This window comes from Pipistrellus hanaki (assembly GCF_964339955.1).
Source record: "Pipistrellus hanaki genome assembly, chromosome: 3".
In the NCBI taxonomy this organism is placed as follows: Eukaryota; Metazoa; Chordata; class Mammalia; order Chiroptera; family Vespertilionidae; genus Pipistrellus; species Pipistrellus hanaki.
In genome coordinates, this window is record NC_140505.1 from 121344993 (window position 1) to 122498425 (window position 1153433).

A 1153433-nucleotide genomic window follows, 5' to 3' on the forward strand; every position below is an offset into this window, starting at 1 on the left:
CTTCCTCCCTCCCTCCCTCCCTCCCTCCCTCCCTCCCTCCCTCCCTCCCTCCCTCCTTCCTTCCTTCCTTCTTTCCTTCCCTTTTGTTTTAGCCAGAGAGAGAGGAAGGATGATTAGAGAAGCATCAATTTTTGTTATTTCACTTACTTATGCATTCATTGGTTGATTCTTCTATGTGTCCTGATTGGAAATCTAACCCAAAACCTTGGCGACATTCTAACAAACTGAGTTACCCAGCCAGGACCTCAGAGTTTGTCTTTCAAGATAAAAAAAGTTCTGTGGATAGATGGTAGTGATGGTTACACAGCAGTGTGAATGTAGTGAATGCCACAAACTGTACACTTTAAATCAAGCATGTCAAACTCAAAGGCTAACATGGCCAAATAAATGAGACATGCCACCTGTGGGCCGAAAGTTTGACATGCTTGCTTTAACCGGTTATAATGGTAAATTTTATGTTATGTATAGTTTAATGTAGTTTAAAAGTATTTTTTAACTTAAATTGCCCAGGCTGACATGGCTCAATGGTTGAGCATTGACCTATGAACCAGGAGGTCACAGTTAGATTCCCACATGCCCAGGTTGCAGGCTTGATCCCCAGTATGGGACATGCAGGGGCAGCCTATCAATGATTCTCTCTCATCATTGATGTTTCTATCTCTCTCTCCCTCTCTCTTCCTCTCTTTGAAATAATAAAAATATACATAAAAAAATAAAATAAAATGTAGCCTATTTTAAGGAGAAGGGGTCCTACCTGGAGGGAGATGCTCCTGCTGGCATGGACACTGTGTTGTCAGGAGGCCTCATGGCGAGGACCTGAGAGCAGCCTCCAGCTGACAGCCAGCAAGAAAACGGGGACCTCAGTTCTACTGCAGAGAATCGAATGCTGCCAATAGTCAGTGATTTTGGAAAAGAACCCCAAGACTCAGTTGAGGATGAGGCTGGCAGCATCTTGATTTCAGCTTCAAACCCTAAGCAGAAGAGAGAGCCAGACTCTTGACCCACAGAAACCCTGATTTAAAAATTTGCGGTGTTTAAGCTACAAAATTTGTTGCATACAATAGAAAACTATTACAAATAGGCAGTCTTAGTCTGTTATTTGCAATCTAACATCCTGACTGACTCATGAATCTATGCTTGGCTAGGGAACCTCGATAGAAAATTCCAAGACTGTGAAATAAATCCTACTCCTCACTCTTCCAGGAAAACCTATTCATTACTGTTAATAGAAGGGGGAAAGCATACCACCAGGTGATTAAAAAACAGATGTATATACAGTATGTGTATAGGTGTATATTTTACTTACAAGTTAACTTATCTATGTATTAGTTTATATCTAATTTTCTTCCAGTTTTTAGTATTAATTTCTAACCACATATGTCCATTGTCTTATGGTGGTGTTCCAAGTCTTCATTTATTTGTATCTTTAAGTTATGAGGCTGGGGTAGAAATACATTTTCTCTGTAAGTTTCAAGGAACTGTGAGATCTTGTAGTTGCGCCAGACCATTTGACTGCAGTACAAATGAGGACAACCCAGTAGGACACCCCTAATGCTCCTACATGCAATCAGAATGGACAAATAAGCAGAGGAAGGAAGTAGCTGGACACACAGTCCTCATATCATCCCATTAGTTGCCTCTACAACTCCAGCTGCCATTCAAACTAGTCTCCCAAATAGAAAGGAAAAGCATTTCCTGTCTGGTCTAAATATATGAGGGTTTTGGTGACTTGTCATTGAACTGATGACTTTTCAGTCTTTGAGAATTTTCTTTTAAAATTAAATAGTTCATATTTTAAGCCTCATTAGATAGGATTTAAATTCTTAGTTTATATCAATGATTAATTAAACCTGCTAATAGCAAGAATGAGTCACAGGATAAATACTTGGGAAGGAGAGAAAAGTTTCAAAGATTAATTAAGCTTTCTTCACATTTTACCTACAGCTCTCTGAGTTACTCTGAACAATTCTGTGTGATCCTTTACAAATTCTTCAATCAGCCCATCATTTTTATGATAAATATGTCCCTTTGTATACACGATTTTCCATGTTAAGGCTACTCTCTATTTCTCCAGCTTTGTACCACTATGATTTTCTTGATGTTTTGTGCTCTGATAGTATTTGACTGTCCCTCTTTCTGCCTTTAGACATATAAAATTCCCACTCCTCCTACACACACACATCATTATTTACACCTAGCCAATTCCTACTCTTCCTTAAGGATGAGTTCATGTATCATTACCTTCTCAAAGATTTCCAAAACAGGCTACAGCTGTCTGCCCTTCCCTTCAGTCCCCCCACTAAAGTATACTCTTCTGTGCTACAACAGTTTACATGGCTTTACCTGTATCCCTTCATAGATAAAAATTTTGTATAAATAGTAACTCTTATCATTGTATTAAAATTATGTATTTCAGTATCACCTGCCTTTACTAAAGGATAAATTCATTAACCTAAAACACAATGCCTTATTCGTTTTTATTAAACTTAGTTCTTAGATTATAGTAGGTGGTCACAGAATGTTCATTGAGATGTAGCATGGTAAGGAACTATTATTAATTAAGCCTGTTTAAGGCAGGATTCTGAAACAGTCCCTTAGAGACTTCCCTGCTTTAACCCCTGGAACCTATTAAATATTATATAGTAACTATTATTAGGTTCTCTTATATGGTCAATTGACCTTAAAATAGGGAGATTATCTAATCTCAGCAACTCTTAAAAACAGACACTTCTCTCAAATCGGTGATAGAAGGAAAAGTCAGAGTGGAAGCAAAGCATGAGAAGCGGCTTTGAAGGTAGAGGAGGCATGTATACAAAACAGTGGCCCGTAGGTATTGGGAGGGACTCACAGTTTACCACCAACAAGGAAACGGGGATCTTACTCCTGCAATTGCAACTTGAATTAGCTCCAATGAGCCTCCAGATAAGAGCCCAGCTCTGCTTTGTGATACTGAGCACAGAACCTAGCTAAGCCCACCTGGACTTCTGATCTACAGAACTGGATATTGTTATACAGTGTTCTGTGTGTAGTAATATCTTATAGCACCAATAGAAAATGGCCTACATATCAACTACACACTCAAAGCTCTTTACATAACCTACTTGGAATGAGTTTCACTTAAAGACTCCTCTTCTTTCTGAATTTCCTATGAAGAACTTTATTTCAACCTTCACACCTGGCTAGTAGAGAACTCTATCAGTCATTCTTGGAGGTCTTTCACCACCACCAGGGATGTGACAAGTTTCTGAGATACACTGCATAGTGCTATGGTCATCAGTCATGTTTGCACACTAGTTAATGCCGGAACATTTATCCTAGTCTGGATGACCTCTTCAGGTGTATTCCTGACATTCAAGTCCCAGCTAAGGACAGATTTACTGTACAACTTCAGGGACTCTCATTCGAACAAATCCCTTCCCAGGCCCTATACTCATTTGCAATTTTATATCTTTTTTTTTTTTTTTCTTAAAGAGGAATTCCAAAACTATGTGAAAGTCAGGTACCACAAAACCTGGATACCCCTCAGCTTAGAACTTTACTGATTAACTAATTACAGTAATTCATCTTCCCTACCTTCACATCCCTTTAATTGACAACTTTAGACATTGTCTTTTACTCTCTCTTGTCCTACTAATTTTTTCACTACACATACAATATCTGAATTTACTTATTCATTTCAAATGTGTTCATTTCCTGTCCCTTCCTACTTGAATGTAAGCTTGTGGAAGTTAGGCACATCATTTGTTTTAGTCATTCCTATAACCCCAGAACCTAGAATAATAATTGACAAATAACAGGTGTCAATCAATATGTACTGACTTATTGATTTCATGTTTACCAAACTGTTACATTTTGGCTGTTTTAGTCCATTCAGACTGCTATAACAAAATACCATAAATTGGGCAGTTTATAAACAACAAATATTTATTTCTCACAGTTCTGGAGGCTGCTGGCTCTTAAGATCAAGTCACTGGCAGACTCTGTGTCTGGTGAGTGCTCACTTCCTGGTTCATAGATGGTGATCTTTTCACTGTGCCCTCAGCTGGTGGAAGGAGTCAGGGAGCTCTCTGGGGCCTCTTTGTAAGGGCACTAATATGACCTAACCACCTCTCAAAGGCCCTAACTAATAATAGGATTTCAACATATGAGTTTTTTGGGGGGAATAAATATCAAGATGATGGCATTGGACAAGTTTGTGGCACAGCTACTATGTTTGACTAGTAGGAGTCCCTAGTGGGAGATTCAGTCTGAAATTCTGTCACATTCTAGAAACAACTCCAGGGCTCAGGAGGTAAATACTCACTGTTCTAGAGACCCACCAAGTTCTTTCTCATCCTTTTAGTCTAGGCGTCATTTTTTATTCTCAGTAAAATCCTTCTTTTCCACAGCAGTACACAAGGACGGCTTGGGGGAACCCTTTTCTCTACCTTAAATAAAATTACATTATGAATTAACACTTTTTTAAAGTGGAATGAAAGCAAATTTAGAAAATGTTCCTATTTGTGTGTGTGTGTGTGTGTGTGTGTGTGTGTGTGTGTATATATATATATATATATATATATATATATATATATATATATATATGCAAAGTGTCCCCTGAGAGTTTTACTGGGAGAACGGGAGTTTGATTGCTTGCTATGATGTGCCCTGACCACGAGGGGAGGCACGGGACATGGCAGGTGACCAGCAGTGGCAGTGGATTGCTGAGGGAGCAGGGAAAGAGGAGGCAGGGAGGTGGGGGGAATTGTGTGGTGGTGGCCCATGGTTGGGAGGGGGAGAAAGAGGCCTGGAAATGGGGAGGCAGGGAACCTGATTGACCCTTATTGCTGACCAGGCCTAGGGACCCTACCTGTGCACAAATTTCATGCACCAGGCCTCTAATTGATTTATAATTCTATACAAATATAGTTTCAATAAATTCCTAGCCACCTGGTACACTACTTCCAACCAGACTACTAGCCTTAAACTCATGAAGTAGAAATTTGGGGGTGGCCATTTCAAGCTAGGAGGAAATGTGTTTTGAAACAACTTCTGCTTTCTTCTCTGCCACAAACATCCCCTGAGACAGGGAAGAAGAGTTGCTATCAGCTTAAAGGAGGGAAGGAAAAGAGGCAAATACAAGAAAACAAATAAGATCTCAATTTTTTTTCTTCCTCATATACAGTATTCATCTAATCTTAAAACAACCACATGAAGCTAATATTAAAACAACCACATCTGCCAAAACTGAACATAACCATTACCCTTGATGCTCTGTCTGTTATCACTGCACATGTTTATCCTTGCTAATATTTCCCACTCTGTCCCATTTTGTCCTCTGGTCTCTGGAGGAATTTTGAAGCTTTTTCTAGGTTTGAGCTGAAGGACATTTGAATGAATCCCTCTACTGGGTGGTAGTATTTCTGATGTAGTTCATGCACCTATACTCTCCCTCCAGATGTTGGAACAGACTTTAATGTCCCATCATTTCAGTGCTATGGAGGGTGACTTTGAATTGTTCAGTTCCCTTTGTCTTTTCTCCAGAGCTCATAGATACTTTCATGTAAACTGACCTTCCAATAGTCTCCCTTGATATCTCCAGGTGGGTGTGCCATAAAGGCCTTTCCTGTGACCTTCACCACATTAATTATAATAATTATTACACATAGTAATTAAAGCCAGCCAGTGTTTCTTACAGTGTGGGACATGTAGACTGGTGGTACATAAGGTCATTTTATTTTTTTTTATTTTTTAAAGTGTTGATCTGTTTTATTATCTGACTAGAAAACTAGACACTCCACCAGTTCAGGAGGGATGGGTGGCTTAATCCTTCTCCTCCTCATTTTGGCTCCTGTTTCCCTGGCCTACAGGAGATAATTTTAGATCGATGGGACATTAAAATACCAGTGAAGCCTCTCAGGAAAAAAAAAAAAATACAAACAAACAAAAAGAAGAAACCTATTCTTCTTTCAATATCCTTTAATCTTACTGATTATAAATATTAAGTAGAAAAATGTTAGGTTGAGGCTAATGTGTCCAATTCCTACCAATCTTTTCTTTTCTTTCTTTCTTTTTTTTTTTTTTTTAACAAATTGAGCCTAGCCTGTGGGGCTCAGCAGTTGACGGTCTACCTATGAACCAGGAGATCATGGTTTGATTCCTGGTCAGGGCACATGCCTGGGTAGTGGGCTCAATCCCCAGTGGGGGTGTGCAGGAAGCAACCAATCAGTGATTCTCTCGCATCCTTGATGTTTCTATCTCTTTCACCCTCTCCCTTCCTCTCTGAAATCAATTAAAAAAATTTTTTTTTAGTTGAGAGCCAGTCTTGGGCTCAGATATTTGATAGACTACCTAACTAGACTAACATTTTGTTTTCATTCCATTTCTGTTTAAGGTCTTCTTTTCTTTATGTCAATTGGAAATGTTTTTTACTTATAAAGGATATAGTATTTCCTTTTTTAATGAGTAGTGGTAAATTTTTAAAAATATATTTTTATTGATTTTAGAGAGGGAGAGAGAAACTTCAATAATGAGAGAGAATCATTGATTGCTGTCTCTTGCACATCCCCCACTGGGGATCAAACCCACAACTCAGGCATGTGTCCTTGACTGGAATTGAATCCTGGACCATTCAGTCCAAAGGCTGGCACTCTATCCACTAAACCAAACCAGCGAGGGCCCTTTTAAAATAAATATATCTAAAAGAAATATACTGAAGTTTTTTAAAAGGTCAATTAATATTTGTTAATAATAGTATTTGTTAAATAATAATACTGCACTTAGCAAAAATCAAGACAAAGTTTGGGAAACATTAAATGAAGCCATTCCTATGAATGGCGATGTGATGCTCTGACAGTGACAGTGATACAGGTTGCAGGTCATGTACGTTAGAAGCAAGTTATCATCTCTTTAGCACTTTGGCTGTACTTTGGATTGTTGTCAGACACTCATATGATTCCTTATTTGTAGGGACCAGAGGAGATTCACTAGAGTTAAGTTTTTGGAAAAAAGCCAAATGGGAAAGAGAATATACCCTGAATAGTTAAAAGCAAGTTGGGGAGTGAGGGTGACTTTGTAATCCAGAGGTAAGGCAAGGGGTTAGGTGCTATGACCCAGAAATCAAGATTGGTCTAAAAGTGGAGTTTGAAGCAATTTAGCGTGGTTCATTTTGATTCCAGTTAACAAAGTGGGTGGGGCTAATTTAAAATTCTAGCAAAGTATGGCCCTGACTTGCTAGCTCAGCTGGTTAGAGCATAGTTCCAATAAATCAAGGTTGCAAATTTGATCCCAGTCAGGCTAAACAAAAACATCAACAAATGAACGCATAAATAAGTGGAACAACAAATTGATGTTTCTCTCTCTCCTCTAAAAAATCAATAAAAAATAAAATGCTAGCAAATTATAAACTTTTCTTTAGGTTTCTAAAAACAACATTGGAAAGAAATTATTACACAATAGAAGAGAGCCTATGTGTAGAGTACAGGAAGTAAGAACAAACTGCCTTGTTAGCTATTCTATTCTCAAATGTATAAATGTAAATTAGAATCTCAGGTTTGGACTGAGGCTGAGGAGAATTTACATATATGACTTAGAAGTACTTATCAATATATTATGTACATTTTGTATCAAAATACATTTCCAATTATATAATAAAAGATTCACTAAACAGAAAAGTTGGTTTATAGAAACTTTTCATATATTACATTGTATAAATTATATATACCTTCATTATTATTTCATAAAGAATATAATGATCACCCCTAACCTGTTTGGCTCAGTGGATAGAGTGTCAGCTTGTGGTCTGAAAGGTCCCAGGTTTGATTCCAGTCAAGGGCATGTACCTTGGATGTGGGTATATCCCCAGTAGGAGGTGTGCAAGAGGCAGCTGATTGGTGTTTCTTTCTCATCAATGTTTCTAACTCTATCCTCTCCCTTCCTCTCTGTAAAAAAAAAAAATCAATATTTTTTTTTAAAAAGAATGTAATGATCAGTAAAGCAGTGAGCTATCAATTCAACAAGCAAATAAACAACTTTGATCTGAAGGATTCATAGTATTTTCTTTATAACAGAAACTAACTTATTTTTGCATATGAAAAAGTTTTTACCAAATGGCAAATAACTAATCTTTTATGGAACTAATTCCGAAATTCTTATTTTTTTCCCTTGGGTTGACTTTAAAAATTTCATTTTGTCTGTGTTCACATATTGCAACATAATCAAATAATACATTTTCAAGTTTAGGTTCAGTAATAAATGAATAAATAAAATTCCACATTGGTTAATACTAAACTAAGGCCATATATACAAAAGCTTTTGTACTACATTCTCTAGATATTAATAAGAGTATCATATTATGCTGGATTCTTTAGGTGATGGTACATCAGAGAGAAAGAGAGAAAGAGAAAGAACAGAAAAAAATTCACACAAAGCTTGAATTTTTTAATAAGTAAATTGATGGTTATTAGAGGATATCTGTAATGTAATTAAGCTTTGAAAAAGGTATCAACTGAATACTCAAAATGAACAAATGATTTGCTGCAACAAAGAAAAACAATTAGCAAATTAATATCGTTTAATTTTCACTTCTATTTTAAGGCTTAGGTTGTTTTAGAGGTGCTAAAAAGTATCATCACACCCCAATCTACTTAGAGGCCATTAGGAAATGAAAATATTTGCATTTCTCAATTTCTTCTTGTGCTTAGTTTTTTTTGTTTGTTTTGTTTTTGTTTGTTTTTTTGTGTGTGTGTTTTGTTTTGTTTTTATGTGTTTACTGATTTCAGAGAGGAAGGGAGAGGGAGAAAGAGAGAAAAACATCAGTGATGAGAAAGAATCACTGATCAGCTGCCTCCTGCATGCCCCCTACTGGGAATGTAGCCCAAAACCTGGGCATGTACCCTGGCCCATAATTGATCCCAGGACTCTTCAGTCTGCAGGCCAACAGTTTAGCCACACCAGCCTGGGCTGCTTAAAATTTTAAGTTCACTCAGCTATTAAGTAAGGTGACCAGATGTCCCGCTTTTGGGGGAACAATCCTGATTAGGGACTTTTTTTAAACGCCGTGGGACAAATTGTTAAAAATTGGGACTGTTCCGCCAAAAGCGGGATGTCTGGTCACCTTACTATTAAAGTAACATGAACTACTGGCTTTTTTGTTTGATTTCATAGAGGAAGGGAGAGGAAGAGAGAGCTCGACACATCAATGATGAGAGATGTTTCATCATTGGGGATTGAGCCCTAAACAAAACCCAGGCATGTGCCCTAACCAGGAATCAAACATTGACCTCCTGGTTCATAGGTTGACATGGAACCACTGAGCCACACCTGATGAGGAACTTAAGTGTTCTTTTTTTAAAATGTTTTGGCTGTTCTGGGGGAAAAAATGTAGGCCTTCAGTATTGTTAGTTCAATAACAACATTTAAAAAATTCTCCTTAAAAATCCAAGCAGATGGCAATTTAAGAGTACCTCCAAAGGGGGGAGAAAAAAAGGCACTTCCAATTAGATGGACCTAGAATTAGGAAGTAGATCTGGGGAAGAAAAGCTAAACTCGGTGAAATTTGCATACATTAATAGCCCAGGTGGGTTTTTGACAGGTAGCCTTAGGACTGATATCTAACTACTTATGTTTTATTAATAAACTATTATTTTGTCTATTAATTTTATATCTTGGAGTGATTGCATAGAGATAGCATAATTCCCACCAAACTCTAGCTCAAATGAAAACTTGAGATACCAATCTATAACCCAGAGCACTTTTAAGAGCTACCAAATAGAACATAACATTCTTGGAAAAGAGTAAGACTAAGCTGTTTTTCTAGGTAGAAAAAGTAGTTGACAAGGCAACCCACAAATTCCTATCTTTTGTTCTAAGAGAAGTAGTCTGGAGGCTTTTAAGTGAATAGGAATTTTTTGATTTTAGTACTAACAGAATTCTTCATCACCTAACACCATCATGTTCAAAAGTCTGACATTACCTTTGATGCATTTTATGCATATTACGCACATTTTCTATTTCTATAATATTTCAGGGGAAATATTTTTATCCTAACAGGTTCTATTGCTGATCTACTAATTGTAGTTCAGAAAATTCAGTCTAACAGGCAGGTGGTTTCCTAGTCACATTTTACTCAATTATTTTGTTTCTCAACAAGATAGGCTTTCGATATAGTTTACTGGAGAATAAGAAAAGCTTAATTGTTCACCTCTGTATCTGCCACATCTAGAATAATGCTTGACACAGTCCAGGAGCATAAAATTTGTTGAAGAAATCCTGATCCTGTTGCTGAGTAAGAAACTCTTTGGGGACTCAGAATTGAAGGCCCCTAAAGTTTCAGTCAATGGTAAAGTGGTAAAGTGTTTCTTGTTTTGCCTCTATGCTCTGAAAAATAGATGAAAATAGTGGAGTGTTTAAAATATCAACTGGTGGAGATTGTAAATAGCTCAAAAGACAGTAGTATTTGGGGGTGGCAGGGAGAGGAGGAAAGTTAAGGTGAAGGGATTAAGAAGTACAAATTGGTAGTCTTGCAGATAATCCTGCGGATATCAAACACAGCACAGGTAGGTAATACAGTCAATAATATTGTAATAACTATGTATGGTGCCAGATGAGTACTAGACTTATAGTAGGGGATCACTTCATATATAAAGGTCTAACCGCTGTGCTATACACCTGAAACTAATATAATATTGAATGTCAACTGTAATAGAAAAAAAATAAAAATATTGAAGACATCTCCCTCTCCCTTCTTCTCTGTAAAAAAATCAATAAAATATATATATTTTAAAATATTGAAGACATTAGTATTCGTTACAAATCGTGTGTAGTGTGTCATAAAGTTAGTTACGAAGTCTTTTGTGTGTTGATAAATTATATCTTTTTTTTAAACACGTGACCTCAAAAGATGGTTTAAAATGTCACTATCGTGATTGTATCAATAGTGTCTAGGACCGATATTCATAATAGGTATTTAATAAATACCGGTTGAATTAACTATGTACTATTAACATTCCTTGTTAACTCCAGAAGCAGTTGAGTCCTTACCCATCCTTAGAAAGCGACGGAGCAGAGACAGAAATCCCTTAAAAGGTCAGGACTAGTAACAGAGCTGAGCTAAGCTCCTGGGCAACACCGGACGACAGGCTTAAAGCCTTGAAGGAAACGGAAGAAAGAGGACTCAAAATACGTGTAAGAGAAAAACAAAACAAATAAAGTAAAAAAAAACAAAACAGACTTAAGAGGAAAGACGTTTCCCTGGCGGCGGCTGGCAGGAAGCCAGCGCGATTGCCGCAGGTCGACCCCCGTCACCAGGCGGCACCTCGCTGAGGTCGGGACCACCCACGCCCCTGGCTCTGCGGACCCCTCTTTTAGGAAGTTCTGATCAATACCGACATGTCCAAGTTCACCCGAGTCCCTTTGGGAAATCACAAGCACTAAATCCACAACCGATCCTCCACTCCATTCAAATAACGCAGCCAATAGGAATACCCCGCCCAGCGCCAACGACTCAGAGGAGCTGTGACAGCGCAGGAAGCAAAACTGCCCCGAGAGAGCCGCCCCGACAGCCCGGCGGTTGTGGCCTCCGGAACCTCAGGAGCCCTCAGCCGGGCCGGCCAACCTTCCTGCCCCGTCCCCGCCCTGTCAGGTCCGTCCCAGCCCCCGCGGCCCGGGCGGCCGGGCCACACCCGCTTCCCTCCGGTGGCCGCCGCCCCCGCCCGTTCGCAGCAGCTCTTTCTCCTCTCTCTTCCTGGGGCGGGCGCGGGCCGAGTGCGCATGCGCGGCGGCCGCGGGCGCCTCCCTGCCCGGATCTCGCGAAGTTACGCTCCTCTGGCCGCCGGTGACGGGCGGCCGGCCGGGGGCGGGAGGGCTCCGCGGCTAGAAAGGGAGGTCCGCCGGGCCGGGCGCGCCGCCCCAGTGCTCTGTGGGATACTGGAAGTCTCGAGCGTCGCCTCCCGGCTCGCAGCCCGCCTCTGGCCCGCACTCGCAGGGGCAGTCAGACACACACACACACACACACACCCCTCTGCCTCCCCTCGCTCCCCTCGCCGCCTCCCCCTTCCTCCTCCCGATAAGAAGACCCGGCGGCGGCGGCAGGAGAGGGGATGAAGATGGCGGACGCGAAGCAGAAGCGGAACGAGCAGCTGAAGCGCTGGATCGGCTCCGAGACGGACCTCGAGCCTCCCGTGGTGAAGCGCCAGAAGACCAAGGTGAAGTTCGACGATGGCGCCGTCTTCCTGGCCGCTTGTTCCAGCGGCGACACGGACGAGGTGCTCAAGCTGCTGCACCGCGGCGCCGACATCAATTACGCCAATGTGGACGGACTCACCGCCCTGCACCAGGTCTGTGCGCCCCGCCGCCCCTGCGCCGGCCCCGCGGGCCCTCGCTCTCCCGCCCGCCCGCCCGCCCGGGGCCGGGCCTCCCCTCCGCTCCGGGCCTCCCGAGGCCGGGGCCGGCTGTGGACGGACGGACGGACGGAGGGAGGGAGGGAGAGAGAGGGCTTGGCGGCGGGAGGGCGCCGGGCTGGAGGCCCCTTCGGACCGGTTGGTGGCGGTGGAGTTGGAAGCGGCGGATTTCCGGGGCCGAGGAGAGAGGGGACCGTGGTCGGCTGGGGCGCCCCCCCCCCCCCCAGGGCCACCTGTGGGCGTGTTTCAGGGATTGGGGATCCGGACCGGGAGGGGTGGGTGTAGAGTGGCTGTGCCCGGGCCCCGCTGTGTCAGGAATAGGCTGGGGACGATGGGAGATGCTGCGGGAAAAGGACCAACAGGGCGCGTTGGGGACCCTGGGCAGTTGGGGACGTCTTTGGCATTTTAGGGGCATCGGATTTGTTGTAGTTTTTTGTAGGACTTGATTACAAATGATGATGACGACGACAACGATGCTGATGATAATGATGATGATGATGATGATGATGATAGTGATAGTAATAGTAATCAACAGCCCTAAGCCTAGAGCCCCCGAGCGGACGATTTCCTGTTTTGTGCTTTATTGCTCTGGGTCACTGGGGAGGGGGAAACGGGGTGTAATGAGCTGATCTGCACCGGTGAACGGGAGGGGACGGGGACGGGGGCGTTCACAGGGGCATGCCCACCGCCGCCGGACCCCAAAGTATTGAATGAAGATTTTGCCGCAGCGTCAGGGATCCTCCAGCGCCAGGTCCCCGGGCTGTGCGCCGCGTTTAGAAAGAGAAGAATAAACGCCGGGCACTCTTTTCACAGCCAGTTTACCAGGCCCTGATTTTTTATTTTTTATTTTTTTATTTTTATTGTGTGTGTGTGTGTGTGTGTGTGTGTGTGTGGAGGTGGGAAACTGGTCACAAACTTTTCTCAAAATGGATGCTTTGTGCATGTTAAAGTTTTATAGTAGTCTGATTGGGATCTCTCAATGTTAGCCAAATAAGGAGAAACTATTGGCAATCCGGAGATAATGTTCCTTTGCCTTTAACAGGCCAAAAGCAACACAACCTCTTAGGGTTCTGCATAAAAAGAACAATTTTTAGTCGTGGTAATAGGTGACAGGACCAGACTCTTTCCATTTTCTCAGTGGGCAACTCCGGAGTTACTAGAGAACGACTTTACAGTAAAGCTTCCCCTTAACCTTGAAAAGACTTGCACAGTGTCTCCAAGTTGCCTTGATTGTATGGATTGTAGCTTTGTTTAGATTGATATTGTAACAGAAACTTGTTTGGGAGGTTGAAAGTTAAGACTTTATATTTAATGTATGTTACCTTGCTGCCTTTTTCAGAGAGGTGTGTGGTGGCGTTTTTCCTTTTACTTCCTGTTCAATGGATGACCATTGCTTTAAGTTTAATTGAATTCTAATATCAAACTTGGCTTATAGCCTTTGTTTACAAAGTTTACTGGATGAACCGAAATGACTGACAAATTACAGGACAAATCTGGAATTCAGAATGTGGCACCCTGTAAAAATATACCAAGATTTTAAAATCTTTCTCTGTTTCATTAATTCAGGGTCTGTAATACATATTTGGCTGAAGTTTATTTTAAGGCATAACACAATTCTAAATTCTAAAAACATGGTGTTGAGAGTGAAAATAGGTTTGATAATATAATTATATGCAATGAATCTTTTCACATTTCTTTCAAGTGTGATTTATACATTTTAATTTGGAATTGATTCTGAAAGACAGTTATTGTATGCCTGAGGTCAGGATACAGTTGATAATGGTTTACATCAATATGCTTCATTAAAATTGTCAAATAGAAATGTAAAGTTATTACTGTGGTGGAGGAATCCAATTTGTGAAGAAAATTTTCTAATATTGGCTTAGATAGGCAGAGAAAAACATGTAACAGACTTCTTAAAGTTTTTATTTTATTTCCTCTCAATTTGGACATGGTGCAAGAATTATCAGACTTATCAGTGTCTTTCCTAATAACTGACTTCAGTGGTTAGTTTGGCATTATGGAGGTTTAGTCTTGGGTATTTTGTTTTAGCTGACAAGCGGTTAAGCAGAAGTTTCCAAGTTTATACATAATCATTTGCATACACTTTTTTTTGTTAATTTATTTGCATATTCCTTAAATCAGAGAAGCCAAGATCTTTAAAATATCAAGCATTAAAATATTTACTACCTTTTCTTCAGTCTCATTACTCCTTTATTAACTCTTCTACCCTTTCCCCCATTGTGATTGTGAGCGCAAGGAGTTTGCCTGTGGAATTTAGGATAACAGATTGCAGATAGTGAAAGGTGATAAATAAGACTCATTTAAATAAAAGAATTACAAGAAAATGTTAAGCTTTTAAGGGATCTCTTGATTACTGCTTGTTTTAAATACTTAAATTATAAAACCTAAAGTTGACCCACTGATTCATTTAATAGTCCTTAAATAGTGTTGTTGTTTTTTTTATTTAGCTTCTAGAAAGATCATAAAATACTTTAAATGTTTTTACTAGATTAATTATTGGTTAATGTTTTGAAATATTCATTTACTTTTCTGGTTCTGATCAAGTGTCCTAAATTTCACTATTATGAGAAAAGTTTTAGGGATATCACAACACACAAATATACTTCTTAATATAATATTTGCCTCCATATTTTAATATAAGCAGATTATATTTAAAAGTTTCTTAATTAGTTATATGTTTCTTAATTAATTGGTTAAAAGTTACAAAAGATAATCAGTTTTTGGCTCTTCTTTTTGTATAGAAATATGCCATGCAGCCCAGGCCAGTGTGGCTTAGTTGGTTGGAGCTTGCTCCCCTGCTGCGTAAGGTCATGGGTTCAATCCCTGTTAGGCACATACCTGGGTTCCCAGGTCCATCCCTAGAAATACGGGAGGCAACTGATTCATGTATCTCTCTAACATAGTTGTTTCTCTCTCTCTCTGTCTCTCTCTCTCTGCCTCTCCCCCCTTCATCCTCCTCTAAAATCAATTTTAAAAAGAAATATATCTTGCCTGTAGGGGGGGAAAAGCAGTGTTTCTTGTCAAATTTGCTATCTTGGTCTCTAGAATAGCCCACTCCTCCACAGCTAGAAAACTTATGGAACTAATGATATAAACATATGATTTTCTAGAACTGAGGTCTAGAATATATTTTCATTTCTACAGTCAGCGATAATCAGCTCTAATTTTATAGCTACCTGGTAGTTTTACACTTACGTGATTTATACTTCAATTTACTTTATAAAGATTTTAGGAGAGAAATATTAGAGTTTTCTATAGAATATTTTATTGTCAATTCTTACTAATATTGGTGTGCATAAAAGGCAGGCCTGAGATTTCTTCCAATAAATTTTATCAATAGTATAGCCTTTTGTATTTTAACCTTAAAATTTTATCTACTTGCTCTGTGCCATGGGCTTCTAAGTCAGTTTCCATTTCTCATATTTCTTTAGTCCTCCAATCCCTCATTTCCATTTTTCTACTGATGATGAAGTATTGATTTATTATTCAATTTAGTGTGATTTTATATTTAAAAATATATCTTTAGGTTGTAATATAGTAAATAGAAGTTCATCCTTTTGCCATAGAATAATGAGTACTGTACTTTATTTACCTTAGTGATTTCTTCAAAGAATCCTATCAATTCAACCTGAAATTAAAACTTTCTATCAATTCAACCTGAAATTAAACTTTTCTTTCTTCACCAAGTTTGCTCTTCTCATTGATGCCACTTTTTGTTAATAATGTCATTAAATCACTTTGTGATTAAAAGAATGTGCCATTTAAATTATTTTCTCTACATAACATTCTTGATAGGAAGCTTTGACATCTAGATCAATTTTTAAACATTTTAATTATTGTTTCTTCCTTTCCTTGTCTTCATATATCCAATCGGTCTTCTTCACACTTGCCTTTGCATCATTTCTTTTCCTTGCCATTCTCACTATCAACCTACTTTATGTCTTTATTATTTTTATCCCTAGAGTATAGTAATAGCTAATTGCTTTCCCCATATCTTCTCTCCCTGGTCCAATCCAGCATTCATATTGCTATCTGACTAATCTTTTAACGATACTACTTTTTGTCATTCTTTAAATTCAGATTTAAATTCTTTTAACTTATACCTGACATATTTCCATTGTGTTATGATTTTTACTCTTTTTTTATTTCCATGCCTGTGGTCATATTTTTCTGCCACTAGAATATCCTCCCTATCCTCTTTTGCCAGTCAAAATCCTGTTCATTCTTGAAGGTTCATCTCACTTGCCAGCCAGAAGGGATCTTACTGAATAGTGTTTGTAAGTTTGTCTTTTCTAGATGACTATAAGGACCCAGTCTCCACATTTTGTATTTCCAGAGGCTGGCACATAGTAGATGCTCACTAAAAATTTATTGAATTGTATTTTTTGCCTCAAGTAGTAAATACGAAGTTTATTTGTATGTCATGAGGTAAATCTTTAAAACCTTCACATCCAGAGTAGAGTATTGTTCTTGCACTTAGAAGTTGTATTTTTATAAATAAATGAATAACTTTGTGTAGATCTTTCATACATATTTTTATTATCTTGTGATTTTTTTGCATTTCTTAATATTAACCTTCTTCCTATTAAAAAATTCGAAACCTGTTTAAATCTTGTTTAAGTGATAGAAAAATTTCAGTTGAGTTATTAATTTGCTACCTTCTTTATAAGGATCTGAACTAGATCCTTTAGAAGAATACAAAGTAGAAATAGAATCATGTTCTATGTGATTATAATTTTAAAATTCTAATGTTATACTTTTCAATACAGACATGCAATATGTTTAGTATTAAATACTTTTGCCCTTTAACTTCTAAAGAAGCCATTTGAAGCTTTTTTGAACAAATATGTGACTCCAGTCTTGTCAGTAAAAGGAATACTTTTGTTGCAGTCTTTTCTTAAGGGTTTAATCTTCTCAGCCAATCCGTTTTCACTGGACTGTAATCTGAAATGTAACTCTCTTTTTAAAAGTATTCTAATAGGGCTACTTAAAGTGTTTCCAACCAAAAGGAAAAGAGACTGGAAGCAGCAGATATTGAGTCTCTTGTTAGGCAATTGTGTAATTGGTATATATGAGACATCTATTTAAAACTGAATATAGAGTTTATAGTTGTTTCTCCCCTACCCCTTTTTTCTTTTTAGTGGGAGATAGTAAGATCTTAGAATAATCTGTTGGATCCCTCATAAATAATGTTGAAATGTGTGATTAAAAGAATGTGCAGTTTAAATTATTTTCTCTACATAATATTCTCGTTAGGAAGCTATAACACTTTAAACTGGTGACTCTTAAAATTTTTATTGAAATCACCCTAAATCCATTAAAAAACAAAAAACAAAAAAACTAAACAAACAAAACTCCTAACTCCATACAGGCTCCTGACTTCCTGCAAATAAATGAACAACCCTAGCCATATATGGGTTGTGTTGGTAGGGCATCAGTGCCCACACTGTTGCTGTTATAGTGCCTTCTCTGCAGTTACTGCCTTTGTGCTTCCTGGCAGCAGTTTTGTGGTCTGATTTTGAAGTGTCACAACCAAGACCATCTTTCACGTGCTGCAGCTACAGTGTGATTGCAAGCTGTGACTGAGCATTCTAGTGTAGCCAGGTAGAAGCACTAGAAGGAATAGAGAAACTTTTTCATTATCCATTTATTACCATATTTTACACAAGAAATGTACCTGTACTTAAAAAAACAACAATTACAAAAAACTAGCTAGATGATTTTTAATATATAATTTTTTGGGGAGGGGATATACAACATTGTTTTGTTACTGCTATAACATGTTACTTATTGGCACTTCCCAAAGTTGCTATTTTCATTGCATCTCTGCCTGCAAAAAATTTGCCATTTTATCCCACTTTTATTTTTTTAATATATTTATTTTATTGATTTCAGAGAGGAAGGGAGAGGGAGAGAGAAAGAGAGAGAGACATCAGTGATGAGAGAGAATCATTGATTGGCTGCCTCCTGCAAGACCCCCACTGGGGATTGAGCCAGCAACCCGGTCATGTGCCCTTGGCTGGAATCGAACCTGGGACCCTTCAGTCTGCAGGCTGATGCTCTATCCACTGAACCAAACCGACTAAGGCTATATCCCACTTTTCTTTTGAAAGTTCAGCAGTTATGTTGAAAAGATGGAGTATTGGGATTTTTGATAAACATCTTTGAAAGATGGAAAATCTCCAACAGTCATTTTATGTTTATTCTAAGATGGGGTTAAATATGTAATAGTCATGAGAAGTGGAATTGGCTGGTAAATATTTGCTGAAGATTTGTTATATGTGAAACACTATGGTAGGTACATTTGCAACCAATATTTCATTCAATTCTCAGTACATCCCTTTTTTCTTGATCAAAGTTACTAAGATAATAAATGGCAGAGCTGGGTTCTAAAAGCCCAAACTTAACACTATGTTAGATGTCTTCTTTTAAGTCTGAAAAAGAAAGTACATATTGTTAAATCTTCCAGTCATTATGGTTGATGATTAGTAGCTGGAGGTTTCCCCCATTAATCAGCAGAGAATGAAATGAAATACATAAGTATATATAATTTTTTCTTCATATACTTTTGTTTTAGCTAGCCAGCACTTACAAGAACCATCTATGGTAATTGAAATGCATAGTAAGTACTATCAGAATCTGTCTAAAATTTTAAGGACTGCCAATATTGTGTTTAGACGTTATATGCAGAATATTTGATCAAGTGCTTTGGGAAGTTTCAGAGGAAGTTACAATAGCAACAAAGTTTAATCTTTAAACATCTTTATTTTTCTTTATGGTAATAATAGTTTATATTATTGCTTTAAACATTTTATACATTCATGTACAGTAAATGCTTTATATATACATTCTTAAGTCTTAATGAAAAGAGATAAATTTTAGGTAAACCCATATACACTACCTGCTTTCATTAGTATATCTTATCTCCTGACAAAATAGTTAATTCCTTCAAGTAGGAGCTTTGATTCATTTTTTAAAAATTCCTTTGGTAATTGCATTTTTTAGCAGGTGCAAAGTAAGTGTTGATTTTAAAAATTTGAACACAAAGTAGACTAATCTCATGAAGAACTGTGTTCATAGAAAACAAAATGATGGCATTTTGTGTGGTGATAATAAACATTGAAAATATTCTAATAAAAAATTGTATACCAAAAACTTAATTTTGTAATACTTACATAAATTTGGCAGGATTTTAGATTTATTTTTGAAATGGAATATATTCCTTATTATCAGTACAAGAAGAATTCTGCTCAGTTTATGTAACACTTTAAAAATTAATTTCTTTAAACAAATCATTGGGTGTTTGTTTAGAAAAGGAATCCCTAGTATACTGGCATAATTTATGTTTTCTAATAATTTAATCACACTCTCTCCCTCCCCCCCCCCCCCCCCCCAAATAACATTTTCACTATGGATCCCTGTATACCAGTATTTTCTTGACCTTATTAGTATTTTGATTGTTTATCTTTTCAGTGTTGTGCTGGGTAACCATAAAAAGACAAATTTGAGCTCTGTGCTACTGTCTGTTCTAAGTGTGCTTGCTTGTCTTGAATGTTCTTTCATGGGTGGAGACATTCCACATTGTCATGTGTCATATAGGCATTTCTGAAATGACATTCGGTAGAAACCATGGAAAGAAATTAAGGCATTCCTCAGCTGTCATCTTTTTAGTAATCTATTTAAATGCATTATGTACAGTGAGTGAGAAATTCTGCAGGGAGAGCTTCACTGAATAAAAAGCATTACTTTAACTTGATTATTAACTCATATTTGAGGTGAAATTACTTTTTTTGTTTGTTTAACATGTTCTTTAACAAAAAAATCATACGGCTGTAGGAAGTTGTGTCATTTTCTTGAATACCTGAAAAGGGCAAAGGAGAAATTTTATGAGATGTGAAATGATATGTCCTCTTAGAAATTAAGTCTGTAGGAAAGTGTATTTTCCTGGATTAACTGTTAACACACACACACACACACACACACACCAATTATCTTAACTTTCGTGTGTATATATATACTGAAATATATATATTTTATTTGCCTTCAAAATTACTTTAGATGGCTATAAACCTATTTTAATATTTATACTTTTGCTTGGAACGTTTCTGGAAGCCTTCTATTAGAGCTTTAGCTCCAGAACATTCTTCTGAATATTTTCAGTGTTGAGGGTGTGTGTGTGTGTGTGTGTGTGTGTGTGTGTTAATTTTGAAAATGGTAAGTCATTTGGAGACAAGTATGATGAATAAGTAGATAGATCATGGGTAATCATGGTTTAATAAAGGCTATCAGTGATTAGGTGTTATTGTCTAAAACACTTATTCTTAATTGGAGCATTATCATAAAAAAGCCATTTTGAATTTTAGTCATCTTTTTATGTTGTTTGGGCTTGAATTTGCTTCAGAGTTTCTTCATGTTAACCAAGTGTTTTCTAGATTTTACATGAAACAACTCAAGATTATAGCTTGTGATTTTAATATGATCTTTTTTTATGGATGTTGTATTTCCCACAAAAGAATGTAATGCTTCTTTTGCCAGATCATAAGACTGTATTTTATTAAGAGCTATTGTTTTCACTAATTTGTACAGTTTTTCTTAAAAAGATTAAACATGACTTTTTCAGCAATTTCTATATCCTTCCCAAAGTACATGGAATAATCTGCATAAATACTTTGCCTCATATTCAAGGGTTTTTTTTGTTTTGTTTTGTTTTTCAGAATAGCTATTGCTATTTAACTCTTTCAACCATAATTTTTTTATAGTAAAATGTCTTTAAATTTCTGATCTCAGTGTTTTTTATTTTTTATTTATCTTACTAAAGATCCAGTGCACAAAAATGCATGCACTGCAGGGGGTGGTGGTGTTCCCTAAGCCCGGCCTGCGCCCTCTCACTGTCTGGGACCATTCAGCCTGGGCTCCACCATTGATCCCCGCTCACAGGTGGCCCTGCCCCACCTGCTGGGGCTGTGGGATCAATAGCAGAGCAGAGGGAGGCCCTGCCCCCTCTGCGGAAGCTCTGTGATGGAGGCCCTGCCCACTCTGCGAAAGCTCTGTGATGGAGGCCCTGCCCACTCTACTGAAGCTCTGTGATGGAGGCCTTGCCCACCCAGCCTGGCCTCCGCCATTGATTGCCGCCCCCAGAGAGGCCCTGCCCACCCTGCCAGGGCTCTGTGATCAATGCTGTGCAGAGGGAGACCCTGCCCACCCAGCTGGGGTTCTGCGATGGGCCCTCCCAGCCATGGCTTTGTCTGGAAGGACGTCCAGAAGATGCCCAGTCTATCCTGTCTAATTAGCATATTACCCTTTTATTAGTATAGATAATACAGATGTTGTATATGAAAATGTCTTAAGTACTTCTTAAGCCTTTTAATGCCTTCTACCATTTTTGTCTTCCATCTTCATTTAATTTTCAAACATGACTTATTTTCAAATTTGTTTATTGTTCTACATATATTTTAGCTAAAAAAAAATTAAGAAAAATATTTAAAGCATCAAAGAGAAATATAAAAAAAGAAATTAAATGCTATCCAAATTTTCAGGCCCTGGAGGTAGCCCCATTTAAAGCTTTGGTATTATAAATTCATTTTATCCTTCTCTATCTAACATAATTTTCTATAATTGTACTTAATTTTCTAGTTTATAACCTGCTTTTTATATTATGAAATTTGTGCCCAGGGTGGAGGGGTTCCTCAGCCTGGCCTGCACCCTCTCCAATCCGGGACCCCTCGGGGGATGTCCGACTGGGATGTCCACAGGGATGGGGCCTAAACCAGCAGTTGGACATCCCTCTCACCATCTGGGACCGCTGGCTCCTAACCACTTGCTTGCCTACAGGCTTGATTGCCGCCTAACCGCTCACCTGCCAGCTTGATAGCCACCAACTGCCCTCCCCTGCCAGCCTCATGGCCCTAACTGCCCTCCCCTGCCAGCCTCATGGCCCCCAACTGCCCTCCCCTGCCAGCCTCATGGCCCCTAATTGCCCTCCCCTGCCAGCCTGATTGATCCTAACTGCCTCTACCTTGGCCCCCACCACTGTGGCTTTGTCCACAAAAAGTTGGACGGGTAGGAAGATGTCCCGTCTCCCGGTCTAATTAGCAATATTACCCTTTTATTAGTATAGATTTTTTGAAATATCTCTCTGTTAATGAATATTGATTCCACTCTGTGTTTATGTGTGTGAGTATACATTTACTTCTCAAAGTTGTCTGATGATGAATATTTAGTATATTTCCCGTTTATTGTTAGTGGTGGATATTATACTATACGTACATCAGCAATTTTCAGCTGTTGTGCCACAAGAATTTTAAAAACATCCGTTACCTGATAGTTTAGTCATGAACAAATAAAAAAGAAAATGACAACAGCCAACACAACAGTAACCATCCAGTGTGAAGAAATCAAAATTACACCTATGTTTTTTGTCAGACTGGTAAAAAATACATTTCCCGGTGTGCCATAGAATTTCAGTAGTTTAAATGTGCCATAAGATGAAAAAAGTTGAAAATCACTGATGTACATCTTTGCTCACTCATGACACTGTATTGCTAGGATTACTTTTTAGAAATTTTACCTGTTTTGCTTAAAATAACATCTTGCTTTAATGTTTGCTTTGCAAAAAACATTTTCAGTAAAGTATCTAATATATCTATCTAGTGTAGAAGACTAACCTTGAAAATAGTCCTGCTGACACATATCTGTTACATTCATAATGTTATATTATCTTCCTTCTCTAAGTCGCCATCAATATTCATAATGTGATGATGTCAACTTTCTTCTCTAAGTCACCCATAGAAAAATCTGTTTTACTTTATTAGTGCATATATATTAATAAAATTTGTTTTATAAGTTTTGAATATATTAAACAGTATATTTGCATATTGCAGATATATGATGCTGTTATTTATTTAAATTAGTTGTTAACTCATTCATGCTACAAATAGATTAATCATTATTTACAGAATTCCTGGCACTATAATAATCTCTAAAAGCACCAGTCCCTGGCTGCATGTGGTATACAACCTAGTGGAAATTGCAGTGAAAACAAATAATTACAATTTTAGTAAATGTTAGAATATGGTGAGATGAAATTTTTTATGAGGAGGATTTAACCTAGAATGTCAGGAAAGTCATTCCTGAGAAAGTTATGTTTAAGTTAAGTTATAAGTAATTTAACAAATCAAGCCTGCTTCCGCCTTGTTTGTCCTCTGTCTTTTTATTTTTAATCTATTTCTTCCTTCAAGAAGAATGTTTCAAGGTTGTTACATGTATATTTTTCCTTTTCCATATTATTCATTCTTATAGTTTCAACTGTTTTCTTTTTATGTCATCTATTCTTCTTCTTATATAATCTACCTCCAATTTTTTACTTCAAACTTTTTAACTCAAAATTAACATGGTATCTTTTTCTCTTTACCTCCCTGACATTTCTAGTTAATCTTGGGGTGGAGGTGGGGATAAGTGTATGCTTGTTTTATGTGTTAAATGAATTGATAGTATATAAATTGTTCTTCTTCAAAAACCACTTAACTTTCAAAAAGTTAGTTGCAGGACAAAGATGTATGGAGGCAAAAATTGTTTATATAAGGGGGGAAAATCTGGGGAAATTACCCAAACTTTTAAGTGTTTCTCTCCTGGAGGAAAATATAGCAAATTTTGAATTATGCCATCTTTGAATCTCTTACAACAGCAGAGAAAAAGAATATGAATCTGAAATGGAGACTAATGCCTAACTGGCTACTTCCATTAATGTATTAAATGTAGATATGGTAACATAATTAATGTTATGTTTAATTAATGAGAGCAGTAGTACTGGCCACTCAAAGAAGCTAGTATTGATGATTAATTATTTCTGTATTATGACTGCCTTTTCTCTCAACCTTTTATATCATAAGGAAAGACTGATTGGCAATGTGTGGAGAAACTAGAATTCTCATACACTGCTAGTGTAAGAAGCATTTGAAATTTGAAATCTATTCAAATATATTAAAATTTGCTACTGAGTTGGACATACATAATACCGAAGGAAACATGTACTCTGAATTAATGTACATTTTAAAGCCAAAATTTCACAAGAATCTGCTGAGACTACTTGTTAAACTGACTATATAAAAGTTAGAATTTATATTTATAGATGGTAGATACTCTTTTATACTGATTAGTTGGTGATTGAACTGTCACTGTTCATGAATTTAACAAATGATTGTTGAGTGCTTTGTGTGTGCCCGGCTACTTGCTAGGAGCTATGGAATATAGAGATTAGCAAAAGAAAATATGACTGCTCTCATTGCCGAAACCGGTTTGGCTCAATGGATGGAGCGTCGGTCTGCAGACTGGAAGGTCCCGGGTTTGATTCCGGTCAAGGGCATGTACATTGGTTGCGGGCACATCCCCGATGGGGGGTGTGCAGGAGCAGAGCTGGTCGATAATTCTCTCTCATCAATGTTTCTAGCTATCTATTCCTCTCCCTTCCTCTCTGTGAAAAATCAATAAAATATATATTTTTTTTAAATAAGACAATTAATTAAACAATGTGAGTTGTGTTAAGTATTTTGAAGGAAAACTGTAAAATACTCCACAGCATGGACCAAAAATAGGTTTACAGTTGTGAGTATGCAAAACACAGTTTATTCTTATACTACAGGCCCAGTACACAAAATTTGTGCACTGGTTGAGTGGGGGAGAGGGGAGTCCCTCAGCCCGGCTTGCACCCTCTTATAGTCTGGGAGCCCTCACTCCTTACTACTCACTGCTCTTTAGTGCTGCCATGGATGTTGGAGAGATTCCCGTCACTGCCACTATGCTCACTAGCCATGAGCCCGGCTTCTGGCTGAGCAGCACTCCCCCTGTGGGATCGCACTGACCACCAGGGGGCAGTTCCTGCATTGATCATCTGCCCCTAGTCAGTGCGCTTCATAGGGACCGGTCATTCGGTTGTTCCGTCATTACGGTTGCTTAGACCTTTATTATCTAGACTAGAGGCCCAGAGCATGAAATTTGTGCATTGGGGGTCCCCTCAGCCCAGTCTGTGCCCTCGGGGGAAATCTGACTGCTGAGGATCGGGCCTAAACTGGTAGTCAGACATCCCTCTAGCAATCTGGGATGCTGCATGCATCCGTGACCAAGAAAGGCATCTTGCTGTTGTATGGGCAGCTACATTTTCTTGCCCTGATTATAAAAAGTAGTGTACAACATGATTCTTCTGAGGCAGTAGTACCGTTTTTCCCATCTTATGGGTTGAAAAACAAAGCAGAAAGAAGTTAAGGAATTGGCTTTGTCACACAGTGTGCATCATAGCGGCCCATCATTCTGCAGTTCAGTCAATTTGCATATTAGGGTTTTATTATATAGGGTTACTTATTAATTATTGTGTCATTTTGTATACAAACAACTGTAAATCTACTTTTCTCCTACCCTGTGTATGTCAAGTGTATTTCAATAAACAAATAATATGATATTATGAGGGAGCAAAATGTTTTGAGACTTTGGATAGGATATCTATGGAAATGATGCTTGAACTGAGAAATGAAAGATGTAACTTGGTAGAGAGTGGAGAGGTAGATTCTTGGTGGTAGAAAGTGGAGAAATAGTTGTGGTTAAGGGAAATAATATATAAAAACCCTTCATAGGAAGAAGGGAGAGGAGACAAGGTGACATGGAAAAACTAGAAGTGTGACTGGAGCACAGTGGGTGAGGGGAGGGAATAATGGTGTGTCAAGAGATTTGGAGAAGTTAGGTAGGTGGCAGATCTAGTAGGACCTAGGAAGCCCTTTAAATCTATTTCATACAAAAAGAGCTCTAGAAAAGCATCTGAGACTTGTAATTGCCTTAATGTAATCAGATTTTTATTTTTAAGAGACAGCTGCTGCCTATGGAAAAGATTAGGGTGGGGGTGATGATTAATACCCGTAGACCAGGTCCTGAGGCTATTGCAGTGTAGTTTAGACTAGAGATCTGTTCTCTGGTGGCTCTTTAGTTGAACACTGGTATTTTACAAAATGTTAAAAGGCATACTAAAGGGGGTAGGGGTAGGGGAGAATTATTTAGTCAATATGTTTAAGAGATGTTTCATAACATAAGCTTAAGTTGATTTTGCTAGAATTATTCACACATTTTAAAATGTGCTGAAAGGTGAATGAGAAATGAGATGAACTTAAGTGATAAAAAAAGGAATGGCTCATTTTAGCCTGAAGGAGATTTGGTTTTAAGAAATGGAGGAATAGACTGTGAAGAAAGGTTGGGAGGGTGGATTCTGGCAAGTCTGGAAATATAGACTTGATTTATAAATTGGTAAAGAATTTGTAACAGTAGAATGAATAACTAAGGCCTACTGTAAGAGGATTAATTTGATAGGTATGGAAAATAGATTAGGACACAGCAGCTGGGAAGCCATTTCAGTAGTTCATCTTAGATGAAAATATTTCTTAGTCTCCCTTTAACTTTATTTGATACTGTAAATTTCCTGTTTACCAAAAAAAGAATTGTTTTGTTTGTTTTTTATCAGTATTTTATCATTTTAATCCCTAGAATTTTGTACTTAAGTTACAAGGTGATTTATATTAGAAGCTATTAGTAATTGATTGATAAATTCTTTCCTGGTTTCCCTCAAGTCAGTAATATTAACTTTCTTAACCATTAACTATGTTCTGTTTTAATAGAATTGCATATACTTAACACTAAATTGACAAGTTTTTAAATAATTTGAACTCTTTAATATTCATCTTTGTACTATGACTAATCCTTAAAATTAGAGGGTTTTAAAAATATGTTCTAATAGTATATTATAATTTTTTCAGAGTGAAATGAATAGTAAACCAAAATTTAAGGCATTTTAATTTTATGTGACTTACAATATCATAAAAAAAGTTTAAGAACAAAGTAATTCATGGATATTATATCTTGACATTTCATTTTAATTAGATGTTATAGTTATCCCAATCTATTTTGTTTTAGTTGTGTCTTTTAGACTAACTCACATTGTCCTTCTTTTCACTTGATAAACCCCTTTCTTCTTTACTACCACCCTTTTGGTAAATATAATTTGTTCCTGCTCTTTCATTTGTGAAAAGGATATGCCTTAAAGAGGGGCTATGGTCAGGGCATAGAACTTTTACTTTTAACAAGTTCTTATAGTATCTTCAGAGGGACCTATTTTATTGGAGTAATGTAAACACTTTTATAATAGTGTTCATATAGTATATACTGTTTTAGGCAGTTATTGTCTCACAACAATATGAAATAAATATTTGTTGTTGTTTTTAGTATGTTTTTATTGGTTTAGAGAGAGAAGAATGGAAAGGGGGAGATAGAGAGAAACATTGGTTGCCTCCCACACACAATCTATCCAAGGAGAACCCAAAACCTAGGCGTGTGCCCTGACTGGGAATTAAACCTTTTGGTGCACAGGATGACTTTCAACCAACTGAGCCATACCAGTCAGGGCTTTTTATTCTTATTACTTCATTATACAAATGAAGGAATTGAGGTACAGTTTTAACTGCAAGGTCACAACAAAGCTTCTAAATTATGGAGTTGGGAGTTGAAACTGTTCTCTTAAACACTATGTTTATCCCCTGTGGACTACTTGAATCACCAGATTGTATCTCTATAGAATCCTCAGGAAACCCCGGGGCTAAATTATGGGACTATAAGATAGGCCAGAGCAGAACTCATAGGTCAGTTATCTTCTAAAGCTGTACCCATGGTGTTCCAAGGAACTTCCTAGATATAGCCAGGATACACAAAGGTTTAGCTTTTGCCACCTAACATGCTCTGCTCTCCTAGGGCTCAATGTTTATGATTGTAGGTCCTTTGGACAAGAAATTTAGGACCCTATTATGTATGGTTATATTTTCAGTCCTTGCTTTTAAATACCTTTACCTAAGAAATGTTAACTGAACATATGAAAATGTAACAGAACTAGCAGGTCACAGGTCTTATGTATTTTATGTCTTCCATTTAAATACTTGAAAATGTTTCTTTTGTCAGAAGACATTATGTAAAAAGCCTTATTAATTGCTTCTGTTTAGTTTTTAAATTTATATATATATGGGATCTCATATCTGCTTTTCTGTTAGTTTCTGCTCCTGTATTAAGTAATTTTTTCCATTACTAAAAGCTTGTTTGTTTTTGTTGGATAATCTGATTCCAAGTTTAGAACGTCTACGTTTTATAGGGCTGTGGATGACAGGGAGATAAACTAAAAGACTACAAGAAAAGCAGTTCCTAGTTTAAGCAGAAAATTTAAAGACATCTGTTGTTGTGTTGTTTTTTTTTTTCTTTTTTCCTATTATTAACTGCTCTCTTCCTATTTTGGAATAAAAGTAAAACTAGAGCCTAGTTTAGGTATGGTAGCTATCATAGATACAGTACTATAAGCAGTATGCTCTTTGAAGATCTGAAATAAAATGGTTTGGCTCATCACCCTGTTTTAAATAGAAATTCAAGAAAGATTCTACTCTTCAATTACTCTGCAATACACTGTAAAATTTCACATTGTTTAAAGAAAGCCTTATATAGGAAAAATCAATTAGGAGTTAGTATCCTAGCTAAACATTTTCATTCTCAGAGACCCATTTATTTGAAAAATCATCTGTTCTTTCAGAAATTTACTGTAGTAAGCAATCTGGTTGCCGCTTAGGTTAATAATGGAGATTACTCCATTTATTTATAATAATAAAAGCATAATGCGCTAATTAGATCAGATGTCTTTCTGGGCAACCTTCCTGACAACCTTCCAGACGAAACCAGGACTGCGAGGGCCAAGGCAGCCGCCATGGTTGCCTGCCGATCGGCCAAAGGGAAGCCTGGGTCCCAGGTGCCAGAGAGAAGCCAGTGCCAGCAGCCTACTCTTGCACAAATATGCAGCGGGCCTCTAGTAATATTATAAACCTTTACTGACTTATATGCCAAACAGTATAGCTGTCTTCCGATTTATAATATATTTTTATTTATTTCAGAGAGGAAGGGAGAGGAGAGAGAGAGGAAAACATCAATGATGAGAAAGAAGCATTGAGCAACTGCCTCCTGCACGCCCCCTACTTGGGACCAAGCCGTAACCCAGGCATGTGCCCTTGACCGGAATTGAGCCCAGGACCCTTCAGTCCACAGGCCAATGCTCTATCCACTGAGCCAAACCCGCTAGGGCTGTCTTCCAATTTTTAAAGAAAATATTTATTTTTATTTAGAGCAGTGCTTTTCAACCATTTAAATCTCCTGGTATACATAAACTAATTACTAAAATTCTGCAGCACAAAGAAATATATTTTTTCCAATTTGACCAAAAAATAGGTATAATTTTTATTTCATTCATATCAGACAGCTATTGTTGTATTGGCTGTCATTTTTTAATTTGATAATCTAAGGGAAAAGAGGTCAGTGCCTCTGACTAACTAGTCAGGTATTGCATGCTTTAAAAATTCTGTGACACAACAATTTAAAGTCGAAGAGTTAGAGTACCGTATTTTCCGGCGTATAAGACGACTTTTGAAACGAAAAAAAGTCAACCGGAAAAAAATATATATATAATGGGTGGGGTCGTCTTATACACCGAGCATATCCAGAAAAACGTCTCAATATGCTGCTAAACGAATTTTCCAACTCGATCCCGCACCAATGGGGGGGGGGGGGGGGGGGGGGGGGGGTCGTCTTATACACCGAGTATATCCAGAAAAACGTCTCAATATGCCGCTAAACGAATTTTCCAACTTGATCCTGCACCAATCACTGCAAGGCTGCTCGGACCAACTCTCTAACTCAGCCAATCCAAGCAGGCTTTTTATGCATGCAAATTATACATGTTCTGTACCCAAAGCTACACTGTGTTCTAGTAAAAAGCCTGTTCAGATTGGCCAGAGTCAGAGAGACGGTCTATTAAAAAAAAGAACTGGTGTTGCCTCGGAAGTGGGGGGTAGTCTTATACAGCGAATATAGGTCTAAACCTATGTTTTAACTGTAAAAGTAGGGGGTCGTCTTATACGCGGGAAAATACGGTAATTAGGTTAAGCCCACCATTATCGAAAGTAGACAGTAGTAAAATGAACTTTATCTTCCTTTGAAGGTTCTTGCTCTGTTTACCAATTTCTCCTTTTCATTCCCTGCCAAGGAAATAGTCTACACTAAAATATTTAACTTTTTTTTTTACTTGATGGTCTTTTTGTTAGAATAGGCTAAATATCTTTGGACACTCAATATTTTTGCCCTAATTTTGAGGGCAATGTTTAGAGTTCAATTTTATGTTTTTAGGTGTCTTTGAAAGTCAGGATATGTTTATTGTAAATTAAAATTCATGAGAAAATGAGTGCCAATAGAACTAAGAAAAGGATTAGGACTTAATAATTTCTTATGGGCCAGCCGGGTGTTGCTCAACGGTTAAGCATTGACCCAAGAACTAAGAGTTCACTGGTTCAATTACCAAGTTGTGTGCAGGAGGCAGCCAATTAATGATTCTCTTTCATCATTGATGTTTCTATCTCTCCCTCTCCTTTCCTCTCTGAAATCAGTAAAAAATATATATATATTTAAAAAATAAAAAATAATAATTTCTTAGGATTATTTGGAAATTTATCAAAAGACATTTTAATTTTCTTTAGAATCTTTTTCAGAAGGACTTTCTTCTAGATGGCAGCTACACTCCTCCCACTTGCATCTCTTTCATAGAAATATATCTAAGAGACTGTTGAGTAAGAGAAGCCAAATAATTGCTATAATCCAATCTTACATTTTAATGAAGTACATTTCAAAATTTAATTATGCATGGATAAAGAGAATCTTAGGTAATTTATGAAGTATAATTAATTTCATATAAAATAAGCAATGAAAGCAAGATGGATTTTTCCTACTGATATTTGTTAAATGTTTAAGTTCATTAGATATTTTATCTTTTTAATTTTAATGCTTATATACTTACCCTATAGAAAACTTGGAAAGTGTTTTAAAGAAAAAGTTGCATTAATGTATTGGGTATTTTTTCTTACAGAACTCTACTTTGCATGAGTATGTGTTTGTGTGTATTTTTTATATAGTTGTGGTTGTACTATAGATACATTTTTTATATAACTTTCCATGAGGCTATTTTTCTTAATTTTTACCATTGAATAGTATTTGTTTGGATGTTATTTGTTTTCTTAATCATTCCAATTCTATTTCTAGGTTTTCATTATTCATAGCTTACTCATTCATTAATTTACTAGAGGCCCCGTGCATGGATTTGTGCACTGGTGGGGGGTATGGCCCTGTGGGGATCAGCCCGCTTTGGGAGCACTGCTCATCCAGATCAGCCAAGCTGCGCTCCCAAGTGTGGGAGCCCACTGACCACCAGGGGTCGGCTTCTGCGTTGAGCATTTGCCCCCTGGTGGTCAGTGCATGTCATAGTGACTGGTTGACTGGTGGTTTGGTCGTTTCGCCATTTGGTCACTGGGCTTTTATATATATAGAATAGAGGTCCAGTGCATGAAATTTGTCCCTTAGCCTGGCCTGCACCCTCTCCAATCTGGGACTCCTTGGGGGATGTCTGATTGCCCACTGGATTGGGCCTAAATCAGCAGTTGGACATCCCTCTCACAATCCGGGACTGCTGGCTCCTAACCATTCGCCTGCCTGCCTGATTGCCCCTAACCACTTCTGCTTGCCCCTAACCACTTCTGCTTGCCAGCCTGATCATCTCCGAACCGCTCCCCTGCCAGCCTGATTGATGCCTAACTGCTCCTCTGCTGGCCCAATCACCCCCAACTGCTCTCCCCTGCTGGCCCGATGGCCCCCAACTGCCTTTCCCTGCAGGCCTGGTTGCCACACTACCCTCCCCTACCAGCCATCTTGTGACAACGTCACACTAGGGTGTGATGTTGCCTAGGTATTTGTTATATAGGATTCTTTCAGCCAGCAAATATTTATTGTGTGCTTGCTCTTGCACTCATAATTTGATGTACATTTTAACAAGAATTTTTTCAGTGTAAGTAGGGTAATTCTTTAGCATAGACTGTCAGAACTGAATTTTCTGGTTCAAAATGAAGGAATATTTTAAACCACTTATTATAAGCACTATTAAATGGCTGCCAAAGGATTGCACCAATCTAATTTACCTTTTGAAATGGGAGTCTGTTTTATTCTGGCCTCACTTGCAACTGTATACATCTCAACCACTTTCAGATGAATGTAGAGATATGGTTAAATTTTAGCATCTAAATATATTATAGGTAGATTACATAATTTAAAAAATGTGTGTAAATGAAATCCGTTTCATAATTTCTATGGTTTCTTCCACAAAAATGCTTGAATCAAAATTATAATTAAAAATATATACACAAGAGTTAAGAATAAAGCAAAAACATAAATGTACAACAGAAATGTGTTTAATTGGAAAGAAAGTTATAATAACAAATAATGAGTCAAATTTAACAATGTATGTAGATGGAAGGTAGCTGGAAAGAATGCTGGTTCTGCCTCAGGTTTAAATATTTCCTGTTCCTTTTATTAGCTTTCTTCCCCTTTTTGTAAAATGTGGATGATGAAAGCCTGGGAATTGATAGCCAGGAGAAGTAGGGATAGAAAGGGGAGGCATACTATATGCATACTATATGCCTCCCCTTTAGGAAAAAAGATTCTAGAATAAAATATTTGAACAACTTTTCTTTATGTAGCTCCAGCTCTCAATTATTGTTACTGTTTTAGCTCTAATGGTGTTATCTTTAGTGAGATTTTCAATTTATTTTGCTAGAATGCTTACACAAAATTTCACAGAATAGCTTGTAAAAAATTATTTGAAGGCTTTTGAGTATATCAAGTAGTAAAATAATAGCTATAGTAAAACATGAATAAAATTAGTGGAGAAACATTATTTTAGTAACATGGCAGCTGGAAGAAAGATGCCAAGCCATCTGTGAATTGAATTACACTATAATGTGTTAAAGTGGATTTTAAACATAAATTTTGCTATTTTAGGTTTTGAAAACTTGGTCTTGGTATTCAGTTTGAGCAAAGTGAAGATGCTTCATTGTGTCTTGAAGAATTACAATAATTATTTACTTACCTTGCTTTCTGCTTTACCCTCTATATCACTCTTTTAAAAAAACAAACAAAAAAAAACCCTCACCTGAGGATATGTTTTTTATTGATTTTAGGGAGGGAGGTGGGGGAGGGGGAACACTGATGTTAGAGAGAAACATCTATTGGTTGCCTCCTGTACTGACCCTACCTGAATCGAACCACAACCTTTTGGTGTGTGGGACACTGCACCAACCTTGCCAGACAGCCAGGGACACACACATTTTTGTTTGGCCCTTATAAGCACCTACTGCTGTTGCCTTTAAAAAGTTGAATATGAAACAAGTGAAATCTTGTATTTTCAAGTTTATTAAACAGTTACTTGCTTAATAAAATGTTATATTGCAGGATGGTGTAGGTGTTTAAAAAATACAGAGCTAGTGAAATGTGGAGGGAAGAACTTCTACCACTGCAATGAGCTACTTCATCTCTCTGAATCCTTTCTTTCCCCTTCAGAGTCTATGAAGTAAGTATAATAATGTTCCATAGTAGGGTTCTCAGAGGATGAAATGAGAAAGGTGTATGTGAAAATACGTAGCACAGCCTTTCCCACCAAAGGGAAAAGGAATTAATATTTAAGTACTCTATTTCAGATCTTTATTAGGTGCTGTGGCACAAATAGAAACTAGTCTATGAATGTATTTGAAATGACTTTGGAACCTTTTCTCTGTTTAAACACCATATATGATACCATTTGAAGCCATATAAATGGTATCATTTTATTCTAGTCTAGCAAAATTGGGTAGAAAAGGAAGAGCTTTTTGATAAAAGTAATTATTTTCCTGTTTGTAGACAATATACACAAACAGATTTTCAGGGGGTGAAATTCAAATGTGGTGTTGAGGGAGAGGCAGAGTTATTGAGTAGAAGGGCAAATGGGTTAGCTAGACATTAATAGCTTGTAGTGTGGTTTTACATTCTTTTTTTCCAGAAATGATGTTAATTCATCATCTCATATATATTTACCTTCACTTTCCCAAAAAATTAATTATAATAAGGAAAATAGATAAAAGAAAGTGTATATGCATGAAGCTAAAAGAAAAATTCAGGTTGTGATATTTAGAATACTAAAAAAATTTTGTGTGTCTTGGTATTTGAGAATCCACCCATGAACAAAAAGATGTTACTGATTCAATTCCCAGTCAGGGCATTTGCCTGGGTTGCAGGCTCCAACACCGGGGGGGGGTTGGGGGGGTCATGCAGGAGGCAGAAATTGATGGTGTTTCTCTTATTGATGTTTCTATTCTTCTTTCTTCCCCTCTCTCTAAAAATCAATAAAAACATTTTTTTAAAAAATTAGGTTCTGCTTGATTGATATCTTATGCAGAATTGGTTTAAAGTAAATAAGAGGTAAAGACTTGGCAAAAAAAATAAGTAAGTTACTTTCCAAGTCCAACATTTATTGTTTATTTCTTTTAAGTGTATCTGATAAATAAATGTTTGTTGAAATGCATTTTATAATTTTAAAATAAAAATATCTTTTCTGGGCAGCATGGCTCAGTGGTTGAGCATTGACCTATGAACCTGGAGGTCTCAGATTCGATTCCTGGTCAGGGCATTTGCCCGGGATGCGGGCCCAATCCCCAGTGTGGGGCTTGCTTAACGCAGCTATCAATGATTCTCTCTCATCATTGATGTTTCTATCTCTCCCTTTTCCTTCCTGTCTGAAAATAAATAATAAATAAAATCAGAATCTTGTGCTATTTTTAAAATTTGGGAATCAACTATTTCAGAAATTAAAATTTGCTAGAAAAAAATGGACAATTGGATTAAGTACTAAATTTATAAAAATGACAATACTAATGAAAGAAGAAATGCCAAATTTTCACCTTAAACATTGGTACTGATATGGTCTGTAATATTTGAAACTTACAAGAAATGATGTTCTTTGTTGAACAAAGTTGTTAGGGAATAAGATCTCAAATCCTTAAGAACTGTCAGGACCTTGCTGACTTTTGTGGTCTTTTCCCCTAGTTCATATATGTTCTAGCTATAGTTCCTTCAGACCCTTAAATGTACCGAGCTCTTTCATATTCCAGGCACTGTATGTTTTCCCGTTGTTTAGAACAACCTCTCCATCTCTTAGATAACTCCTGTTCATTAAGCTTTGTGACTTCCTGAAGGGAACCTTTACTGACTCCTTGTCTTATTCTCTGCAAATCGCCTTTCCCTGTTAGAACCCTGTTCTTTCATACCTCTTCTCTTATGGTGTAGTCATACATTTATTTGTTTACTTGTCTACAAGTCAAAGTCAGGCATTTATCCTAGTGCCTAGCTCATTGAGAATACTCACTAAATAATTGTTGGATGATTAAGTTTAGAAATTCAGTAGCTTCAGTGCTATTACAAAATGAGCAGAGAATCTGAACACTTTTCCCAAGAAGACATGCAAATGGCCAACAGATGTATGAAAAGTTGCTCAACTTCACTAGCTACCAGTATAAAGGAAATACAGATCAAAACCACAATGAGATACCGCCTGATACCTGTTAGAATGGCTGTTATCATTAAGATAAGAAATAAGTGTGGGAGATGATGTTGGGGGAAAAAGGAACCTTCATACACTACTGGTGGGAATGTAAATTGGTATAGTCATTATGGAAAATAGCATGGATCTTCCTCAAAAAATTTCAGAGTAGGACATATGCCCCAGCAATCCCTCTTCTGGGTATCTGTAATACTTGAAAAAATCGAAAACATATATTCATAAAGATACATGTACCCATGTGTTCATTGCAACATTATTAATTTTTTTAATCCTCACCCAAGGAAATGTTGATTGGTTTTAGAACGAGAGAAAAGGGAGAGATAGAACATTGATTGATTGCCTCCTGTACCTAGTATGTCCCTGACCGAGAATCAGACCTGCAGCCTTTTGGTTTACTGTACACTGCTCCAACCAACTTAGCCACCTAGCTGAGGCATGCAGAAATTATTCACAATAGTCAAGACTTGTGAACAATCTAAGTTTCCTTCATTGGATGATTGCATAAAGAAGCTATGCATAAATACTTAGCTTCTTCATCTACTTAGCTCCTTTTTGCATTGATACTACTCAGCCATGAGAAAGGATGAAATATTGTCATTTGTGGCCATATGTATGGATCTTAACAGTATCTATCATTGAAGCCAAATAAGTCAGATGGAACCATATGATTTCACTCATATGTGGGATATAAAACAGAAAGCAACAGTTGAACAAACAGAATAAGCAAACTGAATGACACAGAAAGACAATAGTGTTAGGTTACCAGAGGAAAGAGGTGGGGGAAGGGTACAGGAGGTCAAATATAAGGTGAAGGAGGGAGAGTAGACCTGGATGGTGAGCATACAATACAGATGATGTATAATACAGTTGTACACCTAATACTTATATTAATGTTATTAGCTAATGTCGCCACAAATTTTTAAAAATGAAAAAATCAGTAGCTTCTCTTTGGTTCTGAATCCAGTTTTACCTTGCTTTTTTTCTTACTTTTTTTATTGGCAGATTCACTTAGTAAATAATTGCTATTATTACTGCATGGAAATATTCACCTTTAAGCAAGCTATGCAGTTGTCCTTGATAGGTTTTTATGGCTGTTCCGTCTGGTAATGACTGCAAAAAGTGAGCAGTAAGTTAAAGAAAGCTTATTTTTTTGCCTCTTCAAGAGAAATGAAAACATAGGCACACACACACAGCTGTGCAGATTTTTATTTATAATCACCAAGAACTGAAAACAAATCAAATGCTTTTTTGTTGTCATGCCAAGAACCCAAATATCCTTCATTTACTCCCTGTAAAAATAGGAACCTTTCTGAAGAGAATCAGTTGCTCTAGAGAAAGTTGGCTCTTGAGCATGATTACTATTGAGTTTTTCCTTCAGGAATGACCCTATTTTTCTGGCTTATGTGATTAGGTGTCTCATGTAGTCACTTTTGCTAAGAAACTTATCCTAACTTGTTTTTAATCTAGAGCCCTCTTGTATGTTATCCTTGAACTCTTGCTTATTGCTGTACCTGTTCTGTAATTGTCAGTTTACTTGCCTGTCTCTTTCAATAAAGCATAAGTTCCTTCATTTTGTCTTTGTAGCCTTAGCACTTAGCACATTACCTAGAATACTGATTGCTAGACATCAGGAAATAGTTAATGATATTAAGAATTTTCTTCACAATCAGCCATTTCAAAGACTTCTTTCTATCTTAGGGCTTTGAATAAAAGTGGACATTTGGAAATTGTTCTCCATATTTTATGCATAGATACACAAGTAAATAGTTAAATTAAGATTTTTAATAGGTGGGTAGTATTTTTATATTGTGGTACAGGACATCTCATTAACTGCTGACTTGATTTGGTACATCTGTGGTAGCTATTCAGGAGCCTTCTCATTTCTTTAAAATTCAGAGTATGCTTCCTGAAGTTGTATTCCGTACTTAAGTTAAAGAGAATTATGATTCTAGATTGTGTGAATATACACTTTGGAAAACATTTTAAATCGTAGAAAGGATCCTAAATCTGTATCTGGAAGGAATAAATTGGAGGGTAGTTACCACCCCTTGATTGTCTGTAATCTCATTTCACAGATGTGCCTTTTGAATTTGTGTGTGTGTGTGTGTGTGTGTGTGTGTGTGTGCGCGCGCGCGCGCCTGTGGCTTAACCAGAATAGGAAGGACAAGTAAATTTTAATAAGCAATTTAATTAAATCATATTTATTGTTCCAGCACTCTGCTATAAACATTATAGGAGGAAAAAGAGGGCAAACAATTTATAACTTCAAGTATGTAGTCTAATAGAGATAAGTCAAGTACACACAGAAGTGATACCATACAGAACAAAAAGGTACAACCCAATGCCAGTTATATTCACAAAGGGGAATGTTACACAATCAGTGGCTAAATAAAACAAAACTCAAATCATCAGATTCTGGCAAGGATGTGTTAGTACTTGAACTGTTATTATTGTTGGAGATGTAAATTTTCCCACAATTACTTTGGGAAAGGTTTATCCTACATAATAAAAGCCTAATATGCTAAGTGTCCAACTGTTAGTTTAAAAATTCTACCCATCAATGTGACACTCACTGACCACCAGGAGGCAGATGCTGTGACCGATAGGTTAGCTTGCTGCTGCTTTCGGCTGATCAGGACTGGGCGAGACCAGGCACACCCTGGAGCCCTCGCGCAGTCCCTCTCCGGCCCTGATTGTGCACTGGTCGGGTCCCTTGGCCTGGCCTGCATTCTCTCCCAATCCGGGCCTCTGGTTTAAAAGTAAACGGACAAACTACTGATATCCATAGCTACATGAATGAATCTCTTAAATATTTTGCTTAAAGGAGTCTTTCCCAAAATAAGAATCCACAAAAATGAATTTTAGAATGGCCACATTTTTTTTTAATTTTTTTTTTTTTTTTAAGAATAGTTTATTGATTTTTTTAGAGAGAGAGGAAGGGAAAAGAGAGTGTAGCATTGATCTGCTGCCTCCTGCACACCCTCTTGGAGCCTGCAACCCAGGTATGTGTCCTGACTGAAATCAAATCAGCATTCCTTTGGTGCCTGGAATGACACCCAACCAACTGACCCCTGGCTAGGGCACATCTTACTCTTATGGTGGAAAAAACCAGAAGAGTGGTTGTTTCGGGGTTTGAGTGGGAGGAAGGAGGGTTCATTATATAAAACGAAAACTAAACGTTAAATTCCACTTAAAGATAAACACACTGAAGTATTTAGGGAGATAATTTACTAATTACACTAATTTCTACAGTTTTATACCTTTGGTACATTTCAAAGTAGCTAGATTACTAGATGGATAAAGGAATGACAAGATAGGTAAGTATGTGCCAAAGCCAATAATAACATGTTAATAGTAGAATCTGAATGGTGGATACATAGATATTTACAGTAAAATTCTTAGCTTTGCTGTGTGTTTGAACATTTTTATAGTAACATGGAAGAAAATAGGGGAATATTACATGTGGAAGGTAGTATTGGAAGTATTTCTTATGTTTTATGTGGTTTTTAGGATTTAAAAGGATGTAAAGGATTTTTTTTTTTTTTTAGAGGAGGTGGGGTTTATATAGGCAGAGGTATAGGAAAGCATTATAGGAAGAAGGAGCAGCATTTAAAGAAAATGCCAGGATAAGAATTATACTAGTGAGCATCCAATTTGGCTTAAATATAGGGTAAAATATTAAAACATAAACATAGAAAAGTAGGAGACATTTGTGTGAGAAACCATAAGAACTTTGGGGGGAGGGGCATTTCTTCCTCTAAATGAAAGGAAAGGAAGAAAAGAGGTGTGAATATATAAGAACTTTAATGTGATTCTTAAAAAATTACCATTGATCACTTTTTTGCTAGTTTAAGAGTATATAGCTATTTGGTGTTTATCATAAGTGGCATTGTAGAGCAGTAGGATTTTATATCAATTGGGATCTTAGGGAGACTAAAGGAGATTAGGTATAGTAAATACAATGTTATAGGAATTTGTTGGGCAAAACACATTTAAAAATAACCTGTTAGCAGAATATTATAATGAGGTTAGGATGAAATTATAGTGGACCAAAGCAACATGGTTTCATGATTTTTCTAGCATAGCTTGACAGCATAAGAGCACAGAGAGCAAATGGATGGTATTTATTTGCTCTAGAGCAAGTATGTCAAACTCAAAGGCAAACATAGACCAAATAAACAAGATTTAAGTTTATGTGGCCCGCAAAAAAACAAAAGCTTCTATTTTTATAGAAATGTAGGTTTATTTCCATAGAGATGAAGAAGTGGAAAATTGGGTCTCTGAATGGTTTGCCTCATAACAAGAAAAGTTCTGTTGGTACGGTTTCCACAAATTACCTGAAAGATGGGGAAATGTGTAGCTAGCGATGGACATTACTTTGAGTAAAGCACTTTTGATGTTTCTCTTGAAATTATCGTGTTTTCTTTGATTATAAAATTCGCTATTATTAGCCGGTACACCTAGTATTCACTGCTAATATTAGTGGAGAGAAACGGTGCGCCTGCAGGTAAGGCACATAAGGGAAATGAACGCAACACAATTATAGTAATTAGTCATGAGCGAACGTTGTAGTTTGTTATTAATAATTATGTATAACAGGATATTGTAAAAATTAAGTTATAAAATATTTATTCAAATGTTTCTTACACATACTGTTATATTGGCTGGACCGCAAAGATATTCCTTTGGGCCACATGCAGTCCTCGGGCTGTGATTTTGACATGCTTGCTCTAGAGAATGGCAAGAGATGTAAGGAATTCTGGGGTGAATGGGTAGTTGACAGAGACAGTATGCAATAAAGCCTCTGAGTGGTGGACTGGGAAGAATTGAAAGGGGTAAACTGAACGAAGTATTCAAAATAAGGCTACACAAAAAAAGGTTTAGTCAAAAGAGGGAGAAGGAGATGGAGAATGGGATACCATGTTCTCCTCTGAATTTCAGAGTTCTGAGATCTTAGGGGTGATACATTTGGAAATGGTGGCATTGTCCTCCAAATAGTCACATAAGCGAGAAATTTAGGAGTCTTTGTCTTAAACCTCTTTGTCTCGTTATTTCCATTTCAGCAAGAATGTTTAACTCTTTAGTTTTCATTGTAAAGATAATCTAAAATATATAAGCATGAGTAGCTATAAAAATGGGTAGATGTACCAATGACTATTTTACAGCTGATACCTCTTCTAATTTCAGTTGCTTACATTTGCATTTATGAATATAACAGACTTAATGGTCACAGACAAATGAGGAAAGACCAAGAGGAATTTGATGAAAATGTCATGGCTTCAATGGATGAAGGCCAATTCCCAGACAAATGAGAATCACAAACTCCTTTACAAACTAAAGAAAAAAATATTAAGACATTTTATAACTTTGTTTTAATTGATAAACATACTAAAGTATGTGTAAAAGGCTTATGTTTATGTTGGTAGCTATTTAATTGGCATGATAAATAAAATTTCACTCAATTTTAGGGAAATCTGGGGGAATTTTTTTGAGGCATTCCCTAATTTTCTCATATTTGACAAGTACTGTTGTACAAAATAGTCTCCTTAGCCTGTTTTATAAGGCCAGCCACAATCTCCCTCCTTATCTGTCCTTAATTCTCTCTAATCACCTACCACTTTTTCTAGCACTTTTATGATCCTTCATTAATACTGATGCTTTCTATCCAATATAATGTTACTCACCACCACCACCACCACCACCACCCCACACTTTTAGTAAACTTGTTTTAGTATTCAGTTTTTTTATCCTTAAAGATACAGATTAGGTTTCTCCAAAGGCTCTGACTCCTTCCCAGGATATTCCTATCCTCTGAACTCCTACAAAATATAGCACTTGCTATACTATCTAATAAAATAGTAATATGCAAATTGACCATACCTCCATTATACATCCCACGTCCACCAGGAGTGAGTATGCAGATTAACCCAACCAAGATGGCCATGGCCATGGAGTGAACAGGAGGCTTGGATTTCCCTGGCAATGGAGGAAGCCAAGCTTCCTGCACACCCTGGCTGGCCCAAGCTTCCTCTCAAGGCTACAAAGTTTCAGTTATAGAAGATAAATAAATCCCAGATACCAGGCCTCCACTTGGGTAGCTGGGGGGGCGTGGCTGGCCTGAAAACTACCACAGGCCCCTCACCCAGGCCACCCCATGCCCCAAAGGAACCTCCACCCTGATCCAGGACATTCTTCAGGGCAAACAAGCTGGCCCCCTTCCTGCAGCAGACTTCTATCCTATCTAATAAAAGAGTAATATGCAAATTGACCATCACTCGAACACACAAGATGGCTGCCCCCATGTGGTCAAATATGGCTGCCTCCATGTGGACATAAGATGGTCACCACAAGATGGCCAGCAGGGAGGGCAGTTGGGAGGGTCCAGGTCTGCAAGGGATGGCAGTTGGAAAGGACCCAGGCCTGCAGGGGAGGGCAGTTAGGGGTGACCAGGCTTACAGAGGAAGGCAGTTAGGGGCAATCAGGCTGGCAGGGGAGCAGTTAGACATCAATCAGGTTGGCAGGAGAGTGGTTAGGGGGTGATCAAGCTGGCAGGCAGAAGCGGTTAGGGGCAATCAGGAAGGCAGGCAGGCAGGCAAACAGTTGGGAGCCAGCAGTCCTAGATTGTGAGAGGGATGTCTGACTGCCCATTTATTAGGCCTGATCCCACATCAAAGGGTCCCAAATTGAAACGGGGGCAAGCTGGGCTGAGGGACCACCCCCCCCCTTCCTGTTCATGAATTTCGTGCACCGAGCCTCTAAATAAAGGTCATCTTATTTCCTATTTGGTTCCCAATTAATATCATAGATTTCACAAGGATCTCTATCAATCATGATTCATCTTTATATGCCCAGCATATTATACTTAATAAATGATAGATGTTCAGTAGTTGTTGAAAAGATATGAACTGTATAACAATGCTGGTGAGGAGCATTAAAATCCAGAAACAATTTTTAACCTTTTGAAGTTTATTATTGTCGTAAAACAGAGCTTTGAGGTTTACCTCCATGTCTTATTTATCTATTCTGTTCTCATATTAACATGAAACAGCTGTAACAGAATAGTTTTCAATATGTATCAGACATGACTATTCCATTAAGCTTTACACATTGCTAAATTCTATAAAATGAACTTCTGTTTTCCCTTTTATTGTCATTTAATTTTTGAAAATTAAATTACAAGGTAGGTTAGTACCTTTTTTATTCTAAAATATGAGCATGCAAAGTTGTAAATAAAATATAAGTAATAGGAAAGTGAACTGTTATCTCAGTGTCTTCGCTCATTTTTCTATTCATCACTATTTTTCCCAAGAGCTCTGAAATGATCAGCACTAGTTGTGTCACATGATTGTTCTTAATCACTCCCATGCAAAGAAAACATTGCCAATTTTTATATATAATGTAGGAATATGCAGATTTGTCTAGGATGTCGTCACGTCACCACCGTTCACAGGGTGGGCATGGCTGCAGGGCCTCGGGGCCACACTCCGGGTCTAAGGGCAATTTTTTCCCCACCCAGACATACTCCCCTGCGGCCCGCAGCCAAATCCCAACGCTGACTGGGGTTTACTAAACTTTACTGGAGCAGCTCCCCTCACCCCCACCTCCTGCCCCAGGACTGTGCTGCCCAGCAGTGTCCCAACAGTCCAGCGGGCCTGGGAGAGCCGAGTGGGGCAGGGGCTGCAGGGAGCCACAGAGGGGTGGAGCTGCCAGAGCCAAGCTCCCAGGGGTCTGAGGAGGACTCCTGAGGGAAAAGGAAGCTTCAGCGAAGTGGCCAGCCAGGAGCCGTGGCCAGTGGGTTTGCAGATGTGCGGCCAGGCTTCCACCTGAGGGGCGGCTCACCTGTGAGCATTGTAGCTTCTGTGAAGTGGCTGACCAGGAGGCAGGCAGCCCAATGGGCACAGAGCAGCTCCAAGGCAGGGTGCACCGGAGGGGGCTTGGGCTGGGGTAGGGGCTGGCAGGCAACGATCTGCCTTGCCCATGGAGTGCAAGGTTCTGCAGTGGCCCCAAGATGCTGGTTGGCCAGGTGGGAAACAAGAGGTGATGACTGCCAGCATGGAAGGACACACAGTCGGAGGGGTATGGACCCGCAGCCCTGAGGCAGGGGTTGAGGGACAGTGCAGTGCCAGGTAACTCCACTGTGGTGGTTTGGCGAAGCTCCCGGTGCTAACCAGGCCTCGCCGCGGCCTGCACACTTGAGAGACCTCGACTGCTGCTCCTGCCTTGGCCCTAAAGCAAGTCCGCTCCTGTCCCTCCCCCATTTCCACCCTGCTGCACAGCGGTGCACACCTGCACAGTGAGTGAGAAACCCACCACCTGCTCCCCAGAACAGGGGGGCAGTAAAGAATGGGGATGAAAGAATGTGGAGCATCAGCGATGAAGAGGTGTTTGAGAATGAGGCTCAGAAGGTTTGTTCTATTTGCCCTGCGGCTGTCCCCTAGGAAAGGCGGAGAGCGCAGTTGTGAGGGCTGCCTGTGCCACAGCCAACTGGAATTGACCTGTTTCCTGGTCTGTAAAATGGATTAAGTGTGTCCCAGTGCCTTCACTGAGCTTTGATGGCCAATTGAAATAATATATAAAGAAAATGAGGGAAGAAGTGAGAAAGAAAGGGTGAGCAACACAAAAGAAAATGGAAGGAAGCTGTAAATCTTTTGTTACTTAGGGAATATAGTCAACAGTGTTGTAATGATGCTGTGATGCCAAGTGGATACTGGAAATATCGGGGAACACTGTAAAGTATATGATTGTCTAACCACTATTCTGTAACTAATATAAAACCTGAAACCAATACAAAATAATATTGAATGTAAAGAAATGAAAATAGGAGTGAAACTTTTATAAATTTCAGTTTAAATAAAGGCTGTAAAGGAAGGAAGGGGGAGAATAAAAAGAGTGTTTTTTATTTTATCACTTTATTGTCTTTTTAGTACATAAAAAAGACAGTTGTTATATGGTGCTTTTATACTTTTCTAAGTCATTATCCCATTTGAATTTCAGGGCAACTTAAAGACAAGATAATTATTCCCTCCACTGTTCAAAGAAAGGAAATCTTAGTGTCTGGCCCCAACAATTCAATTGTCAAGCCCTTATTGTAAAGCAGGGTTAGTGAAATTTTCTGTGAAGAGTCATATCTATATTAATAAAAGCCTTGGAGGTGATCAGGCCAACAGGGAAGGGCAGTTGGGGACGATCAGGCCGGCAGGGGAGAGGTTAGGGGGTGATCAGGCTGATAGGCAGAAGTGGTTAGGGGCAATCAGGCAGGCAGGCAGGCAAGCAGTTAGGAGCCAGCGGTCCCGGATTCTGAGAGGGATGTCTGACTGCCAGTTTAGGCTCAATTCCACAGCAGGTTCTGGATTGCGAAAGGGTACAGGCCGAGCTGAGGGACAAGCCCCCACACACATGCATGAATTTCGTGCACCAGGCCACTAGTCATAATAATAAAGAACTAATATGCTAACAGGGCAGAAGCAGGGAGGTGCCTGGAGGAGACAGGGCCATCCTGTGCCAGGGAGGGTGGGGGTGAGAGCACTTAGGGCCCCCCTTACCAGTCCTTTGCCACCCAGCACTCTCACTCAGAGCGCCCCCCCGCCCACCTGCCAGGGGAAGGAGCACAGTTCAGCAGGCGGGAGACTTCCACGCTCTCCTCTGGTGCCATGATAGGGCAGAGCTGCCTCATTGCTCCGGAGACAGAGCGGAGGTGGGAAGGCGCCTAGAGAAGGTGGGACCAGCCTGAGGGACTGAGGGCATGGCTTAAAGTGGCCACAAAAGGTCAGAGGTTGGGAACTGGGCCAGGCATGCTGAAGCTCTACATGGAGAGGTTTGGTTTGGGGATCAAGGCAGGGCAGTAGGTGGGTGGGCAGGACTGCACAGTTTCACACACTGGGCTCCTAGTAATATGCTTCTTTTTTTTCCCATCAGTTTTTAGTTTTTTTGTTTTTGTTTTTATTTATTGATTGATTCTTAGACAGAGATGGAGACAGACAGACTTAGATTTATTGTTCTACTTACCTATTCTCTCACCGGTTGCATCTTGTCTGTGTCCTGACCAGAGTTCAAACCCAAACCTTGGTATATGAGGACAATGCTCCAACAGGGTTACCCAGCCAGGGCAGCAGTTGTCAGTTTTGATGTTTCTTGGTTTATAGGTCATCCCTCTACATTTTACAGGACATAATTTTTCTAATAATTTTTTCGCATATTGGATACATTATGGCCTAAAAGTAAAAACACTGGAAAGTAAACATTACTCATAGTACTGAAACCGATGTTGCAGAATCCCCAAATACTTTTCATTTATTTGGGAGAAGCCTTCACATCGTTTTTATGTGCTTTTTTTTAATGCTCTTTTTTTTTTTTTTTTTTTTTAATGTTTGGTAAATTAAGAGCTACAAATTAAAATAAAGATATTGCTTTTCATTAAAGAGGAAGCTATCATAAGCAAAATAAGCCAGTCAGAGAAAGACAGGTATCACGTGATCTCACTTATACTAGTATGTGGAATCTAATGAAAATGAAATGACAACCAAAATAGGTCCAGAGGCCTGGAAGCATGGCACAAACTGATAGATCTCAGAGGGAAGGGGGAGAGAGGAATGTAGAGACTAACCAAAGAATATATATGCATGCTAGAGGCCTGGTGCATGAAATTCCTGCAAGAGTGTGATCCCTAGGCCTGGCAGACATTCAAAGTGAGAGTGTCTGGAGTGGAAGGGCAGGTCCCAACTGACCTCTGGGCCCTGGGCCTCTGGGCCTTAGCACGACCTCCTGTGCCTGAGTCCCCACGAGGAGATGCAGTTAGCATGGCCAGACACTGCAAGCATGGGCCTCTCGGCTGCCCAGCGGTGCTGCCTAGAAGCCAGGTGAGCAGCGTACTTTCTCCTGGCCGGCCTCACAGACTGGCTCCTGCAGGAACTTACAGGGAGCCCTACCGGCCCCTGTGGGCCTGGGGGCTGTGGCCTGGCTCACCCAGAAGCCCATTGATGCCGGTAGCACCTCCACTGCTGCCCGCTGCCAGAGCCTCATTGCTGACGCCCACAATGTTCCACGCCGCTCCCTGGTGGTCAGCGCATATAATAGCAATTGGTTGAACTCCTGGTTGAACTCTCAGTCAAGGGGACAATTTGCATAGTAGGCTTTTATTATATAGGATATGGACACAGACAGTAGTATAGTGAATGAAGGTCTAGTGTGGGGAAGGAACCAAGTGGAGGGGGTAATGAGGAAGAAAAGGGAGACATCTGTAATACTCTCAACAATAAGAATTGAAGAATAGAGAAGCTATCATATAGTGTAAAGGGATGACAGATGAAAGCAAGACAGAAGGCAGAAAACCTATTAAAAGCAATCCCCAAAAGCATTTTAGGTATTATTTTAAATACATAAACTATTGGCAACAAGGACATTTGTTGTAAAACATCAAAGTTTAATAGTTGATTCCATAATAAGTTAATAGAGAAAAGTTAAGTTACATTTTTTTGAAATGACAAAGGAATGTATAACAGACTTGAGAAAGATTTCCATCAAAAGTTGTTTGTTAAGAAAGTTTCAGTAATTAATATTTACTCTTCTTTATGTATTTAAACTTCGTGGATTCGATCATAATATATTTCAGGGACACTTTTGAAGTTATTGCTAAAAATATATTTAAGTGAAACTAGAATAAAAAATAAAAATCCTCTCACAGTTTAGTACCTGTGTTTCATGTATTTTAAGGTTATTAGATTTGACTGCTGTCTAGGCCTTTCCATCCATGGGAATCCCAAAGCCTTATATGGTCAAGACTTAGCTTTTAGACTTTCCGTGAAATGCAAGGCACCACTCCAAAAAAGAAAGAAAGCCAGAGTAGTTGGCTTTCACTTTGTCTTCTGTGTTCTCTTCTTGGCTGACTTTATTACCACAGTAGCTAAATTACTGAGAACTTTATGTGCATTGGAAGTCTGTCTTACTAGTGGAAGGAATTCCTTTTGTGGCAGTAGTGCTATGCTAGATGCTAATGCCATTGCTTATGTAATTTGATATTTTTTTTGTTTTAAAGGAAACTTAGAGGCAGTTCTGGTTTATTTTATTTAGGATATGAGGGGATCATATCTGTATGTAGTGTGGTGGAAATTGTAGGTTTCACTAATGTCAGGTATTAGAGAAAGTGAAAGTGAAATTATTTGTTTGGAGTCTTTCCTATATTGGAACTCTTGCTACCTGGATAAGGGGACGCAGGTTTGTAAAACGTGAACATGCAAGAATAGCAGTGATATCCAAAAAAGGACTATGAAAACAATAACTTATTTCTACCCTGGTACGGTCTTTTCAGCCCTAGTCATTTTTTGCTCTGAATAATGTGAGTTTTTTGAGTGGTCATGAGTATTACTCATTTGTACATCTACCTCCAAGATAGTTTAATATTTTGTAGATATTAAAATTCTTTGTATAAATCACACATTTTTCATGTGGGAAAAGAGAAAATATTATTTCCTCTAACATAATAAGATTGTAAAATGTTCTGTAACTTACTCATTCTCCTGTAGTAAGTCACATATGATATGGAAAAGTTAATTTCTCTAATACTGTCCTCTACAGGTAACAAAGAATCAGCAACCTATTTCTGAGTCTTATCAGTAAAGCTAAAATCATACTTTAGATTCCTCCATTCAACAGTTGATTACTGTCATTTGTATTCTAGATACTATATGGAAACATACTGCGGTCCTTGCATTTAAGAGTTCACAGAATAGTGGAGCAAAAGGAAAAGGAAATGAAGGCAGAGATAGTACATATTGGTAGAAAATTATAGTTGGTAACAATGTTTTAAGTGTGTTAGGATAGATATGTTTGCAATATTACAGGAAATGGAAGGAGAGGATGACTTAACTCTGGTTACATTAACATAGGTTGGGGAAGGCCTTAGAAATAAAAGGTTAAAAGATGGTTAAAAGAAGACTAAATTGAGGAGCAATCTGTAGAGTCCAGCAGTGCCTTAAGCCATTATTCAGGGGTACTTTTTTACTTTTTTTAGAGAAGTTATAAAGTCCCAAACTACCTTAGTTAATTCTTATGATCAAAAAGAATTGAAATTTTATCATTAAGTTACTTTTTTCTTGGCAACTAGACTCAACCTTCTCCTGCCAACCTGCTTTTTTTTGTGATAGAGCTAAGAATGTGCTTTTGGTAGGTTTTTAAACTGGGTTTTGTTTTATCTGAAGTCCTTTTATTTGTCATGTCTGCCTCAGCAGTTTTGTAGCCTCTGTCTTTCAAGCAGAAATATTTATGTGTGTCAAAGTCTATTAGATAGCTAAAGAAAATTACCAAAAGAAGTTTATTAGATACTTTTATGAATACATAATAGTGTCCTTGCCTTTGAGAGCATAAAATCTACAAAGTTTTCCTCCCTAAAGGTGAAAAATAGTATAAAATTTTGAAATTATTAATTTGTTATCAATTATCTATATTTGAGAGAGACTTAAAATTCACAGTGCAGTGATACACACATGTATTATATTATAGACTAGTAGACCAATGCACAAATGAAGACTCGTGCAAGAATGGGCCTTTGTTATTCGAGCTATTGGCACTGCCTTGGCTGTTTGGAGCAGCCTTTCCGCCATGGCCCAGAGCCGCCTTTCTGCCTTCCCACGCTGCCCAGAGGCTCAGAGACCTGGAGCGATTGGGGTGGTGGGTACGCCTGCGTCATCACCACAAGTGTCCCACCCCATGCTGTGTATGCAAATTAACTTGGCATATTTGTTGGGTTAATTTGCATATTCCTGGTTGGCTGGTGGGTGTCACAAAGGTACAGTCAATTAGCATGTTACTTTGTTATAGGTAGATAAACTAGAGGCCCAGTGCATGAAATTGGTGCACTGGGGAGGCGGGGTCCCTCAGCCCAGCCTGCGCCCTTTCACAGTCCAGAACCCCTCGCTCCTCACTGCTCTCTGCTCCTTACCACTGTCACAGAGGCAAGAGAGGCTCCTGCCACCACCACTGTGCTTGGCAGCTGAGAGCCCTGCTTCAAGCTGAGCTGTGCTCCCCCTGTGGGAGTACACTGACCACCTGGGGGACAGCTCCTGTGTTGAGTATCTGACCCCTGGTGGTGGTCAGTGCACATCATAATGACCATTCATTCTGGTCATTCCACTGTAATGGTCGCTTAGGCTTTTATTATATAGACCAGAGTCTCAGCACACAAAATTTGTGCGCGGGTACAGTCCCTAGCCATGGCCTGTGATCAGGACCATCTACCTTGGCTGCCCACAGCCAAGCCCTCCGCCCCCCTTCACTGTTCACCATTGTGTGATCAGAGCCTGACAGCTGGGGGAAGGGACTGAGAGGTTGGCCATTCCCGCCTGCTCGCCAGCCCCGCCCCTGCCTTGGGTTGCCCTCTGTGTGTGGGGCAACCAGCAGGGCAGAGTCCTTGGCCTGGTGCCACCCGCATCCCCCACTACCCACCCCAGGTTCCCCATTCGGCATTGGGCAATTTGAGTCTGCTGGCTGGGGGGAGGGGCCAAGAGGCCCACCATTCAGCCCACTATCTGGCCCGCCCCCTGCCACCACCCACCCTGGTTCCCCACTTGCCAGCCCTGCCCCCACCATGGGTTACCCTCTGTGTGTGAGGCAACTGGCGAGACATAATGGGGTCCTTGCATTTAAGGCCAACCTTGTCCCCCGCCCCCACTCCCAATTTCTGTTTGCCATCAGGCGATTAGAGCCTGCCGGCCAGGGAAAGGAACCTAGAGGTGGTCAGTGCACCTCATAGTGACTGGTTGAACGGTCCTTCTGGTCGTTTGGTCAATTTGCATATTACCCTTTTATTATATAGGATTATATATATGGTACAATGGTTACCAGACTGTGTTCCTCAACTTGGACATAAAAATAGATGTTAGTGGGAAAAGGTATTTGTAAACCAAGTTCTGCAGTAAAGCTGTTTTATTACAGTATTTTTTTAAAATTTAATTGGTTTTAAGATCCTTCATGTCGAAAACCATTAACTTTTCTAGTTTAGTAGTTTCATGGAAACAGTTGGAAATACTGTACTAAATTTTTGTGATAAATTATCTGTAAATAAGGGTGTCCCAAAAATGCGTATATATTTTCACAGCTGATAGTTCAATTTTGAAAATAAAATGTATTTTAATAAACACTACCTTTATAATTACTCAAAGTGTGTGTATACAATTTTGGGAGTGTGTGTGTGTGTGTGTGTGTGTGTGTGTGTACACACACACGTGCGTGCCCACACTGGGATCTTTTTATAACAGTTTGGGGAAAGTGAATGAATTAATACTTGATATTGCTAATATATAGGAAATCGAATGGTAATGGTGATTTCTTTTTTTTTCTTTCCCCAAAGTATGTTTTTGTTGATTTTTAGAAAGAAAGGAAAAGAGATAGAAAAATCAATGATAAGAGAGAATCATTGATTGGCTGCTTCCTGCATGCCCGTTACTAGGGATCTACCCTGCAACCCAGGCATGTGTCCTAACTGGGAATCATAGGTTGATGATGCTCAACCACTGAACCACTGCTGGATGGAATAGTAATTTTTATTATTTATTAGAGAGTTATTTTTTTATACCTTTTTATTTACTCATCAAGCACAAGTGCTGGCACATTAGCAGATGGTTATTGCTTAGTTTTTTTGAAGTGATAATTTCAGATTGTTTTGGAATTTCAAGAAGTAGAAATGGCTCAATGTTAGACTTTTAGTTTGTGATAGATTTAAATTTAGATAATTCTTTAGCTTAAAGGACTAACTGATGACATTTAAGAAATACAGGAGAAAAAGCAGATTAGAGATTAAATAGTGAAGGGATCGTGATGCTTGGATACATATAAGCTAAAGTAATCAAAACTGGTATATAAATAAATACCTTCTATGTTAAAAAAAAAAAAAAAAAATCTAGCAATAGCCCTAGCTGGTTTGTCTCAGTGGATAGAACTTCAGCCAGTGGACTAAAGGGTCCCAGGTTTGATTCTGGTCAAGGGCATGTAAGATCCCTGTGCCAATCAGGTGTGATCAGGAGGCAACCAATCCATTTGTCTCTCTTACACTGATGTTCTCTCTCTCCCCTCCCCCTCCCTTCCACTCTCTAAAAATCAATAGATAAATATCCTTGGGTGAAGGTTAACAAAATAAAAATCTAGCAGTGTTACCATTATTTATTGCGGCATAACAAATCACCCCTAAACTTAACACACTAAACATTTATTATCTCACATTTTCTTTATTTAAAAATATATATATATATTTTATTTCAGAGAGGAAGGGATGGGGGGGGGGGGGAGAGATAGAAACATCAATGATGAGAGAGAATCATTGATCGGCTGCCTCCTGCACGTCCCACACTGAGGATTGAGCTGGCAACCTAGTATGTGACCTGACTGGGAATCAAACCATGACTTCCTGGTTCATAGGTCAATGCTCAACCACTTACAATACTGCCTGGGCAGTTTGGCTCTTTGCAAACTTGGAGCTAAGCACTGTGCTATATGCTCAAATTGTAAAAATAATTTACTTAATGGATGTTGATTACCCATAACTAACCATCATTCATTTAGGGAACACCATTTCAGATGCAAATCCTTTGGCATACTTTTATTTAAAAGGACACATGTTACATAACTATTTTAATTAGAATGCATTAAACTTAATTTGCCAAAAGGAAAAAAATGGAAGAATAATGGTTAAATTTTAGGGGTCTTTTTTGTTGTTGTTGTTTTTTGTTTGTTTTTTTGTTTTGTTTTGTTTTTTTACAACTAGAGAGTATTTCCTTAAGCATTTTTTAATATTAAGAAAATAGGCTATGAATATGTTGCAAGAGGATTTTTTTAACCACGTTCCAATTCTAGAAAGATTTAAATGAAATCTAGAAATCAGTACAGATATTTTTGCTTTTTCCCCCATCGTCTCATGTTTTTAGCTATATTAATATTTCTACCTTGCTAGAATTTATAATGTTCACATTCTTTTTGATTCACTTATTAGGAGTCTTTAGATTATTTTGTCTTGATTTCTGAATTTTTTTATGTCCCTAAGAATTTTAAACACTAAAGGAAGTGCTCTTCCCTTATAAAAGTGTTGGCTTCTAAATATCTAGTTTTAACTTAGTACTGTATTTACAGATATTTATCCATAAAGAAAATAACAATGCTGTGTAATAAGATTAGATAAAGGTAGACTTTAATCTTTGAATATGGTTTTCAGTTTTTTATGTCCTCATTCAAGTACTTAGTACTTATTGGGTGAAGAATGAAAGTAGTGCTTAGATTACTTTTTACCCTAAAAACTTTCATTCTTTTTTATAATCTAAAAATGTTTTCTTTTATTGTGTTTTTTTTTTATATTTTCTTATCTGTTTGGATGTCTACTTCATTTAATATATAGTGTCTTCTATATTTTCTCTAAGATGCTGCCTATACATAAGAGTTTGAACTTTTTAAATCCAAATTAAGAATTTCCTATGGCCTAGCCATTGTGTACAATGTATTTTGAATTTATTGTTCCATAATTCTATCATTTGAATATATTATTTATTGTGAGGGCAGGTATTTATTTTTACATCTATATTTCCTACTTGCTTGTATGATAAGAGTAGAAAGCCCAAAAAAAGTAATTAAACCTAAATGCACTGCTGACCTTGTTAGCTGTTTTTATAACTAAGTGTAACAGATGAACTCCTAAGATTATCCATGCTCTTTTATTTGCCAGTCTTAATGCAAGATCAAAGTGTTTATTTTTTATTTTTAGTATGGTAGTACTGCTTGGAGTTTTTCTTTGTTTTGTATAAGCCACACCCACAGCTCCTTGTTTGATATATCCAATTCAGTTTTCTTTAAAATGGAACAAAAACTTGCTTTTATATCTTCACTTCAGTTTTTCTTTAAGCATACTCACTGACATCTGTCAGTCAGAATGCTTAAGGCATGGGCAGTTTTCTAGTATATCTACAAATTTCTGCTCCCATCAGTTGAACAGAACTGAGTTTTCCTTACTAAGGAGTCAAAGAGTTGTTTCAAGGAAGTATAAATTGATTTAGAGAACTTTGTATTCAAATTAATTTGTTTGTTATCAGTAATGGTTACTAATGGTTAGACACAAATTGTAAGCATTTCAACTAATTCACTAAAATCACATTTTCACCTAAGTTGTTATAATTGCATTTATACAACTAAATCTTTTATTCTGCATTGTATATAATTTGTATGAGTAAGCTTATATAAAACTTGTATGTATAAAAGTGTTTGAAGGGGTTTGGAAGATTTTCTTTATTTTTTTAAGCCAATCTTTTTTATTTTTTTTATTTTTTTATTTTTTACAGAGAGGAAGAGAGTGGGGTAGAGAGTTAGAAACATCTATGAGAGAGAAACATTGATCAGCTGCCTCTTGCACACCCCCTACTGGGGATGTGCCCGCAACCAAGGTACGTGCCCTTGACCGGAATCGAACCTGGGACCTTTCAGTCCACAGGCTGACGCTCTGTCCACTGAGCCAAACCGGTTTCAGCGGTTTAGAAGATTTTCTAAAGTTAAAAGTTAATTATCCTCTTAGAAATCATTAGTAGATGGGACTTTTACCAAAAGTATTGGTACTAAAAGGAATATTTGATAAGTATCCACCATCTAATTTTGTTTTGTAATTTATAGAAGGATGAAAAAGTAAGTTTTGGATAAGAATAGAAAAAAAAAAAGAAAATTTAAATGTATGATACAGCACATGGCATATGTATTGATACAAATATAATAGTAGCAATTACTGTTTGACAGGTACTATTCTTTCTGTGCTGTATGTATTCATATATTTCTCATTGTAAACTTTTGGGGTGGGTACCGTTATTCTCCTTTTTTAGAGCAAACTGTGGTACACAGAATTTTAAATAATTTATCCAATGACACTAGTAACTGTCAGAACTGGATTAATCCCAGATAGTCTAGCTCTAGAGTGTACTTTTAACAAAACTGCTTTCATGAAAAGGAATATAACACTATCAGAATATATTTCAGATCTTGCTAAATTTGTAATCGTGGTTTTACATAATTGAATTCCATAGTTGCTAAACACATTTGTTTTTATTTTTTCTAGGAATGAAATTTAATGATTTTTTTTAAAGATACACATGCCCTACCCAAAATCTGTCTGTAAGCCATGGACTCCATCTACTTTGAGCCAACGTTGTACAGCTTCATTATTCAGCTTTTTCCTTAAAATGTGTGGGGAACAGAGTTTGTCCTTCAGCTAATTTCTTGAGAAAAATTATAGGCCCCCTTTAAAATAAAAACAGGTGACTTATATACATAAACTAGTTTATTGAATTAGTTTACAGTTCAAGTTGACAAAGCTGCCCCTGCCTGGATTTAAAAAGACAGAAGTATCTTCACACAGCCATTTATTAATGGTAATTGCTCTGGATATGTATTCAGAAAAAATTCAAGATAAACCATGTCAGATAATATTTTGCACATATATTTGAGTTGTTCTGTTTCTTTCCATATTTAGTCAAATATTTAAAGTCAGCAAATCATGTGTCTCTTAATGTGCTGCATGTGCTAGCTTTTGATTCTCTTAGCAACAATATTGTTATGAGAAAGCTTTGCCAGTTTTTTGACTGTGCTTTATAAATGCTCAAGAGAATATTTGGAACAGTTTACACCACAAACTTGGGATTCATATATAATGTATATTTTGTGACAGTGTTTTTAGCATTTAATTTATATTTAAACATTTCAAAAACTTGTAACAAAATAATCATATTTAACAATAACTACATTAGGTATTTTTGTTGGTTTTTCTTACATTATACTGGGAAAACATAAAAGTTTTTCAACTAGCCTAGTCATTCACCTTCCTAAAATGGAGAAACTTTAAAAATTAATCATTCCTCCTGAAAATGTTTTATCTCAATCTCAAGTATTACTCATACAATAAAAGAAATAAGACTATTCTAGATCCTGCCTACCTTTATCGGCCCATGTATCTTGACTTTGCCTCTTCATACACCAGGAAATGTTTCACTTATTCATATGTTAAGCTCAGGTGTAGAGCCTCCCCTAGGAAATATTTCCTAACTACCACCATTCTTCCTTAGTTCTTTTTTTCTAAGCTTCCACAATAACCAGTGCGCGGCTCTGTGATTGTATTTATCACATTCCTTTTGATATACTCATCTACTTATGTATGTGTCTTCCTTACCAGATGGTAACGTTGAAAACTTTCTCTTTAACTAAATGAATAAAATATCACAAATGTCTTTGTCTTCCAAGTAGAATTACTGGTCATAATTTAATCCTTTTCTTAATGTTTTCATAGTCACTTCTCTGCATTCTCTCCCTGAGTGATTTCAGGTCCTATTATTTTAATTATTATCTTAATGAAGATAATTCCCACGTTTTCATCCCACATTTATTTTCAAAGATCTGCGTATCCAAGGTGATTGGATAGAGATACAGATACCTATAAATTCAGCATATCCCAAAGCTAAAAAACATTTTACTTTCCTCAAACTGCTCCTCAAATCTGTGGTATTTATTTCCATGGATGGCTTCTCTCTGTCCTTCACTCTTCATACTTAATCTTTAATTAATCTTGCACATTTTCTCCTAAGCTTTTTTTTTTTTTTTTTTTTTTTTTTTTTTTTTTAATATAGACCCAGTCTGGGTACTCTTCCCTTTTCATATTGCTTTCAGTATTCTTTCTAAAATACTGATCTGATTATGTCACCCCCTCTGCTTAAAAACTCTGAATAGCTTTTCAAACATCATCTTGAAATTCTAAAATGTCTTCTACTACTTCACCCTACTGCTAGGGTGAAGCCACTGTTAATTCAGTGGCTCAATGCAGGTTCCTTAATGTGTAGGAGTAGAAATCAGATTTAATACAACCTTTGTATCCAATCCAGTCACCTTTTTGTATTATATTCAGACCTTTTTTGACCTAGCCTTATCCTGTTTTGTAATTTATAGATATTTTATACCACTGGATGACTTGCTATTTGTTTATTCTATGCTTTAAAAAAAAAAAAATGTAGTACATTTGCTTATTAAAGTTCCTTCCAGTTAACTTTCTAAGTGAACAATTCCTATGTAATTTTCAAAACTTTTTTTTTGTGTGTGTTTTTAGGCTTGCATTGATGACAATGTTGATATGGTGAAGTTTCTGGTAGAAAATGGAGCAAATATTAATCAACCTGATAATGAAGGCTGGATACCACTACACGCAGCTGCTTCCTGTGGATATCTTGATATTGCAGAGTAAGCCAGTTCTCTGTTTACTTTTATTCAAATACAATTATAGAGTCCTTAGATTTTACAGAAAATTTTCTTAAAGGTAGATGAGCAACATTTTACTTTACTGTAATACATGAAAATTATTCTTCCCAGAAAAGAGAATAAGTGGTTCTTGGGAATCCTAATATTGAGTCCATTGATAACGGTATGAGATCCTCACCTTGTCTCCCCACCTCTGGCTTTTGGTACTTTGTATAATGTGAGTAATTGATTGTACACATGCTTCACCCTCTCATCTTCTTTTCTTTTGAGCACATGTACAGGATTGTCAAATAATTCAAGTCTATCCCTATGTAATTATTAATTGTTAGACATTAACAATACTTTTCAATTTGGTTACCTTGCTATAGGGAGTTCTCCATTTAGTCAATTTATGCTTGTTTAATTTTTATTAGTATTACTTCCAAATTCAGTGAGAGTCATTGTATTAACCACCTTTAATGAGTGGGTACTTTCCAAGAAAATTCAATTATTTAAGCTTTTAACAGGAAGTCTGAATATCTTGACAAAATAATTTTTTCATTAAATTTTTTTTCTTCTTACTATGTGTCAACACTATAAATACTTTATTGTCTATCTGCACACATCAAAGCTTTTCAACTTTGTGAATCTCTCTTAGTAAACTTTTAGTTTTATTTCTTTGTATATTTCACACACACACACACACACACACACACCATGTATATTAAAGATCTGATACTTCAATTTAAAGGAGAGGCAGTGTTTGGTGAAATGAAAGTGCTCTGACCTTGGAATCAAAAGATCAGCATTGTGTTTTATTACTGACTTAACACTAACTGCACTATGTCTTTTAGTAATATGTGTCTTCCTTCTGGACCTTGACTTCTTTATATGATTTCTCTGGTCGGTGTGGCTTAGTGGTTTAGCATTGACACAGGAACCAAAAACTCGCCAGTTAAATTCGTAGTCATCGCATATGCCCAGGTTGCACTCAATCTCCAGTAGAGGCAGTGCAGGAGTCAGCTGATCAGTGATTCTCTCTCATCACTGATGTTTCTCTCTCTCCAAAAACAAATAAAACCATATTTAAAAAATCCTATCTAATAGAAGGGTAATATGCAAATTAGTTATTGCTTCATCACAAAGATGGCAGCGCCCAGTCCTCTCAGCCCTGCTGGAGTACCCCAATCCCAAGGGGGTGGCCACTGAGAGGGTGCAGTGTGAGCAGCCTGGAGGAATGCTTGCTTCATTGCCACGGCGACGAGGCAAGCGTTCCATCCTGGCTGCTGAGGGCCTCTGGGCAGAGGGCACAGAGCTACCAGGTTGAGGAGAGGGACACTTGCGTCATCGCCTGGTGACAAGGCAAGTGTTCACACCCGGCTGCAGAGGGCCTCTAGCCAGGGAGGGCAGTTGGGGGCCATGAGGCCAGCTGGGGAGGGCAGTTAGGGGCAAGCAGGCTGGCAGGCAGAGTGGTTAGGGGCAATTGGACAAGCAGGCAGGTGAGCGATTAGAAGCCAGCAGTCCCGGATTTCGAGAGGAATGTCTGACTTCTGATTTAGGCCGGATCTCACAGGGATATCCCCTGGCAGTCAGACATCCCCCAAAAGGTCCCAGATTGAAGAGGCTGCAGGCTGGGTTGAAGGACACCTCCTCAACCTCTTTTCTCCCCCACCTCCTCCACCACCACCACAACCACCACCACCACCACCACAACCACCACCACCACCACCACCACCACCACCACCCCCGCACAAATTTCGTGCACCGGGCCACTAGTAAATAAATAAAAGGAGGTCTTTTTGCCATTGCAAAACAATAGTGGTTGTTCATAATTATAACCATGGTTCTCAAGTTCCATAATTATAATCATGGTTCTCAAACTCCTTCTGTTCTTTTCATGCATATGATTTGGATCTCTTCATCATAGAAAAAATAGCTAATGTGTATTTATCTTTAGCTGTCCTTAAATATTTAGTTCTTAGACACTGGGGTCAACTGAGGTGGGTTATGAAAGCTTCCTCAACCACTCAAGTGGTATGACCTTGCTTAACTTTTATAAGCTTCAGTTTTCTCCTCTATTTCTCTATAGAATAGGAATGATATTGCCAAGGTTTACTGTGGGGGTTAACTGATATAACTCATCAAGCATATTTGGCCCACAGAAAGTACTCAGTATATGTTAACTTTTGACCATTATTTCATTTATCTCTTCTGGGAAAATGAAAACCCAATTTTTTTCTTTAGGTGTTTAATCTTTGTGTTTTATTTTTTTATTTATGTTTCTGAGTTTGAAAAGATAATTGTCCTGAATAATTTCCTATGGAATAATTTTTGTAGACTTTTTGATAACCCATTGTGGCACTTGGGATGATTTTAGCTACAAGTAAGTATTTCAGGTTTAAAATGCCCTAAAAAATAAGAGCTCTTGTTATAGAGGATAATATATACTTTAGAGCCATGTTCGGCAAACTGCGGCTTGCGAGCCACATGCGGCTCTTTGGCCCCTTGAGTGTGGCTCTTCCACAAAATACTACGGCTTGGGTGAATCTATTTTGAAGAGTGGCATTAGAAGAAGTTTAAGTTTAAAAAATTTGGCTATCAAAAGAAATTTCAATCATTGTACTGTTGATATTTGGCTCTATTAACTAATGAGTTTGCCGACCACTGCTTTAGAGGAAGGGCATTCAGGTTTATTAAACTGCTTGATGATCATCTAGTTCTGGGGTCTTACATGCTTTTTCTTCTTCTGACTTTCCTAAATACAGACCTTATGCCTACCCTGGCCCCCTCTTAGTGGCAAGATGATCACTACAGCTCCTGACTTGTGATTTTCCATATGCTCATCCCAAAAACAAAATAAAAATTGGTTGAGGAGTGGAAATTATCTTCTTGATATTCTGTGTATGTCAAGGGAGGGCAACCCTCTAACTGCAGCTTATTGGCCTGGCTTAATATTTGCCTCTGTCTACTCTGGAAAAGCAAGAAGCAAGAATCTGGCTTATCCAATTTTTTACATGCCAGTAAACAAGTGTGAAGGGGATGAATAGTCTGCTCAGATATTATTTTCAATAAAGTAACTATAACTTTTTATTTTGGGGGAGCTAGGATATGGAATATATGCTTCTTAGGTCCTGTGCAAACAAATTAGAAAATAATGACTTTTTTTTTGTCATATGTACTTTTTAAAATTATGACAATGTTTATAGAAATTACCTAGTATATAATGGGTTATTTGTTAAGGTGATAGCCCCAAACTTTTCCAAATGCATGATTATTTTATCAGCATTATGTCTTTCAGCAATTAATTCCACTGATGAGTGTGAGAAGTTAATGAAACCCTAGTTTTCTTGGGCCTAGAAAGATATAGCATGGTGGATAGCTTAAGAGTTAGGGTGAAGATATCTCCAGATCAGAGCACTTGTTAGGGTAAAAGGCCCCATTAATACTAATGTAGAAACAACTGTTAGAAACTAGGAATAACCTTGGAAAATTGGGTCACTTTGCTAAATGAAATATTTGGGTTTAAATTTGTTGCAAATCCTGGTTTTGCATTCACTAGCTTTGTGCCCTTGGCCAAGCTACTTAGCCTCTATGATTAATATTATTTAAGAAATAATGTGGTTATTTGGGAATGATCAGGCATCTTCCTAGCTCTTACTTCTCATATTTCTTTCCATGTTTTTCACCATGTCAGTACTGGGCTACTTTTAGTTTCCTGACAGTCCTTGCTGGTTCATATCAAAGTGTCTTTGCACACAGTGGTTCATTTGCCTCATTTCTTTACTTGATCGGTTTCTACCAAACTCAGACCTTTCTGGTATTCCTGGCTGATTCATCATCATCTCTAATTGTTTACATGCTGCTTTACAGAAAAGTGCAAATTCATTCATATTGAAATGAGCTGAAGCAAACAGTGAAGGAGATGTTTTACTCTGAGAATTTGAGGCTGATTAGGCTACAGTGAGTTCTAAATTTTTGACTTTTGTTGGAGATAGTAGAACAGGTTACAGTTTAGTTTATTGACATTTCATGTCTGGTCTGTAACCTAGCAGAAACCAGTTGAATAGATGAATGATACTTCTTCATATTCTGGCTCAATTGTCTGACCTTTCACCAAGATAATTACCCTCAACCTCTCCCTGCTTTGACTATGGTAGAAGTCTTAGGGAAAACTAACAATAGAGATTAATAATGCCCTTTCTCCAGAGTGGATTAGAGGAAGTATAAAAAGCACTGATTGATCTTTTGAGGTCTAAGTAGTTTTAGGAGTTCCTGCATTTAAACATATCTTACTAGAGGCCCAGTGCACGAAATTAGTGCACTGGTAAGGGTCCCTAGCAGCTGCCGGCTGCCAACTGCCAGCCGGGTACTCCCTCCCTTCCCCTGGCCGCCTGCCAGCCCCACCTGCCAGGGTCTCCTTCCCTTCCCCCGGCCGGCTCACCCTTGGTCGAATTCCCAGAAGACCTCCGGTCGAGGGGACAATTTGCATACTACACTTTTTATTATATAGGATGTGTTTCAGTCCACTGCAGTTATATATAATATCCTTATTGATTAGCACCATTATACCATCTTTGGTCATTAAGAGTCTGTTTATATTGGCTTCTGAGTCCTTGGGACATTACCAGATAAAGTGAATTTGCACGTTAGTATTACAAGGTGTTCCAGACATGTTTTACATTTCCTGCCCTAGGTCTAGACTTGCCATTTCTCCAAGAAGCCCCTTCCTTGTAATGGGTGCTAGAAGTGCTTATTGTTACTATTGGTCATTGTTTCCAATTCAAATTCAGCAGCAGGCTGTTTTAATTGAATCTCTTCTATCATATATCAGTATTTCCTTTCTCTTCCATTTCATTGCCGGGAATTATAAGATTAATATAACACATAATTACTATTTATTTCATCATATGTTACACATATATTACACTGTAATATAACAGCAATACCACCACCACCAATAACAACAGTATGATTACTAAAAGCAGTTTGAAGTTTGGTTGATTTGTTGGTTGGGTTTTTTGGGGAGGAGGAAGGTGGTTCATTTCTTTTTGTCCTTAATTATCGGATTTGAAATATATCATCAAATTACTCTCTGCAGAAGTCAGTTGAAATAGTTCTAGTCTGTATGGTTATACCACCAAATAGGTGTGCTGTTAGGTTCACTGTTGTTGTTGTTTTAGAGTTTGTTTTTTAAATATTTAATTTTGTTTTATAATTTATATAAAAATAGCAGGTTCTAATGGCAATCCCTGTTCTACCACTCTATTTCTTCCCACATTCTATATTCTTTAATTTTCTATTTTATCCCAGTGTGTTTTTTAAAATTTAAAGTAAGTATTACTCCTCCTTTGTAGATAAATGATAGAACATTGTATACATATCCCTTGACTTTGCTTTTTTCACTTAACAGTCTATTACGGAAAATGCTATATACCCTGTTTCTCCGAAAATAAGACAGTGTCTTATATTAATTTTTTCTTCCAAAGTTGCGCTAGGTCTTATTTTCAGGGGATGTCTTATCTTTCCATGCACTAGGTCTTATTTTCGGGGAAACACAGTAGTAGAAAATAGAAATATTTCTCATTTTTTTGAGTACTCCATTGTACAGTATGTCATTTTGGTTTGATCAGCCTATTCCTGTTGATTGACCAATGAACGTTATTTATTTGAATAACTAGTTTTAGCCTGGGAATTGTTTTGGAGTTGTTGTATTTTTGTTTTTTGTTTTTATATTCTTGTAAATCATAAAAAAAAATTTTTTTTCATTGATTTTTTACAGAGAGGAAGAGAGAGGGATAGGGATAGAGAGAGAATCATCAATTAGCTGCCTCTTGCACACCCCCTACTGGGGATGTGCCCGCAACCAAGGCACATGCCCTTGACCAGAATCGAACCCGGGACCTTTCAGTCTGCAGGCCGACGCTCTATCCACTGAGCCAAACCGGCCTTGGCAAATCATAGAAATTTTTGTGTTTCTGAAAAATACTTTGTATTTGAGTAATAAAATTTAAATGACTTATTAACATTTTGGTTATTAATGTGATTATTCTGATATGATCATTTTATGTTTTAATTTCATCACCATATTTGTTCAGGTCTTCACTACGGATGTTTAAGGAATTTTTTTTTTAATTTAATAAATATTTATTGTTCAGATTATTACAACTGTCCCTCTTTTCCCCCCCCATAGCTCCCCTCCAGCCGGTTCCCACCCCACCCTCTGCCCTTACCCCTACACACACACTGTCCTCATCCATAGGTGTACGATTTTTGTCTCGTCTCTTCACACACCCCACACACCCTTTTCCCCCCTAGAATTGTCAGTCCACTTCCTTTCTATGCCCCTGATTCTATTATATTCTCCAGTTTATTCTGTTCATCAGATTTTTTTATTTACTAGATTTTTAGATTCACTTGTTAATAGATATGTATTTGTTCATAATTTTTATCTTTACCTTTTTCTTCTTCTTCCTCTTCTTAAAGAATACCTTTCAGCATTTTAAATATTTAATTTTGGTTTGGTGGTGATGAACTCCTTTAGCTTTTTCTTATCTGTGAAGCTATCCTTCAATTTATCTCTCCTTCATTTCTGAATGATAGCTTTGCTGGGTAGCTTAATCTTGGTTGTAGGTTCTTGCTATTCAACACTTTGAATATTTCTTGCCACTAACATCTGAACTGCATAATTTCTGTTCAGAAATCCGTTGACAGTCGTATTAATGCTCCCTTGTAGGTAATTAACTGTTTTTCTCTTGCTTTTAATATTCTCTCTTTGTCTTTTGCTCTTGGAATTTAATTATGATATGTCTTGGTATGGTCCTGTTTGGATTCCTTTTGTTTGGGGTTTTATTTATAATACTTCCTGGACTTGTAAGTCTCTTTATTTCACCAGGTGGGGGAAATTTTTGGTCATTATTTCTTCAAATAGGTTATTAGTATCTTGTTCTCTCTCTTCTTCAGGCACCCCATAATTCTGATGTTGGAACTTGAAGTTGTCCCAGAGGCTCCTTACACTATCTTCATATTTTTGGATTCTTTTTTCTTTTTGCTTTTCTGGTTGAGTGGTTTTTGCTTCTTTGTATTTTAAATATTTGACTTGATTCTTGTGATCCTCTGGTCTGCTGTTAGATCTCTGTATAATATTTTTTATTTCAGTCAGTGTATACTTAATTTCTAGTTGGTCCTTTTTCATATCCTCAAGGGTCTCGCTAAATTTATTGGGCTTTTCTAGAAAATTCTTGAAAAACCTTATAACTGTGGTTTTGAAGTCTATATCCAGTCGTTTGCTTTCCTCCATTTCTTTCATTTGTGGTCTGTTTTTTTGTCCCCGCATTTTGGCTGCTTCCTTGAATTGGCTTTATGTGCTAGGTGTCCTATAGGACCCAGTGGCTCAGCCTCCCCAGTTACCTGAGGTGGACACTCTTGGTGCACCCCTTTGTGGGCTGTGTGCAGTCTTATTGTACTTAAGCTTTGATTGTTGTTGGTATCACTGGGAGGAATTGACCTCCAGGCCAATTGGCTGTGAGAATCAGCTGTGTCTATGTTGGGAGAACTTCTTTGCTGGAGAAACCTTTATAGGAGAAGACTTGCAAAAGCCTCTATGCTCAGCTTGAATGGGGCAGAGTCTTAGGGCAGAGCAGACAGCATTGGTTTCCCGTCAGCACAGCCCTAATAGGCCCCTGTGTCTCGGTGTCCCATGGTGATTGCTGCAAGCACCTCTGAGAGAAAGCTGTCCTCGAATTCCACCCGCTGCCAGACAGTCCAGTTTCTCCCCAAATGAGTCTGGGTCCCCAGAGTCTCACCCAGAACTGGAGTTCAGCGCAGTTGGGACCTTTGTCTCCCTCCAGTTTGAGAAAGCCAGCTGTACACTCAGTTGCCAATCCTCTCTGCACATGCATCTCAGTACCTCTACCTCTTGCAGCTCCTCTGAGTTTCCGTGTACTTTTCGCTTTCCTTCTATTTATAGAATTTCCACTCAGCCAGCCTTCCTGTGGTTCTGGATGATGTCTGTTTTGTCTTTTAGTTGTAAAATTGTTTTGAAAGGCAACAGTTTAAGTGTTTAGCTATGCCTCCATCTTGGTTTCTCCTGTTTTTTATTTTTATATTGATTTCAGAGGGGAAAGGAGAGGGAGCGAGAGATAGAAACATCAAAGATGAGAGAGAACCGTTGATCGGCTGCCTCTTGCATGCCCTACACAGAGGATTGAGCCTGCATCCTGGTCAAGCTGTGACTTCTGGTTCATAGGTCAATGCTCAACCTCTGAGCCATGTCAGCTAGGCAGGAATGCTTTAGTATTTGCCATAAAATTTTCCAACACTAAAGAAAATTAGCTCTGTATTAGGCTAATGTTATTTACCTTCATGGTATATAGAATGAAATATTGATTAATTAGTATATTTGATATATTTTTCTACTTGTTTGAAGTCATTTTAAAAACACTATTGTTGTAGATCTTATATTATTGTAAAATGCTAATAGTATTACATCAGTGACATTTTCATGGTTTCATTTACGGTTTAGAAAAAGTTTCATTACCTTTGTCACTTTATCATTAAAGTACCAGCTATTTAAGGATATGAAAACTTTTAAATATTTGTGGTGACATATATATAACTTGGCTTTTCTTCATTTTAACCTTTATTCCATGAACATCCATCAATACCCTCACAATTTTTCTTCGCCTGTCCTTCAAAATATATTCAGTATTAAACTATTTTTCATTGCCTCTTTCTCCTTGATCCTGGACACAACCATAACCGTCCTCTTCTCCCCATGTATTTCTCATATAGCATCCAGAATGATCCTTTCAAAATATTGTAAGTGGGATAATATCACATTTTTTACTCAAAACTCTCCTATAGGTTCTTAATGCATTCAGGGTAAAAGCCACGAGTTCTGGTGACCTATGAGGCCATTGTTTGGCCACTTCTCACCTTTCAACTTAATTTTTTTTACTTTTCTCCAAGCTCTCTCAGTTAGTCATACTGGTCTGGTCCTCTTGCTTAGCCTTTAAATGTATTTTTTGCAAAAATATTAATGTGTTTGGTTAGAGAATAATGCCTTAGACTCAGTGGCGTTGTTAAATAATTTATAATACTATATTTCTAAAATAGAATAATTTTTATATTTTTGTGTGAGTGATGGTAGACCTATATTAAAATTCTTATTGTATAGATGAGGAAACTGAGTCATAGAAATTACACAGTAAATGGCAGAGTTAGGATTTGAACCAATATAGTCTAATTTTTCATGTCTACTCATTTAGCCACTACACTATTCTGCCTTTCTTTTTAGCCTTTGTAATTGGGGAAATGGTGCCATTAAACTTATTAAGGTTCTAAAGAGCAAGATAGTATGAAACAGAGGAGAGAGTAAATTGGAATGTGGATTTAGATGGTAAAGGTGCAATAGGAACCCAGGAATATTTTGGATATGTTTATAATGCATATACTGAATTTTATCAAATTTAAGATGCCAGTATTTTATGTACTAATTGAAAAGGTTAAAAAAAAATCAAACTATGATTTGGGTGGTTGTTTTTTTTTTACTTTTTAATCTCCTAGGTTTTTGGTTTTTTGTGTGTTTTTTTTTTAATACAGTATTTTTCTCTGGGCAATTTAGTGTCATTGATGTCATGTGACATTGCTTAGGAATGTTCTGATATAAACTTTGGGATTTTTCATCTAAGTCACTGATATGCGTTCAGCAAGTTTTGATGTTGGTGCTTTCTTGCTCTTACCAGAAAGTATCAACAGAAAGTTTCGGAAAACATTTTAAGCAACATTAAGCTCAACAAATAATGTAATATCAATGCACATAAGTCGATTAAAGTAAGGACAGATATTGACAAAGACATCTTGTCTACCACCTGGCCAATATTCATTTTAAGACTTTATTGATTGTAAGATCTATTGATTGTAGAGAATTTCAGTGATATTTCAACATAAGGGAAATGTACATCTTAGAATTGTTACATGATAAGTAGGGTTTTTGTCTCTGGGAATTGTGAGCTGCAATAATAAAATAATTGATTTTAACAAATGTGTGTTTTCAGGAGTTAGTGCATGATCAAAGAAGTAGAATTACTGTTTTAGTGAATAATTGAAAGAGATAAAAAATGCTGATGACAGAACCTTCAGAATTTCCTAAATTTAAAGCTGGCTCTACAAAGAGAAGAGAGGAATTAAAATTTCCCCACATTTTGAATTTGTTTACAAATGACAACCCAGCTGCTGAGACAACTGGAAATAAAGCCCAGTTTCACAAATACACTAATTTCTCTCACAAATATTAACCTGGTCTTTTCTATTGGCATAATTAATTATATCTGTAGCATACTTACGGAATCATGATGTTAGAAATTAAAATTAACTGATTTATGTACAAAAATAATATCGAAATAGCCTTTTGGTTTTGGCAAATTGAAATTTTTTAAAAAGGTTAGAAATTGTAATATTATAAATTTTGCAATTTATTGACAATTAAAAATGGGAAGGTGAATTTCTGCCTCTTAGCAGATGAATAGATAGGCTTTATTCTGTTCTTTCTGCTAAAAGCCTAAACATTACATATAAATATAAGAAACCTCTAAAAGTAGAGAGAAGGCAGAGCAGCTAGGCATTTCAAGGTCTAAAGAATGACACGGGTTTTTTTTTCTTTTCTTTTTGCCTCATATATCCCATATATGGAGATGAAGAAGCTGGTAATACTTTTCACCACCACACCAAAGCACCAATGAATGCAGACCAAAAAAAGCCCCAATAAAAGCCTAATCTCTTTAGCCAAATACAAGGAGAGGGACAACCTTGGCAAGGCAGAAAACTGAAAAATAATAATAACAAAAACAACTGCTCTACTCCAGCCATACACCGTGGGGGAAATAAATCTTAGTCCCACCCATACACTCAACAGAGCAAAGAGGGAGTATAGACTTCCACCCTTACCAGGCTGTAATTGGGCACCCCAACACCCACACTGTGGATGTCAGATTAGGCTAAGTACACAGCCAGATAAGACTTTAATCCCCATCAGATGGTTATCTAGCCCTCCATCGCTTCTAGTAGTGACCATGTGGGAAGCCTGGCCTTCCACACTACCTGGCAGTAAGGATGAGCTCTTACTCCTGCCTGCTGGGGTGGTGTCTAAAGAGGCTTAATGGACAGTGAGTACTTTTAACCACCACCACCAAGCATTAAAGAGTTCTCCTTCCCTCCCGTCATGGTGTCAGTGGAAACTTCATGAGGAATAGTGAGACTCTGATATCCTTCTCCGCCAGGGAAGTATCCATGTAGGTTGGACAGGAAGTAAGAAGTAACAGGGAGCTTGCCCCATCTCTGGTATCACTGAAGGTTGAGTGGGGAACCTGGGCTTAGATCCCCACTTTCCTCTGCTAGAGCAGGGCCAGACAAAGCCAGCTACATAAGAGATTTAAGCAAGGCCCTAACCGTTTTGGCTCAGTGGAGAGAGTGTCAGCCTGTGGACTGAAAGGTTCCAGGTTTGATTCCAGTCAAGGGCACGTACCTTGGTTGTGGGCACCTCCCCAGTAGGAGGTGTGCAGGAGGCAGCTGATCGATGTTTCTAACTCTGTATTCCTCTTTCTTCCTCTCTGTAAAAAATCAATACAATATGAAGAAGAAGAAAAATTGATTTAAACAAGGTCTAGAGTCATAACATGGTACCCAAAGTGTTCGGATTTTAATTGAAAATCAATTGTCATACCAATGAAAATCTCAAATTAAATGGAAGAAGATAATCAATAGAGACCAACCAACATTGCTTAATAGCAATATTACTATCTGACAAATATAAAATAGATAGCATAAAAATGGTTCAAAAAATAACTACAAGCATGTTTAAATGAAAAAATAGAAAGTCCACAAAGAAATAGAAGGGAGATATCAGAAAGAACCAAATGGAAATTTTAGAAATTAAAAAAAATCAGTAGCCAAAATAAATAAAAATTCAGTGGATAGACTCAACAGCAGAATGGAGATGATAAGAAAGAATTAGTGACCTGAAAAATTGAACAACAGAAATTACCAAATCTGGGCAACAGAGAAAATATAAACTACTAGTAAAATAAAATGAACAGAGCCTCAGGGGCCTATGGGACTGTAACAAAGAGCTAATATTTGTGCTATTAGAGTGCCAAAAGAAGAGAAAAAAAAAAGAAATGTCTGAAAAAGTATTTAAAGGAATGACGAAGGGTCCATCTGGCATGGCTCAGTGATTGATTGTTAACCTGTGAACCAGGAGATCAATTCCTCTTCAGGGCACATGCTCAAGTTACAGGCTCTACCCCCAGTGTGGGGCATGCTGGAGGCAGCCAATCAGTGATTCTCTCTCATCTTTGATGTTTGGAGCTCTCTCTTCCTCTCCCATCCTCTCTAAAATCAGTGAAAAAAAATTTTTTTTTAAAAGGGATGAAAAAGGATGGCCAAAAACATACCAAATTGGGCAAAAGATAGAGAGAAACCTGCAGGTGCAAGAAGCTTAGAAAATTCTAAACAGGTTAAATCACAGCATTCCACACCAAGGCATGCTGTATACAAACCTCTGAAAAACTAAAGGCAAATTAAAAATCTTGAAAGCAGTGAGAAAGAAACTATAGAGGGCAAAAATTAAATGACATATTCCTCGTCAGGCCAGAAGGTAGTGACGCACATTTGTCAAGCTGAAATAAAAGAGCATATTTCTAAAAATACTTTAAAAGTCAAATTTTGGATTCTTACTGTTACAGCTATTTTTCATTGTGGTATAGAATTTAAAAAATGAAATAGCAAAATTCATTCTCCCTAAAGATGCATAGATATTTATATTTAATTTATAATTGTTGTTTCTCAGAGACTTCCAAAAGAAAATAGCATTTATTTCTGAAGTTAATAGTGTGATGTTCTGTTAACCCACTTTGAAAAGTTCAGGGAGCTTAGTTTTTATAATTTCTGTCTCATTGTATGACTTTGAATAATTCATTTGGATTATTAAAAAAAACAACTGTTTTAATGGTATTCTGCTGACTTTCTGATATTATAAAAATATTTTATCATTATTAAAAACACATAATACTAACTTTATCATCGTAGCTATTTTTTAAAATACTGATCTAGATCAATCCATTACAACCTTTTTAGAAAATTTTTATTTATTGGTATTTTTAGAGAGAGGGATAGAAACATCAATTTTCCCCATTTTTTAAATTAAAGTATTATTTGTGTACATATCTTCGCATTGCCCCCCTCCCCACCCCACTGCCATACATGCCGTCACCCCCCAGTGTCTTGAGTCCATTGGTTATGCTTATATGCATCCATACAAGTCCTTCGGTTAATCTCTTATCTCCCCCACCTTTCCCTAACTTTCCTGCTGTAATTTGACAGTCTGATTGATGCTTTACTGCCTCTGTATCTATCTTTTTGTTCATCAGTTTATAATGTTCTTTATTATCCACAAATGAGTGAGATCATGTGGTATTTTTCTTTCATTGACTGGCTTACTTCAGTTAGCATAATGCTCTCCAGTTCCATCCAGGTTGCTGCAAATGGTAAGAATTCCTTTTTTATGGCAGCATAGTATTCCATTGTGTAGATGTACCATAGTTTTCTGATCCAATCACCTGCTAACAGGCACCTAGGCTGTTTCCAAATCTTCGCTATTGTAAATTGTGCTGCTATGAACATAGGGGTGCATATATTCTTTCTGATTGGTGTTTCTAGTTTCTTGGGATATATTCCTAGGAGTGGGATAACCGGGTTAAATGGGAGTTCCATTTTTAGTTTTTTGAGAAAACTCCATACTGTTCTCCACAGTGGCTGCACCAGTCTGCATTCCCATCAGCAGTGTACGAGGGTTCCTTTTTCTCTGCATCTTCACCAACACTTGTCGTTGTTGATTTGTTGATGATAGCCATTATGATAGCCACATCGGACAGGTGTGAGATGGTACCCCATTGTTACTTAGATTTGCATCTCTCGGATAATTAGTGACTTTGAGCATGTTTTCATGTGCCTCTTGGCCTTCCTTTGTCTTCTTTTGAAAAGATTCTATTTAGGTCTTTTGCCCATGTTTTTTATTGGATCATTTATTTTCCTTTTATTAAGTTGTATAAATTCCTTGTAGATGTTGGAGATTAAACCTTTATCAGAACTAGCCATTGCGAATAGGCAAGAAGAAATAAAAGGCATCCAAATTGGCAAGAAGAAGTAAAACTGTCCTTATTCTCATATGAGATGTTACTGTACGTAGAAAACCCTAAAGACTCCATCAAAAAATTATCAGACTTAATAAATGAATTCGGCAATGTAGCAGGATACAAAGTTAATGCCAAAAAATCTGTGGCATTTTTATACACCAACAGTGAATTTACAGAAAGAGAGACTAAAAAAGCAATCCCATTTACCATTGCACCAAAAAAATTAAGATATTTAGGAATAAACTTAACTAAGTAGTAAAAGACCTATATTGTGAAAAACTACAGGACATTGAACAAAGAGATAGAGGAAGACATAAATAGATGGAAGGGCATACTGTGTTCATGGGTTGGTAGAATCAACATAATTAAAATGTCCACCCTACCCAAAGCAATCTATAGATTCAATGCACTCCCTATTAAAATACCAAGGGCATGTTTCACAGACCTAGAAAGAACTCTCCAAAATTTCATCTGGGGGGGAAAAAAAGAGCCTGAATAGCCACGGCAATCCTGAGAAATAAGAACAAAATAGGAATCTCAATACCAGATTTCAAGCTGTATTACAAAGCCACTGTTCTCTAAACCAGTGTTTCCCAACCTTCTCTCATGATGAGAATCACCTGGTGGAGTTGTTAAAACACAGATTCCTGAATCCCAACTAAGAATTGCTAAACTAGAATTTTTGGGAACATATAGGTAAAATTGTATACTTAACTAGTGCTCTAAGACAGATGTTATATACAGAGCACTAAGTTAGGTATGCAATTTTACCTATATGTTCTCAAAAATTCTAGTTTAGCACTTCTTAGTTGGGATTCAGGAATCTGTGTTTTAACAACTCCACCAGGTGATTCTCATCATGAGAGAAGTTTGGGAAACACTGCACAGCCTGGTACTGGCATAAGAACAGGCATGTAGATCAATGGAATAGAAGAGAGAGCCCAGAAATCGACCCAAACTGCTATGCTCAATTACCATATTTTTCGGACCATAAGATGCACTTTTTTTCCCCCAGAAGTGGGGGGGGAAAGTCCCTGCGTCTTATGGTCCAAATATAGCCTACACATATACTTTTAAAAAAAAGTTTTTTTACTTGCCCGGCTCTGTGTGGTCTCTGTGTGCTTGCCCGGCTCTGTGTGCTTGCTGCAGCCACTGTCCATTCCTCCGTGCCCAGAGTGTCTGTAAACCCCGAGTGGTAGAGGAGTTCCCATGTATGGTAGTCAGCCTCCATGCCCTCGCTGCAGCCATATCTCCATGTCAGCCCAGGTGTGGTGTACGGTAACTGCGTAATCCAAACCGTAATCATCGCCTGTACCCCTTGCTGGCCCGTACTCCGTGCCGGAAGAATGCCGCGTCTATTCCCCCAATCATTCCTCTCTGCCCTCTGTTGCCGTGCTTGACTACTGGGTAGGCGTACTATAGATCTCAGCAGAACCTTTACCATAAATCTTCAACTTTATTCTAATTTATTACTGAAGTCTCTCGTTATTGTGTTTTACAGTACATTTTGTCTTTTGCTGACTGTATTTGTTAATAATGGTTCTAAATGGTTCTAAATGCTGCTGTTTACTTTACAGGGTTGATTACATGTGTTTATGACTGTGATGTTGGGTTTTAATGCACATAAAATATTTTAGGACACTATTTGTTTCAGAATCTTTTTTTCTTCATTTCCCTTCTCTAAAAACTGGTGCGTCTTATGGTCCGGTGCGTCTTATGGTCCGAAAAATACGTAATATTTGACAAAGGAGGCATGAACATACAGTGGAGTCCAGGCAGTCTCTTCAATAAATGGTGTTTGGAAAATTGGACAGATACATGCAAAAAATAAAAATAAGAAAGAAACTAGACCACCAACTTACACCATACACAAAAATAAACTCAAAATGGATATAGGACTTAAACATAAGACGGGAAACCATAAAAATGAAGAATCCACAGGCAGAGAAATCTCAGACATATGCTGAAACAATTTCTTCACTGATACCATTCCAAGGGCACTGGAAACTAAAGAGAAAATAAACAAATGGGACTACATAAAAATAAAAAGCTTTTTCACAGCAAAAGAAACCATTAACAAAACAAAAGAAAACCCACTATATGGGAGAGCATATTTGCAAATGTTATCACCGAGAAACATCAATTTTTGTTCTTATTTATGCATTCATTAGTTACTTCTTGTAAGTGCCCTGATTTTGGCGTATTGGTACAATGTTCTAACCAACTGAGCTACCTGGCTAAGGCCATCTAAACCATTTTTAAGTATATAATTTAGTAAGTGTTGTTTATGCATTGTACTACAGATCTCTAGAATTTTTCATCTTGCAATACTGAAATTACCCATTAAACATTTATTTGTCCTCTCTCTCCTCATTGTCTTTGATTACCACTTTTCTATTTTCTGTTTTTATTATTTTGACTTTAGATATTCATATAATTGGAATCATAAAACATTTGTCCTCTTGTGACTGGCTTATTTTGCTTAGCATAATGGTCTTGAGGTTCATCTTTGTAACAGAGTTCCCTTTTTTATTTTTTTAAATATATTTTATTGATTTTTTTTTTTTTTTTTTTTTTTTTTTTTACAGAGTGGAAGGGAGGGAGATAGTTAGAAACATCGATGAGAGAGAGTCACTTATCAGCTGCCTCCTTCACGCCCCCTACTGGGGATGTGCCCACAACCAAGGTACATGCTTTTGACTGGAATCGAACCCGGGACCCCCCCAGTCCACAGGCTGATGTTCTATCTACCGAGCCAAACCAGTTTTGGCAGAGTTCCCTTTTTTAAAACTGCACACACTGACTTTCTCAGATTTAAAAATTCATATATTGCATACATGAAGCATTCATATATTAGCTAAAAGGATTTCTTGGTACTAGTTTTCCTACAGTATATAAGAAATTTAATATTTGTCCATTAAATTTAGACACTAAATATATTCAGTTCTTGCTGGTGAAGTTACTTTATCCTTGTTTCTTTGATTACTGTGTTCTCAGCTTCTGACTTAAAGACAATTTTAATTTAAAAAATCAAAATTTTAAAATGAACTATTTCTTTGACTCAAAAAAATTTATCTGTTACTTTGATATTTGACAAAATTCAGAATCCAAGATAATTAATAGGGACTGTCAAAAATAGTTTTGCAAATTCAGTTAACACTGAATAATTCTTTAAAAAATTAAAAATTACAATTGGCATTCAATATTATATTAGTTTCAGGTATATAGTATAGTGGTTCTAGAGCTTAACATTTATATAGCTTATAAAGTGATCCCTCTTATAAGTCTCACCTGGCATTATACATATTTATTGCAATATTATTGATTATATTCCTTATGCTATACTTTACATCCCTGTGACTATTCTGCAACTGCCAATTTGTATATCTTAATTCACCTTTTCCACACAGCCTCATAACCCCCCTCTCATTTCTAAGTAATTCTAACACAGGTAGAATCCTACCTGCTTACTTAATACTAAAGGCCTGTTGCACAATATTCGTGCGATAGGCCCCTGGCTTCACTCCCAGCTGCCCGGGAGCCAGCAAGTCTCCACTCCCCACCCCAGCCCCAGGGAGCCAGCACGTCCCTGTTCCCTGGGCCACCCGGGAGTCCCCCAGCCGCCCAGGAGCCAGCACATCACGTCCCATTCCCGGAGCCGCAAGTCCTTGCTTCTATCTGGGGCACCACTCCAGTAGCTCCCTCCACCCTCATAGCAGGCTTCACACTGCTCTGCTTGTGTGTATGCAAATTAACCTCCATCTTTGTTGGGTTAATTTGCATAATCTGATTGGCTGTGGGCATAGTGGAGTGATGGTTAATTTGTATGTTTCTCTTTTATTAGGTAAGATACTATATCCAGTGACTTGGTTACTTTATAACTTTTGTTAGATTTCTTAATAATTCTGTAAAATTCCATTTGGGTCACCTTTTCATTTTGAGGTAAATTTATTTATCCAAAATTATTTATTGACTCAAAGCTATTAGATTATTACAAATCTCAACAAACCTAGTAGTTTACCTTTTTCACGTCTGCACTTCATAAAAAATGTCATTATTTACTAAGTGGAATTTCCTATTTTGGACTTGCGTTATTTGAATAAATCATTAATTGTTTACATTTTGAAGCATCAAAAAAGTTGCTCATCTGAGAAACAGCCCAGTCTTCTCACTTTCATTTTGGGACTCCTATGAGAAATCTTTGTTTTTCTTCTAAGAAATATTAAAATAAATATAGTGTATTTCTTCTAATTAGCATCGCATAAGCTGCTTAAAATACCCCAGCGTGTTTGTTCTGAAGGACATGTAGCCATCTGTTTTCAGTATCTCCAGGGTCCCTCAAAGTGAATTTCTGTTATTCCAGATAACACGTATTTTCTTTCACATTATCTTAAACATTACTTTCTAAATGTCATAATTTTGTATGACGTGATAACAGAATTTTGATTTTTAGACATTACCTGAGCTAACTCATTTAAAGTTCACACAACCTTGTAAGTAGCCTATAAATGGGACTTCAAATATTTTAAGTTAATGAATGTCACACAGCTGTCCAGGCAGAGGTGGAAGTCTAATCCAAAGTCTACAGGACTTAAACTTAGACATTTATGCTTTTTTTTTTTCATCCAACCAATATTTGAATGGCTTTTGAGATTATTCATGGGAGATAAGAATTAATACAATGGGATTTTATGTATATTGATATATCTTTTATTTTTTTGTTTACATTTGCAGACTAGTTCTGGAGTGCAGAAGAGATTTGTGAACTATACCAAGTGTGTGTGTGTGTGTGTGTGTGTGTGTGTGTGTGTGTATATATATATATAAATTTTTGGCTCAAGGATTGCGCCAGGCCCCACTTCCTTGCCACTAGTTTTGGAGCTTTACTCTTGTAAATAACATCCTTCCTGTTTATATAAATTTTGGATTGTCTGTATTTGGCTTTGACCTAGTATGTCCTTGAGACTCTGCTTCCCATATAGCTTCCTCTTCTGCAAGCATTGCAGCTACATTGAGGTATTCCTTTTATACTCAGTCTTTATATCTGGTGAATGATTTCTAATACTATAAGCAAAATAGAAGTGGTTTTATGTGTAAATATTCCTAATTATTTGATCAAGGTTTTGCTTAGTAGAATAGTTTCATACTCTCTTGAAGCATAGCACATCTTTTTTTTTCCTCTCCAGATTCATCTATTTATTTGTAGTATATAAATGTTTTTTAGTTTTATATTACATTTTCAAAACTGAGAGAAAGAAAAAGTTACCTCAATTCAAGAATGACTTATTTAAAAAAAAAAAAAAAAGCGCGCACACACACACACACACAAATAATGAAAATAATAAAAAATGAAATACTTCATTGTACAGGGAGAAAAAAATGTTTACAACATGTTATTAAGTTTAAAAACAAGCTACAAACTTTAGACAATGAAAAAATAAAAATAAAAAAACAAGCTACAAAATGATAAGGCAGCTATTTTGTGATCTGATATACAAAATGCACTTGCTGCAGAAAACTTGGATTACAAAAAATTTCTTCTTACTATAAAAACAGAATTAACACAGATCCCTTCTAATCCTACCTCTTATGGATGACCTGTAAACTTTATAGTGTATATTCTTAATACTCTTTAATTCCTCATTGACTCTCTCCCTCTCCACCCCACAATCCAGCTCCCTGACTCCTGCTGCCCAGGCCTTCACTGCACTATTGTCTGTGTATAGTGTATATTCTTTCATTTTTCTTTGTCTTTCTGTGTGTGTATGTGTTTGTGTGCATGTCTGTAAAAGTTACATCTCCACATAGATTCATCTAGCTAGATGGGTAAATGTCTTCTTAAAGCAAAAGATTGACAAACCTTACTTCATAAAACCTTTAAAATTTAGTAAAATACAAAATTCTTTAAGAAAAGTTTTTAATGCAGTGACAATATGGAAAAAAATATTTGCAACACATCTATTATTCAGATGCAGGGAATAATTTAGGTTTTTGTATATTATTAATTAGTACCACCATCCCATTTATCACATTATATAAGTCAAGAACTTTAATGTAGCTTAAATACCTTTTTTACCTTCAATTCTTATATCCAGCTGATCTTCCAGTATCTCCTAGCTTTATCTCTGGAATTTATCCATTTCCTCTATCAAATCCAAGCTCCCAACATAATTGTTTTATACTACAACTATAGCTATTTAACTGCTCTGCCTACTCTCATTCTTTCCCCATTCTAATTTATTTTTCATACTGCACAAAGTGATCTTTTTTTAATACATACATGATAATGTAAGCAAAAATAAACATCACTGACTTTGGTGTGTCTGTGTGTGTATCAGAGACAGAAACATATAAAGAGTGATCATTTATTTCAGTTACTCAGTCAAAAGAACCTGCCACTTGTCTACCATACACACTTCCTGTTGCAGAGTTTTGATGCCTTTTATTTTCTATTCCTGGAACACACTCTTTCAGTTATCTTTATATTTGCCTACATATTCTTCAGAGAATTCTTTTTGGATCTCACCAAATCAAATTATGTTTATTCACTGCTAGATACTACAAAATTCTCTGTCATAAGACTTATTACAATTTTACATTTATTGAGGTGACTATAGGCTCTTTGAGAGGAGGGTCCATTTTTGTTTATGCTTACAGTTGAATTGCTGGCATGTAACAGCAATCTAGTGCTAGATACATTCTAGACACCTGTTTCGGTTGTCTTTGGCTGCTATAACAAAATACCATAGACTAGTTAGCTTAAACAGCAGGTATTTGGGTCTCCCAGTTTGGGAGACTATGGAGTCCCAGATGCTGGCCCTTGTGAGGGCTCTTTTCCTGCCTTGCAGATGGCTGTCATCTTGCTGTGTCCTCTGGCAGAGAGGTTGTGAACTCTAGTGTCTTCCTCTTCTATAAAGAAACTAATCCCATCATGAGTGCTCCACCTTCATGACCTCATCTAAACCAAATTACCTAATACCATCACATTGACTTTTGGCAGGGACACAAACATTGAGTCCATAACAACAACCCATACGTATTTGTTGAATTAACACATAAGAAATACAAGCAAAAGATGTACATAAGAAGTTTGCAAAATGAGAAAATACAAATGTCAGTAAATGTTAAAATACTTTCAAACTCGTGTGTTATCAGAAAATATGTCAAAACAAAGATAAAATGTTTCATGCCTATCATGTTGAGGGTATTTTAAAAGATGATTAATGTCAAGTGTTCGTTTTAAAACATGTCCATTAGCTGGACGCTATCAAATAAAAGTATCATCCAGTCATACAATAGAATATTTTCAGCTATTAGAAGGGAAGCATTGTATTCCAGTGCATTTAAAATAATCTCATTAATTTTTGTTTTACAAAAAGAGCCTCAAAGTAACTATGCATATTTGTTTATATACACACACCTATAAATTCAGAGCAAAGGTACTGGAAAGATATTTGCCAGGCTATTAGTAGTGTTTTTCTCTGGGAAGAGATCATGGTAGTAGAAGAAGAGGTTTAAGGAAGATCTTTCCTTTTTCTTTTTAAGTTTGTGGACTTTTTATGTAGTCATTCAGAAAAAACACAAGTTGAGTTGTTTGGGGACATAGGGAAAAACTACCCATTCTTTACATATAGAAAAGGAACTCTGGGATGCCAAAAGAGCATGGTTTAACCTGGAACTACAAGCAGTTCCATATTGTTGGAGTTAAAGTGTGATACAGGAAAGAAGAGGAATGAGGCTGAAAATAATATAAACTGGATTATGAGGGTCATGTGTGTTTCTCCTAATGATGGAACAACCATTCAAAAATGTTTTAGTTGGGAATTGACACTGGTTATCTTCTATAATAATAAAAGGGTAATATGCTAATTAGACCGGATATCTTCTGGACATCATTCCAGATGTCCTTCTAACTAAGCTGGGGCCAGAGGGAAGCCAGCCCGGGTCCCAGGTGCCTGTGGGCGGCCTGGTGCCAACAGCCAGGGGAAGGAAGGCCTACTCTTGCACGAATTTTCATGCATTGGGCCTCTAGTGTTACATAGATGATTCCTGGAGATGTGCAGTTAACACATGAAAGCGATTGAGAACCTTTGTATCTGGATCCCTTTGGCAGGTTTGATGAAGCCTGTGGATACTTTCTCAGGATTGTGCTTTGGGTGCGTAAAATACAAACTACAGTGAAAACCAATAAAATTATATTGGATTTCATTTATCAAAGTATTAAAAACACTTGTGATATAGTTATATATGTGCTTCTTTAGTAACATATTAAATAAAAAGGTCTAATGGTTGGTCTAATAAAAACTTTAATTTCAAAATAGTGGTGAGCATAAATAATATTTCAAGATATCTGTGTCAGTGAAATGGTCTTTTGAATTCTGTCCATGGACTCCAAGTTAAGAACTATTGCTTATGGCGAGAGACTGGGAGTATGGAGATCAGTTAGGAAACCAGTCAGTATGGAGACAATAAAAAACCTTAGTGGAGACAGTTTGAAATGATCCTGTGTAAGACTTTCTAATTATTATTAAAAATCAGCATTTTTTGACCTGGGTCAGTGGCTCAGTTGGTTGAAGCATCAGACCATATACCAAAAGGGTGGCCGGTCAGTGATCAGGGCACATGCCTAGTTTGCAGGTTTACTCTCCGGTCTGGGTGCATATGGGAGGCAATCAATCAGTGTCTCTCCTTTTCTCTTTTCTTTCTTCTCTAAAACCAATAAAAATATCCTCGGGTAATGATTTTTTTTTTTTATCATCGTTTCTTATACAATGTACGTACATTATAGAAAAATTAGGAAATATAAAAAAAAGCATATGCTTTACTGTAGTTTTTTAGAATTTAATACAGACCCTGTTTTTTGGCTTTTTGGTGTGTTAAGATATGTTATTGATTTTTAGAAATGATAGATAGATAGATAGATAAACATCTTTCAGTTTCCTCTAGCATGCCCCTTACCAGAGATTGAGCCTGCAATCCAGACATGAGCCCTGACCAGGACTCCAGCCAGCAGCCTTTCTGTGCACAGAACGATGCCCAGCCAACAGAGCCACACTGGCTAGGGCCCTATTCTTGATTTTTATGGCTGCTGTAGTTTTCTTCATTGTTATGCATTTAGTCTTATTTCAATATCATCATTGCTTAACCATCTTACCTTTGATTTTACAGGTTTTTGATTGGTCATGGAGCACACGTAGGAGCTGTCAACAGTGAAGGCGACACACCGTTAGATATTGCTGAGGAAGAGGCAATGGAAGAGCTACTTCAAAATGAAGTTAATCGGCAAGGTAATGTAAAAGCAGTCTAAATGGGGGGGAAATGTTTTAGAAAGAGCATGATACTTTTTAAGTAAAATAATGGTTGGCATTGAAAGATAATTATAATGGGGGGGGGGGGGAAGGAGAGTCAGCTTACCTAACGTGCAGTATGATTCTATTTGAAAAGTATATGTTTCTCAGCTCTGTATTTTAATATTTTTAAAGTTGAAAAAAGTACCATAAGTGGTGGAATCCAGCATAAAATTATATGCTATTAAGAGCTTTGGAGAGAAAACAGGCAAAAAGGGTAAGATGTGCATAGGATAAATATGACACATTATAAATTAAAATAAAGCAGTCAAGAAGTTCTCACTGATAAGATGATATTTAAACTAAAATCTAAATGAGGTGAGGACTGAATTGTGGGGAAAGAACATTCCAGACAGAGGGAACAACCAATGCAAAGATTGGAGGGTACCTGGTGTATTCAGAGAAGCAGCAAGTAGACCTGTGTGACTGGAAGATGCTGGAAGGAGATGAGGACACAGAAGTGAACCACATTACATAAGGCCTTTTGGGCCTTTGGAAGAACTTTGCCTTTTAATCTGAGTGAGGTAGGGAGCCAAGGGTTTGAAGTAGAGAAATGACATGATGTGACTTGCTTCAGGAAGGATCTCTGTGGCTGTTGTGTTGAGGAATAGATTGTAGATAGTATGAGCAGAAGTAAGAGAATGACAATGGCAGAAGTAGGGTGGTGGTAAATGAAGTGATGAGAAGAGGTTAAATTTTAGATATATTTTGAAGGCCAAGAGGATTGATTGATTAAATGTAGAGCATATAAGAAAAAAAAAGCAAAAAGGAAAAAAAAGCAGGGGAGATTCTAAGATTTTTGGTTTGAGCAACTAGATATTTCAATTTGAGAGTTGAGTAATCTGGGAAAAGTAGATTTTGTAGGGAAAGTTCAGGGGTTCATTTTCAAGACATGCTGACTTTTTTTTTTTTTACCTATTAGATATCCAAGTAGAGAGAGATACAGGCTAGAGATATAAATTTGGGAGGTATAGATGAGGGATGATTGCTTATGGGTAGAGTTTTTTTTAGGAGTGATGGTTGTTCTAAAACTGTAATAATTGTAGCACAACTCTGCTGCAAATTTACTAAAAACCATTAAATTGTATACACTTCTGGGTATATACCCAGAGAATTAAAAGGAAAGTTTCAGAGATATTTATGCACGCATATTTATAACGCTATTCACAATAACCAAAATATTAAAGGTAAACCTAATGTCCATCAACAGATGAATGGATAAGTAAAATATGCTACATACATATAATAGGATACTATTCATTGTTAAGGAAATTCTGACATGCTACAGCATGGATGAACCTTAAGGGCATCATATTATGTGAAATAAGCCACTCACTTACTGTATGATTTCACCCATGTGAGGTGTACCGCAAGTAGTCAAATTCATAGATAAAGTGGAATGATTACTTTCAGGAACTGGGAGGAGGTGGAAATGAGTACTTGTTTGATGAGTAAAGTATTTCAGTTTTGCAAGATGAAAAGAGTTTTGGGAATTGGTTTACACAACAATATAAATGTACTTAACACTATATACTTTAAAATGGTTATTGAAGACAGCAAATTTTATGTTCCATGTATTTTACTACAATTAAAATTTTAAATATATATAAATCATTATATATAGTGATTTCCAATATACTTCATTGTGGCAATGATTAAATGGTTATTATCAGAAGAGAAATGTGTTTTACTAAGATTAAAGGGTAAAAGAAAAGTATGAATATTGGTTTAAAGGGTTGACTGCTGCTGAAGTGTGATTCATCATGTAATAGGGTTTAAGGAATAGAATCTAAAGCAGTTCCTTGAAAAGAGATTTTTATTTCTTGGGATTAGGAGAATTCCTAATGACTTCTCAGTTCCTAGAAAAGAGATTTTTTTTATTCCTTGGGATTAAGGAAATGCATAATGACTACTCAGTTGTTTAAAAAGAAGTCTTAGGCACTAAAACTGAGAAAATATTTAAACGCCTAAATAGAATTGAGGAATTATAACAAGTGGTTGAAAATAATAGGAGAAACAGACACACACATTAGAAAAGTTGTCTTAAATTGAAGTTTGAATAAATATACAGAAAAACTTTTAACAACTATGCTATAGGCAGGCATTTTGGGGTAATAGGATCTTTAAGACTTGAGGAACTGGAAGAATGCATATAACACATCACAAGCTAAAAAGAAGGGTACCTTATCTTTCATCCAGCCCTAATGAGTGCCCAGATAGCTAACAATTTCCTGTAAAACTGGTTAAATAAATCTTTTTATACTGTTTAATGTTAGCAATTATGAACTAAGGAAGGTATGGAGATATACTGAAAACTTCTTGCCTTTGGTTCCCTTTCATATAAAGGAAACTGTTAACAATGCTGATTTTAATTGTAATGATTCATTCAGTATTGATTAACTAGAGGCCCTGTGCATGCAATTTGTGCGGGGGGGGGAGGGGGGGGGTGGTGTCCCTCAGCCCAACTTGCACCCTCTCCAATCTGGGACACCTTGAGGGATGTCCAACTGCCTGTTCAGGCCTAATCCCTCTCACAATCCTGGACTGCTGGCTCCTTACTGCTCGTCTGCCTGCCTGTCTGTCTGATTGCCCCTAACCACTTCTGCCTGTCAACCTCATTGCCCCCTAACTATTCCCCTGCCAGCCTTATTGATGCCTAACTGCTCCCCTGCTGGCCCAATTGCCCCTAACTGCCCTTCCTTGCTAGGCTGGTCAACCCTAACTGTCCTCCCCTGCAGGCCTGGTCATCCCCAATTGCCCTCCCCTGCTGGCCTGATTGCCCCTAACTGCCCTCCCTTGCTGGCCTGGTCTCCCCCAACTGCACTGCCTTGCAAGTCTGGCCCCTCTCAATTGCCCTCTCCTGCAGGCCTGATCACCCCCAACTGCCCTCCCCTGCAGGCGGATCCCTCCCAACTGCCCTCCCCTGCTGGCTTGATTGCCCCCAAATGCCCTCATCTGCCAGCCAGGTCACCCCTAACTGTCCTCCCCTGCCAGTCATCTTGTGTCCACATGGGGGTGGCCATCTTGTGTGTTGGAGTGATGGTCAATTTGCATATTAGCTCTTTATTCTATAGGACTAGAGGCCCAGCGTATGAATTCATGCACAGGTGGAGTCTGGCCTGTCCAGCTCCAATGGGTGGATTGGGACTAGGCCTGTCAGGAGAAGGAGATGTCAGGAGGTTGGGCAGCCAGCCCACTCCCATCTCGGCTTGATCAGAACCAGGCCAGCTGGGGGGGGGGGGGGGGGGACGACTGTGGGTAGTGAGCCAGCAGCCCCTGCCCCCAAATCGGGGGCTGATAGGGGCCCAGCCACCTGGGGGAGGGGCCATGGGTAGTTGGGCAATTGGCTCTGCTTCTGATCAGAGTGGGAGGAGCTGATCAGGGGCGGAGCTAGCTGCAGAGAGGGGTCACAGGCGGTTGCTCAGCCAGCCCTGCCCCTGATTGGTGTGGTGGGGGCCCCTCTGGGGTGGGGCCAGCAGGGGGGAGGGAATGTAGGAGGTTGGCTGGCCGCCCTGCCCCCTATTGGGGGGAGGGGGCGCGAACAGGGCTGTGGACAGGCTGTGGGTAGATCAGGGTGGTGGGGCCCCATTGGGAATGGGGCCAGCCAGGGGGAGAGGCTGGGGGCTGATCTGGTGGGGCTGCCCCGGGGGAAAGGACCGCAGGGCAGTTGGCCAGCCACCCTGACCTCAATTAGTGTGGGAGAGGCCAATCAGGGGCAAGGCAGCTTGGGGGAGTGGCCCCAGGAGGTTGTCCAGCCGGCGCCATCCCAGTTGGGTAGGTTTGCTGGCTCAGTGGGCGTCATTGTGACTGGTCATTCTGGTTGTTTCGGTGTTCTCTGGCTTTTTAAATCATTTGCCTAGTCTTGAACTCTTTTCTGTTCACCATATTCAAATATCCTCTTGACTACTTGATATCTCCAATTAAATGTCTATTGGGACATCTCAAACTTTAAATTGTTCATATTAAAATCTTAGTTTTTCATATTGCTCAAGCTAAAAACCTTAGCTTCATCCTTGACTTCTCTTTTTCTCCTACATCGAAACTATCAGCAAATTCTCTCTGTTATTGAAGAACCCAAAATCTAACCTCTTTACTAACTTCACTGCTACCACCCTGGTTTTAGTAACTATAATCTTTTCTCTGGATATTTCAGTAGTCTTCTAATTAACACATCAGTTTCTGCTCTTCATAACTTTCTAGTTTAAGTGGTCCTCTTAAATTAAATCATATTGTATCACCCTACTCATTGTAGATACCCTGATTTTTCTAATCAAAAGATCATTCTTAGTAAATTTCTGTCTTGAGCCTATTACTTCCCTCTGCTTGGAATGGTCTCTCGTATTGTAGCATAGCTGTCACTCACTTTTTTTTCTTGCTCCAAATATCACCTTATCAAAGAGACTGTTCTTTACCATCTCATATGAGATAACACCTCTTTCTCATTACCCCCTGTCCTTCTATTCTGCTTTATTTTTCTTCACAAATGTATTATCTTCTGCCACATAAGTTCATTTCTGTACCCATAGAAACTTGTAAAGTAGCTAACATATAGTAGACACTCTACATATTGAATGGATAGATGGATGGATGGATGGATAAAAAATCCTGAATAGATAGTTGGGTACATACATATGACTTATAGGAGATATCTTAACTGAGGAGATGTATGTGTGTGTTGTGTGTGATTTTATACTCATTTATTTACTCTGTTCATTTAGTAAACATTTACTTATTGATCCCTTTTACTTTATGTGAAGTACTCATCCACCTCATCCAAACAGTGGGGATACAAGATTAAAAAAGCACTATCTTTACCTTTAATATTCTGCTCTAGTAAGATTGTTAATGCATTGTTAAATAGCCTGCAGAGGAAGCAGTAAGTCCAGAGATCGTTCATGAATTTCAGGATTATCTTTTCTATTTCACTTTTTTTCTCAGGTTACTGATCTCTTTGAAGGTAAAAACTAGAGTATCCTGTTCCTTTTGAGTATATTGGAAAAGGAGTGTTTGCTAACCAGATAATCTGTTTTAAGGTCTGGTCAATTTTAGATGAAGACAGCACCTCCAAGTTGAAGTGTTTAGTAAGCATTTGTACCCAATAGGTTAGAGTTCAGAGAATTGGCTAAAGCAGTAGATAGGAATATGAGGCATAATTAGATATGATAGATTTTTTTTTAAAAAAACTTTTTTTTTTTTATCAAGAGATGATATACTTAGGTAAATATTCACATTTTAAAAACAAAAGGAATAATCGGAAAAGTTAAAAGGATAGCCAAAATAATATTGTGGGACAGAGACTAAATAATCAGGAGAGAAGGCTAATGAAATTTCCACAATATTCCCACATTTTTTCATTTAACCAGTTTGTTATAAGCAGCCCATTTTTAAAAATATAATTTCACTTTTAATCTTTGTTTAAACTTAAAATGTTTTAGAAAATTTTATTTTTCAACATAGAAAAACATTTTCTGTAAAGAATAATAAAAACAATTTTAATTTTATCAGGTGTTGATATAGAAGCAGCTCGAAAGGAAGAAGAACGGATAATGCTAAGAGATGCAAGACAATGGCTAAATAGTGGTCATATAAATGATGTCCGGCATGCAAAATCTGGAGGTACAGCACTTCATGTTGCAGCAGCTAAAGGCTATACAGAAGTTTTAAAGTAAGTATTATTTTTCACAGTTGTTTTCTTACTTTGAGTTGTTTTGTTTAATTTGGTGTTCCTTTTTTTAAGACACCCTGCAAACATTTCAACACAGCCTATAAAAGCTAGCATTCATTTACAGAAGAAAAACTACCTTGAATATTATTGCTATGTTTCAGTCTCAAGTTTTTATTATTTTACAGTTGTTTCTTTAGTTGCAATTTTCCAATAAGTAAATAAGTATCAGACAACCATTATCTGTTACCTTTTGGGCTAATAAACTATTACAGTCATTTTGGGGTTCCCAGAAACTTTGGTTTCTGAGACTAAGAACTATATCATATGTTAACATATTTCTGTTTATATATTCTGAGAGCTTAATTCTCAAAATTCTAAGAGTTTAGTTTCCATTGAACATTTATTAACATTTAATTTATCTAAATAGTTTCTTTTTACTATATGTATACTGGTCTCAAGTGCTATTAGCATAATATTAAATATCAAGCTGTAAGCAATTTAGGGATATATTTTGATAAGTTTTTTTTTTGGTGCAGAGTTTTTTTATATCACAAATTTTTGTGGGTTTATTTGTTTTTTACTTATGTAATACAAAGGTGTTGGCAACTATGTGAAAAAAATAATTTAGTGCATAGCATTTGTTATGTGTATGTGAAAGGAAATTAGACTGGCCCTAGAAAAATCTACTGTGTCCTTTATATTGTTTTTATTCCTGTTGGGTTTCTAATGTCATGTTCTTATTCCCTCTCCTCGGTAAAAATAGTGAAGCAGTGTGTGTCAACTATTCCCAGATTGCCTCCTTTTTTCAGTCCCTACATTTTAATAATTTAAGCCTTCTCTTGGAGTAGTACAGTTAACTTCATATTACTTTCCTTGTCCCCTGTCTGGCTCTCTCTAATCCATAATTTTTTAAACTTTCAGACTCCATTAGCGGGTCATGAAATGAACTTAGTGAGTCGCCATTACGGTTTGTTGTTGTTGTTGTTGTTGTTGTTGTTTTAAGAATTGGAAATATCAAAGGGTATTGCATATGGTAAAGGTAAATGTGACTTGTTAAAACTCTTTTTTCTGTAAACATATACTAATTATATATATCTGTTATATAATAAAGAGATCATATGCAAATTGACCATCACTCCAACACAAGATGGCCGCCCCACCTGGTCACAATATGGCCACCACAAGATGGCCGGCAGGGGAGGGTAGTTGGGAGGGACCAGGCCTGCAGGGGAGAGCAGTTGGGGGTGATCAAGTTGGCAGGGGAGGGCAGTTAGGGGTGACTAGGCCTGCAGGGGAGGGCATTTGGGAGGGACAAGGCCTGCAGGGAAGAGCCATTGGGGGCGACCAAGCCTGCAGGGAGGACAGTTTGGGGCAACCAGGCCAACAAGGGAGGGCAGTTAGGGGTGACCAGGCCAGCAGGGGAGGGCAGTTAGGGGCAATCGGGCTAGGAGGGGAGCAATTAGGCGTCATTCAGGCTGGCAGGGGAGTGGTTAGGTGATGATCAGGCTGGCAGGCAGAAACAGTTAGGAGCAATCAGGCATGCAGGCAGGCGAGTGGTTGGAAGCCAGCAGTCCTGGATTGTGAGAGCAATGTCCTACTGTCCTTTTAGGTCCAATCTCAGATTGGACCTAAAAGGGCAGTTGAACATCCCTGGAGGTTTCCCAGATTAGAGAGGGTGCAGGCTGGGGGATATATATACTAGATTACACTGTAAAACAGATTCTAGACTGTTTTCAAGTGGTCTTTATAGTTAGATTATCCAGGCTCTTAAAATCCTTCATTAAGATTCTCAGTAGAAATTAGAATATATGTTAAACTCCTGAACTAAGCAAATAAGACCATTTATTATCTGGCCACTGGCTCCTTTTTAAATTAAGCTGCTATCATTGCTCTTTAGGCATACATTATTTCATCTAAGTACTTAAAATTCTATCATGATGTCTTAATATCCTACTTTTGTTGCTGTCTAAATAATCTTTATTCACCATTGCTTCAACTTAAAGGCACATTTCTTCCAATCTTTTAACTCAGTTCAAGCCTCTTAAGCCTATGAAAAATTAAAATTAAATGTTCAACCTCATTCATAATAACTGCAGATAAACTATAATGAATTATCAATTTATCTATCATATAACAAAAATCAAAATGTTTGGCAGTATAAATGACAATTGATTGAGCAAATTCTGTTAAAGTAACAGTTATTCTTTAGCTTACCAGTTCTACCTCTGGGAATTTTTTTTTTTTTTTAACAGTTATTCTCACTCACATAGGAAGTAAGGTATGTGGGAACAGTGCTGTTTATAATAGGGGTAGGAGAATGGTTGAATGAATATAATACATTCTTTCACTTGGATACTCTGTAGCAATTAAAACAGTACATATAGCCCTGGCCCTGTGGCTTGGTGCTTAGAGCATCAGCCTGCACACTGGAGGATCACAGTTTAATTCCAGTCAGGGGCAGGTACCTGCGTTGCAGGTTTGAACCCCACCCCTAGTTGGGGCTTATACATGAAGCAACTAATCAATGTATCTATCTCATATCCGTATTTCTCCCCCACTCTTTCCCCTCCCTTCTACTCTCTCTAAAAATCAATCTAAAAAATATCCTCACTCCTTAGGTGAAGATTAAAAAACACTACATATAAATATTGAAAGAGTGCTAGGGCATATTTTTAAATGTCAAAAACCAAGGAGAAAAGTGTGTATAATCTGTATTTACTTAACATTTTTTAGTTGTACTTAATATGCATAAAATTTCTCTAAGCATTCAATAAAAACATCTACACTAATAAAAGAGTAATATGCAAATTGACTGTACATTTGCAATGCCCAGAAGCCAATCAGGAGTGGTTATGCAAATTAACTCAACAAATATGGCAGGTTAATTGGCAGGTGCCGAGGACCAGGTAGGGGCAGGATGCTTGTGTAATCACCTTGACGACAATACAGGCATTGTGCATTGCCCCAGCTGCTCTGGGCTTCTGGGCAGTGTGGGAAGGCAGAAAGGGCTCTGGCCAGAGTGAAGGCAGTGACGGCAACCAGGGGAAGGAAGGCCAATTGTTGCACAAACCTTCGTGCATCAGGCCTCTAGTATAGTATGGTTATCTATAGGGAGGTGAAACTGGTTAAAGGTTAGCAGTAAGAGACTGACTTTGCTATATAGCCACTTATTCTTCATCAGTTTTGAAGCTTGTGAATATATTATTTATGAAAATACATAAATAAAAATACATGTGAAATAAAATATAGAGTATCTTTTTCAAATGTATTCTTTTTAAAAAAATTTATCTTTATTGTTGAAAGAATTAAAGATGTCTCCTTCCCCCTCCCCCCCATTGATCCCTTCTAGCCCACACCTGTCGCCACCCCTTCCAGGCTTTCACCACACTATTGTCTGTATCCATGGGTTATGTATATATGCATATAAGTTCTTCAGTTAATTTCTTCTCACCCACCCTGTCTTCCCTTTGAGGTTTGACAGTCTGTTTCATACTTCTATAACTCTGGTTCTGTTTTGTTCATCAGTAAATTTTGTTCTTTAGATTCCACATATGAGTGAGATCATGTGATACATGGCTTTCTCTGACTGGCTTATTCCTCCCACGTACCCTTTTCCCAAAAACGCACACAATTCTTTCAGTTGATTTTGATGATTTTCAGTTATGTATTGCCATTGCATCCCCATTACAGAATCTATCTGTGGGGGTTGATTGTTGTTTTACTTACTAGATTTTTGTCCTTCATTAGAAGCTCTTTGAATGTAAGTACTGTCTTACATTTTTTAGTATTTTTTTGTGGCCTGGCATATACAGAGAACCATCTATTTGGGGGTGGAGAGGGGAGGGAATGTATTTACCTTCCTGACTCTTCTCTCCAAACAGGCTCCCACGTACTTAAAATTTTATATTGTTTAAGATATTTAATATCATTATAATTCATATTTTCTAATGGGAGATATATTTTATTTTCTTATATCCCAGTATTATTTTTGTCTCTTAAATAAATTTCCTGATAATTCATGTATTAATGGACATATTTTCATTTAAACCTCTGGATATATATGTGTTAGCCTGTTTTTGGTGGCTCTTAAAGGTTGGTCTGCAGATAGGTGACAATCATGGTATGAGAATCATATGGGGACTTACTAAAAATATAGATTTACAGGAACTTACCCAATATGCTGCTTAATCTAAGAGGTCTACAGTGGAGCTAGGGAATCTTTTTTGTTGTTTTTTAACAAACTCTTCAAGTGGTTCTGTTCTGGAGCCAGAATTGGACACCACTGCTTTAGATATTGTTAGGAAATACGGAACTAGTACTTAAAACATAAATAAAGGAAGGGTTATGTATTAGCTATCACTACCACCTTCTGTAGGTAAAAAGAAGCCCTTCTCAAGTTCAACATCTTGGAAAGTAAGGTAAAGGTCACCAGACTTCATGAGTTGTAAAGTATTTAATGTTTTGCCTGTGTGTGTGGAGCTGTGCTATGTGCAATTTATGGGCCCATTCTTTGCTCTCTGTGAGCTTTAATTTCTAAGTAAAATAAAGGTTGATGTCATTGTACAGTTAGAAGGGTATACTAACATAAGTTGTGTAACCCTTTGCATTGTATTAAAATGTATTCCTGTTTTCTAGCTTTGTTGATGATTAGATATCTGCTTTCTACTGCTGCAGAAAAGTAGACTGGGCCCTTGGAATATTTGTTTTGCTTTGTTTTGTTTGTTCCTAACAGTCATATTGTCATTTTCCTCTGAAAATTTTCCACGGTAGATCATAAAGATTTCTGAAAACTTTCACAAACTAATTCCTATACTGTAAGAAAACAAAAATACTATGAAGTAAGCTTGCTTGATCCAGGTGTATTTTTTAGAATACATTTAGCCTGAGATGATTTTTCATATGGACACCTGAAGATTTCCCTGCAATGAATGATCTCACATTGAAAAATTATAGGCTTTTCTCTAAAAATTTTAATTATAGGTCATATTAACAAGAATTAATCAGTGTCACACCATAAGACTTATAATCACTAGGAATTAATTAAAGCTGAATGCATTATGGCAGTAACTCAAGATGCTCTTTGCCAGTGTTTTCTGAGAATTTCTTTTGCCCTGTTTCATTTCATTAATGTAAGGGAGGGTTGAACTATGAAAAGAGAAGTATATTGTAAATTTTGTTAACTCGCATGGTATAAAGCTATTGGTTACATTTGTTCATTTCTAGATTTTAATGATTATCTAACTTACTATAATTTCTTTAGACTTTTAATACAGGCAGGCTATGATGTTAATATTAAAGATTTTGATGGCTGGACACCTCTCCATGCTGCAGCTCACTGGGGTAAAGAAGAAGCATGTCGAATATTAGTGGACAATCTGTGTGATATGGAGATGGTCAACAAAGTGGTAGGCCTTTTTACTGTATATTAAACATTTTAACTTTTAGTCTTAGAATATTAAAAGAATATTATTAATTAAATCTTTTTCAGCTACTGGTGATGTGGTTTTGGCCTTATTCTGCAAAGAAAGAATTATTACTCTTTCCGTAATCATATTATCATACATATAGCATAGGTTTGGGTACTTCAGTTGAAATTATATTCTTTAGAATTCATAACTTTAGAACATTTTGCATCTCTATATGTTTTCTTCCGTCATTATATTTATGAATTGGAACACATGCAGAAGTCAGTTTCTAATTTTTTGTTCCTGATAGTCTTATTAGCTTTCTTATAGAAGCTTTTTAACTGACATGGATAGTAGGTGTTGGAGAGTGGTAATTTTTGCCCATTCCGGAGAGGCCATGGACTATACCCCAGATAGAGGTGTCAGTGCTGACACCAGGCCAGGCCTTGAGATATGATCTCATGGCCCCTTCCCAGCACATAGGCCTTCTTTCATAGAAAACTGTCAGCTCTCTGAAGAACAAGATGACCCTGTGAATAACATGGCCGTCAATGGCATGACCCTGACGTAGCTTGGGAAAATTGTTTTGTCTTGGGTTGCTTGTTCTGCAAAAACAGATGTGGTTAATGGGCTTAAAAGGGGTCCTACACAAAGGGTTACTGCTGCTCTCCGGATTCCCTGCATTGAGAACGGCAGAGCAGTCGCCCAGCTAGTCACTCAGCCGGCTAGCTAATAAAGGCTCCCTAAATTTTAATTTGGTCTGGGCTACAATGGTCATTCACTCACCTTTGCTCTACAACATAGGATCTTATTAGTATATCAGAAAAGAATGGTAAAAACCATAAAGTTTTATGCCAAATAAGATAATTGAAATGCTACATCTAGTCTCCTAGTTTTGCAAATGGGAAAAGTTTAGTGAGGTAAATTATTTACTTTAATATCACCCAATTAGATAGAGGGAGCAAATGTCATTAATATATTCAAGTTATCAGATTCCTTATTAGATTATATTTTTCTCCTCTGCTCCCTTTCAAGTGCCATCAGTAAGTTACCAGTGTCACCAATATTCTTACTAGTTCCCTCCCACTCCCTGGCAGTAGGTAATAAGGATCATTTACCAACAGTTGGTTTGGTAGAGCTCAAAACCTGTTTCTTTTAGTGAGCTTAATTATCCTTAACTTCCTTAGAATATCACTCATATATTGCATTTCATAGGCTAATTTAGTAATGTATACTAAATTACTTAGTATAGGTTCCTAAAATGATCTCACCCTTTGTCCAGATGGGTACATCTAATTCTATTGTGTTCATTAAATATGGGTGCTTGTACTGTTATTCTAGTAACTGCATGTTCTAACTGGGAATCTGCAAAAGGGAGACATATACATATCCAAGATTTTCCCACGAGTGTTTGTAGGTTGAGGTAGTAGTGCAGATTCATGTCCTGGTTGCTGACATAAAAAGATAAAGAAGCCCTCTGAATAAAAATGTTTGAAAATGATACATCCGTATAGGTTTGCCCTTATAAATAAGTGTCTTCAATCTAAATTTTTATCAAAACTTGATAAGTTTCTTTGTCTATTCTTAAAATAACTGTTTTCTGTTTTGTAATCATCATTAGAAGATGAATACATGTTGATACTATTTAATTTTAAGTTAAAGGCCAGCTAATTTTAGCTTGACAATTCATATTCCTCTCCTGTATAAAAATCTCCCTCAGCAGTTGGTATTTTTCTGGAGAAATTAGCAAATGAATATTTGTTAACTTCTGATCTCTGTTCTGCATACCAAATTGTGCCCCTAAAAGCCACTTGTCCACTGACAAAGTGAGTGCTGATACTGGTTTATTCAGTGATAATGGCCTCCATTTAAGGACCAAAAGAGAAAAGCTTATTGCTTGAAATGGTTTTCCAAAAGGGTTATAACACTTTACTTAAAACATGTTGTTTTGCTCTAAAACATGCACATGATATAGTATGTATGAGAAAAAAGTCATTTTATCTTGCATCTGTTCTATCGTTGTCTAATTCCTGTGCCGTTTAATTTATAATTATGCTCTAGGAAAAATAACTACATGTAAAATAATTTTGGCCCTGGCCAGTGTGGCTTCAGTTGGTTGAAGCATCATCCTGTGCACTGAAGGGTGGCGAGTTGGATTCTTGTCAGGACACATACCCAGGTTTCGGGTTTGCTCCATAATCAAGGCTTGTATAGGAGGCAACCCATCTATGTTTTTCTTTTATATCAGTGTTTCTCTCTCTCCCTCTCATTCCTCTCTCCCTCAAATAATTTAAATAATCATTTCACTTTACCTTGTTTCTATATTACTATGCTAGCAGTTCCTTGGGTCACCTTTTTTAATGTATTAAGGTATGTTTTAATACCTTATCTCCTCATTTTATCGCTTTAGTAGATCTTTATCTGATCTTAAGAGAATTGTGCTCATAATTCCTTAGAATTTTTTGGCTTTCAACATATTTAAGACAATGCTAGCCTTTTAACAATTATATGAAGTTGTTATCTGAGTTTTGCAAATTCAGGACGAACATAATCAGAGAAATGGAATAATTTTCATAATGCCCTAATAATTGTTTCCTTTTAGTCTGCTAAGTTTTTCTGCAACTTTTCTTAGTTTTTGAGTTCTCATATGTTTTATGAGATACCGACTCATAAGTTGTAAAAATATGATTTTTAAATTTTTATTCAAATATTTTTCTCTTAAAATATTAAGATTTAATAGGAAGGGGCTGCATAATATATTATACATAAGATTTTGAAGGCTTTTGTGGCATAAATATAACCAAATACAAGCTTTTTATTTATTTACAATTTTGCCTATGTGACTTAGGCTGTTTCTCTTTTCATTTTAAAATAACATCTCATACTTCATATTCAATCAAAACAAATTAGTCTTAATTGTATAAGCCTGCCTATATGAATTTATCTTGTCATTTGATAGTTACTTGTAGATCGAATTTTTTTACTAATTTTTTTAAATGATATTTAAAAATGTAAAGGTACTTTCAGAGAGTTTAGATAAATTCTTTAATAGAAAACATAATTTGGGGACATATATAATATGGAAAATGTAGAGAAAGATATAAAAGTTTTTCTATGTGAAAATGGGGGAAATGTGCTCAAATTATATTTAGAAATTTAGTCTTGTTTCTTTAATTTATTTGCAAATTCTAAGCACATTTGCTGTCATTTTAACTTACTAGAAGTTCTGACACAGGTTTTAAATAGAAAAGTTTTTATTTTGCTTCATTAACTAATTAAAAGAATTATTTTACGAGAATGTACCCAAATATTAACTATGGTACCTTTATAATTGGAATTTTCTCTGAATGTGGTATTACAATCATTAGTAGACAACTGTTTACCTTAATAGCTTTCATTATAAAGATTTAGATGAATAACAAAACTGCTGCTGTCATTAATGGACACAAGGATTGTTTTTCCTGATTCTATCTGAGCTTATTCTTATTTTCTGAAAAGATAATATAGCAGTGGAGACAGATTCTGTTCCCACTTTCTCTTCATTAACTGCATGACTTTGGACAAATACCATAACCTCAGAGCCTGAGTTTCCTCATTTGTATAATGGGAATCATAATAATGCTTGTCCTGACTACTTCACTGTTGTAAAGATAAAGAAAGATCATACCTGCAAAGGCAATTCAGTTAGAGTCAGTGAGGAAGGAAGAATAAAGAGACTGTACAGTTAAACAGTGGCTCTAGTAATTTACAGATGTAGTGAACTGATTTGTTTAAGCATTGTGCCCTCCTCAATAGTTTCCTGGTTGCTTTGAGTGACTGCTTATATGCCCTACTTTTTAGTACCCTATTAATGAAGCATTGTAGCCTTATAGTAGTTACAGTTAGTTAGGCTTCAAAACTGTTTTAGTTATTGTTTAAAGATAATGATTAAGAGTTAAGTTAATGGGTGTGCTCTTTAAAATTAGAAACTTCTCAGTGTTTATGGCCTACATTTTACTCTAGTTTTTATTCTCTATCAGCTGCTGTTTGTGAAGTAGACTCGATTATTAAGGGAGAAAGTAAAAAGAAAGGTTAGTAAGGTGATCCTGTTTCTTATTCTTATAAAAGGAAATTCCTTGGTTCTAAAATAACCGCATTGTGCTTAATTACTGCTAAAATTTTATTATAATTTTTAAAAGTGCGGTATTTCTTTATGAGAAAGGTTGATAAATGCTTAAAATAATACTTAAAAAGAAACCAGTGAGATATTTCCACATAATAACTTATATTTCATAAATATGTTATAAATAATGAACCATTTGGCATGTTGCAAACTTTGCTTAGCAAGTACAGCATATGTCATATTATAGATCTAATCATACAGAAAGAGTATGGTATAGTAAAACAAGGATTAGCATCTATGGCTAATCTAAAAGTCACTTTGTAATTTTGAGCCAGTTGTTTTGTCTCAAAGCCCTTTATTCTTTAGGAATTCAATTCTCAGCATTTAATACTCAAGGTGGAAATGGGGGGAAAATATTTATTAAAGCTAAAACGTTTGACTGAGGTGGGGAAGTCTTTCCTCCTGGGAAGACTTCCTAATAAGAAAAGGCAGATATAAAAGTGTTCTTCAATCTTATAAATTTTAAATGTCATACATTCCCCTATTGTGATTAAGAAGCATTTTATTCATTTTTAAGATACATGTTGTAAACCATATCTTTTATAAACAGACGATGGAAAAACTAGCTCAAATATCGAGTAGCTTATATTTCATTTCATAGTGTTGGGAAATGTCATTCCTGTCTAAATATATGTCAACACCCTGCTAATAGAATAGAATGAGGATTGTAATTTTGATTCCTTTAAATGGAAGAATTTATGTCATTATTATCTATCCGTCTGGCTTTGGTATGGCTGAGGACACCTGTTATAAAAGAAATTTAAGTTTCCTTTCAGAGTGGTTTCTAGTTGAAAAAAGTTAAATGTTTTCTAAGAAAGAATCATGCATTGGCTAACATATAGGGAAGAATAAATTATAAATAATGAACCTTTTGGCATGTTGGAAACTTGTACCAGTAGGGTTATTATAAGGACTAATGAAGGCAGCAGGAAAAATCCTGTATTTGGTTAGCCTGCAAGGGAGGGCAGTTGAAAGGGACCAAGTCTGCAAGGGAGAGCAGTTAGGGGTGACCAGGCCGGCAGAGAAAGGAAGTTGGGGGCAAACAGGCTGGCAGGGGAGCAGTTAGACATCAATCAGGCTGGCATGGGAGTGGTTAGGGGGTGATCAGGCTGGAAGGCAGAAGCGGTTAGGGCCAATCAGGCAGGCAGGCGAGCAGTTGGGAGCTAGCAGTCCTGGATTGTGAGAGGAATGTCCGACTGCCTGTTTAGACCCTATCTCGGTTTAACATCCCTCGAGGTGTCCCAGATTGGAAAGGATGCAGGCTAGGCTGAAGGACACCCCCCCATCCTGTGCTTGAATTTTGTGCACCAGGCCTCTAGTACTAAAAATAACAACCATTGAATTGTATACTTCAAATGGGTGATTTATATGGTATGTGAATATATAAAGTTGTTATAAAAAAGTAAGGATAGTTGTATCATCTACTTCTCACATGGATTTCTCATACATCTCCTTTGAGTTATGTATACTATGTTTTATAACTACCATAAAGTAGTTATCTAATGTTTTTCTGTATAATCATACAGAATCACCAAATGCATTTTATAATTTATTGACTTTATGCCATTACCACCCTCCCCCCTTGTTTCCAACCTAGGGCCAGACAGCCTTTGATGTAGCAGATGAAGACATTTTAGGATATTTAGAAGAATTGCAAAAGAAACAAAATCTGGTAGGTTTGATGACTGTCTAAAAATTGTCTACATTTGTGACTTTTCTTAATAGCTTTGAATTTCAGATAGATTAAAAAAAAATCATTGTGATATTTTATGCTTTCTGGTCTGGCCATCACATTAAAATGGCAGTGAAAGAGAACAAAGTAGTGTTGTGTTTGCTTGGGTTGCTTAGTCCTATATTTCTAAATTCCCCTTCACAAAATGAATCCTTCTATAATGTATTTGTCCTAAATAATATGTTTTAATTCAATTAGAAAGTAGAGGCTATGAAATCTCAGATTTCTCAAATAGTAGGCCCTGGATAAGCAAGGGGTGATATTACTAGAAAACAGATTTTTATGTAAAATATTATCAGACATCCTATGTGGTGATTGGGCCCTGACTTTTTAGTGAAACAAAGTTGAGAGGGATCTAAGAGAATCCAAATTCATAGAGTTTTTTAATTATCTTGTCTTTTTTATTCTTGACCTAAGCCCTTTTAAGGTACAACTTAAATATTTTATTTGTTTTATTTTGGTTGTCTTTAGTGTTTGGAAAACTATCTTGTTGTTATTTTAAATTTTGTATGTTACTAATTAATGTTATTTTAATAGTATTCTTATTTTCCTTTGTATAACTTTCATAAAGCTCCATAGTGAAAAACGAGAGAAGAAATCTCCACTAATTGAATCAACAGCTAATATGGACAATAATCAATCACAGAAGACCTTTAAAAAGTAAGCAAAATATTAAAAGTAGGTTTTGTTATTGTTATGAATGAGTTGGCATGCTGGCCACTGGCATGATTGTTAAATTTTGTAGGTCTGGGGGAAAATTAAGTATTTTGACCTTCTGTGCTTATAATTATTTGAAAGCTGTTTTTCTTTCACAGCAAAGAGACATTGATTATTGAGCCAGAGAAAAATGCATCCCGTATTGAATCTCTGGAACAAGAAAAGGTTGATGATGAAGAAGAAGGAAAAAAAGATGAATCTAGCTGCTCTAGTGAAGAAGATGAGGAAGATGATTCAGAATCAGAAGCTGAAACAGGTAAAATTTGAAGGATAAAAGGATTTTCAAGGATTTTTTAGTCAAGTATTAAGTAAACTGAGATCAAGTGTTAAGTAATTTTGAAACTTTTCAGACTTATTTGTTACTTGTTTGGATACTTATCAAGCCAGTAAATTACCTTTCAGGGAGTATAGTTGTGATTTTTTTTTTTTTTTTTTTTTTTTTTTTTTCCTAATTAACTGGAAGCTCCTGTCTCCTGTCCATCTCTGTCTCTTTCTTACCTTTTTAGGTTTGACAGTAAAGAGACAGATTCTAACTCTCCCTTAGGATGTTGTAGATAAGGTCTAAGTGGACTTACAGTAATTCAACAATGGTCTTATTATTTTCTGAGGCTCTAAAGTCCAGAGGCAGGTCCCAGCAGCATCCCAAATATTACCCAAGATATAGTAAAATTTTAGAAAGTTGGAGATGGATCAAGATTTCCTTACACTCCCACTTTCTTGTCGGAATGTAGGGAAATTTACTTTGAGAAATTTTAAAGATGGTAAAAGTATAATAAACATTCATATTTTAACTACTAAGACTTAATTAACTGTTGATATTTAGCTATATTTGCTTTAAATTTTTCTTTTAATAAAATCAAAACATTAAAGTTGTCTTCTTTATATATCCTAGTTTATATCCCTTTCCTTTCTTTCCTAAGGCAATTACTATCATGACTTCTTTCTGTAATATTCTAGTCTATTTTTATACTCTTTCTTACATGTACATTCAAAAATAATACAAAATAATTATAAGGTTGTTCTTTGTTTTTATCTTTACCCTCTAGGAATTGTTATGCAACTTGCTTTGTTTTACTCAAAAGTTGTATTTTTTAGATTTGTTCATATCTATATCTTTATCTACATAACTTATCTCCTTAGTTGCTATATAATATTCATTAAATACATCAATTTCCCTTCGGATAAATACATTCCTTATTCCCATTTTTTTGTTGTTGTTGCAAATAATGCTGCAGTAATTATTTGTGTAATTGCCTCTTTATGTATAAGTGCAAGAGATTCTCTAGTAGATATGCTTTGAAATTGAAATATTAGTCACATTCTCTTATTTTGTTAGTTTATTTTTAAAATAAATTTATTGGGGTGACATGGTTAATAGGGTTATATAGGTTTTAAGTGTACATTTCTATGATACAGGATCTATATATTGCATTTTGTGCACACCACCCAAGGTCAAATCATCTGTCACCAGATATTAGTCATGTTTTTAATTTTCGTAGATGCTACCAAATTGCTTTACCAATGCTGCCATAACAATTTACATTCTTTTCCTTTATATAGTTAAGGAAATTGTTTCTGTATTTTTTCTCTCACCCACATTTTTGTAGATTTTATCAAATTGCTTTTATTAATTAACATTTATTATCTTGTTCTATATCAGTTAATCACTCAAAACTTCTGAACAGCATGAGATTCCATTTGACAATCTTGGAATTGTATAACCTAGTGTTTTAATATAACTTTCTCAGAAAAAAAATATATACCATTTCCAGTAAGATTTTTAGTCACTGAAAAATCTGTCGTCATCAAAACCAGTTTGGTCATTGGTAAACACAAAATGAAACCCTAGAATTTCTTGTACTCTTGAAACCCTAGAATTTCTTGTATCTCTTCTAGAAACAATAACAGTTTTGAATCAATTGATTTTTACTCAACAAAATATTTCATATAAGAAAATGGGCCCTAACCGGTTTGGCTCAGTGGATAGAGCGTTGGCCTTGGAACTGAAGGTCCTGGATTCAATTCCAATCAGGGGCATGTATCTTTGTTGTGGGCACATCCCCAGTAGGGGGTGTGTAGGAGGCACCTGATCAATGTTTCTCTCTCATCGATGTTTCTAACTCTCTATCCCTCTCCCTTCCTCTCTGTAAAAAAATCAATAATATATATTTTTTTTTTTTTTAAAGAAAAGAAAATGGAAGACGCTAACGTTTAACACATGTCGAGGAACATGTTTCCCATTAAAAATGATGTTGCTAAAACAGATACAGACTAGCTTTGTTGACAGGTGATTTCCTTTGAATCACCTCTCCTTTTTTTTTTCTTTAGAAAGACAAGTAAATTATTTTTCAGTAATACACAGATTTCATATATATGTATATATGTATGTATGTATGTATATGTGTGTGTGTGTGTACATTCTTATCACTTAGGGCTTAATTTTATTTTTATTTTTTGCTATCACATTGCTGGTTAGGTAAATATAACTTTTGCCTTGGTGAGACAGTAATGTGGGTAAATTTGGAAGCTAAAGCAAACAGGTAATCATTGAATATTATAATTTATTTCTATAACATGCTAATTAAAATGTTTCTAATTATAAAAGCAAATTATGAGAATCAGCATGCACAGTATTTAAAAACATGCATGTAATTGTAGGTGTGGTTGACTTATTTAATTTCAGATTCCTCTAAAATCCTGGTTATAATACCTGCTTTATTTATCTGGGTACTATATAGCAGTCAATTGCTTTATGTGTTAGTTTTCATATAGTGTGTAAAATTTTACATTATTGATTTAAATATGATCAATATACATACCAACCTAATATCACTGCATTTAAATTTGTGCTATTTCTCATGTTCAAGATGAAACATTATCATTTAAATTTAAATTGTCCCAGATACTTTTGTAAGTAAATAATGTTATTTTTTATGTAGTTAATTTCCTTGTGCAACATGCCTATAATTAGGAATTAGATTATATACACATGTGAACAAAAAAAAGCCAGGACTAGCACCCAGATCTCCTAATTTGTCCAGACTTTTACTACTCATGGTAGAATTTAAGAACTGAAAATCCAGGCATCTCAAAGAGATTTTTTGATATATATTTTTTTAAATCGGTCCTTTCTATATACTTCACTGTTCAATGGTAGACATTGAGGAGCTATTTAAAACAAACAAAAGACAGATTTAGGCTGTCTTGCTACTGAATAGCTATTTTCCTGACCTCTTTTGGTTGAAATTTCCTTGCTTGTAAAATGAAAAGAATTTGACTTGATGATCTGGACAGTTCTTTAAACTCTACTATTCTATAAATATAAATAGAATTAATTATCATCAAATTGTATTCTATCAGTTCCTTGTTTGGGGCTTAAGCATACCAATCACTCTCTGCTTAGTTTCTCACTGAGCTAAGTTTAAATGTTCCTCAGAAGCATTGTACTATGATAATTTTGTTCTTCCTGTTGCTAATAGTGAGTGGTGCCAGGAAAATTTGACTCTATCTCGAGGATTAATCCATGTAAATGCTGTGTGGCTCCTTCTCTCTCTTTTAATATCAACAAGACTTTATCATACTTTTATTTGGCAAGCTTAAGAAAGTAACCATTTCCCTGTAGAGCTACAGCTTGATTTGACAATTTCTAAACTGTTTCTTTTTTCTACTTTTTGTATGGTTATGTTCTTGGGAAATTCTTTGATGTAAAATAACTATTTTGCTGAATTTTCTTTCACAAATTATGTATTAAACTAGTTTTTAAATTTGTATTTTTATAAATCTGATGAAAATAGGAACTTAACCAAAAGTATAATTTCCTTTCAAATAATTTACTATAAATTTGAGATGTAATGGAGGAAATGAGAAAAGGGAGTTATGTTTTTGCTTTTAGGTTTTTTTCCATTAGGACTTGGAAAATTTTCATTCTTCATTGAAATCAAATGGATAGAAATATTTCAGCAATATTAATAATGTTTACTTAAGCTAGATAGTAGACACCTGGAGTTTGTTTCATTATTCTTAAACCACAAGTGTTTACATAGATGCATATACATTCTTTGATTTGTATATTTCAAAAAGCAAATAGGGAGAAAAGAAAAAAGAAAATCTGTTTAATTTTATCTTTTATTATTTATATCTTCGACTAGACTGTAAACTCTGGGCAATTAAGATAGTTTGTCTTTTCATTGACTGATACCTTCCCAGGACCTAGACAGTATTTGCAGTTTGGAGACCACAAATATTTGTTGAATTACTTGCTCCACTTAAATGGATTATTTTCTAGGAAGATGGGCTAATTAGATTATTTATGATTTGTATTTAACTGTGCTGATAAACTTAGCTTCTGTTGAAGGAAAAGAGGTATTAACAATGAAAATAAATTTTTCTGGATTGAGTCTAGCTGATTGAGTTTATTTGAAAACCTAAAGTTTAGTAGTTTTTAAATGTGACCATTTGGCCATGTCCTTGGGTATAATTTGAGATATGTTTTTCAACTTACTAACATCTTATGGATGTTTTTGTAGTTATAAATAGAAGTGAATGAATCATTGCAAATTCAGATTGTTGGTGGGATGTCTATACTTGCCCCAAAGTCTACTTGTAAAGTATAACATCATACAATAATGATCTAAGGAAGGGAATAAGGTAGTACAGGTAGTCCTCAGGTTCCATCGGACTCAACGTATGTCGACGTGTGTACATATGTGCTTTATGTTTTTTATCATTTTTTACCACAAGTAAAGGTCAGGAATTGTTGTCTTTCTTTACTGTTTCACTTCATTACTGCTGTGTGTGTGCTCCATGGGAGTGACGTAGGTGTTTATGTAGGTGGGTTCTGACTTACAGCGAAAATCGCATTATGTCACGCCATAGGAACAGATGGATCTCTGATGTAACCCGAGGACCTACTGTATAAGGAAAATATAGTGCTCTAAAGCACTATACTTTTTTCTCAAAGTCCTATCCCGTTTTGAAACCAGAGAAATAATTTAAAACTAGATAAAATGACATTTGACCATTTGGAAAGTAACTTTTCTAGTTCATTTATAAATTAAAGTTAAAAATTTAAATTATATGTGACCATTTTGGTAAAAGCCAGATTGATTTATATGTTCAAATACAATCTGGATTTTTTCTATCATCAGATTAATTTTTCTAATATTTTCAAAAATTTTTCGCTAAGCGATTCATTACTAGTTAGAAATTGTCTTGATACATTGTGAAAAGAGATTTTACCTGATTTTATGCCCATTTAACTATTGACTTTTTAGGGATGAAAAGGCATTTTTTTTATGACATTGAAGCATACTTTTTGTCAGGAATCTAAGCTGATTATTGACAAAAACCACTTATAGATTTCTGGAATAAAGAATATCAGCATTAGATATAAAAGTTTTTAAACATTAAAATATTGATTGCACAGCTCTTGTAATTTTTTTTAGTTACATTGAACTTATTCATTCAAGTTTTAAATATTAATTTAAAAGATGTTTTAAATTTTCATATGTTAAAAGTACAAAAGTAAAATTCTATTTATGCTTTTTTATTTTTTGAAGCTTTGTTGTATTTTTTCATATTATTTTATTTACTTTAACATATATACTGAGACATTTCTAGAAACTCAGTTAAAAATTTACTTGTTAAAAGGGATAATAATAGTAGGACAAGACTTTGAATTAACAAAGCCTTAAATAAAAATGGAATGTAAAATGTATTTTCCCAACCATTGAAACCAAGTTCATATAGCATCTGGGTTCTTAATGTTTTTCTTCTCCTTCTTCTTTTTTATTGAAATAGATAAGACAAAACCCATGGCTTCTGTAACTAATGCCAATACTTCTAGTACACAAGCAGCTCCTGTAGCTGTTACAACACCTACTGTGCCATCTGGTCAGGCAACACCTACATCACCTATAAAAAAGGTAAGCCAGAGTTATGTTTGCTAAAAATGCATATCTTCTTTTTAAATACCATTTAGGTTAATACATTAAGACAGTTCTAAATTTTTATAATTTCTCCCCAAAATATTTAAGGTTTGGAGTAAGAATATATTTTTCTTTCTTTAATTTGGCTAGATTTCCTCTGAATCATTGCATTTTAATGCTTTTTGCAGTTGATATTATAATTAATAGTTATCAGAAATAAATGGTGGTAAGATTAAACTTTTCATATGAAAATTAATCATGGTAGTTTTTATTTCAGTTGAAACAGAAACAGATTTTTTTTATCATTTATTTTTTTTGGCAAAGGTGCATTTTTGTAGTTTTACATGGACATTAAATTTAGCACAAAAAGTACTACCACAAGTCAATGAGAATGCTAGAATCTAGATTTTCCAACTCAATACAAAGCACGACGCATGCAAGTATGGCATACCAGAAAAAGCATGATCTTTGATGACAAATCAGATTAGCTCCTGACCCCACCTGTTTTAAAGTTTATGCCTTGAGTGAGTTACTATCTCCCTTACCTGTCAAAAAAGAAAAACAAACTATAATTATGAAAGCATAATATGCTAATTAGACCGGACGTTTTTTTCGGATGAAGCCAGGGCTGCAAGGGAAGTCGGGGTCCCAGGTGCCTGCTGGCGGGTGGTGGGAAAGAAGCCCAGTTGCCAGAGGGAATCCGGTGCCAGCAGCCGGAGCGGGGGAGGTCTACTCGTGCATCGGGCCTCTATTGTATATATAAACAATAATTACAGTAAGTAAGAAGTTAAGGTTGTAATCTTTGGTTGAGAGTCTGGCTAGTAACTAAAGCTCCCAAAATGTTAATCATTTCTTCCTCTTCTCCCTTATTCTGTTCTCCATTTGTTCTTCGTCCTTCTTGTTTTCTTTTCTCACCAAGCAGTGCTTTTTAACTAATGTGTTATCTTTTTTTTTTAATGATTTTGTATTGCTCTTTGATCTCCTTTTTTTAAAAAAATATATATTTTATTGATTTTTCTACAGAGAGGAAGGAAGAGAGATAGAGAACTAGAAACGTCGATGAGAGAGAGACATCGACCAGCTGCCTCTTGCACACCTCCTACCAGGGATGTGCCCGCAACCGATGTAGTACATGCCCTTGACCGGAATCGAACCCAGGACCTTTCAGTCCGCAGACCGATGCTCTATCCACTGAGCCAAACCGGTTTCGGCTAGTGTGTTATCTTTTTAAAGAGTTTACTTTCCTTCTACTTCAGAACCTGTACCTCTTTAAACCCAAATTTAAGATTAAGAGTTCTGTGTTGTTGTCTTTTACCTACTTATCAGTTTTCTTCTTTTCCACCAGCCCTTACTTATCTTTAAGGAGTATACTCATGTACCTCTTTGTATATAAACACAAACACACACATACCTTTTTTGTGGAATCATTTAAGAATTGGGTACAGTCAATATAATACTTGGCTGTAAATACTTGAGTATCTCATAGGCTCAAAGTCATTATCTTTCACTCGCACACTAAAATTATCATACTTAGGAAATTTAACTTTGATATAATACATTATCATACTTAGGAAATTTAACTTTGATATATTGCCTAATGTGCAGACCATACTCAAGATTTCCCCAGTTTCCCTCCTGGTTACAGTTATGTTTTCCTAACTGTTTGTTATTTTCAAATCAAGGATGCACTAAGGGATTGTAGATGTCATTCTCTGCCTTTGGATTTTTTATTTTGTTGCTTGTCTGACAATATGTGGTTTGCATGGGTTTGAGGACAGATGTTAAAATCCCTATAGTGTTTCTATCATATTGTCAGTCTTGCTAATCTTTTGTCTTGGCTCCAAGTGATCAAAATGTGAATCTTTTAAAATCATGAAGTAGAGAATTTTTTTTAATCTATACTGTTAATAATAATTCTCTTCTACAACTTTCCCTAAGGAAATCAATAATGTGAATTGTTAGTGGTAGAAGTATATGGATTTCACTTGTACTGTTTGAGTATCAGGAAACTATATAAATGAGTAGTTTTCTTAACCTTCTGCAGTCTAGAACTAAGGGTTTCTTGAATTCAGCTAGATCCCATGTTCATATGATTAAAATTATATATGCTTTCAAATGGAATTCTCCAGCTGCTTCTGGAGAATTTGGTTTTCATGGCATATATAACTGGTGTCACCACAAGCTGCTTTTACTAAAGTTTTATTTAATTCTATAACCTCTATATACTTCTTCAATGAATACTAAACTTGAGCTCTTTTGATTTATTATTTGTTAGAATGTAGATTATCAAAAGTCCCCCAAAAGCTCCATCCCCTTGGAATAGTTGGCCATTAAACTGGCTGTCATTCTTTTGAGTACTTGGCTAAGCCATGTCTTTCTTACCAGAGTCAAATAATTACAATAGACTTCTTGTGATTAATTGTATTTTTCTCAAGCATAGCCCCAGATTTATGGCAATTTACTTCTTGTTTTACGCCACCTACCCTAATTAAAAACAAATAATAACTCTGTTAGATTAGTGACCTAATAACCTATTTGCTTATAAAATTCTTATTCAGAATTCTGATTTTGTAATTAATCTGATAAATATTTGCTTCTATACTTGATATTTAGAAATTCAAATTCTCAATTTTAAGCATCATAACCTAATTTAAAGATTATATTGTTTCATTCTGTTTTTTAAGGTTTAATAGACATTTTATTCAAAGCAGTAAATTCATAGTGTACAAAAAATTTGAAGTGTTATTTTTTAATGGTTGGTGCAATCTTTTTATCATTAGTGTATGATTTTTAAAGCCTCTTATTATGTTCAGTATTACTCTATGTATTTCAACTTAGTATTATAGTTTTTCTTAAGTTTGTTTCAACCTGAAGGTTGATACCACACCTTCATTTTGTATAGTCCTCAGTAAGATTATCTACAGAATTAGCAACCATTCAATGAACAAATCATATTGATTGAAAGCTCATTCAAGTAATATAGAGTCCCCAACTAAATGGTAAGATATATAAACTATAAGAAGTTGTGTTGTGTATTTTTTCTAAAGGTAAATAGAAATTCAGGGATAATCAAGAATGGGAATTTAAAAGTCAGATTGAGTAGAGAGTAACAAATTGAAGAGTAAGCTGAATGCAATTAATATTTAGCTTGAAGAAGTAGACAACACCCTATGTCCAACCACCAGGAGAAGAAACTTGGAAAGAGAACATGGAAGATCTGATAATAAACTCTTGGAGTACTTATGTTGCAGTGTTATGACAAGGAAATTTGATAATTACAAGAATGACAAAAAGATCAAAGGAGGGGACTGATCCGAAGAGTAGGACAGTCAAAATAGTGCCCTATCATTAAAGTTAAAATAAGAGTTAAGTGAGTGGGTATAGGTATTTAGAGGAATTCCTTTATATTTCAAATAAAATTGAAAGGTGCTTTTGAATATATACACCAGAACTTAAAAGCAAATTCATGTTGGGCAGAATGAAAGTATGTCCATCATTATAGTGCAACAAATACTTATTTCAGAATTTATAATACTGCTTCATTTTTTTTTCAACTCTACGATAGTAATAGTATTTCATTTAATGGTTGTGAGAATTAAATGAGATAACCCATGTGAAGCACTTAGCTTAGGGCCTGACACCAATAAACATTTGTTAAATGTTTGTTTTTGTTAAAACATTCAATAAATGTTATCTGCTATCTGACCATTTTATTATAGAGAAGTAACATTTGTTCCCAGTTTTGGGGAGGTTCAGGACAGGGATTGGTATCCAGGGTCTTTGAACCAAAGCTGGACCACACTACCTGCTTTTGTATAGCCTACAAGTAGGAATGGCTTCCACATTTTTTAAATGGTTGTGAGGGAGGAAATAAAAAGAATATTTTGTGACATAAATTCCAATTTCAGTGTTTCTTCATAACGTTTTATTGGAACACAACCACATTTTTCACTTACGTGTTTCCTTTTGGCTACTTTTGTGCTACACAACATGGTTGAGTAGCTATAACTGTGGTCTCAAAGCCTAAAATTTACAATTTGGCCCTTTACAGAAAAGCGTTTGCCAACGCCTGTTCTAGAGGACTAAGACTTTAATCTCAGAAATCAATTACCAGTCACCTCAGTGCTTGCCATGTGGTTCCTGGGTTTTTTCAATCCATGGAGCCCCTAGTGTCTTACTAATTTATTTTTTCACTGTGTCACTTAGCGGAAAGAAATACTTATTTGTTTCATTTATTAAGTAGTTAAGTGCAAATAAGTTAATAATGACATTTTGTACAGTGTCCAACAGGCGTTACTGTGCTTCTTTCAAAACTTTAAAATACCCATAGTGCTCCTGTGGTTTTTTTGTTTTTGTTTTTGTTTTTTGTTTTGTTTTTTTTTTTAGATTTTTAAAAAATATATTTTATTGATTTTTTTACAGAGAGGAAGAGAGAGGAATAAAGAGTTAGAAACATCAATGAGAGAGATACATCGATCAGCTGCCTCCTGCACACTCCCCCACTGGGGATGTGCCAGCAACCAAGATACACGCCCCTGACCGGAATTGAACCTGGGACCATTCAGTCCACAAGCCGACGCTCCATCTTCTGAGCCAAACAGGTTTTGGCTGTAAATAGATTTTTTTTTAATTATTATTTTTGTACATATACCAACCTCCCCCCCCCCTCCCGTACATACCCTCTCTTCCCAGAGTTTTGTGTCCATTGGTTGTACTTATATGCATGTATACAAGTCCTTCGGTTGATCGTTTATCTCCCCCAGATCTCCCCAACCTCCCCACTGTAATTTTACAATCTGCTTGTTGCTTTACTGTCTCTATATTTATCTTTTGGTTCTTCAGTTTATAATGTTCTTTATCATCCATATATAAGTGAGGTCATGTGGTGTCTCTCTTTCATTGACTGGCTTGTTTCACTCAGCATGATGTTCTCCAATTCCATCCAGGTTGCTGCAAACGATGAGAATTTTTTCTTTTTTATGGCTGCATAATATTCCATTGTGTAAATGTACCATAGTTTTTGGATCCAATCATCTGCTGATGGGCACCTAGGCTGTTTCCAAATCCTACTATTGCAAATTGTGCTGCAATGAACATAGGGGTGCTCCTGTGGTTTTGTTCTGCCCCCTGGAATGCCTCAGTACACACTTTGGGGAATGTTGTGTATCATATGTCTGTTTTTATCCCTATTGATAGGAATTAACTACTGGAAGTACCAGAGGCATCTTATAACAGTTTTGTCTGGTGAAGTGGCCCTTTGACATCATGGGTACTTCAGCAAGCTCTATTAAATTGCTAATTATAGCAAACTTGGGCAGTAAATATGAAAGAAAGGATTTTTTTTTAAATAGCCATATCCTATGCTTGTAGCAACTATTTAGTTGCATATTCACCATCTGTATTTATTTCACTGTGATTGAATATTGAAATTCTGTAAGTGAAGTTGATGATGTGAACTAGTTAAAGATAACTGATATTTCATTTTTAGGGTTGTTGGAAGAAAAGCCCTGGAAATAAAATTAATACTTGTACCAAAAAAGTTTTTAGTTAAAATGTTTAATGTTTAGTGGAAAAATCAAAGAGTAAACATAGGTTATGATATTAAAATATTACTGAAAAAACTGTAACTAGAAGATGTCACTTATTGCTTTTTTATTGATTATGCTACATTTAAATTTTTAACCCAAATATATAAATTAATTTAAAATTTTTTGAAGTGCAGTAGTTTGTTCATTTATATTCTATAATATTATCTGCTCTATATGCCTTTGATTGTGTTAGAAGTTTGTTATATTCTTTACATTTTTTATGCTGAAAGTGCAACTTGTTTTCAGTAACTTTTAAAGATTGGATTATTACCCAGTAACTGGGTTTTAATTTATTGTAAAATTATTTTATAAAAGAAAAAAGTGTTGTTTTTTTCATAACTTCCTTTTCTGTTTTCATACTTTCAATCTATCTCTTTACCTGTCTTATTTTAATTGGCTTTAGTATGAGTTCATTGCTCCTATCATGCCTGTGGTGGAATCAGTAGATCCCGCATCATGGAGGCAGGGCTTGCGCAAAACTGGCATTGTTCTTGTGCCCAGTAAGGGTGAAAAATCTCTGGTGAGGCATTTCAATGTGCAAGGGTTTATGTTCAGTTACAACATAACAAGTTTAATGTGAATATTGGTTCCAAAGATGCATGGTTTTAAGTCCTTATTGGTGTGCTCATTTCTTTTCTTTGTATTTGCAGCATAAGTTTTCTGTGTGATATAAAGTGTGGAGTGTGTTTTCTAAATCTAACTTCTGGAAAAGTAGTTCATTCCTTTTCAGTTTTAGATCTTTACACTTTTGACTAAGACATTAACCTGCTTAGTAAAACGGGTTATTACTCTTGAAACTATTAACTAATTTTAAACTTTTTTTCCTGTAAACTTATTATTTCCAGGTTAAGGAATGATGTCTTGATAATTCTTTTTTGTTTCTCCTTAATAAAAACAGTTTCCAACCTCAGCTACAAAAATTTCTTCCAAAGAAGAAGAGAGAAAAGATGAGTCTCCTGCATCGTGGAGGTTAGGACTTAGAAAGACTGGTAGTTATGGTGCACTTGCAGAGATCACGGCATCTAAAGAGGCTCAGAAAGAAAAAGACACTGCAGGTGTTATGCGCTCAGCATCAAGCCCCAGGCTTTCCTCCTCTTTGGATAATAAAGAAAAGGTAATGTATTTCACAATCTGATTTCTATGAAAACTCTAATGATTTGTTTTCTAAGAACATCCTATCTCTTAGATTTTCTGCTATGTATCATTAGATCTATGTATCAACTTAATTCACCTGACTTAATGATTTTTTTAGGGGAAGGGTTTACAGAGTAGAAGAGGGAGGGATAGAGAGTTAGAAACATCAGTGAGAGAGAAACATTGATCAGCTGCCTCCTGCACATCTCCCACTGAGGATGTGCCCACAACCAAGGTACATGCCCTTGACCGGAATCAAACCTGGGATCCTTCAGTCTGCAGGCCAGCACTCTATCTCCTGAGCCAAACCGGTTAGGGCCTGACTTAATGATTTAATTTCAATACAATTGAACCTACCTTAAATATCTATATGGAATCATTACATATGATTAGACAACACTCAATAAAGGAACCCTTTATCTTATTTGAGAATTTACAAAAAAAGATATCAAGGACTAAGTTTATTTTATTAGGTAAGTTTTCCAAAGTTTAGGAACACTTTTATTCTAGAACGTGATTATAATCCTAAGTTGCATTTATCAAGTATCTGCAATTTTTTTATTTGTTTTTCCATCTGATACATCACAGGCAATTTTTTCTTTTTTTTTCTTTTTCCTTTTCTTTTTTTAATATGTTTTATTGATTTTTTACAGAGTGGAAGAGAGAAGGATAGAGTTAGAAACATCATTGAGAGAGAAACATCAATGAGAGAGAATCATCGATCAGCTGCCTCTTGCACACCCCCTACTGGGTATGTGCCCACAAGCAAGGTACATACCCTTGACCAGAATCGAACCTGAGACCTTTCAGTCCATAGGCCAACGCTGTATCCACTGAGCCAAACCGGTTTCGGCCACAGTCAATTTTGTCTTAATGAGTAGTTTTAACTATATTTTGAAAGGCAGTATTATATTGCATCACATGGAATGCACCACAGTTCCTTCAGCATTATTTTATATAGTTAAATTATTTATTTTCTACTGCATTTTTAGTGCTTGGATTTTTTTCCATAGAGTTTTTTCTCTCTGTTTAGGAGTGTTTTATAGTATCAGAAATTCAGAAATGGGATTTTGCATCAAATAATTTTAATATTTTTATTTTTTATGAATTTATTGCCTTATTGTTTTCAACATATATAATGGGTATCATTGTTTAAATACTCTCAGCCAAAGTTGGATATATATAATTTAAATAATTTTGTTTTGAATATTGTATTGTTACATTTTAAAGGGTAGAATATCAAGATAGTATCTTATTCTATTTAATGAAAGAGTAATATGCAAATTGACCATCACTTTAACACAAGATGGCTGCCCTCATGTGGTCAAAGATCCTGCCCTCATGTGGACACAAGATGGCCACCACTTTAACACAAGATGGCCATCAGGGAAGGGCAGTTGGGAGGGACCAGTCCTGCAAGGGAGGGCAGTTTGGGGCAATCAAGCCTGAAGGGGAGGGCAGTTAGGGGTGACCAGGCAAGCAGAGAAGGGAAGTTGTGGGGGACCAGGCCTTTAGGGGAGGACAGTGAAGAGTGACAGGCCTGCAGGGGAGGGAATTTAGGGCTGACCAGGCCTGCAGGAGAGGGCAGTTAGGAGAAATCAGGCTGGCAGGGGAGCAGTTAGGCATCGATCAGGCTGGCAGGCAGAAGTGGTTAGGGTCAATCAGAAAGGCAGGCAGGCTAGTAGTTGGGAGCCCACAGTCCTGAATTGTGAGAGGGATGTCCGACTGCCCAATAGGATCGGGCCTAAATGGGCAGTCGGACATCCCTTGAGGGGTTCCAGATTGAAGAGGGTGCAGACTGGGCTGAGGGACTCACTTTCCCGCCCCCTCCCTCTGCCCCCCCCACCCCCGCACGAATTTCATGCACCGGGCCTCTTGTATAATGTAAGTGTTAAGTCATTGGGACTTAATTAATGAACCATAAGGATAGTTTACCTTCTGATACATTAAGTAATCTGTTACAGTAGTTTTAGAGTCATTAAAATGTGGAAGAATTTTTCTTATGTTAGAATGCTATCTAATTTTAGATCAAAGGAGAAAGAAAAGAAAATTAGTTTGAACAGGCTGTCCTTAAGCGCTTACAGTACTTGACTATTAATAGGTATCAATTTTAGATTTTAGCTGTGGAAATACTATTAAATAAACTGTGATGGCTGTTAAATAAATAAATACTCGTGGCAGCATCTATAATGTTTACACATTTATTTTCAGTCGTGGCTTTTTTTTTCTGTTTTATAGGAAAAAGATAGTAAAGGAACTAGGCTTGCATATGTTGCACCTACAATACCAAGACGACTAGCCAGTACATCTGACATTGAAGAGAAAGAAAACAGGTAGATTCATTATGATTTGCTTTGTCTTTCCTGTAAAGTCTTTATTATCTAGCATGAGAGTTAAAGCATGAGCATTGTTGTGATAATGTGGAATATGTATTGTGGGAAGGGAGGGAGGGTATTCTTAATAGAATACCAAGGACTTTTGAGGAAGTTCTGGCTTGGTATGTTCATGAATAGTGAAAAAAGGTATGTGGTGGAGCACAGCAAGGGGACAGTGGTGGCAAATGAGGTCACAAGGTAGTACATACTCTCTAAATATGTAGAACATTCAGAAAAGGAGAAAGAAAGGTGGGAAAATGCCCTATTTAATTTAGTTTATTTTTTCCTATTTTTCAGCACATAGAGTGTTAGCTTTTTAATATAGTTGTAATCATGTTAAAACCTCTAATTTTGTATCTTGACTTTTTTTATCTAACATCTTATATGTTAATATATACTTTCAATAAGCATTGTTTTTCATCAGTACATAATATTCCATAGCATAGATCTGTTGAATTAAAACAACCACTTCCCCTCCTAAAACTATAGACATTTAAATTTCTAATATTTTGTGATCATAATTTAAACTTCTGTAAACATTTTAATTTCCCCCCTATATATAGCATTATACATTAGGGATAGAATTTTAAAACTGAAATTACTTCCACTTCTTAATAAATATTCCTAAGTATTTTCCCAAGGGATTTTTTTTTAACTTTCTCTTTCTACTAATGTTTATTAATGTACAGCTTCTTAACCCTACTTATAAATTATCAGAATCTGAAGTATATTGTTTTCACAGAGACTCTTCAAGTTTGCGCACAAGTAGTTCCTATACAAGAAGAAAATGGGAAGATGATCTCAAAAGGAATAGCTCAATTAATGAAGGATCAACTTATCATAAAAGGTAGTAATATATTCTTAAGTAACTTTCATGTATTTTATAAAAATATGAGGCAATTGGTTTGGATTCCTCAATTTAATATACGTATAAAAAATGATTTTAAATATATATATCATTTGATGTTTAAATAAAACATTTAAAAATACAGAATAGGTATTTTTAAATGAGTGAAACTGCACCTACTGATGCCTTCCTATTATATTACATTTAGTCCTCACTTAAGGTCAGTAGATTCTGCTACTTTAAGCAAGATGTCATGTGATGAAACCAGTTTTACTTTAGGCTGATTAATATAAATAAAAGTTAAGTTTCTATGGCTTCTCACCAACATTATAATGAAATGACATTGAGCGAAACAATATTATTTGAGGTCCTGCTGTGTGGGTGTGTGTGTATAAATAATTTGATATATTATGAAGTATCTTTTGGATTGTAGCATATGAAAAAGAAGCTCCTTATATAATTGACTGGAGCAGTTGAAATAGATCAGTGTCTTAATTGACGTGGTCATTATTTGGTGACCTAGAAAATTTTCACTTGTCTTAGGACTAAGAGCTATGTCCTGAATCAGAATGTTGGTAATATTATATTTGTGGGGAGGGAGAATGGTAAATAATTATTTCATGGTTAAAAGCAACCAAAAAATACAGTAAAAGACAAACAAATATAATAAGGCATGGATCACTCCTAAGGATGTGACCCATTGCTAAAACAATTTTCTTTAAAATGTCAAAGTTTTAACTGTCCTCGAGTAAATCCAAACCATAGTGTTTTTTCTCAGACCCAACCAGACATGACCTTAAGGTCTGGAACAGTTCCAAATAATGTAAAATATCAGATCAGATCATCTTTGCATTTTGTTGAAAGATGGGGGAAGAAAATGATACACTACCAAATTAGTGAAAGCATCTAAACTCTAGCAAGTTGTAGGTGCAACTCTTGGTGCTGGAGCTGGTGGTGTAATTAGGAACACAGTTTTTTAGATCTCCCCTAGCCTTATCAATATTATAATGTATAGACATTAACTATAGAATACACATACAAACACATCCTATAGAGATATGACTCTTTCCTTTAGTTGCTCCTTTGGTAGAAGACAAGATGATTTGATTAGTTCTAGTGTTCCAAGCACCACATCAACACCAACAGTTACCTCTGCAGCTGGGCTTCAGAAAAGCCTGCTTTCCAGCACAAGCACTACTACAAAGATTACAACGGGTTCTTCCTCAGCAGGCACACAAAGCAGGTGAGTCACAGATACACTTTGTGTTCAGGCTTATTGTGTGCTTACGTATGTGCATGCGTTTTTGTTTAGAAGATTGTGGGGCTCTGGATTTTTTCATTTACCTTGTTAAAATCATTTACAAACAAAAATTGGTTCCAAAAAGTTGCTATGATGCATGTCTGGGGAAAAAAAAATAGATTCCTGAATTACAAACTTTCCTTGAATTAGGCTGCTTAAAATATAAATTTCTCTCTTTGACAGCTCTGGTTGAGCTTTTTGGTTCATAGTTTAAAAATGTCTTGCCTTGTATTTTAAAAAAATCCATCCCTGTAGTCATGTTTTTCAGCTGCTAGAAAGTGCTTTCATTGTTTAGCTGTTTTCCTTTTCTCTTTTTGTGTTGCTGCTTGTGATGCTATAGTACCTCAAATCGTTTGTGGGCTGAGGATAGTACTGAAAAAGAAAAGGACAGTGTTCCTACGGCAGTGACCATTCCTGTTGCTCCAACTGTTGTAAATGCTGCAGCCTCTACCACAACCCTGACTACAACTACTGCTGGCACTGTCTCCTCCACATCAGAGGTCAGGGAGAGACGCAGGTGTGTAAAGGTCCTAATAGAACTGCTGCTATATCTTGCCCAGTGTTGAAAGTTGTTTGTTTTGTATTTGTAATCTTGTGAAGTTGACTACCATCTCTCCATTAGGATAATAAAGGAAGTAATCTATATCAGCTCAGAACTATGAAAATTGATATAATTAGCCATTAATTAGCATTCAGGCTTGCTTACCCACCTAGAACAGAATTGGTGGTTTTGTTTAAAGGCTTTTTACAGTTATCTTTTTACTTAGCCATCTTACTGTTTTTAATGGTTGGTTTCATTCAAAATATTTTTGTAATGAAAATCTAAACACACATAATCACTCTCATGGAAAACCAGATGTGCCCTAACTGGTTTGGCTCAGTGGATAGAATGTTGGCCTGCAGACTAAAGGGTCCCAGGTTCGATTGTAGTCAGGGGCACATACCCGGGTTGCAGGCTTGATCCCCTGTAGGGATCATGCAAGAGGCAGCCAGTCAGTGATTCTCTCTCATCATTGATGTTTCTATCTCTTTCTCACCTCCCTTCCTCCTTGAAATCAATAAAAATATATTTTTTTTAAAAACACAGATGCAACATGACAAAAACAGGTGTTTGTTTTTTTTTATCTTATTGTTTCCCCTCATTATTAAGAAATCTGATGGATGTTAAATGATTTTTGCTGTTACCTTTGAGAATTTCACTTTAAGATTCTCTTGGTGAAAAATGGTTTCTTGTTCATATCTATACGCCAAATACTTTTAACTATTTAATTCATTCACTTAGTTTTAATTCTGATATATAGAAGGCACTAGTTAATTAAATATTTTTAGAAGCTATGAATTTATTTTGTATTCTGTTGTCAGTGGTATGGAATCATAGATGTGGAAAGGATATCTTCTCAATTTAAAGATCCAGAAATAAATGACTTTTCCACTTTTATTTAGTGTGAGAGCTAAATCTACACCCAAGATTACAGAAGAATCAGTACAGTCTTCTTTCTGCTATGTCATTCATAGTCCCTAACTTTGAATTTTATATATATAATCCTACATAATAAAAGAGTAATATGAAAATTAACCATCACTCTGCTACACCCATAAGCCACACTCACAAAGCCACGCCCACCAGCCAATCAGGAACAAATATATAAATAAACCCAACCAAGATGGCTACAGCCACAGAGAGCAGGAAGGAGGCTTGGGTTTCCCAGGCAATGGAAGAAGCCAAGCTTTCCACTTGCCCTTCCCGGCCTAGGCCTCCACACAAGGCTACAAAGTTTCAATGATAGAAGGTAAACAAATCCACACAGAAATGTGGCAGCCACAGAGCTGGAAAGAGCTTTCTGCAGCCTTGGCTGGCTTAGGCCTTCACTTAAGGCTACAAAGTTTCAATTATAAAAAATACATAAAACCAAACAGAAATGGCTGATGCCACAGAGCAAGCAGAAGGCATGGCTCTGCTACTGGCTACAAAGTTTCAATTGTAGAAGATAAACCCCAGATACCAGTTGGGAGCCAGCAGTCCTAGATTGTGTCCCAGATTAGAGAGTGTGCAGGCTGGTCTGAGGGACACAAACCCCCATGCATGAATTTCGTACACCGGCCTCGTGTATGTGTACACACACACACACATACACTCAAAGCCTGGTGCATGAAAATTTATGCACTGGAGTGGGAATCCCTAAGTCTGGCCTGCCCCTTCTCACAGTCCGACAGTCCGGTAGCCCTCAGGGACAGGAGACGACCCAGCGATCAGGGGAAAGCAAAGCCCCATTAGACCTCTGCTGTTACCACTGCCAGCAGCGCAAGCCTCAGCTGGCCCTGGTTACCTGAGTCTCGGGCAGCCCTGGGTAGCTGGGCAGCCACCATCCAATGCTAGCCTGCACCGTGGGCCAGCCCTGGGGGGCTGGGAGGCTGAGAGGACTGGGGGACTCAGGAGATAGGCGCACGGAGCAGCTGGGCCCACCTAGAGGCGGGCCCAGCCTTGCTGTGTGCCTGCGACCCTGCTGGGACTGAGGGGACTGGGCACCGCCATTTTGTGGCTATGGGCGCCGCCATCTTTGAGGGCATGGCAGTCAATTAGCATATATCTTCCTTATTGGCTGTTGGTGCTACCATCTTTGTAATTAGCATATTCCCTCTTTATTTGATAGGAGATATATATATCAATGATGAGAGAATCATTGATTGGCTGCTTCCTGCATGCTTCCCACTGGGGATCAAGCCAACAACTCGGATTTAGGTCCTCCTTATTCATAGATCCATGCTCAACCACTGAACTACACTAGACAGGTTCAGCTTTGAATTTTGTTTTTCCTCATAGAAGAAAAGTGGGAAGCTAAGTGTAATCTTTTTTATATTTCACACTTGCAAAATTTAATTGCTACATAACTGATATTTTCTTCTAAATTTTTCTTCTAAAATACCAACCAGGTTAACTTTGTTTTGTTTCTGACACATAGTGTTCATAAATGGACAGTTTTATACAGCCTTTGTCTTTGGTGCCTCAAAGTGCATCCTTACAGTAGGATTCTTTTTATATATATATATATTTTATTGATTTATTACAGAGAGGAAGGGAGAGGGATAGAGAGCTAGAAACATCGATGAGAAAGAAACATCAACCAGCTGCCTCCTGCACACCCCCTACTGGTGATGTGCCCACAACCAGGGTACATGCCCTTGATCGGAATCGAACCTGGGATCTTTCAGTCTGCAGGCCGACGCTCTATCCACTGATCCAAACTGGTTCGGTCTTACAGTAGGTTTCTTACAGTAATATTTGTGGTGAACATATAAAAAGTAACAAAATCATTTTTAATGTTTTCATATATTTTTGTGGTGAAATTTAATAATACTTCTATAATGCCATTACAAGTGGTTTGAACTTTGTGATTGGAGTACCTGTCTAGGTCATATCGTATTTGAATTATTCCTTATTTTTCTATAAATTTAAGTCAGTTTGGGTTATTTGAAGTGTTCTTAATAAGACTATCAGCCAACAGAAATTAGAGAGGCAGAAGCATCCATCATTCTCTTTTAGTAAAAATAAATTTGGTGTTTTGCTTTTATGGGGTAGGATCACCAAGGAGAGAAAGGGTCAGGAATCTTTGGGGTTTTTTATTCCTTGCTCTGCCTTATTCCTAAATTTAGAATTTTCTATAGGTCAGAATTTCTTCTGTAAATTGAGGTATTTGATTTACATATTTTTTAACTTTCAGAATCCTTTTTAACCCTAGAATTCCATGCTTTTTAAAATTCTTCAGTGACAACATCTAATATATACCCAGAATCATATGTTGTTTCAGAACAAATTTTAATTCTTAATCTCAGATTTTTTATGTTGTTATAGGAAGTTGAATTTCAACTTTTTAGAATTAATCCTAGAAGACATTAAAGATTGAGAATTAAATATTTAGAGATATAATAAGGACAGAGCAGATTCTAATAGCATTTAGAAACAAAATGTGTCTGTTGACATTTTTCCTGGTCTCTTACAAAAAATTTGTCTTACCTTGTTTCAATAATGTTTGCAGTAATATTGATGTTTGTGTTTGTTTCATGTCAAGTATTTGTTTGCAATTTTGAATACATTGTGGGCCTCTTCTGTTCGTCTTTTAATTAAATTTCATTGAATTTTTTTTTTTTTTTTGAAATGTAGATGGTTGAAAATTTGTCCCCAAAATGTACATATGATTTAAGAATATATGGTAGCAGAAAAAAATAAATCAACTTATTTATGCTATTTGGGTACTATTACATATGTACTTTTGGATATTAAGGAAAGTTACTATTTACACTATTAAATTTCACCGCATTTTAGAATTCCCCTGTTTTTAACTGAGTGAGGAGTTCTGTTTTTATTAGTTAAGATTTCCAAAGGGTTAATTTTGGGAAGGTGGAGTAGAGAATAGAAGCTAGCTTTAGATAGATGGAGCTTGATAGCAAATTCTTTTACTGTTTAAGTATTTCTAATTTTCTATAGTCTTTTCTAACTGTCAGATAGTACCTTACTGCCCTGACCACTGTGGCTCAGGGGGTTGTTCTGTACAACAAACTGTTACAAATTTGATTCCTAGTTAGGGCACTTGCTCAGTTTGCAGGCTCGATCCCCAGAGTGCATACATGAGGCAACTGATGGTTCTCACACTCTCTGTTTCTCTTTCTGTCTCTCTCTCTCTGCCTCTCCTTTCTTCTCTCTAAAATTCCGTAGAAACATACACTCAGGTGAGGATTTAAAAAAAAAGAAAAGGCACTATCTTACTAATAACTTTGTATTTGCAGCATGGATTCACATGGAACTTTTGCTTCAATATTACTACTCTCTTCCACCATTTTTCTTTTGCTCAGGCAGCTCACTTTGCACATTTAACTTCCCTCTGTAAGGAAAAAAGCTAAGTGTGAAGCAACGGTTGGTATTCAGATTTTTAAAGATGTAATTTGTTTGACTAACCAAAATGTAAACATTATAAATATTTCAGCCAATAAATGCTAGTGTATTAAAATATATATATATATATAATTGCATTTATTGGGGGGAAAAGTCTTTCTTTAAAAATAACAACCTTTCCATTGCTCAGAAAATCGTAAGCAGTGTAAGACTAAGTAATAAGCTTATATATCCCATGTTGTTATATAAAAGAGTCACTCTGCCTTGGCCAGGTGGTTCAGTTGATTGGAGCATTGTCCCATGAACCAAAAGGCTGTGGGTTCAGTTCCTGGTCAGGGCATTTATTATACCTAGACTGCAAGTTCAATCTCCAGTTGGAGCTCATAGTAGAGGCAACTGATTGATGTTTCTCTTGAACATCAATGTTTTTCTCTCTCTCCTTCCATTCCTCTCTCTCTAAAATCAATTTAAAAAGAACACATCCTCTGTAGGATTAAAAATAGAGAGAGATGCAGTCTGACAGTATGGTATCACTAGAGGCCTGGTGCACAACATTAGTGCACTGGGGGTTGGGGAGGTCCCTCATTCCTCATCCTGGCCCGCACCCTCTCACAGTCCAGGACCCCTTGGGGGATGTCTGACTGCCAAGATGGTCCTGCTCCCACCACTGCCACTGTGCTCACCAGCCGTGAGCCCAAGCCCAGCTTCTGGCTGAGTGAGGCTCCCCCTGTGGGAGCACACTGACCACCAGGGGGGCAGCTCCTGTGTTGAGAGCATCTCCCCCTGGTGTTCATTGTGCATGATAGTGACCATTCATTCCACTATTCAGTCAATTTGCATATTAGCCTTTTATTATATAAGATAATAATTAAGGTGTCGATGGAGTTTGCTGTATTCTGCTATCTTTTTTATCATCAGCTCTTTGGAATAAAAAATATATATATATAATATATGAACTTCTTTTCTACGTCTTATTCTTAGAGTAGAGGAACTCCAAGGATGGAGAAAGGAACTGAATATCATATGGAGACTATCAAATACAGAAAATATATGTATTAGAAATTGATAGGCTAGATTTTTATGCTATTTTTGGGAAATGTTGTATGAGGAATTTAAATGAACAGATTTTACAAGTCTATTAACTTTCATCCCTCTAATCTGAATATAATAAACCAGATATGATAAATAGATTTATTAACTTTCATGGGTCACTTGAAATTGTTTAAAAAGAATCTTGACTCCTTGGAAGAGAGTGTGATAGTTTGTTAATGATTTGCCATGGTTAAAAGGGCAAAGTGGCAATGCATATTACCCTGTTCAAAATTAAATATGAAAACTTTGACCATGTAAATAGTAGTAGTTAGAATTCAGTGCTTTGTGTTCATGTTTACTTTTATAGGAGCTCATGAAATGCTAAAGTGGTATGCAGCCATATGGGTTGCTATAAATTTTGCTTAACCAGATTTCCCATCACATTTATGTTTCACCTCCTTTTGTGTTTTTTTTTTCTCCTCAATTGGTAGAAGTACAAAAAGCAATAAATTGCATCGGGTTAGTTGGTGCATAAAGAAGTGTTAAATAAATGGAGGAAGAGATAGTCATTGGACTGTATTTCCAAGCTGTTGCCTTATGGAGCACTTTTTCACATTCAATAGTTGTACCACCAAGGCGGGGGGGGGGGGGGGGGGGCAGTATTCCCTATTTAAATGCAGAGTTAAACACAATTAAACCAGTTTCTTCTCTTAATACTTCTAAGACCATTTAATATGGTGTGATCTTCCTGGAGACACATTAGAATGTATAGCATTTTCCAAATTAAAACACCAACGTCAACAAACAACCTCCTCCTCATCTACATACATACCTATTTTCCGGCGTATAAGACGACCCCCTACTTTTACAGTTAAAACATAGGTTTAGGCCTATATTCGCTGTATAAGACTATCCCCCACTTCCGAGGCAACACCAGTTCTTTTTTTAATAGACCGCCTCTCTGACTCTGGCCAATCTGAGCAGGCATTTTACTAGAACACAGTGTCGTCTTAATCGCCGGAAAATACGGTATATAAAAGGCTAATATGCAAAGTGTCCCCTCAGGAGTTCGACCAGGAGTTCCATCGCTTGCTCTGATGCACACTGACCACCCAGGGGATGGTGCGGAACGAAGGAAGGCCCCAGCCAGCATTCGGAAGGCCCTGATCAGCCCTGATCGCCAGCCAGGCCTAGGGACCCTACCCATGCACTAATTTTGTGTTCTGGGCCTCTAGCATTGTTATAAAAATAGGAAGCATCTTTTATATCTAAACACCTTAAAACTCTAGACCTGGCCTGTGTGGCTAAGTTAGAGTGTTGTCCCATATACTGAAGGGTTGCAGGTTCAGTGTTCTCTCTCACAGTTTCCCTCTCTTTCTTATCTCTGTCTCCTTCCCTCAATCTTCCTCCCTCTTCCTCTCATTCTCCACCCACTTCTCTTTCCCTTCCTCTCTCTCTAAGATCCATAAGAATATCCTTGGGTGAAGATTAATTAATTAATTAATTTTTAAAAACTTAGAACTCTAGGGAGTTGATATATAAACAGAATGAAAATTATGAGACAGATCCCTGCAATACAAAAAGAAAACTAAAGTAATACTGATTATTGGAGGGAAGTTTTTTTATTTTTGTTTAGCAGGGCTCTGTCTTATATTTGTTTGTTTAACTCTTTAATTATTTAATGACATAGATTGCATGCTTTTGAAATTATGCATGTCCTAAGACAGAAGGGAATATAGGCTTAGATTTATGAGATTTAGTGAAAATAAATGCTAAGTTCTCTATATCAGAAAATCAATTACCCAAGACAAATGCTGATTTTAAAGCAATTCATGTTTAAAACCACTTGAATTTTTAGAGTACTTATATTGTGAACAAAAGAATGGGTCTGCCAAAAACATTATTAATAAATGTGCAAGGACATGAAAACAGGGAGTGCTGCTTACTACTAGTCATCCTCTATCCTGAGTGTTGCATTCAGTCCTACCCATTGTACATAAAGGCATAGACAGTCTAGAGATTAGCCAGATAACTTGAGATATGACCTTAAAAAGTGCTGTAGGGAATCAAAAAGGAGCTAAGGAGGAATTACATTAGATAGTTGTTTTTTAAAAATCTGTAGTTAGGAAAAATTTGAAAAATGTGATAGGTTGATATGATTAATTCTATGTAATCTAAAAGATTATCAGATTGCATTGTTGAATTTCAGAGTGGATATAACCATTTTCTGGGGGCTAATTTTCTTAAAATCTATTAAAATGCTAAACTTGTATGTTTTACTCACATTCATATATAAAGGCATTCACAGTTATTGTATCTCCAACTAATGATTATTATATATTACTGTAGATCATACCTCACTCCTGTTAGAGATGAAGAATCTGAATCCCAAAGAAAAGCAAGATCTAGACAAGCAAGACAGTCTAGAAGATCAACACAGGTATATTTAATGTTTGTAATATATGAAACTTTAAAATAAATTACCTTTGCCTTTTTTACTGTGCTATAAATATATTGATGTCATTGTATAATGTGAGTAAATCTTTAAAGATAAAAGTTGCTTTAGCCTGAGCTAGTGTGCTTGTTGTTGGGGCATCATCCCTCCCACCAAAAGGTTGCCGGTTTGTTTCCGGTCAGGGCACACGCCTAGGTCTTAGGCTCTGTCCCTAGAGGTGTGCAAGAGGCAGCCAGTTGATGGTTCCCTCTCACTCCGATGTTTCTATTTATATTCATAATGGTATTTTTGCCATCTCCTATGCTATTTTGTTAATTACTTGAATATACAGGCAATTTCTTACCCATATTTTATTTTTTACCTCCTTTTTTTGCTTGTTCCTGATGATTGTTCATAGAATGGATGTGAATTGCTAAGTAGAAATTGTTTCATTTTGCAAACCAATTTCAAACATGCATATTTGACTTTCAATACATTCACATTTCCTTTACTTATAGTATTCCTTCAAACTGAGCTTTAATGCCTCATAATTTATCATTTTTATGTGCAGGGGGTGACATTGACTGATCTTCAGGAAGCTGAGAAAACGATAGGAAGAAGTCGTTCTATTCGAACCAGAGAACAAGAAAATGAAGAAAAAGAAAAAGAGGAAAAAGAAAAACAGGATAAAGAGAAGCAAGAAGAAAAAAAGGAGTCAGAAACCTCTCGAGAAGATGAATATAAGCAAAAGTCCAGAACATATGATGAGGTAAATAGTATACCAATGACACAGCTAGGTAAAATGGTAGGAAAACTTCCTATGATTTTCAAAATCCAGGGAGATTTGTATACCAACAAACAATATACAAAATACTCAAAAGGGTTTTAATAGAAATCCGAATTATTTTGACATGAGTAGGACATTACTTTTTCATTGAAATAAACTTAAGAGTTCTATGTTTTTAAGTATGTTTAATATTTTAAATGCATTTTACATCTAATATTTTACAGACTTATCAGCGTTACAGATCAGTATCAAGTTCAACCACTCCATCCTCTTCACTTTCTACCATGAGCAGTTCACTCTATGCTTCAAGTCAACTAAACAGGCCAAATAGCCTTGTAGGTATAACTTCTGCTTACTCACGAGGATTAACAAAAGAAAATGAAAGAGGTAAGAAGACCAAATTTTGAAAAAACTGTTTCCTTCAAATAATCATTTGGATTGGTTTTTCTAATTAATATTTCAACAGAAAAGAAACAACATTCTAAACTGGGAGCCATTCTACCTAAATGTTAAGATGGTTGAGAGTGAGAAAAGTATAAAATCAAAAGGAAATTATGTGAACTGGCATTGATACACATCTTTATAACCTAAGATGCCACAAAAATCTTTATGTCTACCAGTGTAGAAAAATCAGTATCGAAGAACTGGTGGAACAGCTTATTAATGCTTTTATTTATTTATTGCTTGTTATGTGTATCATATCTCTTACATGATTTTTTTTAAAATTGATTTAAACTAAAATCACTTAACTCATATAATGTCCTTGCTAGAACTAAATTGTTTTTATGCTTATTTCTCAAGAAATAGATTTTTTCATCTATATTGGCATCCTGATGCTCAATATTAACATTTCCTATTATTGCGTATAAACTTTCTATTTAAATTCTAATTAATTATATTTTAAATCAGAGATGGGTACTAAATAAAATTATTCCTAATTATAGGCATTTCATGTTTTAAAAGCAAAATGTCATAGTTTTAGTCATGAGATTATAGCAGTAATTATGTAAGGTATAGACTTCAGAAAATTTAAGTTTTTCCTAATTTCCAGCTGCTTTTCTTTTGTTGGTCATTGAGATATTTTAGTTTTTTGAACCACTAAGTTGAGAGGTGCACATAATGTTTATAAAAATTTTGAGCTAACATTTAAAATTACGTATATTTGCATAATAGTCCATCTTTCCATTGTCTGTTGAATATTTGAAAGATTTGGTATCACTGGGTCTGAATTTTCACATGTCATCAACTGGCTAAAGCCAAATAATAGCAGCCCTCCATCCTCCTGGAAAAGTGCCCTTCTGGCCCCCTTTATACATTTTCATTTCCCAGATTGCTACTACAGGCATTGGAATTTAAGATCTTTGCTCTAAACTGATTCCAAAAATAATTTTTAAAACCCCTCTTAATACTATAATTTTGCTGTAACTCTTTGCTAATGATACAAGGAGCCTTTTAAAAATCATTTTTTAAAAGCATATACAAAGGCCCTTGTATTCACTTCGTATGTATGTCCCAGGAAGGAAACAAATTTTAAGACTATTTTTTACATTGATTTTATTTTTAAAGAAAGATAAATATTTTTTTCCAGAAAAATGGATTTCCTCTTAGATGCTGTCTAATAGAAATGAAATGAATTTATTCTGCTGAATGGGGACTGGGAATAGTAGAAGCAGAAACTGATAGTTTTATGATGCCTACTAGCTAGCTATTCCATCATTAAGAACTGTTTGTTTGTTTGTTTGTTTGTTTGTTTTCTTGAAATAATAACTATTTTCCTAACAGAAGAGCCCCAATTGAATCTTCTTAGGATTTAATTATTTTTTGATCAGCAAATATTACTAAGTATATCTTTTGAGCAAAACTTGGGTAGGCACTAGGAAAATTAAGTAATTAAAATTAGTTCTTGTCTTGATCTTGAAGAATGTATCTAATGAGAAATATGTTTAAACCAAGTTATAGGAAGGGGGAAGATTTTATAATGATTAGAGAATTTTAGTAGGCTTCACAAAGGAGGTTGACTTGGAATTGTTTTTACATTTGTCTTGCAAAATACTGTCAAGATACATTGCTACCATGTGGTGCATTGTAATCCTTAACAGAGGGAGAAAAGAGAGAAGAGGAGAAAGAAGGAGAAGATAAATCACAGCCTAAATCAATCAGGGAGCGACGGCGACCAAGAGAGAAAAGAAGATCTACTGGAGTTTCATTTTGGACACAAGATGTGAGAACCTATTAAAATATAATTTCTTGATAATATGCTTCTATTACTCTTCTTCTTCCTCCTCCTCCTTTTCCTCCTCTTCCTCCTCCTCCTCCTTTTCCTCCTCCTCCTCCTCCTCCTCCTCAAGAAATCCTATTTAAATTATTTTAGAGAAGAGGAAGGGAGAGAGAGAAACTTTGATTTGTTGTTCCACTTATTTATGTATTCACTGGTTGATTCTTGTATGTGTCCTAATCAGAGATGAACCCACAACCTTGGCATATCAAGACAACACTCTAACCAATTGAGCTACCTGGCCAGGACTAGTATGCTTCTTTTCCAAAGTGCATACTAATAATATCTTAATGCCTCAGTTTATATACTCTTTAGATCATCACTATGTGTTAATGAGCCAAGTTATGAAATAGGAAAAGTTAACTGTTCATAAAAGTTTGGCCATTCCACCAATCAAAGCGTAATATACTAATGATATGCTAAGGCCGCTCAACTGCTGACTATGACTTGCACTGACGGGGTGGGGGGAGGGGGAGACAGTCGACCATTCTCTACACTCTTTAAGATCATCACTGTTTATGGATAAGCCAAGTTATGAAATAGGAAAATTTATTTTATAAAGGATAGTTAATAACTACTAAGATTTTTTTGTGTTAAAAGCAGGAGCTCTTTTGGAATAAAAATAATAACTGCAGCTCAGCATACATATGTTGATTATTGTATAATGACTAAACTGCTTTCATCTTAGAGGGTCTTGAAAGATGCTTTACATTTAATCCCATTTTCTTGAACATGATTATAATATATATACATAACTGTTATTTCCATCCAATGTTGCTGTATAGAAACAGTGCTTTTCTTACCAAATTATAACAATCCTATAGAATTTCATTTTTTTCCTGATTCCTAATTGTATGCCTGGCATTGCTGTTCATTTGTAGGAGAAAAAAGAACTATGGGTTAGCTCAGTTAATGAGAAATTTATACCATTTCAATACAATGTACAACCGTAGAAGAACAAATATAATTTGTTTTGTCTTCTTTTTAGTTTGACCTTTTACCTTGATTTTTCCCCTTTTTTCTTTCAATTTTTAAAAAATACATGTTTTTGTTGATTTTAGAGTAGGGGAGAGTGAGAGAAAGGGATAGAAACATCAGTGATGAGAGAGAATCATTGATCAGCTGTCTCTTGCATGCCCCTTGCTGGGGATAGAGCCTGAAACCTGGCGATGTGCCCTGACAGGGAATCAAACTTGTGATCTCCTGATTCATGATTCAATACTCAACCACTGAGCCACACTGGCCAGACTCATTTAACTTTTAATATAGAAAACTTCAACCATACAACAGTAATGGAAAAGTATAATGATCCCACCCCAGCTATCCATTATTTAAGCTAATTCCTCACCACTTCTCCAACTCCCATATAATTTTGAGAAAATCTTAGACATATCATTTTATCTGCAAAATTTATAGTATATTTTTAAGGGATAAAAATTATTAAAAATAGTAACCATGGTATTATTACATAATGACCACAATACCAGATTAGACTTATTGTTAAATAAACACTAAACCCTTAATATTGAATGTTTAATCAGTTTTAATGTACATTTAATTCATATATGCCATAAATGGTTGGTTGTTATAGTTTTATATTTTGCTGGTTTGATTAGGACTCAAATAGTACCAAACATGATGATTAATTATCTCTCTAATGTTTTTTTTAATCAGTAAGTTTCTCCCTCCATCCCTTTTTTTCCCCACCTTACAACTGCTTTCTAATGAACTGGATTCTCATATTCTTGAAGTGTAGTTTTTCCTATTTCCCATCAACTGGTAGAGAATCGATCAGATTCTGATTCAATATTCCTTTGGCAAGGTTTTTTTGTTTGCTTGTTTATCCCCACCTGAGAATATTATTTTTTCATTGTTTTTTTTAGAGAGAGTAGAAGGGAGGGAGAGAAAAACATTGACATCCATTAGTTACTTTCTGCATGCACACCGATGGAGTATGGTGATCAAACCTGCAACCCAGGTACATGCCCTTGACCACGAATTGAACCTGAAACCCCTTTGGTGCACAGGCATTCAATGCTCTAAATATCTAGACACACCAGTCAGGGCTGGCAACCTATTTTTAGCCTCCATCAGGAAGTATATAATGTATGGTTGATTTTAATTGACTGCCTGGTAACATTTTATTTTAAATATTTTATTGATTTTTTTACAGAGTGGAAAGGAGAGGGAGAGAGAGTTAGAAACATCATTGAGAGAGAAACATTGATCAGCTGCCTCCTGCACACCCTGTACTGGGGATGTGCCTGCAACCAAAGTACATGACCTTGGCCAGAATCGAACCTGGGACCCTTGAGTCCACAGGCCAGCACTCTATTCACTGAGACAAACTAGTAATATTTTAATAACAGTAAAATAAAACCCCACAGTCTTAACACCCTGAAATAGTAACTTATTACTTAAAATTCTTTTATCTTCTGAATAACTAATACATGTTAGTAGTTTCATAGGCAAAACTGTATTTATTACAGTATAGTGTTTATTTCCCCACTGTTATTCAGACCAGCCCTTCCTTCAACTACAGTTCCTTGCATTATAAGGATCCTTCCTGAAATCCATATTGGCAACATTTGTCTTTTTAATTTGAGCCTGCATTGAATTGTGTTCTAATCAACCAGCAAAGCAGAGCCCTCCTTTCCCATTCATATCCACACCTCTATCATACAACATATAAAAAGAAAGGGTAGTGTGCACTTGGGCAGCTTTTTGCTCTATTGTATTAGAAGATTCCTTTTTTTTAGTTACTACTTTTCAGGACGTCTGAGCTTTCCCCCTTTTTAAATTTTCAGTTCCTATGTTTTCCCATGAAGCTACAATGTATAGAAACAATTAGTCCATGATATAGAACTAAGATATTTATATTAATAAGTAATAGTAGCAGCAACAGCATTGATTTCACCTGTTCCCAGCCTTGTGTTCACATATAATTTATTACTAGTTACCAAAATGATAGCTTGTACAGATTCTCACTACTCCTCAGAGCAGTTCTGTAAAGTTTTTATCTTTAGTTTTATGTGTAATGTAACTGTGGCTCAGGAAAATTTAAAATAAGTTTGCCCTAAGTCACATAGCTAAAAATAGCTGTAACCAATGGGACTCGAGTGACCTAATTGTAAAGCCTGTGATGTTTTTATGGTGAGCCTAAGACAGATATGTTTGAATCCAAATTTTCCTTTTCTTTCAACACTTTTAAGGTTTGTTGAGATGTTCATGACCTTCTATTAGGATATTCCCATAGTCTGGGATTTTTAATCTGCTGAAACTGATTTTCTATTTGGTGTATTATAAACTCCCAACGAATTTCCAAATAGATAAACAATCTAAACATAATAGGACTGTTGAATAAATCTTGCTAGGCTTATAGAACACAGCTTTTCTTGCTTAAGATCATGACTTTCCTATTTTTGTTGCCTCATAATAGTTGAACTAGAGGCCGGGTACACAAAATTCGTGCAGGGAGGGGGGGGCACATCCCTCAGCCCAGCCTGCACCCTCCAGTCTGGGACCCTCAGGGGAAATCTGACAGCTGGACATCCCTCTCACAATCTGGGACTGCTGGCTCCTAAATGCTCATCTCCCTGCCAGCCTGATCACCCCTAACTGCTCCCCTGCTGGCCTGGTTGATACCTAACTGCTCCCCTGCTGGCTTGATCACCCCCAACTGTCCTTCCCTGCTAACCTGGTCGCCCTCAACTGCCCTCCTCTACCAGCCCTTTTATCCCCAACTGCCCAGCCCTGCTGGTCTGATCTCTCCCCCAACTGCCATCCCCCCCCCCCCCCCTGCTGGCCTGGTTACCCTTACCTGCCCTCTTCTGTCAGCCTGATCTCTCCCCCAACTGCCCTCCCCTGCCAGCCATCTTGTAGTGGCCATTTTGTTCAATGCGATGGCGGCCATTTGTGATGACATCGTGCGTGAGAGCCACCTAGGCTTTTATTATATAGGATAGCTAAATAGTACTTATATTGATGATTAAAGTACATGAAGTACTATCCTATATAATAAAGAGGGAATATGCAAATTGACTGTTACAAAGTATGGCGGCACGCATAGCCACAAGATGGAGGCACCCAGTTCCCTCAACCCCGCCAGAGTCCCCCAGTCCTTTCAGTACAGCCTGGGGGGTGGCAGGCAAGTGGTACAGTCAGACCCGCCCTCAGCCGCCCAGACTGGCCCTAGGCTCAGGCAAGCCTCATATGGCGGCTGCCCAACCACCCAAGGCTGACCAAAGCTCAGGTAATCAGGGATAGCCAAGGCTTGCACTGCTGGCAGTGGCAGCAGCAGAGATGTGATGGGGGCATTACCTTCCTCGGATTGCTGGGTCGCCTCACACCCCTGAGGGCTCCCAGACTTTGAGAGGGGGTAGGCCAGGCTGAGGGACCTCCACTTCAGTGCATGAATTTTCATGCACTGGGCCTCTAGTCCTATCTAATAAAGAGGGAATATGCTAATTGACCCTCACGCCATAATAAAGATGGTGGCTCCCACAGCCAATAAGGAGGAATATACTAATTGACTACCCCACCCTCAAAGATGGCAGTGCCAACAGCTAATAAAGATGAAATATGCTAATTGACTGCCCCACCCTCGAAGGTGGCAGCACCCACAGCCACAAGATGGCGGTGCTTAGTCCCCTCAGCTGTACACTTGCCTCCGGAGTCCGCTAATACCCTCAGCCTCCCAGCCGCCCAGGGCCAGCCCAAGACATAGGCAAGTCTTGGATATTTGCTGTCCAGTCACCCAGAGCAGGCCCAAGGCGCAGGCAAACCTCAGGTGGCAGCTGCCCAGCCATCCAGAGCCTGCCTGAGGCACAGGTAAGCCTCAGATAGCAGCTGCCCAGCCACCCAGGGCTGCCCGAGGCTCAGGTAACCAGGGACGGCTGAGACTTGCACTGCTGGCAGTGGCAGCAACAGAGGTGTGATGAGGCGTCACCTTCCCCTGATCGCTGGGTCGCCTCCTGTCCCTGAGGGCTCCCAGACTGTGAGAAGGGGTAAGCCAGGCTGAGGGACCCCCCCCTCCAGTACATGAATTTTCATGTACTGGGCCTCTAATCTATATATATATATATATATAAGCCTAAAGGACCATTACAACCTGTTGATGGCTTGACTGGTTGCTATGATATGCACTGACCACCAGGAGGCAGATGCTCAACACAGGAACTACCCCCTGGTGGTCAGTGCGCTCCCAACAGCGGGAGCGCTGCTTAGCCAGAAGCCAGGCTCACAGCTGATACACATAGCTGTGGCGTGGTGCCAGGCCCCAGCTCGGGCTCCTCCCTGGCCGCCTGCTACTTGGGCATTGCTATATCTCTCGGGGGATGTCAGACTGCCAGATCAGGCCAAAACCGGCAGTCTGGCATCCCCCAAGGATTCCCGGATTGCAAAAGGGTGCAGGCCAGGCTGAGGAACCCCACCAGTGCACGAATCCATGTAACGGGCCTTTAGTTACAATATAAAATGGAATATCTTCTTTCTTATGCTAGGCTTCTGGCTTCCTCATCTCCAATATGAGGTTGTTAGGTAGATTGCCTTTCTTCACCATGTATGCTAAACTATATACTTGGATTGTGCCATGCAGACAAATAGGCCTGAAAAATAGGGTAGAAAAAATGTCCACTTAAAAATCTGTATTCTTTTTTATACAATTCGCTGTTCGATTTTTCTCAAGGGCCATTTTATATCAGAAAAGCCCTAAAGAGCCGAAACCAGTTTGGCTCAGTGGATAGAGCGTCGGCCTGCGGACTGAAAGGTCCCGGGTTCGATTCCGGTCAAGGGCATGTACCTTGGTTGTGGGCACATCCCCTATAGGGGGTGTGCAAGAGGCAGCTGGTCGATGATTCTCTCACATCGATGTTTCTAACTCTCTATCCCTCTCTCTTCCTCTCTGTAAAATATCAATAAAATATATATTTAAAAAAGAAAAAGAAAAGAAAAGCCCTAAAGTATGTAAATATCAACTGTTTGAAATTGACTATCTATTCTAGAGCGATGAAAATGAACAAGAACAACAGTCAGATACAGAAGAGGGATCCAATAAGAAAGAAACTCAGGTAAAAAACCTTTATTTTTTGTATTTTGAAGTATGTATTATTTTCTAAGTATTACTTTTTTACTTGTGTTTATGTTTATCAATGAAAGACAGTTACAGCACACTGTATCTTCATGCTAGGGATAGACTTATCAGTGGTTTGCTGGTATCTGGGGTGGAAGGACTGAAAAGGTGCACAAAGAATATTTTAGAGGCAGTGAAAATGTTCTGAATCTTGATTGTAGTGGATTTATGGATATACACAACTGCCAAAACTCATCAAACTGCATACACTAAGGTGGATGTAGTTTCTTGCATGTAAATGAGTCTTTAACATTGAAAAGAAAAACAAAAATAAAATAGTACCCTTCAGCAAAGTATCTAAAGAATATTCATAAATTACCAGACCCAGATTTTAGATTTTTAAAATGCAGTTTTGTTCTGGAAAAGGCCATAGGCCTTTTTAATTTTCTTCACAATTGTTTAGAAATTTAGTATCTCTAAAGGACTGATCTTTTCAACAATCTTGAAAATTCTGAACTGCATGTGAAGCTCAAGCTGTCTGCCTTCAGGATATATCTTTAAAGAAAATTAATAAATTTTATCACAGAGAATTTGAGTTATTTTATCATAATACTATTATTGTTTTAAAAATGGGGCTTTTGTCACATGGGTTATTATGATTTTCTCTCATTATGATGCTATATGGTAATACTTTTACCATATAAATGATACTAGTAATTAAGAATTTAAATGTGACACTAAGCAAAAAACCATAAAGAAAAGATTAAGAGATTTAATTTTTTTCAGATTTGATTATTTAAACATGTAAAACTATAATATATTCGAAAAGAAGTTCTTATTAAGACATGTTTAAAGCATTGAGACATGTTTTTTGCTCAGGTAGAAGTAAAGAATATTAGCCTTTTCTTCTAGTTTTTGAAAGATTAGTATTTGTACTTTATAAAAGACAATGAAAAAATAAATGGGGATGTAATACATAAAATTTATCAATTTACAAAAGAAGAGATACAAGTGGCCAGCAGCTTGAAAATGTACTTAATTTCACTAGTAATCAAAGACATAATATAAAATAAAATTGCAGAGGTTAATAATGACCATATTCGGCATAGTTTTGAAATAGGCATTTTCATAGAAGATCTTAATAAATATATCCTTTTTGGGGATCAGTTTGGCAATGCAGAAGTCTTGCAGGAAAGTTTATGCCTTTAAATTTAGCATTTCAGTTCTAGAAATCTAGAAGTGACTAGATTATCCTATAATAATAAAATGCTAAAATGCAAAGTATTTGGTCATCTGGTCAGCCATTCAACCAATCAAAGAGTGATATACTAATGATTTGCTAAGGCCACTCAACCACTCGCTATGATGTGCACTGACCACCAGGGGGGAGACAGTCGACCAGTTGTATGACGTGCACTGACCACCAAGGGGCAGATGCTCCAACTAGTAGGTTAGTTTGCTGATGGGGTCCAGCCGATCAGGACTGAGCGAGATGGGCCAGACATGCCCTGGAGCCCTCCCGTGGTTCTTCCCCTGCTAGCCAATCTTCCATGGCCCTCCCCAGCCCCAATCATGCACCAGTGGGGTCCCTCGGCCTGGCCTGTGCCCTCTTGCAATCCAGTACCCCTCGGGGGATGTCGAAGAGCTGGTTTCGGCTCAGTCCCGCAGGCCAGGCCGAGAGACCCCACTGGTGCACAAATTGGTGCACCGGGCCTCTAGTGCACATGTGTCAAACACAAGGCCCGCGGGCCAAATCCAGCCCGCCAGGCCTTGCAATGTGGCCCGCACCGCGCTGTCATCACTGCACTCCGCTGTCAGTTTATGACATTGTCAGTTTATGACTGTTCAGTAAACCATTCGGCCCGCGATTTAGGCTGGATTTTAGATTTTGGCCCCTTCTCTGATTGAGTTCGACACCCCTACTAAAGATAAATCTACTATGGCATTCATAGCAACGTGGCTCTTAAAGCAGAATATTGAAAACATCCCTAAATGTGTGTTGGTAGGGAATAGATTAAATTAAATGTATTTGCATTGATAGATATTTTCTGTGTTTAGATGGGTATGTGTAGAATAAAGGTTAACTAAAGGATTTGAGGGATGGGGAATCAATAGAGAAACTTATTTTTTTTTTTTTTAGAATTTAAAGTGAAAGTTTATTAGTAAAGAAGTGAGACAGAGAATAAGCTATTCCACAGGCGGAACAGCTAGAGAAACTTTATACAGTGGTGATTTTATATGAGCTTATGGCACTGTAATCAGAAAAATTAATAAGGTAGCCAAACTCAGTTTGACTCAGTGGATAGAGCATTGGTCTGCGGACTGTAAGGTCCCAGGTTCGATTCTGGTCAAGGGCATGTACATTGGTTGTGGGCACATCCCTGGTGCGGGGGGGTGTACGAGGCAGTTAGTCGATGTTTCTCTCCCATCGATGTTTCTAGCTCTCCCTCTCCCTTCCTCTCTGTAAAAAAAATAAATAAAAAATAAATCATTTATATATATATATATATATATATATATATATATATATATATATATATATATTTTTTTTTTTATTATTTTTTTTAATTTTTTTTTTTTAATTAAAAGGGTATTCTTACTTGGGAAAGAATTTTGGAGCACAAAGAACAAAGACATCTTACTAAGTGAAAAAAGCTGGTCACAAAAAAAGACATACTGTTTGATTTTCCTTATATGAGGTATCTAAAGTAGTCAAACTCATAGAAACATAAGTGGAATTATGGTGGCCAGGTTAGGGTTAGGAAGATATATTTAGTCATTCAGTGGTTATAAAGCTTCAGTTTTGCTAGATAGAAAAGTTCTAGAGATCTGTTGCACAACATTGTGAATATAGTTACCACTGAATTATACTTTTAAAACTAATTTAGATGGTAAAAGTTATGTTTTTTTACCACAATTTAAAAATATATATATATATATATATTTTAAACAATGATAACACAATGATCTTTTAAAGAAAAGAAATAGAATCTGAGTGATTTCAATAACTGCATAGAGTTTTTATTCTTAAAGTTTAAATCAGTGAATCAGAGTACAAACTGTGAGGTGAGATGTGATGTTTTTGTTTGATATGTACACATTTTATTTTATTTGTAAATATTCTGAATTTGAATATCTTTTTATTTCTGCACCTTTTTTTAATTGAGATATAATTGGTATATAACATATTAGTTGCAGGTGTACAGAATAATAAGTCAATGTTTGTATATATTGAGAAATCACCTCAATAAGTCTAGTTAACATCCATCACCACACAAAGGTACAAAAATAATTTTTGTGATGGGAACTTTCGTACTATACTTATACAGTTGCTTATAAATTTTAATATTTTGAAAATTAAATTTTTATTGTTATATAACTAAAGAATAAATTAATAAAATAAAGCTTTACATCAGAAAATGGGAAACAAGTGCCCAATTGGTTTGACTCAGTGGATAGAGCAGACTGAAGGATCCCAGGTTCGATTCCGGCCAAGGACACATGCCCAGGTTGCAGGCTCGATCCCCAGTACGGGGCGTGCAGGAGGCAGCCTATCAATGATTCTTTCATCATTGATGTTTCTATTTCTCTTTCTGAAATCAATAAAAAAAAATATTTTAAAAAAAGAAAATAGGAAACAAATGAAAAATTGATTTTGCAAAAAAATTTAAATACAACTTAGTAAGACATTTTTAGTCTGTGAATTAGACTTTAAACAGTCCCAAAGGAACCAATAATGTTACGGTGCATTCAAAGATAAATGTAACAGGAAAATACAAATATTTTTGTTGATTTTTGAGAAGAAGGGAGATAGAAACATCAATGATAAGAATCATTGATTGGCTGCCACCTGCATGGCCCCTACTGAGGATCCAGACCACAACCCAGGCAAGTACCCTGACAAGGAATCGAACCATGACCTCCTGGTTCTTAGAGTGTTAACTACTAAGCCACACTGGCCGAGCTCAGTAAGATTACTTTCATCCTATTAATTATTACACTAATTAGATAAGAAGAGTAATTGGAACTTCAATATAGCATGCCACTTGTTTGGAAGTTTTTTAAATAATTATAATTTTCTAATCCTAATTTCTAAACTTTAAAGGATGTATAGCTCGGTTTTCAAGAAAGTAAATTTTAAATGAAATATGTGTATACTTAATGCCAGACATTGGGTGCCATTTAGTGCATGGGGTCTTGATTTAGAGGGGTTCTAGAATCTGGAGAAGGGGCTGTATGTAAATTAAGAGTCCAGAGACGAAACATAATTTTGAACGGCATTTGAAGGGTAGAGGAGCTTTAGCTAAAGGAGCTAAGTTCTCCTCGTGTCAGGACCCCTAGCCTTTTATTAACACAAATTGTCCTAAGGCAAGGTAAAGATACACATCAAAGGGTAGGGTTTCATACAGAAGAATTGTCAAATTGGGGAATTAAATCTAGTTGTTCAGGTGTTTAGCCAACTGGAGGCAATAACATGCAGAGTAAGATGCACCGAGCTGTCTGGCAGCAAGCAGTCATCCTTTTCAGGTTTGGGAAATGCCTTTAGCCGTTCCCAGTAACTCACCCTTGTTGAGTCCCCAAGTTCCATCAACCTTTCAATGAAACTCTTGCAATTATGACATGTTTGAACTGGCTTCTGGCATATACTGTTATATATAAAATACTTAGGTATTCATTTTTTTGTTTCTTATGTCATTGTCTCAAAAATAGAAAAATGAGAAAAGTAGTTGCTTTAAATTGCACATAGTAAACTTGACATTTTTTAATGAAAGTATGTTATTTTTTCCTGCTGACTGGGTATAGTAATAGATATGTGTCTTGGTCTATTTTTTTTCTATTAAAAAAAAATAATATATGGTGGGATTTGTAGGAATTCACAAAAATTGAGCATAAATTGCCCAATGAAATTATATAATATTGTGCATGTAAAAATATACAGTGACTGTGTTGTTGAACTTCTTTCTAAGGACAGCCATGTTCAAGTTAAAACAGTTACAGTAATTAGATGTTAGTTTATAGTGTGAAAACAGTATTCATGTTATGTTAAATTTACTTGATTAATCAATAAGTTACTTTAATGAAGCATAAAAATTTAGTATGTTTTTCTCTTTTTTTTTTTTTTCTAGACTGATTCCATTTCTAGGTATGTTTACCTCTTGTTTTACTACGTTCTCCTTTTCATTCTTTCTAAAAATAAGTGGCTAGATATTTATGGATTTTGTAAGTTGATAAAATATTTTGAGTAGTAAAAGTCTATCCATAATTTAGATGACCTAGTAACTCTTCTTTGTCAAAGTCCTTACTTTTAATTCTGTAGTCCCAGTAACTCATGATTTTTCTTGATCTTTACAACAATGATAACTTTTAAATTTTCCTAAGCTTCCTAAGTTACTTCAATAATGACTATGTCATTATTAACAACAGAGGCTGATGAAACCCACCAGAAATTTATTTCATTAGGCATTCAGAATCTTCTCTTATTTGCTTTTAACTAAAAGAAAGCCATGCAAACACTAAAAAGTGTCATCTAGCTCAAAATTATTGGTCTTTTTAGAATACTTCCTTGAATATAATTATCTCTATTCAATTTTTCTTATCATAATTGTTATCCAAACCTTGTAAAACCAGGAATAAGTTTTTATGTACTGATGATTGTATTGAGTTGAAATATAGAGGCATTATTAGAAAATGTACCCTGAATTCAGAACCGAACCAGATAAGAAGAGAATTCGTATTTACAGATCTATTATCCATCACTTTGGATAGACTGGCATTAATATTTCAAATAAAAAATGTTATAATTTTAAAGCATAGTATATACCACTTCAAAAATAAGAGAAGAGCTACCAATTAAATTGTAATATATCATCAGTTGTAAGTCATATTCTGATTTCAAAGATGATAAAGTGTGGGGGAAAATGTACAATTTAAAAATTTTGAATTTATCATGATGTGAAACCAATTTTGACTTTTAGTTATAGAAATATTGAATCTTTTCCCAAAAAAATAGAAATTAGTAGTATTAAAAATAACTTCCCATTTATTATCTAAGTGACCATTATGACTGGTCGACCAAACAACTGGTCACTATGACACACACTGACCTCCAGAAGGCTGACACTCAGCACAGGAGTTGCCCCTGGCAGTCAGTGCATTCACACAGCCAACTTCCCGCTGCCAGCCAACCCCCCCACAGTCCGTCCCCCAGCCGGCCACGGATCCTACCCATGCACAAATTTGTGCACAGGGCCTCTGGTATATTATAAAAGTTGATTAGATAACAGATGAGGGGAATGTTATCTACTATTTGGACTACCAAGTTAATATATACTAGGATGTATGTTTATATAAGTTGTGAAAGCCTATAATAAAGTTTTTGACTTAAACTCATCTTTTGAAGATATGAAACCAGTTCCACATCAGCTAGTGATCGGTATGATTCCTTGCTGGGCCGTTCTGGATCATACAGTTACTTAGAAGAAAGAAAACCTTACAGTAGCAGGCTAGAAAAGGATGATTCAACTGACTTTAAAAAGGTACTTGGGTTATTTAGTTAAATTTAATTTAAAATAATTTGTTTGCTAAGATATGTATGTTGAGATATTTCTAGAAACTCATAATGAAATCAATATCTTACTCTAATTTTTAGTTTGGAGCAATTAATGGTAAGTAGAATATAAATAGCTGTTCATTGTTTTTTTGTTTTTTAAAAGGAAAGGGGAAAGTGCCCAAGACTTTAATTTTACATTTAAGTGTCTTAGACCAGTAACTGTGATACTGAGACTTAGCTGAAAAAAGACATTGGGGCAGGGTGTGTGTGTGTGTGTAAAAGCATGTACACACACTTCTTTATTTGTTACTAGGAAGCAGCCAAGGAATACAACTTTTGCTAGGAGAATATAGTTTTTCCTAGGTAAGTGAAAAACTATGGTAGCTCAACTGCTGTTAATAATTAAGGAGGAAGTAATCCTAGCTAATAAAAGAGTTAACATGCAAATTGACCATCACTCTAACACACAAGATGGCTGCTCCCATGTGGTCAAATATGCCGGCCCCCATGGGGACACAAGATGGCCACCACAAGATGGTCAGCAGGGAAGGGCAGTTGTGGGCAATCAGGCCAGCAGGGGAGGGCAGTTGGGGGTGATCAAGCCTGTAGGGGAGGACAGTTAGGGGTGACCACGCCAGGAGAGAAGGGAAGTTGGGGGCAACTGGGCCTGCCGGGAAGGCCAGTTGGGGGGACCCAGGCCTGCAGCGGAGGGCAGTTGGGGGCAAACAGACTGGTAGGGAAGCAGTTAGGCATCAATCAGGCTGCCGGGGGAATGGTTATGGGGTGATCAGGCTGGTAGGCAGAAGCGATTAGGGGCAATCAGGAAGGCAGGCGGGCAAGCAGTTGGGAGCCAGCAGTCCTGGATTGTGAGAGGGATGTCAAACTGCTCATTTAGGCCCCATCCCAGTGGGATAGGGTAGTCGGACGTCCCTCGAGGGTTTCCAGATTGGAGAGGGTGCAGGCTGGGTTGAGGGATACACACACCCATGTACGAATTTCATGTACTAGGCCTCTAATTAAGAGATAAATGGAAAGTCAACAATCAAGGATTCTGCCTGTCACAACTCTTCATATTATGAGCTTGAAATAAGTATGTTGGGGGGAAAAAGAAGGCTTGTGGAATTTGTATATGTTCCCAGGTATTTGGCAGCTATTTGAATTACCCACTTTATTAATGTCAAACCAGCAAGGGAAGAAAGGTTAGTTTTCATTATGAATAAGATTCGGTCTTTTTTTTTTTTTTTTTTTTTTTTTTTTTCAGTAAAGAAGTGAACACTGTACTGTGTTACAGGAGTGAACTTCCACTCATGGGCAATGTAGATGGAGATATTGTCCCTGCTTGTATGGGTATCTTCCATGTATTGGGAGAGAGAGACATTATAATCATACTAATGTATGTGTACCTTAAAATAACTATTCTGAAACAATTTTATAAAGTGTGTAACAGAGTTATATAAAGTTTTATACTGTAAGGAAACAGTTTTATAAGTGAATGTATAAAGGAAAGTATCAGTACCTGAGGATGGATTTCCTAAGGAAGTGAACCTGGAGCCAAAGGACAGAAAGATGATTAGTAGTTAACTGGCAAAAATGGGAGAGAGAAAATTGTTCCAGAGAGAGTGAACTTCAGGCACATAGACCTGATGATGGAAGGGTACCTGATGCATTGAAGCAGTTAAATTTTCATTAGGGATATCCTTATACTGAGAACATTGGGATGCCATTAGGGGTTTTTTAATGTATGAAATGGAGGTGTTAATAGAATGGTTGCTTTATGAAAATTGAGATTGTCATTTTGAAAAGCTAACTTGCTGCTACATACAAAAGAAATTATATGGAGGTCAGGAGAGTAAGTCTTTCATTAGAATAGTTTAGCTAAGAATATTATTGCCATTTATCGTGGTAGTAATAGAGATGAGAGAAAAAAGTAGTAGTAAATTCAGGCATTATAAAGGTGTTCAAGAAATATTTCACTTGCCTTTTAACTTTAGTAAAAATAATACAAATATAATGATAAATGCAACTGATAGTTCTCACTGTCAGGAATTGAAGAGAGCATGATAGCAGAAAAGTTCATAGACCACAAATAAAAATCACAGTGTCTCCAGAGCTCCAGCTATTGTTACTATGCAGTTACTGTCCCTTTTTATCAGAAAACTGAATTTTTGTTTAATGGAAACTCAAAAGTCAGATTTTTTTAGTGACGTCTTTTATTTTAAATACTTACGCTAGTTTCTAAGAGTTTATGTAGGACAATATACCTGTGTAATCAAAACTCTGCATTGCAATCACAAAGCATTAAAATATATTTTAATGTATCCTTTAATACCTCATGTTACCTTAATCTTTCTATATAAGTTTTAATATTGTGAAGTAATCAATAGGAAATCTTACTAAACTATTGGGGCACAAAAGTAATTTGTTCTTCTTCCCTTATTTTTATAGCTTTATGAACAAATTCTAGCTGAAAATGAAAAGCTGAAAGCACAGCTACATGATACAAACATGGAACTGACAGATCTGAAATTGCAGTTGGAAAAGGCTACCCAGGTTTGAACCTTTTTCCTTTTGTTACTCTAAAGGCAATGGGTGTGATTTATTCTATCTAAAAGATTGCATCGCAATGTTCTCTAGTGTTCTAAACATAAGTTTGGTTACTGATAACTTATTTATTAGAAAGAATCAATATAATACAGATTAATGATCATTTCACCTACTTTTTTTTAAGTGAATTAAAAATATAGATGTATAGCCTCATAATGGAAAGTCTAAATATTTTTAAGCCTTCTAATACTTAGGTTGTGGTATATGAAGGATTTAAGTGCTTATTTCCAGAATGCCAAATGTGGCAAGTCATTGAAAGCATCTGTATAGAATCTCCTAAAAGTTATAACATTTCTTTATAATAATTTTTATTTGATATAAATATTTCCTATTCAAAAAATGGTGATTTGATATAGTAATACTGGAAGAAGATAATTGTAGTTATAACTCATTTTGCCTTCTTTGCAGTAGCCTAGAGGATGGTATTTTAGACAAGAAAATTGGGATAGCCAAGGAGAATTAAAAACCCTGTTCATTTGTTCTAAGATGTGTAGGGCTTAGGAACTGTTTCCCAAGCTCTTTCTTGGAACACTAGTCCTGGGGGACTGTAATAGGCACGTTCCCTTCTCCTCCTCCTCCTGCCCCCACTTCAAAAAAAAAGCTTGTGACCCCGGAAACTTGGGAAATACTATATATTCTACATCTCAGAGCTTTTACTATTTATATGTCAAAGGCTCTAAGGGATCCTGTCATTGTTAAGAAAATAAACTTGCTTAAATTTCACATGGGATTTTTTTTAGCATAAGTACATTTCTGCAATACAACTCTTAGAATCCAGTTTGAAAGCACTAATTAAAATATCTCCAGTTCGATAAATGATACTGCATACTTTCTTTGGCCACTTTTTTCACTCATCTTTTTTCATAATTTTTAAAGTTTATTTTCTGTGTTGAACTTATACTTGTTACCACTTTTTATTATTGTTGCTAGCCATTTTTATGTTGTAAAGCAATTGTCCATGCAAAATGCAAGCTGTACTAAAATTCTAGGACCCAAGCTAACCTTTTAAGGTTATGAAGGCTCTTCAGGTTTCATTAATTAATGAGATTTTACTATAAAGATACACAGAGCAAACAAAGCGAACAAACAGACTTTAGACACAATCAGTATGGTGCTTACCAGAAGTGAATGGGGTCAAAAATGGTGACGGGAGGAGACAAGATTTCAGGTGATGAGCTCACAGTGCAATATGCAGGTGATGTATTATAGAATTGTAGGCTTGAAATTAATATAATGTTATTAACCAATATCAGCCCAATAAATTTAATTTTTAAAAATGAGAGGGAGCCCAGCCAGTGTGGCTCAGTGGTTGAAAGTTGACTTATGAGCCAGAAGGTCATAGTTCAATTCCCTCTCAGGGCACAAGTCCGAGCTTAATCCCTACTGTGGGGTATGCAGGTGGCAGCTGATCATTAATTCTCTTTCATCATTGATGTTTCTCTCTCTGAAATCAATAAAAATATATATGTATATTTTTAATTAAAAAGTGGGGGCGGGGAGGGGAAGATACACAAAAAGTAAACAAACGCATTTCATAGTGACGTGTTAAAAACTTAGAATGTTATACAAGTTAAAACTTGCTGGCTTATCCTAGATTCATAGTAAACTGGAATGCCATCATTCTTCAGGTTGCATTAGTAGCTTAGTGAGCCTCTGTATGTGAAAATATCATAACTAGTTTTCTGAAAATAGCTTTAGGTCTAGAGATTTGGTAACTATTATTCTGTTAAGAATCTTGAAATTTAGGTGTATTTGATAGTATGTAGCCAATGGACTCTAAAGTCTTTGAATTCTGCCTTAGCCACTTTCTTCCATATAGTCTCCAAGGGAGGGAAATAGGCTAACTTATCAGATACTGGTTTGATAAATTTTATCAAATGTCAATTCACCACATTTACTAATTCTGATTTTAATAAAACACCTGGAATTTTTATCAAAAATATTAACAAAAGTTGATTTTTAACCTAAGAAATTGGTTAATGAATCATAAAATTTCTAAAATGTTATATGGGGGGAAATCCCCAATAAAATACTAATTTTCTATCTAAAACTTACATAATGTCTACTTGATGGCATTGTTCCATCTAGTTCTGATTTATTCCAGGTGCTTTTGAATGTAATTTAATTCTTCAATCTTTTAAGCATTTTTAGGATTCATTTCATGTTATTTACTGCTATATTAGCCTTTGTTTTAAATTTCTAGCAATTAAAATATGAATTTAAATTTCAGAAAGAAATAAGGATTAGCTGAAACAGTTTCATCATGATAGAAATTCTGAATTTGATTTATAACAATAAACAACTGAAATGACACACACACCCTCTTTATTTTTCATTACATTTATATGCCTTATATATTTCTTACTCTTCTTGCAGAGACAAGAAAGATATACTGATAGGTCACTATTGGAAATGGAAAAAAGGGTAAGTGTCCATTTTATTGAATAATAGAGGCCCGAGGCATGAAATCCATGCAAGAATGGGCCTTCCTTTCGCCCGCTGCTGGCACCAGCTTCCCTCTGGCACCAGGGACACAGGCTTCCCTCACAGCCCTGGTTTCATCTAGAAGGTTGTCTGGAAGGACATCTGGTCTAATTAGCATATTACGTTTTTATTATAGATCGTTTTCCTACTTTATTGTTTTGTGTAAGCAACAGTCTTTTTTTCTTTAGTTTTTGTGGATGGTAGTTTTAATAAGTTTAAATTAATACTCATTAATTTAATTAGAATGTTTTCTAGCTTACCTTCTTTGGGTGTCTGTGGGGTATCTGTAGGTGTGAAATTGTCTTATTAAATAAGACTTAATTTGTCATATCATTATTTTAACTGATTAAAAATGTCTTGCCTTAATTCTGAAATGTAAATACACATTATGATAGTGAATCTGATATTTTTGAGATGCCATTTATCTCTTTGATTTTTTATAGTAATATACTAAAAACATTGTAAACATGTATATTTAATTGAATTCTTTGCAAAATTAAAATACTTTCATTCTTGAAATAAATTTTTTAAAGCTTCAGTATCAGATTTTCAAATTCTTTTAAAAGTTAATATAATAATACTTAATTTCATTTTCAATTTAAATATTAACTGAAGTAAAATATTTTTAATAAAAAAATGATTATAAGGAAATTCTTTTGCCATTTTATGTCTTTCTATAATTTTTTATCTGTCTATGATATTTTCATTTCTCTCTGCTTTTTATTTTTATTGTTCCGAGTCATAGGAATAACTCTACAGTTTAGTCTGAACAGTTGATAATGTATAAATGATCAAAAGTTAAGGGACAAGTGCTCTAAGAGTGTCTATAATACAAGTGAGTTGTGACTTATAAGGTTTCAAGCAGAGAAGAAATTACATCCTTGTATCTGTGATCTCTAGATCAAAGAATAAATAATTAGAAGCAGTTGATATAAAAACATTTTCTCTCATTCCATTTTAAAAATAGCCAATTTACCATTCTGACTAAAAAAAAGAGAGAAATTATACTAAAATACAGAGTACATAAATAAACAAAGTCTGTTAATGTCTCTGCCATTTACTAAATTGTATCTTGAAATAACTATTTGTTTTATTATGCTTGCAGCAGTTTTAAAAATTATGGTCTAGGCCATTGTGTTGTTGTTGTTAATTCTCACCCAAGAATATTTTTCCATTGATTTTAGAGAGAGTGGAAGGGAGTGAGAGAAACAGAGAGAAAGAAACATCAATGTGAGGGAGACACATTGATTGGTTGCCTCCCGCACACAACCCGACCAGGGCAGGAGATGACCAGAGTAGGGGATTGAGCCTGCAACTGAGGGGTATACCCTTGACCAGAAGAGAAATCAGGACCCTTCAGTCTGAAGGCTGATGATCTACCTACAGAGCCAAACCAACTAGGGTTGTTCAATCTAGACCATTTAAAAAATTTTGGTGCCCTGGCCAAGTGATTTATTTGGTTAGAGCATCATCCCGTTACACTAAGGTTGCAGGTTTGATCCCTGGTCAGGTCACATCCAAGAATCAACCAGTGATTACACAAATATGTGGAACAATAAAGCAATGTTTCTCTCTCTCTCTCTCAAATTAGTCAATAAAAAAGTGTGTGTGTGTGTGTGTGTGTGTGTGTGTGTGTAAACTATTGTATAACTAATTGCTAAAATTTGAATCAGTTATTTTATTAAATTTAATATTAGTTATATTCTTTCACAATAGAATTATTATTGAATTTTATATCTAACGTAGAAATAAAAACCACTCACTTTTCTGTTATCCATATTATGGTTGAGATGAAAAGGCAAATAATTTAATCAAAAATATATATTTATCTGCTGGTACCTATTTGGCTCAGTGGATAGAGCATCGGCCTGCGGACTGAAAGGTCCCAGGTTCGATTCCCATCAAGGGCATGTACCTTGGTTGCGGGCACATCCCTGGTAGAGGTGTGCAGGAGGCAGCTGATTGATGTTTCTCTCTCATCAATGTTTCTAGCTCTCTGTCCCTCTCCCTTCCTAAAAAATTAATGAAATATATTTTTAAATATAATATATATTTAACACAAAAAATTAGCAAAAGAAAAAATAAAATCATCCATCAACCTATCATGAGAGAGAACTGATATTTTTATGTTTATCCTTTGTTTTTCCTAAGCTTAGGCACACGATAACATATTTTTGTTTTCTGACATTTTCACCTGACCTCTTCTGACTGTCAAATGCAAATAAGTTACAAAGTAGCTAATTCACTCTCAATTTAACAGACATTAACAGTCATAGTATTAATAATAACTACTAATATTCCTTCAGCACTTTCTTAAGTGCAGATTCTGGGGTAAGCACTTTACATGCATTTTCTCATAACATATATTTTAATGTTAGTAAGTTTATTTGTCAGACATCAGGAATTTCCTGTAACTATATGGTTGTCAGTTTGGCAACAAGGCAATTTAGTATGTTCTTGTCTTTATCATCAAGTAGTTAAAATCTTGAAGTCACCTAATAAAATTGAGGTGGTGGGGAAATTACTAATCAGTAGGAGAAAATATACTTTTATGCTATTTCTGATATTTCAAAAATTTATGAGAATTAAATATGACATATGTCCTAGTATTTTGAGAAGTGCATTGTTTTTTATAAATTTGTCATGACTGTATTATTAAGTAGAGAAATGTCTGTTTCTAGAAAATAACATGCTGATAATAGAATAACATGGTACTTATTAAACTAGTAAGATTCCATCTATTTTTTTAATTACTTACCCTTAAAAATATTAACATTTACAGTAAGTGTATGGCTTCACTAAATATGAACATTGATTATTAATCTGGGAAAGAATGTCTTGGAAGTAGTTTTGGTATGATTAAACTAAATTTAAATGGTTTGTATCTGAAAGGTGACCGGCAAGAGTCAGTATCTTCTGGGCGGTATGACCTAACCAAAGTTTTACAGCACATTTTAATTATTGCTGCTTGCTTTTTTGCATAACACCTTAGAATGCTTATTATTTGAGGGAGAATAAAACAGTACACTGCAAAAATGTATGTTGCCTTTGCCTGTCACTTTTTGAAATAAGGTAATTTAACCTAAATGCTGCAGTTGCTTCTTCATTAGATTCACTGCATTAATGCTATACATTATCAACTGAATAAGCTATGAAGTCAGTTGGGTAAATAATGGATAGTAAATAATTTGATGGAAGAGATGAACCTCTCATAGATCCCATTGAAATTTTAAAGTACAGATATTTTAAGCACGTTTGCTTCTGGCTTTTCTGCTTCTATCACTGTAGAATAATTGCATCTTTGTGTGAGTTTTTTGTTTTTGTTTTTCCTATACAATCCTAAGTCTTACGTATTAGTTTACTCTATCCTGCATTTTACATGAGCTAAAATGTTATGTAGCATCTTACCAGAAAGTCAAAGCTTAAAAAAAAAAAAAAAAAAAAGAGCTTATAGAAAGTAATGCAAATAATGACTTTCATATTTCTTTCTCTCAAATTTTAGAAAGCTCTTTTTACACATCACTGGCATCACATCTTTTTCTACACTGCTCCTGATTTGATTTTTGATTCTCAAGTGGCACTATTTCACAATTTAGAAGAGAATGTAAGAATATAATTATTATATACTTAATATTGTTACTTTAAATTGATCTAGGAACGAAGAGCTCTAGAAAGAAGAATATCTGAAATGGAAGAAGAGCTCAAAGTAAGTATAAACCATGCTATTTATGAGACATAGTGCTATTTAGAAACTAAATTTTACAGTACTGTTATAAGTGTTATGTTCACAGTAATTATTCTCAAGGCTGTTTATGCAATTTGTGATTTATCTATATCCAAGCTTCTCTTTCTTCCTAAAATAGGTCTTAGGTGGGCTAGAAAGTACTTGACACACATACGTTTTTGTGAATCAATTTTTGTGGAACTTTTGATGTTAAGAGCTGTATTTTGCATCAAATTCTGCATTTCCTGTGGAAATAACTATTTGTTTTGAATGTAGGAAGGAACACTCTTTGCAGAAAAAGAAAAAACAGCATTAATTAACTCTTATCACATTGTCTTGCATAAAATATCTCTTTCACGCTATGAATTAAAACTAATGAATAGGAAATTGGGCCCATAGAACTAGAATTTCAAGATGTTTTAGTAAATTATTTGGTTACTTCTTGGAACATTGTTATTGAGTGCCTGTGTAGACAAATTTTTTGGATTTTATTTGCTTATGTATTTTGTTTGATATGGACTTTTAGAACTATACTGTATATCTTTGTAGATCTCATGGAATATTTTTTAAGAATTAAATTTTTCTTATATTCATTGTCTGTGATTCTTTATGTTTTTATTGTACTCTTTTCCATTTTCTTATTTTTTATTTTTATTTCTTTATGTTCTGATTCCTGCAGAACCTGCATCAAATAAAGCAAATTCAAACTCTGAGAGAGTTAAATGAACGACTGCTGACTGAGAATAGGGCCTTGACAAGAGTGGTAGCCAAGCGCTCAGGGTTGTGTAGGAAACTGCAGTCTGTGAACCTATAATTTATAGTTTCATCATTTCTTCTTGGTAGAGCCAGGCAGGTGTTTTTGTATTAGTAAGCGTGTCTTGAGTTCACTTTTACAAATTAATGCCATTTTGTCTGGAGCTTATCATATAACCTTAATTATGCATGGCTTCTCAGAATGTTAGAAAGTGTCACTAATTCTATATTTAAACTACAGTAAACTTAGGGAATGATTTTGGAATTTAAGTAAAAGACTTGTCTGCACTGTCACAAAGCTTGTACACATTTTGGCTCTACAAATATTTTAGGGCTTAAAAATATGGCTGTTATATTTCAAATTCTTAACTAGAAAGAAAATGGAACATAATGTAATGAATGTGTTGTACACAATATATGTTGAAGCTGAAGATTAAGCATGCATTATCTGTTTTTCAAAATGTCACTGTCAGTCAGGGCCATCTTAATATTCCCTTAGTTCTCTTAATACATAAACTTCATACATAAACTTCAGATTACTGTATTTTAGTATATCCATACATTTCAAACACAGGTAAGAATTGGTTGGGTCCACATAAAATTAACTTTTCACATAAATTTTGCTTATATTTTGCTAAATATCTTGAAAAGTATGCTTTAATGTCCAAAATATAAGCTGTTCCATTTCCTAGCAAATCTAGCAGAGCACATGTAATTTAAATCATTCTACTTGGTGGAAAATCCATGTCACTTATAATATTTTCACCCCCTCGTTCAGTTTGTAAAACAGAAAATGGATTTGCTTTATTTTGAGAATGTGAGGGTGTGTTTCTCTGTTTGCTCCAAATAACTGGTTATTTTTTCTATTCTTGAACATTTTTATAAATACAGGCTTACTACTTTTGCTGATAAGTTATTTTATTCTATCTCATAATAGTAATAATTGCTTTGTTGTCATTTAATGAGCACCTAGTTTCGGACATTGTACTAGTCACTTAAACTTAGTACCATGAATCCTTTAAAGAATTTTAATAATTTAGAACAAGTCTAACTCCCTCAAAACTTTCCCAAATATGATGATTTTGGGGGGAAATATGTAAGTGTGATGGTTTGAGGTCTGAAGTAAATTGAGCAAAAAGCCCTGATTTAGTACGGACAGGAACTCTTAAAGGAGCTCCCTTTCAGCTCCATTTTAGCCTAACAAAAACAGGCTTCCTTTTCTTGGCTGTTCTAATATGTGTGCTTGTGGGTCATAATATCAAGTGATTTAGTACATTTCAACTGATAACTTTGGGAGAATAAACTGTTCATTCCATCATTTATTAAACTAATGAGCATCACAAGTTGGGGGTTAGTTTTTTTTCTTCCTGCTATATGTTTTAGCCACTAGAAAAATATATAACTGACAAAGCTTGTTCATGTGTCTTGTGGTGAAAATATAACATTTATTAAGAATAATATTTTATATTTTTGCTGAAGCAAAACTTTTTCTTCATTTTTCCCCTTGTAGATGTTACCAGACCTAAAAGCAGACAACCAGAGGCTAAAGGACGAAAATGGGGCCTTGATCAGAGTTATAAGCAAACTTTCCAAATAAAATAAAAAGCAGCAAATAATGGAATTGCACATATTAGTAACCCAGTGGACCATAATTGACAGTCACTGGAAACCTGGAAAGAGTCCTTGCAGACTGTCATTTCCGGATATCCTGCCAAATGCCCTCTTATCTTGGAGTTTTGTTTAAATTTTCTGTTGTTTTGTTTTTGTTTTTGTTTTTTTTCTCCTTGTATCAAGACCATTGTTTCATGTTAATGCAGCTGCTGAGAAGATTTTTTTTTAAAGACTGAGAAAACTTGTTTACAGCTCCAGCATATAAAGAAAGTGTTCAAGGCCAGATATGCCTCAGATATTTAACCAGTAAGCCTTAGTTGTACATAAATACTTTTGTGTCAACAAAAACTTGCAGCTCTCACAGAAGACAGTTATTCAACATTTTTGATGTGCCACCGTTTCCAGTTTTTCGATATTTAATTTTTTTTTGCTTACATCTAAGTTTGGGTTTGTATGTTTTTCCTTATAACACTTCATGTGGCAGACTTTTCTGTGTTTTCACAGCTTTTTCATTTACAGAAAAGAACACTTGCTCTTCTGAGGTCATTGTCATGTATTAGACTCATGTATTAGGCGGATGCTGTGTTGTGTCCCACCTGGAACTGAATTGCTTGGTGGAACATTTGCTTTCACTATTTGTGCAATATTGCATTTATTTCTTATATGAATGCTTTAAAGTCAGATGAGGTTAGGTTCTTTTAAGTCCTGTTTTCTGCCTTCATTGGTCACTTTTTTGTTTTTGTTTGTTTTTTATTATTGTAGAACAAGATGTTAGATTCTATAATCTTCACATTCATTTTAGCAGGTACTAAGTGATGCTGTATATATAAATAAGTGTATTGTTTTGATTTTTAGAACACCATATGGCATGCTTGACTATTTTCTTATTTCAAATGTCTGTTAATGAGAAGTAGGCTACTCCATCATAGTGTTAAAAACTGAATTTGCTAACAATGTGATATAAAAACTTTAAAAGTAACACATTATGTGGAGTCCTATCTTTATAAAAGTTTTCTACTGTAAAGTGCTTTTACTTATTTTCAGTTCTTATTTGATAGTATTCAACCATAATTAAAGTTGTGTAGGTAATGCTTCACATTTCACATACCGATATTTATCTGAGTGCTGTCTAAAACTGTTGTGCTAGCCAAAGTAATGTTATGAAATCATTTGCAGACTTAACCGTGAGTTAATGTTAAATGCACTGTTATTGCCATGTGAAGAGGCATTGATTTCTATACCACCATGATGTTCAGACCATTTTATACATTTCAGTGGCCTTTAAAAAAAAAAAAAAAAAAGTAAAACCAAGTACATAATGGAGATGGCTTTTATTTGGACAAAAATAGCTTTTATATTTTCATTAAACCATGCAAAAATATTACATCTTTTGGGCACATAACTGTCTCCTTAACCACTGAACAGTTCAGCCATTAGGATAAATTGTACATTGTAAAGCTTATAGTAGCTAATTGTAATATTGATTGTATTGTATACTATATCAAATGTGAATTTGTACCCCTTAATTTTAAAAGGTCATTGTGTTCTACTGCCTATTTTAGATTACTTTGGGGTTGGGAAAAGGTGTTTTGGTAAGCTGGATTTCAAGTCCTCTCTCTCGATTGGTTTTATGAAGATAGAAGGTTATGCTCTTACTACCATGCTCAGGATTCTTGATTTTTAAAGGTACAAGGATAGATGTGGGAATTTTATTTTTGGTTATATTTGAACTGTATGAATGGTGGGTCTGAATATAGAGAATTTCCATGGTCTTATATGGACATAAAATATCCAGATAATTGATCAGTTTGAGTGACTGCAACATGTTCTGGTTGCACAACAGTTAGGCATGCTAAGGACTATATTTGTGAAGTTTGGATGCCTGTGAAGAATGATTAAATACATGTTTCTAATATTTTAGTGTTTTGTATTTAGGTTATTTATTCTTTGTATCTAAAACTGAACAGCTACTGTGCTATATTGATTTTATTGGTAGTATTGAGCAGACCTTGTTTCTGCATGAAACTAGTTGCAAAACCCACTATTTTGGAAATAAAAATGTATTTTGACATATACAAATAAAATGAATAAAACTATTTTAAATGTGTGAACTTTTACTGAGACATTTTAAATTTTGTTCTGAGACATTTAAATTCTGCATGGGTATTTTTTCACTAATTATTTTACTTTGATTCCAATTTGAATAATTTTTGAAATTGTAATGTGACAATTTGCATAACATTGTACATGCACATCTGTAAATGCAGTCTTAATTGCCATATTTATGCAATCTGTGTACCAATTTGGACAAATGTTTATATATTTTACATAAAGCTGTCTGTATGCAGAATCTGAGAACTAGTTTTTTATGATAAGTGGGTAAAAAAATACTGCTAACAATGTTTCAAGGTAGTAGCTTTGTAGCATAAGATCATTTGCATAAACATTTGGTGGCTTCTAAATTAAACCTGTGCTTTTTCTTAGCTGTAAACATCGGCTTGAGATACAGATAAAAATAATATTTCATTGAGATGTAAAATATTAGATCATTTTTCCAACCTAGATTTGGTCAACCCGTCTACTAACACATGTAAGTAGGTAAGAGGCACTTTCAGTTGGGTAGAGGATTTGTAGTAAGCCTGTGTTTAAATCAGTATGAGAATTGGACTTGCTGCTTTTTACTTCCCAGTATTTTCCCTGTGCAATGCTCACAGAATGATAGATTTTTACAGTTGTTGTTTGTCCTCCATAAAAAAATAATTCCACATGCCAATACTTCAAAGCCAAATGAAGAGCAGCTATAGAACTTTCTAGGAGAGTATTCATATAAAAAAAAAAAAAGCAAAGTAGTATTCATTAATCCATTAGGCTGTATTATCTTGCTTAAAGATATAATCCTGGCTGATTTGAAATAGTCATGATTCCCAGTGTCAACACTCACTGAGTCTTATAGGAAGAAAATATCCAAAGAACCAAATTTTCTTCAAGCTAAGACCATGTATTTCCCATAGAATATAATAGCCTTGTGGGTTGTCCTTCACTTTTTCATATAAACAGAATACAGAGCAAGTCTAATTAACAGTAACTATCCATTAGTCATATCTTGCTCGTTAAAATCTTTGGTTGCAGAGATGAAAGCTGGCTGATAAGCAGTCTTTTCTGTGATGTTCCAAGTTGTATGTGTGTGGTCTCTCTGTATCTTGAATGTGCATATTCAACAGAGATCATGTGCATACGAGAGCTGCTGTCCCAAAGGATTGGGTATAGAATGAAATATTTATTTTCCTACTTTATTCTGTGTATAACTAAATTTCTTGACTTTCATTTTGGAAAGGATTTTTGAGTGCTATTTAAACAGAGTGATCTTTTTCTTAGGCAAATGGTATGGAGTGTCTCATTGCTGCCCCATGCTTACAAAGTGACCAGATTACAAAGTAATAAATTCAAAATAAAAACATAGGTGTCAGAAGTTTAAGATTCTATAATCAGGTCATATAAATCTATCTTATTAAATTTTATTACAAGTTTTCTAAAGTTTGCCGAGGCCGGTTTGGCTCAATGGATAGAGCGTCGGCTTGGGGACTGAAGGGTCCCGGGTTCGATTCCGGTCAAGGGCATGTACCTTGGTTGCAGGCACATCTCCAGTAGGGGGTGTGCAAGAGGCAGCTGATCGATGACTCTCTTTCATCGATGTTTCTAACTCTCTCTCTCTCTCTCCCCCTTCCTCTCTGTACAAAATCAATAAAATATATTTTTAATAAATAAATAAATAAATAAAGTTTATTAGGTCTAAGCTTTTTTGAGCTAAGTTATCCAAGCTTTTTACTGCTTACATTTCAGTAAACATCTAGGTCACAAAAATTTACTACATTATCATTTTTAAAGGCTGAAGAGAAAGAAGGGGGAATATTTTGAAGAAATGAACAATATAAGTAGATTCTGCTCTAATACCCAGCTAGTAGGGTCTGTACTTTGTCCTTGTAGGTCTGAGAGAATGGGAATAGAAAAGAAAGATTTACTTTCCCTTCCTCACACTCAATTTTTCTTGAAGGTTTGTTTGGATACAAGTCCATTTCGATAGTCTACCTTATTTGATCCTTACAACAGATTGGATAAAGTCTATCTTCATTTTATATGTGAGAAAGCTAAGATTTGTAGATTATTAACTGTTCAACATTCCAAGCCTCATACAGAATAGAGCTCTTAACCCAATTTAGTGTTGATTATTGTTTATTGCCAATTCTTAATTGAGGACTTTTCCCATGGTATCCATGTGATGGTTTATTTGCATGAAATTGCATAAGTCACCTATGAATCTATATTTTAGGCTTAAAATACTTGGTTATCCTTGGGAAATGTGTTTCTTTTTTTCTTTTTTTTTAATTTATTGATTTTTCACAGAGAGGAAGAGAGAGGGATAGAGAGTTAGAAACATCAATGAGAGAGAGTCATCGATCAGCTGCCTCTTGCACACCCCCTACTGGGGATGTGCCCGCAACCAAGGTACATGCCCTCGACCGGAATCGAACCTGGGACCCTTCAGTCCCCAAGCCGACGCTCTATCCACTGAGCCAAACCGGTTTCGGCGGGAAATGTGTTTCTTGATTTTTTTTTTTTTTTTTTTTTCTCTAATGCCACAACCTCACCCCCATATCTAGTTAGGACTTACTGTTGCTAAATCACTTGCTCTTGAATGGGACTTATTGCCCAAGCAGCCAGTTGACTCCCTATAATAAATTCTAACTATACCTGATAAGTATGTAAAAGATTTTCACATACTGATATGCAAAAGAACTTCTTTTGCCTTCTTCAAAAACAGATTTTTTAAAAATTGATCAGGGCTTAATTCCCAAGAATCTTTTATTCCCAGGTAACATTAATAGTGCTGTGGTATTAGCGGCAAATTTTTCTCCATTGAAAAAAATGTGAGGTACCAATGCATAAAATAGATAAATGTGTATTTTATATTACTCATAGAGTTGACCCCACCCCAAAAGAAAGTACTCAAAATAGGCCTCTGTACGACAGCATGACCCCTCATTGGTTATTGCATGCGTTTTAGAGTACTGCTGAGCAGATGCACCTTGTCTGCACTGCTTTTATAATGTGCTAAGCCAGTGCTTTGGTACTATACTATTTTATGTGAGTGAATATGTTCTGTCCTAAAGAATATCGAACACAAGTACAGGGCAGGAAAAGCTCCACACAAAAATGAGGTCACTTGGCAGTGTAAGTCGACCACTAGTACTCTCCAGTGTTTTGCAGTTGTGCATGTGTCTAAGTGAATTGTTTTTATAACGATTATGCATTTTAGCACACAATTTGAATCAAACTTTCATGGGGTCCATAGAGCTAAGATTTAGGGTACTGATTTTTAAACACTTGACATGGTGGAAAGAGCTTTGGATTCAGTCACGTGTATGTGTAAATCTCAGCTTTACTAGCTGATAACTAGTAATTCCAAACAATCTTGTGGTATTTAAAAAATGTAATAGTGTTGCCTAGTGCTTGCAGTGTTGTCTGTGCCTGGGTGGGTCGCAGATTCGATTCCTGGTAAGGGCATGTACCCACGTTCTGGGTTTGGTCCCCAGGGCATGTGTGGGAGGCAATTTATTGATGTTTCTCATGTCAGCATTTCTCTTCCTCCCTCTTGCTCTAGAATCAATGAAAAACATATCTTTGGGTAAGGAATTAAAAGAAAATTTTAGTATTGTTTCATCTTTGAACAAGCATGTCAAACTCAAAGGCTAACACAGGCCAAATAAGGTTTAAGTTTATGTGGGCGTCAAAAAAACAAAAGCTTCAATTTTCATAGAAACAGGTCTATTTGGATAGAGATATACTGAATACAAAGGGCTGAAATAAATGAGTAATCACTAACATAATAGAACATTTTAATAAAAATTAATATTCTTTCTTGAACATTAACTTGCCAGGCACTCAATACCTGCACAAATTAAGTGTAATGCAAATAAACCTATTTTTCTTGTTCTCTGAATATTTCCTCTTGAGCATACCAAACAAGTCAGTACAAGATTAATGATGTGGCAATTGGCTGCTAAAGTATTTGCTGCTAGTATTAGTGGAGAGAAATGGTGTGCCTGCGTGTAAGGTGCATAAGGGAAATGAATGCAACATGATTATAGTGATCAGTCATTAGCGAATGTTGTAGTGCGTTATTAATATGTATAACAGGATATTGTAAAAATTAAGTTATGAAATTTTTATTAAAACGTTTTTTACATGCTGTTGTATTGGCTGGGCTGCAAAAATATTCGTTGTAGGCCACATGCAGCCCATGGGCTGCGAGTTTGACATGCTTGTCTTAGAATATGTTAAAGCAAAATTTTGGAATAATTTATATTGTTACCATAAATACCTAATTTTTTAATTCAGACCAGTAAAGAAAAAAGATTGAAGTCGATTTTGGAGAACTTCCTTCAATCATTGGAAAGTAGGAAAAAGTACACCTCTGTAACCATGTCATGTCTAATGGGTACCAGGGACACTGACTACTTATGTGAATCTAATTTATTTATAGCTCCAATTGTTGTTAGCAGAGGGAGAAATAGGGGAAAGTGGCAGGGAGTTTATAGGTGTGACATACAAATACATTTGTCATAGAAAATTCTTATTGTTAATTGCTGCTCAATATTCCTTTTTTCCATTAAAATTTATAGTTGTTGGAATGTCAGGATTATCACTAATTTGGATGTTTTTAAAATTTACATAATACTCATAAAATATTGTGAGGTCATTGGACCAGGTATCAGCCTCCACATTACACTGATCTTGTTACATAATGATCTGCAAGAGTTTTATAATCTCATCTATTCCTTTGTTTACAATTAGAGTCCTGCCATCTCATTCTTTCTTAATGCTAGACCGCAACTCTGGTGTCAGTTCTTGCCTTGCTGTGTAAGGAAAAGCAGGGAGAAAGGGAGCTGAATTTTAGTATTGTCTGTGTATCAGACCCTATGCATAGCTTTGTTTTCTGGTTTTAATATTTTTAAGCTATTTCTTTTATTTCACTCTACAATAAGCTCCTCCCTCTGGCATATCAGAGGCAGGACCGGCCAGCCAAACGCCTGTGGCCCTTCTCGCCCGCAGGCCTGGCCCGATTGGCCCCCATCGGAGCAGGCAGCCCGATCCCACCCTTGCAGGAATTTGTGCAGTGGGCCTTTAGTTAAATATAAACATTCTGATATCTGCAGACTTACTTGTCTCTGTGATTCAGTAAGTTCTTGTTAGCATGTGCTTGCCTGACACATGCCTATGTGGTGAGGATAAACCCTGAAACAAAACAGGCAAAAATAAAGTCCCCACTTTGTGAAGGTTACATTCAACAAGGGGAGAGATTGAAAATAAGCAACTACCCTAATTTAGAATATATGGAAAGAACAGAGTAGGATAAGCGACTTCAGGACTGAGGAGAGAGCTAGTCAGAGAAAACCTCACTGAGAAAGTAACATTTGAGCCAAAACTGAAAGAAGGGGAGAACAAAAACTGCAGACACCTGGGAGAAGAGAATTTCCAACCAGAGGGAGCAACAAAAGCAAAAGCCCTGAGGTGCACCTGTTCCCAAGTGTTTGACCGGCAGGAAGGCTGATGTGAGCAAGAAGAGTGGTGGGAGAGCAACAGGGAGCTGGATGAGGGACTTGGCTTAGACATTTATTGACCACAGCTCTGCACTACACTTTCGTGGGAGTGATAGATTTGATCCTTCAAGAACTTGACTATTTTACCTATGAATTGTAAAATTATTTTTATAAACGTTTTAATTGATTTTTAAAAGGAGAAGAAGGGAGAGGGAGAAACATCCACGTGAGAGCAAAATACTGATCTGCTGCCTCCTGCACACCCCCAACCAGGGATTGAGCTCGCATCCTGGGCATGTGCCCTGACCAGGAATCAAAGCGTGTCCTCCTGGTTCATGGGTCTACGCTGGCCCGGCCAGAGGATTTTTTTTATATAAGACAAGCAATTTCACAACAGCCCCATACACTTCAGGGTGGTGTGTGTGTGTGTGTGTGGGGGGGGGGGGGGGGTAGCCAGTCCCCTTAACATCACTTTTTCTCTGCTTGCTAGAGAGACAAAAAGCCTAAAACTGCAGGTATGGGAAGGCAAGTGTCTTAAAAATCGAGGTGTCTTGCAAGCTTAAAATTTTAAAAATCAACATAACTCTTCTCACCTTTGAGGCTTATGACTTTTTTTTCTTTTAAGTCTTTGAAAAAAATTGTAATGGCTTCAAAATTCTTGCCTGCTAATTCTAACATATGGGTCATGTCAGGGTCTGTTATTTCTCTTGATCTTGAGTCACATCTGTTTCTCCAATGCTTAATATATTTTATCCTGGACATTGTAGATAATAATTGTCCATGAACATGAATTCATTTTCCTCTGAAGAGTTCTGATTTCCATTCTAGCAGGCAGCTAAGTTACTGGCTGATGACTCTGAACTTCTGTAAGCTTACTTTATATACTTTTGTGATGGATCTACTTCCAATTTAGTCTTAACCTTTGAGCAAAACTTTGGTCCTGGAAAATAGTTCTTACTCTAAAGGTATGGCCCCTCTATTTTTGATTGAAAACTTGAAGTTTGCCCAGCCAGGGTGGCGCAGTGGTTACCTATAAACCAGAGAGTCCTGTCTGGGCACATGCCTGGGTTTCGGGCTCCACCCCCAGTAGATAGGGGTCCTGCAGAAGACAGCTGATCAATGTTCCTCTCTCATCATTGTTTCTATATCTCTCTCCCTCTCCCTCTCTCTGAAATCAATAAAAACATTTAAGAGAGGGGGGAAAAACAAAACAAAAAAAACACCTTTTTTAAAGTGTTTACCAAGCCCCTCTTGACTTAGTAGGTACTGTGGTCTGCATGTTTGTGTCTCCCTAAAATTCACATGATTTATTTCTAACACCCAATGTTTTAGTATTAGGAACGGGCCTTAGGAGGTGATTAGATCATGGGGTGGAGCTTTCACGAAGGGGATTAGTGCTTTTATAAAACAGATCCTACAGAGCTCCCTAGATCCACATGTGAGGACACAGTGAGAAGTCTGTGGCCTGGAAGAAGGCCCTCCCTGGCTCTGCTTGGACTTCCAGCCTCCAGAACTGTGAGAAATAAATGATTAATATTTATAAGCTGGCCTGCGATACCTATATATAGTGACCTTCTGACCAGCCGGTAGATATGACACGCCCTGACCACCAGGGGGCAGATCCTCAACACAGGAGCTGCCAAGCTGCAGTCACTTGGCAGTGGCAGTTCTTGGGTGACGCACCCCAGAACCAGAGAGGAGGGAGCCCAATTCCTCATGGAGCCTAGCAATTCCACCAGGCCAAGGAGCCCCCACCTGCTGGAGGGACCCCCACTCACTCCTCGCAGCCCCGGGGGCTGGGAAGGGACCTCAGAAGGTTGTCCCCAGGGTGCGTCCTGCTATCTCGCCCAGTGCAGCCCCACTGGCCACTTTCTAATTAATTTCAATGTGCACAAATCCGTGCACCCGGTCACTAGTTTGTTTTAACAGCCAAGTGGACTAAGAATATAGGTAGGTTTCAAAACCCATATTCTATCTCTTCCCTGGTAGGCAACAACCAAAATTTCTCCTCGGCATATTCTAGTTGCTGCTTTCCTGAGCTTTCAGAATCAATGCATGCGCAATTATGAGGCCAAGAATTTGAAGCAAGTTTATACACAGATTTTGGGACTCTCATATCTACGGCTCTTATCTCCAAAATCTTCCCTCAGTTTTCAGTTGTTCTAGCAGCCCCAAACCCTGTCCTCTGGCACCTCAGGCTGCAAGATCCAGTAAATGCTAGCTGCCCTCCACTGCACTCAGGGGAACGCACTCAGGAGTAAGTCTGTTTAAACATGGATCTCACCAAGTATAGTTCCCTTTTACCCAGGTCAGAGTTCTCCAATTTATGCCTGCTTTTGGTCATTCTCTAATTATTTCTTATAGTTTGTCCAGAGTCCATAATTGTTTGTTTGATAAAAGGAAGTTTATTTAGAAACCCTCAGAGGTAGAAGTGATTGGTAGAAGAAATGAGCTCAGGAAACAAGTTACAGAGGCAAAAGAAGGACCCGCAGAGCTTAGGAGAAAGAGAGACAAGAAAAACCGGCCTGTTGCGTGGAAGGAGCCAGGGAAGGGGGGAGAGGCAGAAGGCGTGGCTGTGCTCCCAGGAGGGAGAATGCCCAGAATCCATAACTATTATTTGTGGGAGACTTAGTGCAAGCTGTTCTGCCATTCCTGGAAAGAAAAGCTCTGTATTACTTCCACGGTTTTAAAAACTAGCTTTAAAAAGGCTAGGCCAAATGGACCAAAATATATCATTTGGTACAAGGAAGTAGTTTTAGATATTTCTTCTATATTTTTCAAGTTTTCTATAAAGTGATATTTTTAAAATTAAACTGTTCTTAATGGATAGAATTTGCATGGAGTGAGAGACATCCCAGTGGGGAGGTATATAAGATTTACTGTAATTTGGCATTTATTTTTTAAATTAAACAGTTTTTTATGGAAAGAGTTTGGAGAAAGAGGCATTTCAGATGTAGGAAGTGTATAAATTAAAGGTGTGTTTGTGTGAAGAACATGAGTCACCTTTGGGTCAGCTGTTTTGTGGGAGCAGGATGGTTTGCAAGAGTGGAGAAGTGGAAAGAAACAAGGGAACTCCACCATTATACAAAGGTCCTTATTGTCAACTCATTGCCAAAAGCCTGGATTTTAAGCTGTTGAATTACCTTATGTAGTATAATATAAGAATAACTAAATTTGCCAGAAAGAACCATGAATATTTTATTTTAAAATTTCAACTTAATATTACACAAATTAAGGAATAAAAATACATTTGCAACTAAAATACATGCCTTTGGATGCAAATCAGAAACGGATATGGAAAAAGGAAGAAAAAAACTTATTTGTAGAGTGATGAAATTTGGAGAGATTTTTAAAACATTTCAATTTCCAGATGCCATATCAGGAGATGGGTTATATATCATGGTGACTAAGGGAGTTAGGGTCTCGTCTCTACTGATTGGCTGGGGCCAGGACAGGGGTAGGTGATCACTGCATCTGGTCCTGATGTCACCTAGGCATTGTTCTGTCTAGCTTCGCAAGGATGTGGACAGTGCGGTCATTCTGCTTTTCTGGGCCTGGAGCCGAAACACAGCCAAGGCCTCGATGTTATCTTTAGTTTGACCAAACCTCTGTTTCTGCGGTACACGAGCCGCAGGCTTTGTTCCTAAGACTTGTTTGATGCTGACAGAACCAAGCATCTCATTGTCCTGAGGGCTTAATGATTAAGGCCCCAGCTAAGCTCCATGCACAGGAATATAGTTGCACTCTCAGAAGAAGCTCTAGAATTCCCATGTTTTTGCCCATGAGCAACCTTGTTTCCTACACAGCTGTCAAGACTCGGCTAAAATAGGCCCCACTTTGTGAAGCCTGGTTTTCTCCCCCTCTCCATAATAGGCCATGAGTTTCGTCAGTCCTCCTACAGACCATGTCAGCAGCACGTCTTATTTTTGTCAAAGTCCCTGAAATGAGTCATTTCTGCCCTTTATACTTGATACAAATTGAATCCATTTTAGAGGCTATTTTAAGCATGCAAACTATGTGTGATATGCTAGGAGGTAAAACTAGTGCAGTGACAGAAAAAAAAAAAAATGATATGCATTGAACCTAACAAAGATATTATACAGTGATATCTATGCTTAAAGAAGCATGTTGCCATTTATCAGCAGGGAGCGTAGGGAGATCTGGGGTAGATAATAGATCAACCGAAGGACTTGTATACATGCATATAAGTACAGCCAATGGACACAAAACTCTGGGGAGGAAGGGTATGTATGGGAGGGGGGGGGCAATGTTAAAATATGTACACAGATAATAATTTAATTAAAAAATGTAAAAAAATAAAATAAAATAAAATCTAAAAAAAAAAAGATTAATAACTAAAACAATTTAGTGAACATCATAGAATTGCCGAGTTGGAATTGATCCTGTAGCCTCTCCTTGTCAGGCCTGAGAATTCTCGGGCAAGAAGCTAGGATGTCACAGAGGCATGAGTGAAGAAAGCAGAGCAAGAGTGGAGGAGGAGGAGTGCTGGTAATGCAGTCACAGATGTGAAAAGGCCCTCTCCATCCCCACACCTCAGACCCTCTTGCTCACGCCAGTTGTAACTGTGGAGGTCACCCCTCACCTGTCCTCTTTCCTTTACATCTGGAGGGGGTGGGGGTGAGGGTGGGGGAGCAACATTTGGTAACTCACTTCCACCCTTCTCCCCCTGAGATTGTAACCCTAAAAGCAAGTAACAGTGGCTGCTGAGAACAGTTAAAGAAATGCACTTCTATGTGTTTCTCCTGCTGCCTTGGCTAGAATTATGCATAAGGCACACAGGCAACTCCAAAACCCTATAGTGTGAGACACACCTAAACTGAGTGCATGAAAAAGTGATTCAATAATTCAGTAAAATAATATTAGATGTCAATAAAGAGAATAATATAAATTCAAAAAAGCAAAGAACAATATTGAGGGGTTTTAATTCTTAAAATGATCTAGTTGGAAAAATAGACAAAATACATGTAGAAGCTTAATAAGGGAAATGTTAAACAAGATTTTAAATGGAAAATTATATAAATAGGCATACGTAAGGACGACTTCTTACATATAATTATTGGTCAACGTTTTAAAAGTTTAGTTAAAATTTCCATTATAATTTTACTTTAAATATTGCCAGATTTTTTTTTTAAAGGGGCTGAATTTGCCCTTTATTAATATGCCAACCTTTTTTTTTTTCTTTTGCTCAGTTCATCAGGAAACCACTGAGTTAAGAATGGGCATGTCTCTGTTCACGGCTGCTGAGTGGGATGCAGATAACCACTGCCCAAACCGGGCAGTCTGCGCCCTGTCTCTCCCCCTTTGCTCACCAGCAAGACTGCGGTGCCACCCAGCCCCATAGCGAGCAGACCCACTGCGGAGAGGGTGGGGTGCTGGCCCTTTCTGCAACAAGTGCACCCAGCAGACCAAGCCCCTCCCCTTGGGGCCCACCATCACCCTCTTACCAATCATACTTGTTACTGCTCCAGCTGGAAACAACTTTCTTCAAACTTCCTGGTGGCGAACTGAACCCAAGAGAAGATGAAGTTGAAGGACTAAGACGTTCATGACAAAAACAGTCATCGGGATGGATTCCTGCAAGACTGGGTCATTGGTGACTGATTGGTAACTGGTGGAGACCAAATTTCGATCCTCCTCAGTATCCATGTAGTCCTGCCCATATTTCAAAACCGAGGGAACATAAGAAGTTGTTTTTGGTTCAACTTCAAGAGAAAGCCTTGTTTTCAGTCCCTGAAAGTGACAAGCTTTTTTTCTTTTAAAAAATAATGGATACATCTGTAAGCACAACTTATTAATATAGAGCGTAGATGAGTGTTAAACAGTTGTTGAGGATCCCTAATGTATATGTGCTGCCGAAGCGAGCACGTTGAGGATCCCTAATGTAAACATCACATCTCGATAGTGGCTTTTAATCAGTTGTAGCATATTTATGTCTGGGGTTTTAGACAGTAGTAACATGGGAAGGGGGAATGATTCAAATAAAATCCTTAAAAATCATCATCTGTATTCATTTATACATTTTTGAAAATGTTAATAGAAGCAAGACTATTTTCTCAAATCTTGGTACAAAAATCTCATTAGGCACCACCAACATTTCCCATTTGGTGGATACTGGTTCTAAAAACAGAAGTGTTCTTTTCGTAGCCTACATACTTATTGTTCCCTTATTCTTTAAAAAAAATTCCATGTTGGCTCTAAACTAAGAAATTAGCGACCTCAAGTTAATATATAATAGAACAAGTGAGTTTCTGTAATTATTAGATTTTAAAATATAGATCCCTAGACCCCAAAATCTGCTTTTTATAATTATGTGTAATAATAGATTCTTAGGGCGTAAGAATTTTATGTGAAACTTATTAAAAAACAGTGCATGATTTCTTTGCCGGTACAGATCTGTGCTGCCAGTGTAGCCAAAAGACCCTGGGAAAGAACGCTGAATGCTTTGCTGACTGCTTTACTAATATTGTCTGGTGTGTTTAGTCTCCAAGAAAAAAAAGAAATGAACATTTCTTGATCACCTACCGAGTGCCACAATATATTTATATGATTGAATCCTCGCAATGACCATAAGAGGCAGAATAATTCCCGGTTTACAGAGGGAGACACTGAAGTGACGAGCGCAGGGCATACGTAAGCAGTGAAGCCAGGATCTAAACAATCTGGCTCCACACCCGTCCCACTTCATGTGACTTCAAGTGGTCACCCACGGCAGGCTGCGTGCACGCCTCCTTCAAAGCCTACTTCGTTCCCACCGGTCTGCAACATCGACCTTCAGTCTACACCGTCTAACTGGAAAAACCTGAGGGTATTCCCAGAATTTCCGATTTTTTTTTTTAAGCAGGAAATAACTTCAATTAGTCAGTTGGTAACTTACGTCAAGAACTTAATATTGCCTGACATACTAATGCGTGCTACTCATAAACTTCATCTCTGATCCTAGCATTTGGAAATGGGCTACAGTGGCTTCCTATTTTCTTAACAATTTAAAAAAATTGCTAGTGTGAAAATAATTGCTTGTCAATGCTTTAGAAATATTCAGTTATCACCCTAGCTGGTTTGGCTCAGTGGATAAAGCGTCGGCCTGCAGACCAAAGGGTCCCAGATTCAAATCCGGTCAAGGGCACACACGTAGGTTGCAGGCTCCTTCGTGGCCCTGGTTGGGGCTTGTGCAGGAGGCAACCAAACAAGGTGTCTCTCCGACATCAGTATTTCTCTCTGTCTTTCCCTCCCTTCCCTCTCTCTAAAAATCAATGGAAAGATATCTTCAGGTGAGGAGTTAAATAAATAAAGTATTCAATTATTAAAATAAATCGTATACAATGGAAAATATAATTTGTACAGGTTGAACCTTAAAATGGGCGCTTACATTTCTTTACCAAATTTCTCCTGTTAAACTTTTTTCAGCCCTCTCACCCTCTCAAGCATTGTCTCAGACTTTTTTCTTTTTCTTTTTCTTTTTTTTTTTTTTCCATATGGAACCTCACCTTTGTTCCTAATATCTTTTTCTCTTCCTGCTTCCTGTCCCTGGTTCCATTCCTCTCAATGGCTGCTTTTGTAACCTGTGTTCTTGGATTTATTCATATTCCCTCCATAGACTTGTTAACAACTTCCCTTATCCTTGTCTACCAGATATTTCTTGTGTACTTAAGTATTTAGTCACCATTGTCATAATTGTTCTGAAAATAGCCTTGATAAATGGGCCATCCCAGAAGATCAGCAATTTCTAAAGGTAATAACACCTTGAGCAAATAAATGATTTTATGATTCACTCCTTTCATGACCCTCATAAAAGAAAGAAAATTGTTATATGATAAGACTATAGAAGTAATTAAGCGTTGTAAGGATTCAATAGTTGTTGAGATGGGTTTGGTCTGCTCAAATAATTGCTTTGATGTTAGGAGGATTGTATCCGTTAAGTATAGGTTTTCAATGAAAGAAATGTGTGTTCATTAGGAAACTTCAAAGAGTTAAAACCCTTTTAGTGGTTAAGTTGAACACTTAATTCTAATTGCAGCCCTGTGACTTGAGTTTTTAACATGATCATGAGATTTTTTTTTCACTCAGAGTAATACCTGATTTAATAAAAAGTTTGTATTGCAGATTTTATTTTTTAAGAATGAGTTAAGACCTTTTAGTCCCTAGGGCCTAGAGTAACCTGCCTATTAGTTATTTACATGAATCCTAAGGATCTGGATTAAGTAAGGATTCACTATTTTGATTTAAAATTAATTACAGCTATTAAATAATTTGAGCTTGAAAATAACTCATATAAGTAATTTTCTCTATCAGAGAAGAAAGTTTTTTATTAGGATAGTAATTGAAATAGCCTTAACAAAGTGTCTTCTGAACTAGTGCTTTATCTATCACTTGAACCACTAGGTGGCACTAACAAGCTTTTACCAAATATGTACTCTGAATGATGTATAAGACACTCCTTGAATGCTTTCCACCTATAAACAACATCCAATACCACCACTATCAACAGGAATACAAATTCGAGCCATCTGTTTAAGAAAAATGGTATAAAGTTATGGCTCTAGACAACAATAAATGTTATTAACATTAGCAAATTACTAGCTGTTTCAGAAGCTATTTGCATTGCTGACAAAAATACTGAGAATTCAATCAAAATAGAAGGCACCATGATGTAGTGAAAAAAAAAAACACTGGACTTAGAGTCAATAGTGCTGGTTCTGTTTATAGCTCCACCACCAACGATCTTGGCATTTTGAGTAAGTCACTAAACCTGTCTGGTTGCCAGTCTCCTAGTCAGTGAAATAGGGAAGGAAAAAAAACCAACAGCTTTTTTTTTCTACAAAATTCCTGAGAGTTCTAGTATGGAAAACAAATGAAAGCAAGGCTGACTGGACAGGGTGGAATGTTAGGAGGAGAAGGATGTATGGACATACTTTCTGCTCTACTTCCCATCACTGTCTTTAACGTCCCATCCATGGTCTGTCTCCATGGCCCAGAAAATAATAATCTGAGAGCAATGAAAGAGAAAATTCGTATGGTCCCTTCTGTTCCAGAAGTCTGGTTCCACATATGTAGCTCTGTGCAAATTCTTAAACATTTTCTCTTTATTTGCCCAATTCCAGGATATAGTACTCACGCTTTATTTACTCTTTTACAAACGAGTAAACGGAGGCTGAGTAATTACTGTCTTTTTAAAATTCATCTGGATATAGGATCAGAATCCAGAACTTCTGACTATATATATATATATATATATATATATATATAGAGAGAGAGAGAGAGAGAGAGAGAGATGATACAGATATATAGATATAGATATAGATATAGATATAGATATAGATATAGATATAGTAATTAAACTTTCTTTTAAGAAAAGTATAGATTCACATGCAGTTGTAAAAAATAACAGAGAAATCCCATGTACCATTTACTCAGCTTCCCCCAAAGGTAACATTTGCAGAATTATGGCACTATATCACAACCAGGCATTGGCATTAAGACAATCCAGAGCAATCCCACCACCCCAAAAATCCCAGTGTTGTGCTTTCAAAGCTACACCCGCCTTCCTCCTGCCCCCACTCCCTCCTTAGTATTCCCACCCCAGGAACCACTAATTTGTTCTCCAGTTCTTTAATGTTGTCATTTCAAGAATGTGATATAAACGGAATCATATAGTATGTAGCCTTTACAGTATTAACATTCTCACTCGTCATTATTCTCTGTAGGTTTATCCAGATTGTCCCATCTATCAAGCATTCATTCTGTTTTATTGAAGAGCACTCCATGATATGATGTACCACAGATATTTAATTATTCATCCAGGAAGATTATCTGAGTTGTTTTTGGTTTTGGCTTTTATGAGGATCGCTGCTATAGCATTTGTGTACAGGTTTTCATGTAAACATAAGTTTTCATTTCTCCAGGATAAGTGCTCAGGAGTGATATTGCTGAGTCATTATGTAAGTGCATGTTTATTTTTTTTATTAAACTATTATCTGTGTACATATCTTAGAGACAGGAAAGCAACAAGCAGACTGTCAAATTACAGCGGGGAGGGTAGGGAGATCTGGGGGAGATAATAGATCAACCGAAGGACTTGTATACATGCATATAAGTACAACCAATGGACACAAAACTCTGGGGAGGGAGGGTACGTATGGAAGGGGGGATGGTAAGTGCATACTTAGTTAGTTTTCTAAATATATTTTCATTGATGTCAGAGAGAAAGGGAGAGGGAGAGAGAGAAACATCAATGATGAGACACATGCCTCCTGCATGTCCCTTACTGGGGATTGAGCCTGCAACCTGGACATGTGCCCTTGGCTGGAATGGAACCTGGGACCCTTCAGTCCGAAAGCCTGATGCATTGAGCCAAACCGTCTAGGGCCATGTTTAATTTTTTAAGGAACTGCTAAATATTTTTCAGAACAGGTATACCACTTTACATTTCCACCAACAATGTAGTGTTTTCACTACTTTTTTGAATTTTAGCCATTCTGATAAGTGTGTAATGGTAGGTCACTGTGGTTTTAATTTGTATTTTCCTAATGCTATTGATGTTAAACATCTTTGCATGTGCTTATTTGCTCTTCGTATATTCTTTTTGGTGAAATATCTTTTGTTCATTTTCGAATTGGCTTTTTTGTTTTGTACTATCGAGTTTTGAGAGTTCTTTATGTATTTAAACACTAGTCTGTCTTTTCATCCTCTTAACAGGATCTTTCATAAAACATACATTTTTCATTTTAATCAAATTTTTTTATGGATCATGTTTTTGGGTCAAATCTAAGAACTCTTTGTCTATCTCTAGATTTCAAAGATTTTTTTTCTGTGTGTTTTTCTGAAATGTTTATGATTTTGTAATTTACATTTATGTAGTGGATCTATTTTGAGATAATTTTTGGATAAGATCTGAGGTTTAGGTTGAAATTCTGTTGTTGTTGTTTTTTTAAATATATTTTATTGAATTCAGAGAAGAACAGAGAAGGAGAGAGAGAGAAAGAAGCATCAATGATGGGAGAGAATCATTGATGGGCTGCCTCTTGCATGCCTCACCTGGGAGACTGACTGACATGCGCCCTAAACTGGATTGAACCATGACCTCCTGGTTCATAGATCAACAGTCAACCACTGAGCCATGCCTACCGGGTGAAATTCTGTTTTGTTTGTTTGTTTTTTAATGAATTTGCTCCAATTGCACCAGTACCATTTTTTTTTTTCTTTTTAGTAACACCATTATTTTTAAAGGCAATTTTCTTTCACTGAATTGCATTTGTAACTTTGTCAAAAATCAGATAGGCATATTTATGTGGATCTATTTACTGGCTCTCTGTTATATTCCCCTGTTTAATGTGTCTATCTCTCCACTGATAACACACTGTTTTGATTAATGAAGCATATAAAAATCATAAAATTGGGTAGATTGATTCCTCCCACTTCATTCTTCTTTTTCAAGATTGTTTTAACTCTTCTCCTTCTTTACTTTTCTATATACATTTTAGAATGATCTTGTTTATAGCTACAAAAATCATGCAGAGATTTTGATAGAAATTGCATTAAATTTATATATCAAATCAGGGAAAATGGACATCTTTACTATATTGAATCTTCCAATCAATGAACATAGTATGTTTCTCCATTTATTTAGACCTCCTTTTTTTTTTTTTTTTTTTTTTTTAACAGAGGTCAGCTTTTATTGACTGTGTTGCAAAAGAGCCAGTTTAGTCAAAAAGACCAAAGCCCATGTCATCATCAGACTCCTCAGATTCTTCTTTCTTTGCTTCCACTTTCTTCTCCTCAGCTGGGGCCGCAGCGGTGGAGGCCGCAGGACCTCCTGCTGGTGCAGCACTAGCTGCCGGGGCAGGTCCACCAGCCCCTGCATTGCAGATGGGACTCCCAATGTTGACACTGGCCAGAGCCTTTGCAAACAAGCCTGGCCAGAAAGGCTCACCATGTACACCAGCTGCTTTACTGAGGGCACTGATCTTATCCTCCGTCACCTCACTTCATCGTCGTGCAGGATGAGGGCCGAGTAGATGGAGGCGAGCTCCGACACGGAGGCCATGGCGAGGGTGGGTGTTGGGCGAGCGCTGCCGGGAGCGGTGCTAGTCGCCGGATGAAGTGAGGCCTCACCCCAACGGGGCCTTAGCTTCCTCGGAAGAACCGGCAGCTGGGAAAAGGGGCTAGACCTCCTTTTATTTATTTTACTAGTGTTTCATAATTTTCAGTACAGACATCCTTTTTTTTTTTTTTTTTTTTTACATTATACCTAAGTATTTTTAATGTTTTAAGTGATTATAAATGGTATTATGTTTTTAATGTTGGTGTCGACATATTGTTAGTATATAGAAACATAATTGGTTTTAATATGCTCATTTTGTATCCTGGGGCCTTAATTAATTGTAGGAGGTTTTTTGTAGATCTCTTGAGATTTTCTATGCAGACTGTAAATAAGGACAGTTTGTATTTCTTCCTCCTTGATTTACATACCTTTCTATGCCCTTTATTGCACTGGCTAGAACTTCAGCACTGCAGTGAATAAGAGTAATAAGAGGAGACATTTTTTCTTTCTTGATCTTAAATGAAAAGCATAATTATTCACTATTAAGTATAATTTTTAAATTAATTTCTTTACTGATTAAGGTATCACATATTTGTCCTCAATCCCCCATTCCAAATCCCCCCTCCCCCCCCACCCCCCCATATTAAGTATAATGTTAGCTGTATGCTTTTTATGGAAGCTCTTGATCAAATTGGGGAAGTTCTCTATTCCTATTTTTGTAAATACTTTTAAAAGTATTATTTCCGGGTGAAGTGGAAGTCCAAGACTGAGCCTTTATTGGCGGCTCGGGTGGGGGCTCCTTATTACTGCTAGGTGTGGGTGTGGGCTCTGGCTTCCCCCTAGGCCTCCACAGATCCCTGGCTGGGAGAGGTAGGAGTGCTCAGCACTGCTCTCCTTAGGACTTGTGTTCACAGCAAGGTGGGGTGGGAAGAATGGCCTTGTAACCATCAGCACCGGGCAGTGGTGAAAGTCCTGTCTTCCCACAAGGCCTCCCGTGGCACACACAATGGGAAGTAGGAGGGAATGTGCCTGAGTGCCAGGAAGGGGGTCCCCAGGTGGTTTACACTGTCATTGTGGAGCAGGGGGTGAGAGCTCGGCACTGCCTAACGGGGTGAAAGTTCCCGTTTCCCACCTTAGTCTTCTCTGACACCCCATCGTGGGGGCAGTGGTATGCTCCCCTTCAGCCTGGAGAGGACGGAAGTCCAGGCTCCCCATTTGGCCTTCCCTGATGTGGGTGGGGGTGAGGAGAGGTTTTGGCTGTAGTGTTTGACTGGAGGAGAATGGTTATTGTCTCAAAGTTTTCCATCTTGCTAGGCTGCCCTTTCTTGGCCCTCTGGTTAGATGAATCAGGGTTGTTTGTTTGCTTGCTTGTTTTGTATGTGCCTGTTAGTATTTCTAGGTTAGAGGCTTCTCCAGCACCATGCCCGGATATATAAGGCAGAAAGAAAACCCAGGGAATTCACTATCATAATGTCCCCAGGTGGTCTGGCTTTTTCTCTCCATATTTCAAAGTATATTTATGTTTGTTTTATGGATAATGGGCACATTTTACATTATATTTAATGGAGAAGTAGGCAAAAATATAATTACTCCCTCTTCCCAGAAGTCTCATTTATGATCATCTCGTCTCACGCTTTGAGGCAATAAGCTCCACCGTACCACAGAAAATGATAATAAAGATACCTCAAAGTGTACAATTAGTGTCAAATGCAGAAGAGATTGTTATAGCTTAATGACACTTCATGAAGCAAGAAGGACTTGACTTGAATTCCCATCGTAATAAGTAAATGATATCATATAAGTCCTATAATTCTTCAAACATTATCTAATAAAAAGCTAAAAAATAATTGCAGTACCTTAGCTTTTACCTTGTGCCAGACACTGTGTTAGTTGGTTGATATGTGGTTAAGGCTCTTAACAACCAAATGCAGTGAGCATTATTACAACTCTTTATTCTACAATTGAGGAAAGTGAGACTTGGAGACTTGAAGTAAATAAGACAGGTCTTGTGTTTGAACTGCATCTTTGTGAAACCGAATACTAAACTTGAACTACTTTGCCATACTGACTCATTCCTTTCAAAGTCAAAGCTCACGCGTGTAAAAAGGACCTCCAGGCACCATCTGCCTCGTTCAAACCAAAACTAAACTGTTGCCGGCTGATAAATATTGAAAAATATATGAGCACATAGTAATATTGGAAGCAGACACTTTAAAGTGAGGTTTGGGGATTCCGACCAAGAAATGAACATAACTATTTACTGTAGAGGTGAAGATTTTACTTCTGACAATGCTACTTGCCTTTGTGCCCCTCATTGCCCTGTGGGAAGATGATGCAGAGAAGCAAGCACTGTTCTTTAATTGAAGATGATGTAAGATGTGCCAGCATTATGAATCACGAGACAATGAAACATTTCATGTGGCTTTAAAGCTCTTGCGCCTCAAGGGAGAACACATTCCTGGCCAATGACGTCTTTTGAGGTTGTGTATTTATCCTACCTTTTTAAGTTATATAGAAGCACTTTTCCTATAACCATTAATGCTGTCCTTTTCATCAATCACATGCATGGCAATGCTATTACCTTCGAATTCATTCTTTTTCTCTTTGAATATATGAATCGCTAGGAGTGTCTTTATTAACAAAGACCTCTCATAAATACATGAAGACTCAATCTGAGCTGATCTTTTATTGTTCATACTAGAGGCTCGCTGCACAAAATTTGTGTCAGGAGGTGGGGGGAGAGGGGGCTCAGCCTGGCCTGCACCCTCTTGCAATCTGGGACACCTTGGGGGATGTCAAACTGCCAGTTTAGGCCCAATCTCGCAATCCAGGACCACTGGCTCCTAACCACTCATCTGCCTACCTGCCTGATCACCCCTAACCACTATGCCGGCCTCATTGCCCTTAATTTCCCTCCCCTGCCAGACTGATGGTCCCCATCTGCCTGCCTCATTGCTCCTAACCACTCACCTGACTGCCTGATCACCCCTAACCATCTCTGCATCAGCCCCCACCATGGCAGAATATGCTAATTAGACTGGATGTCCTTGTGGACTGCAGCCCACACTAGTGGCCTTCACCCCGGGAGCTGAGGCGAGGAAGACAGGCCAAGGTTTACCGTTGGCTGTGACTCCCTCTTCAACGTTGGAGTGATGGATATTTCATCACATGTAGATCTTGTATTATTTATTAAGGATTGTTCTTTTTCAGCTTCACCTTATTTACTTACTCATTTGGCAAACATTTGCTAAGGGCCTTTTTTGTGCCAGGACCAATGCTACATGGTGAGGACAGGAAAATGGATAGAATATGGCTGTTGATCTTGAAGTGCTCACAATCCAGAAATGCAAACAATTATAAAATATGATGAAGGATAAAGAAGGGACCTGGGAGTCACCCTCTACGGAGAAGCGCCTAGCTCCTTTGCAAGTGGGCACAGATTGCATCGAAGGGAGTTTACTGATGAGGTGACATTTGAGCTGATTCATAAAAAATACCGTTTCCCCGAAAATAAGACAGTATCTTATGTTAATTTTTGCTCCCAAAGATGCACTAGGTCTTATTTTCAGGGGATGTCTTATTTTTCCATGAAGAAGAATATGGTACACATTTGTTGTTAAATGAAAAATAAAGGAAATTTATTACCTGTATATGGTACGGTAGTACGGTAGTTGTCAACACAAACCAAACAAACTGTGAATCCTACAGTATCAAGAATTTACTCATTTATTCAATGACAATCATGTCATCATCTTCTGGAACATCATCATAACAATCCAATTCCTGAATTTCCTGGTAAATTTCTTGTGACTCCATTTCTTTCAGAATCAGTGGACCAAATCTCTCATGTTTAGCCTAGGGGGGCCTTATTTCCGGGGGGGATGCCTTATATTTCACTGAGAAGGAAACCTGTAAGTAGGTCTTATTTTCGGAGGATGTCTTATTTTGGGAAAACACGGTAAGTAGGTGTTTTCAAGGTGGAAAAAGGAGCACAAGAGGCCACTACAGGAGGAGAGAATAAATTTTTTATATGTGGTTGGTTTCTATGTACTTGAAATTACTTGAAAAGGGTTAGAGACAAAATTCCAAAGTATGTTTAGGTGACGCTAAGGAGATTAGACTTTACCATCAGATTGTATTTTGGAATATCATTCTGCTTTTATTTTGAAGAATCACTTAGCGGCTAAAGGAAGTTATCCCGGCTAGAACAGATGAGAGTTTTCTGAGACTGGAGATAGAGCAGGAATTGAAGAGGTTTTGGAAGTAGAAACTCCAGGACCTGGTTACTGCAGGAGGTGATAGAGGGTAACTAACCTATGTGACCTCCAGGCTTCTGACTAAGTGGATGGTGATAACAATGCATGTTTCATTAATTCTCACAAGTACATTCTTTTCACATTTAAGCATTGCTTAAGGTGAGATCCATCTTATATTTGATGGTATTTCTAATACCTTTTTTAAGCAGTGTTTTTTTTTTGTTTTGTTTTGTTTTTATATCTCAGGGATACAATAAATAATGGTGCATCGCCACAGATGATGTCTTAGATTTCTTATAATACAGGAAGTAAGATCAGGAATACAAGAGGAAGATCAAATTTGGGCAGGAGGGCTACCAGAGAGAAAGCCATCACCATTGAGAGAGGAGGAGAATGTGCATTAAACCATCACATTACTTTCTAATTAAAAACAATATCCACATTCTTGTCTCCCTGCCCTGCTGCACAGGGATGCTTGTTTATTCCAAGAGATGAAATGTTTAACTGTGGACTCTGGGCATTGGGGGGTGGAGGTCACGAGGATGCTGGACTGCTCACCTGGAAAGCCAGGTTTATGGACAGATGGGCAATCTATTACATGCTGTCACTGACTTAATCTTTGGTTAAATTGGGCATCCTGCCTTATTAGGTGTCAATCATCAACAAAAGTTCTTCATGTAAATGAATATCTCCATATTTTCAATCCTATAGTACTTCAGCAGTACAAAATATTTTCTTTTATCCCCTGTCCTAAAAAAATAAACAGGCACAATCCTATCAATGGACACAACGGTCCATAGGGTGGACTGCTGCCATGCCCTGACCAGCCTCCACATTTCTATTCCTGTCCTTCTCTGGTGTATTCACCACATAACCATTAGGGTGGTGGTTTAAAACATCTCAAGAATCCAAGATGGCAGCATAGGTAATACCTAACTGCAGCCTCACACAACAATTTCAATAAAATACAACTAAAATACAAAATGGACATTACCCAGAACTACAGGAAAGTCGACTGACTGGAAATTCTACAACAAGAAGAAAAGAGAAAACCAGAAGGAAAAGCAGGGGAGCTGTAAAAGCCTAAGGTACGGAGACACGGTACACGAGCAGAGAAAACAGAGCCAGAGAGAAGGGGGAGGCTGAGTGCCTGGCTGGCATTCCTAGCGGGAAGGAGATAAAAGCTCTGGACTGTGCTGAACCCCAGATCCGATAGCACTGAACCCCAGTTCTAGGCCAGACCCTGGGGACCCAGGCTCATTCAGAGGGAGCCTGGGCTGTAAGGCGGAACCTCAGGGGAGCGACAAAAGGCAGTCCCGGAGGCGCACACACTGCGCGCAGAGAATGGAGAGTTGACTGTGCTGCTGGATTGCCCTGGCGGAAAGGAGACAAAAGCTCCAGACTGCTCTCAACCCCACTTCCAACCCCACTTCCAACTGAACTGAACCCCAGTTCCGGGCTCATTGGGGGAGAGCCTAGACTGTTTGGTAGTGGGTGAAACTCGAGGGCACCTTTCTCTAAGAGGTGCCTCCACCCTGAAACTCCACCCCATCCAAGCTAAACACAGAGAATTTTAAGGCTTCCAACTCAGGGAAGCTACGAAAATGCCAAGACAAGGAAACAGATCACAAATGAAAGAAATGGAGGACGAAAAGCCACTGGATATAGAGTTCAAAACCACACTTATAAGGTTTTTCAAGAATTTCCTAGAAAAAGCCGATAAAATAAATGAGACCTATAAGGATATGAAAAGGGATCAACTAGAAATAATAAGGGATCAACAAGAAATAATAAGGGATCAACAAGAAATAAAGAATATATTGTCTGAAATAAAAAATAGTATAGAGTCCTAAAAACAGAATGGAAGATTGCAAGATTCAAGTCAAAGATTTGAAACATAAAGAGCCAGAAGACACTCCTCTGCAGAAGCAAGAAGGCCAGAGAATCCAGAAAGTGAAGATAATGTAAGAAACCTCTGGGACAACTTCAAGCAAACCAACGTCAGAATTATGGGGATCCCAGAAGAAGAGAGAGAGCAAGATACCGAAAACATACTGAAAGAAATAGTGACAGAAAACTTCCCCCACCTGGTGAAAGAAATAGACTTACAAGTCCAGGAAGCGCACAGAACCCCAAACAAAAGGAATCCAAAGAGGACCACACCAAGACACATCATAATTAAAATTCCAAGAACAAAGGACAAAGAGAATATTAAAAGCAGCAAGAGCAAAGCAGGTAGTTACCTATAAAGGAGCACCCATACGATTGTCAGTTGATTTCTCAACAGAAACCATGCAGGCCAGACGAGAATGGCAAGAAATATTCAAGGTGATGAATAGCAAGAACCTACAGCCAAAAATAATCTACCCAGCAAATCTATCACTCAGAATCGAAGGCCAGATAAAGAGCTTCACTAATAAAAAAAAAAAAAAGCTAAAGGAGTTCATCACCACCAAACCAGAATTATATGAATTGCTGAAGGGGGTTCTTTCGGAAGAGAAAGAAAATAAAGATAAAAATTATGAACAACAAATACGTAACTATCAACAAGTGAATCTAAAAACCAAGGGAATTAAAAAAAATCTGATGAACAATATTAACTGGTGAATATAATAGAATCAGAAATATGGAAGGAGAGTGAACTGATGATTCTCGGGGAAAAGGGGAGTGAGGGGTGAGGGAAGAGACTGAACATAAACTGTGCACCTATGGATGAGGACAATGGGGGGTTGGGAAAGGGCAGAGGGTGGGGTGGGAACCTGGTGGAGGGGAGCAATGGAGGGGGGGGGAAATGAGGAACATTTGTAATAATGTGAACAATAAAGATTTCTTAAAAAAATAAATAAATAAATAAAAAATAAAATAAAATAAAATAAAACAGATCTCATGTCGCTTCCCTGCTCAAACTCTCCAGTGCTTCTCATCACCCTGAGATAACATCTAAACTCACCTCAGCCTGCAAATTCCTATATGACCAGATCTGACCTGATCTTTTACTCTCTCCATTACACCCCTCTCGTCAGACCTGTCTTCCTGCTGAATCCTTCAACTCCACCGATTTTTTTTCCCCATCTCAGGACCTGTGTCATTCCTCTCTCTGCCTGAACTGTCCCTCCTCCAGATTTTCCCTTAGTTTTCTCCCTTCCTTTGTATCTTGTCAAATCTCACTGACCCAGGTATGCGTGGCCTGCACACCTAACCTAAATCATGCAATGCCAACACCACCAGTATTTTTCCTTTAGCTTGCTTCTTTTCTCTGCATTGTGCTTACCACAAACTCAAGTATAGATTGAATTGTTCACCCCAATAATATGCAAAATACAAAAAGAAGGACTTTATCTTATTCTGGAATTGGGCCTGCACACACTAAGTGTAAAGGAAATAAATAGTTATTAACTGGATGCTGTAATCTTCAAGATCTGAACCAAGTGGATCTGTCCTAGAAAAGAAGCTGTGCTGCTCTCAGTGCTTTATGTTAAGATTCTAATATACCTCAGCTGAGTAAACCCGAGAGTGGGCCGCATGAACCAAAGACAAATATCTTCAAGCTGACTTCTCCAAGGTGTGGTCCACAGACCAGCAGCCCTTGTCAGAAATGCAGGGTCTCAGACCTGCTGACTCAGACTCTGCATTTAACAAGATCCCTAGGGGATCTGCATGAGCATCAAAATTTTAGAAGCACTGATCTAGAGCAGACCTACAAAATCAATCTAGCAAGCCACAACCAGCAATTTTTTAATGAATAGAGCAGAACACTATAGGTTGGGATAGAACAGTGGTTGGTAAACTCATTAGTCAACAGAGCCAAATATCAACAGTACAACAATTGAAATTTCTTTTGAGAGCCAAATTTTTTAAAACTTAAACTTCTTCTTGTTACGCCCAGACTTCGTGATCCCCAAGGACCACCAGGGAGCTGAGTCCGATACAATAAACAAAAGAGCCTTTTCCATGCTAGCATGGGCTCTGTCCCACTCACGCTGGCAGCATGGTGGAAGAGAGAGCAAATTTCGTCCAATCCAGGGGTTTTACTCAGGTCGGTGGTGATGTCACTGCCTCGGCTAAACCTGATTGGTTGGGTGAGGGCTAGGGTCCAGCCACAGAATGGAGGATAACTCCGCCCTGCCCCACAGTGGAGCCAGGAGCTCATCCTCACCCCGCCCTGCCCTCTCACTTCTAATGTCACATCTTCAAAATAGACTCGCCCAGGCCATGGTATTTTGTGGAAGAGCCACACTCAAAGGGCCAAAGAGCCACATGTGGCTCGCAAGCCGCAGTTTGCCACCACTGGTAGAATAAGAACAAAATATCAAAGTGTAAAACATGTAGATCGCGCAAGTTTTATTTTAAGAAACTATGCACATATGCACGTATGCATAAGACCACAAATGTAAAAATAAATGTATTACTGTGGGTTGTGGTCAAAATGCTTGAAGCTGCTCAACCACTGGATAGCCAGGAACTTGAAGTGAGAATTAACCCATGGAGAAAAGTGACACTATCTGGTAACAACTGAATCAATCAGATCTTCTAAATAGACTTTGGAGAATTAAACCAAAGGGGTGTTTTGATAAGCCCTTTCTAGGCTATTACAATATTCCTAGTTTTGTCTTTATCACATGTAGAGTAGTACATAAATTATTCAACTTTATACTTCCACATTCCATCTTGAAAAAAAAGAAAATCAGAGACAATGCCTTTCAAAGTCAGCAATTTGGGACTTTGGAAATGTCCTTATCTCAGCATACAAGCTGTTAATTAGTAACAGATTTTGAGGGTTACAAGTGCCTTTGGGCATTTTAAAAGTAAAATAGCAGAAGATAGAGTAACTTTTAACAGTAATGACTGATAAGATCTCAATTCAAAACCAATTATTAGTAACCCGGAGTAATTTTATAGTAATATGACATTTGAAAACTATCTACATCCATCATCCGTTTAAAGGCAGGTGCATATGTCAGACAACAAGAGCCTTTCCTTTGCTCAGCAGACAAGCAGACACTGCCACCCTTCCCTGTTCAAACCACACAGGGCGCACTGATCACCTAACTCATTCAACATTTTTTTTTTCAAACCTGTTACAGTTAAGGTATTGTGGAGGATAAAGGTGTAAGCCTTTGCACAATCTCAGAGCAATTTTTCTAAACATGAAAAGTTGAGTATTGATAGATTTAAAAAGCAGAGGCCAAATTTTTGTATGTTTGAGAGAGAAAAAAAGAGAGAAAGAAATAATGTTTAAATTAAGGCCAAGTTTTGTCTAATTAAAGACATATTATTATGTTATTTGGATCTCATACTCCCTTTTGTACATTTTTTTTTTTTTTTTTGCAGTTGTACTCCATTAAAGAATGAGCAACTTCAGAGCAAAACAATGCAATCAAGTTTCCTTTTGGGGTATTTTATCTCTGTATCATAACTCTTGACAAAATTAATTTTAGACAACCGAGGGCAAAAGTAGATTTACAGTTGTGAATACGTGAAGCAGAGTTTGTTCTTGTATTATTATTTATTAATTATTGAATTATTTTCCATATACACAATTGTAAACCTACTATTGCCCCACCCAGTATATTAAAACCTCTGCACAGTGGTAGGAAAGAAAAAAGAAATGAGACAAAGAATAATTAGCAACCACACTGCCATCCTTGTCTCCCTCACTTTTTCAAATAGCCGTATGATACATCCTCATCATTACAAAGAACCTATGCATAAACCCCTTCACTTTAAAAAATTTGATCTCTGGTGAGCACCCCAGATTTTTATAATGGAAAGTTTACAAATGGAGACTTCAGCTTCTGTGATGGAGAAACTTGTATTAAAGTGGCATTTCCACTAATATCAGGAATAGGGGTCTTCTTTATCATCACTATTATTAGCCAAAATAATTAAATAAGAGAAACAAGTAAAAATTGAAAAACATAAAGCAAAATAATCATTATTTGCTGAGGGTATAATTTTTAGCCAGAAAAAAATTTAAGAGAATAAAATGAAAAACTATTAGAAATGATAAGAAAATTCAAATATGGGAACTATAGGCTTTCCTATAGCCAGTACAATATAGAATGTGTGAAAGATTTCTATGAATTAAACTAAAACACTGCTGAGAGATACAATAAAAAGACATACCAAATGACACCATACTCTTGTACAGAAAATTTCAGCATGACAAAATATTGATTCTCCCTACAGTAATCTATAAATTTAGTATAATCCCAATAAAAACACCAACATGATTTATTTGGGAACCAGACAAACAGACTCTAAAGTTCAAATAGAAAAGGAGCAAGTCAAAAGAGTCAGAGAAAGACTTAAAAATTAACAAAAAAATTAAATGCATTTTTCTTTCAGATAGTAAAATATTTTATAAGCTAAAACATTAAAAATGTGGTACTGATGCAGATGTAGGACAGTGCTTGGCACATAAAATGCAATCTTGTAGAACAAATCAATGGATTTGATAGAAAATTTAAATTTCTTACACATGTCTATTTCATTTGGCATGTAAAAAAGTGGTATTTAAAAGAGGTATTTAAAAGAAAAAAGTTTGGTTCAGTGGATAGAGCATTGGCCTGCAGACTGAAGGATCCTGGGTTTTGATTCTGGTCCAGGGCATATGCCCAGTTGCAGGCGCAATCCCCAGGTGAAGGGATGCAGAAGGCAGATGATCAATGATTCTCTCTCATCATTGATGTTTCTCTCTCCCTTCCTTTCTGAAATCAATAAAAATATATTTTAAAAATAATAAATAAAATAAAATAAAATAGAAATCTATATATAAAAGGCTAATATGCTAAGTGTCTGACCAGTCTCTGTGACATGCACTGACCATTAGGGTGCAGGAGCTGCTGAACTGCAGTGGCGGTTCTTGAGTGATGCACCCTGAAATCAGAGAGAACGGAGCCTGATTTCTCAAGGGGCTACACAATTCCACCTTTGGCCGTGGTTTATGTTGTTCCCGGGGTACTGTTGGCTGCAAATCTGGTTTACTGCACACTTGGGTTTGCGTTCCACACCCTGCAACTTTGCAGAGGGCCCTCTGGCACTCCCGGACCCCTCGGGGGATGTTGGAGAGCCGGTTTGGGCCCTATCCCCGCAGGCCAGGCTGAGGGACCCCACCAGCTGGAGAGACCCTGCTCATTCTTCAGACGCCCTTCAAGCCACGGCACCATCCCAGGTGTGGCAGGCCAGGGAGGGACCGTGAGAGGCTGGCTTCAGGGCATGTCCAGCCTGACTCACCCAGTCCTGCCCCAGCAGCCACCTTCTAATTAACTTCCTTTCAATGTGCACAGAGATATGCACTGGGTCACTAGGTATTCAATAAATGGTGTTGGGATAAATAGGTAACCAGCTGGGAAAAAATAGAGGGATGCCTCACATATTACACAGATAGAATTCCAAATAACTAAAATATTTAAATTAAAAATATTTGTTGATGTTTTAAAAATACATATTAGAAGAAAACACAGGGCATTTAAAAATTAATTTCTGAACCCATAAAAAGATGGTTTAATTGGACTACATAAAAATAAAAATATTCTATATCACAAAGCCTTTCTTTATAAACACAGCCAAAAGAGAACTGACAAACTGGGTAAAACATTTGCTACCAACATCCCAAAGAGGTATAAATTCTTTGCTAAATAAATCCTTTGTTAAAAAGAATTTCTACAAATCAGAAATAAAACAAAATAAACCCCCCTCCCCCCAAACACACACAGATATAAGAGAGAATTTGGCAAAGAAATAGAAAACATAGTCTTTAAACATGTGAGGAGACACTCAACTTCAAGCATACAACGTGATATGCACATGAGATTTATAATAAGTTTTTTAAAAATATATTTTATTGATTTTTTATAGAGAGGAAGAGAGTTAGAAACATCGATGAGAATAATCAATCAGCTGCCTCTTGCACACCCCCTATTGGGGATGTGCCTACAACCAAGGTACATGCCCTTGACAGGAATTGAACCTGGGACCTTTCAGTCCACAGGCCTACGCTCACTGAGCCAAGCCAGTTTCGGCTGTAATAAGTTTTTACTCATCAGATAGACAAATGTCACAAATTTTGACAACATGGTGCACCAATGATATGGCTCTCTCATTTATTGCTTAAAGACTGTAAATAGCTACTCTTCAAAGAATAATTTGTCAATTTCTGTTAAAATTAAAAACCATACAGATGCTTTGAAATGGCAATTTGACTTCTAGCAATTTAACCTACAAATATACTCTTAGGTGTGTCAAATGAGATGTGCCATAATTGCATCGCTATAACAGTGACATATTAGAAGCAACATAAATGTCTATCCATAGGGACTGATTAAACAATTATGGGAAATGTATTTGACAGAATGTTATTGGACTAGTAAGGAAATAAGTCTCTCTCTCTCTCTCTCTCTCTCTCTCTCTCTCTCTCTCTCTCTCTCTCTCTCTCTCTCTCTCCCTTTCTTTTAGGTCCCTACAGCCACTCTACATCTTATAGCTACCAGCATTCCACTTTATTGTTCTCCATAGCGCTTGTGACCATCTGACAAAATATATATTCCATTGCTTATTTCACTTTTGTCTATCTTTCTTGTCCCCTTCGACTAGAATGTAAGTTCTATAAAGGCAGAGATTTTGCCTACTTTGTCCACAGCTATGCTTTCACCACTTCAGTGTGCCTGGCACATGGTAGACACTAAATAAGTACTTGTCAAATGAATGAGTAGATATGAGAAGATATCCAAAATCTTTTTCTTAAGTGCAGAAAGCAAAATGCAATAATATTTTATTCTTTGTGTAAAAAATTATATTCTTATATATCCACAGACATGGACACATGTATTCACACACACACACCACACACACATACATGAACATGAGCATGTACATGTGCCTATTTGGAGACTTTCAGGAAGGATATGCAGGGAGCCGGTACGAGTGGTTGTCCCTGAGAACATGAGAGCAGGATTGTGCAGCTGGACACCACAGATGGGCGGGAAATCTGACTTTTCACACTTTGGCCTTACAGGTTTTAAATGTGGTTCTAAAAACATGCATCCTGTACTCAAAATCCATTTTTCTTAAATCGCTGATTTAAAGAATGGCCCCAGAAAAGCCGGAGTTCCTAAAATAGACAGAGCAACAATAGCCAGAGGCTCCAGAGGCCAACGTGGAGGCAGATGTCCCAGAGGCGAGAGGGAAGGGGCTGCAGGGAGTGGAAAGGTCTCCTGTGCCTTGAAGAGCTCGCAGCCTCATCCCTATGTCTGTGGCCCCACCCACACACCTTGGTCTCCACTCCCAGCGCGAGGGGCTCCACCTTCCTCATTCCTCTTGCATTTCTGTGCCTTTGCCTAATCCCATCACCTGGAATGCACTCTTCTCTCTTGTCCACTTAAAACTTTTCTTGCTCTTTCTTGGTGAATATTACTTCCACAGAAATTTTTTCTTAAGTCTATTTAGAACTAAATATCGTTCTGTTTACAAGTCTCTTTATACAGATATTCTCTGATGGTACCGATGTGTTGTGTTAGTACATCTGCAAGCTCCTTGAGGGTTTGAGATGTCATTTATCTTTGTGCTCCATTGCTTACGCAGTAACTTGCATGGACGAAGCCGGGCACACCGCAGCTGCATGCCCAAACGTTCCCTGAGTGAATACTGCAGTCCTTTTCTTCACGTAGTTTATATATTGACTTTAAAATTAGGGCCAATTTCTACCGGAAGATCAAGGGAGTAGACCTCTGTGAAGTGGCCTTAGAAAACATTAGTTATTAAAACACTGAAGTTAGCTAAAACCAGATTGGCTCAGTGGATAGAGTGTTGGCCTTCGGACTGAAAGGTCCCAGGTTCGATTCTGGTCAAGGGCACTAATATTACTGCCTTTTCAGAGATCAGGAAATTGAAGCAGAGAGAGATGAAGTAACTTGCCCAATGTTGCACAGATAGTACATGATAAAGCCAGTAGTTAAGTCAAAGGAATGTTCAATATAATAAAATAAATGGAATGAATACAGCTCAGTTTCCGTGCATTTCTGTGAAAGATTTGTTCTGACTTCATCTAAATGTTAGGGCTTCATAAGCAATGATTCTTAGGGCTAAGAACAACTGAACAAGACAAGCCACATAACGTGGGCTTCCTGAGGAACACCGTTACTCTGTCTTTGCATCATAGTGTCTGGCATACAGCAGGCGCTCCGTGTACAAATACTCATCAGATGGCACTGAGGTAGGCTGGGTGTCCTGGCATTGCCCAGGAGGTAAAGCTGTCTCCCAGGGCTTTCCTTGGGAGGTGGGGCAGCTCAGGACGGGAAGTGTTCCTTGGAGTTTATACCATAGGCAGCCTTTGATCCTCCGCTTTGATCCAGAGCTCTGATTTTTATCAGCAATTGAAGAGCATATTAATGGCTAAGGGACACGGTCACATTAATGTAGCCCTCTTGCCTGATGTCTAAGAGCCAAAAAACTCTTTGATTTATAATGAAAACTATGAAGGTCAGAAACTCAGGAATGTGGAAGTCATGAACAACGCGTATCCTCCAAGAAGGAAGACTTATGTGGGAGAGAAAGCCCAACTGGAAATTCACTTGGTAGATGTAGAAAGTGAGCAAGAGGGGTGAATTCGAGGAATCCAGTGTTTACTGGCCTCTGCTATGAGAAACGGAGACAGTCGTCTCCACAAATGGCTCTCCACGGGACCTTGGAATCTGACTTTTGTTTGCTGATGAGGCTGCTAAACTCTGCTACTGATGGGCACACTCTTTCTTTGTAGATGCCAATGAATTTTAAAAATATATATTTTATTGATGTTTTTACAGAGAGAGAAACATCGATCAGCTGCCTCCTGCACACTCCCTACTGGGTAAGTGACATGCCCTTGACTGGAATCAAACTTAGGACCCTTGAGTTCGCAGGCTGATACTCTATCCACTGAACCAAACCGGTCAGGACTATGCCAATGATTTAATCTGGGCAAGTTGTATTGGGAAGGCCTCTTTCTAGTAAATTTGCATATCTCTGCAAAATTCATTCATTGGACTTTTTAAAGTTGCCCTAATTCTTGAGAGCTATTTTATTGGTGGCATTCTACTATAACTTCAGTGTTTTGTTTTGTTTTGCTTTTTTAAATATATTTTATTGATTTTTTTTACAGAGGAGAAGGGAGAGGGATAGAGAGTTAGAAACATTGATGAGAAACATCGACCAGCTGCCTCCTGCACAGACGAGACAAAGCTGAAGGAGTTCCTCACCACCAAACCAGTATTACAAGAAATGTTAAAGGGACTTCTTTAAGAAGAGCCCTGGCTGGGGAGCTCAGTTGGTCAGAGCATCATCCCGATATGCCAAGGTTGCAGGTTGGCTCTCTGGTCAGGGCACATACAAGAAGCAACCACAGATAGGTGGAAACAACAAATCTCTCTCTTTCTCCAAGTCAATTAAAAAAGAAGAAATAAAAAATATGAATAAGAGAATACTACAAAAAAAAATTCTCACTCCCAAAGGCAAACATAATAGTGGCTCAACTAACACTGAACCTAAAAAAAAAAAAAAGACTAAAAGGCAAAATTAGAAAGATAATGTATAATTATAGAAGTAAATTAAGAGACACACATATACACACATACATGAAAGTAGTAAAAAAAATAATGACAAAAACATAAACATGAGGGTTGAGTAAAAATGGTAGTAATTTTAGCCGAAACTGGTTTGGCTCAGTGGATAGATCATTGGCCTGCAGACTGAAAGGTCCCAGGTTCGATTCCAGTCAAGGGCATGTAACTTGGTTGCGGGCACATCCCAGTAGGGGGTGTGCAGGAGGCAGCTGATTGATGTTTCTCTTTTATCGATGTTTTAACTTTCTATCTCTCTCCCTTCCTCTCTGTAAAAAATCAATGAAATATATATTTTTTTAAATGGTAGTAATTTTAGAACCTGTTCAAACTTAAGCAAGTATCAAATTGAAATAGACAGCTGTAAACATAACTTGGCATATATGAAGCACATGGAAACCGCAAACTAAAAATCTACAAGGAATGGAAGAAAAAAAGAGAAAGGAATCTAAACACAACACTACAGAAAGTCATCAACATACAAGAGGGTAAGAGAAGAAGACAAGAGCAGAGAAAAACTACTAAACACTCAGAAAACAATAAAATGGCATTAACTACATACCTATCAATAATTATTTTAAATGCAAATAGACTGTTACAATCACAAGGCAAATAGATAAAGAAGTACACACACACACACACACACACACACATACACACAATGGAATGTTACTCAGTGGTCGAGCATCAACCCATGAACCAGGAGGTCAGAGTTTGATTCCCAGTCAGGGCACATGTCCAGATTGCAGGCTTGATCTCCTTGATGGGGTGTACAGGAGGTAGACAATCAATGATTCTCCCTCATCACTGATATTTCTATCTCCTTCTCCCTTCCTCTCTGAAATAAATTAAAATACTTTTTAAAATAAAGACATAAAAAAAGTATAGATTGGTAGTTACAAAATAGTCAGGGGGATGTAAAGTATAGCTTAGGGAATATAGTCAATAATATAGTAACAACTAGAGGCCCTGTGCATGAAATTTGTGCATGGGAGGGGTGTCCCTCAACCCAGTCTACACCCTCTCCAATCTGGGATATCCGACTTGCAATCCAGGACCATTGGCTCCTAACTTCTCGCCTGCCTGCCAGCCTGATAGCCCCCTTACTGCTCCCCTACCAGCCTGATTGACGCCTAACTGCTCCCCTTTCAGACTGATTGCACACAACTGCCCTCCCCTGCCACTACCTGCCTCCTCCACTGGTACCCACCTCCCCAACAGAAGGCAGTGGAGACACCGAGACCAGCCTCCTCTGTGCCACACAGAGCTGTGGGACTCCCAGGCCTCACTGCATGAAGTGGCCACCAGGCCCTGCCTCCACTGTGTGTGAAGCTATCTTGTGGCGGCCATCTTGTAGTGGCCATCTTGTAGTGGCCATTTTGTGGCAACCTCGCACAAAGCCTTCGCACAAGGGCATTGTGTGAGGGCGTGATGCCACCTAGGCTTTTATTATATAGGACTAGGGGCCCGGTGCATGAAATTTGTGCACTGGGGGTGAGAGGTCCCTCAGCCCAACCTGCCCCCTCTCACATACTGGGAGCCCTCAGGGGATGTTAGGCCCAGGAGCGGGCCTAAGCGGTCAGTAGTCTGGCCTCCCTTTGTGGGAGGCAACCGGGCTGATCAGGAGAAGGCACCAGTCCCGTCACCCCGCTGCTTAGCCCCTGCCAATCACCACAGCCACCAAGGTGTTTTCATCAACACGGACTCCAGTTCCTTCACCAGGAAAAAATGAAAACTTTCTTTAGGCATTTTCAAGATGTGTCTTTCATAGGATATGACATTTCTTTCTTTTTTTTTAATTCTCACCTGAGGATATGTTTCCATTGATTTTTAGAGAATGTGGAAGAGAAAGGGAAAGACAGAGAGAAACATCAAAGTGAGAGGAACACTTTGATCGGTTGCCTCCTGCATGAGCCTTGATCTGAGCCCCGGCCAGAGAAGAGCCGGCAACCTAGGTACATGCCCTTGATCAGGATCGAACCCAGACCCTGCAGGCTGAGGCATTATCCACTGAGTCAAACCGGCTAGGGCAGGATATGACATTTCTTAGCCCTCCAGCAGCAGACCTTCATTTTTTTCCTCCAGGAGTGTGGTGGAAAAACCCTAGATCACCTTTTTGGATTCTTATTACCCAAGTTACTAAGAATTTTACCAATGGCGTACAGGGAGCTTAGCCAATGTGCAGTCAGAAAAGGTGTTTCCTCTGTAGTTCACACCAATCGCGGGCTGGGCCTTGCCCAGGCCTAAAGCCTCTGGCCGAAGCTTTAGGCCTGGGCAGGGGCCCTCCAGCTCCCTCTAATCGCCGGCTCCGGCCCTGCCCAGGCCTGTCCAGGCCGAAAGCCTCTGGCCAAGGCCTTTGGCCTTGGGCAGGAGACCCCAGGCTCCCTGTGATTGCAAGCTCCCCTCCTGCCCCCTTATTCTGATCGCAGGCTTGGCCCTTCCCAGGCTGCTCTGGGCCCATGGGGCCTTACTTCTCAGTGACCTGGGAGCTAGGATGTTCATGGGACACAGGCTCTGGGCACCTATGTATGCAAATCTTTTGCAACATTTAACTTGAATCTCTTTCCTTTTAAAGAAATTAAACAACAGCAACATTACAGCTCCAATTTGTTCTCCCTCTATCTGTGCTCAGATGTAACTAATAAGATGAATTTGGTTTGTGTTTATATCAGAAAAGTATGTACCTGTGACAAAAATATACTATTTTACATTTTAGAAATTTATATGAAGTCTCATATTTTACATATCTATTTGAAACTTTAAGATGTTTCTGAGATGCTATAAATATTCCTTTGTACTAACATATTTTGTATATGTCCACTTTACTGCTAACTACATGTAATTTTTCCATTATTTCACTTTTAATATCAGTGCTGCATGAATGGACCTAGAGGGTACTGTGCTGTGTGAAATACAAATATAATACTATATAATTTCACTTATATATATTATAGAACCAAAAAAAAAACAAACAAACCAAAAACAAAACAAAACACAAACTAAATGAACAAGCAGAACAGAAGGAGACTCATAGATACAGAGAACATTTTATTTTATTTTATTATTTTTTTTGTATTTATTTATTTATTTATTTATTACATATTTTATTGATTTTTTCCCCCTCCCTCCCTCCCACACATCCCCTCCCTCCCCAGAGTTCCATGTCCATTGGTTGTACTTATATGCATGTATACAAGTCCTTCAGTTGATCTATTATCTCCCCCAGATCCTCCTCCCCTCCCCGCTGAAATTTGACAATCTGCTTGTTGCATTACTGTCGATACAGAGAACATTTTAATGGTTGCTAGATGGGAGGGCAGTTGAGGAGATGGGAGAAAAGGATGAATGGATTAAAAAGTACAAATTGGTTGTTACTGAAGAGTCATAGGGATGTAAAATACAGCATAGGGAATATAGTCAATAATATTGTAATAACTATGTAAGGTGTCAGAGAGGTACTGGATTTATCAGGGTGATCACTTTTGTAAGTTACATAAATGTCTGACCACTTGGTTGTACACTTGAAAGTAATATAACATTGTACGTCAACTGGAATTGAAAAATTAAAAATTATTAAAAATAGAGCAGTGCTGCAATAAACATTTACTTCCATGTGTGCCTGTGTACACGTCAGAGCTACTAAGAGCGCAGTTGCTGGCTTATCAGGAAACCACATCTTCAACTTAACCAGGGAAAAGGGAAACACTGTGCTTCCTCTCCTCCCTGCACTGTGACACTAAATGTTGAGGAGTGGGGGGGCCCACAGCAACCAATTTTCCTCCTCTCCGGACACCACCTGGATGTCCTACAATTCACTTACGATACTAACTACTGGGATAAGCCCCGGAGATTCAAGGTTTAGTGCCACGAGGTTGTAACAATGACTAAAGATAACTTTTCCAAGAATTTTGAGTGTGAACATGAAAAGAGAAATAAGACATTGACCAGATTGGATTCCAGAGTCAAGGGAAGTATTTTTGTGTGTGTGTGTTTGCTTTTTTCTAAGAGGGTGTGATAGTCAGAATAATGGTCTCCAAAGAGTTCCAGGCCCTAATCCCTGAAAATTGTGAATTATTAAATTGCAAGGCAAAGGACAATTAAGGTTGAAGATGGAATTAAAGTTGCTAATCAGTTGACTTTAAAATAGATTATCTTAGATTATCCAGGTGGCCCACAGGTGATGTTAAAAAAAGCCCATGTTTGTACTAAAAGCCTGTGCTTGATACTAAACTTGGATTCAACACTTACCTTAATTGAAGGTTTGACCTTTTCTAGAAATGTATTCTTAACCAGTCTGGAATTTTCTGGTCAGCTCTGGTGACGTTATCTGTCACGAGAGCCATCTGCATTCCCCCGAAGAACAGGCAAAGTGCAAGATAAAATCCTTCCTGCTCTCCTGGACCAAAGATAAGCAGTAATAAAAATAATCCTTTCTTTCCTTTTGCTAATAGCTTCCTTGCCCCACCCTTCTTTTCTATAAAAACCTTACATTTTATACACTCCCTCTGAGTACCTTCTAGTTGTTAGATGGGATGCTGCCTGGTTTATGAATCACTTAATAAAGACAATTAGATCTTCAAACGCACTCATTTGATTTTTTTTTTTTTTTTTTTTTTTTTTTACAACAGTAATCACCCGGATCCTTAAAAATGGAACAGTGCGACAGAAGAAAAAATCACAGGGATTTGTGACTATCAAAGAAAGGTGCAGGGAGGGTGGAGGGTAGAGGGTGGAGGGTGGAGAGAAAAAGAAAAAAAAAGAAAGGTGCAGAGAGGACAGAGAGCTGTGACATTGCTTGCTTTGAAGATGGAGGCAGGGGAACATGAGCTGAGAAATGTGGGTGGCTTCCTGAGGCTGGAAAAGGCAAGGAAATAGATTCTTTCTGCGAGTTTCCGGGAAGGAATGCAACTCTGCTAGCTCCTGGATTTTAGCCTGGTGTGACCCATAGGACTTCTATCTACAGAACTGTTACATAACAAAGTGACATTGTTTAAGATGCTAAGTCTATGAAAATTTGTTACAGTAATCCTCTATAATAAAAGGCTAATATGCAAATTGTCCCCAGGGGCTGGAGTTCGACAGACCGGGAGTTAGATGTGCGCTGACCACCAGGGGGTGCTAGCGGCTGGCAGCCACTAGGACCCTACTCATGCACAAATTTTATTCATTGGGTCTCTAGTAAATAGATAACTAATATAGAGGTTATTACCAGAGTTCATTTGTATGTTGAAGGGAATGATTTTATAGAGAAGAAATTGATTATGGATCAGAGAACATAATTGTAGGAGCAAACCCCTTTAAAAAGGAAATTCACAAATGGCAGATTGCCATTGACAGGGATAGATAACTTTACCTAGGGTAAGACGGCAGAGAGAAGGTTGGGAAACAGGAAAGTGGGAAGAGCTGACTTGGGAAGATAAGTTCCAGTCTGATGGGTCCTGGTTAGTCAGTGAAGTATGAAGGCAAGTTCATCAACTAATAGTGAGGTCAGGATGAGGAGACATTGGAGAGTTAAAGGACTGCTGTGAACTAGTTATAAAATATAGGAAAGCAAGCTTATTAAGATTGCACGATTGCCAAACAGTGTGAACTGCCTAGTTGAAACTGTGATTGTGCATTTAAGGTAGGGTTAGGAAGCAAGCTACACTGTTTGTTTGCTTTTTCGATGGCAAGGCTTAAAGTATTTTTAAATTTTATTTTTAAATTACAGTTTACATTCAATATTATTTGTATTAGTTTTAGGTGTACAGCATAGTGGTTAGACAATTATAGACAATTACAAAGTGTTCCCCAACATTTTCAGTACCCACCTGGCACCATACATAGTTATTACAATACTATGCATGGGTGGAGCAAAAGCAGGTTTACAATTGTGACTTTGTGAAACAGAGTTTATTCCTGTATTATTATTTATCAATTATTGTATTATTTCCCATACAGACAACTGTAAACCTGCTTTTGCCCCATCTGGTTTATTGACTATATTACCTATACTGTACTTTATATCCTAGACGGTTTTATAACTACCAATTTGTTTTTTTAATATATATTTTGTTGATTTTTTACAGAGAGGAAGGAAGATAGATAGAGAGCTAGAAACATCAATCAGCTGCTTCCTGCACACTCCCCACTGGGGAGGTGCCCGCAAGCAAGGTACATGCCCTTGACCGGAATCAAACTCAAGACCTCTCAGTTCGCAGGCCGTTCTCAATCCACTGAGCCAAACCGGTTTCAGCATATCAATTTGTACTTCTTAATCCCTTCACCTTTATCATCTAGTACTCAACCCCTCCCTTCTGGCAACCATCAGTCTGTTCTCTGTGTCTATGAGACTGTTTCAGTTTTGTTTGTTCATTTATTTTATTCTTTAGATTTCACTTGTAAGTGCAAAAATATATTTTCCTTTTTCCGGCTGACTTACTTCACTTAGCATAATATTCTCTAGGTCCACCCATGTTGTATCAAATGGCAAAATTTCACTCTTTTGATAGTCAAGTAATATTCCATTGGATATTGTACCACAGCTTTTTTTATCCACTCCCCTACTGGTGAACACTTGGTTTGCTTCCACACCTTGACTATTGTTATATCGTAATGAACATAGGGGTGCATATATTCTTTTTTTTTTTTTTTTTTTAATGTTTTTATTTATTTTTTAGAGAGAGGGTGAGAGGGATAGATAGAAACATTGATGAGAGACGAACATCATCAATTGGATGCCTCCTGCACTGGGGTTTGAGTCTGCAACCAAGTATAATACATGCCCTTGACTGGAATTGAACCTGGGACTCTTCAGTCTGCAGGCCGATGCTCTATCCACTGAGCCAAACTGGCTAGGGCAGGTGCATATATTCTTTGGAACTAGTGTTTTCGATATCTTCAGTAATATACCCAGAGTGGAATTGTTAAGTGACAAGACAGCTCCAGTTTTTATTTTTGAGGCCCCTCCATACTGTTCTCCACAGTGGCTGCACCAACCTGCAACCCCACCAGCAGTGCACCAGGTTCTCTTCTCTCTACATCCTTGTCAGCCCTTGTTGCTTGTTGATTTATTGATCATAGCCATTCTGACAGGTGTGAGATAATATCCCATCGTGGTTTTAATTTGCATTTCACCGATTAGTGACTTTGAGCATCTCTTCATATGTCTATGGGCCATCTCATGCCATTCTGTTTTTAACTAACCTTGTTTAGATGAGCGGGTGCAGGCACAGAGGAGGATCAACTTTAGAACTGAAACTGACTAAGGAAGTTTGGACATGAAAAAGGGTGACAGAGCCCTAGCTGGTTTGGCTCAATGGATATTACGTCAGCTTTTGGACTGCAGGGTCCCAGGATCAATTCTGGTCAAGGGCATATGACCAGGTTGCGGGCTCGATCCCCAGTAGGGAGCGTGCAGGAGGCAGCCAATCAATGATTCTCTCTCATCACTGAAGTTTCTATCTCTCTCTCTCCCTTCCTCTCTGAAATCAATATTTTTTAAAAAGAGTGATAGATAATAAAAAATTGGCATAATCAATAGATCAAAAATTGGTTGGAGTAGGGATACCAGAGTCAGTGCACTGGAGGGGTAAGAGGTGGTGGTTGGAAAATGAGATGTTAAACGGAGATTTTGGATGTGTACTGACTGACTAGTGATGACAAAATCAGGAGACTAACCACAAGAATGCCTAACCGAAGAGAATAAAGAGGAAATGGTTATTGGAAGTGAGAAGGTCAAGTGTCTGAGATGGGAGGAGACTGGATAGATTACCTTTGCATGTTGTCAGTAAGAAAGGATATAAATAGAAGGCAGTAGGACAAAGCTAAGGTCCTCAGTAAGACAAAGTGACTAGGAAGTTGGTTGATGACAGCAACAAGGAGGTTGCTCCTTGTAGGGGGTGGCAAGTCTGAGGGCATTAAAAGCTAGTCTCTAAGAAATCCTTTCAACATCAGATGCGTAAAATAAGCAGAGGATTCTGTTTTTATTGACACCTAGTCAAAACAGAAGTTCTTTCCAATTGAGAATATATTTAATCATTCAAGGTATGAAATTAGAAATGGCCAGTACATTTTCTTTTTTGATGGAAATAGTGCCAAATAGAATTTATCGGAGTTTCTGTGTTTGTGGTGCACAAATCTATACATTTGTTCTACAAATGGAGGATAAAGCTGAATGGGAAGTCACATATTTTGTGAATAACAAATAATAAACTCAATAATAATAATGTAGGTAAGAGAGTACTATAGAAATATGTCAGAGAGTAAATTATGAATAAGTTGGTTGTTTTTCCAAATTTTTATAATACTTATAATAATTTTCACTTGTTGAAATCTATAATTTAAAAATGTTTTTTAAATTTTTATTTTCTTACCATTCTTTTTCTTAAAGAAGATTGTATAAGTGTTAGGCACCACAAAACCTAGAACTTTCCTTGATAGGCCATAAATCTGGCCAAAGATTACTAGCAGTCAAATGAAAAAGGGAAAACTCACTCATAGTTTTACTGTGGTTAAAAAAAAAAAAAAAAAAAAAAAAAAAAAAAAAAAAAGTGTCAGAAGAGAAATATAACTATTTTTACTATTAATGTCAGACATTTTCCCCTAAGTTTTTAATAATAGGAGTATTCTGTAATATTATGGGCCTCATTTTCAAAATAGCCTACAGAAAATACAACATATTTCAGAGAGCGCTTTCTAAGAGTGTCAATCCATAGGAACTTATGATTTCACTCAATGACGAGGAAAATAAGAAATAGTGGTCTCTACTGATCTAACTTCATTATGGATTAAAGTTAGAAGTATTTAGAAACATGCCAAATCAATGGATTGGATTTCCTGTTAAACATTAACAGACTAAACACACATTTTATCTCTACTCCCTCAAAAATAACATCACTAAAACAAAAGTAAAGTGATAAACCAATAATAACAAAGAGGATGGGCAATGAGAAGAAAATTCTGGAAGATGAAAGATAGAAAACAGATAAACTTTAGCAGAGCAAAGTGAATCCTAACCACCTGCAGCAGACAAAGAAAATTAGAAGTAATATTTTTTACCCTGAAGAACCCAAAAAATAAAGCCGCAGCAGACACCTCTGAAAGAGAGCAAAGGTTGGGTGGAGGTGAAAGCAGAAGGATTCCATAAATCAACATAAGCCAAAGTTAGGTTCAAGAAATAATAGCAGATAAGGACATTTAAAAAATAAAGGATTTTTTTTTTTTTTTTTTTTAGCAGAAACAGTTAAAAGAGTTCAAAGTTCTAGGGTTTTGGGAGTGGAAAGGTTGCTGTCTTTTGCTATAATCCTTACAGAACTAAAATATTTAACCTTTTAAATTGTGTGCATGCACTATTTTTATTTTAGAGGGTGAATTACATAGACTCCAGAAACATTTGCATTGAAAGCAACATGGCTATTTCACAATACCCTATTAATTATTTCAACACATACAAAGAGGCTATTTCATATCATAGCTAATCCACTGCTTGGAAAACATTACAAAAGATTTAACATTTAGAATACATTTCATCATGACATATCAAGACGGATTTATTCCTGGCTGGTATGGCTCAGTTGTTTGAGTATATACAGAAAGGTCGCTGGTTTGATTCCAGACAGGGCACATACCCAGGTTGCATGTTTGATCCCCAATTGAGTATGTAAGAGGGGCAACAGATCAATGTTTTTTTTCTTTTTTTCTTCTCTCTCTCTTCCTTCCCCTCCCTCTTTCTTAAAACAAAACAAATAACATTAAAATAGATTGAATCTCTTTGTTTTGTTATCATTATCAATTTTCCTTTATTATTGAGGGCAAGTGAGTCATCAAAATTAGCTATTTTAGACTAGCTCAGAGCTTCTTAACTGGGGAAGATTTTGCCTATCTCTTCTTCCCCCGAAAAATTGGCAAAGTCACAACTGGGGGGGGGGGGGGCGCGGGGGTGGCGGCGGGCGCAATACTGGCATCTGAAAGGTAGAAGCCTAGGATGTTGCTAAACATCCTATAATGGATAGGACAATTCCCCAAACAAAGAATTATCTAGTCCCAAATGTCAACAGTGATGTGGTTGAGAAACCAAGCTCAGAGTCTCTAAGATGATTTCATCTGAATGCTATACATAAAGATTGATGATATGCAAACATTTCGCAATTTAGGACTGACTCAGCTAAATATTTTGGTGCAATGTTGGAAGCAGTTTGGCTGTGAAATATATGTTTGGAAATATTGAGAATGGTAAGGTAAAGACAAAGGTATAATACAATCGTAATACATAGTGCTTTGTACTTCAATAATCTCTTTCATCCTTGGTTCTTAGGGCACTTTATAGACTAGTAATAACTACTTTGGTACTCACAGATTACCTTTTATCTAAGGATCTCAGGCACTTTCACAAGACTCGCACAATGTAGGAAGTATTATTATCCCCATTTTATAGGTAAGTAAACAGAGGCACAAAAGTTAAGCAACTTACTCAAAGCCACACAAGTCAGTAATAGCCAACCTTCCTGACGCAGAGCCTATTAATATGAGAACTGGTCTAAGCGATGCAGTGACAAATTTATGTGGCATAAGTATTATCTGAGTTTATTCAGCCTGTTGTTTTCAGGTTCATATTTTGTATTTAGTATCTTATCTTTTTTTTTTTCCTTTTTCTTTTTGCCTAACTCCCCTCAATCCCCAACATCTTAGAGACCCAGCACCCTGCTTGATATCTTATTAATAAAAGGGACTATATTTACTGAGTGCCTTCCTTGAACCAAAAATACTTAAAACACTGTGTCAATTCTTATAACAGTTTAAAAAACGTGGACTGCTATTGCTGATTTTTATCGTAAAGAAAGATGAGTTTCAGATAATTTAAATAACATGCCTGAGACCTCTCAGCTATTTATGTGTGCATCCAGGTTGCCTCTATCCTCTCTCCACTGCATCCTGCAGCCCCTCTAAGCATATGAGTGTGAATCTGTTTAATGTCCAATCCCTCCTCTCCCCTCCTAAAACTCAGAAAACAAACTAATTAAGCCTGTTGTGAGGAATTTCAGGGGTGTATCCAGCTTGGTACCAGCTAAGCTCAGCCTTTTAAACCCATTCCCAAGGAAGGCCTTTAATTTTTTAGGATTTTTTTTTTTCTTCCAGAGCAGGGGTCTTCAAACTACGGCCCGTGGGCCACATGGGGCCCGCAGAGGAGTCTGATCCGGCCCGCCAGGTTTTTTGGGCAGTGAGCGCAGCCGAGGTGTTACAGTAGGAATTAGTAGTTCATATAGTCCGGCCCTCCAGCTCTCTGAGGGATGGTGATCTGGCCCCCACTTTAAAAAGTTTGAGGACTCCTGTTCCAGAGCTCCCTCTTGGTTACCCATGTGTTCACCCCAACAGCCAAACCAGAGACCAGAACTGTGTGAGCTTCTCTCTGAGGAATAAATAGCAAGTGAATCACTTTCTTCTGTTCTCGTTCCTGTCACAGGGCGCACACTAACTGCCCACCCACCATGTGTCTGTCACCTGGGCAGAATAGGAATACTAAGTAGGAAGAAAGATTGATGTTAGGTAAGAGTGTGACTCAAGGCTCACCTACTTCTCACAAAACCGTGGCCTGGCATTTGCACCCTCCCCTACGCCCGGCGATGTGCCCTGGCATTGTTACTTGGATAAAGTGAGCGCCGTCTCCTCAGGTGCTTGTCAGCAGCAGCCCGCCCAGCCCGGTGCAGAAAGCTTAGAGGACATGCACCCGAGGATAAGATTTACTTTAAGGATAGAAAAATAGTGCGCATTAAGAATAGAAAAAATAGAGGCAATCACCGCTCATATCAAATTAGCATCAGTGCAGCTTCAGTGCTTTTGCACTAAGTTCACTATTTGCAAAGAGGAGGTGTCCAGGCAGGGTGAAGAAGAAAACTCGAAATAGGATTGAGACAGCCAGTGCAACACACAGTCGAAATGTTTCTCATGGAAGCCTAAGATCACAGTAAACTCTTGATACCTCACTGTCCACTTAAGTCCCTGCTTTTGGGTAACCTTTTAGGGGACACTTTTCTTACAAGGGGCGGTGCTGGGCTTGCTTCACTTCTTTCTGTGCTGCCCCTGCCACCCTAGGACCTCTGAAAAGGGGCGGCGAGGAGGAGCGGGACACGAGCGCGTCTTCCCCTCCAGGCAACTCAGGCCCTGAATCATCCATCCCAAGCGGACGGACTTTCCCCCCAGCCTTTCCCTCCAAGAATCCGTCTTGTACTTAAAAGGAAAAATGGTAGGAGGCGGAGAGGCGGGGAAGCGGAGCAAGGCGCGGGGCGCGGACGGCCCTTCCCGCCCCTGGACCCCGGCGCCGCGAGGCCGGCCGCCCAGGGCCGGAGCCAGGAATGTGCGGTCCGGGCGCCGGCGGGCGCCGCGCACCTGAGCGCCGGGGCGGGGCGGACCCACCCCCGCGGCCGCGCCCTCCGCCCCTAGGCCCTTTCCGCCGGCTCCTTCGGCGGCGCCCGGCTCCCTGCCCGCCCCTCGCTCCCTCCCTCGTTCCCTTACTCCCTCCCCGCGTCCCTCCCTCCCAGCCCGGCAGAGCCCGGGGCTCCGGACGGCCGCTCGGTACGTTTGGCGCGGCCGCCCGGCTCACCTGGGAGCCCGGCCCCCGCCCCGCGCCGCACCCCCAAACCGGTCCCAGGTACGGGCTGCCCGCGCCCCGGCCGGTCCTGACCCGCTGGACGGACACCGGCGTCCGGCGTCCCCGCTCCGCGCCGGGCCCGGGATGGGGGCGCCGGTGGCGGGGACCCGGCCGGCCGCAGCCGCGGGGAGCGCGGGAGACGCGCCGGGCCGACAGGTGGCGGGGTCTGCGCGGGGCCCGGCCGCCGCGGCGCGGCCGGCGTGGACGGGGCGGACGGGGCGGGCGTGCGGGGCGGGGCCGGGCCTGTCCCCGCCCCTCGGGGCGGGGTCGCGGCCGCCGTGTAGGTGTGTCGGGGAGCCGCGCAGGTTGGGGACTCGGCGGCCGCTCACCGGCGGGACTGGTGGGCGCTCCGGCGGGGGCTGCGGTGGGCGCTGCGCGGGGCGCTCCCTCCGGCGGCGCGGGCACCTCACGCTCCCTCCCGCCTGTGTTTCCCCGCAGACCCGGCGGCTGCGGACCGGGCAGCCCGCGCCCGGCGGTGTCCGCTCGTCTCTGCGGGGCCGCGCGGAGGAGGCGGCGGCGGCGGCGGCGGCCGGGGCCAGGGGGCGGCCGGAGGTGAGCGCCCGGCCGGCCCGCGGCGAACATGGCGACCGGTGGCTACCGGGCGGGCGGCGGCGGCGGCGGCAGCACCACCGACTTCCTGGAGGAGTGGAAGGCGAAGCGCGAGAAGCTGCGCGCCAAGCAGAACCCCCCGGGCCCCGCCGCCTCGGGCGGGGGCGGGGGCGGCAGCGACGCGGCGGGGAAGCCCCCGGCGGCGGCGGCGGCGGCGGGCCCCGAGCTCAACAACAACCTCGCGGGCGGCGCGGCCGCACCTGCCGCCGCGGGGGGCGTGAACTGCGCGGCCGGCCCCGGCCCGCGGCGGCCGGAGGAGGAGCCCCCCGCCGCCGCCGCCGCCGCCGCCGCCGCCGCGGGGGCCCCGCCGGCCCGGGGCGAAGAGGAGGAGCGGGACGGCGCCCCCGAGAAGGGCAAGAGCTCGGGCCCCAGTGCCCGCAAAGGCAAAGGGCAGATCGAGAAGAGGAAGCTGCGGGAGAAGCGGCGCTCCACCGGCGTGGTCAACATCCCCGCGGCCGAGGTGAGCGGGCGGGGCGGGGCGGGGGGCGCGGCCGGGCCCGGCCGGGCCGGGCAAGGGCTGCCGCCTCCCCCAGCGGCCTCCGGGGCTCTGGGTCCCGCGCCCGGAGCTTCCCGCCGTCGCTCCCGCCGCTCGTCCTCCCGGGCAGGCAGGCAGGGAGGCGGGCAGAGGTGATGGAGTTTTATCCCAACCAGCGCTTCCTGGGAAGTTCCCCGAACCCCGCCGCGCACGTGCTCCGCCGGCGGAGCTCTGCGGCCCGGGCTCCGCTCTGACGGCGCTGGCAGCACAGCTCCTGGCGCCGGCGCTCGCTCGCTCAGACTTGTGTTTTTTTTTTTTTTTTTTCATGCTTGGTCAGTTAGAAAAAATTGATTAATGGTGATGACGACAGATTCTATTGAGTTTCTCACGTGTCGTCCGGCTCAAATGATCAGATTGTTTATCTCCTCTCTTAGCAGTGTATAGTAGCACCTGCAAAGGGAAAGAAGCCTTAGCCTGAGTGTATCCCAGACAGCTTTGTCTTCCACTCACCCAAGATGAGTGTAACCAAGTGAATATATGCGCTTTCCAACACACACGCGCGCACACACGCACACTTTTTTTGTCCTGAGTAATATTTAGGACAATAGGAACGCTGTAGCAACTCAATTTTTTTTTTCTTTTTTTTTTCCCCCTGAGACGCTCTCTCCTCGACTTAAGTATTTGGCTCTGTGTGTTCTGGAAAACATTTGTGGTAAGGTTTTTTTTTTTTTTTTTTTTTTTTTTTTTAAGCAATCTCAAAACATTTCTGCAGGCTGTAGCATCTTTCCATTAGAGTGACTGGGGAAACATTTTTACTTAGTGAATAGCTGCATCGCTTTACCCACAACAAAACAAAACAAAACAAAGCAATTCTATACAAATGTTGATTACTTCTATAGTAGCTCACAGGTTTTGGGAAGTGATTCAGCCACCTTGCTTCATCCAAAGTAGTCAGTTGCATCTTTTTTCTCATTGGCTCTTTAGGTTTTACTTTTTTTTTTTTAAACTCCTGGTCTTCAGTTCATTCAACTTTGACACCAAGAAGATAGTAAGGGTTACTTAACTTTAATTGTGGTTCAAATAAAAGCATTGGCATTAAGTTAGAGCTTATTTCAAACATACCCATATTTTTAAGTCTTAATATGATTTCCGCCCCTGGAAAACCAGTTTGTGTTTGAAGGGTATATTTTTGTGAGTGTTTCAGGGAGATTTTTATCAGGCAGCAAAACTGTTCACTGTGGTTTGCTACTTGCACAAAAGATCTGTTATTCATTAAATTGTTTAAGAAGGAATTCTAAAAGTGGTAATCAAATTTCTAGTGTTTTTTTTTTTTTTTTTTTTTTTTTTTGGTTTGTTTAGTTAAAAATATGAAGATTAAGGGGAAACTGAAGACAAGGCTTTGGAAAAACTACATTCCTCAACTTATTTTTAAAAGTAGCTGAAGGTCCAAATAAAAGAACTTGTCATTTTCAGTCTTTTCCTCATTATTCATCTGACAGGGTTCTTATTTGGGAAATACATTGTCAGATGTTAGATTTCGTTATTTATCTGGCTGCTTGTGCTAAAAAGATACATTTTTGTTTTATTTTAACAAGGGTAATGTTTACCGAGGGAAACAAGTATGGTGTATCTTGTGAGATTCTCAGAAACATCCTTTGTTAGTACTCCTGCTTCGGGTAAGGAGCATAGTGCCGAGAATGTAGATGACTCCCCATTACAATTGAGTCTAATACTCTGGAATGTTTTTCATTTGGGTGTTGGCAACTCCTAAATTTAATCTTCCTTAAAAACAAACAACCCAGGGTACCATTTTTTTTTTTCTTCTGTGGAATTTGAACCTTTTTTATTGAATGGGGAATTGAGGACTGCTTTCTTTTTGTGGTTACTATGGCTCTGTTTCATGCTGTAGGACTCAACAAAACACGGTCATGTTTTACCATAGTATCTAATTAGCAGGCATGCTTCTTAATACCTCCTCCCCATGTTTTCAGTTTAAAAAAACAACAATTGAAGTCTTTGAGATTATTTTAGTAGTGGTAAAAGATATGGCTCAAAACTTTGAAGGTGAACCATTTTCATATCTTTTGCTTATTGACTTTTAGAATTTGTGACACTCATTTCTATTAGTTATTTCAACATTGAGAAAACCAGATACGGAGCTTTGTGGGCAATACTACTTAGCACTCCTGGTTTAAAAAGTTAATATAATATTTTGCAATTTTTTTAGGTATCAAAGCAGAAAACCACCAATCTGTCAGTATTCAAAAATAGACTTCTATTATATATAGTGTTGAGTAAGATTTATTTTCAAACCCTATTCCCAACCAAGTTTATATTAGATTAGCATGTAATTTGTATGCAAATAGCTTATTTTAGTGATTGATGAACAGCAAGTTCCTTTAAGAAGTGTTTATTAAACATGTGTGACACATTTGTTATGACTTTAATTAATTCATTTTACTAACTACTAACTATTATAAGTTGTTACAAAGGTACCTGACAGCAGCTAAATATACCAAAAGCAACTAGAAAGTACATTAGGAAGGAAGCAGGTCAAAACTGAAAGCAGTGGCTGAAGATAAAATACTGGGTGGATACTGGGTCTGATGACTGTAATAAAAAGTGCAAGTTTACAGATGCTTATTAGTGAGATAAACTTTAAATCTCATTTACAAAGATTTTTTTAAAAAGCTTTTTTTCTAGGTTTTTTTTTTTTTTTTTTTGAAAGGGGGTTTAGAATAGCCCATATTGGATATTGGATATGACATACTTTCTGCCAATGATTATTGTATGTTTATTAGATCAGTCAAATACTACATATATGTATCCAGGTAATATCATTAGCATTGTGATGAAAAGAAGAAGTAGAAAGACTGTAATCTAGGAAGAAAGCTAAGGCATCCTATGTATTAAAGAGCTAATATGCTAATTAGACTGAACAGCAGAACGACCTTCCAGACGAAGCTGGGACTTCGAGGGCCGAGCAACCAGAATTACAGAGCCCCTTGCATGAATTTCATGCATCGGGCCTCTAGTAATTACATGAAAAACTTAGGAATTGAGTTAGTTTAAAAGTCATATTAATAGTTTCAATTAATTGCTTACAAGAAATACTGTGTGTTTAAGGGGAAGAGTTGATTGGCTGAGAGAGGCTATTGAAGATGAGGGTCTTGAGCTAAGTCTTATGTTTCTATACCCATATATTCATACATACATGTATACATACCTGTTGTGTAGTATTTTAAAAGAGTGCAGTGGTACTTACTGTGGCAGCACATTATTATCATGTGAGGATCTTAACAAAATATGTTCTTGTGCTGATTACTTTTGCCCTCTTCCTCCCTGACCCCCTCATGATTTAGTGGGTTTGGGATGGATCCCAGGCAATAATATTTTGATAAGCTTCCCATGTGATTCTAATGTGAGTCAAGGTTAAGAACTATTGGGCTGCAGTCCGGGATACAGAAATGAATAGGACACAGGTCTTGTCCACAAGGGACTCCCAAGTAATAAAGGCAGTAATGGTAAGTACAGTGTTAAAGTACAGCCTGTTTCCTGAGCAGGGAACATAACTCAATGAGGAAGGATAAGTTTGAGGAAGATTTCCTAGATAGTTATATACCCCTGCTTTCAGAGTGCTTGTTATTGCTGTTGAGTAGGTTGCATGAATGGGTTAACAGATGATTGCCATAGAAAATAAACTCTAATAGGTAGAACTCAACTGACGCTAAGGTTTTGATTTAAATAGAAAAGGTAACATATATTGGAACGTGGATTTCATAGGAGTTGGCTAAAGTACTTTATGTGTTGTCTTAATGCTCACAGCAATCCAATGTGGTAGTTTATTTACTCTTTTTATTCCCATTTCCAGAGGAAGTAAAATGGATGCTTAGAGAGTTTAAAATGACTCTTGATCACATAGAGGAATATTTTAAGAGTGTGTGTGTGTGTGTGTGTGTGTGTGTCTAGAGGAGGGGAGTTTTAAAGAATTAACCTGCCTTTCATTATTTACCTTGTTTCCCTAGATTTTTTTTAAATAACTTTTTATTAGAGTTATCTTAAATAATTTAAACATCTAAATGGGGAAAACAGTGAAAGTATGGAATTGAATAGAACTTAAGGTCAAATTTGTAGGCTCAGAGATTGCTTTTGACCCTCTAATCTATAGTTTGCTTGGCAAAAATTTGCCAGTCCATCAGCAAAATATGATGCTGTTTTTGGCTAGCAGTCAGAAAATGTGGATCTTTGATTTTACTTGAGTGATATGTTGTTCTGTCAAGGTGGGGTTTTAACACCTCCATAGTTTAAAGGAGATTTTTAAATGAGCAAAATGTAAGTAATTATTCATATTTGTTGAACATTATATTGGACAAGTTCCACTTAGTAAACTTTATAAATCCAGGTAGATTAAGAAACTCCATTTGGAATGCCCATTATATTCCAGACTGTCTACCTACCTGTCTATGTGGTGAGTCAGGGGAGGAACTAATAGTGAGTCAGAGTTGGAAAAATATAACATAAACACTGAGGTTGCTTAATAAGATATAAGCCAGACTTTCCTAAATGTTTTACTTCATTGATAAAGTAAATTGAATTTTTAAAAAATATATCTTATTGATTTTTTTACAGAGAGGAAGAGAGAGGGATAGAGAGTTAGAAACATCGATGAGAGAGAATCATCGACCAGCTGCCTCTTGCACACCGCCTACTGTGGATGCGCCCACCACCAACGTACATGCCCTTGACCGGAATCGAACCCAGGACCTTTCAGTCCACAGGCTGATGCTCTATCCACTGAGCCAAACCAGTTTCGGCTGAAATTTTAATATTATGATTTATAGTGAGTTGTCTAAGATGAGATGCTTTTTTTGCCATAAAAATGATTATGTAAATAAAGTAGATGACATTTATGGTGTGTTTTATTAAGTGCCAGGCATTCTTCTAAGGACTTTACATATATTGGTTCACAACCTTAAGGGAATATGGGGGCCTGCTGAGAGGGTAAGTTACTTGTCTGAGTTTATGGTAAGAAGAAGAGTAGAGATAGTCTGCCTTCAAAGTCTGATGCTTAATGTTATTATATTCTAGAGACTTGATGCACTAATTCATGTAGGGGTAGGGTCCCTTGGCCTGGCTGGAGATCAAGGCCTACGAGGGGGGCCGGTTAGCCAGGTGGGGGAGAGGAGGAGGGGTCATGGGAGGTTGGCTTTGAGAGTACACTACCACCAGGGGAAGCTCCTGCATTGAGCATCTGCCCCCTGGTGGCCAGTGCATATCATAGCAACTGGTTGACTGGTTGCTCCACTCGTTTGGTCATAAGGGTTGCTGAGGCTTTTATATGTATTGATTAGTTTATTATATGCTATATTCTGAGTTTAATAAATACAAAAAATATTTTAGTAAAATATAATATATTGCTATAGAATTTGAAAATGGCCATATTATAAAAACAGATGAAGTGGGACTTTATTGGAAAAATTTAGCAAGTAAACCAATTAGCATTGGCATTAAAATTCTTATTTAAAATCTTTATTAAGCTAGTGGCCTGGCAGGGGTTGATGGGGGAACTCAGGCCATGCCCCCCACCCAGCGGGGCTTGACAGAGGATCTCAGGCCATGTCCCCCACTTGGTGGGGCTTGCCTGGGAACTTCAAGACATGCCCCCTGCCCTGCTCTGGGCTGGGTGTCCTCAGGCCATGCCCCCTGTCCTGGTGCCATGCCAGTGGACCTGAGGCTACGACCCCTTCCCGGTGGGACTTGACAAGGGTGGGACTGGCCAGGTCTGGATCTAGACCAAGGGGGGGGGGGGGGGCATGCGATTTTGAGGTGCATGTGGGTGGGCGGGGACTTGACTCTGGATCCCGTGGTGAGCCCCAGACTCTGACAGGAGGAAGGTTTTCATATACATTTTACGAATTTTCTTTCATCTTCTATTATAGAGAAGGGGCAAATAGCAATATTAAACTATTTCCTCTAATTAATCCCCTTTCAATGTGCACGGATTTTGTGCACTGGGCCACTAGTTATATACATACTTCAAAATAGGGCCTTCAGACCATCGACTGTTGTTGTGTTGGCTGTTATTTTTTAAATTTTTTATTTGACAATGTAAGGGAAAAGAGGTCAGTGCCCCTGACTAAACAGTCAGGTATTACAAAAATTCTTGCTGTACACTGGTTGAAAATTGCTGATCTAATCATTTGGAAACTTTGAGTCAGAGCACAAATGGTGTTTTAGACCACTTACAGGGTTAGTATGTTATTGGATTAGTGTACTAAAAGCTGTGTGTAGTTGGAGTGGGGGGGCACTACCTGTTTTTCCTCAGAATGCTGATTACTGAGGTTCATTTCAATCTGGTAGAGGGGAGGGATTATCTGAGTAATTTTAACATGTTCTTGAGTAATTCTTATACACACTAAATTTTAGGAAGAACTGACTTAAATACCCTGTACTGGTTTACTGATAACTCACATGAAATTGATACTATTATCTAACAGGATTGTTATATAAACCAAATCAAATAATATTTGTAAAATGTTCTAAAGATAACCAAATGATGAGTTATAGTTGCTGTACAGGTTACAATGATAGTTGTTTTTTGATGTCTAATGGAAATTTCTTATTGGGATGTTACACATCTCATTTTTCCCTTCTAATTAAATTTTATAGATATCCTAACAGACAACTTGATCTATTTGGAAATTCATTGTACCTTACAAACATTTACATAACAGTCATATTGCATATATAATGTAAAACATTTATTTCTTGCCCAGAATTTCTTAGAAACTTAGACTACTGAAAAAAGCCTCTAATACCTAATCTATTTTGGCTGATACAAGTATTGCTGCTCCGGCTTTTTGTGTGTTTTCATTTGCATAAAATATCTCTTTTCATTCCTTTACTTTTAGTCTGCTTGTGTCTTTAGATCTGAAGTGGGTCTCTTGTAGGCAGCATATACACAGGGTTCTTTTTTTTTGGGGGGGGGGGTTAATTTAGCCATGCTGTGTCTTTTGATTGGAGCATTTCATCTATTTACATTTAAAGTAATTGTTGATAGGTGTTAGCTAATGCCATTTTATTATTTTCTGATTATTTTTATAGTTTTCTCTTCCTTTATTCTCTTGCTCTATTTTATAGGTTGATGATTTTCTACGGTGCTATATTTGGATTCATTTCTCTTTATTTCTTGTAAATCTCCTATAGATTTTTTGGTTTGTAGTTACCATGTGCTTCATATATACTAAACTATGTTTATAGTAGTCTATTTTAAGTTGATGGTTGTTTAAGTTCCAACACATTCTGAAATCAGTACAGTTTTAATCACCTTTTCCATGTTTATGATTTTATCTTTATTGTTTACTTCTTTTGTGTGTGGATTTGTGTATATCCCTTAATTTATTGTTGTAATTACACATTATGTTTCTACTTTGTCTTTTAAATTTTGTCTTTTAAGCTTTACTATTTGCTTTTGTTAATGAGCATTTTTTACTTTCCTATATTTTCTTACTCATATATATTTTAAATATATTTTATTGATTTTTTTTACAGAGAGGAAGGGAGAGAGAGAGTTAGAAACATGGATGAGAGAGAAACATCAATCAGCTGCCTCCTGCACCCCTCTCTCCCCCCCACTGAGGATGTGCCCGCAACCAAGGTACATGCCTTGACCGAAATTGAACCTGGGACATTTCAGTCTGCAGGCGGATGCTCTATCAACTGAGCCAAACCTGTTTCGGTCTCCTTACTCATAATTTAAAAGGGCTTCTTAAAGAAACTCCATTAACATTTCTTACAGTACTGGTTTTGTGGTGATGAACTCGTTTAGCTTTTTCTTGTCTGGAAAACTTCATCTCTTCTTTGAATCTAAATGAAAACCTTGCTGGGTAGAGCATGCTTAGTTGTAATCCTTTGCCTTTGAATATTTGTTGCTAGTTCCTTATGGTCTGCAAAGGTTCAGCTAATAGTGTTATGGGAGCTCTCTTTTATCTAATAAACTGCTTTTTTTTAAATGCTGTTTTAGGATTTCTCTTTGTTTTTTAACCTTTGGTATTTTAATTTAGATGTGCTGTGGAATTGGCCATCTTGTTCAGCACTCATGCACTTACTGGAATTGTATTTCTATTTTTATCAGGATTTCAGACATTAATTATTCAAATATGTTTTAAATCTTTTGCTCTTTTTCTCCTCTCCTGTGACGCGGAGTGTTATTAACCTTGATAGGTCCTTTGAATTATCCTCTTTTTAAAAAATTCTTTCTTTTCTTTTTACTCTTCCAATTGGGTGTTTTCTGCTACTTTGTCTTCTAGATCTCTGTTTTAGTCCTCTGATTCATCTGATTTGCTGTTTATTCCTTCTAATGTATTCATCATTTCAGTTACTGTGTTCTTCATTTCTGACTGGTTCTTTTTTTATGTTTTCTGTCTTCTTGAACCTTTCACTGAGTCCCTATATTCTTCCCCTCAGTTCATTGAGCATCCTTATAACCAGTTTTTGTTTTGTTTTTTAAACTTGGTATATGATTGATATCTCATCTCTGTTTCATTTAGTTCTTTTTCTGGAGTTTTGCCAAGTTCTTTCATTTGAGACATGTCTTTGTCTACTCGTTTTTGCTGATTCCCTTTGTTTCTATGTATTAGGCCATCTCCCAGTTTTGAGGGAGTGGCCTTACGTAGAAGGTGTCCTGTGGGACTCTGTGGCAGTCTCCCTCCTCACCTGTGCTAGGTGCTCCAGGGGTGTCCCCTGTGTGTGCCCTTCTTTGTAGTTGGGCGTCAATTACTGTTGGTATGTCAGTGGGTGGGATTGACTGTCAGGCCGACTGGTTGAGTGGGCTGGCTGTGACTACAGTGGATGAGCTGTTTTGGGTTGACCACATGGAGCAGGAGTTGCTTTAGTGGGGCTCTGGTGCCAGCTGAGTTTGGCTTTTGGGTATATTGTTCCTGGAGCTGGATAGGTGGTGCACCAGTGTGCTCTGAAGCCAGCTACCAGGTGTGCTGGACCTGGGGCCTCGAAGAAGGGACTTGTTGCAGGCCATGGCCCACTGCTACTTATGCTGGGTTTGGGGCCTCTTGGTAGTAACTCCAGTGTATTAGTTATCTGTGGTTGGTTGCTGCTTGGGCTGGGCTTGAAGGCGCTTGGGACAGGCTATGCTGTGAACTGAGCTAGTTGCCACTTGTGCTGGGCTTGGGACCCTTGGTGGGTGCCATTGTGAGCTGAGGCCAACTCTGCCCCTTGCGCCAGGCTTGTGGCTGCTTAGTGGAAGCTGTTCCAGGTCAGTACTGGCCACCGCTCATGCCAGGCTTGGATCCAGTTCATGGGAGTTACAATACAAGTTGAGACTAGTCGCCACTGCTGGGTTTGTGGCTGCTAAGCAAGACCTACAAGGCATGCCAAGGCCAGTGATGCTTGTTTGGGGTTTGTGGACCTTTGAGAAATTTTGGGAAAGTCCGCAGGCTGAGCTGAGGCAGGCTGTGTTGAAAAGCTGCTAAGAGGCTGAGATGGAGTAAGTTGTGTGAAGGGAGGAGGTCTCAGGAAATCACTGGGGCAGGGGATATGGTGTCAGCCAGGTTAATGGAGAGCACATATATGGTGCCTGTCAGGTAGGGCCAGCTGTGTAGGAGAATAGTTCAACAAAGGAGTATTGACACATGCCAGCACCTCCATCCCTAGAAAAAGTTGCCCTGATCCTTTCTGCTTCAGCCCAGCTCCTGAAGTTAGTTAATTTAGTTCCTCCCTGTATGTTCTGACAATTTTTGAGCTGCTGTCCCTGCACTAGGACTTATAGTGAGTGGGTTTGTGAGTGAGTCTGTGCATGGTCTCTTTAAGACCTGTAGCTCCTTGGTCTCTTGTAACCATTTGTATCTCTAGCACATAATCTCTGCTGTTTTTCACACACACAAAACATGGGGACCCCTCTTTTCTGCATTGATTCCTGAGTTGGGGAGCTTGGATTCCTCCTCATTGGAGAATATTGCAGCTGAGATATTTCTCTCAATTCTTAATTGCTACACCATGGGTGTGGGAACTGCAGGTTCTGCAGCTCTGCCCCTCCTAGCAGTCCCACATGGCCTTTTTTTTTTTTTTTAAATATATATTCAGTTATAGGAATTCTGTTCATTTCGTCTTCAGTTGATGGTGGTTCTGTAATCTAGTTGTAATTTTGAAGTGTTTGTGGGAGGAGGTGAGCAGAGTTTACCTATTCTGCCACCTTGGCTGTTGTGCTCTTGAGAGTGCACAATAATTTTTCAATAATAGTCTCATTTGTTTTAACTCGTGTTCAGTTGAAAGAAAATGGGCTGTTGTATTACGAAAATGAGTATTTTGTTGGGGTTTTGGTGAAAGAACACAACAGAGAATTTATGTTAGAGAATATAATTCTGTGACAGCTACAAATTTGTTTGCAAGCTCTTTATATAAATTCTAGGGGACTAACTGATGAGATAAGTAAAAATAATAAAACATAATTTGAAACACAATGAAAAAACATCTTTTGTAATAAAATTGACTTCAAAATATACCGTTTAGTATTGTTTATCTATAGTAGTGATTTTCAACTGGTGTTTTGCAAGAATTTTTAAAACATGCAATAGCTGACTATTTAGTCAGAGGCACTGACCTCTTTTTCTGTAGATTGTCAAATAAAGCAAACAATGACAATAGCCATCTAGTGTAAATGAATAAAAATGGCACCTCTATTTTTGTCAGATTAGTAATTTTAGTAATTTTGTGTGCTATGAGATGAAAAAGATTGAAAATTGATGATCTTTGGGCATGTACATGTACTACTTAATCTTATTTCTTTGAGAAATTTGCGGGTTATATAAAGTATGGAATGATTTTCTATTTTAGAATTTCTTGCAGAATATTTTTCGTAGTATTAAAAAAGAATGGAAATTTCAGTTATGAAGAGCAAAATTAATATTTAGAAGATGGTACTTGAAGAATCTATACTAATAAAAGGGTAACATGCTAATTAGACTGGGTTGACCAGATATCTTCTGGATGTCCGACTTCCTGAGGCAGAGGTGTTGGGGGCTATCAGGCCAGCAGGCAGAGGTGGTTAGGGGCAATCAGGCAGGCAGGAAGGTAAGTGCTTAGGAGCCAGCGGTCCCAGATTGTGAGAGGGATCCTAGATTGGAGAGGGTGCAGGCCCAACTGAGGGACACTACCCACCCGTGAACCAATTTTGGCCCCTAGTATGAAATAAAAGTAAAATTATATTAGCTGAAACAGTCAAAGAAGTTACTTTTAAGTTTCAAATTTTTGATAAGACTGGTATTTTATAATGCATTTATTATTATTTTCTGGTAAAAGTAATTTTTTTTTTTAATGTGTTCAATGTAGTTTCTTCACGGAAACACAAGGAAAGAGAAACATTACCTGTTATCTTATACATAGTAATGTCTGTTTTCTGTATATCTACATAAAAAATGGGACCACATTAATACATATTCACATATTTAATTATTCATTGTGGGTATTTTTATGATGTTAGTATGATTTCAAAAACAGGAATGGATTTTTTTTTTTTTTTTTTGTGTGTGTGTGTGTAAAATACCCATAACACAAAATCTTAACCATTTTTGTACATTAAATTCACATTGTTGTGCAACCATCAGCATTCTCCAGCCTGTAACTCTTTTTATCTGATAAAACTGAAACTTACCCTGACTGGTTTTGCTCATGGTTAGAGCATTGGCCCTTGGACCGCAAGGTTGCGGGTTTGATTCCCATTCAAGGGCAAGTACCTTAATTCCAGGTTCCCCAGCCCCAGTAGGGGTGAATGTGGGAGGCAATCAATCAATGTGCCTCTCTCACATCAGTGCTCCTCTCTTTCTTTGCTTCCTTCCTCCCTTTCATCTCTCTCTCCTCCCTTTCTTCCAATCTCTCTAAATATCAATGGGAAAAAAATACATACTCGTGAGAGGATTAAAAAACAAAACAAAACAAAAATCCTGAAACACTATACCCATTAAACAATTATTCCCCATTCTACCATCTCAGCATCACCTGGCAACCACTATTATACTTTCTGTTTTTAGCAATGGAAATGTTCGAGTTATTTGATATCAGAATACTTAAGCATTACTTGATTGGGAAAGGACCCTGCTGCTTCTCTGCCCTATTATGTAGCTTTCTTATTGGCAGATAAATAAGTCATCTTAATATAAAGAGCTCCCCTTCCCCCACCCCCAACATGCACAAACGTATTGGATATCCTGAAGCATTTTCAAGAAAAGTGTTTGGGTCTTTCAGAATATCTTATAGGTACTATGACTTTCAGATAATTGTGAAGGATGCCAGAGTTTGTGATTTTTTTTTTTTTAATCCTCCTTTATACCTTTGATTTTGGTGGAAAATTGGTCATCAGAACTGCAGTAATTATAGGAGTGGGTAAGCTCTTAACGCAACAAGTTCTTAAAACTCACTATGGCATGAAAATCACAGAATAAAAACCATAGGGCATATGACAAATTGAGTTTAGGGACATAACACTAAAAAACTTTGTCAGTGACATGTAAAAAGAAACTTAATAAAGACAAGAACAATTTTATGCATGTTAAATTGTGAAGAATTACGTATTGGGTCGGCAAGTAAGTAATTGCGGATTTTTTAAAGAAAATCAAAGAATTTTTTCATGGAACTAAATAACTTTATTCTGTAATGTATTGCCCATTTTGATCAATGACCTTTTGCCATCTTTCAGGCAGCATCATAATCCCACGTTCAAAAAACTTCTGTTTTTTATTAGCAAAAAACTGAATCAGGTACGATTTGACATCATCATCATTATTGAAATTTTTACCATTCAAGGAGTTTTGTAAAGATCGAAACAAAAAGTAATCAGATGGTGCAAGGTCAGGACTATATGGTGGATGTGGCAAAACATCCCAACCAAGCTCCATTAATTTTTGCCGAGTGACCAAAGATGTGTGTGGCCTTGCATTGTCATGATGGAATACAACACCTTTTCGATTTGTCAATTTGGGCCGCTTTTCTTCAACTGCATTGTTTAATTTCGTTAGTTGTTCAATGTAGACATCAGAATTGATCGTTCGGTTGGGTGGTAAGAGTTCAAAGTAGACAATTCCTTTGTAATCCCACCAAACTGATAACAAAACCTTCTTTTGATGAATATCAGCTTTTGATGTTGTTTGAGTTGGTTCACCTGGCCTGCTCCACGATCTTTTCCGCTTGATATTGTTGTAAACAACCCATTTTTCATCGCCAGTTATCAGTCGTTTTAAAAATGGATCATTTTCATTACGTTTCTTTAGCAAATCGCAGCTGCTAATGCGTTGCGTTAACTGTGATTCTTTTAGTTCGTGAGGAACCCATGTATCGAGTTTTTGAACATAGCCAAGTTGTTTTAAGTGATTTTCAATGCATGTATGTGATACATGAAGCTTCTCTGCAATCTCACGTGTTGTACTGTGACAGTCTGAATTGATTATTGCTTTGATTAGGGCGTCATCAACTTCAACTGGACGACCAGAGCGTTTTTCATCTTTGAGTGAAAAATCACCAGAACGAAATTTGGCAAACCAATTTTGACACTGCCGTTCTTTTAAGGCTTCGTCACCATAAACAGCACATAACTTTTTATGAGCTTGCGATGCGTTTTCCCTTTGCGGAAATAAAAAAACAAAATATGACGAAAATGTTCCTTTTGATTTTCCATTTTTCAACGAACGCCAAACGAAAACTACAAAACAGATCAAAAAACTTTTTTTACTGATTAACAGCTGAATAGCCAACTATCAAATAACAAAATGTGTTTTACATTTGTACTACGTCTGCAAACCTAAAAATTCAACTGAAGCCATATATGTGTGAAACCCGCAATTACTTAGCTGCCGACCCAATACTATAGTAAATATGACACTTGACCTAAAAAATGATGTAAAGTTTACCTGGCTGGTGTGGCTCATTGGTTGAGCATTGACTTATGAACCAGGAGGCCATGGTTTGTTCCGATCAGGACTTATGCCCGGGTTTCGGGTTCGATCCCCAGTGTGGGGCATGCAGGAGGTAGCCAATCAGTGTTTTTCTTTCTTTCATCACTGATGTTTCTATCTCTCTCTTTAAAATCAATAAAAATATAATTAAAATGTTATAAAGTTTGCTTGTACAAGTGGATGTCAAAGGAGTTGAAACTTGTGATGTGGTGGAGGAAGGATTATCTGAAATTGGACTGAAAGTGTAGCACCAGGTGTGGATGGGTGTGGCTCTTAACACATGCAGTGAACTGAGCTGCCTGGCAGATGTTTGAGGCGTGTGCATTTTATGTATTTCTATGTGGCTCGGTTGTGTCTTTTGTGCTTACCTAGTGATTCTTGCAGTTGTACATGAGCAAACGTGAAATTTGTCTCATGCTTAGCATGCTCCCTAATATATTGGTTGCCTTGGAACAAATCCAATTTTCTAAAAAGATGTTGCAGTGTTACAAATATATACCCACACGTAAACATCTACCTATATATGCACACCCATTATCCATTTATCCGAAAAATATAAAACAGTGGCTTGGGGAAGATCTGCTCAAGTAATGAAATCGAGAAAGGGCTAGGGAGCAGACGGTGACTAGAGAAGAGTATACCAATACTGATTGCTAGTAGAGTGGAAAAGGAAAGGGATGGACGGATTTGAGAGTATTTCATTGATATGAAAAGATTATGTAATGATGTTTTGAGCTGGAAAAGTCTTTAGAGATCATCTAGTCCAGTGGTCAGCAAACTCATTAGTCAACAGAGCCAAATATCAACAGTTACAACCATTGAAATTTCTTTTGAGAGCCAATTTTTTTAAAAAATATATTTTTATTTTTTTACAGAGAGGAAGAGAGTGGGATAGAGAGTTAGAAACATCGATGAGAGAGAATCATCGATCAGCTGCCTCTTGCACACTCCCTACTGGGGATGTGCCCGCAACCAAGGTACATGCCCTTGACTGGAATGGAACCCGGGACCTTTCAGTCTGCAGTCCGATGCTCTATCCATTGAGCCAAACCAGTTTCGGCGAGAGCCAAATTTTTTAAACTTAAACTTCTTCTAACACCACTTCTTCAAAATAGACTTTCCCAGGCCGTGGTATTTTGTGGAAGAGCCACATTCAAGGGGCCAAAGAGCCGCATGTGGCTTGAGAGCCGCAGTTTGCAGACCACAGATCTAGTCCATTATAAAAAAGTATTGACTTGTTTTTTTCAGACTACTTCTGTCTCAAAATTTAAGTTGTATTTCATTCTCAACCTTCAGCTGAGTGTAGCCCAGAACCTAAGTACCCTGATACCTTCCCAGAATCTTGCTTATTTTATTCCTTTCTTAAATACTCAGCCTTTCCCTTGGTTAATCTTGCCATGAAGAAATGTGTCCTTAATTCTGCTTCACCTTCAATTTGCTTTTTTCCTTATTGCTTATTTTAAATATGTTGTTTTCACCTGAGAACTCCCTCTTCACTGCTCAGTTCCTACTATTTTATGGAAATATATTTCTCTGTGGTTGCTTTCTACTTCCTAATTGTCAAATGTAACTGCATCTTTTATATTTTCAACTTATTTGACCTCACTGTACCATTTGCCCTTACTTCTCTCCCTTGGATGCTATAACATTTTTGTACGATTTTTTTTTTGGTTGGTGTTATTCAGAAACATTTGAGTACTCTAGGCTCAGTGCTAGATAATATAAAAATGAATTACAAACTCATCAGTCTTTAAGGAACTTCCAGTCTTTATTCAGAGAAAAACATAATGTTTTAGTTTAGGTTGCTATAATAGAATACTATAGACTTGGTGGTTTACAAACAACAAAATGTATTTCTCATTGTTCTGCAGGCTAAAAGGTTGAAGCTCAAGGTGGCAGTCGAGTTGATGCCTGGTGAGGGTTTATTTCCTGTTCACTCTGACTCCTCACATTGTGGAAAGAGTGAGAGGATTTTCTGGGGTCTCCTTTATCAGGGCTCTGTCCCATTCATGATGGCTCCATCCTTATGACCTGATCTCATCCCAAAGGTCCAACCTTCTAATACCGTCATAGAGGAATTTGGGGGATACACAAATATTCAGTCCATATCGGATAATAAATTATTCGAATTTGGTGTAATAAGAACTATGATGGAGAAAAAAACAAAATACTGAACTAGCTCAGAAGGAAGCCACCAATTACGTAAGAGAGTCAAGGAAGGCTTTGAATAAGATAAAGTATTAAGCCTGGGTCTTGATTGGTAGTATCCCAGTGGAGAGGGGACAGAGTAACATCCTAGATAGAGCAAATAGCATGTGTGAAGGCACAGAGCCAGGAAATAATAGCATTCTATCACATGCCAACTGTATGCTGAGCGTTGTGCTGGGGGCTTTCCATGCTTTATTTCTAATCTTCACAATAACTCACAAGGTAGATTTTTTATTCCTCATTTTACAGGATGAGGAAGTTGAGCCTCAAAGAAGTTGAAACTTGCCCAGAAGCCAAACTGGCAGAACTTGGATTTGACTTCAGATTTGTGTGGCTGCCAATTAGTGCCCACACATTGGTTATCATTGTTGGAAAGAGGGAGGGGATATAATGTAACAGAGGAAACTTTAATGAGCAGATACTTTATAGTGGGGAACAGTTGTGATAGATCTAAATGTTATGCCAAGGAATTCAGACTCTCTTCTGCTGTTCTTTGTTAGTATTGTTGGCTAGGCATTTCCCTCCTCTGTCCATACCTGTTTATACAATAACTCTGACAGCTTCTGGAAGCAAAACGTTTTGCTTGCCTAACATTAAGAGGATTTTCTTGTTCAGAGGCAGATATCTATTCAAGAATAGTAAGTAATACAAAATCCTGTAAAAAGAAAATATATATAATAGAATACGTAATTCCAGATTTCCTCATGGGATAAAATGAGAGAATAGGCTCTAAATAAAATTGTGCCAAGTGGTTCTTTTTATTACAAAAACTAGAGGCCCAGTGCATGAATTCGTGCACAGGTGGGGTTCGGCTAGCCTGCCCTGATCGGGCTGGGCCAGCCGAGGGGAAGGGATGCGGGAGGTTGGCGGACTGACCCCACCCCCTGGTCGAACTCCCAGGCGAGGGGACACTTTGCATATTAGCTTTTTATTATATAAGATAATTCTGTACTGAAGATAGATTTGGGAACAACTTTTATTTTGGAGGAGCAGAATGGAATAGAGATAGGGCTCTAGTGATATTAAATTGCCAGATTCTGTTCTGAGTGTAACCGTGTATAGTTTAATATTGTGCCTGGATTTGGACTTTGTCCTGTACTTGATATAAAAGCAGGTGTTTATTCCATTTCCTGTTTCTTCCAGTTCATCTTACAATACAGGTGCTAAAGAATAGGCACTGCCTTTGAATCTTTTTCCACATGTTTACTTAACTCCTCCAATGTTCCTTCCCTCCATTCCATCTGCCCTCTATTTTAGGGGAAGTCAAGTGCTGTTTTAGAAATAGTGTTTGCTTATATTTGATTATTTAAAGGGAATGCCTTCTTATTGCAGAAAATTAGAAACAAACATCAAAAATAGGATTGTGTAAAGGTAAGCTGTATCAATTGGAACACAGTCTTCCATTTTTATTTTTATGCATTGGGATTATACTCTATGTACATTTTTATGATCTACCTTTAAATTTGACGTTATATCTTAAATAGTATTGCCTTTTAAAAAATATATATATTTTTTTTATTCAGAGAGAAAGGAAGAGGAAGAGATAGAAACATCAATGATGAGAGAATTATTGATTGGCTGCTTCTTGCATGCCCCCAACTGGGGATTGTGCCCAAAACCCAGGCATGTTGTTTATTCCATATATATCCCATGTTGTTTATTCCATGGTTCGAGTGGGAATCTAACCATAATCTACTGGTTCATAGGTCGATGCTAAACCACAGAACCACAATGGCAATATTATTTCTGTTTAAACATTTTTGTAAACAGAGCTGTTAATTACTGCATGTTTTTGTTTCACGAACATAATTCCTACCATCCAATGATAACTATTACTTTATAGTTTTGGTATTTAGTTCTTGAGGATATTTTATGCATACACTACAATAAGTATATTTATACATCCAGAAATTTAGTTATCTTACAAATATTATATCCTTTTTGTTTTCAATATTTTATGAACATTTTTCTTTATATGTCAGTAAACAAATAGTTGTGTTGTTATCTCAGTGACTACAGAATATTCATATGTAATTTGGATATTCCAATAATGTTACAATACGTTTACTAGCTTATGTTACAGACACTGAATTAGGTCTTTTGGACATTTGAGTTGCTGTATCTGTTCTATTACCAGCACCATCAGGATTTAGGCGAACTCTAATTCATGTTTTTGTCTTTGAGCAATTTATAACCTAATTTGAAGAAATAAGATTATATAATACCATTTTGAAATATTAATAAATACATAATGACATGTTAAAGGTTGTACTATACTGTTAGCACCCAGAAATGAGAGATCCCTAAGTACTAAATGGTCCTGGAAGTTTCGTGGAGCGAGTGTGAGATTTGAGCTGATCTAGAAGGACTGATAAGAATGGGCAGATGAAGAGGAGAGTCGTATTTCAGACAGAGAGCAGAGTGGGCAGTGGTACAAAGGTGATAGTTAGCCACCTGATCAGTATAGAGGGTTTACATTTGGAAATAATAATAGATGATACTAAGGAGCAGGATTGTTAATTACCTTAAAAACTAGGCTGAAGATTGTAGGCTTGATGTGTCAGCCTACAAGAGAACTTGAGCAGGATACATTCATATTTGTGAAATTGGTATTTTATCAAGATCAGTTATTGGGCAGTGGTGTGCAGAATAAGTTAGAATAGTGGTTCCCAACCTGTTTTTGGCCATGCCCCACCTAAGCATCTCTAAAATCCTGATGCGCCCCCGTGACATATAATTTTTATTAGATAAAAAAGTGAACTATTCATGGGGAGGAAGCCTAAAAGGCCATTAACTTGGTCTAAACAAGCTTCCAAAGAACATGGCATCCATGAAAGAGAAAAATAAAAGAATGAAAGGACAGTTGAAGTACTGAGGAAGAAATCACTAAGAAATTGTTAAAAAAAATAATATGAAAAAATAGCAAATAAAGTTTCAAAATATAATAAAGAACTGAAATGCATAAATATGTCACAATATATATTTATATACTGTACTAGTGGCCCCATTGCAGGAAGATTCCTGCAATAGGGCTTCCTGCTGTGGTTGCTGCCCCGCCTGCTTTCCTCCCTTCTTGGGCGGGCCTGCTTGCTTGCTTCTCAGCAGCTTAGCTCCCTTCTGCAGGCTTGGCTTCTTTCTACGCTGCCTTGATATGTAAATTAACCGCCATCTTGGTTGGGTTAATTTGCATATTCACCCTAATTGGCTGGTGGGCTTGGGTTGTGTAGCAGAGTGACGGGTAATTTGCATATTGCTCTATTATTAGGTTAGATATGAGACTCCTAGAACCATAAGAAATGCAAAAAATACACTGTATTTACCCTCCATCCCTACCCCTGTTGGGCATGTGCCCTATGTTGGGAACCACTGGGTTAGAGGAAGGAGAGAACAGAGGCAAAGAGATGAGTTGGGAGGTTGTCATATGCCAGTTGGGGAGACATTATATGTGAAGTCATTAGAACATTATAGTAGAATATAACTCATAAATCACTTATACTACAAGCTGGTTTTTAGAATATTTTATTGTTTTGATTATGGATGAAAAAGAGTATTTGTCTTTTAGGATAAGTAGGCCATGTTAATAAATAACATTTGTGTGCTTACTAAGTCTGGCACTATTTAAGATCTTCTGGGTCATTAACACATTGCATTTTAGAAAAACTCTAAGGAGGTCAGTGCTCTTCCTACTTCACAGAAGATGAAAGTGAGGTCCAGAGAGGATAAGCCACATGGAATTTCTGATCTGAGGAATTAGTTGCCAAATTTGCCCTTGTCTCTTAATTTGTTTTCCCCTGTGCTTCTAACTTCACAATGGGAAACCTCCACTGTCTTGTTTACTATACTGTCTTGATTACTGTACTTTATAGTAAGATTTGAAGTTGGGTAGTGTCAGTCTTCCAAGTTTGTTCTTCTCCTTCAATATTGTGTTGGCCATTCTGGGTCTTTTGTCTCTCCATATAAATTTTACAATAGGTTTGTTGATAGCCACAAAAGAACTTGCTAGGATTTTGATTGGGCCTTCATTGAACCATCGATCAAGTTGGAAACAACTGTCATCTTGACAGTGAGTCTTCCAACCATGAACAGGGAATATCGCTCCATTTATTTAGTTCTTTGGTATCTTTCTTCAGTTTTATACTTTTCCTCATATAGATATTTTACATATTTTGTTAGATTTCATTTATTGGGGGTGGAAATATAAATATATGTTTTAAATTTCAAAACCAACTTGTTTATTGCTGGTAAATACAAAACTGATTGATTTTTTAAAAATATTAATTATGTATTCTTTAACTTTGATATTATTATTTATTAGTTCCAGGAGCTTTTTTGTTGATTCTTTCTGGTTTTCTATGTAGATGATTATGTCATCTGTGAACAAAGACAGTTTTCTTTCTTCTTGCCGTCTGTGTACATTTTCTTATTATATTAACTAAGACATTAGTTTCAGTTATCTGATTTCATGGTAGTCTTTGAGAATATAGTTTTAAAAATTAACAGAAAGACCCCTTTATAATTTATTAACTTCCCCTGTATTTTTCTTTTAGTTTGTACTTAGTTCTTTAAAACATTTTGTTGTTAAAACTATTTACATTGTTAAAATAGGGGAAAATAGTAAAAATTTGCTCTGGTGCAGAGAATGAGTTAACAGTCTTCTTTCCTATTTTGAACAAAAGCCAATCTATAGTTTTTTGTGTTCCTATAGGTTAAAAATGTTTACTTTTTTCCTTAGGAAAGTAGTCTATTAAAAATAAAGAATAACTACTGTCCATATAGAATAACTTACATAATAGCTTCAGTGTACTTTTCCATTTATTATTTGATTTAAAAAAAAAGAACACTTGAGAGTTACTCAACTAAGGATAGGTCATTAAGGTATTTATTTGCTAAGAGTTGCTCCTTTTTGAGGACTTGAAAATGAAGCATAATTTAAGATGAGTATTAGATGGGAAGAAATTATTTCAATATGTTTCTTAGGTACTTAAGTTTCATAGATATGATGACTGCATTTCCCAAACCAATAATAGGATACTTGAAATATAGGTGATCATGGAATAATACTCTTATTATATGCCACGCAGAAAGTTCAAACCACTAACTTTTAGGGCTAGTCTTTCAACATCTCCAGGACTGAGGACTTTATATATATATATATATATATATATATATATATATATATATATATATATATATATATATATATATATATATATCAAGAACTATATGATTTCATTCATATACAGGGCATAAAAAGCAACAAACAGATAAACTCATAGGTTATCAGAGGGGAAGAAGGATGGGGAAGGGTGAAAAGGGTAAAAGGGGTCAAATATATGGTGATAGAAGGAGACTAGACTTTGGGTGGTGAGCACACAATGCCATATATGGATTGTGGTGACTGGTTCCACTTATTTCAATTTTTGTCTCTATAAAATGGAGGAGAAATGTGCTTGCCCAAGAATTGAATAAGCACTTTGAAACCATAAAGTACTATGTTCGAAGTACTGTCTACTAGTATTTTAAAAAGCAACTGCTTTAGACATGATACCTAGTCAAGTGGTCCCAGGATTAGGTTCTTGGGCTAGTCAGGCTACAAGAAAAGACTCACTTTGTGTCCTGGTACTTCTGTCCTGGCACAGCTTTCACATGGAAACCCACCATTCCCATCTTTTCTAACAAGTTGGTGTTGCTTATTATTGATTTTTCGTTCTTTGCTTGTGCTGCTTCTCTCTCTTGGGCCAATCTGTGCAAAAATCTTTCTTTTGCTATTTGAATTTGTAGTGTTCTACCTTTCCATTTTGTGTTATGTAAAACAGACATAAATTTTTTCAGGTCTGTTTCTGCTACTCTGATGTTGATATATGCAAAGGCTTTCTGTGGGTTTCCTTGGTCATCTTTCCGAGTGATGATCTCCACATCAGAAACTTCTCCAAATCTGCTGAACTGGTTTTGTAGGTCCACCTCAGAAATGCTCTTGCCAAGGCCACCCACAAAAAGGTGCTTTGTTTCTCACTTGGCTTTCATAAAGGCTGGGGTACACTCAGTGTGTTTTAGGAGGGTTATCACCTTGTGTTTATCCGCGCCTGGATTAGCTATCGGCGGAAGTGAGAGCTGAAGGAAAATCAGGACTGAAGACTTTGAAACCAAAATGTAAAGACCAATCAGTCTATTGATGTATCTGAAATAGGAAAAGACAGGAATGAAATTATTTTAAAATGCACTCATTCCTTCCTTCTTTCCACTCTGTTTTGAACTTTTTCTCCATTTCAGGGTCTGGGCCAGAGACACAATCAAAACTGTGTGTGTAAAGATGCTGGCGCTTGTTCTATTGGGATGAGAATCTTTCCTTCTAGTTTGAAGTCCCCAAATTGTCTCCTTATATTTGACCTATTACCTCTCTTTTCTAGAAGTTATTTTGTTGCTTTTGTTTTTGTTTTAATATTATTGGAGGCAAAGAGTTTAGAAGTAAGATGCTGGAATAACTAAAGACAAACTGCTTAGAGCTGCCTAATGAAGCAGAAACAACACATCATGAAAGTAGCGTAATTTAAGGAAACATGATTATAATGCCCTGTGGCATTATATGGAAATACATTTTCTCTGAATTTGAAACATTAAAAGCACAACTTTTATTGTAGAAAAATCAAGTGAACAAAGGTAAACAAAATGGTATAATTAACCCTGTGTATTACCCATGTTCAATAATTATCAACTATGGTCAATCATACTTATTTTTCCCAATTTATTCTGTTATTTTGAGGCAACCCTAGAATCACATAATTTTATTTGCAAATAGTATAAATTTGTAAAAGATAAGGAACCTTTTAATGATATCCATAGTACCACTATTAAATATAACTAATAATTTTATAATATCAAATATCCATTGTTGACATTTCCATGATTTTCTCAATCATGTTTTTTCTATGTAGCCTAAATAAGGTCTGTTCACTACAATTGGTTGCTATGTCTCTTAACTTTCTTTTAATACTTACATTTTTTTTTAAAAAATATATTTTATTGATTTTGTACAGAGAGGAAGGGAGAGAGATAGTTAGAAACATCGATGAGAGAGAGTCATCGATCAGCTGCCTCTTGCACACCCCCTACCGGGGATATGCCCGAAACCAAGTTACATGCCCTTGACCGGAATCGAACCTGGGACCCTTCATTCCCCAAGCCGATGCTCTATCTACTGAGCCAAACCGGTCCCAGCCAATACTTACATTCTTATTTCATTCTTTTGCACCTCATTTGTTGAATAAAGCTGATCCTGATCATTTGTTCTCTAGTGTTGCCTATAGTCTGGATTTTGCTGATTGCATCCCAATGGTGGTGTTTAATGTAATACTCTGAACCTTGTATTTCCTGTAAAGTAATAGAATTTGGTTTAGACTAGAAGTTTAATTAGATTAATGTTCAATTTGGGGGCAGTGGCAAGAATACTTCATAGGAAGGACTACTTCGATTAGGAGAAAAATATCTGGACAGTTCTCTTTTCTATGATGTTAGCTGTTATTGATGAATTGCCTAGATCAGCTATGCCCAAACTTTATATTATTATTATTATTATTATTATTTATTTATTTATTTATCTTAAAATATATTTATGGATTTCTGAAAGGAATGGAGAGGGAGAGTGTGATAGAAATATCAATGATGAGAGAGAATCATTGATCAGCTGCCTCCTGCATGCCCCACAGTGGGGATCGAGCCCGAAACTCAAGCATGTGCCCTGACTGGGAATTGAACCGTGACCTCATGGTTCATAAGTCGACAGTCAACCACTGAGCCACACCATCCAGGGTAGTATTATTGATGCTTACCTTATTAGAAATTAAAACTTAAGAAATTCTAGAAATATCTCACTTATTTAAAAGTAATAATGAACCTATTTCATGCTTACATATACGACAATTTTATGAAAACTGTTTTCCAAAACAGAAACTTAATGAAAAGGTTACATTGTTTTATGGTTTTGAAAATCTTATTGTCCAGCTTAAAAAGAGACAGCTGGATTCTCTTATCTGCACTATCATTTAGTTTGTTGCAATGTTATATATCATGTAGACTCTGGCAACTTCATGTATCCTCATGAAAGCATGAGAGGAGAATAAAAAGCAAGTAACTTTTTAGTCTATATATATATATATAAAGAGCCAGGGTCCGTAACGTCCAAAATGACCAAAGGCTGTACTGAACACCAGAAGTCAGTCCCGCAGTCAGTGCTGGGTTGCCATGGCTATCCAGCACTGACTGCCGAGGGGGCTGCAGTGAGGCCCAGACAGAGGCCGGGAGAGAAAAGCAGGGTCTGATTGCAGCCCCGAGGCAGTCAGTGCTGGGTCGGTGTGGTGGAAGTCAGTCCTGCAGTCAGTGAACATAGGGTCAATTAATATCTCTTTGAGAGAAGTTGAGAATATAAAGTACAGTGTAGAGCAGTTATTTATATTATTTCACATAAAACTTTTCAACTAAGATATTTTCTTTATTTAAAATGTGTCTTTATTGTTGAAAGTATTACAGATGTCCCTTTGTTTTAGTTTTTTTCTTTTCTTTTTCTTTTTCCCCATTGATCTCCTACACTCTGTTCCAGCCCCTTCCAGGCCTTTGTCAGACTATTGTCTGTGTTCATGGGCTATTCCTATCTAACACATCAAAATCTAGAAAGATTCAGAGAAAATAAAAGATATGTCAGGTAAATATTGAACAGAAGAGCTGAAGTTGGTGCCTGAATACTGGATACGGTCTTGAAGCCAAAACACAAGTCATTGCAACATAACAAAAGGTTCCTTTCACTAAAGAGATAATATAGTTCCCAAAACTTATACACATAATGGAACAGTATAGAGGTTCAGAATGAGCCTCACCAGGATGTGTCTCAGTGGCATGTAGATTTTTAAGCTAAGGGCAATTTTAGCTTCAGGCTCAAGTGAAAATTCTGCCCCTCCCTTTACCTAAAAAAAATTGAATTAGAGGCCTTGCGATAATAAGACATTATACTAATAAAAGGGTAATATGTTAACTAGATAGGGAGACCTTCCAGGAGACCCTCTGGATGTCCTTCCAGACAAAACCATGGTGGTGGGGCCGAGGCAGAGGCAGTTAAGGGCAACCAGGCCAGCAGGAGAGAGAAGTTGGGGGTGAGCAGGCCAGCAGGAGGGGAGCAGTTGGTAGCAGGACTAAGGCATCAGTCGGACATCCCCTGAGGGCTCCTATACTGTAAGAGGGTGCAGTCCAGGCTGAGGGGCTAACCTCTGAGAGCACAAATTTTGTGCACCACTCCTCTAATATTATAAAATTAGAGGTCTGGTGCATGAAATTCATGCATGGGTAGTGTCCCTAGGCCTGGCTGGCAATCAGGGCTGATCTGTGAGGCAGCCAGAGGGGCATTTGGGAGCTCCCACTGGCACCTGCCTTGGCTGGCCTGGGGCCTGCGGGCAGCTGCTGCATTGAGCATCTGCCCCTGGTGGTCAGTGTCTGTCATAGTGACCGGTCATTTCACTAGTTGTTTTGCTGTTCGGTCTATTTGCATATTAGGCTTTTATTATATAGAATAGTTTTGACTTTGCCAATTCTCTGAAAGGGTTTTGGGGGTCTCACAGGGTGCTTGGGCTAAGCTTTGGGAATTGGTGGTCTAGATCTATTTTATTAGGGGCTGTAAAATGGTGATATTCTAATTCTATCATTTCCTGTAATTTATTAGCTAGAATATTATATAAGGAGGACTTTCTTTTTACCAACTCTTTAGTTACCCTGAGACATGGTTTATACAAATATGCAGGCTAAATGTTTGATTCTTTCTCCTTTATTCCATTTGTTTTACTATGTGGGAAAGAGGACCTTTGTACTAACTGAAACCATTTCCTATTAGAGACTCCTACAAAGGAAAGGAAGCTTCCTGCTAATACATTTGAGTTGCCTTCTTAAATTATTAAGATGCAGTTTGTATCTTACAGGTTGCTTATTTTAGTAGTATATCAAATAGCATTCCAATCTCTTTAAGAAACTGTTGAGGAGTCTAAAGGATTGTAAGCTTAAAGGTTTTCGGATGCCTTTTAGTAGAAATTTTGTGAAGATTAACAAGATAATTCCTGTGAGTAGTTTATAGCTCTTTTATATTATGGAGGTACATTTCTGTTAACTCGATAGAAGGAAAAATATAGGCTCTGATATGGGTTGTTGAGTTTTGCTGCAGTTTGATTTTTAGAAAACTGAACTGTCTAATCTACTTCCAGAATTGCTTCCAAATGTGAATACTCTTGAAGCAAGACTGGGAGTTGTAAGCTTTCATAAATGATAAAAACCAGACTAAAACTTGGAATGGAAGGAAGTCTGGAAAGAGGAGATGAGTGTCAGAGTAGTGTAAGCAATAGATTAATTAGGCATAATAAAATTTCAAGTCTTGTTCTTAAACATAAATGGAAGGGGGAAGTAATCATAATTCCTTACTTGTATGAACTTGAGATGAAATGTGGAATCAGTTTTCCTGTACTTAACAATTTTTATTTTAATTGACTTTTGGAATTTTTATGATATAATAGAAATATGTTGAAATGAGTTTATTGAGCCAACTATCTATAGATCTTAAGATATTTGACAGTTTAAATAGTTATTTAATGTGGCTTAGAAGTGAGAAGGTGTGAGTTGAAAGATGGAAGGAAGCTGAACCAAATAGAATAATCTGTCAGCAAAATAAATCTTTTCCAGTTAGACTTAATCTCTTGTTGTTTTTGGATCTGATGAAAATTATTTTGAAGATTAGAATTTAATAGCATAGTTATGGTTTGAAGGTATCTGTTTTAGCTCTGTATTTATGGACAGTCTGTCCTAATGTATAAAAACCCAGGGTCCATAACTGACTGAAGGCTCGACTGAATACGAAGTCAGTCCTGCAGTCAGTGCGAGGTTGCCATGGCGACCCAGTGCTGACTGCTGTCAATGTGGACATTGCGACCCAGCATTGACTACTGAGGGGGCTGTGGATCAGGCCCAGAGAGAGGTCTGAAGAGAGAGGCAGGGTCTGATCTACAGCCTCTGTGGCAGTTGTTGATCAGCCATTACCTTTCTTTTTCTCTCTGGACTTTGCCAGCAGCCGTACCTGTTTCTCTCCGGGCCTCTGCAGGGGCTGCTGATCAGCGCCGCCTCTTTGATCAGGCCCAGAGATAGGCCCGGAGATGCTGACTGGCATGGAAACCGACCAATCAGAACCAAATCTGGGTGAACTGTGAGGAGCCAATGGCCGCCTAGGAGACAGTGCTTTTGATGCTGACTGGCCTAGAAACTGATCAGTTGGAACCAAATTGGCCAGCAGGGGAGGGCAGTTGTGGCAATCAGGCAGGCAGAGGCAGTGAGGGGTGATTACGCTGGCAAGGGAGAGCAGTTGGGAGCAAGATCAGACCTGCAGGGGAGGGCATTTGGGGGAGAGATCAGGCTGGCAGGGCAGGGCAGTTGGGGGCGAATTCAGGCTGGCAGGGGAGAGCAATTAGGAGTGATCAGGCAGGCAGGCAGGCAGAGGGGTTAGGGGCAATCAGGCATGTAGGCAGGTGAGGGATTAGGAGCCAGTGGTCCAGATTGCTTGTCGGACATTCCCCAAGGGTTCCCCGATTGGAGATGGTGCAGGCTGGGATGAGGGAACTCCCCCTCTGTGAATGAATTTTGTGTACCAGGCCACTAGTATATATGCATATAAAAGCCTAAGTGACTGGCCGATAGGCCAGTAACTATGATGTGCAATAACTACCAGAGGGCAGACCCTCAAAACAGGAGCTGCTGAGCGACAGCAACTTTGCAGAGCGCCCTCTTACATTCTGGGACCCTTTTGGGGATGTCAGACTGCTGGTTTTGGCCCAATCCTTGCAGGGCAGGCTGAGAGATCCCACTTGCCAGAAGGACCCGCTCACTTAGCAGATGCCCTATGAGTCCCAGTGCTGCCCTAGATGTGGCCGGCTGGGGAGGGACTGCAGGAGGTTGGCTCCAGGGCATGTCCAGCCTGTCTTGCCCCTTTCCGCCCCACCAGGCACCTTCTAATTTCCTTTCAATGTGCACGAATGCATGTACCGGGCCTCTATAGTAAGAACAAAAAATTTAAATAATTTTTGCATTAAAAATATTACATTTTTTGAGACTTATGAGTAACCACCATTATTCCATGAAAACATGTCAGTTTGGAAAGTAAATTAAATTATTGTTTTTTAAAAAATATATTTTTATTGTTTTCAGAGAGGGAGAGAGAGATGGAAACATCAATGATGAGGGAGAATCTTTTATCAGCTGCCTCCTGTATGCCGCCCCTCTGGGGATTGAGCCTGCAACCTGGCCACCCACGTGCCCTGACTGGGAATCATGAACTCCTGATTCGAATCATAGGTTGATGCTCAACCATCGAGCCACACTGGCCAGGCAGATCTTTCATTGTTTTAATCTGTTCTTTTATATTTATTTAGGGCACATATTAAGCCTTCACAGTTAAACTCTAAAATGTAAATATTGTTGATTTTTGAAAATTTGGTGAACTGCCTCTTCTTCCTTATAATTGAAGAAGAGTTGTCTACTTGTAAATGATGAATCAATGACTGAATGTTCACTATCAAGTTAATCAATTTTTTGGTTTATCTAAATAGTAGATGTATATTGACTGTACTTACATAATTATCAGTAGTTTTCTGGCTCCTCCTCCTCCTCTCCCCTTTTTAAGTGTAACTTTGGCGCTTTAAGAAAAAAAATGTTGAGGATCCAAGATGGCTGCGCCCAGGTGAACACCTAGCCGCAGCCGCACACAACAATTTCAATAAAATACAACTAAAATATAAAACGGACATTGCCCAGAACTACAGGAAGGTTGACTGACTGGAAATTCTACAGCGAGAAGCAAGGAGAAAACCAGAAGGAGGCGCTGAGGGGCTGGAAAAGCCCAAGGTACAGAGACGCAGCGCGCGCGGAGAGGACGGAGCCGGAGAGGAGGGAGGCCGAGTGCCTGGCGGGCGTTCCCTAGCAGAAAGGAGATAAAACTCCAACTGTGCTGGGCCCCCGACTGCTCTGAACCCCAGTTCTAGGCCAGACCCCGGGGACTCAGGCTCAGCCATAGGGAGCTGGGCTGTAAAGTGGATCCCCGGGGTAGCGGAGAAAGGAGGTCCCGGGTCCCAGAGGCGCGCACACTGCCCCCAGAGAAGGGACGGTCGGCTGTGCCACGGGATTGCCCTGACGGGAAGGAGACTGGGGCTCCAGACTGCTGTGAACGCCACCTCCAACTCCACTTCCAACTGAACTGAACCCCAATACCGGGCTCATTGTGGGAGAGCATAGACTGTTTAGCAGCAGGCGAAAATCGAGGGCACCTTTCTCTCAGAGGCGGCGGCAGCGAGCACTGAAGGACCCGCATAGGGCAGGGCTGACGGAAGCCAAAGCTGCAGGCTCCACCCTGAAACCCCGTCCCATCTGTAACTGTGAAATGCGACAACAAAATAGATCACAAACGAAAGAAATGGAGGACAAAAAGCGTCTGGATATAGAGTTCAAATCTACGCTTATAAGGTTTTTCAAGAATTTCCTAGAAAAGATGGATAAGGCCTATGAGGATATGAAAAGAGATCAACTAGAATTAATAAGGAGTCAACAAGAAATGATAAGGGATCAACAAGAAATAAAGAATACATTGTCTGAAATAAAAAATATTTTACAGAGTCCTAAAAACAGAAGGGAAGATCGCAAGAATCAAGTCAAAGATTTGGAACATAAAGAGCCAGAAGACACTCCTCCACAGAAGCTAGAAGGCAAGAGAATCCAGAAAATTGAAGATAATGTAAGAAACCTCTGGGACAACTTCAAGCGAACCAACATCAGAATTATGGGGGTCCCAGAAGATGAGAGAGAGCAAGATATCGAAAACATACCGAAAGAAATAGTGACAGAAAACTTCCCCCACCTGGGGAAAGAATTAGACTTACAAGTCCAGGAAGCGCACAGAACTCCAAACAAAAGGAATCTAAAGAGGACCACACCGAGACACATCGTTATTAAAATTCCAAGAGCAAAAAACAAAGAGAGAATATTAAAAGAAGCAAGAGCAAAGAAGGTAGTAACTTATAAAGGAGCACCTATACGATTGTCAGCTGACTTCTCAACAGAAACCATGCAGGCCAGAAGGGAATGGCAAGAAATATTCAAGGTGATGAATAGCAAGAACCTACCGCCAAAAATAATCTACCCAGCAAAGCTATCACTCAGAATCGAAGGCCAGATAAAGAGCTTCACTAATAAAAAAAAGCTAAAGGAGTTCATCACCACCAAACCAGAATTATATGAATTGCTGAAGGGGGTTCTTTCAGAAGAGAAAGTAAACAAAGATAAAAATTATGAACAACAAATACGTAATTATCAACAAGTGAATCTAAAAACCAAGGAAATTAAAAAAATCTGATGAACAATATTAACTGTTGAATATAATAGAATCAGAGGTATGGAAGGGGAGTGAACTGACGATTCTTGGGGAAAAGGGGAGAGGGGGGCGTGGGAAGAGACTGAACATAAACTGTGCACCTATGGATGAGGACAATGGGGAGAGGGGAAAGGGCAGAGGGTGGGGTGGGAACCTGGTGGAGAAGAGCAATGGTGGGGGGGGGAAAAGGAACATTTGTAATAATATGATAAATAAAAACTTATTAAAAAAAAAAGGAAAAAAAATGTTCACTGTGATCTTAAAATTATTTGGTATCACATTTTAGGAGACTTCCCTTTTTAATGCTACAGTTAAAACCATTAATTTTCAAAAAGCAATATATTACCAAGTTTAATGCCATTGATTTAAAAATATAAACAAAAATATACTTCCAGGGCATGTTCCAGTAAATATAGATTTAGTGTAAAACTTGGATAATTGTAGTTTATGATAGTTAATATAATACCATGGCTTGACATAAGGGCCAAAATTTAGAGAAGACTTTAAGATAGAACAGCTTTTTAAATAGTATATATTTTAGTGGCTTGGTGCATGAAATTTGTGCACATTAAAAGGGAATTAAATAGAGGAAATAGTTTAATATTGCTATTTGCCCTTTCTCTATAATAGAAGTGTCAGAGGTGAAAGAAAATTAGTAAAATGTATATGAAAACCTTCCTTGTAAGGGTCTGGGGTGCACCACGGGATCCAGAGTCAAGTCCCCATCCACCCACATGCATCTCAAAATTGTGTGAAACTCAGACCCAAGCCCACCCCTCACCCCCTCACCTGCCTCATTGGGCTAGATCCCTCATTGGCCTAGCCTCAGGTCCCCTGGCCCAGCTCCAGGATGGGGGGGCATGGTCTGAGGTCTCCCAGCCCAGACCGGGGCAGGGGGGCGTGCCTTGAGGTCCTCTGTCAAGCCCTTTCAGGTGTCAGACACGGCCTGAGATCCCCTGTCAAGCCCCGCCAGGCGGGGGGGGGGGGGGGGGGGGGGGGAGTGCAGTCTCAGGTCTCCCAGCCCAGCACCAGGAGGGGGCCATAGCCTCAGGTCTCCTGTCAAGTCCCGCTGGGCATGGGGTGGGTGTTCAGACTCAGGTCCCCATCAAGCCCCACTGTGTGGCAGGCACTGCCTGAGGATCCCTGTCAAGCCCAGCCAGGCAGGGAGGTTGCAGCCTCAGCTCTCCTGGTCCGATGCTGGGGTGGGGGCTGTGGCCTGAGGTTCCATGTCAACCCCCATTGGGCTGGGGGTTCGGACTGAGGTCCCCCGGCCTGGTGCTGGGGTGGGAGGAGTGACCTGAAGTCTGTCAAGCCCCACCTGGTTGGGGGCACGGCCTGAAGTTCCATGGCCTGGCGCTGGGGCAGGGAGAGCAGCCTGAAGTCCCCTAGCCCAGCACCAGGACAGGAAGCACACCTTGAGGTCCCCTGTCAAGCCCTGCCAGGTAGGTGGCACTGCCTGAGGTCCCCTGTCAAACCCTTCCAGGTGGGGGACACGGCCTGAGATCTCCTGTCAAGCCCCATGGAGCGAAGGAGGGCTAGCCTCAGGTCCCTGCTGATTGCTCCTTAAGGCTCCTTATGGGAACTTGGCAGCCATCTTTGTTATGGAGTGATGGTTAATTAGCATATTCTCTTTATTAGATAGGATTTTTATTGATTTCAGAGAGAAGAAGGGAGAAGGAGAGATTGAAACAGCAATGATAGGAATTATTGATCAGCTGCCTCCTGCAGGTCCCTTCGAGGGTTTGAGCCTGCAATCCAGGCATGTGCCCTTGACCAAATTGAACCCAGACCCTTCAGTTTGCAGGCTAATGCTCTATCCATTGAGCCAAACCTGGTAGGCCAACTTTTAAAAAAAAATTATTGCCTAATTTACTTTTCTTTTTTTTTTTTTAATTGAGGTAGGGCTTTGCAGAGGCATAGTGAAAGAAGAGGATCATTCTGATTCTCCTTTTTAGAAATGTTCTTATTGGATTTAGAGGGAGAGGAAGGGAGAGAGAAACATGGTTGAGAGAGAAATACTGATCAGCTACCTTCTACACTCTTCCTGCTGGGGATCTAGCTGGAAACTGGGAATGTGCCCTATCCCGCCCGGAATCCAACCAGGGACATTTTGATGCTGGGGACTATGCTCAATCAACTGAGCCAGACTGGCCAGGGCGGCGTCTCCTTTTTAAAAAATCACCAAATCCTTTTGAGCAATGAAAACTGGGGGTGGGGGGTGGGGGTGGGGTGGGTGTCACTAGTACCCTAGCCAGTTTGGCTCAGTGGATAGAGCATTAGCCTGTGGACTGAGGGGTCCTGGGTTTGATTTTGGTCAAGGGTTTGTACCTTGGTTGCAGGTTTGATACTTGGCCCTGGTTAGATGTGTGGGAGAAGCTTACATTGATGTTTTTCTCTCTGTCTCCCCTCCTCACTTTCACTCTCTCTTAAGAATCAGTGGAAGAAATATCCTTGTGTGAGGATTAACAAAGCAAAACAAAAAAAGGGGTCACTAGTTAAAATAGTGGTCTTCGGTCTTTAATTTTAAAGAAATTTGCTTTGTATATTTCTTACGAAAATAATTATTTGTGAAAAGTAGGTAAATAATTCTAACTTTTTCACTAGGTCTAGTTATTTTTAATGGCAATGTTTTGTTTGGAACATAAAATGGACTACTTTATTATAAGCTGCTATAGAGTCAATGTTGAAACCTGATCCCTAATGTGTTGATATTTGGTGGGGGGATCTTTGGGAGGTAATTAGGTCCTGAAGGTGGACCTCTAAGAAATGAGATCAGTGCCCTCATTAAAAAGGTCCCTGTGAGCACCCTTACCTTTTCCACCAGGTGAGAGCAGAGACTTCTCATCAGTGAACCAGGAACTGGGCTCTCACCAGATACCCAATCTGTCAGTGCCTTGATCTTGGACTTCTTCCAGAACTGTGAGAAATAAATTCTTGTTGCTTATAAGCCACGTAGTCTGTGGTATTTTGTTACAGCAGCCCAAAGAGACAGAGACATGAGCTACTGTTCCAGTTAACAATTTCATAACTTCCAATGCACAGTACTTTTCCTGGAATGTGTGTTTTGCATATGTTTTGTAGTTGGACTTATTTTTGTTAAATTATCTATACTAATAAAAGGGTAATATGTTAATTAGACCAGGACACCTTCCAGGAGACCTTCAGGACAAAGCTATGGTGGTTAGGCCCAGGCAGAGGCAGTTAGGGGTGATCAGGCCAGGAGGGGAAGGCAGTAGTAATAATGATGGTAATGATCATAGAAGTTAGGTTTTATTGCTAGTCACTCTTCTAAGACCATTGTGGTTGGTATTCTTATTATCTTATAAATGAATAAATTGGCTTTCTCTGAATTCAGATCCATGCTCTATTGTATTCATTGAATTTTCACCTTAAATGTCCTTGACTACCATGTTACTTAGCACACACAGTACTCATTAAATAGTAGGTTAAAAATAAACGAAATAAAACAACTATAACAAAAAAACTGACTTACCAGAAAGAGTAATAGTTAAGCAAGAGGTTAAAAGGCTAAAATATTTGCTGAAGGTCATTCTACTAGGAGGTGTGGTAGGAAAACTAGGATTCAAACCTAGCTCTATGTGACTTAAAAGGCAATTGATATTAACACTTATAGACTAGTTTACTTATCTGTAAAATGTAGAGAATAGCAATCTGGATTGGTTGAATAAATGTAACTGCTTAATGTCGTGTTGCCCTCATAGATATTTCATGAGTTACCGATGATAATTAGCATGATAGATATTTAATGGCAGTATATTCATATCACATTCTCTCCTCACTTGACCTGGGCATTTCTAGTAAATTTATATTGTGTTTTTGTTTTATGTTTTTGTACTTTTATTTCTCCTTTTAGTGCCCCTCCCTTACCCATATTCAATTGTGTTCTGTGTACATTCCATGTTTTTCAGTGGTCTTTATTCAGTAAATATTCAGAGATGGTGACATATCAGGCATTGTGCTAGGTGATAGATTTTAACAAAACGGGTAAGTATTGAGCAGAGTGGTTCTGGCTTTAGCAGTGTTATCATCTAGGACCTTGTTAGAAGTGCAAAATCTTGGGCTTCCCCTCTGACTTACTACTTCGTCAGTTTCTCTGGTCATGTTGGGTGCATTCTAGAGCTTGAGAGTCCTTGATATAGATTATTATAAAAGTACTAGAGGCCTGGTGCATGAATTTGTTTACCAGTGGGGTCCCTTGGTCTGACCTGTGGAAACAGGATGGGTCACAGGCAAAATCCTTTTTAAATATCACAGAAAATGATTTCTTAAAACTTTTGATATTCTGTCTTGATCATTGATAAGTTTTAAATTAATGTCTAGTCTCAAGCTATGATACCTTATCTTCCTCTTATGATATACAAGTATAAGAATGCAATGAATATTCTGAGTGATTGTAGATAAAAATATGCATAATTGTCAGATGGGATTTATTTTAGTCTTATATAGGAATTGGTTTGTCTGGACAATATGTGAACTGCTGGGCTTTCTCCAGTTATGTATTACTACTATAATATGAAAATGTAATGGATATGAGGCCCCTAAGATGAGTGCAGTATTTTTATTTTTAAAAATCTTTATTGCTGAATTTATTACTTAAGTCCCCTTTTTTCTCCCATTGACCCTTTCTAGCCCACTCCCGTCCCCCACCTCAGGCCTCCACTACCCTGTTGTCTATGTTCATGGTTATGCATACAAGTTCTTTAGTTGACCTCTTCCCACCCTCCCCCACCTTCCCTCTGAGTTTCCATGCTTCTGTGTCTTTGGAACTATTTTGTTCAACAGTTCATTTTGTTCATTAGATTCCACATATGAGTGAGTTCATTTGATACTTGTCTTTCTCTGTTTTTTTTTTTTTTTTTTTTTTTTTTTTACTTAGCATAATACTCTCCAGGTCCCTCCCTGGTATCTCAATGGATGAGAGACTTTTCCTTTTTATTGCTGCATAGTATTCCATGGTATGAATGTACCACAGCTTTTTTTATCCACTCATCTACTGATGGACACTTGGGCTATTTCCAGATCTTAGCTATTGTAAATTCAACTGCTATGGACACAGAGTGCATACATTCTTTTTTATTGTTGTTACAGGTTTCTTAGGATATAGGCCTAGAAGTGGAATCTCTGGGTCAAATAGTAGTTCATATTTACTTATTTTTTAAAATATATTTTTTATTGATTTAAGAGAGAAAGAGAGAGGGAGAAAGAGACAGAAACATCAATAGTGAGGGGGAATCATTGATTGGCTGCTTCCTGCATGCCCTCTACTGGGGATCAAGCCTGCAATCCCAGGCATGTGCCCTTGATCAGAATTGAACTGGGGACCCTTCAGTTCGCAGGCCAATGGGCTCTATCCACTGAGCCAAACCAGCTAGGGCAATAACTGAATATTTTTAAAGCATATTTACTTTTTTGAAGAAACTACATACTGTTTTGCATGTCTGCCTTCCCACGAGCAGTGTACTAGGGTTCCTTTTTCTCCACATCCTCACCAGCATTTGTTATTTGTTGATTTATTGATTTTAACCGTTCTGACAGCTATGAGGTGATACCTCATTGTTTTAATTTGCATCTCTCTGATGATCAGTGACTTTGAGGATTTTTTCATATGTCTCTTGGCCATCTGCATTCATGTGTCCACTTTGGAGTAGTGTCTATTTACGTCTTTTGTCTTTCTTTTAAGTTCCATAAGTTCCTTATGTATTTTGGATATTAACCTTTTATCAGATGTATCATTGTCAAATATGTTCTCCCATACAATGGGTTCCATTTTTGTTTTGTTGATGGTTTCTTTTGCTATGCAGAAGCTTTTTATTTTGATATAGTTTCATTTGTTATTTTCTCAGTTTCCTTTGCCGTAGGAGATGAATCCATAGCATATTGCTATAAGAGATATCTAAGATTTTGCTGCGTATGGTTTCTTGTAGGATTTTTATGATTTCTTGTCTTTCATATAAGTCTTTTCTCATTTTTAGTTTATTTTGGTTTATGGTATAAGTTGGTCTAGTTTCTTTTTTTTTTTTCTTTTTTTTTTTTTTTTGCATGTATCTTTCCAATTTTCCCAACACCATTTATTGAAGAGACTGTCTTGACTCCAATATATATTCTTGTCTCCTTTGTCAAATATTAAGTGTAATGGCTTGGGTCAATTTCTGGGGTCTCTGTTCTGTTCCATTGATTATAGTATGTCTGTTCTTGTGCCAGTACCAGGGTGTTCTGATTATAGTAACTTTGTAATATAACTTGATGTCTAGTATTGTGATCTCTCTAACTTTGTTCTTCATTTTCAAGATTGCTGCAGCTATTCATGGTCTTTTTTGGTTCCATATAAACACCATGACCTAGTCAGAATATTCCAGGGATGCAAGGCTGGTACAATATTCACAAATCAAAACAATAAACATGGTACATCACATAAACAAATTGAAGGACAAAAATCACTTGATCATATCAATAGATGCAGTAAAAGCATATATGTATATGTGTGTGTTTGTGTATGTGTGTGTATATATATATATATATATACACACACACACACACACACACACACACACACACATATATATATATATATATATATATATATATATAAATAAAACCCTAATATGCAAATAGACCAAATGGCAGAACAGCTGAACTGGTCACTATGACATGTGCTGATTATAATATGTGAAACATGGGGGTGCACGTGAAACATGGTGGGTGTTGGCAGCAGATGGCAGAGCGTGGAACATGGCGGGTGTTGGCCTCGGCAGGATAATGGAGCATGTGAGCTGGGGCACCAGACCAAGGCGGGGTGCCAATTGCTGTCATCCGGGTGAGCCTCTGGTGCTCACGTGCACTGTGGTCCTGCCCACTGTTTGCATCCACTACCAGCACCTGGTGCCAGTTCTGATCCCTTGGTGCCATCAGTGGGTGCGAGTGGCGGCTGACAGCCTCTATTGCCCTTGAGGGCTTCTCTACCTCCTCCTGCACCTGAGGGGCCATTGGGCAGCAGCCGCTGCTCATACCTACTGATGGTGCCAGTCCCACTTGCACCCACAGCTGATGCCTGCCCCAGTTGCTCCGTATCGTAAGGAGCTGTGAGTAGGGCTAGTGCTGTCAGCGCATCGGAGTGGCTTTGGTGGGAGAGGACCTGCTGGCAGAGAGGGAACCAGGGGGCTGCAGCATAAGGGGCCAGGTGGGGGCAGGGAGGATGGCCTGAGACCCACATCTGTGCCAACCGCAGCCTTGTATCCCATAGTTCGTTTTAAGGTGCATAAATTCATGTACCGGACCCCTAGTTTTTGATAAAAACTCTAAGCAAAGTGGGAATAAAGGGACCATACCCTAACATAATTCAGGCATATATGACAACTCTACAGCCAATATCATACTTAATGGGTAGAAACTAAAACCATTTCCACCAAGAACAGGAACAAGATAAGGATGCCCTTTCCTGTTTGACAGTACTAGAAGTGCTAGACAGAGTGATCAGACAAGAAGAAGAAATGAAAGGCATCCAAATCGGAAAGGAGGAAGTAAAACTCTCATTATTCGTAGATGATGTGATATTGTACATAGAAAACCCTAAAGACTCCACCAAAAACCTTCTAGATTTAATAAAGGAATTCAGCAATGTAGCAGGATACAAAATTAACATCCAGAAATCAATACCATTTTTTAATTTTTTAATTTTTACTTTTTATACATATTTTATTTATTACAGAGAGGAAGGGAGAAGAATAGTTAGAAACATCGATGAGATAGAAACTTCGATCAGCTGCCTCCTGCACACCCCTTACTGGGGATATGCTTGCAACCAAGGTACATGCCCTTGACTGAAATCCAACCGGGGACCCTTCAGTCCGCAGGCTGACACTCTATCCACTGAGCCAAACCGGTAGGGCATCGATGCCATTTTTATACACCAGTAATGAGCTTTCAGAAAGAGAAACTAAACAAACAATCAAATTTACCATAGCAAAAAAAGAAAAAGATACCTAGGAATAAACTTATCTAAGGCGGTAAAAGACTTGCACTCAGAAAAACTGTAAGATGTTGGGAGAATCCAAGATGGCTGCTCGGGTAGACACCTAACTGCAGCAGCACACAATTTCAATGGAATACAACTAAAATGTAGAGTGGACATCGCCCAGAGCTACAGGTAGTCGGCTGACTGAAAATTCTACAACAAGAAGGAAAGAGAAAACCAGAAGGAAAATCAGAGGAGCTGAAAAAAAGCCTAAGGTACGGAGACATGCTGCGTGTTTGCACGCACGCTCGCGGAGAGGTCGCAGCCGGAGAGGAGAAGAGGGCTGGGTGCTGCCCGGCGTTCCTTAGCAGGAAGGAAATAAAACCCCCAGCCTGGGCTGAACCCCCGAACCAGCAGCGCTGAGCCCCAAGTTATGGGCCAGACCCTGGGGACCCAGGCTCCAGCAGGGGGAGACGGGGCTGTGAGGTGGAATCCCAGGTGAGCAACGAAAAGCAGGGCCCCCAGAGTTGCGCGCACATTGCGCGCAGAGGACTGAATGTTGACTCTGACGCTGGATTACCCTAGCCGGAAGGAACAGGGCCTCCGGCGGCACTGAGCCTCAGTCCGGACTGCTCTGAACCCCAGTTCTGGGCCAATCCCTGGGGACCCAGGCTCAAGTAGAGGGAGACGGGGCTGTGAGGTGGAGTCCTGGGAGAGCGGCGAAAGGCCGAGCCCCCGGAGTTGCGCACATTGCTTGCAAGGGAAGGAATGTTGACTCTGATGCGGGATTGCCCTGGAGGGAAGGAAACGGGAGCCCCCGCCGTGTTGGGCCCCAGTTTTGACTGCTCTGAACCCCAGTCCTGGACCAGACCCTGGGGACCCAGGCTCGAGCAGGGGGAGACGGGGCTGTGAGGCGGAATCCCAGGGGAGTGGCGAAAAGCGGAGCCCCCAGAGTCACGCCCACTGTGCGCAGAGGACAGTCTGTTGACTCTGATCTTAGACTCCCCTAGCGGGAAAGAGAAAAAAAAAAGCTCCAGACTGGAGGAATGTGACAGGGAGCAGTAGCCCCTGCTGGACACCGGCCAGCCGGGCGCCGGCAGGGAGCCGGGTGACGGGGCCCCCAGGGGGGGGGGGGGTGCCCCTGAGCCTTCGACCTCTGAGCGCGGGCAACGGAGCCAAGGCCTTGGGCTGCTTCCTGGGCGGTGCCGACCCCGGCAACAGGCTGGAGCAGCGCTGGAGCCCGCGGAGAACAAAGGGGTGCCACAGGCCAAGCTGCTGAGCTCCCAGGACAAGGAGGAAGAAACCAAAGAAGTTCTCAATGTGAAGAAATCAAGTGAGAGCAAAAGATAGTAAAATTACTTAAGAAAGAATACAAAGAAGATCTTGAAAAATCAAAGACTAAGTCAGAACTCAACTCACCAGCCAACATTGCAACATATATGCGTTTAAAAAAAAAAAAGGACAGAATGTTGGAACAGCTGCGGCCAGGCCTAGAGTGCCCAGGCACAAGGCAGTAGCAACCGGGCCCGGATCAACAACAGCCAGGCCCCAGAGCAGCAGCAGCCAGAACCAGAGCAACAACAGCCAGCACTGGAGCAGCCAGACCTGGGGCAGTGGCAGCCAGGCCTGAGGCGGAGGCAGCCAAGCCCAGGGTGGCCAGTCCAGGAACACCCAGACCCGGAGTGGCCGGGCCCGGAGAAGCTGGGCCCAGAGCAGCCGGGTTGGGAGCAGCCAGGCCCAGAACAGCAGTAGCCAAGCCCGGAGCATCCAGGCTGGGAGCGGCCGGGCCCCGGGGCAGCCGGGCCCAGAGCAGCCGGGTCGGGTGCGGCCAGGCCCGGAGCAGCAGCTGCCAGGCTGGGAGCGGCCAGGCCCGGAGCAGCCGGGTCTGGTGTGACCAGGCCCGGAGCAGCGGCTGCCAGGTTGGGAGCGGCCAGGCTCGGAGCAGCCGGGTCTGGTGTGGCCAGGCTTAAAGCAGCGGTTGCCAGGCTGAGAGCAGCCAGGCCCGGAGCAGCCGGGTCTGGTGTGACCAGGCCCGGAGCAGCGGCTGCCAGGTTGGGAGCAGCCAGGCTCGGAGCAGCCGGGTCTGGTGTGGCCAGGCTTAAAGCAGCGGTTGCCAGGCTGAGAGCGGCCAGGCCCGGAGCAGCAGCTGCCAGGTTGGGAGCGGCCAGGCTCGGAGCAGCTGGGTCTGGTGTGGCCAGGCTTAAAGCAGCGGTCGCCAGGCTGAGAGCAGCCAGGCCCGGAACAGCCGGGTCGGGTGTGGCCAGGCCCGGAGCAGCGGCTGCCAGGCTGGGAGCGACCAGGTCCAGAGCGGCCGGGCCCGGAGCAGCCGGGCCCAGAGCAGCCGGGTTGGGTGCGGCCAGGCCCCGAGCAGCAGCAGCCAAGTCCAGAGCAACTAGGTTGGGAGCGGCAGTGACCAGACCCGGAGCAGCTGGTTGTGGAACGAACCAGAGCAACAGAGGCCAGGCCCGGAGCAGCCAGGCCTGGAACAGCTCGCTCCTCGCCTGCCCCTGCCCCACGGCTGCCTCTCAGACATGGCTGGAAACTTTTGTGGGAACTTGAGGGTCTGCTGAATCAAGTGATGAAGGTTTAGATCTGGATGTGTTGAGTTAGTATAGGGCTGGGGTGTTGATCTGTGAGTGCCTTGGGTGGGGCCTGGATGAGGCTGGTTGACCTATTTGGAAATGTCTTTTGTGTGAAATGTATCATTGGGCATGTGGAGGTATTATTGATATGAGAAAATGCTAAGTAACTGATTTACTATCTGAAAAGGGATTTACTATCGGGGAAAGGGAGGGAGGAAGAGACTGAACATAAACTGCACCTATGGATAAGGACAATGGGGGATGGGGAGGGGGCGGAGGGTGGGGTGGGAACCTGATGGAGGGGGGAAGAAATGAGGAACCTTTGTAATAATATGAACAATAAAGATTGATTAAAAAAAAAAAAACACAAACAAAAAAACTGTAAGATGTTAAAAAAAAAAAAAGAGAGACAGAGGGAGGTATAAACAAATGAGAAAATATACTGTTTTTATGGATTGGTAGAATTAACATCATTAAAATGTCCATTCTATCCAAAGCAATCTATAGATTCAGTGTAGTCCCTATTGAATTACCAACAACATATTTCACAGATTTAGAACAAATACTCCAAATATTAATATGGAGGGCAGATTTTTAATGACAAGAACAAATGAAGCTTGTATATTGGTGAATATGCATGGCTGTATTTAGCCTTCTATATTAGCTTACTTTATCCAATATCTAAAATGCCCTTGCTATAAAATATTACAAGATTTTTAGCTTTAGTTTAGATATTTAAAAAATAATGTGTGAGTAGAAACTTAACAAATATAATCTATTTCATAATATTTTAAAAAATTGGAATATTTAGTTGAATCTGAATAAACATTTAAAAGAAGTAATTAAACATAAGTGCTTTTTGGTATTTTGAAGGATAACTTAATATTATTTTGGAAATTTAGTGTTATATAACAGATAAGTCTGCATTTGTTTTGAAGATTCTTTACTAAATTTAATTTGCATCTTATGTGTACTGATGATGTACATCTGTATATAAGCACATTTTTATTCTAACGGAAAAATTTTTGTTGTTTGGTTGGCTGGTAGAGAGAACATAAATAACACTCTTACTCATAAAAAAAATAAACTGGAAGAATTTCAAGTATTTAGTTTTCTATTAAATTTAGATGGGAAGATAGACCTCCAAATTGGAGTTTTCCTCATGGTTAATGAGTATGTGTATAAACAAGTCTTAGCTTGATCCTGACTTAATTTCCTTTAAAGACTCAATTAAGGACAATTAATTACTAATATTATCATTTATGTTGAATATAACTTATTATTTAGAAGGGTGCCAATGCCTGATGCAGAATCTATTGGCAGCTAAGGTAGGATTGATGGTTTTTCTCAGCTGTCAAATCTAAAATAGAAATTTAATTGTATTTTAGTTTTTCTGGTTAAAAATGACACAAGTTATGGATAAAGAATGACTATTTGTCTTGGTACTCTTTGTCCTACAACATATTGCCTGCCCCTTTGTACATTGAGCTTTTTTAGGCCTTATCTTACATGGCTCTTTCTTTGGAAACTTTGTCCTTTGCATTAGTGATACCATACTCTCCAGGTTTCTCCTCTCGTTCTTGGACACTTTCACAAACTTTTTGCTTTATAACTTATTTACTTAACTTATTTATTTATTTATTTATTTATTTATTTATTTATTTATTGTTAAGCCTCATGTGAGGATATTTTTTCCATTGATTTTTGGAGTGGAAGGGAAGAAGGAGGGGAGAAATTAGTTGCCTCCTATACATAGGAATTGAGTCAAGAATCGAACCTGTGACCTTTTGGTGCACAGCCCAGTGCTCTATCCACTGAGCAGCATCGGCCAGGGCTAAGTTCTTTAAATGCTGGTACTCTTTATGGTTCTGATCTAGGCCTTCTTCTGAACCTATGATTGCTCAGCAATCTCAGCCACTCCCATAGGCTCAGTTTCCATGTATATGCTTATATTTTATTTTATTGAAATGTAATTGATATACAATGAACTGCATAAATTTGAAGTATACCGTTTGACATGTATACACCCATTAAACCATCACTACAATCAAGATATCAAAAAGCCATTACCCCAAAAGTTTATCTATACTTCTTTGCTATTTCACCCCCATTCAAGTCAACCACTGATCTTTCTGTCACAATAGATTATTTGGCATTTTCTAGAATTTTATGCTATATAATAAAGAGGCAATATGCAAATTAACCCTCACAAGATAGCTGCCTACCACCAGGCTGGCAGGGGGATTAGTGAGGGAAGACTAAACGACTGAACAGTGGCTACATGGGGTGACCAGGCCAGCGGGAGGGCTATGAGGGGTGACCAGGCTGGCAGGAGGGGGCCAGTTAAGGGTGACCAGGGCCAGCAGAGGGGGCAGTTGGGGGCAACCAGGCAGCAGGGGGGTTAGCGAGGGGCAACCAAACGACTGAACAGCCAGCTTCATGGGGTGACCAGGCTGGAGGGGGGCGGGAGTTGGGGGCGACTAGGCTGGAAGGGGGTTTGTTAGGGGTGACCAGACTGGTGGGGTGGGGGGGGAGTAAGAGGTGACTAGGCCGGCGGGGGGAGGGGGCAATTATCAGTGGCCAGGCTGGCAGGGGGGCGGAGTGCAGTTGGGGGTGACCAGGCTGTCAGTGGGGGGCAGTTGGGGGCGATTAGACCAGCAGTGGGAGCAGTGAGTAATGACTAGGCTGATGGGGAGGACAGTTGAGGATGACCAGACTGGCAGAGTGGGTCAGTTGGGGGCAACCAGGCCGGCAGGGGGGGCAGTAAGTGGTGACCAGGCCAGCAGTAGGGGGGCAGTTAGGAGCAACCAGTTCGGCAGGGAGGGGGCAGTTGGGGGCAACCTGGCTGGCTCTCAGAGGCAGTGAGGGGCGTTCAGGCCAGCCCACAGAGGCAGTGAGGGGCAACCACGCTGGCAGGGGGCACAGTTAGGGGCAATCAGGCTGGCATGCAGAGGTAGTGAGGGGAGATCAGGCTGGCAGGGGGAGGGGCAGTTAGAGGCCACTAGGCAGGCAAACAGGTGAGCAATTAGGAGCCAGCAGTCCAGGATTGTGAGAGGGATGTCTGACTGCTGGTTTAGGCCCTATCGCAGGGATCGGGCCTAAACCGGCAGTCAAGCATCCCCCAAAGGGTCCTGGAAGAAGAGGGTGCAGGCTGGGCTCAGGGCCTCCCCTTCCCCCCCTTTATGTCCCTCCATCCCCCTCTCCCTCCCTCTGTGCACGGGCCTCTAATATAAATATTATTATACATTATGGACTTTTAAAAATCTGGCTTCATTGAGTACAGTCGTATTGCCTGTATCAGCTTGGTTTACATTTATTTCCTGTAATCCTTTCAAATGATTCTCTTCCCAGCTTTGGGGTGCTTCCTCGTGTACATGCACTGTTGATACTTTGTTTAAATCTAGAGAAAGGATCCTATCACATCTCTGGAGATCTCTGTGCAACTCTCTCTTTAGAATTTTTAAAAATATATATTTTATTGATTTTTTACAGAGAGGAAGAGAGAGGGATAGAGAGTTAGAAACATCGATGAGAGAGAATCATTGATCAGCTGCCTCTTGCACACCCCCTACTGGGGATGTGCCCGCAACCAAGGTACATGCCCTTGACTGGAATCGAACCTGGGACTGAGTCCGCAGCCCGACGCTCTATCCACTGAGCCAAACCGGTTTTGGTTCTCTCTTTAGAATCTTGCCCTGCACACTTTAGCTACCTTGGTCTTCCTGGATTTCCACATCCATTTTTTTTTTCAATTTAGGGAGATTGCTGGGCTCTTCGCTGTTTTGCAGTCTGGAAGCTCTCTGGGCAATAATTGTAGAGCTCAGTAAGTTTTCTATCTCTTGGGTCATTATTGTTTGCTGCCTTATGTTCATTGTCTAAGAACCATTGCTTTGTATATTAGATCTGTTTCTCTCAGACAAGAAGGTTAATCTGGTCCCTATTATGCTAATTGGCCTGAAGTAGATGTCATTACTGTTAATTTATGAATCTGTATTTCCAGTGTCTATTTTTCAGTTAAGCTTGAGAATTGTCTGTCAGACTGCCTACAGAAAATTTCTGCATTTTTCTCCTAAAAATTATAATCCTTCCCTGCTAAACTCTATTGTTTCTGTGTTCCCACACTTATATTATGATCTAGTTTTTCTAAGTAATTGATATGAATTTCAGAATTACATGAATATCTTCCCTGTATCTCTGCCTTAACTCCATATTACATCTATTTATTCATCACATGTTGTCAACTTTAGTTTCTAGATATTGCTCAGATTTATTTGCTTCTCTCCCATCCTCATCATTACTACTCTAGTTCTGGCCCCAATATTGCTCACTTGGATCACTGTAGTAGTTCGTAATTCATTTATCTGCTTCCAAAATATTCTTCATCTTGTAGTCAGAGCTAGATTTCAAAACAGATGTCTATTCATACAATTTTCCTTGTACTTCTACTTCCTCAGTATTTCCCTTAGGGTACAGTAGCAAGATTCCTTGATTGTTACTGAATAAAAGAAAGGGCATTTAAGTGTTGGTAGTCCCCAGCACCCAAGTGTTAACTCAGGAGGTGGTAAAGAACTACCAGAATTAGCTGTCTAAGTTAAGCTGGAAGCAAACTCTCCCAGAGCCTGCCTTTCTGGGTTGAATTATGGGAAGGAGAAACACATTGCTATTGCACAGAAGGGTAAGAGGTCTTGTCTTTTGAGTCATTGTTTTAGAATTGATGTAAAACTTTGTTAAATGGGGGTGTATCCCCTCTTTTACAAGTTCCACATTGTGTTGCTACTAGACGCCTGATGCATGAAGATTCGTGCAGAATGGGCCTTCCTTACCCTGGCTGCCCGGCATAGCCTTTGCTCTGGCCCAGAGCCGCCTTTCTGCTTTCCCACACTGCCCAGAGGCTGGAGCAGCTGGGGCGGTACAAAACGCCTGAGTCGTTGCCATGGTGACAATGCAAGCATCCTGGCCGCTGGGCGCCTGTATATGAAAATGAACCCACCATCTTTGTTGGGTTAATTTGCATACTCACTCCTGATTGGCTGTTGGGCGTCATGATGGTATGGCCAATTTGCATCTTTCTCTTTTATTAGTTTAGATAATTGGTAATACTATAATCATTGGATTGACTAGTCCATGTTGTTTCCTCTATATACACATACTTTGCTGGTGCTTTAGTGGAACAGTATTTGTAATTAAGATTATAATTATGTTTAACAAACTCTATTATTTATGCAAATGGTGGGTGCTGTTATTGTGAGTAGACTTTCATTCATTATTCTAATCAATTTTGTTGTGCCAATAAGGATGCTACCATGTTTCCCCGAAAATAAGACATCCTATGAAAATAAGACCTACTTACAGGTTTCCTTCTGAGTGAAATATAAGGCATCTCCCCGAAAATAAGCCCCCCCCCCACCCCCCCCTCCAGGCTCTGTCTCAGAATGAAAATTAATTTACCGTAAACTTTGTGAAACCTAAACTGCAAGAAGTTGTGACTTGGGTGAAGAATTCATGGGAGAAAATCACTGACAGTTGCATTGCAAATGCACTGCGAGCAGGCTACCTTGACAAGAAGTACTCATTTAAAGACAGTGCTATTGCTAAACATGAGAGATTTGGTCCACTGATTCTGAAAGAAATGGATTCACAAGAAATTCACCAGGAAATTCAGGAATTGGATTGTTATGATGATGTTCCAGAAGATGATGACATGATTGTCATTGAATAAATGAGTAAATTCTTGATACTGTAGGATTCACAGTTTGTCTGGTTTGTGTTGACAACTACCGTACTACCGTACCGTATACAGGTAATAAATTTCCTTTAACAATAAATGTGTACCGTATTCTTCTTCATGGAAAAATAAGGCATCCCCTGAAAATAAGACCTAGTGCATCTTTGGGAGCAAAAATTAATATAAGATACTGTCTTATTTTCGGGGAAACAGGGTATTTTCCTGAGTCATAGGACCAGAATATTCTCCCAGTATTATCACAAGGATTTTTGGGATTTCCCCCTATCCTTTAAGAACTGTTAATTCATTTTTCTTAATCTTCTCATCTAATTTTCTCAGGTTTAGAGAAGCTGTTTTAACATGTTTCACTACTTGAATTAAGCTGATCTGATAATTCAGATAGTACTATAACAGTAGTATTTGATTTTCTGTAATTTGTTACACTGCACAAATTTATCATTTAGAGCAACTTGAGTTTTTTGGCATAAACTGAAAGTTGTAGAATTAAATTGGTGGCTGTTGTCTATAATAAAAATAATCTGTCAATCATACTTTTAAGAAATAACAATTTGAAATTTAGAGGGTGAATTTATTTTTAATAAGCACTGATATATTTGAGTGAAAAGTATTTAAGGAAATTGAATTTCCCCAATTAAAAAAAAATCCTGCTTTTTAGTAGAGAACTTCTGTTCTTCAAAAGTAGATCAGTTGAGGGTTTTTAAATGATGCAATTTATAGAGGATTTTCTACAGTTGGAATATTTAAGTTAGTCAGTTTTTGCTTAAAGTAGAGATGTGGTTTAAATACTAAGGTGTTGTAGACAGAAAAAGCTAGCACAATAATGTGTAGAAAACTACTAAAAGATCAATTACAATTTTATATTTTATTTCCTCATTAATGATGGAGAACATAAATGTGAAAATTCATGATAGAAAATTTTCAGTTCTTTAGAAAAGAAGCTCTTTGTCAAATCCCAAGTCCAATCAATGCTTTGCTTTTAAGCTAGGTTTCAGTCCCTCACAAACTAATTTAAATTCTCCCAAGAATGCACAGTGTCCCTGCCAAAGGTTTTCACATGAGGATTGATGAAAAGATTTGCTGCAGAATATGCATTCTTTATAAACACACATTAGGAACAGGTTAATATAGAGGTTGGAAAATGAAGTGCATGATTGTCTGTATTTTTCTTATTTATGATTGAACTCTTTCCAGAGAGCTTTTGAAAAGTCTCTATATTATCACAAACCTAAAGCTTTTTCATATAAAGATTTAGAGTGACTTGAATTGAAAGTCTTTCTTTAATCAGCTGAAATCCTCACATTTATCAAATTGGGTCTATATTATGAGGTATATTTAGCCAATGTATATCTTTGTGTTACTAAGTTAAATATTTAAATTCTACAAATGCTGTTGAAAGTCTTTTAGGGTCTTTCCAGTGTAAGCTTAAATATTTTTAATCTTTTCTCTTCTTCCCCTTTTTTTCATTGTGGTAAAATGTACATAACATAAAATTTACCATTTTCATATTCTTAAAGTGTACAGTTCAGTGCCATTGAGTACATTTACATTGTTGTGTAGACACTTCTTCCTCTTACCTAACGGAAACTGCATTCAACATTAACTTCCTGCCTCCTATGCCTAGCTACCACTATTCTAGTTTATGTCTCTTTGGATTAGACTACTTTAGGTGCTTCATAGAAGTGGAATTGTACTACATCCTTTCTTTTTTTACTGGCTTATTTCATTTAGGGTAATATCTTTAAAGATTCATCCATGTGGGTAGCGTGTGTTGGAATTTTCTTGTTAAGGCTGATTAATATTATATTTGTATACACACACACCACTTGTCTATCCATTCATTGGTAAATGACACTGAATTGCTTCCTTTTCTTTTATAGCATATCTTTTAATTGTATCAGTACCTTCCAGTGTTTCACAAATGGTTCAGAAATCAACTATAGAAAGGACAGAGGGATTTGATTTGAGTTTTAGGACTATTCCTTTCCTTCTTAATTTTCTCATTGTTACTTGAGTCTTTGTTTTACTAGTTCAGCCTGGTTATGAACTAGCCTAATCTTCTGGCCAGATCTGATTTAAGATACCATGAGGCAGATACATTGAGACACTGAGCTAAGTTATGGAAGACTATAATCTGGGATCGAGGATTCAGGCTTGTAAGGGAAAGCTTCAAATGCAAATTATGTGCTGTAATTTCTTTAACCGATTCTCTTTTTTGATTGTAATTTGCTTTTATTAAGAGTGTACATGTTTACACTTATTGGGTGTTTTTACTTCTTTTCTGAGTTGCCTGTTTATGTTTATGGTGTATACTGTATTTTTCAGTCATTTAGAGTAAAAATTTAAATGTGAAGAAAAAAGTACTTTAAATTTCAAAAATAAAATATTTTGCTTTATTTAAAAATTCGTATTTATTTCATCTGACTATGCTTCGTCCATTTCCCAGATACCTAGTTCTGTTTTGTTTAAGATCATTTACTGCAACATGCAAGGAGATTTACTTATTGCAGATACATTAATGTGTTTGTGTAGAATTACTCCTTCCCATCATATTGGCCTTATTCACATTGCTATGCTGTAATACAATTAAAGATTGCTATGACATTAAAGTTGTTCTCATCAAGTATAAAAATCAGCTTTTTTAGTACGCAAAACTGCAGGGCTAACATCTAACCCTGTTGACTGTTCAGCTAAATCTTAATTCTGGGTATGGATTCAGTTAAAAATAGTAAAAAGAAATTGATGTTGATAATGTTGAAAGTATTAGTTCAGTCCTTGAGTTTTATGTGAAGGGATAATTGAGATAACGATCTCCCATTGCTCTGTGTAACAAGAGGATTTTTAAAGTTAAATTGTGATTGGCTTCCAGTTCGGGAAGAATGTTCATCTAGAGCCAGTGGTATTTACCAACTATGCCTGTGAAAACATTCCTTTTACCCTCAGATGCTCACTCAGCCTTCTGTTTTCCAATTGACATTATTATAGCCTTTACTAGTCAGAAAAATTAAAAGCACATTTTAAAAGCATGAATAGCAGTCTTCCTTCAGTTGCATAAAACTACTACTTTTTATGATCATGTAAATATGGAAGAGTTTTGAAATTTAGAGAATTTAAGTTTAACTGCTAAACATTCTTTGACATTTTAAGGCCACAAGTCATAGAAGTAAAAAGTATATGACAAGTTTGTTGTTGTTTTATTGGGCTGCTTAATGACTTTGTTCAACTGAAATGTGGAAATGGGATTAAGAAGTTTTGGGCATTCTTTTTGCTATGACTTCATTGACTGACCAAGCAATATACAATAATTCAGTCCTCAGTAAACATGATAAATATATCAAATTGAAAGTTTTTCTGGGTTAAGTAAATCTGATTTATTGGCCATTTGTTTACCCATTAGTCTTTAGTCATTTACTTTATGGATTTTTATAAAGTTTTCAAATGTTAAAATATATATATATTGGTAATTACATTGTGATATTTAGATAGTTATTGAAGACTTTTTTCCCTTAGGCCACATTTTCCCTCCCTTTAGTTTTTCTCTTCCCCCAGCTGGCACAAGTAAGTTTCTTAGCTTCTGAGTATTAGATTTTTAATCTGTAAAAGGAGTTATGCAGAGACTGTCTATTTTGATTGTCTAACTCAATGCCTAATACATAGTAAAAGCTCTATATATGTTTGTTTTTATTATATATGTTTGTTCTAATTCTCTTCTTCTTTACCTCATCTGAGTTCTTTCTTATTTCTTCATCTAATCTCTTAGTCTATTTTTAGAACTTCAAATTGCTGCAGGTCAAAGAATAAATTTTACCTAGTCTTATGTCCTACCTTGTGAAAATGTCTCTGAAGAAGCATCTCTAGCCAGCTTACATTGTGTCAGTATACATCTAGAAAACATTTGCTTCCTAAAGTATCTTTTATTAAAGTATTCCTAGAATTGGATTGGAAGAAATCCTTGGATTTTGAGAGAATTTTAGTTTTTCCGGCTTTAACTATAGCACTCATTTTAGTCACTGTCTCTGCAGTAGTGTGCTTTACAGTTTAGACTTTTACATACTGCTGCCATTTCTGCAAAGTGTCTGTATTAATATTTTATTTTCAGCTTACCTTTAGGCAATATAAACTGTGAAATTACAGATGCAATAGACTATATTTTTTTCATGTATATTAAAACAATTATATAATTATTTTGTGTACTATTTAAAATTGCATTGAATTACTACAGTATGCCTGACAGGATGATCATCTCGCCTCTAATATAATTTCCCTTCTTTCTCCTTTTTCTTTCTTTCTTTGTAAACTTAAACATAATCTTTTTTTTTTCTTTTGTAATGAATACAGCTTTTTGGTGAATAGAAACCATTATAAATACCGTATGTAGCAAATCTGATGTCTCAAAATATGGGGAATAGTTATTAACTTTATTTTATTTTAATGTTTTGAGATCATGCAGGTTAAGGTGACTGACTTTCACTCCTGTTTCCATGTGATTCGTTCCTTATCTCCACCCTTGACTACTACTAATGCCTCAGATTGAGGCACTTCTTTGGTTTAGTATTTGTAGAGAATAAACCTCATCTGTGGGGAAAAATAGTTGCCTGTAAGAGGAGGGTAGGGAGTTGACTTTTGACTATTCCTCCTGTTTTTGTCCCCTTTCTTTAGCAGCTTCTCATATTTATAATTCCTAGGCCTTCCATTCAGTACCTTGGTATACTTCTTTATTTGGTTAACATGTAGATTTCAGCTTTCTCTGCTCTGCTAAGTCAGCAATTGTCCATCTGCTTAATTTAGTTGCCCAAATTTAGTTGTCATTTCCTATTCAGGTTTTTTTTGTTTTGTTTTATTTTGCTTTTTGTTGTTGTGTGTGTGTTTAGGTCATTATGTGCTCATTTCTTTTTAACATTCATTTTTATTTTAGTGGAAGGGAACTGAGATTAAGTATATTAATTTCCCCCCTACTAGAATCGAAGTTCCATGATTGGAGAGATTATGTAGGTCTTGTTTATTGCTCTATTCCCATTTGCAAACACAATGCCTTGCATCTAAATATTTGAAGGAATGATGTATCTATTAACATGTTTGCATAACAAGTAGCATATTTTAATTTTAACATCACTAAATGTAGTTCTATAAAAATAACCCTTTTTATGGTAGAAGATACTGAGGTTTGCTTAAGGTTATGAGATAGCAGAACCTGACTGCACCAACCCACATATTCTTAATCAGATCCCGGGCTTGGTACTGAAACCTGCTGCTTCCTTGAATTGCTGTAATAAGATCAACATTGAGCTGGCTCTGTGGGCCTTCAAATTTTACAAATAAACAAACACTATAGTTGGGATAATGAGAATATTGACATTTCAGGATATGGCTCTGAAGTTATTTTTACAAGTTTGTATAGCTAATATTAATGTTGTTACCAGTGATATTGTATATGTTGTTACCAAGACCTGTGTTAAGTTGTTGAAGAATTTTGGTCTTTATCATAAGAACACTAGTTGTTTTATTTATTTGCGGAAAGTGGAAGATGAACTTGTGAAACTCCAAATAAGGACAGAGGAGTATTTGCCCCTGGAGAGAGCTGCAAAGAAACTGGGCTCTTGGGCAAGAACTGGACTTCGGTTAAGGCAAGAGGGAGGAGGGTGGAGAATGTTCTTTGAAAAGGTAAGGACTTCAGACATTTGTATATAGAGTTTATTAGAGCTTACACAGAAACTTTCACATATGGTCTTTGGTAGATGATTGTAAACTGAAGTGGTCAGTTAATATTTTACCAAGTTTAGTGACATCCCCTTTGGTTGTCACATATCAGAAGGTCCCCAAACTTTTTCAATTCATTGCACCCTTAGTATGCTAGTAATTTTTTCATGAAATCCTTAGATTCAAAGAAATAAAATAATTCAATTTTCTTAATAGTTAGGGCCAAATAATTTAAGTATTTATTTATTTTCTAACAACTTGAATAAATAATGCATATGAATTCTTTGGCTTTTCTTATTTGAACAAATACTTTTTATTTCATTCTAAATAACTCTTCCCTTCCCCTCACGATGGGATATGTGCATTTCTTAGGTAGTACACAACTTCTTAAACTTTGGAACCAGGTTGGGAATTTCTACTGTTATTTTATATTCTACATTGATTTTTTTGGCTTTTAAGAAATTATATAGAGTCCTCGTTTTGTAAAGAAATGATGGAATAAAAAACTACCTGGTGGTTTATGCAGTGTTCCACAGATGTCAGAAATTAGTTGTTTCTCTGAGAGAGGACCTTGGTGCAGTATTTGGGAACCATCTTTCATATTTTAGAATTATTAGGGATAGAATGTGTAAACTCATATCTATTTAAGATCTAAGAGAATTTTAATCCTAATTTTAGTTTAGACTTCAAGTAAGTTGTTTTTTCTTTAACCATGTTTTTAATTTTTAAAGTGACAATATTTTTACAAATAAAATAACAAAAATACAAAGCTTCCTTTTTGTATACAAAGCTTACAGATTTTTGAAAGGTGAATTATTGATATAAGTAAAAGCGTTTTTTTAAAAAATCTTTCTGAAGAAAGGCACTGTTTAAATGCCTATTATTTAATAAAGGAAATAGGAAAACACTGAAGTATGGAGAAATGGATTTTTTTACCCAGTGTTCTTTTTAAAAGGCGAAAGATTTATGCAATCTGAAGAAAAACCAGAGTATACCCAGTGTTCTTTTTAAATCTTTCATGTGATTTGTCAATAGTTAATGTGCTCTGAACAGTGAAGGAAGGTATATAAATGAATACTTCGTGTTCATAATTATTAGACATATATTTGAATTATGTAATGGGAAAGGCATATTATTTTTTAAAATGGCTTTTAAAATATGCTATATAATAGTATTCTTTTCAGTAAATTAAGCATTTGTCAGGATTAAGACAAAATTAACTTACCATTTTCTGTAGATATTTTGTTTTCTCCTTTATTATGAAAGTCTTGTTCAGTTCTTCTAACACATGAGATCAAGAACTTTGGATCCTTTTAAAATAAACTAAAACTCAATAATACGGGGTTTTGGCAATTTCATCAAATCATAAATTTCAATCGCAAAGGGAAGAAACCACATAATAAGCACATTTATACTGAAAGGAATGTTTTCCTGTCTCAATAACCATTTTGTTTTAATGTTCATTGATTCAGATGTGTCAAGTCAGAGTAGTGTTTATTATCCTATCATTTGCTTTTATACTAAATTGTCTCAATTTATAGCAAAGCATGAACACAAATAAAATAGTAGACCAAAATTGGTCCACTTTGGATCATGTACTGTGTCTGTATGTGTGTGTGTGTGTGTGTGTGTGTGTGTGTGTGTTTGTTTTAATCTGAGGATATTTTTCCATTGATTTTTAGAGAGAGTGGAAGAGAGAGGGAAAGACAGAGAGGAATATCAATGTGAGAGAAGTCCATTAATTGGTTGCCTTCTGCACATGCCCCTACTAGGGCATGGGCCAGGGAGGAGCCTGCATCTGAGGTAAATGCCCTTGATTGGAACCGAACACTGGACCTTTCAGTCTGCAGGCTGACGCTCTATCCATTGAGCCAAACTGGCTAGGGCAGCGTTTTTCAACCGCTGTGTGCCGCGAGATGTTGCCTGGTGTGCCGTAGGTGCAGACAAGACAAGAATTTTATAATTTTTCACTATTTTGTTTACTTAATATTTCATAATAAAGTAATTATAAAATACTTTCTTTGTGTTTATTTGATTCCTATTCAAGAGAATTACTTTATATATAGTCAATATAGGCACAGAGTTAAATTTTTTAACATTTTCTAATGGTGGTGTGCCTCGTGATTTTTTTCATGAAACAAGTGTGCCTTTGCCCAAAAAAGGTTGAAAAACACTGGGCTAGGGCATGATCGTGTACTGTTAATCAGTATAGTGCCATTGAAATATTTTTCATATGGTTAAGACCCCAAAACATGCATTTAAATATTGCTTCCTTTTTTGCTGTGTACATTCTGATATTCCTTGATAGTTGAGTAGTAAAGTGGGTAACCATTTAAGAATATGTTTTTCACCTAACTCTAGCTTACTCTGTGCTTTCACTTTCCTCTTTATAGATTGGAGCCACAAAGATGATAAATACTGACTACTGCAATTATTTTTTAATGTCTAGTGTTCAGAGTAGGTAGTCTATGTAAATGATTTTTTTTTTTTTTTAATGAAGGCTTTCTTTGGGGGAGGAAGGAGATAAAATTTGGTAAAAATTTATTGTTTAACAGCAAAATCAGCTGGCTTCAAAAGCCACCTCTGGAACTATTAGAGTTCCTGCTAATTGTATGGGCCCCTTAAGCTTTGAAAAGTTTTAAAATTATGTATTTGTCTACTTCAAATAGTATTTAAATGCTTATTCAGGGGGAGCTGGACATTTTGTTCATAAGATTTTCTTGCTTTCTACTTTTATGAGTTGTAGAACCAGCTGAAGTCTGTGTTACTTCTTAAACTAGCAGTTTGTATCTTTATACCTTCTTAGAATGTTATTCTGGTTTAAGTAATCTGCAGGGTATCTAACTAAAAGCAGTTAAGGGTTAAGAGTGCTATATCCTAGCCCTGGCTGGTGGCTCAGTTGGTTGGAGCATTGTCCGGTACATCAAAAGGTGGTGGGCTTGATTTCCAGTCAGAGCACACGTGTATATGGGTTCACTTCTGTTGGGGTGTGTACAGGAGGCAAATCGATGTTTCTCTTTCTCTCTCCCTCCCCCTTCCTCACATCCCCCTGGCTCCACCCTCCCCATACCCCCAGGCTTATTATCTCTAAAAACAACAGCATCATAAGGATTAGGGGCACAATATATAGTTTAATGTTAGCCAATGAAAGTTAAAGTAAAATGAATCTACCGTTCAATGTTGGGTGTTATATAAGACAAAAGGGAGATTACATTTTTAGTTTTCTGTTTACTTTCTTTGCTGTCCATCCACTGCTAGTACAATTTACTTATTACCCTTAACCTGAGTCTGTCAGATACATAAGGAAAAGACCCTTGGTGGGTGGGGAGCAGGCTAGGCTAAAGTAAATTAGTTTACTTGTTAAGTTGTTCATTCATTCATTTCCTTAATATTTGCGTACCTTTAGTGTGCCAGCCTCTGTGCTAAATGCTAGCTTGCATTCAAGATCAGTTTTAGTCTGTTTTATATAGATACTTTTATTTTTTTGTGAGGGGAATTCTTAAAAATGAAAGTATGTATTAGTATGAATGCTTTTCATGATAAGTTCAAATTTAAATTATTTTCAGAATGAGTGTATGAGGTATAGGGGAAAGGATATGCTAGGGGACAAGGAAATTTAAACAGAAATATAAAACATCTTGAGGGACTTGATCAATCATGTCAAACTCAAAAGGCTAACACGGGCCAAAATAAACAAGGTTTAAGTATATGTGGGCTACACAAAAAGCTTCAACTTTCATAGAAACATACATTTATTTCTACAGAGACATGCTGAATACAAAGGGCTGAAATAAATGAGTAATCGTTAACATAAAATAATAGCACATTTTAATAAAAATATTTTTCTTCAACATTAATTTATCAGGCACTAAATAACTGCACAAATTAATAAGTATAACGCAAATAAACCTATTTTTCTTGTTCTCTGAAAGTGAAATATTTCCTCTTGTGCACACCAAACAAGTCAGTCCACGACTAATGATGTGGCCATCAGCAGCTAAAATATTCACTGCTCGTATTAGTGGAGAGAAATGCTGAGCCTGCACATAAGGCACGTAAGGGAAATGAATGCAACATGGTTATAGTAATCAGTCATTAGCGAGCATTGTGGTTTGTTATTAATAATTATGTATAACAGGATATTGTAAAAATTAAGTTACAAAATTTTTATTAAAACGTTTCTTACATACCATAATATTGGCTGGGCCGCACAAATATTTGTTGGGCCACACATGGCCCGGGGGCTGCGAGTTTGAGATGCTAGGGTTAGAATCCAGTGTTTCCCAAAGTGTGGTACATGTACCCCCAGGGGTAGGGGAAGAGCTTGGTGGGGGTACGTACGCGTTGCACCGGAGTTTGGTGGGGATATGCACTGCACCGTGCTTAGCTGCGCCTAATTCTACATTCTCATGAGTACGAGGGGTACTCAGCATTACGAAAATTATAGAAGGAGTACACATATGTCAAAAGTTTGGGAAACACTGTAATGTTTCTAAGGGGGAAGACCACTGAAGAGGAACTTTTACAGACACTAAACCAAATGAGGTAGGTCCTCTAAGCTCTGCAGACCTTGTGCTATGCTTTTAGAAACCTTAGCAGAACTATGACTCTCAACCTATTCTTTTCTCAGGTCCTGTTTCCTATAACCCTCCCTCATCTACCCTGTTTCCCCGAAAATAAGACAGTGTCTTATATTAATTTTTGCGCTAGGTCTTATTTTCAGGGTCTGTCTTATTTTTCCATGAAGAAGAACACGATACACATTTATTGTTAAATGAAATTAAAGGAAATTTGTTACCTGTATACGGTACGGTAGTACGGTAGTTGTCAACACAAACCAGACAAACTGTGAATCCTACAGTATCATGAATTTACTCATTTATTCAATGACAATCATGTCATCATCTTCTGGAACATCATCATAACAATCCAATTCCTGAATTTCCTGGTGAATTTCTTGTGAATCCATTTCTTTCAGAATCAGTGGACCAAATCTCTCATGTTTAGCCTAGGGGGGCCTTGTTTTCGGGGGATGCCTTATATTTCACTCAGAAGGAAACCTGTAAGTAGGTTTTATTTTCAGAGCATGTCTTATTTTCGGGGAAACACGGTAGTACTTCCTTTTTAGTACGAGTGTCAAAATGGTGACTTTTTCTATTGAAAATTCTGGGCAAAGCTAACGGAAGCTGATTTTTTTTCTCCACACATAAAAGAGATTCCAGAATAATTTCTCAGTTCTAAAGAATTTAGTGCTATCATTTTTTGTTCAAGTATGTATACAAATTACTCTGTCATATGTTTATCCAAATATTTCTGAGTTCTCAGAAAGTATATAGCATTGTAGAAACCTCAACATGTGGTAGATTGCATTTGGTTCTGTAATCTTCTCTCTCCCTGCCTCTTCAAATCTCAATATGTAGTTTGACTATAAGAAATTGTGTTTTTGTAAACAAAACTTCCACAAAAACTGGTAAGACATAACTTATTTTAAAACTTTCAGGGCTTCTGCCTGCAATCCTCATAGACTTGACTTAATTTTAGATTTTCTGAATTTATTAATCACTGCTTTACACTATTTGGGGGGAGGTACATGAGACTGAGGGTAATTCATACTAATTACTTAAGACATAGGGACATTTTGCTTGTTCCATGAAGAAATTAGGCTTTACTGCATTTGTATAGTTTTCTGAAAACATGCTGCATATAAGAGTTCTTGAAAATTCTATGCTTTTAATTTATTAGGTCTAGTAATAATTAATGTCGTTTTCTAATACTTTTTTTTTAAATCGAATTTATTTAAACAATACAACAAAATTTAATCAACAATATAGTTGCCGTTGTTTTCTACTACTTGTGCCCAATGCTCAGGAAGCATTTTAATCCCTCTGTTGTAAAATTCTTGTGATTTTGATGCAAAAAATTCGGTCAATGCATTTTTGAGGCATTCTTCATTATTAAATTTTTCCAAGAAGAAAGTTTTGCAAAGAACGAAACAAATGGTAATCGGAAGGGGCAATATCAGGAGAATATGCAGGTTGAGGGAGAACTTCCCATTCCAACTGGCGCAGTTTTTCAGCAGTGATTCTTGCAGTATGCGGTCGTGCGTTATCGTGGTGAAGAATTACGCCCTTCCGATTAATCAGCGCGGGTTCTTTTTCTCTTAAAGCTTGGGCTAACCTTTCCAGTTGGGCACTATACACTGCACTTGTAATGGTTTGGTTAGATGGTAAAAGTTCATAATGAAGAATTCCTTTAAAATTCCACCAAACACACAACATCACTTTTTTCGCATGCAAGTCAGGTTTTGGCGTGGGCTGCGGAGCCTCATTTTTGTCCAACCATTGAGGCCGCCTTTTCAAATTAACATACAGCACCCATTGTTCATCTCCGGTAACAATTTGCTCTAAAAACGGCAAACGGTTTTGACGAGAGAGAAGCGAACTGCAAATTGTGACTCTTTGATTACGGTTGTTGTCGGTCAACTCATGAGGAACCCATTTTCCAAACTTTTGGACTTTGCCAAGTGCACGCAATTGATTGGAAATTGTTTTTTGCGAACAATTTAAAGTTGTCGCAAGCTCTTGTTGGGTAATTTGAGGATTTTGCACCAAAAGAGCTTGAAGAGCTTCTTGATCAAAATTGGACACACGGCCTCGACCACTCTTGTCATCTAACAAAAAATTTCCCTCGCGAAATTTCTCAAACCAACGCTGGCATTTTCTGGCGCTAACTGCATCTTGACCGAGAGCACTACAGATGTTTTTTGCAGCCTCACTTGCTTTTCTTCCTAATTGGAACTCGTAAAGCATGCAGTGCCGAATATGCTCTTCATCCGCCATCTTCTTAGCCCTAGTTCTGCAACAAAAACCAAACCAAACACAAACTTTTTCAAGCAAAACTTGTTAATTGCACTTCACATGTTCTGTAGATACCACGTGTTTGAAGGTTATGTCAATACAAGTCAACGCCAAGCAAGATTTTAAACGAATGTTAAAAAACGACATTAATTATTACTAGACCCGATAGAATCTATAATGAAGTTGACTGGGATGAAATGGGAAATAGGAGGTACTAGAAGTTATTCCTGTGTACATGAGGATTTTTCAAATATAGTTTTTAAGCAGAAGGAATCTTTTGGAATAAATGAATAAATCTGGCGTTTTAAATTAGGGAGCATGCATTTGTATTAAGTTTGTGTTGCATAGGTATTATCTATACTAACAAAAGGGTAATATACAAATTGGTCATGACATCCTCACAGTAACAACTGAATAGCAGGCTGCGTGGGGTGACCAGGCTGGCAGGGGGCTTAGCGAGGGACAGCAAAACGACTGACCTGCAAGCTGTAAGGGGCAACCAGGTTGGCAGTGGTTGCAGGAGGGGGCAACTAGGCCGGTGGGCGGGGGGCAGTTGGGGAACCAGGCTGGCAGTGGAGGCAGTGAGGGGCAACCAGGCTGGCAGAGGGGGGCAGTGAGAGGTGACCAGGCTGGTGGAGGGGGATAATGAGGGCAACCAGGCTGGCAGGAGGGTAGTTGGGAGTGACCAGGCTGGCGGGGGGAGGGGGGCAGTTAAGGACGATCAGGCTGGCAGGCAGGTGAGCAGTTAAGAACCAGCAGTCCAGGATTGTGAGAGGGATGCCCGAAAGTGGCCAAAACTGGCAGTCAAATATCCCCCAAGGGGTCCTGGATTGGAAAGGGTATAGGCTGGCTGAGGAGACCGGCTTCCCCCCCCCCCCCCCCCACACACACACACACAACCTGTGCATGAATTTCGTGCACAAGGCCTCTAGTGTACTAATAAAATGAAATGATACATAAATAATACTGGATGAGATTTCTGCCTTTTGGAACCTTAAAATTTAATTAAGCAGATGGGATTTGCAAGCAAGAAAGAAGGAAACAATGCTATATATTCTGTAAAACTAGAATGAATTAAAAATTAAGAAACTAAGAATTTATAATCTGAATTTTACATTTGAAATAATCAGACAAGGTTTCATTCAATTAATATTCAATTAATACAAAGTGGCTACTATATGGAAGAATTGGATACTTGTTTTTGGAATAGCATAGAGAAGTAAGAAGAAGATGATTTCATTGACCAAGTAATCTATAGTAGTACCTATAGTGTGAAGATGAAATGAAATAATACAAACCAAGTATTAGGATAATTCCTAGTACATAAAATCTAGTAAAAGTTAGCTGTTATTATTACCATGTTTATATGTATGTCTTAATATTCTTATATGGAAGTTATAATGATGATAATGTCATTTACTAAGTGTATCATTCTTCTTAGCTTTTTATATACATTTAGTCCTTAGAATTTTATGGGGCATAGCTACTGTTATTATCCCTGTTTTGAATGTGAGAAAAACTGAAGTATAGAGTGGTTAAATATATTGCCCAAACCTCTAGAAAGTTGAAGAATAACTATCATAGGTTTAGATTGTATCATTGGGAGTAAAGACTGTAAATACTGGGTTGCTTAAATCTGATAATAGTTGAAAGGTACTAAATATACATATCGGGTTGTTTTCATTGATTATTTCATTGCTTCTCTAGGCATGTAATCAATAATTTGTAAAGTATTGAGCTGAATGAGGTATATTTATTTTCTATCCTCAGTACTTATGCTTAAGAGCCGTCATTGATACATTGCAGATAGAATATATTTTACTTATTTATCAGTTTTGTTTTTTTTAATAAATTTTTATTGTTCATATTATTACAAGTGTTCCTTCCCCCCCCTTCCCACCCCACCCTCTGCCCTTTCCCCACTCCCCATTGTCCTCATCCATTGGTGCACAGTTTATGTTCAGTCTCTTCCCACATTCCCCTCTCCCCTTTTCCCCAAGAATCATCAGTTCACTCCCCTTCCATACCTCTGATTCTATTATATTCAACAGTTAATATTGTTCATCAGATTTTTTTTTTTAATTTCCTTGGTTTTTAGATTCACTTGTTGATAGTTACGTATTTGTTGTTCATAATTTTTATCTTTATTTACTTTCTCTTCTGAAAGAACTCCCTTCAGCAATTCATATAATTCTGGTTTGGTGGTGATGAACTCCTTTAGCTTTTTTTTATTAGTGAAGCTCTTTATCTGACCTTCGATTCTGAGTGATAGCTTTGCTGGGTAGTGTATTTTTGGCTGTAGGTTCTTGCTATTCATCACCTTGAATATTTCTTGCCATTCCCGTCTGGCCTGCATGGTTTCTGTTGAGAAATCAGCTGACAATCGTATAGGTGCTCCTTTATAGGTAACCACCTGCTTAGCTCTTGCTGCTTTTAATATTCTCTCTTTGTCCTTTGCTCTTGGAATCTTAATTATGATTTGTCTTGGTGTGGTCCTCTTTGGATTCCTCTTATTTGGAGTTCTGTGTGCTTCCTGGACTTGTAAGTCCAATTCTTTCCCCAGGTGGGGGAAGTTTTCTGTCACTATTTCTTTCAGTATGTTTTCGATATCTTGCTCTCTCTCATCTTCTGGGACCCCCATGATTCTGATGTTGGATCGTTTGAAGTTGTCCCAGAGGTTTCTTACATTGTCTTCAATTTTCTGGATTCTCTTGCCTTCTAGCTTCTGCAGAGGAGTGTCTTCTGGCTCTTTATGTTCCAAATCTTTGACTTGATTCTTGCGATCTTCTATTCTGTTTTTAGGACTCTGTAGAATATTTTTTATTTCAGACAATGTATTCTTTATTTCTTGTTGATCCCTTAGCATTTCTTGTTGATCCCTTTTCATATCCTCATAGGTCTCATTTATTTTATCGGCCTTTTCTAGGAGTCTCTTGAAAAACCCTATAAGTGTGGTTTTGAACTCTATATCCAGTCGCTTTTTGTCCTCCATTTCTTTCGTTTGTGATCTATTTGGTTTAGGCATTTTCTCAGGTAGCTTTTCTGATGGGGCGGAGTTTCAGGGTGGAGCCTACAGCCTTGGCTTCCGTCAGCCCCGCCCTATGCGACTCCTGAGACTCAGGGTCCTTCAGTACTTGTTGCAAGCGCCTCTGAAAGAAAGGTGCCCTCGATTTTTGCCTGCTACCAAACAGTGTAAGCTCTCCCGCAATGGGTCCGAAACTGGGGTTCAGTTCAGTTGGAAGTGGAGTTGGAGATGGCGTTCAGAGCAGTCTGGAGCCTGTCTCCTTCCCGCCAGGGCAGCCCTACGGCACAGCCGGCCGGCCCTTCTCTGCGCGCTGTGTGCGCGCCTCTGGGACCTCCTTTCGCCGCCTTACAGCCCAGCTCCCTCTGGATGAGCCTGGGTCCCCGGGGTCTGGCCTAGAACGGGGGTTCAGAGCAGTTGGGGGCCCAGCACAGTCGGAGTGTTTATCTCCTTCCCGCTAGGGAACGCCAGCCAGGCACTCGGCCTCCCTCCTCTCCGGCTCCGTCCTCTCTGCGCGCCGCGTGTCTCCGTACCTTGGGCTTTTACAGCTCCTCCGCGCTTCCTTCTGGTTTTCTCCTTGCTTCTCGTTGTAGAATTTCCAGTCAGTTGACTTTCCTGTAGTTCTGGGTAATGTCCATTTTATATTTTAGTTGTATTTTATTGAAATTGTTGCGTGCGGCTGCGGCTAGGTGCCTACCCGAGCAGCCATCTTGGATTCTCTCTATTTATCAGTTTTGACAGTTCTTTCTGAAGATAGCCTCTTCCCTTGTACTAGTGGTCGGCAAACTCATTAGTCAACAGAGCCAAATATCAACAGTACAACGATTGAAATTTCTTTTGAGAGCCAAATTTTTTAAACTTAAACTTCTTCAAACACCACTTCTTGAAAATAGACTTGCCCAGGCTGTGATATTTTGTGGAAGAGCCACACTCAAGGGGCCAAAGGGCCTCATGTGGCTCGCAAGTCACAGTTTGCTGACCCCAGCTTAGTTTGCTTCCTTGGTATTATTTGTGTGACTCATGTTGAGGAATTTTTATGTAATAAACTAGAAGCCGGGCATGGGTACAGTCCCTAGGGCTGGCCTGCGATCAGTGCAATCTTCCCCAGCTGCTCGCAGCTGGCCTTGCCCCTAGTTGCCACCCACCCCTGGTTTCCCATTCACCATCAGGCAGTCAGAGCCTGCCAGCCAGGGAAAAGGGACCAAGAGGTGGTCAGTGCACCTCATAGTGACTGGTCCAGTGGTCATTCTGCCGTTAGGGTCAATTTGCATATTACCCTTTTATTATATAGGATACCCAGGCCTTTTTCTCCCAATTACTCAGCATAAAAACAGTCTAATTAGTTGAAACCTGGGTTATACATAAATTGTGGAAAGAATTTTCATCTAAAACTAATATGATCCTGGAGTCTTTCTCACTAAATTTGGTAACAAAAATATCTAGATGGAAAATAATATTAACAGGATTATTATGTTCAAGCATAATTGTAAAATTAATATCCTGCTGGTCAAGACTTGCTTCTGAGTTATCTGTTTGAGCAATTTAGGGATATGGGAAGACCTTCCTGCACACTCATTCCAAAAATAATTATACAGCTTGCTGAAAATATTAAGGAATTAGTTTTCATATTAGAATTAGACTCTCGGCAATAATAAGCTTTAGACTAGTAACAGCTGATATTATAAATTGGAGTCATTTTGAAGTTTTAGGATTTTCATTCTTAGCAAGACCCTTAGCACTTATCTGGAGATCCCTTTACATTTCACTCACTTTCATATTTCTTACAATATGTATTGTAAACTTTTAATCTGCCTCACACACATGACTTCATCCTAAATTTCTACCTCTTATTGTCAGCAAAAGAGCACAACTGTTTCTCAGAGAAACTACAGAACTCTCAGAATTCCCTCAATTTCTCTTTACCTGTATAGAATAAGGCAAAAGTAGGCTTACAGTGATTATGTGAGTTTATTAATGATTATTATTGTATTTTTCATATGAACAACTATAAACCTACTTTGCTTCATTCTGTATCTAACATCTCTGTATTTAGATCTATCTAGTGTTAGGAAAATAGATTTAGCCTTTGATCTGTACCTTGGTCCTTCCTTTACTCTTGTATACCTCACAAATATTTCATGCTTAACACTAAATTCCTCATCATTTCCTACCTTTTTTAAATGCCTGTGCATTTGGATTACACCATGAGCTAGAAAACTAGGAATCATCTTGTAACTTACTGCTATTGGCTTTCCCTAATCCAGTCAGATTCCTCTGCCGTTTACTGTCTGTCCACAGTCCATGTCAATTTCATTTCCTTAGTTCTAACTCATTGCTAATCTATATAGCAACAACTCTTGTTATGTGGGCATTGCTGCTGTTCCCATTTTGCAAGATCATACAGCTAATAAATGCTAGTAGTTTTCTCCAAATAATTTTCACGTTAAATTATTTTTTTTAATTGTTATTTTACTGTGAGAATACATTGGCTGGGAATGGCCAAGATAGCTTTAAAAATTAATAATAATGAAGGAAACTAGCTACTACCAGATATACTACTAACATATAATGATAAAATAATATGATTTGGCTATTAATGTAAATAGATGAGTGGGACAGAAAGTTAAAAACATAGTCATATTTAAAAATCCTATCTAATAAAGAAGGAATATGCTAATTGACCCTCATGCTGTTGGAAAGATGGTGGTGCCCACAGCCAATAGGGAGGGAATATACTAATTGACTACCCTGCCCTCAAAGATGGCAGCACCCATAGCCAATAAGGAGGGACTATGCTAATTGCCCCACCCTCAAAGATGGTGGTGCCCACAGCCACAAGATGGTGGTGCTCAGTTCCTTCAGCACTGTTGGGGCCCGCTCTGCACGCCTGCCTCCAGATTCCCCCAGTCTCCTCAGCCCCCCAGCCACCTAGGGCTGGCCCAGAGGCACAGGCAAGACTCAGATGGCAGCTGTCCAGTCGCCCAGGACCGCCCAAGGCTCAGGTAACCAGGGCAGGCTGAGGCTTGTGCTGCCTGTAGTGGCAGCAGCAGAGGTGTGATGGGGGTGTCGCCCTCCCCTGATCGCTGGGTTGCCTCCCACCCCTGAGGGTTCCTGGACTGTGAGAGGGGGCAAAGTGGGCTGAGGAACTCCCCCCCCCCCGCCACCTTCAGTGCATGAATTTTCATGCACCTGGGCTCTAGTATATGATAAAGAGAGCATTTAAAAATATTTTTATTGATTTCAGAGAGTTAGGGTGAGAAAGAGAGACAGAAACTTCAATGATGAGAGAGAACCAATTATCGGCTGCCTCTTGTATGTCCCACATTGGGGATCAAGCTGCAACCTGGGCGTATGTCCTGACTGTGAATCCAACTGAGACCTTCTGGTTCATAGGATGCTTAAAAACTGAGCTATGCTGGCCAGGCAAAGATAGCATTTTGAATTGGTGATGAGGAGATGGGTTTCTCAGAACCCCTGGATATGAAACTTAGAGAAAGGTGCTGAACTCCTCTAGGGCGGCTACTCATACAACCCAATGCCAGTGTTGTAGTTCTGAATTTTTCCATGTATATTGCTAGAATATGTATCTTGATTTATTAAAAAATCATTAGATTTCAATCTCACTATACAACAAATTAAATATGAAATGAGTTAAAAATGAGATAATAAAAATTAGAAAGGCTCTGTGTTTATTAGATCTTAAAATGGAAAACACATTTTCTTAACATAAAACCACAGGAAGAAAATTTCAAAAGGAAAACTTAGAATTAAAAAGGTGAACTAGGATAAAAATGGGACAATCCTTTATTATAAAGAGATAATATGCAAATTGATGTCACACAGACACAAGATGGCAGCCTCCACAGTGGGGGGCGGGCCTGGCCACTCTGCACACCTGCTGCCGGAGTCCCCTCAGCCCCGCCCTCAGCCCCGCTGGAGGCCTGGGGTCCTCCTGCATGCCCCACTGACTGACAGCTCGCCCAGGCTCCTCCAACGAGCTGCCCATCCCTCTCTTCCTCCCTCCCCGAAGCTGAAGCCTGACTGTGGTGTCCCACAAATTGGAAGTTATAACTCATGTCATTGAGAGTATCCTCCTTGCCGAAACTGGTTTGGCTCAGTGGTAGAACGTTGGTCTGCGGACTGAAAGGTTCTGGGTTCGATTCCAGTCAAGGGCATGTACCTTGGTTGCGGGCACATCCCCGGCAGGGGGTGTGCAAGAGGCAGCTGGTCAATGTTTCTCTCTCATTGGCATTTCTAGCTCTCTATCCCTCTCCCTTCCTCTCTGTAAAAAAAATCAATAAAATATATATTATAAAAAAAGAGAGTATCCTCCTTTCCTCAGCCAGGGCCAGCCACTCCATGAGCCCATTCACCAGAGTCCCCTATAATTGGAGAGGGTGCAGGCTAGGCTGAGGGACACCCCCCCCTCCCCATCACCCAGGTCTCTAGTATATGATAACAAAAGTTTCTATCTTACAAATAGCTTTTAGAAATACTAAGGAAATGAACCAATATAAAAACAGAGAGGACATCAGTTAAGGAAATGGAGTTACATAAAGAAATACCTAAAGCCTAAAAAACATAAGTTCATCCTGATACTAGGATTCAGTGAAATCATATTTGCCTAATATGTTTAAAGAGTTATAAGCTCTGGCCAAGTAGCTCAGTTGGTTAGAGTGTCATCCTGATACACCAAGGTTGTGGGTTCATCCCTGGTCAGGTCACATACAATAATCAACGAATGAATTAATAAGTGGAACAACAAATACCCCCCCTTTCATATCAATAAATTAAAAAAATGTTAAGAGAATTAAAAATAATAATAAGGGCGGAGCAACCTTTTTGGAGGAAAATTTGGCAGTATGTTTAAAGAGCATTAAAAAATAGAGATGGATACACAAATTTGTACGAGAGACTATTAAGATTATACGTCCCACACACACATACTATTAAACAAATTGTGATGTAGTCATAACCTGATAATCATACCATGCAGCTACTAAAATTTTTGTTGTAAACAAGGTGATGATACAATTTGAACTCAAAATAGGATGCCTACAATTCTCTGAATAAGAAAAAAAAAAAAAGCCTTCTAGCAGAAGGTTTTTATACCAAAGTGATATGATTAAGGATGATTTATAAATAAATAAATCTCTTTTAAAAGCTTTTTGAATGTACACTAATTTTGTAATTAGGAAAAGATGCCATTTTCTGTTTAAATAAAAAAATCCAAATGATTTTTAAATTACTGTATTTGTTGAAATAGCTGGAAGTGAGAGTGCTTGAATATTGGTATTTGGAGAATTTAACACTACTTAACCCTAGGATCTGATGGGATCTCTACACAGGTAGTTGGATGGGACCATGGTTGAGTCATATCTGATAGTATCAGTGTAGAAGTTTAATGGTGAGGAAGGTGCTTTAAAATTGTGGAAAAATGAAATTCTAGCCAATTAGGGTGTTTTATAATTAATCTTGGAAATTCGTACATCTTGATTTATTCTCCTTAAGGTTCTAAACTTTCTAACGTGTGTGTGTGTGTGTGTGTGTGTGTAACATTTAAAAATCATTCTAATATAGACAGGCTTTTTAAGCTACCTAATGAGAGGAGAGAGGTCATTTGTTTATTTTGCTCAATTATTTTCACATAGAGGTACTCATTAATTTTATTTCAGTTTTCTTTTTGTATAATGGAAAATTTCTTTTGTTTAACCATTTTAAAATACATCTCTTGGCTTAGGAGCAGAAAGGGAAGGTAAGGAAAATCTAGACAGCCTTTGAGTGATGACAGTGCTATATGCTAGATAAAGGACTAACGGAGGATGAAAAGGTATAGAGAGGGAGGAAGATAAAGAAGCAGCAGTACTGATAGGATTAGCATAGTATTGCAGAAAAAAAATGAGTGGAATGTAGCTTAACCCTTAATACCTTTCATGGATATAGTAACTTTCATTTTGGAAAGCACAACCATTTATCCACATTCATGGTTTGTAATTGTATGATCCCAATAGAAATCCTACCGCCATGGAGCTTTATATTATAGTTGTTGTTTTTTTCTTTTCCCAAAAGCCTTGCTAAGATTGCTTACTTGATCTTCTTTGTAAATGCAAAGGGCAATCAGAATGCTTTTAGAGTCATATTTATGTAATTTATTGAGTGTAAATAGAATTAAACTTACTTGGATATTTCAAGTTTTCATTTCATTTTAGTTCTTTTGTAATTCTGTTCCTCATTTTGAGTCACATGAAGAAAATGTTTGGCTGTTCCTTGTGTTAGAGCTTTATAAAGAAGTATTTATACTTTGCAAAAAGTTACTGAAAAACTTAAACACCTGAGGAATTTGTGTGGTTTCTTTATATTAAGATCAGATGTGTATATGTTACATAGCCTGAGATATTTGGATAGAATAGAATATTAAAATTTTTTTTTTTGAGGGGGATTCTGAAAATTGAAGGAACTAGCACTTTTTAATGGATTTTATGCACTATTGTCAATATTGTTTGGAGATGAATCGTTTCATTCATTTTTAAGACTCATTATTTATGAAAAAGAACAAATAGGGAAAAAGTAAAAGGATTGTGGAGTAATATCTAGCTGAACTCTTCCAAAAATGAGATAGTTTACCACATAATTTATCCTATCAAAATATTGAAGTAGCGAAACTTGGCTTACATCTGTATTTTATTAAAAATAAATATTACCATTATTAATGTGTTGAATTTTTATTGTATTTTCTTGTTTAGTTCAGTATGCATCATTTTAGATAAATCATAGTTATAATGATTTTATATTTTTATTAGGTATACCTCTACTGCCCAATAATTCTTAATATATATATATATATATATATATATATATATATATATATATATAGTACTTATTTATTAGTAACATTTAAAATAATGTTACTACAAATTGTGTTGAAAGTAGACAAATGGTTTGATTTTACTGACCTGAGTTTTGTGGAATTCTTATTCATAAAATTGATAGGGAAAGCAGTTATTAAATGGATCCTGTGTAGGTATTTCAGGCTATAAACTTGTTAAATTTTTGGTATATTAAATACCTTTGCGCTGTAGTATTAGAAATTTTTTTTAAAAATTTATATTTTATTGATTTTTTACAGAGAGGAAGGGAGAGATAGAGAGCCAGAAACGTCGATGAGAGAGAAACATAGACCAGCTGCCTCCTGCAAATCCCCTACCGGGGATGTGCCCGCAGCCAATGTACATGCCCTTGACTGGAATGGAACCCGGGACCTTTCAGTCCGCAGACCAACGCTCTACCACTGAGCCAAACCGGTTTCAGCAGTAGTAGAAATTTTAGTAGTAGGAAACTACTACCTTATGATTTTTAAAAAATATATATATTTTATTGATTTTTTACAGAGAGGAAGGGAGAGAGATAGAGAGCTAGAAATGTCGATGAGAGAGAAACATCTACCAGCTGCCTCTTGCACACCCCCTACTGGGGATGTGCCCGCAACTCAGGTACATGCCCTTGACCGGAATCGAACCCGGGACCTTTCAGTCCACAGACTGACGCTCTACCACTGAGCCAAACAGGTTTCGACTACCTTATGATTTTTAGGTCAAGTTTATTTGTACATTTTACATACATATCATCATAAGGCTAGTCTTTCAAAAGCAGTATGTTCTATCTCTCATTTGTTCAAGAAATTAATGATTGGATTTTTGTTTTTTTGTTTTTAGGACTTCAAATCCCAACTCCTCCTTAGCCTCAGTGTCCATTGTAGTCTTGTTCAGTCAGTCTGGTTTCTCCATTACACGCTCCAGTATTTAGTTCAGTAAACATTTATTGCATCTGTACTGTCAAGGCCAGGTTTCTAATAAAAGATTGCTATTGTGATGTGCAGTTTGTTGCCTCAAGCAAGGCCTTGGAGCTTTAAAAACCTAGTACAGTGGCTTTCAATGTTTTCTTTCCAGACTGATAAAAGCACGCTCAACTACCATGATAATTTTGCTATTTGTGACATCCTCTGAGCAACTTTTTGTATATGTTTACTAACAGCAAATATATTATATTCCCTGGATTTACAGGGTAATTATCTTTCTGGAAAAATCTGTGTATATTTAAAAACCCTATAACTACCACCAAACCTGTTTTTTAAGTGGTAAAATATGTTTAGGCTGAGATAATTATAGATTTTTTTATCTTCATGACTAGCATTACTGTATGTGAATGGGATGGGGGTCAGTTCTTTCTTAGAGGGACTTTTTATATTGCATGATATCCATTTTATGCTTCTGATCCATAAACCAGTAGCATCCCTTAGTCATCAGTATGCCAGAAAATACCTTCATAAAATTCCATGCCTTGTACAGAGTGGTATTAACTGAATGAGAAACATTGGACTAGAAAGAACACTGTGTCCATAAAGGTAGTCCGAGAAGACTCTAACTCTATCACCAGGCCCTATGTATCGAAGAAATTAAAAAAAAAAAATATATATATATATATATATATATATATATATATATATATATATGGCTTCTTGTTGAGCGGGGGCTAAAGGGAAAGAGCTTTTTTCAAGGAGCCAGCTAAGTTTCACTTTGCAGCTGAGGAGGGCAAAAATGTTAATCAGCAGGAATTCCAGAGGGCACAATGGAATGATTTGAAAGGGAGAGGAGGCATGCAGGATAAGGAAATGTAGCGAGCACTATGGAAATGAGAGTCTGTGCAGTGATGGATGAGACCTGGGAAAGCTTGGTTTGCTGTCAGTGATGGAAAACATAGAAATGAGACCTGATAGAATCCTTCTAGGAAGTATCTTTAAAGTAAATTTAAAAAGTATAAAAATGGTAACAGGTACAGAACTATAGTGTAGATGAACCCTTACAAAACTGTCATCCAGCTACGACAATCATCAACTCATGGCCACTCTTTTCTTCCTGCAACTCCCAGCAATTCTGTGTTCTACAAGTGACTCAGTGAACTCAAAGATGTGACACTAAAGTTCCACAAAAAGTGCTCACCAATATTTTGTTTTATTTTTCTTTATAAAAATTCACTGCACTATAAAGAACTTAAGACCAGAAAAACAACCCAGTTAAAAAGTGGGCAGAAGACCTGAATAGACACTTCTCCCAGGGAGACATACAGATGGCCAATAGACACAAGAAAAATTTCTCAACATCACTAATCATCAGAGAAATGCAAATCAAAACCACAATGAGATACCACTTCACACTTTCAGAATGGCTGTCATCAATAAATCAACAAACAACAAATGGTGCAGATGTGGAGAAAAGGGAACCCTTGTGCACTGTTGGTGGCAATGCAGATTAGTGCAACCACCATGGAAAAGAGTATGGAGGTTCTTCAAAAAATTAAAAAATGGAATTGTATGAGCCAGCAATTTCACTTCAGGGAATATATCCAAAGAAACCCTAAATCAGGGGTCTTCAAACTACGGCCCGCGGGCCACATGCAGCCCCCAGGGGAGTCTGATCCTGCCCGCCAGGTTTTTTGGGCAGTGAGCACAGCCAAGATGTTACAGTAGGAATTAGTAGTTCATATAGTCCGGCCCACCAGCTCTCTGAGGGACCGTGATCTGGCCCCCACTTTAAAAAGTTTGAGGACCCCTGCCCTAAATAGTAATTCAAAAAACTATATGCACCCCATATGTTCATTGCAGTGCTATTTACAACTAGAGGCCCGGTGCATGACATTCATGAACTGGGGGAGGTGGGGGAGTCCCTCAGCCTGGTCTGTGCCCTCTCGCTGTCTGGGACCCCTCAGGGGATGTCGTAAAGGCAGGAGAGGCTCCTGCCACTGCCACTGCCACTGCACTAGTTAGCCATGAGCCTAGCTCTGGCTTAGCGGCTCTCCCCTGAGGGAGTGCACTGATCACCAGGGGGCAACTCCTGCATTGAGCGTCTGCCCCCTGGTGGCTGTTGCATGTCATAGCACCAGTCGTTCTGCAGTTCTGTTGATTTGCATATTAGCCTTTTATTATATAGGATAGCCAAGATTTGGAAGCCACCCAAGTTTCCATCAGTAGATGAATAGATTATAAAAAGGTACATTTACACAATGGAATATTACTCAACTGTAAAAAAGAAGGAAATCTTTATCTTTTATGATAGCATGAATGGACCTAGAAGGTATTATGCTAAGTGAAATAAGCCAGTCAGAGAAAGACAAATATCATATGATTTTACTTATATGTGGAATCTAATGAAGAAAAAAAAAAAAACAGACTCAGAGATGCAGAGAACAAACTATAGCTGTCAGGAGAGGGGAATTGCAAGGCTAGGTGAAAAGGGTGAAGGGATTAATCAGTACAAATTGGTAGTTGCAGAATAGCCACAGAGATGCGGATTGAAACACGAAGAATATAGTCAACAAGTGGACTGGTGCATGAATTCATGCACACTGAAAGTGAATTAATTAGAAGAAATATTTTAATATTGCTATTTGCTCTCTCCACACACACACACACACACCCGCCATCACCATCCCCTCTCTTTGCCTGCTGGCACCTGCCTTAGATACCACCTGCTCACCAGTCCTGCCATCGCCTCTCCCCTCCCCCCCTCCATCATTGTTCACCACCCCCCCCCCCCCCCTTCCTGCCTGCTGGCACCTGCCTTGGCTGGCCTGGTGCCGCCTGCTTGCTAGCCTGCCCCCTCTGACCGGTTGTTCTTCCATTTGGTCAATTTGCATATTACCCTTTTATTTTATAGGATAATGTTTATTATATAGGGCCTGGGGCCAGATGGGTGCTTGAGTCAATGGGGGGACCACTGTAGCGTGCCTAGTTTCCAGCCACTTTGCTATACATTTGAAACTGGTGTGGAGTGGTATTGAATGTAAACTGTGGTTGGAAAAATAATTCAATAAACTGAGTGTACTTCATATCTAATAAATAGGCTATACCTGGCAGTTGGAAAGTTGAATTTAGAATTGTTGTTATACTGCTTAGGTTGTAGTGCCAACTGCACCCCTCAACAACTTGTGTCCTTAAGCCTGTTACTTAATTCTAATCCTCAGATCTCTCTCTATAAAGTAATACATACTGTTTAGGATTTTATGAAAATTACATGAAGTACTAGATGTTAGTACTTAGCAGTGCTCTAGAAAATATTCAGTTAATAGTAGATGCTATTACTATTGTAAGTGATAGCTAGGATTTGGATCTAAGTTTAATTGATTCCAAAATCTGAGTTTTTAGTTTGTGATTTTCTAATCTGACATACACTTTATTGACAATTATGAAGAAAAAAGAAAAATCAATCTAGAGATAGTTAATGCATATTTTCTATTATTCATACATAGTTTTTTTCCACTCTGTAAAATTGCAAACATTTTCCATTTCTTTGAAAATAGTTTTAAATAATACTCTACCACTTTGTTCCTTAGAATAAGAAGTGTGATGCTATTTAAAATAAAATATTTTTCTAGTTCTAGTTATTTAGTCAATGCAAAGTTAAATTTTATTGCTATTTTAAAAACTTTATTATGGGAATTTCATTCACACAAAAGGAGAGTGATGTAATAAAGTCCCCCATGAATCCATCCTTCAACCTCGACAGTTGACAACTCCTGTGCAATTTTATCCATGGCAGCACACACTGCCCATTCTATCTATTTTATTATTTTGAAGCAAATATAGATGATATACTATTTTATTCTTAAACATTTCAGTATATATATCTTTAAATATAAGGAATTTTTTTAAACAAAAGAACAATATCACTCTCACACCTAAAAAAATAAAAATTTCTTAATCTCAGACTCCTGAGGCTTAATTTTATCATATATTCATTGTTCAAACTGTTTCTTAAGTGGTAATTTTAAAAATAGTTTAAAAATAGTTTTCTTTATTAAGGACAAAAAAGAGGTTAATATGTTGGTATTGGTGTTCTTACTGAGTTTCATATTTACTAGTTGTAAATATTGGCCATTTGTCTTTATGGTAAAAGCTTGGTTCTATATAAAGGAGAACTAAAAATGTTTTATCTCTATATATTTTAAAAACATTTTTATTTTTTTAGAGAGAGAGGAAGGGAGAGAGATAGAGAGATAGAAACATCGATGAGAGAGAATCATTGATCAGCTGTCTCCTGTACAACCCACACTGGGGGATTGATCCTGAAACTCAGGCATGTCCCCTGACCAGGAATCGAACCAGCCACCTTTTGGTTCTTGGGTTGATGCTCAACTACTGAGCAACACCAGCCCGGCTGTTTTCTATATTTTTAAAGGGTTGCTAAAAAACAAAAACAAAATACCTTATGTAGGTAGCTCCAGAAGCCTAAAATATTTGCTGCTTGGTGTTTTTTTTATAGTTGTTTGAGCCCTGCTTAGTGTGTCCCACTGTCTGAATTTTTATAATTGCAGCACCATCGTGGTGTCTAATATGTTCTATCCCCTCTAGTTCCTGTAACTTGTAATGTAGAGGCTTAATCAGATTTAGGTTCAGTCTTTTTTTTTTCTTTTCTTAAACTCATTTTATTTGTTCAGTATCTCCACTATGTTTCTTTTTCATACTATTATGGTGTCATTTACATACAATAATATGCTACTGTTTTAAGAGTGCAATTTGATGAGTTTTGGCAAATGTACACAACTGGGTAAACCACCATGGGAACAGGATGTAGAACATTTCCATCACTACTTCTGCCCCTTTCCAGTCAGCCCTCTCACACGCAGCTCATAAGAACCACTGATCTGCTTTCTGTCTCTAAGATTTCGGTTTCTTTAGAATTTTATATGTGGGCTCATACAGTACATAGTACCCACTTTCTGGCGTTTTTCTTGTAGCAGTAATATTTTTGAGATTTTTTTCATTTTGTTTCTTAGTATTCCATTACATGACTAGTGCTTGTTAATCTGTTCACCAGTTCATGGTCATTTGGACTACTTCCAAATATTATGAATAAAGCTGATTTTTTGGTACAAGTTTTCAGTGAACATGTTTTCATTTCTCTTGGTAATAACTACTAGTAGAATTGCTGCGTCATAATGTAAGTGTATACTTATTTAAATCTATAAGAAGCTTCCAAACTGGTTTCCCACACGGCTATATAACTTTTAGTTCCCACCAACAACAGAGGAGATATGCAGGTGTTCCAAATCCTCACTATCACTTGGTAGTCTAGTATGTGTGTAGTGATAGTCCATTATGGTTTTAATTTGCATTTCCCTGGTAGCTAATGGTATTGAGACTCTTCTCTTGTGTTATTTTGCCATCCCTGTATTTTCTTTGGTGGAGTGCCTTCAAATTTTTTCTTGTTTTTAATGATGCACTGAAATTTATCCTGGAATGTGGTATGTGGAATAAATCCAATGTCATTTTTTAATGCAGCTATCCAGTTATCCCCAAACCACATATAAAAAGTCCATGTGAGGTTCTATTTTTATTGTAACTCAATAAAAGTCTATGTATTTGGATATATTTCTAAATTTTTTATCCTATTCCTGTGAATTAGTATTTTGAGTCCTATATCAGGACTTTAAAGATATCCTAATTTCTTTTTTATTTACTTTGTCAGATCTATAGGAATGGTCTGAATAAATTATTTAGAACATGTTATAGCTTCTCTTTAAAAACAAAACAAAACATTTTATTGATTTTCTTACAGAGAGGAAGGGAGAGGGTTAGAGAGTTTGAAACATTGATAAGAGAGAAACATCAATCGGCTGCCTCCTGCACACCCCCTACTGGGGATATGCCCGCAACCAAGGTACATGCCCTTGACCAGAATTGAACCTAGGACTCTTGAGTCCGCAGGCCTACGGTCTATCCACTGAGCCAAGCCAGTTAGGGCATAGCTTCTCCTTTTTAACAACAACATTAGTTGCTTGCAATGAAGATCATACTTTTTTTTTTTTTTTTTTTTTTTTCAGGGGTTTTATTTGTTAAAATATTAGCGCTCTAAAATGTAATTTTTGGAAGAGCAGAGCTTGGTAAAATTCAGAGATGCTTATTATCATCTCCGTTTAAAAGCTGATTTTGTGGGAAAATAAATAAATAAAAGAAGCTGACTTTATTTCAATTTATACTTGTCAACCCTGTTCTCATGCAACTTTCTAATATTAAAAGAAGAGAATGACTTTTTTATGTTTACATTTATTTAGAAATGAGAGTTAGAAAGAGAGATAGGGAATTCAGTCCCACATTTTTGATAGAAGTATAATATAAAATCAGTATCTTGTTTTCATTTTTTCCCTCTTAGATATAAAAAGCTTATACTTTATAAAAAGTTTAAAAATATTTAAGCTTCTTTTTGGTCCTCCTTTGCTAGTACTTATTTAACAACAACTCTCTCTCTCCCTTAAGGATACCGGTCGCCTATGTGCTTATAGAATTATTAATCTTTACAAGAAGCAGAAATAGAAAATGTCTTTGCCCACTTTCTTTTATTAACTCAGTTCTTTTTTGTTTTCATTCTTTTCTTATTTCTCACCATTTCTAACAAATTTATCTAGGTATATTTATTCCAGTTAGCTTAAAAAATTTAGGGGTGCTTGTTAAAAGAACTGTACAGTTGCTAGAAGAACTTCAGAGAGAAATTGTGATTCATCAAGTAAGCCCTATTCTAAAAGCTGCCTGAGGTGTAACATGCACACGCTCCAGAAAGATAGCATGTGTAATAGGTTCCCAGGTCAATGGAAAATGGTGTTTTTATGGAAAAGAACATTGAGAATTTTAACTTGGGGTGCCACAGTCTATCTCCCTGATTTTTATCATCTTGGTAACTCATTCATTTATCAAACATTTACTGAAGAGGTTTTTTTTTCTTCTTTTTTTCTTTTAATGTGCTACTGGTAAGGGAGTCTACATTTGTTGAGGATGTGAGAAAGAGGGAAGGTTTGTGTTGAAGGGTTGGATCTCAAATGAAAACAAAGATAACATCCCAGTGCTCAGGGAGTTCATGGCTCCCTGCCTCAACTTTTACTTTTTATCTGTCTACTAGAGGCCCAGTGCACGAAATTCAAGCACGGGCAGGGTTCCTAGGCTTGGCTGGCAATCAGGGCTGATCAGGGCCTTCTGGCTGCTGGCCAAGGGCTTCCTTCCCTGGCTTCTGGCTGCCAGCTGGGGCCTTCCTTTGTTCTGTGCCACCACCTGGTGATCAGTACGTGGTTGAACTCTAGGTCTCCCAGTCGAACTTCTGTGGGGAAAGTTTACATATTAGCCATACACACACACACACACACACACACACACTAGTGACCCAGGACATGAAATTCGTGCACATTAAAAGGGAATTAGAGGAAATATTTTAATATTGCTATTTGCCCTTTCTCTATGATAGAAGTGTCAGAGATGAAAGGAAATTAATAAAATGTATATGAAAATCTTCCTCCTTTCAGAGTCTAGGTCACACCATGGGAACCAGAGTCAAGTCCCCGCCCACCCACCAAATTGCGCGAGACCCAGACCTGGCCGGCCCCACCCACATTGGGCTAGATCCAGACCCAGCCGTCCACACACACACACACACACACACACACACACACACACACCCCGTCAAGCCCTGCTGGGTAGGGGATGCGGCCTGAGGTCCCCCGTGAAGCCCCACGAGGTGGAGGGCACAGCCTCAGGACCCCCAGCTTGGTGCCAAGGCGGGGAGCGCAACTTCAGGCCTCCCTGCCCAGGACCAGGGCGGGGGGTCCACCCTGAGGTCCCTGTCAAGCCTCTGGTCCCATGGCCTAGTGCTGGAGCAGGGGGCGTGGTCTGAGTTCCCCCAGCATGGCGCCTGGTTGGGGGGCACAGCCTCAGGTCCCTGCTAATTGCTCATTAAGGCTCGTTATGGGAACTCAGCCTCCACTGTGGGCACAGCCATCTTGTGTTATGGGACCCCACCGCCTCTGTGGGCGCAGCCAGCTTGTTATGGCATGACCATCTATTTGCATATTCCCTCTTTATTAGATTGGACTAGTAGATTCCATGAAATAAGAATTCTAGCTTTATGCTACTGAAGTTCAATCCTACAGTCAGGGATTTTTGCAATTCAGGTACTGGAGAAAGGGATGGCTGCTTTGTAGAGTAGATTAGAGATGAGACCACTCTATTTTGTCCAGGTCTTGTATTCTTGCTTCTCAGCCCCCTCTGTACATTAATGGTTGCTTCTCTTCCCAGTACTACATACTGAAGAATTCCTTTGCTTAATTTTCTTTTCTGTTCTAGGTCCTCTGTCATACAGTTTACATTATTGTGGTTTTATACATTTTAATGTTAACCAGAATGAATATTCTGTCATAAACCCTTTTAAAAAAGTAATTTTTCTGGAATGTCTTATGTATTTGTGCATCCAGACGGCCCACCCTACTTTCCAAATATATTCTCTTAAGATTTTGATTGACATTTTCTTAATTTTATAAGTTGAATTAAGATTATTGACACCTAATAAGTTTTTCTCAATTTAAGAATGGATTTTAATTTATATTTCTCAGTCATTTTATAGGTTGTTTTTTTTTTTAATAAAGTGTTTTAGTTCATTAAGGTTATTTTTAAAATTAAGCTCATTGTCTATTGATGTTACTTTGGGAAGTTATTTTTGCTTACTTATTGAAAAGCCATCTTAAGTAGCTCTAATAATTCTAAAATATTTTAGGTTATATTTTTGATAAAATCGTATCATTTGAAGTGATGGAGTTTTGCCTTCTTTATAGTGCTGAAATCTTATTTTCCTTACCTACTTCTATCAAACAATCCTTCCAGAATGATGTTAATAACTATGTTGGTGGACATTAATGTCTTAAATCTAATTTTGCTTTTAAATTTTGTTTATATTTTGCCATTTAACATGATCATTTATTGGGTTTTGTTTTCCACATAGGAAAATTTTTTTTATAGGATCAAATTATCTATTACGTTGTTTGACTAGTCTCTTCATTTTTGATCCTTGTCTCTCTCTCTTAATCTGTACAGTTAATTACTCTATCAGGTTATTTTCTCAAAATCAGTTTGATCATGTTTTACTTATATGCCAGGGAATTGTAGCACTTTAACATCTTTCCATGTTATGTAGTGAAAAGAACAGAGTTCTCAGGCTATTTATAGTATATGTATATATTAGGGGTGTCGAACTCAATCAGAGAAGGGACCAAAATCTAAAATCCAGCCTAAATCGCGGGCCGAATGGTTTACTGAACAGTCATAAACTGACAATGTCATAAACTGACAGCGGAGTGCAGTGATGACAGCGCGGTGCGGGCCACATTGCAAGGCCTGGCGGGCTGGATTTGGCCCGCGGGCCTTGTGTTTGACACATGTGGTATATATTATTTATATGTGATTAGAGCATATGCCTCTCTGATTTTCTTTCTTTTTTTTTTTTTAAAAAAATATATTTTATTGATTTTTAACAGAGAGAAAGGGAGAGAGAGAGCTAGAAACATCGGCCAGCTGCCTCCTGCACACCCCCCACCGGGGATGTGCCCGCAACCAAGGTACATGCCCTTGACCGGAATCGAGCCTGGGACCCTTCAGTCCGCAGACCGACGCTCTACCACTGAGCCAAACCGGCTTCGGCTGATTTTCTTTCTTTTAAAAAAAATATATATTTTATTGATTTTTTTTTACAGAGAGGAAGAGAGAGGGACAGAGTTACAAACATCAATGAGAGAGAATCATTGATCAGCTGCTTCTTGCACACCCCCTACTGGGGTGTGCCCGCAACCAAAGTACATGCCCTTGACCAGAATCGAACTCTGGACCTTTTAGACCACAGGCTGATGCTCTCTCCACTGAGCCAAACCGGTTTCAGCATCTCTCTGATTTTCACCTTGTGAACTGTGAAGGACCTGAGATCTTATCCTTCTTGTAGACTAACATGTTAGCCTACAGTAGTTTTATGGGTCCTGGCAGAAGACAGGAGTCTCTTGGGTCAGAGACAAGGACAGCTTATTACTCATAACAATTGCAGTAGCGACAGTATCATCATTTTTCTTGCACTGGTTATCCAAGCCCCAGCTCCTACAGGTTACATGACTAGCTAGGACCAGATGACACCAGTGCACACAGTTTCATTAATGGAGAGGACCCTGAACATTATCCTCACCCCTTCCATTCTTTTTCTGACTTTCTCCCCACATCATTCTAATTTAAGATTCCTTCTCGGCTTCCATATCCCCCATTGTGAACCTTGTGTCTCACTGTGCTGCTTATGTACTAGGTTCCTCCTATTCCAGACATTCCAGTGATCCTTCTTGACTTGTACAGTGGCCTCCGTCTTTTTCTCTCTCTCTCTCTTTAGAGAATTTTTAAGTTCTGTTGTCTTTCCTGCCATTCTGTATGATGGTCAATGTCTTAGTGTTTGCAGAGTGCCTGCAGGGATATTGTTTGTTTATTTTTTGTCTTTCATAGAATCCTTTAGGGCAGTGTATTGGTTAGGAATGTGTTCAGTTACAATGGGTGTAATGGATAGAGTTTGTTTCTGATTATGGGTTATTGTTTTTTCATGTAAAAAGTCTAGAGATAGATACTGCTCATGTTGATTCAGCTTTTTAGCAACACCCTTTCCTGTAAGTTTTTCCATGTGTTCTTCCCACCATCTGAAAGTCTGTTTTCTCTATATCTACAGTTCTAGGTATTATCCATCCTTTAAAGTATAAGCTCTTCTACAGAGTCTTTGTAGAGGTGAAAAAACTCTTCTGTATGTACTCACAGTACTAATTAGCTAGAAAGTGGCCTTTATCATTAAGTTTTATATAGATGTCTCGTTTTCCCTGTACACTATAAGACCTTGTCTGTGGTGTATCTTTTTTGTTTCCCTCCAAAAAGTGCCTTGTTTAAAGTAGACACAGTTTGTTTACTTGTTGAATGGATGATACAGAATGAGTGAACCCTACCTTTAAGCAACTATTGAGATTACATGTTGGCAGTGATGTGAATATGGAATTGTGGCTATTAAGCAGATAATTTAATTTACAGGAATGAAATGTATACCAGTATTTTGCTGAAACATCTCTATTGTATAAATTAGTTTCTGAAAGCACAGATATTTCCTTATTCTATCAAATGTTTTTTCACATACTTTTAAAACATTCTATTAATATTTAGTGGTAAAATGAAAACTGTTCTTTCTTTCAGTGCTTAGATGAATATGAAGATGATGAAGCGGGGCAGAAAGAGCGAAAACGAGAAGATGCAGTTACACAACAGAACACTATGCAGAATGAAGCTGTCAGCTTATTAGATCCAGGCAGTTCCTATCTGCTACAAGTGAGTATTTAAAAAATACTAGGATGTTACTAGCCAGGCATCACTAGCTATTTTAATGATAATTTGTAAGTTACTATTAATAATTTTTCTAGTTTCATTTTGGTTGCATCAACTTCATTGAAATATTTTCAACGGATTTAAAAACTGATCCTCCTCATATCCAAACACTTCTGACTTAAGCAGTGTTTGGTCTTTATTTCCTGATTGATGAGTATTTGCTGACTAATAAACAGTATCATAGTATAAAATGTATCAGATATAAACAGTAGCAATTGTAAGAACAACCAAGACTAATGATTACCTCTTAGTAAGTTTAAGTGAGTGTACAGTTCTATTCTTGTTTGGTATTTGTTTTAGAATTGCATAGCAAATAAAAGAGTTCAACAGCAAGTTCTACAAAGTTAAATGTTTAAAGATAATAATATTGTGAATTGTTAGAAACTTCTATATTTCTGTGTAATTATAAAATACTTTTTTAAAATAAAAATTTAACTCAATTTAAATTTGCTGATTTTTAAAAAATTCTTATGGCACACATAATTGGAAGTTGATGGTATTGGGATGATTAAGTATTAAGAAAATCACTTTGCAGAATACTTTAATATAAACTCTAAGTTGGAAATGATCTTGATATAATGGAATCTTAAATTAATTTGATCACATTTTGAGATCTTAAATTAGTGTAGTCTTTTCAGAGTTCCAGTTTTGACTTTTTAAAAATGAATTTTATTAAGATACCACTTTTAAAGGAGCTTCCAATAATGTCCCCATTTTATTGGTTAAAAATGACATATTTGCAAGATAATGATAAAAATGCATTTGAAAGAGAGAAGCAAAGTATTTTGAGGTGGTTTGGTATGCGGATAAAGGACTTCGTTCTCCTCTGCTCTTTGAGGAGATATATTGACATGAAAGATCGAAGCCTGATACAGGTTATCTGTTCACCTGTACCCAAATTGTTGCTACTGGGACAAGTGGAACCTATTACAGATAACATGGTGTGAGCTGACAAGCAGTGTTCCAGCATCTGTGTGACTGTTCACAATCGAAACTCTTTGTATGCTTTGTCTAACAAAGTTGAAATTGAATCTGGGCTTAATTCCACCTGTAGAGTATTATGCTAAGTGAAGTAAACAAGTCAGAGAAAGACAAGTACCATATAATTTCACTTATATGTGGAATATAATGAACAAAATAAACTAACAAACAAACTCATAGATACAGAGATCAGACTGACAGCTGTCAGGGGAAGGGGTTAGGGAATGGGTAAAAAGGTGAAGGGATTAAGCAAAAAAAAAATAAATAAAGCAAAATTTATACACACAGACAACAGTATGGTAATTGCCAGAGGGAAAGGAGTGGTGGGGAGGTAGAAGTGGGTAAAGGGAGGATAAATGGTGACAGAACTTTGGGTGGTGAACACACAATACAATATACAGATGATGTATCATAGTACTGTATACTTACAGCTTATATAATTTTATTAAGCAATATCACCCCAATAAATTCAATGAAAAAAATGTATTTTTCCGTGAGTCCTGGTGCCTGGATGCAAAATATATAAGCAGTGCTTAATTTCCCTTGTTTGTTTTTTCTTTTTCTCAAAGGACTTTTTTTTTCCTTTTTTTTTTTCTTTTCATTTTTAGAATGGAACAATGATGAACAAATAAATTAAACATGAGAATGAGAATCCTAATCTGAAAATTAAAAAAAATACGGGCCTACTCCAGGTGAAGATATAGGCTTAATTTGTTTGGATAGAAACAATATAGCATTTTTAAAAAATGTGTTTTTATTTCTTTTAGGGAGGGAGGGGAGAAGGAGGGAGAGAGACATCGATTGATTGCCCCCTGTATGCACCCTGACCAAGGACTGACCCTGAAACCTGGGTATGTGCCCTGACCGGAAATTGAACTGGCAACCGTTTGGAGCACAGGACAATGCTCAACCAATGCTGAGCCACAACGGCTAGGATGAGAATATATAGCATTTTAAGACCTGGTTTTAGTTCTTGGCCGTTCCATTTATTCTGGCATACTCAGATAACATCAGGCAGCAGCTTTTAGAAAGAGGGTTGATTTCTTTCTGTGGAAGAAGCCCTTACCCAGTGAAAGCTGGGCTGGCTTCTGTTAGAACACATGGCTTATTCCCAAATGCAGTACACATGCAGATATGGAACAGTCTCGGCTGATCCGGGCGCTCTGAGGAGCTTTCTGCCTCATACAGTTTGTCTTTTTTCCTGTACCTTTTCTAATTTCTTGCCAGGCCCACTCTTTCATTTTTGTTTCTGTCATTGGCAGTTAGGATGGGACTCATCTTTACCTTGGTTCCAAGTGTCTGTTTTGCCAGGCTCTGTGCCTAGGATGAAAGTGGGGTACTCTTCCAAGGGTCCCAAATTGACACGTTGAAGTTGGAGGGACTTTTTTTTCATAGCATTATCTGTGAGTCAACCATTCAGTGAAACAAAACTTCAAATGTGAAGAATAAAATAGAAATATGAATGTGGCATTGGGAAAAGGTAGAATATTTTAAGTTTCTACTTGACATAGTTTCGATTGGGAGTTCGACTGCTTGCTATGACGAATGCAGACAGCAACCAGCAGTGGCAGGCCCTGATTGCCCAGTTGGGGCCAGAACCCGGGATGAGAGGGGAAATGGGGTTGGGTGGCAGCGACCAATCTCCCTCAGCACCTGGATGGGATAATATGAACTAGTGGTAATAAAAAAAGTTTTTAAAAAATTTTCTGCCTTGGCTGGTGTTGCTCAGTGGTTAAAATGTTGGCCCAGGCACCGAATGGTCTCCTTCAATTCCCTATCAAGGGCACATGCCTGGGTTGCAGGTTTCCCTGCCCCTCGTCAGGGTGCAAGGGTGGCAACCAATAGAAATACCTTTCTCACATAGATGTTTTCTCTCTGTCTCTCTCCGTCCTTCCCTTTTTCCCTTCCATTCTAAAAAAAAATAAAAAAAATAAAAATTGATGGAGAAAATAATCTCAGGTCAGGATTAACAAGAGAAAAAAAGATAAGTATTTTGTGAAATTAAAAATGGATCTGCCTTATGACCTAGTTATTTCACTCTGGAGATTTATCTGAAGAAACCCTAGTTTGAAAGAATATATGTTTGAAAAAACACTAGTTTGAAAGAATATATGTACCCCTGTGTTCATTGTAGTGTTATTTATAATAGCCAAAATATGGAAGCAACCCAAGTGCCCATCAATAGATGGGTGGATAAAAAAGTTGTGGTAATTTACACAAAGGAATACTACTTGACCATAAAAACGAATGAGATCTGACCATTTGCGATAGTATGGGTAGACCTCTAGGTCCATTATGCTAAGTGAAATAAGTAGTCAGAGAAAGACAAATACCATATAATTTTACTTATTTATGGATTCTAAAGAACAAAATAAATGATCAAACAAAATTAAAAGAGTCTCATACACAAACTGATGATTGCCAGAGAGGAAGGGAATTGGGGGACTGGGTAAAATAAGTGAAGGGATTAAGAAGTGAAAATTGGCGCCCTGGCTGATGTGGCTGGATTGGTTGAGCATTGTCTCATGCACCAAAAGGTCACCATTGAATTCTAGTCAGGGCACATACTCAGGTTTCGCATTCAATCCCCAGACCAGGTGTGTGCGGGCGATAACCTATCGATGTTTCTCTTTTACATTGGTGTTTCTCTTTCCCTCTCCCTTTCTCTCTCTAAAATCAATAAAAATGTATTTTTTTTTTAAAAGAAGTAAAAATTGGTAGTTACAAAATTGTCATGGGGCTGTAAGAAAAGCAGAGGGAATATGGTCAATAATACTGTGATAACTATGTATAGTACTAATTGGGGTAATGGAAATGTCAAAGGGAACAGAATGTAAAGTATATGGTTGTTGCCCTATCTGGTTTGGCTCAGAAGATAGAGCATCAGCCCTTGGACTGAAAGGTCCCAGGTTTGATTCCAATCAAGGGCACATACTTTGGTTGCAGGCTCTATCCCTAATCCTGCTTGTGAAAGGCAGCCAATTGATGTGTCTCTTTCACATTGTTTCTATTTTTGTCTCTCCTCCTCTCCCTTCCATTCTCTCTAAAAATCAATGGAAAAATATCATTGGGTGAGGATTAATAAAACAAACAAAAAGAATATGTTTGTCTAATCACTCACCTATACACCTGAAGCCAATCCTATGTAATAAAAGCCTTATATGCAAGTTGTTCGACTGATAGTTCGACCGCTTGCTATGACGAGTGTTGACCACCAGAGAGTAGCACGGGACATGGGGGGCATCAGTGATGTGATGTTGGCAGCGGGCGGCAGTGGAGTGCTGCCAGCCCCAGTGGGCCCTGACCAGAGTGGGACTGTGGTGGGATGGTGGAGCAGGTGAGTGGGTGCGAGCAGGGGCCCAATTGCCCGGCCAATTGCCCCACAGACGTCGACCAGTGGTGGTGGCGGCAGGGGCCGGGGCTGCCGCTGGCTCCCAGGCTCTGAGGGAGCTGGGCGGGGGTTCTGGCCCAGACCAATGACCCCGCAGACAGCAACCAGCCTTGGCAGGCCCTGATTGCGCAGTTGGGGCCGGCCCAGGGCTGGGAGGGGAAATGGTGTTGGGTGACAGCGACCAACCTCCCTCAGCACCTGGGTGGGGAGCTGTGACCTCTTGCCAGTTACCTGGGGTGGGGTGACGGGGATGGAGGTGCAGTGAGAATGCGGGGTATTTACAGAGCTCGCTCTCACTACTCCTGCTACTCTTTCCCGGGATGCCAGGGCTCGCACACAGGATACCCCTGAACTCAGTTGCCGGGCAACCGAGAGGAGCCTGCCCTGCGCTCACGCGACCTCTTCGGGATAAGCCAGGCCAGAGCCACTGGGACTGCAGGGGCCAGCCAGGCTTCCCATGGGTTCACACAGGAGCCGGTCTGTGAGGCCGGCTGGGAGAGAGTGCAGTTCCTGTCTAACTTCGTGCAGTGCTGCTGGGCAGCCCAGAGGCCCACACTGGGCCCCAGCCTGCAGCTTCCAGCTGTGCTCACTGCATCTCCGCATGGTGACTCGGGCACCGTGACTCAGGCGGAGGTTGGCACATGGGGCCTCAGGGGCCCAGGTGCTTCCCAGGGCCCAGAAGTCAGCTGGGACCTGCCCTTCCACACCAAATACTTGAGTTTTGATCACCAGTCAGGCTTAGGGACCACACCCATGCACAAATTTCGTGCACTGAGCCTCTAGTACAAAATAAAATTGAAAGAAAAAATATTTTTTTGTGCAAGGGCGTGATGGTTCAGTCCTCCCCAACTGTGCCAGGCTGCATTTGTGGATAAGTTCTTTGAACCATGTAGATATATTAATTCCCATCAAACTTTGTATCTCTATCCATTTATCATATATCTATCTACTTACTAGAGGCCCAGTGTTAAAATTTATGCACAAGTAGGGTCCCTAGGCCTGGCCAGCGATCAGGGCCAATCAGGGCCTTCCGGCTGCCAACTGGGGCCTTTCTTCATTCCGCACTGGTGTTCATGTCATAGCAACTGATTGAACTCCAGAGGGGACACTTTGCATATTAGCTATATATATGTGGGGTGTGTGTGTATATATATATTTATATATTTATATCTATATATCTATATATCTATATCTATTTCATGTCATAGCAACTGATTGAACTACAGAGGGGACACTTTGCATATTAGCTATATATATGTGGAGTGTGTGTGTATCTATATATCTATATATCTATATCTATATCTATATCTATATCTATATCTATATCTATATCTACTTTATCGAGTCACTATTCCCTAGTTTATCTGATGGGTTATACCCTGTTACCATCTGTATTCATTTTTTATTGGTGCTGTAACAAATTTGGCAACACATTTATCATCTTACAGTTCTTTAAGTTGGAAGTCCTACGTGGATCCAAAACCAAGGGCTGAAATCATAGACCAATGTCAGGGCTGAATTCCTCTTTGGAGGCTCTGGGTGAGAATTGGTTTCCTTTCCAGCTCTTAGTGGCCAGTTGGTCCCTTTCTTCTTCAAGGCCAGCAATGGGGGGTTGAGTCCTTACGTGGTGTCATTCTCACATTTCTTCTTAGTCATATCTCCTTCTGCCTTTCTTCTCTCTCTTTCACTCTTAATGACCCTTGCGATTACATTGGGCCCTCAAATAATCCAGGGTAATCTCCCCGTTTAGAGTTGTTAATTATAAGCTTAATTTCCCTTTGCTATGTAACCTTATATGTTAGAAGGTTTTAGGATTAAGATGTGGACATCTGTGAGGATCATCATTTTGTCTACCACCAAACTATCATTATTCACTTTGTTATTCAAATTATCCTACATTTGGCCAGTGGAGATCCTTTAAGCTCTTGTATTCTTTGCCACATCTCAATCATTCTTACAATACTTCTTTGTTTTCTGGTATACTAAGATGTTACAGGCTCATCTTTAACTTTTCTACCTCTAGCCTTGGGAGCAACTGTTTCTCTAAAGAGGCTTGATTCCTTTTACTGGAAAATGATATTTTGAAACCAAGATCTAGGCTGTGGGTACCATGTATATCTTATGTTATTAAGATTTCACTATTCCTAAACATTAAAGAATTTAAATTAAAAAAAAAAAAAAAAGATTCACTATTCCTAGTTCCTCTCTTTGTGCAGACCTGCAAAATCCATGCGAGTCTCTCTGTGTGTATATATATGTATATCTACCCATATAGATATTGAAACTAATATATACCAATAACTCGAATTCTAGCCTGATAGCATAAGGTTTATTCTAGTACCTGTACCTCCCTTTTTGTGACATTGAGAAAACTATTTCCCATTATTCTGAATATATTTTCTTATTTGTTCAACTAGAGGCCCGGTGCACAAAATTAGTACACATGAGGTGGGTGTCCCTCAACTCAGCCTGGACCCTCTTCAATCTGGGACATCCCTCTGACAATCCAGGACTGCTGGCTCCCAACCACATGCCTGCCTGCCTGATTGCCCCTAACCGCCTCTGCCTGCCAGCCTGATCACCCCCTAACCACTCCCCTGCCAGCCTGATGGACACCTAATTGCTCCCCTGCCGACTCAGTTGCCCCTAACTCCCCTCCCCTGCTGGCCTGTTGACACCTAACTGTCCTCCCCTGTTGTTCTGATCATCCCCAACTGCCCTCCCTTGCCGGCCATCTTGTGACCACATGGGGATGGCAATCTTGAGCGAGGACGTGATGGTCAATTTGCATATTACCTCTTTATATGATACATTACAGATACAATAGGTCCTTGGGTTACATCGGAGATACATTGCTATGGCGCAACATAATGGGATATTTGCTGTAAGTCAGAACATACCCACATAAGCATCTATGTCACTCACATGGAACATATACACAGCAGTAATGAAGTGAAACAGTAAAAAAATTTTAACAGAAAGATAATTCCTGACCTTGCAGTAAATAAATAATAAAAACCATAAAACATATGTTCATACGTTGAAATGACAGAACTTTTTTTTTTTTTTAAATGAGAGATAGTGACGTAACCCAAGGACTGCCTGCATTTTATTTTGTATTCATCTTCAGTCTGTCTTGCTACATTATATATAGTATAGGTATTTTAAGTTAGTCTTGAGGGCCAGTTAGCATATTACACCATAATTTTACTGGGAGCTATGGCTTTGTTGCTAATTAATTCAGTAACTTAAGTATTATTTTGCTATATGTGATTTAAAAAAAAAAAAATCTTCACCTGAGGATATTTTTTCTGTTGATTTTTAGATAGAATGGGAGGGAGGGAAAGAGGGAGAGAGAAAAACGTAAACATTGATGTGAGGGAGACACACCAGGGTCTGAGGATGGAACCCGCAACCCAGATGCCTTGATCAGGAATCAAACCTCAGACCCTTCTGTGGACAGGCCAACATTCTTAACCACTGAACCATACTGGCCAGGTCATGTCACATGTGCTTCTATACTTGTTTATATTTGAACAAGTTCTGAACAATCACTGCACCTGTAAAGACAATGTTTCTGGGATTTCCTTATTAACCACTCTTAGCTTAAATATAGTAGAATGTTTTGTATAAACTTATACAAAACAGTTTGTGCTTTGCCAACATTTTCTAAGCTCTATTCCCCTTCCCTTTAGTAATATAAACCATCCCATTGCAAGGAAGATTATTCCAGGAAAAGTATATTTTAAACCAGTTGCATAACAGGCTTTGGGGTTATTTGAAAGTTCAATTACATAGAATTTTAAACAAAATTTTAAGACCAATATCAGTCTTAGCACTGTATTTTCTTTTTTATAAAGATTTTTTAAAATTTATTTTTTTTTATTGATTTCAGAAAGGCCGGGAGAGGTAGAGAGAGAGAGAAACATCAATGATGAGAGAAAATCATTGATTGGCTGCCTCCTGCACACCACCTACTGGGATTGAGCCCTCAACCCAGGCATGTGCCCTTGACCACTAGAATCGAACCCGGGGCCCTTCTGTCCACAGGCTGATGCTCCATCCACTGAGCCAAACCATGTAGGGCAGCAATTGTATTTTTTCCTAGAAGTTTCCATGATAGTGGTATTTCCTCCACCCTGCCCCCCCCAATATTTAGAATAGAATTAACTGTAACAGTAATTATTAATTTGTCACCCTTTGCTTGGAAATCTTGTGGCCACAGAAATATAGAAGATTTTGGTTAATTGTAGGGTGGAATTTACATTTGTATAGAATTTTGTTTTTAATGTGTAGAAACTTCAAGCATTTTCCTCCTTAAAATTCTAAGGGCCTTTTTTTGCTGCATAATAGGGGAGTGCTTTTTCTATCTAACATTTCTTATTCAAGATACGCCCAATTTTCTCTTTTTCAAAAAATATAGAGATCACTTTAAATTACATCTGTAATTACTGATTTTAGAGACACATTATAAGTAAAGTACTACTCTTTCAAAATTCTCTTAATATTAATATAGTCTATCTAATTTTGGGAACGTTACATTTTTAAGAAATGTAACTTGATTACTAGAATCACTATGAATTAATATTTAGTTGCAAATTTGATAATCTAATAAGAGAACATTCAAATTTACCAATAGAGAGTAAGTGTGTGGTCTGCCTTCATCAGAATTTTAACTATTGGAGTATTAGTTATCCTATATAATAAAGAAGTAATATGCAAATTGACCATTACTCCAACACACAAGATGGCTGCCACAAGATGGCCAGCATGGGAAGGCAGTTGTTGGGGACCCAAGCTGGCAGGGGAGAGCAGTTGGGGGGGACCAGGCCTGCAGGGGAGGGCAGTTGAGGGGGACCAGGCCTGCAGTGGATTGCAGTTGAAGGGGACCAGGCCTGCAGGGGAGGGCAGTTGGGGGCGATCAGACCAGCAGGGGAGAGCAGTTAGGGGCAATAAGGCTGGCAGGAGAAGGCAGTTAGTGGTGACTGGACTAGCAGGGGAGGACAGTTAGGGGCAACCAGGCCTGCATGGGAGGGTAGTTGGGCGAGGGGGACCAGGCCTGCAGAGAAGGGCAGTTGGGGGGAGGGGGAGCAGGCCTGCAGGGGAGGGCAGGGGAGGGTTGGGGGGGGAAGGGGGAGCAGGCCTGCAGGAGACCAGGCCTATAGGGGCAGGCAGTTAGGGGTGACCAGGCTGGCAAGGGAGGGCAGTTAGGGGTTACCGGGCCAGCACTGGAGGGCATTTGGGGGTGACCAGGTCAGCAGGGGAGGGCAGTTAGGGGAAATCGGCTGGCAGGGGAGGGAAATTAAGGGTAACCATTTCTGCAGGGGAGGGCAGTTGGGAGCGACCAGGCCTGCAGGGGAGGGCAGTTTGGTGTGACCAGGCTGGCAGGGAGGGCAGTTAGGGGTGACTAGGCTGGCAGGGGAGGGTAATTAGGGGCAATTGGGCCGGAAGGGGAGCAGTTAGGCATCGATCAGGCTGGCAGGGGAGTGGTTAGGGGGTGATCAGGCTGGCAGGCAGAGGTGGTTAGGGGCAATTAGGCAGGCAAGCAGTTGGGAGCCAGCAGTCCTGGATTGTGAGAGGGATGTCCCAGTTTGGAGAGGGTGCAGGCTGGGCTGAGAGACACCCCTTCTGTGTACCAGTTAAGTGCAACATTTCTAAAATGAAAACCATCCCCATATGCCAGTATATTTGGAATATAATTTAAAAAATCAATTTGTAATGAATATTATAAAAATAAATATATTACAATTCAGGTGTTCTTCAATATGTTCAGTTGAAAATTCTCACGAAAAATGATTTTAAAGTTGGTCTATAAAGTTGGCAGGCAAATTGTTAAATTCTAATTGTTTGCACATCTTGAACGTAAGGATGGGGTGAGTGATTTGATGAAGCATGTTAGCATATTAACTTTTAACTCTATAGCAAATACTGTATAACTTAGTTGAGATAAGTTTTAAGTGAACAGTTGTTTTGTTTTTTTTTAAAAAACTAAGAAATGTAGAAAATTTGTATTCTTTAACTTTCTGTTACTATAATTAATTGGACTTTCATTTATAGTTGGAGCAAAGTATAAAATTAGTATATTGCCACTATAGTTTTCAACAGTGTTGCTGAAAATGCCATCCATTCCCCATTCCTGTATTTATTAAATGTCTGCTCTAAAACTGTATTAGTCAAAGTTTCACCACATGCCTATTTCAGCTTCAAGAATATTAATTTATTGCCAGGTTGTTACACCATTTCAATCTATACATCAGTAACCCACAGATCAGTAAATCCAGTAAGGGCTGTTTTTATCAGCAGTTCTGCTTATTCTATTTCAGTAAGCGATAGTCTGTGTAATCAAGGTGATGTCATATTTTGAAATATGTCCCTTATAATTAAAATGAGAACCCTGGCTAGTGTGCTCAGTAGTTAGAGCGGCAGCCTGAGCACCAAAAGGTTGAGGGCTCAATTCCCAGTCAAGGGCATATAACTGAGTTTTGTGGGAGGCAACCAGTCAATATATCTCCCATATTGATTTTTTTCTCTCTCTTTCTTCCCCCTCCGTCTTTCCCTACTTCCCTATCTCCCTTCTAATCTCTCTGAAAAGCAATGAAAAAAAAAAATCTTTTGATGAGGATTAACAAAAACAAACAGAGATATGATGTTTTGGAATTTAGGGCTTTAGCATTTTTTTCTAATGCTTATCTAGATAGGTATCATTTAAGGTGTATGCCTTAGTTTTAGTTCATATAGAATAAGATTAGGGAATTTTTATAAAAGAAAACTGTTATAAAATGTTAATTGAACTACTATTTGTGAAATTTTAGGGGAATAAGTTCCATATGAAACCATTATCATCAGGATTCAATAAAATGTATTTTAAGTGGACACACATAAACTTAATATGTCTTTCTGCTTTATGATTAAACATTTTAACCTAGTTATTATGGTTCAAATATAACTTAGAAACTAAATTTTATAAAGTATATTCTTTGTTGGTATTCACTAGAGGTTTCATATTTTTATAAATAGATTTTTCACATGTTTGCTGTACAGGCTACCAAGAATTCATCTGCCTTATCTTTATGGGGTGCCACATTAATGAAGGCAAATAAAGAAACTGTAAAGCGCCATTTTCAACCTTTTTCATCTCATGGCACAATAAACGAGTCACTAAAATTCTGTGGCACACCAAAAAATATATATTTTTTGCTGAACTGACAAAAAAAAAATAGGTATAATTTTGATTCATTCACACCTGATGGCTAATGTGTTGGCTGTTGTCATTTTTTAAATTTGACAATCTGAGGGAAAAGAGGTCAGTGTTCCTGACTAAATAGTCAGGTATTTTATGTTTTAAAATTCAGCACACCGTTGAAAATAGCTGGTCCAAAGTTTACTTTGCCTAGCAAGTAAAAAATAGATGTTGCCCAAGGGTACAATGTCTTTCCCCAGAGGTAATTCTGCTGTCACACAGTGACACTTCTAGTGTCCTGTCACCTGGTTACTCCCGTAATGGGTTAATTACAAAGGAATTGTGCTAACTTTTTTATTCACCTTTGCCATTTAATTTCCACAATAATCCAATAAAATAGATATTGACTGTTATTCCTTTTTGAAGATGAAGTAACTAGGTGTTAAATAACTTACCCGTAGTGCTGGCACTTGGATCTACGTAAATCCTATAGTTCCCACATTAATATGTTCTTTATTGCACTACGCAGTCAGTGTTCTCAGTCTAGAATATGGTCATCTTATAAAGAGAGGTTATTATCTGATTTTGATTATATCTGAAAATTTTTTTTCATTAATGGGTCTCTCTTGGAGACTTTTAATGATTAAGTAGAAAAAAGAGTTACTGGTGTTTACAAGACTCACCATTTAATTTTGACCAGTTTTTATAAAATGATAATGTAAAAATATTGGGAGAGCTTGGGCAAGATAATAATTTTCCCACTCCAGTGTAATACTAACTCACAGCAATTTTTTTTATACTTTAGAATCAGCATAAAAAATACATTCTCACCAAAACCGGTTTGGCTCAGTGGATTGAGCATCAGCCTGCAGACTGAAAGGTCCCAGGTTCGATTCCGGTCAAGGGCATGTACCATGGTTGCGGGCACATCCCCAATGGGGGGGTGTGCAAGAGGCAGCTGATCAATGTTTCTCTCTCATCTATGTTTCTAACTCTCTCTCCCTCTCTCTTCCTCGCTGTAAAAAATAAATAAAAAAAATATATTTTAAAAAATACATTCTCACTTTTTATTTTTAGCTGTCTTTAAAAATGAGCTCTCTCTCTCTCTCTCTCTCTCTCTCTCTCTCTCTCTCTATATATATATATATATATATATATATATATATATATGGTGAATTGTAGCTTTTTAAAAAAAATTGAAGCCATAAAAAATGCCTGGAAAGGGTTATAATTGTTTCATATTTTAACGTTCATTGACTTTCAGGAATATTTAAAGGTGATGGTTGATGAACGATGCTTCCTTTATTTTCTTAACTTTTTAAAAAAAATATATTTTATTGATTTTTTACAGAGAGGAAGGGAGAGAGAGAGAGCTAGAAATGTCGATGAGAGAGAAACATCGACCAGCTGCCTCTTGCACACCCCCTACCGGGGATGTGCCTGCAACCAAGGTACATGCCCTTGACCGGAATCGAACCCGGGACCTTTCAGTCCGCAGACTGACCCTCTACCACTGAGCCAAACCGGTTTCGGCTATTTTCTTAACTTTAATACAATTTTAAAAAGTGATTGGTTTTGTCTGAAATATCAGATGTATTATAGAGTCTTGTTTTGTTTGACCAGTAGTGCAGATTTTTTAAAGCAATTGTTCTAAATTATTTTCTTTCAAAATGAGATATTTTCTATCAACTGTTTTATGTAATCTAGAATCTGTGCTTGCACACACATTCAAACTGACATGTAATTATTTTTATTTCACAGGAGACATCTAGAACAGTTTCAGGCAGATATAAAAGGTAAGAATCCTTAAGTTATGATTTACAACATATTGTAGACATGAGTGTAATGTCTGTCTCACCATGGCTTAACTAGAACTGTTTTGAGCAGCTTTTTGAAAAATAAGGAACCTTTATATTATGCTTTTAAAAAGAAATTACACTGTAAGTAGGAGTGTAATGTCTGTCTAACCATGACATATTTTGGCATACCTTGCAGTCTTTGAAACTGTACACACTGTGAATTTGTATGGGCCTGATGAACTTAGCAAAATATAAGCTTACGATCATTTTCCCTTATGTGTTTAAACGTTGAAAATACCACTTATATTAATTAGCTTTGGCTGCCATAACAAAAAAACCATAGACAGAACTGCTTAAACAGAAACATATTTCCACAATTCTGTATTGGGCTGTAAAGTCCAACATCAGGGTTGCCAGCATGATTGGGTTCTGATGAAGGTTGTCTTCCTGACTTGCAGATGGCTGCCTTCCTGCCTTTCCTCAGATGGTGGAAAGAGAAAGAGTGGCTTCTGTGTCTCTTTTGATAAAGACACTAATCCCATTGTGAGAGCCCCATCCTCACGACCTCACAGATACCTACTCACCTCCCAAAGGCTCTCCTTTCAATATACCATTACGCTGAGGGTTAGGGCTTTACCATGTGCATTTTGGGTGGATGCAGTTCAGTCCTTTTCTTAGTTTGTTCAGGCTGCTATAACGAAGTACCACAGACTGGTAGCTTATAGACAACAGAAATTTATTTCTCATGGTCCTGGAGGCTGGCAGTCAGAGATCAGAGTGCCATTTTGTTCAGGTTCTGGTCAAGGTCGTCTTCTGGGTTGCTGACTGACAACTTCCTGCTCTGTCCTCACATGGTGGAAAGGACTAAGGAGCTCTGTAGGGTCTCTTTTATAAAGGCACTAATTCCATTCATGAGGACTTCATCTTCATGATCTAGGCACCTCCAAAGACCCCACCTCCTAATACCATTACATTGGGCATTGGTATTTTGACATGAATTGGGAGTAGGTGGGGGGGGGGGGGGGAGGGGAGGGGAGTGTGAAGTAACAGACATTCAGACCACAGTAAGTCCATAGCACCACCTCTAATGAGTAGTGCTTTTACCAGAAAATGTGTTTTAGTGTGTGTGCACATATATAGGAAGAAAATCAGAATTCGTTATGAGAAGTTGTTTAATGCAGATGCCAGGAATGTTGGCTTTCTTCCCTGTTGAAGCCATAAAGGTTGCAGAAGATGTGCTCATACTTGTGCTAATAATTAGGGAATAATTATAAATTTTATTAAGTGCTTATAATGCCCCAAATGCTTTACATAGAGATCTCACTTAATTCTCGCAGTTATCTTATAAGGTACAATATTTAGTTTCATTTCATAGATGAGGGGTTAAAGAGGTAGAATAATTTTGCTGAGGTTACTAAGCTAGTCAACTGAGGCATCTAAATTTGAACTCAGGCAATCTGACTCCAGAACCCACATGCTTGCACATGACCATCTCCCTAGATTTATACATAAAAGACCTTTGTTTTCCTCTATGTGTATGTTAAAGTTTAGAATATTTGATTAAAAGTTTTGTTTATTATATCTTGTCTGAAATAAAACATTGATTAAGAGGAGCTCTAATTTTAATACTTAGCCATCCCCCCTTACCAGCAGAAGTTGTATTCCAAGACCCCCAGTGGGTACCTGAAACCACGTGTACAGAATCCTTTATATACTATGTTTGCTCCTATACTTGCCTACCTATGATACAGTTTAATTTATAAATTAGGCACAATAAGAAATTAGCAGCAACAATTAATAATAAAGTAGAACAATTAGTATACTAATATGAATATAGTCTTTCTCAAAATATCTGATAGTACTAATACGCATTCTTCTTTTGTGATAATGTGAGATGATACCATGTCTATGCGATGAGATGAAGTGAGGTGAATGATGTAGGTATTGTGACATAGCATATTATTGACTTTATGGTGATTTTTAAGAATCACTTTACTGCTTCTCTGTGGCATGTCGGAATTGTCAGCCTCACTACTCTTGGCTTTGGGGCCATTATTAGGTAAAATAGAATAAGAATCACTTAAACAGGAGCACTGTGCATAATTTAACAGTCAATCTATTAACTGAGATGGCTATTATGTGACTGGATAGGTAGTGTATAAGAGAGTGGATACACTGGACATGTGGGTGAGTCACATCCTAGATGGCTCAAGATTTCATCACATTACTCAGAATGGCTTGTAATTTAAAACTTATGAATTGTTTACTTCTGGAATTTTCCATTTAATATTTTCAGAATACAGTTGACCATGGGTAACTGAAACTGAAAAGTGAAAAACTGGATAAGGAGGGAATACTGTATTCTATCGAAATTACTCTTATCTTGAACATCTCTCATGTTCACTGACTCCCTTTTTAAAAGTGTTTAAATAACTTTGAGAAATTATAGCCATCGCTCAGTATGCTTTGGGGATTGGTTCTAGGACCTTACTCAGATGCCAAAATTTAGGTATACTCAAGTTACTGTGTAAACCTATGGACACTCTCCTATATACTTTAAATCATCTGTGGATTATTTATAATAGCTAATACAATGTAAATGCTATGCAAGTAGTTGTTATGCTGTATTGTTTAGGGAATAGTGACAAAAAGTCTGTACATGTTCAGTATAGATGCAACTCTCATGATGGGCCTAACTAGATAGCATACATCAGCAACAACGTAATATTTTTTTTTCCTGAATATTTTACATCTAAGGCTGGTTGATTTTGTGGATGTGGAGCCCTTGGGTGCCTGTATTTGGAGATGTAGGAGGTCATGAAATTTCTGAAACTCAAGGTTTAGGAAAAATGGATCAGTGTCGTGTTTGTAGGTTATTTTTCCAATGTATAATTTTCTTAATAGGATGTTTTCTTGGTTAAGTTTATAGTGTATTGATTAAAATAAAATAATTTTTAAAAAACTAAGAGATTTTTAGATGTGAGGCTGTGGATATACTGCTTGGTGTGATATCTAAATACAACCTTCCCCCCCCCCCCCCTCCCCCCTGAATGACTTGCAAAGGGAAGGATTAGCCAGGGTGTATAATTTACCATTCTTCTTAAAGCATGTAATTTAACCGTTAGAAATGGCACTGATTAAGAAACAGGGGAAGCAAGGTAAGACAGATAATAAGTTTTATCATTTTCACATAGTAATTAACTTTTGTTTATTTGTTTGCACAAATTTTTTTTATACACTATTGATAATTTTATTAAGTAACATTTGTGCACAGTGATAAGTGTGCTTCTAACTTGGCCTCCCCTCCAGTAACATTAATAGGTTATATTTATGTAGCTGTATACAATTATGTAGCTGTATACAATTTTAATTGTATACAGAGCACCTGCACATACCTTATCTAGCAATAGCCTCATCAGGCACCTGAACAGGCATCTTCATTGCAAAATGAGGAAAATGGTTTTAGTTCCACAAGTCCTTTATTATATCACACTAGGGGCCCAGTGCATGAAATTCGTGCATGGGGGGTGGGTCCCTCAGCCCGACCTGCACCCTCTCCAATCTGGGAGCCTCTAGGGAGCTCTCTCCAATCCAGGAGTTCCTGTCTGTCTTTGCAATCATATGAGCAAATTATCTGAGACCCCAACACAGTTTGGTTTGGTCCTCACAGAATAATAGAGGTCTTTCTTTTTTGTCTTTGCTCCATTGGTGGAGATTTACTAGAAATTGCAAGATATATTCCTTTTAATCTTTCCTTGACACGTGGACTTTACTTATGTCTCTCACCTTTGTTTTCCCTCCATCCCCCACCCACAAAAGTAACTTGCTTCAGGCTCAATTTGCTCTAGTGTCTAGGACAGTGGTCAGCAAACTGTGGCTCACGAGCCACATGCGGCTTTTTGGCCCCTTGAGTTTTTAGTGAAGGCCAGCTTAGGAGTACTCTAATTAAGTTAATAACAATGTACCTATATAGTTTGAGTTTTAAAAATTTGGCTCGCAAAAGAAATTTCAATCGTTGTACTGTTGATATTTGGCTCGGTTGACTAATGAGTTTGCCGACCACTGGTCTAGGAGATCCCGCAAAGCATCTGCCACCAGAACTACAATCCCCAGCATTCCTGTGCCCTCCACGCTCTGGGCTTCTGCTTCTGGTCCAGGGACTGCCACCAGAATTACCATTCCCAGAATTCCTGGTGCTCCACGCACTCTTGGTTTCTGCTTCTGGTCCAGGGGCTGCAGAAACCAAAAGAACTGGGAACTTCAGCCGCCCCCAGGCCGGGCTGACAGGATTGAACGCTCCAGTGGTGTCCACAGGACCCTGGCTGCTCCGCACTGGTGCACACACTGCCCACAGGCCCGCCATCTTTGTCAGGTTAATTTGCATACTCACCCCTGATTGGCTGTGGGGATCTCAAAGGGATGGTCAATTTACATATTTATCTATTACTAGTATAGATTATTAGTATAGATTTCCCTCTGAGCAGAAATTAGCTAAGTTACAAGAGAGGAAATATTTTTTTTTAAGTTTTGTAAGTTATAAGAGAGGGAAAGTTTTGTTCATATGCAGAGCATTGTTCATAAGCAGAGCATTGGACATGTCAGGATATGAATATTAGGAAGAATTAGTTTTATCTTAGCTGAAATATAGGTGCAAAATTCTATATCATACGTATAATGTTTCATGTAATTATTGTTCTATAACTATAATTCAAATAGCTTTATCAGAACTTTTCTTCTCTTACAATTTTTTTGCAGTTACTGAAAATGATTATGGTAGAACTTTTATACATCTTAGAATTGTTTATTTTAAAAGCAATTCTTATTGAATATTTGGATTAGAGAAACCCACACAGATCAATTACTATTAACATTATATTTATAGGCTTTTTATTTGTATAACTGTGTGGGTAATGGACATATAATTTTGCTTTTTACTTTACTCCATAGTTGATGTAAAACAGGTATCTTAAACTTTTATTTTAAGTTGATAGAGAATGACTGCTATCAACTGAGCAGTCTCTGCTTTTCTCCTTTTCAATGAAGTGTAGTGTAAGTATTCCAGAGACCTTCATTATAACTGTTTTTAGGGACCCATAATTTTTTGTTTTTGCCATAATTTCTTTATTTTGAGAAAATGTGACTCTGATTCTTTTCCTTAAGGACCAGCATTCTCTTTCATAGTTTGTTGTGCTAAAATGTTTGTTTTGATAATTTGAATTTGTCCCAGTTGATATATTAGGGAACGATTTGACTATAACACAAAATTTGAGTTTGCTAATGCAGAATTTTAATTTTGTTCATGAGAAACAGTAGGTACACCAAGAAAGCTGTACCTAGCTCAACCAAGCCACATGGAAATGCACAAACCATACACCTCAAACTTCATACTTCACTGTGAACCACAGCTGTCCACATGTGGTGTTAGAAGAACTTCTGTCTAATTTCAAAAGACCCTCCTTTTCATACTTTACTTAATGTGTAAATAAAATAAGTGTCACTTTTAAAAGATACTGTATATCTTGAATTATGTCAGATCTCTTATTTTTGAACTAATATATAGAGAAACCAGACCTTTAATTGTCATGTGAATCTTAATGCTCTTTCTTAGGAAATTGAATAGGCCCTCTAAGTTTGGAAAGTAAATAATTTATTTAGAAACATAATATTCATACAGAGATTTAAGATGTTGTAACACAACTGTTAACTTTTTTTTTTTTTTTCTAAATAGGAGTTTTTTTATAACCACTGTTTTGAAACCAGTAGTTCTTGTTTGCACATGTGTTTAAAGAACCACTTAGTCACAAGAAACTTCCTTAGTTTGTAGGTCAGAGGTTACACCAAAACATTATCCTTGAAAAGTAAGAAATTTTAGACTAAAAACCAAATGTATCTCCCAGTCTTCTTGAGCTGTATGTGAACTTTTCTAAAGAAACCTGTTCCTTCTCAAGATCTCTTCTTTCTGTACTAGAGGCTCAGTGCATGAATTCGTGCACTGGTGGCGTCCCTCAGGATGGCTTGCAGTGATCGTGCTGAAACCTGCAGTCCAACTCTGTCTGCAGCTCTTACCTGCCACTCCCGCTCATCCCGACCTCATTACACCTGCTGTGGGCTTGCGCCCAATCAGTCCTGATCGGGAGGGGCTTGCAGAGGCACCGCTGCCACAGTGGTACTCACCAGCCATGAGCCCTGTGTCTGGTGCCCTCCCACAGGGAATGGCCTGCAGGTTTGGGCCAGAGGCGGCTCTCTGACATCTCTCCAGGGGTCCCAGATAGTGAGAGGTTGCAGGCCAGGTTGAGGCGCCCCACTGGTGCATTGTTCGGGCAGGGGAGGGATTATGGGAGAGCTCCAGGGCATGTCCAGCCCCCTTCTCGTCTAGTCCCAATTAGCCGGACCCCCGCAGCAAGCTAACCTACCAGTGGTCCCTGGTGGTCAGTGCACATCATAGCAAGCGGTTGAGTGCACATCATAGCAAGCGGCCTTAGCATATCATTAGCATATTACACATTGATTGGTAAAACAGTCAACCAGTCACTGGACCACCAGACATATTAGGCTGTTACTATATAAGATTAGCATCCTATCTAATATAATAGTAATATCAAAATTGACCATCATTCCTACACACAAGATGGCCCCCATGTGGTCAAAGATGGCCACCCCCATTTGGAAACAAGATGGCCACCAAAAGATGGCCAGCAGGGGAGGGCAGTTGTGGGTGATCAGGTTAGAGGAAGGATTGGCCAGGGGGGTGGGAAGGGGCGTTTGGAGGGGCCAGGCCTGCTGGGACAGGCAGTTAGGAGGGGCCAGGCCTGCTGGGGCAGGCAGTTGGGGGGAACCAGGCCTGCATGGGAGGGCAGTTAGAGGTGAGCAGGCCTGCTGGGTGGGCAGTTGGGGGGAACCAGGCCTGCAGGCGAGGGCTGTTGGGAGGAGCATGCCTGCAGGGAAGAGCATTTGAGGGCAACCAGGCCTTCAGGGGAGGGCAGTTAGAGGCAATCGGGCTGGCAGAGGAGCAGTTAGGCGTTGATCAGGCTGGCAGGGGAGTGGTTAGGGGATGATCAGACTGGCAGGCAGAAGCAGTTAGGGGCAATCAGTCAGGCAGGCAAGCCATTGGGAGCCTATAGTCCTGGATTGTGAGAGGGATGCCAATGACCCATTTAAATGGGCAGCCAGACATCCCTCGAGGGGTCCCAGATTGGAGATGGTGAAGGCTGGGCTGGGTTCAGGCCTAAACAGGCCATCAGACACAAGATGTCCCAGATTGGAGAGAATGAAGGCTGGGCTGAGGGACACCCCCCTCTGTGCATGAATCTTGTGCACCGGGCCTCTAGTCTATATATGTAAAAAGCCAGCAACTGTAATGGCCATAACGACCCGTTGCTATGATGTCTACTGTAGCCAGCGAATTGTCCGATTAGGGAATGGGGCCAACTGGTCAACCTCGTGGCCCCTCACCCCTGCCAACCTGCCCCTGATTAGACTCTCCCATCCTGATCAAGAGCTGGCCACTGGCCAAACGCCCCTTCCCTCCCCCCTGGCCAACCCTGCCCCTGATCAGCCTGCCCCACCACTATAGGCCTGCCCCTGATGGCACCCCTTACCCCAGTAGGGCCAGGGCTGGGTGGCCAATCTGCAGCCCCCCTCCCCCCACTGTCCCATCCCTGATTGCACCCCCCACCCTATCAGGGAAGGGCCAGTTGGCCAACCACTCATAGTGCCACCCCAGGCTGCTGGCCCCCACTTGGTACCCCCTACCTTGTTCAGGGATGGAGCTGGCTAGCTCACCACCCACAACCCCTCCCGATGGCTGGTCCCACCCCCAATCATCTCCCAACACCACTTGGGGATTGGGCCTACCAGCCAATTGCCCGTGGCCCCTTTGTCCAGCCCTCCCGGTCCTAATTGAGTCCTGATGGGGGTGGGCCGGCCAGCCAACTTCCCGCCATCTCCTCCTCCCGACAGGCCCAGCCCCGATCTGCCCTGATGGGGGCCGGGCCAGCTGGACCCCACCTGAGCACAAATTTGTGCACTGGGCCTCTAGTATCTATATTTTACCAAATGCTACAATGATACAATAGCTTTGGCTCTTCTGGTTAATGTATTTTGCAAATGGATAGGAAGTCACAAAATGATATTTTAAAAGTAATTTTCATGGTCTGAATTCTTCTCTGGTGGATTTGTAAACTGTTTTTTTTGTGTGTGTTGTAAATATTAGCTAAGATTTATATAGTGTTCATTATGTATCAGATATTATTCAAAGTACTTGCCATATATGTTAATTCAGTCAATTATGCAATAACCTCATGAGGGAGATGTTTTATTATCTCTATTTTACAGATGAGGAAACCAAGGTAGAGTGTAGTTGAATGAATTGTGTGAGATCAGAGAGTTATTAATTGATTTTTTTCAGCATATGTTGGTTTATCTCATAATAATATTAATTTGCCTGGTATGGGTAGAATGTAGAATGTTTGTTTTACAATTTTGTTTGGCTTATTTTGACTTCAAGTAACTGAAAAGTAGGTACTAGTAACTGGATTTTTTTGTTTGTTTGTTTAACATGGGTTGTTGTTTTATTTTTTGGTTTTGTTTTGTTCTTTAACTTCTACATATGTGAACTTTGTTTAGGTAATTTTACTTTGTTTTAGCTACAAGATTTAAAATATCTTCATAATCAAGAAAGATATTTATGTTAATATTTGGCATAAATATTTTAAGTGCATTTTATGTACAGTATTATATTTCCTTGGAAATTAACCACTAATCTGGACATGCTATTCTATAAAATAACTTTATTGAGATATAATTGAAATATCAAAATTAATCCTTTGAAAATGTACAGTTCACCAGTTTATAGTACATTGACAGGTTGTACAACCACCACCACTATCTAGTTCTATAACTTCCCCCTCCCCCACCAAGAAAAAGGGGAAACCACATATCCATTAACAGTGAACCCCAACCCAGCCCTTAGCAACCAGTTCTCTGTTTCCTGTCTTCATAAGTGTGCCTGTGTTAGATATTTCATATAAATGGAATCATACAATATATGGCCTTTTGGTTTGGCTTCTTTCAATTTACATAATGTTTTTAAGATTTATTTATATTAGCAGCATGCTTGGTTATACCACATTTTGGTTAATCATTCATCAGTTGATGGACATTAGGTGGTTCCCACCTTTTGGTTAATATGAATTACTGTATTAGAATACATAACATAGTATGCTATAAACATTCATGTATAAGTTTTTGTGTGATTCCTACTTTTTATATTGCTTAGTTTTGAAAAATCAAAATGGATTTTTATGTTTAATATTTGTTTAATAGTTCTGAGGTGCCAGGTATGTGTCTGGGGTACGCATGCTAAGATAATGAGGAGTGTATAACTTTAGCTCTTTTTGTCAAATACAGTGACCTAAATTTGGAAGGATGTTTCGTTTTCTGTATTTGTTTTGTCCAGGTCTCAGGTAGTAAAATTTGAACAACTGATGAGGTAACTATCATATTTAATTTCTTTAGGGTAATTCACTATACCAGAAATGAGCATGTATAATGACTCCTAACTGGAAAAACTTACAATTTTCAGTGAGATAGATTATAAACTATAACATTAATATAAATAGTTACAATGCAGACATTGAACTGATGCTATAGAAAATTATTAATTGTATATGAAAATTATATTAAGTGGGGAGGGGGAGAACGTATTACAAAAAAACATAATATTGAAGCAAAGTCTAACAGTATTCTTAACTTGAAATCTATTGATGCTCTACAAAAATTCTGTGTAAAAGAATAAATGTTTATCTAGGAGAAGAGCTATATTTTTCATTAGATTTTCAAAGGGATGTAGAATCCAAAAAGATTGATAACTGCTAACATGTCACAGTGGAATGTATTGGTAGTTTTCTCTGGGTTGTTGGGGTTACTGGAGATACTTATATTTTTTCATTTTCTACAGTGAATATGTACCACAGAGTTGATTTTTATTTTTAGTTGTTGCTCTGTGTGGGGTATGCATTTAAAGGAAGAAGAAAGAGAAGACCTGTGTGAGTAAGGGGCTATTTTGGGAAGTGGGAGTGGTGGTGGGGAACAAGGTAGGAAATATTAAAAATATGAAGACCAATCATGGAATTGTTGGTAACTTAGAAATTTCATGATTCATCCAACACTTCTAAGTATTTTGATGCTCATTCTAAAAGTAGGATTTTACTCATGAGTCTTGTATTTCTTTTAATTGCTAAGATTTAAAATATCTATCTTAGTGGAAAATTCCTCTAGCTGTAATTTCACAATGCTGCCGGTCTTGTTCTCATGATAGTTTTAGAAGAACAGTGTTTATTTCCCCTACATGACTCCTCCTAATCTTTCCACAGAAGATGTGAAAATTCCCAGAGGAGGAAAACTTTCGGTAGATTGTGGTATTTATCTTTAATGATACTCTGTATTCTTTTTCCTTTTCTGAACATTATAGTTAATATGTTTGTAGCTAAGGGCAGAGCCTGGGTGATTCTTTTTGGAATCATATTAGAGATTTGTGTTAACATTTCTGAATAGAATGTTACAAATTTTTTGGAGTTAATGAAACAATTTTATTTTCTGGGTATTTTGTACTGCACATATCAGACCTTCAAAATAGGTTAACATTTCTGTTTCTAAAATAAACAAAGCTAAATTTGGCAGTAAGATCAAGTAACACAATTATTCACAATTCTCGACAGTATTTTTTACAAACCTAATCTGAATGTGGATAAAGCACTTTTTTCCCCCTAATAATTATTCCTTGTTTTTAATTTGCATAATGATATCATTTATGTATCAACAAACCAACTATGAAGTATTTTAAAATTTGTTAATAGGTTAAACTTTTAAAAATACTCTTTTAAGCTTGTACATTAATGCTTTTAAGGGATATTCATACTTCTAGGTTTTTGTTTGTAGTTGTCAGCATTGTAGTTTCTATTTGAATAATCTTAAGGATATTGCATACAATTGGACTTTCTTTAAGTGAAAAGAAATCCTTTAAAATTATTCTAATGTTCTTATACTAGAGGCCCGGTGCACGAAATTCATGCACCGGAGTGTGTGTCCCTCAGCCCATCTGGGATCCCTCTCACAATCCAGGACTGCTGGCTCCCAACTGCTCGCCTGCCTGCCTTCCTGATTGCCCTTAACCACTTCTGCCTACCAGCTTGATCACCCCCTAACAACTCTCCTACAAACCTGATTGATGCCTAACTGCTCCCCTGCCAGCCTCATTGCTATAACTGCCTTTCCCTGTAAGTCTGGTCACCCCCAACTGCTCTCCCCGCAGGCCTGGTCATCCCTAACTGCCCTCCCCTGCAAGCTTGGTCGCTCCTAACTGCCCTCCTTTGCAGGCCTGGTCCCTCCCAATTGCACTCCCCTGCTGGCCATCTTGTGGTGGCCATCTTGTGTCCACATGGGGGCAGCCATCTTGTGTGTTGGAATTATGGTCAATCTCCATTTTATTAAAATAATTGTCACTTTTCTTGCTTTAATGGCTTCCCATAACCTTCAGATGATGCCTGCACTAGTCTTCAAGGAAAAGTGATGTGCAAGATAATGTATAGAACTTCTATTTATATTTATCATTTAATATAAAAAAAAAAACATTAAGACATTAGTACTTAATAGCTAGTACTGTATATTACTCATTACCCTTGCTCTATATGTGAGATGGTCATTTGGTCCTGGAGGTATCCTGAGGAAAGCGTTTTGTTTGTTCACCTTATGAATGTTGCATAATACTGAAATTCGAATTTTAAATGGATTTATGAATTATCTAGTTTAACTAATACTTAGAAAATTGATAAATCTGGGTAAAATTTAAGGAGAATATCTAATCAAGTATATAAGGACAAAAATGATCACATGTTCAGCTGGCAAGATACATAGAATCAGATCTGTTTTTGAAAACAGCAAAATATCTTTGTTTACTTTGGAATTTTTAGTGAAGCTTTTAAAATATTTAAATTTTTATTGTGAGGCATCTCTTTTAGTAGCATAACTATAAAATCAAATATGAAAATTGATCTTAGAACTAGCTCTTTGAATCTCTGGCAAAGTATTAAAATAAGATCCTAAAAAGTGATGAAGCATTTTCAGTTATACTTTCATTAAAAATGTCATAGTCCGTATAGATAGGTGGAACAACAAATTGATGTTTCTCTCTCTCTCTCTCTCTCTCTCTCTCTCTCTCTCATACACACAAATAAATAAATTTTTTTTCAATGTTATGGTCAGTGCTTTGTGAAAACAAAAACTTTGTACCTTAAAAAAAATATATGCTTTAAATTTTTTTCATCCCTTATATTCTGTTTTTGTGATACAGATAATATTTATTTTAATAATGTGATTATATTATAAATACTGATTATCTGTATATAATGCATATTGCATATATATTTTTATAATAATAAATATGTAACATGTAATATATAGTTATCATAATATGGTTACATTATAAATTATAAGAATAATACATAAATAAACATACATACCAACATGGGTATGTAGTGAATAAAATTTGGAGACCATAATTTAAATTCTTATAAAATGACTTTCAGGTTTTCTACTTTTTCAGTGTCATATCACTTCTCTTAAATAGGCCATGTGCTCTTTGTTTCTAGACATTTGCACATTCTGAGTTTTAAACTTTCTGTAGCATAACTATCGCTCAAAGTGTGGTCCTTGAACTAGTGGTCATTACCAGTCCAAAGCTAGATAAAAACTTGAAGTAAATATTTAGAAGCTTGAATTGCATTTTGATATTGTCATCATATGCAACTGCATTATCAGTAGAATCTCTTTTGAACTGAATATTGACTAGCCCAAGTCAATGTTGCATGCACAATATTTTGAATTTAATTTTTAGATCAGTTTAAGGTTCACAGTAAAATTGAGGGGAAGGTATAAAAATTTTCCACATGCCTTTTGTGAACTCCCCCCCCCCCCCCAACCTCCCCACACACACAAATGCATGGCCTTCCCCATTATCAACATTCCCCAACACCTATTTATTCCCCCTCCCCATTACTTCTCCCCCAATCCCTGGAACTACTTACTGTTTTTACTCTCTCCATATAATTTTGTTTTCTACCATGTCATGTAGTTGAAGTCTATTCTCTTTTTCTTACTTAGCCCATGTAGGGACCTGTTGGTTTAATCAATCTTTTCAAAGAAAGCTTTTGGTTTTATTGATTTTTATATATTGGTTTTCTATTTATAATTTAACTAGAGGCCCGGTGCACAGGATTGGTACATGGGTGGGGGCGTAGTTCCCCTCAGCCTGGCCTGTACCTTCTCGCAATCCGGGATCCCTCGGGGGACGTCCAACTTATCTTTTAGGCCCCATCCCACAGGGATCCCTGCAGGATCGGGCCTAAATTGGCTGTCGGACATCCCTCTCAAAATCTGGGACCACTGGCTCCTAACCCCTCTGACTGCCTGCCTGATTGCCCCTCACTGCCTCTGCCTCAGCTCCTGCCACTGCGGCTTCTTTCAGAAGGTCCTTTGGCTGTCTGGTCTAATTAGCATATAATGCTTTTATTATTATATATTGATTTCTATTCTGATTATTTCATTTTTCTGCTTACTTTGGGTTTAAATTTCACTTTCTTTTCTAGTGTCCAAAGGTAGAAAATTACTTAGAATACTGACTTTAGACCCTTCTTCTTTCCTTATATATGCATCTGTGCTATAAACTTCCCTCTTAAGCATCCCACTGCTTTCACTTGCATCCCACAGATTTTAAGTTGTGGGTTCATTTTCATTTAAAATGAAATATTAAAAATATTTTAAAATTTTTTCTTGAGATTTCTTCTTTGATCCACATGTAATTTAGAAATGTGTTGTTTAATCTCCACATATTTTAAGATTTCCCGATTATCTTTGCTTCTGATTTCTAGTTTAATCCTACTGTGGCCTTAGAGCAGACATTGATTTGGTATATCTTGATGTATGTTCCATGTGAGCTTGAGCAGTATGTGTAGCCTGCTGTACATGTGTTATTTTTATATTAGTCATATGTAACCCAAAATAGTTAAGAATTGAAGAAAATGTGAAAATTTATTTACTTTAAAAATCTTTTCAATTTCTGCATTTGTTAGTATTATCTAAATCCAGGGAGTAAATTTTTAATTTTTATTCTAATTTATTTAAGATAAAACAAGCTTTAATAGACTTTAAAACAATAATTTAAAATATCCCTTTCTGAATATGACAGTAATAGCAAACCAAGAGATGTTGATGGAAGTACTATAATTTCAAAGAGATACAGAACAACAGAGTCTATACCCGTTTTGTGGGCAAGCATTGTCCTTCCTATACTGAATTCAGTGATTAGCCGTAATGGATGTGGAATTGCTAAAACCACAGTGAATTATTTGCAGTGATGTACTGTTTACTAAAACAATAAAACCATCAAAATTTAAGTGGCACTTATAATAGGCATGACATAAATATATTCACAACCACAAATGCATTATTTGAACAAATATTATAGTTAAGCTGACAGCCAGTCTTCAGGATTTCATATGTAATCATTAGTGCTTTGTAAATTTCTTTTAAAGTCTCATTTCAGGTTATACACAAATGATAAGACAAAGATACTTTATTAGAGATATGGAGTGAATCTGTAGCAAAGAAGATAGTTTGTATAATACTTTACAGCAACACCATAGCTCAATAAATTTAGGACCATTTAAGTGATACAGAAAACAAATTCTTCAACAAATAAGATAGCAAAAAAAATTTTTTAAAAATAGATTTTATTGATTTTTTACAGAGGAAGAGAGAGGGATAGAGAGTTAGAAACATCGATGAGAGAATCATTGATCAGCTGCCTCCTGCACACCCCCCACTGGGGATATGCCCGCAACCAGCCAAGGTTCATGACTAGAATCGAACCTGGGACCCCCCCCCCAGTCCGCAGGCCGATGCGTCTACCCACTGAGCCTAACCGGTTTCGGCAATAGCAAATAAATTTTTGTTATAATTTCATGAACACATTGACTTTTGTTGACATGACAGTGATATGAAGAATTTATTTTTTAACTTCCTTGATGACAAACACAACATGCTCTGAAGTATATAAAACTTTGAAGGGTTAACAAATCAACTGGTTTGAAGTTTGGCTTTCTTTTGTAGAAGTATGTTCTGATTATATAGAGAAAGTGACAGGGAAAACATGCTGGAACTTGTGCCAGGATGTACATTAATGTCCTGCATGTTTCTTTGAGAAAGTCTTGTTATCTCAGCTGAACTAAACAGTATTCTTGTTATATCAGCTAAGTTAACAGTGGTTCACTAAAAGTGTGAATTACTTAAACACTAATGCATTAAATTTGAGATTAAAAAATAGTAAGTGATAATTTGGAAGCTCCACCAATCAACTGTTAATCATATGCTGAAGTAAAAAATAACGTTCAAAGGAAAATTTTCAGACAAAAGTATTTGAACTTTGGGATGAACTCACTGTTTTTTTTTTTGTTTGTTTGTTTTGTTTTTAAATATATTTTATTGATTTTTCACAGAGAGAAGAGAGAGGAATAGAGAGTTAGAAACATCGATGAGAGAGAATCATCGATCAGCTGTCTCTTGCACACCCCACACTGGGGATGTGCCCTCAGCCAAGGTACACGCTCTTGCCCGGAATCGAACCCGGGACTTCTCAGTCCGCAGGCCGACGCTCTATCCACTGAGCCAAACCGGTCCCGGCGAACTCATTGTTTTTGCAAACTAAGAAATCAGTTTGGTCCCCAGCTTTTAAAATACGTGAATTAGACTTGTTTCTCTAATAGTTCTTATTAAGTAATTTAGTCTTCCATGTAAGGGAGACATAAAATGTTTTCAGTGTTATATAAGACCAAAGAACAAAAATGAATGGAGCCGAAACTGGTTTGGCTCAGTGGAGAGAGCGTCGGCCTGCGGACTCAATGGTCCCAGGTTTGATTCCAGTCAAGGGCATGTGCCTTGGTTGCAGGCACATCCCCGGTGGGGGGGTGGTGCAAGAGGCAGTTGACTGATGATTCTCTCTCATCGATGTTTCTAACTCTCTATCCCTTTCTCTTCCTCTCTGTAAAAAATCAATAATTAATATATATATATATATATATATGAATGGAAATGTTGGGGGAAAATTCTACCAATTATGAGTTCCACAATATTTTAACAGTTATCAGTAAAGTTAGTGATTTTATTATTGCACATTTGCATAAAAGAAAAGCTATCCATAAAAAATTAATATATCAGGAATCCACTTTTTATCAAAAGCTATTTTATATTTAACTATAAATGATTGGCATATGATTGAAGCTGATTACTAATGAAGGACTGAAGACATTTTGAAAAGTCATTTTCTGCATTTGTGATAAAAGTTGAAAATGAACATCCTGAGCTGGCTGAAATTGTTTTACTGTCTCTTATTCCTATCAGCATACATCTGTGAAACTAGTTTTTCTGTTATGGGTGCTATTTAAACAAAACATGCATGTAATTTAGATATACCTTAACCCTTGTGAGCAGCATAATCATCAGTCCAACCTAGTATAGGTAAGTTAACAACTATGGTCATCAGCTCCTAGGAGAGCCCCGGAAGCCTGACTCGTGGTATTTACCCTTCCAAATTGCAACATAGTTGATGTGCCAGTATGTCATTTCTGAGATTTGGGTAGAACCAATATGCAGTGTCTGTCTTGGTTGCTATGTCACTTTCTCTTTGGGAGACAGTTGCTATATGGTGAACAGCCCAATGGAGAGGCTCACAGAGTGAGGGACTGAGGCTTCTGGCCAGCAGCCAGTGAGACACCGAGGCCTTTTGCAGTCAGATATGTGGATGAGCTTAGCAGGGGTCTTCAAACTACGGCCCGCGGGCCACATGCGGCCCGCAGAGGAGTCTGATCCGGCCCGCCAGGTTTTTTGGGCAGTGAGCGCAGCCGAGGTGTTACAGTAGGAATTAGTAGTTCATATAGTCCGGCCCTCCAGCTCTCTGAGGGACCGTGATCTGGCCCCCACTTTAAAAAGTTTGAGGACCCCTGGCTTAGAGGCAAATTCTCCAATCAAGTCAAGCCTTCAGGTGACTTAGTAGTGTGATAGCCTATGATTGCCTATATGCATACTTCCAGGGGAAAATATGTAATTCTTTTCTTTTTTTCTATTTATTCTAATTATATTATTAAAATATAATTTTTGTGGGTCAGAATAAAATAAAATATTTGTATTTGTATGGCCTCTCTTGTTTTTTCAATAGTTCATTTTTATTTGATCATTTATAAAAGTACTAGAGGCCCGGTGCACAAAATTCATGTATGGGGAAGGGGGGGTTCCCCTCAGTCCAGCCTGCACCCTCTTCAATCCGGGACATCTCTCACACAATCCTGGACCACTGTCTCCTAACTGCTCACCTGCCTGCTAGCCTGATTGCCCCTCACTGCCCTCTCCTGCTGGCCGAATCACCACTTTTTTTTTTTTTTTTTAAATATATATTTTATTGATTTTTCACAGAGAGGAAGAGAGAGGGATAGAGACTTAGAAACATCGATGAGAGAGAATCATCAATAAGTTGCCTCCTGCACACCCCCTACTGGGGATGTGCCCGCAACCAAGGTACATGCCCCCGACCGGAATCGAACCCGGGACCCTTCAGTCTGCAGGCCGACGCTCTATCCACTGAGCCAAACCGGTTTCGGCGGGCCTAATCACCTCTTAACTGCCTCTGCCTGCCAGCCTGATTGCCCCCAACCGCACCCCCCCCCCTTGCCTGGTCACCCCTAACTGCCCCCCTTCTGGCCTGATTGCCCCAACTCCCCCACACACACAGGCCTGGTCATCCCCAACAACTTCCCCTGCCGGTCTGGTCACCCCCAACTGCCCCTGCTGGATTGGTCACCCCTATTGCCCTCCTTCTGGCCTGTCTCCCCCATTGGCCTGGTCGTCCCTCACTCCCCCTCCTCCCCGCGCCGGTCTGGTTACCCGATGCAGCCTGCTGTTCAGTCATTTGGTCATCCCTCACTAACCCCCTGATAGCCTGGTCGCCCCACTCAGCCTGTGATCCGTTGTCCGTCCAGTTGTTTCAGTTGTGATGGCCCCTGGCTTTTTATATATTAGGATTGGTCCATGATGGATTGGAATTTTTTTAAAAAAAAGAAAGTGGTTCTCTATCACAGATAGTCTGCATTAATTCTCTTTCATAGTACCCTAAATTAACTTATTGTGATGATGGTTTTGCTTTGTTCTAGTTAGCTATAATCTCTGTTAAGTTGAAGGGCAGGGTGTATGTCTATGTTTTCTGTTACAGTATCCAGAACAGTGTCCCGTCTTTACCAGCTATCCAGTAGATACTGGTCAAAAGAATTAATTAGTGTTTTTCATTATGTTGGAATAATGATTAACTTCTATAGTTATGAATTAAGTTGATTACTATAGCCAGGTGTCCTCAGGGAATAGTAATTGTTTATGGTGAACAGAAAATATTTTCAGCGTTCTTCTTGCTGGGTATATTAGATGTTTTTTGAATGAATATATATAATTATTTTTTATTTTTTTATTTTTTATTTTCATAGCTCAACCACTGCCTCTGAAGAAGATATCTCAAGTAGATATCCCCGAACAGATAGAAGTGGGTTCGGCAGACATAATAGGGATGCAAATGCTTCAGGTAATTTGGTTTCAAGTAACACATTGGAAAAGAAAATTGAAGATCTTGAAAAGGTATGAATTACAAATTATTTAAGGTTGATAGAATTAATATACTATTTGGATTTTTTTTTTTTTACTTGCATAGCAGCTGAGAGAGAAAATAAATTGAAATTTGTAAATTGAAAAATAAAATAAGTTTTAAAAAATTGAAATTTAGCACTGAGTGACAGTGCTAAAAAAAAAAAAAGGGGGGAAAAGAATAAGGGCACCGATAGAAGATATCATTAGTGTTCATTGGTAGTTTCCATTTATAGTCAACTAGCAGCTTTGAATCACTCTCTTACGTATATTGTCTAGATGCACAGTGACTTGGTTTACTTTCTGATTTCCTTAATATTTTCCTGTGTCTGGTTCTGTTAATGTTATAACTTTTAGAAGCAGAGCCAATTCTTGTATTCCTTGATATTTAATGACTACTCCCATCCTGCCAAGTGCTATCTTTAATATATTGAAAATAGCCCTTGCCTTTGAAATGGTTACAAGTTTTCCTGGCAGAATGGACTACTGTGTGTTTATTTTATTATCTGTACAGATTGTCATTTGGGTTCTGAGTTAGCGCCCATAGCCATATTTTGTGTTTGAAACCATTTAAAATTTTTTAAATTAAATTTATTGGGATAACATTTGTTAATAAACACAAAGCAATATACAGATGGAGTTTGAAACAATTTTAAGAATAAACCTATTTAGTAGTATCTTTGAGAACAATGCAAATGGATATTGGTATAAATTATCAGGTTCTATAGAGTCAACCTCTAAAATTGATAATGGTACTGAATTACTGTCTGATTATCGAAAATGTTTTGTTTTGCTTAATTGAAATTATTACCTGTGATATAAAGATTATTTTTAGTAGAGATTTAATTTGTAAAGTTGTTTCTTTAATAACATTATCGTTATTTTTAGTTCACTTATGAGCTTTCAAACTAGTTTCTATAAGTCTGCAGTTAAAACTTTAAGGAATATATAGTTCAGTAGATTTCAAGGGGATTCTTCAGGAAGGTTTTGAAAGTTCCACAAGGGTTTGGATTGCCTTGTTAGTGGCTGGCAGCAGTTGATTAGAGGCCAGCCGGCTGCTTTCGCTGTGGATTAGTAGGAAAGAAAGTAGTTCTGGGTGAGACCTTTTCAGTTCTGCTTCTCTTTTGCCCTCAAGGTGGCTGACCTAGCCCAAGTCTCTGGTTTCTCTAAATAAGATTTCTTTGGAAAAGGTGTTACATTGTCTATTTCAGTTTCTTCGTTTTATCCATTGTCAGTTAACTCGCAGAGTTGGAAGTAAAACTGAGGGCCATTTTTTTCCCCCTGTTTAGACTTTTCCATACAGCTTTCTCCTTTTCTTTTTAAAATATTTTTTTCCAGTTACAATTGACATACAGTTGACATATATTAGTTTCAGGTGCATAACAAAGTAAAAATTTTAAACTATTTTTAATAAATTTGAATTTCTTCAAACAGATATTATCCATCAAAATATTTTATTACTAATGGTGGTGATAAGCTAAAGAGGGAACTTTGAGTGTTAGTATTTATTAAAGATTTGTGTAAACATAGATTTAATCAGAAACATATCTTACAACTCCTAAGTCCCTCTCATTCTCTGGTTCTTTTCTGGGATGGATTTTTCCTTCCCTCTTCAAATGGCAAGAAAATTCAATGGAAATTTTCATATTTGGAAGATGTATGATACTTAAAATTATAAACCACCAAATTACTTTCCACTTAATCAACTTTGTAATTATATATACTAGGAAATATCAAGAGAAAGGCAAGAAAACTTAAGACTTGTGAGACTGATGCAAGATAAAGAGGAAATGATCGGAAAACTCAAAGAAGAAATTGACTTGTTAAATAGAGTGAGTATTTACATATTTCAGATTCATCATTTCCTTTTTTTCTGGAAATTAAATGAAAATATATAAATATGAAGAAATTATTTAATTTCATTATTTGGTTGGTTCTTTCGTTAATGCCATTAATTTGTGGTAAGAATGATCATTTCCTTCTGGAAATTGATTTCCTGTGTTTAATTATTAATTGTATTTACTTAATATTCTGTTAGAGATGGACTGATGAATGGATTTGCTTTGTGTTTTGTTCATCTGGAGGTGAGGTGAGAGGCAGCTTGGTCACCACTATACATAAAAGCCACAAAGTTTCCTCAATGAAGACTACTTTCTTGCCATAGGAAATTCCAATTTCTTTGTATTTTCTCTACTTCTTTGTCTTCAAGTGTATGTGTGCATTCTCAACTTTATGTTAATAAGCCTTATCTGAAGACCTCTCTTATGAATATTTGTAGGTCTTTTTTTCTCTCCTTTAGCCCTTGAATTTACTTCCTGCTTAAGAAGCAGGTCTTAATGCTAGAGCTAGATCATACTTAAGTAATGCTGATGAGAAGACATCCCATAGTTTTGGTTTTAGAAAACTTTAGATAGGATAGAGGAAGGAAATGTTTACTTTTCAAGCATGTCAAACTCACGGCTGGTAGGCCGCATGCCTCATTTATTTGAAGGAGTTTGACATGCTTGCTAGGGGAAAAATAACATTTTTAATCCAGTCTTAACTCTAACTATGAAAAAAGAGAAAATACAGTCTTCATTATGTGCAACATAAAGTTGTAAGGCATTAACTACAGGTTGTAGATGATGATGCTGAAACTCAGAGTTTAACTTGCTCAAGGTCATATATAGTAATCACATAGTAATCAACTGAGCCAGTATTTGGCCTCAGGTATTTGAGAATACTACTTCTAAACAAGTTCTTTAACTTTTATAGGCTATCTTTCATCTTGGATCAGAACACAGCATTATCTATTGGTTATGAACTATGATTTAATGAAATCTGCAAATATTTTTGGTGTTTATGATGTATTAGCACTGTTCATTAAAGAGAATAATAAAACACCTCTACTTTCATTGCTTATAATTCTAAATCTTATGTAAGTCTCAGTTGTAGTAATTTTAGGAATCATGTATTTTTATTGTTGTTTTAAACAGATCAGTTTTTCAACATCACTCATGTAGTTTGTGAGAAAATGCAGATTCTGTTTTTGTACATTTTAAAAAATTTTATTGATTTTTTTCTTTTAAGAGAGAAAGGTAGGGAGAGAGAGAGAGAGGTAGAAACATTGATATGAGAGAGAAACATCAATCAGTTGCCTCCTGCACCCACCTGAACTGGGGATTGAACCTGAAACCTGGGTATGTGCCCTGACTAGGAATCAGACCTGCTACCTTTTAGTGAACGGAATGAACAACCAACTGATCCATACCGGCCAGGGATGTTCTTGTACATTTTAAAATCATGGACTAATTATCCAAAGACAATATACTAAATTTATTAGAATGCTATTCTCCAATAGCACATGAGATGATTGCTCCAAGTTTTAGTATTTTGAATTGCAAGGTTAAATCTATAAATGTCTGCTTTCCAACTATCAGTAAATAGTCTGCCTTGAAATAATGTTTCTTCTCACTGAAACTTAGAGCAGATGGTATTTGTATTTACAAAATGGTTGTATATAAGGCACTAGAATTACAATAGGGAACTTAAAGCTAGAATCACATAACTTTAAAGCCAAAGGGCGATTACCTAGTTTAGTGATTTTCAATTTTTTTAAGCTCTAAAACCTTTCATTCAAACAAAATATCATAGAGAAGCCTAATATACACATTGAGCCAGATCAACTCTGTCTGTCCCAGATCTCCTTTTCTGTTTGCCTCAGTTCTTATCAGCACCTCAGGTTCTCACCCCATAACATACACACTTACAAAAGGTCATATGAAGTGTTAGGAGTATATCCAGAACTTGTGCCTGGATCTTTTTGATGCCTAATTTGACACAAGGTTGCAATCTTAGCCTCAGAACCTCATATTGCCCCAATATGTTTTTTTTTGTTTGTTTGTTTGTTTGTTTGTTTGTTTGTGGAATGGGGATTTTTTAAATAAAAAATTAAGGTTTTTTTGTAATGGTTAAAAATTGGAAGATTTACAATTAAAGAATTCTGGTTTCTGGCTTCTCTTGAAAAACTGAAAGATCTGGCAAGAGTTGGCTCATATTATCAATGAGAAGGAGTCGAGTAGTGTATGCTTCCTTTAGGTGGGACTATTCTATCTAAAGTTGTTTTCAGAACTTGCCCTCATTTCCAGATTAATTGCTTGTATGAATTACCTCTGAGTGTGTATTTTTTGAAGTGTTTTTATTTAGAATATTTTAAAAAACTCACATACTATTTTCCTTTTGGTTTCCTTAAGGACCTAGATGATATAGAAGATGAAAATGAACAACTAAAGCAGGAGAATAAAACTCTGTTAAAAGTCGTTGGGCAACTGACAAGGTAGAAGATTCAGGCTCAGTGTGGAAAAAATATTTTAAAACTACTGATTGAATGTTACGGTTAATATGAGGACAATATTCCTGTGCTGCAGTACATTAAGTATGTATATTTATTTCTGGAAAACAGTGGATGTTTATTTTGAAAACATTTCTTTTTCATTGTTAGTTTCAAAAAGTGTCTACTTTTTATTTCACGAATAAGTAACATCTTTCGGTCATTAAAATTACAGGTTATGCCTCTTTGGTTTTGTGTGGTATTCAAATAATATATAGTTTAAAGTCACAACCATTTGAATATATTTTATCTATGGTAGTGCATTTTCTCCCTAAAAGAATATACATAGCCTTTGTTTACATGAATTCAAATTCTTCTGGGGAGTTACCTGCAAATACCTTATTACTGGGGTGTGCAACCTTTTATGTGTAGGTGATTTACTCATAAAGGTCTTTGTCTGCTGTCTTTGTTCTTTCAACTTAATCTAAGCAATTTATAGTATATAGAGTTGCACTATTTTGTATAACAGTCATCTTTAAAAAGGAAAGCTATATTAAAAAGTCACTTAATATCACATACTAACTAGTAGGTTAAATACAAAATTTAAGAGAATACTTGAATTGTGCTATAGTAAATTAAAATGTACTATTTTATATTTGAATATTGAAAAAAATTTAAATCACGTAAACTTCCGAAGGACATAACATTTGTAATTTCAATATAAAATTTCTTTGTAGGTACTACCTTTTTTAGTTTATAAGTGAACATGGGGTATTTAAAAAGTTGTTTATTCATCAAGCCTTGATAGAGTGTACGATTTTAGTGTATAAGAAAAAATTTCATATCTTTAATTATCATATACATGAAAATAAAAACCAAGATATTTATCCACACTAAAAACATTTATAGTACATTACAAAAGAGTACATAAACAAAACTAGCATGGAAATACTTTTGCTTTATTTCTAACTTGGAGAATAACATTGACACAGTTGTTACCATATGAGAGAATTATTGCCTTACCTCAAATTTAAAGGATTTTCTTTTATTAGAATTTTAAAAAAATAATTATTTTGAAGAATTATACAATTTTTCTATTATCATTAGTATTTAGAGTTGTTTTATATTACATTTTCATGTTGAGTAAGGAAATCCTCTCCTTTAAAATAACATTAATATTAAGAAGTGATAGTAGAGTCTCAAACATGAGTATATGGATGCCCATTTATCTAATTAATACACATAAGTGGCTTGAACATAATTAAATGTGTTTTAGATACCCCACTGATTCATTTTCCTTCACTTGCTTAGCCCCTTCATTATTCACTATTAGAAAAATAGGAAGGGTGACACATTTGGGAAAATTATAGAATAAATGATAAAAATCAGATGTGGAATTCTAAAACTCTTTGCAGTGGCCTAGATTGCCCCCTTAGCCCTTACCCCTCCCCACTTCAGAAGTTTCAACCGTGGCTGATCATCAGAATCACTTGGGTTGCTTAAAAAAGAATTATCTGGCTACAGTTTCTAGTTAGGTTTAAATTGAGACCCTTTTAAAGGTCTGATGATAACCATCTGATGATTCTGATTATAACATAAGTTTGGAAACAGCTGCTGTTGCCTCTTTCCTTCTGTACCTTCCACTGGAGACTCTGGAGTTAATATAATTTTAGCTATCAGCATTGCTTCCCCTTTTAGTTTATTTAATAACCTGGTCTCTGGGAAAGTTTTAATATGTCCAAATATATTAACCAACAATTTCAATGTTAAATTACCAAACTTGATACAGTGCAGAATTACTACCCTAAAGGGCATCCTTTTCAGAGAATACTGCCCAGTGTAGGGCAGCGATCCACTATCCACATGTCAGGTGGTCTGCCAGGATCAGTTACTGTCTTTGGCTTGAGGTACTCATTTCCCTTTACTTAGCCTTAGGTATGTGGCAGATATATCGGTATTATCTAATTTCCCATCCACATTTTGGACATTGTGAAAATGCTGTCAGTATTTAGTCTTAAAATATGTTAAGTGTACTGGTTTTTCAGTAAAAGAAGTATTTGTAATTTATTTAACCCATATGTAAGTAAAGGAATATTCCATTTCCATTTATAAAATTATACCAGTTATTAATACTTATAAAGACTGAGCAGTTTTAATTTTTTTTCCCTTTTCTCAGCTTATTGGGAACATTTCTGACAATGATCTTTTACATAATGGTACCTAGTGCAAATGCATCCCCTAAGATCTTAGGCAAGCCTTTCACATGCAATTCTTTATATATATATATTTACTTCACATACAGATTTTTACACTGAGTATTAAAAAATAAAGTAGGATCTGCTACAATATCCCTTTAAAACTTATAAAAATATTGAAATTTTGAAAAAGTAGCTTAAATACATGTGTTCCACCTTAGAAAACTTGACTATTGTCAATAAAGTGCTAGTATTTGTGAAAGTATTAGTCTCATTCAGAAGAAATTGTTCTTATATTTCCGGAGAATTTGTGGCATAATAAAGCATATCCAAAGTTATAATGTGTTTATGATATTATTTTCCAAACAGTATGATTATTAACTTTAAAATGAATACAACTGGCCTCCCTGATTTTTGACATGTATTAACTTGGGAATTGAGGAAATAATCCGTTTCATTATTAATATTATTGCACTATGGTTACCTGTAGAGGAAAAGGAAGATGTTAGGGTGTGTATTTCTAAGGAAATTTACTAAACATACTAGATTAGCACTGTCACACTTGATCATGTGGTTTAAAACATAGAAGCTTAAGTATCAGGGGCAGATCCATGAAGCAATGTATTCTTTTTAAAAATAATTTTTTAATTGTGGTAGAAGCAATGTATTTTTAAGGTCAAAAACCTACCTCGATTACATGTATTTTATGTTTTCTGGATTAATCTGGATTTTTGTAATTAGAAATTAAGATGCAAGATTTTGCATCCACTAATACTTTATTGAATATAATAGAAATAAATGTATTAGACATATCAATATGTTCAACACCATAAGGCGAAATAGAAAAGGCCTTGTATTTGATAATTGATCTGATGTCCTAGATAATACTCACATATACAGTGATTGTCATCTGTCATCTTTGTATTTTTATGATCTTGGGTCTGTGCCTAGTAAGTTCCATGCAGTGTTGTCACTTATATTCTATTGTTAATCCATTACAATATTCAGGCATATATTTTCATCTTGTAATATAAAAACCAAATACACCAGGTTTTCATTTGGGGGAGTATGTTAAACGAGAAAGAACTAGCATTCACGAATCTGAAGTTAAAAATAACATGTTAGAGTCAGGGCTAAACATTCTATTACTGTATCTGAACCACTCCTAATATGTAATAGTAAGTTTCTTTTGTATTGGAATTATGCTAGCTAAATAAAGGATATCCCATGGACAGGATTGTGATTTATATTATTTAGAACTTAGTAATACTTTTTCTTTTGTCATTCCATTAAACTGAAAGCATAATATTAATCAGTGAACATTTTGTTCATCAGGTGCCTCCATAAAAGGTACTTCCCCCTGTGCAAGTAAGTTTGTCAGTGATGTATAGAAATTGATTGTTTTATTCTCAGTATAAAGACTTGAACCACTACCCAAGAAAACCGAGGCCCGTAAGTTTTTAATTTTACTTAGCTAAAATCTCATATCATATTCAAGTCGTATCCTCTTCCCCAAAATAATCACATGTCAGTATATAAGAAGACTGTGGATGAGAGGATTACATTAAATTTTCATACCCATTCTTTCAGCAAGTGTTTATTAGTCAACGGGATATACAGTTACAGATATTACAGAAGTTATAAAAGAATGGACATGGGCCAGCCCTTCCGTTTAGCAATGTACAGTCTGTGTGGTGTGAGTCAGGAGCACCAAGTGCAATTTTAAGTAGCAATTTTCAGTCTAATCTGAATAGTTCATTCAAAAGTATTTTTTGTATTTATTATTCAGTCATTGTCTTTCAGGTCTTGTTAATAGGTACCATTCAACGTGCTTCAACATTTACTGAATGTTGGAGTGAAAGACCTGGGAAGCATTGCACCATATTTCTTTTAGATAATTATGTATTATGAAAAGAAAATTTTAAAGGAATTTATAGTGATACTGAAGTAAAAAGACTTCATTGTATGTCAGATACCCCAAACTGTTGATGTATTCAAACATGATTTTAAGTTAGTTTTTCTGAATATATTATTGATTACTGGTTTGTTTTAGGTATTTAAGTCTAACAAACAGTTGGCATATGGCAGGCACTTTGGTAATAATAGAATGTTAGTGATGATCACTTGATGGACATTTATTACATGCCTGTTTTATTTTTGTTTCCCTCTCTGAATACCTAACGTGTATATATTACTTTTTGGTGAACTTTTCTCTTGAAAGATTTGGCTATGTTATTCAGGGCTTTTTATTATTATATGTGTTTTTTTTGTTTGTTTTTTGTTTTTTTTTCTTTTCTAAGATTAAGTATCAGGTGGCTACTGCTACCAGCAAATACCATATGAAAGCTAAAATTTACTGTTGAAAAATCAGCTAATTTAGATAATCCAAATATTTTTAGAAAAACATCTGGATACTTTATTGGCCCACATTAGTATTGTGTAGACACTTTTCACAATTCCCATTGCATAGGTTTTCATTGTGGAGTAGTCACCTTATTCACTTCATTATGCTTTGCATGTAAAATAATAAATACTCAATAAAAAAGTAAATTTTCATTTATTTTTCAACACTGGTTATTTCCCTACTGCACTGTCAGTAAAATCTTGACCATGAATTTTACTTTTGAAAGTAAATGCTAGTATTCTAATTAACATATGTGCCTCTTACTGAAACAGTATACAGTACATAAGAATTTTTATTTAGTATATTATAGAAAGTAAAATGTTCTAAAAACAAAAATATAGCTTGGATAAGATCTGACTACATTAATGGTGAGGCTCCTTGAATAAGTGAGGACGTGTACACATGTTCAAGCTGACAGAACATTTTAATTATCTTTGTATTTTAAAACTACATGAGTAATTTCTTAATTCAAATACGAACTGTTATCAACTACATCTGATGGCGTTCAAAGAATCTCAGATCCTCCATAGTTTGAAAAGATAAGTAGAGGTCTGAGAATGTAAAAATCCAGTCTGTGTTTTTTTAGTAAATGGTTTTCATATCTTTTTGCTAGTGTGCCATTCTTCATACACCCTCACAAGCTAATCAGTCTTCTTTACTTCTAGAACTCTAAGTTAATCTTTTCAGTAATGTCATACATGTCTAACAAGTGAACAAGCATCCTTCAGTCACAATCTGTAGATAATGTCTCAAGTCCTTTTATAAGAACATACTTGATTACTGGAGTGAGCCTTACTGAAAACATTCGCAAGGTCTCTTAGTCTTAATTGAAACTGGAGCCATTTATCTTAGACTTCATTAAATATCTTTTTTAAATTCTAGATTCACTCTGTGTTTGCACACAATTCTATCAGTAGCTGTAAATGCCCACATATTTTCTTAATCTCTTCTAGTTTCTTTGTTCATCTCTGCAAGAGCATACATTTTATTCCTGGTCAACTTCTTGGAAAGAATTTATGTAATGTTGAGCCTTTATGTTAAAGAGATGGAGGAAAAGATATAATATCTCTTACAATCCAGTCATTTTATTTTGATGTCTAACCAGATAAGGTTAAAAAGGAAGCTAAAAATGAAACTTCCATATTAATACTGATCACATGTACAATTTTACTTGCACTTGCAAAAAAATTCTGTGATTGAATAAAGATGCCTTTAAAAGGAAAAAGCTCACTATTTCAGTTTTATGGAAGCAAATTAAGAAAAAATTAATAGAAAGGTATTGATTTATTCTTATTATTTTTAGTGCAAAAGTATAAACAAAACCATCAAAGACACAGGAAATCTCATTTGAAGAACCTTCTAATCACTTTTGGTAAGAATACATTCATTTGATAAAATGTTTTAAAAAAAAGTTGAACAATTATTGGCTTTCCATAGCTGATTAAAAGTTTCATGTACAAATGATTCAGGACAGTGAACAATGTCACTAATTTATAGCAAAACTATGCAGCTAATTTTCATATTAGCTGTAATATTTAATATTTAAAGTAAGCTAGTGAATCAGTGAAAATTATAATGGACACTTCAGAAATGCTCATTGATGATCGAAGGAGAAAAGTGCCTCATTTCTTTAAGAAGTACAGCTAAGCATAACAAATGAGTTAATTTGAATATAACTTTAACCCTACTTAATTATAGCATAGAAATGTTCAGTAGTGCCAGGCATTGTGTTCAGTGGTTTAAATGCCTGGCACTACTGAACGTTTAAATATTGTTTTTATTTGATTCTTTAGAAATTATGCAAGGTACAGATGGGAAGGGTCATTTGCCCAAGGTTACAAAGCAATTCATTGTTCTGCTTTTTGCTATGACATGCTCACTCTTACGACACAACTAGAGGCCTGATGCATGAAATTCATGCAAGAGTAGGCCTTCTTTCCCCAGGCTGTGGGCACCAGCTTCTCTCTAACATCCAGGGCCCTGGGCTGGCTTCCCTCCAGCCCTGGCTTCATCCCGAAGGATGTCCGGAAGGACATCTGGTCTAATTAGCATATTACCCTTTTATTATCAATATTATAGATCATTGTCCTACTAAATAATTTGCCAGTGGTTCTCCAAGTGTGGTCCCCATACTAGTAGCTTTGGCTCCACTTACAAACCTGTTAGAAATACAAATTCTTGGGCCCCACCCAACACCTGAATGAGGTGAGGCCCAGCAATCTATGTTTAAACAAGCCCTTAGTGTTTCTGATGCACGTCAAAGCTTGTAAATTTACATTAGCATTTTTATTTTTAAGCAAAGATTTTCGTGTCTCTTTCTGGACATCATATGAATAATATAACATGAACTGGTAAGAAAGAAAAGTCATCTTTTTATTGTTGTTTACATTGAAAAAGGCTGTATGAACCAGGAGAAGCCTCTGCATGATGTTGACAGTTTGACACAACCCATTAGTTTAGAATTATCTCCAGAACGCAAATAAATAAAAGTTTAAGAGACCGTGGAATGAAATCTTTGTTTTTCTGTTAAGATCTTTCTCTGTTATTGTCTGAAGGTTTTTCATAACAATAATGCATTTTTGTTACATTTTAAAACTTTATTGAAACAAATAAATGAATGTCCCATCAATTACAGTTTGTTTGATTTTTGCATGTATGGACACTGGGGAGGCCGATAGGATGAGTAAAATCTTTTAATCATTTTTTAAATATAAGGAGATAGTTAAATAAGCTACCTTTTAGCCTTTAAAAACTTTAGAGCAGTTTTATTACAGAATTATTATGAAGGTACAACAGATTACTTGAATAACCTCACAGCCAGTTTACCGTTATTAATATCTCACAATAGCATGGTACATTTGTCATAGTTTAACCAAAATGGATACATTATTATTTACTGAAGTCCATACTTGACTCAGGTTTCCCCCATTTCTCCTTACTGTCCTTTTGTTCCGGGATCCAATCAAAGATACAGTGTCTCCGTACCATCCTCTTAGGTCTTTTTCTTAAGACTTTCCTTGTTTTTGATGACCTTAATAGTTTTGAAGATTACAAATTAGGCATTTTCCACTTCTTACTAAGAACATTTTCATATATACATAAAAGTATAGAAAATATCCATATCTTGCCAACCTTATGTTAGCCTTCTTTGTTGTTTTTTTTTTTCCTTTCCTTTCTGGGATAGTTTAAAGTTAAATTGCAATCATTCTATCATTTAATCTGTAAATACTTGTATATATCTCTAATAGATAAGGACTTAAAAAATAACCACACTATGGCCGAAACCGGTTTGGCTCAGTGGATAGAGCATCGGTCTGTGGACTGGAGGGTCCCAGGTTCGATTCTGGTCAGGGCTATGTACATGGGTTGCCAGCACATCCCCGCTGGGGAGTGTGTAGGAGGCGGCTGGTCGATGTTTCTCTCTCATCAATGTTTCTAGCCCTCTATTCCGCTCTGTAAAAAATCAATAAAATATATATTTAAAAAAATAAATAACCACACTATGTATTATCATACTTAACAAATTTAATGCTAATTTCTTCATGTCTGTTCAGTTCAATTTCTCTTGAGAAACAGGCCTGCAAGAAATTTACTGGGAGAAAACAGCTGTGAGGAAAATGGGGTAGGAGGGCGGGGAGGCTAGAAGACCTCAGTTCAGGTCTGACTGATGGGAAGAAGAGAGGGACGGAGGGTGGCTGAGCAGGAAGTCTTTGTCCACAGAACAGTTGAGAGTGTTTAGCAAGACTGAAGAAGTCCTCCGGCCAGAAATACAAGCTCTCAGGAGCCCCACATCTTGCAGGAACGGGCTTGCCTTTGTGTTCCTGCTCTGCCCCTTTGTTGGCAGGGAGCAGCCAGTAGGAAGCAGCTGCAGCTGTCAGTTCACCAGGTGTGGGAGGCCGCAGAGGCTCACCTTCACGGCTGCCGCAGCCTGCCACACCCGTGTCCACATTTCCCCAGGTGCCTCAAAATGCCCTCGTACTGTTTGTTTAAGTAAAGATCCCAATGAGAGTCATTCTTTGCATTTGGTTAATATGTCTCTTAAGTCTTTTAAACCTATAAATGACACACACACTCCTAGTTTTTATGCCATTTTTCAAATGGAAGAAACTAGATGATTCTGAAGAATTTCCTACATTTTGCATTTGAATGATTATATCTTTATGGTTTAATTTATCCATCTCCCCTGCTCCCCATTTCCTGCCAGTTGTTAATTAGATGTATAGGCTTTATTAGGTTCAATATTTCATAGGTGTTTGTACTTCAAGTTAAATCACATCCGAAGGTACATAAAGTCTGGTTGTCTCACTTGTTTTTTTAAGTCCTCACCCTAAGATATATGGGTGTTTTTTTTATTTTATTTTTTATTTTTGATTTAGAGAGAGAGGAAAGGGGAGAGAAACATTGATCATTTAATTCCTATACTCACCCCAGGTGGGGATCAAACCTGCAACTTAGGTATGTGCCCCTACAGAGAATCAAACCCACGACTTTTTGGCATACGGGATGATGCTCCAGCCAACTGAGCGACCAGGGCTGATTATCTCACTTTTAATGATGTTAAGATTAACAGATTCAGTTGCTCTTAGCTTGGTTACTGTATTTTAAAGTTCCCTATCAATCATTTATGCAATAGGTTTTTGTGTGTTTGTGTTTTTAATATTGATTTCAGAGAGGAAGGGAGAGGGTGAGAGAAACATTAATGATGAGAGAGAAGCATTGATTGGCTGCCTCCTGCACATCCCCCACTGGGAATCAAGCCCACAACCCGGGCATGTGCCCTAGGCCGGAATCAAACCTGGGACCCTTTAGTCTGCAGGCCAGTGCTCTATCCACTGAGCCAAACCAGCTAGGGTTATGTAATGGTTTTAACAAACATTGATAATTATTGCCAAGATCCAATACCTCATTAGGTATTGAAAGTGATAGTTTTCTAATTCTATCCGTCTATTTACATTAGTAGTTGGAATTCTTTAAAGGGTAACTTTTCTTCATCAATCACTTTCCCTAAGACACAGGAAGGTAAGATCACATTGATTCTTTCCCTTTATTTACCAACTTTGTAATAATGGACCAGAGCCTAAGCAACCTCTAAAGGTAAATCATTTGTTTATTTTATGTATTTAATTTGTTTTAATCCATTGCAGTCATTTTTTATATCCAAATTGTCCCAGGTTTGGCCATTGGGAAGCCTGTGTCTATCCTTTTGGTCATCGATAGCTTCCTTGTTTTCTGGCCCAAGGAGTCCAGTCTCTGTTTCTCTCTTTTCTGTGTCCATCTCCATCACGGAAAAGGAAACAGTCCTGGTTGCTGAGTGGAGGAGCTGGGATTAAGAAATTGAAGAAAGAAAGAGACCACAAGACAGAAATAGATTCATCAAGCTAGGAGCTAGGTGGGCGCCATTCTCTTTGATGGAGAGGCAGCAGGCACCCAAGCCACACAGCAGGTTTATTTTTATACCCCAAAATACCAGGAAGTAACACCAAAACTTAGGATCAAAGGAGCTTATTTGCATTCTTAACTAGACCTAGCATTATTGGATTTACATATCTAGACGCGCCCCTGCTGACACCTGGACAAAGGTAAGTCAGAAACTGAATAATACCCCACCACCATGGCGTGTGTGTGTGTGTGTGTGTGTGTGTGTGTGTGTGTGTGTAAGTGTAAGTGTAACCAGGACAGGGACTCTGCCAGTGCCTCAGGCTCAGCTGACTATTTAAAGGATGTCCATGTGTCTTCTTTGGAGGCCATCTACAGTACTTTTCCTTTTCAGGATTTGGAATCAAGAGCTACCTTTCTTTGTAGAAAATCAAAGCCTTAGCCACCTATATTATCAGATGCTATAAAAACCAGAGGGCCTTATAAAGCTCTTAGTAAAAGCCAACATTTCTAACTACTACCTTTATTGGAAAATGTAAGAAGACAGAAATCTGCTTGTTCCTTGCCATTCTCATTTATTTCCCCACTTATTTTCTGTGCAAATGGTAAGCAGAGCTTAGATATATCTTCTGTATTTTTAAAAAATTTAAATCTGGTTATGCCTTTTGAGAAACTCGGGAAGTTGGTTTAAAAGTCTGGATTTTATTTTTTTGAATAAATCACTTTACAGTGGTGTTCAAATTAGAATATAGATATGTAAAAATGTATAGCTATTATTGAGTTGGATGAGAAAAAAACAGAGCTCATGTAATAAGATGATGATGCTAAATTTATAATAAAAAGCAAGGTGCCCAGATTGTGGTCACTGCTCCCACCCATTAAAATTCACTGTATGGGTTTTAAAAAAGACTAGACACTTCCATCCATAGTTATATATGAATGAGGGTCTATGTAGAGGTGCCACCCCTTCAGTAAATCTTATAGCTGTTTGGGAGGCGGTCCAGGACTCCACAATCCTGGCTGTGAAGAGGGAGGACTGTTAGTAATAGCAAGAGGCACATTGTGAGTTGCCCTGTGGCTGGTTGGGCCAGTGTTCCTGCAGTGGTTAGAATAACGCCCAGTTGCTGCCAGCCATTACAAAGGGGACATCCTGATGATACCAGCAAAAACCTTTCCTCTACTCCTGACACATCCAGAAAGAGGACAGTTTTTTCTTCCAGAATATGAAAACCAGCCTTAGCTCAGAATTCTTGTATTTTGTATCTTATATTGGTTTTCAAATATACATTATATACTTCTTTATGCTAGGCTCAGTAAAAAGACAAACCATGTCCCTACACCATTGTATTATCTGTTGCCCAATAAAAGAGTGTTGGCATAGGGTTGAGGATGGTGACGTTGCAGACTGTCCTTTGGCCCTTTCTAAAAGATGAGAATTGAAATTCACTTGCCTATTGAAGAGATAGTAGCCCCAATGCGTGTCATAAGCTATAGTTTGTGTTATAAAGTCATGCTGAATGGTCTAATGTTTGGAAAAGACAGATTTGTTTTTACTAATCTTGAAGCTGGGAGTGATTGAGGATTTAGAGCTTAAATACATATTGTCATTTAATTTGTTACATGAATTTTATTTTTGCCCCCAAATATGTTCTTAATGGCAGTGCTACTGTCCTCAGTTAGGGTCAGGGCCCCACGTTATCTAGTACATTCTGATCATCTGAAGCATTTTGCAATTATTCAGTTTCTGTGCTTAAATTTTATAATGGATTTCCAAATAATGTGTTTCTGTAGCTCATAAAACTCCCAGTCACCCATGGTTAAATAAAAGTATTTGTTCCTGTGTTTTTCTTTCCTTCTGAGTCTGCAATTGAGGTGGAACTAAGTACAGTGTACTTTGCAAGTTTTTGATATCTAGTTACTTGAGAAACACTCCCCCTGTGGCAAAATCATCATCATCCATTTACTTTTTTTTTTTTGTAATTGAGTGGTCAGGATACTTTATTCTTCAGTGATCCTTCCCAAAAATGTATTTTGTTTGGGAGGGACATATGTGGAGGATTTAGATCCAGTTTTGAGGATTTAACCCTTATAAACTTAGACTAGCATTTAGTCTTTTATACTTAGTTTTAAAGAATTCTTACAGATAAATTGGTAAGAGCTATTTCCCTTCCCAGGGCACTTGAGAAGGTTCTCTTACTTGGTCTCAGATGGGTTTACATCTTCCTGACTAACTTAAAGAAGTTGACTGTGTACATGGGAAAGTAAGAGTGAGAGAGGTGTTTTATTTACTCTGAGGTCACACGTGATATAAACGGAAGCAGATATCTTTCCAGTACCTGAAAAGTGAGGTGTCCGACCACTAATGACATTGGTCTGCAACAGGTCTAATTAGAGGGAAGGTTAGAGATAACCAAATACCACAAAACCCTAAAATAAAGGCAGTTATAAAAATTATGTTTGGAATGGAGAGTAGAAATGAACTTTGATCTTTCCCTCCATTAGAACATGATTTCAATTCAGTGGGAGGCTGGGTGCAAGGGTGACAGTCTGCCCCTACCTCAGGATCACCTGGAAACCTCAGGAGTCTCAGATGAATCTGGCTGCCTCTGTTCCCAAAAAGCTTACATGTGGTTCAAGAATAGCCAGAGTGTGCACAAGCAGATTAATTCCTGAAAGGCCAGGGGGAGACTCATTAGGACCCTAGCATTTAAGGTAAGCTTTGAAGGAATTGGGGAGGGAGGGTTGGTATCAGTTACAGTCAGGAGTATTTAGAAAAATATATTCAACATCTGATGAGCTATGGTATTACAGCTGAGGGCTGTAAGGCTCTTTCTCACATCATAGCCTAATGATGTGGTGGCTTCCAAGTTAGACCCACTTGACCACTAATTTCTAAGTTTAAGCTATTTGAATTCTGGCTGGACTCTTCAGTTTAAGCAACTTGATCTTGGACAACTTGTCTTATGATTTCCTCATTTGCAACCAGGACAAAAGAGTGCCTGACTTAGTTGGGTTATTGTGGAGAATAACTGACAAAATGCATGTAAAACATGTGACACAATGCCGGTGTATGGTATGATGGGAGAAGAATTAAAAAGATGCAGCTTTCTGCCCTGGCTGGGTGGCTCAGCTCATTGAGTGTCATCCCGTGCACCAAAAGGAGGCAGGTTTGATTTTCCCATCAGGACACATACCCTGGTTGTGGGTTCAATTCCCAGTTGGGGTGTGTGCAGGTTGCAACCAATCAATGTTTCACTCTCACATCAATGTTTCTTTCTCGTTCTCTCATCCTCTTCCTCTAAAACAATAATAGTAATTATAAGCACATTGTTAGGCGAGCATTAAAATACATAGTGTGATTTGTATCAGTGAGGAAGTTGAGAAGATTATAATGCTTGTCTTCCCTGAAATAAAAAGAAAAGGTTGTCAGGGGGGCTCTGAATAATTAATAAAACCACTATCTCATCTTTTATGTCTGCTTTTCTAGGGAGCCTGGCTGTCCTTAGAGGTCCAACTGAAGCAAGTCAGAACTCTGTCCTAAAAAAAGAGGGCAGGATGTGTTGATGCAAATGTAATGTAATCTCTGTAGTCCCTGGTAAACTATGACTACTCAGGAAACAGCAGCGTTTTGGGTAAAGCAAAACATCTTTTACAAAGAAAGAGCTTCTTGAGTTCATTCACTTCATAAGTTCAAAAATGATTCCCAGTTAGATCTGTCTTCCTCTCAAACCCCCTGGCTCAACCTGGGCCCGTGTTCCTATGAAGACATGTCTGTGCCCGAACTCCTGAACAAATACACATACAGTCCCTGGCCGCGCCGTTAACCAAGGTGATGGGGAACCAAACCAGCAGGGGGAATCAGCTTGGGTTCCCCAAGGGTGGCGACGAATGCGTTTCTCTCTGTACTCCTCCGCCTGTTTTCTCAGGGTCCCTGCACACGTGTGCCCGGATGTCCTGACACAGCGCGCAGGAAGCCTATGGCAGCAAAGGGCTGCTTGTCTCCTGGCCTGCTCCTGTATAACCACAAGCGGTCTTTGTTGATCGGATTATGGGATAGGATGGCAATTACAGGTGTTGGTACTAGGGGGTGACTTCTCTATTGCTGTGGCAGACTGCCCTAGTGGTATTTGAAAGAGCTCGAACAAAACGTTTTCCTCCCGAATTGCGCAAGGTTGAAAGGAATGTTTGTCTTATGACCCGGAAAAAGCATCGTAACTGGAATGTGGACATTTTATTTGTCCAATTATATGTATTGTATTAATTGAAATTGCATACACAGCCTAATTCCTTTTGTTGTATTTCCTCCTCATATGTTGTACATGTCAGCTTAAACAAGGGGTGATTTACTCATCATCATATAAAATTTATGAAATATAAGAAGTAAAGTTTAATCTCTATTTTAAATTAGTTCAAAAATAGTAGCCAGTTTTTCCTCTCATGAGTGAGATCGATGAGAAAAGTTAAAGTAGGCAATAGACTCTTTCCATCTGAAAATATTTGGGACTTCAGTTCTAATTGGTGGGGGTAATATAGGCTTAAGGAGATATATGGATTTTCTTAACATCTAAAAGATGGCAAACTGAGCTACTACACAGAGAAACAGATTAAAATGGTATATTTTAAAATACATTCCCCATTTTAAAATATTTAGTGTAGTCACCACCCTGGCCAGTGTGGCTCAGTTGGTTGGTTGTCATTGCATGCTCCAAAAAGATCTCCGGTTTGTTAACCCATCAGGGCACATGCCCAGGTTGCAGGCTCCATCCTAGATATGGGGTGTGTGGGAGGCAGCCGATTGATCAATGGTCTGCTCTTGCATTAATGTTTCACTTCTCCCTCTCTAAAAACCAATAAAAATATTTTTTCACAAGTAATTTCTTTATTGGTTAAGGTATCACATATTTGTCCTCAAACTCCCCATTCCAATCCCCCTCTACTCATGCCCCCACCCCCCTATTGTCCTTGGCCACTGGTTAGGCTCAAATGTGTGCACATAAGTCCTCTGGTTGATCTCTCCCTTTTATCCCCACCCTCCCTTTGAGGTCCAACAGTCTGACCCATGGCTCCTTATCTCTGGGTCTGTTCTTGTTCATCAGTCTATGTTGTTTATCATTTCCCCTAGATGAGTGAGATCATGTCCTACTGGAAATATACTTATAAGAATAAAAAATGAGACAACCAATAATCGTTATGCTGAAAGGCAAATGCATCAGTCTGTAGTGAGCTTCTTTCTGGGCCACAATAAAAATGTTTTAAGAAAAGAGCTCTTCCTAAAATACTGAATTGCTATCTCTAGAAATAAAACTAGGGTCTCCCTTGTCTAGATTTGTACCCTGCAGGACTACATTGGTTGGGGAAGCTTTTCCAGTGCTGACAGCCAGTGGTACAGAATAACTGACATTTGATATCTATGTGCATTTCCTTTTGACAGCCCAAGGAGGTTTTCAAATACCTGTTGAATATAAGAATGAATGAATGAGTGAGTGAATCAGAGGCCTTGGTTGATACTTTGGCCTAACCCTGACTGTTATTTATTCTACCGTGTTTCCTCGAAAATAAGACATCCTCTGAAAATAAGACCTAGCGCAACTTTGGGAGGGAAAAAAAAAAAAAAAAAAGACAATGTCTTATTTTCGGGGAAACGGGGTACTAGTGAGTTTTGTGACCTTTAGCAAGCCGCTTTACCTAGGACTGTTTCCTTGTCTATAAAGTGGATTTAATAACTCCTACCATATGAAGTACTGAATAAATGTTTATTAAATATCTGAGTAATGATTGGATCCAATTTAGATATACTGAGTCCAATATTCTAGGGTCTGGGGATTTCCCCTTTTTCGAAAAATCCGGTGAATCTTATGCACCCAGAGTTTAAAAACCATTTATTTATTTTTATTTTTAAACAAAAATTTATTATTGAAAGTATTACATATGCTCATCTTTTCCCTATTTCCCCCTTCTAGCCCACCCCTGCCCACTGCTCCAGGGAAAACCACTCATTTAAACTCCACTCTGTATTAGGCAAGGCATATGGCAGAAGCCCAAGGCAGTAATAAAATACATCAGACTGTCTTTAATAAGTTTACATAGACCAATATGGACAAACACAGAAGGAGAGATTAATTTCCTTAAAAGACTGGTGAAGCTTCTTAAGGATTTAGCATTTATAAGGATTAGGATTTTTTAAATGCCTACATCAGAATGTGTCACAGAACTGCTGGTGTTCTTCTCTTAACATATTTTTTGTCTATACACCCCATATGCTTCTTCCTAATCTGTAAGGATGGTATCTATATTTTTTCATAGATCATCTCCAGCCAATTTTTAAATTTCTTTAAGTGACTAGACTAACTTTTCTGATTTTTGTGATATTATTATTGCTTTGTTCTGATGACCTAGTTCTAGCAGGTATGTTTTCTTCTTTCTTTTTTGTAAATCAATTGATGCATTTTCTCATTTCCATTTTGTGGTTGAAAAAATTTTCATGAAAATGAAATTTTCTTGCAAACTCACATTGTACTCCTGAGACTCATTATATGATTTAAGAAATTCACTTTCCAAACTGGAAAAAAGAAATCCAGGCAGTTAACACTCAGGTTTTTCTTGCTTATGCATGATTGAATGTCTGCTCTGCACATCCAGCTCTCCTTTTATCTGTTTCTCTGCTTGTTAGGCATGGAGAGAGGAATGGAAGCAAGCAGATCTGGTAAAAAGATTTAGCAAAGAAGGGTGGCTAGAGTAAGTCTCAGCTTTAGAGAATTCTGTTGATATTAGAGAGTGTGTTAGGGTTCTGTCTTGTTTGCAGAGGTGTAACCTAATGATCCTGGCAGGGCTAGGATACCGACCAGAGACTTTGACCTTTGATCCTGTCACGGACTTACTAGAACTGTGTACTTGTACAAACCAATCCGTCTTCATGTAACAGGGAAAATGCCTACATAATTTTATATTCAGGGTCCAAGGGATGTCAGTAAAAGGAATTTAAAGAATTCACTGAATGTGAACACAATATTCTAGATACTAAACAAGAAACCACAAAAAATGTACCTTGTCTCTTAAGAGGCTGCATGAGATGAAAACGGAAATGGGTTTTTTCCTCTCTTTTCAGAATTTGTATACCAATAGCATTAAGTATTATACAAAATATTTTAGAATTAATGATTTTCTGGTGATAAAATTTAAAAGAGCATTTTTATACTTATTTAATAGTGTGTAGAACTGTTATACATTATTAAATTTGAGGGACTTGCCCAATGTTAACTAGTTAAATAATGCTGGAATGGGGACTGACATAGTTTTTTTCTGATTTTTCTGTTCACCAAAATAACATGCTCTAAAAGGAATGAGCATTTTTGTTCTATTTATGGAAGTCTGACATGTCTATAATCTGCTGTTATCAAGTGTTTAAAGTTTTGTTTTTAGACCACATGGGGCGGATGTTAATGTTGTCCAAGCAAAACCAAAGATTTAGGGTTAAGCAGAAACCTTTTGAATAATAAGGAGGAATTCTCATTGTGTTTGTAGTATAACCGAGTGCCACTCCCTGACAAAAGCTTAAATTTTAAGCTAAACTTAAATTGAGGAAAAGTAGTAAAGAACACTGATTAGATAGTAAAAATACCTCTCCTCCTATAAGATGAAGGCGGTTTTGAGGATCAAAAACATTGTGGAAGTTTGTAACATTAACTATAACACTCATAAAACCATATGTGTAGCTATTGTAGTATTAGCTCTAATATTATGAGCAAATGAATTGATTTTATCCTTTAGAGGTAAATCTTGACTTTCAAAGGTTGTTTTTTTAAAAAAAAAAAAAAAGAAAGAAAGAAAAAAGATCTAAAATGTTTTGGATTAAAAGAATCCAAAGGCTGCTGGTTGTCAGAATCAAAAGGGGGTTTTCATTTCAAGTTTCTAAATTACCAAAAGATAAAAATAGATAAAAAGTAAAACTTATGTTCACTAATTTCACAATATGAAAAATATATATACTGGAGGCAAAGGGGAGACAGGCTTCATGCAGAGTTGGGAACCAGAGGAGCAAATATTCTCCTGAAGTCTAGGGGATGTTTGGGCCAGGTCTGATAGTGTAATAGGTGCTCGGCAAGTACTAGCATTTGTTGAATGAATGAATGAAGGAAGGAAGAAATGATGAGTAAACACAAATGCATCTGTTCCTCTGCTGGCTGCTTTTCCAGTTGGAGCACTGGATGTTTTATCATTTGAATTCCACAGGAACATCTTAACTAAGTCATGTCTTTAGGCCAATCTGTTTCCAAGCTTGTTTGTGTTTTTCACATTCTTTTTTTGACCTGCAGTATTATTCTGTGACCTTTTTCGTGAATTCCAGTAGATCATTCAGTTGGGACCCAAGGAAGTCAGTAAATTAAACTTGATTTGGAATGGAATACATAGGGCGAGTGGCTTGGATTAGAATCAAATTAGGTCTGGTTAATCTTATTTTGGTTTAATCTATGTGGGAAAGAATAGAAATAGAGGAAAAACAAATAAACAAAAATAGGGGAAACTATTCTTGTATAATGATAAGCAGTTTCTGTTTAAAAAAATAAAATAAGTTCTGAGGGCCAAAACCTAAATTATTTTTATTAGAAGTTTGGGAACAAAACTCGGAAAGATGAACTTCCCCAGTCATCACGGTTGCTGTTTACTTTCCTAGCTTTCCCAAGACAGTGTCTCTGGGCTTTTAAACATGATGCTAGCCAGACAAGGCATGCCACTTAATAGAGTTCATGTTTTTAATCTTCTCCGGGGCTCTGGAAACAGAGAAAGCAACTAGGCAGGCAAACAGTGTACAGTGGAGTCACTGAGGCTCAGTCTTGAGTTTCAGATGGAGTCTAAGGAATGTTGAGAAAGTGCAGTAAGTTCTTGCACTAGTGATTTCTGTAAGCTGATTTCCCCCTTCTTTTATTGGAAATTATTTCCATTTTGCAATGTATTGGACTACCGAAGATTTCACCTTGGTGCTCAGAGTTCAGAAAAATCCCCTTTCTGAACTGGCTGAGAAAGCATTTGAGTGAAATGGGAAATTTATTCAAAGCTGCTTAGGCAGGGAGAGGCCAGGAAGCAGCAAGTGAAAACCATCCGAGTGAGAGCTCTTTTGTTTGGAGTTTGGGCTGGGGCCTGGGGAGGTGTGAATGGGATTGTTCCTTGAGGAGAATTTCATGTGATTGCCTACTAAGTTCTTACAAAGGAGAGAGCCAACCAAGACTCCCCATTTGGGCGTATCTGGAATGTAATAATATTTGTTCCAGACAGTTGAATTTCCCCTCCCACGAAGTGAGTATTTTGCTCATTTAATAGAGCAAATTAAGTTTTCCTTTTAAAAAGGGGAAGAGTCAGCATATTATTTCTAATTTCTCATAGTTAGCCTGTGGATCCAAGGTCTGACCACAACATGGGAGATACTGGGATTTTCCCAGGATTCGCCGCAGGGTTCTCAGGCTCCCGACTCATCTCCCCTGATGCTGGTGAAGGCTTCACTTGCCCGAACAGAGGGGAATAATAATGGCTTTTCATTTGCCTAAAGCCAATGACTGGGCCAATTATTTTTTAAATTTATTTTTTATTTTATTTTTTCTACCACCTTTTATGGACCAAAGAATGATTTTATACAGTTCTTTTTAGCATTGAGATTAACTATACCAAAGAAATAAATGAATTTTGGCTTTGGTTAATTTTCTGAAAGCAAATCTAAAAACATAATGTCTTCTGCTTCAGCGAAAATACTTAAGTATTTTAAAAATTATTTGTCATGGGATTTTTTTATACATATAAAATTATACACATATATGCAATTATGCACACAAACATATAATGCTTGTTATATACTATTGGTATAGGTTTGAAAACTAAGAAAATGAAGATTCAAGTTATAAGGACAGCTCAAGGATGATACATTCTGGTTGGTTTTTTTTGTTTTTTACCAGAGTTACAAAGGTCTTAGAGTAAATGCTGTTGGAACAGAAAGGACATCTTCATTTCATTCTGTTTCAGAAAAAGGAAATGGTTACCATTTCATTCGTTCAGTTCTGATTCTCTTCAATAATTGGCATTTTTGTTTTTGGAAATGGCATCTTAAGATATACAAGTACTGCCTCAGGCACTATTGATAATGTTTCACCTAAAGTAATTGTTGCTAAAAGGAAAATGTCTAGATTGAATAAGCCACATTCCACGTGCCTTAGGTCTTTTTTGAAAAAGGAGGTGTATGTATAATTTTTTTAATTTTAATTTTATTTTATTTTTGAGAGAAGATGGTTTTAAAGTGCTCTCAACTTGTTCAGGTTTAAAAGGGAGGACATAAAGTTTGCAATTTAATATGATCACAACCACTAGTTATAGAAGGAAGAAAATTGAACATTTCCCCCTATCTATGGGTGATAGAATTCTCTTTCCTGTTGCTACTGTCATATTTCCTTCACTTCTTTAAGCATATCTGTTCTTACAATGAAAAAGTCTCTATTAGTCTTCTAAAGAATGTCCCTGCAGTTTCCGGGCTGTCCAGCTTATCTCGGTTTTATTTCTAGTGTGCTTCTGCCACCTGCTGCTTTCTGAAACCATTACAGTGCTCACTGAAAAAGGAAAAGCCTTAGGAAGGTTGGAAAGAAATTTTCATGGTGTAGGAGAGTGAGAGGGAGGCAAATTTAGAATGCATAGAAGATATGTGTGTGTGTGTGTGTGTGTGTGTGTGTGTGTGTGTGTGTGTGAGAGAGAGAGAGAGAGAGAGAGAGAGAGAGAGAGAGAGAGAGAGAGAAGACAGAGAGAGAACTCTTTCCAAATGTTTGGTTGGTAACATGTTTATTTAATAGATTACATCGGTATTGAAATTACATTCAATCATTAGGGCCTGGTAAAGGGGGAGAGAAAGACCTTGTGGTCAGTGCTGATAACAATAAGCTCCAGAAGTAAGGTTTTAAAACATATTTCCATAGTTTCTATTCTTGTCGTTCTCTGTGTTGTGTTTTTTTCCCCCCACATGAAAAACCTCAGCCGGACCCTTGTGCCTGGAAAGCTGTAAGCTGCTTGTTACATGTGTTTCTTTGCATTAAATTGCCTGCTGTGTTTACGCGAACTGCTTTTCTCTCCACATTATCATTCCAGACAACATTCCGTTGGTTCGGTGCCTCAAACTATTTCTATGGTCTGGTGCCCTGCAGTTATGTGAGCTCCAGGAAGGGGGCCTGTACCTGGAACTTTGGCCTTCCTGCCCGAGCGTCAGCAGGCTGGGTTTGATGACTTGTCTGAGCAGCTCTCAGAGCTTTATTTTTAGAAAAAAAAAACACATTCGGTTTTGAAATGGTGTTTAAGGAGCCTTGTTTGTCATCTGGACAAACGCCTGTTTCCAGGATGGCCCTGGGATCATCTTTCCCAGCTCGCTGAAGCAGACTTACTTGGCTTCGGTGTCATACCTGCCTTGAAGAATTACGGCTATGACTTTGAACTGCAGGCTCACAAACTCCGAGCTCTGGATATCACTTGGGTTACTAAGCACCCACTAAGGGCAGGATTTTTAAAAAATAAATGTAGTCACTTACAGCCTCCTGAGATATGTAATTTCTTGTTTATTTCCTATTTGAGAAAACTGAGATCAGAGATTAAATGGCTTACCTGAAGGTACCTAGCTTGGAAATGGCAGAGTAGAAATTTGAACTCATGTGGTCTGAAAAGAGAAACCATGTCTAGAGGTGACTGATGATAAAAAAGCAGGAGGAGGACCTGTGGAGAGGTATGCTGGCTGCCTCAGCATCAGTACCACCTCAGCGTCAGTACCTCCTCAGCATTAGTACCTCCTCAGTATCAGTACCTCCTCAGCATCAGTACCTCCTAGCATCAGTACCGCCTCAGCATCAGTATCATCTCCTTATGAAACTGTATCTTTGTAACATAGAAGTCCATACCTGAAGCCTATATGTTTATGCTGACCAATGTCACCACAATAAGTTTGATTTTAAAAAGAGAAACTGTATCTTGCTTTCTGACAGCCCGCTGCTGCTGGGGTTGGCAGAGCACTCAGGCAGGTTGGAAGCTCATCTCTAACTTCCAGGCCTCCCCGTTAGGTCAGTTCTGACTTCGATTAGTGCAGTAACCTAAGTCCTCTATGGACCTCTCTTCTTGATACATAGCCAATCGGTTCTTCACGCTGCATCTGGAACAACGAACAACGTCTCTGAAGAACAAATCTGATCTTGTTGCTCCTGAGCATTAACTCTTTCAAGGGTTTCCAGTTACAATTGAGATAAAGTCAGAATTTTTTTTTTTTTTATCCTCACCCAAGGATAGGATGTACTGATATTTTAGAAGAAGAAGGGAGAGAGAGAGAGAGAAACATCAGTTGGTTGCCACCATATGGACCCTAATCAGGAATGGAACCCACAACCTAACCTAGGCATGTGCTTGGACAGGGAATCGAACATGCAACCTTTTTGGTGCACGGGATAATGCTCCAGCCAGCTGACCAACACGTGTGTACCAGTCCAAATTCTCTACCACAGCTTGCAGCTCCTCCACCCCCAGCCTCGTGTCGGTTCCCTGCCCACCACAAACACTGTGCGTCAGCTCCGAGAACTCACGGTCCCCTCAGCAAGTCGGTTCTTTCAGAAAGCTTCCCGCCCAGCCCGCTCTCGCTCAGCACTCCTCTCTGCAGCACGCCTGTCCCACTGCGTCGTCATTGCCTCCTTTTACTGAGATACAGTTCACACCCTTTAAAGTGCACAGGTCCCTGGTTTTCAGTGTATTCACAAGGTTATGCGGCCATCACCACCTGTCATTTCAGAACACTTTCATCACCCCCCAAACCCACACACCCCGCTCCCCTTCCCCACCCGCTGACAGCCGCCAGCTTGCTTTCTCCTCCATGGGCTTCCCTGTTCTAGGCCTTTCATATAAATGGATCGTGGAATATCCTTTTGTGTCTTGCTTCTTCAAGCACAATGTGTTCAGAGTTTGCCATGTTGCAGCATGATCAGAAGCCCCTTTCTTTGTATGGTTGGATGTTCTTCCAGTGTATGGATAGGTCACCACCTTTTGATTAGCCATGCATCAGCTGATGGATGTTTGTTTGATTGGTTAGTACTTTGTGGGTACTAGGAGTACAGCTTCTATAATATAAACACATGTGTACACATTTTTGTATGATGTGTTTTCAGCGCTCTTGGGTAAGTACCTCGGCGTGGAATTACTGGGTCATATGGCAACTCTGTTTTCCATAGCAGCTGCGCCATTTCACATCCCCACCAACAGCGTGTGAGGTTCTAACTTCTCCACATTCTTGCCAACACTTGCTAATAACTACGGAATTATTATTATTTTTTCATAATAACTATCCTTGTGGGTCTGAAGTTATAATTGTCTTGTAACTGGTTCATTCCCCCCATGACACTAAACTGGGAGGGCAGAGAGTTGGCAATACCTTATTCTTGTACCCCAGAGCCATGGGCGTGGAGTCCGTGCTCAGTTGACATCTGAGAAGTGGGTGGCCTGGTCTTTGCTATGTGCTTCTCTTCTGTGAATCCAGGAGATACAGGGGCAGGAGTGTGAAGAGAGGTTTGGCTGCCCGTCCACACACTGTTCACTGGAGCGCCCCAGGATCTTAATCACCACACTAAGTAGATGCTCCATGGCTTTAACAGCCTTACCCGGGACGTTCCCTGCATGCAGAACGGCGGGCGCTCTCCTCTAACCGGCTCAGAATGGGGGAGGCCGAGCGCGGCTCTGCTGGCATTTTAATCTGTGATTCCGGGGAGTCTTTCTATTCCAAACACATTTCCTCAGAGCATGTGAACGCTGCCTAATGAGAAAGCCATTCATTCGGAGGGAAAGGGGAGAAGAAAAGAAGCAAAACAAAAGTTCCTTTACTGGAAACCGAAGAGCCACATCGATTATACATTCAGAATAATACGGACTGAAGCCAAGCTGTCATGCTCTGGAACAACTCTATTTAGCCAAGTTACAGCTGGGATCTCATTTATTTCTCTTTTCCCGGCTATCTGTTTTTATTTTTTCCCAGCGTGCCCCAGACCGGTATTTGTAAAGGTGAGCTGGAAACCAAATGATGCGTGTTCCCTGATCTCCCACAGGCACAGTCCCAGAGAGAAGGTGCCTTCCTGGCCCCGTGCCGGGGTCGTGATGAGGTGGGCGAGGGCCGTGGGTGCCATCTGCAAACTCTGAGTCCATCTCCACCCTTTGTCAACATACCATCTTTGGGGTTTTGCTCAGTCAGGAGTATAAATCTTCTTTGTTTTTCTGCACTTTTTTTTTTCCTTCTCTCTCTCCACCTGCTGTGAAACACAATGGTGGCCCAACCCTGGAGCCTTCTGTGGAAATGGAATCCTTAAACCATGGGACTAATTTTCAATTCTGTCTTCTCCACAACAAATGTGGATTTGCTGAGTTACAGCCACCACCTGACTAATCTCAGTGAACTCTTCCTCTAGTTTATCTTTCCTCTCGAAAACAGTGTGTGCACCTCCGATCCTTTGAGGGGAGAGGATAGGAAAGGAGAAGAAAGGCCTTTGGGAAAGTGTTAGGTAAATAAATAGCACTGGCCTCTTGGAAAGAGTGTCATGTTATGATACGGCAGTGAAAATACAAAAGAGGAAAAAATAACAGAGCAGTCTTTGTCCAAATATGGCCACTTGAACTCCGGGTGGTATTTCAGCACTGGAGGGAAATTCCAGAGGTCTCTGGCCGAGAATGTTTCCCTGCCCTTATCTGCCTGCCTCTGCCGATAATCCCAGGCTGAGCCCCGTCAGCAGGTGTCTGGTTGCGTGGAGAAGGACAGCACCCGTGTTGTTGGGGCAGCAGCATCCGCGCCCATGTTCTGTCCTGCACCTTTAACACTCCCTGATTTATAATGCCACCCAGGACTCTGATCAGTTGACGTGGCTTCTAAAAATACCAGTCTCAGAGAAATCACATGCGTGCCTGCCCCTTTGCTAGGCCCCGGGTCGATGCCTAGGGGTGCAGTGAAGTTACAGGAAGGGGAGTTCTGCCAGGAAAGCCCAAAGTCCCTCGCAGCTTTGCTTTCTTTGGCACACTCACAAGGACCCAGCTTTCCATGTCCCAGGCTACCCTCTCCGTGCCTCTAGCCCGGGAAACATGTGGCTCTTGGCCCCCACGTTCCCACACATCATGACTAACCTACGGGGAGCTGTGGACCTGTGGGCCACCCCGCTTTTGAGCAAGCCACACGTTTATAACCTGAATTTGGAAACAAAACAGAATCGTGTACAAATAGGCTGTGCTGGATTAGTCAGCTCCTTGAAAAGTCCCTTTTGCTCTTGAGGATAGCATGTGAGGGAAATTCCAAACTTTAGGAGGACAAAAATGCAGGTTTAAAGTCTGGATTCTGAACTGTGTCCAAAGTTGAGCAAGATGGGTATGCGGGGAACTTTGGCCTGGGCGATTCGTGCTGCACGGGGACGTGCGTCTGGATGTGTCCGCCCCGGTTTGTTTATTTACCATGAGAACCGGTTTGTTTATTTACCATGAGAACCGAAGGGAAACTTCCTGTGGGAGAGGGTGCAGGTGGGCCCGCTCCACTCCGAGCCAGAGGAAATCAGTCTCCTGCTTAGCGATGACACTGCCCTCTAGTGGTTCGTGAGGCTTAAATGAATAAACCTCAGGTGTGTCCCAGATCTCCAAAAAACTTACCAAGTAAACTCCCAGATTGTGAGAGGGAAAGAGAAAGGGAGGGAGAGAAAGAAAGGAGAGGAAGAGGATTCTTGCCAACGTAGCCCATCTCAGCGACTCTGAGGTGACAGGGACAGGGCTGCTGAGATCCAGGAAGGGCCTCAGTGCAAAGATTTTCATTCCAGGCCACCAGCTACCAACCTTCATGAAGGATTTGAACAAAGCTGTGTGCCAGCTCCCCCTGGCCCACATTCCATTTCAAGGTAAGATCCTGGCAGCGCTGAGCGGCGGAGCACCTGTTGCAAGCTGTTCTTGCACCGCCACCTTTTTGTGCTCCCTTGAGGCCTCCTGTTGTCTTCCCAAATACCCCTGCTGCCCTTTGCACTTTGCCTCCTGCTGCCTTCCCACGAAGAACCCCTGGCCTAATCCCTCAGGTGTCTCTGGGGGAGAATGTTTAGAGAGTGGCCTGGGCCCTTTGGGAATGACAGGAATGCTGAGAATGTCAGGCTCTATTTTGCAGATCAGGGAAAGAAAGTTTGGGCCCAGGGGAGGGGACAGGCCTTCAAAACACCTCGGATCACGGTTACCTCAGGCCACGGAGCTGGCCCCGAAGCCCGTCTCCTCTGTGAGCCCTGCCCTGTCTGCTGACCTGGGCTCAGAGGCCTCTGGGAAAGGTGGTGGTTTGTGTACCAAATGGCAGATAGGAGACATGAGTCATTTGTCATAAAGTTTTAGTTGTATTCAGCTTAACTGGCAAACAACGTGAGGCAATTTTGTAGCTATCAGTCCTTTCAGGGTATCCGTGAAGGCTTCCCCTGAGGTTGACAGGTTTAGTATGTGGCTCCTGGAATCTTACTTTATTACAGGAAAAGGGGGAAATAGCAAGAACTTGACTCAGAGCTATCACCGACGTCTCTCTGGTTTTTTACCTGCATTAACTTTTTCATCCGATTATTTACTGATTTATTTTTGTTAATCTTCACTGGAGGATATTTTTCCCATTGAGTTTTAGAGAGAGTGGAATGGGATTGGGGTGTGAGGGAAAGAGAGAAACACTGTGAGAGAGATACATTGGTTGGTCGCCTCCCCCATGGGCCCAGGCTATGATCAAACCTACAACCCAGGTGTGTGCCCTTGACCTGGAATCGAACCCACAACCCTTCAGTGCACTGGGCTGACACGTTAACTACGTAGGCACACCGATCAGGGCTCATTTGGCTATTTTTTAATTTTTGCATTGAACTCACATGATTATAAGGATGACCACCAAACCACCCACCACCTCCTCTTCTCCCTCCCCCTCCTTTGTGACAATTAGAAGACTCAACGTGTTTTGATTGGTTACTTAATGTGAGGCTCCTGTTTTGAATTGTGTGTTTATCTATTACTGGGGAACGTGTTTTGATTGGTTACTTAATGTGAGGCTCCTGTTTTGAATTGTGTGTTTATCTATTACTCAGAGGCATGTGTGGCTCATGATGAAGCCTTCACATTACCCTCAAACACTGCCACCTTCTCACCCCACCGCCCTGCTCCACCTTTGTCTCCACGGAAACCTCCTTGGAAACGTAAATGTGTTCCCTGGGACAGGCCACTCTCCCACCTGCGTTGGAGGCATGCGAACATTAACATGTGTCTGCACTTTTGAGAGAATCTCCTTGTGTTAGAGTATAAACATGAAAGGGTTTTATTTTTCCCATGATTGCTACTGACTGTGTCCTGTCAGAACACTCTGTGCCTGCTGGGTAGTGAGACCCCTTAATGGCATCTCAGCCCAATTGCATCACTTATGCCACTGCTGTGAGCGTCCCTAAAGAAGGAACGCATGAGGCCAAAGTGGTCAGGGATTGTACATTCATTAGGTCATCTGGAGACCAGATGAGCTGAGCCCCCAAATGGCGCCAGCACCCAGGGGTGGGGAGTCAAAGGTTTTAAAGGACTCAAGGTGGGCTTTTTCTTGGCGGAGAATTTTTCTGTGCAGGTCCAGATCCTGGGAAGATCCGGAGGGAAGAGATAATGGTCTTAGCAAGTGGAATGTGGTCTTAGCAAGTGGAATGTGTTCTTAGCAAGTGGGATGAGGTCTTAGCAAGTGGAATGTGGTCTAAGCAAAAGGGAATGTCCATCATGAAGTTCCCAGGGGAGGGGTATCATTCAATTATTTGATCAAACCTAACAACTACCTGTTTATTAAAACAGCATCACTGAAACCTTAAGACTCAGTGGTATTGATGAAAGAATGTCCACCCTAAGGAAAAGTTTTATAAGAGTTTATTTGAGCCAAACTGACAACATTTGCTGGGAAGCAAAATTTCAATGGATTGGTGAAAATGTTATGGAGAATGGCAGTTCTAGCTCCCTTTACATACTAGAATCCAAGGAGAAGACGGGGAGGGGGGGGGGTGCTACATGAAACCCATTGGTGGTAGATTAGGGTGATGGGGAGAAAGCAAAGCGGGGAACTCTCTGAGACTGGATAAAAGGTAAAGCAGAGAGACACACTTCTTTACATGGGTGGGTACAGGGTAGTTAACAGTTAACATTTACAGCACGTTGAGATGGTGTTTGGGGAACAAGATAAGGATGAGGGGTTCTGTGGCCTCCTGCTCTAGTGGGGGATTGTGCCCGGAGGAGTCAGGAAAAAAGGGATTAGTCTCACATTGCAGAGGTATGTCATCATAGATGCAAAACCAATAGACAAGCTCATGGAAAGACTGACCTTTGTCAAGCAAGCTCCTGACCGAGGATGCGACTACCCACCACTACTTGCTCTTAGGTGGGGGTTTTTATGTTCAGACCCTCCTGTGCGGTTACTTTTGGTCACTGAGTTGGTAAGACTTGCCGTGAAGGCTTCCCCTGAGGTTGTCAGGTTTAGTATGTGGTTCCTTTTTATGCCCACAGTAGTGTTTGTTTAAAAATGTTTTATTCAAAGGTCATCTTCCTTCCCTTGCCCACCCCAGAGAGACCAGTAGTCTTAGGTGCTGGGGGGTGGTATGGCGGTCTCGCAGTGTTCTCGCACATCCCAGCCCTTCTCCACGCTAGCCCTCTTGATGGAGGAACTGAGGCCAACACTGACTTCTCTCGCCTGCCCGCTTCTGAAGAGGGTGTCTTATACACAGCTCCTTTTCCTGTGGCTGCTTTCCTGGCCAACGCTATCCTTCACTTCATTCTGTGTGGAAGGAGCCTGAGTGCAGTTTCTTTCTTGGAGCACACATACCGGTTCTTCAGTGAGCTCTACAGGCTGGGCTCCCGGTGGAGATTTCTCAGGTGCAATCTTCCCCTTGAGACCATGGCACGTATTGCCTGGGGGGGAGGGGGGGGGAAGAAGGGGGGGAAGAGTATATGGCTTAAGCTCCACTGCCTTCCTAGAGTTTATGGGAGCCATATGATACCCTGGCGTTCTTGCTGCTCCAAAGAGGACAATGCAGCCTGCCTCCCAGCTCTTCCTATCAGCTTCCACACCTCTCCTGCTCCTCCCTCACACTCCCAAGAATCAGGGTCTGTGCCAGACCAGTGATTTGCCAACTTTCCAACCAGAGCTAAGCTCTAATCCTCAACATAGCACGAGTAGTGGGAAGCAACATTTCCGGTTTAGTCTTATTGTGCGGAGGGCCCTGCTGGAATTCCAACCTATCAGTGAGGGGAGATGAAAGGGATAGTTGACACTCTGCAGAGTGCTTTCCCCCAAGAGGTAAGCCCTTTCTCCCATCCTTCCTCTTCCATGAAAGGAGTGGATCTGCTGAAATGTTGACTGTCTCCAAGTCTAACTTCATAGGTGTCTGTCTTCTTTGCTTACACTTTTATTTATTGAGTTTTGAGAGAAACATTGGTTTTGTTGTTCCACTTATTTATGCATGCATTGGTTGACTCTTGTGTGAGCCCTGACCGGCAATCGAATCTGCAACCTTGGTGTACACTCTAACCAACTGATCTTCCCAGCCAGGCAATAATTCTTGACATTTAGCACCTGACAGAGTCTGTTATACAGTGATGTCATGGTTCTCAGCTCTGGCTTCATATTAGGTTTAATCAGCCTGGAAATGGGACCTGGGTCTCGGTAGTTAAAAAATATCTTAGTGATTTTGGTACACAATGAGAGTTAAGACCTCACATGACTAATGGATGGCAGAATGCACCCTAAAGGGACAGCATTTAGAGTAATTCTAAAGTGAGAGACAGGTTAGTATAGGGAAAATGTGGCTCTGGAGAGGCAACTGAAGAAAGCAAGTTCCTATAGGAATGGTTTGAGGGATGAAGAATTTGGGGAGGGAATCCTGGAATAATTCTATTCCCCACTTCCCCCAATTTTTCTTTCTAATCCTTTTGTTTTTCTCACAATCAAATACCCAATCTAACTCTGAAGAAGATTTGTTGGAGTTTTTGCTCTTGAATTTTTTCTTAACTGCTGGTGGGCTGCACATGGCACTATGCCTGAGGCCCTGCTTAAGACAGAGCCCCTACCCCATAACGAAGCAGAGAGTAGGGGCTGGAAGAGGGTTCTGCAAATAGTTATCATTCGAAGCAGCAGGTCTCTTTTAAGATCAATCTTAGTCACCAAGACATGGAAAGAAGTGAAAAGTTTCCTCACTCCTAAAAAGAAGACACAAAAAAGAGATGCCCTTAGCTCTTGGCGATTTCCTCCTCTGACACTTAAAGTCTCTCTACTCAAACATCTAACTTTTTCTCCTCTCAGGCCCTCTTTTTCAGTGTTAGTGCCTAGTGCCTTACAGGAAGCCCACTGGGTAGGTGGTTGAACCTGAATCCCGAGGAGGGGCACGGGGCATCTCTTTTTTGTGTCTTCTTTTTAGGAGTGAGGAAACTTTTCACTTCTTTACATGTCTTGGTGACTAAGATTGATCATTTGTCCATCTTAAAACCAATGACCAGCAAGGGCAATGGGATTCTCATGGGTGGATTAGATTAGTCATAGGCAAGAGAATCAGTATTGGAGAGTCAACCACCAAGACGTCTACACTCTGCGTTCTCTCTCTCACAAAACTTTTCTCATGTTCTGTAGTCTTCTCTTGTCCTGTTTTCTCTAGTAGGTCAAGGATCTTGTCTTATTTATCTTTTTCTTTCTACATCTTGCAGAAGTTTATAATATGGTTAGAGGGATGATGTTAACCCACAAATGAAGCATGCACACATACACATTTTAAGCAGATGCATACCACACTCAGTGGTATGACTGTGTGCGAATACCCTACGTTGGGCTGCCAGTTGTGAGTGCCCCACATTAGGCGCCAGTTGCAAGTGTCACCCCCACGGTCTCATGTGGGGTTCAGGGTTCGGGTTCTGGAGGAAGCCACACACAAATGAAAGAGATTAGACAAGAAAATATTGATTTGAGAATTGGGGGCCAGGTGGAAGCCCAAGAGAGGACTAGACTTTGCTCTGGCATTGAGATCCCTTTTATTCAGGTTTGAGATGCACTGATAGCTCTTAGGCAGGCAATTTTCAGTAACAAACTATCTTATCAGTAAGGATTTACATAAGACTAAAAGGTGGAAGTTATTTCAGCTACCATTGTCTCCACTAAACAGTGAGTGCATAGCTCTGACCCTTGCCAGAGCCTCAAGGTTGACCAGCTTTCCTGGTTCCTTGTCCATCTCTTTCTGTTAGTGAAGGCAATGGGCAGCTTCCAACAGCTGTGTTCTTGAGTTTGGGTACCCCAACTGAATCAGCATTACGACGGCCAGTATAGCAAAGCCCACTGGACACATTTTCACTTTGTAGACTATCAATAGCTCTTTCCCATCTCTTTAGATCCCCTGGAGTCCAGCTGTATCTTCAATTGCTGGCCAGTCTGCTCTGGATGGAGTAATGCTCATGAGGCTGTTTGTAAAGTCAAGGGACTTCTGTGAGGTTCTTATTGCCTAAGGACCTTCATTCTGTTTCCTTGAAGGTGCCTAGAGCTGCAATAAAACAGACATTTGAAGGTTTCCTGTGATACTCCTTCTTGTTCCTTTGGCAGGTACAGCACCATCATTTGAACAGCTTTTGTCAGGCATCATTGATCAGAACTGTTTACCAGAACACAAAATAAATGGAGATAAACCACATTGGAATAAACAAGACACTTAACTCAGGGCCGCATGGCGGAGCTCTCAGTGGCTGTGAGTGTACATGCACTCTGCTGCACTCAAAGCACAAGGGGAAATATATGTCTATCAATTATAGGAAAAATACATTTAAATAATTATAAAGTGCTTTGGGAAAATTATTCGGACATATACTCTGAAAAGGAATAGATGCTCCACGGAATGAGTTTTTAAAAGTTTTTAAAATGCATTAGCACACATTTAAAAAATGTGTGCCAATGCATTGAATGGTAGTATGTGAACGAGTTTGGGGGTATATGCTCTGCTCATATTTCTTTTTCTCAGGTACAAATCCCTGCTATGAGGATGGGTTTAGGTGGTCAGTTTATGTCATGGAACCCATGTAGGTAACCCAGTCCTCCATGGATTGTGCAGGGATAGGGAAACCTGACCTGAAATGAAATAGACTTTCTTCCTTAGTTTCCTAATGACCCCCAAACTATGGTCAGGCGATGCTGAGTTTGGCCCAGTGTCCCAAGTGGGTGTTCGTTAGCAGTAGGTTTGGTTCTGAGAGGTATAATGTAAAAATCATGACACCTAAACAAAATAGAAATGTATTTTTTTCCTCTCATATAAACATAGGCAAAGCAGGCTTTGCATAGCAAGCTGCCTCATGGCCATTAGGGTCTGAGGCCCCGATGTCTTACTGCTCTGCCAGCTTCACCGTGTGCCCCATCCAGTGGTTTGCTGGAAAACTGACTCTGGGGGTGGGGGAAAGTTTGATTTGTAGCATTTGCCTGATTCCTACTATGGCTAACTTCAAGCTACCAATGGTTTACAAGCAGCATGCAACATTCCTGAATGTTTGACAATCTGCTCTCCTGCCCAATGAGCCTGCTCTATCTAGCAGACCACTGCTTCGCCCTCATGGCCCCAAATGGCTGCCCCAGCTCCAGACATTACAACTACGTTCCAGCTAATAGGAAGGAAGAAATCGAAAGAGGACACAAACTCCTCCCCTTTTAGGGTATCTTCTAGAAACCGTACACAGCCACTCACACCCCATTGGACAGAACTTAATCACATGACTACATCTACTTGGGAAATACCTATTTTCTTCTGGGCCTCCATGTACTCCACTAAGATTTGGATGTTCTGCTATGAAAAAAGAAGAGGGAAATACATTTGGGGGGAAATTAGCAGTTTCTGTAACTAATGGTAACACCCAGTTCCACATAAGTGCCCAAGTTAATGGGGAGGCAGAAGCCCAAATTAAAGCCCAAATTAAAAAGAAGTTAGTTTTCCGAGCGAGAAGACTTGGAGTGGCTCTACAGCAGGGATGATAAATATGCAGCTTCAGACAGAGAAAGCGAGACTAGCTGCCAATTATTTAAATTTCAGGGTGACTAATGACAAAGCTCCCTCTTTCTCTCCTGTGTTGGAACTGAGGGACAGATACATAAGTCAGGCAGATGGAGAGAGAAGTGTCAGCTTTATGGCTGATTCCACTGTTTGGAGGAAGACTTCAGCCCTGCAGTGACAAAGGGGCTCCCCTTCCCTCCTGAAAGTTCCCCTAGTCAGAGGCAGGCTCGGAAAAGCGCAGAGTTGCCCACCCCTGTTCGTCCTGCCCTGTGCACCTGCCCTTGAATGCTCCCCACAGAAGGAAATTGGTGAGTGTTCTTCTTCCAGTTTCACTAATAAGATAATTAATCAAAATGGATTGAGGTGTAGTAGGAGAGGCCAGGGTATGTCCTTCTCCATTGAAACATGAAAAACGAGTGTTCTAATACCTGTGACCTTTCAAACCTGTTGCGGTTTAGCTAATCATGCTGCTGTTGGGTTACATGAAATCCCTCGGAATCCTTACAGCTCTCCATTTATGTAAATGAGCATGGGGGTTTCTCTTACAGCACAATGGTCTCTGACTTAGAAATGCACTTAAGGGCTGTCTTGTATGGGTCAGAGGCTGCAAAGTTTACAAGAGGCTCGAAGGAGGCAGAGGAGTTTTCATGGACAAACTTGAGCTTGCTCTGAAAGTCCGGGCTGAGGGAATGGAAGTGTTTTAATGGAGCAGAACTTGATGGACGCAGTGAGAATGGGGAACTGGCATGGAATGGCCTATGCCCATGGGAGGAGACCACAAAGACTAGGTGAGGTGCCCGTTAAAGTGGGAAGGCAGCTGAAACAGGTGGTATGGGACCACTGTCTGGACTCCAACACCTCTGGAATCTTTTTGTTTTAAAAATATATATTTTTTATTGATTTCAGAGAGGAAGGGCGAGGGAGAGAGAGAGAAAAAAACATCAATGAGGAGAGGGAATTATTGATCGGCTGCCTCCTGGGGATAAAGCCCAAAACCTAGGCATGAGCCCTGACCAGGAATGGAACTGTGACCTCCTGGTTCATAGATTGATGCTCTACCACGGAGCCACACCAGCTAGGCCAGAGAAGGAAATTTATAGCCATTGAAGAAAAGCAAAACGTGGTGTTTTCACAGCTTATTCTGGAGGAAGTATTATTATTCCCGGACCTTTTCAGTTGCATGGACCAACAAGTTCCCTTCTGTGTTTAATCCAGTTAAAATAAATAGCCCTGACTCATACATTCCCTTTATCGGGTACAGGGAAGTGACTTTAAGAATTATGCCTGCCTTAGAACAGCCTGGAAGACAACCCAGATGGCTGGGCCCCATCCCCCAGCGTGTGATGCAGCAGGTCTGTGATGGGGCTCGAGAACTTCATTTTTTAGGAGGTCCCGGGTGGTGCTGCTGCTGCTGGTCATGGGGCCACACTCTGACAATCACGGGGATTAAATGCTGGCCTGGGATCAATCCTGCCCAGTATTGAGTGAGTGACTGAGAATGCAATTCCTGAATCATAAAATGAGAGATTAGAGGAGAGGGTCTCTGTGGTCTTCTTGAGCCCGTGCTTCTGTGACTCTCTTCACATTTTTTCCGCATAATAGAAACCGCAGTGTTTACTGAGATTGCTTTTATCCCCGTCACTGCATTCATTTTACCTCGAGGGCTCATACCATTAGGCCGGGATCTGAAGGCATGTGATTGGACTTGAGATCCTTTCTCAAGAGGAAAGACCCTCTTAACATGGCCCTTCTACACTCAAGAAAAGAATAGGAAAAAGAAAAAAAAAAAAAGTGGCAAGAAATTCAGATATGGCCCAGACTGCTTGACAAGTTGAAAGAAAAGGGATGAGACGTTTTCACTAAAGTGGAAGTGCTGTTGACCCAGCACCTGAAGCTTTGGAGATCATTCACTTAAATGGTTAAAAATGTCCAGCCTTAAGGAAATATTTACCGGTTCATAACTGTGCAACACAAACGAGCTGGATGTCTGGCCAAAGGGTCAGAGGCTTCCTTGCGGCCTCACAGGCTCAGCACAGAGGATGGGGAGGCTGCCCCAGCCCCAGGTGGAGGGGCTTTTGTCAATGTTTGCAGCCTCAGCACCGCGCCGCTTGCTCAAAGGGCCTGAGTGCTGTCTGCTGAGCGAAGCCTGGCGTCAGCAGAGACAGTGTCTGGCAGCCACACAGAGAACTGCACTGAGACCAGGGATTTCCTGAGTTTCATTGTGGATGACCTTTGTACGCAGTCCCGCAGCAAGGGGATGAGGCCGAGAGGTGACGTGTCCCAGGACAGGGACATGCCACCCTGAGCAACAGAAGCAAGGTTTTGAGGGATCAGCAGGACGTTGAGGTTTTCTCTTTTTTTTCAAATAAGTGGGTTTTGTGGTAACAGCAAACCAGGAAGTGGGGACCCTTTTCACTGAAAACTTCCCCCGCATGAGAGAAGCTGTGGGTGAATCCTCCCATGATCAGGAATTCTTCCAGGATGAGTTAGTAGCTGTGGAAAATGCAGAGCCCTGAGTCTCTGTCCTAACCTGGGATCATTGATTCTGGGAGTTGGGCTTATTCAACAAAGGGGAAGCAGGAGGGTGGGGCAGAGGGCAGCCTCGGACTCTGTAGCATTGACTTCACCACTCCCAGGGCTGAGTGACCCACATACCATTACGCCCCACTGGGTAGCTGGTGGCTGATGAACTCTATGGCTCCCTGAGTTTATATCCAGTTCACGCTACATTTTCTCTTCTTCCTGGTCAATCTTTATTCTCTTAGGTTATACACAAGCATTTCTACTTAAACCCCGGATATTGTGAACTGCTCGGTGGTTGGTCAGTATCTTACTCTACATTATATTCCATCCAGTGACTATTCGCCGTACATATCTTTTTCTAAAGCTGAGCGCTGACACTGGTAAGCAGAGTTCATCATCCTTAAAGTCAGATCTGGAGGTGAGAGAGAGGCAAATTAGGAACCACACTACCACTCTGATGCTCCTACCCCAGCTTGCCTTGCTCGTTTTGACCTTATTGCTTAAAAAGTCCTTTAACTTCGACTGCTGACAAACTCTGGTTCATCCTGGAGAACCAGGCTCAGTCACTGTGAAACTTTCCGTTTTGTGTAGAATTCGGTCCTTCAAATGTTCTTGTAATTATTTCACGAATGATTTGCATGTTTGTTCGCTACGAGCTAATTGAAGGAAGGGTCTGTTTTTGACATTTTAAACTGAAATTGATTTAACTACTTACCGCCACGCCAGGCGGCTGCTGTGTGGCACAGCTTCGTGGGCTCGGGGAACTCCCAGTCTCCCTCCAGTCCTTTTAGTTGTGAACACAGTGCGACTCAGAGCTCCGAGTCCTGTTTATTCCCTTAGCTCCTGGAGAAAGGTCATCCTTGAAGCTTCTAGCGGAGGTTTATTTTAGAGCTGAGGAATGGAGTTCTCTTCCTAGAGGCTGTTTTGATAAGGAATGACCAAAGATGGACAGGAGCTTAAGGGTGGGGGTTACTGCAAGGGAGGGGGAGAGTGGGGGTGGGGGAGAAGATGAAGTGTTTATCTTGAGTCACAAAAGATAAACTTCGCCCAGTGTCTAATTTCACTTACGGCTGGAGGCCTTCTAATGAGTCAGCCCAGTGTATAGAGAAACTCTAATTCAACTCACGGAGGCTGAGGACGGAAGGTTAATTCTGTGCACATCAGCCATGTGTTGAGACTGGTTCTGAAATGGTTTTAAAATTTTAGACAGTACAGTGGTAGGTCAGGTGTCGCTCTTGTGTTGCTGTTTTCCTAGAAGTCAGGCTGTGCTTTGATGCCTGGAGATCCCGAATGGCAATGTCCTAAATCCTAAGCAGCATTAAAATATTTCTGTGAGTGGTTTTTTTTTTGTGTGTGTGTGTGTTTTTTTCCTGCGTGATCATTAACTCTTTTCTGCTTCTGATCTCCTAAAAGCTAAGCCAGCTGGACATTGATTTGGTCCTGATTCTATGTTGCTCATAACACTTGGCCACTTCATGGAAGATCCTTCTCCGAGGCTGAGGGGTACAAGTGAGTGAATAATGTTTTCATTTCAAAGGCAGGCCATGCTGCGTCTGCTGGTTTCCATGGCGGCATCCCTGTGCATCTAGATTGTGGGCATCCTTTGCTCTTAATAGTCTCATTTCTCCTTCTGACCAGAATAAACTCCGTGTTTTGTATTTGTGATTTTTCTCTGTCACAGGGTCTACTGACATAGAAGCATGACTTTAGAGAGGAGACTGCAAGCCATTGCAAGCCTGCTATGGAAATAAAAGGTGGGAAACAGAGCAAGTAAATCATCAGACACCAACAGACCTGTGATTCACATTTAATTTCTGGAGGTTACCACATCCAATCTAAACAAGAATAAAATGCACTTCATTCTGATGATAGTGTGTGCATGCTTGTACATACTGGTCTCTCCTCACAGCTGTCCACGTTTGCTCCGGATCATGTAGGTACAGACCTGTGTTGCATCGCCCATCTTCCCTGCTTTTCCACAGAGTGGAGCTGTGACTGCACTGAGAGGAAGCAAACAGAATCCCAAAGATCAAAGATTGTGGACATGGCAGTGAGAATGACCAGAAGTTTCTGTTTATCGATCGATAGGCGAGGGGAAATCACTCCTCAGGTTTCGTTTGAAGATCTGGGGCTGTGGAAATCAGACTTTTGGATCTGAATCCAATGAGAATGAGAGATGAACTTGCCTCTGGTGTCTGCCCAGGCGAGTCATTTCTTTGCTCTGAGAGGCAGATCTTATCTCACAGGGGTCTGAAATACTCCTCTCCAAGTTGTTTGTTTTCCCGACTGCAGTGCTTTCTTCCCAGGTGTGCTAACTCAGGAGAACACTGAGCATCTGGTCCGTGGAAAAGACAACCCTCTCTCTGGGCACTCAGTCAGTCAGCAAATATTGACTCTCGTGGACTTTGTGCCAGGAACCCGCCTAGTCCCCGAGGGCAGAGCGGAGAACAAACCGGCCTCTGTCCTTGAGGGGCTTCCGCTTTAGTGGCAGGAGACTGACGGTGAAAGTCTAACCGCGAAGGAAGCACGAGGGTCAAGGGTTGGAGATGGGCCTGAATCGGTCTGGAGAGATGGTCCTGAGGATGACTTCGGAACTGCTGTCTGCATGTTGGGAAGAAAGCGGCCACTGGGGCTGAGCTCAGCACGTGGGACAGAACCGGGGCGGTGGATTGGGGTGCTGTGCACCGGAGAGGGGGATGCGCTGGGAGGGGAGGCAGAGGCCGGTCACCGGTGGCTTCCTAGGCCAGTGCTGGGAGGGTGGGTGGAGTTGACTCAGGTTGTACAAAGAGGTCACTGAGTGCTTCATGCAGGAAAGGGACGTGGGTGGATATAATGCGAAAAATTCATTTGGCTGCTGTGGAGAGCAAGGACCAGCGGGACGAGTGTGGTAGTGATGGAGACTTGTCAGTGGGCATAGGCCAGGGTGGTCACCTGAGGGTGAAATGGTCAGTTCAGAGCTACTCATTGTCATCAGGGCTCTCGGGCTTACAGGCGGGCTGGATGTGGAATAGGAGAGAAGAATCAGGGATGGCTGCTCCGTTGTGACCTGAGCAATGAGTAAGCGTTGGTGCTGTGGACTGAGGCCTCCCTGTTGGGGAAGGAGCATTGCACAGAGAAGGTGGTTCTCTACAGAGTTCCCTTCAGGTGTGTGCAAAGGAACCAGCCTTCTGGGCCAGATGACTATGGTATAGTTAGAAAGCTGCAACAGTACTTCTAGCTGCTGACATGTATAGGGGACACTTTTATTATTTACTTATTTATTTATTTATTTATTTATTTAAATATATTTTATTGATTTTTTTACAGAGAGGAAGAGAGAGGGATAGAGAGTTAGAAACATCGATGAGAGAGAACCATCGATCAGCTGCCTCTTGCACGCCCCCTACTGGGGATGTGCCCGCAACCCAGGTACATGCCCTTGACCGGAATCGAACCTGGGACTTTTCAGTCCACAGACCGACGCTCTATCCATTGAGCCAAACCAGTTTCGGCTATAGGGGACACTTTTAGGTGACAATGTTTTCACAATACTTGTGGGCCTATAATTTGTGGCCTGGGTGAGGTGGTAAATCTCTCACGTCTTGTGTTCAATAACCCACTGAAGAGAGCAACCATATCATGTCTAAAATGCCTGATTTGTGGGCCTGGCTGGATAACTTAGTTGATGAGAGCATCATCCTAATACACTAAGGTTGCAGGTTCAATCCCCAGTTAGGATACATACAAGAATCAACCAATGAGTACATACGTAAGTGGAACAACAAATCAATGTCTCTCTCACCCCTTCTCTCTATCTCAAATCAATATAAAAAAATTAAAAATAAAATTCCTGACTTTGTTGAGCTATTGTGTGTATATATACATACATATATATGCATGCATATACATTATACATATGAGTGTATATATATATAAGGTGAGATATATCTTTTCTGCAAATATTGACACACACACATATATATAGTGTAGATACATATATATGCCAATATTCATAGAAAAAAATACATCTGTCTGTCTACCTCTGCCACCTCCCATAACCCACCCATACCCCAGTGAATATAAAATAGCACCATTCACATTTTGGATCAAAACAACTGGACAGAATCTTATGAGAACTATGTATCTTTTGTTCACTTGTTTCTTCTTTCATTTATTAAGTCATCCATGAGTCAACAAGTGTCTACTATGTTATATAAGCATTGTTTTAGGCTTTGTGGATACAAAGGTTTTTTAATTTGTTGGCAACTATTACCTTTTTTAAAATAGTTAAAATGGGTAATAGCAATAAGTTTAGTTTAATTAGATCCTTGATGGAGAATTTTGTGCCAGATCCTGAAAGGGGGTATACATCATGTTGGGGCAGTTATCTTGAGGGCAGTGGGGAACCCTGGATAGGTTTTACGTGTGGGGGTGCTTTGATCTAACTTTGCATATTAGAAAGCCACAGTATGGAAATGAAAAGTAAATGAATAGGAGTACCCTTCACCTATGCTCTCCCTCCCAGGCCCCTCTATACAACGAGGCTGTTATTTAGCCATCATTCATGTATTCGGTGCCTCGTAGAAAAGACAGATTCCTCATGTGTGCCTTTGTGAAATGTCATAAGCAAATGCTTCTAGATCAGAGTAAGAAAATTACCAGACCAGTTAATAGCAGTAGCTTCTTAATCTCATCATAAGGTGATTAATTACAATATATGCTGTCACCTATGCTATTTTCCAATTCAAGGACGTTCCAGTGGAGTATATGGTTGGCCTTTTACCTCAGAGGCCTCTTCTTTTCACTTCTCTAACCCCTTTCTTATGAAGAGAGCTGGGTCGAGGTCATTACCTCTGCAACTGTGAAGGCTTGTAGTACAGTTCAAGTGAGATTTCCTTCTGTGGTTTAAATTAAGGATCAATACTTTGGGCTTGCTCTTTTTGTTTGTTTTGTTTCCCTTTCTTCCGTTGATGATGAAGACTTTCTTTTTGCTTTTTAAATGTCTTGGAAGCAGCTACTGAATAGTGGGCTATATATCTCTATTTGTAAGATATATAAACACTACAACTCAGTGGGTCCATCAGAGAAATGAAAAGTTGAATAAAAAAAAAAAAAGAAGATAATTTGTAATTTGTACTCCATGGGACTTATATACAAGGTGTTCGAAAAAGTTTTATACTCACTTTAATAGCTGATAGGTCGATTGATGCTTCTTTCTTTTCAAATTTAACCCATTGGAATTAATAATTATTCAAAGTGTAGATATTTTGGCGGGGCAACATGTATATATTATCAGGAAAAAGAATGAGAATAACTCATGGTGGTAATCTAGCTTGTCATTCATTTCCTCAGCAAATTTTTATAGAGTGCCTCAGTATGCCAGGTAATGCAGGTGTAGCCCCTACCTACCCTTCTGGTTATCTTGGCACAGATTTGGAAAAGGTTTGGGGTGCTCATTAAGAAAAATTAATTAATTCCTTAAACCTTTAAAGTCAGCAGAAACCAGTTTAGCTCAGTGGATGGAGAGTTGGCCTGCAGACTGAAGGGTCCCAGGTTCGATTCCGATCAAGGGCATGTACCTTGGTTTCGGGCACATCCCCAGTAGGGGGTGTGCAAGGGACAGCTGATAGATGTTTCTCTCTCATTGATGTTTCTAACTATCTGTCTCCCTTCCTCTCTGTAAAAAAATCAATAAAATATATTTTAAAAAACAAACAATAAAAACTTTAAAGACATCTGCCAATTTATTTAAAGATTCATTTATTAGTTCTTTGATCAAACACGTTTATTTTGATGAATTATTGTAGGAAAAGACGATGCTAGGTTTCGGGATTCATGAAAAAAAATCAAATGAAAATGCAGCTTTCAAAAGCTATGGAGACCACTGTGTTTCGGTGGTTCCTGTGGTGTCAATAAATGCATCAGTAGAATTAAATCCAATCTAATAACCAGCAGTGGTTTGAAACACTCATTGGAAAGGTCCCTGGGCTGGAATAAATAATGAATCATCATTACGAAGTGCTAGGTCCCTGGAGAGTATGATCGTTGGGCTAGCCAGGGGTGGGATGAAAGAACTCTGGTTGCTGAAACTCGGTGAGAATACAGAATCAGTGATAAATCCAGACCCGTCTCAGGGTACACAGTAAGAGAGAGCTACTGCCTCTCCCACGTCTGCTGTGTCTCCCCATTTCTTTTTTTTTTTTTTTTATTTTTATTTTTTTTTTTATTTATTTTATTTTATTTTTTAATAAATTTTTATTGTTCATATTATTACAAGTGTTCCTTTCCCCCCCCCTTCCCACCCCACCCTCTGCCCCATTGTCCTCATCCATAGGTGCACAGTTTATGTTCAGTCTCTTCCCACATTCCCCTCTCCCCTTTTCCCCAAGAATCATTAGTTCACTCCCCTTCCATACCTCTGATTCTATTATATTCAACAGTTAATATTCATCAGATTTTTTTTTTATTTCCTTGGTTTTTAGATTCACTTGTTGATAGTTACATATTTGTTGTTCATAATTTTTATCTTTATTTACTTTCTCTTCTGAAAGAACCCCCTTCAGCAATTCATATAATTCTGGTTTGGTGGTGATGAACTCCTTTAGCTTTTTTTTATTAGTGAAGCTCTTTATCTGACCTTCGATTCTCAGTGATAGCTTTGCTGGGTAGAGTATTTTTGGCTGTAGGTTCTTGCTATTCATCACCTTGAATATTTCTTGCCATTCCCGTCTCGCCTGCATGGTTTCTGTTGAGAAATCAGCTGACAGTCGTATAGGTGCTCCTTTATAGGTAACCACCTGCTTAGCTCTTGCTGCTTTTAATATTCTCTCTTTGTCCTTTGCTCTTGGAATCTTAATTATGATTTGTCTTGGTGTGGTCCTCTTTGGATTCCTCTTATCTGGAGTTCTGTGTGCTTCCTGGACTTGTAAGTCCAATTCTTTCCCCAGGTGGGGGAAGTTTTCTGTCACTATTTCTTTCAGTATGTTTTCGATATCTTGCTCTCTCTCATCTTCTGGGACCCCCATGATTCTGATGTTGGATCGTTTGAAGTTGTCCCAGAGGTTTCTTACATTATCTTCAATTTTCTGGATTCTCTTGCCTTCTAGCTTCTGCAGAGGAGTGTCTTCTGGCTCTTTATGTTCCAAATCTTTGACTTGATTCTTGCGATCTTCTATTCTGTTTTTAGGACTCTGTATAATATTTTTTATTTCAGACAATGTATTCTTTATTTCTTGTTGATCCCTTTTCATATCCTCATAGGTCTCAATTATTTTATCGGCCTTTTCTAGGAAACTCTTGAAAAACCTTATAAGTGTGGTTTTGAACTCTATATCCAGTCGCTTTTTGTCCTCCATTTCTTTTGTTTGTGATCTATTTGGTTTAGGCATTTTCGCAGGCAGCTTTCCTGATGGGGCGGGGTTTCAGGGTGGAGCCTACAGCCTTGGCTTCCGTCAGCCCCGCCCTATGCGACTCCTGAGACTCAGGGTCCTTCAGTACTTGTTGCAAGCACCTCTGAGAGAAAGGTGCCCTCAATTTTCGCCTGCTACCAAACCGTGTAGGCTCTCCCGCAATGGGCCCGAAACTGGGATTCAGTTCAGTTGGAAGTAGAGTTGGAGGTGGCGTTCAGAGCAGTCTGGAGCCCCTGTCTCCTTCCCGCCAGGGCAGTCCTATGGCACAGCCGGCCGTCCCTTCTCTGCGCGCTGTGTGCACGCCTCTGGGACCTCCTTTCGCTGCTCCCCGGGTTCCGCCTTACAGCCCAGCTCCCTCTGTGTAAGCCTGGGTCCCCGGGGTCTGGCCTAGAACGGGGTTCAGAGCAGTTGGGGGGCCCAGCACAGTCGGAGTGTTTATTTCCTTCCTGCTAGGGAACGCCAGCCAGGCACTCAGCCGCCCCTCCTCTCCGGCTCCGTCCTCTCTGCGCGCAGCGTGTCTCCGTACCTTGGGCTTTTACAGCTCCTCCGCGCTTCCTTCTGGTTTTCTCCTTGCTTCTCGTTGTAGAATTTCCAGTCAGTCGACTTTCCTGTAGTTCTGGGTAATGTCCATTTATATTTTAGTTGTATTTTATTGAAATTGTTGCATGCGGCTGCGGCTAGATGCCTACCCGAGCAGCCATCTTGGATTCTCCTTCCCCATTTCTTATTTCCTAGGCCTTGCATTATCTAAACCCCAGAGTTTTCTTCTTTGGCCCTAATGAACATTTCCCTCTGAAAATCATTGACCACTGTCCCCACAGAGCTGCTAACAAATATAACCAATTCTAGGCCTGGAACAAAAAAGGTATAGGAGTCAAATGATTGTGGGTCCATGATATTTGCGTTGTCATTAATGCACAAAACTTAACCCCGAGCCTGCAGGTGGGGATTTATAACTATGATTTTAGCTTTTAGAAGCTGTGAGATAATCTTCAACATTGAAGATACCTGTTCAGATTTCAGTTTGAGATAAATCTAGAGAATTTGGTGCGACCTCCAAATAGTCTGAGGACTATTTGAAACATAGGTGAGAGGTAGAGGGTAGGGCTGGGGGGGAGGGAGGGATGGTTTTGAGTACCAGAACACACGGGGTGGCTTGTGAACCAGTTTCCTTTAGAAGGGAATCGCTGAGGCCTAGTTCCTTTTATACTTTTTTGACAACTGTGAGAGGTAGTTCCTTAGACGCCCATAGTGTACAGTAGCCCCCTTATCCTCGGGATATGCATTTTAAGACCCCCACTGGATGCCTGCAACTGCAGACAATACTGAACCCTATGTACTATACTATTTTTTTTTTTAAATAAATCTTTATTGTTCAGATTATTACAAATGTTCCTCTTTTTTTATTTTCCCTCAATTGCTCTCCTCCACCAGGTACCCACCCTACCCTCTGCCCTTTCCCCACCCCCCATTGTCCTCATCCCTAGGTACAGTTTTTGTTCGGTCTCTTCCCGCACCCACACACCCCTTTTCCCCAAGAATCGGCAACCTCAGCACATGATTTTTTTTTTTTTCTTTCCTTATTGAGAACTTTAACCTTCTCACTTAAAGGAAGCACTTGACTGCTTTGGCATCTCTGCATTGCCAGCATCACTACTCTTGTGCTCTGGGCCATTATTGAGAAGATAAGGGTGACTTGAACACAAGCACTCACTGCAATATCGCAACAGTTAATCTGATAACGTAGATGGCTACTAAGTGACTAAGGTGCCGGTAACACACACAGCACAGAGCTGGACAAAAGGGTGATTCACATCCCAGCAGGGTCAGAACAGGACTCACGAGATTTCACCAAGCTATTCCGAAAGGCGCGCGACTTAAAACTTTATTTCTGGAATTTTTCCACTTGATGTTTTTGGACCGAGGTTTACTGCAGGTAACACACTGCGGAAAGCAAAACCGCAGATAAAGGGCACTACTGTCTGCTGTTTCCATTTATGAAAATAGTTGCCTGTGAAGTAAGATTATTTAACTTCGATTCATGTGCGTCGCAAATACGGTGTAGTCCTAGGGAGAGCGCCCAGTTCCCAGCTGGGTCTGCTTCGGGACCCTACAGGCTGCTTGTGGAATACCAGTATGTGATCTTGGTTAGTTATTTTATTACCTGTAGAGCGGCGGCTCTAAGAGAGCTTGTGTTGCTGCCGAAGGATCAATTAACTGCATGGGAAGCCCTTACAACCATATCAGGTTCATCTTGACGTTCAATAAATTGAAACTCTTATTATGACAGATCCAGAAGAAAGTTGCAAAATCTTTATTTCCTGAAGATAGTGAAAAACTAAAGAGATTTTCATTAAATTGTGATATTAAGTATGGTCCTGGAAAAAGGGAATTTGATAACCTTCCCATTCCCCAAAAGTAAATTTTATTTTTTTCCTTTTAATACAAAAGAATATATGGTTGATATAACAATTCAAAATATTTACTAGTATATAAAGTAAAACTCTCCTCCCCTCTAATGCCATGCCCCGAGGGGGTCCCCATGAACAGTCATATCTTTCCCCAGTTACATGGAAAAAATATACATACATATATACACCTTTTCTTTTTTTTGTAAATATGACATTCATTATATTGTGCATGTATTTCTGCAACTTGCTTTTTTATATAATGATGTAACATGGTCACCTTTCTATGAAAATTCAAAGTTCTATTTGGTTTTTATTTTATTTTATTTTATTTTTGGTTTAATAGTTATATGTTATTTCATAGTGTGGATATGGTGTTATTTGTTTAATCAGTTTCCTGTTGTTTGATTTTTAGATTGCACCCCCCTTTTTTTGGGCCATAGCAAATGATGCTGCAATGCACACCTTATATGTTTTACTTCTGTAGGATATAGTCCTGAAGATGCATGGCTAAGTTCATGCATAGTTAATATTGTAATAGGTTAGTTTTGAGATGAGTCTACTCGTTAGGATTTAACTGACTTCAACCCAATATGGAGGGCTTGCATGATTGAACAACAGCTTAAAAAAGAAACACACACACATACACACACACACACACACACACACACACACACACGCCTATTGATCACCAGTTCAGTGAGACACTAAATGACTAAGGTTGGAAATCAATGTTTATTTCTCTTGGACTCTGAAAGTTCTAGAACTGTCGTCTTCCTAGATTTTATTTCGGTAACTCTGGTCCCCTGGGCACAATATTGCGGTTTTGAAGCTGAGGGATTTGTTGGAAAGGAATGTCCTTAGCTGATTTAAAGCCATGCTGGTGGCTCAAGTGAGGTCTTTAGTACCTTTTACTCAACAGTGTGGGGATGGCAGTCCCAAGTGCCATCTGTGTTCCCATCTCTGAGGAGCTGTCAACGTCACCAAAGCGATTTTCTCTCGTATTTTTAAAAGTGAACTCAGCGCGGAGAAGTTCAGCACGCCTCTTATCCCCCTCCTACAGCTGCCATCTATTTGGACGGAATGGAAGCTGGGAGTCTGCACGTCCCGGTGTCTGGAGGAGGAAACCTGGCAAGGCACTGCAGGCAGCTGGGGATGTTCCTCTTTCTTTGCCCTCCAGGCTCTCTTATCTCCTCCTCCTGCTTCAAACACGGTCCCTGCCAAAACCTCAGCCACATCTGCAGGAAGAGAGCGCCCGGGATGGCACCGGGGAGAGCACCAGGGCCCGCCTCTCCTCCTGGGCTAAAGGCGCTTCTCTGAACTGCTGATCTGCCCCAGAGAAAACTATTTTCTCTTCAGGGACTACAGAAGGGGGAATTAATTTCCAATTTTGAATTCGTTTTCTATGTAAACGTTAAAACTTTTCTCGAAAATAATACATAGTTTAAAAATAATACAATGCAAATGGACTTATAATGAAAGGTAGCCTGTAAACATCCCCCCGCCCCCCTCCCCGCAGCGCTGCTCCCATTTTTACCTCGTTTCTTCTGATGACTACCCCCAGGTCCCCACACAGAATTCTTATGCTGCTACTTCTTTCCTTTTAAAAATTAATGTTATATATTATCTAATGACCTTCTATTATCTGTGAGAACTTACTTCATTTATATTTCCTCCTCCTTTTTTTTTCCCCCTTCCATCCAGTACAGTTAAATCATCATTTTTAATTCCTTAGTGGGTAATTGCATGTTAGGATGTTTCCACGCCTAGCAAGACAAAAATCAACTCCAAACACTTCAGCAGCGAGGAAAATACATTTCCCCACAATAAGATGTCCCGATTGGTCAGCTATAAGGTTGATTAATTCAGATGTCTGAAAGAATATGGGAGCCCAGTGCAGACTTGGGCTAAAAGCAGCCACAAACCTGCTGCTAATGACTGACAAGAGATGTGGAGCTATCACAATGCAGATTAATCATGATTTACCCCTGATTGTTCCTGAGCCCGTGATTCCAAAGAATAATGTTGACAAGGAAATACAATCTGGCTTCTGCTGACAAGTAAAAGTAGGGGGAAGAAGAAAATGAGGGAGGTGGGCTGTAGATGAGGCCCCAGGAACATTCATTATACTCAACACATAGCTTTAGTTCATTTATGATTTTTAAAAAAGATTTTTTTTTAAATTGATTTCAGAGAGGAAGGAGAGGTAGAGAGAGAGGGGGGGGGAGGGAGAGAGAAACATCAATGAGAGAAAAATCATTGATCGGCTGCCTCTTGTACACCCCCTACTGGTGATGGAGCCGGAAACTCAGGTATGTGCCCTGACTGAGAATCAAACACTGACATCCTGGTTCATAGGTTGACACTCCATCACTGACCCACATGGGCTGGGTAGTTTATTTTTACGTTTACTTATTTTTCCATGGACTCAATTAAATATTTCTCGAGTTCCCAACCCTTCCCCTCAGCAATCTTCCTTCCCTTCCACTCCCAAGTGTTTGTCATCTGTGCTTTTCCATCAACATATTTGCTCCCATTCATAGTCTGTCCATTTCTTAGGTATTCCAAGTTTGATGCATAGGTTAACTGTAAATATTGAAAATCAACAATCAATGTTTATATTATTGTGGTGTATAATTCTTTTTCATAATAGAAATTCTATCTTCTCCAATGATTTGATTTTGCCTACCACTGTGCCTGGTGACTAACAGGCACCTGTGTTTGCTGAATGAAAGAATGTGTCTGAGATTTTTTATAAATGGGTATTACCTGTAATGGAAAGTCCAATAGGGTGGAGAGAGGGTGGGGCTGGGAGAGGAAATGGATGCAGGAACACATCCAAATTCAGAACCAACCTTCTCTTGTTTGGGTTCTGATGGTAAAGATACTACAGAAATGCAGCCGTTGGCGTGGGAGAAAATGCAGATTGTGTACGCAAGTAGCCGTATTACAGGGTGTCCCCAAAGTGTATACACACTTAAATAGCTGATAGCACAATTGATGTTCCTTTCTTTTCAGATTCAGCCCAGTGGAATTATTAATGGTATCCAAAGTGTGTGTACATTTTTTGGGGGGGACACCCTGTATCCGATTACTCAGCTCTAAGAATTAGAAGAATCTTCCTCCCAAAGACAGGGATGGGACATGCTATGCTGGCTTGTGGGACGCGCCTTGTTCTGTACTGAAGCACCTGTGTGCAGGGTGTAAAACAATCCATTTTTCATGGTGCTGGCATCCAGGTTGCACACAGGGGGACATACAGGCTGTCAATGAGGATTTACCGCCACAGGCCACCTCCCCGTGATAAATGACCCCTGGGGAAACACAGATGAAGCCTGGCACTGGGCAAGCTGTTCCCGGAGCATAACTCTGCTCTCCAGGCATTGTCAGCGAGAGTTCCTGGTGAGGGGAAATGGATTGTGTCAGGGAGAAAAAAAAACACACAGGGGTGACACTGCAGCGAGGACTGTGCGCGAGGTGGTCCGAGGAAGAGTCAATAACAGATGGAGAGTTAGAAACGTGAGCCTTTATATAGGAAATCTTTGTAGCTCTAATTAGAAGCAGAATATGGATCAGCTCAGAAGGCAGCTCCGACAGACTTGCTACTGTGTTTCACTGTTCATGCAATTCCCTGATTTAGCATATTGGTGGGCAGAAACCCTGGTTACGGTGTCGCTAATTAGAATATCTGTACTTGCACCTAGTGGACCATTTCCCTGGCTTTGTATCTCAAGCAGTGAATAGAAGAGGGAATTTTAATGATGCCCCATTAAGGCATCTAAACAGTGCAACCAATAGTTTGCAGTTCCTGAGCTGGCATTGTTAATAAAATTACTTGTTCCAGTGGCATGCTAGTTCTGTAACAATAGGAGGTTATTGTTGGTTCTCCAAGGACCACTGATTCAGGTCCCGCTTTGGATGTATGTAGGAAAATCGGTAGGAAAAAATTGTGTTTTTTGTTGCATGGAGGAGAGGAATAATTTTATTTAAATGTTTTAATAATAATTGTTTTGGAATACTTTTCTCCCAACTTAAAAGTAACTGTGGTAATTGAATTGCAGAGAAGTGGGAAGTCAAAATTCCTCATCATTAGTATTGGATAATAGAAAGGGTTCTGTGAGGGGTATCCTTGTAAGCAGCCTGCTGCTGTTCAAAGGAAAAAGGTTGGCTCAGGTTTGAACAGATCTTTGAGATTCAAAGCCTATTGAATCTGGTTCTCATTACTTCTCTGAAATGGACACAGCTCCTCTCCATCGCTCAACCCCCCTCTCCACCTCCATATCCCCCCCCCCCCCCCCCTGCCACACACACACACACACACCTTCAGGCTGAAACCAGATTAGCCCTGTGAATACTAACTCCAACCTGGACCAGATCACCTGCCTTTCCTAAACTGGAGACCTGAGACTGTGGCCATACTGCTTGCTGGAATCTGACTGGCGTTGGTGGTGACTGGTATGATTCACCTCATGCCAAATTCTTTCAATGCCAGTCTTCCACTGTGAGTGGCGGTCTTGCTTGTCCTCTGCACCTGTTTGTCCACCTGCCTTTGCTTCCTTTTTGTTGGGAGCCTGTGCCCTCCAGTGTCAGGCTTTGCATCAAAATAGCTTGTCCCAGCTCTAAAGGCCCATGGCCCTCTCTTCCTGACACACAATGGGGCCCAGGCTCGGGGAGAGCTGTAGGCTGTGTCCCATCTGACATGGATTTGAAAGTTGTTCCTTTGTCCTTATTGATGGTGGAATCACCTCTCTTCTATGTGGAAGATGAATTTATCATCTCTTTTACTTTTTCAATCTTCCTCCGTCCACTGGCTTCTTTATTTAGACTAGGGGTGTCGAACTCAATCAGAGAAGGGGCCAAAATCTAAAATCCAGCCTAAATCGCGGGCCGAATGGTTTACTGAACAGTCATAAACTGACAATGTCATAAACTGACAGCGGAGTGCAGTGATGACAGCGCGGTGCGGGCCACATTGCAAGGCCTGGCGGGCTGGATTTGGCCCGCGGGCCTTGTGTTTGACACATGTGATTTAGACCCACAAATGTGTTTAGATTTTCCTTGCAATTAGCCAAACCATGTTTACTTCTGTATATGTCTATGTACATATCTTTATCTTATCTCCATCTTCTCTACCTGATCCTTCACTGAGCATGGCCAAACTTCTTGAGTCCAGCTATATTCATTGCCTTCATATTTCATCAGCTGTATGCCCTTTGCCCTTTCCAGTATGTCTTTTCTTCATAATATTTATCCGAAATAGCTTTCTTCAAGTCACTAGTGGCTTTAAAAAAAAAAAAAAGTTAAATATTTTATTATGGAAAATGTCAAACATACATAAAAGTAGAGATATGATTATTCTTACTGAATTCCTGGTAATTTCTTTATTATAATGCTTTATTTTATAATTATCACCACCACCTCTCTCCCATGCTCCCATCTCATTCCCATTGTAGGCCAATTGTATAAGTTAAAGTAACTATGGAAATTGAACCCTACATCTCTAACAGAGAAGAAAGACATTAAAAATATGTATAACCACCATATCAATCTGTAAAGAATTTTTGTGAGTTTATTTGAGCCAAACTGTCGACATATGCCGGGAAGCAGAACCTCAATGGATTGAGATAATGCTCCTGAGAATGGTGGGTTACATTTCTATATTTATATATTGCAATCAAAGGAAAGAAACATAGGTGTATTACATGGAATTTATTGGTGATAGATTAGGGACGTGGGACAGAGCGAAGGGGGGGGGGCGGGGGGGGGGAAGAAACCTTTGGGATAGGGTAAAAGGTGAAATGATGGACATGAGCTTCTTTTACAGATATGGATACCGGAAAATAACGTAATTAACAATTGACAATTAACTTGATAACAATAACAATGAGGGAAGTTCTGAAAGCCATTTGTTGTGCCCTGAGGGGTCCAGGGTAAAAAGGAAGTTACAAGTTACCCAGACATCTCACAGATATGTTATCTTAGAGGCAGGAAGGCAGATGGGCTCAGTACAGTAGATCAAAGTTGATCTTTGTCGGGTGAAATATCTGGGACATGACTACCCACTATAACCTGTTTGTAGTTAGATATTTAATTTTCAAACCATCTTTTGTGGTTATTTTAGGTCTCTGAGTTTGCAAGACTGCCACACAAGCCTTCCCTGAGCTTGTCCTGTTAGCATGTGGCTCTTTTCTTTCACACACACCTAACAAAATTAACACTTCCTTGATCTCACCTGATTCTCAGTACATATTCAAGTTTTCCTGATACTAGTTATCTCTTAATTACCAAAATCTTTTGCCTTATTCATTTTTGTTTGTTTTTTGTTATTCCTTACCAGAGGATATTTTCGTATGGGGTTTTTAGAGAGAGTGGGAGAGATACACACAGAGAGAAAAAAACATTGATGTGGGTGAGACACATTGATTGGTTGCCTCCAGCATGCACCCTGACCTAATCAAAGGTACATGCCCCTGACCAGAATCGAACCCAGGACCCTTCAGTCCATGCTCTATCCACTGAACCAAACTGGGGTTGTCTTTATTCCTTTGCTTTAACAGTCACTGTTGAACGTTTTAGTAGAGTAGAATTAAACTCACTGTATAGTGATATCCTTGCCTTCACTTCACTATCATATTTTTCCTTTTTTCAGATGAGGGTTAAGAGCACAGTCTGGATATAGTCTTATAGATTCCTTTCCAATTCAACTCTATATTTCTGAGTAGCATTTCCTTAAAGAAGCCTTCTCCAGCTGCCTTCACCTTGCCAGACCCAGTCCAAGCACTTTTCCTTTTTGTCCCCATAAATCCCATGTATACATACATACATATATATATATATATATATATATATATATATATATATATATATATATACCTCCATCATTGCCATGGGTTCCTGGGTGTGTTTGTTCCTGTTGCACAATGCGTTCATATTCATCCTTGCATGCCTAGTGCCTAGTTGAATAGCATTGCACTCAACTATCTAATGAATCCTTAATGTTAGTTAACAATACTATCACTGGTATGTAATAGCGATTGAGTATTTACTGTGTGCTAGGTTGTATAGTAAAGTGCTTTCCATGCTTTATTTCACTTAATCCTGATAACACTCTTAAGTCAAGCCCCATCATCACTGTGATTATGTTACAGGCGAGGAAGCTGAGGCTCAGTGAGATTGTCACTTGCCTAAGGAAAGAGAAACGGGTGGTATAATGAGACTGTGTGGCACAGAGGTTTGAGTCCCAGGTCCACTGCTCCTTGACTATGAGATGATGGACAAACTTTGTTAAACTCTGTAAGCCTCTGCTTCTCCATTTGCAACATGAGGATTGTGAAATCTTTGTTTCATAGAATGGTGGAGCACTAAATGGGATAATGAGTTTAAAGTAACTTGAAAATTGTTGGATTTCTGAGAAAATCATGCAAAAATTTTTAACTACAATTTACTGTTTAAATTTGAGTAAAACTGCCTTCCACTCCCCCAGTGCCTCCCTCCAATGCCCCTCCCCAACTCCCATGAGTAATGCATGGAGTTGTGATCATAGCATACATTCAATTTAATCGTCTACTTTTTCATTATGAACATTATTATATTACTACTAGAGGCCGGGTACCCTCAAGGGGGTACCTTCAGCCTAGCCTGTACCCTATCTAATTTGGGACATCCCTTTCACAATCCTAGACAGCTGGCTCCTAATCACTCACCTGCTTACCTGCCTGGTCACTTCTTACTACCTCCTCTGCCAGCCTGGTCACCCCCAACTGCACCTCCCCCTTCCCCTCCCTGCCAGCCTGGTCATTCCTCATGGCCCCCCACCAGCCTGGTAGCCCCACACAGTCTGCTGTTCAGTTGTTTGATTGTCCCTCACTAACCCCCCTGCCAGCTTGGTTGCCCCATGTAGCCTGCTATTCAGTCATTTGGTCAGCTCTCACTAACCTCCCTGCTGGCCTGGTTGTAGGCAGCCATCTTGTGAGGGTGTGAGGGTCAACTTGCATATTATTGCAACTTGCATATTACCTCTTTATTATATAAAGATGCTTTTTTTTTTAAATTGTGAAGTGTATCACACACAGACAAGAGTATATACAACAGTGTATATGCACGTCTTAAAGATTAATTATAAAATAAAAAGTTGTGAATACACCAACTAGATCAAAACATTTCCAATGCTTCAGAAATAGCTCTGTGTCCTTCTGTGAAGGTATCCTCTTTATTCCCTTCTAGAGAAGGGTACTAGTTCTGTGTTCCTTGTGATGTTTCTCTTTACAGTTATATATATTCTTCAATAATATATTGCCTCATTTTGGAAAACCGAGCAGCAAACACGAGCCTAGTTGTGTATAGAAAAGGCAAATTTGCCACTGTCAGAGGAAGACAGAAGACATACCTGCACAGTCACTTGGTCAAAGCCTGGTTTCAGCTTCCCTGAAAGTTTTCAGAAGCCCCTTTGGAGGAAGTCAGGACACAGTCAGTGGTAAATCCTGGGAAGCAGGGCGGGAGTACAGATGAGTGTCCAGGAGCAATAAGATGAAGGGAAAAGACTGTTTTGTACTGTTTTCCACTTTTGAGCTTACCGTGACCTACCTCAGACTTCCAGGAATAGGTCAGTGCAAAACATTTCTCTAGAAGAAAATGAGTATTCTCCACTGACTCAATGGTCAGGGGGTGGAGTGCAGAATGAAATCATCAGATGCATCTGCCAAGTGCACCTGAGAATTATGGCCAGCCCTCATTTTGGGCATTTTATCCTCAGATTAAAATGATGGCACCCAGGCAGGAGGACCTGGCTACTGGTGGTCTCAGAGTGTCAGCCTTTTGGATAACTTTGCTCTGGTTCCTCTCTATACTTCTTATATAACTACCATCTTTGCAACTTCATTACCTCTGTATCGATCTTCTTATTACTTTCCTCCTGGACATTCCATTTGCTTTCCTTTGTGTTGGGCCTCCATATTTTTAATAAATCCCATGTTTTTCTTTTTCTTGGTTTACTTCTTCATTTGATGGAAAATATTAGTCAGTTTTAGTTAATAATGTGTTAGTGGGAGACACATATATATATTTTTTAGATCATGAATGTCTTAAAATGACTGTATTCTATTTTCACACTTGATTGATATAATAGTTGGGTTGAATATAGAATTCTAGATTGGATATTATTTAAAGCCATTTTTTCATTGTCTTCTCTCTCTGTCAAAATTTGTAGAATCTTTCCTTTGCCTCACTGTTTTGAAATTTCGCAGTAATGTGCCTCATTTTAGGGTTATTTTAATAGACTGTATTGGGCATTCAGTGGACCCTTTCAATCTAGCATCTCAGTTTTGGGGAATATTCCTCAATTATTTTGTTGATTATTTCTTTCACTTTGTTTCTATTTTTCTGGGGCCTATACTACTTAGCATTGGATTTTCTGGATTCATTCTTTTGTTTTTCTTATCTTTTTCCCTTGTTTATCATATTTTTTGTCTTTTTCTATGTGTGAGTGTGCTGTCTATGGGAAATTTCCTTAACTGTTTTTTTTTAAAACTTTTATGAACACATTTTTAACTTATTTGGGCATATTTTTTTGTATTCTGAAAACCCTTTTAAAAATAAAATGCTTTTCGGGGGCGGTGCTTGAAGATGGCGACCGAACAGTCAGACTTGTTCTGACTCTGGTCCCAGAACAGATAAAAGTAACATCTGAGTCGCTCAGGGAGGGTTGATTGGCAGCTGAGGGGCAGCAGAGGTTTCAAGGAAGCTAGGCAGCGATCCGCTGGACAGGATTTCCTGCCGGTGGCCAACACTGCCACAGTGGCGGCGGCAGCGGCAGCGGCGCTGTGAGAAAGGAGTGGCTTCTCTGAGGCCGGGAAAGCCCACAGCGGAGAGGTCCATCCAGTAGCTGAGATGCCCAAGTTGGCGCTGGCGCGTGGATTCAAAGGCGTTCTTCAGTCACCCACGGAAAGGTCAGAATTTGCGGGGAAATCCTGAGAGATCGCGGTCCCGCGGCGCCGGCAGCCACGGTAGCCGGGGAGTTCTGGCCCCGCCTCCATGGAGCGCCCGCAAAGCTGAGCCCTAAGAAGGCTGCAGCGACATCTAGTGCTGGGTTTGGCATAAGCTTCCCCAGAAGCGGGAATTTTTTTTTTTTTTTTTTTTTATTTTATTTTTAAAAAAAGCCAGGGGACACGGGACAGAGTGTTAAGAATCGCGGCTGTCCCGCCAAGGGCGGAACATCTGGACACCTCGGCGCCTGATCCCCTTCACCCCCTAGCTTCGGAATACTAGGGGAGGACTGCCTAGTTGGGCATATCCGGGGAATTTGCAGGGAGAAAGTGCCTCCCTGGAAACAAGGGATCAGAGCCAGAAGAGGTAGTCTGGGAGCCAGCTGGCACCCTGCCAGCTAGAGCCATAGAGAAAGAAGGCCGGAGCAACCAAAAAGACCGGAAACACTGACACCTAAGAGCTGAATTACAAACTGCCCCCTTTTTTTTTTCTTTTTTTCTTTTTTTCTTTTTTTCCTTTCTTTTCTTTTGTCTTTTAATTAATCAAAAATAAATGGACACAAATAACTAAGATATAGCCTACTAAAAATTAAGGACTACCTTACAAAACTGAGGTGCAGTGGAAAGCTGGGAACTGCAAGACTGTCTGGTCCGAGAATCAGAAGTGCCAAATACATTAACTGAGGAAGTGAGTGACCAGTACTGGTCATTTTTATGCTAATTTTGCTATTCTTTATTTTATTTTCATTTTTTACATCTTTTATTTAATTTTCATTTTTCATATCTTTTACTTAAGAAACAATTTTTTTTCTTTTTTCCTTACTTGATTTTACCTTTTCAATTATTACATTTTTCAATCTCTATCATCACTATTACTACTGCTATTTTGCAATTTTTAAAAAAATTTTTATTTATTTATTTTTTCTCTCTCTAGTACCATTTTATTTTTTCTTTATTTTACATTGGGAGTAACCTTCATTCTATTTTAATCTCTACTATAGCATCATTCAACCCTATCTCAACTCAACCTTTACACTATCACTCTCTTACTAAACTTTACCCTTTAGTCTACAGTTTATCCTATCCCTTTCCGGCTTTAGTTTTTCCTCTATTCTCTCTGTATACCCCCTGCTAAAGCTCTCACTATACTTATAGACCTAAGTTCCAACCCCTGATCCAAGTGTATAAATACCAATCTCTGCACTATATTAACTAGTTAAAAAAAAAAAAATCCGTTCTCCCCTCTATCCTTTTCGCATTGTATGTGTGAAGGTTGATTATTGTGAATTTTTATGCCTTTTAGTGAAATTGTTATGCTTATTCCTGTATTGTTATTGTTGCTTTGTATTTTTTTTTAAATCCTCTGTTTTTGTTTGTTTCTTTTACTTCTGTATATCATAGCCTTACTTAATAATAGTGGATATTGTAGTTTGTATTAATCTCCAAGTATTGTTACTGGCATTGGCTGGGTCCAGAGGTTTTTCTATGGCAATTTTCTCCACATATATATAGTTTGTTTCCCATTTCTCTTTTAGTTTGCTTCTTCTCTCTCTTTCTCTCTCTCTCTCTCCCTCTTCTTTTTTTCCCTGTTTTCCAACTTCATTTTGTCATCACTTTTTTTTTCTTCTTCTTTTTCTATCTCTTTATCCCTCTTTTTTTTTTAATTTACTTAATTTTTTTTAATTTTAATTTAATTTTATTTTTTTAATTTTTCTTTATTTTATTTTTACCTTTATTCCTTCTCTCCTATCCCCTAAGTTGCCTTTCTCTAGTGGTCACCTTTATTAGAGGTTATTAATATTGTAAATACATTCCTGTTAAGTGCCTCTTGTGTTGTACCTGGTAGTGTTGTATTTTGTACCTCAAAATCAACACAGGAGAAGGAATACCACATAACCAGACATCCTGAAAAGAGAGGCCATGGGGAGACAAAAACATAGTCCGCACGTGAAAGAAAAGCAGGCATCACCAGAAAAGGAAGTAAACGAGCCAGAGGTAAGCAGCCTGCCAGAGCAAGAATTCAGAGTAATGATCATAGCATGGCTAAAAAGAATGGAAGAGAAATTTGACAATAGCCAAGAAGAAATGAGAAAGAACCATGAGGAAATGAAGAAGAGCCATGAGGAACTGAAGAAGAACCAAGAAGAAATGAAAAGTGACATCGCTACCATGAAGAACTCAATAGTAGACTAGATGAAGCAGAGGACCGCATCAGTGAGCTAGAAGATAAGATGGAAAAAAATACCCAAGTAGAGCAACTTCTAGAAAAAAAGATTAAAAAGCAGGGGGAGAGCCTACGGGAGCTTTGGGACAAAACAAAACAAAATAATATTCGAATAATAGGGGTTCCAGAAGGAAAGGAAACTGAGGTAGACATGGAAAAAGTATTTCAAGAAATAATGACAGAAAACTTTCCTGAAATAGAAAAGAAAAAACCCACACAAATCCAAGATGCCCGCAGAGTCCCAAGCAAAATGAATCCCAGAAGACAGACTCCAAGGCACATTATAATTAAATTGGCAAACAACAACGACAAAGTAAGAATCTTAAAAGCAGCCAGAGAGAGACAGAAAGTTACATACAAAGGAACCCCCATCAGACTAGCAACTGATTTCTCAACAGAAACTTATCAGGCCAGAAGGGAATGGGATGAAATATACAAAGTCATGCAAAGGAAGGGTCTGAATCCAAGAATACTGTACCCAGCAAGGCTATCAATCAAAATTGAAGGGGAAATCAGGAGCTTCACAGACAAAAAAAGACTGAAGGAATTTATCTCCACCAAACCAGCAATGCAAGAAATGCTAAAGGGTCTACTGTAAAAATAAATAAATAAGAAGTGAAGAAGGAACACGGGTATAGAATAAAAATGGCGTCAAATGAGTACCTATCAATAATAACCTTAAATGTAAATGGATTAAATGCTCCAATCAAAAGACATAGGGTAACAGATTGGATAAGAAAACAAGACCCATACATCTGTTGTCTACAAGAAACCCACCTCAGAAAAAGAGATGCACACAGACTGAGGGTGAAGGGATGGAAAAAAGTTTTCCAGGCAAATGGAAATGAAAAAAAAGCTGGGGTAGCAATACTTATATCTGACAAATTAGATCTCAGAGTGAAGGACATAACAAGAGATAATGAAGGCCACTTCATAATACTAAAGGGAACAATCCAACAAGAAGAAATAACCCTGGTAAATATATATGCACCCAATACAGGAGCAACCAAATACATTAAAAAACTGTTGGAGGACATTAAGGGAGAGATTAATAGCAATACAATCATAGTAGGAGATTTTAATACCCCACTGTCACCCTTTGACAAATCATCTAAACAAAAAATCAGCAAAGAAATATCAATCCTAAATGACTCACTAGACCAGATGGAATTAATTGACATCTTCAGGACACTCCACCCCAAAGCCACAGAATATACATTCTTCTCAAGTGCACATGGGACATTCTCAAAGATAGACCACATTTTGGGACATAGGCAAAGTCTCTTCAAATTCAAGAAGATAGAAATCATATCAAGTATCTTCTCAGACCATAATGGCATAAAACTGGAAATTAACTACAATAAAAATAATCCAAAGAAATCAAACACATGGAGACTAAACAGCTTGCTATTAAACAAGGACTGGGTTACCAGAGAAATCAAGGAAGAAATTAAAAACATCCTGGAAACAAATGACAATGAAAGCACAACAATCCAAAATCTTTGGGACACAGCAAAAGCAGTTTTGAGAGGGAAGTTCATATCCTTACAAGCCTATTGCAAAAAACTAGAAAAAATAGTAACAGATGATCTAACTCTACAACTCAAAGAGTTAGAAAAGGAGCAACAAGAAAAGCCCAGTGTAAGCAGAAGGAAGGAAATAACAAAAATCAGAGCAGAGATAAACGACATAGAGACCAAAAAAACAATACATAAGATCAACAAAACCAAGAGCTGGTTCTTTGAAAGAATAAACAAGATAGATGGACCTCTAGCCAGGTTAACCAAGAAACAGAGAGGACCCAAATAAACAAAATCAGAAATGAAAGAGGTGAAATAACAACAGACCCCACCGAAATACAACGGATTGTTACAAAATACTACGAACAACTCTATTCCAACAAACTGAACAACCTGGAGGAAATGGACATATTCCTAGAAAAATACAAACTTCCAAAACTCAATCAGGAAGAATCTAAAAATCTCAATAGACCAGTGACTTGGGAAGAAATTGAAACAGTCATCAAAAAGCTTCCAGCAAACAAAAGCCCAGGGCCAGATGGCTTCACAGGAGAGTTTTACCAAACATTCAAGGAAGAACTAAAACCTATCCTCCTCAGACTATTCCAAAAAATTCAAGAGGAAGGAACACTTCCAAACTCCTTCTATGAAGCCAGCATCACCCTAATACCAAAACCTGATAAAGACAACTCAATGAAAGAGAATTACAGGCCAATATCCCTCATGAACATAGATGCCAAAATCCTCAACAAAATTCTAGCAAATCGGCTCCAGCAGAGCATCACAAAGATCATACACCATGACCAAGTAGGATTTATTCCAGGAATGCAAGGTTGGTACAATATCCGCAAATCAATAAACGTGATACATCACATAAACAAGTTGAAAGATAAAAATCATATAGTCATATCAATTGATGCAGAAAAAGCATTTGATAAAATCCAACACCCTTTCCTGATAAAAACTCTTAACAAGGTGGGAGTACAAGGATCATACCTCAACGTAATAAAAGCTATATATGATAAACCCACGGCCAACATCATACTCAATGGGCAAAAACTAAAACCATTCCCTCTAAGAACAGGAACAAGACAGGGATGCCCACTATCGCCACTCCTCTTTGACATAGTACTGGAAGTACTAGCCATTGCAATTAGACAAGAGGAGGAAATAAAAGGCATCCAAATTGGAAAAGAAGAAGTAAAGTTATCCTTATTTGCAGACGACATGATATTGTATATAAAAAACCCAAAAGACTCCATTAAAAAACTAATTGGCTTAATAAATGAATTTGGCAATGTAGCAGGATACAAAATTAACACCAAGAAATCTATGGCTTTTCTATACAACAACAGTGAGTTTATAGAAACAGAGACTAAAAAAGCAATTCCATTTACGATCGCACCAAAAAAATTAAGATACCTAGGAATAAACTTAACTAAGGAAGTAAAGGACCTATACGCGGAAAACTACACGACACTGAAAAAAGAAATAGAGGAAGATGTAAACAGATGGAAGAACATACCATGTTCATGGATTGGTAGAATCAACATCATCAAAATGTCCATACTTCCTAAAGCAATCTATAAGTTCAATGCACTCCCCATTAAAATACCAATGGCATATTTCACTGACCTAGAAAGAACTCTCCAAAAGTTCATTTGGAACAATAAAAGACCCCGAATAGCCACAGCAATCCTGAGAAAGAAGAGTAAAGTAGGAGGTATCTCAATACCAGACTTCAAACTGTATTACAAAGCCACTGTTCTCAAAACAGCCTGGTACTGGCACAAAAACAGACATATAGATCAATGGAATCGAATCGAGAACCCAGATATCAACCCAAATCACTATGCTCAATTAATATTTGACAAAGGAGGCACTAATATACAATGGAATTAAGACAGTCTCTTCAATAAATGGTGTTGGGAAAATTGGACAGATACATGCAAAAGAATGAAACTAGATCACCAACTTACACCATACACAAAAATAAACTCAAAATGGATACAGGACTTAAACATCAGACGGGAAACCATAAAAATACTAGAAGCATCCACAGGCAACAAAATCTCAGACGTATGCCAAAAGAACTTCTTCACTGATACTACCCCTAGTGCAATGGAAGCTAAAGAGAAAATAAACAAATGGGACTACATCAAAATAAAAAGCTTTTTTACAGCAAAAGAAACCATCAACAAAACAACAAGAAAGCCCGCTGTGTGGGAGAACATATTTGCAAATGTTACCACTGATAAAGGTTTTTTTTTTTTTTTTTTTTTTTTTTTTTAAAAAAAAACATATTTTATTGATTTTTTTACAGAAAGGAAGAGAGAGGGATAGAGAGTTAGAAACATTGATGAGAGAGAATCATTGATCAGCTGCCTCTTGCACATCCCTTACTAGGGATGTGCCCACAACCAAGGTACATGCCCTTGATCGGAATTGAACCTGGGACCTTTCAGTCCGCTGAGCCAAACCGGTTTCGGCAAAAGTTGAATTTTTCTCAGCACATTTGATTGACAATAAAAATATTTAGTTTATAAACAATATGTTTTATCAGCAATATAAAATATTTTAAAGTAAGACACATTTTGAAATGGGTTATTCAAAAGATTACACAGTGATTTTTTTATGGAGATAAACTGGAAGAAAGTTATTTTGATCTAGAACTGACACTCAACACAGTTGAGTGAAAAGGTATCACTTTTGTGTTAAAGGTAAGAATTACACAGTACAGATGTCATTTTTTGTTCTTTTTTCCAAGGACAATTGGTGTTATATTCATATCACTTCTTTCAACCTGTGATTAAACATTTTTTTTTTTTTTTTTTAATATATTTTATTGATTTTTTTTTTTTTACCCCCTCCCTCCCTCCCACACATCCCCTCCCTCCCCAGAGTTTTGTGTCCATTGGTTGCACTTATATGCATGTATACAAGTCCTTCGGTTGATCTATTATCTCCCCCAGATCTTCCTCCCGTCCCCACTGTAACTCGACAGTCTACTTGTTGATATACTGTCTCTATATCTATCTTATGGTTCACCAGTTTATAATGTTCTTTATTATCCACAAATGAGTGAGGTCATGTGGTGTTTCTCTTTCATTGATTGGCTTATTTCACTCAGCATGATGTTCTCCAATTCCATCCAGGATGCTGCAAATGATGAGAAATCCTTCTTTTTTATGGCAGCATAGTATTCCATTGTGTAGATGTACCATAGTTTTTGGATCCAATCATCTGCTGACGGACACTTAGGCTGTTTCCAAATTCTGGCTATTGTAGATTGTGCTGCTATGAACATAGGGGTGCATATATCCTTTCTGATTGGTGTTTCAAGTTTCTTGGGATATATTCCTAGAAGTGGGATTACTGGGTCAAATGGGAGTTCCATTTTCAGTTTTTTGAGGAAACTCCACACTGTTCTCCACAGTACCACTGATAAAGGTTTAATCTCCAACATCTACAAACAGCTTATACAACTAAATAAAAGGAAGATGAATGATCCAATTAAAAAATGGGCAATGGACCTAAATAGAATATTTTCAAAAGAAGACAGAAGGAAGGCCAAAAAGCACATGAAAACATGCTCAAAGTCACTAATTATCCGAGAGATGCAAATCAAAACAACAATGCGGTACCATCTCACACCTGTCAGAATGGCCACCATCAACAAATCAACAAACGACAAGTGTTGGCGAGGTTGCGGAGAAAAAGGAACCCTCGTGCACTGCTGGTGGGAATGTAGACTGGTGCAACCACTGTGGAGAACAGTGTGGAGTTTCCTCAAAAAACTGAAAATGGAACTCCCATTTGACCCAGTAATCCCACTTCTAGGAATATATCCCAAGAAACTAGAAACACCAATCAGAAAGGATATATGCACCCCTATGTTCATAGCAGCACAATCTACAATAGCCAGAATTTGGAAACAGCCTAAGTGTCCGTCAGCAGATGATTGGATCCAAAAACTATGGTACATCTACACAATGGAATACTATGCTGCCATAAAAAAGAAGGATTTCTCATCATTTGCAGCATCCTGGATGGAATTGGAGAACATCATGCTGAGTGAAATAAGCCAATCAATGAAAGAGAAACACCACATGACCTCACTCATTTGTGGATAATAAAGAACATTATAAACTGATGAATCATAAGATAGATATAGAGACAGTATATCAACAAGTAGACTGTCAAATTACAGCGGGGAGGGGAGGAAGATCTGGGGGAGATAATAGATCAACCGAAGGACTTGTATACATGCATATAAGTGCAACCAATGGACACAAAACTCTGGGGAGGGAGGGGATGTGTGGGAGGGAGGGAGGGGGTAAAAAAAAAATCAATAAAATATATTAAAAAAAATAAAAAAAAAATAAAATGCTTTTCTTTTTTTAAAGGAATGAAATATTTTTTTTTTCTAATTAGTAACATGTTGTTTGATGCATTCTCTTTTTGCATGGTCTTCGTTTCTACTAAGTTTTTCTTAAATGAATTTTTCCATCCTATACAGGATTGAGCCGATTTTTATATATTTAGAGGTATTTGTGTTTTCTATTCTGATTGCTGTCTCTCCATAGCCAATGTTTTAATGTTGGCAATCATTACTATTGGCATGAATATAAGAAAATAGGCACTCACAAAAACTCTTGGTGGAATATTTATGACAGAATTTTTTTGAGAGCAAGTAGTATTTCCAAAAATTTTCAGAGGAGGGAAAGAGAGAGAAAAAGTGGGTGAGTGAGCTGTCAAGGGTACTCCTGAGTTTTTCACCCAGTACTGATCTGTGCATATGTGAGTGGAAAACTCTGAGAACAGAAAACAACCACCAGCAAGTAGTGGGTGGAACAATTACTGAAATTCAAACAAGGCTGGGAATAGTTCATGTTCTCACCAGCCATATAAAAATACCTCATTATATAAAACACATTGGATAGAAACCTCCAAAGAATATTATATTGTCTTAGTATAAGAGTTAGGTTGTAACTAAATTAGCTCTTCACTAGTGACTGCTCTGAATCCACTATAACAACTAACAACGCTTAAAAGTAAGTCTTTAAAGCATTCAATTGACTCCAAGTAATTGTCTGTGTGCCAAAAAAATAAAATAAAAATCTAATCTGATTTAAAGGAATACAACAAACTCCAGAGATGATAGAACTAGCAGAAAATGAAAACATCTACTAAAAATATACTCCATATGTTCAGAAAGGTAGAAGAAAATAGGAGCATGTTGAGAAAAGAAATAAAAGATATATCTCTATAATGAAAAATAGTCTGGGTGGTATTAATAGCAGATTAGGCAATGGAAAAGACAAGATCAATGTACTTTAAGATAGCAACAGGAACTATCCCCAAAAAAAGCACAGAGAGCAAGAAACCTGAAAAACCTTAAATAGAGCACCATGTTCTGTGGGACACTATCAAGCAGCCTTATTTACAAGTAATTGGACTCCCAGAAAAAGAGGGGAAGGAGAACAAAAAATGTTCACAGAGCCCAGCCATTCCCAATCATTGGATGAAGCTTGGAAAATTTCTAAGGGGCTTTTGGTGACCGTGACCCATGCTGGTCCAGGTCCAGACTTGGAGTGCTCTGTGTGGATGACACAGCTGTCTCTGGGCAATTCCAGGATCCAGACTTAGACAATTTAGAGGAAGATGCTAAGGTACGGGGATCCCCGAGGGGCATGACACAGGACAGGGGCCCCACTTGCCTCCTGGGAGGGAGTGATGACTCCCACCCTCTCTCATATCCCAGGGAAATGTCTAAAGCTGTAGTTGGAAGATGGTAAAGCTTCTGTCAGCCTGAAGGACAAGTTGCAGCAGCCCCCTTCCTGGAAGCTCCCATTGCGGTTCCTGCTGCTGGTGACACACGATGAGAGAAGGAAATGAGCTGCTATTATGGGATTTCAGGATGTATCCGCTACGGCAGCTCCGCAATTATTCCCCCCATTCATCGTCCTACCTCCTCCATGTTTTAATTACCGGTGATAACTTCTAGAATGGCTAGCATCACTGCGCTGCTCCTTTTTAATTTATTTTTTTATTTTGCACTCTTTTGGGTTTGCTCCATCAATCTAAAACAGTGTGATTTTTATAGTTCAAGAATTTCACAACATTTCTAGTGAGTTAGTGGCACTTGGTTCTCTTTTCTTTATATCATTCCTGTCATTTTTGGGATTTGGGGTTAAGAAAGTAATTAAAATTGTATGCTTAACCCACCATCTTGAGTCAACCTTCCTCTCATTGTTTTAATCTGCATTTTTTGATTCCTAGTAAGATGGAATATTTCCCCATATGTCTGTTCACTAATTATTTCCTAATTTGTGAATTGGCTGCTCATGTCCTTTTTAATTTTATTCATTGCAATATTTGTTTTTTAAAAGTTAAGAATTAGTGTTCAGCTGTATTCAAATTTATTGATTCCAAAATATGCCCCTGCATATCCGTTTCCCTGTAGTTAGCATGTTGGTCCATGCTTTGAGTTATTCTCTCTTCTCTGTCCTCTATTTGTTAGATTGGATCCCTCATAACATTTCTACAAAGACTTTTAGTTCAGCTACAGACCTAGTCTTCAGTTATCATTCTCCAATAATCTATGATAATAAAAATGTAATATGCTAATTAGACCAGACAGCCAAACAGCCTTCCGGATGTCATTCTGGACATCCTTGTGGCCAAAGCTGTGGCAGCCAAGGCCAAGGCAGAGGAGGTTAGAGGAGATCTGGCAGGCAGATGAGTGGTTAGGGCAATGAGCCAGGCAGGCAGAGGCGGTTAGCCAGGCAGGCACGTGGTTAGGGGAGATCAGACAAGCAGGCAGGCCAATGGTTAGGAGCCAGTGGTCCCAGATTGTGACATCCCCTGAGGGGTCCCGGATCGTGAGAGGGTGTAGGCTGGGCTGAGAGCCTCCCCCCTTCTGTGTACTAATTTCGTGCACTGAGCCTCTAGTCTATAATAATAAAAGCTTAATATGCTACTCTTGCATGATTTTGGTGCATCGAGCTTCTAGTTATTTATAATGGCTGATATTAATTGTGTGCTTCTTTTTGTTAGACATTATACTTAGCATTTTACACGTTACAATTAATCCTTAAAACAGCCTATGCAGTAGGTCCATTTTACAGATGAGGAAACTGAGGTTTACAGATGAGGTTACATAACATGTCTAGAGTCACAAAGGTGACAGGACAGGGATTCAATCCTGTTCTGCCAGACGACAAAGCCCCTTAAACTACGATAGTCTGTTTATTACTTGGAATTCCTGTAGTCCCCTTGGCTGCATCAGTTGGGTGTAGCATACTCAATCTATGTATCATTATTTTTTTGTTCTTATATATGTCTTATACTTCCTATTCAGTTGTAAACCTTTTAAGGTTACATACTTTTACCATATAAGTGCTTTTCGTATTCTCAGTATAAATCTCAGTGCTAACAAATGATGGGCCCTCGATAGTTTGTTAAATGTATCAATTTTTCGGAATCTTTTTTGGGTTAATTACTTACCTAGCAGAAAATGTTTTTGCATGGCAAGCCGAAAGGCATTTTCTTTATAATTTGTCTCAGCTCTTGCCACAGATTAAGTATCGTCCCTCCTCGATCTCTCTCTCATGGCAGGTTATTTAGAAGGTCGTTAAGTGACAGCCTCAGCACTCCCTAGATTTCCACTTGTAATTATGAAGAACTAATATGCGTGGAAATTTCCAGAAGTGAGCTTAATTTCTTTGGCTCCTTTGCAATCAGGTGAAACTTCCTAAATGAGCCTTGATTCTCTCTCATCATTTTTCCACAGATAAAAATGTCAAGTGTGTATAAAAGTTACCTTTGAAAATAGCAAGACAATTTGCAACAACAGCAAAGCAGCCCACTTTCACTGGTACCATGAGGTAGTGTGGGTCACTGCCCTTCCATTCTTGCATAGAGTTACCAAGTTCAACTTTATCACTCCTCTCAGTCACCGAATCTGTGGACAAAGGAGATAAAAAACCTACCGTGCCATTCTGACAATGATAATCCTCGGCAATTTATAGCCCCTTCATTTTCCCCATGTATTTTAGAGCCATTCATCTCCCAGCATTCCGAAGCCCAGTTGTGCTGGGAGCTGAGATGAAGTCAGATTTTCTCCATGCAAAGAGAGCAGAGTGAAGTTAAAAATATGTATCTGGATCCCAGCATCCCAACCCGAGATGGTGATACTGAAAGGCATGTGTAATGTGCACAAAGGGTGAAATAAAATTCTCATCACAAAATCTATTTTCATTTACTTACCTTATGAATAGAACTATATCACAAATAATTTATAAGTGATAGCTATGAAATAAAAAAACATAAAAGTTTTAGAGACTTCGATCAATATTCAGGTTTAGAAAAATCTTTGCAGAGCACTTATGTCTTTATTGCTGATCTATAGAAATTTGCAATGTAGAGCTTGCAATAGTTATAAACACACACCTTTTTATTGATTCATATACACAATATCTACTGTCAGAAAGGGTTTAAAGTAATTTACAATAAAGGCACTGAATTACAACTCATTGTAAGATAATTATGTGAATTGTGACTATAATGTGACTCTGGGTTAGGAATGTGTCTGGTTAAAATTCAAAGAAAATGTGACAGACAATACCTTAAACAAGAAAGTTTATATTTCTGAAACAAAAAGAAGTTACAAAGCCCAGGACAGCCCAATAATTCCATCAGGGACCCAGGTCTCACTCCCATGTTCCTGCTCTATTCTCTCATTGAGTGTGGCTTCAATTCATGGTTTCAAGATGCTGGCTATACCTCAGTCAGGTGTCATGACTGTCTTCTAGGCAGGAGAAAGGGACAGAGGCAAAAGGCTGATGAGCACGTCAGCAGAATTCATGGCTCTTAACTAGCTTTCCTTCATCTTAGATCTCATTTGCTAAAATTTGGTCAGAATGCCAAAGGGGATGTAGACTAGGGGAGTGTTTCTAGCTGAGTACATTGGCAGATTGAACAAAAGATATTTGTTTTGTATCATGAAGGTAGAAGGGGAAAATGGATATAAAAACATGTTTGCAATAGTAACTGATTTTAAAAATAGGCATATTTAAAATTTATTTGTCCAAGTAAGTGTTTTTAGAAAAAAAATTAAAATAACCCAAAGGAATAGTCAATCCCACAGGTGTGAGGTAATATCTCATTGTGGTTTTGATTTGCATTCCATGAAGATTAGTGAAGTTGGGCATCTTTTCATGTACCTGTTGGCCATCGGTAAGTCTTCTGTGGAAAAATTTGGTCAGAATGTCAAAGGGGATGCCAATTTTTAAATCAGTTGTTTGTTTGCTTTTAGGCTGTGTAAATTATTTATATATTTTGGTTATATATTTATATATATTGGATTATGATTTGCAAATATTTCCTCCCACTTTGTAGGTTGCCTTTCATTTTGTTGATGGTTTCCTTCACGTGCAAAGCTTTTTTAGTTTGATGTAGTCACATTTGTTTATTTTTGCTTTTGTTGCCCTTGCCTGAGGAGGTTGATCCAAAATATATTGCTGAGGCTGATGTGCAGAGTGTAGTGCCTGTGGTTGCTTACAGGAGCTATATGGCTTTAGGTCTTGTATTCAAATCTTTAATCTGTTCTGAATTTATTTTTGTATATCGTGTAAGATAGTGGTCCAGTTTCATTCTTTTTCATGTAGGTGTCCATTTTTCCCCAACATAATTTATGAATAAACTTTCTTTTCCCCATTTTATATTCATGCTTCTTTTGCCATACATTAACCTGTTAACCGAGCGGGACGTATAAATACGTCAAACGTAAACAATATCGGGTACGGGTAGGACGTATGAATACGTCCTTGAAATATATGTTGCGCCCTGAAACGGGCGGGACGTATATTTCCGAACAACAAAGGTATTATTCATCCATACATGTCTCCACATGAATTTGAGACACGGAGGGAATCAGTATAATTTCGCTATTGAGAGTGGTGGACGTGTTCTGGGTGAGCAGTGACGGGTACGTACTTACACTTACCTACCTATTTTCGTATTATATGTTATTTACTTATATTTTTTTATATCTCCAACCTTTATATAATAGAAAAACATATAAAATTGATCCAATCATCAATAATTTGTCAGAAAAGTTTAAAAGTTTTTATGTATGTGAATGAGAAATATGCCTAGATGAATCTCTTATTATAAAAAGGGAATTTATCTTGGAAACAATATATATCTACAAAAAGAGCTAGATTTGGAATGAAGTTGTTTATTTTGAGCGAAAGCCAATCTGGATACGTACAAAATATAATTTTATACACAGGCAAGGACACAAATTATGGTTCAAACTACCCACAAGAAAAACAATCAACAAGAATTGTTTTGGAGTTAACACATGACTTACTGAATAAAGAGTATAGGATTTACTTAGATAATTTCTTTATGTCAATTCATTTGGCTGAACTCTTGTGTCAAAACAATACAGACATTGTTGGAACAATGAGGATAAACAGAGTCGGAATCCCCAGTGAAATAAAAACAAAAAAAAAAATTACAGAAAAATGAACATATGTAAGAATCAAAGACAAACTCATGGTTTTAAAATGGAAGGATAAAAAAGACGTATTGATGCTCAGTTCTATTCATAATAATGAAAAGACAATGATTGAAAAGAGAGGAAGAAGGCAAGAAAAACCGAATGTTGTCCTGGATTATAACAAGAATATGGGTGGCATAGATTTGGGAGATGGAGTTATGGTGGCCTACACGGCTGCCCGTAATAGGGTAAAAAAATTTTATAAAAAATTTTTTCTATGATTAATTGATATGTGCTGCTTCAATGCATATATTATATACAAAAAAGATAAAGGTCATTTGGATCGATTACACTTTTTTGATAGAGTGTGTAGAGAAATTGGTAGATAACAACATAGTGAAAACCCATCCAAAGACATCAACAAGCAGCTCTACATATAAACCATCACGCTTAGTTGAAAGGCATTTTCCAGAACAAATGAAAAGCGATATAGGAAAAACTAAATCCAGGAAATGCTGAGTTTGCTACAAAAAAGGTGTTAGGAAAGAATCTACATACTGGTGTCCAGATTGTAAGGTAGCACTATGTATCAACAATTGTTTTAAAATATATCACAGGGAAGTTGAGTTTTGAATTTTTACATCTATATTTCAATTTTTTAAACTCAATATTTCTATTTTATTTGTGTGCTTTTGTTTATTGTTCTGTAATTGTTAACTTTTTTATATTTTTTATTGTGTATAGAAAGAAAAAATATTTTTTGTAATCTTTATACTTGTTTATAAAATTTATAATTTTTTAATTCGATATTTCCATTTTTTGTAGGTATTCTTTTTTATTTGTTTGTAATTTTGTATTTTTCTTTGTGCTTTATATATAAATAAGCAAAAAAATATACATTTCATTTATTTTAATTAAGTATAAATAAATAAAATAATAATATAAAATTACGTCCACTGGGCGTGACGTACTGACACGTCCTAGTGGAAGAGTATGCGCCCATTGTAGATTGCGTAATTAAAGAGGGAACTCCCAGTTAACAGGTTAATTGACCACTAAGCATAGGATTTATTTCTGGGCTTTCAATTATTTTCCTTCTCCTCCTCTATAATAAAGAGGTAATATGCAAACTGACCCTCATGCCTTTGCACAAGATGACTGCCCCCATGTAGTCAAAGATGGCCACTACAAGATGGCCAGCAGGGGACAGTAGTTGTGGGCAATCAGGCCAGCAGGGGTGGCCAGGCCAGCAGGGGAGGGCAGTTAGGGGCTATCAGACTAGCAGAGGAGGGCAGTTGGGGATGACTAGGCAAGCAGGGGAGGGCAGTTGGGGGCGACCAGGCCTGCAGGGGAGCAGTTAGGTATCAATCAGGCTGGCAGAGGAGTGATTAGGGGGTAATCAGGCTTGCAGGCAGAAGCAGTTAGGGGCAGTCAGGCAGGCAGGTGAACAGTTGTGAGCCAGCAGGCCTAAGTTGTGAAAGGGATGTCCAACTACTGATTTAGGCCTGATCCCTGTGGGGTTAGGCCTAAACCAGCAGTAGGACATCCCCCAAGAGGTCCCAGATTGGGGAGGATGAAGGCTGGGCTGAGGGACACCCCCCACCCAGTGTATGAATTTTGTGCATCAGTTTTCTAGTGGCTATTATAAATAGACAAAAAAATAACAATTGTTGGTGAAGATGTGGAGAAAAGGGAAACCTTGTACATTGTTGGGAGAAATGGAGAATGATGTAGCCTCTGTGGAAAAAGTATGAAAGTCCCTCAAAAAATTTAAGAATAGAACTATCATATGATCCAGCAATTTTATTTCTTGGTATTTACCAAAAGAAAACAAAATCATCAATTCAAAGCATTATATTCACCCATATGCTCACTGCAGCATTATTTACAATGACCAAGATATAGAAGTAATCAAAGTGTTCAAAGATAAATAGACAAAGAAGATGTGGTACATATATTCAATAGAATAATACTAGGCCATAAAAATAAATGAAATCTTGACATTTGTGATAACATGAATGGACCTAGAGGGTATTATGCTAAGTCAGACTGAGAAAGACAAATACTGTATGATTTCACTTATATGTGGAATCTAAAACACAAACAAAACAAAACAAAGCAGAGAGAGATTCAGACACTGGAAACAAACTGGTAGTAACAGAGGCTTGGGAGGATGGGGTTGGGGTGTTGGTGTAATAGGTGAAAGGAATTAAGAGGTATAAACTTCCAGTTATGAAATAAGTAACTCATGGGGATATAATTAATTTAAAGCATAGGTAATATAGTTAATAATGTAATAACTTTACATAGTGACAGGTGGTATCTAGACATCATGGGGATCATTTTGAAATGTATATAAATGTCTAATCAGTATGATATACACCTGAAACTAATCTACATTAATAAAAGAGAAATATATAAATTGACAATTACTTTGTGATGCCCATCAGCCAATCAGGAGTGAGCATGCAAATTACCATGACAAAGATGACAGTGGCCCCACCCCCCAGCCACTCTGGGCCTCTGGGCAGCATGCATGTAGGCACAGAGCCACCAGGCAGGGCATAACACCTGCTGTGAGGGGGAGGGAGGGGGAGGGGCGGAGGGAGCTACAGAAACAGCGCTCCAGCGAGTGAAGACTGAAGGCAGCGGCCAGAGCAAAGGCCTGGGTCCTGGGTGCCAGAGGAAAACTGGTGCCGGCAGCCAGGGGAAGGAAGACCTATTGCACAAATCTTCATGCAATGGGCCTCTAGTAGGATATATATGTTATACATCAATAAAAATGCTTTCAGGGATAATATTCCTGTAATTCCTATGTTAAAAAGAGAGAGAGAGAGAGAGAGAGAGAGAGAGAGAGAGAGAGAGAGAGAGAGAGAGATACAAGAAAATCAGGCATTCCTTTAAAACAAAGTTTTCTAATATGCATTCCATGAAATATCAATAGACATTATTTTAAAAAAATTTCTGAATCAAATTAGTTTGGGAATCCACAATTATGACACCAGAACCAATAACATGATAGAAACGTGCTTTGTAAATTTCCAAGGGAAATAGAACGGCAAAGTTTCTAATTTCTTTGGCCACAGAACTCTTTCGTTGACATTTAAAAAAATTATCTCTATTGTTGAAAGTATTACAGATGTCTTCCTTTTCCCCCATTGACCCTTGCCACCTGCTCCTGCCCAACTCCAGGCCTTCATTTCTCAGACTAGTTTAAAAGGGATCCCAATTTGAAAAACGAGTAGGATTTTATCTTGTCCTTGACCAAAAGAAATTCTTTTTATCTTAGCTGTATCTGAACACGTTAGTTAAATCTACCCCTAGGATATTTTTAATGAATACTGTTATCAAAAGGAATTAAAAAAATGTTTGAGCAATAGCAAAATCATTGAAATTCTTCTCCTGTACACACACACACACACACACACACACACACACACACACACACATTTCCCCCCCTTAATGAACCAGCCATATTAATTTCTATCTTCTTTTTCTATATTATTTTTAATAGCACATATCCATTCATTAACTCTTTCATCAAAGATCTCTATGTATTAGGCTCCTACAGTGGTTATAAACAGAGTAATAATAATAATGATTCTTACTGATGAGGAGATAGTGATTATAGACCCATCTAAGATCACTCCATTTGTTCCCTTCCTCCAGAACCCCGGTTTTGCAGAGCTGTTAATGTGGTTTATGTTTTCTGTATTGTGGAGCGGGGTGTCTACAAAAGTACAGCTGAGATTGAAACACTGAATGGAAGGAGGAAGGTTGAATATATTGTGCCTCAGAGGCTTGGAAAGATTAGAATAAAGACCCGGGAGCTAAAGGCAGTTAGCAATAGGTAAGGCAACAATTATCCACTGTCCCCTTTATTCCTGGCATTTGTGAGACCTCTGCATACAAAGGAACAAAACACAATCCCTTTACCTATAATTATTTTTGGAACAAATTGTATCTCTATTGTTCAGGTTATAAACTCAGTGCAGAATCCAATGCCTGGCACTTTAAGCACTCAGTGATTACTTTTGTTGAATACACGAATGAATTATGGGGAGGAAAGTCCCTGCTCTCAACAAGTTCAATTTGGAGACTTTTTTCTAGACATACATTTGGAATGTAGTTTGGTAGAGATAAGGAGAATATAATAACTTAAATACAAGATAAAAATATAAAAAGTGCTTTTAAGTACTAGTATGTTCAGGACTGCATCCCAGTGATTTTGACTTTTGCTTTCCCAACGATGTATCTTCTTTTTACCTTGCTATTTTTAAATTTCAAAACAGAGTAATATTAAAAAAAAAAACTAAATAAAAAGGGGGAAAATGTCCATGATCCCACTATCTCAAAAAATTAAGTTCCTGATAATAAAAAATAATAGTAGTAAATTGACTCTATGAAACAGTAGGAAAAAAAGTAGAAATATATTCTTTAAAAAGTATGATCAGCCCTGGCTTGTATTGCTAAGTAGTTAAGAGTGTGGGCTGGAGTGCCAAAGGTTCTTGGGTTTGATTCCCAGTTAAGGGCATGCACCTGGATAGCAGGTTCATTCCTGGTCAAGGCACATTTAGGAGGCACCCAATTGATGTGTCTCTCTCACACTGATGTTTCTCTATCTCCCTTCCTTCCTTGAGTTCTTTAAAAATCAATGAATTTGGAAGCAGAAACCAAGATGACGGCATAGGTAAACACCTAAACTGCCACCTTGCAGAACAATTTCAAAACTACAACTAAAAGACAAAACATCTATCACCCAGAACCATGGGAAAGCTGGCTGAGTAGAAGTTCTACAATTAAGAAGGAAAGAGGAAAGAGCACAAGCGCTGAAAAGCCGAGGTATGGAGGAACGCGAATTGGGCTGGTGGTGGGTGACTGGGCGCACAGCTTTTTTTTCAACCCGAAGGGAAACAAGCTCCCAATCACTCTGAAATCCAGTTTCTGGGGACACGCGGAAGACTCAGAGGCCTATGGGGAGAAACTGGACTGTCGGCCATCGGGTCGGAAAGTGAGGATGAGTATGAAATGCTGAAAGGTATTCTTTAAGAAGAGGAGGAAGAAGAAAAAGGTAAAGATAAAAATTATGAACAACAAATACATATCTATCAACAAGTGAATAAAAAAATCAAGTGAATTAAAAATCTGAGGAACAGAATAAACTGGTGAATATAATAGAATCAGGGGCATAAAATGGGAATGGATTGATAATTCTCAGGGGGAAAGGGGGTTTCTGTATAGGGGTACAGGAAGAGACTGGACAAAAATCGTGCACCTATGGATGAGGACAGTGAGGGGAGGTAAGGGCAGAGGGTGGAGTGGGAACCAGGTGGAGGGAAGCTATGGGGGAAAAAAGGAGAAATAATTGTAATAATCTGAACAATAAATATTTATTATTAAAAAAATCAATGGATTCTACATATAAGTGAGATCATATGATATTTGTCTTTCTCCGACGGGCTTATTTTGCTTAGTTAATACTCTCGGAATCCATCTATGCTGTTGCAAATAGTAAAAGTTCCTTCTTTTTTATAGCGGCATAATATTCCATTGTGTAGATGTACCACTGTTTTTTAATCCACTCATCTACTGCTGGGCACTTGGGCTGTTTTCAAATCTTGGCTAAGCTATGGTAAATTGTGCTGCTATGTACATAGGGGTGCATATATTCTTTTTTATTGGTGTTTCAGTCTTAGGATATATTCCTAGAAGTGGGGCCACTGGGTCAAATGGCAATCCTATTTTTAATTTTTTTTAGGAAACACCAGTCTGCATTCCCACCAGCAGTGTGCTAAGGTTCTTTTTTCTCCACATCCTCACCAGCACTTGTCGCTTGTTGACTTACTGATGAAAGCCACTCTCTTTTAGGATCTAATGAAAGCCACTCTGTAGGATCTAATGAACAAAATGAACTGACAAATAAAATAGATCCAGAGACATGGATAGCAAGTAACACACTGAGGATTCTCAGATAAAAAGAGGGGTGGGGGGCAGTGGTAGAGATCAACCAAAGAACTTGCGTGTGGGAACCACACCTGGAAGCCTGATAGTCAAGGCCAGTGAAGCACAGAGTCCTTGTTGTTAATACACCAGATGTCCAAGGCCACCCTGAACATGGGAATCTTAATCAGGCTGGAGATACCATAAGGAAGTACAATTCCACAATATACTTCCCATGTGTGCCCTTCTGTAGCCAAAATGATTGATGTAACTATTGGCACAAAGTCTTCTTTGTTTATGTGGTATATAAAGGTTACTGATCAGCTAGTTTGCAAGAGAGTAGGCTAGGGAGAAAAAGGCTAGAGAGCTCAGATGGAGCTGAGAGCTGGCACTTTTATGACATAAGGCTAAGAGATCATAGAGAGCTCAGATATAGCTAATCTGTGGACCAGCCAGTGTACTGCTGAGCTGGAGAGGTTACTGAGGCTGTAGCTCTAAGGCAGAGCTCAGATGTCGCTACTAGGTAAAGCTATAGGTCTGGGGCAGTGTGCAGCTGCTCAGATAATTGTGGGTACAGAGACTAATGCTGCTTTGTGAGAAGGATGTACATGTTAACCAGCTGGACTGCTATAAAGAACTGTTTTGTCTCACAACTGTATGGCCACTGGCTTCTGCAATAAAGACTCATTCTTATACACCCATAACTTCTCATGGCTTCTCCATCTAAGATCTGGTGTCCTAGGAGCTTCAGCCCCCAAGCAGAGGGATTTGGACACAGCACCTGTTACTAGTGAGCAGAGGATAAAGGAGGATTTTGTTCTAAGTTCCCAATAGCTAGTACAATGGGCAGGGTTGGAGAAGGAACCTGCTCCCCTGGTGTAGTCGGGAAAAATTTAGAAGAATATATGGACTCAGAGCAACTCAGAGCAGCAGTGCTGAACAGGGCTCTTGCTGGTTCAGACAATGCATAACCCATATAACCCATGGACACAGACAATTGTGTGGTGAAGGCCTGGGGAGGGGCCGGGTCCGGGGAGGAGATGGTCAAGTCTACAATATACTGCCCATGTGTGCCCTTTTCATATAAATAAGGGCGGGTCTGGGGACAAAAGTTGGGGGGGGGGGGGGGAGGAATCTCAACAGTAAAGATAAATGTAAATAAATAAATAAAATCAATGGGAAAATATCCTCAGGTGAGGATTAACAACAACAACAAAGTGTGATCAATAAAAACAATAGCCAAATATCCTCCAGAGAGCAAAGACAAATGTGGAGAAGAAACTTAGAAAACAAGTTAGAGAAATTAAATTCCCCAGTGGCTTTGGGCTCCAGTCCAGAAGTTGATTAAAACAAGAAAAACGGGACCAGGTTATTACTCAAAGAAGTCATTTAGAAAGTGGGCGTTGGTTCCCACATCTCACTTCTTGGTGGACATGTTAACTAGAAAACCCAAGGTTCCTGGATCTTGTTTCTAGTTGCTCTTGCTTCCTTCTTGACCCGAGTATTTCTAGAAGGACCCATGAGTATCTTGCATGTGACGCAAATCACGTACTGGCCTCCGAGGCTCGCAAGCCAGCCTTACTGTTGGGCACTGTTGACCTTCATGGTTCTGCACAGGGGCAGCCAGCTCTTTCCTCGCAGTGTGATGCTCAGTTAGCAATGGCCTCAGGCAGGATTTCGTGGGCCTTGAGAATGACAGAGTGAAGTGGGATGGGTCCTTTGAGTTTCACCTACAGATCTTGGTCTCCTTAGCTTGTACCCGCGCTGCCAGGGCAGCAGAGCTATGGAGCTCAATGCCTACTGCTGATTTGTCCTTAGATGCCGCTGCTGGCTATAAACTACACTGTGATGCACATCTTCATGTACATTTCCCGGGTAATTATCTAGTGACACAGCCTATATTCTTAGGATATATTCCTCAAAGTAGAATCGCAAGGTTGGGCATTATAAAAATTTTTCAGCTATTGACAAATGCTGCCAAATTAACCTTTTATAATGGATCCATGCCCTCTTCCCCATTAGTGGTTGTTAAGTCTCCCTTCACCCTTATTAGCAAGATATTATGCTGTTTGATTGTCGCCACTCTATTGTGTGAAATAAGTTTTTTGCTACTTAAATGCATTTTATTTTATTATTAATGAAGGTGAACATTTTTATGTTTATTGACCATGAAATATTGAGTATTTTTATAATCATTGCTTTAAAACTTTTCCCTATTGCTCTGAAAAGCCTTTTCATATAAATAATGTAAGCCTTTTCTATAGAAGTTTCATTCCCCCAATTTTCTGCTTATTTTACCTCAGTTCATGAAATGTGTTGCTGTTGATTCACAGGTGTTTTAAATTCATAGGTACAGTAATTAAATTTAGCAATCATCTTATTTTTACTTTTACTTTCAGTGTAAAGCTTGGAAATTTCCACTTGCATTTTCTTTTGGCACTTTTATATTTCTCATTTTGCCTTTAAATATTTTAATCAAATCAATTTAACTTTGTTTTAATTGACTGATTTTTTTCTCTTGTTATGGGTCATATTTTTCTTTCTTGTAGTAATTTTTGCTTGTATATGAATGTGATGAATGCTACCTACTCGGTTGTCCAGAATTTTTTTCTTCCTTAATGCGTTTTGTTCAGCATGTAGTTAAGGTTCTTGTGTGTCAGCATGATAATTGCCAGGTTTGTTTTTCAGCTTTGTTAGGGCAGGACTAGGGAGGTGGTTATTCGAGGGCTTCCTTAGCCAAATGTTGAGCACAGCCTTTCTGGGAGTCTCTACCAAACGCCCAGGTATTCAACACAGTGTTCCTACCATGACTGGTTGGAACTGAAATGTCTTTCAGGGCCATGTGGGTCTTGGCTATTGTTCCACTCTCCGCATCCTGGTATTTGTTCCTTCCCTGGGAATTTTCTGTGGCCCAGCCTCCGGGAGTCCCATTTTGTACACACACAGGTGAGTGTTTGGCCTAAGATTCAAGGGGATTCTGATGCAGATTTTGGGTCTACTTCTCAGCACAGCTCCCTTTTTTCTGGTGCCCTGCCCCACAAGTTCCAGCCACCTCAGTGCTGTGTGATTCCACTTCTGTTTTGCAGCTCAGGGAGACTGTCACACCTTGCATGGACTATGCTTCCCTCGGTGGTCTGAAAGTTTCTCCAGGAAAAAAAGCTGGGGTGGTCATGTGGTTCACCTCATTTGTCTCCCTTTCTGAGCCAACTTAGTTCTGTTTATCCTGTTGTCTAACATCTGAAAACCGTTACTTCACATATTTTCTTTAGGTTTATAGTTGTATATTGGGGGAGAACTAGTCCAGTAGCATTTACACTCCTGCTGGCCAGATGCATGTATTTGTTATGCATTACTGAGGCTCTGATTGGCTACCCAATACCCATTCACAGCACAATTTTCCCTGTCTTCCTCCCAACTGCAGAGACTGAAAATGTTAGATATTCTGAATAAGAAGGAATGGTTCTGGACCTGGCCTAGCCAGTGATACAAAGAGAAATTCTTCTGAGGTTTCTGCAGACAATTTAACTTCCTGATAGAAGGAGAGAGACACTAAAGGAGAGTTCTCTCTCACCAGCTTGGCCTGCATTTACCTCTTGACTTCAGTATGTGAGCACTCGATGTCTTGTGTTAGGATAGCCATCTTAGACTATGAGTTAACAAGTCCAAGGACGAAAAATCAACCCACCGAAGATGATGAAGAGGAACTTCAAAGCATCCTTAAGGTACTGACCAATCCTGAGATGCCTCCCTATGGACTTCATGTTATGTACAACGCAACATTCTTGTGTTTTAAGTCTGTAAGTTTTTGTTGTTGTTTTGTTACTAGGATAGCCAGAGCATTCCTAACTAACATAGAATTTAAATCTGTATTCCAAATAGTTGGTCAATTATAAGACAGTTTAGTTAAAAAAAATTATTGAAACAACTGCTTTCCCATATACTAAATTATGATATATATTATGGTCTTTTTATGGACTTTCTAGTTCATTCCATTGGTGTATCTGTGTAGTGAAAGAGTTTCAACTGCCCTTAACTTATGACTCATGATATTTCTTTTCATCTTTGTAATACTCTTTTTAGGCCCAATATTCTAGTAATTTTTAATGTGATTTAGAAGAACAACCTTTTCTACTTTTTGAGGGTCATGAGATTGGTAGAGAATTGAGGGGAATGTAGGCATATTCTCAAGGTTTTATGGAAAGAAGATGAAGGCTGTTGATATTTTGGTATTTTTCTGTTAAACATTAGTGTTGCATGTAGAAGTTTCAAGTGCAGTACGACTTTAGGAAGAAGAAAGCAAAGAAAATTTATTCCAAAGTCATAAATAGCTGCTTTTTTATGGGTTGAAAAAATGGAGTTTGAAAGTTGAGATCAAAAGCATTAGCAAATAGACAGATTAGTTGTACAGTAATAAGAAAATATAATGCCCCTGTTCTCTTTTTGCTTAAGTGATAAGCAATTAGTTTGCTTTTGGAGATTTGCAATGTGATAGAAGCTGAGAAAAGCAGACCCTTTAGTTTGCTAACTGAAGCTGTCAGCTGGGAAGGATGTTTTGCTTGAGTATTGACTAGGGGTTAAACGAACTGGAAAAAAATTGGTAATTTTTGTTGCTTTTCCATTTATTGTAACGGCAAATATCTGCATTTTTTTCCCTGCCAATTCTAAAAGCTAGATTTGAACAACTATCCATGTAAGCTAATTTGAACAGCAAAAGGGCAATAGAATTTGAAACCACTTGCTCTTTGAACAATAAGATTCTCATCTGGACTTTGGCTAAGGTCATTGATAATTACTGAAAGATGCCTTTACAGACATGCTAGAATTAAATAATATAGTTCTGAAAAATAATATTGAATATACAGTTTTCCAGCTTATTCCTCATTATTCAGCTTAGCATTACTAATCCTATCTGAGTCATTTAGTTTATGCATTTATTGATCAGTGTTTATTGAGTGGCTACTATGTTCCAGGCACTGTTCTAGCTGCTGGAGGTCCAGGAATGAGCGAAGCTGATGAAAAGCTCAGTCCTTATGGGTATATATTTTATTCGGGAGAAATAGCTAATAAACAGATAAACAAGAGAATAGTATGTCACACATTCATACTATATGAAGAAAAATAATGCAGGAGAGGAAGAATAGAGAGTGATGACACGGGGGTGCTAAAAGTTGGTATTTAATTCAGGATCTAAATAAATGGAAGGAATGGCAGATGGAGCTCTCTGGGGAATGACTGTTGAAGGAGAGGGAACAGCAGGTGCCAAGGCCCTGAGGGAGGAGCATGTTTGACATATCTGAGGAATAGCAAGTGTTGAGTATGAATGGGTGGAGCAAGAAGAGTGGTGGGTGATGAAGCTAAGTGTAGCTAGAGACAAGGCTACGGAGGGCCTTAGTGGACAATGGTAAGAAATTCAGCTTTTTGTTTTTTGATAAGGAGTGACATGACATACATGTTTAAGCATGATAACTTTGGCTGCTGTACTGAAATTAAACTGGAAAGGAGAAGAATGAAAGCATAAGGGCCAATTATGGAGCTGTTGAGTTAACCATGGTGAAAGGCAGTGGTCTTGGACCAGGTTGTAGGGTGTTGACAATAATTAGATACTGCATATATTTTAAAGGTAGAACTGATATGTTGGGTGTTGCTGATATATTGGGTGTGTGTCCGTAAAGAAGAAGAGTAGTTAAGGTTATCTTGGAGGTTTGGGCCTTACTGAAATGGGGGAAACTGTATGAGTAGGTTGGGAAGAGGAATGGGATTGGAGTTGGAGAAGAGCAACGGTTCAGTCTGAGACAATGACCTTAGAGATGCCCATTAGACATCAAGGGTGAGGTCTGGGCTGGAGATAAAAGTTTGGAGTCATCAGCACATAAATAGCACTAAAGTCATTAGGCAGGATGAGATCACCCAGGATGAGTGTGGGAAGAGAAGAGGTCTGAACCCTGAGGCACTTCACATTATTGACTTGATCTATAACTTTTGACAAGTCTCTTGATCTCTGTATTTCTCAATTCCTAATAGAGTGTTGGACAATAAAACTATGTGAGCCACAAAAGAGAGCCACAATCATAATTTAACATTTTTAGTAAGCACATTAAGGATAGTTTAAAAAAGTGAAATTAATTTAAATAGTATTTAACACAGTCGGATAGGCAAAATATAGGACCCAAACATGTCCAAGATACCTAAAATGTAAGTATGTTTCCTTTCTTTAAAAAAAATAATATTTTATTGATTTTTAGAGAGCGAGAGGAAGGGAAAAAGAGAAACATCCTTAGGAGAGCTCAATATCAATAGGCTGCCTCCTGCATGCCTGCCCCCCCCCAACCCCACACTAGGGGGCCATAACACGAGCAACCTTTTGGTGCATGGGACAATGCCCAACCAACTGGGCCACACTGGTCAGTGTGAGTATGTTTCTTACATGGAGAAGGTGCTTTGCAAATGTGCTTAAAGTTAGAATGGTCGGACTAGGCTGAGTTATTCATGTGGGCTCAATCTAATCACATTCCTTCTTAAAAATGGAGAATCTTGTCCTGGCTGGGTGGCTCAACTGGTTGGGGTATTGTCTCATACACCAAAGGTTGCAGGTTCGGTTCCTGGTCAGGGCACATACTAGGTGGCAGGTTTGATCCATGATCAGGTCAGGTTGTGTACAGAAAACATCAATTTTTTTTCTCTCTCTCCCTTTCCCCCTTACTCCTCCCTTCCTCTCTACAAATTAATAAAAAATGGTTTGTTTGTTTGTTTGTTTGTTTTTGGGGTGTGTGTGAAAATTAAGAAAAAAAAGAGACTCTTTCCCAGGCTGTGGTCAGAGAGATGTTAGGAAGGAAGGAGGATAAGAGAGAAGATGTTGCTGGCTTTGAAGGTGGAGCAAGGGGGACATTAGCCAAGGAATGTGAGCAGCCTCCAGAAGCTGGACAAAGCAAGGATACGGACCCTCACTTAGAGCCTTCAGAAGGAGCGCAGCCTCGTCAAAACCTTGATTTAGCCCAATGACCCCTACAAAAATGTAAGATAATTTGCGTTGTTTGAAGCCACTAAGTTTGTAACAATTTGTATGGCAGTGATAGGAAAGGGATATACTCAATATACCCTCAAAATGAGCATTTTTCAGTTGAAATCAATATAAAACTTAGTAAGATGTATGTTTCACAGGTACAGCACATCTCAATTTGGACTAGCCTTACATGGCTGGTGGTTATTATTTTGGACATTTCCCTTCTAATTAGTGCCGTAAGGACAAGACAAAGCAGTTTAGTACAAGGAAGACATGTGTGATGGTTAACTTTATGGTCCCCATGGCTGGGTCATAGTTCTCAGATATTTTGACAAACATTATTCCAGAATGTTCTATTTTTACGAAGGTGTTTTTTGGAAGAGATTAATATCTAAACCAGTGGCCTTTGAGTAAAGCAGGTTGCCCTCTATAATGCCGGTGGGCTTCACCCCAGCAGTTGAAGATCTTAACAAAAGCTGATTTACCATGAACAAGAAGGAATTCTGCCAGCAGACTGTCATTAGACCCAAACTAAAACTCTTCCCTGAATCTCCACAATCCTGTGAGCCAATTCCTTGAAATAAATCTCTATCTATCTATCTATCTATCTATCTATCTATCTATCTATCTATCTATCCTTCTTTCTATCTATCTATCTATCTATCTATCTATCTATCTATCTATCTATCTATCTATCTATCTATCTATCCATCCATACTAGTGGTTTCATTTCTCTGGAAAATGCTGACTAATACAGTATGGATTTGAGACAAATCTTTTGTCTCAAATCCATACTGTATGGATTAGTATTTACATGCTTAAACCTCGTCCTCTCCCCGTGTCCAGAGTCCATGCTTTTGTAGAATAGTGCTCACTCTGGGGAGAGAAAGATGTGAACTGGGAGTGGGTGACTGGGGCAGGAGGAGAGGTGCTATGTTGTCCAGGAAGCTGAAAGGAAGGGAGTGTGAGGGGAAGGGTCTGTGCTGGGATGGACTTTGGAAAGAGAGAGCATATTCTCGCTCAAGGCAGAGAGAGGACCAGAGAGGTCTGATCTGCAGTCCTGAGAAGACTGGTTTCACTTGGGTTGAAACATTTTGAGTCTTGTCAAGGGACAAAGGGATAGAGCCTGTACTAGAATTAGCCTAGCAGCGCTGCCATAGGAAAATACCACGGGCTGGATGGCTTAAACAATATAAATTTATTTTCTCAGTTTCAAGGTTGCTGGAATCCAAGATTAAGGTGCCAACAGGTTTGGTTTCCTCTGAGGCCGCACTCTGGTTTGCCCTCTTACTGTGTCGTCACATCCTTCCTCTGCATGCATGGCCCCTGGGTCCCTCTGTGTCCTAATCCCCTTTTCTTAGAAAGACAGGGTCAGGTTGCATTAGGACTCAGCCACCCCAGGGTAGTGTTTCCCAAAGTATGGTACTCGTACCCCCAGGGGTACGGGAAGAGTTTGGTGGGGGTACGCTTTGCACCGGAGTTTGGTGGGGATATGCTCTGCACCGTGCTTAGCTGCGCCTAATTCTACGTTCTCATGAGTACGAGGGGTACTCAGCATTACAAAAATTATAGAAGGGGTACACAAATGTCAAAAGTTTGGGAAACACTGCCCTAGGGGGCTCATTTTAACTTAATCACATCTATAAAGGCTTAATCTCCATATGGGAGTCACATTCTGAGGCACTAGGAGTTAGGGGTTCCATGTATGAATTCTGGGGGGACACACACAATTCAGCCCATAATGTGGTCCTACCTCAATCTGTCTCACAGACTCCTAAAAGGAGAAATAGTACTTAGTTTACAGGAAGTGTTGGGTAAACATGCAGAGATGGTATACATCTTTGTTTTAAGATTTTGAAGAATTTATTTAAAAAAATATTTTATTGATATTTTTAGAGAGAGAGGAAGGGATAGGGAGAGGGAAAGAGAAACATCAATGTGAAAGCTCATCATCCATTGGCCGCTTCCCACAGAACCCATACCACGTGACCTGACCTGGAATCAAACCAGTAACCTTCTGGTTCATGAGACAGTGCCCAACCAAGTGAGCCACACTGGCCAGGACTGGTATACATCTTAAAGGACTCCTGATGAAGTAGGAAATACTTTCAGGGTAGAGATGCAGGCCTGGGTGGGTGTGAAGTCACAGTAGGTTCCGGGGCTGGGGAGGCCCCTTCCTGGCCATCAGACACAAGCCGTGATCCTCCTGGCGAGAGGCAAAGCAAAGGCTGTTGAGTCGCTCAGCCCATCACTTGCTGCCCCAAGCCTGCCTAATTGGAATCACCTGGGTCTGTGTCCTGGCTGGGAGAGAAGCACAGCAGCACATATTGGAGGGGAATGTGAGAAAATGAGGCAACTGTAACACTGACAGGAAATTGGTCAGGGACCTAGCTTCCAGTTCCTTTTCATAATTTATAAATTATCCGACTCTCACATTTGCTGGGGGAAGAAGCTTTGCTTTCATATTCTGAAACGTGTTCATTTCCCCATGAATTAAGAAAGAAAAAGTCTTCAGTATGTTCAAGGAAACTGGTGAGGCAGGCATTCTTATTCTAGAGCATTATTGTTTGCCTACGGCCAGAGGCATTTGGGGGTAGAGCGAACCACCAGCCACGTGTGGGCTACAAGGATGTAGCAACAATGAATGAGGCCTGATAATTCAGATTGTGCTTCAGAGAAAGAGAGAGAGTGAGTGAGAGACAGACAGAGAGAGAGAGAGAGAGAGAGAGAGAGAGAGAGAGAGAGAGAGAGACTGTGCAGCGTATCTGGAAATAAATGTCACATAGCTCTCTTTCCCCGATGGCCTGAGGTCTCCTAGCCCTTCTTCCCCTTCACTCTTCACTCTGCAGCCTGTAGGACTTTGTCAGGAAATTTCAGGGGAAGAGAAGGCATGGAAATGTGAGTGTTCAGAGAATGTGTAACCAGAACATGGGGCAGGGCTGGGCGGAGTGAGGAAGGTGATTGAAACCTGGGGAGAACCCTGGTTAGATGTTCATCTGTAAGAGGAGGCAGCGGGGGAGGTATTGAAGAAGCAGAGTGACATGACTTGATTCTAGTCTGCACACTATAGCTGCCCACATTTGTTTGGTCTGTGAGGTTTTCCATTATTAGTGTCTGACATTGGTAGTGTAGTGAGCACAAAGGTTTCTACATTTTTAAAGGGTTAGAAAGAAAGGAAGGAAGGATGGTTGTCAGGTAGTAGGAAGAAGAGAAGATACAGAATGTATTGTCAACAAAGCCCCATATATTTCACTTTTCACTGCTGACCCTGGGCTAGATTTAGAAGCCAATACCTATCATTTATTGAATGATTATTGAATAATAGGGTTTAATGCCCATTATCTTGATACACAAAATTAAGGATTATCCAGGGCTATATAGCTAAGCCAGTGGTCAGCAAACTGGGGCTCGAGAGCCGCAATTTGCCAACCACTGAGCTAAGCGAATGAACCAGGATTTGAACATCTGTAAGCTTTCAAGTTGGAGCTCTTTCTGCTCTCAGGTGAGGGCAGAACATGAGGCTGGGCCCTGGGAGGCAGCGGTGAGGCTTCTGTGATGCTAAGGCATCTGCCTTTAGAGAGCCGGCCGGATGAGCAACTCCTCACCCAGCCTACAGTCCTGATGGGAAGGTGAGGGGGGCAATTGCCTCACCTGGACACTCCTCCTCCCAGACATTCTCTTTCTTGAGATTCTCTCCTGCCACCTTCTCTTCTCAAGTTCTTGCCAATGCCTTTCTCATGTCATTTATTGATATTCTGAGAGAGAGGAAGATTATATGCCCTCACTGGGAATTGAACTCATGCAACCCTTTGGTGTACAGGGATGATGCTCCAACCAACTGAGCCACCCGGCCAGGGCTCATGTCATTTATTTTGTAACCAAGCGGCCTGGAGTAGTGAAGAGGTCAGTGGAATGGAGAGACTGGTATGCCAGTTCTGGGCCTGTCATTACTGAGGCCCTGACCCCCACAAGTTGGCAGACACTGAATGCACCAAGCCCAGAGTTGGGGAGGCTGTGGGAAAACTGGAACACATAACACCAATGGCAGTACTTCTTGGTGAAACCTTCTAAGAAGCCAAATTTGAAAATTCTGGAAACTTAAAAACATAAATAGATAAAATCTATCTATTTATAGATTAATGAAATAATAAATAAAATCTCCACTAAAGTATCCATGGCAATATCATTTATATAATAAATAAATAAATTAAAATAGTAACTTAAATATCCAATGTAAGAGAAATGATTGAATAAGTTTTTGTTTATCTACCTGAAGAAAAAAGTCAGATGATTATTAAAAATAAAAATTATAAAGACTATGTGGCAACAAAAAAAGGCTTGTTTCTTTTGTAAGTTACATAATAGCTCATTGTGGGGTTGGACACCTAAAACATATAATATTGTACATTAACTATAATTTTTTAAAAAATTAAAAATACATGCCAAAAAAAAGAGAAAAGATTGTATATGGACCAAGATTGTCAGCCCAAATGGCAAAACATAAAGGGTGTGTATGGTGATTTTTTTCCTCTCTTTTTTCTTTAAAAAAAAAATATTTTATTGATTTTTTACAGAGAGGAAGAGAGAGGGATAGAGAATTAGAAACATTGAAGAGAGGAACATCAATCAGCTGTCTCCCACATGCCCCCCACTGGGGATGTGCCCACATCCAAGGTACATGCCCTTGACCGGAATTGAACCTGGAACCCTTGAGTCCAAAGGTTGACGCTAGACGCTCTATCCACTGAGCCAAACCTGTTAGGCTCTTTTTTCTTTTCTTCCTTTTAAGTTTCTATAATAGTAGTTTTTTTTATGAACTCAGGAAACCGTAAGGTTTGAGGTACAAGAAATAAGTTGGAGACTACCAGGACATATTAAAGGAAGGTTTATTCCCCAGTAATGAGCAGGACTCATTATGTAGGTAGAGAAATCAGCATTAAAGGAGGGGGGAGAAGAGAAAGGAGGGACCCAAGAGGGCTGACTCCACAGAGAGAGAACAGCAGCACATGGAGGGGTGGGGGAGCCTTTTGAGGGGAGGAACAGGAAAGGGTTGGACCCAGGGCAGAAAAGGGAGGGGTGGGCTCCAGGGCACTTGGGCACACACTGATTGGTGGTTCAATGTCTTGGGGATGTCTCCGTGGCAGATGCCAGTAAAGTCATAATTCCGCCCACCAGTTGGGGAGAGGGAGGATCTCGCAGAAACTAGAATTGTGTAATATCCTAGAGCAGTGGTCAGCAAACTCATTAGTCAACATAGTGGCAAACTGTGGCTTGTGAGCCGTGATTTGCCGACCGCTGCCTTAGAGCTTTTGAAGAAAGGTTGCTTAAAATATATAGCAGATGGTTGGTTCCTGGAAAACCAATTGATGTTTTCAGATAATGAAAGGCGGTGCATACTTTTAATATTACCTTTTCAATAGTGTTTTTGGTCAAGGGGAAGAATGATGAGGCTGCTGCTGTCTGAGTGTGGGCCTCTACCATACCTCCTGGCAGAGGTGTATGGCGGCCGAATAGTGTTGTTTTGTTGGCCAAAGTGAATATTGCGTTATCTGCACGTAGTGATTACTTTATGGAGGGTATGAGGTCCAAGCATGTATAATTAGGTCGGGGAAATTGGTGCCATAATTGTGAAAGTAGTGCTCTCTGCGAGCATGCTAAGCTGGAAGAATGTAAGTTTGGAGGTGCTAGGGGCCATCTGTGCTGTCATGTGGAGACACTGGGGACAAAGGGGGAAGAGAGAGAGAGAGTGAATGGGATGGCAACATTGTTTGAGGGCCTTGATCCAGCTGTTCCTGAATGTAATCACATCTTGAATTTCCTGCTTAGATGAGCCAATAATTTATACCTCTCTCTCGCTTCCTTACCCCCACTTCCTTCTCCCTTCTTTTCCTCTTTTCCTAATTCAGCTTGACTGGGGTTTCTTCCACAGGCAACTTAAATAATCCTTCACTCCAACCCCAGAGGTAGGGAAGTGATGGAGGTAAAGTGGACAGCTGGGAAGGAAGTGAGTCCCGACTTGGTCAGTACAAAATCCTGTTGAAGCTGTGTGCACCCTGGCAGGGACAAGCACATTTTACACAAGGGGAAGGGCTGTTGGCAGGAGGGCTACTGTCAGGGCAGAAGGATGTGCGTGGGAACTCTGGCATGTGTGCTGGTGGGAAGGTAGAGTGCTCAGTAAGGCTGAAATGCAGATGTTAACATGCAGGTAACTTCCAGCCAGCCTCAGAAGGTAGATCACAAATCATCAGCAGGTTTTCCTGGTGTTTTTATTACTGTTCCTTCTTGATGGTTCCTCCTGAATAATTATTACTCTGTAGGCTTTGGGAAAATGTCTTCGTACATTTAGTATTAGGCCATTTCTCATTTTTATTTTCCTGATTACTTACCTCTTTATTCAAAAGTTGCCTTCTGACTGTTTAACGGTAAAGATTTGTGTGCAGCTTAAATCAGTTGCTAAACATCAAAGAGTCCGGAGCACGTATCATAAAGATGTGTTGCAGTGAGGGGGTGATTGCAATCATGGTTGGAATTTTCAAATCTGTGACAGTAAACTCTCTGCATAAATAGAATAAGAATATGATGTCTGTGCATCTGCTTCATCAGGTGTGTGAGGCCTAGCTCGGCTCAGATACCTGCCCTGTACCCTCCGAGGAAGAAAAAAGAATATTCGGAGCGTCTGTGCAGCTGCTGAGAAGCATGTGACCCTCACATTTTTATGTGGAAATCTCAACACTCTTAGGAGGTAGGGCCTTTGTGAGGTGATTTCTAGTAGGTGATGAGGGTAAAGCCCTCATGAATGGGATTAGTGCCCAGATAAAGGACTCCAGGGACTCCAGGCCAGTGTTGGAGCAAAAGGTGGCAGGTTTGATTCCCAGTCAGGGGATATACCAGATTGTAGATTCCATCCTGGTCAGGATGAGTATAGGAGGGCGCCAATCGATGTTTCTCTCTCACATTGATGTTTCTCTCTCTCTCCCTCTCCCGCCCTTTCTCTCTAAAAAATCAATAGAAACATATCCTTGGGTGAGTGCTTTAAAAAAAGAGAGAAGGACTCCAGGGCGCTCTCTTGCCCCTTTTACCTTGTGAGGGCACAGCAAGAAGACGATCCCATCCTCCACCTGCTCCCCCCTCTTGCCTCCCCCACTGAATCTACTGGTGCCTTGAGCTCAAACTTGCCAGCTTGCAGCACTGTGAGAATTAAATATGTGTGTAAATCATCCCCTATAGTATTTTTGTTATAGCAGCCTGAAAGGACTAAGGCAACTAATGCATTGGTCACTGCTTGTTCTCTGCTCCAATCCCCACCTATCTGGGCTCTGCCATGTACTCGGGGTGGCGCTAAGACCCAGCAGGCTGTTTTCCAGACTCCCGGCCAGCTGACTCTGACTAGGCTCTATCAATGGGAAGCCCTGGCTGGGCTGGGTTAGGAGGAGGGGAGAAGGGACCCCCAGTCCTGTTTCCAACTCTTGCCACTCTCCGGTAGGCACAGTGGCCACTGTGGGACCAGGGTCTGCTGACTTCCCCAACCTCCAAGGTGGAGCCTCACTGTCACAACCTCTCCCCCACTCTCCCCTGTGTCAGTGGTCCCAGAAAAATGGAGCCCCACAGTTCCAGCCCCTCCATTCAGGTTCTGGGCCTCACTAACGCTGTCCCTCCAGTTTGTTCTCCCAGGCCGAGCGGTGGTGCTGTGGGCTCACCTGTGCTTCAGCCTTGTCCATGCGTATGCCCAAGTCCTAACCCACCACCACAGAATGCGACTGTTTGGACCAGGAGCCCTTGCAGAGGTAATTAGGTTAAGATGAGGTGGACCCTAATCCAATAGGACTTATGTCCTTAAGATGAGGAGGTGAGGGCACAGGCACGGAGGAGAGGCTTGAAGAAAACCAACTGCCAGCACCTTGGTCTCGGACTCTGACCTCCAGAACTTGGAGAACACAAACTTCTGTTGTCTCAGCCCCAGGGGGCCCCTGGTGTTTTGTAAGGGCAGCCCTGACACAATTTCACAATTACCGGTGTTGTCTGTGAATCTCCAGGTTCACTCATCGGCTCTCCCATGCGTTCTTAGCCCTCTCTTTGTGGCCAATTTCCTATAAAATTCCCTCTTTGAAACCCATGGAGTGGTTTTGTTTTCCTGACTGAAGCCCCTAATAAATATCCTAAGTGTATGTACAAAATCTTTCCGTAGACATTGACACAAGGATGGATGATTTTTTGTTTTTGCTTTTGTGAGTGCACTAAGAAATATTATAGCTGGTCCAGTATGGCTGATTAATGTTTCTCATATTGATGTTTTTCTCTCTCTTTCCCTCTCTCTTCCCCTCTCTCTAAAAAAAAATAAAAAAAAGAACAACATATCCTTGGCTGAGGGGTTAAAAAAAAGACAGAGAGAGACTCCAGTGAGCTCTTGACCTATGAACCAGGAGGTCATGGTTTGATTCCCAGTCAGGATACATGCCCAAGTTGCAGCTTGATCCCCAGTAGGGGGCTTACAGGAGACAGCCAATCAATGATTCTTTCTCATCATTGATGTTTCTCTCTCTCTCTCCCTCTCCCTTCCTCTCTCTGAAATCAATAAAAATGTATTTTAAAAAAATAAATGCTCTAGTTTTGTACATAATGCCAAGGAGCTATTTAAGAACAACAAAATGCTCACCATTACAAACCAAACAAATGATTATTTTTTGCACCTAATCCCAGTGGACTGCGTCCAACATCATTTTCTCAGCTTGCTTTGAGAACTCTGCCAGTGGTTTCCGCTGAGTGTACAGTAGCTAAGTGGCCCTCCCGAGCTGTGGAAGCAGTGTTAGCTCAGTGCCATCTCTATGTGGCGGTGTCTAATGAAAGCTGGCTGAAGCGAGTATGATGCAGCCAGCAGACAAAGACCTTATCCTGGGTAAACTTGAAGCCTTGTTAAATGAGGTGTTTTTGGTCACAGTCTTGCCTACACACTGGAATAACTCCTAGCGGTTCCTTTAGATGACCCTCTGGTGGTGTCTTCTCTAGGAAACTTTTCTTGATATCGCCCCCTCGCCCCAAAGAATGTGTTATGAACTGAGTTCTCCGGGATGCAGATTCTAGGATGAAGGGGTCTGGCTGGGGAGTGCTCTTGGGAATAACACCTGTACAGGAGCTGGGGAAACCGTGAGGAAGAATTTAAACTGCAGTGTGGTTGCAAAAGCATTTTCAGCTAACCCTGGGGCGCTGTGAGCCTGAGATGGCTCCTTAGAGAGATCCCATAAGGCTGAGGATGTGGGCTGCCCGGGAGGATGCGTGGTCTCCTGAGTAAGGGAGCTTCCTCAGTGAAGGTCAGAGGACACAGCTGTGAGCGGTCAGGGTAGCACACCAGGGTGTCCACTATGATTGGTCTCAGGGACCGAGGTGCACGGCCTAGTGTATTGTGATAGTGCCTTTCTGCGTCTGTCTCAGACCGTGGGCTCGGGGACAGGAGGACCTCATTACATCATTCATTGTGTCTCCAGCATCCAGTAAAAACATGGTACGCCGCTGGCGGTACCTGAAACATGTGCATTTAGTGGAGGAAAGATATTTACTTTTATCTCTAGGAATTGCAACAGGTAGGGTATATAACATCCTGCTGCCCTCCAGAAACGGGGTTTAAAAACCTTACTTTCAACCCCAGTCTGGAGAGGCTGTGTGGTTAGGCTCTGGAGTGCGAACCCTGGAGGACACAGTTTGGGCACAGCAGGAGGCCTGTCGCTGTGCCAGGTGGGTTGACCATGAACAGAGAAGCATGCCGAGATGGACTGGAGGCAGGGACTCGGGGCTCTGGCGGCACACGCTCTGCGCCTTGTGTCCCTTCAGCTGCCATGGTCCCAGCCGGGAACTGGAGGCAGCCCTCCATGTGCTGTTGACCTGCCCCTGCCTCCAGCGGCCCCAGAGTCCCCAAGCCATTGGCCCACCCCGAGTCAGGCAAGAAAAGGAGTTGAAAGGTGGCAACATCAACAGGAAATAAAACATTTTTATTGAATATCCAGGTACTATTGTGAAGTTATTTTTAACAACAACCAGAAAACTACTGTGGAATTCACTACACGAAGTGAAACGAAATTTAAATCACCTCATCGAAAATGAAGGTAAAATACAGCTAAAGTAGTTGGCTCGCGGGCCACGAGCCATATGGCAGAAGGAAACACCCCAACATGTCTACAAGATACAGAGGAAACCCACACATAGAAACACTCAAGCAGGCAGTAAATATACACAAAGGCAACTAGGATCTTTCTAGAGCACATCCGATTCTAACGCATTGCACAGCTTTGTCAGAAAGGTCCCTGTGGCTTATCTGAGGGTGAATCTTGGTCTCAGAGCAGGTTCGGTCACTGACTTGTGAGAGGTGGCATAGTACCAACTGATTCGGTGGCGACAAGACCCCACGTCTGGCAGTGTTGCAAGAGAGAATGCGTTAGTAGTACTTGAATGCAAGAAATCATGTGTCTTGGGCAGCTCGGACCTGCTTGTTTTGAAGTATAGTTTCAGTGTAAACAACTTAAAGTGGAATACAATCAAATGAGATGCCAGTTTCTGGAATTTCGGGGAATTTTTACAAGCCAATCAGCTCCTCTCTTTGATCGGGTTTGGTCCTTTACAATGGAAAGACTCTCATTTGACTCTTCTGTTCAAACTGGTATCTAGTCTTACATCAAACCTTCCACAGTTTCTAATATCTATGTTTTTCTTTCTTTTTCCTTTAAGTGCGGACCATCTATAGAAGAGGGAGATGTTATTCTTTTGTCCTTTCTGTCTGTCCCAGATCTAGAGTTTGCTATCACTGGGCTGAAAGGTCAAAGGGCATGCCTCTTTTTTGTCGAGGAAAGAATAATGACAAGAATTCAGGAAACCGCTAACACCATACTCCAAGCCTCCCACCAGCCCTTTCTGAATTCTCTCTGAGTTGTTAAAAAAAAGTAAGTGTGGCATGAGACCCTCAAGTCTGAACACGAGGCTTCTGTCTAGTTTTCCTCCTCTGTGTTTTGATATCGGTGCAGATCAACTCCCACCTCAGCACATCTCGACTCTCCATGGCCTGGAGCTAAAATGGGCCACAGAAGTGAGTAGGAGAAAAAAATCGATGCAGCGTGACAACAGGCTGCCCTGCAGAGTGGTTGTCTGCCATCGCGGGGGGAAATATGGAATATCGCACAGTGCTTGACCAAATGCTGTGTCTCACCCCCTTCTGTGAATCTTCCTTGGCCTATGCATAGCTTTTCAGTTCTGAGTTGGTCCTTTGTAACGAGAACTGTTTGTGCTACACACATTTCGGGCAGTGCAGTAGAGGGAATGGCAGTATTGTGTACAATATCACTACGGGATAAATTGAGTGCTATCCACTGAGGAAACTACGTGTCTAAGCACAGACGGCAGTCACAGTGTTACACAGAGCAGTCCTTTAAGACTCTTATGGAATGACTAGTAGCTTCATAATAGTGCCATTTACTACATAATAACATTGAAAACATTTAAAAACTCCTCCTAAGTCAAGCATCTAGAATACGTAAGAGGTTGCTTCAGTTTTCTAGAACTTGTTCTTGGTTTTGTTTCACCTTTTTTTTTTAAAGGACAAATTAAAACTTATTTAAGTAAAAAGAGCATATAAAAAACATCACTAGCTGTCTGTTTTGGCTTAATCGAAGTGCATTCAGAACTATGGCTAATTGTTTGCTTTTCATCTTTTGATGGGATTACAATACTGTCTGTTTACCACAAAGTAACTTTGTGTAATAAGCACAGATTGCTGTGTTAAAAATATTCTGCATTCCTTCTAGTCTGGTTTTGTGTAATAAAATATCTTGTTACAAAGTCTAGTGTGCAAATGTTTTGGAATTATTGGAGGTGTGAAATCTGGAACAGAATTCACAGGATGCACATTTTGTATAAAGGTGATAATGAAGAGCTACTTGTTTCTTTTTGAAATAGTCAGGCAATATTTCAGAAATGCTGACTTCTCCCCTCAGCATCTTCCCACCCACCCCCATCCCTAAACAAATGCACACACACATGCACACACACACATGCATACACACACACACACACACACTCACACACACCACCATCAAGTTGCGACTCTATATGCAGTAACATGAAATCATCGACTCCTGTTCAGTTGCTCCTTCAAATGTAAGAGTGAAGCCCTGGTTTTAGCTTTGTAGGTATGTACAGACAGATGCTGTTCTGTTTTGTGGCTATACTTCCTGGAGGTCAGCCTGGATGCTGCTCAGATCATGCTAATTTGCCTGTGAAGAAATTCTACAAAATTGGACGCACCCACCAAATATGTGGTGTGAGTGTACCTTGGTACTCAAATGATTCAATAGAAAGCTCAGGTTTAAGTTGTCCTTTAAGATGTCAGTTTCACTGTACTAGTGCCTTACAAGTTGATATTTTTGCTGGGAATGCAGACGGTACTATATTTACCATATAATATATTATCAGCTCTCCTATATCTCAGTCAATTTACATAGTTTAAAATAGAACATCTTATTAAAAACATCTAGATATACACAGATTAGGAAACGCTTACAACATACAAATACACAAACTAGAAATAAATCTGTAGCATACTGGTATGTACAACTGTGTGTGATACAATAAATAATTTCAGTCATGCTCTATCTACACATCATATTGCTTAACAGAAGAGTAGATTTGGAGGGCAGTTGTATGATGAAGGACTCGGGGGCTCTCTATCTTTAAATTTGTGCAAATTAAAACAGGATTTGAAGTACCACTGAATTGTGTCAGGAACGCATGGCTGGAAAAATGCAAGGACCCATATTACTGAGGTATTTACAGATAACTGGCTAAAGAGCACTATGTGGGCAAATGCAGAAAGGCTTCTTTCCTTTACTTCTTGATGGCCAGCATGGCGTCAACTTCCTCCTCTACCTGTAGGGTGTGCCATTGGGCAATGGGTCGCCTGGGGTTGGCCAGCATATCTGACCAATGTCGCAATTCAGCCCCGGTGCTGTTGTAGCCCACAAAGACTTTGCCGATGGCATCGTTCTTGCCAATCTTGTCATAGTCCAACACAGTGACCACCACTTGCACTTTCTGAAAGAGGACACACAATAAACATTAATCATCCAGCCCTGGAGATACCTTCCTATGACAAAGCTTCCTTGAGAGCTAAGGAATTGGAAATAAGAAGAACCAGTTTCTAAACATGTGAAAACGACTGGCATATGATGCCATCCCTATTTCGCCATCATTACATCATCACCACCACTATTATTATCATTGTTGTCATCACCTTCAAAACACTCCGTAAATGTTCATTTTTAGTATGTATTTGGTACTCTTCTAACTTTTACACACACTACTCAGTTACTTTTCACAATAGAGTCTATTAGTATAGCCATTCTGTAGAGGAGAGACGAAGCTCAGGGAAGGTAAGAAATCAGCCTGAGGTCATAGAAGGAGTGAGTCTTTTGGTTCCCAGAGTCCATGCTGTAAACCACATGCTCTGCTGCTTGTGTCAGCTCGTATTCATCTCTAAATGCATTTGTTTCAGTTGTCTCACCCAGGAAATTTCTTACATTGACACTCAGACCATTTCTGGTTATAATTCCCAAAGCAGCCATGTACAGCAATCCCACTGTTGGGGGAGGAGGAGAGAGCCAATAGTTTCCATAAAACTAATTTAGAATTTCAGCTGGTCACAAAATTGTTGTGAATACAAGATGTGACTGTCAAGTAAAAGCCTTTAAAATGTACTAACCAAGTAAAGATAATATTTTTCATTCATACGTGCCCTCAATAAACATTTATTGAGTAAAACTACTATGAATCTGGTACTGGCATCAAATGGAAATAACCTTTTTGGGCTGCATAGGATTTTATTTTGGTGATTCCATTAGATTTTGAGGGTTTCTGTAATAACTTACGTTTTTGAACTGACTGAACTGGTGAAAGCAAATCCATACTATTATCACATGAAAGAAAGACTTTTTAAAAGCACATTTTAATTCTGCTTCCTAAGCAATAAATTTATTTAGTGAAAGCATGCAATGGCCCCAATCTAGAAATGGAGTACAAAGATAAAGGAAGACTTTAGAGTAGAGTAGAATGCATAACATTTCGTGGTGCATTAAAAAGAGCAGAAAATGCAGTGGTAGAAGCCAGGGCCAGGTGGGGCCCAGGGCAGTTCTGGCCCTGTGGTACTCTGTACTCTGAGGTCTGCATTCTTGCACCAGCGGGTGGGAGAGGGTGCCTGGGTGCAGGTTCAGATCAGAGGAAATGATCACTTCTCAGAGTGAAATGTAGAATGTAAAATGAAACACACTGGAGATAAAGGACACGAACTTCTGTCTTCCTAGGATTGTTTTATGGTCAAGGGAATTACCTACCCACTGCTGGTGTTTGGAACTGAGCTCGGTTTTCAGAAACTTTCCATGCAAATACATCAGGATGCAGTCAGGTTGCAGGGAAGAGGGAGGGGCATTGGGGACATTGTGCACAAAGGTAACATGAATGGAATGGATTCTGATTATTCAGCTAGGAAAGTATTGATTAGTAACACTCAACAATCTCCTTCTGAAAGCGTTGGATTAATTTTTCCAGCTGCATATATAGTTTATACATTTTGCTGGCTTGAGGAAAGGAATGCAACATTTTCATTTACAAATCAGCATTTTTTTTTTCCTCGCAGAATGTATGTATTTCTTAGGGATAGAGACAGAAAGACAGATAACCCTATAATTGCAGGATAAAGGAAACCTGAACCCCTATTATATTAATAGCATGTGAAATGCTCAGTTACTTTCTCTAGAGAAAGCAAAGATGAGGAAAGCAGCCCCCTGGGAAGGAAAACAAGAAAAGAATACACTGACTGAAGGAGCAGAGGAGGAGGGATGCAGTGGCAGGCGAGCCATCATTCCCGTGCCTACTGTACTCTAGACGGGCTCAGGCTCTCTCCTGACAAAATGTTATCTCCTCCACAGTGCTGCCCCAGAAACCCAGCCTACGCTTTGTTTTTCATGCCCTTCATTTTCAATATACCTGCATCTGCTGCAATTTATAGTTGAAAAGGGACATTTATTTTTTAAAAACCGGGTGTAGAATTGCCACTCAAAGAGGGAGGTTTACAATAGGATTTTTCATCTCAGTGCCCTGCCTGATATTGTTCTGCGGAATTAAAAAAACAAAAACAAAATGCCAGGAGGTGTTAGTTTCCATAGGAAAAAGGTCTTAGAACTTAGAAGGGTTCACTGAACAAATATTGCAAAACAAATGGTTGGAGATAATTGGATGTCTTAGGGGTTTGCCAGCAGGTTTGAAGCAGAGAGCGCACTGGTGCAGACTAGTGAACAAGTAATTGGGGGCAGGAGGCAGTGTCCTCTGCAATGTCATTTCCTTATGTAACAACTATTGAAAGTAAATAAGTATGTCCAATATGCTGTCATGTGGAAATGTATATAAGAAATGTTATATAAAAACTGAGAATCAATGTGAGGATGGTGGGATCACTGATTTTTCAAAAATTGCCCTATAGCCTGGCCGGTATGGCTCAGTGGTTGAGTGTCGATCCATGAACCAGTAGGCTACTGATTGGATTTCAGGTCAGGGCATGCCCCAGTTTTGGGCTCGATCCCAAGGAGGGGGCTTACAAGAGGCAGATCTATAATTCTTTCTCATCATTGAGGTTTCTGACTCTTTCCCTCTCCCTTTCTCTTTCTGAAATCAGTAAAATCATATTTAAAAAAAACACACCAAAAAAACAACAACAACCCCTTCCTATATAAAACACTAGCTATTAGCTACATGTAGCTGTTTAAATAAGTAAAAAACGAATTAAGTTCTTTGTTTACCCAGTGACTGAGGTGCTCATTGCCCACCTGTGGCTAGTGACCACCATATTGGACAGCACAAATGATAAAATATCTCCTTCCTCACAGAGGGTTCTATTGGACAGCGCTGATTTATATGTTGCTTTAATTTATTGTTAGATCAATTTTCTAATAAAACATTGATTTGAAAAAGAGACAACACTAGCATTGTGAATAGTAATAATGATGGGAACCATTTACTGAGTGTTCCTATATGCTTGGCACTGTCCAAAGCGCTTTCATATACATAATCTTACTTTGATGTGGATCCTGTTATTACTTCTATTTGACATATGAGGAAATTCTAAGCCTAGGTTTCCTTATATGTAAAATTGGGATAATAATGGAATCTCTCTCACAAGGTTATTGTAAGGATTAAATGAGATTACATAAATAAAGTGCTTAATTTGGACCTAGGCACTAAATAAACATACATTAAACGTAGCTATTTTCTTAGCTTTTTCTCAGAGTAAAGGTGTGATTCATTCATAAGATTTTGCATTCTAAGAATAGATTAATTTAAAAACATGCAACTGAAGAGTATTTATTGACTTGTTATTCTGGGCCTGTAGAGGACTCCAAATTGTTTTGATGTCTAGCTTTCATTTCTCCTTCAAATATGGACAAACTTTTATGCTATAAAAATACCAAGTACTTAATAAAAAGTAGTGTTGATTTAAGCATTTCATCTCTCTGAAACCCATTAAAATTACCAATAAATAACCCAAAATTATTGGATATGAATTTTAGATTCTAAAAGTCTAACTATAGATATGAAGTGAGAAAACTTAAATAAAAATTAAATCTCATTTAAAAATTGCTAAGTAATAATATCATATGCTATCATTTTGGCTACATGTAGTATCCTATTTTGAACATGTTAACCACAAAATATTCTAATATACTTCCTATCATAACAATTATTATGTGCAAATTCAGGATTCATTTTTATAAAAATACCCATTCACTCAGATTCAGAAACAAGGAGCTAAATGTGAACAAATAAAAATACAACTTAGCCTAATTTTTCTATTGTTGTCTTTTAAAAATATGTTTTTATTGATTTTTTTTTTTTTTTTTTTTTTTTTTTTTTTTTTTTTTTTTTAGAAAAAGAGAAGCATAGATGTGAGAGAAATATTAATTGGCCGCCTCCAGCATGCACCCCAACTGGGAAACCTGCAACCTGGCTATGTGCATGAGACAACATTTAACCAACTGAGCCACACTGGCCAGGGCTGTTAATTGTCTTTTAATAATAAAACTTAAAGATACTGCATATTTAGCATCAATCAATATACTTCTCTTATTGCTATTTTTTTTCTGTAAAGATGTGCTTAGGATAATTATATATTATGGCCTGAGAGTAAAAATTTATTTTTTTGTTCTGGATCTTTTAATCTTTACAAATATACATTTTGGGTTAGTATAGTTGCTCTATTGATGTCCTTTTTCCTATTTTATTTCTGCTCAAGAGAAGACCAGCTGTGTTTGGCTGATGAGTCAGCACATCCTGGGCTGTGTATTTTAGCCTTCTCCTCTTGATGTAACTTAAGCATCAAATGTGCACGGGAATAAGAATGGCAGTTCTAATGAGGGCATGTGCTCTGATAATGTACAGTGTCTGTGTGTTTAACTTGTGTGGTCTGAATAAATGAAATTGAATGGGAAGACAAAATTATGTTTGACATTACCTGGATTTGCTCAAAGGGTACTTCAAAGCTGAATGACTCATTGTAGTAGGGGTTGAGTGTATTCTTTTTAATTGTTGTCTTCTTCTTCTTCAGCCTCTTGCCATTCTGCATCAGATGAATCTTCACATAAGGATCTGAAAAACAGAAACAAAATGTTTAGGAGATCTGAGACACATATTTTAGATTATAATTTAGCTTAGAAAAGGCCAAGTATTCCCAACAGGAAAATAATTACATAGCATATAGTTAGAGTATTTTAAAATTTAATTTTTTATTGAAGGGTTTTAATTAACCTGTGGACTATTTTTTTTTTTGGCCATTGTAGATATTGTCAATATTTATAGTTGGATTTAAGATATGAAAGCAGTGGTGTGATGGTAAACCAGCTTTTTGGATTAAAAAAATAGCTTGACATGTAGCATTTGCCAATGTCTATGATATAAATACTGTCAGCATAGCCGATTTCAAGCTATGAACAGTTTAACATCTAAAATTCTGAATATTTAACAATTGGCTCTTATGAGCTGGCACTGTATGGGAATAGCTCTTGATAGAGGACAAAGGAGCCATTTCATTATTCATTTACTTATTTACTGAACCAATGTAATTTAGGCCTTAGGGATAGAATAGTGAACAAAATAGACCATCTCTGTGTTCATGATGGAACTTCAGACTTGTGCGGGAAATAGACAATAGGCTTGTAAAGAAAAGAAAAGAAATGCACATGAAATTACAAGTTAGAAGAATGCTTAAAGAGTAGGATAGAGACATGATGGGGACTAGCAGGGTTAGTATGGTGAGTCTACGGTAAGAATGACATTTTTAGACCATTCAGGTAAGGCCTCTCTGGGGAGGTAACTGAGATATGAAGGTTGGAGGTGAGAAGAGGCTGAGAAAGAGAAAGAGAGAGGAGAGAGGAAAAAGAAGAGAGAAGAGAGAGAGAGCCAGTGGCTGTGCCTGAACATCCCGAGGTAGAGGAGAGGTTCAAGAGTTCAGGGAAAAAAGAACAAGCCGACACACACAGGTAATGAGAAAAGGAGCAGAAGATCCCCCTGGCAGCTTCCCTGCAGCCTCATTAGGTAAAGGTAAAGTAAAAAGTCAGTCACTGAAGGGTTAAGATAATTCCCGTTTACAGTTCTCAGTACTAATGGGTAACTGACATACCTTCAAGTCACCAAGAACCAATGCTCACATTTGATAGGAAAATCTGTTTTCTTAAACATTTTTCTACTTCACATATAATGCATGTTTGTTATAGAAAAAAAAAATCAGAAAGCAATGTTAAAAAAAAGTGAAACTTAAACCACCCATGATTTTATTCTCCTAACCCCTGCTAAGCCTTCCAGCGTTTCTTCCCTCTCTTTCAAAACAGATACAGCTGGGAGGAACTTGACAGATGATCTAGTCTGCCCACATATTTTTGGAAGATAAAACTGTGGATCAAAAAAATGTTCTTATCTCCCCTCCTCCTCTCCACAGTAGAACATAACTCCCGAGGGACAGAAACTTGGTCTGCCATGTTCCCTAATTGGATTTATTAACAGTACCGTGCACTTTTAAGTTTTCATTGAATGAGTACGTAGAACTTCTTTAGGGCCTTATAATCTAGGTCTTCCTTGTCCTCAGTCCAGTCTTCTTCCCATTGCCCCAAGGCCCACATTATTTTTTGTTTGTTTGTTTTTGTTTTTGTCTGTTTTTAATGCTACATCCAGTCAAGGGAGATTTTAATCAAAATGAAAAAAACCTTGAAAAACCAGATATAGAGATGAGAAACAGCTCTGTCAACTAACTAATTGGTCAGTTTTTTTTTTGTTTTTTTTTTTTTAAACTCTGTAAATAGTAGCAAAGAAAATGGAAAACATGGCTTGTTTATGATAGTGTATCTTAAGAAACCTTGTTTGCTTATGAAGTCCCCTGGCTCCACCATCCTAACCCCTAGCACATCTACAACATGGTCAAGTCTCCAGTTGCTCCTTGGCACTGACTAATATCCAAATACTACTAAAATCAACATGTATGCTTCCTATGTTTGTGAGTTAAAACATTAACCTAAGGCATAGGTTTTTCTTAAAAGAGACACAATAACTATTTATTTATTCATTTAAGACAGCAAGTGACAAGAAAGCTCTTTGTGCATCTGCCACTTGAGTAAGCAAATTAAAACCCCGACAAGGTATTAGTAATTTCAGATTTCAATGTGGGCTCTGATGTTATGTGATTAATACCTTGGGGAGAACAAGGTAATTTAGAAAAGGTGATTAGCGCTGTGCTTTTTGAGGAGAACAGAAAGTCAGGGTAAGGAGCTAGTCATCTGAAGATGTGGCAGAAGCTTGTATCATCCGGAAAGAGCAGTACATGTGAGGGCCCTAAGGTAGATGTGCTTCCATGTGTTTAGGAGAGAGGTAGGTTGTGAGATCTAATAGGTAACGCTGCTAACCTGTGACTTTCATAAGTGAATCTGCCAGTTCTGACAATGATTCAGGGCTATTCTGTAATTTCATATACTTAACAGAGAGGAGAGAGGGCTGGAAGGAGGAGCAGGCTTGGACCTGTTCTAAAGAGGCGGTGTTAGTCTTTGCCTTTGCAGATTCATTCTGACACAGGCACCAAAGCAACTTGCTTTGCAGGCAGAATTCGCATCCAGTCATGCCCAAGGGTGGCAGTCACTCAGAGATCCTATTCTTTCTCACCCAGCTTTATTGAGATAACACTGACATTACACTGTATAAGTTTAAGATGCACAATGTATTGTGAATGATTACCACAATAAGGTTAGTACATCCATCATGTCACGTAATCACAATCTTGTGTGTGTGGTGAGAAGTTTTAAGTTCTACTCTCTTAGTAGTTTTCAAATATAAAATATACCATTGCCAATTGTAGTCGCCATGTTGTACATTAGATCCCCAGACTTTAGTCATTTTATAACTGGAAGTTTATATCCCTTGACCAACATCTCCCTCACTCCCCCCAGCTCTTAGCAACCACCGTTCTACTCTCATTCTATGAGCTTGGCATATATATATATATATATATATATATATATATATATATATTCCACAAACAAGTGAGATAATGCAATATTTGTCTTTCTCTGTCTGACTTATTTCACTTAACATAAAGCCCTCAATGGCCACCCATGCTGTTGCAAATGGCAGGATTTCTTTATTTTTGTGTGTGGATAAATGCATTTGGTTGAATGCATTTTCTTTCTTTCTTTTTTTAATTTTATTTATTGATTTTTAGAGAGAGAGGAAAGGGAGAGAGGGGGGAAGGGAATATTGATTTGTTGTCTTATTTAGGCACTCATTGGTTGATTCTTGTATGTGCCCTGACTGGAGATTGAACCCGCGACCTTGCCATTTCATATCTCCCTAAAGGAAACAGGAAATTGGAGCATCACTGGTCCTTTTAAAGGAACAGAGGAGTAGGTAGGCAGGCCCAGAGGCGAGTGAGTGTTTTGCCATGTGGGAATGTGTTGCTGGAACAACCAGGCCCACACCTGACATGCTCCCACCACAGGCTGTTCCTCATAGAGAATGTGAAGTACTGTGTCCTTTAGCCTGAAATGTCATTTCTTCCTTTTTCCATCTTAAGTCTGGGTTTAAAAATCGCCTCTTCCCGGAAGATTTTACTGATGAATTTCTCAGAAACTTTCTCCTTGAAAGACCAACCTTTCACTGCCCTGCAGCATTTTTTTTTTTTGTATTTGCACCCGGTCCCTATCCTTATTTCCTGGTTTTGGAGGACTTCTGTAATGATCTAATAACAGATAAGCAATATTCCTATGGGAAATGTTTTGAATTCAGAACCACTGGCTTTGAGATGAGTTTTGGGAGGACTATCCATCCATTGTAACACGGGGGCCTCTTGTATGACTATTCCACACACTAATGCCCCAGCACGTCATCGCCGCCTTCTTCCTCTAGGCAGTTCTGATGTCAGATTATGCCAACTTCATAGAAATATAATTGCAAAACAGCTGGCTGTCCGCAATGATCCTTTTGTCTGAGATACAAAGGGACCACTAAAGACTTTTCCTATTGACAACGAGAACTAGAAAGCAGCAGTTCAAAGCCAAGTAATGCAAGATGCCTGCAGTTTTCATTTCGACAATTTTGCATAATTATATCATGTTCTTTCTTAACTACCACCATGATTCCCGGCCTTTCCCTTTCAACCAAAGGCCTCCCTTAATATAAAACAGCCTCATTTCAGCTGTTTTGTTCAATCCCTCAGAGCCAGGAGCCAGCTTCTGAGTGACCTTTCATCCTTGTTCCTTTGTATGATGTTCCCTAAATTTCAACTTACAGTCTTAGATGAGGAAAGCAATACTTGTATCAACTCAGGTTCTGAATTCCAAGCGACTGAAAAATCCATTTCAAAATGTTATAAATTGGAAAGGTAACTTATTGACTTATGTAATGGAAAAACCCAGAAGTAGGGCTGTGTGGAAAAGATTATTAATTGTCTCCTAAAATTGATTTTTTAGCAATAAAGCTCCTGGAGTTTTATTGCTTGTATTACTTGGGCACCAGCTAGAAATATTTATCCTCGACTCTCTTATGACCAACTGACTAACTTCTGGCTATTGGAAGTGAATGGAAGTGACGTGTGTAAACTTCACAGCGTATACTTAAAATACTGGCTATTTTGCACTCCACTCCCAAGACATTTGGCAATGTCTGGAAACATTTTTGATTGTCATAACTTGGAGGGGAGTGATATGGGCATTTAGTGGGTAGAAACCAGGGATTCTGCCAAACATCCTGCAATGTACAGGACGTCATCAACAAAGAATTATCAGGCTCAAAATGTTAATAGAACTGAAATTGATAAACTCTGTCTTAAAATAAGCTTTATGTCTTCCACTCCTTCCTTCCTCCCTCCCTCCCTCCCTCCCTCCCTCCCTCCCTCCCTCCCTCCCTCCCTCCCTCCCTCCCTCCCTCCTTCCCTCCCTCCCTCCTTTCCTTCCTTCCTTCCTTCCTTCCTTCCTTCCTTCCTTCCTTCCTTCCATCCATCCATCCAACTGAAACATGAATGTGATGGGATCACGGACCCAGCCTTTACCTTGTAACATGATGACAATACTTTAAGCTGGCATTATTCAACTGGTGTCTCGCAAGCATTTTTAAAACATGTAATACCTGACTATTTAGTTGGGGGGCACTGACTGCTTTCCCCTTAGCCTGTCAAATAAAAAAATGAGAATATCCAACACAGCAATAGCATCCGGTATGAATGAGTCAAAATTATACCTTTTTTTTTTTTACTTATCAGCAAAAAATATAATATACTTTTTTGATGTGCCACAGAATTTTAGTAATTAATTTATGTGTGCCAGGAGATTAAAAAAAAAAAAGGCTGAAAATCACTGCTCTAGGGGGACAGAACAACAAGATAGAAATATTCTGGGGCCCTAGACGACCTCATAGCCCCTAAATGCCTACCAATTTTGCTCACCTACCCACCTATTTACAGACTGAGGGTGACAAAGCATTTCCCACAGGCACTGTCTTTTTGGGGCACTGCATTTTGGTGTTTCTTTGTTATATCAGTTCAGTCTGTTCTGGGTCTGGTACAGATTCAACAATATCAGTGAGGTCCCAGGTTTGCCTGTGTCCCTGCTCTGTTTCCTATGGAGTCCTCCTCCAATGCTATTAGTACATGGAGGCTGCCCAGGACACCCTAAGCTTCCCTCTTCAGGATGTAAACGACTGTACCAGCTGCAAGTCTCAGATCACCACACTATCCCATACAAAGGAGAATCCCCAGGAAAGCCCATGGTTAGACTGATTGGACTATTGTAGACAAAACATCTTCTCTATATTAATTCCTGAGACGAAGAGAATGTGGTAAGTTAGGTTGACTTAGTCCTGGGTCATGTGTCCATCCCCAAACCAATCAGGAGGGACAGGGGTCCTATCTTTGGAGCTGGGGGTAGGCTCAACTCTATTCTAAGCACATGGCCCAGAAAGGAACATGGTGGCTCCTTAAACAGGAATTAGAGACTGGGCCACAGAAGTTGGGAGGCAACCACCTAATGTTTATAGAGTTTCTCAACCTCGGGTCTCCAGGATCCCATTCCTGCCTAAACCTGGCAGTGCACATACACTCTTTTTTGTGGAGACACAATCCTTCCCACTTGAGATCCAATTTCTGGTAATGAGCCACAGCACTTGTGTAGAGTGGTCCCGCAGTACAGAGACAGCAGTTACAACATGGCAGGTTGAGGATTCAGTTTCTTTGCCCAGTGCAGCATTTTCTTGAGTAAGTCTATTCCTTCAGTAAGCCAAGCACTTAACAGAATGCAAATAATTGAACAGTAATAGGGTTCTCAGAGCAAACAATTCCCATTTCCATCACTGGCAGTTACAACATATTTACTTTGGGGTTGTTGTTTCTAATAAGTAATTTACAAGTACTTAGAGAAGGCTGCATTGCAGAGCATATGTGTCTTTATGGTTTAAAACGCTCCCTGTAATGTTAAGGATGCAGCATTAAAAATATATTCTGGGGAAATTTTCTATGTGAGCGCATAATTTAAAAATGAATTTACATTAGTTAAGCGCAGTGCCTGCTGAAAGAAAACAACATTCCATAAGCGACCGCCACAGAGAAAATTTTAATGAGAAAGATCATAAAATAGCAAAGGCTGATTTAGTTCATTAATGGAGGCAGAGTGCTTGGAGGAGACAGACACATCAATACAAAATGCTGTTATTAGGAATTAAATGGAAAGCATTTTCGGTCGTGCTGGAGGAAGCCACTGGATTCCAGCAATCATTTCTAACGTTGCCAAATGGGCTGTCCATGACTACCAACGTAGGAATGCGCGCCCTGACTACCAACGTAGGAATGCGCGCCCAGAAACGTGGGACCAGGATTACGGCAAAGAAAGATTACACAGACGTGGCCTGTTTCCCAGCAGGTAAAAGAGCAGTGCGAGGGGTGAGCTTTGCACACAGTGGAGGAAGGAGTACATCATGTTTGCAAAATCCAAATCTTTCCTGTTCTGTTTCCGTACTTGGAAAATCTTTCAGGAAGGGCCAACACGTAAGGACAGAAGCGGTAGTGATTATGTTGGATTCCTTCCTGATAATTACAAAGAGTTTGGTGGAATGACCAAGCATAAACTGTATGAGCTGGTTAAGGGGAACTAAGACAGTCAAAGGATTCAGTAAAGCAAACAAAATGGCGAGGGGCACATTTTGACTCCTCCCCTCCATCCCCTCCTACCCTGGGGATTTGGGATTGACCTTTTATTCATACCCCATGAAGGGTCACTAGTAAAATATTTCTTTTTTTTACAATAGTATGACACATTTCTACTTGATAAAATAACATTGGTAACCATGTTACTTGGTAACATTGCTAGGAATTTTATTTTAATTTAATTCTATTGTTTAAAGTATTATGAATAGTAGTACATATATCTCCTTTACATGGCTAGGATTTTTAAGCACATGTAATGTAACAGATGGATGCCACTCCTTATCCACACAGAGATAGTTTCCAGGCAATTCAAGTTGAGCACAAAATGAAAACAATGGGAGAATAGAGGTCCCCGTATACATAATACGTTGAGTTATTTAGTGCAGTGTTTTTCAACCTTTTTTGGGCAAAGGCACACTTGTTTCATGAAAAAAATCACGAGGCACACCACCATTAGAAAATGTTAAAAAATTTAACTCTGTGCCTATATTGACTATATATAAAGTAATTCTCTTGAATAGGAATCAAATAAACACAAAGAAAGTATTTTATAATTACTTTATTATGAAATATTAAGTAAACAAAATAGTGAAAAATTATAAAATTCTTGTTTTGTCTGCACCTACGGCACACCAGGCAACATCTCGCGGCACACTAGTGTGCCGCGGAACAGCGGTTGAAAAACGCTGATTTAGTGCTTCCTAGTGGGGTCACCTCTAGCTCACCCAGCTCTCAGGTTGGGTTAGCCAGAATCCATTTACTCTCATTAACTCCCTATTCCTTGCAGGTACTGGCTTTAAAATGTCCACATATCTTCTAAACAGTCTGCCATCGAAGCATTAGAGAGCTTATGGAGTGAAACTGTCTTCTGATAATTGAAGGGGAGATTGGAAATGTTTTCAGTTAGACTGGAGGAATCTCTCTCCATGTCCCAATTTTGGATTGTTCCTAGAACTTGTCAAGGGTCTGGATACATCCCCTAATGAGTGAGGGAACGGCCCCTCCCCTCGGTTTTCTTAGCTAGAAATGCCTCAGTGCTTCTTCTGCTCAAAAAGAAAATGCTTTAATGTTTTCAGGAGGATTTCTTTCTCTTTGCTGTTTCTCTTCCTGCCTTTAAGTGACATTGTTGAGTCTGTGGACCCAGAAGAGAGCGAATAATACAGCTTTCATTTTCCCTTTGTAAAAGAGATAGTGATTTTAAGAAGAATAATATTGTGGGTAACCCAGACTTTCCACCTTTGGCTTGAGATTTTACAGTATGAATAATGTATGTCCTGTCTAAAAAAAGACTTTGCATGCCCTGGTTGGCTTGTTATTACATTTCTTTATTTGAATGTTGATTTCCCTTCTCCTTCCAGGGAGATATTTCATTTTACTAGTAATTCATGGATGGCCAAATATGGTTCTCTTTCATAATGCTGTGAAGCTCTGTTTGAAATCAGCTGGTGCTCTGTCAATTCCAAAGAACTCCATGCATACAATAACACTATTGTGAGTTTTTACTGAGATCTGAAATACTGATATGCAGTCATTAGCTCTCATCTCTTTTTTTCCCTCCACTTCCACATATAAATGTATAATTTCATAAAAGAAATACAATGATATTTGAATAGTGTTTAGACTCATGCAGAGAGGGAAAGAGACCACTAGATGGATTGTCTTTTTTTTTTTTTAACTTGTTTTTTCCTTTTGATCTTTCCAGTCTTCCTATGCATAATGAAATTTCATGGTTACCTTATGTGATTTTTATAAATAGGTGACCATCTTAACCATCTTAAGATTAGTCAAGAAGATTAGTAGCTTTGTAGGGGATGCCAATGTCTGGCTTGGTAATTTGGTTTTCTTACAACATTGTAAGGAGAAAATAAAAATAAACTATAGCTTCAGTATTATACTGCTTGTTGCAAAATGACTTGGGGTGATTTCATGATTTTATGAAGCAAATTTGTGATTAAAGCCAATTATTGCATATCAGTATTGCAGATCTCAGTAAAAACTCACAATAGTGTTGTTGTATACATTGTTTTCATTGGAATTGATGTTACCCAAGATACTCCCTTCCTAAATTTGGGAGAAGTGAGAGTTGAAGTGTTAGAGTTAGTCAAATTCTTTATATAGAAAATGTCATGAAATGGTTTAATTCTTTGCAAGATTCCATAGCCACATACTAAATGATCACAGAGTACAAATTAGAGTTGGTCTTATTTCCCCACATTTTCCTCAGGCATTCTACAGGCTGATATCTTTCACCTGATGGCTTTTAGTCTAAGGTAACTTAAATGGTTAGTACATTCTTCTTGATATTATTCCTTAGCTCTGTAGTACAGAATCCATCCATCCATCCATCCATCCATCCATCCATCCATTCATCCATCCACTTAATCACTCATTTACTGAGTGCTTATTATGTGCCAGGTATTATCTTTCAGCCAGTGTCCTGTCCAGTCCTGTTTCCCCATTCTTGTCACAGAGCCTGGCACCTGGTAGGCATCCAGTAAGTATTTGCTAAATGATGGAATAAATCACTGGTGTACAAATATCTACTGAGTAACTCTTAGGGAAGAGAATGAGGAGATACAGAAAATTATAGAAGCCAGTTTGTTTTTAATGAGCTTGCAGTTCAGTTGGGAAGAGCAGACATAAATGGCCAAAAAGTTATGTTGAAAACAGCCCACATATTTTTGTAGTAGGAAAGACAGCATAAGGCAGGATATGTTTTCTTGCTAAATAATTTGTATGGCAATGATCGTGAGAGAAATTCCAAGCATATAGACACTTTTCACTCAATTGGAAATACTTAGTTTGAATTCAAGGCTTTTCATTTAGGGAGTCCAAACAAGTGTCATGAAGAGAGAACTAACATTCTGTTATTAAAAAAATAAATTATTAGTTCTCATATCCTTTCTCCCTCCACTTTTACATATGAATGTATAATTTTATAAAAGAAATACAGTGATATTTGTATAGTCTTTAGACTTAGACAGAGAGGGAAAGAGGTCACTAGATGAATTGTCTTTTGTTGAACTTGTTTTTTCCTTTGGCCTTTCCAGTCTTCCTGTGCATAATGGAATTTCATGGTTACCTTAAAGTGATTTTCATAAATAGGTGACGATCTTAATTAACCATCTTAAATGAAATGGAATTTTGTATAATGTGCAGAATTTTGTAGCCCTTTTGTAACATTTTTAGGACCCAGGTTAAGACTACAAAAGCAAGTCCATATACCACATCTCTAAATTTTATCTTTTAGTCTCATGTCTCAACAAACAGACAGACATTCATAATGACCAGGAAATCCAGTTTTCAACTAAGGATTCTCAGACTCTTGAGGTTCCAAAACAGAAACTGGCAATGTGGGAGAGGTTGCTCCCAACCCGGCCCTGCCCCCTTTCCTTCTCACTGTCCTCTCCAATGTGCACGGTAAGAAGTTACACATACACACATGGGGACGTCCCCGCTTGCATATCGGAGCTTCAGTCACCAGTCCTCAAAAGCTGCTCCTTAACCAACTCTCAGCCGTGGGCTACACATTTGCCCTCAGGTGGTTATATTTAGGGGGAAAGAACTTCGAAAACCTTGTGAATCAACCTTTGATCATTTGGGCAAGGAAGCCTGGCTCTCAGGTGCCCAGAGCCTGCTCTAGAATGGAGTTGGGGTGCAGTGTCTAGAAGAGTATGTGCTGTTGGTCTTGTGGACCTTCCACCCCCTGGAAGTATAGCTAGAGGAGGACCAGAGGGGGGCCCTCTAAACTGGATTCTGGACTGGGTCCCTTCTTGCCCATTTTGAAGGGATGCACTGCATATGCTTTACAGTTTTTAAAAAGCTCTTAGCAGGCACTGTACCGTTGACTCTCTAGAGTTTCTCTTATTTATTCCTCACGACCACCTGAGAAATAGACAACATTACCTGTTTTTACAGCTGAGGAATCTGAAATTAACTAGTCCATAGTTATACAGTTGATGTTTGTTATGATAGAGGTCCTGAGACTTGGAACATTTATCCTAATTCAGCATTCATACATGTTATCAGTTTCAGCCTATATATATTATACAGGAAGGAATGATTAAATCATGATATATCTCCTTATTGTCAATCCAGTAACTGTACTGTAACTTAAGTGCTCACATTTCTTAACTAGACTACTAGACCCTGGGTGATCTGGCTTGTCCCCACCTCTCCAGCTTCACTTCTCAGAATACTCCCCCTCCCTGCCTCTGCTCCAGCCACACTGTCCTTCAGCACCACGAATACACTGTTTCCTCCCTTTTGGGGTCCCATGCTTGGAATGCCTCCTCTTCATGTCCCTACTTCACACCTCTTTAATTAAGCTCAGCTCTAGTACCACTTCTTCATGGATTCTCTGACTCTCCATTTTAAGGCAGCTTCTTCTTTCACAATCCTCATAAAGGATGGCTGTACTCCACTGAAAGAATGGTATGGTAGATGGGACTCAGTGAAAATGGTGTATTTACCCAACAGCCCTCCCCTGAGCTTCTCATCAGAAACACTCAACAGGTGCTGCTCCAGAGTGACTAGCACTCAGAAATGACAGCTGGAACACATGTAGTGAGTTAATGCAATGATCTGCATTGGATAACTAGCAGTTAAAGACATCAGTTTTCTGAGAATAGAAGGTATAAAATTATGGCATCTTTTTGGAAAACAGCTATTCCACATAATTCTTCAGGAGCTTGTGGCTATTTGTAAAGTTGATCTAGCAAAAGGTTCTGAAATATTTTTTCCCCTTGAATAACCGCCTGCGGTATGGAAAAGGTTAGAACATTCTGTTCTCATTCTTCCCAGTTTAGCTTCAGGGTGGGAAGGGTTGCTACTGCTAAATGCTAAGCACTGTCATCTCTAGGAGAGAAGATTAGATATGGAGGAAATATTCTAAAGTGAGCTCATGATTTTCTTTGAAAATCCATCCAAGAGAATGCAAAGTGCATTAATTTAGTGGATTTATTGGGCAGAGTTAGAGCTCTGATTTTGTATCTTGGTAGAAATATTCTGAGTTATTATGATTCTAAGTCTAGTTTCAATGGGTTAATTCTTACCAAGTAGTGCTAAATCTGAAGATACAAAAACCTCACAGATTGTTACTTAATCTGGAGGCCATTTTGAAGAGACAGTTAGATATCTTTATTAAACAAATGAATAAGAGGGCAGACATTATGTTCTAAAAGAAGCTACCATTTATGGGCTCTGAATTAAATAGAAAACTCTGTGTGTTTTTAATGCCTCTTTTAGGAAATGGTCGAAATGAATCAAAGGTCATACCCCAGTAAGCAGTATTCATGCTTTTTAGGTAAAACCATTCCTATACAACTCGATTAAATGGAGAGACATCAACATTTTATGTATTTGTTTTTTTAAAATCTTTATTGTTGAAAGTATTAAATATGTCTCTTCTTTTCCCCTATTGACCTCTTCTAATCTGTTCATGTCTCCCTTCCCCCGAGGCCTTCACTACCCTATTGTCTGTATCCATAGTTATGCATATATGCATACAAGTTCTTTGGTTGATCTCTACCCACCCACCCTCCCTGCATTCCCTCAGAGATTTTACAGTCTGTTCCATGCCTCTATATCTCTGGACCTATTTTGTTCATCACTTTATTTTGTTCATTAGATTCTACATAGGAGTGAGATCATGTGGATACTTGTCTTCTCTGACTGGCTTATTTCGCTTACCATAATACTCTCAGGTCCTTCCATGCTGTCTCAAAGGGTACGAGATCAATTTGTGCTAGATTTTCTGGAGTTAACATTTAGCTAAGAAATTGTTAATTGAAATATCAGTGTATTTCCTTCTCAAAAATATTGAAAGAGAAAATTGTCAAATGAAGGGAAAATTCCTTCCAATAGCATTTTCAACATGGCGGTAAGACCATGGCAGTGAAACTGAAGAAGTTAGTGAGGAAACTAATATGAATTTGGTATTTGCTCTCAGTTAAGAACAAAGTGATTTTAGGCATAAAGACAGGTCTATAGTGCAGAAATGGAAAACAGAGCCTAAATGAGTTAACTGACCTTGATTCAAGATGCTCTGTAGAAAACAGACTCACTGCGCATGGTTTTTAAAAAGGAAGATTCCTACATAATCTTGCTGGAAGGTCATTGTGATTATGAATAAATGAAAACTGAGTTGGGAAACATGGATAAAGAAGTTTAAAAAGTTCTTTGAGGGCATATTATGTGTTGAGTCAGGCTTATTGAATATTCATCGTATGTCAGCACTTTGTTAGGTAATATGGTAAAATATATGGGGCCCTTGCTATTACCCTGGAGGAAGTTATAATGAGAGATAACAGTAGAAAAAGGAATTCACCTGGAAACATTAGAACAAATATAAATAAAATGGCATAAAATATGGGCCATGGTGAGTTAGGAGGACATTAGGCCTGTCTTTTCTTTTTGGGGTAATGCTTGGCTTATGTTGTTACTGCTTCTTTGATTATAATAAAGGTTCAATATTTATCACTGGAACTTGCAGTATCACTATAGTTAGAGCATTATCAGAATTTTCTCAGAGAGAGAGAGAGAGAGAGAGAGAGAGAGAGAGAGAGAGAGAGAGAGAGAGGTTAGAGAATAGACTTTGTGGCATAATTCTGAGGAAATCAAATTAGCCATCAATAGAATCACAGTATTATTGAGGAATTATTAATGGCCAGTTAATTGGTTTGTTAAAATTGATCCTTACCAACTACCTGTCAACCATGCTCCACCCAGCACCCCTAGAAAAATCCTCAAAAAACAGAGGCTGAGCCAGAAAAAGAAACTGCTGTGTTAATACTGCCAAGAAATCAATGCAACCATGGCCGTGTAAATTGTTGAAAAAGGAAAGATGTCCATATGCTTATACCTGCTGTTGTTTGTACTACCTTCTGTACTCTAGGAGTGCGTGAAGACAATTGCCACTTTACAAAAACATTTGCAAGTCCTAATTATGAACAAATCTACACACACACACACACACACACACACACACCATCGATGGCATTTGTTTGTAAAGGCACCTTCAGGGAAAGAGCATCATTCATTTGTCCAGCTCTCTCCATGGTTATTTGTTTTCTGGCAATGCAGAAATTCCTCTAAATAGGTCATCATGCTACTGATAATCATCTCCACGGTAACCAGCTTTCAAGGCATCTGGCTGAGGATTATATTTCTGGATGGGGGAAATTACATTAGAGGCACGCTAGTCACACAAGAAGATGCAATCTAGTGACATTCAAATTCCCTTATGAGTACAGCATTTATAAAATATTCCCTTCATAACCTGAATTAAGTATGATTTATTTGGGAGACATTTACAGGTAACACTAAGTCTCATGGTTTGCAATAAAGGACACAAGTGTTTGATGTTTTCTTTTACTATTTCAGTTAAGTAATAATTGGTCTAGAGCTGGGGGTTTCTGATGCTAACACAAACCTCATATCTCAAAGCCTAGGGATAGGTATTTATTCCCACTTCTGTTTCTGCCTGCCACTATCTGCATAGGTTTGATATATTCAGGAGAGAGCTTGGATTCTTACGGGATTGTGTAAGAACCATCTTGAGCATTAGGATCATGACATTGAAGAATTCTTCTGACAAATGTGTTCTATAGATATGAAGAAATGCATTTTTCAGTGTCCAGGATAAGACTGACTAATTTCTTAAAAGTACTTGAAAGTTCATGGCCTTGTTTTGTAACCAAGAGAATCTGGCCCATAACTCAACCAAATGACTTCAACTTTAGGCTTTTTTTTTTTTTTTTTTTTTTTTTTTTAATCTGTGTCTTAAAGTACTTGAGTAGTTTTGATAAAAGAGGTATGTCATGGCGATCTTATGTTTGAGACCATAGTTGGGTTTTAAAAGAACTAGCTGAGAGAACTAGTTGAGGCTTCCAGCTCAAGTTTGATAGTGACAACAGATCATAGAATTGTCCTTTCTTTTTCACACAAGTAAAATGCCAATAAGAAGCACTAGCTCCCACCTTCTCAACAATAAATCAGCCATCAAAGTACAACTTGATAACATGAACACCCAAAACAAAGCATGAACACCTGCATGCACACATGCAAACTGCTGACAGAGAAAAGAAGAGGCTGAGCCCAGCACAGCTCCTCACCCTGCCTCCCTTCCTGCCCCTCTGAGGCTTTAGTGGTGAATTGATGAATCTTAAAACTTCACTATTGCCCTCAGTTCCTGAGATAATCAAACAGAATGACTACCCTTATTTCCCACCTCTTTTGACTGAGGGATAGTAGGATGGCTGTTGGGCAGAAGTGGGCTGCTTCTTTCTGATACCACATTGTATCAGTAAAGACACCAACGGTGATGAATACAGATTCATGAGAAAGGGTTTTTTTTTTTTGTCTCATTTGTTCACACAGCTGTATTTGCAGTGCCTTGATTAGAACAGTGCCTGGAAGGGGATAGGTACTCAATAAAAATTTGTTGAATGGCTAGGGAAAAAAATCCCATAGTGTTCCTCTTCAGGGAAGGTAAGAGTCCTGATTGAAGGAAGGGGTTAAAGTTTATTTAAAAAATACCAATGAATCCCAGCGGAGAGAGCAGAACCAGGAGTCCTAATTCACACAACTTCCAAAGAGCTCCCCCTTTCCTTCTCTACCTAATCCTTTAATCTACAGTAAGGTGGGTGGAACTCATTACCTAGCTGTCAAACTGTATTGGAGAAAACAAGCTAGGGTCAATGGGAATGGAGTCAAGGCTACATCATCTACGCTAGATCAAAACAAAAAGTAGTGAATGAGACAGGGGGAGAAAACAGTGACAAATATCTAAACATGTTAAGGCAAGGCTCACAAATGAAAACAAAGAAAAGCAGTCAACCCTTAAAATATAGGAACATAGCATGCAAAAGAATGATAAAACCCCCACTCTTAAGAGAAAACATAGTCCAAAGAACAAAACAAAATTTCTCAGAAGTGCTTTGCATTATGAATCAAGTTAATGAAAACATGAACTCAGAAAAATGTGAGCTCAAAGATAAGATGATAGAACAATAGGAAGGTTACAGGATTAAGGTCGTTGAGGACAAAAATAATATTATAGAACAAATAAACAAAGCTGACATAGTAAAGAATTAAAAAACAAAACAAAAAACCATGGCTGTAAATATAGTGATTGACCTTGAAGAAAGGCTTGTAAATACAAGGGGAGCAAAGGAATCTGATCCTAATAGATTGGAGTTCCAAAGCACATAACATAAGGTAAATTTATGTCTCTGAAGAAGAGGGTCCAATAAATGGAATAGGAAGGGGATTCACAAATATCACACAAGGAAACTCTCTAAAGCAAAGAATAGCCACATCTACGGATTAAAAGTATGCCATGTTCAGGGAATATTGATAACAGAATGCTCAACACTGCAAACATGTCCCTGATTGAATATACAAGGTCAATAATTTAGACATTTCTCGGGCAATGAAGCAGAAAAAAAGTCACTGACAAGGAAGCAAAAATTAAGTTGGCTTCAAATACCTCCACAAGAACATCCAATACAGAAGCAATGTGCCTACCTACCATCATGTCAAGACAGTCATCCCTTCAGGAGAGAATTTCAATCCATGGGTGACATATAATTGGGATTCATGAATTTCTGGTCTCAATGAGTATGGATGATGGTATAACCAACCTTAGAATATCTAACCTAGCATTTTCCAAAATGTGTCTTTTGAACCGTATTCCTGTCAGATGATTCATGAAAGAGCAAACTGTGGTTAACCACTTAGAAACACAGACTCTCTCAAAGTCTCCACCTTAGTTCAGAGATGTATAATATATAACAGCACGGAAATGCCTTTAAGACATTTTACAATAGAGAAACTGGATTAAACATTCTTTAACTCAACGTTTTCTTTGAAATGAAGTTTACTCCCTAGAATGCCTACACCGTCTTGCTGAAAGAATGTTTGAGATTCCATTTGTAGAAAGTTTGATCTATGAAACGAGGGGAGAAAAGATTTAATAACTCAACCCAAAAGAAAAGCATTTTTATCTATCTACTTTCTTCTCAAGGACAATATAATTTCATCATTCATTTTTAAGGATTAAAATATTAAAATCCAGGTTAGCTAGGACAAAGGACTCCCAGCCTAGTGGTGGTGGTAGGACCATTTTGAAAGTCCTAACAAGAAATTTGCTCGTGGAGCAGCCATTTTAGTCGTTGAGCACAGCCCAGTTCCACATCTGCTTTCTTGAAAGGAATGCATCTTGAAAGGCTGCATTTCCACCACGGAAGTCTGGACGTGGCAGGGCTTCAGCTCAGTCCAGAATGAGAGAAATTCAAGGAGGTGTATTGAAATGGAACACTGTTTTTCTCCTTTTGGGAACCTGGAACAATGTAAGTAAGAAGGCAAAGGAATAAATATCTTCTATTCCAGAGGAAAAACAAAGTCACCACTGCTATACAATACCTTTCCCTCCTTCTCAGTAGTTCTCCATTTACATAAGCAGTCTCTGACAGCGTGTAATGCCTTCTAATTAGGTTGCATACCGCTGCTCCGGAACAGTGGAAGACTGTGCTGTCTGCTCAGATCCTCTCTTATGCTACTTTGAACTGGAAAAAGGATTTTAATTCAATACTGACTCACTGACTCCTCTCTATTCTCCTCCCCCTCACCCTGTCGGGAGACAGAAACATGCCAGAAATGTGGAGTGAAAAGTGGGAGGGAGCTTTCAGCTTTCAGAGTGTTAGTCGTCTGTCCTTGTAAGAGTCTGCCACGGAGCTGATTGAGGTAAGGGAGTGGGCTGAGGAGTAATGGACTTAAGAGGACAAAGCATTTCATGGAGTAAAGAAGGAAGTGGCCCATAAACTGGAATGCAGCTTAAGGAACTGTAAGCACCAGGATATGCTGCCCTCTGCAGGATTTGTAGGAACATACACTGGTTAAGATTTTAAACATTTATAAAAGTTAATATCAATGTTGATGAGGATGTGAGTGATAGGAATGCTCATATTCTTCTGGTCAGGTGTTCAGTAACATCTAGAAAAGCTAAAGATGTGTATTCACTATAACCCAGAAATCCCACTCTTTTAAAAAAATACATATATTTTTATTGATTTCAGAGAGGAAAAGAGAGAGAGAGGAGAGAGAGAGAGAGAGAGAGAGAGAGAGAGAGAGAGAGAGAGAGAGAGAGAGAGAGAGAGAAATACCAATGATGAGAATCATTGATCAGTGGTGTCCTGCACACCCCCTACTGGGGATTGAGCCCACAACTCGGGCATGTGCCCTTGACCGGAATCTAACCCGGGACCCTTCAGTCCACAGGCTGATGTTCTATCCACTAAGCCAAACCAACTAGGGCCAGAAATCCCACTTTTGTGTGAACATCCTAGAGATACACTCCCACATTTGCATAAGGAGACATGAATAAAAATGCTGCATTGTTTAAGACAGCAAAAATTAAAAACAACCCAGATAACCATCAACTGAGAAATGTGAAGATCAGTTGCTCTGGATTCCTACTATGGAATGAGTGCTATACAGCAATTAAAAAGAGTAAGCTTCTATTAATCAACATGGGTGCAACTCCAGAATAGAATGTGGACAGACAAGCTGCATAAGAATACATAATATACTATTTATATAAAGTTTGAAAATAAAATGCACAGAGTATAATACCATGTATATAACTGGAAACATGCAAAAACAAACTCTGTGTTATGTAATAAAATCATGCACAGGAATGATAGACATAAAACATGAAATTGTCCTGAGAATCATAAGCCCAAATTCTCTTCTGAGGAGAGAATGAGAGAAAAGGGATAGGGAGGCCTCTACAGGGTGTATATATACTGAGTGGCCAGATTATTATGATCTCTGAACACATAATAATCTGGCCACTCAGTGTATATCCTATATAATAAAAGGCTAATATGAAAATTGTCCCATCGACCAGAAGTTCGACCAGAAGGCAGGCCAGCCAACTGCCCATGTCCCCTCCCCCTGACCAGGCTGGCCGGACCCCACCCATGCACGAATTCATGCACCGGGCCTCTAATATATATGCATTCAGATATCATAATAATATGACTACACTAGAGGCCTGGTGCATGAATTCATGCAACAGTGGTGTCCCTCAGCCTGGCCTACAGGATCAGGCCAAAACTGGCTCTCTGACATCCCCTGAGGAGTCCTGGATTGTGAAAGGATGCAGGCCAGGCTGAGGGACCCCACCAGTGCATGATCAGGGCCAGACAGGGACACAGGAGGTTGGCCAGACAGGGAGGGACCATGGGAGGGTTCCAGGGTGTGTTGAGCCTGTCTCACTCAGTTGGACTCTAGCAGCAAGCTAAACCTACCAGTCAGAGTGTCTGCCCCCTGGTGGTCAGTGCATGAGCGATCTTAGCATATCATTAGCATTTTATGCTTTGATTGGTTGAACGAATGACCAGATGACCAGACACTCAGCATATTAGGCTTTTATTACATAGGATATATAGGATACACACACACACACACACACACACACACACACACACACACACATAGTATTTTATTTCTTTTGTGTGCTGGGTACTTGAGTATTTATAATTTAAGACTTATTGTAAGACCTGAAACATTTCATTTAGAAAATTTGAGGGTCTCTGATTCAGATTCAACAAAAAAAATAAAGTTCCTGCCAAGTATGTAGCAAGTGTCCTCTCACATTTGGCAGTATGACAGCCAACTCTTAGGGTGGGGGTGGGTCTGTGCTTATAAATGTAATCAAATTCCATTCTCTTGAAACTTCAGATTTGCCAGTGTGGCCCCACCTGACCTGCCAGTCAATCAGGCTCCCAGCTGACCTCCTGCCAGTTTCTGTGAGCTCAACACTGACGGATGGATTCACGGAGTCAGGGTACAGGTGGAAGGAGAATGAGAAAGCAAGGTGCATTAAGACTTAAAAGGAAAGGAATCAAGCTGACTTGACATTTTATTTTCCAAAGGAATTCAGTTTTCTTCTTTCTTTCTTTAAAAAAAATATATTTTTGTATTGATTCAGAGAGTAAGGGAGAGGCAGAGAGAGAAAGAAACATCAATGATGAGAGAGAATCATTGATTGGCTGCCTCCTGCATGCTCCACACTGGGGATTGGGCCCGCAATCCAGGCATATGTCCTGACCAGGAATCAAACTGTGACCCTGGGGTTCATAGGTCGACACTCAACCACTGAGCCATGCCAGCCCAGCCAGCTTTCTTCTTTCTATGGTTCACATTCTCTATCAGTTTACCAATTTCTTAACAGACACTGTGATGGGAGATACAGGTGCAAATAAAGAGATTCTCAGTTATAAATCATGAGTGCATGCTGCATGAGGAAAAGGGTAGAATGCCCTGCATTGGTTTTATTTGGCCTATAATGGATAAAACTAAGAGGCCAATTAATTGGATGTTAAACTGAGGCTAGACATTCACTTTTTGAGGCAGCTGTAGGGGACTTCAAGCATCTAATAAGGTGATATCCTCTCTCAGTGGTTCTCAACTCTGGCTTCACATGATAATCACCTGGAGAATTTTAAAGACTCCTGAACCTCTGACCTTGCCCCCAGAGATTCTGACTTAGATGGTCTGGGAAGAGGCTCCAAGTGTTCATATTTTATAAATATTCCTTCCTGGTTGATTCTAATATACACTGGACCTTGAGAACCACTGAGCTGCAAATGCTACGGCAGCCCTGATAGACTGTTGATCAACTTTTAGGGCCATAGGTTACCATGCGAGGGACAGTTACTGCTGGCCATCCTGTCATGTTGGTGATGATAAAAGAAACCTTTGAAAGATGCTGTTTGTTTCTACTAGCTCTCTATCTCCTCGATGGGCATGACAAAGGTCTCTGAGGTGCTGCTTCCGCCCAGACGCTCTGCTGGAGATTATCCACTGGCCTTGACTTTCCTTCCCCCCTGCCCTCCCCTTCTTTTTTGTGTGCAAGGTCAAGAGTTTGAAAACCAGCAGGACTGTGTGATGCAGCAGAAGTTGGGAGTGGGAGTGACAAAGTCAGCCTCAAGGCCACAGAGATAATCAATTTGTTCTGCTGTCTAGCATATCTGGGCTCTTCAAACTCTTAACCAGCCTCTAGACTTAACATGTAGATAAATAATAGAAATCAAGTGCAGCAGATCCTCAAATAATGTTGTTTCCTCCAACCTTTTTGTTTTGCACTAATGTTGAAGAGAGAAAAAAAATATCTTCCTGGCCAGGCCACCGTCTGTGTGGGCCTCCTCCCACATCCCACAGATGCGCATGGGGGGTGAACTGGTGTGTCCACATTGTCCCAGAGTGAGTGTGGGTGTGGGTGTGGGTGACGAGTGCTTCCCACGCTGGGTCCCCGCCTGGCGCCCCGAGCTGCCAGGAGAGGCTCTGCCCATCCTTCACCCTGCACCGGAATAAGTGGGTTGGAAAAGAATTCTTCAACTTATTTTTATTCATATTTCTTAAGTGTATGTATTCCACATTTATTTCAATGTTTAATATTAAAAGTCTTTGGGGCCTTTATTTAGAAGTTTTATGTTATTTTTGTGACCAGAAATACGCTGTAGGAACTTAACTTTTGTTTATATCAATGAGCCTATAGTAAAACTGGTTTCCTTATATGTGGACTTAACTATAGTTCTAGACCTCCCTTCTCCCACCCCTCCACCCTATTGGAGAGAATGGTAGTAACATAAAAAAAAAATACTTTCATATGATATGAAAGTTAAGAATTTAACTTAACCTTCTAATCCAGCATAGATGTTTTTAACAACATCTTATCAGGTGGTCATTCAAGCATTGCTTTAAAAATTCTTGCTAGTTACTGTTCAAAATACTTTTATGAAATGCTTATACATTCACCCTGAGGTCAGCATGGGGACTCCAAGATGATGCACAGGTGGTTAGAGGGGCAGTCAGGACAGCAGTGTGACCTATATGGCAATAAGTGCATAATCTGCGTACACATGTATAAGACTAGGGAAGAGGATGCTTTGCACACATCAGCTTTGCAGGGGGGAAATTTTCATGGGGGCGGGTGGCAGGGTGCCGGTAGAGCCTTGTGGTCAGCATGTGTTCTGAGCAGCCTCAGCACTACCCGGGAACCTGTTAGAAATGCAGAACCTCAAGCATGTCCCAGCCCAGTGGACTCAGACTCATCCCTGAAACAAGAGCTCCAGGAGGTTCCTGTGGCCAGGAGGGCCTGAGAAGCACCAGGTTAGCGGTTCTCCAGGTTGGAGGCGGGGGTGAGCTTCAGAGCAGAGTGAGGACACCCACAGAAGCTCCCCTGTGTAAGAGGGTGAGGTGTTATTGTGGCCGCAGCACAGGGAGATGGCAGACAAGGGATGCCTTTTGGAGAGGCGGGCCAGAGCCTGGTTATGGAGGTGCTTGTAGAGCAGCCTAAGGAATTTGGATTCATCATGAAGGAGAGAGAAGCTAATTACAGCCAATTAAGGAGTTTAAACAGGAGAGTGGTGCAGGGAGAAGCAAGGTCAGGGCAGGAGCCCAGGGGGTCTGGCATGATTTACAATTTAGATTAAGTTGCCCTCTCAGGAGAAGGGGTGAGGACCCAAGGCCAGGCTGGCCTGGGAAAGGAGGCAGAGATGTAGACAGGGAGTTAGGAGATCTGAGCAAATGGACTTAGTACTACAAGACAATTCTCATTTCATTGAAAATCCTTTTAGAATACATTATGTGTCATTGTGAAACCAACACATAATCAAACAGAAAACACCACATGTTCAAATACTTAATCCCAAATAAAAGTAAAACCTAAGAAAACACGACTGGGAGGAACACAGGGTGGGTACCCGTGGCCAATGATAGAAGCAGGAGAGACTGGATGAAAATGTTCCTTGTTCCATTTTCTTTGTGCTGCCGCAGTTTGTACTAAACAGACACTCTTGATGACTGATAATTGATAAATGACTTACAACTTAGATTAAGTTAAAATATCATATTGCTCTTGTATAATATAGGGCAGGGGTCTTCAAACTACGGCCCTCGGGCCACATGCAGCCCCCAGGGGAGTCTGATCCGGCCCGCCAGGTTTTTTGGGCAGTGAGCGCAGCCAAGGTGTTACAGTAGGAATTAGTAGTTCATATAGTCCGGCCCTCCAGCTCTCTGAGGGACCGTGATCTGGCCCCCACTTTAAAAAGTTTGAGGACCCCTGATATAGGGAATGTGAATAATGAGAAGAATTCACAGACATATCTGTGCATATTAGGACTATAGGAGGTTTCAAATGTGGTTTTCTGACCAACAAGGGAGCCTTTCTTTTGTATTTCATTGAAGCTGTGATTATTTTCTAGAGCATGTTGTGCCTTTTATACTTCTTTTCTTCACCCATAGCACATGTACAGTAAATTTATTCATCCCCAACATTTTTTAAGAGTAGAGATAAATTTCCAATAGCTTGCTGTTTGAAATATCAACACAACTGATTACATTTTGCTCATTCGCTTAGAAAAAAAAAATTGGTCTATTAACTACAAAAAAAGAAAAAGAAAAGAAAAGAAAAGATATTTGCCCTATCAGGTTTGGCTCAGTAGATAGAGCATTCACCAAGAACTGAAGGGTCCCAGTTTGGATTCCAGTCAAGGACACATACCTTGGTTGTAGGTGCCTGGCCCTGGCCAGGTTATATGCAGGAAGCAACCAACTGATGTGTCTCTGTCACAATGATGTTTCTTTCTGTCTCTCCCTCTCCCTTCCTCTCTCTCTAAAAACCAATGGAAAAATATCCTTAGGTGAGAATTAATCAAAAAAAGAAAAAGAAAAAGAAAAAAAGATATTTGAATTGAATTAACAATGCTGTCATTTTTCTGTAATCTCTATATATAAAACTCTAATATGCATGTAGACTGAATGGTGGAACAACTGGCCACTATGATGTGTGCTGACCACCAGGGGGCTTGTGCAGAGCATGGCAGGCATTGGCTGCAGTGGGATGGTGGAGCAGGCAGAGTGCCTCTGGTGGTTACTGAAAATTCTTTGCTCCTACACAATGCAGTCCCACCAGGCACTTGCACCTACTGCCTATGCCTGGCGCACGTCCCGATAGATCATTCAACTCTGTCAGTGACTGAAAGTGGTGGCTGTTGTCCCCATTGCCCCTCAGGAGCAGTGGGAGGTGGAAAAGCCCTCAGAGGCGATCTGGGCCAGCACTCACTACTTGCTCCTACTGACATCACTGGCCCTGCTGGCACTGGCCCCAATTGCTCCACACCATCAGCAGGTGCAAGTGGCGGCAGTGGAAACAGGGCTGCGGGCAGACTGGGGGGAAACAGGGAGAGGGGGGCGTGGTGGGAGGGGCTAAGCGGGGCTGTGGAGGATGGGCCGAGACCTGCCCCTGTGCCAACCACAGCCTCACAGCTCACAGTCCCTTTCAAGGTGCACAATTTTTACACTGGGCCCCTAGTATTTTTATATCTTTGAAAACATAGTGATTATCTTTTATTTTACCACAAAAGCATGAATATAAACCCAAACTTTATTTAGAAGAGGATTTATATATCTAAAAATATATATGTATGTAAACACACACACACACACACACATACACACACACATATAAATGGAAGATGAAGTTGCATGTTGCTGAAAAGCATTTGAACAGGAAGTGAAAATAGCTAAGAAGCTGAGCTTTTGGTCTTTGCCATTCAGTTTGCTACCACTCCTCCTTACTGGGCCTTCAGGCAATATCTATGGTACCCTTTCTTTCCTGACACCGAAATGGTCATGTGACTAACACACAGCTCCTTATTCAATTTCTGAACTTGTCTCTCTGCCTGTTCCTTTCTGTATGCCTTCCTGACAAGGGCAGCTCAGACTTGGCCTTCACGACTTGCTCTCTCTTGCTAGTTTGCTTTCTCAACAGAATTTCCCTGGGTTTGGAAAGAAACCCTCTAACAGCTATTGACACTCTAAAAAGCAAACATAAAAATGATTCTTTATGTGGGTGGGACTATGCCACTGCATAGTTTAAGTGAACTACTAATGCAAACTGCTTGGAGACATTAACAGCTCAGAGAAAGCACATGGCTGGGATCCTAGATGCAAATAGGTAGGTTGGTTTTGAATCTTAAGCTTGCAGAACTAGTTCTGCAACAGCCTAGCTCACACCTTCTACAAGGAAAGCCCGATATAAACATGTCTCTGCTATTGACTGTCAATAGAACAAGGTTTGGGAGAGCAATTTGGCAGCATTTTATTAACACTTAATGTGCACGTTGCCTCTCATTCAGGAATTCCACTTGGAAGCACTTATGCTCTAAGGTCTCTTGCCCAAGTAACCTAAGGCAAATGTAGAAAGTGATTCTATTGTTCGTGAAGAAAAACCCTTCATACGATCTATACATCTACTACTGGGGAAGGATTACAAAGTTATGGCCCATTCACACAGTGGAATGGTAGGCAACCATTTGTGTGTTCTTAGGCAGAGATGTCCAAGTGGCGAAGCCAAGGAATTGGTTGGTATGGTTTTAGTGTTCCTTACTTTCTTTGTTACAGACAATTGATAATCTATTCTACATAAAGTGTGTTACAACAGAGCTTCAGGACTCTGTTACCAACCAGACTGCTCTTGTCTATCGCTTTCTATATGGCCTTAGCATAGTTACATTAGAAAAACTAAAACAATGTGATAATATTTATACACAGTACACAATCTATATGTATATATACACTGTTTCAGGTATACACACACTCACACACACACGCACACACACACACACACATACACACACACACTGTTTCAGGTATAACCTTCCAGAAGTTTTCCATGCATATATCGTATATCTTTTATTTTACCACAACAGTGGTTCTCTCTGAATGGAAGGGTTGGGTATGGGTGTAGAGGGAGAGACTTCATACTTTTGTTTTTACAGCTTGCCATAAACACATATTACGTTTATAATTAAAAATATTTTAAGCAAATAATTTTAGATAAACAAGTAAAGAAAATGAAAAATAAATAAAGGCCAATGAAATGGTGCAGTGATCTAAGTTCTTTGGGTGCAGGCACCAGACAGAGCCCTGCAAAAGTACAGGCCCCTGTGTTTTCTGTGCTGACCCATGAGACCAGAGATGTCCGTTTTGTATGTTCCACTGAAGAAATGGTTCCCTGGAGTCCTACTGATTCCTTAGGATCATAAAGCTTAGGCCTTAAGTCTGCACGGGTAGGAACCACCACCTCCTCCAAGAAGCCTTCTGTGATTCCTGCGACCCTCATTGACCTCCACCTTCTTTCCACTCTTATTACAAAGAATTAATTGCTTGATGTTGGTGACTCTGTCCTAAATTGGATTGTATTCCTTTAATCTCTTGGGAGTTGATGGCAGGGAGAGGTCTTCTGCTCAATTACAGCTGCTCCCATAATAGTGTACCCTTTGCTTACCCTGTAGATCTGCTGATAGGGAATAAAGGTTTTATTTCTCTACCAAGATTACAGGTATAGAGCTTCTTATTGCAGCAAAGGGGAGAACATCACACAGAATGTGCCAGATTGCATATATTGAGACAGTGGCTGCAAGTCTCCTGGGAAATTCCCACTTCAGGAAAAAATCCCAACTTCTTAACATAAACTACAAGAATCTATATATGTCCTCACCCTGCCAACATACACACACATACTCAGAATTCTCAGCTGAGGCCACTTCCTGGTATACACCCATACTCCAGTTTCACCAAATTATTTGTCTCCTGGAATGCACAATGAATTTTTATACCACAATAATAATTTGAACCAACTGTGTGTGGTTCAGTGGCATCCAGAATGCAATTAACCCATATTCATTTTCTCTTTCCTTTGCATTCTGATTTAATGATGCTTGACTCTAAATAGCTTCTCCCACAGAGGGAGAGAAAAAGACTACCGCAAGACAGTTGGAGGAAGCGCAAACCCCAATGGTGTCTTACATTCCTTTGTGCTTGTACTGTTCCATGTTATTGCCCACTAAATTTCCATTGGAGTGTGCTCCATGCGAGACACTGTACAAGATGTGACCTAAATTGCAAACAATGCATATTTGCCTCTCTTACATATGTGGAAAAAAAAATTAGGTCTATAGAGAAAAAGATATAGGTGTGGTTCAATGTTTAATTTTTTATTTTGCTAGTAGAGGATGAACTGTCTTCTTATCCTTCCTATTTTTAGTTGTACCTTAGTATTTAGGCATTCAGTTATCTAAAGGTTTGTCCTGATGGCCTAATTGGAAATTATTATAGAGTGCTCAACTATCTCTTATATTAACTCCTGATTTACTAATTGGCCTTTGGGAATAAGGAAAGAATTCAAAAGTTACAGAGATAAACTACTCCAAAGAAATTTATACAACACACAGCAAGAAAATACATTCGTTTCATTCACAGATAGTATGTGCCTAATTTATTTGAAGTTCTCTACATCAGAAAATGATACAGAAGGCTCCTTGGAAAATGGTGAAATGCTTGCTATATGTCACCCTGGCTTCAGATGAAGTGAAATGTGACACACAGTCAGGTATTGAAAGGCACAAAGTTGTTTTTAGCTCAGTTACAAATTTAGGTAGAAGATACCCTAGTTGGGTAGATAGATCTTGTGCCTCACTGACTACGTGAATTAAATTTGAGCCCCTCTAAGTATTTTGCCACTCTGATGAGGCAAGAGCTCTACAGTCAACCTGAGGGAATAAGTGGCTGGGAGAAAACATATAAATCACATATGAAGCATTGTCCTTCAAGCTCCACACAACTCCAGGCAAGATTGCAGTAGCATCCTTCGGAAACAATGAAGCACCCGATTGAGGTACCTTACTTGAAGTGATCAGGTGGCATCTTCCTTGAGTGCCATGAGAAATGAAAGGATAACCTCCTCTTTTATGCTGCCGGTCACAGGTCAGCAGCCATGACTTACCTAACAACCAGGGACTGGTTCCTTCCTGGCTGAAGTTAATATTCCAAATATGAGCCCATGAACCCACCCCCCCTCCTCTGTCATACCTTTTCAAAATAGTAAAGAAGGTTAAATCTAAGACAGAGAGAAGTGTTCAACTTCAATAGTAATTAAACAAATACAAATAAATTGAGTCTTCACACCTGGGCCTATCAAATTGACAAAGACTTTAAAAAAAGCATATAACGTTCATTGTTGGTCAAAAGGTACCATCATATACTCAGATGGGAAGGGAACAATGTAAAATGCTATCAGTATTTCTGCAGGGGAATTTGGCTGTAAGATACGCATAGTCTTTGACCAGAGAATCTACCTTTCAAGGAAGTTAGCAGGATATGAGCAAAGATTTGGCGACAAAGATGTTAATTGCAGAATTGAGGTTTATAATTCAAAAACATTTAAAATGACTAAAGCTTTCAATAATTGGACATTGGTTAAATAAATTATGGTATGGACATATGACATAATCTATAGTCATTAAAACAATGTTGAAAGGTTATTGATGCAGAGAAATGTTCAGACTATTGTGTTGTTAAAAAGGTTAAAAATTTGAATGCTTTATATATTCCAACTTTATAATAGAAAGTATAGAAGCACACATGTGTGCATAAAGTACCAAAAAGAGAATAAAAAGGCCTGGTTATTTCTGAGCAGTAAATTTTAAGGTTGTTAATAATTGCTTTCTAATTGTCTGATTTTTCAAATTTTCTATAATTTATAAATATATAAGATATATTTATGTTAATGAAGCAAAAAAGCTACTTTTAATTTAATTCAGTAAATATGAATATACGTGGGGAAGCAAAATCACTGTATCATGCTGACAATGACAGCAAGTCAAAGAACCTTTGCACCTCACTATGGTGAAGACTGTGTGTTGCCTACTTCAATACCTACTTCACTCCTTTCCCCTAGTTTTAGCATCTCAATTTTTAGCTGGCACATTGCCACCCAGAATAAAAGACTACATTTCCCAGCTTTCCTTGCAGTAAGGGGGTCAAGACTAGATTCTGTCCATTGAAATGTAAGTGGAAGGACTGCATGGGACTTTAAGAACTTTCATGAAAGGAATTATTTACTCTTATTTCCCACCCCCTTTTTCTCCTCACAGGGATGTATTGGCTGCTATACAGTTCATGACAAGGACATCACACGCAGAATATGGCAGAAGAGAATGATAGCAGTCTAGGTTCCTTGTGATAGATGGAGACTCCATGTGAAATTTGAACTGCTTACCTTCACACTATTTCATGTTATAGAAACATACATTTCTGTTTCATTTAAACCTTTGTTATTGGGGGTTTTCAGGTATTTATAGCTGCTCCTGGTCCTACTTAACTAAATGGACTATTTATGTTTGTGGTTGTTGCTAAGTGATCAGCACACTTTATTGAAGGGCTTCTTAGAATTAGTTGTCCAGAAAAAGAAAATAGCTGAAGCATTATAAACACCAAACTTTCACACAAATCTACACTAGCATGTTGCATTTCTTGGGTTCCTAGGTGATTCTCTCATTAGTGATTTCTTTTTTCTTTTTCATTGTTTGGATGCAGCAGACAAGCCTAAATAGACATAACCTCAAATGTCGATCCAGCCAATTTGGGGGCAATGGATGCCAAATATAGTTCTTAGTTATATAAAGGAAACAGTAAATGGATGTTAACGATGAAAAATTTTACATCATTGCAAATGTGGCCTTTTATAAATATATTCAGGGGAAAATGAACCCATTACTAAAAGAAAGTTTGTCACCTGGGATGTATTGTTTAAAACTTGTTACCAAATAAATATTGCTGTGAACAAATTTATGACTCTGAGAGCAAAATTATATTGACCTCTGAAACAATCAATACATGGTTTCTTAAGCATTAATTCATACTGTAACAAAGATGAAGAGGAACAGTATGATCTGTGTCCTGAGTAGATAATATGATATATTACTCTCTTTTGGGGACATGAGACCGTATTTTCTTAGATGTCATCATTAGGCAGCTAATTTACAGAGTGGTGTGAGTGGGTGCTTCAAGAATTTAAATGTTGATGATAAGGAAAAGTATATTTTGTTAGCTTTGCTTCTGTAAAAAACTCTCAGGCATTTTAAAATGACTTTGAAGTTTTCATGAAAATATAGATGATTAAATAAACAACATTAATTCCTCTCTCTCTTCCACAACTCGAAGTCTTTATTAGAAATGAAAGTGGCTAGAGGAAAGATAAAAGAACAACACCACATTTTGAGGAGAGACAGCCTCTTTTTTCTTTCTTTCTTTTATTTTTCTTCATCAATGCAAATGTTCATGTTTTAATCTCTGTAGGATTCTTTCCTCACTGCATTCCACAAGCCTGGAGAAACTCGCTGGAACTCAAACAAAACCCTCTCCTACAACCATATTAGGAATCAAAATGTGTAGCAGAAACCCACTGCCAAGTCCAGATAATCAACAGGGAATGTCTGTGCCTTCAAGCCAAATGAGTGCAGAAAAATGATCAAGGCAGCAAAATATATAATAAAACTGAGCACTGGCTTTACTTTGAGATTATGGGCTTCTTATGTCCCACTCGCTAAAAAGCTGTGCTGGAAATTTCTATACCTCTTGGCCATTCAGGTACCAGAACCTAGTTAGGTCTCATTTTACTGTGGATATAATTCATTCTGGGTCAAAAGTGGGGCAAAGTGAAATAATATGTCTTCGCCTTATTAACTACATCAAAAATTTTGTGTGGTTGCATGCCTCCTAAATCTTCTACCAGAATACCAAACTGATTCTGCAATATTCTAAATGTTAGATATTTTTCTGACTTTTGCACAGGGTCTGTAAGTATATGGAAGTTACCAGAAAACATTCTGGTTCTATTGTTCTCACTTCAAATGAAATTGGTTATAATTAGTTGTAGTTTCCTTATTTATATGCAGCACTTGATCCATCATATACTTGATTAGAAGTAAAATTTTAATTAATGCATGAGCCAAATTAATAGATGTTTCAAACCACAAAACAGTGGTTCTGGAATCCTAGCTAGGGATGGGATGGGGATTATAGAGTGAGCAATTACCTAGTGGATTAAACAGACGACTGTGGAACTGCCGGCTTTATTAAGACAGTAATGATCACACCTGAGAATGTAGTGCTGTAACGATGAGAAATTTGACCTTGCAGCCACATTTTGTAAGTTTTAAAGGAGGCCAAGGTAAGAAATGAGATCAGAGAACAGAAGGTTTCATAAATCAAGACAGCAGATGACAGGAGCCTGGGTGAGAGCATAATTGTAGACTCAGGATGAAGCAAAGAATTTAGAGCTATTACAGAGTAATTTGTGTGCCATAACTCTGGGAAATTATAATTATCAGAGAAATAATAGACCTATGGACGGCCAAACTGCTTTTGGCTATACTACCTGGGCAAAGAAAAAGAAAAAGGAAGTAAAAAAAACAACAGTGGTCTAAGACATTTGGAAGTGTAGGAACAGACCAATAAAAATGCCTTCCTTGTACGTTTAGAGCATGTTATAGTTAGCAAAGCTTTCCTGGCTATTATATTATTTGACCTTTTATAAAGACTTCTTTACCCCCTTAATCCACATCTGGGCATGAGCTGAGTCACCTCTGTGAAATAACTCACTCAAAGCCTTAGTGTGTGCATTAGACCTCAAATCCTGTGTTTTTCCAAAATCCCTACCAATGCCAGTCTAAGTGGGGTGAAGCACTTTTTGGAGGGCTCTTCCTTTCCTTTGTAGTGAGACTATGTAACTGCTCCCCAACATGTTCATTGGGTTGTTTAGTGTTCAATTGGAGCAATTTTTAGTTGTTCAATAGTTGTGGAACTCCACAAAGTCTGGGACCTTGGACACATTATTTAGCCATTTTGGCTTTGGTGAGGCAAAATTATGCCCGTAACTGACAAACAGCAGATAGGAAATGTCCTTTGTTGGAACTGGAAAAGGGTGCCCAAATACCTTGGTTGCTACTGCCACCTCCTGTTCAGAGTGGCTCACCCAGAACTGCCTTGACTTAGATTTGCTTTAAATTCAAGTCTGAAAATCCAGGCTGAACTGATTCCAGGTAAGTCAGGAACATCCCCCCTGTATTTGAGACTCCCCATTTAACCTGTTCTGGAAGCAATGTCTTTTGGCAGTTGGCAGTATTGGGAGACACTGCGGTTTGTAGGAGGAGGGAGCTAGGAAGAAGAGGGCACTATGGGATGGAGCTATGGCCAAAGATGAAGGCAAAGAAGATAACAACGTACTCCCGAGTACAGAGGGTGAAGGGCAAACTTCTGCAATGAAATAAAAACCTTGCTATGGGCAAAAAGAGAATGTAGAACATCTGATCCTCTTCTGATTTAAGAAGGGCCCATCAAAGGAGCTTTGATGTGCCTCTGAACCACAGACTGTGCTGTCAGCACATCCCCCTCCAAGTGAGGCCAAACATTGGGATGATAGTGTCCACAAAGAGGATCTTCTCTGAGCTTAGCATTTGCATCTCTCAGAGTGTGGCAATCCCAAATAGGGATAACTGTTCTAGGAGTCAAGCTTTCCTTTCTCTCCTGGTTGGCAAGCAACTCTAGGGAGCCGCTGGTAACTGGGCTGAGGGAGGGGAAGTGGAACAGAGAGGTGGTGGTGCCATTACCTGGTGCTAGAGTCATGACAGGTGACAGTATCCCATCTCACTCATCATCAAGTCCCTTACCATATTGTGGCATGACCTCTTTTTCTTCTCAAAACTGTAAGAGGCTACTCTTTTTTTTTTTTTTAAATCCTTTTTCATTGAATTAACTGGGGTGATATTGGTTAATAAAATTATATAGGTTTCAGGTGTACAATTGTATAGTACATCAACTGTATATTGTATTGTGTATTCACCCCAAGTCAAGTCTCCTTCCTTTACCATTTATCCCCCTTTTATTCTCTTCAACTTCCCCCAACCTCCCTTCCCTCTGGTAATCACCATACTGTTGTCTGTGTCTCTATGAATTATTTTTTTTTTAGGTTACTTTGATAAACCTATTTTTCTTTCAAGATAGTTCCTGATCTAATTTAAGTTGATTTCACTTATTATTAATGGAAGAGGCTCACGCAATATGATTAGTCACAGGTAATAAATCACCTCAGGGGGAGTTCCAGTGGTAAACCCAGAGAAGAGTGAGTCATGAAGGAGTGAAAAAAGAATCCAGATTACCTGACTTTTTGTATAGAATATGAGCTTCCAGCCGAGGGACTGTCCTTATTCTTGTGGCACCAGATAAATAGCAACTTCTCAATCAATGAACTGCTGGTGTAATTGCTCAGTGTGAAAATGCTCTCTATTTCACCTGGACACCGTTCAATACTATGGCTTATAAGTAACCCCGAGGCTTACTCACATGTTCCTGCCCAAATCTATTAAGTTTACAGTTGTATTCTGTGACAGAATGTCACAAAGAGGCTAGATCTAGATCTAGATCCAAGTCCGATCAAAAGGACCATCCAACACCTTTTTCTTGATAACCAATATAAAAAAGTTAGGCTCCCCAAATAATCCTTTTTCCTGAAGGCCTGGGAAATTCTTGCCCCACAAATGATGAAAATAATTATGAGTGCTGGATCTATTTCTATTATACAGTATGATGCAGCAGCATCTTATGTTTGTTCTGAGAACTGTGCTGGACAAGGCCAGAAAGCTTCCTGGACATAAGCTCTACCTTCGGGGGATGTACCTGACCTCCAAGTAGCATATATGCCTCAGATAAAGCTGACTTCTTCAGATAAATTGGTTATGTGTATCCTTATTTGTAGATCTGATCATCCACGGAGGCTTGGAAATAACTCGAGGGCGTTAAATAATTTTGCTCGGGGTAGATTCTCAAAGGACAGGGCGAGAGGCATGGCCACAGCTTTATGGGCTAATGTGTATTAGCTAATATTATGGTTCAGAAGGCATTTTGGGGCCAAGTGTAGCATAGTATAAATTTGATTCTTGCTCAAAAGTGACCAACTTAGCAGTTCTATTTGTAGTTTTTCAGTTTTAAGAAGGAGAATAGAGTGCATTTTACAAAGTTCAACCATTATAATTCAGTTTGCCATTCATGGGAATCACATAAGACAATTGTGGCCTCCAACCAGATACAGCAAATAAACTGCTCTGTTACTTGATAAATTAGTTTTGTTGGGTACCCACAGTTTTGCTTTTACTCTGTCAAAATCTGTGCTCAGAGGCCAAGTTCCCTTGTTATCATATTTATCCTTGGAGCTCTGGCTTCTGCTACAATTTATCAGAGTAACATGGATTCCAAGGTCAATTTATAAAATAGGATTCAGCTGAAGTGTTTAAAGAAAACACAGAGATTAAACATATTTAGATCCATGTTTGTTGGAAAATTTCTCAGGTGGCATTGTTCTTAAAATCAATCAACTTCTAAGGGAGTTGTTCTCAAACCTCAGCCTGCATTGGAATCACCTGAGGGCTTGTTAAAAACAGTGCAGACCCCCACTCTCAGGCACAGGAGACCATGGGTGGGGTCTGAGAATTTGTATTTTCTACCAATTTCCCAGGTGTTGTTGGTGCTGCTGGGCTTAGGACCACACTTTGAGAATCAATGCACCAAGGAACACATGTGTTTATTTGTTTGTTTTTCCAACTTCTCCCCATCTCTTTTTAAATGTCTCATCATAATACCCATTCAGGCCTGTGATGGGCTGAACTTCTCTCCCCTCTCCCCAGTTCATATGCTGAAGTCCTAAGCCCCAGCACACAGGAATGTGACTGTATTTGGAGATACATCCTTAAATAGGTAATTAAGGTAAAATGAGGTGGGCCTCAGGCAATTGAAGGCTTTCATATAGAAAGACTGACCTCCTCTGAGGAAGACAGAATGTTGCCAGCAGGCTGCCTTTGACTTTAACCAACAATATCCACTCTTCCCTGGGTTTCCAGCTCCAGCTCCAGCTCCCTCCCTGCCATGCCAACTGCTTTTGGGCTTACCAACCTCTACAAATTTGTGAGTCAATGGCTTAAAATCTCTCTCTTTCTCCACACACACATATACATACCATTGGGGTTTCTCTGGTATAAGGTCCAATTTCCATTCAGTTTCTGGCTGAGGATGAACCTCATGAATATTTTCCAGAAAATAAAGCACTGGGAATACAAACCTTATTGGCTTTCCTCTTACATTCCTGTCATTTAATGCCTTTTATAATTCTGATGTATTGAATATTCATGGTGTATGGGAGCTCCTCTTTGCTCATAAAGAGGATATAACTGGCTCTCTATCATGGGGACTATTCTTTGAATTGCTTTAAAAAAATTTTGTTGTTGTTGTTTGTGGTCAGTGTTGTAACAAAATTAACTGTGTCTCCCAAGTATGTATCTGGCTATCTGGTCTGTGATTTATCTAGAAGAGCTATTTCAGGCTTTAATATGCTGGGGAGTCACATGGAATTTCCTTGGAGGATTTTGAATGCTTTACAAACATGTCAGTATGGAAGATATGGTGTCTTATTATCTTCATTTTAACTTTCCCCAAAGTCCTGCCTCACACACTGAGGATTTAATGAGCATTCATAGCGAACTCTACATCAAAACAGCTCTTGGGGAGCCATAAGCTTTACTGAGTTTGCTCTCGTTTCATCTTTTGTTGTAGTGTTTTTCTCTGCCTCTAGCATGGATGTGATTAAACTTAGGGAGCTATTAGATTTGCAGTACAGAGGAAACACCTGTGAAAATCTGCTTCAGCTGCCCATCCAAGAGTGCTGTTTCTCAGTCTGCCTTGTTTTAAGCCCGTCTGAACAGAAACTAGAGCCTTCAGAAGTGATCAATTCTAGATGACCACTGTAAAAAAGACGTCATCAGACTTGAAATCCAGATTTTATCGCCCAAAGCTGAAAACCTTGAACTTGCCTGACTGGAAGGAAAATCACCCATGTTTGGATGGCAGCACCTATGGTCAAGTGTGATATGACAGCTCTAGAAAGGCATCTACGCTTCCAGGCAAGAGAGGAGTTTGTGTGTAGCATTTGGGAAGCTTTCTGTGGGGTATGGAGGGGGGGGGGGGGGAGGCAGGGTGTGTGTGTGTGTGTGTGTGTGTGTGTGTGTGGTGTGGAATTCTTATTATGTGAGCCTGCGAGGGCTGGAGTGTGGATTAACTTGATCCCCTGTAAGGGGCATGCAGGAGGCAATCCCTTGATGATGCTATCTCATCACTGATTTTTTTTTTTTTAATCTCTTTCCCTCTCTTCACTCCTCTCTCTGAAATCAGTATAAAAATATATCAGAAGAAAAAAATTTTAAACCCTCCTAAAACTTAGACGTGTGTGTGTAGAGGGAGATGGAGAAGGTTATAGGGGGGATAAATGGCAATGGATAGAGACTTGACTTGGGGTGGTGAACATACAAGATAGTGTACAGATGTGTTGTAGAATTGTACACCTGAAACTTGTACAATTTTAACCAGTATCCCCCAATAAGTTCAATAGAAAGGAAAAAAAATCTTAAAAAGACCAAGAAAATGATTAATATTCCCTGCCATTCATGCCCTGTTCTAATCCCCTGTCTTTGAAATAATAGGATTCTACGATAACAGAATTTCAAAGGGGATGAGGCACAGCATTACAAGATTATGTAGTAATGCTGCTGACGCTGACTAGGTAGGCAGGAATAGAAGGCTCTGAAATGACAGGATTTGATTTAGTGTGCTGGCTACTGGTATGGTCACGTGGAGCAGTCAGTGATTTGCAGTGGGGCTCTGGAGAAGGGTTACCCAAGAAGGTCTGTGACAAAAATACTGTTGAAAGGATGAATCACCGTTAAACAGAAAAAATTGTTTTTGCCTTCTAATACCCAGTTCTCCCTTCCATTAAAACCTCATTGTTCACAAAATAGGCCTGTTTCATATACTTAAACCTTTTGTGGGAAGAGTAATTTAGACGAGTTCTCCCAAAAAACTTTCCTCATGAATAAATCCTGTTTCAAAATGTTTTGATATGTGTCTGTTGTTGACAAAATATTGTATAGCTTAATTTATATAAATTAACCTTAATTTATTTTAAAGCTTACTCTATTCTTTTTTTTTAAATGGTTGATTTCAGAGAAGAAGGGAGAGGGTGAGGGAGAGGGAGAAATATTAACGATGAGAGAGAATCATTGATCAGCTGCCTCCTGTATTCTTGCAACCTGGGCATGTGCCCTGACTGGGACTCAACTGTGACCTCCGGGTTCATAGGTCGATGCTCAGCCTCTGAGATACATTGCCCAGGCCTTTATGAATAGAGTATTCTATTAACTGTTTACTTTGTTCAACAGATATATGCTGACTTCCTATTACATATTTCTCAACATCACAGGTGTTAAGACACATGTGCCATGTGAAACTCCTGGTCCCTGTTCATTAGGAAAATTAAGTTGCTGACAGTACGCAGCCAGGATAAGTTAAGAATTGAACAAGTAATTCCAAAGATTTTTTTTGACAGTACTTGCTTAAAAGCCAAATCAATTATTAAATATCAGTTAGCAATGGCCATGAACTTAGAGCATAGTCCTTATTCATAGTCCATAGTCCATATTCTCTCTACCTAAAGGGTAAAATTCCTTCAAAAGCCTTTGAACAGATTTCCCCTGGTCATTCAGAGAAGCTCAGCCTAGAGGAGCTCAACCTATGTTTTAACAAGGCCTCTCCTACCCAACTCTCTCAGTTCTGTGGGCCAGACCATCCTTGCATACGGACCGCTTTCTGAATAAGTGACAAACGGAATATAATTGGTAGTATCCAGAGGAATATTTTGTATTTAGAAATTAATTCAATTAGAAGGTCAACTTTCAGCTTTGAACAGAAATTCAGAGTCGAAAGTTTGTAGCATTAACAACCCAACTCATTCTGTTATAAGACTATTACGCCTTCCTCCAGCCCCTGCAAGAGCTGACTCCTCCTACCTCTCAGGCCTAATTCCCTGCACTCTGCCAGTGGTGCACCATGTCTAGCCATGTCAGCCTCCAGCCTTCTGGATGCTCCTCAGACAAACGTTTCTTCCCATCTCAGACCTTGGCACTCACTCTTCTTGTTGCTTAAAACACTTTCCTCCAGGTTTCAAAGGTCTTTGTTCAGCAGAGCTAATGCATTCATCCTCTGCATTGTTTATTCTCTTTGTCTTCTTCACAGTGCTTGCCAGTACCAAGGCAATTGCAAACATTTTCCTCTTTAAAAAAAAAAAATTCTTATGATTTCTCTTCCTTCTGTAATATTAGTTCCTGAAGAATATGTGAACCTCTCAATTCCCAGTCTCCAAGTGATGGTGCTTGACAGTAATAGACACACTGGTATTTGTTGACAGATTGTCTTAAAAATATCCTTAGCCAGTGTCACACAAAGTATTTGCGCCAGATACTTCTATTTAACCTGTGATTATGTGCCTTAGCCAGGGTATGCCATTTATAAAACTTCTATTCTTTGAGCTCTATTTTTTTTTTCACTCAAAAAAAGAATGATGACTTTATTTAATCTGGTTTCATACTAGATTTGTTTCACCTGAGGAAATTTAAAAAAAATAATTGCTCCCACCCTAACTGGTTTGACTCAATGGATAGAGTGTTGGCCTATAGATTGAAAGGTCCTAGGTTTGATTCCGGTCAAGGGCATATACCTTGGTTGCCAGCACCCCTTCCCTTCCTCTCTGTAAAAAATCAAATATATATATATATATATATATATATATATATATATATATATATATAATCTTCCTGTGACCTTTAACCAAAAATCTCTCTTGGATTAGAGCCTGGGACATCTGTATTTTTAAAATCTCATAAAGTGGCTCTGACATATTGAGAAGATTGAGAAAGACCAGACTAATATTCAATTTAATATTTTAATATTGGGTGAGCTAGAAGGGGTCAATGAGGGAGGAAGAGGGACATATGTAATACTTTTAACAATAAAGGTTTAATTTAAAACATTTCAAATATTAATATTGACTTTGTACTACAAAATGATCAACTATATTCTCACAAGTATTCAAATGAAATAAAAAGTGCTAATTTTGGGCAGAAACCACATCAATCTTCTATAGTGAAGTGATCAAAGATGATAACAAGCCATCATTATAGAGATTCCTTACAGGTAACTAGAAATCTATTAGCATACTTTGGACCCTATAAGATGATCAACACAATAAATATCTCAGTTTCTAAAGTAATAAAAAATTTGGTTTAGAAATGGTTATTGATAATTTCATATCTGAGCATTAATTGGTTAAAAATTAATATTCCTAATTTAGCATAGGAAGTATTAAGTGTTCTGCAGTCATAATAAAACAAATAATGAATGTGGCTGTCTTGCGAACTATAAGAATAAACCTCCCTAAATTTACTGAGAATTAATTTAGGAAAGTTTGAATACTTGTTTTCTTTATTGAGTGTGGAATGATGACATTTTAAATTTACTATGTTATTTATTTTTGATATAATGCATGAACTTAAATTGTTTTTTCTCCCTCTTCATATTCTTGCTGCAATACATTCTTTTAATAAAATATACTTTACACGTAGACCAAGAGAAGAAATCTCTTTCCTTTATGAATCAGAGATTACTACTAAAGTCTATAATAAATGTTGAGTTCTCTATTTTGTTAACTACAACTAAATTACTCAGGAATTTTTTAATGCAGACTTGATGGGTTAATATCTTTTCTATAACCAATCAGTCTTCCTCTCTACCTCCCTTTCCTTCCTTTCCCTTTGTTTATTTGGCAATTGTGTTTAATGCCTATTATATGTCAGGTCCTTTAAAATAATCTTGGCTTTAAAAATGATATAGAGAAGTTGCATATGTGGGGGGTGTAAAACTAGATTTTAAATATTAGGATTCTCATGATATTCATCTGTTTAACCTTTAATTCTATTGATGATTATGAAGGTAATTTTATGTACACAGGCTAATCCACTTAATGCCTAAATATACTCAATAGCAAAACAATTTTGTGTATATATGTCATTGGTAAGATTAAATTTATGGTCCAGATGTTTTAGCATTTGAATATAAGAGAGAGAATGTGTCATCTGTTTTTTTTTTTTTTTTACATGATATAATGTAAATCTGTTTTTTTTTTTTGTTTTTTGTTTTTAAATATTTTTATTGATTTCAGAGAGGAAAGAAGAGGGAGAGAGAAAGAGAAATATCAATGATGAGAGAGAATCACTGATCGGCTGCCTAAAGTCTGAAACCTGGGCATGTGCCCTTGACCAGAATCGAACCTGGGATCCTTCAGTCTGCAAGCCCACGCTCTATTCACTGAACCAAACCAGCCAGGGCAAGTGCAAATCTGTTTTGATGAATTCTAGTTAGGTATCAATTTATCCATGTGGGCTGAAACAAGTTGTGTTCTTTTTTAAACATAAAATAAGCCAAATAGATCAATTCTTATTCCAATAGTCAAGTATCTTTAAAAATGTATGAATTCTGAAATGTCAACCTCTCAGATGAGACATGAGAATAAAGAGTAGATTGTGTGTCATCAGCTTCTGATTGGTATTGATCATTGTGAGTTTAAAAGGGTTCCTATTTGATACTGAATCATCCTGCAGACTCTGTTTTACATACTGTCATAGAATCTATCTTTGTTAGTGTGCACCAATTGCCTGCACAGGCTAAACTTGACATAATGTTTGAGTTTCTCTCTGTAATTTTTTCTAGCTGCATTTCCACTGTTTTCAATTTTTCCTTCCAGTAAAAGCAATACTATTTCCATTTTCACAACTGCTTCTGTGATATCCCAAATCATATTCATATGTGCTGGTCCATTGCAATAAGTTAATACCTAGCTCTATCCCCCTAGTATTTATTCTCCTAGCATTTACCAGGGGCTTATCACCCAGCTATCCGGGCTACATCAACAGGTTATATATTTATTGATTTTAAATAATACACGTGACCAGATGCTAAAGCATTAAGCAGTTTGTAGCCAAATAATCTATCACCTCTCCAGTGCAGTCCCTGGATAGTCAGAAGCAAGGTATACATTGAAATGGCAGCTGATTCTGGTCCTTGCACTCCCAGATGGAACAGCAGAGGGGTTAGTGTTTGCCAGACAGGTAAATATTGGTGAAGTTGCTCAGTCTGTTCCACCTCAAAGGTTAGAGGAAAGAGGAGAGGGATAAGGTGGGGGAAGTTGAGGGAAGCTGACAAAAGTCTAAAAATATTTTTTCAGGATTGCTTATCCAGACATGGTTAGACTAGATTTACTCAGATTTTTCTATTAACTGGACCAGATTAATCTCAAATAAACTGCCCAAATCACCTCGTTAAGTATATCAGACATATATATATTTATTTAAAAAAATGTCATCAGCTTAAATTGGTTCACCTTTCTTGATATTTCTGTAATCTTTATCCCTTATACTGTAAATAAATTGTACGTCACAGGTGGGGTAAAGAATTATCCTCCATCTTCCTGTTCTTATTTGCTGTAAACCAGTGTATGTTCTCACTTATGTGTCAACAATCTGCATATTTGCTATATATATAATAGTTGTAGAGCTGAAGGTTGTACATAGATTTCCTAATTTATAGTAAATTGTTTTTCACAATGCAAACAGTTGATGTTTTTGTAGGTATGCTAGAAAATGGAAAAAAAAAATGTTTAGGAAATGGTTTGTGACTGCTTTCAAATAGTCCAAAGTATTCCCATAGACACTTGAATATTTAGGGTATTTTAAATATATATTTTAAAATATTGAAAATGTGGTGGCCATGGAGATAATTGTCCCAGAGCAATATCTAACCCACCCCTTTGGAGAAATGATGATTAATGGCAGGTTATCATAACTCAAGCATCTATTGGTATCCACCTTTCGAAGAGTATTATTATTATTTTTTGTGGTTGTGTTTGCTGTTCATGTTGTGTGGATGTGGCACATTTTGAGAGAGTTTAAAATGTATGCAAATTGGAAAGTTTTCAACAATGGATGGATATTTACTGTGTAGCTTGCACAACCGGCTGTACTGATAGCTTCATCTTCAGTTGTGACATCTAGTATTCTGCCCATTGTTTCCCAAACCTCACACGCAGGTTCGGACTCCTTGGTATTTTAAAATTCCTTGGTTTCTGATCACAATAAATCAGCCAGTCTGAATAAAAATAAATCCATCTGTTTCTTTCTCTTATTTTCCTAAGTGGTGTAATTATGTATAATTCTCACTGTCAGACTCATAACTGTTGGGGGATCACTAAAGACTCTGTTTCAATGATTACAAAAGATAATGTCCTCTTTTCTTTGCTCTTGGCAGCATCTCTTCCACATTCGGGAAATAATGAAAATGGGCCACTTTCGCTCTTGGCCATCTCCCGAACACATGCTTTGGAGTTGATGACCTATGGACTGTGTCATTCTTCGTTAAATTAGTTTTTATTCATTCCCAGGGGACTTTTAAAATAAATCTTGTGTATCTTTAAGCTAGTATTTCTCAAAGAGTGATAACCTCAAGACTTTGCAACAGAATACCCGTATTTTCCGGCGTATAAGACGACCCCCTAAATTTACAGTTAAAACAGGTTTAGGCCTATATTCGCTGTATAAGACTACCCCCCACTTCAAAAAAAATACTTTGCCGTCAAGATTTGCAGGTAATTTTTGTGCAATTTTGGTCTTTTATCCCCGATTTTCAGTTGACTTTTTTTCGTTTCAAAAGTCGTCTTGTACGCCGGAAAATACGGTAACCAGGCATTGTTAACATGGGGATAACCAGTTAAAATAGAGAATCAGGACTACTGGGGAGGGCCTGGGCACTTGCACTTTTAACAAGTATCCCAGGAAATTCCAAGGCACTCTAGTGGTTGAAAATAGCTGCTTAACTACTGGGCCTACTGACTGTGACTGATCTTGAAAGCAATGATTATCACCTTGCTCCTAGTGACATAATTTGCACCGAATGGCTGGAGTGCAGCACATCAAAGACTTTGAATTCAACTTGAAGAGCTTGGAAACTGAGCAGAAATTTTCTTGGAAACTTCCAGAGTTACATTTAAGATTGTGTGCTATTACATGTGCTGCAACTGAAGTTGAATCTCTTCAACCACTATGATTGTTGGCAGCATTTTATAGTCAAATGGCAAAGAAAACCTGAATTTAAATATATTGCTAGGAATAATAATTCAGGAGCCAGACAAACTTGATTTAAATTCTAGTTCCACCTCTATAATTATGGACAATTATTTAATCTCTTAAAATTTCAGTTTCCTTATCCACAAAGTGATGATAATAACAGTACCCACCTCATAGGGTGAGATGTGCTATTCTCTGTGAAACACTTAGTGCCTGATTCACATCAAGTACTTAGCTAATGGCAGTATCTTATAACATCTTCAGTCAACTTAAAGTAGTTTAAGTTTTCATTGGCCATCTTATTTAATTGAGAGTTTATTAAGTCTGTTGAAGGACACCAGACTGGAAAAAGTACAGGCACCTTGTATTACAATTTACCAATGAGATAGTGTCTTTATACAAAAACTATGGCTAATGTTTGTGTCGCTGAAAGATTTGAGTCAGAAAACTGGTATTTCTACATTTTTATTACCAGGGTCTATACATGTGAATGAGAATAACTTGATTACATAATATTTTGTCAGAAGTAGTCATGAAGAGTCACAGAGGAGGAGAATAAATCTGCTTCTGAAGCATATTTTTTTTGAACATTATGGTTAATCAAGTTTCTAGCATTGTAAACACACATCCTTAATGGCACTCAAAGATGAGTTCCTTTGGAGTTTGTTAAATGACAGCACTTAGGTACATCAACAGGCTTAGTGAAAGAGGGCAGAAAGCATGTATGTATGTATTATATCCTTGTATAATCCCATCTAATAAGAGGGTAATGTGAAAATTAACTGTCACTCCATCACAAAGATGGCAGCACCCATGGCCACAAGATGGCAGTGCCCAGTCCTCACAGCCTGCCAGAGTCCCCCAGTCCCAGGGGTGGGAGGGCGGCCGCTGAGAGCGGGCAGCGTGAGTGGTCCTAGCGATGAGGCAAGCATTCCACTCCCAGCCGTGGATGGGCCTCTGGGCTGCAGAGAGCCTCTGGGCAGCAGGTGCAGAGCAGCCAGGCCCTGCAGAGAGCTAATGGCGCATGGATTTGTGCGCAGGGCTACTAGTAAGGTCTATAATAGATTTAGCCCCAGAAATTGGAATGTAAAGTACCACGAGTTTTCCTGTGAATAGAACTTTTTAAAAGTTTTCACCAACTACAAAATTAATACTGTTTCAAGCATATAATCCTTCCCTGAAATCATCAGGTTTTGTTTTTGTTTTCTTTTGTTCTGAAACAGGCTTGCTTCTTTCAAAAGTACGTATGTGCATAGGTTGAAGAGAAAAAGGACATTAGTGAAGGTACTGGTGTTGAAAGACAATGACAATGACCAAGGAGCTGGGAAAATATCACATGGTCACTGCAGATATTTTCTGACCCAGCTCCATCTACAGCCCCTGCAGCCACACACATACACACACACACACACACACACACACATACACACACACACACCTTTTCTTCCACTACATTGTACAAATATTTAAGTGAACAAAGAATATAGAGGTTCCTTTGTGTTAATGTGACAATGAAATTAAGTGTTTGAGAACTTAATGGTCTTCATGAGTTATCAAAGATTTTAGATTAAATATATCACTTAAATATGCTCATAATAAAAAGCCACTTCCTAAGAAAAGGGTTAAAATGTGTCCATTTAATTGCATATATGGGTCAAACCATTCTAACTCTCAGCTATTACTTGTATGCCAAATATGAATAGCTTGGATCTATACATAATTAGACATTACAGAAATTTCCACACCAACTATTGGCATTTTAGCCTCTCTCCTAGCAACTATTATTCAGGCATTTCTTAAGAATATATTGACATTATAAACAACTTTTAAAATAAATTAAACTTATTTAGCATTGCCAATAGAATGCATTAAAATATAACATTATTTTTAATCAAATGCACACAGGAATAATAAAGCCATGATTATGACTGGTTAGAAACATGTCCATATAACTGACATTTAAATAGCTTCATATTTGAAACATTTCACTATAATTATTTTTACAGCGACTTCCTTTAATAGGCCAACCTTCTAAACCTTGCTTAATAAAAAATAGTAGTAAAATCACTGATTTCTTAAAGAAGAGGCCTTCGATATAAAATAATTTACTTTTTATCAGATTGATACCTGGACAAATTGTGTGACTTGCCTATGGTTATGGTTCAAATGATGGTTTAAGTGCACCTAGAATTCAGGTTAGTGCCCTCTCCATTGAACTTAATCAAGGTAGAGAAAAGAGGCAGATCTTTACTTATGAATTATGACTAGATTCCCAGTTGCTTCTCAGGGCCTCTGCTCTCCCTGAAAGTTGTTTTCTCTTCAAGCAAAAATATATAACATGTGCAAAAATATTCCTTTTATGAGGGATACCAGTTAGATAAAATATTCAAATAATTACCAAGTGGATAGGAGAGTAGAGACAGCAGAAGTGCTAAAAATGGACATAAATTAAAATAAGATAAAGACAGGTTATTAGCCATGATTGTGATTTGTAATCATATGTATGTCATTGATCTCAAACTCATTTCCTTTATCCCCTATAGGCAGGGGACTGGGCAGACAAGTTGTTTATATGTCAAATGTGTATAGAATGACTGTATGAAATGCTGCAATAGACTGTTCTTCCAGTTACAGGGGTCTTCAAACTACGGCCCGTGGGCCACATGCGGCCCGCAGAGGAGTCTGATCCGGCCCGCCAGGTTTTTTGGGCAGTGAGCGCAGCCGAGGTGTTACAGTAGGAATTAGTAGTTCATATAGTCCGGCCCTCCAGCTCTCTGAGGGACCGTGATCTGGCCCCCACTTTAAAAAGTTTGAGGACCCCTGTTCCAGTAGAACGTCTTTTTCTCATGTGAGTTTAGTGCTGGGAGAGAAAGCAAGAGGGTCAGAAGAGTGTAGTACTATGGGAACACTGGCCATGTGCAAGGTAGCAGGAAAAGAGCAGTGGGGAGTGATGGGGAAACTGAGGCAACTGTGAGGATGTTGCAGAAGCACCCACATACTCAGGGCTGTGTGAGACTCTTGGCACGGATGCCAGGAAACTACTAATGTTAAGAAAAGGCACTGAGAATTTTTGTGAATCATGAGTAGCTTCCAGAGATTATGCTCATAATAGATATTAAAGATCCAAACACCAGGGAATTGAGAATGCAGGATAGTTATTAATATTTCTAATAAAGCACAGTGGGTATGGCAGATAGCTCATACAATAGAATACAATAGAATAAAACAGAAAGGAATAAAACCTCAAAGACATATTTGGGTGGAGGTGTGGCTATTTCCAAAGGAATCTTATATTTGTGAACTTTTTGGTTGGAAATTTATCATTTCCAAATATATTTCTTATGTATTATACATATAGAAAATATCTATAATAACATTACATACATGTAATATAACATTACATATGTGTGACATAAGTAAATACATATTTTTGTTTGTCAATAATAAAATTTCTTCTCTGCAGAGGAATGTGGTGCCTTCCTTGGAGAATGGTTTCTGTTTTATCTAATAACACGGTGATGGACTGGACAACCTTTAGGGGTTAATTCAAGGCCCAGGACTTGACATTGTCATTTAAGTAGCAGTTCTGATACCTTGAGAACAGTATTAAATGACGGTCATTTGGCCTGCACTACCTTATTCGTGAGCTAATCTGAGTTTCCCATGACAAAGTTTGTTTTCCTCTTGACTGAAGGATTTTTCCAGCTTGTTTACTTAATGATAGACCACTTTTCCAGCTAACTGACAAAAGCAGGACAAAGAAGCAGTCTTTGGAGTTATGTATCACGGGGTATGTTTTCACCTAAGGTGCCAGTGTACATCCTATTCATGGCTTTATTCCCTTCACTTCGTATGTTCATATACAATACTTTTTCTTGAATTTAAAACAACAACAACCAAGTAATGAAATTTATACCTCCAGTTGATGGATCCCCCTCTAATTGTTAATTTTGGCCTAATACACCAATTTATTCTAAACTCCATAATAATCTGCATGTGTAGTCTAGTTTACAATTTTTCCCTAATGCCATTTGAATTGTAAATCTGGCTCTGCCAATAGTAATTTGGTATCATGACTTTAATTTTAATTGTGGGTGACAGTTTTTTGGGCATAAGCATAAAGATTCAAGTTGTTTTTAAAACTAATCAGACTTGAAAAATCAATGAATATACATAAACCTTGACTGAACATCCTCATTAGATAGAAAAAAAAATACACAAACAAAAAAATACACAATCTTGAGAATTCATTTTCAATAACTTATTAGTCCTTCTCGCTTTTTTTTCTTGTCATTTTTTGATAGTAGCTTATTCCACCTTGAAACTCAATACTTCACCCTGACACTTATTGCATCAACTATTTATTACAAATTGCTTGGTGGAAATAACTGTTACCAGAAAAAAAAAAACAATAAAAAATAGTTCAAAGATTTGGGCATTAAATACCCATATATAAGCAGATTATGAACATAATGTCTGTGTGACTCAGGAGAAGGCCAATTAAGCCTTTCATATAATAATAGATGATGCTTTCTCACATCTGCCACCAACATTGAATCAACTTTTATTCTTGTTTGCTGATATGCTGCTATTCAAAACTGGAAACGATGGAGCTATAAATTAAAATCATCACCCTGGCTCTAAGTCTGTGGTGCTCCAGATCTCCAGGAGAGTGTCAAACATGTTTGTCAAAATAGTCTTTCACCTCAGTGTCATAACTTTTTATTTAGAGTTCATATGGTCAGGCAATGGAAAGCCACTTAAAAAACTTTCCTTTGAACTCAAACTTTACATACCAGTATTAAGCTGAATATTAAACATTTTTATACCTAATTCAGATATAGGCTACTTAAGTTATAGATTCCTGTAGATGATACATTTCTATTTAATTTAATACTAAACTGCTTGATACCCAAGCTTTAGGGAATCCTGGACATAGAAGAGGTTGAATGAAGATTATTTTGGATTGAGGAAAGAGTGAATAAGGTAAAAACGATTAAAATGCACACATTGCCAGCTATAGTGATAGTCACGGGGACGTAAAATATAGCATGGGAATATAGGCAATAATATAGTAATAATATATGGTGTCAGGTAGGTACTAAAATTATGAGGTGATCACTTCCGCAAGGTATGCAAATGTCTAGTCACTATTTTGTACACTGGAAACTAATAATATTGTATGTGGGATGTACTTAAAATATCAAAAACTTAAAGGCCTTTTTGGAGTACAAATATAATTATATAAAATTTGGTTTATATTTTGTATATAAAATAAGTTTTAAAAAGACAAAAGTGTTTATATTAAGCATATGTTCATTGCAATTATTAAGAGTTCATTAGGGTAAATAACAATACTCAAATCTGCTGGATACTTTCAGAGTTCAGAACTTTCCTTCAGTTGCTGTGTTATTGCATAGTTCACTTAATGAAACTCAAAAACATGATGCATACGGGGAATTTGCTTCAATTACTAAAACTCAATTTCCTTTATTTATGAAAAATCTTCCGGATTAAAGGGATCAGCTCTCAGCCTCCCCTCAATATTAAGTTCTCCTGAGGAGGCGAAGTCCCCTAGTTGAATAATCAGGACACAAATAATGCTTCTCCAAGATTCTAGTTTCCTCAGAGAATTTGTAAATAACAGGTATGATCCAGGAGGGCTTATATTCTGGGGGCCATTTATCACACTTTGGTTTTTATACAGTTCTGGAGAGGAACTCATCTTCTTAGCTCATCATCATAACAAAGACAAAGAAGGATTTGCAGCTTTTAGAAAAGTACAGGTGCTTTACACGATTAACTCTGAAGTACAAATAGAAATTCCTCTGTAGTTCATTTTCTTTTATTTTAAATTTTTATGTGTCTGAGTAATCTAGGGATTCACTCCTTCACAAGAGGGAAGAATTTGAAAGCTGTTGCAACAACAAATAAACCTAATTAAATTCTGATCATTCAATTGTTTATTTTTCCTAGCTCTGTAAATTCTTCAAGGGACAACAGCAAACTGTATATAAAAGGCAGAGAAGCAAAAGGGGTCTCTTTTTTTGGGTGGGGGAAGGTGGTGGTTTGAAAAACAGTAAAAAACCCTATGTCTTGATCCAACAGCCATCTGTACCATATGAATTTATTTTGCTATTATATTTTATTGAACAGGAGAAAAGTATCTATAGTTAGGGGAGAAATAGAATCGAATCTGTTCTACAAAGCATAGAGGGACCTCTATTATGCCAGGAATAAATATTTTAATAGCTATATTTGATGTGGGTAAATTTCCCTTAGGCATTTCTAGAAAACATGGCAAAGGATCCTAGATTATCTGTGGTACCAAACACCATACAGGCCACTTGGAGAAAAATCTTATTTTATGAACAGTATCTGAGCTTGTTTAGTAATATGACAGGGGAATTGTATTGGGACACATATTTCTTCAAAACCCAGGAATCTCTACTCAGTATTTGGAGTACAAATCATTTGCCATAGTTTTAAAATGATAAACCTGCTTTTTCCTCTCAGTCTCTATCCTTATCATGGGGCTAGGAAGGACACGTTGAAACCAAATAATTTTTTAAAATTTAACATATTGGGGTGACATTGAAATAATCTCACTTTAATAAGATGAAACATTTCAAGAAGGACAGTACACATGTACATTTTCAAATTTTTGATTTTGTTTCTTTTACTTTCTCCCCTCCCTGAATTCTCTAACTTGCTGTTATTTCCCCCCCTTTTTATAGATTCTGTATTTATAAATAAACAAAGAGGGGAGAGAGTTCCCACCCCTCTTCCCTGGGCAAAGTCAAAATGGGGAAAGGGATGAATTTCCTAAAGAGGATGTGGCACGTGTGTTTGTTATTTTTTATAATAAATTTTCAGGGTGAAAAGATGAAGGGATTAAGACATACAAATTGGCAGTCAACAGAATAGTCGTGGGAATGTAAAGTACCTCATCGGGAATATATTCAATGATAGCATAATAATTATGTATGGTGTCTGATGGGTACTAGGTTTATTGGGGCGATCATTTTGTAAGTTATCTGAATGTCTAATCGGGTTGTACACCTGAAACTGAAAATATCATATACCAACTGTAATTTAAAATATCTTTAAAAATGCGACTGAAAATAAATTCCCTGGGCTAGAGTACCTTCTATAATATTATCTAGAATCTTGGTGTAGGAACTTGAATATGAATTCTAAGGGTGAATAACCTCTCAAGGAATGTAAGTGCAATAAAAAAAATCTGGCCCTCTCTTTTGCACTAGTCGTCACATTTTTAATTTCAACCTGAGAACAGTCTCTCATCACTTAGTCACTTCCCTGGAGTAGCAGACTCCCATCCCTGAGAGTCACCGTGTCATTTCCACACCAAGTACTTGTTAAAACCGGGGGTGGGTACCTTGACAACTGATTGAAAACATGTTGACTAAAAAGGTCTTAATAAGCAGCCACATGACCTTCCTCCCCCATGGTCTCATCAGCAGGCAATAAACTAGACTCATCGTCCTCAATTCTCATGTAAAAACCTATCTGTCAGAGAAGTAATTACCTCGCCAGACATACACCCCTCTGAGGCAAGCCCAGAAATCATTATAATACTCTATAATTAGTGTTTATTATTCTATCTGGGCATGCCAGTGGAAGTACAGAAAAGTGCCCCTCAGCCGGACAATCCTATCATAACAGGACTTAGAAAATATTAATGTAAAAGCTTCTCATTGTCTGCTTTCCTTTGCCATGGCAACCTTAAATCAGCCTGCTTCCAAGCAATTTGTAGCTCAGCCGTGCTCCCTAACCCACACCGTTCAGACCTGCCATTTCACCAGGGAGTGTCTAAAGCTTTAGCCTGACAACAGGTGTAGGCATTATCTTTACAAAAACCTGCATGATAAGCTCCTCATTTTTCTCTACAGGGATAAGCAGTACATTCAGGGCTTGTTCTTGGTAGATGTTATTCTAACAGGAATTCAGAATTCAAACCCTCGCCACCCCCTGCCATGCCGTGTGCTGAGGTGGGGAGTCCGTACATACAAATGCTGCATTTCAATGCGGCGCTGTGACCTGGACCCCAGGTTTTGCTGCTCTGCACTTAGTAACCCTGGTGGTCCTTTTATCTGCTTCAAGGACATTTGATAAGAATTACCTGGTTCCATGGGAACGTGAGAGAGTCTCAACTACATGAGTCTTACAAAGTTTAGATACACACTTTTACTTTTGAACAAAGAAAAGCTTACTTTGGAATGCAAGGATAATCCTTTAAAAGATTGAAACTGCTGTGTTTTAAAGAGGAAATCAGGGAATTCAGAATAACAGGATTGTACTGTAGCTTAATATAGGCCACAGATCTCTAGTTTTTCAAGAAACAAAAACTATTTAAATCCTGAGAGAAAATATAGTGACTAAGGGCCTGGGCTTTAGGTTTCTTGGGTCTCTAAGCCATAGTTATCTGGACTGAAAAGGGTTGGTATTGATATATTTCCTGGAAATGTCATAGGAATTAATTGAAGCAAAACTTGCCCAGCACATAGGAAGCTCCGAATAGGGAGCAGTCACTTCTACTCTATGATATTACCCACCGGAGCCAATCCTCGGCTGTGGATTTGGCTTCCTGGGACACATGCTACACTCCTGTATCGGTGAGATCAGACATGTTGGGTCACCAAGCAGGACCAGGACATTTAGGGTTTCAAGAAGGAGATAACGGGGTTGAGGGAGAGCCTGTTACCAAATCCTCCTGGGGGTGGGGTGGGGTGGGGGGTGGCAGGGAAAGCCTCGCCCAACCTGCGAACCAGGACCTTTTCATTTTAGGAAAGCACTTGCTCGACCCCAGGCACAGACATATTTGCTGGTTGGCTGGCTGAAGAAGGTATAAAATGTGGATAAATAAGCTCCAGGAACAGATTTCAAATTGAATCTTTGCCAAAGGAGTCTCTCTGGACTCCCAGCCCTGTCTTTCAGAGTATGCTAATTAGCTCCTGCTGTTAATATTTTCTCAAAAGATCTAAGTGACAGGTGTGTTATTTCCTCTTTTTTAGGGGGCGTTGAAGGAGTGTTGAATGCCAAAATTTGAGTTAAAATGTTAGGTTAACCTTCATAGCAAATGAAGTAAAATTGACCATGAAGTTTTCCAAAGAGGTCAAAATGTTTCTGGAGAGGGATTGTAGGTTCCGAAATCAGGTAGCATGATCCAAGCGCAGTTAGAAGATGTGATGTGGATTATTATCCAGTCATTTACTCTCTGGCATGAACATGGCAAGTTATTTACGTAGCTTTCTCAGGTGTGTTTCCCCATCTTTTAAATGGGGTAAATAGAACCCATCTCTGTTTTTTTTTGTGACAGTCAGGTGCTATAATAGGTGTAAAGTATTAAACCCAATGAATGAAAGATAGAAACCCTCAATAATAACTATTATATTGTTGTTTTATTTCCTTTTGAATAATTTTAGTATCCTCTTACTAATCATGTTTGTCAAAGTTAGAGTTCTATTAGATGATGCTTCAGTATACAAACATATCTATGATTACTATATCAAGAGTCAATAGACACAAAAGACAGAGAGGTTTGAAATCACAGCTCTTCGGGGGCTTGCTACTAAGATTAGAAATGAAGATTTCAACCAATCAAACGTTTGGGCTAATGAGGACCTTCCCTAAAACACCAGGGAGCTTTATGTGGATTTAGTGTATTGCAGTGGTCCCTCCTATTCTGGGGGATATGTTTCATGACCCCCAGTGGATGGCTGAAGTCAGACAGTACCAAACCCTATATAAGCTATGTTTTATCCAATACACATATATTGTTTCACTTAAAAGAAGCACTTACAGCTTCTCTTTGGCATATCTGAATTGCCAGCATCATTTTTTTGTGCTTTGGGACCATTAAGCAAAATAAGGGTTACCTGAACACAAGTACTATGGTGCCGGGACAGTTGATCTGTTGACTTAGATGGCAACTGAGCGACTAATGTGAGGGTAGTATACACAGCGTTGAGACAATGGACAAAGGGATAATTCATGTCCTGGGTGGGACGAGGTGGGATCGTGTGAGATATCATCAGGCTACTCCCAACATCTCGATTTAAAGCTTATGAATTATTTCTGGAATTTTCCACTTAATGTTTTTAGACCATTTACTATATCTTGGAAAGCAAAACCTCAGATAAGGGGAAGACCACTGCATGCGTAGTTTAGGCAGCTCTTTGATATTTTAAAATGATTAACAAAACCCTTATGTGTTTTCAGGGTCCTTAGAGGTCTACTTGGAATGGTGCACAAATGTCACCTCTTGCTAGCCTTTACTAGGACAATTTTTTTTTATTTCTTGAAATTGTACATGTCATTATCCAGAAATATTTTCAACAGAGGTTTTAGAAATGACAATGTTTCATTTTATGACAGTCTTGCTAACCTAATTAAGCAATCAAATGATTTGTTATTTCAAGCATATTCCATTGTCTTGCCTGCATTTTGATTAACTTGCTAAAAATTCTCTGCTGATATGCTGATTGGGTATGAGGACTATTTACTAAACCGCAAAGTCAGAACTGAAAATGAGGATGTAAATTGTCAGAAACATGACAGAATTAAATGCATTTCTTTTCTCAGGAGGAGATTACCATGGAAGGAAATAGAAGGTACAGTAATAGATCCCTGATTTCTATACTCATTTTGAAAAGAAACACTTTGACTGAAACCCTGTGTTCAAAAATACACTCATTTTTGTAATGACTTCAAAGTCACTGTCATGACTTCCACAACTTTTCTAGGTCTGTATGCAAGTAATTGATGAAAGAGCTTTCCCAGTTTGGGCTGTAAACTCATTAAATGACCATTTTTAGTTATGATATTTAGTATCCCAAGTGAGGTTGTAGGTTGAATCTGTGTGTGGGCATTCCAGGATGTTCCTTGTTTTAATCACATTTGATTTGGATTCCAATCTTTATACTTTTGTTTTGGGCATGAGTTCATGATTTAATGCTAGTATCTCAGCAAAAGCATTTTACCAACGGTGGGTCATATTTTGTTTGTTTTTATAGCTAATTGGGCTGGTACCTAGACTGCTATCATTCTCTTCTGCCATATTCTGCAAGTGGTTCTTAGGGCAGAGTGGTGTGAAAACCACTGCAAATCAGAACCCAGACTTACTTTAAAAATTTTAAAAATTATTTTTAATTGAAAATTTGGGGTTATATTGGTTAATAAAATCATACAGTGTATAATTCTATAATATGTTATCTGCATGCTGCATCATGTGCTCACCACCCAAAGTCAAGTCTCTTTCTACCCCCACTTATCCCTCTTTTGCCCTCTCCTATCTTCCCCGCCCCCCCCCCCCCCACTTTTCTTCTGGCAATGAGACTTGGTTTTAATAAGATCTCTGAGGCTATTAAACCTCTCATCAGTATTTTGGATAAAATAATAATTCCAGAATATATATATTTTAGTGAAATATATATAATATGTATTCATAGAATATATATTTTTGACACAATGAATATATATCTCCTCACTAATTTCAGTTAACAAATTAGTAATTTAAAATTTAAAATTCCAGGGATCTCATCATATTTAGATAGTTTTCTTGGAAAGAACTCATATTCAGAAATATAATCAAACAGTTTTCTTATGTCAATATCTACTATTTAATTTAAAAATGTTTTTATTGATTTCAGGGAGAAAAGGGGAAGGAAAAAATGAAACATTAATGAGAGAGAAGCATAGATCGGCAGCCTCCTGCACCCCCTCTGCTGGGGAACAAGTACACATAACATGGGCAAATGGGAAAAATAATTTGGTTAAGAATTAAGCTGTTTAGAAAGTAAACATGTTAACATGTGCCACGAATCTCTCTAAAAGGAAAGACTTAACAGTGCATGGCACATGGTAAGTGCTCTATGGACATTTAAAAGAGTAATTTGACATGAAAATCAACATGTTGCTTTCTGGTTCGTCTTAGAACAAAAGTCTTGGAAATCTTGTGATTAGATAAATCATATATGTCCCACTTACAATGTGATGTGATACTGGGTGGTAAAATATGAAGGTCTTTTGGCAATTTGCATATGAAAGAATATAGACATTTGTGGATCATTCATTGTCATCCTATCTCTGAGTTTGAGTTTAACAATCTGATGAACTGTGCATTTAAAAAAATTTACTTCACTTCAAGTCTAGTGGAATATAAACTAGAAAACTGTCCATTCAGATTAAGAGAATTTCTAAAAGAAAATGTATCTCAATTTAAGAGGTAAAAACAACAACAACCATGAATCAAAATATAATGGAATTAGAACTCTATCAGGAAAATAAACTTATTATGAATAAGATAGTTGTACAAGAATGATTAATCATTTTTTTCTCCTTGCCTTTGTTCCGAGTTTTAAATGGAGCAACATATGCTTGCAAAACAGAAGCCAGCATTGGCATAAATAGAATGAGAAGGTGGGAGAATGTGGCTTTATGACTGGTTGATTTCCCCCCCATTTATTCTTTAATTACTTTTGAGTACCTGCTCTACTGGGCACCATGCTAGACACTTGGTGTACATTGATTATGACCTGTTCCTGCAATCTAGAAAAGACATCAGTGAAAGAAGTTAGAATGAAACTCACGGTCCCCATTGTGATACTGTGTGCAGGAAGGGGAGCAGGAGGTGCAATAATAAACAACCAATACTAAGATAGGTGCTATCTTGATTTTTCACAGCAAGGAGTTCAGATTTAGAGAAAAAAGATACACTGATTTGAGGTCATAGCTTGGTGATTGGCAGAACTGGTATCCTTAGCCAAGTTGAACTGAATTTGTGCACACGTACACACACACACACACACACACACACACACACACACACACACACAGCTGTAATTGCTGCTCTAGATCCACCGCTGCTGACCATTCCAGCACAGACTCCCTGCTTAAACCCATCAGTGACTGCTCACCACCTCCACAGCATAAAGTTCAATTTCCTTGATCAACCCCGCTTCTCTCTCCAACTTCATTTCTCATTCCTCTCTGCTGAGCAGCATTGCTTGTGGTTGATCTGCACTCCCCAGTCTGTTCACACAGCCATGCCTTTGCTCCCACTGTCCTTTGAGCCTGTCCTCTTGAGCTCAGTTCTTTTTTAAAAAAATATATATTTTATTGACTTTTTATAGAGAGGAAGGGACAGGGATAGAGAGCTAGAAACATTGTTGAGAGAGAAACATTGATCAGCTGCCTCCTGCATATCTCCCACTGGGAATGTGTCCTTAACCAATGTATGTGCCCTTGATCAGAATCAAACCTGGGACCCTTCAGTCCACAGGCTGATGCTCCAAACCACTGAGCCAAACCGGTTTCAGCTTGAGCTCAATTCTTTTCACCGGGAAGCTTCCAAGACCCCAGTAGGGATTATCTATCCTCCTCTGAGCTTCTATAAAATCCTGTTAAGCTTTTTCAGGACTCAACTAATTACTGCCATGGACCAAATGTGGCTGCTGTCTGTTTTTGTAGGCCATGAGCTAAGAAGGTTTTTGCTTTTTTAAAGGTTGAAAAAAATCAAAAGAATAATATTTCACGAGATGTGAATTTATATGAAATGTTATTGTTCACAAATAAAGTTTTATTAGAACACAGCCACGTCCATTCTTTACATGTTGTCTATGGTGCTTTTTGTATTACAAGGGCAGAGTTGAATAGTTGCAAGAGACCACATGGCCTGCAAAGCCTAAAGTATTTAAAACCTGGTCATTTACAGGAAAAGTTTGTGGACTCCCAAATCTCGCACAATATTTCTTTCTAAGGGGCTTTCTCTGAGCCAGCTCCAAGCTTGAAGGATTTTATTCATCTTTGTTTTTCCAACTCCTAGCCAACTGTGGTATGTGCAGATATCTGAATACATGATTTCATACTTTTGTCCCTAGAACAATTCTTTAATTACTTGTGATCAGCCATCCTGTTACCCACCCAGTCTCCTCTTTTACAGACTAACCATCCCGTCACTCCTATTTCTTGTGTAACATTGCAAGTCTTAAAACTAATCTGGCTTTGTGCTTCTTTATGGATTTTTCTTTTTAGAGTATAATGTTACCTCTGAAATTCATGAAGAGCTTATCATTTATTAGAATGTGTATCATTTTTACATAAAAATTATACATTGCATTGATAGGTTACAATGCACTGTTTTTGGTGAATGAGTAATTGATTTTTAAAGGAAGAAAAATTGAAAGGACAAGATATTTTCTGCCTGTAAGAAGAAGAAAAATGTGGTATGTCTGGCATATTTTTGGTTTATAAACTAGAAACCTTTAGTCTTCTGAAGTCTCCAGTGAGAAATTAGTTCTTCCCCATGAGGAAGATGTTAGAATTTCTACTTTATATATATTTTCTTCTAAAAATAATAAAAGATTAGAGATTTACCAAGATTTTAGGTACACGCCACAGCAGTGTTTGGGCATGACTCACATGCAAGGAAGCACTGCAATGGAGGTGGGATGGGCAGGGACCTTCACTTGGTTATTTGCTTTTGGTGTTTTGCTATGCACTTAGCTCATGTGAACCAAGTTATACTGATTTATGGATTATATTATTCAATTGTAACGAAGCAATCCTCACCAAATGAGTATGTTGCTTAAACTGATTCCTGAAAAATAACAATGGTAGCTTGAAATTTTCATAATGCAAATATATTTCATATGAGTGAAAAATCAGAATGACTGAGCTGAGTTCTTCCACCTCTAGAGTAAGCTATGCTCCTCATTAGATTTAAAAAATGATCTATTTTAGGTGAGAGAAGTTGGTTAAAATCATCAAAAACCTCAATTTGACATACTGATTTATATTTACTATGAATCTCAAACTAAGTCCTATTAAATATTGATATTGTGGTTTTGTGAATTGTTTTTACAGATGCAGCACGCTGAAGCTAAGTGAAAAAGGGGTATAGGATACTCAGATTCCTATATCACAAAGTTAAAACTATTCTTTTAAATATGAGGCATATTTGCTAATAGTGGAAATATTAACAACATCCTTTAAAGGAGAATAACATTTTATCATTTATAAAATACAATAATAATTGTAAAATGAGTATTTTATATTTGCTTTAGCCCTTACATTTTTCTATTTTAAAATAGTTTTGCAATGTCCATTTTATATTACTACAGTAGTAAATGTACAGAATTTATAAACCTACAAATAAACACACAAGGAACAATATGGCCCCAAAGCTTTACTGATAAGTGAACATCATGCAAATTTGAAGACACCTGATCTCATGCAACTCTAAGCTACTTAGGTAAAGATTGTAAAGAAGGGATATTTCCTCTACCTACCTCACCATAGCTTTGGTTTCTATAAAATCTTTACCGTTTTTTTTTTTTTTTTTTTTTTTTTTTTAAATAAAAAGAGATGTGATTTTGAGAAAAGAATTGCCTATAACTCCTAAAGCAGCTTACTATATCCTTTGGGTGAGGGAAACACCTTCTCATTTCTTCATTTCACATTCTATTGATTTAAAAAAAACAACATAGGATTTGTGATTATCTATTTTTGTACTTGTGTATTGTTGAGACTAGGCTTTAAAAATATGTATTTTATTTCAGAGAAGAAGGGAGAGAGAGAAAAACATCAATGATGAGAGAGAATCATTGATCTGCTGCCTCCTGCACACCCCACGCTGGGGAACAAGCCCACAGCATGGGCATGTGATCTGACTGGGAAGCGAGCCATGACCTCTTGGTTCATAGGTTGATGCTCAACTATAATGTTATGCCGGCTAAGAGAGACTGTAGACTTTTTGAGACTATAGGTTCCACAAGTAGAGGGACATTGTCTATCTCATTGACTGAATCTTAAGTGCCTCATTCAGGGCTCAGACCAGATAGATGGTGACTTCCTGGCAGATGGGCTGCTTTCTAGAAGCCAGGGCTAATAAGAAAGGAGAAGGGTTGAAGGGAGGATAGTGAGTGGATTTTTCTCCCTGTGGATCACAGCAAACTTTGGACCCAGAAGGTGAGATAGTCTAGGAAATGAGATTTAAGATCTACTTGTTTTGGAGATCCTCCCATATAAACAACAGTGTCAATTCATGTTACTTTATACATCATTTGCCTTTTTCAAAATACTGTCAACCATGAGGTTTGTTCCACATTTACCAGCAATTCTTCAAATACATAGTGATTTGGGCCATGTCTACCATTTTGGTCTCAGTTTAAAGAACTAATTACAATATTATGCCTAAAGGTTACTGCCCTTTCTCAGGTAACATAATAGGTAACCCCAGGAGTATTAGTCTTTAGAATCACACCATAGCTAGGCTGTGCTAATCAATTTGTAAGTATAATCTGGATAATTTTATTGTGACATAGTAATGTCTTAATATATTCAATTCAGTTCAATTTGGTTTGTCTATTCAATTCATTTCATTTCAGTTCATATAATAAGCCCTATTGTGGGGGATAAAATATTCTCATTTTCATTTAAATTTCAACTCTTATGGGGATGTAACTACATGCTAAGTAATGCCAGATGATGGCCATGTAAAAATGAATTCAGTCAGGACTCTGGCAAAAGAAATTCACAGAGAAAGAGCCACCGATACCTATGGTGTGTGCTAACTCCACTGTGTCATGGAAACACAGGAACAGGGATACACAGGGTGCCTGGCAACCCTGATGATTAAAGAACTTCACAGTCTCATGAATGCAAAAAGGCATTTGTAGAACACAAAGACAGACAAGTCTGTGATCAAGTGAAATATGTGGACAGTAAAAGATAAAGCATAATGAGGATGAGGCTAGGATATCTGAAGTTTCCAGGAGAAGCAAATACCTAAATTGATTCTACCCACTTTTTTTGTTTTTTGTTTTTGTTTTTGTTTTTTTGTTTTAGCCAACCTGAAAAAGGAGGGACAAGAAATATAAAGGCAAAATTCTATAAAGCTTTTCAGCTCATACCTCTGAGGCATGACTTCTGAAATGATTAAAAGTAAATTAAAACTGCTCAGCAACCCACTGGGAAGCCACAGCTCATGCCTGCTCTTTTTTTTTTTTTTTTTTTTTTTTTTTTTTTTGCATTATATAAACTTGTAAACACTAACCTTCCTCTTTTTCTTTTAGTTGTTGAAAAGAACACATATTCCTTCTGGACATTATTTTCCAGCAGAAATGAAAAACACACGGGAAAAAATATGAACAAAGAGCAGATTTTTTTTTTTCCTTCCTTTCTTTTTCTCATTAGTGCGTTTGCTATTTATCTATGGAGTCACAGGGATTTGCATGTGTTGGCATTTGCAGGCACAGTTGGATATTGTTACTTTGTCAAAATAATCTATAGAGGGTATTAATTTTGAGCCAACTGATGATCATTTTACAGCTCAAAAGCACTTATTATCTTCTAGGGTTGAGGTTTCTACGGTTTGAGGATTATGGCCAATTGAAATTAGAGTGTGCACAGTCTAGACAGTGGAATGTAGTTGGTAAGCAGACAGGCTTAGGTCACAGACACAGCGGGAGTGAGGAGCTTGGTTGTGCAATGCTCACTTTGTGACCTTGAACAAGTCACTTTACTTTTCCAAGCCTTAGTGTCCTCATTTACATATGGGAATAATATCAATCTCATGGGAATAATATCAACATTGTGGGATAATGAGTAGGGTTAAACAAGACCAAAAGCATCATCAACTAGGTTACAGCTATTTATTGTTATACTAGAGGCCTGGTGCACAAATTTGTGCACTCTGGGGGTATCCCTCAGCTCAGCCTGCACCCTCTCCAATCTGGGATCCCTCAGGGGATGTCTGACTGTTAGTTTAGGCCCCACAGGATCGGGCCTAAACAGGCAGTTGGACATCCCTCTCACAATCTGGGACTTCTGGCTCCCAACCGCTCGCCTGCCTGCCAGCCTAATCACCCCCTAACCACTCCCCTGCCAGCCTGATCGATGCCTAACTGCTCCCCTGCTAGCCCAGTTTCCCCCAACTGCCCTCTCCTGCTGACCCGGTAATCCCCAACTGCCCTCCCCTGCCAGCCTGATCACCCACAAATGCCCTCCCTGCTGGCCTGATTGCCCACAACAACCCTCCCCTGTTGGCTATCTTATGGCAGCCATCTTTGACCACTTGGGGGGTGGCCATCTTATGTGATGGCTTGAGGGTCAATTTGCATATTATCTGTTATATAGGATCATCATCACTAGTAGTCTTTCATTTTTATTTTTTAAAGGAAAAATACTGGCTATTGATGGCGGTAAATTTGTCTTAAATAGATGTGATGTTTCGTGTGCTAATACTAGCTTCAATTTGGGTATAATGTTTTAGAGTTTTAGTTCTCATTTAGAATGGGGCAGTTTTGGGAGACAGGAATTTAACAGATTAGCTCTCTAACCCATGGAGGTGGGTAGGGTGTTATACAGCATCTCTGCTAAACTCCCAAAAGCCTTTACTTAGATACTGAAATGGAAAGAACCAAGTATGGATCTTCATTGCTTACACCCATTGATCCCTGTTCAGATCTTTATATTGTAGTTAACAAGAGTAAGTTCAATTCTTTTCTCACATATTTGCAGTCAGTTATTGTGTCTGCTCTGTCTTTTGCAGCTTTAACATCTCCAATTCTTTGAACAGTTCCTCCCACGGAGACTGTGTCTGCCCTCTGCATGTCCTTAATTTCCCTCTGGATTTGCTTTAGAAAGTCAATGCTTTTTCTCTTAAGTGTGTTTTCAGAAATGAATGCATTAGTCCAGACTTCTCAGTGTACAGAAGCTCTGTTGACAATCTCATCTTTAAAATGAATAATCTCAGTTGGTAATAAGATTGCACTGCTGTTTTACATTTCAGATGAAATTATTTTAAAATTTAAATGGCAAGTTAGAGAGGCAATGAATGACAAGAACCACCCATACCAAAGCAGTCACACATAAACAACATCTTCGTTCATTGATCCATCCAAGATGAAAACAAAAATCCCATTCCTCTATCTTGCTTATAAGCAAATATTAAGTTCTAGTAGCTTTAATAACTAGTTCCTTTTATAGCATTAAGGATGGCTGGACTGCTTTACAATAAAAAAAATTTCAAGTGGCAGTTTAAAAGAATCAGAATGCATACTATAACTGTAAGAATCAAAATGTATACTATAACTGTATGTGAGCAAGTTAATTTTAAAAGATACACCTATTTATTAAAATTTCTATATAATTTAGCTTGAAGAGAATCTCTCTTTAGCTCTGGGCTAAATTTACATAATACCTCAGTTCTATTTTCTTGAGTTCTATTGCAGGAATACTAAAGACACTTTATTAACAATAGAAGCAGCCCTGACTGCAACATAATGTTTGTGAAGAGCTTTTTTTTTTTTAACTCGAGGATCGGGCTGGAATGTACCTACTAATTTCATGTTTATATCTCCCTTAGCATCCTGAAACTCTGACACTTTTATCCCTGAAGTCTGGAATATAGATAGTCTTCAGACTCATAGCTTTGTCGAAAATGTTTCCTAAGCAATTGGTTTAACCTTGGGTCAGACTGGCTGGTTATTTGAGACAGGCCATGTTCAACATTTCTGACGTGGGGAAATGTAGGATTAGTTAAGTAACAAATCAAAGTGGCACAGACAAATCATCTTTGCTGTAGGACTAATACACAACAATATTTCACGTTTCTTAGTAAGTGTTTTAACTGAGCTGTTTTTCCTGTTGGCAAGTGGAGCAATCCATCTGATTTAAGGCGAAGGCTGGAGAGTAGATGCATAATCCAGCCAGAGAATTTTCATTTTTTAAAATACTGGCTAGGCTGGGCACAGCCTGGGAATATGTTTGAGGTAGAAAAGGAAATCAGCTGGAGGAAAAGAAGCCAAAGAGAGTCAAAGTTCTGCAGGAATATGAGAGTTTGCATGGGTACTTCTCTCATGTTGGTATTATTATTTGTGAAGATTTGAGAATTTGTAAACTAAATGAAAGTTGGAATCTTAACCACTCAATTATGTCCTTACAGTGGGCAGTGAATGCTGATTCATGTTGTCTCCAATTAGGTATTCATCTGCTGGGCCATCATTTGGATGACAAACGGTGGTTGCTTTGGAACCAGGACCTGCCACTTCTAGTTAAATTAACATAGCAACAGTATGTTCCGTTTCGTGGTGTTTCATATTAGAGAGGGAGAGTTTGTATGGCAACCAGGCACCTATTTGATAATTAAGATGAGAGAGGCTTAATTCCTTTTTATTCCTATTTGTTGGCCCAATTAACTGCTTTTGTCTTAAGCCTGTTATAGTAAAAAAAACACAAAAAAACAAAAAAGAAAAAACCCCAAGACAAACAAGCAAACAAGCAAACAAACAAACAAACAAAAAAAACACTTGGAAGACAAACCTGGTATCTTAGAAAATTCAAATAACTTAAAAAGTTAAAGTGTTAGAAATATAGTACTTGAGAAATATACTACTGGTCTTATTTTTCATAAAATATACTCAGGTTAATCTAAGCAGATGACGGCTGTCCAAATAATGGAATTGCATTCTTTAAGCACACACATACACATGTGCAATATTTGTGTGAGCCATGTAGGAAATGTATTTTGTAAGAATGAAGATATGGTGAGAAAAATAGAGTAGACCAAGAGCTGTCCCTTGCTTAGAAACAACCAACATTTATACAGTGCTATTAATCTTAGAGTTCCCATCAGACATTACAGTTAAGTTCTCACTTAATGTCCAAGATGGTTCTGTGACTTTAAGTGAAACAAAGTATAATGACATCAATTTTACTATAGGCTAATTGTCATAAACCAGTTAAGTTTCCGGAGTCTTATCAATGTTATGATGGCAATGATGTTATTTGAGGACCTGCTATTCTTCATTTGCTAACCCAATAGCCATGCTGTCATTAGCATCCCAATTATATAGATGAACAGACTGAGGATCTGAAAGGTTAAAGGCTTCAGATCCAGGTTTTCCAATGCCAGTGGCTGTTCCTTTTTGGATGCATCCCACTGTCTCTCAGGAGAGGGTCTGTTGATGGCCCAGTGGGGACTCCAGTGGAGGCTAGGGAGGCGAGGACAAATGCTGGCATTTTCAGATAGGTATTTATTATTAGGCTTTGCCCTGTAATAACTGTGAGTGATGCCTTAGGCATGCCTTTTGGCAAGGTCAGGGCAGACAAAGCATTTCTATGAAGTTAAATTCTTGTTGAGAGGCTTTTTAAGGTTTTATATTTTAATGAAGTTATTAAAATGAAAGTTCAGACTTACATAATTCATAAGCATTCATAAGGCCTCTTCTAAAATCTTTGCCATTAAATTGTTTTAAAATGTTTTCAGTGAAATTCTTATATAATACATGAACATATCTTTCAGTTAAGATTACATTAGATTTCCAATTATGTAGGGAACCGAAGCATCACTGGAATATAGCTCTTTTAGGCTGGCTTCATTTTTGATATCTTCACTGCATCTGAAGGAAGTACTGTGGTGATCAACAGTACTTTTTAGATATACACCTTCAACTGACAACTTTTAGTATAAGCAGCTTTCAAATGTTTAAGTAGTTTTGTAAATTCTCTTAAAAATGTTGGTTTTACTTTTGTAAAAGTAGATATTTTTACATTGACTGTCACAGGTATCTGCAACTTGCTATCAAAACAGTGCTGCTGGATTGAGTGTTTTAATGGATTCAAACTCCTGCAAATATAGCTGATGAAAAGCTACAAGCTAATGACCGGAATCTTCTTTTTTTTTTTTTGTACACTCTGCAATCAATTGCAGTTGTCTTTTTAAAGCAACACATTTTTTAGGTTTTGAACTTAGGTTAATTGCATCTTACTTTAAAATCCTTTCTTGTTTAGAGGCATGATGAGACTGTATAAATGTAAGATTTTACCGTCAACAGGAGCCAATAGTAGAAGCAGCAGCAAGAAAATTTCAGGAACATTAAAACATATGGGAACTTCTCCCAATTGTTTTTCTTTCTCTTATTGACATGGAGGAACTCTTTGTATTATAGGGACATTACTGCTTTACCTGCTTTTTTTTTTTTTGTTTTTCAATCTGTTACTTGTCTTTTAATTGCATTTATAACAGTTATTATTAAATTGGGAGAAACTAACATCTATTCTATATTGTATTCATATCCAAGAGTGCATTCTTCTATTTATTCAGGTATTTAAGTCCTCTGGTGCAGTTAGTTTTCCTCAGAGAATTACATATTTACAAGGGACTTAGGAAATATATTCTGATACATCCAAACAAAGAGATGCCATGCAATGAAAGTAATGACACATTATATGTTCTGGCCTGGAAGGGTCTTTATTTATATTGCTAGGTGCAAAAGTTTCACAGAATAACATGTTTGATATGATTCCATTTGTATAAAGTGCATATATGTATATGTGTTTAATTTACAGAAAGCAGAAAAGAAAATCTGGATATGAAACTTCAAATTGTTTCCTTGAGACAGTTAATTACTTCTGAATGGGAAGGGGTTAGATGGACTAGTTTGGGGACTTTATTTTGTTCCTTACATATTAAAATTAGTGATGGGATTATAGGTTATTTTAACTTTATTTCTTAAGCTTTTCTAAAATTTAAAACTAAAAACTGGGGTAATATTATAAAGGCATATGTTTCCTTATTTAGGATATGAAAGACCATCATATGCCCTGTCAGCAGCTGTTAGATCAGTGGATAACTGTGCAATCTCATAGCTTTATACAGATTAGTTCTATATATATTAGTTCTTGCAAGCATACTATCTCTAAATGTGCATTCACCAATTTTTGGTTCATGGGGGACTATCAATTTGTTGGCTAAAATTAGACATTTGAAAGCTATGAATTTCACTCCCTTTATCTCCTATACTCTGGATATTTTGTTTGTTTGTTTTATTACTAAAGGGAATGAGGAGGAATAAAGGAAGGAAGAAAAATCCGAAAATGACAGCTAAGTAACCAATTGAATTCAGGAATTATATTTGTTATTTTGATTTAACTTTTTTCATGGGGCTGCTATTTCGTTATAAGGCTATTATATAATGAGCAGGTGGCAAAACTATGATCAGGTGGCAAAACTATGGAGCAAAACTATGGACAGAAGGGGAAGAGTGGCATGTTTATAACAGATATGAGGAATAAGGGATTAAGGGACCAAAAAAACCCAAATATCCTTTTGAAAGTGTAGGTAACTATAATAAGGTACAATTTTTAAAAAAGATCATGTTTGATGTTTTCATTTCTCTGAGCATCTTTACAATGTTTGAGACTCAATAGTATTTTCCATTGTTGTCACCCATGGTCAGCCTAACAGGAATCTTGTGGCTTCAAAAAAGGAAGAGAAAGATGGCATACACATTTGCTGTATATTTTTAATAGTTTAATTAGAAAAAACTCTATCAAATGTGGGTAATATCCCTTAAAAATCAGAAATGTGGGTAATATCTCTTAAAAAACAGAAATATTTGGGGGCTTTAATTCTGCCAACACAACAACCTCTTAGCAAATCTGACTTGCCCCGTTCCTTTCATTGTACTGCAAGGAGACTAGAGGATGGAATGCAACTCAAGAATGGGATTGCAGCTGTTCTGGGTTGGATTGTGAGAGAGGCAGCTGTGGGGTCTGTTTCTGATAGTTGCCCATGTGGAAAGGCATGGGGTCTACAGTACGATACACAGTAAAAGTTTAGAGAGATGTCCCCTTTTAAGCCCATTACTCCAAATGGACCCATACATTTATTTCTACCTGCTCTATCTTTTAGAGCAGTGTTTCCCAAACTTTTGACATATGTGTAACCCTTCTATAATTTTCGTAACGCTGAGTACCCCTCGTACTCATGAGAACATAGAATTAGGCGCAGCTAAGCATGGTGCAGTGCATATCCCTACCAAACTCTTCCTGTACCCCTGGGGGTATGCATACCACACTTTGGGAAACTGAAAAATAGTAAAGGAAATTGGGATGATAATTTTTGAGTAGCAAGATGCCTTTGAGGTCATGCTGAGTGGCCCTCCCTTTTATCTATGCTCTTTCAAAGAATTAGGTTGCTTACTAATTCTAGTATTGTGGGAAGTGATAAGCAATCAGGTATCACTCTAGCTCTACATTTCATGGTTTTCAAACTTTAATTATCTCTGTGCTCAGCTTTCCTCTTCCAGACTACAAAGTCCTAATCCTAGCATGTCCTTGCACACTGCAAGTTCACCCCGATTTTATTTATTTAATTTTTATTTTTGTGTTAATCCTCACCTGAGGATACTTTCCCACTGATATTTTAGAGAGAATGGAAGGGATGGGGAGAGACACACACAGAGAAATATGGATGTGAGAGAGACAGATTTGGTTGTCTCCCACCTGGGCCCAACTAGGGTCAAGGATTAAGCCTGCAACCAAGGTATGTGCCCTTGACTGGAATCAAACCCAGGACCCTTCAGTCTGCAGGGTGATACTCTATCCACTGAGCCAAACTGGGTAGGACTTTATCCCTGTTTTAGTTGCCCTCCTCTGGTCATCTAATAACACTGTATCTTTCTTTCTTTCTTTCTTTCTTTCTTTCTTTCTTTCTTTCTTTCTTTCTTTCTTTCTTTCTTTCCTTCCTTCCTTCCTTCCTTCCTTCCTTCCTTCCTTCCTTCCTTCCTTCCTTCCTTCCTTCTTTTCTTTCTTTCTTTCCTTCCTTTCTTTCTTTCTTTCTTTCTTTCTTTCTTTCTTTCTTTCTTTCTTTCTTCTTTTTTTTTAAAATATATTTTATTGATTTTTAACAAAGAGAAAGTGAGAGAGATAGAGAGCTAGAAATGTCGATGAGAGAGAAACATCGACCAGCTGCCTCTTACACACCCCCTACTGGGGATGTGCCCGCAACCAAGGTACATTCCCTTGACCGGAATTGAACCTGGGACCTTTCAGTCCGCAGACCGACGCTCTACCACTGAGCCAAAATGGCTTTGGCAACACTGTATCTTTCATAGGGTGGTCCTCAGTGACGGTTCTGTGACCTTTTTCTTGGTTTATAATTGACCCTATTATTTTATACTTCATTTTTTTTTCTCTTTTAGGTATTGTTTCTAAGCTTGCCATTCTGGAGCTCATCTACCACATTATGGCTGTCTCAGCCTAGCAAGACTTTTCTATTTATCCACTGAAGTTGAAATTTCAGTAGCTGAAAGCATTTGTCACCTTCAAAATTGGGAATTTCATGGTGACTAGTAAGAATGCCTTAGCACAGACCTCTTTGGCATCCTACTTCTCCATCTGTAGATTTGTCTTGTTGACATTTTCCAGCTGAGCTCTTTTTCCTGGTAAGTTGTCTATTGCAATTCCAATTTATTTTCTTTCTTTTTTTCTTTTAAATATATTTTTATTGATTTCAGAGAGGAAGGGAGAGAGAAAGTTAGACACATCAATGATGAGAGAGAATCATTGATCAGCTGCCTCCTGCATGCCCCCACTGGGGATTGAGCCTACAACCCAGCCATATGCCCTTGACTGGAATAGAATAGGGAACCCTTCAGTCTGCAGGCCAATGCTCTCTATCCACTGAGCCAAACCAGCTAAGGCACAATTCCAATTTCTTTAATATTTCAATATTTAATTTCGACCCACAGAGTCCCATAGTACTTTAGAATGGTAGTAAGCTTTTGTACTTTTCTATCTATTGCCAACCCCACCCTCAACCCCACAATATGATACACTGTTTTCCGGAGCCAGCCCTTAATTAAATTTGTAGTAGATAACATTTTTCTCTAGTTCTTTCTCTACCACCTAGTAGGCACTCAAATCCCTTAGAGTAGGACTTCCTTCCAAAATGTTCTGGCAACATCCCTTGATAAAGGTGAAAGGATGTTGCCAGAACAACTCATGCTTTTTAGTGTACAAAAACATAATCGCTAAAATAACATGCCAATCTGTACAAAAAGGAGAAACTGGGGTGCTCCTTTCAGTCTAAAAATCTAATAAATAATTTAATGTCTGATCTCATGGACTCATTGATACTGTCTTTGCTGTGTAAGTAGCCAAACACTAATTTAACAATCAACAGACTAATTTCTATTAGTGGCTTCATGATAGAATTTCAGTTTGGGCCAAAGGAAATTTGGAAAAGGGTAGAATTTTTGGCCATCTCTCAAACTGTAACATGTCGCTAGCCATCTGCTCTCCAGGTTGAACCTGCTGAGAAAGGATAAGGACTTAGAAGTCATATGCTTTATTCATGGAGTTTGAAAACAGACTGGGTTGACATTCTGACTCAGCATATACTAAGTCTGTGACTTTGGAAAAGTTATTTACCTCTTATGCTTTAGTTCCATCAATAAAATAGGATTAAAAATAGCATCACCTTGCCGGAACCGGTTTGGCTCAGTGGATAGAGCGTCGGCCTGCGGACTGAAAGGTCCAGGGTTCGATTCCGGTCTAGGGCATGTACCTTGGTTGCGGGCACATCCCCAGTGGGGGGGTGCAAGAGGCAGCTGGTCGATGTTTCTCATCGATGTTTCTAACTCTCTGTCCCTCTCAATTCCTCTCGGTATAAAATCAATAAAATATATTTTTAAAAAAATAGCATCGCCTCAAAGGGGTGTCACAGGGATTAAATCATTTAACATATATGAAGCATTTAGAAGGGTGTTCTGGCTCACGCTGTGCTATGCATGTGTCTGCTGTGGCTTTTACCTGCATACCCGAGGATAGCATAGTGGCTAGCTCAGTGTGTATTTTAACGATGTTTGCTGAATGCCTGGACAGGAACCTGCCAGCTAATGGACTTCTTTAGAAGTCTTTGGGCTAACTGTTCTAACTAGTACATTTCAGCCTCTCACTCATTTCTCTTGATTTCAAATACAGCTCATATCTCACAGCTTCTCTTTTCATTTTCTTAAAACCATCATTAGTCCTTTGGACATAGCATTTCATCCATTCTATGGTAACTATGCCTAGGGCTCAACTTGCATAGGGTTTGGCTATAATAAACCTTCTTAATGACTCTGTGTCTAGGATAATCCAATCCAGTGTAAAGATTTGTCATTTCTTTTTTAGATAAATTTACTCACATTTTAGGGATTTAGACTGTTTTATCAGTATTGGAACAAATGCTTTCAAGTGTCACAGAATTTCATATTCTAACAATCAAGCCTAAAATCATGATGAAGCCTTCTGACATCACAGCCAACTCATTATGCATATTCCTGTCCTGTTAGCTCAGTAAGATGCCAGTTCATTTGCATATTATTGCTTGACCCTCATATCATGGGCCAATTAATTTGCATATCCATAACTAATTGGCTCTTATAAGTTTTTTTTTGCACTTTATTTATTGGCCCAGCTCCCAGACTAGTGGCTTTTAACTCCAATCAATTGAATTTGGAGTGGTTTTCTTTGTCATGCTTTCAGCACCAATGTAAGGACAGATAAGGGTGGATGGTGGTTAGGAACGTATAAAGGAACCATTGTTTTTATCTTCTCTTTCAGTGGAACTGACTGAAGAAAAAAAAAAAGACAATCATTTACACATATGGAAAATTAATTTTCAGGAAAGAGGTTAATGAAAAAAAAAAAAAAGACAGAACTTGCTATTTAAGAAAATTCCAGTATATAAGGCGAAGGATGCAATCTACATTACTGACCAAAAAGAATTCTAACTTGGCATTTGGCTGACATGGACTTCAGCTAAAATTATGAGGTAGCATTTGAGCCTCTAAAGCAGTGGTTCTCAACCTTTTTAATGCCACGACCCTTTAATACAGTTCCTCGTGTTGTGGTGACCCCCAACCATAAAATTATTTTCGTTGCTACTTTATAACTATAATTTTGCTACTGTTATGAATCGTAATGTAAATATCTGTTTTCCGATGGTCTTTAGGCGACCCTGCTAGTGGTTCTCAACTTGTGGGTCATGACTCACAGGTTGAGAACTGCTCCTGTATAGCCTAAGACTATCAGTAAACACAGATGCATACAATTCCAGTTTCTTTTGTGCGTCTTCCCAGCACCCTTTTATCACCATGCTTGACATGACTTTGTTGTTTTCTCTGTAATTTAGGCAGCAGGGCTACAACATTGTTACCTCTGTCGATTTGCTGTGGTTCCCAGCAGCACAGACACTTAGAGACATCTCAGAAGGACTCCATGTGAGCTTCCGGGAAAGGGGGAAAGGACTGGTTTAGGAGACTGCATTCTGTTTCACACAGGGTCATGCCAGAAGAAAAGTCTGCCAGAAGCCACAAGTGAAGTCCTTCTGTGACTCTGGGAGTATTTATAGGGGTTCATACATAAGGAAATTCCCACAGCCATCCAGAAACCCTTCAAGCCTCCATTTCTAGCCTTATTTACACCAAGGATCTTGGTGTTTCAGCTCCAAGCAGAGAGGTTCCTCTACTCTGGTAGAGCTGGGGGAAGCCTATTGCCCCACCTAGAAGGTGCTGGGTGTGGGGAAAGCTGAGTGGTGTATCGGAAAGAGTTCTGCATTGGAAATCGGAGGGCCTGGGCTTTAGTCACAGCCATAGCAACTACACATCAGGTGACTTTGACTGTTAATTCTAGGGACAAAAGCCAGTATTGAACCCCTCCTAGGTGCCAGCTATGGAGCAAGATGATTTATGTACATTATCTAATGTCTCTAAACTTCAATTTTCTGAGGCTATTACCTTCAGAAACTGCCTCAGAGGTCTCTAATGGGAACTGAGCGAAAATACCAAGTTAGAAAAGGATTTCTAAATTGTAAAGAAGGGTTGGAATTTACAGGGATTGCTACATGGGTATATGAGTGAGGCAAAATTTTTGTGTATTGCATTTTGAATTAACACAATAGGCAGGAGATAAACAAGTCCTGTTGAAGAGTAGTAATAAAAATTATTTTAAAACTGTATTCCATTTCTTATTTTTTTTAGTTTTGTTTAATTCCATGCCTTCTGAACTTGATTCATTGTTGGGTCTATGCCAAACATGGTCTACTGAGAGCATTTTGCCTGAATTGATCAGGCAATCCTGATCAAACAAACTGAACTTTCCTTTTCCATTTTTGAATCAAGCAATTGGTTAAACTGTCCATTGGTTGCTTTCATATTTTGCATATTTAACCCAAGATTTGATAAAGTTCCTAATAGAAAAAAATTAGTGACATTTAGTGAGCATTTAGGTGTGACAGACCCAGTGCTTTTATTTATTCATCATAAGGATCTTATAAATAAGGTTCTCTATTACTCCCACTTTATAGATAATACAACTGAGGTTTAGAAAGCTTAAATCACTTGTCCAAAGTCAAGTTGTTAGTCATGGTAGTGTGGGATTTAAACCTTGGCAAAACATCCAACTTCGGTTCCAATTAACCAGCCATTTCCAGCAAATGTAATATGGCATTTGAATTACCGTATTTTCCGGCGTATAAGACGACCCCCTAATTTTACAGTTAAAACATAGGTTTAGGCCTATATTCACCGTATAAGACTACCCCCCCACTTCCGAGGCAACATCAGTTCTTTTTTTAATAGACCGCCTCTCTGACTCTGGCCAATCTGAGCAGGCTTTTGACTAGAACACAGTGTAGCTTCGGGTACAGTGTAGCTTCGGGTACAGAACATGTACACTGTGTTCTAGTCAAAAGCCTGCTCAGATTGCCAGAGTCAGAGAGGCGGTCTATTAAAAAAAGAACTGATGTTGCCTCGGAAGTGGGGGGGTAGTCTTATACGGCGAATATAGGCCTAAACCTATGTTTTAACTGTAAAAATTAGGGGGTCGTCTTATATGCCAGAAAATATGGTACCTGGAATGATCTCATTATATAATTTTGGTCTCATAGGACATACATAGGTCAACTTACTTTGACACAGGCCATCCAAGTACCTAAAATTAGTTTAATGGTAAATAGGTTAAACAAATTTGAAATGCAAGAGTTGTTTTTTTCAGGCCACAGCTCTTTTGTAAATAATTCATTATTCATTCAACAGCTATGCTCAGTGCTAGCAGTCAGTGAGGGCATCGTGGGAGATATAAATACAGAACACAGTCTAGTGAGAGAGAAGTGTGATGCTTGAAGGGTATAAACAAACTGCCATTGGCATTTGAAAAAGAGAAAGGTTTGTTCTAGTGGGATGAATCAGAAAACACTTCATGGAGTCCCTCTACCTAGTGTTTTCTCTCCCAGACACCCTGTGGCTCACTCCCTCATCTCTCTCCAGACTCCCTCTTTACAGCCACACCCCAACATTCCTTCTCCTGCTTCCTGCTCTGCTTTTCAGTGGCACTTTTCACCCCTTGGCATACTATGTGCTTTTATTATTTATTGGCTTCCTGTCCATCTCCCCACATTAAAAAATAAGCTTCTTGAGGGTAGTTTTTTTGGGGGGCTGTTTTGTAGAATGATGCAAATCTACTCGTAGTTTCAGAAATGCCTAACACAAGTGAATAAAAAAGCTGTGGTACATTTACAAATGGGATACTATGCAGCTGTAAAAAAGAAGCATCTCTTACTCTGTGCAACAGCATGGATGGACCTAGAGAGTTTTATGCTAAGTGAAATAAGCCAGTCAGAAACAAATATCACATGATCTCACTTATATGTGAAATATAATGAACAAAATAATTTGATGAACATAACAGGTCTAGAGGCCTAGACACATGGAACAGACTGACAGATGGCAGAGGACAGAGAGGTGGGGGAACAGGAAGAGATTGAACAAAGAACATATATGTAAATATGTATAACCCATGGACACAGACAATAATGTGGTAAAGGCCTGGGGTCGGGCTAAGGTTTGTTGGAGGGCGGAAGGGGGATGACTGGGGGAATATCTGTAATACAGGCAATAATTAAAAAAAAAGAAATACCTAACATAAGGTAGGGGCACAGTACATTTGTTGAATGGATGGAGAAAATAAGACTTAAGCTGAGCCTAAAGAATGGATAGATTTTAGCTAGGTGTTGGTGAAAGGAAGAGAATTCTAAATAAAGAAAAGGACTTAAGTAAAGAATGGAGGCAGCTTTGAGGGGTATAATACGAACTGGAAGGCAGACTAGGGGATTACTAGGCACAGAGGATGATGATATTATTGGCATGGGAGTTGAAACAGAACCTGTGATAGGATCTGGCTATTGAACCAAAGGAAAGCTAAAGGTCAAAGGTATCTAAAGTCATACCTCAGGATACTAAGTAGTGATTTGGTAGTAAATTGTTCTTGTAATTAAAAATATCTCTGAATTTTTTTACATGTAGGCACCCCAAATCCTCTTATTATTTTTTAAGGTTCGAATACATCACACTATCATTACAAAGCTTAAATGATCACATCTTTGTCATTGGAAACCACTTCAAGTTGGTTCCCCACTAGTCTGATAGCTCCCTTGCTTTCTGGTAGGTGGAATGGTCTAGGCTTGTCTTGAACACTTTCTGTGTCACACCTGGAATCTCCAATTTCTCTAATATGCCCCAGGTTCTTTTCATGAGGAATTATACTTTCAAATCTTAGCTTGTGCTAGTGTTGCTCTTGGCTACTTAGCCTGTTTCTAGTCCTTTTCAGTGGACAGAACTCAGGAAGGTATGTCTGTATAGACATAGGTAACATTAAGTAATCTTTACAGGAAACTGCTCCTCACTTTAAATATGCTAGTTATGCTATTAGGCAATGAAAGCAGTAAGTTATTAAATGAGGTCTTAGTGACATGAAAGAATTAGTGCAGCTTCCTCAGGCGGCTTACTTATAAAGAGGCACCAGGAGAATTTCATTAACAAATTAGTGGTGTAAGTAGAAACTCAGCTCTAGCATTTTTTTTAGATGTTATATTTTAGAACAGCAATTTTCAACCTTTTTCATCTCATGGCACATGTAAACTAATTACCAGTAATTATGTTTTTTTTTGCCAATCTTACAAAAAATAGGTATAATTTTGATTCATTCACACTGGATAGCTGCTTTATTGGTTGTTGTCATTTTTTATCTGACAATCTAAAGCAAAGAGGTCAGAGTCCCTGACTCAGGTATAGCATATTTAAAAGTTCTTGTGTTGAATATCACTGCTTTAGAATATAAAATTTCCAGGATGCATTAGGGTGACCTTTTAAAGTTTTCAAAATTCTTACTGGAGAAAGCACTGAATAACCAGTAATGCTAGTTCTAGTGTCACAGCCACAAACAATGACAACTGTAGTCTATTGTGGCTTATCAAGAACATTTCTCACACTGTAATAATTCACTGGAAAATTAAATATAATTGACTTATCAATCACACAGAAAATTTTAAAAAAGTACATTCAACTGTGGAAATGACAAGTCATGGACTTGACTTGGCTTTTGAGCAGGAGTATACTACACTTTACTCACCATTTAAAAAAAACCTTAAGGTTGGGTTTTATAGAACTTTAAATTCTAAAGTCTTTCCCATCTCCAATATAAGCTAGAGAAAATAAATGCATTACCATGGGGATTCACCCTCAAACAGACTTTATTTTACATATATTTTGAAATGTAGAAACTTTAATAAAACAGTATCTTTAAAAATGATGCTAGGCTATGAAACACCTAAGAAGTCTCAGATAAAATACTATTTTTCCTATGATGAGTGAATTCTGAACCAAAAAAAGTACCCCTCAAAACTAAACAAAACTATAGTTGGTCATAGGCATTGCCTTTTATTTTTTAAAATCATATATATGTATATGTATATATATGTATATAGTATTTTTATTTATTTTAATGTCTTCATTTACTTATTTAATTTTGAGAGAGAGAGAAAGAGAGAAGAGGGAGAGGGAGAGAGAGGAGAAGAGAGAGAAACATTGTTGTGAGAGCAGACATCAATTGGCTACCTCCTGCCTTCTCCCTATTGAAGATCGAGCATGCAACCCGGCAACCTTTCAGTACATAGGATGATACCCAACCAACTGAGCCACACTGGCCAGGGTGGCATTGCCTTTTAGAAGAAAAGCAAACATTTTCAGCTTTCAATGCTATAGAACTGGCAATTGATACTTGTGCTATGAAGCAGGAAAATAGATTTCACCTTCTGTGCCAATTCCAATACTTTGAAAGTGGCTTCCTGGGGTACTGGGTGGGGATGAGTTTTGAGATTGCTTCCAGCCCCCATAAGAAAGAGAACAGTGATCAATTAAGGGCTGGAGAGTCACAGCATGTGTGTTATGCACTTGGTAACCAGGATGAAACAGCATTTTTTATTTTTTTTAATCACAGACTTACCAGATAAGCCACCCACGTCCATCTTCTTCAGGTTCTTTGCCTCCAGGATGACAACGGTCAGTTTGCCAGCAGTGGGTACATAGCGAAGGGAGAAGCAGATATCACCCAGTTTCTCTTGCTGCAAAAGCCAATACACAAGCATAAGTGACTTTCCAGATAAAGATAAATACAGTCTACAAATTCATTGTAAATTCCTCAGGAGGAGCAGTATGACAATCAGAACTGGAAGGTTCTTAGGCTCATCGGCATCTGCGCAGTGGTCTTTCCTTCACTAAGGTATCATCATGAGTGATTGCAACCCACTTCAGTTTTTAAACAGCTCGTTTATGCTTTTAACATTCATTGAACTAGATCCATAATTCAACGGTTCAGGAAATGAGACTAGGATGACTCTGCTAGAGACTCTACTTTGAATGGCACTGCCACACTCCTGGCAAACTTCTCAACTTTATTAAATACCTCTGCAAGCCAGGCACTTTCTTTACTAAAATCACCCCTCCCTAAGTTTTGGTCTCTTTACATCTCAAATAGGATTATGTTTAATACTTTATATTTAGATTTTTTGATAGGACTATTGATTCGAATTTCTGAATTTCCAGTAGCTAAAAAACAACAGAGTAAGGTTTTGCACTTTCATTTTTACTCATTTCAAGTGAGGTCTAACTTTCTTTTTTTCTTTATCCTCAGATGTGTAAAAATCTAAATCCTAATATTGGCAAAAATCTAAGTGGTGGGTTGGAAAACAAATACACAGTAATAAAAAAGAATCCCATAGCCCCTATTTAATTGATACCGTATTTTACGCTCAAAGCACATTCACCAATGCTGTACCCAGGCATTTCTGAACAAATGAGTCAGAGTTGAAGATGATGGTATACGAAACTTGTGTTTACTTTTCCAGAAACAACTGCTGTGGGTTCTTCCACCTTAAGTATCTTACTTTTCCATATCACTGATTAAGGACCATGTTGTTAGAACTTGTGCATTCATATTTACAAGCATGAGGGAGATGAGGTGGGAGATGTTGGAGGATCTAGATGGCTTTCTGCCACAGGAAATTTGGTATCCAACAAATTAGGGTTCATTTCTTATTGCCACCCCAACCCCAAAAAGTGAATTCTGATTTCAAATACGATAATGGTTATCAGATTTCTGAAGATAGACTTTTAATATAGGAGTGAGTTACCAAGGCCATCTCCTCAGGTTCTCTCATGTTATACTCTTACTAGAGGCCTGGTGCACAAAATTCGTGCATGGGGGTAAGGGAGGTCCCTTCGGCCCAGCCTGCACCCTCTCCAATCCGGGATCCCTCAGGGAATATCCGACTGCTGGTCTAGACTGGTAGTCGGACATCCCTCTCACAATCTGGACTTTTGGCTCCTAATTGCTCACTTGCCTGACTTCCTGGTCGCCCCTAACTGCCCCATCCCATTGGCCTGATTGCCCCTCGCTGTCTCTGCGTGTTGACCTGGTTGCCCCTAAATGCCCCCCCACCCCGTCAGCCTGGTCGCTCCCAAATGCCCCCTCCCCCACTGGCCTAGACACATCTCACTGCCCCCCTGCCAGCCTAATTGCCTCCAACTGCTCCCCTGCTGTCCTGGTTGTCCCCAACTGCACCCTTTCCCACTAGCCCCCATTCTTTCATTCTTTGCGTCCTCAGAACATCTTATCTATACATCTCTTAAGTCATTAAGGACTTATTTTTGTCTTATTGTGCACACGTCTTAGTTTTCCCACATGACTGTAAATTCCTTGAAGACAAGGTTCTTGCTTGAATTATCAGTTCCCACACATTTCCACAAAAGCAAATGGCAATTTTAGATAATATCCCCTTTTGAGTTATGAGGGTCATAGCTCACTTCCATTAGTGTAGGTAATAGTTACTTCTAATGTGCTAAATTCACCTGAAATGCCACCCCTACAAATTAATTTACACATCAGAAGGACCTAGTGGAATAAATTTCTTTTCATAGTCTTTGAAAATACAGAATGAGAGTCAATATCAGAGAAATTAATACAAAGTGTAGACAAATTTATCTGAACTTTATGAGATAAGAGAGATGTAAATGAACAAAATTGCTGTTCAAAAACGCTCATTAGGAGGAGGGTTCTTTTTGCTGGATTCTGTCTTTTTGCCACAAGACCCTCCCTGGGGAAGGGACTCACTCTGTTGCAGAACTAGGTTACTGTAGCAGTCCTAATTAGGCATTTTAGGCATGACTGTTCTCTTTTAAATGATACCTCTCTTTATGGCACATAATTTAATTCCATAGTTAATTTGTCATCTCAATTGTTTAAAACAAATGTCACAACTTACCTACGTCCTACTATCATTTTTTATTCTATCTTATGATATTTTGGGAATTTTAAAGATTTTACATAATATTTAGTTTTAGAAGAGAACAGTTATAGAGTTTGAAAAACCACATCTTAAGTAGGAGAAATATGTGAAGTTTTCTGTAATTTTAAAATTATGGGATAGAGAAAGAAGGAGTAATTTTTTTTTTAAAGAAAATATCAAAATGGAAACTTTGGGAGAAAGAAAAATAAGGAAAAGTACTTATTTTAGCAGCCTTTACAGATCTACATATAACAATCTTAGGGACTTAAACATGTAAAACTTCATTTGTTCATAAAATTATCATAATTGGTACACAAAATGAAACATTTTTCTATCAATCTATTTAAGTTACTTTTCAGTGTTTTTAAAATCTTATTTCTGGTTCTATAAGACATTTGAAAACAAGTCACTGTTTATTCTGGAATTTGTGTCCTTTTTGGAACCAAGCAGATAAAGAACTGCTCACTTTCTAGAATCAGGGGAGGAAAATACCCAATTCATGTGAACCCTTATCTTGTTCATTAAACTTTCTGAGTTGTAACTTTCTGAGATATAAATATATGCTGTTCCTAATTTTTAAAAAATCAGCTTTAATAATTTTCTAAAATGAAAATTTTGAGAATGGGCCAACTTTCTTCTGTTACATTCTGGTTTTATCCTTGATTAATTGTTTTAGGACATTTAATTAGATGGAGATCCACTCCTATCCCCCAAGTCTGGTTTTAGCATGTGAACATGGTTCCGTTGTATCTCTTGTTATCTACACAGAAGAATCAGAATGATCTAATAGTTTTATGTGGACATTTTCACATAAAACTCTTTATTTCATAGTTTTCACATGTCATTTTGGAAGAAAGATAATTAGATAGCAATATATAAAGATTTAATATTAAATATTTTATCTATCACTCTAAATTTCTAGAAATCAAGATTTCTAAATTTTATATATGTTTCCTTTAGCAGGGTTATGGTAATAAAAGACAAAAGTGGTTCTCAAAAAATTTATGTAGAGAAAGGATACCCAAATCTGTCTCTCAGATCCTTATTACTCCTTGACAATTCTCTGTGTGTTTTCTCCACAACTGCCCTGTTATGTACTGTTATGTCCACTTTATAAATGAAAACTGAGAGTCAGAGGTTACATAAGGTCTGTAAGTGTCTCAGCGTAGAGCTGAAGCAAGGTCCTTTGACTCAAATCATGAGTTGTCTTTACCATCAGATTGCCATCTGGAAGAACAAACAAATATTACAACTGACTGTCCATTGGCTACTCCATTCTCATTGACATTTTAGTCCTGTCATTAAACTAGAAATGAAAACATGCGGGAAGTACAGTTTTTGTAAGGTAATTTCAAGCAAGACCCTGTAGAGCTGCAGCCGACAGATGAGTGCTTTTGCTGCTGTGATTATCTCATGAAGGGGGCCTTATTACTATTAGGAATTTCAGCTTTATGTATAATTTATTTTAGTCAATTGCCTTGATCACTAGGTGGAAACTGCCAGTCAGTGTTAAAAAGTTCCAACTGTGAGATTTAGAGAAATTAACCTGCTCTTTTAGAATGGGGAGCTGACAATCAGAAAGCACTTTTGTTCTGAGCTGCTTGATAATTCCATTATTATTATTATTATTATTATTATTATTATTATTTTTTTAAAGTAGCCAATAAATAAAGTAGACACAAATTAATGATTGGCTGGACAACTCTAGTAATACCTTTCCTTTTTGAAAAGCATGGTACATATTAGAACAGAAGTCATACCGAATGGCTATATAAAGTTTGTTTTAAAATGAATATTTATTTGATAGCTTCAATAATACCGTACCTCATTTTATATGTAAATAGAGAGGTTCACTTAGTGGCCTTTGCAAATGGGGCTAAGTTCACATGTGTATTGGAAATGCTATACTTTTGAATGAGTTTTTAAAAGACACATGAATTGACTTAATGCTGTGACATTTAAAAAAGGCATGTTATATTTATATTAATCTTAGGATTTTTCTATGTGCTTGGGATTCTATTTAGAGGTGACAAGTACTAAATGGCAGTCCCATAATCTCTCAAAATGAAAATTCAGACTATGTGTATCCTCCATTTATAAAAAATTACTAAGATGTTATTTATATATAAGAAGGACAATGTCATGTTTTTATCTAAATAACAAAGTGGGTGGCTTTAAATATGTCCTTTGTGTGGTAGTATCTTTTAAATTCATCTTATTCCTACAACTACTTTTCATAGCCCTAAAGTATCTGCCAAATCAGTATTTACATCTAATGGTCCAGATGGTCACAGTGTGAAATGCTGCTGTGAATGTACTGAAGCCAAAAAGATAGAATCTGGCCTAGCGTACAAATGTACTGTAAATTGTTCAGGTGAATGAGATGGTGTGCTATACCTTTGAATACTTATTTTTCCTCTATAATCCATTAACTTTGTATTCATTCAATTATTTGTTCATTTCTTACTAAACAACTGTTATGTTCCACCATGGATTCTTTCAGGTTCTAGACACCAATATGCCTAGATGAATAAGGTGACTTTAAGATTTTCAGAATATAGTGGATAAACAGACTTAGGTAGATAATAACAACATAATGTAATAACTACACCATATAGGCAGCACAAACGCTATGGGAACCAAGAGGAGAAGGTTGAAACTTTGCAGACTCTGGACTTTAATAGGAGATTTATATCCCTTATAAATCCAGCCACCTTAAATGCATGTTCTTTGTAAAACGAATGAACTTGCCATTGCAAATGTAGCTTTAAGACCAATCTCTAGCTAGCTCTCCTCTTTTAGTCAGAACTACTAGCATGTAAGGGGGGTTGGTGTCATGACATTGGTCCTGAAAGAGCCAATACTTGAGCCGAGATGTGAAGATTCAGCAGGAAGAATCAATATGAGCCATTGAAGAAGAGAGCAAGAATGTTCTAGGCAAAGAAATGTATATACAAAGTCACTAAGGGCTTAAACCAAGTTTAAGCATAACATTCATGCAGTTAAATATAAATTTCTGTTTATGATTTAGATCTTCAAAATTTCTTCATGATATTTTTAACTTCTATTTTGATTAAAAGTTACACTTCGAGTCCTTTTAGAAATAATAACTAACATTAGAAAAATGAATATTCTGAAATGATCAAAATAAGAACGATAAAATAGAAAATCAAAATGCCTGTTGAAAAGTAATGGTTAAGTGCAGAACAGAGTGGTGGGAAGAGCACTGGAATGAGACATGGACATTAACTCACTATGTCTTCATTAAGCAGATATTGATTGGGCATTTTCTGTGTGCCAGGTACTGTTCTAGGCACTGGGATACAATAAAGCATGCAAAAATCAATGAAACAAAATAAACATAGTAGGCTATAAGGCAAAGTGAAGTAGTTAGAAGAGTGCTTGGCACTTAAAATGTTTGCTATAATAACAAAAATCCTATTTGAACTACCCTCTTCTCTAGATAGTTCAGGTTATTCTCCTTTTTACAGCCAAACTTCTTGAATGAACTGGCTACAATCATTGTCCATATAACATATGTTCCACTGATTTCTCTTTTCATTGCTTTATTGAAATGGTTCTTGTTAAAGTTTCAAATGACATCCATATTAGTAAGCCAAATATATTTTTTTTGGTCTCATTGACTGAACTCTCAACAGAATTTGTTGACTTCTTTTTTTTTTTTTAATTTTTAAATTTTATTCTTTAATCCAATGCTTTCTTGATTTATTTGTCTATGGCAACTGTTTTTTTTTTTTCTTTTTTTTTTTTAAATTGGGGTTCCAGAAAGGAGAGAGAGCAAGATATTGAAAGTCTATTTGAAGAAATAATGACAGAAAATTTCCCCTACCTGGGAAAGAAATATACTTATAAGTCTAAAATAGGGGTGTCGAACTCAATCAGAGAAGGGGCCAAAATCTAAAATCCAGCCTAAATCGTGGGCCGAATGGTTTACTGAACAGTCATAAACTGACAATGTCATAAACTGACAGCGGAGTGCAGTGATGACAGCGCGGTGCGGGCCGCATTGCAAGGCCTGGCGGGCTGGATTTGGCCCGCGGGCCTTGTGTTTGACACATGTGGTCTAAAAGCACAGAGAGTCCCAAACAAGAGGAACCCAAAGAGGACCACACCAAGACACATCATTAAAATCCCAAGGGCTAAAGACAAAGAATTTTAAAGCATCAAGAGAAAAGCAGTTTGTTATCTACAAGGGAGTGCCTATACAACTGTCAGCTGATTTCTCAACAGAAACTAAGCAGGCCAGAAGGGAGTGTCAGAAAATATTCAAAGTGATGAATAGTAAAAACCTACAACCAAGATTACTCTACCCAGCAAAACTATCATTTTAAACTGAAGGTTAGATAAAGAGCTTCATAGACAAAAAACTAGAGGAGTTCATCACCACCATACCAGCATTGAATGGTATTCTTTAAGAAGAAGAATAAGAAAAACAAAGATCAAATATATGAACAATAAAATAGCAATAAATACATATCTATCAACAATTAAATCTAAAAATAAAAATAAATAAGAAATCTTATGGACAGAATAAACTAGTCAATAAAACAAAACCAGAGACCTGGAAATGATGATTCTCAAAGGGAAGTGAGTGGGGTGGAAGAATTTAAACAAAGATCTTCTATGCATATATGCATTTCCTATGGACATAGATAATTGGGTATCAAAGGCCTGGGGCAGGGCAGGAACTGGGAGTAGGGGGAATGTGTGTGTGTGGTGGGGGAGAGGGACATCTGTAATACTATCAACAAAAAAGATTTAGCCAAGACTGGTTTGGCTCAATGGATAGAGCGTCGGCTTGGGGACTGAAGGGTCCCGGGTTCAATTCGGGTCAAGGGCATGTACCTTGGTTGTAGGCATATCCCCAGTAGGGGATGTGCAAGAGGTAGCTGATCGATGACTCTCTCATCGATGTTTCTAACTCTCTATCTCTCTCTCTTCCTCTCTGTACAAAATCAATAAAATATATTTTAAAAAAAAGATTAAAAAAATAATAAGAAATAATAAAAAAAAAATAGAGACTGAGAATAACAATCAGACTGCAGGTACCCTGTTTCCCTGAAAATAAGACAGTGTCTTATATTAACTTTTGCTCCCAAAGATTTACTAGGTCTTATTTTTAGGGGATGTCTTATTTTTCCAAGAAGAAGAATATGGTACACATTTATTGTTAAATGAAAATAAAGGAGATTTATTACTTGTATAAGGTACGGTAGTATGGTAGTTGTCAACACAAACCAGACAAACTGTGAATCCTACAGTATCAAGAATTCACCATTTATTCAATGACAATCATGTCATCATCTTCTGGAACATCATCATAACAATCCAATTCCTGAATTTCCTGGTGAATTTCTTGTGATTCCATTTCTTTCAGAATCAGTGGACCAAATCTCTCATGTTTAGCCTGGGGGGGGGGGGGGGGCTTATTTTTGGGGCGATGCCTTATATTTCACTCAGAAGGAAACCTGTAAGTAGGTCTTATTTTTGGAGGATGTCTTATTTTCGGTGAAACAAGGTAGAAGCAATCTCCCCACCCTGTTGGAAAACCTCTGGCCCCACCCTGTGGTCAATAGCTTGAGGATAATAAAGAATGAATACAATCAGACTGCAGGCAGAGGCAGGTCTTGAGACTTTGAGTGACCTAATTTGGTTCCTCCTGACCACTCATTCTTGGTGTCCTTTCTCAAGGCTTAGTCCTAGCCCATTTCTTTTCTTCATAAACTGTTATTACCCTAAACCAGTGGTCGGCAAACTCATTAGTCAACAGAGCCAAATATCAACAGTACAATGATTGAAATTTCTATTGAGAGCCGAAAATCGACTTCTGTGCATTGGCCATGAGGTTTCAATTGCACTGTACGTGCACACCCCACGTGGTATTTTGTGGAAGAGCCACACTCAAGGGGCCAAAAAGCTGCATGTGGCTCACGAGCCGCAGTTTGCCAACCACTGCCCTAGTCTGTGGCTTGAGTTATAATCTTAGAAGGCATTTCCAAATTTGTATCTTCAGTTTAGATCCTTTATCTGTGCTACATCTAACCATCTGCTTGTCATTTTCACATTAGAATATTTCACACACACATTAGGTTCAAATGCCAAAAGCTGAATTTATTATCTTTCTCAAAAACTTGGGTTCATTCTATTTCAGTGATTGGTACCAGCATTCAACCAGCACTCAAGCTGAAAAAACTGGGAATTATCATTGACCTTTGACTTCTTTAGAGCTCTGATTTAATCTATTAGAAATTTCTCAAATGGATCTACTTGTTTCCACTCCTATCCAATAAATCTCTAATATTCCAATATTAGAATATTTATCACCATAATTCAATAATCTGTCATCTGGAGTATTCCAATAGTCTCTTAGTTGATCTCCATAAGTTTACTCTTGAAATAAAGTGGGCAGTCACCTTTTAGGTAACTAATTATTTATAATCCTCAAATAGGTCTCCTGTCTCTTGGGATAAAGACCTGCATCTTTACATCAGTTACAATATTCTTCAGGGTTTGGTTCCAGGTTACTCCTCAACCTCATCTGATACCACTTGTCCCCTGTGTGCTCTAGCCACATCAGTTTTCTTCATATTATTAAATATGTCATGTTAACTATACTCATATTTAATGCCTCACCTCAAAGATCATTTATTTTAAGGAGAATCATCAGACTAAATAAGGTCTTCTTGAATATTCTTTTGTAGCTCCCTGTTATCTTCTTTTGAACTATCAATTATAGGAATAATGTATTATAATCACGTAGAATAACTATAATCATGTACAGCAGGCATGTATTGATTTTTTGTGATCATTGGATTGTATCTCACTTCTATCTGTATACCTGGCACAAAGGAAATGATTAATACACTTTTAACCAAAGAATGAATGCTCAACTCTGGCAGAGACTACTAGAAAAGTGATGTGCACCACTTCTAGACTTAATTCCCTCAAACTCCTACCTATGATCTTTTCTTTCTCTAATGACTGAGATAATGACCTTAGTGTGACCTTGGAAGTGCAGAGGTTCAGTCAGCCAAGATTTTGGAATGGTTCCTGAAGAAAAATAGAGTCCTACCTATCTTGTACTATTGTGTGAGCAAGAAATACATTTCTTTTACTGACCCATCACAATTAAGCCTATTTTTTAAAATGATTTTTAGAGAAAGAAGGGAGAGGGATAGAGAGATAGAAACATCAATGAGTGAAAATCATCAATTGGCTGCCTTCCACATGCCCCTTACTGAGGATTGAGCCTGCAACACAGACATGTGCCCTGACTGGGAATTAAACCGTGACCTCTGGGTTCATGGGTCATCATTCAACTATTGAGCCACACCAGGAGGGCAATTGGGTCTATTTGACATTATTAACACAAATAAGAAAATAAGTTCTAAATGCTGTTTTTAAAAGTATGTTTAGTGATATAATTCATTTTGTATGGTTGTAAAAAAATAAGCAATTCTTAGTCTAATATTTCACTAATTAAGTTTATCAAACCCTTATTTTGTTTTCAATATGTCAGTCATGGTGCAAGGTACTGGGAACAAAGGATTAAAACTTGTTCTTATCCTTAAGGATCTTATTCCATGCTGGGAATAACAGACATAAAAACAAAAGTTCAACATAAAATGGTAAGTGCCATTATAGAAAGATGTATTATGAAGGACCGCTATAGAAAAGGTAGAGAAACTTGTAGTTAATTTCATGTATGTACATTTTGAATAGAAGGTAGGGGAATGTGAACAGAATGTGAACTGGAAAGTGAGTCCCAGAAATGCCTTTGTCAAGATTCCTCATGATATAGTGTACCATGGTGCCTGAAATCCCACCATTAATTCCTTTTTGCAAAAGCTCTCGATCTCTAGGTGGCCTTTATAATGATATGAAATAGTGTTTTGCCCCCTAGTGGACAACATGGCAACCCATCATGGTATTCAATTTTAGTTTGACAGATTTTGGTGGTTATGAAAAATTTATCCAAATGAGTAGAGTTGAACAAAAAAGGGGATGATAATGGGTATGCCCCCATAGTTTGAGATGCTGCTAAAGTTAATAGAGGGCCTAAGTGGGATCCCAGGAAATGAACAATTTTCTGAAGGGAAATACTAGAGAGGTTTGTGAGAGATTTCCCAAGACAAGACTTAAACAAATTGCTTTGTTCCTTTAACATTCTCCCTCTGTTAACTACATGTCCTTGATTTATCTGGGTCAGGTCCAATTTTAAATATTCTATTTTCTTGTCCTCATGTGACTTGGAGGCTCCGAGATAAAGTGTCCTTTTCCTAATAGGTATGTGGATTATGGGAAACCAGTGTCATCTTCTTTTAAAATGTGAATACCAAATAAGTCTGAAATATGGGCAACATACATTTCTATGTGTATTTGACCTATACAGTTATACAAGAAACATTGTGAAGAAATATTATGCCAGATGTGGGCCATTGATCTTGGAGCATTCATGATAAACAATGTCAAGCAATCCTTAGATGTGTCATCTCTAGTGGCAAAGACATGCATTTGAATGATTTATTCAGAGGTTTACTGATAGAGCAGAATTAAAATTTTTCTATCAGACTCAGTGACTGCAAAGAGTTTATATCTTGACCTGTCACTCTGGAGCTACATTTACTGGTACATCCCAGCTTGCGGGGAAACTATGGGAGAGTAGGGCCTTGATAGAGAAAGCTCAGGAGCCAGGGTGCTGTCCTTGACAGAGAAACCTTTTCCCTCTTTAGTTCTGGGATGATGGTGGTTAACAGGGAATCCAGAAGGAATGGCAGTGCCACATAGATAGGACCTGTCATTGGCCCAGGAAGATTTTCCTTCTCCTCAGGCAGGGTTGGATAAAGAGAAAAGGATGCATGATTGCTCAGCAGATCTGAGTCCTGCCAGTATCCAGCTCATGGGGGGTGCTCTAAGAAAGTTCTTCCTGCACCATTAACTGGATAAATAATAATTGCTTTATATTTAGATGAGGGTTATGTGAGATCCATCTGTAAGCCAAAGGGAGCTCAAAATCATGGAGAGAAAAACCAAAAGAAGGCAATAAAGGAAGTATGATGGCCCTAGCCAGTTTGGATCAATGGATAGAGCAGTGTTTCCCAACCTTCTCTCATGATGAGAATCACCTGGTGGAGTTGTTAAAACACAGATTCCTGAATCCCAACTAAGAAGTGCTAAACTAGAATTTTTGGGAACATATAGGTAAAATTGTATACTTAACTAGTGCTCTAACACAGATGTTATATACAGAGCACTAAGTTAGGTATGCAATTTTACCTATATGTTCCCAAAAATTCTAGTTTAGCACTTCTTAGTTGGGATTCAGGAATCTGTGTTTTAACAACTCCACCAGGTGATTCTCATCATGAGAGAAGGTTGGGAAACACTGGGATAGAGCATTAGGCCCTCAGATTGAAGGGTCCCAGATTTGATTCTGGTCAGGAGCCCCTACCTTGGTTGCAAGCTCTCTTCCCTGGTCAGGTATGGATGGGAGGCAACCAATTAATCTCTCAGATTGATGTCTCTCTCTCTCTCTCTCTCTCTCTCTCTCTCTCTCTCTCTCTCTCTCTCTCTCTCTCTCTCTCTCTCTCTCTCTCTCTCCTCCCTTCCATTCTCTCTAAAAATCAATGGAAAAAAATCCTCAGGTTAACAAAAGAAAACATAATAAAAAGAGAGTGTGGTATAAGCTTGATCAAGTCACATAGAAGCTGGTAAGGAGAGAAAAGCTACTGAAAAGCAAGGTTAGAGAGGTCAGAGGAGCCAAACTGAGCTTCTCTATTTCTGGCTTCAGTTGGCCATGGGGTCTGTCCATTGCAAAAAGGAGCCTTTAAAAAAGAGAGACGATAAAAAGAAAAAAACCTGAAAAATTGGAGTTGGGGCTGGGAAAGTGAGGCAGTGAAAAACAAAGGGGAAAAAAATAGGAGAGTAAAGGAAAAGCCAGTTTGTCTATTTTATCTTCCATTACAAAGAGAGCAGAAGGAAGAGAGAAGACAAGGAAATCAAACAACTTGGAATGGGGAGGAGAGCAACGGGAGGATTTTGAAAGAGGGTTTTATGTGAATTCACTTTATAAGGAATGAGAGCTGTTGCCTGGTGAGGGACCCTGTGGGACCCTAATTATTAGTTCAATTGGGAAGAACCCAGGAGACATATTTGCAGTAATTCAAATCCACAGACATAAAGAGTTTGATGAACCTCAGATGACAGGGAAAGTGGATATAGTTTGTAGACTGTATCAGAAGGATAAAGCACCAGGCACTGTGATGATTTCCCCAAGCTAAAGCTCAAGGCTGTTAGTTCTCTTCAGGATTGAAACAGGGGAAATAGGTCATATGGAAATTTCATTGAAAAAATACTATAATATGTTGAAGTTCCATTAACTGCAGCAGAGACATTTGGCATTAGGGAAGGGAAATAGAAAAGAATGAAATAAAAAGCTGTTGAGAGGACCATGGACACTGCACATTGTCTGCTCTCAATCCAGAGCAGAGATGCCTTCTGGCTATTGTTGGAACACTAGAGATGTCCTTTACATGCGTGTCAAAAAATCATATGAGCAAAAAGTACATGAAGAGCTCCAGCCAGCATTGGCCAGCAGCCTGAAGGTTCCTGGGTTCAATTCTAATCAAGGGCACATACCTCAGTTGTAGGCTGAATCCCTGGTACTGGTCCTCTCACATCAATGTTTCTCTCTCTGTCTCTCCCCTACCCTTCCACTCTCTATAAAAGTCAATGGTAAAATGTCCTTGGGAGAGGATTAACAACAACAAAAAATACTTGAAGAAAGAAGTCTTACATAAGGGCAAAATAACATGAGGAGCTTAGCAAAAAAGGAAGGTATATATTAGTGGGTTGGTGGCCCCGTTAAAAAAGGTGCCATTGAGGGGCAGGGGATGGAGAAGATGATTTATTTATATTTCTTTAAAAATGGATTTTAAGGTGCAGCAGAAATTTAGGTAAGCTTATCAGGAAGAGAAAGAGCTAAGATAAAAATGGCTGGAGAAGATGACTTTTGCTGAGAATAGGAAACCACTACCCAAAAGGAGAGTCCTGTGGGAGGCCCACAGAGGAATAAAGAAAGAGGAGTAAAAAAGAGTCTCCAGAGAATCTGATCCAAGGAAAGAGTGATAGAAGACAAAAACATGTAACAGGTTTTCTATAAATGATATCCAAATTCCTGGAAAAGGACACAGGAGAGTCTGAGGCAAGTGGGGGGATTAGATCACAGAAAAAAAGGCAGACAGTCAGTTATAGCTTGACAAAACTGGAAAACAGAAGTGGCTAATTTCTCTCTACACAGGCATAGAGAAAGCACTGCTTTCAGCAGGACTATCTATACATATAAAAGCTTAACAACCATTCAACTGTTTGACCATTTGATTGGTAGCTATGATGTGCACTGACCACCAGGGGGCAGACATTCAATGCACAGGCATGGAAAAATGGAACAGATTGATGACTCTCGGAGGGAATGGGGGAGGGGAAGGTTGGGAAGAGATTAACCAAAGATCTTATATGCATGCTAGAGGCCTTGTGCATGGATTTGTGCTCCAGTGGGTTGCCTAGGCCTGGTCTGTGGGGATCAGGGCCAATCTGTGCACCTGCCTTCAACATCCCCTGAGGGGTCCTGGATTGGTGCAGAGCCTTTAGTGTAATATAAAGACAGAGTGCCTAAGTTGAGAAGCACAGAGAAATTTCACAACAAAATGGGAGCACTTTACAATAAAGTAAGAATAAAGTACTCCTGAAGGATTGACTTGGGGGTTCTTGATGCTCATCAATAGGGGAGGAGTAGCACATAGAGCAAGGGAATGGATTGTTGGAGACGGAGAACCTGGGTGAGACTGTGAGTGGGAATGTGTAGTGGGAAAGAGAAAAGGCCAACTTTGTGAGCAAGAAGAGTTAAGACAGCAAAAATGAGAAGATACAGTTTAAACATAACTGCTCTTTTGACAGATTGGAAAGGGTGCTCTCACTTGAAAAGATGTTTTAAAACATAAAGGGCAACCTAGGAAAATTATGTCAGAGTAGAGCTTAAAGGCCATAGTCTTAAAAAGGAAAAATGGTAAAGGTATTCTGCATTTATACAGATAGGCAATTATACAGCAAGGACATTAGCAAATGAAAGCAAATTTATTTGGGGTTGCAAGAAATAGAACAAGAACTACTGCTTGTCTCCTTGTGTGATCTTGATTGCACCATGTTCTATTGTGACTTCAAATCTTGAAACGCGCTGCTTCCTTTGCCGGGTATAACCTCCCTCCCTTTATTTTTCTCCTGAACTCCTACTTATTTCTCAGCCGAGTCCTTCCCCGACCATTCTTGTGAGTTTGGGGTTTCTTCCCTCTTTGTGTTTCCGTGACACCTTTCCAAACTCTCAGTATCACATTTGCAATGTCATACTCTAGACGTCTGTCTTTCACTAAACAAGACCTATATGTTAATCCACTTTGTCTAACCCCATATCTACTATATAGCTAAAGGCTAACATGAAGTTACAGATCAAGAGAGAGGAAAATGATAATTCTCAGTTTTTCTTCTATAGTAAGAAAAGTTTGGAATTAGTTGGTCAAGACTGTGAGGACAAGTCATTTTTTGTGATGGGAATTGTGGTGACATGACAGAAATCAAAAGTTCTGCCTTCTGAGAGGCTCAGGGCAGAGTAAAGGAGTAAGCCCCTGCTTCTTTGATAGGTCCTGCCTCTTATGCCAAAAAACACACCTATAAGGCAGAGGTAAAAGCAAAGTCTAGGGATGGGGGAGAAAAGCTATGGTATATGGTCTAGTAACACACACACACACACACACACACACACACACACACACACACACAAAATAGAACTATTTCTAGTACAGAGCAGATACAGTTTAAAACAGTTACCTGAAGAAAGAGTTATTTAGAAATGTCAGTTGGGTTTCTTATTAAAAGCAAAAAAAAGTAGGATTTGGGGATCAAGTTTCTGGGAAAGTAGGCATGGCAAGGACAATGTACAGAGATCATCGTTAGAATAACAGGATAAAAAATGTAAAAGAGGCAAAGAGAAAGTCACAATTTGGGAGGACTGAGTAGGCATTAAAAATTATTTGAGTAACATTGGGAATTTGGCTGGTTTGATGGTTGGAGAGAAATTGAAACTATTATATTAATATATATTGGTAAGAATAAAATGAAATCAAAGATAGGAAAGAACTTTTAAATATTAAACCTGTCCTGTGAATGAAAGGTACTCATTTTTTTCTTGCTAGTTTAATATCAGAAGAACTACTTTTAAATACAATAGTTCCCCTACTTTCTTTGCTTCATTTTTTTTTTACATAAAGTAGTTGTATTTTGTAAAGATGCAAACAAATCCTCTTTAAATTTAGATTTTAATGTTGCTGAATCTAATAAAGATGCAAAAAAATCCTCATTACTTGATGATATAAGCTGAGGAGGAATATTTGAATTTCTGAATAGATATAAATCCCAATTATGACTATGGCCATTTTAGTCATTTCCAGGGTAATTAAAACCTTCTATCAATGGAATGCTAAGATAATTGTAAGAAGTCTTTACTTGAGATAAAGAAGTACACAAGCATGATGCACCTACTTGGAAGTGTCACTGTGAAAAGACTATAATCAGATTGTGGGCAATAGGAACAAAATCTCTCTCTTGCATAGTCCACTGAATTAGTTTTCTGATGTGGGAAGAATATATGAAGAAGAAAATTATAGGCATATAGGTTAGGACTTTGAATTTAGATTTAAAATATATATATTTTATTGATCTTTTACAGAGAGGAGGGGAGAGAGAGAGTTAGAAACATCGATGAGAGAGATACATCGATCAGCCGCCTCCTGCACACCCCCCACTGGGGATATACCCGCAACCAAGGCACATGCCCTTGACCGGAATCAAACCCAGGACCCTTCACTCTGCAGGCCAAAACTCTATCCACTGAGCCAAACCAGTTTCGGCTGAATTTAGATTTTCATATTGATTGTATAACTGACTTGAAGCAATATAAAGAAATTTGCTTAACTTTAGTTACCTCCTGCACAAAGTAGGTCACCAACTGAAAGATGATAAGGGAACACCTACAACATCACCTCTGTTAATCTCAGTTTCTTAGTGAAGCTGTCCCATCTGTATATTACTTTTTTTTTTCAGAGTTTTTGACTTTTATCTTTTCCATGGTGATCTGTTCTCATCTATTTCTGCCTAAGGTTAAGCAACTAATTAGTATATTTCTCATGTTGCCTTTAACATATTACACATTGTGGCAAAGTTACAGAGGAAGTCATGATCATCTCTAAGTATGTTGGGAATTCAGTTTGCCAAGATTTCACAAATCGTTCATTTCACAGAAATAATTTAGTTTGCATTTGGTTTGCCTAGGGGAGAGTTCACTGGTGTTCATTGTTAAGAAAATCAGAACATCATTAGGAAATTCAATGGTGCTTTGCATGGAAATGTGGATGTCTGAATCACACGGTGCAAAAATATAGTTTATCTGCAAATGAGTACGATGTGAATTTGCATGGAAGCCATTCTCTTCAGACAAAGAAAGCACATAGAGATATTTTATTTGCTTCATTTTGCCTATGTTCGTGTTGACAGCTGGAATGACCCTGCTGAGATGTCAGGGATTATTTTAGTCATGTAAGGTACATTACAGATTTTTATGAGAAATAACTACTAAGAGAATTTTCTTTTTAAAAAAGCACATGTTATGCAATCACATCTCCAGGTATTTTAACTAGGATGATTCCCCTCTTTATTTGTAGTGACATTCTGGCTTTCAATTTTTGAGCATCATATTTTTATGAAGGGAATTTAGTTTCTAGAAACGTAAATGAGAACTGATCCATAGACTTCTGGTCAATTTGACCAGATGCCCTTTATCATTTTATTAGGTTTTTGTTTTTATTTATGATTTTAGTATGTGATATTTTATTGATGGAGATCATTACTAAAATTATTTAGAAAGAGACGTTTGCACATGTAAAATCCTATGAAAGCATGTTTACTAACACTGTACCTTAAAGTAGCTTGCAGATCTCCATAGAAATCTACCTCAGAAAACTAGTAACCCTTGTTGTTCAATAAATTCTGCAAATGGCCCTGGCTCGTTGTTCAATATTTAGAGCTTCAGCCTGTGCACCGAATGGTCATGGCTTTGATTCCAGGTCAAGGTCACATACCTCAGCTGCAGGTTTGATCCCCAGGGATGTGTGATTGGGGCATGTGCTGGAGGCAACCATTCTGTGTCTCTCTCTCCCCTTTCCTACCTCTCTCCCTTCCACTCTGTCTAAATATCAATGGGAAAATGTCCAAATGTCCTCAGGTAAGGATTAAACAAAAGTCTTCAAATGGACAAATTAAAAGCCTCAGGTAATCCTTATTTCTATTGCTTTAAAATGCATATTCTTTATACATAAAGAGGATGTCTTATATATAAGACATCCCCTGAAAATAAGACCTAGCACAACTTTGGGAGAAAAATTAATATAAGACACCATCTTATTTTCGGGGAAACAGAATATATATATAATTTTTTAAAAATCACACAAATTTTAGATGACCCCCTCTAAAATATTTCAAGTATGAGAAAGAATATGTGAAATCAGAGGGATAGCATTTTAAATTTGAAGCTGAAAAGATAACTACAAAATTGTTATTGAAAAAAGTCTTCACAGTCCTTGAATACTTAAAAACATTTGGCTGAAGGAGATCAATCATAGATATATATATGACTACTTTTGTAAGATGATGAGATAGAGGAATCTTATAGGTTTAAGCTTATGGGAAAAATTAAAAAAGTAAAGAAAATGTGTACTATTAGAAAAGATCGATCCCATTTTATACAGAGTGAGTTAAAGGCAGGGAAATGAACCAATGATGTCACTTGTACAGAGTTAGGGGGGATAGCTTTCTGTAGGAAGCTGTTTCTATTACAAAGTAAGATTATTCTTCAACTGTGTGTGAGGGGGAAACTGAACAACTTACAGAAGTAAATTGGGGCAATTTTTGCCAGGGGTTATTGAGAAAGTTTTCTGTGCTTACAGATAAGGTACATTAATAAAGAAAAAGTGGACAGGAAATTATGGCTGTAGTCCTAAAAGATGCAAGGCTCTCAAAAATGATTATAGAGACAGTTAATGTCATGGTTAAGACTACAATTAGACTGCTAAATTCAAATATTGGTTTATCATTTACTAGCTGTGTAATCTGGGAATATTCATTTTTAATTAACTTTTGCCAAAATTTTCAATTATAACTGGCATTCAACATTATTTTGTATTATTTTCAGATGTACAGCATAGGGGTTAGACAATCATATACTTAAAATATCAGAGGGAATACATTGTAAAGTACCCACCTGGCACCATAATAGTTATTACAATATCGTTGACTATATTTGACCTGGGAATATTTGTGGGACTTTGAATCCTCATCAGTAAAATGGGAATGATAACAAATAAATATAAATCAAAGGACTGTTGTGAGGGTCACAAAGTTAATATATGTCAAGTGTATACAACAGAGCCTGGCACATAATGAGTGCTCAATAAATATTAGTTGTTAATAATAGGCTATCATTTCTGGATAAGCTTATATATGTTGGGTATTTCATGTAATTTATTTGCTACATTTAGAGCCATGAAGTATAGGTTATCATTATCTTCATTTCATCGATGGGCAAATTGAGGCTGAAGAAAATCCTTTGAAGTGACTTTCTTAAAGTGTCCTGAAGCATCCATCTTGTATGAAAACTGCTGTTTGAAATTTTAACCCTGCTATTTGGCTTCTGTAAATTTAACCTTCCTCAGACAAGGCTATCAGTGCTGGCGCCAGGCTAGGACTCTGGTTGAGGTCTCAAGGCCCCAGTACATACAGGCTCTTTAAGAACTTGCAAAAGGGGCCAGAAACACTCCATATTTGGGAGACAAAAAGGGTAAAATCACATAAATAGGGAGAATTGCTGCATGTCGAGGCCCAGCATTTGAGATAGATTTTCCTCTGGACTGGAGAGTAATAAATGTAACTCCATCTCTATAAGTATTGCTTTGTTCTTCTTCAGTTTTCTGTAACAGTCCTGGTTATTCAAACACAGAACACAGGTCTGTTAACTTTTTATATTGGATCATTACTCAATAGTATTTAGCACTATGTCAGTAAGATCTTCTTAGCACAGGTGCTGAACTGGAAAAAAAAATCACATGGTAGGATTTCCCTGGTGTAAGTGTTCACAGCCAGATTCTTCATCTCTAATATTATGCATCATCTGTTAAGCAATTTGTAATTGCTTTCATGTCTTCCTGAATGCACAGGAATCAGCAGGCTACAATTCCTGGATGACCGTCTCAAGGTCTTCCACGGGTAACTGCAGACTGTTGAGTTGAAAAGGGTCTCTCAGAGGAGCAGAAGCTTAGCCAAACACAAGCTCCTGACTTTCCTTTATGTTCCTGAGGTGGCCTGAGTTAAATACATGAACTAGAAGGAGCTGTATTACATTGCTTTGAATCAGAAGGGATTATAAAATGTATTCCCCTCTCCTCTTAGGGATTCAGTGAGGTCAAATAAGGAGAAACAGAATGATAAGCTTTCTGCAAATGAAGGGATGAAGACAAGAAAGGGATTATTTTAAGAAGAGAATTAGAAAAATATGAAAGCAAGTCACCTTCTCTAAGCACCCGATAAGTACTATATTCTCTGTTCTCATGTGGCCAGAGGTCCATGGATACAGTGCAGAGGTTGCCTGACTGAAACATCAGTTGGGCTACATGTAGAGCTGAAGTCTAAAGTCGGAGAAGAGACCTCGGTTGAAAATCCTGTTTGCCACTTGCTAGCGAGGTGAGCATGAGCAGGTTGTTTCATCTCCCTAAGCCTCAGTTTCCATTGTATGAAATGGGAATAAGGATAGTACTGATTTCAACTTGTTGTGAGAATTAAATGAAGTGAGCTATATAAGATGCTTAGAACACTGCCTATGCTAAGTGCACAGTTCATGCCAGCTATTTTATTATTCTAAGTATAGTAGTATTTCCATCTGTAAGCCATTAAGAATAGTTCTTTTACAAAATAATATTTTATCCATCTCTGTGAGTTGCCAAGTACAGTGCTTGGTACACAGCAAACACTCATCTTTTTGCTGTGTTAATCAATGGAAGGATAATGCCATGTGAATGTTTGTATAATCACATCATGCTAAGTTAGTATTCTTACTAGTTTGTTCTTGGACACACAAAAGAGCGCATAGACAGCCAGGAGTGTGGTAAATTTAATTGTATACAAGATGTATATCTCACCACACATGAGCCTGTCCTAGGTTCTCCTTTTGTAGGGAGACTCAAGGTGTCCTCACACAGTGGGCCTCTTGGAGTTGAGGTCCACTGAGTCCTACCCTTGCATAAACATAGTTTGGATCTTGTCCCCCTACTCAACTCCTAAGTTGTAGTGAACCCCTTTCACATCCGCATGGCTTAGGGCTCGGGTTCAGGGTTTGGGCTCTGGAGGAGGCCACACACAAATGAAAGAGAAAAGAAAAGAAAGTATAAATTTGGGATTATTGGGGGCCAGGCAGGAACCCAACTCAAGGGGAAGGAATCCACTTTGCTCCAGCCTAGCAATCCCTTTTATTAAGACTTTGGGATCCACCCATAGCTCTAGGCAGGCAAATCCATTAATAGGCAATCAGCAAGGATTTACATTAGATTAAAAGGTGGAGGTTGCTTTAGCTACTGTTGTCTCAACTAGACAGTGGATAGTTGGCTCTGACCTTTCAGAGCTTCAAGGTTGACCAGCCTTCCGGGTTCCTTGTCCACACCTCTCTGCTAGTGAAGGCATTGGGTGGCTTCCAACACTAAGTGGCTTTGAGCCTCAACAAATAAGGGTTGTGGTGGTTTATTATACCTGACTCCTAACTGGGTGAGCTGAAATGGAAATCAGAAAGTTTATGAAGAAATCTGAAAATATACCAGTTTAAATTATAACAATGAAGGCTATTTTCTGCTCGTCAGGACATATTTTCTTTGGAGATTTTTTAAACGTATATAACTTTTGGATTTATTTATGATCAATTTAAAAAATACTAGACTAGTAAAATGATAATGGAATAAAAAATCAAGTCACTAGTTGATTGTGGTTAGGCACTATTTAGGAGAACATTAAGTATAATACTACATAGAAAACATTTAAATTAAGTTGTGAGGAAAAAAGAATATATCTATGATCTTAGATAAACATAAACTCTGTTTTAATCAACATGTTCAAAATAGAACCTACTCTTTTTTCTTAAAATTAATGAATCTTTCTGTAATTTCATTTGCTGTCTATATGTTCACTTCTCAGTCAACCAAGCTAGATTTGGAATCATTTTCAATGGTTCTCTGCCCCTCACCCCTCTATCTAATTGATACCAAAGTTCTGTAAATCTATTTCCTAAAATCTTTTCCAAATTTGAGTTCTTACTTTCACTGCCATTTAGTTGTATAGACTCTGGAACACCCTTGGAAATGGACTCAAGATGCTGCAATTCATCTTCATACTGTGGAAGTATCAACTTTCCAAACCACACAACTGTGGCTGCCATGGGCAGCGATAGTATCCTTCTGCTCCCACCTATGTTCCCACATTCGAGGCCCTAAAGTATTACCCCTATTTGTGCTTCTGCTCCTCCACATCCACCCAATCATGTTCCTCTGACATGTACTAGACCCTTACAGGATCTGTCTAGCTTGTTGTTCCCTAAGTGTTCCCAATGCCCACCCTCTGCTTGTAAGTGATCAACCTGTTCATCATCCTTTACAATCTGCTTGAAATTCACATTCTGATCATCCCTTCTGAATTTCCCACTTCCAATAGCATCATCCCTTCCTCATCAGCTCTATACTCCTTAAACAGAGAAACAATGTCTAACTCATCTTTATATCACCAGAGCCCAGCATAGAATAATCTATAGACATGTTTGCTAAATTGAATAATCAGATTAACAAAAAATTTCCCACAAAGGAGCTATTTCTTTTGCAGATGTGTTTTCATTTGAGAGTGTTAAATGTAGCATGTGTTGAACGTATAGCTACTTACATGAGCAACTAGTACATACAACTGATTAATTGCTGGAAAGAAACAGGGCAAGGGACTTTGTGGTTGTGTCACCTAGAGCATCAGCTTTGAGGTCAGATTGGACTGAGTTAAAATACTAGTAGGCTCTGTCACTTAACGACCATTTGATTGGTGGAGTTTCTCCACTGTTCCTTTGAAAAATGAGGACAACAGTACTTCTATGTTGTGTGGAATGGCTGTGGATATCAAACAATATACACAGTCCAGAATACAGTGCTCTTACTTTTATTAAAACAGATGAACTTTTATATACAAGCTTAAAAATTGGGTGGTATATTAATAGTACTCCTGAAAGGAAAAATAAAACAAACAAAAAGCACCTCAAAATGTGCTAACAGATACATGGAAGAAATTGAGGCTTATTACTATTGTATGTGGCCTGGGCTAAATTGTCAAGCTCATAGTATGAGGAGGTACACAACCTCATTAAACTATTCTAGAGTTCCTGTTTATATAATAAATGAAGTATAATATAATAGTCCCATCCTATATAATAAAGAAGTAATATGCAAATTGACCCTCACACCATCACACAAGATGGCCATCCCCATGTGGTCACAAGATGGCTGCCCCATGTGGTCACAAGATGGTAGCCCCCATGTCATCATAAGATGACTGCCACAAGATGGCCAGCAGGGGAGGGCAGTTGGGGGAAACCAGGCTGGTAGGGGAGGGCAGTTGGGGGTGACCAGACTGGAAGGGGAGGGCAGTTAGGGATGACTGGGCCAGCAGGGGAGGGCAGTTGGGGGTGACCAGGCTGACAGGGGAGTAAAGTTAGGCATCGATCAGGCTGGCAGGGGAGTAGTTAGGGGGCTATCAGGCTGGCAGGCAAAAGTGGTTAGGGGCAATCAGGCAGGCAGGCGAGCAGTTCCTTTGTAATCCAGCGTTCCCAGATTGTGACAGGAATCCTAGATTGGAGGGGGTGCAGGGTGGGCTAAGAAACACCCCCCCTCCAGTGCACAAGTTTTGTGCACAGGGCCTCTAGTATAATATAAGCTAGTCCTAGGTATAAGAACTCTAAATCGGTAAATCTTTTCATTTCATCAAATCATAAGTTGATTGCTGGTTGCAACAGTTGAAATATTAGAGCTCCAATGGAAAAAGACAAGATATATGCCAGCTACTTTGTTGGTGGCTGGTATATCTTTTTTTTTTTTTTTTTTAATATATATATTTTATTGATTTTTTACAGAGAAGAAGGGAGAGAGGTAGAGAGTTAGAAACATCAATGAGAGAGAAACATCGATCACTGCCTCCTGCACACCCCCTACCAGGGATGTGCCTGCAACCAAAGTACATGCCCTTGACTGGAATCCAACCTGGGACCTTTCAGCCTGCAGGCTGATGCTCTATCCACTGAGCCAAATTGGTTTCGGCAAGTATATCTTAAGATACTTTTCCTTCTTGGTCCAATGTATCTTTTAATTGTATACAGACAACAGATTTATCTCTGCCATCAGTAGAGTGTGTGGGTGGGATTCTGAAATGGTTTCTCAAAAAAACACACAACCATTAAGACTTTAAAATGCCACTTGATGGTTATCCACTTAAAAGCTATTACCAATCAGCTGCCTCTTGCAGGCAGAGAAAGAAAATTTGTAGGTTGAAGACACTTGAAATCAGAGATTAGCTCTTTCATTTCCAAACAGGGAGACAGGATGTCAAACATCTCCACTTTCTCTAAAGACAGAATCTCTCTTCAGGATTTCTTTAAAGGGCAAAATGAACCAAACCAACCCCCTCCATATGCTTCCTGCACCCATCTTCCTGCGCCCTCCCCCCTACTCCCCCAAATGCTTGCCTTGCTCCAGTGAGTGCATCTAATTTGTCTTTGCCATTTGGCTTTCTCAGCTCCTGTCTCATCGTATTTTGAAATGTCATTCACGCTTATGCAGGCCAGTGCACAAAGCAAAATTAATTTAACTCACAATGGCATGTTAATATTATTACTTTTGACACTACAGAAAACTTATTAACTATAGCTTGTCACAGGCCTCACAGACTGAACAGCCCAATACGGCATGCGGAGGTAAAGTAGTATGATCTCAAGGTGTTTTGGACTGCCAGACATTGTCAGAAGTCAAAGCAGAGTTTTTCAATAATTATGCTAAAATGAACTGTCTGTGATTGGCAAGAAAATCTCTGTCCCATGTTGTTGGACTACCCTATGAGAAAATATTTTATGGCATTTAATGATTGAAGCGTTGTTTTCCTCTCTATGAATAAATATGGCCTATGTATTTTAAAGCGATAGTAGGAAATTTAAGTAATATAATTAATTAGTTATTGTGTGTAGAAGAATGAAAAAAAAAAAACGAAGCTAGTATTCATTGCAGGTTTACTAGATCTGGATATTTACAGGCACGGCACTGTGTAATAATAGTATGTGACGAGGCTGTTTATTTAATTGAGGTGTAGTTCACGCTGAGAAGAGGCTTGGGATTCTCCATCTTTCACATAAGGAAATGAAAGCAGTGAGAGGTCAGCCGACTTCTCCACGCAGGCACAGGTCATGAATGGCAGAGGCCCTTTGAGCCAGGCCCACCTGACTCCAAAGACCCTTTTGTTCCACGAGTCTCTGCAGCCACACTAAGTCAGTGTGAAAGGAGGACACTGCAGGCCTCATATAAAGAGGCACCCCTTACTCTCCTTTCAGGAACCTGGACATTTTATAAAATGATTTTGAATACTTTTTTTAATTACTCAACACTGGCATTTACAAATAGACCTGAACTTGGCACTGAGAAGGCAAGAGCAAGCTCCTAAGTAAATTCTATTTTTTTTTTTTTGGTATGAAATTAGGTGCATAGCAGTCCTTATTTTTCTTGTTCAATACCTGATGGTTTGTTTTTCCATTTCTTCCAAAGGGGAGGTTATATGCTTTTTTATTTTCATACATAACGCAGCGTTTCCCACCAAGTAGGTGTGCTCTGTCACACGCTGAAACTGGGATTTAGAAAGTGACACAGGAAATATTGGGCTGTCTCGGTCCCTGAGCTTCTGCTAAGCCAGCCCCACAGTTGTCTCCTTGGCTGTCCGAACAGGCCAGAGGTCCTGCACAAATGAATGCATGCCTGGTCTCCCCGAGGCCCTGTGATCCCCCTGGGAAGAAGCTCACTTAAGTGGGATTCAGATATTACAGCAGAACATCCAAAGGTTACTGGGTTTTATTTCAGTGGAGCAAAGCTGCCAGAGAATTTCCTGAGGTGGCCAGAAAAAGGGAACCGGAATTTGATGGCTACTTAGAACTCAGTTGGCATTAAAATTGTGTTTTAAAATCCATGCTTTAAGGAAATAGTTGGATCTATATGACTGTGTGATAGTAACTTAAAGGCATTGAAAATCTTTCAACAATATATTTTCTGCTTCATGAATCCAAGATATGTCTTTTATCTTTTTCTATTGCCCTATCTATAATAATCTACAATAATAAAAGCATAATATGCTAATTAGACCAGACAGCTGAATGACCTTCCAGAAGTCCTTCTGGACGAAGCCAGGGCTGCGAGGCCGAGCCTCTTGCACAAATTTCATGCATTGGGCCTCTAGTTCATTTATAAGGGATAAAAAGATTCATCACAAAAACTTCTCTTTGTCAGGCAAGGTTTTATTTCAGCCAGGCAGAAATAAAATAGCCTCCAGATTTCACACTTTCCCGGTGATGTAAGACATGGGAAGCTGCACACCTCAAACCCGACAGAAGCCCTACAGGGTTGCTCTAGGTCTTACCTTGGAATATTGATCTATTTTGACCTCCCATTTTCTAATTTCTTTTTTACAAATATGTTTTTATTGATTTTAGAAAGAATGAGGAAGGGAGAGGGAAAGAGAGAAAAAATAAATTGGCTGCCTCCTGCACACCCCCTACTAAGGTTTCAGCCCACAACCCAGGCATCTGCCCTGACTGGGAATCAAACCAACAACCTCTTGGTGCATGGGATGAAGCTCAACCAACTGAGCCATATTGGCCAGGGTCCTATTTTCCAATTTCTTAAAGAAAAACACTAAATAATTTTCTGGAATAATATATAGGAAAATTTCTAGGGAAAACTATTCTGGGAAAGAAAAAAATAAAGCTCATTGGCTGAATAGAAGTTAAAATGGAAACACCCTAAATATGTGTGTATTGTAGCTGATGGAGATCATAGTAGCAGAGGAGTGAGGAAAGAATCATGTGGGTTTACCCCCATTTTCTTATAACTCATTGGAGAAAACCTATTCTGAAACCAAAAAATACTGGACTAAATTAAAAAAAAAGTGGTAATTTGGTGTGTCAAATGTGTATGCTTGTGTATTTATATTTACATATATGTTTAAAAGGAACCAAGAATATCATCTTAGCATCCTAAGACAATATTCTAATTTTCGTAGATACCCAAGTTATCTTTATGCATATGCAAATATTTAAAAACTTACAACAGCTGGTGCAGCTCAGTGGTTGAGTGTTAACCTATGAACCAGGAGGTCATTGTTCAATTCCAAGCCAGGGCACAAGCCCGGGTTGCAGGCTCAATCCCCAGTAAGAGGGTGTGCAGGACAGTCAATGATTCTGTCTCATCCTTAATGTTTCCATCTCTCCCTTTCTCTTTGAAATCAATAAAAATATATATTGAAGAAAAAGTAACAAAAAACCTACAATAAAACATGTGTGTATATAAAATATTGTATTTTGCTTTCTTCTACATAACATACTAATATACATTTACCATGTAATTATGTCTAACGGTTGCCTAATATTCCCCTAAATGGTAATATAAGTAAACATTTTCTTATTATTGAACATGGAGTCCATTTTAACGTGTGAAAACATTTTAGAGCAATCTGGCATCCTTGATTACGAAATCCTGTGTAGTTTAGATACGAAGTCCGGAGGCTCAGCTTGTTAGTGCTGTTTGCAAGAACTCTTCACAGTGTGAAATTTCACATCTCTAGATAGCATGCTTTTGCTGTGAGTGATCTTCATTTAAAAAAAAAAAGATTTTGCTTTTAAATCAGGTATTCATTTTACAAGGTGCCTGTTCAGAAAGTCAACTTGATATGACTACCGTTTTATGGCATTTATCTAACTTCCACTGGAGTTTGCTGCCTGTGGGCACTTGCTCAAGAAAGTTAGCCAGGGGCTGATATATGGAATCCCCCTTAGCTAAATCAACTCCTCACATCTATCACTGTAGTTCAGAGCTTCAGGAATCAGTTTCTGCTATTTTTCACTGTCAAAAATTGATTACTTTGAAAGAGACTAAAAAAACAAAGTGCTGATATCGTTGTTTGTCAAAGTAATTGTAGAGGGTATATCCTACTGTGATAGGTCCTATGAAAATGCAGGGAGAGATTAGGAGTTAAAAAAATGAGACAGTACATGTAAGCCTTGATTTAGATGGATGCTACAGCTCCTTTTCTTTCCTGGCTTTGCTTTTTAAACACCTTTGATGAATCACAGGGCTGCTAGATCCCATGAGAGATCACCTTGTCTATTCCCTTACCTTGAAGCAGGACTACAAATTCATGCCCCAGTTCTTATTTTTAAAAACCCTCCAGAGGAGTAGGCTCTTTTAGATTTCCGTTTCAACATTTAACACTGACAGGAAGGTTATCTTTGGTTTCTATGTCCGATTTAAACACCTTTCTATTTGTTTGGACCTCAGTGGCTTCTGAAGGTCATTCTAAGCTGACTCAAATGGATATTTTGCCCCCAATTAATGAAATTCATTACTCAGTTTTCTCATTCAGAGAAAGAGATTCTGGTCTTTCTATCATGAAAAACCAAATCAATGGGCAATTACCATAGAGGCCATAGCCCTGAGACTTGAGGGAAGAGAGAGGGTGGTCTAGAAGTCAAGGGCCTCTGGAGAATGTGAGTGTCATGCAAATTTGAGGCAATGTTAATAATAATCACTGTTTGATTCATAAAAACAGATCATATAAATCTTAAACTCATCACTTGGTTAATGATCTAAATTTTGGGAGGAGGGCTAAATATAAATGAATGAAACAAAATAAAATGGAACAGGAAATGAGAATCTAAAGAGATTGAGCCTTTTAAGGAAGAAAGTGATCTTAGTTATCTATATATATATAAAAGCCTAAGTGACTGAGTGACCTAATGACCTGTCAACTGGTGCTATGACACACACTGACCACCAGGGGACAGATGCTCAATACACAGGATCGGGATCCCTCCTGTCTGGATTGGGCCTGTGAGGATTGGACCAAAACTGGCTATCCAACTTTCCCCGAGGAATCCCAGATTACAAGAGGGCACAGGGTAGAATGAGGGACCCCACTGGTGCACGAATCTGTACATCGGCCTCTAGTTCATAAAATAAGGCATAGAAGATGATGTCAGTAGTTTCCAGGTGGGGATACATTAGTTCTTAAATTTCACAATCTCAGAATATGTTTGAATAACTGATATCTTAAATTCTTTGGGAGATTTTAGCTTACGATTTACAAATCTTTGTTTAGGTGTGCCAGAACTTGCATTGAGGAAATGAATCATTTCCATCCTCAGTTCTGAAGACAAATGCATGTGATTTTATCCGGAAAGGAGGCATCCTGAAGCATTTTCTTAGAGAACATAAGCAGGGCTGATATACTGAGCATGGGAGGGGCAGTGGGGGATGGCTTGTCGCCACATCAGAGTCAGGAGAAAAGCAGTCCACTACACTCTCCCTGTTATGCTCCCCACTTCTGCTTCCCTACCTTCCATCCTGGCACTCAAATTAGTGGCTGGACAAGTGGCTCTGTGCTCCACTTAGAGGAGATCACACAGTGTCTCAAGCATTATCCTCCCGTAGAAATTACACATGAGGAGCTGGTTTTTGCTCCCAGGTACTTATGTTCTAGCCCAGGACACTGACTTTATTATGTGCTGGACAGGAGTAGCTGAAAGAAGGTTTGATCCTTGCTGTTGTGTACTGGATTTTTCCATTAAACCACCCCTTTGGTGACTTGTACACGTCCTGGTAAATACTTATCTCAGTCTCAAACCAGATGTTCCCAAACAGCAGCACTGGCCTACATTACTCTTAATTAAGATTCAGCTGTGTTGTGTACCATTTTTCGGTTTTTAGATTCAGCACTGTTGTATGCAGAGTAACAATCACTGGGATAAACAATTTCCTTTCCTCCACCACACCAACAGAGGAAGAACAAGAATTCAGACAGCATGCATGCCATTTAAATAAACATCTTCCTGATCCTGATTGCTTCTTCAGGACAAACCCCAATCCATTTGTTGAAAGGCCATTATAGTCACATGCTACATTTCTTTCCTAAGTAAATTGCTCGGATCTCCTATACTCCTCTTAAAACAATTTCTAGCTCCAAAAGTTAGGAATTTGATGTCAAGTCCCAACTGTAAAGAAATTTAAAGATTAAATAAATAGCCTAGCAGGTGTGTCTCGGTGGTTGAGCTTTGACCCCGTGAACCAGCCAGTCAAGGTTCAATTCCCAGTCAAAGCACATGTCTGAGTTGCAGGCTCAATCCCAGTGGGGGATGTGCAGGAGGTAGCTGACCTGATGATTCTCTCTCATTGATGTTTCTTTCTCTCTTTTCCTCTTCCTATCTTTCTGAAATCAATAACAATATATTTTTAAAAAGATTAAATAAATAATTAACATGGGCTTCAGTGTCTGGTCATTACTTCCTAGTTATGTGATCTCAGACAAGTTTCTAAACTTCTGTGCATCTCATTTTCCTCATTTGCAAATTTGGCTTAGAAACATGTATAAGTCAGATTGTGAGATTTAATTCAGCTAGTGTATTTAATTGTTTCAGATTTAAATAAAATCTATAAATTGTTTTTCCTACCAAAGTTATTGACCAACAACTAGAATTTCAGAATTAGGAAATTTTTGAAGAGGAGACATAACCAGCAGATGGAAGAAATTGGCTCTGTGTGGGTCCTGGGGAGAATGAAGGACTCTAGGCATTCACCTTGTGGAGATACTGCCAATGCAGCAAACTACGTCTAGGCCCACTCATCCGAGGCTTTGAAAATCGAGATTAAAAATTACAATAGCTGCTCATTTAGTAAAGGTTGGTGAACCTGCTAAAATTCAGACCTGATATAAAAAGTGTTTAAAAATTTGGTGAGTTTTATGTGGAATTGGTTGAAATAATTCATATAAAGATGAAATAAAAATCGCCAGGCAGGAGTGCTATAACTTATTCAAAATATTAAGTATTTGTATTTGAAGAAAGAATAGGCTGAGGATCAGATAATAGGCATTTGTTATACCCTGTTTTTATAAGAGGTAGCTCATGCTTTTTCCTCTCCTTTTTCTCATAATAGAGAGTTTTGGGAGGGAAGTCTAGGAGGAAGGTCATTTGTCACATTTCCAGTTGTAGTGCTTTATAGGGGAACCATCCATTTTTTGGCAGATTTATTGTTCTTTAAAAATTATTTCAGTAATGACAAAAACTGGACAATTCTGCAGAGCTCAGTATCTTATCTTCCCTGTGAGGTGCTTACAAGGAGCTTCTATTGTTTTATGAAACAAGTGCTTAGAAAACTAAGCATACCAATATATTTTTTGCAAAGAAATTTCTCTTATGTGTAAATATACCTAATTACACACTGCCTGGAGAACATTAAACTGTTTGATGGATCGTTGGCGTTTCAGATAGAATAAGAAAGTAGGATGTCTTACCTCCTGTTCACCATCATTCCTGATACAAGGACAGGTGATGGGAGGAATGGAAGCAATTGTTCCTTCCTTTTAGGAACTCACGATATAATGAAGGGAACAAATCGGAGGTTGGGGAAGAGAGAGAACTGGAAACAGAAACATGTGAACCCTAGCTGGGAATTTTCACAGAAACATCCATGTCCCAGAAAGACTCACCTAGAAAGCCTGGGAGCAGCTACATGACTTGGGAGTAGGGGACGTATCATTAAATCAAGGTAGGCTGTTGCACACCGCCCCCCTCCCCTCCCCTCCCCGCCATGTGCAGTGTGGTGTGGCCTTGGAGTTAGAAGAATTGGTAGTAAGAGAAACTATAGGGTGTGTTCGAGACTAAAGTACCATTCCAGCATAATCCTGTAAGCTTTTTATTCAGAGGAATCTGGAGTGGTGTGTGTGTGTGTGTGTGTCTTTGGAGTCAGTTCAAAGTGGGAGTTTCAGCCCTCCCACTAGTGGTGGGGCCTCATGTTATTTCCATCTTCTCTGAGTTTCAGTTTCTTTGTCTATAAATATGGAATAATAATGGTGCCTGCCCTGTAGTGTTATTGTGAGGAGTTCATGGCTACGATACTTGGTGCCTGGCTCTTACAAATACTCCATAGACATGAGTTAAAACAGGTTAAAGGCAAGCTTGTGCTCTACCTGATTTTCCCAGTTGACAGAGCTTTGACAATTGTGTACCCAAAAGAAACAGAAGTGGCAACGTTTTTCTAAAAGTAGCCTTTGTCATTTTCAAACATGGCCTCAACATGAACTACGCATCAATATGGCAGGGCTTGGAGCGTCAGTGCCCCCCAGAAGAAGCATCCATCTTTCCTCAGATCCTAAGTTAAACATTGATGTTGATTTTATATCAGGCAAGCATTTCAAAATTCTGTCTGCATCCCCTCCTTGTGACCGAGGCTATCCAAAAATACATTCTAAAATAAAAAACAAAATCTCCAGGCTCTTCACTTGTCTTAATATTCTAATCTCACTCAGTCTTTATTGTTTGACAGTGAGATACAATTAATAATCACCAATTCCTGATACCGTGCTGGTTCCGGTAAGGCATTTTCCCTAACCCATCTCTTTAAAGTAGAAAGCTGCAGTTTAGGGAGGGGCCTTTTCAGAATACTGATTTGTTCATGCAGAAATAAAGAAGAGCAGTTAGCTAACTTTGGTAAACAACCTCTCACCACATTCTGGAGCGTTTTGCAGCTTAGAGAATGAGAAGACTTGAAAAAAAATATATCCCCCCACCCCCTTTTTTTTTTTTTATAGAATTGTCACTGGGGCCTTCCACTTCACTCACCAATGTTCATCTCTACACTCGAGTATTTTCCCAAGTCCACAAATTGTTGTTGCATATAAATTAATTATGCTCCACATGAAAAGAAAAATACTGAGTTAGAAGTACTTTCAGAAAGGCTGTTAGAAGCAGGGGCTCATTCCAGAATGAAATCCATCATCTTTCACATTCCCCTCTAAGCATCAGAAAGGTGTGCATGGATGGTTTGCCTCAGGCTGGGTTTGCTGGACTCTGGGTTGCTCATTGCTCTCCTATTTTCCAAGCCAGGAGTCTGCCAGCTCTTGGAGCCCAGGAGATACCCCAGGGAGAATCCCGGGTTCAGAATCTTGGCTAGGGTCCATTTCAGGGAGATATAATTGCATGTTATTAGCAACTTGAGGGACATTTAATGTACAGCAAAACAGTAAGCTAAACTGTTTATTTGTTCCCGAGTTCCCCTTTTGAAGAGATAAAGAGAAAAGGAGATAGAGCCAGCAGGGGAATTGCACGTGTCCAAGTTGTTTTGTTTGAAGTAGATTGACAAAGGATTTTCCCATGAGCTTCCCCAAAAGCTTAGGAGCTATTCCACTTTGCCTTCAGGCACTTGGAACCTGGGCAGGGTGGACGGGAGTGGGTGGAAGACACATACCAAGACCACCACTGGCCCTACAGTGAGAGGAAAAACCCTGGAAACAATTAAATGGTAAAACAGTGGATTTCCTCCTGAACTCCTGGCCTCACCCACAAAATAAGAATTCCTTTGGCATTAGACAAAGCTCTGTCTCAAATACATCTTTACATTATAAAATTTTGCTACTATTACTGACCATTTCCCATGTGTCACAATCTTTCATTTTATACACTTTATAGTGCTAATTTCACAGATATTTAATATATGTTTGAATAAATGAAAATTTATATTCCATTTAATCGTGGTTTTTTTTTTTTTTTTTTTTTTTAATGGAAAGCAAAATGCCTCTGCCTTCATTAAATTCCTCAGCACTCATGAGTGAATAATAACATGTTTGTGATAATGAGTACCTTTGAATTTTAGGGCTTTGTATCCTAGGCAGAAACTCATGCCGAGTACTTATTAAATATTATTAAGAAGAAACAAAACTGCCATAGTTTGTATTGCTTTATTTTTTTGCTATGCTGCATATATTTGCAATGTGCTATAATATTTGAAAGGAAATATATATATATATATATATATATATATATATATATAAATTAGATTTTAACTATAGTTGCAAATTGTCAAAACTAACTGACCAAATGCTGATTCCCACGCTAAAAAAAGAGAAGAAAAACTAACTTACAACAGTTGTGTATGTGTATGTGTATGTGTGTGACTGAAGAGACTGAGAAAGACTGTTTAAAGAATATGGTATAATGAAATGGTGTGAGCTGCAGACCTGTATTTGAAATTTAGATCTGGCATTGGTGGTATAAACTTAGACAAATTTCTTAGACTTTCCTGGGCTCCAGGACTGTTTTCCCCTCATTCTGTAAACCAGGTTTAATCATCCAGTTTTAAAGGATGCCATAAGAATGAATTATGTTGGCACACAGTAGACTGTCAGTAAATGGTCTCTTATCTGTGTGTGTAGTCTGGGCAGAGAAGCTAAGGTAAACTTTAATGAAAATGAATTTTGCAAACCAGGAAGCAGGGCTGGAAACATAGGCCTTTGAGTGGTTGAGGTTGTGAAGGGAATAGGCTTAAGTCTGACAGTGGGGAGCAATGGAATGTTCTCACAAGGCATTTGGGACATGCCCAGGATCTCTCCTCTAAATTAGAGTCTAAATTTATGTTATTTTTAGGAAATTCACAATAAAAGTAACTAGCAAATTTTCATTTAGAAACTCAGTGAAGAATTTGGTTTCATCCATTTGTGCCTGAAAAGTCTTTTTAAATTAGAAAGGCAATCAAATTGCAGTCCTGTATTCTAGAGGAGTATTTTAAATTATTTGCTTTTTCCTATGACGTTATTAGAAACCACATCATGAAGCAGACAATACTTATTATGCATAACAATTATTATAATTGATCACTGAAATTCTGACCAAACACTCAGACTCAAGTAAACCAGAGTTATAGCCAAAGACATATAAAAAATTAAATGCAACTTCTGTTATAGTTAAAAGGAAAAATGTGACATATAGATATTAAATACACTAAAATATGTCATGGTGTTAATATATTTTAAAATAATTCAGTACTATTATATCTACTATGGTATACTAGTAAATCTGACTAAGTATGATAAACTTAATTTTTGTTTAAGTTCTTTGAAATTTCCTTTTGTAAATTGCTTTTCATTTCCCTCCGGGGACATTTCCATGATGCAAGCAGAAACTTATGTCATAGCTTTTAACTAAATCTTAAGATTTAGCTCAATCCCAATGCTCTCTATGCATCATGGAAATAGTATGAAAGATACTGAGTGAGCCCTTACAATAAAAAAAATGAGAGAAAAATTTCATCATTTTTGTGACTGTCAACAAAAGCAGTAAAAATGATTTTGCTAAGCATCTATTATTATCAACTTGAACTGTAAAAAGAAAGTTTTGAAACATCTCAAACAGGATAATAATTATCTCTTCCCAATTATTCATTCAAAAATATTTTTGCAGGCCTATTGTATGCTTTCTCTCTGCAAAACTTGGTTTTGCAGTGAGAACCAATAAACATGGGTCCCTGCTGGTATGGAACCTTCCTGGAATGCTATGGATCAAAATTAGAGTCTTTGCTGCATTTCTCTAATGTGATAGATTGTGAATGACAGGGCAGGTTCTTACTGGCATCCATGTTTTTCCTTCCAGTAGTTAACTGAAAGGATTTCCATTCAGGGCATTGATTTGTTGTATACAGATTATTGGGAGGCATGAGTCACAGACTGACTACTAAGTGTTTTAGAAATAACATCAGTTCTTTCATGATCCTTGACAAAAAAAGATGCTATAAGGAATAATGAGTTTAACTTATTCTAAAGAAGTATCTGGTAACTGACCATTGGAATCTTAAAAACGTTTGCCATTTGATTGAATATGTATTCTTTGCTTTTCTAAGAAGTAAATGTTTTCCTAATTAGGCTTAAAAATGTGAATTTTTCTTACAAAATTGATTTTCTATTAAGGCACTAAAGTAGCTTCTCTTCCCTTCTGCTTGGATACTAATTAAATTATGCTCTAACTTGTTTTTATTCAGCAATCAATTTTTTTTTCCATTTGCACTGGATTACAGAATATGATTTAAAAATCAGTATTTAGAGAATTTTACACAAAGCAGAAGTGATAGACATATTCTCTCATGGAGACAAAACACTACTGGTCAAGTTATGAGAATTAAAACCAAAAATTACTATTCCTAAGTAGATAGTAAAGAGGAAAAACTACAGAGTTTAAAAATGTGATTGTAGAATTATTTCCCATTAAAAACTTACAGAGACATTCAATAAGTACAAAGGTGTTAAGAAAAAGAATAAAGTAGATATAGATATAGATGATATAGATATAGATATATATAGATATAAATATAGATATAGATAAAGATATAGATATATAGCAGGAAAATGGAGGAGTGAATACTGCAATGTAAAACAAGTGAAAGAGAATAATAAGCTTGTTTACTGAGCACTTATTACATACTGGAACTTGATACTCTAGCCCATTTTATCTGTAAAATAAAGGTAGATAATGTTCGGCCCCTTTCTAGATTAAAAAACTGGATTTAGAGAGTTTAAGTGATTTAACCAGTGTCTCTGTGGTGGTAAATGGATTGGTCAGTATTGAAAGCCAGGAGTTATTTATAATATTACACAGGACTTTATTCAGAAACCAGTCTAGCTGGCAATAAGTAAGGCAAAATTGGAATGAGGGAGAAAAAGGAGACCACACTAAACTCCACAAAATAGAAGTGGTGTTGACCCTTTTCACTTTTTTTTTTAAACACCTACTACAGCTCCAGGAAGACTGCAGGCTTCATAGATATTCGCAAAATGAATATTTTAAATAAATTGGGTGACAAGAGTCATAGGGAAGAAAGAGGAAGAAATATAGAAAGAGAGCAGCTAAAGGTGTGAGAATGTGATTCCTTTGGTGAAGTCAGCCTATTCTGGATCCTTGAGTCCAACCAAATCTGTCAGTTTAGTGTCAAACCTCAAACTTGGCCAACATTCAAAGAATTTTTGAAAGAGAAAAATTATTTGGTGGCATGCATCCCTTTCATTCAAGGAATATACCAACTTTTCAGAAATCCAGTGGGGTTTGATGTTGGAATTCCAGGCCTCTTGGTAGTTACTAAGGTGGCCAGTAGTGTGAGCCGTGCAGGCTGGCCAGGTGGGCATTGTGAGACACAAGTAGATTGTAGTCTGATATTTAACCAACAAACTAAAAACCAGTCAATTAATAACCAATTAGTTAATAAATATTTGTTGTGGTCCCACTTTGCTAACCCCACCCAAACTAAGCAATTTATACAGAATCAAACATTTCAATGAAATATAAAAAATCAATGAAATAGCTCACATTTCCATTTTCATACAGATGTTCGATTTAGAGTTGATGTTTTACTCATTGGGAAGAGATACTTATAAAAGTCATAAAATTTAAAAACTCAGTACTACCCTTGGGTTGCTCTTGAACGTTCACAGTAGGGCTAAATCTATGTCAGTATCCCATAATCTAATTTTGACTAACTTATTTGGTTATGTTATATATATTTCCTTCCAAAAAGAAAGCAGAGCTTAACTCCGATAATTTTGACTCCTTTTGTATAACCAAAGAACTTTAGAGCACTATGAAAATTCAATTTCTGTATAGCAATCACAGGCTGTTCTAAAACCTCACGTCACTGTATTGACCACAGAAAACCTCAGGCTGAGAGGATTCCCAGGTGAGGGGCTTGGCTGAGTTTCTCTGACGGCCTGGGCCACTCGCTGACCTCCCTGATAGCCCGAAAGTGACCACATCTACGGAATCCTTGGTGGCCCTAAATAATGGAGGCAATTGGCAATCTCTCGGGTAATTATAAACTCATCTCAGGATCCAAAAAATGACTGCAAAAGGCATTGCTTTAGAGTTCAGAGAAGCTAGGAGTTGTTTGCCTTTCTGGTATTGGCGTATTGAGACTTTAGCACAGAAAAATGCTAGTGCCAGGCAGGCATAGCATAATCCAATAGAATTGGTTATTATGCAGTTTAAATGCACTAAGGATATTGAACTTCCCCCTTTAAATCAAAGAAAAACCCTGGGTTAAACTATTCAAACTGGGAGGAAACAATGTGAAGACTACTATAAAAATGTGAGTCATTTAAAATATGGATTTAATATCAGCCCTTGTGAATGATATTTGATGATTCACCCATCATGTTCTGATATCTTCAGGAGAAACAATGAATTGTCTGTGATATCCAGATATAATCAAGGAAAAAGTGCCATTTTATTTCTATTCAATAGCTAGAAAACCTCTGTAGCAGTACAGAATGATTGTGGCAAAATACAAAGAATAGGATGATATTTTACTGTCGTTTTAAAGAAGTACACATGTGATAAGCTTTTAAAAGTGTGTGTGTGTGTGTGTGTTTGTGTGTTTGTCTGTGTGTGTGTGTGTGTGTGTGTGTGTGTGTGTGTGTCTTCAGGGAGTTGTCCATAGACTCAGTATACAAATCTTTCTCTTTTCTTTCAAATTACACCCAGAAGACCTGTGTACTTTCTAATGAGGTTATGCGGTCCCTTGACCTTATTTTGCCAGCTGTCAGCAGCTGGACGGCCACATCATTCGGTAAAGAGCAGCTCTCAGTAGGTTATTACGTGAGTGGAACTGGTGAGTACAGTTTGTCATCTTAGATATGCTAATGTTTTTCTTACCTCTTCCTTCTCAGCACTCTGCAGATCGCGCCATTCCTCAGTTACATGACCGAAATCCACTGTGTTCATGGGGACTTTAAATTCCCCGATGATGTCATGCTTGGAGAAACGATCAAAATCGTACACAGCCATCACGAGGGTTTTGCCTCCCAATTCCGAATACGGCACCTAAGTGGAAAGGGATGAGGATAAAAATCTGATCACAAAATGCTTAGAACACATTACTTGTTTACAGTATTTAATTTTAATATTTGTTTTGAATAAACAGATCAGGGAGATAATTATGCTTTTGGTATTTTCTCAAATGGAATCATTTGACTAAATTGCTTACAGCTTAAATTTCTTGGGAGGAAATGGGGACTTCCCTTAGTAATTTATCACTTTATCCCAAACTTCGGGGAGCTGTTAGTATTATTGGTAATGAATCCTATTAGTCATGCTATAAACACTTCAAGATGAATACCATAATAAACCAAGCCAATTTGACTATATAAAGTTTTCTTTGCAGACTGTCTCATTATTGTTGTTAAGTTATATTGTGAGAGTGTAACTTATTCAAGGTAGATAACTTTCAAGCCACTTGATGTCATATTTTAATGAATTAATGACTTACTAAAAGCTATTCTAGAAGTCTGAAAGTATTTAAATGAAATTCAAAAGATGCCTCACCTATTTCCTAAAATAATTTACTGATTGACAAGAGCTGACTAGAAAATTGATGTTTTGAATATCAGGGATGCATTATAATAGAGATCTTAAAGTTCATTCCTAGGTATGTCACTCTTTAGGATGAGTGGTGGCAAAAGCCAAGAACTGATGAATTCTCCAGCTGTTCAAATATATCTGGGACAGATGCTATGGGTTGGGAGGTTTATTAGTGACATTTTTAATATTCAGGGAAAGCAGTGCAATCCAAGTGAGATACACTTCAGTAACTGAATAGAAATGCCTAATTAAGAAATTGTTTAGACTTGCATTGAAGGTTTGATCAATTTTCATACATTTTCTATTATTTTATCTGTGTAAATGGTTGTCTTATGCTTCAGCAAACATTTCTCAATTAACTCTGAATATTAAGAAGGGAAAGAGAAGGAAGAATATTGGACCATATATGTATAATAAATTTTAGTTTCCCAATTTTTTTCTGCCATTCGTTAATTATTTGGAATTTGATTAAAATACTACAGTTAAGAACTAGGCACAATGCTTTTTCCATTCTTAGTAGAAAAAAATAAACCCTTCCAAAGAGTTGAATTTCAAAAGAAGAAATAATAAATTTTAGAGTAGGAATAAACTCTTGAAAATTTATCTTCTCTGCTAAATCTCTTTAGGGGTGTGTGTGTGTGTGTGTGTGTGTGTGTGTGTGTGTGATTGTACCGAAGTAGCATCCATCAAAAAACCTGGGATTAGATAGGGCTGGGTCTGGGTGTCCCCTCTTTCCAGCTGAAGGCACTGAGGCAAAGTGAATAAATCTTAGTTTTTCATCTATCAGAATAATAGTGACATAGTAGTGCCTACATCAGAGTGCTGTTTGAATATATTTAAGGTATTTAGCACAGTATTGGCACACAGCAGGCACCTAATATGTTTTTGTTTGAATGATTGGTAGCTCCTTCAAGTAGGAGTTTGGGTCATGTAGAGTTTATGTTAAGTGGATTTGAACTCACTTTTCAAAGCCAATCTGCTTTAAACTCTATTATGCACCTATTTCTATATCATATTGTCTATGGCATTTCAAAATGCATAATATATAATATCTAATGGATAAATTAGCCAATTCTCTAGAAATGGTGGCATATTCCTGAAATGTATTGAAATATATTGTACCTTGGTAGGATTTATAATTTGATCAAACTTCTTGTAATATTATAAAATAGAACCTAATAAAATTTTATAGGCAATTTTAAATTTTCAATAATTAAACTTCTTGAAGTTAGATAAAGTACTAATAAAATTATTACTAATACATTAAAAAAATAAATGACATAGGTAACTCAAAACAAAAGGCCATATAATATTACTTCAAATAATGTAAGAGTCTGCTTAGTAAATTGTGGTTAAAAATGACTAACCTAAGTTAAGATTAGTACATAGTCAAAATGATTCTAATTATCATTTGCAATTTGTTTAGTTCTGTTTTCATGTCATGTTCTGTAGTGTATTGATCATAGTGATTAACTCTTCATAAGCTGAGTATTTCCAAAATGGTTTTACTGTTACTATAAATTAACTATCCTAGGCATAGAAAAGGGTATATTTTTAATCGGATTACTTACATTAGGAACTTTTATCTATAAAAGTTTCACAGTGAATAGAGATACTGCTCTTTTAAAAAATGGAGAACAAAGTTCTAGAAAACGACTCATGGCCTCAGTTCCAGCCATTTCTTTCAGACCAGGATGTTCACTGACGTGAGGCACGTGCTTTCTGAGGGAAGGTGGTTTTGAATCAGCCTACTGGGAAGTTACACACATTTCTTTTTTTCAGAAATGTATTGTTTTAAGTAATGCACCTAAATAGTTTTCACATATTCAATAAACCCATAAGAAAATAATTTGTACGTGTGACTTCTAGACAAGACCATAGAACTTGTCTATGCAGAGATGCCTGAGGCCTGCAGAGCACATTTTCCTGTTGAATTGTCCTATGGCCAGAATCTCTCATTGTTATTATTTGTCTGAACTAAATGAAGAGCACGAAGGAACAGCCTAGAGTAAAAGAAAAATGCTTTAAGTGCATAAAAATAACATCTCCACCTTTTTGTTGAAAGGGTAAGAAGAATGATTTGAGAGGGCTCAGTCTGCCCCTGTGCACACGGAAGTTGGCAGTGAGAGAGATGTCTATTTGCACCATTTGAACAATGGACAAAGCTTACTTTATCCTGTGATTGCAACAGGGTTTACCTTTGTTCAGGAACTTGGAAACTTAAAAAAAAAAGAACTCCATTATTTTTTTTTTTTTACTTTATTTTATAGAGAGGAAAATGTCAAGCCTATTTGCACACACTTGAAGGTGACCTCACTTTTTATATGTGGACATGACCTCTCAGTCATATTCCAGTCTGCATTATATTCTGTAATGGCCAAGCTGAATCCTGCTTTGGCTAAATCTAAATGGATGCAAAATCCTCACTGGATGGAAAATAGGAATTGTCAATATTCTGAATGGAATCACTTGAAATCTCTGAACCAGCGGTCATGCGCCTGCCTATGTGTGTAAGGATGAGCTTAGTTGCTTATATAAGACAACTGAGGAAAAATTGGTAAGTGTAAGACAATACCTTGAAAGTAAACTGCTCATTGAAGACAGGATTGAGGGTCTTTCGGTGGACTTTCGTCTCAAACTTCTTCTTTTTGTCGGGCAGCAGAAACACTTTCACGTACGGGTCAGAGGTGCCGCCCATGTCCAAGGCGGGCAGCTCGGCAGCCTGGATGATCCCCACCAGCAGCTGAAATAAACAACGGGACGCAGCAAACACAGGCATTGGTGGGCGATTTGGAAAAGATTTATTTGTTCACATTGCTGGATACTGTGATCTCTCCCTCTCCCTCTTTGCTTTTAATAAACATTTCTCTCTTATGAATCTGAGCACAGAAGGCAAATGAAGTGAGCTGTACAGACTTCAGAAACCCAATTATGGCAGATGCAGGCTCTAGAAAGCCTGGTTTTAAGCATAAAAGAGGCTTTCAAAAGGTTGCTGATTACAGTTAACTATGGAATTCATAATTGCTAAAGAGTTGCAATCAAATAACTTCCCAGTTGCTAAAAGCCCTTGTGCATTATTTTTCTTTTAGGGCATGATTTGTAAGTGGAAATAAATTGTTAAACAATCACAAGTGTATAATTATAAGGTAGGAAATTTTTTTCTGAACCAAAGCCTCAGATCAACTAACCAGAAATTCCTTAGAAATTAGGTATCTTTTTTGAGATAAAAATAAGATCTTCAAGTTTTTATCATATTTGACCTATCCTTATGTGCTGACTACTTTTGTTTTAACTGATAGGAAAATGATTGCTATATATTAAACTCTGTGTATAAATATAAGACATTGGGTCAAAGAACTATAATTTGAACTTCATGTAAAGGAAAACAACTTTACAGATATGGTTTTTAATGGTAAGTGTGACTAATTTTCTGTGTTTTTTTTTTGTTTGTTTTTTTCCAAATACAGCAGAAATATCTGCATTTTTTTTCAAGTCTGTTTTCTTACTGATACATTCCTATGTCTTGCTATGAATAAGAACACAGGCTGGCATTTTAAATACTTTTGCAAATAAAATAAAAGCTGTGAGTGGACTATTCTAGATGCTCTGACACCAGACATTTTATATCAACAGATTGCTCTAGATTCATATAGGAAACAAAAGTAAACTCTCTTATTATTGTTCAAAATATATAGTTCCCCCCCAAAAAAAGTATACACAGTTTAATGGCTGATAGTTCAGTTTTGGAAATGAAATGTACTTTAATAAACACCAATTTTATAATTATTAAAAGTGTGTGTATACATAGTGAAAAAGCCAACAAAATAAAAAAGCAATTCGACCCCCTCCAAAAAAGTCACAGTTGTTTTCTGTAAATCTGACCCACTATGTTTCTAAGTGCATTTGGGTAGTTGTCTCATTTTTTAACCTGGATTAATGCCCTGAATGATTTTTTGGTTGTTTTAATGCTTCAATATCTTTGTGATATCATTATATAACAATAGCAATAAGAGTATTGGATTGTAGGTATACAAAACACAGAGACAGATGATCAAAGAATAAAGTAGACATCAGATAATAAAGATATATTTAGTAAATCAAACAATTTGTCTTGGTTTGCCAAATTGGTATCTAGTCTATGCCTTTAGATTGCATGTGAATAAGCAAGATTCTATATATTTTTTTCACTTTTGCAAAATAAAATTCTTTTGGGCAGGGAAAGTTCTAGAAATATACCTAAACTCCCTAAAACCAAATCATCCATATTTTAAATATTTTTGGATTTTTTTTTTTTTTTTTGCTAGGGGTAGAATTTCTTCTTTCAACTCCCCTATGACTTCTGTCTGAGATAAGTAGCATATTTCCCTTCATCATGAAAGCATCTTAATTAGAATTCCTTAGAGTTCTCTTTTAGTTTGGGTAACAAATGTCTATATTTGATTACAGCCTTATGTGGGAAGTTCCTCAGACTTTATCTTCCATGACTCATAGAAATCATTTTATAAATCAGATTGGTTGAGAACATTTGGAAAATCAGTGCATAATAATAAAAGTTTCATCAGGCAGAATCTTCTAGTTCCTTAGAATAAAATGCCCTTTTAAAGTTGATGTTTGCTAGAAAGGGAACAGTAAACACACTCATATATTTGAGTGAAAAAAATCAGTGGTATTATTTTCTTTAAAATAGTATTTTATAAAATGACATTTATAGTACTGAAAGTCAACTTAGAAATTTTGAAATTATGACTAACCAGGATGAGATACCACCAGATTTCTACTGAAAAATTTAACATAGAATAAATTAATAGAAAAATATTGGATCCATATAAAAAGGCAGATTAAATCACAGGAAACATTATATGTGAAGATAATATATGTTGACCTTGACTTCCCCTAAAATATATTTAAAAAATTTTTGCTTTCAAACAATTCCTGATGATCAATTTTAGCATGAGTGATAGAAATGACCTAAATACCTTACTTAACTATAAAAGGAATATCTACAGATCTATATAAATCCTTTACCTATAAACCTCTATCTTTAACCAATATGCTATTTTCTAAAATCTATTATGAAATAACTAGGTAGGATTGTAATGAAGCTGATAAAATAAAATAATTATTTTTAAATATTTTATTGATTTCAGAGAGGAAGTGAGAGGGGGGAGAGAGAGAGAAACATCAATGATAAGAGAGAATCTGATTTGCTGCCTCCTGCATGCCTCCTACTGGGGATCTAGCTCACAACCCGGGCATGTGCCCTGACCAGGAATTGAACGTGGGACCCTTCAGCCCACAAGGTGACAGTCTATCCCCTGAGCCAAACCAGCTAGGGCTAAAATTATTTTTAATATGATAGAACATATCAACACATTCTTCATGAGAAATGTAGAAATTTCAGAAAGTGAAATTTCAGACATTATTTGAACTATCAATTTTTAAATAACCCCCCAAATTCCTGCAATGGTTTAGAGCTCTCACACAGCATTACTGACTGGACATTTGTTCTCAAAGCTGAACCTTCAAGTTTGATTTATCCTTGGTTCATTCCTCATCAAACTGGAAATAATGAACACATGTGGTATTAATAGTAATTGTACATACTTCACATTTACCAGTTCCTCCTCACCCAAAATGAGGAGTGAAGCAAAACAAAATGGAGAGTTTTAAATCTCTCCTCTCGAAGAAAAAGGCCGTGTCCTAAGGATTCTTAAGAGTCAGATCTCTAACTTGGCCAGCTCCACTAATTCTTGTCTAGCTTTTTACTTTAACAATTCAGAAGCTAAAGGAATATATTCATCAATGTTATAGAATCTGGAAGGCCTTTTTATGTAGAGAGGTTTCTAAAAGCTATCTTGGTGTTACTTCTATAATGCAGTCAATAAAAGGCAGTTAATATTATTGTTAATCTAGGAGGCACTTCATGGCTTTTGAGAAATTGAAGCATATATGCCTGTTTCATTACCTCCTTTAATGTTTTGACACTTTTTGGGCAGTAGTCATAGGCACTAGAAATCAAGTTCTTAGTCTTTTTATGTTCTAGACCTTCTATCTTATTAGCATCAAGAGTTTGACCTAATATCATGATATTATTACACAAGGCATGTCTTTGAAACTCATGAATTTTTTAAAAATATATTTTATTGATTTTTTACAGAGAGGAAGGGAGGGAGATAGAGAGCCAGAAACGTAGATGAGAGAGAAACATCGACCAGCTGCCTCCTGCACATCCCCTACCCGGGGATGTCCCCACAGCCAACGTACATGCCCTTGACCGGAATCGAACCCGGGACCTTTCAGTCTGCAGACCGATGCTCTACCACTGAGCCAAACTGGTTTCGGCAAAACTCATGAATTTCAATTTTCCATCTTTGATTCCTGTCATACTGATACGTTATGATTCAAAACTTTGTCTTGAATGATGGCATAACACAATGGCCCCTCTCCCTGCTTGGATCTAAAGCCAGGAAGTGTAGGAAAGATTGTCCTAGCTAAGGCTGTGGGGGGTGAGACTGTGGTTGGAGCTCTCAGAATAAGTCTGACTGATTCAAGTTAATTTGTATTCTGCCTCCTATTATAAGTGCCATACATTAGATGTAATCAGTTGAATACTGTAAAGTCTAATTACCATACATTAAATTAGCAAGTAGGGGACTGCCTGTACTCAGAAATTATTTCATCAATAGCTTTGATAATTGCATTTTCCCCTTGCAGCCAACAAAATGTTTTAAAAAGTAACTTGCTTCAATTTCTACTTGGTAATTTCAGGCAATGGAATGGAATAAGAAAACATTCTCCCCTCTGACCTGGTTATTCTGGAAATCGTAATCCAAGGAGTATTGAAGTTTTCCCAATTTCTCATCTTCTTTGGGTTCTTCCTTTTCTTCCCCATCAGTCAATCCAGTTTCAGCATCATCATCCTTAAGGGCCTATGAGTAGGGAAATGGATCATATGTGAATTCAAGTGAATTCCATCAAAATCCAAATGAAACTGGGCTTGTGGTTATACTTCCAAGCTGTCAAAAGCAAGCACCAAGATGCTGGAAATCTCAGTTTGTCTGACACACATTCACATTTGATGCTTACATATTTTTTAAAAATTCCATTTGTGCATGGAATTCTCCCTCCTCCCCTGCCCCCCCCCCCCCCATCAGCAAGCAACATGGAAGCAATGGAAGAAGCCCCTAAGAATATTGCAAGCAAAAAATGTAAAGTTGTTGCAAATGTCAACTTGGTATTATACAATATTTGGCTCTGCTAAAACTGATTATTTCAGAATTATAACAAACATGCTATTAACCAGGCCAGGTTTCACATTCATGTAGGTTAAAGCAATTGGCACTAGCCATCATGTAGAACCATTGGTACATGCAGTGGAGCAATTTATGTGAAATGTGTGGCCTTTTGTTGCCTTGTTTCCTATGAAAAAACAGTTGAGTAAGTGATTCTCAGAAAAAATTAATTTGTCATGTGTCATATATACATTTGCAATGGTTATGGAAAAAGAGGAAAAACATGCCACCAGCAAACGTATGTTTAGAGGAAGATCTACCCCATTTCCAGTTTAAGTTTACCATTTTGTTTTCATAACAGCTCCATAGAAAGCTAGGCTGAATTAAATTGATTTATGGGTCCATTTGATATCAAAAAATAAAAAGTGATGTTTGTAATATATTATACTAAAATCTCTATAAAAGGTTATTTGGCATTAATGAACAAAAATTTTGGAACTGAACTCTCAAAGCTCAGTTTGTATCAGTTGAATAATTTTTATAACCTAAAACTTAAGTGTAATATAAATTGGAACACTAGAAAGCTCATTATTTCATAAAGTACATTAAAATGCTCCTCCTTTAAAAACCAAAAACTATATAAATTTCCCCCAATAAAATGAAAAGATTTTGTGAAATAATTAAAGGTTATAAAGATCATAAATATTACTAGTAAAAGCTTTGTTACTGGGAATATTCATTCTATTACTTTAAAGAATTAAAAAAAGAATCAGAAGTCAATGAAGACTTATTATTCAAAATTAACAATGATAGTATTAGATATCCCTAACCATTAGCAAGGTTGATAAAAAATTTTAAATCTTTATATGAACCATTTTATTCCTTTCTTCTAGAGACTGCCAATAGATAGCCATTGCTCATTTTTCTATTGTTGGTTGCTTTTTATTGATTTGTAGGGACAACTCTGTATTTTAGTGGTTTTGACCTTCCTGTTGTTATAGATAGAAAATATTTCCTCTTAGTTTTTGGTTATGGCATTTTCCCTGCTGTGTGTGTGTGTGTGTGTGTGTGTGTGTGTGAGTGTGTGATACTGTAGACCTTCACAGGAATCAAGTTAAGACATCTGAGTAGTAGACTGTTTTATATCTATGACAAAATAAGGGAATCTTAATTCTTGTCAGTAATCAAATAAACCCGAGCATTCTTATAGAATTGGAATCCAAGAAGCATAACCGGGCTTCAGAAAGGCATTGGAATCATTGGAATCATTAAACTACGGCTCAACCACTCAGTAGCTCCCACCACCCCCAGCTCCCAGGTGCATGTTCTTTCTTTCTTTCTGCTGAGAGAAGACTTTCTGTTGACGTTTCCATTAGCACAGAGACCCTCAATGGTGCTTCCAAATGGCACCCTCAGTCTCTCAGTTGACAAGGTTTTCCAATTTGGCTTTACCCAGTGAACTCCAATTTGATTCCAAAAAAACCCTGAGACTTGGTGGCATCATATTAACACACTTGTTTGTGTGGGAAGATCCGATAAACAGAGTTGAGCTGTAGTCAGAGATGCTTTTCTTTTGTGCTTCCTGAAAAATTTCAGGAGCGTACAAAGACCATTAATAGACTAGTGTAGAATGTTAAAAAATTTGGTTAGCCATATACCATTTAATTTGGAAATTTTAATTTATACTTCAGTGCTTTCTTGAATAATAAAAATGTTGATTTACTGATAGCCAAAGGCAGGGAGCAACATAATTATTTTAAAATGTATGCTAATCTTTTAATTTTTGTGTGGGGTGTCACTAAAGTGAAAAGAAAAGATCACTGAAACCTAAGCGGTGTGTAAGTCTTTAATGCTGTCATTGATGTGCTGAGAAAATTGTAGCTTAGGTAATGTGCCTCTCTGTAAGATTTTAATTTTTTTTTTAAATAAAAGCAACCTAATGCGTACATCTGTCTGAAATATCTGCACATTTCTATAATAAAAGATTTTACGGATTAAAATACTTTTTCAAAAGTCTCCTTCAGAACTGACAATTTGCATATCATGTTTCAGCCCATTGTGATTTGAAATAGCTGAGATATTAAATCTCCTTCTCCCTGAGTGGTTTTTGCCCTAATAAAAGGTGCAGGACCATCTCTGCAATTATTCTGCATGAAATAGGTCTAAATTTTTTATAATTTCTCAGTGCCACTGTTCATCACTACAGTGATTAAGTCTATTCTAGTCCCAAAGGCTGAGTTTAACCAAGACATTTTCTGTACTATTACATTAAATTCAGGCCTATTAAATCAGTGGCCATTATAATATCTCGAGAGCAATACCAGCCCCCATCCCTCCCCCAGTGGAACAAAATGCAGAAGAAACAGCTTGTAAACCCAGCAGTTCTGAGAGTTTGATAAATTGCTGTAGAAAAAGCTGTGCTGGGAACATCGAGCTTGTTTTAAATTTCAAAGATTTAGTGCACATGCTTCTGGCTTGCTTCAAACATCCAAAAGGCGCTTAGTTCACAACCATCAGAAGGAGCACTTGTTCATTCTAAGTTAAATTGTTCAGATTTGGATTTGATAGGGCCCAGTAGAAAGGGAGCAACAAAGAAATGCATTTTCTTTCTGTGCCCATCAGTTAAAAACTTGAGCTTTCTAATAATACTCTATGTAACCAGTTGATAATATTGAATATGAGAACCCTTCATTTAAAAAAAAATCAATTTAGTTCAGCCTTGATGTGTGTCAGAATGGTCCACCCTCAGCTGTGGAGTCCCAGCTCCCAGGCCACTAGATGTATCCGAGCGTTGACGTAGGTGTGTCTAAGTAGCAGAGGAAACCTACCGCAAGGGACAGTCCAGAACAGTCATGAGACACAACACAGATAAGGAGGACATAGAAGGAAGAAATAAAAATTAAAGTATCTACACACATTAGTGAAAGCAATGGAGAAAGGACCTTTCCAGACCTATGACTTTCTAAGTTGATATTTTCCCTCTGTATTTTTAGTGTTCTGAAGTTTTAAGACATTAGGAAAATCTTAAATATATGTCTTTTTCTGTGTAAATACTATTTATAGTTTTTTTTTGACATTGAAAAATATTAAAACATTCTTCCTTGGTTATAAAATTTTACCTTAGAGACATGCAGCCATGAATAATGAAATTTAAATTTCTGTGACCTTTTATATGGATTGAAATAGTAAAAACATTGATTTTTCCTAAACCTAGGTATCTTAAGAAATTATATCTAAAATCCCTCTCACATCTGTTTTTAAATAAGTACATCGTCTTTCCCATGTTCATACAAATGTTCTGTTTTAAAATATTCTAAAAAATATAAATATTTAAAAATAATTTTACTTTGTATTAAGGCTGTTTTGAATTTGTATGATCAAATGTGATATAGCATCTTAAAATCTTTGAGTAACATTTTGCTTCTTCAGCTTTTCCCTTCATAAAACGATAGAACTCATTAATAGTTATTTTGTCTGCCTTAAAAATGTTTCATAAGGTACTGTTATATAACTGTTTACTAGTAGTTATAGAGCTTATTTTCACTTATCCAAACATTTAATTTAATTGTTTGTAAGTCATTTAACATTTAATTGTTTATAAATCAAAGTAAGACCTATAAAAATCCTACATGGACAAACTGATTTACTTAAATAATTAAACACCTTTTTGAGGGTTGAAATTTTAAATGCTATGCTGTGACAGTAAATTGCTATAAACTATCACTGATTTATTAATATTTCCTTATTTGACTTATTTTCTGTTCTTCTCCCATTTAAAGGAATAGGTGACTAGTGAAAAATTAGCTACAGTCAGTTCTCTGTATTTATTACTTTTGAGATCTTGGTTATTTATCCAGGTTATAACAGGGGAGATAAACACTACTACTATTTTTAAACTATAGTATTTTATGTCATACAGAAAAAAATTTCACAATGAAAAATGCAAATTTCTTGTCTTAGGAACAAACATTATAGTTATTTAATAGAATATTAATATGATAGTTATTTAATGTTAATATAATCTGTCTATAATAATAAAAGCATAATATGTTAATTAGACTGGATAGCCAAAAGACCTTCTGGACGTCCTTCTGGACATCCTTCTGGACGTCCTTCCGTAGGACCTTCTGGACAAAGCCGGGGCTGTGAGGGTCAGCTGAGGCAGCTGGGACTGCAAGAGTAGGCCAAGGCTGCGAGGGGCTGCAAGGGCCAGTCAGGGCTGCAAGGGCTGGCCAAGGCAGCTGGAGCTGTGAGGGCTGAGCCCCTTGCATGAATTTTGTGCATCAGGCCTCTAGTAAATATATAAAAGCTTAATCAACTCTTATGACCAGTTGACCGAATGATTGGCCCACTGGCTGGTAGCTATGACACATACTGACCACCAGGGGGCAGACGCTCAACACACGAGCTAACCCCTGGTGGTCAGTGCACTTCCACAGCCAAGCTCCCGTGACTGGCCAACCTCCCACAGTACCCCCCCCCTCCCCCCCGATTGGAAGAGACAGCCCTGATTGGTCCTGATTCATTGCTGGCTAGATTGAGGGATCCAACCCATGCACAATTCTGTGCACTGGGCCTCTAGTATAATATAATTATATTATCAAATAATATAATAATATTTGATACTTTTAGCTTTTAATTTCAGGATACTGGAATTTTAATTTTATTATAGTTACGAAAATTATAGTATTGTATTTTCAACCTACTGTTTGGCATATTTAGTGGAAAGTAAAGTAAAAATGATTCATTTCATGTCCATCTTGAAGATTGTTTCTACATTTAAACATTGTTTAAATAAATCTGTATCAAGTCCTGCTTGCTATAGCCATATTGAAATAAAGCAAGAGATGCTTTAAAATCTCAGTTTCTATATAACAGATTAACCAGAAAGAAAAGTCCTTATTAGACACATGTGTCTGTAGTTTTGTGCATTGGATTCCATGGTTGTGATTAGAAACTTTCAGAAAAATGTAACCCTTCTTACTCTGAGCTCAGGACAGAGCTCTCTGAGCATGAGCACTAGCCTATCCATTCTATGGCCCTGAAACCTAATAAAAGTTCAGGGAGTGAAAAGTGAGCTTTGTGAAATTATTTTCAATAGACATTACTGTGTCTTTGAGAAAAGGTGTTTAAAACGCGAGAGGGGCTATTGTCCTGAGTGAGTGATTAAACTATACAAATGTACTAACATGGCTTTGTTGATTCAATTGTTCCTAAGATTCACATATTTATGAGTTTACTTAATAATTAATACTATAAGATGAATTTATAAAACTGCATATATATGTTGCTATTTTGAAATAAATAGAACTTTTGAATTATTTGAAGGAAAACATTGATAAATGAAAATTTTATTTTTTTGAATAATCTTTCTATATTTTAATATGAATAAAGTGTTATTTAGAAATATCCATGGTGGATATGATTCAAAAAAACTGAAGAGGCACTTAATCATTTTAATTACTAATAGTAAAGTATTCTTAACCAAATCATTCTGTTAAGTTAGCAAAAATACAGAATATAAAGGACATACAAACAGCTTCCTTAGACTTGAGAAAATAACCCAACCAGATTGATTTTATAATCTTTGTTATGGTTTTAATTGTTCCAATGTGAGGAAATAAGAATTTTGCCTTAAATTCTACCCAGTTCTTTAGGGCCAGCTCATACTTTTCTCCCTTTCCTATATCATTCATTATTCCCAAACACTAATTATTGATCTGGATGGATCATACCATGAGCAGCTTTCATCAAGTGTGATAAACACCTTTAAGAATCAGTTATCTAACAGCAATTAAGAACAGTGATAATGTGGGCAACCTGCTTGGGCCCCTCCCTTCAGCAAAACTTTATTTTCTCTCTCTCTCTCTCTCTCTCTCTCTCTCTCTCTCTCTCTCTCTCTCTCTCTCTCTCTCTCTCTCTCCTCTCTCAAAAAAAAAAAAAAGTGATAATGTTAGAAAGGTGACCTGCCCAAGAGGGAAAACATTCAGATATTCTTTAATATATTCCTTAAACTATAATACAATTAAGACTGGCTAAGAATATTCAGGCATCATTTTAATATGCTGATACACCAAGAAGGTCATGAAAGCCCTTTTCTGTCTTATATCCTTAGGAGACTTAAAAACCCTACCAAATATTTCCATTGCACTTTGGGATATTGAATAATGGCTGAAAGGATTACAATACATTTCTAAAACAATTATATTTACCCAGAAGTTGTTCATTTCTATACTTATCTCACATTAAAGAATAAACCATTTATTAATTTCCAATAAAATCTCAGAAGAATTATGGAATGAATACATTACCTGATCTTTCATGGTCTTCCCTAAGTCTTTCACATCTTTCATGTTAATGGCATTCTTTCCTCCCTTTTCCTTTCCCTTCTTCTTGTTTTTCTTTTTGAACAAACATTTCTTACAGATACAAAAGCAGCAGGTCAGGACTAAAAGGACCACGACTATGGCTATGGCAATTAAGGCCCATGGTGGCACTGAAAGAAAAAAAAAATGTGCAGAGAACATTAGTAGTAAAACACACATGCAAAACTTTTAACTTATGGGCTATAAAGCTATTCACTCATTTATTTCCATTCATTGAGCACCCATTATGCTCTAGTCTGGGTGCTCTGTTCTGCATTACTTTATTTAGTTCAGGGGTCCTCAAACTTTTTAAAGTGGAGGCCAGATCACGGTCCCTCAGAGAGCTGGAGGGCCGGACTATATGAACTACTAATTCCTACTGTAACACCTCTGCTGCGCTCACTGCCCAAAAAACCTGGTGGGCCGGATCAGACTCCTCTGCGGGCCGCATGTGGCCCACGGGCCGTAGTTTGAAGACCCCTGATTTAGTTGTTTCCTAGGCCTATAGAAATATTTTTTATTTTGCTCTTCCAGATATGTCAAATATTTCCTCCCTATTGCTTTTCCTGCCCCTCCAAGCTATATTTTCATTAATCCATCCATTCATTCATTCATTCAGAGCATTGCTTTGGAGTTTGACCTCTGATTTTAAATCCTGGCTCCACCATTTACTAGCTGCGTGACCTTGAACAAATTGTGAACTTCTTTCTGCCTCAGTTCCTTCATCTCTAAAGTGGAGGTAAATTGGTAGGTAGCTCATAGTCTTTTTGAAGTTTAAATAAGATGCAGTGCCTGGCACATGGTAAAATTTTAATAAATATTAGTTGTTATTACTCATCTGATAAGTACTAGGGGTTCTATGATGTCTGGGTACGATAGGAGTGGAAACCATTAATCAAACATAAAGACAAATGTAACATCATAATGGCAGAGAGGTTAGGGGAAAGGTGCTTGGTGCTCTGAAAGCCAATCACAGGGTACTTGACCCACTGGGATCTCCAAAGGCAGGGCAGTGGTTCTGTGCTCAGTGGTTCTCAGCCATGGTTAAAACAGGCTTGGACACTTATAGGCTGTGCAATTCTGGCCAGATTGTCTCATTGTTCTGAGTTTCTGCTTCCTTCTCTATAAAGTGAAAATAATAGGGGTACCCAGTTCATCTATTTTGAAGATGAAAGGAGTTAATATACTAAAAAGTTTAGAATGGCATCCAGCACATAGCAAGGACTCAATGTTAGCTGTATTAAGTCAAGACTTGGAGCTAAGTACAGTGAGTAGTGCTCAGAGTACATGTGGGGACATAAAACTTGCACACCGATAAATATGTAAAAAGAGATGAGTCCACTGAGTGAAGTTCAGTGGGTAAGCGAGTGGGACTGAGAGGGGGGAGATGATTGGTAGACAAGGGGAGGCTTCCAATTTATAGGCTCTGTTGAATATAGGCACACTGATATATAAACAAGTACACCCAACTAAAAATTTTTATCACAAGTTGTCCATCTACTAAAAGTCATTGTACTTTCTTATTTGGCACCCACCACACATGTGCCTATCAAAAATAAGTTCCCGTGAAAACATTCAGGATTTCACTTTGCCTGGAAAGGAATTACTCAACCAGAAGAAATAATTAGATTGCCTATTGTAATCAGAAAAGACATTGTGCACTGAAATGTTAAGAGAGAGATAAATTTTCTGCCAGCTACATAAACATCACTAGAACCAATGAATGCTGGACACAAGACAGGAGTACCTTGATAAAGTAATAACAAAAATATTAACTTCTCTTCAAACCTGAGAAAACCCACTCCGTGCTGTCACTGTGTTTAGCTTCAGAGAGTAGAATATGTACTGTGCATATTATTCAAGATTACTATTGACTACCAGCTGTTAACCTAAGGACATATAAAATCACAACTTCCAAAATGGTATATTCAGCCAAAGAAGTGTTTGTGTGAAAGTTTTATCTAAAAGTTTCTTACCTCTTTTAATCTAGTTAAATGCCTAACAAGCATTAATGAGAGAGCCTATGTATTCATTGCAGATGAGACAACCTATAACAATAAAAATGTAATATGCTAATTAGACCAGATGACCTTTTGGTCGAAGCTGGGGCTGTAAGGGTAGCCCCAGTCCTGGGTGCCTGCCAGTGGTCAGAGGAAAGCCCGGGTCCCGGGTATCAGAGGGAAGCTGGCGCCAGCAGCCAGGGAAAGAAAGGCCTATTCTTGCATGAATTTCGTGCATTGGGCCTCTAGTATTTAATAATGGCTGTTCATTTTGAACCTTGTAAATTATGCTCCTAGTTGGACTTGTGTGACAGTCTCTCAGAGAGTGACGTGAAAGTCTCCTAAATTACACAGACAAGATGGAGATCACTTGACAACTTCACAAAAAGAAAATAGGCAGTCAAAACACAGACACATTATTTAATCAAAAGGAGTTAAAGGGAAGAAACATAGGATTACAGTCAGGAATCTGACATAGTGCCACTTGAAGATAAATTATAGCCACTGGAAAACTTATTTTGTGACTTTTATTTCTTAAAATGCTACTGTCTCCTAGATTTCCTTGCAATTGATCTTCTGAATAGTTTTAACTTTGAGAATGCTGTATTGAATATATGAAATTAACAAAATTTCCCTCATAATTTACTGGCATCTTTAGATAGAATTAATTAAAAAAAAGTTGTTTTGTGCACTCATCTGAATATCTGACTAATTAATTATAATATAAATCACCATTTAATTCCATTTATCATGTTAAAATTATTATATTATATAATATAAAGCAACCAAATATTTAAAATTTGACATGTTTAATAAAAAACACTATCTATCATTTTATTTATTTGAGTATTAGTGGGCAAATCTCCTGGGATATATTTTGGATTAGGCTGAAAACTTATTGAAGACCTACTTATTATGAGTCAGCAACTGTGCTACTGTGTTACATATATTATCTAATTTAATCTTCACAGCAATTTTGCCCATTATCCCTTAAATTTTGTATAGAAAGAAAAAATGGCATAAAAACTGTAAGTTGAATAGTTTGAGAAATACAAATATTTCTTTACATTAGTAGGTTAAGATGTACATACTTTAAATGTATACAAAAGAAAAATTATTTTTGAGCTTTGAAATCTCTTTAATAAAAATTTTTATTTTAAAAACATCAGTGAGGCAAATAATAGCATAAGATACTGCCAAGAGTGAATTCTATAATATAAAAGATAGCTTCAATGAAAATAGGCTCATCAAAATATTGCTACTGGTAGAAAGCTATCAGCTTATTGTTATTACTACCAATTAATGGACTTTTGTGATGAGAATTAAAAATTTTAATTTAAAGAACTTTCAACAGAAAATTATAGACTAGTGTACAAACTCTTCATTAAATATGTTACTTTTATTTTCTAGTTAATGAACTAATCTCATATTATTTAACCCAAAGGTAAACCAATGCATAAGCATTAAATCAAAGTCAAATCAAAACTACTTCTGATGTTTTAACTTAGACTTTCTGGTGGGCAGAATAACGACACCTCAAAAATGTCCATATTTTATTCCCTGAAAACTGTGAATATGTTACCTTACGTGGCAAAAAGTACTTTGCAGATGTGATTAAGGATCTTGAGAAAGGGATATTATCCTGGGTTATTCAGAGGGTCCCAAGAAACAGTAGAATGGTAGAATGGTGGTTACCAGGGCTGGTATAAAGGTGTGTGATGTGATGGGTGTGTGTGTGTGTGTGTGTCTGTGTATGAAAACATTTAAGATATACTGACTTAGTAAAATTCAAGTACGTATATTAAATCATCATGTTAGATACCTTAAATTTACACAATGTCATTTTTTATGTCTCAGTGTCAAAAACAGAAGGAATCATCACTGCTGACTCTGTGATTTTAACTCAGTAAAACCTGTTTGGACATTTGACCTCCAAAACTAGAAAATAATAAATTTGTGTGATTTAATGCCTATAAATTCAGAGTCATTCATTATGGCAGCAATAGGAAACTCAAGAGATACACAGCAGACCTTGGGAAGCCTGTAATATATGCTGCATATAGGTGGTTATACAATTGGAATATTAGTGTGGGCTATCTTTTTATTTTCTATGATACTTCCTTCTCACTCACCCTTTTACCTCCCTTCTGCAACCGTTCTCATAATACTAACATTGTACCAAAGATGCTCTCAAAGATAACCAGTGGTTCCCTTTTGGAGAAACCCAAACAACAGTATCTGTGGTATGAGAAAATCTTGATCAGATATTCCCTCTTGAAATTTTCTTCTGCTTTTGTTTGTATTGTTCTTACCAACATCTCTTCCTAAGCCTCTGATTTTTCTCACTTTCTTTCTCATTCCCAAGTCTTAAAAAGAGTTATTCAGAGTTTTTAGCCTCCTGCTCATCTTCACGTTCACTCATTTTTGAGCACATCCTTTCCCATGCCTTCTCCTTTTAGGTTGGCTATTCCATTCTGCTTCCTCATCTCTATGTTTGAACTGTATTCCCCACTGCCTACAGATTGTTTCCTATGAAGCCTTTTGTCTCCTCAAACTAGTTCTCCAAACCAACTATATGGCTTTTGCCTGTGCTTCTTTCATTTTCTCTGCCTCTTAGACATTGACACCATTCACATAGACATGCAAAAATTTTTATTCCCGAATCCGACTGATTTGCAAGTTGTGCCATTTCTTCTTTGATGTGTTTTATTTATTTCTTTTACACTTATTTGTACTTGTAAGGGGTGAACCTGAAATCTGCTACGTAATCACTCTTCCCATCAATGATCTCTTCTCTCCATTATCTCTTTTACCCCCACCCCCCCACCCCCAATCTCTCTCTTTCTATCACCAATAAAAACATATCTTTGGGTGAGGATTTTTTTTTTAAAGTGTCACAAAAAACAAGGATATTTGTGAGTATACATTCATAAAAGGGAAAATTTTAATATTACTAAATAGCAGCCCTGTTTGTCAAGTTCCCAAATCCAAAGTCTACTCATCATTCACACATTGTACTCAGACCTACAGAATGAGCAGTTGGGGAGAGGCACTTTTTAAATCTACACAAAGTGCTTTATGGCCAAGGGGAGCCCTGCTCTAGTTCTCCTCATTGCGAGCTCTCACTTCTAATAGGTTTCTCTTCCCCATTTTCTAAAATGCCTGTCTGAGTACTATCAGCTTAACAGTGCTCAGTAAATGTCAGGTGGGCTCAAAAGAAACCCACATAGCCATGTTCTTAAGGTCAAGTGGAAGCAGAGTGGACAGTCTCTGAGGTACACCACCATCTGAAGTGTGTTTTCCGTAGGTCTGCTCTCAATCCCACTTCCTTAGCTCTGACTCTCTCCCACCTCATTTCCATTCACAGCCCCCTATTGCAGGCTCCTAGGCTGGCAACCTTCTGATGGATTTGTGCATTGGGTCAAGGATTAATCCAGGGCAAAACTCACTGGTTTTGTATTTCCTACCTTATCTTCATGTTTAAGGAAGCTCTGCATTATCTATCAGTCCCATTCCTATTCATCATGTTATGAAACAACCTTAAATCCATGTCTCTTACATAAGACAAGCTGTATTTGCTTCTCTGAGAAATATAAGCTTGTTCATTTACATCTGTCCTAGATATTACAGCCCAGAAACTCAAGATGACACGAATAATAAACTATTGCTACGGCCACTACAAAATTTGGCAATAACCTCAAGCATTTTCTACCTTTGACACATCTGTTTTGTCATAGAAGTGCCTTACCACTGCACTAATGTCTGTTATTTATTTTATGAATAATCTACATGTTTTCCATTCTTATATTTACTGAAGCTTTTTACCATCTTCTTCTCTTATCCAAAAATAATCCATCTTTCTAGATCAGCATACATTAATGCAAGATTCAGAATAAAATATGAAAATAAATTTTCTATTAACCAGTAGGAAAAATAACATGTATTTCAAAGTTTTGTTTTTATTATTTATTTATTTATTTATTTATTTATTTATTTTTAAAAATATATTTTTATTGATTTCAGAAAGGAAGGAAGAGGGAGAGAAATAGAAACATCCATGATGAGAATCATGGATTGGCTGCCTCCTGCAAGTCCACTACTGGGGATTGAGCCCCAACTTGAGCATGTGTCCTTGATCAGAATCGAACCTGGGACCTTACAGTTTGTAGGCCGACGCTCTATCCATGAGCCAAACTGGCTAGAGTCAAAGTTTTGCTTTTAGACTGTTTAGTAATAATTTTTAAAAACATGAGGACAGTAATTTTTCAAAGGTTGACTTAAAAAATAAGCCTTGATGTTACAAAGCTTTTTTATATTACAGAATGGAAATAGGAAAAAAAACAAAACAAAAAAAACAAGCCTTTGGAAATATGTGGATTAATATACTTATTAACCACTATTGGAGATAGGACATACAAAGCAAAATCTAAACAATGTACAAAGTCATACAGAATATGGTTTATGATTAACCCAACCAGTTAAAGGTCAGAATGAAGAATTTCTCAATTATAGACTGAAATGGCTTCAAAGACTGTACATTCCTGGCTCCTGAGTTCTAAACAAATTGACCTTTCCCTCACTCTTTAGAATGGTAGTTCTAAGCCTCCTTTTAATTATATGGCACCTTTTAAAATAGGACATGCTATGGGCCATCGATGGCAAATAAGTAGTTTGTGTGCTCTCTGTGTGTGTGTGTGTGTGTGTGTGTGTGTGTGTGTATTTAAATTCCACACAACTGGAAGTGTCACCTTTGTAGAGATTACAGGACTAGGACACCACTGGTCTCCAAATTACAAACTCCTTTCCCAGAACATCAATGTACAATTCACCAAGATTACTGAATTAGGGAAAATTTACTCCAACATTTGGTCATTTAACCTTTCATTTATTTCTTCTTGGCAATCTCTTGCATTATATACTGTGCCAGAGTGGTGGGGAAACAGAATACAGAGAAGCTGGGTCTTTCTCTAGGAGCTTATGAAGACTTAACTCCCAAGATAAAAACTAGATAGGAAGCAATACAGAATTAAGCACAGAATTCAGTGGAGTAGGAGGCTGTGTGGGTAGTAGGCTGGAGAAGGGCAAAATAAAGAGTCCAAAAGTTCAAGGAAGGCTTCGTGGAGGAGGTCAGCTTGGAAGCCTTTCTTGTTAACACAGTGAAAATAGCATTTTGGGGACTCCAGTTAGTTTCCTCCTTCCCTTTTCCCCTGACTCGCTCCCTCCTTCCTCCTGTCTGTCATCTTCCCTTCCCCTCTCTCTCTTCCTTTCTCCTTCCTTCCCATCTGTCCTGTGGTTTTTAGACTCCTTTTAGTGAAATTTATCACCCAGTAACTACCTTGTTAAACAAAGCTCTCAATAAAGCAAAAACTTAAGGAAATCTACTTTAGACTTTTTAAAAATCATATTTAGTGAAAAGACATTTTGTTATAGTAAATATAAAGAGCTTTCTTTAAGTAATCTTCAAAATTACCTTCTGAAGAGCACATTTTCCTCTTACATTGATGGTTCTATTTAGCTTTTTAGTATGTGCCTCTGACAAAAAAGCAAACTGGGAGATGTTTCTGTATAAATATGTCATAAAAATGATCTAAGCTACTGACTGGAGTGCGCTACCTGTGGCTTTTTAAGGCAGATGGATGGTGTAAACAACAGTAGAGGGGAGAGGCTCATTCATTCCTTTATCCAGTCATTCATGTGAGTGTCTAGTTAATACATTTAGTGTTCAGCACATTGGAGGAACAGTAAACAGGTTTAAGTAATTTACTTACTTAAACAGTTTATAGTCCAGCTGAACAACTGTAATTAATGTACATAAAGCAAAATGTGAGCAATACGAGAAAGCATGTTAGGTAAATGAAGTGAGATCTTTTGCTAGATTCTGATTCTACCATGTAGTCAGAATTTCTATTTTACTTTTCAAATAAACTCCTATTTAGAATTATTTTTAAAAACTCTATAAATTTAATAAATGGAAAATCTGCCTCTCCTTGCCCATAAACTCTTTACTGAAGTTTTCTACGTAAAACTTTAGTAAAATACATTATATTGCTTTGATATGCACAAAGACACAACAGACAAATGGATAAATTTTTACCAGAACCTCTATCCCGTTGATCTGATTTCAATATGTACTATGCTATTGAACAAATTCACAATTCACAGCCTCTGCTGAATAACTTTCTAAGGTTATTGATGTTTCTTGCTGAATGCAATGATTAGTCTTGATAACAAAAGTTAGTTGACTGAAGGCAATTTTATTTGCACAGGTATTAGTCAAATAATTAACTTTATGAAATGTCTAAGTAGTCTGCTTTCAATGATAAGGCAAAGTCCTTCTATCTTCACAATATTGGAATGTCTGCAATTTAACAGGGAAAAGGATGTTGGGTCTCCAGGCAGAGATAAGCTCCAGCACAAATTCCAGAGGATTTAGATAAGGCTCAGCTGTAGGCCCAGGAGCTTGCTGCCTGCAGGCTCCAGGGAGAGTGCATCAGTAAACAGAAAGGGATGCCAGGTACATTGGTAGAGATGAGGGCTATTCATGGGCTAATCAGTTCTGAAGCCTTTGGAAGTTCGTAATAGTTTTCAATCATGCTGTGGACCACACAATTTCGTGGTTAAAGGGAAATCCATTTATCCTGTAACATTTGCAGTATGCCTCACTTGAGTTCTGCTTTCAAAGTTCAAAACTAAAAAGGAGTTATACCTGAGGTTCAACTTCTGTATTAGAAATCTTCAAAAGTAATGATATCTTGGATTCTGAGCCAATTAGTATTTGGTTTCATTATGATGCTTTGAATTTGACTAGCAATTTTTTTTCATCTGTTTTCCAGAAGAGGAAAATAAAATCTATCCTAGGAATAAAATATAGCACCTGTTTGTTGGTGACTTTTGGATAACTTAATATTTGAGTACCTACTGGTTTCTTTGCTAAGCAATTTAATGTTCCTATGATTGAATCAAATTCTGATGAAAGAATATCAGTTAAAGGGGTAGATATAATCCCTGCTACCTTATGCTATTTTATAACTTCAGTTCAACAGTTATAAGAAACAAACAAAAATGTCACTTATTCTTACTACCTGCCTTTTGAAAGACTTCTCCCCACTCCTCCCCCGAATCTTGCTGGTTTATTATTCTAAGAGCAGGCGACACATTTTTAGAATTCTCTGCAACTTGGAGAGATTTGATTGTACTGACAGGAGAACTGTGTGGTTGCTATGCATGAGCGCAGAAGAGCAGGATGTTGGAGTCTTTGCAGTCATAAAAGGAAAGAGTCAGGCTCATTAATTTCATTACTATACAAAGTGACAGGCAGACAACAACGGAAACAAAGCCCCTTGCTTGTCTAGCTATCCACAGGACATTTTCCCTTGATTATCCAATGGATTCCTGTGGCTCTAGGCCCAACATTAATTTTCTTATCTAACTGTTGTTTTTCTCTGCTTCTCTCAATGGTGTTTCTCTTCATGGCTCTTTCATCTGTCCAATTCCAAATTTGTAGTTTCATTTTGTTTTGTTTCCTGGTTCTTAGATTTGAACTCTTATCTTCTACAGCTCCCATGATCCTTGATTCATTTTCTATTCTTGCTTTTAAAAGGGCTTCTCTATGCTAGTCTTGTGTCTAGTGGCCTTTTCTTGTTTTTGTTTTTTTCCTTTTAAGTCTTATCCTTCTACTGTTCAGAGCTTGTACTTCTAAGTACTGCAACTGTGGACATATGACCTCAAGGCTCTGCACGGATCTTGCTGGTTTTTGCAGATTCTCACAGATCTTCATTAGGAATGTAGAATTCCTTTTATTTTCATTTGTCAAAATCAGTCATTTCTCCATTTAAAATATTCCCAGTAGATTCTTTTAAATATCTATCTGAGGAATAAACTACACATGAGCCTGTACATGGCCTGTCATCCACATTTATTTATGCCTTCTAAATCATATAATCATATAGATCCCTGTTTTCTAGTAGCTTTGCTTCTTCAACATGGGAGGCTACCTGAAGAGGAATACCGTTATCTCCTTTTCTTCTGCCTCTTTTCCATGAATATTAATTGGGTTGGGTAGAAGCAAATCTTAAGCAAACATTAAGTATTGAATAAATGAAAATATAAGTAAAGGCATTAAAGTCTTCAAGTACTATTCACACATAGTGAAGACATGACCCCATGAACACCTTTGTAGAACTAAATGATACACTTTTTGGTAACACTGCAGATCAAACCCTGATAAAACTTTAGTAATATATCAACTTTCTAGATCATTTAGAAAATGTGCAAGTATTCCTTATTTTTTATTCTAGGTAGACTATGGAGGAAGCAAGCAGCGGGGTCATTTCCTCCTCCTCACCTCCATCAATTATTCTTTTGTTATATAGTCCCTTGAAAAGATTTTCTTAAAGGTGTATTAGTAATGCTGATTTGGTTTCCCCCTTCTTATATCCAGCACCTTCAGTACTGTAGTTGCACTTATTGCTAGAAGGATACATTCAAAGACCTGCAGTGGATGTCCCAAACTGCGAATGGTACAGAACCTGACATATGCTAAGATTTTTCCTATACATACTTAACTTATGATAAATTTATATCCAAAGTTAGACACAATAAGACATTGAACAACAACTAATAGTAGGACAATTATAACAATGTATTGTAATAAAAGTTATGTGACTATGATCTCTTGTTTTATCTACAGTCATTTTTATATTTCAGTCCAAACCTGAGTCTGTGTAACCATCCCTTCTTTGCAGTAAATAGCTTGGTGTCACTTGTTTCAGGGGGTCCCCAGCTGAAGTCTTCCTATAGGCTCGATGCTTTCTAGTTGCCATCAATTGGACCATGTTTTCTGTTCAACCCACAAACTTAATGCCTTTTCCTTCTTAACTAAGCCCTTCTCACATATGGTGGCCTAACTCTTGCAGTTTGAGGTATGACAGCAAAACTAGCATGAATTTCTTTTCCCTTCTTCACAATGTCATAGATATTATAGAAGATGTGTTCTTACCATTGACTTAGAAAGCTTAGCATGCAATTTTTTTTTTTACTTAAAAAAAAATGAAATCAAGAACTTTTACAGTTTCACTTAAAGAAAGCACTCTACCACTTCTTTTTGACATATCTGAATTGCCAGTTTCACTACTTTGTGCTTTGGGGCCATTAGTAATTAATATAAGTGTTACTTTAACAAAAGCACTGTGATACTATGCTGACTAACACTGAGGACAAGCTGGAAAAAGGGATGATTCATGTCCTGGGCAGGACAGAGTGGGATGTCATGCTACTCAAACCAGTGCACAATTTAAAACTTAAGAATTGTTTACTTTTGGAATTTTCCGTTTAATATTTTGGGAGTGCAGTTGACCACAGGTAACTGAAACTACAAAAAAGTAAAGGAGCAGACAAAGGGGGACTACTGTACTTACAATTCAGTTTCTCATTTATATGGTTCTTTGATATTTAGACCCCTTCACATTCTGATTTGACCCTAATACCCAAATTCTAGAGTAGCCAAGGTGGATATTGTAGTCTCCACAATAGATTCCTATTGATTGGAGTTAGGGTCAGGCTTAAGTCTTTGGGGTTCAATTTTCATGTTCTTTTCATGTACTCTGGCTTTCTCTTATGTCCACACTGAAATTTGAGCAAATATTCATTAACTATATTACTGCTAAGAAGAGTTTAGTTTTGTGAACATATCTGTACATTACTATCAGGCTTCTTTTAACTGAAATAATTTTTAATTCTTTATGCCAAATAAAAATTACTTCTCAAAAATTGATTGATAAAAAGCATAACAGGGCAATATTAGAAATAAGATAGATCATGGATCTTGCCTCCAAGTTCTTAACTTTTCCAAGTTAAGTAAATTTGATTAAGTTATTTAATCTTTTTGGACCTCGGTTTCACCATCTGTTACAAAGGAGGTAGCTGATGAGAGGAGTTAATGATATAAATTCTGTAAGTTATTTCTGATATGTAAATCTGTAACATGTAAATCCAAAGTACTTAGTATGGTGGAGAACAATGAAGGAGGGTTTTAAATGCCAGTTATTAATGTTTGCCAGAAATTCCTATTGAATTTCATAACTTAAAGTTGCTTAAAACTTGACTGAAAAAGCAACTCTAAAAGTTATGTGCATAGATAAAAGATAAAATGTGTGCAATCTTGTATGTACAATACAGCTCCCAATATTCTCACCATGTTCTGTCTTAACAATATAGCAGAATGTCAGGGCAGCATTCTAAAATAGATTGCTGTTGGAAAACTGAAAGGCAAAGCATTTTGTGGTGCTCAAGCTATTCATGGGTAAAGAATAGAATGAATAAATCTAACTTTGGGGGAGAATAAATAATAGTGCATTAAATCACAAAGGCCAAAAATTGTTTGTTATTCAAATAATGCAAGTAACATTAGAAAAATATTAAATTTGTTCTAATGGAAATAAACATAATATGCCCTACTTTGTATTTTTAATAATAATTAGTCAGCCTAGCTAACACTAGCTGAGTAAATGTTTTAACACAGCAGTAAAGATAATAGTGGTAAGATTTGCGCTCTTTCAACTGGCAAAATGATAGATTTTGCTTGAACATGCACTCAATTCTGTAGTGCTTAGGCATCAGCAACAATATGCTCTTGGAAGCTGGTTTTGTTTTTTCCTTCCAAAGTTGGTCAAGTGTTTTAAGTGACTAAAAAAGCTACCTGAATCTGGCACTTATTAGTAATTATTTACATACACATTTAAGTTATAATGACTATTTTTTAAAATTAAGAACCAACTTTGACTTTATACCATATGTTTCCACTGAGTAATTTATAAAACAGTTAGGTTCATTATTTCACTTAGGTAATAGTATCTTCATTCATAGATGGTAAATTTAAGGTATCAAAAATCTGTCCAAAGATCCCAGGGAAAAATTATGGCCCAATCTCTTTCTGTTAATCCAATCTCTGAAAATTACTGTTGCAAATCAAGCAACTTACCTAGGATAATAATTGTAAGTTCTTTACTATTTAAATCATTGTAATGCCATATTTATTTAATATGTCACATTCATTAATTTTCTGCTGTCTGTGCTCATAATTTTCAAGAAAATAAGGCTAGGAGCCTGTAGTTTTCTTTTGGTGGTTTTTGACTAGAAGTGTTATTAGCTGAAATTTACATTTTTAATATGATTTAGTAAAATTATAAAATAGAGGATTTTCTTTAAGGACTTGAAAGCTATAAGCTTGCCCAACTAAGTGTGGCTCAGTGGTCGAGCATCCATCTGTAAACCAGGAGGTAGTGGTTTGAGCCTCCATCAGGACACATGCCCAGGTTGTAGGCTCGGTCCCCAGTAGGAGGCGTGCAGGAGGCAGCTGACCAATGTTCTGCTCTCTTCCTATGTTTCTATCTCCTTTTCCCTCTCCCTTTCTCTGTCTGAAATCAATAAAAATACATATTTTTAAAAAGCTATAAAAGTTAATGGAAAGGATAGCTGTGATTTTTTTCTTCAGTATTTTATTTATATATAACCATCAAAGTCAAGAACCTGGTCACTGTGCAAATATTGTAATGCTTATTATATCCTTTCAGAATAACTAAATCCAGATATTGCCTGGAAGAAATATAATTATCTTACTATATTAGTAGTCTCTTAAGATTCTTTGAAAAACTATTAGTAATGTATCTGCTAATCATTTAAGCCAATGCTTTCTAAGCAATGTAAAAGTTTTATATTTGGCATTCATCTGAATGCTTTTAAGTGAATGACTAAAAATGGAGGTCAGTGGACTGAAGTGGGTAAATCTTTTTGACTAAGGGTTAGAGATTAAACTACTATCTCTAAAAAGATTTTACTTTAAGTATTGCTGGAAAGAAAGACAAATTTTAGCACAGCACTTGACAAAACGGATCATGAGAATGATCTTGAGAAAGAAACAACAGAGAAATGGAGAGTGCTATTTCCTATTGAAAAAAAGCATAGCATTGACCTCAGAAAAAGAGCTCACTCATTGACTTGTAAGTGGTGATTGATTGCACTAAATCCTTTCTCTAATCAGTGCTCTTTGAAATCTTATCATGCACTTGAAACAAATGAAAGGAAACAGAGGAATGCATTCTATGGACATTGTGAAAGGGGCAGTGGGTGATCCTATGTGTATGTGAACCTGGTCAGATCTGTCCTTCAGTCCTTGGTTCCAAACTTTACTCTTGGTCCTTGCTGAAGTACACACAGCTGCCTCAGGCCTTGGCTTTCTCTTTTCCATTTACTCCGCCACCTCTGTGGGCTGCTTTAAGCCTATTTGATATGTGAGGGAATTAAAGGGGGGGTGGGTGGGTAGAGTATGAAGTAGAGGGAAGCTATTTTGTTCTTTGGCACTTTTTTCTGATTGTCTCTGAACAACCATCTAATTTGTGATATGAGGAGGAGAAGTGGTAAACTGCATTAGAGTTGCAGTACATTTCCAGGAGAAGAATTGAAGAGCAATCTCAGCTTTAGTAGTGCTCAGGAGGTGGCCGAGAAAGCAGTTGGCATCTCCATGTCCCTATATATATCGTGAGAAGATTGTCAGTTGTTTTATTTTAAGGGTTGTATGGGTGAGAATCTTAGGTACATCCTCAAAAATACATTGTGAAAATGATTAAAATGAGCTTAAAGATGTACATCTTTTTGGAAAGTTCCAGCAATTTGTGAAGTTGGACATGTGGCATAATTATATAATATTTCATGTAAAAAGCTATCTTGGCTGTAGTCCTCACCCCAGACCCTCCCAATCAAAACCAAAGATTTTATAACAGCAGATGCTAACACCTACGACTGGGAAAATATCAGAGAAGAGTCACGAGGTTGAAATTAGATAGGAGAAGTTTCTTTTTCTTCAGAAAGTTGGGATAAATGTTGTTTATTTTGAGTGAGTTTGTAATTTTCTAGGCAAAGGTCCAATTATGCTATAAAACAAAATTGGCTCCTTGGAAAAAAGCAAAGTATAAGAAGAAAAAGTCTTGTTAGCACAATTGATCAGTCTTATAATCAACATACAGTATGGGAAATAAGTTTCTGAAATGGCTGAAACATAATGATTATTTTGTTATTGTTATAAAGCAACAGACAAGGGTTTTGCCTTTCTAGATCAGAGTAGATTTAGATTAATTGGCCTCATAGAGCAGGTATTTTGTCATGATAGTAATATAATTTGATTTTTAATTAAAATGAATGTTTATGAATTTTAATAAGTGTTTAACTTAATGAAAATAGTAAAATGATAGAAAATCAGTTATAATGTTGCATACTGCTTCATAATCTATACTTGAAGATATTAGAGGTTTGAAGTAAAAAATCCCTGATTTTCTAACTCAGTGAATTGGTTTCTTCATGGAGCCTTTATTTCTCTACATTAAAAGTGGGAATAATAATATTATGATAATAATTATGAAAATTACATGAGCTGATACATCTGAACACCTGGTACATAGATAGAGTTTGAGTACTAATTCTCTTTCTCATTTTAAATAATAAAAGAAATATACATAAAATTCTCTTCTAAAATTTAATCTTTTTTCTTCTAAAAGTATTTCTTGGTAATATATTTAAAATTATTAGACTCAACCAATAAAACCATATGCAATCTGGTAGGTTTCCTCCAAAGAACTGATTCTATCTATTTGCCTCTTTTAAAAATTAAGGGAAGAAAAGATTGGCCCTATGTAATTTCTACAACATGAAGGAATATAGACAATTTGGAGTTAAGCATAAAGTTAAGAAGATATTTATGTCTTAGACAATGGGATCTTATAGTTTTATAAGGACATTAAATACCTCCATTTTCTGAGAGGGGAGAGTGAAAGGAAATAAATATACTGTAGCAGAAAAGATACTGTAGCAGAAAATAATGAAAATATTGGGGACAGAGAGGTAGAAACCTCTTAATTTTAAGAACTGATACATACTGAAGGAATTAAAAAAAAAAGTAGTTCACATATAGGTCATTAAATCATAGGCAACTAAAGTTAGAAAGCAGTTTTGTTTTTAGTACTTGGCAATCACCTATAGTATCTTACTGGCTTTTAAGCCTATGACTCTAAAGTACACTAACTTGTGTTTGAGAAACCTTCATTTTAGTATAAGACTACAAAGCACGAAAAGATCCATGACAGGTGGGGAGACATTGGACTTGAGATGGATCTGGTCCCAATAGTGAGGGACCACTGGGCCATCCAAGGTCATCCTTGGAGGTTCACAGTGGTTTATGTATGCAGAATTTTTACAGGTAGAGTGAGTCATTGTAGGATCTGCAAGAGGAGTCTATCCTTTGATCTTATAATATGGTCAGATGTTTTAATGTAATGAAATGAGCCATCTTGCCCTTTAACAGAACGGCTCGATACACTCAGGTATATGGGCGGGGTGGGGGGAGGCATTTCTATAAAGACAGAATTGTAAATTTTGTAAATTTGTCTTAGGAAAATAATCCAACAGTCATATATAAACAAAAGGATTCTTAGTTGCAATTTTAAAAATAGATTTGGTCATTGGATGAGAACTGTGGAGTAAAAGAAAGATAAAACTAGACATAGGAGCTACAGGGAGAATTTCAGATACATGAGAAAGTTCAAAGCTGTGAAAATTGAGATTCTCATTGCTTATCACCATCCTTGGAATAAGACACTCTTCTAGTTCAAAAAGCCAAGATTATCAGAACACAACAGAATTTTATCTTACAGCTCCTTCTAACTGGCCCAGAGTTAAATAAAGTCTGGGAAGTTGCAAATACTTTCTGGATATTAGGATCAATTTGAAAATAGTTGTTATTAGAATCATATTAATAATATAAATCTGAATTTATTATAAAAATAGCATTACATAAAAATGAAACTTTTATGGTATTTGTGATTCTTCTAAGAAGCACCTTTTATATTAGTTTTTGAAGGCATTTTGGTGTAAATATATGTAAAATAAACCACAGATAGAAATGTCTTCTCAGACTGAAGATTTCTATAATATTATGATTATCTGCATTATGAAGGGCCAGAGAACAAAACAGAATCTTTAAAAAAAATTTTTCTTTGATGTTCATTTCTCCATTTACTTCAGCTAGTCATGACAAGATAGTCACTCAAAGTATTTTTCAATTTCAAAGCAATCGAGAGAACTTGACTGAAATTGATCAAAATAAAGTAAATCCAATAAAGAGTAGATAAATTAGAAGTTCAACTCTGAGTTTTATATTTAAAAAAGTCCTGTATTTAAATTTATCCAAGATCATGGGAAACAAGAAACAATGAAATTACATCTATTTTGCGAATTAGACTCAGCAAGTTTTGCTCTTTCTAACCATGACTGCATTTAGAAAAAAGGTTTTCTACATCTTTCTGAGGTATATTTGCCCTTTGACTCATATTTTCAGATAATCAAGTCCTTAAAAAAACACCACAAACTTTATTTTTTAATGGCATAGTTATAATAGAAGTGAGAAAATTTCCTTCTTGAATCATTGTCTTACTTTACATGTCTAATTTAAGCTCTAAATTCAGAATATGCAGTAAGTAGGAAATTCAATTTAATTACAGTTATTGCATGTAATATTTAAAAAGTGTGAATGTATTTTGACCTTGTTTTAAATTTAGAGCTCTGATTTATATTTCCTTTTAGGATTATGCATATTAATTCTAGATAGTCATAAAAAGGAAGTGTTTTTCTTTAATTGGGAGAATGTAAAATGATTTGGTGAGTACAGAGGAGAGTAGGAAGGAAAAGCTGAGGTTCAAATTAGTTATTTACTGAATATTTAAATAGGTTTATATTGACCATTTCTTTTATTTTATATGAAAGAAGCTTCAGTTCTCCTCAGGTTATATTCTCCCTGTTTTGACCAGCAAATTTCAAATTGCCCCTCTCATTAATTTCTCTCCATTTGTCTCATAATGCCATCACTTTAACACATCACCTCTTAACATTTTCACTACTTGTCCTCATCTATCTGCAGATAGAATTACCTTCACAGCACATATGATTTTTTTTCATTATGAATTTTTACATGTTACTACATGGACATCTTTAATTCTTTCAAACATTATTAAAATGTAAGTCAAGTGAAAAGGAATAAAGTATGGCACCCATATACCCCTCACCAAGCTGAAGAATGAAAAGATTCTGGGTACTGCTGAGGCCACCTAGGACTGCATTCCTTTCTCTCTTCCCAGGAGGTAATAGCTGTACGAAGTCATGTTTTTCATTCCTGCACAGTTCTTTGTGATTTTATATAACTGTCTTCTTAGCATCTTTTTAGACCTAACTTTTTATTCCTAAGAGAACCTTGGCACACATCACAGCAAAATCTTAACTCTTTGAACTTTCATCTGACAGAATCAAAATAGCGTAACTTCAGATCCAGAGCAGATTAGTACATGCACCGCACATGATTTGCCTCTCAAGTTACCCAAAAACATCCCACATGCCCAGGAATCCATGATATGAGTGTTCCATGTAGTTCTGCAGGGATACTTGTCCCTGGAAGGACTATCACACTTGACAAGAATGGCTGTTTAGGCAGCCTCCAGCCGCCATACCTTGTCAACTGGGCATTCTCATTTCATTTGGAATGTTTGACAGTCAGACAGGATGCTAAGTCAGAAAAACCCTGCCTTCTAACACTGTCACCATCATTTTGGAACCAAATAAATCAGAATCATTATTCTACAGTGTTCTTACGTGTGTAATCCACAGGGATATATATAAAATTAAGGTCTACTTTAAGTTGGTCGTCTTCTAAGAATGATATATCTTGTTTATTTTTAGAGAAAAACAAAATAATCTCTTTTTACATTAACTGCTTAATTTGCTTCCCCATCTAAGAAGTTGATCTTTTTCTCCTTTCAGGAGCCTTGCCCTTAGGGAAATAAAATGCTAAGCATCAGAGGAAAAGATTGAGATGTCATTGTGCTGCATCTTAAAACACTTTAGTTCGTTTTCTTCCTACTCTTTTACTCACTATGCACAGAAAGGGATTTTTTTTTTCACTCCCGAGGCCACACATAACCCAGTGCTACATCAGAGGACAGGATATGGAAGCAAACATCCATTTCCAAAAGTACTTGGTGTTAATAGTGAGATGTGTTTCTTGGTTCACTTAACAGTAACATTCCAGTGGGATGACGAGGATAGATTCCTGGTTTCTGTTTGTTCTGCACCAAAAGTGTGACCCCCATTGCAGTAACCACTCTCAAGATGATAAATAGATTTAGTTAGATCAGCCATGAGGTAAACATAGCATTTCACACATGACTGCTAACCATTAAAATCAAGCTTCCAGCTATCAAAAATGCTGATCAACAGTTTTAGAAAGATACAGTTGACTCTTTTTCCACATCTTAATTAATATACCTTTGACTATAATGTTAAAAATGAGTTGTTGTCTTATTTTAACTTCTAATAAATTGTTCTTCAGTTTCAGATAAAATTAAATTTTGATACATGCTGCTAAGTAATCTGTTAAGAAGAAATTCAATGTAATTGTCTTTGTTATTCTAAATCTACAAGGTCATATATTTTGTCCATGGCCACACAGAGACTTTCTTAGCAAGTTGCTAGAAGTTATTTTTGTTAGTAAAATGGTGTCCACTTGAAAGGGCATTAAAGTTCATATGAGCAAGCTTTGCTTTGAGACTTCAAACTTAAAGGTGATTCATGGATATACACTGGAAAAATATACTATTCTTATGTTGTACAAATAAGTTTTATAATATTGCTATTCAAAGGTAAAATTCAAGTGTAGGATAAATGAGAAACATGGATCAATACATTTGAGTGGACAGCATTTTTTTGCTTCTGCATCAGGTATTTAACTTTTGAAAGGATTCCTACTGTTAATAATAGTGTAGACCTCTTGGCTAAAAAATGGTTTGGGCTTATCGACCAATGCCTTTTAAAGATCATGAAACTATATCATGTGAAAAATATATTTCTTTCACAAAACTTGATCAAAATGTTCAGTAGAACTTTTGTAATTTTATTTTATTTTTATATTTTATTGATTTTTTACAGAGAGGAAGGGAGAGGGACAGAGAGTTAGAAACATCAATGAGAGAGAGACATCGATCAGCTGCCTCCTACACAAACCCCTACTGGGGATGTGCCCACAACCAAGGTACATGCCCTTGACCAGAATCAAACCTGGGACCTTTCAGTCCTCAGGCCAACGCTCTATCTACTGAGCAGACTGGTTTCAGCTAACTCTTGTAATTTTAGTATAGATAACTCAGAAATCACAGGTGTTGGCAATCCATTTCTGCTGAGATGTCAACAGTGATATTTTAAATGCCATTCTAAAGCAAGTACAATGGCAAAGAATTTAAAAACAATAGCAACAATTCCCCATACAATTTAAAATAAATCTGCAGATGTAGGATTCTGCAGGTGAACAAAGCCTGAGAATCCTTTTTGGGCTCCTGTTTTCATCGCTGAATTGTTTGTACTCCAGTATTCAGAGGCAATTAAATATACCTGTGCTAATTAAAAGTTGAAATTGCAAATATTGATAAGGAAAATGTGCACCACAGGTAGAGTTTGTTTTGCTGTTTCTCTAGTCATTCTATACATTATGGAAATACATGGCACTCATCTGCTTTTATCTTTTAACTGGAATCCAGGCTTTCAAATGGAAATAGGAATTTTGGGGATAAAATAGGGCAGGTTAAAGAAATCTTAGAAATTTTGGAAATTAGGGAGACCTTGGAGGAAGCACAGGGCTGCATGCAGAGCAGCAGGAGGTACATTTCCATAGAATGAAGGAGTTGGAAACAGCAAAAGGTCTTTATTTACAAAATAAAGAGAAGGAAGCCCTTCATCCAGAGAAGAAAGCTCCAAGGGAACAGGAAAAACAATAAGGAAGGCGTGGGAGAGGGTGGGGTGCAGGGGGATGGCACAGGGAATAGGGTGGGTGTGTTGGGGGGGAGGATAACCTCACATGTCCCATGAGAGGTTCAACCTTTGAGCCCAGGAGTTACTATAGTAACCAGTCTAAGGGAATAGTGACCAGTCAGAGAGGATATCAAGGCACCAAGATCTGCAGCCTTTATAAGCCATAGGGAAAAGGAACTCAGTGGGACTCTTTTCCCCTCCCCACGTGGGAGTTTGTACTTATATAATAAAAGCCTAATATACTAAGTATCTGGTCATCTGGTCATCCGTTCAACCAATCAAAGTATAATCCTATCTAATAAAAGGGTAATATGCAAATTAACCATCACAAAGATAGCAGTGCCCATACCCACAAGATGGTTGCACCCAGTCCTCTCAGCCCCACCAGAGTCCCCCAGTCCTGGGGTGGGGGGGGGGGAGGAGGGTGGCCACTGAGAGCGGGCAGAGTGAGCAGCCTGGTGGAATGCTTGCTTTGTCGCCATGGCAACAAGGCAGGCGGTCCACACCCAGCCACAGATGGGTCTCTGGGTAGCAGTCGTGGAGCGGCCAGGCCCCACAGAGAGCTACTGGCACCATGATAAGTGCACAGGGCTACTAGTTCTTCAATCACCACCTTTGCTATATCACTTTTTGTCCATGGATTAATTCTTTGATTCTGGCAGACAAAGAATCTAGGTTTCAATCCAAAAAATTCTGATTCAAAACAATGAGTTGTATCATTTTCCCAAGCCATAAGGGTGTTGTAGAGTAGCTCAACATCATTCTCTGGTAAACTCTTCCCACCTCTCTCACTTTAGAACAGAGTAAGCCTATAGTCATTTTGTATTCTAGGCAGATATTTTTAAATCAAGAACTACTTAAAGCTGGGATAATTATAATCTAGGCAATTAATTCATATAGAATTCTTCCTATTAACATAATAGTTAAGTGGATACCAGATTGTTAGGTGTCTGTTTAACAATATAGATGGGCACATCTATTTAAAAATCCATATTATCTACTGTAAAATGCAAGCGGAGAGACTGACTAGTATATCTCAGTGTTTCTCAGTGGACCTAAAATCCTCCCCTGGGACAACTGCATATTCTGTAATTACATGAAGGCCTTGTTTGTAAAAGCCCCTCTTTCAATTCTACAGGAACTCTCCTAGAGGATATTACTCTCATGAAAGATAGTTTTGGTTATTTAGGCAACCATTTTTCTTCCTTACTCTTGTTAAGAGAACACTGATTTGTTCAGGTATCATGCAGGGATTAGGATACTCAAAACAGGAGGTCCCTTCCCCAGATCTACCAAATTAATGATAATTGAATTCAGTCTGTTTTGTAATTCCTTTCCTTTTGTCACTGATTGGTTGACGGTTGGGCATGAAAGCTAGGATTGCCAATACTGTCTATGGCAAATCTATAGGAGACTACTGGGAAATATATACAATTTTTTTCCTGATAAAAGAGCACTGTTTTTCTTTTTTCTTCCCACCACTCCACCATTTGATTGGATTGTTAGATACAGGGTTGGGCAAAAGTAGGTTTACAGTTGTGAGTATGGGAAACCCAGTGTTTATTAGTAATTGTTTTTCCTTTTCCATATAAACAATTATAAACCTACTTTTGCCCCACCTTGTATATGATATTTAGAGAGGCTAAAACTATTTTTCACTCATGCAGGGAAAGTCAAGGGAAGCTCAGTTACTTACTGGCTTAGAGCTGTAAACTTGATCTAGAAATACCTAGCCAAGATTTAATTTTATGAGAGACAATTGAATACTTCATTGTGTAAGCTAGATTATTCAGCAGTAACAAACAATCCAAAGTCTTAGGAACTTAAAACAACAAAGGATTATTTTCATTCATACTATAGATCTTTATGGGTCAGCTTGGCTTCAACTTATTTTGTAGTCACTCAAGAATATGGGGTGATAGAGACACATCTCCAAAATTGCTGGTTTTGGTTCAGAAAGAAGAGTATGTTCTGGATAGTCTCTTATCAGCAAACAAATGTTCTAGGCAAGATTGACACATGCCACTTCTACTCACAGCCAACCTCCCAGAACTAGTCACAAAGCAATACCCACAACAGGGTAAAGAAGTGTAATTATCCTGTATGCCCCTAAGGAGAAATGATCAGAAATATTTGTTGTTAAATATTTCCTGATAATTACTGTATTGGCATATGATGAGAATACTATAATATGAAGCAGAAGGCATCCAGAGTATGATGATGGAAATTCAAATTATTAAATGTTAACTATACATCAACCATTATTTTAAGTTTTGATATATGTTAATATATTTCATATGTGTGAAAATCTTACAATGTGAACACTATCGTTATTCTCATTCTTGAGTGAAAAACTATGTTTCAGAAAAAGAAGCAGCATATCAAAACTGGTAGGGAGAGCAGAGTCATGGGGCAGAATTGTGGAATCAGCTGGTCCCACACTTGTGTGGGTGGTTTAAAATTGGGAGGGATATCTTGATTGAGGAGGTTTCCTGAGGAGCAAAGGGTCCCTGCCCCACATCAGGCCCCAAGCCCATGGTTCCAGTGCCTGGAAAAGAAGTCCCCACAATATCTGGCTATTAAAATCAGCAGGGAGTGTGGCTGAGTGACATGGAGGCTGTCCCAGGCAGTTCTTCTTAAATAGCCTGAACACAAACTTACTTAGACTCACTCCCTCTGAGTTCTGGGACATCAGCTTGAAAGGAACCTGGGACCTTCAGTGGGGTACCAACTTGTCTGGAATCAGGGCAAAAGCTGGAGGGGAAGCTTTCTCCCAAACAGGAGTGCTGGCAGAGGTCATTGTTCCTTTGCTGAGCCCTTCCTGCCAAAAAGTTGACAGGCTGCACCATATCTGAATCACTATCAACCTGACTCACACTTTTTGCCCTTCCTTGGTAATTCCCTAAGATCACACTCCTCCCTACCTGTAGAAATAAAGAATAACTTACAGGGGATCAACAGTAGAGTAGGGGATGCTGAGAATCAAGTAAAAAATTTAGAATATAAGAAGAAAATAAAAAAGAAATAAAAGAAAAAGAAAACCAACGACACCCAATCAGAAGAGCAAAAAGAAAAAATAGTTTTAAAAATATGAAAATAGTGAAGGAGTCTCTGGGACAACTTAAAGTGTACCAACATTTGTATTATGGGGGTGTCAGAAGGAGAAGATGGAAAACAAGATATTGAAAACCTACTTGAATAAACCTATTGAAGAAATAATTGCAGGAAACGTCCTCTACTTGGTGAAAAAAATAGACTTATTATACAAATCCAGGAAGTACAGATAGTCCCAAACAAGAGGAAATGAAGACAAACCAAGACACATCTTAATTAAAAACCAAAGGTTAAAGACAAAGAAAGAATCTTAAAAGTAGCAAAAGAAAAGCTGTTGATTACCCACAAAGGAGCACCCATACAACTGTCAGCTAACTTCTCAATAGAATCTGTGCAGGCCAGAAGGGAGTGGCGAGAAATATTCAAAGAGATAAAAAGCAAGAATCTACAACCAAGGCTACTCTACCCAGCAAAACTATCATTTAGAATTGAAAGTCAGATAAAGAACTGTCCAGACAAGAACAAGCTAAAGTTCATCACCACCAAACCAGTATTACAGGAAATGTTAAAGGTTCTTCTTTAAGTAAAAGAAGAAATAAAATATAAAAAACAATACTAAATGAATATCAACAAATCTAAAAAATCAAAATAAATGAACAAGGAATCTATTTAACAAAATAACTGATGAATAAAATAGAACCAGAGACATAGAAACATGGAACGTACTGACAAATCTCAGAGGGAAGGGGTTAACCAAATAATTTATATGTATATATGCATTACCTATGGACACAGACAATAGGGTGGTGAAGGCATGGGGTAGCAGGAACTGGGTGGAGGAGGGCAATGGGGAAAATAGAGGAACAACTATAATATTCTTAACAATAAATGTTTAAGAAACAAGAACAAATGTGTCTCAGAGAAGTTTCTTGCTTAAGATTATTTAGTAGGTTAATGCCAGACTCGTGGTATTAAGTTAAGAAGTTTAGCTGCAAAGTCTACATTCTTATCTTATGATCATTAATCTCTAGTAATTTTGCTTTTCAAATACATAACACTCACACACCTATCTACTATCTATATATTGTCTGTCTTTGGTCTATTTTCGGTCTGTCTGTTGGTCTATCTAACAAGCTAAGAAAAAATACACACTAACAATTACTATAACATGGGTGTTGTAAAAAATAAGATCAAATTCTTTAGAAAATACCTATCAGTTACTATCCAGTAAGCAGGAGTCAGCGTATTAGACAAACAAATTTTGAAGCAATTTTCCCAAAGCATAGGGGGCAGTTTTTTGTCTCTGTCACAGAAGCACAAAGTAAATTTTATAAATTACCAAGCCTGAAGCCTCCATTACTAATAGCTTGAGCTCTACTCACCTGGAGTGAAACAAGATTGAACATACCTTTCAGTATCCATGAAAAGAAGGAAATACCTGTAGCGCAGAGCTATTTCATTCAATAGATTTAAATTCTATACACAAATAAACCATTTATTCAGACAGTGACTGCAGATAGCTATTATCTATAGAAGGAAAACTATACCCAACATACTCTGGAAGACTATTTTTCTACCAATGCTCATTGACTAAATGAAGGGAAATCTAGGCTTGGTGATTCTGGAAGCTTATTAACTTACATATTAATTTGCTCTTATATGAGCAAATTCTTTCCCCCACTCCCTGGGGAAATTTTCTCATCTAAACCCTCTGAATTTGTATTTTTAATTTAAAAATTCCCCCCTAGGTTCACATCTGTTATTTGGTAAAGGCACCTTAATTCCTCTTTGAAAAACTACTGCTTTGTCATTTTCAATCAAGATGGTTTTGTGTTATTGATCCTGTGTTTGTTTCTTTATGTGGGGCACAAGTCTTAGGTCTGGTGAATGAGAACATTCCATTCCTGCAGGGCATACTGATTAGTCCAGAAGTGGGCACATGATTTAAGTCAGTGTAATAATAGTCAGACTACTTGCTGACAGGCTACTGTGACAAGTACTATCAATAGATCCAGAAAAGGCAACAGAGAGACAGAGACTTTCCTAGCTTCTTCATTGATGAGTCTGAATTTAGAGCAATGCTGTACATATTGGCATTCAATGCATGTTTGTTGAATGAGAGAAATCACCTTGCACTGCGCTTGCTATGATGGTTGAATGCTATCCTTGAACTTCTAGGCAGCTACTATGTGGAGATGCCTGCCAGAGAAGTGAAAATAGAAGAAATCTAAACTAATGGTTGAAAAGACAAAGAAAAACTGAATTCTGATGACATAATTTGAGTTTTAGGACACACATCTGTGGTAGCCAGGGTAGGCAGGTGTTTGTTCATTCTAAGAAGTAAAAAAAAAAAAAAATTACATAAGTTGGAGGTGAGTTTCACCAAAAGAATATATCAACCATTTTATTCTGTGAAGTCTCTTCTAGATCTGGGTTATTATAACAGAATGGACCAAAATTGTACTCCCCTAAGCCACTAAGTTGAACATTTCATTCATAAATATTTTATTAGAGACTCTACTACACCAATAAAAACATCTCTAGAGATATGCCACAGTTGTATATGAGAATTACTCTTAAAATTAAAGTATGTTAAATGACTCAAAGGAGTTGATATATCTGAGAGTGCTTCAACTTGTGCATGTTCCAGAGAAGCCCTTGATGAGAATAGTAGAAATATATTTGTGTACTGGGACTTTATTTATTAATACATGTATTGTGAGAACAGGAGCCAAGAGCTCTATTATATTGGGAGGTAATTTATCCTGGAACACAGACACACTCAGCAGTGGCCTTCTCTTTCCTGGAAGGACTTCTAGTATGAGTGTTGTTATAACAAGTTCACCTCTTGTCCTCAATGCTTCCTTTGTCATATAATTGGTATCTTTTTGTCACACACTTAATAGATTTTGTTTCTTCATGGCTACATACAAGCTGTAAACTTTGCACAAATTAGTTTCTTTAAAATAAATAATGGTAATAGTTATAGAATTATATGAGAATTAAATATAAGGTGATTCTGGTGAAGTACTTAATAATTCCTAAGTTAATGGTAATAAATACCTATAAATGGAATAAAAAGAATATATTTGTTATATAGCTGTACAAAGACACCCCATTGCCCTTGAGTTTGAAATACCCTCCTTGAAGCATTAATAGCTTGTTTATTAAAAAAATACAATGGAAGGTTACAGGTGATAGAATAATCATGAAATTAAATTATCTTTACTTTCCCTGATCCCTAATAATACTTGGAATAAGAGATTTTAGATTTTTGTTTTTTATTAAATAAAAACCTCCTTTGAAACTCTGGCTATTATTATTTGACTTTGCAGCTAGAGTATACTGCTAGATCTGTCACTTTATTCCTGTTAACACCCCCAAAAATGAATAGTAAGTATGTCACCCTCATACTAAACACTTGTCTCTAGCCACTGTGGTGGCAAAAGGTAATAGAAAGAAACAAAAGTATCATCCTAGTCTTCTAGAAACTCACAGTAGCTAAGGCAAGAGATGAACATAAATGACTATGATACAAGATAGAATTAATAATAATTGCTTTAGAGGCAAAGGTAAAAAATGTGAAAATTCACAGAAAGAATAGAATCATTGGAAATGGTCTCATGAAAGATGTACAGAATTCACATCTGTACAGCTAATGGAGGAATGACAGGCAATATGAACCAAAGAATGAAGGCAAAAATATGCACCGAATTGGAAAAGTGAAGACTATTTTTACATAGCTTTTCCTCTTTGAACTTCTATTTCCACTGCCCAAGTCAGGCTCTTATTACCTCTTGCATAAACTATTGGGATTACCTCTGAGCAGAGTCCCTTTCTCCAGCACCACCCTTCCCTAATTCATCTGAAATACATGCCCAGAATAATTGTCATAAGCTCTGGTCAGGTTGCTTCCCTGCTCAAAATACTTCCCTGGTCCCCAATGGGGCCACTGATCATAAAAGTTATTCATTTATATTTGAGTTTTCAAGTAATGAGCAAGGTGATCTTTTTAAAAGCCTGGCTTCTACACAGACATAGCAATTTCAGAGTCATACCTTTGGTGAAAAAAAGTCATTCCTCATATTAGACCTTTCAGTCATAATAGCTGTTACTCAGTGGGAACAATTTCTAGGAATTGCAGTCACTTGTGAAGACTGCCACCTACTTCATCAGAGCAAGTTTTAGAATGACTTTTAAAGTGCTTTTTTTTTTTTTTTTTTTTTTTTGTCACTGAAGAAACTAAAAAGAGAGATCTCAGTTTAGAACAAAAAGCTGTTCCAAGTGAAATTGGAAACTCAGTTGCACTAGCTAAACAAGGACTAAATTGTCATGGAAGAAAATGTAGGGGGAAAAGTGAAAAGAGTATAGGTCTCTTTAGTTTTATGATAAAATATTATTTTCTGCATAAATGTAAAGGAAATAAAAGAATTTCTCTATGAGAGAAAAACATGCAAAAGGACTGGTGAAAATCATATGGCAGTTTCTTGAGGAGCAAGGTTACCAACAGAAAGAAAAAGCTTTAGTAACTTGTAGAGATATTGAGGGTGTGGTAATGTGCAAGGCCAATGATAGTAATGAAGGTACTGACAAAAGCACCTTAATTTTAGGCCAAGAAAAGAGCAGAAAATACTGTTAATTATCATTATAAAATCCTTCACTATATTTCTTTAAAGTACCCAGAATGGAATTTCAATGAATTGATCAATTTATGCTACAGTACGAAGCATTATGATTTTATGTCATAAAATTTATACTAGATTCTTAACTTTATTGGATGTGATTTTACTCCCCACAACCTGCATTTTCTTCTCCTTCACTCTCTTTTCCTCTTCTTTTTCCAGGCTAACTAAATTGAAATGTAGCCTTGCCCCACCACTTGATGGCCCTGTTAACCTCCTTTATCATTTCTGAGAGACCAGGTGCACAAAAGTTTGTGTATTTGGGAGGGGTCCCTCAGCCCAGCCTATGCCCTCTCGCAGTCTAGGACTCCCCTGGGGATGTTCAACTGATGGCATAGGCCCGCTCCCCCCACACTCTGGGGGATTAGGCCTAAGCTGGCAGTCAGACATCCCTTTGGCAGCCCAGGAGCCCTTGGTGGATATCTTTAGCGTTGTCGTGCAAGTGGGAGAGGCTCCTGCCACCACCACTGCACTGTCCAACCATGACCAACTTCTGGCTGAATGGCACCCTCCCTCCCCGTGGAAGTGCACTGACCACCAGGGGGCAGCTCCTGCATTGAGCATCTGCTCCCTGGTGGTCAGTGCATGTCATAGTGACTGGTCATTCCTGGTTGTTCCACTTTTAGGGTCATTTTGTATATTTTGTATATAACCCTTTTATTATATAGGATTATTATTTCTATTAAAGTCAATTATTGACTGGCAGGTGGGAGAGGGTTTGGCCACTCCCTGGCTAGCCCTGAGCTAGGCACCACCATTGTAAAGCAACTCCACCAGAAATTCAACTGGTTTCTCAAATAAATAAATAAATAAATAAATAAATAAATAAATAAATAATAAAGCCAATCATTGAAAGCAAAATACTTATACCACCTGGAATGAGTTTAGCTTCAGAGACTTCCTGCTCAGCAATAATTAAGATTCATGATCCTTGAGTTTGAAAAATAGGAAAAGGGATGAGATTTTCTGTAATGCATCCCCAACTTTAGCAATCCTGGTTCCTAAGTAAGGTTCTCAAATTCATTCTTGCTGAACTGGTTTTGTTGTAGAATATTTTAATGAATAGAGACACAAGAATCTAATAAGTATTATCTAATTTACCACAAAGTTGTATCAGTATGAAAAAAAAGCCCCTGCTTCTTGATGTTTTGCTTGATACCAAAATGTGAGGAAGCATGTGTTATCATAGTAATTAACTGGGTATTAATACTAATAATAAAGGAAGAACATAGGGAAGGCCAGACATTATCAGCATGGCCAACTGGGTAGCTTCACCAGGAAGCTGCAATTTCACACTCACCAGGGAACCACTGATTCATTCCTTGCAGATCACTGGGGAAAGGGACTGGAAAAAGGAGATGGACATATGAGCAGTGTGTTGGGGTGATTTAGGGAAGGTACTTCTCTGTCAGTCTGACTTGGAAACAATGATAATTGGCCAGAAGAGTGGAGCTTTTGGAAGCCTGAGAAAATTTGGGAGTGTATAATCTGAGATAAAGGAATGCTCTCATATTTCTCTGGCTTTGCTCCTGCTTCCTTGCACTTATTCATCCTTTCTCCATAGCCATGTAGTTTTATTTTATTTTTAAAATATATTTTATTGATTTTTTTACAGAGAGGAAGGGAGAGGAATAGAGAGTTAAAAACATCAATCAGCTGCCTCCAGCACATCCCCACTGGGGATGTGCTCTCAACCAAGGTACATGCCCTTGACCAGAATCGAACCTGGGACCCTTCAGTCCACAGGCCAACACTCTATCCACTGAGCCAAATCAGTTAGGGCATCGCCTTATGGTTTTAGTAGTGTCAGAAGCTTTAGGGCCCATGGCCATGTGACTTCACAAGCAAAATTAACCTGATCTTGGACTGGACTGTGCAAATATGGAGCAGAAACTCTGGGCAATGACTTTAATCCTAGCTCTGCTGAAGACAAAATGGGGCTTTTTCCTTGGTGGGACAGAGGGAGATGGGACCTTGGAAACTCAGGGTTTAATTTCACAGAATTAAAACTTTTCATTCTATCTCCTGTGGGGGCCCCTGTAAATTCTTATTGCAGCAGCACCCTAGGAAGCCCAATTTCACTGGAAACCAGTGGGAGCATGAAGGATACCCCACCAGTAACAGTTATATTGTGCAATTTAAGAAATTGTTTTAACAAACTGGAGAGGAAGGAAAAGTTATGGAAAGAAAAATAAATGAAAAAATAATTCTTTTCCAATTTTGGAGACAATTTTGGGAGAAAAGTGGCAAACACTCTGTTTTAGTTCTTTCAAATTGCTCTAACAAAAGTACCAGAGACTGGGTGACATATATGCAGAAATCTGTTTCTCACAGTCTGGAAGCAAGATCAAGGCACAGGCCGATTCTATGTCTGGTGAGAGCCTACTTCCTGGTTCATGGACAGCTGTCTTCGCTTTGTCCTTACATGGCAGAAGGCACAGGGGAGCTCTCTGGGGCCTCTTATAAGGGCACTAATCTTGCTCATGAGCACTCCACCCTCATCACCTAATCACTTCCCAAAGGTCCCACCTCCAAATACTATCACATTGGCATTAGGTTTTAGCATATCAACTGTGGGAAGATACAGACATTTAGTCTATAGGACCCTCCTAAACATGTTACAAAAAAGGACAACACACAGTTTACCTATGGATATTTTGGGAAGAAAGAACAACTAGTGGTAAATTGGCCTTGGATGGATTTGGGACCATCAGGCTAAGGTTTGAATATTCAGCTGCTACTAAGCAATTGAATGATGTTGGTTACTAAATTTCTCTAACTTTCACTTCCTTATCTGTAAACTGGGGATAACACTAGCATCTACTTCACAGAATTATTCTAAGGAGTAAATGAAATAATGCACGGTGCCTATGGAATACTTGATACCTAATCATTCAGTAAATGGTGGCTATTGTGACAAGAACAGTGCATAAAGCAGTATTCCTATAAGTTTAGCACAAAGGGGAGGGTCAAATAGGCAAAAGTGCCTCTGGTTACAGTTGTATGTCTCCACACATGCAGTCATGCCTCGCTTATGATAGGAACATGTTCTACAAAATATGTCTCCCAGCAAAGAGTTGTGAATCATTGATTTTGCTTGTTCTGCTTTTCATTATACTCTTACTAGAGGCCCCATGCACAAATTTGTGCACCAGTAGGGCTCTTGGCCAGGCCTGTGAGATCAGGCTGAAAACAGCTCTTCAACACCCCCCAAGGGGTCCCATATTGCAAAAGGGAGCAGGCCAGGCTGAGGGATCCCACTGGTGCATGATTGACCAGGGCTGGCAAGGGACAGAGGAGGTTGGCCAGCTGTGGAGGGACTGCAGGAGGGCTCTAGGGCATGTCTGGCCTGTCTCACTCAGTCCTGTTTGGCCGAACCTCAGCACTAAGCTAACCTACCAGTTGGAGCGTCTGCCCCCTAGTGGTTAGTGCACATCATAGCGAGTGGTTGAGTGGCCTTAATATATCATTAGCATATTACTCTTTGATTGTTGAACGGACAACCAGACAACCGGACATTTAGCATATTAGGCTTTTATTATATAGGATATCCTGATAGCGGTATGTGAGTTCTATGCCAAGAATGTTTAAAAACAATATTGTAAAGTCTGATTAGGAGAAGAGCCATTCCTCTCTCATAAGTTGTATTTTATAAGTTGCTGGTTTACAATTTCTGATACCTTTTTGATAGCAGTGTGCTGGTTAAAACACCAAAAGTACTGGTAATTGGAAGAAATGAGAATGTACTTGTTATGTAGCTATACAAACATGCCTGAATGCTCTTGACTTTGGGACACCCTAGGGAAGATGGTGAAGTGGATGAAATTTCTGGTTTCCTTAGCCTCTCAGCATCCTTCTCCTTTTCAAGGGAAACTCTCTCCTTGAGGAAAGGTGATTGGGGAGAGACCTTGGGCAGAGAAGGAAAAGTGATGTAAGCACACATTCAGAAGGACCCAGGTGATTCTCCATGAACTTGCTCTCCCTATTCATTTTCAAGAGCTGCTGAAACAAATTACCATGGACTGAGCAGCTTAATGCAATGTTTACCCTCTCAGTTCTGGAGCCTAAAAGACCAAAATCGTTGTGTTGGCAGGGCCAGGCTCTTCCTGAGGGCCATGGGAAGGTTCTGTTCCAGGCCTTTCTTTTAGCTTCCAGTGTTGCTCACCATCCTGGTTTATAAATACATCACTCTAATCTCTGTGTGTCTCAGTCTCTGTGTCTCCTCATATAAGGATATCAGGCACATTGAATTAAGAACCAGCCTACATCAGTGTGACATTATCTTAACTTAGATGTTTGAAGAACTTATTTGCAAATAAAGTTATATTCACAATTACCAAGAATTAAAGACTTAAACTTATCTTTTTGGGAGATATAATTCAATCCACAAGACCTGCTCTGTACTTTTGCATTTAAAACATACATTTCTAATTTATTAATGTGGATAGACACATCAGTTTTTCTTTCAAAACAACACCACTCATTTTCGATTTAGTTACTTTCTTCTGCTTTCTCAAAACATGAAAAATTCTCATTAAACATTTTGTCCCTCCTGGAATCTTTCCTTATAAGAATTTTTTTTTACCAATCAATAATAGGAGAAATCTGAACTCCTTACAAGAATATAAAGCATGTGATAGATGTGACTACTGTGTATCAGTGTATAAACCTTAGCTATTTGGCTGACATGAACTGTAGTTTAGGATTAAATTGGTTTAAAAAATCAATAATGAATTTTTCCTCTCAGTTCATGGCTAAACTGAAGTTTTCATTGCTGGGATTTTAAAATAATTTATTTTTTAACAGTATTATTCTGAATATTTTTGAAAATTCACCTTAACCAGAGATGTCAGTTTAAGAAATGATGAGAAGCTTACCGCACATGTGATTGAAACAGCTTTTGGAATGTGGGGTATACCAAGAATCCAAACTTTAAGTCTTTTGGAGGTCTTTATTAATGCATGTCTCCGCCCACCCCCACTTTAAGTATCCTCCTTCGTATACATATTTCTTATACAGGAGGTATCAGGAATGTGTAATACGCAACCATTTTAAAACATGATGTTGTATAACTTACAGTTTGTAATCATATTGAGTATAGCTTATAGCAACTCATAATTTCAATTGTGACTAAGACTGGAACTGCATTTCTTAACCTTTTTTTTTTTTTTTGAAGTAAAAGTTTGGAAATGGAATAGTTTCTCTAACCCAGGATCTATGGTGTTTTCACAGACATCCTGAAACTTAGTGATTATACTAATGACCATTACCAAAATATCACCTTTGAGGGATTTGCTAGACTGAGTGTTATAATAACAAGTGACTGTGGCTTTCACACTCTCCTTGACATCTCAGACAAAAAATGTGCGCTGTAATATCCACCACTAAAACGGTGGTATTGCCAATCCTGTGAGCATATTCTATATTAGTAGTTACCATGAAATAGCACCAAAAAATAAGAAAAGAACAAAATGGGAATGAATGATGCTTTCCAGTGCAATTTTGTAAAAAAAAAAAAAAAAAAAAAAAAAAAAAAAATTCTGTGAAAAAATTTTTAATTGTACAACAGTACAAATTGGTATTAGTTAGAGAAAAGAAAATCTTTATCGCCTTTTAAGTAAGAACTCTTTGGCTCTCTCCCACAAGCTCTTTCTCTTTCCTTGTCTGGGGTAGGCAGAGTTCTAAGATGGCTCCCAAGACCTCTCCTTTCCCCTGGTCCCCAGCACCCCTTGGGTACACATCCTATATAATCTCCTGCCCTTGAGTGTGGAGCAAACCTGTGATGCAGTGACTCTATATGGCAGGTGTAATGGGATCTTGACAATGTGTCAAAGGTCTCAACCCAGTTGATTTTGAATTAATCAAAAGGGAGATTATTCTGTGTGTGTCTGACTTAATCAGGTGATTGATAGCCCTCCGAGAGGGACCTGGCCTTTTCTGAGGTGACAGAGAGGTCCTCCCATTTCCCTGAAGAGACAAACTGCCATGTTGTTGAAAAATGCCCAGGAAAGGGGTGCCTCTAGGAACTGAAGATCTCAGTCCTGCAACTGCAAGGAACTGAGTTCTGCCAAAACTCTGAAGGAACTTGGAAGAGGGTACTGAGTTGCTCTCCCATAGTCCAGGGATACGTTGATTATGGTCTTGTGAGTCCCTGACCAGAGGATTCGGCTTAAATGTGCCTGGGTTCTTAATACACAAATTGTGAGAGGATCAATGTGTACTGTTTGGAGTCACTAAGTTTGTTGTAAGCTTCTGTGTAGCAGTAGAAACTGAGTTTCTTTCCACAAACCAGTTTTTGGCATGTATTTATAATAGTGAAACATAGTCCCCAAAATTAATTCATTAAGGAATCATTTAGTGTCTAATCTCTAGAAGAAATAAGTTTGAGAATGTCCATATCTGTTCCCAAATAATTTAGGAAAATCTGGAAGGATAAGACAAATAACTCTAACATAAAATTGGCAAGTGCCATAAGCACGAGGCCTGTGGCAAGGGCAGAGAAACAGATCATAGAAGCAAGGTAAATACGTTGGTATATGGTCTCAGCAACACTTTATAGTCAAGTTGAATTAATCCTTTGAGTGTATCTGAAAGAGTTTCTAATGTTCAAGCTCTCAGTGCACTGTCCCCAACTTCTCTGTCCTAGGTTGACAAGTAACTTGTGTGAAATGTATAAGAGATCTGTGGTAACACCAGGGTTGTGAATATAAGGTGGCATTTAGGAGTAGCCAGGAAAGGGTTAGCTTTGCCGGTGGTAATGACAACCTATTTCCCTTTCATCTCATTCTGAAACCACCTGAACACTTATCCAATTTCCCTCATCCTGTTAAGTACATGAGCTATAATTCTGTTTGTATTCTCATGGGAGAGAACAGTTAACATTCCCTGCTTTCACCTTCTCACCTAAGTCCTCACCTCACACCCTGCAAGCTGGCTTCTGATTCCATCTGTAACGGAACAAGGCTTTCCAAGGTCAATAAAGAGCTCTAAATTCCCTGGACTTTTATTCAGGCATAATATTCCATGATCTACTTGCAGCGCTTGCCATGCCTGGATGCTGATATCTCTAATTATTTCTTCTCATGGGTCCAAAAAAGAAAAAAAAATTAGCTGGATCACACTCTGTTCCTTAAATCCCAGGAAGGCTTATTATATTCTGCAGAATGAATATGACCTGCTTAACAAAGCATTAAATGTTCTCAAAAATGGGGTCACGTGCTTTCTCTTCCAAGCATATCAATACATGGAACCTACAATCCAATCACACCAACCAAATTGTTAACCATAAAACTCTGGGGGTGGAATGCACCATACATGCTGAACAACTTATGTTATTCAGTATGGAAGGCCTTTCTATCAGTTCTTTGGTTAGGCAAATCCTCTGGTTCAAAGCATAATTCAAGGCTACTTGTTTCTTAACTCATTCTGTAATTAATTTCTGTTTCTTTTGTGTTTTGATTACTTGTACCTCTCTTTAATACAGATTTCATTTAGTCCTATTCAGAAGTATGATCTGCTTAACATCTTTGAGACACTTTACTTCCTATAAAATTGGGATCATAAATATATGTCCAACAAGGTTGTTATGAGGAATAATTGGTCAAATCATAATTCAATATATAGTACTAATCACTCAGAAAATATTGGTAGTGATGATGATGATGATGATGCCATCTGCTCCCCCTTTGTCCCCAGGCTGAAAATACCCTAAAAACAGATTATGTATTTCAGTTATTTTTATTTGTCCCAAACTTCAAGCAGTACATTCGATAATTTTTAAAAAATTAAATTGGCTGCTGTTTCTCAGAAACTCTTTTATTTAGCTTCTATGACACTGCCCTTCTGCTTTCCTCACTGTTCTCTGAGAGCTCATTTATCTTTTTATCCATTTCTCTACTCATTCATGAGTCATAGTCTAAGAATTTATCATTGATGCTCTTCCCCCCTGATGCGCATTCTTACTACTAACAACTATCCACTTTTACAGCCTAAATTTATATGAGACCAATAGCAAAACCTCAGTTTCCAAAGCTGAACTTTCTTTTGCTTTCCTCATTCCCTACAAGACATACCCTGAAATGGCTACCCAACTTCTCTGGAATGATTTTTCATTCCTCTGTACTAGACACTCTCAGAGCCAGTAGAATGCTTGTCAACCACATGTTCACAGAATCTGTCACATCTGTGCCTTCCTTTGCAGAGCAATTTAAGCTTTCATTACCTCTATAGAGTCCCTTCCATTACCTCCCGCATGCTTTGTCCCTCACTCCTGGCTCTTCCATTTCAATCTGTCCTACCCACACACTGCTGCCAGACTGCTGTTCCTAAAACAAAACTATAATTATGTTACTTCCATGTTTAAATACTTTGAATGGTTCCTGGCTCCTCTTTAGCTATTAGATAAAGTCTAAACTTCTTAGCTGGATATTGATGGCCCTCTCTAACCTAATTCTAAATTACATTTCCAGTTTCATCTTTGATGACTCCTTTACATATTAAGTTTCAGCATGCACCACTGTCTTATATTATTATTGTTCGTATCTCTCCCATTAGATTATAAGAAGGATAACTTATTTTATTTTGTATTCTACCACTAAGCCATTAATCCATGCCATACACATTTATTGACTGCCCACTCTTTGTAAGGTATATAGCATATGCCTATAATGTGAAAAAAATGTTCAAACTTCCAAGGTATCTTCTAATACCTTAAAATTTAGCAAAAATAAGATATGAACATCATGATACTACACGATAGAAGATAAATATAGTAGAAGAATAATACAGATATTCAGGAGGAACATTATAAAAGAGCTAGCATTTGAATTGAGCCTCCATCATTTAGGATAGGGAGAATGACATTTCAGATGTAGGAAAATCATGGACTAAACTATAAAGGCAGGAAGTAGAGATATATGCAGAACAGTGAATAGTTCACTTCAGAGGAGCAGAAGTGAGGTAGGAAAGGTGGATTGGGATTAGACTACAGAGGTCTTGGCTGACAAATAAAGGAGTTCAAAAGTCAGTTAAGGGGGAGTAGTGAATATTTTTTTTAAATACTTTTTATTGATTTCAGAGGGGAAGGGAGAGGGAGGGAGAGATAGAAACATCAATGAGAACCACTGACCAGCTGCCTCCTGCACACCCCCTACTGGGGATAGAGTCTGCAACCCAGGCATGTGCCCTTGACCTGAATTAAACCTGGGACTCTTCAGTCCACAGGCTCATGCTCTATCCACTGAGCCAAACCACCTAAGGCATTTGAGCAAGGGTCTTGTGTGTTCAGAGCTAAGCTCCATGGAAGAGTTATCTGGGAGATTTATGTGCAGTGCATTGGCCACCTGTGGAAATGGTTGTGGGAAGGTCTCTTAGTAGGTTCTAGTAATAATGATGAGGGCCCAAGTAGAGCAGTGGCAATGCAATGGAAAGAAGAGAGAGGACCAAGAGCAAGGCAATAATATTTGTTTATTAGTGGACAATGGGCATAAAAACTGGGGAGAATTAAAGATTATGCTGGAGTGTTGAGCTTTAGGGTAGAGGAGTGTGTGTGTGTGTGTGTGTGTGTGTGTGTGTGTGTATGCATATGTGTGTATGCTTGAGGAGGAGGAAGGTGAGTTTTGGAAATGTGTGAAGGAAACCAGAAACAAAAGATAACACATGCATGATTCCATGTGTATGAAATGCTATGACAGTCAAAAGCAATTCAGAGTGACAGAAAACAGATCAATCACTGCCTAGAACTGTGCAGGAATTGACAGAAAAGAACCAGAGGCAAATTTTTGGAGTGATGATTACCTTGTACACATTTGTCAAAATGCTCAGAACTATACTTTTCCAGTGGGTGCTTCTTATTGTATGCACACCATTCCTAATAAGGTTAATTTAACAAAATGGGGGAGTTTTTAGAGACATTAAGGCTAGAAATTGAATTTTGAATATGTTTTACATAAAGATAGTATGGGAACTCCTGAAATTATAAAGAAATATAAAACACAGAGGTAAAGAATGCCAGCAACAGATCATTAGAGAATACCTCCCAGTATGTAAGTGATTGAGGAGGCAGAGAGAAAGAGAAAGCCAAAAGCAGAAAGAAAGGAAGCTAGTTAGAATTCAAAGTATTAGAAAACAAGAAAGAAGAGAGTATTAATAGGGATAGGTGCATGGCATTGTGTTCATACAGGCCCAATTGTTCCTGGTTGAATGAATGGCCAAATCAGGTAATCCAGATAGAAGCAAAGGCTCGTGTAAGTTCTAATGGAAGATAAAAGTAGCAGAACCGACTCTGGGAAACTGTCTGTATGTTTCCTATAATTGCAGACTGTTAGAAACATGGCAGTGCTTGACTTTCAGAAAGATGATTCAACTCAACTCGAATGAAAGTACCTGGACTTCCACATCAGTGGCACTGCTGTTACAGCTGAAGACTACTTAATGCAAAACAGCAAGCCAGATTTCTACTGATGAGGACCTGGAGGGCAGCCAGGTGCATGGAATTAGGCCACATTAGCAGTTACGGGAAAGAAAGGTGCATGGCTGACAGCGGCTGCGGGAAGGTGAGGTGCCAGGGAACAGCTGCGATCAGTATGGGCGGAAGCTGACTGGCCAGGCCACTTTGAAGCACCACTTCAATGATAATAATAATAATAATAACAGTTGTGGTGTTATTGCAACAATGGTATTTGCCTGACTAAATGGTTGTGCTTTGTGTGGCTAATAAAACAAAACAGATAAATTCGTACACATTTCCTATAAACCGCTATTCACCAAAGAAAACCTCACATTCTGGCTGGTGTGGCTTAGTTGGTTAGAGCATCGTCTTGTACACAGAAATGTTGTGGGTTCGATTCCTAGTCAGGGCACATACCTAGGTTGCGGGCTCCATCCCCTGTCAAAAGCAAGCAGTTGACGTTGTATCTCATCTCTCTCTCTCTCCCTCTCTCTCTCTTTCTCCCTCCCTCCCTTCCTCCCTCCCTCTCTCCCTCTCTCCCTCTCTCCCTCTCTCCCTCTCTCCCTCTCTCCCTCTCTCCCTCCCTTTCTCCTTCCTTCCCTCCCTTCCTCTCCTTCTCCTCCTCCCTTTCTCTCTAAAATCAATAAGCATATCCTCTAGAGAGAATCCAAAAACAAACCAATAAACAAAGAAATAGAAAACTTCACAAAAGTGACCACTGTGGGACAAATGGCTGCAATAAAACACGTCCAGGCATCTCTGAACTCTCTCAGTGACAGCACAGGAAACTGGACTGTGCTATCAGCAATTCTTGTAAAAAAAAAAAAAAAAAGAGTTCATCTTGTTTCTGGGCATTCTAATACAATACATTATTTTTAAAGATGAAACTAGCGCTAAGTCCCAGCTCTCCACTTGAATAAAACTGCTTGTAGGGAAAGCTGTTTTACCCTGAGGACCAATTTGGTGGCTGCTTGTATCTCAATGTTGAATCAGACAGCCAAAGAGAATAAAACAAATGAGGAACATTTTTATTCAGCACGGCAACGAGGAAAGAAACAGAATGGAAAATGACAAAGTTAAAGAAAGGTCAAGGAAATGGAGAGGAAAATAAAAGGCGAGGGAGACAGAGAAAAGATTGGTTGTGAAATCCCCAGTGGTTGAGAGAAGGCAGAGTGGCTGTGCAAGGTGCCCAGCTTAAGTCCAGTGTGATGCTGACTTTCACCTTTGGTTATTACTGTCACCCCTTTTCAGTAAGAGCCTTTTAGAAGCCATTTCTTTTTTTTTCTTTTTTTTTTTTATTAAGATATAATTGACAAATAGCTATAGGGGTAAGCAAAGTAGGGTTACTATTATGCATATGGAACCTAACACAATAATCCTATCTAATAAAAGAGTGATATGCAAATTGACCATACCTTAGCTATACCCACAAGCCATGCCCACCAGCCAATCATGAGCAAGTACGCAAATTAACCCAACCAAGATGGCTGTGGCCACAGAGCGAGCAGGAAGCTTGGATTTCCCAAGTAATGGAGGAAGCCAAGCTTCTCACAGCTCTAGCCTACCCTGGACTCCACTCAAGGCTGCAAAGTTTCAATTATAGAAGATAAATAAATCCCAGGTACCAGGGCCTCTGCTCGGGTTTCCAGGGTGTGTGGCTGGACTGCAAACCACTATAGGTCCTTCACCCAGGCCACTCCATTCCCCAAGAGAATCCCCACCCTTTTCTAGGACACCCTTCAGGGCAAACCAGCCAGCCCCCACCTGTGCACCAGGCCTCTATCCTATCTAATAAAAGAGTAATATGCAAATTGACCATCACTCCAACACACAAGATGGCTGCCCCTGTGTGGTCAAAGATCCTGCCCCCATTTGGACACAAGATGGCCACCCCAAATGGCCAACAGAGGAGGGCATTGGGAGGAACCAGGTCTGCAAGGGAGAGCAGTTAGGGGCAATCAAGCCTGCAGGGGAGGTCAGTTAGGGGCAAATAGGCTAGAGGGGAGGAGTTAGGCATCTATCAGGATGACAGGGTAATGGTTAGGGGGTGATCAGGCTGGCAGGCAGAAGTGATTAGGAGCAATCAGGAAGGCAGGTAGATGAGCAGTTGGGAGCCAGCAGTCCTGGATATCTGACTGCCCATTTAGGCCCTATCCCAGTGGGACATCCCTCGAGGGATCCCAGAATGGAGAGGGTACAGGCTAAGCTGAGGGACACACCCCCCTGTGAATGAATTTCATTCACTGGACCTCTAGTCCTATATGATAAAAGTCTAAAATGCAAATCGACCAAATGTGGAACAACCATTAGAATGACTGGTCATTTTGATGTGCACTGACCACTAGGGAGCAGATGCTCAATACAGGAGCTGCTTGCAGCCTGCAGGCCCTAGGACAGCCAAGGCAGGTGTCAGCAGGACCCCCCTCTGATAGCCCTGCTAGTCTCCTTGCAGAGGGAGGTGACCGATGGTGGTGGCAAGGGATGGGGCTGGCAAGTGGGCGGCGCCAGGTTGGTCAAGGTAGGTGCCAGCTGGGGCCCTTTGATTGCCCTGCTGGTCACCCCACAGATTGACCCTGATCACTGGCCAGGTCTAGGGACCTTACCTGTGCACAAATTTTGTGCACCAGGCCTCTAGTTAATAAATATTAATACTAAAGTAAATTACTTTATATATTCACAACTGTGAACTTCTTTTGCCCACGATATATATTTGTTTTAGGTCTATAATATAATGATTTGATATTTGGATATATTGCAAAATGGTCATCACAATAACTCTAACATCCATCACCACACATAGTTAAAATATATTTTTTTCTTGTGAAAAGAACTTTTAATAAAGACCTTCCCTCCTAGCAACTTTTAAATATACAGTACAGTATTAATGATAGGCACCCTGCTGAACCTCATATCCTCAGGGCTGAGGTATTTTATAAGTGGAAGTTCGCACCTATGACCCTCTTCACCCATCTCATCCTCACTGCACCCCCTGCTGCTGCCAACCACCAATCTACTCTCTGTATCAACAAGGGGAAGCCTTTTCTTGGTAATATGATTATTAGGATCTTTTGAGGGGGGAAAAAAAAGAAGAAGAATTCTATCTACTCTGAGCCAAATTTTGTGTTGGGGCAGGAGACACAGAGATGAAAAGAGTGTTCAGACCTCATGTAGATTGGTTGGTATTAAAAGAGAAAACACATACAGATGAGTAAAATAAACAGTAAAAATTATAAACATATGTAAAGTGCAGACTTACTACAGAGTGACAGTTGTTGGTTAATAGATTAGGCAGTTGTTAGCATGAGGATAGGAAGACTTTTAAGAAATGAGAGTTCTGTCCTGGCCGGCTAGCTAGGTTGGTTGAAGTGTACACCAAAAACAGGTTGCAGGTTCCATCCATGGTCAGGACATGTACAAAAGGTAAATGATCTTTGTTTATCTCTCACATCTCTCTCTCTCTCTCTCTCTCTCTCTCTCTCTCTCTCTCTCTCTCTCTCTCTCTCTCTCTCTCTCCCTCCCTCCCTCCCTGCCTCCCTCTCTCCCTTCCTCCCTCTCTCAAATCAATAAACATGCTCTCTGGTGAGGATTTAAAAAAAAAAAAAAAGTTTTGAGGGATATCAAGAGATAGTCCAAGTAGACAAGCAGTGGCAAGCAAGAAACTATTAATAGTTTGTACAAGAGCTGGAAGTGTGGAACACTTCGGATAATGAGTTCAATAACTTCGAGGGTTTCTATCCTGCTGCAGCAAACTATGGGAGGGCAAACAGCTGCAGGTGATGCTGAAACTTATACAAGAATCTTTTACCAAATAGTCTCAGAAAAAGCCATTGCTGTCTTACTAAGTAATTTTAATTTAGAGGTTCTTCAAGCGGAAAAATTCCAAGTCTGTAGTGCTACTGAGGCCCAGGAACAAGTTTAAGTTTAATTATTTGGTTTAGCTCCTAAGCTTGATATACACAGCCTAGCACATAGAAGGTGCTATGTGCCTTGGACACTTGGCCTTTGAATATGTCCAACAGTATATTCAGACATGGTTTTAAGCACTTTATGTATGTTAATACTTTACTGCTTATAATTTCCAAAGGTAAAGTACTTTTATGATCCTTGTTTTACAGAGACAATAAATGATTTGCCAAAGGTCATACGGCATTAATGGCATGAGTGATTAGCATAGCATTCTGGGTCAAGTACAAGGCTACAGAAGCATGCAGAAGAATTTAGAGAGCAATATTTACACATTTATAGCAGTAGTGTTTTTAATCCACCAGAATAGTTTACTGCAAGCATGTCAAACTCGTGGCCCACAGGCCTCCTGCCTCATTTATTTGGCCCATGTTAGCCTTTGAGTTTGACATGCTTGGTTTACTGATTTGAAAGAACTGTAAGTCCTTATGGAAAATAAGTTATTACAATAGAATTTTACTTTCAAGGCATTGAACAATATAGCTCAGTCAATTAAATTTTTTTACCCTGAGATCTTGGACCTTTTCTAAGTTTCTGTGGATAGGTGCACACTACTTTAAGTATGTGGCATATTTAACAGTAGAATGTATTTCTCTTATTTGTAGAACCATTCATTGCCACCCCCTTTTTTTGTTTTAACTTTTTAAAATATATTTTATTGATTTTTTTTATAGAGAGGAAGGGAGAGAGATAGTTAGAAACATCGATGAGAGAGAAGCATCGATCAGCTGCCTCCTGCACATTTCTGCAACCAAAATACATGCCTTTGACCAGAATCGAACCCGGGACCCTTCAGTCCCCAGGCTGACGCTCTATCCACTGAGCCAAATAGGCTAGGGCTGTTTTAACTTTTATTTTATTTTATTTATTTATTTATTTAAATATATTTTATTTATTTTTTACAGAGAGGAAGAGAGAGGGATAGAGAGTTAGAAACATCAATGAGAGAGAATCATCGATCAGCTGCCTCCTGCACACCCCCTACTGGGGATGTGCCTGCAACCAAGGTATATGCCCTTAACCAGAATTGAACCTGGGACCCTTGAGTCTGCAGGCCAAACCTCTATCCACTGAGCCAAATGGGTTTTGGCTGTCTTAACTTTTAAATGTAAAAAGCTTGTATGAGAAAAGGAAAAGGGAAAAGGTTGAAGTGGTTTTGAAATTCCTCCAGGACAGCAATTTCAATGAAAGTGTTGCTTGGCGGAGGAAACCTTTAAATGGTCCATTATCTTCTTAATCTTTATTTCAAAGTTATACCGTATAACTTCACTGAAAGAGGCAGGCTGAAGAGGAGATATCAAGTTCAATCCCTTTGTTGTAATAGTCTCATAAATGAAAATCAAAACAAAGAAAAAATAAAGCCTAGTGCTAAAAATATAATAGTACATCACATATTTTCCCTTTGGTTCTCTGCTTCTAAATTTTTCATCCAATTGAGTAGGCTGGCAAAAACCTGACATGTCAGCAGTGCAATAAAAGGTATCCCTAGTCATAGAGGAAAGGAAACAGCAGTCTCTCGGCTTCTTTCATTCTCTTGTCTTTACAGATTTGCATTTGTAGTCAGGCTTCCTTTAGTGAAAATGCAGTCTGTGTTTTGACCTGTCATTGCTGTGTGGTGAGGAATAGAGGTTTAACACTATTTTAAAATATATTTGTATGTCGGGGTAGTAGTTCAGGAAGGTAATTCCTGAACTCTCTTTTAAATATATGTCCAAAATATGGTTTAAGCCCTTATTTTTCTCAGGGGTGTTTCCTTAATATCGTTGACATGCTAATGGAATATAGTTCAATATGGTTTAGAAACTTCCCTGAGATCTTAATTCACTTGGTGGCTTTATGTGCTTCGGATTACTCTGTATGACCCAATGCTTTAGAAGTATATAAACTCTCTAAACACTAGTTCATTTTACAGGCATGGATTTCTTGGAGGAGTTTTCTGCATAATAAGGTTTCAGGAGGGAGAAAAAATTTAAGGTCACTTTTAAAGAGACTTCTTGAAAGCCAGCATCAGTAACATATGTTTTGTTAGGTTTCAACATTGAATATAGGGTGTTGGTAGAATCATAGTGCACACATGTTCTTTAAAATCAGTGTTTCCTACAATGCTCCAGTTTATAACAACTATGCTATAATATTCCTTTAACTCCTTTAGAGTATAAATAATAGATAATATAATATACCTACACATATGCTTTAAAAATCAATAAAACTATGATATAAAATAAATAAAAAGGAATTTATAATTAAATTACCTATATTTCAGTATACAATTCTTCAGCCACAACTATACTAGTAGCAAGACAATGAAGTAATCATTACAACTGCTAAAAGGAATACTTGAATTTAGAGAAATAAGACAATGAGAAGATTTTTGAAAAGAAAGGAAAAAATAAAAGATCAGAGGCTAGACAAACATGAGAAACAAAACTAGAATATTCAGTTTATATTAGAGCCACACAAAAATAATTTGTGTTTATTTGACAGTTTTAGGTTCAGATAATTATTAACAAGGTTTCCTTTGTTATTTTTCATAAAGTTAGTTAAGCTAATGTTTAATGGGGTTATTTTTATTTTTATTTATCATTGACAGTATTATAAATGTCTCCAATTTTAACAGGGTTTCCTCCTATATGTTTGGTCTCTGGAGATTTTGAAATTAATGCAAAATGAAAGGCAATTTTTCATAGTGTGAAACTGTCTCATCTGTTCCAAGATGTGTAGGTGCCTGGTCTGTAGGCTGCCCCTCATGCCCTTCTTTTAGAACACTAAAAATGGCCTACAAGCCGAAACGGGTTTGGCTCAGTGGATAGAGCGTTGGCCTGCAGACTGAAAGGTCCCAGGTTCGATTCCTGTCAAGGGAATGTTCCTTGGTTGAGGGCACATCCCCCATGGGGAGTGTGCAGGAGGCAGCTGATCGATGTTTCTAACTGTCAATCTCTCTAAATCTTCTTTCCTCTCTGTAAAAAATCAATAAAATATATATTTAAAAAAATGGCCTACAAAAATTCACAGCATACTGTAGGGGGCAGTGTCAACGTTATTAAGAACCAAACTTTCTGTCATAGGTTCTGTCATAGGATTAAGTTTTAAATAATAACTCTTAACACAAACACACACTGTATTCAGATACTCACATTTATATTTCCTATATTTTAAATCAGAATTAAACTTGAGAAGATGATGAAATAAACTAAACTAAACCAAACTAAACCATGTTTACCGAATGCAAGCATGACTCACATTGTGCTGTGATGACTTGCACCCTTTTATCTCTTAGTGTCCTTGTCTAAAATTGGTTCCTTCAGCATTGCATTTATGAAGTTACTCAATACTGCAAAGCATTTGCTATGAAAAGAACACTTATCGGTATTGCAACTTTTTTCTTAAATGTATTTCAACTTAACAGAGGTTAACAATGAATAATGTCACTTAACATTTTAGCCAATGCTTCTTGGAAGTGAGAAGAATGAGTAAGACAATGAAATTATAGGAGGTTATTTATTTATTTTTATTTATTTATTTATTTATTTATTTATTTATTTATTTATTTTTAAGGGAAATTAGAGGAGGTGATGGGAAAAGGAAACACTAAGAGGGAATTTGTCTTTCTTAGAATAGGCATATTGCAGTGGATTTAAAGAATGGAGTGCTTAAATACTTGGTGGCAAAGTTTTTGGAATTTGGGTGTCTGACCTGAAAAGACAGCTTTTATAAAATAGAAATAGACTTGTTAAAAAAGACAGCTTGATTTTAACAATAGCTAACATTTATAAAATGCTTACTCTGTGTCAGACACTCTGCTAAGCACTTTATATGAAACGGTGTCTTTACACAACAAACCTATGATAGAGATTTCTTGCCGCCTCCCACCTGACCCTTCTTCTCCCCACTTTATACAGGAAGAAGCTGACAATGGAAAGATTCAGTGACATTCCTGAGGTCAAAAGGCTAGTATGTGGTGGGGCTAAGATTTGAACCCAGGCAGTCTGTGACTAGAGTCTGTGGTTTGAATCCCTGTGCTACACTGTTTATCCAATAGTATTTCCGATGAATTACATAAGTACCCTTAGTCCACTTGCTCTCATTCTGGGCTAAGAGTCAGGACACGGCTATCTGGTTTTCCGCTGTGCATAAGGAAAGGTGCACTCCACTTCAAGAAGCTCATGAATATCAAGACCTTAATCACAGCTCTTCGGATGACACGAGCCCATGCTTTACAAACCAACCGTGGCCCTAGTCATATTAAAATCAAAGTTGCAAAATAAAGAAGCATTCTGAGAAACCTTGTCTGCTTCATTTAGATAACAGTGTGCAGAATGAATTGAAAGATAAAAATGCTCCGCATTCACCACTTCCTTTTCCTTTTTTTAAATTTTAAGCCCCGTGGTGTCGTGGATGATATCATCAGGCTATTTGGTTTGAATATGTTCCATGCTGGACTGTGCAGATTACCCAACTAATGACATGCACACTCCTTGCCATTGTGACACCGCTCTTCTCACAAGTGGGAATTTCAAGTGACAGACTAAAGCTGTTTGCTATCAATTCTGCAAAAAGACCCACATCTGCCAGATAGACAAGATTTAGTTCAGAGACCGAAATCGATTAATATTCTCATTTGTTACCTGTCAGTAGAGTCGCACTGTATTGCGCCAAGTCAAAAGTGATAACCTTTATAGAACAGACGCCCCCAAAGGGATTGGATTTTAGGGATATATTTTATTTTTGTTTAATGTTGTTCCATGTGTGTAAATCCCATTAGAAATTTCAATTACACTGACAGTGACATCGCAATGGATTGAAATGAAAGTGTGAAATGTGCAGTTACATATTTTTAATAAGAGGGCCTGGCTGTACTTATGATGCTATTTTTTCTAACACTTGTTTACTATACCACTTCAACATTTTAGGTTATTTCATTTGCTGTTTCTTGTAAAGGCCAGGAGAAAACTAGCAACATAATATCTCTATAAGTGTCATTCACAGCCTCGGACAGGGTATTATTGTAGGTTGCTGGTCAAAAGCAAATCTCCGTGGAGAAGACTGATTACTTGGTTTGATTTCCAGTGCCCACAAAAGTGACACAGAAATGGGACAATGGCTTGGAAAGGAATTAAGTGAAGTTAATTCCTTAGAGCCAAGGGAAAGAAAAAAAGAGTTTCATAGCTATTTCCCCGCCAATTGATTGTTTTCCTACTGATGAACAGAAAGGAATAATATAAAGTAATACCTGGCTTTAAGTGGCAAAGGCTTAAAAATGGTTAACACTATAAATATGGAAACAATGTGATGATACAGTCAAGCACTGTAATGATGTTTTTCTTAAATGTATAATATGCTTTAACTTTTCAGCATCTTAAGTCCTCAAAGTCTAGATGGTCCAAGATATGTAAACTTAAAATTCATTCATTCAACAAACAGATATTGAGTGGCTCATAAGTGGCAAGCACCACCAGGGATATAAATATTCACTGAATAGACCCAACTTTTGACCCTCATAGAGCTGACATTACTTTGGAGAGAGCCAAATGATTTAAAAGCAAATTATCGCATGATCTCACTCATTTATGGGATTTAATGAACAATGTACTCTGATGAACAGAAATAGAGCCAGAGGCATAGAAGCAACAAACAGACCATCAAATTTTAGAGGGAAGGCAGGGGAGGGAGAAGATGGAGGATAAGAGATCAACCAAAGGACTTGAATGCATGCATATAAGCATCACCAATGGTCACAGACTCCAGGGGGTGAGGGCATGTGCTGGGGGTGGGGGTGGAGAGGTCAATTAGGAAAAAAAGGAAACATATATAATGCCATATGTAATACTTTAAACAATAAAGAATTAAAAAATAAAAGCTAATGATAAAATACATAACATTGTAAATGGTGCTAAGTAAAATGGTGAGAAATAAAAAGCAAGGGGAAAGACAGGAAATGCTGACAAAGACAGGGTGTGATAAATGGGTCATAATGTAAAATTGCACGGCTGAGGAAGTTCTAACTATGACGATGACATTTGGGCAAAGGCCTGAGGGAGATGAGAGAGTGGGTTATGTGGATACATGGAAAACATTCAGCCCCATAGTTATCAACATTGCCATGCTTTTCATATTGTTTACTCTTCCAGAGAGGGCGATGGTAGGTATTGAAGACAAGGCAGAACATGGATTTGATTTGGTTATTCATTGCTTTCTCTGCTTCCTTATAACACATTTCTTTTAAAGTAAACATTTTGATAAAATATTTGAGTGAGAATTTGCCTCCATATACGTATTTGGTTTCTGCCAAGTTTTATCAAAAGTGTCTAGATCAGTCCATCAGCTTAGCAGTAGAGGAAGAAAGGAAACTGGGAACCTGCATTTCCCATAGGAGGGCTCTTTCTACTGGACCAGTTCCATCCCACTGGGTGATGGCTCTTCTTACTAAGAATGGCCATTACTGACAACTGTGCAAATAGTGTCTCTCAGATGAACTTGAATTTTTTAAAGGAGGACAGACAGATCAACAAGTTGTTAATTACTTGAGGGATAAGAACTTGATTCCTTGTCTATTTTCATTTAGTTTCTCAATGTCCTTATAGAAAAATTCTCTTACAAATTTTATAAATCTCTCATCTGGATCATTGCAACAGCCTGCTTTGTATTCTACCCTTACCCCTCGAAGCAATAGCAAGGTGATTTTAAAGAAAAACCTTAGCCAGATCCTGGACACCTTTGCCCAAAGCCATGCAAAAGCATTTTATTTCACTCAGACTAAAAGCCATGTTCCTTAGAACACTCCACAAGGCCCCATGTGATATGGCCTCTGCTACAGTGCAGACTCATCTTTGCCCCTCTCCACCTTGTACTCAAGGCCCACACAGCTCCTTGCTGTTCAGGCAGATTTTCATCTTAGGGCCTTTGCCTGTATTTCCCAGGTTATTATAACTTTCTTCCCTAATTCATCCAGGTTTCCTTAAAAAGCAGCTTTCATCATCCTACATAATAACAACCTTTTCCTCCCTATCCCCTTTCTGATCCCATTTACTCATCTTTAGTTTTCCTTACATTATTTATTTCTAAATAATGCATTATATATATTTGCCTGTTTATTGATTTGTTATGTCTTTCCCCCACTAGAATATAAGCTTTGTGAGGACCAAAACCTAGATTTCCAATGCCTAGAAAAGTGTTAATACAAAGTAAGTGTTCAAATCTGAAGAAAAAAATAAACCTGTAGTTTAAAATTTATATTAAATGCCACTGATTGGGCTTAGTGTTATACAAATAAGTGGGTACAAATTACTTATTTCCTAATGACAAATAAAATTTTAAAAAAGTTGTGCCAAGGTTTTGAAATATTAACAACTGAAGAAAAGAAAAACCAAACTTTACATTTGGGGAAGTGCATTTTAGTTACCACTTAGAAATAATCTTTACAATGGAATAATTTCATAACTACAGATGTAAAATACAGCACAACTCTTAAGCATTGCTAGTCTTGAGAGAAACATATATTAAAGAAGATAAAAAAGAACCCACTTACATTAAATACATGATACAAATGTTTGGCAATACTGCTGTCCCGATAATTAAAAATAAACAAATGTATGTTATAGTATGTTTGAAGGAATTCTGCTTCCTAACGAGTAAGATGATTTTCAACCATTTATTTTTCCTGAAGTAACAATATGTCTTACTCACGTGGAATTTTATGTAACTCATTCATGAACTTCTCCTTCAGCTTAGAAAAGGCATTTTCCTTCCCTCCTCCGGGGCTGGCTGGCTCGGTGGCATTATTTGGTGTAACAGTCGAAACAGTGGTGACGAGCGGGGCTGCCAGGGCCTCAGGGTGACTCTGGCTCACCATTTTAGGTTCAGGTGAAACTGTGAAGAGAGGGAAGCGAAAAAGAATAATTCAAAATGGCTCAACTGATCCCACATCAAAGGTGTACTGTGGATGAAAAAGCATCAGAGGGTGCGCACCTGCTCTCTGGGTAAATGGCCCATCATTAGCATATTACTTTATGTTGCTTCATGAAATATTTATGGAACCACAGTGGAGATTCTCTCCCAGAAGGTAAGACCAGACAGTTACTGAAAGCATTCTCTCCTAACAATAGCATGTAAACTCTGTCTGTTATTTATTTATACAGGCAATTGTTTGCTGTGTAGATTTAACTCTATAACCCATATCTCACTGAAAGGTGTATGAAACGATTGCTGACAACATACATGCTCTATGTTCAAAATATTCTGCATTTTCTAAAAGAAAAAGATAAAATATTTATACCACAAATGATAGCATACATTCAAAATGTTAGTGAATTTTAAAATAGTTGTGAAGAATACTATTAAAACATTGCTACTCTAAGATATCATACTGAAATTATTTCTTGAATCTGGCTTATTGGTCATGCATTTCCCCCACAGTCTTTTCTCTTTTTTTGACATTTACTGCAAAGAATACTCTGTTCAATAATTTACTTGTGAATTTATAGAAGTCACTGTATATGTGGTATGATTGACTATATATTAATACACCAAGGTACTGATAAAGAAACATGGCTTGTCTAATTATTTTCATTTACTTAGTTTGAATATATTAATGAATTATTTTATTAACTTTATTTATTCAATTATTTTTCATGTTTTTTATCTGCAAAATATAAAAAAAATTAATCCTAAGGTAGTCAGTGAAAAAAAAACCCTTAACTTTGAATACAGAAGCTATCAGATCAATTCTAGTCCTCTTCACTAGCTAAATGAATTTTAACAAGGCATTTGACTTCATTTAACTTGCCTTTTGAAATATGAAGAAGTAAAACCTGTCCTGTCTAGATTTTTCTTAGTATACATAACATAAATATATAATATTGTAAGTATATATTTATATTCCTAAATATAAGGAAGGCGTTCTAAATGGGTTGAAGTCATATTCTCCAATTTAAACATATTTTGGATTTCTGTGTGACTTAAATTTCAGGCTGTGCTGGTGAGACAGTGGGCATGAATTTAGGCAGAAATAGGCAAATACAAACAGCCTGGGCATGAGTAACCTCATAGTCTCAGCAGGAGATTTTATGGAACTATAAAGCTCTTTTTTGATTTGCAAGGAAATGGAGATAACCTGCAAACATAAAATATTTTTATAGAATTCAAAGCCTTTGTGAGTTAACTATCTATACTTCTGTATTTAGTGGAAGTACAGTTGCAAGAAGAAGAATCTCAAATGTATGGGGTTGTTTTTAAAATCTTAAACAAAATCCAGAGATTTTGGATATCCTACAAGGAGATGGTAGCTGAGGCTAATACCAACACACAGGAAATCAAAAAAAAATTTTAAAATATATTTTATTGATTTTTTACAGAGAGGAGGAGAGAGGGATAGAGAGCCAGAAACGTCGATGAGAGAGAAACATCGACCAGATGCCTTTTGCACACCCCGTACCGGGGATGTGCCCGCAACCAAGGTACATGCCCTTGACCGGAATCGAACCTGGGACCTTTCAGTCCGCAGACCGACGCTCTACCACTTAGCCAAACCGGTTTCGGCAGGAAATCAATTTTATTTTATAGTAGGTTAGTTCTTTTTTTAAGCTTTACATTTTCCACTAATAGCTACTAATATAATCCTAGAGGGTAGAATCAGACAGATATGATTTCAGATCTCAGTTCTTCAGTTTCTCCATTTGTAAATGAGCATAATCATACCAAATACACGAGGTTTTAATGAGTATCAAATGAGATAACATATGCAAAGAATTTAGTACTATATCTAGCATGTAAGTTCATTCCATCTACCCCTTCCCATTTTGAGAGATAATATTGTTTTTCCATGGCAAGACTAAGAATAGTTACATGGCTCTTGAAAATTCATATCTGTGGATTGAAGGTGCTTATTAAGAAACATTTTGAAGATGAAAGAACTTACTAATTATTCAGTCCTGACTAATGTGATGACTTTATATTCTCATGCACTCTAGTGCTTGTGGCACTACTTGCTTATTCAGAGAAAAATTTATATTATGCTCAAGTCTTGATAAAATAATAGCCAACTGTAATTGAGTACCTGCTAAGTGATTTTGATACGTGAAATCATATAGTTCTCATACCACTCCCATGAGACAAGTATAATTAAAATCCATCTTATAGGTGAGGAATACAGAGGTTATGCAATTGGTACAAAGCAATATGGGTAGTGATTACTACAGTTGTGATTTAAATTCAAGTATTTTAACCACAAAAACTTGTACACTATGTGACCAGTATCTGGTAAAATTGTTATTTTTTTTTTTTTTAAAGATTTTACTACAACCCCCTAGTAAGAAGTGCTCCATTATTCACACTCCTTCTACTTATGTTATATACAGAATAAAAGTTTCACATAAAAACACTTGCCTTTACAATATGTGAAATATTTTGATATATTCAGTTTTGTTTTGTTCTTTTTCACTAAAAAATTCTAGTTGTGCCTCAAAATTGTGTACATAAATTTCATAACCCATGAATGGTTTGAGACCTACAGTTTGAAAAGCCATTATAATAAGGGACATGTTGAGATACAATAACACCCAATGAGGCTAATAAAAACTAAATATGCCATTTATTAGAATGCTACTATGTACCAAAAGTTCTCATCAGTATTTAACTATAATATCTTCAAATCTCATTACAGTCCTGAAAAGTAACTCAGTCTTATTTTACAGAAGAAACTGGGATATGGAGAGGTTAAGTGATTTGTCCTATAAGAGCTAGCCTGATCCAAGATTTTTACTACCAGTCTACTCTAATAATAACATTTAAGTCTCATTAAACAGTTAAATCAATGCTCGAAAGGCTCCTTAGGCAGTAAGTAAAGTATAGCAGCATTATCAAAATCTTCCACAAGTTTGCAGATGTTTGAATGTCAGGTTCAAGGTTTATCTTCTCCTTAGTTTGATACTTTTTCTTGAAAGCAGTAAGAGGAAAGCCAGATATTATATGGTTCTGTCATGGCAGAACAGCTGACTTCTGGGGAAAGAGTCAATAAAATGGTGAGAGATGAAAGGTGGTTTTTCAGACCTTGGAGCAACTGGAAGCAAAGCAGGCTTCCTATCTTCATAAAGCCATAAATTACAGACTTCTCCTTCTCCTCCTCCTTCTTCTCCTTCTCCTCCTCCTAACTCTCCTCCCCTCCACTTTATCTTCCCCCTTCCCTTTCTCCTTCCTCTTCTCCTCTCTCTTCTTTTCCTCATTCTCTTCTTCCTCCTTCCTCAAAACTAGATCCAGGTACCTCAAGATTTTACCCATTTATCTTGTCATAAGAGTATCCTAAGAGGTGCAGGGAGAATTTTAAGCAGGGGTATGGTTCTCGGCATCGCTCAGCAGTGCCTCTGCTAATTGAATACAAGTGAGCCTGCTTAGCTTTACTTGAGTAAAAAAAAAAAAAAAAAAAAAAAAAATTCCTTCCTAATCCTGCAAATACCACACTATAGATGCCAAATAAGTGTGTAGATTATTATGCTAAATGTGTCTTTGAAGGAGTGTAATGAGGGAGGAAATATTGTACATTCCCAGCTGTGTTCAGTATTTCTAAGAATCTCTTGTTTATATATGTATGGAGGTATGATTGAAATACCAAAAGCTGTACACATTAAATATATACAGCCTGATAAGTTTGGAAATGAGTGTACACTCATTAAACCATCACACACACACACACACACACACACACACATATATATATATATATATATATATATATATATATATATATAAAATTTATACAAACAGACCCAGAGAAAGAGAACCAGCGATCAGACTCTCAAACCTCAGAGGGAAAGTAAGGGAGGATGGGGGTGAGGGGAAGAGGTCAACCAAAGGACTTGTGTGCATACATATGGGCCTAATCAGTGGCCATGGACAACTGGGGGTGGGGGTGGGGCATATCTAGGGAGGGGTTTGGGATGGGAATGGGGGAATAAGGACAATTATGTGAGACCATAATCAATAAAATAAAATAAAATAAAAAAGAAGTTGCTGATAGGACCAAGATAAAGGAAATTTGAGTCCAAAGTGAATAAGCAGAGAGAGGGGCACAGATATGAATTGTTCAAAACATCAGAAACCTTAAGAGGCAAACATTTGTATTCAGAACTTTTAAAATGGCTAGCTACTCCTACTAGAGTTAGAAAAACTTTTCTTATCAACTTCCAGTTTTCATGTAAATTATCTCCTATCTCTTTCTGATTCTTCAATACTCAACCCCTCCCATCTCTATCTCCCCAATACAAGCAAAAGCAATTTCTCACAATGCAGCTCCTTAAATGTAGGATATTGGTTCTAATAAGAGTTTAGTTATTTTCCCATATCACTCTAATTTTAATATTTACAAAGAAGAACAAGATTTATTTCCAAGATGGCCCAACTTGTTAAACATACATCCTTTTTTTTTTTTTTTTTTTTTTTAAACTTTGCTGTTTATATTCTGAGTAGAGAGATCCAACTCTGGACCCTGCAGATGGTGTGTGGGAGATGTGACCACCAGTGCTTACCCAGCCACAGATCCTTTTCAATAAAATTGTCTTGCTTACAGGCTCTAACTATGAGAGTCTGTAGATTGGATGGCCCCCTCCTACAGCCATAGTAACAGTGGATGTAGGAGGGATGAGTAGCTGGTTCAATGACAGCTCACTTAGATGCTTGTCTGAGCCCAGGGACACTCTGTAGCGTGAGGATGTGAGTGAGGCCAATAAGATTCTCTCCTTCCAGAACCTGAAGATATGGAAGCATAAGGAGTAAACACGCTCCTTGTCACAGAGTTAAGGATTGAGCCAGGGATTCCCAACATAGCCTATCTCAGAGCTCATACTGTGACCACTGTGCACCGCCATTCCTCTGATTGACCTGTTTTCCAGCTCTGACTTGCAGTATTCTGAAAATACTACTGTTAATAGTAATCTGAGTGTCTGTACCTTATAATCAAGAAAGCATATGAGCAGAAAAACCTATGTAGGTTCACTAGGCTTAGTAGTTGCCGGAATGTTTGAATTGGTAACCAGTGGTAGTGAATTCTGTTACTAAGTCTGTTCCAGGGTTATAGATAGTTATGGGTGGACCAGTAATGGAACCAAGGCCACAGAGTGAAGTGGGACTCCTACTGTGTAGGCCTAGAAAATGCCTTGGAGACTGACAATTGAGTTCCTAAATATTCAACTGAATATTTTTTTCCCCCCAAAATATATTTCCCCCAATATTTTTTACATTTCTGAAATGTGTATTTTTTCCTCACAATCTATGACATCTTACTATCACTGCCAGGCCTGTGCACACTCAACCTGCTTGTTATTCCTAGTAATGTCCCAGTCAACAGATCACTTAAAGATATTTGAGGAAGGAATCTAAATCCTGGTTGTGATCTGAAGCTCTCTATTTTAAATAGAAAACTAGCAGAATGAGAGTCGTTTTGAAGGTTTTGGAAGCAATAGTGGATCAATATTTAAAGAAATGCTTTATCAACAATCTGGATGGCATCAAGGAAGATAAATGGTGTGTAAAAAATAGACATCAATTCTGAGTTGAGAACAGATTTACAAATCTTAATTAGTTAACCAATACACTTTGTTTTTATTTTCTTCTTTATGTACAAGAGTGATAAAGTGTTTAAGTAATTTTGTTTTTTTAATATATTTTATTGGTTTTTCACAGAGAGGAAGGGAGAGAGATAAGAGTTAGAAACATCAATGAGAGAGAATCATCTATCAGCTGCCTCTTGCATGTCCCCTACTAGGGATGTGCCTGCAACCAAGGTACATGCCGTTGACAGGAATTGAATCCGGGACCCTTGAGTCCACAGGCTGACGCTCTATCCACTGAGCCAAACTGGTTTCGGCATGTTTAAGTAATTTTGAATGACCTTTCAATAAATACAAAGTAAAATTTCAAGTGATATTAAACCACTTTTGAAATAATGGTAAAAAATATAATGGCGCATCTTATAATTAATGCTTTCTTAGAGTAAGGAAACAGAGGTTTCCTAAGGAATAAGGGAAAACATGAACATTGTTTATAAATAATGTATTGTAAAGTAATAAACGTTATAAAATTCTAAACAGCTTTTCTTTTTTAAAAAAAATATATTTTATTGATTTTTTTACAGAGAGGAAGGGAGAGATATAGAGAGATAGAAACGTTGATGAGAGAGAAACATCGACCAGCTGCCTCTTGCACACCCCCTATTGGGGATGTGCCCGCAACTCAGGTACATGCCCTTGACCGGAATCGAACCTGGGACCTTTCAGTCCGCAGACTGACGCTCTACCACTGAGCCAAACCGGTTTCGGCCTAAACAGCTTTTCATTCCCAGAAGATCAATCATAATTATATTTAGCAATTGTTAATATAAATTTCAGAAAAAAATAACTAAAAATAAGCCCATGAGCAAAATGAGAACTATATTTTGCTACCTTCCCTTTCCCCTGCTCAGACCTATATTATAGAGAATAGAAAAAGAAACAAACCATATTCAAGTTAAAACCCAAGTGATTATGTACTGTAATAATAGTATAGAAAATCAAGAGGTCTTATACAAAATTGAAAAATTCCTACCTACAACAGGGAAACAAATCTTGAAAATTATGATATGAGAGCAGTTTTGTAAAAGCATTTGATAATTAATTCACGATTTTAATTGTTTTTCTAATCCATTTATTATGCATCCACTTTTCTATTAATGAAGTACTTTATTATAGCAAGTTAAAAAATTGTCATTTATTGTCCTAACCAGTTTGGCTCAGTGGATAGAGCATTGGACTGTAGGATCCCAGGTTCTATTCTGGTCAAGGTCATGTACCTTGGTTGCAGACACATCCCCAGCAGGGGGTGTGCAGGAGGCATCTGATGGATGTTTCTAACTCTCTATCACTCTCCCTTCCTTTCTGTAAAAAGTTAATAAAATACATTTTATAAAAATTGTCATTTATTTTAAAAGCACCACTCAGTGAAGAAATTTTATGGCTTTAAATGACCTCCCAATATTTTAGTAAGAATGTCAGGGTCTTGGTCAAGAAAAGGTATAAAAATAGCCTTTTCAAATTTATTATGAGACATCAGGTGTATTTTGTAGTGTTTTAGAAATGGTACAGTAATGGTCAGTCTCTCTTCTTTTTTATAAAAACGGCAGAGATGGAATTGAAATCTTGCATGGGTCAATTTAGCAAGTTTGTATAGTAACAATGCTCATTGTTTTTGTATTAATTGAAGTAACTTCTCTTTAACTGTTGTATAAAAAGATGAAATTAGATGCTTCTGGCAGTTACTAAAGAGATACAGCTTAGCTGGATCAAGCCAATTGGCTCTTAAATGTTTTCTATAGAAGCAACAGACAAATACTTAGGAACTTTTATTCTCCATTGCTTTGCAGAACCTCAGCTCTGAACTCTTGCTGTTTTTTGAACTGTAGGCACTTGAGAGAAAAATCTAAGCTTGTATTCAAAACCTTCTTTGATCAAACTGTATTCAAACTGTCATTGTTTTGTCACACAGAGAAGCAAAGCTTTTAAATCGATCTATACACAGTTCAGATTGCGGTAAATATGATGAAAAATTCTGCAGTGTGCAGTTACAAAGAGTATATGAATAAATAAAAATAGTTAACATTTTATAAGCCCATATTACTAGGCAGGCATTTTTATGAGAGCTTTAAACATACAAGATCATTTAATGTTCACAAAATAAACCCCATGAGTCAGGCAGTACTATTATCTCTCTACTATAGATGAGAAAACTTGCCAAAGGTTACATAGCTAATAAGTGCTAAAGTGAGGTTTGAGCTGAAACAGGCTGGTTCCAGGGCCCATGGAATTATTGCTAATAAATGAATAAATAAATGCTGAATGAATAAATTATTGCCTACAACTATCCAATACAATACTTGGTGCTTTGGGTAAATTTCAAGTAGTTTATTCACCATTTGTATGCGTGGGGATGCATATAGGAGGTTAAAATTGAATATGATATATGATCTAGTAGAAATAATTAGGGAGGCTATTCTGAGATAATACACGATGTAGAAAACCATTGAGATTTAAAACATCAGAATATAGTTGTACCTGAAGTCTAAATTTATATACTAATCAGTCATGAAATATAAAAAGTGGTGATTTGACTTATTCTTTTTGAATTCTACACTTATTGTGTGCTAATTAAGTTGGGGACATGAGATATGAATGAACAATACCCACAATTTACAAAATAATAAAAAATCATGTGTTGGTTCCTTACCAAACAGCTGCTTCTTCCTTTTGATTTAAGATAAAGCCTATTTTTTTTTCCAGGCAACTATTGCTCCTTATCCCCCACACATAAATTTTATTAGTTTATATATAAATCATGATAATCCCACTCTTTTTGCTAATGGTTGGTGCAGGCAACTGCATATGATCTAATTTGGGCCTATTGTGATATAAGAGGAAGTCTATTGGGTAAGTCCTGGGAAATTTTTTCTAGCTCTTAAAAATGTATATACAGGAAGTATTGTCTCTGCTGCTGGTGGTGTTTGTGTGTGGAACTTGGAATTGCTTGTGGTCATGGTGAGGTTGTGAGAGAAGTTAGTGAAGCAGAAGGCTGACATTTATAGATGACAGAACTGAACGTTTGAAGTTACATGATTCTCATGAGGATATCAAACTGCTGTATTAACCAACACTATGAACACTGTCCCAATTATGCCCCAATTAATTAATTATCTGTCTAGACTTAGTGGGACAAACGCAGGTGACCAGGAGTCAGCAATAATGGCCTATCCCCTGGTGCTTCAATGTCTAGACAGCTGAGCCGAACCTGAACACATGACACACAAGACAGAATTACTATGCAATCACACAAGGTTCATTTACCTACTAGAAGCCTGATACATGAAGATTCGTGCAAGAATGGGCCTTCCTTTCCCTGGCTGCTGTACCACCTTCCCGCTCGGGCCCCGGAGCTGCCTCTTTCTGCTCTGGCCCTGCCTTCTCATGCTTCCCAGAGGCCCCTGCCCCCAGCTGTTCAACACATATGTGTGCAAATTAACTCACCATCTTTGATGGGTTAATTTGTATACACACTCCTGATTGGCTGGTGGGCGCCATAAAGGTACGGTCAATTTGCATCTTTCTCTTTTATTAGTGTAGATTCCTAGTGGGTCCTAGGTTCCCGCAAAGGCCACCCAGCAATGTACACTGAAAGTTGGACAATGCAAACAGAGACAGACAGGTGGTGGCAGTTTGTTCAGGCTCACACAGCAGAGCAGTCAGGGATTTGTTTCATGGAGCGACATGGAGTCCTCCTTGGGCAGGAGACATTGAATGAAGAAAGTTCCAGGCTTATATAGACCGTAGTAAACAACCTGTGTTTTTATCAGTATGGGTTAGATGGTGTGCTTTATGCTAGAAGCAGGGTGTTTACACTTTAAGGGCTCGAGACTTTTACGGCAATATAGTGGGGTATTCACCTTAATTTTGGCAGTTATAGAGTATTGGGGTTTCCACACAGCAACCATTTCACACAATAATTATTTCACACATTAGAGCGGTTTCCTTATGACCATAACATTATTATAACAAACACCACACTTTGGAACTTCTTACAATGGAAAATAATACATTCTTCTCATTTTGGCTTAATCCATTTTGTGTTGCATTTGCTGTTGTTTGCAGCCAAAGGCCAATAATATGCAAATACTTCATCCGATTTCCACAATAATAAAAAGATTACTTTCTCCATAGGCTTGTTTTTCTATGATGCTATGTCAACTTAGCTTCTTGCTAATACCTTTTTCCTGTGTATGCCTTTGAACTCTAGTTTTTAATTCTTAGTAAATCTAAGAGACACTCATTACATTTTCTCATATTTAGAGCAGCACTGCACATTTTTTACATCCTATGAATTAAGGTGAAGATAATTGCCCCACATCCTAGATAAATATGACTTGAAATATAAGAAAATTCTTTTTTTATTGGCTTCACTTAATGTAAAAGATCTGAAGATTAAGTAAGGGTCCAGTTTTGTACCTTATATTCAAGTTGAATGCCTCACTTTCTAATATGGCCAACATTAAAGTGATGAGTGAGAGGACAAGGTACAATTATGCCTGGATCCACCTGAAGCACTTTAGAATTGAATCAGGATTGGAGAGAATATTTGAAAGACAGGTCCCCTATTATGTCTAGTATGTTTTGTGAACTCCAACTGTTTCTCTTTCTGCTTCTCCTTCCTTGTGTTTATCTCTTAATAAGAAACAGTTCATTTTCTTTTTCTCCAAAAAGTCGATTTTTGATAAAGTTATGGATATGTCCATGAAGAATTTTTGTGTCTTTCCTCTTTGCAAATCCAGTTCACACTGCTATAAGAAAGTGAACTTAACATATTTCCTAGAAAGTACTGAGTTACTAACTCATACAGTATTTAAGCACTATTGCAAAAAATAAGACTTTGATAAAATATTATCTTTATCATTTCTTAAACTTCCATTTTGGCCAACAGTTGGGCTGAATGCCATTTCCAGATGAGTAGCTCACTAATAAGACTGATGAATATACTGCATTTTGCTCCTTTGATCCTCAAAGAAAGAGTTTAGAATGATAGTTTGCCTTGAGAAGCACAATCCTTTAATATCCTCACATTTGCATCATAAACAGGTATGCTGGCTTACTGACAGTAATAAGTAGAGCTAAATTGCATTTTAATTTTATATACGGTAATCACAGACACTATAATTTCACGAAGGTAAAGTCACTCTATAAGCAATTCCCTAATCTCTTTAGCCTTGTCCCCTGCTCCCAAAATTATTGATCAGTAATTTGATATATTAAAATAAAACAAAAAAGTGACATAATGTCCTAGTACTGATTGTGATCAACTTCTCTGAAAGTTGCTAGATGACTTTTAATCTCAAAATGTCATATTGCCATGACTTTTTATATTCTTAAGTAGATATCATCTCTACCCTATTGTAAAGACTATATGGGGAAGATTTGCAATGTTCTATATTGTGTAGGTCAATATCATTGGTGATGAGAGCCTCAACTTTGCTTCATCAGTCTCATAATAAATTGATGTATTTGTTGGGTGAAACAGTTTTTATTTAACTAAATGTTTTTTTATTCCATGCCTCTTAATAGGCAACTGCTTTCCCTTAAAACAGGTAATATCAATGGCTAAATTTCAATTATTAATAATATTCAAGTGGCTAAAGAGACATTTCAGAGTAAGGGTACACTATTATAAGTTCCTAGCTGAATATTATATTGCAGATAAACTAACATTTTTTTTTACTAAGATAAAAGTAAATATATCTTATTCCTGATAGCAGGATTAAAATATGAGTGATGATTGCAATCAACTAAAAATCACCCTGTATTATAGAAGGTGGAATTTGGACTGAAATAGGAGGTATGACTTAATGTAGTTCTACTTGTTTACTGGAGATTTTGTTCTTCAAAACCAATCAGGGGCTTTTGCAATCAAAGACTAAATCAATGGGGAGTGGGGGAAAGCCCAAACCAAAAGATTGTGTCAATTTTGTGCAAAAAAAAAAAAAAAACCCTCCCCACAAACAAAAAACAAGAAGCAAAAAAGAAAAAGCAGGAATGCTAGCAAAGCACCACCAAAATTAATGAAGTAAAATTACAAAATCAGACTGAGGAATGAAAGGTTACTTAAAACCATGAATTTTTATGAAAAAGAGGCAAAATGTAGCTCCACTAGAAAGTTTAAAGCTGCAAAGGTGAGAATGATATACTTAAAGGAGCAATAATTCATAATGAAATGTAGGAATTAGGGTGTGAAAATGAAGATCAAACCCGGCAAGCGGGAGGAGACTTCCACAGGTGTGAGGGGTGTAGTTAAAGGAGATCCTTGCCGAGCACAGAGGGATTCTAGGGCGACCAGTTCAGTTCTGACTCTCAGCTGCAAAAACAAGAGCGCCTTATTTGCATTCTGAGCCAGTATTTTCCCATCTGTTAAAGAAAATATAATAATATAAAACTTATGCATCTCTATCTATATAAAAGGCTAATATGCTAAGCGTCCAACGTCCGGGTAATGACATCAAGTAGCAACACCTGGCTTCCTCTCCCTAGACGGTTAGACTCAGGTGGGAACTTTTTACCCTGTAACCAAATGTCTGTGAAGCGTTTTCTCATGCCTCATCTCATTTGATCCTCACAGAAGTCCTAGAGTAGGTAGATAGGAAACTCGGTGGAATCCTATTTTCTTTTCATTAGCCGGAAAATGGAGATTTAGAAAGCTTAGCGACTTGATCCGACTGAAAATAAGTAAGAAATGATGGACCTTGAAAATGACTCCAGGTTTTCTCACTGTGCAGGATATAGTCAAACACTGCTGCAGTTAAATATTTTACCCTTTGTTCTCCCTGCATGATCTACAATAATAATGTGCTTTGTGTTGATACTTACGGCTGTGTTGCTGTCAATTACCTGAAAGAGAAGTTGGGGTGCTTTACTGGGCTGGAGAAAGTTTAGCTAAATCAGAAAGCAGGTCTAATTAAGCGAGTTCTATATCTATAAAAGGCTAAGTTGACTTGTGCATGTAAAATATAATCCTTGGCTCCAATCACACACATGTGTTTCCATCTGTCATTGTTGATCATGAATTAGGTTGTTTTTTTGACATTCTGAAGCTGAAAGAAACCAGCAGTGTTGCACAGAAGTGACAATGGCAATTAAATATGATTGTAACAGTGACCCAGGTAGATATAATTATCCTTGTGTAACCGAAGTTGCCATCATATTCAGAAACAAAGATGGAGGACAGCCTTTTGAAAGGGACTTGCTCATTCATTGTAAACCAGATCCCAATAACCCGAATGCCACTAAAATGAAACAAATCAGTATCCTGTTTCCTACATTAGATGCAATATATATCATATTCTCTTCCCACATGGTACAAAGGGCTGGGGAATGGATATTGCATTAAGAGTCAGAGATGACAGTGTAATCGACAATAATACTAGATTCAATGGATGATGCCGAAAGGGTAAAATTTCCCATCGAATTTCTTAAAAGTATTACTCCTTTGGGAATGCCATGTCATAAAATTAGAACTGAAAGTAGGTGCAATCATCATGCTACAGAGATATCTTAATAGTAAATGGGATCTTTGTAATGGTACTAAATTTGCTATCAAAAGATTGCGACCTAACATAATCGAAGCTGAAGTATTAAAAGGATCTGTGGAGAAGTTGTTCTGATTCCAAGGATTGATTTGTCCCCCTCTAACACTAGCATCAGTGTTAGAATAAGTTTAATCAATTCATCAGTTATTGCTTTTACCAATGTAGTTTTTATATCATGTTTTTGTTAATTTTATATCATATCATGTTTTTATTGTTATATCATGTTGTTTATTAATCAATTTATATATTATTTTCGTATACATTTTACTAATTTTCTTTCTTCTCTGACACTTCTATTATAAAGAAAGGGCAAATAGTAATATTAAAATATTTATTCTAATTATTTTTCTTTCAATGTGCACAAATCTATGCATTGGGCCACTAGTTTATCATAAAAGTAGATGTTAATAAGCATATAACCAATACTCAATGGTAGTTGATAATTGTTTTAATGCAAAGTTAATAATAATAATAGCAATTATGATTGTTATTATTATTATTAGTCTTGTTCCTGTAACAAATATATCCCTATTCCAGAGCTAGATGTGGGAGCTCCTCCTATTCCAATTTGTGGAGGTTAATAGAATATTATTTGACATGTAGATTTCTCTACTTGGAGAGAATGCTCAGGTGAGAGATGTCATGTCCAAGTCCCTAAACAAATATTCACATTCTGGTTTACACATTAGTTATTAAAATTTTTTAAAAAAAATTGATTTAAGATAAGAAGGGAGAGGGAGAGAGAGTGAATCATTGATGGGTTGCCTTCTGCATGTCCCTCACTGGGGATCGAGGCTGTAACCTGCACAGATACCCTTGACTGGAATCGAACCAGGGACCCTTCAGACCACAGGCAGATGCTCTATCTACTGAGCAAAACTAGCTGGGGCTACACATTAATCTCTTGTGAATTGGTTAGTCATACCAAAAGGTGATTTTCAAAACAATTTTCTGAGCCTATCACTTTGAGGGCCAGATTCTGGAATATGGTGAACATTTTTTGTCTACCTCTCTATCACATCTCTTCCTGGTCCCATAGAAAAACATCACTTAGATTCAAATGAAAAAAAATTCTGTTTCTTGATGGAGGTTGGTCATCTCTCTCTATGGAATAGGATCTAAATAGATTTTTAGATTTATCAAATTTTAAATAAAATGACAGCTGTTAATGAAGGAATCTTTCAGGATTCTGTGGGTAACAGGCTAGAATTTCTGAAGCTCTGCAGCTGGCAGGGCTTTGTAGGACACTCAGTAGCCATTTAGGAGCCCCAATGTCCAGGGAAAACATCATGGGAATCACCCTTTCCTAGCTAGAGTCCTGCAGCTGTAAGAACCTCAGCCCAAAATGCAGGTTTCTAGAGGCCCCACGACTTCAGAAAAGAACATGTTTTTGAGAATCAGAAGGAACCAGCGATGGATCTAAGGATGACTCCCCAGAATGACTGGCTGAGTCATGTGGTAACATTTTGGTTCCAAAATACATTTCTTTTCCACTGTACTGGAAGATGGTTCAAATGCAAATATGGCCTAGGGTGCGGGCAGGGTTTGTTACTAGGTTATGTGGACTGGGCCAATATATCTTTAGAACAGTTACATACTAGATAAGAGCATGGGCCTCAAATGATCTATGTTTGAATTGGATGTTGGTAAATATTAGTGACTGGTATGGATTTCTCCTAAATTGGACAAGTCACTTTCCCCTTCTCTGACCGAGAGGGTTGACTGGGAACTGGGTGTACATGGTGATAGTGTCTTAATGAGTAGAGGTTCCTTCTGGATGCCTGGGAAGGGAGCAATAGGTAGGCTAGGAATAACCTCCATTACCAAGGTAAAAAAAGACATCTCTCTGGCAGTAGACTGTGTTTTCTTTCTGGCAGAGAGACTGTTCCTACTCTTCTTCACACTCCATTAGAACTCTGCATACCCTGTTTTGCTTCTCTTCAGGTCCTGAACACTTCCCAGAATCCTCCTCGCATCACACAGAGCACATTCAGAGTGGCTCTCAGTACCTCTGTGTAAACTGGAGCCAGTTGCCCAAGTGTGAGTAGGTAGTTTTCTATTAATAGATTAACTCAGTGCAATTACTCTCCAGGCAAAAGACCTGATCAATCTGTTAGAGTAATTAGGTCCAGCTGGAGAAAATGGTTCCTCTCTTAGAGTACATTTTTGCCAAGAATTTCTGTATTTCAGTTTTTCCAGTTTTGATTTCTTGATAAGTTTTTGTAAAATGCTTTCTATCCTTTGGAAATTTCTCAATATTCCTCATTTATTAAGCTCACTTCGCATTGACCAGAGTTTTATGTGCTTCATCCATTTCTTCTCATATCATTTCTACTATTTCAAATAGTTTTTGGAAGGAAGCATAAATAATCCCTTGTAGTTAATAAGTTATCAAAAAGAAAAGTCCTATCTACATGTACTTCTAATGAAAACATGCCATGCCCTCTATTTTTTACTATGTTTACTATGTATTTTTATTCCTTTATGTTGGAAAAGGGAAAAGATGAGGATTTTTGTGCATGTTGACTGCATTCTAAAATTTTATTGTGATTATCTGCTTATGTATTTATGTATCTACTAGTATTTTGCCCTCCAACCTCTGAGCCCCTTGAGTTTTGGGATTAAAGTCTTATTCATATTTGTATTTGCAATTCTCAATACAATGTCTACCCTACCACAGCACGTTTGGAATTTGATAATTTAAGAGAATACAGTCATGATATTTGTATAAATGAATGTTGCATTTCTCTGTTATGACATAGTGAAACAAGTAAACATAGGTAAGTAAACTTAGGTGCATTTATCCATGATTCCTAATTTTCTCTGATGTCATGAGTAGGTTCTGGATTCATTTCCAAGTTCTGTATGTTAGATCAAATTAAATTCAGTTTTGGAGAGAATTGGTATTTAGAGAGGTGGCAGGGCATTTCAATGGTAAATATGGTAAATATGGAGCCTGCTTCAAATCTGGAGTGAATCTAAAGCCTACATAACATTGGGCACTCATTGTTACTAAACCTTTTTTTCATCCCAAAATACTGACAATGAAAAGAGAGAAGGCAGCTGCTAGAGAGACAACAAATATAGAGCATTCGGTATTGAAAAAGAAGAACATGTAGCAGCAAAATCATGCTCTTATTCATAACAAGCACCCAACTAGCATTTTGCAGATGGTGTTAGAAGGAAAGTCTCTTAGAAATTAGCTCGTTAAGATGACACTTTGAAGAAGCCCACCATCAGAGACTGAATATAGTTTTGAATGAGAAAACAGCATTACAGATGATGTAAGAATGGTGTGGCATTGAGTGGATCAAAAAAGCTTAGACAAATGCTGAAGTCTCTACTGCTCTGAGCCTCTTCTCTTGGTCTTGCTGGCTACAGATTTTCAACATTTCCTCAGGGAAGGAAGTCTAGAAGTCAGTATCAGAATGTCACTATACAATGTTTATAATTCTAAAAATTTATGCAAGCTTTCCCCTTCTTACAGATGTCTGTCTTCATGATGTCTGGGCATTTACTGTGTTACATATATAATTGAGGCCCAATTATCAACCAGGTTGAAATAAATTGTTTGTCCTTAAATTTAAGTATTTTTTTATTAGTAGAAGTGAAAAAGAGAAAAGCTAAAGTATCTTTCCTCTTATGATCATTCTGTCATCTTTCTCATTTATATCTTTTTTCTCATAGCTTTTATATACATCTCTACCCACCTGATGCTTCCAACCATAGATATTTATACTACTGTATAAGCCAAAAAAAACACACACATATAAAATAAATGGTAAATGATTTTAGGCATGAAATTCTAATACTGTCCAAAGAGAGAGCATGCTGTTTCAAAATAATTCTCAGTGTAATTACACAAATTATATCAATAAAATAGTACTTGTTTTCTGTGTATTACATAAAATCAATTTATATTCAGTTATTTGGCTACTGCCAAATCAATGTATTTTAGAGAGTTTAGAAACAAAAGTACTGTAGAGATTAACTGTGAGATGTCTTACTCTATGAAGAATAATAAAGCAGAAATGACAATATTAACAAGATAGCAAAGCATTGCTGACAGGATCACTTTGATGGTGTTGGGTCACTTCTGAATTAATAATTTTATACTGTTCTTGCAATTGATGGATTCACCCACCCAAACCCTGATTCTCATTTACTTATTCATTAACTACAGGGATTAGTAGAATTAATTAGAGCACGAAACTTGATATATGTACTAAAGCACCACAGATAAGAAGCTGTGAATATCAATTTGCTTTTCCTCATAGTTAATCCCTAGAATTAAATTAGAAAATGGAATTTTGTAACAAATTTCTACATGATTTTTATTTAAAGGTTAAGCAAACTTGTGTGAGATGAATTCTTTCTGTTTTGGTCTTGAAATAGAGTTAATATTTAGAATTAATTATATCTATTAATATTATATTGTTATTCTTTTGGGTGATAGTGTTTTTATTTTTCTTCCTAATTTCTTAGCTGCCTTATTTATATCCATCAGAGACTGTTCTCTTGTTCTCTAACAGGAAATTATTTATTCATCAAAGTAATAGTGCTACCTTTTAAAATATATAAATATTCTCCAAGGGATTACATTTGAGTTACTCTAGAGCAATTACTTTCAGAATGTGTTTGGGTTTTAAATATTGTATAGACATATGTTAAGATTAATATTTCGTTCATTCCTTTCCTGAAATCTGGACAAACTACTAGACATGTGAAACTGATTGGAGATTTACATTCTGGGGTGAAGTATACTTAATCATTATTAAGTAAGGATTGGCTTATCTCCAAGTTTAAAGCTCCTTCTTATATTTCACCTTAAAAGAAAATATGTATTAAAGTTCTTGAATGTTTTGATTTTTTCATTGTTTTAAATAAAATGCTTTTGACCATTTTCCTTCCTTTCTTTTTGCTTTCTCATTTCTTGGAACCCAAAGAACCTCATTGTATTGCAAGGTTCAGACTCCCAGATTATTTTGCATGGGATATGACTTTGAATTCATCTAGAACTGGGCTATTACCCTCAGTCCACCCTGATTTCTAGCCTTACTTGAATTTCAAACCATGATATTGCATCACAAACCCAGTCCAGAATCTGATGTTTTCCAGAAGATCTCATCAAATGCTATGACTTCAAATTGACTCATGTTTTCTTGGTTGTGGGTTCATTGATCTCATAAATCTTTGAATATTTTGACATACTGTATTTTTCTAAATGCAAGTATAAATTAAGTATGGACTCTGCCCTCCCTCAAATAATCCCCCAAGTAAATTAAGAAGATGCCAAATAGCACTGACTGCTTGGTTTCAAAAATTTCCAACCTAACACCCATAGCTGGGGACTCACAGAATTACATCCTCTAAATTAATTAATGATATTGAGCTTTTCAGGAACACTTTAGCCACATCATGTCAAAGCTAAAATCAGCTGCCTTCCAAAACCATGAACACAACTTGACTGGTTTTGACAGTCTATTTATTAATTGCTGCCAAACTGTAATTGTTATCACATTAGCGTTGCCTATCTGCAGAAGAGCAGTGTCAACTAAGCATCTGCCTCTAAAATATGAATATAAATTTATTTCTTTAGGTTTCATCACTGATCTTTAATATTCTTAATATTCTCAGGCAATTTCATCTACAAGCTCAAATAAATTGTAGAAACTGGAACTAATTGTTCCTCTAATTGATTGACTCTCTTACCTCCTGTTGTGTGTACAATGCATGTCATCCTGCTGTATGTAGCAACAGGAGGGGAAGTATTAATCAATCACAGAACAATTAATTCTGATCTGAAGCTTTCCCCATCTCTGTTGAAAGGGAAAATAACCTCTTCAAATGCTGAAGGACACATTTCTTTTCTGTAGTTGTTGCTAAGAAAGATATTTAGAAGAGCCTCATTTTTTACATATAGTTTAAATTAAATTCTAAATTATGATTCCTTAAATTTTACAGGAGCACCCAGGCATGACTAACTCCATATGATTACATCCTCCTATCTAATAAAAGAGCAATATGCAGATTGACCATCAGTCCAACACACAAGATGGCTGTCCCCATGTGGACACAAGATGGCCACCACAAAATGGCCAGCAGGGGAGGCAGTTGGAAGGGACCAGGCCTGCAAGGGAGGGCAGTTAGGGGTGACCAAGCCAGAAGAGGAGTGAAGTTGAGGGTGACCAGGCCTGCAGGGAAGGGAAAGCAGTTGGGAGAGACCCAGGCCTGCAGGGGAGAACAGTTAGGGGGGACCAGACCTGCAGGGGAGGGAAGTTAGGGGCAATAAGACTGGCAGGGAAGCAGTTAGGCATCAATTAGGCTGGCAGGAGAGTGATTAGTGGGTGATCAGGCTGGCAGGCAGAAGTGGTTAGGGGCAATCAGGAAGGCAGGCAGGCAAGCAGCTGGGAGCCAGCAGTCCTGGATTGTGAGCTCCAATCTGGAACCACTTGATGAATGTCCAACTGCTCGTTTAGGCCCAATCCCAGATTGGAGAGGGTGTAGCCTGGGCTGAGGGACCAAACCCACTCCCCACCCCAACCCTTGCATGAATTTTGTGCACCAGGCCTCTAGTTGTGTCATATAACTCAATGTGCTTCTCCTTTCCCTATAGTCAACACATGTAATTGCTATGAGTTGTTTATTAGTGTGTTTTAACAACCAGGCTGAGCAAGGGATGTGTATTCACAACTGTATTTCCTTCACCTAACCCTTGGCACATAAAAGTTGCTTAAAAATATTTGTTAAATGAATTAATAGAATTTATAGTCTTTAAATACAAACACTACAGTTTTAAGATTATTTATGTCATAGGTGGCAGTTCTGTACAAGAAACCCATAGTTACAGCAATGAAAGTGAGGTATGTAGTTTCAACTTTGTCTTCTATAACTTTACATAATCTTATAAAAGGGGGAAAAGTAGGTAATTTGATTTTTATGTTTTATTTTTATATATTATCTACCCTAGGTCCTCCTCCATTTGTAAAATAAGTAGATCGTGGTATGAAATTGTGAATTTGGTATATTTTAATCTTTATAACTTATTTTTGTCTGTGTGTGTGGTTGTTAATCCTTACCTAAGGAATTTTCCCCCATTGATTTTTAGAGAGAGTGGAAGTGAGTGGGAGAGACAGAAAGAGAAAAACATTGATGTGAGAGAGGCACACTTCCCCTGACCTGAACCAGAGTCAAGCCTGCAACTGAGGTGTAGGTTCTTGACTGGAATGGAACCTGAGACCCTTCAGTCAGAAGGCTGACAGTCTAATCATGAACCAAACTGGCAAGGGCTATACCTACATTTTTATTTCAGTCTTTCCTTATCCTACTTAGGGCATTCTCCCCATAATCAGTCCCAAAGCCTGGTGATCATCTTGGTTGTTAAACAGCCCCATGATTTTGAGGTCCTATATTCTCACACTACCCACCCTAGCTTGTTTATATTGTGTTATCTTTGTTGAGGGTTATCTCCTTAATTTAGGTAGAAAACTGTGTGAGGGATAAATTTGAATTAAAACCATTGAGAGATGGAATGTGCTTATTAACCCAACCAAATAGAGCATTTCTTTAAAAATAAATAGTGAAATAAATGTATATGCGATTTTCATTTTGGTGAAGAAAAAAGCAAGTTAAAAATGTTGGACTTTGAAAATATTGAATAGATTATAAACAATATAGGGACACATTAGAAAGTTAAGAAATGACATAAAGATAGCACTTTAAAAATTATTTACATTTTCTGCAAACAAAGGTAAGCTGCTATTAAAGTCACATCAAGCATCTACATTCAATGTGGCATGGAAAAGGCAACATCAAAGACCTAGCAAGTAGAGAATAGTTTTCAGTAAGCAGTCTGTCATGCTCTTATAAATTACTAGTAAAAGGGATCACAATAAATATGCAAAATGGGCTTAGTCAACAAAAGCAATTTCCTCACTTATTTGTGTTTTAATCAGGAGTCCAAGGTTAACAGAATTTGTGTTATTAAAGCTTAGCAAAGTAGCTTATTGAAATGCCAATTGTATATCTATCTTCCTGGCATTAAATCCACCAAGGCAGGATTCTATTGACAGTTTGACTTCAGCATTTAAAGCTCTCCAGTGCCTGACAATTGGTTTTGCCAGCTTTGCACATCAAAACAGCTCTATGGGACAGAAGAGATTATAAACACAACTAAAAAACAAAGAAAGGACTGATAGATTAAAGATGGTTGAATGATGCACATGCATATAGGTATCTTTATAAAAACACTTCATAACCAAGAATTTCTTTTAAACACTGGATATTTATGTATGTGTATATGTGTTTATATTATATATTTATGCATATGTTTGTGTATGTATACACACACACACACACACACACACACACACACACACACACCACAGAGTCATTTTCAAAGTGAGGTCCCTGCACCAGCAAAGGATAACTTGTCAGAAATGCAAATTCTCAACCCCCACACTAGCCCTGTGGTGAAATCTGCTGTCTAGTTTTTCAAGCTTTCCAGGTGATCCTGATGCATGCTTGTCTTTGAGAACCACTGCAGTTGTTTTCTCTGTAAACATAGGTGACATAAAAATACCCACCCAGGAAAGTAATAAAAAGAATAACAATGGCAATTAAATGTTCATGCAACTTGTAACTCAAGGGGATTATTTCATTTAGATTGCACACTAAGAACCATTACCTCTTTTAATGCTGTGCTAGATTTAATGAGAGACAGGAAAAAGAGGCCTACTGAATTTTATGGTAGGCTTTTATTCAAAAGTTATTTAGGCTACAGATCATTTTTACTTCAGATGCTCAGCCTGCATAAAATACTACTCTTTTGAGTGAATTTAAACAAGTTTTAGTGCTTAGCAGGTACTAGAAATTTGGGCTTTAGCAATTAGATGATTATTATAATAAGAGTGTGAATTTTATGGCTGATTTCATTTTTACTTAAGTTTCCATTTTAAAGATAATCAGAGGTAATTTGCAAAGTATTCTATGATGATTATTTATTAGAGCATATGGGATTAAAATATAAGATATAGGGAAAAATAAAAAATAAAATGAATTAGAAAAAGCAAAATTGTGAAATTTGATGAAGAAATGAATTAGAAAATTATTTAAAGTTAGCTTCATTCATTTTTTATGCATTATAAAAAATAAGATATATTTTGGTTATGATATCTTAATGAATCTTAATAATATAATAGTAAAAATGAAAATATAGAAATAAATAATTTAAAGTGAATTATTTAAATTAAAAAAAAAATATTCCAGAGAGGAAGGAAGAGGAAGAGAGAGAAACATCCATAAGAGAGAACTATGGATCGGTTGCCTCCTGCACGCCCCCTACTGGGGAATCAGGCCCACAACCTGGGCATGTGCCCTGACTGGGATTCGAACCTGTGACCTCTTGGTTCCTAGATCAATTCTCAATCTCTGAGCCACACTGGCCAGGCTAAAGTAAATTCTTTAAAATAAATACTTTAAAGAAGAATTTAAGTAAATTCTTGGTGTGAATTCACCCATGAAGTTATACTCTATTAAGTAATCCACCACATCCATGGAAATTCAATTTCCCCCAGTTCCTTTAAACTTTCTATCCAAAGTCTTCCCACACCTAATCCTTAGCTATTCTATTTTTTTTAAATGCTCCAAATTCTATGTCAACTGCTTCTTTATTTTCTGAGCCACCTCAATTAGATTTTTCCCCCCTACTATGCCTGCCTCTGAGTTTCTACAGCCTAGCATGATATTTACTTTGAAATGTTTTTCTTATGCTAGATTGTAAACTTCCTCAGAGTCAGGTAGTGTTTTCATTGCCTTCCCTTAGGTCTAGAACACTCTGCTATAAAGAAGAGCTTTAAAAGTGATTTTGGGGACTTATTTTATAATCTTATGTGTTTTTCCTGAAATTTGTTGGAAAGTTACAGGAACTGTCTCAGGCTACTAAAAAATTCTTTGGGTCCCAAATGTTAGTCTCCTGATTACAGCATTGTGCAGAATGGAATGAAGGTCACTTTGATATAATGGGCCTTGGTTCAGATATGACTTGTCAGTGTGAGAGGATACAGTTTTGAAAGGAATCACCTGATTTTAGAGAACCCATTTATAATAAGTAGAGATAATGATATCAATTTATTGAAAGTAGAGGCCTGAAGCACAAAATTTGTGCAAGTACAGGGCTTCACAACCGCAGCTGCCTCAGCCCTCATGGCTGCAGCTTTGTCTAGAAGGTCGTCTTGAAGGTCATCCTGACAGTTGTTCCACTGGTGGGCCATTTGGTCTATGTGCATATTACACTTTTATTATTATAGGTAAATGAGAAAAAAAATGCTTACTTTGGTTCTATTAAAGGTCAGTATTAATATTGGAACAAGTGATAAATACATAGTATATTTACATTAATCAATTCTTAAACACTGAGGGCTGATGTTGGGGGAATTTACATTGTTCTTCTAGGAATGACGAGAGATAGTCAATAGGTTGGCCCCCATGCAAGCCAGACTGATTTCACAAAATACTTTACTTACAAACAAGATCATGCTGCATGTCTGTGGGGGAAAGGTCACCTTGCCACCATCAACACGGCTGCTTTTTCAGTCTATCAACAGATGAGCATTTCTTTCTTCATCCTCATAATTATTTCTTGAGTAATGAGCATATAAGCCTCAAATGTCTAGTTAGGTCAACTCAGGCATCAGATAAACTAGGCTACCTTGATGGTGTCAGTTGGTGATTATATCAAGGGAGTATTAAATAATAACTTTTTTACTCCTCCACCCTTTTATTTTTAATTCATTAGGAGTAAGATCTTGGTTGTTTTCACCTTTCATAATCTCTTTTTCACAAAAACACACATTCTTCTTTCTCACTCACAGTCCTTGCTAGGTACTTCAGGTATTCTCTGTCCTTCCATCTCTTCCTGTTTTCCTTGCACCCTTATCTTCATTTCCTATTTGCCAATGTCTCACCCTTATATTGTTTATTTAGCTCAAGAACAATGCTAGTAATACACACCTGAAGGGGAAAAGAAGTCATAAGATTTTGAGTGAAGTAAGAAATACTTTTTTCCCCCCTCTTCAGATCTAACCTTAATGTTTTCTTTTACTGGGGCTTTTAAAGAAATTCTTCAGATGAGGGAATTTTTTCCCCCATATAGGTATTGTTATATATCTTTTACTTTGCTATCGACAGTCAACAGTTTATGTCTGAAACTGTGGTCATTCAGATATATATCCCATCTTCCATACTAGACCAGAAAGTACCTCACAAGTTGTTGTGAGAATTAAATGAGATCTTATATAGGTGTGAAGTTCATGAGACATAGCAATGCCCAATATAGGTTTGTTGACAACAAGAAACAAATCACTTATTACTCATTTTTTTTTTCAGAACTATGTCATATATTATTTTTATACTTTTTTGTTTTTTCTTTTTACTACTTTATTTTTTCAATTTCAGTTGATGTGTATTATTATATTAGTTTCAGGTGTATACCCTAGTCATTTATATAACTAAGTCATTTATAAGTGACCCCTCCCATAGATCTAGTACCATGTGACACCATTTACAGTTATTACAATATTTCTTATGCTGTACTTTGCAACCCTGTGACTATTCTGTAACTACTAATTTGTACTCCTTAATCCCTTCACCTTTTTCATCCATCCCCCCCCAACCCCTTCCTATCTGGCAACATCAAAATGAATCTGTTTCTGTTCTGCTTGTTCATTTATTATTATTATTATTATTATTTTTTAGATTCAGCATTTAAGTAAAGTCATATGGCATTTGTCTTTCTCTTTCTGACTTATTTCCATCAGCACAATACCTTCTAAATCCACCCATGTCATTGCAGAGGGCAACAACATTAAAATTAAAAAAAAAATATTTGATTATTATTTTTTAAATATATTTTTATTGATATCAGAGAGAGGAGGGAAAGGGAGATAGAAACATCAATGATGAGAGAGAATCATTGATTGGCTACTTCCTGCATGCCCCCGACTGGGGAGTGAGCCTGCAACCTGCACATGTGCCCAGACCAGGAATGGAACTCTGACCTCCAGGTTCATAGATCAATGCTCAACCACTGAGCTACTCTGGCCAGGCAACAACATTCTCTTTTATGGCTTACTCATATTCCATTGTATATATGCACCACTTTTTTTTTTTAATGTCTTTATTGATTTTTAGAGAGAGAGAGAAAGGGAAAGGATAGAGAGAGAGAAACATCAGTGAGAGAGAAACATTAATCAGCTGTCTCCTGCACACCTCCTGTGCCCCCTGTGGATCAGGCCTGCAACCGGGGCATGTATCCTGATGGAATCAAACCACTTTGCCATACTGGCTGGGCTATGCACTACTACTTTATCCATTCATCTATTGATGGGCACTTAGATTGCTTCCACATTTTGGCTGTTGTACATAATGCTACAATGAACATATGGATGATAGATATGTATTTATTGCTATTCTATTATTTAGTTCTTTTTCTGGAGTTATGTTATTTCATTTGGGACATATTTCTTTGTCTCCTCATTTTGGCTGCCTCCATTTGTTTGTCTCTCTGTATTATGTAGAGCTATGATTCTCCTGGTCCTGGTAGAGTGGCTTTATGTAGTAAATCTAGGACCAAGTGGTATGGCCTCCCTAATCACATAAGCTGGATGAACTTCATGTACTCTCCTATTGTAGTTGAGCCTTGATTGCTGGCAATGGGTGGGCTACAAGGACTGGCAGTGATCTGTTGTAGAGGGCCTGTCCCCACAGAGCAGGATTCATTTCAGGAGGGCTCTGATGCCTGCTGAACACTCTCCTTGAGTGTGCTAGTCTTGGACGTGTTTGGGTGGTGCTTCTACATGATCTGAAACTGTCCACTAGGTTGCTGGTAGTGGAGTCTCCCAGGAGATGCAAGCCAAGGTCAACTGTTGCCTGTGCCTTGCCCAGGGCCACCTGGCATCAGCTACAAAGCAATATCAACATGGCTGCTACTTGTGCTGGGCTTGGAGTTGTCCAAAGAGGACTAGCTACAAACCAAGGCTGGCTGCCACTAGTACTGGCCCTGGGGCTACTGAGCAAGAGGTATAGGCATGCTGAGGACAGATGCTGTTTGCTTGTGGTTTTTGAGCCTTTGAGAGATTTTAGGAAATAGTATAAAATGAACTAAAGCAGGCCATTTATGTAGAAAAGCTACTGGAAAGGGATGGATGGTGCAAGGTATCAGGGGATCACCAGGTTGGGACAAACCGTGTTAGCCATGGTGATGGAAACTCAGCTATGTTGCCATCTACTCAGCTCTGTAGGGGAAGAACTTAGCAAAGTAGCAATGGCTTCTGCCAGCACTTCTGTCTGGGAGAAGGCTGCCCTTCCAGCCCTTGCACTGAAGCCAGACCATTCAGTTTCTCTTCACATGTTCCCAGTCCCTTTTGAGCTGCTTCCTCATTGCTGGAGCTCAGAGTGAGAGATTCCAAGTCCATGTGTATACCCTTAAGAGGAATGCCTGGGATCCCAGCAGCCCTCGGTCTGACTGGGCCACAAAACCTGCTGGTTTCACAGCCAGAAGTCATAGTGACTTCACTTCCTGACCCTGGGACCCCAGGCTGATGAGGTTTGATGTGAGTCTGGGATCCCTCACTCCTCTGGGGGACCTCCACAGCCACAATATTCTGCTGGTTAGTAGGAATCATTATTATAAGAAATTCTCTTTTATTCCCAAGGCTTCTTGTGTACTAGAATTGACTACATCAAAAAATCTTCATGCAGAAATTTTGCATTTTGAAGGGCAAAATCATTTATTTTACATCTGTTCCTTGATAAGTACATTTTTTTATTTTTATTTTTTTTTATTGATCATGGTCTCACATAATTGTCCTTATTCCCTCATTCCCATCCCAAGCCCCTCCCTAGATATGCCCCCCAACCCCCATTGTCATAAGTAAAATTTAATAAGAGAAAAATTTATTGTATATGTGTACTTAGAGTTCAGGAATATATCCATATATATACATCCATATCTATCATCAAGTCATTCTTTATTTTCATAGTTGGCTTTTGGTACCTTTATGTTGACAGACCCTATGACTAATTTGAATTTAGTAATGATAACTAACAGTAAAGGAGTAAATACATACTATGATATGTGAGAAATGGATTGCAGAGTTTACATATATTCAGTGCAAATTAGGAGCCAATAATATATGTGTTATACAAGCAACTAAACTCCTGACCTTCTCCGTTACAAGACACACTTTCTAATGATCTCATTGGAGAATTTTCTGTGTATAATTATCACAAGAAACATGAACACGTTTTTGCTTTTGTAAATACCTGCTCTCATTTGTAGGGACATACAGACATGTTTGTAGATAGAAATGTATAATAGATTACTCTATCAAAAGAATGATTGTAGAACCCAATGTCCCAGAAAAAGAGCATCTGGAAGTGAAATAATCAAATCCTATAAAAATTAGCCTTGCAAACAGAACTAATGAAAACCTAGGCTTTTTAAGTCCATCAATCCATGATATTAGTGAATGATGACTGAGTTCATGAATACAAATTGCTTCCCAAATGAAGGACATCTACTATAAAATAGCTGAAAATCATTTCTCTGAAAGAAGAGAAGGAAACACAGATGTTTCCCCCCAGTGCAGTGGAGCATTGAACCTTGAGAACTGAGTAATTGAAATATATTAATTTCAAATGTCCTAATTCCCATCATATGTGGAAAACAATGGTGTTAAAACTATGACGTCTTACATTTAAAATGAGGGGGTATGGGTGTGTGTACATAATGTAGTATTTTCTTCTATGAAGCTCCTACAGGTTTTTAAATACAAATTTTTTATAGTTTTGAGTGAATCCAAGGCTAACTCTAAACGTGTCTCTGAACTTCTCAAGGAACTTGATCCTTCACGTGTGCTTTTGAAAGGGAAGGAGGAGGTGAATAACAGCTGGTGGTAAGAAAACTCACTGGCCTTTATGGGTTTGCATGCTGGAAAAAATATACAGCTATCATGAAAAAAGTTCACTGGCATGTTTGGAAAAAAAATTAATGTAAATTGACATGGATCATAAAAATGATTTGAGATGAAAAGTTCGATTTTTTTATTAGGATCTAGCACTGCATTTAATTAAATATTAGTCATCTAAACTGGAGGCAGAAGACTCCACAATGGAAGGCGGTATGTATAGTACAGTGATTAAAAGAGTATATTATGGGGAAATAAAACTGCTTATCACCACCTAAGCACTTTTTCACTTGTGTGACTATGTGATTAACAAAGCTTTAGTTTTCTCCTGGGTAGACCAAGGATAATTGTATGTTCTACACACTGTGTTATTGAGAGGATTAAATCTGATTTAAAAATGGAGGATTTACACAATGTTTGGCACATAAAAAGCTACTATACAAATATTTTAAAAATCATGTTGTTTTACATTTTTTTCAGTTATGCCAGCTGTGATAACTTGAACATAGATCTTGAATCAAATATATTTAAAAATTACTAGAACCAAGCTAAGCACTTATCTATTTTGATATAATTTCTTCCAAGGTAGTTGCTACAATGATCCCCATTTTATAGAGCAATACAGTCCTAATTTAAACCAAAGAGGACTGTTACAGAACCATTTAAAAAAAAATACATGTTAGCTTCCTGATTTTAGAGGAGGAAAATAACATTCAAAAGGCACAATTGCTTGCAAGATCAGAAAGCTACATAGCAGCAAGTCAGATTAGACTTGGAATTTTGATTCTAATTTAGTCATCTTTTTACTCCATTATCTATACTAAAAACTAGTGGAAGTTGATACAACCATCATGGAAATAAGAAGTCTAAGAGAGAACTAGTTTCAGAGTTTGAGATAAAGATTTTAAAAATTGGATTAGTGATCTTTTCATAATAGTCAAATGTATTCACCTTAGCCCTCTATGCATTTTTATAGATTGGGATAATTTCCATTTCTATCTTCAACACCTATATCCCTCATTCATTGGATTTTTACTTAAAGGTCAACCATTACTGAGTGGTTCATTCATTTGGGTTGAAATTTTCTCTTTACTTTTTTTGTGGGGAAAAAACAAATTCTCTCTCTGAGTGATGATATAAGATAATAAGATGCTTCCTGTAAGGTAGAGAAAAGAGTGTCATCTGGAAGCCACACTGCATCTATAATAGGAGATGTGAAATGAAAAAGGTAAAAAGAAACAGGAAAATGAAGCCTTAATTATAGCTTTGCCTAAGGTCAACACTTGTTTAAAAAAAAGTGTGAGAACACCTGTTTTCCCTGCTTCTGGAGGACACAATCAGAATAATGTCAACACAAGTGAAAAGAATATAAGTCCTTAGAAAAGGGTTCAAAATCCAAATTACACCCTTTCTTTCTCCCTAAAAATCAATTTGGCATGGCCACTTTCAGGAAAGAAAAAAATCACTTTAAATCATAGATCTGAATTCTAAAATCCAATGAAAAAAATCTTGCACTCAGATGTTCCAGATACATTTTTTATAAGTTTCAAATCCATTTTTCATAAGGCCTAAAATGGAAAGAAATCTGTCATTTGCAGAATGTCTCCATTCTAAAAATATTTTCTGGTATTTTGGGCTTTTCACTATATTGCATGCTCTACAATTTTATAAAATAAAAATATCTGGATGAATAAGGGAAATGGAATAGGAAATTATTTTAAAAACAGTGCAATAAAATATAAAAGTTACAAGACAACAATATGCTGTAAATTATTTACAATTGAAAAGGAGTTTGATGTTGTTGTATATGTAGGGCATTTCTTTTTAAGAATATATCTCTTTCCCACTGGGGTCTTGATATCTCACTGAAAGAAATATGGAAATAGTGAAACATGACATAGTTTTTAAGTAAAAGTAGAAAGAATTTGTGGAAAGAGACAAAATGAAAAGATTAGCTGGTGCCTTATAGTAACTAAACAGAGGCATTGTGGGAGGCTGTCTTAGGGGAATCAAAATTAGATACTCTCACATATCTAGGAGATTCTGAGTAGTATTGGGGAGTATCCCTGTTGTGCCCTACAAAATAGACCTTCTTTAAAGGGAATTATGTCTGCCCTCTCAGGAAAAGAAAAACAAACTGCAAGAACAGGGAGAAAGCTATTTGCAGGGCTTCTACCAATCTTTTTAGGAAGTCCTGTCTGGTCTCCTTTGCACAGCAAAAGAAACCACCAACAAAATGGAAAGACAACTCATTGAATAGGACAACATATTCACCAATGATACATCTGATAAAAGGGTAATATCCAAAATTCATAAAAATTATAAAAATCAACACCAAAAAAATCCAATTAAAAATGAGCAAAGGGCCTGAGAGCTACTTCAAAGAGGACATGCAGATGGTCAAAACACACATGAAAAGATGTTCAATGTCAGAAATCATCAGAGAAATGCAAATTAAAACCACAATAAGATATCACCTCACACCTGTTAGAATGGCTATCATCAATAAATCAACAAACAGCAAGAGAAAAGGGAACCTCATGCACTGCTGGTGGGAGTGCAGACTGGTGCAGCCACTGAGGAAAACAGTATGGCGTTTCCTCAAAAAATTAAAAATGGAGCTGTCTTAAGATGCAACAATTCCACTTCTGGGAATATATCTGAAGAAGCCCGAAACACTACTTCAAAAGAATGTATACACCCTATGTTCATTGCAGAGTTGTTGTTTACAATAGCCAAGATTTGGAAACAGCTCAAGTGCTCTTCAGTAGATGAGTGGTTAAAAAAGCTGTGGTACATTTACACAGTGGAATATTTCTCAGCCACAATAAAGGAAATTTAATCTTTTGTGATAGCATGGAAGGACCTGGAGAGTATTATGCTGAGCGAAATAAGCCAGTCAGAGATGAACAAGTACCATATGATTTCAGTTAGTGGAAACTAATGAATAAAATAGGCTGACAAATGAAACAGAAACAGAGGCATGGATACATGGAACACACTGACAGCTGTTAGAGGGGAGGGTGTTAGGGATTGTGTAAAAAAGGCGAAGGGATTAAGCAAAAAGAAAAACAACAATTTATAGACACAGACAACAGTATGGTGATTACCAGAGGGAAAGTGGGGTCGGGGAGTTAGAAAAAGGTAAAGTGGGGATAAATGGTGATGGAAGGAGACTTGCCTTTGGGTGGTGAACACAATACATTATGCAGATGATGTGTTATAAGATTGTACACCTGAAATCTATGTCATTTTATTAACCATTCTCACCTCAATACATTTAAAAAAATTAATAAAAGGGGCAGGAGAAAAAAAATAACATGAGTGATCCATGAATCTATGATGAAATATTAAAGCTGATTGTCCAACTTGGGGGAAGGTTCACACTGTTTCAATTGGTAAACTACAGAAATTAATGTGAGTCTATGAAATCCAGCAGGAATAGAGTTCCAGGTGCTTGTTAGCTGTTGAGTTGTGAGTGATGGACAGACACAAATACTAAGGGAGGAAGAGGAGGTGCTCAGAGCATTGCTTTCTGGACTGTCCCTGAAGCATGATGATGGAAGAATTATTCTAGCACTTCCCCAAGCAGCTGTTGCTGTGACCTCCCTATTATCCCCACTGTTATGCCCAATGGCTTTTAAATGATTTTGTTCTTGGGATCTATCCAACATACATATATTTCATTCTTTACTGGGCTTAGAGAGTTTGTCAAACAAGCCAGATGGCAGCTGCTTCAGGTTTGAGATACCTTGTGCTATAAGAGACTATAGAAAAAAATAATACAAAAATCTAAACCCAAATATAAATAAAATAATGTTTAGAAGTGGTCACTATACTTATTGTATCTAATTAGTAAATCACTCCTAAAGTTATACATAAAGAAGACAAATTTAAGTAACTTTAAAATGAGACCAGATTAGATGATCTTTTAAGGAGTAATCAATAATATTTATGTTCATCATCTCCAGGAATTGGTATATAATCACAGCTAAAGAGCCTTTAAGTATTTTAATATGACTGTTTTTGTCTTTTGCATGGACTGAGAAAACATAAAATTGACATTCAATTATCATTCTTTTGAAATGAAAATGAGTCTCAGATCTTAATTGTATACTACTTACAAAATGACAAATTAAAATTTCAGGAGAAGTCTGGTGAAAGGAGATGCTCTCACAGCTAGCCTGCAGTGTGGGAAATCAGGAGGCTGGGAGTCCACTTCTGACTTTACCACTTAAAAAACATTTATTTAATTTTTGATGAATTGCTTAGTCTCTCAGGGAAGAATTTGCTAACTGAAATAGACTTCGTGAAGAAAGTTATTTCCTTTTTACTAAAAGTAAATTCCAAAAGTTCAATTTCTTTTCTATACCTAGGAAGAGTAAGAAAATCAAGGGCACATGAAAGAAAAAACAACAACCGCAACAACAATAACAACACATACACATACTAATAAGTTATAAGAAAAGGAATGTAATCATTCCAGTATTCCCATTCTACACTTGAGAAAAGAAAGTACCAAGATCTGCAGGACTAAAACCCAAGTCTCCTACACTCTCTCCACTACACTGTCAGAACAGTATTTCCAAATTAATGCTTTATGTGCAACAAATATAAATGCAGAATGTAGGTATCATGCATAGAACATGGAATCAATAACAGGAAATTTGAATGTGTAGAATTGATAAAGTGAATAAATGGATTTTATTCCATGTCACTTATAATTAGTTTATATTTGGTGTTTAAAATCCAGGGGATACTAGAAAATTACAGGCAAAGAAATAAATGAAAAATTTTAGTTGATGTGAACACATGTGGATCCTTGAGCCCTAAGGAAATCTTGTAGTTTCAAGAAAAAAGAGATGGCAGAAGCTCATTAAACAAAGAAAGATGGTACCCAAATTGATATAAGAACAAAATGCACTCTTTTTTGAGGCTAAAATGTTAAATACTTCAATTACTGACATAACGTAGAATTGCTTTTCAATTGTTGTCAACCAAAAACCTTGAAGATTAAAGAAAAAAAGAATTTCGCTTAGGTATTCCAATGGAAATTAATTAAAACATAAGATGCACTTTATAGAAAAGGCATGAGTAGTTAACTTAGCTATAAAATATCTTATAATTAAATGACAAGTTACTTGGTTAAGTGGAATAGGTACATAATCATAGTAAACCCTTTTTTTCCTGTATACAGCTTAAAATTTTTTTTTAGTTCATAGTCTTGAATATAGTTGGTATTATTTTGAGTGGCTTATTCTTTTTCTATGTCCTTGCCTTTTATCTCCAACAAAGGTGTTGGAGTCTTGCAAACCTGTATAACAAGATGTAGTGTTCCCACTTATCTGGTTACATTAAAGAAATGCAGCAGAGGAAGGATATTTGACAGGTGGCATGATCATTCTGTAAAATATCACACTATAATCACTGCAACATGCATCCAACTTCAAAAGTGCCTTATGGAGACTTGATTGTACTCTATAAGATTGCCTAGAAAAATGGTCTGAGTAAATTGAAATGCAGATGGATAAGGGGAGTGTAAATGAAATGGCATTTAATTTTAATATTCCCTAGTTATTTTTCACTCTAATAGGTAACTCTTTTAAGCATTGGTGATTGACAGATGGGAAGCACAGGTAATTAGAAAGGCACAGAATCTGGAAATGAGGTCCAGCCCACTCCTGAGTGTACTAGAAACCAGTAGCTACAGACTCAAATGTCAGTTCATAGTAAAGAGGGCTTGGCTCTCAATACCGCCTTTTGCTGGGTGACATTTTGGTTTGTTAGTGAAGATGTTCTTGCTTATGCAGTTTTATATCAGGAAAGGAGAGAAATTCTGAGATAGGAGAATTTTCAGGGAAAATGTTCAGCCTTTAATGGTTAACAAGAAGTATTCAATTTCTATTCAGTAGTATCCTAGTGAATGTAAAATAGATTGTTCATGCTAAGAAAGATGACTTTTATAAGCATTGGGTTGCACTTTAAATTTCCACTATACTTCTATATCTAGATTCAGAGTATAATTATTTTACTGGGGAAAGATGGTATTTAAAAGCCTACCTAATTTTGGCCAATTTAAACATCCTGAATACTGGATACAGTTTAGGATAATGAGTTGTGTCTAGAAGACACATTCAAGATAATTATCTGGTGATGACAACAGCAATGTAATGCTCAAATTAATCTCACCTCGTAATCTCTCTAAATACTGGGGTGACTTGCTGATGGTCATGTGGTCAGAAACTGGTGATGTGGAATTCAAACCTTGAATTCTCCTGCCAGATACTAGCCCATTTACTAGTACTTAATGCATTACTAAATTCAGTCCTTGAAAGGTTAAGTGAGTTAACTAATGTTACATAAGTAGTTAATGGTATAAATTCTATCTGGAACTTGACTGTAGTTAAGTGACTTAATTAATATCCTGCCATAGAATCACACAGGTAAGTGATATTATAACTTAAAATGTTTAGATAGCATTAAAAAGGAAAACAGGTGAATTTTGGACTAACAACCAAGATCCCTGTGAGTTTTCTCCCCTTTGAATCCAAACTAATAAAAGGCTAATATGCAAATAGACCGGTGGAACAACCGAACAACTGCACAACCGGTCACTATGATGTGCGCTGAACACCAGGGGGTGAGCATGGAACATGGTGGGCATTGCAGCAGTCAGCAGAGCACAGAACATAGTGACAGCTGAGGTGGGATGGTAGAGCAGGTGAGCAGGAGCACCAGAACAAGGTGGGGAGCTGGTCACTGTCATTGGGGAGAGCCTCTGGTGGTTACTGAAAATTCTTTGCTCCTGTGTGCTGTGGTCTTGCCCGGCATTTGTACCCACTGCCAATGCCTGATGCCGGTCTTGATTGCTTGGCACCATCAGCTGGTGGAGGCAGTGGCTACCAGCCCTGACCGCCCTTGAGGGCTTCTTTACCTTTCACTGCTCCTGAGGGACAATCAGGTCAGCAGCTGCTGCTCACACCCACTGATGCCTCTGGCCCCAATCATTCCACACCATCAGCAGGTGTGAGCAGGGCCAGTGTGAGCAGGGCCAGTGCCCTCAGTGCATAGGAGCAGCGGCGGCAGACAGGGGACTGGGGGCTGTGGCAGGAGGGGCTGAGTGGGGGTGCAAAGGATGGGCTGAGACCCTTCTCTGTGCCCACCATAGCCTCTTGGCCCACAGTTCCTTTCAAGGTGCATGAATTTGTGCACTGGGCCCTAGTATAATAATAATGATTAACATGGCTAACTTCCTCCTTCTATTAATGAGTTAAATAATTGATTGACTATTTTGTAGCAATAAGCACTTTATGAGGAAAATGCTGGTCTATGTAGATAAAACTGCAGAATGTCTCCTCACACTGGGAGGTTTGTTGCTTCTGATATTTTAGGAAGGTGGTTAGAAAAGTGGTGGCTGGCAGAGACTGCTATTTGGTCCTGCTGTGAGCTGCTGAGAGGACACACACTGGAAAGGAATTGTAATTTGTGTATTGTGCTTATGATTCTTATGAGATTTTAAAAATAAAGTTGTTTCCTATAATTGTGCCCAGCAGGCACAGAACTTGCTACCTAGTGCTTGCTCAAAAACTTTAGTAAGCATTGATTGACCCTTGAGAACAGCCCAGAAAACAAAGAGAGGGTACAGATCTCAGCTGAATATTATATGCTTACCCATGGGACAAAAAGGTTAGTGAAATGAATATGAAGGGAAATCTCTATGTCAGATGAGAAGAGAGGCTGTGGGAGAACATGGTTTATGTTCCTCTTCTGAAATAACCCAAGCCACATGGTCGATTAACCTAAAGCAGAGTTTCTTAGCCATGGCACTGTTGACATTGAGGATCAAATAATTCTGTGTTCAAGAGGCAGTCCTGTGCATGATGTTTAGCAGAAGTGCTAGATGACAGAAAGTAGAACCTCTTCCTGCCAGGTGTGGCTAAAAATCCAAAAATGTTTTCACATATTGCCAAAAACTCCCGGGGGCAAGATCACCTTACATCAGTTTGTAAACAATGATGAAGATAAAACATGTTATTTATTTTTATTATTTATTTATTTATTTATATTTATTTATTTTTTACCAACACATTCCTCTTCTTTTATTTATAACTAGTAGCCCTGTGCATGAATCCGTATGCCAGTAGCTCACCAGTAGCTCACTGCCACCTTCTAGTAGCTCTCTGCCCACTGCCCTGCCCTCTTATAGCTCTCCCCGACCCCTAAATCCCCCTCATAGTTTTCTGCCCTCCTGTAGCTCTCCTCTGCCCGCTTGTATCTCGCTGCCCCACTCTCCTGCTGATCCGTGATCCAGTTATTACATGGTTGGTCATTACACTTCATGGCGTAATGACCATTTGCATATTACATACTTATTATACAGGATAACCATCCTAACAAATGTGATCTCATTGTGTTTTTTAAATTTATTGTTAAGAGTATTGCAGATGCCCCTACTTCCCCCCTTTGTCCCCTTCATCCACCTCCCTCCACCAGTCCCAGTTCTCTTTGTGGTTTTGATTTATATTTATTTTACTGATGCTGAGCCCCTGTGAATATATCTGTTGGCCCTTTGCATGTCTCCTATTCAGGTTGTCTGTTCACTTTTGTTTTTATATCTTTTTATTTTTCACTTACTGTTAATATTAAATATTTTATATTAATTTTAGGTATACATTATAGTAGTCAGACAATTATATAATTTACAAAGTGATCCCCTGATAATTCTAATATCCATTTGGTACCATACATATTTATTATTGATTATATCCACTATGCTGTATTATATTCCCATGATTGTTTTGTAACTACCAATTTGTACTTCCTAATCCCTTTACCCTTTTCACCCATCCCTATAAGCCCCCTCTCATCTGACAACCCTCAGTTTGTTCCCTGTATCTATAAGTTGACCAGTTCCTCTTTATAGAAGACAAATTCCTTCTCATCTGTCTAATTTAGTAGGTTCTTTAATAGCTATTATCATTCACTGCAGGAAGAGATAGGTATAAGTTACACATACCGTATCATGTAGCCTAATTCAGATAAAATAATTATGCTCTATAGACAAAGATTTTGTCCAGTTTGAATACCTAATGTCCAGAATACTGATTTGTGTATAATTGATGCAAAATAACTACTTGCCATAACTTAGCCAATGGATGTGTGATTAACTATAGCCTAAATTCCTGACTTAACAAACATAATCATTTTATTCTTATTCTGAATGATTAATATAAAGACCAGGGTACATAAGAAGTTGACCTATATCAATTGAAGTTGTAACAATATTATTATTATAGAAAATATTCCAATTTGTCATATACATTTAAAAGTATTAGGCCAATACAAAAGGACAAATATAGCTGATTTCTAACGTCAGTAATGGATGATTATTAATGCCATACTAAAGACAGTTTAAATATTATAATATGATATAATTTTCTTTTAGGTATTAAATTTTAAAAATCTTTTTGGCAGGAGTTAACATTTATTTTAACTGAAGTTCAGAACTTTTCTTTCAGTCAGTTAAAAACTGTTGCCCTAATACATATTGGCCCAAGAAATATTGGCCCATAAATATTGTGATATGTATTGGCCCAAGAAATAAAGTCCTAGAACCACATGGCATATAATATAAACCTATCTATATGTGTTACCTATCCATTATCTGTTGCCATATAATCCAAACATACGTATGTATCTATTACTCTTAGACACAATGCAATAAAGTTTGCAATATGTATTATGCTATTTTCACAAGCCAGGATACATATCCTCATATTAGTTCTTCCAACTTCTTGTTCACCTAGTGAACTACTCAAGTAGGACTTATAAATGAACTTTTAGGAAATAACAAAGTTATTGCGACAAACTAGTAAACAAGAGAGAGAGAGAGAGGAATGCCCTCAAGAGAAACTGACAACAAAGTTAATCACAAAAAGGGAGTTCAAAGAAGAAACCAGTCAATAGTGCCAAACATCACCATGAGCTTAAGGAGAATGGAGACCATAGGAAGCTAGTGGTATTGGAGTTTAGAGGTCACTAGGAATTTTTATGAGCACAGATTTTATAAAGTGGACTCCAGATTACAAGAGCTTGAAAGAGAGTAAATCGAAGGTCTGATTTTCAAATAGTGACATTCAGAATTTTGCGGTACAAATATGTAATAACTCAAGGTTGGAAGAGGACAGAAACTGTCTTTAAGATGTAAGAGAACTCAGCATGTGTATAGACAAAGAAGCTGCAAGAAGAGAGAATGGTTGAAAAAATTGTAAGCTAAAAAGGAGGTGATTTATGGAGCACAGCTCCAGAGAAAAAATTCAAGTGTGTATGTGGGGGGAGGCATGAAGGGGTAGGATTAGAGAGAAAGAGTAAAAATGAGAGTAAGGAAGGGAGGATAGAATTAGTAAGAACACTAATTGCATGCCCTTGGTCTTCACATAAAGTCAAAACCAAAGTCATCAGCCAAAAGACAAGGTACTGAGGGGTCAATGTTAGATGTCTGGAGCCTTGAGAAGGACATGATGCTGAGTGGCAGTGAAAGCCTATTGAGTCACATGAAGGAAACCTATGGTGTTTCTAGTCACATGAACTGGCCTTCCACGCCCAGTGGCTTGGGAATGGGAAGTGAGAAATCAGATTGTGGTATCCTAGTAACTGTTAAAATAGAAATACAGAAAACCTAGGAAGATGTAGGTTTTGTAGGGAGACCAATGAGAGCCCCAGAAGAAAAGTAAGGCATAGGAGATTGCATTGTGTAGAAATTAGTATTTGTACTACAGAGATAGTAATATTTTAAGAACTAATGTGATATACATTGTCATTTTTATGTTGTTGGTACTTCACTTGGTTCTAAATGACTCATATAGATAAATCTCTGAGGTTGCTTCCCACTCTAAACTCCCATTGCATGAATTGTTTTATTTCCTATTGTTAATTAGTCTAAGAGCAAAACAATCATAAATACTGAAGCTTCAAAATATTCCATTGGTTCAGGTTTTTCTAGTATTATAGTCCTGCTGTATTTCTGTAGTTTCTGCCTCATATAATTTAAATTTGAGTTTACAATCAGGAAGTGGAATAAGGAAAGATGTATTCTTACCTTAACACTTGTTTTATGAAAAAAATTATTATTTAATATTATTTAAACAATTAACATGTTACTATATTCAGAGAGAAATAATTTGGTTATCATAAGAAGTATAATACAATGGCAGAAGTGCAAAATAGCATAATGTCTTTGGAGAGGAATTTGGGAATATCTGACAAAAGCATAAATCTTGGGTAACCTTTGCCTCTGAAATCCCATTTCTAGGAATGTACCCTAAAAATACACCTTCAAAAACACAAAACAAGTACAAAAAGTTGGTCATTTTGGCATACTATTTTTTAAAACCATAAGTGATAAAGGGTATTAGTTAAGTAAATTTTGATATATCCTTAAAATAAAGCCATAAAAAAGAAAGGATATCTCTATGAACTTACATGGAATGAGTTTCAGGAAACATTGTTAAGTGAAATACTTCAGTGGTACATGGTTTAAGGACATATAGGAATAGTTAAAAAATCTTATACATGACAGAATAGATTTGTTGTTAGTTCTGTTATTGGCATGGTAAGTCTGAAACTAATGTTTTGTGTATTGTAGGAGAGAGCAAATGATACATATATGGATGTTGTTAGAAACCAGTGTTCTTAAAAAGAGAGGTGGGAGATGTATGTATGGAATTGGGAAAAATGTTATGTTAAAAACCAAACAGACAAGCAAAAAACCTAGCTCTGTCTATCAAAAGAGCCTAGAAAATGATATTCCAGCAAAAGCAAGTAGATTTTGGCTTCTAAATATAATTACTCATAGAAAAAAAAAGAAAACAAAAATAGAACTTGTTTCTAACTCTGTGACAGGGAAGCTACAAAAAGGAGCACCTTATTGTGTAAGAAGGTAAGCACAGTTCCCAAATCTTTTGGGATGTGTCACAAAGTGCTGGAGCTGTGATTCATGGGCTCCTGCTAGCCAAATTTGGGTCAATGTGAACATGAAAAAGAGAATTATGGAAATAGATTATAAAAAGTTGAATAACAAAAGAAATCCATAAGCCCAGGGTAATACTATGAGATAAAAGGAACAGAACCTTCTTACAGAAGTAATGATAAAAACTAGAAAATCACATTTTTTTCAATAGCCAATAAAAGAAGTGATTCAGACAAAAATTTACAATTGTGAAACCATTATGTAAAAGATATTTGAGAGGGAAAAAAGAAGGTATTTGAGGAACATGAAACTAGTTTAAAGGTAGAAGTGTACTTTTACAATGTAGCTATCAAGTACATTTTTGGATAATTGTGGAGATTTATATATAGACATTATATTTGATAGATATAATATTTTCACCAATGTTCAATTTTTGGGCATGTGATATTGGCATTGTGGTTATGTGGAGAGTATTCTTGCTCTTGCTCCTAACAAACAGACTGAAGTTCTTAGAGGTAAAGTACTTACTATTCATTTTCATATAGTTCAGCTAAAAAATGTATAGAGATATGTAGACAAAGCAAATGTGACAGAAAGTTACCATTTGGTATAAGCAAAGCTTACATGTGTTCAGTATGCTATTCTACTCAATAATTATTGTAATAACTTTTTCCCCAAATGTAAAGTTCGAAAAATATAAAATTCAATAATACAGAAACACTAAAAATGCATTTCATGAAGTAGATTGTAGAGTTCAGAGTTTAGTGAAGCAATTCAGTATTAATTTAATATTTATAAATAGTATGGAGTATTTAATTGCATGAGTTAGATCAAAAGCAATAACTCATACTTCTTGTTTTGGTCATCATCACCATCAGTTTGGCCACTCAGACTGGAAAGCATTGGATTTATTGCTCCCACAGCTCTGAAAATCTGCACAGTGTCATCATTTACATCATCACCTACTTCTTCTTCAAATTAATTTTACATTTTCTGAACTGTAACTAAAAAGTCTAAGGATAATGTGTAAAAATAATCAAATGACAAATGGCTTCCATTATTTTCAAGTAGAAGTGCTTTTTGATAACTGCATCCATTTAATATAGTTGAATGTGATGACCCTTCCCTCTAGGTCTTAAGAAACAACATGAAGTATTAATGGATATATTTCTCTAGGGTGGTTTAGTTATGTTTATGCCTCATGGTAAAGGGGTAAACCAAAAGGCCTCCATAGGTTCTTCATGGGTGAACCATTTAGTAATTCCACACACAAATGGTGGTAAAGACAATGGGATTGTCTCTACTCTTGCCTTTGCTTCATTAAAAAAAATAAAGTCGCTACATTATGGAGTTAATTTACCTTGGAGATTAAAATAATGAATTTTCCTGGCAATGGAGACTTTCACTGGCAAAGGTCTGAATGTCCCAAATGTGATGCCTCTAAAAATTTCTGTTAAATATATTTTTAAAGAGATGTGCCATAAATTTGAAAGCTGTGCTTTTATAAAATTTTGAGAAGAGTTCCTTCTAATGGCATCTTGATTTATTCTCCTTTGTCAGCAGCCAAATTAAAGTCTCCCAGCTAAATGTACTCATGTGATCTTACAGACAAACTGACACTAAATACAAGCCAAGTCAAAGTATGGAGGACATTATTACTATACTGATGAGCACACCATGAAGGGTAAAACCACAGCACCAATAAATTCATGGCAGAAAATATCCATTACTTTCCTCTGATCAACAGGCCTATGTCGCAGATGTTATTTTCCACTGTGTTTCTATTAGGACTAAAATTGAATACAGTGTAAGGCCCATTATTTCATGGTTCCTTATTGTATTAATTTCAATAGAAGACAGGCTAAATCATGTTTCCCAGAGCATAACACACATAGAAAACAAGCTGGAGGTAATAACTCCATTAGCTTAGAAGTGGATAGCAAATCAAATCCTTCCTATGTGATTTTTGAAGATATAAAAAAATTGTTTTCATAGAAACTTGCTGCAACTTAGATGAATAGTCATTATGAAATAAAATATATTCTTAAAAAGCAACAGAAAGCACCTGTACAAGTAACCAAACTAACCACTGGATGGCATTGTGACTACATTAGACTGTGTTGGCAAGATCACGTGTTAGTCTATAAAAAACTCTCACATCTTTAGCAGCAAGCTCCACTCGGATGACACCAGTTCCTGTTCCTAATTATAAAGTGTTGCAGGAATATAATTTTTCAACATCCCAACGTGACTTGGCAATACCATTCCAAAGGACTGAAAAGTTTAAATTATGCCACCTCCTGTATTGTCTACAATTCCCTGGGGCTTCTCTTTCGAATCACTATTTCCTTAATCCTTGCTGTTGGTAATTCCCACATCCTTTTCCCTATATAGATCACCCTTATTTCCCAGGTCACTTACACTTTGGCACATTATGTTATTAGTGTATCATGCATAGTATGTTATTGACTGCCTCATTACACCTTGTAATAAAGCCTCAGATCTTTCTTCTAAACTCTTTTTTACCTTTCAAGACCTCATCTCACCCTGATGACTCCTAGCTCTTATTTTCCTATTAGAGGCCCAGTGCACAAAATTCTTGCATGGGGTCGGGGGTCCCCCTCAGCCCAGCCAACACCCGTTCCAATCCAGGACCCCTTGGGGATGTGCAACTGCTTGCCTAAACTGGCAGTCGGACATCTCTCTTGTAATCCAGGACTGCTGGCTCCTAACTGCTTGCCTGCCTGTCTGATTGCCCCTAACTTTTCCCCTTGCCAGCCTGATCACCCCTAACCATCTCTGCCTGGCAGCCTGATCACCCATAACTGTCCCCTCTGCTGGAAACCCCCAACTGTCACCCTTGCTGGCCTGGTTGCCCCCAGCTGCCTCCCACTCCTGCCAGCCTGGTCACCCCCAACTGTCCCCTCTGCTGGCATGGTCACCCCTAACTAACCCCCTGCCAGCCTGGTCACCACCAACTGCCCCTCTGCTGGCCTGGTTACTCCCAATTAGAACCACATTTTGATCATAAAAGGACCAGAATGAACCAGAAGACATGGCAAAGTAATTTTGCTTCATGATGACGCACCATCACACACTTCAAAACCAGTTAAAGACACGTTAAAAGATTTTGCCTGGGAAGTATTAACCCAACCGCAGTATTCACCAGATTTTGCTCCTTCAGATTATTACTTGTTCTGATGGACAGAACACACTTTCTGAGCAGCACTTAAAAATATACAAAGAAGTGGAAAATTGGGTCTCTGAATGGTTTGCCTCAAAACAAGAAAAGTTCTATTGGGACAGTATCCACAAATTACCTGAAAGATGGGGGAAATGTGTAGCTAGTGATGGACATTACTTTGAATAAAGCATTTTTGATGTTTCTCTTAAAATTAATGTATTTTCTTTGATTACAAAATCTGCATTATTAACTGGTACACCTGGTATAGTTTGGGTTTAATCTCTGGGCATTGCTCCACTTTCCATATAATATACTGCAAATGTTCTCTCTTTTACTATAGTCTTCTGTCTTTTTCTTTTCCCTGACAATCTTTTCATTATTTTCCTCATTCTCTACCTCTTCTAGTCTGTGACATTGATACCAGCTTCATTTGTCCAGCTAATGAGCGTAAACCCTGCAACATCTATTTAATAATATACCATTTCCATAGAATGTCATATCCACTTAAATCTGTGCTTTCTAATCTTAAACACCTTAAAATGATGGACTCTTCCTGGTCTTCTAAATATTAACAAAATGGTCTTAAGTCATTCTATGTTCATTAAAAATTCACTTCGATGTTAAGTGGGTCCTCATTGATGACTGGAAATTCTAATTATTTCTTCTGGATGTTCTATCAGGTTCCTCATGGTAGACCTGTTAGTTCTTCTTGCCTGCCTGATTTATATTCCTCCTTTAAGCCTGTTTCAGATGCTGTCACTTTTCTGAATTACTTCCTCTTCAATCCAACCATCTGGACTCTTTTTTCTTTATACCCATGAATGTTATTTCTCCCTTTGGACAAGAACATTTATTTTTACTTTTCATATTCCCACCAAGTAGGAGAAATTTCCATTGCCTTTCCAAAAGGGAAAAATAACAAGTAGGGAATGACATTTCCATTTTTTATGGTCTCTTCCTCCACCCACTTTCCCCAGGAGAGGAATGCCTGGTCTGATTGAGGCATTTGGGGCGGGTTGTGCATATTTGGCCCAGGGTATCTGAGGTAATATTTTTGTGACCAGAAATATGGCATAGGAACTTAACTTTGGTTTATGCCATTTAGACTATGGTAAACATGGTTTCCTTTTGCTTACGGTTGGTTTCCAAGAATGTATCTTAGACATGGAGTGAGGATTTATGGTACTTCCTTGACACTATATCATTTAATTCTCACTAAAACAAGAAGGAAGATATTGTTATCCCATCTTACAGGTGAGAAGATGGAGGTGAGGAGAGATTAAGTAGTTATCTAAGTCACACAGCTGGCAAGGAGGAGAGCTCTGGTTTACAACCCAGGAGTTCCAGCTCCAGAGCCTGTTTCTAATCACTCTGCTCTCTTACCTCTCTCCTGGAAAATCATGCAGTAGTTTTGACAGATTTACCCTGTATGAATGAATAATTGAATTTGGAAGGAATATATAAAAATAGGGAATGGTAATTAATTTGAATGACCTATTATACATATGACAATGTGACTAATATGAAGGTCAACGATTCTCCCTCTTCCATAATTATCTAGTAACAGCAAAATCATCTTCTTTTTAAACACTGATCACTTCATGCCACATTCCTTCTAAGAAGCTTGTATGGCACATTCTGATAGTCTCCTTTCAGTCACCTGCTTTATCTCAAAACACCAATAGGGCAACTCTGTTGCAGTCTTTGCAGGTGGATTTCCCCCACTTTTGGACCTTAAGGGATTCCATCTTCTCCTAGCGAGGGCTTTAAAATGGTCTCACCACAGCCAGTAAATCTCTAAATCATTCTGCCCACAGATCCATGTGGTAACAATAAGCGGGTAGCTAAATAAGATTATGTATACAGGGGTGAGCAAAAGTAGGTTTACAGTTGTGAGTATGCAAAACACAGATTATCGTGTTATTATCAATCTTACTTTTTGCCCACCCCTGAATTTGCATTTTTACCTGCATAAGTTTTTATATTCTCTTGAGATTTTGAAACATTTAAAAAATGTCATTTATATTTTTGAGTTTTAGAAGTTAGGGACATAAATGTCTTTCAGGAGTCCTTTATTGTCAGTGATATATTTAGTGCCCTTTATACAAGTTGACAAGTGTAGTGGCTACTTTTCTAAATTGTTCTTGTGTAAATTTTTGGAGCCAAAAAAAAAGAGTTGTCTATAAATTCAAGGTTCTGGCATTACTGGGTTAATATCTGTAGTTCAAAGAATGACATCCTATTTTAGAAAAACATTTGCAAGTGCAGAAAATCACTGACTCCCTGCTGTCCCTTGATTTATCCATAATTTCATTGGGACACTCATTTAAAAGTATCTACATTGTTGGAAATCCATTTAATTTTCCATTCACAAAAGCATTCAACTAGTGAATGCTGCAAATAAGAAAAAATGCTGCTCAAGTATTCAAGATGTCTTGAAAAGACTATTGAATGCTTTAAAGATGAGGGAACTAATGGCCCCCAAAAATATGAGGAAGCTATTTAGAAACTTGACTGTTGATGATTGTCCTTGAGGCCTAGTTAAATTAGAAAATGTTATTTGCTAATTGAGGCAACCCTACAGATAATGAGCCTCTCATTCATTTTACCTTATACACATTTAGTAAATAAAAGCTAGTTGTGACCTCAAAAATCACATTCTTAACCTTGTGATATGATAATATACTCAAGATAGAACATTGCTGAGGACAAAGCTCAAGTTTGAAATAGTGGAAAAAGTATTTAAGAAATTGGTTATTTTTAACCACAACAAGTATTATCTTCCTTCTTCCTAGTACCTTTATTGAAAAAAATTTTAAATGTAAATTTAAAATGTAAAATAGAGATGTCTTTATTCTGTAACTATTAATAATTCACTTGTAAGAACTAGCAGTATTCTGCGGAAAAGAGAAATAGTATTCTATTTAATGTAGTCAATCGAAATATCACTTGGTGGGATTATTAAAAATAAAAATTCTTGACTTATTGAATATAATTGGTTACCTACTGAGCTTCAAGCAATTGCCTGGTACAGTTTTTGGTCAATTTTGTTCATTATAATGCTGAATATACACAACTAACCCAATGAGTTAGAACTTTTTTCATTTACAGATGAGGAAACTGAGATTTGTTGAGGTAATTTGACAACTGCCACTCAAATAAGATTCACACAAGATTTGGTTGACTCCACTAAGCTCCCTGTCTCTTCAGATGTCTAAACAAATTACTAAATGACTAAGAAGTTAAGTGTATACCTGTGTGTTAGATCTTAACAAAATGTATTCTTAATTCTTTGCTTTAATTCTAAGTTATTGGACTTGGGGGAAATTATAGCTACAAATATTTGGTCCTTGACATTTAATCTTTTAATATTTATTTTTTTTATAAAAAATGAAATCAGCTTCTATAAAGAAGGCTCAATAAGTTTCAGTTATTCGTTTTGGTCAAAGTAATTTGGCATACATTTTATTCTTCTGTGAATCATAAAAAATTGTAAGTTTATGAGTATATAAGGTTATTGAGGGAAGGGAAGGAAACAGATTTACACTCTTTTTTTTGAAATGGTAAGATATTTAATGTCAGAACTTGTCCACCATTTCTCTGCCCTCTTCATAGGTAGACTGAGATGGTTATTTGATAATGGAGTCAAATAAGAGCTCAGTTCAATTCCCTAGCCTTGATAAATAGATTTTTTAATTAAGCAATTATATTTATCTTGTTATAAATGCCACTGCTGTAAGTAAACCATATTTCATACATTACTCTAGTAACAATGTTATATTAATGTTGTGCTTCCTTGTTTATAAATCACTTTCATTATAGAGCTCACTTTGTTTGAGGTGATTTATAAAACAGCACTGTGGTAGAAATTATGAGACTTTTTTACATATAGAAAAGTGAGATTCAGATTGCTCAAGAGAACACACAGATATTAGTAAAACTAAGATTTTCAAACACTGAATCCAGGTGTAGTTCCACTGTGCCAAAGCTGTCTCTAGAACCAGCCCATCCCCCCTTTCAAACAAACTTAACACTTGTATAGCATCTGCATTGCTTTCATAAATATTATTTCATTTGATCTTCACAAGACTGATTGAAGTAGGCATTTTTATATCAATTTTGATGTCAATTTCATTTCTAAAAATGAAGGAGAATAGTTATCAACCAGGGTTTGGGATTGTCTGTGATTTATTAAACACTTACTAGGACCTCACAGAAATAAAACTAAATAACATTTGGACTGAGGAGATGACTTAGATAGGTATTCAGTACTCTAGTTTCCCTCCTAAAATATCCTTCTTTATAATAACATATCTGTCTCCTAGTTATTCCCTGCAGTTCATTTATCAGTATAGAGCTTAGTATTTCTTGGATAGAATGTGAAGTGACCAATATTAAAATCAGCTGTTGGATTCTATTCTATGCATTGAGTTAAACTTTTATGTTCAGTATTGATGTATTCTGTTGCAATTATTATGGCAGAAATGACCAGAATTGAATCTAAAAAATAATTACCAGCAGAACTTCTTACTGAGTCTGAGAACTAGAATATATTTCAAAATTCTAAGTTGCCTTCTGAAATAGCAGAATGTTTTGCAAAGGCAGGTCTCATGGCACTTAAGTTTCAGGTGACAGAACTGGTAAATTTTTTTTCCATAAGTACTATTCCATGTTATGTGTAATAAAATATTGGAACCCCCTATTTGATGAGTTCAGTATAATATTCAATTTAATTATTGTCTAATGGTTCTGCTTTTCATTTAAAAAGAAAGGATAATGATTTCTTATAAACAGTAATATGTTTTTGTGTAAGAAGTCAGGTAATCAAAATGAGAAAGTAAGGAAAACAATAAATTCAGTGGGTGAATTTTTAGCCAATTACATTTTATCCTAAAGCATCTAAAGAAAAATTTTTATAACATAATTATTTAAAAGACAATGTGCTTTAGTGCTCACCCTATTATGTATGTTTAATATATATTTTTATAAACTATGGAGACTGTTGGCAATTCATTTCCCATTTAACATGTACTCGTTAGCTTATGGAATAGGCCAGCAAAAGATAAGTTGTATCACAATGATTAAAAACAAGTGGTTTAATACTCGCTTATTTAGAAATGAGAGTCAGATCTTCAAATAGCAAATGCTTTAGATAATAGCTCTTGGGTTATTATAAGGATAAATAATTGTTCAAAATTGCTATCTTCCACTGCAATCAAGATGAATTTCTTTGGCGTCTGCTCTAAGGAAAGATTTTCATTGAAAATCTTAATAGAAGAATCTTCACAGTGCAACCAATCATAGATAATCAGCAACCATATATTCCTTAAAGAATACAGACCATCTGAAATTTTGGAATAAGTTTAGTGAACAAAACCTTTCTGGGTTGGGATGGTGCCCAGCCCACAGAAAAGCTTTTATTTGTGAAGAATCCTCTTAAGCTACAAATATGCATTAAATGTAGCTATCTAAATAACATGTAAATTATATAATTAACAATAGAGGGTTTTTTTTCAGTTAAAATTTGGAACCACAACTGACATAAAATAGTTCCTAAAGATAAATGCAACAAAAATGTCACCCAGAAAAAAAGAACCCCTTAAATAATCTTATATGATATTTGTCTAAGGAAATTTATATTTCTAAATGCAAATGATAGATCTTTAAGCCAAAAATGTGAAGATAACAAAAACCCCTAAACCTTTATTATTTATTTTCTCTCACTTTCACATGGATTCAGGTACATGATTCCTCATTCCCTACTTAGTGGGAATTATACCCCTTAAACCTATATAATTTTAGTAAGCAATGTCAACCAATAAATTCAATTAAAAAATTTGTGCCTAGCCTGGTCAGTGTGGTTCACTGGTTGAGCATCGATTCATGTCCAGGAGGTCACCAGTTCTATTCCTGGTCAGGGAACATGCCTGGGTTGTGGGCTCAATCCCCAGTAGTGGTAGTGCAGGAGGCAGTCAATTGATATTTCTATCTCTCTTCCTTTCCATTCCTCAATCTCTAAAGTAAAAAATAAAATAAAAAAATTATATATATATATATTTTAGCCAAAAGAGAGGGAGAAAAGTAAAGCACACACTAAATTCTCTGTGAAAACTATGAAGTTAGGTAGTTCTCCACAGCAGTATCTTGGCACACTAAGAGTTGTATTTCTGTATCTGCAGGATTCGCATCCCAAGACAACCAACTGTGAATTGGAAACAGTATTTTGATCTATGTGGTTGGGCATCCACAGATGTGGAAGGCTGACTGTGTGCATTGCTCTATGCAATTTTATATAAAGGACTTGAGCATCTGTGTATTTTGGTAACCCAGAGGTCCTAGAACCAATTCCCTGGGGATTGAATGTAATACTGGGGGATGAATGTAATTCATTACTGATAGTAATGTACCAACATTTCTGAATTACCTACCTTAAAAAATATATCTGATTTGATGTGATAACATCTCGTTTTAGTCCCTTTCCTGCTAATGAACTTTTTTTTGTTTGTTTGTTTGTTTTGTTTTGTTTTGTAGAGAAGAAGTTGCAGATTAGGAGTGCAGTAGGCATTGTGAATGTGGTCTAGATGTGTATGTCATCATCATCTATGCCATAGTTTGAAAAAAGGTAGACATTCAGTATTACCAACAATTTGATTACAGAAATGAAGGTGTGTTTTGTTCACTAAAGCATATACCTAACACACTGTTAAGGACTTTTTATGTTTGAATAAGTTCTCCCCTTGATTTGTAAAGATTACAAAATATCAGCCTAATAGAAGACTAGCAGGGCATAGCCATTAAAGAGTTTGTTACACTCATGCCAAATAAGCCTTAGTTTTCCATTAAACTCAGGGCTCTTTAGTAATTGTGATTTCCACTGTCCAATTGTCTATATCGAATGAAAGGCCAGACAATATGCTTAGAAATAAGAACAACAGCCAAGAGCAGAATTTTCAGTGCAAACAAGGAGTTGAAAAACTGATCCTAGCAATTACTGACTGAGGCTACTCAAGTTCTTTATGTCTTAGTTCCTTGACTGTTGAGAATATATAAGTCTTCTAAGCATTCCTGTTAATAATTAAAGGAGGTAACTTACGTAAAATGCATGGCATAATGCTTAGCACTACCCTTAAGAAGCATGAGCAGCTACCATTATTGATATGAGAGCCTCGCCTAGTTTAATGAAGAAAACCATGTGGAGAGCAATGTCCCAATTGGTCAGATAAATTCATACTCATGGATTTGTCCTCTTCAAAGCATAGGAACAAGAAGAGAATGTTCTTCAATGTATGATCAAATATATTTTTGCAGTTACAAGCAAGGGATTTATTTTTAATCAAGATAAATACAGGAGATAACTGACAAGATAGAATTATAGATAATGGCAGAAGAAACCAAATAGCTAAAGTCACTGAAATCTTGCCCTATGAGTAAGCAGATGTGCCAATCTATATGGTATCTCCTCGCTCATAGGAGAAATTTAGGCAAATGTAAATAATGTTATGGTTATTTGTAGGAAATTGCATGGGTGGGGTCATTAAGGTAATTTATTTCCTAATTATGGACCTTTGAAATGGTGCACCTTGATGGATAAGATTTCTCATGAACATTCATTGGGTCTGAGAATAGCCCATGGAGTGAATTGCAGGTCTTATACTTAAAACTGTAGAAAGATATAGATGATTGAAAACTCTACCTAAAACCTATACTAACAGCCTCTCCCATATAAAATAAAATTTAATAGGGAAAGTATAAAGTTTTACACCTAATTTCCAAACAAAATTACTGCAAGTATAAAATTTATCTTGGGAATTTATAAAAAGTAACTATAGGTTTTTATTGACTGAAACTCATTAGGCAACAATAAAATGATGTACATGCCAATAAAAAAAAGCTCATTCAATATTAGATTACATTAGCATACACTTCAAGGACAAAGACAGTCATGGAACCACTGAAATGTGAAAGGATCAGGGAGAAGCTGCATGACTGTGTAACTCTAGTTTTCATAATTGAACAACACCAAGAGAATAGATTCTGTTCAAAGGAGAGTAAAGTTTTGTAATTCATGCAACACTACTAAATGATCTAGAAATAAATAAATAAATAAATATAAGGGATGGTGTTATCTTTCATATTAATGGTTGTCATATGGTCACAAACTGGCACCATTTAGTGTTCAATTTACTTGTATATAATTTTTTTTAATAATCTGCATGGTGTTGAAAATAATGAATCTCATTAAAAATGAAAGGTTTCATCTAAAATTTTAAGCTCCCACCTTATCTTACAAAACCTGATTTGTCAGCATAGGACTTTGTTGGGGTTGCCACCTTTTTAGTTGGGCTTTACTCTCTCCTGTGCCACAGTTCTCACCATTGTTTATTGTTTTCAGTACTGAATTCAAGCATCTTAACACATTACATTGTTGATTTCTTATGGTACAGAACTAACTCTTTGTTTCCGTGTTCAAATCAAAAGCCAGAAGAATGAATATAGACTAAGAGTATCACATATTTTGAGAAATCCTTTTTACTTTCTGGTACAAGTGAAGATTATATTTTCATAGTCAAAAGAAGGATGTCATTACAAAAGCATACAGTTCCAGGTACCAATAGAGATAGATCCAGATCAAGTCTCTCAAACACGTTCCTTCTTATGTTTTCTATAAACATTGATTTGTTACATGTGGTCTGTAAAGAAGAGAAGCATTATGACAATTTTAGGAAGATAGGATTTGTGTAGGCTGGGAGTGCATTATGAAGATCTAAAGCTTTCAAGCAAGAGCCTTAGGTTCAAATTCCCACTCAGTCATTTATTAATTGTGTGACCCTAAGAAAGTTATATAACATCAGGTTTTGTTCATTTGTAAAATGAAGATTTGAGTAGCTATCATGCTGCTATTTATAAGTATTATAAATATTAGATATAAAATGTCTTGCACATATAAGCATTCAATAAATTATACCATAGTTTTAGTTTTTTATTAAGTAGTATTATTTAATATAACATAGAGGGGCTATTCTACCTTCTACTTACTTTAAAGTTATATCATCGAATCATTTCTACTGTTCCTTTGTCTTTCTCTTGGCAACCTTTTATGCCCCATTAGCAACTTTCACTATGACTACATGACTCTCAAATTTATATCTCTAGATCGACCCATCTGAGGAAATATAGACTATACATTTTCAACTATGCTTGGGTCATTTTTACTTGCATATCCTGGCAGCACTTCCACACAACACATCTAGAATTGACATTTTTCACTCCTCCTCAGCTATACTTCTTAACTTCCCATATCTCTTAATAAAACAATCTCCCACTCCTTAAGGGTGAATCATTGATAACAAGACTGAGGAATGTTATCTTTATTGTATGTCTCGAATCCTTCATTTATTCCTAATGCCTTCCCCTGGTTCAAGCCAGCATCTCCACTTGCCCAGACTTCCTGTTAGAAGGCTCCATTCACTTTCATTGACCACATCGCTTCAGGGGTCTTCAAACTACGGCCCGAGGGCCACATGCAGCCCCCAGGGGAGTCTGATCCTGCCCGCCAGGTTTTTTGGGCAGTGAGTGCAGCCAAGGTGTTACAGTAGGAATTAGTAGTTCATATAGTCCGGCCCTCCAGCTCTCTGAGGGACCGTGATCTGGCCCCCACTTTAAAAAGTTTGAGGACCCCTGGAAGCCTTAGATGTTTCCTAAATTAATTCTCTGTCCTCTTTTCTGACCAGGGGCCTGGAACTTCTTCCAGCGACCTGCTGACATATGCACATCTACGTATCCTTAGCATGTCCAAAGCCAAGCTCATGATCTCATAGTCCAATGGACTTTTTTTCTTGTGCTTTTGGTCTCAAAGACATCAGTTATCTTAGACATTTAAATGTTATCCTTAAAGTTCTCTTATCATCTGCATTCAACAGCACACAAAGGTAAATAATTCTAATGTCTAAATATCTTGTATCCATGATCATTTCTTACCTCACAGTCACTTACTACCATGTGTTATTTTTCTGTATACCAACATTCCATAAGTATTTCTTCAATTAATGTATTTTCTAGTTTACTCAGTGTCTGGGACAGTAATTAAATCTACTTTTGCTTGAGTTGTTATACCATACATCATATATTCTAAGATGTACTTATTCCTGCATTTTTACATCTATGAAATGGGAATGCATCTTATGATAGATGGTGTTTAATTCGGAACCTTTTTATTTCTTAGTGTTTCTTAACATCACAGGTTTTATAATAGATGGTATCCTGGATTGCTGATAGTTTTCTGAATGGTTTCCTTATTCCTTATTACTTCTGTCTCCTTTCTGAATCATCACTCCCAAGTGGTTTTCTTTGTCAGTAGCCAGAACAAATCATAGAAAACCAAGTGCTGAATGTGATATGTGTGCATAATCTCTAAGCCTTCCTAATGTCCACATTTATTTTTTTCCGTTTTCTAAAATCAGAATCCACAAGCCTATAACTTAATGTTTACCCCTTTTCCTACCTGCTTTGAAAATTTTTGTGGTTTCTCTTTTGTTTTAGAATAAAAATCCATATTTCCCCAGCATAACATAAAGGGTCTTTCCCCATCTAGTCCTAATATAATTTGCATGCCTCTCTTCATTTCTCCCACACACTTTAAATACCATTTCCACATTGGTATCATTGTTCCTGGAACAGACTGTCTGCTTCAGTCTGTGCTGTTTGTTTTGTTTTGAAAGACTTTTCTTTGATTAAATTCAACCTATCCTTTAGAGTTTAGTTCTAACATCATCTCTCAGAAGTATTTCCTGGATCTTCTGAGAGAGACTCTATACTTTTTTGTGATTTGTATTTTAGCAAGGTGGCTAAAATCAGGGTCTCTGGAGTTAGACTGCAGGAGTTTGAGTCCCAGCACCTGCACTTAGCAACTCGATAAATTAGTAGTCACTTAACTGCTCTTTGCTCCTTTTTTTTCCCGCTTCTTCAACCAGGTGAGGGCGCACCTCATAGAGACTGTATACCGCGGCTGCGTGCCCAAGGACGCCTCCTGGTTCCAGCTCCAGAAGACATCTAACGGGGGGGGGGGGGGGGGGGGGGGGGGGGGGCAACCAGATCAAGGACGAGGGCTTCATCCCCGCCTACCTGCTGCCTAAGCGCCAACCCGAGCTGCAGTGGGCGTGGACGAACATGGACAAATACGCGCGCGCCACGCTGTCGATCGCAGAACGCGAACGAGTCCTGGACGAGTGGCGGCAGGAGCACCCTTCGAGCCAGGACCCGGACGCCGACACGACCCGGCCCCGCAAGGCCAACAAGACAGCCGCGGAGTACATGGCGCTGGTGAAATGGCTAGTGGACAACGGTATTTCGACCGAGCGCGAGTGGATGCGGGAGGACGGCTACCTCTCGTATAACGCCACGGGCTCGTCGCGCGCGCAGATCAAGGCCGCGCTGGAGAACACCTGCCGGATCATGGTCAACACGAAGCGCGCCGCCGACTACCTGGTGGGCCCCTCGCCGCCGCAGGACATCACCCAGAACCGCATCTGGCGCCTGTTCACCATGAACGACTACGACCCTGCCTATGCGGGCAGCGTGCTGCTCGGGTGGTGTCGTACCGGCTTCGGCAAGCGCAACACGCTCTGGCTGTTTGGGCCGGCCACGACGGGGAAGACGAACCTCGCCGAGGCCATCAGTCACGCCGTGCCCTTCTACGGCTGCGTGAACTGGACCAACGAGAACTTTCCCTTCAACGACTGCGTGGACAAGATGATCATCTGGTGGGAGGAGGGGAAGATGACCTCCAAGATCGTGGAGAGCGCCAAGGCTATCCTAGGGGGCAGTCGCGTGCGCGTGGACCAGAAGTGCAAAGACTCGCAGCAGATCGAGCCCACCCCCGTCATCATCACCTCCAACACGAACATGTGCGAGGTGGTGGATGGTAACTCGACCACCTTCGAGCACCGGCAGCCCCTGGAGGACTGCATGTTCAAGTTCGAGCTGACCGTGCGCCTCCCCCCACATCGGGAAGATCAGCAAGCAGGAGGTGCGCGAGTTCTTTAAGTGGGCAGAACTGAATGTTTGCGAGGTGGACTTTGCCTTCTGTGTGCGCAAACTGCCCCCACCGGCGGAGGGCGGGACTAAGAGGGCGGCTGAGGATATAAGCGCACTGCCTCCGGCTAAGCGGCCATTCGTCGCTCCGGAGCCGCCGGTGACGCAGGAGGTGCAGCCCTCGGGCGACCCTGTGCCCAGCTCGACCTCGGACTCTGACGCAAACGGGGCGGATCGGTATGTCTCCAAATGTTCTAGGCACCTGGGGTGGGTAAACATGCGCTATCCGTGCAAACATTGCGACAGGATGAACCGGGACGCGAACGTGTGCACCCCCCACGGCCAGGCCGACTGTCCGGTCTGCTTCCCCGCCCCTAGCACGGTCCCCGCGGTGGTCCACGATAATATGCACCATTTCCCCCTGCGCGACGCGGATTTGTATGTGTCCCCCGATACCAATAAAGAGCAGTAGTGGAGAATGTAATGTAGTCATGTCGTTTGTTGATCATCCACCAAGATTGGCTCGAGAAGGCGGGACGAGGTTTCCTTGAGTTTCTCGGGCTCAAGCCGGGGCCGCCGCAGCCGAAACAGGGCTACCAGGACGCCGAGAAGAAGGACGACGCGCGAGGGCTCGTCGTCCCCGGGTACAAGTACCTCGGGCCGGGCAACGGTCTCGACAAGGGCGAGCCGGTCAACGCCGCCGCCGACGCCGCGGCGCTCGAGCACGGCAAGGCCTACGACGGTCTCCTCAAGCAGGGAGATAACCCGAAAGTCAAGTACAACCACGCGGACGCGGCGCTCCAGCGGGACCTACAGGGAGACAGCAGTCTAGGCGGCAACGCGGCAAACGCCATCTTCCAGGCCAAGAAGCGGCTGTTAGCGCCCTTCGGTCTGGTCGAGAGCGACGATACGGGTCCCCCGGGCAAGCGACCGCGCACCGAGTCCCAGAGCGACTACGAGTGGCTCGCGGCCGGCGCCAGCAGCGACACCCAGAGCAACCAGGGCCCCCCATCACCGAACGCTGGAGCCCCAGCAGGAGCAGCAGCTGCAGCAGCGCCAGCCTGGAATATGGCATCTACTGAGATGGCTGCAGGTGGTGGCGGATCAGTGGGCGACGATAACCAAGGTTCCCAAGGCGTGGGTCAGTCCTCGGGAAATTGGCATTGTGATTCCGTTTGGATGGGCGAAAGAGTCATCACCAAGTCCACCCGAACCTGGAGCCTGCCCACCTACAACAACCACCTCTACAGACAGATCAACGGCACCGGCACCGGGGACGGCGTGTACTTCGGCTACAGCACCCCCTGGGGATACTTTGACTTCAACCGGTTCCACTGCCACTTCTCTCCCCCCCCCGCGACTGGCAGCGACTCATCAACAACCACTGGGGCATCCCACCCAAGGCCCTCAACTTCAAGATCTTCAACATCCAGGTCAAGGAAGTCACGACGACCGACGGCACCAAGACCATCGCCAATAACCTCACGTCCACCATCCAGGTGTTCGCTGATACGGAGCATCAGCTACCCTATGTGCTCGGCAACGCTCACAAGGGCTGCATGCCGCCGTTCCCCGCGGACGTTTTCATGCTCCCCCCCCCCCCCCCCCCAGTACGGATACCTCACCCTGAACGGGGCCGGGGGCTCCACGCAGAACCTCTCCACGCCGGCCAGCGCCTTCTACTGCCTCGAGTACTTCCCCAGCCAGATGCTGCGCACCGGCAACAACTTCGGCTTCACCTTCAAGTTCGAGAGCGTGCCTTTCCATTCCATGTTCATGCACAACCAGGCCCTCGACCTCCTCATGAACCCCCTCATAGACCAGTACCTCTGGTACCTGGACGCGACCCACGGCAACCAGCTCACCTTCCGCAAGGCCGGGGCTAAGAACTTCCCCGAGTACTTTAGAAACTACATAGTAGCGGGTCCGGGCTGCCGCAACCAGCAGTGGAAGAAGAACTGCACCCAGAACAACTCCCAGACGGGGACGTGGGTGAGCGCGAACAAGTGGCGCCTCCAGGGCCGGCTCAACAAGTACGCCCCGGGCCAGGCCAACCCCAGCAAGACCGGCAACATCACCAACGGCGGGGAGCTCATCTTCCAGAACGGCACCGTCACGGGGGCCTTGGTGGCGGGCGCGACCGTCCCTAGCCAGCTCCTGGTCACCGACGAGAAAGAGACCACCATGACCAACATGGATAGCAGCAGCAGCTGGGGCGTCATCGCCGGCAACAACCAGAACTCCAGCACAGCTCCGACGGTGCTGTACGAGGACTCTGCCCATATCCTACCCGGGATGGTGTGGCAGGACCGCGACATCTACCTGCAGGGGCCCATCTGGTCTAAGATCCCCGAGACCGACGGCCACTTCCACCCCTCGCCGCTGATGGGAGGTTTCGGCCTGAAGAACCCGCCGCCGCAGATCCTGGTGAAGAACACCCCCGTCCCCTCCGACCTCCCCCGACCACCTACACCCCCGAGAAGGTAAACTCCTTCATCACCCAGTACTCGACCGGGCAGGTGACGGTGGAGATTGAGTGGGAGCTCCGCAAGGAGAACTCCAAGCGCTGGAACCCCGAGATCCAGTACACCGCCAACTTGGACAACACCCAGTACACCCAGTTCAGCGTTGATAACAACGGCACGTACATTGAGACCCGACCCATAGGCACGCGCTACCTCACGCATACCCTGTAACCGCTTGCTCCCCCTGCCCTACCTCAATAAAGCAGATGTCTTAAAAAAGAATACTGCGCTCCGCGTCACTGTACTGCCTGCGTCGGCCGCGGGGGGGCGCGGATCCCAGGAACCTGGCTCTGGATTAGAGTGACGTCACATCCCGCGGCACACGCAGCCCTCCCATTAGTAAAATGAAAATAATAATAGCAATTACCTGAAAGATTGTTGAAATATTTACATAAGCTAATACATTTAAATCACTTAGAGTTCTAGGTGCATAATTATGGCAGTTTTTAGTATAATGTTATACAACTGATTGCCTCCCCGATTAAAGAGCAAGTCTTTCCCTGACAGGGACAATTCAACCCCCAATCTAATTCCTGACACATATCCACACTCCATAAGTGTACTTACTGAGTGATGCATCAGATAAACATTGAATAGAAGCACCAATCTATCACATAGAGAACAATGAGTAAGTTATCTTTGTTAGGCTCTGTGTACACAGAAAAAAATTAAACATATTTAGAACTTCATTTAAGGTAGGTTTTTGTTTGGTCACCTACTTCTTTAAACAGGAAGTCTTAGAATAGTGGTCCTACTGAAGCTATATATAAACTATATATAGTTTTTTTCACCTTATGCCAGACTGTCTCTTGCTTTTTTTAATTGCCCGTGGAGCATAACTTGGTGTCATAACTCTAACCAGCCACATCAGTGCAAAAGGTGAATGATAGTCATGCCTATAGACTATTGTGCTTTTAAAGGTCACAGCTAAAATGTTCCCTTACAAAAGCTGCAAGCAGTTCACTTTGCCTTGTAGAACAAGTGTGCCTGACAGTGGAAAGGACAGTCTCCTAAGTGGACTCTGGATGCAGAAATGACAGGAAGAGGAATGGTGTCTGAGCCCCATCATTAGGCTAATGACCCTACTTGAACACTTCATCTTCCATTCTTAGCTCTTTTCTCTCTCACCACTTCCTTTTCTTCCTCACCATTCACTTCTCTCACCTGTCTGAGCCAATCCAGGAGGTGACACGTTGGATACCACCTGCCTGTTAGTGAGGGGAAGCTGACCTGGAAGTGTTGACTTGCGCAATTGGCAACAATGCTTGTCAAGAAAGACCCTTTTCTGAGTGATGTCACTGCATCTGATCAGAACTTAATAAAAACTAATTTTTATTAAATGTACAAATACTTTTAAAAGTCTGAACAGCCTGTATTTTTCAAGCAGTTTGAGATAAGCATAGCCTCCGATGATCAACTACTTCAAAGTATTACATATACACACAGATAATTACCCTGTAAAAGCAAACTGTGTCAAATGAGGACCTAGTGATTTTCCCTAATAAAAATGAGGTGGCATGGTCTAGTGTGCTGATCATAGGCTTTGCAGTCAGATGGACCTACCTGAATTAGCCTCAAATTTATGCTATTTCATTTTGTAAGATCCTATTGAGTCTTGGTTTTTGTCATTTATAAAAGGAGTAACAATAGTATCCATCTTGCCCATAGTTGTTCTTAGTATGAGGTCAGACATGTAACACACTTGGCACCTCATGCTTAATGCAGGTGTGTAATGACCAAATATTAGACTCAAATGGATTTTAATATATGGTTCCCCTAGGAATACTGGCTAGAGACTGCATATATGATTTAGTAATCTGTTCCATATACATAGGTAACAATGGTGATTAGGCAACCAGATCATATATTGAAGTTATATATTTATTATCAAATTCCCATAAAATGTTAGAAAAAATACTCATCAAATTCTACTCTGTAAGGAGGGAGTGCTCAGCCTCCACTTAAAGGTTCCTGGTTCAATTCCTGCTCAGGACACATGCATGGGTTGCAGGCTCTGTCCCCTGCAGGGGGCGTGCAGAAGACAGCTGATGGATGTTCTGCTCTCACATGGATGTTTCTCTCTCTCTTTTTCTGCCTATCTTTCCCTCTCTCTTTAAATTCAATAAAGATATTTTTAAAAAGAAATAATACTCAAAAGGGGCCTGAAGGCAACAGAATTCCTTCCCCCCCCTAATTTCTGAAACAAATTCACCCCTAAAAGTTTGACAGAGAAAAGTTTATTTCATTTAAATACCCATTTAAAAAGCCAAACTGGATATTCACATGTTTGGTTTGCTGATTCCACAGAGACAATTATTATAGCTGAATATAAATTTTTATATTATTGTAAATAGTGAGATTATAGGGATTCCCTACTTTTAGACATTTGAATTTTTAATAAAGATGAATAGCATCACTTCTGAAATTCAGAAACAGAGCTTATATAATCCCTCCTGGCAGCCCATTCTAATATTTTATTACCTTTTTGATAAAACAATTCTTCCTATGAAAATTTACAATATTTATTTTCATATCTCATGCGTTTATGTAGTCCACCATGGGAATGGTTATAGTTATTTTAATATATATATATATATATATATATATATATATATATATATATATATATATATATATTATTGATTTTTTACAGAGAGGACGAGAGAGGAATAGAGAATTAGAAACATTGATGAGAGAGAAAAACCTTGATCATCTGCCTCCTGCATACCCCCTACTGGGGATGTGCCCGAAACTAAGGTACATGCCCTTGACATGAATAAAACCTGGGACCCTTCAGTCTGCAGGCTGACGCTCTATCCACTGAGCCAAACCAGTTAAGGCTGGCTATAGTTCTTTAGTTATGTCCCTCAGCAGAATCTCAAATATTTCAAGTAAACCAATTTCATTTTTTCATTAACTTAATGGTGGTATACTCTGAATTTTTAAACTTTGCTCATAAATTTAGTCAAATATTTAGCTTTACTTTTTCTTGCTTATCAGACACAGAGTAGAAGTTCTCAGAGGAGTGGAACATGGTGCCATTGCAATACAACTGTTTTATATGGGGGTAGAAATAAATTAAAAATAATATATATGTTTTTATAGATTTCAGAGAGAGGAGGGGAGAGGAAGAGATAGAAACATCAGTGATGAGAGAGAATCGTTGATTGGCTGCCTCTTGCACGCCTCCATACTGGGGATCCAGGCTGCAATCTGGGCATGTGCCCTAACCAGGAATAGAACTGACCTCCTGGTTTGTAGGTTGACACTCAACCACTGAGCCACCGGGCAGGAATAGAAAGGATTTCCTGGCTCTTTTATAATTTTGTTGGTAGGTAGATGCAGTAAAGAGTACCCCTAAGCATACAGTGTACCTTCAGTGGCATATGAGCAGTAATTTTCTCCCTCTGCCATGGTTGTTGGTGGTTCAAGTTCTCTCTCCATTGTCACTCTGTGGTCACGATGCTCCAATAGCAACATTTTCTCAATGCTCCACTCTCCAGAATTATTCGTCTTCCACAAAAGTGAACTATATAAGTACTCATTGGATCAAATGCTATGGTTTTCCCCCCTTACCCCTCACCTGTGAGTGGTGTAGAGCATGGGCTCTGGAGTCCAACCTCTTAACTCCACAGCCTAGCTCCAAAATGTACTAGCTGTGCGACTTCGTATTTCACTTCTCCATCCCACAGGTACATCATTTGTTAAAAACAGAAAAAATAATGTGCCTTATCCATAGAGTTTTTTTGAGGAGTAAATAAATTCCTACTTGTAAAATTCTCAGAGCAATGTGGTAAGCACTCAAGCAATTTTAGCTATTATTTAAGGCAACATTGAAGTAACCTGAAATAATAGTTTTTGGGGACAATTTCTCAAATCTTATCTCTTCAGTGACTCCTTATTATGCCTCTGAATATTTTAACTCTGACTTATGCCATAGAAATTTAACTATGAATCAAATTAATATTAATACAAACTCAAGCTTCCTATAAATAGTTAATAGGAGGTAGTTGAAGATTGTATAGTAATACAGTGAGGACATGAATGGCCTTGAATTTTATGTCAGGGGCTCAGTGCTAAGATTTGCTATATAAAATCCTCTTGTCTTTCCAAGTTCTTCAACCTGTCTGAACATCAGTTTCCCTAACTAAAATGGAGACAATATTTTTAGCAATAGTGATTTACAGGGGGTACATCTTTTACATTCAATTGGTACACGTTCAACTTGACTTAGGTTTAGAACTTCTAATGTCTACACTTGGATAGACAGACTAGAGCCAAATTAACACCATCATAGTGATTCATCTTAAATAAATACCCTCAAATTTTCAAGTTCCCTAAGAGATTGTGGTAACAATGAGGTAATATTTCATGTCAGAGAGCTTATTATCTGTGCCCAATGAAGTAAAAGCATTGGAAAATAATATCATTTTGGTAAAAGAAGAATTACCAGTGTTACACAATTTGAATCAACTTTCTACTATGGCAGGGTAATTTGTATACAAAACATATTATGTTTTTCTTTGCTTATGTTTGTTTTTCTAGTCATAATTAATGTATCCCTATTGTTCATAATTGAGTTTTTAATCATAGTCATCCTATAACATAAATGTATTAGGGTAGCCTATAAACCATTAAACATTATAGCTCAATTTTTCTTTTAGACAGTAAAACAGAACTGAATTTTCCTGTGTGTTCAATGGATTTTGCCTCCAACCATAATTTCTGTAGAAAGTTAGCCAGTGATACAGGTTTCTGGAATCCAGGGAAATTTAGGCTGGTTGGCATCCTGTTATAGGGATGTAGTTTACATTTTCTATTTGTATGGAGGACAAACACTGAGAAACCTGGGAAAGTAAGTAATGTGGCTCATCCCAGAACCTGGCTACAACCTAGCCCCCTCTCCTCAGCATCCCGCAGGAAGGATTCCTTTTGCATTAGGTGGAGGATAAGTCATGTTTTGTGTTGAGTTATTGTTAGAGACTGGGAAATAGGTGTTTATGGTTCATTGTCCAAATAAATGTAGTTTTAACTTTCAGGTCTTGAATTTACATCTATATCTACATTTATCTCTATCTCTATCTCTATCTCTATCTCTATCTCTATCTCTATCTCTATCTCTATCTCTATCTCTATCTCTATCATCTCTATCTCTATCATCTCTATCTCTATCTCTATCTATCTCTATCTCAATTTATCTCTATATCTATCTATAGAGAGAGATTAATAATTCTAGATGAAGATGAAGTTAAATGCTTCTTCAAATCATTTAAAAATCTTGATTTTTCTTTTATAATTAACAATCCCATGAAATTGATCCACCAAAACTCTTTTCTTCCCTATATGCAAACTTTTTTTGTGGATTTCCCTATTTTGAATTATTGGAGCTTCCTCAGTAGTTTGAAAATTCTGTTCTTTTTTATTTGTTTGTTTGTTTGTTTAGATTTAAGTGAAATACAAACTAGAAAACACACTGATGCTCTTTTAAACTCCATAAATATAACATGTAATATTTTATATTTTGCCTAAAATAAGGAACATATTTATTTTTTAGAAGCTTTAAAAAATAGGGTGGCCTTAGCCAGTGTGGTTAGAGCTCCAGCCCATGTACCCAAAGCCTGTACCTTGGTTGCAGGTTCAGTCCCTGGCTGATCGGGAGGGTGTGCAGGAGGCAACCAATAGATATGTTTCTCTCTCACATCAATGTTTCTTTCTTTCTTTCCCCCTCCCTCCCTCCTTTCCAATCTTCCTACAAATCAATAGAAAATGTATCCTTGGGTGAGGATTAACAACAACAACAAAAAATAGGGTGTACCAAGAGTACTTATAGGAAATGGTAAAACAGGAAAAGGCATTTTATAATTGCTAGAAAAAATAAAAACACAAAGTAACATGTAACTCAGTTTTGCACATTAATTTCACGCCAGAAATTAAATGAGGAAGCTATTGTTCAACAGTCAATTTCAGACAAAATTGACCCTGAGAAAATATAATCTAAAAGAATTCAAAAGGCAGTGATATCATATGCTCCAGAAGCTAAATAAACAGTTCATGAAATGATCCCTGTGTACTTGTTAAAAACAATAACCACCAAAAATTGGAGTAAAATTTCTCCAAAGTGTATCTATTGAAGCATGCCTTTTTTTTTTTAAATTTAAAAAAAGGACTAAGGTATGAATTTCACCATAACTAGGGTGCTTGAAACCACAAATACTTTCTAGTTCCTGAAAACTGAATGGAAGGTAAAGATGAATAGAAAATGATGGGCTTAGAAGTTTTTATACATATGGAACAGAGGGGAGGAGATTTGGGGGACTGAATGAAAGAAGATGAAGGAATTAGCAGAAACCTATATACATAAATATACATAACACGAGTATACATAACACGTGAATGCAAACAACAGTGTGGTAATAGTGGTGAGGGGTGAGGGGTAGTTGGAGGTGGGCAAAGGTGGTTACTGGAGATGAAAAGATGCTTTTCTTGCAGTGATGTGTACATGATTCAGTGTGCAGATGGTGTTTTATTGAGTTGCACACTTTAACCTGTATGGTTTTATGAACCAATGTCACCTACATAAATTCAATAAAACAAAAGCCTTAATATAAGATTTAATGTAGACTTAACTATAAAATGGCAAACTATAAAACTCTTAGGAGATAATATAGGAGAAAATCTAGATTACCTTTGGCTCGGCAGTGACTTTAGATACAATACCAAGGGCTTGATTTATGAAAGAAGTAATTGATAAGTTGGACTTCATTAAAACTAAAAACTTGCTCTGTAAAAGACATTGTGAAGAGAACAAGAAGATAAGGCAGAGTGGGAGAACATAGCTGCAAAAGACACATGTGATATAGGGCTGTTATCCAAAATGCATAAAGAACTCTTAGCAGTCAGAAAACAAACTATCTGATTAAAACATGGGCAAAATCTCTGAACACGTCACCAAAAATTATATACAGAAGGCACATGAGCCTATGGAAAAAACGTGCAACATTCTATGTCATCAGGGAATTGGAAATTAAAATAACAATGAGTCACTACTACATACCACCAGCACGCTAGAGATCCAAAATATGATGGTGCAAAATGCTGTCTAGGATGTGGAGTCCTATTCATGGCTTAGAAGGTGCATGGTACAATCACTTTGGGAGGACAGTTTGGATAGTTTACAAAATTTAGCACATGCTCTTACCACACAACACAGTAATTGTACTCCTTATTACAGGGTGTTCCCCTGAAATGTATACATGTACATTTTTGATAGCTTAATCGATGTGCTTCTTTATTTTTCAGATTTAGCCCACTCAAAATCAAAATTACTCAAAGTCTGTACACATTTTGGGGACACCCTGTATGTATGCAAAAAGAGTTGAAAACATATGTCCACACAAACCCTGCACATGATGTTACGGCAGCTTCATTTGTTATTGCCAATACCTGGAAGCAACCAACAGTCCTTCAGTAGGCGAATGGATAAATGTCCTCTGGTATATTTATACGATGGAATATTATTCAATGATAATAAATGAGCTATCAAGCTATGAAATGGAGGAGCCTTAAATGTATGGTAGTGAGTGAAAGAAGCCAGTCACATAGTCGGTCATTCTAACGATGAGACATTCTGAAAAAGGGAAAATCTATGGAGAAAATGATCAGAGGTTGCCGGAGGTAGGGGTGGCTAGGCAGAGCACAGAGGATTTTTAGGGCAGTGAAACTACTCTGTAAGATATTATAATGATGTATCAATGTAGGTTCATCAAATGTCCCAGGCTGGAGTAGGGAGAAATCTTGATAGTGGGGGAGGCTCTGCAAGTGTATTTGTGAAATCTTTGTATTTTCTGATCAGTGTTGCTGTGAGCCTAAAATTACTGTAAAAATAGTCTATTAAAAAAGTCATTCGGAGGAAAAATAACAGTTTGTACACATGGCTGCCAGCCTCTGTGTGCTCTGCTGATCTTGCAAATTAGGCCTCCTGGTAAATCTTTATGTGTCTGGGAAGGCCATCTATCAGGAGGCAGCGGCAGGAGTGAAAGTCTGGCCTGGCAGTGAGGGGACTGGAGTATTGTGCCCCTACTGTGCTTTGGGGAAGTTGCTTATCTGTCAGGCCTCCAGTTATCTTATATATAAATGAGGAGAGTTATATGGCTGCATGAAGTCTAAGGTTTCTCCTAGGTTTAAATTGGCCTTATTACTTTTGGCATTTTTTTCCTTTTTATAAACTGCCATTGGTAAATGTACTTCCATAATTTAGGCCCAAAGGAAAGCTTTTTGCTCTTAGAAAAAATTACTATAATCATTCCACTTATCCCCAGTCAGTTTCCCCTCCCACTCTGTTCTTCAAATATTTACTGTGCTTACTTATAAACTCTCAGTCTTCCTGTGTCCTCACGCTCAGCATACAATTCCTCTCTTGTAATAGTGATTTCTTTACACAATCCCCCATAGAATAGACATAATAGATATTTAGGAAACATGAGACTACATGAAAATAGATAATTTCTTTCATAATAGTCTTCACATAATGGACAATTTCTCTCCCCTATTTTCTCTCAGAAAAATAGAGGCAAGAAGACAATAATTTCCTAACATTATGTACTTTTCATCTACCTCTTCCTGTAAAGACATGAAATTATTCTGATTTCAAAAGGATTTTAACTTCCTTCCATTCTGTGTTTATTTGCATCTTGTCCTTTTCTACCGCCACAGGATACCATTCCTATATCCTTTCTTTATTGTCTCTTCAAAATCTTTTCCTCTACTTTTCCTCCCTGCCTTCCTCCACACAGACTGTTCACCCATGAACGGCAAAGAACAAGATCACTCCTCTTCCTTGATCCTAAAATCCACAGAGTCCTGCATGTCTATCTCCCTCTAGCCAATCTCATTGTGTATCTATTTCATCACTTAGAATTTGCTTCTTGTGGCATCACTTAGAATTTGCTTCTTGTGGAGAGGAAGTCCACATCCTCTCCCATTTCACAACATTCTTTTCTCATAGGTCTTCTAAGATCTCATATTGAATATCTTTCAAAATCTATTTTCCTTGCCAAAATTTTTTTGTTTGAATTCTTTAAAATTAAATTGAATAGTTTGGCTTTTCATGGCATCTGACCCAGTTGACATATCTCTCCTTCCTGAAAAATTTCATTCTAATTACTTCTGTGAAGTCTTTCTCTTCTGTTCTAGCTATCACTCTTCCTCAGCCATCTTTCTCAGCTCATTTACTAGTAGTCTATGCATTTCATGGGCCATGTCTCACATATATGCCTCAATCTTTAACTTTGCTATGAGCCCCCAAATTCCTCTGTCTGGAGTACCAGATTGTTTTCTCCCTCTCCACAGTACTCCCCTCACCAGCCACCACCCATCTTTTTGTACAAATGGTAACATTTATACCTCCTTCCCGAATCTTCCCTCTTCTCTGCCCCAAACTAGCCAGAAATCTGGAAATCATCTGAGATTCCTTTTTGTTTCATACTGAATATCTAGTCAGTATGTTTTGTTGTTGTTGTTGTTGTGTGTGTGTCCTAAATATCCTTAGCTCATTGATTCCTTTCTATTATTATAATATTAGGGTAAGCTTGACTGCATTATTTTTTTCATACCTGGTCAACTTCCTGCTAATCTTTTTTTTGCTACTCAATCCAAAGTTTTATTGCCATTAGTGTTATGTTTATAAAATTTTTATCTAAATCTGTAATTTCCTTGATGGAAAACCACAAATGGCCAACTCTCTTCAGAATCAATTTCAAACTTACTAGCTTAATATATGATATATGATGCCCTTTAATAAAATGATTCTAAACTAACTCTCTTGGTTTGGTAGAACATATGAATCTAAAGTTAAAAATACAAATGAAAAGAAATATTTCATTTAAACATTTTTATGAAACAAGATTTTATTTTAAGAAGGCAAAGTTTTATTGCCAAAGATTAATAGTGTTTTTCTTTTTTAAAAAATATATTTTTATTGTTGATAGTATTACAGATGTTTCTCACTCTCACCCCTGCCCCCTTTTACTCTCATCCTCCCATCTCATAGAATTATGGAAGTTTCGCTGGTCATAATTCATCTGCTCAACCTATTCACCCCTCAGATACCCAATATCTCAGCCAGCATGGTCTCTCAATGTGTTTCTCACCCCAGTGACTCTCTTCTCTCATTCCATGCTTTTGGAGCAGGAATCTTTAGTGAAGCTGTGGCTTTTGTGTCCAGGGCACAGTCAAGATCATCCTAAGGTCTGACAAACCAGCTCTCATGATCTGTGTTAAGGAATCTCTCTTCTTACTCGTTCTTTGTCCTCAGAAGCATGCTTCCTGTTATGTTCCGTCTTCTGGACACTAAGCATATATCCCCAATATATTCATCTTATCAAAATCATTGTGTCACTGATCACTGACTTCTACTCTTTCTTTTTTCTTCCCTGGAAAGAAAATCCCTCTAGGCAAGAAATGAATTACTTGCTTGACACGAAGGAAAGTGTTAAGTTGAAAATAAAATGTCTCAATAACTATTCTGCATCACTGTATTTTCACAACTTCAACATACGTTCTAGCCATTTTAGAATACTTGCCATTGATTTTGCCTGCTCTGTGCTCTTTCTCATGTCTGTACTTTTGCAGGTATTATATCTTATCCTTCATGGTCTTCCTCACCATGTTCATTGGATTCTCCTTTATGACTTAGCTGAGCTCTCAACTTAATTTAAAAAAATATATATTTTATTGATTTTTTACAAAGAGGAAGGGAGAAGGATAGAGAGTTAGAAACATCGATGAGAGAGAAACATTGATCAGCTGCCTCCTGCACACCCCTTACGGGGGATGTGCCCGCAACCAAGGTACATGTCCTTGACCGGAATCAAACTTCGGACCTTTCAGTCCACAGACCGATACTCTATCCACTGAGCCAACCGATTTTTGGCTCATTTAAATTTTTTTAATTTTTAGATCCAATCTGGGTTATGTAACAGAACATCCTATTCATAGCTTTCATTAATTAATTAATTCATCTATTCATTTATTTATTCACTCACTCTCATTCATTAATTTATTCAACAAAAATGTATAAAGCAACCATGTTAGAAATAGTGCTGGCACTGAAGATACTATGGTGAACAAGGGAGAAGGCATGGGTCCTTAACAAGTTTATGGCCTATCAGGATATCAGATTTGAAAAGGTAATTGCCAAATAGGATGTGGAGTATTTTAACAGGGGTAGTTCAGTGTGCTAAAGCTAAGGGGTATAACTTAATTTAGCAGTCTCTAAGGCAGGGATCTCTCAGTATCTCCTTAATATCACTCATCATTTTATTTGTTAATTTGCTACTTGTCTATCTTTTTCATTTGATTATGGGTTCTTTAAGGGCCTGGGCAAGGATTTCCATATCTTACAGATATAAAAGAACATGCTGTATGTTACAGTGTTCCAAGAGAAAGTCTATTTAGAAAATTATTTTTTGTTACTTAACTTTAATAGAGATATTTTAGAAAAAGTATGATGAAAGCCTTAAAAGTATCATGAAAATGGGTCATTTTTGCTCACAGAAATTATATTTGACCAACAAATCTTGGTAAGAAACTATTTATTTATAGTTGAATTAAAAACCTTTGACAGGAAAAATAAAAACCCATAGTTTAGTCATTTAAGTCTCACATCTCTACTTTTAAATAATATATTCAATATCAATAAAAGCAATATTCACTTTTAAAGATATAAAACAAACCGACTTTTTTTCCATAATAATCTCTTTTAAGTTTAGAAGGGGTCTATAACTCAAAAGGTCAAATAGAAAATGTTAATGAAAGCAGAATGTAGTCAAGTCAAATAAGAAAATAAGCCAAGATGTTGTTTTAGGCATTGCAAATACAATTTAAACAGCCTTCTTGGAAGATTAGAGCTGTTATTTACTAAAATGTAAAGAGTAATGTTCTTATACTTATTTACCAGTAATTCTTAACATCAGGATGTAACATTCTCCTAAAGGTAATTATCGGAAATGATTTCATATGTAAGAACTAATTAAAATGATTACTGGGTAGCTAGTTTAAAAACCCGGATTTAACAAAATAGGTCAAAAAACATTATGAAACAAGTAATTACGAGTAGTTATTAGGAAAACCAATAAGTAATTACAATATTAATGTCTTACAATCAAATTACAGGCATTTTAATAGTGATTGAACAAATCTATGAACCTTATTGTTTCAAAGCTGTAGGAATTAATTTAAGTTTCTGCAAACACAGACCCGCTGCTGCTACAGGTCTTTGGAAACTACAGTGCAGCATTTACAATAGCCGAAGATGAGTTTCTGTAGAATAATGTCCACTTATGTTCCAATGTGTGTATTGTTATTTATAGGATGATTCTTGGATACATGACATTCTCAATGTTATGACACTGAGAATATTAAAATACTCTTTTATCTTCATGAAATTTTGTTCTCTCTTTATTAGTTATCATAAAATCTGTGCTTATTAACTGACCTTCAGTTGGCCGGGTCAAGGATGATTTGGGAAGGACTTCTCCTGATATTAAAAGTGTTAATAGCGAAATCAGATAGCAATTTAACACTAGAATTAATTTTGCACAGTTTTACGGAAAAATGTTTATCACTGAAAAATATTTCTATTGTCTATCCCGAGTTGATTATTTCTATTTCAGGATCTCAAGGCTTTCATAAAGGCTTTAACAGAAGAATGGAAGGAATTTACTGCCCACTCATGATGATGCTTCAAAAAAAAAAAAGAAAGAAAAAAGAAAGAAAAAAAGGGTTCTTCAGAATGGATCAAAGGCTGTAATTTCCATGCATTTGTGTCCAATTTTCTTTTCTCCTAATGTTTTCACTTTTTGAAATGGCTATGATTGCAATCCAATTTTGCCCACACAGCACTGCATGCCTAAATGAACCATTTATCACAAACTTTTGGTCTTTTTGATGCTTGAGATTTTATTTGCTTAGAAATCTGTCTTTCCCCCTGCCCCCATTAATGTTTACCACTGAAGGTGCATTACAATTACCTCCAGTAATTACTACCTGTAGTGACTTGCATTATTCTATTCTCCAGATGTGAGGTCAAAAACCCCTATTTCAAACCTATTCCATATGAGTGCTGGAAGGCATTGTTGCTCCACCAAATAAAGATTCCCATATACATCCTTGAAAGATTTTTACTCTCATCCCTACTTATGAATACTAAAACTTCAAAATTCCTAGGATTGACATTTCATATCAACATAATAAACTTTCATGAACTCATGAGGTATAACTGACCGTTCCTTTGTATCAGTTGACATAGTTTAAATCATTGGGTTGGGGCTGTTCAAATTAAATACTGTAGTTACTAGAATATGGAATGAAATAGAAAATTTTAAGAAACAGTTATTGGTTAACAAACATTGGTATTTAGGGTATTTTAATATTGTTTAACTTCACAACGGCTACTTAAAATTGTTTAAACCTATGTTATAGTCATTGCAGAGGATATCATAAGCTATTTTCCCACTTTCAGTACTCAGAAAGATATGGGAAATCTACTTATTAGAATAAAACAGGTGCAGACCTCAATGTGCACACACCTCAGCTCCTTTGTCTTTTTAGTTTCATTGGAATGTGCAATTAGGGGAACACTCAAAGTTTGTTTGCTGAGGACCTTTGTTTCTTTTTATATAGTTGGGGAATAAAGGAGATAATTTTTACGAATAAGTGTAATAGTAGTTAAAAGGTACAGGAGGGTACCAAATAGTAGGCAGTTTAAATAGTAATTTTTGGTAATGGTTTTAAAGATTCATTTTATAAACAATATTTACGTTCCAGAGATTTATGTATTTTTAAAGTAGATATATGCTATTTAGCCTATGTCTTTTACCTTGTAGGCATATATCACAATTACATTTTTGCATAAACTCAGGTCAGATTGAAAAACTTGCAGAAAATATTCTTTAATGAATTTCAATAGAATTGCTGAAGTAGAGCCACTGTGTCTTTTTTATTATTATTATTAGTGTCTCCTGCTGGGTCCCGTGGTGAGTTTCTGGAATATATTTGCATTTCATACTACTCAAGGCACTGTCCCTAGGTACTGTGGTGTATTGGTGCCACAGGCTTGGACTCAGAACTTGGCTTAAATTCCAGCTTCTTCATAATCATATAAAATGGTCCTCAGCAAATTATTGAATTTTGAAGCCTAGGTTTCATCTTCTGCAGCAGAGTGCTGCATGAGATAGTATTGGAAAAAGGCCTAGCATATATAGGGTGTTTGAAAAAAAAATGTATATACACTTTGAATAATTATAAAACTGTTTATTAAAATACAGTTCATTTTTAAAATTGAGCTATCAGCTGTTAAAGTGTGTATACATTTTTTGGGACACCCTGTAGTTTATAATCGCTATATAGTATATTAGTTCTGTTCCTTCTAATGAAGTTTCCTACACAAAGGTTAGTTGATATTCTTGGTAACTTGCCTTCTTTTCAGTGTGTATACGGTGTATGTATAAAGTGTATTGGCTGTGAGTGTACAGATGAGCACCCTATCAGTTGGAATTTTTAGGGCCAGCAGGATGGTTATGTATTGGGCTGTAAATTCTCTCATGATGAAAAGCTCTTTGAGGCCTGAAACAGTTTTTGTTTTGTTGTGGTGGTTATTTGCTTATTTATTTATTTATTTATTTTTGCAATTTCCCTTTCTCTCCATGGGGCCAAAAATATTATATGTATAAAGAGAGGCACGATAGATACCATGAATGTTTAAAACTTGAGATGTGGAATTCACATGTAGGGTGTAGCAAACGTAGGTTTACCACCATCTGTATGGAAAATAATACAATAATTAACAAATAAAAATGCAAGGTTATATTGCATTTGAATTTAAATCATTGACTGTGTGATGTTGGGGAAGTTACTTAAACCTGTTGTGCAAAATAGTTTTGTTGATAATGATGCCAGTCTCATTAGAGTTTTGTGATGAGGAGTGAATTTTAATACATAAAAAAATTAAGACAGCATCTTGCATACTCTGAGCACATGCACCCATTAACTATTACTAATTTTTGAATAACTTAAGTTCAGTATGGCTAAATGATTCTTGCTATAAAAATATTTTGTTTAGAAACATTAAATGAAGCAGATAAAACTAAAAATTATGTTTTTGATGTGTTATGTGAGATTATAATCTTTAAAATGTATAAAAATTATAAAGTCTTCTAAATCATATTTTAAAGAATGTGAACGTTCTAAATAGAGGTAGAAAAACATTTTTAATGAAGGTGAGTCAAGCTATATAGATTTAGAAAATTGGGTAACATACCATATATATATATATATATATATATATATATATATATATATATATATATATATTAGTGAGGAGATTGTTCCAGAAAGTCTGAAATTCGTGATTAGTAAATTGATGAAATATTGAAAAGAGAACTTCTAAAATCCACGGTGTAGAAGCCACAAGCAATTTGACCATTGAGCAAAAGACAGAAAGAATAGCATAGTTGCTTCTAGTGTTGAATTTATTACAGTAGAGACACTGTCATTAACCTAAATACATGTAACAAGTTGCATAGTAAACATAATATATATATATGTTTACTGGATAGTGACTATGACTAGAATTTTTGTATTTAATTAAGAAATCTCCTAGGAAACTTAAAATGTAAGGAATTAAATCAGTCCGTTTTTAATCCCCTGTACCTCAACAGCTGCAATGACGTTTAACCATAATGACTGATATACTCGGGTTGACTGACCTGCTGTCTAATTATTACAGAAATGGTCGGGCTATTATTTTCTCAATGCCAAGCCATTGAGAATTCCTTTTTTGAGGTGTAATTCAACTCACGCCAGCAGCTTCTATTTCCCTGCTGGCTCTTTCTCCTTTAGGAGAATGGAATACAATAGTGAGAAATAACTCAGTAGGAAATATAATAGATTCTATCTCACCAATATCTTTGCTAAGGGCATTATGGGAAGCATAATTTTTTATACATAGATGATCTAAAGGTAAGTTCATATTTATATTCTTAGATAATTCATAACCATCCAAGGAATACTAAAAAATAAAGATGTATATAGATTAATTGATCAATTGCTTAAGCTAGTGGAAATTTTATCAGAAAAAAATTGTGTTCACCCTTTCATTCCTTTTTTTCACTATATCAATAAATGTTTGTTATATAACTATTAAATGCCAGACATTATGCCAGGCACATAGCAGTGATTTGAGATAGAGATAGCAGTTAATAACACAGACATAGCTACTCCCTTCATGGAGCCTGAACCAGAAAACTCGGACATTAAACAAAAATTACTGCAAACCTACCTTTGTAATGGAATATAGGAATGAAATCTATAAGGTCTTATTAAAGTATTAAAAGGGTGAAATCTATGCAAAATAATTCATGGAAGTACTCATTAAATAGGTTTATTTAAAGGTCTAAGATATTTTTTTGGAAGTTGACATGGGAAGTTTGCTAAGAAATATTCAATTGACATTGAAGTGTAATGCCAGGACACTTGCAAGACTGGTTATGACAAATGGTTTTAAGAAGGTAAGAAACAGAGTAAGAAAAAGAAAGGGTAATTGAAATGGAGAAATAAAGACCAATAAAAGAATAACCTCTGTGGTATGGCTTGTAGAAATATTTCTTTCAGATGTGATTAAAATAACTCCTGGTGATTCCATGGGAACTTAGGTTGTTTTATTACTTTTAATTTTGTACAGCAACATAATAGTAGAGTTTAATTGAATCTCACTTGTTCATTATCTCAGATAATTTTTTAATTTAAGAAGTTCCTTTAAAATAGTCATTCTTTATTATATTTGTTTCTAATTTAGTAAAATTTACTACTTTACCTTCAAGTCCCAAGAAAGTATTTATTTTATTCCAACTCGCTACATTGCTGCATGAGAAGAGAATTCAATATAGCATTTATTGAGCAACTACTATGTGCAAAACACTCAGCTTTATTTAGACTTAGGTATAAAATAGACTTATATGATATGGTTTTATTCCAAAGGTGCAGGGTTCAGTGTGTGTGTAAAGAGTCCTCTTGTACATATCTATGAAAATCAAAAAGGTATACATACAATTGAGAATTATAGAATATAACTAAAATAAAGAGTTGTGAACACAGTGAAGTAGATGAGACTAAATTGTTTTCGAGGCAAACTAGTGAAAATTAGGAGTTGCAAACTTTAGGTTAGTAAACAGTAGGAATTGAAAAATTGCATTACCAAAGATGTAAATTAGTAGTGATGCTTTAATCAAATGAGAAAAATTAGTGGGAGAAAATCTTGAGGAAATCATAAATATGAAAATATGTCTAATTTGGTCATCCCATATATGCAAGTCTGAGAGGCAGAATTATAAAGCTTGGGAGTACTCTGGGTCTGAACTAAAAATAAAAATATTGAATGAATGAAAGTACAAAATTTGGTCAGCATTCAGTAAAGGTCTTTGATAGTAATATTTATTGATTTTGAGCAAGTTTTTCAAGGGAAATAGGAACAGCTTCATCATTTGCAACATTAGAAATGAAGACTAAACAAAACCCTAAAGGGCAGAGACTGGGCAAGCAGAATTGATTACTTGTTAGGCTTTTTAAATTTCTGGTTTCCAAGACTGTATGATTTTCTACATGGCACTACTTGAATTATGATTAACAAATGTTATCATTGCCTCTTATAACAGTATATATTTTTCTTTTTACCAATATATAATATTTGCTGTCACAGTGACATTTCCTTTTATCAAGTTTGGAAAACATCAACCTGGAACTTGAATTAATTTTAGATTTCTAAGTAAAAGATCCATAAATGATAGTTACAAGAGCAGTAGATTTTAAAATAAACCCACATAAAGGGGACATATGTAATACTTTCAACAATAGAGATTAAAATAAATAAGTAAAAAAAAAATAATAAAATAAACCCAAGTAGAACTGATCACATTAGGGATATCAGTGCAATTCTCTTCTTAAATTTAACTGGGAACTCATACATTAAACAAACAAATATGTTACTGCATACCTACCTTTGTAATAGGACGTAGAAAGGAAAACTATAACATCTTATTAAAGAATTAAAAGGGTAAAATCCATGCAAAATAATTCATAGAAGTACTCATTAAGTAGGTTTATTTAAAAGTCTAAAATATTTATCTGGAAGTTGACATGAAAGTTTGCTAAGACATATTGACATTGAAGTGCAGTACTAGGGCATTTGAAAGACTGGTTATGACAAATGGTTTCTTACAGAAGGTAAGAAACAGAGTAATGTAAGGATAGATGCTCCCATCCGTTCCAGACTAGAGGCCCAGTGCATGAAATTCATGCACATGTAAGTCCCAAGGCCTGGCCTGTGATCAGGGCCATCTTCCCTGGCTGCCCACAGCTGGTTCCACCCCCACTGCCACCCAACTCCATTTGCCACCGGGTGATCGGTGACTGACAGCCAGGGGACGGGACTGAGAGGTCAGCTGTTCCTGCCTGCTTGCTGCCCCGCCTCCCCTGCAGGTCACCCTCTGTGTGTGGGGCAACTGGCGGGGTGGAGTGGGAGCCTTGGCCTGGCACCACCCACGTCCCCCACCACCCACCCCCTGTTCGTCGTTAGCCATCAGGTGATTGGAGCCTGCCAGCTGGGGAAAGGGACCAAGAGATGGTCAGTTTGCCTCATAGTGACTGGTCCAGCAGTCGTTCTGATCATTCTGCTGTTAGGGTCAATTTTCATATTATCCTTTTATTATGTAGGATACTATCTACCTTTATGTGCATTATTTAGTGTAATTCTCATTAATGCTCTAATACTATGGAATAAGATTATACTCTTCATTTTCTATATATGGAATCCAGCTTAAAGAATAGATGGTATCCAAGTTCTTTGTCTTTCTATGATGACTGTATGTGTAGAGCAAATTGTCCAGGTCAAGGTCAGACTCTAATACACTGGATTATCAAGAGTATTAAGTCCTGAATCTGTTGGAAAACACAGCCATGATACAAAATTTATTAAGTTCCTTTAGGTTAGAGCTAAATGGACTAGAAAAGTTTTTATTTTTTATTATGTTTTTGGTGGCGCAGATACATAGATACATAGCTATTTCCACTCAGAAATGATAAAACAGAATTATTGTGAATTTAAAATGAAAGCTTATTGCAAGCTTATCCCATGGCTGTTTTAATGGGAGACAAGATTTCAAAACAAAACGAACCAGAGTATAAAGAGGGTATCCTGGTGTTCCCAGGTCTGGGTCAGCAGTTGTCATGACTGATCCAGGTGGAGGGGTTGGTTGAAAGGGTCACCTCCTGGTGGTGTCTACTTCAGTCATTTGTAAGTGGGAATTGTGTCACCTGAGCCATAGATGCCTGAGGTCTGGGTGCTCTTGGAATGAGTCCTCACTCGGACATCAAAAGCCCTTTTGTCTCATCTCAGCATGGGCTGAGGAGATTAAGCCAAACTGGCCAGTGTGAAAAAAGAAAAAGTGTCTCACTGAGGAATGTCAGAGAAGAGAGTCATGTCCTAGGGTCCATGTCTCTTCTCTATATCATAAAGGCAGTGTTTGATGTATGCTGTTTGGTGCATAATCCTCATTAACAGGTGTGATTGACTGCTTTACTGTCTGCCTTTGGAATTCAGGGGAAGTAACTGGTTCCTGACACTATATGGCACAGTTGCAGCAATAGAGATAGCATGCTTTGTTCATAAAAAATAGAAAAGTCTTTGATGTATATCAAGATAAATGAGATAATTTGGGAGGAAATAGTAGGTCAGAGAAGTGTGATGCATGTAAAAGTAGCAGTAGCCTACTGTGGTCAAGTGAGGGGTGCTTTATCCTCTTTAATACACCCTCAAACTCCCTTGGTGCAGAATTCAGGAAATCCACAAACATTTGCACCAATTCATGATTGTGACAGGGAATGCTTCTCCCAAGTTGTTTTCTGGCAACATAACACGTAAGTCCCAAATTCTGACTTTATGATTGTGGTTTTAGAGAGTTCTGTAATCTGAGCTATCTATTCTTTGAACAATAAAGCATGTATAATGTAGTTTTATTAACAACTAGAGGCCTGGTGCATGAAATTCACCCCAGTGGGATTGGACCTAAACAAGCAGTCAGACATCCCTCTCACAATCCAGGACTGCTATCTCCCAACTGTTGGCCTGCCTGCCTGTCTGATTGTATCAAACTGTTTCTGCCTGCCAGTCTGATCACCCCTAACAGCCCTCCCCTGCTAGCCTGGTTGCCCCTTGTTGTCTTCCTTTGCAGGCCTGATCACCCCTAACTTCCCTCCCCTGCAGGCCTGGGTCCCCACAAACTGACCTCCCCTGATGGCCTGATTGCCCACAACTGCCCTCTCCTGCTGGCCTGGTCCCCCTTGACTGCCTTTCCCTACAGGCCTGTCCCTCCCCAACTGCCCTCCCCTACAGCCTTGGATCCCCCCGCCCCCCCAATAACCCCCCTCACTTCACCCCCCCCACACACACACCAACTGCCATCCTCTCCAGGCCTGGTCCCCTCCAACTGCCCTCCCCTGATCTCCCACAACTGCCCAACCCTGTTGGCCGAATTACTCACTATTACCCTTCCCTGCCAGCCATCTTGTGTCCACATGGGGCAGCCATCTTGTGTGTTGGAATGATGGTCAATTTGCATATTACTCTTTTATTAGATATAATTCTTTTTAGGGGAAAAGTAGAGTATAATTTCCCAGAATAGCTTGAGTTGAACTGTGTTTCATTTGATCAGTTTGTGATTTTTAGTGAAAAGTCAGAAAGTTCATGTTGTAAGGAATGTTAGGATGGCCACTTGTTCTGATTTTGTGTTTTCAAATAGCACTCTAGAGAAAATGACTGGATCATGGGTGAAGCATGACTTTAATGTGCACCAGCACCAATGTTTTCCTTGATTTTCTTATTTGATTATGACAGCCCAGGAGGTTCTGAGCACCCACCCTACTGTGATTCAGAATTCCAAAGGAAAATGACAGTTGATCTCCAAATGTTTTTTCTTACACGCTGAAGAAAGACAAAACTTCAATGTAACAAAATGAGTGAAGATTAAGCCAATAAAAGCTAACTGTGGGCAAATGTACATGTTTGCCTAAGAGGGATTAATAAATTGTACTATACACACAAATGTTGCAAAAAGACAACAGTATAAAATTCTAAAGCTATTTTAATTAAATTACTTTTCAGGTTATGTTCTATGTATGCATAAATGATGCTTACTAGTGCCATTGTTCCTATGGTAACTATTCTCCTAGCAACATGAAACGATCTTAACAGGATTTGCTCTTAAGAATCCATTTTTTGGAGTATCCTCAGAGAAAACTGTATACTACTCTGTATACCTAATCATCCATTTTTAAAATGTAGGATTTTCTCAAAATCATAGACCTATGTGGTTATATAAAAACAATCTAGAGTTTAAAGCTTTGCTATTTTTGTTTCTCACTTGTCCAAGGACAACTTGAGTTTGACCTGTCTTAAAATGGACTTGAGACATAGTAATATATCATACTATATCTATTTCAGTTTTCTGTAAGCAAATGTGATATTCCTCAAGCTTCCAGGCACTGACACAAATGAAATAAACTATTCTCTGATTTAGGAACCCTGGCTCATGGCTCATATGCAGGCAAATTCAACAGTAAGGGATAGAACTCTGAAAAGAATTTGAATTCTCAAGTGATTAAAACCAGAGACAGTCATTTTACTCTGCTGCTCAAAAGATAAATGAAAATTCTTATGAAACTGTGATGCACTTATTGTGTCTTATTTCTCTTCATTTAACTAATGTTCACATTTGATTGATTAAATTTTTCTTGACCTCCAATGCAAACATCCTATTCTATCGTAGTAAGTGATGGTTTCCTGGCATGTAAAATTAATAACAAAACTTATTGCTAAGTTTCTCATGATTGGTCTACAGGAAGGTTGATTTGTTTTAATGCTCACATTTTCTATTTATTCACTCAGCCATCTATGCATTTATTTCTATCTCTAGTAACTTCCCGAAAATGTATATATATTAAGCCCTCTCACAAAAAAGATGACTAATGTAAATTTTCAAGTAGCAGAAGAAACAGGCCTTAAATTCTCAATTATTTTTCAATAGTAACTTCAGACTATTTAGGATGAAAGGTGAGATGCTTACCTGTTTAGGTGTTCTGTAATGTGAATGAGCTGAGTCCCCAGGTGCAACACTGCCTTGCACTGTGTGTTAGTCACTCAACCATGATCTTGGCATTTTTGAGGACCTTTGCTGACATACCACACTAGGCAGAGCCACACAGGATTACCTCTTAGTGCCTGGAACCTGCTTTCTCTTTGGTTCTCAGCAGTTCTGCTCAGGCCTTACACAAGAGAGCTATTCAGGCACATTGGAGGGCATCCCTTTATTCATTTGTGCTAGTTCTGCATCTTGAATTGCTACTACAATAGCTAAGCTGGGTCATGATATACTTAGGGAATACCCCGAAGAAACCCAAGTCAATAACATATGCTGTTTAACCTAATGAATTATGCATCCTAATGAGATGTGCTCTTATGTCCCCATGATACTCTTTAGAAAATATGGGACCAATAAACTACACAAGATCTTGCAAACAGCAAAAGCAATGAATATCACATCCTGGGCTCAACCTAATTATATCAAGTAGAATATTTCTGAATAACAATTTATATATTTTTAAAGATACTTATTTTAGAGTGGTTTTAAGTTCACAAGGTTTTTAAAAAACTAATAGATAATATCTAACCATCCACATCCAAATGATCATTACTAATCTGAATATTTTCAATCTTTTTCCCAGTAACACAATGATCTATTTTCATTGAAAATACAAGAACAGTGGATTTACTTATCTTGTGCTAAAAACTGAAATAATTTAACTAGCATATATTCTTCAAATTTTTATGTCTTAATCTATATAACCACCAGGGTGGTAAGGGAAATAACCAAATTTCTTATTTTCGTTAAACCATCCATTGAAGCATGTCTGTCTAATATCATGTGTAATATTTCATGTGTCTATATAATAATCTTCATAAACAGCAAAGATACAAGTATATAGCACATAATATATATTTGCTTATGTACATACCAACCAATATTCTATATAATGCACATATATTCTCATTTAGTCTGTGTATTTTTATTTTATACATTAAAGATGATGAAAGAAGCTTGGAAAAAAGTTCATTAATTTGTCCAAAGTTGCAGAGCTAGGGTCAAAAGAAGGTGGCAAATGAAGTCAGAGAGTGATTTGCTTGTAATTTAAGAGATTAAGCCATAAGTACTAATAGTTAACTAGTTATTAGAATTATTGCATTTAGGAAATACAATAAAATATCTTTCACACTTTTATTAAAGAACAATAATGTTTCCATCTCTCTCATTGAGATTGATGCTGAGAATATAAGTTTCTAGTGATATCTTTTTAAAATCTTACAGATGCTTTAGTTTCAGTTGGATTCTCAAGTTTATAGTTTAAATTACTGCTTTTTAACAGTTCTTTTTGTGTACCCCAGTAATATTTAGTGTGTTATGAAATGGAAACTAAACATTTAAATGTCAGAGAGCTTCCGAGATAAAATATTACTCTACTAATCTGTACTAGTGAAAATTGTATGGCTTAGAAACATGATTGGGAAAATCAATATTAATTATTTATGTTGCACTTCTGGTCATGAAGAAATAAATATCTATGAATATTGTGATGGTTAAATCAGTATGTGTTGAGGCTTGGAAAAGGACATGAATATCTAAGACATTTTTATGCATTACTGCTTGTAGAGTGGAATAAATATCTTCTAACAACATGTCAGCAAAAAGATTTGTGCAGAGATAAAGAAAGAAATATCCATGTCAATACAAAAGTAGGTCATATACATAAATACCAGTGCTGGGAAAGGTCAGCAATGCTAACAAAGGGTTGATATGATATTAAATATTTCAAGAAACAAATTAGAGAACTATAGTTAAATTTAATTTTTATTTACCTAAGATCAATGTGCATATTTTAAATGTTTATGAAGTACAAACTAAAAATTAAATGAGCTCAGATCTTATTTTTATACCGATGGTTTAATTTCCATACTTTCAAAGGTAACTTGGAGGCAGCATAACACGATAGAAAATTTAATGTTAGGAGGCAGGCAATATTGGTTTTGAAAACAGTTTTTGTCACTTCTAATTTATGACTCAGGAGAGTTACTTTTCTGAGACACACTACTGTTTTATAATGGTGGGTAAAGATAGCTTTTTTATAGGATGATTATGAATAATAATACTATATAATGGATATAAAATGCCAAGAATAAAAATGTTCCAAGCATAGTATCTGAAACATAATAGTCAGTCAAGAAATGATAGAGCTAATTATTATTGATATTTTTGGATGCAAAGGAATAATAATTTGGAAAATATGTTTTATATAACTTACAGAAATGACTACCCATATCTTGCATACATGGAATAATGAAAATAATTGATAATTTTCATTGCTTATTAGCTAACTAATACCTGAAGAATTAAAAATGACAAATATAGGTCCCTTTATATATTGAAGGGACCTATATTTGTCATTATAATTAATGAAAAATACAAGAAACATGATTTTTTTTTCTTTAACTATAAGAGATCTATCTATAATAACCTCATTTAGTATATTTTTCTCTTGGTTTAACAAAAACAATAAGTTATTGATTAAGAAGAAATGTTGAAGCAAAAAAAAGCATTAGATAGTACATTAAAAATGAAAATTACAGAGATACACTAGCCAACTTCAATAATAATTGTCATTATTAGGTTTTATATATGACTAGAGGCCCGGTGCACAGAATTCATGCATGGGGGGGTATGTGTCACTCAGCCCAGCCTGCACCCTCTCCAATCTGAGACCCCTTGAAGGATGTTCGACTGCCCATTTAGGCCCAATTCCAGTAGGACTTGGCCTAAACGGGCAGTCAGACATCCCTCTTACAATCCAGGACTGCTAACTCCCAACTGCACACCTGCCTGCCTTTCTGATTGCCCCTAACCGCTTCTGCCTGCCAGTCTGATCACCCCCTATCCACCCTCCTGCCAGCCTGATTGATGCCTAACTGCTCCCCTGTCAGCCTGATTGCCTCTAACTGCCTTCCCTACAGGCCTGGTCACCCCTAACTGCCCTTCCCTGCAGGCCTGGTCACCCTTAACTGCTTTCCTCTGTTGGCCATCTTGTGGTGGTCATCTTGTGTCCACATGGGGCATCCATCTTTGACCACACAGGGGCAGCCATCTTGTGTGTTGGAGTGACGGTCAATTTGCATATTACTCTTATTAGATAGGATAGAGGCCTGGTGCATAGGGGGGAGGGGGCGCTGGCTGGTTTTCCCTGAAGGGTGTCCTAGATCAGGGTGGGGGTTCCCTTGGGGCAGGGGGTGGCCTGGGTGAGGGGCCTTTGGTGGTTTGCAAGCTGGCCATGATCCAGTGACCCAAGTGAGACCCTGATATCTGGGATTTATTTATCTTCTATAATTGAAACTTTGTAGCCTTGAGCAGAGACCTGGGCCAGCCAGGATGAGCAGGAAGCTTTGCTTCCTTCATTGTCAGGGGCAACCCAAGCCTCCTGCTCCCTCCAGCTCTGTGGCTGCTGCCATTTTTGTTGGAATTTATTATCTTCTATAATTGAAACTTTGTAGCCTTGAGTGGAAGCCAGGGCTGGCCAGAAGCTTGGCTTCCTCCATTGCTGGGGCAACACAAGCCTCTGGCTGGCTCCAGCTCTGTGGCTGCTGCCATATTTGTTGGATTAATTTGAATACTAACTCCTGATTGGCTGGTGGGAGTGGCTTGTGGGTATAGTGGAGGTATGGTAAATTTGCATGTTTCTCTTTTATTAGATAGGATTAGTGGCTATGGAGATAGTATAATAGTAATGTGTAGTATAAAAAAATATTTGGAGACTCGAGATCTGTTTGCAGTCAGGAACCAATTTACCTAGCACATTCATATGTAATATCTGATGCTTACTGCTGGTCAAGATTAGCCATATAGGGTGGTGGTTAACAAAATGACTTCAGGGTCAGCATGTTTGGGTTCCAAATCCAATCTCATCTCTTGTGAGCTGATAATCTTGACAAGTTACTTAACTTCTCCATGTCTTTTTGTTTTTTTATAAAATGGGATAAAGTACCAACCTTATAATACTGTTTTAGGTTTAACTGAGATAATGCAGTTAGCAGGTGTCTGGTTGTGTATAGGAGCTCAATAGATAGAAGATGAAAGGAGTCTGCTAACGAGAATGGAACATTTGCATTTATAACAATAAAGAATAAGAGATTCTCTGTTTAAATGTTAAAGTTAAAAATTCACAGTCTATTCTAAACATAGACATATTTTCCAGACTAAGCTAAACTCAACACAGCTCCTTTCAGGCATTCAGGAAATGTCCAGGCAATGCTGTTTCAGCCTACGCTGCTGGGCTTCAGTGACATGACTTGGTGTGAAAGCCTGCCACTTTGATTTGCTAGCCCCAGTGCAGATAGCAAAAGCTTTTAATTAACAACTTATTTTAATTACTCTTGTTAGGATCTTATTTGTTTAAAAACTTAACCATGCCAAAGGACACCTGAATCCCTCAATCCTTCTACTTCTACCAATAGAATAAGCATCTGCTTACCATCAACCAACCGATCCCCTGTGGCCCTAAAAGTAAAAGCATGGAGATGGACAGGCCGATGTCCCCATAAGTGCCTTTTTCAATTGAAAGCAAGATGCTCATGTCAACCAAGAAGGTAGTATTTCCACCCACTCTTTCCCCTCTTAATCACAGAATGAAATGTTAACTATTATTTTATGAGTGTCCAATATTGCCTTCCCAATGGACTGTAATTTCTTCAGCTTAAACTTCTATAATGTCCATGCTTGTGGGAGGCATGAGATAGATACTCACAGGACCCCTGTCACTTATTTATTAGTATCTGAGTAAAGCTTTCAATACTTTATATAAATCTATATTATGAGTGCACTATATACTAGAGTAGCCAAATAACATACTATTAAAAGGCACATATTTTGAAAAAGCCTGGCATGCTAACTAAAGAAGCATTCTAGTATATTCTAGAGTTGGTGATCTTTGCAAGTTTGATTTCCTACTTTCATGAAATCACAATAGAATCCTGCTATGTTCCAATCTGCTGAAAGTGAAAAATCTTTACCATTTCCATGACATTTTCATTTAGCTTCTGCTGAATATCCAGTCAATTTTCCTATACTCAGGAAAATGTTCTCCCACATTTACCTTGTCATTATGATTATGCTACACATCCCACAAGCAAATAGGCATCTCCAGGTCTCCTTTTCTTTTATGATAATTCACGGATGCCTTTGTAAAGCTGAATTACTTACGTTGATTAGTAAAAAATATTTATATTTTATTTATACTTCCATATTACCCATATTAGTTGGGTGAAGGAAGAGGTATTTTTTTCAGTTTACTTATACACAATACTGTTTTTAAATTTTATATTTAAAGTGGAGGTACATTTGGGTTTGTCACCTGCAACAAGGAAAATGGTGCATGAGATTTGAGGCAATTTACTGAGTCACAGTGAAATCAGAATGTGAACCTTTTATTGGAAAGAGAGGCAGAAAATTGCCAGCATGACTGGCATTTCCAGATTCAAGAATAACAGACAATTTGTGATATCTGAAGCCTGCAATCTATGGGCATGGATGACTACCACATCCATAATTCTAGCGATGTTCTCTCCTGAGTTCTGTTCACTGGAGATTTATACCAGATGGTCTGCTGTCTCTTCAGGCTCCAGCTTTCTAAAATTGTGCTCATAATTTTTTCTTTCAAAACTGCAACCTTCCTATCTCTGTCAAAGTTGCCATCATTTTCCCAGTCACTGAGCTGCAGGAGCAATGTCTAAATCTTTCTGTACATGAATCAGCCATTGAATTCTGCATTTCTTCTTCCCCACTGCCTTCTATACATATCTCTTTCCATTCTGGCTGGTTCCTCCCAAATTCGGCTCCATCATATCATGCACGGGGTTAGCAATACCAACCCCCAAACAAGAAAAAACCTTTTATTCAAGGAAATCTTCAATACTGATTTCCTAGAATAAGTAAATCTACTGTATAAAACCTACATGCTAAATTATTGCAACATTCAACTAACTACCTGACCTCAAAAGAAACAAAATGGGATCCTCAACTTAAAAGGAAAAAAAAAAATTCAACTAAATCATAATAGCTCCATACATATAGATCTAGCTTCCTGCCTCTATTTTTTTTCTCTCTTTACCCAATTAATTACACTCCCTTTCATCAGACTAGTATCCCTGCAATACATCAATATTTCATATCCCCTATTGATAAAATTGGCCTTCCAAAGTGATTTGTTGTTTTTAAATCCCAGTATAAATAAGTTTGAAAGAAATACTTTATCAGTGTAAGCCTATTTCAGAAATTGGATTGAATGGCATTTGCATTTTGTAAGGTCAATGAAGATATGCTAGCTCACTGTTGGTCTTCTTTATGTTAGCACTTGGCTTGTACATACTTGAGTGTCCATACTATTCTGTTTTTTTTAAAAAATTATATTTTATTGATTTTTTACAGAGAGGAAGAGAGAAGGATAGAAAGTTAGAAACATCGACGAGAGAGAAACATTAATCAACTGCTTTCTGCACAACCCCAATGGGGATGTGCCGCAACCAAGGTACATGCCCTTGATAGGAATCAAACCTGGGACCCTTCAGTCTGAAGACCAATGCTCTATCCACTGAGCCAAACTGGTCAGGGCCATACTATTCTGTTTTAATTAAAAATATGGAAATTATCTTAGTAAAGATTTCTATGAAAATTAAATCAATCAAGCATTTTGGAATACTCCAATCTAGTTTGAAAAATGCTGGGATTTAACAAAACATAATTATGGAAATCTCTAGAGTTGATCATCTCTACCATAAAGAGTTTCTGTACTTTTAGTAGTCCGTGATTACATTACTACATGTAATTATATATATATATATATATATATATATATATATATATATATGTATATATATATATATATAAATTATGTGGTGGTATGGAGTCATGAGACATATTGAAAGAGTTACAAATCCAAATAATTTAGAGGCAGAAGGCCACCTCCCTCCCCTGCCTAGTTTATGGATGAGGAACCTGAGGACCAGATTAATTCATGAAGTAATTTGTTTGGAATCACTCAAAATGTTGTAGCCCAACTCACCTCTGGCCCCCTGTCCGATGCCCTTCCTAGGACTCAGAACACATAACCATCATTATCACTATGGTTATGTGTTCTGCCCTGGCCCTATGAATGCATGTTGACAGCAATGAGGATGCTGAGATTTTGCCTTACTTGGAAGTTAACAAGTTAGCTTGCTATAAATTCATAGATGCTGGCAGAAGACATGAGGCTCTTGGCCCAACGACAAAGGAATTTTATTTATGGCACAGCAAGAGGCATGAGCTTTACATTTACCCCAGTTTATCCTTAATACCTCACACCCCACGAGGGTTATGTGGCAGGGCCTGGGGGGAAGTGTGTGCATACAGAGTGGGTTTGCGTCTCAGCTAAGGAATCCCAGCACTTTGAAAGCCTGAATCTTTCATAATGGGTTGCAAGCAAAAAGCTTTCCTTTTGCTTTAGATCTCTAGCTTGCTTCCAGAGCTGTTTGCCATACAAACAAGATGTGCAGAAACATGACTCTCATGAATGGTCTCTGTCAGTTCAGAGATGGTGGACTATCCAATGCATGGTATGGCAAATGGCACTTAGGTAATGGTTGTCACTCATAGAGTAACCATGTGCTCCAATCTGCCCTGTAGATCAACTAAAATCTGTTAGTTTGTTTTAGCATCTCCTCTAACTCTCAAAAATGCCTCACTTTAGTACAAAAATTATACCTAGTTATAGCTTACTGTAAAAAACATACACAAAACTTTAATTTTCGATAAAAAAATCCTTCCTAGATGATCATAAAAATTGTTCTTTGGTGGCTATGACTGAATAGCCAGGAATTCCTGGTGAGTTTTAGCAAATTTCCCATAAGTATTTCACTGGGATTACTTAAGTGACAATTCTAGAATATTATAAAACACTTGTAAATGTGTTATATTCTTTCTCCCACCCCTCTCTTTTTCTCTCTTCTCTCTACACACACACACACACACACACACACACACAGACAGACAGACACAGACACACACACACACACACACACACACACACACACAGAAATTATAAAATGAAGAAATAAGCTATTTATTTGCAATGAACCTATATTAATTTTTGCCAGTCCCTGAGAGTTAATCAGGGCTTTGCTCTTCTAAACGATCTAGTTCTTCAGCACTCAATCACATACATTATGACCAAGTTCCTCCTTCATGCCAGACAGTAGTAAATAAAAGAGTCTTTGGGCTCCTGGAGCTTACATTCTAATGGGCGGGAATGACACTAAACAGACAGATGTCACATGGTGACAAGTGCTCTAAAGAAAGTAAAAGAAAAGCTGGATAAGGAGGGCAGGGAGTGAGCTCTGCAGGATTTACTATCCATGGGTAAGTCAGGAAAGACATCCTTGAGAAGTTGGACTTCGATCAGAGACCAAGAGGAACCCTAGTTTTCCTGTTCCAGGAAGAGTGAGAGTCCCTGATTTAGGAATGTGGCATTCCTATTAACAAGGTGGTGTTGATATTTAGCAGTTGAGAGAACAATATATATTTTTCATATTTTAAATACTATATAAAGCATTTAAGAACTAAAAACATTGTTGTTAATTTACAAGGTCTACAAAGGAGAATGTCATCCTGAGCTAAGAAAAAAATTATTTTATACGTACATAGTTTTTAATAGCTTCTACCCATTTTTCTTGAGGGCTCTGTGGTTTACCTTTCTAAGATAAAGTGGTCTGCTAAGCCTTAAGACACCAATGAAAAGATGGATTTCTCTTTTTCAAAAATAACAAGAATCACGTATGCATATATGAATGCTCTATTCTCTGAAAACAAATCACACAAGGACAGGGAATGGAGAAAAAAACACATATTTTATTTTTTTCATCCCAATAATCTTTTATTTTTCCTTTTGACTTTCTTTCCTGGAGTAACCTCTAATCTCCTCCCCTGCCCCCAGATTCCTTTAGAAATTAAGAACTTTAATTTCACTCAGACTAATTCATATTTAACTTTTTAAAACTTTATGGGCTAGACATTTGATTGGTAACATAAAAATAGGAGTACATTTTCTAGTCACCAAGTATAAAATTACAATAATACATACATATTATATATATATATATATATATATATATATATATATATATATATATGAATGATGTATACAACTACTACATGAAGGATTCCCATGTTCTGTTCATTCCCTACTCATTTTCTTTCCAAAGGATCTGAGAATATACCATCTAATAAAGGTAATGATGGTGATGATGAAACCAATATTATTTTATTACATCAATTATTTCCAAGTTATCTCAATACATCCACATGACAATCTCTTGGGTTTGATATACTTTTTCAGATGAGAGAATGAAAGTACTGAGAAGAGTTTGGGTACTATCTCCAAGATCATATACAAGAAAAATCGCAAAGAGAACATACTATTCCCATTATATCATGCTGTTGTAGGATTCTTCCTTAAGGCGGGTTACACAACTGTGAATGGCAATATGCTCCTTAGGGTAGTGTCAACATGTGTGAATTAGAGATTGGCTTTTAGAAAGTGAGTCCCAGCCGAAACCAGTTTGGCTCAGTGGTAGAGCGTTGGTCTGCGGACTGAGCGTTGGTCAGGTTTGATTCTGGTCAAGGGCATGCACCTTGGTTGCGTGCACATCCCCGGTAGGGGGTGTGCAAGAGGCAGCTGGTCGATGTTTCTCTCTCATCGACGTTTCTAGCTCTCTATCCCTCTCCCTTCCTCTCTGTAAAAAATCAATAAAAAATATATATTTTAGAAAGTGAGTCCCAACAATTTAACTGTGACTTGGTTCATGAGAACCTCATGGAGTCCTGGCAATCACGGAATACATAGCTGCAGTTCTTGTCACAGTGTCTGGCACATAGCATGTGGTTGGCAAATGTTAGCTAACAATATGACAAGAGTAACAACAAAACAGAAGCAGTGGAGGGAGTGACATTCCTCCCATTGGTGTCTGCAAAAGTGCTTAGCCTCCTCCTCACTCAAGGGGAAGAGGCAAGCTATTTTGGAGTCCCCAACCCCCATTTTTGTTAATTTACTGGTCCAACAATTAAAAAAACAACCTTTAATTCATTAACTTTTAAAAAGCATTCCTGTTTACTTGTTTCAGGTTTACCAGAAATCACTAATTTGAGCTCATTAAATTCCAACACCAAAAATGGAAAGCTAAACCTTTAGACACCTGCTGGCAATTAAGGAAATGTAAAGTGCTTCAGTTTTATTTTAGCCAGAGAGAGCTGGATTTATGCAGTAAATGTGTTTCTAAAATGTCAGTAAATAAAAGCTGGCAATATAATAACAGGGTGCTGTAGTTAGTCTCAAGCACTACAAGGGATTGACCAAGGCACTCAATCCCTATGAGCCTCAGTTTTCTTATCTATAGTATGGGAATGATGTTAATACTTCATTTTATGGCATTTCACAGCTGTTGCATTTTTTTATAAGTTGAAAGTTAAGATACTCCATTATGGCTTGATCTACTGTGCTCCTTGCTTTACAGCTATGCTAAAGTTAGAACTGAAATCACAATATCTTTAAGGTATGACTGTGTCTAGAGGATCACATAAAATAAACATTAGGAGTTATCTTTTGTAATGTAATTACCTATTTTGTTTTCACTAAGATTCTCTTCCTTCCTAAATTCTGAATTGACAGCTAAAGAATCTAAAAATCAATGCATTAATTTGCTTATGGGACATTCACCTTTTACAGTATTTTTTTCTCTGCAACGACTCCCTACACATACCACATACCACATACCACACACACACACACACACACACACACACACACACACACAGTGCTTTGAGATGGGTGCCTTTAGATACAATGGAGTGACCCAAAGGATTTAACCTGATGACAAGAATTGCAATGCTGAGGCAGCCGACATAAGCCACATTCTTTGATAGATGGAAACTTGAGGTAAGTTTGATTAGGAATCCACAAGCTTCTATCTTGCTTAGTGTTAGAGTCTATTAGTAACATGGATTAAATGCCAAAGTAATTTGAAGCTTTTGAAAGATATTTCGTTCTTTGCATCATAATTGAATAAAACACACATTGCTGTGGTTGGCTGCAGAAAGTTGTCTCCACAGGCAGGGTAAAGTCTCTTTTGTAAAACTAGGCTCTTCTTTTATCATAATTCTTCATTTTCAGTCAAACTGCTTTTTAAAAATGACAGATGTCTATGGTCATCTTATTTAGAAGGTATCATTTATTAAAATATAGAGCAAGTTGGATCCATATAATTATTAACTTTGAGGCTTAAGCAACAGGATCAAAATAAACCATCACCTTAAGTATCATTATGCTTCAAATATTTTCATATCTCTCACTCAAACTTATGAGATTTAATTTATAGGTAATGAAATGAATGGAACTTATATATGACCAGAAAAAAATTGCTTTACTTATCACATTTGGAACCTGAATTAGATATATTGAAGTTCAAGAATAGCTCAATTTATAGAACACTTTTTATAATTAGTTAATAATTCATACACTTATTTGGAGTGTGAGTCTATTTCACCTTTTCAAAGGAATTTTATATAATGTCTATAGTCTTTTATATCTAATTATATGAGTGATGATGAATTTGAAAAAAAGAGAGTGTGCTTAAGACACATGCTGTAGTTCTGAAATTTGAAGGCTCTTATGAATCTTGCCAGGAAACATGATAGAAAATATCTACTTCAGGAAGTGCTGAAAAGCAATGAAGGAAGGGGAATTGTTTCATTAAAGGGTGTTGTTAAATGCAGCTTTTTAAGTTCCCCTTTACCAGGGGGAGCAGGGCTTTGCATTTTTGTATATGTCTTGCTATCATGTATTAAGATGTCAACAAGTGCTACTTGACTTGAATGGCATCTACCATGTCATATAGTGTTCAGTAACTTGACAGGTTATTAATAAGCAAAAACAAGGGTTTTCTTTTATATAATGTCTATCCTTGGGGCATTAATACTCTACTTGGGCTCCAGAAATAGTTTTTTGAAAGCAGCCAATTAAAAAAATATCTTCTAGTTGTATCTCAGGTGGCTCACTGCTAGTTAGTAGTTACTAGCCTGACCTTATACCTACCCCAAGGCCTACCTATGGGATAGGAACTGCAGTAATTTGTGGGTGGTGGTGGAGATGGTAGTGCGGGTGTGACTGTGACTAGTGAGCCCTTATGGACAAAGAATGAAAGAGTAAAATTGAATATGCCATTCTGAAAGCAATCAATATCAAATAGCAGTCTGTCTTTTCTTTTAGCTCTATTTGATGCCATTTGAAAGTGGCTTTACATTTTATTCCATACTAGAGACCCAATGCATGAAATTAGTGCATGAGTAGGGACCCTAAGCCTGGCCAGCAACCAGGGCCAATCAGGTTCCCCGCCTCCCCACCTCCTCCTTCCCCTTGCTATTTAGTGCCCCACCACCTCTGCTGGTGGCCCGCCATGTTCCACGCCACGCCCTGGGGTCAGGGCATGTAATAGCAAGTGATCGAACTGCCGTTCTCCTGGTGGAACTACTGAGGGAGACACTTTTGCATATTAGCCTTTCGTATATATAGCTTGTTCTAGAATGAGAGAGAAACCCAAAAGACAAATAAAGCTTTCACCTCCAAATTAGTGTATGAGGCTGCCTGCTATTACAGACCATAACAAGTCCAGGAATGCCTGGGAAAAAGATGGCTTTAAACCTCTGTCTTTTGATAGCTCAACTCAATCCTCACATTCTGGGAGTCAGATAAGGCAATGGGTGGTGTGAATGTGAACAACGGATCCTCACAATTTGGAAACGGGTTTGCCAGGGGAGAAGAAAGGAAAAGACAGGCTCGGAGTAATTTCCGGGAAGAGAAACAGACCACAACCTTGAGCATATAGAAAGACAATGTGACATTTTGATCCAAGGTGCCACCATTTTGTAAAGGATGATTTGTGGCTACAGAGATTATTTCTGCTGGTTTGAAACATTATAGCTCACTCCTCTGAATATTGGCTCACACTCGTAAATAATTACTTTATGAAAAAAGGGGGAGTTTTCAAGGTGTAGTGGATGTAGCTTTCTCCCAGGTCAGGGGACTTGGATTCAAGACGTTGTCCATACAATCATCAGTGAGACATTGAATTGCTCCGTGCATTGGATTCTTAGCTGCAAAGCAAGGATGTGACTCAGCTGATGACTGTATTACCTAGATCCAACTATAAGGATGAACTGTTTAAGGAAATTCTCTTAGAATTTAATTACATGAAATATAACACATTTTCATAAATATAAATTTGTATATGGGGCTCTTCCTCCCCCTCCACTCAGCTAATGTACGTGGAGGGACAAAGTGTCTTAGAGGACACTGTGTATAGGCATATATCATATAAGTCCAGCTTTACTGATAAATTCGTTATTTTGAACAAACTATAATATATATCATGATTATAAAACTGGGACTACTAAACGAAATCCAAGAAACATAAGCACCATGAAGCTGTTGTAAGCAGCTCCCTCTCTCAAATTCTGTGATACGTATTTAAAAAATAATATAAATTAATTGCTCTGTTCTCCTGAATTGACTGAGCTCACATTACCACATTAGACATAAGGACCCTCTGATTGGTTAAATCTCGTTCTCCCCGATGCACAGGCCTATTTTTTTGTGTGGTACTATTTCCCATAAGCACTAGAATGGGGAACTGAATTCATTGCTTCTGGGGAGTCCTTTGGATGCAAATGTTAAGCTTGGTTGGCTGGTCCAGTCTCTTAGATGCTACTGCTCCCCAGCAGGCCTTTAAGAGGCAGCTGGGATTTTCTCTACATCTGGTTATACGAGGGATTAAGAAAAGAGTTAGGGAGATAATATTTTCCCCATCTGTGCCTTGGAGAAAGTCTAATTAGTTTCAGTTCTTACTCAAGGGGAGAATAAAGCTTTTTAGGTAATTTAGCTTAGAAAAAAAAAATGCTTACAAGTTAATTCAGGAAGTAAAGGAATCTTCCAAAATTATCTAAAGTGTTCCCCTCTATTTGTTTCAGTAAGGCTTAGGCTTTTCAAGTCCATTGCCAGCATATATTTCTGCTCTCTAAATTATGTCAATTCAACTCTGTAGCTACTCAGTTAACAACTTTCAAATATAAGTCCGTCATTCTGATTTTTTTAGACTGGGTCAAAGAAGGATTTACGGTGACAGTGACATTTATTGAATCTTAAAGGATAAAGAGGAGTCATCTAGAAAAACTGAGGATGCAGATACAAAGGAACATCTGGGCTGAAGGAATATTATAACCAAAGAAAAAAAATCATGTCATGTAAGAAAAAAATATAAGGAGTTGATATTTTTGGAGAATAAAGTAAGGGTTATGGAGGAAGAGGAGGAAGCTTTATGGGAGAAAGTATGAAGCAGAGCAAGCCGGGTCTTGTTAGTGGTCTCAACCTGTTTCCTACAATAAATGGAAAGCCACTGGACATTTTTAAAAAGGAGGATGGCATATTTGCACTATTTTTATAGATTTCGACTTCTCCAGTAGTGCTTAGAGTGTTAAAACGAAAGGTCAGGGGTCCTGGTAGGCGTCCAGGCAAGAGATGATAACAGCCATAATAAAGAGAGGTTACTGAGGGTAGAGAGGACAGACATAGATTCTCTCGTAGAGCTTACATGTTATCGAGGAGATACAATTTAGAAGAGGATGTCAGGGTAATAGAGAAATATAAGATGCCCAGTCTCCATGTACCATGACTGGATGGTGGTAGCAGCAAAACCAAGAATTTAGAGGACAGAGTAGAGAGGATAAGGAAGTCATTAATGGATATTTGGGGAGATAGTGACTAGGACAAGGAAGGGGAGATATGTAGCAGGCAGTTGGACATATGGGTCTGAAGTTTAGGAGAAAGATCATAGTGAGAAATAATGGATTTAGGAGTTACCAGTGTATAAAATGAGCAACTGAAACTATATAAAAAGATGAGAGCACCCAGGGAAATGATGTACCATAGAAACACAGACTGCTCAGGTCAGAAGCCTGTGTAATTACACCATTTACAGAGCCAGCAGGGTACATTTGGTAGATTACTTAATATCCCTGAAACTCAGATAGTAACTACCTAATTTTTATGCTGTGAAACTTAGAGGCAATAATGCGAATATATTATTGGACTCAATGTTGAAGTTCACTAAATACTTGCTCTTCTTCCTAATGTCTACACTCGTGCTATTTGGCTTTGTTACATAGTGAAGATGGTAAACTTGATTATCATTTTATTTGGCACTGGATGTGAACAGGAGCAAGAGAAGAAATGGAGTATGCTATTTGTTCTTGCACCAATACTAACATATGAAAATTGCATGTTGACCTATATGAAATGGCTTTCCTAGTCAAAATGCATGAAAACATTTTGTGTAATATTACACTTAAAAAAGGTTTCACCTTATCATAATGTACAACCCAAATTTGAAAAACCTACTCCAATAGACTGTTGGGTGTTCATTTATAGAATATATATAATTTTGGAATAAAATCATTATTTTAGTTGGAGTGTGGCAGTACATAACCGATAATTCATGAGTTCACATGTTAACTAGTAAAGTGGCTTATTCTGATGTGCTATTCATAAGTGCAAGGTAAGGGAATAAATGATAATGTCATTCAAGAATAAAGAATCTTGTTAAATATCAGGTTAGCTCACGTCTATAAAAGGTGAGATTGTTCTATGCAATCACCACATAGAGAAAATCAGAAATAAGATCAGGGAGGCCAGATAGATGAAGGGCCACCTTTATTGGCTCCATGCTATGAATTCCTACTCTGTGTCTAGCTCAGTACAAATTTATTTAGTAAATACTAGCTATTTTAAGTTGATGATAGCCATTTGAGAAAAATTCTCTGAACCTTTAGGCTTTCACTCCCTCATCAGAAAAATTATGAGTCTTAAGGTGTTACCATAAGAATTCTACATTTCCCCCCCGCCAAAGGTACACATAAGCATTTATGCTATCTGGCTATCATCAACTATGTTGTAAATATTACCTAGCTTTTATATGGGATAATGACTGGCTTGAAATTTTTCTCTGTGCAACCTATTTCTTTTCCCTTACATTTACTACAGTTACTTTTTTTTTAACCTAAAAACTCAGTCCTGTGCAAGAGGCAGATGGGCTGTCTATAGTTCTGTACCCCTTGTACACAAATGGGGCCTGAAGCTGTGTGCCAGGGGGCTGATCACATCCATGCCCACATGCGGAAGCTTTTTGCTTGATGCGAGTTTATTCCTGAAGAGTGATGGCGTGGAACTGCAGTCAGCAGTCATCCGCTGTGGAGTCGGTTGCTCCTTCTGAAATTGAAATAAATTGGCTGAGGGGATGTGCAGAACAGCAGTTGGTGAATTTAACACGGAGCAATGTGGGCCCACACGAATAATGACTGCATGACATTAAAGCAGAGAAAAGCAAAGGGAAAACCCTCTTAAAAATACTGTATTTCTAAATATATTTCAAGGCATCAAAAATGTAAACAGACCTTTTTTCAAAAAAGAATTCTTTATTGGTTAAAGTATTACATACAGAATTACACATGTCTTCTTTTTCTCCCATTGACCCCTCCCTGACCACCCCCATTCTCAAGCACATGCCCTCACCCCCCTAGTGTCTGTGTCCATTGGGTACGCTTATATGCATGCATACAAGTCCTTTGGTTGCTTTCTTACATGCTCTCCCTCCCCTCTGAAGTTTGATGGTCTGTTCAATGCTTTTCTATCTCTGGATCTATTTTTATTTATTGGTTTATGTTGTTCATTATATTCCACAAATGAATGAGGCCATTTATCTTTCTTTGACTGGCTTATTTCACTTAGCATAATGCTCTCCATGTCCATCCAGGCTGTTGCACATGGTAAGAGTTCTTTCTTTCTTTACAATAGTATAGTATTCTATTGTGTAGACTTACCACTGTTTTTTTTTTTTTTTTTTTTTTTTTAATATACTCATCTGCTGATGGGCATTTAGGCTGTTTCCAAATCTTAGCTATTGTAAATTGTGCTGCTATGAACATAGGGGAGCATCATATGTCCTTTCTGAATGGTTTTTATTATTTCTTGGGATTTATTCCTAGAAGTGGGATTACTGGGTCAAATGGGAGTTCCATTTTAATTTTTTGAGGAAACTCCATACTGTTTTCCACAGTGGCTGTACCAGTCTACGTTCTCAGCAGTGCAGGAGAGTTCCTTTTTCTCCATGTCCCTGCCAACACTGTCCTTTGTTGATTTGTGTAAACCTTTTATATTTTAGTTGTAGTAAAACTAAGAGAAGAGGAAATTTAATTAGCCAGTAAGTGATTTTACTAGAACCTCCATCTCTTGCTAAATCTGTCCTTAAATATTGCTGGTAAATCAGCGATTTTCAACCTTTATCATCTCCTGGCACACCTAAACTAATTACTAAAGTTTGATGGCACACCAAAAAATGTTATATTTTCTGCTGATTTAAAAAAAATGATTTCGATTCATTCACACTGGCCAGTTATTGTTGCGCTGGCTGTTACCATTTTTAAAATTTGAAATCTAAAGAAAAGGAGGTCAGTGTCCTGAACTAAATAATCAGGTATTGCATGTTTTAGAAATTCTTGGGGCACACTGGATGAAAATAGCTGTTATATATCAAATATCAGGACTTTGGAAGAACAACTTCTAAATTCAAGAATTTATCCTTAATTCAGATCTGAAAGGCTTTAAATTTTGTACTCTGGCTTCCTCATTAATCTTTACTATTTACCAACATTCTACAAGGATGCTTCCCCATTTGCAGTGGTGCTTGCAGATTCTAGTGAAGTCCAGATAAAACCCCAACTGTTCTCCTCACTGGACCACTCAGCCCTGTAGAGGTGGCACTCAGAACAAGTGAGGCCTTGAGATACAAAGATGAATAAGAAATTCTCTTTGATCTCCTAGAGTTCACAATTTAGTAGAAGGAGATAGAATACAATAAGTAACTGCTATAATAAAGTGAATATAATATACAATGGGAGTTCAAAATATGCAATGACTAAGAGGTCACTGGTTGAGTAGTTGGAGAAGAACATGGGAAGGACTGCTGTCCTAAAGGCAGAAGGTACAGCATGGTATACATGGATAAAGCATTGATTTTGGACTCAGAAATCCTAGTTTAATCATGTTGGGAATTTAACATTAATACTATAAGCCTTTTGTTCCTTGTCTACAAAGTGGGATACTAATAAGAGGGTTTCTTCCTTTATCAGAGATTATGTGTTCATCCTAAGTCAATACCTCAGTTCCCCTTAGAGGAAATACTTTGTCTAAATAGACATGTCATTTTGACTCTATTGTACATTGTGTATGTCCCTGCCAGCATAAAATTCCAAACACTTCTCCCAGTGAATATTAATCCTAATCATAAACTTCTTCACTGGGCTTTTGGGACCTTCATGCTTTGGCATTCCCAACAGAAAGAGCAATGCTACTAACAACAAAAATATCGGCAATAATAGAAACAGTAACTTCAAACATGGACTGAGAGCCAATCTGGACATATAGTATTTGTTATACAGTATTTGTTTTCCACAAATTATCTCTCTTAATTCTTATTCAAATTTTATCACTTAACTCTTAATGGAAAATAGGCATTATTCTTCCATTTAAGGGACCTGAAACTCAAAGAAGATAAAGGACATTTCCAAGGTCATCTAGCTCGTCAGTGACTGGGTATCAGAGACCTTTTCAATGTCACAAGCTATGTGCTGTCCTTTTTGTGTCATTGGACTCTAGCTTTCTCCCTTGTAACTTTCAGAGTGTGGAGAGGAGAAAAACTCTGTAAGAACTTAATAGGCAGACCAGTGTGTGCTGTCAGAGCTGTTCTAGAAACCCTCAGATTAGCCCTAAATTGTGGAAGGGCAGATTTTGAAAGGGAGCCTAGATGGTACCCTCAGTGATAAAGAAGAAAAGTGATCTGTGTAAACATTTTGCAGAAGATATCTCGTGTCTGTCAGATTCCCAACAAAAGTTTATAATTATAATTTTAAAATATTACTTATATTATGTGTCAGTGGAAGAAGCCATGCTGCTCACTTTATTTCTGTAGGAAGAGCAAACTGTTTTTTGTGCAAAGGCTAGATTACCCTACCACTCTTAAAACACTTTTTTGATATTTCATCTAGAGGTGATGAAATTTTTGTGTAGTCAATGCTGTTTCTTAGAAATAGAAACATCAAGCAAAGAAATGAAAACGTTTTTCAGAAGTTCATGGGGTAAAGTCATTGATAAACTTAATTATTACCTAATTTTTGTTGTTATTTAGAGACAATTCAATTGTGTTGAGATGGTAGAATATAAATTTTTAAGAATTTAGCTGCATGTGAACATAAGGAAACATTAAGAAAAGTGCCATATGGGAAAAAATATTTGTCTCTATATAAATGTAATTGAACCCTGTAGCTAACAAGAATAATTGTCGTATCTTCTCTTTAGAGTTATTTTTCTGGAATTATTTGCAACCCAGTTGTGCCTAGAGGCAAGAAAAATGATCTAGACATGTTTTGAAATTCTTTTCAGAGTTATAATTTTATAATATTTGTAATACATTTCAAGTTGACTATAGGGAGTTTGTTGTTCTACATAAGCGTTTTATTGCTACTATGAAGTTACAATAATTGGAGATAATTTACTATTTTGTGAAGCATAACATAACAATTCCACCATTTTCAACTTTAAAGAGAAAAGAGTGGGAGTGGTCTGGTCAGGATGATAAATTATTCACATTTCTCCTGTGAATGTTTCCTTTTAAAAATATAGAATCATTGCATGCAATAGCATCCTCCAATTTTTCATTTTAAAAACATTTTAATCTTCATTTTATTAGAATGTTGCCACTGTAGTGTTTTGGGTTTGTGTGAATAATGCTGACTTTTTCAATTTTAGAAACCCTTTACTTTTGCTTACATGTGACATACACATTGATTTAATAGTCCAGTGGACCATCTCCACAAGGGCAAATCAATGTTTTGACAAGAAGTTAGTATATCCACATATGTCTGGCCATCAGTAATCTAAAACATATTTTGTAAACATACTTCAAATAGCTATACTCTGTCTCAATGAAGTGGTGTTTTTGGCCTTGATTTATGGTTGCAACTATACAGTCGAATGTGGAAGGAAGGCACTGTCTAGGGTTGGATAAAACTACAGAGGAAGCTCTGGAGAAGGAGATGTGGGTTAGCTGTGTTGCCCTTTGTAGCTCTGGACTTACTAAAGTATGTGGAAGAGAAGAAAGTCCAGCCTCAGCCTCTTACTTTGAAGTAATTGCAGCTACCTAATCAAGAAACAGTGGGTCAAGCTATAAATGGCACAGAGCCATCTCGTCTCACCTTTGGGTTATCCTACAGATGTCAGGGTTTGGATAGGGTTTCCAAGCTTTCCAGAGAAGGGAAGTAGAGTAAGGTAATGATTTTTCCCTTGATGTCCAAACTACATGGGGGGGAATGAATTAGTGCACTTACTTTTTTCCTAAAAGCCATATTCTACCATACAAGAGCCTGCCCTGATTTCTTTTTTAATCTCTCACCTAATAATTATTCAGTTTTCAGTTATTTACAGGACTATCCTAACCCACCAAGGCAGTATGGGTGCTCCTGATTTGTGTTCTCACTGTAAGAGGTATCTTCCTTAGCAAAAACACATCAGTCTTTTCCCTTGTCATTCCCCCCTCCCTCCCACTAAACCAGTTGTTTAGTGAAGGTGAGGACCATGGGATTCTGTTTACTATTTATCTCCAGAATATATCATGCTTCCTCATAGAGTCAGAACACAGAAAACACTAACTGAATGAATGGATGGAAGTAGCAGAGATGGGGAAACAACATAATCAGAGATTTTTTTTTTTCCATTTTTGAGGCAGCACTAAATAGTACTCTGGAAATCCCATGAACATCTGTATCAAATTTGAGCCCTCGTGGGCAGTTTTATTGGGAAATGGGGTTAATGGTGAGCAGATCTTTTATTAAAACTTAATATTTCCCTGGTATGTAATGCTGTCCTCTTTGTTCTTTGATATTTCCTAAAGTTAGCATGGACTGTGAATAGATATTTAAAGAAACCAAGAAGGTTATATTGTCTAATAAGTTTGAAAAATTAAATAGGACTTTTTTTTAAAGGCAGAATTTATTAGACTTTAAGATGCACTGTACAATATGTAGTTTCAAAGGAAAGAGCTATGCAAATTTCTGAAGTTTAATTGACAATAGAAATTTTCTATTGTTGATCATCTCATGGAATTTGTAACCCGTAGAGAGTTTTTAGGCTACCTAATACAATATGGTTTGAAAGCTATATCTCTTTAGTATAATATATCTATCATTGAAGAACAATTTATTTAATGCCCATAGTGCCAGATTCAATTGTACAGCACTATAAAAAGTATATTCTTATTTTATTTGGTAAAAAGTCAACTTAAATCACGGGAGTTGATCCCTAAGACATGTAGGTGTGTCAATTGTTAAAGTCATATTTAGCTGCATATACATAGTATTAATACAATTAAAACTTACTCATAACAGAAAATATTTTGGCTAACATATGTGGAACACAATTATTCTAAAAATGACTCCTTTTGAAACGGTAATCCAAAGTGACGAGTTTTTCTGTGGAATAACCCTTGGAATTGAAGGATATTTGGGTTTGCTTATTCAGCAGCAGGCATCCTAGACAAGTTCATTATCTCTTTATATACTTCTGTTGGTATTTGAAGATGAGCCTAAAGAAATGCTTTTATTTGTCTTATTTATATGCCTTTTCTTTGTCTGCACTCTGACAGCTTAGATGTCACCTGGAATAACTATGAAAAACTACTGTGTACTTCATGTTCTTTTTCTTTTCTAATCTGCAATAGAGTTCTCTACAACTACCAAAGGGAGTTCAGTTCCAAGAAATAACAAATCTAATTTAACTGTACTGAGTTGCAATCTCTCACCCTAATAGGCATTTTGTTTAGTGTAAAAACTTATCTTTGGGGACTCTCTTCAAATTCTTTCATCTATTGTAGGGGGGAAAAAAGATAAAAGAGTTTGTTTATTTTAGATCACCTAAATATTTTCTGTAATAAAATGGTGTAATTAAATGATGCTACTTTATCATAGTTAGCTTTGAAAACTTGAGTTTCTTACTGCATCCGACATGCACCAGATAAATCTTTACAGATCCCAACTCTCATTCTGTTTCTCAAAACTCTCAATGGCTCCCCATTGTTTTTTAAGTTATGAATTAATTTCTTAGGATGACATTTAAGGTCTTAACATTTCATTCTTATTTACCCATTTTTTCCTTACCACTCTAATTAATTTGGATCTCTTCAAAACATACTCTCAACAATAAAGATTTTAAATAAAAAGAAACAAAAGCTATAAGGTTGTAAATGTGTGGGGTATTACAGATGTCCTCTTTTATCCCCCACTATTGTCCTCCTCCATCCAGTTCCCACCCTACTCCAGGCCTTCATCACCCTTTTGTCTGTGTCCATAGATAAAGCATATGTGCATATAAGAACTTTGACTAATCTTTTCTCATCCCCCTCCCTCCCTTCCCTCTGAGGTTCCTCAGCTATTCCATGTTTCTATGCCTCTGGTTCTATTTTATTCGTCAGTTTATTTTGTTCATTAGTTTTCTTGTTCATTTTGATTTTGATATTCATTTGTTGACAGGTATGTACTAGTATTTATTGCCATTTTATTGTTCATAATTTTTATCTTTTCTTTCCTTCTTCTTCCTCTTCTGAAAGAATATCCTTCAATATTTCATGTAATACTAGTTTGGTGGTGACCTTTTCTTGTCTGTAAAGCTCTTCATCTGACCTTCAATTCTAAATGATAGCTTTGCTGGGTAATCTTGGTTGCAGTTCCTTGCTATTTATTACTTTGAATATTTGTTGCCACTCCCTATAGCCTGCAAAGTTTCTGTTGAGAAATCAGCTGACAGTAATATGATGCTTCTGTGTAGGTAACTAATTATTTTTATCTTGCTGTTTTTAAGATTCTTCTTTGTCTTTAACCCTTGGCATTTTAATTATGATGTGTCTTGGTGTGGGCTTCTTTGGGTTCCTCTTGTTTGGGATTCTCTGTGTTTCCTGGACATGGAAATCTATTTCTTTCATCAGGTAGGGAAAGTTTTCTGTCATTATTTATTCATATAGGTTTTCAATATCTTTCTCTCTCTCTTCTCCTTTTGGGAATGTTGATATGCTTGAAATTGTCCCAGAGGTTCCTTACACTATCTTCATATTTTTTAATTTTATATACTTTTTTATTTTTTGCTTTTCTGATTGGGTGTTTTTTGCTTCCTCATATTCCAAATGTTGTCTTAATTATCAGAATCCTCCATTGTTGAATCTCTATAAATTATTCTTGATTTCTGATAGTGTATGTTTAATTTCTAATTGGTCCTTTTCTTTCTTTTTTTTTAAAAAATATATTTTTATTGATTTTATACAGAGAGGAAGGGAGAGAGGTAGAAAGTTAGAAACATTGATGAGAGAGAGTCATCGATCAGCTGCCTCTTGCACACCCCTTACTAGGGATATGCCCGCAACCAAGGTACATGCCCTTGACTGGAATCGAACCCGGGACCCTTCAGTCTCCAAGCCGATGCTCTATCCATTGAGCCAAACCGGTTTCGGCCTAACTGGTCCTTTTCATGTCTTTGAAATTTCCACTAAGATCCTTGTGGAGTCTCATTACTAAGTCTTTTGAAGCTCTCATTAAGATCCTTAAGCAATCTTAGAACCATTGTTCTGAACTCTGTATCAAGTAGTTTGCTTACTTCCATTTCATTTGTGACGTGTTCCTTTGTCTCCCTATTTTGGCTGCTTCCCTGTATTAGTTTCTATGTATTAGGTAGAACTAATAAGTCTCCTGGAATTGGTAGAGTGGCCTTGTATTGTAGGTATCCTGAAGGGCCCAGTGAATCAGCCTCCCAGTCACCTGAGCTGGGCACTCTGGGTGCAGCCCTGTGTAAGCTACATACATAATCTTATTATAGTTGAAACTTAATTGCTGTTGGTGTCACTGGGAATAATTGACCTCTAGGCCAATTGGTTGTGAGGACCAGCTGTGACTACAGTGGAAGAGCTGCTGTGCAGGAGATACTCCTATAGCATTCACTGAGTCTGTCTTTTGAGTGTGTTGTGTGTGGATGTGTAAAGTTTTAATCTGGTAAGTTCTGAAGATATCCACCTGGTGCACTGGCTCTGGGGCCTCCCAGGAGTTACAAAATCAGTCATTTCCTGGGGCCACCTGGCAGGAGCTGTAGAGAGATCTGCAGAATGCTACCACTTTTATTGGGTGTAGAAGTGCCCAGGCAAGGTCCAGCTGTGAAGCAAGGCTGGCTGGTGTTAGTGCTGTGTCTTTGTCCTCTTATTGTTAGGTATGGGACACACTTATGCCTGCTGCTGCTTGTTTAAAGATTTTGGGAAAGTCTGAAGCCTGAACCAGGAAAGGCCATTCATATGGAAAAGCTGATTCAAACAGGTTGGATGGGGCTGCAAATTAGATGGAGTGGTCTCAGAGAATCACAAGGGTGGAGTGAATAGTGTTAGCCAATATGATGAAAACTCAGATATGGCTCTGTGATGGAGAGAAGTCCCAGTATGTGCATAATAATCCCTGTGAGCACCCAGTCTGGGAGAAAGCTACCCTCTAGTTCCTACTCTGATGCCAGGCAATCCAGTTCCTCCCTGAATGTCCCAGTTGCTTTCAAGCTGCCACCCCAGCATTGGAACTTAGGGGGCGTCTGAGTAAGTCCAAGCTCTGACCCTTTAAGAGGAACTGCCTGGGTCTTCAGCAGCCTCTGTGTCACTCAGCCATAGCCCATGTTGATTTTTACAGCCCAAAGTTGTGGAGTCTTCTGTTCTCAGCACTGGAACCATGTGCTGAAGGGTCTGGTGCGGATCTGGGACCCATTGCTCTTTACAGGAGGCCTCCACAGCCATGAAATCTCTCCCAATTAAAAAAACAAAAACAAAAACAAACAAACAAAATACCAATAGCAACAACAATAAAACATGCCACTTATGGGTGTCAAGCGAGCCTGTTCCATGCCTCCACTCCTCCTACCAGTCTCAATGTGCTTTCTTTTTTAGTTCTCTAGTTGTAGGACTTCCATTCAGATAGATTTCAGGTGGTTCTAAATAATGGTTCTTCTGTATTTTAGTTATAATTTTGATGTGGTTGTGGGAGGTGGCAAGTACTGGTGTTTACCTACTCCACCATCTTGGTTCTCTTAGCTTTTGTTTAAGGTTTGAATATGATCACTCTTATACATGTTCTTTGAAAATCAAACAGTTTTTTAAGCTTTCTCTAAGATTATCCCTTTTCAAGTGTCAGTTTTGAATTCAGCCCTCTGGATGAAATCTCTTTCATTAGGGAACCCCCCAGCCTGTTTTTAATCCTCACATACCTAGTAAATTCACACCAACCATGGCACCTAGAATTAATTAAATAGTAAAGATGTGTCCAATAAACTATTGCAGTGGTCTACAAACTTGTTACTCAACAGAGTCAAATACCAACAGTACAATGACTGAAATTTTTTTTTGAGAGCTAAATTTTTAAACTTCTTCTAATGCCACTTTTTCAAAATAGACTTGCCCAGGCCATGGGATTTTGTGGAGGAGCCACACTCAAGGGGCCAAAGAGCTGCATGTGGCTCTCAAGCCACAGTTTGCCAACCACAGCACTATTGAATCATTTGTATACTCTCTTTCTTGACTTGAGTTAAAGTAATTTGTGTTTTTCTCTGATCCTTTCTACCAAACTTTAAGTTTTCTTAAGGGCAAATACTGTAAATATCATTTAATACCACTATGTCCTGCAATAAACAGTTACTGAATTGAAAAATACTGATTTTGTCCATTTAACTTATAATGGAACATTTAAAATTTTCTGTGACATACTACCACTTCAATGTAGTAAAAATTTTCAGAGCATGAAATCTGGTATCCTGGAGGTATGTTTTGCAGTTTCTGAAACCAGTTTCTGATCTGAGTTGTAAGAAAAACAACCCTGAACTTAGAGTCCAAAGACATGAATTTGAGTCTCAGTTTTTTATTGTTATAGCAGCACATGTGACCTTGGATAAGTTTCTTAACTTTTCTGTCTCAGATTTATCATTATTTAAATGTAAAAAACATTACACTCAACACACAGGCTTAATATTGAAATTATATAATGTAAGACATGAGAAAATGCATTGCAAACTATGAAATACATTGCCATAAATTCATTCAACAAGTACTTTTTGAATGTTGAGTCTGTGTCAGGCATTATGGTAATCAATGAAGATAAAAATAATAGTCATCTTTTAATTTTATTATTTATTACTATATTAATATGAATGAAAAACTCATTGTTTCTGTTGGAGAGGACTAGGAGAAGCCAAACTACAAATAGAGAATTAGAAAACTGTGTGTGTGTATTTACTCATGTGCATGCATGCTTGGGTGTGTCTACGGAAGTAAGAGGCAGGGTGTTAATAGCAAAATGAAGGCACCTAATAGGAAGACTTTGTGGAGAAGGTAATATGTGAGTAGAGACTCCTAAGTATGGTAGAGGCAGAAAGGATATTCCAAAAAGTGGACAAACATGAAATACTATGTAAAGCATGAGAAAGAATGGTGAAACATTCTGGATTCAGATGTGGGGTAAGTATAATATAAAAATACCCATTTTTGAAAACCCTTTAAGGGTTTTTCTGTCTTTGCTCCACTGCTTTCTATCCCAAACTTCCTTAAAAATACTACTCTAGATCATGAAAACAGATACAGATTATTTTTTGGAGTGAAACTAAATATTATATTTGCCCATTATAAGTGAGAATGATTTGGAAGTAGAACATTCTTCATATTTCATTGCTATACTATATATAGTGAATATTTTGAAAAATAATAAGTGAATATTACCCATGGTGTGGATAAATGGTGAGGAGCACTGTTTGTAGAGTTAGACTATTGGGTGCACAGTCCAACTTCATTGCTTTATTGTTATATGTCTTTGGGCAAACCCTGTAATCATTTCACTTTAAAATAACAATGGTATCTTATATAATAAAAGGTTAATATGCAAATCGACTGAACGGCAGAATGACCAGTTGATATGACATGCACAGAAAACCAAGGGGCAGGCACTCAATGCAGAAGCTGCCTCCTAGTGGGGGGACAGCTGGCAGAAGCCTCTTCTGCCTCCTTGGCAGCACTAAGGATGTCCAACTTATTGCTTAGCCCCCAATTCCCTGGGGAGCGGGCCTACACCATCAGGTTGACATCCCCTGAGGGCTCCTGGACTGGGAGAGGGCACAGGCAGGCTGAGGGACCCCGCCCTCACGAAGTGCACAAATTTTGTGCACTGGGCCTCTAGTGTAATTATAAAATTATTGTGAACATTGGTGTATGTAATACAGGTGATTACTAAGAACATCATTTGGCAATGATTACTAAGAGCATCATTAGCCTTTATTATTTAAGAACCAATAAGAAACAATTTTTTTCTGTGCACTTCCATTTATGCTTTAATTTCAAACCTACACACATTTAATTAGAGCTCTAACTGGATTAGCTGATACATTTTTATGTGGTACATTTACAGAATGGAATACTACTTGGCCAAAAAAAGAAGGAAATCTTACCCTTTGGGACAGAATGGATGGACCTGGAGGGTATTATGATAAGTGAAATAAGCCAGTCGGAGAAAGACTAGTATAATATTATTTTACTTATAGAAGAATCTAGTGACCAAAGTAAGCTAAAAAAACAGAAATAGACTTTAAGCTACAGAGAACAGACTGACAGGGGTAGGGTTTGGGGGCTGGGTGGAAAAGGTGAAAGGATTAAGCAAAGGGGGAAAAAGAAAACACCCTCATAGACACAGACAACAGTATGGTGATAATAGAGACAAAGGTGTGTGGGGGGAGATAGAATAGGGAAATGGGTAATAAATGGTGAAGGAAGGAGACTTGACTCTGGGTGGTGAATACACAACATACAGGTGATGTACTATAGAACTGTACACCTGAAACCTATATAATTTTATTAACCAATGTCATCCCAATAAATTCGATAAAGTTGAAGTGTTAAACCAGACTGCTAGACCAAGTATTAATGTTTGTAAAATTAAGTCTGTTTTATTAATCAATGATGTAGCTAAGATGCAAACCTCTGATATCAATAATTATGAAATTGAAGAAAGCTGATTCTTTTTCTCAAGTTATTTTTATTCCTCTCTACATCTTACAGAGAAAACTCAAAAGAGAAAATATTGGAGGTCAGCCCACTTATTTTTTTTTTTTTGTCAAAAAAGTGACCTACATCTCTATTTCTTGTGTAGGATATGCTGTTTTTGATCATCTATAGTTTTCTAGATATTTACTTTCAAGCTAATTAATATATACTTTGTCATAGTATTTCCATATTTTATACAGTTGCACTACTTTTAAAATATTATTCATAATTTTATGCTTATATGACGAAGGAAATTTTTTTTCTGTTAACTCAAATTCTGGTCTATACAACAATAATAAAATGAAACTATGTACCGTTTTATTGGTATTTATTTATTTTCTTTCTGCTTTGTTTTTATTATGGTTAAAGGTAAAGTGGGGACAAAAGCAAAGCAATAAAGAAAAAAAAAGCCTTTTGTGATAACACTATATTTAGCATGCACTCCTAAATGCCATATAGGACTGAAGTTATTTAAAAAGGAAATAATTTCATTGCCTTTAACTATTAATTCAAAGAAAAAAAATATTTTCATGCTGTTAACATGTTTTAGGCAGCTATTCAGAGTCTGAATATTTTACAACCTTTTTAGGAAGTTAATCTATATTTCAGAAATGGGACATTAAAAATTATCTCCTGATGGTGACTTTGCAAATAAATTAGATATAGAGTGAGGTAAAGTAGGTTTAAAGTTGTGAGTATGTGTAACACAGGTTTTTTTTTTGTATTATCATTTATTAATTATGGTATTATGTCCCAAACAACTGTAAATCTACTTTTGCTCAACCCTATATACAAGAAAAAAGACACAAATCTAAATACATGTTCCATCATTTTCATGGTAAGTGAAAAGCATTATCAACTATTTTCAATTAGTTGTTTGGCATCCGGTAAGGTGAATGAAAGTTTTACAGTGGATTACTGAGGTAGCATCTAAATACAGCAGTTGTCAGAATCTTTTTGTTATATTCTTCCGGCTCTCTTTTGATCATATGGACCACTCCCTTTCCCAGACCCGTTCTTCTGATCTTGTCAGTGAGGTATATTTGGATGTGTAGGCTATGCCCTTAGCATTTTTTCCTTTAATCTCCATTCTCTCTTGGCAACAATATCCCACCAACAAACAGGGCTTCAGCTATAACCTGAACATTGATGATACTCCAAACTGCATTTCCAACCGGTACTTTTCCCCTATTAAGTTTCACATTTTCTACTACTGGCTGGATATCTGATGGAATCTCAAACCAGCATGTCTACAGCTGAGTCATTTTCTTCTGACTCAAACCAGGTTCCTTTATCACCATTTTTATATCAGTTATTGTCTCAGGCCCCCAGCTTTGATGCCTGTACTCGGTCACAAAGTCCTGTCAATGTAACTTCCACAATGTCTGCAACCCATTTCCTTTTTGGTCCCTATTGTAGAACAAATCAAATTGCTTCCTAATTCATTTTTCTACTTCTGTATCTCCAGTAACCAAAAATATTTTGTAAACAACTGGTATATGAAACTTCCCAAAGCCAAGCAGGATTACATCACTCCCTTGATTAAAAAAAAATGGTGTGATTCTCTTCCTGCTCATGGAATAGTCTGGTGTTCCATATTCTGCTTATTTTGGTTCCAGTTATATTTGTAGACTCATCTTCCACTGCTCTTCCCCATAGTTAAGTCAAACTAAATTAAATCATTTCTTCTAAATGCTCTAAAATGGTCACTTTCATTAGTGTTAGACTCGTAGCTAAGGTCTTTCCATATATTGTAAGAATAAGTACTCATCATGAACTGCAAGGTAGGCATCGTTGTTATTTTTGCATATGACCAAAGACCAAATCAGGGGAGATAAATTCAAGACAAATACTTCTAAAAAGATGTCAATGTCAAAACATTTTTCTGAATGCCACCCTTATGAACAGTTCATTTCAAGATTTTCAGAATATGATCTTTTTAAACAAATGACAAACGGAAGAAAATGATATTTAACATCTTTCCACTTCTTCCTTTATGGTAGTATATTATACATAATGTAAAATTTGCCCTTTTAACCATTTTTAAGTGTACAGTTCTATGGTATTAAGTATATTAACATTGTTGTGCAACCATCACCACCATCCATCTCCTGGACGTTTTCATCATCCCTTATAGAAACTCTGTACCCATGAAACACTGACACACCATTCCCCTCTTTCCCTAGCCTCTGTCAACCATCATTCTATTTTCTGTATGAATTAGTAGAATCATATGCTATTAGTCCTTTTGTAACTGGCTGATTTAACTTTGTATCATGTTTTTAAGGTTCATCCATGTGGTAGCATGAGTCATAAATTCCTTCTGTTTTGATACTAAAGACAATTCCATTATATGTATACACCATGTTTTGTTTTTCAATTTATCTATTGATGGACACTTGGGTTGCTTCTACCTTTGAGCTATTGTAAATAATGCTTTTTTGAACATGGGTGTACATATATCTATTTCCTTTTGTTTTAAGGTATAACTTATTTTTCTAAATTCTAATATTAAAATAAATACTGTTGACAATAAAATATACCTGCTTACAAATAATCTTATTTATTTCTTTTTAAAAATATTTTTATTGACTTCAGAGTGGAAGGGAGAGGGAAAGACAGAAACATCAATGATGATGTTTCTATCTTTCCCTCCTGCATGCCCCACACTGGGGATCAAGCCCACAACTCAGGCATGTGCCCTTGACTGGAATTGAACCCTGGACCCTTCAGTCCACAGTCCAATGCTCTTTCCATGAAGCCAAACCGGCTAGGGCCTTATTTATTTATTGATGAACATAATACAATGGAGAACAAAATAAGAAATGATTGTTTTCTATTGCAGTAATATAGAAGTGGCATATTAATTTTCAATGCTACAATGTTTTTATTTTCCAAGAGCAACTAAAAATAATATATAAGTAAATATAGGATCTGTTTGTAAGGATTAAGCTAGTCTTCAAATTAAAAACAAATCCAGCTACAATATGGATATCTACTTATGTAGTTCTAAAAGTAGCTAAGTATTAAAGTAGTATAATTAAAAATCTAAATCAATTGATGCTTTTATGAAATAGGCCAATCATTACTATATATAATCATTTCATAAAGTGACTCAATTTTGTTTTCTAATTATAAGAGAGTTTCATTTTCTTTCATTACCTTATTACAGGGAATTCAGAAAATAGAGCAAACATAATCAAACCCTGCAACCCTATCACCAGATAACAAGTGTTTTGGTTTCTACCTGTACAAATTTATATATAAATTTCAGAGAGAAAAGGAGAGGGAGAAAGAGATAGAAACATCAGTGATCAGAGAGATTCAATTATATGATGCCATCTAAACTCCCTCCACCGAGGACTGAGCCCACAAACCGGGTATGTGCCCTGACTGGGAATCGAACCATGACCTCCTGGTTCATAGGTCAGTGCTCAACCATGAGTCACACCAGTTGGGCCACCTTTTCACTCTTTTTTTCCCTAAGCATATTTTTCACTAATGTTTGGAAAATGTTTCTGATGATTGACTCTCCTCCTCCACTTCTTCCTCCTCCTCTTTCTACAACAAACAATGTGTTGAGAGCATTTCTCATTATTATGACATTCTAAGCAGTCCAGTTTTTAATGACAAATGTTTAAGACATAGTATGACCTGGTACTTACTTAAATGTGGCTTTGGAAGGGAGATTGCATGAGGTCAAATTTGCTCTGCCATTGCTAGCTGTATGATCTTAGATACATTATTCAACCTCTCTGTGCCTCCTTTCATTATCCTAATAGAGCGATAATACAGTAGCTGTGAATACTCAAAACATTAATATTATTAATGGCTTACTTCTTAAAATAGTACCTGGCATAAAAAAATACTTAAACTGTTGTTGTTATTATTTAACATAAAACCTACTTTTAAATTCTGTTCCATATCACATATAGATAATATATTATACATTATTTAATTATTTAAAATTTTGATAAAAGTTGGGAAGTTTGTATGGTTCTGTATGAATTGCTGTGATTCTAACATTTCAGCATGCATAAAAATCACTGGGGGGGGGGGGGGTTTAAATGAAAATGTGCTCCCTGAAATGCTGACTAGGAAGATCTGGAGTAAGACCATAGGCTTAGTGCTGAGTTTTTAAAACCCTACTTTGTATTTACAAAGTATGACACTACCATTCAAGAGGTTGTGATTTCCTTAATATTTCTGATCTTAGAGTAATTCTTCACTCTTCTATCTCAAGAGTACATTTCTTCCAAACTGGATACATAACAACCATATGCTTTAAATGATTTTTGTTTCTTTCTAAAGGATAATATTAACCAGGCATAAGTTTATTCCAAATTGCATTGTTTTAAAACACCCAGGTGCAATGAATAAATAATGTTTAGACCACAATAATGTTACTCTGTTAGAGCTTCTCTTTTGTGGCAAAAACCAAAAAAACCAAACAAAATGTTTTGGTTTCTACCTTTACAAATTAATATATAAATTTCAGAGAGGAAAGGAGAGGGAGAGAGAGATAGAAACATCAGTGATCAGAGAGATCACTGCATTAATTCATGCACCTTGAAAGGAACTGTGGGCTGCGAGGCTGCTGTGCACACAGGGGCGGGTCTTGGCCCATTTTCTATGCCCTCACCCTGCCCCTCCTGCTCTGGCCCCTGGTCCCCTGTCTGCCAGCAGCCCTGCTCCCACTGCTGCGGCTCCCATGTGCTGGCAATGGCAGTGGGAACAAGTGGGGTCGTTGCTGGCAGCAGATGTGAGAGGCAGCTGCTGCCCCAATGGCCCCTCAGGAGCAGGGGAGAAGCCGCTCGCACCTACTGACAGCGCCAAGTGATAGGGGCCTGCACTGGGCTACAGCAGTGGGCACAAATGGCAGCTCTGGCACCAGCAGTGGGTGCGAGTGCCCAGTGGGACCCAGCATGTGGGAGCAAAGAATTTTCAGAAACCACCAGTGGCTTGCCTCAATGACAATGATCAGTGCCCTGCCTTGGTCTGGCTCACCTGCTCCACCATCCCACTGTGGCAATCTTTGCCATGTTCCTCGCTCTGTTGCCTGCTACCAATGTCTGCCATGTTCCATGTATGACCCCTGGTAGTCAGCGCACTTCATAGCAACCAGTTGTTTGGTTGTTCCACTGTTTGGTCTGTTTGCATATTAGGGTTTTATATATATAGGTAATTCATATATTTTCTTTATTGGTGAGAAAGATTAAGGGACATCAGAGAGGAATTAAATTTTTTTTCAGGATCAGTAACATAATGGACTGTGAGCCAAATAGAAAAAAAAATAAACTTTCTGGCTGCACTGCCTTTATTTGGAAATGTTTATATATTCGTTTGTCATTGCCAAGATTGGGTAGAGCTACTAAGAGATAGCACTCAAGTGGAGCATTCATCTTTTCTTTCCCCTTTGCTGTGTTCAAAATAAAGTTACTGTTTACTACATATATATATATTTTTAATTCTTGTTTGTCCTTGTGTAGCTACAGTAAAGCTCTGAAGGACAAAAATAATCAATACTCATATTGGACCAGTCAAAATTCCTCCTCAACTGAAATAACATGTGGAGAGGCAACAATTTGGAGATCATGTCCAACTTCAATCAGATTCCTTTTAGGAGCTGCCTAGTAGTTCATGAAGAGACTCCGCCCCCAGCTGGTCCTAACAGGTGCCTCTGCAGGCGTGTGATTCTCTCCTAAGATGGCCAGGGCCAACCACACACAAATAGGAGCCCTACCCTGAGTCCTCACTCATCAGAACCTCAAAAGTTTTCACTTGTGATAAATTGGACTCTTTGGAACATAATTTCTTTTTGGAGATTATTTTAAAACACTTAAGTGAAACCACATCTTTACAACCAAGTATCTAGTATATCATTTGAGATGAGGCAACATAAATGATGTTGTTTGACCAAGACAGGTTTAGATACAGCCCGCAGGAATGGAATCCCTGTGGCAGAGTGTTTTATTTTTTATTGTGCTGTTGTTGCCAATACTTTGTGATTTTCCATTCCTGTTCTTTTATTACTAGGGAAAAAAATTGCTATCCAATACTGAATTTTGAAGTTAACTGATTCAAGGCAACTTAGAATTAGTGGGGACTGCCATCTACCCACCTCATTTGGAGATGACAGTGTTTTAAAATAAGTGGGGGCTTTAGTGTCAGAAAGACTTAGTTTCAAACACTGGCTGTGCCTCTTTGTAGATACGTGACCTTGGAATGGTTGTTTAGCCTTTAACATGTTTAGATTAATGTATAAAACTGGATGTCAATGTCTGATTCATGTAGGTATTATAAGAGGAAATGAAATAAAAAATGTGGAACTCCTGTGGTTTATTGTAGCACAGAAATCCATTAATGGTAGGTAAGATGAAATATTAGCCCAGAGAGGTTAAGTAAAAACATAACTGAAAAAAATCTGTGGGAATAACAAAGCAAATTTCAGAAAACTGTGGAATGTCTATTGGATTTCAGGTAAGTATGTGTGCATGCACATGTGTGCACACAAGTACACACACACACACACACACACACTTAAGTGACTAGCCTTCTGGTCTCTGAAGCAGATAAGGAAAGCAAGGGTCTTCTCTAGTTAGTAACTAGTAATGTAGCTTTAGAAGTCCTGATTTATCCATTTATAAAAAGCCTTGAACATTAAATTTCTATCATTATTAAATATACACGTATAGCTGTGATAGTTTTTTTTTTTTTTTTTTTTTTTTTTTTTTTACTATTCCTTAGAGGAGAAAGCAAGTAAGTCATTTTTTTTTAGAGATGAAAGGACTGTTTCCCTCCTTGAATAGGGCTGGGTGAGGCCTTGTTTGACAAGATCTTGGCTTATTTTATGAATGTTTGGATTTTCCAGAGGGACTTTTAAAGATTATATAGTATCTTATGGTGATACCAGGTCCTATGGGTATTCAGAAGAAAAGGGATAATTTTGTTTCTATAGCTCCTTCAAAACTGCTATGTCCTTGGAGGTTGAAACCTCGTGGATAGATGATATCAAATGAGTCTGGTTAATGCATCACTTTGGCAGTCTCATGCTTGACTAGAGAATGAGCATATCTTATTTTAATTTTGCAAACCAGCGAATACATACTTGAGACCTCCCGGAAGAACGGCACTATCCTTAGACTAATTCAGAGGGACTGGGCCAGTCAGGGCCTCCGGAACTTTGACCACAGCAGGGAAGGAACACGCCTGGGACGGTCTTAAAGCTTCTTGCTTCATCCCAGGTCCCTTTTTACTCTGCATGTTCTATTTGGAGCAATTGCATTTACACCCATTGACTTCAACCTTTCTGCCTACCTAAATTCTCCCAAATATATAACTCAGCTCAGATCACAGGCTTTTTACACTCAACACTTCCACAAGCAGATAGATTATCTTCCTTACACCAACTCAACCCCAGCCAATACCTCTTTCATGCTCTACTTTGGTTAATGGCACCTGAGAATTATCCATTACTTCCTCCTCCCCCCTCATTTTGCCCTCCTGCCCTCTGTCATTAACTGGTGTGGATTTTGATTCCAGAGGATCTCTGCATTCATTTCCAGCCTCTGAATCCCATTGACTCTGCCCCATCTCAGTGCAAATATGACAATAGATTTTTTCACCTGAACTTGGTACCCAAGTTCATTCATCTCCCATACCACTTCCCAGCCATAATACCTGCCCAGTCAGCATCTGGCCCCTCTTTCCAGTCACATCAATTTTTTTCTCCTAATGGATGATATAACTGAAATTAATTCCTCTATTTCTTTAAAATATAGCTTTATTCTTAAACCTACAGTGCCTCCCCTTGTTGACAAACTTATACTTTATGATTCAACTAAATGGCATCTTTTCAGTGAAATGTTCCTTGACTCAGAAAGAGTCAAAGCCCTCTCCTTTGGACAATGCCCATCGAAGCAGGAGTCATACTTAGTAAAGTGTATATCCCTGTCCTGCCTCTCAGCAGATTGGAAGATCGTTGTGATCAGGTATATCGTTGCGCCTGACTAACTTCTTGGCACCTAGAAAATATGATTTTCATAAGCTCCAATAATGCTTAGGGGTTGCCAGTGGTCTCAAATATTCAATTATGAGGGAGCACTCACTGAGTTGGTGGATAAGGCAGGAGTAAGTGTGAGGTGTTATAGGAGATCATCATTATAGGGGCAGAGAAGAAGGAGTAAGATATAAGATGGAGTAATATTTTGGAAGGAAGTGCACTTGACTACAAGTGGAACTAGAGGGGCAAAATGGTCTCCTACAACTTTAGTCTGATTTGTTATCAAAATTCAGTTTGTACCAATCTAAAATGACATTTATTCTCACATATTTGAAAAAATTTAATAGGATGGTTTTACTACAATGAAAACTGTGTTTTCAAGTGAAAAAGACGGAATTTGTTCTATTTTCAAGAAACCTATCACTCACTAGATGCAAGCAGGAGGTACAGTAAATAACCTCTTATTGAAAAGACAAGTCTCAGAGAAAAGTGGAGACGCATCTTAGGTTATTTGTCCATCTCACTAGGGTGTTAGCCCACATAAAACCCGCTGCAGAGATTGCTTCCACCCTGACGTTGTTGCAAAGTTGTTGTTGGACAAATCACCTGGGGTGCAATCAATGTCATACAAATGTCTCCACACAGATGTGATTTTCTCTGAGTTTTGAGTGAATTAGAATGCAGACAAATGACCCTGCAAAAATGGAAGGAGAAACTCAGTCTCTGTATTTTCTTCAAGTAGACCAGGGTTCAGTTTGACTTGAAATTTAGCAAATTAAATGGAAGAGAAAGAGGAACATTCCAACTTTGCTCTAGACTCTAGTATGAAGCAAAATGAGGCATTAGCAGGATGCTGAGTGTTGTTTTTCAGGCTGTGGGAAGGGAGTGTCACCCTTCTTAGTAGTGCTAAGATAGATGATCTGGAATGTTCTCAACAACCCTGAATGTTCTGCAAGTCCAAGTGGTTTGAATTTAGACTAGGGACTACCCAGGGAGCCTACAATCTCAGTTGGGCACAAGACATTTCTTTCCCATGGACTCCCACAAGCAATCGTTGAGGGCAGACCATGTTCCAGGCACTGTGCTAGTCAGTGTTAGTACAAAAGTGAATGAATGCAGTGTGTGTGTATGTGTTTGGGGAGATTAATAGTATAGTGGGACAGCAAAGCACAGAAACAGATCACTTAATGCAATGCTTTAAATGCTGAATTCCTTATCTCAAATCAACTTATTCTGAAAATCTTAACTGTTGCCAATCAAATAGTAAAGGTATCTCAAACTGTTCATTCTAGCTTCCCAGTTTTAATTCTCATTTACTATTTCATTTCATTCTTCCCATTCAGATCCAAACAATACTTCCTTTCTGTGAGCCTCATTGTCTGTCTCCCACCTTTCACTTTCAATCTCCAAACCATAATATCTTCTTCCTCTCATTTCTGCCCATCTTTCCTAATCTAAGTCAAGACTTTGGTCTTTTGCAACACCATATGGTATTCATCAGTTTATTTAGTATTAAGTTGTCTGAAATGGAAATGTTGATATCTACTTCCAATTTCTTCCTCATAAATCTTCCCCCATCTCAAGAAACGGCAGCTTCAATCTGACTATTTAAACCTAAATTCCGAAACCTCCCTTTTTGAACACCATCACACATCCACTCCATCCATGGATTCTGCCTGTTAAACCTTCAGACTATTTCCAGATCTTGACTACTTATCTCTGCCCTGCTCCCTTTCTCCCCACAAGCCTTGGCCTCAAACCACAATTATCTGAACAACCTTCTCCTGGTTTGCTCTTTCCAGTCTTTGTCTTTCTTCAGTCTGTTCAGTGTGCGATTCTTTCAAAGCATAAATTAGATCATATTTTTTCTTGTTTAAAATGTTAAATTCTTATAATGGTTATAAATCCCCATGTAATGTGGGCCTTTCCCTCCCCCCACCAGCAAGTCTTTTTTTTTTTTTAATTAACTTCTTTATTGATTAAGGTATCACATATTTGTCCTCAACCCTCCCCATTCCAATCCTCCCCTCCCCCCCCCCAAACTTGTCCTTAACCCCCCCACCCCCCTATTGTCCTTGACCATTGGTTAGGCTCATATGTATGCATATAAGTCCTTTGGTTGATCTCTCCCTTTTATCCCCACCCTCCCCTTGAGGTCCAACAGTCTGACCCATGGCTCCTTATCTCTGGTTCTGTTCTTGTTCATCAGTCTATATTGTTCACCATTTCCCAGCAAGTCTTTTAACTTTCACTTCCTTATACTCTCTCACTTCACTCCAGCTACCCTATAGACTTCAAGAAAGCCAGCTTTAATTTGCTTACAATCAGTGCTTAAAACAATACTTGACATAGTCCTACTAGTAATAATAACTGGCTTACATAACACTGATTTTGAGTCCAACAATATCCTATATTAATATCCTATATTACCTTATTTATTTCTAAGAGAGAGGCATGACTATTATGCTATTTTTGAAGACAAGAAATTGAGACACAGAGAGGTAGGAAGAATTAAATAAATGTTTATTAAGTTCTCTCATTTAAATAATAGTAATTGAGTGTGAACACTGAGAGCCGGTTGGCTAACTTGAAAAATTAGAGATGTTAGTTTGCATGCCTCAAGGGGTTTTATAAAAGGAAGGAAGGAATGAATAGGTTGATATATGAAAGTGTTACTTAAATGTAAAGCCCCAAATTGTTTAATAGCTGATGTTAGAGGCAATTTTACTTCCTTTTTCCTTGGACTCTTTTAGCACTTCCTCCAGGTGAACTCTTTATGCTCTGTTGCCCCTGTGCCCAGGACATGGTACTACTGCTGGACTTGGCACACCTTCCACTTTCCTAGTCTGTTTATCTTCCTCCCGCTTCATACTAGGAACCACCTGAGTACACACATAGGATGTGCCAAATACATATTATTTAATGAATGGACAACCCAACTACACACATTGTGACTAACAATTTAGACTAATATAATATTTTAACCTAAATAATGGCATTAAACTACATGCCCAGGAAGAAAAAAATATAATCTGATTTCCTTAGTTGGATTAAAATAAGTGTCCTATTCAGATTAATTATCACAAGTTAATGTCTTCCATAAAGACACTTGTGATAACTCTCCTTCTGCTGTTTTAGTAGCTCTCCCATCAACCAGACACTGAATTCCATTTGCAATAAAGTCAGAGAACGACCAGGAGCATTACAAATTTTAGAGATGGATTAACTGCTCTGGAAACATAATTCTCACAATTTAATTCAAAACAAAGACATAATTTAGAGACATTAAACTAGAAGAGCCTGAATTGCACACTAACACAGCTGTGAAGGTATCTCTGTAAACTTGGTTACTGATTTTTCATTTATTTCTGACTGTTGTAACTGGATTTTTATACTTCACTGCTATCAGGCTATTACAAGCTTGTCAGAATATAAAGTCAAAAGAGTATCACGATGGTGAATGGAAAGAACATAAGATTAATTTCAAGTGGGAAGAAAGCATTTTATAAATGAATGTGAAATGCTTGGGGGCCTACTAAGAATGCAGGCCACACACTAATCGTTCAGCTTCGATTCTAATGCACACAGCATGCCATAGCCTTGGGAGAAAAACCCCACATCAAATGTCATTGGCAGGTGCTCAGCCAGGCACATAGAGAGGCACACTGCACCAATGATATTTGACAACCCTGGCAGTGATTTTTCTGCTTCAGTGGCTAACTTGTTCAGCCAGGGTGAGCCAACACACAAGTAGTTCATAAATAACTAGGCTGTCACAGTCAGAGAAAGACAAATACCATATAATCTCATTAATATGTGAAATCTAATGAACAAAACAAACAGATGAACAAAATGGCATCAGAAACAGTGGATACATGGAACAGGCTGACAGCTGTTGAAAGGGAGGGGGCTTGAGAGACTGGATGAAAGAAGGTGAAGGGATTGAAAATATACATATATAAACATGTATATATATGTACACATATATGAACACACACATACATACATATATATGTATACACACATACACACACACACACACACACTCTATGGCATAGACATAGACAACAGTGTGGTGATAGAGGGAAAGGGGGCTAGGGTGGGAGAAACAACACAATCTCACTCCTTGACAAGCTGTGGTTTGTGCTCTTGTTAGGAGTATGTATGTTTTTCAAATCCCCCACTATAATTATAATTTCATCTAATACAAAAATAGTATTACAGAAGATGTCACATCATGACCAAGCAGATGCTGTCATGTTGACATCTCTTCATCAAGACAAGCACACTCGATCTGCTCTAAGCATTCGATGTCATACTTACAACCGAAGCCTCGCCCACACCTTTACTCTCCCTCTCTCTTCAGTGGTTCTCATTTCACTAAAGCCAATATATAGTTATACCTGTGCATAATTTTATATTTTATAGAACAGATCATATATATATGCTGATAATATATATATAATATTTTTATAGGCTCAGAGTATATAATTTTGTATAAGTGCATTTTTTATATTTAATATATGTTTATAACTTTAAATCATTTTATACCTTCTTTTTCCAACTTGCTCTTTAACAAATCATCATGCTATTATAATTTATTATGGTCAATACATGTAAGTATAGTTTATTTGTTTAATTTTGCATTCATCATTCTACTGTGTGAACACAGTTTATCTATTTCCCTACTAAAGAATAATTGGGTGTTGCCCAGGGAATGTAGCTCAATGATTGAGCATTGACCAGTGAATTAGGAGGTCATGGTTTGATTCCTGATCAGGGCACATGCCTGAGTTGTGGGCTTGATTCCAGTGTGGGGTGTGTAGGAGGCAGCTGACCAATGATTTTCTCTCATTATTGATGTTACTATCTCAAACTCTTCCTTCTTTTCTGGAATCAATAAATATGTATTTAAAAAAATAATTGGGTGTTGCTATGTTTCACTCTTATAAAGGGAGCTGCCTTGAGCATCCTTGCATGCAACTCCTTATGGAAATGAGCCAAAGTTTCACTAGGGAATTTATCACCTTGTAAACTTGCTGAGTCATAGCTCATAAGCACATTCAAATTTACTAGGTATTTTGAAGGTCTTCTTTGTGGTAGTACTAATTTATACTTCAACCAGCAATGTAGTGAGCTTTTACATCTTTTCTTATATTTATTGGAATTCTAAATTTTTTTCTCTCAATGATATGTGTATTCTTCTGCTTATTTTTATTCTGGGAAGCCCCCACCCCCAACGTATTTTCTTAATCTTGACTTGTCCCCCTTTTTTTTAGTTTCCTTCCATACCAGTCTTCCCCCCCCCCCCCTTTAATCCTAGTGGAGTCATCTATAACAATCATTTCTTTTATTGTGCTTGCTTTCTTGTTTCTCTTGATTAAAAAATATTTTCTCAACGGGGAAGCTGGTCAAGGCCTGAGAAGACTGGTAGACCCAACAAAGGACTACTCTGAGGGCAGGGTTTTCTTAGTCACCCCTCAGGCCAGGCATTTGCCAGGATCTACCACATCCATTGGGGCCTCTCACCAGGCCTCTCCCCCAATGGTCCCTACGTCTTCCTGGCTCATGAAGCAAAAATTCTTGCACATGGTTGTTCTTTCAAGACCCCAGAAGCACACGAAGCCTTAGCAGTTGCTTGGGTCTCATATAGCAGCAGAGATATGTTCAAGCTATCATCTTGCCACAATTCCCTAACTGTTATTCTCTGTCACTGCTCAGTTTCATTCATAGCACTTACTATGAGGTGTGTGTTCATGTGGCTATTATTTTTTACTTGTCTTCCCAGAATTTCCTAGTAATGATCTCTATCACTGCAGAAGTGGTTTTCTTTTGAGGTGCATGTATTATTTGCTACTCATTAAAAATTGTATGACTTCTGCTCTATTCTGCCAGTTCCTTGAGAATAGGGATCATGCCTATTCATAGTTATACTCTGTGATTAGCATGCTGCTTAGGATATAGTAGATATACAAAACTTTATATTAATTAATGAGTGCATCTCCTCACTATACCTGAGAGTTACTATTCAGTGATGCTAACCAAGACTATATATAGCAAACTGAGCTGGAGATAAATGTATAAGCCTTTGTGGAAACAGATTAACAAAAAGGACACGTCTGGATAAAAGGCCATCTGACTTACTCTTTTAGATCGTGTCTACAGAACCGTCAAAATTTCCCCTCAACATCTATATTGAATCTGCACCTATATTCCAATACACTGAATGACCAGATTATTATGATCTCTGAACGCATAATAATCTGGCCACTCTGTGTGTGTGTGTGTGTGTGTGTGTGTGTGTGTGTGTATTAGAGGCATGGGTGGGGTCCGGCCAGCCTGGCCAGGAGGAGGGGACATGGGCTATTGGCTGGCCTACCTGTTGGTCAAACTCCTGGTCAAGGGGACAATTTGCATATTAGTCTTTTGTTATATAGTATATATACTGAGTGGCCAGATTATTATGTGTTCAGAGATCATAATAATCTGGCCACTCAGTGTATATAGACATTTGAGGCAGACTTTATTACACTATTAGTTTTAGTAGGAAAAAATGTAATGCCAGTGTATATACTATTTCTATTTTGTAGAGAAAATTGAGATTCCAAGAAACTAAGGTTTTAGGTCACATAGTCACTCAGCTACCATGTAAGACAATAAGAAGCTTATAATGAGAAATACTCCTTTATAGCAGAATGAATTCAATAGTAAAGCATTCACTGAGGTCTTACTAGAGGCTCTCAAGGAAAACTACCAAAAGTACTTGAATTGACAAGTAATATTAGAGAAACAAATATGGAAGGCAATTTTTAATTTGATAGGAGGATAAACTGAAATAAAGAGACAGATCAGGACCAATTACTAGGTAGTGGTGAGTAGGCCTCATGCATAACTTGGACAAAAAGTGAACTTATGATATATAATGTCTATATTACATTGTATAGTTAAAAATGTAGTAATACAATTTATTCTTTTCTTTGTAGATTTTATACACAAGCTTTAAAATATTTAGAGATATATGGTCTTTCCTGAAAGGGGAGAAGAAATGAGGGAGTAGAGGAAGATCTAATAGATTATATGTACAGATATGCACAAATACATACATGTGTATATACACAATTGCTTTTGACATGTTATATAGGTTTTCCAATTGGTCTCTTACTATTTAAATATATTCAGCTCCAAACATTATTAGGTTTATTAGAGATTCATTCTCACCACACTAGGCCTCCTCACTGCTCAAATATATAATTCTATACCATCTAAATAAATTTGCAGCATTATTTTACCCTCTCCTCCCCATTTAGTAGCAATAGCGTTCCCTTCAATCTGCTCTTATTATAGAGTTACAACTAGATGCTTTCTAGTCTCATGCCCATTAACAAGACTCCTAAATTACCTGACCCATCTGTCATCTTAAACTATTTAACAAGATATTGAAAGGGAAGTGACCAACTCCATTAGTCTGACAGTATCCATGTAGCTGCCAGGTTGCCTCTCTGGAGCCTTGACAACCAAGCAGAAGACCGGAGAAGCATTGCTTAGATCCCAGTGCCTTTAAGAAAATAGTCTAAACATTGCCTTATGTCTTCCCTGCTAATTTATATGTAAATATTTCTCATCAAGTTTTCACTTGTGAGATAACCAAAATATTCAACCCTGTCATCTTTTTGTGATTTGTTTTGTCTTAAAGGTCAAAGAAAATGTATTTATCAGTTTATCCATCAGCATTAATTGTGATTTCTTTCGGATTCAGATTTAGGCACACAGCTTAATGTACTGAATGGCTCCTCTTTCTGTTTCACAAGAGAAAATTTTCTAATTCTCTTTGGACCTAAAGGTTAATTAATAATCATCAAATCTGTTTTTCTTTGGTGCCAATTCATTTAGATAAAAAATGAAATGCTCAGTTAATCATATTGAGATTGGTGGTTGTAAAACATCCAGATAGATGTCCCCTGATAGCCAGATGTTTGGTACAGTAAAAGAAACAAGCAATCTGAGTAATTCTCTGTTTTTGTACAAATGCATGCTCTTATATAAGTGATGTTTTTGTCCAAATAAAATAATCTTCAACTACAAAGATTTTATATTTCTACAACAATGTTATATACGATGTTCCGGATTAAACTGATCGCAAACAGTGTAATCACTGCAGTACCTGCCTTTCTCACTGAAGCTGAGTTGATGGCAGGAGAATGGTGGGTGGTAGACAGGTGCCCTGGAATGTGTATCCAGTCCTCAGTCTGTTATCCTATAAGACCCAATAATGTAATATTGAACTCAAAATGAATATCCTTGAAATGCTTGATCTCATTGAAAGAGCAGATTTATTTTTGAAGAAGTGAAGGTTTTCCTTTCTAACAATGACTCATATAAGAGGAATAGAAAATATTGTACTATGATTTTAAGGTTCTTTTCATCCATAACAATCAGCAACCAACTGAAAGTACTGATCTTGTTTTTAAAAATCCTCCCTGAGTTAGCAAAAAGGACAGGTGGCCCATTTTTCATGTCTATGGATCTGTCTAATGTTAATAACAGCTGCCAGTTAATAATAATTAAGACCTAAAGTCAGTTTTATTACCTCAGTGTTTTTCATACACTAGTATGTCAACTGCAAATGGTTCTTTGAAATTATTGTGACCTTTTAAAAGAATAAAATTACTTATTTTTACATTTCTAACATAATGTTCTGCAGTTTCTGTGGCTGATAGAGAACATTGTTATGAATAAAAATGAAAAAAACCAAAACACCCACACACCACAAAGTAATTAAGCTATCTTAAAATATCAATTAAAACATTATATTCAGCACTTGCCCTCAAGCACCCCCCTGCCCCCCCTCCCCCCGTGTCTAGTATCTATTGGTTATGCTTATATGCATGCATACAAGTCGTTCGGTTGATCTCTTACCTCCCCCACACCCTGCCCTACACTCCCTACCGGGGTGTAGGGGAGGCCGGGGGAAGGCCAGTGGGAAAAAAAGGAGACATATGTACTACTATTTGTAATACTTTAGACAATAAAATAAAAGTTAAAAAAATATAACTAGCAAAAAATTAAAAAAAAAACTGGTCTATTCATACAATGGAATATTATTCAACCATAAAAAGGAATGAAGTATGGGTATATGCTGTAATATGGATGGACCTTAAAAACTTTAGGCAAAGTGAAAAATTCTGTCAAAAAAGACCATATATTTTATGATTGCATTTATATGAAATGTCTGGAATAGAGCAATAGAGAGGCAGAAAGTAGATGAGTGATTCCTTGGGGAGGGATGGGGAAAGTGAGAAGTGACTATTAACAGGTACAGGGTTTCTTATGGGTGATAAAAATATTCTGGGATTAAATAGTGAAGATGGCTGCACACTTCTCTGAATATATTAAAAACCATTGAATTGTATATTTGAAATGGGTTCATTGTATAGTATGTGAATTCTCTCTTATAAAATGTTTAAAAATAAAACTTCTGAAAAAGAAAAAGAAGAGGAGGAGAAAGGAGGGAGAGGAAAACTAGCTTTTGTCCTAAGTACATTGTGAGAATCTGGACACAGTTTCCTCAAACATAAAAGATGGAAATTAAAAAAAAATCATACTCGGATATATTAACTTTATTTGATATATCTATGTATAAAATAGTAAACTTTCTAACCTAAAGAAATAATCACAAAAATACATGACAGCTGTTTTATAAAGGTCTAAGGCTTTTATAGCCTGGACTGAGGGGCCTTTGATAAATCTTCTCCATACATCAGAGGATCCATTTAAGTCACCGTCTTATATATGGATTATACATAAAAATAAAAATTATTACTCTATTGATCTCTGCTGTAGGGAGATGTTAAAATCAGTAGAAATATTCTTCTCATGTTCTTTACAACTTGTGATTGTAAACAACAAGTTTCCATATTAGCCTTGTTTCACTGTGCTTATATATTAAATATGTGCTATTCATTCTTCATTTTCAAACTTTGTTGGGTATTCTGAATTTCCCTAACTTAGAAGGCTAAATGTGCTGTGGATCTGGGTTGTACTCTAATTCAGTACCTGTTGGAAAATAATTTTTAGGTAGATCTTGTGCATTCTTTTTACTTTAATTCATGTGACTTTTTAATTTTACCCTTTCATATATCTGAATTTATCACTTATCATCATTGAGTACAATTGACTCTCCATGAAGTTGTACCATGAGGGTTAAGTATCTATTATTATCACTCTCTATGTGTATAACTATTTTATCATATGTTTATGTAATATATAATTCATGCAATTAGATAAAATATAATGGCTATTTTATATATATATATATATATATATATATATATATATATATATATATATATATATAGTGTATGCCAACTGCAAATATATATATTGGGGCAAAAGCAGGTTTACAGTTGTTTGCATGGAAAATAATACAGCGATTACTAAATAATAATACCAGAATATATTCTGTATTCTGCATAGTCATAAATATAAACCTACTTTTGCCTCACTCTATATATAAAATTCTGAGGAGAGGGGGCAGTGATCCTGGCATAAAATACAATCTTACAGGATATTTTGTACCTCAGGAGGTAGCCATGGGTTCTATATTTAAAAGGCAATGTATTACAATTAGATAAAATAATGGAAAAAATAAAAGTCTTTTTACTTTTCTCAACTTCATCATGATGTTGACTCAGGAATTGGATGGTGGATCCAGCAAGTAAGAGAATAGAGAAAACAAATCCACTGGTAATCTATGCATATTTAAATGGAAAATTTAAAAATTATCCAATTAATTAAAAATACACATTCATTTCAATTATTTGGGATCTCCCAGATGTGACTGACTGATTCATTTTTCAAATGTATTCTTTAAACATTATTAATTTATAGCTAATTCTGGAGTGTGAGATTTATGATACAACTATTTCTCACACTTAATATTCTTATAAAGAAAAGCAATATTTTACATTTTCAGCATCCACTATAAAAAGCAAAAACAGAGGAATGGAAATCAAAATTATGTTTCATCTTGATTTTGAAAAATTTAAAACTATGTATGTATTCACTTCCAAATAAGGCAATAAAGAATTAACAGAAATTAAAAAGCTAAGAATATATAAAGTATTGCATAACTTCCTTTTAGGAAATTTTAGTAATGCCCTTTCTAGCCTTAAAACTGATACATTTTGTAATTTAGAATCATATAATATATATTTATCTATAATTTGCATTATTATCTATTCTTGTGGTTTTCTATAAGAATGAGTACATGGCTATGAAGATAGAAATCCTCATAGAACATAATCATGCCTGGGATCATTTTCATTCTCTCTGACTCCATAGCCGTGACTTTTATAAAGAGGAGAGGATCTGTCAAATGTGATGAATAGTTTCATCACAGACTGCAGAGGTGTAGGTGACCTTGGAAATCAAATAGCCAACAACCTTCTTTTACAAACGAAAAAAGACTTAGGGATTGAGTTCACAGAGCTAATAGAAGAAATTGTAGATCTAGAACATAAATATTAAAGCATAAGAAGCACTTCCCCACAGTGATAGAACAATTATGTGTTTCATCTTGAGATCTAGTCAATCATGGACCTGCTTACTTACACTGAGAAAGGGTTCTTTGGCTATACGATGCATCAGATTTCAGAGACAGACACTTGCTGGGAAGAAAAAGCTAATGGCTGCCAGAACCAAACAGAAAAAGCCTTCTTGGACTAGCATAAAAAGAAAAAGCTCTAGTGGGTATAAGGTGAAAAACTCAGAAGAAATGTAACAAAGTTGGAGCAGGTCCCATAGACCAAAAGGGTGGATCCAGCAAGTAAGAGAATAGAGAAAACAAATTTAGTGATAAAGAATGATCAATATTCTAACATTCATTCACTATGAAATCCAGAAGATTTCATGATTTTTGGTGGGAAGCAAGAGGTTGGATAAATTGAGAGGGAGGGACTCATATCTCTTTTGCAAAAGTATACAACAGTGAAGAGATTAGAAATGCTTTAGTTAAACAAATAAAGGTTCTTTTAATTCCTGGTTTTAGAAGTCTGCAACAATATGTGTAGAGATTTTTGAGATGTAGGATATTTATAATTATATTTTTTTTTGGGGGGGGGGGTTCAGGGTAAGGGCATAGTAACTTTCATTCTCACTCTTTGGAAAACAAGAAGTGAATATCAATATTCAACCAGACTCATTGCTGGGAACAAGAAAGGACTTATGCCCAAGTTCCCTGGCCCCATCAAGTCCATGGACAGCAGAAGAGGATAGTAGAATCTGGAATCACATTCATTAATTGAGCTTGAGTGAACAGTAGAACAGATCCATATGTGATCCTAAGAGAAAGTTCAGATGATCAGACATGCCATGACTTATGTCAAGAAGCATGACCACAGGCAGACCCAGGTCTAAGAGAAAAGTCAAAAATAGCAATCTGAGAAATTGATTTGGGATGTCCCAGCTCAAGAGTGAGTAAAATTTAGTGATAAAGAATGATCAATATTCTAACATTTAACTCTGAAAACTTTATCCCTAGGTAAAATCATCTCAACAACCAGCCCAGAGACAAGAGAATGGGTGGATTTTTAGAAGAATTAAAAATAAGAGGAAGATAGAGCTCCAAGTTTCTAGAGGCTGCAATATTGAGAAGCTACCAGGTCAAAGCTTTAGGCACCAGGATGGAGGCAGAACCTGAACATAAATGCCATGCAAGTGACCCTTCACACTTTTGGGTCTAGACCTGTTTAAATCCCTAACATTTAAAATTGGAGGTAGTGCTGAATTTATGGGTTGGGGCCACATAGACCACAGCTGTGAGGAGAGAAAGGCTGCAGAGGCAGAAGCTAGGTGTGACACAATGTCACATGGTGACCGATTTCCCACACAAAGAATGAGATTAACAAATTTGGGCATTAGAATCCTGATATCTGGTGTTACTAGGAGGCTTAACAACTATTAGTAAATCCACAGGATTTGATTAGAGATCTCATTAAATAAAAATATTCCCTGTATATTGGTCTCTGCTGCTAAATGTGTAGAAAATGAACATACTCACAGAAAGTAAAAACATTATTATTTATAGATGGAAGCTAATGACTGCAACGGAAGCAGAAAATTTCAGTTAAAGAAGCAAATGATTAAAATTGACAATACAAATGTAAATAAGGCCCAGATTAATTTAGTTGCTCATTATTTTTTCTTGTAGTAGATATTACTAGTATGTATTAGTCTATAAGACACAGTACACACATATACATATATGTATTTGCTGAGTGGCAGAGACAAAGAGGCAGAAAGACTAAGAAAGGTAGACAGAGAGATAACAGTTATAAAACTAAAGATCATATTTTGAGTAATGCCAAGATTATTCCTACCTAATGATAAATTCTGCAAGGGCAGCAAGAAATGTGCCTGCCCCTTTGTTCCCGCACACTGGACTTTGTTCCTTCAGAAACCTACAATTTTCATGCCTCGGGGATTTTTCTCATGTTTTCTTAGCCAGAAATCTCTTCCCACCACGCTCACACCCTTCAGGTCTGTGATCAAATGCCTCTTTCTTGGAGAGTTCTGCCCTCTGATGTATGTAATGGTGACCCCACTCCCACAGCATCCCCAGTTCTCCTGAGCCTACTTTATTTTTCATCATAGTCTTTATCACTACACACATACTGCTTTTTGCGTGTGTTTATTTTTTGTCTCCCTACCTTAGGGATGCAAACAGAAATACAGGGCACCCAGTTTAGCAAACAGAAATACAGGGCACCCAGTTTTGAATTTCTAATGTCAGATTATAGCATAACACTTTCTAGTATGAGTGTGTCCTAAATATATTATCAGAGATACTAAAATACTAGTACTTACTATTTAAATCCACTGAAAACGTATTTATTGTATAAATATTCAAGCCTCCCGAATACTGTCTTAAACACTTACACTAAAAATCTATTTGTTGTTTTGTCCTGTGATTCAAATGTACCAGGGCATTCTCACCACCTTCCTCACTCCCCACAGAATTTAAGCTATTATACTTGAGGGTAGGAACTTAGAACAGTGTCTTATCTAGTACCTGACATACTACAGGCTCTCACTATATACTGGTTGAATGAATGCATTAATCAATTTTCCCGAAATAACATTTCCATCCCGAAAATGTTATCCTGGTGAAATCCCTTGCAGTCATATTTATACAAATATAACACTTGCAGCAATAATATTTCTTGGTGTCATGAAAAATGCCTTGTTTCTCTGCAAGGTCTAGCATATGGTTTGAAATTTGATTAATACAGTGAGTTTGTAACTTTCAATTAAAACAAAAAAAATTTAAATATTTTTATGTAGCATTTATGTAATCTTAAAGAATATAGGAAACTCAAATTAAAAAAACATTTTCAGGTTGAACAGCCATTGCACATTTAAATATCTATGACAGATAAAATATGTCAATCTTACATATTTCTGCTTATGTGTCATGCTAGTTTAAAAAGGTTCAAATTTTATTATATATGAATTATTGCTATTGAAGTTACTACTCTAGGAGGTCATTTAATACTCTTTATCCTTTGTGGACAAGATTTTATCACCCATTTCATTAGTTTATCTATTAAAAAGAGAGAGTGATTCCACAATACCTATGATGAGTCTGTTTTAAAAGGCCACTGCTTTTTTTAATCCCTATCTTTAATTGCTAATTAAATCTGGTTTACCTTTTTATCTTGTTCAGATAAGATAATCCTTTTCATATTTATAAACAGAATAATCAATGCTACAGATAATGGGCCTCTAGTATTAAAATATTTCTTCTAATTATTTTCCTTTCAATGTGCACAAATTCATGCACCAGGCCACTATATGTATGTATAAAGCATTCGTATAGAGCTGTGAACTTCAAAAAAGGTAGGAATCATTTTATTATCTTATTTTTAAATGAAATCACCATTACCATTTAAACTAAGCAGGCTAGAAATCTGGTATTTTAATAAGCACCTAGTGGTGTGTGTTGAATTATGTCCCCTAGAAAGATAGGTTGAAGTCCTAACCCCTGGCACCTGTGAATGTCACATAATTTGGGAATAGTGTCTTTACAGATGTAATTAAGTTGATGTCATAGTGAGTAGGAAGAGCTCTCAATCCAATATGACTGTGAACTTATAAGAAGAGGAAAATAGACACAGGACACAGAGAGAATACAGCCATGCGAACTAGAGTTCACAGAGGCAGAGTTGGAGTTACACTGACACAAAGCAAGCAATGTCCAGAGCTACCAGGGGCTGCAAGGTTCCAGGGTTCAGAGGGAGAATGGCCCAGCTGACACCTTGATTTTAGATATCTAGCCTCCACAATGGAAAGAATAAATTTCTGTCGTTTTAAGCCATCCAAATCTGTCATAATTTGTTACAGCAGTCCTAGGAAAGAAATACATTAGGCATTTAATAATCATTCATTCTTTGGGATTCAGTATTCTAATCTAAAATATTTACCATTCACAAAAGTACTTACTTTTCTTGTACTCTCTTAGCACAAATTTGTTATTTTTTTTTCTTTTTTCCCCTCTCTGACTGAACTTTTTAAAGGCAAGGTATATATCATTTGTTATTGTAAATTCAGTGCTCATAATATTGTCTGGTGTAGAAGATAGTAAATAAAATGTTGAAATGAATCAATATGTGATTTAAAAAATAAACTGGTATTGAACTGCAAGGTTTCTCCACAGGTTAGCTCAATAATATACTGAATAAGAAGAGTCTGTTGTTTTCAAACACCAGCACTGTTCAAAATAGACTGAATTCCCTCTATTTTTATTTTGTTTTTCTAGTTTGAGTTCAGAAGCAGTTTCTTCAAAAAGGGAGGGTCAGGATTTTAAGTAACTTGTTCTCTTTTGTCCATACATCCTCACTTTTGAAAGGCAAAACTCTTCCTAAATTCAGATTGTGTTTCAATGGGAACCTAAGTTTCAGATTCACAGCTGTTATTTTTGTCTAATTAAAAAAAAAAAAAAAAGACTGGGTATTTTTAAATGCAACTTTCTAGTTTAACTTTCTTTTTTAATTTATTAAAATATTTTATTGATTTTTTACAGAGAGAAAGGGAGAGGAATAGAGAGTTAGAAACATCAATGAGAGAGAAACATTTATCAGCTGCCTCCTTCACACCCCCTACTGGGGATATACCTGCAACCAAGGTACATGCCCTTGATTAGAATTAAACCTGGGACCCTTCAGTCCGCAGGCCAAGGCTCTATCCACTGAGCCAAATGGATTATGTCAAGTTTAATTTTCTTAAATAAATAAAAACAAACCAAGTCTAATAAAGAGAGGATAAAAATTTTTAAAAGCTATTAGTGACAGAAATAGGAATTTAAAGTAGAAATGTAATCTTAAGTATAAGTATAGCCACAAGTCTAATTTTACAATAACAAACAGTGTGACATCCTAAAAGAAAAAAAAAATTAGAGGTAAAAAAATAAAATAAAAATGTTGGTGCAATTCCAATAATCACCTGGACTTGAAAACTTGATGCTGAAAAACCTAATTCAACTTTCTTTGGTTTGGGGCAAATTAGTCATCAGTTTCTTCATCATAAATTGTCAGTAACAGCAAATGACCTCTCAGGTTGTCATTAGAATTTCTTGAGGCCTATAAAACAATTTGGAAACAAAAATCCTAAAACTAGACAGGCTGCTATTCTTTTACAAATATGTACTTAGGTTCCCAAGTCTGACCAGATCCGTTTGTACATCACTCATTCTGTATATTGGTAGGTCCATTATACAAAATAGCATGAATTTGTGATAAACAGCTTTCCAAAGACAGGCTGTAGTTATAGTGGAGGCATAAATTTCTATGACATCTTAAGTGGCTTTTGAAAAATTTAAGGAGATGAAAATGGAAGGCATTTTTAAAATTCTTATAATCCTGCAAAGCATTATGTTCAAGGTTATATTTGAGCCTCTCTTTATATTTATTTATATTTTTTATTATTTATTGAATCTGTTGAGAGATGAGATACTTAATTCAACTCTATTTGATTGTGCCATTTTGTATATAAAAACAGCAGTACCTCTTTTGGAAAAAGATAAAAATAATACTTTACCCAACTGTTTTTTTCTCCAATTAAAATAAGTTACACACTACTTAGATTTGCCAAGACTGAGTCCTAATAAAGAATTTTAATATCTGACTGTATTCACAGCTCATATTCATGTGTTAATTACCATACTTACTTGTGTATTTTTCTGTAAATGTCAAGTCACATGTAAGGCATTTAATAGCTATCACTCTGTAGAATAGGAATTATTAGATACCTTTTTATATTTTTAATGTTAATTTATAATTACTATTAAAATGTTATGATATCCATACATAAAATATTAAGAAAAAACTCAGAGTCTCAAAACTCAAACCCAGTTGTGGAAAAAATAGAAATGTGCAAAAACAAATATAAATTAAATATGTGGCAAAATGAAGTTTCTTGATTTTTCAAAAATACATTTCAAATAAGAACTTAAACCAGCATTATTACTTTACTCATGTGTGTAATATCTTTTGTGAAGCCCCAAAATGTACTAGAAGAAATAGTGCTTTAAAAATATACTTGCCCAATTGGGTGGCTCAGTTGGTCGAGCATCCATCCATTCACCAAAAAGTTTGCTGGTTGGATTCCTGGTCAGGGCATATACCTAGGTTATGGGTTCAATCCTAGGTCGAGGCATAGGAGGCAAACGGTTGATGTTTCTCTCTTACATTGATATTTCTCTCTCTCCCTTCCTCTTTTTCTAAAATTAATAAAAATATACTTGGGTAAGAATAAAAAATAGTTTTAAAAAAAGATATTCTTGATTACTTGTCCACTTATAAGTTCTAAGATTATTTTTAGCTGTTCTGGTTTATACTGCTGTGAAACCCCTAGCAGGTCATTTATCTGTGTTCTTAGCTTCATGTTGCTCATAATCATTTCTGGATGAGCATCTGCCATCTGAGATATTTATTAATTCACTATAACAATTTACCCATGAAACTAAAATTATTAGCTGCCTCTAATTCATTGAACTCTATAGCTTGGGTTTTACAATAGCTTTTGGTCCAAATAAGCAGGAAAAGTATGGAAATGGTCCACATTTATATATTTTCTCTTACATGAATGAGTACAGATAAACTATATTGATCTCAGTTGTTATTACTGTTTAGGATAAGTTGAATTTTTAGTTGGTTTGCTATATCCTAAAACAAACATTAAAAAATAAATGAGTAGGAACTTACAAAAATAATAACTTTTTCCCATCTTGGCATTCTTAATAGTCATTGAAAGACAAAAGTTGGAAAATTGGTCTTCATGTATCGTAAGAGCCTTTGTTTTAAAGGCAGTAACATTTAGGAGCCGAGTACACATACAAAAGCTGTGATTCCAAATGAGAAAATTTAAGTTAATTTGCAGAGAGTATTTCTATTATTGAGTCTTAAATTGAGAATTAGTTTCTACAGGATGACATAACGTTATGATTAAAAGAAGAGATCTTTTCCTATTTGCAAATGATAAGAAGTAATGTTGTCTTTTGTAAATATTAGGATGAGGGGTAGTTATCTATGTTTTTCAATCTTTCACGTTTTATGTCTTTCACATGGCTTTTTTAAGATGGAGAGCTCTTTAAAACCCCACCCCACTGACAAAATAAATTGTATTTAGCGTTCTTATTTGATTTCTTATGAATGTGGCATTAAAATGTCCTTCAAGAAAAGCTATTTGTCAAATAAAAACATGCTATACTTGCATATGAAAGGGACAAAGATATTATCACACCAGGCTTCACGGAACTCATTAAAATGTATGTAAACCAGACGCAAACAATATATAAAAGAGAACTCATGGTCTGGTTAAAATGCAGTAATATTATTAAATGCATAAAACAGCAAGAATTATCTCCTCTAAGAAACATTTGATCAAATAACTGCTCGTGCTTCAGATGCTTTCATGGCTCCTAATGGCTGGTCAAATAAAATTTCCCATAATAAACAAGGTTATTACTCCAAGTCAAGAGTTTTGACTAGGTGCTTCCTTATACCTGTGACATTGGAACATTTGAGTCTTAAAGATGATTAACGCTTATGAAAATAAATAAATACAACATGGAATTTAAAGAGTTAGTTAACAATATTGAGGAGTCCATAAGGAATATCCTGTGGCTGCGCAGCACACAATTTTATAAGCATGAGTCATATGCAGCCATCTTTCAAAAAAAATAAACATCTTTGAAGATCATTCAGGAATCTTGAGGGAGGGTTTAAGAAATCATGACTTACAAACTGAAGTTGTTATCTGCTAAAATGTTTATTATTTTTTGAATGATCATTGCTAAGGAGCTGTTTTGTATTCATAAATGCTAAAATATATACACTTTAGATTATTATTAAAATGAAAGGACAGAGTTTTAAAAAACTATTTCTTGTTATTCATTAATTCTCAAGGAAATGTGCTACTAGGGCTCCCAGTGTGACAAATGCTGAAGTAGTAACAACAGGGTCATATCTGGAGTTAGATAGGCCTGGACTAAATTCCTAAATCTCACCTTTGTTAACTAATGGAAACAATCCAGTCTCCCTGAACCTCTACTCCTCATTCTGTAAAAGTTTAAATCTCTTACAGGATTATATAATATATTATTAGACTAAGTGGGGTAATGTGGGTAAAGCTCCTAATGTAGTGGCTGATGGCAACACGTCCATTCTCCCGTACTTTATTGTACAAATATACTGACTATTGAAAATGCTGGGGGCAGAGTAGGAGGAATACCAGTTGTCCATATATGATAAACATGTTCAGAGGACCTCTTTCACCTATGAATCATTTGCTTCATTTGGTGATGTTTATAAGGTTTTTAAAAAGAAACAATATTACAAGCATAAAATAATTCCAGAGCACAACTAGCACTCTTGAGCTCTGAAAGAATTTATCTCCTTCACATATGTGAACAGTTTATTCCCAGAGTTGTTTTTTTCCCCCCTCCCAATCTCCATCTCCCAAGGATTAGGCCCAATTATAATTAATTCTTTAATAATGAAACTGATACCCTTTTCAAGCATTTAGACCGGATACTAGATTAGAGTACACTATAAAATATGCTTCTGAGTGATTATGACCTAATTAATTACTTTAGACAGCTTTTTAAAGTTTGATTTGCTAATTGCTCTCTCTGAAATTGAAAGCAGGAAATAGAGCTGTTCAGCCCACCAGAGACTTCATTCCATTTGGCACAAAACCGGAGTGAAAGTTGATTTGTGTTGCTTTGCATGGTTGAGTTTGACAAGTGTGTTTGGGTTTCATAAAATAATCAAAGGTCATTTCTGGCTTGATTTTTTTTGCAACTACAACCCAAATTAATAAGAACAAAATCCAAAGCATGCAGGAGCTCTGGTATGGCATGAACTTCTGCCTTCCTGGTTCAGGTTTGCTGCATGGGTGCGTGCTTGCAGAAGTGAGGGTAGAGGTGATGATGCCATATGATTATCCTCAACCCTGAAAGGTGGAGGCACATAACATCATATATAGAAGTTCCTGGGTTTGTGGGCCTTGAACAAAAAATGTTCTCTGAGTCTCCGATGGTGACCCAGGGCAGTAGGATCCTAAGAGAGGCTGTATACTAGGATAAGGAATTGGGAAAATTTAAGTTCAGGAGGCGGTGCCCATATCTTCTCCTCTCTGTCTTTCTATACCACTGAGCAAATAAAAGCATGCTATACTTGCGTATTAAAGGGACAAAGTTTGTATTGATGTTTTACTTGGAAACCCCAGCAAGTCCACATTACAAGGTCTCTTTACAAACCTACTGCTAAAGAGAATCACCCATGGCCTTGTTTGAATTCATATCTTCTTAGCTATTTGCTTGAAAGTTCACATAAAGCTGTTTGGAAAAATGTGTTTTTTACAGAAATCTTGGCTTTATAAGAACATTTTCTCTAAGGGACTCCAAATGAAACAGGTGGTTTTTTTTAAAAGGACTTAGAACTGACTCTCAAAAATGCCTGCATATCAGAGTAGTTTCCTAATATGCTTAATATTTAAATGGAATTGAAGTGCATATCTTCAAATTCCAATTCCACAGTTCTATAACTCCATCATTCTGCTTAATACACGAAGCAGAAGTTAAAGTCAACTGTAAAATTCAATACACATGAAGATTAATTTTTTGTTCAAGAAACATCTGAAAGAATGGAAAGGCATGAGCTATATGATTTAAATAACATAAAACCATTTCCCCTGACATCTACTACATTAAACTCTTCCTGACATTTCAAAGACTTTTTAAAAATACCTGTTCTTTTAAAAAGCATGGTTACTTTTACTTCTATTTTTTTAAAATATGTTTTTATTGATTTTAGAGAGAGTAGGGAGAGGGACAGAGAGAAACATCGATCAATTGCCTCCTATATGCTCCCCAACCAGGGACTGAAACTGCAACCTGGGCATGTACCCTGACTGAGAATCAAACTGGCGACCTTTAGGTTCATGGGATGACACTCAACCAACTGATCCACACTGGGAAGGGAAAGTGTGTTGGTTTGTTTGTTTATTTATTTTAAGTTGGGGTAAGTCACAACTTAAATGGCTTGTCATAGAAGGAAGGTTTGTTTCTATGAATGAATATCCAAAAGCATACTTTACTGACTGTTTTGAGGAAATAGATAAGTAAAACTATGTAATGTATATTTCTTTGAAAGTTTTAAGGTTTTATTCAGATTTCAGAGACATATTAATGTGAACTCAGTAGACCTTATTAATATTTCCTACAATATTAAAAAAGTGATCAAATTGAAAAATGTGGTTGCTTACTTAGTATCTAAATTAGTATATTTTGTGAGGGAAATCGACCAAACCAAGAGTAGCTGGAAATCATTAATTATAATAAATAATACTTCATATTTCTCCATTACATTTTAATATATATATTAAATATATATATATTTGTTATTGATTTCAGAGAAAAGGGAGAGAGAGAGAGATAGAGAAAGAGAGAGAGAGAGAGAGAGAGAGAGAGACACACACACAGTAATGATGACAGAGAATCATTGATCGGCTGCCACCTGCTGCTCTACACTGGGGATCAAGCCTGCAACCTAGGCATGTGGCCTGACCAGGAATCGATCCATGACCTCCTGGTTCACAGAACAACCACGGAGCAATGCTGGCCAGGTTCCATGACAATGTGAACATCTTGTATGTACCATGTGTTTGCAGTATTACAAACATTATTTCATTTGTTCCTCATCAAGCAAGGGTTTTTTTCCCCCCACTGTTTAAATCCAGTATCAGAGTAAGTATAATTCCTGATATTTAATGCATGGAAATGCAGTGCTGCCCATGGCTCCTGAGCACTCACTCTGTTGCCTCCCTAAATGCCACTGAGTTTGGTTTGGGAACGAAAAGATGTGCCACATACTGTTAATGGGAAATATATAGGTTATAAAGTTATGATTATCTAGAAAAATACTGTACATATATATAAAAATGCACTGTTACAAAAATAACTGAACTTTACAAGTCTGGTAACTTGTCCAGCCATTGGCAGCTCTGAGCCCCATCTGTGACACAGGTGATGAAGAGAAGCCACACACCCACACGGCAGCCTGCAAGAGGCAGGCAGGAGTAGATGCCATACCAGACCTCCTGCCATGCTTTGGAGTTTATTCTTAATAATTTGGGTTGTAGTTCCAAAAAAAAAAAAAAGAAAAAAAAGAAAAAGAAAGAAATCCAGGCCAGAAATGACCTGTGATTTACTAATTGGGCTCTCTGAAATGATGAAGAGGTTACCTTACTTCTGATAACATTTTGTATCCTTAATTAAGTTGGCAGTATAACTTTGATGTGTCTCTGTGTTTGGGATTTTATGAGCAACTGTATTGTATGTGCTTTTGTATGTATATATGATATGTGTGTGGTAGAGTCTGGCATAACTTTTGTGTGTGTATGTGTGAGATTAGTACATCATGTGTGTGGCTGATGTATACATGCCTGTGGGTGAATATGTAGTTGGTCTTTTCCTTCAGATCCCCTATCCAATAGATTTTTGTTGAATATCTCTTTTGCTATCTTGTGAATAATTACTTTGTTCTTTTGTAATTTTTGAAACCCTTTATCTAGAGCACTAACTTTTCCTCTTCCCATATCTTATTTTTTCAATTTTATGTAAGTCAATTAAACTGTAAGATAATGAAGAGAAAGAAAATTCAAACCAATTTACACAGCACCTTCTATGCATATAAACACACAAAGACTAATTAATGTTCTTTTCTTGTATAATTTGGACTGTCATATAGATTTTAACAGATAATATTTAGTCTGATTTGATTCAGAAACTGGGCAGTAATTATGATGCATTAAGGTACTACAATTGAACCCTGAACAACAGAGAATTGAACTGCATGGGTCCACTAATATGTGCATTTTTTTCAATAAGAATATTGGAAACTTTTTGGAGATCTCCTTATTACCATGAAGCAATCATAATAATGGCAGTAAATTACACACAATCATATTGCTGCTTCTTCATTAACAATGCATGATTCATTACAATAGTAAATAAATGACTTTCTTTTTCACATATATTTTTACTTCTGATGTCTTGTGTTAGTAATATGCATAACATAAAGTGTTTTATATCACAGAAAGCAATACTCATGGTGGTACTGAAAGATGATTCATCTTGTAAACAGATTATATAAACTTATGGTAGTGATAAATATTAGCACAGTAGTGAAAATGTATTTTCTCATGATATCCTTAACATTTTTTTCACTAGATTACTTACTTGTAAGAATTTAGTATACAATACATATACAAAATGTGGGTTAATAGATGTTTAAGGTATTGGTAAAGCTTCCAGTCAATAGTAGGCTATTGGTTGTTAAGCTTTTAGGAAATCAAAAATTATATGTGGATTTTTCACTGCATGGTGAAGGGGTGTGTGTATCAATTTCAGTGCTTATAATCCTTACATTGTTCAAGAGTTAAATAAATATTTTAAATCATCCTTGATTTTATTTCCTAAGATTATTATTATTACTTTTAATCTTCTTGCCTTTAGTGATTGCTAATTATTGTTACTTGGATATTTATTTTTCAGTAGCAAAAAGATAGAAGAAACAAAAAATAGCAGCTGTAGTTGATATGTTTGTATTTAAGATACAACATATTTTATTGTTTATAATAAAATTATCTATACAAAAGCCATAGGTGTTAATTTTAATATTTGCACAAGACCTGCTTTTCTAACTGTTGATGTTATTTTCTGTTGAGATTCTAGAGCCTAGGGAACTTTTGCGTTTTGTTTATTTGTTAATTTTCACTCTTATTTCCCTGAAACAAGAGACTTTGTATGGCCCTCAAGTGCAAGGACTTCAGATCAATTCTTCATATTACACATGATTGCCTCTTGATTACATAACTTCTGGGTGCAATGCTCTTAACAAAGTATTGTAGGTAATAAATCATAATGGATAAAAAAAAATTTCTTGCCCCAGGTATGGCAAAAATTGAAAACAAGACTCAATCATTAGCAAAGAAAGAGCTGCCTCCTCTGATATACACTCTACACTTGGGTTCCTATTTGGAATGCATGAAGAGCAGTAGAAGGGCAGCAGGAAACCCCTGAAAGCTCTAGAAGTGATAGGAAAATCAGGGGTTTTCTTAGGATTGATGAAGGCAGGGGTGAGAGTAAAGAAAAGAGAAACTAAGGAATGCCTTAGCAGGAGAATGAATAGAATAGCATATGGTTTTTACATGGGGGAGTGGTTAGTTCCTATTAAGAGCACTGGTACAAATTAGCATAATCCCTTCTACTGAGACCAAAGAGAAAACAAAGAAATACATACACTCACATACTAACAATTATGTATAGTGAATTTTGCATTAGTTAGGAGTATTTTAATATACAAATTTATAGGTTGACAGAAAATTCTTTTGCCTTCCCACTTCATTTGTTACATTACAAAAAGATATAAAAGATATTGTTGTCTTCTCATATGTAAAATGGAAATATTTTAATAAGAAAAATACCTTCCAAACGAGTGTGAATAAAAATATCTAAGATCAGATTTCTGGTCTTATAGAAAACTCATTTCACATTCGTGCACCAGTGGGTTCTCCCAGCCTGGACTGAAGGATCAGGACAAACAGGCTCTCCAACATCCCCCAAGGATTCTGTACTGCAAGAGGTACAGGCCAGGCTGAGGGACCTCACCGATGCATGATGGGGCTAGGGAGCGACGCAGGAGGTTGGCCAGCTGAAGAGGAAACACAGGAGGGCTCCAGGGTGTGCCTGGTCTATCTCTCTCAGTCTCTTTCACTCCTTTATTCCTTACTTTTTTGTTCCCTTTCTTCTTCAAATATTCTTTGAGTCTAGCCCTCAACACTAGCACAGGGTCTGTTACTGTTGAATGATGGAATAGAATTATCTACTGTGTGCTAAGCATTGTGCTGGAAGTGTTCTCTGGATTGGTGGGTATAAGGGGATGGGTAGGCTACCCAATTGCTGGCTGACTTTGCTTATATCCAGCAGGTCAGATGGGTGTCACAGTACAGGTATGTCCTAGATGCTCTGGGAATATAGAAGAGAGAAAGAAACCAACTCAGCTAAGGATGAGTTTGGGTCTGGAAAAGTGGGGTCAAACTCTCGAACCAAAGCTCTGGTGTGTGAAAGAACATGGTACTTTCTGGAATGGGGAGTAGGTTGGTTTTATGTCCCCATGGGAGTTGGAGGGTGGTGTACATGTGCCTTTTATCCGTTTTAATTTTCCCCCCATACTTATTCTTCCACTTTTTTCATTTGTTGTTCCCATTACCCAATTGGTACTTCCATCCATAAATTATTTCAGAAAATCTAATGTCGTGAGTGTTGGAACCAATGATACAGAAATATACTTACTACCCATTTTTATATTATCTTACCTCTGGGTGATACTGTAGTTGTCCTTTCTGTCTTTGTCTTTTTCCTCCCCTCTCCCCCATGTTTATTCATGTACATTGGAGATAGGATGCTTTGATTTATATGGAGATATAGGAATAAATTGCACAGACTAAAATACCTTTAAAGGGCAGGACGCTGTGGGTGGGATCGTGGGAAGAGATAGCAGGAAATAGCGGTTACGTACTAGTATGAATTATCTATATAGTTTTCTGGGGCATAGAAGTTTGCTATTATGCTTCTGCTTTAGGTACCTATTGCCTAGGTAGGCATAATCCCCAATATTGTTCAAGGGTATCAATAGTCAAATTCTCCCTCATAACATATGAACATAAATTAGTAGTGTTAACAATAAAGCCATTATTACAAATAATGCTAAATTAGCAAAGGGTAATATCTTATTGCAGGGAAATCCATAATCCATATGAGAGAAAATGATGCAAAATATAGATACTGGTTTTGTGAGGTTAAAAGAGGCACCACATGTGAAATTGCTATGCAAATGATGGTGTACTCTGCAAATCCAAACAATACCAGTATCAGTTTAGATAACTATAAGTCGAATATGATTAAAAAGATAAAAATAATTAGTATGGGATCAAATGACTTACCCTTTCAGAGTCTTAGTTTCCACATCTCTAAAATAGGGTATGATACCTACCTTATAGAGTTATCAAAATTATAGATAACCTGAAAATTGCTATGCACAGAGTGTGGCAAATGGTAGGCATTCAATAAATGATAGTTTATTTAATTATGATGATAACAGACATTGCTAATCATCCACAATTTTAGAAAAATCAAACAAATAAGATTTCTTTTAAATTGTACCAAGAAAACAAATACTTGCAATTTGGCTTATCTTGGATTCCAGATGTATAAAAACATAAGAAAACACCTTTGACTTTATATTTTAAGTTTTAGTCAGCCTGGGGGTTTTCTAAGAATAAACTTTACACATTTAAATAATAAGAGGTACATTGGAATGTGAGGCAGAGTAAAACGAGGAGAAAAAAATATACAGAGAAAACACAAGTCTTTGATGGCAACAGCTCAAGACAAGAGGGTGATTTTCAGAATGATAATAAGCACTCACTGCCCCATACCTCAGGGCTGCTCCAACCTCATGCACAGTGGGGAACTTCCTGTGTCCTTCAATATCAAATTGTACATGCAACTTATTTGTAACAGAACATTGAAAAGTCAATGAAGGCAAACCTGGTAGGCAGCTACTGTCAGAAAACATCTGAATCAATAGGACACTATCAGAATTGTCTTTCCCAAGCAAAACACACAACTGTATTAACCAAAAGCATAACAGTGCTGTGAAATTCCCTCACTGCAGTAACTTAAAGCTACATAGAGCTTGGCAAGCAGGCTTTAGTGTCTGTCCCAGAGGTAAGAAAATAGCAGCCAATGTTATTATGAATCACACTATTGAGAAGCATCACCTGAGAAGATGTGGTGCTTCTGGATGAGAGGCAAAGCCATACACTTACATCTTTCCTCATCTGTATAATGCAAGAACATTAAAAAATGAATGCAAGCTAACAAAACTTATTTAAAATTGTTACTATTATTCTATTACTAAAGATTCCACAGAGAGAGAAACTAAGCAAACACACACACACACACACACACATACACACACACACACACATACACACACACACACTGGAATGTTATTTAGCCTTAAAGAGGATGGGAATTCTGACCCACGCTGCAACCTTCAAGACTTCATGCTAAGTAAAATAGGTCAGACACAGAAGGACAAATACTGTATCATTTCACTTATATGAGGTACCTTAAAGTGTTCAAGGAGACTTGAAATTGGAATGGTTAGCTTCCAGGGTTGTGGGGAGAGGGGATGGGGAATTAGTGCTTAATGGAATGCAGTTTCAGTTTGGGAAGATGGAAAAGTTCTGGAGGTTGTACAACTGTGCGAATATCCCATGGTTAAAACAGTAAATTTTATGTTACATAGATTTTACCAAAATTTTAAAAAGGTCAAAATGACATTGAAATCCTAACACTCGATGTGATGGTATTAGGAGGTGGGGCTTTGCAGGGTGGCTAGTTCATGAGAATGGAGCCTTTAGGGTTAGTGTCTTTAGAAAAAGGGACCCCAGAGAGCCCTCCTGCCCTCTTTTTCCCCATGAGGATAAAGTGAGCGTCTGTCATGCACGAGGCCCCCCACTAGAACACAGCCTGCTGGCACTCTGGACACAGGCTTCTAGACTCCAGAACAGTGAGAATCCATGTCTGTTGTTTATAAGCCACCCAGCCTATGACAGTGTATTATAGCAGCCTGAATCAAGGCAATGGTACAAATGAAATAATTTTCTTTATATTGAGGAGACACAAGTATTTACTTCATGAAGCCATACTTCTATAATTTGGGTATTTAAAAACTATAAAAATAAAAATGTAGATAACTAGTATTATTTAGTCAAGCACTTTACATAATTTACAATACAGGAGAAAAAAGCCGGTAAGTGTAGCCTACTCCACCTCACGGACACAAGCTTCTATCAGGAGCCTCACGAGAACCACTGGGGAAACGTGTTGTGTTAAAATAAATAAATTCTGGGCTCCTAAGTGGGTGATCAGAAAGAAATATAACACCTCAAAGGCAGTGCAGGAATGCTGCCCCCAGGGCCTGTGGTTCCTGGCCCCCTTGTCATACTACCTAGTTCCTCACTACAGGACCTCCTCTGCCTGACATCCCTGATGCCATTTGCTTATTTGGGTTAAGAATGTGTGTATTGCCGGTGGAGGAACAGACAGGAGAGAGGGCAGATGTGAGTACCTGACCCCATTCCTTTTTTCCTAGATGTTTTCTCACTCGCTGAATTGAGGCATTTTGATCAAGAGAAAAGTGGGGCTGGGAAATTTGAAGCCAAAACCACTTTAAAGAGACAGCAGCTGAGAATATCAGATGGGAGCGGGATCACATCAGGAAAAAACAAAGGTTAGAAAGAGAGGGAAAGGCATGGAAAGCCAGCTTTACTTGTATTTCACGTTTTGGCCTGGGTTGACTGAGTGTGTCAGGAAAAATGGAGAAACGTTTTGTTCCTGTCTTCCTCTCATCACCCCGTCCCCAGCCCCAATGCTGCAAATACTGTGATTCAGCTTAGACTGGGTCTTTATGGGTTTATTGGTGTATCCATGCTGAGGAAATATCCATCTTCTGAAATGGAAAGAAAACATATCTCTCCCCTAGGTTGAGGGCTGCCTGTATTTTTTCCTCATTATTTCAGCTGTTTCACTTACTGACAAAGTTAACTTTGCCACTTGTGAAACACCGATAATAATAAAATCCAAAAGAAAAGGAAAATCCAAAACTAAATCCTTCATAGTTCAAGTATTACATACCTAATAAAAAACAAGTACCCAGGAGATGTTAGAGCAAATTGTATCAATGCTAACCTCAAACATCAAATGGATAAAGCAAAAAACCCTGAGCAACTTACAAAAATACTGCTAAGAATTATTGTTAAAATACATCTCAGACTATTGAAAATTTATACAATATCACTTTGGGGGTCATTGAATTAGCAAATCAATGCAGTTTGATAATTTATTTAGAGGCATTTTTTCTCACTCCCCAACATCTTGTACCAATTCATAGGCTTTGCCAAGATTCTTTTGAAAGCAATAGCAGGGTGAAGCAATTTATAACAACAAGCGAACAGGGAACATAAATTGCTTAAATGTACGATGGAGCATATGCTGAACCAGATTTCTCATATTTTAAAATAGGAAAGAAAATTGTTTGTAGTTCATATAAGGATTAAAGTTTGAGGTAAGAAGAAAAATGGTGTTTACCATAAATTATATATTTGCTGATACAGAAATAGTTATTTTTAAGATTGGGATATGCTTATTTTTAAAGGCAGAACAAGATTTGGCATTAAAATGGGGAGTGGTATTAGTATTGATATTCCACCTCGGTATTATAAATGTATTTTTACAGTACTTGTAAAAGAACAACTAAAGCAATAAAGCCAAGTGAAAATTGGTGGATATGAAATTTACCAACAAAAATCATTGAAATACTAAAACAAGAAGAAAAATAAAAAATATTATTTATCATGAGGGAAAGAGCAGCTGTTCTTTAAAATGATGCATGCAATAACATGTGTTGGATGTAATTTATTTCTGAAAACTTATTCAGTCTACAGTGCTGTTAGGTTGATTTTCTCTGAAGAAAATAACCACATTTTGATCCCAAAGGAAGTACTTTCCTTATAGGATAGAATGCCTTTTTGGTATCCTTCACAACTAAATGCATACTGATTCAGCTTAATTTATAGGGCCATGAAGAGTGTCAAAATATCTCAAGTCTTCTTTTTAAATTTTCTTAAATCAAATGTATGAGGGAACATTGGTTAATAAAATTATACAGGTTTCAAGTGTAAAATTCTATAATACAGCATCTGTTTGATGGTTGTGTGTTTACCACCTAAAGTCAAATCTTCCATCAACATATGTTTGATCTCCTTCATTATGCCCCAACCCCAGTTCCTCTGGCAATCATCATATTGTTGTTGATCCATATCTATGAGTTTGGTTTGTTTGGTCATTTGTTGCTTTTAGACTTATATTCTACATATGTGTGAAATCATATGGTTTTTAACTTTTTCTGTCTGACTTATTTCACTTAGCATGATAGTCTCAAGACCCATCCATATTATTGCAAATGGCAATATTTCATCTGTTCTTGTGGCTGAGTAGTATTCCATTATAATATGTACCACATCTTCTTTAACAAATCATCAGAGGAAATGAACAGTCAATTCTCACAAGAAGACATACAAATGGCCAATAGGTATATGAAAAGATACTTAGCTTCACTAGTTATCAATACTACAATGAGATACCACCTCACACCTGTTAGAATGGCTATTATCAAGACAAGTAATAACAAGTGTTGGAGAAGTTGTGGAGACAAAGGAACCCTGATTCATTGCTGGTGGAAATGTAAATTGGGATAGCCACAATGAAAAACATTATAGAGGTTCCTCAAAAAATTAAGAATAGAGTTACCATATGACACAGCAACCCATCTTCTGAAATTTAGAAAACATTAATTTGCAAAGATATATGTAGCCCCATGTTTATTTGCATAATTATTTATAGTGGCCAAGACACAGAAATGACCAAAGTGTCTTTCAGTAGGTGATTGGTCAAATCCCACTCATTATTATATATTATTATGTGTTATTATTATTATACACTGTTTTTAATAGGTGTGTGATCTTATATGTTATCACTTTTCCCTATGCTATTGGACTCTTCCCTATCAGAAAGCCAAGCCTCAGATTCCCTAACTCACTCTCTCTATATATATATTATGTGTGTAATATAATAATTCTTTCTACTATAAACATCATCCTAATGAGCTATGTCTACATAAGGTTTTGGGCAGGTAGAGATTGGGCAGAGTTGCTGATATAAAATTTAATTGGAATTTTGGTTGAAAGAAGTTTGAATTTTAAGAGTCTTCTTGAACCAATTCAAGATTCTCCATTTTTAATATAAGCACTTTCAGTTTATTTGGCAGATAGAAGAAATAAAGAGCGGTTAGTTAAGCCAGATTTCTCTTGATTCTGCCATTAGCTATTGAGAGCTAGCATAAATGACTGGACTTATCCTTCCTTCTAATGCCGGAAGAATTGATGGGCCAGATTTCCCAGACAGGAGTGAAGGTGAGGTTTTTGCGGTATCTTCAGAAAACGAATTTTCTAAGACTCACACAGAAGGATGGGATGGGAAAGGTTTTATTGGCATAGAGTTACATTCCTCAGTTTCCAATGTCCCACTTCCCCGAAGCTAGTCCTAAAAAGAGGGGCAGCTGGGAGTTCAGCAAGGCAGAACAAGGCCAGTGCCCAGAGTTTCCATTCCATGCTATATCCAGGTATAGTTCAGTATTTCAGCTAATTAAAGCCCATCAGTGCATGTGTGGAGTCCAACATGGCCGTGAGCCATGTACACGGGGGAGAACATCCTCTTACCACAGGGGTCCCATGAGGGAGGAGAGCAAGAACTGCTGTTTGGAAGTTTTATATATTTGGCCACTGATTGTCTTTCAAGTGTAATTGACAGGTAAATAGGAAGGCACCTTCCCATGTGACTCAGACCTTACTTACTGGGCTGTGTCTAAACTTCTTCTGTCAAATCCCTTCCCCTATCAATCAGAGGGTCAGGCTTGGAGAATGTTAAATGTGGCTTTTCCACGAAGCTGCATGAATGGAATGCCTATGTTATTTGGTCTCCCCTTTCACTCCTTTCCTGTTAAATAAAATACAATGGCATCCCCTCTATAAATAAGGATATTAAAGGAGATAATATCTAGAAAATGAGAGTATTAGACTTGATAATGTTTTCCTAGCTCTATGCTACTATTAAATATATAGACATCTATACTTTTTTATTACAAGGACTTTTTACTTCAAACAGAAAAAAGGTTTGATTATATTAAATTTCTGAGGAGCATTTGCAAATAATAGTTATTCTCCAATGCACCACAAAACACTTTCCTAGTTAAAATTTGCTTTCCATTAGGACCTTTCTTGCTGAATACTTCTTTTTCTATTTGGTGTGTCAGGAAAGTGAGACTGTTAATCGTAGTCATGCTTTGAGTAAGAATATCAACCGCCAGAAGTATTTAGGGAGGTTTAGCAAATCTAGGATAATATGAATAGTTTCTAAGAAGCACTACTGAGCTTCTGAATGTTTTTTAAATGTATCCTCTTTGTTATTATCTAGTGCCGTGGTAGGCAAATTGCGGCTTGCGAGCCACATCGGCTCTTTGGCCCCTTGAGTGTGGCTCTTCCAAAAAATACCATGGCCTGGGTGAGTCTATTTTGAAGTGCCATTAAAAGAAGTTCAAGTTTAAAAAATTTGGCTCTCAAAAGAAATTTCAATCGTTGTACTGTTGATATTTGGCTCTGTTGACTAATGAGTTTGCCAACCACTGATCGATCTAGTGTATTCATAATCATAGAGAGAGGACTCAGGGAGTTCTTAAAAGTACCATTGAGTGTTCAGCAATTGAATAGAAAAAATATTTCAAGATAAAAATCTCCAAAGGTTCTTATCTTTCCTTATTTTCCTTAACTTTCTTAGGCACAAATCTTTTTGCAAAATTTATTCAATGTGCTCCAAAGATCTTCAGTAGTATTTTAATTAACTATACATTTTACATCTATGGGGCTATGAGTGAAAATTATAGAAGATTTTTATGTATTTCTATGCTAAAAATATTTCAGTTATATTTGATTCAAATACAAATAGTAAAATGTCACTTATTCACGGGCTTACAACACAAGCATATATTCTATAGATGAGAAAGATAAATAGTCTCCATATTCTCTAATGTTCTCACCTTACATCAGGCTTCATTCCATGTCCTGAACTATGTAAACTTATTTCTTTCTTATATCCAGAACTGTGTAAACTTATTCATAACCTGCTCTGTCATCTCCAAACAGCATTCTACATATTTAATTTTCAAAATAAGGAACAATTTTTGAAAAATTTGGATCTTATAAATCTCAGTTTTAAAAATGTAAAGTATATGACACCCATAACTACAGCACCAAGTGAGGTAGCGTGCTTAAGTGTAATGTATAGCATCATGTTGATTCATTATGTTTAACCATTTAAACTAAGATGTGACTTTACATTACAGTTTTTTGAAAACTAGAATTTTATTATGCAAGTATACTTTGTAGATACCTTAGAAAAGTTACTTATTAATTCTTTTATATCACACACCTTTATATTTACATATAGTTACCATTTTGTTAATTTGCTACATTTTACATTAAAGTTTATTTTCAATTTTAGAGAACTACATTTGCAAACTCATCAAAACAACCATGGCATTAAAAGTCATATAAAATGGGTCAAAGTGGATTTTGCTTTTCTATCTTTAAAAAAATTAATTTGATATTCACATATTCAAATTTATAATGTTTATATCTAGGAAATTATTATAATGTTACCAATTTATCATAAAAATGATATAAAGAATGCATTTAATTTGTTCAACAGAATCATATTTAAAAAAGAATTATTACTATCAAATAATAGCTATATTAGAAAAGACATGTCATAGTAAGGTTGTGAGAAGATAGAAAAGAAGTGCACTGATGAGATGAAGCTATACATTTTAAGCCTGCAGATGGTGTTTTATAATTCTAAGTTAATGCCTATAAACCTGCCAAGCATACTGATTCCCTTTCAAAGTTTTTTCAAAATAAATAAATTTTGTATCACACAGAATATGTGAGGCACTCTGATTAAATTTGATTACTTTTTTTTCTTTTTTAGAATTTAAAAATATATGATGCTAGTCAAAAGATATGCTGAAACCAACATAAACATTTTCTGTCAAAGATGCAAGACAAAGATTATGTTGTCTCTTATCTAAGAGGATTATAGGATAAGTGTTTTCAGTTTACTCCAGCAAATTGAAATGGAGTTATAGAAGGCTCCACCTACTTAGTATGTTAATTTCTTTTCTTAGAAAATAGAAAGGTGAATATTTATGTAAAAGAATTTTGAAGCTCTTCTAATTTTATACAAGTGCTAGTATAATTATTGTGTCATAAAAGTACTTACTGTTCTGTTAGAAATTCAAGGGTATTTTGGTCTCTGTTTTCTCTCTCCCAGATTATTTTTTTCTAAAAAGAAAACAATATGCACAGTGGTGAGGTGAGTACACATAGTTCAGAATCATTCCAAATTGTCATAAATATAATTGATATATTTTATGATTTAATATTTGTATTTAAAAACATTGCAATGCATACAATCAAATAACAATATAGTATATATGTATATATAGCATTGGATAGATAGGGATTTTAAAGTTGGTTCGAAGAGGTTGAGATATAAATTCTGTGAGTAGTTTATAGACTGGTTTTCTAAAAAGTTAATTGTGCTTTTGATACTATAATTTTTTCAGTTTGAAAACTGAAATGATACTAACCTAGTCAGACGTTGTTAGAGAATATTATATTATCATACCCATTAAATAAGAATCAGACAATTTAATGCCTAGTTCTATATTGAATATCAATATGATTATTATTAAATCAACCTTATAATATCATGGTACTTTTGCATTTTATATTTTCATTAAAGTTAGGAGCATGTCAAAATATTACGCATATTTTCAGAGCCAAATTTCAGTGTCCAGATATAAACTAATGCTACTTAGCATATAGATCAATCTGGAGAGAGAGTAGATTATATATAAAATAAATCCATTAGGGCTAGGGAGAAAAATAATCTCCCATTATTGCGGAAAAAAAAGTACAACTTTCAGTTTATAGAGTAAGAAATCTAAATCCTTACCAAGAGTTACTATCAGTAATTGCTTTAATGTATCAGAGAGCCAAGAATTTCTGATTTGGTTTGATAAGTTACCAACCCACAAATAAAAAATTTTATAGTGCTAGAGACAGTACCTTTTTATATAATTCTCATCATTTTTACTCTTCAAAAAGTTTAGGTAAAAAGAAAACCAAGAGAGAATGGAATATATAAAAATAGATTCATAATAGGCATGTTACTCTGTTTTCAGAGTTCTTAAAATGTCTATCTTCAACAAAACAACAACACGTTAATGCCAGAAGCTCTGGGGATGGGCTCACACAGGTACTCAGCAGAAAAGATCGGAACTGACAGCTACAGCTTCAAAGCTGCATTTATTGCATCTGTTCAATGAATAAGCCTCCAAGCTCTGCTTTCATTTTAATTCCTGCTTGAAACGCAACTCTTCACTATTAAAATCCATTAGAAAGAGCAATGTTAAAAGGTGCTAAGATTTGTCTGGCTGACTTTTAAAACATGACTTTGAGGCATAATCAATTTTGGTAAGATTTCTATATATAATTTTAGTCTACTGAACATTTTTTCCCCGTTAAAACAAGAACTACAACAGATTCTATAGATGTAGATATTGTGATAACAATGTGACACAAAACCCTTTATAAGAAATATGGGGGAAAACCCATTAGGTAAACAAAGGAGTTCTATTAAAAAACTAAGAGAGCACTTGACATTCTATATATTGCACATTATTATTTAGCAAGGGGCAGGCTTCCCTAAGGGATGTGGTAAAAGGATTAAACAGTTTTTTTGTTTTGTTTTTTTAATACTTATGAGCCATCTGCAGGGATTTGATTTCATGTTGGTTTTGCACACATATCTATCCCAAGGATGAATGAACAGGCCTGTTCTGTAGGGGACAGACAATGATTTTATTTTTAAACTATGTGCTGAATATAGATGTGCCTAGTATTTTTCTGGTAGCTAATTTCTCTCTTTCATGTATAAACAATTCTATTTTAGAGAAAAAAGGGGAAAATAGCAGTGTATGATTTTGCACTTTCCCTCATCTGGATTTTCAGTAATGTAATGGGTATCAGTAGGTGTTGCTATTGAGACTTGGTATTTTTATATGTTTGTACAATTCTTGTGTTTTAAAATGTATTTTTATTGATTTCAGAGAGGAAGGGAAAGGGAGATAGAAATATTATGATGAGAGAATCACTGATTGACTGCCTCCTGCATGCCCCTACTGGGGATTGAGCCTGCAACTCGGGCATGTACCCTGATGGGGAATATATATATACATATAGACATAGACATATACATATACATATACATATACATATACATATACATACACACACACACACATATATACCCAGCAACTATTATGGTGAAACAACCAGAATGACCAGTGGCTATGATGTGCACTGACCACTAGGGGGCAAGTGTTCATACAGTGGGAGCAGCTGCTCAGAGGGCAGGTCCATAGCTGCTTGGTTGATAGGGATGAGTGGCTTTCTCACAGCAGGCGACCCCTGAAGGCCATGCCCCAACCAGTGCATGAATCCATGCGCCAGGCCTCTAGTCTAACCATAAACTGGTTCATAGGTCAGTGCTCAACTACTGAGCCCCACTGGTCGTACAGAAAATGCTTAAAACAAAAACAGTAAACAAACAAACATGAATCTCTTTAGGTAGGTTTATAAAGTTTTCACAAAACATTCTATGCAATCATAGTTAATAAAGCTGATGACTCTGTCATGGTATTTTTATCCAGTTTTAGAAGAAGGCCTGACAAGGAGAAAAAAGACAATTAGCTGAGACTTGGGGATCACTGCTGCTCAGCAGTTGCCAGAAATCAAAGTGCTAAAATCATAGTTCTATTTACAGAATAAGCAACCCACTGCATGCTTTAGGAATTTTAAATACCGCAAATCTTTGATTTTTTTTTTTGCATTCATTTTAATGGTGGGCATTTAAAAATGCACTGCTATGCTTTTTCTTAAAAAGAGGACTTACTTTCAAGAATGACAAATAACTAATAATTAACATCCAAACTTAAAGAAAAAATATCCTAAGGATTTCATTTTGATGAAACTATATTGATTTTGAGTTTTCACCAATATCCCACTGAGGTGGATCTTTACTAGTATTTAGGGTTAGATCTGAAGTGTGCACTGTGAATCATTGCAACACGCCCCTTGTAAACCCACTAGCCCAGGAGACTGAAATGGCAACAGAAACTCTCTTCCAAGTTTTAAATTTCAAAATTGCAAAGTGTTGATAAATTCCAGTTTTCTCTTTCCGGGATTCACCCTTATTGAAATGCCTAAACTGTGGTCAGATCATAGTTACAGAGTTGATATGCCATTCCCTCAGCACAGATAGCACTAATCCTAAGGGATTTATTTTTTAGACATCTTTTGGCTTAAATTCTTATTCTTAGAGCAGCAGTCAGCAAGCAGAGGTTACTTTAAAAGAGACACTATCTAGGCCATTAATGTAAGCTTTTAAACAAACAAAAAGTGCATTGCAGGCCAACTAAATGCATCGCATGACTCTTGATTAGATCCTGGGTCAACAGAAAAAAATAGTTTGCTATTAACAAGAGTATTGAGCCAGTAGATGGACTGTGAATTATATAACTAGAGGCCGACTACACAAAATTTGTGCATGGGAGGGGTCCCCCTCAGCCCAGCCCAAGCCCTTTCACAATCTGGGATCCCTTGGAGGATGTCCAACTGCCAGTTTAGGCCCGATCCTGAATTGAGCCTAAACTGGCAGTCAAAAATCCCTTTCACAATCTGGGACTGCTGGCTCCTAACCTCTTGCCTGCCTGCCTGCCTGATTGCCCCTAACCATTCTGCCTGCCTGCCTATCCCTAACCACTAGCCTGCCTGCCTGATTGCCCCTAACCACTCACCTGCCTTCCTGATCACCCTAACTACCTCAGCCCTTACTACAGCTTCATCCAGAAGGTCATCTGGAAAGTCGTTCGGCTGTCCAGTCTAATTAGAATATTATGCTCTTATTATTATAGATTATATCCATGGTAAATTGTCTGTGTTTGACAGCTATTCAGTGTAATGTAGGAGAATGTCCTACTCTTAGGAAATATACTAAAAGATATGCTCAAGTATTTAGGATAAAGCATACTATGTCCCCAATGTATTCTCAAATGGTTTGGAAAAATATATATGAATTGTGTATATACACACACATGTAATTACATGAGATACTTGATATATAAGAGAGAAAGTTTGAATCATGAAAAGGATGCATGTGTATATGTATACCTTTATATATAAAAGCGTAAGTGACCGTTATGACCTGTCAACTAAATGGTCACTGTGACGTGCACTGACCACCAAGGGGCAGACGCTCAATACAGGAGCTTGCCCTGGTGGTCAGTGTGCTCCCATAGCTAACCTACCATGTTCTGCCAACCTCCCATGGTCCCTCTCCCCTGGCTGGCCAGCTCTGATTGCCGGCTAGGACGAGGGACCCCACTAGTAAATACATTCATGCACCAGGCCTCTAATATATTATTTGAATATTGGTGTACTTGTGGGTGTCCCTTAGCCTAGCCTGCATCCTCTCGCAGTCCTGGACCCCTGAGGGGACATCAACCTGCTGGCTTAGGCCTGCTCTCCTGGGGATTGGACCTAACCCAGCAGTCAGATATCCTAGCACTGCTGAGAAGGCAGAGGTTCCTGCCACTGCCGCTGCGCTCTCAGCAGTCAGCCTGGCTTGTGGCTGAGGGGAGCTCAATCTGTGGGAGTGCACTGACCACGACTGGGAAGCTCCTGCATTGAGCACCTGCCTCCTGGTGGTCAGTGTGCACCATAGCGACTGGTCAATCCCAGTTGTTCTTTTGTTAGGGCCAATTTGCATATTACCCTTTTATGATATAGGATTATGATAGAGACAGAGAAAATGATATAGGACAACATGCAAACAATTGGTTAATTTAGGTAAAGGGCAGAGGAAAACTGCCTATATTAATTTGCAACTTTTTATGACAGTTTGAAATAGCAAAACAAACATTACCAAAAAAAGAGACCATAAAACTATTTTTTAAATTGAAAATAACCTGCCATTTTTCAGTATCTCTACAAAACATTACACTGAACTGTGGCTATTTTTATTTTGTACATTAAGCACTGAATTGTTTCATTCTGTCTATAACTATAAAAGATACTGACATTTATCTGGATGACTATTGGAGGGTATTAGGCAGTAAAAGGAAAATAATTCATCAAGTAATAGAGCAAACAAACAAATGTTCCATACGTTAATGCAGTTATCGCAGGGACCTGTGATGTTGCTGGTAAGAAGACAATAATACAGAATATGGCCTCCCCCAGTTAGGAGGGTAGAAGACCAAAAGCTTGTGCCTCATAATTAGGGAAAACAATTTTTTTCTCATTTGTGTATAACGGTTGACAGCCATTTAGGAGGCTTAAGTCTACAAGCCTGTACTCGTTATGCTCAAAGCAAACATTTACCAACCAAGATTGAAAAAAGAAGGGCAGGATTAAGGTTCTGCTCATTTCTCTGTTGTGACACTTTATTATCCAAGTCAAAACATACAAAAACATTTGTTGGCAGTCGGAATTACAATAATCACATACTGGGTTCAGCCATGTTTAACATTTTCATTATACTCAAAATAATTATTTTAGAATGGGGCAGCGGATATTGAGGCAGAATGACACTAAGTCAAGAGAGCCAGTCTGTATCTTGAAAAGGATGATGGGACTTAAATGAGAAGCTTGGGGAAGTGAATTGGCACTGAGTGAAGATAAGGACACTACCAAAGCATAAAGAAATAAAACTATATAATAAAATGAAAAGGTTTAACAGAAAGCCACTGCTAAGGGAGAAGAATCCTGCAGAAGCATGGGTAACAGGAGCAGAATTATGTCTATGGGGGCCACTCTAGCCTCCAGTCCCTAGAATAGCACCTGCCATATAAATGAATATTGAATGAATACTATTATATATCAGCAAAAGTAAAATTTAGTGTCATATCCTACTCGGCCTGTGACTTTAGGCAAATCATTTAATCTATTTTGACCTCAATTTTGTCAGCTGTGAAATGAGAGAGTGGAAGCAAGTGATTCGCTAAGGTGCCTTCCAGCTCTCAGTATGTCTGTGATGGGTTCTGTTTATTAAAAATGGGCAACTGTGAACATTTTTATAGAAGAGAATAGCCTGATATGAGTTTTAAATGAAGAGAAATGGGAGAGAAATAGAAAAGATGAATACAAGAGCAATGCATTGATTCAAGTAATGGGATATAAATCCCATTGAAAGGACTTTAATATAAATGAGAGAACACAAAAGGTGATTTATGGTTTTGGTATGTATAAAGTGACAATTGTGTGTAGTATTCAGGCAGGCATTCAGGTATAGAAATCTTTATCTGTTCTTTTTATTACTACCAAAGTGACTCTACACACTCCCTGCTTCCACATCTAGAGTCCCCAGGTGAACAGTGGTAAGGATTACTCAAAAGAAGCCATCAAATGGCATGAATTAATGTAAATCGTCTTTTACTGCGAGCATAGAATAGGCACTGTCCAGCTTAGAGAACAGAAAGTTGAGAAGCTCGTAAGATCAGAGACTGTGAAGACTATTTAGATAAAATAGATGCATGCATAATTTCTGGCTTTATAAAAAGGAGAAGCCAAACAAAGCCTTTAAAAAGGCTCCAGAGGACCTACCCAGTTTGGCTCATTGGATAAATGTCTGGTTGTGGACCAAGGTTTTATTCTGGTCAAGGGCATGTACCTCAGTTGCAGGCTCCTCCCGGGCCTGGGTGGGGCTCATGCCGAAGGCAACCAATCAATGTATTTTGGCTCATTGATATGTGTTTCTCTCACATCAGTGTTTCTCTCTGTCTTTCCCTTTCTCTTCCACTCTCTAAAAATCAATAGAAAAATATCCTAGGGTGAGTATTCAATCAATCAATCAATCAATCAATCAATAAAAAGGCTCCATGGTAGCTGTAAAAATGGCACATTTCCTAACAGGATAGAGGTTGTTAGTAAAATGGCAAGAAATAGAAATTAGTTGATTCAGCCTTCCCATTCATTGGGGAGAGTGGGGCATAGGTCTTTTATACAGAATTACAGTTGAAGGAGAAAAAAGGATTTACTTAAGCCTTGGTTTTTGGCAAATTCAAGCTCTGCAAAGTGTCTTTGATAAAGTAAGTGGGATGTTGGAATATGGCAGGAGACCTTTGTAGTTCTGTGCTGACTGGTTCAACTTGAATGCTTTACTATACTACAAGTTGAGTTTAGCACCATGTGAAGTTCAGGGCAGTCAGGACTAAACCATAGCCAAGAAGTGGTCTATTTAACATCTATTTGGGGAACAATGTCAAGATAAACTAAAATTTTTTTTTTTATGTTACACTTATTTCTCATGTAACACCTATTCTCCAGACATCATCTCTGTCTTTCTTACTGGTAAATAAAGAGTGTACAAACATAAACATCTATACAGAATGGTTCAAAGGTGTCCAGGATCTTTACCTTCACATGAAAACTGCCCTCTCCCAAGATTCACTCTGGGAGCTTAAATGCCTAATTTTTGAAAAGCAATATGACTAAAAATTAATGTACACTATTATTTACTAAGCTGAATTCAGCAGATTGCATATATTTATCTCATTCAACTTCATGGGACATGGTGAAATAGGTGTCAAATCTCTGTTTACATTTGAATAGACTCAGTTCTCAAGTTCTTTGGAGTTGGTAAGTGGTAGAAGCAGGATCTAGACTCAGCTCTTCTGAATTTGAACCCAGTTTTCCCCTTGCAACAAAGTCTCTGTAGTAATTGAACTGACTTTAATAAGATAGAAAACCTATATTTTCTAGACATTCTTTCACTACTTATTAGATGTGCATCACCTGAAGCAATTAAAATAAGTTTTCTGCATGTTAATTTCTTTATCTGAAAAGGGGCTAATAATACTAACCTAAGGGAAAAGGCTGGATTAACTAGTTTATGGAGGTATCTTTGATTTCTTAAAGTAATTTATACATTTAATCTTAGAGAAACAAAAGCCTTAAAATAGAAGCCTTTTCAAGGAATGTTTAACATGCAACCGTTTAGAAATTCATCATTACTTATGGAACTTTTAACTGAATATTGTTATGCCTATATTAAGCAAAGATTACCAGACCACTACAATAGTTTCATCTACATAAGAGAATTTAACATTGTGGGATTATCTTCAGGATATATTTATAAGAAGCATAACACATTTGTCATAATATTTTAACTCCAAACATCTACATAGTTCATATAGAATTATTTTAAGCAGAAAATAAAACTGTATGGCCATAGAAGTTTAGAGATACATTTTCTCTTAATTAGGGTCAACAAAATCTGAGCAAATATCTAAGTTAAGATATTCATATCAGGGGGATGGCTAAAATATGTTAATGGGATGACTTGAAAACAGGACAGTCTGTGTTAACTCAAACATCAGCACTCAACTCTTTAAATGGACAGTACTTCCTTAATTATAAAAGCTCTATAAGTCAAACAAACAACTTTACTTTGGAGAGAACACATTTTAAAAGCTAGTTCTTAAATTTAGATGTGTGGAGGTTGGAAATGGCAAGCATTTCAAAGAATAGAATGTGTTTTCCTTTCTGAAAGGGATTACATATGAAGTCATTGTTTCAAAACAATAAACTCTAGATTCCCCTAACAATGAATGAAAACAAATCAATAAATAGAAAAGATCACAGGGGAAAGGATACAAAAAGATGTTTGCCATAAGTAAGAAATATCCACCTAATTTTGATAAAATAATTGTTTTTCTTAAAATGACCATAAATGGAATCTTATAAAAATATAAATTAAATGGTTTATTCAAAGAATTCATAGATGTTTTAAAACCATAAATAGTCCCTGGCTGGTGTGGCTTAGTTGGTTGGGCCTTGTCTTGTGCACTGAAGGGTTGTCCGTTGGATTCTAGATCAGGGCACAAGCCAGGGTTTGTGCTGGAGGCAGCCGATTGATGTTTCACTCTTCCTCTCCTTTCCCGTCTCTTTGAAAATCAGTAAACTATTATTTTAAAAAACACACACAACCAAACCTAAATATATTTAAAGACATGGTGAATATCCATTAAATTATATGGAGAATGTATAGTTATCACACTAAATGTTTCAGTAGAGAAAGTAATTGAGTGCTCTAGCATTAGAAATTTAGGGGAGATTTCAATAAAATTTCACTCAAAAATTTGACACTATTTTACCTGTGTGTGAAAAAGATTCTCATTTCACCCATGAAATGATACAATGAACAGAAAAACAGCAGCTTAAGTGAGGCAATAACATGGGTGAGCTGTTTTCTCAGCTTCTATTTTTGATCCTTTAGGTGTCTAATGTGAATGACAGCTAATTTTCACTGACAAAAAGAATATAATCAAGATGAATTGCTTAGGACTAATTCCTTAGAACAGACAAATTTCCTTGGATGTAGGAGTCTAGGCAGGGGGTATAAGGGTCTGAGGATTGGCTCTCTGACAGAAAACTCAACTGAAGAGGCCAAGCTTCAATTTGAAATTAAAATTATTTGGTAATTACATACTAAAGCAAGTCAATTTTTACTATTTCCTAATGGTATCATTGGAGTATTTGCCATAAAATCCACTAGCATTGTAATTTCCTCTTAAGATATATTTTAAGGTCATATCATTTTTGAAAAGGAACTGATTTTATTATAGTCACTTCCATATCCTTGGTATAGGAAAAATTAGAAAACAGTCATAATAATTCACTTTACAGACTTTAATGGAGACTTTGTGATATCTTCCATGTGGGTTTCTAGTTTTACTAACAATCATAACTATATTGTCAACATAATTAAAAATGTAAATGTTAATTATATTAAGAAGAGTGGACTTGATGGCAGTGAACTGATGGGAGGGATAGACCATTTTCTAGTTGGGTGCAATCACAGTCTTAATGTCAATGCATTAGAGGTGGCCCAAAGAGAAGCCACAGTTCCATCTCTCTACCAGGAAAATCACACAATTGTTTTTAAGTTTCTATAGTACTATTCTTCAAGCTGTGCAGAATACAAGAAGTAGAAGAAAAGGTCCCTGTCCATAAAGTGCCAATTCATACCTTTATCACAATTATTAGTACATTATGATAACGTCTGTTTGTGTTGTTTAACCCCATGATAATGGAAGTTCTCTAAGAGATTCCTAGACCTAGTATATTGCTTTGCATGTATGGGATTTTAAATGAATGTCTATTGAACTAAATTCTTGAAGAAGCCAGTCAATCTCCTTTCTCTACACAGAATCTTCCCACTAATGGTCTACTTTCCCAATCTGGTGGTGCAGTTGAATTGGGGAGCTACAATTACTCATAGACAGACTTAATGCTAGCCAGTTATGCTTTTTGTTTTTATATGCACATGAAAAAGTTATTTGATTTCTATAAGATGCTTAGTTATTACATAAGACATGAAAATAAATTTCAATATCTCCTATGTAATTTATTTAGACTTATCTATTTTTATAAAGTCTTATCTAAAGCTTACATAATTAAATAAATATTGTGATCTTCAATAGAAAGGAAAAGAGTATAGGACATATTTGTTATGTTTTGGTATAGACTCTAGTATTTTCCATGAGTAGGAATTCCAATAGCAGAATATTGATCTTATACTATATCATCCCACATTTTTCTCTTTCAAGATAGATAACTACCCATTATACCTTTGTCTCTTGCCCATTATGCACTCATTCACTTTCAGGGACTAAGAGAAAGAGAGAGGGTTTATTGTATGATATATTTAATATGAAAGTTACATGACAGGGAACCAACAAGGATTGTCACCTTAACAGGGAGTAAGAACTAATTGACTTGGTTAATTAAGGATATTCAAACCAAAAATGTAAAATTCTCCTGAGTGTTCTGATAAACTATAACAGATTACCCAGGATCTTAATAGGTTATTTCTATGTGACATTCCTTTATTAAAGAAAAGTGAGTGCCAAGAAAATTAGTTAACATGAAAGACCCAATCAACACCCTGAGCTCAGAGGATCATCGTAGGAAAGCAGTACTGGTAGTTTTCTTTTGATTATGTAATGTTTTACTTAACTTTGTGCTGCAAACTAATGTAAGGCAATTTTTAAAAGTATATTAAGTGTATAAAATTTTTGTTTCTTTCATATATAGTATGTCATATAGTATACACCTAGTAAAATTCTATTAAAGTTACTATATATTAAGTGTTTTTAATACTAAAATTCATTATGCATTCAAGAGAAAGACATTGCCTGATTTAAAAATCACAAAATTTCACATAGTTTCTTCTATATGGTACTGACTACCTAGATCCAAGAGGAAAAAATAAAAGTTAGATAGTGTAGTAAGCTGGACACAAAAATTAAACACAGTAGCACTTAAATGTATTAGATTTATACTATACAGTGGTTAGAAACATTCCAGTAGGTGTCCCAGTTAATAATGTGGATTTTTTCAATAGATGGAGTTATATGTTGATATATATATGTGATTTGATACTTATGCTGTTTTGTTGTATTGACAACAAGCTTCAAAACTTCATATGTCAGCTAAAACCGGTTTGGCTCAGTGGATAGAGCATTAGCCTACAGACTGAAAGGCCCTGGGTTTGATTCCGGTCAAGGGCATGTACCCTGGTTGCAGGCACATCTCCAGTAGGGGGTGTGCAGGAGACCTCTGATCAATGTTTCTCTCTCATTGATGTTTCTAACTCTCTATCCCTCTCTCTTTCTGTCTGTAAAAAAAAAAAAAAAAAAAAAAATCAATAAAATATATTTAAAAAAAACAAATCATAAAAAAACCCTTCATATGTCAAATTTGCTGAAGGTGTTAACATCATACATATTTTTACACTTAAAAATGTCAAATTTCATGCCAAAAAAAGAGCATTTGCAGGAAGTTTTAATTCATTTACTTTCTTTGAAGTGCTACTAGCACTTCAAAGAAAGTAAATGAATTAAAACTTTGGAAAGCTTATGGTGAACAAAAGTAAATGAATTAAAACTTTGGAAAGCTTATGGTGAACATGCTCCATCTCAAGATACTTGTGAACACTGGTTTAAATGCTTTAAAAGTGATTATCTCAATGTGAAAGACAAAGAACGTCCAGGTCAACCAAAAATGTTTGAAGACCAACAATTGCAAGCATTATTGGATAAAGATACATGTCAAACTCAAAAACAACTTGCAAAAAGATTAAATGTTGCTCAGAAAACAATTTCCAATAATTTACAAGCAATAGGAAAAATTTTAAAGGAAGGAAAATGGTCATCACATCAACTGGACAAAAGACAAATGGAAAACCTAAAAGTCATCAGTAAAATGTTGTTTCAACACACTAAATAAAGTCTTTTTTGCATCAAATTGTGACTGGCAATGAAAAGTGGATTTATTTTTAGAATACCAAATGCACAAAATTATGGCTTGATCCAGGTCATCCATCAACATCGACTGCAAAGCCAAATCACTTCAGAAAAAAGACAATGCTCTGTGTTTGGTGGGATCAGTGAGGTGTGGTGTATTATGAGCTTCTAAAACCAGGTGGAACCATTAATACTGATCACTACTGACAACAAATAATCAATTTGGACCACACTTTGATCGTGAAATGACCAGAATATGCAGAAGACACAGCAAAGTAATTTACTTCATGATGATGCAACATCACACACTTCAAAACCAGTTAAAGACACGTGAAAAGATCTTGCCTGGGAAGTATTAAGACACCTGTCATATTCACCAGACCTTGCTCCTTCAGATTACCACTTGTTTTGATTTACCACTTTCTGAGCAGCACTTTAAAACATAAGAAGTGGAAAATTTGGTCTCTGAATAGTTTGCCTCAAAACAAGCAAAGTCCTATTGGGATGGTATCCACAATCACCTGAAAGATGGGGGAATGTGTAGACTCTAATATTTCCCATGAGTAGGAATTCCAATAGCAGAAGATTGTTCTTATTATATACTTTCCCACTTTTTTCTCTTTAATACTTTAAATAAAGCAGCTTTGATGTTTCTGTTGAAATTATCCTGTTTTCTTTTATTACAAAATCTGCATTATTAATCAATACACCTGGTAAAATTATATTAAGGTTACTATTTTACACATGGTTAAGTAAAGAAGAAGAGCATTATTTTGATAATACAGTTGGTTCTAAATTATTGTTACTTGTGAAATGTTACCTTAAAGAAATGTCAATTATAGCTCTTATTAATGAACCAAATTGTAATTACCATATAATCTTCAATGTTTACACAGCACATCTATATAAATAAAATTTCATTCAGGTTCATTAGCTAGAGAATAGCATTAGATGCATAGAAAATATTTTAATTTCACTAATTTTATAAGTACGCTAAATTAATTATCAAGTTGCATATATTTCCAAATCTGGATGGTAGGACAAGGGAGTGTACATTTGTTTTCATATTCTATTTTATTTACCCTTTCTGTTGCCCAGTTTTGAGAAGCATTAAAAAACATATTTGCTCTAACCCTACAACTTTTCAGAACCAACATCAGTCACTTTTTTTTCTGACTTATACAATACAATGTAATGTGCTAGAACAGTGTGTAGATTAAAAAAAAAAGAGAGAGAAAAGAAAAGAAAAAAGAAAACACAATTTGTACTGTCGATGCTGATGTATAGAGTAATTTTCTCAGACTCTTTCAATGCAATCTGCAAATGCATTAACAAAGGCTATAAAACAAAACCAATCTGCACTACCCATAACACACAAGGACGAGATATTGAAAAGTATGAAAGCATAATTGATATCTGCATTAGTAGAAATTACCTAGAAACGAGAAAGTATCCTACCACCATGTAGGACTTCAAACACCACATATATCTTGTGCAACTTCCTGAATAAGAAAGTAGTGTTCCAACTACTGAATAGAGAAAAAGGAAATATTTGTGACTATTGTTAGAATAAAAGAATTCTCTCTTAACATTCCTTGAAAAATCTATTATTGTTATTATTTCACAATAGGTCTGGTGCCCAAAATTTGTACATGGGAGGGGGATATCCCTCAGCCCAGCCTGTACCCTCTCTAATCTGGGACCCCTTGGGGGATGTCCGACTGCTAGTTTAGAGGAGAATCAATTCATGCAGGATCAGGCCTAAACTGACAGTTAGACATCTTTCTTGCAATTGAGGACTGCTGGCTCTAACCACTCACCTGCCTGCTGGTCTGATTCACCTAGCTGCTCTCCCCTGCTGGCCTGATTGCCCTAACTGCTCTCCCCTTCTGGCTTGTTCCCCCGTAACTGCTCTCCCCTGATGGTCAGATCGCCCTAACTGCTCTCTCATGCTGGCCTGGTCACCCCTAACTGCCTTTGCCTTGGCCCTGCCACCATGGCTTTGTCCAGAAGGACATCTGGTCTAATTAGCATATTACTCTTTTATTAGTATAGATAGAGGCCTGGTGCACAGGTGGAGGCCGGACGGTCTGCCCTGAAGAGGGTCCCAAACAGGGTTAGGGTCCCCTTGGAGGGGGGCAGCCTGGGCAAGAGGCCTGGAGTGGTTTGCAGGCCAGCCACACCCAGAATGGAGTGGGGTGGGGATCACCATTGGGGAAACAGGGTGGCCTGGGAGAGAGGCCACTGGGGTTTGCAAGCTGGCCACCTGGGTGGGGGTGGCCTCCACTGGGGGTGAGGCCACTTTGAGCCAGGGGCTGAGGACTGTTTGCAGGCTGGCCATGCTCCCATTGGGGTGGGGGTCTCTGCTGGGGGTGTGTGGCCAGGTGAGGTGACGGGCTGAGGGTCATTTGCAGGCTGACCATGCTCCCCATCAGGGTGAGGGTCCCCAGCTGTGGAGAGGGCAGTCTGTGCCTGGGGGTGGGGTAGCTTGGGCGAATGCCTGGGGGTGGTTTGCAGGTCGGCCAAGTCCCCAGCTTTGTCCAGAAGGTAGGTCTTCGGGTCTCCTGGTCTAATTAGCATATTACTCTTATATTAGTCTAGATGCTAAATAACAAAAAACCCTACATACGTTTCCTATTCCCATTTCAACTACTCTTTTGCTTTCAAGACAAGGTCAATTTTAAAGTGTGGTTTTTACTTAAAGAAAAACATAGCATCTTCCTTCAACTACACAATCATCATGCTGATACATTTCATTGCTTCCCAATACCATATTCAGGAAAACAAGCACATTTCTGATAAAAAAAAAAAAAAAATAAGGCTGTATCATTAACCATTTATCAATAATACCTAAGTATCAAATACTGCATTATAATTCTTTTTATTTTGGGGGGTGTCATTAATATAGCATCATAATCTAACAAAGATGTAGTGAGTGTCTATTATGTGCCGCTCCTATGGAAACAAAGGCTTATGTTGTACACATGGACTTTGCTCTCATGGAGCTTAGAATCTTCAACATAAACTTGTGCCCTCTAACTTTCTCTCTGAATAGCAATGAGTTCTGTCCATATTAGTTTAATTCTGTGTATTTGGATTTTGAACCTCTAGCATTAGACTGGCTAGGAACATACATTATATTACAGTACAGCATATACACTTAAAATTTCAGAACAACAATAATATGGTAATGTTATGTCTTCAGTATATTTTTATTAGAGTAAAAAAAATCTAATAAGGTGTGATAGGGCTAGCAGAACAATAATAACTACAGATAGAAAATTTAGTGGCCTATCAACAAAAAGTGCATTATTTTTCAGAAGTTTACTGACACACTTTATGGAGACATCTTTGAGATGATAAAAGTAACTATTTTTACAAAGTACTGGAACAAGGATGCAATAATCTCATCTTATGGATTTGGTGATTTTCAATATGCCTCTTTTGTTCTTTTATTCTGATGAAATATGGAGATCTTTATCAATTAACTAGAGACCTGCTGCACAAAATTTGTGCACGGGGGTGTGGCCCCCTCAACCCAGCCTGCACCCTCCCTAATCTGGGACCCTTTGAGGGATGTCCGACTCCCCATGGGATCGGGCCTAAATGGGGAGACAGACATCCCTCTCACAATCCAGAACTGCTGGCTCCCAACTGCTCACCTGCCTGCCTGCCTGATTGCCCCCAACTGCTTCTGCCTGCCAGCCTTTTCACTCCTTAATCACTCCCCTGCCAGCCTGATCAATGCCTAACTACTCTCCTGCTAGCCAGATTGCCCCTAACTGCCCTCTCCTGCTGGCCTGGTCACCCCCAACTGCCCTCCCATGCTGGACTGGTAGCTCCTAACTGTCCTCCCTAACCAGCCTAGTGACACCTAATTGCCCTCCCCTGCTGGCCTGATTGCCCCCAACTGCCTTCCCTATAGGTCTAGTCTCCCCAAACTGTTCTCCCTTGCAGGCCTGATCATTTGCAACTACCCTTCCTTGCCAGCCATCTTGTGGTGGCCATCTGTGTTCACATGGGGGTGGACATCTTTGACCATATGGGGGCTGCCATCTTGTGTGATTACTCTTTTTTTTTTTTTTTTTTTTATAAATATAATACTATGCCTGCACAAAGAAATGGGCAAGATCAAATGCCTGGGACTGTACATATCCATCCACAGACAGGCTACTGACCATTAAATTTTAGCCAAAGGTTGATGCGAATTCCATTGCCAACTTGATCTCAATTTACTTAAAACAAATTCAAAATAATTGATGTTATGCTATACCCTTAAATTAATTGCTACAAATAGTATCTATCTTAATATAGCTTATTATTTATGCTTTTAAATAAAATATTTCTATTGTCATAGTTAAAGAGCATATTATGTTTCAGTTTGACTATTTCTGAGAAAAAAGAAATTCATTTGCTCAGACATATGGTGTGATGTTATTCAATCACTAGAGGCCTGGTGCATGAAATTCATACACTTGCGAGGAGCAGGGGGGGGGGTTCCTCAGCCTGACCTACATCCTCTTGCACAGTCTAGGAGCCCTCGGAGGCATCACTAGTGCTGCCACAGAGGCAGGAAAGGCTCCTATCACCATCACTGTGCTTGCCAGCCATGAGCCCAGCTTCTGGCTGAGTTACACTCCCCTGTGGGAGTGTACTGACCACCAGGGGGCAGCTCCTGCATTGAGCATCTGCCCCCTGGTGGTCAATGTGAGTCATAGTAACTGGTCGTTCCACTGTTCGGATGATTTGCATATTACATCTATATACATCTATATCTACTTATCATCTGTTTATAGTTTCATTTTACTTAAAAATGATTTGAGCACCTCCAACAGGACAGGCACTGTTAAGAGAGGTGAATTTCACCCACAAGATCCTTACCTCACAGAACTGAGAAAGTGAAGCAATCTAATTCCAGGTAGTAAGTAACAATGGTTATGAAGAAAAATATGGACAGGTAAGGCTTAAAAGAATTATGCAGGATGCTGGCACGAGATGTTCTTTTAGGCATGGTGGTCAGGAAAGGCCACTCTAGAAAGATATTTGAGTAGAGATCAGAGACATTGAGGAAGACAGCTGTGGGAGAACCTTCCAGGAGAAGGGAACTGGGAGCACGATGGCCCCAGGCAGGGAAACTTGGTTTTGCTCAAGAAATAGCAAAAAGGCAAGAACATAAGTTCCTTTAATATAGTAGAGTAAGCAATTATTTGTGAAGAATTTCAAGGGGTCTATAAAAATGTGTGAAAGGAACACAGTATTTAATGCTGTGTGGATTTTCAACAGCCTTAAATGTATTCTAATAGCTAAAAACAAATAAACAAGTCAATAAACAACAAACTCAATGAAGTAAAACACAGTACTTTATTTAATTTGCCTTTTTGTTTTTCCTAATTGCAGATGGTATTTTCTTTTTAGGAAAGAACATGTTAAATGGATGAGAATGGGCAATTGTTTTTCAGTGTGACTAATATAAAAATACATTAAACACTTACAGAATATAATCACTTACTTGAATCTTCAATAGCTTATTTTCATAAACAGCAACTAAAGTCTCTTTAATCAGAAAACAATAATAACACTGTGTACTTGGAATATATTTATGAAGCAGTTATAATTCTCACCCTCAATGGGTTAATAACTTGCTTCTTTTCTTGAAAGTATTCAAACAGAAGCATAAACTGCTGTAGCCAATATGTTAACTGAGAATTAGAAAAGGAAGCAACCTAAAACATTTGAATACTAATATTTCCTTAACAAATTAGGAGACATTAAAATAAATGATGCATAAAATTAACCAATCAAGCTTTAAAATATAATTCTTCACCATAATATGCTAAATGCATTTATATTTCAAGGGTCTTTTTAAATATCTGTTTTCGGTATCTCATATTTAGCACTGAGGGAAAGATTGATTTTAAAATAGTTATACACTCATATATGTACACAAGCTACTTTTCCTTAGCAAAAGCAAAATAAACTTCACAGTATCTATGTGGGCATCAATATTATGAACTTTTTCAAAGGTAACTTATATAAATATAGTGTGTGGTACTAAAAACATAAAGCTCTAGAGTCAGGCAGTCTTTAATACTTTCTACCTTTGAATAGCTATCACACACATATAAACATATGTATATGTATACATTGCATACAATGAAAAATAAAATATAAGTCTAAATAGACATGCATGTAACACATATCTATGTGTATATATACATATATTATGTATGTGTATGTGTGTGAATTGTATACACATACATATTTATAACTAAGAAATCAAAAATTAAATCACACTTTTGTTCTACAATGTAAAGTAATAGTTACAACTCTGACAAAGTATACTTCTGATTTGTCTCTCTAGATTTGTGAGTCTAGAACAGTGGTTCTCAACCTTTTTAATGCTGTGACCCTTTAATACAGTTCCTCATGTTGTGGTGACACCCAACCATAACATTATTTTCATTGCTACTTCATAACTGTAATTTTACTACTGTTAATGAATCATAATGTAATTATCTGTGTTTTCCGATTATCGTAGGTGACCCTGCTAGTGCTAAGACCATTGGAAAACACAGATTTTACATTATGATTCATAACAGTAGCAAAATTACAGTTATGAAGTAGCAATGAAAATAATGTTATGTTGGGGGTCACCACAACATGAGGAACTGTATTAAAGGGTCACAGCATTAAAAAGGTTGAGAACCACTGGTTTAGAATGACATTCCCTAAGTTTAATAAACTTAGTTTCTGGTGATTTTAAAAATGGATATTAGAAACTCCATGGTTCAATATAATTTAAGCATCATTCCAGGCTTTCCAGTGCTTTTATAAAGCTTACCAAGCAAATATAATTATATTTTGGCTAAGAGTTTTGAAAGTCATCTTAGAGGATATGGAACCATGTTGATGAGGCTCAGGATTCACACTGAAGTAAAAGTAATGATGGTTTAGATCATTTTACATTTTGCCTCCCAAATAAAATTATTCAGATTCAGGCTTGAGTGTTTAATACATGTGTGATGTCAAAATACTTGTACATAAATCAAAGCTACCTAAATGGTAAAACCATACATGGAATTTTAGCTAGAAAAACCAATAGGCACATTTGGTATTCATTATAATTAATTAATGTACACACATGTGGGCTTTAGCTTCTGAAGGTGTGAATTCTAACTGCCTAGGAAATATTTCATAAGCATATTTTAAATAAGTGTGTTCTGCTTTGCAACTAACTATAAAAAGGTCACACTAAATGCAGGATTAAGTACCAGAATCCTAAAACTAGTAAAAAATAAAATGTGTAGCTAACAAGAAGGACTTCAAAAGACAATACATCATCATCACAGGAAACAAAGCTGGACTAAATTCTCCTTTACCTTCTTTCTCTGATACAAATCCTTCCTTTCATACTACAGCTTGAGACTATAGCATGTGACATAGCAAAGCATCATGGCAACATCCCATTTGCAAAGTTCATAGTCATGTTCAACAAGAGCAACAGAATGTACCCTACAAAGTAACTTCCAGGAGAAGAGGGATCTTGCGCATTTTAATCAAATATTACTGTTCAACTAGCACCTAGAAGTATAATGGTGTATTATACTTGTCAGTAAATATTTGCTGAATGAATGAATATTGAAGAGACAATTTAGGAATGATCCCTAGTCCAGGACTTCACATGTAGACACTCAGTTAATATTCTATAACTCAAGATTCAGAAAGATACCTTATAGGTTACATTTATGTACTGTGAAGCAAAATTCTGGCTTTGGATAATATAGCAGCTAATCTTGGCTCCTGAGCATGAATGATCTCTACTTGTTGAATCAGCACAGTCCTAGGTTCTGCAATATTTAGATTCTCACAGGAGACAGAAGGCACAAGCAGGAGCCTCTGGTAGCTGCTGGCCAATCCATCCTTGACTTTGCTTTGCTGGCTACATAAGTCTTTCAACTCCATTTCCTAGCAAATAAGTTATCGAATTATTCTTTAGTAAACGAGTCCTTTCTATCACCAACACCAATTTCCTAGAATCCTTACTAGTTACTGAAGACTGGGTTAGAGACTTCTGTGTTTTCATCTGTTCCCACTTCATACTTCCTCTCGAAACCTTTGGGAGATCAGTAGTCCCCCCAGTCCCCCTTACAAGAGGTTAGCATGTCCTTCCAGGAAGTCTTCTTGGGAAGAATTTGAAATTCAACCTAGATTAGGTAGCACTATGGTTTCAATGACAAATTTCCTGATATTGATTATTGTAACTGCAGGACAGGTTATATAAGGAAATGCATTTATTCTTAGGAAATGCACAGTGAAGTATTCAGGGGTAAAGAGGCATGATGCCTCCAGCCTACAGATGGTTCAGGAAAACAGTCTGCGTTCATGGAGAGGCAGACTGACAGACTGATAGAGAAAGAACTAGAGAAAGGGAATAATAGAGCATATGACACAACAAATAGACAATTGATGACTTTTGGCAAAAAAAAAAAAAAAGTGTATGTGAGTTCCTTGCAACTTTTCTGTAGGAAAGAACCTAATTATGCAAAAATTAATGTCTTATTATGAGTTATCAAATATATAATAAAAACTTAAGAGATGCTAAAAAATAACAACTTCAGACTGTCTCTTTAATATCTGTTCCCAGAGGAAATCTTGGCTCTGTTAGCCTTTCTCGGTCCAGACTCCTCTCAATGGAGATGCTTCTTCATGCTTCTCTTTCTGAGGGCTGAGCCCATCACAACATCCTGTGTTTTGTTTTCCCTGCTTTGGGTCAAGCATCAGCTATAGTGCCCCAGAGGTTCCATAGGTCACAGATGAGGATTTCTGGATGGTCTCTCTAAAGCTCAGTTCTTTAGATTTTATATAAGAAGAAAGTTTTATTTAACTCTCCCTCCCATAAATGCTCAGAGCATACTCACACGTATACTTAAATACATTATTCAGTTTCCAACCACATGGCTTCTCCTACTTCTCCTACTTCTACCTTTTTATTTAATCTCATCCAGATAGAAGAGGTATTGTCAAACTATTCTTAAAAATTGCCTTTGAAAGGTCTATTAATTCTAGACCCTTTCTTTGGAATGTCTGAGTTTTATCATTTCTTTCTTAGTTTTTGAGATCTATGCTGAAATTAAGCCCAAAGGGTTAATACTAACAAGCAAAATGGAAACAGATTCATAAATAGAGAGCAGGCAGACAGCTTGGTGTGGGGGTAGGGAGTGGGTGAAGGTGGAAAAGGGTATAGGGGATAAATGGTGATGGAAAAATAAACTTAAATAAAAGTAATGATGGTTCAGATCTTTTTACATTTTATCCTAAAGAAAAACATGTACCTCATTATAGTGACAATTTGTAACCCATGACCTTCAAAGGAAAGAACAATAACTACTGATTTATTCCTCAGGTAAGTTAAAAAGATGACATGGCAGCAAGGTTTAATTTAAAGGTCACCGCTAACACTAAGACTGATGTACACACAGGTTCTCTTGTCATTTGAAAGATAGGTCCTGGATGTTTTGCTTTATATTGTAGTTTCCAACTTTACTTGGTGAGGAAGCTTCATCTAGCATCCTGGTTCTCCAAGATGGTTGGTCTTAGACTCCTTTACACTTTTATTTGAAAATTCCAAGAGAATTTTGTGTATGTGAGTAACATCTACAGATATAAAACCTATTAGAAACCTATTAGGAATTAAAAATAACAAATGTAAAGTATTACTAATTTATTAAAATAATAACATTGAACCAGAAAGCAGTAACATGTTAATGAAAAATAACTATTCTGCCCAGCTGGTGTCCTTCAGTGGTTGAGCACCAACCCACGCGCCAGGAGGTCTCAGGTTCAATGCCCTGTCAGGGCACATGCCCAGGTTATGGACTCCATCCCAGTAGGGGGACTGCAGGAGGCAACAATAAGCACGCGCGCACACACACACACACACACACACACACACACACACATATATATATATATATATATATATATATATATATATATATATATATAACTATATCCCTCCAAAAATGAGTAACAAGATTGTCATTGTTCAGCATCTTTGCAGATATTTTTAAATGTCTCATTTAATAGGAGGTAGCTGAACTCTCATGTCTGTTTCTTTAGTCAAGTTAAGTCCATTTGTTGTGTTATCATGTAACCTCTGGAAAATTCCATTGTATAATCATTAGAAAATGAAATTTGGAAAAGGTATTATGAAAATAGTTTTGGTCTCATTGACTTCCTGGAAAGGTTTTTGGGCTTGCAGATGCCACATTTTGAAGATCACTGATACATTTGTTTTGGAGTGACAATCCCAAGTTTGAATTTCAGTTTTGCCTCAAAATGGTTTTCAGGTCTTAATTGAAGTAGTTACCCTTTCTGAGATGCATTGTATCATCTAGGAAATTAAGGTGATACCTCTTCATAGATGATTAAATGTGTGTGTGTGTGTATATATATATATATATATATATATATATATATATATATATGGCATCTCCCAATAATTGAGCATAAATGAGTCAATTGTTGGTAGAGGCAAGCTTTTCCTATTTCCCTTCTGCAAATTCATTGGCACTCATAATTAAATTGTTATAGTCTGTATGAATTGCTTTGTGAACTTGGTAAGGTTATATTTTACACCCCCCCCCCTTTCTTTTTACAGTGTCCTTAGTGGGGGGAAAAGAAACAAAAACAAAAAATAATAGATTTTAAGATGTTTTGAAAAAAGTAAAGGGGACATTAATATATAAGAAATGCAATTATTTTTACAACAGAATGACAATGTTAATGAAAGTTTGGTACTTAGACATTCAATTTTTGAAAGATAAGCTGAAAATATGAGTTATGATAAATTATTTCCTTAAAAAGCCTAGGTATGGGCATTTAATCATTTCTAAATCCATGATTCTATTGTCGAGTTGTATAGCACACTGAAGGGTAAATGTGCTAGAGGCAGATTAAGATGCTCCGTTCTTCCATTGTGAGCTAACTTTCTGATTGGGAGCAAATCGACCTCTTTGGACAGTGGCTTTCACTTTAAAATGACTTTTTTTGGGTGGTTACTCATCATTTCAGTTCCAATGTTATATAATGCTCTTATTCTTTAACTGTAAAGTAACCAATGGATTTTAAAAAAAAAATTAGGTTTTTCTTTTTTGCAAGATGTTTGGTTCATATCAGCACTACATATATATGCAAAATTTTAATTGAGAGCCACTGTGGCATAGAGAACAAGTACGAGGTACCTTGATAATGACTGTTCTCCATCTAAAGAAAGCTAAATCAGTTTTGGGAAGAGACATGTACTGGAAGGAAAAATTCCTATTTTATGGGCTCATGATAGAATCCCTACCCGTTAGCTCCATTTCTTTTCTCAATAGTCCAAAACCAATTTTATAACTCACTTGTCTCGCAGCTAAATGTGCAGCCTCTGCAGAGACAACTTTGTGAAGCTTAACCATACAAAGTATATGTCTAAAGACGCCAGCATATATTGGCAGGGGCATTTTTATATTTGAAAGGTGTTTTTGCTTCTGTTTTCCTTTTACTTTTCTGATGCAGGCTCACAAAAACTGAACAAAAAAAGAGACATGAAGAATAGAACACAGAGAAACTGAATCACACAACAGGAACTATGGCTTATATTGTGCAATTATTTTGAAAGTTCAGCATGCACCGATGTTGACTGTCAGACAGTGTCAGAGTTCTACTCTCATTAAAGTATCATTGAGAAGCTGCATCAATTCTTCATGACGTGATTTGGAGTTCTCATCACACTGCTTTGACTTTATCACCCGTTAGTTAGCCTTGCTGAGCACTGACTAAGGAGGAATTAGTCACCACAGGTTTCTTCAAAGGGTTCATAAACAATATTTAAAAATTAGAATAATGCCTTTTCTTTAAGGTTTTTCCTTTCTAAAGCACAGGAAACCTAGACCCATTGCTATGAACAGGTAACAGAAGTTAATATCAGTAATAATAAACTGATGAACAAAATATAAATATAGGCATAGATTCATGGAACAGACTGACATTGTCAGAAGGTATGAAAGAGGTCGGGGGACTGGGTGAAAGAAGGTGAAGAGATTAGCCAAAGAACACAAATGCATAACGCATGGACCAGAACCATAATGTGGGGTGAGTGGAAGTGGACAAAGATGAATGAATGGGAACTCTGTAATATTGTAAATAGAAAGTGTTAAAGAAAGCCATATTAACTTTTGGTGGAGAATATGTTTGTATATTTTCAGAAAACAATTCCGAGACCATCTGGAATCCTGTAACAGAGAGGAATAGACAGAAGCGCTCCAGCCATGAAGACAGAAGAGACACAATTCAGAGATGGAAGATGACGTCTCAGCATACCAGCAGACAGCAGCTGCGGGTTGCTGAAGGATGCCCAGGACCAAACCAGAGACGGGCAGACCTGCATTACCGCCATTTGTCCACCAACCAGATCTGAAATATCATGGCTGGCATGTACACATAAGGAACTATCTGGCATTGAAATTGGGACACAAAAGAACTGTTGGCCCAGAAAGGAACTCACTACAGACTGATTCATTTGCCTCTCAGCATAACCATTATGGCTTGTTGCAGTTTAGGTTCTTACAAGGGTATTTCTTGGATCACATGATCTCACACATCTAGAGGAAATAATGAACAACACAAACAGACCCAGAGAAAAAGAACCAGCGATCAGACTCTCAAACCTCAGAGGGAAAGTAAAAGAGGATGGGGGTAAGGGGAAGAGATCAACCAAAGGACTTGTGTGCATACATATGGGCCTAACCAGTGGCCATGGACAACGGGGGTTGGGGGGGGGCACATCTAGGGAGGGGTTTGGGATGGGAATGGGGGAATAAGGACAATTATGTGAGACCATAATATAATAAAAATTAAAAAAAGCCATAAATGTGCCCATCTATATTTCTACAGGAATGACAGAATTAGTAAAGGCATTCCTGACACATCTACCTATCTATCATGATCTATCTATTATCTATTATCTATTATCTATTATCTATTAATCTATCTATCTATCTATCATCTATCATCTATCTATCTAATCTATCTATCTATAGAGAGGTAATATGCAAATTGTCTGGGACACAGTAATGTCACAACTGGTCAGCAGGAGGCTGCACGCACAGGTGGGTGGGAGGAGACTGCGTGTGCAGTGAAGTAAGCCACAGATGGCGCAGGATGGAGTGAAGAGGGTGGGCCTACCCACAACTTCTGTGGCTGAGGACAAGCCTGAAGACAAGAGAAGAGGGCCTGCCAGCTGTGGCATGTCTGCAGTCCTGCCTCTGCACATGAGCTGTAGAGGAAATACCTTTTCTGACCGCTCATTGGCTGAGCTCCCCATACACCACTTGCAGTGCTCATGGTAACTTGGGTTATAAGAATCCAAGAAGGTGATCTAGGGTTTTTCCACCTCACTTCTGAAGGAAAAAAAAATGAAGGTTTGCTGCTAGAGGGGCTAAGAAATGTCATATCCTGCCCTAGCCTGTTAGAACCTTGGCCTGTGGACTGCAGAGTCCAACTTCAATTCTGATCAAGGCATGTACCTAGGTTGCAGGCTTCTCCTGCCCAGGGCCCAGGTCAGGGCTCATGCAGGAGGCAACCAATCAAAGTGTGTCTCTCACATTGATGTTTCTCTGTGTCTTTCTCTCTCTCTTCCACGCTCTCTGTAAATCAGTGGGAAAATATCCTCAGGTGAGGATAAAAAAAAAATAAAAAGAAAGAAAGAAATGTCATATCTTATGAAAGAGAGATCTTGAAAATGCCTAAAGAAAGTTGTCATTTTTTCGTGGTGAAGGGATTGGTGTCCATGTTGATGAAAACACATTGGCGCTGCTGTGGCCAGCAGTGACAGCAGCAGTGGGGTTATGGGGGCAGCACCTTCCTCTGATTATTCTGGTTGCCTCCTGCAGAAGGAGGCCAGACTGTGGCTTAGGCCACCTGCCCACTAAGCCACCAGTAACACATTCCCTGAAGGCTCCTGTACTGTGAGAGGGGGAAGGCTGGGCTGAGAGACACCTCCTTACCCAGTGCACACATTTTATGCTCTGGGCCTCTAGTACAATATAATATGGAAAAAATAATCACACTTCTCTAATTTCCAACATTTTTACTTTTTAAAAAATATTTACTTCCTGCTAAGACTTTGTGTTGTATTCCAAAAGAAAAAAAATGAATTTTGACTTGATACTAGCAGTACATAATATTTTCTTCTTTTTCAAAGAGGAGGCAAATTAGAGCACAGTTTTATTATCCTGACATGGAAATGTCCTGGGTGTCCTGTTAATTGAAATGGCCAACTTCCTTAGGCTCAAAAATCTGTCCAGTGGTCTTATTGCAGCAACATAATGTGAACCACAGGCACAGATGTAATGAGTCACATTCACAACATGCTACTGGTTAAATTGATTTAGGGAGATAGAAATTTCATGTTGGCAAATAAACTGATGACTGCAGAAACATGCATTTAAAAACTGCTAATTCACACTGATGAAGAACATCCTTCATATTGCACTTCATTTGCATTCAAGGTCACAGATGCTGTTAATACCAAGGTCAAGGGGAGAAGATAGTGGGTCTTCCAAATAATTTATTTTAAATTTAAATTGTTAGATCCAATATCAACTTGGAAGGCAATATTCATTCTCTTGCCACATAGATGGACATAGCTTTTGTTTCTCAAAATGAAATTATGCATCATCTCTCTGGGTAGGGATCCAATGGTGCACTATATTACACAAAAGCAATTTTTAGAAGTGTTGAATGAAAAAGAGTTAATGCATTTTTTTTTTTAATCAGAACATCTACATGAATTGATTAGTATTTTGAATTTATTTGCAAATTTTGTTTCTGGTTTCTCTGGTCAACATTTTTTCATTAACACTGCAAGAGTTTAGTAGGGGGAAAATACTACTATAGGTTATTTTCCCTGCTTCTAAAAACAAAAGCCAAAATAGCAGTTTTCATAGCAAAGTCAAAGCAACTAGCATAGTACCAACCAGGAGATGAATCATGGGAAAAATATCTCTCCTGTTGGCTACTCTTGATCATTTCACCTATATAGGCACCAACTATATTAGGTAGACACTTCAAATTACAATGTTTGCATTTATTATAATTATGACCTTAATCATCACTGTATGAATTGATTCATGTAGCTATATCCTCTGTAAATTTTAAAATATAATTCTAGGACTGCCTATAATAATAATTCCATTGGGCTTTAAATTTCTGCAATATTTTAAAAGAATCACCCCCAGCAAATTAAGTTATTTTAAAAAGAATGTTAATAGAATACACATTAATGAAATATGATGCCCATATATTTATAGATTAAGTGAAACAAGATTTAAAGGACTATAAAATTGAAATATACAATTCCTTTATTTAACTGATATATGTCCTACTTTCAATAGGAATTTGATGAATAGTTACCATTTACAAAGTGCTTTTTTGTACTAAGGAAAACATAAAACACCTTACATAAATTAATTTAATCCTAGAAATAATTCTATGAAGCAGATATTCATCTCTCATAAGGATAACATAACTGAGCGAGTGCTAAGGAGAATCTAAGAGAATCACAGGAGGTCATATACCTACTAACTCATAGATTTGGGATTTACACGTATCTTTTCAAAATTATTCTAAAGAAATGGGCTTAAACTATCAAAGAACCCGGGGTGTTGGGTCTTGCTTATTGAAGCTAAATGATGATACCCAACAAACAGCAAGTGTTTTTCTCTAGGCTTTATGTGGCTTTTGCTGGCTCTATCAAACAAAGGAAATCCATTCCTAGTATTTCTTTCATCTCTAGCACTTGGCTGTCACTCAAAATTTATATAAAATAAAAATGATTTTATGGATACATAAAACTTTGAAAAGCCTTATCTTTTGTCCTAAACTTAGACCTCCTCCTATTGACAAAAGAAACCTTGATCTCTTCTACCTCCTTCATTATCCATAGGTAGCCATGTTACACTAACCTCCTCATAAAAACAATTTTCTTTCCAATTATTATTTAACCATTACCAAAGACCTCCTTACTAGATTCACTCCCCTCACAACACACACACACACACACACACACACACACACACACACACACTGGTTACTTTCTTCTCTCCATTGCTCATAGTTACTTTATCAAAGGACCATCTAAGCATGTCAATTTTCAGGTTAAATTTTTCAAGAATCTGAAATTCCTTAGGTCTTATAGGGCTGATAGCAACCTAATCTCTTTTTACATTTTCAATCTCTTCTTCCAGCTTTGGCCCTCAACTCTTACAACACAATCTGTCCATGTTGAAGTCCCCTACCCACAATGTGTCATGCTCCGTTCTATTTCCCAATGGGGCTCCATAACATCGCTCACAGCCCCTGTGCATCTATCAGTTCTGTAATTTAAAAAAAATACTTTTTAAAAATAATTAAAATCTCTTTAGCAAAACTTTCACTATTTTTTTTCAAGCTATCCTATTTGATGTTTGTTTATCTACATGCCTCAGTTAGGACTCTACTACTCCACCGTGGTTGTTTACTTACATTCCTGATTATTTATTAGATTGTGAGTTCATTCAAATCAAGGGCTATTTAGTCATTTCTCTATTCTTAACATTTAGCACAGTGTGTGACACAAAATAAGTGCCCAACACAAATAAGTGTAAAATCTCCATACTATACTGTTAATATTTCTAATAATTTTATCTCCTGATCTAAAATCATATTTTCCTTAAGTGTAAATATCTACTGAGGATAAAGCACAGCACTTCCCAGGACTTAGCAGTCTGTTCTGAGACTGCTGTCTTTAACACCTCCTTTGGAAATCTTCTGACACATTATAGAGTCACTATACTTCCCCCACAATTCCAATCATGGATTTTAAATAGCTCAACAAATCTCTAGAAGGCTGACTTTAAAAAATGGGTGATGTTAATAAGAGAATTAATATGAATACCCTGTCTATGTATGGGAGTAGATAAAGAGTATATTGCCCCTTCAAATGTCCAGAGTGATTTTATCAGGTGTATGGTGAAATTTGGATCTCAGGTGACCTTTATCCATCATACTATTATTCTAATAAAACTAACATTTTTTTTCAAATTATGTCTAGTTGTGAATTATTTCTTAAGCTGTTACAAACTGGATAGGAGACTAAATACAGATACTTAAATCCTAGCCATATACAGGAACATAGCATAATCACCGCCTCCATGACATGGTTAGAAACAACATTTCCTCTGTTTAAAACTGCATTTTAAATTAAGTTGCAGGAAGCATTGCTACCAGATTTAATGTGCATGGATTTTTGTGACTGAGATTTTTCCCCTTTAAATTAATAAATATACCACAGGATAATACTTCTGATGCTGGTGCACTTAGTAAATACTTTAATTGATCCCAGTTCTGAAAAACAGACCTCTATGTACTGTGAGTTGCTCTCCTTTGCCAAGTTATAAATACAAATGCAACAATGGTTTTTAGTTGAAATATAATTATAACCAATATGACAGCAGTAGAACTGTGCACAGCTGTTTAAATAGGAACAATGTGACTCGGACTGAAAACATAATACTATGGAAACACACGTGGTACAGCCTTAATTCTAGAAAAAACAAGTATGAGATTAGAGCATCAGAGAGCTATAAACCTATTCTGTTTAGCTTTTATCTGGACATAATATGTGAGAAAATACACTATAAATGCCTTACTTCACAAAGATGTGAGAGTGAAAGGATATGAAATATGTGATGTTAATTAGAGAAAAAGAACTGCTGTTTTTAACTTTGTAGTTCTTTTCATTACACACTCTATTTAGAATGGTGGTACAAACAACAGAACTCAGCTATATTAGTTGAATGAGCTTCAGTGAAGGAAGAGCTATCATCTGATCCAATTAATCTTGATTTGGGATAAGTGCTTGATGAACGATTTCCCAGGTAGGGAGGCACCATGGCTCATTGCACTTCCTTTTCGTCTCAGATCTGCTGGGTACTCACTGTGTGACTTTGGCAGAGTCATTTAACCTCTCCTTACCCCCTTTCATTTGTAAAGTATAGCTAATCTTGGCCTCTCTCACTTGGCAAAAATAAACACTAGCACCCCGAAGATGGACCATGGTTGGATGATTCATGGTAGAATGAGAATATTATCACATCACTGATAAGCTTCTGAACAAATTGCTTTCATGTAGAACTGTTTCTGACAACTGTATACTTTGAATTTTTTTAAACAAAATAGGTGCTGTGATATTTACTTCATTCTATTAGACTGGCTGTATAAAACTGGAATCATATAATCTTTATTGGCTAAGTCTATTTAATGCATATACTTTTATTCTTTTGACTATTTAGGTTATGACTTTTGTAGTCCAAACCATTAGCCAGGTGGTCAGTGATATTGGCAGCAAGAATGATAATCAGGTCAAGAAATTGCCACAGAGATGATATCTAGTGGTGTGAGTTGGGGTCACAGTTAAACCAAAAAGAGGAAAAAAAAAAAAAAAAAAAAAAAAAAGAAAAGAAAAAAAAGGTGGTTACTTATTGTCATTTAAAATAAAGGGGCAATATTACAAATATTTAAAATGGGGTCAGGTCTATGAAATATAACCTTATATTATGGTACAACTTTAGCTATGAATATTTTAATTTAAATTTGATATGAAGATGTTAGAATATGTTTTCAAAGAGAAGAAATATTTGCAACAAATATAGACATGATATGAAATGGTTAAAGGCAGATTTCTAAACACTATTCTAAATGGTATGAAGTATTTGAAAAGCATTGTAGTCACATTTAAATGTAGATTTTTAGGCTATATTTAAGAAAAAATAAATTGTACTTACTGTGACAGTCATTACTGATGAAAACAATTTGAATATTTTTTCACTAGAAGTTTTCAAAAATACTATAAATTAATTTTTAACAAAATTGATATAATTATGAAATCCTTTTCTATTGAAGAAGAAAGAAATGAGCTATTTAATCGCCTAATATTTTGCCAGCCTTTATGTTCTATAATTACCTTGAAAAAAAAAGCTTTTTCAGATATTAAATAAAAAGTTGACCTGAGGTTTTGGTTTGTTTTCTAGAATTGGGCTTGATTTGATTTTAAAACAAAACAAAACATTTTTTAGGCTTCCTAGAACTGGGTTAGGTTTTGTGTGAGAGAAGTAGCAGAAATATAAATTCAGAAGATGAATTTGTGAGAAAGAGTAACCATTCATACAAATGGGTGGTAGGACCCCATTTATTTGCAAGAAAGTTGGCTAAAACTGAAAAGTGCATGTTGTTTACAGCTCCCAAACAGTTAATTCATCTCTGCACTCCTGGTGCCTATTACTGGGTTCCACACATAGCAAATAGTGAATAAATATTTGATGAACCCACCAAATAGATTGAAATCATAGACCTAGCTCTCTTAGACTATTTTACTTCCTCAACAAATATTTATTAAGCACCTATTATATGTAGACAATGTGGTGAATAAAAATATACACAATCTGCTTTCAGTCCAGTTAGGGAGACATCAAACAAACTCATGAAGGAGTATATAATAACACTCAGAAAGCACTCTCCAGGACAGAAATCGTGTTAAATTGAACTGACCTTGACTAGAAATCGAGGCAGGATTTTCTAGATAAGTGACTCCTGGTGAAAGGTGAGTGTTAGTGGTCTGATGTTAGCGGAAGCAAGCAGAGATGACAAAGATCTCCAGGGAGAGGTGAGGAGAGTGTGTGGAAAGAGGGACCCTGTCACAGAAAGGGCATGCGGCTTATTTAATGAAGCATAGAAAGAGGGAGATGTGTCTGGAGGTGGGTTGGGCACACCTTGTACATAAAGCATGGTGGCCCATTACAGTAATGACTTCTCATAAGCCACCCAAGGAGAATTCCCCTTCTGGCAGGGCTGTCACAGTCTGGGCAAAGGCATGGGAAGCACCTATAAGGTTCACTATGCTATTCTCAGGACTGAAGACTTGTCTACAGAAAGTTGTCAGTTTTTGCCTAGATACTTCAAAAAGGACCAGGAGATAGTACAATAAATTTCTTTCTCAGCCATTGATGAGAGCAAGAGCTATTGAATAGTGATTGAACATTAGATCTCAGAAGTGTCACAATAAAATAAAAAAAGGAACTGGAAAAACCTAAGTGCTTTACTTTCACATTAAAAGTTCTGCATACACTTGCATTTTTATGAACAGAGATGTCATGTGCCATTTGTATATTAGAGTAGTAACTGCTCAGTTATGCTTGAGTGGAAGATGTGGTCAGGAAGTAAGAGACCATCAGGTATTTGTGTCTGAACTTCCTCTAAAAATCAGATCACTATCTAAACCATAATTATCTTCTATGGCAGGAAACATTGCTGTAAAACTTCAGAGCACAGCTTACCCATTTGTGGAGGTCCCCCTAACCTTGAACCAGAATCAACTGAACTGATTTCTAAAAATGAAGATTCTGGGCCCTTACTTTTAGGCCTTTTGGGTTCTAAGATGTGCCTTGAGAATTTGCAGAAGTAAAACATCCACAGGTGATTCTCAGGAAAACTATGTCTAAATCTTAGGCAATGATTCCCAAGCACTCACATACTTGAGTCACTGGGGATCTTATAAAATGCAGATTCCCAGGGCCCACAACCAGAAATGTTAATTTATGAGATTTGAGGGAAATACCTAAGCAAGCCTGGGCTTAAAAATCAAAACAAAACCCCGGTGAATTTTATGTGCAAAGTTAAGAGCTACTGGTTTAAAAGTCCTTCCTAGTTTATTTGAATTAATTCTAGTACGATCTCTCAGAAAACACATACCCCTCTATTGTAAGTTCACTGAAGCCAGGGTACTGTGTGTGTGTATGTATGTGTGTGTGTGTGTCTATATATATATATATATATATATATATATATATATATATATATATATATGTATATATATATATATGTATATATATATATATTACAGAGAGGAAGGGAGAGGGATAGAGAGTTAGAAACATCAATGAGAAACATCGACCAGCTGCCTCCTGCATGCCCCCTTCTGGGGATGTGCCAGCAACCAAGGTACATGCTCTTGACCAGAATTGAACCTGGGACCCTTCAGTCCATAGGCCAAAGCTTTATCCACTGAGCCAAACCAGTTAGGGCAGGTTACTGTCTTTTTCACCTTTGTTTTCTTAGCACTAGGATAGGGTTAACCCTTACCATTCTTTAGATGTCAGATGAAATGAAATGTCATTTCCTTCTATTATATATTCGATGGAAATCTCCTGCTATAGACTCACATATCTCTCTGTAATTTCCCAAATTACTCATCACATTTCTTTGAAGTAAACTGACGAATTATCTTTCTTCTAGGACAGCTGTAAATTCTGGGAGATGTTGTTTATTTTGTGCTCAATAGAATTAATATCTAGTGGAATACCTAGCACTTAATAAATACTTATTGAATGAAAAATATATGTGTATTAAACAAATCTTTCTAATACTGGAAGACTATGATCTCTCTTAATCTCCTCTTCACCAGTGTAAAGGTATTATTTCCATTAAGGTTTCTTATATCAAATTATAGTAGAACTTCTCAACAATGATTGGCAAAATGAACCAAATGGGCTACCTTTCACCATCTCTGCAACCCTGATCCTAGTCCAAACTGCCTCCATCCTTCCTTGGAGGGGAAATCAAACAGACTTGGAAAACAAGGTCATCCTCCTCAGGGCAAAATTGCTCAGGAATTAGATGGCTATTAAATAAAAAGTACATTTAGAAGATGTAGCTTTAGAAGAAAATTGTCTTCAAAATTAAAATAAATAATGAAAACGTAAATAAAAAGATAAAATGGGTAGAATGGGGTCCAGAAAAAAATCTGAGTATCAACAGAAATTGCCTAAAAACTCATAGTAGAACAGGACTTTATGAGTTTGTAATGCAAGGATAGAGGAAGTACTATGAGTGATGCTAAAAAAGATCAGGATCTGATATCTGGAGGCATTGTAAGAGACACTGAAATGGCCAATCAAGACTCCTGATTTAATAAGGAATTTACTCTAATGAAAAATAGTTTAGTGGGCTTGATAAGTGGGGTGCAAATATGAGTGCCTCCCCTACTCACCTTCATATCTAGTGGCATAAGTAGCAAAAGGTATGATGTTATTGAAAGAAAGCAGTGGGAAAATGTCATTATAAACAATTTGGTCCCTGTTATGAACACATCAAGAGACATCATTTTGAGAAGAAAATTTGTTCAGAATAAAATGGAGTATTTCATGGAGGGCAGCCAAAGTGAGCACAGGACATGAGACGGGCATATGTGAGATATTCCTTACCTTTTATTTTCTGAGAGAAGCAAGAGACACCTAATCTAATCTTAAACTTAAACTGGGGGTTGGGGTGGCGGGTGGATTTACTCCATTTGTTTCTGTCCAATTTCCGTCTTGTCACAGTCCCTTTTCAATCCTAATTCTATTGATTTTTCAACCTTGTTCTCTATCATCCTGGAAAAATATTAAAATAACAGGATAAATAAACACTAACCTACAGTAATAGGAATGCCATAGTATTTATCTATCAATGAAAAGAAACCCATAAAACCTGTGGTACAGACCTCAGACCCCACACAGCAGTATTCCTTTCCTAGACACTAAAAGCAAGTACAGAAGTCTTGGAAATGTTATCAGAGCTCAGTTCTGTGAATCCAGGAGAGAGAATTGTGACAGCAATGAGAACAAAACACCATGAAATACAGAAATACAGAAAATGCCTTCTCTGGGCTGAGCTTTATGTACCCATGGAGTAAAGCACCAAGTCTGGGTTAGGGAGAAAAGATGATAGTGAAAGAAAGAGTAAGATGATAGTGAGACACACAGAATTGCTATTGGTGGGAAAACAGAGAAGCATATGGAAATTCATAATGTTGAAAAATCTAAATATGCAAAATTAACCAAATTATAAAATAACCAGTGTTAACTGTACTGACTTTCTAAAGCCAATAAGCAATTTACCATACAGTTGAATGTGAGTTGTATATTGTATTTATTTCAGTTCTTCTGATTGACAGTTAGGTGATCTTAGGGACAGCTTTTAGCCTTTCTAAGTTCCAGTTTTTATCAGTAAAATGGGGGTCATTATGCCATTTACTTCATAGGGTATTTGAATTGATTAAATGGACAAGGACATAAAAGTGTTCATCATGGTGCCAGGAATCAAGAACTTCAAACACTTAGTGTTAACAGCTATGGTTTGCTTTTTTTTAATATTCACCAATAATAAAGTGTAACATTATGGGTCCCTCCCCTGGGATTGTTTTTTAATATGAACAATACAGAGTTTGGACTAACTTTTAGAGATGTTGTTTTTGTTTGTTTGTTTTTGTTATTTTTGTGTGTTTTTTTTAAAACTTAAGGACGTCACCTGTCAATAATACAGAGTAAAAGAAGGTGCTGTGCTTCTTTAATGTAAAAGTACATTTTAACAGTTTATTTCATTACCTTTGTGGTCTACTCTGCATTTCACTCATTGGCCCCCAAATAGTATGTTTTGGGAAATGCCATCTTCAGTGGCATTTGCTTGGATGCTAGCTGTGCCCAAGACAAGATTATATGCAACAATCAGAAACTTCCATCAGTCTCCATTTCCACACAGCTCCAGCTTACTACAGTTAGAGTTGAATTTTCTGAAGTAAATGCCAATTCTTGTTTCTCACTTAAAATCATACAAAATGAGCAAAAAGTGGAATTTTATGACCCTGGAAAAACATCCGTACATAAATGTTCTTTGCAAATGAATACAAGGTTAAATAAGTTTGTGACAGTTTATTGAGAGAAAGGCTTTTATTCCTCAAATGCTTTTATTTCTGTAGATGAAAATAAAACTATATATGTGAAATTTTCAAAGATCAAATTATTTTTCAATTTTCCTTTCTTTTATTGATGTTCATACTATTAATTTCACTACCATGAAAAGTATTTCATTTAAACCAGGATAATGCTATGTAATGTGAATAAAGTTTATTAAATAACAGTAATTAATAACAATAATAATAAAATACAAAGACAACTAAAGATTATTCTGGGCATCTCAGGAAAACTGAAAATAGATTGTCTCTGCTGCTTAGACATCCCTCAGAGGGAATGGCCTTTCATAAATAACTGGAAGCTCAATTCAAAACAAAAGAAAATCAAAGGGATGGCTACCTAAATGATAAAGATAAAGCCACTGAGATTTAATATATTGATATAGAAATACACAAGTGTCGCTAGAGATTTGTTTTCTTCTGGAAAGTACTAAAAACTTATAGAGCTTTTAAACTACCACCTTGAGTTTCACAAGAGCTACAATAGAAGTTGTTACATGGTAACAGAAAGAGTTACCTTCCTGTAAGTTAAACATTTAATGAAGTTGAACAACTTGAATTTAAAACTTAACGCAAGGCTTCTAAATGGAATAATAATGTTCTCAGTAATCTTGGAAGCATAAATATATTTACAGAGAAGCTGATGTTTCTAAAAATTTTACCAAAGTATTTTTTCTTTGGAAAAAAAAAATATAGTGTTCATGAATAGCATTTTATTGTTTGAAAAGAAGCAAAGTAATAAATGGATGGACTTTTTATAGAACCCTTGCTATGCACACAAAAGACATTTGGGCACTGGTCCATGAAGACATTAGCTGCAGAAGTAAGGCTAACAAGAAACAACAGTGAACAGTAGGAGAGGAGACAGGAATTGGAACTGTTCAGTATCTTAAGCACCCAACCTGCTGCTGGGATCAGGATCCAGGTAACCATGTGATTCCTTTCCTTCCCTGAATCCCCATATTATCAAAACCTACCTATTTTACCTCCAAAAATGGTCTGACCACCACTCTTCCATCCTGCAGGCATAGTTCATAGTTCATCTTTTTCTCAGATAAATGCTTTGTTCTCTTAATTCTACTCTTTCCAAATTATAGTCAGTGTGCTACCCAATAGCCTGAGTGAGCTCCTCAAATATAAATTTGGTCACAGTATTTCTGTGCCTAACAAATGTCAACAGCTCCCCATCACCACCAGAATTAAATCTAACCATTTCTCATGGTTTCTAGGACCCATGTGGTTTCCACCTATTCCACCTACCACTTTGCTTTGCCTTGCACCAAACTCTTCACGCTCTCCTCTCTCTGACTAGAACAAACCACAGTCATTCCTGTGTCAGGACTCTTAATATGCCACGCCTACTGCTTAGAAACCTTTTCCTCCAGATACTCCAGGACGGTTGTTACTCTTTAGATTTCACCTCAGAGGTTACTATCACAAAGAAGCCTGTACCATCCTATATAAATGGTCTTTCTACTCTTAACTCCTCATTTATCATTCCATTAGTACCTTTATTGGTTTTATCCCCTGCCACAGTATAACTCCATGTATGTGAGTTTATTTTCTTTTTATTCCACTGGAGTGTAAATTCTTTGATGGCCAGGATCCTGTTAACATATTTATAGCTATATCCTAAAGTACCTCCTAAAACCAGTGCCTGATACCTAGTAAGCATTGGTGAGCTGAACGTTGAATGAACGGAGGAGTTCATTACCCATCCCTCTCATCCAGATACATTCCCTATTCATCTCCAAAGCCATCTCATCTCAGAATCCTTTTCGTTTTTTGTTGAGATTTTACACAGCTAATCTCTCATTACTGTTCTAATGGGAATTGGCCCCCTAAATCTCCTATTCAATGTCTGCTCCCAAAGCCTTTTCCTGAAACCTCCCAGGAAATGAAAGGTGACATATGGTTACAAAGCGGTATGAGTATTTCTAGTTTCTCCCCACCACTCCCAACTCGACCTTCCTTTACTTTCTCAGTTCAGATGTTCCATTAATTTAAGAAGAGAACTTTAGATATTGGGGCATAGCGGTCCTTAGGACATCAAGTTCCAACAGTATTGTCACTGCTGTGTGATGGGTAGTGGCTCTGGGAACAGATCCAGGCAATAATTTCCTCCAATAATGGTAATAAAGCTGACTAAAATAATTACATAAATAAAACAACCACAAGAAAAATGTTTTTCCCCTTCTGGGAAAATAGTTCCATGTGCCAAATGACTAACTTACACATAAGCTCATAAAATACATTTGAATTTTGAGGCGACCTGAATAAACTGTGAGCTGTAGAAGCCCAGAGGACAGGGGGGTCATCATGGCCTGGGGAAATTAAAGAAGAATTATGGAGGAAGAGGAGGGACTTGGGCTTGGCCTTGAATTAGAGTTGGATTTAGATAGCTGCTGTAGCTAGTCAAATAATTTCCCCTCACCTCACTTTCAGGGGAAAATTGCATCCCCTCTATGTCGTTTCTCCAGGCGAGCTGCCACAGCTGTCAACAGCAGCAGCCCTTTTGCTGAAAAATGGCAAACAAGGTAACTGGATAATTTGAGGCTTAAAATGTCCACACACTGAAATGTTAATGGGTAGAGCACCTTGGGAGTTTATTTGTATGAATGCAAATCTTTTTTTTTTTCTTTTCATATTTCTTCTAGCAGCTTTAAAAAATGTACAGAACAACAAAATACCAGAAGTTAAGCATTGATTGAAGTCAATAACCAATGCGAAACATCTTAATCGCTTATAACCTAACTGTGCTTCAAAGGAATTAATCAAGGTGATAATGTGTTTCGCCAGTTGCTTTTACGTGGCTCATCATGAAGAAGGTAGTACATGTGGTGCAGGAGCCCTTCTCCTCCTCCACTGTGATCACACCAAGTAAAGCTTTGAAGCTTTCTGAGGAAATCTTTCTGTGGATATCTAATAATCCTACATTGTACATTTTAGACAACAACAACAAAAAAATGAAAGGAAAGGCAGACAGACAAAAAATTAAACAGGTAGGACTGATGTCATTTCGGGGACTCTCAGAAGATGGCACCAACTACTCATCTCTACTGGTTGCAAAAGGACCAAGAGAGCCAAATACCAACACCAGCAATGTCATCATTCTTTTTTACAGGTCTCTTTCCAAAGGAAGTACCTATTGCCTGGAGCTCTTTCATGGTCACTGCCACTGCCTTCCCCTTTCCCCTCAGAGTATGTTCCAATTACAGTTTATGATGGAATCCATTCCTTGCATCATAACCACTCCCTGGCCTTGGCAACCTTGGTCAGACGGTGCCAGCTGTTGGCAAATTGCTTTATTGGCTAGTCCTAACCAGGTATTCCCTTGATGACATAAAATCTAATACTTTCATTCCCAAGCCTTACATAAGTGATCTTCAAATGTGGTCACATGTAGGCCCATCTTATGTAGAAAATCCAAAAGTAGTGAATGTCATCACTTCCTCTTTAAGCTAAAATGGAAATGAGCATTTCCAATCAATTTCAAAATTTCAATCTTCCCCAAAAGAGAACCTTGAGTCACCTTTGTTTGTTAGGAACTAAGACTCAAGACTAGTGCCTTTTGGCATCCCCAAAGGTATATTATTAGCCTTCAATGCAAACCAATTTTAAATAAAAGAAAGGTAGGGATACTGAGTACCCATCCAACTACAGTCCTCCCCTAGGCATCTATCCTAATCCATGAGACCTCAGGTGTTTGCGGTGTAAGGACAATTAGGCAATGTGGGATTGGATCAGGAGTACGGTAAAATGTATGCCTTCAATAGAACCAGCATGGCTTTTTGCTTCTTTTTTTCTTTTCTTTTCTTTTCGCCCCACGCCCCCCCCCCCCCCCCTGCCCCCAGCATGGCTTTTTAACCTAAGTGAAAGCTTTTGGAAATATTTTTTTAAATAATTTTTAATTTTTCAATTACAGTTGATATACAATATTATATTAGTTTTAGGTGTATAACTTAGTGATTAGACATTTATAAAATTTACAAAGTGATCACTGTCATAGTCTAGTACCCACCTGACACCATACATAATTATTACAATATTATTGACTGTTTTCCCTATGGAACTCTTCATTATTTTAATCCTCTTCTAGCCGTAGTAATTGGTTAACTGAATGGCTTGTTTTACTGCCTATCTTTTAGTCCATAATTTCTATGACTATATAGGGACTATCTCTATTTGCTCTTAAAGATCTTATATGCTGTCTATATATATTAATAGTACTAGCATATGAGCAAAATAACAACGACCATTTCTGAAGTACTTCCTATAGGTTATATAATCTGTGTTTTATATTTATTAGCTCATACATGAATGATGTATAATACAACAGTCCTCTGAGACTATTATCTGCCTTATTTTTGCTAGAAACAAACTGATGGTTAGTGAGTTTAAATGACTTGCCCTACATACAGCACTAGTAAAAGGAAAACTGGGATTGTAATCAAGGTTTGTGCGACCTTAAAGTCCCTGTTAATTATCTCCATGGGGTATTGTATCTATTAACAATCATTTATTTGATATATTTTATGATAGAAATAAAACATGGTCATGCCAAAACATTATTAAAGGGGTTCAAATATATTATAAGTTCATTCATCCTCCCTTACAAAACTGTACAGTTGGCCTCTAACATAATGTTAAAACAAGGTATTCTGCTGCTAACCTCCCTGTGTATCACTGAGGTGAGAAAAGTTAGCATAGTCGTAAAGGAGACTTGCTATTTGCTAAGATGTAGAGGGCTAAAAGAATGTTTTGTTGTGTCCATACAGTAAGGATCCTAGGCCCCTTTTGAAATGCCATCTATCAGGGTTTTCCAGGGAACCTTCTTTTCATGGAGGTATTATACATGTTGAGTAAGCTTCATCCTTTTGTATAAATTCCCTTTGAAAGTTTGAATTTATATAATTACTAGTGGCCTGGTGCATGAAATTCATGCATGGGAGTGAGGAAGTGTCTCTCAGCCTGGCCTGCATCCTCTCCAATCTGAGACCTCTGTGGGATTGGGCCTAAACTGGCAGTCAGACAATCTCCTTGCAATATGGGACTGCTGGCTCCTAACCACTCACCTGCCTGCCTGCTTGATCACCCCTAACCATTCTGCCTGCTGGCCTGATTATACCCAACTGCTTTACCCTCCTGGCCTGATCACCCCTAACTGCCTCTGCCTCAGCCCCATCATCATGGCTTTGTCCAGAAGGACTTCTGGAAGGTCTCATGGTCTAATTAGTATATTACCCTCTTATTAATATAGATAGGATATGACATATTGCCATAACTATAACATATGTACCAGTATTTCTGTATGAGAATACATACTTCATGTGATGGGAAGTCATCTAATACATTACAATGTATATGTTGTAAGTAGTAGAAAATACTGTATTTATAGTAATATACACCCTGTGACTTCCCTTCCTGATTTGGGAATGGTTCCCCAGTTCTTTGAACGTTTCCTGGCCCCTAATGTATTTTTTTTTTTTTTGTCATTCAGTGTAACTTTATTTACTGTTTATTACACATGATTTGAGGACCTTAATTTCTAACTACCAAGATTCAAAGGACTATTCATTCCATGAAATTTAACATTAACATCAGTGAATTCATGTATTCATGTGTTTTTATTGTAAACATCTGAATTATTCACTTTATCATAGATCCTGAACTTGTAAGCATGTACCATGCACAGGCTGGCAGCAAGCCAGGAAGCTACTCTGCAAGCAAACAGATACATAAGGAGAAAAGTCATAGCACAACATTTAATGTCCAACCTGAGTCGCCTCAGAATGTTTTATATATATATATTGTATTGGCTTCTTACTTCATATAGTATCAGGAACTCAACTGCTTGATTGGTGATGGGGTTGACCTGCCTTTGGGAAGATTATTCCTGAAATAATTAAGGAAAAGGGGCTCAGTCTTTTCTTGGTTGATTGCTCCTCCCCAGCACTTTCATCTTTTTTTTGGTCCTCAGCTTCTCGGTCATCTTCTCCTTCACCTTCATCTCTATCTTCTTCCTCCTTTGCATCCTCAAATTCTTCCTTGGCACCTTTTTCCTCTTCCTCTCCTTCCTCTTGTCAGCCATTTCCTTCTCCTCCTCTTCAGCTTCTCTTTCAGAGGGGGGGTTCACCCTTAGCTTCCTAATGGTCTCCTCCACCTCCATCTGCTCCTCCTGGACGTTGCTGGTGTATTAAGAAGGGAAGGAGTGAGCGGACATCAAGTAGGAGTTAGTCTGTAAACCACCTTCGGCAGATGGACCAAAGATCTGGGAACTCTGGGTGTAGCCACTGGCTATGCTTTCCACACTGGTGAAACTGAGTTGGGCCTCCTCACCTTCCAAGAGTTTCCTGTAAGCTGCAATATCAATGTCCAAAGCCACATTGAGGAGGTCCTGGTATCCTTTTAATTATCATGCTATTTCACTCTCTGTAGTTTTCAACTCATTTTCTAATTTGTTGAGTGTGTCCTGCATAGCACTAACATCTGAGTTCTGCTTATCCTCAAGCTCTCACAGCTTCTTTCCCAGAGTAGTTCATGCCCCAGCATGCTTTGATCTCCAGGGTTTGGCCTTGAGCAGGCAGCGGCTTTTAGACTCCTCGTCCTTAGTGGCACACACCCCGTAAGTGTTCTTGGCAGTGCTCTAAGTCAGCATGGTGAGCAGCTCTTGTACCTTTCTTCTGCATTCTGCATGTCCTTAGCAGCCAGCTTCTCCTTGAGCGCCAATGTCCTTGAGAGCCACAGAGAGGTCAGATTTGCAGAACATTTCCATGAAGATCTGAGCATACTGGATCTACACCTGCAGCGCGGGGACCTCCTCTTTATGCACCTTCTTTGGAAAGGTAATTTAGTCCATCAGGCTGTTGATGTGCTTTTCAAGCTCAGAGCCAGCAAGAGCCGCCTTGTCTACACCTTTGTGTGCCTCCATCAGCCAGCCCTCTGTGTCATCATGGTTTAGTACCTCTTCCTAGTAGCATGCCAGCAAATTGCTCCCAGACCCTTCCAAGCTCTGGTGCCTGCTAACTGCCCACTGCCTTCTCCTATTAGGGCTGGGGTGCAGTGGGCTGGGGCACAGGTATCCCATTTTCATGAAAATGTTCAACCTCGGCCTGTTCCACCTGTGTCCACAGGTGGCCAGGGGCAGACAGTGATCCCAACCCTAGCCACCCCTGCCTACCCACATCCCTAATGGCAGCCTTGACCCAGTGGGAAACATCAGGCACTGCCCGCCAGGCCTGCCCAACCCCAATGGGTAGGCAGGTGTGGCTAGGGTTGGGATCACTGTCTGCCCACTGGCAGTGTCTGGTGCCACCTGCAAGGTGTGCTGGTTACCGATGATGTCATGGACCCCACAGGTGGCGTCAGGTGCTGTCAGCCAGGACTGCTCAGTCCTGGATGGTGGCCTGGACCCCACAGGCGCTTCCCACATGGCCTGCCGGGTCCTGGATGGTGGTCTAGACCCTGCAGTGGCTTCAGACACAGCCCGTCGCTCCTGCATATGCAAATTACCATCCATCTTTGTTGGCTAATTTGCATATCACTCCTGATTGGCTGTGAGTATAGCAAATGTACAGTCAATTAGCATTTTTCTCTTTTATTAGTGTAGATATTCAACAAACCACTTGTCACTGTTGAATGAAAAGGGTTTGAGAGTCAACTACACTAATCTTACGGCCTAAATTACTGATCTACTTTCTGTTACTACATTTTCTTTATCTAAACATGGAAATAATAAATTTTCCTCATATTGTTGTGAAATGAAATGAGATAAGTACATAAAGGAAACTGGTACTACTAGATACTTGAAAAATTCACAAATCTATATTTAAATTGCATGTTCATTTTTGCCCTCTACATATTAACAATTAAAACTATATTATTGAACTACCTCAAACAAACTACAATAGCAAGTATCTTTTAAAAATTGATTTTATAGAAGAAGGGAGATGAAGAGAGAGATAGAAACATTAATTATGAGAGAGAATCATAATTCTCCTGCCTACCCTCCACTGAGGATCAAGCCAGCAACCTACGCATGTCCCCTAACCCAGAATTGAATCATGACTACCTGGTTTATGAATCAACACTCAACCACTGAGCCACTAGCTGAGCCGTACTAAGCATCTTTAGCTGCAAGCCAACAAAATTAATGAGTTTAAACATAAGCTATTATTAAAATTTTATTGAAATACAACTACTTAAGCTATCTGAAAAAAATTAATGGTAAAATGTATATGTAGCTCAATATTTCCCAGCCCTCTTCTAAATATTTTAAACCCAAGTCATGGAATTTACTAGGCACACTAGAGGCCCAACGCACAAAATTCATGCAAGAGTAGGCCTTCCTTCTCCCAGCTGCCTGCACCGGCTCTCCTCTGGCACCCGGAACCCACCTGGGACCCGGGCGTCCAGACCCGGCTTCATCAGGAAGGTCATCTGGAAGGACATCTGGTGTAATTAGCATATTATGCTTTTATTATTATAGATTATTATAGACAAATCATTAAGAATTAACTAAGTTAATTACATGTTGTAATTATTTGAGAGAAGTAATTATTGTCATCACTGCATATTATGATCCAATTTATTTATTTTCAGTAAAAATATAATACTTTTAACTGTCAAAATATATTACTACATGAAATTTAGACAACTGGTAACTTTCATCACTAATAACTATAACACAAACAAAAATTTAATGGATATAAATACGTTTCTTCCTTTTGTATATTTATAAACTACATGTGATTTTTTTTCTTTTTTTTTATCAGAGTAGTAGGTTAAAAAAAATACCAGTGTTATTAGATATTTGAAAACAGAAAAATTAAATTCTTAGTAGTGCTGTAGTTTCTGTAAAGATGAAGGTTAACTATTTTATTATGGTTTCTGCTCATGCCAGTTTTTCCACATAATGAAGCTTTTCAGGATGCTGGCAATTGTTACTTTAAAATTGGAACAAAAGAAATTAATCTTTTTAGAGAGAGCGATGATTCAAACCTGCCAGATGGAAAAAAAAAAGCTCTAATCTTACTTCAAAGCCTGCCTTCTTTTCTGTAGAAAGAATTTCCAACAACAGTTCTTTTTCTATGAAAAATGAAAAACTGTCCAACACACTTATGAATTGAGAGGATATGCTATTATCATGAAAATTAAATATAAGTAGGTCATAAAATTATGAAAATGTATAATGTTCCTGCACAAGGGAAAATGAAATGCACATACATGTTTTAAATATAAATTCACCTGTGGAATAATCACTGTCATTTAGGACTTTGAAAAGATCTGCAATATAATGTAAACTAACATTGACAGAAACAAAGTAACAATCCCTCAAAGAAAAGTATCAAATCCATTTCACTAGTACATTTTTCACATGATTTCATTGTATCTCTCAAAATCTTCCTAATTATGTGATGTCTTAAGCATATGTCTTTTCATAGTTATAAGAAATCAGGAAAATCTATCTTATAACCTACTATTTTGCCCCTTTGGGTTTTTAATAACATCTGCATTGTAAAATTACCAACTTTGAGTAGAACTGGTGGCATTCAGCAAGGAGGCATGGAGGTGGGAATCCAGGCACATTAGAAGAATGAAAACTGAAATCACTAAATGGAATTCTTCTTTCTGGGTCAGTTCTGGACCAGTAATTATCAAGAGACTAGATCCAGGGGATGTCATGAAATAGAATCAGTAAGACGTAAAGACTCAAATCATTGGGTCGAAGGCACCATCATGTTTAAGGGGAAAAATTGGAATGGAGTGGAATGTCTGCCCTGAAAGTCCTGGCCGATTCCAAGCTGAGAGTAGTCTGTTCTTAAATCCCCCCTGTGGTTCCTTTTGGACACTGTGCTCTCATTCAATTCCTTTTTAAAATGATTTTGAAGTATTGTTGTGTTCTATTAAACAACTGCTGTGCTCCTCTCCAGTGGTGGGTAAAGTGATTTTTGTGTTCTGTACATAGTTTGTAACTCATTTCTTAGGGGGCAAAAGGTGCTGCATAAATGTAAGATCCTGCTACTCATTTTAAAAGAAAGCTATATACTGATTATATATATATATATACATACACACACACACAGCATTGGTATATATAACTATATGAATGCTGTAGGTTTCATAAAATCATTTTCCAATCAAAGTGAATAAAGAGGACAAGCTCAACACCTCCCCTCCCGCCCCCACCCCCTTGGCTCCCATCCTTCTAATTTTGCCTGACTTTACCTTCTTCCCTAGCTTAACAAAAGGGGGATCCCAAAGGAATGACCCAGTGAATTTAAGATTCAAGGAATACACAGTCGTTAAGCAAATGTAGTGTGTTTAGTGATGCTAAACTAAATCCACAGTGTGAACAGACGTGGAATAGAAATGAAATAACCTGGGGCAAGAGTTCAGGGCATCTCAGCAAACACAGCATGAGAACATCATCTGCGTAGCTTGCCTGCAATCTGGATACAGAACTTGCAGTTCAAAAGCCAAATTTTATTTATTAAAAAAAAAAAACCAAAAGACTTTTAAAGCTGTGAAATAATAACACAACGTTATTCTCTGCAATATTTCTCCTCATAATAAAAAACACAACATAACAATGAAAAAAAGCTAACCAATGAATATTTTATCTTGCAGTCACAAATGCATTGTTATTCCTCTTACCAGGAAGATTTTAGCTAAAGCAAGTAAGTTGTGTTTGAAAGTTGCTATGAACAAGCAGTAAGCATAGGCTGTGATGAGTCTTGATTTGTATTCTCTGACCAGTGAGGGAACACACTGCACAGATGTGTTTCATCCTCCTTTAAATTTGCTTTATCCACACAATTCTTTTTAACCAGTGAAAGGTTATAGTAAAAAAGATAGTACAATTCTTTTAACTTTTTTTTTGAAAAGTATAAGGAGAAACAGCAGGTATATTTGTATCTATGCTTTAAAAAAAAGGATTTGCAAACATTTCTATGCATCTTGCAACATCAGTATGTCCCTTACATTTTTTATATTGCATATGATTAGAGCAGAGAACAAACTTTAAAAAGCATTATAAAGCCTTGAAATTACCAACAGTGAAAGCTCTCAATTAATCCAACCACTGAAATTAACCTGGATACTCTTCATCTTCTTTTAAATTTGAATCAAGTGCCTTCCCTCTGCCTCCTTCCCCCACCAAAAAAAAAGAAAAAAGTAAGTTTATTTGGATGATTAAAGAAAGTTGAAGTGAAAGTGAATACGTGAATGATGAATTATATATTGTGAAAAGATGGTCACTTTGCACCTTTCAGTAGGAGAGTATTTTAAAATGTACATCATTTGGTAAAAATACTTTCATCTGAAAAACAGACTTTACAATGTGCTATTCTCTTGGGCATCACTGTCACTAAGAATAGACCATAAATTGGTAGTGCCTTTCAGATCCAGTTTTTCTAAAAGTACTTCACAAAGCAATTAGCCAGATAATGGTGGTGTGCTAACTTCTTGCAGCCTTTCTGTAGTCACTAATAGCACACAATCTTTCCAACCAATAGAAGAGATTCTAGGAAGAGCTGTGTATCATCTTGTCTTCTCAACACTAATCACATTATCCCCGTAAATAATGTATTTGGGCTGTCTTCCTATTTATAAAGTAGCTTAGAGTTAAAATTTTTACTGATAAAAAAACCCCTGCCCTGACTAGTTTGGCTCAGTGGATAGAGCATTAGCCTGCGGACTTAAGGGTCCTGGCTTCGATTCCAATCAAGGGCATGTACCTTGGTTGAGGGCACATCCCCAGTAGGGGGTGTGCAGGAGGCAGCTGATCGATGACTCTCTCTCATCGATGTTTCTAACTCTATCCCTCTCCCTTCCTCTCTGTAAAAAATCATAGCTCATTTGGTTGGAACATCGTCCTGATATGCCAGGGTGGGGGGTTTAATCTCTGGTCAGGGCACATACAAGGATCAACCACTAAGTGTATTACTAAGTAGAACAACAAATATCTTTGTGTGTCTCAAAATCAATAAGTAAAAATTAAAAAAAACCTTAAGCATTAATTTTTTAAAATCAGTTAATCATAGAATCTATAGCTGATGTCCTCTAAATTATTTGTAAGTAATGAAACTCCAGAATGTTCTACCATCATTCTAGTGATAATTGTCTTCATGAGGCTGAGGACTTTCTTTTCTTTATTCTAACTGAACTTTATAATGTGCAAAAAATTTATACAATATCACCATTTTAGTTTATTGAGTATAGAATGTGGATTAGAGGAACTGGTTATCATACTGGCAGTTTTTAGTTATTGCAAAAGTTAAACAGGAATTATCCTAGAGTCCCTTAAACTTACTGTGGTTTTTACACTAGAAAAGTACATGATTTAAGGTATACACCACATGTGTCAAACACAAGGCCCGCGGGCCAAATCCAGCCCGCCAGGCCTTGCAATGTGGCCCGCACCGCGCTGTCATCACTGCACTCCGCTGTCAGTTTATGACATTGTCAGTTTATGACTGTTCAGTAAACCATTCGGCCCGCAATTTAGGCTGGATTTTAGATTTTGGCCCCTTCTCTGATTGAGTTCGACACCCCTAGTATACACAATAGTGGTATTTTGCCTGAAGGAAAAGTATCCCCTGAGCAAATTCATGGGAAGTCTGAACTTCCAGAATTTTTTAAAAGCTAATGTTCAGTTATTTAATTTAATTGAAACATTTTTATGTTGACAATTTGGCTAAGATGATTTTTTGTTTGCTTCCTGTTAAAATATAGGACAGAATACTTTCAAAAGTAATTCAAATCTAATTCAAAATGCTTACTGTTTTCCAGTCAAGAGGTCTTTGGGAATTTAAGCTGACATTTCTTGGAGTGTCTCAGTACATAGACAATTGATCAATAGAGGTTGATATGAAAGGGTAAACTACTTGGTCCCTCAACAATATTCTATTTATGAAAAACAATGATAAAACAGTTATCTGAGGAAAGCAAAATTTGAGTCTTTTGACCCCAGAATATGTAACTACGGCATTATTAGAAACTCCAAAGTCATCCTTGATAGCGTCAATTGTAGAGACAAAATACATAATTTCCCTTTAAGGACAGAGAGCTTTATGTATTCAAAAATAATAAAAGGGTTAGGCAGTTCTAGAAAGAGATTATTTGTAATACTTACACTAAAAATCAAGGGTGATGATACTCCTTGTTTTCAAGGAGTAAGTTTACATTTTCAATCTTTCTTTTGCTTAAAAATAGAAATAGCACTCTGCCTTCTATTTGGCTTGCATCTGAATCATTGGTGAATTAGATTTGAATTAGTTTTGAAAGTAACTCTGTCCTATATTTCAACATATCCTAATCCAATTTAATATGATCTTACCTAACATCAGCAATTCTTGCATTTATTTCACATTTCAAATATTTTGTATATTTCCACTAATCTCACTTATATATTTAAAGTAGCATTTCTCAGTGTGAATACCCAGTTGTATAATCAAAACCCTAGCACCTATTATGTGTAAGCACTTATTTTAAAACATGTGGTGATTAGAACATTTTCTCTTAAATCACATCTTGTTGAAGTTAATGAATTCTTTGTAAGAATATTAACCAGCTTCTACATTACACTGATGATCCCCTCTCCACTAATACATTGAATACATTAACTACAGACAGTGACTGATTCTTGAATTATCTCTAACATAGTGGACAAAAGTAATCCACTGGACCCTACATTGCGCAGATCTTTACTCTCTGTAACATGTTCAAATGTTGCATATATGGATGTCTTAATTTGAGTTGCTATTAAGCACGCATGTTCTGACAGCTATATAAATTTAATCCAAGATACACTGTTCCTGCCAGGCTGGAGGGATTAGAGATGGGAGGGCATTAAAATTCAGAATTGAAGTTATCATTAGAAGGACTGTCAGAGCAGTTTATACTATATTACTCTGGTTTTGATCAACACCACTAACCTCCTATTTTTAGACAAAAATAAATAAAACCAATCAAAGATCTAGACTTTAAAAAATAGCCCCACAAAATGAAACTGTAGGTACACAAAAGAATCTCTCTTTACCAAGCACTCATCATGTTGCCTCCAAATCACTGGTTACAAATGAAGCCAAGGGCATGCTAATGTTCTCGAAATCACACTAATGTTAGGAGCAAAGATGAGCTTCCAAAAATACTTGGTGGATAAGAGCTTCCACCAAAGATATTTATAATATATTTATTGATTAGTTGAAGAACAGAGAACTCTTATAAGCTATGTTTAGTTGCATAGTCACAGAAATTGCTGCTCTAGAACTTCAATGTTATTACACAAAAACCAGATCTTTTACCACCCTCACTCTGTCAATTTCTTAATATATAATGAGTATAATAGCATGAAAATTTCAACCAATATTAAAACTCAAGATATTTGCAAAGTTTGGTTGAATTTTTTATATAACTCAGCTTGACAGCTTGTTTTGCTCAATATCTTTCTGTGTGCTCATTGTATGGCAGGAGTTGTGCTAAATGCTCTATGCCTGATACCTGATATATTTTTAAGAACTATTTCAGGAGAAAGCTCATATCATTACCCCAGATTCACAGAGAAGGAAACCAAGTTTCTAGAGGTTAAATAAGTCAGCACAGATCGCAATGCTAGAAAATGGCAGTCATGATTTGAATCAATTCAGTCTAACTGAGGGTCCACACTCTTAGACACTGTGTCAATTCCATGCTGCCTCCTCACATTTCCTAAAGGTCACATTGCTGTTTAGACACTGCTTCGTGATTTAATATCCTTTCAGCAAATGTTACCCAGTGCCTCCGTGTGCAGGCCCTGTGAGAAGTGCTGTGTATTCAGTTTTACACAGAAGACACCCTGGCTGGCCCTATGGACATTCCATTACAGTCTGGGGGCATGGACAAAGCAAGCAGCACTCTTCCCTGTCAGAAAGATGTGGCTCCCGAAAAAGGATAAAGGTTGCACTGAATTCACACATTCAGGTTTACCTTCTAGGGAGAGTAAATGAAATTTATTTATTAGTGAAATCCTGTCCCCTGTGCTCTTGCCCTCCTAACCCTCCTATCAGATGATTTGAAAGGCATATAGAAATATATTCTTGCTTGATCTTAATTTTAATATTTTTATTTTTCACTAGAGGCCTGGTGCACGAAATTCATGCCCAGGGCGAAGGTTTTCCTCAGACTGGCCTGTGCCCTCTCGAAATCTGGGACCCCTCAGGTACGGTCCCTAGGCCTGGCCTGTGATCAGGGCCTATCAGGGCTTTCCTTCCCCCAGCTGCCAGCAACTGGCCCCACCTTTGCTGCAGCCACTGCTTTCCATCTGTGTGGTGCTGCCCTTCTCCTCCTCCACCAAGCGCCTCCCTCGGTGGGCTACAGATGTGGGGTGTGATCACTAGGCTGGCCTGGATCTCCCTCTGAGGGATGATCGCTGGCCAGCCCCACACACCACCCACAATATCTCTGGCAGATGGCCTGGGCCTTCCTCTGTGGGTGATAGATTGCAGGGCCCTCAATTGATTATCCCCCAGAGGGAGGCCCCGCCCCCCTGGCCAGGGGTCTGTGATCGCTTCGCAGAGGGTGGCTTGGGCCTCCCTCTTTGGGCCAATCACAGAGCTCCCCCCCTCCCTTCATTGATCATCCCACTGGCCAGTGGCCTGCGCTTCCCTCCATGGGTCGATGGCAGGGACCCCGACCAATCGCATCACACCCTCCTTGGCTGTCCTGATACTAGTGCCCTATACTAGTGCCCAGTGTGGTCATACAAAAAGTCATCGGGACAGCTGATCTGTTATTCTCTGGTTTGGTCAGTTTTCACATTACGCTTTTATTATTATAGATAAGCAAGTGAAATGAAATGACTTCTAATCAAGGATAACACAAGACAAACTGAAGACAGCAAGGGTTTGGAGGGTGGGGGCTCTCAGATGCTGTTCTTTTCCCCCTTTCCTTTTTGGTTATTGTAATGCTTCCCTTACACTTCTCTCCAAGTCTATAGAAACTTGGTCTTGGGCAAAGATTTCATATGAGTCCATTTGAAACTTGTTTTAAATGTAAATCAACTTGGTCTTTCCTCATTAAGGTCTGCGCTCCTGAAAAGTCATATTAGGTATTAGGGTCCCTGAGGAAGGATAGAAGTTACTGGAAAGACAGTCTGTGTTAAATAATTCCTTGAAGCAGTTACTCCCTCTAACGTTCTTGGAGGTTACTGGGAAAGGGAATTCACTGTTTGAACATTGTATTCTCTGAAAGACACTCTCTCTTTTCCTCTATGCCTTTCTTTCTCATTCTATCTTCTGTCTTCATTCTTTTTCTCTTCATTTCCACTTATTTTCTCACCTTAACTCCACTCATCTTCTCCAATTTGCTTCCCCAAAAAGGGAAAGAGAAAAATGGAAAGTGGAAAGAGATAGGATTAGAGTACAAGTTAGCTTCTGTGAATAATCCTATCTCTATTTCTCTGAGTTGTGTGTTTGGTTTTTTTTTTTAAAGCCATTGCATTTCCAAGGATAGTTTTGTGATTTTATCTTTGTTCTTTATCTTTCTGATTAATTTATCCATTTTATCTATTTTTCTAACTTGGACATGGATAGGTAAACTAAAGCAAGTAGATGAGGTGGTGGGGTATGATATATGATGCTATAGCATCCTCAAATCTTATTGAACTTGGGATCATTCTTACACAGGCTGCTTAATGTAACATAGTATTTAGAAACCAACTTCTTGACCATCTGAGAGTGTCAACGTGGTCTTTCTGACTTTTGCAGACCTTCATGAATGCCTTTTACTATATGGAAGATAACTACTAAGGGGATTTTAGAGCTCTTCACTGGGGCTTTAGCCAAGGTCTATTAAAACAGAACTTTCAGAAACCTAGAAGAGTTCCCATTTCAGCCTTTCCTCTTCATTGGCATTAACTGAGTGTACCTTTTAGTTAAAGAGAAAGGTGCTTCTGCAAGATTTTTCAATAAAATCCTGGAATCAACCTCCCCCTAAGGTGAAAATCAGCACTTAGTAACATTTTTTGAAGTCCAAATTATAGTTGTATAGTTGATCAAGGGATTTCTTGAGAGCTGCTGGACTTTGATATAAAATAGAAATAACCTATTCATTGAAAATCACTATTAATGTCTATTTTTATTATTTAATGAATCAAGGAGACACTGAGACAACAGTTGCAGCAAACTGACAAAGATCTTTCAATTATCTTGTAATAAATGACCTGAAGGTGAAAAGGAAAAGGTAAAATTATACTACAATTGAATTTTAGACTTTTCTTTGATAATAATGAATGGAGGAGATAAACCTAGATCATTAGTGTAACTGATACAGGAAATCCAATAAGTTTAGTACACAAACTTTAGGCAAGTGTTGGACTCTAAAAATGTATAGTGTTACAGTAAGATAAATCTTTCTTTTTAGACCAAAGAATGTCATTGTCAATGTAAATTAAGACTGAACCCAAATAACAACACGGTTCATTGAAATAGCAGTTAATTTGGAGATTGGTTACATGTTGAGGGCTGCTTCTTACTTCATTTCTTTTTTTTTCTTTTTTTTTTTCTTTCTGGTGAACCTCAGTAGCCACTGCAGGTGTGCCCAGAGTCAAAGGCAATTGGTTAAAATCCTCCATTAGACTTTCCCAGCTTAATCTACTTTGGAGAATCAATAGATGTAGATATTTAATAGAAATTAATCTCTTTCTGTTATTCAGTCTCACAATGCTTCATTCTAATACTGATTACACCGATGCTCTAAGATAGGCTGGAAAAATGCTGCTGTAATACAATTTCTTTGCAGCTAGAAATGAAAGCCCTTGAGATTGCTCCTGCTTACATAGCTGCTTCAGGTGATTACATCTTTACACAGATGTTAATTACTCTCAGGAGAAAGCTGCCCAAATCGTCAGGTGCGTACAATAATCTTACAGTGCATACCAAGGAGTGACTTAAGGGCTATTATGGCTACTGTTTCTCATCCTTCTTGAGATATGAACTCCACTCTGATGAATTTAGGGCAAATGGCAAGAACTTTATAAATGGAAGCCAGCTAATCACCAAAATGGGTTACTATAGTGGCTATAGACATTAGCTTTGAGCAGATCCCAAAGCTGGGGCCTGGCTTCAATGGGACTGCATCAGTGGCTCCCAGACTTCCCTGTGCCTTAAGCATCCCTCTGGGAGAGTAGGAAATCTGAATGCGTAGGCCTCGGTTTGGACCCATTACATCAGAATCTCAGGAGCAGGACACAGGCATTGGTATTTCCAGTCCGTCTTGATTCCAATGTGAGGCCAGGGCTGAGAATCAATGCTTAACGCCTAGCCCTGTTGTACTCAGCCTAGATACTGGTGAGCATCAGTGCCACAGTTGCAAGTGGAACAGTTTAGTCTGAAGACACAAAATGAGGACTCGTTGAGGAAAACAAAAGCTCTGCAGTATTGGATATAGAAGTGCTGGTTTCGAAAATATCAACCACAGAACAAAGTATTCTCTTTGTTCTGTGGTTGATATAACAAAATAAAACAAAGTAATGCAAGTTCTAAAGTAAATGTGATAGAGCTAGAAATGGCAGCATAGAAGCTATTCAGTGATTATCTTATGAAGAGACAAAGTGCGTAGACATCCACTCATTACTCTCTCCTCAAAAATGAAGAAGCAATAACATATAAACAACTGTATCACATTATAAATTGTAGCTGGTGGGATTAAAATGTTAAAGGCTTAGCTTGGAGCTTTGTCATTGCTTCAAGACAAGGGAAACTTTCGGTGGTTCAATTCTTACAGGAGATCATCAGTACTGAAGGTTGAGAAATTACTTTCGTAGGTTGATTGTAGAGAGCAGCTACTCAAGAGGAAGTATATATAAGGGCAATATAGAAAGATATTTGATGATAATACCAAACTTAGGCAAAATTTAAGAAAAAACACCTTTGTACAGGTTACCAAGTTTTGTGTTACTTTTTTAAGTGAAAAGCATTTAACTTTTTTTTTTTTTTTTTTTTTTTTTTTTAGCCACCAGCCTCTATTAATCAGAAAAAAATACATGATTTTTAAGAGTCTGTCAGCTTTATCTCTGTCTTACCACTTTCCTGGTGCTCAGAACAAAGGAGGAACTAAGGAAATATTTGTTAAATATAAGAATGAAGAAAAGCATTAGATCATATCTAATCCTGGCTGGATATTTAAAAGGAAATGTATATTGGATATAAGATTTTGTTTTACTTCAAAAGTAACAATAAATTGAACTATATGAAATTGACATATTTATAGGTAAAAAGGAATCAAATAGTTATTTTGTATGGTTCAACATATATGGCCTTTAAAATTTTGTTTGCTTCCTTTTAAAAAAATTGTTTACTATAAATAAGTATGTTCCATTTAGTTTGAAAGCTTCTCTTTTTTGAAGCTGGATGTTATGGATGTGCAACTGCTCTTAGAAAAATGAAAACGGGGTCCCAGTGGAGTATCTGAGTTTCTGACTGGGCATCCACGGCAGGAAGCAATATGTAAATAGTATTATAGGACCTAATGTCAAAGGCCTCAACTATTCAAGGACTGCTAAGTTGATGCGGCAACCTGACTTCATCAAGAATGTGGAAAATGATTATTCTGAGGGAAAATACCAAACTCACAGAAAATAAAAATGCAGATATTTTTATTTTGCATTACTTCCTTGCAGTACTATGCCCCAAAGCGAATGCAGCTCTGTCAATATTTTTAGCACATCTGCTTGTTCTGATAAGGAATATGTCTTTCTTATGATTACCTGTCCTTTCTCAGATTGGGGTTCAGGATAATTGAAACTTGTCAGGTTCATAATCTGTTGTAGAAAATAGAGAACTATAATATAGGCTTGAAGTCATTAGACAAAGAGCTATCAGAATGGATAAGTTGTTGGCTGGTACACAAGCATTCATTTGCATAAAGAAACCATCTTGATGTTCACAAAAAATGTCAGAGAACAAATGGCAGAGTACACGTGCATGTGTCTGTTTTTTTTTTAAAAAAAATATAAAACTGTCCTTTTTATTCTATATCACTAAGTGGTATTCCATATGTGTAGTTAAATTAATAATACTGGGTCTTGTAAGCATTTTGACCATTCATGAAGTATATATAAGGGCAATGTATTGGGTCGGCAGCTAAGTAATTGCGGATTTTTAAAAGAAAATCAAAGACAATTTTTTCATGGAACTAAATAACTTTATTCTGTAATGTATTGCCCATTTTGATCAATGACCTTTTGCCATCTTTCAGGCAGCATCATAATCCCACGTTCAAAAAACTTCTGGTTTTTATTAGCAAAAAACTGAATCAGGTACGATTTGACATCATCATCATTATTGAAATTTTTACCATTCAAGGAGTTTTGTAAAGATCGAAACAAAAAGTAATCAGATGGTGCAAGGTCAGGACTATATAGTGGATGTGGCAAAACATCCCAACCAAGCTCCATTAATTTTTGCCGAGTGACCAAAGATGTGTGTGGCCTTGCATTGTCATGATGGAATACAACACCTTTTCGATTTGTCAATTCGGGCCGCTTTTCTTCAACTGCATTGTTTAATTTCGTTAGTTGTTCAATGTAGACATCAGAATTGATTGTTCGGTTGGGTGGTAAGAGTTCAAAGTAGACAATTCCTTTGTAATCCCACCAAACTGATAACAAAACCTTCTTTTGATGAATATCAGCTTTTGATGTTGTTTGAGTTGGTTCACCTGGCCTGCTCCACGATCTTTTCCGCTTGATATTGTTGTAAACAACCCATTTTTCATTGCCAGTTATCAGTCGTTTTAAAAATGGATCATTTTCATTACGTTTCTTTAGCAAATCGCAGCTGCTAATGCGTTGCGTTAACTGTGATTCTTTCAGTTCGTGAGGAACCCATGTATCGAGTTTTTGAACATAGCCAAGTTGTTTTAAGTGATTTTCAATGCATGTATGTGATACATGAAGCTTCTCTGCAATCTCACGTGTTGTACTGTGACAGTCCGAATTGATTATTGCTTTGATTAGGGCGTCATCAACTTCAACTGGACGACCAGAGCGTCTTTCATCTTTGAGTGAAAAATCACCAGAACGAAATTTGGCAAACCAATTTTGACACTGCCGTTCTTTTAAGGCTTCGTCACCATAAACAGCACATAACTTTTTATGAGCTTGCGATGCGTTTTCCCTTTGCGGAAATAAAAAAGCAAAATATGACGAAAATGTTCCTTTTGATTTTCCATTTTTCAACGAACGCCAAACAAAAACTACAAAACAGATCAAAAAACTTTTTTTACTGATTAACAGCTTAATAGCCAACTATCAAATACAAAATGTGTTTTACATTTGTACTACGTCTGCAAACCTAAAAATTCAACTGAAGCCATATATGTGTGAAACCCGCAATTACTTAGTTGCCGACCCAAGATATTTGATGATAATAGTGTACCACTGGCATGGTTAAAAAATGTTTCACAAAGCAATGCTAATTCTCAATGCATTTGATGTATTTTTTTTTATTTCACTCTAATCTATTCCATTTAAAAATGTTAGTCACAAGCTATTAGATTGATTACATGATCCACTGATAGGTACCTACCCACTATTTAACAAGCACTATTTTAAGTTATATCTGAACAGAACCTGTGGCACCCCTAAATTAGAAGTCAAAATGGTTTAGAAAAAACGTATCTACCTTCACTTCTTATTATTGAGATTATGTTGGGAGGACCCTTTTAAATTATTAGGTATACTAGATAGCACTTGCTGGAGAGGTCAGTCACCTTGCCCAGATACACACACAGGTAGCTGGTAGAGATAGGATTTAGGTCCTGGCATAACAACTTCTACAACTCTTAAATAGTCCATTCTCCCAGGGTGACTTCCAGGTGGGTTCTGTTGTTTGTGGCTCGGGCATAGGTAAAGAAGGAGCCATTCCTCCTTTTTCTTCTATATATGAATCTTCCTGACCACCAGAGTGTCTTTGAGTTGTGAAGCGGGTAATGGTATGAGCCAGCAATGATCTTGGCAAATAGCCTGAGCCTTAACTTGCCCAGGGCCTCCTGTCTACATTCTGTGGCCCCAAAATAAAGGCTCCAGGAAATAATGATTTTTTTCATGTAATGACCCTCACTGAAAAATTATCAGCTTTTTCTCAAATAGTAATCAATACAAGTCAAATATAGAAACAAATTATCTTGGCACAAACATACTTAGCTACAAAACAACTCAGCATGATTTTCTAAAATCTATAGAGTCATTGCTTATATATAACTCTCAATGTTATAAAAAGCATCACAAATGATGAGATTGAGGAAATTTACTAATCCAAAAAAGAGTTCATAGAAAGGGTAGGTAGGGTTGAATGTTTCAATTTTTCTAATCACATTTGAAAATCAATACTATTCCCTAGATTTTTTTGGATCATAATGTCTGATTTATAGTTTTAAATCAATGATGAAAAAAATCTCCTTTGACATAAAATAATTCCATATGACTAATTCTTCCCTTCTTTAAATTTCAAATCAAATTTTACTTTCATCTATAAAATCTAAAGGAAACAAAATTAATTATCTTGAGGCCTATAATTTTTAAATGTCTGTATTAATTATCTATATTATTTTTGGCATTGACTGTAGGCCAAATATTCTATTACACATTATCATAGAAAAAATACCACAAGGTGAATATAGATTATGAACAATTTGTGTTATATATAAAAGTTTCTATAAGATGTAAGTTTCCGCCGAAACCGGTTTGGCTCAATGGATAGAGCGTCCGCCTAAGGACTAAAGGATCCTGGGTTCGATTTCTATCAGGGCCATGTACCTTGGTTGTGGGCACATCCCCAGTGGGGGGTGTGCAAGAGGCAGCTGATCGATGATTCTCTCTCATTGATATTTCTAACTTTCTATCCCTCTCTCTTCCTCTCTGTAAAAAATCAATAAAATATATATTTTTTAAAAAAGATGTAAGTTTCCATTCTTAGAAGGCTCTTACAAATTAAAAATCGCCAGGGTCAGCTGAAAACTACATAACTTCAAAGAATTCCTTTAATATCATATTTTATCACAAATATCCTATCATTTTAATAATATTTAAGATATATTCTAAGAGAGTAAATGGAGTTAAAACCAAAAGGGAATAAAAAGTGAAGTCTCTCCTAATTTTCACATTATTTCTATTTATAAATCATTAGGTAAGAAAAGACTGGTGATATTCTGAAGTTAAAAAAAACAAAAAACAAAGGTGGGGGGGGGGAGGACAAAGAATACAAAGGGCCATATTCATGAAATAACTGTACCTTAAACATAAAACAAAGCTGCCCATAAGATCACTTTAGCTTGTTTTGTTTCAACAATTTATATATTTGTCAAAGAAGTGCTGTCTCTTGCCATTGGTGTTTGTCATTGGTCCCAGATAGATGGAGTTGCCGCCTGCACACCATATCCCCCCATTATCTATACAGAAGTCGAAAAGATGCTTGAATAATTAGTACACATGACTGTTACTTTGTGTTTTCCTTCTTTATTACATTTTCAGAATCAAAGGCAGATAAGCTCCTACACCAGCCACTGTTATCAATATCAAGGAGACACACACAAAAGATATGTGAACAAAATGAAGCCTGCCATGTCAATAGGAGACAGACTGTTGCAGGAAAGTACCAGATAATTAAATTTAAGAAAGAGCCTAAAGTTTGGACTTCTCACAATACAGTGTGATATGGCAGACACAGATAAGAATTTGTACTTAAATATCAACTCACATTGTTTTCTCTATAATAGAGCAAAGAGAACAAAGTAACTGAATGGAAGGACAGTGTACATAGATAGCCGTGATGTCAATGCCAGTGGGTTGCGTCGCTTAGTTTTGAAAATTGGAAAAATGTTCCACTAATGGGAGAGTTGTGGCAAATGTATTTTGTCACATAGGTTTTTTACATATATTCTCATCAGACATGAAGGCCTTTTTGAAGACAGAGGCCTCTCTCTGTCTTTTATTTGCTTCTGTTGCAGCACTTGTCATATGGCAGATTCTCAGTAAATGAACAGTTAATACCTACTAACACTCCTCACAGAGCTGGACAATGAATGGCCATATTCACAGGCCAACTAACATGTCCCCATACACAGCTCATGTTCAAACACTATGACCCTGCCACTAAAAGTGCACAAACTCAGAAATGTGTTTTCTGGAATTTAGTTTCTTCCATTCTCCCATGAATTTTTTAAGTTCTTCCTTCTATTGTTTCTGTTCGCCTCATTTCTGATTCTTTCACAGGTCTGTCTATCCAGCCTTCTCCCCACCCCATAAACTCTCAGGCTGATGTTTCTTACTGACTTCATTAAGTTTCCAGCACAGATGTGTCTGCTTCTGAATCTCTTTTCTCTCACTCAGTGTCATTTTTCCTAGGCACTTCTAGTTCCCCTTTTTAGTTTATTTCATCCCACACACTACCTACAGTCTTCAGCTAGACGTTGGAACACTCAAATGTACTGACTACATTTTACTCCTCTGAAAAACTCTAATATCTGATTCAATTCCTGCCACTTAGCAAATGCATCTCAAATGACTTAATCCTTCCTTCCTTAAAAGAGTCAATAGGCAAATGGTGTATATATTGTATAATTGTAACTATTTTTGAATAAGATTATTGGAATACAAAAACAGTGTTTTTGTAGACAGGCAAACCAAGGAGCCAATTAAAACAATCCTTGTGATATTAGGTACATTTCCTGTCCAGATTCCAACTTATACCCTTTAGACTCATAAGCCCAAAAATATAAGTATATTTTTACAAGAAAATTTTTATTTGTGTTTTGGTTCATAGGCAAATGATTAATTTTAAAGTTATAAAAACATACTGAAGCCATTATTAAGAGACAGTGGAAGACATAAAAATATATGTGCACATGAAATCATTATAACCATATAAAAAAGCCTCATGAATGGGTTGGCTTGCATTTATTACCTATCATTAGACCAACTACTATGACCAGAAAAGCATAGTTATATGTTTTATTCATTCTATAATTTGAAGTAGAAAATGTAGATTCAAAAGAAAAAAAGTTCCCTAAAATAAAGGAGGAAAGATAAATCTAAAATAGCGATATAGGAATGATTTCTATAAGTAATTTAATTTCCCAATCAGAAAAAGTCTAACAAATGTCATAAAAAAGAATGCTTCATATAAATATTGACTATTGACTATATAGCACATATCGACATAGGTGCTAGGAGCCCTTGGGAAAGAAAACAGAAGTCTAGAAGCGAATTAAGAGTGGGGATGACTTAATAAATAAGTTTAAGCAAAAATACATGCAACTTTTAGTCAGTGACAACTTCTTACATTAAAGCAGTGATTAATATATAGTATGCACATAATACAGAGTGACTTGATACAGGTGTGGCTGCGCCCAGTAAAGTGGACAAGGTAAGCAGCTATAAGAAAATGACGTTTAAGATGAGACCTGAATGAAGAGATCCGGTTGACCCTGTGAAGATCTAAAAGAAGGAAATGCCAGGCAGAAGGCACAGCAAGGATGAAAACCCTGAGGCGTTTTGAAGATGATAAAGTACGACTTATAAAAGTTAAATGGCAATTATACAGACCTGATGAATTTAAATTCACAATAAATTTATTTAAGATTATGATATTCTAGGCTGTGTTTTCCCTCAGCTGCCTAGAAAACATGAAGTTACTAGAAAACAAGAGAGAGAGAGACATAGAGAAAATCCTCCTTATTGGTAACCTAAGACTCTATTGGGTTGTGGTTTTTTTTCACTCCTAAAATTAAGTAATTTGTAGCTAATAACCTAGACCAGGTGAATATATATATTTTTGTTTTTCCAGTGTCCATATACAATGGGTATTACAGAGGGACAGTGAAAGTATGTTGAGTGGAGAGTGGAGAAATTTGGGGGGCATCCTCCTGGCCTGATTTTAAATCTGTCTATTAGTATAAGCCAATGCTTCTTGTGGCAGACATGGATGGTCACCTTCCTAATACACCCTAGCTTCTTCATTAATGATGGAATCTCAGCCATAAGAAATGAGTCATACTTATCAAATTTAGATAATACCCTTTCATTTTGCAAGTAATAGCATAGGGATAAGCATTTAATATGGCTTTGGACAAGAACATATTGGGGCTGGGGGTCAATTGGGGGAAAAGAAGACATATGTAAAACTTTAGACAACAAAAACTTATGTTCTAGGAAATAAAAGAACTACCTCCTATTAAATTTATCTAGGAAAAATATATAATTACATTAATAGACACTATAATTGGGAAATTTTTTTCTAATTAATCTGTTGAAAGGAGTACTAACCAGAAACTAAATGCTCAGTCTTTCTATGCTAAATTTATCTACAGCAGATCCGGATATACAAGCTCCAGAGAACTTTTATCACAAAAATAAATGTTCAGCTCAACTTAAAAAAAAAAAAAAAAAAAAAAAAGAACACATTAGAGAAGTCTGTTAGTAATTTTCTGGAAAGTATTTTGCCCCCTGCTCAGAAGAGAGCACCAACTGAAAGAAAGAAGAAAGAATGAAAGAAAGGAAGGAAGGAAGGAAGGAAGGAAGGAAGGAAGGAAAAGAAAAGAAAAGAAAAGAAAAGAAAAGAAAAGAAAAGAAAAGAAAAGAAAAGAAAAGAAAAGAAAAGAAAAGAAAAGAAAAGAAAGAAAGAAAGAAAGAAAGAAAGAAAGAAAGAAAGGTCTTTTTCTGCTATACACACCCTCTCAGCTACCTTGCTTTCTCTGTTGCCATGTGAGGACATGGTGCTTGCATTACTGCTCCAATACTGCCAACCTGGGGGATAGGCCAAGAGACTTGAAGAGGCTGGCTCAGGCTCTCCACATCAATTGTCTGTCAAATTAACCCTGGTACTCTATAAAGTTACACTTATTCAAGATAGACATAATAAAGTGGCATGACCAATATCACTAATATTTAAGCAACTTTTAATAAAGTGGGGTCCAGCCTCCTCTATCTAACTGCCTATTTGCCATCTCTTGGAAATCCAATGAGAATTTCAAACTTACTTTGGAGAAAACAAAACTTGGTTTCTCCTCCTTTACTAATTCCTGTTTGCATCTTCCCATCACAGTAAATGGCTTCACTAAGTTGTTCAAGGCAAAACTTAGGATCACTCTTAATTAATTTTTCTCACTTATTTCCCAAGACTAATCCATCTTCAGGTCAGATAGGTTCTACTTTCAGAATATGTCTCAAGTCTCTCTACTTTTCACCATTACACTGATCTGAGTCCAATCAAAGCTACTAACCTCTGACAGCTTCCTCCCCTCACTGCTGCAATAACTTCCTATTGTCTCTCAGCCAGTACTTTTTTTTTTTTAAATTGATTTCAGAGAGAGATGAAGGGGGAAGGAGAGAGAGAATCATTGATGTGAGAGAAAAACATTGATCAGTTGCTTCCTGGATGCATTCCAATGTGGGATCAAACGTGCATTTTGGGTATGTGCCATGACCAAAAATTGAACCCATGACCTTCTAGTGTACAGGACAATGCATGTACTTTTGACATCTAAATATATCTTCTCCAGAGAAACTATCAATAGAATAAATTTTTATAACATCCAATAATTTTATGGCATTTTCCCCATTAAAAATCCTCCAGTGGCTTTCCATTATACTAAGTAGAAAGTCTAAACTCCTCACCATTTTCCTCAAGCCCCTGCATGATTTGTTCTCTACCTAACTCTTCAACTTTATCTCCAAGCACTTGCTTGTCTCAGTCTTCACTGGCCTCCTAGTTATGTGTTTGCTTGCTCTTTCTACCTCTTCTTTTCCAGTAGACATTATCAAGAGCCTCTCCTCTACATCCTTTAGGGTTTTACAAAAGTCACCTTTTCAATGGAGCCATCTCTGAACAACCTATGTAAATTTAACCTTCATGTGCACATTAAATTCTCCTTTCCTTCTTAGCATATCACTGAGATGCTATATATTTTACATGTATTACTTCTTTTTTAATATATTTTATTGATTTTTTACAGAGAGGAAGGGAGGATAGAAAGTTAGAAACATCGACGAGTGAGAAACATCCATCAGCTGCCTCCTGCCCACCCCCTACTAGGAATGTGCCCACAACTAAGGTACATTCTATTAACCGGAATCGAACCTGGAACCTTTCAATCCGAAGGCTGAGGCTCTATCCACTGAAACAAGTTTCAGCACATGTATAACTTTTTTGTCTGTTTCCCCAGAAAAAGTTCTAGAAGAGCAAAAATTTGGCCTATTTTGGTCACTGCTATATTCCCCAGTACAAGGTATAATGACTGACAAATTATACATGTTCAAGAAATATTTGGTAATAAGTGGCTGACTAAATGTGCAATGGTAACAAGTCTGACTTCCTGACCACATATAATAGGGCTCAAAATGGTGAATAGTGGTTTAAAAAATGAACAGCTGACAAAAGGCAGACCATCTTTCTAACTTATGGACTGCCTCTTTGTTGAGGATTTTTGCTTCTATGTTATTAAAACCCACTGATCTGCAATTTACTTGAAAAATCTCTGTCGAGTTTTTGCATTCAGGTAATTCTGGTTTCATAAAACAAATTAGAGAGTATTTTCTCTTCTTCTATCTTCTGAAAGAGATTTAAAGACTAGCAGGAGCATGTCATGTATGGTTTTATGGGTTTTAGTAAGGACCTTATATACTTGTCTGAGTTAAGGACATAAGTAAATGATATAACAAGTGAGTCAAACAGTAAGCCTACACTCATTGGTCCAACCTGAATCATTGCTGTTTCCCGTTTTGTTTTTAAAGAATCTTGAGAGTCTAATGTAATATTCTGTGATAAGGTCCTTTATGCTACATGTGGCTCATGAGCCCCCATATGGTTATAAGGCCTCCTTTTCTGCGATACATATATTTTCAAGGGAAAAAGTTCTATATAAAATAAAAGTATACTTGATGGATGCCTATTTTGTTTGAAACATAAACTCATTAAAAGCAATGTCTCACACACGCTACCTCCATATATTTACTACTCATAATAATGCAATGTCTTCCCATTGCTGAGAAATGCTTTCTGGAGTATAAATTGGCTCTAAAAACAGTTCACAAAAATATGTTACAAAATATTTTGAACAATAGCAGCATTTCTAAAATCCAAGGTGAACACGGTGAGGACAACATTCATTTGGACATAAGTTTCAGTGTATGACCTTTTTTTTTTAAAAAAGCACTTTTGTTATTTCATGGTCATGCTTCATAAAATGTAAGTATTTCTCCATTCTGCATTGTGATTATATTTTAATAAGACACATCAGAAACACTGAGGCAGTTTTTATATCCAGAGACTGAAAATACTGATGGCATTTTAGGAAATAAAAAATATATGTATATAATCCTTCATGTATATATGGAAAACTACCTATCACAGTCTAAAATCAGATATATATGCCATTTCACGAACTAAATTTCAGTGTCCATGTGGAAAATGGATAATATATATTCCATAAAAGCAAAAAAAAAATGTAGTTTCAGGGTATGAGTGACAAGGTTTTTTAAATATGGAAGAATAATTTTTCTCCTGCTAAAAGAAATATGTATTTCATTATATATAAATAGGAATGGTTAGTATACAAAACCAAATAACCTTTTTCTCTATAGTTATAATTGTTAAAATATAGCTTTTACTTTCTGAATAAATATTAGGCATAGGCAATTTTCAGTCACTGTATTAGGTTAGCTAAAACTTTGCAAAAAATTGCTATAACCATGAAAGAAATAAATTATTTCATTAAATAAAGAAGAAAAACTACCAACTAAAAACATTTTCTGGGGAAATAATAGATTTATTTCAACTGTTATACATCTTAAGGTATCAGAGATCTAAAACTAAGTAGTGTACTGGAGATATATAGAAAGAAACTGTAAACAATGATGTAAAGCAATATAATTTCAACTTAATGATGATCACAAAGATTATTTTTTATATATGGTCATACACACACACACACACACACACACACACACACACACGCACACACACATCATCCTTCCTATTTACCAGAGATATTTATTTCAGGAGAAAAACAGAAACTTGGATTTTGGGGTTGAATGCTCTTGCCTATATATAAGAAACTGGTGGGAAAACACTATTCTGCCTGCCCACAATATAACAGAACCAAAAATGTCTGGTAAGTATTAGATACCATGCTATGTGAAGAGCAAGCAAAATTGAATACAATTTTTAAAGTTACAGATAATATTTTCTTCCTTTTGTTTTATTTTTAAATTTCCTTTCTCCTATAAAGTTTTTATAAAGAAAAGGGAAAGGTTGCTGCTAAATAAAAATAGATAAATGTGAATTTTCTAACTATAGAGAATTTTTATTGTATGAATACTTTTTGAAATGATCTCCGTTGTTGATTTCAATGGAAGATCATTTTGCATCCAAAATAAACTTGAAGCATGCTGACCTTAAATCAATTTATAAAATCTTATTCGAGTCATAAATTTTATGAGACCAGAATCACCCGAATTCTGTTTATAAAACAGAATTTCGTTACATTTATACTCAGAAGTAAAAAAGCATGGATAAAAACCTCCAATATTTTTAGAATTAAAAGTACTATAGAACATAGAGTAGGAAGACTATTCTACCCTAGAGGAATGCTTTCTTGGATGCTATCAGATGTTCATTTTTCTTTTTGTATAACATCAAACAACCACTAAACCAAAAGGATTAATCTGGCCATGCTCTACACGCAGTTGCCATCTTGACTGGGAGCTACTTTGGACTTATATATATTTTTTTCTAAAAGACTTTTCCCCCAGACTGTTTCTTATTCAAAGTGTAATAAGGAGCTGAACCGGTTTGGCTCAGTGGATAGAGCGTTGGCCTGTGGACTGAAAGGTCCCAGGTTCGATTCCCGGTCAAGGGCATGTACCTTGGTTGCGGGCACATCCCCAGTAGGGGGTGTGCAGGAGGCAGCTGATCGATGACTCTCTCTCATCGATGTTTCTAATTCTCTATCCCTTTCTCTTCCTCTCTGTAAAAAAAATCAATAATAACAAAAAAAGTGTAATAAGAAAATACTAAAATAATTTATGAATTAGATAATTGTGATGTTGTGATCATATTTCAGAAAACCTTCCTATTTATCACTCTAAGCCTTCTAAGTACAGTCTCAATACTTATCTATAAGTACAAGGTGGGGTAAAAAGTAGCTTTACAATTGTATTTATGGAAATCCTATGATATATAATAAAAACCTAATATGCTAAGTGTCCAGTCATACAATCATCTGGTCTACCAATCAAAGAATAATATGCTAATGATATGCTAAGGCCACTCAACCACTCCCTATGATGCGTACTGACCACCATGGGGCAGACTCTCTATGCAAAAGCTGCCCCCTGGTGGTCAGTGCACTCCCACAGGGGGAACGCTGCTCAACCAGAAGGCAGGGTCATGGCTGGCGAGCACAGCAGCAGTAGCAGGAGCCTCTCCCACCTCTGTGGCAGTGCTAGGGATGTCCAACTGACAGCTTAGGCCTGCTCCCTGGACTCTGAGCGGGCACAGGCTGGACTAGGGACCCCCAGGAATGCACAAATTTTGTGCACTGAGCCTCTGGTAATACAATAAGCAATAAAAAGTGATCAAAGAATAAACTGTGTTTTGTCTACTCACAACTATAAGTCTACTTTTGCCCCACCCTGTAGGTGAGAGCTAGGACATATTTTTAAATGCATTTCTCCATCATCTGGCAGAATTGTTTATACTTTTTCACAAAAATAATTATCTTTAAATTTTTTTTCAATAGTAGATTTCTACTTTCTCTTCAGAACATTACATCAACTCCTTCATCACTACCATTACTTTTTTTCTTTAATTTAAATATTTCTCTTTTTTTGGTCCTTAGTTTACAATGTTTCTTGTATATATTTACTTTAAGTACACATTTGTACTTCTTTTTTTTCTCATTTTAACAACTCAAAATTCTTTATTCTTGTCTTACAAGGTTATATTGCAACCTTAAATAAATTTAGTTTTCTTGCTCTATCTTCCTATTAATTCTTAATTTTTTCTATTTTAAACCTAAGTTTGAACTCAGATCTCTAATAAAATAAACATACCCAGAATTATTATTGAATAATTATTTGAATACTTTATATATAAAGTATGGAACTTGAGTTTGCTAGCAGAGCAAATAAGTTGAAGTAAAATATTACTTCAACACCTGAATTTGTTTTTTTCCACTTGTTATCTTGTTATTTTAGGTGACAAAAACCTTACCTTTTTCCTTGTTTCTTTTTTTTTTTTTTTTTTTTTTTAATTTATTTATTTATTTATTTATTTATTTTTTACATATTTTCTTGATTTTTTTTTTATTGCCCCCCTCCCTCCCTCCCACACATCCCCTCCCTCCCCATAGTTTTATGTCCATTGGTTGTACTTATATGCATTTATACAAGTCCTTCGGTTGATCTATTATCTCCCCCTGATATCCCTACCCTCCCCACTGTAATTTGACAGTCTGCCTGTTGCTTTACTTTCTCTATATCTGTCTCTTGGTTCATCAGTTTATAAAGATCTTTATCATCCACCGATGTGTGAGGTCATGTGGTGTTTCTCTTTCGTTGATTGGCTTATTTCACTCAGCATGATGCTCTCCAATTCCATCCAGGTTGCTGCAAATGATGAGAATTCCTTCTTCTTTATGGCAGCATAGTATTCCATTGTGTAGATGTACCAAAGTTTTTGGATCCAATCATCTGCTGACGGGCACCTAGGCTGTTTCCAAATTCTGGCTATTGTAGATTGTGCTGCTATGAACATAGGGGTGCATATATCCTTTCTGATTGGTGTTTCTAGTTTCTTGGGATATTTTCCTTGTTTCTTTATATTGTCTGTTCACTCTGATTTTAAGATCTTGGCATTGTTTTTGGAGTTCGGTGGCTTTGTTACAATGTCTCTCAGTTTGTTTTATTTGGCTGGTTTGTGGCTAGGAATGATTTTCTATATGGTACCCGCACCTTTGGGTATGGAAAATTCTCAGTTATTAACTTTTAATTCCATCCATCTAGAATTCTTAGTAGACATTTTTGTAATTACTCATTTTTCCCCATTTCTTAACAATCTTCTCATTCTAGAAAATGTCTACAGATATAATTCACATTCCATTAATATTTTCTAAGGCTATTCTCTTTTCCTCCTGAAAATTTTCATTAAAAATTTAAATTTAAATACTGTATCTGTTAATTTGTTTCCATTATGTCCTATTGTTGGTTTTTATTTCTTCGTTTTTTTCTTAATAATTAAAGTGGTTAATTATGATTTTTCCATATGGTGAAACTATCTCAAATATTTAGGATTTTAGTTCTCCTGCTTTTAGTGCTTGCTTATTCTTCATTATGCTGGATAATTCTCACACAATAATTTATCATTATTTAATTGAAAACTCATTTCAGGTTTGTGTGTTGTTGATTTTTTTTTATATGTGTCTGTGTGTGTTTTGTTTTGTTTCCCTTCAAGGGTCCTGTGTGCTCTAGCTAATACGTGTTCCTATAAGAACGGTAGGTTTCCATTAGTTTACATAAATTATATTTGGGGAAATTCATGTCCTGTGAATAATATAAATTTAAGCCTCACATTGTTACATACCAAGGTTTAGTGTTTTGATTTGTCTAGAGCTATTTTTTTTTCATTTTACCTATATTCCTAGGAAGACAAACTCTAGTCCCTTCCATAAACCAGTGAGTGCAATTTTCTTGCTGCTTCATTAAGGAAGAAATGGCTTCTCCAGGGTCTTGAATTTATGTGAGAATTTCAGTTCCAGAACTCTAACCTCAGTGGACCCAAGTTTTTTACCACAAGAGACTTGAGAAGGGACTGGCTTCTCCCTGTTTAGTCATGACACAACTCTGAGTCTCTCTGCTCTGCCTTTGAGTTCTTTTCTGATCCTTGGTTATTTTCAGGTTTAACTGGTGTTGATCTATATATTTAGAAATATTTATAAATGGGAGGTGTTTGAGGGCCTTATCTTAGTCCACCAGAGTTGTTGATATGAAGTGGGTTAATAACCAGTGATTCCTCTAAATGCAGACAGTGAGTTTAGACTATATTTCAGGTAGTTCAATGTGCATTTTACTATGTTAGGAAAATATAGTTTTCCAGAGTCCATTACATAGCACCAGAAACAATGTTCTGTCCTTCAATATATCCCTTTGTTGCTTCACATAATTACTGTTTTGTTTTTTTTTAAAGGTGTGTTTGTTTGTTTTTTCATCTATTTATCCATTTCCTACTTTGTCTATGTTTCTGTATAGGATTATATTAACTTCTCTTCTCATTTTCACATGAACCTTAATATTTCCCTGAATATATGTTCAATATATGTTTAGCTACACATATATTGAACCTATAACTTAAGAGGTAAATGTATGACAAGTGAAGAATCTTTTAAAGGCCTAACAATTGGCAAAAGATACACTCAAAAAATAGCTGAAACTGGTTTGGCTCAGTGGATAGAGAGTCGGTCTGCAGACTCAGGGGTCCCAGGTTTGATTCCGGTCAAGGCCATGTACCTTGGTTGTGGTCAAGGGCATGTACCTTGGTTGCAGTCAAGGGCATGTACCTTGGTTGTGGGCACATCCCCAGTGGGGGGTGTGCAGGAGGCAGCTGGTCTATGTATCTCTCTCATAGACGTCTCTATCCCTCTCCCTTCCTCTCTGTAAAAAAAATCAATAAAATATATTTAAAAATAAATAAATAAAATAAATCAGCATTAAATTGTAAATCATCACTAAATAAAAATTTAGTTGCTATGTATTATTTCTTATCCTCTATTTTGTGCTTTATACTCAGTATTTTCAATTAAATAATTTTCTTCCTATTGCCACAATTATTGCTCTTTTATATTGACTAGATACATATAGACCTTATTGAGTTTAGAAATGGCTAGTCCAACTTAATCCATACCAAAATTACTTTGTTGGAGAAGCAAAGCAACAGAGCAAAACGTTTATTCTGATGTGTCCCAAACAGGGCATTCAGTCACTGGAAAATGTAATAAAGAAAAATCTCAGGATTCAAAAAGTTGTCTTATGCGGGCTGTGAGTTTTTGATACTGTAATGTCATGGCATAGCCTTTCTTACTACCCCTACACCATTACTTAGGCATATCTTATATGGATTAGATTTCTGAGGCAATTCAGTTTTCACTAATATGTAAATGTATGCATACCCTGTCCTTTCCATTTAAGAAGATGGAAAGCCTTAAAAATGTTAAAATAAGTGGATCAGATTGATTTTAGTGCATGGTTGACAACAGTAATAATGAGATTAAAATGAAGAGTAGAATCACTGACTACATAAAACTTGGGAGGAAAAAGGTAAACAAGAATATGATTAAAGTTATCGGATGACCAACATTTTAGTGGGCGTAAGTATTTATGTATTTGTCCTTTGATAATAGTTTGTCTCCCCACTAAAATGAAATCCTCATGAGAATGGGGCCTGAACAGAGGGCTTGGAAGAGTGACTGGCATAGAAGATGCTTAATAAAATAACTGTTGAATACATAAATGTCTAAAATCAGGCTCCCTGATGAACAAGGTTTGTAAGGCTAAGGGAGAGTAGAACATAAAGACATTGACTGTAAACCTAAATGTATGGAATGTCAAAGTTTATATGGGAATATAACTGGTGGTATAGATTTGGTCAGGAATTTTGAAGTGTCATTTCAAATGGATGGGGAAACAAAAGTATCGGGGAAATTCACACAAAGTTGGGTGGTGATACTACTGTAGTCTTACTAAGCCCAGGTTTTCATAGTAGTTTTGAAAGCTGAAAATATATAATTCAGCATAACATTGATCATTTCTTTTCTAAGACTCATTTGAATGCTGTCAACATCCATGTTATTTTTTGCTCTTATTTCTTGAGAATGAAATGGAAAAGAGGGATGCTTTATACTTAAAAATCCCTTTTGACACTTTCTTCAATAGAAAGGATAAACACATTTCCCTCCTCAGTGCAATTTCCAGGATAAAGAGGAATTTTAAGAAATTACAAAATGACTTCTGTGCCTCAACCTAAGCAATAGAAATTTTGAAAACTTTTCTTTTAAATAATCTATTTTACTGAAAATTAGATTTGATAAGGAACTGTGGACACTTTTCCCAGAATGGCTTTCTAACTCTTGCTTTTTATTTTGCAGATTAGCCTACTAGCATGTCTTATATCAACTAAGGAGATGCTATATATTATCGGCCTTTATTTTGAAATTATTCATTTTTCTTTGAATAGAAGATTTTAGATTGAGGAAATAGTTCTGCTTGCATTTCCATGTATAACTCTTGTTCTTTATGTTAAATGGGACTATAGGGGTCTCTACTTAGGGCAACTAGACCACCTTGAAATCCAAAGTCAAGAGGAGAAATAAGACAGAGTGTCCTTATTTGGGCAGACTCCCTGAGTTATTCATACTCCTATTCATCCATCCCCAGGCACAGATGCTTCCTGTTCTCTCAAACCACCCAAATTTAGTGAACAAAAAATAAAGAGAAATGGTAAAATGTAAAATACTAAATTTCAAATAGAACAAACTGTTCTTTGTAGTCTAATTTCTGCAGTAAAAGTAACAAATGTGACATAGTGCTTAATACACAATAGGTATTTAATAAATATACAATAAATTAGAGGAAAAATTGTATGGGTAAATGCAATTTGGTAAATTTAGTATACTGAAACACTCTGTTAAACTTTAAAAAATATATAGAGGGTAGAATTTTTTATTTTTTATTTTTATTTTAAAATATTTTTATTGATTTCAGAGAGGAAGAAAGAGGGAGAGAGAGATAGAAACAGCAATGATGAGAGAGAATCATTGATTGGCTACCTCCTGCATACCCCCCACTAGGGATCAAGCCAGTAACCCAGGCATGTGCCCTTGACTGGAATCAAACCTGGGACCCTTCAGCCCATAGGCCAATGCTCTATCCACTGAGTTAAACCAGGTAGGGCAAGGTAGAGTTATTTAGAAAACAAAGTTGGATAAAGACTTGAGTGATGGATTAAATAACTTAGAGTAGCTCATTGTTTCTGTTTAAACATTTCCTCCATTCACATGCTTTCCCAATGGATGTGTAACTTATATGTATTCATTTATTTTATAACTAGAGGCCTGGTGCACAAAATTTGTGCATGGGGGTGGGTGGTGTCCCTCAGCCCAGCCTGCACCCTCTCCAACCTGGGACATCCTTCTCACAATCCAAAACTGCTGGTGGGATTGGGCCTAAATGAGCAGTCAGACATCCCTTTCATAATCCAGGACTACAGGCTCTCAATCACTAGCCTGCCTGCCTCCCTGCCTGCCTGACTAATTGCCCTAACTGCTTCTGCCTGCGAGCCTGATCACTCCTTAACCACTCCCCTACCAGCCTAATCGACTCTAACTGCTCCCTTGCCAGCCCAATTGACCCTAACTGCACTCCCCTGTTGGCCTGGTCACCCCTAACTGCCTTCCCCTGCCAATCTGGTAACCCCTAACTGTCCTCCCCTGCAGGCCTGGTCTCCCCACCCCCCCCAACTGCACTCCTCTGCCAGCCTTATCACCCCTAACTATCCCCCCTGCAGTGTTGGTCCCCCCCAACTGCCCTCCCCTACAATCCTGGTCACCCCCAACTGCCCTCCCTTGCAGGCCAGGTCCCCCATAAGTGCTCTCCCCTGAAGGCCTGGTTTCCCCTCAACTGCCCTCCCCTGCAGGTCTAGTTCCCCTCCCCCCACCCCCAATTGTCCTTCCTTGCAGTCCTGGTCACCCCCATCTGCCCTCCTCTGCTGGCCTGATTTCCCACAACTGCCCTCTCCTCCCTGCCATTTTATGGCAGCCATCTTGTGTCCACATGGAGGCAGCCATTTTTGACCACGTGGGGGTGGCCATCTTGTGTTGGAGTGACAGTCAATTTGCATATTACTATTTTATTAGGTAGGATAATTGAATATATCTATTGCTCTGAATTGTGAACATAACCATTAGTGAGCATCTACTTTATTTAACAGCTAGTTTAATACTGCACGGTTACAGTATTTAAAAAAAAATATTTGAGACTATTTTGTCCTTCATGTTCTAGCTCTTAAATAAATGGTGCTTCCCCACCAATTGTGGTTCAGTGATTGAGCATAGACCCATGAATAAGGAGATCATGGTTTGATTCCCAGTCAGGGCACATGCCTGGGTTGCTGGATCTGCCCCCAGTAGGGAGAATGCAGGAGGCAACTGATCAGTGGTTATCTCTTATCATTGATGTTTCTAACTCTCCCTCTCCCTTTCCCACTGAAATAAATAAAAATACATATATATTTTTAAAAGAAGTGGTGCTTCTTAGATATATTTAATGTGCAAAGAATGATGTTTCATAGAAAGCTTTGTAAAACTAAAGATTCAAATTTGAAAATAAAAATTAATTGTACAAACTATAAATTTAATAACTTTTACTTGGTAGAAATAATTTATATTACTTGACAACCTTGGAAACTTTTAAATTGATAGATATTATTATTGTTGACATACATATACTGAATTTTAATTTCAAAATATTTAGCATGAAAACATAAATAATATAGTCTAAAATTATTCCTGAGAAATAAAAATATATAAGAAAAAAACCTAAATTTAATTATTTATAATATATGTTTATTGATTTCAGAGAGAAAGGGAGAGGGAGAGAAATGGAAAGATCAATGATGAGAATCATTGATTGACTTCTGCATGCCCCATACTGGGGATCCAGCTCAAAATCCTGACATGTGCCCTGATAAGGAATAAAATTGTGACATCCTAATTCATAGGTCAATGTTCAACCACTGAGTCATACCAGTTGGACAAATATAAATTTAATTTCAATATTTTATGTTTTATATCAATTATATATCTACTAGAGGCCTGGTGCATAAAAATTCACGTGCTTAAGGGGATCCCTCAGTCTGGCTTGCACCCTCTTGCAGTCTGGGACACCTCGGGGGATGTCCACCTGCTGGCTTATACCCACTCCCTGGGGTATCAGGCCTAAGCTGGCAGTCAGACATCCCTCTGGCAGCCCAGGAGCCCTCAGAGTTCTGGAATCCATTCCCAAAGATTCTGATTAAGCAAGTCTGGCATAGTGCCCATAAATATATATTTACATAGGCTCACTTCAGGCTACATTGAGATGCTCCTTAAAATATTTGCAGAATAGAAGAATAAATTGTTCTTAGAAGCCATCAAAATAGAAGAGAATAAAGTGGAAACATTTTAAAAGCTGTATAGTAAGGACCACACTGCCAGAGCATCAACACATGCTTTTCATTATAGAATTATTGAAATAACCATTATCACTGTGACAATTATTTCCCAGGAAACTAAAATGCTTTTGATTCTGGTTATATGCATTTTCATACCACTTTGTTTATTTTAATAATATATGTAAAATTTATAAAAATAAATATAAAGCATGTTTATACAATAACAAATGTGATTCTATTCTGTAGTATCATACTGAATGAGAAATAGGAGAAACTTCTAGTATTGAAATAGTTCATTCCCCAAAAATGAAGAGCTTGTAATGTAACAAAAACCTACTGGACAGATTTATTTAATACGTTGGTGAATTTATAGGTGGATAGTTGGTTTATTTCTAAATGATTTTAGTATTGGAGACTTATTGTATCCAACTTCCTGCATGGGGGAAAAACACTAAGACGCAAATAGTGAAATAAAGTCTTCAAGACAGTTTCATACTATAATATTATTTCTCCTGTATACAATGAGAATAATGCGAAAGACAATTCTTTTGAAATCTAAAATGTCAGTAACACTGGACTTCAAATAATGATTTGTGAGATAATTTAATCACCTCAAATTTACTTGATAGAACAGTTTTTATGTCTAGTGAATGTATGTTAGAAATGACTTAGATCAAAGAAGCAACTTGATTGGTTAATGAAGAGTCTAAGAATGATAATTGAATTAGATGGAATTCATTAGTTAAGACATTGAAGCAGATACTTTACAACCCCAATTATGTACTCTAACATATGTAATAGTGCAATATGATATATGTACTTCATTGTTCAATTAAGCATATATGAGAATGAGAATGGCACAAAGAAACACCAGCCTGAGACAAATTCTGCCTCCTCTCTCGCCCCCTACCCAAATATCATCCTTACAACAGGGCACAAAAGCACAGAGGCAGATGTCATGGCATATTCTTGTAGAATGCAAGGCTGCTCAAGATCATCTACAGATAATGATCCATAACATCTTGGGATGTGATGAAGTATAAAGTGAAAGCAGAAGAAAGCAAAAATGTTATATAAATAATCAGTGCCCCTTCAACTAAACTAGCTCTTCAATGGTATTAATACTAATAATAATTACAAAATATGTTTACCTTTAATATCATCAAATCAGTTTAAAATTAAGAGATACAAACCTCTAATCTTCTGTACAAATGCCCTACCACCACCATATGTCACAAAATATGTATAAGGATGGGGCTGGGGGAAGATGATCATCAACAAAAACTACTCAAGTTTCTGTTTTATCCAAATACCTTAATCAGACAGTTGCAGCACAATTTCCAGGAATGAAGCAATAGGCAAATGGACAGTCTCTCGATCTGAATCCAGGTGTTTGTCACTCAAGTCCTTGCTCGTTCTCGTTTTCCTGTTCTCCCTTGAGAGAATAAAGGAAATAATCCATCACAATGCTGGCCTGCAATTCTGCACTTGCTTTTACTACTAACTGGGCATAGAGAGTTCTGATTATGTATGCAGCCCATTCATTATTCACATCCTGCTCTAGCCTCCTTAATTCCTGGTTGTGCTAGGTGCTCCAGGCTAAGAATCAATACACGTGAATCATGCTGACATAAAGAAAAATCCAGAAGGATAAATGTTCCGAAAAAGCGAGTTTTTCACATTTCTTCTGACATATCCTGTCCAACGGCATGGCTCTGCAGAGCAGAAACAGCATGCACTGCCACAGCAGTGCCTGGTGGAATTACCCACTGGGGGAATTATCTCTAAGCAATTCACACTTTGTTTTGCTAACAAGACTCCTTGTTAGGATACTGAAGTGCTATCCTTCTCTGGTGGGGTTCTCCCACCTTTTAAAATTATTGAAAAGCTAACTGAGTCTATTTTGACTTGTGAATCTCTTTGTAAGCAACAGCAGTGCCACAGTGCTAATAAAAAGGAAAGGTATTGCTATTTACCTAGTAAGGACATTGAAATATAGCACCTACAAATGCATCTGACTTGCAGAGAGGTTCTATCTTAATATTTTAATAGTTCCCTTCCTTCCTTGCTTGTTCTGTTCTTTTCTCATCTCTCAGTCTCTCCTTTATTTTCCATTGTTTTCTTCCCTTCTTCCTTTTATTGTTTTATTTAATGCACTCCTTAATGCATTTATCTACTTTCTTATATAGAGAAATCTACTTTGTTAGGTTTTTAAATAATGATTTTAGAATATGAAATCCCCAAACTCTAAGTACGGTGGCATAATTCATTCACAAATGTAGAAACACAAGGAGGGAGATTTATGTTATCAGCTGAATCTTGTAGTCCTAATTAAGACTGGAGACTGCATATTACAGTAGCTCTTATCCTAATCAGACCATTCCGCTCTCTTTACAGTTTCAGTTTCAATTCTCTGGAGGGAGCTAACATAGCAACGCCCTGTAGGACTCAAGTTTTTCCTACAAGATAAATACACACACAATCTCCTGCAGCTTTCATTATATTCTGAATAGAATTTTATAGTTTTTTTCTGCAGTTATGAGGAGTGCTATTTGCCAATTGATAGAACAGAATCCTTATGGCTTAAATCCATGTAGAAAAATCGGAGGGATTACTAGGTTGGGAAAACCTTAGTTGTTGGTTTAAAGAAATAGGTGTTGCCTAAGAGAAGTTTGTTCCCAGAGTGGCTTCTGAGCTCCATTTTGCCTTGTTGTTTCCATGATAAGTGATTATTTATTATCTGTGACCCAGTCACTAAATATTAATGATTTATCTATATTGACCTCTTTTTCTTTTTCTTTTTTGGTCAGATATTGGAGATAAAAAAGAGAAAAGTAGTTTCTTACATCTGAAAAAAGAGTTAGGGAGACAAATAAAGAAATAGAATATTACTACAAATTGATAAGTGCCATATGGAAATTAAGGATATGCTAGGCACTGAAGGATTCTTCCTATTCTGAGGGAGAATTCTAATTTCTCATTTCAAGAGGCGTACAAAACATCACTGACACTGTGTGCTTGTGTGTGTGTGTGTGTGTGTGTGTGTGTGTGTGTCTGTGTGTGTCTGTGTGTATGTTCTTCAGAGTATTGGGCTTGAGATGATCAAATTATAACATCCTAAAATTATTTCATGTTTTACACATTGTGGCTTTTCACAATTGGATCCTTTTTCAACAATTATTCCAAGCATAAAGTGGTTTTTCCTGCCAGGGAGCATTTAAAGCCTTTAACCCAGGGCTACGGGTCCCAAAAAGTATTTGATTACTCAGAAAGCACAGCCAACCAGAGTCATTTCCTACATGTTGGAAAGAATACATGAGTTAGAAATATATTCCCATTCTGGACGCCAAATAGCAAAGATTAAAAACCATCTGTCATTGGGACCATGAGCCTACAGGCAAGCAGTACTTCCAGCAGAGCTTGGGACTGGACCCGTGTGTGATGCAGACTGAGAAACACAAGATTCAACTAGACTCATTTGCTGAGTCACATGATTTAAAGGCTATTACCAGTTCCCACCAAAACCCACTTCGCCATGAGTTGCATGAAACCATGTGTTGTAAACTGAAGACATTTTATGGAAATCCATTCTTTCCCTCAGAAACAATTTTCTAAATGCTTATTTGTGTCAGGCAGAGTGCAAGACACAAAAATTCATTGGCAAAGGAAAGCAAGTTACCCCTGTGCCCCCTTACTTTACCCCAAAGAGACTTGAGGCTAATGAAAGACAGAGATAGATAACACACAAAGAGTATATGCAATTATATAATTCCTTACATTGCGTTGAGTTCTAAAAGGACAGGTAAAGATACTGGGAAAGTGAGAGCAGGGGACCTCATCCAGAATCGGCTTCCATGTATTTAGAATCTACATTTACAAATTAGCTCTGATTTGAAAGTATATTGAGAGCTGGGGATGGTGGGTAAAGGGGTGGATTCAAGGTGAAAAAATATGCATGTAAAGTCCTGAGGCAGAAAATGAGCTTTATATGTTTGCAAAGCAACAACAAAAATGGTGAATGTGGTTGTAATAGAGTGAGTTTGGAGAAACACAGAGAGTGTCAATGCTGGAGGCAGGCCTGGGTTAGCGTCGGCTGAGGGCTCCAGCTGAGGGACCCATGGGAGATCACTGAAGGATCTAGTCCCTTTAGTTACACTTTAAATAATGATGTGGAGTTATGGGTGGTGACGACATTTACCATGATTCAAAAAAATTATTTTACCTATTACCAGGAGTAAACATTATTTTAATTTAAAAATTAGTTTTCAGGCTCCCTGATGTTCAGTCAGTGGATTTGTTTAACTTATAAGTAAAGCTGTACTGTTCTTGATAGTGCTTATCATTATTTTGCATGTGTGTTTGTTTGTTTCCTCTTCTCTCCTCCATCACCTCTTCAAAAACTTCTAAGAGCTAAAGTTCTTTTCATTTTGGTTTATTAATACATAACTGGGGCCTAGAACATCATTTGGCACAGAACAGTAGTAGTTCACAAATACTTCTTGAATGTATAAATGAAAGGGTAATTTAAAAAATGGTCTCATAAATGCTAGAAATCATATAATGCGATTGTTCCCCTAAGTTACTTTCAAGATAGGTCAACTGTGCATGGTAAACTATAGCATATTTGACTAATAAAATGTACTCCTGCTGATTTGTCATGAAAAATAGTATTTAGAATTGCAGTTTATGGGAAAAGCCTACATAAACCAATTTGGGTTAAGCAAATGTATAAAAAATAAAACATGAAAGCAAAATATATTTTGTCCTAATATACATCTCTTAGACTTTGTACTTCAAGTTTTATAATATTAAAAGATGATATTTTATGGTATATATATATATATATATATATATATATATATATATATATAATTCATGAAAGCTTATAGACAAAAATAACATCTAAGTCAGAAATTTTATTGTGCTGTGTTCTCAGAGTGAAATGTTTCTAATATATTAATTGTTTTCTTCTATTGAACATATGTACTATAAATTTTATTAGGTTATATATAAATAGTTTTAATATAACAAATAGCTTAAATAATCTAGAGGAATATGATTAAGATACGGTTTTCTGATAAAAACTGCCAAATGTTCTTTGCTTATGATACTTTATGTATTCTGACTTATGTGTATCTTCATTTTTTTATTGTGTAATTTTTTAAAGGCTAATTGAGTAATGTTCAAATATGGACAATTAACTTTATAGTAATCAATGTAGGTTAAAAGATTCAGTGAACCTTAGTAAAGAAAACATAAATGATTACTTTATGATAAATTACCTCAAGTTTTTGACCTTATGTATAAGCAAATCAGCTGATATAACAGCAAATTACCCAAGACATGAATATTTAAACAATAATTACATTAGGATATTCTTCGGTCCAAGAAGCTCTAAATGATAGTTGAATAAGAAGAATCTTGCCTTCCGTGGACAAATGCAAAAAAGTGGGGAGAGAAAGTAGTAGAACTAGGCTTTTACTTACAGCATTCAAAAAATGTTTTTCCCAGTTAAAATAATAAATTAGGGGGAAAATGTTTGCAAACTATCGTAGAAAAATAGAATGCAAAAGTCCTTTAGGAATGATCTAGTTCATTACCTATTGGTGGAGACTGTAGCTTCAAGATGTCTCTGTACCTCCTGAAATATTACATAGAATTGTATGCATTTATATATTTGTGTATCTTCACCAGATTCTCAAAAGGAGTCAATAATTCCCCTCCTTGATAAAATATTAAAAATAAAAATTCACTTGCCCAAGTTCTTACATTCATATCTTTTTATTCTCCACCCAATGAATTAAAAGTGCCATTTGCATCATAGACTTTCTAGTTCCTTGCTGCAAAGCAAGTCAAACCAACACAGCCCTTAAATTCTAAGAACACAATACTAAAATATCATAAAATACTCAGAAAATCAAGTCTTTGCTTTATGATTAGAATAAGGTTTGTTTGGATTTTTTAAAAGCAAAGACGTCAGGGAAAAATCCTTCACCATAATTAGTCAATGTGAGATAAAAGCCACAGAAACTTTATATTAATTTTCTTTGTGAATTGATCAGGAAAAAAATGAACTTGAAAGCTTGTCTCTCTTGTCTAATTTAATCCATACAACAATGCATCTACTTTCATCTTTTTCTCTCTCTCTAAAATCTCATCATGGAATACACTGTGGATTTCACCAGCCCGTTTTTGTTCAACTAATTGTCTTCAGTGTCTTTATTCCTTTGTTAGGAATGAATATATTTCTTTTTTTTATGAATTTATTTTCAAGTTTGATTTTAAATTATTCAAAAAAGGTTTAGACTTCTTTATGAGATAGATTTAGTTAGGAAATAAATCTAGACTAGAGATTTGCAAAAAACTAGCATCATGTACTTAATCTATTGACCATTGTTATTCACATGATCAATACAAGCAATAGTTGATCATTGTGGGGATTTAGGTGAACTTTGATCTGATGTCAAGTCAAAACCATTGGAAGAATACACTTAGGCAGATAACACAAGTATGGAATCATATCTTTATATAATCGTCATGTGTTTTGGGAGACTAAAGCCAGAGTAACTAATTTTATAGCACTAATTTTTAGTTATTATGTTTGTTTCAAAATATAGTCCTTTAATAAAATTTCAATAAAACATGATTTATTAACATTTATACTACTTAAGCTTTTTATACATTTAAGCTTTAAATAGTTTGAAATAATGTTTTATCATGACTAGAGGCCCAATGCACAAATTCATGCACGTTGAAAGGCAACTAATTAGAAGAAATATTTTAGAGTCCAGGGAGGCACTGTGGGAGAGGGCCAAGGTGTGTCCAGCTAGTCTCACCAAGTCTCAATCAGCCGGACCCCAGGAGCAAGCTGACCTCCTGGTTGGAGTGTCTGCTCCCTGGTGATCAGTGTGCATCACAGTGACTGGTTGAGCAGTCAACCCAATGGTTGACCTATTGGTCAGACACTTAGCATATTAGCTTTTATATAGAGAGATTATTTATAATGCTTGCTATTTTGCTATAAATCTAATCTAGTAATCAATGCATGGAATCTTTGGTATAAGAAAAAAATTGAGTGGCATTTACAGTAAAGAACTGAATTGATCTTTCAAAGACTTATTTTTTTTTGTTGTTGTCATTGGCTTCTGTCTTCAGAAAACTTGAGTTCAAATCCAGGCTCCTGAACTTTCTAGCTATAATTATCAATTTCCTCATCTAAAAAAACCCAAAGCACCTGAATATAATAATTCCCCAATAGTGTTGTTGTGAGCATTGGGAAAATTAATATAAGTACAATGTTAGCACATAATAAGCTCTATTGAGTTGGCTATTGTTATAATTGATATAATTATATCTTATTGATATAATTATTCTTTTTAATATAAAGTTAACACCAATTCAAATTTGAAAACACTATAGCCTATAGGTTTCCATTATTAAACACTGAAAGCACATATAATTATGGTAAACTGGAGTGTACATCTTGTCACTGAACTAATTGTTACTCATAGTTTTTTTATGCACCTATCCTTATCTTGCCTCTAGGTTCTTGAGGGCCAGACATGCCATACTAATTTGTTTTTCCCTTCTTCTTGTACCCTCACTCTCCCATCATCTCTCCTCTATATCAGCACATATTTATTGAGCAGCTACATAGAAGGTACTTTTGTAGGCTTAAAGGCACAGGGACAAACAAGTCAGATAATGTCTTAATCTTCATGTTGCTTAAGTCTTATAAAATCAAATTAAAACTGTATTACTATTTGCTAAATTCAATCCCAATGCTGAAGTACCAAATACAAAAATAAACACATGAACAAATATATGTAGTAAATATATTTATAATGCAAGAAATTGTAAAAGATGTAAACTTTCATAAAAAGGCAATAAAATCATAAAAAATTAACTACAATCATGAAGGCAGAGTATGTTGACGTTGGTTGAATGGCAATATACTATTAGCAAAGTAAATAAAATTAAACCTTTTAATGTAAATAAATAAGAATAGTTAAGCCACAATAAAATTTATTATAATTTATAGAAGGGACTGTATATTTTGATGAGAAAAAAAAGATATCAATAAACAAATAAATGTTGTAAATAATAAAATAATAAAAAAATGTTTAATTTATGGTATAAGTTTACCTTGACCAAAATATTTAGCACATCCTACATTTTTTACGTTACTCATATCCAAAAAACCTAGATATGAGAAAACACAGGCAATAACAAGTACAACTCAATAGGAAAAGAAAGCCTCTATTGAAATAGTTTGTTCATATAACAGTAACCACAATCTCTTGTTTTAAACTACATAAATTAGCTATTTTTTAAAATGACATATATTATATGTATTATTTGGGCAATCTATAATAACAAAAGGGTAATATGCTAATTTGACCAGACATCTTCCAGATGTCATCCTGGATGTCCTTCCTGACGAAGCTGGGGACAGAGGAAGCCAACCCGGGTCCTGAGTGCCTGTGGGTGGCTGGAAGGAAGCAGCCGGGGTCCCAGGTACCTGCCTGCGGCAGGGGAGGGAAGCCCTGATCCTGGGTGCAGGAGGCCAGCTGGTGCTGGCAGCCAGGGGAAGGAAGGCCTACTTTTGCGTGAATTTTCATGCGTCACGCCTCTAGTAAGAAAATAAATAAAAGACAACTGTATCACCCTACACGCTTTGGTTCAATGGATAGAGTTTGAGGACTGAAGGGTCTCGGGTTTGATTAAAGGCATATACCTAGGTTGCAGGCTTGATTCCCCCAACAAATCAATGTGTTTCTCTCACATCAAAGTTTCACTGTATCTCTCCCCCTTTCCACTCTCTCAAAAAATCAATGGGGAAACATCCTTAGTGAGGATTAACAAAACAAACAAACAAAAAGACAAGACAACTGTATCAATCTCAATTGAATAATTAAATTAATATTTTACCTGACTCTTAAACCAAATGTAAAAGCACATAATTTACAATGATTAAAGCTACTGAAGAATCACTAACATTTTGAGTCCACCAATTATATTGGAAAAAGGGAGAGTAAGATATTTATTTTTAATCCCTAGAATTATTTTACATTTGTAAAAGCACTATGATCTTTAAAAAGCCAGGAAAAAAAACAAACTAAAGTTAGAAATTTTATAAAGTTTAATACCAAACCAAAATGAATGATTTATGATAGACAGAAGAAATTTTGGAATATGTAAATTTTTAAAAAATCAAGCTTCTTTAATCATTTTCACATTCTTTAAGATATGTACATATAAACTAATGAAATATGTTTATTTTGCAAACTCTTAGAACATTAGGCACTTAAAGTAAGAAAATGTATTTTTCTAAACCTACTATATTAGACCTTACTTATTTTAATCTGAAGCCCTTGTAATCAAGACAATGTCTTGTACAAAGAGATAAACAACCAGTATCTCCTGGTAGACAACTTAGGATAAGTTATCTAGTGATCTGCAGACCTCATGTTTCTAGTGTATCATTGAAGGCTAATGGATAGTATATCATTTATCAAGCCCTTAGTACCGTATGAGGAAGATGATACTATTATTCCCACAGAAACAGAATGATTATACAACTTGTTCAAGGTCACACTAGTAGTGAGAGGTTAAACTGAGGTTTGGACCCCAGCTATTCGTCTTTCAGGCTTATGCTCATTTACATAAATTCTGCTGTATTTCTTAGTGTGTGGCTAAAAGATAGGTGGACCTAGCAAAACTGGCTCACTTTTGTAATACTGCTAAAACAGTATAGGGTATGAAATGGGCACAGTGTGCTGACCAATTGTTTTAATTTAGGCAAAGATCTTTGCATTTTCTTTTCAAACTGGAAATGCCAAAAACTCACCCTCCACCCTCCAACACATTGTTTCCTTTCTTTCTCACGTGGTCATGTATTCATTCATTTAATGAGGTTTCCTGGAGGCTTACAATGGACTAGACACAAATACATCTGATAGTTATTTCAGTCATGAACATCATATGAAGTCATCTTTGCTCTTTCCCTCTTTCTGTAATCAGGAACAATTCTATCAAATCTTTCTTCTTAATATATCTAGTAGCAAATTGCCTTTTCTCTCCATTTCCACCATTGATGCATTCAGACCACTGACTCAGGTGTTTACCACTTTATACCTGGCTTAAAGCAATAACCTGTGGAGAAATCTTGCAGCTCTAATCCATCCTACACATTAACATCAGATTTATTTCCAAAAATTCTTGAGTATATAGCAAGTTCCATTATTAGGATCACATTGGCATGGTTCCTTTAAAGTCAGGGTTTGGTGTCCTGCTCAATTGTTTGAGGACCCCGCACTATGCCAGGCACAGACTGGGCAAGTGTTCAGGAATCATGTATTGCATTACACATACAGCACAGGTCCTTTCAGGTCTATTTTCCTTCAGAATTCAGAGAAAATTAAAAGGTGATAGGAGTTATACTTTTCATCTTTGTTATTAATATACATGACACATGTTGAGATTTACAGATGAACTTTTCAATGAAATGGTGTAAGATATACATCTTCTCAAATTAATGTCACCTGTTTCCTTGGTCATAAAATGTTCCCTCTGTACATTTCAGAGATTCCAAACTTTATTTAATGGGGGCTGCAGTGGGAAGTATGGATCCTTATGAGAATCTCATGACTCAATAAAGATTCACATACATGCAATATGTTATTTTTGCTTTTAAGAGATAAAAAAAATAATCTGAAACTCAAAATAGATTCCTATACTATGGACCTTGACTAAGAGTCCTTACTCTTTTCCTTCTCTATTTCTGTTTCCTTCCAGTTTACACACAAGTACAATTTTCTCCATACTAAGCCAAAATATTCATTCCAAAGTCCTTTTTTGCTATACTGACATTTCTCCTTTTTAGTATGGAACCTTCATAGTAAACTTTTCTGCATTTACTTCCATGTATCTATTAAATCCTCTGCAATCTGGCATTTCCATTCATTCTACTAAAGTTATCATGAAGCTCAGGATTGTCAAATCCGACACCTAAAACTCAATGTTCAGCTTCTCTACATCAGTGTGATCATTAAGCACCATCCCACAGTCTGAAAACTTTGGTTATGTGTCAATACACACATTGTTATAGTTTTTGTAGCTCTGTATTTTATTTTTGTATCTTTTTCTGCTTATTCTTCCTTTATCAAATCCATATTTAAGCCTCCAAGGTTTTAGCCTCAGCTCTCTTTCCTATATTCATACTCTAATAGTGTCACTGTTACTGCTATGCAGATTACTTATAACACCACATCTTTAGCACTGGCCTCTTTACTATTCTCTAGACCCAAATTTCCTCCTAATGGCTACCTACTTATACATGTCCTGCTAGTATATGAAACTCACAAATCTCAAATGAAACGTGGCCTGCTTCCTTCAGAGCTTTCCCTTATTTTGTATTCCCTAGTTCAATTATAAACTAATATTTTTAGGTCTACAAGGAAAACTATGGCAGGTCCTACTTTAAAATTTTTAGCTATCCTACTTTTCCTGAATTAAAATTCTTCAAAAGTATTCCTCATTATAATTCACATCTCCCAGAATCCATCCCTAACCCCGTTCATCTGAGTGAGGAGTGTTTCTTTGTAATCCAGAGCATCACAGGCTCCTCTATAAATGTGACACTAACAGTACTGCTCTGCACTGGCGTCTTCACTTCCTCCTCCTAAACCACCCTCCCCCCATTAGAAGGTGATGTCCCAGAGGCAGGGAGCATGTATCTATTATACATAGTTCATCAAATGACTTAATTCATTGCTATAGGAATTCACTTTTTTTTTTAATGAAGAACTAGGTGAGAAAAATTGATTTAGAAAGGCGTTTTTATCTTCCAAACTATTAAATATATCTACTTACTCAAGAAATGAGCATTGATATTGCAGACCACTGTATTCTCAGATTCTGCATACATTTAAGTTATTAACAAAATATTTTTCAAATTCCTAAAATTCATGCCATTATTGAAATGCCATTATTTAAAAGAGAAAATCTGGAAAGGCTAAAGGTTAGAAAGAAATCTAAATGAATGGATACAAACTGGGTTAAAACACCAATCATTTATTTCCTTACCATTTCTTCTTCCTTTATAAGCAAAACTCCCAACAAAGCATGAAAGGGGTTGAGTTGCTATTTTTATTGAGATTAGATTGTAAAATAAAGTATTTACAAGAATTTTATAATTATTTAAATTCAATTACTTGGAAATCATGTGACATTTTTTAAACCACTTTGAACTGCAGTTCTTCCCAAACTTGAGCTTTAGTTAGTTTTTAAAAATCACCAGTAGTTGTTTCTCTGTTTCTTGAATATTGTAGTTCAAACTCTTTAGAACATTCCTCAGAAACAAAAACACTTTACATAGTCTCTCTGATCACGGCATAACATTCAAATACACTTATCGTTCCAAAGAACATGAAAGTGTTTCCAACTCTTATCTCACTTTTCCACAGAGTTTCTTCCTAATTTATGTAGCTGGCACAACAACTGTATTTTTATTAGTTTGAAACAGGGTATCACTCAGCAGCATTTAGTGATGGGCACACATTTTCTTAAGAAGTTCAGATATCTGCTGTTCTGTAATAAGAATTAAATTATATGTTTGATTGACTGTTTCTTTTTAAGGTACTTCTTTTAAAAGTCATCCATCAGAATTATTGCATTTTTCTGGGTCTCTAGTGGAATACACCCTCATTTTTATTTGAAGGTAGCAGCACCAATTCATCAACAATGTGTTTGCAATAACAGCTGGGTGAAGGAGTAAAGGTCCTTTGGTTAAAACAATATTTTATGAAAGGAAGATTTTTTTATTATAATTACTCTTAAATAAGATAATAATTTCAAAAATCTAAGCAAACATCTTAATGTACCTCAACTCCTATGTTTCCCACCTCTATACCTTTAGTGAAGGAGTCCTAATATTGATTTTATTACTCCTTAAAATTAACTAAGCACAATTCAGTAGATAAAAATTAAAAGGTGCTAACATTCTCATTCATTCATTACCATGTTCAACCAACTGCCATTTATCGAGGGCCTACAATTTGCCAGGTACTGTGCTAGTTATGAAAGTATAGCTATGGAGAGATACCAACTGCTGGTCTACAAAAAGATGACAATAGAGCAAAGACAGAGTTTGATGCAGGAAATATAAGAGATACAAAGTACAAACTGGATTTACAATTGGCAGGAGAGTGATGACTTCAAATGTTATACAGTGGTGAATAAGGTTGGCTATCAAGCTTACTTAAACTAGCATTTATGTTTAGCAAAACATTATTCAACAAATGATTAGTTTTGTACTATAATGGACTGCATGGTCTCAAACAACAAAATCTTTTAAGCTGCCTGTCATTAAAAAACAAAAACAAAAAACTCTCCGACTTTCTTAACCAATAAACTGTGATGCTATGTTCTATTTCCATTTTCAAAAATTAATATTTTCTCTATGAAAACAAAAGAAAATTCACCATAATAGGCAAACTACAGATGATAATCTCTAATTATTCTTTACTGATTAATTTCTCAAGTATATAGAAGATCAAATCTCAATAAATTTTGTAATTTATTGGAGTAATCTTGGAATAAATTGCTACTAAAACACAGAGCCCATGCATAAATATTCTTTTCATTAGTTAATAATGATAAGAAACACTTTTCTCAGTTTGGGTGAGTATTTTAAATTTAAAATGGTTGCCATCATTGTTTCAAGATGTATGTAGGATATATCCTTTAAACAAACACACACACAAAAACCTCCTGAAGTTTTCTTTCTAGCAAAGAAAGGGAGAGGAGTATTAAATCACTTACTCCTCAAAACAATTTAAGGATCAAGATGCTATTATTAGTCTAATTTTACAGGTAAGGAAACAAAGACACAAGGAGGTTAAATATATTCCCCAACACAGATATAAAAGGTAGATGAGTCAGGATTCGAATTTCAGTGTCATGCCTCCAGTTTCTTTGAGGACTTTGTATAAGTATGTTATATTAAATTGTTCCAGATATTTCTCAGAATGTTATTCCACTTATGTGATATATTAAGCACACAAAAACACAAAACCTGGCATTCTAGCAATGTTAGTACTCTATTATTACTAATGTATTTCTTCCCAAGTCACTACACATCATTTTTTTATATAGAAAAATAAAACTTAACTTCAATATGAAGAAGAGCAACTTTATTTAATCTTAATTTCTAATATTGTGGGAGTTTCTATTTTACCCACACACCTTGACCTTACACCACCTAGCTCTCCACCAAAATACTCATTTATTTTTATTTTCAGCCAAAGACAATATGAGTATGACCTTGAAATTCTGAAACACAAGAAAATGAAATTGATCTGCTAGATGACCACAGAGCAAATAGACAATGCATTTGAGTTTCTCTCTCTCTCTCTCTCCCTCCCTCTCTCTCTCTCTCTCTCTCTCTCTCTCTCTCTCTCTCTCTCTCACACACACACATACACACTCCCATACTCTCTGTATTTATCCATAAATGCACACACAATATCATAACATCTTTGCAGAAAATAAAATGTATTGTCCTATAAAATGTTTAGGTAAAGAACAAGGAAATACTTTCTTCTACGTCATTATAAAGATATAGTTCAAGAACAGCAAGACTACCAATGAGACCAGCGAAACCTATATGACAAGTAAGCATTTACTACTCCCTGAAGTCCAACCAGTACTACCCCACTCAACATATGCTGGCAAAACCTGAATGGTGCCTGGAAATTAACCAAGGAATACTTTTCTCACCTTTTGAATTCTGATCCTGCTGGTAGCCAAGATACCACCTTAAAGTAACATGTTGCATAGCAGCTGGACAACACTAAATAGAATTCCTAAATTGTTGTTAAACCCTCAAAAACGATGTTTTTCCCTGTTAAGCTATTTCAAAATATCTTAGAAACGGTTTAACTGTCACTTTAAGTTGAAGCAGCATTTAAAGTTATCAAGAAACACTGCTTTTATGGGAGAATGGATAAAAAACTAAAAATGTAAAATTATAAAACTGAAAAGAAAAATCTCAAAGGCATATGAACTCAGCACATGCATTCACAGTTTTCCCATCTTCAAGGCTCAGATAAAGATTTTAATTAGCTTCCTTGAAAACTGTTGTTAATGCTAAAATAAAAATTCCATCATCACTTTCTTTTCATATAGTACTCAGGATACCATGCCCAAAATAGAGTTTAAATTCCTGACTAACATTGCAATGAAAGAATGGAGAAACAATGCAGGCAATATTGTATTAGTTTAAGTGCATTTTAGAAAATAAATCTTTAACACTTAGCACTTATTACTACACACATATAGGTGAGTTACATCTTTTATTTTTCTTTCACATGCTAATATTTAACTAAATCTCAAAGGAAAATACACATTTAAGGTTTTTTATAATAACAAACATGCAATCATTTAAAACATGTTCTAGGGTAATTATTACATGAACAACAAACTGATAAAACCAAATTAGGTTCAATATTAAGATATATTTATTTAGATTTATTCTTTTTTTATCTGTCTGTCATCTGTCTATTTCTATATATATTCCTAGCACAAAGAAGGGTGGACAGATTCATATAACATTTATTGTCTGCTATTAATTTTAATAATTTAATTATTATGGTGTCTTTCTGTATAAAATTTATCTTAAGTAAAAGGAAAAACGTTATCAAATGCATTCATATTGGAGCACATAAATAATGGAAGATAGTGTTTGATTTAATTCTGCAGCTGTAATTTGCAACAGCCTTATTTTCATGGTCAAGGTGACTTCTAGATATACTGAGTGAATCCTTACACAGAACCGTACCAAAGAGAAAACAACATGTGTCAACCCTGTGGGTGGAGGTGACATGCAATTTAAAAATGTCTAATTACACGTTTCACCTTAGCTAAACACCCTGAAAGATGGCATGATCTAATTGCAGATTAATGCATTATTTCTCTAAGGCCACAAATGAAGCAGCTAGAGGGAATCACTCCCTCATTCTTTACATAGTTGAAAATTTCTATTAAATGCTTTTATTTGCTATACGTGTCTGAATCATTGTCCTGCATATGACTGACCCAAAAATATAACTGTCTAAATATGTCCATCTGGTGGTTTGTTACAGCAGCCCAAATGGACTAAGATGAAGGTGGAATTTTGGGCTGAATACATCTATATCCTTTCAGCTCATCTCTACATTGTTCAGTCCTGCTCTCATACTTTTCTAGTGCTTTTAACTTTCTCCAGCATCCAGATGATCTAGCCACATAACCTGTCTTCCAGAGTCATTCATGTATGCATCAACTCCAGCTACTTTAAAGACTCCAACTTGCTGCTGCATAGTTAAATGCTGAGGGTACAGTGATGAAGACATGCTATTCTGCTTTCAAGGAGCTTACATGCTACATTAAATATCTATTTAATTGCAATTATATTATTATTTTTAAAATATATTTTATTGATTTCTTACAGAGAGGAAGGGAGAGAGATAGAGAGCTAGAAATGTCGATGAGAGAGAAAAATCGACCAGCTGCCTCCTGCACACCCCCCACCGGGGATGTGCCCACAACCGATGTACATGCCCTTGACCGGAATTGAACCTGGGACCCCTCAGTCCGCAGACCGACGCTCTACCACTGAGCCAAACCGGTTTCGGCTTAATTGCAATTATTAAGTGCTAAAGATGACAATGAAAAAAAAGTTCTGTCCTCAAGCTTTTGTCATTTGAAGTTAACTTTTCATTTTTTTTTAATACAATTATGACTTGCTTTGTTTTTGATAGTCAGCTTGTGGGGGGTCACCTCAGGATATAGAATGTAATAAAAAATACAGGCAGTCTCTACTTAAGAAATACCATAAACACTGATCTATTTTCATAATGGAGAAAGGGGGTGTCCTCCTGAGCAATCTCAGACACCAAGGGCTGCTTAGGAGACTAGAATGTAGTGTTTATTAAGCCATTGACTGAATTTATCCTGTTTTGTTTTTTTGTTTTTTAAGAACATAAGAAAATGTAGGAGTATGATTTAATGGTACTGAAACCTGACAAAACTGTAGTATAGGAATATTTCAGAATTAACAATAAATTAGCAGTGATAGCAGTCCTTTTTGGTATGACTACTATACAGTATTCCTCTGAACAGAGCATGAGTCATGGCATCCTGACAGGCCATGCCAAATTTCAAACAAATTGGAGCTATAATTTATAGCACAATAGAACCCAAGACGGAGGCACATGTAGTCCAGGCTCCTTAAATATTCTATAAAGAATAGCTCAGAGAGGCGCAAGTGACAATGAGCAGAAGCTGGATGATGAATCATCAAGTAGTTTAAGTAAAACCCTGCCTGATTAAATGCGTTGTTTTTAAACCACCTGCATCCATGTCTGCTGTAGCAAGACAGATCAAATTGTTCTCAGTCTTCTTTCAAAAAAATCAGATGGGCTCACAAATGATAAGTTTTATTATATTATGAAACTCATGCCAAACTGAAGCCCTGAGCATTATGTAATTCCAATTATCTGCATTTGGGCCCAGGATTCGGTGCCAGGCAATGTTAAAGACGACGCTAATGTAAATGATCAGGCTTCTCATGGCTTTGGGTTGTATGCTGATAATTTCATTTTGGTCCTTGTGGCCTGGAGAACTCATTTTTCCATCCTTCACTTCAGGAGTCTTTTTTGTTTATCCCACCAACCAGTTACCAGATGCTCTATCGACTAAGCTAATTAGTGGAGTCTCCTTTGAAAGCTGGGGCTTGCTGAGTGTGGTCATTAGAACAGACAGAAGTGCAGAGGCTAGAGACATCCTGAATGACACGTAAGCTTCAGCAAGCACTCTTGTAGCCAAATCAAGAGGAGCTGCATGGTGGTTGTGACTAGACTACAGCAAAGCACTCAGGTGAATAAAAAATCTGCCCTTTCATCTGGCTTTACAAACATGATGCTGAATGATGGGTTGACTGACTTGTTCATTGCACTGATTGATGCAATGAACAAAGACCGAGATAATCTTTTTAATGTTAACTAGAACATTTTATTTGTTTAAATGATTATAAACTGATATCACATATTAAATAATATATTTTAAACTAGCTTTATACTCCCTCGGAGTATCATAATAACTCTAAAAATTTTAATGTTATTAAATCCCATATTATTAGTGCCCTGAAAACCTAAATGACAGTGTTTCTCATATCTTCTGTATTAAAACACAAAATTGTCACTGGGTTGTCACTTTAACATGTATTATATTTTCTATCAATCTCCTGCTCATATGCCTTTTCTACCTACTACATGAGTAGCTACTTGAGAACATAGATTCTATAGCTAATTTGTTTTTATATCCCTTGAGCTCAGCATAGATTCAGCAAATTATAATTGACACATAGACAATTAGGAGATGATGAAAAATATTTTGTCCAAAATAAAGATCTCTGTTTTGTAGAAAGATAGATGTGAGTCTTTATTGTGAAAACAGTGGGATTATACTAAACTAGGGGAAAGAGTTAATACATATTGACTTAACTAAGAGTTAATACATCTGGACTTAACTATTTACTAAAGGAAGTATATTGTTCATTTATGTAGAAGATTGCTTCATTTCTCATGCAAACCAAACAACTCCCATATAATATAAAAATGTACTGGACATTAAACATACATATCTGTTGATATGTATGGGTGTAATGTTGCTTTGTATTTAAAATCTAAAGATAAAGAAACCCATCATTCTTCTTGAGAAATTGGCTATTGATGATAGTGCAATGGCTACTCCATTTTGTTCTGAGCAACCAGGCTTCCTGTTATGGACGTTAGGGGGGAAATAGCATGACATGTTTTGTTCAAGAATTCTCTTAAAAATGAAATCAGGGGTTTGTGGTTAAAGAAACCAATTTGAGAGTCAAACCATATGACTCAAGAGGCAGATCTAATTATACCAGGCACACACTTGAAGTATTTTATTGTGCTCAGTTTGTTGCATGGAAAGACAAAGAATCGTTCAAATATCACCGCTTTTGAATAAGCTTTGTCATAGCTATGTGTGTCTTTCAATGAACATTTTAACCTCTCTGAAACACATTATCCTTTGTTGTAACAGGATGCCCACAACTCTCACTTCCAAATGTCATTGTGATTACATGAAACACTATGTTAACAAGTGTCTGGCACTTTGTCTATATATACTACAGTGAACCTGCTTCCTCTCATCACGGGGGCTTATTAGAAACTGTCAATATGTGAACTCCATTAGAAATATGTGTATTACATTATTTTTCATATTATCATACTAGAGGCCTGGTGCACAAAATTTGTGCACGAGGGGGCATCTCCTCAATCCAGCTTGCATCCTCTCTAATCCAGGACCCCTTGGGGGATGTTCGATTGCTAATTTAGGTCTAGTCCTGGGGATCAGGCCTAAACTGGAAGTTGGACATCCTTCTTACAATCCTGGACCGCTGGCTCCTAATCACTCACCTGCCTGCCTACCTGATCACCCCTAACTTCCCCCCGACCAGTCTGATAACCCCTCACTGCACCCTGCTGCCGGCCAGGTCACCACCTCCCTGCCAGTCTGGTTGCTCCTAACTGCCCCCCCCCCCCTGCTGGTATGGCTACCCCTTACTGCCCCCTCTGCTGGCCTAGTCACCCCTGACTGCCCCCCTGGCCACCCCAAACTGCTGGCCTCCAGTTATCTTATATCTTTAAATGATTGCATAAAAAAGTAACCTTCAGAATAGTATTACACAAAAAACCATTAATATTGCCCTGGCTGGTGTGTCTCAGCCAAAGGGTTGCTGGTTTGATTCCAGTTGGGACACATGCCAGAGTGGTATGCTTTGTCGCCACCCAGTAGAGGGTGTACAGGAGGCAACAGATCAATGTTTCACTCTCACATTGATGCTTCTCTCTCTACCTCGTAATTTTAAAAAATCAATAAAAAACAAAAAAAAATTAATGTAAAAGCATACATTTACATACAATTAGAAACCTGAAAGGAGTCACATCAAACTGAAATTATAGTTACTTTAAAGGGTTATAATTCCAGAGAGGCTTTTATTTTCTTTGTCGTCTTCTTCTTCTTCTTCTTCTTCTTCTTCTTCTTCTTCTTCTTCTTTAGAATTATGATGTGACAGAAAAATGTTAAAACATTTGTGACTTTTGAAGAAAAGTATTATTAGCTGCTAAGTACAAACATTGATTATAATATTAATTTACATCTACTCTGTTCCTAATTAATTAGAGGCATATTCATATGCCAAGGGTTGTTATAGTTCAAATAATTCAGTGTAATCTTGGTTGCCCAGTTTCCCCTTTGTCTTTTTTGGGCTAATGAGTGGAAACCACCTTACTAATCTCTCTCATGCCTGTGTTTCTCTGATACTTCCTTTTCAATGTGAGGCATATGCCAAAAAGTGAGATTTGAAAGCCTGCCGTATTTCCTCACTTAGAAATGAATTTCCAAAGCTAGTTCCTATTAATTCTCTTCTTCTAGGGGAACTTCTTTCTGCTATATCCCATCTTAGACCTTTTCTCTAGCAATGACTCAGAAACACCCATCACTGTCAAGCAATCTCTAGAATGCAGACACCTAAAAGTGATTTATAAATGAAATGGTGTTGTGATTGAAGCCTCTCAAACTGGGTATTATTTAAGCTTTTTAAAACTCAACTATATTATTTTGTGACAACTCACCCTTCTAAACTCAGAATTATCTTGAGACCAGTGGACATTATCATAGATCTGCAGATATTAGCTGTTTCACATAAATTATTAATATAGACATCTTGACTACTCATATAACATATATTCTATAGCAATTCCATATTTCCAAAATTATCTCCTACAATAAAGCTATTATGACAATTTTTCTAGTATTTTATGTCTATAACTGTTTCCATGTGAGCCCAGGGATATTCCATGTCTTTCTTAGTATTGTAGTCCTTGGTTTGGAGAATCCTATAGCCAATCACTAGCTACTGGGATTAAGACAACCACCAAATTTAATGGGACTGAGGCAAGAAAGAGAACTTAAGATTTTATCATTGAGGTACTATAATTTAAGAGATCCTACTTTTTACTACAGCAAAAAAGGGATTTAACTTAGTTTGTGTAACAGACTTATATTTGAGACACCAGTGCTGAAAATATCAGACATTTAATATCATTGCATCTCTCCAAGGACAATATGCAGGTGTTTACGTCACTTTTGGCACAGTGAGCATGAAGGGAAGGGATACCACTTAAAACGCACACATGTGCAGTCTATTTAAAGATGCTCATATATCTGTGATAAGAAAAATGCAACATGGCTGAAACCAGCTTGGCTCAGTGGATAGAGCATAGGCCTGTGGACTGAAAGGTCACAGGTTTGATTCTGGTCAAGGGCATGTACCTTAGTTGTGGGCATGTCCCCAGTGGGGGGTGTGCAGGAGGCAGCTGATTGGTGTTTCTCTCTCATTTATGTTTTAACTCTCTATCCCTTCCCCTTCCTCTCTGTAGAAAATCAATAAAATATATTTTAAACAAAAAAGAAAAAAAATCAATATGAATTCTTGACCAGATTAGAATCTTGAGAAACTGAGACAACACTACTTTTTATGTCTTGGATAGATTAAATTCATATAATCCTATGTACTTATGAATATAGTGAATGCATATGTTACTCTGTGATGCCTAAATTAATAAATATAATTAGTCTGGCTTTGTTTTACAGAATTATGTAAACAGACATAAAAGGAGCAGAAATTGGTGTGTATCTGTAGAATGTGTATTGTTAATAACAGTATATTTTCATTAAAATATAGGTTATTAGCTATGCTAAATACCATGAGCATCATTAACTTTCTGTCCTAGTATATTATAAAATTTTAAAAAGGCAGTAATTAACCTGACATAAGTGTTTCTTACAAGCCAGCTGCTAATTTCTAGATGAAATAATAAATTCGCTAAATTATATTTTGATTAGGAGTAAAGATAGATATATGACTATATAAGAAAATTAAATATGTCATTAATTGCAGAAAATTTTATCCCATGACTAATTCTCTCATTTTGAGAGCTTTTAATAAAGTGAGTTATACTAATATTGACTTTAAAAATTATCTGAGAAATGGTGCTTGCTTTATTTTTAATTAAATAGCTAAAATAATCTGCATTTTATTTGTGTCATTTTCTGTCACCACAGTTAAATATATTCTTGGTTTTTTTTTTGTCTGTGTGTGTGTGTGTGTTTTTTTTACAATACAGTATTTCTATGCTTCTTTAAAAACTCTGGGGGAAAAGTGAACTTGAAAATTTAGAGCTGATATTTTAAAACACTACTGGCTGATGGGGACATTTTATTAGATTAAAATTAAGTATGTATTAAGATGTTTAAGAGATTGGCTTATATAACTTAGTTATATCTAACCCTAACATAGTTTTATAGAGACTCAGCTCCCTTTAATTGCTAGTATGTCATTTTTTAGATGGTTCCCCTTGAAGCAGGCCCAAGCTTTTCTAAACCAATAAAACCAACCCAAATGATAAAGAACAATGATAATTTGAATAAACTGTAGAAACATAAACCAAGCAAACACAATCCTCCTCCTCCTCCAAAGCTACACTAGCTATTTCCAGCCTTTCTGTGACCTTGGGCACTGAGAATATTAGCAGCATTGAGTAGCAGTTTTAATACCTGTTTCAATGTTTTCATCTCGTATCAGCCATTTCCTCCTAAGTGAATCTGTTTTTCTTTTCTAGAGCCAAACGTCTATGAGGCACTGTTTCATCTGGTTGGATCTGACAGCCTGTGTGAAGAGTCCATGACTCTAACTTAAATTGTTTGGCTTCTTTCTCAGAAAAGCCCCAAGTCACCAGCCACTGGGTTTCCCATTCCAGGTTATGATATGTAATTTCAAATAAATACGAGTGATGTTTCCTCCAAGAAAAGGGCTTCACCAGTAAAAAGTTTCCAATGAAAAAATGCATCCCTCTTTCTATCTCTTGGTATATTTTCACTTTGCCCAGTTGTGCCCAGTGAGAGGCTAAGTAATTGGTCAGTACCCAGGACCTCACCTTTGAAAGCACCCGGAGAAGGTTAATTCCGAACCCATAATATTTGCCCATACGCCAGGAGAGGAGGGCTCCGGGGGAGAAGAGGATGAAACCAAGCTGGTGGAGGAAAGCAGCTGCAAATCTTTCAGGAAGAGTAAAGCAAAATTCAAAAGCCCTTCAGGGGTGGGGAATGTCTGGCCAGCGGGCCCTATAAAATCTAGGAAATCATTTGGTCTGGCCCTGCCAAGGCATTAGGGGTGAGTTAATTAAATGTTTGGCCAAATATAGCAAGCTAATTTTTAAGTTGATAATTTTGTATGACCCGAATGATATTACAAATAACCACTTGGCCCTTGGCAGAATAAAGGTTTCCCACACCCCACCTTAAGTTGTACTCCATTAAATGCATTAACAAACCATTTAAATGTCATTTAAAAGTTGGAAAACAAAACTTATAAAATTGTTTTTTCAAAATAGGTGTAAAATAATTCTCTATCCTAAGAGGCAGACTTATAACAACTATTTCTATGCTGCCTTCTGATGAAATCCAGTGCTTTTGTTTGTTCACTCCAAAGCTCAGATATTTCAGGTAAAAGTTATCTTCATTGGCCCTTTAAATTGGTGAGTAAATGACTCACCAAGCAAATATTTATTAGATATTCAATGTAAGATGTTATGGGCAATATAGAATTAGTAAGTCTAGTAGTTTTAAAGAGTTGCTCGTGGATTGATTAAACAGTGCTTTGATCTATTAAGTATTAGTGGATTATAAGCTCCTGAGGGCAGAACTTTGCCTTTCTTGTTTCCTGCTATATCTCCAGTTAGGGGATGTCCTGATATATACCAGATGCCCAGCAAACTCTTATGGATTTAAGAGTTTGAATAAATTTGTTCCCTTCTTGTAAGAGAGATAATTTGGGGAGAAATATTTTTTAATATATTGATTTTTTAATTTATTTTGAGAGTTGTTTATTAAAACTGGGGACAGTAAAACAAAGGCCTTAGGTTAGAAGAAGCAACAGGAGAGAGCCAAGAGGGGGCTCTGCTTTGACTCCCTAGAAACTGTTATAGGACAACAGTGAGACGGTGCTGCTATGGCTCACTGCGAAGTCAGAGAAAAGGGGGCCCTGGAGGCAGGACCAGGGGCTAAGCCTGGGTGGAACCGCTGCCCCTGGCACCCCTGGTTGCCAGTCTCACGAGACTCTTAGAGATTAGGAGGAAGTAAAAGATTCATGCCTGAGAAGGGGCATGGGCATGCTCCAGATGGAGCCTACCCAGACTGTAAATATTTTTAAAAGGACATTTTACTGAAATAAAAATGAAAGCGCCTTTAATGTTAGTATTCCCTAACAGATAAATATACAGAATTCTTTATTAGATACATAAAAATCTACTGTAACATTATCTGAGTTATATCCTAAAATTTCTTTAAAAGGAAAAAAAAAAGATCTTTGCTTTTTCTCTGAACGATTTAAGGAGATAGCAACATTAAAGATTAAACTGCTTATTTTTAACTCCTTTTATTCCTCCTCAGATCTTTTCCTACAAGGCTAAGATATATTCAAAAAAGTGGTAAAGCCAAGAAGTGCTGCCGTGTTTTAGGTGGGACCTGGGAGGCATGCTGGCCGTGAAAGTGTGGACAGAAGACTGGATAGGGGCTGGCTGAGCACAATTACCCACCCTGTACTCTCAGTACAAACATGAGTGATTTCCCATTAATATTGTTGGATCTGTGTTATTTGACTCATACTGCCCCAACCCACATTATTAGTGAAGCAAAGAGCTAGTGGACTATATTAGTACCAAAGACGGATCATTCCATGTGTTTCACATGAGCATTCCTGATCTCATTCCTGACAGAGCAGAGAGGTCTGGCTTGGTAACATTTGCCTAAGTACATCATTGAATATTCAGAAACTGTGCAACCCTACTAAGAAAAAAAGACACACTACATAATATATGTTAACTATGTATAAATACATGTATATACACACATATGCATATTATAGGAAAGAGTCCCTTATTCTGAAACAAATTCAACAGTTAGATCACTATGTTATTTCCAAATTCATTTCTATTCTGTACATATCTGTGGCTATACAATAGTTTTAATTTGCTATCCTAAGAATTTATCAATGAAGGAGAAGTAAAGGGGGGGTGGTGTGAGGTGAATAAAGTCATCGCTTTCCAAACATGTTTTCACTAAGATGTCTAAAAAACAGAAAATTTTCAAAAATTTTTCTTTTAGAGCCCTAAAAACCTGGAACACCAATAAGAAAGAATATATGCACCTATGTTTATAGCAGCACAATTTACAATAGCTTAGATCTGCAAACAGCCCAAGTGCCCATCAGTAGCTGAGTGGGTAAGAAAGCTGTGGTACATTTACACCATGGTATACTGTGCAGCAGAAAAAAGAAGGACATTTATCCTTTGAGCAAGCAGCATGGAGAGACCTGGAGAGTGTCATACAACATAAGCCAGTCAGAGAAAGACAAGTGTCACATGATCTCACTCATATGTGGAATCTAATGAACAACATAAACTGATGAACAAAATAGATCCAGAGATATAGAAGCATGGAAAAGACTGATGAATCTCAGAGGGAAGGCAGGAGTGAGGGATGAGTGGGGAGAGATTAACCAGAAAGCTTATATGTAGATATGTATAATGCATGGACACAGATTATAGTGTGGTGAAGGGCTGGGAAGGGTGGGTGCAGGGTGGATGGGGTCAATGGGTGAAGTAAAAGGGGCACATCTGTAATACTTTTTACAGTAAAGGTAAATTTGAAAAAAAAATTAATTGAGTGAAATTTGTCTCTGCAGCATATTTTTGGAAATTTTAAGTTTCAAATGATGAATCATGTCCCAAAGCTAAAAGGGGAAGCAAACCACTTTTGCTTCAAAATTATTCTATTTTAATCTCAGGTACTTCTGCTTACTGGAAATTAATCTCAGTTATAAAGGGAGCTACACTGTCAACAACATATGTGTGTTTATGAAAATAAAATTTTAGCCAAAAAGCACAATTTCTCCAAAATTATCTTTAGAAAAATAGAAATACTTATATAAATAAGGTAAGCTGATTAAAAATAAGGCACATTATTGTTTTGAATTTATTACAAGTTAATTTTATTTACTTTGCATATTGAGTACAAATTAATTTAATTTCACATTTTGATCACAATAATCTTTCATTTATTGCAATAAAGAAAATAACCTATATTTTAAACAATTTGTTAAGAGGGTATAGATTAGCTAAAATGCTTTTAGGAATTTTGTTGTTATATTTGCAAGTCTTACTTGAAGAAAGTAGAAATTAATTGAACTTGGAAAATATTTGCTTTACTTTGTTCTTATGATATTTGATCTCTATAAGATAAAAAGGAGCCTTAAAATAGAATAAATCAAACAAGCCAAGATAAACAAGCCTATAATGAAATCCACTTGTGAATAGCACATAGTACACAAATAAAATTAAAGTCCCAAAGCTGAGTTATTAGCTTATTTTCACTTTTAAAGTACAATGATGCTGCTTGTGATAACATACTTAGTAAAAAATATTTCTATCGCTTACTTAGTCTGCAAAGACAAATGAAATTCATCCTTTAATTGCAAACAAAGCCTACCTATATTACACATGGAGATGAGTGGGGAAATGGCATTTTCCAAGATAGCTATTTTATTTTATTTTTTTCTCTTTTTTTAATTAAATTATTATCTGTGTACATATTTTAACATTGTTCCTCCCTCCCATACATACGCTCCCTCCCCAGAGTTTTGTGTCCATTGATTGTACTTATATGCATGTATACAAGTCCTTCGGTTGATCTCTTATCTCCCCCAAGATAGCTATTCTAAATTTTTTTTTCAATGTTCCATGGGCATAGGATATATTTGGGCTACACTGACAATTAAGCATCTGTTGTTATATACCATTTTTAAGACATCTCTATAAAAAGAAACTGCTTTTCAATGTTTCTTATTAATGTGTAAAACTTAAAAAGATATAGGCTTCTGTAAGATACAACTCGTCATGTTTACAAGATACCATCATTTGAAGAAAAGCCTCAATCTATGCAAAATTCTATAGATAACCAGTTCAACAGGAAGAATTTATAACATTTGACTTATGAGGTTCAAAGAAGATGGAGCTTTGTTACTGGTGAATAATTGTCAATTCTATGCAGTTTTATTAGAGAAAAATGTAAGAAGACACAAGAACCATAAAGATGAGGTATAATTGAGAGGTTTTACAAAGTCTTTTCAAATAAACTATTGCACAGTAACATTGTATAACTTGTCACCAAAACTTAAAAGTCTGTTTTTCTAAACCCAGCATGCCATGATTTTTATACTAGTTTTATTATTTGTCATAGGCCACAATGTGATCTGGAAGATATAGTTCATTGGGAAAATCCAATTACAGATATGATGAAAAGAAGTGGTAAATGACTGAGAACTATATTCTTAAATGGATTACTGACTCCTTTAAAATTATTGTGCTGTGTATAAAAGATAGTAAATAATTTCTTTCTAAAATATTTAGTAACTATTCACCTCCTTTTGAAAAAAAAATTCTTGATTGAGACAGAAACATGGAGGTAAGAGTGAAACATGGGTCAGCTGCCTCCTGCATGCCCCCCATTAGGAGCCCAAAACCCAGGCATGTGCTCTGACCTGTAATCAAACCTACAACCCCTTGGTGCACTGGATGACATCCAACCACTGAGCAACACTGGCTGTGTAGAGTAAGAGAGGAAAGCAATGGTTTTCAAGTGGCAATGGGAACTGAGAATGTCATCCACACTTGCAGCCCTCCGCTCCCTGCTCCCTCCCAGGTATAATTCAATCAACAGCCTGCTTGGAATTCCTCTTTTTCTTGTCTAGCGATGTAACTGGGCGCTAATTAGCTCACGGAGAAAGAAGGAATAATTTTGGAAGAAATCTAGGTCAGAGAATATAGAAGGAGATTGTAAAGGCAGTTGGTTGTAGATGATTCTCCATTGAAAATATTTTCTCTAATAGAAATTTATATTTTGACCAGTAGTCAAATATGACAGGATTACAGAAGGTATTATGGGTCTGAATAGGATGTAATTGTATATGGTAGCCCAATGTTGAATATTGATTAAAGTTATTTTATCTTTCAAAGAGAATTTGCCTAAAACTTTCAGGTATTCTTGGACTAACCCACCAATTAAACTTGATACACTATTTTAGAGTTTTTGAATTCTATTGCTTTACAGAATTTTAAAGAATCATAGCCCCCCCCCCCCATTTTTTCAGGAAACATATTCTTAAAAAGTAAAATTGAATTCCAAGGGACCATCCAAAATCCTTTTTTTGTACACTAATTTCATAATATCAAGTTTTACTTAATAAAGTAGAACATTAATAGAACGTATAAATATTTGCTTTACTTTATTCTTACATTTGACCTCTATAAAGTAAAAAAGGGAGCCTTAGAATAAATCAAAGAAAACATAATGTTGGAATAAAGAATTAAAATCAACCAGGAGACTCAATATTTCTCATGGTTGTCCTTATCTTTCCTGCAGACAGACAATATATAAATTTAGTTTCAGCTATGTATATATAAACTAACATTTGCTGATTAATGATTAAGTAGTGTTATGTTGGGCTCTGGGGACTTCTCAAGGTGGAGGGATGGCAAATTCTACTTTATATGGTAATTTATATTTATATTATAGATTTATGTATATATCCTAAAGCTTTACTAAATAAAGAAACCAAAAATAAAATAAAGTAAATGGGTATTGAGTTTAGTAAGGTTTCATGCAGGAAGTTGTACTTGATATGGTCTTTTAAGACATGACATAAGAGATACTAAAATTGATAAAACCACTTAGTAGATGGGACACTATCAGAAATGCTAAAATCTCTGTCAACATAATATGAAAAATGAGTACAATTTTGACCATTACTGCATCCCATTGTTAATCTTGGGAGCGTAGAAGACCATTGTATGATGCTTATATCATGCTTAGAAAAACAATGACCTCTTTCTGAACATCTGTTACCGAGATACATTTGCAGGCAATGTTCTTAGTAAGTGCAGAAAGTGAATCCAGGGTATCCATTTCTCTCATAGAGCCAGAACGTCCATGTGGAGGTTCATAGGGAGTAGAGCTGGTTTCTCTTGGAGACAGGGGACTGGATTAAGTAACTGGGGATTCTTCTGTTTAATTATTTTGTATTGATTTTAATTATCTACAAAGCATGAAACTGCTGAGAGCTCTGATTCCAAAGCCATGATATAAATGCTCCAGAGTCCTCCCCATTCTCCTGTTAATTCAGTGCCCCTGTCTTCACAGGAAACTTATGTTGCAGATAAAGCTTTTGGTAGCATTTGTCTGTTAACAGTGAAAATAAAGAACTCAAATCCTAACAGTAAGATTAAAGTTTAGAAGCTCACTTTGCAAGTTCAAAAGTTGACTTTGATCCCAGGGGTTAGAAAAACAAGAATATGAAAAGCTACATTCTCTTTCATAACTCTTAGTCCACATTTACATTTAAATTAAATATCATTTTGAAATGCTTTCTTCTACATTAAACTATTCAACAGTTCATTTTATAAACTATGTTTATTTTATTTAAATGAAAAGCACTTGATTAAAGTTTTAGTTTATGGCTGGAAATTCAGCAGTGCCACAGATCTAAACTTTTCCTGGGTGTACAAAGTGCCCCAATGCCAATGTCATTTGGCAACTGAACGATGTATAGTCTCCTGAAGCAGATGTTTACACGCAAAACATACTTATTCCATAAATCCTTAGATGAACAAAGAATACTATCAGCTAAAATAATGTTCAATTTTAGTGATTCTTATACTAGGTACCCCTGATTTCTGGCAATTTCTAATCTGCTAATTAGTTTTGTCATCATTAGCACCTATAGAGGCAACCTATGTGTGATACCTACATAGCAGCTGTTCCCATAATGTTACTGTGCAGCTACACTTCCTGGATGGCTTAGATTTATGCTTCTGGTCCAATCTGTCAACTTTTTTTTTTCAAAATTACTTTTTAATTTATGCTATGAGTAAATCTTGAATGATGAGTCACAGGACTTCATAACATTTACTTTATTGATGAATGGTTCTTTTCAATAATTTAGTATGCTTGGCATGCATACGTGTATGTGTGAGTCTGTGTGTACATTTTAGGGCATTATTTTTTTTTTCTTGCACCTGTGCAAATAGATGGAGGATCAATATCCTACATGATATGTCCACAGAAGCCATAGGATAAAATAGGCACTAGAATAGCAATGTAACACTAGAAGTAAATCTGGTGAACTGCTGCTAATTCAGTTTCTGAGAAAGTTTCCTTATCAGTAGAGCCACATTTCGCAATTCCTATTCCACTGCTCGCTTTATCCTATTAAACCCAGAGGAAAGGTTGAGACTTCAGACATGGCTTACTGAGTACTGGGATGATTAGGACTGACTCCCTGATGGCTATTTGAAGTTATATATCTCTCAGTGTCCTATTTTCCTAGAGAAGATCAGTGGTAAAGGAGAAACAGAAGGCAAGGTTGGAAAGGAGCAGAGAGGAGAGAGAACCCAAGAATTCAGCTGTATAGGAACAGTGGAAGGAAACAAATAAGAGGAATGCAAAAATGAATTGATTTTTAGCCTTTGCTATAATTTTATCAAATACAGTTCAGAGAACCAGTACCAAACCTTTACATCTTCTGTTAACATAGTCCCTCACATAGGCAGCATATTAGCATGTGTAATCATAATCTCAGGAGGTCCAGTCACATCTATAGGAGGCTCTTCTCCAAGTAACTGAAAAACAGTACTTCATTACCCTGAATAACATTTTAAAAAGGGGAAATAGAGAGCTCTAGCTTACAGAGATTAAGAATTATCTGGGTATGTCTCATAAACATTTTTATGAGCTATTTTATTTTCAGTAATATTTCAGCATTATAGCATTACTAGTGGCCCAGTGCATAAAATTTGTAAACATTAAAAGGGGATTAGAGGAAATATTTTAATATTGCTATTTGCCCTTTCTCTATAATAGAAGTATCAGAGATGAAAGAAAATTAGTAAAATGTATATGAAAATCTTCCTCTTGTCAGAGTGTGCCATCTTCGTTGCAGACTCCAGCCAGCGTGTGCTGTCTTCATCTTTGCTGTAGGCTCTGGCCAGAGTCTGCCATCTTTGTCTTTGTCTTTGCTGTGAAGCCAGAATGCCGCTCCTTTATATCCCTTTGCCCCCTGCCCTCCCTCTCATAGCAGGCATCCTGCCCCACCCAGCCACTCCACACCTGGAGCAACTGGGCAGCCACCATATTTTCCTTCTAATTTGCATATTCCCTCCTGATTGGCTGGTGGGTGTACCAGAGTGATGGTTAATTTGGATGTTTCTTTTTTATTAGTGTAGATGTCAACTCTTTTCTATGCATCATGATGAATACAACCTGTCTAATAAAAGAGAAACATGCAAATTGATCGCACCTCCTCTATGCCCACAAGTCATGCCCACCAGCCAGTCAGGAACTAGTATGCAAATTAACCCAACAAAAATGGTGGCAGCTACTGAGTTGGAGCCAGCTGGAAGCTTGGGTTGCCCCTGGTAATGTTGGAAGCCAAGCTTTCCATCCACCCTGGCCTGCCCTGGCCTCTGTTCCAGGCTACAAAGTTTCAATTATAGAAGATAAATAAATCCCAGATACCAGGGCCTTCGCTTGGGTCGCAGGCGGGGCATCACCAGCCGGAAAACCATCACAGGCCCCTTGCACACCCAGGCTGCCTCATGCCCCAAGGGAACACCCACTCTGATCTGGGACACCCTTCAGGGCAAACCAGCCAGTTCCCACCCATACACCAGGCCTTTATCCTATCTAATAAAAAGTAATATGCAAACTGACCATCACTCCAATACACATATGGCTGCACCCATGTGGTCAAAAATGGCTGTCCCCATGTGGACACAAGATGGCTGGCACAAAATGGCCAGCAGGGGAGGAAAGGTGGGAGGGGCCAGGTCTGCAAGGAAGGGCAGTTGTGGGTGATCAGGTCAGCAGGGGAGGGCATTGGGAGGGACCAGGCCTGCAAGGGATGGCAGTTGGGGGCGATCAAGCGGAGGGCAGTTAGGGATGACCAGGCTGGCAGAGGAGGGCAGTTGGTGGGGACCAGGCCTGCAGGGGGAGGGTAGTTGAGGGGGGGGGCAGGTCTGCAGGGGAGGGCAGTTAGGGGTGACCAGGCCTTCAGGGGAGAAAAGTTAGGGGGTGATGAGGCTGGCAGGAGAGGGCAGTAAGGGGCAATCAGGCTGGCCAGGGAACAGTTAGGCATCAATCAGGTTGGCTAGGAGCAGTTCGGGGCAATCAAGAAGGCAGGTAGGCAGGTAGGTGAGCAGTTGGGAGCCAGCAGTCCTGAATTGGAGGGTGCAGACTGGACTGAGGGATACGCCCCCCTGTGCATGAATTTCATGCACCAGGCCTCTAGTTTATAATATAATAATAAAAGTGTAATATGAAAATCAACTGAATGCCTGCACAGTGGTACAACTGTCCAGATGACCTTCTCCACAGAGCTGCTAGGGCTGCGAAGGTCTACTCTTGCATGAATTTCATGCATCAGGCATCTAGTATTTTCAATAAAAGAACTAAAAATACTACTGCTAATTGTGTTTCTATAATAAACTTCTTCAGTGCAATTCCAGTTCTTAAGATAATTTCATTTTTGTTGTTGTTGTTGTTGCTAGGATAAATATCTAATTTCTTTTCAACTTATAGGATTTAAAATTCACAAAGACAACTTCCCAAGAAATAAATAGTAACAAAATAAAGAAGAAAACCACAAACAGTATCCATATTATTTCTCCTACTTTTTGCACATCCAAGTAAGTCACCCCTTTCTCCTCCTCAGAGTCTACACTCAAAGAACCTTGGAAGAGAAATCCAAACTATAACAATTACAACATAACAGATTTATAAGACCATGCTCTTCAGCTTGACTAAACTTTAGAAAGTCTTCTTCCCAACTCTAGGCTCTTCATTTCTCTTTTCTTAGAGCATTTACTTTAGGAAACTTGTAATTGTAAGATATTTCTTTGCTCCTTTGAAATGTAAATCTTTTTAAAAGCTTCTTGTCAGTTTTACAACTCCAAAAAAAGTATTTCTCAAGAACCTGGAAGCCAAGCCTTTGAGTATAAACATCAAGGAAGATAGCACTGCTACATTTCACTGTCTGTAAGGCTAGGAGACTAACTTTGATGGGTTCATTGTTCTAAGCTGTATCACTATTTCTAGTCTTGAAGATATGAGAAAATTTTTTTTCCCCTCTGGATAAAGCCAATTAGCAAACAGATCGCATGAGAGCCCTCCTCCTCTCTTCTTAAAATTCTCCTGCCCTTTGTTTCAGTGGAGTAGGGCACAGATTGTGTTCTGGCCTCTATCACCTGCTGCAATAGCCTTAAATCAAGGCTTCCTTGCTTGTTAATGCAAAGTTGCCATCTAAGTTATATTCAGAGAAATTTATTGTTCTAAATATACTAATAAAGAATTTGCATTTTTATTATTAGTGAACATAAATGTTTGGCTTCTTTATAATAAAAATTGTAATTAAACGTATCTCCTAATGCCACCTATAAATCCTCTATTTAAATAGAGAGAAAAATTTAAAAACAGGCATATCTGCAAAGCCAATTAATAAGAACTATACTAAAAAGTAGTTTAAAAGTTGTAACTGCCCTGACCAGTTTGGCTCAGTTGGTAGAGCATTGGCCTGCAGACTGAAAGATCCCAGGTTTGATTCTGGTCAAGGCCATGTACCTTGGTTGTGGGCACATCCCCAGTAGGATATGTGCAGGAGGCATCTGATTGATATTTCTCTCTCATCAATGTTTCTGACTCTCTATCCCTCTCCCTTCTTCTCTATAAAAAGTTAAAAAAAATCAATAAAATATAGTTTTTTAAAAAAGTTATAGCATATATGTAATGATTTAAGGAACCATAAATAGACAAGGTATAATTTTCCAATTATATAATAGAAAGCATACAAGTTATGATTTGAATTTGATTCCTTAGGACTCAAGTTCAAATCATAACATTTAAGTTACTAGCAGACAGAGATAATGCTGATTCAACTATCATGGCAGATGAGGAAGCATGAATTCTATATCTGTATATTAGTAAAAATTTCCAAATAGGACATATTTTATTCATCAGTTAACCTTTTCCTCATTAAAATTTTGCTTTTAATTTGAACATTTCTGAACAGATAAAATAAACTTTCTCCTAACTATACCACTCTAAACAAAGTTACATAAAAACAATAGAATTCAATAATTGATTTTGATACAATGAAATAATTTTCTTCCAACTTTTTCAATCTTATATCCAAAGCCTTGACTGCTTGCTATGTCTTTATTTACTTCAAAGGAAATTTGTCTTTGTACTTTGAAATATTTAATGAAGCTACTAAAATACTGGTCTCCTAGGTGATAAGATCAATATGGACTTACTCTGCTCTGAGATACATATAACTAAGGTGGTTACAGGTAAGTAAACCCTTTTCAAATTACTTTAGAGCTAATTTCTTAGTTTATTCATATTCTCAGCTCAAAAAATTTGAAATATTAGGAAGGATTGCTTTGTTTTTGTTTTGACTTACACAGGTTTCTCTTAAGTATTATCTAAATGCCCTCATTGGCAAGTGACAACCTAAAAACAATATAAAAGAATGTTTATCTTAGAAAGAATTAACATTATGGAGGTTGCCTCCTACCTTAATCCTCAACGTAGGAGCAATTAATCTCATTTTCTAATTTACCCAAACAAAAACCACAATTCCATTTCCATTCTTGTGTATTTGCCTCCTTTTATGGAAGGGTCCTATTTCTGTACTGTACTTTTTAAATAATGTTTAGCCTCCCTTCTCATGAGTAATGTTATTTTTACCAGAGTAATAAAATTTAGGTTGCACAAAACATGAGACATGCCTATGTGGTAGCCATATGGCCTAGCGTACTGACTGGCTCATGGCAAGAGCTCAGAAAACTATTACTAACTAAATAAATAATTCAGTAAATCAATGAGATCTAAAACTTGCCTTTCATTACCTTATTGGCAGAGTCTGCTTCAGACTTTAGCGAAGCATGTATGAGAAAGGCAATCAGTACCACCCAGGGGACGAGATATCCCTGATGTCATCAACAGAGGCCCAATAGTTTCCAGTGGTTACCCTTCTGTTCAAAGGCAGATTCCAAACTATCTGGGCCTAGGAAGTACCATTTTAGAACTTAGATTTTTTAAAATTGTGATTTCTGTGGAGCACAGGCCAGAACATGTTCTTTTGGTTTATCACACTTCAATTGCCAACATGTAATATGCTGATATGCCTTCTTAGAATCCATAGACTGAAGAAGCTATTTTCCACCAGAGAACCTGAGGGCCTGCAGCTGCTACTTGGGCTTATACTATTCTCTAAAGACAATGGTTACACCAACTTCTTTCTATAGCAATTCTCAGTGTATCATTTTTCAAAAACAGCTCATATTTAATTTTAATCTACATATTTAGCTCTTTAGATTTTCACTTCTACCTCTAGTTATTGTTGTTTTTTATTATGTTTTATTTTTAAAATATATTTTATTGATATTTTTACAGAGAGGAAGGGAGAGGGATAGAAAGTTAGAAACATCAATGAGAGAGGAACATCGATCAGCTGCCTCCTGCACACCCCTCACTGGGGAAGTGCCCACAATCCAAGGTACATGCCCTTGACTGGAATCAAACCTGGGACTCTTGAGTCTACAGGCTGACACTATACACTGAGCCAAACCAGTTTCGGCTATTGTTTTTTAATCATACAGGCCATTAATCCATTTTTTGACTTGTTGATAATTCCAGGTATGAGATAAAACTACAGGTCTTATATCTCAATTTTTGCTTGTTCAGATGACTGTTATGTCTTTTACAAGTGTTCTAGATTCACACTGACCCAGGGAGCCATGTTAGTACCAACATCAAAGGAGACATCATAATGTTGTTTTCACTTATCCCAAAGGATTGACATAAGGATCGAACAAAATATTTTATACATAATAAAATTAAAAAATATATTTAATCAATGAAGATGCATTAAATGATCTTTTATTGAAGAGACCATGACCAATAAGGCACATGAAGTGCATTCTTTAAATATAGATGACCCTTTATTTAATCTAATGAACTTCCTATGTTTCTAAAAAGAACCCAACAAATACACCAGGCATGTTTCACTAAATCTAAATCTTCTAGGATTCCACCCCTTCTCCCTTCTTTCTCTTTCTTTCTTTCTTTCTTTTTTTCTCTTGAAGAGGCAAAACAAGGATATATAAAGAAAATTTTCCCTGCAGTTTTTTTTGCTGATATTGGTCATAGAAGGCTATTACAAATATTCATAAATTGTTAAACTATTCCTAATATGGATAGTCTCCAGGGAGATACAAAATATAAAATTGAGGATGTTTAAACAGTATATTTACTCTTTCAAAGGGGTGGATTTAATTCACTGTATTATAAAAATGCTATATTCTTTCTCATGATCTGAACTTGACAAGTAATTTCTGTTAGAAAAAAATGGTATGTTATGAAATAGGGCATTGAAATTTACAACAAAATTCAAAGTTTTATATTGCTGCATTCAAAGGCTTAAAAGCCACAGGGATAGTTTTCCTGGACTATTCTTGATAATATAAGACAAAATTTTTATTTAATAAGTCATAGGTATTTTTTGACCTCTTCACTTAAATCTTCCTTCTGCAAGTTAGGGTTTCTTAGAGGCTCTATACCTTAGCTAATAAATCCTTTTAGGATAGTCAGGCTTACAGAAGTTGATATACTGGAATCAGATTGCTCTAATATTAGTCACATGAATTCATTTAACTAAATGCATCTCAACCCAAGAGTATAAAACAAAATGGGAGAAGAGAGATGAGTATATTATCTGTGACCTAGATATTTCTTCACAGTTTTTTACTTTTAAAGAAGAGTAAAGTAAGCTAAAAATATTACTCAACTTGACTGTTTAAAGGCTTTTCTCAAAATCAAATAATTTTAAGGATACCAAAAATTATACCTGATAATCTTTATAACTTTGGACATCTCAATGTGACAAAGATTTACTTTATGCAGAACTTTTAAAATGTTTCTTATACTGAGAAAGTAAGTCTTAGATAAATAAGACTTTATGTACTTTTGTGTTTCAGAAGGCTAAAAGAGTTTATTAGACTATAATTGAAGTGATGAAATAAAATGAATAATCGTTTTAATATAAGAACCAATTTAGCAATTGAACAGACTGCATCTTATCCAAGTGAAGAAAATGTTTATATAAATTTTTATAATCTTTGACTTTTATTGGTGAGAATTGATAGGAGTTAAATTATCTCTAGAAGAGTTCTCATATTGTTCCCTTAAGGCAACTGAAATGAAAATTACACGGGCAGTCAGATAAAAATAAATGATGGCTATAAAATGGAACAAAGTGTGATATCTATGTGATGGTAATATTTACGGAAATTTAAAAAATTTCCCATAGAAAACTTAAATTGAAGTTAATTTTACTTTTTAAATACAATTAAAATCAAAATATTTTAACTAAACTAAATCTTATGACCATAGGAATCCTTTTAAAATTAGTATACTTGCTAAGTTAGATAATTTTGGAGAAGCAAATTGCCGTACAGATATTTTAAAATAAAACATAATTGGCATTCAATATAACCCTATGACACAAGGAAAAAATACTGAGATATCGTCTAATATAAATGAGGAAGCTGAGATACATAAAACATGGCATACATTCTCCTACTTGCCACTATCAGGCTAGTAATGTACAAGCTATAAGTATTTTCTTATGATAATGAATGATAAGAAACAAAACAAAACCAAAACCTAAATTTGCATATTCATATTATATTCTAAAGATATAGGTTTAGAAGAAGAACCAAATTCAGCCTTTTTTAATTTCACAAACAAGTGCAGAACTCATAAATGAAAGTACTATTCAGAATAAAAGGACACACACCTCAAGGTGAGAGAAAGTGGTTGTCTAAACACACTAACAGATGGAGCCATGCACAGACTCAAACATGATAACATCTATGAGAGGCAGTCTTCTCACCTCATGACAAATATTAAAAATTCTTATAGAGTGTGGCTCCTGTGCCAGCCATTTCTATCTGGATGGGAGAGGTGTGGAAAGAAAATAGACTCTTTTTCCCAACACTGCTGTGCCTCTTGACTGCTCAGTTCTCTACCTCATTAGGGCAGTCATCTGCATGACAGGTACACTTTGCACCCAAAGGGCCTCCCTCTCTTACAGAGGCAACATCAAACAAATTGCCCATCTCTATTGACAGAAAGTAGTTGCCAGCAAGAGGCACAGAACAATTGAAGCTCGTAGGACAGCTACAGAAAGTCTGTAAGAATTCTTTGGAGAAAGCTGTTAAAATAACCCCTAAGATAAAAATAAATCTACATCATGCTCAAATGCTTTTTCACTCATTTCTAAGTAACCAGTATGAATTCTCAAGATGTGAATTTATGTCTCAGTTCCATGTACAGAAGCAAGCTCTCTAAATACTTAATTTCTTGACCATCTAGTGAGCATGCATTCAATCTCAAGTATTGTAGCACATTCCTTCCCCCCTACACCTCCCCCCTGAGAGCCTTATGGATAGATACTATTTTACCCTCATTTAGTAGATGAGAGAAATAAGACACAAAGAATAGAGGTAATTTGCATAAGGTTACATAGCTATGGAAGTGGTAGAACTGGAATCCAAGCTTCAATCTGTCTCACTCTAAAACTTATGCCCTGGCTATGCCTGACATTCATTTTAACTGGCTACCATTGAAGAGACAAAGTATGTTCAGTAGATCAAATTTTGGTTAAATAATTAATTTTAAGGTCTGACCACTATCCAATCTATAGCTATAGAAAATACAGTATACTATATTGACAGTCTTAGAAACCATTTTCATCCTATTTTTCTGTTATTATCAGCAAATAATGCCTCAACTATCCTTCCCTAGGCTTCATAACTTAGTATTGTTTCCAAGTCTCTTAAATCATTAGCTCTACTTTTCCCCACAACTTCTGACTTTTTTCCTTACTATGCTAATATTTCCTTAATTTCTCTCCTTCCTGTTCTCAGCATTGCATAGCTATGTCTTATGTCTTTTTAGAAAATATGTTCTGCTATATTTCCATTGTACTTTTCATTCTACCTCTGCCTTTCCCAATATCAGCTTTTACTCTTTTTTTCCCCACAAGTAGTTCTCTCTCTTTTTCTCCAAATTATCAAAAAGTATCTGCAAGTTAGTATAATACTGTACATATACTGTATAATTACCAAATGCATTTTTCTATAATATTTTTCAGCTTAACAGGTATTTAACATATATTGCATTTTGATCATCTCTACAATCTCTTAGATTGGCCATTTTATTATTAATCATATTTTCCAGATAATATTGAGGCTCAGAAAGAATACATGACATCTAAGTCACATGACTAAATAGTTGCCAGGTTTTCTGACAGTAAGTGCTATGACTTCACCTTATAACATTTTTATATAAAATCTGTCTTTTGAAAAACTATATTTTCCTAAACAGATAGGTAACAACTGGCAATAATCATTCAAACACCATAATGTTGTTAAATTAGAAACAAAAACTACTGAATAAATATTCTTCGTATCTTCCCCAAAATAATTGCTAATAAATTTCCTATAATTGCTAATAATAATAAATTTGGTTATTATTATGTTTATTTGAGACAGAATCAAACTATATAATTTCTGCAACTCCTTTTTTTTAGTTAACAATCTAAATTCCACCTTAAAACTACTCTGAAACTAGCAGATACTCACTTAAATCATCTTAAAAACAGAACTGAATTAGAGATAGGCTGGGGTAAGATACCAAATAGTCACTGTCTATCAGCCCCTTATGTGGGCAGAAAAGGCAGTGTCACAGTCAAGCTACATGCTCAAGTTATGGAAAGATCAATTAAAACTAGTATGCCAAAATAACACCAGGTTATTTGGCAGAATCCAAATGATAGTGTTTTGTTTTATTCTTCTTCCTTAAGTGCAGAACTTACTAGCTCTGGGTTCTGAAGGACATCTTCGGTTTTATGTTAGGTTCATGACTCATGCAGGTAGTGTTTTACCTTCAACTTTATTAGCATTATTTCCATCTTAGTCCCTTCTTATATAGAATATTTTGGATTAAAATTATTCACCGTATTTCCCAATGATCACAAGAAAAATTAAATACTGGATTATATACATTCTACACTTTTAAAATGGAGATGTATTCTCGATTAGGAGAATTCCTCTTAGATAATCCCATGTGATTGGGTTTATGGTTCAGAATGTGTTAGAATTTATTCTACACTTGAGCGTAACTATTAATAATAACATGACATGTCATAGGATAGTCTCAGATTTCCTAATATTGCCCTATTTATTGTATCCTTGTTTCACAAAATTATTTTTTAACTTATGTTTCCTGTTGCTTTTTTAAGGTAAAAACTTTTTAGGTCATCATTTTTCTTTATGACTCTTATTTATTTTTTAAATGTATTAAGTGGTAAATATACTAAATTATTTAATTGATCCAAGAGTAAAATAAGCTTAGGAATAAGTGTAAATCATCTATTCTTAAAGTATGCTATATTTTAGAAATAATTAAATGCAGGTGTAATGACATACCCAGAAGTAAAACACTGTATGATATGGTATGTCTTACATAAATTATTCCCAACTGAATATGAGTCAAATATTTATCCTTTAAAATGGAGTATCAAATGACTTCTGTAGTTCCTAATGAGATCAGCTGAGAAAAGAAAATGTCCAAAACTCTTTATTGCTATTACTGCTTTCTATCCTATCATCTTACTCCCACACTTTATAATAGAATATTTTAAAATGTTGTGTCAGTTAGTATTATTTACTACAAGTTTAAATGCACACTTTTAAATTTGGCAGAGAAAACTGAGGTAAAGTACTAGAAAATAAGGTTTCCGGGGAATCCATATCCGTTTTTAGTGGAAGCATAGAGAATAGCACTAGAATAAACAAATAGAAATGCAGACAGAAGCATCCTGTTAAAGGGAGGTGTGTTTTGCTATAGATTCTGGGTTGGTTGGAGGCTATGGATGATAAGACCAACAGGTGAGAGAAAGGCAAGCATTAGTAGCTTTGGTGGCCTTAAATTTTTCTGATATCTATGAGAAATTTCATTTAATGAAAGTGAAAATACTATTAAGTATTATCCCTTGCCACACTAATACTTTCCCTACCAAACGAAAAGGAAATTTTAGGATAATTTCTCTTTAATTCAGACCAATAACAAAAGGAAAAATAATAGCTAGTTACAAAACATACCCTAAACATTTGGCAAGGTTATTTCAAAAGGCCCGAGAAAATGTAGGCATGATCTCATGGTCAGAATTATAGAATGGAATATATCCCACAATAGATAGGAGGTACATTTTAAAAAATCATGACCTGCAGTGGTCTTACAGCAAAATTTTAGTTGCATTGTTCAGAACACCTTACCTAATTTCTCATAGAGATAATCTTACAATAAAAATTTGGTTTCCAAAGCATCTCAATGAAGTTCTGGGGATCAAGATGCAACTAGAATCTGAATGCATCCTGGGGATGATAGTAGGAAAGTCCATTTACCTCATTAGCAGAAAGAACCGAGCTGAACACCTAAGAGGTCAGACTAGCAAGATCTGTTCAGGAGGGGCGATGGTGCAGGAAAGTGAGGGGTTTGGGAAGACTTGGGTTCTGAGGGGCTGCTGCTGGGAGAGGGCTATTGTATTTAGCTCCTTTGAAGGATGAGGCCCAGAAATATGAAAACTGGGTATTAAACAATCAATAATCATCTGTATATTATGTTTAAAAAATCCTTGTGAAACTGATGATATACTAAAGTTTCTCTATGTATGAGTAAGCATTTTCTAACATATTTGTGCTGTAGGATCATACATTAAATGTTCCCATCAAACTGAGTTATAATATTTACTAAAATTGTATTATAACTAACATTGTGAAGGTGTACAACTTATAACTTAACAACTTTAAGTTCACACTGCTATTACAGTCTAGGCAAGAAAATGTTTCTATATACTATTATGAATATAGACACTATAGAAGGTATATTTAAAAATAACCATCTTAGGGAGGTTGTTATGTTGCTGATATCCATGGTTATTACATTTTTTAGTCCTGATATGTCATCTCTATTTGCTTCTCATAAATGTTAAATACGCTTTTCTTTTTTGTTTCTTCTGTTGTTTAGTTATGATGTTATAGTAAACAAAATTTTTAAATGAAATTCAATTTTTATACATGATCAGAAAACTTTATGCATGCCTTTATTATGAATATGTATGTATATATGTATATATATTTTCCCAATGAAAAAAATGCCTAAATCTGATCCATAACTTTTATTGCGAACATTTTACCATGAGATCTGTTGTCTGCCATATTTGCTAACACTAATCAAGTATACACATTATAGTCACTAGTTAAGCATGTACAGAAGAATTCATGAGGGATATGCAACAATATTAGATGTTTCCCCAGAAACAAAGCTTTTTCTTCAAAGAAACACATTAAAATAAAAGTGATTTTAACGATGTGAGCTTCCTCCCCACTCCCTTTGTGGAGCATGACTTAATCTAGAAACCTTGTCTCTAAGAATTAGTTAAGCATGTCATCCTCATTTCTCCAACATGCCTCAGGACTCTGTTTCACTTCAGTCTAACAATTACCACGATTTTACGTAACTACGTTTTTGTTTTTTTTTTCTTTCCATTTAAGGCACTATTTACATGGAGGTCTGATGCTGATATGGTTTCTATATTAGTCCTTCATCAAAATTAAGCTTATCTCATATGCAGTAACCATATTTTCACTTTTTAAGGAACGAACTAAGCCACTGAGACTTAACTGGAAACTAAACACAAGAGTGTTTTGTATTCATTTGTGAAAAGGGTACAAATAAGACTTCACATATCTAAGTTGGAGAAGAATTTTATTCACACATTTGCATTCCAACTTGGTTTCATAGACAGAGGAAAAGGTATGAAGTATTAAGGGAGTGTGTAATTGAACACAGGTAAAGCAATGATAGTATTGTTAAATGAATAACTAGATGAGATTTCTTAGAACCTAAATCGTTTCCATCTAAAGTGTAAAATTTAAACTTTTTATGCTTATTTACTTCTGAAAATAGTTCTATGAAACAAGAGAGTTCTGATTTTTTGAAAAGTTTAATGATTAACACACTTAAAAATGAAAATAGATGAGATTGGGGGGGTCAACTTTAAAAATCTAAAACAGAAACATGAATAGTCACATTTGGTGAGGGGGAGGGGCAAGAATTCAATAACTTAGAAACTGTTTTGACTTTGAATACTTGCATTATATATCTCCAATTTGAAGACTCAAAGAACTCTAAACAAATATTGAATTTTACAGGGTAGGCATTTTTTTTTTCAGATTCATGAGTTAATTTTGAAACTATTTTCTTTGTACTCTAGAATTGAATAACTAAATAAATATATTATAGATCATGGGAGCTGGGCTTTGTACTGCAGAGAAGGGTGTCAAAAATATGGGAAAGGGGGTTGGCTGGAATAGGATGCATCAGTTTTAATTTATGTAATTACATATATGTAATGCATATGGTAGCGTATTGGTATATGTTTTCATGTCTTTTTATACCTACGATTGTGAGTGTGTGTGTGTGTATGTGTGGAAATTTCAGTTCTATAAGCTAAGATGACCTAGAAGAAATCACTTCCAGTAACAATAAGAGCCATATCTGGCTCCAAGATCATGCTTTCAAACATATATTCTTTCACTGAAAGAAAGCTAGACATTCTGATAAAATAAATGATTCAAGTGCTAATCAGAGAAAGTAAAAGATGAGTCTGAAATCACTTTTTGTGCCAGAAATTAGAGACATACTCATTTAATGATGAAGTCATGTCAAAAAGATATAAGGGCTAGTTTGTGGGAGCACTCTCTGCCCAGATTTGGGACAATTTGAACATCAAAATAAGTAATTATATAAGCTTAACTAGTAAACACCTGCTGGTCAACAGCAGCTTAAAGTGATAAAGTATTCAAAGATAACATCACCATAATGGGGTAAATGGACATCATGTGCCTCCTAATATGGCACATTGCAAAGGACACGTCATACTTGATTATTCCTACTAAAAGTACACAAAGTAAATCTAATTAGGAGGAAACAGTTGACAAACCTAAATTGAGAAACAGTTTGCAAACTAATTGTCCCATGTCATTTAAAAAAAGTCTATGTCATAAAACAAAAATCAAGGTTGAGGAACTGTTTCAGAATAAAAAAGATTTAAGAGACATGAAAATGGAACACAAAGTATAAGATGGTACTTACTTTGGAAATAAAAGACATTATTGGGACAAATGCTGACATCTGAATAAAGTCTGTAGATTAGATAATAGTATTATGACTAGTTAATGTTAATTTCTGCATTTATATTAGATAATGCCTTTATTTTTAGGAAACATATATTAAATATTTAGTGAAGGGAAGGGGAATCATGCTTGTATCTTATTCTCAAATGGCTCAAGCAAATGATTTTATTTTTGGAGATTTCAAGTGAAGGGCATACAAGAATTCTTTGTACTATTCTTGTATATTTTCTGTAACTTTGAAATTATGTCAAATAAAAACTCTATAATGTAGTTCAATTGTTATCCCAATCTGTGGATAAGCCAACCCCACCTCAGAGTCACACATTAAGCACTACAGCGAGATTTGGGTTGAAGTCTGCTTAATTCCAGCCTCTAAACTAATTTGTTCTGTCTTGCCAGTCCCCATCTATGGGAGAGCATTTCACATCTAAATGCCAACTGTCATATATGCCTGGGGGAAATGTGAAACACTGATATAGAACCTAAAACTGCACTATTCAATAAGTAGTCACCATGTGGCTACTAAATCTATAGACCTATTTAAATCTAAAGAATTAACAAGAAAACTTTGGGTCCTCAATCACACTAGCCACATATCAAGTGCTCAAAAGCTAACTATTGCTACTAGCTATCATACTGGACTGGGTAAACCATTTTCTTCATCTCAGAAAGTCCATTGGCTGTGCTGATTTGACCCTAGACAGTCATAAAATTTTAAAAGATGCTCCTTTGTATTAATAACTAGAATTTTGTGCATTCGGGCAGGGGTCTCTCAGCCTGGACTGCACCCTCTCACAGTTCAGAAGCCCTTAGGAGATGTCCCACTGCCTCAATGTGAGAGAGGCTCCCGCTATAGTTGCTGTGTCACCAGCAGTGAGCTCGGCTTCTGTCTGAGTGGCGCTCCCCCTGTGGAAGCACACTGACCACCAGGGGGCAACTCCTATCCCTGGCCCCTGGTGGTCAGTGTGTGTCACATTGACCAATAGTTCTACTGTTCAGTTGATTTGCATATTAGCCTTTTATTATATAGGACTAGAATTTATGTGCTGCATAAATTCATGCAAAGGATGGGGGGTGGTGGTTGTCCCTCAGGCCAGTCTGCACCCTCTCCAATCTGGGACCCCTTGAGAGATGTCCAACTGTCCGTTTAGGCCCGATCCTAGTGGGCAGTCGGACATCCCTCTCACAATCCAGGACTGCTAGCTTCCAACCGCTTGCTTGTGTGCCTGCCTGCCTGATTGCCTTTAACTACTTCTATCTGCCAGCCTGATCAACCCTTAACCACTCCCCTGCCAGCCTCATTGATGCCTAACTGTTCCTATGCTGGCCCAATTGCCTTTAGCTGACCTCCTCTGCAGGCCTGGTCATCCCTAATTGCCCTCCATTGCCAGCCTGGTTGCCCCTAACTATCCTCCCCTGCAAGACTTGTCCCTCCTAACTGCCCTCCCTGCAGGCCTGGTCTCTCCCAACTGCCCTCTCCTGCTGGCCATCTTATGGTGGCCATCTTGTGTCCACATGGGGCAGGATCTTTGACCACATGGGGGCAGCCATCTTGTATGTTGGAGTGATGTCAATTTCCATATTACTTTTTTATTAGATAGGATATGCTATTAGCATTGTCTCCCTAAATATTTGATTAAAATATTAAGTAGCATCTATTGCTTAATTTCTGCCAGACTCATTAAAAACTGTAACTTTAGTTGTTACAACAATCCTAAATATCATTTCCCTTATAATACTCTTATTTTATAGATTAGATAACTGAAGCTACAGGTAACCTATTATAGTCATAAAGTAAGAGAGACAAAATTTGAAAGTAGATATATTTAACCATAACTCCTGTTATGTAAAAAAAAAAACTATACTGACCATTTTGGTTTATTTCCTTTTAACTTACTTATTTTAAGGTCATCATAGTCTTAAGTATTATGGAAGTTATATTACTAAATAAGATAGATGCCTTTATCTCTAAAAATTAATGATCCAGAGAAGAAAAGATATAATCTATTAATAATGTAGCAGTTATAAGTATGGACTTTTGAGTCAAACTGCTCAAGATTGAATTATAGTACTTTATTTATAAGCTGTATGACCTTGGAAAAATTAGCTAATTTGTCTTAAGTTTGCTGTCCTAATCACTAAGGGTTCATTATCATCATCATTAGTATCATCATATGATGTAAACTTGAAGAGGGAATACTGGTAAAAACAAAAGTTCAGGGGCAACATGGAGATAAAGGAAGGGACAAATTATAGAAGGCTTTGAATTGCCAATTGAAACAATTTATATAAAGAGAAATAATATTTAAAGAGTTCTTTTCCCTATTCTTCAATGAAAATATATTCTCAATGTAGATATGTGATATTTATCATTAAAAATGCTTAGAGATCTTTGTTTACAAAACTTGATAAAATGCAACTGACTGGATAAAATCAAGAAAAAAAATGTGTGAATCAATTGCTTCTTGAATTTGTATAAGATGAAACTCAATGTGTTAATGCCATCCCAATACTCCTTAACACAAATTTATGTGATTAATTTGTTGAATGTCATCTATTAGCTCTTAAAACAACTTCATGGCAGTACAAAAATCTATAACTTTTTATGGGATCTTATAACCCATGTTATAAAAGTGGAAAGAACACCCATATTAAATGTTATTGTTTGCAAGTAAAATTTGTCAATACATTATTAATCACATAGTCCATTATTTTAATTTACTAGTAGTTTACATTTTTCTTTGAAATTTATTTATTAATTTAAAAAACACATATCCCTACATATCACTCAAAAAACTACACACACACACACACACACACACACACACACACATATTTATTTATTTATTTATTTATTTATTTATTTATTTATTTATTTTTTGAATTTTGGCAGTTAGCTTAGTATTTCAACCTGACTTAGTATTTCATAAAGAATAAGCATCATAACTTGAAGAAAAAAAAATTCTGGTGATAATCTAGAACAGTATTTTCAACCAGTGCCACTAGAAGTTTTAAAACATGCAATTTCTAACTATTTAGTCAGAGGCACTGACCTTTTTTCCCTTGAATTATCAAATAAAAAACGACAACTTCGCCCTAGCCAGTTTTGCTCAGGTGACCTGTGCGCTAAAGAGTCCTAGGTTCAATTACATCCAAGGGCACATGCCCAGGTTAAAGGCTTGATCTTCCCCACTAGAGAGCATGTAGGAGGCAGCCAATCAATGATTCTCTCTCATTATTGATGTTTCTATCTCTCTATCTCTCTCCCTTTCTCTCTGAAATAAAAAATAACTAACTAACTAACTAACTAAATAAATAAGTAAATAAGTAAATAAGACAACTTCTGACACAACATCTGGTTTGAATTAATCAAAATTATAACTATTTTTTTGTCTGATTGTCATAAACTATTATACATTTTTTTGGCATGCCACAGAATTTTAGTAATTAGTTTATGTGTGCCATTAGATGAAAAAGGTTGAAAATCACTGCTCAATATAGTGACACTAATATATGGTGTCTGAAGCTGGCATATATGCATAAATCAGTTCATGTATGGGTCTCCAGGAGAGTGCATATCTATTACATCTGAGCTACATAATACACATTATTTAATTTTCCAGAGTTTTAGTAATTATGGCATACACAATTAGCTTTTCTTGTACAGAAAAATAATTTATCTTAAGGATCCCATTTAAGGATCACTAGAGAAGTAATCACACAATATTTTACTATCCCATTCCAATCTTTGCTATACAATCTTTCCAATGTGTCAAGAGTTAGCATCCCACATCCTTTCTACTGAAGAGAGATAGTAGAAATCTCTAAATAGGCGTGCCACCATCTGAAGCCAAGGGAAGCAGAGATTAGTCATGCAGAGCCCTGGAAATGTGGGCATGGATATATGCTATGGGTATGGGCCAATAAGATTCACCATCCCACATTGGACTTTAGTTTCTCAAAGTGAAGCAATAATTAAGGAGAGTTAGTAATTATTCTGGGCATGGGAGTAGAGGTGTCAAGTGACGGTGGACTGTCCATTGAGAAAGGTACTAGTGGAAGCTCTAAGCAGACCACCGCCTTGTTCTGCCTGATTCAGCTCTGCCTTTGGCTATTCTGGCTTCCTTGGTATCCACCTTCCCTTGATCTCTTTCCCAAGCTTGGACCCACAGACCTGGGGACTTCTTTGATAGCCTTCTAAAACATCCTTTTTCTTTTTTGCTCAAGTTCCCTGGGGTTGGTTTCTTTTGTTTATAACCTGGAAACATTACTTTTGTACTTACCATATTTTTAGGTAATTATATATGCTTTTATTATAAAAGTAGCAACTTTATTTCCTATGTAATGTTTGTATAACATATATAAACTCAAGTGCAAGAATTTTAGAAAGTCAATACATGATCAATAACTCTACCATATAGCAATAAATCTTTACAATTTTTGGTTTATAATCTTTCATTCCTCCTGTCTCCACATCATTCTCAATTACTATCTTTCTTTGTCCAAATGTATCACCTATGTATTTTACAATGAGCAACCACTAAACATGTTACATTGAAATTTGGTTTTTGATTTGGTACCTCATCAATATTCTATGGAAATATTGAAGACTTTTCTTTAGCATCATCATACACGAATGCATATTTACTAGTATGGTAGTACTATAATTAATACTATAATTGCAGGTCATTAAAATTATATTATTTTTCCCTTTATAAATAATTTTATGAGGACTATCCTTTATATAAAACTTGGCTCCAAATGATCTCTTTGCTTGTTTGCTCTGTTCTAATGAATACTACTCAGTGAACAGTGCACCTGTGATGAGAGTCATTTGCACCATTCAGGACAGCACTGTCAGTATAGCCTTTTCTATACTTACCAAGAGTTTTGTCTCCCTCGCTTGGTAAAGGACCAAAATGAAACTAGCTCATATGCCCACAGGGCAGCCCTCTTGTCCAAGAGCTTTCAACTCCCTCAATCAGTCAACCCTGCCCTGATATAGCTCCCAGCAAAGCAAATTACACATGGAGGCTGCATGAACTGATGCTGGCAGTATTACAGGTAAGAATGCAGCTTGGCAGGCAACCTGATTTGAATGGAGAGAAGAGCAAGTGAAAGACTCTTCTCACATCAGTGCTTTCCTGGTCTCTTCCCAGCAGGACTAAAGCCCAATATTAGCATGTAAGAGTGCATTGTCTTAGTTAAGCAAAAACAAAATAATCTGAGTGGCTTTCCTTGAACATTTACTTCTACCTTATATAAACTACTCTTATTTTATATAAGCTATAAGATGAGAGTACTTAAAAACCTTACAAAAGACTTAAAAATCTCTTAAAAATGTATAGCTTTTAAAATCCCTAAAATATTTGTTCAATTTAAACATGTGTTCTTAACATGTAGTTGCTATTAGTATTTTATACATCCAACTACTGATGTTTGAGTTCCATCTTTGGCCAAATTCTGGTTAACCTTAAATTTAATATAAACCAACATTATAAAGCAGTCAACTTAAAATCTAATCTGATCAGGTTAGCTTATGTGTGGCTGGGCAGCAAAGGGTGTTATTGGAAATAGAGGCTCAAGAACAAAGTTAGTGTGGGTCCTACTTTATTCTGTGTTGTTCAGACTACTGCCAGGGTCCTGCAGCAAACTCCAAGTACATAGACTAATTGGGATTATATCAAAAGACAGGATAGTAAAGAAATCAAGTTCATGACTCATGGAAAACTGCCAGAGCAGAGATGACTCAGAAGTATGAATATAACCATCTTCAAATACTTGAATGTCTGTTGTGTGAAATAAGATTTGTTCTGTATGGCCACGAGGGAGTGAGCTGTGTTTGGAAGCATAAGAAAACATTTCAACTCAATACAGGAAAGGACTTTCTAATAAAGCTCAGGGTCAGTTGTAACTGCTTTGAGAATTTATACTGAGACTGTGAAAAGAAAGATTTCAAGTTTGTATTTCTGAAAAGGAAATGGGATAGCAAAACAGTAATTGAAAACTATGGTTTCATAAACATTAAGCCCAGAGACTTGGACAGAGAAAGGAGTTCTTAATGTAATTAAAAAGTGTTTTAATAGTTCCATTGGTTTAACTAACCCAAGCTCTTATAAAGATTGCTAAGCTCATTTTCTACATACATCAATAGTAAAAGAAAACTGTATAGTCCAAGAGAACAGATAAATAGTAAACAATAAACTAAATATATTTAGTTGTCAGTAAACAAAAAGTTAAGATAAAAGGGAAACAAATAGATTTAGCTAGGCTGAACTTTGGAATAAAAAAGTAGGAAAATATGATAAAATGTTGATTTCAACAACTAAATCTGAGCCCTCCTCAAGAAGTTTGAATAACTTTATTTGCAATTACCTTTATTATCATTTACATCATATAAGAATTTTGGTTTTGCTATGATTCTAGTATTATTTAAGTAGGAACCCAGCATGTGAAATTGCGTGGCCCCACCTACCCATGCATGCCTCACTGTGCTTGCAGGCCTGCCTACCCATACAGGACTCACAGCCCTCGCAGCCTCCTGGTGACCGGTCTTTGGTCATTACAGCATCACAACCACTGGGTTTATATTATATAAATAGAAAAACATACATTTGGCTAAGAGATTTATTCAGACATTTCGATAAAATTAAGAAAATATCCTGACTCAAAAGATGGGCCCTGCCTGGCTGTGTGTCTCAGTGGTTGAGCTTTGACTCATGAACCAAGAGGTCACCTAATTGATTTCCAGTCTGGGTACATGAGGGCTCCATCACCAGTAGGAGGTGTGCAGGAGGCAGTGGATCATTATTTCTCATATATATACACACAAATAAATAAAGATGGATCCTATACATGATTTTCAATCTTATCTGGCTGACAATAACAGAAAGTAGAATTATCTTACATTTACAAAATCAAAAATTAAAATGGAAACTTCCATTGGGGTTCTCCCCTCCCCTCCCATAATGATTAGCATAGGTTACCTTTTAATTAAAAGGAAACTGGATTTTATTTAGACTCAAAATAATTCCAGAATAAAACATCCCCATAAACATAGCATAATTAAATACAATATGTTAAATGTACATTTTAAAATAATCAGTTTCTATCCTTATGCCTTTGGAAATCTTAATTAAGATATATAGAATCTGGAAGGCAAAGTGGATAACAAAGCTCTGAAACTATTTTCAAACATAATGGCTTTCTTAATAAGCCAATATTATTATTCCTTACAAAAATATGATAGCAATTTTAAATATTCAATATAATTATAAAAGGTCTTAAAATTTTAAAACAACTACAGAATTATAATCAGCAATCTATATCAGTAAATGTAGCAGAATCAGAAGGGGGAAACACTTTTGAAACTTATTTTGACTATGCTGTACACCTAAAACTGATACAAAATAATATTGACCATAAACTATAATTTATTTATTTTTAAAAATCTTTATTGTTGAAAGTATTGCATAGGTCCTCCTTTTTCCTCCATTAACCTATTCCAGCCTGCTCCCATCCTCCCCAGGCCCTCACCAACCCATTGTCTGTGTCCACAGGTTTTACATATACGCATACAAGTTCAATGGTTGATCTCTTCCCACCCACCCATCCCTGACTTCCCTCTGAGGTTCAACAGTCTGTTCTTGCTTCTATGACTCTGGGTCTATTTTTGATCGTCAGTCATCCCACTTCTAGGAATATATTCTAAGAAATGTGAGACACTTGTCAGAAAGAATTTAAGCACCCATTTGTTCATAGCAGCACATTTTATAATAGCTAAGACTTGGAAACAGCCTAAGTTTCCAGCACATGAGTGGGTAAAAAAAACTATGTTTTGGTTCAGTGGATAGAGCCATGGCCTGTGGACTGAGTCCTGGGTTCGATTCTGATCAAGGGCACATGCCCAGGTTGCAAGCTTGATCCCCATTGGGAGACATGCAGGAGGCGGCTGATTAATGATTCCTCTCATCATCGATGTTTCTATCCCTACCTCTCTCTCTCTCTCCCTTCCTCTCTGAAATCAATAAAGATATGTTTAAAAACAAAAAGATGTTTTTATAAAAAATATATATATATATATGGTGCATTTCCACAATGGAATGACCTGGAGAGTATTATACTGAGGAAAATAAACCACTCAGAGAAAGATAAATATCACATGATCTCACTCATATGTAGAATCTAATGAACCAAATAAATTGTTTTTTTAAAAATATATTTTATTGATTTTTCACAGAGAGGAAGAGAGAGGGATAGAGAGTTAGAAACATCAATGAGAGAGAATCATTGATCAGCTGCCTCTTGCACACCCCCAAGTGGGGATGTGCCCGCAACCAAGGTACATGCCCTCGACCGGAATCGAACCCGGGACCTTTCAGTCCGCAGGCCAATGCTCTATCCACTGAGCCAAACCGGTCATAAATTGTTTTTAAATTAAGAGAGAGAGAGAGAGAGAGAGAGAGAGAGAGAGAGAGAGAGAGAGAGAGAGAGAGAAAGAAAGAGAGAGAATAACTTTATTTGCAATTACCTTTATTATCATTTACATCATATAAGAATTTTGATGAGAGAGAGAGAGAGAGAGAGAGAGAGAGAGAGAGAGAGAGAGAGAGGGAGGGAGAGAGGGAGAGAGAGAACCAGTAATCCTTTAGGGTAGAGCTCAAAGGACACTTCCTCCAAATTGCCCACTTTCACTCCCCATGGTAACAGTCATCACTCCTCATTTGGAACTGACATATTGCTCATGTGATACTTAAATCCTTCACTGGTGCATTATAAATATGTGTATGCAGTTTAATTTTTTTTTTACAATAGGTTGCATATAAATTGAAGATAGGTAGAAATCAAACTGCATACTGCATCATATTTCATGAAAATCTATATTCATTTGTATAAATTAATGCATGAAAAGATGTAGAAAACAAAACAGCATTCTTTATTATTTCAGAGAGGAGGGGAGAAGGAAAGAGATATAGAAACATCAATGATGAGAGAGAAACATCATTCAATGGGCTGCCTCCTGCATGCCCCCTCCTGGGGATCAAGCCTGCAACTGGGGCATGTGCCCTGCCCAGGAATTGAACCTGAACCCTGAACTCCTGGTTCATAGGCCCACGCTCAACCACTTGAGCCACACCTGCTGGACCAAACAGTATTCTTTATTCAGAGTCACATTCAGAGGTTTTATAAGGTGAGAAATAATAAATGTTTCTAATCAGCTTTTGAGCTTCATGTGCCTTTAAGCAGACATTACAAAGGGGAGGGACTCATAAACTATTTTGCATCAGTCTCAGAGCTGTAATTCATACACCTATTTAAACTTATGCAAATGAGGACATTAAAGTGGAAACATATATAACATGTGCATCAATAAAAGAAAACAAATTACTTTATAATTTGATGCTGTTAAAGTAGGCTTAGCTCATTAAACTGCTCCATGTTTAAGACATGAAAACATCTGCTGCTGAAGGTCATAGTCTATTATCAGGACAGATTCCAGGGACAAAACCAGGAGTAGAAGTTTATTTTCATTGTTTTTCTAGTTCCCCAGTTATGCACCTCACTCTTCAACATTAGCACAACTTTCCTCTACTGCCCACCCACAGAAACACTTTCTGGGGTACCTACTACAGTCCCCATTTCTGCAGTGTCAAAGTCCCACAATCATTTTCACAAAACCTCTTTGAAAACTTAATTTTATATAGCAGTTTACTTGGTATTTTACTAAGGGATGAATTTGACAGTTGATCAAAAGAAAAATTCACTGAAGATTAATGTCATCTTATTACAGTTGTTCAAAAAAGCCACATACGTTGTCTTAAGAGTCAGAACATCTGTGTGATAAGTAAAAATAAGCTGTACTTTGCAAATGAAAAAACTAAGTAAGATTAATTGATTTTCCTCCCAAGGCAAGTCCAATTCAGTGCTGTTTCCAATGCACATGATTTTTCTACAGATATTTAAGTTTTTAGGAGACTCCTGGAGATACAATCAATATTTTAGATAGAAAGATACCATTACCAAGCATGTCAAACTCAGCCTGCAGACCGCATGCAGCCCACAATGAATATTTTTGTGGTCCAGCCAATATAATGGTATGTAAGAAACATTCTAATAAAAATTTTGTAACTTAATTTTTACAATATCCTGCTACACATAATTATTAATAGCAAACTACAACATTCGCTAATGACTGATTACTATAATCATGTTGCATTCATTTCCCTTTCGTGTCTTATCTGAAGGCACACCATTGCTCTTCAGTAATACTAGTAGAAAATATTTTAATAGCCAATTGTCACATCATTAGTCTTGTACTGACTTGTTTGGTATGCACAACAGGAAATATTTTGCTTTCAGAGTACAAGAAAAACAGCTTTATTTGCATTATGCTTATTAATTTGTGCAGTTATTCAGTGCCTGGTAAGTTAATGTTCAAGAAAAAATATTTTTATTAAAATGTTGTATTATTTTGCCGAAACCGGTTTGGCTCAGCGGTAGAGCGTCGGTCTACAGACTGAAAGGTCCCAGGTTTGATTCTGGTCAAGGGCATGTACATTAGTTGCGGGCACATCCCCAGTAGGGGGTGTGCAAGAGGCAGCTGGTTGATGTTTCTCTCTCATCGACGTTTCTAACTCTCTATCTCTCTCCCTTCCTCTCTGTAAGAAAAATCAATAAAATATATATTTTTAAAAATGTTCTATTATTTTATGCTAATGATTACTCATTTATTTCAGCCCTTTATATTCAGCAGGTCTCTATCAAAATAAATCTATGTTTCTATGAAACTTGAAGCTTTTTTTTTTTTTTTTTTTTTTTTTTTTTGCGGCCCACATAAACTTAAACCTTGTTTATTTTGCCTGTGCTAGCTTTTGAGTTTGACTTGCTTGCCTTACACCCTTTCAACTAGTGACCCATAAGGCTAATTTGTTTATCTTCTAAATCATCCTATATAATAAAAGGCTAATATGCAAATTTATCGAACAATGGAACAACTGGTCGCTAAGACTCACACTGACCCTGAAGGGGTACATGTTCAACACAGAAGCTGCCCCCTGGTGGTCAGTGTGCTCTCCAAGGGGGAGTGCTGCTCAGCCAGAAGCTAGGCTCAAGCCTGGCAAGCACCTCAGCAGTGGCTGGAGCCTCGCCTGCCTCCACAGCAGTACTAAGGACATCCTCTGAGGGCTCCCAGATTGCCAGAGGGTGCAGGCTGGGCAGAGGGGACCCCCGCATCCCCACCGCAGAGAGCACAAATTTCATGCACTGGGCCTCTAGTTGGTTAATAATTAGACTTCAATTATTGTCAGTTTAATCATTTCCTGTATGCATCATTGTGAGTCAAATGAGTCATACATTTTACTAGATCAAGTAAATATTTCTAAAGATTTGAACCATCAAGCAAAGTAAAAAACAAAAACAAACAAACAAAAAAACACTACAAAAACCCAAAAACAGCAATAAAAGAAACCTGATAATTCACATTTTTGGAAAATATTTAGAACAAGGAATAAAAAAGTAATTTTTCACTTTATAAACATCATAATTGCCAGCATCTTAGGACATTTTTCAGATAAACAACCCAGAAAATGATTATAATAAAACATTTGAAGCATGTATAAATTTTAAAATATTATCAATTCTAGAGAAAAAATATTAAATTTCTTAAATGTCAATTAAGTACCTAATATTACACTAAATAGAAATTTAATATTTTTTGAGAAACATTCTTCTTCAAAGTTTAAGAATCTACCCAAGTATTTACTTAACTATTATGGAAAAATATATTTGGCTTAGTTTAAAATTACATAAAAATTTTGGTCACTGTTAGATCTTATGGTAAGTGACTGATCCAAAGTAAACATCCTTTAAAATAATTTTTAAAAAGCAAAATAATAAATACATCAAACATCTTTAAAAGATAAAGAAATAAAATAGAAAAAATTTGATTCTTTAAATATAAGCTTTCTTCATAAGAGCTTCATATGAGAAATCAAGAGTATTGAGTACATTTTCTTAAGACAAAGATGAGATATTTTACTTATGTCATTTAAGAATAACAAACTCTACAACACATACTAGAAATTAATAAACTTCAAATGATTTCATGAAAAATTAAAAATGAAATTTAACTCTCCAGTCTGATCTAAGTAAATATAACTAAATAGATTAATAACATTTTCAATCTATTGATTTTTTTACTTGTCTTTATCAGTATTGGGCATATGTTAGAAAACACTGGTTACTGAGTAGGTCTGAAGTATTTGAGAAACTATATGGATAGCTGCACAGTAACCTGTGAGAATTTTGAATTTTCTTCTAATTTCATAAATGTATGCATGAATGTTCTACTAACACATGATGCCTAATAAGCCAAAAATATTACTTCAACTTATTTTTCTCACTTTTAAAGTATTTTGCATATAAAGTTTATTGTGACTCCAAATTGGCTGCCTTTCCCTTTGATATGTTCCCAATAATTACTCTTTTGAGAATACTTCCATTACATAATACCTCTTATTATTACTCAGTCCTCCAAACTAATATGTAGATTATTATGATAACCAATGTATCTTTATTTTTAGACCTGTGCAGAGTTTCTAGGACAATCTCTACCTACCTATGAAAGAGTAACATGCTAATTTACTGTACCTTCGCAACGCCCACCAGCTAATCAGGAGTGAGTATGAAAATAAACCCAACAAAGATGGTGGGTTAATTTGCATACATAGGTTTTGAGCACGGGGCAGGATGCTTGTTAAATTATATCTTCTTAATAGTGCTCTATTCATCACTACATTACATGTAGCCTTACATCAAAAGTATTTATCAAATTCATTTTCTTGCCCTAGCCAGTTTGGCTCAGTGGATAGAGCATTGAACTAAAGGGTTCCAGGTTCAATTCCAGTTAAGGGCATGCTCCTTGGCCCCAATGCACTGGTTGGGGCCTGTGTGGGAGGCAACCAATTACAACAATGTTTCTGTGTCCCTCACTCCCTTCCACTCTCTCTAAAAATCAATGAAAAAACTGTCTTTAGGTGAGGATTAACAACCACAACCCCACCCCCTCTCCCCCCCCCAAAAAAAAGAACTCATTTTCTTAATACCATTCTCTTCAATTATTTTTATTAATCTTTATTTTGACATAGGCTTTGCTTTAGCAATTTCTGTGTATTTATCATTATCTCTTCATTTACCTTTTATATTAATCAGCTAGTGACTTGTATAGTACAGAATGATCATTAGGCATTCATTTCTAAATTTCTAAAAGAGAAGAAGGAAGAAAATAGGAAAGTAAAGGCAGGAGAGAGGGAGGAAGGAAGAGAATGGAGTGAATGTACATTATAATAATATTTGAGATATCATAATCGACCCATATCTAATATTTGTTTCATGATATTATCTTTATTATGTACCCCAATTCTAAATTCTAATTCATAAATGCTCAGAGAAAAATTATAGAAATATTCAAGAAACTTACCCAGAAAGTCATGGAAATAGATACCATCAATTACCTTGTACTTTGATCCTTACTGAAGACTTTAGGATTCTTTTAATACAATTAGGCCATATAGTGAGCAAATATTCATCATGTTTAGTAATTTTACAAAGTGGCCAGTCCCCAGGAGAAGACACTGTAGGACTTCACCACTAGCTTGTTTAGAATCAAGAAACAATAAGAAATAAGACAATAGCAAAAGAGCTTCCCAGAAAGTAGTCACCTCGCTTCCTCAGAGACCCACCAACATCATAATGACAGAGACTTAGAGAGACTGGAGTTATCTATATTTATCTCCTTTTTAGCTTTTACTCACTCCTCACTTATTATCTTAGTTTCTGGTCTCATGAGTCAATTGAAACAGCTCTTTTTGAAATTCCCAATGATTTCCTATGACTAAATCTAATAAACATTTTTTTTTATTTATTTCAGGTGATATCCAAGTGATTTATTTTTGACACAATGTCTTCTCTCTGCTCAAAACATATTCTTCTTTGGTCCTCAGTGCTATATACTCCTTCCTCTGTACCAGCTCATTGCCTCTGGCAGGCTTGTTTTTGTGTACATAGACATTGAATAGTGGAATCCCTCAAAGTTCATTTTTAAGCTTTCTCTCTTTTTATTTTATATTATTTTCCACATCTACAGCTTGAATTACTATCTAAACACAAATGATTTCTTCTGAGCCCTAAGCCAATATATTCAATTTCCTATCAGACATCTCTCCTAGGATTTATTTCCAAACACACATTCATGTCCAAAATCAAATTCATGATCTTCCCACACACTCAGTGTTTTCTATCTCGATGAATAACACCCACATCCATCTAGTTGTATAAGCCAGAAAACTCATCTTGAGGACAAACCAATCTATCCACATCCACCTTAGTGCCTGTTAAGTTCACTCACAACACTAAAGCTTCGGTGATCATTTAAAATTGAAAACCTGATCACTTCCCTCTCTTGTTCAACACCTTTCAGTGACCTTTCATTACTTTTAGGTAAATTTAGAGATGACCTTAAAATCCTACATGGTATGACTGATTATCCCTACTTTTTACTTTTTTTTTTTTCTTATACCATACTTTTCTGCTTTCCTTGTATTTTAGTATAGTGGCCTTTTCAGACCTTTGTCCGCTCGAGAATTTGCCTGGATTCTCTCCTCCAATTCATCATGTAATTTCCTGTTTGTGTGTCAGATATCAGCCCATCTGTACCTTATTCAGGAAAGCCTAGCTTACCCAATAAGATAAAATTTCTTACTATGAGCTCTCAGAACATTGTATATATTACTCCATTTTGTAGCATTTTACAGAATTATAACTACATTATTTGTAGTCATGATTATTACTCTCTTTCTGTGCTTTTAGACTCTAGTTTTCATGGAGACATAGGCTGTTCTTTTTTTTCTGCTCCTCTTTTTATCTAAAATGCTTAGCACACAGGAGGAAATCAATAAGTACCGACTGAATGCATGAACAAATGAATGTTTGTGGCCTGAACTACACAGGTGTAAATATCCAGGGATTTAAGCTGGGATGAGGAATGAATAAGAGGGTCAGAAAAAATCCCCAAGGATTTTTACTATTTGACATCTAGAATCTAGGAAAATTATCCATGCTTAATGTAAGGCTTTAGGCAGAGATTGGATGTTTAGGGATTGAAATCCTGAAGGAACTAGTAAGCATTAGAAAGGAAGATCCAGATTTTGTTTATTCAAATAGTTATTCATTAATTTACTTAATTAAAAAGCATTTATTAAATACCTACCATGATCTGTAGACTATGTTAAGCATTATGGCTACAAAGATAAATGATACTTGTTCTTGGGCAGTTTTCAATCTAGTAGATAAATGGCTCTGAGGGCCATCTAATAGTGAAGATGGAGTTTATAATCTATTTCTAGATCTGAAGTGGTAATCCCTAGCTGTATGTGTGTAAACAGCAGAGGAAGAGGGGGCTCAACCAAACAACACTGTAGATGGTCCTAGTGTATCAGTAGTAGCTGATGACTTTATCAATCACTATGTTTTGAAGAGAAAACACATTTATACTCTGAATACGATTAAGTTAGAATGACATGCTATTAGAAGAATCAAAAGTAAAATGAATTATAGTGAAGTAGGTATTATTTAATTGCCAATTTGTTGACAAAAATATTTAAGAAAAATTAATATTATATTCATTATCTGTATTTTTCCCTCATGGAGAACAATGAAGATCTACCTATCTCTATCTCTATCTACATCTATATTTATCTGTTCAATTGGTTTAAATAAAAAAGGGGTCTATGTTTAACTATAAGGAGAATATGGGAGCAAATAAATCTGGTTAGAATGGTTTCTCTAACAATTCTCTGGGGATACAAGAATAAAATGTTTTTCCTATGATAAAACCTAAGTTTTATATTTGTGATTTTTGTCACAGTCAGAGTCTAATTAGAATCTTAACAGTAGAAAGCAACTGTATATCTTGAAAAAATTTGAAGGCAATATCAGAAAAAATAATCTTTTCTACTTGAAATATAAGGATACAAATAGATGATATAAAACAATTTAGAAGTAACTCACGCTGAGAGTTGTTTTATAAATGAGTAGTTGATAAGAAATAATGGCATACTTTAATTCTAAAGTCACTAAACCAATCACACATTTATATCAAATGATCACTCACTTTTGAAATATTTACAATGAGTTAATGAAAATGCCAGTGGGAGCATGGAATCTGCATAGAAGTTAAAGAAATAAGGGATGTGCATTTACTCAGTGTTATACCAATAAGATAATCTTTCTAAATGGGAACAATCATTTTGTACCCACATGGAGGAGGAACAGAGTCCACTTTATCCTGCAAAGATTATGAATCTTTGGGTTGATGGAAATGGCCTTACTTACATATTAATGGATTGTGTTCTCATTTTTAATCAATTCTTTGTGAAAATGTAAACATAAATCAGTGTCCCAGAACTTGATTATCCTAAGTGAAGAATGGCATTGATTTATTGAAAGTGCCAGGTAGGAAGTAGGAGGTTCAACCTAGACAAATAGAAACTCTTTGAAGGCCCAAAATAATCGACTCTATCCTCAACTTGTTCACCACGCACCCTTCTTTATCCATTTTAATTGCAATGTTTTCTTGAGCCTATTTAATTTATGAAAATAATGAGTGTTATAACACTGGGTAAACTAGAAACATTATCAAAGAACCATAAGAACATGTTACAATTGTGCATTAGTGATTAGGGTGAAAAATCATGGCTTCTGATTAGTATAACAGAATGATTGGCAATGAGTTGTCTCAGCGAATTGTTAGGCTCTGTTTAGTTTTCTATTATTGAGTTATGTAATTACCAAAACTGCCCAAGTATGTGGTATCTCTGAAGTTGCACCATGGGGCCCTTAAGGTAGCCTTGTATTTAGACTGAAATTACTACTGCTGAAATTTAAAGGAAAAAATAAAGAAAACCTACTTCATCAATCGGCAGATTCTTCAAGTTTAAACATAGTATTTCAACTAGAATAATGAAATAAGAAAAATCTTATGGGCTTGGAAATGATAAATTCCATTAATATTAGTTGAATGAGTAAAGATAATTTTTACAGAACTATGGAGATTGTGAATATGAAGAAACTGAGGCTAAGGAAGTTAAAGTGAGGTGAAGGTTAGTTAAGCCCAGAGAATCTCTGACAGATTCTTTTCTTCAGTTTCTGAAAATGCCTCTTCTATTATTTGCCAGGGGCAAAATGACTTCATATATGCTTGCAAGTGACTTACACAAAACTATGTGTCCTGTGTAAACAAGAAGATGAGGCAAACATCAAACAAAAACAAAACAGAAAAAAACCACAAAAATAAGACTACAATGTTGTCTGAAATTTTCTATTTATAATAAACCCAATTATTTATAAGTTTTGTATATAATATTTGATTTGTATGTTTTCCATGCAACAACATGGCTGTTGTCTAAGCAAGTTCAGATATCATGGGCTTTAGGAAATGTCTGGGGTACAGCCTTTCTTCACTCTGTGCCTAACAGGTCATTTAAATGACTTACTCCCTTTAAACTATAAAGCAGAGAATGGACCAACTTGATAATGTTGCTTCTGTTAATCCCAAAGAACTTGTGGCTTTGATGGTGTTTTTCTGGTTGTAAGGCATAGACAAACTCACACTTTTATTTCATTTGACAAAATAAAAAGTAGCTTTGTGACAGTAATAACTGGGAGGCAGATCAGAGCGTTTGGCCTAACTGCACATGAAATTTTATATTTTGGCTTCAGATAGTTTATCTTTAAAGACTTCCATCAGTACATAAAAGGAGAATTTAGTAGTTAATGCTCTAATAAGTATGCAACCCCTGGAAAGAACTGCTTTGAAGATATAATCCCTACGCATCATTGCCGTCATCACCTAAACTTGATGGCTTTACTTGGAGGAGCTTGATCCCTTAGTCCTTCATTAAAAAAGTGTTGTTCCAAATACATATAGTCAACACTATAGTGTTATTTGATTTTCTTTTGTTTTTTCTTATCTTCATCATTACACAAATACACACATACTTCTCCATGTGTGTGTTTCTTCTTATTTAGCACATTTTCACATAATTCAATGGATTTTTCCATACTGGCCATGCAATAATGATTATATCGTTAAGCAACAAAATTAATATCTTTCATATGATGGTTTTTTTACACATCATATTCTGAAAGAAAAAAATAAAGATACCTGATTCAATTGTCTATTCTGTTATTTGCTGATTCCATAAACTGGGATACGTTGTGTGTTTTTTTTTTGTTTGTTTTTTTTTTTTTTTTGTGTGTGTGTGTGTGTGTGTGTGTGTGTTTTGTTGTTCTTATCATAAAATAAGGATCGTGTCCTAGCCATTTTGGCTCAGTGGATAGAGTGTTGGCCTGCAGACTAAAGGGTCCCAGGTTCAATTCCAGTCAAGGGCACATGCCTAAGTTGCAGTCTCAATCCCCGGTAAGGGGCGTGCAGGAGGCAGCCGATCAATGATTCTCATTATTGATGTTTCTATCTCTCCCTTTCTCTTCCTCTCTGAAATCAATAAAATATATATATTTTAAAATAAAATAAGGATTGTAATACACCAAATTTTAGGACTATTTGATCAATTTTATGAAGTAATGCATATGAAACCCCTATCCCAAACCTGAATAAAGGAAGGTCCTCAATAAATGTTAAATTCCCTTTCTGACAACACTTTAATGCAATATGTGCTTTAATGAATCAAAACATGAAAATCTAATCTTTTAATACTTTTAAGATGAAATAATTATACCAGTAGGTATTATTAAAATGCCAGAATTTAAGCTTTCAAGTGCAGTTAAGATATCTTAATCATTATTGTATCAAGATCTAGTATGATCCATGGCATAGGGGGCACTATAATTGCTAATTTAATTATGAGATGAAATAAAAAATAACCCAAGGATACTCTGTGCTCTGGCAGAGTGAAGATGGAGCCCAGAACTCTGCTTTCTCCCGGCAGGACTCTCATCCATCCACTCCTCTGCTGGGACGCTGTCAGTCTGATCATTGCCCACAGCAAGACAGGCAGAACTGCTCTGCTCTAATTTCACTTGGAAGTCATTGCTCTTTGCTGCTAATCACTGCATGAGTGAGTGGCCAGGGACCACACACAGTCCTGCTGCTGGCATGCCCTTTCCTCTTTTTCATTCTCCATATCACTTTAGCCATCTGAGATGCTAAATACTTTATGTTTTGGTCTGTCTGTCTGCCTCCTCCCATTAGAATATAAACTTTATGGGGGATAGATAATGTTTCTCTGTTCTGATCACTGCTTTACCTTCAGCACTTTTAACAGTTTGGCACTTGGTAAGTACTCACAGCTATTTGTTGAATGTTTGAATGAGCATTACTTAATGCTAGAAAGTACATTTTTTTTAACAATATAACTTCTTCTTATTCTTCTGGATATTTGCCCAAATGCTTAATATAAAATAAACCATTAGCACTTAATACAACTAATATTTTTTTTGACAGATTTTATAAGACTTTCTCAATGTTATTGAAAATAATGCACTCCATTCCCTTCTTTTATTAAGAGATATCTATAATTGTACTTACTGAATATACAATGTTTTTAATTCATACTTTTAGTCACTGGCTTGATTGGAAATATACTAAAAATAGTCTTTTTAAAAATATATTTTATTGATTATTTTACAGAGAGAAAGGGAGAGGGACAGAGAGCTAGAAACATCGATGAGAGAGACACATCGACCAGCTGCCTCCTGCACACCCCCCACCGGGCATGTGCCCACAACCAATGTATTATACATGCCCTTGACCGGAATTGAACCTGGGACCCTTTAGTCCACAGACTGACGCTCTATCCACTGAGCCAAACCGGTTTTGGCTAAAAATAGTCTTTTGATTTCTTCAGATTCCTTGAAATACATAACAAAGAAGAGGACTCCTACATTACAAATATTTCTATATTACCTCAGGGAAAAAGAACTCATCAGTGTTTATAATATATGAGAAACCTTTCTGAAAAAAACTTTTGTGATGCTATACCAAATATTTTTCTCCACAATAGAGATTTAACTAGGTTTTACATTATTTACATTTTTAAAAGCACTATAATGTGCTGTAATTTTTAAATTGTTTAAGTAGGTGAAGAAATCTATAAAAATGAAGAAAATAGTGCCATTTGTGACAAGATGGATGGTTCTTGAGGACAGTATTGTAAGTGAAATTAGATAGAGACAAATATTATATGATCTCACTTATATATGTAATCTTAAAAAAAAAAATCAAGCCCTAGCCAGTTTGGCTCAGTAGATAGAGCATCAGCCTACAGATTGAAGGGTCCTGGGTTCAATTCTGATCAAGGGCATATGCCTGGGGTGTGGACTCAATCCCCATTAGGGGTCCTGTAGGAGGCAGGTGATCAATGATTCTCTTTCACCATTAATGTTTCTATCTCTCTCTCCCTCTCCCTTCCTCTCTGAAATCAATTAAAAAAATATTTTAATGCCAGAAGCTGAGGATAAATAAAATAAGTAAAGGGGTTCAAAAGGATCAAATTTCCATAAGTTTATAAGAAGTTCTGAAGATATAATGTACAGCATGGTGACTATAGTAATTTAAAATATGACTACACCCATTTGAAATACAAAATTTTGAAGTCCAATGTCCACTTTCAGTCTTTTTGTGTGTTGGGACAGTTCTGTAGCTCAAGTATTTGCTTATATAAAATATCATTTTATTTAATTTCTCCATTTATCCAAAAATTATTTTTCTTTTGTTCTCTTCTCAATACTGGGAAGGGAAGTGGATAGCTTTTATCTACTCCTCATGATCAAATTAATTTTCTAAACATTCACTATATCTCTTTTTCAACTTATATGTGTCCAATTTACAGGTATAGTGTCTCAGTTGATATTTTACATCTGCCATCAGTCTATCTAAATTCCCTGCACTGAAGAAGTTGTTCTTTTAAAGAATACTTTGGGTTCACTTAGAAACAATTATTATTCTGGGAGCACAACTGTTTCATGTAGGGACCCCACTGCTCATTTCTCATCAGAGGAGTTCCCCTTCCTAACCCTCCCTTATTTTCAAGCCAGTTCAGAAGCAAGGCATCTACGTCAACACAAGGGCAACTCAGGGTTCAGTTTCTGAATTAAACAAATTACTTGTGAAACCATATTGCAGGTTTTGTAAAAGTTAACAAGCAGGCTAACTTAGATTTCATTCCAGATAAGAATGCCACCTGTGAAAGCATGTATAAACCATAAAAATGATTCACATAAAAGATTTATCCTGTGATACCCAAAAAGCATCTTTTTAAGCAAACATAATGGATTTTCTTGTATTTTCTTTATTAATAAAATTAATAATACAAATATAATTTATTGTTATGATTAGTATAATTTCAAGGAAGCAGACTTTCAAAGTACTTGATGCTAAAAGCTGATCTGCTTGGGCAGTGATCCAGAGGCCATAAGATGGTTAGAGAATTGATCAGCTCATATAAAAAAGTTGCTCATACAATATTTCACGTTAAAATACAATGCGCTTAATACTTTTCATCTTTAAAAAATTAAGAGAAGCAGGGGACTCTGAATGATGAGTTCAGTTGCCCAGAATATAAACAACTGTTTGGGGTAGGTAAAGGATAGCTAACTGCCTTTGAGAAAACTATGGTTCATGTATGTTTTACATGCACTAAAGCTTAAAGTGCTCATCGGGTTCAAGAGACAGGAAAAATAGTTTAATGCCTAGCTAGTAGATATAAAGGTCATGCTGAATCTAACTCACTATAGGTGAGTGGTATAAAATTTATTTGAAAGCCCTAACTATATTATGTTTTACTTTTAAATGTTGAAAGTAGTTTTAATTATTTCATTATTCCTATAATTAACACTGTTTATTTAGTATGTTTTATAATCTATAATAATAATAAAATATAATATGCTAATTAGACTGGACATTCTTCCAGACAAAGCCAAGGCTGCAAGGGAAGCCCAGTTCCCGAGTGGCTGGAGGGAAGCCAGTCCCTGGCAGCCAGGGAAGGAAGGCCTATTCTTGCATGAATTTCGTGCATTGGGCCTCTAGTTGAAAATTAAGAGCAACTGCTTCCTGTACCATAATTCTTAAAGTAATATTTTGAAGATAAATGAAACATTGCCATTGCTTTTCCATTTTTATTTATTGTTGTTGTTATTAATCCTCACGCAAGGATATTTTCCCATTGCTTTTAAGAGAGAGTGGAAGGGATGGGGAAAGAGAAAAACATCAATATGAAAGAGACACTTCAATTTATTGCCTCCTGTATGCACTGAGGTATGTGCCCTTGACCAGAATCAAACCGTTGACCAGAATCAAACCAGGACCCTTCAGACTGCAGGCCAACATTGTATCCACTAAGCTAAACTGGCAAGGACTGCTTTTCCATAATTTTACCTTCATTTTGCTAGAATTACATTATGCAATATATCATTAGGATTCAAGAGGTTTTAGAAAAAGAAAGATAAAAATTGATCCATTAATTATTACTTTTTAATAACATAAAAAGTATGAGTAACCTGTAATCTCCTCTTAATAAAATACCAATAGTTAATACACTATACTTTGCAAGATTTCACTGGTATCCAAAAAATTTTACAGAAATATGAAAAAAATGACTTATTAATCATTCCAAATTTAAGATTGTAAATAATTTTAAAGGTCCAAAACATTTAACCAATTTGGAGGAAATAAAATATTGCTCTTTACATTAACATATACAAATTAAATTAATTGCAATGTATGATGTCATCCTAACTTTGAAAACTGTTTCAACTTAACCTCTGCATGCCTTATTTGCTTTTTACATTTGTAAATCTGACTTACAACTAAATTTTAGTTAACTGGAATTCTGACACACAAAATTCATACGTAGCTATTTAAATTATTTTTTACTAAAAACAATAGGTATTTGATTCTATGATTCAGATAAATCAAGTTTGTGTTTTATCAAAGGATATGACATATTTTGTGATTCTTTCACAGAAAAAAATACTAAATAGGATAACATTATTATCTCCTGTCTTAAAATATACAAAGATTTAATTTTCTAAAATATGGTTAGGAGTCTAAAATATTCTTGACATATTTATGTATAAATTTATGTATTATTATTTATATTATATATTTTCTATTGAATTAACAACATATAAAATGAGAGGTTGTTTATCACTCAAGATTATAAAATATTTAAATATATATGTGTATATATAAATATAAGCCTGTAATCTAAATATTCAGAATATCCTAAAATCTCATTTTCACTCAGCAATTTCTGAGATTGTTATATGTGTATGTCTTTAATCAACATAAAGATTTAACATATGTAGAAAGAATTTAAAATCTATCATATTATAATGATAATACAAGTAATATATATAAAATATTAAACATTTGAAAACTTTTCTACTTTTTGTAATATAAAATGCAAACAATGTATCCATCTTTACCTTGAAAGGTAAATTTGAGATTTAACAATGTTATATATTACTTTCAGCTTTGAATAAAATAATAAAATAATATGTCCTAAAAATTCAAGATCAAGTCAAGTGATATATCACTTATTTCTTTATGGTTAATGTGTATATGTCCACATAAATAAAATATAAATTTATATTTATCTTCATTTGATACTAGAGGCCCAGTGCACGAATTCATGCACCAATGGGGTCCCTTGGCCTGCTCTGCAAGATTGGGATGAAACTGGCTCTCTGACATCCCTCCCAGGGTCCCAAATTGCAAGAGGGTGCTGGCCAGGCCAACGGACCCCACTGGTGCATAATTGGGGCCAGGGAGGGATGTGGAAGGCTGGCCAGCTACAGAAGGTTCCACGGTGTATCAGGCCTTTCTTGCTATGTCCCAATTGGCAGGACCCCAGCAGTAAGCTACCCTACCAGTTGGAGCATCTGTATCCTGTTGGTCAGTGCATGTCATAGCAACTGGTAGGCCAATTGACTGTCTGCCCCCTAGTGGTCAGTGCATGTCATAGTGAGCAGTTGAGAGGCCTTACCATATCATTAGCATATTACGCTTTGATTGGTTGAATGGATAACCAGATGATCAGACACTTAGCATATTAGGCTTTTATTATTTTATATAGGATCAATCCAATGATGTTTATTTGGTTGCTAACGAGTTCAAAATTTTCTATTTCTAGAAAAAAATTTCTAAGGAAAAAAATATTTATTAATAATATGGCTAAATTTCATTAAGCAATAGGTATTATAACTGTTAAAATTTTCTTAATTCTATAACTTCAGTTTACCTGGTGGCTTTTGTTACCTATGCCATTTTCTTTCATAGTTTATAAGTAAATAACCCTCTGGGAGATGGCTTTGTATCAAGTCTTACAAGCTATTTACTTGATATAGAGAGTACAGAGCTGTTCTAAAGTACTTTTTATATTTTGACTACTGTTACAGGTCAAGTTTGCCTTTAATTAGGTCCTTAAAAATCTATATAAGAAAATATTATTTTTCCAAGAAATAAGGGGCACAGTTACAGATATGAAGTTAAGATTGTCTCTATATGATCATGATTAATTAGTTAAAGCATATGGCTAGAATACTTTTTAGGAGTTAAAGAAGGAGAATCCATGTATTCTCCCTTTTGAAGATGCTGTCTCAAGGATGTGTAACGGAATGTGATCACATGAGTATTATGAAGGCCAAACCCTCAACAGCAACCAGTTGGTGCCTGCAAAGAAGAATTGGTTTGGCCTGATGATCACCATTTTTCAACAACTACAAGAATAAATATTTGGACATGGGTAATAACGGCAAATTATCTTTCAATTATTCTTCAATTTGCACTTATGTTACTTTTAATAGCTAGATTGTCCTTTGGCACAAATAATAATGGCTTCAACCACTAAATTGAAAATCTAAAGCAGACTAAAGCTTTAATACTGAGACAGAAATGTTAATTACAGAGGATTTTGAAATATAAAAGAACTTCCTTTGTTAGTGCCAAACCCTTTTGAACTTCTTTGGGGTTTAAATACTGCATTTGCTTGGCAGATAGTCATGTCTAGAAAATAAAGAAAAGGAAAAACACTACACAGAAATAAAATCTCAAATAGCTATAACCAATTCTAAACCTTACTAATGAAAAAAGAAGACTATCTCCTTTTAGGAAATATTATTTCAAGAGGCCTAAGTTCAATTCAAAGTTCATGTTTCTAGAAAACATGTATTTTTACCTTCATGGAAAATGTTGGTTAAGTGGTTGTACTGAAAAAACACTTACCATCACTATTCTTTTTAGTTGGAGAAGCAATGGATTAGTATTAAGTCAGCCAGATCAACGTACATATAAATATACCTTTAAAAATAATGAGTGAAGATTTTATGTAAGAAGGAAATAATTAAATAAATGAAATTGATCTTGTTTGCTTAAAATGTCTAACTGTAAAGAACTTAAGAATACATTTGTGCAAATATATGAAAAGTAAAATATTATGCTAAATGGTTTTAACTGTATTCTATTATCCTGACAAGCCGCATTACAATAAAAATTGCATGCATTTTAACAGTGTTGAGTATTTAAACTAGGAAACAAGTATGTATCACCAACATGGATCCAAATCCATAAATAGAATAAATATTCTTTCACATAAAGAGATTTCCTCTAAAATTATAAATAAGAACCTGATAATATGCTGTTTACAATTCTCCATTGCACTTGGAGTATAGTCCAGTTTTTTTCCATGGACTACCAGATTCTATAGGTGTTCATTTTAACACTATCACTAGCCTCCTCTCTCCTTTCCCCAGTCCTACATAGTCTTCTTTTCATCTCTCAAACACACCATCTGAAGTGTGTCCCTTGGGACCATTAGCTCTTTTGTCTCTAGAGCATCAGACACAGATCTTCCACTGTCTAGGTGTTGTTGTGGGGTTTTTTTTGTTGTTGTTTTTTTTTTTTTTTTTTTTGTTTTGTTTTGTTTTGTTTTCTTATCATTTAGGTCTTAGTTCAAGCCAGACTTCCTTGACTATTCAACCAAAATTGGTCGTCTCTCTCCTTAGTTATCTCTAGCCTGTTTTATTCTCTTCTCACATTTAAATCTGCCTCATTTCACCAGATTTATTTGTTTATGTGCTTATAAATCTGTCTTCTCCGTCTGAATGTAAGTTTCATGAGAGCAACGTGTTATATAGCTTGTTCACCAATCTAGCCTTAGCATGCCTGATGAAATGTCCAAATTAATATTGGTTGAATGAAAGAATGAAATAAATAAACAAACATCATTTTACTAAATTTCTTCCCATCACAATAATTTTACCAGAAAACTACAGAAACATAGCTATCTTTATCTACTGACTCTCTTACTCACCACACAATTGGTCTTTTAGCAATTTTCAATGACCATTTATTTGATTAATTTGTTTAGTCAGATGTGTGTTTGGTCTACCACAAATACAGATAATGATATTTTTAATTTAAATAAGGATTTTATCTCTGCATATAATTGTTTTGATTTGTGTTTACAAAGGTGTCTTAGATTTTGAAAACAAAACAAAGCACTAGGAGCCAAATTCAATTATATAACAAAATTAATGACTTCCTTCACAAAGGTGTATAATATTAGAATAATATTCTGTTTTATCTATAAAATAATCTACCATAAAACTATTTTGGAGTTTCATTAAAAAGCATTGATAAAAATTATAAAGCATATTGAACGAAATATTAGGGGAAAGGAACTCATAGTGTTTTAAGAGCCAATTTTCAAAAAAATCAAATTATTTTTTAAGTTTGCAGAATAAACAGAGAACAGAACAATTTTAGGAGCTATATTAAATTTCAAAGAGAATATTATTCTTGGAGAAAAAAGAAGCAAAAAAGAATCTCACTCAGGAGAAAAATGTTAATATTTCTTTCACAAGTATATTTTTTTAAAATTTAAATGGTAAATTATATCTACCCATAATTATAGACACATCTTTTACCATATAAATATGTAAAATATATTTTTAAATATAAAGAAAAAGATATCTGGAGAATATCACATAGCTTTTAAAATAGAATAAAAAAAAATTCCAGGGTTTGCAGCTTTTCATCATTGCTTAATTCCCCTAATTACCATTCTGTATTACTTAGATTTCCATACTTATTTGTTCAATTATTTATTGCATTGCACTTTTTAACTTGTGCCAGGCTATACCTCCAGAAATACATTGGAGGTAAGGCAAAGTCCTACACTAGTAATACTCATGAAGAACTTATCAACAACCTTAAATATTAAGAGAGCTAAATGAGAACTTCTCAAATTTTATTTGAAAAAAATCTGATATTTAGTGAGCATTATTTTCTAGTATTAACCTAGAGTAAGTAACAATATACAGAATTTTCCAGCTGGTAGTCATTTATGGACATGAAGTGAATGCAATCTCCATACAAGTGATGAACACATAGTAGGCACCATGTATTGAAGTGATGAATGAAAGGAATAAATGAAACATTTCGTCATCAACAGTTATATCATTTTGTATTATTACTGGACATATATCTGACTGCTGAAAAACATGGTCTTTTTTTAAATCAATGTTCATTTTAACTGATAATTTGCCAGTATTAATTTTACAAGTATATGTGAAAGAAATTGCATTTTTAAATGTTAAAGATATAGCTTTACTACATGTGACACCACTCTACAAAATTCTCTTCCTCACTGTAAATTGTGCTTGAATTGGCCTGCAGAATAAAGAATATCAGTGCTTCTGTTCTCTAAAACCCAGAGTGCAGTGGAGAGCCAGCTGGCAGGGCCTGCTGGCAGGCTGCCATTGTCATCTGTGGTTGCAATGCAATCCTGGGGGGGAAACAATCATGAATTCTGTTTAACTAGGGCCATAGAATGGCATTTGTTTCTTGATGGACTGTGGGTGTATTACTAAGACAAACTAGATGAAAGCCATTCAAATCCTACTTTCTATGACTGTGGGAAGATGAGAGGCTGTGGAAGTTTTGAGAGGAGAGATTATGCTGTTAGTTTTTAACACAATGATAAAACAACCAAATGGAAAGTCAGTGTTCTGGCACCAACTCGTTATTTTGACTGATATTTCCCACTCACCTTGACTGAATTTTTGGGGGATGGGAGAGGGACAACCTATAAATGAGAAAATACCCCCCAAAGCAACAATAATAGTAATGATAATTATTCATTTATTATTAGATTTTCTCGGGCATTGTTCCAAGGACATTGGCATTTATTAACGCACTTATATTATCTAAATAAGTCTATGAGGTAATATTAATACTATACATATTACAAATTTATGGGTAACAAATATGAGACAGCAAAGTTAATAAATTTGCTCAAGGTTGTACCGTTATTAAGTGCAGTGTTGGTGTAAGAATCTGATGCTGGATAACTCAACCATATACTAGTACATAGGATAAAAGATATAGAAACTGCAATCACTGATATTCAAGTATTCTCTAATGCCTTAAGAAATTTTTGGTTAATAAGGTTAGGAGTTTTAGTTAGTAGGATTTTTTAGTTTAAGACAGAAATGTTCAACTGGTATGCCATGGCATACAGGTGTGCAGCAAAAATTTCTAAAACGTGTAGTACATGACTATTTAGTCAGAGGCACTGACCTATTTTCCTTTAGATTGCCAGATTAAAAAAATTAAAACAGCCAACACAACAATAGACATCTAGTGTGAATAAACCAGAATTATACCTATTTTTTGGTCAGATCGGCAAAAATACATATTTTTGGTATGCCACAAAATTTTAGTAAATAGCTCATGTGTGCTATGAATTGGAAATCGCTGGTCTAAGATGTCCTGCCCCTCTGGGAGCTGAAGATGAGGAAGGCTGCCCCATCACAAGTCCCAAATGGGCCTTTTTATTTGGTTCATTTCCTAACCTGGGAATTGCAGCTTTGCCCAGACAGAAGTCACATGTGGACTCACTCCAACATTAAAACCAATGAGAATGCCAGAGCCTTGACATGATAGTTCCTGATCAAGATTATAAAATCATTGGGATGAAAAATTGCTCCCTCCACCCGTGCTAAATTAAAAATGTGTAATACACCTGTATCAATAAATCAAGAATGATCTTTGTAAGATGACAGATGTCAAGCCCTAGCATAAGGTCTGCCCTATGGCACTGAATGAAGTATTAGCTGCATAGAGCAAATCCATGGATGGATCTAATTTGAATCAGTGTCAAAGCCTCATCTGTCCATTCCTTTACAAGCTCAGACAAACTGCCGCATATGTCTCCTCACAACAGTTTTGGACATTCACTGTTCAGGCTTCCAGAGTCCTATGCCATGACGATTATTCACCTCCAGGATCTGGACAGCATCCCAGCCCTGGCCTAATAAAAAAAAGTTTAACTTCTGGTCACCAGGCGTGTAGTCCTACCCAAAGCACTCTACGGAGAGTTTATTAAGCAGTGTTTCGATGTTCATACCATTGAACTACAGAGAAACGTAGCTTTCCTGTTAAAACCAGAAATCACTATTATCCTACTCTTTGGTATTTGATTAATTATATAATTTAATGTAATTTATATAATTATGTTTGCTTTTATATAGCATATAAAATTAGCCTGCATATTTTTCAAACGATGAGAGTTTTAATTCTTCCTTTCCAATTTGGATGCCTTTTAAATCTCTTCTTCTTGTCAGATTGTTGTGGTTAGGACTTTCCAGTATTATATTGAATAAGAGTGGAGAAAGCAGAAATCCCTATCTACTTCCTATTCTTAGGGGAAATGGTTTTAGTTTTTGCCCATTGAGTATGATGTTGGCTATAAGTTTTCATATAGGCTTTTATTATGTTGAGATATGATCCCTCTATTCCCACTATGCTAAGAGTTTTTACCAAAATGGGTATTGGGTTTTGTCCAATGGTTTTTCTGCCTTTATTGAAATGATCATGTGATTTTGTCTTTCAGTTTGTTTATATGGTTTGTCATGTTTATAGGTTTGCCAATATTGTATCAGCCTTGCATCCCCAGAATAAGTCCCACTTTGGTCATGGTGTATGATCTTTTTAATATTGCTGGATCAAATTTGCTGATATTATGTTTTGAATTTTTGCATCTATGTTCCTCAGGGATACTGGCCTATAGTTCTCTTTCTTTGTAGTGTCTTTTTCTGGTTTTGGAATTAAGATAATGCTGGCCTCATAAAAAGAGCTTGGAAGTATTACTTCCTCTCAACTTTTTTGAATAGTTTGAAGAGTATAGGTGTTATTTGTTCTTTGAAGGTTTGGTAAAACTCCCCTGTGAAGCCGTCTGGACCAGGGCTTTTGTTTTCTGGGAGTTTTTTTTTTTTTAATTTTTAATTACTGCTTCTATTTCATCAGTTGTTATTGGCCTATTCAGATTTTCTGATTCTTCCTAATTCAGTTTCAGAAGTTTGTATTCTTCCAGGAATTTGTCCATTTCATCCACATTGTCCATCTTGTTGGCATATAGCTGTTCATAGGATTTTCTTACAATCCTTTAGAGAAGTGAAAAATTATTGATAACATATTTTATTTTTCAAAGGAATATGTCATAGTTCAAGCCACTAAATGTATTTTTTGGAGTCTGTTTATTATGAGGAAAGCACACAAATGCTAACTCTTAATGTATAATAACTGCTAAAACAAATATTATATTACATTATTTAAAGATGAAATATTATACTAAATAATCTTATTTACCATTTTAATTACTTAATCCTATAATCCTAATGTCATAAATTAGTTTTATGAGAAAGTATTTTTGTCTTTTCTCATTTTGCATTTCAAAATGATCCTACATCTTGAAATAATCAATTCTTTATGAATAATTTATTTGAGTACATATTTATTTTATAGGTATCTTGTGGGATGTTATAGAAACCTAAAAGGAAGGTACATCATGAATTCTGACTTAAGTAGTCATCATTTTAAGAACTCATGAAGTTTTACTATTGTCTAAACTCTCTCATTAACACTTAATAATGCATCATATAGGTCTTTTACCTCCTTAGTTAAGTTTATTCCTAGGTATCTTAATTTTTTTGGTGCGATGGTAAATGAGATTGCTCTTCTAGTCTCTCTTTCTGTAAGTTCATTATTGGTGTATAGAAATGCCATAGATTTCTTGGCATTAATTTTTTATCCTGCTACATTGCCGAATTCATTTATTAAGTCTAATAATTTGTTATGGAGTCTTTAGAGTTTTCTATGTATAGTATCATGTCATCTGCAAATAAGGACAGTTTTACTTCTTTTTTTCCAATTTGAATGCCTTTTATTTCTTCTTCAACATTTACAGAGAACTCATACAACTAACAAAAAGAAGATAAACAACCCAATCAAAAAATGGATAACTGACCTAAGTAAATACTTTTTAAAAAAATACATACATGAGGCCAAGAGACATATGAAAACATGCTAAAAAGTCACTAACCATCCAAGAGATGCAAATCAAAACAACAATGCAGTACTATCTCACACCTGTCAGAATGGCTACCATCAACAAATCAACAAACGACAAATGCTGGTGAGGATGCAGGGAAAAAGGAACCCTTGTACCCTGTTGGTAGGAAGACATACTGGTACAGCCATTGTGAAAGACAGTATGGAGTTTCCTCAAAAAACTAAAAATGGAACTTCCATTTGAGTCAATGATTCCTCTTCTAGGAATATATGCCAAGGAACTAGAGACACCAATTAGAAAAGATATATGCACCCTTATGTTCATAGCAGCGCAATTCACTGTAGCTAAGATCTGCAATCAGTACAAGTGCCCATCAGCAGATGAGTGGATTAAAAAACTGTGGTACATCTACACAATGGAATACTATGCTGCAGTAAAAAAGAAGATCTTACCATTTGCAGCAGCATGGATGGAACTGGAGAGCATTATGCTAAGTGAAATAAGCCAGTCAGAGAAAGATAAATATCACATGATGTCACTTATTTTTGGAATATAATAAACAACATAAACTGGTGAACAAAAACAGATCAGAGAAACATCAATCAGACAGTCAAACCTCAGAGGGAATGCAGGGGAGGGTGAGGGTAAGGGGGAGAGATCAACCAAAGGACTTGTATGCATGCATATAAGCCTAACCAATGGATACAGACAACAGGGAAGTGAGGGTATGAGTTGGGGGGAAGATGGGGAAGTAATGGGTAAATAAGAACACATATGTAAGACCTTAATCAATAAAGAAATTAAAAAAGACAAAATTAGTATACATCATGAGGAATTAAATAGAAAGCTAATATGTAAAATTATGATATTAAGTTAAATATACTTATCTTAGATCTAGCATCTCTTACAATTTTGTCACATATAGGAGGATTAATTTGCATAATTATCAGCACTTAAACTTAACAGCACTGATTTTGTGGATCTAAGAAGACCCCCATGAGATGAGATGCAAGCCATTTTGAGATGTGTTTATTTCGGAACCCAATACTTAGCTTTTAAAGAGAGGAAAGACTGCTTAATGGATATCACTAACACAGTGATTTGTGACTTTTCTCCTGAGCACAACTCAAACTGTCACAGTTTTCTAGGGACATTTCTGACCAAGTTTCCTTTTATCCTACACGTTCTGAGATACAGTAATCCCCCCTTACCCATGAGGGATATATTCCAAGACCCCTAGTGGATGCCTCCCCAGGGATAGTACTAAATCTTACATATACTATGTATTTTCCTAACTATAATAATATAAGCATAGTATGCTAATTAGACCAGGCATCCCTCCGGACAACCTTCTGGATGAACCTGGGGCAGCAAGGGAAGCCCAGGTCCCGGGTGCCAGAGGGAAGCTGGTGCCAGCAGCTGGGGGAAGGAAGGCCTACTATTGCATGGATTTCATGCATTGGGCCTCTAGGATATACATAAAGTTTAATTTCTAAATTAAGCACAGTTAAGAGATTAGGAACAATAACTAAAAAACAATTATAACAATATACTATAATAAATAAAAGTTATGTGGATATGGTCACTCATTTCAGGGGACTCCTGTTGAAGTCTTAAAATAGGCTCAATGCCTTCTGGTGAAACATGTTGCCAACAATTGAAATACATTTCCTGTTATGTCTTCCACCCACAAATTTAATGACTTTTCCATCTTAACTAAACACTTACCATTCACTGTGGCCATAACTTGTGCCAGTTTGAGGTATGGCAGCAAAACTATAATATTTTTTCTTCATAATTTCATGGATAGAGGTTTTTTTATTTATTTAATTTTTACCCAAGGTTATGTTTTCATTGATTTTGTTTTTTAGAGAAAAAAGAAGCAGGGAGAGAGAAAGAGAGATATGAGAGAGAAACATCGGTTATCTCCTGCCTTGTCTGAGATTTGAACCGGAAACCTGGTGATGTGTCCTGGTAATTGAAACCACAATCGTTTGGTACATGATGATGCTCCAACCAAGGGAGCCATCCCACCAGGGCTCAAAGATAGATTGTTCTTACTGTAGATCTTAGAAACCTCGGCATACAAATTTTTGTCTCCTTATTAATCTATACTTTTACCTTTTGCTTTAAAAAAATGATTTACAGCTCCTCTTTGGCATATCTGAATTGCTAGCAATGCTACTCTTGTGCTTTGGGGCCATCAGCAAGTAAAATAAGGGTTACTTGAACATAAGTACCATGGTACAGAGACGGTGGATCTGACAGCTACTAAGTGACTAAGGGGTGATGAGTGTACACAGGGACAGAATGGGTCAGCATGATATTTCATCACACTACTCAGAACGGTGTGCAATTTAAACTTATGAATTGTTTATTGAATTTTTTTATTTCTGGAGTTTTCCACATAATATTTTCAGACTGTGGTTGACCATGTGTAACTTTGAAAAGTGAAACTGTGGATAAGGAGGTTCTATTGTATCTTATAAAGCTGCTGAAAATGCCTTCCTCCATATATAAATACCCATTAACTATCATTTCACGGTGGGTACTTAAAAATTCAGTAACATTTAGAACTTATGTTAGCTATCTTGACAAATTTGTACCAGATCCATTTATGTCCTTTGGTCAAACAGATATTAGAAACTATTGAGTCTTTAGCTTTCTTTTATAAAATGCAACCTCAGAAGGCAGCTATGGTATCATGGAAAGCTGGGTACAGGGGAGAACTATAAGTTTAGCGCAGAGCTTAGCCATTTACTACTTTTATACTGCTGACCAAGCCTGCAACTTTACTACAAAATTTTTTAACAAGATATAATAGTGTCATTATGAATAGTGAATATGTAAAAAAAAGCATATAAAATGTTTTGTACACTGTAAATTAAAATGGATGCTGGTATTGATTTTTGTGTCACTCACCTCCTAACATCTTGCCAACGTTTTAATAAACAACTATGTAGCAAGAGCCCATTTTGTGCTTAATGTGATTGTTCAAAACAAAACAAAGCAAATAAAAACTAACAGTAAGAGAATTGATCCTGTTGGTAGGACGATTATAGTTAATGGAGAAGATAAATAACATATGTACTAGTACATGAAAAATCAGTAGGATCAATTCTAAAAAAATAAATCAGAAAAATATAGTATAAAATAAGGTACAATGTACATCCCTAAAATCTAGAAGTATTCATGTTTAGAGCATGATTATTACTGCTTGGTTCTTATTTAGAAAATGCGCTAGCTGCTGATGTTTTTCAGCTCAGCTTCAGGGGAGGGCGAGCTTTAAATTGATGGGGAAGGAAATGTTACTCTGGAAAGGAGGTCAGAGTAATGGAAATGCAGGCAGAGTGGGAAGAATATAAACTATGATATAAGGAGACAATGGAAAAAGATTTCCAGGAAGGGGTCAATATGAGAAGAATGAGCTGGAGGAAAGAGCAACTGATTGCAATTGATAGAAACTGTGAAGCTCAACAAAGAACAGAAAGAAAAGGAAAATGATGTAAGTAGAAAAAAGAAGAAGGTCATGAGCAGTAATTTTATTACTCCACTGTGCTATCAAGTGGAGATGCCTATTCTTTTTAGCCATGAAATTGGAACTTATTTTTTTTTTTTTTTTGGTCTAATTGAGCAAACCAAAGCTTAGCAACAAGATGCCCTGGGTATATAAGAGAACTGAAATATAAATATTCAGTCTGGGTCAGCATAAACTGCTATAATGTAATTTGCTGCTGAAGAACTGTACTTAGTGTCTTTGTGAAATGAACTGCAGTATTTTTCTTTTCTTTTTAAATATATTTTTATTGATTTTAGAGAGGAAGGGAGAGGGAGAGAGAAATAGAAACATCAATGAAGAGAGAGAGTCATTAATTGGCTGCCTCCTGCAGGCCCCATAGTATGGATCAAGCCCACAACCTGGGCACATGCCCTGACTGGGAATTGAACCATAACCTCCTGGTCAATGCTCAACCACTGAGCCATGATAGCCAGGCTTCAGTATATTTCTTAATGATATATCATGCTGATTGTTGCTACTGAATTATTTTACAAAATAATCTTGAAGAATAATTAAGATTTCCAGAGTCTAAATGTTTCTTCAATCTAAGGAAGATTAGCTAAAAGATAGTCAGCCATAAAGCTTTTTACTATTCAACATTGTAAAACATGATAATTATTAATATCTCAAGTACTCATTAACTTTCTTTAATAAACCAATATCATTCAAGACATAGGCTTCTTATCTTCCAAAACACTGTAATCAATTCAATCCTAATTCCAAGGCCTTACTCATGCTCTTTTCCCCTCAGGCTAGAAGTCCTATGAAACTTTAATGAAGAACTGATTTTTAAACCAAATCAAGTTCCAGTTCTTCCCAGCAATTCATTACTGATTTTGTTCTCCTTGCCTATTGTAGTGTATACCACTTCACCCTTACTTTTATACTGCCCTTTGCCATGCTGATTGCATTTACATTCCAAACTCCTTAACCAGAGGAGCATGTCTTTTTGCCTCTCTAATGTGTGACAGTCTCTCTGGAGTCTTCATCTTATGACAATGTAATGGAAGCTATGAGCTCAATCCCTAGAAAATGCATATGCAAATATACATTCACAATTTTGCATATAACTTCAGGTAAAATAGTATCAAACCCTGGAAGTAACAAAGTAATGCCAGGATCAAATACCCCAAATTAGTTTAACAAATATCCCTGAATAAAGTAGGAATTTAACACAGGCATGTCAACAGATTAACTATAGATACTCAAATTATTTTCGAACTATTTAACAAAATTAACTGGACTAGGTGCTCTGAGAGAACCAAGATAGAAAATTGATAATAGTCCAAGGAGGGCAAAGAATAGGGGATTTAGGAGAAAATGAAAGCTTTGGCCCTAGGTATTAATCTAGCTACAACTGTCTTTTTCTAGTAAAGATTTATTACCAAGTACACATTTCCTATAGAAAAGGAGGTAGTAAATCTATGCGTGCAGCAAACCTCAGAATACAAGATACCTTAAAGAACCCTGTGCATCAAAGTAAAAATAGAAGTGACAGTGAGCAGGAGGAAGGAGGGGGATATGCTGGAATGCAAATCACACCCTTGGTTTCTTGATGAAACATGACTCAGAAGCTACCGAAGATATTAACCAATCACCAGGCAGAAGTATGATGAAGCTTGTAGAGTTCAGGAGGTGTTGGAAAAAGTGGATTACTGATATATTTTTAAAAATGAACAACTCCAATAAGATTAGTAATAATAATAATAATAGATATAACTATCATTTACTGAACATTTCTGTGTCAAACACCATACTAATCATTTTACACGCATTATCTCTCAGTAGGGTGAATATGTTTTATTATGTCAGCAGTTTAAATATGTGTCATTGAAGCTTAAAAAATGGAGATGAGCCTATCTATCTACCCAGGGCATTGTATACAAAGATATCCAGGAAGGGGAAGTAAAGCAGGAAATGAGCAATCTACTTACACCTATGTTATAGGCAAATGTATAGTCTTCTAGAAACTAAAACAATAATCTTGACAAATCACAAAAATTGAAAACAAACCTTATTTTAAAATGTTTAAAAATAATTGTATATCTGAGGTTATACTAACTTATGCTTTTTATTACTACAACTAATGATACAAATAACATTTCACTTTCATCATTGTAATAAATTTGATTGCTAACTATAGACTCAATAATAACATAGTTTAAATGTATTAACAATAATTCTGGGTATAAGACTCAAACAAACCTCTTTGGAAAATAAAGTTTAGTCCGTTTTAAATATTTCTATCTTGAAAGGATAAGCTTTCTTTCAATAAATCAAGAATATCACATGTAAAAAATACAACCAGTACTCTCAAACAAGAGTAAAAACCTCTTTCTTCTAACCAAAGGCCTGTGTATTGAATTTATGTTTTTTCTTCTTAGTAGAAAGCTCATAATTCATTCAATCAGTACATATATATTGAATATCAACTACATGGGATATTAAGACAATTGGGACATCCTCCCTAATCTCAAGGAGCTCATTACAACAGGGAAAGTAAACAATACACACAAATAACTATATTATAAGATAGAAAGTATAAGTGTCATAGGAGATCACTATCTTACTTCTACCTACTGGCATTATATCCTCCAAACCATATGACTAAGTAACATTTACAGAACATAAAGTCTTATAGAATGACTTAACAGTAAATAGCTGTATCTATTCATTCAACTGGTTCTTCAATTAAATATACATTTTCTTTAGCAACAAATAATACACTGTTTTATACTTATTATTGAAGGTATTTTGTGGGTCTTTCTTTGCTCTTTAACTATAGTATACAAGAGGCCCGGTGCATGAATTTGTGCACAGGTGGGGTCCCTCTATCTGGCCAGTGATCAAGGCCTATGGGGGAGGGCATTCGGCAGGGGGAAGGGACCTCGGGTTGGCTGGCTGAGGGGAGGGGCCATAGGAGGTTGGCTGGCTATGGGAGGTTGGCTGTGGGAGCACACTGACCATCAGAGGGCAGTTAATGCATTGAGCATCTTCCCCCTGGAGGTCAGTGTGTGTCATAGTGATTGGTCAACTGGTCATTCTGGTCATTCAGTCATAATAGTCACTTAGGCTTTTTAAAAAATATATTTTTATTTATTTCAGATGCCTTGAAATTAGCCCAACTTTTACCTCCTTGCTCCAAGACAATGAATTATCTAGCAAGGTGGCTGTGAAATTCTATATAATAAAAAGGGCAAATTAACCTTAATGCTGGAACCAGGAAGGACTGGTCTCCATGATGTGTATTGACCTCCAGGGGGCAGATGTTCAACACAGGAGCTGCCCCCTGGTGGTCAGTGCTCTTCCACAGGGAAAGCTCCACTCAGCCACAAGCTGGGCTGAAGGCTACAAGCACAGCAGCAGTGGAGGGAGCCTCACCCACCTCCTTAGCAAGGCTAAGGATATTCGAATGATGGCTTAGGCCCACTCTGGGGGCTGAGCCTAAGCCTTCAGTCAGACATCCCCCAAGGGCTTCCAGGCTGCTAGAGGAATGTCTGACTGCCAGCTTAGGCCCAGGAAGTGGACCTAAACTGGCAGATGGACCTCCCCCAAGGGATCCCAGACTGCGAGAGGGTGTAGGCCAGGCTGAGAGACCCCCTCTCCCGGTGCATGAATTTCCATGCATCAGGCCTCTAGTGCTTATATAAAATGCTAAAAACATAAAACAAAATCAGTGTTATGATAAGCTTTAGTTTGTATGATGGAAGTTAAACTCATATTTTTATATCATACTATGATAACCTGTTCCTGAGCTCTCCACTGTTCTTTAATGTGCTGAGGGCACAAAAATCTAGGCAACATGGAGAGATTTGTTTAACATAAACCTACAAATATTATTTTTCCCCCTTATTTCCACCCTTGCCTCATTCTATCTATTCTGGCAAGAATAATTTATTCAGAAGGACCCTTCAGAAACTCTAGAATGGTACATTACCCTACTGCTCAAAACACTCCCATGGTTTTCTATTTCATTTAGAATAAAAGCCAGAATGTGCCCTATACCATTTGCTCCCATGTTCCTGCTCTCAAATTTTTGGTGCTTTTTCAGCCTGTGCCACTTGTCCACGATGGCTTATTTACTTTCCTCAAATTGCCAGGCATGGTCCCACCTCTTACCGAAGTTCAATTTCTCACCTCCTTCAAATCTGTACTCAAATGTGACTTTCACTGACCACTCTTTTTTATTTTATTTTTCCAAATAGATCAACCAACCTCATTCAGACCCCACACAAGGCACTCATAGATCAACACCCCAGCGCTACAACAACTCAACACATCCAAATCTAAGCCTTCATCACTTGATTCAGAAGACCCTCAAGGCCACTCTTATTTTAAAAAGCATTCTACATTCATTCCTGCCCCAACCCCCAACCAAGAACTGTATACTTTCTTTCCGTGTGTTATTTTTCTTTCATTTTGATTTATTTTGATAGCACTTGCCAAAATAAAACATACTACCAACGAAGTCTCTTTACCTTCCTACCTTCCTCTCTTCTTCCTCCTTTTCTTGTTTTCTCTATTTCTGTACTGTCCCCATTAAAACCTAAGCTCTTTGAGGTCTGGAAGTTATTGACAATGAGTAATTTTGAACTCATGCTTAGTTTTTTGTTTTTTGTTTTTAGAAAACAAATTATCTAGATGCTATTAGCTCTAAAACCAACCAAACCCACCAAACCTGAGCCTCTGCACTGAGACCAAGTTATAGCATTGAACAGTCATTCAAATATAAGCAAATAGCGCCATTTCTTTTACCTTTAATTTTTGTTTCCAAAAATGAGTATGATATAGACCTCACAGAGAATGTGAACTGGATTAAATGAGTAATACACAAAAATATTTAGAATAGCAGCTGACATAATCAAAGCTCTCTAAGGATAAGATATTATTAAATAAATTTTGTAAAGACCCCTAAATCTTCATATTTCTCACACAACTTTCACATCCTTTATTTTAGTCCTAAAATATTTATGAAGCTAAAATGTGCAAGATTTTTCTTAACAATTTTACATTATGAAATATTTTAAAATCCTTAAAATTAACATATTGCAATCCCAAACCAAACATATTACTTAAACACATTAAATATGATTATACATTTTTATGTATAATTGTTTATGACCTTATATAGGTACTCAAATTTTTTAAAAAGGCATAAAATATTATTATCTCTAATAATGTTTATTAATGAAAATGCTAATTTAAATAAGATACTGTAATAATATCTTAACATGAAATACAATATGAATAAAATACTTTAACTATGCTCAAGTCTATAAAATATTTTAATGTGTTATATATGTTGTCAAAACCACCACAAATTATATAAGAAAATAATTAAAATCATAAAACTAAATTAGCTAAAAGTTAAACCAAATCACTTGCAATTAACATATCTTATAAAATTATTTTATGTTAACTAAAAGTAATAGATATAACTCTTCCTAATTTTATATATATATATATATATATATATATATATACACACACACACACACACACACACATATATATATATATATATATATATATATATATATATAATATAAAATAATTAGTTTGTAGGAACTAAAATACTATCCATCATAAATAAAATCATCTAATAACAAAAATATGCAGAGCATTGCATATATAATAGAGTAGTAATTTTAAATTTTAAATGTGATGTATCTTTTTATATGGCCATAATATTTCTGTTTGAGGGGATAAAAGGCTGTTAAGAATGTTGCCTCTGGGAAGATAATGAGGAATCTGAATAAATACATTTTTCAATTCACATATTTTTTATCTGAATATTTTAAATGTTTATGAAATGCATTTTCATTCAAAATCAAAATAAAGATAAAATATTTCATTCAAAACTCAAGTTAAAAATCTTTATTTAAAACCACTGTTCTTTATAGCAATAAAACATTTTTTCTTAAAATTACAGTTTCCAATGTAGAGTATTAAACATATATTGAGAATCATACCTATATAGAGAGAATATCTTTGTTTTTCAGTAATAGAATACTTCTGTGTTTGAATGCAAGAGATTTATGACAATTGAGGAAACAGTTAAAAACAGAAAGAAGAAATAGGTGGAGAGTAGATGAAAGAGAAAAGATAATGCAAAAGAATAATTATATATTTCAAAGATAGTTTACATTGACCCAAGTAATATAAAATAGTGGTCTTATTAAAGTGGAATTGGCATATATATATATATACCTATATATATATAAAAGCCTAAGCAACCATTGTGACCTGACAACCAGCCGGTAGCTATGACATGCACTGACCACCAGGGGGCAGATGCTCAAAGGAGGAGCTGCCCTCCTGGTGGTCAGTGTGCTCCCACAGCCAACCTCCCATGGCCAGCCAACATCCTGCAGTCCTTCCCCTGGCTGATCAGCCTTGATTGTGACTGAGCGAGATAGCCCCAATCAGTTCGAAGGGGCCCCACCAGTGCATAAATTTGTGCATGAGGCCTCTACTTTTACATAATATGCTTTTACTTTTATTATCTACCACAAAATGAACACTTAAATTAGCACACATTCATTTGGAACTTCATAGTGAACTACCTGGCCAATTTATTCTAGAGAAGTAAAGACTGACAAAAGAAGATAAGTCATATTTTAACTTGTATGAAAACTAAAATTAACCATAAATAATTCCAGTCATGAAGACTCTTATTATCAAGGCCACACATTAAGTTTTAAGAAAAATAGAAATGTGTGAGAACTAAATGAAAAACATATAAAGGGATGATTCATCTAGCAATATCCACCAATGAGTTTTAAGTGCTTGCATAGTAAGTGCTAAGCACTGCCAACTCAGTCAACACTGAGGATATAATTAGAAACAATGCAGAAATGATTTCTGTACTCATAGAGCACTTAAGTTCAATATGATTTTTACAATGTACAGATAAACATTAATTCTTCTTTGCTATAATTTTATAATCTAATATTGTTTAAAGTATAAAATATAAATACCAGAATTTTTTTGTTATTCTCAAATTAGTAATTAGTCCTCAGAGATGTAAAAACATCTCACTATTTTGCATTAGCTAGAAGATTTATTTCTCACTGAATTTTTTCAGACATTTTGTGAAAATATGTTTTCACACCCAGAGGATGTAAGATCACATAGTGTTCCCATTACAAGGAAAAGAAACAAACAACAACAACAAAAATTTATGATGCCATGATTCTGAGAAAACACATTGCAAAATAATTGGGAAAAAATCTTAAGGTTAAAAATTTAGCAATATAGGCCCAGCAGGTGTGCTCAGTGGTTGACCATCAACATATGAATCAGGAGGTCAAGGCTCCAATACATAGTTAAAGCACTCCTCTACATCCCACTTAAGATTTCCTTTCACTTAGACTCATCATTATTCTCACCTGTAAGTTATGAATTTATAAATACATTTTCTATTTAAATGTACATATGTTGGGACATAGGCAAAGTATCTTCAAACTTAAAAAAAACAAAAAACCAGAAATCATAAATAGCATCTTCTCAGATCACAATGGCATAAAACTAAGAAATCAACTACAATAAAAAGAATTTAAAAAATAAAACACCTGGAGGCTAAATAGCAGGTTATTAAACAATGACTGGGTTAAAAGAAAAAATTGAAAGGAAAAAAAAAACATCATGGCAACAAAACAACAATGAAAACACAACAATCTAAAATATATGGCAGACAGTGAAAGCAGTGTTAAGAGGGAAGTTCATAGTTCTACAGGCCTACCTCTAAAAACAATAAACAATGGTAATAAATTATCTAACCCTGTAACTCAAAGAGTTAGAAAGAGAGCAATAAGAAAAGTCCAGAATAAGCAGAAAGAAGGAAATAATGAAGTCAGAGTGGAGATAAGCAAAATAAAGACAAAACACACACACACACACACACACACACACACACAGATCAACAAAACCAAGAGCTGGTTCTTTGAAAGGATAAAGAAGATTGATGAACCTCTAACCAGGCTCATCAAATAAACAAAATCAGAAATGAAAGAGGTGGAGTAACAACTGATCCCACAAAAATACAAACAATTATGAAAAAATACTATGAACAACTCTATTCCAACAAAATGGACAACCTAGATGAAATGCACATATTCTTCAAAAAATATAAGCTACCAAAACTCAAGCAAGAAGAATTAAAAAAAATCTGAATAGGCTGATAACTACCAAAGAAATTAAAACAGCGATCAAAAATCTTCCAGAAAACAAAATCCCTGGTCCGGATGGCTTTGCAGGGTTGTTCTACCAAGCATTCAAAGAAGAACTAAAACCTATCCTGCTCAGACTATTCCAAAAAATTCAAAAGGATGGCACACTTCCAAGTCCTTTCTATGAAGCCAGCATTACCCTTATCCCAAATACCAGATAAAGACACCACAAAAAAAAAAAAAAAAGAACTACAGCCCAATATCATTGATGAACATAGATGCTAAAATCCTCAACAAAATTCTAGCAAACCGGAGCCAGCAGTACATAAGAAAGATTATACACCATGACCAAGTAGGATTTATTCCAGGGATGCAAGGATGGTACAATATCCACAAATCAATAAATGTAATACATCACATAAACAAACTGAGCCAAAAATCACATAATCATATTCATTTATGCAGAAATAGAATTTGACAAAATCCAACACCCTTTCCTGATAAAAATTCTCAGCAAAGTGGGAGTGGAGGGATCATATCTCAACATAATAAAAGCCCTATATGAAAAACCTACAGCCAACATCATACTCAATGAGCAAAAATTAAACTCATTCCCCTAAGAATAGGAACAAGACAAAGATGTCCACTTTCACCACGCTGTTCTACATAGTACTAGAAGTACTAGCCATAGTGATCAGACAAGAAAAAGAAATAAAAGGCATCTAAATTGGAAAAGAAGAAGTAAAAATTTGCAGATGACATGATACTATACATAGAAAACTTTAAGGACTACATCAAAAAAACTACTAAGCCTAATAAATGGTTATAGCTATGTGGCAGGACATAAAATTAACACCCAGAAATCTCTTGCCTTTTTATACACCAATAATGAACTCACAGAAAGATAAATGAAAAATACAATCCCACTCATCATTGCACCTAAAAACATAAGACACCTAGGAATAAACTTAACTAAGGACGTAAAAACCTATACTCAGAAAATTATAGGACATTGAAAAAAGGGATAGAAGAAGACATAAACAAATGGAAGAACATAACATGTTCATGGATTGGTAAAATCAACATCATTAAAATGTCCATACTACCTAAAGCAATCTGTATATTCAATGCAATACCTATTAAAATACCAATGGCATATTTCAAAGATCTAGAACAAACTCTCCAAAAATTCATCTGGAATAGCCATAGGTATCCTGAGAAGAAAGAACAAAGTTGGAGGGATCACAATACCAGACATCAAACTATATTACCAAGCCGTGGTTCTCAAAACTGCCTGGTACTAGCACAAGAACAGACATCTATTCCAATGGAACAGAATAGAGAACCCAGAAATTGACCAAAGCCATTATACTCAATTAATATTTGACAAATGAGGCAAGATCATACAATGGAATCAAGACAGTCTCTTCAATAAATGGTATTTGGAAAACTGATCAGATACTTGCAAAAAATATGAAACTAGACCACCAACCTACACCATACACAAAAATAAACTCAAAATAGATAAAGGACTTAAATGTAAGAAAAAGCTACAACAATCTTAAAAGAAGCCATTAGCAGCAAAATAGCAGACATTTGTCATAGCAATATCTTTACCAAAACAGCTCCTAGGGCAATGGAAAATAGGAAGAAAAGAAACAAATGGGACTACATCAAACTAAAAAGGTTCTGCAAAGCAAAAGAAACCATTAACAAAACAACAAGAAAACCAAATGCATGGGAGAATATATTTGTCAATGTTATCTCTGATAAAGGTTTAATCTCCAAAATTTATTGGGAACTCATACAACTTAACAAAAGGAAGATAAACAATCCAATCAAAAAATGGGCAAAGTACCTAAATAGACACTTTTCAAGAGAGGACATTCAGAAAGCCAAGAGACATATGAAAACATGCTAAAGTCATTTGTCATCCAAGAGCTGCAAATCAAAACAACAATGAGGTTGTTTTTCTCTGCATTCTCACACCTGTCAGAATAGCTATCATCAACAAATCAACAAATGACAAGTGCTGGCGAGGATGTGGAGAAAAAGGAACCCTCCTTCACTGCTGGTGGGAATGCAGACTTGTGCAGCAACTGTGGAGAATGTTATGGCATTTCCTCAAAACATTAAAAATGGAACTGCCATTTGACCCAGTAATAGCACTTCTAGGAATACATCCCAAGAAACAGAAACACTAATCAGAAAAGATATGTTCATAGCAGCACAATTTACCATAGGTTAGATTTGGAAACAGCCTAAATGCCCATCAGCAGATGAGTGGATTAGAAAACTATGGTGCATCTACATAATGGAGTACTATGCTGCTGTAAAAAAGAAAAAAAAAAGAAAAAAGGAATTCTTACCATTTGCAATAGCATGGATGGAGCATCATTTATGGATAATAAAGAACATTATAACCTGATGAACAAAAAGATACAGAGGCAGAGAAGCATTCAATAAACTGTCAAATATCAGCGGGAAGTCTTGGGGGAAGTAAGAGATCAACCAAAGGACTTGTATGCATGCATATAAGCATAACCAATGGACACAAGACACTGGGGGGAGAGGGCAAGTGTTTGGGGGGGGTAGGGGAGGCTGGGGGAAGGTCAATGGGGGAAAAAAGAAGACATATGTACTACTACTTGTAGTACTTTAAACAATTATATATATATATATATATATATATATATATATATATATATATATATTAAAGAACAGACTTGAGAAGACAAATTTGTTTATCTTATGGGAATGGAGATAGAGTAAATTAGAGATTTCAAAGATACTTCTGAACGAAAATGATTGAGACATTATATATTTTGGATTTGGGTTTAAGGATAAGAGACATGAAAATGAAGACAATTTCCAGATTTCTAGATAACTCAACCTGATGAATGGTAGAATCATTCATTAGGATCAAAGATATTAGGGAAGGACTAGATTTGTTGATGAAGAGAGAATGACTTCAGTTTGAGATATGGTAAATTTGAGGTATGTTTAAGATGCCCAAATAGATCTAGTAAATTGGTGGTTGTATGTCATATTAGAGTTTCTAGTAACCCATAAATGAATTAGTTCACTCTCTAAATTGGCCAGGAGTGCTGGCATTCTTAATCAAGTACATATACATTGTTTGAGATTCAGGTAAAGACAAGAACTACGCAATTCTCATAATAACTCAAGGATCCTCAGAGTACAGCGGATGAATCACCTCCTCTGTGAAGCCATCACTGTCTTGACTAATTGATCATTCCCTCACAGGTGCTTTTAAAAAGCTTTGCACTTTCCTGTTGAGACTTACAGAAGAGGTTTCAGGAACTTGGTCATATCCTCTCCTTTCAAGGCCAGGGTTGGGGTGAAGGGTAGTTCATTGTTGGTGAGAAAATTCATAGTACTTTCCTCTCTACTGCAATGAATCCTTAAACATTATGTTAAAACCAGAGGCCCAGTGCACGAAATTCATGCACTCGGGGGTGGGGGAGTCCCTCATCCTGGCCTGTGCCCTCTCACAGTTTGGGAGTCCTTGGGGGATTTCCAATTGATGGCTTAAGCCTGCTCTACACGGGCAGAAGAAATAAGCTATCCATCTGACATCTTTAGCTCTGTCGCAGAGGTGAGAGATGCTCCCGCCACCACCACTGGGCTCGCCAACCAAGAGCCTGGCTTCTGGCTGAGTGGTGCTCCCCTTGTGGGAGTGCACTCACCACCAGGGGGCAGCTCCTGTGTTGGGCGTTTGCCCCCTGGTGCTCTGTGTACATCATAGTGACCAGTCATTACTAGGCTTGGTCAATTTGCATATTAGCCTTTTATTATATAGGATATCAGTATTTTAAGACCTCATCAGTCTGGGTCCCTGAATAACTGTGTAAATCAGAAGATCTCTTCCTACTCCAACATGCACACACAATAATCCACAATGGTTATGTAATATGAAAAAAAAGTAAGTCTTAAGCATTGAATCCACTGAGATTTTTGTACTGTTTGTTACCATAGCATATTCTATATTATCCTGATTATTTCACAATTCACATCTGAGTATATTAACATTACTTGCTTAAAATGTCTCTTTTAACTGAACTACACTTTATTTTTGTATAGGTGGTTGATAATGTCTGAGAGTTTGTACTGTAAATATTTTTGAGCAGATTAATGAATGATTAAAGGATTAATGACATAATCTCCAACCTTATCCACCATTATGAGAAAACTCACATGGATAATAGGGAAATCAAAAGAGCATTTCTTGCTGGGCCACTTGTTTGTTTAATTACCTTGTAGGGAGATGCCAGGGTCACAGATCTTCACATGTTAGCACATAACAGTGTCAGAGAAACCATCTACTAAAATCTCTACATCATAAAGTTCGAGGCAGGTTGAGAATTTTTGTATTATTTTTTTTTTAATTTGAACACAAAACCCTGAATACTTATGTTCAGTCTTCATTGTCTGTTGGTTCCATAGACTAGTTCTCCACTTACTACTTTAAGGGTAGAAAAATAATCTATCATATCTGTATATATTCCTCTACTCTACAAGAAAGTTTATCCAGCCCAGTTGGTGTGGCTCAGTGGTTGAGTATCAACAATGAACTATGGGGTAGGGGTTCAATTCCCAGTCAGAGCACATGCCTGGGTTGCTGGATCAATCCCCAGTAGGGGGCATGCTAGAGGCAGGCCATGAATGATTCCCTATCATCATTGATATTTCTCTCCTTTTTCCTTCCTCTCTCTGAAATCAATAAAAATATTTTTAAAAAATAAAGTGTATCCATAAACAAAAGAAGAGTGCAATGTATTAATGACATTTCAAGAAAGTTTATATATTTTAACTGATAGCTATTTTAACTAGTAGCTGTTAACGGAATTCTCAAGAGGTAGCAGACCAACATGGATCTACTTGGTTGAGAATAGCCAATAACAGTATCGGTGCCAGATTTATTGTGGGTTTAAAAAAAAATGCAAGTTCACAAAAAATCACCTATATGTAAATATAGTGATAACATGTTAATTTTGGTATGAAATTTACATTAAATTATATGCATTTACAGTATGATAATACCTTATATTTAAAATGAGCCACTGTGAATTCCTCTATATTTACATATGCTTAGTGAGATTGAATGTATTATAATTTTTTGAAAACTCTTAATATTTTTTTAGGGAAGTATTTAAAATTAAAGATTGTTACCCATTAGTAGGTTATTACATTAATTTGGTTGGTCATGACCAGTAGTATGTTTTAATGAATTAAGGGGGGAAAAATAAGACTTGCATTAAAATAATATAAAGATACAACAGCAGTAAGAAATATTTCATAGAACTTTTGTTCATCTTGCATGTATGTGTGTTTGACTATGTATTGAGTTTGGATGTCATTAAAAAAAAAACATTAGAAAATATAAACTTATTGGAATCATTCACTCATCCAATAAACATTCTGTAGAATGCTCTCTTTCTACTGTCTGCCAGGCACTGGAGAATCAGAATGATAAAAAAAAAAAGCAGCATGGCGAAATCCTGAAAACTTGTATGTAGTGGATTGATTGGATACATTAAAAAATTCAAATATACTACATTTTCAAATATATATGTACATATGTCCTATAGCATAAGATATTTAGGATAGAAAAGAGCCTTGGCTCCACACATAAGGAAAATACAGAGCATGCCCCTATTAACCAGAACAGTCTATTATTATACTCTTGCTGTGCTCAAATACAGGTTGTTTAATGTCAACTCAGCAAAGAAAACTCGACTTCCAAAATATGTTATTATCAGAGCATAATGTGTATACGAGTCTTAGGGGGGGAAAGAGGGCCCTTTAAGATTGACGCTTTAATTACTGCTTCATTACTGCTGCAGTGCATGGAGCGGTACTGCAGGCTCACAAAAGTTAATATGCCTCTGTAAGCACCTAGTTTACTATCACAGAGTGACCCAGGTAGACTTTGGTTATTGAGTTCTTGAAACCAGGATATGAAACTAGATAGAGGAAAAATAATTTCCGGTTAATGCTCTGAGACTTGTGTTGTCTAAATTATAATCGACACAAAATAATTTGTTTCATTATGTTCTCAGTGTTTATTTACTTTTGTTTCAAAATCTAAATTAGAGTTTTGTAGGATATTATCAAAAATATACTCAAAAGGAAATTACAGTGAAAAAAATCATTACCATGATAAAAAGTCAAGGTGTTCACTTAATTCAGAGAAATAATAAAATCGGGTAGGCCATGTGCTCCATTCCCTTAGAAATTAAGGCAAAAGAAGGAAGGTTATTAAGATTTCATAAAATATATACAATAAGTGTCAATGGAATATAAAAGGAGTTGCTCTTCTAAAGATGAAAATGGAGGATGAAATATACACATATAAGTCATCTGAAAATACATTTTGAAAGTCAGGGTAGAAATAGGATATATTTGATGAGTGTAACCATAAAAAATAAAGTAAGCATATGTACAGTCTGAAATAATATCATGCAGAAATAAGACACCAAATATATTTCAATAATGTTTAGATTGTATATAATCATTGTTTTGAAATGTTCCTTAATAATGTTTGCAGATTGTATGTTTGTATTTTAATCCTCGCCCCAGGATATGCTTAGAGAAAGAACAGAAGGGAGAGAGAGGGAGAAGAATTGATGAGAGAGAGAAACATTGATTGGCTGCCTTCCGCACATGCCCCAACCAGGGATTGAACCCATAACCAAGGTATGTGCCCTGACAGTGAATCGAACCCTCAACTCTTGGGTACACTGGATGATGCTCCAACCAATTGAGCTATACTGGTTAGGGGTATATATTATTTTTAATTAAAATATTAAAGCAGGGTCAAACTCATGAAACCAGTATTTTTACACTCAGCTACATTTGCCCTTTGTCTCTACTGCGAGACAGTAGTCCCCCCTTATTTACAGAGAACATGTTCTAAGATCACCCAGTGGATACCTCAAACCATGGACAACTTCAAACCCAATACATGCTACGTTTTTTTCCAATACAGACACACCTTTCCACTAAAAGAAAGCGCTTTAGAGCTTCTCTTTGGCATTTTGAATTGCCAGCATCACTACCCATCCACTTTGAGGCCATTCCTAAGTAAAATAAGGGTTACTGGAACACAAGCACTGAGGTACCTTGGGAGTCCACAGTTGATCTGATAACCTAGATGGCTACTGAGTGACTCACATGCAGTGATGACACACAGGGTGAATGTGCTGGAAAAGGGCATGATTCAAGTCCCGGGCAAGATGGAACGGGATAGCACAAGATCTCTTCACACTGCACAGAATGGCATACAATTTAAAACTTATGAGTTGTTTATTTCTGTATTTTATAGTTAGTATTTTTGGACTGCAACTGACCTTGGGTAAGTGAAAGCATGCAAAGCAAAACCATGGGTTGGGGAGGAGGGAGGAACTGCTGTAGACCAAACTCATTCCCACAGCAGTTTCCTCACTGGAGTTTCTTTTATTGACAAAGCCTTCCTCTGACATTTACGTAGCTGACTTATTTTCCTTTTATGTCTCAGCTTATATATTATTGGTCAACCAGAGCCCCTAGTATTACGTTGTTTTACTTATTATCCTGTTTTATTATTTTATAGCATATCTCAATGCTTCACACTGCCTTAGTTATATTTTGTTGTTTGTTGTTTTTAATTATCTGCATTGTCCCCTAGAATGCAAGCTACATAAAAACAAATACTTTTTCTGATGTTTGCTTTTGTATTCCCAGCATTCAAAACAGTGGTAGGTACATCATAGCACTTACTGAAGAAATGCGTTATTCCTAATTAATTGCTTTTCAGTTTATAGTACAGCAAAGAGAAAATCTATAGTGCTTTCATGCAGTTATTCTATGGCATCTATAGCCATGTATATGCAGTTGGGGCAATTATAAAATAAAACTTTATAAACCCCTTGAAAGAACACTCCCTACACAAAACTAACAAAATTTGAAGTACTGATATGTATACAGGTGGCTCTGTGAGTGCCTTCAGTTGGCTGTTCTCAGCTCCACTGGGCTGAGACCCTAAAAATCCTCAAGCCCTACAAGTGTATTGCCTCTGTAATAAAAAAGAAAGAAGCCAAGGCAATGATGCAAGGACCCAATGAGAGTCAAAGACACTCAACTCTGCCCTCATGCTCTGCCTGCTGTTCAGCCTTTTCACACTAGTATGGTCATATCGGTGTTAAATTACTGAACACTCCACACTCGTTTGTAAACAGCCATCCTTGTGCCACTTTTTTTTCCACATCCTCAACTACTATGCACCTTTCCCTAGAATTCTCTGAATCTCCTGGAGCCATCCTGCCCCAGCATTAATGCTAGTCAGCATCCTTTCTGATGAGCCATTGCTCTTACCTTATGAGCTAGTACGCATGTGTTTCTTTTGCCTGGCCTAAATCTAACCACTTTCCTTCTTGAATCAGCAGAGCTCTCTTTCTATATAGATGAGTAGTGCTATGTCTAACTTTCAAATCCAGATACTACACAAGGCCTGGCTTAGAAAAATATCATTATTTCACCCTCATCATAGTGAATGGTCCAGGACAAGTGATCTAAGTTGTTCCAATCAAACTTATCCTGGAAATTTTGGGGGGGGAAGAAGACATTCACTACACATTTTCTTATATATGCCCTATGGTCACTAGAAACATCCTTATCACTGTAAAGAAAGAACAATGCTAAAGAAAAGTAGAACTAAATTGTAGTAGAATGTGGATTCAAACCCAAGCAGTCTATGTTTACAAAGTCAATATGCAATCATAAGTAATCATATGCCATTAAACTCATATAACCACCAACCCACTGGCAGAACAGAAACAGAGAGGAGGAGGGGACAAGGTGGGGAGGTGGGTGGTGGAATAAGAAGCAATAGGTCTGGATCTGATCAGATGGTTTGATTTTCCATTTCTAGCTATGACAAAATAAGGAATATTCCTGAACTTTACGGTAACCTGGCCTCTAAAATCCCTTTTCTTCCTTAAACCATCTTGAGTTTGGTGACATTTTTACAAATGAAAGAGTTCCTGACTCAAACAAAACAAAACAAAACAAACCCAACCAAACAAAAAACAAAACGGGGGAGGGTGGAGCAAGAGTGGTAAACTCTGTCATTTGATAACAGAGTAGAAATTTGCAAACATTACTATATTTCCCTTCCTGAAATAAAACTTTTAGTATGAACTACCTTATTGAAGCTTACCATGCCAGAGTAGGTATTTATACTCAGATCCAGAAGATTCCAAGTTTGATTTTTTTAAAAAATATATTTTATTGATTTTGTACAGAGAGGAAGGGAGAGAGATAGAGAGTTAGAAACATCGATGGGAGAGAGTCATCGATCAGCTGCCTCTTGCAAACCCCCTACTGGGGATATGCCAGCAACCAAGGTACATGCCTTTGACTGGAATCGAACCCAGGACCCTTCAGTCCCCAAGCCGACTCTCTATCCATTGAGCCAAACCGGTTTCGGCCCAAGTTTGATGTTTTGATCACATTGCTATGAAGTGGATAAAGTTTGCCTATGTCTCTCCAATCTCTGTAGGTCATCTCTACCTCTTTGATAGCATCTGTACTGTTCTCCGGCCAGTGATGAGCTTAATGTGATTATTTCTGGTTGGGTATTGGCTATATATATATATATATATATATATATATATATATATATAGACAGTTTGGAGTTGAAACAATATCCAGCTACATAATATTTATGTGACTCTGGCAAGTTATTTCCTATGATTTTCTCATTTAAAAATTATAGGTAAATTAGTACCAATCTCATAAGGTTATTGGGAATATTAATGGAATGAAGTATGCAAAAGCACACAAAAGGATGCGGACACATATTAAGAATACAAGAATATGATTACCCTATGTTTGTCCAAAATCACCATAAACACCTATCCTATGCTCTCATTAATCTTGCATTCTTTCTACAGGCCTTTCCCAATTAAAACTCCTGTTTCCTTATATCAGCTCAGCTAGAAAGTCAATTATGTTAATCCACATTGCAATGTGCATGGCAATTGACAATCACTCCCAATTGTGTTTGAGTCTTAATACAAAGAATTGCCAATTGATGGATTTCACACATTAGGGCTGAATAATAATCGGAGCTTGGATATATTCTCTTCCTACCTCTTTCTAACTTTGAATAAAAGAGAAAAGGCATCCATAGATTCAACAACTTCCATTAATGTTAGATTCAGAAAACAGTAAGCAATTATATGTGTGAGTACCAATGAGAAACATAATGAGACATGATAAGATTGGAGAGTTTGTTATAAGCTACACACATTATTCCAACCACATTTCTGTGTACTCAAGGAAGAGGCTTAATACTACTAGTTTCTTATTTATAAAGAAAAACAGTGAAATGACATCTAATGTCACAGTTATTCAGCAATGATTGAAGGGCAACTGAATCTAGTGACTCAGGCTTAGTGATTTCTTTTATATATTTAAAAACTATTCCTGTAATTGTTTGAGAAAAAAAAAAACACACACACACAAAAAAAACTGTTCCTGCAATAATTTTAAAATACAAATATAATTTCTTTCACAGTTAGAGTAATGTAAGTAATGACAGTTTATTAAAATTATCTTATGTTTTTAACAAAAATAATAAAGACTATGTAATTCAACATTGGGTATCATGTTAGAATTTTATTTTCATTTTGGTAAAAAGAGCAAACTAGTTTTTATATTTTGAGATAATTAAAATACATACTTTCCCCCCATTTCTAAATGCTAGGCCCTGTGCTTCTGTAGAAAAAATTATAAAAGGCTTCCTATGTGTGTAACTACAGGCAGATCGCTTAACTGCTCAGTCTCCTTTATTTATAAAATGGAGAATCTCTTCATTATCAAAATCAAATAAGGCAATTTACTTTTTTAAATATAGTGCTATACAACTACCATGAAAACAATTATTTAATTATCATTGAAAGAGCAAAATAAAAATTAAAAAAAGCTACCTAGTAGTACATGTCACTTATTTTTACTTTTTTTTTTTTTTTAACCCTCACCCAAGGATATTTTTCCATTGATTTTTAGAGAGAGTGGAAGGGAGAGAGGAGGAAGAAGGGGGGGAGAGAAAGAGGGAGAAAGGGAGAAAGGGAGAGAGAGAGAGAGAGAGAGAGAGAGAGAGAGAGAGAGAGAGAGAGAAATCCATGTGAGAGTCACATTGACTGTTTGCCTCCTGCACCTGCTGGGGCTGGGGAATGTGCAATGGATGTACAAGCCCTTGACCCTGGACTCAAACCCTGGAACCCTTGGTTCATGGGTCAACACTCGAACCACTAAGCAAACTAACCAGGTTTCTCCCACTTTTAAATATTATTGTATTATCTCTCTGCAATCAATTTTGTTCTAGAAATGATAAGTAAGCAAGACTTTATGTTTAAGAATTTAAAAACACTAGCCTGGCTAGTGTGTCTCCATGGTTGAGCATGGACTCATGAAGCAGGAGGTCATGGTTTGGTTTCTGGTCAGGGTATATGCCTGGGTTTTGTGCTTGATTCCTAGTAGGGGGCTTGCATAAAGCAGATGGATTAATGATTTTCTCTCATCATTGATGTTTCTCTCTCCCTCTCCCTTCCTCTCTCTGAAATCAATAAAACCTGCTTATAAAAAAAACTTTAAAATCATGGCACATTCCCTTTAAGTGTACCAGTTACATAAACAAATTAAGAACCTGCTCCCATACTTATCTATGCATGTGTTTCATAAAACTAACCTAAAATGTATAAAAACTAAGAAATACATTTATTTGGTTATTGGCAAAAAATAATCCATTAGTATGGAGCCTGGTGTACCAAGCTATCAGTTGGTGAGTAGATGAAGATAATTCATTAAAGTATAAAAAAGAATGGTAGGAAGAATAAGAAAAGGAAAAAAAAATAAGAAAGGAAAAGAGGGAATGCAAGAAAATTGCTATATTACCATTTTAGCGGAAGAGCTGAACAAATCTATTCTGGCAGTGAGTATTAATATGCTTCAATGCATATAGTTCTAAAAGTCCAGAAGTCAAGAGAAATGAAACTGTTACTATCTATTCAATATATAAATGTTGAGACAGATTCTTAAAGGCATAACAGAACTTGTCTCTTCCACTTTTTCCTGGAGAAGTCGGCTCTCTCCTCTCATCAGTATTCATTTTGTGTTGTCTAACTGTGATTCAGAAAGTATATATGATTTCATTGGGAAAAAAATTGAAAACTTGTATATCAAGTACTTTTTGTTCTTTTCCCCCACAATTAAAAAGCAGGGTTAATTTAGAGCAGTGATTCCCAAAGTGGTCTATATCGACCCCCAGGGGTCTATGACAACCTGCAAGGGGTCTATGTCAGCGAAAAAAAAATTTGGGGGTGCATGAAATGAAAATGGGGGTCCACGATAGTGGATCTCAACATACACTGATAGTACCTATTTACTTACATCATATTATCTTATAATATAAAAACATATAAATTATTTATAAAAGTACCTATGAAGTAAAAAATTTATTATATATGTTTATAAAATTGTGTAAGTTGTAGGATAAAAACCTGCACATAATGATATACCAGTATCATCTTGTTACAAGCATACGTGCAGTAAACATTCTTGCCAATTTTTGTCTCAAAGCTTCGCGAACTTGCACCGACTTGTTCAATTCGTCACTCTATAAATATGAATGTGAGAAAAATACGTTCATTCGTTTCCTGAATCTTGAATAGGAAAGTGCTGAGAAAATATTTAAAAAAATATAAACTGGTAGTTTATCATACAAATTATAGTGAATCAGTGTTATTTTGTTTGAGAATGCCGGAGAAAAGTAGGTACATTATTTTTTATTAAATCTTAACACTAAACTTCACTACAGTTAGAAATTTACAAAAAAATCAATATCAGGTAAGTAGGGGGTCTACCCAAAACCGAAAAACATGGCAAGGGGTCTACTGCACAAACAAGTTTGGGAACCTCTGATTTAGAGTATATGGCTTTTTGTTGAAATGTCATGTCCTTGAATTATTAAAGTCAGTTGTATCTTGAGGTGATTGCTTGGCTTTTAAAATTTAACATTATTCTATCTAATAAAAGAGTAATATGCAAATTGACCATCACTCCAACACTCAAGATGGCTGCCTCCATGTTAACGCAAGATGGCCACCACAAGATGGCCAGCAGGGGAGAGCAGTTGGGAGGAACCAGGCCTGCAAGGGAGGGCAGTTAGGGGTGACCAGGCTTGCAGGGAAGGGCAATTAGGAGCAATCAGGATGGCAAGGAAGCAGTTAGGCATCAATCAGACTGGCAGGGCAGTGGTTAGAGGGTGATCAGGCTGGCAGGCAGAAGCGGTTAGGGGCAATCAGGAAGGCAGGCAGGAGAGCAGTTGAGAGCCAACAGATCCTGGATTGTTAGAGAGATGCCCACTCCCTGCTTAGGATTAGGCATAAATGGGGTCCCAGATTGAAGAGGGTGCAGGCTGGGCTGAGGGACACCCTCCCCCAGGGAGGAATTTTGTGCCCTGGGCCTCTAGTAATTTAATAAAACAATAAAAACAGATGTTAATTGTAACATTATGTTATTATCTAAGTTCATTTTCCTAAGTGCAGATAGGTAAAACTCAAGCACAAATTTTAGGCATACATTGGTCTGGTTTATATATACTTAAATACAAAACCTGTGGCCTTATATTGATGATGTTATTCTATTTATAGAAGGGATTCTGGTGCTCTAGAGTCTCTAATGCCCAATGGCTTACACTTCCTTCATTCCTCAAATCCGATGAAAATGCTATGAATTAGGCAGAAAGCCAGCCTTGTAAACCAGGATCTGGCAGACATTCCAAGTCAGAAACAGATTCAATGCTTTGCTACCTTTCTTTTTCCTGAGAAACTGTGTCAACTTTTCTTCTTAATAATCTTGCTAACTCAAAATATGAGTGCTACAAGAGCTCAGGTAGGCCTTAGAGAACTGTTAAACCACTGTTCCTGTTTCAAAAGCCAAATGAGTCATTTGTCTAAAACGCATGTGCTGATGATATTTTTTCCTCATAAATAAGCATTTTTGTAGGTGGTGAACAAGGGCTATCCACTGTTATATTGTATACAATACTGGAGTGCAGGACATCGTGAGGAAATAAACACCCTCAATTGGCTTTTTTCCTTCTCAAGAAAGAGCAAACAATTCTAAATTGACATTTTAGTGAGTGTAGCCTGCTACTCTGATGCTACGTTGTTTATATTTTCAGCAACTCTCACATAAAATTATATTTGAAAATTGATTGTTAGTAATCCATCCTAAAACCAGCCTTATGGTTTCACGATGATACCACAGATTCCAGAGAAAAACAAATCTGTTGCCAATGGTGTGTGATGATGAGGGTGAGGATGTGAATATCTGAGGGTCTTCATAACAAGACAGGTGGATTTGGGAAGTATTAAAGCCAATCCAAGGATCTGAAATTCTCTTTAACTATTATTTGAGTTTTATCAACTTGTTTAAATTAGTTTAAAAACACACACACACACACAAAAACAAACAGTCATACTGATTCATGACTAACAACCTCACCTTTTCCTGGATCACTTGTGAGTAATCAAAAGAAATTTCATGAAACAAAAGCTATTTTATCAATTATCCTAAAATTTATGTAACATTTAATATCCCATTTTCTAAGTATTAATACTAATTTTGGTGAAGCTATGTATGTTTGGTCTGAGTATTTCATGTGCTTTTTGCCTTCTTGATAATGAAGATATGCCAATGAGTCTCAACTGTAGCAATTAGTAAATCCAATCACCTGCTTCCAAGCTGGAGCGAGGCCTAGGGTAACAAGCCAGGAGGCTGGGCACAGGAAGGAAATGGGCCTCAAGTGAAAACAGGTGCTGACCCCACGAGGCGTACGCAGGCAACTCTCACCAGTGGTGTGAAGTGGGTTTGCCTGATTCTCCCTCTATCGCCATGTGACTGAAAGATGGTTGAAATCTGGGAGGGTGTGGGAAGAGGACAAGAGATAGTACATCTCATTTAACCAATTGCAGTTTAAGAATGTTTCACATGTATAATTATAAACGCCTGCTATGCTAATTAGAGCAAAGGTCCTTTTAAATATCCTTCTGGACAACCTTCCAGAGGAAGCAGGGATGGTGGGGACTGAGGCAGAGGTGGCCACTATGGTGGCCGGGGCCAGAGCCTCTTGCACAAATTTTGTACAGTGGGCCTCTAGTTCTTAAATAATCTTCTGATTTGGATTTTTAAGTGCCTAAGTGCATTTTATCTTTGATTATTTCTGAATTATTTAGAAATAAAAAGAAAACATTTACCTATTGCATAAAACAACACACAACTCCTTTTACTTACATAATACCCTTTGGCAAAAATAATAGTTAATTATATGAACTCTAAACACTTTAGAATTAAGCAAAGCTACATTTCCCAAATAGAGAAACAGTTTCACTTGGATAAGGTAAGACCAAATTTCAGTACCATACCTAGATTTGATTAACTGGATATTTCAATAAAAAATTAGCGCCTGTCTGAGGCACTTAGCTAACTGTCTCAGGCACAGAATTTGGGGTTGCTGTAGCAGGGTTGTAATCTAGTATTTATAAAAAAAATATTATCTGACAGGGATGTCAGGAAAATTTAAGAAATTATATCTTAAACGAATAGTTTCAACAGATTTTTATACTAGCTGAAAGAAAACATTCTCATTCTACATGGAAATTTTTCAGCTTTCATTTTGTACAAATGACTAAGAAATAGAAGTATTTATTATCTTCATTTGAATTACAATTTTCCAGAATACCCCTTTAACAAAATGACTTCCTATGTTCAACATACTATATATATGTGAGACCGATATAAAAATGACCAGTATTTTTCCTTTGTATCTCCACAATAGCAGTAACCAACAAAGATGACCTCTGACCTCGCCTTATTTGCATTACTGGCAAATTCTGAAAATCAAGATGCCACATCCCTTCAAGCATTGAGTGTAGTTATGAAGACAAAACAAACCCAAAGAGAATCAGAACTAGTTGTAAACAATTACAACTTGTGGTTTAACTAAATATTAAAATTATTAAAATTATAGAACTTTTTAAAATCTGCTTTATATTTTTCAAAGATGTGGCAGAAAATTATTTCTAACATTATCACGAATGTGCTATTTTATTCTACATTAGGTTTTAATTTGTTTTAGATCTCTCTTAAATATTGTTTTTAAATTAGGGAAATAAATATTTTAAAAGAAAGTTTTTTTTAATAGGATGTTTAAAATTGTATTTAAAACTACAGAAATTGCATCTCTGGTTGCTTACTCTTTCTATGACATAGCAGTATTTCTCAACAGCAAAGGTTAAATTTTTATTCATATATACAAGAAAGGACAGCATGTTGCCATACTTGCAATAGATAGTGTGAACATATTATCAATATATTTTAAAATAAGTTTATTTTTCTATTACTATCATATAAGAGTAGAGTGATGTTCATATACCCTGCTACCACAGTTTATCTTATAGCCAATATAAAGGTAACTCTTCAAGAACTCTCTTAAAATGGCAATTAAGCTGAAGGAAAATGTATTTTTTTTCAAATTAGAAAGATTAAATACCTACTTTTAAAAAAATAGCCACACTTACTGAAGAAGTGTGAATAAAGTTTATCATAATATTATGAAAAAAATGTTAATCATTCTTAGAGGAATTATTAAATATACCAATCCACACCCCTTTACCTGAAAAAGCAGTAATAATCATATCATTCTATTACGTAAAAGATTAAGAACAAGTTTACCTTTATGCAAACATGGAAAGAAACACCTGATAAAAGCCTTAGAAAGACAGAAATTTTACTGCCCCATTATGTCCAAGTCATGTAAAAATATGATTTCATCTTATTTGTTACTTTTATATAGAAGTGCATTTTCTGTTACTGGGAGTTTTTTTCCTAATCCATGATTCAAATAAATATCACTTGTTCCCAAACCCATAGAAGAGCTGTTTAAAGGGGAAAAAACCCTATCCCCTTCAGTTTTTCTTCTGTGTATTTCTAGCCTTTCAACTAAAGAACTATTAAGAGCAACCCTAAGAGACTGTCATCTTTCTTTGAACGGTTACAGGAGTACCCGTTAGTGTCAGCAGATTATATAACATTGTCCATTAGTCTATAATCCTTTTAGAAAAATTTTAAAAAAATTATATATATTTATTCACATATCTATATCTATATCTATCTATCTATCTATCTATCTATCTCCACATATATATACAGGGTGCAGTAAATGTAGGCTTATAGTTGTAAGTGCATGGAACACAGAGCATATTTATATATTATTTATTAACCATTATATTATTTTCCATAGGAACAACTGCAAACCTACTTTTGCCCCATCCTATACACCTTTAAATGCTAGTTGAAAAACAATTTATTTATTTATTTAGGCTGCCACATATTCAATCCCTGTTTAAATAGCTTTGGTGAATTCTTATGGAAAACAAATTCAGCTAGAAAGCATCTCTTACATCTGAAACTTTTGATACAGATGCATTTATGGCAACCAAATCAGTTAAAAACTTTTTAAAATCACAGATAGGTTGGATATTTAGTTGTAAAAACCATTACATATTTAGCAAAATATTTGCAAGACCCACACTAGCCTTATGACAGAAAGTCTAACTTTGGTATTCTGTAACATTGGACCAAATTTGCTCTCTTATGTAATCAAACTGTTATATTTTTGCTTTCCTTCCCCCCAAATTATTTAATAACTACCATTAGGAAAAGAAAGATTATGTTCCGATTTGGAATTAATGCTGTCTCTTACTGGCTGTTCCACAAACTGGAAATCAGACGAGCGAGCTATAAGTATTACAGGCTCATAAAAATGTCTGTCTTAAGTGTACGTTCTTTGAGATCAGATGGCTCCACAAACCTGTGTGGGGAATTCACTCTAAATTGATTTAATATACTGACCTCAAAAGAGATGAATTGATATTATATGCATAGTGTCATTAGGCTAACAGGAAGTTCAAATTACATCTTTAATACATTCTGCATCTATTCATCTTCCAGTTCATTTTGCAAATATAATTAACACAAGCTACTATGTTGTATTTCCTTTTTAGTTAGCATCCTCTTAAATATATACCTACTAATGTAAACACCACGTTACCCATTTTAATATTTCTTGATTAAAACTACCTGATAATTTGACCACAGAGAATAATTAATATTCTTCACTATAAAGTGAAGTTCAAAACTAGTCTGGAAAAACACTCCATTGTGTGGCATTTTCTGGAATGAGTATTTTAAAATTTCCCTTGTATTTTAGCAATATTTTTTATAAAAATATCTTAAAATATCTAATTACCATGTTTGTTCAGAAATATTAATAACATTTATAAAATATCCTTTTAAACAGAGAAAGGATGAAGGCTATATGAAATTGTTACATTAGAACATTTGGTGGGATGACCGATTATAATTTAAATCTCTTCTCAATCCACTCACTACATATTGGAATTATTTCTGACTTCCAATATCCATAAAGACTTATTTGTCAGAAGTATATTAAAAACTAACCACTCAGATACATCTCTTTTACATGGCATTGCTATAATTAACATTTATAGAGAGACCTGAAAAAACTTTGTCAAAAACCAAGAATCGTAAACTTTTACCTTGCCTAAGACAGTGGAAAAATAAGCAACCAAGACCTTCTTTTGCTCACATGGAAAATAGTTGGTTTCCTTTTTATACATCTTTTCATGTCTAAACTTGTCAAATCAGTTGTCTACACATGCGGCAATTAAGCGATTGTCCTTTTTGTCCTTGTAACCAAAAGGTGGCACCTCTAAAATTTAGTCAGCTTTCAACAAAAACACTACATTACAAAGGAAAAAAGCCAGTTAAGTGTCAAAGCCCTGGAAAGAAGATCTTGTTTTTGTGACTCTAGGTAATTCCACTTAGATAGCAGAGACAAGTGTCTCAAATGGAAAATGTTTAGACAATAATATTCATTACATCGATGTTAAATGAAACCAGCTCTTATCTAAGTTGGTGTATAAACTTATACACTAAGATACGTGGTAAAAAAAAAATACTTTCTGTGGTGCATAGATTAGTGTGGAAGATCAGGCAGAGTTCAGAAAGATGATTCCCTTTTCTTATCCCAAGTGACATGTACACACACACACACACACACACATGCACATACACACACACAAATGTAAGACTCGGCATTTCCCCTGATAAATCAAAGGAAGGGATTTATCTGCACACTAGCATCGGCTGGCTTCTCTGCACTCATGTAGGACCCACTTGGAACGATTTCCCATTACATCCAACCAGACACTTCTCTCTACTTTCTCCCATCTGACAGTAATCACTTAGCTGTCTCGGATGCATAACAGGAAACACTGCTGATGGAATTAGAAATAGCTGAAGCTGCCCTCAAGGTCTGTTCAACAAGTACCTTTCACTTGACCTATTAAGCAGGCAGTTAGGGCACATAGGGGCTTTGCTCTCTCTCTTCCTTGAGAACAAAAACATTTTCCCTTTGAGATTTTTTTTGTTTTTTTATTTGAGGTTCCCTTTCTACCATTACTTTCTAAACTTTGTTCCAGTACAAGAGGATTCTTGGCCAACTGAGCTTCCATATGCCTTCTAATTGGAGCAACGAAACTGTATAAACATCATGTTTACATCTATTAGGTATTATTATTATAAGGAAATAAGGCAATGCATGAATTAGGTATCCAGGCAATAGAATACAGATAGTAGAAAGGTAGAATGAAATGGCAATTCATACACAAATGTAGCTGTAACAGAAAAGTTAAATGGCTGCTTCATTTCCCCAAAGGGTTAACTAATATTCAGGAAAGTGAAAATCAACATGTACGCAAAGCTAACTAGATTAGCTTTCTCAAAGTAGAAACCCAAGCCTCGGGATAACACTGGTGTCACCTACGAATGTTTGTAACTTTACATTTTTATTTATTTATTTTTGCCTCTCGACATAAAGGCCATACCAGAGAACCTCAGGGAAGTAATCATATGTTTTTATTTTTATTTCTTGTTTATGCAAGAAACACTTCAAAGTTCAGACATTACCACTGGTGGGCAAATACCAAATAGCCCCACTGGACAGGTGAAAACAGGAAAAGTCAGGCGGTTGGCGCTTCAAAACAACAGCAATTAAGCAGTTGGATGTGGGTTGGATCCGCGGTTTATTTTTGTTCCGTTGGAACGAATCAAGTGAGAGGCAGAGCCTCTTGCAAATAGGAGGTCGAGTCAAACTTGATGCTTCCCCTCTCTGACAGCCGGGCAGGAGGGCTGGACTATTCGCTTTATTCCGTTTAATTGCTTTCTGTACTCTCATTTCCACAGAGCTCGCCTCCTCCCTTGCCCCTCTGCCCCCGCAGAAAGAAATCTTTCTCCTTTCTTCACTATCCCTTCCTTCTCTCCTCTGAGAACAGGCAGTCCTCTCCAGGAGGAGAAAGAAAGCCTGTGCGTGCTTAGGATGGCAGGAGGGTGAAGATGAAAAAAAAGGGGGGGGGGGACCTAAAAGGGAGTGGGAGAATTGAGGGATGGAGATTGGGGTGGGGGGCGGAGGCGGAGAGACGGAGCAGGAAGATGGGGGATGCCCTATAGCAAGATAGCAACTCCAGGCTCTGAATCAGGGGCGCTGGGCAAAGTGCTTTGCCCGGAGATGCACATGTGGTCTCCGATCTCTCACAATAGGCCACCCCGGGCTCCCTCCGCAGGTCTCATCGCCCACCCCCAAAACCCAAAGGTACGGGAGAACAAAATCTTGCCGAGGGATTCAGGCGAATAGGCACCACCAACCCGGGTGGCCGCACCGCCAGTCCCGCCGCCTTACCTGCAGGGAAGACCAGGAGGTGGTGGTGGCTCTCCCCGGGCGGACCGCCTCGAAGGCACACGGGTCCTCTCACTGCCTCTGCTCGCGGAGGGGCCGCCTGCAACACAAAAGGGGTGTGTGGGTGTGGGTGTGTGGGAGGTTTTCCAGGGCCACCAGCTGGTCCCAGCTGGCCGCCCCCACCCTACACACACCCCTTTGGGGCGCTGAGCCCCCCGCTCCGCGGAGCACCACCCTGATCAGGGGTGGGCTTGTCCGGCTGGGAGCCTCAAGTTGCGGCTGCTAAGTCCTGCTGCCGCCGCAGCAGAAGGAGGAGGAGGAGAGACACGGGGGGCAGTCCTCGGTCTGGAGCATCCCCACACTGCAGCTCCTCCAGGAATCCCTCCAGTGAGGAGGCGGCCGCCCAGCAGCTCCAGCCCCGGCCACCTGATTGGCTCCACCTCCGTACGCTGCGCCGCGGAGCCAATCCGGGGGCGCGGCTCCTAGGTGGATCCCTCAGCCAACAGCGCCCATCCCAGTCCTGTTAGTGTCTCTCTATCCCCACCGCGGACTGGGACCTGGAGAGGGGAGGGGGCGGAGGAGGGGTGGGGGAGGGGGCTTCTTGGGAGGCGAGAGAGAGATCCCAAGGAGATGCTGCCAAGGGCATCCGAGGAGCCCTCTGGGTACCCGCAGGGATGCCCCACAACCTGTTCAGCGAGCCCTCAGCACGGGAGGAGGAGAGGGCGTTGAATACAAAGCTATTTTCCTTTCTGTTCTTTTTTCTTTACTTTCCATCAAAAAAAAAAAAAACCTGCCCTGATACTGAGCATGCCCAGACTGGAACAGGGACCCCAGGCGGTGGTTTTTTTTTTTTGGGGGGGGGGGGGGGGGCGGGGGAGGCGGGGAGGTAAAGGTGAGAGATCAGCAAAAGGGGCAGAAGTTTGTCTTTGGCCTTTTGACCCGGCAGAGTTGGGAAAGCAGAGCAGGGCAGGGCGGGGAGGGGAAGGGATGCCGCGCGGGTGTCCATAGACGGAGCCACAGGAGGTGGCCCTGGAAGGTTAACAATATGATCCTAACATGGCTCGGGTGTGGAAGCCAGTGCAGATTAATCCTCCGAGCCTTGCTAGATGCCCTGAGACTGCTTGGGAAGGGTGCTGTGGACCGGAGAGATGCAGGGAAGCTGCGTCCCATAGGTGGGGCCCGGGAGCGCGACTCCACCCAGCAGCGCAGAGAGGCTCCCAGCGGGCGGGCGGGCGGCGGGAGCGCCCTGGGAGTTGCCACTGCAGGGGCCGACAAGTTTGTAGACTTTGGGTCCAGTGCGACCTTGTTGGGGGAGATGCAGTTCCTGCCAGCCCCCTCCTCCCTCCGCCCCATCCCTCTCCATCCATTCCCAGCACGGTGATGACTAAAGCGTGGGTTTCCTCCCTCCTGAAGGATTCTGCTGGGAAGTAAGAAGCTTTTCCCTTGTGGGAGCTGCGCTGACCTGATTGTCTCTAAGCTCTAGGGCAATTTATAGCTTGGTAATACGGAGAGAGACCCAACCGTGAGGTTCCGCCGGTGGGGGAAGGGACTGTGAGCTAGCGGAGGGGCGGAGCGGAACCGAGCTGCCAGGAGGAGCACCGCCTGCTCTTGCTCCACAGGTGCGGGGCTTTCAAAGGCAGAAAAGTATTCCCCTTCCCCACTCACTGACCTTGTTCAATGGCCTTTGGACCTCTGATTTGTTTTGCTTAGAAATCCTAGCAGTTTGTGCAAATTTGACCAGTAGCTACAAGTGAGAGCCCTCTTAATTGGGTTCTTTGTTTTATTCAGAAGATTTTCATGACATCTCAGGTAAGGAAATAAATAGCTATCTCAATTCCCCAAACCCATCCACTTTGAACTGGAGTTTCATTAACATTGGTTTGCAAAGGTAACTGTAGCAAGGATTCAATTAACAGTAACACATTTCTTCAAGCTTTAATTAAATCTCTCCTATTTATGTAAAGTTTAAGATCCTTATTCTAAGTATAGGGCAAAAGATGAGAACCTTAATTATAAACGAACATTTTAATGACAAGTGATTTTGTATCCTCCAGAATTGTAACTTTATGTAAATATTTATCTTTCATTTTCTAAAATATTCCTCAAATCTTACTTTGGAATAGTTTTGTGGTTGGAAAAATAAGGTAATAAATATTAGTTTTAAATCAATTTTAAGTACTTGATTAAGGAAAAAAAGAGGAAAGGGGGTGAAGGAGGAGAAAAAGAAACATCAATTACTTCTCTAATATTGTTTTCCAATAAATGTTTCCATATGAGACATATAATTATTATTATTTATATACCTACTAGACATCTTTATTCTAAATATAGTTGTGGTATACTCTCCAAATCCCAATAATTAAAAACTGTGTGTGTCTAACAGCTGCATCCAGTGGCTATATTTAGAAACAACTAAACTTATGTTAGAAGAAACAAGTAAGTAGAATATGAACCCAGATTAATTAACTCTGTCCCAGACTCTGATCCCATTGTCAATATTTTAGCCAATTTCTCTTCAGTCTATCACACCTCCTATCCAACAACCACTCTCAGTAGTCAGAATCCTACACAACATACATATTGTTAGATGTTCATATTCCAGAGTTACTTAAGGGTGACTACTGGCTTACATAAGAAATGGTTTTTACATATATAATTCATTTTAGGATAATTTCTGTTCATGAATACTAAGAAGACTCCACTTATATATTGGATGTAGATATACTTCAGTTTTTGCAGGTCTACATTTTTTATTCTCTCTCTTATGTTGTTGCTCCCCAAATTCAATTAATGGGCTGACTACCTCCATCTGGTCCTACTGGGCTTGCCTCATACTTTTATGTTTTAGAGAATGTGTCATCTCTCCTGCCTTGGTAGCAGACGCACCTCAATTAAAAGAAAGATCAGGTCAATTGTCCTTTCTCTCTATAGCATTTCTCAGGTACTTTTTAAAATATATACTTTTAATTAATTTTAGAGAGAAAGTGAAAGGGATAGATAGAAACATCAATAAGAGAGAAAGAAACATTGTTAGACTGCCTCCTGCACACCCCCTACTGGGGATCTAGCCCACAACACAGGCATGTGCCTCAAGCAGGAATCAACCCTGACATCTGAGCAACACCAGCCTGGCTCTCAGGTACTTTTTAATCTAGAATCTCTATGTCTCCTACTAAAAAGACTTACTCATTTGCTGGTTATGTGTCATTAAAAAAATTACTTAGTGTTTACAAAATTGTTTTCATCTCTTTTTTTTTTTTGATTGATGATTTGCTTCCTCATTTTTTTTTGCTTTAAAAACACTAGATTTGTTAGTTTTTCCTTCACATTTTGCTCTGATTGAGATCCCATTGTCACCATTTTCTTTATTTCTGTTCCAGTGGGTTCATCTATTTACAACTTCAATGTTCCCTTTGCCATCTATTTTAGGCTACAAAATCAGAATAGCAACTAAATTGGATTGGGACACTGAGGAGAAAAGTGTGTCTTATGGCAAGAGGGGGAATTAAAGACTTTAGAAACAAGAAATTCATTAAGTGCAAATTTAGCCAAGGTTTTCTGTAGACCACAGAAAGTACGCATGAGAGATGTATCAAGAAAATTCTCCGTGTGGGTGAAAAAGCTTGCATATTCTATTCAATGGTATTAAAGAGTTCCATTTAACTGAGGCTCTCATACATCATTAAACTTTATATCTTTAATGCACACCCCCACCATCTCAGGTAAAATCTATCCATAACTGTCATTCTCCAGGGTTGTGAGAAAATAAAAGCAATAACAACTTTTCTACATGTTGCTTATTGTTTGTGTAGATTCATGTCTTTAAAATATTTTTATTTTATTCCCATCAATTTTCTGCCATTGCTTTTCAAGATACAGCCTTTGAACAGACAGAGGATTAAATGTGTGTTTTCTAGGGCAAGAATTTGGATAAAACTCTATCACTAATTGTCTATGTGATTTTGAAAAGTGTACAATATCTCTCCAGTTTTTTGTTTGTTTGTTTGTTTGTTTGTTTGTTTCATTTGTACTAAGTATATAAGGACACCACATATATCCTTAGGTTTTGTGGTGGGTGTTTTTGTGAGGAGTAAGTGAAGCTGTGCTCAAGTACTAGTTCTAAGCACTTAGCAAGGAATAATATTAACCATTATTATTGTTTTATAATTGCAATTAATTGTTGCTGCTACTGCTAATTTTTTTTTCCAGATTTCTAGGAGATTGGATTTCTTACTGTTATATAATCACCTAATTAATTTAACCAATGATGAGTTATACTCACAATATTCTCTTAATCTATACGCATTGAAGCTAGAAAAGAGTTAATCCATGTTATAATAACTTGTTTGTTCATAAAACATCAACATTTTGCATGTATTGGCTTTAAACTGTAGTCTTTCAGGAAATGAATAATTGGATTTTCAAAGAATTTGCACTTAAATTTTTTTTTCATAAAATTTTTAACATTAAGGAAAATCTAATCCTAGTGCTAAAAAATACACACCCATGAACACTGACATTTTTATTTTCTAACAAACAAATGGAGCCATCCATTTGGTGTCCCTTACACTTTTTTCTCTGAGAGTCATTTGGCCTGACAGTACTGCTGATGATTTTATAGCCACCTAGTAAGGAAAAAATCAGGACTCTCAGTATCAGAATTAGGTAAAGAGAAACTAACCACATGAACTTTAAACTGAACACGTTGCAAAATAAAAAGAATCTGAAATTGAGAGAGGAAAAAAAAATGAATAGATATGGGAGTCAAGACTCTGGGGCAGAGAGTCAGAGCCACATAATTGAACTACAATGCAATTTTTAAGGAAAATAAAGAGATAGCAGTATTCAATGTGGCTTTACAAAAAGCCTTTTCTTAAAGTTATGGCTAAAAAAAATATTGGAATTGAAAAGGAGGACAGTGACTCAAAAAGTAATATACTGTGTCAGGCTGCCGAGGTTAGCAAGGAAAATATTATTTACGTGAATCTATCTCAAGGGCAAAATAAAAGTAGTTTGAGCTAATGTTAGCAAAGGTCTTAGACAGAAAACAAATGATATATCTTTCAAATACTCTATCATACAAGGAATATACTGTGTTGAAAACAAGTCTGCTAATAAAGAAAGAGCAACATTAAATTTTATGTTAATTCCCTTTAAGATCAGAGGGAGGATTTCTGTGTAACTGAAAGAGAGAGAGAGAGAGAGAGAGAAAGAGAGGGAGAGAGGGAAAGAGAGAGAGAGAGAGAGAGAGAGAGAGAGAGAGAGAGAGAAAGAGAGAGAGAGAGAGAGAGAGAATCACAGTTCAACTGCTTCATTAAATATATGTGGGGGTGGGAAGAGGAGTGGGAAAGTGTTTCCAGATATATTAATTCAGTTACTGAAAGGGATAGAGATAGTTAAGGTTAAATGGGATGGCGGAGGTAGGCTATTCTGTGTTTTCAAGGAGCTAAAGTGTCCCAATAATATCATTTGGGAGAAAAGCATGGCAGACACTCAAGACCACTTCTTCAAAATTTGATTCTGGAATGATCTTCAGTGTTCTGATTGTGGGCAGGATAAACACATCTGGGTCTGATTTATTCTAGGATATCCCTGGAAGACATTTTGCAGAGTAGATTATGTAGGTTTTCTTCAGTAATTTATCTGCATCCTGGTCCATTTGTCCCTGATTCACCTATTATTAAATTAAGCATCAGAAATTAGGCTTCTGAAAGAAAGAAGTTTACTTTTTGTATATTGAACCTAAAGGAAAGATAAGGACATGTTTCTCTACTTTGAGCCCCAGCATAGAAGTCTCTCTTGGATCTCATGCTTTCCCCTTGGCTAGTCTAGACTTCTGACCAAGGTGGCAGGGTCCTGAGAGATTGGTGTCTTGTTCTGTGAGCATGTTTCCATTCCAGATAGCTGGAGCAGGTTGTGGATACAATGATAATGACATCTTCTAGACCAGGGTTGTAGTTTATGTGTGCTCCCATGTTTTCTATCCTAAGCAGAGATAGAAGAATATAATTGAGTATCAGGAAGTCAATGATCTATAATAATAAAAGTTTAATATGCTAATTAGGCTGGATTTCCTTCTGGACCACGAAGCATGGTGGTAGAGGCCGAGGCAACCACCAAGGAGGCAGAGGCCAAGCCCCTTGCATGGATTTCATGCATCAGGCCTCTACTATCAAAATAATAGCAAACATTTTGAGAAACAGACAGAAGTGTTAAGTAACTTCAAGCTAACACAGAAAGACAGTGTGTCACCTTTCACATCTCAACTCCCAAGACTTGACAATCTGTTTCCCCCCCCCCCCCCGCTTTATTTTTCTTTATTGATTAAGGTATTACAAATGTGTCCTTATCCCCCCATTGTTCCCCCACCCCTCCCCCTAATCCTGACCTCACCCTTACTCCCTGTTGTCTGCGACCATCGCTTATACTTATATGCATGCACACAAGTCTCTTCCCCTTACCCCCACCCGACAATCTTAATATTAATATAATTGTCTCATCATCACCAAGGAAAAATGCATGAAACCAGAAAAAGTTATTTTGCCAGCCACCCTCCTTAATGAATGAGGTTACTGAATTTTAGCTGTCAGCTTTAGAATTCTTAGGAATTTTTATTATGAAATACTATGACTGGTTTAAAGGCCATTGATAAAGCCACAATGACAGTCACCATCTAGCTTCAGAAATTAAGTGTTAAAAATGTCTTTGCCCTCACCCACTTGCTCTCCCTCATGTGATATTCCTTCCTGTCAGTACCACCAGGGTAACAACAATTCTGTATTTTGTGTTCACCTTTATCTTGCTATTCTTTATAGCTTTACCACCTATATTTAAAGGTTATCTTCAGTTTTCCTTGGTTTTGATGTTTTCATAAATATAATTGTGCTATAATATCTTTCTCCAACTCACTTTCTTAGTTTAAGAAGTATTGTAATGTATCCATGTGTAGCTACAGTTTATTCATATAACTCATATTACATTCAATTTTGTGAATATTATCAGTACTTTTACCCATATTTCTGCCTGTAGATATTTGCATATTTTTTATTATTTGATATTACATATAGTGCTGCTATGATCATTTTCATAAATATCATTTTTTCTTCATCTGCACAATTTTCTCTTTTTTAAAAAAATGTTTTTATTTATTTTAGAGAAAAAGGGAGAGGGAGAGAGAAAGTGGCATCAATGTAAGAGTCAGCTGCCCCTACATGCCTCGTACTGTACTGCAACTCAAGCATATGCCCTGACCTGGAATTGAACTGGTAACTTTTTGGTGCACTGGACATCACTCCAACCGAGCCACACTGGCCAATCACAAATTTCTCTTGAGTATACACTTAGGGGAAGAAATTGATCCATATTTTGTATATCTAAAGTAACTTCAGATAACTTACATTTTAAGAATCTTATTTTTTTTTTAATAGCACAAATTAGGAATGGAAGCGTGTACTTGTTTGGAATAAGAAAAGAAATCCTAGAGATTAAAAATGGCAGCAGAGTAAGTGGATGCTGCATGGACTTGCTCCCAGGAACAAACTGGAATTACAACTAAACTACAGGAAAACTTCCTGAATACTAATAATCAATAGAAGACTAGCAGGCGAGAACCCTGATACCAGAGGACTGAAAGTTGAGACCACACAGAGACTGCAATATACATTATTACTGAATTGGGGGAAGCCTGACAAATTGTAGTAATAAAATTTAATTTTTTTTCTCTTAGTTTGCTGGATATCAGTGATTATATTTGATTATTAATTTTTATTTTTCTGATCATTGAAAAATTTTAGAATATCTTATGTTTATTGAATATTTATGTTTCCTTTCTGTGAGTTGCCATTTCACAAATCTTTTACCCATATATTATTTATCTTTGGTCTTTTAATTCATTAGAGTTCACTATATATTCTTTATATTAATACTTTGTTGGCTACATGTAATAGTATTATTTTCTCTGTTTGTGGCTTATGTTTTTTCTTTTTATGAAAAAAAAATTAAGCTTAATTTAATATAGATCATCTTCTCATCTTTTATTCTATATTCTCAATATTATAAAGTCAATGAAATTTAACCGTTTGTGTTTGAGTCCTTAATCTAAAATTATTATTTTGTGTATATACTTTGAGATAGAATTTAGTTCTATTTTTTTGGAACTAAAAAAAATGATGACCAATTATGCCAGCATAGTTACTGAGAGTCTGTCCTATTTCCCATCAACCTTCCATGCTAGTTCTGTCCAGATAACTTTTTTTATTTTAATTTTTTAAAAACATATTTTTATTGATTTCAAAGAGTGGAAGGGGGGAGAGAGAGAGAGAGAGAAACATTGATTAGAGAGAAGCATTAGTTAGATAGAAACATCTATTGGCTGCCTCCTGCATGCCCCCTACTGGGAATTCAGCTGGAAACCCAGGCATGTGCCCTGACCTGAAATTAAACCAGCAACCTGCTGGTACATTGGTCAATGCTCAACCAACTTAGTCACAGGAACTGGGTTAGATCATTTTTTATATATGCACTAGAGGTCCAGTGCACAAAATTCATGCATGGGAAGGGGATCCCTCAGCCCAGCCTACACCCTCTCCAATTCAAAACCCCTCAAGGGGGTGTCGACTGCCGGTTTAGATGTGATCCTAAACCGGCAGTCGGACATCCCTCTTACAATCTGGGACCTCTGGTTCCTAACCACTCACCTGCCTGCCTGCCTGCCTGCCTGCATGATACCACTAACTCATCCCCTACCTGCCTATTCACCCCTACCTGCCTTTGCCTGCCTGCTAATCACTGCTAACCTAATTGCCTGCCTGCCTGATTGCTCCAAACTTCCTCTGCCTGCCTGTCTAATTGCCCCTAACCACCTCTGTCTGCCTGCCTCATCACCCCTAACTGCTTGCCAGACAGCCTGATTGCCCCTAAATGCCTCTACCTGCAGTCCTGATCACCCCTAACTGTCCTCCCCTATTGGCCTGGTCACCCCTAACCACCTCTGCCTTGGCCCCTGCCACTGTGGCTTTGTCCAGAAGGACATCTGGATGGATGTCCAAAAAATGTCCAGTATAATTAGCGTATTACCCTTTTATTAGTATAGATGATCTGTTTCTGAAGTGTCCAATTGATTCCCCTGTCTTTTTTATCAACATGACAGTGTCTTAATTATGTAACTTTATAATAGAGGCCTGCTGTACAAAGATTTGTGCAATAGGCCTTCCTTCCCCTGGCTGCCAGCACCGGTTTTCATCAGGCACCCAAGACCTGAGCCACAGGGGAGCCATGCTTTCAGCTTTCAGGCTTGGCTCCAGCTGCAGTGGAGCCTTCAGTCTTCGCTCTGTGCCTGTGTATGCAAAGCTTTGTTGGGCTAATTTGCATACTCATTATTGATTTGCTGGGTGTCATGGAGGTATGGTCAATTTGCATCTTTCTCATTTATTACTGTAGATGTTGACATGTGAAAGAACATTCCCTACTAATTCTCCACTGTTTTTCCTTCATGTACTTCCCAAATATCTTGACTGTTCTTCATCTTTAGCATGCTCATGTATAACTTCTAATTCCCCTTTATATTTCCAGTAAAAACTCTGTTAATATTATTGACCTTTATTATATTTTTAAATTAATTTTGGGATTTAAATATTGACATCATTATGACTTTGACTCCCTCTATCAAAGGCATTGTACTTTTTCCCTTACATTTAATTTAATTACCAGTTTTTATAGTTGAGGTGATTTCTACTATTTTAAAGCTCACATTTCATCATAAAAATGAAATTGATTTTGGTAGCAATCCCGCTAAGCTATTTGATTAATCATGATAATTTGCATATTATTTGGGTTTTCTCTGGAGACAAATTTATAAATTATGCATAGTAATTTTCATTTTTTCCAATTTCTATCATCTTCATGTTAATGCTTGACTATTACATTGGGTAGAATATCCACTTAAACATCTTTATTATTTTTACTTTGAGGAAAACACTTTTAATATGTTATCAATAAGTATATTGTTTACTGTAGAGTTTGTGAAAAACTCCTTTATTAAGGCACAAAAGTTCTCTTATATGGATTTACTTTTTTATGCATTAATGTTATTTTTTAATCAGGAATAGCTATTAAATTTTTCTAGCTTTTTGTTTATTTTTTTGCATCTACTGAAGGCACTTTTCTCTTAATTTTTTAATGTGGTGATTTATATTGACATGTATTTTAATGTAGAATTAACATGTATTTTTTATATTAACTCTAACATAATATACTTTTTTAAAAAAATTGCTGAATTTGGTTTGATGATCCTGTTAAGATGTTTACATTTCTATTGTGGATTAATGACTATAATTTTCCTCTTGAGCTATACTTTCTGGTTTTGATATCAAAGTTATTGTAGCATCAAATAAAAAGTATTGGGTCCCTGTTCTTTTTTCTGTGTAGAACAAATGTTTACATCTTTCTTTTATGGATAACTAGGTTTATGTCCCATATATGAAATATTTGCTTACTCCAAAGTTATAATGATAATTTCCTATGATTTAATCTAAAAGCTTACCTTGTTACTTAAAACATTTAAGTAGATTATCTTTCTGGAATTTATTTTTATATATGGTACTAGAGGACTGATGCACGAAGATTCATGCAAGAATGGGTCTTCCTTCTCATGACTGCTGGCACCACCTTCGCTCAGGCCCAGAACTGCCTTTCCATCTTCCCATGCTGCCAGAGGCCTGCAGAGACTGGGCAGTGCAGAATGCCTGAGTCATCACCATGGCGACCAAGTAAGTGTCCTGCCCCATTCTGCCCCTTGTTCCTCAGCACCTGCATATGCAAATTAACTGGCCATTTTTGTTGGGTTAATTTGCATACCCACTCCTGATTGATTGGTGGGCATTGTGAAGGTATGTAGATTAGGTTTGGGGATCAAGATTCATTTTTTTTCCTTATGGATATTTAGTTAATTCAATGCATTATTTTTACTATTCTGTTAGTAATTGTTTTACAGAACATGCATCCTTTACTTACAATTTATTATACATTATCATATTTACCACTCTGTCAATAATGCTATAAGTTCAAAATACTTAAGTTCATTTATGCCCATGTTATCCTTAGCCTAATTCTGTCATTTTATTTTACTTATTCAACTATTTTAAATATATATTTTACTATGAGTTTTATTTAATATTCTTTCATCTTTGCCCACAAACTTTTGTTCTCCATTATTTCTGGTAGTTCTATGTTTTTATCTTCATTGATTTTCCTTCAGCATAAAAAACATCTTATATTTATTGTATATAAGTTGATTATTCACAAATTATATGAGCTTTATCTTGTTTATGAATGTCTTTAACTTTTGAAGGCTATTTTCACTAAAATTCTAGGCTGATAACATGTTATTTCTAGGACTTAGAAACTTCATTCCACTATCTTCTATTATAGTTAAAATGGTTTTGATGAGAAATGAGTGATATTTCTTTTCTTTTATGATCTATATAAAATATGTTCATTTTCTCTGACTGTTTTTAGGATTTCTATTTATTGTTTGTTTTTAAACAATTTTAGTGATTCATTTTGGTGTAATTTTCTTTGTGTTTATCTTGCTTTGGGTCTTTGAGCTTATTTAATCTATGGATTTAGAATTTTTATCTAATTTGGAAATATTCTGACCATTAATTTTTAATTTTTAAAATATTTCTTCTGCTTATTTTAACTTCCTTTCTCTGTGCCAGATTTCACTTTTACAGATGTTAGATTGCTTAATATTGTTCCATGGGCATGCAAAAGTTAGGGTTTTTCCCTCCCATTTACTGTTTATTTCTGAATTGATAATTTAATTGTTGTCTTTAGATACAGGTTTTTTTTTTCCCCCCTCACTATCTCATCTGTTATTTTGTCTATCAATTTCTATTTCAAATACTGTGCTTTCACCTTTAGAATGTTCATTTGTTTTATATCTTCTGTTTCTCTGTTATGTTTATAGTTACCTTTAAACACATGAATTTAAAGTAGTTCATTGAGCCAAAACCGGTTTGGCTCAGTGGTAGAGCGTCAGTCTGTGGACTGAAAGGTCCCAGGTTCGATTCCGGTCAAGAGCATGTACATTGGTTGCGGGCACATCCCCTGCCTTTTGCAGCTGGTCGATGTTTCTCTCTCTCTCTACCCTTCTCTCATCTCTGTAAAAAATCAATAAAATATATATTTTTAAAAAAGATAAAGTAGTTCATTGAAAGACTTGTTTGTTAATTCTATCATCTATTATTTCTGTGTTTTTTCCAATTGCTTGACTTTCTTCCTGATTATATTTCAAATTCTCCTGTTTTCTTTTTAAAAATTGAATTTATTGGGGTCACATTGGTTAATAAATTTATACAGATTTCAGGTGTATGATTCTACAATACATCATCTATATGTTGTATTATGTATTCACCACACAGAGTTAATCTCCTTCCATCACCATTTTCCCCACTTTTTCTCCTCTACCCTTCCCTCCCCACTCCTTCCCTCTGGTAATCATCATACTGTTGTCTTTGTCTATGAGTTTTTTATTTGTTTATCTATTTGCTTAATCCTTTGCTTCTTCTATATAATATTTTAAAATTAGATACAGGACATTGCCAGTGTTACATTGTCAAATGGCTGAATATTGTAATCTTTTTGAAAAGTGTGTTGAATTTTATTTTAGAATTTAGATTAAATTATTTTAGATCTAGTTTGTTCTTTTTAAGTTTTATCTTTATCCACAACCTGAGGTCTGACTTCTAGTTTTTGTAAGTAAATATTATTGGAATACAGCCACACTCATTTGTTTGTCCTTTGTCCAAGCTGCTTTCACATTACAATAGCAGAGATAAGCAGTTGGTATGCATCCAGGTTGTATGACCTATATAGCCTATAATATTTGCTATGGTGTCTTTACAAAGAAAAGTTTGTTGATTCCTAGCTTAGCCAAATATGTGGTCCTGAATGAAGTCAGTAATAATGAAATGCATAAGATGGGGTATATCTGAGATATGTTTAAAATATATATTTTAAAATTTTCCAGGTTTGAAGTCAAAGATAATGGAAAGGGAGAAATCAATCGAGACAGGATATCAGATTTCAGGGTTGCTTAAGTGGATAATTAATTGAGTCATTGACCAGAAGATCAAATATATCTTTAAAAGTATTTGAGTTCAGCAGAAACCGGTTTGGCTATGAGACCATTGAAATACATATGGTAATTGAATGTTGATACCGTGTTGGACTGAAGGAAATTGTTTGCAGTCTAGCATCCATATGTGAAGTTAATTGAAACATTTTTATGCTGAGTCTAACCTCTCTGACCCCCTAGTTAAATCTGAGACATTTTCAGAACATCTCAATAAAGGTGCCCCTATTCAGCAACGTATCTGTGTATTCCCTTCATTTCCACAACATTAGACAAATTGAGGAATAACTACAAGATCATTTTTAATCTGGGTGGTTTTTTTTTCACTTCCATTTTTTTTAACATTATGTCCATGTTCCTTTAGCCTTCTCTTACAATCCCTTAATCATCCTGAGACCTCTACGATTTCTATGTGCTTCAAAAATTGTACTGTCCATCAATTGTGCAAGCCCCGACTACAGCTAAACAGCTTAAATCCAAGTCAGAGTTTAGAACATTCATTTCTGGGCTATTTAAATGTTATTTTTAACTCAAACAATTGCAACTCTCTGGATTTACAAGTTGCAGCTCTCCAGGATTATGCTGATGGGGCATTTTATATTTAGTGAGATTCAGGAAAAGATGGAGCAATATATATATATTTGCCAATTTTGCTGTGTAAAAAGCTCATTTTTAAAGCATGCAAATACTGTGCTTTTACAGAGTCTTTCAAAATGTATATTAATGCTTTGAACTGAAGAGATTTCACTTCTCTCAAAACCTATAACACAGCAGGAGTTCACTTCTTTTGCTTACATTCCATTGGATTGTAGGAAGTTTTTTTATTGTTGTTGTTCAAAATGAATATGAAAGCATTTTCTACTGTAGGACTTTCAGGCATGTTCTTTAACAAGTTTAGCTTTGTACATTAGAAAACGTTCAGCTGTTAAAAATATTAGTAAGATTTCATTTAATTTCTTCACTGTACATGTCAAATAAATGCTTTTTCTATATTTTTCAGAGTTTAAAAGTAATATAGATTATATGATTAATTTATATTTTCTCTTCTTCCATTAAATGTGAAATTATGCAGGATTATAATGCTTGAAACTGTGCACTTTTTATTTAGGCTCCCAAGTAAATAAACCTGTGCCATTTAATCATCTAGAAGCAACAGTCAAATTATGACTTACTGAGCATCTTAAATGATAATAGTATGCATATTTAGTACTTTATTTCATTTAATAAAATAAAATAAAAAATACTATCACTTAACCTAAAATATTATAGAATATATGGGTACATATAAGTTTCTAATAATTATAAAAATAGAGTAATAAGACCATGGTCTTTGAATATGTGTTTTTTCTTAAACTTGGAAAACTATTCCTTTATATTTGAAAAAAATTATATTTAAAGAATTGGTATTACTTGACAAAATCTGAAGTATGAAAGTTTAAAAAAAATCTTGATACGCATGTTATTTATTTAAGAGAAGTGATACTGGTTAAGTTGTATGCAAAATGGGCAAGCAGCAAGGTAAGAAGAGGATGAAAAAAGCACTTTCAAGAAAAAATAGTAATAGAAAAAACATTTCAATCAAATTTTAAGTTTTTAGGTTTATATCCTCTCAACATTTCAATAAAATTTTAAATGAGCTCATTATGAAGAAATAAAAATTAATAATTTTATATAGCAATTAGAATAACTAATTTTTCTTAATAGCATTTGCTTTTCAAAAATATTTTAAGAAAATTCTTTTAGACTTTAATCATTTAGGAATTGTATATATCATCAAACAAAATAATTCGACATTAAATTAAGACTTCTTTTTCTCTATGTGTAAAATGAGGAATTCATTTGTAAATAATGAAAACCATCCCTGTGGTCAGGAAGACAATCCTAAAAAGAACTAATATTAAGGATCTTGAATGTCAACAAAGTTTTTAGGCCATATTAACGAAATAAAACATTCATATTCAGGAATAGAATTCTAGACTCATTATTGTTACTTTTGTTATTAATTGTGAACATTATTTATGAGGTAATTCAGTAAAAAAGTCACAATATAAAAAATAATAATTTTTTTAAACCACATGGAATAGAAAATAAGCATGAAGTTAAATAAAATGCTAGTTTATAATATACAAAAGATTAAAATTATAGCAAATGTATTTTCCAACTACAACAATATGAAACTAGAAATGTTACAAAATGAAAACTGGAAAATTTACAAATATGTAGAAATTAAAAGCATGCTACTACTGAATAATAATAGGTCAATGAAGAAAAAATAAAAATAAAAATAAATACCTTTAGACAAATGAAAATGGAAATACAACATACCAAACTTGAGGGATGCAGCAAAAGCAATTCTAAGAGGGACAGTCATAGCAATAATACCTCTATTAAGAAACAAGAAAGATCTCAAATAATATAACTTCCCTCCTCAAGGAACCAAATAAGTTAGTAGAAAGAAGGACATAAATTTGACCAGAAAGAAGTGAAACTGACTAACAAGAGTTGAACTTGTAAATAGAAAAGATCAGTGAAATAAGAGCTGGGTTGTTTTTTGTGTATGTTTTAACAAAATAAACAAAATAGAGAAACTTTTAGCTGGACTTATGAATAAAAAAGGAAAAAAAACTCAAATAAAATCAGAAATGAAAGAGATGTAGAGAATCCAAGATGGCTGCTCGGGTAGGCAACTAGCCGCAGCCGCACACAACAATTTTAATAAAATACAACTAAAATATAAAATGGACATTACCCAGAACTACAGGAAAGTCGACTGACTGGAAATCCTACAACAAGAAGCAAGGAGAAAACCAGAAGGAAGCGCGGAGGAGCTGTAAAAGCCCAAGGTACGGAGACACGCGGCGCGCGAGAAGAGGACGGAGCCGGAGAGGAGGGAGGCCGAGTGCCTGGCGGGCGTTCCCTAGCGGAAAGGAGATAAAACTCCGACTGTGCTGGGCCCCTGACTGCTCTGAACCCCAGTTCTGGGCCAGACCCCGGGGACTCAGGCTCAGCCATAGGGAGCTGGGCTGTAAGTCGGAACCCCGGGGTAGCGGAGAAAGGAGGTCCCGGAGGCACGCACACTGCCCCCAGAGAAGGGACGGTCGGCTGTGCCGCGGGATTGCCCTGACGGGAAGGAGACTGGGGCTCCAGACTGCTGTGAACGCCACCTCCAACTCCACTTCCAACTGAACTGAACCCCAATACCGGGTTCATTGGGGGAGAGCATAGACTGTTTGGCAGCAGGCGAAAATCGAGGGCACCTTTCTCTCAGAGGCGCCGGCAGCGAGCACTGAAGGACCCGCATAGGGCGGGGCTGACGGAAGCCAAAGCTGCAGGCTCCACCCTGAAACCCCGTCCCATCTGTAACTGCGAAATGCGACAACAAAATAGATCACAAACGAAAGCAATGGAGGACAAAAAGCGTCTGGATATAGAGTTCAAATCTACGCTTATAAGGTTTTTCAAGAATTTCCTAGAAAAGATGGATAAGGCCTATGAGGATATGAAAAGAGACCATCAAGAAATGATAAGGGAACAACAAGAAATAAAGAATACATTGTCTGAAATAAAAAATATTCTACAGAGTCCTAAAAACAGAAGGGAAGATCGCAAGAATCAAGTCAAAGATTTGGAACATAAAGAGCCAGAAGACACTCCTCCACAGAAGCTAGAAGGCAAGAGAATCCAGAAAATTGAAGATAATGTAAGAAACCTCTGGGACAACTTCAAGCGAACCAACATCAGAATTATGGGGGTTCCAGAAGATGAGAGAGAGCAAGATATCGAAAACATACTGAAAGAAATAGTGACAGAAAACTTCCCCCACCTGGTGAAAGAATTTGACTTACAAGTCCAGGAAGTGCACAGAACTCCAAACAAAAGGAATCCAAAGAGGACCACACCGAGACACATCATTATTAAAATTCCAAGAGCAAAAGATAAAGAGAGAATATTAAAAGAAGCAAGAGCAAAGAAGGTAGTAACTTATAAAGGAGCACCTATACGATTGTCAGCTGACTTCTCAACAGAAACCATGCAGGCCAGAAGGGAATGGCAAGAAATATACAAGGTGATGAATAGCAAGAACCTACAGCCAAAAATAAGCTACCCAGCGAAGCTATCACTCAGAATCGAAGGCCAGATAAAGAGCTTCACTAATAAAAAAAAGCTAAAGGAGTTCATCACCACCAAACCAGAATTATATGAATTGCTGAAGGGGGTTCTTTCAGAAGAGAAAGTAAACAAAGATAAAAATTATGAACAACAAATACGTAATTATCAACAAGTGAATCTAAAAACCAAGGAAATTAAAAAAATCTGATGAACAATATTAACTGTTGAATATAATAGAATCAGAGGTATGGAAGGGGAGTGAACTGACGATTCTTGGGGAAAAGGGGAGAGGGGGGCGTGGTAAGAGACTGAACATAAACTGTGCACCTATGGATGAGGACAATGGGGAGAGGGGAAAGGGCAGAGGGTGGGGTGGGAACCTGGTGGAGGAGAGCAATGGTGGGGGGGGGGGAAGGAACATTTGTAATAATATGATAAATAAAAACTTATTTAAAATAAATAAATAAATAAATAAATAAATAAAAATAAAAACAAAAAACAAACAAACATATCTTTACTGATTTCAGAGAGGAAGGGAGAGGGAGAGAAAAAAAAAAAAAAAAAAAAAAAAAAAAAAAAAGAAATGAAAGAGATGTTACAATTGGTTCTACAAATATAGAATCATAAGAGGCTACTATAAATAATAAAGTGCCAACAAATTGGACAAGTCCGTTTGTTTTCTTCATTACCAGTTTAAGTAATAGCATCTGTTGACATATTTTGTGTTTGTTCATAGTTTTCCTTATACTCATAATAAATGTTATTTAAAAGCTTTTAAGTAGAAAAAAATTCTATCCCCTAAAATTATTTCAAATGAACACTCTTTGAGTTAACTTCCCATTTCATGCAAAGTATTTAAAAAATACATTTTTAAAATATAAGGATACATACTTAGGATTTTCATTGCAGATAGTATAGTTTTCATTGTGATAAACTGGAAATGTCCATTAAAAGAGTTAAATAGTCTCTGGTATATCAACTCTCTTGGCAAACTATATAGTAATAGTATAAAATAGCAATTATAAGATTTTATAATATGTTCTGTTATATGCCAGTTGCTTTAAAACAGACATATGAGATAGGTAGTACTATCATTCCCCAATACAGAGGTGAGGTTTAATAGAATTAAGCAATTTGTCCAGTGTTCCACAACTAAGAAAGCCAGGCAATCTGATTCAGAGACATTGCTTTTGATCACTATGCTACTAATGTCTCTCTGAATTTATTGATTGACATAGTATGTGTTTCTACTATATTATTTAATTATGCCAATTATTCAGGATACAAATTATAAAAATAAAATAAATAGCTGTATCTTAAAATATTAGCAGTAGTTGTGTCGGGGAGCAAGAATTTATAGTAATTCCAATTTTTTAGATATATGTCTCTTCATTGTTTCCTAATTTTCTATAATATTTTCATTAAATTAGAAAATATGAAATGCATATAAAATATTTAAGATATTGATGAATATATACATTAATATTTGAGAGAAAACATATACTCATAAATAAATATATCTGGATGGCTATTAATTGAAATATCAGTGTTTATATTTAAGTGCTAGATTACAGGAAAAATCTTTGTAAGGACTTTTTTATCTTTATATATTCAATTATTTTAAAAGTGATAACACCTTAAATAAGCAATCAATATATAAAGAAAAAGAAAAAGAAAAATATATGGTGCTTTGCTTGCATTGAAAGCTCAGTGTTTATAGGCAATGATGATTGCAGGATGGAAGCATAATTTTAAGCTTTCCTACCATTGCAGCAATGTAAACTATTTGAGTAGTGTACAGATAATTTAAGAATGATATAGTCAGTGTTCCCAGAGTAAGCAATTTTTATTCTGTTACCACAGCTGCATAAAGGACAACTCTCAACCACTTGCACAATTTTTTTTATAATATATCCTAGGATAATTACAGCATTTAGCTTAGTAGCATTCTCTCAAGACACAAACTAGGTTAAATTATTGAGGTTATCTTGTTTTCACTAATTCAATGAGTATAGATGTGTGTTTTCACAAATCAAAGAGAAAAAGCCACGCATTGAACATATAGGTTTAAAGAATTCAGGGGAAGTGCCATTTGGAAATTAGGTTAAGTTAAACTCAAGATTTATCTGTGTGAGTACTGTTATTATACAAAGTCAAAAATATCATTGAGAGTACTTTTGATTTCACAATATTCTCGGTCATAAAAATATTTATTAAAAATCTATTAAAAGTCCAGCATGCTAACTTACCTAGGAAAAATATAATAGAGTACCATTGGATAGCTTCCACTAAATTAATGTAGAAAATTATAAACAAGCCTAAGCTGTTGTCATTAAAAATAAATAAAAACTGTACTAAATTAATTATAAGCAGAAATTGATGAGATCATTAGTGAGTAAAATTGAACCTTAAGCAAGGCAAAATCTAGTAAAACATTTTGGTTTTCATTTTATTTTCTTATAATTCATTGATGTTTTGGTCTCAGTATTAGTTAATGCATCTCATTCATTACAATTTAAATTTGTGTACACTAATTTGGAGAGTTGTAAGGGTAAACCATTCCTATTTCCTTCCTTCTGAGAGTGCTCACAAATATCACATTTTCTCCTTATTTCTCTGGTGACAGGGTTCTTTTGTAAGGAGGCTGGCCCAATGTAAAACTTCCCTGTTGGTAATTCAGTCTATTTCTGTGGGCCCAGTGAGAAAAGCAATTTTGATTTTTCCATTATGTCCTTCCTCTTAACCTTTATTAGCAATAAAAAAGATATTTCAGTTCTCCATCTGCTGATCTTTTCTCTTGAATCTCAATTTGTCCAGGATCCAGGTAAGAAAGACATTTTTTATTTGGCTTCCTCAAAAAATCTAATCTAGAGCATTTTGTGCATTAGGTACCGTATTTTCTGGCGTATAAGATGACTTTTGAAACGAAAAAAAAGCCTTCTCAGATTGGCCAGAGTCAGAGAGGCGGTCTATTAAAAAAAAGAACTGGTGTTGTCTCGGAAGTGGGGGGTAGTCTTATACAGCGAATATAGGCCTAAAACTATGTTTTAACTGTAAAATTAGGGGGGGGTCGTCTTGTACACTGGAAAATATGGTATGTCAACTTGGCCATTCTATTTTTATATTTCCGAAGGAGAATCTTTCATACCTAGAAAAAATGCTTAGTGATTAGAAGAGACTCAATTATTTTTAATAAATATTCGATTCATTGAATCAATTAATAACACAAAAAATCTCAATAGTGTATGTTTTTCTATCAGCAAACCATAGCACTGCTTAAGTGTTCTGCATTCTACAAAGTGCTGGCATTAAAACAAATAAGACTCAAGTGACATCTGCAAGATATAGAATTGGAAGCCTGGGACTTTCTTTCCCACTATGGACAAATTGAATCAAAAGCAATTCACAGATCAATTCCCCTTGAGATATCCAGAAACTAGTTCAGAGGCTCCTACCAGCCTAGGTGATTGTGAAACCAGCCACATCTAACTGGTAGAAAAATTGGAAACCCTCTTGCCATAAACCTCACCCATAAGTGCCAGTGTCAGGAGGAAACCCACAGATCCCTTTTTCTCCCAGAGGAAAGGAACAGTTAGATCACAGGATGGTATAGCATCCTATTGTCTTGGTGCTGCCTGATGTACTTTTCTAAGTGGCCTGTCTCAGGGTATGTACAGAAGTAATGTATGATAGATCTCTGGGACTGCAGAGAGCAAAGGCAGAAATTTGTGACCTGGTTCCTCCTCAAAGTCAATACAGAGCAAGTCAATGGAGAAAAGTCAAACAACATGGATACCAGCTTCTCCCTAGGGAAGAAAAAGTTAGACCACACATCCAGACCTTCAACTTTTTTTGAGCTGTGCCATCCAAGAGACTGACTGTTTCCTCACCTGTTATGCAGCACTGACAGAACCTAACATACACTAGACCCTACTGCTATTAAGAATGAAGGTGATGGTTTCATCTAGTGTGAGGGCACTCACCACAACTTATCTCTTCGCTCAGCACACAGAGCAATCACACAGAAAACAAAAACAAACCCAGATCCTACCTTTTCATAGGAGAAGGAAAGAATTGAACCACACATTCAATTTTCCAACATCTCTGAGGGATTGGCTTTTGTCGTCCATGTCTCATACTACTGACGGGGCCTGGCATATGCTAGACTCCTGGGAACTACAGAAACCAAAGGCAATGGACTAACCTAGTGTTTGGGTACTTGCTACAACTTAGCTCTCTGGCTCAACATTGAATAGGCAAGCAAAACCCCCAGCTAACAGCTTTTATTTGAGGAGAGAAATAATTGAATTGTGTATTAAAGATCCAACTTTTCTGGGGGTTGCCCAAGACTAGCCTGCCCTGTCTGAATCAGAGTGGTGATAGGACCTGGCATATTCTAGATATTCTATTGAGAATGAAGAAAGCAGTTTGAACTGAGAATGAAGAAAGCAGTTTGAACTATCAGGTGCTAACTAACTGAATCTCTTCCCCTCAGTCTAGCAAAAATACAAGCAAGTGAAAAATTTCACCTCCAAATTTCTCTCTAGGAAGAAAAAGAGTTGGATTGTACATTAATGTTCAAGTTGCTACCCAAGAGATTAGCTTCTGTCTCTCCTGTGTAGGGGGCCACTAAGAATAAAAATAGTGATTTAGGCAAGCAGAACTGAAAGTCCTAACAAAGCTCTAGCTAGCTCAATTGGTGAATGTCATTTCAGATAGAAGGCTAATCAGTGAAGACTGTGAGATGGCATATTTTAAAGCATGTAGATACTAACCTACAAAGAGTCAAAGAAAATGAAAAAACCATGGAAACATGATCTAAACAAAGAAATGAAATAAAACTCTAGAAACCAACCCTAATGAAATGAAGATATATAAATTCCCTAAAAGAAAATTAAAAGTAGTTGTTATAAAAGTGCTGAGTGTCCTTAGAAAAGTAATTCATGGATAAAGTGACAATTTCAACAAAGAGATAAGTTCTAAAAAAGAATCAACTATTAATATTGGAGTTAAAGGGTAAAATACTTGAACTAAAAATTCAATAAATGAGATCAACAGCAGATTATAGGAAGCAGAAAAAAATTAGCAAACACAAAGACAAATACTTTGAAATTATCTAGTCAGAGGAGAAGAAAAAAAGAACAAGAATTCAAAAATGTTCAAGGGACTTATCAGATATATATATATATATATATATATATATATATATATATATATATCTCAATATATACATGATGGGAGTTCTAAAAATAAAAATGAATGGAGAAAGGGACAAAAAATTATTCAAAGAAACAATGACTTAAAAGTTCCCAAATCTGGGAAAGGAAAGGGAAACCTAAAGAATTCCCCAAAATAACATAATTCCCCGATAATCCCATAGAGACACATTACAGACAGTTCCTGATTTATGGTGGTTCAACTTATTACTCATATTTTTTTCAACTTTATGATGGTGAAAATGTGATATGCATTCCATAGGAACTGTACTTTAAATTTTGATCTTTTCCTGGGATAGTAAAATGTGGCATGACTCTTTCACGATGCTGGGTAATGGCAGTGAGTCACAGATCTAAATCAGACATGCAATCACAAGAGTAAATAACTGATAATCTACAGAGTGCTATAGTGTTGCCAGCATTTTTGGATATTGTATTCTGAGTACATTTAAGCTTGGCTAGGCTAAGCTATGATATTCCGTAGGTTAAACGTATTAAAATACATTTTGACTTATGATATATTCAATTTACAATAGGTTTATTGAAATGTAACCACCATGATAAGCTGAGGGCAACTATATACCGTATTTTCCGGTGTATAAGATGACTTTTAAAAAGAAAAAAAGTCAACCAAAAATCGGGGGCAAAAGACCAAAATTGCACAAAAATTACCTGAAGATCTTGATGGCAACGTAAGTCTTTTCTTTGAAGTCAGTGGCAGTCTTAAACAGCAAATATAGGCCTAAACATGTTTTAACTGTAAAATTAGGGGGTTGTCTTATATGCCTGAAAATACGGTAGTCAAATTATCAAAAGTCAAAGAGAATTTTGAAAGCAGCAAGAGAAAATTGAATTGTTATGTACAAGGGCTTCCCCATAAGACTATCAACAGATTTTTAAGCATATTTTCCTCAAAGAACTGGAGGGGAAAAATTATTTATTCAAAGTGCTGGAAGAAAAGAAAATATTGCCAACCAAAAATATTATAATGGCAAAATTGCCCCTCAGAAATGAAGGAGAGGTAAAGACTTTATCAGATAAATAAAAGCTAAAGCAATTCATCTTCACTTGACCTACCTTACATGACATACTATAGGCAGTTCTTCAAGTTGAAACAAGCAAAAAAAGTAAACAGTAACACAACAATGTAAAGTGTAAAACTTCTTTGTAAAGAAAATATATAGACAAATACAAAACATTATACTATTTTAATAAAAATAAATTTGAAGTATTTTAAATTATAATCAAAATGTTAAAAACAGAAGTATTAAAATAACAATAACTAAAATATTGTAATATCCCATATAATAAAGAGGTACTATGCAAATTGACCATCACTCCAACACATAAGATGGCCACCCCATGTGGTTAAAGATGACTGCCCCCAGGTGGATACAAGATGGCCACCACAAGATGGCCTGCAAGGGAGGGCAGTTGTGGGTGATCAGACCAGCAGGGGAGGGCAGTTGGGAGGGACTAGGCTGGCAGGTGAGGGCAGCGGGGGGTGACCTGGCCTGGAGGGGAGGACAGTTCTGTTCCAGGCCTGCAGGGGAGGGCAGTTAGGGGTGAAAGGCTGACAGAAGAGGGTAGTTAGAAAGATGGATAGAACAACCATAAAGAAAATCAATAGAGAAACACTAGACTTGAATAACAGAAGTAGCAGACTTGAAAAACACTATAGTTCAGTTTAACTTAACAAACATACACATAACATTCCACTGAAAAACACTAGAATAACAATCTTTTCAAGCATACATGGTGCATTCTGCCAGAAAAATTGGACATTATGTCATAAGTCTTATCTAATTTAAGATTAAATCATGCCAAGGACCTTTTTTTAAAAAACAAACAAACAAAAAAAAAAAAAACACACACACACAATGGAATGAAACTAGAAGTAAATACCAGAAGAAATAAATTCAAATATATGTGAAAAGTAAAAATATATGTATATGTTTTCAACAAACAATGGGTTAAAGAATAAATAAAAAAAGATATTGGAAACTCCCTTAAGGAAATGAAAATGAAACCAGAACATATTAAAAATTATAAGATGTAGAAAATGAGTACTAGAAGGAAGCTTTTAGTGATAAATATTTAAAAAAGAAAAAAAAGATGGAATTGGAGAACATCATGCTGAGTGAAATAAGCCAGTCAATGAAAGAGAAACACCACATGACCTCACTCATTTATGAATAATAAAGAACATTATAAACTGATGAACAAAAAGATAGATATAGAAACAGTAAAGCAACAAACAGATTGTTAAATTACAGCGGGGAGGATAGGGAGATATGAGGGAAATAAGAGATCAACCGAAGGACTTGTATACATGCATATAAGCAAAACCAGTGGACAAAAAACTCTGGTGGCGGGGGAAGGGAATGTACCGGAGTGGGGTGGGGGACAATGGAAAGATATGTACACATATAATACCTTAATTTAAAAAAAGAAAAAAAGAAAAAAGAAATACAGAGAAATATTTTAAATAAACATTCAAACTTTACACCTCAAGGAACTAGAAAAATAAAAACATACTAAATCTAAAATTAACAGAGGGAAGGAAATAATAAAGATTATAGAAAAAAATAAAAAATAGACACTAAAAAAAATAGAAAAAAATAAAACTGAGTTGATTTTTTTTTAAAAGATAAACAACTGACAATTTTTAGCTAGACTATTTAAGAAAAAAAGAAAAAGGACTCAAAAAATGAAATCAGAAATTAAATGGGAGACATTCAACAAATTCACAGAAATAAGAAGGGATCAGATCAGCAGGGGAGGGCAGTTGGGAGGGACTAGGCTGGCAGGTGAAAAATAATACATCAATAAATTATGAAAAATAATACATCAATAAATTGAATAACAGAAGAAATGGATAAATTCCTAGGAAAAAATACAATTTACACAAATTTATCATAAAGAAATAGAAAGTGTGAGCAGACCTATAAAGTAAGGAGATTGAATCAGTTATTAGAGACATCCCAACAAATAATAGCCCAACTCTGGATATCTTCACTAGTGAATTCTAATTTAAGGAAGAATTAATACTTATCCTTTTCAAACTTTTCCAAAAATTTGAAGAAGGCAGACCACTTCTAAACTCATATGCTAAGGCCATCATTGCCTTGATACCAAAGCCAGATCAAAAGTAAAGGCTAATATCCCTGATGAATACATAAGCAAAAATCCTCAACAAAATTGCATCATTATAAATTTAACAGAACATTCAAAGTTCCATACACCTTGATCATGGGATATCATGACAGTGGGAATGTAAGGGATACCATCACCATACACAAAATTCAAGGATGTAAGAGATACAATTATTCAAAATCTAAGCGTAGTTTTACATATATGCTAATGTGATATACCATAATAATAGAATACAAATTACACAGTCATCCTATAGATGCAGAAAAAGTACTTAATAAAATTCAATATTCTCTCTTCATAAAAACACTTAACAATCTATGTGGGAATAGTAGAATATTACCTAAACATAATAAAGACCATCTATTAAAAGCCTATATTGAATATTATACTCAATAGTGAAATCAAAGGCTTTCCTTTAAAATCAGGCAAAGGCAAGTGTGGCACTCTACTTGCTTCTATTATATATTAGAGGCCTGGTGCACAAATTCATGCACACAGGTGGGGTCCAGCCACCCACCCCAATCAGGGCTGATCGAAATGAGCTGGCCAGGTGAGGGGCTCTGGGCTGTTGGCTGCCCCCTGGTCAAACTCCTGATTGAGGGGAAATTTGCATATTAGCCTTTTATTATATAGGATGGTACTAGACATCCTATCAAGAGCAATTAGTAAATAAGAAGAAATAAAAGGCATCCAAAGTGGATAGGAAGAAGTAAATTTTTTTGTTGTAGGTGACATAATTTTATATAATAAAATCCTAGATTTAACAAAAATCTTTGCGATAATAAATGTATTGAATATAGTTGCAGGATACAAAATTAACAAACAAAAATCAGTTGTGCCAGAACCGGTTTGGCTCAGTGGATGGAGCATCAGCCTGCAGACTGAAAGGTCTCAGGTTCGATTCCGGTCAAGGGCATGTACTTTGGTTGTGGGCACATCCCCAATAGGGGGTGTGCAAGAGGCAGCTAATCGATGTTCTCTATCATCGATGTTGCTAACTCTCTATCCCTCTTTCTTCCTCTCTGTGAAAAGTCAATAAAATATATATATTTTTAAAAATCAGTTGTGTTTCTGCACACTAATAAGGAACTATTTAAAGAGAAAATTAGAAAAACAGTATCACTTACAATAGCATCAGAAATAATAAAATACTTAGAAACTTATGAATCAACTTAATTAAAGAGATGAAAGACTTGGACACTAAAAACTATAACAGTGATTTAAAAAATTAAAGGAGATATAAACAAATGGAAAGATATCTTGTGTGTATGGATTGGAAGTCTTAATATTTTTTAAAATGTTCATACTACTCAAATAGATCTACAGATTCAGTGTAACACCTATAAAAATCCTAATGGCTTTTTAAAAATAGAAATAGGAAAAAATGCATTATTAAATTTATATGGAACCACAAAGAAACCCAAATCACCAAAATATTCTTGAGAAAAAAGAACAAATCTGGAGGCAGCTTTCTAACTGATTTCAAACTATTTTACAAAGTTATACTAACTAAATAGTAATATACTGGCATAAAGATAAGCATACAGATAAAACAGAATATAGATTCCAGAAATAAATACAAGCATATACAATAAACTGGCCTTTGACAAAGGTACCAAAAATACAAAATGGAAAAGGACAGTCTTCAATAACTGTTGTTGGAAAAACTGGATAGTTACATGAAAAAAAATGAAATTGAACCCGTATCTTACACCTTATATCAAAATCAACTCAAAGACTTAAATATAAATCTAAAATTGCAAAATTGCTAGAGGAAATCATAGAAGAAGAGCTTCATGACATTCATTCATTGTTTTGGCAATGATTTATTTGATATAATATCAACATTATAGGTAACAAAAGCAAAATAAACAAGTAGGACTACATCAAACTAAGAAGCTTCACAGAGCAAATGAAACAATAAACAAAAGAAAAAGGCCACCTTTACAATTGGAGAAAATATATGTAAAATATGTATTTGACAAGGAGTCAATTTCCAAAATATAAATTAACCTCCAACTTAATAGCAAAATAACCCCTAGTTATCTAATTTAAAACACAGTCTAAGGACTTGAATAGATATGTCTCCAAAGAAGGCATTTAAATGGCCAATAGGTAAGATAAATATTTTTAACATCATTAATTATTAGGAAAATATAAATCAAAATCATAATGAGATAGTGCCTCACACCCACTGGAATAGCTACTATTAAAAACAAAACAAAATAAAACACACCACCAACAAATGAACAAATGTTGGTGAGAATGTGAAGAAATTTGAACCCTTCTACATTGTAGAGAAGAATTTAAATGGTATAGCCTCTTTGGAAAACATTACGAAAGTTCCTCAGAAATTAAAAAAAAACAAACTTTATGATACAGCAATTATACCTCTGGGTTTTATTCTAAAAATAATTGAAATCAGGATCTTAAATAGATATTAACACTCCCCTATTTTCTGCAGCACTACTTATAAGACCAAATGTGGAAACAACCTAAATGCCCACTGTATGAATAGATAAGAAAATATGTTATGAATACATACAAAATGTAATATTATTCAGACTTAAAATCCTGCAATATATAACACCATAGATAACCCTTGAGGACATTCTGTTTAGTGAAATAAACCAGTTGCAGAATGAAAAACACTGCCTGATTCTATTTGTAAGAAATATAAAAAATAGTTAAACTTATAAAACTAGATAATAGAATGGTAGGTGCCAGGGACTGATGGAAGGATTGAGAGTTAATAATCAAGGGGCACATAGTTTCAGTTATTCAAGATAAAACAAAGTTCTAGAGAACCACTGTACAATATTGCATCTATAGTTAACAGTCCTGTTAGAAGAGACTGAACATAAACTGTGCACCTATGGATAGGATGAGGACAATGGGGGGTGGGGAAAGGGCAGAGGGTAGGATGGGAACCTGGTGGAGGAGAGCAATGGAGGGGGGGGGAGGAACATTTGTAATAATATGAACAATAAAAATTTATTTTAAAAAAAAAGAAAGGTAGATCTCATGTTAACTCTTCACACACACACACACACACACACACACACACACACAATCTTTGGCCCAAGAAATATCAGTTGTAGAGAGTCAAATTTATATGAATTCACAAGCAGATATTTTATTCTCCCTAAAAATTTAGAGCTAGAAACTAACTTTTATAGTGCTATGGAGTTTTTACAAGCACAGATATCAATATGAAGCATGATAGTTGAAATCAGATACATTCCTTTTTAATATACTCTTCTGCTGTATGGTGTGTGTTTTCCCCTTCTACAATCTTTTTACTTTACTGACCTACAGGCATTCTTCTCTCATTACTCTCATTACTTAATCTTCTTTATTTCTAAGGAGTTGGTGTCTTTGAACTTTTCTACCTATTCCATGACTTCTTTCCCTGAGAGCTGTTCCACAATATATAGGTGGAAGACTAATCTTAATTATCACTCTCTGGTGAAGGCTGATTAAACCTATTACCATGAGTGAATCCTTTATCCAACTGGATCAAATAAACTCCTTTGATAATTAGCAATTGAAATTCAGAAATCCTAGTCAGTCTCTTCTATGGACTATACTAGTAGATGAAAAACTAGCAACTGTAGGAAAAACAAACTTCCAACCCATAACCCAGTCTTCAGAATGGGAAAACTAGAGCAAATTTATTAAAACTAAAAAGAGAGCTTTGACAAATGTCATCCTTCTAGTTCCTAGTGCCTGTCTTTGGAAAGACTGAGTTGAACTTCCATGTCTGATTCTCTGAGATATTTGTGTGGGATTGTGTAACTTTCAGTCATAAGAATATTGACTTGGAATTTCTTTCTTGTGCCTCTTTCTATTTTCTTTGACTACAGCTTTGCCCTTTCCAATTCATCCTCATTCTCTCTCTCCACCCACCTCTCGCTTGTTCTCTCACCCTGACAGAACCTCTCTGGCATTTTATCATCCTTTCCCTCTTGTGTTTTTATTTCTATTCAGGCTTTACCTCACTTTTTCTACTCTATCGGCCTTTTCTTTCTCTTGGTAGGTTTGACTGGTATCTTCCCATTCTTAATGTAATTCTCCTATATCATTTCTAGGTTTATTTTTATTTTACTTTTCTTTCTTACCATTTCCACTCTTGAAGTTAATGTGTCTTCAATTTTAGTGTTTTACGTGTACTTGGTTCTTTGTTTAGGTTCTTAAAATTCCGCAACTTCCAATCTATGTGAAGTAGAAACCTACAATGTTATATTATTTAGAAAAAGGAAACAAAAAAGGAAAACCAAAGAAGAACTGCTATTTTATATCTAAATATATAAATATACAATTAAGGATCAGGTACATAAATATTGCATAATATTTTTCTCATCAAGACAACACACCAAAATACATTTCTTTTTCTTTTTCTTTTTTAGTTAAAGAAAATGAACCCTCAAATGTGTTGAGGTCATTGTGTCATAATTTTAGGGTAGCAAATAGACCCAAATAATCAGGTGGCACTAAGTGTGAAGTGAGTTTTGATCTTGTCCTCAATTAAAAGCATCACTATTACCTGTCATTCAGTGTTCTCCTTATAGAAGCTGAAAATATACTTATGAGTAAAATTCCCATGATAGTAATGTTTATAGTCATTTCTGGGTTAAAGAAAAAAGATTTATTTCACTTTATGGGAATGTATTTCCTGACATTTGTCCTTTTATATTATAATCAAAGGGCTGTAGTGCCAAATGTAGGAATTTCTCCAGGAAGGCAGACTTTAAGTGATTATATAAAGTTCTAAGCAAAGACAACCTCTATCATAAACCCTAAGTATCAGAAATCCTTTGCAGATTACCTATTGCTAAATATAACAGGTTTCTGACTACTGGAATTACATGGAGATTTTGAATTGTTTTGAAGGTATAAAATACATAGGTATGCTGATGCCAATAATTTGCACCCAAAGAGGTAAACCTGTTCAAATCATATCCATAGATGTTGATCATGTTTTTTTTTTTTTTACAAACAGATGATGAGTTTTGCTGATAAATATATAAACAAAGTTGGTTTTCAGATGCATAACCTCCAAACTACCAGATATGAAAATTGGCCTGAGTAATCATGTAACTCTCTATGCCATATTTTGAACTCCTCACATAGCACCCAGTGAGTCAAATAAGCTTATTTTGCTATTGTTATTTAATAAGGTATAATGTTATTTTTTTATCTTCACTTGAGGATTTTTTAAATTGATTTTAGAGAGAGGAAGCAAGGGAGGGAGGAAAGAAGGGAGACAGAGAAACATTAATTGATTGCCTCTCATATGCACCTCAACTGAGATTAAACCTGCAAATTTTGGTGCATGGGATCACAGCCCCACCCACTAAGCAATTTAGCGAGGGCAAAGTATAATGTTATTTTTTAATGCTATCAATAGAATATGATGTGAAATTATTTAGCTTTTTTTTTACACTTACTAACTTTTATTCATTTATAGATATACAAATATTCAAAAATACTTGCGAAACTTTCTATGCACTGAAATTTTATGATTTAATCATAATTTCATTTAAGTGTCTGCTCAGATATCTCTTCTTCAGAGAGGCTTTCAAATCTAGCTTTTCCAAAAGAGTGTCCCTGTTGCCTTTTCTTTTTTTAAATATATATTTGAATTGATTTCAGAGAGGAAGAGAGAGAGAGAGAGAATGATAGAAACATCAATGAGAGAGAATTATTGAATGGCTGCCTCCTTCACACCCCATACTGGGGATCAAACCTGCAACCCAAGCATGTACCCTGATCAGGAATTGAACTGTGACCTCCTAGTTCATAGGCCCATGCTCAACCACTGAGCAAAACTGGCTGGGCTCCCTACCGTCTTTTATACCTATATCTTGCCTTAGTGTTCTTCATAATCATATCATTTCTTTATATGTAAATAGAGGTTATCTGCCTATTGCTCCTGCTCCATCTAGAATATTTGGTGAATGAATGAATCATAGCATCTACATTAATAAAAGAGAAACATGCAAATTGACCTTATCTCCTCTATACCCACAAGCCACACCCATGAGCCAATAAGGAGCAAATATGCAAATTAACCTAACCAAGTGGTGGCAGCCATGGAACTGGAGTGAGCAAGAGGCATGGGTTGTCCTGGAGATGAAGGAAGCCCAGCTTCCCACCCGCCCTGTCTGGTCCTGACCTCTGTTCAAGGCTACAACGTTTCAAATATAAAAGATAAGTAAATCTCAGATACTTGCTTCCAGTTGGCCCTGGCCTCTGTTCAAGGAGCTGCTGGGGAAAAAAAGAAAAAAAAAAAAAAGAAAAGAAAAGAAAGAAAAGAAAAGAAAAGAAAAGAAAAGAAAAGAAAAGAAAAGAAAGAAAAGAAAAGAAAAGAAAAGAAAAGAAAAAAGAAACAAAGGAGGAACTGGAAGCTTGGAAGCTTGGGTCACTGGGGTTGATCAGGCCAGAATATGATGGCATTTGTGGCTGATCAGGCTGATGGGGGGCCCGGCAGGTGGGGGTAAGCAGACCAACAGGGGGGCCAGTTGGGGGTGAGCAGGCCAGCAGTGGGGGTCAGTTGGAGGTGGTCAGGACAGCAGGGGGCAGTTTGGAGTGAGCAGGCCTGCAGGGGGGCAGTTAGGGGCAAGCAGGCCAGTTGGGATGGGAGGTGGGGATGAGCAGGCTAGCAAGGGTGGCAGTTGGGGGTGAGCAGGCTGGCACAGGGAGCAGTTGGGGGTGATCAGGTGGTGGGGGGTCATTTGGGGGTGATCAGGCTGGTTGGGGGCGTATTTCGGGATGAGCAGATTGGTAGGCAGGGTGGTTAGGGGAAATCAGACAGGCATGCAGGCAGGTGAGCAGCTGGAGCCAAGAGTCCCAGATTGTGAGAGGGATGTCTGACTGCAGGTTTAGGCCCAGTACCTGTAAACCAGCAGTAGGACATCCTTCAAGGCATCCCAAATTTCATGCACCAGGCCACTATAATGATGAAAATAAAAGAGATGAAAGTAAACTCAATAACTTACAATAGGAAGGTTTTTTAATAACCTAGTAAATATCTATAACTTAAACCATTAAAATGATGTCTATTTTGTAGTAAAGAGATATTTTTGTTGTAACATTATATGAATAAATCAAGACCTAGAATTACATGAAATATGATCATAACAGTCTATATACACGTATACTTAGAAAAATAGACTGAGAAGAAACACCCCAAAATATTGATAGTCCATGTGCTTGGATGGAGACATCATGTAATTTTTTTATCTCTAAATATTTTATAATTATTATTTAATATCTGTTTTCAGAACAAATTATGCTAAAACAAAGGGAAGGAGAAATGAAATATAGTAGTTGTTGAGTATTATACAGAGAGATTATCTATCTTGCTAAGATACTGTATATATGAAGACTTTATAAGTAATAATAGTACATGATGTTTTTTAATATTTGCTGTGCAGGTATTGTTTGAAATACTTTACAAAAATCAAATTGTATAATTCTCAAAATTACTAAATGAGATCAATATTATTATTATTATTATTATTACTATTATTCCCATTATATAGACCAAAGAGGGCACACTGGTTCTCCAAGTTAGCCAGCCAAGAGATATTAGACCTTAAATTTGATGTCTTGTCTGATTCAGGGTTTATACTCTTCTGATTTAGAATAAGAAAGAGAAGAACTGTTTCTAAGATAAGAATAAAGGAGAAAATATCAATTCTTCCATAAATTTATATATTTTAAACAAAGCAGAATAAAATGCATTGTTTATAATTTAAAGTAGCTCACTTTGGGATTAGTCAAGTATATAGAGCAATCTTGAATATTTGGACATAAATGGATGTTACTGCTAGAATGTAAATTGGTAAGTTACAGAACACGTTTTATTTATTTATTTATATTTTTTATTAAATATATTTTATTGATTTTTTAGAGAGGAAGGAAAAGAGATAGAGAGCTAGAAACGTCGATGAGAGAGAAACATCGACCAGCTGCCTCTTGCACACCCTCTACTGGGGATGTGCCCTCAACCAAGGTACATGCCCTTGACTGGAATCGAACTTGGGACCTTTCAGTCCGCAGACCTACTCTCCATCACTGAGCCAAACCGGTTTCAGCCAGAACACGTTTTATAACTATAGTATTTTGGTGACATGCCAGCATACTCTGCATAAAAACTGACCTTAATAACTCAGAGTTATGTATACACAGAAGCATATAAAGTCTTACATTTTCTTAGAAATATACATATGTATTTATATCACATTAGAGCTTTGTGTCTTAATGCCATTTTGAAGTGGTCTGAAAATTCTATGTTTAACTTTATAATGTTCTTTATTAAATGGAAATTTGAAATTCTTTCCATATAAAGTTACAAAACATCTGTAACTCTACTGTTATGTGGTAAAGAACATGCGCTTCAAAATTAAATTGGTTTGGGTTTAAATTGCAAATCAACATTTCAAGCTATGATAGAATTCATGGGAAACAATATCCAGGATATACTTTATAATGGAAGTTCAAGTAAAAGACTTTAACATTTCCTAATGTTCAGAGTATAAGCTTTTGCAATGCCACAGACCTACATAACCCAATTGTCATTTTCAAAACCAAAAATTCTGGATATTTATTACTTATTAATTGTAACAAATGGGATAATTATATAACTATAAAAATGATTGAGGATCCAGCTGACAGTTGAAAATGCCTTTACAAAACAATATACCTGATTCTTTTCTCAGTGAAAACAGTTCAGGAAATTTAATTTAGGATGCCAGGTGGCACAATAGGTTAAACATTAACTTGTCTCCTCTGGAAAATTAAATTTGAATTTGGCTCTGGTCACAAATGAAATGAGTCATTTGGTACATGCCACTAAGGATACTCACAAAGCCAAAATGACATTTCATTGAAAAATTACCTGTTAAGAAAAATGTCTGCAGTCACTGGGGAGTTTTCAAGAGAAATAAACAAGAGCACAGGGTGAAAAGAAAGGGATCTACGGGGCTCTTGTAAGTTATGGGTTTGTTGAGACTGAGCAGGAAGGAAAGTGCTATAATACTTATGAGCTCACATTCAGCCAGAAAGTCTTACATTTTAGCCTGTTCTTCCTATTTTTTCCCAGTTTCAATATCCTAGGGGATTATTCCACTTATTTTCCAAAGGACATTTGCTCTTTTCCTTGTCACAGTTTTAGCCAAATGTCAGTTTGTATCAAATTATCATGGATTACTGAGCTCTCTGCAAGGAACCTTCTGATTGTGATTTTGAACCATATGTTTAGATCTTTCTGTTCTTTCAGGTAAATAAATAGTACAGTTATAAGTCATATTCTTCCCTTGTGTAGGGACTAACAAAATGTCAAATTGACAGACTTCAAAGATAAACTTACTTTGATATTAATGCTTTTTATTTTCATCATCACATTCTTGTCCAAATAACAATCAGAAGCAAGTATTTAAATAGGTAATGAGATTAATAAGAGGGGAGTCAAATTCAGAAAACAAACAAGAGAAGCCCAGTTCTCCCATATTTATTATTGGAGGAATATTGTACACAAATATTGAAATCACTCTAATTCCTCATATTTCAGGTGCTTTGACCTGGATTCTAAATAGACACTTCCAATTCATTATTTTGGGGCCCACTAATTTGAGTCAGGCTGAGTCCCTTTTATATTCTGCTATAAGTAATATGCAAACAATACCTGGCTATTCCATGATGCTTTTATGCCTCTGCCTGATAGTTGATACCTTCAAGCTCTAAACAGTCCTGGGGTCTAACCTGTTAGGCCTGTTTCATGCTGGTGCAAACTGAAGTTGTCCCAACCTACAACTGTACTTAAGCAGGCAAATTCCAAACCATTCTATACTCCATCCCTGGAGAGAGGTTATGATAAAAATGTATGTATGACAAGGCTACGTTAAAGACAAAAATATACTTGTAGCATCCTTGGATTTTATTCCCAATAGTGCTTAATAGACAAAAGTCTTTGCTTAGCAATCTTATTAGAACTTAAACAAAGGAACTAACTTCATTTTAAGTAGATTAAGATAATAGGGTCATGCAATAAGATCTACAATTAAAAAAAAAGTCAGAGAATCTGCATATATATTTTTACAGAAAAGAACGAATTGACCTTCTGGCAAACTTTACTTAGAAACAATGGCCCTAGATTTATTAATATTCTGTTCACAAAGAAAAGAGAAGATATGGCAATTGGGATTATGAAAAAAATAGCAAGTCACAGCAAATACACACATATAAATGAATACACCCAATTCTTCTATAAAGAAGAGGGACAAAAAGGTGAAACTAGATTTGTCTTTTATATGGCCTAAAAAAATTACCTCACTATCAGTTTTTCTTATGAACCTAACATCTAAAAATTATATTTGGTTTTGTTTGATAACATGTAATCCAACATTCTCGAAGGAGAGCTCAATGTATATAAATAATAGGAAAATTAATCTGCAATTTACAACTGAAATGAATGAAATTATTATTTTGCTTTGATTATTTTCCAATTTTTACAGTTTAACTTGAGTCTGGAAACTATACAAATAATGAAAGACAAAGTTGGCAATACATATTGTCACACTTCTAGGAGATAGGTATTGAGCTTGAGACACTGTAAATAAAAATAAACATTCTTAGGCCTCTGCATGATCACATATTATTATCTTAGACATTCTGGAGGCAAATACTACTTTTCAATGATAGGTGTAAAATTTTTCAATTTACTGTCTAAATATTTTTCTGATCTACCAAATTGAAAGGCAGTTGGCAGTTTTATTAAACATTAAATCCAGGCTTAGTTTTTCAGAGCTTCTTTTGTTACCTTTAAAATAGAGTTCCAAACATTTAAGCAGAATTTTTGAAAATGCATTAAATTTAATACTGAACAAAATAGTAACTTTGTGGGACTTTCAGAACATATTTCCTCAGTCAGATCATTGTAGAAGCCATTTCTAAGAATTGGAAAGAGGGTATTATATCTGAGTTGGGATAGCATCATAATGAAAATATAATATCACTGTATTTGTATTTTCTAATATTAATTTTTTTCTGAGATTTATGACCTAATTAAATTAAAGACATTCTACCAATATACCCACTTCAATAAATTTGTTTTAATATATTTCTAATTTATAAAATATACTTCCAGTTTTGCAAAAAAACAAACAAAAGATATTTGACTTTTTTAAAACAATTGAATTATATAAATCCTTTGCCTAAACTTCTTCAGTGAACACCTATTGATTTTAAGACAAAAGATTATGTATGCATTTACCCTTGTTTCTTTTATGGTTCTTGGTTATAAGCACGAAAACAACTCTGCCTGTTTTATTGGAGGAATCTACACTAATATTGGGTAGCTAATGGAGAATCTTGGAATACACATGGTGACAAGGAAAGTCTGTAAGTACAAAAATAAAAAAGGATAGAAATCATCTTTGATAAATGACAGTCTATGGAGGCAGCATAGCCTACCAATTATGACTATGAACTATGAAGCCAAATTAAGTGGCTTGAATGCTGGGTTTACTGCTTCCATTATGTGACTTGTGTATACTAAAATTCGCTGTGGCTCAGATTCCTTTATAAATAGGAATAATATAACTAATTCATAAAGGTCTGCATTATTAGGTTAGAGATATCTCTGTTCCGGTAACAAACAACTCCCTGAATCTCACTACCTTTAGATTCATTTTATACTCAGGATATATGTTCATTATGGATTGGCTGAATAACAGCTGTGCATTGTTGTCATGCTCACTCATATATCCAGGCTGAAGGAGGAGCCATTCTTGTCAATGGCCATAACGAAGGTACAAGAGGGCCTAAAGGTATCATATTGGGAGCTAGTTACTAGGGTTAAAGTGGCATGCATGACTTCTATTCACAACTCATGGGCCAAAAATGATCATTTGATTACAGCCAACCAGAGGGATATCAGGGAGTGCAACCCTACTATGAGTCCAGAATATTTGGCAAAGAACATCAATGAATAATATAAGTTTCTAAATGAGTTAAATATCTGTAAAACACTTAGGGGTATACTTGGCACATAGTAAGATCTATATGTGTTCTTCCTAAGTAATAAAATAAATAGTCATGGTATTTCTTTGTCTGGACACAGTCACAGCTAACTTTAATAAATATCAACAATCTTATTGCCTTTACATCACTCATTTCAGATACAATGCTCAAGGCTGAACTTTTAATACTTGGCTATACCTTTGCTGCCATTAGGTACCATTTCCCTCATTTTCCGTAGTGAGAAATGGAACAAATATTATACATGATCTACCAGTATAAGGAGGGTTCAAAGTTAACAATACCCCACACCATGAAATGTTTACACAATTGCCCTTTGGAAGCCCGTGGTTTCCTCATACATTGTTCTTCCTATTCTACATTTCTAAAAATAATATTCTACCATAATAACATAACCAACCATAAAACTGCAAACATGTCTAATTTATCCCACAAAGGCAAACAATCCAAAATCTTATTAGTTATTGCCGACAGCAGCAATAATCTAGTCGTCTAAGCCTAAGACTTCTAGGTGACACCCTTTATTTCCTTAAGTCTATGATTATCCCATCTCAATAAAAATGATCTATAAATGCTAATGGAAGAAAGAGGGATAAGGAAAGAATATAAGCACAAACAATCATCCTCTTTTTCTTCAGGCACAGTCCGTTCGTGTCATGAAGCTAAGCTACAGTTTATATTTATGATTTTGGTCTCTACTGCCAATTCATTATTACTTTTGCCTGTAGCCAGAACCTTTACTGTGTTTGCTTTGTTTGTTTGTTTTAACTTGGAGGGAATCTCAGAATATTCTTGTGGGATGTGAGCCAAATAGTGATTCTACTTGTAATAGTCTTCCATTATCCTTTATCACGGAATAGGTGATATTGGGGAATTTCTGATTGTATTCATGCTTCAATTCAGTAAATATGTATTTGTCAAATAAGTGATAGACACTGTTGTATATTGTAGGATACATTGGCGAACAAAACAGACAAACATTTTGTACTTGAGTCTGTTGTAGTCAGGCATGAAGTAATATATAATAAAATATTAAACATAAATAAGTATATTTTATATGATGATAGAATGTAACAAGTATGAAAGAGAGTCTATGTAAAGGAGCATAAGGAAGATTGGAATTTCTGGAACCAGGACATAATAACCCCTGATTTCTTAATATAGGTCCATAGCTCATAGCAACCCTGTAATCTTCGTCTTGGGATTGTTCTCTAATTTTTCTTATCCATGATGGATCCCAAATGGCCGAGTAGCAGTATCAATGTTTAATTGACGTAGATTTTTTTTTTCAGTTACATTTTTTTAAAAAGTGAAAGATTTGGTTTCCTAAGGATAGGCACCATATCAAACTCTACACTCAGAGACTAGACACTTGGGTTCTTGCTCTGAGAGAAAGACTGTATATATATATAGACACCATTTACCATGTTCTCTAGTCATAAAATCATATCCAAACCTCAAAATTATTTGACTACTTGTGCTGGATAAATTAATTTTAATAGAAAAATCATCATTCTATAACACTAGTTTCTTCGTAAAAACATACACATACATATTTTTATTGCTTTCAGAGAGGAAAGGAGAGGGAGAGAGAGATAGAAACACCAGTCCCCTGGCCTGGTGCTGGGCAGGTAGCACAGCCTCAGGTCCCAGGCACACATCAGGCAGGGGGGGTGCAGACTCAGGTCTCCCCCATGCACTCTCAGGGACCTCAGGCCTGAGGTCCCTTGGCCCAGCTCCAAGGCAGAAGGCGCAACCTGAGGTTCCCAACAAGTCCTATCGGGAGGGGTGTGTGGCCTGAGATCCCCTGGTCTGGCACTAGGGTGGGAGGCATGGCCAGAGTTCCTCATCAAACCTCAATGGGCGGGGGCATGGCCTGAGGTCCCCCTGAGTGGTGCTGGGGTGGGGGTGCAGCCTGAGGTCCCCCTGTCAAGCCCCACTGGGTGGGGAATGTGAGCTGAGATCCAACATCAAGCCCTACTGGGTGGGGGTAGGGGCACAGCCTTAGGTCCCCTGGCCCAGCACCAGGAAGGTGATGTAGCCTCAGGGCCCCCATCAAGCCCCTGCCTGGTGGGGGGGGGGGCACAGCCTCAGGTCTCCGCTGATTGCTCATTAAGGCTCGTTACAGGAATTTGGCCTCCGATGTTGGTTCAGCCATCTTGTGTTAAGGAAACCCCACCTCCACTGTGGGTGTCACATCTTTGTGACAGCATGATGGTCAATTTGCATATTCCCTCTTTTTTAGATAGGATGAGCAGAAAAAACAAAACCTAAACCTAGAATATACGTTTCTTCCATTATTCCTACTTAATGGAAGGTTTCCATATCATAAGCTTAATAGCAGGTAACTAAGTAGCAACTGCCTTTGTGATGTGTTATGAATAGTAGTTGTTACTGGAAAGTTAGGTTCTTATATGAGGTAGAGCAAGGTCAGAACTAATTGAGTGGAGGACTGTAATACTGAACTGATGATTATTTCATACTATTAAATAACCACTTGGGTTAGTAAGCTATAAGATGAACAATCACATGACCAGAATGAGACTGAATGATGTATCTATAATAATAAAAGCCTAGGCCACTATCACAACCAATGGGACGACCGAACAGGCTGTGTGGAGCAACCAGGCCAGCAGGGTGTTTAGTGAGGGATGACCAAACCACTGAGCAGCATGTTGCATGGAGTGACCAGGCCAGCAGGGGGGGTAGTGAGGGGTGACCAAACAACCAAACAGCAGGCTGCATGGGGCAACCAGGATGGCAGGGGTGTTAGTGATGGGCGACCAAACAACTGAGCAGCAGGCTGCATGGGGAAACCAGGCTGATAGGGGGGTTAGTGAGGGGAGATCAAATGACCAAAGAGCAGGCTGCATGGGGTGATCAGGCCTATGGGGTGGGGTGGTGGACTGTTGGGGATGACCAGGCTGGCAGGGAGGGCCATTGGGCATGCCCGGAGGAGTCCCAGATTGGAGAGGGTGCAGGCTGGGCTGCTGAGAGGACCCCCCACCCTTGCACAAATTTCAATGCACCTGGCCTCTAGTATATATTGTATATACAAACCTAATGTGCAAATAGACTGAAAAGTATTGTAGAACCACCAAAAAAAACCCTGGTTGCTATGACATGCACTGACCACTAGGAGGCATGCTCAGAGCATGGTGGGTGTCGGCAGCAGGCAGCAGAGCTCTGAACATGATGGGTGTTGGTTGGCCCCAGCAGGCTGGTGAAGCAGGTGAGCAGAGGCACCAGACCAAGGCGGAGCACCAGTCGCTGTCATTGTGGTGAAGCTCTGGTGGTATATTAAAAAAGTTTTACTTCTCCACTTCACTGAGCTTGATGTTTCCCCTGTTCCACTCCAGGCCTATTGATAGTAAGTGGAGTTGCTATTTACTGTAAAATGAAGCCACGATTTGAACGCAAGCAGCAGTTTCTCTCGAGACCGTGCTCTCCATCCAGGGCTGTCCTGTTTGTAGCCTACTCATGTACTTCACTCAGAAACAGGAGTGTTATCCAGACCCTTCCCTCTCTCTCTCACACACATATATCCGTTTGGCCACATATTCTTGTCAATTATACCGCCAAAGTACTCCCAAATCTATCATTCACTCATCCCCTGTGCTTCCACTATTTCAAGCCTCATAATTTCTCTCCTGAATTTAAAAGAAGGTATCTCTACATTTATAAATCAATATTACCTATTGTTGTGCTTTGTACATAGGAGGAATAAATGCATTCCTCTAACTGCTTGGTATACGATCTCTCTAATGGAAATATTACCCTCCAGTTGCCACCAGAATATTATTCTGTAACACAAGTCTTCCTATGTATACTTTCTCAGCACGTTGTACAAGTTCTTTGTGATCCAACTTCTACCACTTCACCTCTCTGGAGTCATTCTCTATTAATCTTTTCACTATTCAGTCCACTTCCTACCAGATTCTCAAATTGTTACCTGGAGACCTAATATAAAGTCATTCTACTATCCTGGCCTAAGCTATTTGTGCTTTTATTTTTCTGGAACATCCTTAACTACTCTTATTGAATTTAAGACTCCATAAATAATTCTAACACTAGTTTCCATTTACAGATCTCCTATGTCCTAGACCCTTGGCCTATATTTTAAATCTTTGCAGCAATCCTTGACATGTATGAGGCAATTGAGGCTCAGAGGGTTGATGTCATGTGGCCAAGTTCACACAGTGACCTGCCAGGTTTGAATCCTAGTCAAAATATAGTGCCTTTTCTGTACCACTGCTTTTTTAGATGATAAACTCCTGGGAATTTTCTTTCACATGTGCAGGTTCTCTTAAATTAGGGCATATGCTCACTTGTATTAAGTGGCTCTTTTATGTTTTTTATAGCATTGTGATGCATTTTTTATCTCTATTACACTGTATTGTAATTATTTCTTATCTAGAAAATATCTTATCTTTATGTTATGCCCATAGTAAGAAATCAATAAATATTTTCAGAATGAATGAGTAAATAGAGTTTGCAATATCTCCCTTCTTTCTAAAATATTGTTTTGTAGCATTTCTACACCGTTTTGAACACTAAATGATAAAGGAAAAGGGGTATAAATCCTCCATCACCTCACTTATATTTTTTTAACATAAAACCATTCTCCTCTTTATGTTCATTTTAATTTTTACTATTATTCTTTTTATAATTAATGAATGTAAAATTATATATTGCTTTTACTCAATCCAATATTGTAAATGTGGGATTTATTACTGGGAATTATACATTGCTTGAGGACAGGCACTGTGTGTCTTTATCCCACTAGTATGTACAGAGACTTAGAGCTATGCTTCACAAAAAATACTTGATGAATGTATATTAAAGATAGACCCATGAATAGCCAAAGCTATCTAAAGAAAGAAGAATGCTGGAGGCATCATACTCCCAGATTTCAAACTATATTACAAATCCAAAGTAATCAATACAGCGTACGTAATATAGTTGCTGACTTCCACTTTAATGTTTAGAAAAATAATAAAATCAATTTTAACTCTGATAAGTAATAGAAATCATCCATGTGAATGCTAATATTCATTTTAGAAAGCATTCTTCACCTTCTTTTAATTTTCTGGAATTTCTTACATTTATGTCTGACTCAACTCATCAGAAACTGTCAAAGTATAATTACAGCATTTTAGAGCTGCAGCTAATCTTAGAGATAATCCAGTTCAAAATTCCTCAAAATGGAATCTCACTAAGTCTTAATGATTTTATTTGCTCAGTTGGTAAAGGTGAAGACAGCATAGGGTCCAAGTATAATAATTCTTAGCTCATCCCCTTTTTGTGACACCATGCTATATATTTTCAACCATAGGAACTTTTGTCAGATGGAAGGAGGCTGGGAAGGAGGGGGGCACAAAAAAAGGTGAAGGGATTAAGAAGTACACATTGGTTGTTATAGAATAGTCATGGGAATGTTAAGTACAGCATAGGGAATATAGTCAATAATATTCTAATAATTAGGCATGGTGCTACATAGATGTGGAATTTATTGTGGTGATTACTTATTATGTCATGTCTGGTCATTAGAGTGTATACCTGAAACTAATATAAAGATGCATATCCATTATAAATGAAAAAAATGTTTTTTAAAAAAATAAGCAGATAAAATGAACAGGTCTGTCACTGATGAAGGGACCAAAAAATGTGAAAACATACTCAGCTACTATTAATCAAAGAAGTAAAATCAAGAACAAAATATCTTACCATTTTAGTATCCATATAGATTAGCAAGAAATTAATAAATCTTATAATACCTCTGACTGTACCAGAGGTTGTAGATAATCAGGACCTTGTTTGTTTTTGTTTTTTTTTAAATGGGGATACAAATTGGTACAACCACTTTGTGTTAAACTTGCTGTTACAGCTGGACAATTTTATCCCACTGAACCAGTATTTTCATTCCTGCATATGTTCACCAAAGATGTGTATACAAGTATTCAAAGCAATACTGTTTGCAACAGAAAATCTTGGGAACAACCCAAAATCATGATAATTGATAAATACATTTTAACACAATCTCACAATTGATTATTATTCAGCAATGGAAACAAATAGTGGCATTCAACAACATGGAAAAAATCTTAGTAATAAATTGAGTAAAAAAAGGCAAGCTAAAAAGATTATGTGGCCTTTTTTACATTGGTCAAACGCAAACAAAATTAAGCACTTTTTACGGTGTGTGTGTGTGTGTGTGTGTGTGTGTGCGCGTGTGTGTGTGTGTGTGCGTGTGTATGTGTGTGTGTGAAAGAGAGATAACACTAAAGAAATTTCAGGATGGTATTTACCTCCCAAGGGAAGACAGATGGTTGGGATAGGGTAGGAGCAAATAGTTAGATGTAAGTCACCAATAGTTTAAATAATAATAATAATAAAGTGTTCAATTTACTGGTTTAAAGTATATTTATAATGTTATATATAGCTCACTAATTTCTGAATATTTTTATCACCCCAAAGAAGCTCCATACCCTATATAAAATTTAAAAAATACATGTACAGTATCAGAATTAATTTTTATGTGAGAGACTGCTGTTTACCAAAATGTATTTGCGCTCTTCCTGGCTACATGCTTTGGCCTTTCTTGCAGTTAGGTGTGAGCATATAGTTGAGTTTTAACCAAGAGGATGAAGTGGAAGGTGTGTCATAGGTGAACAAGAGTTAAAAATATAGATGGGCCAGCTCCACACTCCCTTTTCCTCTCCAATGGCTGAATGCAAATGATAATGAGCATTCAATGTATGGTAGGACCATGGATGGATGATCCTGGGTCTCCTAATTAAGGCTTTAAGAAGAGCTGCCCAAAGATCAGGATTCACTCCTTCATCTGATAAGTGAGCAAGCAATGAACTTCTCTTAACCTTGAGTCACTGAAATAATGTTGATGAATTTGTTTCTGTAACTTTGCATTACATCTCCTTTGGCATTCTTACCCTCAGAATCTGAATATCTAAACTCCCAAAGTGACTGTTCCAATGGTAATTCATACAGATGCATTTTTACAGAGAGGCTCAATGAGAGAGCAAACTAATTTTCATATAAAAAAATCAAGACTGAAACGCAATTTTAAGTATGGAGATAGTTATATGCAGTAAAATTTGCTATTCCACTACTAATTGATAACCAAGAAGTTTTAAAGTAATATTTACATAAGAAGTGCCAGCCAATATAGGCCTATGAAGTTTATTTGTTGTTGTTGTTGTTGTTGATTTGTTTCATTTTGTTTTGTTTAGCTCTTGTCAACTCTGTCAATAAATGTCTGCAACAAAAGGAGAACTTTAATTACATTTCTCAAAAAATAAAGGATGCAATGAGATTATGTTTCTGGTTTTGTAATCACATGCATTGAACAAACAAACAAGCTAACACTGATGTCCTCCAGTGATTTTACATCATATATAAATTAGCCTCTATTTCTTCATAAACTGTTCAAAGTCTCTAATATGTCACATTTTCTATAGTAGGAGAGATGAGTATTCATATCAGTCAGTTTTTTAAAATTTATATTCTATTATTATATTGAGCATTGGATGTGTAAAAATACATCTGTGCATTTATATGCAATATTTTATAATATATATAACGCATAAAATGTAACATATGTAAATGTATGTATATACATATGTACATGTGCTACAAGGCACTTGGGTGGGCAGAAATATTTCACAGTATTTATTTGTAATAATACAAGCATACATCATGTTGTTTCATCTTCATATTTCAAAAATTCAATGAGTTAGAATATAATATGATTACTAATTTTAATATTTCCCTAAAAGATATTTTCTTAACAATTTAAAAATTTGGAAAGTTTAAAATAGAAATTCAAATATATAATATCACCTTGAAATACTTAAAAATCTAAAAATTATTAGGTTATTGTTATTATTTGAAGTTGTTGAGGAAAAGCTTCAAGGCATTTGCACATAATTAGATGAATGATACATCTTGTTCATTGAGCATATTAATCACTGGCACACTTGTTCATTTCTTAGATAATTTTAATAAGTTTAATAATGTTATAAGCATCAAAACATTCACCACTGAAAACCTAATTCATCTTGCCAAGTTTGCCTATCTTTAGTTTATAGCTGTTTCAATGTCCACTTTATTATATTTGTTTTTGTATCATGATTTTTGTTTTTCTTTTATTATCTCTTTTGTTTCACTTCTTTTGGGCATACTAATATTCTATAGTAGTTTTTAACATATTTTAGATGCATGTCGAACTCATTCATTTTGATGCTGCTTATGGTTCTCATATGATAAGTAGTAAAGGCTTTAAGATGTTCACAAGACATAGTTTTTGCTGAATACCACAGGTTTTCTAAGTATTATTTTCATAATTATTCATTTCTAGGAATATTACCATCAGCTAAATTGAGGTATACTATGCATAACTAAACATAAACATAAAACAAAAAATTAAAAAATGATCAATTTTAAGTAAACTATACGTTTTAAGTACAATCTATTTGTTCATATAATTTATTACCACAATTAAGATAAAGAATATTTCCATCACCCCTGAAAGTTACATCATATCCTTAACAGTAAATCCCCTCCACACACCCAGTAGAATAGTGATAATTATTATTAAAATCCCCTTTGTGGAATTTTACATAAGTGAAATTATGTAGTACATAATTTTTATTTTAGGCTTCTTTTACTTAGCATAATACTTTTAACATTCATCACTATTGTTGTGAATAAGAAATTTGTTCCTTTTTTATAGATTTGCCACATTTGATCCATTCACAATGTAATGAATGTTTGGCTTGTTTACAGTTTGTGGACATTATGAATAAAATTTAAGGAACATTCATGTACAAGTCATTAAATAGACATAAATTTTCTCTTGGGTAAATATCTTAAAGTGGGATGGCAGAGTCATATGGTAAGTGGTAATTATCTTTAAAAGAAACTGCCAAAGTTTTGTTTTTTTTTGTTTTTTTACACTTTTTCTTTTTTAAACTTATTTCAATTACAGTTTACATTCAACATGATTTTGAATTAGTTTCAGGTGTACAGCATAGTGGTTAGACAATCATATACTTTATAAAGTGTTTCTCTTGATATTTGTAGTACCCAATTGGCACCTCACAGAGTTAGTACATTATTATTGACTATATTTTTTATGCTGTACTTTATATGCTATGACTATTTTATAACAATCAACCTGTGCTTCTCAATCTCTTCACCTTTTTCATCCAGGCAGGCCCTCAATCTCTCTCCCCTCTGGCAGCCATCAGGCTATTCTGTGCATCTAGGATTCTATTTCTGTTTTGTTCATTTATAGAGTTCTTTAAATTCTACAATAGATGAAATTATAAGGTATTTGTTTTTCTCTGATTGACTTATTTTACTTAGCATAATATCTGCTATGTCCAGCCATGCTATTGCAAATAGTAAGATTTTGTTCTTTTTCATGTCTTAGTAATATTGCATTGTCTATACTAGTACCATAGATTTGTTTATCGACTTGACCAGTGATCAACAAACTGCGGCTTATGAGCCACATGCGGCTCTTTGGCTGCTTGAGTGTGGCTCTTCCACAAAATACCACGTGCAGGTGCACACATACAGTGCGATTGGAACTTGGTGGCCCATGCGCAGAAGTCGGTTTTTGGCTCTCAAAAGAAATTTCAATCATTGTATTGTTGATATTTGGCTCTGATGACTAATGAGTTTGCCGACCATTGTACTTGACAATTGATTGGGCACTTGGATTGTTTCCATAGCTTGGCTAGAGTGATAATGCTGCAGTGAATATTAGAGGTTCATATATTCTTTCAAAATAGTGTTTTGGGTTTTTTAATATATATACTCAGAAATGGAATTGCTATGTCATACTATCAAATATATTCTAATGTGGAATCCATACCAGCACTGTATAAGATTTCTGTTATTCTACATTTTTACAGACATTTGATATTGCCAGTGGTATCTTTTAGATACCACTATGAACATATTAATGTTCATAGTGGTATCTAAAAGTCATTTAATTTGAATTTCACAAGTGATCAATGGTGGTAAACACATTTTTTATGTGCTGATTGGGAATTTATATATCTCTTTTTATTTATTTGTATTTAAATTCAAATTAATTAAATTTAATAATTTTTTAAAATTCAATTTTCTATTTTTCTTGCCATGTTTCAAGTGCTTAAAAGTAACATATGAACATGCAAGCTATTATCTGAGAAAGTATTTGAGAACATATATCTAATAAAATAGCATAATGTAGAATATACAGAGAACTCTTCAACTCAATAATAAGAGAACCATCCATAGAAAACTTTTTGAAAAATCACTTTATAAAAGATTTTTTATTCATATCAATGTCTACATCACAAAAAATTACATAGGTTTTTTGTTTGTTATTTGTTTGTTTGGTCTGGAAGGATATAACTTCTAATAATATTTCTTTGATTTATTTTGGCCTTGACCCATCCAGGCGAATTATTTTAGGTAAATATAGACTCAAAAACAAGAAAATCAGGTCTTCTTTTATTTTAGGAAATTTAAAATATTTAACTCTGTTGCATTGTTTTATTTTAGGCCTTCCAATCACAATTGGATGTATGCTGGGTTTTGTGTGCTTGTTTTTTATCTCTTTTGTCAAATTTGATTCTTGTTTCTTTTACTTTTTTATTCACATTGTCTGTGTCAATGCACATTAAGTCACATTTATTCTACATTTGGTATTTTTATCTTAATTTTTATTTCTTTGTTAAGTTTTTGTCTTAATAAATTTTATGATGCATGTTGTTTTCCATTACTATTTTTAGTTTCAAATTCCTAATTCAATGTAGTTTACTTTATCTGCAACAATTATTTTATTAGGCTTAATTTATGTTGATGTTATGTACTTACTGGTTTTCCTCTGCTTCAAGGTTTAAAGTTTTTTGTGTTTGTGGTTTTTTTTTTTCTGAAAAGTTATGATTTTACTTTATCTTTCCTCCTCAGAGTAGCTTTTTATGAATGATGAGTTCCCTTTACTGTTGTTGATAAACATAATATTTCTCTGGACTAGCTATAAAAGATTGTGCTCTGGATGGAAGATATGAATTTGGGTGATTTAGTCTATTTAGTTCAAAATTATCTTTTTCAGACTGAAGGAAAGATCATTTAATAAATGGTGTGTTGGGAGAGGTTTATTTTTTATTTTACATAACCCTATGAACTCATTTGCTTTTACTGTATGAGTTATTTATCAGATAATGTGGGAAAAGATGACAGCTCCCAAAAGCTGAGGAAATAGGGAGAAAATGAGCCCTGGGGTGATGATACAGAATCATCAGTAAACCAAAGATAATTCACTCTTTATTATCTAGAATCAGAAAAGGTTTTATCTTTACCCTCTCCCCTACAAAACAGTATGAGACCCACTTTAGACTATAATTTACCAGTCTAATAAATTTGGAAAGAACTAAGTGGGGAAGCACTGCCTAAATTAGTTTCACCTATTCTAATCAGAGTCTTAAATGCATGGTGCTTTAGATTTCATTCCTGACAAATCCTTGGCCAGTGCTCTAAACCATGGCCAGGAACAGGCAGGCATCGTTTGCCCCAAGGTGATGGTAGACAGAAGCAAAAACACAATCCCAAGGGATTTTTTCCTTTTTGTTTTCTTTCTATTTTATTCTTCAGCATTGTCTTGTCCCAAGCCAAAAAGTTTTATTCCCTGCTCTCCCATCTAACCCACTGATACAACATGAATACAATAGTTCAAAAACAGAACCCTAGAGGCTTTATGTGTTATTCTCATTTAGGGTTGCCTTCTATTTACTACCCCACATTAATTAATCTTTCTGCAAAGAACCCACCAAAGTGTGAACCCACCAAAGTGTGAGCACTAAAATAGTGCTCTCACAAAGTGAACACATTAAGTTCCTGTAAGATTTATGAAGTATGCCAGGAACTAACATAATTTTGAAATGTTTATGAAAACAATTTATTAGGATTTAGTTTAATAAAAAAAAACATGTGAAAGGTAAATCTTATAAATTTTGAAAATTTTGTCTTTCACATGATCTCAATTAAAAAAAAGTTTATTTCACCAACATATTTGCTTTATTAGGGAATCTTGGTAAATAAGTTTTAAAATGAACTTTACTCAAAAGAATAATCTATAGCACATGTGTCAAACACAAGGCCCGCGGGCCAAATCCAGCCCGCCAGGCCTTGCAATGTGGCCCGCACCGTGCTGTCATCACTGCACTCCGCTGTCAGTTTATGACATTGTCAGTTTATGACTGTTCAGTAAACCATTCGGCCCGCAATTTAGGCTGGATTTTAGATTTTGGCCCCTTCTCTGATTGAGTTCGACACCCCTAATCTATAGAGTTAAAGTTTAAAAGCATAATTAGAGATAGAAAAAAAAAACACACACAATACTTTCTGGAAATTCTGAAGTCAAATTTTGTTTTACCAAAAGACTGTAAATGAACTGCAAAGCAACTGTACTTACTCTTTATATAACAATTTGTATAACAAGTTATTTTAAATATAGATCAAAATTTCAAATGAGAGTATATTTAGGCAAAAAGACATATGGTTATTCAACCTCAGATTTGTTATTTGCTTAAGACAAAATTAGAGTTTTGTGATTCTGGGTTTGTTTTTGTTGCCATGAAGAAGGTTTAAAAATTTGTTTTGAAAATCATACACTTAGAGATGTAAATATAATAAAGAATGGCAGTAATTTAATATATGTAAATATATGTCATTTTACTCTTATATCCCTGCACACTGAATGAAAAAATACTATTATAATTGTAAAATGGAAAACAGAGATCTGGCACTAATCCAGTAAGTGGACTAGAAAATGTACCTAAACACTTAGAATCTCCATAAACACTGCTGAGATAAAATCATCTCTAAACCTCCAGGGTAAAATTAAAAAAAAAAAGTTATCATTCTCTAAGAATTATCTACAAGGCTAGCTTAAGATAAATTTTATAAGAGTAAAACAGATGGGTTGAGGCATTTCAATAAAGTGAAGGCAAATTTTTTATATTTCTATTCTGAAATCAAGAACCATGATATGTTAAAAGACTAGAACAAGTGTAGCACTTTTATAAACCACAGAGCAATGTCAGCTACCCTGTGCAGAGCCATACATCTCTCTTTAATAATCCATTCTCTCACGGCCTAGGGACTTCAGATACATTTAAATAAATCAGTTTTGATTTTTGAGACAGAATTAGAGAACCTCTGATTTATGGGCCACTCAACTTGTACCTTTAATAGTGTAATGACAAAGTAGGAGACAATTTTAGATAAATGTCAGCTAAGATTACAGTTAAAGCTCATGCTCAATTGGCGCTTGTCTGTGCGATGTGCTCTTTGTAGCCTTGTTTTATCAATGTTATCAAGAGGCACTTGTATTTTACAGAACCTTTCATCATTTATTACTTTCACAAAGGAAAAAATATATAAAAATTGGAAAAGTTCTGTGAACTGATTTAAAGCCCACACTAAAGATCAAAAGACAAAATCAAAATATATGATTCTATCTCAAGTTCTCTCAACCCTTTTTTTTTTTTAAAGCAACTTTTGTTTTTGGCTACAGAACTGAAATTACATTATCTTCATATTAAAATACTGTGAAGTTGACATGTTAGTCTTTTTTCTGCAATAGCTTTTTCTATTCAGTACATGTGATTTTAAATGGAGATTAATCAGAGGAAGATAGAGTAATTAACTATTCCTCAATTTGAAATGCTAAACAAGGACTTAGCTGAACTTTCCCTCATAGTAGAGTAATGCAAGGCACTTTATTGTCTCGGGGAATAAAATCAGACTGGATAAGAATTAAAGTAAAGCAGTGACTTTCAAAAAATGTTATACTAAATATGCTAATTAAAAAAAGTATTAGTCAAAATAAGTTTTGAACCTTGGTTAAATACAAATCACTTATAAAATTAATATATATTCACTGTAGAAATTCTGAAAAATAAAGAAATATACAAAGAAATAAAGCAATATTTTCTATCTCACAATCTAGCTCCTAACACCCACAGCTTATTGAAAATTATTTTTGTGTATTAACATCAGAGTGTTTCTATGTATATGTATCTTTACAAAATTGAAATTATATTTATGATTACATAAATTAGGTATCCCAATTTTGTTCTTTTTAGATTTAAAAATATATCCCCCCACATTATTTAATATACATATAGTAGGATGGTGACTGGCAAGAAGGTAGGGAGGAAGAGTGTGTGAGAGAGTGAGGGAGCAATAGAGGAGTGTGTGTAAGTGTGGCAGCTAGGGACAATTAGAGCCTGCAGGTCTTCCAGGAGGCTGCCAAACCATGCAGTCTTATATGGCAAAATACCGCTGCCACCACAAACACTCTGGGGCAGACACCACCAGCACAGAAACCATGCCATCTTGAAGAACAGAGCTGCTTGAGACTAGTATCCTAACCTCACCACCACCCAATCTGGTCTCAGACACAAACCAGGACCCTAGGGACAAAGACCTGTGACCACAGCTGCAGACACCAAGAATCCAGCCATCACAGCCATAGATTTCTGTGAGTTACAGAGCCCATTCCGCTCCTCACTAGCCCACTGCAGTGACATAGGAACTGCTAGACCTGCTGTGCACAAGCAGGCCTCCTGCCCACACAGGATGGCTGCACTTCCTGACTTTGAGTCTGGGCATGTGGACACAAGGAGTCTGTTTCCCACAGAGCGCACTCACATGACCAGACCCCAAGCCACACAGGGAAGCTGTGCCACCTGACTTTGATCCTAGGCAAGCTCACATGGAAGTCTATTTTCCACAGTGCAGGAGTGGACCTCCCACTGACACAGGGTGGCTGTGCAACCTGGTCCCCCAAGCAGACCAGGGACCTGATTCTCCACGCAAGAGGCAGCACTGAGCACCACTTGACCCTGTTTCTCATCGTGCACACACAGGATCCCTGAATCCCAGTGCACACACACTAAGAGCCAGTGACTCCAATTTTCAGTGCATGCACACACAGGACCCTGATTTTCAGTGTGAGGCTGCACCAAGTAACAGAGAGTCTGATACTCAATTATCGGTGTGGGCACAGAAGAACACTGACTCCTGGTGTGTGCTAGGGTACTCAGATTTTTGGCACATGCCAGCATAGTTTCTTTTTCAGCATGGCCTGATTCTAAGTGCATGCTTAAGGTCACACAGAGCGCCAATGACTCTGACCCTGGGCAAGTGTGGCTCCCACCAACACACTGCAGCCACACGTCTTGGTGTCAAAGCTCTTCAGTGACATTTAGGTAGCATGAAGCTCCCACTGCACATGTCCCAGGCCACCGCAACTTGGTGATTAGACCTTCTGGTGATAGTTAGAATGGGGAGACAATGAAACAATCCCCATAGGAAATATAAAGAGGAATCACCAAGAAAAGAAATAAGTGAAATGCAGGCATGCAACATGACAGAAAAAGAGGTCAGAGTAATGGTAATACAGTTCATAAACCGGATGGGCAAGAAAATCAACAACCTATGTAAAAATCAGTAAGAAATCAAAAATGATAGAGCTACAATCAAAAACACCATTGGAAGTTTTCAACAGTAGACTATAAGAAGCAGATGACCAAATTAGTGAGTTAGAAGATAAGGTAGAGAAACAAGCCAATCTGATTAGCAACTGGAGAAAAAAATTAAAAAGCAGGAGGAGAGCCTAAGGGAGTTTTGGGACAACATGAAAATAAGTAATATATGTATAATAGGGGTGTCAGAAGAACAAGAAGAGCAGCAAGGATTAGAGAATCTATTTGAAAAAATGACAGAAAATTTCCCAGATATGGGGAAGAAAAAAAATTACACAAGTACAAAATGTCCCAAGCAAGATGAATCTCAAAAGATCCATACCAAGACATGTCATAATTACAATTTAAATGTTAACAATAAAGAGAGAATATTAAAGGCTGCATGAGAGAGACAGAGAGTTGCCTACAAAAAATCCCCCATCAGATTATCAAATGATTTCTCAACAAAAAAAGATCAAGCTAGAAGGGAATGGAATGAAGTATAGAAAGTGATGCAAAGCAAAGGATTGAATCCAAGAATTCTCTATCCAGCAAGACTATCAATCATAATTGAAGGGGAAATTAGGAGCTTCACAGACAAAAACAAAACAAAACAAAACAAACAAACAAACAAACAAACAAAAAACTAAGGGAGCTTATTACTACCAAGCCAGCAAGGCAAAAAATGCTGAAGGGAATGCTGAAAAAGAAAAAAAAAAAAATAGGAAGGGAGGCAGGAACACAGGCATAAAGTACAGAAATGGCTATAAACAAGCACCTATCAATAATAACATTAAACATAAATGAATTAGCCGAAACCGGTTTGGCTCAGTGGTAGAGCGTCGGTCTGCGGACTGCAGGGTCCTGGATTCGATTCCGGTCAAGGGCATGTACATTGGTTGTGGGCACATCCCCAGTAGGGGGTGTGCAAGAGGCAGCTGGTCGATGTTTCTCTCTCATCGACATTTCTAGCTCTCTATCCCTTTCTCCTCCTCTCTGTAAACATAAATGAATTAAATGCTCCAATCAAAAGATATTGAATGACTTCATGGATAAGAAAACATGACCTATATATATTCTGCCTACAAGAGACTCACCTCATAACAAGGGAATCACACAGACTGAAAGTAAAGGAATGGAAAAATATCTTTCAGGCAAATGGAAATGAACAAAAAAATAGGCTAAGGTAGCAATAATTATATCAGACAAAATACACCTTAAAGTGAGAGTCATAACAAGAGACAAACAAAGCCACTTCATAATACTAAAGAGATCAATACAACAAGATATCACTCTGGTAAACACATATGCACTCAATGCAAGAGCACCAAAAAACATTAATAAAAAAACTTCTGGAAGATATCAGGGGAGAGATTTACAGCAAAACAATCATAGCAGGAGGCTTTAATTCTCCATTAATATCACTGAATAAATACTCTAGACAAAAAATTAGCAAACTTCAATTGTAAATGACTCACTAGATCAGATGGACTTAATTGACATTTTCAGAACATTCCACCCAAAACTACAGAATATACATTTGTCTCAAGTGCACATGGAACATTTTCAAAGATAGACCATATGTTGGGACACAGGCCAAGTCTCTCCAAATTCAAGAGAATTGAAATCATATCAAGCATCTTCTCAGATCAAAATGGCATAAAATTAGAAATCAACTACAGTAAAAACAATCACAAAATTCAAACATTTGAAGCTTGAATAGCATACTATTAAACAATTAGTGGGTTACCAAAGAGATCAAAGAAGAAATAAAAAAAACTACGTGGAAACAATTGACAGTGAAAACACGACAATCCAAAATCTTTGGGACATGGTGAAAGCAAACCTTAGAGCCCAGTTCATAGCATTGCAGGCCCACTTAAAAAAAAAGAGAGAGAGAGATAAAAACTGATAATAAACCATCTAACTATGCAACTCAAAGAATTAGAAAGAGAGTAACAAGAAAAGCTCAGTGTGAGCATAAGGAAGGAAATAATAGAGATCAGAGCGTAAATAAATGACATAGAGACCAAAGAAACAATAAAAAAGATCAATGAAACCAAGAGTTGGTTCTTTGAAAGGATAAAAAAGATTGATGAACCTCTAGCCAGGCTCACCAAGAAGCAAAGAGGACCCAAATAAACAAAATTAGAAACAAAAGAGGTGAAATAACAACAGTCTACAGGGAAATATGAAGAATCATAAAAAAGAAAAAATATTATGAGCAACTATACTCCAACAAACTTGTCAACCTAGAAGAAATGGACATATTCCTGGAAAAATATGAATTTTCATAACTCAACCAGGAGGAATAAAAAGAAATGTGAATAGGCTGATAACTATGGAGGCAATTGAAGACATAAAACAAACAAACAAAAAAACTTCTAACAAACAAAAGCTCTGGACAAGACCGCTTCACAGGGGAGTTTTATCAAACATTCAAAGAAGAAATAAAACCTATCTTCTTCAGACTATTCCAAAAAATTTAGAGGAAGGCACACTTTTAAGCTCTTTCTATGAAGCCAGCATTACCCTAATTCAAAAACTAGACAATACAAAGATGAGAATTACAGGCCATATCCTTCTTTAACATAGATGCCAAAATTCTCAACAAAATTCTAGCAAATTGAATTCAGCATTACATTAGCAATATCATACACCATACCAAGTGGGATTTATTCTGGGGATAAAAGAATGATACAATATCCGCAAATCAATAAACATGATACATCACATAAACAAATTAAGAGACAAATATCATATAATCATATCAATTGATACAGAAAAAGCATTTGACAAAATCCAATACCCTTTCTTGATAAAAATGCTCAGCAAGGTGGAAATAGAAGGATCAAATCTCAATAATAAAAGCCATATATGACAAACCCACAGCCAACATCATACTCAATGGGCAAAAACTAAAACCATTTCCCCTAAGAACAGGAACAGACAGGATGTCCACACTCACCACTCCTGTTTGAGATAGTATTGGAAGTAGTAGCCATTGTGATCAGACAAAAAGAAGTAAAAGGCATCCAATTGGAAAAGAAGTGAAAATGTCCTTATTCACAAATGACATGATATTATACAAAGAAAACTCCAAAGACTCCATCAAAAAACTACTATACTGTTCTCAAAACAGCCTGGTATCGGCACAATAACTGACATAAAACAGAGAACCCAGAAATTGACACAAGCCATTATGTTCAATTAATATTTGACAACCGAGGCAAGAGCATACAACGGAGTCAAGACAGTCTCTTCAATAAATGGTGTTGGGAAAACTGAACAGATACTTGCAAAAAAATGAAACTAGACCACCAACCTATGCCATACACAAAATAAACTCAAAATAGATAAAGGATTTAAACATAAAAAGAAGCTATAATAATCTTAGAAGAAAACATCGGCAGTAAAATAGCATGCATTTGTCATAGCAATATCTTTACCAATACAGCTCATAGGACAATAGAAAGTAAGGAGAAAATAAACAAATGGGACTACATCAAAACAAAAAACTTCTGCACAGCAAAAGAAACATCAATAAAACAATAAGAAAGCTCATTGCATGAGAGAACATATTTGCCATTGTTATCTCTGACAAAGGTTTAATCTCCAAAATTTATTGGGAACTCATACAACTTAACAAAAGTAAGATAAACAATCCAATCAAAAATGGGCAAAGGACCTAAATAGATACTTTTCAAGAGAGGACATTCAGAAAACCAAGAGACATATGAAAACATGCTAAAGTCACTTGTCATCCAAGAGGTGCAAATCAAAACAACAATGAAGTTGTTTTTTTCTGCATCCTCACACCTGTCAGAATGGCTATCATCAACAAATCAACAAATGACAAGTGCTGGCGAGGATGTGGAGAAAAAGGAACCTTCATGCACTGCTGGTGGGAATGCAGACTGGTGCAGCCACTGTGGAGAACAGTATGGGGTTTCCACAAAAAACTGAAAATAGAACTCTCATTTGACCCAGTAATCCCACTTCTAGGAATATATTCCAAAACACCAGAAACACCAATCAGAAAAAATGTATGTACCCCTATGTTCATAGCAGCACAATTTACCATAGGTAAGATTTGGAAACAGCCTAAATGCCCATCAGCAGATGAGTGGATTAGAAAACTGTGGTACATATATACAATAGAATAATATGCTGCTATAGAAAAGAAGGAATTTTTACCATTTGCAACAGTATGAATGGAACTGGAGAGCATTATGCTATGCAAAATAAGCCAGTCAGTGAAAGAAAAATAGTACATGATCTCACTCATTTGTGAACTATAATTAACAACATATACTGATGAGCAAAACAGATACAGAGGCAGAGAAGATTTGAACTGATGCTCAAACTACAGTGGTAAAGCTGGGGAGGGTTGGCAGGGAAGAGATCAACCTTAAGACTTGTATGCATGCATATAAGCATAACCAGTGGACATAAGACACTTGGATGGGGGGGCAGTGAGGGTATGTGCTGAGGGGTAGGGGAGTCTGGGGGAAGGCCAATGGAGGAAAAAAGGAGACATATATACTACTATTTGTAATACTTTAAATAGTAAAATAAAATTTAAAAAATATATCCATATAGTAGTCTAGGGTATCTCTGTAGCATTATTTATTTAGGGCCTTTTAAAAATATGTTTTTTATGGATTTTATTTAGTTAGTTTTACTATTTATTATTATTATTTTTTGTTAATCTTCACCTGAGAGTATTTTTCCATTGATGTTTAGAGAGAATGGAAGGGAGGGGAGAGACAGAGACATGGATTGGTTGCCTCCCCTATGCACCCTAACAAGGGCCAGAGATCAAGCCTGCAACTTAAGTAGGTGTCCTTGACCAGAATTGAACCAAGGGCCCTTAAATCCACAGGCAGACATTCTATCCACTGAGCCAAACTGGCTATTTGTGTTTTTATTGATTTTACTAGCAGAGAGAGAGGAAAAGAGAGAGAGATAGGAACACCAACAGGAGAGAATCAACATCAATAGGCTGCCTCCTGCAAGCCCCCTACTGGGAATAGAGCCCACAATCAGAGCATGTGTCCTGACCTTGAATCCATCCAGAGACCTCTTGCATGAGTCAATGATCAACAACTGAGTCACACTGGCAGGGATTTTTTTTTAATAGACATGATTCTCTTGCAGTATGTAAAGCACAGTGCGCTAAATGACAATGCCAACTGAGGAAGACATGGCTATTGCTAAAGGGAGACATGGCTTTTGCTGGAGAGTCATATATCTGACCAATAATGTAACAGGTGAGGCAATATACAGTCATATGCAAACAAGAACTAGAAATCAATAGCCACTATAAAAATAAAGAAATTAGTGTATCCATATTGCATTATTTTACTGAATTGAGTTAAGCTTCATATTTTGCATTATTTTTATGTCCCAAACTTAATGATTTACTGGGGATAAGCCATCGATACATAGTTTCAGTATATTACTTTATTAGTGTATTTTAATTTAAAACATAAATTTTCCATATGAGTATGCATTTTGTATTATATTACAGATGTGATATGTAAATTAACCTTAAACATTACTATGCATAAATAAATAAAAAACCTCTTTCCAATTTGTAACTCTTATAAAGAATAAAAATTTTAAAATAAATAAATCTTGTTAAAAATAAATTTATACTACTTAACATTACCCTTTCAGTTAAATAACATAAAGTGACAAAAATAGTAATTTAATGCATGCAAATTCACATGTAAAATTTATTTTCAATATAGATGTATGTGATGGAAAACTAATTAATCTGGTATTGAATGATTTAAAGAATTGAGAAGAAAATCTGTTTGTGAATATTATTGAAAATTTTCTTGGGTATTAATTAGTGTTTAGGGCTTGGATTTGTAAATTCATTGATCACAAAAAGTACAATAATAATTATAAAACTTTAAAAGCTTTATATAAATACACAAAATTAAAAAAAATCCACAATTTCCATTAACAACTGAAGTACTTTTTTCCTTTAAGCTATCTTATCAATATTTCTTTTATTCTTCATGTTAAGCAGTTATTTAACGTCCCCTTTTGATTTTTAAAGGTAACCGCATATATAAGAGCTACTTTTAAAATTTAAATATGTAGCTGAATATAGTAAAAATCAATTCCACTTATATCAATGGAAAAATAATCTAACAAAGTCAACAAGGAAACATTGACTTTAAATGACACATATTTGATGGATTTAACATATATGTATAAAACATTTCATCTAAAAGTAGCCACAATACACATTCTTCACAGTGCATACAGAACATTCTTCAGGATATATCGTATGTAAGTCCACAAAATAGCTTTTAATACATTTAAGCTTTTAATACATTTAAGGATATTGGAATCATGTCAAGCACCTTTCCCAAGTGATAGAATGAAAAAAAAAAAAAAAACTATAAGAAGAAAATTGGGGAATTCACAAATATGTCATTAAACCTACATGCTAGTGTACAATCAGTGGGTCAAAAAAATCAAAGAAAAATAACAAAAATATCTTGAAACAAATGAAAATGAAAATACAGCATAACACTAGGAGGTACAGCTAAAGCAGCTCTAAGAAGGCAGTTCATAGTAATAAATGCTTAAGAAACAAGAAAAATTTCAAACAAACTTTACACCTCAAAGAACTAAAGAAAGAAGAAAAAAGAATGACCAAAGTTAGTAAAAGGAATAAAATAATAAAGATCAGAATAAAAATAAATAAAAGAGACTAAAAAGACAATGATAAGATCAATGAAACTGATGTTGAAAAGATAAATGAAATTTATAATAAAAAAACTCACCAAAAAAAAAAAAAAGGAGGGCTCAAATAGATAAAATCAGAAATAAAAAGATAGAAATACAAAGAATCATAAAATACTACTATGAAACAATTATACACATACAAAATTAGGACAACCAAGAAAAATATGAATAAATTCCTACTAAGACTGAATCATTAAGAAAGAGAAAATTTAAATAGACCTATTAAAAACCTTCGGAATAAACAAAAGTTCTGGACCAGATGGTTTCATAGGTGAATTCTACCAAATAATCTAAGAAAAGTTAATACTAACATTTGTCAAACTACCCTCACCCCTATCAAAAAAATAAAATAAAAGAGGAGGCAACACTTATAAATTCATTTTACAAGGTCATCATTATACTGATAAAAATACCAGCTAAGTGTGCCAGAAGAAAATAAAATTACAGGCCAATATCCCTGATGAATATAGATGCAAAAACCCTAAACAAAATATTAACAAACTGAATTTCACAATACATTGGAAAGACCATATACCATTTCAAGTAGAATTTATTCCAGAGATTTAACATCCCCAAATTAGACAGTGTGTTATGCCATATTAACAAAATGAAGGATAAAAATCATACATCATCTCAACAAATGCAGAAAAAGTGTATAATAAAATTCAAAACTTATTTATAACAAAACTCTCAATGAAGTGGATATAGAGGGCACATACTTCAACATAAAAAGGCCCTTGATAAGTCCATAGTAAACATCACACTCAATGGTAAAAAGCTCAGCACTTTTTTTCTAAGATAAAAAACAAATTAAGGATGCATACTCTTGTCATTTTAATTTAACATAATATTGAAAATTCTAGCCAAGAAAAAAAATAAGAAATAAAAGGCATCCAAATTGCATAGGAAGAAGTAAAATGGTACATATGTTATGATACCAAGTGTAGAAAATCCTAAAGACTCCATCAAAAAAAAAAAAAAAAGCAACAACAACAAAAAACTATTCGAACTAATCAACAAATTCAGTAAAGTTGCAGAATGGAATGTCAATAAAAATATTGTTGCATTTCTATACACTATTAAACATCAGAGGATGAATTAAGAAAAGAATCTCATTTACAATTGCAAAAAAAGAGAATACAATACCTAGTGATAAATTTAATTAAGAAAAAGAAAGACCTATAAATTGAAAATTATAAAACATAGATGAAACAAACTAAATAAGATAAAAAGAAGTGAAAAGACATTTTATGGTCAAGAATAGAAAGCTTAATATTGTTAAAATGCCCATAATATCTAAAACAATATAAAGGTTCAGTGGAATCTTTATAAAATTTCAATAGCATTTTTCACAGAAATAAGTAAAAAAAATCCTACAATTTGAGTGGAATAAAAAAATACTTGAAAGTAATCTAAAGAAAGAAAAACAGCTCTGGCTGGTATGATTCTTTTGGTTGAGTTTCTTTCATCCCATGCACCAAAAGGTCACCGGTTCAATTCCTGATGAGGGCACATGCCCAGATTGTGACTTGATCTCCAGTAGGGGAATAAGAAAAGAAAGAACAAAGCTGAGAATCATGCTCCCTGATTTCAACTATATTACCAAGCAATAGTAATCAAAACAATATGCATTGAGATAAAAACAGACAAATAGATCAATGCAACAGAAATAAAGCCATACATACTCAATTAGTTATTATAAAGCCACCAAAAATTTACAATGAGAAACACAGTCTCTTCAATAAATGGTGTTGGGAAAATTGGACAGCCACATGCAAAGTAAAAAATTGGACTACTATCTTACACAATACACAAAAATCACACAAAAATTAATGTATTAAAGACTTGAATGTAAAACTTACAGATGCTAAGCTCCATGACAATACTGAGGATTTTTTTTTTAATAATTAAAACCAAAAACAAAGGTTACAAAAAGCAAATATAAAGAAGTGCAAATACATCAAACTAGAAAGCTTCTGCACAGTAAAGGAAATCATTAACAAAATTAAAAGACAACCTACTGGCTAAAAGAAAATATTTAAAAATCACATATCTGATAAGATGATAATATGCAAAAAGTTTAAAAAACTCAGACAACTCGATAACTAAAAAACAATCACGTCAATTTTAAAATAAGAAGATATAGACATCTTTTCAAAGAAGATGTTCAGATGGCCCACAGATCCTTTATAAAATGACTCAGTGTCACTAATAATAGGGGAAATGTAAATCAAAACCATAGTGAGATATCACCTCACACATGTTAGAATGACTGTTATTAAAAAGACAAGAAATAATCAGTAAAAGACATTGAGAAAAGGATCACATGCAGTATAGGTGGGGATGTAAATTCAATCACTGTGAAAAACAAAAACTAAAGTTAAAAATAGAACTATCATATGATCCAGCAATTCCACTTCTTGGAATTTTTTTGAAGAAAAGAAAAACACTAACATGGAAATATATATGCACTGCATGTTCCCTGTAGCATTTTTTTATAATAGCCAAAATAATGGAAACAGCATAAATGTCCATTGATGGATGAAAGGATAAAGAAAATGTGGTGTGTGTATACACAATGGAATATTGTTCAGCCATGAAAAATAATGAGATTTTGCTAGTTGTGACATTGGTGTACCTTGAAGGCATTATGCTAAATGAAGTAACTCAGACATAGGAAGGCAAATACTTAGGATTTCACTCATATGTGAAATCCAAACAAACAAACCCAACCTCATAGATACTGAGAACAGGTTAGTGGTTGACAGAGGCAGAGTATGAGGGATGGAAAAATGAATGAAGGAGGTCAAAAGGTACAAATTTCTAGTTATAACATAAATAAGTCATGGGGATTTAATATACAACATTTGTGTAGCTAGTAATACTGTATTACATATTTGAAAGTAAATCTCAAAAAAAATTTTGTAACTATGGAAGGTGACAGGTATTAACTAGACTAATTGTGATCATTTTTCAATATATACAAACATGGAGTCATTATTTTGTACACTTGAAACTAATGTCATATGAAATTATACATCAATTAAAAAAAGATAAACAATGTGGTTTTCCAAACAGTTCTCTACTGGGTATCTTAAATTTTGGTAGGCTTAATAAGGGAATTCAGGGAATACTTTTAATTCCCTTTTTGGAATTTATAAACTTCAGCTTACAAGCTGATTTACCAACTTGGGGGTGGGGGGAATAAAAGCTTAGAGGAGTTGAACATTTGCCCCAAATGAGACAGTGAAAATGTAAATTCCACAGGATAAACCAAATCTGAATTCAAATCCAAGGCTCTCATTATTGAGTTCATTTTTTAAGGCCTGTTGAATCAAAATGGAAAAAGAGAAACCATGCATGCAAGAGAGGAGTACAGTCTCAGACTGAGAGATTTTAAGTATGATAAACAGTTTATCTTATTGTACTCAAGCAAATTCCAACTTCTACAAATGCATTATTAATATATAGTAATATACATATACTCCACATGTCTTTCAGTTCAATCTATCCTTAGTTTTAAGATCAAATTTTTGTATCTGAAATTCATACAAATTCATTTTTCCTCATAATCCCCCTAAATATATTTGCCTTGAATGATTAACAGTAGTGATAGGTTTTATAAAATCTTTCACACACATATAATATGGTAGATGCTTTAAAATTAATATCAATTGTGAAACTGAACAAAAACTGGGGGTGTGAAACTGAATTTTTCTCAATACACAGCTGCATATGAAATGCATAGATATCTATGGATAACCTGGAAACACAATGCATGGATAATCCACAGATAACCTTATATATTTAAGCTAGTGACTCAGGCATCATCATCATGGTTAACCAGTGAAACTAACCAGCATCCATTATATCTCTGGGCCAATTTACTTCATCTACATTATTAACTTAATCTACATTATTTTGAGGAGATGTGTTCCTTTGAGATAAATTTAATAAGGTCTTCTCAGGTGACAAAATAAGAGTTAAGAATTATAATATAGATTTTGGGGGAGGGAAGAAGTAGTATTTTATTCAAAGGAATAACTTAGTCATTTGTTGAATAAAGAAATGTTTTTGTATCTGTCAGAATGGCTGCCATCAATAAATCAACAAACAACAAGTCCTGGCGAAAAAGGTACCCTAGTACACTGGTGGTAGGAGTGGAAATCAGTGTAGAGTTTCCTTAAAAAATTAAAAATGGAACTGCCATTTGACTCAATGATCCCAATTCTGGGAATATATCCTAAGAAGCCTGAAATACCAACCAGAAAGAACATATGTACCCTTATGTTCATAGAAGGAAAATTTATAATAACTAAGATCTTGGAATAGCCAAAGTGTGCCTATCAGCAGACGAATAGATAAAAAAAAAAAAAAAAAACCTGTGGTACTTTTACACAATTAAATACTATGCAGCTATAAAAAGAGGGATCTCTTATCCTTTCAGACAGCATGGAGAAACCTAGAGAGTATTATGCTAAGTGAAATAAGTCAGTCAGAGAAAGACAAGTATCACATGATCTCATTTACCAGTATATGTGGAGACCAATGAACAAAATAAGCTAACACACAAAATAGATACAGAGACTTGGAAGGATGCAACAGACTAAAGATCCTGGAAGATCCTGGGAGGCGAGAAGAAGGAAAGGAGGAGATCAACTAAAGAGCTTATATGCATACTACGGTAGTGGCCCAGTACACGAATTCGTGCATATTGACAGGAAATTAATGAGAAGAAATATTTTAATATTGCTTTTCGCCCTTTTTCTATAATAGATGTGTCAACCAAATTCATGATAGACAATGACCGATTGAAACATACACATGCTCTTGGATCCAGCGAGAGCTTTATATATGTATATAAACTTGCTTAAATAGACCTGCTTTCGGATTTTGCTAAACTTTTTCCAGCCCAGTGAAGCACCCCAACTTCTCTTTCAGGTAATTGTCAGCAACACAGCAGCAAAGATCAACATGAAGTAGATTATTATTGTAGATCATGCAGGGAGAACAAAGGGTAAAATATTTAACTGCAGCAGTGCTTGACTATATTCTGCACAGTGACAATATCTGAAGTCCTTTTCAAGGTCCACCTTTTCTTACTTCTTTTGTCAGGTCAAGTTTCTAAGCTTTCTAAATCTCCATTTTCCAGCTAATGAAAAGAAAATAGGATTCCTTTCTGAGTTTCCTATATATCTTCTCCAGGATTTCTGTGAGGATCAAATGAGATGAGGCACAGGAAAATGCTTCACAGACATTTGGTTAAAGTTTAAAATGTTTTCATCTGGCTACAAAGCAAGTTGTGTTCCTGGGCAGAAGAAACTGCAAGGAGGCTAGTCGCTAGGGAGAGGAAGCTGAACATTGCTATGTGATGTCATTACCCAGATGGGGGGAAGGACATTAGCATATTAGCCTTTTCTATATATAGGTAGGCATACTCCATGAACATAGACAATAGTGAGTGAAGGCCTGGGGAAGGGATGGAAGTGGGGAGGGAGGGTCTGTAGGAAAAAGGGGGACATAAACAATAAAGATTAAAAAAATAAATGTTTTTGTGTCTTTAGTTGCTCATTTATTGCAGACCATTTTGAATGTAAGTTAACTGAAAATTCATTTTATACAGTCAACTTTGAAAGTACAATTAATAATGTATATTTAAAAACACTCACCCTACCTTATAAAAGAGTACTATACAAATTAACCATCACTCCACTCAAGCCATGCCCACCAGCCACACACATCAGCCAATCAGAGCGAGTATGTAAATTAACCCAGGCCAGATGGCTGCAGTCACAGAGAGCAGTTGAGAGAGGCTTGGGTTTCCCTGGCAACGGAAGCCAAGCTTTCCACATACCCTGGCTGGCCTAGGTCTCCACTCAAGAAACAAAGTTTCAATTATAAAAGATACATGAACCCCAACAGAAATGGCTAACTGCCACAGAGTGAAGAGGGTCTTGGCTCTGCTCCAGGCTTTGAAGTTTAATTGTAGAAGATAAATAAATTCCAGATACCAGGGCCTCCACTTGGGTTGCCAGCGGGTGTGGCTAGCCTGCAAACCACCACGGTCCCCTCGCCCAGGCCACCCCTCACCCCAAGGGAACCCCAACCCTGATCTGGGACACCCTTCAGAGAAAACCAGCTGGCACCCCACCCATGCACCAGCTCTCTATCCTATCTATCTAATAAAAGAGTAATATGCAGATTGTCCATAACTCCAACACACAAGCTGGCTGCCTCCACCTGCCTCCATGTGGACACAAGATGTCCACCACAAGATGGCCAGTAGGGAAGGGCAGTTGGGAGGCACCAGGCATGCAAGGGAGGGCAGTTAGAGGCGATCAACCATGCAGGGGAAGGCAGTTAGAGGTGGCCAGGCTGGCAGAGGAGGGAAGTTGGGGGCCAACAGGCTGGCAGGGGAGCAGTTAGACATCGATCAGGCTGGCGTGGGAGTGGTTAGGGGGTAATCAGACTGGCAGGCAGAAGCGGTTAGGGGCAATCAGGAAGGCAGGCAGGCAAGCAGTTGGGAGCCAGCAGTCCTAGGTTGTGAGAGGGATGTCCGACTGTCAGTTTAGACCCGATCCCATCAAGGTGTCCCAGATTGGAGAGAGTGCAGGCTGAGCTGAGGGACCCCCGACCCCGTGCATGAATTTCGTGCATTGGGCCTCTAGTCATATATAAAAAACAAATTAGCTCAAGAACTCCCCAGCCTGCACTTCATCTGTTCAGTGGAGAGCCTCTTGGCCTCAGCTCCTGTGGATATTGTGCAGAAGACCATCCTCCTAAATCCTCAGCAATCGCTGGATATCCTCCAGAATCAGCCTTAATTTAAGCATGAAGGAGAATTAATGCAAAGGTTCCCTCCAACTCCACAGCTCTGAGCTATTTAATCAGTGCTTTGGCTCTGCCCAAGGCAATAATTGCATCAGAGCTGTGACTCATTCCTGAGTGAGCTGAGTCTGGTGTGGACCTGGGTGGGATGAGAGCTTAATTATATTCTTTTCCCCAGCAGAAACAACCAGTATATTTAGAAGTTTTTTGTACTGCCTGAGATCATAGTTGATCTATTGACCTGAAGAATGAAAACTTCCAATGTGAATTGCTGAATCATATAATACCCAGTTTCCTTTTCTCTTCATTGCTTTATATTCTTTATTGGTAGAGGGTAAGACATCTCAAATACCTGTGACATTTTTATTTTCATTTCAGATTTTTTTAAAAAATATTTTTATTGATTTCAGAGAGGAATAAAAAGGGAGAAAGAGATAGAAACATCAAAGATGAGAGAGAACCATTGATTGGCTGCCTCCTGCATGCCCCACACTGGGGATTGATCCTGCAACCCAGGCATGTGCCCTGACCTGGAATTGAACCTTGACCTCCTGGTTCATAGGTAGACCCTCAACCACTTAGCCACACCAGCTGGGCAAAAATAAGATTCACTTTTGTTTGTTTGGTTTTCCTTGTATCTTAGATTGCCTTAATTTCTTTTTTGAATATAAACTAATCGAACTTCCGGCTTTTATGTCAATATCATTGTTGAACTAGAGAACAACTAGTTCAAATCATGGGATTGTCAGCTAAACAATCCCATGATTGTCAAGGTTGAATAATAATGATACCTGGGGCACAGGTTATTACAAGGCATATGTTAATTTCTGAACATAGTACAAAGATATTGTATACTTAGTTTGAAAATAATCAGTGGTATCCACTTAGATTGCCATTTAATCCTTTGTAATTAAAACTTACATTTGAATTGTAATAACAACAGCATTTCATACCAGGCACTGTTATAAGCAACTTACTTAAATTCTCAAAAAATGCCTATAAGATAAATTTTAGTCATCTTCATTTAATAAATTAAAAAACAAAACAAAACACACTTTGTAGCTTTATAAGGTGTGTCCAGGCACAGGCACAGAAAAGCAAGTAAGTAGAAACCATAGAATGAAATTCAGGTCAGCTTAAATCCATTTCCCAGTATATGCTGCCTACTTCATGAAAATTCTTACTGAACAAAATCTGTCAAAGTGTTCAGATCATCTTTGAGAGAGCAAACTTCTCTAAAAACCAAAATCTATTTTTTTGTGTGTGTGTGAACCTGAGGAAATCCATCAGAGTTCTTGAGAGTTCGGATCAATTATAATCTTTATTTAAAGAACCAGATCTTTATTGAGTCAACTTCTGTCAGAATCTATGATGATTTGATGATAATTAATACAGTTAAACTAATGAGGTATAGCAAAGTTCTTTAGTTATACTTGGGAAATTCTTTGTCAATTATGAGACTATAATTTTATAACATAAATATGGTCCTGGTACCCATTATTTCACACATTGTCAAACTGGAATCCTGGTGAATGTTTTATTTATGAAACTTTTTAACATACGTTTTCAAGATATTAATCAGTCTAATTATTTTCAAAAGTAGATGAATGCAGTTAACAGCAACAGGAATATAATTTTAGAACTAGGCTATTTACACATTAGCTCTCTAGCACAGACTTTAGAATACACTTGAAATGTGAAACTTGTAAAAAAAAAAAAACACAAAAAACCCAAAACAAAATAAAGGGGTGTCTACACTCACACAGTAATGGAGTATTCCCAAAAGCATTTTGAAATGCCCACATAGTTTGTCATTTTCTCCCATGTATAATTATTTTTAATCCCATCAATTTCATACCCTGATTGGTTTTTTTGTGTGTGTTTTTTTTCAATAGCAAAGTATCCTGGAAGAATTCGGTATACATTCAACTTGACTATTTTTTTCATGTTTATAGTTCCCTTAACTGTTTCTGTATAGCTATTGCCCCCACTCCCCCTGTCTCTTTTCAATCTCCACATACAACAAAGGGGAAGTGGGTACATGAATGTGGGTTGTTCTGATTCATGCTATGGGCCATGGACATGGCTCTCACTGAACTGCCACTCAGAGACTGTCTTCAGGTCCCAAAAGAACTGAAGCCTTCAAAGTTTTCACATCTCATCTTACTTCAGATATAGACTCAACTAGAACAATGACCAAGAACAGTGGACTATCCTATGAAGAATGTAGCTAGAGTCAAAAATTAGTTGTGTGCTATGCAGTCCTGTTTGCGGGGGGGTCAGATTCCTTGATATAAGCACTAACCTATCTGATTGCCTCTAAGAAATATAAGGGCAATCTTTCCACACAACCTTCAATACTTAATTGCATCCAGGTACAGACTGGTAGGTGGGCCGAATTCCCTTGAGCAGCTCCAGAAGACTTAAACATTGTTTTTTGTGTTTTTTTTTAAAGGATATGATGATATATTGATATAACAAAAATTTTGATATTTATCAAAACCAACAGAAACTATAAGTGTAGTTAGGCTATTCATGTGATCCCAAATAAATCATGCTGTAATCTATATCTTTCCCAACTTTGGAGAAAAACTGGAAGCATGACATTTAGTTATAATAATCTATTGTTTCATTTTAATTATTTGCTTATTCTTGTTATCACTCCTTTATTATTTCAATGCTTGAAATTCTGATAAGAAGATGCATTTTTTTAAGTCTTCATGTCTTTGGAAAAATGTCAGTAGTCTCCCAGTGAATCTCGTAAAGCAGTGAAATTGCATTCCTATTTTGCATCAAAGTGACAGGTGAAAGGAGACAGACAGATCTGGTCTATGAACAAGGCAGCCAGGTGCTTAGTAAGGACTATGTTTGCTAATTTTAAAAAGGAGGGTAAAAAGCTACACACACCATCAGTCTGAAAACAGGGACAGAAGCACCACTGAATTCAAGCTGTGTCATTTGTCCCATCACTGCTTGCGTGTGCCGCCCTCCCCTCCTCCTTTACTTGATTCTTCCATTTTCCTCAGTTTCCACCCCCATGGATTGTTTCTACCACCCATTCTCCTCCACTGAAGACAGGAGAGCTGGAGCAGCACAGGTTCTGGAAATCAGCTCACTGTGAGTGCCGGATGCCTTCTGAGCACTGAGGTTGCACACTGTGCTAACATGCTTGCGATTCCACATTTTAAGCTCTGTGTGATTACAAATGTTTAATAGGCTATTAAGATCACCCAGAGGAAAATGTTTGTAGAAAATACTTTTCAGAGCGATTTCTAAATGCTTGTTTTTGTTTTTTTTTCCTTTCTGAAACTCAGGGCAGGATTGAGAGGCTGTTCACTTGTAATAGGATAATGGTAGAGAGCTGTTTACTAGTCCATTTCAGGCTTTTGGATCAAGTTTTCTGGAGAGCAATTAAAAAGGCATCCATAGTGGGAAAGAATGCACAGTGACAGAAGGGATGTAATTTATTTTCTTTTCAGATATAAAAGAAGCACTGTTTCCCGGGGCCTTTGAATGAAGTATTATAGAATTGTGCACCTGAAACCTATGTAATTTTATTAACCAACGTCACCCCAATAAATTCAATAATTTCTTTTTGGTAAGAAACAAAAGGCATACGTTTAGTTGTAAAGTACCTTACATCAGCTTAAAAGGTGTGACAGTAAAATAACAAGGGCGATTACTAACAAATACCACAAATGATGCCATTGTAATTAGTTAGTTACTAATAATAGTAAAGAAACAAAGGGAAGACCAGAAATTATAGGCACATTTCCTGCAAAACATTGGGGGGAAGGGACTAGACAAAAGGAAGATAGATGCATGCCCAGTAAAGTTACTGTGACATGGGGAAGGTGCTGGGCATCAATCATATCTGTGGACAGCTATCGTTGACCAGAATGGATGTGGCCACTGCAAATAGGGGAAGATTTGGGATACATGACTCCCAAAATAAAGGAGTTCACTCTCTTGTATTTGCTTGGTTCTTTTTGGCACACTTGGCTCATGGCTCATGCTGGGCTGGTTGCCATTTTTCTGTGTGGTCCAAGACCATGAGGATACTAATACACACACACACACACACACACACACACACGCATGCACACAACACACACACACACACACACACACGCATGCACACACAACACACACACACAATGGACTAATTTGTTGCAACCAGTCTGATGCTGTACTGGTCCTGTCTCCAACATGGAAAGGGAACTCTGGACACTGACTTTGTTTCTAGCTTTACTGAAACTCCAACTACTCTTCTATGACTGGACTAAGGGAAATGGGACTTTAGAAATACAGGGATTTAATTCCACAAAAATAAAAATCACTCATTCTCCCTTGAGAGTCTCAGAAAATTATTTTTCTTGGACTATCATAAAAAGTCTATCCCCAAGGGAACATATGTAATACTTTCAGCAATAGAGATTAACTTAGAAAAAGAAATCTACCCCCAATAGCACCCAGTGGAGAAGAAGACCCCCCACAACCCATTTCATCTGATATTACAATGAGTGCTGACCTAGGAAATCTGCCCTCGGAGGCCTTGGGTTGGTTACAGTGATGCTATTAGGGCTTGAAGCATTGTTGGAGTTCTTCTGAAATTGTGTTCAGAAAGCATATTTGACAAACCACCCAACAAAATGAATAGTATTACCTTGTGGTCACAACCTGTCTATTCAGGAAGAGTTTTGAAAGGAAGATGTTTCAGAACCAGTTTAAATTTGATGGGATAGCATTTCTTACTGATGAAACTTACCAGTTTCTGATTTAAAAAAAAAAAAAAAAACACCCAGAATCTCTCAATTCAAGTATTCATGAACTGCTTATTGAAATTCAACAAGCAGTTCATGAATTGTTCAGCATCTAGCAAGATTGATTAAATAATATCTAGACCATTTCCATAGAAATAGGCTTATTATTATTACTAACTTCCAATATTTTCACATGACAGGTCAAAGAAAATGTTTCAAAAACTTATGAAAAAGTATGGTTCATGAGTTTTCAGAAGTTCCAGAAAATGAGACTGTCACCTGAGGGTAAAAACTGACATAGTAAACTGTATATACTTCAAAAAATGGAATGCAGAAAAGTAAAAAGCCTATAATTAAAAATAAAAATAATGGCTTTGTCGTTTTGACTATAATATACCAGTGAAAGAAAATAGAATTTGATTTTTAAGTTGTATGTAACTCAATTAGAGTATCTATTATATAAATAAGATCCTTAATTTAAAAACAATCCAAATATTATTTGTTTGGTCTATTTAAATATTTTAAAAATTTATATATGCTTCTTAAAATCCATAATAATGTTTATGTTAAGTAGCCATTGAAGGCAACTAAACACAATTTTTAAAAGCTAGGTTCATTGAAATATGAATGTTATGTAGAATCGCTCATAAAATTAGTAGTAAAGTTGTTCTAAAGAACACTATGAAGTACTGTCTCATCAGCTATTATCAAACAACTATCCTTCAATTTAAACAAAAATAATTTAACAAAAGTTTTAAAGCATAGGTAATAGTTCATGAGTGAGTTATATATTCCCAATGTTTGAACTCTAAAATTGCAAAAATTTTACTCACATACTATCTTAGATATGCAGGAAGGAATTATTTTATTTTGTTTGTATATGATATGTTTGTTCTCATAAGCTCTTAGTAAATACTTACTAGGCAGCTAAGAGTGGCAAAGGGAGTAATATCTAGCCAAATATGAAAATTTATTCAAACTTATTTCAACATGATAATTGAGGTAAACCCACCCAATCATGGTCAATTATTTTTTCAGGAAATAAGAAAAAGTATATTTATTGTATTTTACTTTCATCCTCATTAATCAGCATGGCATCCTAGTCTATGAAGGAAAAGCATGGCAAATTACTATTGAATTATCATAGTAACCAAATGCAAAATCCTGCCACTACCCAAGGGTTTTCCCACCACATCCTAATGGGGTACAATATGGTAGGGTTGATGTTTTTCATTTTCCCTCTTGTTCACCAGTGATTGTTTTAGTAGAGGTATAATAAAGATATTTGCTACATACTAATACTTGACATCTTATTGTAGAAAAGAAAAAAAATCGAAATTCTCTCTCTTTTTAAAAAAATTATTCCAGTGTTCAAACAGTCTAATCTTGCAATTATTACCCTTCCAATATCTCATATTTAAATCTGAGGATCTTGCTACTCAAAGTGTGAAACCTAATCAGCAGCAAATGTACCACCTTGGACTTTGGAAACAAAGAATCCAAATCATACTTAGAGCTGAGAAATCAAAACCTGAATTTTAACACTATAGTCAAGTATTTACCTACACCTAATGTTTGTAGTAGGAGACAAAAATTTGGGTATGAATTTTGAATCTACCTCTTAAAAACTTTGTGACTGTGGACAATTTAGCATTATTTTTATTCTCCATAAAATGGGAATAAAATATATAGATTTTAATGCATACTTCTTGGCATTTAATAAGGTTTCTTCTACCCATTCCCTTAGGTAAATAAAGCAGACCTTAATGTCTTTTTGGGATCTGCCTCATGTCCTATTGGGGTAGCCATCTACACAATCCTTCATAATATTGTATCTAACAAAATTATATGTGCTCCATAGTTAAGCAGATCTGAATTTCAACCCTGGTGCTGCCTCTTAAAAAAATTTTATTAAGAATAAATGACAAAATTAAAGTAAAAATGTCTAGAAGGTGTTTGTTTGTTTGTTTCTGGAGCATATAATATTTCAAATTTTCCCTAATGAATACGAATTTGTTCTATAACAGTTGAATAAAATGTCATATTGTTTTGTTTCTCTAAAACCAATACAATCTGCTTCAAAGATACAACTCAAAGCAGTCTACAGATTCAATTCAATACCATTCAAAATTCCAATTAATAGAAACAGAACAAATAATCCTAAAATTTGTATGGAACTAATGTGTATGGAAACTACAAATGTGTATGGAAGCCAAAGCAACTTGAGAAAACAACAAAACTGAAGGCTTTATGCTCCATGATTTCAAACATATTATAAAGCTATAGTAATCAAAATCATATGGTATTGGCATATAAACAGGCATATAGATCAATGCAATAGAATAGAGAGCCCAGAAATATAGCCATACATATGTTGTGAATTAGTTTATGACAAAGCAGCCAAGCATATACAGTGGGAAACACAGTCTCTTCAATAAATAATAGTATTGGGAAAACTAGGCAGCCACATTTAAAAGAATTAAGCTGGACAACTATCTTACAATATGAGTGAAGGGGTCAAAAGCTCCAAACCTCCAATAAAATGTCAGGGGGATATAATACACGGTGTGATGACTATATTTAACATAAATATTGTATATTTAAAAGTTGCTGAGAGTAAATCTTAAAAGTTCTTATCACAAGAAAAAAATGTAGACTTACAAAATTAAGGATGTTAAGTAAACTTACTATGACAATATATACAAATTAATTCATTACATTGCACACCTGAAACTAGTATGTGTCATTATACTTCCATAAAAAAATGAGTGACCAGAAGAAATGGAATTTTGCAAAAGGTCTTCATATTTCTGAAATGCAGAGATAGGAGTCCAGTGCTCTGTAACCTTATCTTGATCCCTTACACTTTGGTTGCAGGGGCCTACATAAGATTAATTTTCTTTCATACCTGCTTATTTGTCTTCTTCCATTTTTCCTCCTTTGGATACTAATTGAGGTAATTCCACATGCATATCTGTTTGATGCAGAACTAATAAAACATCACACAGTTTGACTTTTTTTTTATGTATGTGTGTAGTAGAAGCTGAAAAACACCAACCTGAACAATTCCCAATGGAATCATTAAAAGTACAACCAATTCAATTAATGTCTCCCTCCTTTGGCAGCATCAATTCATGCCCTATTTTTCAGTCCTCGAATTTTACTTTAATTTATCTTTATAAAATCCAAGAATTTCAAGAAAATTTTTTTTTCAAATATCTCCTTAAACAATTAATCAAAACAGTGAATCATTTTTATGTCCTATTGGCTAATTACAAAATCATTGCATTCTTTGGTCTGTTTCTATTGTCTAATTTTTCTCTTTAGTTTGACTGGAATTCTGCCTTTTTAATACATAATTTTAAAAGCTGAATATCAGATATTATGTATGAAAAATTATAGAGAATTTGGAGGCTCTCCAAAAAGTATTTAATATTTCTATTGCTAGACATATGGAGTGTGGGTTGTTATGATGATTTGGCCAGAACTCTCTTTAAGGCTGAATGTCAGGATTATTAAGGCTTTGTCTACTTTTGACTTCACAATCCTTGGATGTAGCCACCAGCTATGGTGAGTTCTGATCTGTAATCCTGGTTTCAACTTGTGGAGACTACTGAAAAAGGTGTTTTTTTCTTCATTGTTTCTGCCTGGTTCATTAATCTTGTGTCCCATGCAGAGTTAAAATTTGGCAATTATCTTGAATAAAACTGACATTATATTCATAGGCATCCTCTGTATTATCTATTGTACTAGGATTTTGGCCTCTTATGTTTTTGAACTTTGTCTTTCAATTCCCATAGCTGCCAAAAATTATCCTGTTTTCATATTAATAGGGGTTCTTCCCCCGAGTCTATGCTGTGCTCTTCAGTCTCCTGTTTTATGTTTAGAATCCTGAGGGAGGAACGTAGCTTTAAAATATTGGTTTATTTAACCACAACTGCTTTTTCTCAGGGATATATCCAAGTCCTCAGTAGTTCTCTAATACCTATATTTAAACTTAAAAAAAAGAGGCTTCTCTTTTTTTAGTTTCTGGTGGAACATTTGTCTGTTATAAGCTACCCCATATTTAAGCCAAATGTTAAGCCAAATTTAGAAGTCTATTTACATAGCACTTTTACAAGTTTATATGGTGTTAATTTTCTGTCTTCTAGGGTATAAGCCTTAATGGGAGAAATATTACTTTTATTGTTCATCACTATATCCTAAGCCTATCATTAGTAATTTAACATAATAGAAAATCGATAAATTTGTATTATACAAATGAGCCCACATGAAATTTGTATGTCCCGGATAAAATCCATTTACTCCTTTCTTCCCTTCTATTGCCAGAGTAGGCAAGGCTTGAAGAATAAAGCTCTCTGTTTTGGGAATCAGAAAAACCATGTTAAATTTCTCCTCTCTAATTGTCAGATTCCATTACTCATAAAGTTATTTACTGTCTCATTTGCTTGTTCCAAATATTAGATGGCAGGGTATTTGTGAAGATGTTTTTGAACCTCAAAGACAACAACTATCAGCTGTGTTTCATTTCCCCATAACATTGAATTACAAACTCACTACCAACTGTGTTACAATCCATTTCCATTGAAAAGTTCAAGATAATTAGAAGAATAAAAAGCAAAAATAATGGATAAAATATCTCTTTCTGGTTTATACCAACAATATTCATATTTCCTCACATTTCAACTCAATTTTGCTTAGACCATAGAATATAGGAAGAATTGTTTTTATAATAAACTGAATCAGACCATGGGTGCAATGGTAAGGGAAAACCAGTTAATTCAGTCATAGTGAATGGTCCATTGGATCTTATAAAATAACAAAAGCTCTATTTAAATCAGTGACTGTTAAAAGATTTCTGATTTAAATCATGATGGGTAATCACAGTAGACTCAGTGTTTAAAAGTTCAAAACTTTAGATAAATGGCAATCTATGAAGAAGAAATAATTGTCCTTAACAGACCTGGACTGCAGGACACTTGTTTTAGTATAGGATAAGGATTTATATTTCCACTGATAAAGACAATTCTTGAAGCCAAATAGACATATCAGGAGAATTATCAAGAGAAATAGTAATTTTTATTTCCATTGAATGTAACTGAAAATTATAGTTACACTATATGATCCCAGCATTCATATTTTTGTAGTTCTTCAAGAAATAAAACCAATCAATTTTGAAATAAATAAAAATTAATATGAAACTAAATCTTTCATTGATAGTTTGTTTCAGAAACTTCTTTCATAAGAATTACTCAACTAATTTTAATAAGTGAATACATGCATCCTTTAACTTAGCACATTTTTATTTAAAATCTATTATACTACAAATCAATTAAAGCAAAAGTACATATATGTCTCTAGTCTTGAGAATTGCTTCTGAAACAATATTTCAAGTATGTATATATAATAATATCACTGTAGTCCTCCTTTAATACTCCTTGAGCTACCCAATCTTTGTCTAGAAAATTAATACTCATTTACAATTTAAACAAAAACTTTTTTTATTATCTAAAGTCAAATTTTCAAACCACATAATCTTGGATATAAGTTGAAAAATCTTTCACATTATCAGTATTTTTATTGCCTTGTTGTGCATTTAACTACTTACATTATGTATTTGACAAAGTGCTTTCTAATTCTTATGTACTTTCCAGTACTCATATTTACCTTTGACTAATCACCTAACATTATTTTCTAGTCAGTTATCTAAACGACATAAAAAATGGTGGTTGAAAAATAGAACCTTCAATGCAAAATGATTTAAAAATTAATTCTATATAGCTAAATTAGTTTTCTGAGTATATTTACTTTTATGAGAAATCTCATTTCCTAAGAACTTCCTTTTACCTAATAATTGTTAGAGTAGAATTAGAATAATCTCTTGATAAGTTTTTTTGTGAATAATAAAATTTAAAAATTATTACTAAATAATTTAAAGCATCAGTCCAAGGGCCACTTGAAACCTTTTTAGCCTTGATAAATATTGTTATAAAAGGGAGTTTCAGTAATAACAGTAATTGAAATTTATCCCGTGACATATGTTCAGATGATCATAAACTTCATCGAATATTTTGAAGCATATATGAGAATAATTAAAACAGAAACAATAATATCCATTGAAGAAATATGAATACAGATATAAAATGTTGATAATGACCTCCCTCAACTCATGAGGTTAGTATAAGTAGTTGATTTGAAGTAAAGCACTAGGGATTTATGTAAGATATAAAGATGTTTTTCCATAATGATGGTTATTAATTATTGGATGTGTGATCTCCTAAGAGATCTGGAGGAATTCCCACTTTTAACATGGGTACTAATAATAGGATATCAGAGAAAATTCCCAATTGTTAGCTAAGAATAGGTAGGTTACTATGAAGAATAGTCAGCATCATACTTAAAGGCAAATCTGAAAGTATTGTTTACCCTAGTTTGGTTTAACAAAAGGAGAATTACAAGAGGCATATCTCTGGGTGCTTTGTGTCTTTGCTGATCTGATTCTGGATCCAGGGCTAACAACAGAAGACCTTAGTGTGCATCTTGTTCATTTGCAAATGCACCCAGCCCCAGGAGAGGGAGACACAAGCTTTGTTTCACTGGTGACTCCAAACAGGGAACACAGGGCCAGTTACAAACTCTGTCTGACATTGTCCTGCACCAGAGACCCTCCAAATTGACTGGGAGTTGTAGGAGATCTACCTAATACATGGAAACAAACCCAAACAAGCAGCCAAAATGCTGAAATAAACAAACAGGAAAAAAACAAGCAACAAATGAAAGAACAAAGGATTCTCCTAAAGAAGAGCTAAATTAAGCGAAGATAAGCTATTTATCAGATATAAGGAGTTCAGAGTAATGATTGTAAAGATGCCCAACAGCATGAAAACAGATATAGATACTATTAAAAATGACCAATTGGAAATGACATGACAGAAAGGAAGAATACACTGGAAAGAATAAACATCAGATTATAAGAAACCAAGGATCAGATCAACAAATTAGAAGACAGTAGGAAAAAAAACACTCATTCAGAGAAAAACAAAACAAAACACCACAATTAAAAAACAGAAGGACAGTTTAAGGGAGCTGTGGGACAACATAAAACTTAAGATCTACATTCTAAGAGTACTAAAAGGTGAAGACACTGAGCAAAGATTAGAGAACCTATTTGAAGAAATAATGTCAGAAAATTTTCCTAACCCAGTAAAGGAAAAATTCACACAAGTTCAGGAGACAAAGAGAGTCCCAAGCAAGAAGAATCCAAAGAGGACCAGACCAAGACACATCATAATTAAAATGCCAAAAAATAAAGACAAGAAAAGAATCTTAAAGGCAGCAAGAAAAAAAAAATCAATGTTAATTACAAAGGAGGTTCCAGAGGTCTGTCAGCTGATGTCTTAGCAGAAAATCTATGGGCCAGAAGGGTATGGTTCTTAAGTGCTCAAGGTAATGAAAAGCAAGGATTACTTTATCCACCAAGGTGAATTAAGAACTTCCCAGATTTAAAAAAAAAAATGACTAAAGGAGTTCACCACCACCAAACCGGCATCACAAGAAATGTTAAAGGGACTGATATAAAAATAACAAAACAAAACAAAAACAAAACAAAACAAAACAAAAACAAAAAAACAGAGAAAGAGAAACATAGGCATAAAGATAGGCAATAAGAACATATCAATAATAACTTTAAATGTAAATGGATTAAATGCTCCAATCAAAAGACATAGGGTAGCTGAATGGATAAGGAACATAACCCATATATAGAAACCCAACTCAGAACGAAAGATCATAGAGAATGAAAATGAAGGGATGGAAACACAAAAAGTAGCTGGCATAACTATACTCATATCTGACAAAATAGACTTTAAAATAAAGGGTATAATAAGAGACAAGGAAATTCACTACATAATATTAAAGGTATCTATACAACAAGAGGATATAACCCTGGTAATATATATGCCCCCAATACAGGAGCATCTAAATATATATTTAAAAAAGCTTCTGGATAACTTTAAAGGAGAGATCCCCAACAATAGTCATAATAGGGACTTTATACTCAACTGACTTCACTGAATAGATCCTCCAGACAAGGAAACACTTACCCTAAATGATACATTGGATAAGAGAGATTTGATTGACATTTACAGACCATTTCACCCAAAGCTGCAGAATATACATCTTTCTCAAGTGCACATGGGATATTCTCAAAGACAGACCACATATTAGAACATAAAACAAGTCTCTAAACATTCAAAAAGATTGAAATCATATCAAGCATCATCTCAGATCACAATGGCATGAAACTAGAAATCAACTACAACAAAAACACTCAAAAACATTTAAACACATGGAGGCTAAATAGCACGTTATTAAACAATGAATGGATTAACCATGAGATTGAGGAAGAAATAAAAAAAAACTTCCTGGAAACAAATGAAAATTAACACACAACAACCCCAAATCTATGGGACACAGCAAAAGTTGTTTTGAAATTTACATTCACATTTAATAAAATGCCAAAAGCAGTGAAGTAACAGTTAAAATATATTGACCTACTGAGACAGCACTGAAAAGGAACAGCTCCATCCAGGACAACAGCACTGTCAACGGTGAGGACGTAGACACCAGGAACATCAAACAGACACCTAACTAAGTTTTGAATTCATGTGTTCTGCCACAGCCAGGTGTCACGGTGATGCTTCCTCGAAAAGGCTGTCTTTGTGGAAGGTGTGCATCTGCGTCCCTATCTCCAAGGAGCCCTGGTGATTGTGTCTGTGTGGTTTGGGGCTTGAACTGCTTCAGTAACTGAGCACAGTTATTCCTTTTTTTGAGTGAATAGTTTCCTTTGAAATACAATTTTTATGTTTACATGATGTGACCCTGTTTTCTTTGGTACGTCAACATGCTGGCCGGTGCGTTTGAAGAAGAAAAGACAGAAAGCCACGAGTGAGACTGCCATACTGGATCCCTGGAGTTGTCTGCTCGTAGCATTCCTCTGCCAGCCTCCTGTTTTTTCTATTTGGATGAGATATTGCTGTGTGTTGTTTGTGTACAGTGTGCATCCTGTGTGCTTGTCCTGTTTGTACTGTGTCCATTTTATGGCTCCATGGTGTTTCAATGTCACACTTTCTTTATGCATTCGTACCAAATGTCTTTGTCATTGCGTTTTCTGAAAATTGTAAATTCAGATACTCAGCTGACACTTAATGTGTTATAGCTGTTGTGTTTATTTGATTGCTAGTTCATGTTATGTGTGGTTTCCATTCACAATCTATAGAATAGATTGGATGGTCATGCCAAAAAATAAAAATAAATAAAATAAATAAAATATATTGACCAAAAGTTTATAATTCAAGAATTATATAGAAAACCAATGTTCTCCATGTTAGAAGGTTGTGAAATTTTTAGATATATATTGAATGATATATAATGAAAGTTACAGAAAAAGTATCTACTATTTACTAAATTTGAATCACTATTAATACATAATTATAAATATACAACATACAATATACAACATACACTCATATAAAACTTTAAGATTTTTCTTATTATATTTTAATGTGTCAGATACTATGCCAAGTATTGGAATAAATTGGAGATTAAAACAGAAGTATATCCTGTCATTGTGGAGCTTGATAGAGAAAAAAATACAAGAAAAATAATAATGTAATAAAAACTTGCACTGTAAAATAACTTCCTATGTTTTAATACAGTGTTATTTATGACTTTAAGAATTCGTGTGATTTTTTCAGATTTTCTTATGTGGATTGGATAAATTTTGGTCCTTAATTTTTATTCTCCCTAGGGAGAAATAATATTTTTGAGCCTTATCCTTAATCCTACAATTTGCATGATATTTCTTATCATATTTTATGAGACTACTTGAAAGTATTATGCCTAAAGAAAAACTGATTTAACAAGTTATATTATTCGTCCTCTCCAAAAATGGAATTCTTGACAAAGGTAAAACTTGCATACATTTCTGTGTTGACCATTATTAACACAATATGTAAAATATTTCAATTGTGTGTAAAGTAAAAACTGGCATAGGAATAAAAGAATATTTCTTTAAGGGTCTATTTTTTTTATAATGTAAGCCTGTTATAAGTATTAGTTAATGTATGTTATTAATACAGTAACTCTATTAGTTACTATATGTAATATAATTTGGCATTAAAATACTAAATATACAAGGAAATATTTTAATTATAAGTGACCTGTTGGAACCCACTTTTAAAAAGATCAAAGACTTAAAAAAAATTAAAAAAAACACCAAGTTATTTTATGAAATCAAGTTTAACCTCATTGGAAAAAAACTTAAATTTGCTTAAAATTTGAGATGTACTTATTAGCCTATCAAAACAGAAAAGTAAAGAGAGATACCATCTATACTAATAAAAGGCTAGGTGGTCCTCACTCCCTTGCACAGTACCCTCACATCATCCCAAGATGGCCACCACAAGATGGCTGGCAGGGGAGGGCAGTTGTGGATGATCTGGCTGGTAAGGGAGGGCAGTTGGAGGCCATCAGGTTGGCAGGAGAGGGCAATTGGAGACTAGATCAGGCTGTCAGGGGAGAGCAGTAGGGGGAGACCAGGACAGCAGAGGACAGTTGGGGGTGACCAGGCCAGCAGGGGAGTGATCCAGTTGGCAGGGGAGTGGTTAGGCATCAATCAGGCCAGCAAGGAAGCAGTTAGAGGCAATCAGGCAAGCAGTCAGATAAGCAGTTAGGAGTCACCAGTCCTGGATTATGAGAGGGATGTCCAACTGCCAAACATCCTCCAAGGGGTACCAGATTGGATAGGGTGCAGCCCCAGCTGAGGGATATGTCACCCTCCCGTGCACAAATTTTGTGTACCAGGCCTCTAGTCTATTAATAAAGGTCTCATCACTTGACAGTACATTTCTGGAAAATATTTCCATAATATTCATCAAAAGATTTCAGCATGCATGATTTTCAGTCAATAACTCTACTTATATAAATTTATCCAAGACATTAAAATTGGCCATATGAATATGTAACACTGCTTAAAGTAAGTGATTTGGATGTCTAGATAAGCTTGTTATTAGACTACAGATGGATAGATCTCCCTGCCATACTTTCACATAAATATCCAAAAAGAATAAACAGTGAGGGGAAAAACAGTATCTATGCTGAAAACTAGAAATAGTCATTAGTTTTCTGAAGGTTTGATGAATCTATGTTAGTTAATATGCAGGCAGAATATGCTTCTTACACAAAAGCAGAAATGCAGTCAAAGCAAGTAGGAAAGATACTGATAACATCACTACGAATTCAGATTTTTTTCATGGGACCAGCTCCTGTAATGTATGAGGAGTTTAAATTTGCATATAATACCTCTCTTGGAAAGAGAAATAGAATAGTGATCAAATAAATGCAAGCAGAAAATATTTTTACCTGGGGGAAAAAAGTTCTTGAACTTCTTTCTAAAGCAAGTTTTAACTAAGGAGAAGAGACCTAATTCCAGACAAAGTTTGGTAATAAAAAGAGATAAAGGAAAACAAAGCAAAACTGTACAAATACCCTTAGAACCAAAATTAGATTTTCGGCTAACATCTGCGCAATACTGAGTATGAGTACAAGAAAACAAGATTTAAAGGTAAAACAACTGCGCAATCTGAAAATATTTATTCAACCAAGTTGTTTCTGAAACAAAAGCAATGCAAAGCCATTCTCTGACATGGAGGCCAATATGCTTTCTTTAAAAAATTAATCAAAGGGATATTCCGATCAAAGATAACTGAGAGATACATGCCATGAAGAAAGGAAGAACAAAGAGATTGTGATTTTAAAAGAATTTAAGTTGAGATGGAAAATCATTTGGTTTAAAAATTAATTTCTATAGCTAAAAATAATGTAAACATTAAACATTATCCTTAATAGAAAGATAAGTAATTTTTAAATATTAATATTTATACAGGGTAATTATCTATTTATTAATAATAGGAAAGGAGCAAAGGGAAGGCCAGATATTATAGGCATGTCATTTGGGCAGCTTCACCAGGAAGCTACAACTTTATTCTCCTCAGTAGTTCAACAAAGAAGATAGACCCATGTCAGGTAAAGCTGGGGGGACTAAAGAAGGTGCTTGCTGTCAATCACACCTGGGGACAGAGATGGTTGGCCAGAATGGGTGTGGCCACTGAAATTTGGGATAATTAATTCCCTGAATAAAGAAGCTTGCTCTCTTGGATCTCTTGGCATGCTTGAATCATGGCTCAGGCTTGGCTTCCTGGCATTCACAACCATGTGGACCCACACACACAATAGTCTGATGGGCTGCAAGTAGCTGTACTGAACCCTCGCTCTAACATTAAAAGAAAACTCTGAGCAATGGCTGTACATCTAGCTTTACTGAAACCCCAGCTACACTTATTTGAAGACTGGACAAAGGGAAATGGGCCTTGGAAAATCAGGGATTTAAGACTATACAAATAAAAACTACTCATCCTCCCATGCCAGTTTCAGAAAATTCTTTTTTTAAATTTAAATCCTTTATTGTTTAAAGTATTACATAAGTCTCTTTCCCCCCCCTGACCTCTCTGTGACTGCCACCTCCCAGCACATGCCCTCACCTCCGCCTCCTGTCTGTGTCCATTGGTTATGTCCTCTTACCTCCCCAGCAACCTTTCCCAGTTCCCACTGTAGTTTGAGCATCTGATCAATGTTTCTCTGCCTCTGCTTCTATTTTTGTTCATAAGTTTATATTGTTAATTATACTTCACAAATGAGTGAGATCATGTGATATTTACCTTTCACTGACTAGCTTATTTTACTTAGCATAATGCTCTCCAGTTCCATCCATGCTGTTGCAAATGGTAAGAATTCCTTCTATTTTTTTTTTTTAGAAACATAGTATTCCATTGTGTAGATGTACCACAGTTTGTTTGTTTTTTTAAATATATTTTATTGATTTTTTTTTACAGAGAGGAAGGGAGAGAGATAAAGAGCTAGAAATGTCTACAAGAGAGAAACAACGACCAGCTGCCTCCTGCACACCCCCTTCCAGGGATGTGCCCTCAACCTATGTACATGCCCCTGACCCGAATCGAACCTGGGACCTTTCAGTCCACAGACCAATGCTCTACCACTGAGCCAAACCGGTTTCGGCTGTACCACAGTTTTCTAATCCACTCATCTGCTGATGGGCACTTAAGCTGTTTCTAAATTTTAGCTATGGTAAATTGTGCTGTTATGAACAAAGAAGTGCATATATCCTTTCTGATTGGTATATCTGAGTTCTTGGGATATATTCCTAGGAGTGGAATTACTGGGTCAAATGGAAACTTCATTTTAACTTTTTGAGGAAACCCCATACTATTCTCCACAGTGGCTGCACCAGTCTGCATTCCCTCCAGCCATATAGGGCATTCCTTTTTTTCTCTAGCACTTGTCTTTGTTGATGATAGCCATTCTGACAGGTGTGAGATGATACCTCATTATCATTTTGATTTGCATTTTTCAGATGACTAATGATTGAGCATCTTTTCATATATCTTGGCTTTCTGTATGTCCTCTTTTGAAACTTGTCTACTTAGGTCCTTTGCCCATTTTTAGATTGGGTTGTTTATCTTCCTTTTGTTAAGTTGTATGAGTTCCCTATAAACTTTGGAGATTAAACCCTTATTGGAGGTAACATTGGCAAATGTTACCCATGCCATTGGCTTTCTTGTTGTTTTGTTGATAGTTTCTTTTGCTGTGCCCAAGCTTTTTATTTTGATGTAGTCTAATTTATTTATTTTCTCTTTAGGTTCTATTGCCTTAGATGTTGTCTCTAAAGATATTGCTATAAAAAATGTCTCCTATTTGACTGTCTATTGCTTCTTCTGACATAGAATCTTTGCTGACAAGATTTTATGGTTTCCTGTCTTATGTTTAAGTCCTTTAAATGCCAGGGGTCTTGTTCCAGCATCTAGAAGGGTTCAGGAATCTGGAGAAGTGCTATGTGTAAATTAAATAAGAGTCCAGAGATGAAACATAATTTTGGAAGACATTATGGGGAGCCAGAGAAGACCTAGCTAAAGAAACTAAGTTTTCCTTGTCTCAGGACCCCTTGCAAAATCAAAAGCCTGAATCCTGCATACCTCTAACCTCATTTCCACTTGCTCCACGTATTACATTATCATATCATTGAATTCCTAAATTGAACATATTCTTTCCTCTCCCAGAACACTATTCTCTTAAATCCTTCCAGGCCTGGATATTCATTCAGAAATGATCAAATACCACCTGAGAGAAATCTTCCCTGCTTACTTATCTAGAAGATCTACAGCCCCTTTATCTCATTCAACTGCTTTATTGTCTTCTTAGCACTTACTAATATCTAAAATGGGATCTGTCTCTCCACCCATTGAAGAAAACTCCAGGGAAGAGGGAACCTTAGATATGTTTCACAACCTCTATCCCCAGAAATCAGAAAGCTGTCTGCAAGAGGTTGTGTACTAATAAATAGTGACTGAACAGAATAAACAGATAAAAACAGAACAAATATTAATATCTTGGGTATATAAGAATGGCATATTCTCCATTAATAAGATAACAAAGAAATGGGAGAAAGAGTGAAAATCAAGGCATAAGTAAACTTTTTCCAGGCAGCACACACTTAAGAAAGCAAAAGTGAAAATGTTAAAAGTTGATAACTTATACTTAGTAGGTATTATAATAAAAGAACAAGGATATATGTACCCTTATGTGCATAGCAGCTATTAACAATTTATAATAGCTAAGATTTGGAAAAACAGCCCAAGTGCCCATCAGCAGATGAGTGGATTAAAAACAGTAGTTCTCAATCTTTCTAACGCTGCAACCCTTTAATACAGTTCCTCATATTGTGGTGACCCCCAACCATAAAATTATTTTTGTTGCTACTTCATAACTGTAATTTTGCTACTGTTAATGAATCATAATGTAAATATCTATGTTTTCCGATGGTCTTAGGCTCTATAGCAGTGGTTCTTAACCTGTGTATTTATCATACACTCATAATAATGTTTTATGAAACATATTTATGAAACATAAATCATCCAATCAATGAGTCAGATAAAAAAAATGGTTTAACAATTACATTTAATTAATCCAACCAGGAATAATATCAACCATAATGTCAGATTATAGTGCCTGTCTCTCTCCCATGTTTCTTGTGTAGTCACTTTACCATGACTGCTTTGTAGTTTTCTTTTATTTATTTTTTATTTTTTTTAAAGTAAAGTATCTTTTTTAAAAAATATATATTTTATTGATTTTCCACAGAGAGGAAGGAAGAGGGATAGAGAGCTAGAAACGTCGATGAGTGAGAAACATCGACCAGCTGCCTTCTGCACACCCCCTGCCGGGGATGTGCCCGCAACCAATGTACATGCCCTTGACCGAAATCCAACCTGGGACCTTTCAGTCCGCAGACCGACGTTCTACCACTGAGCCAAACCGGTTTCGGCTGCTTTGTAGTTTTCTTGATAAAGGTTACACCTAGTTTCTAAAATTATGGGCATGAGATTATTTTAAAATAGAAAATTATATATTAAAAACGTTGACTAAAGCCTTCCCCCCTTACTAAGTCCTCCATTTCTTTTTTTCTTAAGTATATTTTTTATTGACTTTTTTTACAAAGAGGGATAGAGAGCCAGAAACATTGCTGAGAGAGAAACATCGATCAGCTGCCTCCTGCACACCTCCTACTGGATACGTACCCACAAACAAAGGTGCATGCCCTTGACTGGAATCAAACCTGGGACCCTCTCGTCCGCAGGACAACACTCCATCCTCTGAGCCAAACCAGTTAGGTCTCCTTCATTTCTTTTTATCTGATTTCCTTATACTGTTTCTAATTCATAGTATTTAATTTTCCTTATAAATTACACTAATTATACTCAGGTGTCACAGGTAGTAAAAGAAGTAAGGACATGCATAAACAAATGAAATTGAAAATCAATATTCATTACTATTTCCCAATGTAAGATTAGCCACTTAGAGATCATGATCAATAAATATGTGAATGAGTTTTATAACTTTTCTTGCTGTACCAAGATGATGCCTTTTGAGTTTAATATTAGTGAAAATCAAAAGTTTCTTTAATTTTCCATCTCAGTTTTACAAGATGGATTTTACTCATTTTTAAATATACCTAAGACATCTGAGGAGTTATAAGATTCACTATAAAGTTCATGCTATGCAAATACACTCTTATATCTTGGAAGGCTAAACCAAAAAAGTCCCTGTTGAGATTAGCATAGTCCCAACATTTCAGAGTTTAAAGAAAGCTTGGAAGCGAGAAGACTGAACTATAATAAATATCACAAAGGTCAATTATAAGCCTTGAGACAGTAGTTTTCTGGAAGTCTACTGCTTCTAAATCTCCCATTTGGCCAATTGGCACACTGGCAAGTGAGAGTTTGTCATTGCAAGAAATAGATTTTATATTCAACACAGAAAGTTACATTTTAAGATTTGGGTGGCTTTCTTCCTCATAAATAAGCCATTCTTCTGGTCAGATAGTCATAAATCACATATATATATTTCTGAAAATTTATAAACACACTTTGAATAATTATAAAGGCAGCATTTATCAAAATACATTTCATTTTCAAATTGAGCTATCAGCAGTGAAAGTGTGTGTATATTTTTTTGGGACACCCTATAAATTTAAACAGAAAAAAAGAGTGAATATGGCTGAATATGCAAGAAGAACAAAAACAAAACTGAAGAATATTAACAAGTAATATTCAGACAAATTCCTGCATGTCAAGGATACCAATCTTTTATAATTAAACATTTTTGCCAATACATGTCTGTTAGAATGGACGAGCAGGGTAAAGAAAAGAAAATGATGCCTGAACATCAAGAGATGCGATGATGCTACTTGAAGACTCTGTACCCGCCCCCCCCCCCTTTTTTTTTTTTTTAATTTGAAAATAACAGTGCAATCAGAGAACATGTGCTGGTTCTGTAAGAGTCCATCAGAGAAATCTCTTTACTTTGGGACCAAAATATTAACTAATTAACTAACAATGTGCATCTAGATATTCTTTCAGCATAGCAAATACTATGTTCATTTCACTTCTTCCCCTTGTTTACTAGGAATCTGTGTCACATCTGTGGCTCCTTTAATGTGGTCTTGAATTTTAATATTTTGACCTCTGTTATTTTTTCCTTATTTTTGATACAGTTGTCTATTTATGTTCTGTGCCAGTTTCACATTTCCATAACCTTTATGTAAAAGAGGTTTTTGAAACAAGTGTTGTAAGTAAACAGATAGATACACTGAGCCAGCAGAGCCTTCTGTCTCTTACTCTCTAACTTTCTCTATTCCCACATCGTGCTGTTAAGACCTTGCAGCAGACTTCACACTTAAATGTCCCCTTCAGTAGGTTTTCTTTGTATCATTTCCCATTACATCATGTTCATTGTTATCGTCCATTTTTTTTTAATGTACCACTCCAATAGTATATTTTTATGATTTTATTGCTTCTGAATATAATTGCTCTCCTTTGAGGATTTTTAAAGTTACTTTCTAAATTGATTTTTAACCAATGGTATGCTACATAAAAAATGTGAAAAATGCACAACAAAGCTTAAAATGTTTATGCATCACACTTCAACAAATTATTGCAAAATAGAGAAAATAATTTCATGAATATCAGCGATCATTTTACAATACAATGTGATTGTTGAATGATAAAATGCACCTAATCAAGACTTCTCTTATTCATTACGTGTAACTAATACTAGACTAGCCCTCCCTATGCAAACAGCTATAAAACAACAGGATATCTGAGGAAACTGTTTTCAGATATCAGTACAGACAGTAGGTAACTGCTTCGTAAGAGAAGGGGTACAAGCCAGTGGTGCTTTTGCCTGTGCTCTCTGCCTGGACTGTGCTACAAAAAGATGGAGTCCAACCAGAGCACACACATCTTGCTCAGCTGAGGAGGCAGAGTCAGAGATGCTGCTGAGGTGATTGGGCACCAAGCAGGGCATCATAGAGGAGAAAGCTACCCAGAAAGGTGGGCTCAGAACTCACCATACAGGTTCCACATGTGTCCTTGGCTGACTGTTGTAGAACCTATGTACAGACATATTAAAACAACATGCGTATGCACATACACACACACACACACACACACACACACAATGTTCTGACAAGTTAAAATTAATTACGTGGGAGTAACTGATGAGCCTGACTAAATAAAATCTGATACCTTTTAAAGAAGACAACATTGAGATTCCCTAGAACATCAATCACAATGCCCAAAATACAAATTTAAATTATTCTAAGTGTAAAGAAGCAAGAAAAGATTGTAATAAATAAAGATAAAAGCAGTTAATACAAACAGATCTTCAAGATGACCTCTATATGGGAATTAGAGATTAAGTCTCTAATATAACTATCATAAATATTTAAGAACTTTAAATAGATATAATCAGCAAATCAGCAGGAAATCTCAGCAGAGAAATAATATAAATAAGAATCAAAGGAAAACCCTAGTACTAATAATTATATCTGAAAAATGTTTAAGTATTAAATGAGCTTTACAGCAGATTAAAAAATAAGTAATAAAAGGTTATGCAAATGAATAAAAATAATTATATCAAAAGATCTAAGAAAAATAAAGATTGAAAAATAGGAATACAGCCTCAGTGGCTTTGAAGAAAATGTCAGGCAGTCAATCATCATACTTGGAGTCCCAAAAAGAGAACAGAAAGAGATTACAGCAGCAACAACAACAACAACAAAAAGGTATTTGGGGAAAAGGCAAAGAATGGGAAGTGACAGCTTAATGGGATTTGGGGCTTCCTTTTGGAATGATGAAAACATTCTGGAACATGGTGTAACAGTTGCACAACACTGTGACTGTATTAAATGCCACTATGGTAACTTTATATTTTATACCATCATTAAAATAAAAAAGACTGTCAATATCAAAAGTTGGCATGGATCTGGAACTAGAGAAAAATCATATTGCAAGTGAAAGGGTAAAATTACATAACAAAAACAATTTGTAATAGCCAAAACTTGGAAAAACTCAAATTATCTTTGATTAGAATGATAGATAAAAATATTTTGTATTAATAAAACAAAACACTTTTCAACAATAAAAAAGTCTGAGATATATATGCATATATATGCAACATATATGCATCTCCAAAAAATATTTTAGTAAGAGAAACTATACATGAAAGTACACACACACACACACACACACATCTTATATATAATACTAGAGGTCCGGTGTGAAAAATCCAGCTACCTAATAGCGGAACAACCAGAATGACTGGTCAACCTGTCACTATGACATGCATTGACCACCAGGGGGCATAAGCTCAATGCAGAAGCTGCCTCCTGGTGGTTAGTGCACTACCATAGTGGGAGCGCTGCTCGCTAGCCAGGATGAGTGGCTGCTCCTGCTGTGAACCCAGGCCAAGGGGCAGGAACCCAGTCTGTGATTGTGGCTTCCTCTCCTCAGGCCCCGCCTCCTGGCTTCCTGTCTCCTCCTCTGGATGCCTGCAGGTTGTGCAGCACCACTGCTGGGCTCACAGAGCTGACTCTGGAGGCTGCAAGGCACGTTCATGGCTGCTGTGGGTCTGAGGCCTTCTCTACCACCTCTCAGTGCTATTGTCTGTGGGCCCAGCCCTGAAAAGGTTGCCTGGAGAGGCAAGTGCTCTGGCTCCAAAGAAGATTCTGGACCAGGAAGCAGCCATTTAGAGGGCGGGTCCACAGCCACTCAGCTAACTGGAATGAGCAGTGCTCCCACAGCAGACCTATTCCTACAGGCCATGGCCCCACCAGTGCTTGAATCCTGTGCACTGGGCCTCTAGTATGTGCATGTATGTATGTATGTATATATGTAATTTATATAAAATTTAAGAATAGGTCATATTATCTCTGGTGATAAAATTCAGATTATGGAGAGACAGATTTACTTGGAAGATATTAAAAAATGAACTTATCAATCTGATGGAAATGTATACTTTGATTGGGGTATTGTTATGTGGTTCTAAAGCATTGGTCAAAAAAAGCATAGGATAGTACTTTGAAGACTTTTCTTCTGCTCAGATAGGTTTTATCATAATAAAAACCAATGAGTAAGAGTATGACCCTACTATTGTATGTAAAAATGATACAGCTTTAATAGACATCACTATGTGCCTTAAAGGAGATCAAGCATTGTACACCAATCAGTTAACATCAGCTTTCATTAGCAATAGATATATCTAAGAATTTCATTTTCTATGATACAAATTTGGTGATATTTCTATTTTAAAGAACACTGCTGTACATAGACAATAGCTCTCCAATTAAAATTTATTAATGTCACATCTAGTTGTACAAACAATACTTAGTGGTCATGAAAGGGGAACAAAAGGATTATAAGAACAATTGAACAAAAATAAAATTGAAGTGTAAAAGCTTAGTTATTTTAGGTATCTATTATCCGATCAAGGTGACAAAATCAGAAATAGAAATTAAATAAACAGTATTCTACTACAATATTGTGTGATAGAATTAATAAATATTATCTTTAAAAACCAGATAACATTTATCAAAATTCATCATATATTAAACCACAAGTAAAATTTAACATAAGTCATCAGAAATATCACTCACTCTTTTTTTTTTCTGACTACTATGTTTCTTTAAAATAACATAACAATGTATCTATAATAAAAAACTCTAATTTAAATAGAGTCATAGTCACCCAGTATCAAAATATTTAGAAACTAAATAAGGAATATTCCAAGTTAGTATTCAGAAATTAATTAATAATGAGAATACAATGTAACAATCCTAGTCCTCTTTAATAAAAATATCACATGAAGTCTAAGTAAGCACATATACTACTAAAGAGTTAATACCTACATTACATAAAAAACTCATTCAAATTTATATGAGCATCAAGGCATAATAAAGAAATGGAATGCTAATGAGAATACACAAATGAGAAATGCACTAAATATCTGATTATGTGAATTATGCTTACTGTATTCCATTGAATTAAAACAAAAAATATGTTAATGTGTAAAATTTGATTTCAATAAGTGTTAAAATGTTATCTGAACAGAGTCAGATAGGATGAGCAGAGAATAGTGTCTGAAAGAATATATAGTAAATTTTTTAAATTTAAATTATTTATTGTTTAAAGTATTACATGAGTCTCCTTCTCCCCCATTGACCTCTCTCCAGCCACCTCCACCCCCAAGCACAAGCCCTCACCCCCCTACTGTCTGTGTCTATTGGTTGTGCTCCTACGCATGCATACAAGTCCTTTGGTTGATCTCTTATCTCTTCACCTGCCCCCCCTTCCCTCATAGGTTGTACAATCTGTTCAATGCTTCTATGGCTCTGGTTCTTTTTATTGTAAATTTTCAATAAAGCTATCTTTGTGATGTGAAATTACAGGGAACTTTTACTTTTTAAAATATATATATTTCTTCATTGCTATTTTACCCATTAGTTGGCATCTCTTCTGTAAAAAGTAAATACACATATATGTATATAAGTATGTTTATGTATATACATGTATATATGTTGTGTCTGTGTATACATGTTTTTTAGGTGCCAATAGGGTTTTGAAGCAGCTGAGAGATTGTCTTCCCGAAGCTCTCCATCTACAAGTGGGAAGCCAGGTGGTCTGCAAACAGGTCACTGTAAGGGAGCCTGAGGAAGTCAGAACTATGGGAGCCCAGAGGGAACATTCAAAACTGCACAGAGCCACTGCATTAAAGGAATGACATTGTGATTAGTGTTTTAAATGTTCTTTACAATGTTATAGTATTACTTACCAAAAAAATAACCAGTGAAACAGTTCTGAATATTATAACTTCACTTTCACAAAGCATTAGAAATGCTTAATCCTGACATTCAAGGATCCACAGCTTTCTCTCCAGTCTTACTCCAGACTTTCCCCTATGCCAGTGTTTCTCAAAGTGTGGTACGCGCACCCCCAGGGGCACGGGAAGAGTTTGGTGGGGGTACGCGTTGCACCGGAGTTTGGTGGGGATATGCACTGCACCGTGCTTAGCTGCACCTAATTCTACGTTCTCATGAGTACGAGGGGTACTCAGCGTTATGAAAATTATAGAAGGGGTACACATATGTCAAAAGTTTGGGAAACACTGCCCTATTTCAAACCATCACTCAAGCCAGTTAACCTTATTTAGATATTTTTATAAAATCATTTGTGAATTCCTACCTCCTACAAATTTACTCATGTTGTTGTCCTAAACTAGAAGCCAGTGAACTAGATCCACAGGCCAAACTTGGCCCATTGTCTGTTTTTGTCAGTAAACTTTATAATTTTATTACAACTCACTCATTCCTGTACTGCCTATGGCTATTTTGAGCAACAGCAGCAGAGAGGAGTAGTGGTGACAGAGATGTCTGATCAGCAAAGCCAGAAGAATTTAGTATCTGCCCTTTACAGAAGAGGTTCGCCAATCCCTGTCCTAAAATACTGCGCAAGAATAGAATGTTCTCTTTACTTATAGAAATACTATGTTTCTTCCTTCCCTGGTATACAGATAAAAAAAATAAATTAGGAGAAGGGAACCAGTAATTACTGAACACCCACTGTGTGTTCCAGGAACCATATTAGGCTTTTCATATACAGCATGCCACATGTTTATCACAACACAATGGTTTAAATTTTATCATCAGTCTTGATAATAGTGTAGAAAATAGATGGTCCAGGGAGGTTAAGTAATTTACTCAAGTTAGCAGAGCCATTGTGGAAAATAATTTATAATACTAGTAAAATCTGCCTTGCCAATAACTCTACTGTGTCTGGTTTTATACGAAGCCTTCCTAAATTATTTCCTCCTGAAAATCCCCATACTATTTATTTCTCTTCATAGTTAAATTGTAAACTTTAACTATTGTATGTTCCCTCAACTGCCTTTTTACATATACCATGCCACTCCAATTAGTTGTAAGTCACTGAGGATGATCTTCACATTTCCTGTCAAAGAACTCTGCCGAAGAATGGCCGCATTGATGATAATCACTTAATTGACTAAGAGAATACTGCTTATTTTTCTTCCCTGGCAGATTTCTTGTATAAAAATTCTTCTATTATAATTGTATTTGGGAGATTGTTCTGGAGCAAAGTTAGCTAGAGGATTTCTCTGAACCTTATCTAACAGGCACACAATTGAGAAACTAATTCACTTCAAGTAAATGAATTATTATGAATTATAGGTTTGTTTTGGGTGGGGGAGAGTAACGGGACTCTATATCACATAGATCAGTGGTCGGCAAACTCATTAGTCAACAGAGCCAAATATCAACAGTACAAAGATTGAAATTTCTTTTGAGAGCTAAAAACCAACTTATGTGCATGGGCCATGAAGTTTCAATCGCCCTGTATGTATGTGCCCACACGTGGCATTTTGTGAAGAGTCACACTCAAGGAGCCAAAGAGCCGCATGTGGCTCGCACGCCACAGTTTGCCAACCACTGGCATAGATGATACCAGAATTCAAAACTCCCCACAAACCTTCCCTGGTCCCCAACCTTCCCTACTGTTCTTTTTATCCTGCATCCTTCTCTGGCATCTTCACTTTCCTGTGTACTGCCCTGAGCTCATCTGATTTGAAAAGTATCGACAGAGCCTAAGTTAGATACAAGTGCAAAGAGGTATCAGAGACACAACTAAAATTAGTCTGTTTTAGAGTAGCCAGTATTTTCATTCCACAGAAAGTACTGATGTTTCCACCTTTGACTTGTGAGTCATTGTAGAGATTAAAAACAAAACAAAACAAACAAACAAACAAACCCCACACATTTCCACAAATTCTCTGATGCTCTTATATCAACAGATGGAGTTTAATCCCCCTTTCCTTGGTTATGACCTGACTTTATTGACTTGCTTCTAACACACTGAATGCAGCAGAAGTGACAGCGCATGCCTTCTGAGGCTAGGCCATAGAGGTGATGTCAGCCTTCACCAGGCCCTCTCGTTGAGGGTGCTCATTCTTACACACCAGCTACCAACATGTGAGAAGGCCACAGCCACACGGAGAGGTTGCATATGCATGCGCCTGTGACAGGCCTTGGCCAAGATCTTAATCAGCAAGTATCAACCAGCAGACACGATAAAAACAAAACAAAACTGTGACAAACTATAAATAGAAGAAAACTTCCTCATTTATATTTCTTACATAATGAAGTTATATAAAAACTCTATAACTAACATATACTTATTGGTAAGAAACTCTACATTTTCCCTTTAAGGCCTAAAAAATGCAAAGATGTTTTCTCTCATCCCTGGATTACTCAAATTTCTAGGTAATATAAATTGTCAAAAACACCATTTATTCACAACTTGATCTGTAGCTTCAATGCATAGTTCTATTAACAGCAAGCAATATCTTAGATAGCAGAAAACTTATTCTAAAGTTTATATGCAAATATAAAGAACTCAGATTAGCTGACACAATATTAAAGAACAATGTTGAAGCACTGATACTATACTATTTGACTGATACAAAGCTGTGGTAATAAAGATGGCATGGTTTTGGAAGAAAAAAGGCATGTAGATCAATGGTAAAGATAGAGGACCCAGCAATATACACACACAAATATAGTCAATTGACCTTTGATAAAAATGCAAGTGCAATTCAGTGGCATAATAATGATTATATTCAACAAATGCTGCTGGAGAAAATGGAAGTCCATTTGCAAAACTTTTTACCTAAACACAGATCTATACTTCACACAGACCTAATTGTGAAATTATAAGCAATAAATTTCTCATGGAGACATAAAATGAAATCTATATAATCTTGAGTCAGCAATGAGTTTTTAAATAAAATATTAATATCATAAGCCATGAAATAAAAACCACCCTAAACTTGCACTTCATTAAAATAAAATAAAAATAAAAACTTCTATGCAAATGACATTTTAACAGAATGAAAAGACAAGCTACAGATTGGGAAAAATATTTGCAAAACACAAATCTGGCATACAAAATATACAAGAACTATAAAAACTCAATAATAAAAACTATGACTCAATTTTAAAAAGTAGACAAAGGACTAAAACGATACCTCATCAAAGATGATATTAAAATGGCAAACCTTACAAAAACAGATGAATCCTACATGCACATTGCTAATTAAATGAACCAGTGTCAGAAAGCTACATACTGTATGATACTAATTATATAACATTATGAAAAGGCAAAATGAGAGAGATTAAGCATATCATTGGTTGTCAGCAATTTAAGGGGTAGGGATTAGAATAGGTGAAGCATGGAAACTTTTTCAGGGTGTGCAAGCACTCTATGTGACTCTCTAATGTGAGTACAGACATTTGTCAGCACACAAAGAACTTGACAGCACAGTGAATTCCGACATACACAAATGTTTGTAAAATTATCCAAAACTAATCATGAGAAAGACATCAAACAAATCCCAGTTGAGGCACATTATACAAAACATCTCCCCAACAATCCTAAAAACTGACCAGGTCATCAAAAGCAAAGAATGTTTGAGAAACTTGCAGCCAAGAAGAGTTTAGGAGACATGACCATATATGTAATGTAATGTCATCCAGAATAAAATCCTGAAACAAAATTTTAAAAAAATTAACATTATGGTAAAATTTGAACATTTGAATAAATTATATTGCATAATTTTTAAATGATTTTATATCAGTTAATGATTTATATCAGTATTGGTCCACTTATTGTGACAAATGTGCCATATTAATGTAGGATGTTAATAATAGTGGAAACTGAGTATGAAGTAAATGTAAATTCACTACTATCTTTGTAAAAACTTGTAAATATAAAACTGTGATGAAATAAAAAAATAAAAAAAAGTCTTTGTGATGATTCCAGTTCCAGTCAATGTCTGACCTTGGTGATTTGAAGGACCTACAGGAGGGAAGACTGACAGTGCACAGTCAACCCAAGAACAATGAGAGAGAATATTTAAAAAATATATATATATATTGGCCGAAACCAGTTTGGCTCAATGGATAGAGCGTCGGCTTGGGGACTGAAAGGTCCTGGGTTGGATTCTGGTCAAAGGCATGTACCTTGGTTGCGGGCACATCCCCAGTAGGGGGTGTGCAAGAGGCAGCTGATGATTACTCTCTCTCATCGATGTTTCTAACTCTCTATTTCTCTCCCTTCCTCTCTGTACAAAATCAATAAAATATATATTTTTTAAAAAGTTGCACAGCTAGTAAGCACTGCAGTAAGATCTATAAGTGGGTTGACTCCACAATACATGCATCTAACTAATACAATATACTTGTTGCCAACAAGCCAGCCACTTGAACCACTGGGACTTCGAAAAACACTGAAAATATTAAACCAGAACTTTTGGCAGACCTTGGAGATCAATACATTCAACAATAGCCATACATCTCATCATTGGATAACCTCTCAAATGCCTCCTTTCCTGACACCTATCTTCTCTTGTGGCCTCATTCCCGTATTTTTCTGTGCATCTTCTCCCCAATTCCTTTTCTTTTTCTTTTTTTTCACTTTTCCCTTTCCTTCTAATTCTTCCCTTGGGAATGATCCTTTCATGGTGACCAAACTTTCCTACATTCTTAACTCTTTCACAGTTTACTTATTCCAGCATCTTCCCTTGTCTGTTAATTTATTATATACATCCATTATAACTTTGATATTTCTCTTTGATACCATTATTTATCAACCTAGTTCAACCTATAGCCATTGAGGGTCATAGCAGGCTAACCCAGAGTATGCCCCTCCAACTCCAGCCTCAATACAATTCTGAGTGATTTTGATATCTATGTGAATAAATAAAAGTTTTCCTGTAGAATTTATTTTTTAATATAATTTTTATTTTATTTTATTATTTCCATTCCAAGTATCTCCCCTACACTCTTTTACCCCTCCACCAACCCACTGTCCCTGCAATCACCACACTGCTGTCCCTGTCCACGAGTTCTCTTTCTTTTTCTTTTTTGCTCAATCCCTCCATCTCACAACTCCCCCTATCTGTTTTGCTAGTTAGTTCAGTTTGTTCATTAAATTCCACATATGAGTGAATTATATCACTGGTTTATTTCACTTTCTTGACTCAGAAGCCAGCAACTTTTCTTTACTGAAGTCATCCACACCCATGGTCAAATATTGAAAATTACTTATTTTCCTCCACATTTCTACCTCCAAATTGTCAACACTAAAATTGCACTTTACTAAGACATTTTCATTTTATTTTAACTACACTCCTGCAACACGGTCAATGACCTTGCTTATTTTGATTTTGTTATACTTGCCTGGAAAAATAAATCAAACAGCAATAATCCTGAATAATTCTAACATTGTCCCATTTCTATTTTCTTAGGGATTCTCATTACTGTTGAGAGAGTGACTTAGCTAAGTCATTCATTGCCCCTAAAATCTATGTGGAATTCTTTGCATATGAAATATTTTGGCTCCTTTTCTCTTTCCTTAGTACTTAATTATAGCTATATATAAATTATAGGCTCTCTAGATCTCTCTATGTACTTCTCAACTGTTTACAGATGCTCACAAATAATTCTGATACAACCTGCCACCGCTATTACATAAAGGAGGTGATCAGTAAATATATCTGGAGTGAATAATTCTGGCTATATATTTTTTATTCATTGATACCATTTCTAGACAGTTTTCAAGTACTTCATGTAAATCTCAAGAATCCACCAATATTCATATTATCACTATGTTCAGATATCCGAAAAGGCTTAGAGAAAATAGCTAAGAACACATAGAGAATGGGCATTAGATTCAGAAACTGAACCCGGTTCTAACATTGAGCTGATGCTTTGCCCTACGCTATCTCTTCCCTCTGCAGTCTCAAATACATGGTTGGATGCATTTTCCTACAGTTCACTCCAATATAAGCATAGGGATGGCTGCATTTCACTGCAGCACAGAGTGATAGCATTTGCAGGCCTAGGGGAAATCATTCTGACATTCTAAAATGTTAGCATAGTTGCAGACTCCATATTTTGTTTTTGTGCCCAGAGAAAGTTATCTCCACTTTATTTGGGTGAGTGTTGCAGCACTGAATTGGAAGAATAGAAGCTGGAAGTTTGCAACAGCCCCAGGGAGACACATATCCACAACAATTTGACAGGAGACTGACTTTTCAAGCTGAGCAGGAGTTAACTGTGGAACACTTGCCTTCTGGTCCCTGGTGTCCTCCTCCTATTCTGCAATGCCCTGAGGGCTCAACTAGGATTATGTAAACCACATCAGTTTAAAGTGATAGGTCCATGAAATGTGTAGGGTCCTCCAGCAAAACCAGCTGTCACAGGTTAATGGGCACTTTCCTTCAAATAAATTCTCTTAGTTATTTAATTTTATGGACACTTCCTGAGGAAACAGGTGGAAATTTCACAGCATGATCAAGAATAATTTAAATAGGTGGGCAGAACCCTTTCCATGAACACTGAATTACATATATAATCATCGTTAAATGTCAATATTGCCCAGACAGGGAAGTATTTTTTGTTCTGTTTTGTTTTTGCACCAACATTCTCAAAACTTGAAACAGATGCTTGCTTGATTCAGGTAGATTTCTTTCTTTCATGTTATACAAGTTTAAAGAAAAAGAAAAACCACCAATGGTTCCAGGAAGTTACAATCAAAATCTGGTTTTAGAGGCAGTTTTCAAGGTTTTTGTTGTGCTTTTACCCATTTACATGATTCTCCATATCTTTTCTTTTTATGTACTTGCTGAAAGTATTAATAAACACATTTTTCATATTTTATATAAATTTGCTATTTTCAGAGCATTTGAACAGCCATAACTTTATTTCCTTCATAAAAAGCACACTTTGATTTACGTTTTGCATTCTTGTATAAGACAATAGTAATTTTTACTTTTCATTAACTTCACTCTTACTCTATTGGGTTTTTAAAAATATCTTAGTTATTCTTTGTCCATCTTTGTAAATTTCTATCTTGTTAGATGCAATGTGTACTTGACAGAGACTTTAACATTTTAGAAATTTATATGTGTAAGCCTGCAGCAAAGGGGTATTCTTGTTCTCACCTATAAAATTTTAAAATCAGTTTTCCACATGGATGCAGGAAGTGTTTTATTATTTGCTAACCCTGCATCTCAAGTTTTGGGTGCATTAAAATGTCTGTGGAGGTTGTGAAAAATGTAAATCCAGTAGGGGGTGTGCAGGAGGCAACCGATCAGTGATTCTCTCTCATCATTGATGAAAGAAGCATAAATGTAGATGCTTCTTTCCCTCTTGAGACCAAGAGAGCTATGTTAAGTAATCTTCACAGGTGATTTCCTGGCATGTGAAATCTGAGACCCAGTGCACTGTCACATTTTGTCAAATTACTTCTCTTCTCAACAACTTTGAGTTTATTATGTGTCACGTTCATTGTACTTTTTGACAAATGAGTGAGAACATTAAATTCTATGTGAGCTCTTAGAAAACTTTTGCCTGGGAACAAAACTTTTAATGTGAGCCTGTCTACCTTCTTGGGATGGTTAGTCATCCAACAGTCACACATAAAAGGAAAGTGACTGACAAAATTAACAGGGAAAGTTTTTATTAAAATTATTACTCTATTGCCTACATGGATGACAACGTATAATTTTCTTCTTTGCCACCCTTACTGTAATTTGCTTCATTTAATTCATAAAGAGGAACGTTATATTTTCTTGCGATCACTGTAGCAAAATCAAAAGAAGGTGCTTTCATGTATTATTTCATGTGGCATTTTATAATGTCAACAAAAAGACACATTTTAATAAGAAACAACCGGAAGGTTAATTTCAATTATGATCATCCCCTTCCTTGTGACCACTTGCGTGATCCTGATCAGACTAGGCAGAATATACATACTACACTCCTCCTACACGTGTCAACCAGCTATAGGAATGTCTTGCTCTTTAAGCGTTCCAGTCCTTAAAATAGATATTTCTGAAGATCAGCCTTAGAACTCAGAATTCACAGTCCCAACATTACTGTAAAAAAATTATTAAGGTAACACTCACTGCATTTATTTTTCCTTGTTGTCTCTCCTTGGTATTGCTATGATTCCAAGAAATTGTTTCTTTGTAGTGAAACCCTGGGTTTCTTCAAAGATAAAGACAATGCTTGTCTGATGAAGAAAAGCTTGATTTCTGAGGCATTGTGATTCTCAAAGAGAAGAATAGATCTCTTACTTGTAAATCTGACTGTATCATTTTCTATCTTAAAACTCAGGTGCTATCCTGATAGTAAAAATTAAAGTTCCATAACATGGCTTAAGCCTCTCTACAATCCTGCTTTTTCCTCTCTTTTTTTCCAGCCTCATCTATTAACTTTCCTGCCTTCTCTTTGAAGTGAATGCATAAATGTAGCGCCCTGAATATTCCATTTTGTGTCTTTTCTCATTGCTCATACCCTTTCTGCAGTGTATATCCTTTTTTTTCATATTATGCCTGCCTGCTTCTGGAGCCCAAATCCCTGCTCAGAAAAGGCATGTGACAAGAATCCTCCTTGGCCTTTAGGAGAGGGTCTTTCTCAGACTGCCAACATCAGAAATGACAAGAAGAGAAATTTGGGGATGCCCTAAATAAAATTATAGCAGGTGGAGGGAAGAAAGAAGAGACAGGAGAAGTTAATCAGTTAACAACTGCAGAGCAAAACCGACCAAAGATCACTTACATTCCTGAATGTTGAAACTTTGAATTAACTTTCAAGTAGCAATTTTTGTGATTATCCAAAAAGAATAGTCAAGCAACACCGGCCACCAGGTGCCTCTGCTTCTTGATTATGGCATGAACTTTTTGGATTCTTGCCCACCACTAGTCCAAAGAAACAAACCTCTAGGAACGCCACAGCTTCCCCAGAACTAGCCCTGCTTCACCTTCTCCTGTCTCCTTTACCTACAGCCAATGTAAAATCTTTCAGAACAACTTCCATATTTCTCCCCAAAACTGTTTCCATACAGGAGTCCACCAACTTGTCGACAGTGGATAAGTTCGTTGTTTCTACTTAGCCCTGATACTGGTGGTTCAGAATTCATGCCCCAGGAGCTGGGCCTTTTCTGGAAATTCTTGGCTCACATCTTGCCTATTAAAACTGCACAACACGGAGTAGGGCCCTGGAATATACATTTTACAAGATATCCAGGTGATTTCTATATACACTACATTTTGAGAATAACTGTTTTTAACATTCATCTACTTTTTCTATCAACTACTGTGAGTCAAGAAACATCTAAGACTACATTTCTTCAAAAGAAGGGATTTTTCACTCAAGTATCATTCTGCATTACTAAATGATAAAGGTGACCCAAATTATCAGGGGCTGCATGAATCACCAATACAACACTTATTTGCTAATGGTTTAAAAATTCATCCCATAAAGCTGTTTATTTCTTCAACCAGGACAGAGGTGTGAAAGCTTTCTTTACAGTTCTTCTAATTATACAACCACACTATCAACCATGTAGAATGAATCAATACTGCAGTGTTGTTTCAGTACACTGCGTTTGGAAGAAATACACTAGGAAGCCAAGCCATATTTTCAATTCTAAAACACAGCTAAGTCTTTGAATGAAATGAAGCAGAGCATCTAAAAATCAAATATAGAAAAAATGTCCTATTTTTTCTTTCTCCTGCCAACCTCAGAGAGAGAGCTAGTGAGAGCTTAAAGAGCTTATAAGGGATCACTCAGTATCACTCTTATTATTCAAGTTTATTTTCTTTACATAATTTAAAATTTATCTTTATTGCTGGAAGAATTATGGATGTCCATTTCACTTTCTTTACATCTTAACAAATGGTTACCACACAAACTTTTCTTATTCCGTGAAATGTATCACTGGCATTTCACATTTTTCACTCCATTTTTGAAACAGGAGTGCGAGTAAAAATTGGGCTGAAATGTTCTCTCAGAACTACTTCATCTTTTATGTTTTTCATCTCCAACCTACTTTTTTCTGTGATCAATCAAGGACTGTGAGGGAATAATGCAAAAGTCAGTCAAGGTCAAAATGAAAATTCTTCTAAAGGGTTCAGTATAAATAGAGCTTTGCTGATAAATAACATTTATGAATGGATACAGTCCCCTTACTTCATGGAAGGTCAGAAGATGTGGGTTTCATGGAAAGACTTCCTCTGATTAGGTTGAAAAAGTTCTATCAAACTAGATATGATCTTATTTGTAATTTATCCACAATTGATCTTTGAAGGGAAAGAATGATTCCCACTTTCATTGGCTAGAATTTTCAAGAAAAGGAAGAACTTTCTATAACAAAAGATTCTATGGCACTGAAAAGGCTAATAAGAATGTTAACAAATATGATATCCCTGTGGTAATTAACACCACTGTGTTCAATGTGCTACTAGTGAGAGTTGGGGTATTTGTGAAGAACAATTTGTCCTGTTGCATTAATGCAAAATGTTATGAACATGGGATAAAACATTTTTTAAAAAGTGTAAGGAGATACTAGTCAGGCAAAGATGGTATCCATGTGGTTATTTGTATTTATCAAGTGCTGACTATGTGTTAGATTCAATGTTTTATATCAATATTTCACTTAACAGTTATACCATTATGGTAGTTTTATCATCATGAAGATTTACACATGATGAATCTAAGGGTCACAGAAAGGATTGGAATTCAGATCAACCTAACTCTAAAGTACACCCTCTTCCTTTTACTTTGCCTTAAGAATCATGGATCTGCACTCACTTTGACCTTCCTGGTATTTAGACTTTTGCGTCTCCGAGGATGACTAATGCTCCCAACTAACTTGTTAATTCTGCCTTCCGTTTTCTTTACCCCCAATTCAGTATTCAGTGATCTTGTTGAACTTAAAACTCTTTCAATTCTAACAACAATAATATTTAATACTTTATAATTTCCTTTTATATGCAGATCACTTTGGCTAGGTTCAGATATAATTGGCAATTAATAGCAACAGGGAATCCTGAAACATGTTTGCTTTTGTAAAAATATTAAGAATTTTTAGCATCTCCAGCACACCTTACTGAATGTCTGGAACAATCTTGAGTGGGCCTAAGTGACATAACCTTATATGTAGATTGGGGTAAGGAAATATTATTATATTTGTTCTAACATTATTTATCTTAATGTAATCATATAATTTAATATAAATACCATTATCCAACATTATAAGGTATGAAAGAAAAACCATATACTTCTCCATCAGTTTGTCCTTCTTTCCTTCCTACTTATCTTCCTATTTTTTTCTCTCTCATTAAAGATTTAATGTATGTCTACTGCATACCATGCCCCATTTTAAGAAAGGATATATGGTAATAATCAAACAAAGTCTCAACTTCAAGCAATTTTCATTGCAGTGAAATTTTATTTATATAAAAATATCAGTGAATTTCTATTTAGATATTTTTCTTTTTAAATTTTGCAATTTTTTTTTTCAGATCAACATAGCAAAATAAGATTTATGGGTATTCTTAATAATAATGCTGCTTATATTGAGATAGATTGACTATCGTGTCATGTTAGAAATAGTGAGGAATATTTAACCACTATTGTATCCTGGGAACATAGCATATTTTATGGTACCTAGTTGGCACTTCATAAGTATATTCACAAATTTAAGGTATTTCTGTCCAGGATTGCACTTCTATTATAATAGCCACCAACTACGTGTGGTATTTAAATGTATAATTAAATTGGTAAAATTAAATACAATTAAAAATTCAGTTCTCCAGTTTCACTAGTCATATTTCAAGTGACCAATAGCCACATTTGGCTGCCATATTGGACAGTGCAGAGAATAATCCATCATTGCAAAAAGTTCAATTGGACAGGTTTACTAAAACATTTCAGCTCTGGCCAGTGTGAGTTGAGCATCTTCCCATGCACTGAAAGGTTGCCAGTTCTATTCCTGATCAGGGCACATATCCAAGTTGTTGTGAGTTCAACCCTGGTCAGGTGCATACAGGAGGTAGCTGATCAATGTCTCTCTCTCTCTCTCTCTCTCTCTCTCTCTCTCTCTCTCTCTCTCTTTCTCTCTCTGCCCTCACCTTCACCCTTACCCTTTCCCTCTTCCTCTCTTTCTCTCCCCCCTTGCCCTTCCTCTCTCTCTAGTATCAATAAAAACATATCTTTAAAAAATTTCACTATTACATTTCATGTATACTATTGTTCCAATAAATAATCTTAATGGCATCTCATACACTTTCATATGCAGTGTTCTCAAAGAAAATCATGAATAGTCTGTCAGTGTAATTTGAATTTCTTTTTCAGCAGTTAAAATTAAGACTATATTTTAAGTCTTTGTATGTACTTGTTAAATTTAAAAATTGTACTTGAGTGTTATGTTACTACTTGTCAAATTCCTTCTTTGGGGAATTTTTTAAATTATTCTTTCTAGCTCTGTATGAGATCATGTTTAGTAATTGTTGCATCAACCTTTGAAAAGAAGTTATATGAATCTTTGAAAATATTATATATAATCTCTGTTTTAGAGTGCAATATTAAATAGTGTACCAATATATTTTCAAAATTGTAGGAGTATATAAAAATTCCTGATTATCTTGTTTTAACGTTCTATTACTTTTTTCCTGATTTTTACTAGGTTATCTATAATGGCCTGCAGTTGCATATAAAAAAACACACTTCCTCTTCAAGAATTGACTCCTGTTAATACCTTGAGGTATCTTCCAAGCATGGTGGGGAGGGGTTCGCACGCTGTTCCCTAGCACACTAATTAGAAGTGGCCAAGAGTAAACTAATGGCATGTACAGAACTCATTATGGAAATATTGCTAATCCCCCACGTACTCCACAAATTGAGAAAGGTTTTAGTCATCAACATTTTTCTTTCATATTGAAAGCACTTTTCAAAAATTTTAAGCCACTTTTAAGCCTTAGTCTAGAAGTGCTATTTGATTTGAAAAGGAGTAAGTTCCTAAAAGCTATTTTATATTTTTTCTTTAAAGATAGAACATATCTTCCAGGGCTGAAGCTGTTTGACCATCTCCCTATGATGATATAGTAGGTAGTCCTGCCTCAGGGACTCTAAGATCAATTGTCATTATATTTACTCTGTTCAGAATTCCAGGATCACCTGCTCATATAGCTGCATAGGAATAGGAGAGGAGTAAAAGCAATTCTTCATGGGGAAGTTGGCACATAGTAGGTACCTATTCCTTTTAGTAAGTGGATAGGTAAGTAAAATTGGGAAATTTTTGCACCAACAAATGATACACGAGTGAATAAATGAAATGTATCTGAAGTTTAAAAAAAATAAATATGTAGAAATGGGTGACTGAAAAGAACGTTGGGGAATTAGAGAAGCATATTTTCCAGGTCTACCAAGTAGTAGCTAATACACTCTTGGCTGTTAATGCTTAAATTGTATAATCCACATATTCTAAAACTCAATTATCTTTAATTTAGTCAAAATGCTAATATATTATATTTGCATTGATTCCTATAGTGTATACAGGTACTTATACATGTTGCTAAGCATAGATAATATTTCTTTTTCTCTGCCCTCCCCTCATAGTAAAAAGAAATGGGGGTGTAATATGAGAAAATTGATTGTCAGCATAGACCATTAATGTGTAACACATATAAAACTGAGGTCCCACATAGTCCAGAATTTATGCAAAATTACATTAAAATAAATAACATTCCATCAGAAAAAAATTAAAACTTGACTCGGGCTTTAAAAATAGCCAAAAGTCAATTAATTGTGACAGCAATTTTTAACATGTCATCAGTAGATAATCTCTCCCTTTCCCTCCACCTATGCCATACAGTAACTCCAAGCAAACATTTTTCTCGCCTGTCCTTCTGGTACTGAAACCTCTCCACTTCACTTCTCCTTCTACTTATACCCCCATAAAATGCTCCTGATTCCTTAAACAAAACAAATAAGAAAATGCCCCTTGCTTCTCTTTCCTTAAAATATACGAGATACTGTTGAGGCCCTTGCAGACTTCTGGGCACAAAGCAGCAGGGAAAGCTTCAGCTATGAGACAGGTATTTCTGGGGGCGGGTCTTGAATTTGCCAATAATTGGCAGTACACCGTGCATTATATTTTCCTCTTTGAGTCTTATTTTCCTTATTTGTAAAATGCAGAAAATGTAGACATATCTTAGAGCTGTGATTAAAAAACAAACAAACAACCCAATATGATTTATGTGCAAATTCCTAGCACCTAGTTCAAAATAATTTTTCTTCTCCTCTACCTTAGTCCTCCATGGTTCTAATAGAGCTTCAATGTCTGTAAAGAATATCATGCTAGAAAAATCTCATGAAACATCAACTGTTTTTAATTCTGTTCATTAAATATTCTTTTCTATGCACATCTGCAGCAATAAAAATAATGCTTAAATGAAAGGCTTAAAAAATGCAGGGCACAATGTGGTTCAAATAAGTATATTATGATAAGCTTGTAATGAGACCATTATGGACTTTCTTTATTACTTCCATTACACGTCCTCATTATGAAAAAGAAGGAAAAACCAGACTGGAACTTTTATGGAATTAATTTTTTTACTTCTAAAGGCTTTTTAGGGAATTCTATGCCAATGTAAACTTAGTTCAGTGGTCACAGTAGTGAGAATTCCTCTGAAGAATATAAACAATGCTTCTTAGAGGTAAATACATCAAATTAAGTTTTGGGGATGTTATTGACTAAAGTTTCATGATAATTTCGCATATTTTAACTACAAAAATATCCTTGAAAGTATTTAAAATAAATTATTCTCATTAATGAAATAAAGTATACATATCTATACTAATAAAAGGGTAATATGCTAATTACGGTGGACGTCTTCCAGATGTCCATCCAGACATCCATCCGGACAAAGCCACAGCAGCTGTGAGGCCTGGGGCTCAGGCAGCCATGGACTCAGGCAGCCGTGAGCCTTGGCGGCTGTGAGGCCCAGGGCTCAGGCCTCACAGTCACAGAGGCTGGCTGTGGCAGTAGCAGCGAGGTGATGCTGGCTGTGGTGGTAGCAGTGGCCCTACTCATTCCCCTGATCAGCCTGGTCACCTCCCACAGAGGGAGGCCAGATTGAGGCCTAAGCCATCAGTAGGACATCACCTGAGGGCTCCCGGACTGTGAGAGGGGGAAGGCTGGGCTGAGGAATTTTCATGCACAGGGCCTCTAGTCTATATATATAAAAGACTGTTTAATCAGATGACTGGCCAGTAACTATGATGTGCAATGACCACCAGGGGGTACTCAGTGCAGGAGCGGAAACCACAGGCATGGGAGCGTGGAACAGACTGATGTATCTCAGAGGGAAAGGGAGGGGGAGGATGTGAGGAGATTAACCAACCATCTTATATGAATGCTAAAGGCTCAGTGCACAGAATTATGCACCAGTTGGGTCTCTCAGCCTGGCCTGCACCCTCTTGCAGTCAAGGACCCCCTGGGGATATCAGAGAGCTGGTTTCAGCCTGATCCCCTTAGGCCAGGCCGAGGGATCCCACCTGTGCATGAATCTGTGTACAGAGCCTCTAGTTTTTACATAAAATAAAATTAATAAAAATATATAGAAAAAAACCAGCATTTTCAGGTCCAGCTGTTTTGAGAGCCTTGCTTTAAAAAAGGCAGCATGCCAAAACCGGTTTGGCTCAGTGGTAGAGCGTCGGTCTGCGGACTGAAGGGTCCCGGGTTCGATTCCGGTCAAGGGCATGTACCTTGGTCGCAGGCACATCCCCTGTGGGGGTTGTGCAAGAGGCAACTGGTCAATGTTTCTCTCTCATCAACGTTTCTAGCTCTCTATCTCTCTCCCTTCCTCTCTGTAAAATATCAATGAAATATATTTTTTAAAAATTATTTTAAAAAGACAGCATAATGTATGGGTTAACTGTACTGAGGCAGAAGTCAAACTTCTGGGACAAAGCACAAATTATGCCTCAGGTTCTTCACCTGTAAAAGTGAGATAATAAGAGGTGACCAAACACTGGAGATACTACCAAGGAATGAATAAGGTGTTTTGTAAGGGTTAACTAAAATGCTGTGGGAGCCACCATTAGTAGAGAAGCCATGTGCCATGCCTGAGAAGAAACACTGGCCTGGACCCTGGCAGCTACAGCCCGAGTTCTGCTCTGCTCTGCTCAGCAGTGTCCTCTGTGGCTGAGCCAGTCTGGCTTCAGCTCTCTGGGCCTTGATTTTCTCATCTGAAATTAGCTCTAATTTTTGAAATTTCATGAGCTATTGCGTTTTTAACACTGTGGGGGATAAGATAATTGAATCAAAATCTGACATGTTTTCAACATCTGTTCTTAGAATCTACTCTTAAAGAAGTAAAATAAATTTGGAAAGATGTGGGGCTATAAGAGTTAGCATTATATTCAGGAGAACATATTAATGAATACATTATCTTTCAACAGAAGCTAAAGTCTATTGAATATTGAATAGAAATAAGTAATCCTCATCTGTTTTATATACCAGTAATTATCAAAGAGAATAGAAATAAGAATTGTATAAAATGTATTTTGGGATATGCAAGGATACTTATCTTTCTCTTTGGAAAAAAATGTGTAGCAAAGTATGAAGACTATATTTTTGTTGTTGTTAAATGGAAATATCTTACTCTGATTAAAAATTATGTTGTGAGATGAGATTAAGAAACTGATTATAGTCAATTGACCACATTTTCCAGGAAGGCTATTTAGAAATAATGTAAATAAAAACACATTTAGCATAGATTTTTTAAAAGGCCAACTTTGTTCTTGCCTATATGTTTGTATATTCAGTTTCCATTCTGCTACTAGATTAACAATTACAGGAGCCAGAAGAAACCATCTAATTGAAGAACAGAATGTAATATGTGTGCTCTTACACTTCCCTAGGTTTATTATAGAATTATCTGTGAAGATGATAAAATACTGCTCACTACTAAGTGATTTATGCTTATATGGCCATTTATCATTAGATGTAATTGCGGCTCAGTTTAGAATTTGAGTCCTAGATTAAGGTTTCATGAGCAGTGAATCTTTGAAATAGTCCAGTGTAATCCCAATAAATAGCGTCCCTCATCCCCACCATCCTTCAACCCCACCTTTCTGGTGTTTTCCATCTTAGTCAATGGAAACATTTACTAAGTAAATGAAAATCTAAGTCATTCTTGACACTGCCCTTACTTTCACAATCTCTCCCATATCCAATTTATCCCTAATACTTCTTATTTTATCTCTTAAATATTTCTTGAATACTTCCATTTCTACCAGTCTACAAACTACCACCAAACTCAAGCTGACACTGTCTTCTGCCCTATGTCACTTGTCACCTATAAGTACTTTTTCTTCATTTACATTTTCCCCCTTCAAACCATTCTCCACCTTTAAATTATTTGCTTTGTTACTAGTCTAAGGTACCTTAACGTGACTGATTCCCTCTACTAAAATATTCTTTCCATCACTTATGCTTCATAGAGATACATTCTCAGGAATGTCTTCCCATTCGATAACTTCCCTTTATCTCACAATGTATGTGTTTTTATATTTTTCATATGATTATTTGGTTAATGTCTATCTTTCCTGAGAGCAGCCATTATGCCTGGTTTTGCTAGCCATTGTTTGTCCAGCTCAAAGCCCAGTGCTTGGAGCACAACAAGTATTGAATATTTTTGGAACATATGAGTGAATAAATGAAGGAATCATTATCAATATAAATGGCTTTCTGGTTCATTGCTCAGAGTTTGACTAAGACAGATAAAGTAACTTTTTAGGGTGAAAAAATTAAGAGAAACTATTGGACACATACTTAATCTAGATAATAATTTTATGTCATCAGATTATCCTTGTTTTGGTGGTGCCATGTGACAAAATAATTGATTGAGATATATTTTTATTATTTAAATTTAATTTTAATTATCTTAATGTAAAGTTTCCTCAAAACTTGTGAGGTGTTTTGTTTTTTAATCTTCACATGAGGATATGTTTTTTTTTATTGACTTTAGAGAGAGGAAGGGAGGGAGGGATGGAGGAAGAGAGAGGGGAATGAGGGAGGAGAAAAGAGGTGAAAGGGGAGGAGAAGATAGAGGAAAGGGGAGAGGGAAGAGGGGAAGAGAGGAGAGGGAAAGAAAGGAGAGGAGAACAGAGAAGAGTGGAAGAGAGAGAAGGGGAGGGAAGGAAAGGAAAGGGGAGGGAAGGAGAGGGGGAAAAAGGGGGAGAGGGGAGAGAGATCAAACATAGATAGGTAGCCTCCTGTATGCACCCCAATCTTGGATTGACACAAAACCTAGGTATGTCCCCTGACCAGAAATCGAATCCACGCATTTTGGTATACTACAATAGATGATATTCCAACCAATTGAACCATTTGACCAGAACAAACTTGTGCGTTTCAATTTAAACTTCCCCTGGTTATGCTGATGTTATATTAGTGTTAAATGACCATACATAATTTTTACTTAGACCTGGAATGACTTATTTAATCCTTCTTTGTATTCAAGTGTTTTTTTTCTTTCTTTCTTTTTTTAACTGTAAGCTACCATTAAGGGAGCCAAATAATAAATTTTCACTAGATACTTCACATATGTTCCTCACAAAATGTTACTCAAAAACAAACTTTCCAGTAGGCGTCTATTCTTTGAAGACAGATCCCTGACAGATTATTGAGTCAGACCGAAAGCTTTATTTTGTTCTTTCTCTCCCTTCACCCCAATTTCTCTTATTCCCTCTTATCCTCTCCCTTTCCTGGCTTTGCATCCACCCTATCCTCCCAAACTCCTCAGAGCATCTCCTCAAGACTCCCTACCCTTCTGCCAGTTTCCTCTCCACCCTTCACCCTCCTCAGCACACAAGACATGCCCCTCAGGGCTGCAAACACGTGTGCTTTATTTTTTCTTCATTTTTCTCCATCACATTGGACATTGTATTCGTTTTCCTTGGGTTCTTGACACACAGTTTTAACCCTTGCATTTCTCATCACAGCCTTTTGTATGTGCCTCGGTTTCCTCTACTATATATCAGCTACTATAACTATGGCATTCAACAAGAGACCCTAAACTATGACAATTTGAAGGGCACTGCTTAGAAAATAATACAAAATTGGGAATACAAATTGGTGTGGTATGGTTATTTATTGAAAACAAGAAATTGAAATAAAGTATAACTTATTAAAAGTTGATTGAGACCACAACTATCACAAACATGAGAAGATAAAGCATATTTGTATTCATTAACTGACTGACACTATTTTGTATGATACTTCTTTCCTACAAATGCTGGCTGCAAACTTCTTGATTGCATTTTCCTATAATAATTTTATAAGTCATTTACTAGAGAGAGAAATTTTAAAAATTAGTTCTTTTACCAGAGTAGATTGAATCTTTTTATTAATAGCCTGAAAGTTATTGTTTTATAATCCATAATTGGCAACAGTATATTTATTTTTAGAATTACCATCTAATTTGGGAAACATTTTTCAAGTTTTTTCATGCATGAACTATAAGATTAAAAGGGCTTTTCACAGACTAGCATCGTTCAATTCATATTTCTCCTCTACACTACCAAGGATGGAAGTCCTATGAGCCATTTTTATTCTGACACCTTTGGCTCTTCATGAAGAAAGTAATAGGTTAGTTATAATGCATCTCATACCATCTTAAATTAACCCATAAGTGATATATTACAAATAAATGTATCAATCATTTATGGTGAGTAACTAGTACTTCTATATTAAGAATTCAAGAAATATAAGAAAAGTAACAAAAACATGTGGTCAGTCTAGTCTGTCTCATTTAAAGAGTCATTGAAAAAATACACATGAATGTCCACAATATGATAATGATTATGATGATGATGATGATAAACATTTATCTTGATTTATTATGTGATAGGCACTCTTATAAGTACATAGACAATAATCATTTCCATAAATCTATGTCATATGTGTATTTTATATTCCTACTAGTGGTCCAGTGCATGAAATTCCTCAGCCTGGCCTGCACCTTCTCTAATCTGGGACCCCTTGAAGGATGTTCTACTGCTGGTTTACAGGGATCGGACCTAAACCGGCAATTGGACATCCTTCTTACAATCCAGGAATGCTGGCTCCAGCTACTCACCTGCCTGTCTGTCTGCCTGATTGCCCCTAACCACTCTGCCTGCTGGCGTGCTCAACCCCAAATGCCCCCCCACCAGCCTAATCACCCCCAACTGCTCCCTGTGCCAGCCTGCTCTCCCCCAACTACCCTCCCTGCTGGCCAGCTTTTCCCCACTTTCCCTCCCCATGGCCTGCTTGTCCCCAACTGCCCCCCTGCTGGCCTGCTCACTCCAAACTGCCCCCCACCACTCCTTGAGCATAGGCCAGGGTCCGCTGGAAGCAAATATTTAGGATTTATTTATCTTCTATAATTGGAACTTTGTAGCCTTGAGCAGAGGCCAGGGCTGGCCAGAGTGGGTAGGAAGCTTGGCTTCCTCCATCTCCAGGGGCAACCCAAGCCTCCTGTTCACTCCAGCTTCTTGGCTGCTGCCATCTTGGTTGAATTAATTTGCATACTCACTCCTGATTGGCTGGTGGGCATGGCTTGTGGGTGTAGTAGAGGTACCATCAATTTGCATGTTTCTCTTTTATTAGTGTAGATTTTACAGGTGAATAAACAGAGGCACAGATAATTACTTTTCAATAGTTAATCTGTACAGTGCATACATTTTTTTCCTTTAAACTGTAAATTGTGAGAATTTTACATACCATTTTATGGTGAAGAACAAATGGCATAAATCTGTTTGAGGTAACTTTAAGAATACTTTCCCAAAGACAAATCTATAGGTAGAATGACTAAATACAGTTATGCCTTCTTTTTGAAACATCTCTACACTTCTAGTGATAGACTTGAAAGCTCATGCCAGAGAAATGTTATTACTCAGAATATATTGCTTAAAAATGACATATATATATATATATATATATATATATATATATATATATATAACTTAAGCAACTGGCCAACCAGCTGGTAGCTATTACACACAATGACTACCAGGGGTCAGACACTCCAACCAGTAGCTAGTACACACTCTGACTACCAGGGGGCAGATGCTCAATGCAGGACCTGCTGAGATGTGGTCACTTGGCAGCTGCAGTTCTCATGTGATGCACCCGGAACCAGAGAGGAGGGAGCCCAATTCCAAGATGTGTCACCCAAGAACCACCCTCTTGCCATCCAGGACTCCTTGGGGAATGTCAAAGAGCCAATTTCAGCCTGATCCCCACAGGCCAGGCCAAGGGACTGCACCAATACACAAATCTAGTTTATACTAGTTTATACTATATATCATGTTATTTAAAAGTCAGAGTCCTGGAGAGATCTAGTCCCTAGTTTAAAGTGATCTGTCAGTCAACTTCTCTTTCTTTTAAATAACTTGTTTTGGAACAGACTGGCAGCTGTGGTATGGGAAAGGGGCAGCGGGGGTGGGGATGGGCAAAAAGATGAAGGGGTTAAGCACAAAACAAACAAACAAAAAAGAAAAACTTATTAGACACAGACAACATTAAGGAGAAGGGGTGAGGGGAGATAGAAGAGGATACATGGGGATGGCGAACACACAGTACGTATAATATACAGTTATATATTAGAGAAACATACATAATTTTATTAGCCAATGCTACCCCAGTAAATTCAATACAAAAATCTCTATATATAAGTCTAAGTGACCGAATGACCGAACAATTGGTCAACTGGTTACCATGATGCGCACTAACCACTAGGGGGCAGATGCTCAATGCAGGAACTACCCCCTAGCAGGGGTCCTCAAACTTTTTAAAGTGGGGGCCAGATCACGGTCCCTCAGAGAGCTGGAGGGCCGGACTATATGAACTACTAATTCCTACTGTAACACCTCGGCTGCGCTCACTGCCCAAAAAACCTGGCGGGCCGGATCAGACTTCTCTGCGGGCCGCATGTGGCCCGCGGGCCGTAGTTTGAAGACCCCTGCCCTAGTGGTTAGTACACTCCCATAATGGGATTGCCACTCAACTGACCAATAGGCACCAGAGGTGCAAGCTTCTCCCAATTGAGACTGACTGAGTGTGAGCCCGTGGCAGATGCAACAGGCTGGGATGAATGGGAGTGGGAGCCAGGAGTGGCCTGAGCCCCACAGGCCATGCTGAGGGACCCCACAATTGCATGAATCCATGCACTAGACCCCTAGTAAATAAATAAAAGAACTTATCTTTGAAGATTTAAGACAAATATTTATTTTTTGCAAACTTTCTATTCACCTAAAGGGGTTAATTATGGCCCCTTTAAACCACACCTGTATCTTGCATAAACAAAACTCTGTAGTCAATTTTACTCATAGAGCTATTTATATTTTTTCTGTGCAACAATATAAACAATAGAAGAGGTCAAGGATATTTTCCATTTGTTTTTATATGTGTACCATGCTCAGAATTTGATATATAATACAGACTCAAACAGATGTTAAATAATTGAACAAATATTTGAGGATAGCTTTGGAATGTGACCTTTACAAGACATAAAACATTCCAGATATTAGCAAGATGTCTGGTAAAAAGGATTAAAAATTTCACAAAAGAAGTTTTCTAGGATTTTTTTGTTTTTGGGGGTTGATTTATGAAGTCTTAAATGACAAATGAATCCAACCTGACTCAAACAAGTTTCACTAGAATGGGCAGGCAAATTTGTACATTTGGAAGATTGATTGTTCTTTTCTCCTACCTTCTAAAATCCTGTGCCCTTTGAACTCTTTTGTATGAGTGACAGTACTCTTTATGAGCACTAGAATAGACAGACCTATTTACAAATCACTGTAATATACTTCAATTTTAAATCTAATGAATTGTTTTAAAATCATCTTTGAATATTTCTTTGGAAGTCTTTTTAAATGTCACAGTCTAGTAATTAGTTATTTGCCCCCTCTTTAGGATAGGCCTGCCTTTTCCACATAATTTATAACTTACTGTATTTTACTTATTTAGTTATTATTCATATTTATTTGTAGATGTTACTTACTTTACAATTTTGAAACCAGGCATTCCACATTGCCCACTTAAATTGAACAAAGCCACAGTGTTATAATCAAACTAAGGAAAGATAGTAAGCAGCACATAATATGATCAGGTTTATGTTTGAGAAGGTGATTCTGACAATTGTGTGAAAGGAAAAACTGAAGGTTTTTTAAAGTTGAGGATAAAGATGGTGAGTCTTGAACTCCAGCAATTGTGACCAGGATGAAAATTACAGGATGGACCCTAGAGGTGTTCTAAAAAGACAAGATAAAAGAGAGTTGGAAGCTAATCGAGGAAAAGGATACAATCGTGAGCTATGGTCACATGACACGGTTTATTGGATGGTGCTTGGACAGAGTGGCAGGAGAGGCAAATCCCCTCACTGTGAGACCATCCAAACCTCATGTGCCTTGGGAGGCCACCAGCTGGAGAGAAAAAGCAAGCTCTTAGGGAGGAGCTTACTCAGATAGGAGGCTTGTGTGTCTGGTAAAGTCCCTCAGCAACATGGTGCTCCAGTCTTTAATCCAGAGAACTTTGAAGGACCAAAGCAGCATGGGGTCTTTTAACCATAAAGCTCTGTCAGTAAGTGTGGGGTTAGGTTTTGTGGACTGTGTAAAGGGATAGGCCCTAAAGGTCTAGAAAGTGCTCAGCTGGGTTATTTCTGAAGTAACTGGATGCTGAAATTTTGTTTGGTGCTGGTGGGCTTTTGAGCTAATGGGTCTCAGCCTTCAGTGAAGAAATAAATAACCTAAGGACCAATGACAGAGGACTCCTTTGGTTCATTTGTGTAAGCCTCAGTGACCAGATATATTATATATTCATTTTTAAAAACACATGTATAGCCCTAGCATTATGTGTGTGTGTGTGTGTGTGTGTGTGTGTGTGTGTGTTGTGTGTTTGAAAGTATACATATAACTTTCTTCATCTACTTAGATCTAATTCCTTCATGGAACTTCAACAGAATTCATGTATGCAAAATGCATTTCTAATCCTATATAATCAAGAGATAATATGCAAATTGAACCTCATACCCTCACATAAGATGGCCTCCCCCATGTGGTCAAAAATGGCCACCACAAGATGGCCATCAGGGGAGAGCAGTTGGGGGCAACCAGGCTGGCAAGAGAGGGCAGTTAGGGGCATCCAGGCCAGCAGGGGAGGGTGATTGGGGAGGACCAGGCCTGCAGGGGAGGGCAGTTATGGGGGGAACAGGCCTGTAGGAGAGGACAGTTGGGGGCAATTGGGCCAGCAGGGGAGTGGTTAGGGAGTGATCAATCTGGCAGGCAGGGGAATGGTTGGGAGCTAGCAGTCCCAGATTGTAAGAGGGACATCCCCCGAGGGGTTCCAGATTGGAGAGGCTATGCTGAGGGACCCCCAAATTTCGTGTACTAGGCCTATAGAATATAATAAAAGCAAAGCTTTTCACACACACACACACACACACACACACACACACACATACACACATAATGGCAGACAAAAGAAAAGTCACTTTAGGGAGAGTTCAGATATTTTTATATGACAAAAATTATTCAGTTAATTATTTTGAGACAATTGTTGCAGACATATGTGTTTAAAATTTTCTAAGCAAGATGCTTCAACAATGCAAATAAAATTAAGTTGGAGTCAATAACTTGGCTCATTGCTTGCACAGAATTCCAAATTAAAGTGCACTCCATTATCTCCCAAGATTTTACAATGCTTTTTGAAACACTAAAGAAGACAGCAAGCTGAAACTTTTTTCCAAAGAATATAAGTTTATATATATATATATATATATATATATATATATATATATATATATTAAAATAACATTTATTTTATGTATCATCTTTACCTAAACTGTAACAAAATGGAAATTATAATTTTATATATTTTCCTGCTTGGATTAGGACACTATGTCTCATTCTCTGGGGTCTCAACTAAGCCCAATGCTGCTTAGGTTATATTTCATTTATTGATAAAATAACCATTAAAAAAATGAATACCAATCTTACTTTCTTATGATCAAAAATTATTCTCAACAACTAGCTTTTATTCCTCTAGAATACATTTAGCTCAGTATTGGTTCGTTTATAACCTATACTTCATATATTTCAAAAATAAGATTTTAGCAACTTTAAACAAATGCCTCCAGAACAACAATGAGTATTATTGAGTGATTCTCATAGATTTGGTATTGTTCTAAAAGCTTTGATATAGTACTTTATTTAATCCTTAAAACAGCTCTATAAAATAGGTGTAATTATAATATTAATTTATATATGAGGAAGCTCTAGAATAAAAAGATTAACAGTTAGTCATTTGCAAAAAATAGTTTTTGAACCTCAGCAGCCTAATCTCTTAAATACAAGTTTCCATATCCACCCATGGACAGCTAGAGAAACGAGTATTAGAGATTATAGCAACCCAGAGCAAGATGGGGATACTTACTGTAGTGAGGTACTATTAGCAGTGTGCTTCATTCAACTAGTCACAATATCAATATGCCCAAGTGCTATGCTATACATGAAAAACTGAAAGCTATAAAAAATATGATACTTGCCCACATACTTTCTATTCTATGGAGTAATTCTGACTATTTAAAAAATAGTAAGAAAATATTAAGTTTTTCAAATACCTACAATGTCTGGCTAATTATAAAAATTCCTTTTTCCATTGCATGTATCCTTTTCTCGGCATTTATTAAACACGTATCTATTGTATATCGAGTCTGAGCCAGACAATCTGCTGGATGTTGGGGCATTAAAGTGTACAAGAAAAACTTAGTCCTTTGAGACAAGTTTTTGCAAGCAACCAGCAATGACTAAAAACTATTTATATTTTTCTCTTTTTAAAATTATTTGAGAACTGTCAAAAAGATTTTCTAGAATCACAGAACCTTTAAGAGGTAAGGCTAGAACTTGAATCAAGATCACCTTTTTGTTTTGTTTTGTTGTTTGGTATTTTTGTTAATCCCCTCCTGAGGATATTTTTTCCATTGATTTTTTTTTTTTTTTTTTAGAGAGAGTGGAGGGAGGGGGAGAGACATATTGAAACATTGCTGTGAGAGAGATACATCAATTGGTTGCCTCCCACAACTGCCCTGACCAGGGCCAGGGATTAAGCCTGCAACCAAAGCATGTATCCTTGACTTGAATCAACCATGAGACCCTTCAGTCCATAGGCTGACACTCTAACCATTGAGAAAACGGGCCAGGGTAAGGTCACCTGTTTTTAAAAGTCTGTTATTCACTTAGTCACTATATATTTAGAGCTTACTGTTTCAGACCATGAATGCAGAAGTGAATAAAGAAAGGCAGACATGGCTCCTGTTATCTTGAAATATATGGCTCTATCTCTTGCACCATGCTCTAAATACCAGTCTAGTCCGGGAAAAACATGGAAACTACAGTAAAGAATATAATATAGGAAATGGCTAAAATAGAGGGCTAAAAAACTGGGAGTTTTGAAACAATCTGGAATAAACTGCTAGGTCAAAGTGTGATTGCTGGACATGGCTCATGAAACAACAAAAACCCAGAAAGGATTGAGTCCTCTATCACTCTGGCCGCTGGGCAGTCTCTCTCTAGTGCCTTCTATGTTCAAAATCTAACAGGAATTGATGTGGCAAAAGAGAAAAGTTGTTTGCAGAGTCCCAATTCTGAGCATCAGAAAGCAAGGGTAGAGAGAAGTGAGTTTGGGGCTGAGAGACAATAGATAAATGAGAGATGCATGCTATCACCCTATAGTTGAGAAAATGTAATTGGAAATTTATGAAGATTTGGGGTTTCATGCCTGGTTAAGGGCACATATCTGGGTTGCAGGTTCAATCCAGACACTGCTGGGATGCCTGCAGGAGACAGCCAGGTGATGTGTGTGTCTCACTTCAATGCCCCCGCCCCCCATCTCTCTCTCCTAACTTCCCCCTTCCCTCTCTTCCATTCTCTCTAATAAACATCCTCCAGTGAGGATTAACAAAACAACACAACAACAAAACAATGAACAAATTAATTAATAGACAATGCCCTCAAAAAAATGAAAAAGATGATCTATAATGAATGCCAGAGATGGAAAAAATTGTATAATGGGCAAATCTTATATATCCATAGATAAAAATAAAACAAATTACTACCTAATGACTTTACTATGAGGATAAATCTTGAAAATTCCGGGAACAAATAATAGCATGTTTCTTAATTTTTTCTCTCTCAATTTCCATTCTTCTGACCTGAAGTTGAGTACCATTCAGTTTAAGATTAAGTTCCTGTCAGGACTGATTAATGAATCTAGTGTAATTGTAAATTATTTGAGGCTGTCTAGTTGATGATTTACTTTTACTCATCATTTCTCAGATAAGAGTTTAGAGAGGGAAACTACCTAATGCAAAGAATATGAAAACAACATAACCTACTTCTCCAGTCCTTCATCTGGAAGGGCTCTGTGCTAATTGCAGTGCCTTGGGCGCACCATTGTTAGTCAGGGCAAGAACTGTTTGATGAGCAACCATGCTAGAACAATAATTCGTCCATAGTGCAGTTGAGCCTACACACAAGGGTCTCTGTGCTTGCCATCTGTTTGAGTAGTCTAGATTTGTACAACTTTGAGGTCTATAAAAAGATAACTTTTACAAACATGTATAAGCCTTCTATTGGTTGTTTTCATAGAAAAGCTACTGAATAAAGATACCTACACTTTAAACCATTTTTAATCCAGTTTTATGTAAATTGAAAAAAAATCCCATTGTGTATTAAAATACTACAGGATGATTTGCCTTTGGTCAGGACTTTTCAAGGATTTACTGATTAACATTGCACATGCTTTTGTTCGGGCATTTTTCTCAGTGATGTCGATGTCAAAGGCTTTTGTTCAATTTACTCAATAAGAGCTGGCTTTTCTTTTCAATTGTTTAAAAATGAGATTGGCATTTAATTTTAGCACTTTACTGTCTTGGCACAAAGCTGAACTTTGGCAATTAAGAGGATGTTTTATCTTCAAAAAGCAAAAGATTTCCAGAAATTTAAGCAGTTGCACCAGCTAGATTCATTGGGAAAATTATACCATTGCAGACCAATGAGCTTTTCTCAGAGATGAGTTGTTCTGAAGCAACAATTAATGGTGCCAGTTTGGGATGCTGCTCCATTTCCCAAGGTGGACTGCTTCCATAATCATTCATAAATGATGTACTAAACATTCACATTAAGCTAGAGAAGAAATCATATGATTTTACCCCCATGACAAGACTAGGTGTAAGGTACTGGTTATTTGTAGAGAATATGCAGGAGTAGTGGATCAGCTCAAAAGTAGCATTTAGACTTGAATTAATTACTTGATTTTGTTTAAAAATCAAAATCAAATCAAATGGATATAAGACACTGAATCACTCATGGTATTGTCTTTGGGATTTTTAAAAGTAAAGCAAAAGCCATGGCCAGGGTGGCTCAGCTGGTTAAAGAGAGGTCCTGTGCAACGAAAGGTCACTGATTTAATTCCAGGTCAGGGCACAAACCCAGATTTCAGGCTGGTCCTCAGTTAAGGTGTGCACAGGAGGCAGCCAATTAATGTTTCTCTTTCAAATCAAGGTTTCTCTCTCTCTCTCCCTCTCCCTTCTTCTCTAAAATCAATGAAATATAGTCATATATTACATTTCCTATATTCCATTGATTTTCTAAAATGAAAAAAATATTTTAAAAACTATTTAAAAATAAAAATAAAGCAAAAAACTAAGCTCTAGATGCAGAAAAAAATATTATTTTCACCTTGACATTCAAATATTTTCCCTTTGGATTTATTCTCTTGTTTCTAATTAAATCTTATATTTATCACAGAGAGATGAATTATTTTCAGCATCATCAGAAATCCCTTGGTTGTCAAGATTGTTCCAAAGATAGAATAGAGCATTAGCTAAAATAGAGCACCATTAGGTACTCAGAAATGTGAAGTTAAAGGAGGACCATGGAAATGAGTAAGGAAAGAGGAAGTATTGAAAATAGAGCAAAGCCAAGTACATAAATATAGTTGCTAGAAACAATTACACACCAGGTAAGAATAGTGGAATGGTCACAATTTTATAACTGAGTTTTAAAATATTGAATAAGTATTAAACCTATTAGTGATATTTCAAATAGTTTTTGTAATTTGTGAGTATTTCTTCTTTTAAATATGTTAAGACAAGAATCTTACCTATGTTGAATGTGATTATTAGTTGTTGTTTTTTTTTATACTTTGAAACTAAAATATTTTGTTTCTCTTTCAAGCTTTCAGATCATTTTAATGAAAGAATATCCTAGGATTACAAAATTGACTTTAAATCACCTCCATAAACAAAACTTATAAAGATGCTACAGGATTTTTCTTGTGAGTGCAAGATATCATAGGAAAAAATTATTTGATGCTAAGGCTGATGAATGTGATGGTGCCCAGAACCCCTCAGTTGAAAATTTATTTATTCAAAACAGCTTCCTTTATCGCCTTAATTGAATCTAAAAAATGTAATACTGAAAGTACAAACTACTGTTGTATTGATAAACCTCTTCTTTAGCTACTAAGTATAAAATTAGCACAGAAGAGTTAATGGGGTGGGGCGGGGGGGAGAAAGAACTATTGGACACATAACAGTGTGGTGATTGCAGGGGTTGGAGAGTAGGTAGAGGTAGAAGAGGGTATGGGGGGATAAATGGTGATGGAAAAATTAAGTAAATATCTATTAAAATAAACAAATAAATAAAACCATTATTATACAAGTTGTTTGGAAATAAATATGACAGAGAACCTGATCTGGGAAATGATTAAAATATATATTAATAATTTTAATGCAGCCTAAGATTATGAAAATACTAGTATACTGAAGCACAGACACCATAGATCTTTCCATTCAAACCCCATAGTAGGTACATGTTAGTGGAACACTTTTACCAATGGCTTTATAATCTTAGCAGGGATTTTGGAATACATTTATGTAATGTATTAATTCTGTGATCTTAGAGATGTTATTTAGCCTTTCTGATCATCTGTTTCCTTATCTATAAAAATGGGATATGATAGCTACTATTAAGGACCACTATAGGGAATAAAGACATTATATATATGGTATTAAGTAAATAGTAATGTTGGTTGTTGCTGTCTTCTTTCTATGAGGAAGGCAAACAATTCAGCAAATACATTCTCTTCTTTCAAGGACCAGAATGACAGTGTGGGAACTGAGTTGTAATTAAATGACTAAAATATTATACTATTAGTACATTTTTTTTCAAAAAGGTGATTTAATAATGAGAACTATATATATATATTTGCAGAAAGACTCCTTGTTTTAGTAGATTAAAGGATAATTTTTACTTGGTAGGGGCTATTTTTGTTAACCAGATAATAAAGATTCAAGTATTTGAATATCTGCAACTCTGTCATAAAAATTGTGCATAATAGCTTTAAGTATATATCATTTAGTCATAAAATATGGGAATAAAAAGCTTATTTATAAAATTAACTTACATAATAAAGAGTACCAATGACTTTGTTTTATGAACTCAGGTGTTGGTGTTTTTGAAAGCTTTGAAAAAGAGTAAGAAAAATGTAATTAAAAAAGTTGCATAGGTAAGCTTGCTATGAAGACAATGTACTTTTTTTTTTTTTATGGTTTCCCCTCATGCATATAAGTACAACCAATGGACATAAAACTCTGGGGAGGGAGGGTATGTACGGGAGGGAGGGAGGGGGGCAAAAAAATCAATAAAATATATTAAAAAATAAAATAAAATAAATAAAATCATCTAAAATCAATAAAAATATATTTAAAGAAGACAATGTACTTTTAAATGCTCCTTGGAGATCACGAAACTGGAGTATGAGGGACACTTTACATCTTAAATATATTTTTTATTCTAGTAGCTAGTTTACAATGCTTCTTTGGATTTATAAGGCTAGTGTGGGATCAATTATTTATTTATGACCAACATGCAATCTAAATAAAGAAAAAATAATTGCTATATAATGGTTGTTACTACTATAATAAACTTCATTATCCACTATAGACTGAGTATTTATTTTTTAAATAGTAGACTTCCTGGTGAGAGTTATAAAATCAGTATTCTAGCTGAAACATAAAGAGGCATAACATAATAACTTAATAATGTCACATGCTTTAAGAAACAGATAAATGAGAGATTTTAGAAGACAGCAAAGAAGATTATATGAATTTAAAAACAGGTGGAATTAAGAAATTTGATGTTTTCAAAGTCAAGAAGTAATAGACAAATAAAACTTATTTTTGTTAGCTTAAATATAATTTTAATAATCCAGTATGCTATAGTCTATTGGTATGTCATGTTATAAAATTACACTCTGCAGAATTGTCTACAGTTAAAATAACTGCATCTTTTCCCCCTGCTGCTATGCTATTTTGTAGAGAAAGCAGCTTTTATCTGCTGTGTCTTTTATCCAGATTGTGTGCGTGTGTGTGTGTGTGTGTGTGTGTGTGTGTGTGTGTGTACAAAGAGATTCACCTAGGAAGAAAGAACAAATTATTATGGAAACTTAATGGGAACATGGATAACAATAACATGTTGGAAGAAGAAGAAAAAAAAGCCTGGGTGCAAATAATGACATTTTTAAAATTTATATTAAAAGGTTAGTTATTAATAGACTGATTAGCAAATATCAAAAGAAAAAAATGCACACTATGCATGAAATTGGCAAATATTCCATTCTTTTTTTAAAATATGTTTTTATTGATTTCAGAGAGGAAGAGAGAGGGGGAGAGAAATAGAAACATCAATGATGAGAGAGAATCATTGATTGGTTGTCACCTGCATGCCCCACAATAGGATCAAGCCTGCAACCCGGGCATGTGTCCTTGACTGGAATTGAACCTGGGACCCTTCAGTCCACAGGCTGATGCTCTATCCACTGAGCAAACTGGCTAGGGCAAATATTCCATTCTTACATCAAATGTAACTTTCAAAGTATTTGTTGAGAGAAAACTATGACCTAGCATTTTTCACATGCTAGCATAAATCTCAAAAGCCTTTACAAAGTAGGTGTTATTAGTCCTAAATTACTGATGATGAAGGAGACGTGGAGGGCATGGTGAAGTCTCAAGTTTGTAAACATAATGAGTGGGAGAACCATATTTTGAGTTTCAATTTGTCTAATCCTAAACCCCTACTGTTTCCATTAAAATATACCACTCCTCTTATATATTTTTAATGTGATTGATTTTAGAGAGAAGGAAGAGAGAGAGAGAGAGAGAGAGAGAGAGAGAGAGAGAGAGAGAGAGAGAGAGACCGATTTATTGCACCACTTATTTATGGATTCATTGGTTGATTCTTGTATGTGCCCTAACTGGGGATTGAACCCACAGCCATGGTGTATTAGGATGAGACTCTAACTAACTGATCTACCTGGCCAGGACCTATCACTTTTAATTTTAAAAGAGATAAGAAAAATATTAAAAATTAGCAAATTAGGTCAAGGGTGAAAACATGAAGAAAGTCGCATTAAGCAATTTTTAGCTGAGAAATATCAAGTACATAGAGTGCTAATGTTAAAACCACACCTTCACTTTCATCTTAAATATAGCAAAGTAATTTCTATCAATGTTAGCTATATTTGTTCCTATTTTCTCTCCTTTTCCCAGATGTCTACAGAGCAGTTTGTCTACAGAGCAGTTTTACAGCTAGAATTTTACCTGAATGCACTAACTAAATATATATATATTTATTTACCTTAATAAACTAAATACACACACACACACACACACACACACACACACACACACACACACACACACTCTAGAGGCCCAGTGCACAAAATTTGTGCATGGGGCATTCGGGGGAGGGGGGGGGGGCCCTCAGCCCAGCCTGCACCTTCTTCAATCTGGGACCCATCAAGGGATGTCCGACTGCCCATTTAGGCCTGATCCAGGTAAGATCAGGCCTAAATGGGAAGTCATACATCACTCTCACAATCTGGGTCTGCTGGTTCCCAACTGCTCGCCCGCATGCCTGCCTTCCTGATTGCCCCTAATTGCTTCTGCCTGCCAGCCTGGTCACCCCCTAACCACTCCCTGCACTCCCTGTCAGTCTGATTGTCCCCAACTGCCCTCCTTCCCTGCAGGCCCAGTGGCCCCCAACTTCCCTCCTCTGCCAGCCTGGTCACCCCTAACTGCCCTCCCCAACAGGCTTGAACACCCCCAACTGGCCTCCCTTGCAGGCCTGGTCCCTCCCAACTTCCCTCCACTGCAGGTCTGGTCGCCCCCAACTGCTCTTCCCTGCAGGCCTGAGTTCCCCCCAACTGCCCTTCTCTGCAGGCCCAGTCACCCCCAACTTCCCTCCTCTGCCAACTTGGTCACCCCTAACTGCCTTCCCCTGCAGGCCATCTTGTAGTGGCCATCTTGTGTGTTGGAGTGACAGTCAATTTGCATATTACTCTTTTATTAGACAGGATTTAATTTCTATACACCAGAAATCTTGAAATAAAGTCAGTGCTATGAAAGTGCTAAAATTTGAACATAGGTAAGATACATGGGGAAAAGTTTTGTGCACATAGTGAGAATTTTCAAGTTGGGCTTCCATGTGATCATTTCTCCTCCTTAAAAATATAGAAAAAACCCCAAAACACCTTCTTACCCCTCCCCCACCCTATGTAGATTGCTGTAGCATAAGTAGATCATCGATTTAGCCAAGATGGTGTGGTTCAGTTGTTTAGACATCTTCCTATGTACCAAAAAGTTGCTGATTCGATTCCTGGTCAGGACACGTGCCCAGGTTGCAGGCTCCCTCTAAAGTAGAGAGTGTGCAAGAGGCAGCCGATTGATTGTTTTGCTCTCATAGCAATGTTTCTCTCATTCTCTCTTCTCCCTATCTAAAAAATCAATATACCTTTTTGTAAAAAGATGTTAAAATGATTTTTCAATACAATGTGCATAGCTGACATGGGGGGAAAAAACAAACAGACATAATAACTTGTCTAATAAATGTAGCTTAATTCCTGAAACTTTCCTGGAAACTTCCAAGAACTAATATGTGCTTTAAGAAAGACTTAACTACATCATGATAAAAGTTCTCAGCTACAAAGTATCACAAATAACCAATAGTTCACAGTTTTACTGTAGCCTGCTGCTTGAAAAAAGTAAAGTTTCTCTTTAGTCCCTTGATAATTACTTCCTGGTGTCAAAGCTTCAGTTGCAATTTGATTAAAAAAAAATTCTTAAATGTCAAGAACCATGTGGTCTGATAAATATGGATGACATTTTAAAAGCAAAGTAGGTAGAGTCTATAAAAGAGGAGGATAAGTGTTTTGTGATGCATTTATTAATAAAATGCCTTATATTTTATTCACATAATTATTTGCTCTTCCAGATGAGTGACAGCTTCTGTTTATAAAGAACAGTGTAACCCCTATTCCTTTTATCAGGTAGGTGTGTGACTTAAATACTAACAAGTTTACAAGTAATAAATATCTTAAGACATAAAAATAGACTATTCAAGGAAAAAAAATATAGTATGTATAAGAAATCCATTTTATTGTTTGGAGTCAGATGCAGAGAGATCATCAAATTGTGAATTGTTTTCTAAGTGTATTTTACTTATTCATTAAATCCTTAAAAATATATCAGTATATTCATTAATTACTGTACTCTATAAATGTGACTTTCCACTGGGTAAGCAGCCACTTCATGTAAAATCAAAGGCTTACTGCCCCACCAGTGTGGCTCAGTGATTGAAACGGGAGGTCATAGGTTTTGATACTTGGTCAGGGAACATGCCCGGATTGTGAGCTCAATCCCCAGTGGGGTGTGTGCAGGTGGCAAAGATCAATGATTCTCTGCCAAAACCGGTTTGGCTCAGCGGTAGAGCGTTGGTCTGCGGACTGAAGGGTCCCAGGTTCGATTCCGGTCAGGGGCATGTACGTTGATTGCGGGCACATCCTCGGTGTGGGGTGTGCAGGAGGCAGCTGGTCGATGTTTCTCTCTCATCGACATTTCTCGCTCTCTATCTCTCTCCCTTCCTCTCTGTAGAATATCAATAAAATATATTTTTTAAAAAAAGATCAATGATTCTCTCTCATCATTGATGTTTCTATCTCTCCCCCCCCCTCCTTTTCTCTCTGAAATCAATAAAATATAATAAATAAATAAATAAATAAATAAATAAATAAATAAATAATTAAATAAAACAAAAGGCTTGCAAACAGTTGGGGAATATATTGCTAAATTGAGTGGTAAACCACAGGAGGAGCTCCTATGTAAAATAGTTTGGGGAAAACTGCTAGTTGTGAATTTTCAAAATATCATAGAATTTGACAACTTAATTCTCTAAGAGACTCAGAGTCAATTTTGCATTGCTTTTTAAAATTATTTATTTTAATTTTTATTAAGGTATTACATATGAGTCCTTATCCCCCTATTGTCCCCCATGCATACAAGTTCTTTGGTTGATCTCTCCCCCATACCTCTACCCTTCCCTATCTTCCCTCTGAGGTTGAATGGTCTGATCAATGCTTCTATGTCTCTGGATCTGTTTTTGTTCATCAGTTGATGTTGTTCATTATATTCCACCAATGAGTGAGATTATGTGATATTTATCTTTCTCTTAGTTATTTTGCTTAGCATAATGCTCTCCAGTTCTGTCCCTGCTGTTGCAAATGGTAGGCATTCCTTCCTTTTTACAGCAGCATAGTATTCCATTGTGTAGATGTACCACAGTTTTCTAATCCACTCATCTGCTGATGGGCACTTAGGCTGTTTCCAAATCTTAGCTGTTGTAAAGTGTGCCGCTATGAACATAGGAAGTCTTGTATCCTTTCTGATTGGTGTTTGTAGCTCCTTGGAATATATTCCTAGGAGTGGGATCACTGGGTCAAATGGCAGTTCCATTATTCGTTTTTTTGAGGAAACTCCATACTGTTTTCCACAGTGGCTGCACCAGTCTGCATTCCCACCAGCAGTGCACAAGGGTTCCTTTTTCTCTGCATCCTCGCCAGCACTTGTCCTTTGTTGATTTGTTGATGATAGCCATTCTGACAGGTGTGAGATGGTACTGCATTGTCGTTTTGATTTTCATCTCTTGGATAATTAGTGACTTTGAGATGCTTTCATATGTTTCTTGGTCTTCTGTATGTCCTCTGATAAGTATCTTTTTAGGTCCTTTGCCCATTTTTTGATTGGGTTGTTTCTCTTCCTTCTGTTAAGTTGTATAAATTCCCTGTACATGTTGGAGATTAAGCCCATATCAGAGATAACATTAACAAATGTGCTCTCCCATGCAGTGGGCTTTCTTGTTGTTTTGTTGATGGCTCTTTTGCATTGCATTTTGATCTGTTACTCTGTTAGTTTCTTTCTATATTGATTTTGCTACCTCTTGTCAGAAAGTTATTATGCAAAATCACCAAGTTGTACAAACTAAATAGAAACTATTCAGACATAAAACACAAATTTTTAAGGCTTTTGGTAAGATAGTAAATAAATACACAAATTTAATTAAAATAGACCTACAGCTTTGAGCTAGTAATTTCCTTTTTTTTAAATTTTGTTGGTTGAATTTCTGATATTTCTCTTGATAATACATGTCATTTAACCAAAAGTGAAGACAAAGGTAGATGCAAACTTGCTGAATTTTTCTGGTAGCAGGCCGTTACTCATTAGGTGACTGTTTATTGGTGATATAGAAAATTATGCACCTGTTTCTGATTAATTTTGCCTGCCAATAATGTGCTTTATTGATTTCTTTAAAATAGAAATCACCAGAGATATGTCTCAATTGTCACATATGCTAACATTTTAATAGCTTTATTCAGTGTACTTGACATAAAATAAACTGCAAATATTTAAAATATACCATTTGGTAAATTATGACATTGTATATACTCGAGTCTATCATCACAATCAAGATAATGAACATAATCTAACCTTGAGATGGTAATTTTTATGTCATGTTGAGGGTTTTTTTTTATGAGATTAACATTTAAATTGGTGAATTTTAGGTAAAATAGATCGCTGTCTAAATTGTGGATGGGCCTCATCCAATCAGTTGAAGACCTTCTCCAGGACAAAAACGAGGCTCCCCAGCAGGCGGCCTTCAGACTCCATTTGCACCATCTGCTTTCCTGGGTCTTGATGAGTCTGTCAGCTAAGTGAGTTGTTTTGTTTGTCAGGCTCTATAGTCACATGAACCAACTAATTCCTTATCCTCTTCTCTCTCTCTTCTCTCTTCTCTCTTCTCTCTCTCTCTCTCTCTCTCTCTCTCTCTCTCTCTCTCTCTCACACACACACACACACACACACACACACACACACACACACACACACATACACACACACACACTATTGGTTTTATCTAGAAAACCCCTATTAATGTAGATTTGAGTAACAACTAGTGGGGCACTATTGAACAAATATCTAAAAATGTGAATGTGACTTTGGAAATGATTAATGGGCAGGTGTTAGAATAGTTTAAAGTGCATGTTTTAAAAAGCCTAGATTTATTTAAAGAGATTGTTGGTAGGAATATGGATATTAAAGGTGGAGGAAAACCAATCCTTACTTAAAAGTAACAAAGTAATTGGCTGAATTGTGGCCTAGTGTTTGTGAAAGTAGGATTTAAAATTGATTCGTGTAATATACTTTTAATTTCTTGGATATTTAACTAAGGATATTTCTAAGTAACGTGTTAAAATGCAGCCTGATTTCTATCTTACAAATAGTAAAATGTGAGAGGGGAGAGATAAATGGAATAAATTGTTACGTAAAAAGGAATAAGAACTTGAAGATTGAAAAATTTTCCAAGAGAAATTGTGTCCTGGAGAAAAAAAATCTAGGATGTGGCTGGAAAACCATATGATAAAGAGGTCATGGATATTATTTTTTTATTTAATCAGCCACCTCATCAGAAACAAGAAATAGAGGTGGAATATTCTCAAACAACAGCTCCAACAAGTGGTTAATGTCTAAAATATACAAAGAACTCATACAACTCAACACCAAACAAACAACCCAATAAAAAAAATGGACTGAGAACCTGAACAGACATTTCTCCCAAGAAGACATAAAAATGCCCAACAGAAATATAAAAAGATGCTCAACTTCACTAGCTATTAGGGAAATGCTAATCAAAACTATAATGAGATACCACCTTACACCTGTTAGAATGGCTAGTATCAACAAGACAAATAATAAGTGTTGGAGAGGTTGTGGAGAAAAAGGAACCCTGATTCACTGTTGGTGAAAATGTAAACTGGGACAGCCAAAATGGAAAACAGTATGGAGGTTCCTCAAAAAATTAAGAATAGAGCTACCATATAACTCAGCAATCTCCTCTTCTGGGAATCTCTCAGAACATTTTAAAAACATTTGCAAAGACAAATGCAACCCTATGTTCACTGCAGTATTATTCACAGTGGCTAAGACATAGAAACAACTAAAGTGTCCTTTACTACATGATTGGATAAAGGAGATGTGGTACATAGACACAATTCAATACTACTTAATCATAAGAAGAGATTAAATACTAGCATGAGAATGTCATGCTAAGCAGAATAAGTAAGATAAAGTTAAGAACTATATGATTTCACTCACATGTAGGATATAAACCTGAATGTCTAGACACAGACAACAGTATGGTGATTACCAAAGGGAAAAGGGACGGAGAATTAGTAAAGGGTATAGGAGGCCAAATACAATATATAGAGACAAAAGATAATTTGACTTTGGGTAGTAGGTATACAATGCAATATACAGATCATGTATCCTAGAAATATACACTTGAAACCTGTATAAACTTACTAACCAATGTTAATCCAGAAAATTTAATAAAAAAGAAATAAAATAAAAAAATTTAATTGGTATTTTAAATTTGGGGAGGATCGGCATCTTTATCTCAATCCTCATAAGTGAAGAAGTGATTTTTGGAGATTGGTAAATTTCTAAAATTTCTAATTTTTAAAACTCAAGGAACCTAGAAAGACAAGTTTGAAATAATTGGAATGTTACCCATCTAACTTTTTATAAGATACAATAAATAAGATAATGTAATATCTGTGTAAATAGATTAATGGAACAAAATGGGAAATCAGAAATAGTTCTTCACATATATGGGCCACTGATTGTCAACAAAAGTACAAAAGCAATTTAGTGGAGATAAGATTGTTGCTTCAATTAATCATGTTGGAATAACTGATTATCCATATGCAAAAGAATGAATGTCAATCCACACTTTGCATCTAATAAAATATTAACTCAAGATGGAGCATAGAAAAAGAAAACTTTGTGGCTTTCAACTATGCAAACACTTTTTTCTCCCTGAGAATTCAATTAAAATCATTATGGGGTTTATTATATTTCCTTTCAAAATGGAGGGAAAAATTCAGTGAATTTTTATTGTCTTAAATATATCTAAAACTAATGGTCCTAAAATTAATTTAGATGTTCTATTTCTGTTTGCCAAGAGTAATTTTGCTTGAACATCCCCAACACCTTACAATGAATTATACAAAATAGATCATATTTGCTATACTGTTTACAACTGTTATATATCATGGACCTTACATCAATCCTATTGGGAAAATGCTGTTATTTTCAAAATATGAAGCTCTCAAATAGACAGTTATGGAGTGATTTGCATAAGATCATTTATCTAGCAAAACAAAAGCTGTGATTCAAACCATTTACTTCAGTGCTAACACCCCATCACTAAGTCACATGTGATATTTTCATTTCAACTCCAGCTCTTTGTAAGCAAGAATGTAATAAAATGCTATTAGAACCTGTACTTTCCCCATAGAAACTGATTTTAAAAAGGGAAGAAGTAGGTAGGTAACTTCAGTTCTTGATTTGACTTACTTCTGCCTATGAAGTATATAAAACTTTCACCTCCAAAAAGTTATATTGCTGATTAGTTTTTGGCTATTTTCAGTCATTTTATTTGACATTGAGGTGTAATGAATATAAAAGATGTTCACAAATATAATTTCCTACTAATTTTACTGTATGTATATGTTCCCTTTAAAGTTTACATTTTTAGATGCTAATTACCTTTCCATGGGAAAAGCATTCTATTACATTCTATTTCTCTCCACTATACACAAAACATTTTTTGAAATTCATAGTCAAATTCAAATTCACTTATTGAATATAAAATCAAGGAAAGTAGAATATTATAATCTAATCAGTTACTCTTATCTAGTGCCTAGTGCAATAGGTCCATAGATGGTGCTGAGAGGAGGCCAACTATTTATCTATGAGAACATTCCTTCCATGTAATACAGGCACAAAGATGAGTAGGAAGAATAAGTATGTGTGTGTGTGTGTGTGTGTGTGTGTGTGTGTGTATATATATATATATATATATATATATATATACACACATATATATACATATATATATATTTATATAAAGGAAACAATATATTATAGAAATATAGTAAATTCCAAAATAATTGAGAGATTAGAGAGTTAATATATGTGAACATAGCTTATAAATTTTTTTATGACGGAGTGAGATTTGACCCAGGTTATAAAACAGTCATTTTTAGGAATGGCACATGGACTGAAACCTACAACAATGATTTAAATAATAATAAATTAATATACCCATTTTAACTAGACAATCTGTTGACAATAAGTTGCATGGCAATCCAAATAAAGAAAAGGAGGAGATTGCAGAAACAAGGGGGAAAATAGTGATTGTAATTTGTCAAGGAAGAAATACAACCAGCATATTCTCCTTGTTGTAGTTATTCAAACAAAAACAGTTCTTTAAAATCCATGTTGGATAGGAACTAACAGGGCATTTCAGGCAAAGGGAAGGCAGCAAGGCATTTCATCAATTCTTTCTTTACTACTCTCCAGGCTCTCATCTCCTTTTGTATGGCTTATTACAATAGGTACCTCAATGGCCTTCTAATTGGTAAGCGCTCCTGGCTTCCAATCCATTCTATCCACAGCAACTGTGTTAATCTCCCCCAAGCACCTATTTGTTGGTGTCAATCTTTTGATCAAATGACTTAAGGCAGCAATTTTAGGAACTATTGCTATTGTTTGGCAACATTCAAAGTTTTTCCTCAAATAAGTTTTTGAAGTCAAATATATATGGGAAATGTTTTTAAAAACTACACGTTTCTGTGAAAATTCTTAGTACTTCAATGTGCTAATATAATAAATGAATCTTCAAAGGGGAGTGAGATACAATATAGTGTGCATTGAGTTTGGAACACAGAGCTGGGAAAAGCTGACATAAAATACAGATTGTGGTGAATATTTCAAAATGTATGCATATATCAATCAGCAAGTTGTATACCTTAAATACATACAGTTTTTAATCATCAACTATTCTTCAATAAAGTTGGAAAAAAAGAATGCATAAGATATCCACAAAAATGCAAAATTAAAGTCAATATATAATTATTTTGTTACTATATATTAGTAACAGGCAATTGCTAACAAATTTTAAAACTAATGTAATTAAAATATAACTAAAAGCATTAGGCTATGAAGTATTAATGTATACATTTGATAAAAATTTGTAATTCTTTGATAATAAAAACATAAAACATTGTTAAAAGAAAATTAAAATACTAAAAATATAGATATGTGCCATAATACCGGAAAAAATACAGATATGTGCCATAATACCAGGAAAAACAAGGTTCATTATTGTAGAGGTTAATTTTCCACCATTTGACCAATAATTCAACATAATCACTGTCAAAATCTCAGCTTGTTTTTTGGGGATTGAAATTAACAGGATGAATTCTAAAATGTCCTGGAACAAACAATTAAAAAAATGAAAATGTGTTAGAGGAGTTTTTACAACCAGATTTCAGGCTTATTATTAGTATACAGTAATCTAGACAACATATTATTGGTACAATAATAGGTGGATAAAACAACCAAACAGAATGGGGAGTATAGAAGAAGATACATTTATATATTGCCAATTGATTTTTGACAAAGGTGCAAAACAGTTTTCAATAGGTAAAGAATTATCTTTTCAAAAACTAGTGCTCGAGCAACTGATTATCCTATCTAATAAAGAGGAAATATGCTAATTGACAATCACACCATCACAAAGATGGTGGCACCCACAGCCAATAAGGAGGGAATATGCTAATTGACTTCCAGGCCCTCAAAGATGGCAGTGCTCACAGCCACAAAATGGCGGCGCTTAGTCCTCTCAGTCCCCCCAGGGTGGCAGGTATGCAGCACAGCCATGCCCACCCCAAGGTGGGTCTGGCTGCTCTGAGCACTTGTCTCTGGAGTCCCCTAGTGCTCTTAGCCCCTCAGCTACCTGGGGCTGATCCAAGGCACAGGCAAGTCTCTGATGGTGGCTGCCTAGCCAATGTCCAAGGTGCAGGCAAGCCTCAGATGCCAGCTGCCCAGACGCCCAAGGCTGCCTGAGACAGTGGCAGCAGCAGAGGTGTGATGGGGGCATCACCTTCCCCTGATTGCCAGGTTGCCTCCTGCCCCTGAGGGCTTTGGACTGTGAGAGGGGGCAAGTCGGGCTGAGGGACCCCCCCAACCCCCACTCCAGTGCATGAGTTTTCATGCACCGGTCCTCTAGTCTTCATATAAAATAATAAACCTTGGTCCTTACCTTAAACCACTGTGCAATAATTTACTTGAAATAAATCATAGATTTAAATATACAAGTTAATACTAAAGTGCTTCTACTGGAAAGCACTGGAGAAAAAAATGTGATTTTATATTATAAAACAGTTTTTTAGAAAACAAAAAACACTAAAGTGAGTCATAAACAATTGATAAATGGGACTTAATCAAAATGACAAATTTATAACTCTTTAATACCCATTGTTAAGGCAAGGAAAAGACAAGCCACAGATAAGAAGACAATATGGCAAACATATAACTAATGAAAAATCTAAATACAGAATATATAAAGAACTCCTACAACTCAATAAAAAGACATATATCTAAATTTTAAAAATAAACAGACAAGAGATTTGAACAGACCCTTCACCAAAGAAGATTTACAAATGGCAAGTAAACACAAGAAAAATGTTTAAGATCATTAGTCATTAGTGAAGTGCAAATTCCAACTCAATGTGATACCATAAACATCCACTTGAATTGCAAATATTAAAAAGACTAGCCATAACAAATGCTTATATGGATGGATGTGAAGCAACTGGAACTCTTATAGACTGGGGGTAGAAGACTTGCAATATTAGTCATGTAACTACTTTATGACACCCATTTTTACTTCTAGGTGTCTAAGGAAATTGAAGCCTATTTCCACACAAATGTACATTTACTTGTACATAAACATCAATGGAGGATTTATTTGTTTGGGGTCCTTTAGTAAAAGCCAGAAGCTTTTAACTCTAAGCTAGAAACAACCAAAATGACAACAAACAGATGCATCAAATTGTGGCATAATCACACAATGGGATATTACTCAGTAATTTGAAAAAAGAACTATTGATTCATATAAGATTTCAAAGCAAATATGCTAAGTAAAAAAAAAAAAAAAGCTACATTATCTTCCCTCATACAAGTGTGTATAAAGTATAATTCCATTCATGTAAAATTTTATAAAATGCAAATGAACGTATTGTGACAGAAGGCAGACCTGTGATGGGGGGTGGGGTGGTGGACGAGCAGGATTACAGAAGAAGACTAGGGAACCTTAGAAGTTCACAGAAATGTTTGTTATTTTAATTGTGGTAATGGTTTCATGGGTATATACATATGTTGACATTTATCACATTTCAATACGTGCAGTTTATTGGATAAAATTTTACCTCAATAAGCTACATATTTTAAAAACAACAGTGCATAGGGGCACATAAATAAAATAGACAAACTTTCTTAGCTTAGAATGTATTCCTCCCTGTAATCTGACCAGTCTGGAAATACTCAAATGGCATTGGATCACATTGGCTCATTGCTGCGATCTGAAGGCAGTCTGGCTAAATATGTCTACTCCTTTGGAACTGTATTATGGTTTTATTCCCCTAGAATTTATGAGATTTTTTTTTTTTTTTACCCTCAAAAAAAAAAGATAAACCTAGGTGAAAAATGTCCTAGGAAATGATCTGAACATTTACTGATTGAGATGTTCATTTATGTCAGGAATTACTCTTTCATTGTTTCTTTGAAGGTAACTTTTATACATTGTGGGCAAAAGTAGGTTTACAGTTTTGTGTATGTGAAATTTATTCTTGCATTATTTATTAATCATTGTATTATTTTTTTCATTTTTTATTAAGATATATGTGTACATATCTTACCATTGATCCCTCCCCCCCTACTCCCATACATGCCCTCCCTCCCCAGAGTTTTGCATCCATTGGTGATGCTTGTATGCATGCATACAAGTCCCTTGGTTGATCTATCTCCTTCATATCTCCCTATCCTCCCCGCTGTAATTTGACAGTCTGTTTATTGCTTTACTGTCTCTGTATCTATCTTTTTGGTCATTAGTTTATAATGTTCCTTATTATCCATAAATGAGTGAAATCATGTGGTGTTTTTCTTTCATTGACTGGTTATTTCACTCAGCATAATGTTCTCCAATTCCATCCAGGTTGCTGCAAATGATAAAAATTCCTTTTTTTTGACAGCATAGTATTCCATTGTGTAGATGTACCATAGTTTTTTTATCCAATCATCTGCTGATGGGCACCAAGGCTGTTTCCAAATCCTAGCTATTGTAGATTGTGCTGTTATGAACATAGGGGTGCATATATCCTTTTTGATTGGTATTTCTAGTTTCTTAGGATATATTCCTAGGAGTGCGATTATTGGGTCAAATGAGAGTTCCATTTTCAGTTTTTTGAGGAAACTCCATACTGTTCTCCATAGTGCTTGCGCCAGCCTGCATTCCCACTAGCAGTGCACAAGGGTTCCTTCTTCTCTGCATCCTCCATTGTATTATTTTCCACACAAACAACTGTAAGCCTATTTTTGCCACACCCTGGACTTACCTGTGAACTGGATCTTTATCGTGTGGCCTTCTATATCAACCATATTATCATCTACATTGACCAAGACAATGGTAATGTTTCCCTCAGCCTGGCTACATTTCCGACAGGCTTCTTCCTGCCTGACCTCTCTTCCACCTGCCTCACAAAATCCAAGTCCTAACCACAGAGGTCCCTGCCCTCCTTTCCCCTAGAGAACTTAATGTACAAAACTTGTCCTTATAAATTGTCTCTTTTCTTTTCTTTTTTTTTTAAATATATTTTATTGATTTTGTACAGAGAGGAAGGGAGAGAGATAGAGAGTTAGAAACATCGATGAGAGAGAGTCATCGATCAGCTGCCTTCTGCACACCCCCTACTGGGGATGTGCCCGCAACCAAGGTACATGCCCTTGACCGGAATCAAACCCGGGACCCTTCAGTCCCCAAGCCGACACTCTATCCATTGAGCCAAACCGGTCCCGGCCTCTCTTTTCTTTTGACATTTAAATCTTTTTAGAAGTTTTTACTGGTTTATAAAATAGGACTCTTTCTCTCCAGGATTTGAGAGTCCTCTCTTTGTGCTGTGATTCTTAAGGGGAGAATACCCTATCTCTTAGTTTCTTGTAAAACTATCTCTTGTCACAAAGCTACCAAAAGACGGCTATGGTTCCTTAAATATCAGCACTTAAAAACTCTCCTCATGGCTTTTTTCCAGAGTTCAGATTTCATTCTTTCCTTTCTTCTCTATGGTAAAAGCCTTAAATAAAGTCCTGTTTACCTAACACAATGTTGCTTTGACAATATTCCTTTCTTTTCTCTTTTTCTTATACTCATCAAGTCTGTCTGGCATGCCATGGAATGAATGATAATATAATTTTGTACTTTTCAGTATGTTTTTGAAATCATTTTATTAATTCTGGTAGCTCCTTTTCCAAATGATCATTTATATCATATTTTGCATCTTACCTTTGATGTATTTACCTGAGAGTGTAAAGCAATTCTTTCCTAAAATTCTAAAACCCATACTTATCTAGGCTTTGCACAGATTTTATCTTCTTTTATTTTGATGGAGAGCTTGTGAATCAATTTAAAGCTTTATTTTTGATTTTGACTTTAATATAGTCTTCCTGAGGCTAATATTTGCTCTTAAATATTGTGCAGAGATTCTCATTGACTGTCCTACCCTTTATCATTGCATTGCTTCAAGATGTTAAATTGAAATGTTATTAATGATTTTATCCTTTGTCTAAGTGTTCAGCTTATTCAGCTTTTTGAGTGGTGGTTACTAAGGGAAACAGTGCATTAGGCAGTGAATTTCTTGTCAACTTTTTCTACAGATTTATTGATTTCCATTTCCTCTTGTCATTTCTAGTCAAATAGATAATAAGGTCACAATGAGATCTGCATTTCTAGGCTTCCCAAAATGAATACCATCTTGGAAAAAAGTTTTATCCCAGGTGAATATCTACTGCTTACAGAATTTTTCTACTGAAGGTAGATAAAGAATGGCTTTGTTGACCTCAAATGTCCTCATACTCTTCTCTTGCTTCTTATTTGATCCAGCTACAGCTACAATCTGCCCCGTTTCCTGTTAAATTACAAATCTTGGTTATTTTGTGAGGTGATAAAATCCCATCCTGTTCTATGAAATGATACTGAGTCCACAGCCCCTAAGCTAGCGAATTTATTATTATAGTACTCCTCAGAACATTCCCAACCATCTTCTAAATTCTTGGTTATATTAGTATATTAAGTACCGTATTTTTCGGACCATAAGACGCACCAGTTTTTAGAGAAGGGAAATGAAGAAAAAAAGATTCTGAAACAAATAGTGTCCTAAAATATTTTATGTGCATTAAAACCCAACATCACAGTCATAAACACATGTAATCAACCCTGTAAAGTAAACAGCAGCATTTAGAACCATTTTAGAGCCGGGCAAGCACACAGAGATCACACAGAGCCAGGCAAGTAAAAAAACTTTTTTTTTTACAGTATATGTGTAGGCTATATTTGGACCATAAGACGCAGGGACTTTTTCCCCCCACTTCTGGGGGGAAAAAAGTGCGTCTTATGGTCCAAAAAATACGGTATATACTAATGTATACTTAATATTGTTTGAGTTGAGGTGTTTCATCTAGGTATTAATTGTATGTTATATAGCAGATAACTTGTAGAATTTGAAGTATGGCTCATTGCCACTGTTTAATTTTAGTATATTTATACTTTATTTTCAATTTTGTTGTTTTTGTCTTTGAAAGAGTTTCAAAGAGATTAATGCATTGTGCACTTTGCCAACATTCTTGGAAGTCTTCCCAAATTAGCATTAAAATCACATTCAAATTTTCTCTGTGTAGCAAACAAAGCATTTGATCAATTCAGATGAGACATGATTAGCACCCTTTTGCCTAATCTCTTTTAATAATTTGGCAGGTAATAGCCTCCTAACTGATCTCTCTGCTTCTGCTCTTGTTCCCCTCTCCAGTTTATTTTCAGCAGAACAGCCAGAGATATTCTGTTAAGATAAAAGTCAGATCATGCCACTTCTCTACTCAAAATCCTACAATAGCTTTCACCTCATTCAGAATAAAATCTGAGGTTAATATTACAAATTACTAGGAAGTTCATGATCTGGGCTTCCTTTATTCCTCTAACCTCATTTTTCCTGAATTCACCCTACTTTGTTGTCTTGCACAGGCCAGCGGTGCTATCCCTAGAAACCTTTGTACTGGCTCTTCCCCCAGCTTGGGCCCTTCAGATGAAGAGTCAGCTTCTCAGAAGACTTTCTTAACCACCCAATGCAAAATTTCAACACCTTGTATATCCCAGCTTTCTTTTCTGTGTTTTACCCCTCTTAACACTTACTATTTATTTACTTTACATATTTACCTTGCTTATTATCTATCTTCCTCATGAGATTCTGAATTCCATGTGGGCAAGGTTTTTTTGTTTACTTTGTTCATGACTATACCCCCCATGGTGAAGATGGTGTCTGGCTGTTATGGATGGAATATTTGAGTCCCTCCAAATTTATATGTTAAAGCCCTTACCCTCAACGTGATGGTATTAAGAGGTGAGGCTTTGGGAAGTAATTACATTTAGATGAGGCCACAAAGTTGGAGCCCCATAATGGGATCAGTGCCCTTGTAAGAAGGGAAGACACACCAGAGCTTCATCGACTTGCCATATGAGGATACAATGAGAAGGCAGCCATCTGCAAGTCAGAAAGAGGTCTCTCACCAGAGACAAGCATGCTGGCACCTAAATTTCAGACCTCTCCAGATCTGTGAAAAAATGATTATCTATTGTTTAAATATTCAGAGTTATGGTTTTTTGTTAGAGCAGCCCAAACCCACTAAGCCAGTGGCCCATTATACAAACTCAGTAGTTGACTGAGTATGTAAATAGATCATAGTCTGGAAAGGAAAGACCCTGATAATTATATCTAAGGACCTTCTAAGCAGGAGAACTCAGCTGCCACAGGCCACTAAGACAGTGGTTACTCAATTTGGTGGTAAAAAATAAAAGCAATGACCTTGAACTATTGTTGACAGTGTTCAATTCAATATGTTCAATTCCATAAAAAACTAAAGTGTTTTTAAATGCAGGTTGTGCAGCCATAATATGTGGGTTGAAACTTCAGCTTGACCTCTTGTGAATCATCTGCAAAAAGGATATAAAATAATAATAGCTGCTTCAAAGAATTGTTGTGAGGATTACATATGTTCATACATTAAAGCAGTTAGAATTCTTGGTGCATATTTAGTGCTCAATAAATATTAGATATTTTTAATCAATTGTGAAATTATTTACCTTAATTCTATGATTTACAAATAAGTAAATATGTCTCTCTAAGTCACATAGCTACCATTTCAAACCATCGTGGTTTTAGATTCCCTTTTTAAATGAGTAAACCTATACAGAATGTCAAAATTCATTCTTTATAAGGAATGAGCAATGCATTTTAACCTTTGAAAATAAATTGTTCCTGATGCTTAAATCTCTCAAAGGTTACAGCTGCCTAGAGACAAAACCAGCAATCTGAGAAGTTTTGGAGAGAACTTTCTTGGATAAAGAAACTACACTTACTTCTACAATGACTGCAATCATACAATCATAGGATATTAAAGCTTTTAGTGGTATAAAACATCATCTGGTCACACTCTTCATTTTTCTCTTGATTAAAATTGAAGCTCTGGTAGAAATCTTTCATAAAGGGTATTCAATATGTAATACATCTCTTAGGGTTTGATCTATATCCCATTATATTAAAAAGAAAATCATAATGGTGCACTTTTTATTTGCTTAGACCAAAACTAGAATTGTTTCAGCATAAGTAGGATATTAAAATTCAACATATATAACAATACCAAATGCTAGATAATACTCAAACATTTTGAGTAGGATGTTAATTGTATACATATCTATAGAATGCGTGTTTCACAGAAAGTCCCACATGCTTGATATCAAATATGACTAAATTAAAAAAAAAAACTAATCAATTGACTTTAGCCCTGTCAATATCACATAAATATTTGAAAATGTGATATTGACACCTCATCCAAAAACTATATACATGGTTATAGTTAACACATCACAAAGACAGCACACCACTTTTATGAATTAACTTTTTGCCTTTAGACTCAGAACATCATCCCAAACAATACTGAAAGTGGATATGGATAGGTTTGATATGATCAAAACAGTAGCATATGATTTTTATATTAGTAATTTTTGGTAAATCAAACTTATTTTCAAACTTCTATATCTCCACGCAATTACAAGCAACTTAGCATGATTATTGCTGTTTTCACTAACTAAAATGAACATCTAAAGAAGAAATAATTCAACATATAAGTGAAGAGAAGTATTTTAGGGGTATTTTCTTGCACTGATTACTCATTACACTGATGGTATGCTATCCTCAACTGACACATTGAATCTTACAACAGCCACTGTGCTCTTTACCTACATAAGAACTTTAATTATCCCAAATTTAGTCTGCTTATTGCTCTCATTTACTTTCTTTCTCATTTGATTTCTTTCTCTACTCATGATTGTCTCTCTGCCTACAAGAGTTGATGTAAATAGCATGGCAATGCCTTTAGTTGACACACTACTCAAATAAAAAAAGAAAATTTATCTTATTATCGTGAATGTTTGGCAAAAACACCTTACGTGGGAGAGCTTATTTCCTTATATTAGGATATCTGAATATTACATATGAGCAGTTGTTGAGTTATTTACTAGTAAATTACATCACTTAAATATTTCTCATCCTTCAAACAAGGCTGATTTCCAGGCCAGAGGTTTATTTATTTTATTTTTTGCAGATATCATCTGCTATAATCCCCAAACTGATATTCAATAACACCTCATCCAAAAACTATCACATTTTCAAATAATTATGTGATATTGACAGGGCTAAAGTCAATTGATTAGTTTTTTTTAATTTAGTTATATTTTATATCAAGTAGGTACAAATATATTTTTATATGCAGAAATAGCACTTATGAATGACCCTTGATTGAATTCTAGTTCCCAAGTATCAACTTCCTTGCAGAATAGCTGAATGCATTGGGCTTACTGAACCATTAGCTTTTATTGAAGGATAGAAGAATATCAGTCCCTACAGAACAGTGAATTAACTCTTGCCTGGTAGCAGAGCTTTTACCTGGTTCTCTTCACAATGGGACTCCTTTACCATGCTTTTTCTAATGCAACCAGGGAGTAAAGATGCAGTCAGGAGAAGAAAATGAAATCTATTGAAATAAAATCATCAAGTGGGCAAGGCTTTAGCTTCTCACAGCAGGGTGATCTGACATGATTAATCTACGAGAATAAAGGTGGCCCTTTGGTGGTCCATGGCACTTTCTCTAAGTATTAAGTATACATATTCTAGAAGCAATAGCTGTTATTCATGAAAGTATTTGCTTTTACCTATAAAGATGTAATATCTGAAAAATAAACCTTATGCTACAACAAAATGTTTCTTCATTCTTCAACTTCTTAAAGCAGAATTTTAAAACTGCTTAAAACAAAAAGTGTGAAAGAAATACTGTATAACCTTACCTTGGAATTTAACAACTTAGCAACTCATTTAAAGAAAAGAATAAAAATGGTTAACTAGTTGTTTTCTTGGCTGAAAATGCTAAATCTTTTATATTTACCAGTTTGCTTATTGGAGTAATTTTTTTTCTGAAATCTTTCAGAGTTAGTATGCCAGGATTTTATTTAGGATTAATTTAGAAAAATGGGGAAATATGCTAAAAAACATATGAATTTTCTCAAACCAAACATTAGCAAAACCTTAGTGTGTTCTAAAAAGCCATTAAAATGGCATTGACTATTTTTTCATGTCTCTTGACCATTTGTATGTCCTCTTTGGAGAAGTGTCTATTCAGGTCCTCTGCCCATTTTTTAATTGGGTTGTCTTCCTTTTGTTAAGTTCTATGAGTATTTTATATATTTTGGAAATTAAGCCCATACCAGCTATATCATTGGAAAATATGTTCTTCAATACAGTGGGTTCCCTTTTCATTTTGATGCTATTTTTTTTTGTTCAGTTTTTTTATTTTGATGTAGCCCTATTTGTTTATTTTTTCCTTTGTTTCTCTTGATCTAGGCATTGTATCAGTGAAAATTTGGGGGCATGAGGTATCTGATATTTTGCTGGATTAATTTTTTTCTGGATTTTTATGGTTTCATGATTTACACTTAAGTCTTTTTACCCATTAAAGACATGCAAATTAAATGAATAAGGTGCCACCTCACACCTGCCAAAATAGTTACTATAAATAAACAACAAATGACAAGTGCTAGCAAGGATGTGGAGAAAAAGGTACCCTAGAACACTGCTGGTGGAAATGCAGACTGCTGCAGCCACTGTGGAAAACAGGATGGAGTTTCCTCAAACAATTAAAAATAGAACTGCCATTTGATCCATAGATCCCACTTCTAGAAATATATCCTAAGAAGTCTAAAACACCAATCAGAATGAATATATCCACCCCTTTGTTCATAGCCATGTTATTTACCATAGCTAAGATCTGGAATTAGTACAAGTGGCTATCAGTAGATGAACGGATTAAAAAACTCTGGTACATTTACACAATGGAATATTGTGCAGCTGTAAAAAAAAGGATATCTTAACTCTATGACAGTGTTTCCCAACCTTCTCTGATGATGAGAATCACCTGGTGGAGTTGTTAAAACACAGATTCCTGAATCCCAACTAAGAAGTGCTAAACTAGAATTTTGGGGAGCATATAGGTAAAATTGTATACTTAACTAGTGCTCTAAGACAGATTTTATATACAGAGCACTAAGTCATATAGGTAAAATTGTATACTTAACTAGTGCTCTAAGACAGATTTTATATACAGAGCACTAAGTCATATAGGTAAAATTGTATACTTAACTAGTGCTCTAAGACAAATTTTATATACAGAGCACTAAGTTAGGTATGCAATTTTACCTATATGTTCTCAAAAATTCTAGTTTAGCACTTCTTAGCTGGGATTCAGGAAACTGCGTTTTAACAACTCCACCAGGTGATTCTCATCATGAGAGAAGGTTGGGAAACACTGCTCTATGAGACAGTATGGAGGGACCTGGAGAGTATCATGCTAAGCAAAACAAGCCAGTCTGAGAAAAAAAAAAAGTATCACATGATTTCACTTATATGTGGAATCTAATGAACAAAATAAACTGATGGAACAAAATAGATCCAGAGACATTGAAGCATGCAATGAACTTGTCATTTCAGAGGGAAGGGTTGGGGTGGGGGTGGGGAGAGATTTACCAATGATTTATATGCATATATGCATAGCCTGTGGGCAGAAAATACTGTGAGGAAGGCCTGGAGCCAGAATGGGGTGGAAAGAGAATGGGTGACACCTGCAATACTTTCACCAATAAAGATACATTTTTTTAAAAAAAAAAAGAAGTCATTAAGTAGCCTGGCCGGTGTGGGTCAGTGGTTGAGCATCAAGCCATGTACAAGGTGTTGCCAGCTCGGCTCCCTGTTGGGGCACATGCATGGCTGGACCCAGTAGGGGTGTGTGGGAGGGCGGCTGATTGATGTTTCACTCTTGTAAATGTTTCTATCTCTCTCTCCCCTGCTCCCTTCCTCTCTCTACAATAAACAAAAACATTTAAAAAAATCTTAAAAGTTATTTAATAGACTTCTAAGGTAGGGTGCAGAGATTTGAAATATATTTTCTCCCATAATAAAAATAAGAAATAAAAACAAAATGAAAATCACATTTCTTTGTTGGATTAGAAAAAAGTAGCATTTGCTAAGAAACTTTGGTAAACTAAATCCCAAGGACAGAGAAGCTTTCATAATTGAGCAGAATGTGCTGACAGTGTCTACACAATTCCTGGAGAAAATGTGTAGATAAAAAAAAAAAAAAAGTAAAATCCAAGTTTCCCCCAAGCTATAAAAACAGAGAGAGGAAGAATCAAATTAAACCCAAAGTAAGAAGAGATGAAAGAAAATTATTAAGTAGAAAATAGATGAGAGAAAATCAAGGGAAGCAGTTTTTGGAAAAGAGACACAAAAGTGGTAAAACTCTAGCTATTGTAAATAAGAGCAACAACAACTAAAAGAAAATGATAATTGTCAATAGCAGGAAGAATTACTCTAGGCATTCAATTAATTATAAGGGAATATTATGAACAATTTTATGGCAATACATGTGACAACTAAGAAAATAAATTCCTTTAAAGACATAATTTATCAAAACTAATCCAATAAGAAATAGAGATTGTCAATAGCCTTATAGCAATTAGATAACTTGAATTCATAATTTAAAACTTTCCTACAAATAAAACATTAGGCCCAAATGACTTTACTGTTGAATTCTATGAGACATTTAAGAATTTGCATAGACATTTCAATAGGTACAAAAATAGCATTTGATCAAATTCCAGGCCTATTTATGACTTCAAAAATTCTCAACAAAACAGGAACATGTGGAAAATTCTTCAATCTTATAAAGGTCGTCTATGAGAAAATATCTACAGTTAGCATCACACTTAATGATTGAACACTTTCCTTTCTAAGCAAACCAGGCAAGCTTATCTGTTCTCACCACCTCTAACAATACTGTAATGGAGTTCCCATCCAGTAAAATAAGACAAGTAAAAAAAAAAAAAAATCAAAGTTGAAAAGGGAATGTGAAATGGTATTTTTTTCCCCCATGGACAAAATAACTTTTTATTAATAGTAAATTTAAAAAATCTACCTACCCCCAACAAGAAGCAAAATAATTACTAAGCAACTTATCCAGGACGCAGTTCACAAAGACAATATACAAAAATCAATTGCATTTTTATAAACTACGTACAGTGAGATTATGAACATTAGAAATCAATATCACTTATAATACAATAAAAAGAGGATGTAATTAGTAAAAAATTTAAAGACCTCTACACTGGAAAATGATAAAACACTGCTGAGAGAACTAAAGGAAAAGCAAATTGAGAAACATACCAGTGTAATAATTGAATGATCCAATCTAATTAAGATGTTAATTTCATTAAAAAAATCAATCTCAATTAAAATCCCAGTCAGTTTCCTTCTTCTCTCATTTCCTCCTCTCTTCTTCCCTCCTTTCTTCTATTTTGCTCTCATGAAAATAAAACAAGATGATTCTAAAATCTATAATAATAAAAGCACAATATGCTAATTAGACCATTCATCCTTCCAGGTGCTCTTTTGGACAAAGCCAGGGCTACAAGGGAAGCCTGGGTCCCAGGTGCCAGAGGGAAGCCAGTGTCAGCAGCTGGGGGAAGGAAGACCTCCTTTTGCATGAATTTCATGCATCGGGCCTCTAGTTTATATAGCCAAAACTGTAGAAGTGGGAGGAAAAAAATGTCTATTGTCAAGTAAATGTATAAATACATTTTGACACATTTATATTCATCCAATGAAATGCTATTCAATTAAAGACTACTTAAAGTTGATACTGTCAACTCATGGATGAATCTTAAAAACACGATGAGCGAAAGAAGCTGAAAACAAAAATGTATAGATTGCATGATTCCACTTACATAAAGCCCAAGAATGGGAAAACTGGTTCATGGTGTTGGAAGCAAGCAAAATGGCTGTTTGGGTGAGAGTTGGGAATTGCCTGCGTGAAAAAACAAAATGATGAAAATTTTCTGTATCTTGATTTGGAAAATGTTTATACTGGTGCCTATATTTGTTAAAACACATACTTATACAGTTAAGAAATGTGAATTTACTATGTGTAAATTCTATCTCAATAAAAATGTTTTTAATTTCTGGTTAATATTCTTCTTTATTTTAATCTAATAACACACTGAAACCATCATAAAGACCTATAGGAAGTGCACACATGTGCCCGCAGTGTCTTTGCCCCTTGCTTTCCTGTGTATTCCCTAAATTATCATTAATTAGTGGTTAATATGTACAGGGCAATGTATTAAACATAAAGTATACAAATTCCATTTATATAATAAAAACCCAGTGGTGGTAACGCTGTAACAACCAAAGACTGGTCACCAAGAGGCTGTGTGCATGGCAAGGTGCACATGGATAGACGGGGGCTTGACTCTGGGTCCCGTGGTGAATTAGGACTCAGAGGTCCCGGGTCTCACATGATTTCCCACAGGTTTGGGAATTGCGCAATTTTTTGAATGGGTTTATATAATTCCTACCCCCAGAGAGTTTCAACTATTAAAAACACACTTTTGATTAATCAGATACCTTCTACTCAACTCAATTCACACCAGCTTGCAGATTCCAACTAACATTATTTAAACAGTGTGTCACCAAATTTCCTGAATCCACAACCAACAACTCCCAGGAAACCAGTTCTATCTTGTTCTTTGTTTCTGAAAGTAGTTTTGTGTGATGGAAAAAGTGTCTCAAATGTAATTCTTTGTATTGCCTGATTCCCACTGTTGTTCTTGATGTCTCTGTCAGAAACAGTCCTGTAACCTCAGGGTGACAAATGTGAATAGTGCATGCACATCCCAGTGATGAACAAAGAGGCAAGGACAGAGTGTGAATGCCCATAGCCTAGCCCATAGAGTTTAACTTTTATCCTAAAAGCTGTGGGAGGCCATTATAATGGGGGGTGGCTAACTGGGGAGAGCTGAGGCCATTAAGGAAAGAAGAAGGAAACTTTTTGGGATTTTTATTGAGATTGATATCATTTTTAAGCAGGAGACAGACAATCTTAGTTTTGTCTTAAGAGAAATCATTATGTCACAATTTGAGGAAAGACTTGAGGATAAGATATTATACATAGAGAAAACCACTTTAAGACCATTATACTCACTCAAGAAGCCATAGATTAAAATAAGAGACAAGTATGGAGAAGTGAGAAATATAAAGAAGGAAGAATATATAAGGGGTAAGAATGGAGCTTATATACAAAGCAATTTTCTAAATTATTTCTCATGTTTCTGGTTTGAATGACTGAATGGGTAGCAGGGCCATTTTTTAAAGAATGTATAAAAACATCTTCACCTGGGGTCAGTGTTAAGTACTGAACTACTGAGTTTCAGATATGGGCTGTACCACAGGTGTTTACTCAAGTGGCTAGTTAGTTGAAAGTACAGTAGAGAAGGCTGACTGGAGATAGGTGTGCTTTGATAAATGGCAGTTGACATTATTAAGAACATCCAAGAGGAATAGAGAGTATGAGTAGCAGTGGGACATGGAAAGAATACTGAATGACCTGGACTTTTAAATGGCAGAGTTAAAAAGAGGTAAGCCCACAATAACCATCCTAAAAAGCTCAGCCAATAAAGTAGGGGGAAATCAGAAATGTTATAAAAGCCAAGAGAAACACAAGCAGAGTGTGTTAGTCAATGCTACAGGCTGGCTAATTGGCTTTTGCAAGAAAAGCAGTGACCATTCATTAAATCAACATTAATTGATCTCTTGGTAGGAACTGATATATGGAAGTAAGTAGAAATGGATATATATATATATATATATATATATATATATATATATATATATATATATTCTTACCATGGCTGAATCTATATCCCACTGCAAGCCTCCTCCTTTCTCATTCCTTAACATCCCATTTTGTTAAGTATGAATAAATGTTTTCCTCCATAAACAACGTGACTCAACTAAATAGGTAATTCCTACCTCCATTTCACAGAAGACTAAGAGAAATTTAACTGGCAAAGCAAGGACTTGAAATAAGTATTGTTAAGTCCAAGCTTTTTCTACCATAGCCTGATAAACCATCTCTTCTGCCTCTGACACCAGTAAAGCAGTAAGTTATCAAATAGAATTGCAAACAATTGAACCCACAAATCATAAATGAAAACTTCAACATATATTCTTATTTCATACTAGAAGCCTGGTGCATGGATTAATGCACCAGTGGGGTCGCTCGGCCTGGCTTATGCCCTCTCAAAATCCAGGACCCCTCGGGGGATGTCAGCAAGCTGGTTTCAGCCCCATCCCCACAGGCCATTCTGAGGGACCAATCGGTGAATGAATCTGTTTGCACCAGGCCTCTAGTATGCATATAAGATCTTTAGTTAATCTCTTCCCACCCTTCCCCTTTCCTCCTTTCCCCCTTTCCTCTGAGATTCATCAGGCTGTTCCATGTTTCCATGCCTATGGTTTCCACTTCTGCATTGTGTGCATGCCCTTTGGTGGTCAGTGCATCATAGCTATTGGCCAGTTGACCACTTCAGCTTTTATATATATAGATTAATAATGGGTCTTGGGAATTGATACCAAAATTTACATCAAGCATCTTTTTTCTTTAAAAAAAATAAAACACTGAGAAAATGTAGAAATAAATAATAGCAAAAAAATTATTGCATACTTGCCGTGGCCAAAATAGTTTTAAGCATGTAACATTCAGTAACTCTTTTAATCCTCCAATGATCCTATAGTGTAGGCATTATTACTATCATTTCAGCTGTAGAGGTGAGGAAACTAAAACCAGAAATGAAGTACTGTAGCCAGTACATTCCCACAGCTGCATCAAGTGTATGTCATGTGAACCTGAGATTCGGATTCAGAAAGTCTAGATCCAGTGTCTGTACTCTGAACAGCAAAGGCATGCTGCATAATTAGGATCCAGTGAGACCTATGAGAATTACACTCATTTGCCTCAAAAACTTATGGGAAATATCCTATATAATAAAAGGCTAATATCCACTTTGGAGTTTGACAGGGATACCGGGAGTTTGATCACTCACTATGATGTGTGCTGACCACCAGAGGGCATTGTGGAATATAGCGGGTAACCAATGACAGTGGCAGGGCACTGAGGGAGTTAAGGAAGGAGGAGGCAGGGAGGCAGGGAACCTGATCGACCCTGATTGCCAGCCAGGCCTAGGTACCTTACCTGTGCACAGATTTCATGCACCAGGCCTCTAGTATTGTAATAACTATGTACTATGACAGACTTATTGTAAGGTATATAAATGTTGAATCACCTGTACCTCTGAAATTAATATGTCAACTATAATTTTAAAATTAAAAAGAAAGTTAAAGTATGCAGACTCAGGTGTTATTATAGATTTGTTCCTTTAGGATAAGCTTCACTTTATTCCAGACATCATCCCACAATATCATCAATTCACAGCACCTTTATGCAAATTAGATAAAAAACAGGCAGCTGGTAAGGGAGTGGATGATATGTATAACAAAAAAATGCAGAAGAGGGAGAAAATGAAGAGATGAATAAGGTGAGATGTCTGCTAGAGCATTTCTGGATTAAACAGAGTTTCTCACAAACAGATAAGTAGGCAGAGCTCAGCCCTAGAATTCATGCCTAAAGTCTAGCTCTTAATCTACTCAATAAAGCAAAACTTCTTTCCCTTTTTAAGATTCGTTCTGCTGCTTAGATTTCCTAACAGTGTGGCGGGGGTTGGGGAATGGGACATATTTATTCACTTTCATATTCTGCTTTCTTGGCAAACCATGACTAATTACTTTTGGTCTCTAGGAAGCAGAAGAGCAGAGTCCATAGCTCCACAGATTTCTGCTGCATGAAAAAAAGAAGCTCATAAAGCGTGGCTGGTTGTTGATAGTTAAGTAAGAAAGAAAATTGTCTAATTTACTAAATAAGAAAGCATGATCTGGCCCTTTAATTTGTATCTGCTAAAATGGAGCATGAACAAATCCTATTAGTACCAGTGTTCTGAAATGACTCAGCTCTATCCTTTCTGCCTTTTTTCTTCACATCTTTTAGTCATTTTGGTTTTCCCTGGCACTTTTAATTGGAAAGAGGGAAGAAAAATCAAGGTCTGAAACTCCAAGTCTTTTTTAACATTTCACAGTTCTAGGAAAAGAGTTTTTTTGAAGGTACAAAGTGTGATATCAATTTCAAATAAGTACGATAAGTGATATATCTCCAGAATGCTTGTTCTATGTGATAGCTAACATAATGGAAAACCAAAATACAGATTCCCAAGTAGATAAACAGTAGTTTTTTCAGGTATGGGAAATGAAAGATTATATCCATGATTTGAAATTCTATTATGTATTTGAAAATCATTGTGTATTCCTCAAGGAGAGAAAATGAAGTAAAAACAAAAAACAAAAACATGCATTCTATTTGTAGTCTTGAAGGAAGAAAAAAATGACAGTAGCACAGTAACCAGAGAGGAAAGCCCCTAATCAGAGATATTATCTCCAATAATTTCCACCCCTTCCCTTAATCATCTGTATCCACTTAACCTTTGAGACAAGCATCTCCCTGACCTGTACCTACTTCAGTTTCTACATGATGACCAAGGCCACCTGGGAAGCACAAGAGACGGGAAGTAGATGGCCCTTTTAGCTGGTGGCCAAAGCTCTGAAGCCATGACACCTAGATAAAGGTGCATAGAGCCTATTCTTACATTTTCCCAACTTCCCTGGGGAGTTAGCCCCAGGTTTTCATGCTCCATATAAGCTGTAATTACTATGGATGTTCTGGATGATATCTTTGTACCTCTAAAAACAAGTTAAAATATAATGTGAAGGGAAAAAAATTTAACAAGTGATTTCTAACTTTAGAATTGGTGATGCCAATTCTACAAATTGGACGCCTACATGGAAACCATGTCTTCCTCCTCAGTGGCTCCCTAATCCCTACAGAAAAAGTTCCAAGTTCCTTCCCATGGTATTAAATGCTTTTTATAACCTATTTTACTCTTCTACTACTCTTCTGGCATCATCCCTTTCACTACCCTGCATCAATCTCTACTACAACTAAAGAATATATCTGACTCTCCCTTGGGTATACCATGGGCTTTCACTGCCCTGCCTTTGGGCGTACCTTCTGCTAAATAAGTCCTGCTGGTGAGAGGAAATAGCATCACTTGGTGATTAAAAGAGCGTGAGACCTGCCATCAGACTGTTAGGGTTTAAATCCTGGTCATTTCACATATCAGCAGTGTGACTTCAAGTTGTTAATCATCTGTGCCTCACTTTAATTATCTATAAAATTAGGGAAATAATTAGGCTTCTTTCATAGGACTGTCAGTTCCTATAAGGGCCTTAGAAGGCTAATTTTCCCTCTGTGATGCTTCTTCTGAAACTATCATTTTTTTCATTACTTTATTCAGACCTCTTATTTTTTTTAATCATAACTTATCAATTTGTACGTGTGTGTGTGTGTGTGTGTGTGTGTGTGTGTGTGTGTGTGTGTATCTTGGTAGCCTTTATATCTACAGTGCCTAAAACAAAGTTATGACTGACTTAATTTTATGTTAAATGTAGTTGTAGTAACATATTATTGTTAGTCCTCACCGAATATTTTTTAGAGAGTGTAGATGGGAAGGGAAGAAGAGAGAGGGAGATGGAGAGGAGAAAGAGATAGAGAGATGAGAGGTGAGAAAGAGAGAGAGAGAGAGAGAGAGAGAGAGAGAGAGAGAGAGAGAGAGAGAGAGATCGGTTGCCTCCCAAAGAATTCCCAACCAGGGTGGAGCCTGCAACGCAGGTAAGTGCCCTTAACCAGGAATCAAACCTGAGACTCTTCAGTGCATGGGCCAATAATATAGCCACTGAACCACATCAGCCAGGGCTACACGTAATTTTTAAGAAAAAAAAATGAAACAAACCATATTGCTATTATTGTGATATTTAAAATATCAGCATTTGCTGCCAAACAAACACTATCAGGCTAAGTATCAATTTATTTGGGATTATCTCAGAGTGATGGGATCATGAGTGATTTTTCTTTTTTATTTTCAGGAGTTTTCAAGTTCTTTACAATACTGTTAATCTGAAAAATGAATATTTTTAAATTTTCTTATTGGAATTTATTCTTGTTAAAAATACTTAACATGCATTCTACCCTCTTAACAAATTCTTATGTATGCAATATGTTGTTAACTATAGTACAATATGAACTTATTCATCTTACTTAAGTGAAACTTTGTGCCAATTGATTAGTAATTTCCTCTTTCCCCTACTATAAGGGTCACCATTCATACTTTGGTTTTATGAATCTAACTATTTTAGATACCTCATTTAAGTTGACTCATACAGTATTTGTCTTTCTGTGACTGGCTTATTTCACTTAGAAGAATATCCTCAAGTTTCATCCATGTTGTCAAATGCTGCATAATTTTATTTTTTATATAGGCTGAACAGTATTCCTTTGAGTGCATGTAACATGTTTTAAAACCCATTCCCTTGACAATGGAAATTTGGGTTGTTTCCAGTTCTCAGCTATTGTGAAGAGTACTGCAATGAACATGAGGATGCTAATAAATGAAAGAAATATTTGCAAAGCTCTGATAAGGAGCTAATCTTCAAATATATAAGAAAATATTATGAATATTTTAAAATTCTGACTCACTGGAGCCTAAGATAAAGCAGACACAAGTAAAAATGTAATGTAAGAGATAGATAGGGGAATTGAGTCTATAATCTACTTGGAACTGGTGGGCAGTCATGATTTATTACACCTATTTCACTTCAAAATATAAGCTGTACTCTTCCTTGAAGCAAGTATTTTTACTAGCGTTTATATACAGCTCATAACTATAACTAAAGTAAAAATTTAGGCTCATGAATGGAACAAAGAAAATAGAAACCATTTAGGCCAAAAGAAAGAGTAAAGTATTTCTGGCAGTACCTGGAGAAGTTAGAAGATGGAGTGGTGGAGAGTTGTGAAAGACACTGGAATGAAAAGGTCTGCTAATGGTGGATCACTCGGGGAAATGCTGTAGTGACCTGCACTTGTTTCTGACCACTGACCAGGTCTGTTTCCTTTAATGACTGCTTTTCTTTGCTTTCCATTCTTAATTTTTATTGTTTCTGTTTTTGTTTTGCTTTCCTCATAGACTGTTTTTATTTATTTATTTTTACTCTGCAATATGCTTATCCTTTCCAACTCTATACTTCTCTACTCTCCTAAAGCTCTGAATTTCCCTCCTTATCCTTACTCTAAGCTGATGCCATTGAAAGGGAACTACCTCAACTCATGGTTATTAAACCTTTAAAAACTGTTGTTTCACTTACCTCTTTCTTTTATTTTCAAACCTGACTTTTCTACCAGCTCCTTCCAAATATTATTTTAACATCATTACAACTTACCTATATTTGAGAACAAATAAGCAGACAAAAAAAATCCCTTATCACCATAATCTTCTTATTAAGAATCAAATTTAGCAATAATTTTCTTAAAGCTGTTTATGCTTAGTGTCTCAGCATCTTCACTTCTCAAGGACTTCTCACTAGGTGCTAATTCAGTTTCCCCTCACATTCCACAGGAACTGCTCTTACTGAGTTCACCAATGAGCTTCATGTACTAAATCAAATGGATGTCTCTAAGGACTTGTCATTTTCATTACTCAGTTGCATTTGATACAGCAGATCAGTCCATTTTACTAGAAATACTACTTTCTGCACTTGCTCTCATGATACCACCTCTCCATAATTGGCTCCAGCATCTCTGTTATATCTATTCATTGGCCTTATTGGTTCTTCCCTCTGCACTGTACCATGATATGTTAGAAAGCAGGATCGTTTTCTAGATTCTCTTCTTGTTCTATATCCTTTTGTCTAGGAAATGCCATGTACTTCCATGACTTTACTCATAATCTGCTTCTTTCTAGAGCTCTCACATTGCTTCTGATTTCAAGATTTTCATATTCAACCATCTGTTTGACATTTGGATAGCTCACAGTCATCTCAGATTTAATATGTACAAAAACCTCTACTAACTCTGTAAATGACACCATCTTCTACTCAATTCAAGCTAAAAATCTGGCAGATTCCTCTCTTTCCCTTCTCGTCACATACACTTAATCACCTAGTACTGTTGGTTCTAACTTGTCAATGCCTCTCAGGTGCATCTACATCATTCTATCTTTGATGCTAATAATGTATTCTACTTATAAGCATTTCTATTGTATTACCACAACAGCCTTCTAACTGGCTGCCTTGAATTTTTCTGAACCGATTCCTTATTGGGTATCTTCAAAACCCCATACTCCCATCGAACATGACGCCCTACAATGTGCTCAGTATCATGCCAAACAGTGTAGATACTACATGAATTAAATTATGATCATGAGCTCTGCTACAGATTAATTTACAACCTCATTAGGGATAGTGGAGAGTAGTGGGGTGATGAAGATAACAGGAATTGATGACTAACAACAATTTTATATCTAGTTAAATGTCTCTCAAGGTTTTAAATCAGAATAGCAAATGGTTTATCAGAAATTCTATCTAAATGTCAAAATCAAACTCATCCTCTTCTTCCCAGATATACTAGCACCAGAATATGTATTATCTTACTGTGTTAAAAAAAAAAAAGCACAATTATCCTACCTTTTAATAATGAGGAATTATTTGTACAAAGCAGAAGACTAGAAATCTAACCGATATCTAGTTGTCTCCAGTTAGAGTAAGAGCCTACTATTTCTGTGAGGATGGCATGGAGAGCTGTATGTAATGGGTCATCTGTGTTAACAATTATGTAGAGGCTGGGTGTTCATGATTCAGGTAGTGCTTAAAAAAAAACACATAATTTAGTAAAATGTTAAAGCTAATCAAAACATGGAGACTAGCTGGCCTCTTGGAAAGGACAAAAAGTTAAAGTTGAAAGGCTGTATGATTTACTTGCCTGAGACTACATACTATGCCTTTGTGAGAGAACTGCAACTCACACTCTCCTCCCGGACTAATGCTTCTTCCATCACATCCCTCCCTCTCTCCTTTCAGGTTTCTCTCTCTGCCTTACAACAGGACTCTCTCTATACGTTTCTTTTAAATTGCAAGCTTGTCATATGAACTTTTAATGTATTTAAATATTACAAAACCCAACTGGATGTGGCTTATTTAAACTTATTTTGGAATTGAAATGTTTATGTATAAAGAACATGATGAATTGACAAAGTCTTCCTAGGGTGTCACAGGCTAGTGATATTAATAAAATAAAGAGTCAGGAAGCTCTTTTGAATGACAAGAATCTGGCTGGGGCTGCTTGTCTAACTAAATCAGGTCCAGGCTTAAGGCAAACAAACAAAAGGCCAGGCCTGGACACAGAGTGCTAAGTGGGTTAGAGATTCTGACAGCAAATGCACCGCTCTGGCTAGCTCCCTGAGAGGAGCATTAGGGCACATTGAAAGGCTCCTCGGAGCGCCTGGATGACTCAGTGACCTGTCTTCTCTGATATATTTCATGTTAAAGGAACTTTTGTGCCAGATGGAATATTTTCAGGGTTAGTTTCTTGATAATTTTGGTAAACAAGCCCAGAGAATGCAGCCCTTGATTGTGCTCATCAGACTGTTAATGTTTTTAGAGAACACTAAAGTCTGATTAGCTGATATTTATCCAATCTTTTCTCATTGGGCACTGTATCTCTTTCATGGAACTGAGGCCAGAATTAAGCTTAATTTGAGGATCCTTAGCCCTCCTCTTCTCTCAGATAATCTCCTTTGGACAGAGAAAGAGACCTAACAATGGTTTAACACAATGGAGGAAACAATCGAGCTTAATTTTGAGTCTTAACCTTTTTCATTCCACCAGTTGTCTTATGTTCCATGATTCTATGGTTTGCATGCTTTATATGTATAATTTATATGGCCTGATATAGTTTTTATGTATAGATGTTATCAGTCATGTTTAACAAGCTTGATGAGTAATAATGGGAATATGTTATTGGGTGCCAGATATTTAAAGCTTAAATGCCTAGGCATTGATAGCTTTCTCCGAGAGAATAGGCATGACAAATTAGTTATGTGGTTTTAACCATATATCACTTCTTAGAGGATCATATAGATATTATCTTAGGTCCCGAAGCATTCATAAATCTAAAGTAATAGCCATTTTCCTTTGTATGTAACCTATGTCTGAGTCAATGATTGTTTGGGTAGAAGCTATGTTGAGTGGCCAGCATTTTTGTCATATGCTAATTTATCATTCTGGGTGGAGTTTCTCCCTGACTGGAAAAAGCACTGGGAGTGAGTGGGAGAGAAGGGGCAGTTCATCCAGCAGCAGAGTCAGGGAAGACTGCCATTAAGAGATAGCATCTGAGATGTTTGGGTTTGTGAGAAAACACAATTAAATAAATATGCATTTTTGGTGGGTGAGTGAATGGAACAACTTAACAGTGGTTCAGTAGAAAAGGTCATAGTCCAATTTTTTTATGTCAAATAATACAATTCTATTATTGGAGAGAATCTGCCTTGCTCTTTGTTGATATCAGGATTAAAAACAAGATTTTGACTAAAATAATATGTAAATTAGGAACTTGATCTTCCAATAATTTATTTAAGAGATAGTGGAAATGGAAATTGTTGGTGCCAATTGTTCAGGATTCCATAGCATACTTTGAAACTAACTTCTCTTATCAAGACTGTTTCAGGATGGAGGGGGTATTTAATAGTTTTAAAGTAACAAAAGCAGATGTAAATGCATTGTGGTTCATGGGACAGTATTATTAAAATGAGGAATGGGGTTGCAGTCCTTCAAATGGGTACATGTTTTGCTATCCTATATAATAAAGAGGTAATATGCAAATTGACCCTCATACCATAACACCTTCACAAGATGGTGGCACACACAGCAGGGATGGGGCAGTGGGGGCAGGGCTGGTGGCTGCTTCATGCGGCTTTCACCAGGGTTTCCATGGCCCTGAGTGCATCCTGTAGGGGAGGGGCCTGGTGACAACTAAGTGCAGCCCAGAGGCGGGGCATCAGGGTGGCACTCCAGGACTTGGGGCGGTCCCATGGTATGGAGGAGGGGTCACTAGTAAGAATATAATATTCTGCATTGCCTTTAGGATAAGTTGGCCAAAGATTTGGATAAGATTGCCAGGCAAAAATATGAACAACAGTTCATCAAATATGAAAGCATATTAGAAGTCTTTGAATTTATTAAGATGTTATTCTGGAACAATGTATATAGATTTTTTCTGAATATGTTAAATTCAGTGAGATAATGACAATAAGGATTATTATTATTACCATCATCATGTCTTGCTATAATAACTTAAAAGCTCAGAACTTTACTTTTCTATATAAGAAAAAGTAACAAAAGTAATTTTAAATGAAATATATATTGCTACATATTTTGATGTGATTTAAGAAGCTACTTAACATATCAGGAATTTATTACTGTGCATATATTGATAAGGTCATGGAAAGTGTTATATCCAGAATGCTGATTGCAGATGATAATTGCATTAATCACTCTTACTTTTACAAATATAATCCTCTGCTGCACCCATTAAAATAAAAGACCAGATATTTTCTTGTATTATAAAATGCATCAATGAAAGAGATTGTGAGGAAAACACACACTAAAGAATAAAGACAAAACCAACTATTTTCAATCATATAAAATAACCACAATTAGTACTTGATATAGATCCTAGTTTTCTGTACATAATGTTTTGGCTTTGATTGGTTATATAAAGAGTTTTGTTCAATTTGTATAAGATACAGTATACTATTTTAATTTGTCATGGCAACATAAGCATTTTCTACATGATATGACAGTATTTTGAATAATAAGAACATCACTTTTTACAGTTTTGTGAGATACGTTTAGATGTTTATCCATTTGGTATTGATAAATATTTAGGTTTCCTTCTATCTTTCATCTGTATAAGTAAAGCTAAAAAACATCATGTATTTAGTGCTTTTCTATACTAATTTCTCCCCTTAGAAAAACTAAAAATAATGACCAGGTGAAAAGAATGACTTTCCAAAATATTTTCATTTAAATTTGTAACAATAAATAAAATATGAGACAGTTATTTTCTCTAACAACATATAGGAAGGCTGTTGAATTTTGTTTAGCACCCCCTCCTTCTCTGCAACCACTTGACCTTTATTGGGTGAAAAACCATGTTATTGTCTTAACCCCAATACTCCAGCATTTCTCTGTTATATTTCTAGTATTTATTTATACTGAGAGAGAAGTTGGTATCAGAAGTGGTGTGGTGTCATTAAAAAACTAACCTAAAATACACAGCATTGGCTTAGTAATTGGGTAGTGGGTTACAAGACAAGTGATGATGGTGTTTGGAAAACTATTGATCCATTTTATAGAGTGAAATTCATTGGGTTAAATTGCCACTCATAATTTCACAGTCAGACTACCCCTTGTCTATACTCTTAGAAAAGCAAACAAAAATAGAATCTTAGAAATTGCTATAGGCTGAATTTAGCAAACATTAGACAAAATCAATATGTCAAGAACTGGCCAATTTGTAAACTCCATAAATTTCAAATGTTGCAAGTGACTGAGGCGGGGGATTTCTACTCCATCTAACCAGAAATTCAGCTGAAAGAAGCTTGCCATCTTGTATACATGGTTTCCAATTTCTGTGGACCTTGACAAGTTGTTGAGGGAAGATGGAGATGACATTGTACATGTGAGGGGTTTTGTTTGTTTGCTTTTTAAGAGTCAGGCCCACTGGTGTGATAAGTCACTTCTACCAATATTGCACTGGTCAGAACTCAGTCAGATGCATCCTCCCTTGATTCCTTGCAGCTTAAAATAAAGCTCTTACTTGGGACAGTTGCTTCCCAGCAACAACTTTTCTCCAAGGAAGTAAAGTCAACATTTTTGATTGACAGATAACTAATTCCACCAAAGCTATTAGATTAAGCCTCTAACATTTGGGGATTTATTTATGAAGTAGTGCTTACTTTAAGCAGAATCTAGTGTATATTGGGATTTTTAATTAGCATGTCAGTAATGGAGGTGAATAACTGCAAAGGCAGCTGCTCTGTCCTTGCACAGCATTACCAGAATTGGAGGGCACAGGACTGGGTTCCAGTATTGATTGATGGAGGCTTGTTTCTGTGCTATAAAACCTGGTTCCTGATGCTCATTCCTTCTTCACTGATTGTGATTGAGTCCCTTTCTCTCTCTCTCTCTCTCTCTCTCTCTCTCTCTCTCTCTCTCTCTCTCTCTCTCTCTCTCTCTCTCTCTCTCTCTCTCCTGTCTCTCATTGTCCCTCAGTAATCTTCTAGCATGTTCACACTAGGCTTCTATTGCTTCTCTATTTGTGCAGTACCTTAGAGATGGTGCTCTCAGTGAGTTTTCCCTGGATGTCTGTACTCAGATTTCTTCAGAATTGTGTAGTCAGATTTGATGAAGGCAACAAATGAAAGGTCTTAGGTCAGAACATATGAAGATAACTAGCATTTTTTTAAGGTAAGAATTTTCTGTGAACTACAGAATCCTTTTTCAACATTGTCAAAGAAATGTCTTTCCACTGGAGAAAAAATTGAGCTCCATTAGGTGCTGCTGCTTTGACAAATTTAATAGCAATGGGCCTTCAAACAGGAGACAGATACTCCTGTACTTGAAATACGCAGCTGTTGTGCCAGAACGAACATCTTCCTTCTTTGCTATCCTTGGTTTCATTAACCTTCAGACTCCTTTAATTTTTCCGTCTTAAACTAATCTTATTTCCTTAAGAGTCTGGCATGAGCAATATCAATAACTGTATTGACCAATTAGGTTATCATTTAATGGAGGCCTAAAGTTTACCCCAACTCTTACATATGTGTGGAGGCAAACCTGAAGTATCTTACCTTAATGGGATACAATTTCTCAATGTTCTTTTTTCTTCATGTACCTTTTTATTCTTGTCTAGATAAATTTTGTTCAGTGTTAATAAAGCATATTGCTATAATTCGTAATGATGCTACATACTTGAACTATTGTAAAAGCACATTTTAAAAATGGAATAGGAGCCTTCATTGTTTTTATCTGTCTTCTACAATACTATGTTACTATCAAGTCTTAAAATCTGACTAATATTTTACATTTGAATATGGAAGAGATACTGAACATGGATATTAAGAATATAGTACTATAGTAGTTAGAAAGTATACAAAAACTTCTGAGTACTCCAGCTATTTATTTGCCCTGCTCAATATTCTATTTCTAATCCCTGCTTCAATTGTCTTGTCACCTATTTTGAATATTCCTTTCCTCTACCCCCATTTAATTTGAACAGATGGACATATCTCAATGATACTCAACATCAGAGTATATTATAAAATAGAGGTAATGTAATCAAATCATCAGGCTTGCTCCCTAAGCAGAAACTTCGTGTGCCATGAAGAAATTGTTTTGTGGATGTCTCTGTCTGTCTCTCTCTGTGTCTCTGTCTTATCATTTGGCAACAGTTTACAAGGTGTTTTGGTCAAGAATGTGAGGTTGTTTTTTTTTTTAAGACTCCTGATTTTCACAATTTAAAGTCTATATCTCATTGCTAGTAGGTCAGGAAAAAAATTTTATATATGAAAATGGAGAAAATCGATTATGATTTTTATAACAATAGAAACATTAAAATTGCTGGGGACATTTTTATTATTTTATTTTAATTTGTTTTAATTCTCTTTATTACTTCCTTTAACTTTATTAATTTCTTTCCTTATCTGTTTTTTTCTTTCTGGCTTTGTACTTGCTTTTTCCTACATGCCATGCTCATAGCTCTTCCCAGTGTAGCTATAGCTACTACTCTCACTTTCTACTCAGTGAAGACATTCTTTTTGTGACAGGCATACATGCCTCTGGAACATACTACCATAATCACTGATAATTCAGCTTTTTTTTTTTTTTTAGCCCAGAACTTTATTTATCAGGAACTAATCTAACTTATCATTTATCAGGAAGTAATCTAAAACCCCCAAGCATTCCTTGTCTTTTCTGGAAAAAAAAAATAAGTGGAAATATAAGTGCTTTATATAAATCAAGGATATTAAGAATAAAATAATGTGTTAGCAAATAATGCCCAGTGTTAATATTTTTATATACAGATTTTTATTATTGGGATGAAGGATATTGTTGCTTTACAGACAACCAGACAAGTTTTGGGACCAAACTTACATATAGCTGGAGTAAGTCACCTGTTCAGGTTGTATGATATTTTTAGATGCCGAACAGGGACCAATGCCCTGAAATATACTTCTCCCTCCTGCTCACTGGTGCCTGAAGGTAATTCCCTGGAGTGTCATTATTTTTACTTAAGGTTTCTTGGTCTCTATTAACATGCAAATGCCCTGGGAGCAGAAACATATTCATGTCATAACTTTATGCGTGATATTTTCAGTACCTTTCTTTGGCCTGGGTCTGATTGCTCAGGAATCAGGACCTTGAAGGGACTTGGGCAGGTTTAGACCAGTGGTAAGTACCATAACACTGTTATATTTTAACAGGGCTGTTTGCGTCTGAAGTTGAGAACCCTGATGCTAGTCACTTATGATTTTTATATTCATAATTAGTAATATTATTTAATGGCCAGAGGGTATAACAATTTAATTGAATGCAAGGAAGAATTATAGTGGGAAGCTGAAGCCTTTTACCGATTCGTTAAGCTGGAAAGCAAGCACTAGGTTCAGATGCTAAACTGTGACAGGCATTTTCCTAGTGGCATATGGCTCTTTGGAAAGCTTCCCTGGTTGGGAAGCTGGCAGTTCTGAAGCCACCTCTGGTGAGTCACGTGGCTAGCTTGCTGACGGGCTGTCAAACTCCCAGCAGACTTTCAGAACCAACAAAATATCTTTGATTCACATCGAATCTTTTGTGTCACTATAAGCAATGGAGCCACTCTCTTCTATCAGGTGAAACTAAAATTTTAGGTGTGAGACTTAGTGAATATTTTGCTTTTTAACTATCAGAGCCCACCCACCTCACCAGTTTCCATAAAGTATCAGATACCCGAATATTCTTCCCTTAGAGGTTTCAAGACAGATTTCTCAACTCAGCTGGTGGTAATCAGGCTGAAAATGACTTCCCTCCTGAATCATCTCAAACATGGGCTTAAATAAACCTTTCTACTTTAGCCCAACTCACTTAGAAGAGCTTTTCACAGCTGTGCAGCTTGCCAGACCCTGGGGACTTGACTGTACAATATGTTCAGTTTCTCTGTAACAAAGTTCTGAGAGAGAGAAAATTCTGAAAGTATAATGTTGGTAGCAGTCAAAGTCTTAATGATGTAGGATGTCTCTCAGAGGGTAATTTGTAAGCAGGTCAATAACCCCAACTTTGGAAACAAAATATGTCTGTTCTCATTTGCACCAAATGTTTTATGGCTAAATATCGGGCTAAAGTATTAAAGCACTGAGTAGGACAAAGGTTGGTAGGGCAACATATAAAACAGTGTAGCTGATTTGTATAATTACAAATCACAAACAAAGGTGGGGTTTTTGTTTTTAAAAAGAAAACCCACTTTCTCATATGCCTATTGCCCTCCACAGAAATTTAAATAGCTTTGTAGTCCTAAAATGGTTATAGGTTACTAAATCTGATTATTTTGTTGGTAAGTTTTAGGCTAGATATTTATGCAAGAAACTAGAGGTACAGTGTATAAATTTGTACATGGTTGGGGTCCAGCAGGCCTGGCCCCAATTGGGGCAGATTGGGACCAGGCTTGTCAGGAGGAGTAGATGGAGGTTAGCCAGCTGGCCTGCCTCAATTGGACCAATCAGGACTGGGCCAGCTGGAAAGAGGGGCCACAGGTGATTGGCTGTCAGGCCCCTCTCCGATTGGGGTGGGGACAATTAGGGGTGGAGCCAGCCATAGGGATGGAGCCAGCTGTTGACAGTGGACTGGCTGGCCCTGCCCCCAAATGGTGTGGGAAGGGCAATTGGGGGTGGAGCTGGGTGGGGGAAGGGCCACAGGCCAATCAGGGTGGTGGGAGCTGATCAGGGGTAGAGCTGGCCAAAGAAAGGAGCCACTGGGGTTTGGACAGCTGCCCTGCCCTCAATCAGGTGAAAGAAGCCAATCAGGGTTGAGGTCAGCTGGGTGGAGGGGCCATCAGAGGTTGGCCGGCTGCCCCCCCCCCCCCCCCCCTCACCCCTTCCACCCATCGGACTGGTTCGCTGGCCACAGTAGGCATTATAGCTACCATCGTTACAGCATTTCAATTGTTAGTTTATATATATATATATATATATATATATATATATATATATATATATATATATATGAAGTAGTTCTATTGGCAAGGTTCACTTTGGGGGATCAGAAGGACTGAATATTTTTCAGCTTTGTCACATGTAAATTAGAAATTTTGGATGAGTGCTGTAACTTTACTAGACCTCTGTTTATTCATTTCTCAGTTAGAAGTTGAAATATTAACTCAAGTCTTCTTAGAAGGTTAAAATGAGATATCCGCCGAAACCGGTTTGGCTCAGTGGTAGAGCGTCGGTCTGCGGACTGAAAGGTCCCAGGTTCGATTCTGGTCAAGGGCATGTAGATTGGTTGCGGGCACATCCCTGGTAGGGGGTGTGCAAGAGGCAACTGGTTGATGTTTCTCTCTCATTGACGTTTCTAGCTCTCTATCCCTCTCTCCTCCTCTGTAAAAGATCAATAAAGTATATTTTTAAAAAAATAAAAAATAAATAAAATGAGATATCCAAATGCACTTATTTAGTATGTTAGCAAATCGTTTTTCTTAATTATTTATAGATATGACTAGTCATAAACATAATTATGCCTCTCATATCAGATTTTATCTGGATAATGTCTGTGCATAAAAGATAAAAGAGAACATCAGGATCTGTAATCAGAAAATCTGAGTTCTAGTTTCCATTAGAGTGATTTCTGTCTATGAGCATTTATTCTTCTGAGCTCAATTCCAATCTCAGGTATTAATTGTAGTACATGTCTCATGTGGATTTTGTAAGGATTGAATGGCTTTTGAATTGTATAAGCATATATACATTCACTATATTTTATAATATTTAAATTATGCTAATTATAATACTTATATTATCACTTATACATTTTTTATCACTTATACTTTTGAAGCACCTACTCCTCAACATTTCCATAATATTATGCTGGGAGAATAACAGATATAAATCAACAGGAGCAGTTGAAAAAATAGCCTCAAGCCAACCATATAGTATAGATTATTATCCGGTAATATTTTTAGTTTTCATCATATTTTAAGCCTCTGGGTTAGAAAAATCAGAGTTCGTTTACAAAAATGTTCCAAGTACTCTGATCTTGTATTTTTTTTAAATCCCATTGTAAACTACAAAGAAATCCCAAACATTTGAAATTGATTATATTCAAAGGGATTCTTTTTATTTGAAGCTCGTTGCTTAAGTATTACCCAATTACTAGACAGAATGCAGATTAAAATCTTTAACCTTGCTGTGGACAAATACATAAGGAAATATTTTTTCTGAATAGTTTCACATTAACTGGAAATTTTCAGTGGCCTACATATGTATTTAATCATCCTCATCAATAACTCTCTAGTTATGCCTCTATAGGTTTAATACTGGGTTTTTAATGTAAGTACATTGTAAAGAAATTGAGAAAGTGGATAAAAGATTCCTGTCAATGACAATTGTAAGTGTGAGAGAAGGTGTTTTCTTTTTATTTTTCCCATCTCTCTATTCCTAGCTAGTGAGAAAGGCTCACTGTTTCTTTGCCTTGAGGAATTTTGAAGTGCTGGAAACAGCACTGCTTTAGCAGACAAAGACCTTCCTGTCCCTGGTAGAAGCCTATACTCAGCCTAGGGAGAAGGGTGAGGGGAGCTTTAGGCACATGGAACACAATTTCCTCATCCCTCACTCTTACTTGCAGCTGGAAAGGCCAAACCCCAGGCCTTGGCAGAGATGTCAGTGCCAAGTGTTGAGGTGTACTTATTGCTGATGATGGCACATTTTCACGAGACTCTTGTGCTTGTATAATTCCCAAAAAGATACAGAACAAGAAGGAAGGCAAAAAAGAAAAATCCACTACTACTACCAAAGAGAGCAATCTATTTTACATTTAGATGGTTCATCAATACATGTATGTTGCAAAATATACAATTTCTTTTCTATTAAAAATTCTGGTTATTTTATATGAGTGTATCGACAGGTAAGTAGATGCAAATATATTCATATATTTAAATAATATTTTAGAAGATGATAAATGACTCATTGTTCTAAAATCTGATAAGTAAAAGTAAATAATAAAGGACTTTATCCAGAATATCTTGTCTGAGGATGGCTTAGACCTGAAGATTTTATAACATTATTCCATGATGCTATGACATAGCCAAGGTTAAAAAGCACAATTCTAGATACAGCAATCAGTGTACAGAATATCACGACATACAGAGGAGCATGGCAGATGACATCATGAAGAGAGAATTAGCAAATCTGGAAAATGAGATACTCAGCTCTTGTTTCTAAAATATGGCCCATGGACCAGCAGCTTTGATGTTAGGTGGGAATTAGAAATGCAGGCTCTCAGGCCACATGCAATACCTCCTGACCCAGAATCTGCATTTTAGAGAATAGTCTCAGGTGGTACATAGGCTAATTAATATCTGAGAAGAGATACTCTAGTAGGGGTGTCGAACTCAATCAGAGAAGGGGCCAAAATCTAAAATCCAGCCTAAATCGCGGGCCGAATGGTTTACTGAACAGTCATAAACTGACAATGTCATAAACTGACAGCGGAGTGCAGTGATGACAGCGCGGTGCGGGCCACATTGCAAGGCTTGGCGGGCTGGATTTGGCCCGCGGGCCTTGTGTTTGACACATGTGCTCTATGGGGAACAAGAAACAGGTTTCTTCAACAGCAAAAAGGCAGGGAAGAAATAATAGAAAGAGGAAACATTAAGGTATATTAAAACATTTATCAGCACATAATACGTGGAAATTATTATGATATGATATGACTCACACAAAGTAGCTGTTTATAACACATATGTTTATTTAAATAGAGATAACTGGGAAAATTTGAACTGGATATTTAATAGTGAGGAATTATTAATTGAGATGTTATAAGATCTTATTAAAATAGAGTCTTTTTCTATGAGATACATGATAAAGTATTTATGAATTTAAGTGATAAAGTTTGGAATTTGCTTCAAAATAGTTTAAAATGTCTGGGAAAAAGTATTCAGGTATAGATGAAGCAAGATTAGACATGTGTTGATAATAACTGACAATGGGTGATAACTCTATGAGTTCATAATACTATTCTCTTTGATTTTGTACACACTTGAACATTTCTATGATAATAAACAAAGAATTTTAAACAACTTGTTCAAGTTCTACAACAACAATAACAACAACAAAAATAGTGGCAATTTATATTAGTTGTTTCCCTCTAAAAATGTGTGCTTGTAACCTTCTCTTTATCTTGTCTCCGGAGTATTCAAGGATTCCCCAGGACTGCTTTCCATTCATTCAGCATATACATGTCAGGCTGTGTGTTATACTTTAGGTACACAACATTTTACAGGAAGTCACAATACAAGGGAAGGAGAATGATAAACATATTAAGTATCATAACAGAAACATAAGCAGAGTCCTAGGACAAGGAAGAAGAAATATTCTGGCCATGGACATAACATTCAGTTCATAGAAGGAATGGCATTTGAGAAGTTTCTGATTAGGTAATACATTCTAGACAGTGGGGCCAGCATGTACAAAGACAACCGATTGTGAGAAGGGCCAGAATACTCTTGGGTGATGGTAACCCAATGTGGAGGAAAAAGCGTGCATGGCGAGGAAATGCATGTTGATGAGTATAAAGTCAGGGAGAGCCAGGACAGGCAGGGCAATCACCACTGCCTTGTTCATCACTGTACCCCAGGAATCTGGCACCATGAGTAGTGTGTAATGAATGAATGGGTGGTTTTATCCTGTGGTTAATTAGGGACCATCCAATATCTGGAATGTTGGTGACATGATTATAGTTTTAGAAAAATAGCAGTGACAATACTGTGGAGAATGGCCTCGATCTAAATAGCTGATGAGTGGAACCAAAGGTCGCCCTAATAGGTTAGGAGAGTAATGATGGGTGCCTAAACTAGAGAGGCTGCAATTTGGATGATTGAAGATCAGGTTTTAGAGACATTTCTGAATGGGAATTGGCAGGATATGGTGGCTGAATGTGACTGTGACTGAAAGGGAATGGTAATTGATGATTGTAACATTTTAACTTGTAAGATTGGGTGTATAATGTAATTTACTGTGGCATAGGGAAATAATAAAAAAGCTTTTTCTTATAAAGGATTAATAAATTCTACTTGGAATGGGTTAAATCTGAGATGCTTGAAGTCAGCATTGGAACTATAAATCTGGAACTATGTAGGGAAATCAGAAATTTGTGTAGGAGGCCTCTGCATATAAGCAAATAATTAAAAAAAGATAATAGATAACTTTCATTAATTTTTTTCTTTACAGCCAAACACTCAATATATTTAATTTAGATGACAATTGAAGTCATAGGAGTAGATAAAAAATAAATTATCGAAGAAGAAAGAAAAATGAGCTAATGCGGGATCTTGAATTTAGCATTTTTTGTCTCTTACTATAACTCCAGAATGACCCCTTTCTCACTTATTCATGCTTCCAAAATATTAAGAAATATTCTTTCTTTTTCTGCTCTATAGCCTTATTTGCCTCTTAGTTGAGTTTCTTGATCCATCTTTTCAACAATGGGCCTAATAGCTCCTAAGAATTTCTCCATCCAAAATCATTTTATTTTTTTCATTCTCAAGTGCCAAAATGATCAGTATTGCTAGAAAATGTCCCAGTATATTCCTTAATTTTTTAGCCAGCTATTTTAATAAATCTCTATTAAAATCCTCTTCTGGGAATATATCCTAAGGATCCTGAAACACCAGTCAGAAAGAATACATACACACCTTTATGTTCATTATTTACAATAGGCAAGATCTGAAAACAGCACAAAGTGCCCATCAAATGAGGAGGGGGAAAAAAATAAATAAAGCTGTGGTACATTTACACAATGGAATACTATGTGGCTATTAAAAAAACAACAACAAAACAACAACAACAACAACAACAACAAACAGAAGAAGAAGGAATTCTTGCAATAGCATGAATGGAACTAGAGAGCATTTTATGCTAACTGACAATCTGCCCAAGTAGGTTGTAATTCATTGAGGCAAGATTATTTTATATTCTCTCAGAACCTAAGTCAGTATTTTGTGTATATGAGCCAAATAATGTTGGAATAATGCTTATAAACAATGGCAAATTAAAGGCAGCTGAAAATAAGTGTCGAGTACAAATACCATGTGGTAGCTAAAATTAAAAGTTTTACTATTTAGACTTTTTCTAGATCAAAGACCCAAGGAACAAATAATCATGGGAAAACTATGCACCGGATAGTGTTTATTCCAAGCTGGGGCTCTATCTTCAAATTTCAAAGCAATTCCCTAATGGAACAGACTTGCCCAAGTGAACTTGGTAACTAGACAGAGCATTCCTTCGCAAGGCTAGTGAAAACTTCCAAGAGTCATTTATGTTGGAGGCAGTATGGGAGTCGGGGGCGGGAGGAGGGGGGAGGGGCAGAAAAACAGCAAAATATCAATAGCTAGGCTTATCAGAGAAAATCAACACCCTCCATCCTCATTTTATTTCTCCCCTATTTAGCAATTGTGCCAGAAAAGAGAGAGCACCTTGCCAGGGCTGATCCTGAGCGATGAACAGGTTACTCTGACACAGGTTTCCGTGAAAGAGAGGCTATAAAAGCAGTCCTGTTTGCCTGCCTCCTTGGCTTTTTACTGTAACAGCACCTTGAATTCAAATTAACCTCTAGGTGTGATCAGCAGGGTAGTTATCCTTGAGAAAGGATAGCTTCCACAAGGTTGAGTCTTTAAAGACTAAACAGGAATTCTAGCAACTCCCCCTTCAACCCCCATCAGACTTATTTGGACAAGTCAAAGTCGGGGCTGCCGCCTTCAGCAAGGTCCCCTCAGAGGCCCTGACCTTTCAGAGAATCCTCCTTACAGACCTTCCAACCAAGTCCCATCCTTCCCCACACACCCACACAAGCACAGGACTTTTCATCTTTTTGCTCACAAAACTCAACCAGTTAGCATGGCTGCTAATAAAATGTCAAGATCTTGGGCCATGGGAGTGACCCCTTTTCTTAAGGTTGTGTGAAAAGGATGGAAAGGAAAGGGCTGCTCCTCTCAACTTGCCTTAACTAACTTTGATTCTCTACTTCCCCATTACATTTTGGGGAACTACTGCAAACCAGCTTTAATCCTTGAAGTATTGGATTTTCTAGGGCAAGCCTCTGAATGGACAATTTAGGAAAGCATTGGTAATCTGGACTAAGCAGTGTCCTCGTGGTCCTCTCAGTGACAGAAAAGGAGTTCAGGTTATAAAGTTCTATGGAGAGCTCGAGGCTAAGCAGAGGGTGACAGCAGTAAGTATGCATTCATTTAAGATTTATGAGAGTTAATGGAGAAAGAATAGTCTGGTCTAAGCATTACTATGTGCTTGTCATTTTAGACATCTTGGTGGTGAGAATCTGAAATTTTCTGGGGGGAAAAGTCAATCTAGTCTTTTGGGATGTTTAAGATATTTGGTAAATATTCAACAGCTGTATCAAGGGATATGGATTAATCATTTCAACCTTAACTCTAGGCTTTGTTTTTAATCCTGCTTTTCATAGCTGTGAAATACAGTGCCTCCAACTCTACTGAAATATTTTGTTTGTTTTGAAATTTTGACCCACCCCACCCCAATTTTCAAATAGGAATTGTACCAACAGGGGAAGTTTATAGAACTGCAGAAACTTTACTGTTGAAACTCTCCTATTGTTATTTTTTTTTCTCCATTAGAAATTTAGAGCATTTGTTAATAAAATCTGTAATATAATATAAATAAAACAAAAGTATTTTATGCATCCTAATTATTTAACTAGTTTGGTCTCTTCTAGCTTTAGGTTTGCTCAGAAATCCAGCAGCTTTGAAATATATAAGTAAAAGATTTTAAGAAAATATATTTTCAATGACAAAAATTAGACTGTTTTTCTTTTAGCAAAAAGCAGCTACCCAAGAACCCTTATATTCTCTCCAACATAGTTAACCTTTAAAACTTCATTTCTTGGAAATTGAAATGCAATATGTCTGCTGAGTAAATTAAAAAACAACAACCACAACCATTTGGGGAAGAGCGGGAGGTGAGTGAAACATCAGGACTTTTACAAGCCTCAGTGCAGTGGGCTCCAGATCCCATAAGGGAGCCCCTACCACTTTCCTCCTCCCTCCCTCCACCCAGATGGCTTCCTTGTTACACATGGGAAAAGCATTTATCCTTTGTGCTTGACTAAAAGCAGAATTTGTTATAGAACATTACCTTCTCCAGGTAAGGTGTGAGGGAGACAGTTCCTAGGCTCCTGAGTAACATCGCTTGCAAAGTAGAGGCCCATTAAGCCCTGAGTAAATTGGATATTCCTTGGAGGACCATCTGTGATACGAAGTTGAAAGTACCAGCACAGAGCATATTCCCGACATCTCATAGCCACAGTTCTTATAAGAACAATTTTTGATATCTAAAGAACTCACACAACTATGAAAGAAAAATCCAATTAAAATAATGGGCAGAGGATCTGAATAGGTATTTCTCCAAAGAAAACATATAGATGGCCAAAAAGACATGAAAAGATGCTCAACAGCACTAATCATCAGGGAAATGAAAATGTATAAAATGACAATGAGAGATGAGCTCACTTCTGTTAGAATGACTATTATAAAAAAGATAAGAAATAGGTCATGGTGAGGATGTGGGGAAAAGGGAATCCTTTTGCACTGCTGTGGGAATGTAAATTGGTGCACCATGGAAAACAGCATGGGGTTTGGTCAAAAGTAAAAAATAGAGCTATTATGTGATCCAGTAAATCCACTTATGGGTATTTATTTCAAAAAAATAAAAGACAACAATTTTAAAAAGTTATATGCACTATGCTGTACACCTGAAACTAATACAAGGTAATAATAATGTAAACTAATTTAAAAAAATTAAATTGTAAAAAAAAAAGAAAACTTAGTTATAATAATTGTCTTTATAAAAAAAAAAAAGGTATATGCATCCATGTGTTTATTGCAGTCCTGTTTATAATAACCAAGATACGGAAGCAACTAGGTGTCCAGATGACGAAGATGTGGTGTATGTGTGCAGTGGAATGTTATTTTGCCATAAAAAAAGAATAAAATGCTGTCATTTCTTACACCATGGATTGACCTTAGGGTCTTTGGCTAAATGAAATAAGCCAGACAGCAGAAGACAAATACTACACGACCTCACATGTGGAATCTAACACACAAGCAAACAATCTGAGCTCATGGACACAGAGAAAAGATTGGCAGTTGCCAGCGGCACAGGGATAGGGGTTACGTAAAATGGATGAAGAGGATCAAAGGTACAAACTTCTAGTTATGAAATAAATTAAGTCAGAGATGTAATAGTGACTACAGTTCATAATACTGTATTTCATATTTGAAAGTTGCTAACAGAATACATCTTAAAAGTTCTCATCACAAGAAAAAATGTGTAACTATGTATAGTTATGGCCATTAACTAGACTTAACTGTGGTGATCATTTCTCAATGTATACAGACATCGAATTGTTTTGCATGCATGAAACTAATATAGTGTTACATGACAATTATTTTTCAATTAAAAGAAAGGGTTCTGCCTCCAGGCATCTATCTCTTCATTTAAAAATGAAAATAAATAGATATTTTTTGTTTGTTTGTTTTTCTTACTTGCTCATTTGTTGCTTTCAGTTTTATATCCCACACAAGTGAAATCCTATGTTTCTTTACTTTTTCTGATTTATTTTGCTTAGTAAGATATTCTCAAGATCTATCCATGTTGTCACAAACAAAAATAATAGACAATAATATGATAATTACTAGAGGGAAGGAGTGTAGTAAAAGTTTCAAAATATGGTGATGGAAGTTTTGACTTTGAGGAGTGGGCACACAATACAGTATTTAAATGATGTATGATAGCATTGTATGCTTGAAACCTATATAATTTGATTAACCAATGACACCCCAATAATTTTAAATAAAAAATAATACATTTTTAAATGTAAAAAGAAAAGAATAAGTATATGGTTAGAGGTTTGACTAAAAGCATTAATGAGGATTATTTCACCTTAGTTCTCAAACATTTTTTAAGTGTGAGCTTGCTACAGAAATCTTTAGTTCATGTTTCTATAATTTCTCTCAAAATATAGGCAATTATCTAATTTACTGAATCACCAGTGACTTGCATGTGTGAAAGAAAAAGGCCTATAATTAAATAGTATATAGTTTGACAGTCGAAAGACAAGTACCCTGAAGGGCTGGCAGCATTATCATATATGAACTGCAGTCTTCCAGGTTATTCCCTGCCTTTTGTTTTAGGAAGAAAAGTGTTTATGAAGCATAGCAACAGGAAGTCACAGAGTGAGAGAATTTTGTTTAACATCTGCCTGTCAGCTAACAGCACTACTGTGGGGAGACTGGCAGCGTCTTTTGGCATTTAAACAGGAGTCCCTGTGTTTATCAGTAGAGTCAGTCTAAGACATTTTTCCATGCTATTGAGGATGTACATACTGCACAATTCAGGAGAAAATTGTCTTTTCCTACCACTGTCTTGTATTTATTTGTTTATTTTAAAAGATATTTTATTGATTTTTACAGAGAGAAAGGGAGACAGATAAAGAGTTAGAAACATCAATGGGAGAGAAACATGTATCAACTGCCTCCTGCACACCTCCTACTGGGTATTGAGCCTGCAACCCAGGACCTTTCAGTCTGCAGGCCAATGCTCTATCCACTGAGCCAAACTGTGCCCACAGTCACAAGTTGGTGGTACCTAGTCCCCTGAGCCCCATTGGGGTTGCAGGTGCGAGGGGCTGCCCGACACACCTAGGGGCGGGCCTGGCCATGCTGCGCACCAGCCTCCAGAGTCCCCCAGTCTCCTCAGCCCTTGGGCCACACAGGGCCAGCCTGAGGTATAGGCAAACCTTAGATGGCGCAGCTGCCCAGATGCCCAGGGCCACCCTAGGCTCAGATAACCAGGGCCGGCCGAGGCTTGTGCTGTCAGCAGTGGCAGCAGCAGAGGTCTGATGGGGATATCACCTTCTCCTGATTGCAGGGTTGCCTTCCACTTCTGAGGGCTCCCAGACTGTGAGGGGGCAGGCCAGGCTGAGGGACACCCCATCCAGTGTATGAATTTTCAGGTACTGGGCCTCTAGTGTATATATAGAAAATATGACACAAATTCTGAGTCATATAGTCTATGTTGTAGAATTGAGTTTTCCATTGTATTTTGTCTTTTTTAAACATTCTGATATTACAGTTTTTCAGTGTATTTTTTTTTAAAGATACAGTCTTCTCTAGGAAAGAAGAAAAATAGACTAGAGTGTCAATTTAACTAGGAAAGATCCAGGCATTTAATTTTCAGGGCCGGCACAAAAAAAGATATTTTCTGTTTAAGTTATCTTAAAAGTAATATATTTGGTTGTTTATGGTTGAGTTTTATTTTTAAAAGACATATTTGAGAGTTTATGGAAATTGATCACTGAAATCAGCTATCTCATTGTCCCTGATTAAAATTATCAACACATTCCTAGGAGCAGTTTTTAATGGAGATTAATTTATAAATGATAAAATGCTCATCAGTTCATCCAGATCAAATATACAGATGGAAAAATGGTGAAAATGATACTATTTGAATAATCAGAATTATTTCAGATTAAAATAAATCTGCTGCCATTTAATTTCATGTATACATAAATAAAATTTATCAAGTATTACCTGTAAATTATTTGGTAAAATTTGTATATAATTACAACCATTTTACAAGAGTAAAAAAAAAAAATTAAATCCAATGTATTGGGGTGACATTCATTAATAAAATTATTCAGGAAGAGATGAATTTTAGGAACATTATTGTTAACTTTTACTCATATGAATACATGAATTAGTGTGTAGTTGGGAAGTAGAACATGGATAATCATGGGAGAGTCCCATGCTCATAATGCAAACACACATGGTAGGAAACCATTTATCAATTTTTCTTTTTAAAATGTTTGTCTTTGGCTCCAGTTCAAGATAATGACATAAAAAGATCCTGAACTGGTCTCCTCCCAAGGAAACACTGAATCTATAGCTATATATGGAACAATTTCCTCGGTGCGGGGAGGGGGACCAAAAAAAACTAGCAAAGCAACTCCTTTGTATTGGGCAAATAAGAATAAAACCACCTCCAAGCAGCTGGAAAAGGCTGAAACACAACCATGGCATAAATTGCCCCTCCACCCCCAGTGTGGTGACCCACAATTGAGAGAAAAGTCAATACCCAGAGCTCATCCCTGAAAAGCTAAAGGGATCATATCCCACCCACATTAAGTGCCCCAACTTTTAAGAACAACTGCCTCTGAGAGATGATCCCACAAGCATCTATAATAGCTTAAAAACCAACAGGATCAGGACCATGTGACCCACGGGGCTGTGGAGAACTGGGGAAAGGCTCTTAAAAGACTTAATTGCAGACTCACTCACCCCGGGACCCAGGGCAGAAGCAACTATTTGAAAAGAACCCAGATTTTATGTGAAAGAGGTTCATTTGCTCTGTGTGGTGATGGATGATAGGACTTACCGTGGCGATCACTGCACAATATATTCAAACATTGAATCACTATGATATAGACCGACAATTAATATAATATGTCAATTATACCTCAATTAAAGAAAAACAAACATCACTCTTAGGTGTTGGTCCTGAGCAACAGGGTAAATGGTAGAGTCATTTTCTGAGACGGAAAATAACCTGGGAAGAAACAGGCAGGAGGCTGTAATTAAGACTTCTTTTTCAAGATGCCCACTAGGCATCCATGTGCTGGTCGGTTAAATGAGTTAAAACTTTAAGAAGGCCAGAGACAGAAGTATACGTTTGAACCCATCATGTTATTGGTAGGGTTTTAGCATCATGAAATGGAATGATATTACCCAGGGAGCGAGCATGATGAAGTGTGGGCAGACGGCTCTTTTAAAGAGTTTTGCTGTCAGAGAAGCTCTCAGCAGAGGAACCGCCTACACACTCACTGAGCACCTGTGATGAGTGATGACCTGGATGCACTGAAATAGGCCTCAGGTGATGAGAAAAGTCATTTCTGAAAATGTGGGCCAAAAGGCCTTTTTTTTCCCCTCTTAAGAAATAAAGCATCAAAAACCAGCATTCCCAATTCTAGTTGTTCATCCAATCATGTCACACAATTTTCTAAAAATATTAAGTTTCTTACTTAAAACATTCTCTGACTAGAAGATTCTAATACACCTCTTCAATCTATTGCTTAAATATTCACAAATATTATTTTTAAAATTTCACCACGATTTTGAAAACCATGTCTCCCAGAAAACATAGCAGGGCATGAGAGGAAAGAACCTTAATTATTAAGTAGATGGAGCTAAGGAAAACTCGAATGGCATAGGCTTGATTTTACTTCAAGTGTTAAAATGAAATACAAAATGCATACAAAAGTTGAGAATTCCCTGAGCAGAAAAAAAAATTTAAGCCACAAAATGAAATCTAGCTTATTTTATCAATTTATCTAAACTTAACTTAGGTTATTTCTTATAAATGCCTCTGACAATTATAAAAGAAGCTGAAGTCACCTTCTTAAGGGTCCTGTGAGATAATCACTTTTAACTAATCCCCTACCGTCTGGGGATTCCTATTATAAACCAACTATTTTTCAAGATTAAACAGCCTTCCTCTTCACTTCATTATCCGTTTTGTACTTCATGGCTCTGAGCTTCATGCCAGTTTTTCTTTTCCTTGACTCTCAGTTCCCACACTGTCCTCATATGCACAGTGAACCCACACTAAATACTGTTTATTAATTTGGTGGCTTAAATTTTGCTATTTCTGGATTTTTAAGATAACAATTAGATAACATGATAAAAAACACAAATATTCTTCCCAACTTCTGGATAAAGATCACAATAGAACAGGTGCTTACTTTTGTTCTCTTCTTAATTCTTGCTGAGACCACAGTATGGATTTAAGACTTTATACCAAAAGGAAGAAAAGAATAAAACAGCAGCACAATTTTTAAAACTAAACTGTAAGGAAAATAAAAAGCCAATTTACCAGGTTAAGATGCTGGATCCCAAAGCAATTGCAGGGCAAACTCAGAAACAGCCTAATTTATAGCACAGACACTGATACCTGATAATCATAATTAAGTATTCGTTGTACCTGAGGTAGAGGTGGAGGTGAGGCTACAAAGATTGCTCAAGAAGCCCTGGCCAGTGGGCTCAGTGATCAGAGCACTGGCCCACACACTGAAGGGTTGAGGGGTTGATTCCTGGTCAAGAGCATAAACCTGGGTTGTAGGTTCTATCCCCAGTTGGGACACATGCAGGAGACAACAAATTGATGTGTCTCCCTCACACTGATGTTTCTCTCTCTCTCTCTTTCTCTCTCTCTCTCTCTCTCTCTCTCTCTCTCTCTCTCTCTCTCTCTCTCTCTCTCTCTCTCTTTCTCTCTCTCTCTCTCTCTCTCCCTGTCTCCCCCCCCCCCCCAATCCCTTTCCTCTGTTCCATGATCTCTAAAATTCAAAGGAAAAATATATCCTCGGGTGAGGATTAACAACAACAACAAAAATTGCTCAAGAAGCTGTTAGTGCCTAAATACCACCCCCTACTTCATGAAGCTTGATGCCTTTCTCTCTCCAATCCTGGCAGAGAGGAGGGAGAAAGTCAGGCACAGTGAAGGAGAGGAGAAGCATACTGACAAGAAGTGAATTGAGTATTTACATACAGAATGCTGAGTACACTTCAAATATATAAGTATACCTGTCTGCATGTAAGAATTAAATAAAATTCTTAGATGGAAACTTAGGTGGAAAAATTCATAATTTTGAATTAGATAACTTCTTAAATATGACACCAACTTCACAAGCAATCAAAGGAAAAATAGATAAGCTACTTAAAGTTTAAAAATTTGGACTTCAAAAAGACACTATTAAGAAAGCAAAAAACAACTCAGAGTGGAAGGAAATATTTGAAAATCATGTATCTGATAAGAGGCTAGTATGAGGAATATATAAAGAACTATCAGAATTCAACAATGTAAAGAACTCAATTTTAAAATGGGCAAAGGATTTGAAGAGACATTTCCTCAAAGATATACAAATGACCAGTAAGCACATGAAAAGGTGCTCAACATCATTGGTCATTAGGGAAATGCTAATCAAAACCACAATGAGATGCCCCCTGGGATAGCTATAATAAAAATAAACAAGTTTTGGTAAGAAAGTGGAGAAATTGAAACCCTCAAACACTGCTGAAATGAATGTAAAAGGATTATTCCACTCCTCTGTATGCAGCCAAGAGATATAAATGCAGAGGTGCACAGAAAAACTTGCATGTGAATGTACATAGCAGCATTATTTATAACTTTAGTTAAAAATAAGTTTATTTAGCCCTGGCCAGTGTGGCTTAGTTGATTGAGTGTAGTCCTGTGTATCAAAAGGTTTGCCCAGGTTGCAGGTTCGATCCTCAGATGGTATGTATACAGAAGGCAGCTGGTTGATGTTTCTCTCTCTCCCTCTCCCTTCCTCTTTCTCTAAAAACAATAAAATCATATTTTAAAACACTGTTTATTTAAAAGATTACGTAATATGCTATACTACAATTTGCATAATAATTTTCCAGTTATTGGTTATTTAGGTGGTTTCTAGGTTTTTACAATTATTGGCAATCACAATATTTGACAAAACCTTTGTTTGGTTTTCTGATTTTTTTCTTTAGACTGAATTTCAAGAAATGGAATAATTGTAGAAATAATAAATTGAAGGAGTTTTAAAAATAAATATTGCAAAATCATTTTTCAGAGTTTTTCAATACACATTTTTACCAACTGTGTAACAAATTTACCATTTACTTTCAACCTTGTAAGCATTATGCATTCTCATATACATATTTTTTCTTAAGTGCTGAGGAATATAAAAGCATAAATATGCAAATGTTGCTTTTAAGATGCTTTCAGTCTAGTGGGAGAAATAAGTAAATGTTTTGTATACAAAACAATGTACAGAGGATTTTTTCATGGATGTTTCCAAATTTGAGTGTCAATATCTTCTATTATCTCTCATTCCCTTTTGTGGTAGATGATAATATATTTAATTATCTTTCATTTGTGTGATGTATTATATACTGTGATTACTATTTAAATTGTGTACTTCCTCTTTTGTAAATTTAATATATACCTTCCACATTTACAAAGGAAGACTTTTAATTTTCTCCTAGAGATATATATCTGGTGATTTATAGTTTTTAAGAAATAATTTCTTTCTCAAGATATTTAAACAGATTATTATATAACATTGCTACTTGTATCATGATTCTTTTAAAAATCATCTCCATATCCTATCTAATAAAAGAGTAATATGCAGATTGACCATCACTCCAACACACAATATGGCTGCCCCCATGTGGTCAAAGATCCTGCCCCCATGTGGACACAAGATGGCCACCATAGATGGCCAGCAGAGGAGGACAGTTGGAAGGGACCAGGCCTGCAAGGAAGGGCAGTTGGAGGTTATCAACCCTATAGGGGAGGACAGTTAGGGGTGACCAGGCTGGCAGAGGAGGGAAGTTAGGGGCAAACAGGCTGGCAGGGGAGCAGTTAGGCATCCATCAGGCTGGCATGGGAGTGGTTAGGATGATCAGACTGGCAGGCAGAAGTGGTGGGGAAATCAGGAAGGCAGGGAGGCGAGCAGTTGGGAGCCAGCAGTCCTGGATTGTGAGAGGGATGTCCCACTGCCTGTTTAGACCGTGATCGGGCCTAAACGGGCAGTTGGACATCCCTCAAGGGGTCCCAGATTGGAGAGGGTGCAAGTTGGGCTGAGGGACATTCCCCCACCCCCGTGCACAAATTTTGTGCACCAGGCCTCTAGTATGTTGATATAATCCAAGTCTTCTTTATATATTTTCTGCTCATAAATCCTTATTCTTAATCAGATTTTCCAGTTTTGCATTTTAAGTTTAAAGAATAATTTTTTCAATTGTACTGAATTTTAGTGTACTAATTTAGTATTTCATACTGTTTAGGATTTTTCCTATTCATGAAGTTCATTTAAAAAAAATACATTTTAGATTCTTTAGTTGAGTACCTTTTCTATTTTATTAATTATGTATTTGATTATTAGAACTTTTTTTTTAATTCATGATATTTTTCAAGTTCAGAGATAAACACAGAGAATAATATGACAGCCTATTACATGTAATTATCATTCAATGTTATCAACTTAAAAATGTTTTACAGCAATTGCTGTAGATAATTAAGTTTAAAAAAAGAAGACTCAGTTTGCAAGGGCGGCCTCACAAGACACAGCAAACTGAGTGACAACAGAAATTTGTCATCTCACAGCTCTGGGGCCAGAAATCTGAAATGATGGTGTCAGCAGAGCCATAGCCCCTCTTAAGGTGCTTGGGGCGGATCTGTTCCCCACCTCCTAGCTTATGGTAGTTCCTTGGCTTGTGGCAGCAGAGCTCCCATCTTTACATGGCATTCTCCCTGTGTGCATGGCTCTGTGTCCGCATTTCCCCTTTGTCTAAGGACACTAGTTATATTGGATAAAGGACCACCTATTCAGTCTGACCTCATTTTAACTTAACCAATTAGATTCGCAGCAACCCCATAAGGTCATACTCTGGGGTACTCTGAGGTCAGGACTTCAACAGAAAATTTGGAGGGAAGAAAGTGTGACCCATAGCAATGACAAATTTCACCGAAACCTGTTAATCCTTCTTGAATGATGTTTTCCCTTCCACCTGAGTTTTTAAAATCTTTTCTGATATTTCTCATATGAATAAATCCATGAATAAGATATACTTGTTTGGCATATTCTCAATTTTTATATAAACTATATAATAAAAGGCTAATATGCAAATTGTTCCTTCAATGGGGAGTTTAACTGGGAGTTCAACCAGGAATTTGACCAGGGGGCGGGGCCTGCCTGGCAACCACCCACAACCCTTCTCCCTAGCCAGGCGGGCCTGATCTGCCCCAACAGGGGCTAGCCAGATGGACTCCATGCATGCATGATTTCATGCACCAGGCCTCTAGTTACATTATATTTATCATGCAATGTGTTTTTTGTTCAATATTTTATTTTAAGATGCATTTATGTGTTTATAATCTGTTTTCTATATTCATTCCGGATATTATTGTCTTACTCATTTTTTACATTGTCTTCTCACTTTTATGACTTTTCTTAACTCTTCATTCCTGGTTGTTTTTTGTTGTTGTTTTGGTACAAAAGTCTTTCATTTTAATGAAGTAACATATACAGCTTTAAAACTTAGGTGTACTCTTGGGACATTTTTTTTTTTTTTTTAAGAAAAGCTTATATTGAAATCATAAATTTGTTCTTTTTTTCTAAAATCTTCTTTTCAAAGCTTTTAATCCAATTAGAAAGTGTGTGTGAACAATGTCTCAATCTATTTTAATATTTTCCCATTTGTATAACTAATTACCTTGGTGCTGTGTTTGATTGGCCTATTCTTTCCACACCAAAATGTGTTTTATTCATGCCTCAATTTTTCACATATATTTGAAAGACTGTCCCTTCACTATGTTTATCTAAACCAAATTATCTTAACTGCCATGACATTAATAGTATAAGTTGCTATTTTGTAGAAAATAGCAAATACTTTTGTCATCTTTCAAAATAACCTTAGCTATTTTTTTGTACATGTCTATTTTTTATGTCAGCTTGTCCTGTTCCATGAAAGCCCTTCTTTGAATTTTGATTAGAATTGCTATGAATTTATAGATTGAGGACAATTTGACATATTCAAGGTACTGAGTCTTTTTATACAAAAACACTTTATTTATAATCACCACTTGGAATGTTCTTTTATGTTTCTCAGTGTTTTAAAACTTTTTCCACTATGACTGTGCATATGAAATTCATTTCTGCATCTCTTATTCTGTGAACAGTATATTTGCCAACTTGATATTTGTTAGCATATAGAAAATAGCATTAATTTTTATATTCTGTTACAATTTTTTCCAACTAAAAAAAATCTTGCTGAACTTTAATATACTCTTAATATTTATATAAATTCTCATGGGTTTTGTATCAACACAAGTAAACTGCAACTGATTTTTAATTTTAATCAAATAAATGAGTTTAATGCTACAATATTTTTATGCCACAGTGATTGTCCTTTACTCCTTTGAGCTAATGTTTCCTTTTTACTTCTGATGAGGTATCTGTTTACCGACTAATATTTTTATTTGCTGGTAATTTGAACATACTCTGTTAGCTTTTTAAAATTTGTCTGTATTACTGACACTCTCATGTTTCAGTACAACATAATTAGATGTGGCTTTTTCTTATCTTCACTGATCCTGCTTGGGAGTTACAGTAAAACTTTATTAAGGATTTCCTATTAGGTATTTGTTTGAGCTTTTCAAGCTATTTTGCAAATCATTTAAGTTTTCTGTCCCTTTGTACTGGGTGTCTGGTGTCATCCTCGTCACTAATTCTCTTGTATTGAGTCTGATGGAATATTTACTTCAGTGAATGTAATTTTCATTTTCAATTTATCTTACTGCTTCTTCATACACACTTATTTTTGTTTCATTTCTATGTACTTTTACTTTAAAATGTCTTATTCATTTTAATGATTACCATGGCTTCATGTGTGTCTTTCAGGATATTGGACACACATATTTAAATTTATATTGACTAGTCCATAAAATTAATCTCACCTGCAGTCAGTTATAGTGGGTAGTGGGAGTAGTCTGTCCTGAATTGCATGCAATAAAGGGGTATATGACTTTAGAATATTTAAAATCAATTCTTCAAAACAAACTTAAACTTAATATTCTTATCACCATAGAACAGTGTTTCTGAACAACATCAGTGAGAATGACCAAGAGATCCTTACTGATGCCCTCAGCTTCACTAAACTTTAGACAGATTTCCTTCTGACAATAGCCCCTTGAATCATCTTGTTTTGGAGTTTCTCCCCTTTGGGTTATAAATCTTCTCTTAGCCTCTTGCTATTTTGTTCTTGGGAGTCATGACTTTGAAATGCAATCATAAAGAAAAATTGAGCCCATATCTCCCAGTTTTTGTAGGAGGGAAGGAGCCTAACTTTGATAAGTGCCAATTTTCAAACTCAGATGGCATAATCACTTTGGTCAAGCTCCCTGCAAACCAACACCTTCCAGTGCTTTCCCGTTAGCTTATCTGGCACCAAAATCCTCTTCTGAAACCTTTTGTTTCAGCCAAGTTTGGTTCTATTTCTCTCTCCTATTGCAATTCTCTTGAATAAAGGTTTTCTTGCCGGTTTAACTCTGTAGTACAATCATTTCTTGGAAGTTCAAAATGCTCTGCTCCCACCATCACCTGAAGCACTCTACTGTTCTTATTAAAGGAAATTATATTCTCGTTCTTGGCTGTATTTGTCTTTCTTAACATAAAGTATTCTTTTACCATTTAGTGTTTAGGACTTTTATTCTTGGATTAGCTATGCCATTCAGTGTGCTAGTTTCCTACTGTATATCCTTTATCTTTTCTTCCTTATTATTTGTTGCGTGTGGCTATATTTTCAATTTTTAAAAAAATGCCTTCCAGATAGCAAAGACCAGGTAGCTAAATTCCAGACAATGAGCTTTCTGGATAATGAGAGAGGGAGTGGGGAAAGTTTACTCCCCAACCTGCTTTCTTGACAAAATAATAAACCATACCTTTAAAGTCTGCTATATTTAGATTTTCTGTTACATTCAGCTGAACTCAACTGATAAACTAACTGATACAGCTTCCACAGCCCATATATTATAAGCTGCCACAAGGAATTACTCCCTTGAAGGATAAAGAATTGCAGTTTGAAGAAGCTATTCTGTTTTGTTGCAAATGGTGACATGAGTGTAGGCCACTGACTGTGTTTCACAATGATGCATCTCCCTACTAGTTAGTCGATATTCTTTGCTTGAATTTACAAAGAATTGATTTCTTTTAAGGTACTTTTCAGATACCTGAGACCGGCATTCACCAAGGTTTTTTTTTTTTTTTTTTTTTTTTAGAACAAAATTAAACATACAAAGTAGCAGTAAGTCTGCACAGCAAAGAGAAGGAGACAAGATAGTAGCTGAGTGGCATCCGGAGTGAGAGAAGAGGAATAGCAGACTGACCCGAGAGTGGTCCTGTGCACGTAATGGAGTCTATTAGCTTGTAATAAGATCAGCTCATTATCTTGCATTACAAGGTATTTTAAAATGCTATTTTCTTTTTGGATAGACAGTAGTGCTTTCACTCAATTCCCTCCAGCAGACACAGATGTGCAAGTGCATTACTCTGCATGCTCAAATTTCTAACCATAAGGGAGAACACTGAGAGTAATTCACATTGACTGATCATCAGGCTTACTTGTTTTTCCCTCATAAAATGTACATTTTCTTTGTTCCAGGCTTTGGTTTCCATATTTCATTATTAACTAGCATTCTTCTGATGTCTAATATATATTATCTACCAGCAAGTGAAGAAGTACTCTTTTTAATATTAACCGTTAATACTAATTAATAGTAATATTAATTAAGTGCCAGTTATATGTTTAGCATTCCAGATAAATAATACACTTGTGGGAAAAATAATTACTGCTGACTGAAACTCAATTATTTAATTCTTATCAATTTGGAAACACTTGCCTGCCTCCCTTGCAAAATGTGGTTTCCAATAGAGGGAGAAAAAGCAATTTGAAATAATACATACCATTGCTTCCAATTCATATTTCTGCAAGTGAGTATTTTGGTGAAAAGCTTGATTTAAAAGATACAAACTAAAAATTTGGAATGAAAATAATGGAAATAGTATGTCCTAACAATTATGACATGTATTATTTTTAAAAGTATATGTCTCAAAAATTATATCCTATACAATGATCAATGTTTCCTATAACAAAATATTTGATAGGAGAGTATACCATGGAAAAAACTTATGAATCGGGATTTGGATTTACTAAGTTATAGGGTAGGCCATTGCTTCCCGATATCACTTGAGGACATCTTTGTACCCAAAGATTCTCTCAAATGCCCACATGATACCTTGTTAATGGAAATGTCACTGCTGACATATTCACATAACTCACAAATCAAGAGGAAGCTTGGAGAAACACTCTGCATCAGAAACAAAAGGAGTTAAATCTCAACCAAGTTTCAGCCACAGAAACGTGTGCTTTGGACATGTGGAAGATTGCATTATGTTCTCTCATTTCTCCATTTCCATAAGATTACATTGTAAATTCATTTCCTTGCCATGGTCTTTTGGATAAAATATATATGTCCTCTTGAATTTGGGCTTGGTCACGTGACTTGCTGTGGCCAGTGGGATGTTAGTAGACATGATATAGTAAAGGTTTGGAATGTGCTTGGAATGTACATGCACCAGATATTCCACTATCCCAGAAAAATGTGAGCCATATGGAGAAGACCTTCACATGGGGCATGGCCTGGAGCCAAGGCCAGCTGAGCCCCAGTTAACATGTAATGCATGAGTGAGAACAAATGCTTTTGCTATGTGCCACTGAGATTTTTGTTCATTGTACAGTAAAGGCTGAATGACATAGAAAATCAATGCCCCCAACACTACTGGACACTGACAGCCATAGATGTTGCTAAAATAATTGCAATAAATCCCTGTACTTTCCTGATTTTCTTCTCAAGTGTCAAATTCCCACATAAAAATAGGTAATTAGACATTAGCTTTCAAAAGGCAATATAGCTACTTCTGCTTTCATATTGTGGGTGAAGTTCTGTTTTCCAAATATTTAAGGGTTATTATAAAATAAGAAGAGCATTTCACCACTGGCTATCCAAATATTTACTACAATGCTCAAGTGAAAGCTGTAGACATAGGAAATAATCTTAACATCCTATTTAATAAAGTAGTAATATGCAAATTAACCATCACTCCAACACACAAGATGGCCACCCCCTGGTGGGCATAAGATGGCTGTCAGAAGATGGCCAGGAGGGGAGGACAGCTGAGAGGGACCAGGCCTGCAAGAGAGGGCAATTGGGGGCAACCAGGCCTGCAGGGAAGGACAGTTGGGGAACTGGGCCAGCAGGGGAGGGCTGTTGGGGGGGACAAGACCTGCAGGGGAGGGCATTTTGGGGTGACCAGGCTGGCAATAGAGGCCAGTTAGGGGCAACCAGGCTGGCAACGGAGGGCAGCAAGGGGAAATTGGGCTGGCAAGGGAGGGCAGTTAGGAGTGACTGGGCCAGCAAGGGAGTTCAGTTGGGGGTGACCAGGCCTGCAAAGGAAGAGAGTTAAGGGCGACCAAGCTGGCAGAGGAGGGAAGTTAGGGGAAATAGGACTGGCAGGAGAGCAGTTAGGTTGGTGACCAGGCTGGGAGGCAGAAGCAGTTATGGGGCAATCAGGCAGGCAGGCAGACAATTGGTTTGGAGCCAGTAGTCCTGGATTGTGAGAGGGATGTCTGCCTGCCAGTTTAGGTCCAATCTCAGTAAGCCTAAATGGGCAATAGGACATTCCTCGAGGTGACCCAGATTGGAGAGGGTGCAGGTTGGACTGAGGGATACCCTCTATGCACAAATTTCATGTACCAGGCCTCGAGTGTATATATATATATATATATATATATATATATATATATATATATATATATATATGATTACTGTATCAAAGAGGTTCCTTAATACAATAATTATTACATCCAAAATAATAGTTCAATGTTTATTTGTAAAATCTGGAAAACAAAAAATAATTGCCCTCTTTCCTCCAGGTCTTCTCCAAGCCTTTAAAATGTCAACATACTTTGTTATTCTCCTAAGAAAAAAAAGGCATGGTATGTAAAGCTTTTTTTAAAAAATGACCACAGTGACCTGTTCTTTGGCATTTTCCAAGACTATAGTTCCCTATGACACAAATTGAAAAATACTGTTAGAGGAAATCACAAAACACTTTTGGAGTACAAGGAAATAGTAACTCGTTCTGCCTGTCAGGAGTTGCATTTAGAGAGGAATGCTTGTGAGCAGAATCCAGAATGATATGCAGCACTTCTCCAGGGAAACTGGAGAGAATAGCATTACAAGTGCAGAAAAGACAATCTAATGTGCAAGTCAGATTAATAATAATGCGTTGGGAATTTCGGTAAGTGATACACAAGATGAGTGAGAATGATGAAGTTTTAGATGGTTGTGTTGACAGTTATAGTGAAGGCAACAGAGGCAATGTGGCATGGAGAGTGAGAGTGTGAGCTTTGGTCTTCTGCACATCAGAGATTTATTTACATAAATCTCTAATAAAATATAGAAGGCAAAACAGAGGAATGGATCCAAAACAACTTCTGTCTAAAAGTTGTGAGACTAGATCAGTGGTTGGCAAACGGCAGCTTGTGAGCCATATTTGGCTTTCGAGCCGTGGTTTGCCACTCTGTTGACTAATGAGTTTGCCTACTGCTGACCCAGATTCTTGATTCCAATAATTACAGGCTGTTTTTCCTTGTGATTAGCCCCTATCTCAATGGTGGGCAAACTCATTAGTTAACAGAGCGGCAAACTGCGGCTTGTGAGCCGCATGTGGCTCACGAGCCGCAGTTTGCTGACCACTGGACTAGATAAATAGTAAAGTCATTAATCAGGCTATAGATGACAGAAGAAATTGGTTATAGGAGAAAGAAAATAAATTCCATTAGTTGAATATTGTTCAGTATTAAATAAGTAGAGTCACATTTTTACATGGCAGGCCTTGTAAACAATGAATTACTCTTGAATTTGATATGTTATCACTACATAGTCTAAAAATAGATTAATTCTTTATTATATTGTTTACATTGTTGACTTACATTGAGTTCACAGTCTACTAACCTTCCTATCTTCTTTTCATATGAACATTGGAAAATAATTTTATCTCCTTATTCCAGCTTATTAAAAGATCCTTTAAACTTAATAATTTTATTCACTCCATTTCTGTTTAACTCAGCCTTCTTAGTTCATGAACTTATTTGATAATTATGCCAACTATGTTGACTTATTAATGAATTCATGTTTGTTTCTAGCTATCATCACTTGCTTGGGGGGGGGGAGTTTATAAATTATCTGTTTAATCATATCTTTTAGAGTTTTACAGAGAATTTATATGTTCTCCAGTTGGATTCATTTAGAATTTGCCTTTTTCACCATGTTACAAACAAAATTTGAAAAATCATTTGTTACCTCAATTTTTTTGGCATCACTTCTATTTTTTTCAAGACTTAACTATGATTACTCTTGCTGATTCTATCATTAAATTTATAAATGCCTTAGACATGGCAATCAATTAATTTGGGCTGGGGACTTGACTTCACTTAAAGTGGCTATCTACTTTGAGCATTGTGTCCAAGAGTGTCTAATGTTCTCCCCAAACCAATTCCTCTTGCACAATGGGACATTTCCCAATATTCCCTGAAGTTATGTTTGAATCATGTGACTGTTTTGACCAGTAACATGTAGAGGGACCTCTCTCCCCTCTCTTCCTTTCTGTAGTGAATTTAGGCTTCATGTCCTTAAGATTCCAACAACACAAGATAGAAAGATCCTATAAAGCTGTCACCTGCCAAGGAAAATACCTGACCTACAGTGGACTATAAAACTGTGGGCTTTGGTTTTATCCTGGAATAGTAGTCTGGTCTATCCTAATGGGAAAATATTATTCCCTTTTTAATATGTGATCTTTCTCTTCTATTTTCAAAAGAGTCCCATTATTCCTTTTAAGATTATCTGGGCAGAAGAATTATGAAAGCTTTAGTCAAAATATTTTTTTGCTAAAAGGAATATTTCTAGCAATTTTATTTGCTATCATAAATTTCAAAATGATGCAGTCATTTTCCCCTGAGGGACCCCGTAGTACACAGAAAAGTGTTATGAACCAGTGACCCTGGTTGAGATCACAGTGAGCACTAAAGTAGGTCAATTGAAAGCCTGATGGAAACAGAAGTCTATAATTCTGTGCATGTGCTTGCGAAGGTGTTACTAGAATATTGCTTAGAGATGCAATAGGCAACTTTTCACTTTGATATTTAATCATCAGAAAACAAGAGGAGATTTCACAAGAAACAGCTGCTCTAGAGCTATGTCTCAGGTGTTCAGGCTGAAACTTCACGTCTTGTAAAAAAAAAAAACTGTCAGAATGAATGTGATGAAAGGAGCTGGAGAGGATGGTCATCACTTTGAAAATCAAGTAACAAAAGTAAATTAATGTAAAAAAATTACAAAGATAAGGAAGCAGACTTTTTTGAAAAGATGAAGTTTCCCGTCTGGCAAAGCTGTCTTCAGTTGCTCAGGCATGATTAGCTTCACATTTCACATCTCTATAATGTGGAATATCTAGGTTAGTGAGAGCTATCAATGCTTGAAATTTTCAGTATCATCCAAGTTTTTAACAAATCCCCTTCCTTTATTTTCAAGGATTCCATCTTATGCTAGTCTATCACACCATCCCAGTATTTCCACTTAAATCCAGTATAGATGTTACCTTTATTGTTCCCATAAGTAAAACAAATCAAGATGTATCAGTTACTGTCCTGTTAGTGGAATAGTTTTTGAATGCATTGCTCTATCAGGCTTTTATATTAAAAAGTAGATGATTATTAATGAACTGTCATCTGGATTTAAAAAAAAAAAAGGTGGAGAGATTGAGAAGTGGAAGTTGGTAATTATAAAATAGTCATGGGGATGTAAATTATAGCAAAGGAAATATATTCAATGATATTATAATAACTACTTATGATGCCATTTGGATACTGGAAATACCAGGGAAACACTGTAAAGCATATGATTGTCTAACCACTATGCTGTACACCTGAAACTTATACAAAATAATATTGGATGTAAACTCTAATTAAAAATTTTTATAAAAGAAAAGAAATTATCTATTTTTTTTAAGAAATACAAAAAATTAAGAAAAGATTTTTGATTTCTGATTGAATGCAAGTGTGTGCAGAGGGAGTGGGGAGGACACACTAGCCAACCACATTTCCTATGAAGGCCTTGGCGTGGGATGACATATCTTCCACACTTGTTAACCTCTACACAGGATGCTGCTGCATTGAGCCACATGGCAAGATGTTTCTGTAACCTTTGAGAGTAAGATTCCCACACATTGATATCATATAAGCATGCAGAAGCAATGAAACTCAGGGAAGATTCATGATGTTAAGAATCAAGGAATAAGTGTGTCATACTTTATAAGATACATTTTTCAAAAGATGTTCTGACTCTTAACAGATTCATTTTGAACTGTCTGTGCTTTTAAGGGAAGTTTCATCCTAAAAAAGGTTATGTGTTTATGCTTGCATTGTATTTAATTTTTTCAGAATTTCACATATATGTTATTGAGCTAGATAGATATCATACATATTACTGATAAACATTTCGTAAAAATTTAAAATGTTACCTTACTTAAATATGTCCAACTTTCCAGTGCAGGCTGCATTTACCTCATGATAAGTATCCAGATTTTACTTATGAAAGAAGAATAGAATAAAATGTATTATTGAAAGTTGTATCACCAGCCCTACACACATTTTAAAGAAAAAAAAAGACAGTAACATAGAGATTTCTGTCTGTCTACCTATTCCATTCTTAAATATATATATATATTAGAGAAATATGCTAATTAACTCGACCGGACAGGAGGAGGTTGCATGCGCAGCATCGGGGATGGGGCGGCAGGGGCCTCTGAGCACCTGCCCTGGGGGAGGGCCTGATCAGCAGTGGCTGTGGCTGCTTCAAGGGCCAGAGAGGGAGGCAGGGCAGGACCACGACTCCAGGGTGTACAGCGCCACATGATTTCGAATCACCCACTGGGCTCCTAGTCTCTTAATAAAGGGACTTAGTAATCCCAAAAAATATTTAAAACCTAAATGGCACATTGAGAAAAACTCCCTAACAGTAAGCAAAGTAGAGGTATTAACTAGAGGGCTTGTATGAGTGTAAGGATTCATGAGCATAATATGAATTTAATATTTACAATGACCCATTTTTTCAGTCTTGAAGCTGAACCATAATAACTGATACTCACGTTTGTATTATTTTTTAAAGGAGATAACTTTACATTTTATTTATGTTTATATACACATATAACTAGAATCAGAGCTTTATCGATATCTATATATGAGTATAAATTCCTTAGGCCAATGATCAGAATGTTTTGTTCAATACTCTAAGCATAGTAAATGCTTCATAAACACAATAAATGGACTTACCAAATCAGGCAGCATTTTGCTTGCATTTATTTTTTAAATGCTTACTTTAATTGCCTATTCACATTTTTGTTTGCATAGAATCTGAGCAGCTTAAAGTTTATGACTTATTAACAAGTGTTTGCTTCCTTGCAGATACTCATGGCCATGGCTACACATAAATGCTACAATGATCTGATAGGGTCCTTCTTGGTGGTTTGTGACCCATCTTAGTGATTTGGCTCTATATTATGGAAGAGCTTTCTTAATCCATTTTTAATGGAATGAACTATTTCTATTAAATTATTTCATTTATTATTTAATTATTTCAGATTAAATGTCACCTACTCTGTGAAATGTGGGCCACCTTCTACCTCTTTCTTCCACAAGCAGGATATATTCTCCCCCTCAGCCCTATAGAAATACGCTTTATGAAATATAAGTTAATATTATTGAATTTTCCCTACTCCTAGATACCATCATCAAATGTTTCCTTTATTCATATACACAACTCATCCTACATAACTCAGATACTGAGAAAAGCTCAGGAATATTTCCTCAACTGGTGCTAATGGCATTATAAGACACGCCACATGAATATTCTTTCTTAAATTAAGTTTTAAATGAATATGTGAGCTCAACAGTAATTGCCGCATGCACAAATAAAAATGTTATGCTAGTGTACAAATTCCAAATCTCTTAGACTTTCCAATAATATTACATGTTACTTTAGTGACTTTGTTATTTTATTCTTTTGTCCTTTTCAGAACCAATTTGTGAGATCCTTAAATGTACCCATATCACAGTAAAAGTAGAAATTTAGATACATGCGGTGCAAATTAGTAAATATATCATAACAAAAATGCAAAATGTTCTTTTTTCATACATTGTGTCAATGTATGAAAAATAATTTTGGCTAAAATCCCAGTTTTCCAGTAAAGTCTCAGCATACAGGAAAGGTTAATGAGAGTGACTTCACAGTCTTACTCTGTAAGCAGGGATATATTACACTTACTATCCAAGCTACTGTGGGATTCCACTTACTTTTCATTACATGTAGTTCTTGTATATTGCTTTTGCTTGGCAAGAAGCCATGTTCTTATAATTCTGGGATTGTTTAACATCACTGTTTGTGCTATATTGCATAGTAAATGACATACTAATACAACGAAGTGGTTGATAAAACCAGAAAAATAAGAACATGATTAATTGCCACAGATTTATTAAGCAAAACAAACACTGACAATAAGACTGAGTCAAAACCCGTACTTTAGATATTGCACAGATGTATGCTTGAATGTGATAAGGTCAAAGAAACACATTCTGAGAATGTCAAATGAGTTAATTTGTTTGTTAATTAACAAGAGATCAGTTGTCTCTTTAAAATAGGTATATCCTCTTTTTTTTTTAACTCCTTAAGGTTATGTTATAAAAGAATAAAAATATTATTCTTCAATGTTATATTTTTAGAATTTGTTATTAATTAGTAATTTACCATATCAGTTCGGGATAAATAAATTCAAATCTTAAGTTAATAGAATGAACCTTGGAATTAATATATTACTATGAAATAGTGTATATCACTCTATTTTCACAGGCTTGCTAAACAACTGTACACTAAATTGTAGTCAAATTTCAGTTCCAAAATACTAGCCTCTTTAAAAAAAATAAATAGCTTAAAAGCTATGATTTTTGGCATCTGTATTGACAAGTATGAAGCATCTCCACTATCAATGAAGCAGAGCTGCTCATATCCACAGCTGGAATAGATCTGCTTCTTTAAAAATGAGAAGTAGCAGCTGCAGGGAACATAAATCATTCACTTGATTTGATTTTGCAAACCAAACACATTCTTCATGTTATGATTTAGATCGCTAATTAGACCTTGCATAATCAAAGGAACTTTGAAAAAAATAATTCTAGATTAAGCTCAACTTCTACACCTTCCGAGATCTTATAACATTTTCTACATTTATTAAGACCAGTATATCTCAAACTAAATAGAATGAACAACAAAAGGATGATTTGCAAATAATGTCTCTGGGTGAGTGTGACTAGTGTCAGACTCCTATTATAAGTCAGTAAAGGGAGAAGTCAAAAAGAAGAATATCAATCCATTTATGACAGCTGGGTCTCAAGAACTATGCAAACAAAAAGCATTACTTTTTTATTTATTTTGTATCAGGTGTCAGCAAACACTTTGTTAAGGGTCATAGTAAATATTGCAGGCTTTGTGTGCCATGTGCTTCATGGTGCAACTACTCCATTTTCCTTTTAGGGGAAAAGCAACTATAGGTAATATGTATATAAATGGATATGGCTGTGTTCCAATTAACTTTACTTACAACAACAAATTATGGGTCAGGTTTGCCAAACCTTGGTTTATTTATTTCTCCAAAACAAAAAACAAAAATGATAACCAATGCAGTAGTAATAAGTGTGACTTAAGTGTGACTTTATGTTGTCAAACCAATGCTGTGTCATGTGTATTTCATATCTGATATATGTTATGTATAGAGAGAATCTGCATATGTGCTTTGTATACATATATAAGTATGTGAAAAAATATATCGATATATGGGGAGAGAGAGAGAGAGAGAGAGAGAGAGAGAGAGAGAGAGAGAGAGGAAAAACAAATATATACAGAACACATTTTATAAGGTATATGTGGGATAAGAGGGGGAAATGGAAAACTATTAGGAAACAAGCCAAACCTTGACTAATGATGAAATAAGAGCAACTACATTAGAAAATTCATGAATTGTATTTATTTGTAGTAATTTACATGTAGGTGTTTAATCAATCAACATACATGTTGAGTATTAGTTATGAGCTGACAACCCTCCTGGTGTTAATAGAAATAAAAGAAGTAAATCATTCTTGCCCTTCAGAAAGTCACAATGTAATTGCTATACATGCATATATCACATTAGTACTACAGACAACTGTCATTGAAATTGGGAAGAAAGAAAAAGAATTGGGAGCAATGTGATGGTAATGAAAGGCCCTTAAAAGAAAGTAAGCTTTGAAATGAACTTTTAAATACGAGTAACATGGATTTGGTTTATATGGTAGGGGGTTGGGGGTAGGATATATTATTTAAGGAGGTACAGAACATAACATGGGTAATGGGTATGAAATTTCAAGTTGTTTCCAGAGCTGAGAGCTCAGAATTTTCTTGATAGCAAACTCTTTTTGAAACTTCATGAACATAATTGAGAGATTTTTAATAGTGTTGTTTATTTTGTTGTACAGCAAATACTATACTTTTTCTTTCATACTATTTTCTTAATAAGTATTGTGAATTAAACAACATAAGAATTAGAAAGTAAAGATAGAGATATATGAACATCCATGTAGTGGAGTAATTACTCCAAAAGGTCAGCCAAGATTTTTCTGGAGATAAATAAATTGTCCTAGACTTGTAGACCATATTAAAATAAAGAAAAGGAGATTAAAATATTTAAGTAGTTTTTCTCATTTCTTTATACATTTTACTCTGAAATCAGACAGGAGAAGACATATAAGCAATATATTACACATACCAACCAGTTTAAGTATAATGTGTACTTCTTTCTCCTTCAGAAGGAAAAGCCAACCTAAAATTTTTATTTTTGATTCTCAAGCACATTTTATTCTCTTACTATTTCTAAGTAGCAATGTTTTGTTGTTGTTGTTTTCAATACTAGAGGCCCAGTGCACAAAATTCTTGCACTGGGAGCAGGGGGAGGCCCTCAGTCCAGCCTGTGCCCTCTTACAGTCCAAGACTCCTTGGGGGATGTCAGCCTGCTTACTTAGGCCCACTCCCTCTGGGGAAAAGGCATAAGCTGGCAGTTGGACATCCCTCTCAGAATCCAGGACCCCTCACTTTTTACTGCCCACCTTCTAGGTGCTCCTTACCGCTCACTCACTACTCCCTCCTTAGCGCTGCCACAGAGGCAGGAGAGGCTCCCAGCACCACGCCTGCACTTGCCAGCCATGGGCCGGCTTCTGGCTGAGCAGCGCTCCCCCTGTGGCAGTGCACTGACCACCAAGGGGCAGCTCCTGCAGTGCGCATCATAGCAACCGGTCATTCTGGTCATTCCACCACAATGGTTGCTTAGGCTTTTAATATATAGGTAGTTTGTGAAATTCATTAATGCTAGTATATACAGCAGTAGGTCATTTTATTATATAGTACAAATATGCTACGCTTATGGTTATTATAACATTGCTTCTATGCATCTCTCCTTGTGCAAATAGTGTCTCTAAACCAGGGGTTTTCAACCTTTTTCATCTCACAGCACACATAAACTAATTACTAAAATTCTGTGGCACACCAAAAAACATATTTTTTGCCAATCTGAAGAAACAATAGGTATAATTTTGATTCATTCACACCAGACAACCATTGCTCTGTTGTCATTTTTTGTTTGTTTTTTTTACTTAACAATCTAAGGGAAGAGAAGTCAATGTACCCAACTTAATAGCCAGGTGTTGCATGTTTTAAAAATTCTTGTGGCACACCCCCTTGAAAATACCTATGCCAAACTATATACTTAGAAATGTAACTTCAGCCGAAACCGGTTTGGCTCAGTGGTAGAGCGTTGGTCTGTGGACTGAAAGGTCCCAGGTTCGATTCCGGTCAGGGGTATGTACGTTGGTTGTGAACACATCCCCGGTAGAGGGTGTGCAAGAGGCAGCTGGTCGATGTTCCTCTCTCATCGATGTTTCTAGCTCTCTATCTCTCTCCCTTCCTCTCTGTAAAAAATCAATAAAATATATTTTTTAAAAAAGAAAGAAATGTAACTTCATAGTCTCTATTGATTTTTTATTTACTGGGTCCTTTATAGTCTCTCAAAATAAGCTGTGCCAAATATAGTCCTGTCAGCAGCGCAGTGTTCCTTTATCCACCTTTTTGAATCATTAGACTGGTATTTTGGTATAAAATTATATGTGATTATGTTTTCATTTTGGATTCCTTTGTTAGTAGTATAATTAATAATCTTTTCATAATACTTTGGGGACCTGGGGTTATCTCTTCCATCAAAATATATCTTTTGCCCACATTTCCCCTAGATTTTGTCTTTATGTTATTAATTTGAAAATGGTTTTCATACAGTCCCTGCACTAATCTTTCAGCTACAGGCAATGCAATGTTTTTTCTTCTTTATATACAGAATGTTGCATTTGTAACATTCTATGAACATAAGTTTTTAATCTCAATGTAACAAATTTTTTAAAAAATTTAGTTTGTGAAGGTCATGGAAAACCAACTCATGATTATGTTATATATTACAATTAGGAAATAATTTTCATCTTTAAGATAATGAGTTCTGCTACCCACTAATGTGTTATATCTTTTCTTTAAAGGTATATTAATGACTATAAGTAAAATGCTAATTTTTCCATACAGATCTCAAGGATCACTTGCATTTATAACTAGATATTTTATATATATATATATATATATATATATATATATATATATATATATATATATATATTTAAATATACTTTTATTGACTTCAGAGAGGAAGGAAGAAGGAGAGATAGAGCATCAATAGTGAGAGAGAATCATTGATCAGCTGCTCCAGCAAGCCCCACAATCCGGGCATGTGCCCTTGACTGGAATCAAACCTGGACCTTTCAGTTTGCAGGTCGACGCTCTATCCACTAAACCAAACCAGCTAGGGCTATAACTAGATATTTTATATTTTTGTTAATTTTGTAAGTGATTTTTAAAAAATATACCTGCCTTGCTATATTTCTATTTTTACAATATTCTTTCTAGATTGCTTTGAAACTTTCATGTGAATAACAATCTGTAGATGAATATAATTTTTCTTTACTTATAATCTTTATTCTCCTTTTTGAACCACCTTTATTTTTGTGTTCACTTTCAGTCCCAGATAGTGACAACAGACCTCACTCCCCTACTTTTGACTTTAAAGGAAATGCTTATAAATATTTTTAGTGACACTGTAATTATTTCAGAGAGGAAGGGAGAGGGAGAGAGAGAAACATCAGTGATGGCAGAGAATTATCTATAGGCTGCCTCCTGCATGCCCCCTACAGGGGATTAAGCCTGCAACTCAGGTATGAATCCTGACCAGTAATCAAACTGTGACTTCTTGGTTCAGGAATCAAAATGCTTAACCACTGAGCTATGCCAACCAGGTTGTAGTTTCTTTTTTCTGTATCTTTTTTTATACATATTTTATTCTCTTTTCTGATATTTCTAATTATATGATATTCTTAGAAGTTTAATTATACTTTCTGTTGCTTCTGATGATTCTCATACATGGTGCCCCATGGTAATTCACTTTTACCTCTGCTGTATATCTCTGGAGGCTACCAATTGTGAACACTGCAATTTATCCTTTTTTTTCTTCTTCTCATTTTATGTAATTTGCAAGTAATACAAATGAATACCTCAGACATGCAGAAGACCAGTACTATAGAATTTAATTCTTAGGAACTTTTTTTTTAATGTTGCAGATCAACACAGACTTGTTTCCTTGTCACCTCCTTAGCACAATAAATAGAACACCCCCTCCCAATTTTTAGGGCAATATATTTTTATTCAATCTTCCTGTCACTGTAGCTGTAGTCTACCAAGGGTACCAGGTTTGTATGGGACTTCAATTCTTTGTCCTCTTTGCATAGCCCCAAAATATTTAAAAAAAAAATTCTAAGTGACTTTTATAGTCTGAGGTTCTTGGTTTCTGGGATTTATGAAATGCCCTTGAGCCAGATACAGTTTCAGTTCTGTTGATGATTCTGGTTCACTGATTTTTCTTTCATTTTGGACCCTGAGTAGTTTCCTTTCCTTTCATATGAACTCAGCTGTGCTTCTGAAAAATTGTTTGCTATATTTTATAGAATTTTTAACTGTTTTATGGAGGGAACCATTTTTTTTTTCTTTTAGCCTGCCACAGTACTACAAAAAAAAAATTCTCTCTTATGAAGTTCTCTCAGAATGTGAACTTTAAATCTAATATCTATTTATAAGAATTAAATAAAGGCATTTTCACTCTAACTTAAAAGTTAGTAATTACAAAACAATAACAACAAAAACCATAACACTAACAGCCTGATAGGCTCTCCCTTCTTTATTTTTTATTTTATTTTATTGTTTATAGTATTACAAATATAGTATTCTACCCTCTTTAAACAAACAAATAAATAAATTGTTCACTCATTATACTGGCTGTATTATTACTTATTTTTATCTCTCTAAAATCAAGGATAAGTTACTACGTAGTAACATATTATAAATTTACTTTCTGAGGAAATAACCTTCTCCGATAATCTACTTACATATTATATTAGTAGTTGGTTCGCTAATTACCTTAACCTGTTTGCTATATTTCTTAGATAATTTTACTCTTACATCCACCGAAATATGTGATACATTGATCTAGTTTGAGCCACACCCTAAAAATAAAAAAATCAAATGTCCCACTAGATTTTTACACCCAATATTTAATAAACTAATAAAACTAAGACAAACAATGTTATAAAAACAAGAATTAAATTTATTTCTTATGCTTATTTTTTTAAACCACTGGTACAACTACTGTTTATTTCTTTGATTTTAGATAGTTTATTAAATGTGACAAAGTGCTTGAAGTGAAACTTCTCATCTTCAGACATAAAAAGATTTTACTGGATACAGTAATCTTTTCCAGATGTTCTTCTACTTACCAGATCATAAAAACATGCATTGAGATATTATATTTGACTATTAAATGATCAAATAGGATTGTTTACATTAGAAATCTAAATGTCCATTGATCTAGCTGTGTATTACTGATTCAAATGGAAATATATTTTGTTGGAGGAGGGAACAGTATAAAGTTTAGTTAGTAAAAAATAAATAAATAAATAAAATAAAGTAAATGAAATCATAGAAAACAGCACGAATCAGCAAAATATTATAGAGAAAAGGCACAATAAATACAGTAATTCTAGAAAGTTTGAAATATTGCACTTGAAATAGTGAGGCTAAAAATGCAGTTTAGATAAATAGAGTTAAGCCTTCAGTTACTGCTAGAGAAGAGTAGTGGCTTGTGGTTGTCCCAGCAACTGGACCACTCACTGTTTCAAGGTTAACATGATGAGAGTACTCATAACATTGAGAAATATAGTTGTTTCCACCACTTAGGGCAGGCATTGGAAAACTGTGGTTCATATGACAAATCCAACCTGCTGCCTGTTTTTGTAAATAAAGCTTTGTTGGAACCTAGCCACTCCCATTCATTTAGGTATTGTCTCTTAAGGCATTCATTCCACAAACTGGCAGAGTGAAAAGCTGTGGCAGAGACCATCTGGTTTGCAAAGTTATTATTTAGTACTTTAAAGAAAAAAAACAATTGTCAACTTCTGGCTTAAAAAAATATATGTCTATGAAAGTGTGCAGGAGAATTTTTACCTCCAGGCAAAGATAAGTTATGTATGAAAGAATTAGATTGTACTGGTTGGATCCAGAGATGCTTAGGTGACCATTAACATTTCTTGAAGTTATTACTGACTAAAAACACGCACACAAAGCTTTGTGTGTTCTACCCATCAACGTCATTATCATGAGAGCAGTTTATAATTTTCCAAATTGGGGAATAGAAAGAAAGGCTTTTAAAGGGGCAGTGAAGTTCTTACTTAGAGGCTAATGCCATGCACTGTTATCAAGCTCTGATCCGGGCTAATGTCTAAACTGACTTCCCTATATGAAACATTTTGTATGTTCTTCAGAAATCACCCTTTGCTGGGACCATCTTATTGAAATTCTCTTGATATAAGTGATGTACTATCAGCTCACTTTGTATTAATAGTTCTGCTAGAGTCAGTATATATCTGGCATATTTATGTTTCTTCTTCTTTGTACAAGACCCAATATAACCTATGATACTGTGCTCATTTATAGAACTACAACTGGTCAACCCACCATTTTCTGCAACCTGACAATAATGCAGCACCAACTTCGACTTAGCTTCTGCATCCCTTCAGCTAGCTCTGGCTTGTGATATTTTCCAAATGGGACTCAGGAAATAAATGTTTATTGAGTTTATCCTACAGAAGCCTTTCTCCCCCCACCCTCCAGGCATCCTTATTAAAAAACAACAACAACAACAAAAAAAAAACCAACAACAAAAAAACCACAACCTTCTTACTCTCAATTATTTTATAACCTTGGTACATGTGAGGAGTTAGGAATATTTAACTAGTTCTTGGGAAACGATTTTTAAACTTACACATAATGGTCTGTCTCTGGTAAATGACAGCTACCAAACTATGGTGACTCCGGCAAAAGTGGATGCGTCCCATTTAAACATACCATTTTACTGATCTATGATCCAGCCCTCCAACTTATTGCCATGGCTGCTGCTAATGTGCAAGTTAGAAACTACCTTCTGAGGTGGCTATATTCTTCTTGGAAGAGTACCTAAGGTATATTTGTGAGGATTTATTGATATAATATTTGTGAATGCTCTTTCTAGAATGCCTAGGATAGAGAAGAGATGTAATAAATGTATATTCCTTTTCCTAATGCACATAATGATCAATAATCCAAGCCATTTTATCAGAAGTCTCAACTTAATAATTTGTAAGCCGAATTCCCTTCATAATGATAACTTACTCTCCAGGTCACCAAAGTTTCCACCAACATGCCTCACACATTTTCCTGTGTAGCCAGCCCAGCTATGCATTTACATTTGAAAACTTTGTCCTATAAAGGGAGATCCAAAGTTACTTTTCTCTCTATTCACTATTAAAATCTCCATAGCAATGTTCTTAACTATATCATTTGGATCCCCGAAGTTCCCAAGCACAACCTGCTCCTGGCTATATCCCGCCTTATTTCTTACCTCTCCTCTACCTTCCATTCCGCTCTTTTCCACATTAGCCTTTGCTACCCCTTGAACACAACGTGAGTACCATAGCAGGACTTCTCAATTGCTGGTCCCTCTGAATAGAACACGTTTCTCTCAAACTTATACCTAGTTTGCTCCGGTGCTTCTTTTTTCTCCCACCCTTCTTTAGGTTCATGCTGAAACAGAAGCATCACTTCACAGAGAGGATCCCCTACCACTCTGTTTAAATTGTTCTCCATGGTACCAGTCAAGTTGGTGGCATAGGTAATCCTCCCACAACTACATAAAAATTTCAGCTAAACTATAGAACAACCATCATCCAGATCCACTTGAAATCTAGTTGAATGGAGTTCCTACAACTAAGGATATAAAAAAATCTAGGTCCAGACTGGTAGGAGGGGTGGAGACCCAGAGCTGATTCCTATCCATGTGTAGGGAACAAAAATAGGGAGGGACATTTTGGCTGCAGAAGACATCCTGAGGATAACAGATCACAGCCCCATACCAGGGCCCCCAGTCCAACTTTCCAGTGCCAGGAACAGGAGTTTCCATAACTTCTGTGAAAATCAACAGGGACTGAGGCTGAGTGAGACAGAGGTTAGTTGTAGTTCCATGTGTTTCTCTTCAAGGGGCCACACACTTATTTGGACTCATTCATTCTGAGTTCCAAAACTAGGGCAGCAGCTCAAAAGGTAATAGGGACTTATAGGGAGAAACTGAGTTGTCTGGCATCAGGGCAAGAGCTGAATGGGCAGCTTTATCCTGAACAGAAGTGCTGGCAGAAACCATTTTTCTTTGGATGAGCCCTCCCCCAAACACTGTTCCATCAACCTGGCTAATACTGTTAGTCATGTCCTAGTGATTCCCAGAAGCCCCCAACCCCCACCCACCCCCACCCCACTTATAGCCAATCCATGCTATTTCCAGTGGCTTTTTTTTATATATATATAAATGGCATGTTTGGCTCATGCTTTGGACTTTTCTAAAATCCCTCAAACAAGCATCATCAGGCCTTCATATGCCCCATATCTCTTGCTAAGTGGTACCAGACTTGGCACTAGTGGCAGTTGGCCTTGGTTCATAGCTTGGCCTTTTCAGGCATCACCAGGCCCAGCACAAATAGCAGCCATTGCAGATCACTGTGTAGCTCATGCTGTGTAGATCCAGACAGGGCACAGGTGGTGGCTGAACTTGGCCTGCCTCTTTTGGGAGGACTGAGAGTCAACCCACCCAGTGGACAGATTCAGGACATGTTGAAGCACAATCCAACCTCCTTACACAGGGAAGAAATTCAAGTGGTGGATTCCACAGGCACCAGAGTCCTGATGAAGTAAGTCCTGCTCTGTAAGGTCAGCTCCTGCACAACTGATCCTCCACAATGGTGGCAGCCAGTCTTTGCAACCAATTAGCCTTGGGGTAAATCTCTTCCAGTAAGGTGCCAACAGCAATCAAGGCTCAACTACAACAGGAGGATCTACACAGGGCCAACAGCTGGAGTGCCCAACTCAGTTGAACAGAGAGGTTATGTCACTAGACCATACCCCTACATTAGGCCACTCTACCAAGCCTGAGAGATGTAGCAGCTATACCTAATACATAGAAACAAATACAAGGAGGCAGAAAAAAATGAGGAGACAAAGAAACATATCCTAAATGAAGGAACACAACAAAACTTCAAAGAAAAAGATAAACAAAATGGAGACAATCAATCTACTATATTTAGAATTCAAAACACTGATTATAAGTATGCTCAGTGAACTAGTAAGAATCTCAACAAAGAGATAGGAAATATAAAAATGGATATAGAAAATATAAAAAAGAATCAGTCAGAAATGAAGAATATACTAACTAAAATGAAGAATACATTTAGGGACTCAACAGTGAAATAGATGAAGCAGAGGATTAAATCAGAGATTTTGAATACAAGGAAGCAGAAAACACCCAATCATAACGGCAAAAGGGAAAAAAAAATCCAAAAAATGACAATAGTGTAAGGAGCCTTGAGGATAACTTCAAGCATCATAGGGGAGCCATAACTTGTGAAAACCAACAGGGACTGAGGCTGAGTGAGACAGAAGTTATCTGTAGTTCTACATGTTTCTCTTAAAGGAGCCACGCAAACTTATTTGGACTAATTCATTCTGAGTTCCAAAACTAGGGCAGCAGCTCAAAAGGCACCAGGGACATATGAGGAGAAGAGAGAGAGCAAGAAATTGAAAACCTATATGAAAAAATAATTATGGAAAATTTCCCTAACCTAAAAAGGAAATAAACATACAAGACCAGAAAGTGTAGAGGGTCTCAAACAAGATAAACACAAAGAGGCCCACACCAGGCCAGATCTTAATTATAATAGCAAAGGTTGAAGACAAAGAGAGAATATTAAAAGTAGAAAGAGAAAAGCATTTAGTTACCTACAAGGGAATACCCATGTGATAATTAGCTGGTTTCTCAACAGAAAGTTTTCAGGCCAGAAGGGAGTAGCAAGAAATACTCAAAGTGATGAATAGCAAGGACCTCCAACCAAGATTACTCTACCCAATAAAGCTATGATTTAGAATTGAAGGTCAGATAAAGAGTTTCCCAGGCAAGAAGAAACTAAAGAAGTTCATCACCACCAAACATGTATTACAAGAAATTATAAAGGGTCTTCTTTAAGATGAGAGGGGAGTTGGGGGACTGGATGAAAAAGGTAAAAGGGTTAAGAAATTACAGAATAGTAATGAGAACATAAAGTACAGCATAGGGAATAGAGTCAATAATATTCTAATAACTATGTAGGATGTCAGATGGGTACTAGATTGATCAGGGTGATTACTTAGTAAGTTATACAATGTCTAACCACTGTGTTGTACAACTAAAACTAATATAATATTGTATGTCAACTATAATAGAAAAATAAAAAAATTCTTTAAAGAAAAAAGATGCTTTAATCATCATAAAATTATAACATTAAAAATAATATTAATAATATTTAAAATAAGTAATAATTTAAAAGGAAGTCTAAATGTTTTCACATGCCAAATATTTAACTATTTCAGCAGAGAAATTGATTGTTTGGACACTTTTACCCACCATTTTAGGAGTGGTGGGAGGACTGAATAAAATATAAGCTAGCATTGCTTTTTCTTGTTAATGTTTGACAATGTGAGACATGGATTTCACCAAATTAAGAACAGCCTTACAGATACTATATTGAAGCATACACCCTGAGAATACAGCAGTGAAGTTAACCAAACCTCCCACTTCTCAGCAGTTAGTCTTGGACGTGGACATGGCCACACTCTCCCGGGCTGGCCCCTGTGCAGGTAATTCTCACTCTCTGCACAAGTCACTGACTGCATTTCTTTAGTGGGTTTAATTACTGTAAAAAGAAACCTTTTATTTCTACCTCATGAACTTGACATAAAAAATTATTTTAGAAAACTTGACAAAATCAAAGCCACGATGAAAAAACAAGTGTGTGTGTATCATTTTTATGCTTAGGACCGGTTTTATTATTTTTGGAACTGTTACAAGACTGCTGTTAAACATGTTGAATGTTAAGAAGAAACAGACTCCTGGCAAATGTGGAAAACCAATTACAGAAAACATCTCTGCTAGAGCTCGGGAAACTCCACGGAGGCACCGATAAGCTTGTCCTCCCCCTTCTCTGACTGCTGACAACACAGACAGAGGAATTGCCTTAAAGAAAAATGTGACTGTCACATTGTTGTCTTTATTTTTATATTTATAGCAAAGACTGTAAAATGATACTTCTCAGTTAAATATAATTATAATGTAGTGGAATACAATATAGAATTAGTTTTTTAAAAATATATATTTTTATTGATTTTAGAAAGGAAGGGAGAGGGAGAGAGAGAAACATCAATGATGATAAACAATCAGTGATCCACTGCCTCCTGCAAGCCCCACACTGACGATCTAGCCCGCAACCTGGGCATGTGCCCTGACTGGTTCATAGGTTAATGCTCAATCACTGAGGCATGCTGTCTGGGCTAAAATTACTTTTTTTTAAAGGCAAGTCTGATGTAAGGAAAGTAATATTTCTTAAATAAATAAAGTATCAATAGTTACTATGAAGAAACATAAATCAGGGTATTGGAATTGAGAATAATTGAGAGAATTACTTTACTTATTTATTTGTTTGTTTATTTATTTATTGTTATTTGTAGTCCTCAGCATGAATGTAAACTCCACAAAAACAAACTATAGCCAGTACTTGGAATAGTTCCTGGAACATAATACTACTCAATGTATGTATTGTTTATTGTTGTTGTAGTTTATTGAGATATAATTGACATATAACATATAAGTTTTAGGTGTACAACTTATGGATTGAAGACTTTTATGATATAATCTATACTAATAAAAGGGTAATATGCTAATTATACTGGGATACCTTCCAAATAAAGCCATGGTGGTCGGGCTGAGGCAGAGGCAGTTGGGGGCAAGTTGACCGGCATTTCACCTCCCTTGCCTCCGGCAACCACCGATGTGTTCTCTGTATCTATGAGTTCATCTTTATTTGTTTTCTTTTAGTTTCCACATATAATATTTGACTTTCTCTGACTTGTTTTACTTGACATAATACCTTCAAAGACCATTATGTTGTCACAAATGGCATGATTTCATTCTTTTTCATAGATGAAAAAAATTTAATCATATATACTAGTAATATATACTATATATGCACACATCAACATTTTGTTATCCATTCATCCATCAATGAATACTTAAATCATTATTTTTTGTTTATTAGCCAGAATTAAGAACACTTTAGTGAATAATACAGAGCCAAAGTTAGAGTATATGGTGGTTGTGATGGGGTGGCAGTGATAGGAGGATTGTGACTCATGAATCCATGGTTAAGTCATGTGAATTTAAAAGGTGAGCCTTGGATAGTTCCTTAACTTTTCTTTTTTAAGTTTGATTTTTATTGTTGACAATATTCTAAAGTAAGATAAAGATGGAAACTCTTGGCTTCTGTGATGATTAATTTTATGTGTGCACTTAGCTAGGCCACAGTGCCCAGATATTTGGTCAAAAAATATTTTAGATGTTTCTGTAAGAATAATATTTAAATGCAATTCTCACAGAATTTAAATGTAAATTAACATTCAAATCGGTGACTGTGAATATGGCAGATTGTCCTACATAATACTATGGGACTAATTCAATAAGTTGAAAACTAATAGAACAAAGAGTGATCTCCCCCAATAAAAAGGAATTTTTTCAACAGACTGGCTTTGTACTTGATCTATATATTGGTTCTTCCCTGAGCCTCCAGCCTACTACACCACTCAGTAGATTTTGGACACACACACACATGCATGCACACACACACACACATGCGCACACACACCAACTGGATCTATTATATTTCTAGAGAACTTTGACCATATTAATATATTTTGCAAGATGAGGCCATCAACTTAAATATCTATAACTAATATTTAAGCCAAAACCCCCATATATTTATACTCTGTAGCTCATATGAGACTTAACTACTTTCAAAGTTGGCATTCTAGTCACAAAAAAAAATTAGGGGAAGAAATAATGTAAGGATCAAATTATTTAATAAAAACAACTCTATCCATCCCTACAGACTAAAAAGACTATGTAACTGAAACTCTGAATTTTTAAGGCAACCTTTTTTTGTCCTAAATATTTTTTCAATAATATAGTAATAATAGCAGATGCATATCAGTATTAAGTTATTTCTAGTCTAGGAATCAGGTCCTAAGTTGGCCTCATCAGTCTTCCACACAGAGCAAAAGGAAGAGAGACAAAGGCCTCCTCCAATTGAAGACAGCATTAGCAGGAATCAAGATAATGAAGAAGATAAAGGTCACAGAAGCCCTGGGTGGTTGGATCTGAAAAGTAGATGTTGGGTTAACTTGTCCATTCCTTTCTAATCTCAGAGGAGGCAGAGGTAGACATGTGCAAGGATGGCTATCTGCCCTAAAGGTCTAGTCCTCCAAGTGTTCCTCGTCCCTTACAGACTGCAGTGGGCAGTGCAAGAGAGAAAGCAGCACATAGAATGCCCCAATCTATACCTCAAATTCTCACCAGTTAAGTGAAGCAGTTTTTCATCTCTTGAGGATGAGCTGGAAAAATGAATAGTACCCTCTTCTCTAGAAGATACATGGGTGAGAACATGGAGAGGAAAACAATGAGCAAGTACTAAAATATGGAAATCCCCCATATTCACAAGGAACAATGAGTGGAAAAAATACACTAAGTAGCCAGGGAAGTAAGAGAGGAACCAAAAACATTCTGCCTTGGAACAAGAGAGAGTTTAATGAAGTGATTAATAGTCAGGAATGTTGTTGAAAGGTTGAGGATAATAAATGTCCTTGAAAGATTGAGGTCATTGTGGGTGATTACTTGTCTAAATTCTGTGACCTACGGAGGGTTATCATACTTAGTTTCTGAGACTACCAGATAAATTATAAATAATTCTCTTAATATCCAATACTTAGCATGACATTTACTTAGAATAATAAAATTTTTGAAATGAACTTACATTCAGCATAGCTGCCCATGACAGAAAATTATTGTGCTAAATGATAGAAGTCAAGTTTTTCAAGAACCATGTTTATATTCTTACCTGCAATACATTTTTTAATTAATTTACTAGAGGCCTGATGCATGAAATTCATGCAAGAGTAGGCCTTCCTTCCCCCAGCCACTGGCACTGGCTTCCCTCTGGTATCCGGGACCCTGGCTTCCCTTGCAGCCTGGCTTCGTCCAGAAGGTCATCCAGAAGGACATCTGGTCTAATTAGCATATTATACTTTTATTACTATAGGTATTAGTGATATTTTTTTATCTTGTTTCCTCCTTCCCAGAAATTCCTAGAGTCATCACATATAGATTAAGATGAGGCTCCTTCTTTCATAAACTTTACGTGAACTTCCATAGTCACACAATACTTCATTAAATCAGCTAGAATTTAGGGTTTCGCCCAAACTGGAACACTTTACTGTCCATGTTTGGACTCAGAATTTAGCAATGTTCCTGATATACAGTAATTAAGTAATAAACATTTGCTGGATAAATAAAAGAATAAATAATAATCAAGTCGTGTGGAAAACAAAACATGCTACCATATTTTGACTCTAGTTTGGGATAACAATTTTATAGAAGTGAAATTCACAGTGCAGAATTGCATATTTTTAAATAAATGTATTTTGAAGCAGTGCAGAGTATAAATTGAACATAGGAATGCTAGGTCAAAATTAATAAAATAGGACTATGGTTATTCAGGGAAGATTTCTTGAAGGAAACCCATTTCTAAGCTAATCTTGGAGAATTCAATAGACATGAAGCAGAATTAAATGTGAGAGCATCCAGCTTTAGGAATAAGAATATTCAAGGCTGGAGAACAAGAAGCAAATTCATTTTTTAAAATATATTTTTATTGATTTCAGAGAAGAAAGGAGAGGGAGCAAGAGATAGAAACATCAAAGAAAGAGAATCATTGATCAGCTGTCTCCAGTACAACCCCCTCTTCTTCCCCCCTCCCCCTTGCAGATCAAGCCCTCAACCTGGGCATGTGCCCTGATTTGGAATCAAACTATGACCTCTTGGTTTATAGGTCAAAGCTCAATCATTGAGTCACGCTGGCTGGGCGAGGAGCAAATTCTTAAATTCAGTTTCTAGAGAAAAAAAATTATGCAGAGGAAAGCAGGCTAATCAAGTTAAATGGACTGAGGAGAGCCTGTTTGCTGGTGCAATAGCGGCCAGGATCCGTTGGAGAGGACCATTAGGGTGCCAGGCTCAAGGGCTTGGATTTCATATGGTAGCCACCAGGGTGCTCTTGCCTAAGGGTCCTTGAGTAGGGAGGATGTGATGAAAATGGTGCTTGAAAAAGATTATGCTTGCAGCAGGGGGTCAATAGCCTAATGCTACACAGGGGAACATTTTTACACCTACCACACTGACCAAAACGTTACACTTTGCTACCCTACCCGGCCCCAGTGATTGCAAGACTATTTTTGAAAGGCCCTGTGCCTTTGTGGCTTACTTCACTCACACCCTTTGCCAAAAGATTTCTGGTTCCTTTCCTTTCTCCTATCTTTGTACTTTAACAAATGCCCTGCCGCTGCTAAGATGGGAACCGCAATCATTTGTTTCCTGCCGCCTGTGGCAGATTGATGAAAACAGTGGCAGTGGCGTTTTCAGCTCCTGCTCCGTGTTTCCTTGACAGTGACTTTAGCTGTGACAAGGGCATTAACCTTAGGGGTGAGGAAACAGTTCTTACTTCATGCTTTTTCGTTGCAGAGCTTCTCTTCACAGGGAGAAAGCAAAGCACGTACATTATTTGAAGCAATTTTGTGATTTATCCACCGGGTACTGACCTATAATCAAGTGAACTTTGCTTAAAACCTCCCAATGGATTTTTAACTGCCGCTGTGGGCGAAGGGAGACACTTCCATGCAGCCACCTTCTCAAAAACACACTCTAAAAAAATTGCCCCAAAGCCCAAGGAGCATGCGGCATCTTTAACTTTGAATTGGCTTGTACCCAGCATCAAAAAATAGAGCAAAATCACATCTTCTTTCTCAAAAACAGCAAATACAATGAAGGGAAGGCTCTTTGAATTCAGTTTTTGTTTTGTTTTGTTTTTAATGTATGTCAGAGACTTAATCACCACTGTGGGTTTATAAATGAAGACTAAATGATAACCCATATCAAATTATTTTTTGTACCTCCCCACTAGAATCTTATTAGAGAATTTGATCTAAAGATATTTTAAGAAATTCACACCTTGACTGCAGATTATCAGATTATGGTTCATACAGTTCTGCTTCACTGACAACTTATTTGGTTTAAAATTGATGAATCAAATTGATGAATTTAAAGGTTAATCAGCTTTTTATTAATAAATTTTAAATGAAAATACATTTTATTTTATGCTGTTCTCCAAGGCCATGGTTTACTACCTCTGGGATTATATCAATCTAATACTCTTTGGTTTCATGTCAATTTCTTTTTCCTTCTGTATAAAATAAAATAAAATTAGCTAAATTAAAAATAATTTTTTTAACTTAAAACATGTTTGCTGCTTTAAGATGGCAGACCTTCTGGGCTATGATATTACAGGGCTGACTCTAAGGCCACTGGGCAGAGGCCCAGCTACTTCACAGCAAGATGTTTCTGGGCACGGCGTCAGAGGCTGCCAGGCCCAGAGGGCCCGTGTGGAGCAGGGCCAGGCAGGCAATGGATGGAGAGGAGAGCTGCTGGACAGTGAGCCGTGACAGGCGTGTGATCCAGACTGTGATTGCTCTTCCATATCATCAGGGGTAGATTTTAGGACCACCTGAGTGACTGGCTAAAGTGCTGGCTAAATGAGGATTTAACAAGAGCAGAGAGGCTATTTGTAGAAGGAAACCTCACTCTGAACATTGCTAGAAGGGACTGTTCATGCCCAGGAGTTCTGGTCACGGGCACAGGAACTGGCATGAAGTCTTGGAAATAATAATAGGTAACAATTATTCAGTGCTTACTATCTGTCTGGTAGTGTTCTAACAATTTCACATGGGTTATAACTTAATTCTATAAACATCCTATGAGGTAAATATTTTTTCATCATCAGTTTTGGGGTGTTTTTAGATAAGAAAACTGGAGTAGAGAAAAATTAAGGAATTTTTCCTAACACAACTATTAAAAAATTGAGAACATGCAAGTATATATTATAAAAATAATATGTAAATGTTAAAAAGATTTACATATTTTTATGTATGTGTCTGAGTATCAAAAAAGGATAATATGTGAAATATACTGGCAAAAGAAAAAATAAGACATTTATATATATTACGATGACTATAAAATATATTTAACATGGGAAGATATATATTCTTTTGAAAAGTGGTAACAATTTTGGCTGAATTGTGTTCTGCTGTTGGGTGGAAAATAAAACTTTAAGTGATGAAATTGAATAATTAGCGGAGATTTCCCAGCAAAATCTTGAAGATGCAGCCTGGTTGCTCCTTCCATCTTATAGTAAATAAGAGCTGAAAGAGGCACATTTAAAAAGGAACTGCTATGCAGAAAAGAACAAGAATGTAATGACTTGGAAAATTATCAGCCTACCCAGAATAGTGTGACCACAATGAGACACCGCTATAAACTTACTAGCATGACTGAAACTAAAAAAAGTTGCCTACACAAAAAGTTGGTGAGGGTGATCCTCATAGCCAATTGGCTTGGAGATCAACACTTCCCAGTGATACCAACAACAAGCAAGGCTTAACAACAAGACTGCACAGCCCACAAAGGGCTACACCAAGACTGTCCACCTCAGGTAACTGGGAGGCTGACTCACTGAACTATATAGGACACCTTAGCACACAAAGCCACCCTACCAACTCAGGGAAGCTGTGAAAATGCTAAGACAAGGAAACAGATCACAAACAAAAGAAATGGAGGAAAAGAAAAGACTGGATATAGAGTTCAAAACCACGCTTATAAGGTTTTTCAAGAATTTCCTAGAAAAGGTCGATAAGACCTATGAGGAGATGAAAAGGGATCAACAAGAACTAATAAGGGATCAACAAGAAATAAAGAATACATTGTCTGAAATAAAAAGTATTATACAGAGTCCTAAAAACAAAATGGAAGATCACAAGAATCAAGTCAAAGATTTGGAACATAAAGAGCCAGAATACACTCCACCGCAGAAGCAAGAAGACAAGAGAATCCAGAAAGTTGAAGATAATGTAAGAAACCTCTGGAACAATTTCAAGCGAACCAACATCAGAATTATGGGGGTCCCAGAAGATGAGAGAGAGCAAGATATCAAAAACATACTGAAAGAAATAGTGACACAAAACTTCCCCCACCTGGTGAAAGAATTAGACTTACAAGTTCAGGAAGCGCACAGAACTCCAAACAAAAGGAATCCAAAGAGGACCACACCAAGACAAATCATAATTAAAATTCCAAGAGCAAAAGACAAAGAGAGAATATTAAAAGCAGCAAGAGCAAAGCAGGTAGTTACCTATAAAGGAGCACCTATACGATTGTCAGCTGATTTCTCAACAGAAACCATGCAGGCCAGACAGGAATGGCAAGAAATATTCAAGGTGACGAATAGCAAGAACCTACAGCCAAAAATAATCTACCCAGCAAAGCTATCACTCAGAATCAAAGGCCAGATAAAGAGCTTCACTAATAAAAAAAAAGCTAAAGGAGTTCATCACCACCAAACCAGAATTATATGAATTGCTGAAGGGGGTTCTTTCGGAAGAGAAAGTAAATAAAGGTAAAAACTATGAACAACAAATACCTAACTATCAACAAGTGAATCTAAAAACCAAGGGAATTAAAAAATCTGATGAACAATATTAACTGTTGAATATAATAGAATCGGAGGTATGGAAGGGGAGTGGACTGATGTTTCTCTGGGAAAAGGGGAGAGGGGGGAGTGGGAAGAGACTGAACATAAACTGTGCACCTATGGATGAGGACAATGGGGGGTGGGGAAAGGGCAGTGGGTGGGGTGGGAACCTGGTGGAGGGGAGCAATAGAGGGGGGGAGATTGAGGAACATTTGTAATAATATGAACAATAAAGATTTATTTAAAAAAAAAAAAAAGTTGGTGAGGATGTGAATGAACTGGAAATTATTACCTGCCAGAGGAATATAAAATACTGCAACCATTTGAAAAAGCCATTTGGCAAATTTCATTTAAAGTGTTACACATATGCCCTTCAGCAGATGAGCAGATTAAAAATCTGTGGTACATTTACACAATGGAATAGTTTGCAGCTGGAAAAAAAAAAAAAAGAAAAAAGAACTGTTACCATTTGCAACAGTATGGATAGATATGGATAGTACCATGTTTCCCCGAAAATAAGACATCCTTCGAAAATAAGACCTAGCACATGGAAAGATAAGACATCCCCTGAAAATAAGACCTAGCACAACTTTGGGAGAAAAAATTAATATAAGACACTGTCTTATTTTCGGGGAAACAGGGTATGCTAAGTGAAATAAGCCAGTCAGAGAAAGATAAGTCTCATACTATCTCACTCATATATGTAATCTAATGAACAAATAGATTCTGAAACACAGAAGCATGGAATAGACTATGGAATTTGAGAGGGAATGCAAGGGTTAGGTAGAGGGTTGGAGAGTAATTAATCCGGGGAATTTATAGGCATACTAGAGGCCCAGTTCCCAAAATCCATGCACAGGAGGGAAAGGTGTCCCTCAGCCTGGCCTGTATTCTCTCCAATCCAGGACCACTGGCTTCTAACCACTCACCTGCCTGCCTGCCTGCCTGATCACCCCTAACTGCTTCCCTACCAGCCTGATTGCCCCTAACTGCTCCCCTATTGGCCTGATTGCCCTAACTGCCTTTGTTTTGGCCCTCGGATTAAGTGATGAAATTGAATAATTAGAGACCTAGGATTCCTTTCTCTGGCTGGCTACAGGCATCCAGGACCTGGGCTGGCTTCTCCCAGGCTGACCACAGCTGCAGGGGACCATGGTGGGCAACTTCGCCCAGCCTGCAGTCACAGGTACTGTTGTCCAGAACCATGGGGAAGGTGGCTTGTAACTTTCTTGGGCCACAAGCACATGTGGCATGCGGCTTCTCCCTCTTCCAGGCCGCAGCTTGGTTGGTCCCCATTCCTCTCTCACATGCTCATTTGTGACTGGCTGGTCCCAATTCCTCTCTCCCCAGTGTTGAGTGTCTGAGCTATTAAGTGTTATGGCATGAGAGTATGAAACCATTTGTATATTAGCTCTTTATTATATAGGATATGTATAGTCCATGGACACAGACAATAGAATAGTGAAGGCTTGGGAGGGGTAGGTGCAGGGTGGAGGGTGTCAATAGGAAAAAACAAACAAACAAAGGGGACATCTGTAATACTTTCAACAATAAATATTGTTTAAAAAGGAGTTATACAAAACACCTATCATATGATCTAGCCCTTCCTCTTCTAAATATTTACCCCAAAGGAAAACAATACAAGTCCATATAAGGACTTGTACATGAATGTTTCTAGCATCTTTATTTGTAAAACTTGTAACAGTGCAGATGTCCATCAACAAATGAATAGAAAAATTCCATATAATGGAATATTACTCAGCATTAAAAAAGAATGAACTAGGAGATATGGATTAATCTAAGAATAATTATATTGAGTGAAAGGAAGCAAAGAACACACATTTGTATATTTTTATTTATATGAAACCATATAAAATGAGATCTAGAGGATTAAAGCTAATAGGTTGCTGCTTAGAGATGGACAGCAGGGATAAGGGGGAAGAAAAAACATTTCAGGGTGATAGATTTGTCTATTATCTTGATTATAGTGATGGTTTCATGGATACACACACATATTAAAATTTATCAAAGTATACAATTTAAATATATGTAGTGTGACTCAATTATATCTCAATAAAACTGCTAAAATATATTAGGATAATTTCTTCATCTTGTTAAATAGTTTTCAAAGTATCTGGTATAGTATATTACTATGTGGATAAATCATAATTTATATAACCATTCTCCTAGGTATTAAAGATATATTTTATTTAATACTTAATTTAATTTGATGTTATTCATTAGCATAATGAAAAGCAAAATATATAAAGGGCATTGCTTTTCATATTTAGAGAAGCTAGCAGTTGTTTCACAATAGATAAAGAAAAAAAACATCTCTATATATATATATTTTTAATATATTTTATTGATTTTTTACAGAGAGGAAGGGAGAGAGATAGAGAACTAGAAACGTCAATGAGAGAGAAACATCGACCAGCTGCCTCTTGCACACCCCCTACTGTACATGCCCTTGACGGGAATGTACATGCAACCAATGTACATGCCCTTGACGGGAATCGAACCTGGGACATTTCAGTCCACAGACTGACGCTCTACCACTGAGCCAAATCGGCTTCGGCAAAACATCTATATATTTTTAGTAGAGTTCTTTCTCAATAATTTTTTTAAAAATCTTTGTTAGTGCTGGTTAAATGTAAAGCATAAATGAGACAGATATTTGAGAAATATTTGTCAAGAAATGCGTGGTAAAGCTTAAGCTTAGGTCTATGTCCTAGTTTCCCCATTGACACACTTTGAAACTGTATTTCTAAATGTTCTCTAAGTTTTAATTAAGGCCACATGATCAGGTTTTATTGCCAATGAATTGCCAGAAATAAAAGCAATGTATACATCCCTAAAAGGTTTGGCTCTGTGTATAGAGCGTTGGCCTGCGGACTAAAGGGTCCCGGGTTCAATTCCGGTCAGGGGCATGTACTTTGGTTGTGGGCAAACCCCCAATGGGAGATGTGCAGGAGGCAGCTGATTAATGTTTCTCTATCATTGATGTTTCTAACTCTCTATCCTTCTCCCTTCCTCTCTGTAAAAAGTCAGTCAATAAATATATATATTTAAAAACAATGTATACATACTATCTTCATGCCTGGCCCATAGAACCTCCTAATGTGCCCTCCCATACTCTCTTTTCCTAGTCCGCTGCCTGGATAGAAAGTAACTTCTGGGGGACTTGTGAGCCTCAGTGGATGATGTGGCCATAGACACAAAGAGTCCAGATCCTTACATGACTGTATGGTGATTGCCTTTCCTCTCCCAACTAATCCACAATAGTCTATGACACAAAAAGACAATATACCTATTGTATTAAGTCATTGGGGTTTTATAATGATTTGTTAAAACAGTTAGCATATGATGACTATATATACCTATACCATGTGTATCAAATTATAAATGAATAAATGTTTAAAAATACACGAGGATTACATAGTGAGACTAAGACAAATGAAATAAAATTTTATTCTACTTTTCTACTTCAATTCAGGTATTTGTGCTGGTTCTTATCTCAGTGATATGAATAATATGAAGTATATGTGGATGAATAGGAGGGCAATTAGAAATAAGGCCAATGTTATAGATGTTGGGGAACCAATATTTTAAAATTATTTGTAAAACTAGAATAAACAGACGTGGCACATTTGTTGAGATGATAGATATATATAAGAGCTTAAATAAGTGTTTAAATTATTTAAATGTTTACAATTTAAGATTGGGTCATTTTTATTGACCTGGTTAGAATTTATTTTAATTACCCAGGAAAAAATGCTAATCTCTAGTGACTTCCATAAAAATTTAAAACTGCCTTTTCAAAGGACTGTGACATTCTCAGATATACATTTTTCACTTTTGTGTTCCCAATAACTTGGTTGTTATTTCTCACTTTCCACAGGGATATATGGTTGAAATGTTGAGTCCTTAGTATTTGTAGCTCCTTTTTTTTTTTTTTTTTAGTTGGTAACATTGAATAATATTCCAGTGCTAGTATTGAGGCAATTAATTATCCTGAAAAGTTATTTATCAGTTGTCTGTGCCCCCATATTGACAGGACCTGAGCCATTTAGCCCTTTTAATCTTAGAATGCCTAAGCATACAACTCAGAGTAGTTTGAATTCTAGAAATCTGGTCAGGTACTCACAGAAATAATTGTAGTATCTTCAAAAGAGCATTAGATTTGCAGTTAAATTTAAATTGGAGGCTTACTGTGCCATTTACATACATGTAAATGAGAGCAAGTTAGTTATCTGATTCTTTTAAATTTCTGATAATTTACAGAGAGGTTATAAAATTTAAGTAATAGATTTACATATTTTTCAATAAAACCCTTTTATCAATAAGATATGTAGGACAAGCACTAGGTCTTCAGAGGGGATCCTATTGTCCTTTTGTAGACATGCAATAAGTTCTCTAGAAGCTCCCTCCTCTCTAGTGGCCAAGGGTATTCCAGATCAGAGGTTTTGGAATAGAGGGTCAATCATCTACTCAGGTCCAGCTTGGGCCCTGGGCATCACCATAAAGAACTGAGTCAAAACTAGCATCATGCTGGTAGAATTTGCCCCACAGATGTGTTATGTTGGATGTGCATAACTAAAAAATGTATTAAATAACATTGAATTTGAAATATTATATAAAAATTATTATCATATATAATAAAGAGGTAATATGTAAATTGACCATCACTCCAACACACAAGATGACCACCCCCATGTGGTCAAAGATGGCCACCACAAGATGGCTGGCAGGGGAGAGCAGTTGGGGGCGATCAGGCCAGCAGGGGAGGCCAGTTGGGGAACCAGGCCTGCAGAGGAGAGCAGTTGGGGAACTGGGCCAGCAGGAGAGGGCAGTTAGGAGCTATCAGGCAGGCAGATAGGCAAGCAGTTGGGAACCAGCAATCCTGGATTGTGAAAGGGATGTCCAACTGCTTGGAATCAGGGCTAAATGGCAGTTGGACATCCCTCGAGGGGGTCCCAGATTGGAGAGGATGCAGGCTGGACTGAGGGACACACACACACACACACACACACACACACACACACACACCCTGAGCATGAATTTTGTGTACTGGACCTCTAGTAAAATATAACAAAATAAAATAAAATTTGAATGCCTCTGCTATGATAGGTAATGCCGTTCCCATTCAGAATAGCAATTGAATCAAACATGTTCAACTTCATATGTTTTATTACCTGATTGTCCTCTGGACATATGTGGGTTTGTTTTTCCTGTTAGTGTTACTGTACCTGCACTACAAAATTGCAACCAGCCCAGGTCTTCTAATGAATATGAATATTTTAGTGAATCAGGAGACAGGGTCTGAAGAAGAAAACTAGTCTGGCATATTTTCACTGCAGAAAATACTCATTCATTGCTCCAGATTTTACATAGCAAATATTATTTTTAATATGTAGAATAAAAGTTATGCTTGGAACTTAAATTTTTATTGTCCAAATAGCAATGACAAAAGACACTGTTATTAAATGGCTTTATATATTTGCTTGTATATTTGTAGATAATTTATCTTGATTTTATCTACTTGAAGGATAACTTGGCAATAATTAACAAAATTTAAAATGAGTACAAAAAACTCACAAATAAAATGAGTATAGTATTTCATGGAAAGAAATATATATTACAGTGTACAAAGATATTTGTATAAGAATGTGTAGTGTATCATTATCACTAAATATGAAAAATCAACTGCATATAACTTATACATGACCATTAGTTATTTGGATGATAAAAATAATCATTGCACATTGAATATATAACATTAAACACAGCTATTAAAATAAGGTAGATGTTCATGTACTAATGTAATAAATTTTTCATAACAATACAGTATTTTGAAGAGTAAAGAGAAAATGCCAATATGAATAAATATATATATTTATGTTGTGTATAAAATGTCTAAAATACACATATTCAATATTTTAGTAATTTATAATTTTTTTTAATATTTAATTTATACTTTCTGTTTGAATTTTTTACAATAATCATATATTACTGTATTTTCCGGCGAATAAGACAACTTTTGAAATGAAAAAAAGTCAACCAAAAATCGGGGGCAAAAGACCAAAATTGCACAAAAATTACCTGCAGATCTTGACGGCAAAGTATGTCTTTTCTTTGAAGTGGGGGGTAGTCTTATACAGCGAATATAGGCCTAAACCTATGTTTTAACTGTAAAATTAGGGGGTCGTTTATATGCCGGAAAATACGGGTACCTATAATTTTAAGAGGAAAATCCAAAAAACCCACAAAAAACCAAAGTAATTATTCCACAATAAATTATTGACTTTTGACCTACTTAATGCACTTAATTAAAATATCTTTATATATTTATTGAACACAATGTTTGTGATGCTAAATAAAGAGTGGTAAATAATTGCCAGTTTAGCTCAGTGGATAGAGCATCAACCTGTGCACCAAAGGGCCCCAGGTTTGATTCTAGTCAAGGGCACAGACCTCAATTGCAGGCTTCTCCCAGCCCTGGACCC

At 37.1% G+C, this 1153433-nt stretch overlaps 3 protein-coding genes, 2 long non-coding RNA genes and 1 pseudogene across 16 annotated transcripts; 4 read left to right on the top strand and 2 right to left on the bottom strand.

Annotated features, from left to right (window-relative positions):
- The first annotated feature begins 11773 nt into the window (after nucleotides 1–11773).
- PPP1R12A (protein phosphatase 1 regulatory subunit 12A) lies at nucleotides 11774–152849 on the top strand. Of its 5 annotated transcripts, none has more exons than XM_084880199.1 (25): nucleotides 11793–12314; nucleotides 57026–57156; nucleotides 80511–80629; nucleotides 86195–86354; nucleotides 91615–91759; nucleotides 97519–97593; nucleotides 98225–98313; nucleotides 98469–98626; nucleotides 104170–104294; nucleotides 110784–110999; nucleotides 113258–113352; nucleotides 114137–114241; nucleotides 115353–115484; nucleotides 115882–116058; nucleotides 123811–123901; nucleotides 124467–124664; nucleotides 124907–125069; nucleotides 126782–126903; nucleotides 132960–133025; nucleotides 138154–138170; nucleotides 139428–139563; nucleotides 142023–142127; nucleotides 144558–144605; nucleotides 148321–148371; nucleotides 150653–152849. In XM_084880199.1, the coding sequence occupies exons 1-25, from the start codon at nucleotides 12078–12080 to the stop codon at nucleotides 150737–150739; spliced, it is 3048 nt and encodes a 1015-aa protein (XP_084736325.1). In that variant the 5' UTR covers nucleotides 11793–12077; the 3' UTR covers nucleotides 150740–152849. The 5 variants fall into 5 exon arrangements, with proteins under 5 accessions (XP_084736327.1, XP_084736328.1, XP_084736326.1 ...); XM_084880198.1 differs by having other exon boundaries at nucleotides 11795–12314; nucleotides 115317–115484; XM_084880201.1 differs by lacking the exon at nucleotides 115353–115484 and having other exon boundaries at nucleotides 11774–12314.
- Nucleotides 152850–170014: 17165 nt separating this feature from the next.
- LOC311620750 (large ribosomal subunit protein P1-like) lies at nucleotides 170015–170505 on the bottom strand (annotated as a pseudogene). Its single transcript has one exon. The product of its transcript is annotated as a large ribosomal subunit protein P1-like (transcript).
- Nucleotides 170506–198547: 28042 nt separating this feature from the next.
- PAWR (pro-apoptotic WT1 regulator) lies at nucleotides 198548–322851 on the top strand. Of its 2 annotated transcripts, none has more exons than XM_084880209.1 (7): nucleotides 198548–198884; nucleotides 199323–199953; nucleotides 281508–281639; nucleotides 295010–295044; nucleotides 313626–313773; nucleotides 315507–315611; nucleotides 318012–322851. In XM_084880209.1, exons 2-7 carry the CDS (start codon nucleotides 199465–199467, stop codon nucleotides 318096–318098), a joined length of 996 nt encoding a protein of 331 aa, XP_084736335.1. In that variant the 5' UTR covers nucleotides 198548–198884; nucleotides 199323–199464; the 3' UTR covers nucleotides 318099–322851. The 2 variants fall into 2 exon arrangements, with proteins under 2 accessions (XP_084736335.1, XP_084736336.1); XM_084880210.1 differs by having other exon boundaries at nucleotides 198548–198808.
- On the top strand, nucleotides 210399–214769 carry LOC311620661. The gene is made up of 2 exons (XR_014794728.1): nucleotides 210399–212546; nucleotides 213822–214769. It is a non-coding gene; the product is annotated as an uncharacterized lncRNA (long non-coding RNA).
- LOC311620660 lies at nucleotides 237224–243416 on the top strand. The gene is made up of 4 exons (XR_014794727.1): nucleotides 237224–239797; nucleotides 239834–240591; nucleotides 240760–241162; nucleotides 241976–243416. It is a non-coding gene; the product is annotated as an uncharacterized lncRNA (long non-coding RNA).
- Nucleotides 322852–410562: 87711 nt separating the features above from the next.
- On the bottom strand, nucleotides 410563–933235 carry SYT1 (synaptotagmin 1). 6 transcript variants are annotated; one of them, XM_084880206.1, is made up of 12 exons: nucleotides 932847–933235; nucleotides 825534–825655; nucleotides 748965–749026; nucleotides 746486–746627; nucleotides 597773–597955; nucleotides 546996–547180; nucleotides 540259–540381; nucleotides 536028–536195; nucleotides 532748–532915; nucleotides 494448–494565; nucleotides 418135–418268; nucleotides 410563–413669 (listed from the first exon to the last, which is right to left on the bottom strand). In XM_084880206.1, the coding sequence occupies exons 5-12, from the start codon at nucleotides 597936–597938 to the stop codon at nucleotides 413463–413465; spliced, it is 1269 nt and encodes a 422-aa protein (XP_084736332.1). In that variant the 5' UTR covers nucleotides 597939–597955; nucleotides 746486–746627; nucleotides 748965–749026; nucleotides 825534–825655; nucleotides 932847–933235; the 3' UTR covers nucleotides 410563–413462. The 6 variants fall into 6 exon arrangements, with proteins under 6 accessions (XP_084736332.1, XP_084736331.1, XP_084736333.1 ...); XM_084880205.1 differs by lacking the exons at nucleotides 746486–746627; nucleotides 825534–825655 and having other exon boundaries at nucleotides 932847–932943; nucleotides 933038–933235; XM_084880207.1 differs by lacking the exon at nucleotides 825534–825655.
- Between the last annotated feature and the right edge of the window lie 220198 nt (nucleotides 933236–1153433).

Bases quoted from the DNA above. Each gene is read 5' to 3' on its own strand.
- PPP1R12A (XM_084880198.1), top strand. From the start codon at position 12,078: ATGAAGATGGCGGACGCGAAGCAGAAGCGGAACGAGCAGCTGAAGCGC. The intron at 125,070-126,781 runs GTAAGAAGACCA...AATCCTTAACAG, and splicing joins AACAAAAGAAAATGAAAGAG to AGGGAGAAAAGAGAGAAGAG. The intron at 142,128-144,557 runs GTTTGAACCTTT...CTCTTCTTGCAG, and splicing joins AGTTGGAAAAGGCTACCCAG to AGACAAGAAAGATATACTGA.
- PAWR (XM_084880209.1), top strand. From the start codon at position 199,465: ATGGCGACCGGTGGCTACCGGGCGGGCGGCGGCGGCGGCGGCAGCACC. The intron at 281,640-295,009 runs GTGAGTATTTAA...TTTATTTCACAG, and splicing joins GCAGTTCCTATCTGCTACAA to GAGACATCTAGAACAGTTTC. The intron at 313,774-315,506 runs GTATGAATTACA...TATATATACTAG, and splicing joins AAATTGAAGATCTTGAAAAG to GAAATATCAAGAGAAAGGCA.
- SYT1 (XM_084880205.1), bottom strand. From the start codon at position 597,938: ATGGTGAGCCAGAGTCACCCTGAGGCCCTGGCAGCCCCGCTCGTCACC. The intron at 536,196-540,258 runs GTCAGAGGGGAG...TGTTTATTTCAG, and splicing joins ACGATTTCCAGAATAACCAG to CTGCTGGTGGGGATCATCCA. The intron at 494,566-532,747 runs GTAAGAAAAACA...TGGCTTTTGCAG, and splicing joins AGAGTGCTGAGAAGGAAGAG to CAAGAGAAACTGGGTGATAT.